At 39.6% G+C, this 1,051,767-nt stretch overlaps 5 protein-coding genes, 1 long non-coding RNA gene and 1 other non-coding gene across 28 annotated transcripts; 3 read left to right on the top strand and 4 right to left on the bottom strand.

Annotated features, from left to right (window-relative positions):
* The first annotated feature begins 139,310 nt into the window (after nt 1-139,310).
* Nucleotides 139,311-419,845, top strand: RFX3 (regulatory factor X3). Of its 15 annotated transcripts, none has more exons than XM_072959527.1 (21): nt 139,311-139,547; nt 178,618-178,685; nt 196,578-196,658; nt 197,087-197,200; nt 199,423-199,531; nt 264,874-264,998; nt 308,489-308,586; nt 325,703-325,961; nt 340,292-340,366; nt 348,687-348,868; nt 352,233-352,352; nt 364,266-364,387; nt 366,111-366,223; nt 370,106-370,221; nt 370,659-370,813; nt 374,781-374,878; nt 377,857-378,006; nt 384,089-384,297; nt 390,616-390,769; nt 409,072-409,114; nt 412,874-419,845. In XM_072959527.1, exons 6-21 carry the CDS (start codon nt 264,882-264,884, stop codon nt 413,110-413,112), a joined length of 2,250 nt encoding a protein of 749 aa, XP_072815628.1. In that variant the 5' UTR covers nt 139,311-139,547; nt 178,618-178,685; nt 196,578-196,658; nt 197,087-197,200; nt 199,423-199,531; nt 264,874-264,881; the 3' UTR covers nt 413,113-419,845. The 15 variants fall into 15 exon arrangements, with proteins under 15 accessions (XP_072815628.1, XP_072815637.1, XP_072815632.1 ...); XM_072959528.1 differs by lacking the exon at nt 139,311-139,547 and adding an exon at nt 140,772-140,812; XM_072959536.1 differs by lacking the exon at nt 199,423-199,531.
* A 907-nt stretch (nt 419,846-420,752) lies between these two features.
* Nucleotides 420,753-695,586, top strand: LOC102528441 (histone-arginine methyltransferase CARM1-like). Of its 2 annotated transcripts, XM_072959540.1 has the most exons (13): nt 420,753-421,536; nt 545,667-545,792; nt 589,592-589,698; nt 590,552-590,656; nt 609,453-609,563; nt 654,533-654,710; nt 660,084-660,174; nt 674,530-674,611; nt 675,856-675,941; nt 678,471-678,560; nt 680,521-680,658; nt 689,804-689,893; nt 695,140-695,586. In XM_072959540.1, the coding sequence occupies exons 1-13, from the start codon at nt 421,455-421,457 to the stop codon at nt 695,147-695,149; spliced, it is 1,296 nt and encodes a 431-aa protein (XP_072815641.1). In that variant the 5' UTR covers nt 420,753-421,454; the 3' UTR covers nt 695,150-695,586. The 2 variants fall into 2 exon arrangements, with proteins under 2 accessions (XP_072815641.1, XP_015098095.1); XM_015242609.3 differs by lacking the exons at nt 420,753-421,536; nt 695,140-695,586 and adding an exon at nt 445,264-445,475 and having other exon boundaries at nt 689,804-689,897.
* On the bottom strand, nt 593,898-593,970 carry TRNAS-AGA (transfer RNA serine (anticodon AGA)). Its single transcript has one exon. It is a non-coding gene; the product is annotated as a tRNA-Ser (tRNA).
* Nucleotides 695,587-733,687: 38,101 nt separating the features above from the next.
* Nucleotides 733,688-774,717, top strand: PUM3 (pumilio RNA binding family member 3). 5 transcript variants are annotated; one of them, XR_012071979.1, is made up of 19 exons: nt 733,817-733,937; nt 739,145-739,236; nt 740,190-740,405; nt 743,064-743,199; nt 743,802-743,877; nt 746,042-746,135; nt 746,407-746,473; nt 747,087-747,261; nt 748,204-748,307; nt 749,243-749,321; nt 751,364-751,462; nt 752,363-752,416; nt 755,828-755,908; nt 762,662-762,804; nt 763,457-763,679; nt 765,328-765,415; nt 767,721-767,811; nt 770,174-771,393; nt 771,901-774,717. XR_012071979.1 is itself a non-coding variant. In XM_072959502.1 (18 exons), the coding sequence occupies exons 2-18, from the start codon at nt 739,152-739,154 to the stop codon at nt 770,304-770,306; spliced, it is 1,944 nt and encodes a 647-aa protein (XP_072815603.1). In that variant the 5' UTR covers nt 733,688-733,766; nt 739,145-739,151; the 3' UTR covers nt 770,307-774,717. The 5 variants fall into 5 exon arrangements, 3 of the variants coding, with proteins under 3 accessions (XP_072815603.1, XP_072815602.1, XP_031532788.2); XM_072959502.1 differs by lacking the exon at nt 733,817-733,937 and adding an exon at nt 733,688-733,766 and having other exon boundaries at nt 770,174-774,717; XM_072959501.1 differs by having other exon boundaries at nt 770,174-774,717.
* LOC140696038 (uncharacterized) lies at nt 737,549-753,379 on the bottom strand. The gene is made up of 3 exons (XR_012071981.1): nt 753,044-753,379; nt 751,550-751,674; nt 737,549-737,600 (listed from the first exon to the last, which is right to left on the bottom strand). It is a non-coding gene; the product is annotated as an uncharacterized lncRNA (long non-coding RNA).
* A 50,788-nt stretch (nt 774,718-825,505) lies between the features above and the next one.
* On the bottom strand, nt 825,506-836,447 carry KCNV2 (potassium voltage-gated channel modifier subfamily V member 2). Its single transcript, XM_006208162.1, has 2 exons — nt 835,047-836,447; nt 825,506-825,787 (listed from the first exon to the last, which is right to left on the bottom strand). The coding sequence occupies exons 1-2, from the start codon at nt 836,445-836,447 to the stop codon at nt 825,506-825,508; spliced, it is 1,683 nt and encodes a 560-aa protein (XP_006208224.1).
* A 53,649-nt stretch (nt 836,448-890,096) lies between these two features.
* On the bottom strand, nt 890,097-919,711 carry VLDLR (very low density lipoprotein receptor). 3 transcript variants are annotated; one of them, XM_072959524.1, is made up of 19 exons: nt 919,296-919,711; nt 918,985-919,127; nt 907,354-907,473; nt 903,531-903,653; nt 901,996-902,118; nt 899,926-900,297; nt 899,710-899,832; nt 899,499-899,621; nt 898,908-899,027; nt 898,677-898,802; nt 898,017-898,188; nt 897,181-897,399; nt 896,170-896,288; nt 895,417-895,556; nt 894,986-895,127; nt 894,043-894,189; nt 892,660-892,740; nt 891,646-891,815; nt 890,097-890,753 (listed from the first exon to the last, which is right to left on the bottom strand). In XM_072959524.1, the coding sequence occupies exons 2-19, from the start codon at nt 919,064-919,066 to the stop codon at nt 890,718-890,720; spliced, it is 2,538 nt and encodes an 845-aa protein (XP_072815625.1). In that variant the 5' UTR covers nt 919,067-919,127; nt 919,296-919,711; the 3' UTR covers nt 890,097-890,717. The 3 variants fall into 3 exon arrangements, with proteins under 3 accessions (XP_072815625.1, XP_006208193.1, XP_015098043.1); XM_006208131.3 differs by having other exon boundaries at nt 918,985-919,711; XM_015242557.3 differs by lacking the exon at nt 901,996-902,118 and having other exon boundaries at nt 918,985-919,711.
* Between the last annotated feature and the right edge of the window lie 132,056 nt (nt 919,712-1,051,767).

Raw genomic sequence — 1,051,767 nt, forward strand, 5'->3', positions numbered from 1 at the left:
CTTTCATTGTACAGGATTGTCTGCACATTGCAGGATAAATGGCATCTCTGATCCCCACCAATCAAATGCTCCCCAAATCATAGGCGTCTGAAATCATTGGAATAAAACCAGACCCTATGAACTTCCAAAAACACCCCCTGCATATAGAAACTGTTGGATTCCACCGATTTTGTACAGTAAGTTTCCAAAATGGCTCTTTCCAGCAATACTGTCTCATTGGATCATCTCAGTGAGAGGTGATATTATTCTCATTTTTTTTAACTAGTAAGGAAATAGGCTAATAGAGGTTAACTCACATGCGTCACAATTAGTGGTGTTGACCCATATCTTCTTGTACTAGGTTTAGGATTTTGCCCCCATGTTCATATTTTATACAAAAAGAGAAGACTTGTTTTCATTGTGTGATGATCTTTTCAGACTTACTGAGGGCCGCTGAGTCAGCATTGTAGAAGTTAGGATTTGCTGGCTCCCGGAGTGGAGGTGTAGTTTCCTTTTCCAGCTATGGCTTCCAGCTTTTCTTTATTTATCTTTCATCTAGTCCTTTCATTTTTACTGACCTGCTAAAGAGAGTTATGACTGCTCTGACTTAAAGGGGATGGCTTAAGGTGGAAAGATCACTGGATGACCTCAAGATGCCTTGAGCTTATTAAATGAATTACTTGAGTTGATACAGACAAAGTGCTTGGAACTGTGTCTCACACTCAGAAAGCCCATCACGTTAGCTTAGTAAATGTTGGCCATTACTGCTGAACCATTTTGGGGAAAGCAGAGGTTTATGATAATGGCGGTAGAGGTGGTGATGACTGGCTTTCTTGCATTTTGGTTTAACATCTTTGTTTTGATTACCTAGTTGCAAGTCTTTATACCAGGGAGTTGTTTGAGTAGGACTCAATTCTTGTCCTGAAGAACCTTATTGGTCCTGCTGGGGAGAGGAGTTGGGGTGAGAAAGAAGGAACAACACAAATAAAATATATACATAGTTTATTTACGGTTGCCAAGACAAGGAAACAAATGCCCATCGATGGATGAATAGATGAAGATGTGGTGTATAGATGTGTATATATACATACATACACATATGATGGAATACTACTCAGCCATAAAAAGATGGAATCTTGCCATTTGTGACAACATGAATGGACCTTGAGAGTATTACGCTAAGCAAAATAAGCTAGAGAAAGACAAATACTGTATGATTTCATTCACATGTGGAATATAAAAATGAATAAATACATGAACAGACCAAACCAAACAAAAACAAACACCTCGATACGGAGACAGAGTAGCAGAGATCACCCAGGGGAGAGGGGTATGGGGGAGGGCAAAATGGGTAAAGGGGTCAAATGTACAGTGATGGATGAAAACAACTTTTGGAGGTGAGCACGCTGTAGTGTATACAGAAGTCGAATACAGTTGTCCACATGAAACTTACATGCTGTTATAAATCAGTGTTACCCCGGCTTTTAAAAACAATGTAGAAAAATGTCTTGAGAGGCAGAAACATAACATTATAAGGCATTGGGACTTCCAATTTTTGAAATAACAGGGATCAAAGCAAGGAGAAATCAGTTTCCTCTGGAAATCAAGAAAAGTTGAGGTAACTCAGAGTCATGATAATTGGTAAAATTGGAGGAGAGGCTCGAAGGAATAAGAATTGTAAGAGGAAAGTGCGACACCAACAAAAGCACCAGGCAGTTTTGGGAAACGCATTCACAGAACTAGAACCAGCCAGAGCAGCAGCCCCTAACCTGCTAAACATGGAAATCACCTGGGGGAGCTTTAAAAAAATTGATTTCTAGGAACGAACCCAGCCTTGCTGAATCAGAACGTCCAAGGGCGGTCTAGAAACTTCTTCTTTTGTAAACTTCTCAGAGAAATTCTGAAGATCAGCCTAGTGTGGACCAGTTCAGTGGTTCTCAGAGAGTGGTCCTCAGACCATCAGCACCTGTGACTGTAAGAAATCCAGGTCCTCCGATCTCCACAGTCAGAAACCGTTGGTCTGGAGCTCAGCACTCTGTATTTTCACAAGCCCCGTAGTGATTCTGAAGCACAATCAAGCAAATTGTGGAGGAGAAAACGTACTCAGCTACCTTTCTTTCTTTCTCTCTTTCTCTCTTTCTGTCTTTCTCTCTCTCTTTCTCTCTTTCTGTCTTTCTCTCTCTCTTTCTGTCTCTCTCTCCCTCTCTCCCTCTCTTTCTTTCTGAAGGAGATAGAGCCCATTCTGAGTTTTTCTCGGAGACATGGCAGATCAAGGTATGTCAGACTTTTTTCTCTTCTTTTTCCAGTTTATTGAGATATAATTGACATAGAACATTGTACTTGTCTGAGGTGTTAATTTCTTGATAGTAAGGGGTTAACAAAGGAGAGGGTGGCAAGAAAGTGGAGCCAGGAGACACTGGCTCCACCTGCTTTTTGGTGTGTGTGTGTGTGGTACTTTTGCCCCAAGAATCTGAGTCCTGAAGAATGGAGGAAAAAACAAATGAGGTGGAATTCTTCCTCTTCATTTAAATTATAATAGTGACGACCACAGGCAGAAACTTCTAATATATTTTTCTCGAAGTCTCATAACAACCTGAGAGGTAGGTTGATGTTATCTCTATTCTGCCCATGAGAAAACACTCTCAGAGATTTAAAATAACTTGCCCAAGGTCACACAGTTAATAAGTAGCTGAGCTGAGATTTGAACTTCAGGGTTTTTAAGGGATTGAGTTATGCCAAGCTGCCTCTCCTCTGATCTTTCTCCAGTCAGGACAGTTAGAACTGCCAGGGAATTTTGAAATGATGAGTGCTAGTCTCCTAATTTTACCTCTGAAATCTGAGGCCCCAAAGTGTCAATTAATTCACTCCACATTGGAGCAGGTTGGTGGCAGAGCTGGGGTGAGCAGCCAGAGAGAGCCAGCCCAGAGCTCTTTCCAATGTGCCACCTTGAGGTTCCTTCTCAAACTGCTAGGACACTTGTTACATAATGTTTCAATTTATGTAGGAATGTGACTAATCCACATTTTTGGGTATTTGATCAGATGTAGAATATAAATGAGGAAAGCACTTAATTGAAGAACTCCAGAAATGGGAGAGCTGGGGAGGGCTGTAGTACGAAGCAACAATGAAATGCAGGCTGTGTGAATTTTTTCAGGCTGTTATGTGTATGAACTCATTTACTACATCTGCTGAGATCAATTCCATATTCCAGCTAACCAAGCGCAGGGCTGTGTGGCATTCATGTCTGATTGAATTGAGGATTTGGTAATTACTAACCTTCCCGACTGATATCTTCATGTCTGAATCAAGCAAAAATTTAATGTTTGTTATATTGCAACCTGTCTCCAAACAACTGTCTGTATTGTTCAGCAAAGCAGTGATCAAAGCAATCTGCTCATTTCAGATTTTCTCTCTTCTCAAAAGTCAGTATTTAAAATTCATTTTTGCTATAGGAAAGATAGCAAAGATAGCAATGAAGAGAATTTCCTTTCTGAAGAAACACCTGTCATTTGAAGAGGCACAGAGACTGTAGAGGGAAAATACACATTTTAATCGTAGTTTTGTGTCCTTTTAATGATAACTGTCTCAGAGCTCTGGTAAAAAATATAGACATTGAGCTAAAAGAGATAAAATAGATCTCTAAATGATGCCGCTGAAGGACTCCAATGTATTATTATGCTGAGCTGATTCTAAATGTCAGAGCATAATTACTAAAACGTAAAAAGTGATCTGAAGGTTTCTGCTTTTGACCTGAAATCCTCAAAGGCTAACAGATTAGAATGACCAGATTATTGAAACAAATGTACAGATTCCAAGTGGACGTTCTTAGGTAGCTAAGAATTGGCTGTAGTGTGAATCAACTCCGTTCGTGACTGTAGCTGACACCCTTGGTTGTCTGTAGAGCATCTACTCCCAATTGCCACCTCCTTGCTCTGCTTTCCTTCTCCAACAAGAACCCCTCTTTTATTCAGGTGTGCTTCCTCCTTGGTATCACCAGATGGCAGGAGGTGGGTCTTGATTGGTTTCAACCAGTCGTGTTGGTTCTGTTCAGTTTGCCAATAGTTGGCTGAAGGTGTTGTTGGGTGGCAGAATTCTAGCCTTGAAACATGAGGTCAAGCCTCCCTCAAGAGGGAGGACTTCTGGGAAAGATGTCTCCACTCTTTGAAAAAGGTAAAGGAAGAAATGGCTCATTTTCCGCAGGTGGGTGTGGTGGCCATGAGGGGAGTTAGCCTGAGGAGAATGATAAAAGTCAGAGGATCACAGAGAAGTAGAACCTGGCCCTGATCCTGCGGCACCCAGAGCTATTCTGTCTTTGTACTTACTGCTTAGTGTGGAAATTTTTTCCCTATTGTCTGAAACAGTAGTTCTCAAATGTTAGCATTCCTCAGAATCACCTGCAGGGGCTTGTTAAACGTACTTTGCTGGGCCCACCCCCAGGGTCTCTTATTCAGTGAAGCCTGGTGGGAGTGGGGAATTTGCATTTCTAACAAGCTCCCAGGTGATGCTGATGTTGCTGCTCTAGGGAATCACACTTTGATAATCACTGGTCTGAAAGTCAATTGCCAAGGGTTTCAATTACTTACAGCTGAAAACATCTTAATTTATATGCATGGGTGCTGAGAAACATGAAGATGTACAGGCCTCCAGCCTTCAGGGAAGTTTAAGCCTGATTCCTGTTAAGATAACCAGAAAGAAATATTCTATCCTTCTTATTCTTTCCATTAACAATGACAATCCTTGAAAACAAATTGATCAAAACGTTGAAGCATAACGTATTTCTAGAGTAAAGAGCACGGGCCTTGGAGGCAGACAGTCCTGGATTTAAGTTAGAGCTCTACGATGCTGTCTGCACTTGTCAATTACTTAGACTCTCTACGGTTTCTGATTGGTAAATGGAAATTAAGACTTCATTCTATAGGCTTCTTATGAGGGTTATATGAAATAGCATGAAAATGCTTCTAGCGTAGCACCTGATACATGGTGGCTTAATTCTCCATCTCTCCCTTTACATATATGTGTACACATACATATGTGTATATATTAATTACATATGTACATGCATAATTATGTATATATAACATATATAGGAATATAGATATACATATGTATATAATTTCTGTTTCTTTTTCTAAATTCATAACTGAAGTACAACATAAAGGGCAGAAAATAGAAAGTCCCCATTATTCAAAACTTTGTTATCTGTAAGCCTGTATTTATAAGATTGTCTATGGAATCAAGAGTCTTCATAATGCAAAAATGTTTAGCAATGACCTGTCCACTTATATTAATACACATTCAGAATCCTCCCTCCTAAAGAGTAGTGTCTCTTTCTACCAATCCATCCTAATATTTGTAGATGAGTCTCTAGTAGATTGTACATTTTGAACATCTGGTAATAAAAATTGATTGCAAATTGAGGTTGCATATCTTGCAAGTGGTACAAAATTTCAAGGAAAGTGATGTTGAAAAATTTATCATATCATTCTCAAAATTCCAGACATCCAAGGGTCTTGCAGAAGTAGGCCAATGAAAATTCTGAAGTAAAACATATGGAATTTTGATATGAGAATTGGCTCTTTAAGAATGATTTGAATACCAACGACCTGAGAGAGGCTCTTGGTAAAAGTGATGCGTATTTTCACACAGAGATTCTCTCCATGGTCATGTAGCAAAAGACAAGTGGACACAAACAGTGCCCTACTAGATTACATTGTTTTCTCATCAAAATGCCATCAAATTAAATAATCAGCATTTAACTCATTTTTGGAAAAAACTAATGAATAGTTGATATACCTAAATCTTGTTAAATGTAAGATAAAATATGTTTTCAGAATTTTAGTGTCATTTTTCAAGATAAAATTGCACCTGAAATTTTCCCTCACTGTTTACCTTAAAATTTTAGTCTCCACTTTAAGGGGATTCACTTTAAAATATTGAGGAGATAGAAATCCAGGCAATAATATGGTGTTCTTTTTACAATACCTAAACCTTTTTTAGGAGAAATTGCCAGCTACCTCCCAATATCTGTTCTGTTTTTCTACCCTGGTAACAAAAGGCTGAGTTTCAGCTGGGTCAGTGCTGTCCAGATAAGCAGTTTCATTTGCTAGCCTTCTTTGAATCTGTATCTGGCAGATGAGATGTGGTGAAAATGTTTTGTGAGGGTTCCAGTAAAGCTGCTTAAAGGGCAGGAGGTGTGCGTCTGTCTCTCCTTCCCCCTTCCTGCTGTCTGGGATGAGGGCAGGACCTCTAACAACCATCTTGGACCATGAGGTGGAAACCACATATGAGAAGAGTGGGAAAGATGAGCAAATAACTAATTATCTCATTAAATCTTCTGTTACTTGGAGATTTTCTGGAATATATAGCATAATTCTATCTAACATACGCTCTCAGATTTGCTGAAAATCTATTATTATTATTATTATTCAAGTGCATTTTTACCCATTGCTTTGGGCATTAAGGATATGGGATGTGGATCAGCAATGTGCATGGGGGCAGGAGGAAAAAATTCTCAAGTGTGATATTAAGGAGAATTAACAAAAAACAAGGCAGTGATATTTAGTTGTTTTATATCTGGTTTAGCTCTGAGTATAAATGAACTCAGTAGGTTGCTTTTGTAGATTATTCACATCTTGAGTCTACAGTGTTTGAGCAGGAAGGGCCTTTGCAATCATAGAATGCCACCTCTGTCCATTCCCGGAATCCTCTCTACAGCATTCCTGTAAGATGGTCATCCCGCCTCTGCAAAAGTCTTTGGTAAGAAAGTACTAAAGGTATAAGGCAGCCCCTTCAGTTGGTGGGAAGGGCTTTCCTGTGTTAATTTTGAACCTGCCTATTCAAAACTTCCACCTACTAGGTTATGGTTCTACAGAGCTGAACTTCCTTTTAATAGCCCTTTTGGTTATTATAGAAAGCTAACATGTTGCCTTAACGTCTTCTCAGTTTTAGGCTAAACACCCCCAGTTCTTTCAATTATTCTTTTTTTTTTTTTTTGAGGTATTTCCCAGTCTCTTGCCCTCCTGATTGCTCATTGATGCATTCTAAATTGTCAGCAGTCTTTTTGCAAAAACCCATTTCATCATGCTGTGCTTTACAGGAAACAGAGGGTCATCATCTGCTGTAATTATACTTTTTATGGTTGATGGTTACAAGGAGTGCCCTCTGCCGCCTTCTCTTCACAAAACAGAAACTTACGGGTTTTCTTCTTCTTTCTTTAAAGCCCCTTAAAAACATTTAATCTCTATCAAATAGGAGGCATGGAAAGAGCTTCCAAGACAAAAACAAACAAGCAAACAAACAATATCTTGGGTACTGAGAAGGCAGACTTTTGAAATATATTCCAGAGTGCTTAAATCCTCCAAACTAAAATGGGGTTAAGAGATAGAGGTTTTTTAAAAAGATCACCTTCCCCATAGTTGTCAGTAAACTTTGGACTCAATAAAATACATGTTAACTAACTGATAATTTTCTGGGTGTGGGGAGAGTGGGGCAAAAACTGATGCATCTGAGGATGCAAAAATCAACCCTCATCAGAGGAAATAATGGAGAAACAAATAAGAAGTAGTGGACCAAGCCAATAGTTTCTTACTCTGGTCACACACACACACACACACACACACACACACACACACACACACACGCTAGTAAAGCCTTTGCAACTTGCAGTACTTCCCAATTGTCTAAAAATAAGAAGCTCTGGGCAGCTCTGGGCTCTCTTATCTCTTTCACAGGTATCTGCCTCTTCTTGGTCCTGGGATTAAATCTTCTCTTGATGACTATCTTACCCTTCAGCCATTTATTCCCCATTGACAATATAAATGTCACTTTGAAGTAACTGTCCCTGCTATTTAGTTTGAGGATGCGTGAAAAAGTAGTCCTTTCGCAGGAGTTGATGTTGGGTTATATGATTTCCCATGAAACAGCATGGGGTGAGCGGACAAGTCCTGCTTCTTAAGAAAGAGCTTGTGCCGAGAGAAAATAAAAAGCAACGAATCTTGCCTTGGGCTCCTCCCGCCAACACCTTTTTTCATTATAACAAATCCTTGCTCTGTCAAGAGGTTAAAAGGTCATAAGTAATTTCTTAACTTGAAAATCAGGCACTCTGCTGTTGTACATTTTGTGGAAATGTTAGGTGGAGATTGGTATGGAGTGGCGATTTGCAGAGGCTTCTGGCTTCTCACTGGGCTATGCCTGACCAGGTTTCCCCATCTTGCATCAACTCTCACAATCTCTCTTAACCACAAGCCTTAGCAAACCATCATCTTGTGTTGACGCAACTGTGGTCCCCCTATGTCTCATAGTATCTTCATTTCATCGTGGACAAGCCGTGATGATCAGCAGGAGTCCTGAGTGCTACCTTGTGGCCTGGGTGCTCAGAGCCAGCTTTATCAACTGTGCCATCCGTCAGAATTGACCCCCTCTTTCTCTCCATGGTCTTGATTGCCTTTTTCAACAGTATTACCTTATGTATTTCGTATCGCAAGTCTTCCCCACGTTTTATCTGGAAAGAGTAGTGTAGAATAAAGTGAAGAGTTTCCTTTTTGTCACCAAATGACTTGAAGCAGTACTTACCTTCTCTAAGGCTCAGTTTGCACACATATCAGGTAAGAGGATTGAATTGGATTTTGAGGCTACATCCAGCTTTTACATTCTACGCCCAGGTGACTTTTTGGCTCTAATACTGCATTTTAAAATAAAGCATAAAAGGAATAGAGATCACATGCTTCCTCTTGAGTAACAAGGCTGTTTTTCTGCCTATCTGGGGGCAGAGGGAAGGGTATACAGAGCCACGTCAATTTTTAAATAGGAGCTAGGCAACCCCAGAGAGAACTCTGCAAGCTGCATCGACTCCTCAGTGCAGCTGAAGCATGGCTCACTCTTGAGCTTTCAAAGGATATAATTTGGTTTATTCAGAAGGTACAGGTAAGAAAGAATCAATTTGGCTCCAAAGCTTCATGCTAGAGACATTTAAGGATGCCACAGAAAAACTGAGATTAGTCCCCTGAGCTGCTCAAAAGGATGTATTCAATCCAGACACTGTCAGGATCACCAAGACCTATGGGATCCCTGCCCTTCATGCCAGGGCCAAAATCTTCATGGAAAACTTCCATTATTTACCTGTTCAATGGGGCTGAAAAAGCCTCATGGAATAATGTTAACTTGTTCTTCTGTTGACCTACTCTGGCCCTCTAGGAACCCAGCTACTGAGTAAAATCTGACAAAATGGAGTCATGACCCACTTGCTTTCCAACCATGCTATTCAGTTCATTGATCCAGAAAACAGTTGTGTGCTAAGCCTTCCATTTTCCAACTTTGAAAAATGGAAGCTGAGATTATTAAAACAAACAAAAAATGATTAGATATCATTTCCTCTTTCTCCTTCTTTTCAATAGGTTGTTTTAGTTAGAAAAAGCATTTCCATCGCGCACCTAACTGACGTTCTTGCTGTAAGGCGTTGGCGGAGGTCTATAAAGAGGAACAGTTCCATGCTAAGTAGTCAGGGTGGGCCTGGCAGCGTGGGGAGAGGGAACAGCCAGCCACATTTCCAGATGCACAGGTCTAAAGAATTCAGTAGTTCCTGAGTGTACGGTGTACATATAAGAGTCAACAAGTAGACAAAGAAAATCCAGACCTTTGATGACCCCTGGTGAATAAACTAAGCACTGCATTGAAATGCAGCTACAGCCACAGACTTCCCTTGCACAAGAGCCCCCTGGATTGCTCCTCTCTCCAGTAAGGCAAAGGGTTTCCTCCCACAACTGCCTGTTTCATTTGCATTACAGACATGCATTGCAGACTTGAGGCATCTGTATCCCTCCAAACAAACCTGATTTTGGTGATCTCTGTTGGAAGATTAAGCAATGCGTGGGCATACACTTTTTTCTATCTGTGCCATGACCCTTGTTAGACACAGTGTTATTTAGGAATTAAAGATTTCATAAAGCAAGCTCTGTAACTTTCTTTCAGGCTAGGTATATATTTAGTATTGTTTTACGGAGGAGTTATGAAGGACAAATAAATCTTATGTAACCCAAATTTCAAATCAGAGTTTAGAGGTACTCGCTTGTCTGTAAACCCTGGGAGCAGCTAAAATACTCTCCTGTGCAGCAAAAATCTGCGTTTTCATAAACAGCTGTCTGTGACCAGTGTGTGGTACGTGTGAGCCAGAAAGGAGGCTTTGTTTTGTCGCTGGCAGGGGAGGAAAGAAACTTGCTACTGTAAAAAATGGGCATGGGGGTGGGGGATGTAGGCATTTTTGGTGTCCACCCAGGCATTCGATCATAAAAATGGTAATGCCAGGTGCCTGGTTGTAATCACCCAGAAGGGAATCTACCTGACTGAGTTATAGGGTCGGATACTATTAGTCATTTGTGTACCATAGCCATTAGCTTTTAAGTCTTTCTTGCCTGGACTGGAGTTTTTTTTTTTACATCTCTAAGATTGATGTACATGGGGTGTTGAATTGTTGAATTTATTCCCTCCCCCTCCCCCTTTATAATCACCACACAACTAGGAATTATGTTTTTATTTCTAAAAAAGATCACAAAATTAAAGATTTTTTAAAGAGAAACATTAAATACTCCAAAGCTTTGCTCCAGCTTGGTGGGGAGCCGTCCGAGTCGCGTCACTGGGTTCGCAGGGCTTCATGTGCAGTCGTGTAAGAAAAGCCCGAGAGCTTCAGCGCAGCCGTACACAGCAGCCCTCACCTGGTCGGCGAGGAGGCTGGCGTTCCGATAATTTAATCAATTTACCAGACAGCCGTCTAAAATTTCAGAGGTGGAAAGAATCTCAGATGTTTTCTAATTCACTTCCTCCACCGCCGGCTCCATTCCCGGGTGAGCAAGCCGAAACCTAGAGTTGGGCGATGTTTCCAACACTGCAGGACCGAGCTCCGGGGGTCTGTTCCACCCTATTCCTCCTTTTGTCCTCCTCGGGGTGTGTTGAAAGAGCTGTGTCTTTGCAGAGGGGACCACGGCACCCTTGGAAATTTGGGGTAGACTGTTGACAAAAAAGTGAAGTGGGGGTGGGGAGATAATGAAACATTGATACTTTGAGAAACAGCTCACTTTGCAGATACATTGATTTTATCATTTTAAAGTTTCTTTTTCAATTAGAGAAAGTGTGTTTTGATTTTAACTCCCCCAATCCGTCTATGTTTGTTATTTCATTATATGTTTTAAAGAGGAGTTACAGCCTACACAGAGCATTATAATTTGAAAGGTATGTCATAATATCATTATTGATGTGGTTGGGCATATATTTTCTACTGTGTGGCCAAAGGACAAGGTGCTAATGATTTATATACTATACATCTCAATTACTACAAGAAATTTCTGAGAATTTTCACCCAGATTTGATGCAGTCTGGAATCTTGCTCATCCCTCATGTTTATATTTTGATTGAGGAATTGTCGCATTAAAAAGGCTCTCCCTGCATGATGCCAGCAGGCCACTGAGGCAGAAAAGCTTTGCATGAAGTGTTGGATGGCCTGTCCAAAATGCCTTCAGACTCAAGGTCATGTGCTTTAAGCTACAAGATACAGCGTGAAACTATCCAACTCCAGACTCAGGGAATCCTTTCTTTCAGAAAAAGAACAGCTGGGCATGATAAGAAGTTCTCAGTAACCTGATCCAGGTCTTCATGATCCTGAAGGTTCAGGTATCTCACAAAATACCTCACAGATATCAAGACTTGTTTTCTAGTTCTTAATACTTAGAACCTAGAACCTAGAACCTCCTCTAATTGGAGGTAGCAGCATTTAATGGAAAATTGATAGGAATCTGAAGACTTGATTTTTGCATCCAAACTCTGTTCTCTCTAGCTGTGTAACCTTGGGCAGATTATCTAGCCCATAAGCCCAACATGTGGGCTAAGGGACACTGATTCTGTCATAACATGTGCCTGTAACCTGAAGGTCATCAAGGCCCAAGAGGGGAGTGATCAGGGCAGCCACAGCTCAGGAGTGTGAGCTGGGCACAACTGTGGAGCCCAGTGCAACATCGAAGCAAGAGCAACTCCGCAGGAGAAACCCCTGGACTGGGCAGGATTGGGTTTCAATGGTCATACTGGTCAAAGCCTGACACCTATAGCCTGAAGGACCTTCAAGTCTCTCCTTTGTCAAAGTCAGTCTTTGAGACACTTGGACATTTTGTGTTTGGCTATGTGGCAGGGGGAGGGGGAATGGATGTGCAGCAAATGTTTGATCCTAGATTTTCTTCTTAATAGAGCAGGCTTGAGGGGGTCAGTTGATTTGGAAAAATAATGCTGACCTGAGCAGTTTTGCTTGAGACTTAGATTTCTTGCATTTTATTCCCCTAAGTAAAATGAATGATTTTACTGATAATTCAATCAATTTTAAAAAACTAACTCTTCCCACATTAAGACTAACAAACACCCAAACCAACAAAACATTACACATAGGAAGGGGACGTGAGTTACATTGTTCTCAAGACCACAGCCTTCCTCAGAGGACTGGGTCAGAATCTCCCAGGTCTGGAGGAGGCTGCTCTTCCTTATTTCAAGTATGTCACAGACCCCTTTCTCCTCTTAGAATGACAGCTTAATTTCATGACAGCTTTTGCCAGTGGATGTGAATTGTGTATGTGAACACTGTGGAGTCAGAAAGAGGTTGTAGAATTTGTGTTGAACCACAAATGTAAGTAGATGAAAGGAATTGATTCATAATATGGTTTAAGATTCTAGAACCATACAAATGCGGAGAAAACATTCTTCAGGTATCCAACAAATATTCAATATTACCTTAAACTTCCTACAATCGTGTTTGCTTGGCCTGGTATCCAAGACCTTCCATAATCTGACTGACATCTACCTGTCAGCTGAATCTCCTTCCACTGGCCGCTTGAGTTCTGATAACTCAGATTTGCTGATCTCCACCTGATCCCATCATGCTGTTTCTTTCGTGTCTTCCTTGACATACTCTTTGTTTTTTTCTGGATTGTCTTTCTCCTATAGTGAACTCCTACTCATTCTTAAAGACCTGGCTCAAATGCCCTGTGCCACCTGCCTCTGCCCTGAGAAGGCATGGCTAATTGCCATTTTTCCTGCATATGCCATATTGCAGTCTAATTATTTGTAAACAGGTTTTTATAACCATCCAGACTATAAAATCCAATGGGTAGTCACTGTGTTATTTGTTGTTCACTGCCAGTTCCTAGAACATAATAAGTTTTTAAGCAATATTTTTGAATGGATGAACACACGCAGGCATGAATTCTAAGCACTATGTCAAATGGGTGCTAGATTGAGCTACAGAAGTAAAGAGATGACCTTTATCCTCGAGGAGATTATAATCATGGAGAGGAAATAGGTATGCTAATCTTACCTCCACTCCAAGACAGATTTCTAACAAAAGTACTAGCTATACAAATTTGCAAATAGAATAGATATGGAAGCCGGTGTGCCTAGCAGTAGAACTTTTGTTGAAAGACTAATGAAGGAAATAAGTGTTCATTGAATGAATAACAAATGGAAAAAAGAACAATAGTGAGAGAGTTATTTTAAGAGATAGAAAAAGTTTGGTGGAGGAAATACTATTTAAGCTGGAGTTTAAAAGGTGGTGGTATAATAAACCTCCTGGAAGAAAACGTAGGGAAAACATTATCTCACATACATCTCAGCAATGTTCTCCTAAGGCAGTCTACCTAAGCAATAGAAATAAAAGCAAAAATAAACAAATGAGACCTAATTAAACTTACAAGCTTTTGCACAGCAAAGGAACCATAAGCAAAACAAAATGACAACCTACGGAATGGGAGAAAATATTTGCAAAAGATGAACAAACAACCCAATCCAAAAATGGGCAGAAGACCTAAACAAGCAATTCTCCAATGAAGACACACGAATGACCGATAGGCACATGAAAAAATGCTCAATATCACTAATTATCAGAGAAATGCAAATCAAAACTGCAATGAGGTATCACCTCACACCAGTCAGAATGACCATCCTTCAAAAGTCCGCAAATGATAAATGCTGGAGAGAGTGTGGAGAAAAGGAAACATTCCTACACTGTTGGTGGCAATGCAGTTTGGTGTAGCCATTGTGGAAAACAGTATGGAGATTCCTCAAAAGACTGAAAATAGACTTACCATATGACCCAGCAATCCCACTCCTGGGCATATATCCAGAAGGAACCCTAATTCAAAAAGACACCTGCACCCCAATGTTCATAGCAGCACTATTTACAATAGCCAAGACATGGAAACAGCCTAAATGTCCATCAACAGATGACTAGATGGATAAAGAAGATGTGGTATATTTATACAATAGAATACTACTCAGCCATAAAAAATGATATAACATAATGCCATTTGCAGCAACATGGATGTCCCTGGAGAATGTCATTCTAAGTGAAGTAAGCCAGAAAGAGAAAGAAAAATACCATATGTTATCACTCATATGTGGAATCTAAAAAAAAAAAAAAGACAAATGAACTTATGTATAAAACAGAAACAGACTTGCAGACATAGAATACAGACTTGTGGTTGCCAGAAGGGATGGAGTGGGAAGGGATAAACTGGGAGTTTGAGATTGGCAGATACTGACTGGTATATATAAAATAGATAAACAAGTTTATACTGTATAGCACAGGGAAATATATTTAATATCTTGTAGTAGCTCATGGTGAAAAAGAATATGAAATTGAATATATGTATATTCATGTATGACTAAAGAATTGTGCTGTACACCAGAAGTTGACACAACATTGTAAACTGACTATAACTCAATAAAAAAAAAAAAAGATGGTTGGAAAGATTAGGAAGACTGAGTGGTAGCATTGGTAAAAACAAAGCCATTGATACATGATGTATTAGGGAAATGATCAGTAATCCAGTTTGGTTGGGACATAGGGAATATGAGAATATGGGAAGGAATGGTATGAGTTTTTATCTGGAGACCTCTGTTGAGAGCACTGGGAAAGCCTTGGGTTTTATGGGGAAACTAACAGGGAGCTATTGAAGGTTTTGGAGCTAGGGAGTGAAATGATATATTAATACATGCATTGTAGGATTAAATGAGATAACATATGGAAAGTGCATGGAACAGTGATTTGTAAATGGTAAATACTCAATGAATGTCAGTTATCATAGTTAGACATTTTCTGGAAGAGAAATGAGGTAGGAAGAAATTGAAGTCAAGGAAAAAAGTTAAGCTATAGCAGTTGTCTAGGTAAGAGATAATAAAGCCCTAAATCTTGCAAGAGACTGTAGGCATGAAAAGGGATTATATTCACATGACATTTTAAAAGGAGGATGAATATAACTTCATCACCAATTGGTGAACCAAGAGGAGTTAGAAGCTTCTAGCCTTGCTGTCAAGGTGGAGAGTAACAGTATAAAAATAATGAAAACGCAGGAAGAGGAGATGGAAGGCAGGTGAGTTTGATGGATCCCTGGGTCTCAAAGATGTCTGTCAACCTGTCAGATATGTGGGTCTCAGATCTAACATGGTGTGGACAGGAGATGTGAGTTTGTGGATCATCAACACAGAGGTGATGATTGACACCATGCAAATGATTTAAATAACCTCCCCTCAAATGTAGAGAAAGAAGAGTAATGAGGAGAGAAATATTGTGACTGCTGATTTTTATTGGGGGTGGACTTTATGCCTAATAAGACTTGAGACTTTCAGAGTATCTCCCTTCCTCACCAATCATGTCATTTTGAGTGCCAAGGGCTATTGAGTATGGGAAAAGCAGAATACAGAGCAAGGCGACATAAATATGTCTAAGCTGAGATAGCATAATCAGTAATAACCATCTTATTACAACAATATAGGTGCTTTAAAAGGATAAAATAGGTGTAGTAAGATCCCACCATAGTGCCCCATCGTGTACTACTAACCTGATCACTGCATACTTTAAATTGTGAAAGTGTTTCTTCATTAAGAGTGAGCTTGAGCTTGACAGTGAGAGGAAACCTCTGTGCAGCTGGGTTTTAAAAGCTGAAATGTCTAAGAACTTCAGAGTGATCATATTCCTTGATTTGTGGCATATGATCATTGGTGATCCATGTCTATTCTTCATTCCATATCCTCCATTTCCAATCTCACTCTCACAAGAGGTACCTACACTCATGTATGTCAAATGTAACGCTGAGTGAGAAAAGTGAGAGGGGGAACGAGATGTAAGGAATGGTGCCACGTATGTTCATTTAAAATAAACTCATAGGAAAAATTCTCTGTATCATTTATGGATAAGTTTATATGCATGTGTGGGGGCCCAAAAATACAGAAACCCTTTGTCACCTTGGAAGACTTTGGGAATTTTACTTTCCAGGGCAGAACTCTTAAGGTGCAGAACACTGGTCGTCAAGCCGCAGCGTGACCAGAAGCTCTGCGGGGCTTGTGGAACACAGATCACTGGGCTTCACACCAGAGTTTCTTATAAAGTCCAAGGTGGGGCCTGATGATTTGCATTTCTGACCAGTTCCCAGTGGCGCTCATGCTGCTGATCTGGGCTGGTCCACACTTTGCAACCATAGTTACAGGGAAAGGGGAAAGCCTAGGGGGTGGGGTGGGGATATAATCAAAACCTCTGGGAGACAATCAACTACTGAAATAATCTATTCTTTCCGTTATTGAGGTATGGTTGATTTACAATATTATATTGCTTTCAGGTGTACAAGATACTGATTTACAAATTTTATAGCTTGCACTCCATTTATAGTTTTTTATAAGATACTGACTATATTCTCTATGCTGTACAACATATCACTGTAGCTGTTTTATTTTATACATGGTAGCTTTATCTCCTTCATCTCCTACTCCTTGCCCCACCCCATTCTCTCCCCACTGGTAACCACTAGTTTGTTTTCTATATCTGTGAGTATGTTTCTTTTTTGTTATATTTACTGGTTTTTTTATCTTTTAGGTTACACCCATAAGTGATAACATAGCCTTTCTCTGACTTACTTCACTAAGCATAATAATCTCCATGTCCATCCATGTTGTTGCAAAGGGCAAAATTTCATTCTTTTTATAGCTGAGTAATAGGCCATTGTGTTCATACCACATCTTCTTTATCCATTCATCTCTTGATGGACACTTAGGTTGCTAAATACTATTTGCTACTAAAAGGAATCAGAGTTTTTAAAGGAAAAAAAGGTGATTTGTGGTCTGCAGCAGTGATTGTGCAAGGTGAGCCTGAAAGCTAAGAAATGTTTAAAGATTAAGGGAGTAGTGTCAAAAGGAACTAGATCTGAGGAGCTTCCACAGCCCAAACTTAGGATAATTTGAATATCAAAAAAATAATAATCAATGGTCAATTGTGGAAATTTATGAATATCAGGACGTATATTTTTCAATTCACTAATGGTCTTGGGTTATGTAGGAAATTTCTTTAGAAATGGGTGCTAAAATACTTGCGGGTGATGTGTCCTGATGTCTGTAATTTTTTAGTAGCTCAGTAAAAGTTTATCTAGCTAAAACAATTATGACCCTTCATTAAAAATTGTAATTAGTAATAGTGAGTATGTAAGTGTTCATTTTTCTAATTTTCTGCATATTTGAGATTTTTCATGATTTAAAAAATCCTGAACTGATTTTAAATTTATATATGTAAGATACATATTTTAATTTATATGTGTGTGTACACAAAGTACCTTTCACAACTGGCAGATGTTTAAAAATCATTAGGGAGTGGGGATAGCTTACTGGTAGACTGTGTGCTTAGCATGTGTGAGGTCCTGGTTTCAAACCCCAGTACCTCTATTAAAATTAAATAAATAAACCTAACTACCCCTGCCCCCCAAAAAACCCAAATTTAAAAAAAAAATACTAAAATGTTTAAAAATTATTAGTTCCCTGCCTTAGACTGAAAAAAGAAAGGAAAAAGAAATCCTACCCTTGGCTCAGCTTTAATTCTTTTTTTAGGAAGAAATTTAAACAAACACACACATAAATAAGTAAACAAGCAAACTAACTTCTCACCCCACACTCCCTTCCACCCCTTTCCTCTAATTGATTTACTTGGCTTCCCTCTGTTGTATCAACAGAGAAAGCCTTCAGCTTTTAATTCTCCCTGGATAGTGCCAAAGACATTTTGCTCTTACTCAAATCATAAGGGCAAAGAGAAGGGAAGTGGGGGAGAGCCTGTGATGAGAAGACAGATGGAGTGAGGACGAGCTGTGAGACAGATGGGCCTCTCAGAACAAGCAATGTAGCCACGATAATAAAACTGTAAAAACAATTCAAGGAGAATGGTTAAAAAGCTAAGAGCTTGACTGCCTGACTTGCTGGAAATGCAACCAGAGGTGACCTGTACTCACCCTACCCTGCCTGAAATTGCAACTCAGGTTCTTTCCTCCTAATGGAAGGTCACTTTGGCCTATTTACATATAGGCAGGCCAAGGTCATTCAAGTATTCATGTCTAGATCAAGGAATAGATAATCAATCACTCATTTAACAGATATTTATCAAGTGCCTACTGTGTGCCAGGCTCTTTTCTAGTAGCTTAGGATAATCAGAGAACAAAGCACAGCAAAATCCCTGCCCTTATGGACAGACAATAAGCAACAAATAAATAAACTAAATGGGGCACAGGTTGCAATTTGAAATAGGATGGTCAGGATGGGCCTTGCTGAGACTGTGCCGTTTGAGCAAAGACTTGAAGAAGGGGAAGGAGTCAACGGTGCTGCGTGGAAAGAACTTCATAGGCAAGAGGAACAGCAGGTGCAAAGGCCCAGTGGCAGCAACATCCCTGGCAAATCCCAGGAACAGAGCACAGGCCAGGAAGACTGAGAAGAATGAGACTGATGAAAATGGCAGGACGAGAGGTCAGAGGTTTCAATGGCCGGGTCAAAAGGGCTTTGAACAGAGTGAAGAATTTGGATTTTACTCTAAGTGAAATGGGAGCTGAGGAAAGGCTTTGAGTAGAGGAGTGACACAATCTGGCTTATGTTTTTAAAGGGTGGCTTTGTAAGCTGTGTTGCAAATAGACTGAAAGAGGGCAAAGGTGGACCCAGGGAGACGAGTTAAGGAGCTGCTGCAGTAATCAGGTGAATGGTGATGGTTGCTTGGATCAAGGTAAAAGCAGTGAAGTGCAACAGCAAATGTAATTGGGTCATATGCTCATCGTGTGGAGAGGCAAAAAACTTATTTAGTTCCCTGAGTCTCAGTATCACATAACAAGATGTTTACTTTTCTGTCTAGTGATAAACTTTATCCAATGTTTAAACTTTAGGAGTGAATTATCTTGTGTATCTTTCTGCAGAGTTCATGAAACAAGATAATGGGAAATATCTTTAAGGCTGTTGGGTTGGGGGTGGAGCAAGGTCATATAACAAGGACCCAAGAGTCCAACAGACATTCCAGGGCCCCACTAGATTGTGTGTAATACAAACTTTGTTTCAGACCTTTTAGACAGACTGCCCTTGCTAGGGTGCCAGAAAAAATGTTATTGTTGTATTTATGAGAACCAGGCCCATTCTCAGGGGGTATTTTCTGGGGTGCCTTAGTGATTGCTACTTTAAAAATACTAGACATCCTTCCTGTTGTTAAATGCAAAAACATGAAGTGAAATTGTAATTCTGAAGTTGCTTTAAGGGACAGCATCAAGGACTTACATGATTCAAGAAGAGAGTTCAGAGAATCAAGAGGATGGAATGAATCGTGTCCAAGTGCGGTGGCCATCCCCCCGGTGCATGGTCTCTGCAGTGTCCTGGAACTACAAGGCAAACAATCAGAAATGTGGTGCAGGGGAGGTTTTTTGTTTGATAGTTTTATTGAGGGATAATTGGCATACAATAAACTGCATATAAAGTGTGCATACTGAAAAGCTTTGACGTATGTATACACCAGAATCAAGACAATGAACAGATCTATCATGCCTCAAAGATTCCTAGTGCTCCTTGGTAATCCCTTCTTTCCCACTATTCCTGGATCTAATTTCTGTCAATGCAGATTAATTTGTATTTTCTAGCCGCGCAGGGATCTTTTTCTGTGCAGCTCTCTCCTCTCCAGTCCTCTGTTCTGAGAACTCTGGCCACCAGTTCTCCCTGAATCCTAGCTCTGTCTCAACTGAAAGAGGGGGGCTCCCGGGCTCCACTTGGGTTCTCATGCCCTGGACCGTGGCAGGGACATCCTCTCACGGCGATCAGTAAGCTGGAGCAATCGTCAGTCTCCCCTCATTTATTTCTCTTTTTCTCTCACTATCTAATTCTACTGTCTTGAAAATTTTGTATATTTTGTCTTTTTGTTTGTTTCTTTGTATCTTTCAGGTGGGAAGGAAAAAAAATACTACATTTTGCCCAGAAGTCACTGGTAAAATTTTGAAGTAGAAGAATTCTGTGTGGCTGGCTGATAAGAGATTTGAGAGTTACAGAGTCTATGCTCTCAGCTGAAATTTTGTTTGGGAATTAGGGAGCTTGTCTTGCATAGTTTTGCCCTTGAAGTTGGTTTCAGTAACACCAGTGGTCAGGGTTACTTTATAGTTTCCATTTGATTTTACAAGTTGGAATTAAAGCAGTTAAACTCAGCAGATATGTTACCTCTTTTAAAATGTAAGTTCCCCTAGGAATTATTGTCTAATAACCCCGCTCCTAACAACTTAATAGGCACCAATGATTGGGAATATACGCTGCATGCCAAGTACTTTGCTCAACATTCTACATCATTTTATATTCATTTACAACATTGTATATTCATTTAATCATCACATTGATCCACTGACATACCTTTGAGCTTAAACAGACTGGCAGAAGTTGAGAAACCTACCCTAGGTCCCAGAGCTCTTGAGAGGATTAGAATCTAGCTTTAGAAGACACCGACCTCTTGTTCTTCAAAGTATGGTCCACAGACCAGCAGCATGAGCAGAATCTCAGGCTCTACTCTAGACCTACTGAATCCAAACTGGCCTTATAACAAAGTCCCCATGTAATTTGTATGGACACATTTGAGAAGCCCTGCTCTGACCTATGCTCAACCTGCTCTCCTCCCATCGAGTGGTTGAGGGAAGAACTTAAAGGAAGTTGAGACCTAAGACAGGCAGGGTAATCTGAGGGCTTGGAACACTGTCATGACTCAGGCGCGGGGGGCGCCATGGTATAGTCACTGAGCAATCAGAGATGGAAAAGCATTTAACGTACTGAGTACTTCCTGTGTGTCAGGAACTGTTGTAAAGGGCTTCTCAATATTGTCACTTAATCCTCACAACAAATTTATTAGATTTGTCATCATTTTGTAGAGGAGGAAACAAGTTCAGAGAGCTTAAGTAACTCGCCCAACCAATTTATTAATGGCAGAATTGTAACGTGACCTCAGGCAGTGTGGCCCCAGAATCTAAGCTCTAGATTATTCTGTCATCCTGAGAAAGCATCGTGACCCTGGGCGGGAGGTGGAGGAGAAGGCACAGGCCAGAGAAGAGGAGGAGAGGTTACAAAAGACAGGCTCCTGCTGCCTTGCCCTGGAGCAAAGCTGTGCGTAGTCATGGGACACCCACAGCACGCCGGGGTCTTTAAAATATCCAGAAAACTCTATTGCTTTTTCATATATGAAACTCAAGGTGAGCTTAATTAAACAGTGCCGAGGATTTCTTGTCTATCAAAGGAAATGATGAAAGAATAGAGTAATCGTGTTGGAAGTACGATCTGCTGATTCTGCGGCGTGCAGAGAGAAAACAACACACTCAGAGGCCAGATCTGTGTGGTGGAGAGCAGAGAGAAATAAAAGTATGAGAGCTGCTGGCCTTCGTTGAAAGGATAAAGGGTTGCTGATTGGTATGTCCTTTTAGACTTTAGGGAAGCTTTAAATTTAAAAGGGCGTTGCCGCTTGCTGACGCGGGTGAGGTCCTTTGCTTTGTGTGGAGTGGCTTACTTGTGCTCAAGCCTATTTACGGTTAGGTTTGCTGAGATATATTTAGGTATAAGCTAGAGGCCCTCTTCCTAGGAGGAAAAAACGCAGAGGCACAAGTCAGCTGGCTCTGGGGGCACGATTCAAGGCCTGTATCTTTTATCATGGGTTGCCTCAGTTAATTAGCTTTCTAATTGTGATTTATTTTAAATTGTTATTTGAAATCCATGCCCAGAGACTGTGTGGAGGTGACATATTACTTGAGAAGTAATGGGGATTTGGTTCTCTGCCTTCAGCTCTGAGAATAACACTGTTCAGAAAAGCCTTGTTTCTGAGCTTTCCTTTCCCACCAACCCTCATTCTTTTCCGGATTCCACATCACACCCACAGAACTCACCCGGCGACTGGAAAATCTGACCATCAGGAACCACCCGTCTCACTTTGCTTTCCACCTTGTTTTATTCTGCTCTCTTTTCACCTGGCCTTTTACTGGATTTTTGCTCCCTCTTTCTTCTTTTTTTGTTTTTAAGATGAATATTTCCCTTTCAGATCTGCAGTTTACTCCACTTTTGTCCTGGGACCTTTGGAGTCTGGCAGCACTTCAGCCCTGCCTCCTCCCGGTATCACCATGGATTAGATACCTTGCTCACCCAGTTTCAGCCTCTGCTAAGCCAAACCTTGGCATTAACCTGCTGGACAAGCACCCTAGCTGGGTGTACTCAGAACTCACAGATGAGGAACGGACATTCCCATCCCGTGAGCCTGCCAAGTCTGCCAAACTTCAGTGGGAACAGGTTTGAAGGCAGATACTTCTTTGAGTTTATTCTCTTGGTTCCCTCTCTTTCTCCCCTATCTAGACTTCTTGATGCTGTTGTGCACCTTTAATCCCTTTAGAACTGTTCTGATCTGAATCCCATTCTCACAGTAACTTCCCTTTTGACTGGATGACAGGTATCTGGTCTATTACACCTAAGCATGGATTTCTTTGAAAGATATTAGTTGATTCTGCTTCCCACCTTCAAAATAATATGTGTGCCTTAACAAGCCATCTGAATAAGATTTTCTAACTCACATACTGAAGGTGCCTCAGTGCCTTCCTAGAACAAGTCAGGATGTAAGTAAATATGATACAAAACAAAACAAAAAGATAACAGCAGTAAGACCTCTGGTGTTAGGAAGTCTGCTACTGTGGCACATGCTGTGACTGTCTGCTGGTTGTCCTCTGTTTCCTTTTTTCCTGGGAACAAAGTCGCTAAGCTGAGGACTATGTTTCTCAGAGCCCTTTGCAGTTACATGTGGTCATATGACTAAGTTTGGAACAATAGAGTATTTGAGGATATGATGTGTTCAAATACTGGGTCCCTTGCAAATTAAGATGAGCTTCTAGTTCTTGACTTTGTCTCTATCCACCACATCCTACAGCCAGAGTTTGGATAAGACAGCAACTTAGTTTGACTACCCGGATGGGACACCACCCAAGGAGATGGCAGAGCCCCCAAGAAGGAAAGAACCTGGGTCCCTGAATGATTTCATAGAGCAGAACTGCATGGAGATACATTTCTATTTTATTTAAGCCATTGCCTTCCTGGGTCTTTTTGTTACAGCAGCTTAGCATTTACAATAACTAATACACAAACCTATAGGGGAAAATGTCTGAATCCTTCCTGTGAAGAGCTAGGGTTTGGAGACCTGGATTCTAGATATTTGTCATTGGAAAAGTTCTAAATCTCCATCTTCTCTAGGAACATAAGTCAATTTATGGATGGAGCCCTTTTCATCTTTAAAACTGTGGTTTGCAGAGTTTTGATGTTCATCACAATCACCTAGAGGGTCTTTAAAAACACAGATCGCTGGGCAACATTCCCTGAGTTTCAGATTCAAGAGGTCTGGGAAGAGGATCAAGAATTTGCATTTCTAACAAGCTCCCAAGTGATGCTGATGCTACTGGTCTGGGGGCCACTCTGAGATCCCCTGAGTACTCGTCAGCCTTTTCTCCAACAACATCTTGAAGAACACTGAAGCCAGCACTGGTTTGATGGGAGCATTGTTGAGGCCCTGCTCCCAAACCCACAGCTTGCCTCTGAGTTCTCCTGGGGCTCTACGGGGCAGTTGCTGTTACACACTGACAGCTTCCCAACCAGGTCCATTAGCCTCTCTCTTTTGCTGCCTGAGGGCTTCCTCCAGCACCAGGGCATCCTGCTCAGCCTGCTTGTAGAACAACCCAGACATGCTGGGGATTTGTTGCTCTCAGTGGAAATCTTCGACCAACAAGGGATGCTTTTGGTAGATGGATACCCAAGCTTCCCCTGCCCTGAGCAGGACAGCTCTGGGACAGGTTCTTTGTGATGCTGCAGACGATCATAAAGGAGCAGCCCTTAAAAGCAGGAGATCTGGAACCGCACTGCCTAATTCAAACCCCAGGTTTGCTGCTCACTGGCAAATTAGTGTCTTTGTGCTCTAGTTTTCCTACTTATTAAATCAAGGTAATAATAGTTCTCACCATATAAGGTTTAGAGGATGACTAAATGAGTTAACACATTAAAAGTTCCTAAAACTGTGTATACATATAGTAAACTGAACAAATGTTAGCTTTGTATCACGTTTCTGGGGCCAGGACTGCAGAATGATGGGAGAGGAGGCCTCTAATCCTCTCCAACCCTGAGGTACCTTCTCTTCACGTCAGGAACAGAGCAGCCATCTCTCCGCCACTCACGCTAAAGCAGACAGCTGGCAGGGAGCTATGTGTTCTGTGATTGTTTAGTGCTTTCTGAAAAGTGGAATGACTCTCCCTTGTCCTTCTGTTAGCCTGTTTTCCTTGTTGATTTTGGTAAATTACCAGCTGAAAAGAAATTTTTAAAGAGAGGCATGCAAGAAAGGACAGTCTTTATCATTCAAAGTCATTAGCAATGGAAGCTTTCTAACGTAGTTTCTGCTGTTCACAATCCACAGCATGTGATAAAGGAGAGTAAAAAGACTGTTTTCTTTTAAAAATATTTTTAATACAAACAATGCATCATTTCTGGAAAAAGTTTGGGGAAAAAAAGATATAAAAATCAGCCATAATTATTCCACTTCCTCCTAAGAATTTGTACATGGCCTTATACAGCTTTCTCAACTCTCTCTATGTGTGTATGTGAAAGATGGTAGGTAGGTAGATAGGTAGGTAGGTAGGTAGATGCAAATGAGATTGCACAATACATGTTGCTTTATGACATTTTCACTGAATATAGCATAAACAGCATTCTGCATTTTGAAATATTTTCCCACAACATTGTTTTTCTCTAATTTTATTCTCAGAAGACGATTTATCTTGAAATCAAAAGGGTACCTTACTAACTAATGTCTCTGAAAAGAAACAAACAAGAGATAAAAAATGAACTCTATAGATAAATATCCATACGAAGCTGAAAGTGATTAGCTGAAGACAGCTGATGGGGAAATGCTTCCCAAATAATTTTTTGAGTGGAACCAGGATCACCAAACCCCTCTCCAAAACTACTAAAAAATAGCTTTCAAAGGGTTTTTCTTTTTTAATTCCCTCTGTTGGCCCCTATCCTCCTGTGGGAAGACTCACCAAAGGTTATGATAAAAGACATTTTATCAGCATTAGCAAGGTGAGTTATGAAGTTGATTAGATAGAAAATGAACCGAATTGTAATCTGTGAAATAATTCTGATTTCAATTGTGGGGAACCGGGGAGGCAAAAAGTAGAGAATGAGCCAATAGTTTGTTCTCTAATTTAAAAGCTTTGAATGTGAGCTAATTACACAGAGTACATTCCTTTGTGGAACCCGAGAGAGGAGGGGTTATTTTTGCCTCTTTCAGGTACGTGATGTAGCGGACCACAGGAGATTTGCAGATCCTTCCTCCACTCTCAGATGACAGGGACACACTGTTCCACCCACTTCCCCAGAGAGAGAAGCTGCCTATGTTCTCCTTCCACGTACTGTGGCAAATCAAATGGCAACAAACCACCAGCCCCAAGCAGCAGAACCTGAAATTGATTTCTAACATTTATAATTAGTTCCTAAGTCAAAAAAAAAATCTACCAAGTGTACTAACATATTATACAAAGGTTTTACTGGAAAAGAAATATGGATAAAAATAGATTAAAGGATTTTAAGTCTGTCTTTGAGTAGTGGCTACCACTAAACTAATGTAAAAATTATTTAACCGTAAGTAGTCCTTTGAAGAGCTTGGAAAGAATGAGGGACCCCATTCATGTAAAGTCCTTTTCATATCATTCCAGTTGGCAAGTAAGCAAGAATGCATTCCAGGAGAGGTTGAGGTGATTTGGGGGACACGATGGTCCCCTCCCTGTCCAAGGAAACAGTCTGGTTGTGGAATTTAAAAGGAAACGAAGGCAGGCATGGGGACTTGGGGTCATGTGGTGGGGGAAGAGGGGATATTGAAAAATTTGAAACAGAGAATTCACTTTGCATATGGAAACAATTGGAGATGTAGCTCATATCTTTAAAAAACAAGACAAAATCCAAGTGGTAGGAAAGGTGGGAAATCTTGTTTCAACATACTTTGATTGCATCAGATGTAGAAGTAGAATATAAGAAGAGAGGGTGGGAGAACTGGACACACTTGTTGATAAGTGGAACATGAATCTGTGGGCAGAGGGGAAAGGAAAACATTACCTTAGATGGGAAAAATCAGACCTAACACTTGCTGAGGATCTAAATGTGTGAAGTAAGCAACAGCAGGGGAAAAGACAGTGTTAAGCATCTTTGATTTGGGTATGGAACTGCTTCTATATTATTAGAACTGAGAGAAGAAAGAGGAAAGGCTTTAGAATTGCATTAAACTAAATAATGGTTAATTAAGAAAAGATGCCAGACGTTCAGTAAGCTGGGGAACTTGAATCAAAGTCATCGTGATGGTGGAATCTGAATCCATTACTAAAATGATAGACAAAAAAACCTATTTTTATTTATCCTGGAAAAAGCAGAGAAGTAGAGGATATCATTAATGCAAACTTCTTTACATTAATTTCTTTTTTTCATAGAAAAAGTAGAGAGGAGTCAACTGGCCTCCTTACTTCCTTAATGGTAGATCAGAGCTGAAGCTCATACAATAGGTGGTATCTATCCTGGGAGTATCCGAGTCAGGTTGTGAATTGGGTCAGTTCACACATCTTTTGTCCTAAGAACTGTTGGATAAAAAGAGGGTGTCTTGGAAGTGGATTTTAGTAAAAGCAAATATCTTTGCGTTTTACAAGTGTCTGAATTTCTCACTTCTCAACTTTTGCCTCAAAGAAAGAAATTTACCAAACCCTTTCATGTGCTAGCATCCCAAAGCAAAGTAAGCCTTAACAAGGCAAACAAAGGCTTTGCTTATTCAAAACAGCATGGATAGCCTAGAAAACAGACACATAAACAGAGCCTAAGGTATTAACTTAGGTGGATTTTTGTCTTTCCTGCATTTGCATGCAAACAACAGTGCACCACTCATCCAATTCTGTCTCCTAACCGTAAAGGCAATTTTCTTTTGCTGTTTTCCTAAAGCAAGTGAACTAGTATTGGTTCCTGACAAGATGTAAATGGAGGCTGTAGTCAAGTCTGTACCACACCCTAAGTCTGATTCACATCTATATTGGAGGATTTTGAAGCCAGCCATCAATAGGACCAGGGTTTTGGCTCTCTTGGCAATAGGAGCTACACTAGGGAACTAGACACACCACGTTTTAAAAATTATTATCTACTTCAGTCTTGCATGGAGGGATATGACCATAAAGTCATTTCACCATATTTTCACCGCTAAGATCACAACTAATTTTCCTGGAAGGACCATTAGGTTGATGGCATTGATTACTTACTTTGACCAATGACTGAAAAACCCAGATTGGATCCACTTAACTGTTTGACCACTGAATTGAGATATATAAGAATTTAATTAAATTCAAAATGCAGGCAATTGACCAAATCACTGAAAGGGGAATTTTAAAAATGGGATTGAATCAACAGTTCAATTGGCTGGTTTGGGCGAATGATCCAAAATGGGTCATAGGAAGTAACGTCTCGTAGCAGCAGAGAAGAGCTGATCATGACCTCAGAGAGGGTCCTACTTAGCTGAGCTGAGACTTGGCATTTCTCTCTACTTTATCAAGGGAGTCTTCCAAGCAGGGAGAAATGTACAGAGGCAGAGACGGAGCTGGGATTTGAATGTAAGGAAGGAAATGACAAGAGTGGGTATAGAAGGGGCTGGTGATTCTAGGTATCCAAAACAGTAAGAAAGGAGAGTTCTGGGAACTACATTAAGAAATGAGACAGTTGTTGTTTAAACAACAAAGTCCTACTGTAGAGCACAGGGAAATATATTCAATAGCTTATAATAACCTATAATGAAAAAGAATATATATACGTATAACTGAATTACTATACTGTACACCAGAAACTAATACAACATTGTAAAGCAACTATAGTTCAATAAGAAGAAAAGAAAAGAAATGAGGCAGTTGTTTTCTCTGCCATGGAAGTCCACCGTCTTCCCTTCCCTGTCTGGCCGATCCCCACTGCTCATTCAATATTCAGCTGACATATCACCTTTGCAGGGCATTCTTCCTGCTTTTTCAGTTACAAGCCCCAGTTCTCTGCTCTCATAGCACTCTGACCTACCTACACCGGGTCATGTTCATTTACGACCATTATCTTTCTCTTCTCCCTATGCTACTGAATTGTTTGTTTTTATAGCGATCCATTCTACAGACTCATCCAGTGAGTCTCCAGGCTGTGCGCATGGCACGAGGTGCGGGGGTTCCATAAACAAATAAACCCTTATTCCTGAAGCTTACAGTTCTAGTGGGAGAATCAGAAAATAAACAAACAAGAAATAAGATAACTACAAACTGAAATGCCTTACTTTAGATAAAGGAGTCAGGTAGAGGCTTCCTGAGGATATGGTGATTAATCTGAGACCGGGAACGTAAGAAGGAGGGTGTGTGTAAGTGGACATGTGGGTGAGAGAGGGCTGGAGGGTTCCAGGATGCAGGCTTAGGGGGAAGACTGAATGTTGTTTCAATCATTCACTCTGTTAAGTATTTGGAAATGAGAAGTAAAGGATGATCCTAGGATTCTGGCTTAAGGACAGGTGAGGGGAATCGGACTACTTACTAAGACGAGGAAGACTGGTGTGGTGTGCCTCTCAGAGGCCCCTGCTGAACCGTGGCCCGCATCCCCCCGCCGCAGGGAGCGTTAGGGCTTATAGCTACACGGCTCTCTGGGACGTGCCCTCAACTGCGGTAACACCGCTCCTCAAGCACGGCCCATAGACAATGACTGCTCGTGCCGGGGTACAAAGGCCCAGCCCCATCTCATCTCTGCAGGCCCCTCTCAGGTCTGGTGTGCCCCATGCAATTAGCTGAGGCCTGTCGCAACTCCAGCACAGTTCAACATCTCCCCCCGCCCATTCCTACTTCTGTGATCATAGCCTCACAGGTGCTGGTCTGAGAACATCCCTGACAAACCGCCTGCAGGAACATCTTGATCGCAGAGTTTGTTTCTCTGGAAACCCAACCTCAGCAACTAGGGAGGACCAGCTTTGGGGTGGGAAATCCAGAGTTTCATTTTAGAAATACCGAATTTGAGATGCCCTTGAGACATCCAAGTTGGTAACTGATACAATTCAGTATACAATTCAGAACTGAGGCCAGGTTTGTCTGGAACTGTATCTTTTGGATTCACCAGTGTATCAGGTATTCGAAGCCTTGAAAATATGAGAGCAACCAGAGTTGCAGTGTCCAATATGATAGCCACTAGTCACATGTGGCTGTTGAGCACTTGAAATGTGGTTAGTGTGACTGAGAAACTGAACCTTTAATTTTAAGTAATTTAAATATAAAAACCAATACTTAATTCAATTATTGGTAGGCTCATAAAAATGTTGAAAATAACTTGAGTATATGAATCTACATTTTCTGCTGTGAATTTTATGAAATCTAAGTATGAACCAATGAAAATTTAGCATGTAAATTGGGACGTGCAAAGTATAAAACACATACAAGAATTTGAAGGTTTAGTACCAAAATGTAAAATTTTGTGTTAATAATTTTTATACTGATTACATGTTGAACTGATACTATTTGGGGTATATGGGGTTAAATAAACTAAATTGTTAAAATTAATATTACCTTTTCTTTTTAATTTTCTTAATGCAGCTACTAGAAAATCTCAAATCACGTATGTGGTTTGCATTCTTTTTTTTTTTTTTTTTTGGACAGCCCTGCACTTTCTAGAAAGAGTACGCACACAGACGTGAGGGAATGGCCTGGGCTAAGACTAGGCAGAAGATAAAATGCCAGTAACAGGGCCAAAAAAAAGTGGCTGGTGAGGTAGAAGGCAAATACGAAGGGTGTGGTGTTCAGGAATGACATGAGGAGTGTTTCAAAGAGGGAGTGATCTCCTGTGTGGACTGCTACGGGGAACAGAAATACGTCTGCTGGGTTAGATGGTGGGGCGGGGGAAGGGTCTGGTATGTATCTGAATCCCCAGTACTTGGCATATTAAAAACCACTCTGTAAATGTTTATGTAATGAGTTCTTGAATGAATTGATGGAGTGAGATGAATGGGCTGACTGCAAGTTTCCAATTCAGAGAGACAGTAACAAGAATGAAAATCCAATCATTTACTTCATCTTTTCTATGTAAGGCAGTTCTTTAAATGGTGCAATTAAGAAAAATTGTACACAAGAGGAAACATATAACTGTGTGAGGTGATGGGTGTTAGCTGAACTTATTTCTGTAATCATTATGTTGGACCTGAAACTAATACAATGTTGTATGTCAATTGTATCTCAATAAAACTGGGAAAAGATTGTGTAAGGCCTCTTCCCGGAAATAGCTACGTGAATGAATTCCTGAAGATGCTTTGACCAAAAGGGTGAACTCAGTGAAGTTACTTAACCTCTTTGAAATTTAGTCTTCTTTTCTCTGAAATTGGTGGAGCAATGTCTATATTGTGGAATGTTTGTGAAGAGTAGATTAAATTATTTAATGTTTATAAAGTACCTATAGTGACGCCTTTAACAGCAAAAGCTCAACAAACACAGCTGCTATTATTCTCCTTGTTAACATTATTATTGTGGTGTCAGGTTCAAGTTCCGTTTCCAGTTTGGCGAGTTAATTTCACTCTGTATGCTTGCCCGAGCCTCGGCCACTTCACCCTATTTATTCATGAGCGCAATAACAGGAGACAGGACAGAGAAAAAGAACAGGCCAGAGATGGCAAATAAATGGCGCGTGTGGCCCATGCTCACTACCAGCGCGCGCGTGGCAGACGTAAGTAACCGGCCGTGGTGCTTTTCCCCGCTGAGCTTAGCGCAGCCTTGGAATCTTCCCCAGTGCACTTTTTCAGGCAGCTCTCAGCCCAGTGATGAAACCTTCTTGGTAAAATACAGTTAGTTCAAATATAATCGCACTCAGGGGAAAAGTAAGCTGAAACGTTATTTTTAAAAAAGATAGAACAATGGATTTTGAAGAAAAATGAGTTGATGAATGCAAGGAGCCCAGTTTGTTCTGACAGTAGATTCAAAGATTATCAAAATGTCCTTTTTTCTCAAGATCTTGTTTTGTCATAGTAAAGGAAAATGTTGAGGGTAGTTTAGAGAAAAAGACAATTGAGAAAACCATATGCTGAACACAGTGTTTTCAGTACCAGCCACTGAATAATCAGGGAGACATCGTGTCCTACCTCTGAGTCCTTCACCTTCTCTTCTAAATGGAAACACAAGTGCCTGAGGATATTCGAAGCATGACAAACACTGGAGCGAGTGCTGATGTAAAGCCCGGTAAAGAATTTCCATGCCTGATCGTATAACAGATGGCTCCCTACGAGAATCGTTTTAATATTAAACAGACAATTCAGGCCTATGAAAAATTCTGCCATAAATCTGTAATTGAAAATATTAAAAAACATCCATTCAAAAAGACTGTAAATTTTTACGGACGACTGTAAATTTTTACAAGGAACTTCTTAGACATTTCAGAGCTTATGTCAGAAGCAGAGATACCCTTTTATTTCATTTTTTAAGAGGGGATTTAAGATCAAATGGAAGGTCTATCGACTTTTAAAAATCGTCTTAGAGGGAAAGAAGCAAGCTGTGTGGGGAGGTGGCTGTGTGTGTATTTTACTTTAATTGATCTTCTCGTTTGCTCATTCTCGCCAAACACCTTCCTCGCTCCCTACTGAGCCAAAGGCCCTCCTGCTGCTCCTTGTCCACCAGACCCTGTGGACCCCAAGTTCAGCCACTTTTGAAGCCACGCTTTCTGGGACTCTGGAACCCCTCTGACTGTCTCATTTTCCCACCAGTCCTATTACTGCAGCGAGGACCCTCAGCGTTGAGGTTTGCCGGGGTTCAGCAGCTTCCTGGGGTCCTCAGGTCGGTGCCGCTGAGATTTTAGCTCCGTGGTTAGACATGATCTGGTCCAGTCCTGGTGGTTGTTGTTGTTGTTGATTTCTCCTTGCTGCCCAGTACACCGCCCACCAATGCTCAGCCCCGAGAGAGCTCTCCCCTAGCCTTTGCCCATGGGCTTTCTTCATGGAGAAAAGGCAGAAGTGACCTGGAGTGTGGCCATCTCCTGACACCTACCTGGTCCAGCATCCCCTTCAGGCCTTCGTGAGGCATTCACTTTTGAAAATTCTAGCCTCAATTAGGTCAGAACCCCTGTAGTTTAGGAGGTAATTTTAGAAGGCATATGGAAAACATTTTTTTAAGTTTAAATATATATGTATTTAATATAATTTTTAGAAAAAAAACTAATGCCTCAAAACCACAATTTCATGGATTCTTCATTGTGGAGGAGAAAGCTGAGAAAAAAATGAAGTGAGGCCGTTTAAAGTTGATTTTGAAGACCAAGGGCAAGGTGAAGGGAGGAGACAAGAAAGGGGGACACCAGATACCAGCCTGAAGCTGACTGCATGGAATCCAAGGATGCTCGATGGTCCAAAGAGAGATTAAGGCAGTCGTCTGGACTTTGTATGCATATGTAATCAGCAAGTGTTAAGATTTTCTGTCTGTCTCTCTGGATCTCAATCTCTTTCTCCGTCAGTCTCTCTCTGTCTCTTTCTCAAGCCATAGACTCTGTCTTCTTCCCTATCCACACATTGCAAGACAGCTCTGCCAGCTCCCAGGCTGTTGAGGTGGGCGCTACATATAACCCCTTAACCCTTCTCTGGTGCCGTCTCGTCCATAAAACCATTAAAGAGTTTAGGAGTCATCTGGCTTTGTCTTTCTTGCAATACTCCACTCCTTTTAGAGCCATGGCAACTAAAAGAATGTCTTGGTGTTTTGTTGTTGTTGTTGCCTTTCTTTTTATTTTGATTTATTTACTTTACATTTAATGAAAGCAGGAAGCATCAATGTGGGTTTGGAGTAGTCAGCCCCAGGTGTCTTTGTTTCCCTAATGGGAAGTCTTTTGTTCCCATCTCTTAGCATCATAGAGGATTCCTAAGTCAACATGCCCTTCTTGCCCCAGGTGGCCTCTGGACTATAATAGTGCTGAACTACAGACGGTTCCCTTCTGCAGAAAGTGAATAGTTCCGTAGCCCTGAAGAGGGGAGGTGAGTTAGGTTTAAGTTCTTACACAATGAAACCTCGAAAAGTTTTCCTTTAACAGATAATTCCGTAGTGCTTACTGTATGGCAAGACCTGCTCCAAACACTTCCCAATACTAACTCATTGACTTTCATCTCCTTAATAACTCTGCATAGCTAGGTCTTTTTTTCTATCCCTATTTTGTAGATTGGGAAGCTGAGGCACAGGAAAGATAAGTAATGTACCCACAGACCCTGCAGTTAGTGAATGGAAATTCGAAACACTATCCTCGACTAAAATCTGTTCATTTTTTTTTTAGAAAGCCCTCATATGCAGAGCGATCTGAACTCTAAAAAATGATGAGATGAGATATAAATGAATAAAAACCAATATCTTTACACCATGCAGTTCTCCAAAAAGAATTGCACAATGCAGTCTTCAACAACAGCACACACATACACATACACATGGGTGAGCAACTTGTGCTGTTTCACAGGGTCCTGCTTGGAAGGACCCCACATTTAGTTTTATGCTCTGCTGCAGCTGTCTTGAAATTCTTAATAATTTTTAAACAAGGAATCCTGCATTTTCATTTTGCACTAGACCCTGCAAATTTTGTAGCCCGTCCTACATATATGCACACACTCACACAGACACACACAGTCTCGATATGTATATGTGTTTCGAGGAGAAGAGATCCCATCCCTATTCATAGTGTAAGGGCAAAACTGTGGCTGTTTACTGAGGTATCCCAGGTAATTCACCAGGTAATTCAAGTGAATGGATGGAGGGACGGTACTGATTCTATGAACTACTTGTGAATGAGGCACAATCAAACATCTTTGCCAGTGAGCCACTAGCCCTGCTTCAGGACATATCTGTTCAGTTTACACCCTGGGCAGCATCATAAGTATACTTTGCAAAGTATTCTTGTAGAAGGCTGCCTACAAAATATTCTGTGCTGAGATCACAAAATTTAGCTCTCACCGCTGCTGAGGATAAGCTAGTTTCTTTATTTTGTCTATAGCTACCTGTTATCTTCCTGAGGATCAATATAAATTAACTGGTTAGTAGGTGAATAAATCAACTAATCTGCTCTAGATTAAACTTAGCCCAACCTCGTCATTTAAATGGTTCCTTGCAATAAAATTTAGTCTCTCCCGGGAAAAAAAGAAGTTCATGTCCTCAAAGAGCCTGCTCTTTCTCCTGCTCCTTTCTCTGAAATGACATCCACGTGTTTAGGGCTAAGGGAGCCCATGTTTCTGTGTGGGGTGTGAAGTTAGATAGGGAAGAGACATGCTGCTCTTGGGTGTGTGCTGGCTGGAATCTCTGGGATGCTGTTCTTTGCCCACATGTGTAATCCTTGCCCCGCCGTCTTTAAATGCTGCATTCTGGGGCTGATTTGACTTAGGGTCCATTGTTTTGACCCAGGTGATGCTCCTGTGATGTTCTGTGCCTCCTTGCCCCCTCCTCACTCAGTCCTGCAGCACCAGATCCCACTGAGCCCCTGGCTGCTTTGTCTGTCTTGTCCTCTGACTTGGCAATTCACCCCTAGGGTCTCATGAAGCCAGGGCTGACCTTAAAGAATGCCCACCGGCTTCAACTCAGTATCTGCACCACGTAAGAATTAAGAGCCGCTTGGAAATGCTAAACCACAGGTGCTCCTCTCTCACCCTGACTGTTGTGTTTCTGTGGCTGCCCCCCAGCTTAACCACTAGGTTTGTCATCACTGATTCAATGCACTTCCCTCTGCCTTTCAGTCTAAACCCAGAGAGGACAAAGCCAGGGCATTCCTGCCTGGTCACAGTATTCCCCTTTCCTGTCTCCTTTCCTTCCCTCTCTTCCTCCTGTTTTTCAGGGACAAGATGGGTGGGTTTTCTTATTGATTCTTTCTCATGTCTTTTCTCTTTCTGACTGTAGATCAGACTTAAGAACAGACCTGGCTTTGATATGCTGTATGGGGAAGGCAGGAATTTGGAAAAACCCTTTCTCAAGAAAATATTCTGGCTCACTGGGCATTCTCTTATTGCATAATCTGATTTCTAACATCAAGAGCTGTATATTACCTCTTCTTTCTTCTTGCACACCTTCTGCTTTAATTTCCAATCTCTTCTCAAGCAGATGGATACCCAGGGGAAGATTGGGGTAAAGGTTTTATACTCAGAAAGGCAAATGAGGAAGCCATATTAATATGTAAGATTATTTCTCATGTGAATATCACATTCCTTATGTCTCTCTGCTCTAGCAGTAGACAAGAACTGTGGTGTCTTGTTAGAAGGTGTGTCTTCCTCCCTGACGAGAGGAGGGTCGGTCTCAGCTCCATATACTTCCACGTTCTTTCTGTCTTTGGTCTTGGATAAACTTCTGGCAGGACTAGAATATAACACACTCTGTATGCCATTAACTGTACCTACAGTAGATTATACTTGTATTAGCTTATACAAATTGGTACCAATTGTATTGCTTAGGAATTGTGTTTAATTATAACAGAAATCCAAAAGTAATGACCTGAAACAAATTAGAGGCTTTAATGAAGGTACATTCCTAGCTTGCCCTGCAGTTGGACAGAGCCAGAAGAATAATTCTGACCATTAGGCTGTACGGGGGAATGAAGTATTTCATTTCTGGGCATAGAAAAGCTGTCATATCACCTTGGGAGCCTGGGTGTTGCAGATGGAGGTGTGAGCTGCAAGGTGGTGGAGCCCCCGAACCTGGGTCCCTGAGTGTCACACACATCATAGCTGCCCCAGCAACTGGCGGTGGACGTGATGTGAGAAATTAACTTTTGTTGCATTAGACCTCCGATATTTGGGAATTAAATTGTTACTGCAGCATAATCTAGCCTAACCTGACCAACACACATGGGAAGGGCAAAGGACAAAAGACACGTGCCAGTTTCTTCCAGCCCACTTTTAAGGCGATTTTAAGTCTCATTCAGCAGTATTCACTTCCAGCTTATTAGCCTGAACTGTGTTACAGGGCCATCCCCATCTACATGGAAGGTTACTAAATATTGCTTCTTAATTTGGCATATGCTTCATCTAATGAGATCAGATTTTGTTGGTAAGGAAAAAATAGAGCAAGAGCTACTGGGCAGATATAACTAGTGTTGTTTGCCACAGCCGTCCCTTTGGTTACCCATCATTCGGAGTCACTCATTTCCAGTGGTGAGAAATAAGTCTTGTACCAGCTCACGAAAGCCAGCTGTTAAATTTTCAAGAATTTTGTGAATTCGTAGTTAGACACAGTCATTACTAAGGATGAAATTATATAAACTCATAATTAAATCAGTTATATTCAAAACAAAGGTAATATTCAAAATTCATCCTTCCGAATTGTTTTACTACATTTTGCTCTCATCTCTGCTCTTGGTAGCTTGCTTCAGTCACGTCTATATGGTGTGAGGCAGCAATGTGTTCCCAACTCTGCCTTCGGTGACATCAAGTTGTTCTCTTAACATCAGCCACAGTGGGAGTATTTACGCCATGGAAATCAGCAAATACTTTTTTTTTTTTTTGATTGTCTAGACTTAAAAATGATGAAGAAAATGTTACTAACACAACTTAAACTTCAAAATATGTTGTGATCATAGCCCTTGCATTGTGAATAACACAAAAAATTGAGGAAATATTCTTCTAGTATTTGAAAGTTGCTCACATTATTGATGAACAAGCGGAATTCTGAGTTACATCATCATCACTTCACTTTCATTTTCCTTGTTAACATAAACAAACATATCAACCAACATTCATGTCAGAACTATACTCATTTGTCAGCTGCTTTGTTTGTGAAAAAAATAAATTCTATGAGAATCAATTGGCTGCAAGGGATTTATAATAAAGACTATGATACTATTATTTGTAAATTATGCACCATACATCCTTCGTATCCCTAAAACTTATAATAAACATATATAGGTATATAAACACATACAACCCTACCCCAGCCAATGGTGAAGCAGTTATCAACAACACTAGTTTCTTTCCAGAAAAAGAACATCCTGAGAGAGAGAACCTCAGTCTATTGCATTTCTTACATCCAGTTCAAAATGCAAACTCTTTGGGTGATATACAGTCTTTCCATCAGATACAGATGGAAACTTGTTGGTGTGTTTGGTTTGTCATAGGTCTACTGGTCTGTAAATCAAAGGATAGATGGTGTGCCCTTGCTGTACAATAGTGGAGAAGGAACAGGATAGCGACCATAAGATCCCGCTCCAAAAGAAGAAGATGGGAAATACAAAACCGTCAGTTACCCATAGCAGGTAAGCAATTCTACTTGGCAGGAGGAGCAGAGACTCCCTGTCTTGCCATGGGATGAGTTCCTTGCTTGGCCAAGCTCGCTGGGCCTGGTTATTCTCTCAGGGAGGAACCCCAGGATCCCTGTTCCCCTCAGCCTCTGATTCTTCCCTCTGAAATGGCTTGATAAAGATGCCCTTCCTGGGGTTACAAAGTTCTCAAAGCCAGCTTCCTATCCTGTTGTTGTGGTTGAAGGGACTAGGGGCTGTATAAGTGATTTATTAGCCGTAGGCTATTTCAGGCCAGTCTGGGAGGCAAGGGATCGCTTTGGAAATACAGTTCCCTGTAAACATAGTACAGTTTGGCTCTATTGGCTTCTGGTAAAGTCCAAGTTTCAGAAATAATAGCCAAGGGTTTTGTTCAGATGTAGACTTTAAGCCTGAGGAATCTCCTCCTTTAATACAGGTCTCTACACACTGCCCATCTCCCTTGCTCTAAGTTCAATAGCTGCTGCTTTGAGATGGTGAGGGTCGGCGGGCTCCGGTGGGAGGGCAGCATCCGTGAGCCCATCACTGCCGGCAGGCATTGGTCCTCTTTACAGTGAAGCACGGTATTTAGGTTACTGTCCATCACTGTTTATAACTTCTTTACGTTTGAAGGACAGAAGCAGTTGGCTTCAAGACTCCCTTCACCATAACTTGTAGACCACAGACAGAGAAAGATTCGCTTGGAAAAATGGTGCCTCCTTCCCTTTCTGTTTGCAGTCTAAGTAGGTCTAGTCTGATGTCATCCCTGCAGCAGGATTTTGCTGAGAGTGCTAGAGGTCGCACACGCCAACATATAAAATATTTGCTACCATTTCTCCTAATTGGACGCTCTCAGCCCATTGCCTGCATTCCAAGTAAGGCAGAGAATCATTTCATCACATTTTCTGCCATTTCATAACAAAGGTCACCAGCTTTCCAGTTTAAAGTATCTAAGTCCTTATTGCCCAAAGCCCCATTTTCTCCCACCAAATCAGTGTTACATTCTAGGTTTGCTTAAGCACCCCAGTTTCAGACAACAAATTCTGTTACCAGTCGGAAATTATATTTAACTCTGGATCATAGAAAATTGAAAAACAATGGCACAAACATATTAATGATTTTGTTTTTTCTCATGAAATGAGAAGTCCAGATGCAGTTAATGCAGGGCTGGTATGACAGCTGCCCCGCCCTGACAGGGGGCTGCTCTCCCTTCAGCGTTTTATCCTTCATCCAGGAAGGGGAGAGGCAGAGGACAAAGGGTCCAGGCGGGAATGATCTAGTCCCTTTTGAAAGAACTTTACTAAAAGCACCTTGTCCAGAATAATAGCAATAATGATACTAATAACAACAATAGTAATTTCAGATAAAATTGGATCAACATATCACCACAAATGGAAATCTGACAAAGCCACACTCAGATGTATTAAGTTCAAATTTTTCTACAACTATAATTATCTTTTTACTCTAACTGGAATAGTTTCCAGAGAAACTGTCTGGTTCAGTTGTCAAGGGCAACACTAATGTCAAATCTTGGACATCGGTAACCACAGTAGAACTTTAGTAAGAAGGATTACAAAAACCCAAATTATCTGTTGCTGATTGGATAAGAGACCTGCCTCAACTTTACAGTCTTGTTACAATCTCTGCATTTTATAAATTCAAAAGAACCTCCCAGCTGAGATGCAGTAATTTCATTTTCTCTAAAATACCAGTGTAATCACATAAAAGGGAAAAAGGCCCCAGGAGAAGTCCTCTTGCCATTAGAGGAACATATATAAAACCCTTTACAGAAAAGGGCTGTTAATCATGTAATGGAAAGGGTCCCGTGAAGTCATTTATGCCATCTTGGACCAGATAAATGAGTATCCTAACCTTAAAAATATACCCAAGGAAAAAGATTTAAACTCTTCTTTTGTTGGCTTAATTATTACGGGCACTGCCTTGTAGCAATGTTGAAAAGAAATGATGATTCTAATTCTTCCAACAGGTATTTATTGAGCATCCATTTGGGCGTATAGCACTATAGTAGAAATAAATATGGTCTTTGGCAGCAAAAGGATTATAATCTACTTGAAGAGATAAAAATATGGAGATGGAAAAATTTGCCATGGTGTGAAATGGCTTAAAAGAATTCCTGAAAGAGGGAAACCCTGTTGGGGTTTGATAGTCATAATTTGGAGAGTGAATCCCAGGATAGAGAACATTTCCCTATGTCCAGTTTTTGTCAGCTGCTCCCCGTTCTTCATTCCTGACCCTTCTTTCAGCTCTGCCTTCACTCTATCCCTTTTGTTGCCTTGGTTCAATCATTTTCTACCTAAACCATTATAATAGACTTTGACTTTGCTCCCATTTCACCAGTCTTACCCACCAAATTTTTAGCAATCCATACTCAGCACTGTGAGAGAGTGATCTTTAAAATATAGATCTAATGGCTTTTTAATGGGTCTGGGTTCTGGTGAGTGAAGCACTCACCGTGTGTGTAAAATTTAAGGGGCTACCAGAAAACTCGGTAATCAAGGTAACTTATGTTTTAACCAAATTTTTAAAGTAAAAATGAATGCAAAAGATCTATGAAGAACACAATGTCAAAATTTCAAGTAAAAATAGGATCTGATAGTCCACGCTAAGCCGTATCGGAGTCTGAGACGGAAGTAAAGATGTGTGCCCTTAGATATGAGTTTTCCCATATTTTTTTGAATGACTGTTTTCTAGAACATCAAACTGGTTTTTAAAAATTGAAAAGTTGAAGAGTAGGCATGTTAAAACTCACAATATTATTTTAAGTTTAAACAGTTTATTTATACCCAAAACATAATTTATTATAATTTTACTGCCTTGGCTTTGATTAATACGAACTCATCAATTCAGTACTTTCAAAATCCACATCTTGCCCTGATGACTTTGCTCCTGTTACGACTTCTGCCTAGAATGTCCTTGTCCAAGTATGTATCAGGTCAACGATTAGACATTTTCCCTAACTAAGCTTTTTTTGAACCACCCTCTACTACCCACCATCCTCAGGCAGAATTGACCACTATTCATTTGTGCTTTTCACTGTAGCTTATATCTACCTCTGTCAAAGCCTCTGCAGCATTCCAGGTTAATGCATCTTACTCTTTGTCTCCCACTAGAATGGGGCTACCCTAAGGGCGAGGATTGCTCTTACTCATCATTGCATTCTCAGTGATTATTATAATGTCTGGGACACTGTAGGGACTAATGATATTTGTTGAGTGACTGAATTAATGAACAAACAAGGGTGAAAATGTGTTTAGCATATTCAAAGAAAAGTAAGCAGAAAAACTTTGCTAGGAAGTTAGAGGATACTTCAGATAAAGCCAAAACTTTGTGTTTAAGTAGCAAGAATACACGGACCATCACTATAAAACATCCGAGTGTTTCCATTTAATTAATTAAACTATTTAATTGAGTGATACTTAATTGTTTGGTTACCTATTATTTTAGAAAGCCTGATCTGTTGACCCTCTGTTGAAGGAGGGGAGAATTCCAGTCAGGGAGGCAAAATAAAAGTCTGTTGTAATACTTTGTGTCTGATGTGATAGATATGTTAAAAAAAAAAAAAGGTGATGGAAGGAGAAAAGGAAAGCAGAGTGTAGGTGGAAAAGTCATGAAGAACAATTCCATTGCATTTAATAACTGAAAGGTGGACTGCCATGTGAAGAATTTACATCTCAGTGCAATTTTTCTGAAATTTTACATAGCTAAAGCTTCAGACACTGTTTAGGGCCAAGGTCCTTGTCTATATCCACTTTATCCAGTTAAACATTAAGGTGCCATGACCCGGACCTGTGAGTTTGTCAAGGGCTTATAAGCCCATGTGAGACATTACCAAAAAAAAAAAAAAAAAAAGAAAAAGACTCCCCTACAAGAAAAGATTACAATATTGAAATTGGCAAATGCTTAATTAAACCTCTACAAAAATGTTTGAAGCATAAAAAATATTTTCTTGGCATCACAATATGCAAGGAAGTTAGCAGCATTGAAATGAACAAATGTTTAATTAAAGTCTTTAAATTGTGGCATTAGGTCAACTAGTTGAGGGCAACTCAACTCAGCTCTTCTATGTATATTACATTTAATGTGGAATATAAATGCATTTTAACATATGTAGTAAAAGATGGGTGGCCTCCAAAAGTAAGAGTTTATAGAGCCTGTGAATGATTAAAACAACCTCATCTTGTGCTCAGTTACAGTTCATATCATGCTGCCCACGATCTCTGCTCCTCGCAGGTGAATTCTGAATGGCAGGTCAATGTTCATAGGAAATGGCTAAATTGCAGTGGTTCATAAACATCCGAGCCTGAACCCTAAGTGAGAACTTGACATGAAATACTATATTCCTTAGTTAATCTATTTTTCCAGCTAATATTTTGTTCATTAAGTAAAGGAAGTTTAAAGAACATGTTTCAGTTAAAGCAAATGCCACTGGTGGGATATAGTCACACAGGAAATATTCCTCAGTAAGTGGTGTTATCACTATGAGATGATGAGCTGGTTTTATCTGCCACTGCTTATATTAAATTGCATTCTTCACTTTGACCCCAATGAGCGTGGGGAAGCTGGTTTTGGATGCAATGGCCGGCAAGTACACCCAGGTTGAACTTAGTCGTTGAATAACAGAATGGTCCACTGGATCAGTAACTAAGAACATTAGACAGTTCTTTCAACTGTCCTGTAGTGCAGCACCCATCAATTGTCACACTTGTGTCATATTTAAAAGTTTGTTCTTAGGGACTCTGTCTTTAACCATGTAATGAACTGATGTACAGAGCACTGATTTTGTCCAAGTGTAGCTGATTTCTCACTATGGCAGTGGCATGTGTAGGTTGTAGGTTAGTAGCGTGAGCAGCAGTGTCTCACTGGTGAAGGCCTGGGTCCTACCTGCAGTACCTTGGCAGGAGAATGCCGAGTGGAGCTGCGTTATACTTCTATTGCCATGGGCCAGCGTCTGCAGTAACTAAAGGCCTATCTGGAAATGACTCCTCAGACCCATTTTCCAGATGAGTACATTGTCTGACTAGAGAAATGTAAGCCTAATTCATAAGAGGAGGAGAAAATGGTCTTTGCTTTTATCCCTGCCTTGCAGCAGAGTCAAGGGCGTTTGACTCTGGAAAGAACATAATTTGGAATCTGAACCCACTTACTTCCGGTCTTCTCTGCTGAATCAATTGAACTGGGTTATTCCTAGTCATTAAATCGCTGGAAACACTCATTTGCTTGGTTATTTTGTGCTGCCCCCACAAAAAGCTTACATTTCCCTGAAATTCCTACCAATGGTTGTCTGATAGAGACCACACATATCCACAACCCCCTGAATTCTGCTAGACGTGTGCTTTCCCCCTCTCCCTCCTACAGCTCAAACAATCAAAGCACGGTGATTTCCCTAGGCTCACACAGTTCTTGGGTGCTCAGGTTTTTACTAGATGTTACATTTTGTGTCTCTGGCCAAAGGATTTTTTTCTACCTGGTTCTCAATGTACCCTGGGCTATTTCTTACATTTCTTAATTCCAATTCTGAAAAGGCCAAATAGAACCGTTAATGTTCACATTCAACAAAAACATCTGTTACAGGCAGTTGCTGACTGACTAGTAATATTCATCTTCTCTGCCAGATCTAAATTAGACCTGGGAGAATTTTCACACTTGCTGGTAAACTATTAAAGGCTCCACACTGGAGCATTTTCCTGAGAGAAGAAATAGCTCACGTGTCTCTTCTTAACGCCTGTGGAGCAAATTGGCCCCAAATGGTAAACCGTGACTCCTGGTGGGAGAGAAAGAGGATTTCACAAAAAATGGGATCTCTCTTGCTTTGGCTGATCAGGCCCCTCCTTTTCCCACAGCCAAATCTAGCAACTGTGTACACCTGTATCCAAATAGTCTGCCTTCGCTCATTATAATGGGTGAGCCGAATCAATTTACATCTACTTGTGCACAAAATCCCACTCTCGTGCTCCTACTTCTGCACAGGGAAGAGCTGCTTCTGTTGCTGTTCCTTTCCCCTTGCATTATCAAATGTTTCCTCTCTCCCAGATCCTTCACATTAGCATACGCAGATGCTGTAGTATCTCCATGAGAAGCGTCAGCCCTTTTCTTGATTTCCTACCTCCTCTAGTCATGTCCCATTTTCTACCAGCTTCTTTATTGCAATTTTTTCCAAAAGGGTTGCCTATGCTTCCTGTTTTCATTTCTTCACCTTTTATCTCTCCTCAGCCCATACCAGTCAGGGTGCCATCACTACAAATCCACTGAAACCAGTCTTATGGAGGTCACCAATGGCTAGGAGGACCCTATGTATGTTCTTGTTTGCCCAGGACAGTCCCAGTTTGCACCCATTGTCTTGGTAAAAGTATTAATAACTTCCATTTCAATTTTTACTTAAAATCATGGTTTGAACTATAAATTACATGGACTGTAAATCATCCTACCAATGACCCTCATGTTGCAAACTTTAGTGGTCATTTCTCTGTATTATTTTTCTCAACATCTCAGTAGTGCTTCTCACTGACCTCTAAATGTTGGCACATGCCAGGCTTTCAGATCACCTCTCTTCTCTCTCCTCTTCTTTTCTCCACCCATACTCTCTCCATAAGTCATCTCACCCAGTCCCATGGCTTTGAATATTATCTATATTCCAGCTCACAAATTTATACCTCCATCTCTGGCATCGTCCCTAAATTCTAAACTCACCTTTACTGTCTACTTGGTAGTTCCACTTCTATGTCTAAAAGGCATCTCAAATTTAACATGTCCAAAACAGAACTTTTAATTCCCTTCCTTTCTTTACCTATTATTCCCTTAAGGCTTCCACTCTCAGTAAATCACTATCATGTCAGCTGCTGGAGTAATAAATTATGCCTCATCCTCTTATTATTCTCTTTTCTTCACAACCCATATCCAGTCTTCAGCAAGCTTTAGTGACTGTTTCAAAACCTATCATCGACCTGACCACTCACCATCTCTCCTACCACACCCATAGTCCAAGTCACTCTGTCATCATCGGGACTACCAGTGGGCTTCCTGCTTCTATGTTTGCTCCTCCACGGAGCAGCCAGAGTTAGATTTTCCAACGGTATATTAGGTTATGTTACTCTTCAGATCAAACCCTCCACAGCAATGAAAATAAAACCTAGACTTCTGTCCATTATGTAGAAGGTTTTGGTTTCCTCTGTTTCTTTGAGCTCATTTTTTTTAGCATTCTCTCCTTTGCTCATTCCACCTTTCTGCCTTATCTCAAACATGCCTACCTTCTTCCTGCCTCAGAACCTTTGATCTTGCAGTTCCCTCCGCCTGGGGAACTCTTCCTCTGGGCCTCCTGATAGCTTTGCTCCATCACTTCATTCAGGTCTGGCCTCCCCTAGCGCTCCTGTCACTCTCCGTCCCCTTACATGGCTTCATTTTTCTTTCTAGCACTTATAACTACTCAACATTGTACCACATTCGTGTGTGTTTATTTTCTATCATAAGTTTAGAAAATAGAACAAGGATCTGTTCCTGTCTGTCTTGCTAAGCTCTCAATCCACAGTGCCTAGTTAGTATCACAATATCATAGATGTATAGTAAATATTTGCTGAAGGAATGAATGAATCACAGTTTGGTATTGAGTGAACTCAGAATTCTGAACACTCCTCAGCTCACCAAGTATCTCTTCCCCTCTGTACTTGTTAAATATTGGCTCCATTATTGACATTTTTTAAGATCCACCAAGTTGAGGGTTATTCCTAACGCCAAAGCCACAGCTGAAGGAGTTAATCAGCCTAACTGAGCCTCCAACAGCTACACATCAGAGTGCCTGGCCTGCCTGTGTCCCTTTCAGGCAAGCAGACAGATCCATGTCGAACTGGGAAGACGACAACAGTGAACTTTCCCAGGTGTGAAAAGCCCCGGACTCTCTTCCTTGCTAGTTTCTTCCTCAGTCTCCACATGTACTTGAACTTGGTTTCACGTCTGACTCTAAACCTACCTTTGGGTGAGAGTTGGAGTGAGATAGTGGCAAATACATACATAACTCCTCCAACTCCCAAGAGAAATGAAAACATGTTGAAATTGCCAGAAGAATCATAGAATAGTCAAAAGTGTATAGTAAATTGGTTATTTATATAAAATGTGAAAAAAAATAGAAATTGCACCTTTTACTAGTAGGAGTATCTACCATAAGTATCTCTGAGCAATCAGTATCTGCTTCTCTTCTCCGATCTGTGTCATGTGCATCTGTCCCCCTCAAGGCTCAGTTCTCCAGCACGCCTCAGTCTCTTCCTGGTTGACGTCAGCGAGCTCTCGTCTGAAAGCCCACGGCCCAGAAGTGGCCTTTCAGAAGTGTCTCATTTAAGGTGGGACAAATGAAGCCCTTTGTTGATTGTGTGGCGTGATCTGGGCACATGCAGAGTTTTAATGTGCTTTATAATATGGTAAATATGGCAAGCCAGAGCCATCTAAATTGCTGTATAAATATGGCTTGTGATGACAAAATATTTTAGTATAAAGACAACAGTTCAACTGAGGAAGTCACGGCTATCAGGCTCACCATGACCTAAATGAAATATCCTTCAAGACCACCACCCCTTGCCCCAATTCTGTACTCTCTGAAGGCACTTGTGACTCTTAATTTGGCTTTCCAGTTATGCTGAAACCAGAAAAGAAGTGTTTCCATGGGTTCTCTCAAAGTAACTTAATAATTGGTTATTTGATCTTAGCCTTCAAATGTTAATACCTTTTAATTCAGCAATTTTGTTTTATTTCCTATAGGAAAAAATCAGCAATATAGTCAAAAACTTTGTACAAGAATATTTATGACAGCATTATTTATAATGGTGAAATTTTGGAATAACAAATATATATTTAAGAGTGGTCTATCAAGATACTGGATAAGTTGTTATGTATGTCATCATTAAAAAACATATTTTAATGTCTACAAAATGACATAGGAGAATGCTCACGTATGAGAAAACTGGATATAAAACTCTACATAGTGTGACCCATTATGTGTATGTGTGTATGTGTGTATGTGTGTGATGTAAAATACTACAAAGAAAGATACCAAAATGTTAATGGTTGCATCAAGTGATAATTAAAAAGATAGGTTATATTCTACTTTATATTCTTTTCCTTCTATCTTATATATTTTTTAATTTCTAAATTTTGCATGAGTATGTAAAACTTTTTAAATCAGAAAACCATCCATAAATTTACATCTATTTATGTGGTATTTCAAACATGACTTTTTCTGAAATATATCACATTTTTCCTACACATTTGCCCCCTGTCAGAAGAGTACGTTTACTCTGCAGAGGTCACTAAGCTCACTAAGCTCTAAATTAGCTATATAGATCATTCAGGATGGAGTCCCTAAGAAAACACAATTTTAAAATGTGACTTTAACGTTTGAATGCCACCATGCAGGAAACTGTAAGAATTTTCTTCTTGAAGTACGAGCACAGCAATGAAACGATACAATTAAAATTCTTATTCAAATTCTAAATGCCCAGGTGCCTGTTACTCATCAGGTGCTTGAGGAGTTAATTTCCCAAAAAAAGAGTAACACAAATTGCGACATATCTATTCTCCTCCCCCCCATCTCTGAAAATATCCAGAATTTGCTTTAAAAGCTGTGCAAAAATGGCAAACCCCCATACAGATAAAAGATCAAGGGAGGGAAGGAAAGATGAAGCAGCAGATGAGATAATAGACAAGATAATTGCAGAGCTTTAAAAGCCTTGGATTTATTTTTAAGTTGTAAGAGCTCTATTTAGAAAAGCCCATAGCTAACTTTATGTGAATCTTGAATGAATTGTTCTGAAACATGTGAAGAGTAATGAAGGAAAGGAAAGTTTGCTTTGTTTCCTGTGCAACACCTGTTCTAGCTGGCCTGTGGGTAGGGTGGCCCCATGCTGCTGTCCCCACATACAGAGTGGATGCCCTGACCTCCCTGTCAGTAGATCAAGGATTGGGGTTTTGTGGGACAAACTATTTCTCTCTCTCTCTCTTTCTCAGATTTTCCACCTTGGCCCACACAATAAAATTGCCGTCTTTTCAGAAGAATTAGGGAGCTTCTCTCTGTCCCTCTCTCACTGCTCCCCAAGGAAGGACAATTAACTTAGCTCAGTTGTAGGGTAGAGAACAGACTGAGACTTTCATTTTTGAGGTCGCCTGTTCTCAGATAGGACTTGCTCTTCCCTTTGGACCCTCCCTTTGGCCATCTAGATGCAAGATGGGCATTCTACCCACTGCTGTGTTCAGACCTACAGCCAGGAGTCTGACAGTTTTCTATTTGTACTACCTAGATTGGATGGCAACCCATGGTCTAGATGCAAGACGATCCAACTATTAAAAGACAATCTTTTGGTTCCAAATTCAGAGAAAGAATAGGGTTTGACTGCTACTTCAGAAAACCCCCAAAACCTGTATTTTCTTAAGTGGTCTTAAACTGTTACTGACTTGCCCACATTATTTCAGGATGGATTTCTCACATAAGCAACAATATAAAGCTGAATATTGCCAATATCATCAATAACAAGGCTGAGACTTAGGCTACAGAACGTATGTTAATTGGCACATTCTAGTGGATGAAATTAACAGGTATGGTTTATGTGAAGGTGGGGTTCTAGAAAACAAAATCTCAACATTCTTGAGAAGAATAGATGGATCATCCGTCACTTTAGGATTAGAAGAAACATTGTGGCTTCCCGGACAAGAGAAGAAATTAGGAATTTACTTTGGAATATCATTTATAAGGAATTTTGATCTGCTTCAGTTCAGGATCCAAATATTTGCATGGCGATATTATGCTCAAAATGTAAAATACATCTTTTTCCAGCAGAAGACTAATTTAGAACCACAGTTCTTGACTCTGTGAAGATGTATTTCCTTAAGTGGAGGTAACATAGCCTACCTTTAAAACGAATCAGAGTATGTGATGTTAGTCCTGGTCCTCCAAGAAGCCAACGCCAAGACAGGATTAAACAGACAAAGCTTTTCTTGGGAGAACTGCCTGTGTGAGAGAAAATGGGGAGGAAGCTGGAAAAGAATCTTCAGACCTGAAGCCAGTCTGCTGCTAGGCGCAGGAAAGAAGAAGGGAAGATTGAACAGAAGCATCCCAGGATGCAAGGCTGTCAGGGAGTCCTGGGTCTCCCAGGAATGGGTCTGCCTTAGCATCCCTGCCCACCTCAGCCACTGTCTGCGAGCAGGGGGGAAGCATGGCACCAATCACAAATGTGGTGATGGATTTCAGAGGGCCCCAGCTGGAGCCTTGGTCTGTCCGCTCCCCATGGTTGGGGGTCTGTGAGGCCTATTACCATTACCACCAGACCCAGGATTTGACAACCAGGAGGAACCAAGCCAGATGGTTTTCAAAGCCATATTCCCACTGTAATTTGCTAAGATTATCCCGCCAGCAGAATGTTGTTTTCACTTACCTAGGGAAGAACTGATTTAAAAATACATTGTTTTTAGTATGTCATGGACATAAGCAAGAAACATTCAGAGGGAAGCAATTTGCTAACGAGCAAGACAAGCTCAAGGGGTATTCAGAATCTGGCAAGGATCGTTCATTTGTGCCCCGCAAGGTAAGGCACTGCACTCAGCATTCCATACTGTCCTTTCATCACAGAACGTGTTTACTCTGAATACTAGATCCCAGTTACCTGCTAAATATCGGAATTCCCAGTATGTGCCGTGCGTGTGCGTGCGTGCGTGCGTGCATGTGTCCGTGTGTGTGAGATGCATGGTGTTGAGGAGCTGGGGAGAGAAGCAGAGAGATCTGAGCTCCCTAGAGCTCAAACACATGTCAGTAATCAGTCAATAACTAGTTGGCACATGTGGAGCTAAATTTAAACATATGTTTTTGGTTTAAAAAAACCTTGTTCTGACTGCCAAAGGAGGAGAGGATCTTAAATTTTTCTTTTAACCATCCTGAATTTATAATCGGGTGGCCTTATGAAGCAAAACATAATAAAACACATTTATCGGAAACACATTTATGCTTGTACCAGAAGAACAGGGTCGTAATAATTTATCTAAAAGTTTTATGGTGGATTATGCTAGGCATTTATTTTCCAAAGCTTTTGCATATTTCACATAGCCCTGTGTAATGTAATTTTTACAATGGGTTTCTCAGATGAATTACGTTTTCTATTCCCAAGATCTCTTTTCATGAGTGTATCACGATGGGGTGATGTTTCTTTACTGTAAGGCGGGAATCTGAAAAGGCTTGTAGGGGACAATGTCATCAGATCTTTCAAATTTACCATGCAGTGGGATGGAGCATACATTTTGTCTCAAGCAGATATGCTGGCTATGTAGTTCTTTCCACACAGAATGACTTCCTGGATCACCAAGATCATCTAAGAGCAGAATATTTGAGTTTCAGAAGTCTTAACCTTCATTAAAGAGCTTTCTCTGAGTTGTGTTCCAGCACCACACCCAAGAGATATGCCTTGACTTTGGTTGGTGGAGGTTTTTGGAAAGTGGCTGTGTGAAACTTGCTGTTTCATACTGCAGGAGTATTGTGAAGGTGATCGTACGTTGCATTAAAATAACCCCTCCTCTAGGGGAAATTCTTACTTGTCTCCGTTCTTGGAAAGACTGTTTCGCTGGTACACCTGATAAATATTTTTCGCGTAGGCACTTGGAGTCTTGATTTTGATCCTACTTTCTTCTTTGCTTCGGCCACCAAAAGCTCAGAGGCAAATTCGCAATTGGTTTTTCACCATTACACAGACTTTACAGTGCCCCTGTCAGTGTCCTAAGTTTGCTGTGGTTTAACCTCTTCTCTTCTACCTTTACTTTCTCTTTGTTTTTCATTAATGTGTAATTTACATAGCATTATATTAGTTTCAGGTGTACAACATAATGATTTGAACTTACCTTTACTTTCTTGTTATTTGATTGTACAGCATTCGTTTGTTTGTGTGTGTGTGTGCTCCACAGCAATTAGGTTTTTGGGAAAAGATGTGGTATAAGTAAAAAAAAAAAAAAGTGAGCTTTATGGAATTCTACAGTGAACCTAAAACCATATCCAATGTATTCCAGATCCCTAAGAATCTTTCTGCTCATTTTCTCATGATCTTTAGGGCTGCAAATAGGGTGGCTCATTCCCTAGAAGAAGGTAGCTAATCACAACAAGCAACACCTGTCAGAGAACACATCTCTAGTTATCGAAATGACAGTGTTAGCTGGTCTTGACAACACTGATGCGTTCCGTGAGTGCATGCTCGTGCATGTGTGTGTGTTTCTGTTTGTCTGTGTGTGCACAGAGAAGGTGTGATATTCACCAGAAAATAAACAAAGAACATGGTGACGTTGTTACCTGCTTGCCTCTCCTGCCTCTCCCTCCATCATTGATTGGTCTTCTAGAGCTGAGTCACATTGACAAGTTCAATTGTCTCTAAAAAGCACATCCCTTTTCATTGCCACTCACTCGGGTGCCTGAACTCTTCCTTTTGTGTGGCACACTCTTTTACTTCTGAATTCTAATCCTCTTCTTCATTGCCCTTCCCAGTGTGGCTTTTCTTCCTCAGTTCTCTTCTGTTCCTCCCAGCCTTCAACACAGAGCAAAGCAACATCTGATGCTCTTGTTACACAGTTTTTTTTGAGGCCATTACAAATTTACAGAGATAAAAATAACAATATGAATGATGTATTGTGCAAATCTCTTTAAAAGCCTACAAAAACAGCAGAACAAAATCAATTAGAATTGCCATGGCAACTACCAACAATTTTATATGCAAGAATGAAATAAAATAAAATAAGAAAAGTAACAAAATAGAGAAAGCATAAACTGCTTGAAATACCATCAAGTGTTTATGAAGTAAACACTAGAGAGTGAATCCTCATGAAACTACACTTCATTAAGGTAAACGAAATATAGTTTAACTCTTCATTACAAATGAGCTAGGAATACACAGTGAAATAAACTATTATTGATGAACCCTTAATGATGTAATTTTTCAGTTCAAAGTATTTTTGGAAAACAAGTTTAGACAGATTGGAAAAGTAAATTAAAATGTATAAAATGCAATTTTAAATAATAGTTTTTCTAGGGGAAGATTTCTTTACATCTAAGAACATTTAAAACCCATAAATTAAATTTGATAGAGGTAAATTAAAGACGTACAACTTGATATAGAACAGAAGTAACTGATGGGAGTCAGGAAAGAACACAGAACTCCAGGACCCGTGACACACGTGACCTGGGTTTATGTCGTCGCCCCCTGGAGTCAGGATGGCGTCAGCCATTTCCCAGGTTCCTGACCCTGCCTGCACACGAAGACTACCTGGGTCAAAAAGAGCCCTGTCTCCCAGCATTGCTATGTCTGGAATCCATTCTATTAATTTAGAACACGTGAGGGTGTAAGCTGAGCGTTAGTATTTTTAAATGTTTCCTTCCACACGATTATATATACAGCCAGTGTTGAGAACCAGGGTTGAGTCCATCCCTCAGCTTGCTGGCACTCGCTTCCCGCCTGCCCTGTTACCAGGATCTTCAGTATCTCCCTGTTGGAGTTTCAGTGTGTGGTAGGCAGATTAATGCCCCCTCCCAAAATATGTCTGTCTCCGAATCCCTGGAACCTGTGAGTATCTTAGGCCATGTGGCAGATGGGGAATTAAGGTGGCAAATAGAGTAAAAGTTGCTAATCAGCTGTCCTTAAAATAAGGAAATTATCCAAGTGAGCCCAATATAATCACGAGGGTCCTTGTAAGAAGAAGAGGGAGGTAGAAGAAAGAACCAGGGAGAGGCAGTGTGAGGGCTCAGGCTGCCGTGCTCGAGCAAGGGGGTCACCAGCCAAGGAATGTGGACAGCCTCTAGGTGCTGGAAAATGTGAGGAAATGGGTACCCTCCCCCGGAGCACCTTGAACCTAACTCATTGAGACTCACTTAGGACTTCAGACCTCCAGAACTCTAAGATAATCATTCTGTGTTGTTTCAAGCCACTAAAGGTTGTGGTAATTGGTTAGAGCAGCAATAGAAAATCAATACTTTCTGTCTCTGTAAATCACTTAAAAAAAAATTCTGGACCTTATGTAGTCGAAAACAGTACAGCTTCTTGACCTGAGATATTTGTCATGCTTCTGCCATGTTGCTGTTGTGAATTTGTCCTTTGCAGTCCCACAGAAGATTCTGGTTCACTCTGAGGAGCTGCCTCACTGTCCAGATGCCCACTCGAGCCTCTGTGGTCCTTCAGGAGATCCAGCTCTTTCATTTTATTTTCAGCCAAATAGCTTCCTATAGTTTTGCTTTCCAGTTGCTTCATTAATGCTCAGCTTTTCCAGTGATCTCTTTTCCTTTCAGGAAAAGATCTACACCCTTAGGTTTAGGTAACTGTCCCTTTTCTAACCTGCAAACAAACATAAGCCGCCTGATTAAACCTCCTGTTAGGGGACGAAACAGTGCGCAGCTTCTGTTCCTCCCTCACTGCTGGGAGCACGGGCTTGCGTTACACCCTTGTCCTCTCAAAACAGGGTGACCTGCCCTGCCCAGTCTCATGAAGTACAGCTAAGCTCAGTGATTCCAGGGCGTCCTCATCTCTCCTCTTTCTAGATGTGTGTTCCAGAGTTGGTTTTCTGGCATGTTCCATTTCCACCTAAGAGTAAAAAGCACAAATTAACTTTTCTCCAGCCAGGTGCCCTGTTAGATGGTGTCTCCCACTGTAACCTGAGGATAACGTACACTCACAGTGTAATGTAGCTAAGGCTAAACTTTTTGGGAGGTTTTCATAGGCCCTTTTCGATATTATAACAAGGTTTATATATCTGACAGCTTTAGATGCATTAAAGAATTGGCACAAGGAGTATCATAATGCAAGAACGACACCATCTTTCAGAAAAGAACACTGGTGCTCCCACTCCGACGTGGTGGCGTCACATGGATGACAGTAGTCTCACGTTTTGGTTAGTCACTAAAGACCGGGGCCCATCTCCATTCCTGCTACCATCCAAGTCCTATTAAAACTTGGTATTAACTGTTAATGGTGATTGAGAAATTATATCTCACATTCCACTCCTCCTGCCAATTTGCTTCTCTCTGAAGGGAAAGCAGCGGGTGTAATTGTAGTTCTGCCCTCACATGGGGATGATTGCATTTTCCAGTTTAATGATACCATTTTATGGTTGCTTTTACCTTGGAATAAAGCATAATTGGTGTGGAATCCTTGAAAGGCCGCAGGTGAAAAGAGCAAGGTGGATGTGTCAGTATACCATGTGTGGAGCAATAAGCAGGGGAACGAGGGTTGGGGAAGAAAAATGGGAGTGAAATTATAAGGGAGTCAGGTTGAATGAAAACAGTGGAAGCATGAAATTTGTTATTGTTATTTCTTTCCTTTCACGTTTCAAAGTTAGAAATTTTGTTGTGGGTAGAAGCCATCCTGGGGTATGGTGTGTAAATCATCACTCAGCAGAGCTGTTAATTTACCGAAGGCACTGGGCACCTGCTTGCACCTTAGATCCAGTGTCTCCTGTTGGTTAAGAGGTGCCCTGGAATCTCAATCCAATTTCAGGAGAAAGAGGCAGCTTCATGGGAGGAGAGGAGTGGATAAAATCTCTTCTTTATTCCTGTCACTTCAGGCAAGTGACATGCACTGCTGGTTAATTTAATCCACTCTCTCCTAGAACAGGCAAAGCTGATTTAACTTCATGCAAAGTGTTTACCAATGCAAGAATCAGTTTTACACGTGATTAGTTTAAAGTCCCTAATGGCCTCTGCAGAGAACTAAAGGTGACAGAGGAAAGCTTTTTTTTTTTTTTAATTTTCTCTTCAATGTTTAGGGGGTTAATATAAAAGCAAATGTTGTAATGCAAAGATAAACTAGAATGTTGAGTTTCGGAGCCAGCAGAACATGGGATCCTTGTGGGAAAAAATTACGTAAGTAGGTTATAAGCTCCAAAATGGTCTCAATGAATAAACGGTGTGCTTGGAGAATGAATGCATACATACATGTTGGAAAGTTCAACATATGTTCTGTATAATAATTGGTAAATATGAGTCTAACAACAACAAAAACAAACAATTCAAAGAGAAGTGAAACAAGCATGCTTAACGGGACTTAGCAGATTAAAAACATAAGGTCTTAACGTGCGTGTGTGGTTTTAACTTTACGTTGACATAAAAGAAATACATTACAGTGATTTTACTGTTTGCCAGACCTGGCTTTGTGGATCAGTTCTAATGTGAACTAGGTTTTCGAGATTTTTGACCTTGGGCAAGTTACTTTACTTCTCTAAATCCTGGTTTCCTTATAAGTAAAAAGAGATGCATTAAAAAAAAAAAAACCTGAGTGGTTACTGAAAAGAAATGATACGCAGTCAGTGCTCACCAAATGTTAGTCACCTCCCTTCTCTTCAGTAATCCTGTTTTGCCTCATAATAACTGAAAATTAGTCTTTGGGAAAAATCAGAAAGGAATAGAGAAAAGTGAAGGAAGTTGAATAGACAGGGGACTGTGAGAGTTTCCTCACTGCCTTTACTTGTGTGGGGGATAAATTAACGAATTCAATCAGAAACTGGTTCTTCTCAATATTCTTCATCTTGGCTAATACTTATATTTGGAGACACAGATCCAAAAAATGGGACTGGAACCAAATTAAATGCACTTAATACCAACATGAGGAGGATTTTCACTCAGAATAAGTAAAACCCGAGAGTAATGGTTTTGGAAGTGTGAAACATAAAATCAATATAATGGCCTCAAACGGCATATTTTAAAAGACTGGAGTAGAAAGGAACGTTTCCGAGGGTATGAAATGCAGTAAGGGTACGTTTTATTCCATGAAACTTCGTTTCAGACAGATAAACACTCAGATACAATGCATATGTGTGTGTCGGTTCACCATGTAAAATGTATTTATTACTGTGGGTTGAGGTTAAAAAAAAAAAGTTTTAAAGCCATTGCTCAAAAGGGAAAGAAATAGCTATGTTCTTTTTCAACAAATTAGATTGTCTTTTGGCCTTGTTCATTCAAAGACAGTGTCATTGCTTCTGGGAAGGTAGACTTCGTTCTCAGTGTACGTGTCCTTGAGTCATGTCCAAACTATTCACGTATTATTTCACATGATGCACTTCTATACATTTCATCGGGAGAGAGACGTTAAGAAACATTGTCAAGTTGAAGTAAGGAAAAAATGTGAAGGCAAATGAAATTTTCATTTTCTTCCAATTCCTGGTAGCTCCTCTGAAAAAGAGAACCCCCCCCAAAATATATATATATATAGAGAGAGAGAGAGAAGGAATACATAATAGGCTCATTCTGCTTTTTCCTAAAGAATATTTTCCTAAGTCACACAAAAGCCATAGAATGATGAAAATATGTAAGTGTATAGATAGACATAAAATACCGTGAAGGAAATGCCACCGAAAGAGACATGTTAGTGGAAAAAACCAAATCCCTGGCAATATGGGAGCTAACACTTAATAAACTCCCATGCTGGGACCAACATTTCATCAGGTGTTTTAACAGAAATACCTCATTTAATTCTTAAACAAAGGTGGGAAAATGAGGCTCTGATTGGTGAAGTCACCCAACACAGCCACAATTCTAACCCAAGATTTGGCCAGGTCCTCCTGCTTAGATCCAAACCTGGGCTCCACCTGTCCCACCTTTTTCTGGGGGCACCTGTGCTTCCACTTCTGCTCCTTGCTTTTCTGCCTCTGCCCCTCAGAAACCCATTGCTCCACTCCTGTTGGTACTTCCTGCTTTCTACTCATCAAAACCTATTTTCTAGAGTGAGTTACACCAAAAAGACTGGTAACCACACTGAGTTTTCTCATCTTGTAATAGGAAATTCCTTCAAGGGGAAATCCCTCCAAGGTGAAATTTCAAAAATCGTGGAAAAAGTCAGAGAAATTTCAGAAATGGTGGGTAGGGGAAGAGGAAAGGGAGAGAAAAGGAAGAGAAGTACTTTGTGGTGCTCCCGTATAGTTCCCAGAAGGTGCTCTTTAATTGTGCACATCTTGAATAGCTAGCTCTTTGAAGATGTTGGAAAGTTGCCCAACTTGTAACCCACTTCAGGATCAACCTGATTCTTCCATGTGCTTTGCCTTCCAGATCTGTTTAAATCCTGTTTGCTTTGCTTACATGCTGAGGCTTTGGGGCTTGAAAACTAAAACACACTATAGTGAAGTAGGCCACCAAATTTTTTTTTAAACTCTCAACTTGGCAGAGACCTCGTTTTCTCCTGCTTTTAACTCCACACTGCGCACCCCAGTTAACCCACATACAAAAAAATCACTGACATAAAATTCAGAATAGGTAGAAAGAGGTAACCACTGTCTTTGTTCTAGCAGTGCAAGCTTCCTTGTTGTAAGGTTGATGTCCAGGGCTCCCATTCTCCAGCCCGAATACATCAAGAAGCCCAGTTCTATCCAGAAATAAAGATGCTGGGGCTCTCCTCCATCTCACCAGGTGCCACAGGTGGCCTTTGGTTTAAGTTGTCCTCATGTGGCACAGCAGGGAAGCAGCCTCATAGAATAGCCAGGTGGCAGTGACATAAAGACTCATGACACGGGACACATTATTGCTCCTACAGGGCTGGCAAGCGTTCCAGTGCAGACTGAGCAAATCTGCCCTCAAAGACTGTCAGTGTCAGCACAGGCTCTGGGTGCAGCTGCAAGACATTTCCACTAATGCAAAGTCATGAAGATACTCTCCTACATTGTCATCTCGAAGTGTTACTGTCTTGCCTTTCTTTTAAGTTCCATAATCCATCTAGTATTGATCTAGTTACCTTGTGCTGTAAGGGTACAGTTTCATTCTTTTTTCCATTTGGATATCTAATTCTCCCAGCTCTTCTTCTTTTTTTTTTTTTTTCCAGAAAGACTCTCCCATCTTCGCTGCAGTGCCTCCTTTGTCACAACTGAAGTGTCAATTTTTTGTGTATGTTTGTTTCTCTGCCCCTTCATCCTGCCCCAGGTCTGTAGTCTATGTTGCTACCCTGCTTGTTTGGTATCAAGTAGAATTGAGTCTTCCCGTCTTGCTCTTCGTCTTCAAGAAAATCTTGGCTATTTTTATCCTTTTGTATTTCAAATTAAAATTCAAATCAGTTTATCCAATCCCATTAACCCATCTCTCAGGATTTTGATTGAAATTACATGGACTCTACATGTCAACTTTGGGAGAATTACAGTTTTTACAGGATTCAGCTTTCAATCTATGTTCATAGGATACCTCTCTATTAAGAGCTTCCTAAATGTCTCAACAAATTTTTATAGTTCTATCTGGAAAAGCATTAGACATTTTATTATTTAGAGGTATTCCTGTGTACATAGTGTTTTGATATGGTTTAAAAATTGAAGCTTTAAAATATTTCATTCTGTTATCTATAACTTACAGAAAACACTGATTTTTGTGTATTGAATTTTAGCCTGCAAACTTATAAACTCAGTTATGAATTTGAATAATTTAACACTTATTTATTTCTGCATATACAATCATATATTCCGTAAATAATGTTTTCCCCCAATACTGTTTGCAATCTCTTATTTTCATGCCTTGCTACACCAGTAAGCAATGTTAAAAGGCATAATGTTGAAAAGACAGTATCTTTTTCCTGTTACTTTGTCCTGATGTCAGAGGGAAAACTTTCAACTTTTTACTTTAAGAATGTTTGTTACTACATTTCTTTCCCCTCCCCGTAGATACCGTTTATCAGCATAAGACAGTTCCCTTTTTCACTTGTCATATGTTTTAATTATGAACGGATGTTGAACTTAATGATGCTGTTCCTTATAGTCCTGGGGAAATATAACTCGGTCATATGCTTGCTTATATTTTATTTAGGGTTTTTGCATCTATATTCATGAGTGAGGATGACTGGTAGCATTTCCTTCTCTTTCTTCACTTGTCAGATTTCGGTATCAAGGTTATGCTCGACTCATAAAGTGATTTGGGGACTTCATATTTTCATTCTCTGGAAGAGTTTTTTTTTTTTTAAGTCTGTAATAATTTCTCCCTTAGATGTTTGGTAGAACCCACTGTTAAAACCATCTGGGTGGGCCAAGAGTTTTATTTATGGCAAGGATTTTAATTGATCTGTCAATTTTGTATAATTATTCACAGTCTCTATTTCTTAAATGGTAAGTTCAGTTTACCTAGGAATTTCACTGAAATTTTTGTATTTGTTAATATAGGTAGTTCATAGCATCATCTTGTCATGTTTTTCGTATCTGTAGGATCTGTAGCAGTGCCCCATTTTCATTCCTGATACTGGTTCATGTGCTTTGTCTCTTCTAGATCAGTCCTACCAGGGCCTTATTTCTTTTATCATCTTGTTCAAAGGACTGACTTTTGGCTTGGTTGATGCTCTCTGTTGTGTGCTTGTCTTTTTTATTAACTTGTGCTGTAATCATTATTATCTCCTTCCTTCTAATTTCTCTTGAGTTTAATTTGCTGCTCCTTAACAATTCCTTTACAAGAATGCTTCAATCGCTTATTTTTTGGCCATTTTTCTTTTCTAATGTATTCATTTAAGGCTATAAATTTCCTTTTAAGTACTGCATTAGTTGCTTTCCACAAGATGTGATTTACTGAATTTTCATCAAGGTTCAGTACCAATTATTTTTATTCTCCATTGTAATTTCTTCTTTTACCCATTAATTATGTAAACATGTACTTTTTAATTTCTAAACTTATGGGAATTTTCTACTTATTTTTATTATCTACCATAATTTCATTGTATTGGAAAATGCAGTCTATTGAGAATTGTATGGCTGTGCATACTCGAAAAGAACGTGTATTCCGCAGCTGTGTCTATTAGGTCACTTGTTAATCATGCTAAGTCTTGTATATTCCTTCTTTTTTGGTTCTATTCTTTTAGTTACAGGGAAAGACGTACTAAAAACTTCTCACTATGATTGTGGACTTGTCTATTTTTCATTTTAATTATGTCAGTGCTTGCTCCATATGTTTTTAGGCCTTGTAATTAGGCGCATTCAAGTTTTAAATTGTTATTTTCTCATGGAGAATAGGACATTTTATCGTTATGCAGAAATGCCATTTCTCTATAGAATCTGTGCTAATGCCTTCTATCTTAAAGTCTACCCTGTTATGGTATAACTATGGGTGATTTCTTTGAGTTAGTGGGGTTTTTTGTTTTGCTTTGTTTGTTTTTTGCTTTTTTGTTTGTTTGTTTGTTTTTTGGTCAGGTTAATAAACCTGCAGAGGATTTTTTTTTTATTGAAGTATAGTCAGTTTACAATTAAATGACTTCTCTTTTTTCCCTTTTACTCTCAAACTTTTCATATCCTTATATTTTAAATATGTCTTTTTAAATAGTATATAATTGAGTTCTTTTTTTTTTTTTTTTGGTTTTAAATCCATTCTGCACATCTCTAATTCAAATGGAATATTTAGTCTTTTCTATTCAAGCAGTAACTGATGCACTTAGTTAAATCTGTGGTCTTACTTTGTGCTGCTTGTCCCAAGTGTTCTGTTTGGATTACCTTTTTTGACATTCCAATTTTTGTCTCTACTAGCTTCCACATTGTAATCTTTCCCATTTTTGAAGGGGCTGAAACACAAGTAACATTTTCTTACCATAGCAAATGTTAACTGAAAATACCATTCTATTGTTTTCTGACTTCTTTGTTACTGTAGAGAAGTCAGATAGCAGTCTAACTATTCTTTTGAAAGTAAATTTCCCTTTTTCTCCTGCTGTTTTTAAGACTTCCTCTTCATGCATGTTTGTCTAGGTGTGGATTTATTTTCATTTACTCTACTCAGGGTTCATTGAGATTTCTGAAATTGTGTATTGATGTCTTTATTGCTTTTGAAAAATTCAGAGCTATTACTCCTTCAAATTTTACCTCTGTCCCATTTTCTCACTCTCTCCTTTTTAGGCTAGAACTTCTCACTGATATCCCATGTACCTTTTACCTTCTTTTTAGAGTTTTCTTCCTTTTGTCTCTTTGTGCTACATTCGGGATATTTTCATTTTTCTGTCTTCAGTTTTGTAGATTTTTAGTATAGTTACACTTAATTTGCCCTTAACCCCCATCTTCATTTTGAATATTACATTTTTTTTTTAAGTTTGGGTTGTTTAATGTGCTACAGTAAAATTTGGAGTTTCTAGTTCACTTCTGATATTTTTAAGCTTGGACTTTTTACCTTAGTTGTAACAGGCATGGTTATTTTATGAACCATGCCTGATAATTCTGATAATTCAAGTTTTGGGTCTTCTTTCTGTTGTCTGCCTTTCTTCTGCTGCTCACCCATTGCATCCTGTTGTCTTAGAAACCTGTTGTTGTTGTTGTTGTTGTTGCACGTTGGATGGTATATTTTACAAATTATTCGGAGGATATTTTGAGGCCTGGTATGGTGATGTCTTCCTCCTGAGAGATACACATTTGCTTCTGCAGATAGCGGTGGGTGTTATCATTCCAAGAATATCTTATTATAACATTAAAGCTTGAGTTTGCTTGTACTATTAAATGATGCAAAGCTGACTGCAAATCCATGAAAAGGCTGGTTTACTTGCAGTTGCTCTTCATATTGAGGGTCTGGCTCTTCTGATTCTCAACCCAAATCAAGGGAGCTTGGTAGCCCTGGGGACATCACTAAAAGGGTCCCAGACTTGGCAGGAACTCTCGGGAAAAAAAGCATTTTCAAGGGCTCGATTTACCCCTCTAGTTTCTTGTTGTCTTCTATACCTTGGCCTCAGATTTCCTCACTATCTTGCAAGTCTTTGATGCTTTCAAGAAGATACATTTTGTACTTTATCCAACTGCTTTAGTTGTCCTCCGTAAGAGGGGAAAAAAAACCTAGTTAGACATTACAGGACGTCAGTAGTATGTGGAGATATACTATTTTGATAGATTATTTAGAGTCTATACCTTTATCTCTAAATAATATCTTAATCCTCAAAATAGCTAAGCGACAACAGAGTTGGTTTCCCCCAGTGATTTCTTTGGAGGATGGTACTGAGGATAAGAAAAGGTAGGGAAGATAACTCTCATTTTCACCTCTCTGTTCTAGTTGAACTTTTAATCATGTTAACTATGGCAGAGGCCACTCAGTGTCCCCAGTATCTACTCTCCCTCTTCCTTTGAGTAATAGAGGGACTACTTTGTGCCGCCTCTTGGAAAGGTGTGTCCAGCTAGGTAGTGGCTCAGTTTTGGCCAATGGATGTGAGTATTACTAACATGTGAAACTTCCTTAAGGTCAGTTCCTTAAAGTTGAAACCACTTACTCTGAACTTTTCCTTTTTCCTTCTTCTGGAATTTAGACATCAAGATGAAATAGCTCCGGCCATGCAGATGAGGGCAACACCCTAGGAGGTGGTAGAACAATGAGGCGGAAAGAGCCCAGGGTCGTGGGTGACCTCTGGCTTGTGTGCCCTTGACCACACACATTCCTCTGGGTTGTTGTGTCACAGACAAATACACTTTTGTAATATTTAGGCCACTGTACTTGGGGTCTGTTTGTTACAGCCATTCAGCTATACACTAAAATGATACGGAAATATTTGGATTAAAATTTTTAACGTAAAATATTTTATGAAAAGAATAATGGTGCCAGGAACTGTGAGCTTGATCTCTGAGGGACAGTGATTTTAGGGAAGAAGGTTTATGTGACAGAATTATCCACGGAAATCTAGGAGAATATAATGTTATATGCATTCACTAAAAAAGCAAAGGAATAGCCTTTGAAACCATGGAGAACAGAATGAACAGAGCAAAAGGTCACCAGGTTGCACTGAGTAGCAGCAAATGTGCAACTTCGATGTGAAATTTTCGGTTAATGCCAAAGCTTCTCTCAGTTAATTGGCATCAGTCATTATGAGTGATGGGAGTTTGGATATCTGTGATTCTCTTAATTTGAATGTAATTTACACAGATCGTAATCTGTAGACAGATGCTTGATAGGGTGTAGTCTAATAATAATAACAACAACAGCTGATGTTACTGAACAATTGCTATGTGCCAGTACTGTGCCATGTACCTCATGTGTATTACCCCATTTAACCACTTCCTACGGTGTTGCCCTCATCTTTCATCTTGATGTCTAAATTCCAGGTGAAGGAAAAAGGAAAAGTCCAGGATAAGTCCTTACAACACTGTGGTGTAGGTACCATTGTTGTCCCCATTTGCAAAGGCTTGGAAAGGTCAGTGACCTGCCCAGGTATGGTCACATCCAATATGTGACAGAACTGGAATTCAACTTAAGATATTTGATGCCAAAGTCCTTAGTGTCAACAATGTGCAAGATAGCATATCAAATAGTCTGGGGACTCTTAAAAAAAAAAGCTAAAAATAGCATATGTGAAAGGAGGCACCGTGAAGAAGGGTATTAAAGAGAAGACAGGGACAGAGTGCTAGGTCCAGGGGGCTGGTGGGAGCAAGTGTACCGAAGACAGAGTGTCAGAGTTTCTACCCAATTCATGTTCTGAACCCATTTTGGCAGAGATCCACCAAACATAAATGAGGATGGAGGAACTGTGTTCAGACTTTCACAATTAGGACAGCCAGAATTTCCACTGGAGATGGTGGCGCTTGAAGTCAAAAAGCCAGCTGAGAGTAGCAGCAGCAGCAGAAATCGTGGCAGAAAGTGAGTGATGGGACAGTTAGAACCTCAGGGGAAGTGAGGAATAATATAAAAGCTAGAGAAAGAAATGGGCTAGGGGCTGGATGGAAGCCTCTTCAGAAAACAGGGAGATGAGAGGGTCTGAGGAGGACAGAAACAGGTTGGCAGCCTTCTGCTGTCCTCGGAGAAACAGAAATAATGATAGCAATGAAAACAGCAGCTGGCAGAGGGACTGGAGAGGCAACCCAGGGAGAGGGAAGAAGGCTTGGCAGGAACTTGGCATTTTACCTACCTGGAGAAAGCTTTGCGTGTCAGTCTTTTTTTCTTGTAGGGCTTAAGGAAATCATCAGCCTCTCGGGAGGCCCTTTCACTTGCGCGTCTATCTCTTGGCCTGTCACTTTACTTAGAAGGCAGTATATGGAACAAAGGCAGAGTGAAGGACTTACAGGGTGATGCTTTGTTATAAATAGGACCTGGGCAGTTCCTGAATTTTTTCTTCTCTGCTATTAAATACTACATCCCATTCAGGGTTATGATTTACCGTTAAGCTATTTGGAGAGGATGTGAAAGAGGGGGATCCACGGCCAGGCTCCACCCCGAGTTGTTCTGTGATTTGAGGCAGCTTCCTTATCTCTGAGACAAAGGAGTTGGGCTTGAAGATGACTTCTAAGATCGCCGGGGTTCTCTGACTTTGTTTTATGCCCTACTGAGGGAGATTCTGTGAAAGACTGCTTGGAGCACTTTACCTTAAATTATGGGTCAGATTTCCTTCCACCACCCCTCTGCAGAGACACACGGACACAAATCCCCACCGGTACACTGTGATGGATGCCAGTGGTTTATTTGCTGACAATTCTAGTGTTTCCCGACCTTTCACATACCATAGCAGATACAGAAAATGATATGTGTACAGTCACTGCAAAGGCTGAGGGGCATATTGTCTCAGTGTACCTGTAACCCATTCCTGTCCTACCACTGGGAGCTTATCTCACCCATTAGACAGGTCTGCACTTTTGGCTATTCATTAGAAACACCAGGGGAGCTTAAAAAATACTACTACTACACAGCTCTCACCCCAGAACAAGGAAATCCAAAGAGCTGGAGGTGGGTTCCTGGCATCAGACCTTTAATCAAGTTCTTGGAATACTCTAGTTGCAGAATGAGAGCCATTGCATGAGCAGCATGAAAGTAGTGAGTGTGTCTTACGAACCCAAGGCCAGTGCTTGATGTGTGAGAAGCACTCAGCAAACGTGTGCTGAACTGGTTAATTAATATACGCCAGGGACAGATCTAGACCAGGTTAAAAAGCCGGTTTAATTTTATTGGTTCCTTCTTCCTCGGAGGGCCATCTCCACGGTCATTCCTAAATTCTCCCTTTGCTTTCTCTCTTTCCCTCATCCTTGATTTATGCCGTATCCAAACTCTCAAATAGTTACTGCTAAATCCATCACAAGATTCTAACCACTAAGAAATATCTTCACTTCCCAGATCCCATTAAATCCCCCAAAGACATGGAGGCAGTGTGGTACATGAGAAACATCAGGGCTCTGGGGTCAGAAAGAGCTGGTTCTGAGTCATCCTGCTTCACTCATTTATAAATTCTGCACAAGCCTCTACCCTTAAACTTTCTCATTTATCAGATTAAAAATACCTTCCTCTGAGCACTGTAGTGATGATTAGAAGTTAGTAAGAGTCTGTAACTAGATAATTTGTTTATATATAAATAAATGATAATGTGTTATTTAACACAATAGTTTGCGTATATATGTATACACACACATCGGTATTAGTATTAGTATTGTGCTTACAAAAGTAAAAATCTCCTTGTATTACCTTTAAATCGAGTCAGATGACATAGCTGAAGGAGAAAACTTTGGGGGAACCCAAAGGCATTTCTAAACTCCCTGACCAGTACACAAATTTCTCATGCTTCCTTCCCTAATGGCCTCATCCTAGCATCCTCTATTTCTTTTTCTGTTTTCCTCCCAAATAATGGTTCAATGTTTGGAAATCCAGATAGGGGTATCCTACCCAGGGAGTTCTCTCTCCACTTCTGTGTAAGGTGGGGTCTTGACTCCACAATCAGAAAAGTCATAGGGGGCATGAAGCCCAAGGGGGAGAGAGCTCAGTCCTCTGTCTCCCCTGCTCCCTGAGCATCCTCGAGCTCTGTGATGAGATTTGAGGCTGATAAGAACATCCCCCAGGGTAGCAGTTACTGTATGGTGATGGCTATAATACTTCATTACTTTTTTTTGCAAAACAAATATGTTCAGGGGCACTTGCCTCTGCTCCTGTCCTGCATCAACCATTTTCTAGGTAATAAATGAGGGTTCGAGATGTCATTATTTTAAACTTGATGGTCACTACCATACATGCGTACCCTAATTTCTCCCACCTCAGACTTCCTCTGCTATCAACACTGACCAGAAGTCAGAAATTTAAGAATTTGTAGTAAACCAAACTAATACAATGTTTTAAAGAAAATATATTTATATCCATCTATGTATATGTATTCTCATATACCATAAAATATCAGTTTGAGTCCTTTTGTAGGAATATTACTTTGTTAAGAGAGCAGGAGGTAGTTCCCATTTATTGAGAATTCAGATGTTCCAGTATATTTTTACTGCATAGAAAACTTTCAGATTTTATTTCTGTGTTCCATCCTTTGGCATATGTGGAAGTGATGTTTTAGAGGAGTTATGCAACATTCAGGACTGGACAGGGCAATTCTCACAGAACATTGTTGATTTGCGTACATGATAAATCCAGTAACTCTGCTCATAGATCTTGGCCAAAATTACAGTCTTCAGAAACTTCTGCAAAAGGATTTAAACAGTTTTATGCCTTGCCACCAAAATGTGTGTTCATTTTTCTACACCTCCACACCTGGCAGTGTTTCAGCCCAACATTTGCTACAGTATTTTGAGTTCATCTTGTTTATTTTCTGCTTTATTTTTTCTCCTGATGTACATTTCATGTGCAAAGCTGGTTACCATTTCCCATGTATACTGCTAAAGTCTAGCCCTGCTCCTAAACCATACTCTTCCGAAGTAAAACACACTTAAGAGTAACATGGACTTCAGAGTTGAGAATTTTTACTTCCAACCTCAGTCTTTCTAGCTCATAACCAGGATGGCATTTGTTATATTTCAGATGCATAGTGCAAAAATTGAAGAGTTATACTGAAAGTGTGTATTTGATATGTCACATTATTTCTTGGAAAATTATATTTCAGAATATTGATGAGATGGCAGTCAGGGACAGGGAATGAGCACTTGTTGATGTGTTGTTAAGGGGATGTAGTGTAGGAGCTTACAAAGCCCAGAATTTGAAGCGAGATGATCTAGATGAGTGATTCTCTCAAGTGGGGTCCCAGGGCCAAAGGCATCAGCATCACCTGGAAGTTATTAAAAAGGCAGCCTTGGACCCTTTCCCAACCTCACTGAGCCAGAGATTTTACCATGGTTCTCCCTGTGCCACCTACACCCTCTGTGGTGCTCACACATGCTAACGTGGAGCATCACTGGTTTATATTCAGACCCCAGCTCCACTGCTACCTTGGTTTATGGCCTTGGTAAGGAACATTTCTGAACACTGGTTCCCCATTCCACTTTTTCTCTCAGTTTTCATTTTCTGTTCTCTAACTGTTTAGAGGCAGCAAGGCAGGGCTTCTGGTGAAACTGATGTTCACCTGGGTGATGGTATGCCAGTCTCCACTTCTTACAGATGCCCTGTATTCACAAGTGATGCTCTGGGGTGTCCGTGGATTGAGTCTCTGAACTGGCTCTCCCCTGTAAACCTGTGCAGAGAAGGGCTGGGCCCAAAAGCTGGGGTCTTCTGGACTCATAATATAAAGCACTTTAGGATCTTTTGTGCTCGGCTATGGACCTTCATTATAAATCCAGACCCACAGGGAAAACTTCCACTTGCCATTCTGTTATGTTGGTAAATGTGTATAATTATACATTGTACTTCCTCCACTTCTCAGAATTATTGTGATGGCCAAATGAGAAAACGATCATGCAAGTGCTTTGAAAAATGTAGAGCCCTACACAAATGCTGGGTTTTGTTGTTCTCTAATGCTCTTGAGAAATTTTCCTGTTCCTCTTCTTCCATCCTTTATAATTCTCGTCTCAGGAGACGTCCTCATAAGTATTTCACCGTCAGCCTCATCACTCTCATTTCTGCTGCCTGGGGGGATGGGAGTCAGGCCTCTTCTGGTTACAGAAAACAGAAACCCATCTCAAAGGGACCTACTCCAGAAATGGGATTCATGGGGAGATGGCGAGGGGAGCCCCAGAAACAAAGGGAGGGCCATAGAACCAGGGCCTCGGGGGTGCTGGTCAGCCAGTTTCCTCATCTCTGTCAGTCTTGATGTTGCTTCGAGGACTGGCTCACTTTTTCCACTTCAAATGGGTGGTGACTGCGTGGCAGAGAACATGGCCACCATCGTTGTAGCTTAGCAGCTCCTTAGGAAGAAGAGAGCATATTCCTGCCACTGCCGTGTGTTAATCCCAGGGAAGAACTCCGACTGGACCAGGAGGAGGGGGCTAGGCCTTGGTCATGTGACCACACCTGGAGAAGGGTAGATGGCAGCTCTTGGGGTGCATGGTGTGTCACCAGAAGAAGAGTCATGAGGAAGATTGTTAGGAAGACAAAAAACCAACTGATGAAGACTTCCATAGGAATCATCCAGCTCTCCTGATATAGGGCCAGAGGGGATACTTGAGTGTGGGGACCTTTGCCACTTCCAGTGGCTCATACAAGTACAGAAAAGGATTTACGATACTCACCCATGAAAATATACAAAGATGTCTTTCTAAACACAAAACCCAAGCTGTAAGTGTAGAGTTCATTTTTTCAGTGAAATCCAGCAAGTAATTAGCTTATCATCTGTTAATGAACAAAATCTAGATAAGAAATGAAACCCACAACACTGAGATGTAAGGAGCTAGGAGATGTACCTGCCCTCCAGGGTCTTGCCGTCAACAGAGCTAAGCAGCCAAGCCTGTTTGTATTGCGTTCCATGACTCCTCATGGCCGTTTTCACCAAGGAGAAAACAAATGAGCCGCTGATGGTTTTACATGGGTATTTCATGGCTGCAAAGCTTCTCTGTGAAATGCAGACAACAAATAGTCAAATCACGTCTATGCTATCGAAAGTACAATGTTTTCACTAGGATTTGATCTTTATTCCTTAGCTCAGAAACACATAGCATTTTCCCCAAACTATCTGTAACAAGAGACTGCAGCCTCTTAAAACAACACACACGTGGACCAGCAGTGTAGTGTAAATTTATGGCTGAAAGATGCAGGGTTTGAAAAGTCAAGTACTCCCTAAGAGCCACAGTGACAACAACTTAGGAATTTATATGTTGTTACAGATTAAAGTAATTACTTAGACTGGCTCAGGGAAGCCAAACATAATCCCCACTCTTAAAACAAGCTATAGATTGCAATTTCATCTTGAAGCCCTGGTTGGGCTGGTATATCTTATCGATAATTTTGAAACCGGTATTTCCACTGAGAAATTATAAAAGAAATAGCTGCCATTCAATTTCCTTAGGCTTTGCATTCTTGCAGAGTCGGCACACATGAGAAAGTCAGCAGGTGGAGCTCCCATTCCCTTGGCAGGCCTGATAGAAGTCCTTCTCTTAAAAGAACTTTCAATTACAGACTGTCTCTCGGGCAGCCCGTTGCAGGCTCCCTACAGACAGTATGAGAATAATACATGACAGTGTAGGGCTGGGAAACATTACAGGGTGCTGTCATAGGTCAGGAACGAGGAGGGAGAAAGGAGAGCCAGAAATCTTTTGTCTTATTAAAATTTTTTGGCTATTTCCCCCGTTTTACATTTCTTTTCAGTTAACGAAGAAGGTGCCATCCTTCAAGAGTGAGATCTGGCAGGATGTTCTCATTCATCTGTTCCCTGGGACACTTTGCAGAAGTTTCCTTTCCCTCTCGGGTCCTGTTAGCCTTTCCCAACGTGGCACTTCCCTACCACTGAGTTCAGCATTCGATCAGACAAGAGAAATCATATGCCAACAAGAGAATGAAAAAAAATATGGAAGCATAAAATGCCTTGGACTCCCCTTCTGAATTTGTCGTTGTGGTTATTCTGTTGGCAAGTAAATTCACACACAAAAAAATGAAGTATCTTTTCTGCCAGCCACTAAGTCTGATAACTTCTCTCAATTTTTTGTAAGAGTATGTGATTGCCACTTTGCAGCTGGCGATGACAATAAAAATTCCCTTTTAATTCACTACATTTGATATGCACATAATTCCTTCAGCGTGAAACCTACTTAGTGTCTTGTTCAATTTGCTGTTTCTAAAGGAGGAGTGAGAAACTGGGTGATCAGATCCGTTTCGTATAAGGACCTGGCACGTGGTATCATGTGACAGCAGATGGCATGTGAAAGCCTTTGTGGGAAATATGGCCCCTGTTAAATAGGCTGTGAACGTGCAAGGTTGCGCGTGTCTCCTCAGAGTGTCGTTCAGTCACCCTGGCATCTGCAGGAGAGGAAACAGCATCCCGTTCACTTTCGTAACGAAATCTAATGCGAACGACCTCAGGAAAGTCATGGAGCTGTAGGTACACGCGGCCTGTTGCCAAGTGGTCAAATGCAGAGACCAGAGCTAATAGCGTTCAGTCCGCAGGGTCACTGGGCTTGGGCCGGCTGCAGACTTTTGAAATGTATCAGACTGTGCAGTGAGGAACCACAAACAACCGAAATCTCGGGGGCCACACGTGAAGAAGAAGAAAGAACACAAGGTCCCCAGTTAGGGAGTAAAATGCCTTTTTGTCTATCCTACCCATGTCGGAGAGAGAACAGAAAAGGTGCTCTGGGCATCCAACGGTATCCCCTTTTCTGAGATCTCTCAACCTTTACTCAGTCTGAGAATTTCATGGCTCTTGTCTTGATTCACACCGAGGAGGAGCTAAATTTTGCTCTGCAATACACATCCAAGGCAGCATGCTAATGAGAATTATTATTAAGCGATGTAGAGTTGGCACCGGTCTCTTGCAATCTGCTCAGCGGCAGAAGCAAGAAGGGCAGAGGCAGAGAGTCAGAAAAGCAGCTTTACTGAATGCTCTTCTGGACCTGATTAGTTGTGGTCACTTTCAACACCAGGCAAAGCCAAGCAGCTTTCAGAGGCGTGCCACACTGTTTCCCACTGTAATGTATCTGGCCTGTCAAAAAGTCTTCTGGATTTTACTGTTGCTTTAAAAACATTCCTCTCTTCAAGAACTGCAAAATCAAGAATGGCTGTAAATTCAATAACCAGGGTACCAGGAAGACCAATTTGCTGTGCATTTCAGGATTTCTTTTCATTTTGGTACCCTATCTCACTCTGAGAATAGGAAGTCTGTCTCAGAACCTTTCGTGATGTGACGTTTGGAGTAAGCTGTGACCTCTTGGTCAAATGGGAGAATTTGGACCATTAATCGCTGTCAAACAGAGGGGCCCCAAATTAAGGCTGTTAATAATGATTCTTCAAGCAGACTAAATCCCTTTGTGAAGGTGGAGTATGATGCAAACAACTTGGAGATCAACCACGAGACCAAAATGAAAGGTCATTTTCTTGTTTGTATTGATTTATTGCTGAAGACACTTTATCAGACTAGCTTTTACTGGAACATACTGATACGAGGTGATCTTAAGCCTAAGAGGCAGCAGTCTGACACCTCTGTCTCCCGTGAGTATTAGACCCATGGGCCCACATAGCTAATGGCCATTTGGTAGGTTCCAAATTGTGTTCACCGTCTCTACAGCCGACACTGAGATGGTTTCCTTTTAAGGTCAGCTTTTCCGTTCCCCGCACCTTCCCGCAGTCACCGAGTCCTTCTGCACGCCCCCTCCTCTCCATCCCCACTGTGACTGCCTTTGCTTAGGGGTTTTTCCTCCTTTCTGCTCTAGACCATAGCAATGCTCTCTTGTTTCACACAACTAACCACCCTCCACGCTGCTGTCAAAGTGATCTCTCAAGACCGTGGTCCTGATCGTGCTATTTCCTTTCCTGAAGCTGGCTAGTGGCGCCCCGTTGCCCCGTCTCTCAGCACGGCATCAAGCCTCTCTGTGCTCTGGCACCAGCCTGTCCAGACTCACTTCCAGCCCCGACCCTGTGTGCACTTCACCTTGAGCCACACTGAGGCGTTTGCATTTCTACTAAGAGGTCATGCTCAGCAAATCAGGCTTTTCCTGTATCACTTGCTTCTTCTGTCCTAGTTACTAGCCCCTCTTTTTGTCAGCCTGCCACCCTCATCTTTCAAAAATGCATTCAACTTTCATTTCCTCTATAAAGACTTTTCAAATCCTTATGGACTCCTAGACCTGGCTATCCCTATTTCTGTCTCTCTGTCTCTATTCCTCCCCACTTCTCTCTCTCTCTCTTCATATATATATTGTGTATATGGGATAAATTCATATACTATATATACATACACACATGCACACACATATATATCCTTTTTTATACTATTGATAGTTTATTAAAACATTGTTCTATACCTTGCCCCCCTTTACTTAACAATGTATGTGAGAACTGGATCCGTGTCAGCATACTCCAGCCTACCTTACTCCTTATTTATGACCTCCTCAGGAAGCTCTCCTAGTCCCCCAAGACTGGGTGGGGGAGCCCCTCGTGTAACTTGTGCTGCTTACCGTGATACATTGTCATCACCTGTCATATAGGTTTTGATTATCTTCACCTCTGCAACCATAGAAGCCCAAAGTTAGATGTAGCTTAAGGAAGGACTTTTGTTTTGTTTTGCTTTTGTCTTTTTTATACCCAAGGCTGGAGGAAGGCAGGCCAGGGCTGGTGGAGCACCTCTTGCCCTCAGGGATGTGGCTTTTTCTATCTCATTGCTATTGCACATGGGACCTTTTTGTCCAAGGGCACCTTTGTTCAAGATGGTCACCTCAGCTCCAGCCATCATATCCACATTCCAGCTACTTCACATTTCTTTGAATGACTGCATAGTATTCCACTGAATGGATGGATTATAATTTACTTAACAAATACCCCATTGATGGACATTTACTATCCCACCTTTATTCTGAGGCTGTATTTTAAGAAGACAGTTTTTCTTTGCAAGGCCAGGTAACCTTTCAGAGTCCAGGCAGATTTCATGTTAGACATCAAGATAATGCATGTTATTATTTAAAAAAATATTTCTATTGCATTGGAATAATACTCTTTTTATCTGCTCCTGAGTTACCAACCAAAATGAGTAGAGAAGTTAGGAGACTTCATAAGTGTAAGTAATCACTATTTATGAACCAAGTGAACAGCATTCATCAGTTACCTACTGTGTTATGTACTGGGCACTGCACTAGAGGGATTTACTAATGGGACAATTCTGCAGAAAAGTGAGGTCGTGGGTGAATGGAAACTATGATATGGCATAGTAATGGTTTCCCACAACTTCCATCGTCCTAATTTTTCTTGGTAACAAAACCCTATCTTTTTAGCTGAGGACGTAGTATTACATTTTCCAGTCTCCTTTGCACCTAGTGTAGCTGTATGTCTAAATTAAGTCTGGTAGGATGTAAATGGAAGTGGTAGGTTCAATTTCTAGAAGTTTCTTTAAGGAATGGGGCATTTTCTTCTACCTTTTGAGTATTCCTGCCATTCTGCAGACAATCTTGATGCCTACAGACATCTTGAATCTCACTGTAAGCTTGGGATGGAGGTTGCGCATAGCAGAGCAACACGACAGAGTGGACCCGGGCAGCTCTCACTGCAGAGCACACACCAGCACTGAATCACTTACTTCCAGGTTTATAAATTGGAGAGAAAAGCACTCTGAACTTGCTATAGCCACTATTTTGGGGATCTTTCTGTCACTCATGTTGAACAGAAGCTTAACTAATAGAGACAGCACTTTCTGAACTTGGGGGCAAGATGCTAGAAGCATGAATTTTGTTGCAGATGAGACTTTGATTGTTTTCAGTGAAATCTAGGGGTAAATATGCAGGCCCCTATATACTAGTGGGGGAAAATTAATCACAAGTGTTAAGAATGGAGGGCTGGAAGAGAGGATATTTGTATAATAGGGGTGCTGAATATCACTACATCAGCAATCATATTACAATACATAAATGTGTTAAATTAACACATTGCACACCTTAAACTTACACAACGTTACATGTCAAATATATTCAAGTAAAAAAGAAGAGTGATGGGCTGGGTCTTCCCTTATATCTTTTTCTAAGATTGTACTTTGCTTACTTATGGAAGCCATCAAGGAATTCAATAGATTGTCTCTCCAGCCAAGGGGCTCTCCCTCTCGTTCAGTGAACGAGAGGTAGCTTAACTTATAATGCCTAAGAGTAGGGGTTGGAGTGCAGTGTTCTCCCCAACCAATTTCTGATGGCAAGAAACAGGATGATTGGGATGGGGTATGTGAGCCCTACTGGAAAGCAAGACCCCACGAGCCTAAACATGTTCTATTAAGATATACAACATTTTTTACTGAAAGTTCAGGTAGGTCTCAAGAAGTTGGGCCACAGGGCTGACTACATAATTTGTGGAGTTCAGTGTAAAACAAAAATGTGGGGCCCTTTGTCCAAAAAGCAGGAAAAGAGTGTCGTTGATGGTATTAAAACTTAAAGTTTTTTCCTTCTTTTGAAAGGCTGTCTCAGATTGTCATGGTGTTTTTTCACTTCGTTATTCAATGATCTAGGTAAAGATAAAAGTTTTAATTATTAGTATGGATTTTACTATTCTTTATCTTGTACAATACCAGTTTTAAATGCATACATAAGAACACTGAACTTGCCTGCAGAATCACTGAAGTTACAGAATTTGTCATTCAGAGCTCATATTTGCATATATACTTTGTTCTTACTAGAACACTTAAATTACTGCACAAAACTACAGTTTTTATTTCATTTCTTGATCTCTGCACATTCTTCCAACACCTTCTACTTTTCAGTTACTGATGAGAAAGGAGGACTGACATCATTTTAGCATAAGCAGTTAGCTAATAAAGGGATGTAACTGAGTAGGAAAGGCTGTAATGTGGGTAGTTCGTATTTCTTAGAACAGCATTGTCTTCTTTCTGTATTTGAAGTAAGTTCTAGTTCAAGCAGAAAGCCTGACCTTTTGTGGTTGTCAGAGCCTCTGCTTACTCAGACATAAATGTAACAGGCTTACCTTGTGCTTGCTTTGAATCTCAGTGAATTCCCACTCACTGAGGGGGCAGGAGGAACTCTGTTCTCATGGAGAATTCTGAACACCAGATGTGAACAGGGCAGTAAAAAATGGTGGCACTCATGCCTATTGTCAGTGCACACATCTCCTCTGCTCATGCTCCGTTGTCATTTATCAAGTCCAACGAAAAAATTAAAACCGTGTAGATAGCACATCCACGAAGCCAGCCTTTTGGGGCAATGAGTAAGACTAGAGGTCATAGGAATTCTCTCTGGCTTAATCATTCTTTGGCACAGCCCACAGGAAAGCTCTTCCAGATTTAAGCCTCATGAGGAAAATGCTCCTCTTGTAAGCTCTCTCCCTCTCTATCTCATAAACAGCCGCCATACCCACCTTTCTCTCTCTTTCTTCAAACCCTCACGGAGCACCCTCTTCAAGGTTTCTAGTTATCCCGCCTCTTCTCCTGGGGAATTGTGAGAGAAAGGTGTCCCACTTTTTGCTAGGATTTATGGAATCTTTTATCTGTTCATTCAAACTAAGTGTGGGAGTGTTGGCAGGTGGACAAACACTCATCCCATGAGCGAGGATGAAGATATCCATGGATGCTCCAATTTCAGGTCCATTTCCCAACTGTAGAGAGCTGCAAATACTTTTCCTACCAGGTCACTGAGAAAGGTCAGCACATCAACATGGCAAGCATTCCATTATTTTCTAAGACTATATTGTCTGTAGTCATAACAAGGAAATAGGCTTCTATTCAGTGGCTTTGAGCTCACCCCCTTCTGAATAATAAAGCTTTCTATTATTTTGTTAAAAAGCATTAGGCATTTCTAGACCTTAGATTGTAAAAAAAATTAGTAAAAAAACCACACTGGCTGAACCTGGCTCTCTGCAGTCAAAAGCAGAGCTGATGTTTGGTCCTGCCTTCTCAGACTTCCAGACCTTTTTCTACCTCTGGCCACTTGACAGTGGATGGCAAGCACATTTCCCTTCTGGTCAATCTATTTAGTCAATGATTCATGCTGCCATTATCAGATAATAGCTTAATGAATTCGACTTCCAAAATTTGCATCTTAATAGGAAACTTTTCTAAGTAAAAGAAGAAGGAGGAGGATCTGGAGGACCTGAAAGAGGAAGAGGAGGAAAATTAGTTTTAATACTCAGAATTTTGTTTGTATCTGAGTACAAAGGCAAATCTGATTACTCTGACAGTTCTTAAGTTTGTGTTATTTGGGAAACATCCTTATGCAAATGGAAAGAAAATCGAACTGAGGGTGGAATAATGCAGGGTAACAGCGAGGGCTTTGCAGAACTCCTTTGACAAACCCTTTACTGATTCACCGTTGTGCTTTCTTGAAAAAAGAAAAAAAAAAGCTTCACAACTATTTTGATTCCGTTGAATAAGAGAAAGAAGCTTGGCTTCATAAAATATCCTAGTACCTTACTAATAATGATGTCATGGCAATGAAGTTGGGGAGGGAAAATTATAGAATAAACTGTAGACCAGTTCCTTCAGATTGTTTTAAATGTTTAAGATAAAATCCACAAGTAGAATAAAACAGGTTTAGATTAAACTGTTAGAAAAACTCATTGACATTGTTTCAATCTAACCCTTAAGAAACATAATTTATGAATCCTTGTCACCTACAGGGAAAAATGTCTCTCAAGGCTTTCTGGTTTCTGCACACCTCACCAGCCTTCCTTTTTCCCACTCCATGCTTCACGATTTTTTCTCCAATAATATAAATTGCTTATAGTTCCCATACACAAGGATACATCTTCACTTCATGCCTTCGATCACACTTCTCTTTCTAAATAGCTTCACCTTGTCTCCAACCTGCCTTTGCCTGGCTAATGCCTACACAGTCTTTAATATTCAGCTCAGATATCATCATCTCCACGAAAACTTTCCCTTCATCCATCTCTTGACCTATGTATGCCTTCTAGGTAAAACTCCTAAATAACCCATTCACATCCCCATCGTTGTACCTCACACCTAAAAATTCCTTTGTGCTAGATGTCAGTCTGTGTTGCTTCACAGTGAACGTCTTATAAGCCAGACCAACTTTGGTTTTTTTCACTTCCCAGCACCATGATAGGCAGTCAGTGCATGTTCATTGAATGAATGAATGAATGAATGAATGACTTATGGAGTCTAACAACCTGAGGAGAAAACTGATTTAGAGGCAAAATGTCTTTCCCCCTGACTACCTTGACACCTATATGCTGCTCTCCTGACTTCAGGTCATTAAACTCATCTCCACAAACAACAGTTTAGAGGTTTCTAGTAACAGGAAAGTGGTTGTTAATTTGGTTTAAAAAAAAAAAAAAGATACTGAGACTGAAATCACTAAGGCATATAGGTATGTTTTTACTTTAAGAAAATTAGGAAGTGGTTTGCTGAATTTAGATGCCACTCCAACTCTTCAAGGATAAAATGCTGAATTTATCATACTTGGTGTGCAGATTTATACTTGGAAAATTTACTTCTAAGATTAAAGATATAAACAAGCTCATTAAAGAATGTCAAAAACTTGTCAAACATCAAATAGCTGTTACATAACAACATTTTGAAGTGTAGATTATTACATACAGATTGCCTCTCCATTTTTAAAAATCCCATGTTCTAAAAATTAAGGGCAAATTACCACTTAGGTTTTTCCAAACTCCAAACATTTTGATAGTGTTCAGAGCCATTTGAGAATTCTAAAACCTGGCTAGAGATAGGATACATAAGAATATTGTTATTCCCACTCAAAATTATTATTGTCATTTCAGCAAAGGGGAAAACCAGATGGGAAAAGGTTTGGATTCTTTTCTTCCATAATTGCTTAAAAGCCAAGTTTTACACGAAGAATGAATTTTATGAAACTAAAGTAATTCCCTGCTTCATCCAACCTCCAAATATGTTTAATTACTCCTTGCTGATTACCCACCCAACACTGATTCCTTTACTACCAAGAATACCCTGATTTTCGTTCATTCATCCACAGTTCCTTTACCCAAAGCTATGTGTTCAGGAGTAATTCCACTCCCTGGTTAATGACTGGCTCAGGAATGAGGGCTAAGGCACAATACTGGTCAGGGAGGTCAAGGAGAATTTGTTGGAAGTTTCTGGAAAATGTTTTCTTACCTTTAAGTGAGACACTCAGGAAGAGGTTATGTACAGGTAAAGCTGGTTCTACCATTTCATGAAGACAATAAACAGAGGAGGTCAGAGCCAAAAGAACCACCTCTGGGACCGAAAGCTAGCACTGCTAGCTTAGGCCAACTCTGAAGTCTGCCGTACTTCTGGACTTCAGTTATGTGAGTCAATACATTTCATTACTATTTAAATCACTTGAATTTCTGCAACTTGCAGAGGAGAGAATCCTAATTAATGTACAGCAAAATTAGCAATTTCATTTAAATTACTAAAATATCTAATGCAAAACTGTAAGAAAATGTTTTACTTTGAAGTAATTAAGCTTCTCTGTATTTTTCTGTTCTTGGGCATTATTTGGCATTTTGAGGAGCATTGGTTATTTTAAAACTGAAGATTCTCCGTCACTGTAACTCTCACACAGATGACCATCTATTTATTTCTGCATTTTAAAAGATACTCTAAAAAATTCTGAGATTTTTTTCCCTCCTGTGTCTTAAGTGTCATGATTTCATTAGCTAATTTTGAGGATTTTAACCCCACACAGAGCAAATTGTGTGGCCCTGATGAGTTCCTCAGAGCATTCAGTCACCCAGGTGACTCCATAATAGAACGTCAGTGCACGTGAAAGACTCCTAAAGTTTACCCTGATGTCTTGGGGTTACTCCATTCAAGTGGGTGATTTCCTGGCCCCATTTGTCTTAAATGTTCAAAGGATCCAATGTTGGTGAGTTAATGAAAGAACTCACAGAATAAGAAAAGTAGAAATACCGTAGTAAAGTTGTGTCAGGTGAAGAAGATTACTTGGTTCTGTTCTATTTTTTTGAAGTATAGTTGATTTACAATATCATATTAGTTTCAGGTGTGTAAGATAGTGATTTAATATTTTTAGAGCTTATATTCCATTTAAAGTTATTATAAAATATTGGGTATATTCCTTGTGTTGTACATTACATCCTAATATCTTATTTATTTTATACCTAGTAATTTGTACCTCTTAATCCCCTTCACCTGTCTTGCCCCTCCCCTCCGCCTCTCCTCACTGGTAACCACTAGTTTGTTCTCTGTCTCTGTGAGCCTGTTTCTGTTTTGTTGTATTCATTCACTTGCCTTGTGTTTTAGATTCCACATATAAGTGAAAACATACACTATTTGTCTTTCTCTGTGTAACTTGTTTCACTAAGCATAATACCTTCCAGGTCCATCTATGTTGTTGCAAATGGTTAATTTTCATTCTTTTTATGTTTGAATAATATTCCATTGTACATATATACCACATCTTTTTTATCCATTCATCTGTTGATGAACACTTAAATTGCTTTCATGTCTTGGCTATTGTAAATAATCCTGCTATGAACATTGGGGTGCATATATCTTTTCAAATTAGTGTTTTCATTTTCTTTGGGTATATATGCAGGAATGGAATTCTTGGTTAATATGGTAGTTCTATTTTTAATTTTTTGAGAAACCTTCATACTGTTTTCCCTTGTGGCTGTACCGATTCACATTCCCACCAACAATGTATGAGGGTTCCCTATTCTCCACATCCTCGCCAACACTTGTTACTTGTTGTTTCTTGATATTAGCCATTCTGGCAGGTGTGAAGCTCATTGTGACTTAGATTTTCATTCCCCTGATGATTGGTTATTTTGAACATCTTATCATGTGCCTGTTGGACAGCTGTATGTTTTTGGAAAAATGCCTATTCAGATCCTCTGCCCATTTTTTAACTGGGTTGTTTTGTTTTTTGATACTGAGTTGTGGGAGTTCTTTATATGTTTCAGATATAAACCCCTTATCACACATATCATTTGCAAATATCTTCTCCCATTCAGTAGGTTGCCATTTTGTTTTGTTGATGGTTTCCTCTGCTGTGCAAAAGTATTTAAGTTTGATTAGGTCTCATTGTTTATTTTTGCTTTTGTTTCCCTGTCTGAGAAGACACATCCAAAAAGATATTGTTAAGAACTATGTCAAAGTATATACTGCCTATGTTTTCTTGTAGTTTTATGGTTTCAGGTCTTACATTCAAGTTTGCAATCCATTTTGTATATGTATTTGTATATATTTGGTATATGTGTTTTTGTATATGGCATAAAGAAATGTTCTAATTTCATTCTTTTAAGTGTAGTTGTCTAGTTTTCCCAACACCAATTTTTGAATAGGCTGTCTTTTCCTCAATGTATATTCTTGCCTTCTGTGTTGTAAGTTAGTTGACCATATGTGTATGGATTTATTTCTGGACTTTCTATTCTGTTCCATTGAGTGATGTGTCTGTTTTTGTGCTGGTACAGTAATGTTTTGATTACTATAGCTTTGTAGTATAATCTTAAGTCAGGGAGCATGATACATCCAACTTTGTTTTTTCTTAAGTTTGCTTAGACTATTTGGAGTCTTTTGTGGTTCTACACAAATTTTAGAATTATTTGTCCTAGCTCTTTGAAAAGTGTCATGGGTATTTTGATAGGGATTGCATTAAATCCATAGATTCCTTTGGGTAGCATAGACATTTGAAAAACATTTACTCACCAATCTGTGAGCACAGGATATCTTTTTTTATGCCAAAAAAGACCAAAATGGATAGTAAACCTAAATGTAAATTTTAAAACTTTAAAATGCCTAGAAGAAAATGGAAAAAATTTAACCTTGGGACAAGCAAAGATTGGGGGGGGGCACAGGACAGAAAAAGCACAAACTATAAAGTAAAATAGAAACTTATAAGTTGGACTTAATGAAAATAAAGATTTTCTGTTCAGTAGAAAAATACCATTAAGAAGTTAAATATCAAGTCACAACTTTGGACAGAGGAACTGTATCCAGAATATGTAAAGAATTCCTCTAACTAAAGAATTAAAAGGCAACCCAATTTTTTATGGTTTTTTTGTGGGTAAATTTTTTTAATGAGCAAAAAGACTTGAGTAGACACTTTTTGATTGGAATATATGCAAATGTCCCATAAAGAGATGAAAATGCTCAATACCATTAATCATCAGAGATGCAAATTAAAATTACAATAAGGTGCCACTACATAGTCACTAGAATAGCTGAAATTAAATAAACTGACTGTCTCAAATATTGCTGGGAGTTTGAAGTACTCATATTTTGATGGTACAAATATAAAATAGTCCATTAAAAATATTTCTGGCACTTTCACATAAAGTTAAATACACAATTATACTAAACAACAACAAGTCCACTTTTTAATATTTACTTAACAGTAAAGAAAACATATGTACACTAAAAATCCTACCAGAATATTCAGAACAGCTTTCCTCAAAATAACTAAATGTCTGTCAACAGAAGAATGGCGGTTATGTGCTCAACAGAATACAACTCAGCAATAAAGAGAAATGAACTACTTTTATATGCAACAACATGGGTGAACTTCAAAAAATACGCTGAATGAAATAAGTCAGGCACAAATAAATACATACTTTAATGATACCATTTACATGGGGTTCTAGGACATACAAAACTAATTTGTGATAAAAGAATTCAGAGTGCAGACCACATCTAGTTAGGTGGGTGGGGAGGGTGAAAGTTGATTGTGGGGGTTACATGAGGGAACATTTTGGGGTGATAGAAATATTCCATATCTTGATAGGTATGTGGGTTACATGTGCATATGCATTTCTTTAAAACTTACCAGATTTATTCTTAAAATATATGTGTTTCACTCTATGAAAATTATATTGCAGTTAAAAGGAAAAAATAAATACATAAAAATTAGCAAATCCAATCCAGCAAAATATAAAAGGGATAACCATGACAAAATGATGTTATTCCACATATGCAAGATTGGTTTACCATTCTAATTTATCAATAATTTCCTCCATTAATGGAAAAAGTAGTAAAAGTATATGATCATCTAGATCAGGGAGAGACAAACTTTTTCTTAAAGAGCCAGACTGTTATTATTTTAAGCTTGAAGGGCACGTGGATCTCTGTTGCAACTACTCATCTTTGCCACTGTGGTGCAAAAGAAGTTATAAATAACACACAAATGAATGGACATGGCAGTGTTTCAATAAAACTTTATGTATAAAAAGAGGCAACCAGCCCATTGACCATAGTTTGGTAACCTCTGATCTAGGTAGATATGTGTAGTGATACATGATTTAAATATAAATCTTAGCAAACTGAAAGTAAAAGAAATTTTCCTAATGTGATTTTTTAAAGTTACACACAGCTGTAACAAATATGATAGTCATGAAATATTGAAAAATTTTCCTGTGAAATTGGGTACAAGAGAAAGAAGCCTGCTATCTGCACTTCTGTTCAACATCATACTGGAGGTCCTAGCCAGGAAAATTAGAAGGGAAAAAGAAAGTGTAAAGAGAATTGAAAGAAAGAAATCTATTATGATTTTCACATAATATAATTGTGTACCTAGAAAATCTGGAAGAATCTAAATGAACAGTGAATTTAATAAGATGGCTGAATTCAGAGTCTATGTAAAATTTCAATTGTATCTCTATGTGCCAGCCACATAAAGAGAGAAAATAAAATTTTTTAAAAATATATGATTTACAGTAGTATCAAAAAATCAATACCTAGGAATAAATCTAACTGAGAAGTACAAAACGTTCACACTAAAAAATTCGAGACATTTTTAAAGAAAGTAAAAAAGACCTGGTGATGTATAGCACGTTCAGAAGTCAGAAGACCCAATCTTGTAAAATGGTCCATTATCCCCATATTAATTGATATACTCAATTCAACCCAATAAAAATGCCAGCAGGTTATTATTACTTTTTTCCCCAAACAATCAAAAAGCTAATTAAAAGCTAATATGGAAATGTTATAAACCAAAAAAAAAACTAAACAATCTTTAAAAAGGAGAAAGCCTACATTACAGATGTCAATATCTATTATAAAGTTATAGTGACTAAAACCTGGTATTTGAATAAGAACAAACCTAAAGAAAAGAGGTGATTCCAGAAAGATCCATATAGTGAGCTGATTTATGATAAATATGACACTTTAATGCAGTAGTGAAAGGCTTGTTTTTCAATAAGTAGTGCTGGATCACTTGAGTATTTCTAGTTAGACTGCAGTTCTAAACGTGAAAGGTGAAACAATAAAGACTTTAGAATTAAACTAGGAGAGCATATATATGACAGTGAGGTAGGCAGAGATTTACTAAACAGCCCATAGATAACACTTGCCAACATTTTTAAAGATAAAATAGCAGTACTATTTTAAAATGTAAAACTTCTGTTCACCAAAAGATGATACCACTACGGGGTTGAAAAGGCAACCCAAGTAGGAGTAGAAGATTTAGCTGAAAAGGGACTCATATTCAGATCATTTAAAGAACTTCTGCAAGTCAGTAAGGAAAGTTGACAAAAGACAAGACACTTTACAAAAGAAAACATCCAAATGGACAATGCAAATATGAGAAGATAGTTCAACTTCATTAGTCTACCAAGAAATTCAAATTAAAAAAAAAAAAAGAAAAGAGATACCACTTCGTCCCACCAGAATGGCTAAAACGAAAACCAGAAAAAAAAAAAAAACAAGTGTTGTCAAAGATGTGGAATAACTTCGGGCTCCCATACACTGCTGGTGAAGATGCGTATTAAGATAATTAATTTTGGAAAACGTTTTGGAAGTACGTACTATAGCTGAACATATATGTACTCTATGACCCAGCAGTTCCACTCCTATGTATGTCCCCAGCAAAAATGCAAGCATATGGTCACCAAAAACGTGTTTTAGTATATTTTTAGCCACGCTATCTAAAATAGCAAAAAAGCAGATCTGACTGAAATGTTCATCAATCAACAGTAGGATGACTAAATAAACTGTGGTCTATTTACCTAAAGCAATACTCAACAGTGACAATAAAGAGCAGCTTAAATCAGACAACCATAGGAATGAATGTCAGAAATTTACTACTGAGCGAAAGAAGTCAGAACAAAAAAGTACATGTTGTATGAATCCATTTACATAATGTACAAAAACAACTGAAATTGCTGTTACAAGAGTGGTTACTCTTGGAGGGGTATTGGCTGGAAAGAAGCATGAGTGAGGGGCTCTAATGAGGGGCTCTGGGGACTATTAATGTTCTGGTTCTTGATCCAGGTACTGGTTCCGTGGATGTGTTCACTTTGTGGAAATTTGGAGAGTGACACATATTTGATATTTGCAGTTTTCTATATGTATATTATACTCCAATGAAAAATACTTAAGTGGAAAAATAAATAATCCTAGAGAAGAGAAAGTAGGTGAGGATTTAATGCAACAAGATTAGCTATAAGTTAGTAAGTCTTAAATTTGGATGATGGGTACATGGGGGCTAATTCAGTTATTCATGTTATTGTTGTATATGTTTGGAATTTTCTGAAATAGGAGATAAAAATGAGTTGAAGAAGGGAAAAAGGTAACGATAAATGCATATTGTTTATAAATACAGAGATGTATAAATATGAGATTAGTGACCCTCAGGAGGAGGAGAGAGGTGAGGCATAGAACCATTGTTTTTGTTGTAAACATTTTAGGACTGTTTGATTTCATAAACTATGTGCCTATGTTACTTTGACAAGTTAAAAATAAAATTTAAATATGAAAAAAATACTTGGAAGGAAATCAGATGAAGTCTTATTATTTTAACCTCAAATGATAATAAAATCATGTTTTGGATTTATATTACTTGAGGGAATTAGAATAAAAGGACAGAAATTAGAGTTGAGTCCTGAGATGCTATAAATGCTATAATTTCATATAAAATTTAACATTTACAAACTGATTTTAAAAGGGCAAGAAAATCAGTAATGATCAGTAACTCCCTGCTAAATAATATATTAGAAATAGGAATTTTGAGACAGAGAGAAATTACATACACCTTAATAATGTAAAAATACATTTTAACAATGTAGTAGGTAAATTCTAATTTTTCAAGCTTATTTGACTGCATAATGCTATGTCAAATAAGCTTGAAAAATATCCCACAGAATCCCATTCCAAGAAGAACACTTTGGGGAAATCAAAGCTAAAGATAGTGTTGGTAAGCAAAGGAGGAACTTTGCATTTTATGAAACTTATGTGTTTATGAAACTTACGTGAGGCAGCAGTCTCCTAGAACCCAATTGATAATTCCAGTCTCTCCCCCAGCTAAGTACAATTCTTGAGGCCCTGTGGCAAACTCAGTAGTTTGGCTGGTCAACTCATATGCACTTGCCTGTTTTTGCTTTAAGGTTGGAAAAGCAAATACTTTCTGTCCTAGGACTACTGTAGCTTGTGGTGGTCATGTGGCTCAGTCTTCACCAATGACACAAAAGCAGAAGTCAACAGGGAAAGTTTTTGCATTCCTGATAAAAGTGCCAGGTATTTTAGATTTCTTTGTTTTCTATCTTGATGAAATAAAAATTCCCCCTCCACATACTCCCACCTTCAATGGGCAAAGCATAACTTGTTCTTGTTCTCTCTGTGTGATTACGCTGTTAGAGCATTCTTCATCAGGTTTCGGGGGGCTGAAAATAAATATGTGTGTGTTCAATCTGACATGTTTAACTGGAATCCTATAGATTGTCTATAAATACAAACATTTTAAGTAAACCAATTAAAACATGCTTGAGAATGACTAACACCGAATTCAGGGTCATGGTTTTCATGGGGGGAGAGAGGAAGGGAAATGGGATTAGTGAAGGGTTTAAGGGAGCTTCACAATCAACTATAGCGATGTTTTGTAATTTAAAAATGAAAGAAAGTAAAGCGAAATAGTAAATCTGATGGAGCTTGGGGTTGGGTACATGCATGTTTCTTGTGTCCATTAAAATATCTAAAGATTAGAAAAACTGTACTCTGATGTCCTTTATAATTTTATAAATGTGTAAGTAGGTATTGAGAATAAGGGCCCTAAAATCCCATCCAGTTAGGACAAGAAGGTGAGACATTAGGAAAATGACAGGCAGAATATCGAAGAAGAATCCAAAACAGACCAAGGTGTAGACGTAGCCTAGCCAAGGGCTGGAAGGTGATGTCAGTATCCACCATGTAACACACGTGTGCTTGTGCACACACACACACACACACGCATACATGTATATGCGTAATTATATTTATGACTAGATTAGATGTAGAGTATATATTGCTCTCATTAAATTCTGTAGTTCTCATCCTTTTAAACAAATTCTTGTTTTTATAAAAGTCTAATATTCTATAATTTCTCTAGGTTTTGTTAGGTATAGATGCCTAATTTAGGTAAACCTTACATCAACACTCCTGAACTCAGGTCTCAAACAGGTCAGCAGCTTTCAAAAAAAAAAAAAATTTTAGTCTTATTGAGGTTGATTTCTTTCTGTGTGACATTGTTACAGAAGCACGAGATAGTGCGTGTCAGTGATCCATACTTAAAGCCAATATTTAAATCTGCACACTTACAAACATTTGATTAAATTTAGTATAGGACTACACGTCAACAGCAACAACAAAAGTGCAAATCATGTTTTCATTTGGAAACTCCCTCAAGAACTTGTCATACTCAGTTATAGCTAAAACTAAACTCATGCAATATATGCACAGTACCATGTATCTAGAACAGCCACTCTTCTCAGTAGCATGTGATCCTAAGATCTGATAGCACAGTTGGCGCCATAATTATCCAGTCAGAAATACTTGTCTAGTAAATTGAATCACCTCAATTACCCAGTTTGGGGATTCATAATGAAATAGTGAATATGTTTTCATCTAAATATGTTGACTATTTTTTCTTGTAAATGTGTCTCTAAATTGTGTAATTTGTCTGTATAGTGAACATGATTTAGTAGAAGCAAAATGATATTTGGAATCAGAACTAGCTTCCAGCCCTAGTTATGCCATTCACCTAGATATGTGATTTGGGTAAGTTATTTAACCTCTTTGAGCCTCAATCTCTTCACCTATAAAATGGGGACATGTGATTACATTTCATATATTTAGTTTAAGTAATCTATATAAAATGTAATCAATACATGTTAGTTTCTTTCCTGCTTTCATGAACTCTGTCTCAAAGGTCATTATCATTGACTGAGATGCTGGGAATCCATGGACCACTAACATCCAAAGCAGTAAGAAATACCACATCTTTTTTTTCGTCGTTTTAAGCAGTTTACTTTTTCAAATTGCTCAGACGAAACCAGTGTATAATTATAGCAGGACTAGATCTAAATCTACTTGCAAGGCCTCCAAGCAAAAATCAGCTGATGAACCATTTTGCTTATGCCTTCCGACTGACAACGAGCCTGATAAAACCAGAAGGGAAGCAAATATTAAAGAATGAAGGTTCAGTTTAGAGATGGATGGGAAGAGGGCGTTTATACAATGTACTCACAAATATTTTAAATTTGCTCTAAATCAAAATGACCTGTGTGTATAAATATATATTTTTAATTAATTTTACATTTTCGTAAGTTGTGTAGTTCCAGATCCACACCCACCCAAACTGTTGATAAAAAAACAAACTCATTACTACTGCATTAGATGATTAGAGCCTTTAAGGAAGATACTGTTGAATAATGTACTATACTGTACCACAAGCGGCTAGGAGGGGGCAAAAACATATTATATACTGGTAAGGGTTGTGGGAGGAGAGATACAGCTATGTTATCAATTGACTTTTATTCTTCTATTTGATAAAAATAAATTATTTTCTCTTGACTGAATGAATGTAGGGTGACCTAGGAGATTTTCATGGCCTTCTTGTTCAGAATCAGTTTTTCTCCACTGGGTGGGTGGGTGCCCTTCCCTACGGAATTTGATCAGCGTCTCTCCTGTGGCCTTTCTATATTACAAAAACAGTGGCCACTGTTATTCCTGTGTTCCAGCTCCCCTCTGAGAACCACCAAGTGTTAGGGAAAACGTAAGTGCTGGGGGGAGTTATGCAAAACAGAAGAAAAGATGAGGTTCGCTGAGAATCATTTCAGCTGAGTGTAATTCGGGGCAAATCAATAGGTGACTTTATCCTGGTAGAAATCTAGAGGAATAATTTTTTTTTCTGAAAATGTTCTTATAAATCAAACAATAAAAACAAGTACTACTAATGGGTCAGGCTCTTCCCAGAAAATATGACCTCTGCTTTCTAGCCTCAGTGAAAAACTCAGCTGGAAATAATGATATTCAGACTGGGTAACCTAGAATGGTGATTCCCCAGAACCAATCTGCTGGCTTAACTGGATGACAGTCACTCTGGCCTGTAGATTTTGATTCTGCAGGTCTACGAGAGGGTCCAGGAGCAAATATTTTTTTAAAACTTTCCGGGTAGACTGAACAACCTATGGTACAGCCATACAATAATACACAATGCATATGCTAAAAAGAATGAGGAACTTCTCTGTGTGAGGATATAGGCTAATCTTCAAGACATTTTATCAAGTGAAGAATGCAAGGCAATGTATCCTTTGTTACCGGTGCTGTTAAAAAGGATGAACATACATATTTGCATATATATGTGTGAAATATCTCTGGAAGTTTACACAAAAAGCTGGTACTACTGGTTTCGCCTCTGTAGAGAAGAACTGAATGGTTGTCAGATAGGAGTGGGAGAGAGATTTTTACCACAGCATTACCTTTTGTACTTTTGAAATTTGAGCCAAGTGAAAATACTATGTTTTCAGAAATAACTGAAAAATATTACTTCTTAATACTCATGGCAAAATATGGCTTATAGATGACTCTCCAGTTAATTCTCCAGTTCAGCTGGGATTTTAACTCCTGGCCAAGAAATAGATAATGTGTAACACATTAATGTAATAATGTGTAAATACGTAGTATGTAACATATCCATGTGTCTAAGAGATTAAGGAGTTCTCCTATGGAGACAGAACACCAGAAAGCTAGGTACAGGGCAGTTGCATTAATGAGAATGATACATTCCTGGAAGCCTCACTTGTTTCTAATAGTTCAAGACTAAATTTCAACAGATCTGACAAAGGATGGTAGATCTGTTTGCCAGTTAACTTGCCACCTCCTCATGAAAATAGCAAAAACATAGTTTATAGTTTATTCACTCAGCTTTGAATTATGTAATTCTTGATTGTTTTTATAACTGAAAGGGATACAAATTATTTCAAAATATGTACATATAGACATTATTCATGTTTTATACCACATCACTTCAAATTAGTGAAGTTCAAATTCACATTAAATGCCGCCTCGTCGCTCTTGAACTACTTTGATTAACCTCCTCCAAAAAAATCCTCATAAAAAATCTATTTTGATATGATTCATTTGGTTTTTATTTAGAGGTGATTATGGAACAACCACTTGAAGAACACTTCTGCTTTTTCTGTGAAACTGTTAAAAGACATTGTGACCGTTGGGCTCTTTGATGCCACTTGTATAAATCATAACTTCCCCATATAAGTTTGTGTACCAGAAAATGTTTTTAAGAACTGTATGCTTCCTTTTATCAGATGAGAATTGCTGCCAAGAATGTGGGGGTTGAATTTGATGTTCAACTCTAGTATATGGCTAACTTCCTAACAAATTTTGGAATGATCTAGCCTGGGGAGGGGAGAAAGGTAAAGCAAATTATCACCTGTTCATAAAAGTTATGGAGCATAATTTTTAAAAAGCAAGAAAAACAATCTTGTACTGAATAACAATTTTTACAATTTCTGATTTTAATTACAATGTGGCTCCGTATGCAAGGAAAGCAGTTGAATGGGTAGTAATGAGGCTCCTTTCTTTGAGAGGATCTTAGGGCTATACAAACCAATGAGAAGGTTTCCACCTTTAATGTAGAGATTCTTGAGTGGGTTGGCTAATGAACGTGCACCTTAAATGACTAAACAGGAATAGGGAGGAAATGCACCAAGAGCTGAGTGTCAGTCTTGAAGAACTGACGTTTGCCTTACTCCTCCCATACGCATGACGCCTCGGGAATCAATCAGATTCTTTTGACTTTCCTCAGTCTTTCTCTTGGTAGGGACCCTGCACAGACCCATCTAAGAGAAATGACTAATCTGTATCTGGCTGAATACTTCAGATGATAAGAGAAACCTGCTTGGAATAGGGTGGAAAAATAACATGATCTAATAACTGAGGATCGTAAAATGGCACAGCCACTTTGGAAAACCATCTGGCAGTTCCTTAAAAGGTTAAACGTAGAGTAACCGTATCACCCAGCAATTCCACTCCTAGGTGTTAGTTTCCTATTTGTCCACCTCACCTGGTAACTTCAGTCAATCTAGTGGGGAGAGATGTAAGTTGTTTTCCATTCTTAAATCAAGTGTCATCTGGGATAAACAGTAATTATATTGGACTCTGTGTTTACCCTGTTGCTACTTCCTTTTGTTTTATATACGTCTGTAGGTTTATAGGTATACTATACACTCAACATTTTTAGTAAAATAACATTTGATCAAAAATAACATATCTAGTGTTGATTATTAAAAATATAGAAAAACATCACCAGGCTAGTACCCAAAGATACCACTGTTAATGTTTTATGCTTTTTTATGCTTCTTCCCTGGATATATTTACATATATTTGTATACATTTATGAAAGTGGGATCCCACATTTCACAATTGCCCTAACCTAATTTTCCCCATTTCATGAAATAATCTACAATATCATTCTCATGACTAGCAAGTATTATCTCACATGCCATATGCTTTTTGAACTAGCTATCCCTGAGAAACAGAGTTCAAGAAAGAGATTTGTTTTGTGTGCAATAATTTTATTGGTGACTGCCCTTGGGAATCAACCCTTACATGGGCAAGTAAAGGAGGCAGGATTGTGTCGAGGGAGGAGTGGAACTACAATGAACTTGTGATAAAGACTGGGAGGCTCTGGAGCTGGGGTGGCCATTCGGAGTTGTCCCTCCTTGAGGCAAAGGAGCTAAGTCTTTGAACCCTCTTATTATCCAGTAATTGAATGGGAACTATGCCCCAGGAGTGATGTGACCTTATGCAAAGCAGCTCCTTTCAGCTGGGGTGATTCACAGATAGAAATTCAGCGGAGGCCATTAATTGCCAATGCTACCAGCAACCGAGGTGATGAATCTCTCAGTCCTAAAGCGGGGATCCAGGTGACATAAAATAATATTTGCTATACTCTATCTCCTGTGCCACTTGAATTTGCTTTTTATATTTTAGTGAGTTCTCATTGTATCTCTCCTCTACTGTTTATTCTAGATTTCACTCACTCTTGGCTACCATCTCTGTTGATCGAGGTACCTTACATGGTGCAATGACTCAGACCCTTATCCCTTACGAGTCTGAGCCCTGGTCACCATGGCTTTCTCAGGCCATGGCTGTTGTACTTGTCCAGTCATTGTCAGAATTGGGCAATGCAGTAAACCAAGAGATTCCCCAGTGGACTGATGGGTACCAAACATACTATTCCTCCCTGCCTTTGATGTGAAGTAGCACCTCTACTTCTACCTGGTGCCAGGATGGTGACACCTTTCTTTGTGTACTACTTTCTTCTTTCATGAGAACCCCAAAGTGACAGTAATAGTTTTAATTTAAAGTTTAATGGGACACTTTTTATGGCTTTTGATGGAACAGATCCCCTTCTGGAGGGGGCAGGACATTTAGACCCACCTTGTCTAGAGTTGTAAAGATAGGAAGCACAAATTCTATAAGTTAGTCACTTGGAGGGATGGTAAGCAGGGATACAACTTCCTTCTCTTAGGTCCTGTTGGGAACATAACTTCATACAATAGTCATTGATTTAGACTGTACCTAGGTGTGACAGCATAAGCGCCCATTCTTGTAGAGCCTCATATCCAAGCTGGTGTCTCAGTTGCACTTTCAAAAGGCTAGTCCATTATTCTTTCTACAATTGGCAACTTCTGGATGCTACAGTACGTGATCACACCAGTGGATCTCAAGGTTATATGTTCACTGCTCTATCTCCTTTGTTGTCAAGTGGGTCTCAGTCTGCTGTAGTGTTGAACAAGATCCCCTGTCAGTGGGTCAAACACTCTGTAAGCCCTTGAACAGTGGTGCTGTCTGAGGTCCTGTGGTTGGCAAAGGCAAACTCATACCTGAAATACGTGTTGATTCCAGCCAAGCTGAATTGCTTCCCCTTGCAGAGTGGAAGGTGTTCAGAGTGGTCAATTTGTCACAAGTAGCTGGTTGGTGTCCTTGAGGAGTATCATATCAGGACTTAGCACTGATCTCTGTTGCTGGGAGGTGGGGTATTTGGGAGTGGCAGAAGCTAGATTCACCTTGGTGAGTGGGGAGCCCTGCTGTTGGGCCCACGCATAACCTCCATCCCTGCCACTGTGACTTCTGTTTATGTGACCATTACCCCAGCACTAGGATGGCTGATGACAGCAGCTAGCTGATAGCAGTTGGCTTCTCCAGTCTGTATGTTTGGTTATTTAGTGCTTCTGTGAAGGATGATGGAGAGAAGGCTGCTTTCTAGAGGGCATTAATGTGATACAAAGATCTTTGCACGGGCTCATTCCCACATGCCCATCCACATAAATCTTCCCCAGATGCCCTTGTCACCAATCATTTAATTTTTCTTATTCCTGCTTTCTGAACAACCAGCTCAATCATTTTCCTCCGCTCATGAACTGCTATACATCATGGTATACTTAATGGTCCACTATTCTTTCCATGCAATGTGGAGGACCAGATGAAAAGCCTAAAGGGCTGCCCATTGTGAGGATTTCCCTTCACAGCTTTCTTTCATAGACACCCTTGAGTGAGTCGTTAGTACAGCAGCAGTCCATTTGCAGCTTGCACTTCGTATTAGGATGACCCATCTGTGAACCATCTGTTGGGCTTTTTCCTCCTCAGTGAGCTCATCATCAGGGACCCCTCATGTGGCCATAGGTTCGTGCTGAGGGAGAAGGGCAATGCAGCTGAATTGTGCCTTCCATCCCATTTATGCTTGATGCTGGATTTGCCACTTCCGTCTTATGATGGATTGCTACTGAGTCCACCTGACCCTAGGATTTGAGAACCCCCAGGGAAGGACTCAGATGGGAGCCATCAGCCGCCAGTACTCCAGCAGCTGGAGGAATGAATGCCTCAGCTCATTTCTGAAAGAGGAACTTCAAGTCTCTGATGCTTAGGATTTCAGGTGTTCCTTGGGGGTTTTTTTGTTTGTTTGCTTGCTTTTAATTTTGCTACTTTAAACAATGGAACTTTGAAAGTTCTTATTGTAAACAGATAGTTTATAAGAATTAGAAAGATATAAACCCAAAATAGAAGGGTAATAAGATGATGAGAAATGAAACTAGGAGACTTGGGTTCTAGTCCTAGCTTTGCTATTGTCTTTGAATTTTATATTTGACTAATCATTTCACTTCTCAGAGCCTTAATTGCCTTATCTACTTTATAAGACAGTTGAATGAGACCAATTTTTTCCAATCTAGAGTCTACTGAGAAAGTAATAAAAATTCAAGAGCTATTTCCAGTATTTTATAAAGTCTAATGAAAATAATTTATCCTTGATAAGGTTGCAGAGGGATCAGCCTGGGGACACTGCACTGACAATTTAGGCAAGCAACAGAGCAATCAGATAAATACTACAGAGTAAAAAAAAATCCCAGAACATCATTGTATGATAGGCATTTCCAAGGTCGTCTGGTCCACCTCACAAACAGATGCACAAATCCCCTCATTTAACTGTGACCCTTTCTTTGAGCTCCTCCAGTATCATGTGTGGGCCTGCCCAGTTCCAAGGGGCTGTAATAATTACATCTCTAGAGGCACTTTGTCCTGTCAGTAGTTCGTTCAGTAGCTCTCTTCTTTCCTCATCTCACAGTTACTCATCAATTTATTCCAGCTGAGCTCTGGGACCCACAATTACACTGGGACTGCCAAATCCAGTGGTCTTTGATTTGTTCATAACTTAACCTCATTTCCCAACTGCCCTCAACACATTTAACCACTCCCTCCTTCTTGAAATGACTTCTTCTCTTGGCCTTCTGATTAGTATCGCTCTTGCCTTTCCTCCTAACTCACAGGTTGACCTTTCTTTGTCTTGGGTTCTAGCTCCTTCTCTTCCTCTATCCTGTCTCTAAATGTTGGAGTACCGCGAGCTCAGTAACTTGGCCCTGTTCTAAGTGGTATCACTCATGGCTCAGGTAGTCTAAGCTTTCAAATCAGTATCCTCCATTTATCATCTCTCCTCTGAAACTTATTTCAAATATTCAGCTTCATACTTGGCTGCTCTTCTTCAATGACTAATAGGCATCTAAAACTTAATTTGTCTCTAAAAATAACTTTTTATTTCTCCACCCAAATCTATTCCTTCCCAAAGATCGCAAATATCAGAAAATGGCATCACTTCTACTAAGTTTCTCAGGCCAAAAACTTAGAATACATCGTAATTTCGCTCTCTCTGTCTCTTCAATCTACCTGAAAATTCTGTCACTTCTAACTCCAAATGTTACCCCAAATCTGCTTCTCTTTATGTCCATTACCACCACCCGCCTCTAAGTCTTCTCCATTTCTTGTCAGGGCGATTGCCATAACCTCCCAATTGGTCTCAGCAAGTTTTATTGTCTTGCCTTTTTATGCAAAGTTCAAGAAGTTTGCCTGGGTTTGCTAGATTATTTCTCTTCTTGACGATACAGCAATAAATTTGTGTCTGATTTTGCCAAGTTATGGGACCTCACTAGATAGTTTAATATATCCTAACTTTAGTAATTATGATGTATCTTTCTTCAGCCGTATTTATTCCATGATAAGTACAAGGAAACTCAAATTCTCAAACCCGACCATTACTATTCTTTCCTCCCCTGTCACTCCCTTTCCTGACTGACCATCATCAAAAGTCTGAACACTAGTTTATGTTATCCGAGAGGAAAACTTCTACTGGGCTTTATTAGAAACTAAAATGTATTAAGCGCTTAACATGTACCAGCCAATATTGTCTGTGTTTTCCATAGCTTAATTCACTTAATCCTAATGACATGTGTACTCGAACAGTGAGGGGGTTAATTCACGTATGACTCACAGTGGCCCTCCATATCCGTGGTTCCCCTACATCCACGGATTCAACCAACCACGGACCGTGTGCTGCTGTAGTATTTATGACTGGAAAAAATTCAAGTATAAGTGGGCCCGTGCAGTTCAAACCCAAGCTGTTCAAGAGTCAACTGCATTTTGACCATTATGCACTTGGGAAAACTACTGCACAGAGCAGTTAAGTAGCTCGAATAAGTTTAAACAACTAGTAAGTGGCGGGCCTGGGCTGTCAATCCGGGCAGCCTGGCTCTGGAACCTGTGCTTTCAGCCACTGCACTGCTCTGTCAAGTGATAGAGCTCTGGTTTTCCATTTGCTCTTATTACCTATTATTACTCCAGTCACTTTCACAGTTTGATAAATAGTGACTAACATCTTCTCCAGGAGAAAGCATCCTGAATTCTTTAAGAGTTTCTCATACGATTTCAAATCTCTTCATCACCCGGGTGGCCTCTGAATACAGGGGTATTTCTATTTATCCTCTTAAAGTGTCAGAACTAGGTATCCATCCATGTGCAGGTTTAGGTGTGTGTATACATATATGTATATGTATGTGTGTGTGTGTGTGTGTGTATATATTTATATATATGTATATATATATATATATATATATAAAATCAGTTCCTTCTTCCTGTATATCATAATTCTATCAATGTAGTATCAAATCACCTTAGCTTTTTTGCTAGCCCCATGATACTCTTTACTCTTATTTATATCAGATGTATTTTTCATAAGATTCAAAGCTCCTTAGAGCCTCTGTACACACTTTCCTAAATACTTACCAAGAACTAAATAAAAAGAAAGCTTCAGTGACCTGCCATTGTCTGAGAATGGGCCTCCCTTAACATCAAGGGACACATGCATAATTAAGCCTAAAATCCTTTAAACTAATACACGTGTGGAACAATTAAAAAAAAAAAACCTAAACATTTTATTTTTTTAAACATTAAAATAATAAATTGAGAAACATTATTTACTACAAAACCACTTGGAGGCCTGCTTATAGTACAGGCAGGGAAAATAATCAAGCCCTCAGTAACTGGAGGCCTGTCACTGCACACGTGAGAGAGGCCAGGACAGAGGGTGTATCTGTAAGAAAATAAACGGAGCGTGAACGTGTTTGATTTTTCTGCAATCTTTCTGCTTCTCCTGCTTCAAATTCTCACAGTTACTAAACTTGCTTGTTCTCTAATCTTTTCCTCTGTGTTACTCTCTGGACTTGACTCTTACCACTTTTTTTTCCACCTGTGTTTTTGGAGCTTTTCCATGAAAAGTCAGTTCAGTGATCTCACCTTAAGCTTCCTTATCTGACCTTTTTTTGCCTTGGTGAAATGCCTTATCCTGGGGCTGTGATACCACTGCCCTGGCCACATGAGTGGGAGCTATTCATAAACTGTTTTTAGCTTTTTTGTTTTTCCCCATGTGATATTGGGTAGATTTTGAAAGACCTAAGTGATAGATTTAACATTTATTACTAATATACTGCCTCTTGTTTTATTCAACCTGTACCAAGACCTTTAGGGAGTCCAGTTCTGTCATCACATACTAACCAACCAGATTTCAGGTCAACCACATATTTGATATGATGCCATTTATTTATTTAGCCAAGTTGTTCCTGAAAATGTTAGCCAACAATAGGTCAAGGATGGAATTCTGGGATAAGATCACTGGAGATTTCTTTCTTAGTAAACAATGACATATTAATCAGTGCTCTTTGAAAACGATCATTCCATCATTTATGGACCACCTCAAGGGTACCATCAGCCAATTCATCCTTTTCTATCTTGTAGCCATGTACCATTTCAATAGCATTCTTGAGACATACCCGTCCTGTATTTAATGGCATTATAGCACTACCTATGTAATGTGGCTACCTGTGCTTAAATTCTTGTTCCCCAGTTTTAGCTTTGTGATCTTGGGCTAGTTAAAACCTCTTATCATCTATAAAATGGGGAGAAATAATACTTAAGATCAAATAAGAAAATGCATAGAAAGCATTTAACCTCGAGCCTAATATCGAATAAGTACCAAAGAAACATTAGCTCTTCTTAACAGTAGTAGTTAAGCCACCCAGAAAGAAAGTGAAGTTGGTCTGGTACCACTCAATCTTAATGAGCCCATGCTGGGTCTTAGTGAATACCACATCCCTTTGTAAGAATTTACATGCTCTCATTTTACAGTGTTTGAAAACCCTTCCATTTTAATTACCCATTCTATAATTTTGCACAGGGATTAATGTCAGGCTCACTGATCCATAACTGCAGAATTTGCACTTTTCCGTGGTTGAAAATTGGCACTGTATTTGCTTCACTCCAGTCCTGTGACACCTCTTCCCTTCCTCACCACTCCTCAGAGGTAACAGTTGCTGGTTTGAAAGTTTCACCTCCCAGTTCTCTCCAGCTCTGTGATGAAGCTCATCTCAGCCAGGGCACTCGGTGTTCTGAATATTCCCCCTATCTTCCACATCAGTTCCCTTGTAAACTAGTTTGTTCTACCCTCTCCAGTCTGAATATCATTGTCTTTGACGTAGAAGACGGGCAGAACAGGAACACAGTGGTCCTGCTTCCTTTTTGTCATCTGTTACCACCATCTGTCTCAAGCAGAGGGCCTACCCCTTCCTGTTTGTTCCTCTTGCTCGTTAGTATGACTTTTAAAGTTCTCCTCTTTTTGCCTTATCATTTGATACAAACTTTAGCTCCATGAGCATTTATGCCTTAATCCATCCTTAAAGATCTGTACAAAGCAATTTAAGTTTACCACTGGTTATCCACAAAGCTCTTTCTGCTTTTTGTTTTTCTTTTCAAAACATTAGCTCAGACAGTTCCAGTCTGAAATGATATCGGTAGTAGTTTCTTCAAGTTTCTCCCTAAAATATCTTTTAAGACCCAAATTAAAAGTAAACAGTCAGACACAATATGTGACTCTGGAGAACATTGAGGTCCTACCATTTTAAAATGACCTGCCAGCCATGTCTCAGTTTTAAGGGAATTCACAAAGTCATTTGTTAAGGAAATGTGAGGTGAGTAGGTGATGTAGAATTAAGTTAGAGCTACGGAGATAGTAGTAAGTGGACAGATTCAGGACATATTGAAAGTCGTGCCAACATTACTACTGATGGATTGGATATAGATTGCATGAGAAAGAAGAATCGAGAATTTACAAACCTATGTGTTTTTTTGTTTGCTTGAGTAATTAAAGATGATAAGTCTGTTTAGTGAAAGGTGGAAGACTTTACAGCAGCAAATTGGGATGGGGTATTAATAATTCTGTTTGGCCATGTTTAAGTTTTCTATTAGACATCCGAATTGAAATGTCAAGTAGAATATAGGAGTTTGGAGTTCTAAAGAGAGGAATAGACTGGAGATATAAATTTCAGTTGGCTGCTAAAGACAAAATTGAAAGCCTTGGGACTAGCTACGATTATCCAGATGAGATCATCGAGGTGAGAAGAGAGCCAAAAAGAAACCCTGGGTCACCAAAACACTTAGAGGTCTGCAGGAAGGGGGAAGGGAGTCTGAGATGGAGCAGTCGAGGAGATGAGAGAAAAACTAGGGAAGCATGATATCCTGGAAACAAAGTGAGGAATGTGTGTCAGGAAGGAGGGAATAGTGCCTGGTGTCAAATGTTAAGAGCACAAACAAGATGATCTCAGAGAAGTGAACATTAGTTTTATAGCACGATGAGGTCATTGGTGAGGTAAGGTCTGTTTTTTTTTTTTCTTTTTTCTTTAAGAGAAGTCAGAGAAATACCATTTAGGATGATTTGAAGAGAAAATGGGAGGTGAGGAAGTAGGAACAGGGAGTATAGACAATGCTGTATTTTTCTATGAAGGACAGCAGAGAAATGAGCAGTAGCTGGAGCATGATGTGAAATCACAACAAAGTTTTTGTTTGTTTGCTTAGTTTTTTTTGTCTGTTGTGGTAAGTAATCTTAAAGGATGCTTCAGTTTCGATGGGAAGGATCCAGTAGAGTGGGAGGAACTAACAATGTAGTCGAGAAAGAAAAAAATAACTGTAAAAATTTCTTTTTAAAAATAAAGGTAAGTGAAGAGGTTGAACTAAGATAGGAGCAGTGCCTTTTCTATCATAACTAGAAGGGAGGTCAGTGTATGTGTACAGGTACAAGTGGGTTGATGGGCCATCCAGTTGAAACATGAGGCATTTGTTACTGGAGTAGAACTATTTTTGTATAAAATATACAGACAAGTTTTTAGCTTAGAACAAGGGAGAAGAAGATATAGGAGGAATTGAATCATCCACCATGATAATGTAAAGTGAATTTACTAGAAAACTGGAGTAGGTTTGTCAGTGTCAAATGACCACCAAGGGGTATGGTCATGGATTTAAAATTACTCTGTTCAGTCCTGCTATGATTTTCTCCAGTAACATTGAGATAGTGCGAACAAATGTTGGGAGAGTTACTTGTATAAGGAAAGCTAGGATTGTTTTTCTGGTTATGTACAAAAGTGAGAGAGATAATCGAGTAATGAATGACAGCTGTGAGGGAATAATTATAAAGCTGGACAGTGGAATCTAGACCTAGTGACAACAGAAGTAAAGGAACCAAGTGTGGTCAATATTTTCTTCTGCTTGCTTTGGGGTCATTTTGCTTTTTTTTTTTTCTTGGCAATTTCTTAAGATAGGAGCTTATATTATTGGTTTGAGACTGTCCCCCTTTTCTAATGTAAGCAACTAGTGCACTATAAATTTCCCTGTCAGCGCTTCTTTAGCTGCATCCCCATATTTTATATGGTGTGTTTTCATTTTCATTTACTTCTATGAATTTTTAAATTGCCTTTGAGACTTTCTCTATGATCAACTGTTGAGAAATGTGTTGTTAATTTCCAAGTGTTTGGAGATCTTCCTCTTCTCTGTTATTGATTTCTAGTTTGATTTCATTATGGTTAGAGAACATACTTTCTATGATTTCAATTAGTTTAAATCGATTAAGGTTTTTTTTATGGCTCAAGATATTATCTGTTTGGCAAATATTCCATGGATGTTTGAAAACGTCTATACTGTTCTTGTTGGGTAGAATGTTCTATATATGTCAATTTTCTGTGGGTTAATTGTGTTGTTCAGACTAGTTCTTTCTCTAGTAAGCATCTTTGCTCCAACCATTATTTTCACTGCATAACTAATTGGCCGTCAAACAGTTTTGTCATAAAAAAAATAAGATAACAAAAAGTAAAAGAGGGGCATAAAAAGGTAGAATGACACATGGAAAATAAATAACAAATTTTAAATTCCTTATTGCAAAATGCAAAATACTTGAATACATTCAAGATGTATGTAGATTCATGGCAATACTGGACATATTTTATTTTATGGTTGTACTTAGGCATTGTCTTCCAAGTCTTTTGTTCAGTACCTTTCAATTTTTTTTTTTTTTTGGTGGTTTGTTGATTCTTCTCCTTGTTCGGCATCACACTTTCTCACTAAACTATCTTCCTTCATTAAGAGATGTATCGATTTTGAAGTGCTAGGATGCCTGTTTGCACCTGAGCTTTGTATTGCATTGCAAAAGCCTCTGCATTGTTGTTTGCTCTTGGCACATTGTCACACGTCTATTGATAGACATTCCTCAGTTCTACAGGAAATGTGGGCTTAACTCTGTGCATTTGAGGCCTTCAATCTCTTTCTCATCCAATGCAGTGATATTCAAAATAAGAAATCAACTCTTGGGGCAAATCATCATCATCTGTCAGCTCAAAAAAAATCTATCAATAACATAGCTATCTGAAACCAAACTGTCAGCAAGTTATTTTACCGTTCACAGTAAAATGCCTTATAGCCAATTAGTTATGTGGCAAAAAAAGTTTGCGGCAAAAATGCTTGCAGCAAAAATGTTTACTGCAAAGAATCTTACAGTGAAAATACAGGACATGGTTCAGGTCTTCTACATCCTTTTTTTCTGATTTTTCTGATTTTCATCTTGATTTTCTGTTAGTTCTATTGCTTGCTAAGAGGGGGTATTAAAGACCAAACAATAAGTCTGAATTTGTCTGTTTCTCTTTTCAGCTGTATTGATTTTCGCATCATGTATTTTTGAGGTGTGGCGCATACGCATTAGGATTGTTCTGTCTTCCTGGTGGACTGATCCTCTGTTATCATTATGTAATGTACCTCTTTGCCTCTAGCAATACTTTTTGCTCTGAAGTCTACTTTACCTAATATTAATAGAGTCACTCCTGCTTTTTTGAAATGAATATTTGCATGGTATAATTTTCCATCCTTTTACTCTCAGCCTGTGTTGTTGAATTTTAAGTGAGTTTCTTATAAGCAGCATATGGTTGGGTTGTGTTTCCTGATGTACTTTTAATTGGTGTATTTAGACAATTGCACTTAAGATAATTATTGATACAGTAGAACTTAAATCTGCCATGTATTATTTGTTTCTTCTGGCTCTTGTTCCTTTGCTTCTCTTTTTTTGCCTTCCTTAAACAGATTAGTTAAACATTTTTTAGCATTCCATCTTGATTTACAGTTTTTTTAGTGTGTCTCTTTATATAGTTTTCATAGTAGTTGCTCTGGGTAATATAAAATACAGGTATGACTTATAATAGCTTACTAATATTAACATTTTATTACTTTGAATGAAATATGGAATCCTTTCTTCCATTTATTTCTCTTTACCTTCCCCTCTTCCATATGGCATTGTTTTGAATATGAGATGGCACTATAATATTTGTTTCAATCAACAAGTATGACTTACAAATCTCATGTACTGTGTTTCTGTTCTGTACTCTTTTTTTGATGCTGAAAATTGATTCTTTTATCATTTTCTTTCCATTTGAAAAAAATTATTTAGCACCCTTGAGGGGGAGGTACACTAGCAACAAATTCTTCATCTGGTTATGTTTTTATTGCCTCTTCATTCCTGAAGGATCGTTTTCCCAGATATAAAATTTGATATTGACTGCTATTTTTTTATACACTTGAAAGATGCATATCCTTCTGGCCACCATGGTTTCAGATAAGAAATCACTGCCATTCAAAGTAGTGTTCCCTCTAGCTAATGTGTTGGTTCTCTCGGGCTGCTTTCAAGATTTTTTTCTATGTCTTTAGTTTTTGGAAGTTTAATTATATGTCTTGGCACAGATTTTTTTGAGTTTATATTATTTAGAGTTTGCTCAGCTTCTTAATTCTATAGTGTCAGGGATTTTTTTATTTTCTGTTTTTTTTTTTAACCAAATTTAAAAAGTTTTCAACCATTATTTCTTCCAGTACTCTCTCAGCCCACTCTCTTCTCTCCTTCTAGGAAGCCAATAGTATAAATGTTGAAATTTTTATTATTACTCCAAATTTCTATTGTTCAATCTTTTTTTTTAGTCTATTTCTTCTCTCTTGTTCATAATGGGTAGATTCCACTGATCTGTCCTCAAGTTCACTGATTCCGTGATTTTCTACTGTTTTATTTGTTTCAACAGAATTTGTAATTGCATATTGAAGCATTTTTAATGTGGCTGCTTTAAAATCCTTGTTGGATAATTTCATTATTTGATTCATCTTGGTTATGTCAGTTTATTGTACTTTTTTGTTCAAGCTGTTATCTTCCTATTTACTGGTTTGTAATAGGTGACTTTAAAAAATCACGTCCTGCCCATTTTGGCTATTATCTTAGGAGAATCTGGATCCTATTTCAGTCTTTCATTTTATGACAGTTCTAAAGACAGTTTAGTTTTAAGAGCTCTTGTGGTACAATTTTCATCTGCCTGGTGATTATCTCATGCCAGTGGGGCTCCCAAAGGTCCATGATAGTGCTGCCTGAAAAGGCAGAAGAGGTTTCCCCAAGTCAGGCTGCCTGGTGTCTCTACATAGAGGAAGGGACTCTTTGACTCATAGAGCAAAAGCTTCCTGAACCAGGCAACCTTTCTGGTGTTACCTAGCCACTTGGTTTTTAGGTAAATGACATGAACCTCAAACAAGGAGATGTCTTTACTCAAGGGTTTAGCTTGTGTTACTCAAGCCAGAAACCTGAAAATCATATGATTCTTTTCTCTGTCAATCAGAAGTGAATTTACTAATAATTAATAAAGCTTAAGTTTCAGTGCTTCTTACTTGCAAGAGCCCTGTCAAACACTCTCGAACCCAAATGTGTTCACGTGGTCACATATTTTTTTAAATTTACAAAAGTAGCATATTTTAACTGCGATGAGTTAAAACTACACCTTTTTTTTTTTTTTTGAGATAAACATTCCCCTCATGTCATTGCCACAGGCACTTTTGAGATCTGTCTACAAGGAAGTTGTATTATGGATACAATTTGTTTGGATTTAATGACATAAGCTTATATTGTCCACAGACCCTCCTGTGTATAATTATGTTATCACTAAGTATTCTTGCATGAAGTAGCTCTAGGAAAGCTCCTAACCACTCATTTCGCTAACTTACCCAGCTTTGTGACGCAAGGTTCAGGACCTGTGGTGGTCCTACAGAATGGGCATGATCTTTCTCACTCAGAAGTATCGTGTAGAAAGGAGAACTACTTGACATTTGTGGAGCCAGATGTTAGTCTGTGGAATATTTCCCCAATCATTAGACATGTGCTATTTAGTATTAATTTAGCTAAATATTGGAATATTTGAGACATAATGGTGCCTAGTCAAAATGCAAGTTCTCTCTTGCCACAAATCCTCAATAATGCAACATATATAATTAGAAATAATCCGTATTTTTAAAGATGAAAATTGAATGAAATTGAATTATTAGAATTTTTCATATAGACCCCAAGCTTAAAGCTATACTACAGATAGAAAGTACATCTATGTGTGATGTCACGTTTTATATATCACAATTTCCCATTAAAAAGAGTTGATCAGCCATACTAGAACACAGCGTGAATAATCTTTCTTTTCTTTATTTAACATATTATCTTACAAAATCATTGACATATAAAAGATGATATCAAAGAGTCCACTGCCAAAATGTTTCAAGCAGTTAATTGATTAAAAATCGTATGTCATTACTATTTTTTTTTTTGGATTTGGTAATGTTTATAGTATTTGGCAGCTTTTTAAAATTTGTAATTAGTTGTGGCTTCTTTTCTCATTCTAAAGAAACATTCACTTGTATCTAATTTGGAGTGAGTAGTTTTAATTTTTTTTCTTAAAAATTATCTCATAAAACTTGGATCAAATTCTACCTTCTTCCCACGTTCAAATCCACATCAACTGTAACTGAAATTCCTGTTTTTGCCACCTTAAGACATAGATCCAGTATGTCTACTTCTCTCCATCTCCTCAGCCATCACTGTTGTAACTACTCTCACCTCTCATTTGGACAACGGCAGCAGCTTCTAGGGGAGAAATATCTTAATATATTGTAACCAAATCTACTGCTTTTTCTATATGTTCTCAAGACTTTACTGCCTTGCTTTCTCCATTCTAAGGTTTTAAAAAGTCTTTTAATTTTTCTTTTAATATTTTTGTCTTGTAATTTTTTTACACTTAGGTCTTTAGCCATTGTAGGATACTATCATGTTCCTCTAGATAACTAACCAGGAATGCTAACATCATTTAAGAGAGAAACTTTTTTTTCTCCTAAATCAAAATGTCAACTTTATCATTTATTATGTTCATTTTATAACTTATTTTATTCCAGGTATCTATTTTTCTATTAGTATGCTAGTACATAGTGTTTTGATCACAGTAGACTTAGAGCACTTTTAATATCTGATTGAGTAGGTCTACTCTTAATATCATTTTTAAATGAAAAGTTACTGTACATTCTTTTCCCATATAATTTTAAACTATTTTGACCAATTGGAAAAAAAAAGTTGAAATTCTGATTGGAACTGCAATAAATTTATGTATTAATATAGGAAGGACTATGTCTTCAATTTCAGATCTTGTAAACACGTCCTTTAATAAAATGCTATTTTTTTCATTTAGATCCAGTTCTTGTTTTCTTAGATTTATTTTGGGTAATTTACCTTTTTATTGTCCTTATAAATGGATTATTTCCAACTTCAATTTCTAATTTCATAATATGAGTAGAAAGAAAAGCTATTAATTTTGTATCTGGCCACCCACATTACCAAACTCATTCATTAGTGCTAGTAGATCTTTAGCAGACTATCTTGTATTTTCTCAGTATGTAATCATACCGACTGGAAATATAGTATCATCTTTTCATTCCTCATATTTAAACTGCTGTTTTGGTTTATAGCCTTATCAATCTCCAAATATGTTGAAGAATAGTACTAATAGCAGAGATCCCTGTTATGTTACTGATAGTAATTTATAAATGGCTGCTGTATATAATGTAGTTGTTGGGTTTAGGGAGAAGTTTTTTTTTTTTTTTATTAAGTCTTGTTTAGGTATTGCCATGGGCTGAATTATGTCACCTCAAAATTCATATATTATGCACAGGTAACTCTCTATGTGACTGTATTGCAGATAGAGTCTTTAAAGAGGTGATTAAGGTTAATGAGATAATAAAGGTGGAGCCCTGCTTAATAGAACTAGTGCTCTTATAAGAAAAAGAAGAGACACCAGAGCTGTCTCTATCTGCCATGTGAAGACACAGTGAGAAGTTAGCCATCCGCAAGCCAGGAAAAGAGATCTCACCAGAACCCAAATTTGCTGGTACCCTGATCTCAGACTTCCATCCTCCATAACTGTGAGAAAATAAATTTCTGTTGTTTAAAGCTACTCAATCTATGGTGTTTTCTTTTGTCAGCTCAAGCTGACTTAAGACAGATAGTTTCCCTTTTTTCCTCCTAACTGAGAATTTATTGGTGTAAATGCAATCATATAAAGCCATAAATTATGATAAACATAGTCATGCCATTGTCTTCTAGCCCGGCAGTTCTCAATTGCAGTGATTTTGTCCCTCAGGGGACATTTAGCAATGTCTAGAGATAGTTTTGGTTGTCACACTCGGGGAGAGTATTGTGTGCTGCTGGTATCAAGTGGATAAAGGCCAGGGTGGGATACTTTTGTGGGGACAGCTCCCTACAACAAAGACTCACCTGGTGCCAAATGTCAACAGCGCCATGGTTGAGAAACTCTGCCTAGCCAAGCTTCTAAAAACTCCCGTCCCCTGGAGGGAGGGTAAGGGAAGTGGGTATCTCAAAACTACTTGTAAAATACCCCATCCCCTGGGCCAAAGAGGCGGCCAGGCTCGGGGAGTGAAGGGCTGACCCTCAGAGCACTGGTAGTTGGTGAAGCAGGACTGCTCACTCTGCTGGGCCTAGAAGTAGAGATCAGCAGTAGGTTTTGGAATGGGGCTGCTTGCCAATGGTGCTGAAGGCCTCCACACCTGTTGTCACTGGCAGGGGTCTCTCAGGTAGAACACAGGGTGTACAGGTAGACAAACTAGTTCTTTTGTAGCAGCGGATGCATTGGCCCATACCCCCTCCTCCTCTGACTGCTTAGACCTGCCGCAGAGCTTTTATTCCTATTTTACTTCGAGTTTTTCTTAGGAATGACTAATGAACCTCTCAAATACCACTATGACAATCATTGACAGAATCATAGAGTTTTTCTCCTATAATGTTTGGTGGATACCTTCATTTCAAAAAGGAAAAAGTACAAACTTTTTTTGGTTACTTTCATTGGGTTTTTTTTATTAAGGCTATTCTAACTTTATTCAGGAGGTTTTCATATGTTTCTACAGTCTGGAAATGGTGGACTAAAAATAATTATATATTCATTAGTGGTTAGAATGAATTCATCTCCAAAACCCTCTGTGCCTGGTGTCTTTTTTCAGTGATCAATTTTTAACCTTTGTGATTTGTTCTATAGCCAGTTTTGAAACAGATTTGGCCTTGAGCCAGTTTTGGTCATTTCTGTTTTTTAAAACTTTCTTGATTGGTCTTGCTTCTTCTGGTTTACATTCTAGGCGTCAGGGTAGTCTTTTTAAAACCATCGTTAAATCATGTCACTGCTCTGCTTAAAACTCTACTCAATAAATAACATAAAATAAACTTTGAACTCTTTGCTCTGCTTACCAGGACCCTAATGATGGGTCTTAACCAATACAATCCTTCCTTGTGGGACTCTTTCCTCTACTCCACATTTCACATCAGTTGCTCTGTTTCTTTGCTTCCGAATTCAGTGTTTAAATTTGCCACCTCAGAGGCATTTCCTGACCACCTCATCTAAATACATTTTCCCCTACCCCAACACCCACCCTGTTACCTAAAGTAGGCAGAGATTTTCTCTTTTCTGGTGGTCACAAAGACTCAAAGTCAGCAGCCACTCAAATACACTTGCCTCCCAAGGGAAATCTCACATATTGGGTTGGTCACTAAGAAAATGATCTCGACCCACTTCTCCACCTTACTTTGGAAAAAGCTCCTGGTTTCAGAGCCCACCGGTTATAACAGAATCCCACATTAATTTTCTAAAAATTATTTCTGCCACTGAGAACCTCTGAATTCCTTTTGATTCTCTGTAGACAAACATTTATATGCATTCTCATACAAATGCCAGGAATATTTTAGAATTGTAGCCGGGTAGGAATTAATATGTATAAAAGAACACTAATGTTTAGAGATGGGGGAAGGGAGAAAAAAATTTTTTTGATCAAGGTATCAACTATTTTTTTTAAAAGAAATTAGTGTCTCCAAATGGCTTGCTGAGAAATACTATTTGGCAAGATATTTCTCAATCTGGCTTATATTGCCTGTTGTAATTTTACTAAGCCCAGTGTTTCAACATTTTTGAACATATTCCCAAAGATCTTGAAAGATCCGTGCATCCTTAAAAAATTAGTCAATAAAATAAATATGTAGCAAAAATGGGCCACTAAAGGAATGCTAAAAATTGGATGAAGAAAATTCACAGTATGAAGAATGAAGAAATAAATCCATGTGCCATTACTAACTAGATATGACAATTCCTTTGAAAACGATTTTACTGACCAATTTTAACATGAAAGTATTATCAAATATAATGAGTGTGTTTCTTTCCCCACCACTTAAACTTTTTGAAAATAGAACCCATCCTGGATATCCAGTTTTCGAACATAAATGGCAAAACCCAAAAGTAAGTGAATACAAGATAGGCCAGTTCAGGAGTCATATTTATGGACGTGCATTATTGGTATGGATAGCATCTGCTAGCATCTACCAACCGAGTATTAACGTTTTAATGTTTCCTGGGTGTGAGTGGTCCAGACTTTGCATCTAGATTCCTTTCATTGTCACCTCAGATTGGGCACTCTTTTTTTGCTTTTAAAATGATGAAATTCGCTTCTCAGTGAACTTCAAAAGAGGAAGAGCCATCCTGCAGCAGATGCTCTCCTGCTAGCTCAGAATCATTCATGGGAGTTGTCAATTTGTTCTTCCAAAAATATCAAGCAAGATGAGAAGAAAGCAAATGTTTTTGCTATCAAGACACAGACATTTGGTCAGAGCAATAAAATAGCCTCAAATGCCAAAAAAATAATAAAGAAAATGTGAAATGAGTAACTTCCAAAAGTTTTGGAAATAATTTGACTGTGTCTTACTACATGATAAAAACTGACACGATTCCTAACTACCCACAGATGGAAGTACTGCTCTGACAACGTGTTAGAGCAGAGTCATCATTACAGGCCTTATAAGCATGGTGTAGCCAGGAATTTTGTCTGTTTCAAAACAATTATATGTGTATATAAAATGCATATACATATGCGGTTAATTTTCTAATGGTGGTGATTAGTTTGCCTTAAGCCAATACAGATTCTCTTATAGCAAATGTTACCTCGTTAAAAGATGACTGAATAGGGCCTCAGGTGGAATCTATGAATATAATTGTTTCTAATCTGTTTGTAGTTAACTGGCCTATAGGTAAAGGGATAAAACATACATTTTACATTCAATTAACAGTGTATATCAAACAGACATTCACAATCTGCTTCTGCCACACAAATTAACCCCTATTTTCTTTGCCGAAAATGGGAATTAGTAAAGTTACAAAAGATATGGCTAGAAACCCCACAACACGCAGATTTAATTTTTCTTTATAGGCAACTTAATCGGCTTGGAAGGTACGATGATAAACTGATTTAAATAGAATTGGAGAAGTTAGGAAGAAAAGGGGGAAAACAGTAATATTTCTGTAGCCTGGTAGACTGAAGGGGAAAAGGGATAGACTTCAGTCCGTGAGCCCTGGATTTGAATCATGGATCCTTAATTATGAGCTGTGTGACTCTGAGTAGGTTTTAATCAGTCTAAGTTCCCTGCTTTGTAAAATTAGGATTAAAAAAAAAAACCTCACAGGGATATGATGAGAGTTAAAAGAAGTAACGAATACAGAATTGTTCAGTGTGGGATATCTGGTAGACATTCTGAAATGAGAGAGATTATCATTTATCGTGTGCTTCCTACCTGCCAGGTGCTTTTTACATGTCATCTCATTTAAACCTTAAATTTGACTCCTCTGCTTTGCTGTAAGTTGGAATCACCTGGATTAAAAATTATCGATGCCTAGCTCTCATTCCCAGACATTCTGAAGTGTGACCTGCAGCTTGCGATGTTAGCTCACAGGGTGATTCTAATGTGCAGCACAGTTTAGGAACCCCTTACAACAGTGCAGTGAGCTAAGTATTAGCATACCCATTTTAGAGTAAAGAACATAGTGGGGGATGGTTTACTCAAGATCACATGGTTAATGATTAACCATGTGGATATGGGGAAATGGTGTTAATGTATTATTTTATAATAATAATCAGTCACCAAAACAAAAAAAAGTTACAAAATAGTATGTAAAGTTCAATACTAATTTCATCTTACTTAAAGTTAATCCTATATATAAAAAGACTATAAATATGTTTATCAAATACATTTATCAAAAATCTTTTTAGAGTAGAATGAAGATTATATTTTGCTTTGTATTTTTTCCCTGTGATCATTTTTCCAAATGTTCAACAAATACTACATATTTCTTTTTTAAATAAGAGAAAAAAAGCATAAATGATATTTCTTTAAGAATCAGAAAACTGGAGAATAAGCAGGTTTATAAGTTCAAGAATGAACATCCTTAATTTGAGGGGCCTGAAGAATATTCAGATGACAATACCCAAAAGGCAGAAGGATGAATGATTCTAAAACCTGGAATAGAGATATTGACTAGATATATAATCTCTTCTTGGAATTATCTGTTAGAGAGATCTGAAATTACTGTCAGCCTTCCATCAACTATAAGGTAATAAGGGGTTACAAGATTTTTACTAGTCTGACATCTGGATTTGTATCTTTTTCTTTCCCTTTTGCCTGCCACCATCTTAGTTTAGCCCTGAATAACTCATGACTTGAAAATCTATAGCTTTTTAACTGATCTCTTTTATTCCAGTCTATCTATATTTTAATCTATTCTATATACCTCTGCAATAGTACCAATAAAGCTCTAGTAAGCCTTCTCCTTAGAAACACAATGGCTTCCCATTGTCTACTGAATGAAAATCGAATTTCTTAGGCAAGCAGTCGAGACTTTCCATAACGTAACCCCTTGCTTTTGGTTTTTTCACCCTACCCTCCTATCAAACATGATTATTTTCTCAAATATACCATTTATTGGTCCACTTCAGGCCCTTCACTTATGCCTCTCTCTCAGTTCCAGATGCCCTGATGTATCTGCACCTTTTCAAATTCTGCCCATTCTTTGAAGCTCAGCTGAAATGCTAGGTCCTCCATGAAAGCCTCTTCCTTTATTCCCATTGGAAGTGATCACAACTGTATGCAAATTTCATTCACCTGTATCACTCACGTGGCCTTTATCCCCCACCTGGAATGTGGTTTACTATTTACAAGTCACTTCACAATAGATGCTGCTTTAATTCTCACAAACAATACTTTGAATAGGTAGATACTAGATCGCCATCAATTCGTAGAATTGTTTTTGTCTGGTAAAACTGAAACTCTGCACCTATTAAACATTAATTCTCCATTCTCCCCTCCCCCAGCCCCTGAAGACCACCATTTCTACTTTCTGTCTCTATGAATTGGTCTCCTCTAGCTACTTCATGTAAGTGGAATCATACGGTATCTGTCCTTTTGTGGCTTAGCATAATGTCTTCCAAGTTAATCCATGTTGTAGCATGTGTCAGAATTTTCTTCTTTTTTCAAGGCTGAATAATATTCCATTGTATGTCTATAACACATTTTGTTTATCCAATCGTCAGTCAGTGGTCACTTGAGTTGCTTCCAGCTTTCGGCTATTGCCAGTAATGCTATTATGAATACGAATGTACAGATATCTGCTCAAGTCCTTGTTTCAGTTCTTTTGAGTATATATCCTGTGGTGGAATTACTAGATCATACAGTAGTTCTATTTTTAATTTTTTGAGGAACCACAATACTGTTTTCCACATTGGCTGCACCATTTTATATTCCAGCTAGCAGTGCACAAATGTTCCAATTTCTCCACATCCTCACCATCACTTGGTATTTTCTGTTCTTGTTTTTTGACAATAGTCATCCTAAAGGGTATGAAGTGGATCTTTTACATTTTGAGGATTAAAAACAGGAGTTACAAAATCAAACTTCCACAGTGGCCAAGGAATTTACTATGAACAAGTGATGTAGGCCCATTAAGATAGTATATGGTACCAGACTCAGGTACCTTGGTCCTCAGGGTCCAAGAAAAAGTAGGAAGTGGCTGATACAATGGTCATTTGGAGAGCCTATGGCTCCTCTAATGGGACAGTTGCTACTCAGCTCCCACGGATTAGGGCTCTGGAAGATCTTCATGTATTACATGAAATCTGCTTTTTTTTTTTTTTTTTAAAGCACTGAGTAATGGATTTGAATTGTGAACCCTGTGCAAGCCAGTATTCTTTCGGCAACTAGATTTGGTTGCAAGGATGACAACATAGGATCTCGGGTGTGAATAGAAGCCTTCCCACTTTTGGGGTGAGAGTTGGACTGGTAGGCAAGACAGCAGACATTCTGGGTCCATGATGGAGTGAGTGCTGAAACTCAGAGCTGAGAAGATGACTGATGTGACAACAGAGAGCTAATGGCTACACGCTCCAATACTTGGGGCTCCTGTTTAGCAGGGTATAGAGGGATTAGGCTGGGGATCTGCCTTCACCCTGCTTCTGTGTTTTGGACACAACTACTGGTCAAGGCTGCTATTACCACTCTGCTGCAAATGCCCTTCTGCACACATCAGCACTAGGAGATGGCGCTGAGACAGACTAAAATTCTCTCAAGACATAGAGAAACATGTGCGACCATTGGAAACACATTAGAGAAGAGCTTGGGTAATGTGTATGTGTATGGGGACCATGAGAATGTTCTTCAGTATTTGCCCTTGGGGAGAAACTGTCTCCTATTACTTACATGCAGAGCTGTGTGGAGCAGGGGTTGGCGAACTTTCTCTGTGAAGGGCCAGATGGTAACTATCTTAGGCTCCGTTGGCGTTACTGCCTCTCATATGATCTTCATTTTTATTTTGTTTTGCTTTTTACAATTCCTTAAAAACATACATAACCTTTCTTAGCTTGCAGGCCACATAAAACAGTCCATGAAGCAGATTTGGCCCACGGGCTGTAGTCTGCCAATCCTTGGTGTTAAAGGAACATCCCAGTTACATCGCGTGATCTTTGCCTTCCCTGTAATTTGTTAAGAGCCATTCAGGGAAGAAATGATTCTTTGCAACCACCAGTTTCTAGCATTGGTGCCTTGTGAGTAGGTGGGCTCAACAGATATTGCTAAGTAAATGAATTCATGATGAAGAAGGGAGTTTTCAAATATTTTAAGCCAAGTGGTGTTATCATGAATCAGTTCTAGGATCTAACCTTATTACAGTTTTCTCTAAACACACAGTGTTAGCAGCTCGTCAGGAAGGGATAGCAGGACTCGCTATTGGGACCTGATAGAAGGGAGAGACAGCAGAAAGCCTGCCTTTGGATGAGAGGCAAAGGGAGCAGGGGCTGTTTTCTTTCCCTCTGTGGAACAGGCTGGAGAGGTTCTGTCAAGAACTGGTGAGAGGCGATGGTAATGGTGCCTGTATTTTGTGGAAAGAACAAAGATGATAAGCATGAAAACCCTGTGATAACAGCACAGATTTGAGATTTTTTTTTAATGTCCCAAATTCATGGCAGACACAACCATTGGGCAAAGCTGACTTTTACAAAAATAAACACAGTATGTTCCCAATGAGCACATTATCGTATATACTTTTTGTGAAATGCCTATGTTAAGGGGAATTTTATAGTATTCTTAGGTTTCCAATATAAAATGTAGAACTCGAATAAGGGTTTGAGGGCAGAATTTTATCTCTAGGTCAGTAAAATTATTTCCACTTAGTAAATTTCCTTTATTTGGCTTATGCTTGCAATGCCCCATGCTACTCCCTGGCACCATGTGATGGGGATAAATTAACATTCTCAGGTCTCTAGGATACCAGTGTTTACACTGTCCTCAGTGGGGTGTACCATGTGTTGGCAGAGTACACAGGCCTGAGTGTGATATGAGGGGCCTCCAAAGACTGTCTAACTTCAAAATACTTCGTTATGAGTACTCAAACGTGATTTTAGGACTAAGAAATTATTCCTTTGTGTTAAAGCACAAAGTCTACCAGAGTATCCTGTTAAAATGGAACACTTTGGTAAAACTACTGACACACTAATTAACCCATTATTGTTAATTAAGAAGCCAAGAAGGATCCATTTTTCAAGCTACTAGCCCTCCACTGGTCAGCAGAGGAGAAAGCCCTCAGAGCACAAGATTTGATGGAAAAGAGTTATTGTGGCCCAGGGGAAGGAGGCTTGGATAGGACTGAAATGAGACACTGGGAAGTGAAAGGAGATGTGAGTCAGGAAGGATAGAAGGGGAAAATGTGCTGAGAGAAACAAGGGCATACTAAGTGTTGCATGCTTCCTTCGTGAAGTTAACCAGACTCAACTCTGGGGCCCTAAGAGCTATAAAGCTATTATGTAGTCTCCTCTGGTACGTAATTCACTAAAGAGACTTGAAGTTTCAGAAATGGAAACAAGCTAGTTTCTTAACGGACCCTTAAGGGCTCTAAGTACCTATTATAAATATTGCACTGTTCTAGGTGTTATTAGAGATGAAGGGGGAAAGAAACTAACATGTTCTAAGCATATATGATGCTCTCGCCCATTATTCAGGTTACCTCATATGATCCTTACAACCTGTGAAGGAGGTGGTAATTCCCTCATGACACATTAAAAATTTGGAATCAAATAGCCCTTGTGACTTGTACAAAGCGGAAAGTTTATTTTTTAATTTTTATTACGACTTTTATTGAAGTATAGTTGACTTATAAAATTAGTTTCAGTGGGAGAGGGTATAGCTCGGTGGCTGAGTGTGTGCTTAGCATGCACGAGGTCCTGGGTTCAATCCCCACTACCTCCATTTAAAATAAGTAGGTAAATAAACCTAATTTCTTCCCCTTAAAAGAGATAAATAAAAAAACAATATTAGTTTCAGGTGTACAACATAGTGACTCAATATTTTTGTAAATTAATACTTCATTTAAATTTATTACAAAACAATGGCTGTTTTTCTCTGTGTTGTACAATATATCCTTGTTGCTTATCTATTTTATACATAGTAGTTTGTACCTCTGAATCTTCTACCCCAACCCTCCTCACTGATAACCACTAGTTTGTTCTCTATATCTGTGACCCTGTTCCTGTTTTGTTATATATTTTTGCTTGTTTTAGTTTTTCAGATTCCACATATAAGTGATAACGTACACTATTTGTCTTTCTCTGTCTGACTTATTTCACTAACCATAATACCCTCTAGGTCCACCCATGTTGTTGCAAATGGCAGAATTTCTCTCTTTTATGGCTGGATAATATTCCATTGTACCAAGTGTAAAGCTTAGAGCTTAGTAATACTTGATTGGTGTCAAGTACTATGCTTAAGATTTATATGTGTCTCTTACTTAAACACTGAAACAGCCCATGAAGTAAATAATAGTAGTTTTTTGTTTGTTTATTTATTTTTGTTTTTTAAAAAATAATAATCTGATGCTCGGCCAGGTTAATTAGTTTGCTCAAGGTAAGTGAGGATGCTGGGATTCGGACATATGCAGTTCAAGCTTTGAGCCCTTAGACTGGTGGACCTCATTCCCTTTAGGATGGGACATTCTTGTCTGCTGTCCTTTGAGCAGTGCTTTACGTCTTACTATACCACACTGCACTCTGTGCAAACTATGTTGTATAACGTAACCCATATAGTGGTATGAAAATGTAACACACTCCCTCCCTTAGGCTTCCAACTTCTTCTTTTCCTTCTCTTCCTCCTCCTCCTTCTCCTAAAGTTTTAAACTTCCTTACAGATACTGGCCCTTCTTTCTAGTTAAGGAGGGGTAGGAAGAAATGGAAGGGAGCATTCCTAATCTTGTTGATTAAAAGTCTCTTAGACCCATTTCAGGTGAGTTGAGTAGTCATTTAAATCAAAGTTCAGATCCCTGTTAGGTCTGTTTCCTTTCTCTCTTCTATTTTCAGAGATGAAGTCTGTGTCCAAGAGGAAGCAACTGCATCCTTGCAGTGATGAGAAGGGGTTTCAGGAACCCAGGCAGGTATTTTGCCTCCCTCGTCTCTCAGGTATTTTGATTGGTTTTCAAGATGACATTTGTCCCACCTGACAGTGAGGTACAGGATTGGCACTTCCTTTTGAAGTCTGTGAGCTGTTCTTTCCTGGCTCTGAATTCATTTGTCTTCACCCAGTCAGGTTCCTGTCAATGGTGGGTTCCAGTGGTTGGTTGTATCATGGGGCACACTTGATGTTCATCAGACACCTGCTGGGCACATACCACCACAGCCTTCTGGTATCAGGGATCTTTAGAGGTGCTGTCTTTGCATTCCCTTTTTCCTGACAGTATCTTTCTCTAAATCCTCTGCATGAGATCTCTTTTCCCTGGTAGAATCTTTTAGAGTAAGGGTGGATGGGAATGGCAGGCACCAGTCAGCTGGTCCTTGGATACACTACATCTGTGGCCTTCTTAAGACAAGGGAACATTCAGAAATCCCTTCCAAGCTAGCTATGGCTCCAGTGCAAACTTGGGGATGATCTCCAGATTTACTATGCCATTTGTCATTTCTAACTTGCAAGGGGAAGTGGGGAAGGACTTCATATCTGATACTGTGTCTCTCCAAAAAGGCATGAAATGTATTTACCCATATGAGTTGAAAACTTAGGTCTATACAAAATCCTACACATAAATGTTTATACCATCTCTATTCAGAATTGCCAAAACTTGGAAGCAACCAAGATGTCCTTCAGCAGGTGAATGGATAAACAAACTGTGGTACATCCATACGCTGAATATTATTCAGTGAAATAAATGAGCTATCAAGCAAAGGAAAGACACGAAGAATCTTAAATGCATATTGCTAAGGAAAAGAAGCCAATCTAAAAAGGCTACATACTGCAAGATTCCAACTTTATGACATTATGAAAATGGCAAGAATATGAAAATTAAAAGGATCAGTGATTGCCAGGTTTTCAGGGGGAGGTAGGGATGAAGGTGGAATGTGAAATCTTTAGGGCAGTTGAAGCTATTCTGTATGATATGGTTATGTTGAGTACAAATCATTAAACATTTGTCAAGGGGAGCATATAGCTCAAGTGGTAGAGACATGCTTAGCATGCACGAGGGCCTGGGTTCAATTCCCAGCACCTCCATATAAAAAATAAATAAATAAACCTAACTACCCACCCCAAATAAAATAAGTTTAAAAAAACTAAAAAAAAAAATTTATCAAAACCTATAGAAAGTACAATACAAAAAGTAAACCCTAATATAAACTATGGACTTCAGTTAATAAAATGTATCAATATTGGTGCATCAATTGTAATAAAGTTACGGTAACAATGAAAGATGTTAATAATGGGGGAAACTGTGGGTCGTGAGTAACGAGGTGTATGAGAACTCCGTACTTTCCACTCCAATATTTTATAAACCTAAAACTGCTCAAAGGATGGTCTACTAATTTTTGTAAAGGCACATCCCCTCAGGTTTTGTTTTTAATCTATGTCATCCCTTTCCAGGGTTTCAGGCTTGAAGGTGAGCAAAGACTTTATGACTGATCTACTTTCTCCAGCCCCCTCTCCAAAACCCTGAAGAGCTATCTCTTACTTACCTCTACTGGCTTTCAGGAACTCACCCTGTGTCCATCCTCCTCCTTCCTGAGGAGGTATTTGCCCCCCACCCCGCCCCTCCCACTGGGAGATAAAGGTGCAGGGCGACAGTGAAGAAGCCATCCTAACCACAAGGAGGATGTATAGAGAAGTGCACCACAAACCTGATTCCTAATAACATAAGTAGAAAAAAAATTTGTAACAGGGCGGAGGCAAACAGTATATGTATAAACAGAAATTTATGAGGATTTTCTAAAATTCTGAAATATAAGATATATATAAAAAGTATACAAAACATATGTGAACAGTTTGATGAACAACTATAAAGCAAGCAACTAGGTAGCCACCGACTAAGTAAATAAATAGGGTATTTCCACCTTCATGAAATTCCCCATCCCGTGTGCTTCTCCCCGATTACAGCTCTCTTCCTGTCCCCTAGAGAAAACCACTATTCTGATGTTTTAACAATTGCTTCCTGAAGTTTTTTTTAAAATAATTATGGAATTTTAAAGCTGGAAATTACTTAGCGATAATCTTGTCCCACCTATATTTCAGATGTGGACTTTGGTGCCAAGAAAAGTAATGTATTTCCCAAAGTCATGCAGACTGATGGTAGAGAAAAACCAACTCTTTTGACCTCCAGTGTATGTCATACCTGTTTTAGGAACCCACAGCAGAGGAGGGGGTGGGTGTATGTTGGGATAGTTAGTGGCAATAATAATAATAATAGCCATATTGATGCTCACTGTGTGCCTTACAACAACCTTATTTTGCTGTGCTAGATATTGTCATCATCTTTATTATTTTTGTTATTGATAAGGAAATTGAGACTCAAAAGTATTAATTATGTTGTCAAAAGTCTGACAATTAGTATGTGGAAAATCTGGATTCTAATTTAGCCCTGTCTGACACCAAAGCTTGGGTTCTTGTGTACTTTCTTTTAACTTAAAACAATTATTATTATAAAAGTAACTCATTCTTACAGTTAAAAAATCTAAGAGTTGTTGCAGTTAGGGAATGTGTCTGTCCACAAGAGCAAGAAAACCCCTCCAATAGCGTAGAGAGAGAAGTTTATGTGACTCACAGGAGACTAGGGGAGAGGAGGGAGGCAGAATAGGGCCATTCATGGCAGCTCAGGGGTAACATTAGGGGCTCAGGCTTTTTCCATTTTCCCACTTCATCATCCTTGGCACATAGGTCTTTTTCCTCAGGACTGTCACTTGAAGGTGACAAAAAACCACTGTATCTGCACGTATTGCATCAATATTCCTGGTGGAGAGAACGAAAGGGCTCCTTATGAAAAAAAAAAATTGACAGTTTCTAAGAAAGCCCTAACTTCCGTCTCATTGTCCAGAGTTGTGTCACAAGCCCAGCCTAACAGCAAGGGAGCCTGTAGAAGTATTTTTAGGAAAACACACTGCTACCCTGAGCAAAACTGGAATCCCGCTACCGAGCGTGAAGGGGGTTGGATTATGGGTAGGCAGCTAGCAGTGTCTTCCACAAACACGATGAAATGTTACCAGGTAAACATACTATTCACCCCATTACTTCTGGGTATTATCTTCCTCTCCTGCAATAGCTACAGTAGATTTTTACAGTTGACGTGGATGGAAGAAAAGAATGGAACAACTTTAGTGATGCAAAAAGGGACACGTACAAAAAAAAAATAAATAAGAGTTGAGTCTGTATAAGTAAATTGAGCACAAGGTGTGAATTGACAATGAGCCTTAAAGGTTAGGCAGAGGAGTTTGGCTGCTATTCAAAAGGGCTAAGAAAGTTACTGTCGATTTTGAACAGAAGAGTGAAATATTTCTATAACAGGAAAATACATATTTGTTGTCACACTGAGATTCTTAATCTCTTTCCAAGTTGAGTCAATATATTCATCAACACTTTGCTGCTTACCACCTCCAGAGCAGCATGCCGGGGGATAGGAATAGATCACTGGAGCGTGAGTCACCATTAATTAACAGTAGTATTCTCCTTGGTGATTTATGAAAGACAAAGGAACAATTACTGTTCAACTAGAAATCTGTGTAGATATTACTGTCTCTTGTTTTCTACGTTGGTTCTGCTGCTAGTATCTTTTAAAAAGCCGTATAGGATATGATTGAAGCTTTCAAATGATCAGCTAATTCCACTCAGGTGCACTGTACAATGTATTATAAAATACACCCTTTCCCACCACTCAAATGCTTCAGAGAATATCAATTTTGTATTTTTTACTTGTTTGAATTGTAAATGTCAGCCGTGGTAAAAAGGGAACTTTTTTTTTTCAGATAACATGACAAAGAGCTTACTTTCCTGAAATACTCTGAGACAGTGCCTAGTGCTGTTGGGAGCTTTCAGAACCAAAAGTCCCAAAATTCTTCAGAAAGTCTGGAACTTGTTCTAATTCTTAAGCAATTTGAGCTTTTTAAGGAATCTACTGTTTTGATTTTTAAGGAAGTAACTTTTCCGTGATTCTACCTGCACGTGTTCTTTTTTCCTTCTGTAACAACATGGTTTGACATACTGCATTTTGAGACCAACATATGAAACTTCTAATTTTATACTGATAAATTTTGGTAGCAGTTGATCATGTTGGTCAAATTGATATAAATATTAATTTATATCCCACCAACTTGTAGTACATGACAATTTGACCAAAGGCTACACTGGATTTTAACTTGAAACTATATACATGAAGTTGTAAATACTACTTTAATGGAAATGTAAACTATATAAGAAAACATTTTTTGGTCATTGTAAAATTACTTTACTTATGGCCATTTATATTTTAAAATATGCATAAAGACATACCTGGTAAGATCTTAGTACAAAAAAAATACAATTTTCCCTAATAAAAATAAAAGCTAAAGGAAAGCAACAACCTCAAAATAAAAATACATCAACTAAATATTAGAGTTTCCAGAGTTGGGACTCAGTGGAAAATCTCCTTTGAACAGAGAACTGTATGTACTCCTGCTTCTCTTCTCAAGATTTGTCTTTCCATTAATGCCTATTACTAGACATGCTAATAATTAATTAATGCTGCTACCACCAAAAATCTAAGTCTCTGACAGGAGCTGCTCCTCCCTTAACTGTCTGAGTATGAGCCAAAGTTGACCTGTGATCCTTCCTCTAATGTCAGGAAACAGAGCCAGGACTGAGATATTAAAAATTTTTAATCAAAGATTGAAGGGGAGCCAAATGAAAACTAGATGATCTGACTCAGAAAATACAGTTTTTTTTTTCCTGTAGGTTTGCAGGCCCATGCCAGTTCTGTGGAAGCCTAATTAGGTAGGATAAAGTGAGTTTCTCTGTCAGATAAACTCTAACTTCTCAGGATTTTGACACAACAGATGAATATTTCTCGCTCTCCTGAGACAATTTTCACTTTGTGCCTCAACCATCTTGCACACATCTTCTAGGGTTTCTCTGTTTGGCTACAACATGACAGACAAAAATTTTTGGAGACTTGTTCCTGTGTGTTGGTCGCTGGGGGGCATTTATGGGCCGTGGGACAGCTGCTGTGAAGGAAGCCGGGGCTCCAGGGCTGCCCTCTGCTCTTGAAGGTAGATGAAGCCCGCAGTTGGAGGTGGGACCTACTCCGCCCCACACTGGGCACTTCACTCCACATTCTCATCACCTCCTAACACCTAGCAAGCTTTTCCAGTGAAATCTGTTTTCTTGACTGACCTGCTTCTGATGTCTTTCTCTCCTTTCTAATACAAGTGCTGTAATTAGCTCGGACAAAGGTTAAGCCATTTCTTTTCTTTGTGTTTGTACTGTGAAGTTGTTTTGGTGAATGTTCATATTTTGTCAGTCTATACTGTTCTTCCTGTTTAAAAAAAAGTTTGAGTGATATTGGGTAGGATTAAATCTGGAAGCAAATGAAATAAAATTCCCCTGTGCTCCTTCGGATCCAGAGTAAAATCACTTTGCTGCCCCTAGAGCTGTGCGTGGTAGACAGGCAGGGCCTGGAAGAGCTGGCCAGCTGCTCTCCTTGCACATAGATCTGATTCTCAGTTCATTCCTCTGGGTCCAGAGGCACCTGCCTTACAAGAATACTGGCTAATGTCCTTGAGTCCAGTTAGAACGTGCACCCTTCCCAACGGTGCATTTGTAGTCTTCTTCCCCTCTATTTTCCCTTTCCTTGGAAGCTTGAGGCTAAAATAAAGCCCTAGAACTTGCAATTTGAAAGAACTGTTTAAAAACCTCTTTGAATCTAATATAGTCACTCAGGATTAAAGTCGAACCATTCTCTTAGTTTCCACTAAGACCCCAAAACATAGAAGTTAGAAAAAGGATGAGACAGTAGTTCATGAAGGTGAAACTTGGATGAGTTAGGAAAAACATTTTACTTAAATATATTGAATACAGTGGGAGTGATTGTCTTGAAAACTGTAGCATGATAATGATTACCAAAAGCAAACAGTTAAATAAAACATAAAGAAAGACAAAGAAAAATAATATTTTATCTGTATCTGATACGGTCTGGGTTAGAGAATATTCTGATTTTAGTTGACTGATGCCATTTTACTAAAAAAAAAAAATCCTGAAAGGACAAAAGAATAACACAATAGGCCACATTTAGTTGACATGAATTTCCTTGGGTCAATACCCAGTATCCTTAATTATTGCTCCCTAGCAACTTGATGGATAGTAGTAATTAATTAATTAAACATTTACTGAAATTCTACTTGTGTAGCTGATATTTGACCTTTGATTTTTAGAAGCTTCTTTATGGGGAGAAACAGATAAATAGAAGGTTATATTTGAGAAGGATGGGGCTGTGATGATGTAAACACAGTTGCACACAGAGAGGCATACATAGCAAATCAGCCTGGGGAATTGGTAAAGGCCAGTGGTGGTTAATAAGCTCAAACTCTAGTGTCAGACTGTCTGGATTTAATTCCCCACTCCCTATTTAATTGTTGTAGGGCCTTGTGCAAATTGATTCATCTCTCTAAACATCAGTTTCTTACTCTGTACAACGTGGAAAATAGAGGCACCTTTCCTGATGAGATTTAAATGAGATTATGTACTAAAGCATCTGGCACAGGGCCTATACGTTGTAAATGCCCAATTTATATTGGCTAGTACTGTTTACAGAAGAGATGATGCCTGAAATGAGTTTATGGGACGAGTAAGAGTTCGAGAAAAGGGAAGTGGAAGAGAGCATTTCAGGGAGAGGGAATGATGTGAGTTAGATACAGACATGAAACAGCGTGACATCTCTGGGTAACCGCGAGTGGTATACACCCATCTCACTTTAACTTACCTTCATTAGACCCAGCGTGTCCTCACCGCTGGCATGTAAATAATGGCAAAAGTTTGCTACAAACATTTGTAACCCACCTCCGGAATTCCTTCAGAGGTACCTTTCTACCCACACTCCTCACTCCTTATTCTCCTAGTTTTCTGAATTCAGTTTGGCTCCCTTTTTTGGTTTCTGCTCTTAATCTAACTGACAGATTTGGATTGTTTACTACAGACCTAACTATGCACTTCAGAGGACACAGTTCCTGGTGTTTGCCTACTGTCTCCATGAACCGTAACAGTGGAAATACGCCTCACCATTGAACTCCAGCCATCCTCTGGGATACTCCCCAGCCTGGCCTACCTCTGATCCAGCACCGCCAGACAGGGAGGATGCCTGGACAGTTTTCTAGAGAGATAGGCCAGTGCCAAATTATAATGTGCTTTATGTCTTCAGGAATCTGAGCATTTTTCTAAAAACTATGGAGAATCGCTGGAGAAATTTAAATAGAGGAAAGACATGAGAAGATTTCTATTTTAAGATCACTCTGGCAGCAGTTCCTAGATTGGGTATAGGAAAAACCATTGCGAGTGTCTATGCAGGCAAACCCAGTGCAATGGGACCTGTTGTAAAGCAGCGGTAGTCGGAATGAAGCAAAAACAGTGAGCATAAAAGAGATAATGGAGATAGAATGTGCTGGCCTTGGTGACTCATTGGTTGTGGGAGGCAAGTGATAGAGAGGAGTCTAAGATGACTAGCAGATTTCTAGCTCAGGCACCTGGAAGGGCCTTGAGGCCATTCATCAAGAAAGGGGATCCAGGATAAAAAATTAAATTTTAGGGTAAAAACAGTGAGAACAAATTTTGTATGTTTTGAGTTGAAGGTGTTTGTGGGACTCTAAGCAGAGATTCCCATCAGCAGAGAAGTTTCGGCTTCTTAAATATTCATGTATGTTTGTTTGTTTTTTGTTGTCATTTTAAAAATTTTGTTATTATTTTTTAATGGAAGTATTGGGGATTGAACCCAGGACCTCCCGCATGCTAAGCACATGCTCTACCACTGAGCTGTACCCGCTCCCCCAACATTCATGTTTTTGAGGGAACATACTTACGAAGATGATTCTTTTTTTCAGACTAGGTATGTGTATTCTATTATAAATGAGGAATTCTTATGTTCTGGAAGTCAGTGTCTGGTGATTGTGGATGCGTGGCTAAATCTTAGAGGGCCTGATTGTTACTGGATTAACTTTTCTGAATCATTCCAGAAGCTTCAGCCGTCATATACTTTACCTTTGCTATGTTAATAGGCATAACTTTTAAAGCATCTTTTAAAAGTCTGGATTCATCATTAATACAGGTTGGCCTACTCAGTTATTTGGGGAAAAAAAGAACAGATTTGTATTCTGTAAACTTACACAACCATCAGTATTCCGGAGGGGTAGCATAGTGAAATGAAAGCCCTTGACTGGGTGTATCGCCTCACTCTGTGACCTTGGGAAAATTATTGAAGCTTTCTGGGCCTCATTTTGTCAATATGTAAAAATGAGAACTATAATAGTATCTATCTTCTAGGCTTATAGTGAGGATTGAGTGAATTCTCAGATCAGTGACTGGCACAAAGAAAACCCTCAATATATGTGAGGTATCATTATTATCCACAGTAATATAGCAAAGTTCCATTGTAAACGATCTCATTTCACTATTGCATAGTTCTTTTTCTTCTCTTTTCACTATTGCATAGTTTTAATTTCACTTAAGGTAAAATTATATTCCTTGTGAACATAGGCTTAAGACATAGCAAATTTACATGCTGCACTGACTTTTTAAAATCATTTAACTAATAATATAATATAATACATTAATAATAGTATACATCTTGAAAGATATACAGTTAAGAGAATTATAGTCATAGTGTGGTTAAAGTGAACATATATTAAGAATATTTAAAAAATACTTCGGATTTACACAGCATAAAGACTCCAAAATACTTTATAAGTCTAAATTTTGTTTTTCATTTAGAAAACCCTAATCTTGAAGAAATTCAGTGATATTTCAAAAACCTTCCCCACAGCCTTCAGGAGGTAGCTTGTCAGGCTTACTTACAGAGAAAGAAATATGGGCCATCCAGACATACTTTGCCATAGTGAAACACAATTACATTAATCAGACCAATAAAAAGCCTATTTATATGAAGAAAATTTGCTTTAATGAATAGTTGTTTTGTCAAAAATTTACTATGTTAAAATTTTTATGTAAAGTCTAGAGTTTATACAAATTCAAGTTCTAGCATTTCAGTTGCAACCTTCCTAGTACTTTTACTAATAACAAGTAGAATGTAGAATTTTAAACATCTATTAAAATGATAAAAATTCAAAAAGGAAACTGTTGAAATATGTATGAATCTAAGAGCTCAAACATTATGATACTGTCTCAGGTTATTTCACCAATAACCAGGTAACCTACTTCAAATTATGTGTACATGGTAAAACCACTGCATTGTTCACATTTTTTAGACTATTCCTTAAGCTTAAAAAATTGCTAACCTTTTTCAGATCAAACACTGAAGCCTAGTGAAGTGAGATGATTTCCTCAAGATAACAGTGTAATAAAGCTAGTTCTAAGACCCACGTTCAAAGCAAGTTGGGTAAACACTTGTGATGCTGGATCACCAGGAGAAGATTACACGGGTAATACGCAACTTGCTTAATAGGAAGTGCAGCAGATTTCAAATCATTCTGGAGGCCATAAGCAAAAAGCTACATTTAGTATCATATTGGTGAATAAAGATATTTTGAATGACGATGATAACCACTTTTCTTCCTTTAAAAGTTCCCATTTGCATACTTCAGAACAGGAAAAGAAAAAAATGACTGATTATATAGCCTCCAAGTTTATTTTAAAATCCACCTAAATTAACAAAATACACACACCATGAAGGAAAAACTGCAGCACAATAACAAGTTAGAAATCAAGAACCTTTTCATATTTTCTGTGGAGAAGAAGTTACGGAACCAATAAATCAATTTGTGGGGAGTTACAAGATTAAAAGAATTCCAAACCGTGAACATTAAGAAATGACAATTTAAGGGAGCAAAAGATTGAGTTTGGTGATTTTTTTTTTAAGTTATAGTTTAAAAATTTTCATTAGTATTTTAACTTCTATACCCTTACTTCCTAGTTTTTGAAACAAACTCACTATTGCGAATATAGTTGTCAAAATGGTACTTAATCTAGTCTCTTTTTCATATAGAAAAATGTATATAAAGTGAGGTTTAAAAAATTTTTAAGCACAGTTTTCCAGTATTTTTCTCAGTGTCTTATAATCTTGGATTTGAATCTAGAAAAAAAAAAAGTCAAGAATACTAATTCTTTAACTAGCACAAAAACATTTTAAAAATTAAATTCAAATTCCTTTTGACCTACCTTAAGCATAGGACACTCAGTGATATTTTTGGTACGTTGGCTGTCTGTGGATTAGCTGCAGGTAGGGTTAAGAATGAGGACAACTACTCTTCCTTACTTGGTTCCTAAATTCAGAAAATATCAAAATGAAACTCTATTCATCCATAGTCACTGAAAATGATAATTATGTAACTAAAAGTGAAGGAGGGTTTAATTGATGCTAGAAAGGATTTTGTACAAGCCCTTCTTTTTCCAAGACCCCCGGCCCTCCACGTCTTCTTTGCTTCTCTCTTATGTGACAGTTTCTTTCCTTCTACCTAATTCATACTTCTATTGAAGGTGCAGCTTTCAGTTCTTGGCTTTGTGGAGGAGTTTCAAATTATAGCTTCTCACCCAGTGAGGTCCAAATCTTTGTCTTCAGTCTCCAAGAGACCGTCAAAATGGAAACTCTCATTTACTAAGGAATGGTAAATTTTTTTCTCTTCAGCACTGGTTTACTTTTTTAAATTTAGGCTTTCATTCCTTTCTAGATCTTTGTGAATTTCTCTTTCTTGCCACCTCAGCAATGCATTTGATAAGTGGTTTTAAAATACTTGCCCCGAATTTTCTGGTGTTTGTTGAAGGTTTAGCCCACGATACGATCAGAAACGGAAATAATTTTTACAAATCTAGGCAATGTAAAAGTTTAACGTAACTTGAAAATGGGAATCAGAGGGAGAAAACAAGATGAAGGAAGGGAAAATAGAATTTTTTTTTAATCTTTCATTGTAGAGTGTCAATAAACACTATTTAAATATGAAGCACAGATCCACATAAATACTGTGATTGCCAGAGGAACTAAAATCAAACTTTGTTAACAGTGCTGAACTCTGAGACCTACGTAGGGAGGGGGTTGTTAGGAAAGAAAGTCTTTTACTTTTGGAAAAGGTGGAAGTAAAAGTTGTCTTTATTCACAGCCAACATGATTGTCTACACAAATTCTGATGGAATCAACAAAGAGGCTACTAGAAGTCGTGACTTTAACAAGGTATCATGTTATATGATCAGTATAATCAATTGCATTTCTCTACACTAGCAATGAACAAAAGTAATTTTAAAGCAATATTATTAACAGTAGCTTCAAAATTGTGATATATTTAGGGATACATCTGACAAAAGATGTGAAAGACCTATATACTAAAAACTTGAACATTTTACTGAGAGAAATTAAAGAAGACTTAAATAAAAGGAGAGGTATGTCTTTTTCATGGGTCAGAAGACTCTATACTATTAAGCTGTCAATCCTCACCAGGCTGATCTGGTGAGTCAATACAATACCAATCCAAATCCCAGCAAGACTTTTCAAAGAAATTGATAATACTTAAATGCGTGTGGAAAGGCAAAGGACCTAGAATATCCAAAACAGCTTTGAGAAAGAAGAGCAGAAGTGGAGGGTTAATACTACGTGATTTTAAAATTTAGTGTAAAGTTACAGTAAATAGATAATGTGGTATGGAGTCGAGAGCGACAGATATAACAATGGAACAGAACAGAGAATCCCCAAATAGACCCACATACGTACGAACAATTGATTTTTGACAAAGGTAGAGCAGCAAGTCACTGGAGAAGGATAGTCTTTTTAACAAGTGGTGCTGGAATAATTGGATATCTGTATAGAAAATTGTGAACCTCAATCCTTATCTCACATCCTACACAAAAATTAATTCAAAGTGGTTCATAGACCTAAACTTAAGAGCTAAAATAATAAAATCTTGCTAAGGATATAGAGGAGAAAAATCAAATGACCTTGGGTTAGGCAAAGATTTCTTAGATTTAAAAAAGGGCACAAATCATAAAATAAAATATTGATAAGCTAGATTTCATCAAAATTAAAATATTTTGCTCTCTGAAAGATACTTTTAAGGAAATGAAAATGAATCCATGCACTGGCAGAAGTATTTACAAAATGTGTATCTGACAAAGGACTTCTATCCAAACTATGTTGTGAGCTCATACTTCAATAAGAAGACAACTCAAAATATGACAAAAGATGAGCAGATATTTCACAAAAGAAGATATATAAATGGGCAGTAAGCTCATGAAAAGATGCTCAACACTACTAGTCATTTGTGAAATGCAAAATGAAACTACAATGAGGTATTACTACACATCCATTAGAACAGCTAAAATTAAAAGGATATTTTAATCATTGCCACAAAGGTTGACAAGGATGTGGAGCAACTAGAGCTCTCATATGATGAGGATACAAAGTGAAAAAGGCACTTAGGAAAGCATTCCAGCAATTTCTTAGAAAGTCAAATGTACACCTACCATATGACAGAAATTTCACTCCTAGATATCTACCGAAGTGAAATGAAAACGTCTGTCCACAAGAAAACTTACATATAAATGCTCATAGCAGCATTATTTATAATAACAAAAAAAGAAAGAAAACAATGGTGGTATATCCATTAAAAGGAAAACTACTCCACAATAAAAATAAATGACTTAACTGATAATACACATCAATATGGATGACTCTGGAAAATATCCTGCCAAGTAAAAGAAGTCAGACCCTCCCTCAATTTTTTTCTTAAAAAAGATTGTATATTTCCATTTATATAACATTCTAGTAAAGGGAAAAATACAGTCATGGCAGATCCAAGTTTTCCTGGACTCAGGGGTGGGGGTGAGTTGCAGGGGTGGGAGGAGAGAGGATTGAATGCAAAGAGCCACAAGGGAATTTTTTGATACTGATAGAAACGTTCAATAGTTAGATAGGGTGATGACCAAAAGACTGCATACATTGCTAAAACTTTTGAATCGAACAGTTAATATGGGTGAATTTTTCTCTATGTGAATTGTACCTCAGTAAAGGTGTTTTAAAAAGGAATTTACACATTTTTTCTACTCCAAGATGGCATAATACTGATTATAAATTGTACTTTTCAAATCTCTTTGTTAGCTGGAAAAATTGGTTATAAGAAGTAGAAATTAAAGACCACAGTAGGCATAGGGATAGACTTATTTCAAAATCCCATCCTAATAAAGCTGTTCTTGATCAGTACTATTAATAGCCTGAAAGTAAATTGTATGAGAGACATCGTAGGTCCTTTGCCTTCTGTGTTCTGCCTTCAGAACTTCTTACTGCAAGTGAATAAATGGACCCCTTATTTATGCCTTATTTCTTTACAGACTTACAGTGCGTTAATGTCTTCTGAGTAGATCCAATGGCCTTTCTGAAGTCTTTTATGTGGCCAGATGGAAAGGGAATAGAACAATATCCACTGGTCCAGTTTTTCCCTCTTTCCAAATGTTTAAAAAAAAACAAACAAACCAAGATGCCCTTAAAATCCTTTTTCTCCAGTTTCTTTAAAAGAGGGGTTAACAAACCCCCGTAACCCTCTGGGCTGCTCTCCTGCTGCTGAAGGGAGTGCAACAGAGACTGTCACCCTAAGGACTGACTCCTGACTGAGAGCTGAGTCTTTCTCAAGAGCAATCTGACAATTTAGTGCAGAAGTTGCCCCTGGATCTCACCAAAGATTAACCCAGCTGGCATCCTGAGAAGGATTCTGGCAGAATATGGCCGTTTGTGGCACAGATCTAAAACACCTTCTTGCTCTCTGGGGCTGATCACAGCCAGGTAACTAGGAAGCAAATACATTTTAGATTTATAGAGTTTCACAAAGTAAAATTTTTAAAAATTAATTTTAGAAAGAGACCGATTGTGAGTAACCAAAACTGTAGCAAATTTTAGGCTTAAGTAAGCAATGAAAATAAGATTACAGGTATGTAGAAAATATTACCAAAGTTTTTATTTCTTTCACTTTCCCTCCCTTGATAGACTGCGTAACAGTGTTCCAAATTCAAGTAAGATTTTCCTCTTTAAAGCTTTCAAAAATAACCTTGTTCACCACGTAGGGGATGATTTGGCATCGGACCAGAGACTAGAGGGTGGCTGACTGACGTAGCGATTAAGAGGGCCGTCTCTGGAGTCAGATGCTCTCTTAGTCTGGTTTAAATACTGAACTCTACATGGTGTGTTGTTTAGGGAACATAATTTAATCTCTCTGTGTCTGTTTCCTTATGGAAGATAATCATAGCACCTACATATAGAATTGTTACAGGATTGTGAAATACTACAGGTAAAAAGACTGAGAAGAGTACCTAGCACACAGAAAATGCTTGTATTAACTAGGATATGTTTTATGTGAGGCAGAAAACCTGATGGCTGTTCCTTTTCCCCTGTAAACACAGTGCAGGGCCAGTATAGCAGCCTCCCAATCACTAGTGACTTAGCCTCCTACTCTGTTGTCCTGTGTGTTTGTCTTGGTCCAAGTTTGTGGCATCCTTGTTCTAAGCAGCAGGCTGGAGAAGGGGATAAGAGGATAAAGTGGCAAAGGACACAAGCAAGGTGCCTCTTAAGGAAGATTTCTTAGAAGTGTCCCCATGAACACTTTTGAATATATCCCATTGACCAGAGCTTAGTCACAATTCTCCATCTAGCTTCAAGTGAGACCAGAAAAGGAAGTCTGAAAAGGTCATTTTGTGGAAAAGGCTGGCAAAAACAGGAGTGATTCTGTTATCATAGAGGAAGATAACCACTAATCTTTGTCAGCAAGCTCCATAAATCTTAGCTATTATTGTTAACTTTGTTACCAAAATGGCTCTCATTTCAGTCTCCAGACCTGATAGTTCTTTCTAACCCATGTGATTTCTTTTCTACATGCCTCTCCACTTTAATCTGCCACTGAAATTTGCACGTTTATAAAACTGTACTCATTAAAAAAATTCTTCTCTTCTTCCCTTTCTAATGTTCTGCTCAGGATAAATGTAATACTATCCTCGTCTAATATTCATTCTCTGCAAACAGTCCTTGACTTGAGATGGTTTGACGTAATGATGGTGCAAATGTAATACACATTCATGGAAGAAACCATATACTTAGAATTTTGAATTCTGATCTTTTTCTGAGGCTAGTGATAAGCAGTACTGCACCAACTCTCTTGTGATGCAGAGCAGTGGCAGCAGATTGCATCCCCCAGTCAACCACAGATCGCCAGGGTGAACCACTGAAATACTTAGAACCATTCTCTTTTTCACCTTCAGTCCAGTATTCAATTAATTACATGAGATATTCAGCATGTAATTATAAAATAGGCTTTTGGTCAGATGATTTTGTCAAAATGTGGGCTATATGTTCTGAGCATGTTTAAGTTAGGCTAGACTAAGCTATGATGTTCAGTAGGTTAAATATATTAAATGCATTTTCGAATTACGATAGATCTTTCGGGGTATAACCCCATCATAAAACGAGGAAAATCTGCAGTCGTAACCTAAAGATATCGTTTTCTAACATATTCTGTTCTTTTCAACTGGTTCCTTATGGACTAAATTGTGCTCCCCATCCCCCCAATTTCATATGTTGAAGTCCTCACTTCCAGTACCTCAGAATGTGACTATATTTGGACATAAGCTTTTTAAAGAGGTAATTTAGTTAAAATGAGTTCATTAGGGTGGGCCCTAATCCAGTGTGACTGGTGTCAATTTAAAAAGACACGATTAGGACATGAAACACACACATTCGAAAGACCTCGTGAAGACACAAGGAGATGACCATTTGCAAGCCAAAGAGAGAGGCCTCAGAAGGGACCAGCCCTACCAACATCTTGATCTTAAACTTCTAGCCTCAGATTTGAGAAAATAAATTTCTGTTGTTTAAGCCACTCAATCTGATGTGCATTGTTATGGCAGCCCTAGCAAAGTGATACATAGGCTGTGATCTTATTTGGTGTCATCAAAGTCCCAACAAGAAACAGATGACACACTAAAAAAGAAAGCAATTCGAGGAGACTTAAAGGACAAAGGGCCTATTTGCTATGATGTGGGTGTCTGGGAACCAAAAAGGATAATGCATTAACCTAAGGAGCAGTGGAGCTGTTACCACCTGGAAACCCCAAGGTGAAAGGGGGAGGAGCCTTTATCAGAATTTTTAGTGAAAGGATGCAGCTGCATCTTGAAGCAACTTTGCAGGGAGGGAAAATGCTGATAAGTACCCTGACCCCACTCTCCTCCCTCCCTGCCTCCAGTCTCCTGCCAGTGCTGCCCAATGATGGAAACCAACTAACAGCCAGTAAGCATGGTACTGCAATCACGTGGTCCAGGAATGTCAGCCATCTAGAAAGGTGGGTGAAGAAGAGAAGTGAGTGAGTGAGTGTGGAGAAACAAATTGAAGATATCTAGTCCAGGGAAGAACTTCAACTTATCTTTTTTATCCTCTCTTTCTTGTTTCCTTCCCCCACCCCCCAAATGTCCATATTAACTACCATAACATATATAGCAGTTACTCAGTAAATGTCTGGGAACTGGGTATTTTTCATGCCCAATAATTTTCTTTTTTTTTTTTTATCTTTTTGCATTTATTTCTTAATCCTTCTATCATTTTATTCATTGTCAAAGAGACTTTAGATTTTCCAGATTTAATGTTAAATTTTTAAAGTTGAGGTATAGTAGATTTAAAATATTACATTAGACATGCCCAGAAATTGTCAAGTACTGGAAATATTTCCTTTCTACTAGTCCTTAGAATATGACCTGTAACTATTTCTAGTTACAGCCTTAATCCTCATCTTAACTACATTTTGCCTCCAGGACTATCACTTCCCTTAGAGTTCCTTTTTGGTTCATTCTGCACAAATGCAAAAACAAGCAAAGCAAAGCAACCCATGAAACAATACTCAGTTGTACAAAAACATCTCAGTTGATTATATTTTCTGATTACATTTTCTCCTTCTCTCACCTTTATACTGCTTCATTATAGCTGACACCAGATTAAGATTGCTTGTGGACATTTAAGTAAGGTTCCTGTCAGTGTCCTTGCTAAAAATGTTACAATTTCCAGCCTACCTTACCTGTATCTTTTGAAGTCTCTGATAAACTTTTAGAGTATTTCTTTTCCAAAGATGATACCCAAATATAGTAAAGTGGCTTTTTAAAGAGATGCTAATAAGCTGTAATGTTTTGATTAGACAACTAAGTTAACAAAAATATTCTTAAAAGAATTACTCTTACTTATATTGGATATTTCTTTAATTACCCTCAGCAGTGAGAATTCAGATAAAGCTCCATTTTTTATTTACTTATTTACGCATCATTCAGTTCTGCCACCTCTACAGCTGGTTCCTTAGACGCTGATATAGTTTCTGGCTCTTCTAGAAGCACAGTGCTTTGTATTACATTGTTGGGTCATTGAATCAGTGCTGACTCAAAAGAAAATGACATGGTTATTTTATGTGATTTTATCTTTTTGATTTGATTTGAGCAAGAATTTAATCTTAAAAAATTACTCACTTTCAAAAATAGGCATGTTTAACCCTATGAAAAATTCCTTGTCAGAGTCTTTTATATATCTTTTTAAATTATTCACATTAACGTTTCTTGTCTTTCATCAATCTTCAACACAAATTAGTATTCTTTTTTTAAGGGTTATTTCTTCTGGGTGAAGACTGATATCACATTAAATAAGAAGCCTATAATTAATGTGTCACACATTTGAAGCTACAAATAGGATAGCCTGTAATGTAAATCCAATTGTCTTTGCTTTTTTTTTTTATAATGTGTAATTTTATAATGAGGTAAAGATTGTAGTGCCAAATTAGGGTACTGAGTTCAAGTGCACTTAAGTCATCATCTTAGGAAATAATTTTTCTATTTCTTGATTATATTAGTTTTTTTCTGATCTTTGTGAAACTAGTATCAAAGGTTAACTGTAGTTTTGTTACCTCAGTAGATTTCTATGTTTTTCTGGTTAATTAACACCCCAACCCCTTAGGAAGAAAGAAAAACAAACTGAGACAAATTGTGTTAAATTCAAATTTCCTACTATATTTTGGGGGCCTTTTATTCACTAAGCACTGTGTTCAGGACTTTATATGTTTCTCAAGGTCCTCTGAAAATGTTAGGGATCTGAAGAAAAAGTTGACTTGAAAATATGAAAAGAAAGCTGCAAATCAAAATAAACAAATGCTTAATCAGATGTCTATAAAACTTAATATGCCGTTCAAAAACTCAGTTCTTAGCTATGCATATTTTAAGGGGTATATATTTGATAGGATGTGGTATTGGAAACCTGGTTCTAATCAGTGCTTTAACACTGAGCCGGATCTATGAAAGTCTTAAAAATGACCGTAATCTCTTTCCCAGAGGAAAGTAGTAGGTAAAATTTCAAACAGTGCTTGGAAGCAAGTGTGTTTTAAACATTTCACTATACAATGTGTACTTTTTGTATTCCTTGTCCCTCAAAATAAAAATGTTAGTAAGCAAAACAAAAAATTTTGGAAAAATATTCCATACACATAAATTCTCTCTTTTCAAACAAATAAAACGGCATCTAAAGGGATAAATTCATGTAATTTGATTCAGAGATCTTTTTTTTTTTTAACTAGTGGCTGAGGTTAAGTTGGTATATAATATACGGATGAAAAAATTCAGTCATATGCTTTAACAGTTGACATAAGTATTCCAAAACAATTTAAATGTAGGCTTTATAATGTACTGTGATGTTAGAGGCAGGGAGGGTGAGATGTATGAAATATTCCAGTGGAAGATACGTTAGTACACTTAACATAGGAATAGTGGCCCTGCAGGAAGTTGGGAGATGTTTTTATCCATACTGTACATTATATTAAAGGGGGCAAAAAAGTAAAGGGAGAGAGAGAGCCAAGTTAAGAATTTCTTCAGCAGTTAAAGACTTTGGATAAAATAAAATCATTTTTGATGAACAATTTTAACAATAATTGAGTAAAAATAAAACAGTTTTCAGTATATACTAGTGACATTAACTGCTGATTAATTGATAAGAATTAATCTCTCACTCAGTTCAAGTTTTTTTATCTTGTAAAAATCTACTTGAGGTTCACAGAATTCTTAATAAATGCTAGTAGAAGTATGTGTTAACTTTATAGTATTTACTCTACCAAAATTATGTCCTCATTTAGTAAAAGTATAACATGAACATACATGTTTAGCATTTTGCATCAATTCACCTGGTGTGCCATTTCTGAAAATCCATGAAAATTAGAATTTAGAATTGAGATCATTCAAGTATTTTAATCCTTTTTTTACAAACATTTCCTTCCACCTCCAAGCCCTGAGTCTGTCTTTATTGTTACCTAGAGGATTTACATGATTTTCTCAACCTGGTCATAAGAGTTAGTACCAAAATCTCTGAAACACCCCTAGTGTTACCTCAGAAGAAGGTTATATGAGCTCCACCATGTTTAAGCTATTGCGATTCCAATAGGGAAATGGAAAAAAATTCTCTTAAATCATCTAGATGACTTTAGGCCTTCAAAAGCAATTCCTTTGGTTTCTAGTTGTGTTAAAGACCATAAAGTGATCTTTTTCTTTCAGAACTATTTCTTTCAGCAGTAAATCAACATTATCTACTGTTTGGTCATACTTAGTACATTTTTGAAAATTTGCCAAGGATAATTTTACAACCTATTATTTATCCTTCTCTCTGCAGTGTTGAATAAAATATTACGGGAAAAGTGGTTAATTAGCAATAAATACTTCTATTAGAGTTTTCTGGGGCTTGGGGGCAAGTATTATTGACATATAATGCATATATGATATTATGTGCCTTGTATTACAATTTTGACAATTTTAAAACACGTGTAAATACTACTTTAAACCAGATCTAGAACAGCACTTTCTAGTAGAACTTCTGCAATAATAGAAATGGTCTGGATTTGCACTGTCCCATTTGGTAGCCACTAGCCACATGTGGCTCCTAAGCACTTAAAATGTAGCTAGTGTAACTAAAGAACTGACTTTTAAATTTCATTTAATTTTAATTAATGTACAATTGAATTTTAATTGTTAGCTAGTGGCTACAAAGTTGAACAGTGCAGAACATTTCCATCACCTTAGATAGTTCCCTCATGTTCCTTTCCAGTAAATCCCACCTCACTGCCCCTGACATCATAGGGAAACACTAAATATAGATTAGTTTTTCCTGTTTTTGCTCTATGCATAATTGTATTCATACAGTATATACTCTTTGCACCTGGCTTCTTTTGCTGAACATACTGTTTTTGAGATGCATCCCTTTTAATTGTTCAGTAGTATTCCAATGCATGAATATTTCACAATCTGGTTTTCCATCTTCCATCTGATAGATATTTCAGTTGTTTCCAATTATTTGGTTTTAATGCTGCAAATATTGTATTTGAGATTCTGCATTAATTGAAGTGAAAAAGCTGCATGTGTATATCAGAAGATATTTTGGTCTTGAGAAAAGATAGTGAACTTATGATTCTATTAACATCTTTCATTGTTGGGGTAAAACTTTAATTCCAGGTTATATATAAGGACAGACATATTTCAGGACTGCTGAGTATACAGTTGGTTTGTACTACTTAAATAAAATACAATTATAAAGACAAACCTATGAGAAAAAATACTGCAATATTTTCAAAACTAAAATATAATTTGGGTTGGAATGGGTAGTTAGGAACACTCCAGAGAATAGTGGCAAAATATGTAGTTTTCAATGACCTTGGCCTCTGTCACTCTCTGTTATAATTGATTATGATCATGTATCCACAGAACTTCAGATCTAGTAAAGGCAACCTGTAATCTGGTAGTCTGATTTCCCAGTGCTCTGCATATCATAAGTACTCAATAAATACTGGTTGAAATGAAACTATTTCCATATGAGTATGAAGACTCTAGGTATCTATCAACTGAAGAAAGTCAGATATTATAATCAAGTGAAACACTTTTAAACAGGTGTGATTTCTGCTTTATAAAAGGATTCACCACAAATCCAGTGATAAGCTGCCACAGCCCAATACATTAATTTTCAAAACTCTCATACATACAATTTTTTGGAAGTAAGCCTATCACATATCAATATTTTATCTTTTTGTATGCAGCTTTTCCTTTTAAAAGCATTAATGTTAAAGTAACTTATTAGTTCTTGAATATGCAGTAAATGTCAATAGGAGGAAATAACCTAATAGATAATATTGAAAAGGAAATTTACCCTTGAGAATGTACTGAAGTAATTTGTAAAGTCTGTACTCCACACATAGATAATCAAGGCCTGCTATTTTTCAAGTGGTTCAGGTACAAATGTGTTAACTGATGTCTCTGCCATTCACTCCAAGCTGAGAGCAAAAATAATGCAAGTTTAAAGGATACGGCATTTTAAATTCACAGATACTGACTTTGGGCATTTTACAGACAGAAACTATGGCCCATTTTGGATACTTGACAAATAATTATTGCATTGACAGTTTATTGAATTTGTCAAGGAATGTCAGATATTTTTTGGTTAGACACTTTTTCTTACTGAGCCCAGTGTTTTTATTGCACTGTAACAGGTGATAAATGTTAGACACACTTCTGCGTCTTTTCTCTGACTTACAGTTTATTTCTGAAATATATATACAACATATGTGAAGATCCAACTATACAGCTTATAAATGACCACAACAGAGATCCTATCGGAACTGACTACAGGCAAAGGGACTTCTGGGACCTTTTAGAATCGGTTTTAACATTAAAAAATACATGCATATATAACCTAGCAGGTTTCCAAATCTATACCTTGAATTGGTAGCTTGGTTATTTCACTCAGTGTGGTGGTAACACTGAAAAATTCATATTACAGTAACCTCACTGTGATTAGAAGTAATACTATCAGTTATTCTAAAACAGGGAAAAATCTTCTAAATCCTAACTTGTAAAGAACTCACTTAAAATATTTATGTATACCCAGGAAAAGGCCAAATTAGGAAGTAGGTAAAAAATGTCTCTAAGCAGCTTAAAACCAATGTTACAGTGTCCTTGCACAAAGGTCATACATTTTTTCTAAAGGAGAGTTCCTTGAAGTACTCCTGAGATACAGTTTTCCACAATCTTCATTATGTGGTTTTCTTGCCTGCAAATTAAAAGCAGTAAATTAAGAGGGTGGGGAGGATAACAGAACTATGCTCACTAACAGCAGTAAGAAGCAACAGCTGACAGTGAGGGAAGGGTTAGGCAAACTGTAACAGACAATAGAACCAAAGCTGTTTAGAGCTGTGTAGTGTGAGCAAACAGCCCCGCACACCATTATAGGAATAGAGGACTTTATCTGTAAATGTAATGAAATGAATATTCATAATGACCACCAGTTTTCATACAGCTGGAATGCATACTTTATTTCCCATGTGTATGTCTAAAGTATTATTCTAAATGTTTAGAGCTGTGTAGTGTGAGCAAACAGCCCCGCACACCATTATAGGAATAGAGGACTTTATCTGTAAATGTAATGAAATGAATATTCATAATGACCACCAGTTTTCATACAGCTGGAATGCATACTTTATTTCCCATGTGTATGTCTAAAGTATTATTCTAAATCTGAAGAGTTTAACGCTGTTGGTCACCACACTGTCACCCATCTGAGACTAGAAGGGCCTACTACTACCATGGTGGGTCATGAAACCTTTCCGTTTTAGCACTATGCTCAACACTGTTCACTACTGCATGGTAATACGTTATTATAAGACCCTCTATAACTCATTATATTACCAAAGGCAACATTACTTTCTTGAATCTATTGTTTAAATAAACAGGGTATTCCTGAAATACCCTCCATGACACAGAGTCGTAAAATAAAGCAACTTTTTAAGACTGTGCCTGTTTTCTCCAAAATGAGAATATTATGTACTTAATAGTGATTGTGAGGATTAAATGAGATAATGCATGTCTTAACACTACAATGTCTGGGGGAGTGTAAGACCTCAGTAATGGTGGCAATTATTACTTTAGCATTGTGAATTTTTGTTGGCCCCAAATCCTTATTTTGCAGGTGCAAAAATTAAGCCTCAAGAGGTGAACTTACTCCCTAATGCTCTACTGATGTTATTGTCTTGCATAAGCAGCTTAGCTGCGTGTTGGAGGCTAGAGGTATTGGCAGGGCCTGGGGGCATATTCCTGCCGAACTCCCGTCGGCAGACAACTGGGAGAGTATATTCCAACCGTGAGGTATTTAGATACCAACGGGGGTTCGAGATAGCCAGCTGTGTGCTAACATCATCCGTCACCGACGGAAGCCATTCGTCTATCTCAAGCACCAAGACCCTCAGATACAGCAGGTGGTTAGGTAACGGGGACCAGGTCGGGGCAAGTAACAGGACACGGGGTTGAGCTAAAATCCTGGTTTGTTTAACTCTAAAGCGGGACAGTTGCTGAACAACTGAAGACAACGGGGAACTAGGAACTAAACAGGTGCCATCTAAGGCAGGTGTGAGTTACCCAACCTCCCAACGCCTTTCCCGGAGGGGGAGAGCCATGCGTTTTTCCCCGGAGCGGGCGATTTCTTGCTCCTTAAGAGCGCTTGCTCCCCGCCCTGTAGTTAGGGAGTCAGGACCTCGCCGCTTCCCTCCGGAGCGAGGGCCGGACGAGCTCGGACCTTCCCGGTGCGGCCAGCAGCGGCGGAACCGCGGGAAGCCGGCGCGGCCCACCCGCGCCCCGTGCTCGCCTGCTCTAAGATGGCGGCCGAGGCAGCTCGCTCACGCCCCGCCGCCCGCGCTCCTCCGAGTCACGGCCTTAGGAGGCGGGAGCGGGCTGGGACGCGGAACGCAGGAGCGCGAGGGCGGCGCGGACCCTGCAATCCAGCGCGGGCCCCGCCGCCCTGAAGCGCCTAGGAATGCTAGAAGCCAGCAGGCGGCTGCGACCACGAACTCCGCCGGCGCCTCAGAAATGGGAGGAAAAAAAAAAAAAAAAAAGGAAAAAAAAGGAGGAGAAAAAAAAAAAAAAAAAGAAGTGGCCGTACATCCGGGACCCTCCGCCTGCCCCGCCCCGGAAATGACGTTTATGCCGGGGCAGGGCCACGCTTCAAAGCAGATTCTTTCCCTGCTGTAGCTGGGTGTCCCGCAAGGTGTCTGGAATTGTCTTCAACACATCCTCTCCCCTGTTAGCCGTTACCCTCTCCCGGCTCTGGGGCTTCCTTGCACAAAGTTGGCTGCTGTGACTCGATTCTCGTTTCACAGAAAGTATCCTCTGTGCCACACTCCGAAATTCCCACTCCAGCCTCGCTAGGGCGTGTCGTAGCGTACCTCTGAGGGGACCCTGGGGTGACCTCAGCTCCTACCAAACCTAGCGCATCTCTTCGGAGCCCTTTCTCAGAACCCCGGCCTCGCGCCCCTCAGTCCCAGTTCGAGGGCTGTCAGTCAGGCTCTGAGCCCGCCCCTTCCGGCGACTCACCGGGCCCGCCTCCTCCCCTCTTCCCTCCCCCACCCCTCCCTGTGCGAGTGTCTCCCTCTCCCTCTCGCTCCCTCTCTCTCTCCCTCTCTCTCTCTTTTGTGAGTTATAGCAACCGTTGCCTTGTGAATCAAGCGCCATAGTCACCGTAGTCCTGGCGACTGTTACCCATCAACAACAACTACTCCTCTCCTCCTCCTCCTCCTCTTCCTCCTCCTCCTCCCCACCACCACCATCTCCATCACCCACCAACAACACCACAATAATCCACAGCCAAGGTGAATATTCTTCGGTCTCTACCTGTGTGTGGGAGCGTGTGGATGCGTGTGAACGCGTGTGTCCGTGCGTGTGTGTGTCCGTGCGTGCGAGCCGAGTGTGGCTGTGCGGGGGTCTCACTCCTGACACCCGGGCTGCCGCGGCGGCGCCGCTGCCGAGGGGCTCCGTCCCCCGGGCTTGTTTACAATGGACCGTGCGCGCCGCGGCGGGGTCGGGGGTGTGGGCGCCGCGCCGCCCGCCCGCCCGCCCGCCGGCCCCGGCCCTCCGCGGCCGCGCTTCAGGGATGGAGCGGGAGCTAGGGGGGCTTCGAGCCGAGCGGGAGAGGGAGCCACAGTTTTGCGCTGCGGGTAGTGGAGCTCACCCCTAGGTCTGGGTCTGAGGAGGAGGGTCAGGTGAAGATAAGGATTTTTTCTTTAATTTTCATCTTTTTAAAAGCTGCTTGGTTCCTGCTTCTTTCAAAACTGGAATAGACAACAGTGTGCACGGGGGAACCCAAGAGGTGCTGTTTTGTTGTTGTTGTTGTTCACTTGTGGGGCCTTGTTATGGGTTTTGTTATTTTTATCCTCGTACAACGGTGAACTTTTCCCACTGCCTATTCCCTTCATTTTTGCCCCTCTTTGCCTTGTGCTAAATGGGCTGCTCTTCTTTTACCATCATCAGCTGCACGGTTTTCTTTTTTTTCTTTTAAAACTGTGTTTTCTTTGTGCTGCAAACAGTCTTAATATCCATTCAGCACTCTTCCCTCCCCCTCTTTCTTCTCCCCCCACACCCCTTGCACACACATTGAAACCAGGGGCCTCTTGGCTGGGCTCTTTGCTGCACTGGGAAAGAGATCTTTTTTACAAAAGTCTATCTCTCCTCTTTTTTGGGGGGGGGTGTGTATGTGTGTGTATGTGTGTGTGTGTGTGTGTGATTTAAACCGGATGCAGGGCATCTGTGATACTTGGGTTAGTAGTTATTGACAGTGCTTTATCCTTCATGTGGAAATGGGAGGGGTACTGGTGAGGTTCCATTTCACTTTGACGAACCTCCTTCCCCACAGTGGAGTGTTAACAATTTTCATTGTGGTTATGAGACTTTGTGTGTGATAAACAGGGAAAGGATATAAGGAAGCTTTGTGAGAACTCAGTTTACAGTGGTATTTGTGACAGTTATGGTACTTTAAAGAGTTTTTTCTTTTTTCATCTTCTCTGTTCGTTTTCCTTTGAGAGTTGAAATTGAAGTCAAGTTGTTCATAAAGAATGTATGAAGCTTCTCAACTTAAAACGTGTGTATCTTTCACTTTCTTTGTGGTTGTTAAAATCTAGACATGTGTGTACTTAACATAGTCTTTTTTATTTACTTTTTGATTTTCTTTGGATAGTGACTTAAACCTGCTGAAGAGAGAGAACTTTTTCCTTTTCAGATCTTTCCTTCAAAATTCTGTTTTTCTCTGTAGATTTGAATACTTATCAATCCTCAAGTAGTAGGCTTTTGGTTAGAAGTAACTCAGTTTTACAGATCCTGTAAATTTGTTCATTTTGTAGTATTACATTTAATTAATAGATTATCAGTAAAGAGTTTTGATAGTGAATGTGTGCTGAAACAAATACAATGTAAAATTATATTTGCACATATTGAAGTTTCCAATTGGGAATTTTAAAATACGTATCTAAATAGTCTTTCTAACAGCAAACATATATTGATTTACCTGACCGAGCAGCCTGTGAATAACGTGACAGTATTAATTATTCTTGAAATTGTCAGTGAGCTGGTTGGGTAACTGTAATGCTATTAAGGCTAATATTTTGTAAAATAAGAGTTGAGGTTTTAAAAAACTTTTCCTTTTTAAAAAATCATTTCCTTGCTATTTTAAATGAAGATGATATTTTGTTCTGAAAGAAGTCTTTCTCAAAGCACTCAAATATCTTTATATTTACTCCCCCCCCCAACCTAGGTTTCATGCAAATCTCTAATACTAACCTGTATTTTTTTTTTCTGTTCAGATGAGTGTCAAATGCCTGAACACTTTTGGATGGTGAAGTTCCTGGGTCCTATAAACTCTCTGAAGTTAATAGGAGTTTTGCTGTCTTGAGACAGTTTCAGATCTTATGCCATTTACATAAGACATTTTTAGTTGAGTAGATTATATGCTATAATTTTATGGATTAATACTTTTCTTTGCAGGGTCCAAGAACTTTTTTGAGGCATTTCACTCATTATGACTATCTCAGGTTTTCTGTAATTTAGATTTTCATTCACAAGGTGATTTGAGAGCAGAACTTAAATTGAATCCTATTACTTATACATTTTGAAAAGTGTATATATGATACAACAGTTGCTGATAGAGATGCTTTGGACTTAAGTATCTCAACATTATTCATACAGATTATAAGTAAAAACCAGAAATACTATCAAATGATAAGAAATTTAACATAAGGATAAATATTTAGTAGCACTTAGTTTATTTTTTCTGTGATGTTTCTCCTTGGAGGGACTGTATTATGTATTAGTATTCTCTTGTGTTTGTTTTTAGACTAAATATAAAACTGAAAAGTGGCCAGGGTTTGGAACTAAAACTATTAAATAGGAATCACTTGTAACATGTTTTGAGTAGCTGAATATCTGTGATTCATTGTATGTCATAATGCCTATCTCAGTCTTTTTAGATTATTGTGCCTATGAGTTACACAGTGAATTAAATGGTATGGGCATATTTATGTAGTACATTTATGTATATAACAGTAAACTAAAATTCATTCCTAAAATGCATTATTCTACAGTGTTTTCATTATATGGGGTAGTTATGACTAATTTAAAAAATAATATATTATTCTTCAAGTAGTTACGTAGTCTTGAACTCAGGTATACAAATAAAAGATGTATAGTTTATAAGTTTAGTATACTCAAAAGAGTTATAGTTTATAAATTTAATATACTTTAACCCTAAACAGTTTTTTAACCCAAAGCAAATTTAATGGTGAAAAAAAAATTACCATTAAAAATTAGTTAAAAAATGAATTGTAATTCAAGATAGATTCACTCTACTATTTAAATGATGATGTGTGTTACTTTTTGGTAACATGTTTCATTATTGAGGAAGTTGATGTTGTGTGTGCTTTCCTCTAAACTCAACTGAAGAAATCAGTAGGTGGAGTATGATTTTGCATCTCAGATTTTACAGTAAGCGAGTGTGTGTGTGTGTACACGTGTGTGTGTTTAAAAGGGTGGATATAGTGTCAGCATTGTTTTAAACTCACGTAGGAAGAGTTAAAAAAAAAAACCCAAACTTTTCTCAACAATGTAATAGGAATGTTACTTTGTTCTTGCTATCTGTAGTGAGATTGTGTTACTAGAAATGAGAATACCAATCATGTAAACTTTTAAGTTACAACGCATCTTCAAAGGAAGAAACCTTTAAATTTATGAAAAGTCTGCTAGTTTTGGAAGGTTTGTTTTATTTGTTTGTTCTGTTTTTTATGCTGTGCATTAGGCTGAAAATCCTCTACTTCTAGTTATTTTAAGAATAAACAGTTTCCCTAATGGAATCGTTTGCTTTAACTCTTTGGTATAGATTCCCAGTGGCAGTTGCAAGACATTTTAAATTCCTCTCTGTTCACAGGTGCATAGTGTTCCCATATTTTGGAAATCCAAGATTAAGTGGATTTGATTAAATCTAGCTTTGTTAGAGACAGATGGCTGCTTTAAACAGGTGTCACTTTCATTTCTAGTGCATTGTGTTGAGACTTCCAGTGGTTCACAAAGGGTTGTCTAAAGCAGGTGGCATCGTTTGCTTTTGTCCTTGGTAAAATATACTTTTAGAGTTAATTATTTTCCTAGAAAGTTTTTTAAGTTGAAGATTCTTTCAGAAAACACTTAGAATTCTTAAAAGTAATGGTAAATTCCCTTTGAATCCAGAAAAAGTACTCAGGAGCACTTTACACAATTAGTGACATTTATCTGAAGCAAAAAACCAAAGTAGATTTGAATAAAGTGAAATTTGGTTAACATGACAAGTTAACTTTTGCCATCTCATAATTGAATTTTTTTTTCAGCATTATTTTAATTTGATTGATAAATGTTTTAAACTGGTGTTGTTTTTGTTGGTTCGTTATTTTAAATATTTTCAAATGAAAACGTTTTCCTGACCTTCAATTGTTACTATAGTTTTTAGCATGCTCTTTTTTAAGTGAAAATTGTTTTTAAGCATTAATGTTTAAAAGTATGCCCTGGAGTAAATAAAAGAGTATTAACCTATTGATTTCTAAGGTTCATTTTTACTCAGATTCTATACTTTTTTGGTGGGAATTTTATACATCTTACAACAGATGCACCAGAGGGTGCTGTGCTGTTTGCAACATGAGATTATTATCACGAAGAATGTGAACTGATAAGAACTTTTATTTAAAGGAGAAAATTTAATTACATATGCATTCAAGCATATAATAGCCTTATTTCTGTGGAGTCTAAATTTAATATACTGTCTTAATTGTCAGTTTTATATCAAAGCCTCTCTCAGTACTAATATATATATGTATATATATTAGCACAGAATAACACAATATCAAGATTGATATCTTTGGCATAATCTGAATGTTGGCTTTCATCTTATACACATATACATTTATCATTATTTTATACAGGTACTTTAATCTATCTAAAAATTTTAGTTTGACTCAAGAATCATACTCTTGGTAGTATGGCTTTATAATCTGTAACTTTGGTATTGTTGCACTTAACAGTATATTTATCCTTATAACATTTATATAAGGCATAATTAGTGATACGCTTTTATGATATAATCTAAAAAAGCTATCTCAGAAATATAAATGATAATAATAGTTATCAGGCTACTTAATTAAGTCAACAACAATAATAATAAAAATTGGAGAACTGCATCCCTACTTCATGCCATTAGAATAGTCTGGTTTGAATATTTAGCTTGGCTTTATTATCTGAAAAGTTTTGAATTCTTTGCTTTACTCTGTGCCTTATACTTCTAAACTGAAAATGATCATATATTGCTTTATGTATCTGAGTATTTGTTCAGTGAGAGTGTTTTTCAGGAGAACTGTTGAGTTCAGTCTTTGGGGCTCTTGCTGCATCACTGACTTTCCTTCCTCGACAGTGCATATGTACTCTAAGAGACAAATACTGAAACAGTGGTAGTCAGTTATCTCTGTCACGTAAGCTTAGACACATAAAGTTATATCATAGAAACTTTTTTCCAGGGAATAAATTTATAGTATTGTCCCACGTTTAAGTACAATCAGCAAAATGCGGTATTTTTTCAAAGTACCTTTATAAGACATAGTACTTCATGTGTTGGAGTGCCACAGAGAATCCAAAACAACAATAGAGTAAATAATATTTTGAAATATTAGTCTTCTTAAAGTAGGCTAGGTGATTCTACCAATTCATTAACATAAACCAATTAGTTTATGCTATTGAAGTTTTTAAAGTATATTATATGACATTGTTTTAAAACCTTTATATTTGAAGTTTTACATTTCACATCAAAGTACAAAATGTATTTAATGAAAATGAATCAGTTAAAAAGTTAGAATGTATTTAGATTATCAAATAGGGATATGTTTTTGTTGTTCAGATAGATTGAGGATAAGTGTATTGGTTGAAAACACAACCTTTGGACTCACATTTCAGATAATCTTATTAGCTATGGGACCTTGGCCAAGTTATTTTGCTTCACTTAGCCTCAGTCTTCTCATTTGAAAAATAGGATCCATCTTATCTGCCTTACTCAGTTTTGTGAAGAGTAAGTGAGCTAATTCTTGTAGTGGGCTTTGCTCACCTCAGTATTCAACAGAGAATACATGCTCAATACATGTTGGCTCTTACTATTGGGGAATACTGAGAAGATACCCACTCTACTGTTTTTGCCATCTAAGAATCCTTTTAATTTGCTTTTGACCATCTTCCCAATGAGTCCTAAGTTTTGAAAGACTTTGCCCAATGATCTACACTCATTAAATAATTATTCCCTCTTCCCCGCCTTTTAAAAATAAATCAAAGACATGAGGCTATCGACTGTAAGTTTAGATTACCATTTGATAACCAGTCGTGTTACTACACTGAATTAATGGGATGCTAGCCCAAAGTTTTATTTTAGTTTTGCTCTGCAGCCTTATTATAATGGATTCTTTTTATGTTTGAGTAACTCTCCTAGTCTAGGGAATCTAAGGCTGAGAATTAATGAAGTAACATTTCATGAACTCTTGCAATTCCCATTGTCCATTTCATTGTCCAATTTATGTTTTCTTTTTCACATCTGTTATATATGAATTCATTTGGAAACATTTTGAGCCCTATATATAAACTTCATACAAAATGCAGTCATAAATATACAATAATGACAATAAATAGTTATATAAAAAAGAGTTCATCAAGGAAGTATTTATAATTTATAATTCCTTGATGAATTATAAGTTTATAATGCACTGCTTAGAATTGTTATTTTACTAACAGTAGAACAGTGTGTGAAATCACCATTTGTATACCTGTAGCAATAAGTAATTTTAGAATAATTTGCCAACTCCAATCTTGAGATAGAAAGTAACCTTGGAACCTTACTCAGTAAAATACATAACATGAAATAATGGAAGAAAAATGTCACCTTTGGCTCCCTTTGTTAGATATTAAAGATGTTGAAAGAATCACTTTAGTTGGCTGTTATACCTAAAGTTGCTATTCAGTAATTTGCCATATTTCTGTTTTTCTAAGCATTTTCACTAAGAATGAAGTGTCTTTCTCATTATAGAGTGATCTAAATAAGCTCAACCTTTCTCAAACTGGAAAAGTGACTTGTACATTACAATTGAAAATTTACCTGGTACCGTGTGTCATCTTTTTTGCTGAAGCATTATATATCGTACAGCGTTTTTTTTCTGTCTCCCTCATCTTACATGCTCTCATCCTCCCACTGCTGTTAAATGTTCAACTAATTGTGTAATTCCTTTTACATTGTTTTATAGATAATTAGTCCCAACATATAAAGTAGGCAGATTCTCAGCTCAGCCATCCTCTCTGCTTCCTTTCTCCAGTGAATTTGACACACATTTTGAAAGGAACTAGGAGCAGTCTAGGCAATGTGACTTAGTTGGTAAGGTTGTGTATCATTCTTACTGTTTTCAATTGTCTGTTATCTTATAATTTCTATCTTTCTGATTGCCCTCTTGAACAAATACATATTGTTATTCTACTAATGATGTAAACTGAGCATGATTTTGCTCCAAAAGTTTCCCCTCTTAGTCCCAGCTCTGTACTGGCCTCTAGCTAAACACTTGAGGTTGAATCTGTAGTCTAGTCCAAAAATAATGTGTTTGCACAGTCACATATGCCTCGCCGTCACCAACCTTTAACAGCTAGATTCTTTGTTCTCACTGCTTTTATTAGAAGCTGTGATAGCCAGTCAGTATTTCTTGCCTTCGCTCCCAGTGCCTGGTCAAGACTACCAGAGGTCTTCCTCTTTAGACAAATACGGGCAAGGGGTAATGGGAGCTGAGCCCAGGAAAACTAATAAGAGTGCGGCAGCTGGCCTGAAAACGAAAGTACATTAGTTGGTGAGAGAGGACAGATAAATTGAGACGTGCTGTGGAGGGAGAAAAGAGAGAAGGTGACTAGGCTGAGACATAAAGGTCTTCAAAAGTGCCAGCCAAAAAGAGTAAAGATGAGAAAACAAAGGTTCTGTCCTGGTACTCAGTCTGCCCCTAACTGTGAAACTGTAGGCTAGTTACTTAAACCTTCTAGGTCTCAGTTTCTCCATTTGTAAAATGAAACAGTAGGTCTGTGTGATCTCTAAAGCCCTTTCCAACCTATGATTCCATGGTGAGGTTGGTGTGGGGAAAGGGGAAACAAGCCAATAATATGGAGCCTGGAATTGGTGTTTCATTTATGATAGCGTTCTGCTTGCCTGTTGTTTCTTCTGAGAGAAAAAGAAAACCCAGAGCCTGGGACTAGCATCATGAGTGTACCCATGGCACCGTCTCAGAAGGTTCCACCGTTTCAGTGGCCCCTGTAGGGAGCTGAGGCCAAGTGCCCTGATGTCCTCACCCACATAGGAATTAGCCGAGTCTCCCAGCTTGAGCTCCCACCGAGCCAGCTCCTCTGTGTCTGTGTGCCAGACAAGTGTCTGACAGTTGGGGCTCCTGCCTGTTGCTCACCAACGAGATATTTAAAACAGGACATAATTTCCCACGTATGTGGACAAGCAGATTGACAGAGGGCAGGGGGGAGAAGGCAAGCTCGCGCGTGCGCGCTCTCTCTCATTAGAAGCAATAAAAATTTAGTTTCTGGTGATCTCATTTTTCAACATTTCTTCACTATTTATTAAAGCCTTGACTTTTTTCATCCCTTCATGCTGTGCAGCAAGTTTTGAGAAGAGCTGAAATCCTGTCAAGCAGTCTGGGCAAGTTCTGAGGGCTTTTGGACTACTGGGGGCCCTGCTCTGGGAAGGATAGCCATTAGCCACACTAGTGTTCTTTTATATTTTTCCTTTGACGATAATTTTGCCTTTTGTTTTTCTGAATATTGTTTATACTTGGATGAACATTCTTTTCATTCAGGTCTGGTGGCAGAAAAATCATTGTCTTTTGGTCAAGAAGTATGCGTTCTCATAACATTTATCTTTAATGTTAATCTGGCAAGTGCACTTACAAGATTTTAGAGGCTGGCAGTCTGTGAAGAGAAGTATTTCTGCATTAGCTCAAGATAAGCCTTATATTTTGCTATGTCTCACCTCACCTCTTTTACCAGTTTAATAAGGAGTATATGAAAGACTAGTAGACTATAATTGTTGTTTTAAAATTATTTTGAATGCTATTATTTATTGATAAATATGAATGTATTCAAGTTTATATTTAAGGTTCTCTACTACATTCATATTTGAATGCTTGATAACTTTATACATTTCAGTAAAATAAAACTATCATCCTTAAAAATGCATCTGGCCCTCTTCAGTCTCAATCAGCATAGTTTATCTTAACACGTAGAATCATTTTAGAAACCCTTTGCTTGTCAGTTAAATTTTTTTCTTCCAAGCGTTAGTTGTGGGGATGGTGAGGGAGGTTGCTGGAGAGGAGCAGGAAGAAAGAGATACATTTAGAAATCGTATCCTGTTTCCATTGTTGAATACCAGTGCATTGCACACTCTCCCGAGTTTGTTTTCCTGGACTGTGAAGTTTTGGTGGAAGTAGAGGTAGGGGTGGGGATTGCAGGGCATGGGGAGGGGAGAAACAGGAATGACTCAGGTGATCTGGTATTTCTTCCAGATCTGTTTCCTTTTCTGCTATGGTAGTAAGCAGAGTACATATACTTTTGTGTGGATATGCATTTTATTACTTTATCTTGGTCTGTAATTCCTTTTCTCCAAAAGACTATATCTCTATATGTCCTTTAGTACATTAGTGGATGTGCTGTAGTATCCTTCTCTTTTAAAGAGCCTATGTTGTGATTTAGTCATGCACAGGCTTAGAAAGTTCGAAGTAAGAGACAGAAGTAGTGAGCAAATCTAGTGTGTGTGCTAGATAATAGAAATGATGCTTTAAATCCACCTCTCTGCGTTTTGCTTTGGGTAGATTGTTTTGTGGATATATTTTTTTGCAATAGAACCTAGATTTTCCCGCTACTCCCATTTAGGCTGACACTTTAAAGAACCGAAGAGTGTATTCTGTCACATCAGGCTTTCACTGATTGGCATATGATTATATCTAATGACAGTCTTGGAGATGAGTTTTAATGAAGTGTCAGCATAAGGGTCATTAATAAAAAGCTCATGAAAAATATTATATTAGTGATCTGAAAATCACTTTTACCAGCTTAAATATACAATATGCATATTTTGATGTGCCATGATGAAAAGCCAACATGAAATGTTAATACACAGATACCAGATAAAGTTAGATTCTTTGTTTTGATCATGTAACATGATCACATTACATATTCCTAAAGGACATTTTAAAACATGACATTTTGTTTAAAAGCCACTTTATATTTTTAGGGTCTATTTATATTAAGAAAAATGGATTTTAGCTTACATGTAGTGTTTTGTGTATATATGTGTATTTGTGTATAGACCTTTAGAGAGTCATTTTATTGTGCATTTTGCTTGGTACTTCAGAACTTCTGTCAGTACTGATTTTGCTCACTGGTTTTTGCATTTAACATATCTTGGAACAGTATTAGGAACCACCCCAGTGCTATTTTCTTGAGGCAAAGAAAATTAGGGGAAATGTTTGACTTAAGTTCTTTGAATGACCTTCCTGTGATTTGGGGAACAATTTTTAATAGTGCCTCACATTATGCATGATTTTTAGAAGCTACCTTTAGTTAATTGAGGTCATGAATGCTGAAATTGAATTAAATTATAGTTAAAGACAAAATTTGTAATTCTGTTATAGTAGATAAAGCTGTTATGCTGCTGGATCAACATTTGATCTGTTGTTTTTAGAAGTCTGCCAAGTTTTGAAATTTAAAACCTTTTAAATATTGTTGAATGAGTAGAGCTGTATAATAGATGTGGATTTATATTTTAGCAAAGGTTTGAGAGCCATATGGTTTGGAAGTGAGGTCGGATTTTATCTTTGAATCTAGATTGTGATGTATTTTCATATTTTGATTGGGTTAGATTTACTTGAGCATTTATTAGTCTTGTTAGAAATGCCAGTGACCATGGAATGGAAATGAAGATCAGAGTAATTTGTGAGAGGAGATCATTGTAGTGGTCCTGGTACATCACTCACCTCCAGTCATGCTGTCCTTGGCAAACTTTAAAGTAAAGGCTTCTTTCTTGGATAATGTAAGCCTCTATTTCATTGTATTTTTGTTAATTTACACTGCTGTCTGAAATTTCCTAAATCCTATAGTACAGTCTTGAGTGATGCATTATCCCTGAGCTTTGGAAGTTCCAGCTTACCTTTTAGTTTACAGACCTTAGAAACAATGCTAATAGATGAGACCGCATGCCTAGAACAATACCTTAATCTGAAGGAATGGCATAAGAATGAGGGTAAATTGGGGCAGAATCATATAATTGGAAAACTATAGTATGAATAATGATTCGTACAGTACAGAGAAAAAGAAGGGTGATGTTAGGGGCTACATAAGAAGTCTAGTTTGCCATATTAAGCACATCTAGTAATAGTACCACTACAATTAATAACGTTGTTTCTAATGTTTTATTCAAAAACATTCTAGCTGAGACATAAGAAATCATTGGTTATGTTAGTCTGTAAGCTTGTGGTTTTACATCATTTTCCTGTAGCTTTACTTTTGAATGAAGAATTAAAGGATTTATATCAATGTGTATTTAGTACCAGTACTATTTTGGTTAATTTAGGGGTCCTGAAATGGCACAAATTTTTATTGTGTTAAGGAGTGTTTTGAAAGAAAAGAGAGAAATGTGGTATTTGATACAGTTACATATTCCCAGCTACATGGTGTGGACATATTTTTTAAGATTTCAAATTGTAGAAGGCAGAAATGACAGATTATATTTGGGAATCAAGAAGCATTAAAAAGGAAGGAAGGAGATATTGAAAATGCAGTTAGGTGAAATTAGAGAATTTTGAGATAAAGATTAAAAATACGGTGATAGGGATAAATCAGTGTAAATGGTGAAATAATTGGTTAGATGAAAATCTTTTTTTTTTTTTTTGCCATAATATGACTTTAACTAATAGGGGAAACTGAGGAACAGATTGTATTGTTTCCTGTGTGCACCACATTTTTTTTTTATTTGTCTGAAATATTTACAATAAAGCTCTGGGACCTTTTGACTATTATTGTATGGAGTTTCAGTATTAATGTTGTGTATAGAAAAGAATTAAACTGAGATGTTGCATTAGAGTTTTCTTATAATTATTTTATTATTATAAAGTTATAGAATGTATTAGTATACAAAATTAATATATTCAATTAGAATATCTGATTAGCGTATCTGATATCTAAAGCAGTTTACATTTGGGAAGCCAATGTATAGCAAAAAACTATGTACCCTTAAGGTATATATTCTTAAACCTTTCTTATTTTGAAACTTTTAAAACTAACAGTGAAGTATATAGAATAGTATCATGAACCCATGTGTCCATCACACAGACTTAATTATTATGTTCTACTCTTAAAGCTGTATAATTTGAAATGATTTGTTTATTGAAATAAACTTGAATCCTACTTTACTCTACATTTTCTGAAAAAAATGGAAGTCTAATGTTAAGAACAGACTCAATGTAGCCTTGGAAACAGTGCTCACGTTATGTTTAAGACAGTATTTCAGGGATTGATCTTCATGTTTCTTCTCAGCACAGCATTTGTAAATCAGGAGGTTTGTTCACAGTTGTGGGTCAAGTCTTTTGTTTAGTCATTCCAGGCTCTTCTCCTTGAAATATGACATATTATTAAAAAGGGAGCAAGCACAAGGACTGCAGCCCTTATGTGCAGGACACAGGAAAACAACTGTCTTGAGATATACCTCTTAGGTGAAAGGGGTTAATTGTACATTATTCTTTTCGCTTGTTTGGGGGTAGATTTGGGTGAACTGTTAAGAGCCATTTTGTAAGTTGGTAAGAGAAGAGAACCAACTATCTTCTGGACTATTCTCTTCAAAGTTAGCTACTTGGACTTAAGAAGAGAGAGCCATTGGTAAGAGTTAATGTACTGAAAACTTATGACATCATTTTAAACAGGTTAATATTTCTGATTCACTGAAGGAATGAGGAGAGTCCCTTAGTTTTTTTGTTTGACTGAAGTCAGGCAGATATGAAAGAAGCTAATTTTCCAATGCTAGAGTCTATTGCAAAAAAAAAAATCCATTATTCATGTTGGAAATTATTCTGTAATGAGCAGAATAATATGTATAACAAATAATGATTAATGTCATTTTAATAAACAACACAAAATGTAGTCCTCAATCTCTTTATTTAAAAGCTAATGTTTCTTGTTGTTTGAATCTAATTACAGGCATGAAGAAGTAAATGCATTACATTATATTAGGCCTGTATTTTTTGGTTATGTAACTGTAATCATTAAACTTCTCTCTGATCCAGAAAGTTCCATAGAAATGTACATGATTTAATATGATTATTTTGACAGTTTTTAAAAATATTTCTACTATAGGATTACTAGCCAGACAGAACGGTAGAGTGAGACAAAATGATGCACTAATTAAGTGATCGTATCCCATAAATAAACTACCATTTCTTTTCTCGAAGGGTTATATTTAATTATTTCTGCCATTAGAAAACATCTAAGTTAAGTGATCCTGTATATTAGGTATTCATACATTTAAGCTTTCCAAAGGTAGGTAGAAGATGTAATGTAAACAAGAGAACATCAGTATAAAGCTTAAACAGCCAAATAAAGCTTGAACAAAACATAGATGTAACCCTGAATAACAGAAGGGTCATGGAATATACAAGTTCGTTTCAGTAGTATTTATAGAATATTTTTTATGAATTTAATACAATCTTAAGGTAAACATTATTTGTAATAACATTTTCTCTGCTTTTAGATACTTTAAAGTGTAATTTTGTTTTTTTAATTATTTTCCATTTAATATAGCACTAATAAAAGCAGTTAATTTTATTCTAATGTTTAAAAGCTTTTAAAAAATTTGACTACCGCTGCATTTATGTTATATAATTTAAGAAATAAGTTTCCAATGTGGGAAAAATGATATTGGTCTGCTTATTCCATATCGGAGTAACTACCCAATAGCAAACAACTTAATGTTCTAATTTGGAAGAACACCATGTGAAGAAAAGCTCTGTCAAATAACTGACTTGTATTTTAGAAGCTGACCCTGTTTGCAGCTAAACTTTTGGGTCTGAAGCTAGAGCCTCAAATGCCTGTGATGAGTGTCTTCCTTCTTTAGGGGCCCAACTTTGGCCTTTCTCCCTGCTTCTACTTAACTATATTACTGCTGTATCCTGCCCCTTTACTGTGTCTGGCTCTGCACAGCTGATCAAAAGGGGTAGCCAGGATGCTAGAGTAGAGATTAAAGAGGTGAAAGTTCTGTTGCTAGAGTTACACATGTTTCCAAATGGCACAGATATATAGATTCCAATAGAGACACAATTAGAATATTTTAGAAACACAATTTTTGAGTTGGAACAGACATTGGAGTCTGTTCAACACCCCCCTCCTTACCCTCCACTTATTTTAAAGAAAACAGGTTAAGTGACTTGGACAGCGACATACAACGTTTATCAGAGCTGAGGCTTTGAACTCCAGACTCCTCGAACAATGTTCTTATGGTACACGTTATAGGTGGTGCAAAACTTTCTTTAAAGGCAGACAACCCAAATGTGCTGCCTTAAGCATTTACAGTACTTGTTTCTTTTATCTACAAGTTTGAGCTCTGTATTCTTCCTAGAAAAAGTTAAAATTTTATAATTCTGTATTTGAAGTTTGGATAAATATCTTAATTTTTATCATCTTCAACTATAAATTTTGGGTTTTAGGTCATTACTTAATTGCTTTATTTTAGAATGACATAGAAATGCAATTTTAAAATATTTTCTGAAATCTTAGATGGGCTATATATTAAGAGGAAATACCATACTTGTTTGGCTTTTTATAAAGAAAAATATGAGATTTTTAATCCCTATTATTTGTATTTTCCCTTGCTGGGAAGAGAAAATCCCTTCCCTTGCTATATGGTAATGTTATGTCATAATCACTGTATTAGTATAAATAATTCTTATACTTGGCATACACCTCTTTACTTTTTTTGATGAGGGTAAGGATGATTCTAATCATTCTAAAGATTGTTGTAAAAATTCATCGAATTATTCATTATAAAAATTGAAACATTTATTCTAGTAGGTCACTCTCTTGGAACAAAAGTAAAATACTGGCAGCTGATATTGGCGGTACAAGCTGGGACTTGCCCGGCTGGGATTTAAAGGTGCTGCAGCACTGTTAAGTAAGAGAGAAACAACAAACGGGAATGTGAAGGGACTGCCCTTATTCCATAGCAACCAGAAGCAATAGCAGCAGTCATGCTATTATATGACTTCTTATTTTCTTCATCTGAGCTGTTGAAAGGATATATTGTTTACTGATTAATAGTATGAGACTGTGGCTGGAATAAGTAACTACCAAGATTTTGTCTTATTTCTCTCTCTCTCTCTCTCTCTCTCTCTCTGTGTATGTGTGTGTTAGAGAGACAGATGGAACTGGAGATAAACCCATGATCTGGCTTGAACTTAATTTTTGGATCCTGTTTTGTGATAAAGATGAACAATTTGAGCACTAACCCTGTTGATTATTTGAAATAATCCGTGCAGGAGAGATCAAGAAAATGATAAATAACTGAATTTTCTAGCAGTAACTTGATACTCTTACCAGCGTCATTTGTGGTACCAAATCTGAAAGGATACATTTATATAAAACAGGAGTAGGTTTCCTATAGGAGAAAACCATTTGTCATTCGCTCTTAACAAGGTAAACCCCCATGGACAAACCTTTCTTGTAAAACTGTTCCCTTTGGATTTCTCCTCACCTTCAATAAAAAAGGAGGTATGATAAACAAAGGTATGATGAAATATTAGTTAGCTCTTGCATTTTTGCCTAGAAGTTTCTCATTCTTAAGTTTTATGACTTTATTTTTTAGTTTAATGAGAATTAAGAGAGAATCAGAATACAATGCATTAAATCGATTTTTCTTTCTGTTAATTGAAGAAGGTGGGTTTTGTTTTTGTGTGAGAATCGGGGGCATCGAAATCATTTACTTTTGACTTACACTTTTGACTGATATGCCAATGTATCTGTTGGCCCATAAAATGGGACAGAAAATACGCATATTAAAGGTGTAATTCAGATGAAAAGACTGCTAAATACTTGGAAGTCTTAAACCGAGGTTTGAATATAGAGGTTTGGTTATCAATTAAGTACTAGACTGCTCTATTTGTTGGATTTAAAGAGGAAGAATAAAACATTCTGTGTGGTTTTAATAGGTTATGAGTTTATAATCTGGATAAATTTCTACTACAACTGTTCCTAAATATGGATTAATTGAATCCTTTGAAAAGAAGTTACTTTGGATGTTTTCAAATAGCCCGGAGTTTTATGTTTATTGGGGTTAGAATCTTTCAGGATTCCTATTTCCTATTCATCAGAATTATTTCGGAAGTATTTACTGAGTGCCACAAAACGACCATAGGCTTTGCTGTTAGGAAGCTTACAATCTAGTGTCCATTTTCAAGTGTTTATTTCACCACTCTGCTCTGTGACTTTTCTCTGGCCAGCTTGGCTTACAGTATTGTGTAATTGATGAAGAGCATGAACTGCAGGACAAACAGTCCTGGGTTTGAATTCCAGCTCTACTTCTGATTAGTAGTTTAACCTTGGGTGGATTTCTGAGACTCTGCAAAATAGGATTAATAAAATCTACCTTAAAGTATTGTTTCGAAAATTACATTAGGTGACATAGGCGAATAGCACTGTGTCTGACCCCCACATGCTTAGTGAATAGCAGTCGCTGTTACTACGCTATGGTCACCTGAGTTCTTCCTTGCCTGTTCTCATCATTTTTTCTATTAAAATCACCCCACTTAAATTCATCTCTCCGAAACTTAGAGTGGTCCATAACTTGATCAGTTTACTTCTAATGAATTTCTTATTAACGCAGCTGTTGATTGTGATTTAGACTTACGTCTGTAAATGTTTGATCTTTCCAAATTGTTCATGAGCTTCCAGAGGGCAGCTGACTACACAGCAGGTTTTTGAACTCAGCGAACAACTCAATGTCCTTTCCTAGTGGAAGCAATCAATGAATAATTATTGATTAAGCCTTAGAATGTTTATCTCTAATTATAGAAAATGCATTTAACCACTTTATAATTTTGTCTAGCCCTGATTTTATAACAACCATTAGATGCAATTCTGTTATTCCAAGTGGATTTATTTACTTCCTGTTTTTTAAAACTGATTTAATGGCATGAATTCACTAGTTTTGGGTATTTCTTCAAATTCAGCATCATTTAGCACAGAGTAGATTTGGGTTGACCTAATCAAGGTTTCTTTTCCTCTTACTTTTCCAATGATATTTTGTTACCTAATTCTGTATGTATACATGAATTTCATATATATATATATACATACACACACACACATATGTGTGTGTTTCTGAAATTCTAGACCTGCCTGGAATTCCCTTGGTGTCTGACAAACTAATTTTTTAGTTTCAGAACTTGGGAAGTGCCTTTTAGGCTCTAGCGCCTTTCTCCTATTTTCTGTTTGTGGCAGGGTGTTGAATTCCTAAATGCTGCTTAACATGGGAGAGATCTGGGGGGCATTTTGAGAACTTTTTTTAGGAGGTGGGCTACTTTGAATACCCCAAACTACTTCAGTGTCTCCTTTTGCTGCCTGTCTTCACTGTTGCTACTGGGATGTCCAAAGTGCCAAATCAGGACTTGAGCTCAGAGGTTATATCAGGGTGCCTGGCGGTGTCAGAATGGAGTTACTCCAGTAGTCAGGCCTGTGGTTGCGTGTGTGATGTTCCACTGAGGGTTGAGCTATGGGACGGTGGAACTTGCTTGGATGTCTACTACAGAGACTTTAGTGTGAAGAGTCTTTGTTTCTTTGTGTGGAGCTGTCGTTCGTAGATTCATCAAGCTCTTTTGTTAGTCAGTGTATTTTCATCCTGTACCATCTCTTGAGGTGGTGTTTGGTGAATTTCCTACCAGTTATGACGTCATGTTGACCTCTCTTCAGACTCAAGGGATTTCCTTCAACTTATAGAATCAGTTTAGGTGTACAAGTTCATTTTTTACTTCTCATCTTTATCCAATTTTTTATTTATTTCATTTTTTTATTGAAGTAGAGTCGGTTTACAATGTTGTGCCAGTTTCTGGTGTACAGCACAATGCTTTAGTCATACATGAATATACATATATTCATTTTCATATTCTTTTTCACTGTAAGCTACTAAAAGATATTGAATATATTTCCCTGTGCTATACAGCATAAACTGTTTATCTATTTTATATATACCAGTCAGTATCTGCAAATCTCAAACTCCCAGTTTATTCCTTCCCACCCCACTCTGCTCTGGCAACCACAAGTCTGTGTTCTATGTCTGTGAGTCTGTTTCTGTTTTATAAATAAGTTCATCTGTCTTTTTTTTTTTTTTTTTAGTTTCCACATATGAGTGACATCATATGGTATTTTTCTTTCTCTTTCTGGCTTACTTCACTTAGAATGACATTCTCAAGGGCCATCCATGTTGCTGCAAATGGCAATAGTTTATCACTTTTTATGACTGAGTAGTATTCTATTATGTAAATATACGACAACTTCTTTATCCAGTCATCTGTCGATGGAAATTTAGGTTGTTTCCATGTCTTAGCTATTGTAAATAGTGCTGCTATGAACATTGGGGTGCAGGTGTTCTTTTGAATTAAGGTTCTTTCTGGATATATGCTCAGGAGTAGAATTGGTGGGTCATATGGTAAATCTATTTTTAGTCTTTTGAGGAATCTCCCTAATGTTTTCCACAATGGCTGCACCAGACTGCATTCCCACCAACATTGTAGGAAGGTTCCCTTTTCTCCACACGCTCTCCAGCATATCATTTGCAGACTTTTTTGAGTTATGGCCATTCTGACTGGTGTGAGGTGATACCTCATTGTAGTTTTGATTTGCATTTCTCTGATAATTAGTGATATCGAGCATTTTTTCAAGTGCCTATTGATCATTCATATGTCTTCATTGGAGAATTGCTTGTTTAGGTCTTCTGCCCATTTTTGGATTATCCAATTATTTATTGAGCAAATATTGGTACCCACAATGTGGGCCAAGCGGTGAAATGCTATGGAGAAAAACAGAGAAAGAAGGGAAATAGAGATGGTAGATGGTGAGGGTGGAGGAAGTTGTAATTTTAAATAGAATAAATAGGAAGAAGTTAAAGAGAAGGTGACATTTGAACAGAGTCTGACAGAGGTAAGTTTTGTATATTTCTTCAAATGTGGCTTTATGTATTTATATTGATGCTTTTATTGATACTAGCCTTCCTTTTATACTGAAGAGTGCTAATTGTTTACATCTGTCCTTACACAGTGCTTTTCTTTCTGCCTTATATCATTTCTATTTGCCTTTCCCTGAATATACAGCCTTTTCATTTATATATTCTTTTGAAGTGTACTGACTAAAAGCTATGGTTTTCTGTAAGGAAACAGGCAGATTAAGAGTCTCTTTCAAAAACTGCTTTTAGTTTAGATTTTTGTTTTTGTTTTTGAAAGGAGAGGGGATATTCATTTCAAGTCTACCCTACCTGCTTCCAAGTTGGAGATTCTTCTGAAAACTCCTGTAACTATCACTAAACTATATCTTAAAAAATTGGAAAGAATTGATAAATGAAGTGTTAAAAGTAAAAGTCACAATTAATAAGGAAATAGAAATTAGAATTAGCCGAACTGCTAGTTTGGTTGGTTGTGCTCTCAGTTTGCTTATATTGGCTAATTGTAGCTGGAGAAAGAGTCTTTGCCTATCATGGTTTCTATGATCAAAATGCCCTTCAGCATCTTAGATGTGAAGCTAGAATGTCCTTGTTTATACAGCATAGCTATCTATCATCTAGTCACCTTTAATCATGAGTTACTGTCAATTTATGAATTGAATTTATTTGTAAAATTTTGTATATGCAAAAAGACAAATTAGAGATTATTTAGATAAATAAAAATTACTAATGGAGGCAAATTATCTTGAATTCTGTTATTCTGACAAATAGATTGTCATGCTGATATTTTTAGAATGAGATTTTCAGTGTACTAATGTCAGAATTATATTTTCCATTTGAATTCAGTGTCAAATATTCAACAGTATGTGGCTGTCATCCATTATGAAATGTACAGTTTGACAGTATTTGAGGCTGTTGTACTGTATTGGAATACTTAAAAAATGGTACAGTAAATAATATGTGTATGTTTTTAACATTTAAATTAGGGAGTAGAAATTGCTGTGGAATCTTAAGCATACAAAAACTACCTTTCTCTGTTTGGACTTATGTAAACTGTATGTAAAATATTTACTTCTATCCTGGTTTTCTCCTTAAAGGCTGGTTAAGTGGTTATATTTGAAAATACGCTGAGTCATTTGTGTCTGAAGTGAGTCAGATGTTCCCACATTTAGCAACCTGTAGGCCAGAGTTTATTGAACTTATGTGCTTGGTATTTTTACCATTAAAAATATAAATTTAAAAAATGAAAGAAGCTGAATTTGGCATCATCAGTTGTTTGTACGTACCATCACCATGTTTATGAACATATATGAGCTGTGTAAGAAAAAGACTTTGGAGAGCACCTCTGGCCTTATTTTTCTCCCTAGCTTTTTTATTAAGGAAAAATGTAAACTTACACAAAAATAGAACAGTAAAATGAAATAATGAAATGAACTCCTATATATCCAGCTCTCTGCTTTAATTGTTAACTTATGTTTACTATTCTTTCAGCTCTATCCCCTCACTCTCCACCTACTCTATTATTATTTCTCTCACTTCTTACCTGAGTCAGGCTTAGGGTTCAGACTGCCAGTCCATGGCTCTGCTTTGCCATATTGTATCCTTGATGGAGGAATGAGTGGAAAAAAAAATCATGAAAAGAATAAAGGTCACTTGCCAGACAAGTATCATTTAAGATCTTAAATTGTGAACTTTCATATTTCTCATCGCAGATTTTGAGTTGGAATTAAATACTGTCTTCCAAATTTAATGTATACACTACAAAGACAATTTGCTAATGCTCTGTGAGAAAATAACATTTATCTCTTTATAAAGATGGTTTCTTTTATGTTTTCTAAAGATTTTCTGTGTATTTGCTTTCACAAAAATTGTGAAATACATCTTTGAAGTTTTTGGCATTTATAATGTGATGCAACTGAAATTGTCCCTCAATTTATAGAACGTACTTCAAGATGCCTTTTTTCAGTATCCTCAGTTATGCATTTCAAGAATCAGTCAGTCCAGTCCCTTTTTTCCCATTGATCCAATACTTTTTTTTTCAAGTTTTTAAATGATGAAAGTGAACAGTAGTAGTTAAAATGTGGTTTTTAAGAGGTTTTAGGGTATGTTTTAACTTATAGTGCTCTTCCAATCAGTTATTGTATCACATTCCTTTTTATACCTTTTAGTATTAAAAACTCTTCCTTTGTATATCAACATCCTTTTGAACTCGGCTAAACACATTATAGAAAAAATTTGAAAAAACATACTTTGGGAAATATTCTACCAGTAGGAGGGAGCTGGTGGAAGCAGGAAGAGCCATATATTTAGGGCTCTCATTTCCTTTCTCTTAATCATTAGTAAGATATTACTACTATAAAGAATTCTAAGCTGTAAGTCATTGGTTACCAACCCTAATTATGTGATTTATTAACCTGTATTCTTCTATTTTTGATAAAGTTTATGAAATTTTAAAAAATTCAGAACTCAGCTTTTATTGTGGATCATTATTTTATTACTATTATTATTATTATTTTAGGAAGAAGGTGAGTATGTGGAAATGAATCAAGTGATATAGGGTATTGCAAATCCAAGAAAACTGGAATGTGCAAAAGAGAGGCTAAATGCCATGGATAAACATATGATTCTCTATAGCTACATACTCCTTTGGTTTCTCCTAAGGAAGCCACACTTTATAATTATTGCAGCTTTGTAAATTTAAAGACACAAGACCCCAGTAAACACCAGAAGGCTCTTTTCCCACACTTCCACGATAGGATATCCATCCTCATTTAAAATTTTTTTATTTATTTTGCCCCATTGCCTTTTAGTTAACAGTGCCTGACAGGATCTTAAGTATTAATGTAGCCAGTTTAGAACTTTGGTTCTTTCAGAGCTGTTTCTTCTAGCATTGTATAATACATTTGACTAGTAATTGACCAACTACTAAATAACTGCTTTGAAAGTTAACACATTTGCCTGACACAGGCCCTGTATACATATAAGTGGAATCTGACGTTAATGACTTTATTGACTATTGTGAGTGTATATATGTAGTGTGTGTGCTTTAATGTCTTGTTCTTGTTTGCGAAAATAAATTTTCATTACTTTAAAAAGGTTTGCATATGTTAGGTCCTGCAGCTTTAGAATTAATTTAAATTTTTCTTATCCTAAATGAGAATTGGACAGTTTTCAAATTACTTCATTGTAAAATTAAGTTGAATCTTCAAATTACTAATCACTTGGTTTTTACATCACTATTGTTATTGATATCACTGCATCTTTTAAGAACATCTTTTCTGAGTTGTTGCATGCCTTCTTAAGAAGTAAGGATGGATCAAGGAAAAAAAATTTTTGCTACCATGCAAAATATAAAATTCATTTTAATTTTTATTTTTTTTCCTCATTTTTTCCTCAGCTATCAAATGAATCCTCATGTTTCTTTCTGCAAGTTTTCTTTCAGTTATTCTCTTACTCTGTTTTTGTCTCTCTTGATCATCCTTTCCGTCCCATTTCTCCCGTTTGCTCTGTTCTGCTCTGCTTGGTTTTACTTACAGGCTGTTTCATTCTAAACCTTCTTAGCAAGCCCATTCTCTTCCTGCGTCAGCCACAGTTCTTTGGTCAGATGCTGCCTTTGCACCTCAGCCTGCTTCAGCTCTCCTATTATTGAATTCTTTGTCTTTCTTTTTTGAGTAGTTGTTCTGCATTCCTTTGTTTATTGTTGTTTTCTTGATACTTTTAGAGAAATAGCTAATTTCCTGTATTCTGCTTCCTGTGGCATATAATGATGAAGAAATAAAAACAGCTGTTAAATGACAGATATTCATGGCTCTTTCAAAAAGAATAAGGTAATACAGTTGAGAGATTGTTTGAAAAATTGTGCCTAGTTCAGAGTAGTTAGGTACAAGGGCCAAATATTGCCGTGAATATAGAGAAGATGTTGCTTGGCTTTTTAAAAAATTTATTTTTAACTTTGGAAAGTTGCAGGCAGTATTAGTATAGCCAAAATAGCCTTGGAAAGTTCTGGGTAAATTTTCATAATTAAGATGACTAGTGTAAAATCATATTCATTTTATTTATCTGTATAGTCTTTGGTATTTTATGGTAGGCCAACTTCATCTGTTTTTTTCTTCAAATACTTTATGAAAAAGGCCTATCATACCTAAGTAAATAAAAGTCAGTACAGTTTCTTCTTTAAAGGAAGGTAGAAGTCCTCTTTCTGCCCTCTTTTCAAATACTATTTCACATAATTTGTTTAGCAGTATTTTATTGATAGACCACTGTTTTTCTCTTGTTCTTATTTACATTCAAGTACTACTGACTCTAATGAATTTATATGAATAACTTGCTGAGTATTACTCTTTAAAGTTATAGAATATGCAACTGATAGGATAGAAGTAGATTTTAGAATTAATACAAAATCATTACTGACCAAAAGGGATGAAAAGAAAAACAAAAAATCATCTGTTTTTGTAATAAAATTTAGAATTTCTTCATGTTCTCACTGATTTTTGTGTGTGTGTGTGTGTGTGGTGGGGGAGTGCTTTTAGTTTTGCTAACTTCATGACTCCTGGGTTCCTAGGTTTAATTTATTTTTCTACCATTGAAGTTTATATAAGTACCATAGTTTTGTTGTTTGTTTGTTTTGTTTTGTTTTGTTTTTAATCAAAGTTGAAGGTATTTAATACTTTTTTTTTTGGAAACTTTCTCAGTTCATGTATACTTAGAACCTTTTAGAAGACTGTAGAAATAAAAACTTGGAGATGGTGGTATAATTGAAATGTAGATCATAATCTGTTCTTTGTTTGTTTTACCAAATTAGGGATTCTGAGGATACATTTGGAATATTTGTGTATGTTTAGCATTTTGTCCCTTTGTTGGGAATCTCTCAGTGTGACTTGTTTTTAATAGGATGTGTCTTGAATTGTAGTCCAATCACTCTTGAAAAGTATTAAGCCCTTTAAACACACTGGTCAGACCCATAGAGGGAAGCCTACAGGTTTATTAGCACTCCTTAGCCTGAAAGCACAGCATACCCTTCTAGGTTGCACAGCAACAGACTCCTAGCAACCGTAATAGATTGAATTTCTAAGAGTGACCAGGCCGGATGTAATAATAAAGCAAGAGGTACAAACAGTTGTCATGGTTTTCTTTTCACAGTAAACTAGTTTGATTTGGGGAAGCTTAGCCTTTCAAAAATGGGCAAACTCCTTATAAAACTACTACTATTTGTGCACAGGACTGTGGTATTAAAATAGCAATAATAGTACCAAATTTAAAAAGCTACTGATTAAAAAAAGAGTGTGCTCAAAATAAAACCAAAAAAAGGGTAAAAATATGTAAACGAGTTTTTAGGAAAATATTTTTTAAAAAACTGTAGCAAAATAGTAATAATGTGCTTTTAAAAATAAAAATCATAGTATTTGTGCTTTCTCTTTTGGAGATCCTCTATTTTAATCTTGTAGCAGCTCCTTGTAGTTTTATGTATACAAATTTAAGTGGATCTGCATATAAAACTGATTCTTGTAAAAATCTTTTAAAATTTATCCAAGAAAACACTATTTGAGCTATATATAAACAATGTTTTTTGAAATTATGAACTAATAACCAATGGAACAGAGAATTTATTGAAGAAGAAAGAATAAAGTAGTAAAATGTAGAATCTTCCACAGTGACAGTATAAGTGTCTGCGATATTCCTAAAGGGGTAATATTGTGCTCTAATTTTGTTAACATTTTTCCCGTGTATCCTTTAGTATGTGTTTGCTTATATAGCCATGAAAGAGGGATTAATTCAGATATATTCACAACCTGAAACAGGATGCTTCCATCAAAAGAAACAGATCCTCATATAGCTGCTAGAGTTGAGAGGAACCGCAGCCTTTGACAGCAATAAGCTGTAGATACACACACATGCTAATACCCTTGATTTGTTCATCTTTTGTGTCAGCATTTGGAAAAGATTGTTAAATGGCAGTTATGGTACATCCTGGCAATTACAGTAAAGAGCAGAAATTAGGTATTTGTGACCTATTTCATTAAAGACTTCCTTATTAAAATGGCACTGCTTATTTTGATTACTTGACAGCTGCCCTGAACAGATTAGAAAATACACAGCTTTAGCTAAAGGTAAAACCAACCTCCTAAGCAAATACATGGCATAGAACAAGTAAATGGTATAGTGTAAACTATTTTCTTCACAATGAATTTTCTTTAGGTACAAATGATTAAGTGGCATGCTTTTTTGCACTTTTATAATAATAGCTTGCCCACAGTGGAATTCTCCCATTGAGGTGTTTATATACACCCACCTAATGTTACACTAGCTTCTTTCTAGAGGATGTCATTGTGAGGTGTCATAGGTTCAGGGATCAGCATGGCAGCACCAGAGAAGCTTTGTCCTGCTAACTGAGGAATTAGTGTCCTAATTCAATGTAGATACTCCCTGTACCAAGTATAACTGAAATGTTTGGAAGTTTTACCACTAAATTATCTATTTCTGAAGTATTTTTAATGTTCTTTAGCCCTTAGACATCCAATAGAACCGCAGTGAATTTAATACTTGAATTTAGTCATCACTTGCGCAACACTGAATTGTCTGCTTTTCTAGAGAATAATTTTTTATGTGGCTCTTTTTATTGTCAATAATATTCTGAAGTTTACTTTGCTCTGTCTCTATTTTACGTAGTGACTGTATAGCACTTTATAGAACTGTCCTGTCAATTATTTTGATTCACAGTTGAGCGGTTAAGTAGCCTGACCTGCCACACATTCTAATAGTGAACGGCTTTGTCCCCTTCTACATCGTGAGGCATGGATATGCACTGTAGTTCAGCCTGTAACCATGAAATCATGGCTCACTCTTGAAGACACAAACACAGGATCAGTATGCAGCAGATTTGTGGGATAATTACCTCCCTCAACTAATCCTGAACATGGACTTTTGTCAGGATTGTCACAATATTAATAGAAGTCCGTTGTACTACTTACATGCAGCTGTAAAATTTCCACAAAGACCCAACCATGTGAGACACTCATATGTGAATTACATGTACACAAATACCCATGATTAGTTACATTTTTAGCTTAAAAAAATAAAAATATGCTGTATAAGGTTTGTCAACTTACAAAATTATTAGGGAAAGATGTGGGTCCTAGTCTTTTAAAAAGTAAAATAGACCTAAGTTCAAATCCTGGCTTAGTCATTTGATAGCTAATTATCCTTAAACAAATTCTTTAACTATTTTGAGCTCAGATTTTTAATGTAAATTTGAGGGCATTACATACTCAGTTGGGTTATAAAATGAAAATAAAATAAAAGATAAAACAAAATAATTACCTATAGAGAACTTAACATCAAAGTCTAGAAGCTCGTATTGTCATTATCTTTCAGGCTTACTCCTGGCGGTAGGATGTGATGAGGGTTTTGCTGGAGAGGGTGGCAGCTGAAAATAGTAACATGGAACTGGATATAATCAGAAACAAGATGGTTTTCAAAGAAGGATATTATGCACTGTGTATTTTATTAAGTCATTTTCAGTATGAGAAGGAATTGTTAGAGTGAGATTTTATAAAGTGATCCCTTTTGTTAACAGATTCAAATCTTGGGGCAGGATCTTTAAAGATTACAGAGCAATAATAGAACTATACACTGAACAGATGAAGTACTTACTACCCTGAAAAAGGATAGAATTTAAAGAAAAAAGCAAATTTATTTTATTAATATCTATGGTGGTCCTTAATATTATTTAAACATTTAGCCTCTCTCCAAATTTTTCTTGTATGTAAAAAAAAAAAACTGTAAGAGTAGAAGCAAGTAAACTGCACCTTCCATTGTTGTTATAACTGAAAATGAATATTAATAGCTTTTGCTGAGAAGTAAGGCAGCTGTGAAGTCCTATAAAAATCTGATTACTTCTGGTACTTTTTGGCCTACCCCTGAAAAAAATGTTCAGTATACTCACACTTGATTTGCAAAATGTAGTTTAAATTTTAATAGATACTGTTGTTGTCAAAGGGATCATAAAGGCATTTAATTTAATGAGAAGATAATATTTGCAAAAGAATGAAGTGCTTGAATTATAACAGTCTGAAGTAGTTAGTGGGATTAAATTGGTTTAGGCAACGGCTATCCTATTTCAACTCTTTGAAGAAGGTAATTCCAGCCTAAACTTAGGTAAAGGAGGAGGTGCAGAACATGCTTAACTTTGCCTTGATATTTGAAGAGGGAAAAGAATGCCAGGCTACGGTGATTCTTAGAGCCAAGGGAAAAATAGCCCTTAATGTTAAGACGATACAGCTTTTTCCGATAAAGCCTCTGGCTATTACACCTAGTTCTGCAAATTTTAAATTAATGAAAATTTTTTCTTGAGTATGATTTATATGCTTATATTGTTCAACTGTTTACTAATACCAGTTTGCAGAATTAAGTATTGCCAAAAATACTAAATTGGGAAATTTAATATTTAAGAGTTATGTGAAATATAATTCTCTGATAGTCATTTTTTTACATCAGTGGATATGTAACTCTTATCTTGTACCTATGATGCAGTTGTCTACTTGTGAAAATAGAACATAACTGTACTTTTTGTGGTTAATTGAAAATTATGTCCAGCACAGTGAAGATTCATACATGAGCTTTGTAAATATTCTGTGCATAAAATTTTTTCTTCTGAAAAGGAAGAATTTTTTCTTTGTAATTATTTTTTCCTTGATATTCTTAGCACTTTGAGTTATTGAATTGGGGAACTGTGTTATGTGTACACACACACATATATATCTGTGTGTATGTAAATGCACACAGCAAATAGCATAAACTTTCTTTTCAGTGCAGGCTGAAGTTAGAGATCTTCATATTGAGATAATTGCTAGGTGAGAAAAACTAGTTAAACTACCAAACTAGTCCAAACTCTCACTACTGGTAAGGTCTTTTCACACCAAAGCCTTTTATGCAAAGTGTATGAATGTTGCCCAGAGCGTGAATGGAGGACCCCAGGGGTCACCAGCTTCAGGATGTCCTCCCTTTTCAACTGCATGTTTCTGTGATGTTGCACTTACTTCATGTATTTCAACCAGAACAGCAAATTGAATGCAGAAGTATCCTTGAGAAGCCAATTGTCTTCTATTAACCAGTATGTTTAAAAAAAGTTTATAAAAATATAAAACAGTGATACTCTTCTCACTAATTGTATTTTGGAAAATTTAGATATATTTCATAAAAATATGTTTATGGTTTTATTACTGTAATTTTAAAATTAGTAAATATGACAGTTCTCTTTTTTATCAGGTATGATTGACATATAACATATTAGTTTCAGGTATATAACCTAATGATTTGATATTTGTATACACTGCAAAATGATCACCACAGTATATCTACTTGTCATACCAAAATTAAATTTTTTTCTCCCCTTGTGATAAGAACCTTCAAGATTTACTCTCTTGGCGACTTTCAGGTATTCACTACAATATCATTGACTATAGTCACCATGTAGTACGTTACATCCCCATGACTTATTTATTTTATAATTGCGAGTTTGTACCTCTTGACCACTTAACCCATTTGCCTACCTCCTCCCCTTTGGCAACCACCATTCTGTTTGCCATCATCATCACTCTGTATGAGTTTTGTTTATTCATTTGTTTTGTTTTTTAGGTTGCAACTATAAGTGAGTTTATATGATATGTCTCTTTATCTGTCAGACTTACTTCACTCGGCAAATACCCTCAAGTTCCATCCATGTAGTTGCAAATGGCAAGATTTCATTTGTTTTTATGGCTGAGTAGTATTCCATTGTCTATATATACAACATTTTCCTTATCTGTTCATTCATCAGTGTACACTTAGATTGTTTCTGTATCTTGGCTATTGTAAATAATGCTGCAGTGAACACAGAGGTGCCCGTATGTTTTTAATTAGTCCTTTTGTTTTCTTCAGATAAATACCCAGAAGTAGAATTGCTGAATCATACAGTAGTTCTGTTTTTAATTTATTGAGGAACTTCCATACTGTTTTTCATAGTGGCTGCACCAGTTTACATTCCCACTTGGAGTGCACGTCCTTTTCTCCACATCCTTGCCAAACTTATTATTTCTTGCCTTTTTGGTAATAGCCATTCTATTCTATCCAATTGTGCTTTGATATCTCATTGTGGTTTTGACTTCCATTTCCCTGATGGTTAGTGATGTTGTGCATCTTTTCACGTACCAGTTGGCCATCTGTATGTCTTCTTTGAAACACTGTCTATTCAAATCCATCTGACATTTTATAATTGATTGATTTGTGTGTGAGTGGTTTCTATATGTTGGATATTAATCCCTCACCAGATACATGATTTACACAAATTTTCTCCCATTCAGTAGGCTGCCTTTTCATTTTGTTAGTGGTTTCCTTTGCTGTACAGGTGCTTTTTTGTTTATGTAGTCCCATTTGTTTATTGGTGCTTTTGTTGCCTTTGCTTTTGGAGTCAGATCCAAAAACTCATCACCAAGACAGATGTCAAGGAACTTACTGCCTATGTTTTACTCTAAAAGTTCTATGGCTTCATGTTTTACATTTATGTTTTTAATCCATTTTGAGTTAATTTTTGTGTGTGATGTTAAGATAGTAGTCTAGTTTTCCTTCTTTTGCATGTGGCTGTGCAGATTTCCCAACACAGTTTATTAAAGATACTGTTCTTTTCCTGTTGTATATTCGTGCCTCCTTTGTAGTAAATTAACTGCCTGTGTACATGTGGGTTTCTTTCTGGGCTCTCTATTTTGTTTCATTGTTTAATATGTCCGTTGTTTTTTGTTTGTTTGTTTTTGCCAATACCTTAGTGTTTTGATTACAGTGGCTTTGTAATATACTTTAAACCAGGGATTGTGATGCCTCTAACTTTGTCCTTTCTCTAGATTGCTTTGGCTATTCAGGGTCTTTTGTGGTTTCACACGAATTTACAGATTATTTTGTTTCTGTGAAAAATGCTATTGGTATTTTGATAGTGCATGAATCTGTAGATTGCTTTAGGTAATATAGACATTTAAGCAATATTAATTCTTCTAATGTATGAGAATGGAATATCCTTCTATTTCTTATTCATATTCTTTCGTCAGTGTCTTTTTGTTATCACTGTACAAGTTCTTTCAGCTCCTTTGTTGAATTTATTTCTAGGTATTCTTTTGGATGTACTTGTAAAGGTTTTTGCAGTTTTCTTTCAGATAATTCATTGTTAATGTATAGAAATGCAGCAGGTTTCTGTATGTTGATTTTGGTACCCTACCACTTTGCTGAAAATGTTTAAAAATTATAGTAGTGTTTTGATGGAGTCTTTAGGTTTTTATATGTATAAAATCACATAATCCTCAAGTAGTGACAGTTTTACTTCTTCCTGTCCAATTTGGATGCCTTTTGTTTCTTTTTCTTGCCTAATTGTAGTGGTTAGATCTTCTAATACTATGTTGAGTAAAGACGACGAGAATGAACATCCTTGTCTTGTTCATTATCTTAGGGGAAAAGCTTTCAGCTTTTGCCCTTGAGTATGATGTTAACTGTGGGCTTGTTGTATATGGCCTTTATTATGTTGATGTACACTCCCTCTGTAACTTTGTTGAGGGTTTTTTTCTCATAAATGGATGTTGACTTTTGTCAGAAGCTTTTTCTGCATCTATTAAGATGATCATATGCTTTGATCCTTCATTAATGTGGTGTGTCATGAACCATCCTTGCATCCCTAGAATAAATCCCACTTGCCCTTGGTATATGATCTTTTTAATATATTGTTGGGTAAGTTTGGTAATATTTTCAGGAATTTTGCATCTATGTTCTTTGGGAATATTGACTTATAATTTTCCTGTTTTGTGGTGTCCTTGTTTGGTTTTGGTGTCAGTGTTATATTGGTCTTATAGAGTAAGTTTGGAAGTGTTTCTTCCCCATTTTTTTTTTTGGAAGAGTTGGAGAAAGATGCTTATTAAACCTTCCTTAAATGATTGATAGAATTCACCAGTGAAGCTATTTAGTCTTGGATTTTTGTTTTTTGTGGGATTTTTGATTACTGATTCAACATCCTTACTAGTAATTGGTTTATTCAGATTTTCTATTTTTTCCTGATTCAGTCTTTGAAGATGATATATCTCAAGGAATTTGTCTGTTTCTTGTAGGTTGTCCAATGTGTTGATGTATGATTGTTCTTAGTAGTCGCTTACATTTCTCTCAGTAGGCTCTTGTATTTCTGTTGTATTAGTTGTATCAGCTCTTATTTCTGATTTTATCTATTTGAGCCTTCTCTTTGTTTTTCTTGGTGATTCCAGCTAATGGTTTGTCAATTTTGGTTATTTTTTTCAAAGAAACAGTTTTTAGTTTTATTGATCTCTTCTGTTGCCTTTTTAGCCTCTATTTCTACTCTGATCATTGTTTTTTCTTTCCTTCCTTCTATGTACTTGGGGCTTTGCTTATTCTCTTTCTAGTTCCTTTAGGTACAAAGTCAGATTGCTTGAGAGTTTTCTTGCCTCTTGAAGTAGACCTGTCTCACTATACATCCCTGTTAGAATTGCTTTTGCTGTATCCCATATATTTTGGTAAGCTGTGTTTCCATTTTCCTTTATCTCAAGGTATTTTTCTAATTTCTCTTTTGATTTCTTCATTGACCCGTTGGCTGTTCAGTACTGTGTTTTTTAATCTCTGCATATTTATGGTTTTTCCAATTTTCTTCTTGTAATGTTTCTTTATTGATTTTCTGTGTGGATGATCTATTCATTGATACAAGTGGGTTATTAAAGTTCCATATTATTACTGTGTTTCTGTCACTTTTCCCCTTTAGGTCTGTTAATATTTGTGTTATGTATTTTGTGCTCTTATGTTGTGCTCTTACATTGAAGCGTGTGTATTTACAAATAGTATATCTTCTCTTTGGTTAACCCCTTTATCATTATGAAATGCTTTTCTTTGTCTTTTATTATAGTAGTTGTTTGAAAGTCTGTTCTGCCCCCGCCTCTATATAAGTATAGCTTTTCCAGCTTCCTGTTGTTTTGTGTTTGCATGAAACATTTTTCCCTCCCTTCGCTTTTTTAAGTGTGTGTGTCGTTATATCTAAAGTGAGTCTCTTACAGGCAGCATATAGATGGATCTTGTTTATGTGTGCATTCAGCCTCTCTGTCTTTTGATTGAATCATTTAATTCATTTATATTTTAAGTAATTATTGGTAAGTATGTACTTACTGCCTTCTTGTTAATTGTTTTATGGCTATTTTGTAGTACTACTCAGTTCCTTTCTCTGTTGCTTTCTTCTCTTGAGGTTTGATGACTTTTTTTGGTGTTATGTTTAGATTCCTTTCTCGTTACCTTTGGTATATACCGTAGGTTTTTGCTTTGTGGCTATCATGAAGTTCATAACTAACAGCCTGTGTATATAACATTCTATTTTAAGTTGATAGCAACTTAAGTTTGAATGCATTCAGAAACTACAATTTTTTATCCCCTTCCCCACGTTTTATGTTTTTAATGGCATATTTTACATTTTAAAACATTTTGTGTATCCCTTAACTGATTATTATAGTTGTAGTAGTTTTTTTTTTTTACTATTTTTGTCTTTTAATCTTCATATTAGCTTTAAAAGTGGTTAATCTGCTGCCTTTATATTTACTTTTACCAGTGAGATTTATACTTTCATATATTTTGTTGTTGTTGTTATTAATTAATGCCCTTTTCTTTTTAGCTTAAGGAAATCCCTGTAACATTCCTTAGAAGCCTGGTTGAGTGATGTTAAACTCTTTTAGCTTTTGCTCATCTGGAAAACTCTTTTTTTCTTTTAAATTCTGAATAATGATCTTGCCACATTGAGCATTCTTGGATGGAAGTTTTTTTCTTTCAGCACTTTAAATATATTGTGGCACTTCTGGCCTACTGCATAGTTTTGCTGAAAATATGCTGGTAGTCTTATGGGCATTCCCTTTTTTTTTTTTCATTTTTCAGTTTTATTGAGTAGAATTGTTACAATTTGACTGCACATGTATAATATATTGCATGTAAATACATATATACAATTTACTGTATGTATTTTTTAAATTTACATGTATGTACTGTTCATTGTTTCTAAGGGCATTCCCTTTTATATAATAAGTTTTTCTCTTTCTGCTTTTTAGATTCCCTCTTTGTCTTTAATTTTTGATATTTTAATTGTAATGTGTCTTGGTGTGGGTCTTTTGGGCTTCATTTTTTTGGAACTCTATAGATTTCCTGAATTTGGACTTGTGATTCCTTTCTCAAGTTAGGGAAGTTTTCAGTCACTATTTTTTGATACAATTTTTCTGCCCCTTTCTCTCTTCTTCTGGGATCTCTGTAATGTGAATGGTATTCTTGATGTTGTCCCATTGGTCCCTTAAGCTATCTTCACTTTTTAAAGTTCTTTTTCCTTTATGCTACAGTCTGTGAGTTCCATGACCCTTTCTTTGCTACATGTTGTCTGTTTGAACCTCTCTAGTATATTTTTCAGTTCATTTATCCTGTTCTTCAGCTTTGTGACTTCTGTTTGGTATTTTCTTGTATTTTCTATGTCTTTGTTGAAGATCTCACTGTGTTCATCCTTCTCCCAAGTTCTGTGAACATTTTTATGACCATTATCTTTTACTCTTTATCAAGCAAACTACTTATCTCCATTTCATTAAGTTTTTTTTTTAAGTTTTTTGTTGTTCTTTTTAAAACATGTTCCTCTGTTTCTTTATTTTGCTTGACTCTCTGTGTTTGTTTCTCTGTGTTAGGTGAAACAGCTACCTTCCTGCTCTTGAAGGAGTGGCCTTGTGTTAGGTGAAGAATCTTATCTTTCAACCTTGCCCTAGGTCTTGGTTGTCTGTTGAACCTTTGTGGTTGTCGAAGCAGCTTGATTTATTCCTGATAGGTCCCTATTGTTGAGGGTGTGCCTTAAATATGTCAGTGTTCCAAAGAAAAGTATCTCAGTCAGCACCTAGTTTTAGGCTTTTGGGAAAACAGACCCTCAGACAGTAGCTTTTAAAGGATGCAGATAAATACAGTCTTGTGGCACTATCTTGTGGCATAAACCCTGCCAGCCTCCAGCACAGGTGACCTGGCCAATCATTTCAAAAATCAGGCATTCAGACTTGTCTATGAGCTCTTTTCTGGGAGGTACTGGTGAGCTGTAGCAAGCCCAAAGGAGAGCACAAAGGTGGCATCCTCCAGCCTGTGTTCACTGAGAGCATCTTTGTAGTCTCTAGGTATGAGGCAAGCCTCAACTCTGCCCTTCAGGCTAAGGTTACAGGACAAGTATACTTTTTTACAAAAAGATTTGGGGTATGTTTCAGTCTGCAGTGTGTGTAATGTGCTGTGGATGATAGCCTGCCAGAACTGTTTCTCCAATTGTTACAGTCCTTTGGAAACCAGGAATGCAAGTCCCCTAGCCACCAGAGCCAGGTGATCAAGGAGTGTCACCTGTTTGTACTGTCCATGCCTGCCAGCTTTAGTGAGGCAGCAGGATAGGAGAGCTCAGGGCTGGGGCATGCCTGCCAGCTTTTGTGGGACCACGGGAGAGTGCAGGGCTGGGGTGTGCCAACTTGCTTTTGCAGGGCTGCAGGAGAGTGCAGGGCAGGGTGTACCAGCTGGCACCATCATGGAAAAGCGGTTCTCACCAGATTCTCCAGACCCCAAGAGAGCCCTGACTGCCCTCTTCCCCCTCTGGTATATGTTTAAAACTAGTGAATGAATCTTCATATATAGTCTAGGCATTTTCAAACTGCTCCTTTTGTCCTGGTGCTCAGGATGAGTGAGTCTGTGCTCAACCCCTTTGAGAGAGGTTCCCTGTAGCCCTTTGGGTCTCCTCGATGTGAGCTCTTTGTTTTTCAAAGCCATGTATTTTTGAGGCTTGTCTCTTTGTTGCAAGTTCTAAGGGTTGGGGTGCTTGTTCCAGGGCGCGAACTCCTCACTCCTTAGGGAGAAGCTCTGGATTTGTGAGATCCCTCCTGATTGTGGGTTGCTGTGCTGGGATGAGGTTTCTGGTGAGACCACGTCTCTGCCTCCACTACCTGTCTTGATGTGGCCTTTGTACTGTTTGTTGTGCAGGAGTCGTTAGGCTAATTTTTTAGGTCTTTTTCAGAAGGAATTGTTCCATTAGCAGCTGTAGGTTTGGTTTGTCCATGGGAGGAAGTCAGTTCAGGATCTTCCTATGCCACCATCTTGGACTGCCTTCTTCCATTTTATTTTCTAATATGATAAATGGATAGACATAACTAGTTATGTATTGCAGCCCATTCTTACCAGCTTGAGAGGGCCGGTGTTCATCCCTTCTTAAATCTTTATTCAGATGTCACATTCCTAGCTTGAAAGTAGCCACATTTGGAGTATTTACACTATGGAAATGAGTTGAAATTACGACTTTGTCATCTTTAAGAGGAGAGGACAAAAAGCTGGCTGTGGTGCATGACTAGATATAATACACATAAACTGAAGTTCTTTGGAGTTCTCAAAAATTTAAGATCTAAAAGGGTTCCAAGACCAAAAAGTCTGCTAATTATAAATGAACTGCTGGTAGTTACTTTACTGTACAAATTTAACACCAAAGTCAGCTAATATATGATAAAGACATCATCAGCCAGGTGCTTTGTCTTTAGAGCCACTTTACCAGTTTTTCCCACTGTGCTTTCCAATAATATTAACTCCATAAAGTGACTTGAATTCACAAGGTATGTCATATCCTTTGTGGTTCTCACCATGCTAAGTTCATGGCTTAATTGCTTATTGACAGATTAGAGGCTCTCAGTAATAAAGGAATAAGAAAAGTGTCTGGGCTTGAGTAGTTAGAGAAGTCTTTAGGGAGGAGGTAAATCATGAGATCTTAAGTTTTTGGGGAGGTGTATTGGCTGTGAGGAAGAGGTTAAGCACATGTGAAAGAGGTAAGGTATGATTTTGGTGTGAAAAGTTTGATTTTTTTAGGAAATAAACAGATGGAGTAGAAAGAAAAATCAGGCTAAGGATTTTGAACCTAACTGGATAGAGTGTAACCAACAGCATACATTTTTAAAAAGTGGATCAAATGTTAAGATGAAAGAGGTCTTTTAGAGAAATTAATCTGGCAGGTCTGTGTAGGTTAGCAGGGAGTCTGAAACCAGGTAGATCTCTTAATCATCTGAAAGGAAGTATAGGGTGAAGAACCTGGGATATTAATTCGGATGTACCTTGGTTAGAATCCTTCTGCCACTCTGTCACTTTTGATTGGATAAGATGAAGATAACTAGCTGTGAGGTTGTAGGTAGTAACACAAAGGTTGTGAAAGAGTTTAGTACAGATCAGATGCCTGGTACTATGCTAGGACCTTCAGTGAGAGGTGTTATCACTGCTGCTTTTGCTACTGCTACTTCATTGCTGCTCCTATTACAATAATCAATAGTTGGTGGGTTATATAAGATTGGAGCTGGGGAACCATCAGTGGAAATAGGATGTAGAAACCAGGCCCATCCCTACCACAAACAGGTACAAGAATACAAATGGAAGTTCACTCATTATTTTTTTGAGTATTTAAATGCTGGAAATCAGCTAGCTTAATTAAATGTGCTATTTCCTCCTAATTTGACTGGTACAGCTTTATAATGAGATGGATTACCATTTAGAATTTTCACATTTTTCAGTAGTTCTGCTCCAGATCATAGTGGCCAAGGGAGAATTGGCCTTCTGTCTCCGCTTTCTTTTCCTGCATTGGGTATGGGGACCTCCCCATATGCAGGGCTCTTTGCAGTAGCATGTGCACATGCCCATTCCCTGAGCAACCTTGCCCACCCCCTGCAAGCTATCTCTTGACTATCCCTTGGGCCTAAAAGTGGGTATGCCTGCATCTCTATCTGCCCTGGGATCTATGCTCTAGGGCTCTGTGTGGGAATTTGGGATCCTGAGAATCTGCTAGGGTAGAGTCCAAAGGAGGCAGAGGACATGCCCTGGACTCTGCAGACTTCTTGCTTCATGAGGAAGTACCTGGCCAGAGGACCAAAGTGGGTTCTGTAAAGTGCAAGGCCCAGGCAAGGCCCCTTTTGCCTGGTCTCAGGATGGTGCTAGGAGGGGTCATCTGACATGCGTGACAAATCAGTACCCTTAGTTGTGGGGTGTGAGAAAATGAGAGTGGAAAAGGTGAAAGATTGCTGGATACCAGAATTTAAAGCCGCTGAGAAAGTTAGTTTAGTATGTGGGAGCAGATGAAGTGGGGCCTGAATGCAAAACAAAACAAAACTGTGTTTTGCTTGGCACTGAGTACCTAATCAACTTCTAGCGTATTGCCAGGCACATAGTATTGACCCAATAAATGTTGAAGGACAAGCTGAAGGTATTTTGATTATCTGTGCCAGAGATGAGAAGAAAGTCATTGTTGAATATAGAGAGAAATAAGGAGAATAAGTTCTTGTGGGACCAGTGTAGGGTTTTGAGGGAGGGACCATCTTGTTGTTTTTGGCTTGATAGCATGTGAGCTACTTGTGTGTGAGGACCATGTATATTTGATATTTGTATGTGTAGACCTAATATAGCTGGAATTCTTTCTTAAATGAATAATTGGATTATACTATGTGAGAATGGTGTTTAAGAAATGAATTAAATTTTAAAGTTAAAATGACAAGTGGCTAAGACAAATTTGTATCCTCAGTGAACTGGTATAGAGGCTGAGGAACTCGTAATAATTCAACACATGAACAGATCCTAAACAGCTATGTTAGTTTCAGCATGAGGTGGTGAAACATGTCTTCAAAGAGATTTTACTTGTAATCTGTTTGGAAAGGAGTAGAGGACACAGATTAACTGTAGACTAGCTTGAATTTTCTTACTTGATGTTTACTCAAGTTTAGTAGTTGGAGAAAAGAATCAGAGTTAAAAGAGTAGGTAGAATTATCTTTGGAACATCTAATTGCAGGTATGTGTAACTGATAGTCATTTTGTTTACAATTGTTATAAAGTATTGTTAGTCACTTAGTTTATAATAAGCATGTACAGTAATACCTTATGTCAGGAAATATATTTAATAATGATAAAAAATTAACAAAAATCTAACAATAGGGTTAAAACTGCCAAGTTCTTTTTGAGAACTCCGGTGTGTTAATTAGTGTAGGTTATTGCATTCTTGCTGTATCTGACGTGTAATCGCCTAAGTACACAGCAAACACCTGTGATTATTTTAGTGATCCTTGTCTTGTCTTGTTCAGGTAACCCCCAAAATGTGTATTTAGACCGTTGCCTGTTCATATATACTCAGCTGTACCTGTTTGCTTTGTTATTTTTCTAAGTTTAATGGACCGACATAAAAATTTATGGCAACTGTCACTTAATGTTCCCTTTACCGTTAAAGAAAAAAAGAAAACAAACAAAACTAAATCATGCCAGGCAGCTAGGATGCTGTTTATAGGTGACTAAATGATTAGAGTACTTTGTACTAAATTGATCTTTTGATATCTTGGGCCAAATTTAGGGCAAAAAAGGTATGAACATATAGAAACAGTATACTTAAGTGCATTTTTGTATATCAGTGTTATTCTAAACCTGCTTTATTAGCCGATAAAAATCGTTAGTTTGGAATTAGCCTTGCCCATTCCCGTCGGAACCAAGGATTTCTTTCTAAAATTTCTTCCTTAAAACTGAATAATCATGCATATCCTATTAATTTTCTCCAGGTTGTAACCTGTTTATGTTTTGTTTTTGCTTATTTCTGAGAAATAAATCTTATTTAATTATTTTTAAGGAATGAGCGAAGGTATGTCAACTGCTAATCCATTCTCCCTTTTGCTTCTCCATATACAAGAAGTTAGCAGGTTGCTTTCAGAATTGTTTGGTCTCTCATCTTCACAATTTAAAAGCACAGTTTCAAAGAATTCTTCTCTTCGTTATTTTCCCTCACTTATATTTTTCCTGATTATTAGATTAACAGGTTTGCTTGAATTCTAATTTTTTGAAAAACAAAAGTTCTCTCTCCTTTTCTGTAAAGCAAAGCAGTATCTTTTTTGGTTAAATTAAGAAACTTTAAAAAATACAGGTACAGTCATGCAAAGGAATATTTTAAAGATAATTCATTTGTATAGCAATTAGTATTTATCCACAAATTTAATAATTTAAGATAATCATATAGCTTCTAGATATCAAAGAATTAATTTTTAATATTAACCTAATTTTTCTTGCTTTTAATATTTTAGGCCACTTGGTCATTCTGGCATTTTATGGTAGAAAATACATTGAGTTTGGCTCATGGAAAGAATATGAGGTAATTGATCCGTGTTCTCTATAAATTATGAACTAAATGTACACAAAACATAGTCCTTTGATATGTCAAATATGGGGTATCATGTCTGAATTTTTTCAGTACTTTTTTTTAATATGGGATTTTGAGATAGGTTTTTTCTTTCTTGATGGTTGACAGTAGCTATATAGAAGGAGCTTTATTTTCTTTCAGTACTTTTATATATTTAAGACAAAACAGTATTAGAACTGTCCTTTACATTATGTGGTTACAGTTTCTATTTTTAAATGCTTTGGGTAGCTTAGCTCTCTGTGGGGAACCACAAGAGAACTACTCCGTCGCAGCCACCTCCCCAGCTTGCCCCAGCTAGGATTAAAGACGAGCTACACTGAAAGGTACCACCAGCTAGCAAACCAGTCGATAGGGTAAATAGTGAGAAAGAGCACCGAGGCTCCTGTGATGTGAATTTCTAGGCACTACGCAGGGTGGTCTAATGAGAATACAAGTAGGAGATTCGTGTTAGTCTTTTCCCGTCCATTTGGCACCCTTGGGTGTTGCCTGGGTTTGGCATTCTAAAATGGCACCCAGCTAATTTCATATGCTGTATTCATTTCCATAGTTGTTTCACAGATGACCAAGCATCAAGCCTGTACTATAGTAAATTCATACTAGAGATAGTAAAGTGTAGAGCAGCTATCCTTATAATTCCAGCCAATGACATATAACATGAGGATCCGTGGGTATTAACTATTTGGTAGAATACTTGGCTAACGTACTTCTGATGTCATAATTGCCCTGCTCAATAATGGGTTGGTTATGTAAGAAGGTGCAGTAGTTTGGTGTGTGAACTTCTGCTTCTACTATTACAGTACTATAAAGCGAGCTTTTCCACTGGCATTCAGAAAGGTGAAAAGAGCAGAGCTGGCAGTGGGAGGGTGGTGGGAGGGGCGCCAGAGGGGTAGCATGAAGTCTGAGTATATGTACGCTGTTCATCATCATTGGTCTTTGAGATTATGTTTGAACCCAAATTACTTCCTCATCTTTTCACTTAGTTGAAATACAACTGACATGCAGCCCATTCAAGATGATAAAACATTGCTGTTTTAAACATTTCTTCAGCCTTCAGGTTCTGTGGGAAGATAATCACATGATCTTCTGGTTAAGAGACTTAACCAAGACTCAAGAAATAAGCTGGAGCTATTTTCTCCATTTCATACCTGTGGTTTTACAAAAGACCACCTACTACAGGGTATACCAAAAATCTCCCTATACATTTTTCAAATTATTTTGTGGGTATAAGGTTGCAAGAAAGGTAAAGTAAATAGTTTTGTGTCTAAGACCTTTGTAACATGATTTATAACAAAAACTGTGCATTTAGTTATAGGAGTTATAATTTAAGAGCTGTAATCTTTATCACTGGTAGTATATTCTAAAAGACTTTGTGCTAACTCAGATAGTTTTTAGTAGCTATTGCAACTTTATCATATTTCTTAAACCATTTGAGTTGTCTGTATCAAACACGTGATTCTGATAGTCGTTTTCCTTATTCATTTTTCATGACTGAGGGCGTCTGACAGGGACAGTCATACCTAATAATTGTGAAAGCTTGTATGGACCTGGAGAAAAGTTTCCATCCATAGTGTACTTCTGTTAAAAGTGCTTGCAAATAATGTTTATTAAAATAGTTCAGAGGGGAAAAAAAAAACAATGGGTATTTTGGTGGAGTTCTTCTCTTGGCAAAGTAGTGGGAGATGAGCTTCACTTGAATTATCCTGAGAAGCCACTGGAAACAAGTCTGTATGTGCCTATCCTTCTTACGTTTCCCTTTTAATCTGATGGACTTCTTTGGACTTCCTTTCATTTTGATAAACTTCTTTGTTACATGTGAAATAAACAAGGTGTCTTGGGAAGGGGAGTGGTAGGGAAGGAAAATATTTGTTTTTTCTTACTGCATAGACTATGGGACATTAATTATAACATACCTTACATTTACATCATGGATTACACTTTTTAAAGTTACTTTGTGCGTGTAGCATCTTATTTAACTTTCCCACTAGTCAGTTATATGCAGTGATACTGTGGATGGGAAAACTGAGACCAAGAGAGGTTAAGAAACACCTTTGAAAACAGTTACACAGCAAGTAGGTGGAAGATCTAACATGTGAACCCAGATCTTGTGACTCTTACTTCAGTATTCCTATCCACCGTATTAGTACTTTTCAAATTATGTTTTCTAATCAAAACAGTTCTTCAGGAGCCACCTTGGGGAATGTTGGTGGCTGCAAAGCAGGTCCATTTTTGTCTCTCTATTGGGGCTCTTAGAATTTCACTAGAAGTAGGATTTCAAAGCCACTGCTCTGTACTGCTTTTCTTACCATGTGCAAGGACTATAAATTAGAGAAGCAAATTATATCTCTCTATGTGACAATCAAGTCCATATATCTCTTTTCCAACTGATATTTTGGATCTTGAAACAAGAATTAGACTGTTGGCATCTTCCTTACTTCCGTTCCTTGTCAACTAACATTTACTGAATATGTACCGAGCACAATGTACAGGATACACAAGTTACTAGCTTTTTATCAGGGCCACTGATAGTTGGTTTTAAAGGAGTAGTACAATTTTAAAATATAAATATAAAAATTAAAATAGAAACTGTCCATATTAAACATATCATATCTCAGTCATAAAGAGACATTAAGTATCATCATTTTTATACAATTTAAAATATTGCTTGTATTTAATAATCCCATGCCTGGTAGTTACTAAGCATATTTATTTTTAACAGTAGTTTTCATAAGCTACTATCTGTGTATAGAGCCTTCAACATTCTAGGCTATAGCAGCATTTATGAGTAATGCTAATAGTGTCCAGGAATGATTCCCTCATCATATTATAGAATTCTAGAGTGTTTGATAATAATGGATTCTAAAATACATTTTCACCTTACCCAAATATGCATTTAAGCCTTACTGTATTGTAACAATCAATGAAATTACATATCTGCATATAGACAATAAATTTCATCAGTGGTTCAACAGAAACATCATAAGATTTAATAATGGTTAAAAGTTAATCACAAATTCAAGATAAGAGTAATTGTTTAGACTCAAATCATAGCATTCTACACATTGAATATGTGTCAACGGTTTTGTACTTTTTTTTATTTAAATTTTTTAAAAATTGAGATATAGTTGACATACAATATTATCTAAATTACTGGTACACAACATAGTGATTCACAATTTTTTAAGGTTATACTTCACTTACAGTTATTATAAAATATTGGCTGTATTCCCTGTGTTGTACAGTATATCTTTGTAGCTTATTTATTTTTTTATGTAATACTTTGTACCTCTTAATCTCCTACTCCTCTCTTTTCCCTCCCTCCTCCCCTCTCCCCACTGATAACCACTAGTTTGTTCTCTAGATCTGTGAGTGTCTCTCCTTTTTGTTATATTCACTCGTAGTTTTATTTTTTACATTCCACATATAAGTGATATCACTTTATCTTCCTCTCTCTGACTTATTTCACTTAGTGTAATACCCTCTGAGACCATCCCTATCGTTGCAAATGGCAAAATTTCATTCTTTTCTGGAGTATTACTTTTCTTAAGCTTTGCCACTGATCTCTTAGTTTAGAGTGCTAAACTAATGATGTTCAGTTATTTTCTCCACAGTTCATTTTGGGCAGGGAACAGTTGGAGAGGCACTGAAAAGGGCAGCAAAAGGGTACTTGACAGGAGAGAGGAAAGTTTCAAGGAGAAGAAGAAAGACCTTAAAATCTATTTTAAAATTTATTTGTAGTTCTCTTTATTTTTTGTTACAAACTTTCAGCTAAAATCAATAAAGGAGCAAAATGACAGGTGTGTTAGAGCCTTAAGTTATCTCTGTGAAAGCCAGACCAAAGAGAATAAGCTTGAATTATAGAAAGGATGATTTTTCTTTGTCATAAAGAAGACACTCCCTAAAAGTTAGTGGCAATAGAGGGATATTTGGGAGCTCATACCCTAGAAAGATCTTTAAGACCAGAATGGTTATTTATTCAACTAAATACATGATTTATCCTTGAAGTCTCTACCATGCTGAAGGCTCTTTAATTATAATTGTGCTTATTGCTTGGAAATGAAATGCAATATGTATATGAATATTCTCTCATAACTAAATAGGATACCTGTAGTTTATGTAAATCCTTATATTATTTTTCAGAGATAAGATAAAAATTGTAAGTACATTTCAAATTCGGGATTATAGAAAGAACTAAAATGCCCATAATCTGAGAGATAATATAAGTTCCATATTATTATGTACAACTTAAACATACTTGACAAAAATACAAAGGAAGGCAATCATTAGTCAAGAATGTGAGAATGAAGCTATTTCCTTTGCCAAGATGGTTTAGTACAGACAGCTAATGGGTTAATGACTTAGTCAAACCCTGAGGTTAAATCATGGTTCACCCACTTATTAATTCAGTATCTTTATGTAATATGAGGATAATAACTGCTGCCTTGCAGCCTTGTAAAAATTAAATAGGGTTATATGTGAGGTACACAATCCAGTTCTTGGTACAGAGCAGTGCTTAATAAGTGATACAGCGTATCTTGGAGATACTGCAGGTTCGGTTCTAGATCCCTGCACTAAAGTGAGTCACACAAATTTTTCGCTTTCCCAGTGCATATACAAGTTATGTTTATTCTATAGTCTAGTGAGGTTCAGTAACATTATGTCTAAAAAATAATGTATAGACCTTAATTAAAAAACACTGCATTGCTGAAAAACACTAGCCATTATCTGAGCCTTCAGTGAGCCATAATCTTTTGGCTGGTAGAGTACTGAGGGTCTTGCCTTCACGTTGATGGCTGCTGCTGGTCAGGGTGCTGGGTGCTAAAGGTTGCACTGGTTATGGCAATTTCTTAAAATAAGGCAAAGTGAGATTGACTTTTCCTTTCACAAACGATTTCCCTCTAGCATGCAAGGCTATTTGATAGCATCTTATCCACAGTAAAACTTCTTTCAGAGTTGGAGTCAATCCTTTCAAAACCTTGCCGCCACTTTTTCAAGTTTATGTAATATTCTAAGTCTTTTGTTGTCATTTCAACAATCTTCACAGCATCTTTACCAGGAGCAGATTCCATCTGAAGAAACCTCTTTGCACATCCATACTAAGTAACTCCTCATCCACTTAAGTGTTACCATGAGATTGCAGCAATTCAGCCACATCTCCAGGCTCCACTTAAAAATTCTAACTCTCGTGCTGTTCCCACCACATCTGCGGTTACTTCTCCCACTGAAATCTTGAACCCCTCAAAGTTATCTATGAGAGCTGGAATCAGCTTATTCTAAACTCCTGCCAGTGTTGATATTTTGACCTTCTCCCATGAATCATGAATATGCTTAATGGTACCTAGAAGGGTAAATACTTTCCAGAAGCTTTTCAGTGGACTTTGCCAAGATCTGTCAGAGGAATCACTATCTATGGCAGCTATAGCCTTACAAAATATATTTCTTAAATAATAAAACTTGAAAGTTGAACTTACTCTTTGATCCATGGGCTGCAGGATGGACGTTATGTTAACAACCTTAATCTCGTTGGACATCTCCATCAGAGCTCTTGAGTGACTAGGTGCATTGTCAGTGAGCAGTAATATTTTGAAAGAAATCTCTTTCTGAGCAGTAGTTCTCAACAGTGGGCTTAAAACATTCAGTCAACCATGTTGTAAACAGATGTGCTGTCAACCCAGGCTTTGCTCCATTTATAGAGCACAAGGAGAGTAGATTTAGCATAAGTCTTAAGGGTTGCATTTTCAGAATGGTAAATGAGCATTGGCTTCAACTTAAAGTCACCAGCTATGCTCGCCCCTACCAACAGAGTCAGCCTGTCCTCTGAAGCCTGGAAGCCAGGCATTGACTTCTCCTTTCTACCTAAACAAGTCCTTTCTAGCTATACAAAGCTATTTTGTCTACATTGAAAATCTGTTGTTCAGTGTGGCACCTTCATGAATTACTTAGCTAGATCTTCTGGATCACTTGCTGCAGCTTCTACATCAGCACTTGCTGCTTTGTTCACCTTTCACTTTCACACTGCTGAGATGGCTTCTTTCCTTACGTCTCATGAACCAACCTCTGCTAGCTTCAGACTTTTCGTCTACAGCTTCCTCATATCTCAGCCTTCATAGAATTGGAGAGTTACTCTGGGTTAGGCTTTGGCTTAAAGGAATGTTTTGGCTGTTTTGATCTTCTCTCCAGACCACTCAGACTTTCTCCATATTCCCATTAAAGCTGTTTCACTTTCTTACCATTTGTGGGTTTCCTGGAGTAGCACTTTTAATTTCCTTCAAGAACTTTTCCTTTGCATTTATATCTTGGTTATCTGGGCAAGAGGCCGAGCGTTCGGCCTGTCTTCAGCTTTCCACGTGCCTTCCTCACTAAACTTAATCATGTCTAGCTTTTGATTTAAAGTGAGAAATGTGCGACTCTTCCTTTCACTTGAACACTTAGAGGCCATTGTAGGATTATTAAATCACCTAATTTCAATGTTGTGTCTCAGGGAATAGCGAGGCCCAAGGAGAGGGAGAAAGATGGGGGAACAGTAGGTTGGTGGAGCAGTCAGAACACACACAAAGTTTATTGATTAAGTTTGCCATCTTACATGGGTGTGGTTCATGGTGCCCCCAAACAATGATGACAGTAACATCAAAGATCACTGATCACAGATACCATAACAAATATAATAATGATAGAAAAACTTTGAAATACTGCAAGAATTACCAAAATGTGAGACAGAGACACAAGTAAGCAAATGCTGTTGGAAAAACGGTACTGATAGACTTGCTTGACACAGGGCTGCCACAAACCTTCAATTTGTAAAAAACGAAATACCTACAAAGTGCAGTAAAGCAAAGCACAATTAAACAAGGTATGCCTGTAGTTCCCTTCGTTTCCCCATAGGTCTTAATATTTCTTTAGGGGTCTGGAAAATCAGTAGAATGGGGAGAGGTAAAGGGGCAAATTGAGTTTCAGTCCTGTGGGAGATAAGGTTCAACATACTTCTTGCATTTACTGTTTAACTGCTCAAATTTTACTGTCTCTTGTTGTGGTCGACAAGAACTTAATTGCTTTTTTACATTAAGGAGACACCAGCTTTGATCTTACCTTGAGGAAAAGCTTCAATATCAGACCCACTTTTAGAAAGAAGTCATACAGAGTTGTAAGTAGGAAACCACATGTGAAACAGAAAATATTAAATGTCTTCAGATTTTAATTTCTGAAGAAACTCCTTTTTATCAAAAGGAAGTAAATGTTTACTTAAAAGTTCAGTGTGACAGATGTATTGTTGTCTTGCAGTTTATGATCAGTCAACTCTCATTTTGCTTTAATTAGCATAATTGTTTTAGGTTCCTTTCTGGCCACTACTCACCCCATCCTTCCCTCCCCACCCCTTATACCCCCCAGCTATCTTGCATAGTCTTTTATCTCATTTAGGAGCTAGTTAACATTTTATAAAAACGACCAGTATTTATTAAGTACTCCCTATGTGAGGAGCACTGGGGTACGTACTTACATACACTCACACAACCCTCAAGGTGTCTCTTTGCGGGAAGTAAGTAGGGCAGATCCATGATTCCTTATATTCACTTCTGAATTTCAAAAGGCTCTGCAAGTAGCCGGTTTCCCTAAGTTTGCGGCCATACCAGTTTAGCTGTAGAGCCTGAACTAAATGAGATGAGGCACTCACGGGTCTTTATCCAGCTCTTGGAACATTCACTAGTTTGGCCACAGACTTGTCAATGTGGATGATCATGGACGGCCGCCCTGTGTCCACCTGCAGCGTTTAGGTATGGCATTGCTTTCTAAAATTTGAAAAATTCTGAGTCACGTGACGTATCTGATCCAAGGGCTTGGAATAGGGGGTTGTGAATCTGTTTCATTATTCCATTTTATAGATGAGAAAACTGACGCTAGAAGATGTTAAGTAAATTACCGAGATTTGGGTGGTACTTTAAGATGCGAAGTAAATTATTCAGGTAATGCATAGTAAAGCCAAATTTAAACCCAGCTGTCTTGTACGAGAGCCCATACTGTTAAACCACAAAACTCTTTCGCCACCCGGTTGCGAAAGCAAGACTGAGCTTAGTTGGCATGTCTTGAGTTGACATAATTACTTGTCTTTGCTAACAGAGGGAGACATACACCTGAATAGCTGTAGTGGAAGATGATCTCCTTAGGATTTGCATGTGGGTGTGGACTATTAAGCTTTTCTGCTTATTTTGGGTATAGATGTGTCTGATCATAGAATTCCCCTAGGTATACTAGAACCCAGCCGCAAAGGCCTGTCTCGAGTTAACGTAGGAAACTGTCTAGTTTCTCCATTGTTTGTCCTCATTATTTTATATTATCTGTATCTCACTAAGCACTATTAATTGTTGTTTTGACTTTTTCCAACAAATAATTATTTATGTAGTAGGCTAGAAATACAACTTTTAACAAAAAAATCATGGTCCCTGTCTCAGCAGGGACACTGCTGTCATTTCTGGATGGGACAGTTCCTGGGTTGTTCTGTGTTGCAGTATGTTTCAGCATCTGTGGGCCAAGATGGTATTAGAGCCACTGTCCCTCCCAGTCACTATGACAACCAAAATAACCCCGAAGGTTTCCAAAGTCCCCAAGTGAGATGTAGTGTAGTTGTCTGTCTCGGTGTTGTTCAGACTCAGCCCTGAGGACAGTAGCTGCCCACTGGTCCATCCACTGTGCAAGCTGAATAGTTGATTTTAAGCATTTCTTTTTCTAGAATCCTGACTTCATGCAAATAAATGGAGCTGAGAGATCTACAAAGTAAATAACTAAACTGCTTACACTCTGGGTACAGTGACTAAACTGAAAAGCAAGATTAGCTGTGGGTAACCTTACCAGAGGCTAATTGAAAATTCTCCTTATACTATAAATAACGAGCATAAGTTAATCAACTCCCAAGTTTATATACCAAGATGATGTTGTATTTTTTGAGCAATAGAATCTAAGTCTCTAGGATTTTAAATGTACAAGTTATTTCTCAAAGACATGTAATATAGCACATTTATGCTAAGTATATTTTGTAGCACTTAAACGTTGTCTGCTTCGCTTTTATTTTTTTTCACTTTTAAATATATATATTTTTATTGACGTATAGTCAGTTTACAATATATAAAATAGATAAATAAGTTTGCTTTTATTTTTTAAGTGAAATTTTTAACAAAATTATAAATTTTAAGTCATTTTAAGTAGAGACAGCTATGAAAGATTTATGATTTGAATTTGTCATTTGAAAGAGGAATAAAAATAAGTTTTCAGTAGCCATATTAACTGCCTTTTAATCAGTATTTTATATCAAAAGTAATAACATTTGGAAGTTTATAGAGCCTCAGGCTTATGACAGTTGATGTTATTTTAAATGAAATTAATTTTATTGTATTATGATTACAAAGGTTATTTATACTTAGTATAAAACATTAAGAAAATACAGAGAGGTACAAGAAGGGAGCAAAATTATCATTCTGCTCAAAGCTTACAACACATCTGCTGACAAGATTACTAACACATCTTCTCAGGGTTTTTCTTAATGAGCACGTATGTGCTCACTCTGGTATTCTTGGGCGTGCTTCTGGTCACATATGTATACTCTCCCTTACAAACACAGAAATATGCACTTCCTCTTAAAAATCGGGTCATACAATTTGTTTTTTAACTTCGACATGCATATCTTCATGATAACGTTTTATGCATTTTTATTGGCATTGTATGAATATATCTACTTAAGTAGTTCTCTGGCTAGACATTTAGGGTGATATCCTGTATTTTGGTTTTACGATTAATTATTGTATGCACATCTTTGTGCAGCATCCAATTGTTTATTTGAGTTTTTAGGAATGGAATTGCTGGGTAGAGGGCTGGGTACATGTTCAGTATTTTTATCAACCACCGAATTGCTCTCTAGAAACGTCATGCCATTTTATACTTCCAACAGTAGCACTTTAATGTTTCATTTGTTTGTGTGCTCTGTGATATTAGGTGTGATCAAGCTTTGTAAATTTTTTTTTGTATTTTTGTCACTCTGATAGTTGAAAAAAACTCTCTTGTATTGGCATTTCTTTGATAACCAATGACAATTAAAAAAAAGTATTTAGCCATTTGTATTTCTTTTGTTGATTGTGTATTTATATCCTTAGACCATTTCTCTATTGGGCAGTGTTTTCTTCCTTCTTTAAATTTCAAGATTCTTCATAATATAAGGATATGAATTTTTATTTGTGATTCATACTGTACGTATTTTGCTATTTAACTATATTTGATAATTGTCTTTATGTTTTAGAGATATTTTAGTATGTAAATGTATCACTTTTTTTCAATTGGTATTCCTAGATTATAATGTGACCGTTATAACTCATGACTCAGTAGACAGATTAAAGATTAGATGTTTACAAAAATGAAGATACTTTTCAGATTGGAAATCATTTTGCAGATGAGGAAGGTGATGAATTTCTCATGTTAATTGGATATGTTTGCTGTGATTACAGTTTCAATGGCTGCATTATAAGAATAAGGGTTTTGAGAGGGAGTTAGTTTGACGCGGTTGAAAGACTTACTTTAAGCCATAGTCCTGTCTTTGTTTATTTTTCTTTAATTGAGATAATGATGAATATTTATCAACTGCCTACTATGCATTAAACATTCATAATGAATTTTTCACTTACTAGCTGTGTGACCTCTAGACAATTTCTTGACTCAGTTTATTTTTTTGTAAAAGAGAGATAATAACTACTTTGTTGAGTTATTGTAAGGGCTAGTTATAGTTTACCTGAAGTATCTAGCATCACCTGATTAGTCAATGATAAATTATAGTTAGTGTTTTTAATTCTTGATAGTAATAAAACATAATATAATTTTAGCCTATTATTATATATAATATCATTACTGTGGAAGTAGTTTAGCATATGGGGTAATTAACTATGATTATTATAGTTTTATTAATAGAATGGAGCCAAGCTAGGTTGACTGTACTTAGGATCCTGTCAGATAAGTAATACTTTTTTATATTTGTATAGCAGTTTTGTTTTCAGAGCTCTTTGTCATTTCTTGTTTTATTTGCTCTGTACAGCCTTTCTGTAAGATAAACAGAGCCTGTATAATTTTACAGTTGAGGAGCTGAGGCTTGGAAAGAGACTTGTCCAAGGTCATATGGTTTATAAGTGGTTAATCAGGTTTATACTTCCTTCCACCTATAATTAAGATTCTCACTGAACCTAGATCAGCTCTCAGAATGGGAAGGAACAGAAAATAGAATCTGACTATAATTGCTCAGTCTTAATTTAGCTAGCTTTAGTCATTTTATAGTTTCTTGTTGCTCCTATTCTAGTCATCTGAGCATTGGCTTTAATGTTTTGGTAGTCTGTTGTGTTGATGGAGGTTACAGTGAACCATACCCCTGGGTGTTCATACCCTTGTGAAGTCCCTTTCCTTTCAATCCGGACTGGGTCTGTAGCTTATTTATCAAACAGAATGCAGCAGACTTAGAGCTTTTGAAGTCTGGGCATAAGCCTTAAGAAGGCCAGATTGCTTTTGCTTTTATGTTTTTGGGGGACCCGAACCATTATGTCAGAAATCTGTCTACCTTCATAGAGACACCATGTGGAAATGAGGCCTCATGGAGGGAGAGAGAGACAGAGACACAGAGACAGAGACAGAGATAGAGACAGAGAGACAGGGAGACTGACTCTGAGATTACGTGGAGATTATGTGGAGACAGAAGCCCAGCCACTCTAATCCTAATATTCTAACTGAGTCCAGTTCCTACCCGCCAGGTAAAAGCAATTGTGTGAGTGACCACCGGCAAGCTGAGCAGAACTACCTAGTTGAGCTCAGCCCAGATTGCAGAATTAAGGGCAAATAAAATGGTTGTGTTTTTGTGTTTTGTTTTGTTTTGTTTTTTTGTGCAGTAAGTTTTGGGGTGGTTTGTTACACAACAGTAGAAAAGCCAGAGAAGCATGACAGTGTTCTTGAAAACAAAAGTCTTGCTAAAGGGTGTTTACCTTTCTTGGCCTGTTTTGACAGTTTTGGCCTTTCTCTGGTTTGCCAATGTCAGGCAGTGCTGAAGAGAGATAATAGTAATGAATAACTGTTCTCCTTTCCAGAATCTCATCTTGCTGTTCCTTAACTGCGCAGGTTTGGCTGATACTTGGGTAAACCTGAAGTAAGCCCAGTGTGTCTGTGCTGAGTCCCTTCAGAGGAATCTCAGGAGGTGGGGTTGCTCCCTGTGTTCAGGTCTCTCATTCGTCTTCTCTAATGAATTTCCTAGTCCCAGTCTTTTATGGCTCTTTTTATCACTGTCAGAGTTGAATTAGATTTGGCCTAGGTCAACCAACTAAGACAAGGTGGAGTAGTCTGTCTTTCTCACTTGAACTTATTTCTGCTGTCCAGAAAAGACTTGAGAGGCCTTTTGGGGTTAAGAGAGTAACTAAGATGAGGAATCACCTTTATTTCTGATCATTCACATGTTACTCAACAGGAAAGATGTAATACAGTGAGACATGACTCATGCAGTTTTCCTTATTTTTCCCTCTCACAGATCAATTTCTTCCTATTTAACTATAAATATTGCATTTTTATAACTAAAAGTTAGAAATTTTAAGTAGTTTTATAATTTTATTATAAAATTATAAAAATAAAAAATTGTAAAATGTTTTGTAAGTTTCTACTAATGGTAAGAATCAGTGATCTAAAAATTTATAAGTATAATTTTTTAAAAACAACTTTGTTGTTAAAACGCTTTTTTTATTTTAAAGTATATATGAAGATAAATTAAAAATACTACAGAGCTTGATTGGCTTCCAGATTGCTGGAGTGAGGGCCTCAGTATACACCCTCTCCCTCTAAAACAAGGAAAATATAGGCAAAACAGTGAAAATCAACCATTTCAGAAACCTGGCAGTTGACCAAAGCCAGAGAATGACCTGAAAACTGTATGTCCAAGAGAAAACTACTGAACCTTGGGAAGACGTTGGAGTCTGTGACATTTTAACTTGTGGCCACATCCATCTTCCCTCCTTCCCCAGCTTTGTGGTATAGCAGAAGCTGGCAGTATTTCAGGCAGTGGAGAGATGTGACCACTTTTGGAGATCCATTAAAGGCACCATCCCTAGAGTACAGTTCATATTTTGTCCAAACTTGCAGCTCCGTGGGGAAACTCAATTCTCAGAGAGTGGTTGGCTGTTGATTTGACTCAGAGCTCAGCTCAGTTGGGGGAAGAAAAGGCCTACCCCCAGGGCTTTGCTGAAACAATAGCAACGGTTGGCAACATCCCCACAGCTTAAGGCAGTGATTTCACTTGGGGCAAACAAGAGCCTGGCCAGGAATTTAAAAGAAAATCCTGGAGGATTAGCCAACCACAGGGAACCTTGAAAAGCTCCAACATATTCCTGGATATCTAAAAGTTTGCAGGCTGTGCAAGGCTGTGCATATGCCCAGCGAGGACCTGGGAAAGGAGACAATCACCTCTGGCTCATCTTGCGGCTCTGGGCGAGCAGGAAGTGAAAGCTGGGGCTGTTTTATAAGCTGCCTGAAGTTTGAAGATTTGGCTTCTCACAAATTCTTTTGGCAAAGGGTGACAGACATATATTCAGGGCATTTAAGGAAATCTGACCAATCGTTGGTTGACCACTAAACTATATTCTGATCTAGGTATGATTCTTAGGAAGGCAGGCTTAAAAATAAAAACAAGAACTTAAAAAAATCTGGAATAATACTCAGTGGCCACATAATGCAGGGGATACAAATTTGTTCACGAAAGTGCTAAACAAAGAAGCAGCACCAAGAAAAAGAACAACAAAACTAGTGATAAAAATCTTGGTGGGGCAGTGTGGAGGATTCTAACACCAGAATTGTTAAAATATGTTATCTAAAGTGTCCAGTTTTCAACACAAAAAAATACGATTTTTGCAAGAAATAGGAAAGTATGCTATGTACACAGGAAAAAAAAGTTAAAAAAAAAAAAACAACCACCAACAAAAAAGTGTACCCCTGGGAGCCCAGATTTAGACTTAATAGACAAAGACTTGAAGTCAGCTTTATAAACTTATTTAAAGAACTAACTGAAACTGTGTCTAAAGAATTAAAATATGACATTGATATCTTATCAAAGAGAGTATCAGTAAGCATAGAAATTATTTAAAGAGGACTATATAGAAATTCTAGAGTTTTATTAAAAGTATGATAACTGAAATAAAAAATTTACTAAAGAGGCTCAATAATAGATAAGAGTTAGTAGAAGAAAGTATTAGCTTGAAGGTATCTCAGTGGAGATTATCCATTGTGAGGAGTAGGAAGAAAATGAAAATGAACAGAACTTCAAGAGACCTATGGGACACCGCTAAATGTACCACCACACACATGATGGGAGTCCCAGAAGAACAACAGAAAATAAATAAATAAATAAATAAATAAATAAATAATGACAGAAAACTTCCCAAACTTGCAGAAAAAATATTAATTTGCACATTAAAGAAACTTTAAGTAGAATATACCCATCACAGTCAAATCCTAGATATAGTAGTCAACTTTACAAAAGTGGAAGAGAAATCCTAAAAGCCATAAGAGAAAAATAATTTGTCATATAAAAGGAATCCTCAGCAAGATTGATAGTTCACTTCTTATCAGGAGCCATGGACACTGGAAGACATTTTCCATTTTCAGCGTGTCAAAGGAAGGAAACTGTCAACCAGGAATTCTGTTTTTAGCTAAACTCTCCTTCAGAGTTGAAGGAGAAAATAAGACATTTGCAAATAAACAAAAACTGAGAGACTCTGTTGCTAGCAGACCTACCCTATAGAAATGTTAAAGGAAGTCATTCAAGTTGAAACAAAAAGACACGAGGTAGTAAACTCGAACCTGTATGAAGAAATAAAGGACAATGATAAAGATAACTGCATAGGTATTATGAAAGACATACAAATAAATGCATTTTTCTTTGTAACTTTTTCTATTTCAAAAAACAACTGCGTAAAGCAGTAATAATAAAACTGTGGGTTTATCACATAAAGAGATGTAGTTTGTTTAACAATGATAGTAAAAAGGGAGGAAAAGGCACAGAGGTATATTGGGGGAAAGTTTTAATTATTATTAATACTAAGTTAGTATTAATCCAGAGTAGAATGTTTTAAATTAAAATGCTAATTGTAAATTTCCAGACCAACCTACTCAGAAACTAACTCAAAAAATTATAGTGAAAGAAATAACGAGGGAATGAAAAAGGTATACCAGAAAATATCTGTTTAACACAAAAGAAGGCAGGAAATAAGAAAGAAAAGATGTTTCAGAGGTCCAATATACTCTTACAGAGTAGAAGTTACAATGTGTGATTTTTGTGTTAAAGAATGTATTTATGTAGTCTAAGGAAATGTTATCAGTAAAAAATATTGGTCAGTGGATCCTCTTTAGGGGCTTAATTTTATGATAGTACCAGATACTTTTCTGTACTATCTGATGATGCCTAGTAGTATCTGGTATGATACTATCAGATACTTATCAATAGGTTTTTAAAATGTAGTATAAGGAAAATACACTAAAGTTAAGTCATTGTGAAAAGATTCCATTAACCCTAGTTTCTTAAAATGTAGCTTTTGTTTTCCTGGAGATGAAACAGCAAAGTATGGAAATGAGAGATACTCTTTATTTTGTTTCTGGAAGTTTGGGTATGGAAAATTTAGTTCTTCCCCTTCTTCTTAATATGGAAAAAAAAAAGATGAGAAAAAGTGCTTTGGAGAATAGAGGAGATCAAAGGAAAAAGGCATCTGGAGAAAAATAGACACAGGAAAGGGCTGGCAAAGAGCAATGTTCTGCACAGAGTATTTCAGAAGTCCTGAGAGGTATTTCTCCCTGCGTTTCCCACATACTGTTGATTCTGTTCTCCGTGGGTGCCCAGCACAAATGAAGATGTGATCTCATAGCAAGGATTGTTCGTCGCAGTTTAAAGATACCACATTTATAATGCCTTACATATGCCTTCAGAAAATAAAACCCATGTTTAACTTTATAGTGTGAAGAAAGTTTAATTATATCAAACAATGTATGTAATTTCCTTGTTATAGGAAAAGTGATTACATTGAATTTTCTTACTACTGATTTAAACTATCATTTAAAAATGCAATTCTCAATCTGTCTTCAGTCCCAGCACAGTTGGAGAACATAGCACAGTGGCATCAGTAATGATGGCTCTCTCAGCTGGGAGCACCTCTCTGGGTGAGGCTAAGGAATATTTTTAAAGTCCTGCAAGTAATTCTGATATGACTTACCTCCTTTCTACTATAAATAACAAATTTAAGTCATAGATTCCTAGAATTTTACCGAAATTAGTGTTATTAAGGGATGGTTGTAATGATTAAAATGGAATCTACTCTTGTGAGATTATTTTGCTGCTTAAGCAATTACAGTGAACCTTTTCAGTAATTTTTCTATAACCTTATCAGAGTTTTCAAGACATTTTTATTCCTAGGTTTTTTTTCTTTAACCAGATTAACCATTTTAAAGTGCATGGTGTTAACTAAATGCGCATTGTTGTGCAACAGGGCTGTAGAATTTTTTAGCTTGCACAACTGAAGCTTTACACCTGATGAAGAATGACTCCCCCTTTTCCTCTGCCCTCAGCCTCTGTTGACCACCATTCCACCTGTTGTTAAGACATTTACTGTCTTAGATACCTCATAGAAGTAGAGTCTCACAGTGTTTGTGTGTTCGTTACTGTCTTATTTCACTTAGCATAGTGTCCTCAGGGCTGATCCACGTTGTAGCATATGAGGACTTCAGTCTTTTTTCAAGGCTGAATAATGTTCCATAGTACAGGCATACCTCCTTTTATTGTGCTTTGCTTTATTGTGCATTTCAGATACTGCAGTTTTTTTTTACAAATTGAAGGTTTGGGGCAACCCTGCATCAAGTAAGTCTGTTGGTGCCATTTTTCCAACAGTATTTGCTCACTTCTTGTCTTTTTGGCACATTTTGGTAATTCTTCCAATATTTCAAGGTTTTTCATTATTATATTTGTTATGGTGATTTGATGTTACTATTGCAAAAAGTTTTGACTCACCAAAGGCTCAGATGATAGTTGTTTTTTAGCAATAAAATCTTTAAATTAAGGTATATACATTTTTTAGACTTAATGCTATTGCACTTAATAGACTAGAGTATAAATGTAACTTCTACATGCATTGGAAAACCAAAAATCCCTATGACTCACTTTATTGCAATATTCCACTTATTGTGAGCCAAATGCAGAATATCTCCCAGGTATGCTGTAAGTGTACACCACATTTTCTTTATCTATCTCTTTATTGATAGGCATTTAGGTTACTTCCACTCCTTGGCTATTGTGAATTATGCTGCAGGGAACATGGGTGTACAAGTATTTATTTGAAATCCTGTTTTCAGTTCTTTTGGATTTATAACCAGAGGTGGGATTGCTGGATCATTTGATAATTCTATTTTTAGTTTTTGAGGACCCTCCTACTGTTTTTCATAATAACTGCATCATTTTATACTCCTATCCACAGTGCACAAGAGTTCCAATTTCTCCACATCCTCAGCAACACTTGTTATTTTCTGGGTTTAGTTTAGTTTTATCTTCTAGTGGCCACTCTAACCATTCCTAGATTTTTAACTTACTGCTAACATGTTAGGCCTTTATTTACTTCTTATTCGCTTTCTAAAGAAACAGAATAGTTATTTTAGGAGACTTTCTATAATTATTGCAAATCTTCATGTTGCTTCCTGATGTCAAATACTAGAATATCAGTTTGGACTAGAGTTCTAAACATGTTAGATTGAATGTGTAAAACTGGACATTTGAGTTCCTTCATACTTTAACAGATATGATCCTCTTTACTTTTGCAGTTCATGTAATACTGCATTACGCATCACCACCTTATAAGGCAGAGATAAGATGCCTTATGTCCATCTCTAGTTTCTAAAATGGTAAGCTTGCTTTCATGGCATCATTATAAGGGGATTGCTGTCACTGGGTGCTTGTCTGTTCTTGTTTCCAAGGAGTCCATAAATGTCCCATCTTTGGGGGTGTCACTTCAATGTATGCCTAATGTGCTTCTTTGTCTCTGAACATGGTTTTCTCCATTTTACTCACTCTCCTGCATCTCACTGTGAATCCTTCTGTCTTCCGTTCTCCACAGATTTCTTGCCTAAGTGGAGTTGTATTGCCAAAAACTTTGCTTCCATGCTGGTAGACCAGCTCTTTTCCAGAGAGCTATATTTGATGATCTAGCCATTTAATAGTAATTATGTACAGCTTATAGATGTTTATGACCATATTCAAGACAACCGATATAATGCTAAAAATCCAGCTCATCCTCACAGCTGAATAAGTTTGGGCATTTTCTGTTTTACAGACGTTTAGATTGACTGGGAATCCAGTCAATGAGGCCGCTGCTCTGGGAACCACACTTTGAGAACCACTGCTTTTTAACTGTCTGAAGTTTTAATCTACACTAGAGAAACAAAGTGTAAGCTGGAAGTAATTTGTTCTAAATGTAGAGTCAAGAAAGACTTCTTGTTCCAATCAGCAAACCTATACTGTAAGGAAACATGAATAGAAAACTACCTAATGCAAAGATAGTTACAGCTGTCGCATAACAACGTCAGGATACTGTAACAATATTTTGAGTGAAACAGCAGTAATCGTCCCATGGAAGTTGTTCAGCTGCAGATTTGATACTGCTTAGTATTTGTTCTTCAGTACCACAGCAGCCCAGTCACTTCACCCACAGTGTAAGAGCTGCTATAAATCTGATGAGAAAAAGAAGTGAATTTTGCATACCAATGCTTAAGATAGACTGATGTTTTTTGCTAGACATAGGCTCTAAATCCACATGTTTGATATGCATAACACAGATTGTGAATCTGTTTTTAAATTCCACTTTGTTGTCTTGAGAAGGGTTTATAAAAGTAACGAGACTTTAGTTTCATGCCAAACTAAAGTAAAAGGAGAACAAAAATTAACAGATAATTATTACTGAATAAGTTTTGAATGATGATTATAAACTAATGATGTATAAATGTTGCATCATTTTATCATTACAAATATTCCTCTAGAGTGTTTTTATCTAGGTTTTATAGATGGGGAAAGTAGATTAAGAAAGCTTGTGACCTGCCCAAGGTCGTTTAGTAGGTAGCAGAGCTAGAATTTGAGCTATGGTCTGCTTAACAGCAAAGCCCAAGCTTTTAAATACTATTTTACACCTTAATATCCGGTGCTTTAACATTCCTGGCCTGCTTTCAAAAACTTCTCTCTTCCTGTCATTTCCAGAGATAACATTCAATAACTTGACAACAGTGACCTTTCTAAACAAATACAGAATGTTACAGAACCAGATGGCCCAAGATTATATTTTATTTTTCTGGCTCAAAATAAATTGCCTGCTCTAGGACTGATAAAGTCCAAAAAAAGACCCTTCTGTGTCCCAGGACTTCATCAGGCCACATGGCCAGCTAGTGCCCTTTATCATGAGCCAGTCAGGGGTCCAGAGCCTTATGTCTTTATACTATAATTTAGATTAGGGCCTAATGAAAGGGCAAGAAGCTGCTTTGCTTAATGAGATCATTCTGGCCTTCAGTAATGGCAGTGCACTTGGATAGAAAGAGTCTGAGGAATTAAAGACAGGAAGACTGCTACTGTCTGTCCTATTAAGTGGTTGTAAGCAAGGAGAAGGTTGATTTGTAATTTAACAAATTCCCAAATTAGGTATCTTTTTTTTTTTTTCTGTTAGGATTCAAGTAGAATTTTTCTAATGTTAGAAACCTTGTTCTTGATCTTGATCATTCAAAACCTAGGTGGAAATCTTTTTGACAATCATAGCAAATAAATTTGGAAACTAAATTCTATATTGGAAACATAAGTTATTATGTCACACATCAGCATAAACATAATGCTTTCCTGAGCTAGTTATATTTAGTAGATTTCATTTGGAGAGACTGGATTACACAGGGTAGGCATAGAAATGTTTCCAAGATATATTCAAGCCAACTTGTAATTGCTGGTAAAAATTACAGGGACAAAAGAAACACTGGACTTGGAGTCAGGAGGCCCATGTTTGAGACTCTGCCATTACTCTGAAGGATCCTAAAGCAAGTGGTTTAAATTCTCTAAGGCTCCGTTTTCTCATTTGTAAAATGAGGCCAGAATAATATTACCTGCCTTGTTTCATTACAGGGTTGTTTTGAGGACCAAATGAGGGGGCATGTGACAAAGTTATGGTGATGTACAAATGAATGCTGTTGTGACATCTTGTACACAATGAGAGGTGTCCTGAGTGTGAGCAGGGCAGACCTGCATTTGGAATTGCTCTGTTAGTTAGTAGTTCGGTGAATTGGGCCAAGTCAGTAAGATCTAGAGCCTTATTTCTCTCACCGGTGTAAGATAATGATCCCTCTCACAGAGTTGTGAGAATTACATTAGTTGTAGATGCTATTTTTAAGTTTTTATAAAATAGTGATCAACTGAGAATTATAACATTACCATGAACAAATTTCCGAAAGTTAGAAAAGAAACAGCCAGAGGCTTTTTATCTCTTCCCAAATACCTTAGCAAGATTAATAATCCAAAGAATATTAGATTGTTAGTGCCAGAAGGACCCTTGGAGGTCACCTATCTTATCTTCCTCATTTTAAGACAAAAGATTGCCTCCTAATCATATTTTTGTCATTTCTGCCATGTGTATGCTTACAGAATAACACTGTCACCAGCATCATCAGTTGTAAAGGACGGCAACCATCGCTCAATATTAACAGATACAGATTTCTAAAAATGTGAAGCCAGAGAAGAATTCTGCTTGGAGGTAGTGTCATGTTGTGAAAAAGAACCTAGGCTTTGTTGTCAAAAGTTAGGATGGAATCTTGATCCTGTCAATTATGAGTCTTGGAGCCGTGGGAAGCTTACTTAGTGTTTGATGCAGTGTAGCCCCTTAAATACTGTTTATTTACCTATCACATAGGCCATGTCTAAGTCTATATATGCCTTGACCATTTCCACATGTGATTCGTTGGATCTGAGGTGAGTTTGCTATTTATGTTATGTGTATTAATGGTTCTTGACCTCTTCTCCCTTGTGTCCTGCAAATACAAGAATGATTCCTTCAGACAGGGGGGAGGGGTTGTGGCAAATAAGAATCTTGGAACTGAGGGTTAGGTGTAGTTAGAAAAGACTTCTCTTTAAGGCTGGTTTAGGGACCTAAACATGGAGCTATTATTTTTAAAACTGTAATTCTGTTAGGCCATTTGTCAATTTTTTTTCTCTCACTTGATTGAATTTTAATTTATCTGTGTTGGTTTTGCTTATATTAGGGGTTACATGTGTTTGAAAAATTCATTAGAAAGCTAAATGGACAGTGTTTTAATATGAAATTTTAAAGTACTGTTAAGTGTATTCCTGTGAGAAGAGCTCTTCAAAAGAAATAACAGGAAAATAATGTTTTATCATTGAAAACTCGGTAAGAGCAAATGCAGAGAATATTTACATTTGTAACCAAGAATAATGACCTCTATATCCATTTTAGAAAGCACACTGTTAAGAGATTCCATCGTTTATATACTGATGATAATAACTTTTTTTTCATTTATTAAGAATATTCTTTTCTTTTTCTTTTTATTTATTTTTTATTTTTTTAACATTTTTTATTGATTTATAATCATTTTACAATGTTGTGTCAAATTCCAGTGTTCAAGGAATATTCTTTTCATTCTTGATACCCTGGAAATATACAAGTTGGCCCTTAAATTTGAAGAAAGAAAATTCAAAACCAATTAGCTGTTCAGTTTTAGATTCTAGTTGAGCTAGATTGGAAAATGGAAGCTTGGTAGATAAAGAAAATAGTATACAAACATAGGAGCTGGTGATTCAGTGTGAATTTTTTTGTCATTTATTAGCATTTCAACTTTGGAATGTGTTTTTTTTTTCCCTTGCCTTTTATTAATTTAAAACACGGATAAAATTTTTGCCTTGATCATCTGTAACATAATTTCATTGCAGCCACTAGTTTGTGGGGTTTCAGTTGAATTTATGTGAAGAGGCTTTATATCTGTCTAAATTTTGGCTGCACTAATTAAAGAATGGATAGTACAAAAATAGTCAGTTTTTTGAAATATTAAAATGAATTTGTTATGAAAAGGGAGAGAAATATATAGTCTTACATTTTTCAACTTGTTCTTACATTGTCCTTCAGAATGTTTAATATTTTGTAATGAGATATGTTTTTTTTTATTGCAAAAAGAAAACAATTGGGCAAAAATATGAGAAATGTTTTCAGTTGTCCAAGGCTGATGTTGACTTAAATAGGTCTAGGTCGTCATGGTTGACAGCTGCAGATAATTAGCTTTTTCTTTCTTAACAAAGAAAGCAAATGGAGCTGCAAGACATTCATTGCCTTTTCTGTCATCATCATAATAATGTATGTATTTAACTTCTGCAGTTCCTTAAATTGATTTAGTGCTAAGCTGCCTACATTACATATAATAGGAGTGACAAGTGAAAGCTGCAGCACGTATTTGCGTGGCAAAAGGGAGCAGTGATTGACAGCAGAGTTCTTCCCTACAAGAAATAGCAGTGTTGTGGAGCTCAAAAAGGGCCAGATACATAATTCTAAAAATCGTAGAGCAGATTCACGGAATGAATTTTAAAAAGTGATTGCCACTTGGTGTGTTTGAGTGTCTATGTTCTTGGCTGTGCGTGAGGGACACGGTGGGACAAAATCTCACCTGACCATTGAATATGAGGAAGTTCCTTTTCAAGCATGTTAGTACTTGTAATTTAAGTTTGATACTTCCAAATTGTAGACCAAATTATGACTGTAATCAGTAACTGAAAATATCCCTCAACTCTAACTGATTAACCTTATTTGAAGAAGTCAAATAATGCATCTACTTACACAAGAATTTTAGGACTGTAAACCAAAGTATTCTTCGGTGAAAATACCCGTTTTCACATGTTTCTAAAGCTGGAGGTATCATTGCTGGAAAGGTAATAGTGTAAGGCTTAGAGGTTTCTTTTGGGCAGAAAGTGGCTGGGTCTGGGTAAGTGCGATCATCTTTCAGAAGTACTCAAAATATCCTACAGTTCCTTTGTACAACACATGCCCAGAACTGTGGTTGAAAACGCACTTGGTGAGTACTGTTGAATAATGCTCTGTGACGAGTCCAGAATGCTGGGCTTCATACTATACCATGGAAATGCTTTTTGTTTTGGTGGCAACTCCTTGTGTGTCTGTGGAGTGGAGGGGAACCCTGCATGTCTTTGTACATTGGCAGCCTCTACTGGTCATTGCAAAGCGCAGCATCGACCTCTTCTTTCCACTCTAGGTTGCATGTGATTTTATTTGGGCTCAGCTCTCACTTTTTTGTTACCTCCCTTTAAAAACTAGTTTATCTGCTGGATCTTGAGTTATAGTGATTAAAGAACTACTGGTTCAGTGTTGTTGTCAGTAAACTAGTATCATAAAGAATAGGATTTAGGGGGAAGCTATGACTATAACCCTGCCCTGAGAATAATTTCCATCTAAAAGGTAAGATAGATTTTATCTTTTTGTAGATTTTAAAATGATTTCTCAGTTTCATGCCCTTAATTAGGTATTTACTTGTTGGCAAATACCTCTGATCCCCTGAAAGAAAACTTTGACTCAATGATAGATTTAATTAAACAGATATTTATTAGTTCTTTAGAAGTGTGTCAACTATCTTAGTGGTTCCCAGAAAGTAGACATAAACTCTTACTGGGCTTTATGAGTATAGATACCCCTGGGGATTGGTGGAAGGTCTAGACTGGTAAGTACAGACAATTACAAATATCTGTAAATAAAGTATCCAATGGCAGTAAACCCTGAGTTATTCTAGTTTTAGTGGTAGAGACTTGCATAATGTTTGTTCTAGTATCTTTGTGTTCGGGGAATAATTTGACCACGTGAGATGATTTCCTCAAAACAGATCTGTCTGTTGACATTTCAGTTTTATGAGTGGCTCTTCTGGTCTCCTAGTTATTTTTGAGTCTCTTGGCATTTTCACATAAGACACCTAGTTGAGTCTTTTTATACTGTCTCATAGACACTGACTTTCATTCCCGTTGCTCCCATTTCTTCCTGGATTCTTAGAAAAGATTACTAATAGATCTCCTTGCTTCCATGTTCTTTGCCTTCTAATTCAGCCCATACAACATGGCTATATGTATTTGACTAAAATACTGCTTTTTAGAAAACATGAGTTACTGTTTTCTTGAGAAAAAGAGCTGAATGGTATAGAGAATGGAGCATGAAGAGCACTGGACTAGGAGTAGGAAGATCTGTTGTTTTTCTCCCCTGTCTCTTGCTCTAAGCAGAAAGATATGCCTTCTTAAGCCTTTGTTTTCCCATTCTATAAAATCATTTGTTATGAAGATTGGTCGAGGTAATGTATGTGAAATTGTCATGAACTCTGTAGAATTCTATTACTTGTATTGCTACAGAGTAAAAAGAGCAAATTCCTAAGACTAGAATTTTTTTCCAAACAGCTCCATTTCTTTACTGTGCCTGACACATAATAGATACTCAGTAAATGTTACTTGGATAAATAAATCCTACCTTTCCAATCTTATCTTATACTTCTCCCTAATCTTTCAGTTTAGGCAAGTAGTCTCTACTTTCTCCTTTGAAAATGTTGTTCACGTAGTCACATCTGTGTCAGTCTCATGTTCATTCATCTGTTTCAAACCTGTTGTTCAGAAATGATCAAGTCCCTCATGTCTCATTCCAGTCCATTTTTTACTGTCTTTTCTACCACAGCAATCTTTCTGTCCTTACCACTCATCACTCTGTTTTGGAATATACAGTATCTTAGATTATTAATAGAAGAATCCCGTATATACGCATTTTCTTCCCAGATGTACTATAAGCTCCTGGAATGCAGGAATAATAGCTTTGATTTTGTGGTTATTCTTTAAGGATATTTTAATGTAACTTGTAATATTTCCAGATTGACATACTGATAAGTAATGGCTTGTATTTGCCCAGAGATAAAGTTTACGACAAGAATTGGCAGGTTGTTAGATGTGGGATACTAAGATGCTGGCAGACCACTGATTTATTAGGTAAATCAGATTGTAAGGGCTTTGGGAAGGTCCCCTTCCAGAAAAAATGACCTACATGTTATAATCAGCCAGAGTCTTCTATTTTAATAAAGCATCCTTTAAAATATAGATGTCTTAGTGAAAAACATCCTCATGTACTAATTTAGTTTCTTTGCAAATATAAATGAAGTGAAAAAAGGCATAGGCACCATAGGAATGATAGCGTGACTGACTTTTCCACTGATAACCTTTTGGGTTTTTTGATTTTTTTTAGTGTTTGCATTTTTACATATGCAAATCAAACAAATTGCAGTTATTTCTTGGATAGTTAAGTAACCAGACATTCCTACCAAAGTATGTCTTCAGCTTACATTTGATTGCTTTTATTTTTAATTGGCTTTCTAGTGGTATAATTTACATATAATATAATTCACCAATTTTTAGTGTACAGTTAGTTTGATGAGTTTTGACAAATGTATATAGTCCTGTACCACTATCGTATCAGGATGTAAAACATTTGCATCACCTCAACAACTTTGTTCCTGACCTTTTATAGTCAGTCCTTTACCCCATCCCCATCCCCTGGCCCTGGCATCCACAGTTCTGTTCAATGTCATTATTGTCTTGCCTTTCCTAGAATGGAATCATACAGTATGTAGCTTTTGTACCTGGCTTTTTTAAAATTATACTTGTACTTGTATGATGTTGTTTGTTACTTTTTATTGCTGAGTCCTAGTTCATTGTATGCCTTTGCCACAATTTGTTTTTTCTCCTTACTAGTTGATGAGTATTTGTAGTGTTTCTGGTTTTTTTTGTTTGTTTGTTTGTTTACTATTGTGAATAAGGCTATTGTATTCATTTAGTACAAGTGTTTGAATAGGCATATGTTTTTATTTCGTTTGGGTAGATGAGTCGGAGAAAGATTGCAGAGTAATATAAGGACATATTTTAACTTTATAAGTAAATACCAAACTGTTTTCCAAAGTGATTGTACCATTTTGCATCCACTGGTAATTAAGAGTTTCAATTGCTCTGCATTTTTGCTAACACATGGTATTGGCAGTGTTTTTGATTTTAGCTATCATTCCAGTGAGTGTATAGTAGTAATTCATTGTAGTTTTAATTTGTGTTGCACTAAAATGACTTACGATATTGAGCATCTTTGCATGTGCGTATTGTTATATCCTCTTTGGTAAAATGTTCAAACCATTTACCTACTTTTTAAAAATCATGGTTTTTGTCACCTTATTGGGGTCTTTTTAGATATTTGCATAGTCTAGAGATAAACTTTTTATCAGAAATATGTTTTGCAAACTTTTCCCATCACATTGGTGTGCTTGCATGTTGATTTTCTTAAGTGCATTATTTTGAAATACAGAAGTCCTATTTTGATGAAGTTAATTTATCTTTTGTTTTCTTTGGGCTTTTTGTGGAGTATTAAACATCTTAGTCTAATCTAATGTCACTTAATGTGTCTGTTTTCTTCTGGAAGTTTATAATCTTCTCTTTAGGTTGTTAGTACATTTTAAGTTAATTTTTATATGTGGTGTGAAGTAAGTTTTATATCTTCCCATATGAGTATCCAATTTTTCCAGCACCATTTGTTGAAAAGGCTGTAGTTTCTTAATTGAATTACCTTGGCATCTTTATTGAAAATCAGTTGATGGTATATGTGTGGGTGTATTTGAGTTCCGATTTTTTTATTACTATTTTTATGTCACTTCCCCACTTTCTTGATTACTATAGCTTCATAGTCTTAAAATTAGGTAGTATATAATTCCCTTTATTTTGTCTTGTGTTTTAAAATTATTGTGGTTATTTTAGGTCCTTTGCATTTGCATACAAATTTTAGGGTTACCTTGTCAAATTCCACCAAAAAAATTCTTGGCATTTTGATTTTTGAATTGTCTTGAATCTATAGATTGATTTCAGCAAAATTACTATCTTAACAGTATTGAGTATTATGATCCATGGACATGATATATCTCTTTATTTAAGTCTTTAATTTCTCTTACCAGTGTTTTCTAATTTTCAGTGTATAATTCTTGCATATAGTTTTTGTTAAGTTTATCTCTAGGTATATCATTTATTTGATACTACTCTAAAATGATACTGCTAGCATTGCTAGTGTTGAAGTACAATATGGTTGGTATTGAAATGTATTTGACTTTTCATATATTGACCTTATAGCCCTTATAATTTACTAAATGTACTTATTATTCTTAACAGCTTTTATTTTTAAAAAATCTTTAGGATTTTCTGCATAGACAATCATGTTGTCTGCAAATAAAGACAGTTCTAGTCCTTCCTTTCCTATTTATCTGCCTTTTATTACTCTTGTCTTACTCCATTGATGAGGACCTAGAATGCTGAAAACAAGTGCTAAGGGAGAATATCCTTGTCCTCTTCCTGATCTTAGAAAACATTTTGTCTTTAACCTTTAAATATGTTGTTTGCTGTAAGTTCTTTGAAAATGCCCTTTATCACCTTGAGGAAGTTCTCTTCTATTCCCAGTTTGCATAAAGTTTTTACTTACAAATGAATGTTAAATTGAGATGATTATAAAATCTTTTTCTCCTTTAGTCTGTTAATCTGGTAAATTACCCTGATATTCTAATATGAAGCCACTTTTGAATTCTGGGATAAGTCCCATTTTATCATGATTCATATCACTTTTTATATGTTACTGGTTTGCTTTGTAGGATTTTGTTACAGATATTCTTGTGTCTGTTTTCTTGAGGAATTTTCATAGTGGTTAAAATGTCTTGCAATGTTCTTGTTATTTTTTTTTTTAATCAAGGTAATGCTGGCCTTATAAAATAAGTTGGTGAATGTTCCCTCATCTTTTATTTTTGGGAATGATAAACACCAGCTGATTTGTGAACTGGGAAATACAGAAGTTTACTTGTGTTACTCTAACAACTTATTTCTTGTCACTGAAATAAGAAACATTTTAATATATGATGTAGGGCATGTTCTTCCTTTTAGATATTCTTCAAATGATTACTTGCTCCTAACACCAAAACAAAACAGAAAATAAAATAGCTTATGCAGGTATGTTCATACAGGTGTTTGTAAAATTTGATGTGCAAATAAAAGTGTAATAAATTTGGAGATGAATTTAATTTCAACAAACCATAAATATATGATGGTATATTTCATAGGGATGTTAGTAACTACATTTGTTGTTGTTCATTGAAACATTTTATGAAGTCTTTTGTATATTCTCTTGTCATACTTTGTTTATACTTCAACTTCTTAAGGCTTGTCAGTGGTAATTGTTACGTTATAGTGAATTTTTAAAAAAACTTTGATCCAGCAGAATATTGTTCTAATTGTATTTCTTCCTCACAAGAACCTTTTCCTTGAAAGTGTATTAGTTCTTAAATTTTATCATACCTTTTTAGTTGAGAAGACTGGTAGATGTATTCCAATTGCTTAGTCATCGATTTGACTTGACCTTGTTGGATGACTCTTTACATGTTGTCTTCATCCAAAGCACATTCTGTGAACCTCAGGATGAGGGTGACAAATGCTAGTTTCTGACTAACGCAGTATCTCGTAAAATTGTTTTGGAGGACTGAGAAATTGGATTAAATGAATAAAAACGATGAATTATATTGTTTAATAAAGAAACAAAACTAAATTTATGTTTTCATGTGATGAACACAGTTTGTTGTTCTCTTACGTACTTTCAAGGGTTTTAAAATTTTAACTTTTTTGCGAGGTTTAAAAACATTTGTAGTTATGTTTTCCTGTCTAGCTTAGACGATAAACCCCTTGAGGAGAAACTATGCCCTGTAAGTCACCGAGCATATTCTTGCCTTGATAAATATTATAGAACACTTATTATAATAATGAGATTTCAAAACTACCTGAAAAGTTTATAGTATGTGAAACAGAATTCCGTAAGTTGCTTGAGCAGATTCATTTCCATTTTTCCTCTTTTAGCAATCATGAACTTGAAATTTCTCTCCTGTTTAAATTTGCTAAATGCTTACTTTGCAGTAAATACTAACTACAAAATGACATAAGATATTACTCAATAGCTATAACTAAATCATTAGCATATTGTTAATACTTTGCATGATTATATTTTATGAAGTATTCACCCCATGAGTTGCATTTACATCTATTTACTGTATGGAATGACATAAAAAGCCAAGTTACAAATTATTAAAGTGGTACTACTATATAATGTATATTTTAAATGAATATTAATGAAAGAAAGAAAATAAGAAAAACCTAGTAAATCTCAAGGATATTATAACTCACCGGGAAAAGTCGGATTTTGTAGATTACAATAACCTGACATTTTACAAGAGAAAAATCATTCTGTGAGAACATTAAATACATTAAAGTGAGAATACAAAGAAGCACTGGAAGTCATTTGTAGTTTGCTGTTACACATATGGTAAAAATATGTTGCTTGTTAGGAAATTGATTGGCTAAGTGATCATCTAGGTATCGCTTTTTCTCGCTGTCGAAATGGAGGCATGTGTACTTGGAAATGGCAAGAAAATAGCAGTGTTTTGGAGCCTTTTTGATAGTTGACACGCATAGCTTATGACTAACTACTATCATATTTTAGTGTAATTAGTGGCATAACATTATTGTTTGGGGATGTTTAGGGCCCCTGATATTCCTCTTAAGGCTGGGAAGATGGGAGGTAATGTACTAGCTCTGAGATTCTGTGAAATCCCACCTCAGTCAAAGTGTACAAAGAATGAGGTGAATGAGTAATATGAATGAACAAGTTTATTAGTTTCAAGTTTAATGTTAAGAAAAGTAAAATTGAACATTAAAAGTTATATTGTTGCTTTTTAAATGTTGATTTTTCTTATTTATGAGTATGTAAGACAGAGGAAAACTGGGCAAACATTAGGGTGATAACTGTTTTATTGAACAAGGACTTTTTCCTAACAATAATGTTGAAACTATTATGTGACTTTGTTAATATTAGGTTATTTCATTTCATGCATGGGTAGATTGAAGTGATAAGAATATTTGTATTTGTTTAGCATAGATTGTTGAGGTGCTCATTAATGTATCTCATTATAAGAAAATTTGGCATTTTAGTATAATGTAGTTTAATTTTAGAGTCCAGAACAGATTTAGTGTCTTTCCTAAGTATCTGATATGTAACTTTTAGATTTTTCTCAGTCCTTGCCTTCCATTGTAATTTTTTATAGACCCTTTGACAAAAAAAAACTAATGACTGTGCATTTGTATCTAAAGTTGGGTTGTAAGTCAAGAAAATGATAGAAGGCAAGAGGAAAATCTTAGACTGAGGCCCTTTGATATATAATCATCTTTTGAAATTGAGAACTTGTTATAATAAAGTTTTCCCTCATCATGTCACTGCATAGTTATTTAAAATTGTTTTTTTCTGATTATAAAAGTAGCACATTTTATAAAGAGGGAAAGACCTAGTACCCATCTCTCATTACCCTGAGACAGTATAGATTACCTTCTCTAGGTAATAATACTTAAAAATAAAATTGGTTTAGAGTCATTATTGAAGATGCCTTCCTTTAAATTTCACCCTTTATTGAAACATACCTTCTTCTGAATAGAATGGGTGAGAAGACAGTTGAATGAGATGATGGATAACTAAACAGGGGCTGAAATGATACTTCATGAGAAGATTCAGAGGGGAAAGATTTCCTGTCAAATGACTGAAGCATAGACCAAAGAGAAAAACAAACATTTAATCCTCATGAACATGTCTGTGGAAACATAAGGGTATATAAATATAGAATATTATTAACCATGTTATGTATTATTTATATATCACATAATTTTTAAAATATATTTTGCTTCTGGTTGCTTTTTAGTTAGCTCTTTGCATCCAAATGAAAAACAATGTCTCCACAATAGAGGGACACCCAATAAGGCTGCCAATTTTATGTTTTTGAGTTCTTTATTTTCAAAATTTAATCGATAGGATCTTGTCCTGGAACTTCCCAGGTGTGTTTTCCACTTTCACAGATGTGACTGGAGTAGAAATCTTTCCTGTTTATCTGAATGAGAACCCTCTGGTAAAATTCCTTTGACTCTAAGATAACGAAATGAAATATGTTGCATAAATCATGTCACAGCGAACAGTTGTCACCTGGCACTGATGGAATTTTAACATGTTGGCTCGTTGCCTGTAGCGTTCAGTTACAGTTCCATAGAAAGTCTGTTTGTACAGGTGAAGCAGTTCTTGGTCATGTAGGATTCATCTCTCAGGTGGTAGGGCTTGTGTGGGTTCATTACAGAGATCCCTACTCTGAGCTCCCGAGACGTACTCAGGGAGGCTCTGTTTTAATTTCTCATTGCTCTCCCTTTGCCATCCTTAAAAGAAAATGGAACAGACCCTCAGCTTAGTGAAACCCCTAGTATTTATACAGTTCAGTATCTACACCATGCAGGAAGGTTTTCAATAAAATTTCTGCAAGATAGTCGGATTTGGGCTTTAAGGTGCTACTTCTATTTGTAGCTTTTGACTCTCTGTCAAATCTAGTCTTCATCTTCATCTGTTACCAAAAGTTCTACATCCGTCTTTACTTACTGGCAGTTCAGTCTGATCCCTAACCTTTCCTTACAGAATGGGAAAGATCTACTCAGCATGTGCAGAAAAAGCGATGAACTCTTGCTCTTTGACTCTGGAAGAAACTGTAGCTCCAGGGCTGCATATTCACACTGAGCCAAACTTCCTTCCTAAAAACCACATTAGATTTTGCCATTCCCAGATTTTAAAACTTGTGTCACTTGTGGGAGAACTTAAGTTTATTTTTTATGTCTTTGGGTGTCAGACATATACTTAAAAAAAAAAAATCCCCTTGTTTCCATTTCCCATTGTCATTACATTCCCTCTCAGTAGGTAACTGTTCTTGTATTTTTCATCTGAATCCTTTTATTTGCATGTGTCCCTGGAGAACACGTAGCTTTGTTTTGTGCGCATACAGACAGTCTATGTACATGTACTTTAATTTTGCATTGCTGGTATTATTGTCTAGACATCATTCATTTTGCTCTCAGCACTATTTTAAAGATCTGTCCATGTTACTGGGTGTACATCTTGATTTCTTCGAACTGCTCCATAGTATTCTATAGAGAGAATCTGCTTCATTTTATTTATCCTGTGTGTTGGACATCTAAACCACAGGGCCTTTTTATAACTGGCTTCATATTTTCAGGCTATCTCTTGCACTCTATACAACTTAAATCCCAGCTACGTGAAGTTAATCACTCTTGTGTGAAAACAGTGTACTTTTTTACATTGCCATACCTTGCACATACTTCTAGTCCTTGCACATACTTGTAGACTATTTCCTCACCCTCAAGACTCGACTCATTTCCTTGAGGAAGACTTAAGCAGCTATTTCATACTTGAGCGAGTTGCTCTGTACTCTGCTCATTCAACACTTAACTTTCATCTTGGTAACATAGGAGCCTTTATTTCTTCCTAAAAGTCTACCTTTTTTTTCCCCCTCTGGATTCCTCGAAGGCAAGGGCAGGATCTTAGGCCTCTTTGTATCCTTTGCTTCAGTCTGGTGAATTGCATATATTTGGCAAGCAATAAAACATTAATTAAATGAATGAAACGTGTGTAATGAAATACTGGCCATATAAGCACAAATGACCCTCGTGCATAAGAAAAGACCAGAAGACAAATACCAAAGTAGTAGGAAAGAGACTAGCACATAGGAGGCTAAATCCTCCAACGAAGTGAGGCTTATAAAGATTCTAAGGACCACAACATGTTGTGTTCAGATCACAAAGAGAAACAAGAAAAAGGATGAACTACTGCCTGGGAGAGATGGTGTAATACTATTAGATGTTGGGGTGAAGGCAGAGCTATGGAATTCCTGGGGTGGTTTCAACTGCTCTATCAAAAGAAAATGATATTCAATGAAGGAAAATAATGATGTTAGCAAGGGAATGAAAGTTTAAGGAAGGTGAGGCACTTTGATGCTCTCAACTAGTTAATGCCCTAGGATTAAATGACTTGCGAAATGAATGGTGTTCTTTGAGCAATTTATGGTCAGTACCAGAGGTGCCAGAAGACTTAAGCTCATGCAGATGCTGCTTTTATTTTCAAAAAAGAGACGTAAAAGTAGGATTCTGTAGCTATAAGATTAGTGGGTTTCATGTCTGTCCTTGGAACAGTTCTTTAATTGATTAGATGGTTTGTGAAGACTTAACTAGAAGAAAAGCAGTCCTCTGGAGACCATCGGGGTTCACTAGGAATATGTCATGTTAAACTTGGGGATTTTTTTTTTTTTTACTATGTGGGTGGAGTAAGTTGATTTTGGCAAGACTTTGGATGAAGTATCTCATGATGTGTTTATGAAATAGATGGTCGAATTAGGGGTTTTTTATGAGGGCAGGTAGATTTGCAGATGATTGAAGAAAATTTGATGAATGGATTGATGTCAGCCTTGAGAGAGGTATTTCTAGTGACATGACATGGCTCTTTCTTTCACTCTGTCCTATTAATCATTTTTATCACTGACTTGGGTGAAACAGGCCTGTTACATTTGCATATATCACCTAACACTGGAGTGAAAGCTAATAAGTTTGGATGAGGGAATCAGGATTAAAAAAAAGCTTAGCCATCTGAAATGATTGGCTGAAACTTAAAAGGTCTGTAATAGTGATTAATGTAAAATTCTGCATATAGGTTTGTCAAGTTATAGTCAAGAACCAAGTAGACATGTTTTTAGAGCAGTTTGTATGAAGAAGACCTGGGAATTTGTGACATAAGTGTCACTGTCATGTTTCAGGTGTAGACTGTTTTAATAGAAGTACAGGGTTTGGATCAGGGAAGGTACAGTCTGTCTGTACTGGCAAGAAAATACCGTGGTGTTCCTTTATAGCTTCCAGGTTTTAACACGTGTCTGGAAACTTTGACATAAAAGGATTATTTCAAAGAATCAGAGTGGTTTCCTTAGTTAAGCTTAACTTTTGTGCATATATGTGTAGAGTGAGGAATCATCAGAATAATAGCTTTTTTCAGATATTCAAAAACTGAAAAAGGAATTAGCCTAATTCCATATTTGTTTAGATTTAAAAATAAAGTACCAGGTACCTACTGTAGGGCTGGAAATTGTACTGGGCATTAATACTGAGATATAATCGTGACTAAAACAGAAAAAATGACTTCATCTTTACCCTTTGTGGCACTGACAGTCTTGTGGAAAAGTCAGACATTAAGCAAATGATTACGTGAGTAAATGTAATTGCAACTATGATAACTGCAGTGAAGAGAGATACATGGCCCCCTGAGCGTGCGCAGGAGCGGCCTTTGATTTGTTTAGTAAGGGAAGGCTTGCCTGAGGCAAGGAAGGGTATACGTTAACTAGGTGGAAAGAGAGGAGAGAAGGATCCCAAGAGAGTGAGCATGGTGACTATAAAGGGCAGAAAGTCTGTGTGGTGTGCAGAGAGTACATTCCAAACCTTGAAGACCTTACCAAGAAATTTATTTTGTATCTGGGAAGAACGAAAAGCATTCGCTGGTCTTATCTCAAAGGCTATCTTATTTAAATTTAGGAAGATGTCTGTGGCTACGGATGGGTGAGGCCAGAGAGGTTGTGACAAACCACCTGAGAAAGGCCTGCAGTTAGATGGACAGGAAGCGTTGCACTGCAAGAGCTGGGATCTGTCAGTGGAAGTGGAATTGAGCTGTGGAGATCAGATGGGAGAGAGTGGAGAGAGCGAGATATTTAGGGGTAGAAGACTCGGGTATGAGTCCCAGTTTTCCCACTTACTAACTTGGAGGCCTTGTGCACATCACATTATTTTTCTCTCCCTGATTTAACTGCACAACACTTTGCTCACGGGTCTTGTAAGGATTAGATGATTTGACACACATGTGAATGACTTACAGCCTGTCAAATGTTACATAAAATAGAAGATTTGAGGGAAAAAAAAATCATTCAACAATGGCCATTGTGGGACTGGGTGATCTAGTTATGCAGTGGAATCTCTTAAGTGATACCTAGTCTAACCATTTGGACTGGATGGTTCTTTAAGGTTTTCATCATTGTAGTTTCAGATTTCCATTCCTCTTCCCTTAGTTTTGGAGGATTCACTGACAGGCATCGTCTGCAAATTTATAGTGACTCCATGCTTTTCCACTTTCTAGTTACCAGTCAAGTTGCTAGATGGGTTTTAAATCAGATGTAATAAGCTGCTTTTCTTATGTGTGATCTCTAAAGCAAGAAGTGGTGTTAAGGAATCTTGTAGCAGAACCCTAAAGCAAAACTTAGGAAGGATAAGAAATTCTCAAATATATCTTTGGGGAAGATAATACTTTCATATCTAAAGTTACATTGAAGTATATAGAGATACACATTTCTACTCTATGTACGTGTATATGTGTGAATCTGTGCAGATATACAGAAGTTCCTGTGAGTGGAAATAATACCTCTAGTTTTTGAAATATTTTTATTTAAAACCCTTGATAGAATAGAAATCAGTGTACAGTATGTTGTTTAGCTGCTTTTTTGAGACAGATAGGAAAGGAATATTTCTACTAACTCATAGGAAGGAAGACGCATTGGTAACAAATTATTTATTCACACATTTATGTACTCAAAATACACTCAACAAATATTCATTGAGCACAGAAGATGTTTGTATGCACTGCTCTAACCTGTATTTTTATTCAGATTATTTATATACGAACCACTAGTCTCAAAAATCTCTGTCTAGGTAAAACTGGCCGTACCCCTCTGCAAGTAAACTAAAGTGAAAGGCCGGAATGCAAATGTAACGGAAAATTTAAAACTTAAGCAATCTTCTGGCAGAGTCCCAAAGACAACATCAACTGTAGCATTCTGCACAATTAAGTTTTGTGTTATTCTTCTTGATTACTGTTGCTTTTGTGGTTCCCAAGAGTTTTTCAGTTCTAAATATGTTACCTATAGCATGTGACTCCTGCATATTTCTTATGATTGAAGACATTTCTGTGCAGAGAAGGAAATACTGTTCATTCTAGTTATTTAATGCTTTTTCTTTAGGGAAATAATAATAATTGCTGAACACCAGTTGCATTTTAGGAGTGTTAAAACTTGAAAGTTGCTTCTGGATTCATGGCTGAGTAGAAGATACGTCTGAGTGAGAAATCAGATCTTCCTACAGACTTCCGTTTATACTGTTAATGACAGTAGTAGGTGGGCCAGGCACTCTGCGAAGGACTTCACATGTATTTTTATTTAATCTTTCCAGCTTCCCTGTGAAGTGTGGGCGTTATTCCAGTTTTACAGATGAGGACGCTGGGGTTTAGTGAGGTTAAATACCTAGTAAGTAGGCCTGCATTCTATCCCAAGTCACTTTTGATTCCAAGACTGCTATGCCATTTGAAACAGCTGATTTGGTACAAAAGATGTTGATTGAAACCATTTTAGACTAATTTCCTGGAGCCATGCTTTTGCTTTTTAGTACAGTATTGAATTAAAAAGGAGATAAGACACAGATAGCAGATACCCAGATAGAAATAAGAAACGTACAGTAATCCCCGAGTAGTAATGGATTTATTGTTGCTGTTTTTATAGTAAGTTTTTAAATAGCTAATGCATACACAGAGTGAAAAATAATTCAGATAGTTCAGGAGTATATACAGCGTAAATCATGTTGCCCTCCCACTCCGGCCTCCACATAGAAGCGACCACTATATCTAATTTCTATTCTTCCAGAGATAGAATTAACATGGATTGATTTTTTCTTTCTTTCTTTCTTTCTTTTTTTTTTTTTTAAGAATGACATTTGAGCATCAAGTCTAAAGAAACAAACTAGGAACACCCTGGCCTGGCACCTGGTTGACATCTGAGTGAGCCAAACCAGAGAAGGCTGGTGCTGTGTGCAGATGAGATGCTCCGTGGTGAGAAGGCAGACAGGCCCTTGCCACCACTTTAGCCCCTCCCTATAGGGGTAACAGACAGCCCTCCAGGCAGGCTTGCCCTGTTTTATAGACGAGGAAATTGGTTATTTCGCTCAAGTGGACAGTTACATGTAGAACCAAACTCAAATGCAGGACTGTGCCTCTTATTCTGCTGCGGTGCAGGTGACCTCTGGATTTGAGTGTTGTGGAAAATTGTACAAGTGAAGTGGTTTAAACTGACTCGAGTTTCTACAGGTAAGCTAGATAGCAAACTTCAGACAGTCAAAGGCAGTGGCAGGTCTTTCTTTTTTAACTTTTAAAATACATTCTTAATTTTAGGATAGACTCAGACATACAGAAGGCTTGTGAAGGTAGCGCAGAGCGCCTCCATGTGTCTCACATGCAGTTTCCCCTGTTACTAACTGTAAAGTTACTCTTTATCACCCCTTTCCATACGATACTCTTTCGAAGGAGGTTACTATGTGGAGCCCACTCTTAAGAGTCTGGAGTTATGTTCTACCCCTTTGTAGGTGGAGTATCTGCAGAAATTACTTGGAATACTTCTGCAAAGAGATTCATTTCCCCTCGCTCATCTGTTTATTTATTTAGCCAGTCATTTATTTATGTTAAGTATGGATTCAGTGGTACTTATTTTACCATTTGGGTTATAATCTAATACTACTTTATTTTAATTGGCCCCTGTGTTTCTGTGACACACCCTCATCATTGTGCGCTGTTTTGCTTTTGCTTTTTTCTTTTCTGAGCCCTTCCTTTCTGGCACCTCAGGATGCCTCAGACTCACCTTTATATTTCCTGCTTCACTCCTAGAATCAGTCATTTCTCCAAGGAGCCCTGGTTCCTGTTACTGGAAAATGGCATTAGAAACCAAGCTCTGGGTGCCAGATATAACAGCAGCTCTTTAAAAACCAAGTATCAAATAGAAGAGAAAGTTTTAGCTGTTGTTCCACGTAGTACTGAATTAGGTCATTGCAATAATTTACTTGTTGATATTTCTAGAATATAAAATTTGCCTGAGTGAATTGAATGATCCTAAGAGTTTTTAAAGTAAAATTCTAAGAAATACTGTTTTATTACTCTTTTCTGTTACTTAAAAGGAAACAGCTTGTCCTTGATGGCACTTTATCTGATACATATATTTTTTTGTCCTTGACCAGAACTTGAGGCAAAACTTCAAAACATGGTAATTTGAAACAATTTGGGATTAACTTTGGGATATGGAAGACTTTATACTCCATTAGGAAAATTAGCAAGCATGGAGTCTGTGAAAGAAATATAATTCATATTTAAAGAATAATGCATCACTAAGCATTTTAAATTTGTATATCTAATAGTGAATTGGGAAAGAATATTAACAAGAAAAAAAAGAGAAAAAAATAAATGACCATTGAGCATAGTAATAGTATCTAGACAGTGTCCTAACTGATTTATGTCATTACAGAGGAATATTCTCTAGTAGAGATCTGGCCCTTTCTAACTCTAGAATTGAGATTTTCTTAATCTGGGATAATTGTAGATAGATTGGACTTTTTGGAGGGAGTCTTAGAAGGGTTTGCAATCTTAGTCATACTGATGAACATTTCTTAAAAGCTTATTTCTCTTTTACTTTTCGCCTTGCCTTCATAGGCAAGTATTCCCCTTTGTTCTTCAGTATCTACCATTTCAATAAGCAAGTTGAATTTTTACAGCTCATCAAGCAACCAGGTCAGAAGAATCACAGGATCTGATAGGTGAATGCATATACTGTAGGTTGATTATAAAAAAAAAAAATTAACCAAATTTTTTTCTGTGCTATAGTCAGTACTGTTTATCCTACTATATTATGTTTTAATTTTCTGTTTCTTAGTTTAACTGTAAAGAGTAATCTTTTAGACCCATTTAAATGGAAAAGCATCAAATTAAACTGATAGTGTGCGGTTGCAGTTAGTCAGAAGCACAGCACTAATGAGGAAAAGAAGCAGGCAGGTAAAAAGTGCAGCAAAGGTAAATGAAGCTCTTGCTGATGAATAAGCAAATGTGACTCTTGCACAGAAATACTGAGTGAGGCAGGATGCCCAGGGAGCCCTAGGATGAAATAGCTGGGAAACCTCAAGAGGGTTGGAGCTGCGTGTAGAGATGAGGCAATAGCACAAGAAAGGGTCTGGGTACAGCTTGCTGGTGAGTCCTGAGGCTGGCAGAGATGCCAGGGAGGATGGAAGAAGCTGAACATCATCTTCATGGTTCAATGGAGGTGATAAAACTTACACTTGAAGAGCCTGGAAACACTGAACTGGGACTTGATGGAGGGAACCTTAAATGTATTGTGAGCACAGTGTGCTAAGTGTATTATGTCATTTAATTCTTACATCAACTCTCATATATTTTGTCAGTTTATTCTTAAGTCAACTCTTTAAGGGTGTATATTGTTAGTTATAGTATTATGAATGAAAGAAGTGAGGCACAGAGCAGGTTGAGAATATGCTGCAAACCACACAGCAGCTAATTGGAGGTAAACTCAGATCAGGGTTTAAAAATTTGGATTTTTAATTTCAGAGCAGTTTAGGGGATCAAAGTAGACAAAACCAATTCACTGTAGCATACATGCAGACACTTAGGACTAGGAAAACCTTCAGTACTTTTTTGGAGTTTATTAGTTGAATTAGTTAAGAGAAAGGAATTTAAAATGGTAGCTCTTAGGTTTAGATAGTTTAGAGCAGTTGGAAAACGAAGGTTGGGACAGGCTGCTTTATTGGGAGGGGCCTCCAAGTGGGCTTGAAGACTCCTGGATGGAGCTGATGAGGGCTTAGGGATTGACTGAAAGGTGGAGATGGGATTATTTTTGGCCTTTTAAATGATCATTTCACATTCATTTTGACCTTGTCAGGATTCTTACAGACTAATGAGAGCACTTTTTGACTATCCCTTTTTGGGGAGGATACATTTTAGGGGTTATTCTTAGAGTCTGACAAACTGGTTTTTAGTTTATTAGTCCCTTTGTGAACAGGAACAGGGAATAACGAAAACCACTGAGTTGTACGGATGTAACATTTTTAAAACGGTGTGTTTATGTTTACAGAGTAAATCTCAAGAGCAAATTAATTACATGTCTGTAGTTCTTGAAGTTAAGTAGGCTAAGTGGGGAGAAATCATGATAATCTTGCTTTATTGCTGGCCAAATCTCTAGGCTGGCCATTTTTTCCTTTTAATAAAAATCCTTGTGGTTCCTTGTCTTCCCATTAGCTCATCATTGAGAGCTCTGGGAAGTTGTCTGTGAGACGGAGTGTATTCGGTTTGCCTGATTAAAATTGTTCACGAGAGATGAAGCAGACAAGGGACTTTTAGCATAATTAAAAAAGCACTGCTCACCTTTAAAGATGAGATTTCAGAGATTTCTGAATTTATATCCACCTGTAGGGAAGTGTGTTTATGTAATTAGATTCTGGTTCTCTCATGGACCCTTCTTTCTTAATTCCCACATGGTGTCTTTTACTTTTATGGAATATCAAACGTTGAAAGGAGCCAGAACTTGAATGAGCTGAAAAGTTTCCCTTGAACAATCACAATGTGATACGTTAAACATTCAGTTACCTCCTTACGTTAACCTGTGTATTTACAAAAGGAAACTCAGGAGCAAAGTTGAAGATAGTAAAGGGAAAAATCAAAACAAATTGCATATCCTGTGTTCTCCGCCTAATCTGAAAAAATTTACACCAGTGTTTTGGAAAATAGATTCCGATTATTTAATGGTCATCTTAGCCCAAAGTGGTTTTTTGTTGTTTTTTTTTTGTCTTTTCATTTTGCAGTCCAGATTTTCCATTGCTGGGCTCTGAAATCATTCAGTTATTATCCCCATTTTACTATCATGTTTCAGAAAAAAAAAAGATGATTACAGTTAATGTGGTTTAAAATGGTTTCTTTTGTCCTTTTAAAGCAAAGTTGACTGCTGTATATTGTTTGAGTACTTTATAGAGCACTTCACTTTTCTTCTAGTGTGTTTTTAAAGCTACATTTTAGTTCTTGAAAAAGGAACCCTTTCCAGCATAAATCAAAATGTTATTGCTGTAATGAGGCAGCATTTTAGAAGAAAATTACCAAGGTGCGAATTTTTTTTAACCTATGTGTATAAGGCATTTATTTCACAGATTAAGGGCTTCTGAACATGTGAACGTTTCTTTAGAAAAGGCATTTTCCTTAACCAGTAAGTGATGCTTTGTTTTCACCTGGAAGATTGCTTTAGAACATTTCTCATGTAATTAAAATAATTTTTTCATTAGCTGAGAGTGGTTCTCAAAGCTTCTTGTTTTTTTTTGTTGTTGTTGTTGTTATTGTTTTAGTTCCATCTTATTTTGCATTGAAAAAAAATTAGGTCTAGCCTGATTTTAACGTAAAACAATGTGTCCAACAAGAACCTAAGCTATTCCCATGTCAGCTCTGGGCAAGTGAATAAGATGATAAAAGCAGCCCCCCAAAACCAAAGTGTACCACAAATTACAGACTGTTAAATCATTTGTATATTAAGACTGATTTTAGGAACTTAATCAAACATACAGTGGCCAGGCATAAAATATTTTAAGTTAAAATTATAAAGAATCATGGAAGAAAGCAGCCTGAAATTTTAAATGGTCATAGTTTTTTGATGTCTTATATTATCTGCAGAAGAGAGCTCTAAACAAGGTTGTGTCTTGAAATATGAAATCTGGGAATAGTTTTATTTGTGGGAGGAGGTCACAAAAAGGTTGTTCCTCTGGCTTTCTTCTTCCTGACAAGTAATCAGAGTAGTTCACAGATCCCCTGGGTCCCAACCATTTTATAGTCTTGAGAATTAATTTTTGCATCAAATTATATATTATCCTTACTTTTGATTGAATAAATTGTTTTAAGAGGACTGCACAATCAAGTAGGCTAGATAATAATAGTTGCTTCAATTAAGACATGATTTAGGATGAAATACAGAATTAGCAAGGTGTGGTGTATATGTTATAATTGTGGCAACTAGCATATCTCTGTCAGAGGTAGTACAGTTTCTTTTATATACCAGAAGAAGGGAAAACTCTCCAGTTTTCCTTATCCTTGTTTAATTTCAGACACTAGTTAGTTCAGCCATTTAATTACTTATTCATCCATTGGCCCATCATCCATCCATTTAGTCAATAAACATTTGTTGAAGCTTTTCTGTATATCAGGCATTGGGCTTAGGTACTGATGATTCATAGACGAATAACTGCTTTTGACAAGAATTTTTTTTTGCAAGAAAGATATTCACAAATAATTATCAGTATGAATAGAGTGATGTACACGTAAGAGAAGGTGCATCTTTTTGTTGCTGGAATGTCAGACAAGACTTCAACAGAGGAGACAATAAAATGAATCTGGAAGGATAAAAGTTCCTTTACCAGGCTGAAAATAAGTGGAAGGGCATGCAGGAAAGTGCGAACAGAAGGTACAAATGCATTGCATTTTTTAAAGAATTGCCAGTATTTTAGTATATCTGGAACATACAGCAGAAATAATAAGCAATGGTGTTGGAAGGTACAGAGGAAGGTCTTATTCACCATGTTGACGAGTTTAGACTTTACTTGTAAGGAGTTACAAAGCACTGAGGGAAATGAGGCGGAATGAGTAACATGAGAAAATCTGTACTTTTGAAAAATAAATTGGGCAGGATCATAGGAAATATATTTAGTTAGGAAAGAGAGAGATTTTACAGTGACCATCAGGTGTCCCCTATTTCTTCAGTGAACCAGGAGGCAATCTTATATCATTGGGCCTTGGAGCCAGACAGACTTGACTTCAAATCCTTAATCTGATGGATCCCCTTAGCGTCCCTCAGCCTAGGATTTTTCATGTGTCAAATAGGGGTAATCGCTATCTTGCAGTTTTGTAAAGTTCATGTATTCAAAATGCTTTCCTTAAATTTCTAGGCCTATAATATATATTCAATAAATAGTAGCCATTGTTATTACTGACCTGTAAGTGCTCAAAATTACATGGTAAACATAAATGCCTCTTTCCCTCAAGAAATTTATAATTTACTATACGCAAAAACAAATGAACAAGATGAATACACATTTTGCAAACTATGTTTCTTTTCTTTTTTTAAACAATTTTTTTTTTTGGTTTTAGTTTTCTTTGGGGGGGGTAATTAGGTTTATTTTTCTTTAATTATTATTTTTTAATGGAGGTACTTAGGATTGAACCCAGGACCTCATGCATGCTAAGCATGTGCTCTACCGCTTGAGCTATACCCTCCCCCCATGTTTATTTTTGAAGCCTTCTTTATTGCTTGCCCCATGTGAAAGAAAACCCAGTTGAAGATTGACAAGTATGTCCATTAACCTTGCTCATATATTCCCAAATACTTTAAACCATTTGAAATATTTGCTGTTGATGGCTGTTTGGTCTGATGAATATGATTTAATAAATTTTTTCCCCAAATGGAAACGATTCTGTTTTTCTAACTAATGCATTTAAAAATCAAGAAATACTGTTTGCTGTCTCAAGTGGGAGTTTCTCCTAGGGCCTCACTTAACAGGTGATTGCGTTTCTGCTTAAACTCCTTAGTGAGAGTGCTCTACCTTACAGAGAAGTCTGTTCCATGTTTGGACAGCTCACGTCGTCGGAATTTTCTTGTGTGGCTGATGCAGCTTCCTTTACATTTCTGCTCCGCGGGTACTGGTTCTCTCCTGAAGCCACGTAGACCAAATCTGATCAGTCTTTCATTTGTTTTGCCATCAGCTGTTTGTCAAAAGCCATCATCCCTTTTTCAGGCTCTCATTTCCAGGCTTAGTGTATTCCCACGTTTTCCAGGTTTTGTGGTTGTTAATTTTTTTAAAAAGTTTTGCTGAAGTATATTTGACATAAAATGAACTACACATACTTGAAGTATACAACTTTGATATATGCATATATCTGTGAAACCATAACTGCAGGTAAAATAGTGAGTATGCAGTCATCCCAGTTGTTTCCTTGTGTCTCTTTATATTCTTTCTTCCACCACAGTCTGTCCCTCCACTCCAGATCCTGCCAGCCCAACCCCTGCAATCTCTCCTCTTTTCTGTCAATATAAGTTAGTTTAACATTTCCTAGAACGTTATATAAATGCAGTTATACAGTGTGCGTTCTATTTTTGTCTGACTTCTTTCAGTCTGTGTAGTTACTTTGAGGTGCATCCGTACTGGTGCATGTAACAATACTTTCTTTTTATTGGTGAGTAGTGTCCCATCATAAGGATATACCACAATTAGTTTATCCATTCACCTGTTGGCGGACAGTTAGGTTATGTCCAGTTATTGAGTATTATGACTAAGGCAGCCATGACCATTGATGTACAAGACTGTGTGTGGACATAGACTTTCTTTTTTGAGGGGAAGGTAAATACCTAGGAGTAGAATGCTGGGTCGTATGATAGTTATGAGTTTAACTTTTTCAAAAGCTTTCAGACTTTCTCAAACTGATTTGACCATTTGACATTCCCACCGGCATTAGTATGAGAGTTCTAGTTCCCTGCCTCCTGACTCAGGTTTGGTGTAGTCAAGCTCATTCTAACGTGTGTAGCGGTTTTTCTTTGCGGTATTAGTCTACGTCTTCTTAATGTTAATGAACTTGAACGTGTGCTTACTTTTCATCTTTGCATCTTCTCTGGTGTCTATTCAGATGTTTTGTCCATTTAAAATCAGGTTTGCTTACTGTTGAATTTTAAGAGTTCTGTATACGTCATTGGTACAAGTCCTCTACTAGATATGTGATTTGCAGATATTTTCTCCTAGTCACCTTGTCTTCTCATTCCCTAGCAGTGCCTTTCCAAAAGCAGAAGTTTTTGCTTTTGGTGAAGTCAAATTTATCTGATTTATCTTCTGTGTATTGTACAAAAATCTTTGCCTGATTCAAAGTCTAAAATATTTTCTTACATCTTTTCTTCTAGAAACTTAATGGTCTTATTTTTTACATGGTCTATAATCTATTTTTATTAAGAAAGTTTTCACTTTGGAATAGTTTCAGACTTGCAGAAAATTTGCCAATGTAGTGCAGAGGGTTCCTGTATACCCCTCGTCCACTGTCTCTTACTGTTAAAATCTTACATAACTGTGGTAAACTTGTCCAAATCAAGCGATCAGTTTTGGTGCATTACTTACTAACTACACTTGAGACTTTATTTGGCTTTCCTTAGTTTTTTCCTGCTGTTTTCTGTTCCATAATTCAATCGCAGGATTTCATCGTCTTCAGGCCTCACGTCTCCTTAGTCTTCCCTTGTTTTTAATGATCTTGACTGTCTTGAGCAGTACTGGTCACATATTTTGTAGAATGTCCCCTTAATTTGGAATTGTCTGATGTTTCTCTTGATTAGATTGTGATGATTCAGGGAAGAAGTGGGGATGGGTGGACACATGCTGTCCACAGGTTTTATCGCTGGTGTTGTTTAACCTTTAACCAAGGTATTATTTGCCAGATTTCTCCACTGTAAAGTTAATCTTTTTTCACACTTTCATTCTTTAGTTTCACCTTTTTATTCTTTGGAAGCAAGTCACTAAGTATAGCCCATGCTCAGAGGAGGTGGGGTGAAGGGAGTATACTTCACTTCCTAGAGATGAGTATCTACATAAATTATTCGGAGTTCTTATGTAAGATGAGCACTGTAAATGGTATTTATAATTTGTCTCTTCTCTCTCACTTATGTCTTTAATAATTTGTTATATCAGTATGAATTCATGTATATTAATTTTACATTATATTATAATCATGTATTATTTATTTTGTTGCTCAACTTACTCCAGTTCTGGCCATTCCAGCTCTTTTAGGTTGACTCCTTAGTCTCCTAGATTTACTCTTCTCCCCCTTTTTTTTTTTGATCTTTTTTTCTTTTCTCAGCACTTCCTTATTTTCTGACACTATAAAATGCCTAAGACTCATCTAATATTTTCAGTGCCCCAGCCTTAGAATCAGCCATTTCTCAAAGGAGTCCTAGTTCCTTTTGGGGGTATGTTATTTAGAAAGCAAGATGTGGGCACTGGGTATGCTGGTTTCTGCTACTGTGGTGCCACTGTGTCTAAGGTCTCTCAGTGAGCAGAGCCAGGGAATATTTGTGTGCATGCTAACCTGTGGATATATACATCTGTAATTACTTCTGCATGTATCTGTTTGTATCTGTATTAAGCTAAATGTGACTTCATACTGATGTTGCTGACCCTATCCCAGTACCACATTGATTATCCATGTCTCTCTCCAATGGTGAGAAACATGATTCTCACCGTCTATTCAGTACTTATTTGTTCAACCCGAGTGTACATATAAAGCAGTTTCAGAGTTGTTAACCTGTACCCTGCAATCCATTTTGAGTTAGTTTTTGTAATGGTGTGAGATGGATCAAAGCTCACTTTTTATAATGTGAATATCCAGTTGTTCCAGCAGTATTTACTTAAAAAGACTTTCGCCACTGAAATGCTTTGCATCTTTGTTGAAAACTCATTGTACACTTACGTGTGGGTCAGTTTTGGAACTCTCTATTCCATTCTATTGGTGTGTTAGTCTATCTTTACAATGACTTACTGTCTTTTTTTTTTTTTTTTTAATGGAGGTACTGGAGATTGAACCCAGGACCTTGTGCATGCTAAGCATGTGCTCTACCACTAAGCTATACCCTCCCCCCAACTTACTGTCGTGATTATTGTATATTCATAGTAAGTCTTAAAACTGGGTAATGTTGTTACTGTACTTCTTTTTCAAGGTTGTTTGGCTATTGTATGTCATTTGCATTTTCATGTGAATTTTAGAATCAGTTTGTCAACTTCTACCCAAAAGAAAAGCCTCTTGGGATTTAGATTTGAATTGCATTGACTCTTTAGATCAATTTGGGAAGAACTGACATCTTAACAATATTGAGTCGTGTAATTCATGAATAAATAATACTTCTCCATTTATTTATGTCTTTAACTTCTCTCAGAAGTGTTCTGTTGTTGTCAGTGTACAGGTCTTATACATCTTTTGCCAGATTTATTCCTAAGTATCTTATATGTATTGATACTATTGTAAATGATACTGCTTTTTAGTTGCGACTTCCAATATTTGTTTATAAACAGACTTAAGATTGATTTTTTTTTTCTATTGTCACTCAATTTATTCCAGCTCTAGTCATTGGGAGCTCTTTTAGGTTGAGTCTTATGTCTCTTAGACTGACTTCCATTTTTTTTTTGTGCTTTTTTCCTCTTCTCAGCACTTTCTTGTTTTTTTGACACTACAACATGCTTGAAGTTCATCTTATATTTTCAGTGCCCCAGTCTTACAATCAGCCATTTCTCAAAGGAGCCTAGTATCTTGAAACCTTTTTGAGCTTACCAGTTCTTATAGCTATTTTATAGATTCTGTCTGGTTTTCTACGTAGATGATCATGTTTATGAATAAAGAAAGTTTTCCTCTTTTCTTTCTCAATACTTTCATTTCTTTCTTCCTTTTTTTCCCCCAGTTGCACTGGCTAGAACCTCCAGCACGATGTAGAATAGAAGTGATGGCAGCAACCATTTCTGTCTTGTTCCTAATTATAGAGGAGAAGCATTCAGTCTTTAACCATTAAGTATGATGTTAACTGTAGGTTTGTTATAGATGCACTTTGTCAGGCTGAAGAAATACTCTTTTGTTGCCTGCTTTGCTGAGAATTTTATCAGAAATGATGTTGGATTTTGTCAGGTACTACTTTTTTGGTGCCTTTTTAGGTGAACATAAGAGTTTCCTTTTTTGGTTTCTTGATGTGGTGAATTACATTTAAGCCATCCCTGAAACCCTAAACTAGCTTTGAAACCTGCAATTGACCCCACTTGGTCTTGATGTATTATCTTTTATGCATATTGTTGGATTCAGCTTTTTAGAATTTTTACATTTATGTTTATGGGGAATATTACTCTATAATTTCCTTTTAAAAATATTTGTGTCTGTTTTTGGTATCAGAGTAATGCTGGTCTCAGAGTATAAGTTGGAAAGTATCCTTTCCTCTGTAATTTTTGGGAGAATTGTTAGAGTTATTTCTTTTTTAAGTGTTTGATAGAATTCACCAGTGAAGCCATTGGGGCCTGAAATTTTCCTTATGGGAAGGTTTTAAACTACAAATTCAATTTCTGTAATAGATATTTACTCACATTATCTATTTCTTCTTCTTGAGTAAGCTTTGGTAATTTGTGTCTTTCAAGGAATTGATTATTTCTTAAGTTGGTTGTCAAGCTTATGGGTATAAAGTTGTTATAATAACCCCATTTGACCTGTAGATTCTGTAATGGTGTCATCTCTCTCATTCCTGATATCTTTCAAATTTTGATCAGACATGTCTGTCTAGAAATCTATATAATTTATTGACCATTTTAAATAATAAGCTTTGATTTCATTTACTTTTCCTATTTTACTGTTTTCAACTTCATTGGATTCTGCTATGATCTTTATTATTTACTGTTTTTTGCTTACCTGAGCTTAATTTGCTCCTCTTTTTCTGGTCTTAGCATAGAAGCTGTAGACACTGAGTTGAGACCTTACCTCTTTTCTAATAGAGATGTTGTGTACTATAGGTTTCCCTGTTAGTACTGCTTTAGCAGCATCCCACAAATTTTAATATGGTTTGTTTCCATTTTTATTCAGTTTAAAATACTTTCTAACTCCACTTTTGGTTTCTTCTTTGACTCTTTGTTATTTAGTTCTAAAATATTTGAGTGCTTTCCAGAGATCTTTCTGTTACTGTTCTCTAGTTTAGCTCACTTGTGAGCTGAGAACTTACTTTGTATGATTTGAATCCTTTGAAATTTGAGGCTTGTTTTATGGCCAGAGTATTCTGTACCTTGGTTTCTATCAGTTTTTGTTTCGTGTATTTTGAAGCTCTTTATTAGGTGCATAAACATTTAGGATTATTATGTTCTCTTGGTGAATTAACCACTTTATTATTATGAAATTATCCTCTATATCCTTGGTAATAGTTCTATTCTGAAATCAACTTTTTTTTGATATTCTAGTATAGCCACCCTAGGTTTCTTTTGACTAGTGTTAGAATGGTGTATCTTTTTCTATCCTTTTGCTTTTACCCTATATGTGTCTATATTTAACATACATTTTTCAAAGACAGCATATTGTTGGGTCTTGCTTTTTTAGAAGTGTGATAATATATGTCTTTTAATTGGAGTGTCTAGATCATTTACATTTACTATAATTGTTGATATGGTTCGTTGTTAGTCTATCATCTTGCTGTCTTTTTTTCTCTGTTTGTCCCATCTGTTCTTTGTTCCCTCTTTCTCTTTTTCTACTTTCTTTTGTTTGTTTATTTGTGTACTGTTTTTCTCATGGTATCTACACTTTTTAAGCATCCTCATTGTTATCCTGGGTTAGCTTCAGTTTTTTAAAGATGAATATAGATTTATTATGTAAAGTTCTCAAAACCTGAATGTCAAATGTCATCTAAATGTTTTTCACTAGGAATTTAAGGGGTCGTTTTCCTAATCCTAAAAAAATTGCTTGCTAACTTTACATTTGTCGTAATACTTAGATGCTAACATAGATTAATGTTGCAACTGGTGTTGAATGACATTTTTTAGGTTCAACTATTGCTTTTGTGCTCTTTCCATTCTTTGATGCTAGACTCTTTATGAGGAGACAACATGTTTGGAGCCTGAGGGTGCTTACTTGTGAGGACCAGATGGAGTGCATCTTAGAGAAGCCAGCTTTCATTCATAGGTTTATCAGTATTTATCTATCTTGATTCAGGATCTTTTCTTTCACTTTCTAAGAAAGGAAATGGAAGAGAGAGATATTATTATTTTCTGTATCTTACTTTTCTTCTGCAAATAGAAGGATTCATGGAATATACTTTTCAAAAAAATTGAGAAACATATTCCTATTTAATTTTAAAGAAAGTACTTCCAATATGTCATCCAAGATGGAGAAGGCATTTCAGGTCTTATAATTTCAGTAGATAAGATCAAGACATGAAGAAGAGAGAAAGGAGAGATATAGTAATGTTGTAGTTATTTGATCAGGTTTTGAAATAGGCAAATCAGCACCTGTCTATCTTGAATCCTAGGAAGTGGCAAAGTATGAGCGCTATATGTGGATTCCCAAGAGGCCTGTACTTGAAATAGGCCATTGACCCTGTCGTAGAAAGGAGGAAAAAGAACTTCTCCAAATTCCTCCTTTCCTTAAGTTGCCTTGTTCCTAGAGGATTTCCTTGAAGCCACTAGAGGATTTTGGTTGAAGTAGCTCTAGTTTCTAGAAGATATGTAAATTTATTCTGTATTCTAAGTCTAGCTCTTAAAATTTCAAAGAAGCAGAATGTGGTACATCTCTGTTAAATGCAGGTGCTTTCTGCCCTGTTTACTTCAGACAGTTGAGTGTCTATAGTGATTAGAACTGATGATTTGTAAGCTGATGAATGGATGCCAAAAACTCGATGTCTCTCAAGTACAGTGGAGCCTATAGTCTAGTTTCCATGAGTATTAGGGCAGTGTGCCAACTAGAGCTGGCTTAATTCTGCAAGCAGGAGCCCTTTGCAGAAGGATTCATGGTAATTAACCAATTCAAAGTGCAATATTTTCCTTTCATTAATTTGGCAGAAAACAGCTAAATATCTACAGCAAGAATGTTTTTGACATTTTCATTTGCTGCTTGGAAAATAATGGATACTTTGAATTGTGCTATAAAAGAAAACTGCTAGGATTTTGTCATTTCCATTTTAACTTCCTAACAAAAATGTCGATTACTCAATTAAGCACTATTTTTTTTTTAAATTAAGTAGGAATAGTTGGCTGCAGGGGTGACCAGAATTGATTTGTATTTTGAGGTGCTTGGCTTGTAGAAGACTGTTAGCGAGTTTATTAGCTTGGACCCATTGCTTTTTAAATCTTCTTATATGTCTGAGTAATAGAATTCCAGTTGGATGTGATAATTTCCTTCTTTATTCTCAAGTTCATTTCTACTTCAGACATAGCTTAGAGTTTCTCTCTGTTTTTTTTTTTTTGGCGGGGGGAGGGTGGTTAAAAAATATTTGTTATCTTAATCAGCTTATCACCATAATTGTTAATTTTTTACTTAAAAAGTGTAGTTAGGAGCACCTGGAATGAAGTATTTTGAATAAATTTGGAACTAAGGGTCCAGTGATGGCAAATTTATCCCTGGAGGAATTACAGAAGTACTTAGTTGTTTTAGGATATATCTTCATATAAATGCTCTTATTTATTGAGAGTATTTATCTTTTCACTAAAAATAAAATCTGTTTAATAATACTACTCATACCTTTGATTACTGGGCTCTGGTTATTGAAAACTTGAGGATTCCCCAGGTTAACATTTTCTCCTCATGCAGTTTTGACATATTTTGGATATTGGGATAAATCCTGAAATCCCAAAGAATATCCTGGCCTCATGAGGAACTAGAACTCCTTATCTGTAAAGCCATTAGGAACCAAGCTCCTCGTTTTTTATGTTTGCTTTTATCTGCACGTCTCATCCTTCTTCACACTGTATACATTTACTTTCACATGACCAAATACAGTCATCCACCGCTACTCCTTACTTACCCAATTAGAGTGACCCAGCCTAGACAGAGACTCCACTTTCAGAAATGCCAAGAGAGAGGATGTGGGCTAGCCTGGGTGAGGTATTCATCTTTGATCTAATCAGATGTTGCTGGCAGGCAGCATCATAAAATACAAACTTGGCTGCTACAGCCTCACTCAAATAAAAATCAGTCTTTTTACTTTAAGAGGTATCTACACTGTAAAAATAGGACAATAAAATACATTCTCTCTGAACTTAAATAACCATCTATCCTTTCAATTCCCAAATATTTTTGTGCCTACACGTGTCAGGAACTGTACTCATTCAGTGGTAAATGAGGTAAATGTATATCTTGCCCTTGACGAGCTTCTATCCTAGTAGGGGAAATGGAAGTTTTAAAAAGTCAACGTATAAGTAAATAACTATAAAGTGTGATAAGTGCCCTGAACAAGATGCATAGGACTGAGATAGAAGACCACACTTGGAGCAGATGGAGAGTAGGGAAGTGAGGGAGGGTAAGAATACTTACTCTTGGCCCTGCTTTCAGAAGAGGTGACATTTATGTTTAGACTTAGTGGATTGGAGAAGGATTTCCTATCAGGGGAAATAGTATGTGAAAAAGCCCTTGAAGTATAAGAAACAGGATTCTTAAAAAAATGGAAGCTGATCGTTGTGGATGCAATGTAGAAGAGTTTGGGATGAATTTGTCAATAACAACTAGCTTTGGTAAGTCTACATGGACCAAGACTGTGATTTAATTCAGTAACACTATTTGAAAATCTGTCAGGTTAAGGAGGTTGTTAGATTTGGTAGGCTTAAACACTAAGATGAACGTAAAAAAGGATGGGCCCCGTAAGGAATAACACCCATAATGATGATTATATGCATGAGCATGACATTTTATTAGAAGCTTATTCTTTGTTTATTCATTTGGTCCATAAATATTAAATGCGTATTATGCGTCAGGCATTGTTCTAGGCACCCAGGCGCTGCAACAAATAATTGGATAGTTGCCTTCATCTCATGGAGTTTATCAGAACCTTGCTACTGAAAAATATGATCCTTTAGCCAGCATCATCATCAGTCAACTGGGAGACTGTTCGAAATGCAAAATCTCAGGCTATATATACTCAGACCTACTGAATCAGAATCTGCATGAAGATCCCCCTTGTGATCAGTATGCACAGTAAAGACTGAGAAGCATAGTTCTAGAGCAAGAGTTGGCGAACTATGGTTTGGGGCCAAATCTAGCTGGTTGGTAGCCTGGTTTTTTGTAAATAAAGTTTTATTGGGGCAGCTGTGCCTGTTTACATTTTATCTATGGTTGCTTTCGTGCTAGAGTGATAGATTTGAATAGTTGTGACAGAGACACTATGGGCACAGAAAACCTGAAATATTTATTACTTGGATCTTTACAGAATAAGTGTGTGCTCCATTTGGTTACAGACTATAAACAAATTGCTGGGAATGCACAACAGAAAGTACATTTTACTTTGATTGTGAAGAGCTAACAAATAGGTCGTGTTTGAATTGTTCTGAAAAGCAGTGATTTAACACATTTTAAACCTATAATCTGTAATCCAATGAAATACATTACGTCTGATTTATAAAACATTTAAAAATTTAAAAGAATGAGTCAGACTTGTGACTAATACAATTATGAAAAATAGAGCACAGACCTAGGGTATTTAAGAATGTTGGTGTAAGAGGGCAAAGTAATAAGGATAATAGTTGTATAAATTTATTTAGTTTTTTTTTTTAAAAAATTACCAGGTATTTTTGAGGCACAGTTGTTCATTTGATGCTAACAGTATTTTGAAGATCAGGACATATGTTTTCATGTCTATCTTACTTATGAGGAAATTGAGACTAAGAAAAATCAGTTTTACCAGTGAGTATACCAGTAATGGAGCTGGAGCTAGGATCTAGTCTCTGATTGAACCAATTAAATTTCACTGAAGCAGGCTAACCATCTTTGATGCCAAGCTTCCCTCCAGAGCACTCTGCTTTTACATACCCTAAACATTAGATTTATATGTAAGATTTCTTAGAGGTCATTGAAAGCATCATTTTACTATCTTAAATGCCTTTTTCTCCTGTTGAAAATTATGTTGGTCACTTTGAACATACAGAGTATTTCTGTTGTTATAAGACAGTGATGATTTGAATCCAGAAAATTACTTGCTTGAGCAGCCATGAATGATAAATTACAGGATTCTGGAAAAGTGAGTGAAACCAGTAACCCAAATCAGCTAAGGTTTGTGACTTTGTGGGTTCTCAGTGTGATTGTTATATTTGCTCTGCTAATGGACTGTGAATTAGAACCCACTGCTTGGACAGAAATGTGTGACTGTGGGCTGCTCCAAAATGCTGGAGAGCTTTTGAAATAGGAAGAGACACCAGGTCTATTTCTCTATTGTAGAAAGCAAATGTAAAGCAGATGGGAGCAGCTATGAAGGTAACATCTCTACATGGTAACTTAAAAGAGGCCATGGAGATGTCTAGCTGCCCAGAGAACTATCTGCCTGATATCATCCAATTTACTTTGCAAGTAAATTCATTTCAGGCAGACCAAAAGGATCAGAGGGAAATGCGTTAGGGATGAAATCAGCACCTCCAGGAAACTTTTTAAAGGGAAGAGTGTCTAGGGGTCCCATACTCTAGAATCAGACAGAAAGTCAAGCTCTTTGAGAGACTGAGGTTCCCAGTAAATCTGAAAGCAATTGCCAGCTTATGTCTGGCTTTACACACACACACACATACACACACAATCATTTTATAATTATAAATTTCAATATAAAATATATTGTATGATATAAAGACAAAATGTTAAGACAAATATAAATACAAATATGTTAAGAAATGTTAAGCATTTTCTTTGACCTAGATTTTTAGTTATTCTTCTCATTTTAAAAGAAATTAAAACAATTTTGTGAACCCCTGAAAGTATTATAGACCCAAGGCTCTTTCCTTAATGGATAAGTCAGGCCTGTCTGAAAAGCGTTTGTTTGCATTAGCCCATAAAGTATCTAAATCAGTTGAGAAGCTCATGCTTGGCAAAAAATATGCTGTCTTTGTGGGACTATTTTCATATAAATGTGTGTTTAAAACTTTATTTTCATTTTGCGTTCTCATTTAAATCTCTTGTTTGTTGGGGACAGGTAGATGTTTTCTTTAAACATGCCTAGGAAGACCTTTGTACTTCATGAATGTTAAGATCAGACCAACTTCAGAAATTAGAAAATGAGAATTCTGATGACTTGAGGTCTCTTTCTCTTCTTTTTGTTTTGACTTTACAAAAATAAGCAAATATACTTTAGCAAAGAAAGGGATATGAAAGTATGGTAGCAGGGTATTGCTGATGTTTTGCTTGTGCTATTATTATTTATGAAAAAGGAAAATAAATATGAGAAGATGGAAAAAATTAATAAAATTTATAACATTTTGCTTGAACTTCAGGAACTCTACAGAACTTATTATAATATTAATGCTTTCAAAATGTTCCATCATCATTATGAGGTCTTAAAGTTATAAGGTATTTTATCAAAATTATTTAGTAATATATGTGCATTAACTCAGGCTCATAAATTATACCAACTGAGAATAAGGAGTAAAGAAGACAAATATAGATTAAGAGAATGAGAGAAGACAAGAATTGTTTAAAATAATGTGGACAAAAACTTCTGCTACTGACCTTGATGATGATACAGGGTAGTAATGGTCTACACCTCCTCCCATATACAGTGATAAAACTGAAGAAAATATGTGAGGAAACTCTTGCCAGGCATTAGATGCAAGCAGTGCAAGACTGTGATTGTTGAGAGAAGGTAAACTCATAAGAATAGCCCCCATGTTTCCCTGGTGTTTGGCCTGGAGACATTTTTCTGACTGTGTCTAGGTTAGGGACCTAGGGTCCAGGCAGAAAGAATGATGCCTTTCAGCTGAGAAGGCAGAGATCAGAGTTTAGGGCTGTTGAAGGAGCTAGAATCTGGAGCAGAGTACCAGAAAGGAGAAAGCTATACAGAAATTGGAGTCCAGAATTCTGAATGTGGGTTCCTCATGAGTCTTTGGCTGAGAAATGGATTGCAGATGTGCCAAAGCAGTCTCTGTGAGCTTATCAGAGCATGTCTACCAAGGATCTGAAAATGGAAAGACATATTAAAAGTTCCTGGTAGACATTGGAGTTCTGACCCAGGTAGACTAGAAAGACATTAACATCCTAGGCATTCAACTGTAAACCAAAGAGTCCATACCTTAGGAGTAAGGACTATATTCTAGATCCACCCAGCAAGTTTAAAATTGAACCTCAGCAAAATCTACAGGGAAGACAAAGATAGAAGTTTAGTCATGCCAAACTGGAAAAGCTTGAAAAATACCTTGGGCTTTCCTAAAAACCATCTCAACAAAACATAAACAAATTCAAGATGTTCAGCCAGTAGTTATACTGCCCAAGAACAAAAGTCACCACTCTTCAGAGGAACATAGCAGAACCAGAATCGAGGTTCTCTACACTCTTACATTTTATTATCACAGTTGTTCAATATACAATAAAAAGTTACTAGACATGCAAAAATAAGCAAACAGAACAATCCAGGAAAAATGTATTCCCTAGTGAATTAAAAATGAAATCAATAAGATAAACCTTGATATGGCCTAGCTGTTGGATTTCGTTGACAGAGGCTTAAGTATACACACCCATGTTAGGACTTTAAAACGACAACAACAATTATTAGGATCTTAATGAGTAAACAGATAGGAAATCTTGACAAAGAAATGAAAATTATAAAAAAAGAGCCAAATGGAAATTCTAGAACTAGAAAGAACAACAACTGGAATTAAAATTTTATTGGCTGAGCTTAATAGCATGTTGGAGATGGTAGAAAAATCAATGAACTTGAAGCATGTCAATAAAATTTATCATCATGAAGAACCTAGGAAAAAGAAGATTAAGGAAAAATGAACAGAGACTCAGGGACCTAAAGGACAACACCTAATGACTTAGCTTATGTGTAATTGGAATCACAAAAGAAGAGCGTGAGAATGGGGCATAAAAATTATTTCAGAAATAATGGTTGAAATTTTTCTGTATTTAAGAAAACATCAGTTTACACATCCAAGAAGTTCTGCTAACCCCAAGCAGGATAAATAGACTATAATTGGCACATCTAGGTACATCATGATTAAACTGCTGAAATATGCAATGGTCACTATGGTAGTAATAAAGAGACTGTCAAATGGCTTTAAGTATTCTACCATCGGTTTGGAAGGAGCAATTAACTTTATCCCATTTCAGGAAGGTAGGACTGTTTAATACTTTTAAAAATATGGAATTATAAGGTATTTGTACATGCCCAGGTCCATTAAAAATATAGGAGATGATATATATATAATATATATATATAAATTATTATATATATTATATAATATATATATATAAATTATTATATATATTATATAATATATATATATAAATTATAAAAATAATGTAGGCTCATTGGAGAAAATATATAATAATATAGAAATAGAATATAATCTATCTCTGATCATATGGCTTTTGACCCTTTTATTCTACCATGTTTCTTTTCTTTCTTTTGTTTTTGCTAAGCCGTGGGAAACCATAAAGTGTGTGTGTGTGTATAAATGTCTTATTTAAAGCATATTGCTTTTTTAAAAAAGCCCTAAACTCCAATCTCTACCTAAAGTTTTAACCTTAAATTAACTTGAGACTGATATCCTTTCTGTGACAAAAGCTCAAATTGAATTCAGTCCCACTGCTTACCTTGATCTGTTGGTGTCTCTCTCTCTTTCTCTCAGATAAACCAATTGTGGATGAGAAATTATTCACAGAATTGTAGACCACGAAAATCTCTCATAATTTTTGTATTAGGATGCCTGAATACATTTTTTTCAATTAATAAGTCAGTCAACTGTGTAGCTGAACTTGATGTTTATTTTTTCTCCTCCCCCATTTTTCAGAAGATACTGTCCTGCTAAAAATTTTCTGTAGACACCTATGACTATCCAAAAATTTTTCTCAATCAAGTGATATTTAGACAAAATGAAATTCAGTTTGTACCTGAAGGTCACCAAAGACAGCCTCTTATTTCTTATTTGTTTAGATATATTTTATCAGAGGAATGTAGACCAGAATCTGCAATGGTTCTTAAAATTCCAAAGTGATAAGTGAGACCAGTTAAGTCTTTTCTTACAAGTATTTAATTATTATATTTTCTGTATAATTCCTAACTAAAATATTTAAAATAATGTATCACATTAATACTGAGGTCCTTTACTTTTAATAGCAGGTTTCTTTTTAGCAGTTTTGCCATCTGGTAGCTTTGTAGTCAAGTTATTAGAAGTTCTATATTTGTATCCTCAGGACTCTGATTTATTTGGGACCTGGAGTAGGGTTCAAGATTAACAGTGAGAAACTTTGTGGAGCAGAGGCTACCTTCATATTGTCCACATTTCCCTCATCTGTTTGGAGCTGACATCTGGAAGTTGGTGGCTCTTTAACCTAGCTTCTAGTTGATTGTGGCAGGAGAATGGAGATGACACCATCTTGTTTTCCCCCCATCAATTTAAGAAATATAGCTCAGACCCTTTAAGTCTGGGGCTAGTGTGGAGGGGGTAGTTGAAATGGGTCTAAAAACATTTACAAGTTTTAAAATAGTGCTCATAAGAAGTATCTACCTAAGACAAATAAATAAAAGGTGTTCAATGAATGGGGACTAAGATTATGTCTGTGTTTAATACCAGAGTTACTTTAGTAGTGAGTTTGGCAATAAATTTCTAAGCCAGTTTTGAAGTCCTTTGACATCTTGTGCATGCTAGTCTTTTATCCTTTCATAGAGTTACTGCCTTCTTAATTTTTTGTTGCAAGTCATAAAGATAGTATTTTTTAAAAAATGATCAGATGGATTTTAGCCACAAATAAAATACATTAGGTAATGTAACTCAAAAATCCAAAGACAGGGCTACTTTGGGAATGATTCAGTGGCTCAGTGACTGCCATTTCTTCCAGGTGTTGGTTTCATTTTGATCCTCCCATCTCAGTTCTGATTAGGCTTCTAGCAGCTCCTAGGGCTTGTTGTTTTCCTATTTACCTCCCTGGAAAAAAGTGTCTGTCTCTGTTTCCAACAAAAGCCCTGACATTTATTCTGATTCAACCTGTGTAGGTCGTATTTTCACCTCAGCATTAATCACTGTGGCCATGATAGTAGAAAGTCCTAATTGTTGAATCCTGCAGGATTGTATGTTCCATCCCTAAAGGAAGTGGAGTTAACTTCTTTGAAACCTTTGGATCCCCAAATGAGAGTTCTGTCTTCTCAGACAAGGAAAGGGGAGAGTAAGTGTGAAGGGAGGTGATCAATGTCCATCATACACACCATCATCCTTTACATCCACCTCACCTTTAAGACATACTTTAAATTTTCTCTCATTCCAGTCATTAGGGAAATCTTACCCCTAATAAGTAGGAAAAGCAACATTTTCCTGGTCAATCATTTTCCGTTTATAGGACAAGCATCTTGTTATCTTTTTCTGTGTCAGCAGTTTTCTTTTCGGATTGTTAGGCAATACTTGAAATCTCATCAGAAAGTGAATCATTGTAAAAGGCATTTTATTTTCCCATACTTAGGATTTTACTGCCAGGTGGCTTATACCAATCAGGAACTCTGCATTGGCTATGCTAGTGATAAACAGCAGTGTATTTTAAAAAGTAAAGCACAATTTTATTTAAAAAAATTATTGAACACCAAAATATGAAAGGCATGATACTAAAAGAAAGTATAAGAGTCAGTAATTTGAAGTCATAAAATTTACTTCCAGTTTTATAAAGGGAATAAAACGCGCTTTAAAAAGACTCCTAGAGGACATCTAATTCGTCACCCTATCTAATGCCCTCTCCAGTAAGCCTGACAAGAAAAATTTAGCGATGAGGACTCGATGACTGCTTTCTCAGGAGGTTCACATTCCATTGTATCTGGGGTATAGTGAATATTCAACAAATGAGGTTTGATTTTTAATTTGAGCTCTAGTTAAAGTAATTGTTGTCCTTTATATATGCAGGGCAAAAGCCATGTGTTTATAACTTCCACCCTATAGGAGTCTCTGTCTTCCCCTAAGAGGGTAGTACTTCATACTTATGAGGGCAATTACGTGTCCCTATTTCATCTTGTCACCAGACAAAACATCCAGTCATTTCTCATGTATGGTATCATTGCCAGACACACTCACCATTGCACTTACCTTCCTCTTAAATGTCTTTAATTTTTAATTTCCTTTAAGATGTTCACAAAAGTAGACACCAGACCTGTAATACGATCTGAACAGTGCAGTTCGTATAGGGGGGATATCTGTTTCCTTGTTCTAAATATGTTACTTCCAAATTGTTTTTTGAGGGGAAGGTATAGCTCAGTGGTAGAGCACATGCTTAGTGTACACGAGGTCTTGGATTCAATCCCCAGCACCCCCATTACAAAATAAATAAATAAACCTAATTACCTACCCCCCCCAAAAGAAACAAAATGTTTTTAAATCGCCTTAGTTGAAATATGTTTATTATAGAATACACAATAGATACATTAAAATATACCCTTTAAAAGTGTCCAGTTGAGTTTTTTAAAAGTTATATCCATGTAACCACCACCACAATTAAGATGTAGAACATTTGTATACCCTCCAGAACTTCCTTGTGCCCACATCTAATTCCCAGCCCCAGGCAAACACTGATTTAGAATTCCATATAGGAAATTGATCATACAGTGTGCATTCTTTTGTGTCTGGCTTATTTTGCTCAGCTTAATGTTGCAGTTCATCCGTATTTTTGTGGTATGAATAGTTCTTTTCTTTTTATAGCTGATTAATGTTCCATTTAATGAATATATCACAACAGGTCCATTTGCCTATTGATGGACCTTTGATTGCTTTCAGTTTTTGGCTATTATGAACAAAGCTGCTATAAACATTTGTGTACAAGTCTTTGTTCAGACAAATGTTTTCATTTTTCTTGGATAAATGTGTGCGAGTATAATTGCTGGGTCATGTGGTTTGTGTATGTTTAACTTTAGAAGAAACTTCCAAAGTAGTTTCTGAAGTGTGCCATTTTACATTCCCAGCATCAGTGTATAACAGCTCTAGTTCATACACATCCTCTCACTGGTTTAAAACTGAATAGAATTCTTAGCATCTGTTTGGATAGTGTTAAATTGATGTTAGGAAGGCAGTCTGCAGTCATACAGAGTATCCACTTAGACTAGTCTGTAGTATAGTTTTCAAATAAGGAAATAACTTCTATTTTCATCTTTCATCCTATGAAGATTGTCGGTTTTCTTGCAGATCTTTAGTTTTCTGACAAAAGTACTATTTTTGTAGAGCTTCTTTTTTAGTATATTTATTTTTTAAAAATATAGCTCCATTGTGACAGTCCAGTCAGGAATTATACAGAAATCATATTTTTGAAATACGTTTCTTTTGAAGCTGTCCGTTTTTATAAAACTCCTTGCCTCTCGATGTGTCTTATATATAGCAGATCCTTACACATGGCAGGTGCTCAATGTTTCCTTGTTTCTTGAATACCATGTTTTCACTCCACAATATGTATTATTTACCGACTAAGCAAGTAGCTAAATTGGGCAGAACTGTAAATAAACGTGACTTTTTATGGAACCTTCTTAATGAGCATAATGAGTGATTCAGATTGTTGGATTTGATCTGTAAATCACTTAGGAGATCTTTTATTCTCCGTAGTCTCAAAGGTCAGAGAAGAGGCAGGCAGTAGAAAGGTTTCTCCTTTGCTGTCTAACAACTCAAAATTCATAATCGTAAATTCTGAATCCTGTAGGCTTGGACAGATCCACTCCAGGCCAGGGCAGAAGAGTCATAGTGGTTTTGCCTTTGACTTTAGGTCATCCTTTTTAAAAAAAATACAAACACATACATACATGCATTACCATCACCACCGACAACAACCCAGAAAACCCAAATTTGCCGTCAGGATCAGTTTGGCAGTGTAGAAAAACGTCTGTTGGGCTGAAAGAAGACCAGCTTTCCTCTCAGGTGAGAGACACATGTGTCAGGATGGTTTAACTTAAGGTCTTCCACCTAGAGTAAATCCCATGGATTGATGTTTGTTCTCTAACATCCTGTTTTACCGGTCCTTTCTCTAGCTAATCCTGCCCTTCTTAGGGACCCTTTCCGTTCTAAAGAACAAATCAGGTCTCCTTTTCCAAATGCTTCCTTTTTCTTCCTTTTTTCTTCTTTCCAGAAAATTCATTTATCGAAAAACACAGTATTTAGGCTTTCAGAGTGAATAGTTCACATCAGCAAGACTGCAGACCCCACTGCTGGACTCCGCTTACCTGCTGGAGTTAACACTCTGATAGGCTTTCATGTGCATTGTGTTGGGGATGGGAGAGCAGAGAGGCAGAGACAGAAACTGCAGAAGGAAATGTGTGAAGAAGACGGCATCATTCTGTCAGGGTGGTGTTCTACATTTCATTTGTGTCACACAGCACCTCTAAGACTACAATAAACAAGTCCCGTGCCTTGATTTCCCCACCTGTGAAATGGGGATAATATCCCTTTTCCCTGTGTTATTGAGTTAGTACAATGATCAAATGATTGATTTCATATAGGTGAAGGACTTGAGATGCTAGGAGTTTTAATCAACTGCTGTTCTGTACAATAATAAGTACTAGATAGTATTTGTTTTAAAAATGCACACTGCTGTCATTTATTTTCATAAAATAGACTAGAAATTGTTAACGGTGGTTATCTCTATGAAGTTGGCTGCCTGGAGACTTAAATGTTCCTTTTTTTCCTATATTAAAATTTATTTTTAGTTTTCAATGAAAGACAGATACTCAGTTCTCTAGCAACGCATTTAACCCATAGGAGTTTCTTTTCCGTTATTTTTGCTAACATCCTTCCCTTACTTCATTTTGACATACTCCTCAAAACCTTGTAAGCTTTGAGTTCAGAAAAATTGTAAACACTTAACATGACAGTCTAGGTAGTTCTTCAGAGATTCATTAATATCTTATCTTGTTGCTCATTTTAGCTTAATTTATTATTCTCCATGTTTATTCTAGTTCAGTCACTGAGTGAGGCGAGCCTGCAGGAAACAGTCAGTCCAGATCTAGGAGATACTATTTTGATCCTATAGTGACTGCCAGCTTTTTATGGCATATAGTAGAAACATTTCCTTCTGAGAGTTCCACAATTCCATTACTCCTTAGGCCAGTTTCTGATACAGTCAGGGTACGTAATAGAAGAGAAGGACCCATAGTTGCTGGTTTCAGGTTTGACTTAGGGTTATCTTTAGTTAGGCAGATCAGGATCTAATGGATTTAAATGGAACAAATGGTTTCAGACCATTGGGTCATCTGAAGGAAAGAACTAGGAATGAAAAGAGGTGAGGAAGTAAAAGAAGGCATGGAACTGATGTTTAAAGGTAGGTAGAGAAAAATACAGTGCTTTATAAGAATCATTGTTGGCTTTGTCTAGTATGGAACCTGCCTCCTTCAATTTTCCCCTGTTCCTTTATCTGTATGGGATACAGCAATGTAGCTGAAAGACTGAAGTGTGCAGTCAGTTTTGGGGAAAATAGAAGTCAATTTCCTGCTCACTTACTGGTTAAAGTAACCTTAGACAAGTCTCTTAAACTTGTTCAGTTTCTTCACCTGCAAAATAGTTATTAATAAAAGTGTAGTATATTTTCATATGACTGTTGTGAGAATCAAATAAAATTATATATATAATTGCATTTGATTTGCAACAAAATATATAAAAATACTTTCTTGCAAATCAAAACTACAGTGAGGTACCATCTCACACCAGTCAGAATGGCCATCGTTAAAAAGTGCACAAATGATAAATGCTAGAGAGGGTATAGGGAAAAGAGAACCCTCTTACACTGTTGGTGGGAATGTAAATTGGTGCAGCCACCATGGTGAACAGTGCAGAGTTTCCTTAAAAAACTAAAAATACTTACCATATGATTTAGCAATTCCACTCCTGGGATAAATCTGGAGAAAAGTCTAATTCAAAAAGATACATGCACCTCAGTGTTCATAGCAGCACTATTTACAATAGCCAAGACATGGAAGCAACCCAAGTGTTCATCAACAGATGATAAAGAAGTTGTGATATATACATACATACAATGGAATATTACTTGGCCATAAAAAAGAATGAAATAATGTCATTTGCAGCAACATGGATAGACCTAGAGATTATCATACTAAGTGAAGTAAGTTAGACATAGAAAGACAAATATATGATATCACTTATATGTGAAATCTAAAAAACTGGCACAGATAAGCTTATTTATAAAGCAGAGATTCACAGACAGAAAGCAAACTTACAGTTATGCTGCAGGGGGAGGTTGGGGAAGGATAAATTGGGAGTTTTGGATTTGCAGATACTAACAACTATGTGTAAAATAGATAAACAACAAGGTTCGACTGTATAGCACAGAGAACTGTATTCAGTATCTTGTAATAACCTATAATAAAAGAATATGTATATATGTATAACTGAATCACTAGGCTGTACACTAGAAACTATAGTTTCTAGTGTACATAGTATATATAGTTGTAAATCAACTATACTTCAATAAAAGAATTTTGAATAAAAGTAAAAAATTACTTCATAAGTGGTGAAGCTTAGCTAAATATTTGATGATGGTGATAATTGGGGACCTCAATCAGCATTCAGAGCCATCTTACATTTCTTACTTTGCTCTGGGCTTCTGTTTTCAGGTTTCTGTTATCTTCTTGGTAGGCATTACACTCAGTGAACCATAGAAGTGTCCCATTAATACTCTACATGTGCATGAGTGCTTTCCTGGCCTTGATCCTTCTCCCAGTGGTGAAAACTGCTGGTTGATATTGTTATAAAGGGCTTGGAAGATGGTATCCTACATGCTGAGAGCTTTAATCTACTCCTGGCTGACTGAAGGATGGATAGAGGCTGAGAGGGAGCTCAGAGGAACAGGTGGTACTGTACGCACTGATGTGCTTTCTGCCTCTTCCAGCTAGTCTCATTGCCTTTAGTGCCGTCATGACAGGTTTCCTTCTAATTTTGAGTGTAAAGAAGAAGTGTTTGTGTGATATGAGGAGAGGAGAAAAGTGGTTTTACAAATGCTAACGTTATCGGTGATATTTTAGTTATGTTATTGAAGGTATAGAAAATCTACTCATCTACTTCTCAGAACAGAATAGAATAAGTGAGACTTATTTAATATTTTATTACTGAATTGATTCAGGCACATGCTCATTCAGCCCAGCTGAGGAGGCTTTGGTGTCATTGTTATAAGACAGAGCATGCATTATAAATAGTAGGTTTAATTAAAATATGAAAATTTGGAGCTATGCAGTAAAAATACACCTGTTTTACCTGATTCTGTAGAACACTTAAGAGACACAGGAAATTGTTTTAACTTTAAAAAAAAAAGCTTGTCCTTTTGATATTTGGAAGAAATTATAAGATATAATTATATCAATTTGGTATTCTTTACAATTTGATAGTACAGCATCTATTTTTGTGCTTTTTGTAATATATGAGTGTTGAAAGCATTGATGTTGCATAAAATAAAGAATGTGAAATGTGTTCCACATTTATTTTGTTGTTTTCACCAAATGGAATTTGTTCAAATGATACACTGCTGAAAGCTGCCTTTTATCCATCTAAAAACAGATTTAGAAATGAATGTTTTGTCATTTTTAAATTATAATATTTAAATCCATAAACTCTAGTTGAATGGTGCCCATTAGAAGGAACAGTTGAAGACAACAGAATAATAGTCCTGACGTGTAACTTTAGTGTCATCTCGTGTGTGATAGAACTGCATTTCTTGGTTTATCCAGAAACACTCCATGTAATAATTTTTCATTCAATCATTGTCTCCTGCTTTGAAAAGAAATTGCCCCAGCTTTGTTTTGACATTGTTTTCAAATAACTTATAAGCTTTTACTTTAACATTTACTAATTAGAAGCAACCCATGTTTCTGTGCTGATACTGTATTTTAATTGATGTCACCTAATTAAAAATAATGAAAGCCATTGCCTTGCCTAATAAACTTCAAGTAATTTATACATCAATGATATGTATTCATAGTTATCATTTATTGAGCTCTTACTATGCCTAATGCCTGTTGTAAGCCCACAAAAGGCATTAACTTACTGAATCCTTATAAATCACTTTTGGAGGTAGGAACTGCTTATTCTCATTGTATAGCATATTCCTGTTTCACAGTAGAGAAAACTGGGGTAAAATAACTTGTCCAATATTATGGCTCCTGGTTGTGGTAAAGCCAGAGTATGAATTCAGGCAGTATGGACTGAGAATTTGTTATTCTTAATTTTTATACTATGTGTGCAAATACAGAAAACAGAAAACTTGCATATAAAGCGCAAAATACATTAATCAGATACTGGCCCAGAAATGGGCACATTTGTTTTATAAAACCTTTATCTGCTTTTGTTAGGTGAATGTAAGCATTTGAAGAACTCAGACATTTGTATGATGTAGCTACTAGCAGAGACTGCTCATTTTAAAATATTTACTATTATAAACTCTATTAAGCAAATCATATATTCTCCCTGGAACTGTTTCCTCCGTAAGTTTGTGAGTTTACAAATGTTAGAAAGATTCCTAGAATACTTCCAGTTTTAATATTTTATGAATAATCCTCTTTCTTTTATTCTTAATTCTTGATTTTTCTTACTTGAAAATCTGCTGATTGATTTAACTCTTCTTTTTTTTTTTTCCCTTCACTCATACTTACTGAGAGGGTAAGGCATCTCATAAATACTGTATTTTCATTTTCATCCAGTTCAGAACACTTCCTAATTTGCCTTTTTCTTCTTCTTGAACCCATGGGTTATTTAAAGGTATGTTATTTAGTTTCCAAATATTTGGTAATTTTCCTGGAATTATTCTGTTATTGATTCTAACTTAATTCTGGTGTGATCAGACAACTTTGTAAGATTTGAATCCTTTGAAATTTGTTAAGACTTGCTTTGTGATCAGAATATGATCTGTCTTGTTAATTGTTCTCTGTGTATTTGAGAAGAATGTATTCAGCTCTTGGGTGGAGTGTTTGATAAAATATCAATTAGGTCAGGTTGCTTGATGGTGGTGTTCAGTTTTTCTATATCTTCTGATTTTCTGTCTACTTGTTTTATCAACTATTGAAAGATAGACGTTAAAATCTTCATCTATGATAGAGCATTTCACTCTTTTTCATTTTCAGTTCAGTCAGGTTTTGCTTTATGTATTTTGATGTTCTGTAATAGGTACATTTATATTTAGGATTGTTAAGTTTTCTTGATGAATTAACTCCTTTATCATGAAATTTCTCTATTTATTTCTGGAAATATTTCCTATTTTGAAATCTCCTTTGTCTGGTGTTGATATAGTGTATCTTTTTTAGTCCTTTTATATTTAACCCATCTGTGACATTATACTTAAAATGGGTTGCTTATAAAGAACATTTGGCTTAGTCTTTCTTATATGATTTGTCAATCTCTACCTCTTCACTGGTATGTTTTAAGTACATTTTATGTGATTATTGATAGGTTAGGTTAGAATCTGCCACGTTGCTCTTTGTTTTCTACTTGTCCTGTCTGTTCTTTGGTTCCTTTTTCCTCTTTTCTTGCTTTCTTTTGGATTCCTTGAGTAATTTTATGATTCCATCTTGTGTCCTTTGTTGACTTATTGCTATACTTCTTTGTTTTATTCTTTAAGTGGTTACTATATGGTTTACAGTATGTTCCTTTAACTTGTCATATTATACCTTCATGTAATACTATACCACTTTCTGTATAGTATAAAAAAAGCCAGTAGTTCTCAGCAGCAGTTGGGGCAGTGGAATAGAGGACCATACTGGTATTGTGTTTTGTGTATATGTGGGAACTCTGAAAAATGCCACACTCTGGATGCCCTCCTACTGGCTTGTGGTTACTCCCATAGGAACATTAGTGACACCTCTTCTTTTTCTTGATGAAGAAACTGAGGGTCAGGTTAAAGTAACTTCAGCAAATGTCAGAAATAGGCCTAATGTAGCATAATATAAAGAATACTGGTCTTCAAGTCAGCTAGACCAAGATTCGAATTCTAGTACTGTTGCTTGCTGGATTTATGACCCTGGACATACTATTTAACCACTCAGTTTTTATACCTAAAATATAGATAATGAATCACCTCAAGAGTTGTTGTCCCATGTGTTCATATAGCATTTATTTCCTATCTTGATTGTCGAAATTAAATGGAATAACATTTATAAAATACCTTGTTAATTAAATTCCTTGGCACACTGTAGGGCTTCAAATATACTTGCCATGTAAGGATTATGGAAGTTATTGCCTGACTCCCACTAAAGGTCAATTATCTCTTCAAACTCTATTCCATCCTTTAGACTTCGCAACATTTGTGTATGTATCAGGGAAGATACAGTTAATGTAGATGAGATTACCATGAATGGGTATGACAGTTAAACCAAATAGGTTCAGAGTTCAGGGGAGATCTAAGTTGTGAATAAAGCTTCCAGAAGGCTAAAGGCTGTGACAGTCAGGGACATTACCCTCTAAATTCTAGGAATTGACTGAGAGAGGGAGTTTGTGGTTGATGTGGTATGAGAGAGAGTATCATCTTGGATCTCATTGTATGGCATTTGCAAAGAGGCAGTTCCCATTATGGGATCAGAATTTAAGTCAAATAGAAGAAGAGGAAGGACGTTAGATTTGAAAGTCATCATAATTTGTACAGGTGAACATTAAGACTGGAGTACATTATTCAAGGGACAGTGTGTGAAGAGTGGAACCCAGAAGGACAAGAGTGTATCTTAGAGGAATAGTCTCTGTTAAAGAGAGAAAAAAAGAGGAGGCAGCCAGGAAATTTAATGTTTCCCTTATCTTGCATCTTTCCCAGCATCTAAAGGCAGTGGTCTGCATTCTACTAGTGAATTTTGAATTTATGGTGGACATAGGTTGTGGGCATAATTTATTTTATTTATGAATAGATTGGGAACTATTATTGTACCTATTAAGATGCTTTCTGATGCAATGTGCTGTTTTGGTAAAACAGCCATCATTTTGAGGGGGTTGTCTTTCAAACTGGCATGTGTAATAAACACTAAAGAAGACCATGATGTTTTAAAATTTTTCGCTGACTTTGTAGCACCATGATTTTATTCTTGAGTGCTAGTCTCATAGCAGCTGAAAATTTTAAATGTGAAACCGAAATTGTGTTTCTGTTAACTTGGAAATGTGAAAAACAAACAAACAAAAATGCAAGCAGACTGAATCATGGCAAGGGCATGGATTCATAGTCAGATAGAATTCCATGTGGGTCCCGATGTTGTCTCTACTCGTGGTGAAACTTTGAAAATGTATTTCTGGACCTCACTGTCCATTTTTATAAAATAGAGAACAATATATATTTTAACAAGGTTGTGAGAATTCAAGTGTTAAATTTAGTGGTAGGTACTCAGTAATAAGTGGTAGCTTTTTGAAATTGGATATAAATGAGGAGCCAAGGATGGAAAAAACAATTATGATTCATTGGTAGAATCGTTTGGGTATCAAACAACAGCCTTATGTTTCTTCATACTGTCTAGGTGGAGGGTGTATTTTTTCCCTGTTATCTGATTTATTACTTGGTATTCATCCTCCTACACTGAGATACTATGCAAAAAAGCTTAAAAGGTTTTTCACTTGCAGCCTTACTCACAGTTGCCAGGGAACTGCTCTATTACACAACTTAGCTTGTATTTGCTCAAACTATCTTGACTCTAAAGATGGTAAAGCAGTAAGCTGTTAGGTTAAATTCCACATTCAAGAAGCACTGGTTTCTTGCCTTCAAAGCAAGAAGAAAAGGAGGCAGTGATGAATTCTTCAAAAAATAGTGTCCAGGATCTGTAGTAGATAATAAATTCTCAATAGATAATTTTTTCTATTGAGATTTTTTTTTCTTCCCTTCAGGTATAGTTAAACCTTTACATGAAAAAGAGCATAATCTAAGTCCTGAAGGTAGGCCATTTAAAAATAAAATAAAGGGAAAAGAGTTCACTCCTGAGCAACTCAAACAAATCATAAACTATAATGTCCCCCAAATATTCATTTAACTCTCATGTAAAAATAATTTGATTGTATGTTCTTGGGAAGGAATATAAATCACTTAAATTGTGAATTGTTAATTATTATTGAGTCTTATTCATAATATTTAACAAAATAATTTATTGAGTAAATTGAGTGCACTTAAAAGTTTTACTTGGTTTGTGTTATGTTATACTGTAACAAATATTTTAATAATGTTCTAATAATATGTAGATGTTGGACAAATTCTCTTTAGGAGAAAAGTTTGTAATTGAAAAAAATTAGGTATTGCTATAAGGTGACAAATTTTGTAGAAATGTATATATTGTATGTATTTCCCAAAGAAAGGGCTTTTTGGATTTTTTGGTTTTTCTTTTTAAACTGAGATAAACTTTCATGTACATAAAGCCTGTGCTTGAGAACCAACTTAAGAAGTGCCGTTTTTTAGATTCATCAATATAAAACACAGTAGAATGTTACTTTTTTGAGTTCTCTATTCTATATTTATTGATTTATTCAACTCACATTAAACAATAAACAGATTTTCAGCATTGGTGGTAGCTGTATTAATATTATGTTTGAAAGAAAAATGAATTTATAACACTAGAGTTGCCAGCAACAATAATTTTAAAAGTAAGGAATTTGTAGTTTTTTTCCTGGAAGTTAAAGATAGTCATAAATTTAACTCTATAAAAATAACTTCATAATGGGGTTGGCATGCCTAAAAAAATGGACAGCCTCCTCTGTTTTGGAACCAGGCAGTAGCTTTTGCTGCAGTCTCATTGCATCTCTGGAAGCCACCTCAGGGCTCAGAGGTTTCCCTGACTTACATGGGCTTGGAGCAACAGCTGTTGAACTTTAGAAATGTCATCTTCACCCTTGCACCTTTCTTTTATGACTTTTTACTCAATATATTTACCCTAGGAAAATGATCATTTTGTTTAGAGTCCTCTGAGGAAGAGAAAAAGCAAAATGATTTAATAAGTCTCTCCTTCCTCAGTTGTTGGAAGCCTTTGCTTTTACCTTTCGACTGCTAACTACTATTTGTGCACTTAAAAACAAAAATAAAGTGGAGTTACCTTGGAGTCATGTTAAGAGCTAAATTCCGTAATTCATAAGATGCCAGGGTCAAGTGGTATGGTAGAGCTTCACTATGGAGATTCAGACTGTAGTCTGGAAAGTACAAGCCATGAATATTCAGCGCTGGTGACCTGATTTCTCAGTAAGCTTTGCTTTGAGACACCGAATACTTTGGACATATGGCTTACCTGTTAGTATTGAAAAATAGTTCAGCTGTTATTTTCGATATCTATAATGATCGAAATGGGGAGTCTGTAAGATCAAGCCTATAGATAATGTCAAAATTCGTTTTACAAAAACAATTTCAAAGGGAAAAAAATGACATGTTACATTGCCGATTCAGCTTACAGACTTAGAGCAATTTGGTGGGGCTGTTGTGTGGCTACTGTTTAACTGTGGGCCTAACTAGCTCCTTGTATTTGGGAAGGTGGAGCCAGTAGGGAAAAGGGAAAGAGGCAAGGGAGAGAAGGCAGAGAGAAAGGAACAGGGAGGGAGAGAAGGAAAAGAGAGGGTGAGGAAGAATGACTGATTCATTAGCCTACATTAAAAAAATTCTACTGTTGTCTTAATGAAAAAGAATTTATCGTTCTGTGTTGAGTAAAGCCTGTAAGAAAAGTGAGTGGAGTTTTCATATGTAAATAACCTTTCAATTGCACTGAGAAAAATCCATTCTTGTGAATCTGGTGCGTGTGAAAAATGACTCCACGGAGCCATAAGTAATCAGCCCATATTTGTGTATGGTTTTGAATATAATATGTACATGCTAGCCTACTATTATAGTATAACCAGAAAATCACGTATATTACCTTCATAAGAAAGGTTACATAGAACATATAATTTTTGAGTAGGTTATATTAGGAAGTGCTTACTTTCACCTTGTTATAATATCCTTCCATATTGCTGGAGGACTACTGTGTAAATTGGTTGTGGACAACTTACGAGATAAAAACCGACAATATACAGCAAGTGAGTAAGGAAGTCAAGCCTTATGGTTTGTTTCAGAGTCACATTTGTACAAAACAATTTTAAATTTTTAAAAAGAAAGCGTGAACATAATATGTAAAGAAGTAATTGCCAAACATTTCAACATGAATAAATAGTACACGTTGTGGAAAGCTTGTAAACCTGCTGTCTAAAACTGATTACCCTTATGAGCATTTCATGCTGTTTGACAGTGAAAAGTACACCTTGTAAAAGCTGTTACACAAACCATTACATTTAAAAGGTTTCCGTCTCACACCCCAAAATTGCACTTATTTGCTGCATGTGAAAATTCAGAATTTGTTCCTTGTTTATTTTGGTGGCAGTTACCATGGTGGTGAATTTTGCGTCTCCCGCTTCTTCCTGGAAAACTAGAAATTAGCTTTTTTGGTTTCTTTCTTTCAGTGTAAACACAGTCAGTTTGTGTATTATAGGTTGCATACAGAGATAATATGATGATAAAATTCTGAGCTTGAAACACCCAGATACTCCATATAATAATACAATACTGAGCCTAGGTCACCACGATGCTCCATGTACCTGAGGGAAAAAACAATTTTGCAAGATGATTCAGAATCTCTACAGAATATAAAATCCAGTGAACCATTTTAGTTGATAAACACACACACACACACACACACACACACACACACGCGCACACACAGAGAGATACACACAAAGATTGCTTTACTTGAAATCTTGTTAAACATCCTGAAACAGTGCATTATTCATTTACGGGAGAAAGAAACTTGGAAATGTGTAAGAGACCCTCTTATTTTAGGAATTCATTCTCCGTATTATGAGTATTTCTTTCACTGTGTAGTAAGCACTTCGAGCTTCTGGCAGAACTGCTTGCTTGTTTTTGAGTGCCTTCCTTCTTTCTTCTCTTATACACCGTAGACTGTTAGCAAGAGCTGTTGACTGGAATTAGGAATTCTGAGTTCTAAAGCCAACTCTGGTACTAACTGATGGATCCATTTGGTTAATTGGTCTCAGATTTCCTGTGAAATGGGGACCTGAACTAGATGATCTCCTGGATACGTTTTAACTTTAAATGCTGTGATTTTGAGAAGTAAGCCATTTATCTGAAAACCTATTATACCCTCTCCCCAAATATTTTTTACTGAGTGATCAATTTACTGAATGGAGTGTGCTGAAACATAAATTCACTGAGTGGCAATTTTTTTTAATTTACGAAGTGCTCTGGTTTATCAGTTGCCTAAGAACCAGTTTTCCAAATTATCAGCTGCCTAAAATATGTTTGATTAACTCCCTATATGGTTTATCACAAATCACACTGCATTAAATAGTTGCAAAAGCTTTTAAATTTTTTGGTGGCAAGTATTAATTAGTTTTAATTTGGTTTCAATTTTTCCATAGCAATTTTACTGCTAATGGTTTGCAACAGAAATATTTATCAGTCCAGCCCAGCTGAGTGCCAAACTTATCATTGATATTTCATATACAAACACCTTACAGTTGCTTAAAACCAAAGCATCATATTTATCTAGTTGAACTGGTTAACAAATTTGTGAATTAAGAGAAGTACCGAGAATGTGTTTAATGTATGAAAAACATGTCAAAAGAAATAAACCTTCTCTCTTATCATCCATAAACTCCCTTTCAAGACAGGCGCAACCCTTGAAATTAAGTGCCCATTCTCAAAAGTCAGTGGCCCCGAAAATGATGAAATTCTAGAATATAGTTATGGGTAGGCTACAGTGTGGTGGCTTGTAGCAAAATTTCAGATAAATTAGAACTTTGAACTCATCAATGTTAAGGATCAAAGACATTTTCAAAGGCCCTTTAAAACTGTTTATTCAATACTTAAGTTATGTAAGTAGGATAAATGTTTAAAATAAACAAATTTTGAGTAAATTGGTCAATTTGTCGAATTGGCCATTAGGCAAAATGATTCTTAGCAAGTTGATTTTTGGCAAAGGAGACCTAGTGTTATCATGCCTCCATCACCATCTCCGCTGGGGTAGGAGACAATGAAGCTGTAGGGAAGAGCACTGCCCCTTTAGAATTAGCTTTTCCTTTCCTCAGCCGTACTCTACAGCCAAAGGTGGAGTCATTTGGAAGGTCTTCTGCCTTTGTGTGTATTTGCACATGTGTGATGTACTTAGTGTTTTCAACCTGACTTTTGTTTCTGATGCTAAATACCCATTGTGTGTGTGCGTGTGTGTCTGTGACATGGCTACCGAAACACAGACTTTCTGAGACATTGAAGAAGTACAGTAAGAGGTCTGGGTGAGAACTGAGAAATTTTTACTTTTCTCTGTTCACTGTAGCAAAATATTTTACTTTTTTCTGAACACTGTAGCAAAATATGTCTCATATGAATATTTGACACAAAGTGAATAGATAAACGTATGTGATGAATCACTTGGCATATGTCAAGGAAAGGTGGTCCTGTGCTCAAGCAGGAACAGAGATGTTCATTGGACTACAGGACTGTTCCAGAGCATTGCTATGGGGTTTAGTATTCCTGAACTCTGTCTTTGGCCTGTAACCTCCTTAAAGCTCTGCCTGCTTTCCAATTACTGTCCTTGATTGCAAATGCTACTGGATAGTAGAGTTAAGTAAATTTCTCTTGGACTTACTGAAGGTCGTTTGTGCCTGAAGAGTTAAGATCAGGGAGCAGCAACTCCTGCTGCCTGTGCCAAAGACCTTTTGGTTTCACCAGGAATCAGCTTTTTGTGAATTAATGAGTTGAGGCTGTCCCTTCTTTGGGCATCTAAGAAGCTGCAACTAGTCATTCTTTTTAATTTAGAAGTGGAATTGATGAGGAGCACCTGAGAGCTCAACTGTAAGATTTTAGAGACAAAGGATATCGTACTTTTGTTTTTGCGCATTGTGAGCCCTGAGTCAAATTCCAGCCAGCCTGTCTGTGTTCATGCTTTAGCAGAGGTAGTGTAGAACCACATGATTCAGCATTTTTATCAATCTTTGCCGAGATACAGAGAATATAATAGATAGCCATCTTGTCAGGTACTCAGCATTGCTGGACATGAAATTAATATTTTTTGGAGGATAACATGGAAAATTAATAACTGGGTTAAAGATTACAGCATGTCCAACTCCTATATTGTAGAAGATTAAAAATATAAAAAAGAGTTTAGACAGGAGTACATAGTAGTTGGTCTGCAGAACATTTAAATTGTCATATTATAAGCCTAACACAGCATGTTGCTAGGTTAAAAAAAGAAAGAAAAAAGCAACCAGTTTTTGCTTCTGGAACCTGGAACCTAAGGTCCAGTTTGTTCAAGTCTTCATTCTGCCCATTTCTAGCTATGTGACCTGGGGGCTTATGGTGTTATTTAAGCCTTGGGCCTAAGTTTTCTTATCCATAAAAGTGTGATAATAATAGTACTTACCTCACAGGCTTTCTGGACAGATTAACTAATGTATGTAAAATCCTTACCTAAATATGTTAACTGATTTGTAACTAGAGACTTCTGGAAATACACTTTTTTTGTGAAAAGTTCCAGTGATTGTTAAGAGAACATAGAAGTATGTCAGCTGAATGTTACCAAGCTCAAATAAATTTCAAGTGATTAATTAACGATGAAGTTAGGATAATTACTATTAGGCTAATTACTTATTCTTAGCATTTCTGCTATGAAAATTAAAGATCTCTGACTGTTTCTGTCTCATAAAAACAAAGGAAGCATACCAGGAGACTTCTTTTGAGATGACATGATTAGAGCATTGGATCTGAATCCGCAATTCAGTGAATCAGGTGTACTTATTAAAATAGTAAATGATGTGTCAGGAGATTCAGAGCAATAGCTGAAGACTTAATTTGCTCATTTGAGTTTTCTTAATCCTTTTCTTGTTTCTTTATAAAAAATTATATACAAAATCTGCTAAGGCTTTATAAACATTAGAATACAGGAGTTGTAAAGTTCTGCCATAATGGGAATTGAAAGTGAAGTCACATTAGAAAATTTAGAGAAAACATTCTGCATGAATAACTTGATTGGAAATGGTCTGACAGAAAATTATATTTTTACACAATTTTTAAATGTTATATGATGTAGCATACTCTAATAGTAATGTTTCAGCTTGGTCTTAAACTCATCCTCTTTGTAGGTTCATCTGTGCATTCAACAAATTGAAGATCTTCTGTGTGTTAGGCACTGTTGCATATTTGTAGGTGAAAAAGATAAGCATAGTCCATTTGCTCATGCTGTTTATAATCTGGTTGGAGAGACAGTTACACTACAATATGATCATTGCTGCTCACTGAGTGAAAATAAGATGCTAAAGGAACTCCCAGTGAACACCAGTCCCAGAGTTGTGTAGAAGCCGGGGAGCCAGGGAGAAGGAAGAGTGGTGGTAATTTGGGAGACTGTCTGGGGGAAATGGAATTTATCCTGAGATCTGAAAGATGAAATGAAGAGGAGAAGAGGTGGGAAGAAAAAAAAATTGTTTCAGGCAAAGGGCACTTCTTGTTCAAAGGTGCTGGAATTGGGGAACCTAGAGTAGTTCCATGTGGCTGGATTGTGTATAGCACTCTTTGGAAGATGGTAGGGGGGAGCTAAGTTCTAAGGAGCCTTCTGAGCCCTGGTAGAGGCTCTGCAGTTTATCCTGAAGGCACCGGGGACCTCTTGTAGGTAGTGGCCTCAACTCTAAGGAGCTGGAGAGATGAAGATATGTGAATAGATTTTTGAGATAGATTAGGAAGCAGAATCATTAGATTTAGTGATTGATTAGATTTGGGAATTGAGAGGGAAAAGTTTGGTGCTGAAAGAAATGATAGGACAGTTACTATTAATATATTTTAGGGAATAAAGGAAGAGTTCTCTTTCCTTCTTTTAGCCCCTTGGGAAGACCATCAAAGTGTAAGAGGGGGAGGAAGGGTGGAAAATAAAACTCGGGTAATATTTCACATTTACATAAAACATTACATAATGCCAATAGCTTTTAGTAATAAAGAACTTGTAGGTGATTTTAAGCATATGAATACTCCCAGCTAGGGGTGTTAACCCTGGATTTATGAGATAGCCTAAGATAACCCACTTTAGAAGGAACTACTGATTTTAGAGCTAAGAAATTGCTTTAGAGTGAGTTGGAAGGACAGTCATGTACAGAGTGCACCACCGATTCCCATAAAAGACGCTCCGAAGGAACAGTGTCTTTAGTTCAGTATGATTGACTTGTTTCAAATATTATCGATTTTTAGAGAGAAACGATTTTTCTGTTAAGTTGGTGAATGTACAGAGTTGGCTAGAATCTTCAATCTGTTTTAATTTTCATCTTGGCCAAGCCTTTTTTCCAAGTGTGTACACATATATTTTATAACTAAAGTCAGTGTAAAAATGTCATTTGATTAATAGCATTATGTTTTATAGCAATTATTTCCAGAATTTATGTATGTGTGAATATACAGATTTTTTTTCAAGTCCACCCACACCCATGTTCACTACATTTGCCAAAAAATGGCAGTAGTGAGAATTCAGTTCTTTAAAATACTGTACATTTAAAGTGGGGTATATTGTTTCCATTATTAGCAGTGTTATTATACAGTATTATTTTCCCCTTTTAGATGTGTTGATCTCTTTGAGCCTGTCATTGGAATAGTTAGGAACTGCAAAAGGCTCTATTCTTTTATAAAGAGAAAAGAGCTAGAAAAAAATAGAAAAACTTCTTGCGTGGGCAAGAGAATCCAAGAAGAAGGTTGTTATTGGAGCCTTTTCTGGTGTGAAGAAAATTAAGAATTCCTGTGTTTGCCTTCACTCCCTATGAAATCCAAAGGAAATACACCTGTTTGGGGGCAACACTACCTGCTTGTTTTCTCTTGTGGCTCTTGAAGCAATGCTGTCTTTTGAGCCAGTCTTTGCCCTCATCTCATCTGAAGGAAGACCATTTGGAAGCCCTAGTTGGCAAGCATATTCTTGTTTATTAACCCAAAACATAAGGTAGGGTGAGTACTTTGATATGTGTGGATAAAACCATACTAGTGAGTTTAGGGGGAAGAAGAGAAAACTTCTGTGTAAAGTTTAGGGTACGTAGGAAGAATAAACAGATGTCACTGGGCTAGTTTAAAAAGGGAGTACTTGTTTGCTTGATGGGACTAAACACCTAGATTCCCCACCTGTATCCTCTCCTCAGTTTGAGATCCGTGGAAGAGGCACCGCTGCTCTTACGAGTGTGAATACAAGGGAACAGAATTGAAATTCATGTCTTGACTCTGAGTTAGGCAGTAGGTACTGGTCATAAGGAAGGGATCACATTTGACATTGGGGGATAGTTTTCCTTCTTTCATCAGAAAATGACACAGGTCATGAAACTAACAGTGAATGAATCTGTAGATACAGTCTCCAGATAAGTTTTTTAAATAGTCTGTTGCCTTAGAAACATTGAAAATGCTGTTTATTGGAGCACTTTGAGAGTTTCGAGTAGGAAGGGAGCTGAGCTATTACCCAGCTGCTGAACAGACCAAATACTGTACAGGTATTTGGGGGTTTACAGGGTTATTTCACAGACTCTAAGGCTGACTTTCTGGGATGGCTCTCGGGTAAGATGGCTCACTGGAGCCATGCTGTTTTTGAGCAGCAAGTTGGCTCGAGACCACCCAAAGTTTATGGCCATTGGTTTGGGAAAGTTCATCTTCCAGGAGATCTTAGGAGGTACACTGATGTTATTGTATATAGCCTCAAGAATTTTCCCAAAGCATGCAGTTATATATCTGTGAATAAGACTGCATTCTGAGCTACGTATTATTTTGCAACCTACTTTTTATGCTTACGGTATTATGAACATCTTTCCATGCCGATTTTTAGAGACCTGTGTAGTATTCCATTATAGAAATATAGAATAGAACGACTTATTAGTTCCCCGGTTACAGACATTTCGGTTGCTTATTATTGGCTGTCATAAGCAATATTTGAGTGAACATCTTTGTGTTTGTGTATAATATTATATATATACTTAATGAGCCCTCATTTGACAAGTTTTGGTTTTTAGGACAAATTTAAATTCTTGGAAGTAAATAAGTCTCTTGTATTATTTCCTTTTTCATCTGTAAAATATTTTGTGAAGACAAGGTGAGTGCAGGTCTCTTTTAACCCATGATAATGCTTTTCTATTTCATAAATGTTATAGCTTTGATGGCATCATAGTGATCACATACTAGGTACGGTACATATTTGCAATTCATGTGATATTTGTATCTATTTGTTCAAATCTAGAACTCTTTGTTAGTGCCCAAAGTCTCCAAAGACTACCTTATCTCTTAAAGTCTCTAAAATAGCCCTAATGCTGCTGCTGTCTGGTCAGCCAACTGGGGTCCAGTGTCAGGTGCCATTATTGGAGGGAGACAGACCTGAACTTGAATCCTGGCTCTATCTCTTAGTAGTTCTGTGACCCTGGGCAAGTTACTTAATCTCTAAACCTTACTTTCCTCTGCTGTGAAATGGAAATATCTACGTCACAGTTAAAATTAGGGTTGAATGTATGCAAAGCATCTATCACATAGTAAATTTTCAACATATGGTAGCTATTCTTATTAATGTCTCTAAAAATGAAGATGATAGATTTATGACAAAATGCTCATTGTTCATCATTTTTCAGTTCTAAGTGCTATTATCATTAAATACTCCATCTAGTAGGTTCTAGTCATTCTCAGGACAGGATTGACCAATAGTAAGAAACATTTATAGCTTTGTTTCTAGGATTTGGTAAGAATCTTTCTGTATGCTGTATCATTTTGTTCTCAGACCCTTTCTCCAGGAAAAAAAAGTGTGGGATACTCAGAAATTTTTGTTTGTTCATTTTTTCTTTTCTTTCAGTTGTTGTGTGAGCACTCCCATTTGTTAGCATATGTCATACGTCATCTAGGTGAGACCGATTTGCTTACTAATTGTGAATGTGAGTGAGAGAAAATGCCTGGGTGGCATCAGCCGTAGACTGGGCAAGCACCTAATTCTCTTTTCCCCAGAATTACCTCTGTGCCTGGTAACAGCTTCTCTTGCTAACAAGAAACAAATAAGAGATAAAAAAAAAAAACTTACATCACTTCAGCAGTTTGGCTTCAGTAATATGTTAATGGATTTTTTTATTTTTTAAGTAATGAGTCCATTAAAATTAAAACTGTTAAAGTACTTTAATTTGATATTTGTTCTCCAAGGAAACAGTTTTTCATGATCTATTTTGAATCAAAGGAAGAATTAGTTAAGAGAAAATCTGTGTTTGAAAAGTGAAAAATGTTACCCAGGCAACCTGTGTAGTTATCAGGTGTGCTGATTAAGCATCACCAACATTAATCTCTGTCATCAGTTATCAGAGGAAGATGACTGCCAGGCAGTCTACACTATTATTATCCCATCATTTTTCTACAGATCAATTTAGTACAAAAGATTAATTGTATACAGTCAGTGGGGTTACAACATCAAACCTAAATAAAAAAGCAGAGCTTTTAAAATATAGAAAATCACAGTTTCTTTTCACATCTCTTCAGTTATTGATTTGATAAAGCCTCGTGTTTTACAATGAATAAACTTTTCACAGAGGTGTATTTTAAGTAAAAAAAAGACTGACTGTAGTTGATAGTTTAACCAGTTTCTTTCATTTGTTCTAGCTGAAGTGGGAAAAAAGCCATGTCAAAGTGTTTTACATTTGTAGATAAATTAATCAGCTCAGTATACTTTTGTGAGTTTCAAAAAAAAAAACTTAATCATATGATTTTTAAACCATATATATGTATATAATTTCTAATATGCCCTATTATTTTATATTACTGAGTTTGAATCATCAGAAGTACATACATTTTACCCTAATTTTATGTTCAGGAAAGCACATATCAGCTATTTTTTTCCAAAAAGCATGACTCATTTTAGTTGTCTAATTTTTATAGATAGAAATTTTAATTGCTATGGGCATTATATATACCAACATTTTCTAACGTTTATTCAAGAATGCGGAAAGCTTAACCAGTATTAGTAATACAAATTTTATGCTGCAAAACTTCAATTATGAGTTGAGATCTTTCTCCTGAAAGCATACAGATGTTGAACTCCTTGTTCTGCATTTTAAAAATAGTAATATTAAATTATGACAAATCGTTTCTTTAAATAGCATACCTGTGCTCTTATGTTGAACCAGGTTTCTGAGTAAATAACTTATTCTTTAATGTCACATTTTAGGTGTAATTTATTTTTACTATAACTATTAAGTGACTATCATAATAATTTTGGTTAATTTGTTTCAGGTGAGAATTAGCATTAGCTTCTTTTATTTTTCTATACTAAGGAAGAAGGAAGGAAATTCCCTGTTGCACTTGAAAATTAAATTACAGGTTTTTATTTTCTGTACTGAATTAAAACCTGTTACATTCCTCAGGGTAAAAAAAAACAAAACAGTACAATTAGCGTAGTGGAACCAAACTTTGCAGACTTTGCTTTTTTTTGGAGAGCAAATTATTTCAGGATGAAAAATTCCAATAAATATCAGATGATACTACCTATTTTTAACCTAGCCCAGTTATATAGTTCTGTTTGATAAGTAATTGATTAGGTCAGACTGTTAAACTATTTAATCTGGCATGCACATTGTGTGTAATGAAAGGAATCCAACTGTGAATTTGAGTGTATTAAATAATCTTCAGGAAGTTTCACAAAGAACATTTGACTGCCTTGAAACATGCAATAATGCATGTTTGTTCCAAACACATTTGCTTTGCCTAGGTTTTGCCCATCAGGTTGAAGAAATGCTAATCTTGTCACATTCAGCAGCTGGGTTTTTGCAATATTCTTTTCCTTCTCCTAGGGGTTAATTAGCCTTCTTTCAAAATGTGGCCTATTTAGCTGTAGATTCGCATGATTCAACCAGAGCTGGCTGTACAAAGCAGAACCGTTAACAGGCGGGTGTGTCCAACTGCTTAATTAGCCAGAATAAAAAGGTCCTTTGTCAAACAAGCATCTGTTGCTCTTGACACACCTGACAGCCACATTAGGCAAGGATGACTAGACTGAAATCGTGCATGTCTCTCCTGCAAGAATATACAGCTCATTTACATATGGGCTGCATCATAGACGAACTGCAGGGGTTTATTTAGCTTATCAAAATGGATTAATGTGACTGCATTTGTGGCTGATAAACAAATATCACTTGAAAGGAGGCTGTGAAGGAACTAAACTAACCAAATTACTCCCAAACATAAACAAAGCACCAGAAACCACTGCTAGATGAATGGGAACACCTCAAATGTACATACAAACCTTTATACTGGATCTAAAACAAAACCTGCATGTGACGCATGCTAAGATACTTCCCTCATGTGATGATTCTTGCTTTGAAGAAATGTTGGAAAGCTATCAGAATATTCTGAATGTGTCAGTGGGTTTAAATGATCTGTTTAGGAAAATTTGGCAGTAAGATTACAATTCTCAACATGCTTTAACATTGAAATTGACCTGCTGTTAAATCAGGTCTTCAGAATTAATCAGTTAAAATGCCTCTGGAAAAATACTAGTTGGGTTTTATTATGGCCTCAGTAGAAAGAGAATACTTCCTAATTTAACTGTCAGAAAAAGAGAGATGTCTGTCTGTTGTTATTGGAGATGTAGATCAAATAGAACAGATTGAGAATCTCAAACACTTTGATGTTCGTTCACACCAACAATCTCTAGCTTTTCATTTGGAATCCTTTCATCATGATGTAGCAAAGTAACATACCTAGTGGTGACATCACGGGCTTTAGAGTCAGGCAAACCAAGATTTGAATTCAGGCTCGTAACCTTACCAGCTGTGTGGCTTTTACCAAGTTACATAATCCATTTGTGCTTCAGTTTCCTCATTTGTTAAGTGGAAACAATAACAATTCTGTTATAGGGTTCTTTTGAGGATTAAGTGAGAAGATGTATTTCAAGCACTTAACATATTGTGTGGTACCTGGAAAAGACTTGTTAACTGAGAGATCAATTATGGTTATGACTTTTCCTGGGGTATAACTTTTTGAGCCCGTCTCTGGAAAGGATGTGATTGAGACCCTCTCAAGGCATGAGGCCTTGGCAAAGAGAGCCTCTTCCTCAAAGTTGAGGAAGACAAGGAGATCAGAGGAGAATGAAGTTATGTCTATTAAGGGAAATTGGAGGCAAAACTGGCATGACCCTATAATCCAGGAGCCATGGAGGTTGGATGGTGAGCAGTAACTTAGGAGTAAACAGGAGATGTTCCAGGACAACTGTTGTTTGTCCTGGCTTGGGCTTTATATGCTGGTTTTGACGGGGTACATACGTAGAGCCAGAGGCTGGGTGGAAGGTTCTCTATGACTCTCTAAGTTGTATAAGCCATCGTTTTCTATCCATCTTATTTTCATTACTCTATTCTTTAAATGTTGCTCCTATTAAATAGATGGGATTTTTTTGCTTTTTCCTCATTCTAAAAGGTCACCAGTTTGCTTTTCTTTACTCCCTTTACTTCTGTCTAAGCAACGTCTATTATGAAACTTAGGACTTCCAACTTGGTCTGGTGGTTTAGTACGGGAGCGCTAGTGTTATATCCAGATCTTTTTTCCCTCTTCCATCTGTTTGACCTTGGTTAACTGACTTCACATCTTTGGGCCTCAGCTGACTCATCTGTAAGACGAGGGAAATCATAGTTCCAATCGTCTAGTTACATATTTCTATTAGTAAACTAGTCAAAACTTGAGGGTTTCTCTTATGCCTGAAATGCCTGTTAAGCTCAAACAAGTGACTGAGTATTGCCATTTAAATAATTTGCATATAAAACACATCATATGGACTCACTTTTAAAAATTTTCAGGTTTTTCAAGAGAATCTGGAAATTTGGTTTTTAACACAAAATTTTCTAACTTTTAAATGTCGACAATTAAGAATTTTAATTTGTAGTTCCTCTGTGCCAAAGCCTGCCTATGGAGTCTAATACAGTCCATAGGAAGCCAGTTTCCAAATCTATGCCTTTTATCTTCTGATAAGCTCTCTCAGGTGATTTATTGAGAATTGTTAGGAATTGCTTTAAAAGTACATTTAATTTTTTTAAAGACCATCATTCTTTATATTCTTGCATGTATTTGTTCTAAAATAGTAGATGTCAAGTTATGGGTCATATACCAAAAAAGAGTGTGTGCACTGGTGTGCAGTACACACCCCTGGACACACGAGAGAGCCTCGATAAAGCTGCCAGCCAGCACTGGGATAAACAGGAGGGAGTTTTAGTTTGAGTGACTTCATTGTAAGAAACTCATTCACCCCTTGATTGAACAAGAACAAGAAATTGGCAACTCTGTCTTCCTCATTTCTAAAATAAACTGACAAAGGCCACCAACTTTCTTGGATTTGGGAAGAGAAGCTAGCTAAGAAAACCTCACTGAAGGTGATGCTTAACTTTTGGTTCACCCCTCATTCCCGGTAGAAAGGCATTACCTCACCCTGGGAGCCCCCCTGCTGTAGCACAAATGGCATCGATAGTCTGTAAGTATGTAATGAGTCAAAGGACGCTGGCATTTGCCTTCTTTTCTGGGATAGTTTTTTTTTTCCCCTCTATGAAGGAATAAAGAAGAGGCACAGATAGGGTTCCTAATATGTGTATCCCTTCTCCCAATTTTGAGAACCATTATTCCTCCAGGAACTTTAATTAGGCAAGAGTTTTATACAATGAATACTATCATTTTCAAATGTTTTCAGGCATATCTGAGGTCTTAGTGCTAGTACAGAGGTGTGTGTATGTGTGTGTCTTTGGAGACAAGTGCTACTTTTTTCTTAATGCGCCGCCATCTGGGAAATTTCACATAAAAATCTCAACTTTCAGCTTCTTTCGGAAAATGGAAAGAAATGGCAACTACAGCTTAGCCTTCCCACAAATTCACAGTTTCCTTGAGCTGGACACTAGCTGACCCAAGGAAATAGGGTGGTTGCCACAGTCTCTTCTGTTTTTTAAGCCCCTGGCTACCTTCACTTTGTGTGAAGATTCCTCATCTGTAGATGGAGAGTATAATCATACCAACCATACTGGGTTGTTACAAGGATTAATTTATGAATTAACATGGAAAGCATTTAGAAGGTTTAGCATACATTAAGTACTCCACCAATGTTAGCTTTACTGCTGTGTCTTTTGTATGTGGTAAGGTTTATTTTGCTGCTTTAGGGTTCTGACTAACAAGAGTAAGAAGAGTCAACCGCGTAAAGAGGTGCCAATGTCAAGGTCTAGACCGAAAAGTAAGCGTAGATCCAGAAGGCCTGATCCCATCTCTGCTCCTGTCATCTTGAGCAAATCTCTTATCCTCTCTTGGCTTCAGTTTCCTCCTTTGTGAAATAAGAAGTGTGGATGAGGTATCTTCAGAGGTCCATTTCCAAAATTGAATGAGATGATAGAAAAAGTTTAGGGGAAAAATTGGAAGAGGTCGTGCTGTGACAAAAGATCCTGAGAGGAGTTAATTCTCTACGTGAAAGAACTGAATATTCTTTCTTAGGGAAAATTAATGTTCACCATACTGTTCACAGATTTAAACCATAATGCAGTAATTTTCTTAAGCTACCAATTAGATATTGCTTCTCCTCCCGACTCCCACCCGCAGGAAATAAAATTTGAATTCTGATCCTTGTTCAGCAGCAAAGAAATATTTATGCAATTGACTGTATAAGTAGCATAAGGGAATACCAAGGCCAGGAGGTCTAAGAAACCATACTTATTAGAGTACGTGCTGTAAAATTTAACCCCGTGTTGGTAGGTCAGGCAGATGGGGACTACAGAATGTGCCGCGTGGAGTGCGAATGAGAGAAGGGAAAATTTCATGGCTTTCTTTACCAGTCTTATTTTTATAACAGTGGTTCCTCCTCATCTTCCAGAATATTAAACGTTGTTGATGCTTGTCTCTCTTTGTGTAAGACTATAATTGGACTTTGATGTTAGTACCATATCATACCACAGGCAAGAAAATTAATGAGTGTGGTCGTTTGGCTAAGTTTAGAGTATGTCATTTCATTTTTGGATATACTCACTGAAACTAAAACACCCTCCTGTTTATCCCAATGTTGGCTGTTTTTGTTCTAGTTTTTAAAAATTAGTAAATAGTAAGTTTGAAAGTTGGGAAGGACCTTACAAACAATTTATTCTAAATTATACACCTCCAGTGACATCCTATAGTCTATAAAAGGGTCTAGGTAGTGTAGTTTATGACATATTTGCATCCCATTAGGATTTGTGTTCTGAGAATGTTCTGAGAATTGAGTATCTTGAGTAATTCTGGACTATAGTGTATAATATGATTGAAACAATTTTTAACAGATGAAACCTAAAGAAGGTAGATTTCAATGAAGTTCAACCTTTATAACCTCGAGATAAGAGGTACTAATGGGGATTTTAAAATATATGGGTTAGTAATTTTCAGTATTTTATCTTCAAAATGGTCAACATGATTATAAACATGCATGGACTGTCGTGGGAGGACGTCGGAGGGGGTAAGGGGTATTTGGGGAGGTGGAAGTTCATCTCAGTACAGTACATTAAGAACAACATATAATCCAGCTGGTCATACAAGGAGAGCACTTTAAACTTTCTCTCTATTCTGATATATTCCAGAGACCATCATGCAGACATCAGAGACCGGGTCGGACACGGGCTCGACGGTGACTTTACAGACGTCTGTGGCCAGTCAAGCAGCAGTGCCCACGCAGGTGGTGCAGCAGGTACCAGTGCAGCAGCAGGTGAGGGCCGCCGCCCTCGGGGAGGGGGCTCTGCCGTTGTCGCGCTGCCTCCCAGCACGGCTGCGTCCAGCGTGCCTCGGATAATCCTTTCTGCCACGATGGGTGTTGAAGCAGGCCTCGCTCCGTTCTTCAGTTAACTCAGCAAACGTTTCTTGATCATCTTCTGCACGTGCCAGGTTCTGTGCTAGGCTGTAGGGGGATGCAGAGATGAGCACTCAAACTGCAATCCCTCTTCTGAAGGAGCCTCTTAGCCCCTAGAGAGAGCATCCGTTTCTAGCTTGACCACGCTAACGAGGTTTTCTCTTCCTCTCTCTCTCTCCCCCCTGTCCTTTATCACCTCCCCCTAGTTCTCTCCTGTTGAAATGGCAGCAATCATATTTTCATATAATGGGCTCACAGTAGTACTTAATAAGGGAGAGGAGGCATGTGCTTGATGGGCAGGGATTTTGCCTTTGTGACATTTCAGAATGTGCGTGGGCGTTCTGGTGACTGTTAAATACTGTTTAATGAAATTTAAATTATCTTAAAGGTCTGGAGATCTGACTCATCCCATTTAAAAAACTGAGAATGAATTCATCATCACATGTTTACTACAGGGCTTATTCATACTTGGGACACTTGGCTTGTTTAAAAAGATACTGACAAAACAGTTCCATTCGTGCCAGCTAATAGTTCTCCTTTGGATTGTGAACACATTGGCCTGTCATTGCTTCTAGTGAGTGGCAAAAAAATAAGTGAGAAAGAGCATGTCATAAAGCGGTATCTTGAGACTTGAGATCTGCCTGTAATTTTTTAGTATCAAAGAGAACCGTTAGCTAATGTTGCTTTTGCAATTATAAATGCTACTGGGGGAAGGGATAACTTTTTCCTCAATTATATAGACAGAGGGACTCAAGGTTATACTCTTTTCAGGAGACAGAAGTGGGATGGGCAGGGAGAGTGCCAGCATCACAGAGAAGGGTCTTTGACTCTCAGGCTAAATAACGACATCTGAAGTAATTATTTCTTTTGTAATGAAAAAAAAAATCTTAGCACACTCTTCTTTCTGCTCTCTACAACACATTGGTATTATTGATGTCATCACCAATGTCAAGACTCTGCACATTATTCAGGAAATGTGCAGATGAATCCTAAAGAAGGTAGATTTCAATGAAGTTCAACCTTTATAACCTCAAGATAAGAGGTACTAATGGGGATTTTAAAATGTGTGAGTTAGTAATTCTCAGTGTTTTGTTTTCAAAATGGTCAAAATGATTATAAACATGCATGGACTGTCATGAGAGGATGTTGGGTGGGGTAAGAGGTATTTGGAGAGGTGAAAGTTCATCTCGGTACAGATGGGCATTATGGTGACTGATGAATACTGTGTGTGCTGCTCTCGGGGAGGCACATCATCCAAACAACAAGGGGAGGACAGTGGGACAGTGTTATACACAATTTTTAGAAGATAACAGTCTATCAGCATTAAACAAATGTTGAACAGTTACACTGACTCTGGTTTGGTTTTTGTCTCACTTGTGGAGGAAGAATGGCTTTGAGAGTGCCTGTCTCTTAACAGTAGTTTTTCTGTCTCCAGAAAGTGCCCCCTTGAGAGCTTGGAATGTGTGTGATATGCATGTCTGGCCCTCTCCCCTCGACTCTGCATTGCTTCTTTCTCCCTCCCTCCTTTCCTCTCCCTTTCTCCCTTCCTTCCTGCCTTCTGTCCTTTTTTTTTCTCTTCTTTTTAAAAAGCATTTTCTTTTTATTGTATTTGTATATCATCAGATGTCTATTACTGGTCTTATTTAGTGTATATAATAGTGTAAAGAGTCAAATAGCTCTGCTCATTTGTTATTTTTAAAAAAAACAGCTGTCTTCATCCTCCCTCTCCTCCTCAGAGGCAACTGCCTTTGGTTCTCTGTACCTTTTATTTTGATATTTACCTCTATGTCTTCAAAAACAGTGTTTTACTTTTTAAATATGTTTTTGTTTTATGTATTTTACACTCCTTTCAGTCCTTACCATACACACACACACACACACACACACACCTTTTCCATCCCTTATGCTCCTGATATATTAGGTTGAACTCTATGCAGTTTTTGACCTACAAAAACAACAATTTCATATGTTTCAACCTATTAGTTATGTACTCATTTTGGTAGGTCATTATCCAGTGCTTATGTTGCCATGATATATATCAATACGCTGCAAATCTATGTAGCGAGCTGTGATTACATTTCATTTCTGTAAATCCCATTTACTTTCTCTAGACTGAACAATTGTATGTTTTCTTAAAGAAGTCTCCCAGAGCACTTGGACCTGCTCCAGTCTGACGGATGCCCTCTGCTCAGCTCCCATCCCGGGAGCTCCCTTTTCCATCATCCTGGGATCTCCCTTCTCTCTTATGTTGGCTTTCCTGTTTCCTAGGTCAGCATCTTTACAACTCTTTCTTGATTTGCTCGAGCACAGCTTGTAATAACTTCCTAAGAAATGGTAAATTTTTGAGCTCTTGTGTATCTGAGAAAGAATTTATTCTGCCTTCACAATTGTTTGGTAGTTGGATGGGTACAGAGTTTTGGGTTGGATATCATTTTATTCAGAGTTTTGAAGAAATTGCTCCGTTGTTTTTTGGTTTGCAGAATTGCTGTGGAATAGCCAAACACTGTTCTGATTTCTAATCCTTTGTATGCAAGCTACATGATTTTTTTTTCGTCTTTGAAAGTTTACAGAATGTTTTAAATCCAGTTTCTTGAAATTTCCTGATGATATGCCTTGATGTGGGCCTATTTTTGTACATTGTTCTGGAACCTTGATGGATCTATTCAATATGAACATTCATGTTCTCCAGTTCTGGGAACTTTTCCTCAGTTTTTTTTCATTTATGGTTAACTCCCCTCTTTGTGCTCTTTTTTTACATTTTGGACTCTTTTGCTCTTTTGTTTCATCTTCTAGCCCATCTATTACTTTTCATTTCTGGTATCATAGTTTTAATTTTCAAGAGCTCTTTAAAATTCCTTGTATGTTCCTTTTTATAACATCATGTTTTCTGATTTTAATATTCTTTTCTCTCTCTGAAGACGTTAATTTTTTAAGTTGTTGAAATTTTCTTCTCCTAATATGTTCTGTTTCCTTCAGGCTATTTTGTCCTCTTTTTTTTTTTTTTTTTTTTGGTCTTTCATATTAGAAACTTTTCTCAGATTCTGGTAATCTCTGGGCATTTATTCATATTTTAAAATGTGGGGAAAAGGCTGATTTGAATGCATGAGTGGGTTTTGTTGACTTCAATATGTGGTCATATAATTGGGCTTTTTGACTGAGGACCTTCCCATGTTCAGTATTTTTGTTTTTTCTCCTGGGCTAGTCATATTTTTAAAGAAGACTTCTCCAGCTTCCTCCTGGTGGGTGAATGCTTAGCTGTCTGAGAAGCTAAGTAGGGAAGAGAGTTGGGTATTTCTTGCACGAATTCATCAAATCCTTCTCCTTTTCAGTATGGAGTTACCCACACTGGGTGTTCCTCAGTGTAGAGGTTAACTGAAGAATAAACCTTCCGACTTTCACCACAGTTAGGGAAGGCCAGTCATCTCATTGCACCGAGTTGGTAGAGGAGATCTGATTGCTTTGTAAGTAGAATTGCTTTTTGTGCTAAATATATATAAAACAAAAAAAACTGAGTTCCTACCAGAAGTAGAAAATCAGTTTCACCAGATGTAAGTAGAAGATGACACATATACACACACACTTTGTTCATGTCCTTATAAAAATTAATCTCATGTAAACATGGACCGCACTTTGGAAAACTTTGTGCTGTGCCATGTGGCTTGTTCCCAACAGGCATATTTTTCAGTTCCTCAAGTTAGCTCTTTCCTCTAGGACATTCAAGGTGAGTGATGACTTGGTCCCCTTACACCAAGCAAGGAAGTTGAGAACTTTCATTGTCTTTTTGTCAGCAGAGTGTTTAATTTCATATACTAGGTTAGTGTGATGTATGCCTGGAAATGCCATTATGTTGTCTTTCCAGGCTTATTTGGAAGGATTTTTTTCTCCTCTGTCCTTTTTCTTTTTTTCTTTCTTCCTTTCCACTAGAACAGTGACACGTTTGAAGATCCCCAGTGTGCCCTAACGGTGTTCCTGTGGATATAAATTGTCTATAACTGACAAGATAGTGCTAGGATAACTTCTTACTGCTGTAACATGCCTATAATCTTTGTATTGTTAATACGATGATGTCATCTTGAATTTTCAAACGGTAGTAGGATGCCTTTAAAAGTTTCTGGCTCTTGTCCCTGACCCATAATGGATATTAAAATCATGGCATTGATGTCAGAGATAGTTACTTCTCTTCAAATAACAAATGCTGGAGAGGGTGTAGAGAAAAGGGAACTCTGCTACACTGCTGGTGGGAATGTAAATTGGTGTAGCCACTATGGAAAGCAGTATGGAGATTCCTTTAAAAACTAAAAATAGACTTGCCCTGTGAATCAGCAATTCCATTCCTGGGCAAAATTCTAAAGAGAAAATTCTAATTCAAAAAGATACATCCACCCCAGTGTTCATAGCAGTACAATTTATGATACCCAAGACATGGAAGCAACCTAAATATCCACCAATAAATGAATAGATAAAGAAGTTGTGGTTTATTTATGTACAATGGAATACTACTCAGCCATAAAAAAGAATGGAATAATGCCATTTGCAGCAACATGGGTAGACCTAAAGAGTATCATAGTAGGTGAAATAAGTCAGATAGAGAAAGACAAATGGCATAGTATTACTTTTACGTGGAATCTAAAAAAAATGACACAAATGAACTTATTTACAAAGCAGAAACAGACTCATAGACATGGAAGACAAATTTATGGTTACCTGGGGGGAAAGGGTGGGCAGGGATAAATTGGGAGTTTGAGATTAGGAGATACAAATTATTATATATACATATATAATAAACTACATGGATCTACTGTGTAGCACAGGGAATTATATTCAATATTCTGTAATAAACCATAATGGAAAACAATATGAAAAAGAATATATATATGTGTATGTGTGTGTGTGTGTATCCCTCTCTCTCTCCCTCTCTCTCTCTCTCTCTCAATCACTTTGCTGTATACCAGAAATTAACACAACATTGTAAACCAGTTATACTGGTTTCCTTTAGGAAATGGATTTTAGGAATTGAAATTAGATATGAATGCTCCTGACTTCCTCACATTAGGCCAGAGCTTCAACCATGGGTTATTTCTGTCCTTACTTATGTTTGCCCATGTGTAGTAAATCATCACAGCCAAAAGGAAGCCATGGTAATTTGCAGTATACCCATGAGAAAGTTCTTTTGGTGGAAGCAATCAACAGTGATTGAGAGGGGAAAATGATTGTCTGTAGAATGGTAAATCCATAACAGAATATTCTATTAGATCGAAATTTGATCAGTAGTATTTTAAAGAGGACCCTGTGCTAGTTTGAAGAGCCAAGCCTGAGGTAGTGCACCGTATCATTCTTGTCTTTGTCTTTCCTCTATTCAGGGTCAAGAGGTCTGCTTCTTGCTCATCCTAGCTTCAATGGATGCGAATAGAATTCTTTTCATTTTAGACCATTATCTGATATAATCAACAGAAACAAAGACACTTTTCTCTGGTTTGCTCTTGTTTGGGAGTTGATTCTCATTGGCATAGTTCCCTAAGAAAACAGTGTTTTCATAATTAAGACTGTGGCAGACATCCTAAAAGATGGGGTTGCATTTTTAAATGAATTCTAGTTGAATGTCTTTTGTAAAAAATTTTTACAAAGATAATTATTTTAGCTCTTGAAGAGCATATTTATTTTTAGTGCCATAACTGCTAATTTTTAGTATCCAGTATAAAAAGTAAGGTGTTTTGAAGGAACATGCTGATTTACAATTGAAATAAATTTTACTGTGCCAGTCCAATATGAAGGCCCTTTAATTGACCATCTGTACTGAATATTTGTGAAAATAAGAGCTACTATTTAAGTACTTGGGTAGTAATACTGTTTGATTCTCTGTTAAGTGATTTTTAACATATTTTCTCATCTGGAGTTAGATAATAGTGATCAGTTCTGGATACTGTATTTTAAGAGGAATATACCAGGAACTGGGTTAAATGCTGAGGTTTCAAAGGTAATTCAACCTGGTACCTGATTGGAGTAAGCCAACTTTTGAGGGAGATAGAACTGTTACAGAATTGGATATAAAGTACCTCAAGAGTATAAATGCTGCAGACGGTGTGGAGAAAAGGGAACCCTCCTACACTGCTGGTAGGAATGTAGTTTGGTGCAGCCATTATGGAAAACAGTATGGAGATTCCTCAAAACACTAGAAATAGACTTACCATTTGATTCAGCAATCCCACTTCTGGGCATATATCCGGAGGGAACTCTAATTCAAAAATATACATACATGCACCCCAGTGTTCACAGAAGCACTATATACAATAGCCAAGACTAAGAAGCAACCTAAATATCTGTTGGCAGATGACTGGATAAAGAAGTTGTGATATATTTATACAATGGAATAGTAATCAGCCATAAAAAAGAATAAAATAATGCCATTTGCAACAGTATAGCTGGACCTGGAGATCGTCATTCTAAATGAAGTAATCCAGAAAGAGAAAGAACCATACCATATGATATCATTCATACGTGGACTCTTTAAAAAAAGAAAGAAGAAAAAAAGGGACTCTATGAACTCATCTACAAACAGAAACAGACTCACAGACATAGTAAACAGCTTATGGTTACCAGGGAAAGGGAGTGGGAAGGGATAAATTTGGGAGTTTGAGATTTACAAATGTTAGCCACTATATATAAAAAATATATATATTTTTAAAGTTTCTGCACAGGGAACTGTGTTCAATATCTTGTAATAACCTTTAATGAAAAAAATATGAAAACGAATATATGTCTATATATGCATGACTGGGACATAGGGCTGCACACCAGAAACTGGCACATTGTAACTGATGGTGCTCCAATTAAAAAAAACTTTTTTAATGAAAAGGGTAAAGACAGAAATAGTTCTAGGGATTGAGGGTCAGTAATGTCTTCACCAAGGATGAGCACACTTTGACCTGTGTGCTGAAGTTCACAAGATAAACAGTCTGGAAGAGGGCATTTCTGGTAGAGAAAGGCACAAGAGAGCTCAAGAGAAATCAGGAAGTGGTACACGGAGCTGAGGGGGTTAGGAAGTGAGGGGTGTGGGACAGTGTTGCATAAGAAGCCCTTGTGGGCAGTTGAGTCGGATGACACACACATATTGGTGTCTTTACATGTGTCTCCTCCCTAGTTTTTTCACTCTTTTCTTTCTTTGGTTGACATATTTATTTATATATTTCCTCCTTGCTGATTTTCTGGATAGAGACATCTACACTTGTCTACATTTCTCCTTTGTCTAACCACTTAATCCTATGAAATTTGGGTGCTACCCATTAAGCTATGGATAATGTATACATAGTCACAATCAGTCATTTTCTCTGGGATCTGACTGGATTTTTCTGTGACATTTGATAAGATTGACTGTCATATTTCTCTCTGTACATGGATTTCAGGTTCCCTTTTTATTTCTTTGAGAACTGTTTCATCAAGTAAATCAGGTTTTGCAAAGGTTAAGAGAGTGAAATTCGTAGTTAGAAGGGATGGGTTCAGGGCTGGCTGTAGCTTTTTCTAGTTATATGACTTTGGACAAATAATTAACTTTCTGAGACTCAGACTCCTAATGGATAAAATAATGGTAATAATGTCTAGCTTATACTTGGATACAAGTATGAAATAATGTGTTTGTTAAATAATTTAGACTAGTACCTAATATATAATAAATCATTAATAAATTTACTATTTTTATTATAATTCTCATTGGTTTTGTCATTATCAGTAATAGTGGTAACATCTGGTTCCTTTATGGAAAATTTGGTGGGGGGGGTTGATCCTCTTTTCTATACGAGTTTGTCTTTGACCCTCTCTCTTTGCCTTCACTATCAAGTAACTTATCGTCTGTGGCTATTTTAGTCTTAAACTCAATTGCTTCCATTTTCTTCACTAAGCAAGAACTTCTAGTCCTTTCTTGGATTGCTCTGGATTGTGAATTATGAAAACTCAGGTTCTAGATCACAATGGACACCAGCTTGGCCTTGGGCAAGGGCAGTATTAGTGTCCTTCACCATGGATGGTCAGTCATCCAGTTCAGTTACCACAGTGATTAGAGAAATGCCAGAAGACTTTTTTCAATAAAGTTAGGAATACCACCAGTATTTTCTTCAGTTTATAAAATGCTACAATTTTGGACCAAGTTGGTACTCTGGTATGACTTTAAGAAATTAAAGTGAGAATAATATATTAGTATCTTAGCTAGCCTGACTGGAATCTGTGTTTCTAGTTTGAAGAGGCTTAAACTATTGGTTTAGTACAGCTATTCCAAAGGACCTCCCAAAGTTGAATTTTAGAAAATTTTCTTCTTTTTTTTTTTAACATTTTTTATTGATTTATAATCATTTTACAATGTGTCAAATTCCAGTGTTCAGCACAATTTTTCAGTCATTCATGGACATATACACACTCATTGTCACATTTTTTTCTCTGTCAGTTATCATAACATTTTGTGTATATTTCCCTGTGCTTTACAGTGTAATCTTGTTTATCTATTCTACAATTTTGAAATCCCAGTCTATCCCTTCCCACCCTCTACCCCCCTGGTAACCACAAGTCTGTATTCTCTGTCCATGAGTCTTTAGATTCCACATATGAGCGATCTCATATGGTATTTTTCTTTCTCTTTCTGGCTTACTTCACTTAGAATGACATTCTCTAGGAGCATCCATGTTGCTGCAAATGGCGTTATGTTGTCGGTTTTTATGGCTGAGTAGTATTCCATTGTATAAATATACCACATCTTCTTTATCCAGTCACCTGTTGATGGACATTTAGGCTGTTCCCATGTTTTGGCTATTGTAAATAGTGCTGCTATGAACATTGGGGTGCAGGTGTCATCCTGAAGTAGATTTCCTTCTGGATACAAGCCCAGGAGTGGGATTCCTGGGTCATATGGTAAGTCTATTTCTAGTCTTTTGAGGAATCTCCACACTGTTTTCCATAGTGGCTGCACCAAACTGCATTCCCACCAGCAGTGTAGGAGGGTTCCCCTTTCTCCACAGCCTCTCCAGCATTTGTCATTTTTGGATTTTTGAATGACGGCCATTCTGACTGGTGTGAGGTGATACCTCATTGCAGTTTTGATTTGCATTTCTCTGATAATTAGTGATATTGAGCATTTTTTCATGTGCTTTTTGATCATTTGTATGTCTTCCTTGGAGAATTGCTTGTTTAGGTCTTCTGCCCATTTTTGGATTGGGTTATTTATTTTTTTCTTATTGAGTCATATGAGCTGCTTATATATTCTGGAGATCAAGCCTTTGTCGGTTTCACTTGCAAAAATTTTCTCCCATTCCGTAGGTTTTCTTCTTGTTTTACTTCTGGTTTCCTTTGCTGTGCAGAAGCTTGTAAGTTTCATTAGGTCCCATTTGTTTATTCTTGCTTTTATTTCTTCTAGGAGAAAATTTTTGAAATGTATGTCAGATAATGTTTTGCCTATGTTTTCCTCTAGGAGGTTTATTGTATCTTGTCTTATGCTCAAGTCTTTAATCCATTTTGAGTTGATTTTTGTATATGGTGTAAGGGTGTGTTCTAGCTTCATTGTTGTACATGCTGCTGTCCAGTTTTCCCAACACCATTTGCTGAAGAGACTGTCTTTATTGCATTGTATATTCTTGCCTCCTTTGTGGAAGACGAGTTGACCAAAGGTTTGTGGGTTCATTTCTGGGCTCTCTATTCTGTTCCATTGGTCCATATGTCTGTTTTGGTACCAATACCATGCTGTCTTGATGACTGTAGCTCTATAGTATTGTCTGAAGTCTGGGAGAGTTATTCCTCCAGCCTCTTTCTTTCTCTTCAGTAATGCTTTAGCAATTCTAGGTCTTTGATGGTTCCATATAAATTTTATTATGATTTGTTCTAGTTCTGTGAAATATGTCCTGGGTAATTGGATAGGGATTGCATTAAATCTGTAGATTGCCTTGGGCAGTGTGACCATTTTAACAATATTGATTCTTCCAATCCAAGAGCATGGAATATCTTTCCATTTTTTAAAGTCTTCTTTAATTTCCTTCATCAGTGGTTTATAGTTTTCTGTGTATAATTCTTTCACCTCCTTGGTTAGGTTTATTCCCAGATATTTTATTACTTTGGGTGCTATTTTAAAGGGGATTGTTTCTTTACTTTCTTTTTCTGTTGACTTATCGTTACTGTAAAGAAATGCAACTGATTTTTGAACATTAATTTTGTAACCTGCTACCTTGCTGAATTCTTCAATCAGCTCTAGTAGCTTTTGTGTGGACCTTTTAGTGTTTTCTATATATAGTAACATGTCATCAGCATATAATGACACTTTTACCTCTTCTTTTCCAATTTGGATCCCTTTTATTTCTTTCTCTTGCCTGATTGCTTGGCTAGGACTTCCAGGACTATGTTGAATAGGAGGGGTGATAGTGGGCATCCTTGTCTTGTCCCAGATTTTAGTGGGAAGCTTTTGAGTTTTTCACCATTGAGAACTATGCTGGCTGTAGGTTTGTCATATATAGCTTATATTATGTTGAGATATGTTCCCTCTATACCCACTTTGGCTAGAGTTTTTATCATAAATCGGTGTTGAATTTTATCAAATGCTTTTTCTGCATCGATTGAGATGATCATGTGGTTTTTGTCCTTTCTCTTGTTGATGTGATGTATTACATTGATTGATTTGCGTATGTTGAACCAGCCTTGTGTCCCTGGGATGAACCCCACTTGGTCATGATGTATAATCTTTTTTATGTGTTGTTGGATTCTATTTGCTAAAATTTTGGTGAGGATTTTGGCGTCTATGTTCATCAGTGATATTGGCCTATAATTCTCTTTTTTTGTAGTGTCTTTGCCTGGCTTTGGTATCAGGGTGATGGTGGCTTCATAGAATGAGTTTGGGAGTATTCCCTCCTTTTCAATCATCTGGAAGAGTTTGAGAAGGACTGGTATGAGTTCTTCTTTGTATGTTTGGTAGAATTCCCCGGTGAAGCTGTCCGGTCCTGGACTTTTATTTGTAGGGAGGTTTTTAATTGCTATTTCTATTTCCTTTCTAGTGATCGGATTGTTCAAGTGTTCAGATTCTTCTTGATTCAGTTTTGGTGGACAGTATGTTTCCAGAAACTTGTCCATCTCCTCTAGGTTATGCAGTTTCGTTCCATATAGTTTTTCATAATATTCTCTTATGATATTCTGTATTTCTATTTTATTTGTTGTAATTTCTCCATTTTCCTTTCTTATTTTGCTAATTTGTGCTTGCTCTTTTTTCTTCTTTGTGAGTTTGGCCAGAGGTTTGTCGATTTTATTTACTTTTTCAAAAATCCAGCTTTTGGTTTGGTTGATTTTTTCTATGGTCTTGTTAATCTCTATTGTTTAATTCCTCTCTGATCTTTATTATTTCCTTCCTTCTGCTGCTTTTTGGGGCTTTTTGTTCTTCTTTTTCTAATTGATTCAGGTGGTGGGTTAACTTGTTTATTTGAGATTGTTCTTCTTTTTTGAGGAAGGCCTGTATCGCTATAAACTTCCCTCTTAGCACTGCCTTTACTGTGTCCCATAGGTTTTGAGTGGTTGTGCTTTCATTATCATTTGTCTCAAGGTATTTTTTAATTTCAGCTTTGATTTCCTCATTGATCCATTGTTTTTTCAATAACATATTGTTTAATCTCCATGCTTTTCTTTTTTTCTCCTTTGTTTCTCTGTTGCTGATTTCCAGTTTCATGGCATTGTGGTCAGTAAAGATGCCTGAGATAATTCCTATCTTCTTAAATTTGTTGAGGTTTCTTTTGTGTCCAAGTACATGATCGATTCTGGAAAATGTTCCATGTGCACTTGAAAAGAATGTATATTCTATTTTTTGGGGGTGTAATGCTCTGAAAATATCCACCATATCTAGTTTTTCTATTGTAGTATTTAATTTCTCTGTTGCCTTGTTTATTTTCTGTCTGGAAGATCTGTCTAGTGATGTTAATGCAGTGTTAAAATCTCCAACTATGATTGTATTCCCATCAATATCGCCCTTTATCTCTGTTAGTAATTCTTGTATGTACTTAGGTGCTCCTATATTGGGTGCATATATATTAACGAGTGTAATGTCTTCATCTTGTATCACTCCTTTAATCATTACAAAATGTCCTTCTTTATCTTTCTTTATGACCTTTGTTTTAAAGTCTATTTTGTCTGAAATCAGTACTGCAACACCTGCTTTTTTGGCGTTTCCATTTGCATGGAATATCCTTTTCCATCCTTTCACTCTCAATCTATATGTGTCCTTCTCCCTAAAGTGGGTCTCTTGTATGCAGCATATTGAAGGTTCTTGCTTTATTATCCACTCTGCCACTCTATGTCTTTTGACTGGAGCATTTAGTCCATTAACATTTACAGTAATTAATGATAGATGTGTGTTTATTGCCATTTTGAACTTATCTTTGCAGTTGAATTGGTATATCCTCTTTGTTCCTTTCTTCTTCCTTCTGTGGTTTGGTAATTTTCCTTTGTATTATCATGGATTTTATTTAATTTTTGTGACTCCCTTGTTAATTTTTAACTTGTGGTTACCCTTTGTTGTAAATCTATTAACCTATTACTATAAGTGTTTTTATTAAACTGATAGTAACATGATCTCAAACCCATCCTACTGTTAAAAAAATTTAAAAAAGAAAGAAAAAGAAATCTATATTTCCCTGCCTCCCTCTCCCACTCTCAGTGATTTGTATGTCTTCTTTTATAATTTTGTGTTTTCTTTATTTGTAATTCATGAGTTATCACCTTTCCAGTTGTGAGTGTCTCATTTCTGTAGCATCCTGCTGCTTTTCTATTTAGAATAGCCCTTTCAATATTTCTTTTAGCATGGGTTTAGTGTTGCCAAACTCCTGCAGCTTTTTTTTGTCTGTGAAACTCTTTATTTCTCCTTCTATCCTAAAGGATAGCCTTGCTGGATAAAGTATCCTAGGCTGCATCTTTTTTTCATTCAGGGCTTTGAATATATCTTTCCACTCCCTCTGGCCTGTAGTGTTTGTGTAGAGAAATCAGCTGAGAGCCTTATGGGGGTTCCCTTGTAATTCACTCTTTGCTTTTCTCTTGCTGCCTTTAGAATCATTTCTTTATCCTTGACTCTGGCCATCTTGATTATGATATGTCTTGGTGTGGGTCTATTTGGATTCTTCCTGCTTGGGACCCTTTGAGCTTCCTGTACCTGGATATCTGATTCCTTCTTTAAGTTTGGGAAGTTTTCAGTCATGATTTCTTCAAAAACCTTAGAAAATTTTCTTCTTCAACGAATCACTTAGTTGTATAAACTTATTTTAGTTGATTCCATAATTTTGATCTTAGAGATATATAATGTGTCCTATGAATATCTAATTTGCCTATTAAACTACCAGTTTCAACATTGGTGCTTTGTTTTTGGTTTGTTTGGAATGTTCAATTTGTCCTGTAAGATTTTTCACATGTGTAGAAAGTAGAAAACTTTAGGATAACTGACATTTTTGTTTACCTATAACCTGAACAAGTTGGAACATAATTTAAACAGAGCACCTGTCTTCTTTGCCAAAGCAAATCAGAGGAATTCTCTATCTGTGCTAACAATACATCTCAGTATAATAGATCTCAATTTATAGCGAAGCCTTCTTGCCATCAGTATCAAAGAAAGAGAAACTTCAAGGTCCAGATAAAAATTGTTATTTGTAGTCTCAATTGGTCAAGATAGTCTTTCCAAAGGAAGTGACTTTGAAGCTAAGATTCAAAGAACAGAGATGACCAGTGAGGGAATAAAAGGAAGTATTTTCTGAGGGAAGTGTGTTTGTGAAGACCTGGCGTGACAGAGAACGTGGTGGGTTTAAGGAACGAAACAGGGTTGAAATGGCTGGAGGAGACAGTGGCCAAGATGAATGGTGAGAGCTGACGTGGAGTGTTAGGTGAGCACTGGTTGAGCAACATAAGCATCTTAGGTTTTCAATAATAACTCATTTTGAAGTTGTCCCCCTTTCTACTTTGTTAAAAATCCAGTTGCAACAATGAATCATCATACTAGTAGCTGCCGTCTGCTGAGCACCTACTGTGTGCCATTCCTTGTGATTGGTGCTTGGCTCATTATTTCTAACGCTTGCATAACAACTCCGCTAGGGTTGGTAGTATTATTACAAGTGAGAAAACTGAGACTCAAAAGAATTTAAATAACTTGCTTTGGCTAATAGTTATTTGGCCTTGACAGCCTTTGCTTGTATTTGAGAAGTACATTCTGAGGTCGTAATTACAAAATGTATGTGTGTGAGATTGATGTTGTATTTCTTTTGGGAGTGGGATATATTTGTATTGTCCTTGAACAAATGATTCATTTTTTTCAAAGTCTTCTTTCATGGGACTAGGAAATGCTGGGCCAGTAGGTGCTCAGTTTGTATTGAAAGAATATAGGAAGTAACACAAGCACTTGAGTTCTTCTGACTGAATCCTTGTACGTGGAGGGGAAAGGGCTTGGGTCTTGTCCACTTTGCCTCCCCCTCCCCCTAACTGCAGGTCCTGAGATGCCTTTGTGGAACCTCCAGAGGGTATGCGGTATGCAAGTTAAGAATCATTTCCTCTCCTGGACTCTTTTGTAACCAGGTTATTGTTCATTAAAAATTTTCAAACTCAATACCTATTAAACCTGCATATCATAAGGTTAATTTCATGGAACACTTAACATAACTTTTCTATCCCCCCAAAAAGATCATTTTGCCCTTCCCTTTATTCAGGACTGATTTTAGAAATAAGACACACATGTAATGCCAGTGCCTGTTTATTTTCTGTAAAAACTTGTGTTGATATCATTTAAAGCCTTTTCCGCTGAGACACTGATGGTTCATTTTTCTTACTGCCCTTACAGCTGATAGACTTCCTACTGAGAGCAAATCAGAACCACCCTCTTTGTCCTGGCTACCTAATAGTTCAGTGCTAAATCCTAAACCTGGTGTGCAATTCATATATATACCTTCCTTCAGCCGTGATTGTTTTTTAGCTGAGAGTTAGACACAAGATATCTGACTTCAGAACCTGAGCTCTTAAGCCCCGCCCTCAGAAATAAAGCAGTCAGATGAGTTATAACAAGATAACTTACATGGTATAAGCCCACATAGGACGTAGGAGTACTAAACATGGCAGTCTCAGGCTCATGGCAAAGACCACAATGATACACTTTATGTCCATAAGGGTTAATTTTAGTTCTAGGAATCACAGTGCATTTTTGAAGATCTTAGGAGCAAAGCTAGCAAAGCAGGTGCATCTAGGGTATAAAGGACTGCTTGAGCAAAGTAAATAGCAAGAAAAAAATTATAAACCTTGAACTTCCTAAAGCCCTCTCTAAACTCGGACTCTATGTATGAACATCAGTAATTATAGATCCTAAAAGAAAAGAGGGAGAACATGATAAAATCAATGTAGTAAAACATCATTTAGATAATCTGGGAGACGGGTAATTTGGGAATATTTTATGTAACTTGTATCTTTTCTAGAAGCCTACAGTTATATACAATTTTTTTTTTTTGAAATAGGTAACTTTACCAGCCTGAGGTAAGTTTGTTAAGTGACAATTAGAGCTACTAATCATAATGTTATGTTCAACAGACATGGGTACTTATTTAATATTTTATCTATAAATAAATACAACCTGGAAGTTTGCCTAATACGTATGCTAAGCAACGAAAGTTCTTCTAAAAAGTATTCCAAATTTAAACTACTTTGCCTCACCTCAACGAATCAATGTTTAAAAAAAGGAAAGAAAAAAGTGTAGAGGAAAATCAGTTTTGAGCTTTTTGCCCAGTTCTGTACATTCCCCATTACTCTCCAGCCCTGATGGTTATGACTAAGAAAATCAATACATGCATAAATAAAAAAGCCTAAATAACAGATAAAGCAAATAATCAATTAAAAATAATTGGGGCTATTTTAAGTCTCTTTAAAAAACTTGTACAAAGAATTGGTGGTACAGTTGAGGACTGTAAAAATCTGGTTGCTAGAAAATGCAAACTAAATTATTCTCAAAAAAAGACTGAAGTATTAGGAAGTAGGAACTAGGTACTAAACTCAAAAAAGATAATTAGCCAGCTTGTGGCTTTGATTTTGGTTTTAATTAATAGCAGTATATACCCGTATAGTATGAAGGCCTGTTTACCCATTCCCATCCCACCCTTTGAGGAGAACCAAGTTCATCAAATCAATTGATTATCAGGCTTTAAAAAAGTTAAACTTACCCAAATTCATATTATTATTGATATAGGGAAAGGGGTGGGATATAGACTTTTTATTAAATAAAAGGTATAATTTTTATCTTCTTATAATTGTAATATTTATAGAGTGCTTTAAAAGATTATCTTGTATTTCCATAAGGTGTAATTTTAATGGATGATAAAAAGTATGCCTTAAAACTGAAAATACTAATGTACAGGGCTTTTTATTTTTGGTTTATAAGTTAGTCAAGCTGTTTTTCATAAATCTGTATAGCTAACCAAAGCCGTGATTGTTTTTTCCTCTGTCTCCCTTTACCTCTTGGTGTTTCTGGGTTATTAAGTATTGATAGCTTTGGATTCTATAAAGTCTGTGCTTTCTTATTAGCAATTTCAGCATTTAAAAATAGTAGGATAAATTTGGAAATTCGAGATTTGCAAATGTTAGCCACTATGTATAAAAACAGGTAAAAAACATTTATTTTGTGTAGTACAGGGAACTATATTCAATATCTTGAAATAAAAAAGAATATGAAAATGAATATATATGTATATACATGACTGGGACATTGTGCTGTACACCAGAAATTGGCACATAGTAACTGACTATACTTCAATTTAAAAAAATGGTAGGATTAAAGAAGAGAAACAAAATAAGAAAAATTATACTTTAGAAAAGACAGCACTTGAAATGTAAGAAGAAAGGTGATTCTTCAATAAAAGTACTTATTAATAGAATAAGGTTTGAAGAGGCACTGTCCCATCTGCAAGTCTCAAGGTAACTTTGTATCTCATCACGAGCAGAATTAAATTTGCAGAATAACACGAGGGCTTTTTTATGTAAATGAAATTATAAATGGAATAACTAAGAAAAATTATTTCTGAAGTTTTGGACAGTGCTAGTAAACAAGTTAATTTTACTATGAATGAACCTAAGCTTTAGTTCTTAGTAATAATATTTTTTCCGAGTTTCTTACGAGACTAGCCAGACCACTGGTTGTAGTCCTGTTTATGACCCTTAGTAACATAATTATTCTATGCAAAGCCTTTTTACCAGTAATTTTTCTTTCTCTTTTGTTATTGTGCTTATTTTCAAGGCTTTGCTTTGACATTGAGGTTCACTAAGTCACTAAGGTGTTTATTGCCTGTGGTTCATTGAGCTGGTAGACAGTTATACATTTAAAACTCATGATTACTCTTAATTTTCCCTAGAAAATTTATAGAAATTGTTTATTTAGCTTTTTATTTTATTTAGATATTAAAAATAACAAAGCAAAAGAGCAACAGAGAACTCTATCTAGGAAAAAAATAAATGACCTGGGAAAGCTCATGTAGTAAGCAACACCCATGCTCTTTAAATGGCCGGTATGAAAATAGATTACTGACATTGCTAATTGATCTCAGTAGACAACTTACTTCACATTGGAAAATGGTTTTGATGTTTGTTTTTCTGCTTCCTATGAAGCAGTAATATTGCTCTGAAATGTTAGAGATATGGACTAAAGGAACGGTGACTTGAATTTGATCTCAGGGGGTGTGAGTGGGTCTGAACTCCAGGTGTGCCACTTACAAGCTACCTGGTATTGAGCAAGTCAGTTTAACCTCCCTGTCCTTTAGTCTCCATAACTGTGTTACGGGAGCTCATTAGGCAAATATTGATTAAACATCTGTTGTGCCAGGACCTTTGCTTGAAATTGGCGTATATAAGGTTAGATCAAAGAGACTGACAGATGAACAGAAGGTACACAGCGAACGGTGATGCCTGAAGTATATATACGGAGCTATAGGAGTGAAAAACTATACATAATATAATTTGGATGAATCAGCTAATGGATGGGGGCAATTGTGGGGAACTTCCTGAAGAAGACACTACCTTGAGGAAGTACCACCCAGCCTTAGTTTCCTTATCTTTGAAATAGATCATTTACCCAGAATTGTTACTAGGATCAAATGAGAAAATCATTGTAATGGGGCTGTGTAAACTGCAAAGCATTTTAAGATATGAGGACAGATGACTCATTCATAAACCAGACACTGCTAGGAAGTGGAGGTAGGAAAATGATTGCAAAGAGTAGTGTTTCTCAAAGTGTGATATATGGATATTTTCTTAGGAATCCACTCTGTGTGTATATATTTATTTGGATAATCTTTATAATGAAACTATGAACATATTCTAAATTACCTTAATTAATACATTATAACTGAATCATTCAATTTCCGTGGCTTTTCATGGTTTAAATTTTCTTTGGTGCTAGATTAAACTACTGTAATTTGGGGGAGCTTATAAAGAGGAACAGAACTAGCCTTAATATGAAAAGGACCACATCTAAATGACATGACGGATAGATGGAATACAAAGCAGCTTAATCATAATAGTTGGCCCCCAGACTCATTGTTCATGGTTTGGTTTGTGTTTGTGCATGTTTTAATAATACTGTGTTGAACACTAGAGGTCAGTAGTCCTCATCCCAGGGAAGCATGGCTGATCCCCAAACTAAAGTCAAGTCTTTGTTATGCATTCTCCTAGCCCCCATGTACCTTTCTGTCACAGACCATTTCACTGCTGTGTTTTTAATTGGTTTATGTGATTAGTGTCTTTCCCCAAAACTAAATTGTGAATTGACCCAGACACTGTCTTCTTTTGCTCCCATTATGGTACAACCTGGCACATGTGATCTGTCTGACACGTAATAGGTGCTCAATAAGTGTTTGCTGAATTAATGAATGAACCAGTAATACTAAAGTGCGTTCTAAATTAATAGTGATGGAAAATACTTAATTACAAGTTTAGCGTTAAATGTGCACATGCACACACTCCTTTTTAAACACTGTCATTTTTGAATAGTGTAAATTGTCACTATCATGTCTCCAGTGCAGAACTTCTACATCCTATGTTTGTACCAGATTTATTAGAGTACGAAAAAGACGTGTTAGAATATATACTTAACTTTTTTTTTTTTTACTAAAAATAGGAAATAGGTCAAAGATATGAGTAATTACATGTACCACATGTATAAATGTGGCATCCTGAGGAAGAGAGGTTAATGGTAGCCCCCTCACTTTAAAATTTTTTAATTTATTTATTTTGTTTATTTTTCTTGAAATATAGTTGATGTACAATATTTTGCTAATTTCAGGTGTGTAACATAGTGGTTTGACATTTGGATACCTAACAAAATGATCACCGTAAGTCTAGTAACCATCTGTCACCATATGAAGTTATTACAGTATTATTGACTATATTCCCTATGCTGTACATTACATCCCTATGCCTTATTTGTTTTATAACTGAAAGTTTGCCCCTCTTAATCCCCTTCATCTGTTTCACCCGTCTCCCCACCCTCTCCCCCTCTGGCAACCACCAGTTTTTTTCTCTGTACCTATGAGTCTGTCTCTGATTTTGTTTGCTCATTTGTTTTGTGTTTTAGAGACGACATATAATGAAATCATGTAGTACTTGTCTATGTCTGTCTTACTTCAGTTGGCATAATATCCTATAGATCCACTATGTTGTCACAGATGTCAAGATTTCATTCCTTTTGTGGCTAATATTCCATTACACACACACACACATACATACATACATACATACATACATACATACATACATATATACATACCACCATCATCTTTATCCATTCATCTGTCAGTGGGGACTTAGGTTGCTCCCATTGTTTGGCTATTGTAAATAATACTGCAATGATCATAGGGATGCATATGTCTTTTCAAAGTAGGGCTTTTATTTTCTTCAGGTGAAACTTAGAATTAGTAAACATAGAATTGCTGGATCATATGGTAGTTCTATGTTTAATTTTTTGAGCAATCTCCATACTGTTTTCTGTAGCAGCTGTACCAGTTTACAACAGTTCCCTTTTGTCCACATCCTTGCCAACACTTGGTATTTGTCCTTACGATGATAGCCATTCTCAAAGGTATGAGGTGATAGTTCGCTGTGGTTTTGATTTGCATTTCCCTGATTAGTGATTTTGAGCATCTTTTCATATGTCTGTTAGCCATCTGTATACTTTCTTTAGAAAAATGTCTATTCAGGTTTTGTGCCTATTTTTAAAATTGGATTGTTTGTGTTTTTTTAATATTGAGTTATATGAGTAATTTATATATTTTGAATATTTGAACCCTTTATGGGATGTGTCTTTTGAAAATATCTTCTCGCATTCAGTAGGTTGCCTTTTCATTTTGCTGGTGGTTTCCTTCACTGGGCAAAAGCTTTTTTGTTTTTATATATTCCCATTTGTTTATTTTTGCTTTTGTTGTTCTTGCCTAAGGAGAGAGATCCAAAAAATATTACTAAGATGATGTCAAAGAGTTTACTGCCTGTATTTTCTTCTAGGAGTTTTATGGTTTCAGGTTTTACATTTAAGTCTTTAATCCATTTTGAGTTTGTTATTGTATATGGTGTGAGAAAACAGTATAGTTTGATTCTTTTGCATGTGGCTGTCTAGTTTTCCCAGCACATTTCATGAACAGAATATCCTTTCCCCGTTGTGTATTCTTGGTGCTCTTGTCAGGGATTAGGTGACTGTAGAAGCATGGATTTAATCTAGGCTCTGTTCTTTTGATCTATGCATCTGTTTTTGTGCAAGTGCTGAACAGTTTTGATTACTATAGCTTTCATGAAAAGTACTGATTTGAATCAGGGAGCATAACACCTCCAGGTTTGTTGTTCTTTCTCAGAATTGTTTTGGCTCTTCAGGGTCTTTTGGGTTTCATACATCTTATAAGACTTTTTGTTCCATTTCTGTGAAAGATGCCATTGGTATTTTGATAAGGATTGCATTACGTCTGTAGATTGCTTTGGGTGGTTAGGACATTTTAACAATATTAATTCTTCCATTCCATGAGCATGGTATATCCTTCCATTTCTTTTTGTCTTCTTCAGTTTCTCTCGTCAGTGTCTTATAGTTTTCAGAGTACAGGTCTTTTTACTCCTTGATTAAATTTATTTTTAGCTGTTTTATTCTTTCTGATGCAATTGTAAATGGAATTGTTTTCTTACTTTCTTTTTCTGATAGACTGTTACTAATGTATAGAAATGCATTAGATTTCTGTAAATTAATTTTATGTCCTTCAACTTTACTGAATTCATTTACTAGTTCTAACAGTTTATTAGTGGAATCTTTTATTTTTTTTTTTGTATAGTACCCATAGGAGGAGGCAAGCCTGGGATCTTTCTACTCCACCACCTTGATCCCCCTCCCACCCCCTCACTTATTTGTTGCATTTTCTATGTTTCTAGTAAGGTAGATTAGCAGATTATATGGTCTCATTTTAATTAAAATAACTTCATAATATGGAAAATCAGTTTTAAAACTTTCAACATATAGCCTACAGATTGAAGATAGCACGAATATTGCAAGCAGAAACAAGATGGCAGAATGAACACTTCTCTAATTCTTTGACAGTTACATAGAAATGTCTATTTAGACAGTCACTATCTAAATGATAAATTGACTCCACAACTTCTAAGTACTAAGAATATTTTTAAGTGGACGTATGTCCACTATCTTCAGTAATGAATCTCTCACCTAAGTGTGTATTATACTATTAGATTAGCTAGTGAACTTGCCTCATTTAACAAGACCTTTTATTATTTGATCTTGAACTCTTTATTTTATAATTTCTATTTTCTGTATGTTTTATAGAGTGTGTACTTCTATAGAACACATATGTAATTTTTTTAAGGAAGAAAGGAAAATTATTTAAAGTGTGCAAACAAGTGAACTAAAATTTTGCTTGCCGTGCTATCACTTTGTAAAAAAGGTACTATTTACATACAATAATATACATCATTTAAGTATACTTTTCAGTGAGTTTTGACAAATATATATATGTGTGTGTATACATATACACACGCGCGCGTGTGTGCGCGCACACACACATGTACTTGTATAAACACCATCACAATAAAAATATAGAACATATTCATCACCCCAGATAGTTTCCTCATGCCTCTTTGCTCTCATTTCCTCCCTTCCCCCATTTCCAGCTCCAGAAAATACTGATCCACTATTACTTAGATTGTTCTGTCTTTTCTAGAATTTCAAATAAATAAAATCATGCGACATATACTCTTTTGTGTTGGGCTTCCTTCACTCAACATAGAGTTTTGGAGGTTTGTCCATGTGTTTATATCTCTCAGTGGTTCTTTTCCTTTTCATTGATGAATAACATTCCATTATAATAATATATCCCAGTTTGCTTATCCACTCACCTATTGTTGAACATTTGGTTTATTTCCAGTTTTGAACATTCATGTATTAAGTCTTTGTGTGAATGTATGTTTTTATTTTTCTTGGATAAATACCTAGGGGTGGACTTGTTGGGTCATATGGTATGTGTTTGTTTACCCTTCTATGCACCTGCCATACTATTTTCCAAAGTGGTTATATCATTTTATATTCCCACCAGTACTGTATGAGAGTTCTAGTTGCTTGACATTCTTATCAAACTTGGAATTATCAGTGTTTTAAATTTTAGCCATGCTAGTGAGTCATATAGTGATATTTCATTGTAGTTTTAATTTACATTTCTCTGATAACTAGTGATGTTAAGCATCTTTTGTGCTTATTGGCCAACTGTATATATCTTAATAATTTAGTAACTACTTCCTTAGGGAAGAGAAAATTTAATAATGATTAGTAAGCTTAGGTCAGATTTATGTTTTCAGTAAGAAATAAATAGAATTATACAATAAAATGCCATGAGATGTTTGATTTTAGAAATCCTCTTATCAGCTTGTATTAAGAAACCTGAGAATTTATGAGTAGACGGTGTGCTAATTCTAAACAACCTATAAACACAGAGTGATTGCAGTGTGCCATGGCCAGAGCTGGACAGAATCAGCAAGCTGCAGTGTGGTGAGGGCCTACGCACTGGGACTCAGAATCAAGGTAGATTGGCAGTCCGGTGCAGTTCATCCTGACACAGGATTGACCATGAGAGTGTAATAATGTTACCCTCTGGGAGCACAGAAGATATTGTCCTTCACTCTGACTGGGATTTAATGGCCTTCAAAATGGAGGTGACAGTTCTGTAGAGAGATTAATAGTAATCTTAAATCTGTAGAACTTTCTATTTGGCCGTGAGATTTCTAACATTCAGGTAATATTTTAGTGAATCTCTGTAGAGAGCATGAATAAATATTAGTCACTGAAGCTTGTTGCTTGGAACATAGAGAGTAATGGTTATAATATACATACTGCAAATATTGTGGATAATATTTATGAGATAAATAACTTTTTTGTTCCAATTTTGTTCATGAACCTTGTATCATGACATAATTGTTGTTAATGCTAACTTTATGACTGAAGCCGAAAGAGATCTTAAATGTCTTTTGTCCCATTGGGTTTTTTTAACCTGTATTTTTAAAAAATTAGTTTGTGATTAAAATAAAACTTATCATCATAACTATTTTAAGTATACAATGTACAGTTCATTAGTGTTAAGTAAATTCATTGTTATGTAACCACTCTCAAGAACTCTGTATCTTGGAAAACTGAAACTCTATGCTCATTAAACAGCACCTCCCCATTTCCCCTGGTAACCTCTATTCTACTTTCTGTCTCTAAGAGTTTGACTACTCTAGGTACTCATATAAGTGGAATCACATAGTATTTGTCTTTTTGTGATCAGTTTATATCACTTAGCATAATGTCCTCAAGGTTTTTCTATGTGTCAGAATTCCTTCCTTTAAGGCTAATATTGCATTGTACGTATACACCACATTTTGTTTATCTGTTCATCTGTTGAGACACTTGAGTTGCTTCTAGCCTTTGACTGTTGTGAATAGTGCTGCTATGAACATGAATGTATAAGTATTTCTTTGAGGACCTGCTTTCCATTCCTTTTGGGTATATACCCAGAAGTGGAATTGCTGGATCATATGGTTATTCTATTCTTAATTTTTTGAGAAATTGCCATACTGTTGTCTACACCGGCTGCACCATTTTACATACCTACTACAGTACACAAGGGTTCCAGTTTCTCCACATCCTCATCAACACTTGTTATCTTCTTCTTTTTTTCAGTAATAGTTATTTTAATAAATGGAAGGTAATATCTGTTTTTTTTTTTATTATTATACGATGACCTGTATTTTTAAGTCAGTTTCTTTTCTTTTTCTTTTTCTTCTCCTAGTCTTTCTCTTCCCACCCCCCGCCTTTCCTCTCCACCTGCTCCTCCCTCTCTTTCTCTCTCCTGTCTTCTTCTCCTGCTGGCAAATAAGTCTGTATGTTAAACTGATCTTCCCAGAACTCCTTGGAAAGAATGGCATTGGGAAACATACGGCTTCATCTTTGCTCACTCCTTTTATTGCTGAAGTGGCGAGGAGGAGAACAGAAAAGAGAAAAGATGGATCTATTTTGACTTTCTTTTTCTAAGGTTAAGGAAACTGAGGTCCAGAAAAATGAAGTGTCTTGGCCACAGTCACACAGAAAATTAAGACTAGAATTCCTAACTCTCTAATAGTTTTTGAAGCTATGTAAATATGAAAAAAATCTTGAGAGATTGCTAATAATTTTTTCTGAGTAAGATTGTGAATTAGCTTTCTTAGGGTTATCCATTCTGTAGTATAGTATTTTCTGAAGTGTGGAACGTAAATTCTTTGGGATATGAAGTGATTTTAAATGGTCCAATATAGTAAGATGGATTTCAGGTGATTATGGGAAAGAGATTTAAGAAACCACTGGATCACAGAGTGAGGAAGTTGTTCCCTCTTCCATTCTCCATCACTCACTTGAAGTAATTAACGTGATCAGTTTGTTATCTGTAATACCTCACAAATATTTGCTAATCTTCCCCCACTCCCATGTACTCACTTAAACAGAGCAAGATTCAGACTCGGAGATAATAGGCAACAATAGCTGGCTTGTGTTAAATAATTGCTTTGACATCATTGACTATAGTGTATTGTAATAATGAAAGATGAAAGGTATCTGCTTTCCATTTCTTGTGTTATAAATTTTTTCAAGAAATTTTAAAATTGAGGAATTGCAAGAAATTGTTAACTATATGAAAAGACCGATAGTACAATGAAATGACATTTATGTTGCCTTAGTTTGGGTACTAAGGAAGCAAACTCAGATGTTAAGATTTTGATGCAACTAGTTTATTTGGGAAATGATCCCTGAAAATGCTAATAGGTTACTGGAAAAGTGAGATAGAGAAGGAATTTTTATCCAGTAGAGATTTTATTATTATACAACTGTGGATAATTGGAGATGGATCACATTGGGGCGATCCAGGAGCCAGTGTTATTTCACCTGAGGGGAGAGGAAGCCTAGGGTATTTATACAGACTCCTGTCAGTCATTGGCTACTCACAGATGGGGATTAATTTCCTGACACTTCTGACTGATGTGCAGGTGGGCAAGAGGGTGTTGGAGTCCGATCAGTCTCTCAGGTGCTGGAGTGTGAGGCTAGACCAGTGTACGTCAAAGTGACAAGGGTGCATGTGTATGGACACGGGGTGCACAACACTTGCTGCATATGCTACTACGTGTCAGAAGAATGGCTGCCTTTGGTAATTTCTGTCGTGGCTGAACGTTTTCAGAGATAATGGATTTTACAGCCATGTTTGTAATTTGACTTTAAAGTCTTGAAACTGAAAGGAGAATTTTTCTTTGTATTAAACATAGCCCTTCTAGCTGCTCCTTGTGTTTATCTTCTTAGAGCCTGTTCTCGATGGGTAGAGCACTGAAGGTCTGTTTGTATAGTATTACTTTATCTAGTTGAATAAAGACTGTTATTAATTCTCTCCTAGGCTTCTGTTCCCTACCAATCCACATTATTTTAGGCTTTCTTTATTATTTCCCAGCCATTTAGTAATTTATACTGTTCCTTCCTGGACTTTCTCCAGCCTCTCTTCATCTTGCTGAAGTGGATGAGCCTATTTTCTATAACTGCTTTTTCAAGATAATACATTTATTGAAGTCTTGTATAATTTAAATTTCTGGCCACATGTAGAACTTCATAGTTTGTTAATAATTTATCATCTTTTGAGTGGTAACTTAAATTTTCGTTATACAGATTACTGAAACTATCCCTAAATCATAGCATATCTATAGCAATTATTTGATAGTGATTATGCTGTATTTTAGAGCTCTGTAAGTGGAAACACTAATTTTAGTCCTCAATACTATGTGCTAGTATAAATAAAGTTAAAATTAAACAATACAAATTAACTGCACTGTTAGGGAAATTGAATTGATCACATTATTCTGTAAGTATCTAAATTCATTTGCCTTATCTTCTCACCTCCATTGGCAAAAGAGAAAAACTACTGTACAGCTGGCATTATACATAGAAACATCTGAAAAAATGAAAGCTGCTGTAGATTGTAAACAGGCAACTCTGATGTTTAGAGAACTCATCCTTGATGGCAACTAATAATATCCCACTTCAGTGGTACATGTGCAATAGCAAATAAATTGAATGACTTTGCTTTTCATCAGTTTTTCCCTCAAGCAGAGTAACATAATTAAGTAACTATTTTGCTTCATTAAAAAAAAGGATTCATTTGATGTTAAAACACAGTAATTTGAAAAATCTTTGTTTAATTATATTCTTGGTCATTATTCCCACAGATGTTCTATGATAGTGTTGTGCCCACATATCATTATGAAAACTTAATAAATTACTGTTTCATTTTTATGGGGAAACACCCACTCCTCCCCCTAAATACACACACACACACACACACACACACACACACACACACATACACACAGTTACTTGTCTGGACATTGTAAAATAAATCATCTATTCTCACTTTAGAATTACATTCTATAATTTTGCTTTAATTATAGTCAAGAAAAGAAATATTTTATATACTTCTGTTTTGCCTTTTAATATTTAGTGAGCTGAAATTTATTTACAGTGAAATTCATAGATCTTAAGTGACACAGTTCAGTGCACTGAGAAGTGACTGTATCCATATAAACCACGCTTTGTTCAGGATGTATGGCATTTTTATTATGCCAGAAAGTTTCCCTTGCCTCTTCCCAGTTCATTTCTGCCCTCCTGTCCCTGCAATTCATTCCACAAAGTAAGCACTTCTGACTCACAGATTATATATTAATGGGTTTTGTTTCATTTTTAAAAAGCCATGTACCTCAAAGAAGAATTTGAAGTGAGAGAGTTGACAGTTTATCGAAGGCTGCTTTGAACTACTGATTAAGTCAGTGATGAATATTAATGTTATGACTCTTCAGATCTCCAGGGTAGATCGTGGACTAGGCCACAAAACAATTCTCAGTAAACTTAAGACAACTGAAATCATACCAAGCATCTTTTCTGACAACAATGCTATGAGACTAGAAAAACCTGCAAAAAAACACAAAGAGGTGGAGGCTAAACAATATGCTGTTAAACAACCAATGGATCACTGAAGGAATCAAGGAGGAAATTAAAAAAAAATACCTGGAGACAAATGAAAATGAAAACACAATGATCCAAAATCTGTGGGATGCAGCAAAAGCAGTACTAAGAGGGAAGTATCTAGTGACACAAGCTTACTTCAGGACACAAAGAAAATCTCAAATAAGTAACCTAACCTAATACCTAAAGAAATTAGAAAAATAGGAACAACTAAAACCCAAAATTAGTAGATGGAAAGAAATCATCAAGATCAGAGCAGAAGTAAGTGAAATAGCAACAGAAAAAACAACAAAAAAGATCAGTGAAACTAAGCTCTGGTTCTTTGGAAAGAAAAACTAAATTGATAAAACTGCAGCCAGACATCAAGAAAAAAAAGAGAGAGGACCCAAGTCAATAAAATCGGAAATGAAAAAGAAGTTACAGTCGGCACCACAGAAATACAAAGGGTCATAAGACACTGCTACTAACAACTGTAGACCAATAAATTGGACAGCCCAGAAGAAATGGACCAATTGCTAGAAATGTACAGCCTCCCAAGACTGAACCAGGAAGCCAAGAAGAAACAGAAAATATGAACAGACCAATTACCAGTGATGAAAAATATGTAGTGAGAAATTTTTAATACTCTTACTTTTGGACTTTAAAAATATTTTGCAATTTGGGTTAATAGGGGATTAAGCCCTACATATAGTTTACATATGCTTATTGGATAGCTTTCTGGAGATGACTTCAAATGTTTTTGACTGCTTCAAATGGCGTAACTGGCCATCTTCAAACAAACAAACAAACAAACAAAACAAAACTTGTCTGTACACCCAGTTGGTCACTGATTCAGCTCCATGTTAGTCATCAACCATTTTTGTGGTCCGTATCTTTAGTCATTTGTCTTTAGCTTCAGAGCATTTTGTTTTTGCTACTGTGAAAGTATTCGTCACCTAGTTGTCTAATGTAGTGTGTTGTCAGTGCTTACAGGGCCCCATCCTTTTACTTCTTTGGAAGCAGCCTTCCATGGTAGAAACTTTTTTCCTATCATTCCAATGAATTTTGTTCTCTAAAATAATATATGAGTGGAGCTATTAAATAAGAAAGTCATGAAGTAAAGAAAAATAAAATGCCTTTATTTAAGAATAGGATGAGAACTGAACTTTTCTTGCTTCCTTCACTACCACCTTCTTCTCTTTTTCTCCTTTAATGTGCCATTCGCCTATGTGATTTTTTGATCTTGTTGTTCCTTGGCAACCCAGAGCTATTTGTTGAATTTCACTTTATGTTCACCTTCTTTCCCTCATCAAATCCTTATTGACAATATACTCTGTACCGGGCATTGTGACAGAGGACACAAAGGAAGCAGATGCTGTTCCTGCCTTCATGGGGCTTACGTACAAAATAAAATTATCTCTCCTCTACGTCAGAACTAGCCTTGTTTTTGCAGGGAGGTTAGTGATACTGAGGTGTAAATGGGTGACAAAAAAATGAAATTTAAATTATAAACTGCAGTGCTTAGGAATGGGCAAAGCATTAGCTCAGGGGAATCATTCTCCCTTGTGAGTTTCCATGCAAATTGTCAGGCAAATGGGAAGTACATTTAAGATGTGCTTTCTCAACAACTGTCAAATTGACTGCAACCTGTGTTACCGACATGCAGGGATAACTTGGTAGTTACCTTTTGTTTACTGAGTGAAAAACATAGAGACATCAAAGAAAATGAATTAAGGATGTACGATGCCCTGTCCTTTGTCCTGATAAGACCATCCATCAAAACTTCAAGAAGGGTGCTGGTTCCTAAGTCTGTCACTATAGTTTTCTTATTTGTATTTCATAGAAATTAGCATTTTGATAAGAGCAGTACTGGGCAGGTCAACAATTTTAAAAATTATTTTTGACCAAGAAAATCAACTCTAAAATTTATTTTAGACAAAGGAGGGATTTTCTTTTTAACTCTCATAGTATTGTTTTAACAGCTAGCCATTATTCCATGTTATATTTTTTCTTTAAATTGTTTCTACTGTCTATTTTTACTTCTTTCTAATTTGTTTCCAGATTCTAAAACATAGTATGTTGCTCTCAATTCCATCAAAATTAAAATCATTCTTTCATATTCACTAACCGTTTTTCTTGCTTTATTTATTCTTTTGTTTGAAAAATTTTACCAAAGAACTATGTGCAACATGTTTTGTTAAAAAGGATTCATAAAATATAGAAGCATGCAGACAAAATAAGTGAAGCTTATTTTATTGTCAGTCTGGTTAATGAGTACCATTATAAATTTTGTTTCAACATAGCTTTTAAAAAATTATATAACTCAACCATATATCAGTTCAAAATTCTCTAAACTGATTTCAGAGTATGAATAATTCAATATTTCTTAGATTATGAAGAGTTTTAGAATTTAACGTACTGTATAATAAGTTGCATTTTGACATAAAGGCAAAGTAGTGGAATAATATATACCAGTGGAATTGAGAGGGTTGATTAATTACTATTTTACCAAAATATTGTATTTGTCTTAAAACATTGTAGTCACTGTAAATAAATTACTGAAAGGACTTTGGTTATTGTATATATCCTGGCCACTTATGAAATAGATTTTAGATTTTAGGATTTGATAATAGTTAATATTCTCTTAATTTTCATTAGGTGATTTAACCAATGACTTTGAGGTTCCTTGTTGTCCTTTGATATGTTTGTTTCTGATTTATTCTCTACCTTTTTGAAGATTATTTCCCCCCAAATTATCTTTTTATTTCCCCAAAGCCTCATAATTTAGCAGGAAATTGAAGATTCTGGCTGACATATATGTCTTAATTAGGGAATATTAATGCAAATACATGTGAGGAAGGGGAAAGTGGTTCTGAGTATGTTTCTTTCCTTTACCCTGTGAATCCTGAAAACCCATGGAGGTGGAAAATGGTAGTAATAGTTGGTTTGGAGTCTATCTGGATCTGTTTCCTAATGCTCTGTAACAAACTGCAACACATTTAGTGGCTTAAAACAACACCTAGTTATTATCTCATAATTTCTATAGGTCCGAAGTCTGAGTGAGCTTGACTGGGTTCTCTGTTCTAGATCTCACAAGACTGAAATTAAGTTATCTGTCACACTGGCCTTTTATCTAGAGATACTGGGGAAGAATTCATTTCCAAGCTCATTCAGGTTGTTGGTAGAACTGATTTCCTTCCCTTCAGTTACAGGACTGAGATCTCTGTTTTCTTGTTGGCTGTCAGTTGGGGCCTGCTCTCCGCTCCTAGAGGCTGCTCACCTTACTTCTCTTGTGGCCCCTCCTTCTGCAAACGTGCATATTGAAAACTCTCTGCTTTGACTCTCTGACTTCTGCTTCTGCCACCAGCCAGAGAAGCACTCCACTTTGAAGGGCTCACGAGGTTAGATCAGTTCCAATTTTAAGCTCAACTGGGCCATATAACATAACACAGCCACAGGAGAGATATCTTGTCACATTCACAGGTTACAGGGATGTAGGTTTGGAATCTGCCTCCCCCCTCTCCCCTGGGGGGTGCTTTTTAGAATTCTGCCTGCCATATCAGTTTGAAAAATAGCATCAGTCTTCATAATAGGTCATTCATAACCAGTGAGCTAGAGTGAAGCATGTAAGAGATTTTTGCTATGAAGGATATGTGGTGAGACCACTGTGTTTCTGGATGGGAAGACCATTATACAGTATTTATTTCTCTTCCAAACAAATACATAATTTCAATGTAATCCAAGTAAAGCAAATGCACAATTTCAATATAATCAAACTAAAACACCGAGCAGGATTTTTTTAAAAACCGAAAAGCTGATTCTAAAGTACTTGGAAAAGAACATACAGAAGACTAGCTGTGGAGGAAGGATTTGTTCTACCTTACGTCATAAGACACTACAAAGCTATAGTAATAAAAACTGAATTTAGAATGGTAATAGACCAGGGATAAATAAGCATGTATAAAAATTTAGTTCATGATAAAAATACCCTTTCAGATTAAAAAAGGCTAATGCAATAAATAGTGTTGAGAAAAATTGGGTATCTGTTTAGGAAAAACTAAAGCTATACCTTTATCTTAATACCCAAAATAGACTATAGAGCTAATCAGTACACACCAATACACACAAAAGCAAGAGAATATTTTTTCATAATCATAAAAAAGGAGAAGATAATCTTATGTAGAACATAAAACATCACAAGGGTTATAGGGAAAATGTGGATATATTTTGCCAAGTAATAGTTAATAAACACTATAAACAAAGTTAAAGGAAAAGATGCAGGAAATACATTGCAATAAAAGTTTCATCATGTTTAAAGAGAGCCTGTAAATTATTAAGGGAAGACAAATAATGTAGTAGATAAATGGGCAAAGGATATAAATAGGCTGTTCACACAACATGAAGAGCAAATGGCCAGTAAACATATGGAGAGGATCAGCTCCATAGCATATTCGGTAAAAACTAGATGTATTCCTTCTTTATAACACTTTTTAAATAATAGTTAAAAAAAAAAAAAGGAACCTGAATGTTCATCAATAATGAAAAGGTTAAGTAAGTTTTATCTATAGAATAGTGTACTATGAAACCAATATAAACAGTTGTGCATGCATATACATACACATACACACCTGGAAGGAGCTGTGAGATGTATTGTTAAGTGAAGAAAAGCAAATAGCAAGAAAACACATTGCCTCTCACCTGGTTTATGTGTGTACTCTGGAACAAAAAGCTATTTTATCAGATACACAAAATGTTCACCTATGCATTTTCCCTTCTATTTAGGTTGGGCCCTGTGGTATATTCTGAGTAGTGGATTGTGAGCAAAAGTGACATGTATTTTTTGTGAGCCAAGGTATTTTGGAGCTATCTTACCACCTCTACAGTCCCTCAGTGCCTATAAGGCTACATCAGGATGACACAACTACAAAATGATAGAGCCCAGTCAGTCAGGGTCTCTAAAGTGGCCATGTGGAACAGGACCTCCCGCGCACCCTCTGTTAAATGGGTATCTTAGGAGTTAAAACACTGAAATTTGGGGGTTGTCTGTTGTTGCAGCTAGAAGTGTTAACTCTCCTGGCTAGTAGAGACAAGTACACACATGAACGTGAATTTATTGGGTGCTAGAGGAATGCATGCTGTCCTACGGTTGGTCATTATCTCCAGGAAGGGGAATAGCAGGAAGTGAGCGTGAACATTAAGCAGGAGGCAGTCATATTTCACTCTGATTATTTCTTTGTGGTTTAAATCTTACGAAATAGTATTTATGTATAACTTTTATTATAAAAATATTGGGATAGATAAAATGCAGTATTGCTAAAAAGTAGATGATATGCCAAGTTTGCTTCAAAATTAACTTGACCCGCACTATGGTAGTATTATGGCTACCACTTGTTTTACTTAGGAATTTAGGTAACTACTAAGTTGATACAGTGAACTGTTTTGATGCATGTATGAAATTTAGTTCTTTAAAGTGGGAAGTTTTTTGGTGAGACTTTATTATGTCATTATTAAGAGCATGATTTATAGCATATGATATGTAGTATAGTATTTTTAATTTTCTGTCTTTTGTAGATTGCTTCATGATTTTTTGCTTTCTCCAAAGTCCACTATTTAGTTACTTTTTTATTTACTAGTTTTCTGTAAAATTACTGAAATTTTTGCTGAACTCAGGTTCGGCTCCTCACCTCTCAAAAGCCAATAATCGAGAGGCAAGTGTCAATAGAAAGGAAAGGTGTTTTAATTAGAAAAGCTGGCAATCTGGGGAGAAGGTGGACTTATGTCCAGAGACCAACTCCAAAGATTCTGCTCAGCCATGACAGTTTTTAAAGGGAAAAAGGAGGTAGGGGGAGAATCTGAGTGAATCATGAGGCAGGAGGTTGGGTTCTGCATCCTTCTCCATTTGGTGCAGACTGGCTGACTCTCTCCTCAGATGCTATCTTGCCCTGGTGATCTGCCTGCAGGATTGCTAAAAGGGTTCATGGGGGAAAGAGTTAGTTATTCTTTAACTACTTAATTCTTCATCCTTCTTTTAATCTAGGAAAAGAATCAACAGGTTAGGCAAGGCATTCAGGTGTGCATTCAGGATAGCGAAAGTCAGGAGTTAGGTTAAATTGCCTAATGATCTCATTCCTATAATCAGATTCTTTCAAGGTTAGAGGGGAATAGAAATTGGCAAACAGGAAAGGGGCAAAAGAGCTGCTTTCAAAATGAACTAGTTTAATAAAGAGAACCTTACATTTCTACCTAAAATGAAACATTAGTATCCTTTGCAAAAATGGAAGATAAACATAAAATTAAATACAGTAAAAATGAAATAGTATTATACAATTTGGCTAACTGCTCTTGCTTGACGATACCCAACACTGACGCCAACTTTCCTTTAAAAACTGAAATTATGAAGTGTCAGAGGTAGAAAGACTGAGATCTTCTCCCTGACATACCAGAATGATTTAAAGCTAATTGAAAATGGGATAAATTCTTAGCATATGGTTCATAGTTATTTCATATCTTGCCTCTGTGTCACCAGTGTCATTAAGCCCACATTTGGGGAAACACTGGTATTGTAGAAAGAATTCTAGAACTGGATTCAGAATACCTGGAATCACTGCTCCCTGTCACTTGATACGTCTTTGGGTTCTCACTGTTTTTGTACTTACATCACCGTTTATGAAATGGGGGCCAAAATGCCCACCATCTTTAATTCACCTCAGAATTTTTGTGAGGAACAAATAAAAAAATACTGTATATCACTCTCAGTAATAGTTTTAGCACTAATTTAATCATTATACATAACAAAGAAATTCTGTTAGTTTAGATTACAGCAGTTTGACTACCAGCACCTAAGTTTAATAATTTATTCTCTTAATTCCCTCCTACCCACGGAAGTCTACACCTCTACTCTCTTGCAGAAATACTTGATTACCATAGACATTAGGAGCACAAATGAATCTGCATCTATGCATTCTCCCTGGGGAATACATTTAAAGTGCATAATCTAACTGTCAGTGTAGAGTTGCAAAACGTATTTTATGCAGAGTAAGATCTGATGTGCTGCTTAGATTTATTGCCTCCCGTTCCAAAGACTTCTGCTAATGCTGCAGTGAGATTGGTATACCGAGTTCATTTGCTGTTTCTGGTCACCAGAGTGTTATTTAGTAAATTTCTTCTCCCAGAAAGTATTACTTAGTTTAGTGAGATCTTAGTTTTGCTCTGTCCTGCTGGGCCCCACGGGAAATAATGTTTAAAACAGTGTTGTAATCATGACATAAAAACGTTCCTCACTTGTAGGCAGTAGTTGTTACTTAGGGTTTTTCGGACTCACAAATATAGGTTTATGTATTTTATGTAATGTCTGTCAAATTTGTCATTGAGAAATCATTATAGACTCAGTCTATTCTGAGTCACATCCCTGCTCCCAGAAACACTTCCACTATTGCCTTTGGAAACTTGCTTCACCTTTTACAAGTAGCTTCTGCTCTTCAATGCTAATCAGGTATTTTTGGGGAGATAGATGGTAGGCAGTTAGGGATGATTTATTGAACTAGTTCACTTCTAACTGATTCCCTCATTTTCATGTGATCAGAAGTGCAGGAGTGAGCCAGGACCTTCCTTACCACTGCATTATTAGCCTTCGTGTGATTCTGCTTGAAGTCCAAGTGTGGCAATAATGCTTGCACTTTCATAATACCTTCCAGTTGCCTATAGCAATCACATAGTTTTAGTAAATAATTCCTGTAAGTTTCATGTTTAACTCTAGCCCCACTGAAGAAGCAGGCTTTGTGAAGTTTATTGGATTTAAAAGGGCTAGAAGCATCATTTATTTTTGTAAAGTCTGCTATGAGAAAAGTACATCTACAAATCTGAGTGTTTCTGAGACGAAAAGAAGCTACATAGTTTATAAGTGAGAGAATTTATAATGGAAATGAGCAAATTCCATTTTCTACATAAAATGAGTTCTGTCATTTAAGTAAATAGTATGCTGTTTTCCAACAGTTCACATTTGTCACATTCTGTGACGTGGCTACCAGTCTTAGAAGGTTAAAGAGAAACTTTGTAGTTACCGTTGAATATCCCAGGAAGGACTTTGTAAATTAGCATTAAAGATCTAGGGAAACTGCTTACTCTTTCTCAGCAAACACCAGAAGAGAATTTAAGTAGCATTTTTTTCTAACCTGTCTTGTCCCTTAACCACGCTCTTTGTTCACTGTGATCTTGTGATCATAAACTATAAACATCCAGTATCCGCAAATTATTTTGAACATTCAAAATATTTGTGGGATTCTTTCTTGGCAAGATTTATTAAATAGCCTTGTAATGCATAATTTATTTTACTTTTAACCAAGACTGAACAAAATGGTTTTAGGTTTTTGATTTGTGTTCCTTTAACCTCTCTGTGCCTGTAAAGGAAATTTGTTTTTTCCCTTACGCTATTTTCTTCTGTTGCATCTTTCTTTTAGTAATACTGACCCTGTACTGCTTGAACATTTTGACTTCTTTTTCCTCAGTCCCTTCCCTTTCCTACAGTTTTACTTGTATAGAAATGTTGAATTAGCTCTGTTTCTTCTCTCTTCTCACAAGGCGGCTCTTGTGATGAACTCTCTGCTGCTACTCTCCGATAAAAGGGCAGGAGGAATATCTTACTTTCCTCCTGCCCTTTTATTAATAGCTATTCCACTGTGGATCCTTTTTCTTCTGCTTCGCTTTTGGTCAGTCACAGAGCAGCTCTGACATAGCTATTCTAATACTCCATATTTTTAATCTGCTAAAAGCTCTTTCATATCCATGGTCTATTAAAATCATCTTAATGCAGTTTTCGACAGTTCTCACTATTGAGGTTTGAAATGTTTGTTGCCAACCAAGCGTGTAAGAAATGCTCTTGTACAAGAAAGGCAATGAAGATCTTGACATAATAAAGACATTTTTACAAAGAGACTAGTATTGTTCTTAGCTGACTAATAAGCTTAACAATTATAAATGATTTCATTTACTATTGAAAAGGATTTCTGTTTTGAAGTATGATTCATTTTCTTTTTCTTGAAGCACATCCAAAACAACATATTGTGTAAATTTGTCCTCAAAATATACTAATTGATTCTGTTGAGCTAGCGCATTTGCCTGTGGTATATAGTTTGTTTTGGTATTCACTTCTTTTTATAAATAATAAGAATTATAAAAATGTACAAAAATAAGCAGTTGCCTTTGTAATACTGCATTTAAATAATACTGAAATGCTTCCATTTAAATATGTATTAATAAGAGCGTGTTAAATTGCTTAATTCATCTCATGTCTATGAATGTAAATACACTGTTGCATATCTTTGGGGGATGGATTTTTTTTCTTCAGTTGACAGAAAATGGATAAATTTCTTGTAAGAATGTTATAATGGTTAGACTTCATTACCACCAACATTATGATATGTACTAGGTAACCTTTTAGATATTAGCCCAAGGTCATTTTTATTAATTGAACAATTAATTGTAGAAAGTGTTAATTATTTCTGTTAAGACCACCTCTGTCCATCTCTTTTCAATTCACGTTTTTGCCACTTTGTTGTCTATTAAAATTCAAGTGGTGAAAAATATTTGTTCATGCTCTTTGGAAACACTTATGAGGATTTATTTTGGGACAGACAATGAAATTAAGAGAAAATTAATTTCCTATAGAGTTTGTTTAATCATCTCCTTTCTCTTCCCTGAAGGCTTGCATAGGCTAGGCAGTAAAATGTGACAGGTTGTAGATTTCACAAAGATGGATGGAAAATATAGTTATTGTAAATAGTAATGAGATGCATACAGGATGCTAATTTCCCCATCTCTTTCAGTATTGCTAACCTGAATAGTTCCTGCAGTAAAGTATGGCAAAAAAAAAATAGAAAATAAATTTAGATAATAATTAAGTAAGTATTTGAACAGAAATTAATATTTAACATAAGAACATTATCAAATAATATTTAAACAAATCTGAATCACAGCTAATTATTTTAGGAAAGAGAAAATAACATGCAATTTCCTTTTAAAATTTTATCTTTGGTCTTTAATGATACAATAAAGGGAATTAAAAGTGATCACATCAGTTTACTTTGGAATAATAAGTATCCTTTGGGTTTTTTTTTAAGCAAATACACTTATCCACATTTAGAAGATACTATAAACTTCACAGATATTCATTGGTGGGCATTTCCTTTGCCAGATGCAGGGCATTATTTAATTGCTGAGCAATAAATATTGACAGTATGTTTACCCTGTGTTGGGTCTTTGGGAATATATCACAGTATGGAAAATGCTCTGTGTGTGCACTTCCAATCCCCTGGCTGGATTTATAAGTCACAATAGAGTGATTCTATAGACATAGCTCTCTTCCTGGATCTGAATGGTTTTAATTTGAGTTAGAAGGGAGCATTTTTGTGGCTCTCTAATACACCTTTACTAATAATAGAACCCCACTGTCCCCTCCTCCAAAGGAAAGAAAATCAAGTGACCCTCAGCTAAAAACTGAATAGAAGGCTTTTGAAAGATCTTAACTTTTCGTTGGTGAAATGAGACATAATAAATACATAAGCTAGTTATTTTTCCTTTCCCCTTTCTTTTTCTGTCTTATTTACTCCTCTTTTACTTACTCCACTATCATTATACCCTTGAAAGAATACTTTCTAAACTACAGGCACTATGTGCAATTCGATTTCTCATCACTAAGTTGTTCCAAAGACCTCTTGGCCCAGTTTCTAACGATTGATAGACAAAAACCCATACATGCTGGAAAATAGTGAAAATCATGTTACCTCCAAAATATGCTATAGTTCAGTATTTTTAGTGTTTAGTTTGGTCTTCTACTTACTTTGTCAGTTCCTTAACTTGGTAGATAATGCAAAGGGTTATGCCCTATTTTTACACTGACTGTAAAGTCTCAGTGTAATCAAGGAACATATTTATACATTGCTGTCCCAGATGAGTTAGCCAGCATCTATCCAGGCGTCTTTTCCAAGATTCTTAACACTTTCTGAGTTTCATTTCTACTTTAATTATAGAATCTCTTGATTTAAAGGAATCCTTGATGAAGATTTATTGTGCATATTTATGGCTGAAACCAAATGGGATATAAAGATGAAAATTACACAGATGTAGAAGACAAGATTCACTGCAATGATCGTATATGCCTATACCATGCTTTGTATTTGTATTTAATAGTTTTGGATCCTCACAATCATCCTTTATGATAATGTAGATGCAATTTTTATTGTACACACAAAGAAATTATTAAAGAAGTGAATTGACTGTCCAAATGTATAAACAGCAAGTGTCAGCATATAGACTTAAAATCAGATCTCCTGATTCAGAATTAACTGAATTTGCCACCACATCATACTGGCCCCCACGAAGGAAACCACTTAAGAACATTTGATTCTTACAGATTTTTGCTTAGTGTTATTTAGGAACTGTTCTTAGATGCAGAGACATGTAGGATAATTATCTTCTTGATAATTTTCTTTATCATTGATAGTTATTAGTTATCTTAGAGTCTGCTTTGACTGATACTAATATAACCACTCCCTTATGATTGTTGTTTGCAAAGGCTGTCTTTTCATATCCTTTCATTTTAAGCCTGTCTTTGTATCAAGTGTGTTCTCGTGGAGGGTACATGTTAGATTTTATGTTTTTACCCATTATGACAATCAAGATTTAAATCTTCTACATCGAGCACAGTTATGGATATGGTTGCATTTAATTCTAGCTTCTTGTTGCTTCCTGTTTGTTCCATTTGTTCTTCTGTTTCCTCTATTTCTGCCGTCTATTGGACATATTGAGTGTTTTCTACTATTGCATCTTAGCTCCTCTGTTGACTATCCTATTTTTTAATATGATGTTTATATCTTGAATTGATCACAGCCTTTGTTCAAGTAATATTACACTACTTAACATATAAGAATATTACAAAAATTTCTACACGTGTTAAACTATTATACATATACTCTTGTTATTTTTGCTGTACATAGGCAATTACCTTTTACAGAAAACAAAGGGAAAAAAAACCCTTTACCTATGAATTTACCATTTCTAGTGTTCCTCATTTCTTCGTATAGATTTCATTTTCCATCTGGTATTGTTTTTCTTTAACCCAAATAATTTCCTTTGTGACTGCCTACTGGAGGTCTGCTGGAGAAGAATGAATTCTCTCAGTTTTTGTGTGAGAAAGGATCTCCTCTTCATTTTTGAAGGCTGTTTTACTGATTATGGAATTGTGGATTGACATTACTTTCTCTCATTGCTTTAAAGATGTTACTTGATTGTCTTAGGCGTGCATTATTGTTGACTGGGAAGTTTTCAACTGTTCTAATACTTGTTCTGTCTGCTTAATACTTAATACTTTTTTCTGTCTGCTTAAAAATGTTTCTCCTTAATACTGGGTTTTAGCACTTTAATTAGAATGCACTTTGATGTGGTTTTCTTTGTCTATACATTCATATTTGTTAACTTCTCAGATCTGTATGTTTATAGCTTTAAAAAACATTTGGATAAGTTTCTATCACTCTCTCTTCACATGTATTTTCTGTTCTTCCTCTTCTGGGATTCCAGTTGCTCTGCTTTAGACTATTTGATACTGTTCCGTAGTTCATTGAGTTTCTCATTATTCCCTCATTATTTTCTTCCTGATGATAGATCGCATTTTCCTCCTTCGTCAATATGTCTAATAATTTTTGGGGAATGCTGCACATTATGATTCTTACGATTTTATATGTCTGGATTTTGATGTCTACCTTTAAAAGTGTTTAATTTAGTATTGTATAGGCAATTACTTGTGGATATTATCAAGGCTTGTTTTTTAGATTTGTTAGGATGGACTGAAAGTAGTCTTTATTCTAGAGATAGTTTAGCTCTACTACTGAGACCTTTGCCCTTCTGATGTTTCTACATAATGTCCAAGTGTTCAGTAAGGTCATAGCACTAAGGCTGGTCAGAACTTGAGCATCTCTGCCCCCTACACACATGCTACTTAGTGTTCAGCATTGGATTCAAGGGAATGTCCATGAACATTTCTGGATCTGTTTCTTCCTTAACACCCTCTCTGATACTGCGCCCAAATTTCAGGTGACTTGGCCTTCCCAATTCCAGCATCTGTCCCCTCATCTCAGTGAGATCATGAACTCTGCTTTGTTTCTGCATTCCTGCTCTGCATTCTGATTGCATCCAGTCAGAAGCCAAGATCATTGTAGGATTCACCTTACTTGTTCCCCTTCTTTTAAGGGTCACAATCTTACGATGCTTTTTTTCGAATGACTGAAAACATTGTTTTGTATGTTTTGTCGACTTCTCTATTTGTTTAAGGTGGGGAGGGCATTTCCAGTAGTATTTACTCCATTACGGCCAAAAGTGGGAGTCCTTCCATATTTCAAAGTACATATATATTAGATGCAATAGATATAATATATGAATTCATAACGGATGTTAGTCACGTCACCTCTCCCATCTAATTTAATGTCACTCGACAAAGTAACCATATTTAGAAGTTTGGTGTGCATCCTTCTGTTCTCCTTTATCTGTTCATACATTTATGTGCACATGTGCACATATATGCAGATATAAACATATTTTTATACATAAATCAAATTACAGTGTCTTTTTCAGCAACATTTTTTTTCACTTAAAATATGTCTTAGAGATCTTGCTCTTAAAGTACGTATCAATCTTACTTTACTCTTAACATCAACCATATATGCTACAGAATGATTTTTGTATAGTTTAAATACTTCACTTTTCACTGTCGTTAAGGCTTTTCCTTCTAACTTCTTGCTCTTATAAACTATGTTTTTAAAAATAATATTGTACAGAAGCTCTTCAGATGGTGAATATTTCTGTGGAAGAAATCATGAAGGTGTCATATAGTCTGCCGGTTTATAAATTGCTTTCCCAAACAGTTTTTACATATTTATGATACTCCTAAGTAATAAGAATCAGAGCTTTTTGAAGAAATGGTTGATTTCAGATCTAGAACAGGAAATATGAGAGTTAGTTCTGGATCTTATCCTAACAGAAAGCAGAGGACTTAAGAAGGATCATTGTGGTCATGCCAAAAGATACAGAATGCAGTTTAAAGGAACTACCATTCGTCAAAGATGGGACAATTTTAAGGGGAAAAAAGCTGTGTTTAAAAAACATCAAATACAGTAGATTCAAAAGCTAATCATAAAGATACAAGCAAAATCAAACTAAAAACCACATTGGTCACCTTGGGGAGGGAGGTAGGGGTAAAAATCACTATTCTAAGTACTGGTAAGTAAATGAATCATGCATTTATCCTGCTCTTCCTGTACAAACCTTATTTCAGTATAACCAAATAATGAGAGGAATTCGTTTGTAGAAATCTACTAATAAATGAAGAGGGAGTAGCAGAATCAGATTACCACAAGATTGCAACCTTCATTAATTGAAATAATATCTCTAGAAAATGATCATCAATGACCAGTGATATGCTCAGGTAAAACATGGACAGGAAACATTATAGTCAGTGGATGCTCCTGAACCCCCCGATCAAATAATACTGCAGAAAGAGAGACAACCAGCTGTTCTAAGGTAACTTACATGATGCAGTAACAAGCACATCGCTTTTAAAAAATTGAACCTATTCAAGGCCCTCGATCTAGCTACCGGTGTATAGGACACACAAGAGAGAGAGGAATTTATCAAATGCCGTCTAAGGGAGGCTGTCAGCCAAATGTAGCGTTCTAGAAATTCTTCTAGATAAATGATCCAGTTTCTTTAATAACTAATAAGATATAAAAAGGATGGGGAACTATTAGAGATTAAAAGAGAAAAATAGGAACTATCAACCAAATGTAACACGTAGACCTTATTTGGATCTGATCTGAACAAGTCAACTGTAAGAAGACATTGAAATAATTTGAGAAATTTGAACAATCACTGGATTTTATATAATATTAAGGAATTGTTAATGTTCTGTTTGTGATATTAGTATTGTGTTATGTTAAAAGTACATCTCTTCTCTTAAAAAATGAGATATTACCAGTGAAATGATAAACGGTCTACACTTGTTTTTAAAAACTCCTGTGAGGACAGGGAAAACAAACTTATGGTTACCCAGTGGGAAAGAGTGGTGGGTGGAGGGATAGATTGGGAGTGGGATTGCAGATACTAACTACTATATATAAAACTATAACAAGTGTCTTCTGAATAGCACATGGAACTATATTCAATATCTTATGATAGCCTATAATGAAAAAGAATATGAAAAGGAGTATATGTATGTATAACTGAATCACTATGCTGTGCACCAGAAATGAATACAACATTGTAAATTGACTGTACATCAATAAAGAAAGACATAAATAAACAAATGAATAATCCTGCAAAGGGTTAAAGGGAGAAGTTAAAGGTGACAATTATTTATTTTGGATGATGAGTACATGGGGTATATCATAGTATTTTTTTATACGTTTAAGTGTTTAAACTTTTCCATCGTGAATTTTGTCATTAAAAAAATAAATTTTGCATTCACAAACCAGGAGAAGAGAATTTCACAAATCATCAAAATAAGTGTGAAGCTTTCAGGATTTTCACCCCAAACATTTGAAGTGTGTATATACATACATACCTGCAGGAATGTTATAGAATTTATTCACCATAAATGCTATGGTGGATTTGGACCCAACATGCAGTTATCTTGAAATAAGCATGAAAGTAATAGTTTTCATCATAAAACGTTCTCATGTTTATCAACACCCGTCAGACATCTTTGAGGCACATATAATGCTGGGTATTCATTCTGTCCTAGCTGCATCTCACCAGGGTCCTAATATTTGCTTTCCAGGTGCAGCAGGTGCAGACTGTGCAGCAGGTGCAACATGTCTATCCAGCTCAGGTGCAGTACGTGGAAGGAAGCGACACTGTCTATACCAACGGAGCAATGTAAGTTTATGTGCGCAAGTCTTTTTCATTCTCCCACTCAGATAGAGAGAAATAACGTACTTTGAGACATTCCACTAATGCCAAAGTGTTCCCTTGTTTTCACAGTAATTTTTCACTAAAGTAGAGTTATTGAAATTCAGCTGATGGTTAGAGCTTTGTCTGTGTTTAAGAGTATGTGCTTGTTTTCCTCATTACACCCAGTAGAATGGTTTAAGTTACTAACATTGCTGTGCCCTTTAGTGGTTTTCACTAGGTTGAGAAAAACACACCCCTTGGTGATTTCTATATTATAATAATACATTATCAAACATACACTTTTTGTTGTTATCAGTAAGGTAAGTTTTTGTGTGTATGTGTTTTCTGTAAACTAATATAAAACTATATTACTAGGGGATTTTTGCATTTATTAAATGAGGTACTTGCTCTATGTAAAAGTGCCTGTCTAAACTCCTCCACCCCCTTCCCCCCGGCCCATCTCCTTTGCATCAACAATAATGTAAATTTATTTCATTTGAGTTTTTCAGCAGCTTTGGGTTAAGATTCAGGTTATTATTATAAACAAAAGATGAAGAACTATTGTGTCATCAGGTTTGTTTTCATTTACCACCTGGATTTTTGTTTGCTATCTGTTGGATCTCTGGGTTTACCTAAAATGATTCAGATTCTCTCATTGACTCTCTGCCGACTTCCCTTCGATGTTGGTGTACCCCCAGTTGATAACCTCTGCTTTCTTTCTCCTTACTGCACCTACTCTTTTCCTTGGGTGGTTTCGTAGATTCCCATGACATCAACCTGTAAGCTCCACGAGGGTAGGGATTTTCATCTGTTTCTTGTTGTTGTTGTTCTACTGCAATAAATCTAATACCAGAAGAGTGTATGATACATAGAACGTGCAATTATTGTTACCTACTTTTATAACTGAACAACTTAAAATCCTGGTTTAATTAACATTAGTTTTATAATCATGGTCAAGGTACTTAACTATGCTGAGCTTTATTATTCTTTCCTGGAAAGTGGGAGGATAATAATCTTACTCTTACTGGGTTGTTGTGAGACTGGAAGGCAATATATTGAAAGCAACTAACACAGGGCCTGGTATGCAGTAGATGATACACAACTGAAAGCTTTTCATTGGTCCTGACTTGTCTCTTCTTATTGCTTTTGGTCACTGAATATGCCTCCATCACCACTGCCTTTAAACCTCCATTACCTCTAAAATAAAATTCAGCTCTCAACCTTGGCATTCTCCTCATTCCAGCCTCTCTAGTTTCATTTTCCACCTGTTTGAGGAACAACCAAATTTGTGCTTGTTTTCCCAACTACTCCCATTTCACGCCTCTGTATTTTTGGACATGTGGTTTGCTTTCTCTACTGGAATGTCATTCTTTGCCTTCTCTCTTGCCTCCCCAGCCCACTACACCCAGTATAATAATAGCTTTATAGACTGACACATCACAGACCCTGGCTCTCCTTTGCAGTTAACTCATTCTTCCTCTGTACAGTAGAGACAGCACTCTACCCTGACTTTCACTCCCTCATGCTGTGAATGCTTGTTCATAGTTCTCATACTAAAAACAGCTCTCCCTGAATGAGAACTGTTGTCATGTTGTTTTATTGACATCTGTTTGGGTGATTGGCACAGAACAAAGGGTCAATAAATTTCTGTTGCTCTAGTGAATCTATAATGCTTTACCTATTTTAGACACACTGAATATTTTTTTTACCTGTTTGTTGGATTGGGCCAGGGCCTCCTGGAATCAGCTTTTGGTATTTCTACTATAAATCCAAACTGCTGTTGACATTTATACTGAAGAAAATAGAGATGCCTGCCACGTGGACCTTTATGCTATCGGGGACACTGCTAGAGGTCACTCCGTTGTGTTGTTGATTCCTCCCTGCCTGTCGTGTAACTGTCACCAGATCTCCAGAGTAAAGTCATTACATATTCTGCCTTTGTGCAAGCGTGTCCCATTTCCTACCTCGTTTGTTCTCCTAGTTCAGAGATACCCTAGGTAAAGCCTTACCAGACCCCCCTGGAGGGCTGAGTTATCACTCTACTATTCCATAATATTTTATCTTACATATTATTACAGCATTCTATCAGCTGAGAATCCAAGGGAATCTGACAAATAGAAGTTTAAACAAATTAAGGCTTTGATTTTTGTCAGGTAATAAGAAATCCAGAGGTAGCATATTGTGCAAATAGCTAGCACCATGTGGTGCAAATATTAAATAAGCCATATTGGAGTAAACCTTACAAGCTGACCTAAAGCAGATCTCTCTAGCTAGACTGGATTGTACCATGGAAATTGTTCCAGTAGACGATCTCTGGCCTCACAGAGTGCTATGTGTCTCTAGGGAGCAGGGACAGTAGACAGTAATTGGTTATGTAGTAGGGAAAAAAATGGCTTTCTTAGCAAAGGAGGAGTGAACTGAACTGGAGGAGGAACTGAAGCTCGGTTCCCTCAGCCTGTTCTTCCATTAGGATTAACTCAGACCAGCTGAGCCAGCTTTAGTGCTAATCTACCAAAAGATGACCGGAAATGAGCCTGTAAAGGCATCTACAACTGTACTTTCTCTTAGTCTATTGCTGACATCAGTTTAGCAGCTCAGGGATATCAGGGCCAAGATTTTCTGGTATGGTAGTAGAACTGCTTTGGCTACAACCAGCACATCTGTGTTCCAGACAGCAAGAAGAGGAGAGGTGGAAGAAGAGGGTAGTGTATATGTGTGCACATATGAATGTGTTTACACATACACACACACACACACACACACACAGAGGCTTTCCCAGTCACTCCCAGCTCTTTTTTTGTTTATATCTCATCCCCATAGCTGTAACAAAGTAATAGCTGCAGAGAACTCTGGAAATGCAAGTTTGTAGCTTTCATTTCTGTATGGTAGATAGTGGCAAGGGAAAAGGACAACTTGGAATGGTACTGAGAGAGTTGACTCTATGGCGTCTATCGCAGTCATTTATCATTGACCCAAGGTAGAGTGGAGTGATTACTAATATGTAACTTTATGAAGGATCCACAACTTGCTTCATTTTTTTCATTTGTGAAATATGGACATAGCTTATCAAAAGTGTCTTGTGTAGCATCTGAGAAATTGTAAACACTCAATAAACATTAGTTATTACTGTAAAATTATGTGCTATAGTTTTTTTGTCTGTTTTCCTCTCCTATTTATAATTCTGAATTATGCATACTGCCTTGTGCCTTTTAAAACAACCTCACCACTGACATTAGGGTCTTCCACATAGTAGGTAAATGTGAGATCAGTGAATTCATTCATTCACAAAAGCTTAGGAAAATAGCATCTTTAAAGTTGACTCTTTAAAATTATAGATCCCATTTAAGTGCAGAAATAATTCAAAGTAAATATCTCATGCCAACATGTATTTTCTATGGCCCACAAACTCAGTTGGTTAGATCTTGACTAATGAGGTCTAGGTCATGAGTTCATTTGCCACAAAGCCCAATTAGCTTTGATCTGGTCTGTGTGGGCCCAGATTGTATCCTCCACGCCAGCTAATTATGTCACAAATGTGCACCCTTGGTCAAGATAGAGAAGATACATCCTTAAAAACCTTTCATTATGCTTTCAATCTCAGTACAACTTTTGACCAAAGATTCTGTGGCATCATTTTCATATTTACTAAAAAAAATTGTGTTGCCATCAATTACACTCAAAATTTTAGTAGCTAGAGGACTACGAACATTCTTTTTCAAATATAGCAAAAAATTTTTTTTCAGCTTAAGCTATTCCAATCTTTCTGTAATTTTGTAGTGCTGACATTTAACTATGTACAATTTTTGTCTCCAAAGTTCATTTTAGAGTCTTTGTACTCCCTCTTTTTATTTCATACACTTCCATGTGTGTTAGGAAGGAGCATGCCATATTCTTCTGTTCCACCACACTGAATTAATAACCAGCTAGCGTTTGATCCCTGACTCGGGTCATAGTCAGATTCCCACTTCTGTGTGGTAATAAATGCTTTTTGCTAATGATACTCCCAGAAAATAAAGACTGGGATGTCAGTCTTCATCATGAACTTTCAAGCACTCAGTACACGGCCTACAGCCTGTGCATGGTTAGTAAGTACTGGCTCTCACCGGTGCTCCTGTCACCAGCAGCCGCGTGTCGAGTAGCCGTAATGCATGGGGTCTCGCTCAAGAGGTGATACAGGCCTCGTAGATGTGTGTCATCACTTGTGAAAATGTGTAATCATTATAATTTGACGATACCAAAGTGTTTACCTGGTTCTCGCTGTGAATATGGAATATGGACAATGACTGCTAGCATCACAGGCTTAACAGTATGAGTCAGTAGGGGAACACATATTTCAGTTGTACAATGGAGACTGCTTTCCAGTGCTGGGTGTTGGCGTAGAATAGCTTTTTACTCAAGGGAGAAAATAACCTAATTGATTCTTGCCCCTCTTTATTTTATCATTGCCTCTGTAGGAACCCACATTTGTGTATTTCCTGGCAATAGTTTTTCCAAGAATATTTTTAATGAGCTGGATCATAGTCTTGTCCATTGCTACAGATTCTTACAATTTATGATCTCTAATCATTTATAATATTATAATTAAACCAGATGGGATACATTGCATAGCATGTAGAGAGAGTCTAATTCAATTGAAATTTCTTGATGTAGCTAAGTAATTTTTAATATAATGATTCTTTTTCTTTCTCCCACTCCTTTTTTGACTCCTACTTTCCCACACGTACTCCATCATATTAGTCAAAGTGGAAATAAAAACATCATACTGTGTGTCCAAATTAAGAAATCTTTTTTGAGAAAACTTTTATAGTTGTAAAGGATTTTCTTCTATCAACTGCTCTTTGAAGCTTGTCCACTGTTGAGAGACAATCCATGTTTTAAAATGTCACAGTGTTCATTGTATGGGTATCTATTGCAGTAAGACTTGACTAGTAGAAACATTCTCATAATCTTCCTGTTTAAAAAATAGATTTCTCATCAAACCCAGTAGAGAATTTACCAAACTGTGTTCCATAAGATGTTAGTCCCATAAAACAGTTCTGTGGTTACTCAAGCCAGAAAACACTGCATGAACTTCTTTTGAGGACTCTAAATTTCTGTTAGTTTCTTAAAGGCTCTGAGACATCCTCTAGGGAAGAAGTGCAGTGTTTTAAAAGCTAAACCACAGAACTCTTATTGGAATAACATTTGGTAACATCACATGGTATACTTTGGGAGGTGGTACATTATTAATATATTGACATTGATTAGATTTACTCAAAATCCATAAATGTGTATAGGACTCACTTTTTTAAATAGTCATTTCTTGAAAATTGTATAATTAGTGCATTTTCTGAGGCCATCCAGTTATCCTTTCCATATACTTTTTAAATGACAAGTAAAGAACCTTAAAAGGGATATTCTTTTAAGTTCCATGAAATAGTAAGTTTTGGGATTTGCAGGTAAAATTATGCTTTCCTATTATCATTTAAGTGTTCTTTGCTGAGCAGAAATCGTTGTATGGTGTTTCTGTAATTGAGATGGAGAGGATACTTTCTTCATTTATGTTTCTACTGATATACACATTCAGACTGGCTTAGGATCTGGTTTATGAACTTGCTTGCCATTTGGATTTCAGGAAGTATATGGCTGATGGCTTAGAAAGCTCTTGGAGAGAGAACCACCATTTTGGGGAAAAGAGCACAGGTCCTCTATAATCAGCAAAGAGCTTGTTTCATTAATCACATAAAAATTCCCACCACTCCAAATATGGAGGGCTTTCAAATATGACTTCTCAGGATGTCAGAATTGTGAAAGTCATGGAGATCATTTATTCTAATACTTCCACTTTACAGATGTTTACTGAGGCCTGCAGAGGTTCAATAATTTGCCCAGGTAGTTAGTGTCTAGAATTCATATTTTCTGACCCTCAACACGTATTCCTTCCCAGTGATCTAGGTGATGGTCTTTTGATCATGAGTTACTTGAGGGGCTGGGGAGGAGGGCTGGCCAGTCACAAACATCTTTAGTAAATTTTATACATTTTGCTATTGTATTATTGTATGTCTTATTATAGATAATAGTTAAACATGCATCTTTTTAATAACTGATGACTCTAAGACTGAGTCTTTTGTTCATATGAATCTCTTCTTATATTTTTTTAAACTCGTACTTTTATAGTTAAATTTTTGGGGACTATAGAATGTTCTTTGGGTATTCATAGAATATGTAAAAAGTCCATATTTAATAATTTTCAGCATTGAATGTTTTAGTTAAATAGCTTCCATGAGAAAAGGCTGTTATTTGACTGCCCTGTCTATATATCTTTTTAATATTTTCCATTCATAGAATTTAATGATGTACATTAAGGGCAATTTGCTCTGTGATATTTTCATATCCAATAGCTTAATGTCCAGAATAATTATACATGATAGCAGTTGAAAAAATTTTGACCTTTAAATTTTCTTCTCCTTTCCTCATCACTTCTTTAAATTTCAAGGAAATCCACATGTGCCAAGTTGTGTTATTAATTTTCTTAAATGAACTTCAGGGACCCATGTTCAAGTATCATTCCTTCTCCTGACTACAGTATAACCTCAGGCAAATAACATATTTGCCCCTGAATTTCCTAATCTGCAAAATGGGGATTAATAGATTAAAAGCGTTAATTAATAACTGGGTCAGGTTCAGGATGGGGAGGGAGTAATGAAAGTGAGAAAGTGGGGTGATTCGTATTATCTGGATAAGTATATTCTCTTTTAGTATAGTTTCTCTTATAAAACTAACTGCACAAGTTGAAATTATAAAAATCTCTGCTTGAACAAATACTTGGAAGCTAGAGTGAGAAATCTTTGTTGGGCGTATGCATTTGAAAAGGTTGGGAATCACTGTGACTGTGCTTCACAAGTGACCAAAGTCTTTCAGGATAAGAGTATGACCCCCCAGCTATGTAAAGCCTAAGGCTGGTTCACAAAGGCTGAGCTTTGTCATGACCGGAAGGTTCTAGAGGAGACAAGCCCAGCAGTTCTTAGTCTGTCCCTCAGCAGGAGTCAGACTGATAGACTTGCCTGCAGGGAGTGCTCCAAGGTCCCAAACTGCCTTCAGTTCAGCAGCGGGCCTGACTTCCGGTGTGGGGCGTACCACCTGTTTGCCCGGACTTAGCACCTGCTTTGGCCTCAGCAACATACACACGTGAGTTAACACTTAGATCCATTTTCGAAAGTCCCACTTGGCAGCATATCCATCTCTAACAAGTACCTGGTTTCTCCGGTCCTCTTTATAGTAAATCCTCTCAGGACTGACCTCATATTCCTTCTCTTCCAAGCTGGCTTTTTTCTCCACATTTCAATGACGTTGCTCTTATCAGAGTCACTGGTGACCTCCAGTTGTTAAATCTAAAAGACGTTCTTCTAGATTAAATTTTCTTTATCTCTAGCAGTCGGCTAGTCAGCCACTCTGTCCCTGAATCGCTGTCTTCTTTTGGTCTGTCTGACTCGCTCTTCTACTCTTTTCTTCCTCTCTTGTTGGATCCTCCTCAGTCTTACTATTGGCCATTTTTTTTTGTATGGCCTATTCTCTGTGTAAGTTTCCCTTCCGTGGATAATTCTTCCACAACACTTAGGACTGTCTGTCATTCTTGACATTTTTAACTTATCTAGCATCGGCCTTTTCTCCTACTAGAATGTACCTTTGATGTGGGGAGGTACCGCGTTTGCTCCCCATTCTCTCTTTGATACTTCAACAGTCATGTATAAGTGCTCAATCTGCATTTGTTGATTGAGTTAAATAAAGAATAGCATTTAATGACAGATGAGACATAGGAGCAGGCTACTTGGTAATTTTATAATATGCAAGGAGCAATGAATGAAACTGAATTGATGCTACTCACATAGTATTAACAGATAGTTTTTCTCCAGTACAAAACATTTTTGAACTTACATGCATGTATATGGTTGTTCAGTTTTTCTTTTTTTCCCATGTATACAATACAGTATTATTAACTATAGTCACTAGCTCTACATTAGATCCGCAGAACTTATACCTTTGTAGCCTTTGACCAACATCTCCCCATTTTTCCCTGCTCCCAGCCCCTGCACCATTCTGCTGTCTGTTTCTGAGTTTGATTTTTGTATATGCCACATATGAGTGACATCATGCAGTGATGGCTCGCTCTATCTGACTTATTTTACTTAGCATAGTGCCCTCAGGGTTCATCCATATTGTTGCAAATGGCTGAATAATACTCCACTATGTGTGTGTGTGTGTGTGTGTGACATTTTCTATATCTTATTCATCTGTTGATAGACACTTAGGGGTTTTTCATGTCTTGACTATTGTGAATAATGCTGCACTGAACATGGGAGTGCAGATATCTCTTTGAGATACTGATTTCATTTCCTTCAGATATACACCCCGAAGAGGGATTGCTGGATTATACGGTGGTTCTAAAATAGACATGCAGATCAGTGAAACATTTGAGAGCACAGACATAAACTCACGCATTGAGGGTCAGCTGATCTTTGACAAGGGTGTCAAGAATACACAATGGGGAAAGGACAGGCTCTTCAGTGAATGGTGCTGGGAAAGCTGGACATCCGCATGCAGAAATTGAACCCCAATCTTATACCACTTACAAAAGTTAACTCAAAATAGATTAAGGACTTATATGTAAGGCCTGGAACTGTAAAACTGCAAAAGAAGACATAAAAAGTGAGCTCCTTGACACTGATATTGGCAATGATTTTTGGATTTGCTATCACAAGCTTAGGCATCGTACTGAAAAGCTTCCTCACAGCAAAAGAAGCCATCAACAAAATGAAAGACATCAACAAAATGAAAGACAGCCTACCAAATCGGAGAATATATTTGCATACCATTTTCTTTTAAGTGCTTAATATCCACAATATATAAGGAACTCATACAACTCAATGGCAAAACAGAAAGAAAAAGAAAAACCAAACCAAACAAAATTCACCTCAAATAGCTGGATTAAAAAATGGGCAAAGGACCAGAAGGGACATTTTCCCAAAGAAGACATACATATGTTGTACAGGTACACGAAAAGTGCACAGCATCACTAATCATCAGGGAAATGCAGATCAAAACCACAATGAGATATCACCTCATGCCTATTAGAATGGCTGCTGTCAAGAAGTCAAGAAATAATAAGTATTGGAGAGAATACAGAGGAAAAGAAACTCTTCTGCACTACTGGTAGGAATGTAAATTAGCACAGCCATTATGAAAAGCGGTATGGAAGTCCTTCAAAGAATTAAAAATATAACACCATATGATCTAGCCCAGCTAATCTTATTTGTAAACTTAGACCAGTCACCCTGGATCAAAATCTTTTGTGACGTCATTTCTGCCAGAGTTGCTTTAAGTCCATATCCACTTCCCTGCCTTCTGTTGTCAGGGGGAAATGGCCTGTGGATGTTCTTGTTCTGTGCACCCTTTTGGGTGTGCTTCAAGAACCATTCTAGCAGTGAATGGAAATTCTGGTAATGCTTTCATGGATAGCTGTCCCAGAATATAAAACTTTTTGCCACTGTAAACTTTGCCTTTTTGAAAACCTCAAATAGACTACAAGAACTAATAGCTGTGAAATCGCACTTTTTTTTTCCTTATTCCTATGAAAGTTGGGCTTCCCATTTTTATTATCCTCCAGTAAAGTGGTTCTCCAAGTGTGTTCTTCAGATCAGCAGCAGAAATGAGAAATACCAGCCTTGTTAGAAATGCCGCTATTTGGTCCCTGCCCCTTTTCTACTGAATTAGGAATTTGGGGAGTGAAATCCAGCAATCTGTGTTTCGACAAGCCCTTCAGATGATTCTGATGTGCACTAAAGAGTGAGAACATTTCTTACAACATACAAATAATTGAAATGCAAAGTAAATTGTAAATGTCCAGATATCTTTATGTCATGATAATTTTAAGTTATGATTTTACTACTCTGTATGTTATCAACATATATGAATAAGAAAGCTTAATTAGTTATTGCAAGAATTACTTACTGACTTTTAACATTTATTCTTGCATTTCCTCCCTAGCTGTTATGGCGACAGCTCAATAAATGCTTTTGCTGTTTACTTCTTGTTTTAGCAGCTGAAATGAGCAGAAATGAGTCTGTCTTCTGAATTTAAATCAAGCAAGTGTTTTACTAGTGTTTCTAGTTTTTATGACTTTATATTTAATTTATTGTTTTTTATTCTTAGGTAATAACCACTTATGTCAAGTCACCTGAATTCCTTTCCGAATTAGTGTTTTCCCCTTTGGTGTCTTTCACAAAATGGAAATGTCATCTTTCTGTTGAATCTTCTGCCTTCAGTCTGTCTTACAGCATTCAAGAAATGTTGTGTTTCAAAACTCATAAAAGAAGGACATGCTAGCCAACCAGAGATTATATACTACATGAATGCAATTTATTGAAGATTTCAAATAACCTAGCTACTTCTTTGCAGGGTTTTGGTGACTCACATAAAAATTTCATAATGGGAGACTGTTTAAGGCAGAGTTCTTGGTTTCCAGCAGCAGAACTCTGGTCTGGCTTACTTAAGTAAAACAAAGAATTTACTGAAAGATATTTGTGATTCAGAATTTCCAGGAAGTCTGGAGAATCAGGCTGAAAAAAGACAGGTACAAGCCTCATTAGAGAGCAGCCAGACCATAGACAAGACCACACCACACAAGTCACCCAGTAAGGACACCCAGGACCACAGCCATCTCACACGCTGCCCACCACTGCTGCCGCTGAATTCGGATCACATCTGTCCAGGAGGGGTCAATTCCTAACCTTTATGATTCACTTAATGTAGATTAAGTGAAATAATGTATCCCCTATCTCTAACAACAGTTCTCCCCAGTACCCAAATTCTCTTAGCTACCAGACTTTTTGAACATATTTAAAACGTGTTTGTTCTGGCTGCCTTTAGTTTCGTATTTCCTCAGAATAGTCCAGTCAGACATACGTTGCCATCACTGCCTGGAAACACCCTGCAGTTAGATCACCTCCTGTCATTATGTCTGGTGAACATGTTTCAGAGTCATCTGACATGACTTGTCTGTAGCCTTGTGCCCTATTCCCCCACTCCGCTTTTCTCATGTTTGCCTGTTACCTCTCTGGCCTTGGGTTGTTTCTCTGGCTGGAATAATCCCCCGCCTCCCCTTATGTATGCCTGCATACTCCCATCCCAGCATAAACCAGCATCCAGACTTCTTGCCATAGTCCGTTATGATGCCTCTCAAGCTTTTTAAACCATCCTCAATGGGAAAGTGAGAAGTACATTTTTATATTCAGGTAAATACATGCATGCACATACAGCGTGTACACACACACCGTATATACATATGATAGAAATAACGTTTCTCAAAATAATTCTTATCCTTGCTAGAGTTACTATGCTCTAGTGTTGTCTAGTCTAGTGCAGTCTCCTCTTTAATGCTCTGGTGACCCACTAAATTGTGGATCATGACCCACAGTGTTTAAAAAAATTGTTTACATACTTACATGTTTCGTTTTTACCTACGTTTTAAACTTCATTTCTTATGTCCTTCTCATTCGTTTTAACCAACCATTCTAGACTCCTAGTTTCTTCCTCGATTCCAGGATCTTCCCTATGTTGTGGCTTTTGCACATAGTCTGCTGTCTTCCTGATAATGTTTTCTGTAAGACTGATTCCTTTTCATCTTTTAGTTTCAACCTGAGTATCTCTTCTTTGGGGATAACATTTCCTTGACTACCTTATCTAATACACACCATCTCATTTATTATACTTTAATATACTATTTTCCTTTTTCATAGACTTAGAAAAATTTCTAATTATCTTATTTCCTTTCTTATTTTTGACCACCTACCCCTATGTGATATAGCCCTTATGACAGTAAAGGTCATGTATGTTTTCTTCCTTTTATTCTAGGTACCAGCATAGATACTCAGTAAATATTTGTTAAAAGAATATGTGCAGAGTAGCTGGAAAGCAATAGAACATTGTACCAATGTAAGATATTATAATGATGAATGCATTACTGTGTTCTGTCTTCATAATAAATTTTATGGTATGAAATCTACAAGATATTTTATTTCTTTAATTTGCCATTTTCATACCATTACTTCATTTTGTAGCTGATTAGCTCATGGGTGGGAGGATAGTCAAGACCTGGGGAAAATACAAAACATATAATTTAGAGATACTATATATCTGGACTTGTGGATAAGACACCTGAAGATAAAGAAAACAAAAAAGTGTGAATTCGGTGGATCAGGGTCCTGACGTTTCCTTAGGACCTTATAATAGAGTCAGCAGCGAAGAAGCTTCTGTCAGCAAGTATGCACATATCTATGTACCCACATTCATTACTGTGTACATATGCAGAACAATGGAAAGATTTCTCTTCTGCTATGGAATGATATGACACATTGTCATAACAATCCGTGGCAATCAATACAGAACAAACAAAGGGAACACAGCAGCATCTTTCAAATGCACACAGAATTGCTTGGGAATTTAGCTGTTTCAGGAGTGTACCATCCAGAAATAGTTAGCTGCTTTCCATGTAATATGCCAAAAATTGAGTAATTTTCTTGAGCGTATGTTTTGGACATTTCTGGGGAAAATAATGTACAAGCAATAACTTGCATGCATTTATTATGTAATATAAAAGACAAGCAATCCTACGTATCAGAATTAAAGAGTCATTTCTGGTACCTGAGAAAGAAATGTTTTTTACTGTTGGTGCTTCTTTTGTATTTAACATAAATTCTTCAGCATTTATTCAGGAGCTTAGAGCATTTAGAATTGCAAAGACGTTTGGGAATTATCTGTGAATGACTCTGGCTCTGGCCCCAGACAAATCTCCAACAAGTGAGTTAATGCTCATCTTCTTACCCTTAAAGAACAATGACTAAGGACATCATGGTCTGCCTCTATTACCCAGTCCAATGTTTAAAAGTCTCCTCTCTTTCCCATTGCAATGTGTATGTGCCAGAAACAAATTCACCAACAATTTGTGACACTTGTTTCCAAAAATAATTGTGTCTTTTTTCCCCTAGAAATTGCCAGTCTTTCCCCCAGAGTGTGTTTATACATAGCCAAGCCTTCTCCCCAGTCCCGTGGGTCATGATTGAGTAATGAGCATAGTTTATGGATTAGGCATACTCTTTAGTGACTTTCACTCTTCCCTGTTCTTTGCTCATTTTTTAGCTAATGAATCATCTCCAACTAGGAGGTAGTGTGAAAATCAAAGCTCTTTGCTGCCACATTTTTATGCTGACTTGAGGGCTATAGATAGACATTTTGTATATCCATGATGCATATGTTTGCATTACTGTTGTTCAGTGAGGACTAAATATATAAAGGAGTCATGCCCAAAAGATGGAGTGATTTAAATCCCTTGGAATGTTTCTCTTACAGTAGAATTGCAGCTTCCATGATCATAGAACTTCTAAACCCTAAATGTGCGATGCTTGGTACTTTCTGAAGTAGTCTTGTCTTTCCCGTCTCTCTTTGCCACTGCAAGTGCATCTTCCACAGATCCCATTCTGAGTAAGAGAGGAAAGTGGTGTGATGCTAGTAAACACGAAGCTGGGGTGTAAGGAACTCCCAGATGGCAACAGTAAGTTCATATGTTCCTGGTACCACCTGTTAGGGCTGTTCCCCGATAGCCATTCACAAGTATCACTGACACACATCTAAAAAGTTAAGTTCTTATGTGACAGAATGGTTGGGAGCTTGGACTAAGTGCACATACCAAATCCATTTTTACTATCAGCTGTACTCTTCGGATGAAGCTGTTCAACCTACTTAAACTTTTAAGTATACATCTTATCTGTAGAAATAGAAATTATAACAGTACTTATAGAATGTAATGAGGATTAACACGTGAAAAGCACACAAAATCATGCCTACTGCATAGTAAATGGTCCGCAAATATTAGCTATCGATAACATTGTTACATTTTACATGTAAAGTCAATTTACTACTCGGGGCATGCTTAAGCATTTTGTTCAGACTGTGAAAAAGAAGGCTGGCACCATGTCCTGCGTCTGTCAAAGCATTTACTGTCCTATATCTATTTGTACACCTTCCTTGGCTCTACTTAAATACCAACATCAGGTTGTATTATTTTAAGCACAGCTAAATAGGGTCACTGTCATATTTAGCAGACATAAATTAAAATAACCTCATTTTTCTTTTTACCTAAATTTGAAACCAACATGGCTGTTTTATTCTATTAAATAAAGACATAATGAAAGAAACACATGAGATTTCCAACTGAAGGACAACAGTAATGAGAAGAACTGTGTGTTTTAAATGGCATTTTTCTCTCAGTAAAAAAAAAAAGTTCGCTCTGAAGTTGTTGCTTTTGTCATCACATGAGACTAAAATTTATACCTGGATCTGTGGTGGCTCTTTCTGCGAAGCAGTAACTTTACCCAATGTGGAATACTTTGAGAGCACTCTTATTATTTTACTAAAATTTACATTAGAAATTACATTATAAATGTGATTTGTAATGGGTTAAAATAACCTATTTTAAATAATATAGAAAAATCTTGGAATAGTTTAGCATCATTTCTCATGTTTTAACATTACAAAAAAAGGATTTATGTTTTAGAAATTTACAAAGCTATCCAATATGCCAAATAAACTTTTAAATAGAATCACATTTCATTTGCTGATTAGTGTGCCCGCTGTGTAGCAGCAACTGTGTTAAGTGTTGAGGGTACAGATGGGAATAAAACATAATTTAATGGGAGTATGAAGACAAGAGGAAATAACAGCTTGTTGAGAGCTGTATTTCAGGTATGCACAAGGTGTTATGAAAGTACAGAGAACAGAACATAACAGCCCTGTGAGGAGTGGCCACAGAGGGCAGGGGTGCAGAAGAGTAATTCTGAGATAAGGTGATGCTTGAGCTGAGAGTTTAAGGATGACTTAGACAAAAGAAGAAAGTTGAAGAAAAATACAAAGGACTACCAGACAGAGGAAACCCTGTGCAGTATAGCAGGGAGGCAAGAGAAAATGGGACTTTGCAGGGACCAACGAAATGTCAGTGTGGTGTGAGTGTAGAAAGCACTTGAGGTCATGGCTGGTACCAAGTCCAGAGATCGTGAGGCACTGGCCCTGATGGTTTTTATAAGGTAGGTCAAGGGTTGTGAGTTTCCTCTGAAGGCGAGGGAAAATCATGGGAAGGTTTTTAAGAAAAGTTTTATTTTCATATTTGCATTTTAGAAAAATAACCCTAGCGGCAAAGTTGAAGATGGATTGGAAGAGAGCCCACATAGAGGCAGGAAAACTAACTAGAAGGCAGTTATAATGGAGAACATTACGAGTTAAGGCAGTGAATACAAGAATGGAATTGTAGAATAGATAAACCAGATTACACTGTATAGCACAGGGAAATATACACAAAATGTTATGATAAATCACAGAGAAAAAAATGTGACAATGAGTGTGTATATGTCCATGAATGACTGAAAAATTGTGCTGAACACTGGAATTTGACACAACACTGTAAAATGATTATGAATCAATAAAAAATGTTAAAAAAAAAAAGAATGGAATGGAGAATTATTCAGAAGGTAAAGTTAGTAGGATGTAGTGACTGAACAAGGAGAGAGTCAGCAGTAATTTCCAAACTGGGGGTTGTGGTCCTGCCATCTGCTGAGGGGAGGAATATTGGGAAAAGAGGAAGAGAGATGAAGAATTCCTTCTTAGTCATATGTTAAATTTTACGTTTGAGACTACCCATGTATCAGAGGATTCCCTAGCAGAGATAGCCAGGTGTTAGAAACCTAGATTTAGACTTATTAAGGTATAACTAGAAAGTAGAGAGTGGAGATGTCAGCTGATGTAAAAGTTGTTTCCTGTGAGCATGTATGTGGTCACGTAGTGTATGATAAAGGTATATGGTCTGAATAAAAATGAGAAGAAATAGGAGCTAAAAATGGAGATCTCAGAAGTCACCAATATTTAAAATGCCAGAAAAATGGAGCCTCCAAAAGTTTCCTGAAAGGTAGTGGTTAAAAAAAGTAAAAAGTGAAAAAGAAATGCCATGGAAACTAATGAACAAGAGAGGTTAAAACAGAAAGACCTTGCATATGTATAGAAAATGTCTGCAAACATCCACACCAACTTGTCAGTACTGGCTAGCTCTGGGATGTGGTGCTGAAGAGACTGACAAAACTGGGAATTTTAATTCGATATTTGAATGTTTAAAATGAAGGTATTTCATACCTCTCCTGTTTTTGCAACTTCTTATGACTTTATAATAGTTTCAAACTAAAAACTAAAAGCAAAAGTCATGTTAAAACATGTTATAGTCAATTGAAAATTAAAAATCAATCAAACAAGCTGCTTAATCAGAACAGAAAAAGGAGGGAAAGGGCAACATGCGTGGTCAACAGTGTCCTACTGCAGATAGGTCAGGAAAGATGAGGACTGACAGCAGCCTTTTAGCTTGGTATTTAGATGTGGTCACAAGTGACCTTATTAAAAGCACTTTCATGGAAAGGCTAGGGGCAGGAGCTTGACTGCAGTTGTTGGGAGGCAGAAAGTGAGGACATGAAGAGGTGACATAGTCCTTTCATTAAGGAGAAGCTGGAGTGTAAAGAAACAGAGATAAGGATTTAGGATCCAAGGTAAGTGAACTCTTTGCTCAAGATCCTTCTGGTGGCCAGAAAGATCCATGCAAACTACCTCAGTCACGGAGGTTTAGTGCAAGTCACCCAGGAGTGTCAGGTAGCACGGGGAGCTGACTTGTCAGCCCCCAGTCATTCCAGATCCCAGCCAGTCTGAAACTGGGATTTGCAAGAAGTTTTGTAAGAAACTGAAGAAGTCAGGTAGCAGGATTTATTGGAGGGAAAGACTTGAGCTTGTCTGTACGCTGACGGTAACAACCAGCTGAGGTCTGCACAGAAAAGCACAGAAAGGTGTTGAAGTACTTATTAAAGAAATGTACCTTTCCTGGAAAGTTAAACCCAACTATTTCTGGGAATGAAGTTTCACACAAAATACTCAACCATGTTCCAAACACTAAGCTAACTGACATATTTTAAATTTATATTCACACTAGAAAAAATGAAATAAGATGATATAAATGCCTCTCTTTTTTCTTCTTCTTCTAAAGCCGAACAACAACTTACCCTTACACAGAAACGCAGATGTACAGCCAGAACACGGGAGGGAATTACTTTGATACTCAAGGGAGTTCTGCACAGGTGACTACCGTGGTCTCGTCCCACAGTATGGTGGGCACTGGCGGGATTCAGATGGGCGTCACGGGAGGACAGCTCATCAGCAGCTCTGGAGGAACCTATCTGATCGGCAATTCCATGGAGAATTCTGGTCACTCGGTGACACATCCCACTCGGGCTTCCCCAGCGACAGTAAGTATTTGAGTTTTTATTTGTTTAATTTAGCGTCTTGGTAGCCTCTGTTGTACACTTTCCTCTTTAGAGAGAAAAACCCAACACCGTGGGCTGGGGCAGGAATGTGTTGAGCAGTTTTAGCATGTAATTGTTTCTAATGTGTGTTAAAATCCATACGTCAATAGTAAAATGTACAGTGTTTACCCATACGCCATATGTAAAGTCATTCTGCATTCTACCAGAGGGACACCTCTGGGAGGCACTGATCTAGGTGATGCCAGTGAAAACCATTTATATTGCCTCTGATTGTAGGTATGACCAAATAATATCTTAGGGACCCAACTACATATTTCCATTTTCAAGTTTTAAAAATTTAATAAACATTTATTTTGCCACAAGATATTTGAATGCATTAAAATGCTGTCATAGAAATAGTAATAAAAATCTGTGTGGAATTTGATACAATCAAACTCTGTAACCAGGGCTTTCCAGTTTTACCTCATCTGAGTAGAAGGAGAATAATCATTTAGACCACCTGGAGCTAAAGTAGTCATGGGGTTGATTTTCTAGATGTTTCATGTAAAGGGGGCCTGAAGATTTGAATCAAGTTCACGTAGCCCTTTTCCATAATCCTGCCGTAGTTTGTTCTTATAATGCAATATAGAAACAGATTGGTTAGAAAATAATTGTAAGAGGCTTTACATTTTTCATTTTGTGGATTTTCTTCAAGATAGATTATGTATTTGGTAAGTATTTTGTGTATACTTTTTCTGTTTGTGATGATTACATGTGTTCATACATTCCATCATTTAGTATCTTTCCCCTAATCCATTTTTTAAAGCCCTTTATTTTTAATTCACTATTTCCTGCTAACATCGGAACAGATGACTAGCCTTTCTCAATGAGGAGTTCCTTTTTTGTCATTCTTTCTTTGTAATTTTGAAGCATTGCTAATGTCCATTTCTCTCTTGCTTTTAATAACTCTAAATACAGCATTGCTAAACCTTTTTTTCCACACCAGTATATTTATGCAGATTAAAAACTAAATCATAGCTTCTCTGGACCTCACTTCCCCTGTCAGTAAAATAAGGATTAAACTAAATGATTTCGTGATTACCTCTCAGCTTTAAAAATCATAATATTTACAAAGGACTTGTAAAATATTCTAGACGTAAAATAACTGCGTCGTTACCCTAAGAGGAAAAGAGGTAGATTAGGTACCAGCATTATTTTATTGTTCTCCTGGTCAAGGCCACCCAGAAAGTCATTTTCAGTGAAGGGGAAGTACATGCCACTCATCAAGACCTTAGGAAAACTGAAAAACAGGGAGAAAGAGGTCTTTCTCAGGTTCATGTCATCCACCCTCACTCACTGGCTTACCATTGCTGCATCCCCCATCCCGTGCCTGCTTCCCCTTCCCCAGGCCTTCCTATTTGCCTTCGCACTGAATTCAGGCTCTTAAACATCCTCATCAGCTGGATATAGGTTTGCTAGATTGAGTTAACTAAATTGATTATTCCAGGACCTGTATATATACAGGTGCAAACATTTACAGGATAGATTTTACAGCTTGATTTTTTTGTCTGTTTCTCTACACAGAGTATGAAAAGTGGCATTACTCTTAAGTTATCTATTACACAAATTTGGTGTGATTTTTATTATATAAATTGGTAAATTAAACTAACACTTAAAATAACTGAATTATAACAACTGGGAATGGTCGAAAAACTATTTAAAAAACCAAACCATCAATTCATAGTATCTGTTGTGCATATTAATTTACACTTTTAAAAAAGCATTACTATTTAAGGTTCTGTTAAGAGTGGCTTTTTTGTTTGTATTTATTTTTATAAGGAAATTTCGTTTTTAGCAAAAGGAGTTTAAAAGCTAAATAGATAAATTTTGCATGGAAAAATCATCAGGTGCCCTCATCAAGGCACATGACAGTGGCATATGGTACATGTACACTCTCTAAATACACATCTGCCAGTGACTTTTGTGTTACCCTGCATTTATTACCAAAATTTATACTTGATTTAGGTCCTCCCTCAGTCGCGGTGAAGGTCTTCATCTGCTTCATTGACAGTGAGGTGGTGATTCTGTGCACAATTTCATATCTGTCCCTACGGTAGAGTTAGCGAGGTTTAAGTGTCATTTTGAAGATTTCCTCCCATCCTCCTCTTGCCAAATGTTAGAAAATTTGTGGCTATATAGTTGTTTAGACTCTTAGAACTCAAGACTTTTGGGTAGGTGCCGTATCAGTGTAGGAGGTTTGCTTATTTTCATGTGCCTTTTTCATTCATTGTGGAACCACAGCAAAAAAACAAAAAAACAAAAAAATGTAAATGGGCACCATCTTTAACAACCTGTTAGCTAGATTCAAGCCATTTCTTGCCAAACACTGAGCCAGACTGTGCCATATAAGTTCAGTTTTTCTGGCTGTTCTTTAGCTTTCAACCCATCACCTGTAGCATGTGTGATGCAACTAACTGTAGGAGTAGCCTCTACTGTGGCCAGAAATCCTAACAGGGGAATAGTCAGTTGGGCTGTTACTTAAGAGCCTGAATAAATGGAGTGGATAGTCAATTAATTCAGTTAATATGAAACTAGTTACGTTTGAGTGCTTGGGAATAGCACAAACCTAAAACCCTTAATCAAGTGCCTGCTCAGGTTCTCAGAATAAATGCCTTGGCTCTCTCTTATATTTGACCTCTGTCTATACAGAAATACTTTCATTTAAGTTTATCAGGAATAATTTTCTGCCACAAAGATAAGTTTACTCCAATGTGCAAACCAGATTGTCAGGATAAGCCAGTAAAAAGATTATAATTTGAAACTGAAGCCTCTACTAAAAAAAATAAATGATTAGCACTTGAAATATTTTCTCACCTAGTCTAATATTCAATATAAAAACACCTTTCTTATATTAGAAGGCTCTCTACATGGTTAATAGAGAATTTTTATTTGAGCATATAACTTTAGTTTTATAGCTTTAAATGAAAAAATATTTTATGTAAACATATTTTAGCATTTCATTTTTGCTTATGCATTGTAAAATGTTTCATTTTCTAGGTACATAGCAATTTCAGAATTTTCTTAAAGATTATGATGGTAACATATTAAATTTTATTTGAGGGATATATTATGGTACAAATTACCAGTATTCAGATTTGGTCAAAATGTTGTATCTCCCTTTATTTACTGTACTCTTATTTAGTCAGTGGAGTCCATGTGTGTATAAGTTATGTATATGTAGGCATGTATATATTTTTACTTATTTAAATATTAAGTATAAACTTATAACCATTTAAAAGGCATTTTCTGCTAATATTAAATAAGAATTTTCAAGAAGATCATGTAACATTTTCATTGAAACATCACTGAATATGACTTAAGCTAAGTTACTACTTGAATAAATGTTTTAAATTTTATTAAATTAACGCCAGGGGCCTAATGCTAGGACTCTGTTAACATTTCAGGAGCACATGGACATTAAGGTAGAAGAGTTAACTACAGTCATAACTGAGCTCATTATACTTGGACCTTCCTTCTGACTACATCTCAATGTTTCCTTGTGTGTCTTTATTGATCTTAAAAACTCTTATTTATTTTTCTTCATTATTTTTTGTATAACCATATTTTTACAGAATTTTAGAATTTTGGAGCCTGAACACAGTTTGCATTTAAGGATCAAAAATTTGTTTGTAGTTAGTGATATTTTTGTGCTCAACAAAACTTAGTTTATTTTATACCAGACTATACAATAATTAGCAGTTTTCTTAAAGAAGCTTTATTTATTCATTCCTCCATAAAATAAGATTTGTATTCTTATAACTAGATGGTTATTTATGGAGTTTTTTTTCTTCTTGATAACTAAATATTTATCATTGTTGAGACTGTGATATGAAAGCTAATTTTCCACTTTTCTATGTTAAATGGCTCTTGCTAAAATTAGATCTTACCAAAGGGCACAAGGAAAATGTGTTGAAATTAATGTTATTCATCTCGCTCTCTCTTTTGATTAATGTAAAATCTTATCATTTATTTCAGTTATTCAGAGGAAGATTTGAATGGCCATCTGCTGCTACATAAGAAAAAGTTTGGCCTATTTCATATAATTTATAGGAAGTTAAGAATTCATTTAAGAATTGTAGGTGCTTTTATTTCTTTATCCTTAGGTTTTCCTGTTTATGGATTTGGTGTACAGGAATGCTTTTTCTAAGAAGATGAATATGTTTAGTGCCCTGTAAAATGATTTTTGTCTTCTTATTCTTTGTTGGAGTGGTACCAATGGCCATCTGTTTTGTTTTAAAGTTTTTATCAATTTATTTATATGAATTAATAATACATTCTTAAGTTGCACAATTCAAAACATAAAAGAAAGTGGATAATACCGTGTCCCTCTCATTCCTGTTCCTCAGTTCTTCTCAGAGGCAATGAGAGTTACCAAGTTCTTTAAGTATCACTCTCGACACATTCCACGAAAGAACAAGCAGACTGTCTCTTTCTCATTAACATGTTTTTAAGCAAATGGTAACAAAAATACTGCATGTATGTGTCACAGCTTTTTTAGATCAATACTTGAAGGTCTTCTTTATATTTATGGGGAAACGGCTATATTAGGAGTTGAACTGCCCATCCATCTTACCAAAGGGAAAAAAAATGTTAAAATTGTGTTGGATTACTTTAAAAAACTATGAAAATAAATAAATTAATTACATAAAATTTATTCAGAAAAGATATGTTGGATTACTTTTTATGGCTTTATAGAGATAGAAAAACAATATAGTCACGTGAAATGAAAATTTCTATCTAATTGTCCTATATAAAGATATGCTTGGAAGAGAATTTTTTGTTAGAAATGTAATAAATTATACATAAATCACAGTTATCTTTTATTTTATATACTATAGAAGTAATAAATATCTATTTTAAGTTATTATTTTAGTTTTAAAATTAGCCTCAATGATTTAAAAAAATAAAAGCCAAACAAAACTGCTTTCTCCACTTATTTTGACAGAAGTGTGGATGTGCATTATGATCTTAGGACTATCTGTTTTCCTGTGTCCCGTTTTCCCTAGGACAACCAAACAAAACTCCTCAATGTGCCATGAATCTTTTGCTTTCTGTGCTAAATCCTAAATTGACTGAAGGTTCTGGGACCTCATTTTCAAAGCACTTAATAAAAAGGGACTTTGAGTGACTCGTAGTCTTCATCAGTGCTTCTGTATTCCATTCAGCTGTCAGTCAGTTTCACACTGCTCTAGCCTTGAAGCTGATAAGATCTACAGGCAGTAATTTTATGGTTAAACCTGTAAGCCATTCCACTCCTAGCAATCTTGATAAACCAGAAGGTTAAGACAAACAGAACGACAGGGGCCTTCAGCCCCTCCTGAGCATAGCTGATGGATTACCCTTAAATTTCTAAAGTAAAATAAAATGGATTATTTTAATTTTTAGCAATTTCATAATGAAATAGCATTTTGGAACACAAATGTGTTGCAATATGCCAGAAATGACTAGATTCTATTTCATCCAAAATCTGGATTAGGAAAGTTTAATGATATTTATAAATTATACTTAAAAATAGGGAAGTAAACTATATTCCAGGTGACCTCTTGTGTAACTTTTGCTTGATCCTTATACTGATAAAATCAAATTCCAAGTTAATTTATTAGTTTGAAACTAGTATGGGTTTTGAAGGAAAAATATCACTCATAGAAACTAGGTAATCCAGATAAAATATGAAATGTATTGGTGGCAAATTAAATACACTGTCATCTATGAGTTCTGTATGAATCAGTATGAGACCCATAAAATTGTAATGATGCCTGTTCCACTGTCCTGTCTTTTAATATAATGAGGAGAAAATTCAGCACAGTGCCTATGACCAATTATTAATTCTCAGATGGGAGGGAATTCCTCCATGCTCTCGTGTTTATGAGTTCGTCCTCCAAAAGCATGTGATTTGGTTATGATCTTCTCAGCATGCATAACGACATATTTATTGGCCAAAGAAATGTCTGGTTTGTTTTAAAATCTATACTTAAAAAAAGTATAGCTGTTGGCACCCAAAAAGGTCATGGGCTAGGAATTTTGTAATCTAACTATAGAATGTTAAAATAATGTAACTCATTTATTTTAAGTTTACTCATTATAAGTTTTATGTAACTTTTCCCATCTGCCTTGTGAGGAAGGAAAATGTAATTTTTTAATTGTGCTTTTAAAATTGTAGGAGAGATGCAGCTAGAAAAGAGAAGGAAATAAAATACAAAAATAGAAAGGAAATAAAGAGGTCAGAATTTGCAGAGGGTATGACTGTATACCTGATAAAAATCATAGAGAATCAAATGAAAAACTATAACAAATAATAAGACTTAGTACAAAGATTTAGTACAGAGACTTAGTGACTTAGTACAAAATTAATATACAAAGAAATCAATAACTTTTCTAGAGATAAGTGACAGTAGTTAAAAAATAATATAAGCAAAGATCTCATTTGTAATAAATTCAGAATATGCCAAGAGTTAACTAACGATATACGTGCAAGATCCAGCTGCTGACTAAAACTTTTTGAAGTTCCTAAGGGCCACAGAAAGAAGTTTGAATAACTGAAAAAGAAGCTTCAGTACCAAACATTTTGAATCTCCCTAAATTAACTTAAAAATTTTTCATATGATCCCAATCAAGATACCAATAGATGTTTTCTTTTATAAGGAAGGCTGTTTACATAAATAAACATGCACAAATAGTGAAGAACGATTTGTAAAAAGAAAAGTAATGGTGGGTGGAGTGGGATGTAAACAGCCATAGCAGTTATTCAAACATATTATTAAAAAAGCAGAATTGTCTAGGCATATGAATCACAGGTATAGACCAGTAATAGACTAAAGATCATAAATAGGCCAAATGCATATAGGAATATAGTATTTGGTAAAGGTGGCGTTGCCTGTCAGTATAGAAATAACGAATTATTGGTAAATGACGTTGGAACAACAGGATAACTACTTAGAAAAGAAAATTAGATTGGTTCTATATGTTATTTCTTATATAAAATTAATTTCATTTGGATGGAAAAATTTTATTCTCTTTTTTTAAAACATTTTTTAATTGAGTAATAGTCATTTTACAATGTTGTGTCAAATTCCAGTGTAGAGCACAATTTTTCAGTTATACATGAACATACATATATTCATTGTCACATTTTTTTTTCGCTGTGAGCTACCACAAGATCTTGTATATATTTCCCTGTGCTATACAGTATAATCTTGTTTGTCTATTCTACGTTTTGAAATCCCAGTCTGTCCCTTCCCATCCCCCACGCCCTTGGCAACCACAAGTTTGTATTCTATGTCTATGAGTCTGTTTCTGTTTTGTATTTATGTTTGTTTTTTTTAGATTCCACATGGAAAAAATTTATTATTCTCTTAAGTGGGGAAGTATGATATAAAATCCAAAAACTACAAAAAAATACACTGATATAATCAACTGCATAAAAGTAAAAACATCCCATATGACAAAAACCACAGCAAACAAAGGTAACAATGAAACAGCAACCTGGCATAAAATTTTGAAATACTATTTTCAAAGAACTAATTTGTTTAATATATAGATCACTCTTCAGACATAAAAAGCAAACATACGGTTACCAAGAGGAAAGGAGGTGGGGAGGAACAAATTGGGAGTTTGGGATTTGCAGATACTACTGTATATAAAATAGATAAACAAGGTCCTACAGTATAGCACAGGGGACCATATGCAGTACCCTGTAATAGCCTATAATGGAGAAGAATATGAAGAGGAATGTATATATATACACACACACATACAACTAAATCACTATGCTGTATACCAGAAGTTAACACATTGTAAATCGACTGTACTTCAATTACAAAAATACTATATGGATCACTCTTATAAAACCAACAGGAAAAAAAGACCAAAAACGGGGAAAATATTTTAACAAGCAGTCCACTGAAAAGAAAATGAATAATAAACTACAAAAAGATACCATTTTTTCATCTCTCACACAGGCAAAGCTGAGAAAGCTGGTACGCATTGGCAAAGGTGTAGAGAAACAGGCAGTCTCATTCATTGTTCATAGGAATCTAAATTGGCACAGGATTGGAGAGCAATATGTAAATTTTTGTCAAAATTGAAAATACACATAGCCTTTGACCTGGAGAGTGTGATTCTAGAAATTTTAACTATCATGATACTCTTACACATGTGATACATTGCACAAACAACTGTATTCATTATAGAGTTATTTGTACTAGGAAAAGATTGGAAGAAGCCTTAATTTGTTCACCAGCCGAGAAATAGTTAATACATTTTCATGCATTTGTCTATTTAGTGGAATTTTATACATCCTTTAAAAAGAGTGAGGCAGTATATGTATGTGTATTTACATGTGTAGGTAGGTAGGTAGGTAGGTAGGGAAAGATCCCTATACATGCTGTTGAATGGAAAAGCAAGTGTGTGTGTGTGTGCGTGCATTTAAATAGAAATATACATTTGTATATGCTTATATAAGCTACAAGAATGCATGAAGAAATAAAGGTAGGAGGCATGTGAATATATTATCTATTTAAAAAATGATTTATTATTTTAAAAAATCTTAGGCAAGCTCTTAATCATTATCAAGTGTCTATTTGATCATGTTTCCCAAATGCTTCTAACTGAAATAGCCCTTTATGTGCCCAGTATAAAGATAGTCTATGAGATATCACAATTCAAATTAAACCTTGATCCTAGGTTTCAGAAAAAGTCCTCCTTTATTAGACTGTTGAAAGTTTAGAGAATGAAAACCTGTGTTAAATTTAGTGAAGATTCTAAAGCCATTCTTATTCAGTATTTTGCAGTGAAGATGAATGTTTTGTATTTGTATTCATGTAATTAGAGTCTGGATTATTTTCTTATCACTCTCTCTCTCAAACATTTATTGAGCAGTCACTGTTGACCAGGCACTGTGCTTCTATGAATATAAAGGTTTACAGTGTGGGTAATGGAGCCCGTTCCAGCACTGAAAGGAACCTAATCCTCCAAGGCAAAGGTGGAAATCCACAAATAGCTCCCAGACTTCTTTTAAGTGGGTAGTTTCATTTTCTTTCTCAACATTATTTTTTAAATCATAAATGTTAACATGCTTTAAATTGATTAATTTTACAGTCACCAAAATTACGCTTATCTTCTGATTATGTTACTAATATAAATTGCAAAATTGCCTAAAGGTTGGGTAGTATTGGAATGCAAGAGAATGAAAAATCCCAATAATACTTAAGACGTCAAAATCACCCTTTAAATAGAGTTGATTTATATTTGTTACATTTATATAAAATGGAAATGGTGATGAACATAGAGTGATAAAACTTGGATTCCAAACTCATAGTTAATACTTACGTAATCTCAAGAAAGTCCCTAAATCCCAGAGAGCCTAAGTTTTCTAATCTTTCTAATATTTCTTACCTTTGCTATTTCACAGAGTTGTTGTCAAGATCAAATGAGAATTAATGTAAAAAGACTTTATAAATCGTAAAGTGTTGTAGTATTACTTCTGTTTTTAAATCACTTTCTTAAACAGTTCTAGAAAGTAAGTAATTTCTACCATGAGACCAATTTTAATTATGGTGGTAGTTGAATATATCAGTCTTGACCTTTAGTCTTTAAAAAAGATTAAAAAGGCATTTCAGAGTCAAGAGAACATGCCTTGACCTATAAAGGTGATGAATAAAATGATATAATCATTCTTTTTCCTTTTGTCTTATTAGTATGTAATGGAATGACTGGTTGATATTTGCATTAAGGGAAAATCCTGATTATTCACCTATATGATATTCTCTATGGGCCATTGCATAGATGTGCATAAATGTATATATAAATTACATGTACAGGGAGCCTCTTTTTTTGCCCCCATGTAACTCATGCAGAAGACTCAGCATCTCTCCACATTTCCCTGCGTTTGAAGCTGAGGTTACCTTTTTGACATTGTCAACTGCCTGTAAGTGAATCTTGTGCTCCAGCCTGTCTTAATTACTTATACCTGAAGTATCTGTAAGTGGCGTTGATTTTACTAAAGATTTTGTAGAGGAAAGAGATGAGGGTTTAGCATCACCATCTCCAGAGCACAGTCGCCCAAAGTCTCTTTGCACCACCTGTCCTCTGCCATCTGTCCATTCATTCTGCAAAAGAGCATTCACCTCCAGTCTTCTCGGATCCCTCTCTCCTCTAAATCTCTCAACCCTTCAGCAGAGCCCTTAAGCCTGGTAGCAACTCTGCAAAACAAGGGGCTATCCTATGATAAGGATTCTCCTTCCTTAACAGGCACTGGGGAACTCTACATAACAATTATAGAGAACAATGGAGAATTATAAATAATGGGGGAAATGATTTTTTTCTTGTTACATTTTTCTCTTTAAAAGTATTTGCTGCCTGAGTAAAAGTGCAATATTGATCTCTTCTTTGAGCTTGGGAAGGGAGAATATAAACACAATATTTGCCGAATGTCCAGACATCAGTTAACCTCTCTTCTCTGTTCGCCCATTCCCTTTTCCTGAGGTCTTGAGTGTGACTTTTCTGAATTGCTTTTGGGGACACTGATTCTTGTTTGGATATTTTATGAGCCTCAACCCTCGTGACCTCAATTGAGTGCTTGGAGATTCTCTTCCAATGAGGCAGCAGTAGCATTTCAGCCACTGGATAAGAGTTTGCAGCCTGAGTTTTAGACCACATGTTCATCATACTGTGTTATCTATCCCCCATCAGGTCCTTCTTAGTATCTTTGTAGGAGCTCTACTGAGCTTTATATCTTTTTCCTCCTGGATATGAAATACAGCCTCTTCCTGGCCTCTACTGAATTTTTGATCCTAATTCCTGAGAAATCATGAAAGATTTCCTTCACTGTTGCAGTCTGCCACAGACATGCATACTTTTTCTGTACTCAGAACAAATAGAGGTTTCTTCTGCCTTATAGAGCCTATGCGTTTTTCTCCTTGAGTCTACCGTATAAGAACTAAGTTCTGCCTGTTGCCATGTGGTCATATTTTTATCCTATTTGTGGCTATGCCACTTTCTATTCCAGAAGGAAAAATAGTTGTTGTAGTCTCTAACTAGCACTACAGACTTAGGATGGAGAGCCTTTTGCCCAAATGAAGGAAATCACTTATACCACCCCCTGGGATTCTGTCTGAGAATTCAACATTTGGTTGGGGAGCTGAATCACACCTGTATTTACTTTAATTCTCCAATTCCTGACTGGTGACACAAACCCAGACATTTTCTCATAGCAACTGGTGTTACCTTCCTCTCTTTCTTCACCCAAATTAAGCTTCACTCACAGCGGAATTCATGGTGTCCATGCACTCTCTGATCAAGTCTCAGTTTCTCTGAATAGTCTTCATTGTAAACTACTTTCAGCAAATACTCCAACCAGGTCTGATTTTTCAAATTATGCACCAGAGATCCCTGTCATGTGGCACACTGCAGAGACATCTTCTCATCTTCCTGCTAGCGTGTGATCAGAAAGAAACCTAGCCTTTGAATGTCGCAAGCTGTCCCCATTACCTGAGCTCTGACTCTTCGTTTGCCAGGCATTGTGTCGGGGTAGCATCAGAGGCTTGAGCCCACTTGTAATTCCTAAGGCTGGAAAACTTTTCATTGACCTCTATCAGTTTTCTACCCCAGAAGCCTGCCAGCCCTCCACTATTTCAGTGGTATGTCTAAACATAGTGCAAAATCCTCTTCTCCAGTTTCTGAAAGTGTGTCTGCAGTAGCGCTGGACCAAGGGTTTCTATCTCTGGCTGATTACCGCCCTCAGAGTAGGTTCCCATTCGCATGGGGATCCTGTTTTAGCTGGTGGATCTGGAGGGTTTTAATTCACCCCAAGTATATTGCTAAGGATCTATTTTTATCTTCCAGAAAAGACTGATTTTTCTAAGAATTCATGTGCCCATGGTTGCTGGAATGGGCATCAGTTTCTTACTTGTGCTTTCACATAGGGAGTTCCTAAGTCTCATCTACTCCAGTCACCTCACTTAATACACTATATAAGCCTGTCTTTCCAGGCTGAGCATCTCATCTCAAATGGAGCATCCCACCATTTGATCTCAAAGGAGTTGCCATAGCTTCTCATCTGATTATGAGGCAGTAGTGCAGGATCATCATGAACCAGTCTAACCTCCCAAACGCTATGTGTCTTAGCATTAGAAGGGAGGTGCACCACTGGTGACTCCACTCTAGGTTGATTATTTCGTGAGAAATACAACTGGGTGTTGTACCTTAGCTTATTTTTTGAAAAATAATTTACTGAACTAAGCTATACTCATAGTCTGAAGCTTAATTAGTATAAGGAAAAAATGGACAATGTTTATTTACCGTTTTCTCTTTTTAATTGTCAAAAACAAAAACCATGAATCCTTTTGTCATGAAGAAATTAAAATTGCTGATTAAACAAACCTGGATATGGATTTCTCCCTCATTGTTGCTTAGCTATTCTATTTTTGATAATATTTTGCCTTTCATCTAAACCTACAAAATCATAAGATACAGATCGTTTTATTTTTATTTAAGTAGACTGAAATCTAGCCCCAGATTGTCCACACTCAGACTTTAAATAAAATACAGGCTTTTAGCAAATTAGAGATTTGAGCAAATTATTCCTAGAAGTGATTTAAATTCACATGAGGATGGGGCTTTTCAGCTGATTTTTGATGTATGTTTTCTCTTTGAAAATAAGAGCACTTGATTCCCTTTCAAGAGATGTAATACTGAGGTCCTTTATAGTTTCACAGCTGAACATTTTGGTAAAATGTTTGTTTACTTATGCTTACATTTCTTTTTCCATGTATATTTTTTGGTTTATACAGTATCACTTCAGTTTATTTTCAAGTATAATGGTGAACTACCTCAACATTCCATCTGACAGAGAGTGTTTTAGAAGCGAGTTTACTTAATTTTGTGATCTAAAAAAATTTAATAATACATTAAATTGTATTATATCATCTTATGAACTACTTAAATATATTTTTAAAGTTTTTTTAATAATTTCTCATCTAACATTCTCTATATTATATTTTATTAACTCTAGGGAAGAAGAACCAGTAACTTGGGGAAATAACACAAAATAAAATTAAAGCTACTAACTCCCAAGAAAATTAGATTTAATGTTGGTATAATTGAGACTGAACATTCTGTATATAAAGTATTCCACCATAAAGAAGTTGGAAACTTGATAGAAAAATAAAGACTTTCTCTGCTATGGATTTTGCCACCTATCTTTTTTTTTTGGTGGGAGGAGGCAGTTAAAATTTCAAAGCATCATTAATTTCCATAGCCAATGTAAAGTAAGTTAACTTCACCTGAAAGCATGAAATTTTTTATAACTACTTATATGGAATTGTTGATTTGATCAGATGGCAAAATTTAAAAAATGATTTTTTTCTTACATCATGTGATTTTTTAATTTAACTTTGGTTAACATTGTTAATAGAATCCAATAATCAAATACAGGGTGTTCAGAACCTGATTTTACAGTACGTGCTGTAGTGCTGCGAGCTGAGAGATATCTTTAAATATGAAGTTATCAAGAGCGCATCTCATTTATTATTGGCACCAGCTACTTAGTTGAGGTGTTATGGTTGCTCATGGTACACTGAGATTACATGGAACAAGATGGTTTCTGTGGTTTTTCCATTTTCTTTGTTGGCTCTGAATTATTTTCTCTTCTCCACTCCATTTCTGCTATCATTTCTAATAGCTCTGTCTCACCACCACATCCTGAAGTATATGTAGGGCCATGATTACATCTTAATGTTTGTGTGTTGACCTCCACTTCCAAATTTTAATACAGGATTAAGAGAGGGATGGATAGATTTAGTAGCTTTTGAACGTTAATGAAGGTGTCTTTGCACATTTTCATTAAAATAAATACAAAATCTGCAATATTTTTCTTTTTGACAGAATAGAACAAATATTAAATACTCTTTAGGTGGGAGACTATTTAGAAAGAGAGTGGTTACTATCCCACATCTTGAACTATGAAAGTCGAGAATGTTTTCTCATAACTAGAAAAATCCACTGGGGTTCCTGCTCCTCAGGTCTCCATTCTGATTATAATTACAGAATATTCAAAAAGGTTTGCTTTTGTGATCGAGCTTATTATTAGTGTGGCTATTTTTATGTTATTCTCTGGGGGTGGGGGGAGGATGGGGGAAATACACATTTAGCGAGAGCTATTCATTAGCCACCATTGAAGAAGAAATTGAACTTTAAAGAATCTATCAAAAATTCTCTGGTGAGCCTTTTATTACTATCTTGTCTTGAGCCCTTTTTTTAATGACATCTATTATCAGATTGAAATGGCGATTGAGACGCTGCAAAAGTCTGACGGTCTGTCCACTCACAGAAGCTCTCTTCTCAACAGCCATGTAAGTTGCCTCTTCTTCATGTAAACTAATCTCTTGCTTGTTCTGCATGTGTTGCTTGCTTCTAAAGGCTTGTTTTATTTATTTATTTATTTTGCTTCTTAACCTTCCTTTCTCAGTCCCTTATGATCTCTGTATCACTTAATGACAATTTTGTGCAGTGGAGTATCTAAAAATAGAGCCCCCAGTATACTTCTTTACTAGGTTTTTGTACTGTTTTGGTACAGATATAACATTTCTAAGTGAGTAACAAGCTGCCAATTATTTGTAAAAAGTAACTGTTGATTTAAAATTTTCTAGTGGGATATTTATTTACTGCAAAGCAAATGCTTGTAATTTGCATCATTATGTCTGAGACAGAGGTGATCATGTCTCTGTGTGACCAATAATATTCTTTAAGTGAAAAAAAGATTAACACCAAACCCAATGATGAACTGTCGGAAATGATTTATTTACCAGTCAGACTATATAAGATGAGCAGGAAACAGCTACTTAGGTGACTGACTTCAGATCCTAAGACCTAAAGAAAAATGAATCTGGGCCAAAAGAAGAAGTGAGGCCCTAAAAAAGCCATAAATTGCTAGTAATTGAGATAAAAAAGGATTATTGTTACTATTTCTTAAAGCTTTTAGCTGTTATCAGATGCAGCATCACTATAGCACTGGTAAGTGTAAGATGAGTCATGACAGTTTTGTGAAATTCTAAACATTTTCATCAAATGTTCAAATTTTGGGGAACCAATGAAAACGCTGATTAAAAATTTTGTTATGATTTCTGAGTATCTGGGAAAAAGTAAATAGACCTATGACTTAAATCTGTTCACACAGATCTTTTGCTAAATTAATGTCAGTAACAATATAGTAATAGTTTTCCATCCCAACTGACAATGTATGCTTAAATTCAGAGATAAATTATTATGATTTTTAATTCTTCCTCATATTTTGTGACTGAAAAGTCCAAAATGGGATCACCCACGTGAAATAGAACACCATTATTTTTTCAATAAACCTTAAGCCTTTAGCTTACAAGAAATACTTTCACTATGCTTTTAAAATATTTGAATTTTCAAACATTCAAATTTTATATTCCAACATAACACTAAATACTTCCTTATGTTATTACATATTTACTTTTAAATGAAGTAGTTTGTCTTATTTCTTTTTCAAAGGGAAGTATCGTGGCAAATAAAAACAGGTCAGCCAACTTGGAGAATGACTACAATATTGGTGAAAATTATAGATTATAAATTCTAAAATAATATATATTTTGGCCTTTCTTTTGAAAGTTTAAGAAATATAATTTTTCCCCTTTCTGAAAATTTGTATGCAATATGTCTCTCTTTTATATGTTTCATAAGTATATTCCTGCTGTGTTAGCATGAGTCTGTGGTTATGTGTAAAGGCTGATTTAATACATATTATTAGGATGTATTATTTTGGGGAGGGAATGATGATCATCTGGTGTTTGTGTTTTGAAAATGGCAGGTGAAAATTTTGTTCATTTTTAGTCAAAAATGTGCAGGGATATAAGAAAAAGAAAACCTTAAGTTTCTAGTTACCTTTTTTGAACTTTCAAACTTCTAAGAAGTTGTTCTTTGATATTCAATTCACATCTCATTTTCATCTGGGATGTATAGTTTAGTAAAATATGAGATATGTTTAACTTTAACTTGAGTTACTCATCTTAATTAGTATTTTTATGAATGATAATGCAGCTATAAGAACAAGTTTCTATATATTTTCATTTGTTGATTTGCTTGAAATTTTTCAAATATGTTAGTGGTTTTGAAATTGTTATTCTCTTATAGAATTCATGAAGTAATATTTAATGTTAATGAATGTGTGAATTAAACTGTATAAACAACAGATAAATGTTTGTTACTCTATGGCTTTGTACTTTTTATTACTAGCATGGCAACTCTTCCGTACTGTTTACAGCTGCCCGGGGCATTTCAATATATAGAAAGAGTTGGCATAAATAATTGTTGCTAAAGCAGTGGTAATCTTTCGTTGGATGTCCTCTGAACAATTAAGTATTTAAAAACAACACATTTATCAAATCTTTAGAAACACAAATGATTCTATAGATGGTTGTAAATGGTGGAGAAGGGAAGAGTGTTTCTGCTGACCTGCTAGGTTTTGTTTCTACCTGAACACATAAGAAGATCCTGCTGCCTTTCTGTTCTTGGAAAGTTAGTGATGCTCTTAATTTTTGTTAGATTTATCCAAACAATTAAAATAAGCTACTACATGCATTCCAATAGATGATCATATGTTAAAGGTATTTTAAATTCTGTTAACCTATTTGGTGATTTTCAACTGTGTAGAAAAAATTTAGCAGAGAGTTTTTTTTTTCCAAAAATATGGCTAATATTTTAAATGTTAATAAACTCTCAGTTAGCTTTATCCCTTACTATAGAAGCTATAATATAGAATTATTTGAGGTTTGTGGGATTCTTTGAAGTGGACAGGAATTCAACTTTATGATGATAGTTCTTTATCAATTTCTACAAAGAATCAGTTTCATTAGGAAAAATTTAGGAGAAATATCGATAATTTTGTCCCATACTTACTAGTTTCTAAAGAGGGATCTTAGTCATGATTTGTGAGCTGAAAGTCTATTGTCCTTCCATTTTGCAATATGGAATAGAATGGATTTCCTATTTTCTCTTTATATATTTGATTATTCACAATAATTCAGAAAATTCTTGTTGGGGGCAAATCAAATAAATTATCCCCTATCAGTATAGTCAAACTTGATTGCTTGTTTTTCACCTCTCTTTCTATGTTTTAGAAGATGGAGTGAGGTATTACATTTATACCTCTTTTTCAACATATTCTTAAGAGTATTTTATACAGCTGCTCTATTTTTTTTTATCATAATCATGCTGTTATCAACCAGGTCAAAATGCATGTATAACTTGTTAATTTCATACCCAATGCAGTACCTCATCTGTGACTGAGGACAGTTGCACTGATTGCCATGTTCTAGTCTATTAACAATATTAACATAATGACACTTTTTTCAGTGGTAGCATCATATGGGCAGACAGTTAAATATTTATAGATGAGTGAAAATTCCAAGACAGTGGAGATTTTATGTTTTGTCCACTGATGCATCCTTGGTGCCTAGAACAGTGCCTGGTACATAGTAGATGCTCACTAAATATTTTCTAAATGAATAAATGTAAGAACAAGTAATAGAAGGGAATAGACCTTATCTTACCATCAGTATTCTCAGTAACTTGCTAGTCATGTGTGCGTTTGTGGACTCATATGTGCATTCTTTCTTATCAAGTATACTTCAATAGGTGTATGTGTGAATATTTTACATAGACAGTGATCGTCTTCCTGCACACCATTTGAGTGAAAGAATGTATGGTCGGTATCTCAATTCCTCATGTGCACCCTTTAGGTTTTTTTAGTTTTTTATTTAAATATTTTTATTTTAAACTTTTGGGCATGTGATGATGCTGTGGGTAAATGATAAGTCTGCCTAAATCAGATTAAAATATCTTAATTCTCTTCTTGCAGACTTAAGTTTATTTTATACTCCTTCTGTTATAATTAATATAAATTAGCATTTAATGATTTGATTGTGTCCAATTTGGGATATTTTAGACTATAAATTTGAATCCAGAAATTTTCTTAAATTAATTGTTCCCAATTTCACATAATGAGCTTTAGCCTGTGCAGTTTTAAAATTCCATTTAAAGTATATAAAAAGCTTCAGGCATTTATTTTATATACTTTTCACAATCCAGCAAATAATTACTTCACGATTTTTTGCTGGTTTTAGCTACTGAAATATATTTGGCTCAAAACAAAATCTTGTTTTTAATGCTCACTTTCTCTTGACTTCACTGTGTTGTAAATATAAATTATGACAGAAATAAGTCCTGTCAAAATGCGTATTACCAGTGAACTTAAAATTAATCCTAATGGATAATCCATCTGGGAAAAAATGCCAAATGTTACATTTAGATGTTAATTGGGGAAACGCAATATGTATTACTTTTTAATTTGTCAATCAGTGTTTCCCTTTGGGAAAAATAGGAACTGTTCATTTCCCTTAATCTCTTTATCTGATTAATACAGATTAAATGCAAAGGTTGAAAGATGCAATTATCTTGGTTTCCACCATTATGTGAATTTATGTTAGTTCATTTGTAGAATAATCAGGTTTTAAAGATAAAGGTTAAAAGTTCCTATAGTATTTTATGGGCTTTTAAAATCATAAATATAAACACATATTTTATAAGATATTTTATAAGATAGTAAAAGAAATAGCAATAGTTCTAAATTCCTGAATGTTAAGGAGTTTGAATTATAGTGTCCAGTTACGTTTTATTAAACACAAAACCCAAGGAAACAATGTATCTTATAACAGGCATGAACTTCCCTCAGGCAGCACGTGGAGTATAACGCCTTCAGGTTACACTTAACTGTGAAGTTTCTCTTGTAATAAAAATTAATCCTTCCTTATACCATGTTTTAGACTCAAAGATCTAATATACAATTTCATGACTGTGTCAAAACTCGAAGGTTAAATACTGGCATGTAGAATGCAGATTCTAATGCCCAGTGAAATCTCGAAATCTTATCTGGTTGCTCCTAAACCAGTTTCCCCTTCCATAGTGAGTTTCTAGGAGCACTGCCCCTATAGGTGGTACAGTTGTTGCCAGGCTTCCTGGCGGAAACAGTCACAGGCTGCAGCACAGCCACCTCCATCCTCAGGGCTTTTACCTCCACTTGACCTCCTTCCGCTCTTCCCAAGGGATCTCCAGGCTTCTGGCAAGGAATAAAAATTCCTCCTCCTACAAATAAGGGACAGGGAACGAAGTGTAGCTTTGTTACTGTGAGAGATGGTCACCAGAATACCCACAGACCCACTCCTGTGGAATTTTTCAGACCAACTAATGATTTCATTTTATATACATAATGAAATGTATACACACATGTGTATGTGTCTACACACACATAGATATTACAAATAAACTAAGATTTTTAAAAACTACATTAGAAATAAAGGAAAGTCTTTTAAAATGTAGAACTATGTAATAAGAGCAATCAGTTTGCAAAACAGCCAGTCCAGAGTGGCTGACTTGCTTAGCTACTTCAGAGGATCTCATAGCCAATCCAATAAAAGCTTCAATTTCTCCAAGTTATTTACCGGGGGCTTGAGTAATATTATTTATGCTTTTGAGTATTTTAATTTCTGCTTATATATCATCTCCCTATTTCTGTGGAAAGTTTTCTTTGATTAAGAAAGTCTAACATTTTTATATATGTAAACAAATCTTTGGACTAAAAATATTTTATAATTGAACTTTAATATTTGTGGAACTTTTCGCTTTTACAAAAGCCAATTTATGATAGTACCCTTGAAGTGTTTTATTTTGGATTTGCTTTTTCAAATTCTTTTATAAGTTTTTTTATCTGTAAGACAACTTACCTGATCTTGAGATATTAATAAACGCTCATTTTTAGATATTTGCCTTTACTTTTAAGTAATTAAATTTTGCAAGGAGACTAGTAAATAGTTTACAGGCAGTTTACAGAAATTTTTAATTTTGTATCTGATTCATTAAACAGTATTTTCATTTACTTTATATCTTATTAAAAAGTATTTTACATCAGATCTATTTTTATTGTTTGTATAATTTGGTTACAAAGTTTATATTATAAAACTGATTATTTTTCCACTTCTGAAAGAAATACCCTCCAAACGAACATTTCCTTTATAGATGTGTGTTCTGTTCATTAGCAAATAAAAAATACTTGTTTTTTTTTATGGGTTTTTATTTTTTGTTAAGAAATCGTACCATTTTGGCTTTGACAGTATGCTTTATTATATGAGGATACACAGATACACTTATAGACATGTCTTTGGCATTTTTAAGTGACTGGCATTGTGTGTTCCATGCTTCTGGATGTAGGTACTTCATTAGTTCAGTTGCAAAATATTACTATTTTTCAAAAAATAATTACAGTTTTTATATGTTTGCCCCCTTTTTGGTGTTTTCTTTATACTTCTTGATCTCACGGAATTAAATTCCTCAAAGAATATTCCTCTGTTCTTATATATTTAGAATACCAATGGAAGGTATTCTATGCACCTTTATTATATGTACACAGAGCAAGAGCCAGCACTTTTGTTCAATACGGTTCACTAGAGCTCTCCTAATACCATTCAAGTGAAGAAACGATGGATCTCCCAGTCATCTTACTGAGGCACAAGGATGAAATAGGTGAGGCAGGTTTGATTGCCACGTTTTATGTGTCGTCTCCCTCAGTTGTGTTCAGTCACAATCAACAAAGTCTTGAAATCTAAAAAGGAGCGCTGAAGAGACATACTTACCCACTGTTGAAGGCAGAATACTAGTCTGAGCCTTAATACCTGGATTTCCCAATCAGTTTACCTCCTTTCTTTATACTAAATAAATATGTAGAAGTGAACTGACTGAGTCATGTGGAATACTCAGAAATCATGTGTGAGTGCCTCTGGAAAACCTGTTTACTGACAATAAGGTTACAGATCATTCATATCAAAAGAATTCTTTTCAACCTGTAATTTTTTTGGCTATTATGAAAGTGAACTTTTTTTGCAATCTTTAAGAAATTTTATAGGGGAGGGTTGTATATGTTACAGAGACAATAGATGTATATATCTATATATAGAGATACATATATACACACACACATGTGTATGTATCCATATGCATATGTGGTTCACAGAGAACTTCAAGGTTCCCTGACCAGAATGCTACTTTAATTCTTATTTTTAAAAGTACTCTGTCTTATAAACTTGGTGGCTATATTTTCTAAGCCTACATCAGTATGGGTTTAATGACATAAGTTTAATTACATAAATATCATGTAGGAATATTTGAAATTAAAATATTTCTGAAAAATCCAGTTGTCACAAAGGCAATAATTCTAAAAATCTTTTTAATGGATTTTCTTATTAAGAGTCTGAAAGTGTGGGCTCTAAATTTGATCAGAAATCTTAAAATATGTAAGCAAAATGGAGAAATGCTATAATTTGAGTGTCCATATTATCATATTTGGTATATGATTATAAATTCCTGGAGGAAGGGGTGAGACACATTCATTTTTTCATCTCTACATGCCTAGCACATTGCCTGGCTCATGGTTGATACTCTGTAAGGGAATTCTCTGGCTTCCATAACATATTTGACTTGAATTGCATGTGGAATTCTATATTGGAAATTCTATGTGGAAAATTGGTGAAGACAGGTAATGTGTCCTATTTGCTGCTTTTGTGGAAATAACAACTGGTATGCAACTAATCAGAAAAAGTGTACTGGAAACCAGATGAAGCACTAAGACACTGTATGGCGTTAAGAAAGTCATTGAAATCTATTTCAGTTCTCCTTTGGCAAATAAATAATGAACAAGTTGATAATTTGATTTTGTTAATGTTGAAACTCACTAATATATAGCTAAACTAGATTTTCTAAAAATTTCTTACACATTCTAACATTAAAGATTATTTTTAAAAAATACACACAGGACCACATAAAACTTTAAAATGTAAACTGAGAAAACATTGCTATACCAACTACCATTGTAGTGTGTCTTCCATAATTATGGGAAAACATAGCTTTGAGGTAAGGAAGACTCAAGTGATTGTAATAAATCATTCCTTTTCATCATACATAATTTATTTTTTTACCAGTGTGTAGGAAATGACTGGGTTTTTTCCTTTCTGGAGAGGAAATTACTGGGTTTTTTTCCTTTCTGCTTACAGAAATTGCCCCAATAGATAATACCATTATTTTATTACCTTTATAAGTAAATTAGATAAGTAAGCCAGAATTCTATGAAAATGAACAGAATCTTAATATAAAAACTCATACAAGGCAGCCTGCTCTTCATGTGTTGTAACACACCAACACTAAAGACATATTATGTGCCATGCCGCCAGGCTTGGGAACATGTTTTGTTCTGTAGCAATTGTAAGTTATATTTATAACCAGTTAATGGAATGATTTGAATTCCTTGAAGAAGTATTTGTCTCCAAATTGCAGTCTGTGCAAGGGAAATTGGTATGTCTCTATACATGCTTGAAGGTTTGAAGGAATGGACATGGTCTGAGGTCATAAGTGTTTTTCAGCTTTTTACGCTTCCGAACATTTTCAAAGTCAGATTGCACAGGCCTCAGAATTACAACAGGTTACCTATTACACGGCTTGAGGAAGATCTTCTGAGTATCTCTGTGTACTGTATTTGCAGTGTCTTACAAACATTTTGGCGAATTATACGGTTTCTCTGTGTTTGCCCTGTCTCGTTTACACTAGCTCCAGTGGCTGTTGGACAATTACGAGACAGCAGAAGGAGTGAGCCTTCCCAGAAGCACTCTGTACAACCACTACCTACGACACTGTCAGGAACACAAACTGGACCCAGTCAATGCTGCTTCTTTTGGAAAACTAATAAGGTCAATTTTTATGGGGCTACGAACGAGGAGATTGGGAACTAGGTTAGTACTGAAAAATAAGATCATAAACTAGTCTCTCTTTTCTAAACTATACTGTTTGGGCAAAAGTACTTGATTACAGATAATATATTAAAAAATAAAGATTTAGCTTGATTTATAAATTCCCCTGGGGAAGGGAAAGGTCATTATTCACTGAAAACTGCCAGTGCAGAACAATGGGTTGTCGTAAACATTAATGTAGCTAAGCTTTGAAAGAAGAGCTGATTCTCAAAATCATATAGAAATGAGTAGACCAAACTATTTATGCAAGATTTATATTTGATGCTTTAAAAATTAGTATATATCACTATCTTCTCCTTTGGAAAATAGCCATAATAAAGATGACATATAAAGTGACATAGTAAGTGGAAAACTATGTATCTCTTGACTTGCAAAATTACACTGAAATGTCTTTTATAAATAATTTCTGTCTGGCTAGAGTAAGAAATTAAAACTGAGTTTTTCTTTTCATTTCTGGAGACCAGTTAAAAATCATTTGAACTTGCACCTGATGACTCTTAATTTTTCTTTTTCCTTCTTTGGAAATAGATACGAGTATTTTTGCTAATCAAAAGATGATGAAAATAATGCTTAGAGCTGTAGAGCTTCATTTTTGCCTTTCTATAATTTTTGCTGGTTATCATAACATAAATATTTTAAGTAGCTGAACAGAATGATATGGATGTTTTTGATTTCTTAAATCTTATAAAATCCATTTTTTAAAATATACAAATAAAGATGCTATACGGTATATAACATTAGATGATATACCTTTAATGAGTTATAGTTCACAACTTCATAGTGTTCTAGTAAGGAGTTTTTAATATTCTTAGTAAAATAAACAGAACCTTAGTACTTGACTTCATTATACATTTATATAAAAAATAAATTTGTCAGTTGTATGAGATTTACAAGGTCTATATGTATTCAAAGTGTGAATTATTTTTGTTGCATTTTAAGTAATTGCACAGCTTTCCAATCGCTGGAGGTTCAGTTGTCTCACAAATGTATTTTCTTCTATCTGTACTTCAAAAGATGGTATATTTTAAACTAAAGAATATGATTGTTTATTCAGACTAAAGGAACTAGCTTCCACTCCCTTGAAAAAAGCTTTTTGTTTCTCTAGGATTTTTTTTTTTTTGAGAACCACGAAAATCATTATTTAGGGACCTAACCTACTATCTCCTGGCTGATGGCTCAGTAGTTATGCATACCGTGCCAATATTTTGAATCTCTGGGCTTTATTCAACAGTCTAATAGCTATATTGTTGTGCCTCTTTTGTTACTGAAAGGGATTTCGATGGACCCTATTTTGAGGCTCCATTCAAACCCTGAAACATCTTTAAAATAGAAAGGGACAAAATTGGGGTTGTTTGGGTTTGTGAATGAGTGGAATCCATACGCTATGCTCTATAAGCACATACTGCAATATTGCAGCTTTTACTTTCTGATGTTCTTTTCTTCCCCTCTCACTACGTAACAATTGTGTCTCCTGTTCCTTTTGAAATTGTATGTAGTGTTTGTAATTAGAGATGGAAAGCAATGCCTAGAAGAATAAGGAGAAAAGAAATACTGCGGAGAAAGTTTAAACAAATGCTGTGTTACGAAGAGAGCAGAACTCTAATGTAGAAAAACTGACAGTGGTTGGCAGGGATGGAGTGCCAGAGATTGATTCTGGCCCCTCACCGGGGGAACAGAAAGAAAATCAGTGCGCATCAGGAGGCACACATACTCGGATAACTTTTTTCTAAGCAAACTATATGTGGAACCGTTATTTATCCATCAATAAAATTATCTGGTGAATGTATTCAAACCAGAACCAGACCTTTTCTCCAGTTGCTGGAGCTAAGTAAAAGATAAGTAGAATCACCATGTTTCTCAACCAAGGCAAATCAGAAGGTACTTTTTGTTAAAGTCCATCTCCAAATTAAGTTTAAACAAAGAAGACCATGGGACACACCGAACTCACCCAATTATCTTCAATGGAATAGAAAGAACTACCTCCCGGCCAGCCCACCCAACCTGTTGATTTATAGGAAATTGAAAAGAAACTAGACACTTGATCTATGTTGGGGTCTCACGAGAGATGTCATTTAGCTCTGTAGCTTTGTCACTGGCTACTCCCTCCTGTTCTCCAGTTTGTATGGGAGAACAGTACTAATTGAGTTTGTGGTATTTTTTGGGTTTTGTTTTTTGCTCTATTCTTCAGTGGATTTTGGAGACAAGATCTAATGTCTGTAAATGGAAGGCATTAAGTTTTCATACTGGTTTATTTTGCTGAAACTATGTAGGTATTCAGATAACTTACTTTTTTTTTAACTAGCAGTATTATTTACATAAGATTTTAAAGCCTTCTCAAATATATAGCATTTGTCTAATATATATGGTTTTCAATCTTGGAAGTGAAATTCTGTTTTATTTTTATATAAAATATTGAATCCACACTCCACTTGCATTTCTTTTTGTAAGTGAAAGAAAAAAATTGGATAGAGCACTGATGTCTTGCTATATATAGACTTGTGAAAAACTACTATTTTCTCTTTGCAAAAATTTACATATTTAAAATGTTATTTTTGCAAGAATTTGCAAATTTCATTCAGAGTAAAACTTTGTCATTTTTAATAACAAATATGGTCTTTCTCATGAACATGAGGAAATTGTGACTTTTTTTTTAATCCAGGTGGAAATTTGCCATTTTCACAGAGAAGTTTCCCCATGTCTGTTGTGACACATCTTATTCAGCCTGCAAAACTGATATGACTCCATAAAAACAGAGACTAATAAAATATGTTTCAAAATCAGTAGATTAAATGCCTACATCTTTTTAGGTTTCAAAATATTAAATAATAGACTTCACAACATCTTGTGTCAATGAAGTTATCTTCATCATCCCTGCAGTAATAGAACTAGAGAATGCAGAACTTATCCAAGGCAGTAGAATTAAGGCTGTTTTTCCTCTTTGTTCTGTATAACCACTTTATAATAAATTCCTAATTAGTGTGCAACCTTTTATCCAGTTAATGAATATTCTGTTAATGTAATCTTCTAAATTACAGTTAACTTATAAATTTGAAAATAAAATGTAACTTAAATGGAACAAATGGACTCTGATTAACATTTAAACAAGAGTTTATAAGGAAAGATTTTTCTTAGGGTCTTGAACTGATTGATTCAGAATCTTATTTTGATTCTTCAAATGTAGCCACCACAAAAAATACACAGGTGTCCAGAACAGGTAAATCATAAATATATAACATTAATATATTGTTTTCGCCTAATTTTTCTAAATATGGAATTAAATGGACATCCTACATGATTAATATTGACTTAACTGGCTTTTTGTGTCTCTGTTGTTTTTTTTATGAAGAGGAAACTCCAAGTACCATTATTATGGGATTCGTGTCAAGCCAGATTCCCCTCTTAATCGTCTGCAAGAAGACATGCAGTATATGGCTATGAGACAACAACCCATGCAGCAGAAACAAAGGTAGACTCTGGAATTATCACTGACATGTCAAAGCTTTGTGTTTGTTTAGATGTTCCGTTTCCTTTTTTTCTGAACAAATAGAACAAATACCTAAGTGTGCAAGAATGTCACTATTGTTGATATGCTTTCACTATGGACAGTTCTCAAATATGATTTAGAATTTCATTCATTTTATTTTCCAAATCTTTTTAAATTACTTATCAGACAGCCTGTTTGGCCCCCTTAAGTAAATAAGACATTCCAAACTATTTAGACAAGGAAGCTAAATGCAAAACATAAGGCACATTTGGAGAAATTTGTTCCAGTATTCATGAGCTTCTTACTTGCTACTCTGCACATCCTTCAAGTCAATTTTTTTTTTGACAGTATAAATGCTTGCAGAATGTTTGGGACTTCTTACATTTTCTTTTACTCCAACTTTCATAGACGTAGAATTGTAGACATTAGAGCTATAAGAGACCTCAAGCATTCATGAATGGATGGATGGATGGATGGATGGATGAATAGAATCATAGATCTTAGAATTGAAAAATACCTCAATCTAGTCTGGCCCCTCAGCCTTGTGGCGGTCAAAGCATTCAGACCCCTGTTTTTTCAGATAAATCCCACAGAGGTTAAATGATTTTCACAAGCCCCTAATGCTGCTACATAGCCGAGGGCCTTCTGGTCTCATGTGACTTATAGCACAGTTTGGAGTAAATAAAGTGAAAAATCTTTCCCTCTTTACCAGTATAGCTCAGCCATGACAGTATGTATAAGTTTTCTTTTCAATTGTGCATGCAGAATTAGGTAGAAGAGAGGAGGCCTGCACATAGGTAGTCAGATGGTCTGCCTCATTCTGCCTAAACATTGATCTGGGGTGATTAGGTGCCTTGGCGAGGTCTCCTCCACATCCATACTAGCTTAGTCTGAGGCATTAATTCTGAGTCACTGCTAGAGAGAAAATATATCACGCAGTAGTTCTTTATCATTTAGACAGCAAGCACCGATTGAGTCTCTACTGTGTGCTAGGCCCTGTGTGCCTTACCTTTGAGCTGTTAAGAAATTAGAAGAGGAGGCACATAGGAATTTTTTTTAAGTAATGCAACGTAAGAAGTTCTAAAATAAAGCCTTGATTAAGGATCTATTGTAATACAGAGGAATTTTCAGCAAAGTCTGAGAAAGAGAGGATTGGAAAGTTTCTTAGAGAAAGTGCTATTTGAGTAGGGACGCAGAGGGATCAAAAAGAGAGAAACAGAAGGGCAGAAGAAATAATGTAAACAAAATCACTGAGGGGTAAAGTCCAAGATGTCTGTGGTGAGTGCACTGTGATTTGGTGAGGCTGATACTGCAGGAGGGGAATTGAAAAGAAAATTGGGTACTTTAGTGGGAGATGAGCTTTAAAAAGTAGTTTGGATCATAGATTAAGGGGTTTGGTTGTATATGAAGCTAATGAGTTTCTTCTGTGTGCAGAACATAATTTAGAAGCTATGCAGGGCTTCAAAGTCTTGCTTCAAAGCAAAACAATGATACTCAAATTTTTTCTAGAGAGGTTACTTTTTGATTTGGGGCAAGACAGTGGAGAGAGTTTGGAAGTAAAGACAGTTGTTAAGTGGATTTAACACAGTTGTAACTTCTAGTGCAAGTGTTGGAGATTAAAGAGTCAGTTCAAGATTGGCTGTTACATAAAGGTATCTTAAGGGGTTTTAGATTTTATTTTGTAGATTCTCTACCTTATTTTTTAAATTGCAGATTCCTAGTTTTTGAGGTATAGTCAGTGAAATATATTAAGAAGGGCTCTGAAAGAAATAATAAAAAATCATAAAATAGTCCCTTATATGTTTGGAGATAGAGTTTGTGTGAGTTGGAATAAACTGTTACTGTCTTGGTTATAATTATTGTTTCCACCTGTTAGTGGCAACTCATAGCTTTTACTTTCTCATGTGGTCTCTGCACTCATGCACAGCAGCACGACACATTGGAGATGATGGTGCAATAAAGAAAAACAAGGTTTGATTCAAAAGTAACACATACTCAAACTTAAATATGAACAAAACCTTGATAAATTGCACCTAAGCTGAAGCCGCCTCCTTCCTGTGATTTCACTGCAAAGAATCCTAGCAAATTTTCATGGAAATAGAAGCCTTCAAGGGACTTTTTTTATAAAAAGCCTGGGTTAGGTAAGCAAGACCAAGGACTTACAAAGATTTCCTTATGAAACAGATTTCAGAGCTATAAAGGTTAATGAGCCATGAAAACCCTGCGATCTCAGTCTAGCAGTAATTGCTTTTAGAATTAGATATAATGTGGTTGTATTTAAGAAATGATATAAAATTCTCAGTAATATTCATAAATTGTACTGAGTTTAGTTTCTTACGGTGTTTGCTTTCTTATGAAAAAAGAATGTTAGGTGCTAGTTATCAGAGAAATGCAAATCAAAACTACAGTGAGGTATAACCTTCTACCGGTCAGAATGGCCATCATTAAAAAGTCCACAGATGATAAATGCTGGAGAAGGTGTGGAGTAAATGGAACCCTCCTACACTGTTGAATGAGAAAGTAAATTGGTGCAGCCACTATGGAGAACAGTATGGAGGTTTCTTAAAAAATTAAAAATAGAGTTTACCATATGAGTTCCAGCAATTCCACTCCTAGGCATATATTCAGAAAAGATGAAAACTTTAATTCAAAAAGATACATGTAGTCCAGTGTTCATAGCAGCACTGTTTACAATAGCCAAGACATGGAAGCAACTAAATGTCCATCAACAGGTGAATGGGTAAGGATGGAATGGAATATTACTCAGTCATAAAAAGTGGAATATTGCCATTTGCAGCAACATGGGTAGACCTAGAGATTATCATACTAACTGAAGTAAATCAGACAGAGAAAGACAAATACTATAATATCACTTACATATGGAATATTAAAAAATGATACAGTTGAACTTATTTACAAAACAAGAACAGATTCACAGACATAGAAAACAAACTAACGGTTACTAAAGGGGAAGGCAGGGCAGGGGTGAGAGGGATAAACTGGGAGTTTGGGATTAACGTATACATGCTACTATATAGAGCAGATAAACAATAAAGACTTACTGTATAGCACAGGGAATTGTATTCAATATCATATAATTTATAATGGAAAGAATCTGAAAAAGAATATTTACATACACACACACACACACATACACAAATAATATATATACACATGTATATAACTGAATTACTGCTGTATACCTAAAACTAACAGCAACATTATAAATCAACTATACTTCAATTTAAAAAAAAGACTATTAGTGAACTAAAGAAGTAGTGAAACTTCCTTTAATTTATTGGAGTTTTTTTAATGGTACAAGTTTTGGATTACGGACAGTTGCTCTTGGAGTGGTGTCTTGCTAACTGCTCACATTGTTAGTGTTATCTAGCTCACCAGCCCCTCATTGGGATTAGGAGGACAGAGAGACGTTGCTATTATCTCTCTGAACATTGTATCAACTGGCAACATTGATAGGCTTTAAATGAAGCCAGTTACCCCATTGGGAGGAAACACCTGGACCAAAGAGAAAGCATTTCTCTCTCTGAGTCTGGATGCAAGGTTTAATAGTATTTGTTGAAAACAATGGGAAAAGGACTTACTGAATCATTTGTTTTGTAGTTTACAGAATAACCAAAACGCAAATGATTTTACTGGATATACTAAATTCACTTAAGAAGAGACTGCCATTCTCTTGTTAAAATACAAGTGGCATTTGAAAGGTTTAAAATACTTCACAGCAGCTACTAGTATTTAATATTGCAGAATATTCAAATGTTTAAATGCCTCGAGGCTTTCTGTGTGCATCTGTATGTGCACATCTTCCATGGAACATGCTTCATCTATTCCTCTAGTAAGAAAATTCAGGTGTATGCAGTGATTATTTTATCAAAGAAAAGTCATGTTTTGGAGCTCAATTTGTACATTTTTCCTGGTAAGTTTGGCATCTTTGTAGTTGCGGCATTAATAATGATTATTGTTTTGCATAGCTTTATAATTTTTATAACTCCTTTACATATGGTATGTCATTTGAAGATTTGATAGGGTAGTAAAGGAAAATTTCCACTTATCTGCAAATCACATTCCCCGCTACACCACCATATGGGAGCATCGCCATCCATGAGCCTGAAAATAAATGGAAATAGCTTCTGATTGAAAAACAGATGTCACAGAGCCCATAGTTTAGCTTAATTGAAAAGATGAAGCCGTCCTCAAGTCATTTACCTAAAATAAAGGAGCAGATGAGAGCTCACTTGATTCACAGGCAATCATGAGCTATAACAGCTGGCAAAGGAAATAGAAGTAGACAAGGGTCTTCAATTCACTTTTGGGTTATTCAGCACAGCAGTCTCTGCACATTCAGTGGAGGGACACATAGACCTGGGCGCTCCAGTAAGCCCTGTAAGCACCACCGTAGTTGCTGGAATCTAGTCTTAACACAGTGTAGTAACTGGCATGTCGATGACATGACAGGTCATCAAGAAGAGGGTAAGTGTCCTGGTTAAGGAAGCGGGAGAGTTTGTAATCATTGTTTTCTAGTATCTTCTGCGGAAAATATTTCATGTGAAAATAACTTCTGCACTTAAATGAGGGAATCTTCAGCTTTCAAGGATATTCACTCCTGGACTAATCTGCTAACTTTCTAATTAAGACAATATATTAGGTTACTATCCAGCAAAAAGGAGATGAGTAATTTTTGGCTCTACAAACCAAGTAAAAATGTTAGCTGCTGTTTAATATTTAAAAGAAGCACATGTAGAATGTTGACACATCTATTTTAGTTATTCTTCCAAGTCCTAGTAGCAAAAGTGGTAGAATAGAGCCAAGTGCTTTTGACAGTGTGCTTGGCTGGGTTTGATCCCGGTAGCCATTCTCAAAACATTAACCTGTATTTATCATGCCTTCAACAAATACATAAAAATCAATGGTTGGATATAGAAATATGTCCATCACATCTAAAATAGAATTCACAGAATCATAGAAAGTTAGGACTGGAAGGAAGAGATCACCTAGTGCAACTCATCCTCTTGATGAGAAAACTGAAGTCCATACAGGGTGGATATCTTATCCACAATCATATAGCGACCAGGTCAAGAACCCCATCCTCTTGTCTTTGCTCTTAGAAGAATCCCATCCTTAAAGAGGTATTGTAACCCAAACAGACACACATACATGTATTAAAATTTTTGCATATGAAATAAAGGGAAAAAAAATCACACTTGAGTATGTCCCAAATAAGTGAGGAAATGTGCCACTTCCTGTATCTTTGGTCTCTTCACAGGAATTGGATTTTGTGAAAGAAGGAACTTTGTAGCACTGAGGGAAGGGAAATAGAGACCAGTTGGAAAGATGGTACAGCAAGGCTAGTTTTGCTTTGGCTGTAGACAGATGTGAAAGCAGGTGTGTTCCTGAGTGGTAAGGACAAGAACCTTTGTCATTAGAAGACGTTTATTAATATAGATTTCACAGTCTAGTGAAAAGAACCCTATGTTTAAAGTTGGGAAATAAGGATTTGAATACAGGCTGCTTTGGCATTTCTGCAGTGTGTGTGACTGAGCCTCATCACTGAACCTCAGTTTCTTCATCTGCAAAATGGAAATTAGTAACAGACTGCTTCAAAGATTATTTTAAAGTTCAAGTGGAAAAAAGTATACAAAGGGCTTTATAATTGGAAACATTCGAGTTAGATAAGTAATAATTATTACACTATATTGCAGTAGAGAAAAATATTACTTTAAGAATAAAGCTGTTTAGAATAGATAAATAAGATTACACTGTATAGCACAGGGAAATATACACAAAATGTTATGATAAATCACAGAGAAAAAAATGTGACAATGAGTGTGTATATGTCCATGAATGACTGAAAAATTGTGCTGAACACTGGAATTTGACACAACATTGTAAAATGATTATAAATCAATAAAAAATGTTAAAAAAAAAGGAATAAAGCTGTTTGGGAGAAGAATGAAGTCTGACAATTGGGCAAGTTTGGCTTCCATTTCTTTATAACTCTAGGCCAGTGGTTTTCAACTGTGATTGATGTTAACGGTTTACAGTTCCTTTCCCTGACTGAATTCCCTGGGGTCATTACGAAGCTAAGCATCTAGGGCTGGGAAACTATGAGGCAGCTAAGAGTGGCAGGAGTCTAGTGGGAAGATGATCAGATGTCAGTGCATTTGGCTTTTGGAGACAGATAAGGAATCTTGTCACTTAATGTTCACTGTGTATTCAGTGTTCACTGTGCTGCCTCAGCAAGTCCCTGATGTGAATATATTTTCCAATGAAGATATGAGAGTCATAAACAATTGTAATTCAGTAATTGTTAAGCATAGTAATTCATCTAAAGTTTGTTAATATTACCAGTCACCACTTAACCTTCTGATGAACATTTATTGAACTTGTGAAATGTTCTTCAATAAGCCCTTTATATGCAAGATCTCATTTGTCAATTGTATTGTTATTTACTGGTAAGGAAACTGAGGCTCATTTAATTTTGCTTTGTGTTGGAAGCTCACTAATTCATTTTGTCCTAGATAGAGTCTTGGATGCCTTTTGTTGTTGTTGTTGCTGTCTTGGCATCAGGTGGAGCCAGGTTGTCATTCTCCAAATAAAGGAAGAGTCAGGACACCCCTCTAGAATCAGTTTAACAGAAAGGACCACTGTAAGAATGCAAGAAGTATCATAAAAGTGTCACAAATATTTATAGCAAGAATATATCATCAGTTCTATACAACTAACCCTAAATTACCCGTGTGAGGAGGACTTAATGGAGAAATTCATGAGGTAAGGCGACCTTATCTGCCTCTTTCAACATTGCATCCTCAGTGCCGAGGGGAGCACTGAGCACATGGCTCTTTGTGAAATGAATGAATGATTTGTAGTTTTTATTTTAACCAACAACATCAACCTCTTCGCTTCTCTGCCTCTCCCACATTTCCTACTAAAACTGCTGCAATTAATAAGACTACCCCATTTGAATTTAATTTTTTCTCCTTTCGTTGCTCAATTATAGATGAAGAGCTAATGTGGAGACAATACTGTGAGAGGCACCAACAAAGATTGAAGAGACGTAATAACTAACATTAACCAGCAGGGCTGATGTTCCAAGTCGTTTAGATACAGACATATTCAGTGTGACATCAAGGAGTCCATTACTATTCTGAAAGAATGGCACTCTTAACATTCATTGTTTTCTTCTGATCTGTCCATGTTTGTAACATTTGGGTTATTTCAGGCCCAAATCATCTAAAAATTTTCTGGGATAATTTTTCCAAAGAAAATCTCAAGATTCCAGTAGAAAAGTTCAGCCTTTTGCCCTGACTATGAGCTCAGCATTTAGATTTATTCATGTAAATCAAATGATTGTGCACTTTCTAGTTGTAATAATGACTCTCTATGCCTATACAGCTCAGATTTTGTATCTTGCGTGTGCATTTTTCACCTGATTCAAAGGTACCTTTCCAAATGTTTCATTTAGTCGAAAATCCTTCCAACTTGGTACTGCTCATTGAATGTGATAGTAAATACATACCATTCTTTGCCTTCCATTGGACTCCTTCAGTGTCTGTATGTGTGAGATTACTGACAGAATTAGATACCATTTTACAGTAGAGTTAACAGCTGTCCAAGTTCTAAATAACAGCTATGACTAACCCCATGGGGGAAGATTCCTAATCATTTTCCAAGTTTTCTGTGTTAGTGACAGGTGTCATGCATACGCTCAGCTATTAAAGCATTAGAGCTTCTTTGATTTCTTAATCGTTAACAACTTTAGCTTTGATTGCCTATGGAGTTGCAAGCTGTTAAAATTATCATTTGCCTCTTACTAATTTTGAAACCAAGAGCTGTTTCTTCATTTGATGTAGTACAGGTCCTTCTCAGAGCACACACAACTCAAGAGCACTGAGGCTCTACTCTAAGAAAAACCTAATCCAAAATAATGAATTTATAAGATAAATGGGGCTAGAAGGAGAGAATATTCTTAAATACTGAAGAGTTCAGTTTTTTTTTAGAAGATTCAACCAAGAATTTTTTTTCAGTAGAAAGTGTATCTGCTTTTTACTATTCAGTATTTAAATAGTGATTATTTTATAAAGAAGGTAGAAAGACAGGAAACCTGAAAGCTATGTTTCATTGCTAAAAGGTCAGTTGAAATTCAACCAAAGTTAAGATAATGTTGGATGATCACATAAATCACTGGAAAAATTCTGTTCATACAGAGCCTTTTCAAAACCATGCCCCTACGGTGCTTTACCCGTAGTAAATGCTCAATAAATATTTGTTTAAAAGATTTGGTATATGTTAAGTTCAATTGATGGTATCATAAAATGAAATATGTTACCTTGAGCATTCATTCATTCATTCATTCATTCATTCTCTACCATCCATTCAGGGTTAGTTTTTTACATTCCAAATGTAGTTTATTGGAAAAGATTGGAAAGTGACAACTTATTTTATTTTAAAAAAAAATGACTTTTCTCTAATGTTATTGCTGTACTTCTACAGCATTGGGCTGAAGTAACTTATTATTGGGCCAAGAAGCTTCTGGGGACTAGTTCTGTGCAGGCTACTTAAGAAACATATGAGAAGCTAGTTAAAATAATCAGTTCCTAAGCCCCATTCTCAAAGATTTTGTTCAGTAGATCTAGGAAGAGCCTAGTGTTTGAATTTTTTTAAAGCTACCCAGATACTGATACACAATTAGGTTTGAAAACCTAATATATGTATAACTGTTTCATTCAAGAAGAATTAGTTACCACAAATATTTGTTTAGACTATTTTTAATGTATGCTACTTGACTTCCTGTTAAACTCCCTCCTTCTCTGGGAAGACTCGACCCTCTGAAGTGATGGCAAGATAGGATGTTTTCCTTAGACGGGACATCAGGAAAATGAACATCTAGCTTTCCTCAGTTCACTCTTTCTAATTTCTTGAAATTCCTTTGAACTACCAGTCCAATGCCAGGCAAAACACTGGATATGCCACTACATGGTGTATTACTTAAAGCAGGAAAAGCAAAAGTCAGCACTACCTGGAACCTCTCTGATACTTACAGGTCCACAATAATACTGTTCTTGTATATGAGCCATATCCCTGCCCTTTCTGATGTCATTCTTTATGTCACAACCCTCCACCCCCATATTTGTCTCCACACCTTTTCTAAGATACAACATAAGGTTCTGGCTTACGGAGGTCCTATGGACCAGACAAGCAAGATGGATACACATAGTGCATCTCTGTCCAATCCATTCAACCCACTATTCACTTTGTGGCTAGAATAAAACCTCTCATTTCCCAGTTCTGACTGTATTTTCTTTTTTTTTTTTTCTTTACCTGTCCTATATAAGATTTGTTCTTAAGTACTGACCTGCATGATTTATTCTGTATTTATCAACTTACTTCCTTTTTGTCTACAAGCCAATCTTCATGTATTTTCCATCTCCTCTGTAATAGAATGTACTTCTAATCAGTCCTTCTCATTCAATATTATTATTATTAAGCATAATCATACATTAATTATAATGCATTGTGACTTTGAGTGCTTATTAAAAATATCTCTTTCCTTTGGAACTTCCACTGTCTACCTCTTTCTAAGGAAACAGATAATTTTGTTAAATATAGGCTTGCTAAGCACTATGTACAAGTAAATTGTGACAGTACGCCTATCCTCTGAAAACTTATAGTCTAAGATAAATATATGTCATTTCCTTTTATGGTTAAATTCCACTTGTTCTTGATATCTGTGCCTAGTAAGCATCTGTAGTGTACTGGATGCCATGCAGGACGAAAAAAATCTGATAAAGCACAGCTGGGCAAAGTCTAATAATTCCTCTCTGATCCTATATTGAACGTTCATGTAATTGAAGTCTATAGGAAATAGTTCCATTTTTCTCTTCTCCAGAGTAAATAATTCAAATCCCTTTAACTAGTTTTGTTTATTAACTCCATGGCTCTTCAAACTCCATTAACATAAATGAAGGAACATGGTTAAACAATTTTAGCCTATTTTATTAGTAATATAAAATTTCCTAGCTGGAAAAGGAAGGCTAAAATCAAATGAAACCTGGAATAACTCAATGAAGACAAAAACTTCCCTCAATATATTCCCTAAAGATAAAATCACTCTAGCCTTCTAGAAGAATGGTTAGCAACTGCTCCCCCACACAAGTCCTAAAAGTACTTGCGTCACAAAAGTTGTGGGATTTTGGGGGGTTGTAGGGTTTTGTTGTTGTTGTTGTTTGCCTCTCTAAGATGATTCTGTAAGGAGGAAAACAAATCAGAAAAACAGGTATTATAAATGGCACTTCTAGAACATTACAACACTAACCCTTCTGTCATCTCGTGGTTTGGCCCCAATTGAAAAGCACTTTCAGGTATTTTTTTCCATGAAATAAAAGAATGGGTTTGAGGTCTTTTATATCATTAGAAAATAACAACCAGCATTTTGGTGGTGTGGGGTCGTCGCTAAAGCGGTAACAAGAATGAAGTGTTTTGTACCCTTCTTTCACCCTGTTTATCATCTGACTTTATTTTTACTTTTTATAGTTCTTTGTGAGCTACTGTCACGTAAGAGTACATCTAAATGTCATTATGAGTGACTTTGTAGCTTTTCATGGAAGTTTTATTTATCTAGGGTATAATTAATAACATTTAAAATAGAGTCATTTCCTCAAGCAACCTGGACATTAGTTTATACGATGTTTCTCTGGGTCTGTTCGTTTCATATCTGTTGTCGGAGTGCAGGCATCTTTGAGTAGATCTTGTTCGTCTACTAGGGACATTGTTATTCACAGTAACTTCTTAATAATGACGCAGTTGACTTACAGTGTCAGCGTAAGAGTCAAGTATCTGGATGGTGAGCATATTAGGGGGTTCTGTTTATAAATATAATTAGAAATGGGAAAAGATGATAGGACAAACAGTATAAAGTGAATGATGATATCTCTCGGTAATAAGCTTGTTGCAGATTTTTAATTTTTTTTCTCACACTTATTTGTTTTCCTGAATTTCTAAATAAAAAAATATGAAATCTTAGAAAAAGAAGAAATTATCACTGCTGCTTAATTCTTATTTGGTATTTGCTTATCCTAGGAGATTTACCCAGGCATTTTTCGTATGTGATATTTCTCTCCCAGTCTTCTCTTCTTGCCCGTGCTGCTGAAACATATTTTCTCTGTTTTAGCAGTATGGAAAGTTCTTGAGTTTGTGTGACTAGGACTTAAAGATAAAACACATAACTATATCTGACTTTGATTCTTTTTATTTTTAAAATGTGATAACCTAGGTTTGAGGGTGGCTTTTTGCGTGCATTTTGCTGCAAGCCAATGCTTATGGTCCTTATATTTGCAGATGTGGCTAGGAGTCAAGGGAGTTGAATGTGCTGAGATGATGCATGGAAGGCTTTAGGTGATATTAATAACAATATGGTAGAGTGTGTCGGCTGAATCATATTTAATTAAATGAAAGCCATCCATTAACATTTCTCAGGCCCGAGCTCCTAGATCTTGATCCAGGTTTAAATCCCATTGTTTTAAAATGTTTCTCCCTTGATCCATTGGCCATGAAAAGTTACATTCAAACTGTGCATTATAACTATAATCATGGAGATCTTTGCCACTGCTTTCCAAAGAAATATCTCATAAATCTTTCATTCTTAGCTAAATTTCTGGATTTTCAACATGGTTCCCCTTCTAAGCCCCTCTGCTTCTTTCTTCGTTTTACAATTGAAAAAATTTCTTCATCCTAACTTTATGAGACTGTCAAGGAGAAAATCCTAGAGCTATTATGAGACATTAAAGAAGACAGAATAAAACTGAATGCCTTGGGAGTTTCGTGTAGTGCAAAAAAAGCAAGGAATAATTTGGTTTGTTTTTTCCCATCTAATATTTTTAGGTACAAGCCTATGCAGAAAGTGGATGGGGTTGCAGATGGTTTCACAGGAAGTGGTCAACAGACAGGCACATCTGTTGAGCAAACTGTAATTGCCCAAAGTCAACATCATCAACAGTTTTTAGGTATGTTAAGGTGTAATGCATATTAGTTGCTATTAGGATTTTGAAAACAAGAGAACAACAGTAGTGTTTTCTCCAAGTTGTAATGTCTATTACAGATGTTAATTACATAGTTTTTTTGTGTGTGCTGAAACTATGCACATTGTATTAGTTCTAGTTCATTTCTACTTCCTTGTGTTCACTTGAGCTTATGTTTAAAAATCTCAGGCTATGTAGAACTTTTAAATGCATATGAATTGAAGCCTCATTGCTATGAAATTACTTTCTGGAATTTGTATTAACTTTTGATCAAAATTGTGGTATGTTTACCTGCAGTAATAACTTCAAGTGCCAAAAGGAATTCTCATTTCCTGTGTATAAAGTTGCTATGCATGTACTCTCAGATTAGAAAAAAAATTATTATAATCTTTTAAAAAGTAATTTATTCTTTTAACTTGATCACAGTACTTCCTTTTTTGTAATTTTGTAGATACTAAATGTTTCTTGTTATTTAAAGAGTTAGGAAGTAGAACTTGAACATTTTGCATATTTCTGTCATAGATGAAGGTGCGAAAATGGCACTTTAAATGACGATTCTTCTAGAGATGAACATGCATAGTTTCTGTACAACAGATCGAGATAGCCAGAAGCTATCAACCAGAGTGTGTGTGTATGTGTCTGTGTGTGTGTATATGTGTCTATGTGCCCTCTCTGACAAAGACAACTAGAATGTACTCTCAGGTCAGAATGGCTACTGAAGTTGAAAACATGTCAGTGTTCCCAAGCGAGGGTCCTCAAGTATATTCTTGTAGATCCTTGAGCTCTTGACAAGAATTTTTATTTTTTTTTATTTTGTATTTTTATTTCAATTATAATCTTTAAAAAGAGCATATTCTGCATTATCTGGAAGACTAGAACAAATACTGTTCTGCAGTTTTAGTTTCCACATTGGTATTTGAATTTATGATAAGGCTGGCACCAAAGTGTATTGCATTAATTGTCCAGAGCTAATGAGAAAGGAACAGAGAGAGACTTACTATGTAAATTACGCCTTCATCCCAAGGGGAGGCTAAATGATGTCCCAGTGCTCTGTGTGGAGGAAAGTTTCACAGCTCATTTGAATATAGAAGCGTAATGGGAGAACCAGCCACCATGAAGTACGTGTTGGTATAGGCCTGTCAGACTCAAAAGATCCCGCGCTGCAGCTGTCAATACCATATTCATGTTGCAAGAGGTAATTTAGTTGCAGGACAACAGGATCCTCTATCATATCAAATGAATGTTGTTAAGTTTAATGTTACTTTTGGAATTTTCTTTGTACTCATTTTATAGCTCTTTTGGTTTATGATTATCTGAGAGAAATGAGTATAATGAGCTTAATGTTAGATGTATTTTATGTACTTAAGTAATGTAATGATAAAAATAGCTCAAATTGATACTGGCCAGCTCAAGATATTTTTATTTTAATAGGGGCCTTATATTGAGAGACACCGTGCTGTGTTATTTCCAGTATAACTATAGTGAAAATTTAGTTTCCTTAAAATGTTTTTAAGTATTCCCTCTATCCTTCTGTGCTGCTACTGCTGCTGCTCAGTTTTGTTTGTAAGATACTAATAAGAAAAGTTCTTGCTCTTTGGACCTCTGACTTAAAGTTTTTCCCTTTTAGTCTTCTTGTATTTTCCCTCATTAATCTGTAATTGGCACCATCTACAATCACTTTTTTTCTGTTGTGTTGTCATGGTAACAGATGCATCTCGAGCACTTCCCGAGTTTGGAGAAGTTGAAATCTCTTCTCTGCCAGATGGTACTACCTTTGAGGATATCAAGTCACTGCAGAGTCTTTATCGAGAGCACTGTGAGGTGAGTCTTTTCAAACAGAGTATGGACACATGCTAAGTTTTGCCAGGCAACTTGCTAAAATAAAATAAGCAAACCTATTCCTAGAGGACAGATGAAGGTAGTTCATATTTCTCTGAGCACCAGTAAGTTCATTTTTCTTCTTGTCTCAGACTAAAGAAGTGAAGAATGCAGGAAAGGGGGAATAAATTCACTCCCCTTCTTCTTAGTCTGTTCTATTACAAACCCTTTGATAAAGCGGTTCCACCTCCAGGTACTCATCCTAGAAAAATGCTCACATGTGAGTAACGAGATAAATGTACAAGGGAACGTGTTGCACTATTGTTTTTAATGCAAAAGATTGGTTATAACTCAATATTTAATAGGGAGCTGAATAAATAAAAGATGGTACAGTCTATAGATTGGAATGCCATGCAGCCATTAAAAAGGACAAGCAACTCTAAATGTACTATTGTGGAACAAGCTCCAGGATTTACTTTTAAGGGAAAAAGCAAGATGTAAAACAGTGAACATAGCATACTATCATTTGAGTGAAAAAGAACATATATTTGCATCTCTCCAGAAGAAAACAAAATATTAATGCTGGTTGCCTTTTGGAAGGAAACTGAGTGACTGGGAGTCAGGGGAAAGAGATGATTTTTCAGTCGTCTTTGAAAAATTCTCTTTTATCTTTTGAGTTTTACATCATAAGCATGTATTTCTATCAAATGTATTTTCCAGAAATGTTTAATAAATCACTTTAGGTGTTCCTTCCAGGGATCCTTGAGGCTCTAGTTTTGTTTGTTTTGTTTCTGCGGCTAATTAAGTTTTCTCTTGGTATTTTCCATCCCTCCTTCTACTCCATTTCTGAGTATCCCACATCAGAATGGGCTGCGTTGTCTCCAGAAGGTGAACTCTCTCCAAGCTAGCACGTACCTGCAGCTCATCTGGGAGAAAGGAGATAACAGATTGCAATAAGAGTTTTCTAAAGTGACTCTCCTTTTGAAAGAGGAGTCTGTTTAGAATTTAAGGAGCTTTATTCCAGGGCTATTTGTGATCTACTTAGGAGTAAAAGATAATCCTCTGGATTTTATGGGCAGTCTTCCTGACTGCTGACAATGCAGTATGCAGTGAGAAGTCTCAGCTCAGAGCATTCGCAGATTTTTTTTTTCCCACTCCAGAAATAAGAACTGCTTGAGTGAATCTGAGTGCTTGTCAAGGGTGCTAGATTATTAACAACCAAGGGCAAGTTCTCTCTTTATTAACAAACCATGTGCCAGAAGTGTCTTTCAACGTGTCCCGCCAGTTTGTTCCCAATATTTCTTGTAATGACGAGAAGTGCTTACCATCCAGTTCTTTGACTGCTCTGCTTTTCCTAATATTGGAGAATTGCTGGATGATCCTTACTTATCTAGAAAAAATTTCTTTCTTTCTATGTGTATATCATGTATATTCAATAAATTTTTACATAAATACTCTCTGAGCAGTTTATCATTTCCCTGTGTTCAGGTAAAACCTTGCTCCAAGTGAACCAGCCTACACAAACATAATTTGGACTTTTTAAAGTTTCTCATATTTATTCAAAGTATAAGTTGGAGCAGATATGTAAATATTGTAAATGAAAAACGCCCCCATTCAGATGAAGACACTCTTTGGATTACAAAATTTTTCTTAGCATACCAATTGTCGGGAGGACTCTGTATGAAGAGATATGGACATGTACGGTAATTAATCTGTGTGGGAAATGGCAGTCCATAGAATGATCCCCATTTACTTCAGAGTTACCAGTGTCCACGCCATCTCTCATGGGGTGTAAGCGCATATATGAAAAGGAAGAATTTGATCATTTTTCTCCTGTCAGACTTTGAAACTTTTGAAGTGCCGGTGCCTGAGTCTCAGATCCAGTCCTGTGAATGGTTGTTTGCCCTAAACCAGTGGAGAATGAATTATTTTAAACTATATTTGCTTATATATTTTAGTCTGAACATATTTAAAAGTGGGTGGACAAATGATAAAATGTTTTATTCATTTGTAAAACTGCCTGTATGAGACTGAAGTGAATATCCTTTTCAAAAGAATTATTTGAGATTATTTAATTTGAAGAGCTACTTAATTTAAGATGCACTGAATTCATTACTTACTGTATTTTATTTCATATTTGTGTTTTAGGAAAAATTACTGTACCTATTTTGCCTGTTATTTGGAATTCTCACAATTGGTGTATCAAAGATATTTTGGAAGTATCACTAGTTATGTAAGGACCAACTATAATTTTCTATACAAGTTGCTGTGGCAGTAATTTTTTCTTTTAATATATGCATAGTGTTCTTAAAACAGTCTCATAGCTGGAGATGTGTTAGGCATCATATCAGATATTATTAGTTTTTTCGTTGATAAATACCTCTCGAAATGCACCTAAGCTACAGCTGAGAAAGCAGCTATAATAATTTGCCTCCTGAGAAGGTTTTGGGTTTTGCCTGGGAGGAGGGACATCTGGAAGCCCTTTTCTCCAGGGCTTGCTCTTGCATTTTTAGTGTTGCTGATACTGCAGGGCGAGGAGTGTGTTAATTAACATGTCCCCTTCCCTCCATTTTCATTTTCCAACTACTTGTAACATTTCCTTCTGGTTCCCAGAACATGACTCCAGACAGATTTTGCTTAATACTTGAACTGGTCTCAGCGTGTTCATGTAGAGAACATCAGGTATTCTCTATCACAGGCAGGGCCAGATCTGCTTAGGGAACACAGACTCCAGAATTAGGAAGTTACGGTTTCCTCTTTTTGCCTAAGATGCTCAGATTGGCTCTCTCAGCGATTGCCCCATGTTTCTCTCAGCATCTGTGAATTTTGTCTTGACGGGGCTGTTTTACATGTTTCTGTTCGCAGTGCTGATGACATCAAACACATTATACTGAGGACTTGTCTTTGATACTAAAAATAATCACAGAATCACGTGCTCTTTGCACAAACAAGTTATTTGGTTTTATGACTGCTTTTATCTGAAGGCGAATTTGCAGACTAATTGCAATGGCAGGGTGAAATTAAATATAATCATCAAAAGTTAATGAAAGTGGCAAATTTTAGCATCATCAAAAAAAAAATGCCCTCGATGCAGCTGGAAAATGCTTCTAGGAGATAAAATTAAGGAGAAGGAGGAGATGAGGCCCCCACCCCCAAGGTTAGAAAAGGAGATAGTTTGACAGCTTCTCTCCAAAGAGAGTGTGCAGAGATAGGAGTGAATGGAAGGCATCGTGTGACCGCAGAGACGTACTTGCTGTGCCTTTTTTCTGCTTATACAGGCAATACCCTCTGAAGGCCAACTGGAAACTGTAGCTTCTACCCCGGCCTCTTCTTGGCTAGGAACACTCCAGAACCCATGGCCAGCAGCACTAAGCAGAGCTAATTCAGCCCTAACTCCATCTGCCACACACAAGCACCTCCACACCCTTTTCCTCTGCCCTCTTTTATGGTCGGCGGATACATCGAGTGCAATGAGGACTGATGTGAATTGAACCTATTCTGTGCCCTAACGGATCTGAGAATCATGTCGGCAACCAGGGAGACAGGAGGAAGCAATGGGTTAAGGAAGGGAAGAAGAGTAAAGGAAGCAAGTGTGAAAATGGAGGGAAAAGAGAGGGAAACGTAAGGGTGGAGTATGAGGCCATTCTGGGAGGAATACAAGTTATCATGCTGAATCATTTGAGAATTCTTTTCCTCCTTTTTTTTTTTTTCCCAGCGAATCTCTTGTGTTTCCCCATTTCCACTGGCAAAATTGAGTCGAATTTCACCATGTCCACTTATGAGCCCAGAAGCGTCTCTAGCGTTTGTCTCATTTCAGTACGTTCTTCTCACACATCCCTGTAAGACATCTTGTAAGATGATAGTGATAATCATTTTGATTTTTAGGCAATATTGGACGTTGTTGTGAATCTTCAGTTCAGCCTGATAGAAAAATTGTGGCAAACGTTCTGGCGCTATTCTCCCTCTACTCCAACTGACGGCACTACCATTACTGAGTCAAGGTCAGAATCAATATGCTTTTCCAATTCATTTTCATGGCTGAGTAGATGCCACAGCTAATGAATTAGAGATATGTATACCAGTTGTGAACCTTACCTGATAACGTTAAGTGGATAGATTGAAATAAACCACAAACTACTCTCTTGAGGTTTCAGCGTGTGTATTCTAGCTCCCATTTTTATTGATTTGGGGGACTGCGGTAGAACTGTTTCATCCTCATGGAATTAGTATCATATCTGCTTTTCATACCGTCAGAAAGTATTAACGTGCATAGGCAGCTCTGGGGGAGTGTTGTATATATCCAGCCGTATGGCACCAGGGCAATGGTGGTATAGTTCTAACCTCAGTAATATTTGATAAACTAAAACTATTTTTAAAGTCCATTTTCTTTTTTATCCTCATTTGCCATCTATTCATTTGCTACATTTATTCACACCAGCAATCTGAGTGAAATAGAAAGTCGACTTCCGAAAGCAAAGCTGATAACTCTGTGCAAACATGAGTCTATCCTGAAATGGATGTGTAACTGTGACCATGGGATGTACCAGGCTTTGGTGGAGATTCTCATCCCCGACGTCCTTAGACCTATTCCTAGTAAGTTAAATGCAGACAAGTACGGATGCTTTTGTTCTCATACATTCCACCCAGAAAGTTTTGGGCAGTGACGTTGCAAACTCGAGTGATTCTAATCTCATTTAAATTTGCCAAATTGAAAACATGCAACACAGAGTATTGCATGAAAGTAGCCTAGAGCAAAATGGTAGTAAAAGGGGAAAATTCTCTGTTTTTCAATCTTTCATTTTCTTTTTGATTACAAAAAAAAAAAAAAGGACAACCTATAGATGTGACGGCCTGGATGACTAATTGCAGGAACACTCCCAGGCCAGTCAGTCATGTGAAAATTATTCTACCCAAGGACACAATTTCCTTCAGAAGGCCCCCAATTTTTGAAATCTGTAATTGCTAGGCCAGCCTCTTTCATGGTTGCTTTTGATTTGAAATGAATTTATCTTGGTTTCCACTGAAGTTGAATTTCTTTATAAAAGCATTTACTTTGTCACCAACGTCATGTTAAGAACTACAAATGCAGTTTCCATTAACAGTAATGGTTAACTGACATTTTGAGGGAAAAATCTATGTAACTGCACAAGCATTGTGTTCCTGCCACAAAGCAAACAGGAATTACATAGATAAGTTAGATTACTTTTTTAAGTGATATGCTTTTTTAAACTACCTTGTTGCAAACAAAGCTATTTTCTGCAAGTGTCAATATAAACGCTACTGCGGATACTTGTGTTAGAGGCAGTTGAAACGATTTTAGGCCTACGTCTTTATGAGCACGTACAAGTAACCTTGACTTTTAAAGAAATCGGACAGAATTTCCATTCTACAGTGACGTTAATCGGGTAAAAGCAATCTTTTAGCTTGTGAAATTAGCAACCATGTACTTCAAGTACACTGTTCACGCTCGATTCCTGTTAATTTATTCCAGAAAATATTTAAATAGGGATTAGTAGAAAAAAAAAGATGAAGGTACTAACATTCGTATGTTTATACTTTCTTTTTTAAATGTCATAGGTAACACTGGAAGATATGAGTTATTTCATATGTTCCTCACCACCTTAAAATATATGCTTAGACATGCATTTACATATAATATCACATACACATAAATAAATTTGTATAGAAATTGGTTTTTTAAAAATCCAGCTGCCATTGTCTCACATTTTTATGAGTTGCTGATATTTTCTGCTCTATTTGCACCTAATTTCCTGACTAAAGACTGATTAAGAGTGTTGTTGTCATGGAAAACTTCAACATGTAAATTCTCTACTGATTTATGTTCCAGAATCTCATTTTCCTTGTTTTTGTCTTGCTCCCTGTGCTCTGAGTGATAATCTCTGGAGATGTTTAAGAGAAGTTGCATAGGGTAGCTCATTAGCCTATGACATCTTGCCACCAACATAAATTTCTCTCATGAGATGTAAGAAAAGATGTCAGTGAGCACTTTGTTTTTTGAGGCAAATCAACAGCACCAGTATCCACTAACCACTTCTGAAGTCTGTTGCTTCTATGTTAGTATCACAGGACTTTAACTTGTAAACTCAGCAGTTCCCTAACTTCAATCATGTATTGAGTTTAAAATTTTTAAATACACAATACAGTTGACCTTTGTTTTTTGTAAATTTTGATTTTAAAAACCAATTTATTCTGTCACGTAGGTTGTCTCTGCATTCAGATAACTCAGTTTCAGGAATTTTGACATGAGTATAGTTTTATGGTTTCTCTGAAATTGCACAATACATTAATGTGCCACCCTACCACATAAATTTGGAATTTTAATTCCTGTTCTATAACAAGACTTAACAAAAATAAAGCTTAAAATACAGTGTAGAATGCTATCTTCTGATTATATGCATTTTAGTATTAGTCATAAACAGGTTGAGACCAGTTAGCTTTGAAATAGTTTTGCATTTCTAACCATCCATTCATGAGAAAAAGTTACCAGAGTCAATCTGCACAATTTGATCTGACATGAATCCCTACAGAGAGAGCAAACTTAATTTTATTTTTAAAAATTTTATTTCCTGGCTACTAGTACTTCACTCTACCATTTACTGTCCAGATGGGATTCCTTTTTTAAGCCAAAAAAAAAAGTCTGCATATCACACTAATTTAAAGTCAGCTTGAAGCTACTATATTCTAAAATACATTTATCTGAAAATGGAAAAAAAAGTTAACTGTAAAGAATTGTACAAGAACTCAACTGGTAACACTTAAATGTCCAATTTATGATTATAATTAAAGGTAACCCACATGTCATTTAGTACAAAAACCTATAATCATTTGATATACAAAGCATATCTTTTTATTTTACAACCTATCTAGCATTAAATTTGTCTAGATAAAATGAGTCATATTAAATGTTTTAAAGTAATATTTTCCAGTTCTTGATTTTTTCAGATTAAATTATTATATTAATTATAGACAAAATACAAAATACAGATAGCCAAATTGAATCTTGGACAAAATTTTACTGAGTTTCAAAAAAGGTCTTTAATTTTTTTCACTCTTTCATTTCCATTCATGCCTGCCCTCCATGGTTCTAGTACATAATACAGCAGAAAAATATCTTTCTTTCTTTTTTCTTTTTGGCTAAAGTGGGAAGCTTTGGAAATTTCAAAAGATTAGTTCTTAAGAAATTTCCAACTCAATGTTTCCAATAGATGATTCTCATGGTTAAGAGCCTGCACTTCTTGAGTTTTTCCTAATCAAAATTTAGCCATTTCTATCTCTTCCGTCATTTGTCCACGTAAAGAAATCATTTTTTAAAATTACTTGTTTTTTTATTGGATTAGTAAAATGTATATCTTTTGCAAGTAATCTGAATAATCTAAATTATTTCTAACTCTGCTTTAACAAAAGTAATAAAGAAGCATGTCAGACTCATCTGAGCACAGAAAGAAAAACCAAGGAATTTAACCCCATCATTGACATTAATATTTTTGGGAGCCTTGGACAAAAATGAACTTCTCTGTTTCTTTTAGTGGAATACCAATTGTAATGCCTACCCACATTATAGGGAACGCACAGAGATTTATTTTATGTTGTGGGTGGTTCAGACACTTACTTATTAAATGTCTAAAACTGCTCCCTACCCTGTGGAGCCTTGGGCACAGATGAAGCAAAATGCTACTGATTAAATTACTTGTTGAACAGTAGAAGAATTCTGTCCCCTGTCATACAGCCATCTCAGTAAACAGACCCCTATTGCCAAACAGTCATAGTCATTCCTGACAACTGAAGATGCTTCTGTTTTATGACCACCATAAAAGCTACTCTCCTGGGACCTATCCCTATTTCAGATTTTAACAGATATGTAAAGAGTATGGAATGGACTATTTTAGGAATATCTTAAGAATATTGGTCTCTGTGACAGCAGTTTTACCACAGTGATCTTTTATCTCTACCTGCCAGTGAAATGGAGAATAGTAATCCAAAATTATCAAGTCAGGTTATTTTAATTTTTTACCTTACTTTTCAACAAGAGTGAGAGATAACTACTCTAATTGACATGTTCTTGTGTAAACAGATGCATAGAGAAAGAGAGAAAGCTTTGCATCACTTTCTTTTTAACTAAAATGAAAATAGGTTAAGAGCTTGGGAAAAAAACCAAGATAAAGAATTTATAAAGAGAAGACTTAGCCTTTGAACACAAAGCTGGTTTTGAGAAGAGTGTTTTGTCTAAGATAGAAAATTCCATAAGTATATTCACAACTGGTATATGTTGCTATAAGCAAAAATGTTTGAATGTTTTCCTTTCCCAACAAAGTGTCATAAGTATATTGGAACAAAATAGCATTAAAAGGCAAAAAAAGCCCAAAATGTAATTTTTGGATTCTTTCAGAGTTAGGAGTAATGTTCAATACAGTTTTGTCAATGAGAACAATATAAGTTCTGTGCAGTTTCAGATGTCATTTGCATGTTTTCTCTTATTCTCACATAAAGATTAATGTTCTTTGGTATCTTTCTCGTTCTGCTTTTATTCTTTAACATTTAGGTGCCTTGACCCAAGCCATTCGAAATTTTGCAAAAAGCCTTGAAGGTTGGCTTTCCAATGCCATGAACAATATTCCACAGAGAATGATACAAACCAAGGTACACTTTTATGTCTTTGCTTTTTCTTTTGTGTTTAGGAAATGGTTCTGAACTATGAATTTTCAGTCTGTTCTATCAAATGATCTTATGTAAAGTATTGATAGCGTAATATATAGAATCTTTTAAAATTGATTTTTATATTTGTATTTTATAAGCATGTAATAAAAAACTTGCACAAGAGATGTTGTTTGATAATGCTCCTTTAAGAGAGAGTAGAGAAACATTTTAGCTGTGGTATATTTACCAGCCCTTTTCTTAAGTATGTATTTCAGATTGCTTAATTGCAAAGATTGAAAACAGCCTAGAATGTTCAAATCGCTCCCGTTTGAAGGAGTTTTAGATTTTTAAGGTCTCCTACTATACTCACTGTATTCTGAAATGTTCATGTAAATTAATATCCTTTTGCTTTTCAGGATGTTTTGTTTTTTTAACACTGGAGAGCACTTTTGTGAATTAAGTAATCATTTCCTAAAGTGAACAATTATCTCACGGTTGATGAGTGTATTTCAGGAATGTGGATTATTTAGCTAGAGATAGGGATTCTAGTCTCCACTTTGTCCCCTACTAAGCATATTACTTTAGGTTGATCTGTGAACATACATGACAGATTGGACTGATTCCGTCTAAACTTTAGTACCAGAAGTCACACTTTTGTGGCCTCTTGTCAGTGACTATATCCACTGTCACACTCCAGCAGTACACCTTGGCTTTCGGTTTGTGGGGCGTGGTTGAAACTCTTGTAGCTGACATGTCTGTGGCAGCACAGGTGGTCCTCAGGTTTTCTGCTTTGGCTTAAGGTTTGCAGTAATACGTTCCATCCCTGAAACTTACAGAAGGACACATTTAATCAGTATGCCCACCTTAGACTATTGCTTTAGAGCTGTGCCGTTTACACAGTAATGCTAGCCACATGTGGCTATTTAAATTTAAAAATTTTGAATTTTGATTCCTCAGTCACACTAGCTACATTTCAAGTGTACCATAACCCATGTGGCTAGTGGCTGCCATATTGGGCAGCACCTACGTGGGGCATTTCCATCATTGCAGAATACTCTCCACAAGAGTGCTCTTCTCAGTGCTGCATTGAGGTGGGCAAATAAATGAGGTGCTATTTAATTATGATGGTCAGAGGAATGCTTTCCAACTTGCAGAATCAGTCATAGTCGTAAGAATACTTTGAAACGGCTAAAAGCACCTCCCTCCCCAGTGGCATCAAAGTGAATGTGGTCACAGTCCAGCTGCAGTATTGGCTGCTTCATTGATCTCCAGAGTTGATCTGGATGGTTCACCTTCCTCTCTCACAGATGTGTGGCCTTTTTTCAGCTGAGCACGCAGTCAGTGAAAACCATCTACCCTGACAATGGAAAGAGCATAATGAGGTTATGACCAAAAGTTGTTATCAGAATGCCTGGATTCATATTCCCACCACTATGTCATAGTTTCTGTGTAACCTTGAGAAAGATACTTAACCTTCCTAAATCATAATATGTGTCTGGAGAGATGTTTATGAGAATTGAACAAGGTAATATGTATGAGGCATTTAACACAGTTCCTGGCACATGTACTTGATTAGTATAAACCACAGAAATGGGAAAACGTATAATATTCTTGTTTGAGGGTATGTGAATGTTCCCCAAGTTCCACATAATCCTAAAACATCTCACTATCAAGATGGAGTGTCCTCTGGCCTGTGAACTTTTTCTACCACTCAGCCAACTGACTGCTCAATTAATTGCTTCTTACATACCCATAGTGATTTAACACCATTGCGTACATTCCTGTAAGTATGTTAAAATCCTCAGTAGATCTCCTATGTAAGTGTCCATGAGAGCATGAGATTTAGCTATTTACCTAGATTTTCTTTTTTTGGCATTATCTTTGATATCTTTCAACATAATCTGGTTCAGTCAGGGTCTCAGCAGGAAACAAGTGGTGTATCCAAAGGAGAAGTAATTAAAGAGAGTTTAAGAAGGGTCTGTTTGTAAATGTGTGAACAGAATTAAGAAAACCAGGGAGGAATGGTAAAGCAACTCAGGACTAGCAATACTGGGAAGTCTGCCTGTCCCTAGGTCTAAGGGGAAACAGGTGATTCTGGCATCAGGCGATCTCCTTTCCCCCTTAGAAAGGAGAGAGCAGAGATTATGAGGGAATAAATACTTGGACAACTCTTTCTTCCATCCTTCAGATTCCTACCAGTGCCTTTCATTGGCCAAATGCAGCTGGAATCCAAAGGGTAGGGAGGCAGTTAATGTCTTCCTGGGCACAGAGCAGAACGGAGAAGGATAGAAAGTAGATGGTGATGGGCAAATGGAGGCTTTCTGGATAGTGCTTTTACAGGAATTCAAATTCTGAAAAGGAGTTGTTCTTGTTGCTTGTGTCTGATAAGTTTATTAGCTCTGTATTTGCTAATCAAGGCTTTGAATGATCTTATTTCACCCCAAAATTATCCACTCTTATTTCACGTCTATAAAATAAAGGTCAAAAGAGCAAATCTGAATGACAGTGCTCTGCAAAGTATATTTTTTTAATCCAATTTAAAAAGTGAGACTGGATAGTTTTATTTTCCAAGTAAAAAGAAAAAAAATTTTTTTATTTGCTTAATGTGTAGTTGACTGTGGTGAAGAGAATAAGAAATGAAAATCAACGCTTTTCCTACTTTCCTCGACTAAGTAATTTCTTGCTGTGGATGAGTAGCTACTTGCAAGACCGGTTTAATTAATGCTGCACTCAGATGTCGAAGAATGTGGGAGTTTGTTTTAGTCTTGACCTCAACCTACTCAAAAGGAAAATAATACTTGGTTTAGAGGTTTAAATGCTATAATTTACAAGTAAGCTCTCTCACCAAATGAATTTGAAATAAGTATCAGAGGGAAGCATTTAAAATTTGGCAAAGGAATAAAGATTTGAAGATTGCAGTGGTTTCTTTTACTGGAGGGAAAGAAAAAAAAAGATTCCAATTTAATTGGATTTCTTCACAGGTTGCAGCTGTAAGTGCCTTTGCCCAGACTCTGCGAAGATACACGTCGCTCAATCACCTGGCCCAGGCAGCTCGTGCAGTGCTTCAGAACACTTCTCAGATCAACCAGATGCTCAATGACCTCAACCGTGTCGACTTTGCCAATGTCCAGGTACTCTGCTTTTTTTCAAAACATGGCTTCTAATGAAGGATCCAATTTTTTTCTTCTTAATTAGGATCATCATATTTCCAAAGTTGTATCAATACACGTGCACAGTTTTATTCACAGAGTCCTGACAGAGGAGACTTTTACTCAGCCATGACTTTACTGCTCCTCTGTTTTGTGGTTCAAGTCTGCTAAGATGTATAGTGCTAGGCAGCAACACATTCACTAGGGTTTGCTGAATAACTAATGGAGTAATGACGGTCACAGTCATGAAGTTCGGGAGGCAAGAGATAAAACTCTTCCACCTACTAGCTGTGGGGTCTTGGGCAGGTTACTTAACTGCTCTCAGCTTTACCGTCCCCCTTTTATAGCACCTATCTTAGATGATCATTTCTATATTTAGTAATATGTAAAGCCCTTTGCACCATATCACAGAGAGAAATTTATTTTTAGTAGTGCTCCACCTTGAGAGAACCAAGAACAGCTCTAGTTCAGAGTTTATTATAGGTGCCTGGTAAATATTTGTTCATTTGAAAAGAATTGGGTGCAATATATTTGAGTCTCTTGATCACCCAATTGAAGGAAATCTTTTTTAACCTTGTAGTGAAACTACTCACTTATACTTTAAAGATCACACACAAAATAGTCACTTTAGGAATATCATTATGGAATCACAACAGATATTTTATCTCACATACTAAAGTAATGAAGCTAATTGTTACCAATTATAAAAACAGTATCATTGCTCACTCAAAGCATAAGCAACAAAGAAAAAGATATAAATTGAACATAATCAAAATTTAAAACTCTTGTGCTTCAAGAGACCATCAAGAAAGTGAAATAACAACTTCTAGTATTGAAAAATTGTTTGCAAATCATGAAAAAGAACATGAACACAAATATATGTATGTATATGTATGACTGAAACATGCTGTACACCAGAAAATGACACAACATTGTAAACTGATTATACTTCAATTAAAAAAAATTTGCAAATCATGTCTGATAAAAAATGTATAGCTAGACTATATAAAGAACTATTACAACCCAACAATAAAAAGACAACCCAGTTAAAAATTGTCAAAAATCCAAATATATTTCCCCAAAGAAGATATGCAAATGCCCAATTTAAGCACCCCAAAACTCATTCATTAGCCAACAGGGAAAAACACATTAAAACATTTCATTACCACTAAAATGGGTATTATCAAGAAGACAATTGAGTACAAGTGTTGATGAGGAGGTGGAAATACTGAAACTGTTGTACACTAGTGAATGGAATGTAAAATGGTACAGCCACTTTGGAAAACAGTATGGCAGTTCCTTGAATGGTTAAACATTGAGTTACCATATGACTTGGCAGTTTCACTCCTAGGTACATATCAAGAGAAATGAAAACATGTTCATCTAAAAACTTGTTCATGGATTTTCCAACAGCATTATTCATATTAGCCACATAAAAATAGGAACAACCCAAATGTCCGTTGACCGATGAATATATAAACAAAATGTGGTATTCCACACAATGGAGTATCATCAGGCAATAAAAAATGAAGTTCTGATACATGCTACCACATGGATGATCATTATGCTAAGTGAAAGAAGCCAGATACAAAGGACCATATATTGCATGATTCCATTTATATGAAATGTGCAGAATAAGTACATCTGTAGAGACAAGAAGTAAATTAGTTGTCTAGATCCTGTAGACTAGGAGATTGGGAGGTGACAAATAAGGGGTATGGGGTTTCTTTTTGGAAACTACTCTGTAAATAAAAGAAGCCATTGAATTATATACTTTAAATGAGTGAAATGCATGCTATGTGAATTATAGCTCAATAAAACTTCTTTAAAAAAACAATACCATTGCTTAAAGATAAACTAATTATTACTCCATTTCTTAGAAATTTTAATCTGCAATTCTGGTGCAGTTTTATCATTTAAAATATATCAAAAAGTAATATTTGGGCTTGATTTATTTTAGGGTATAGTTAATTAGTTGAATTCATTCTGACCTTCATGAATTGGGCTTAAACTTCTGATGTGTATAAAGTTTTTATTAAATCTACATTTCTATGTATTTCTTCCTGTATTTACAAATACATACGCACATGCAAATACATAATCTCCACAAGAACAAACTGTCTCAGGTTTACAAATCCATTAATTTTTCATGTTTCAGTGGACTTTACATTCACTGATTTTAGTAGGAACGTTAATGGTTCATACAGTATTGTCTTAAAATGTATAATGTAATGTTTATTTCAAATCTTCATTCAGAAAAGGTATGTTTAAAATTACCTTAAGAAAAGTTGAAATAGTAAGGCAGTGTCTAGTTTCAAAAAGTAATTTTTAAGTTCAGTAACAAAATATATTTTAAAATGATTTCTAATAATATCTGGGAGAGATTTAAACTTGTCTATTAACATTATTTTCATTTGTGTAGTTGTGTGTCTGTAGCCCTATGAAGTACTTATAGAAATGAGTTCTTACTGGTTATAAACACCAACTTTGGCAATATTATTGCATGTAAGTCAATTATACATCTATACTACCACTCATTCTCCACTCACCAACTTTGAGGCTACCTTTTCCCTTCCTTTATTCTCAATTACCAAGTTTTTCTGGGTCCACATGGCAATTACTAGTGCTAAAACCTGTGCGATTAAATATCTGTCCTCCAAGACCTCTTTCTTTTCCTCAGAGGACCATGAACACAGTGGTGTGCCCTCCATTTCTCCCTATATTCATGTCTCACAACTCTGTTCATTTTAATGGGTAATCTCTTTCTAAGGGTGGCATATTTTGTCTTAAATTCTCTTCTTTCTTTCCTTTTCTGTTCCAAGTTTTGCCTGGTTTTCTGAGTTCTCTGGTTTTCTCAGTCTTCTGCCTCCTGTTCCACCTTTATCACCCCCTCTTGTTTATGTGGAAGTTGTCCCTGCCCCTACACGATTAACCTCAGTAAGACTGACACTTATAAGGGTGATGCTCCTGTAATAAGAAAATTTTCATTGAAACAATGAAAATTACACGTAAATGTATATATTTTAGTACTCTTAAGAGCTTGAAAGTTCTAAAAAATTTCTTTCAGGATGTCCATAAATCTGTTCCACCATTTCATTCTTTTCTAATTAAATCTTTTCCTCATGCATTCTAGATAACTTTCCTATTGTGATATAATTGGTTCTCTGTTTTATTTAATTGATAGCATTACAGCAGCATTGCTTTCCAATTTTTCTCTGTGTAAATGGATAGCGTTGCATTTACAATATGGGCTAATAAATAGGTTTGGATGGGTTGACCTAATAACCTAACTTTTTGCATATATTTGTGTTTCTGTTTTTAAAATCATTCTGATTTGGAAGCTACTGACTCTTTATCATCTTGAATATAATTTATTTGTAAATTAATAACATTCTTATGTTCATCCTTAGCTTTTTCCAGTGTAGAATTGAAATAGCCAAATCCCTTCACAAGGGGAAATTTACACCGTGCACTATTGTTAGTCTATACTATTTTCAATCCTGAGAGTAGTAAAATGAAGTATAATATAAAGTCACTTATATAATATAAAAAAAGCCAGAATAATGTCCCGTGGCTTTTTTTTCTCTAAGTTTGGTTTTAGGTTATCATTCTATCATGGCAAATATGAACTACTAAGTAGTGAGTTTGAATTATTTTAAGAAATGAAAATAAATTCTTCCAGGGATACTAGTAAGTTCCTCCTGCCTGTTATCATTACATGAGCAAAAAACATCTCCTACAGTGGGTGTAGAGTTTCAGTTTTGCAAGATGAGAAAGTCCTAGAGATCTATTGCACAATAAGGAGCCTATTAGTTAACAGTCCTCTACTGTACACCTTAAAAATGATTACAATGATAAGTTTTATATGTTTTTTACCAGAATTTTTTAAAAAATGCTTAGACATTAATGAAAAAACAAAAACAACCTCCCCTATCATTTTCTGGAGGCCTAAATTCTCCCCTGGGTACTCTCCTAGACTCTCCAATTGATATAAAATGTCTGGGAGTCATTTAACAGTAAATTTCAAAAGATCTTAGCTATTCATATTACATAAATCTATCATGTAGAAATAAGTGCAAAAGAAAGTGCAGATACAGTTACAAGACTGCTAATTCCAGCGTATTTCTGATTGTAAAAAATTGTAATGAACATAAATTGTAGCCACATGGAATTGGTTTTGTAAATAATGGTATATTCATGCGCTGAAGCATATTCAGTCACTGAACAGTAAATATAGTTCCTCATTTGCCTATAAGGAGAGACAGCTGTCATATATATTTAAGTGAAACTAAGCAAATATCAAGCATAATAAATAATATGATCTTCTTTTAAAATAACATACATATATATATAAGCGTACATATATATTTATATGTTACATGTGAAGAGTTTGAAAGGTGTATATGTTAGCATGTAGCTCGCTCTCAATATTGGCATTTTAGAATTTTTAATATTCCTTTTTATTTATATTTTCAGTTTTTCTATAATCATATTTTAGTGTACTTAAAATACTTAAAAGTGACTTTTAAGAGGTAAAATCTGAAAGACTTTATCACTAATTAGATAAGGGAAAGAAGGATAGTAGGTGGTATCAGCTGGGAATATAGAAGAAGCCTGGGTTTCCCTGGAGAGAAAATGAATTGAGTTTGGGCATTTTGTATTTGAAGTACCTTCTGGTTGAAATGTCTCTTGAATAGGTAAAGTCTGTGGGGTGAGGAGAGATGCTGGAACCAGAGGGTGGAGATTACGGATTTATTCAGTTGAAATGGGCTATTTGAATACATTAGTCTTCTGAGAACAGATAGAATGAAAGCTACAGACACCCTGCAGAAAAATATACACATGATGACAATGTTTTAGATATAGAATTAGGGCCTTCAGAGACACCTCTCCACAGAAATCTATCTTGAAAATACTACCTGTACATCATGCACCCAGCTTAAAAATTCTTACCACATTTCATTCCTCTAATTTTATACTTAGGGAAAATGAGGCCCATGTAGATTAAATGAATTGCTGGAAGTCATTTAGTTGATTGAGGCCCTATATTAAAATCCATGCCCTCAGTCAATGTTATATTACCAAATAGTTTTTATTCTGACCTTGGGAGTGTAGGATTTTTTCATCCTAAAAGACAGCATTGCAGTAGAAACATTATAAAATGTATGACAACCACTGAAAATTAACTTTGAAAGTTCCTATTTTCTTTGCCAACACCAAACATGAAAGTTTCCGATCAGAACCAGAAGGAGAGCTATAGTAATCACATTTCTTGGCAGGTAACATGTCTACATTTTCTCGAAATGATTTTCGCTGTTGTTGTTGTTGTTGTTTTCGGTTCTGTGAATTAATCTGCATCCATAGCCTTGCCTTGATAGCCCGTGAGACTTCAGTTCCCAATCCATAAACCTCATGCAGCATATGGTTCTACCTCAGACCATTCAGTGTTTGTGTCTGTTTTAATCCAGAGGGACCACTTTTGGCCAATTGAATCTATTTATCCATCTGACTTACACTAAATCTTTTCAAGTGAATTGGCTTTAAAGTTTCATCTGATTGGGAGTAAAAAGAGAGAGTATAAAAGCTAAAGAGAGAGAAAGAAAGAGCCTGCACACTGTAGGTTCAGGCTCCTATTTTTCTTAAGTAATCATATATTTTAGTTTTTCACACAGACCAGCTAGTGTAGAAAAACCAAGTCATGGCTTTTTTGTCACATCATTTTTTCAGGCACAAGGGCAATGTTAGTTTCCTTAACAAGTGACAAGTAGTCGTTCATTTTTTCTTTTTTCTTTTATTTATTTATTTTGGTGGGGGAAGTCATTAGATTGATTTATTCTTTAAACGGAGGTGCTGGGGATTGAACCAGGACCTCAAGCATGCCAGGCATGGGCTTTACCACTGAGCTCTATCCTCCCCTCCTCCCACCCCGTTCATTTTCTTAATTCATTTAATTGTTTGAAGCTTTCAGTAAAAATTTCCCATGCATACATGTGGTTTGTGTACTGACATTGAATGAAAAGATGCTGGGTTGAACTCTTCCTTTGCCTTCTGTGTACTGTCCCAGGAGCAGGCCTCCTGGGTGTGCCAGTGTGATGACAACATGGTTCAGAGACTAGAAACAGACTTCAAGATGACTCTTCAGCAGCAGAGCACCCTGGAGCAGTGGGCCGCCTGGCTTGACAATGTGATGATGCAAGCACTGAAACCCTACGAAGGAAGACCCAGTTTTCCTAAAGCTGCCAGGCAATTTCTGCTAAAATGGTCTTTCTACAGGTATCAGCTCACTTCTTCCTCTTCTGCAGTTATGTGTGCACGTGCTTCTCAGAAAAAAAGAAAAGAAACGAGTGAAGACTTTAGTTTGCAGAGACTCCCTGTTGTGATTATCTTCAACTCAACTCATGATTACACCTTCATGGAATTGTACCAGGAGGCTTAGGGAAATAAGAATTCTGCTAGAAAAAGAAAGCCTCTTACTCAAAGCCCTGGAAGTTCTCAGATGGGAACATCGAAGGTTCCAGTCTAGATAATACGTTCAGTAACAGTGACAAAAGGGCTGCAGTCCTCCCTCTGGCAAACATGCATTATTTAGGCTTCTTTCTTGAGGCCGTACCACCACTCCTCTTATCATTCTCTAGTTCAGTGATTCTCAAACTGCAGTTCCCTAGACCAGGAGCATCACTATTGCTTGGAAACACATTAGAAATGCATGTTCTCAGATCCCTCCCCCAAAACTACCTGAATCAGAAACCGTGGAGGGGAGGCCCAGTAATCTGTGCCTTTTAAAATATTATCCAGATGATTCAGATGCATACGGAGACCCACCTAGTTAATTTCTTAATTTGATCCATTACAGTTGTTTTCAAACCTTGCTACATCTCGGAACTAGTCTAAAAGACAAAGCAAAACTCCTAGGTACTTCCCCAAACCTACTGAATCAAAATCATGGTGGTTAGGAAGTAGTGATTAGGAGTAGGGGTAATCAGAAATTTTCTCCTCAAAAAACTGGCTCCTGGTGATTCTAACACGGAGCCAGTTTAATATCCAGTAATCTAGTAGACGATACAAAATGAATTACTTTTTGACTAAAATAATACAGATATAAATGTTTGTTTTTGTAGACATAGCAGAACCTCAGAAGAGAAAGAGTATTTGATATATGATATCAAACGCTGGGATGAGTTGTTGACCATAGGTCTGCTCCAAGAATTAAAAACAGAACCTTGTACGTTGGCATATACAGAATTGACACATGGAATTCCATTTTGTAAGATAAGTTAAATAAGTTATATTTTTGATCCCAGCATTTATTCTTGTGATGGGAGTTCATTTTTTTGCTTCTTTATATAATGGTGGCCCCACTGGCTCGGGCGTAAAAGCCGTATCTGCTTTGAGGTTTAGGCAGTCCACAGTTTAGTTCCTATGTAACCATGCGCATATCAGAAAGTGGTGACCGCAGGCCGTACCACTGACTGTGGCTGTGGGTACACTGTGGTCACTGTCGGGACATCTGCTTTGGTGAGTGGTAGGAGAGAAGGTATACAAAGAAGCAGCAGAGTTTAGAAACTAGTAGTGCTTGTGAACCCAGTTAAGTGCAAATTACAGAATTTTCATCTTGTTTTAACCACCTTTATAAAGGTGGAACCTGACTTTCAATTATGATGGTAGTTGCTTGGTTTTTATTGTGACTTCTTTCTTTCTCCACTGATTTGGTTTAATTCTTATTTGTTAAACTGAAGTAGAGCTGTAGATTCACTGTGTATGTTTAGCTAGGAGTTAAATTATCCTTACATCCTGAAAATAGTTTTCTAGGATCTAGCTCAGGGTCAATACAGTGAAAGAAAGCCTGCCGGTGTTATGTTGTTGTTTTGTTTTTGTTTGGGGAATGGAATAATTCCCCAGTTCTGTCTCTCATATACTTAATACCTTTATCCCACATGATTTGAGAAGCACCTTATTAAGGTGCTAACTCTGTGACCCACTGGTATGCTTCAGTAAAGCCAGTCCTAGGTTTAGATCTGGATGTTAATGAAAAATGTATTGATGATATGTTTTCCTTTAATAAATGGGAAACATTTGGAAAACATTATCACAGTATCCTCAAAGTAGGTGGAGCAATAGTAGTGGTAATAGTAGAATTCAAAAGTTTAATTTGGGAACATTTCTTAGGAAGATTTCAAATATTTACTCATTTGCTTTCAAGTTGATTTCATTTATTTTCCCCCAGAAAATCATATAGATGGTATGTGTGCTTCATGAATAATGAAACAGAAGTTACACTAGCTATTGTTCCAAAACCTGTGTGACCAGAAGCAGAGTGCATCCTCTACATCAGAAAAGCAGGGGTTCTTCTGCTTCTTACTGCTTTCTTATGTTGTTACGTCAGACTTGCCCTTACTCCTTTCTGAGTATTTTTCTACCTGTATTTGGTTGGTATCATTTTAGAAATGCACCCCTGGAGCCTTTGTCTCCACAGAGATCTGTTGCAGGTATCTTGAAAGAAGAGAAAATTACTTACTTGTAGTTCTTGTTCTCTGCAGAAATGTACAAACCCAGTAGATCATCACTTGCCTGCCCTCTGTCCTCCCTGAGTTGGGGATAATTGGCTTGTTATTATTAGACACGATTATGGTTATTATTTTCATTTCAAAAAGTCTTGAAGGCGTACAGTTCAGGGCCACAGAGGGAAAGTCATATTCAGACAGATGCATACCTCCTGCTGGTAGGCGAAGTCAAAAGCTTAGAAACTTGAGAGCCTGTAAAATCTGACCTGTTTTTTTTTCTTCACCGAGGCACAAGAACATATTGAGTAATGAAAGCTATAGTCACCAACTACCAGAGAAGAGAATTACAGAGTATTTTTTAAAAATATTTTTGGCTTTGTCATAAGAATTTGGCAGTCACATACACCAACCCTGCATATTCTGAAGTTGGTTAATGTCATAATTTCTAAAATTTTCTGTGTGTATTTACGTGCATACAAATAAGGAAATGGACTGGCAGAGAATCATGACAGCATCAGTTGACATATTGCTGCAAACACCCTCTGCTCCAAATCGGGGTGAAGGGGGCCTCTCCTTGCCTAACCTGGCTTTGAATGGTTGCTGCTGGCTCCCTGGGAGGTGGAAGAAAATATCACCGCCTTTCTTGGGCAGAAATGCAGAAGTTAAATGGGCCATTTCCCAGCTTGTGTGTTTTGTGGATAACAGAACACAGCATTCCTCAGGGCCACCCTGAGGGTCAACCAAGTACCCCATTTTTAAAGAATGACATTTTATAGCTTTGGTACAGTGACTTGAAAGGGAGCACAGAGAACCTAGTTTGCCTACAAGTGAACAATTTACGTCTTCCAAAAAGTAATACTCTTTCAAAGTTAACTGTGAGCTCTGTTGGAGAAGAGGGTTCACAGAGGGAATCATCACAGATGTGATTCTTCTTAGGAAGGATGTGATGTCTCCCCAAAGACATGAGGAGGTGGACTGAGTATGGTGTTTTTGGGTAGATGTTTCAGTTTCCACACCAGGAGATAAAAAGATAAATACACAAAGGTATTTCCCATCCATTATAAAATAATTAACGTTTATAACTCTGATTTTAAAAGGAGTTGAATTCATGGTAACTTAGCAACATGAAATTCAATGGAGTCAATTTTGCAACATAGAGAAGTCTGAATCAGACAATAGGTTTGCAATTAAACTGTAAATTGTGTCATTTGATACTTGGCTTGTAGGGCAGAAGCCCAACACACATAGCATAAAGTAGACATAGCATTAATAATAGAATTCAACTGATTCTTTTCTAAACGTATGACAGTAATTTCATAGCATGCTTATGAGTTTTTTTTAAATAACTAGGTATTATAATGGAAGGTCTGCACACTTTTTTTTCTTTTTCCAACAGAATGTAGTGTTATATGTACACTTTATGCTGAAATAAGGTGATTGCCCAACTGTCCAAAAGTTTCCAAACACCTAGAATAAAATCCAAAGGCCATATCATGGCCTGTGAGACCCTACGTGGTCCAGCTGCTAGTCCTCCAGATCCCAATGTGTATAAATGTTCATGTATGAATGAACCATATGTTTTTTACTCAGTATCCTAAAATGGATATTTAGTATTGCCCCCTGTTTTCTTACTAGTGTAAATATTGCTGCAGTTAAAACTGTCTTTGATCATTTATGTAAAGTTTGGGAATTAGAATTGCTAGGTCAAAGGATTTGTGCATTTTAAATTTTGACATGTATTGCCAAATTTCCCTCCATAGAAGTTTTGTGGATTTATGCTTACAGAAACTGTAAATGAGAAAGAGTTCTTTTTCCCATACCCTCTTCAACACTGATCTTTTAATTTCTTATAGTGTAATAGATGATATGTGGTATCTTACTTTAATTTGCATTTCTTTTAATTTTGTATAAGATTAGTCGTATTTGTGTATTTGTTAGCCACTTGTCTTCTCCAGGCTATATTTTAAATATCTGCTGTCTTTCTTCAGGAGGAGATACGTAATTAAGAGTGACTGTTCTACTCCTTTGTTACTTAATTTTTCAAAATTATTTACTTCACATGATCAAGTTTGGATGTATGTGTAAAAATGTTAGACAATGTTTTATTGTTATTTCTTTTTGTTGTTTTTGCTTTAGCTTTTTTTAAGTGGAGAATTCTCTGCCTTTTAAAATTTTACCTTAGGGAAAGAAGTGTTTAATTTCAAACAGCTATTAAATTTGTAGTGATTATTTTTTACAAATAAGTAGTGTGTCACTGAATTTAAGGAAAAGCATGCATTGAATTATAAACAGCATTTTGTCTTTATAGCTTTGACATATAAATGAAAGTATTCATTTATCTTTAGTGATTATAGAGTTCTAAACTGAAGGTATTCATTAAGGTGTTTGACTCTAAGGAACCATTCACTAGTACTGCTTTTTAGGATAATAAGGGTATTATCAACTCTAACACATGTAGCAGTATCGTAATTGGTAGTTTTCTTAAGATCGCATGTATATTAATTATCTCATGTGATTCTCAGGCCAGTCCTGAACTTTAAAATGTTGAATGACATGCTCACAATCAACATCACATAGTGGTCAACGCAGGTCTAACTCCAAACGCATGGTTTTTTTCCTTTTAGTAAATAGATGGGCACAAGAGGCCCTCTGCCGCCATCACTCAGTGACCCTTGTTCTTGCCGTCGTGACCAGACGAGACTGAGAGGCTCAGCTCCTCCAGTTCTGTGTGTTAGACTCACAGTCGCTTATATTCGAGTCTTGTTCTGTTTATTCCTAAGTTTATTTCACAACCTTTAACCCATTTGATCCTTTAGATAATCACATTAAAGATTTAGACCAAAAATACTGCTTTTATTTTCACCCAAAAGGAAAGACAGTCTCAGGAAAGTGATTTGTTTGAGACTGACGGTGAGTTAATGATGAGCCAGAATCACAGTCCAGGGCTTCAGGGTTTCAGATGTACAGTGATCTGTCATGTACGATGATGTGTTAGCAGCTTCTGTATAAATAAGGCTGGAAAGGAAACGGGAAATAAAAGTACATTCTCCCGTTTTTCCATCTGCCTGGCATTTTACATTCCTTCATTGCAAAATCAGGCTTTGGAATATCAGCCCATACGTTTGAGATTCTATCTCCTCCTCCTATCTGAGAATATAATGGCAGTTTTAATTTGTGTAGGCCAGAAATCTCTAGAAAAGGCCACTAAATAAAAGTGAGGAGAAACACACTCACACACATTCCACTCTAACAAGTTGGAAATATTCAAGAGATTTGAATTGCATGGATAAGATTAATAACTGACATGTCTTCAGTGAGACCAGAGTTTCATTTTGACTCACTTCCATTTTGAGTATAATGGAGTGTACTGTTACTATTTTATTAATGATATTGTTCAGATTTTGATATTTTGTAAATTAAACATTCACATTTTTCAAAGATATGCATTTCTTAGTTGATTTTATTATGCTATTTCTAATAGAAGAATCACCTTAATTTTATGGAAATCAGTGAGAAACTAGAATCACTTAATAAATTTGTCTTCCAACAGAACAAGCAGGGATCCCTGTACACATTCTACTTTGCCACATCTGGGTACAGTGCTTAGTATATTTTGTAAACTTGATCAGGCACGAATACATGTTTTTCCCAAAGTTACTCCAGAGGACATCATCATTGATAGATGGTAACACAGTGTTTACCCATCATCAAGACTGTCACTTTGAATTGCTTTTTTTATGGTGCTGATGAGTTGTTAGCCTTCCAAAAATCTTTTTTATTCAATTCTGACCCATCTGTGAATTTTAATAGAATCAGCAGACTTGCCCATGATAGTAAAATGGTTTTTCCCCAGTGTATACCTGTCTAGCTCTAAAAGGGAGCTATTCAAGTCTCAGTGAGGATTACGTCTTTACCATTCTGCTGAAAGAGTTGAGCCAGCTATTTTCCATAGTGAAATTATTCCATGGCAGGTTGTGTGCTATATATACCGACCTTTTAGACCTCGAACTTCTTTTAGGAGAAAAAGTAGATTGATCTTGAATCCTAGTCACTAATATTGGCTGCATATATGTCTTTTCTCTTGGAACAGCTCAATGGTTATTCGGGACTTAACCTTACGCAGTGCTGCTAGCTTTGGCTCCTTCCACCTGATCCGTCTACTCTACGATGAGTATATGTTCTACTTAGTAGAACATCGTGTTGCCCAGGCAACAGGAGAGACCCCTATAGCGGTCATGGGTGAGGTAAGAGAGGTTGAAAGAGCTCTGACTCACAGGGCTTTCTTTAAAAACCTGAATTTTATTTTAATCTAAGTATGTTAATTACTGATTACAGCAATGGTTCCTAACCAATGACTGTTGGACCCCAGAGGGCCTTTGTAGTTACGGCAGGGGGTTCTTAAGTCCCTCTGTTTATATGTATTTTCTCAATAAAAAGATTCTGAAGTTTCATGTGAAAGTTTATGGATGTTTCAATATGCTATAAAGGTGTGTATGTAAAAGAAAAGCTTGAGAATCACTGGACTAAAAAAATCCTTATTAACTAGAAAATAAGAAAGATTGTTGTTTCTGATAAGGCTAAGTGCTGGAAATACAGAAGGAAAATTTAAATATGTATTTTTGTAGACTTTTTCCAAGTGCTCAAGAACAAAATGAATGATTCTATTTCAGAAGGAGAATAACAATTATGATGAAGATGATAGCAAACATTCTGGGGGCACTTACTATATGCCAAACACAGTCCTAAGTCCCTTATGTGTAATAAAGCATTAACACTTAGAGCAACTCTGTAAGATAGGTGCTACACTATCCTGTTTTACAGATGAGTATCTGAGGTTCAGGAAAGCTCAGGCATAGGGAGGTTAAATCATTACATTGCTAGCAAGCTGTGGACACCTGTTTCGAATATTCAGGCTGATTTTCATACCCATGCTCCTAATTACTAAAGATGTAGGAAAAATACTCTCTTCCTCATAGTTTCTGGATAGCATCAAAATGTCGTATTTTCAACATATTGAAAAGCTAAAACTCTGAAGTTACTATACACAAGGGTTGGTTAATATAATGAGGGATAAATGCACAAACTCATGTGATTCAGCCCTGGCTGACTTTGTTGTATTGACGTGGTTCAGGTTTTGCTGGATCACACCAGGTTAGGCAATGTTACAAGGTACTCACCCAAAGCAGTAAAGAAGGCGTGTTCATTTTAAGCTCTATGTATGTGCTTATTTGAATTTTGAAAAGTAAAAAATGTTATGTGCTTTTCCTAGTTTAATAAATATGATAATAGAGTTACAAATAAATATATATTAAAATATCTTAAGGACCTTTATAAGTATTGTAATATAAATAAGGTATATGTGAAATTTACTCAGAATATTCTTCTTTCCCTCTTCTTTAAAATCCCTTGCTGTATGCTGATCTATATGTGTTTGTATGATGCTTCTTAATGGTGACTGTGTTTAAATGATGCCAATTATACACGGGTGAGATTAAGCAAGATTCTCTGTGGCTTTCAAATTACAGGTAGGACCTTATGCAATCAAAACAATCTGGGCTTTTCTTAAATTTGACTTCCCCCTCTGTGCCTCTTTCCTTATTTTTTTCTATAGATGCCTGGTTGCAAAATATCCAGTTGGCAAGTAGATTTCAATACTATAAAATTTCTTAATTCAGCATTCAAAACTTCTGAGATGACATGCTTATGATGACATGCTTGTGGTATAACACATTTGACAACTTCCTCATGCTCCAGGACTTCTTTAACAGGATGACCAGGATAATGATAACGGGGATTCCCATTAACACCGTGTGGCTAATCCTGATGCATGGACTCTGCGTCCCTTGCCTCTCTGTGGAGCAAAGGCAGTAGTCATAAGCCAGTGACACAGTGTGCAGGCGTAGTGGCCTCCTCATGTGCTTGGACAGGCAGTACTGGCTCACCAGCATTAAAATGGTCTTACATAGTCAGTACTGCCAACCAGTCTTTCTAATGGGCATTCTGTTTTGCTCTGGGTAAACAATGGAAATGAATATGGCAGATGGCTACATAATTCAAATGTATGGTATAAGTAAAATCTAGATCAGAAAATAAGATAAAAACCTTCTCTGAGATCAAAGATCTCAGCACACCTCTTGAATTCTTTGCTTGCTATCCCCTTACCCATAGGAAAATCCTTCGAGCTGTCTATGCTAATCCCGTGTTCAGCCCAGGCCAAGTAACGCTTATTTTACAGGTTTAATCTCCCCATAAACCATTGATGCCTCATAGACCTATTGGCCATTATAGACCTGTTGGCTATGGTCATATTACCGTGTCTAAAATTTCTTGATTACTGGGGAAAGGAGAAGGAAATTCAAGAGACAGGACGGCTGTTTTCTCATGTGTCCCTCACCTGATATCCTAAGCTTACCTGAGAAATAAGACTGGAAGTGAAAAAAAGGCTTTCACGCGTCTACCCTCAGTTGCATTTTTAGCTCCTTAGGTAACTTCCTTATCCCAACAAGTCTAAAGTGCCTATGTATACAATAGGAGCAACACCTCGGGCCAAAACCCATTGAAATCCATAAAAATCATCGTTACCCTCTATTGCAGCAAGCAGTTTTCAATCATCTGCAATAACAACCACAAAAACAATAATAATTGTTACTATTTATTGAGAATTTATTATACACTTAATGAAATTAAGCTCCTGATCTGTTTGCTACTGGTCCTTTCTTAGTAAATGGTACCCTCCCTGTTGCTCATGCTGGATACATGAGCATCATCTTTACTTATCTTTCTACCTTGAGCTTCTTATCCAACCAGTTACTGTCTGCTCTTTCCCATCCCCTCCATAGCGCAGTCAATATCATCCTGCAAAAAATGCAAACCTGATTGTTATCCCCACTTAAAACTTAAAAAAGAGAAAGAGACTTTCTCTTCTGTTAGTGAAGGCACAAGTCTTTCCTTGGTCCACAAGTTCTGGCTCTGCCTCTCTGATCAACCTCAACTCACTCCTCTGACTCCTTCTGTTGTAATCACAGTGGTCTTTTCTCTGTTCTTTTTCACCAAGCTTTTCTCATCACTGGAGCACTGTGTAAATGGTTCTTTTATCTGGAACCCTCTGCCTGACTCTCCTTGCCCATTCTAACTCCTTTATGTCTTAGCTATCAGTTGCTCAGAGAGGCCTAATTTCCCCCAGACTATCTTAAATGCTCCTTTTCTCTCTGATTCGCACTTTTATTTTTCATTCTAGAACCTACACATAATAATTGCATGGTTCTTTGTATGATCGGTTTAACTGAAGATTTATTGCCTGGAAATAATAGAGGACTTTGAATTCTACTTTAGTTCCATCATCTCTGGTGGTACAATCTTGGGCACATCACGTTCACTCATGTTGAATCTCATACTTATCTCTGAAATTAATTGATTCACTTATTTAACAAGCATTTCTTATGTATATACTCTAGACCAGAACACTATAATATTTAGAATATAGTGATGAACAAATGGATTTTGATGCTACATTCAAGGAGCTTACATTTTAGTAGGGGACACATTTATTAAATGTTCAAATAACTACATAGCTACAAATGCTGATAAGTGCTATAAAGAACAGTTAAAGAGATATGGGAATACTTAAGGACTACTATTCACTTAATGAGTGAATATTATTTTTAACCTACTTTACAGATGATGAAACAAGACACCGAGCCACCAGGTAACAGGCATACAGAGTGACACAGCTACTAGGTTGTAAAATCAGGTTCTGAAACGAAATCACCTGGCACCAAAGCCCTTGCTGTTACTCGGCCACGCTTATTGCCAGCTGCAGGATCGGGTGAGATTGCAGTAAGAGTGAGAAATTAGTGAGGAGAAAGCTGAGAAATAGTCACAAACTTTGCTGGACATTTGTTTTACCTTTACAGGTGCTGTATCTGGAGGAGGTGTCAGACAGCTCAGTAGATCCAGAAGCAAGGGGAGAGGTTTCCCTTTTATAGTAACTTAAGGACAATTAATATATCTTTTCATTAAAGTGAATTCAATAAATGAGTTTTAAAATTAGCATTATTTACGTTATTTGAGCAGGCAAGAGAGACCAGTACATCGTTTTATAGATAAACCCAGTGTACAACATATAAAGTTTTATTTTTGCATTTCCTGTAGCACTGTCATTTCAATTGCTGAAATGAAGGCTACCATGTAATGGAACCCCCCGAATGAAACAGCATCATAGCCACGAGTTTTCTTCTGTATGCCAGCCTGCTACTACATTAACACTGACTAGTAAGTCATTTAAGGCGTTTGCAGTTCCAGAGTTCAGTATTATTATTTTTTGCCTAGATGATAAAAAGGAAACAATTTATTTACTGCTAAAATATATGTGATTTTTAAAATTTTTCTTTAAATATTATAAATATGCCCATAGACTTTCTGGCACTGGTAAAATTTTAAGAGCAGGAATAAAATAAAATAAACAAGTTGCATCTGTTTGCACACCTGTTAAATTTTAAAAATCATAAGGATTTCTGTGCAGCTTTGACAAGAAAAATTAAGCAGAAATATATACTGTTATTTGGATTTTATAGCCATTTGGAATATATTTAGAAGTTTATGGCATAGTTTATTTCTTTAAAATATACATAATCTGTTAATATATTCACTGAATCTGGAAATGTTGAGTGCTTCATAAAATGATTTTCTGTGACATTTTTATATTTAATCCTTTAAATGTATTTAAATTCTTTATTATAATTTTTTTTAGTGAAGGCGCGGGGGATTGAACCCAGGACCTTGCACATGCTAAGCATGTGTTCTACTGCTGAGCCATACCCACCTCCCCATATCATAATCTAATTATATTTAATATCTAAGCCACCTATATAACCAACTTTTTGAAATAAAAAATAGGAACCAAAAGTTGCTTTAATGGCTCAGTTGTGAATATCAATATTAAAAAGAAAACATTTTAGTAATATTTTTAGGGAAAATAATTGAAGAACCTTAAGGATTTACCATTAAAAGAAAAATATCTTCAATTCATCAAAATCGGTGCACTCAAAGTGAAAGAAAAAAACTCTTCAAAACCTAAAACCTGGAGAAGAGCAATAATAATTTACAGACAAGGTTTTAGGATAAAAGTTGAGTGAAAAGTTCCATTTGATAGAAGTACAACCTCTGTAAATAAGTGTGGATGCTTAAGGTAAAATCAAATTAATGAAGAACAAATTTCAGTGAGCATTTTTCTAGTGCAACTAAAGAATACACTGAAAACGTACCTTGACTTACAGAATATTTTAAAAGAGAAGAATCATATCACAAGTTAAAATCATTTGCAGAAAAAAAATGACATCTTGGAACAGTAGTAACTTAGAAAGTATAATGAATACTTGTCATAAATTATTTATTATTTACAATAAAGCTTATTGCTTATTAATATTTTTCTAATTGAGGACTGGCCTTGTGGCAGTTACTGTGCTAAAGTGTTTTACATTCTTACTTAATATTTTGAAATCTTGCAAGGGATGTGTTAGTGCCACCAGCTCATCAGTAAGGAAAACAGAGGTTGAAAGTTGCCCAACATCAGGACAAGCAGGTGGGAGAGCTGACTGGAGAAGCTGGGCTGTCTCACTCCAAATAGCCAAATGGGCTCAATCCACGTTTTAGTTTTCACCATATAAATTGTTTTTAGGCAGTTTCAGAATGGGGACTAATTTATTTTTATCTGTGCTTTATAACTCCCTCAAAAGCAGGCACACTTACAGTCACACACAAACCAGATGCCTGACGTGTAAGCTTTCATTATTTTGTTCCAGGGCTGCCTTCCTCTGCTTTGCAGGATGCATCTTGATAGTCCTACCACCCTTCCCCTCTCTACTTTTTGTTAGTAGACATTTTGAATATGCAAACTAAATAGAATATTAGTCTACGCAAATGCAATTGGAGAACTAAATCTGCCAGAAAACAACAACAACAACAAATTACACCCTTCAGCTCCTCCGTACCCACCCACAGACCAGACCTAAATCAAAATTATGTTTTTAGAGTTTGCAGTTGCTTTTAGCTGTAAGTCTGCTCCTCGGCATTAGCACAATTTAACAACTTAAAAAGTAAATGATGAAAGTGACCCCCTGGAGGACAGACATGGGAGGCTACTCTTCTGCACTGTCATCCTCCAGTTCCCAAAGTTAGCTCTGCAGACACTCCCCCATTTTTTCCCTCCTCTTTCCTGGTTTGCCATTCTTTTCCTTACTCTCCTGGCATTTGAGAAAAGCACTCATGGACTCAGCAGCCCGGGGCTACAGCCTGTTCCCTCTGGGATCCCTGCCCATCAGCTTCCTCTGCTTGATTTCCTTCCTTGCTTGCTCTGGGCTCTAACCTCTCCTTGCAGCCCTTCAGGGAATGCAGTTTTACTTACAGCTTTGGTCTCAACACAGTCCCACAATAGGTGCCCAAGAAATACTCATTCAAGGAATTACAAAAGAATGATGGAAAGACAGACTACCAACTTACAGGACTTTTCAATTCCATGATGGCCATACTGGACTTTTGTATCTGTAAAATACAACCCCTAGACCAAGAATTGCCCCCTGTCCTCAGGCTGTGCCTGTCAGTATTTCAGAGAACTGCTGTATGAAGTTGGGTTTTCACAGGTGCTTGCAAATTAGAGATTAGTCTTTCGAAAGAGTTTGAAAGTGGGAAAAAGAAGAAAATAGAAGTTCAGGATTTCTTAACATTTTTCAAGAACTAAAGTGGTCGCTGTGGATATCAGCAAAGAAAACTCAGCACACTGTCCTCTTCAGCAAAGTCCACCAGTGGGCTCTTTGCTTAGAAAAGAGTTAGCCTGGTAGCCCAGACCTCTGAGTCAGCTGGGTGTAAATGAATCTCTGGTGTAGATTAAGCATGATGGCTCCCCCTGCTGGCCTCCTTGCCACACCCTGTCATCCTGTGCCCAGCCCTGGGGGTCTGGCCTTGCCATTATCTTTCTGGTACTTCTGCTCACAGACACAGAGAAAGACCGTGGTTTCCTCGTCCTCCTGATAGAGAAATAGCCCTTGTTTGAGATGGGCAAGGTCCTCAATTCACAGGAATTGTTTCTGCTTTTCACTATCACTATACTGAAACATACTCCCACAAACAGCAGCATTTCCTGCAAGTCTGTGGGCCGGGTGTGACGACTCTGCAGGCCCTTCAGGTCTGAATCACGTGAGTTGTTTAGGGCTTCTTGGTGTAAAGAGAGCGTGTTTCCACATTCCTACCGTTGTCTCTGCAGTTAATTTCCAAAGAAGAGAAGTGGTATAACCAAAATAAGAAGGGCTCCTCTGACATAATAAACGAATACCTCCACGGTTTCCTGTTAGACAGTGAAGGTGGCCTCAAGGGAAGCCTGTCTTTAGTCAGGAACATCAAGGTTCTTTTCTTTTCAGCCCAGTTTTATTTACATAACAGGTATGCTACCAGGCCCAACCCTAACATTTGCAGGGCCTATGTACCCTACATCTAAATATTTTAAAAGTTATAAATCAAACTATAAGTAAAATCTGTTTAATCCACCTAGGTTGATAAATATATATTTTTTAAAAAATTTGGGGGCGTTAATTTGGTTTACTTATTTATTTTTAGAGGAGGTGCTGAGGATCAAACCCAGGAGCTTATGTATGCTAAGCATGCACTCTACCACTTGAGCTATACCTTCCCCCAATAAATAGTTTTTGATAACAACTTAGAAGGCTGGGTTTATAGTTTATACGATTCTTAGGCTCCTCCTAGACCCATGCCAAAAATGGTGCATAGACCTAGCTGGCCCACAGCACCTGCTCTGGCCCTTAGACGTCCCTTCTGTTACGTGTCATTCCTCATCCTATACTATGAGGAACCTCGTGTGCATGCTTATGGACACCTCCATCCAATGTTCAGGTTGTGTCCACCCTTTGCAAATAGCAGCCACTTGTTGGTGATCCCTTCTTTCTTCTGAAGGATGGTACTTGGAAAGAGACCTGCCCAGGCTTGAAAGGAGACTCACGGCCTTTAGTCAGAGACTTCTGGGGTCTCAGGTAACAGAAATATGATCTGAGGGGTGGGAGTGAGACACAGGCTTCAGGAGGGCACATCCACTTGGCCTGGTGGACTCCATACACTATGGGGAGGGCCACGGCCACAGAAAAGCCAGAGCAGGGCTTCCTGGCATCGGGCGCAGGACAGAGGCCCCTCTTGGTGCAACCTAATGGTAGCATTAAGTTGTTCCTATTTTTGAAACTACTTTTCTCCTCAAAAGCAACTGAGGCCTGAACTCTTATTTCTTCACTCCCTGCATGCTCACTCATGAGTGCTTCTCAGAGGTTCTTTTAATTGAATTATAGTTGATTTACAATGTTATATTAGTTTCAGATGTACAGCATAGTGATTCAGTATTTTTATAGATTATACTCCATTTAAAGTAATTACAAAATAATGGCTGTATTTCCCTGTGCTGTACAATACATCCTTATTGCTTATTTCTTTTATGCATAGTAGTTTGCATCACTTCTTAGAGGTTTTGAAACAGTATAAAAGCATACAAATTGCTGTGTTCCAGGGTGCAGAGGGGAACAAAAAACCTGAACAGTTAGAATCGTGATGAAGATATGCTACCTGGGTACAGAGTGGCCAACAGCAGACATTGCCAGGAGAGCTGGCCAGCCTGAAGGAGTAGAACCAACAGCGAATGTAGGGCAGACTCTGCCTCAGTGTGAAGCAAACTGGCAGAAATCTTAGCCATCTTAGCAAGATTCATTAAAACTATTTGGAAATACATAAAAGTATACTTACAAGAAAAAAAAGGAACACAAGATTCTACCAAATGGAACATTAAAATTCCTTGCAAATTTTATAAAATTGGAAATCACTTTAAAGTCAGTAACTATTTTTTCTCAGTTGTGAAATCCTGTACCAATGCTAAATGCAATGCTTTGATTAATTTGGTTCTCATTTGGAAGACATTTAAAGAAAATAATAAAGTTCTCAAATCTCTTGTGATTGAAATTTCAAGACATGTCTCTCCACCATCAAAAAATCCAAAATGCTTGTTACTACCTAATCCTTCTGCGATCAGTTCTACTAACTTTGGTTAATAGAACTGAAATCATAGAATATTGCTCAGCTATCTAAGATTTGTAAAATTCAGGACATTACAAAGTTCAAGCTAAGTATAGAATGTTGAAAGATTGGAATTGGGTTAGGAGGTTCCAGATCTGCATGTAAACAATCTTCCTTCTTCTATAGGAAAAGCCTTAAAGTTCCTTATTCCTTCATTGACATCTTAGAAGAACAGAGAAAGAAGTAGTTAGTTAGGTCAGGGTTAGATATTGATATTCATCTGAGCTCATCAGAGTTATTTCTGGCTGTGTGATCATCCCCATTCCACCAAACATACAAAACACACACACACACACACACACATACACACACACACATCACCATCCATCTTATGGTCCTACGATTCAGTGAGTTCTAGGGCTTTATCAACAGTATTTGCAAACTGAGTCTTGAAGACAATATACCCTGTCTATTTCATGTAATTAAGCCTAAGTACCAAAGAGGATTATGGTCTGGAATCACATAACTAATCCTGGTGGAGCTGTGATTCAAACACAGGTCAGGCTGGCTCCACACCCTATGTTGCTCCTCCTGCTATGCTCAAAACCTAAATTTAAATTCCATGTTTCCCACTTAATACCTTTGCAACCTGGGCAAGTTATACATGTATCTCACTTGTGTCTTAGTTTTCTCATCAACAAAATAAGCACAAGGACCATTCCTTCACAAGGGTATTGAGAGGACTAAATTAGGTAGGTAGGTAGGTGTAGGTTATTAGGTACAGGTAGGTGGTTGGGGTGGATAGGCAGGCAGGCAGACAGGCACATAGAAGGAACCTGATTTTTGTTACTTCCATTTCCTTTCCTTTTCCTTTCCATCAGTGTATGAATATCTGAAGCCATGTCTGTTAATCAGGAGGGACTATATTTGATTGCCTTCTACTCCAAATTAGATTTTTTAATATTGACTTTACACTGACAATCCAAGTAATAATGTGTAGAGCTGGATCATCCTTCTTTGACAATACAAAGCTTAGGAGCTGAAATTAATAAAACAGATAACATAAAGCCACATAAATGCAATATTGCAAGGGGAAGAATAGTCTATAGACAATTTTTGAATGTTGAGTCAAATGATTTATGGAAATACAAAGCATCCAACAGCATTCTTTGGGTTGTAGCCAAAGTTGTAATGAGAGGCAAACTAATTCAATGCTTTGTAAAATGGCCAACAGAGTAGAATGGGGAAATAAGTCAATTAGAAAAGAAAATGACATTAGGGGAGTGGTATAAACATAATTAGGCCTAACTGGACATAGCTAGACTTGAATAAAATCTTAACTAATAGGAATGAATGAAAGGTCTTTATAAATACTTGTGAAATGGAGAGAAAGTATTATATATAAGATTATATATAATATGTAAAATTTATGTGAGTTAAAAGGGAAAAGTAAGTCAGAAAGAGGCATCTTATTACAACCATGAGATAATAACCACTTCAGAGAATTTTATAGTTATCTATTCTTAGTGCCTTTGACAGCTTAAAGATCTTTCCTAGAGCAAATGATTCATTGGCAGAAATTGTTAAGATGTACGTATATGCACATACATACATCATGTCTTTCCTGTATACATATATCTAAAGTTACCACTGCTGGCAGCCCTGCTCTCCAGTGTGAGACTAGAGCATCACTTTATTCTTAATCCATGTAAAGGCTGCTTCTAAAGAGTAACTGAGGACCCCAAATGAGTAGTCCTTTCTCATTAAAACTTTCAGTGATTTGGTCTGTCAGCTGCTGCTGATCATAGTCCCAGGTCAGCAGGAATGCATAAGGTCACCTTGTAAAGTTTCCTTTGTGGATTCTGCTGTGAATGCCGCCTGTGATCACTTCCTTCAGCTCATCCGCTGCCAACACTCTAGCAATCCAGCTGCAGTGTCTACCATCAAGTAGTACTACCACAGGAGGGCTTTCCGAGATCTCTGGGGATGCTTGTGGTGCAGTTTGGTGGCACAGATTGGCCCTCATGAAACTGTCCAAAGGGCCGGTATGTATCCTACTCCACAGTGTGTAACTTTAACATCCAAGTTGCTCCTTAGGCCTCTGTTTGCATGTGGAGCTTCGGGCTGTTCTGGCCCCACCACCCAATAGCTTTTTGATTTCCTCAGTTTCGACTTCTACTTCTTTTGTTGGGAATGATTTCCTTCTGTGTTACTAGTAACTTTCAACTCTGTGAGCCTGGTAAACTTTTTGGATGTATGTGTGATTTCAACAAACCTAAACCGTGAAATGCATGCTCTACAAAACTGCCAGACTGGTAGGAAAGGTACATTAAATTTAGTCTATAAATGAAAATAAACTGCAAATGGCCTTATGACAAATATATCATAAAAGACAAATTCATGCTTCTGTACTATCCCACTCCACCCCCAGCAAAGAACACAAAACAGACAAAATTGAAGTAGAAATTTTTGTGTTTTAACCAGCTTGATCTGGAGGGTGTATTTCCTCTAATACTAGAAAAAAATTAGTGTCAAATGATTTTACTCAGACAAATGTGACAGTTTTTAAAAGATAACTTAGATATAGGTGGTAGGAGGTAAAATGGGCCCCCAAAGACGTTTACCTCTTAATCCCTGGAACCTTGGATATGTTAGGCTACAGATGGACTCAAGGTTAAAAATTAATTGACCTTAATATGAGGAGGTTATCCTTGATTATCTGGATGGGCCCAGTGTGATCACAAGAGTCCTTAAAAGTGGAAAAGAGAGGCAGAAGGGTCGGTGTCAGACTGATGTAGCTGAAGAAAGGCTTGATCTTTGCTGGCTCTGAAGATGGAAGGGGCCACCCCCGGGACTGTGGGCCGACTCTAGAAGCTGGAAAAGGTAAAAAGAAATTCTCCCTTAGAATCTTAAGAAAAAAATGCAACCCCGCCAGCAAGCTTGATTTTAGCTCAGGGAGACCCATTTTGGAATTCTGACCTCCAGAATTAGAAAACAGCAAGTTTGTATTGTGTTTAGCCACCATGTTGGTGGTCATTTGTTTCAGCAGCAGTAGGAAACCATTTCAGCATGAAAGCTAGATTGCTCTGAATGAAGTCAGTTATCATTTGTGGATTCTAGGTGCTTCTTCCCGGTATTACTTCTTCCTTCCTCCTCTTCTCCACACACATCTCACTGTCATTTCTCCATTGATGATTCCAAACCATCCTACTCTGAAACCACTCTGTATTTGCTTTTACCAGTTTAGAACTTACACTATTGAACTATCTCTTCACATCTTCATCCAAATTGGAACAAACTTTGCACTAGTGAGGCTTGCCCCATCTGAATTACTCACACACGTAATCTTCCTCCCGGTCTCTTTTCTTGCAACATTCCATATGTTCTTTCTTCGCATCCTAGACGTCATCCATTTTCACCCACTGATTCACACAAACACCAGCCTGAGCTGTGCTAGCTCTTAAAACCTCTGGTTCCATATCCTCTCTGTGGCCAAAGTCTTTACACCTTCCTTAAAGACGAAATCTTCCATTTCTTTTACTGTTTGTGAACTGGACCAGATCTTCTAGGGTTCACATGCTCTTCTTCTAGCCATCATTTGTTTTTATAAATAAACTTTTATCGGGACACACTCACACCCATTCATTTACCTATTGTCTGTGGCTGTTTTTGCACTACAGTGGCAGAGCTGAGTAATTACAACAGGACCATAATGCTTGAAATGTTTACTACCTGACCCTTTACAGAATGAGAGTTTGCCAACCTCATACTAGACCGTACATTTTCATATTTTGATGCCACCTGGTAAATCAGTTATACATTGTGTGTGTGTGTGTGTGTGTGTGTGTGTGTATGTGTGCGCGCGCGTGCGTGAAAGGGAGAGGGAGAGGTTGTATCCGTCTACCTGTAAATGTATAAATCTGGGTATATTAATGTTACTGGGAAAAGGGAAATAAGAAGTACCTTGGTTCTTAGTCATCCGGAAAAAAAGAATTTTTAACGAGAGACAGAAAGTGTGATATAAGCAAGATTTTTATTAGTAAAGTAAAAAGGTAGTGAAAGATAGTACATTCCTGAGAATTGGGAGTGAGCCAACCCAAGAGAGGAAAAATGGCGCCGTTCCTTTGTTTTTCCTGTTATTATACCCTGGCTTAGGGGCATTTTCGGGACTGACTGATTGATTTGCTGCTCAGGTTCTTTGAGTGCTCAGGCTGACAGCTCAGGTTCCTTGTGCTCTGGCACGCCCACCCCCTTTTGGGCGGGTTCATTGGGTCAAGTTACGCCGGGTCCTTCTCTTACGCGCAGCTGCAGTGTTTTGATTTTAGCTGGCTTCTTTTGCTGGCCCTCGTTTAGAGAAAGTATTAAGTTTCTGGAGTCCCTGATCCTGGGCGCAGATGTACTGTTAGTTTCTTGGTTGTTCCTTTCCCCTTCCTCTCCCCCTGCCCAGAGTTCATTTCTATCTAAACTGTCGACTGAAGTAAAAGCACAGCCTGGAAGTTGAGAGTTACGTTTTATTTGGTGGACATTTCTGAGGACTCGAACCCCTTTGAGCCTTATGACAGCCTCTCAGAGTGCTCTGAGGGACTGCTCCGAAGAGGTAGGGGAGGAGCTAGGATATATAGGAGCTTTACAACAAAGACCAGGTAGTTGGAACATTAAAAGATTACTTGTTAACTGAAGAAAACCAGGCATCTCAAGTTAATGAATTCAGTGCTTTTCTATGTATGGGAGGAAGCAAACATTTGGGCTCACTGAATTCATTCCTCTGACAAGCATCTAGCTATCTAGGGCCAGTATCCTGTCCTTTCTTATTCTGAGTCCCCTCAGTGCACCATTGTGAGTGGCTGCAGAGGCCGGGCTGCAGGCTTGTCTTCACTGTGGGGAGTGGCGGCAGCTGGTGAGGACTTGATGGTTTCAGCATTCTTTGTTTACTGATATGGTTTGCAGTATTTTTTTGTTCACAGTGACTGCCTAACACTAACAGAGAGATTTAGTTAAGATGCAATTTCTCCGGACGATGTTTACCTGGCCACCCACGATGACGTGGTTATGATTACTCATTAGCCCTTCCTACCCAGGATAGGGGTAAACACTCCCAGCTGGGAGAGCGTCCCCACGGGTGAGGTCTTCATCCCAGACCTTCAATTCCTTCCTTCCATTCCCCACTTCTGCCCCAGTCTCTGTTTTGTGGGCCCCTCTGTGGATCCTTGCCTGTTTGCTGTCTGGGCTCCCTGGCTTCCTCTGCCCTGGTTCTGTGTCCAGCCTGTACTGTATCGCAGTACAGCCTCCCTCACTGTGGATAGTTCGCTGCTGCTGGCTCTAAGGTACAGTGGTCCCCGCCGTACACCCGTGGGCTGCACCCTCCCGTTCTGAGCCTCGTCCCTCTCTTGGTGCCTGTGTTGAAGGACAGGTATTAGGCCCTGCAGTCTTACAATGAATTACCCCTTAGCTGCTTGGCCGCAAGTCAGGGTCATGCTTGGGGTCTCTCTCGAGGATCCTGCCCACAGCTGCCCTGGCTGTGCTGACCAGGCCCCCCTTTACACCTCATGGCCATCCCTGCTCGCCGTGAATGGACGGTCTGACAGACGCGCAGTGGCTGCCCTGACCACACGTTTTTCAGTCTGCTGTTGTCGGGGAGGGTGCTGTTTATCCTGACCACTTGTCAGGCCCCGGAGGGGGAGGTGGTGTCTACAATAGGAGGAAAAACAACAGAAATGCCTCCTCTGTATTCCATTCTGTTTCTACTTCAGGACATTCCCGATTTATCTATCTAGCTGACAGAATTTTAATTCCTACATACATCAAAGGCCATATGCTTTCTAACCCCAGAGCACATTTTAAATCCCTTCATTTATATTCTTTCCTCCATGTAAGAAACAAGCATCCTTCCTTCCTTTTTCCTTCCTCTCTCTCTCTCTCCTCCCTCCCTCCCAACACTGATAGTCAGAATATCTGGTCTCAAATCTCACACCACCATATTGCCTATATGATGTTAGATACATTCATTGTTTTCAATAACTGTGAGATTAAATCTAAGCTCCTACTTTGCCAAACTTGTAAGTTTTTCGTGAGGTTGAAATGAGAAAGTAAATTTATTCATTTGGTATTCATGCAGCCTTTACTAGGTGCTGTACTAAATTCTGGGATACATTTATGAAGAGGACAGACAAGGTCCCTGCCCTCGTGGAACTGGCATTAGGGTTGAGAAGACAGATACTAGATGAGGAAACAGTGAGTGCTGCATGTTGTGCTGGTGCTTTGAAGGAGGTGATGGAGAGGAACAGGGAAGGAGATACTTAGGGCTGTCAGGAAGAACTTCTCAGGAAGTAATAAGAGAAAATGATACTCGCTTGAGATCATAGTATGTGAGAGGACGTCTACCCTATACGGAACCACAGAAGTACTTTGTAAGCTGGAAGATGTCACCTCAATGAATAGTGGTCCATTCCAGTCCCAGGTGCAGCAGGGAAGGTTAACAGTTCTTCCAACGTCCGGAGCTATAAATTTACTGTAATCTCTGTACTTCCTTCTGAACCTCCATGTTTTTCATCCAAATCCTGTCTCTCTTCCTCCTCTTCTGTTTGCGGTTGTCCTGGCCTGATTTAGGTACTTCTAGTCTCTCTCTTGTCTGTGAAGCTGTCCTCCCTATGCCCACCCTCAGTCTTCCCCGCTCCCACTCTCTCCCTTCCTCCCCTCCTGCTTCTCTGACCCACTGCTCACTCCAGAACCCCTGCAGTTGATAATGACCCTTTCCTAATAACCCTGTGCCTTGAAAAATCTTCTTGAAAGGTTCCTAGGTTGCCTCATTTTTTTGGCGAAACGATCTATCCTTTTTAACGTAAGTAACTTCTGATACTCAGCCCCAGAAAGAGGGGATATTTCCAAATTAATCTGACTAGAACTGGCTGGCAGAGCTTGGAGAACACATTAAGCTCTCAATAAATATTTATTGAATACTGAGTGGATAAACTGATTATCCTGATCATAGTCTATCTATAGGTTTAAAGTGGTTTTTCCTTGTTACATATATATTCCTTCCTCACACATAAAATGCATATTAAAAAACTTTTCCTTCCACTATATAGAACATCAAAATCTTACCCCTTAATCACAAGATTTTATTTTAAATCTACTCTCTCTATTTCCCGTACATTAGAGCTTTGTCATTGATCCCAGAGACACTCTGAGGCATTGTGGCAGTGTCTCTGAGGTTTTTTGCACAGTATCCAGCACAGTGCGTGGTCACAAGCACATGGCACTGAGTTTGCAAGTTTTTATTTACTAATGGTAACAGTCAAGGATTTCGGTATTGGTTTCTATTTTCAGCATCCTAAATAATCAGATGTATTCATTCAGATTAAGCAGAAACTTTCAGAGGAAGGTCTTTGTATTAAGTTGTTGTATTTTCAAAGTTAAGTAGCAACTAAAAGCAGTGTTTCTTTTGAAGAAAATTTTCAAATATATCCAGAGTTTGGTTTTAGCCACTTTGTGTGATGTTACTGATCACCTACGGCAATAATAATTTAGTCTCAAACAACCTTTCAAGATTTCTCAAAAACAAATTTAGCGTTCACTTTTTATAGGTATAGAAGTATGTTTAAACTCATCACTGCCAACTTTTTTCCAGTACTGGAGCTTAAGTGTTGCTAAGTGCTCATTTAAAAGAAAGAAAAATCTTACTGTGTATGTCCATTAGAAATCACTTATAAATGATTCTTCAGCTTTGGGTATTCTCTGTTTATAGTTCTTCTGTTTATACCAAAAATAGATAAAGAATCCTGTTGTTTTTTGTTGCTTGTACTCTTTAATTCCTATAACAAATCCTATATAATTTAAACTGGTTTTTATTGAGACTAATATAAGATTCTGATCCATGTGAACAAGAACAACTTCACGACAACAGTTCAGTATTTATGCTTTTGTATCTTCTGTCCAATGGGACGTAACTCTAGAGCAGTGGGGCAGTCCTCCAAACAAACACGCTGGGAACCCTGCGGCCAGGAAGCCTGTGTGCCCCCCCCCCCCCACCCAGGGAGGCTACACATTGTTCTAGTAACACTGCCATGGCTTCAGATGTTGTGGAATGCCTCTTTTTAAACTGCCTCTGAACTGCCAAGAAATAATGAAGAGTAAAATGACATATTAGTTTGAATATCCTGAATTGTGGGAGAGATGCATTTGTTTTTGGTGAGTAATCAAAAATCATTTCAGGACCGAGTACAATGAATCAAATTTGGAGAGTTTGGAGTCGCAGTTGGATATAAAATAACAAGATGGGCTTTCTTGAATGATATGTAAGATATATAAACTAACTTTTGAAATTGATTGTCAAAGAGGAATTCCAGAATCTTGAACTCGCAATAAATGTATAAGCTCCCGCAGTAGCTATTATCAAAAGTAATACATGATTAGATGAAACAAAAGAAAGTGTGTGTGTATGTTTGCAAAATAAGATCAGTTTTATCACTTTATATAGACATATGTTATAGATTTTAAAATCCTCCTATCATAGACCTCTTTTATAAGCAAACTTCCAAATGTAAGTAGAATTTCTATCTCACCCTTTCTAAGCCTATTGAGAAATCTGAATTCCTACTAATGACTTCTTCTGAATCTTCAGCCGTAAAGAAATTAATGGTTACCATTTAAAAAGCAGGTTCTTGGAGGTTTCACTTCACCTTTGTCCTTTTAGCTTTGTTACCTCAGCTCTTCAATTTTTTATTTAGCGTATCCATCTATGGTCACCTTGAGACTCTCAAAATGTATTTTTTTAACTGTAAAAATATCATCAATCTCTTCAACCAAGGTAGAAAATAAAGTCTAAGCTGAAGGCTAAATGAGGTTCCTTATTGTTTTCAGCCCTTTTTTGTTGCAATAGTAACAGTCAGATGCCTTTCTTTTTAAATGTGGGGCCCTGTTATTTTAGTAAATAAGAAGATGAAATTACAAGAGAAGTCTCAAAGATTTTGTAAAAATAAATACTCTAAACAATGGAGAGTTCCCATTGTTTTTCATTTCTACTAATAAAAACTTAAAAAACAGCATTCAACCCAGTGGCTGGACCATGCTTCTGCAATGCAGACTCCAGGTGGACTTGTAGACGGTGCTTGGGGGTAGAGCTCATGTGTCCTGACTCACCAGGGCTTTTCCAAACCTTTTCTATCACATCCATCTTCATCCAGGTCAGCCAGGCCCCTATTTCTTCACTGCTAAGTTAAAATAATAAAAAGTAAAATGGAGTGTGGAAGACAGAGAAAATTGTTATCCTTTGGCAGAGAAGTTAAGACAGCTAAATTGTGACAATTTAAACTGTTCAAATTCGACAGGTTTGATTAGAAAATTAGGTGACCCATGTATTCAGAGGTCAAATTGGTCACTAGTTTTCTGTTTTAAAAAGTCGTAGTGTGGTGTTTTTACCACAGACTGATAGAATATTATTTTATTCTGCTTGGTAGTAACTGTTGCACAAATGACTATTGTTTTGCAGTTTGGTGATTTAAATGCTGTATCTCCTGGAAATCTGGATAAAGGTAAGAGTTGGAAATGATATACATTTTTAAGGACTTTTTTCAGTAAGAAATTGTCATATAGGAAAATGTGTTTATAGCACTCCTATTTTGTGGAAATGGCGTACAAACCTAGATGAATATGACAGTTCTGACTTTTGGAATCCTTCATTATTTCTCCATTCCTATGCCTTCTTTATGTGACATGCATTAAGTGCAAGAAATGAATTTAAGTCCAGTTTACACTCTTCTTGAGTTTTTGCCTGCAGTTAATTACAAATAACAGGAAATTATTTCTGACCTTCACCAGAGGCCTAGAGAAAAGTGATAAGATGGGGCCAAATGTTTTTATTCAAGGCCCACCTGTCAAGAAAAAAAGATTCCTCAGCCTACCCATCTCACCAATTCACACTTCTAAGTGGAAAAAGAAATAGCAGTGACGTTTACTGTAAGAGCAAGATCAGTATTGGCGTAGATGAAAAGACTAACAAATACACCTGTTAAGTTTTAATACCGGCATTGCCACTCTCACATGACAACACAGTCTATAATTCTGAAGAAACTCATGACCCATAAAACTACACAGTAAAAGGAACCAGGGCTTGGGGGAAATGAGGTTGGAATAGAGCACATAGAAACAAAAACAATCCTGATTAAAGTACCAGCTCAGTTTTTTTAAATGTAAAGTTTCTAATCAACAAGCACTGCAGAAAATATAGGCCTTTCTTCAAAAAAACAAAGAGAAGAAGATATTTTGATAGGTTTTTAAGGAGTTGAGTTCTGGAGTCAGGGACAAAGTGCACAAAGAATGGGGAGAACCACCCAATTAGCCCTTCTGGGACAGAGCCAGAGCCTGTGTGAAAACAGGCAGGAGGGAGGAGTTGGGGGGTCTGCACGTGAGGTGCCCTTCTGTTCGCTGGAGCATCCTGGACTTGAGTACTCAGTGTTCCGCTTCCATGCCTCTTTGGTGACAGGGGACATTGATGTGCTGGGGAAAGTCCTGTGTGACTCCATCACTCCCATATTAAACTCCTGTCAGTCTCTATCAATTGAGTATGCATTAATCCCTGTTTTAGGAATATGCATAATAACACAGCAAAAATAGAAAAGAATTGCCCCAAAAGGTTGTTGCTGCAAATGTATATTCTATAAGATTAACCACAGAAACAGAAAAGTAAATCAGTGATGAGGCCAATCTGTAATTTCAGAGCAGGAAAGGTGGCTTTTGAAACCCAGGTCCAACACAAGGCAACCCTGATGATGCACTGACGCCAGAGCTTCATGATTCAGGTTTGGGATCTCATCCCAGGGTTTCTGGAGGTGCAGCAGGAATGCTGCTCCTGGGCCCAGCATGAACTGCAGCCTGCCTTCTCTGTCAAGTGTTGAACCGAAGTCTTTGGTTACCTCCAGTAGCTCCTAGTTTTAGTTTTTGTGTACAAAATCCCCATAACTTCAGGTAGGTTCCTCGGAAATGTCTTTGAGTCTTTATAAGAGCATAAAATGTCTGTGGGCTAGCTTCGTGATTGCTATGTCGCCTATCCAGAGGACCCCCGTCACCCACAAGCGGACCTGAGGAAGGGTGGCCTGGAGCACTGGAGCTGCTTCTGTCCATTGTCCTCATTTCCCCACAGCGGGGAAGATGAAAGGCCCATCCTCCTCTCTCCACTTGCCTGCCTGCTCGAAATGAACTTTTTCCTTTCACTGCTGCCTCTTTTATTATAGTTTTGACACTATTTCTCAGCCACAGAAAGGTTGGTGGAGATGGAGCCAAGCAGCAGTGTGACTTGCCCTCACCTTCTTGGGGCGGCTGTGCTGGCCCCATTCTCCCCCAGACTGGATATTTCGTGAAGTATAGCCGGACTGGCACAGTCGGAACCTAAGGCTTGAGTGTGAAATCTTTAAGAAACTTTTGTGAGCTTTTTCCACAAAATGAGAATTTAATTTTTAAAATAATGTAAGTGATATTATGTCTGTATAAAGATTTCAAATAATACAGAGAGTTAGGAAACTGTAGAAAGCAAAACTTTATAGCCACAAGCCTGAGAATCTACCCCATTAAAAATTTAGTGTGAGGATCCTTCCAGGCCCTTTTTGTTTAGACATAAACAAATACAAAAAGCATACGAAAAGGTGCCATATGAGCACGTTTTGATTATACCCACTTGCAGCAAATGTCTATCAAATGTACCCCTCTCCTGCAGCCCGCCAGCCTTTGAACATGCTTGTTCTGACGAGCTGTAATGTTGACATCTGACAAGTCCATTTACCAGAGGCGAAAAGGTAACCAGATAAAGTAGGTGGGCCCAGACGTCTTTTGCCTCATCTGAGAGAACTCTGCTTATCACTTAATGCATTACAGACATCATTTCTAGTCAACGCATCTAATCTCAGCCTCGTAAGTCACACATAACATTTCTCAGAGGACGTTGCTCCCTGCAGCTGCACACTGTCCAACCTACGCAACCATACATGGAAGCCCTGTCACTCCTCACTTTTCTCTGGAACCACCTTTGCACCAACTCATAAGAGAGGGAAAGTCAGGGACCCCGTGTGTGTTGAGAGCTGTAGTAGCAGAACTTCTGCTGCAGGTGTGCCCCAAATGGTAAAACTAGACCCAACACTTCTTGGAAAGAGTCCAACTTTGACTCTTCAGTTCCTTGTTACGCACCTACTATAGGTGACATGCCGTAAGAGAGAAGAATGGAGGTCTGGTTCTGTTAATACAAGTCACTATAGTAAGTCAAAAACCTTAGAGTAAATATAGGTACGTTTTAGTTATAGATGAGGCTGTGGTATAATGTGTGGATTTTTGCAGTAAACAATAAAACATGTTGAAAGTGAGGTAAAACATTTTTTAGGCAGAAATATATCCCCAGTGTTTAAAAATGAGCACTCATGGGGAGGTATTATCTACACCCCTCTGAGGAGAATCTTACCCAGGAGTAAAGCAGTGTGTGAGCGTTTTCTCTCTCTGCTGTGCTTTTGAATTTTAACAGTGCATGCTGGAAAAATTAAATGGTATTTCATTATAATGATGTTTTAGTTAATGTAAAATGTATTAAAATCTGGAGGTAACAGTGACTGTTTAATACACCTAATTTCCAGAAATGAATACCAGCTATTACCAGAGAGTATCAGTGTTGCTAGGAATGGAAATTCATTGTGCATTTTTAATCTGATACTATTGCTTTAGTCTTCATAGTTTTTTATAATAAAAATTAAGGGCCTAGCTAATATTGTGATCTACAACATGCATGTGCACAGAAAGTCTGTCCAGCAGCCCCTGTACATATATATAGATATGCCGTAGTTATTTTGTGAATCAACATAGATCCCACCTACATTAACATCAGCACAGATGAAATTTATGTCTAGTGTGGATTTGTGGAGGAAACGGAAATTTTTTCTTTCTTTTTTTTTAGTTAGCATTTTTCCTCAATACATTGCCCAAAGGCCAGCATAGTGTACCAAAGTGACTAATTTATAACAACACAAATTATGCCAGTATTTAATATTAAAACTTTATGAAACTCCAGAGGTCTTCTTAAAAGAACTATTAAAGGTACAATCACAAACCAGACAAGAGTAAATGACCTTTGCTGGGTTTAAAGGAATAGAGCACTGATACAAGTAAACTCCGTTGAAAAGAAACCCACAAGCTTTGTACCCCAAGAGCTGAGCTTCTTTCTTAATGTCTGTATCAAAATGACTCTAAAGCGTGTATTGATTGCCCTTTTCCAATTTGTCTTCTGGTAATAGTCTTTGTATTATTTGTTTGTGCAGATGAAGGCAGTGAAGTGGAGAGTGAAATGGATGAGGAATTAGATGACTCTTCAGAACCTCAAGCCAAAAGAGAGAAAACGGAGCTGAACCAGGCGTTTCCAGTGGGCTGTATGCAGCCTGTTCTGGAGAGCGGCGTGCAGCCAAGCCTCCTGAACCCAATTCACAGTGAGCACATCGTCACGAGTACTCAGACTATCAGACAGTGCAGCGCTACAGGAAATACCTACACTGCAGTCTAAAGAATATTAAAGCATATTTTTCCAGCTAACATTAACCCTGTTGATACTGGGCTTAAGTTAAAATTCTAATAAGCCTGAAGGTCGACTGTTGTCAAATTCTATCTGTGCTGAACATTACCTTTTTGGAGTTGTGAAATGGAATGGGTGTATGTATTTTGCCAGGTCTTTTTTTTTTTAACGTAAACAAATTATTTGCCTTTTAAAATGAGTTTTTTTCCCCTTAGTTTCAGGTGTCAAGAAGGATTTTTACAACACTTAATGTCGATGTTTTTGTTTTCTTATAATTAAAAAGTAATTTACTTTTTTGTAGTTTAAAATATTTTATTGTTGATCGTTAGTCTTGGTGTATGATTTCATGTGTAAGTTTTTAATTAGATGCACTTCTGTGAAATATCAAAAGAAATGATTTTCTTTGATTTACACTGGAGGCATGCCCATTTGGCAGCAGATGCATCAAATTTGCTTTTGAAAGGTGCTTTTCATTGGACAGAACCACAAGACACTATTTTGCTAACTTTTTGGAGTATGGAGAGAGAATACAGAGCATTTTTATTATAGTGCTAGAGGGTTGGGAAGGCCATCTATTTTTCTCTGAAGAAAAATTGAGCTGTGCATTTATCAGTTCGGAGTAAATGACAGAATTGCAAGAGATTATGCTAATATGTACATAATTTGTGTACATAATTATTAAACCATGTTATTGCAAGCTTCCGTTAAACATTGAATTTTAACTGTTATTTGCATACCAATTCCTCTGTTTAAAGACTACTGATTCTGTGTTTGGGACCACTGCACAGATGCATTCTGCTGTTGAGTGGGGCTGTTGTATTTAGATACTGAAGCTGAAAAAATGACTTGACTTTTTTTTTTTTAAGTGTACATGCTACTTATGCTGAGCTGGACATACAGGAAACCATTCCATTTGGATGACTTTCTTTTATTCCAGGTCTTTTTCCTAATAGTAGTTCCATATGCTGCTATTATAAAAGAAAATTTATAGAATGCAAGGAATGTAGCAACCTGCATATCGTTATTTCCTTCAAAAAGATTTCCTGGTTTCTAAAGTACGTGGATTTAAATTTTAAACAGAACCTGAAGGCAGTGTAACTGGCACACCTCACTGTTGCTTATTCCCAATTCTGTAGGATTTGGATAGGTGGCTGGATGGACCAGTGCCATTGAAGAATGTACATCAGGGATCATCGTACCTCGGCTATTACATGGTGCCTTAAAACAGAACTGAAGCTAAGGTTTAGTAAGGCTTATTTTGTTCCTGTGAATTCCTCCTTAATCCATTTGACAAGGTGTGCCTGTCATTTTCAGATTCCCGAAGTAAGGACAGGTAACATGTTCTTCGAAGGAAATTTAGGGCAAAGAAAGCCAAACAAAAAGACAAAATTCAGTTCCCCTCTCTGAGTGACCGTGAACCTATTTTTTGTTCTTCGAGCTGAGTATTACTTGATTACCGATCGGATTGCTTAAGGATTAAGGATCAGATTGCTATTGTAGAGTAGCAGGCTAGTTTTAATTACAGCTTTGTTACATAAAACCATCTATATTTTAGACCGTTCTTATCTAGTTATAATTTAAGAAGATTAACAAAATAAGCAGGTACTTATTGAAGTGCATCTTTTCAGTCTCGATGTTTCTCTGTGTGTCTCGATGTCTATGTGTCCACACGCACACACGCGTGCCCGTGGGCGGGAGTCATCTACCAAGTCAGAAGGTGAGATCCCAGAGAGGATACGCCAACCCCTGTTTTAATTTACATGAAAAGCAAGGTTCTTTTAAGCACTCAAGTTATTAACAAATAAAAAGGCACATCCATTCATTTAAATAGCTATTTTAAAAAACTAGCAAAAATAAGTAATATATAAATACATAGAGCCAAAAAAAAGGGAAAGCACAAAATGACCCAGATGTTTATCTTCCCAGTTTTATTAGAGTGAGGGGTGGGGGGGAGAAAAGAGAGGAAATACCAAATGGCTTATCGGGTCGCATGCAGTACATTTCACCTGCTGATGCTCGATTGCCTTAGACTACTCTAATCACTAAGACCAACAAAGTTTCTTAGGTCAACTTTAAATATTTTAGGTGTAATTTTTCAAATTGATTCAAATTTTATATTATACACCTCCCATATTTGAAGGTCTTCACTAGCATCCCAGCATCACCTTCATTTAAATATCATTTAAATGATCATCACCCTTTTTTTCTCCCCAAAAGGCAATGAATTTGCACCATCACACACATAGAAAAGGCAAACAAACCAACAAAACACCTTCGGCTGCAAAGACCATGTGGCTGCTTCATTGTGCATTAGGAAAGGTTTACAGGTGTAAGCAAAACTGAAAAAGGAAAAACAATTCTGCGTTTTGTCCCTCCTTTCTGAATTTTTTCACTTTCCCACCCACCACCTCCAGAACTATACTATATCTGTATTGGACCAAATGTATTTACTGCTTTCATCTTGTTTGTTGAATGATTTTAAATGTATTTATTATCATTGTTTAATGTAGGATATATTTGTATCATTAGAGGAATCTGATAATAGTGGGCAAATTTAGACTGATGAAAGTTAGGGATTGGGAACCCTCCAGGATTCAACATTTCTTTCAATTGTTCATGGTTGGTTCTAAATTGGACAGATTAGAGGAATTAAATATTACTACATTTCAACTTGTCTCACTAAAAATATTCTGATGTCCTTTATGAACACAGTTAGGAACTTTAATTCTTTGTGATTAAAGTACATAATCCTAACCAGTAAACAAAACAACATCTGTGATCTCTGCTACTTCCAGTTACTTGTAATCCATAGTGAGATACACACACACTTTTATATGTATATTGTATATGTACAATCACACACACACATCCTAACCAATTTTAGATTTGAATTGTGAAATATATTAAGAAAAAAGTCATCATTTATACAGTTGAGCAAATTGGAGCAAACATTTACTAAATACTTTATTTCCATTTTTTTCATTCACTGAAACTATGACTTTTCTAAACACTATTAAGACATTAATACTCTCAGAGTAGATTTATTGACAAGTGACAAAGCACACATTTTAAGGACTTCTTAATATTTCTTGACATTGTAATTAAACACTAGTAATGAAAAATATCTCCGTAGACCAAGTGCTACACTTTCAGCGAGGAAAAATGTGACAAAGGCGTTGGCTGTTTTTAAGTTTCAGAAAAGATATTTCCATGGAATAGAATTAAGTATCACAGGTATAGTTTGATCTTCTCATACACTTTGAGAATCATCCCCAGAAGATTTGCATTCACCAAGCCAGTGAACAATGGAGTGAAATGGGTGAACCACCTCCTTGGAACATGGGACCCAATTTAAAATTTCTTTTTGGCTATCAAGTGGCTGGTCACTTTTTCAGGATGCTCCTCCAAACTATGTTTGGACTGACTGTATAAGTCTTACTGCCTTTTCAGAAATCTGCTTTCCTTTTTGTGCTTTTTCTTGTACTGTATAGCATGGTTCATGCACCTCTCTTTAGATGGTGTACTTTAAAAACAAAAAATTTTAAAAATGATTTTTAACACTGCATATCTAAAGTTAGTAGTGTGCAACATTGACTGCCTTTGATTTGTAGTTGACGAGTAAAAATGAACATGTTCTTGTAGGATGCTGTCAAAGTCATTCAGGAATGAATACGGTTTCATTACCGTAATCATGAACCTTTTTACATGAACGCACTCTCTAGAAGTGCTAAACGTGATGCGTTTTTCAAATTTGCAAAATTCTTCAGATGATATTTTAAATGTCTAAAATAATGCTGTGCTTGAAATATTAGTGCAAAAGAAAGAAAACATGGGTCACTGTGATGTCGGTCCTCCCTGTGTGGACGCAAGAAGAAGGTAAAAACTTTGCCAAGTCACCTTTGTGTACAATTTGAGGCAGTGGTTATAAACAACAAATTGACCTTTGTTATAACCTCCCCTCCCCCAAATTCTTGGTGAGAAGACGACAGTCATCAAAAATTTGAACTTAGAACTTGTGTTTGTATGAATCATACCAGAACATGGGGGAGAGGGGTTGACATGCAGTGCTATTGAAAATTGGGTTTGTCACTAGATCAGATCAACCTCCATGTGTATGGTTAGAACAAATCAGTTAATGGAATCCTAGTATTTCTGCAAGTTTGGTGATTTTTTAAAAACTGGAATAGAAGCATTAATTCAGTGCTTAGTTCTAGTATTAGAAAACCCCTTTGATGTAATGCCTTGTATTAACCCTTTGAGCATTGTAAGATATACAATGGGGGACAAAAGCCTTTCAGATCATTTATTTAGACTTAGACCGGTAAAATATACTCTATATCCAAATGTCTAATTATGCTGTTTTTTTAAAGGGGGGGTAGGAAGAGAAAGTGTTTCCATGCTGAACACTAGCATTTTATATACAACTATTAATTTTCTTCAAGAGGGCTTGATATATTTATTCCCAAATACTCACTGCCATCTAAGTAAGTGTACTGTTTACAGAAAAAAAAATCAACTTTTCTAGCATCACATTATGACTCTAGAAAAGGAGGACAAATACATGGGCCTGTAGACCTATGTCATAACTGATCTCTCTGCACATTGAAAGTACCTAGATTGCCTTTAAAAGGTATGATAAAGAAAAGGTTACATTTCTTTTTCTTTTTTTCCCAAAAGATCTTGTTTATTTAGCTTTAGAAAGTACAATTGTAAGTGAAGCCTTAGGAAGAAACAAGTTCAAATGGATAAAGAAAAGCCGAACTCTTCGGGGGCAGGTAAGCTGTTTGGAGTTAGATTGCCCATAAAATACTGTTCGGGAATTTCATATAGGGCATAATTTTATCTATACTCCAAAACTTTAATACTTTGTCAAAAAATTATATCTAGATAGAATGGAGAGCAAAGCACTTGATTTTAAGCTCGTCTGTCAGGAGATGCTATGACTACTGCTGATATCTGTAAATGCCAGTCCGCTTACACAATTGCTGACTTTGTTCAAGGGACGCTCAGCGAGCCCTGGGCCCCTTTTGTCCCCTGCGTGATGGAACCTGAGAGCAGTGTCGTCTGCAGATGTGCTTGCGCTGCCCTAGCTGGGCGCTCACAAAGAGTGTAACCTATTCCGATGTCTGATCAAAGGACATCCATAGCATAGTGCAAGTTTGCCGTAAATGTTGCTTTTTTAGGCAGTTTAGGAAGTCAGACCATGCAAATTACTCACGTGTTAACATGCAATACTCAAAGGGTTTTAATTTAACTCTCTTCTTTTGAATTCTTCATGATGATTTACTGTAAATGCTTCTCAGTTTGCATGCCTTGATCATTGCTGCTAGTGATTTTATGTGCCAGTAGACCTGAGTTTAGTTTACCAATTTTACTTAAATAGTAAAAGCCACTTACAAAGTGACTGCCTAGGATTTTCCCCCCACTTTGGTTTGAAGTAATTGGTAATATGTCCTATTTTCAAAAATGTATTTTGCCTCTTCTTTTATTTGGTTCTGGTATCTGATCCTTTCCCCCGCCCCCCCACCGCCCCTTCTTTACTTTGTTTTTTTGGTTTGTTTTTTGTTTTTAAATAAATTATGATGTTGGGATTGGAAGCCCTGAGTAATGAAATCTTTGGTAAGAATTGTTTATGTAGCTCAATAATGAGGACAACAAATCTTTATTAGAGGAATTACGATTCTGGGGAGGAAAGAGCAAGTGAAAAACTCCCATTGACTGTTGATAACCCAGTAAGTCTTTCCTTCAGTGAATTAATACTTTTGAACAAATAATTGCCTTGTTTTCACCTGCTAAACACAATTTAAAATGACCCAAGAGAGTAGGTATTGAATATTATTCGTTTAAAAAGCATCTTTTGTACCAAAGCAAATTTTTTTCTCTACTCATCTCCATCATCAATTGGGACCTATGGTGGTGACCAATGCGTTGGTTACAGAAACTTTAAGTGAGTGCCTTGAGAAAACTTGGAAATTTGTGCCTGGGGTGGTAAACTTTTAATTAGGTTAATTGTAGTGCTTACCAATCAGTAATTCTCCTTATCACTCAGGGCTTTCGTACCTTCTAGGTCAAACTTCTTTCATTGTGTTTTTTTAAAATACTGTATTTTTTTTTTAAGTGCCATCATTTAAATTTCACTTAGTAAGTGGCAGATTACATTATTCAGTCCCACAAGCACAGAAACATAGTAACACTAGGAGATATTTGAACATTTATTTTACAATCGACTGAATATATTATGTAAATGAGGTAAGCAACTTTTGTAGAGATTGTATGTGTGAGATAATGTAATGTTCTTTTCCAGTTTTTGGACTACAGTTGAATAAACTTTTTAATTATTTAAAAACATCTTTACCGAATAACATGTGATGGTTTTTTGTATAATGTATTTGATTTTGTAAATACGTATTTCCTGATGTGATTTTTGTGAGAAATGCTAAATCTTTTAGTATATCATGTCCTCTCAAAATTGGCAGGAGCTAAATAATAGTTTGTGGGCGATTTGTATTGTGTACTGTACAATAACTGGGGAACTTTTATAATTATAAAAATATATATTAACTTTTAGTGTGTTGTTTAAACAAATGACTGGAACATACTAAAGATATTAGTAGGATTTTTCTGAATATTTCAGACTTGAACTCAGGCTAGCTTTCTTGTGTTTTTCAAAACAAAATGGTGTCTTGTCTTTTAAAAATCAATAAATTTGTTTCCTTGTTACAAATACATTTGACATGGCTTGATTTTTACCCCCTCAAATCATTGCTGGGAAGCTGACATTACACTGCCTCATCTGGATGGTAGTCTCCGTGTCATTTACTAGCTTAGAAACAAATTAAGTTGTTTTCTTTTTTTGTGTCAAATGAAATTGGCAATATTTGCACATGAACAGCACAAACAGAGAAAACAAAATTATAAGCCCAGCAGGATACAAATCTTACCCTCAAAGAAAATTAGTGATTGAGTACTGTTTAATTTCAAAAGCTGTCAACATTTCCATTGTACATCCAGATTTTTGAATGTTCATAATGTGTTTGTTTTGTGTCACTTCACATTGATATCTGGCACCCAAGTTCCTTGCCTAGATTGAAATAGCTTATTAAAATTCATTTTAATACACTTAAGATACCCTACCCCAATTTTTTTTTCTTCTTTGCGTTATATATTGACATGCAGGAAAACTCACCCTTTTTAGCGTACCTTTCTGTGAGTTTTGACAAACACACAATCATGTAGTGACCACCACAATCAAGTTTGAATCATTTTTTACCTTGCAGGCATTTAAAAAAAAAATCATCGTATACATAGGGTCTCCTCCTAAAACGTGGAATAGCCAATTCATTCGGGTTTCTTTATAAAGAATAGAAATGCAGGACAAAATATCCTTTTGGAAATCTCCAGCATGGTGCTTTTATATCATAGTACAAAGTTACTTCTGAAGCAAACATTAACATTTTAGCCCACAGAAAGACCAAAACCATTTTAATTTATATGGACATTTACGCCGGTAACATAGAATTGTACCAAATAATGTTAACTTTTAACACTAAATATTTGGATAAATATTATTTCCTTATTGTGTGTCTCCCTTTCGAAGTCCAAACTTCATGGTTTCTGGGACCTTAGTCTTTTAATGAGATACCTGCCGCACAGGCTGCAGCTATGATGGATGATGCGTTTAACAGGCCCCTTCCACAGAGCTCCTGGCTCTGTTGCCGCTTCCTAAGCTCTGGGGGTGGCGGCGGTGTAAGAATTCTTTCTCCATTGGTGACGGTCCTTGTGGGCCACCAGAGCCAGGCCACTGAGAGGTGTCCCCCGGAGAAAACCACAAAAATCGGGGCACAGACGGGAGTACAAGCTCCCATCCGGGCACTGCTGGTGAGCTGGAGGGGCCGAGGGGCGAGTTACGGGGGGAAGGCAGAGAGGGACAGGGAGGGGGGAAAGAGAAGACTGGACCACAAACAGACGGGCTCCGTCAGGAAGGCCGCGGCGTGCCCGGTCAGGCGGCAGTCTGCGGCGTCCCGGCTGTGCCAGGCCCGCGGGGCCCAGGATCCCAGGCCCCCGGAGGCCTCCAGAGCCGGGCACCTGAGGGACGTCTCCTGGGCTGCAGCCGCCAAACCCAAGGCACCAGACAGTGTGGAAGCTCCCTTCTAGGAGATACCGGCTCTGGGCTGCGGCAGAGGGAGAAGATGGCCCCTGCCAGGAAGAGAACAAAAAGGCCTACAGTTGAGGAAAAAAGATGGCGCCGGCAGCGGAGCCGCGCGGCGGGGAGCGTGGAGCCGGCCCCGCCTGAACCCCGAGGAGGGTGCCGACTCCCAGAGGAGTGAGCTAGCATGAGACAACAATTTAACGTGCGCAAAGGAGGCTTCTTCACTTCGCGTCTGCACGCCGGCTGCTTCTGCGCGGAGCCGCGGGGTGAGTCTGAGGGCTCCAGCCCTTGCAGAACCTTTCTCAGCTTTGCTAGAGCCTTGTGGGCCCTGAGGACCACAGCCCTGCTGGTTTTCAGATGTTCCAGATGTTCTGGGAGCTCGTCTCTGAGGTGAAGGTCTGGAAAGCTGAGGTGTCAGATGTAGGGTAGGAACCCTTCATTCCTCAGGGAGATGTTCTGGGTTTTGAGTTCCCTCCTGACTGGCGGAGGGGGAGGCGTCGGGGAGGGGAAGTTTATGGTGAGACTGTCCCAACTTTGATCTGTTTTTTGTTTGTTTCTCGTTTGCCCAGCGTGTAGGGGCTGCTCGGCCAGCCTGCAGGGGTTTTTCAGAGGAAACTTCCACATGTAGCTGTAGGTGCCATGTGCTCACGGGAGGAGGCGAGCTTAGGGTCTCTGTGTGTCACCATCTTGAATTGAAAGCTCAGGGACCTCTCAGTCTTGCTCGCTATGGAATTCTCGGTATGTAGGATGGTACTTGGTATATAATCTAATCTGCAGTTATTTTTTATGTGGATTGAGAAATTCCCTCATGATTACACCTAATGATTATGCTATTTAAGGTTGATGGTTTCTGTCATTACAAGTGGTCCTTAATGAATTCTCTTGAGCATTTTATCTGTGCATTTATCCTATTTTTCCAATTCACACATTCTCTACACATATTTCTAGAAGTCAGTACATGGCAAAAAAAATTTGGAACATGTTGCTGAATTCTGTGAAAGCCTGAACTAACTTAAAATTCCTTCAAAAGCTCTGAATCAAATCACAGGAAGTCCATTACTTGAAAAAAAAATTGTTGTAAAAGCAGCTTGTATTTTATCTAGGATTATTTGCCATTTTGCAGACGGAGAAATCAACACTTCAAAAGTCCCTAAATAATTTGGCAAATGGATTACTCATCAAAATGGTCTTTGATTTTGGGGGGAACCTTTCCTTCAGCAGTTGCCATTTTGTAACTGTAAATGCACTTTGGGCAAATAAATATTTTATACACCAAGTGATCATCCCGAAGTTAAACTTGGAATAGAAGTGCAAATACAGCACTAAGCACTTACGTTAACACATCATTATATCTCTGTCATTTTAATAGCAGCCTGTTAAACATACCTATATATTCTCAGAACACATTACATGTGTTAGGTAGGGGAACCATTAAGTTATGAAAAAAGAAATTTTAAAAAATCTTTCTGATCTTGTGATTCCTTAGAATCTGTGTTACACACTGAACTGTTTCACGTCACAAAATCTCTGAGAAATTAAAGTATGAACCTGGTACAGCGATAAGAGGAGTTTGAGTAATGTATGTGGAGGGGAAATTTATTCCAGAGGGATGACAATTCCTTAACTTAGGATGCTGAAGCCGGGAGAATTGGGGTAGATGTATGCTTGGGGACTGAGCTGTTTCGATCAAGCTCCAACACTCCTTCAGAATCAGGAAATTTCTTCCCTGAGAGGAACCGAAATTACGAAATTTGGGTGTCTTCATTACTGTCCATGGATGCTCCTCTGAATGTAGTGCAGTTAGGGCTGGGCAGATACCACATTCAAAAGAAGCAGCAGGGCTTGGTTGGCCATGCTGGAGGGGTGAACAGTGTTTCACGGAGATGCCTTCTGCCTGCTTGCTTCTTGGTGGGTGACATAAAGGACACATATTAGCTCATTTAATTATCCCAACAACTCTATGGGATAGTTTCGGTTATTAATCCCTATTTTATGGAGATATTAAATATTTGTCAGTTGCAGTTTTAAACACCTGTTTTGGGTAGCTGCTGACTGCCTAATGTCACATGATGGCACGAACCTCATAATGTCTGCGTCCTGTAAATAATCATCCAAAGGTCAATCCTTGGCGCCATATGCTCCTTTGAAATAGTCAGCACTGGTTTATCTGTGCCAAGGAAGGGGAGTGTTTTTGTGGGAAAACAAACATTCCTGATGGATCCTGCTGGGAGATTCAGTGGGACGACTAATAACACAGATACAGAGGAGAGGTGGAGGGTGTGAATTTTCCAGTCGTTTTGCTTGCCTTCTGTCCCCAGCCAGGCCATCTGCTAACTCTGTGGCCATAAAAATCACTTTTCTGAAGTTAAGTTTCATCAGCTGTAAAATAAAGATAAGAATAGGATCCACAACACAGTGGAAGTGTGAAGATGAAATAACACAGGAGCTTAGCCAGGAGCCCAGGAGCTCTGTGGGAGGCCTGAGGGTGTTCTTGTGGGACGGTCTGCAGCCCCCCTCCCCAGGGCAGTTCAAGGGGAAGGAAGGGCCTGGTCAGTCATTGCTGGAATGATGCTAGAGGGGAGTGGCATTTTTCTGGGATTCCAGTCTTTCCTTTTAAAAGCTAATAACTCTTGGAGTGTTTTCAGGTGTGGTAACAAGGACTTACTAACTTGTGTCTTCCTTCTAGATATTTTTCAGATATACTTTCTTTGGTTAATGTTTCTCCCATTCATTCTCTCTTACTTTATTAATTTTTCCTTGAATGTTTGGTGGACTTCAACAGTGAAGCTCCTTAGACCTAGAATTTCCTTTTTGGGAAGATTTTAAATGATTGGTTCAATTTCTTTAATGGCTATGTTACAACTCAAGTTTTAAATTCTTTCCTAAGTCAGTTTTGCTAAGTTATATATATATTTTTAGAAAAACTTCCACTTTCTTTAAGTCTTTCTATAGTGACCTAAAGATGGTCCAGGACATTTTGTTTGTAATCACTCTAAACATTACCTAATTGGCATTAACAGTTCCTGTTTAACCCATGGACAGTTTGGAAGTCTATGTTTTACTTTTCAAACATATAAAGGTTTTCTAGTTACCTTGCTGTGATTGATTTGTCACTTAATTACATTGCTGTCAGAGAATAAATTCTGTATGATTTCCATCTTTTGAGATTTGTGTTTGTTTAGTTTATAACCTTAGTGTACAGTCAGTTTCCTTAAATATCATGTGTACCATGAAAGAATTTGTATTATTTAGTACTGTGTGCAGATTTTATGTGCATCCTTGTGCTCTAGTTTGTAATTATGTTGTTCATGTTTTAAGTATTCATACTGGTATGTTTTATCTTCCTGTTCTTTAATTTACTCAGAGAGGTGAGTTTTAATCTCTCAATCTGATTGTGGATTTGTCTACTTCTTGTAATTCTTTGCTTGCTTGCTTGCTTGTCTATTTATTATTGGCAATGTTTAGGAGTACAGCAACTTAAAATTATTTTATCTTCCTGAAGGATTGAAGCTCTTACCATTATGAAGTGACTGCACATCTGCCTTGTGCTGCTTTTTGCCTGGAAGTCTGTCTTGTCTAATATTAATATAGATATACTAGTATTCTTTTGACTTAATCCTTTTTCATAATTTTACTTTCAACTTTTAGACATTTTAATGTTTTAGATGTGTTTCTTGTAAATGGATTAAAGTGAGACTTTTTGGGACAAATCATGGCTGCTAGCTGGAACACTTAGTCTATTTACAGATAATACAGCTGCTGACATAATTAGGTTTCATCTACCATATTATTTTGAGCCTTTAAATGTCCTGCCCGTCCTGTGTTTTCTTTTTTTTCCCTTCTATTGGACTGAATAATTTCTATAATTCCATCTTCACTTCTGCTGGTTAAGAAGCCATATATACTTTTTCTTTTCTTTTATTGGTTAACTTGAAAGAAATATTATAGTACATAATATTATATATAATATATTATTAATTATATACATGATCAAGATCTGTAAGTATCCACAGTTATGTAACTGTACTTCAACTTAAAAAAAAATCTGAAAATGTCAATGCTATTACCTTCCTCCTAGACAATTACACGGGCCTTAAAATGATTTAACTTCATTTATTACCTTCTCAGTTATATGTTATAATTGACACATTAGAACTGTGTATTTTAAATCTATATTTGTAAAAAAATTCATAATTTTGATTTTATTGCTCAATGTATCTCTGTATTTACTTTGTTTTTTCACAAAGTTATGGTTTGTCTCTCTCAGTGATCTCAAAATAACTCTCAATGTGTAAAACATAGTCAACCTCAATGAAAAACTTGGTTCTGCACAGCTCTACAAAGATCTATCATCAAATACCCTGATCAAGGGTAGAGAAATTTTGATTTCTGGATTGTATTTGTCTTGGAGGAACAAATATCCCAGCTCTGACAGGTAGTTTCTTTAGATGTAAGGTAGGCATCATAACAGATACCTAATTTACAGGGTTAGTGTGGTGGAAAAAATAAGACAATGTATGCCGATGTATTCTGTAAGTGGCAGACACATGTAAAGTCACTGTCCTCAGTCTGCCACTGACAGGTTGTGTGACACTGGGAAGGACCTGGTCTTCCCATCTTCCTCATCTGAAGGGAGGGCTTTGGATTGTTGGACATTTGAGACCCCCCTGCTCTCTGAAGGGTGTGTGACTCTATGACTTATGGTTCATTGTTTGCCATGTTTCTTCCTATACAAGCCTTTGGAGTAAGAGTGTTGTCTTGGATTGGAACTTCTTTCAAATATATTCCCATGTGATCAGAATCTTTTTTCACCTCTATTAAACTACAGCGTTGCCCACTTTGTCTTCTACGTGTCTGGCACTTCACCTTTTCACAGGAGTCACTCCTACCACACGGGTGACGAGCCGATGGCTGAGTGAGCAACACTGATTTATATAGCCAGGTGGGAACCCTATCAGGAGCTGTCGCTGTCGAGGCTGGGATGCAAGGCCTCAGGCCAGCTACACAGGTGCTGAGTTGAATGGGAACCAAGGTCTGTGACTGGGCAGCTCCCCTGCTGAAATTCTAGGTGTCAGCAGCCAGCAGTGCTCACTCTTGGTTAGGGACGAGCACTTGGGGCTGCATGTTGGGCAGAACAGAAGCTGGCGCTCCCGCAGCTACTAAGGCCAGCTTGGAAGATAGTCTCTCATGTAACCTCTGCAGGTGCTCAGATCCAGCTGAAGCAAACCGAAGGGAGGAATGTGATCAAGTAGTTTGCTTGTTTGCATAACCCTCTATTTACTTGCATATCCATCCATTCACTCATTCTCTCAATACCATCCATTCACTCAATAAGCATTAAATATAAAGAGACTTTCAAGAATATTCTTTAAATCCATGATATCTACTGGTTTGTCTTATCCAAGAACATACTTGTTTTCTCCTGTGTCCTGAATATTTAGCATGTGGGTAAATTAAACAAGTTGAAAAATTCTGTTAGTTTAATTTACCATAATTTAGCTAACAGTAGATGGTGAAGATGGAACTAAGATGTATAGGTTCAACCTGGTGTGGAAACAGAAAATATAGCAAATTAGAAACATGAGCCTCCCCCCCACCCCAAAAGGAGATCACATTAAGTTACAGGGAAACTTTGGAACAATTTCACAGAACTTTTATTTGCCTGTGTTCTGTACAATAAATTGCTTTTCTCTGGAGAATTATGAATGAATACTTCATGAGCTCTAGAGACTGGCTAGCTAGATTTGTTAAGATGAAATGGTCTAATTGACAAACACTTTATTTATTGCTATTCTTTGTTTTTTTCTGACCCTAAGTTACCAAGAGACAAATCCATTCTTAGGGGTGGATTGTGTCTATACCTTAAAATATAAGTATGACTTTATATTTTGTAGTGATATCTCCCTCAGATGTGGTCAGAAACTGTCTTCTCTCTCTCTCTCAATTTTAATGGCTTGAAAGGAGTACTTAAAGCAAACTTTCAGTGTTTCTCTTTTCAGTGCTGCAGTTCCTCTGTACTCTGTGGACAGTGTCCTGAATGATGTACTGCTGTAGCTCTGATAACTCCCTCCCAGTGTTTTGGTTCTAGCTTGTTTCTGTGCACACACATTTGACATCATGATGGTGGTTTTGTATAGCCGGTGTTTCTTTTAGATTCACGCACACGTCCACCATTTCTTGTGTTACAGACCTGTCTGGGATTATTTTCATCTACCTGAAGAAAATATTTTTGAATTTCCTTTAGTGGATAAATTCAAAGCTTTAAAACAATTTTAAATAGCAATTTATATAGAGTATTTTATGTTCACTATGGAAATTTGAAAAAAACGTTTTAGACAAAGAATAAATTTGTAAAGAACTGACAAGACAAAGGGATTTGGGTAAAGTAAATGGTGAAGAAATAACTAGGAAGAGAAGGATTAGTTTAACAATGTACAGATTTCTTGGCCCTAAATTCCCTGTCTTTGGTAATACGAATGAATTTCTTTCCTCCTCCTGGTATGGGGTACTTTTCACATAGGAATTTAATGACCTGTTTTCAGAGGAAGACGGGTGATCAGGGGAGATTGGAGTGATCTTCCTGCTTCTGCTGGTTTTTTGGGTTTTTTTTTTTAATTTCCTTCAGTTTAAGACAGTTATATTTCATAGTGCCACATTTTGGGTAGCATGTCTTGAACCTCATCAGCTGTTCTGTTTTCATGTCATGACATGTAGATAATTATTGTACATTGCTACAGTGTTGTTGAACCCAAGTTCATGTACCCAATGCAGTGAGGCCAAACAAACCAGACATTGGAGTTTGGAGCAGAGAAAGGTTTATTGAGGATCAAGCAAGGAGAATGGGTGGCTTGTGCTCAGAAGACCCCAACTCCTTGATGGTTTTCAGGGACATGTCTTTTAAAGGCAACATTTTGGAGGAGAGCTGCAGGTCTGTGACTTTCTTCTGATAGTTGGTGGTCAAGGAACTCTGGCTCTAAGAGGTGAAGTCATGTTTGTAAGACCTGGGATCTACATTGTGAGTTCGGTTACCAGAGCTCTTAACTGTGGTGCTCTAACGCCCTAAACCCATATTCAGTGTCCAGTAGATTCCCAGGTGCTGGAGTTTTGTGGAGAACAGATTCATTTCATCTACTTTACAGCTACAGATTGCTGTTTTGACCTGAGTATGATAGATAGAGGGAACACCCACCTACTCTGGACTGAATTGTTTGTGCCCTCCCCAGAATTATATATTGAAGCCCTAACCTCCATTGTGTCTGTATTTGGAGATGGGGCCTCCAAAGGAAGTAATTAAGTAATGAAACCGTAAGGGTGGAGCTCTAATCCAGTAGGATTCATGTCCTTACTAGAAGAAACACCAGGCAGCTCACACAGTCTCTCCATGTGTGTGCACCAGAGAAAAGCCTGTGTTAACAGTTGAAAGTTAAAAATGCATGAATCCACCTACTTAATTGACAGCCCCACCCAAGAGGAAAAACCCCCAACTGTGATTTTTTGTCCTCCCTGCACCTTTGCCATTTAACCGCGGACCTCTCGCCGCCGAGTTAGTTCTGTTCTGCCCCTCGTTCGCGCCCCCTCCTCCCTCCCCAGCCGCCCCTCCCCGAGTGCTGACTGGAGCAATCCTAGAAATTTCAGTCATTCCGACAGGCCTTTGTTCCTGCTCCACTTTATTTCGCAATAACGAGTTGTCTTCTCCCAGTAATGGTAATAGTAATTGCGACGGAGCTCTCGGGAGACCACACCGGGCTGGCTGTGCTGAGTTCTGAGCCTCTCGAAGCAGGCAGGAGGCCGGGAAGATTTGACGGAGGATTGCTGAAAGTCCTTCAGGGGCCCTGGAGGCACTGGTTTCAGAGGCAGTTAAAAGACACACTCGAGAATGTATCAACTCTGTGCTGAGTAAATAGGGGATTTGGAGAAAACAGGCTTCTGGTTTCTGGAGAAAGTAAACAGCAGGTGCACCCCACAGGTGGTGGGGAGCCCCCTGCGGAGGCACGGAGCCCAGCGGGCTGGGAGAGGGTCTGATACAGAGGTCTGGGCAGGACTGTGCTACCTCCGGATGATCCCTGAGAAGGGTCCTCACCCCAGGTTTGCCAAACCTTGAGAACACACTCAACCAAGCTAATGGGGATGAATAAAAAGAGGGGGATTTTGCCTGATGCTATTGTGTGATAGGTTTTTAAAGACCATTTTATGCAATATGTTGCGGGTGCTCTTATGCAAAGCCAACTAGAGCATCAACCTGAAAAATCACATGAAAGAGGAGTTTGGCTGTGAAACGTGAAAAGAAAATGGAATTTTGAGCCTAAGATCTCTGGTTTTTGAACACTAACTTTCTTGTCTTTTCTTTTTAAAAATTATTTACTGAATGTGTGATTTTTTAAAAAAATTGTTTATTGAAGTATAGTTGATCTACAATGTTGTGTTTCTGGTGTACAGCATAATGATTCAGTTACACATATATATTCATTTTCATATTCTTTTTCATTATAGGTTACTACATGGTATTGAATATAGTTCTCTGTGCTATACAGTAGGACCTTGCTGCTTATCTATTTTGTGTAGAGTAGTTTGTATCTGCTAATCCCAATCTCCTAATTTATCTCTCCCTCTCTCCCTTCCCCTTTGGTAACCATAAGTTTGAAAGCTAACTTTCTGAAGGTTTTCCTCCACTCTTTCCACGCAGAGGCTCCCAACTTCTCTCTTTTGAGGTAAACACTTTTGATTAGTTTCTTCTTTTATCCTTCCAGAGAGTTCTACATATAGGTAAGAACTTGTTCTGCATCTTGTTTTTACTCACGACCTTATTATGAAGATTCAATACGTTCCATATCAGTACGTCTAATTTCCTTCCTTATAGAAACAGTTATATTGTTTTCCATAGTACAGATGTACCAGATTCATTTAATCACCTTATTTATGTAAGGTTTTGCAGTTTCTTTGGGCAGTGAATATCCTTGTCTGTTTTTGTGATTGTGAAGTGGAGTTGTATCAAAAGACAAAAAGAGTAAGCTCAGTGGTAAGACCAAATATATTTCCAGACATTTCAGAAAAGATAGATTGTTCTGTAGCCAGGATAACAAGGAGCCACCAGAACCCCTCACAAACCAATGGATCAACAACTTGAACATGCTTTTACAATCAGTGTCAACTCCAGGCGTCTGAAAGCCAGCCAAGCAGAGACTCACACCAATAATGCCTCAAGTTCCAGGCAACCAATAGTCTCACCCAAGTAACCAGGCTTCTACAAGTGATGTCCATCTACTAACACCTTGGAGAAGCTGCAGCCCCTGAACTCCATGTTACAAAACCACACCAAACCAGACCAAACAAAACCATGTAAAGCTCAGCAGTCCACTCTATGCAGAGACCATGTGACTGGGCATAGCTCCCCTTTACATTAATCATCAATAAATTCATCTTTATCTTTTTATTTCAGTTATTGGATGAGGGTCTCATCTTTTTTTTTTTTTTGCTAGAAATGCTGTAAAATTATGTTTTCACGCTTCTCTACACATTTATATATTTCTCACATGTAGATTACACTATAAGTCTATACAGTATGCTGTAGTTTGAGGTGCGTTGAAGGGATTTCGGGGTACATTTGTAATTTTCACTTAGATTTTAACCTTAAAATCTGTCCTCAAATCTTTGACTCCAGTCCATCCACAGGTCCTTTTTAGAAGTGGAATTGCTGAGTAATAAAAGATAGGTGTTTAGAAATTTGATAGATACTATACTGCAAAGAGATTTACCAATTTACATAACCTTCATCAATGAACAGGATGCTTATTTCTCTGTCCCTTAACCAGTAGAATTTTAAAGATATTTTGTGATTCTAGAATGTGAAAAAAAGGTTTTTAGATTTTTATCCTATGTTCCAAACTGAGCTTGAATATCTGATCTTTTATATATATGTGTGTGTGTGTGTATATATAAATTTCATTTCCCTTTTTTTGTGTGTGTGAATTGGTGGCTTATACCGTGTAGACAAAATGTTAATTTTGAAAATTATCCTCAAGGCTGCTGAGTTCTCTCAATTGTAGTAATATACCTAAAGAAACTAGGAAAGTAGTAGCAGTTAATTTTTGTTTATAGTTTACCAATAAATGTCCCATTTTATCAATTCATTTCTTTCTTTCTTTTTTGTTGAAGTACAATCAATTACTATGCGTCTATCTCTGGTGTACAATATCCCAGTAATGCATGTATAGACATACATTTGTTTTCTTTTTTTTTTACTTTTTTTAATTGATACTCATTTTACAATGTTGTGTCAAATTCTAGTGCAGAGCACAATTTTTCAGTTATACACAAACATATATATATATTCATTGTCACATTTTTTTTTTCGCTATGAGCTACCACAAGATCTTGTATATATTTCCCTGTGCTATACAGTATAATCTTGTTTATTCTGCATTTTAAAATCCCAGTCTGTCCCTTCCCACCCCCTGCCCTCTGTTTCTGTTTTGTATTTATGCTTTGGTTTTTTTTTTTTTTTTTTTTTTTTTTTTTTAGATTCCTCATATGAGTGATCTCATATGGTATTTTTCTTTCTCTTTCTGGCTTACTTCAATTAGAGTGACATTCTCCAGGAACATCCATGTTGCTGCAGAAGGCATATGTTGTTGGTTTTTATGGCTGAATAGTATTTCATTGTATAAATATTCCACATCGTCTTTACTCAGTCATCCATTGATGGACATTTAGGCTGTTTCCATGTCTTGGCTATTGTAAATAGTGCTGCTATGAACATTGGGGTGTAGGTGTCATTTTGAAGTAGGGTTCCTTCTGGATATATGCCCAGGAGCGGGATCCCTGGGTCATATGGTAAGTCTGTTCCTAGTCTTTTGAGGAATCTCCATACTGTTTTCCATAGTGGCTTTCCTTGCTTCCCTCTCCCACTCTTAATGATTTAGATGTCTTCTTTTATAATTTTGTGTTTATTCTTTTTGTAATTCATGGCAGTTATCTCCTTTCCAGTTATGAGTTTCTCATTTTTGTAGCATCCTGCTTCTTTTCTATTTAGAGTAGACCTGTCAATATTTCTTTTAGCATGGGTTTAGTGTTGCTAAAGTCTTATAATTTTTGCTTGTCTGTGAAGTTCTTTATCTCTCCTTCTATTCTGAAGGATAGTCTTGCTGGATAGAGTATCCTAGGCTGCATCTTGTTTTCATTCAGGACTTTGAATATATCTTGCCACTCCCTTCTGGCCTGTACTGTGTGTAGAGAAATCAGCTGAGAGCCTTATGGGGGTTCCCTTGTAACTCACTCTGTTTTTCTCTTGCTGCCTTTAGGATTATTCCTTTATCCTTGACTCTGGCCATCTTGATTATGATATGTCTTGGTGTGGGTCTATTTGGGTTCTTCCTCTTTGGGACCCTCTGACCTTCCTGTACTTGGATATCTGATTCCTTCTTTAAGTTTGGGAAGTTTTTGGTCATGATTTCTTCAAAAACCTTTTCAATCCCCATTGATCTTTCTTCCCCTTCTGGGACCCCTATTATGCGAAGATTGGGACGCTTTATATTATCCCATAGGTCCCTTATGCTATTTTCATTATTTTTTATTTGCTTATCTTGTAGTTCTTCTGAATGGGTGCTTTCTATTGCCCTGTCTTCTAGATCACTAATTCGTTCCTCTGCGTTATCTAGTCGGCTTTGCACAGCTATTAGATCATTCCTCATCTCTGTCAGTGAGTTTACCCATTCTGCTTGGCTCTTCTTTATAGCTTCAATTTCATTTTTGATATATTTTATATCTCTAAACACTATCTCTTTTAATACCTTCAGCACTTTGATCACTCCTTTTTTGAAATCTTGATCTAGTAGGCCATCGATGTGTATTTCCTTGATCGTGCTTTCAGGGGATTTCTCTTGATCTTTTAATTGGGAAAGGTTCCTCTGCTTCTTCATCTTGCTTGTATCTCTCTGGCACTGTGGCTTAAGGAGTATCGGTTATCTAGTTCTCTTGGAGACGCTGTGCTCTTAATGACTTTATCGAGAGGTCTTTGTGTCTTCGCCCTGTTTCACGAACTCAGCTTGCTGTTTCCAGAGGCCCTCTGTTGGCGCCCTTGTCTGTGCTGCTCCCAGTGGCTGTTGGCAAGCAGATCCTGCCCCCTCCCAACACTGGGTCAGGTGCCGAGCTCTTACCCGGTGGATGAGTGAGCGGGTCACTCTCCCTCCCAATGCCGCAGTCAGATGCTGCTTGGGCGAGGCAGGTGGGCGGATAGCACCCCCTCCCAGCACTGAGGTCAGGTGCTGCGTTCCTGCCAGGAAAGTGGGTTCCCGCCCACCCTCTCCTGGCGCTGGTGGCTCCGCTGCCCTGTGCAGCTTCCCACTCCCCCTTGGGTAGGAGTTCTGAAGGCAGGTTCGGGGAAGACCACGGAACAGCCCCCGCTCTGCTCCGTGCCAAAGCTCAGCTCCTTATTTGTCTTGGTGGCGCGAGTTCTCCGAGGTGCCAGGGCAGAAAGATCCTATCTGCCCCAGGCTGTAAACAAGTCTCAGCCCTGCCTAGGAGGTTGCGGAGCCCCAGGTGTGGATTCAGGGCTCGGCCCCGCCGCCGCCCGGGCGCTGCGCACAGGAGGAGAGGGCGGCTGTGGCTGCGCCCCGCCTCTCTTCTCGCAAGAAGCGCCAGTAATGGCGGCGCAGGTCTGAGGAGACAAAGGCTACAGCGCCCCTCACCCCAGGGCACACCAGCTGTGTTGCTTTGCCTTTTTCACAATTTATGGGGGACCGAGGTTGTTCTGCTCCATATCCCCGCCCAGCCATGGCGCACAGCACCCTGCAGTCCCCTGGGGATGCCTCAGGCAGCCTGTCCCGGCCCCAGCTGTCAGCTCGCGTCTCGGGCTGGGTGTTGTGGGGACCCTTTGTGCCTGTTTAACTCAGTTCTGTTGGTCAAGGGGTGCTTGGGGCAGATCCGAGCCTTGGAGGCTCCCCCTCCATCCCGCTGGTCTCTCCGTCAGAGAGGGGAGACCCAGCGAATGAGTGCCAGTCCTCCTTTGCCGCTCCCTCCCTGCGGGATTGGTCCCGCACTGTTTTGTTTTTAATTCTTTCCTTTTCTCCTACCAGATTTTTGGCGTCTTTGTCTTTCGAAGAGGGCAGTGTTCGGTCGGAGTTTGCCAGATGTTCTGGTTGGCTGAGTGGGTCTGTGGATGTGAGTTTCGGTGTGTTTGTGGGAGAGGGTGAGCTACAAGCGTCCTTCTACTCCGCCATCTTGCTTTGTATCCCCACATACATTTGTTTTCATATTTTCATTTCTAATTGTCAAAAAAACAGTTTATTATCTGAAGAAAAACAGAATGTTTTCAGATACAAAGGAGAAAAAGAAAAATCTGTGTGTACTAGGGTTGAGGTAGTTCTCTGCTCCCACTTGTGTTAAGCCTACACAAGTTAAAGTGATTTTCTATTTTTAAAGAGCAGTGATGGCAGGTGTTCCAGAGTGCAGCCCTTCTTAGTGGGTACCTGGGGAACATAATTGGCATGTAGCACTGAAGGTTGATGCAAAGTACAGTGTTGCCCACTCTAAAAGACCTAAGGAGGTGTGGGCTAACAGGTGACTATTTGGAGATGTCTCTAACCATGGCCAGCGGCTGTTCTTCCGTTATTTGGAAAGTTACGAAAGTAACATTAATAAAGTTCTTTGTGTGGTTCTTAGTATTACTAAGCACTTTTGCATGGTATTATTCCTATTGTCATACCTTCCACTACAGAATTATGCCTGTTTTGGGAGAGGAAGTGAATTTTAAAGTAGCCCAAATAAATGAGAATTAAAAAGATAATCCTGACCATTTCTCTGTGAGGTTAGTTTTATTGTATTCCCCTCTTATAAGTGAGGGGGTGGGCACTTGAGGTGCAGAGCAGTTTAAAAGGAGGTAGCAGCTTGTGTGAGTGAGATGGAAGCACATGTCTGCTGACTAGGTAGGAACCCTGTCTCTTTGCACCATAATAAACTGAAAACCAAATATAGGAATATCTGAAAATATTATCTTCTCAGCACATACTGGGAATCCTTAAGAGCAACATAATTTCCCAAGTATGAAGATTAGTGGCAGAAGGAGGGTAGACTTAATGCAAGACTATAGAAGATTTGAATTTATTTTGAAAGCTTTTGAAACAAATGCACAGGCATTGCAGGTTTAGTTCTGATTGTAAAGCTTAGGAAAGCTGTCTAAAATGGCCTGCTTTGCATATATATATATATATATATATATATATATATATATATATATATATATAAATTGTTTTAAGGTTTATGTTTATTGTCTGCAATTAGTTTGTATATGTTGTCTCCTGGTGCAACTTCTGCCTCAGGAACTGAGTTGTTTATTTCTCCTTTCAAGAAAACACACTTTGCAGTGCGCCTCCACTAAGAGCTCAGTGATACAGTGTCTTTGTCCTATTATGCAATTCCTATTTTTAACCTGTACAGTAAAGCTGTTATACGAATAATGTCCTCATACCAAAAATTAATTTTGATCCTTGAAAGGTAAAAATTTATGTACTCTGTGTGTGTCAGTGTTCTTGGCAATCTAATTGAGCAGTTTTTTTCCCCAGACCATCATTATAAATGTGACAAATTTGGCAGAGCTATAGGAGCTATTGAGCTGCAAATCTGCATTGTGTTTGTAAATTCTAAGATTCTTCCCGTATCCCTGACCTAAAGTTTCCAAAACGCAGAACTCAGAACAGGCAATACATTTGAAAAAATCAGAGACAAAGTAGATTCTTAAACAAAGAGGATATACGAGATCAGTAGCTCAGCCCTTGTTTTTTCTCTAATATGTAATGACCCAACTCTTAGACACCAGAGTTGTCAGTCTTGGCTTTGCAGTGCAGCCAGGAACCTCAGCAGTCCCCCATGAAAGCTGTCCTGGCTTTGCAGCCAATTCCAGTGTCATCTTCAGATTCCTAATTATCAAGAATGACTTCCTTCTCTAAATTTCTCATTTTGATTGCATCCAATATTGTGTGTGTATGCATTTTTAAATGGACACTTACTGATTGCTTACCATGGGCCAAATATTGTCATCCATTCAGTCAGTATTTTCTGATTGCCTACTAAGAACCAGGAACTAGGTTAAGTATTGTGGATTCAATGGTGAGCAAAACGGATGCTCATGGGGTTTACAATAGTGTGGGGGAGAGGAAGAGATATTTAAATCACCCCCCACAAGTGTTAGAATCTGTGAGGAGCACTCTGAAGGAAAGTTGCCCTGAGAGAATGGGGAACTCAGGGGTGATTTCCCTAGGCAATGTTTTGCTTTCAAATGTATTATTCACTTAATCTTCACATCAAGTCTTTGATACAGGATTTACCATCCTCACTTTGCAGATGAGGAAAGGGAAACATGGAAGAGGTTAAAGTGCTCTTTGTGTCATACTTGGGGTGCTATTGTAACAGTTAAATAGGAATGAAAGAGAAGGGCTGATTGGTTGATGTACAAGCATGGAGTTGGAGCTCTTTAAAACAATTCTTCATTTGTCTCCTCTGGAAATTTTGTGTCAACATATCCCCTGAAAAGATAAACAGGCTATTATTACAGGTTTGAAATGTTGTGGAAATAGTTCAAAATGTTTATGGCAAAACCAGCTTCTGGCAAATACTACACACTTGTAATTGAGTGACACGGTTATCTTTTGTTATCTATATGGGATTCATCAGCTTCCTAGATTAGCTGATGCACATTTTAACATGCAGCCTGACTGGTTGCAACTCCTCCCAAGGTTAGAACAGAGCTACTTTGGTCCACTGATGGCAGGCCAGCGGCATAGCCATCCCCTGAGATCGCCTTAGAAATAAAATTATTTCCTGGGCACCACACTGGGCCTTTAAAATCTGAATCGCTGGAGGCTGGGCCCAGCAATCTGCAGTTTAACCATCCCTCCAGTTGATTCTTAAGCATGATAAAGTTTGATCAGCATTGCCCTTGAGAATGTGAAGCAGTGGTATTGCTAGCCCAAAGGAAAATCTGCACCCTTAATGATACTTACAAATGAGAATGCATGTAGAACAGTGAATAAAGATCAGCTGTCATTCTGCATATTAAGAATATTAGCACTGGAAGGAAGCATTAAGATTGACTGGTGAAGTAACATTTTTTCCGAAGTATGGAGAAACTGAAGAGGGTATGGATATGGTCGTAAAATATGTACTGATGCATTTTTTTGTATCATCCATTTTATTCTTCCTACTCTGTCCTCTACTAAATCAGGTAATTGCGTGTATTCTGGTTTCTGGAGGTTGCTGAGAGAATAAGAGGTGGGTCAGTAAGCTTGCTATGTGTGTCTTGTAATTCCTGCTTAGAGATCAAGAAAAGAACCTCTTGAGAAATCGTGCATAGATCTCACACAGACATCTCATCTCTGGGAAGAACTCCAGGAGGATGATCACTGAAGTGATTTTCTTGTAACTGACTATTTATTGCAGGGGGTCTGACCCTGGATTTAAATTTGGGTTGGCAGATTAATAATAAGCACGTTAGTTTTTCAAAATGCCCCTTCAACTGTCTTCTCAATTTTCCAGCTTGTTTTCTCCAGTTTTCATGTTTGCTTTTACCTCCATACAAACAAATCCTGAAATATAGCTGCTGTTTATTTATTTGGTAGTTTACAAAACATGCCAATGTGCCTCTGGGCATGAGTACAATATAAATCACAAGCCATAAGTAAATGACAGAACAACAAAAACAAGTAAAAGCTGACACATGGTTTTGTAACTAATAAGTCTTTCTTTTCTTATCAGGGGAATATCAATCCTGTATACATCTCTCATACCTGTGGATATTCACACTATTTTTTTCTTTCAATAAAAAAAATGACTTAATGCCAAGATTAGCTGGCTAATCGGAAAAAGTGTAAGACAACTCTTCCAAAATAATTCCAGTGGTTGCGTTCAGGTGAGGGAATATAGTTTATTTCAACTTTTGTCTTTTCCGTTTTCCATATCCTTCATATTTTCTTCCATAAGCAATAATACTGATGATAGCCATTATATATTCAGTGGTTGCTATACAGTGGCATTTAATTTTCACAGTAAGTTTATTTGGTCACTGTGGGTTTACTGTAAATGCTTCTGAGTTATTTGCCAGATGCCTTGAGTCAGAAAGAGTGGGACTGGGACTGGCCCCCAAATCTGCCTCCCCCAAGCCTCTTAGCATACTCTCTCAGCATGGCTTGCTCCCTCCTTCCACTCCCAACCCTGTGGGAGGCCCTTTCACTTCTTGAGTAAGAATCTGCAATCCTGTACAGTTTTCTAGATACAGTGCTGCTTCCTCCCTGTGGGGCCAGCACATTTCTTTCTCTCAGCCTGTGTCCCAACCCACCACCACACTCAGCTGCAGAAGCAGAGCTGAGAAACCGGAGGACTGAGATGAGGTACGTAAAGGAACTTAAAACCTGAGATGAGAAAAACTGCACGTGAAGTGTGACTTTCCTTGTGATCTGAGGGAAGCCCCTCTCATGATGTTCCCTGGTCCTAACCTTGTTTCCCTCAGCTCAGGTCCAGCTTGCTCGCGCTCTTGCTCTCTCTCTCACTCCCTCTCTTTCCTTTCTAAGGAAGAAGATGGACATTCTTCCTATCTTTCTCTATAATGTTCCCCATCTTCCAAAATGAGGTCAGTCCTTCCCTGTATTATGCAACACATTTTAGTTCCTCTAGTAATTATTTCTTCTAGTAACTCCAGCCTGGTTACTAAGCCTAGTATGCCCCTATCTCAGACTGCCTCCTGTCAAGCCTATAGGAATGGGAAGTGGGCCCATCTCCTGGTCACTTACACAAAGGCTGGGCCTAAGCTTTGAAAGAATATCTTGCAAGGACATTATCTGAAAGTTACAGAGCTCTCTTTGCCAAGCACCATCAAAAATGCATTATTATTGTAAAATATAGTTGCTTCTTGTGATTCATGGTAGTTACATTCTATAGTGCTGCCACTGACACTGAATTAGCAAGTACTGAACCACTGCTCCTAGGGGAAATAGAGTTAGGTTCCTGCGACCCCTGGTCACATTCTTGTCAACTGATCAATACATAACCTTGTTCTGTGTTTCTGTTTAAAGACACCTTATTTAATACCTGTTATTGTTCGTTGACATTGAGCTCATAGCCAGCAGCATCATAACTCATGCTTGAGTGAAGCTTATGTAAACCGCGTATTTTCTCTAAGACTGTAAGATATATCACAGCCATCTTGCATGAGAAACACCAGACAGCACTATGCTTGGGGGCCATTTTAAACAGCAAGATCAACAAATTGCACACAAAATGTGAAAAATGTGGCGCCAAATAGACTGCAAAAAGAACACTTGTTTACAGTGTAATCGCTGAAACAAGAAGGCAGAGTGTCACCTTGTTCAACCTCAGCAGGGATTGCATGCATTGGGTGACCCAAACTTTTCACAAATGAGCATGAAAGTGCTACTAATACTGACTTGAGGGTTACAAATAAATTTTAGCAAGTAGATGAATTCATAAATATGGAACCTATAAATGAATTTTGACTCTAGCTGTTTAATGGGCTAGAACACATGCAGATTATTATATTGTCTTAATTACTTTGACATCAACATTTCTTCATGATGTGTCAAAATTTATTATTTGGCCGAGGCACAGGTTTTTATTTTTTTGTGGACCCCCGTGATAAGTAGTGTGGCCGCCATACTGCTGAGGATAATATACTTTGAAATCAGGGGAAGAAAGCAGGAGAGCACTCTAGTCTGAGTCACTCGGCTCAGGAGGGGAGAATCTGCTACCAGGTCTGAGGAAAAGAGCTCATCAGTGGTTGAAGAGCCTAGTCTAGGCTTCAAGGTATTGAATTATAGTTCACTGACAGAGTGAGCTGCACCCTGTGGAAGGCAGGAGATAGCCAAGGGTGGATCTTCTTTCTCTCTCTTATCTCAGCACCAGTCTGATGATGTCCTTTTGGATGCTAAAGCTGTGCTGAGCTTGCTGCCACAGGCACCTGCAAATGAGGTTGACCAGAGGTCCTTTTCCACGTATTATTTGGAGAAAGGAAAAGGTGGAAAGAATCCATCAAAGCTTTGGACACAGATCATATGCATGAACAAAGTCAAATGTTTTTGATGCTGTACTGACAACCGAGTCAATCACGAGCTAGAAATGGTGGGGGTCTCTCAAGGAAATCATGTACTGGGGTCCTTCCTCACTTCTGAGAGAACTTATTCTTTCTAGAGGATATGAAAGAGGAAGAATCTGGAGCATGGCTTTGGTTTCCCCGGTTTGATCATGAGGCCTCCATTCAATCTCAGCTCATGGGGGCAAAACATAGCCTCCCCCTGTTATGTGCTGAGGCTGGCAGACCAGAGAAGGAACGCAGCTGATAAGTCCACCCAGCTGCTCTCAATCAACATCCCATTGCAGGCTGGAGCTCCTTTTTCTTCTGAACTATCCTGAATTAATTAAAAAAAAAAAAAGTTTGGTGGCCCTGAAAAGAAATGCTGATGACAGGAAGAGAGTGATAGCCGTTCGAAAACAGAAGTTTGGGATAAACTAAAAATAGAAAGTCAAATTCAGTGATGGATCAAGTAGATAATGTGAGTGAATCTACATTATACTTAATATAGAAGAAAGAACAAATGATTCATGGAACTTTCTGCCTAGTGCTTGTACCAGGACAAAAACTTCTCAAGTGTAAATAAAACTGTTAGAAGGCGAAACACCCTCAGGGGAAGGCTAAGGGGTTCTTAACCATCTTCATGATGGTAGGAGGAGAGAGGAAAGAAGGTGGGGACCATTTAAATAATGTGCTTACAATTCTGGGGTCTCATGAAGTTCTTGAGCTCTACTATTGGGAATACTAAGAAATTAGTCTTCTAGCTTCTAACGTTGAGAAGTTGTAGTCAGGGCTATTCATGGACTTACTTTTGTGTCTAAACTGGCAGAGAACTTATGCCATTTCTGAGCTGTGACTTTGGGCAAGTCAGTTAATCTTGGTGCCTAGTTTCCTCGTCAGTCAAAACAAGGGTAATATACCCTCTAACATTAAGTGAATATATGTAACATGCTTAGAACAGTGCCAGGCATGTGGTAAGCAGTCTGTGTTAAATGACATGATTTTTTTTTACCATATTATATCATTTATATGTGGAATCTAAAAAATAGATACAAATGAACTTACTTATAAACCAGAAATAGATTCACAGACATAGAAAACAAACTTACGGTTACCAGAGGGGAAAAGGGTGGGAGACATAAATTAGGAGTTTGAGATTTGCAGATACTAACTAGATATATAAAGAGATAAACAACAAGGTGCTACTGTATAGCACAAGGAACTGTATCCAATATATATTTTTTTCCTTTTTCAGTTTTATTATGTAGAATTGTTACAGTTTGACTGCACATACATACTATATTGCATGTAAATATGTATACAGTATACTGCACATTTTTTTCAGTTTACATATGTACTAATTATTGTTTCTAAGAACAGATTAGATCTTCAGCTTTTTAAACTTACATAGTTATGAAAGGAATAAAGCCAACTACAAAATAAGAATCAACATAATCTGACATACATTTCAAAAATTTTCTCCTAGAAGAAATAAAAACAAGAATAAACAAATGGGACCTGATGAAACTTACAAGCTTCTGCACAGCAAAGGAAACAAGAAGTAAAACAAGAAGAAAACCTACGGAGTGGGAGAAAATTTTTGCAAGTGAAACCGACAAAGGCTTGATCTCCAGAATATATAAGCAGTTCATACGACTCAATAAGAAAAAAATAAACAGCCCAAACCAAAAATGGGCAGAAGACCTAAACAAGCAATTCTCCAAGGAAGAGATACAAATGATCAAAAAGCACATGAAAAAATGCTCAATATCACTAATTATCAGAGAAATGCAAATCAAAACTACAATGAGGTATCTATCACCTCACACCAGTCAGAATGGCCGTCATTCAAAAATCCACAAATGACAAATGCTGGAGAGGCTGTGGAGAAAGGGGAACCCTCCTACACTGCTGGTGGGAATGCAGTTTGGTGCAGCCACTATGGAAAACAGTGTGGAGATTCCTCAAAAGACTAGGAATAGACTTACCATATGACCCAGGAATCCCACTCCTGGGCATATATCCAGAAGGAACCCTACTTCAGGATGACACCTGCACCCCAGTGTTCATAGCAGCACTATTTACAATAGCCAAAATATGGAAACAGCCTAAATGTCCATCAACAGGTGACTGGATAAAGAAGAGGTGGTATATTTATACAATGAAATACTATTCAGCCATAAAAACCGACAACATATGCCGTCTGCAGCAACATGGATGCTCCTGGAGAATGTCATTCTAAGTGAAGTAAGCCAGAAAGAGAAAGAAAAATACCATATGAGATCGCTCATATGTGGAATCTAAAAAACAAAAACAAAAACAAACAAACAAACAAAATCAAAGCATAAATACAGGACAGAAATAGACTCATGGACAGAGAATACAGACTTGTGGTTACCAGGGGGGTGGAGGGTGGGAAGGGATAGACTGGGATTTCAAAATTGTAGAATAGATAAACAAGATTACACTGTATAGCACAGGGAAATATACACAAAATGTTATGATAACTGACAGAGAAAAAAATGTGACAATGAGTGTGTATATGTCCATGAATGACTGAAAAATTGTGCTGAACACTGGAATTTGACACAACGTTGTAAAATGATTATAAATCAATAAAAAATGTTAAAAAAAAAGAATCAACAGAATGCTGTAATCCAATCATAAAAGATAGTCAAATGTGCTGACACATATTCAAGAAATCAAAATAATTAGTTCATTTATATCCTTATTATTTTTTTTAGATTCTTCATATAAATGATGTCATATGGCATTTTTATTTCTCTAGATGACATAATTACCGTGGATTGTCATTCCAGCTATCTCCTTCCTTTGGTTATCTGGTTCATTTGTCCTTCAGGTGATGCAAATTTGGTAAGGTTTCCAGTCTCCCTAGTCTTAACTCCCAAGTTGGGTAGACCTATCACAGCAAATCAGTCATTTTTAAATGACTCAACCTGATTTGGAGTTAGAGAAGGGACCCTGCCTTCGCTAAAGGGTTGTAAATCAGTGACAGCTCCCAACATGCGACTAAAGCCTCTCTATAAGATGGAGACAAGACCATCTGGTCAACCTTATTGGGGTCCCTAAGTCTAGTCATGATCAAAGCTTAGACTTCCCAGCTTTGTGGTGACTGTTTGGACTTTTTTCTCCGATAAGCCTAAGTTGGATTTTTGCCCCCTGCATTAATGTGGGGGAAAGACTACCATTGTGTTTTACATTTGTTTGTTTGTTTGTTCGTTTGTTTTAAGTAACAGGACTCCAGGTTTCTTGAGAGAGTGGTGAGAATTCTACTAAGGTCATTATGTTGCCCTTTTAGAGGTGCTTTATGAGTCATTTTCATCCATCATTCACATTTTAGTATAAATTAGTCTTCTCTCCCAGGACTTACTTTTCAATTTGACAGCTGACAGCATGTGAAAGCTGAACAAGCTTTTTTGACAGGAGGATAAAGAGGACCCAGGAGGGTCTCGGGTAGCACAAAAATACTTAGTTCCATCAAGTTAGGGCCTGAGAAGGTAAAAAGAAATGAGGAAGGCAGGAAAAATGCTTTGAGGTGGCTGGAAGCAAAGAGGCAGAATAATGCAGTAGGAGTGGGTACGAATGCAGGTGTTCCTGGGTCTTCACACCAGAAACCCTTTCCACAGCTCCGACTCTAAAGAATTTCTGATTCTCGGGGGCTTCCCGGCACAAATCAAAGCCATGAGGCAGTAGATGTGAGAATGAGATAAGAAGGAAGAGCAGGGTACTTGGATGATAGAGACAGAGAAGCAGGGAAGAGAAAGGCTTGGGAGGGAATAAAGGGGGGAGCCAGAGAGGCCTCATCAGGAACTAGGGCTACATGGGAGGTGGGATGGGGTGGGGAGAAAAATGCGACCTGGGATTTCAGAAAGCCTGGCTGGGTTTGACAGTACAGTTGGAGATTCTTAAGTTACAGACCCCAGAGCCTCTAGGGAAGCGCATTCTTGTAAAGTCAGCCTGCTTGGTTAAGGACATTGTCTTATGGAATCCAAATGGATTTACACTCCTTGCTTCCTGCCTGCAGTACATTCTGTCAGGAGGTCACAGACTGAGGACACATAAGTTGGTTCAGAATTTGAAGAAAATTTCCCCTTCTGGCACCCGAGTCTACAACTGGGGGGACTCTCTTCAAAAGAAGGACTGCTTTTTTCTTAACCCTCTGCAGCAGAAGGCCAATTTCTGCGCAAAGAAGACAGCGTGTGATTTGGTTTTGACCCTCTATCCTTTGATGCTTTGGAGCCAGCTGGGCAGGTGAGGGAGCTGGAGTCAGGCGTCAACTTGGGGATGAGACTCCCTGGCCCCCGCAGTCCACGTCTAGCAATATGATTCACAATGCAGCAGCAAGTAAGTTTTCAATTCCGAGTTAGGTGATGCAAGATGAATGTCATTTGGGGACAAGCCAGTCGGTGGAATGTTCCCGGGCTTCCCCACTGCCTGGCTGCTGATGTCGGGACCCTGTCAATAAGAGCTCAGTACTTGGGATGGCCGCTCACACGTAGGCGCCAGTAGCCCCAGAAACTATCAGAGAACCAGTGCCCATCTCAGAGAATTCCGGGCCAAGGCCTGTTCCAAACTGACGCCCACGCCCGCCGCGCGGTGTCAGCGAACAGCAGGTGTCACCCTTCTGCCTCCAAACCCCAATTGCCTCCAGGTGCCTCACGCGCTAGCAAAACTTGTGCGCTGCGCCCTCCTGCGCATCTACCGCACGCAGCCCCGTGTGCGGGGGGTCGCCATGAGCCAGCGGCTGCCGGGCACCCGGTGGAGTGAGGGGATGTGATGTGCAGGACGGCGAGCGCAGCTCCAGCCAGCGGGCGCCTCCCAGCTGGAAAGGCGAACTTGCGGCGGAGGTGAGGAAGGTGCTAGCGCTTCCAAGCCCCTCCCCTTCCCGCGGCAGGTTCTCGGCGCGCGGAGCGGCGTGGGGCGGAGGCGCTCGCACCATGGCCGCGGCCCCGGCTCTCTCCCGGGTCCCGACGCGCCGGCACTACCGTGTGCAACTGCGCTTCGTCACCGAGGAGCAGCTCTTCGCCGCAGGGCCCCTCTCGCTCCCCGACCCGAAGCCTCTGCGGCTGGAGGTGCACCCGGCAGGGGACGAGGCGGACGCGACGGTGACTGACGGTGAAGTACTAGCGCGACCCACGCACGCGAGTCCCGCTCCGAAGTGGCAGCTTCTGGCGCGCGCGCGCGGGGTTGGGGGATAGAGGAGTGGGGGCCGCGTGCGCTCAGGGAGCGGGGATGGGGCGCGGGGTGCGCTCCCGGTGGTTCTGGGTAGATGTGCAGCCCCGACAGCGAGCTGAGGGGGAGTGCGGGGCTACCTCGCCGGTGCCGAAAAGGCCTAGGTGGATCCAATTGTGCCCCTTTTTTTTGCGCGCAGAGAACTTTGGCGCTCCAGGCAGACAGGTGCTGAGAACTAGTGTTGGCTATTACTTGCAGATGTCAAAAGTGAGGCGCGTGGTTTGCTTACCGGAATTCTATTCAGGAGTAGAGCAGGACGGGAACGCACATCTCCTTCCTTCCCGGCCTGCGGGTTACTCGCTCCCTTTCCGAGGCAGTGGGCCACTTTCCAGTCTGAAGCTTTATGGAGGTCAAGTTCTAAAGTGCGGGAAGGACTGAGCCGGGTGTGCAGTAGTGGCGGCCAGTGTGGCGTCTACTTGGCATTACTTTTGGGTTCAAAAAGTGACCTTTAGCAAGGACGTGCAAGTGCAGCCCCTTGGGTTCCTCGAACGGAATCATGGGTATATTAAGGGAATGCTTCTAATCTTTGTAGGATCCCGGACCTTTTTGAGAACCGAGGTAAGCTATAGAACCTGGCCCCGAAAATGTGCACCAAACTTTGCATATAAATATGAGGGAGTCACATGGCTTCCCTGCAACTCCTGTTAAGTACCCTGGTCCATTGAATGTAGGAAACAGAGCCTGAGGCAGCTGAAAGTCTTCAGACTCCTGGGGTTTCGTCTGATCCAAAGTTAACAAGATTCTGAATAGAGTTTTAAGTGTTCTGCGCTGTCATTTGGTTCCAGTGAGAATTTCACATAACTGGCAAGTACTGTAGGATGTCGGTTCACTGCTTTATCTTGAAGGCCTTAGAACACATCCAGGCACATAGTAGGCACTCAGGAAATGCTTGTTGTGGAATGAAAGAAACCCTTCGGGATGTATCTTTTCCCTCTACTCTAGGCTGGCATGGGGAGATTTGGATCTTTAAAAAAGAAGTAGTAAATGTTATTTGACTAGTGTCTTAGGAAGCGTCAGGTTTGGCAAGAAATCAAAAGCCTTACTCAGCAACTCATTGATTCTCTTTTGGATGAGGGAGAGGAAAAAGAAGAAGCTTTCAGTGTTTCTATTAGGAATTTTGAAACTTAAGGTGCCAGAAAAATTTCAATTGCCTATTTTGCTAATTTTGTTTAATCTGTAATCATACACATAGGGAAACAAAGGAGCAGATTTGAAATGTACATGGTACTTGGGGTTTCCTGTGAATTTTTTTCCTGCAAATGGGCCTTAAGAAATATTAGAAGTTCAAGGTGACTGAAGTTGTAGACTCCCCAGAGCACACCCAGTGCCTGGCCTGTGAGGATATAAGTGTCTTACAGAGAGGAATACCTTTCCCTCAGTGCAGCAAGTCAGGTCGGGAGATGACCTCTCTGGTGTACATTAAACCAGACTGTTAGAAGTAGAATAATGAAAGCTAAGGCAGGCAATCGTTGTTACAAGATGTTGACTACGTTCCTTAAGATTCACTAACAAGAAAGAGAAGTCACTCATAACAGCTTGAGTCCTAAAATGCATTCTATATATGAATGCAGTTACTGAAACTTGCTACTGTTTTATGTAGAGTTTTTGGAGAACAATTCTGGAGTTTGTTTGTTTTTAAGTAGCTCATTTTACTGTATAACCAACTAGACCTCTGTGGATGGTGGCCAGGCAAAGCAAGCTTAAAAATAAATTCTAATGAACTATTTGAAGAGAGATTCTGGTGTACTCAAATATTGTACACGAAGTAGCAACATTTTGAATGGGTAGAATTTCTCCTGGGATAAAGATTGGTCCAAATTCTTAAATAGACTTTAAGAATGGGCCTAATCAATACAATTTTAGAAAATTATATAGTTTCTTAGCTCCTGTCTAGAATTAGTTGTTTAACAAGTAGACTCTGGAGTGATACTGCCTGGATTCAAATCCTGGCATTACCTTTTATAGCTGTGGTACTCTTAGCAACTCATTCACCCTATTTAAGCTTCAGTTTCCTCATTTATAAAATAAGGATGATAATACAAATGCTACAAGGATTAAATAAATGCATACCCCATGCTTGGCATAATGTCTGTCATATATTAAGAACTCAGTAAGTGCTCATTGTTATTAATAATATTATATTTATGTTCTGTCCCCAGAACAACAGTTTCCTCAGGCTGTTCTGAGGAATAGTTAGGCTGTATTTTTGTGAAGATGTTCCAAAGAAGGCTTATTAAATCTGGTAATAACTTGGAAAAATTGAATAGTCTTTCAGATTCTCAATCTCAGAAGCTTGTCATGTAAAGAATGGAACAGAACAAGACAAGTCAGTTTATTCTACTTTTAATCCTCCAAAATTGACAATGATTTTATGAAGGAAACACACCAGGGGATCCAGCCAGTAATGTGCTCTAGCTTGTGAACTCTAGGAAGACACTCACTCATTCCTTCTTTTCTTGCATGTTTTTCAAGTCCCTATTTTACCAGGAGCCAGCCTGAGAGCATGCTTAATTCGTACTCATATCTCCAGAGCCTTCCACAATACCTCGTGCACACAAAGCATCAATAAGTGTTTCTTAAGAGGATCAGTGATTTAATGCAAGCATTTTTGAATCTTGCTAAAATGAGAGTTAAAATACTGAGCACTGAGAGTGTAGACTGAGTTGTCTCCCAAATGACTAAGGCACTGGCTTCACTTACAGTCTAGTGGGATGTTTTAAAATATAATGTGTTAATGGACAATTGCAGGTAAGGTAAGGTCAATGGATCAGGAGACAGTTGCCGCTGGAAAGACAGTTTGTTACTCATTTCCCAAGGGGAGGGGCACAGCACACCGTCGTGGGGATGGGAGTACGTGGAGAAGCACTGGAGTCAGTCAGGAGGCAGAGGGAGACGGGGGAACTGTGGGCAAGAGCCTTCCCCATGATTTTGGTAGGAAGGAACAGGTGACCTTGATTGGCTGGTTGCAATAATTTCAGAAGGCCCTGGGACATAGACTCTTTCTATTGGTCTGGTATCTGGCCCTGGGGCGATTAGGGCAATAGATAGTGGCCCAGAGTGTGAGAGCCCAATGGAGGAGGTGGTTGGGATGTGGGCTCTAGATTGATTGGCTTATATTTGAAAAGCGTACTTCTAGGTAAATTGTTCACTATCTCTAGGAATTGACTTACCCTGGGAGGGGCAGTCTCTCTAGCATCAGCAAGGCCCCAAATGTCAAAGCACCAGAATACAAAATGAAAAGACATATTTAATACAAGGGAATTGGTGAGTATAGAGGGTTGGGGTGGGTGCTGCTGGGTGTGGAGGGTGGCTGTAGGTAGAAAGGGCCTGTGGGTCTGGATTGAGTTCAGGTGAGGGGAAAAAATACATATTGTTTTCATTCCTCACGTGTATGGAAGATCTGGAAAATGGAAGGGAAACATAGAAGGGAGAGGCTGCTTCTTTCTCCACCCCTTTCTCCAGGTTCTCTGTAAGCCCCGTGCTGGGGGACTGGAGGAGACGTTAAAGGCTGAGACTGTATTGTTCAAAGGCTAAAAGTAGAGTGGATGTCCAGGAAAAAAGAGCATTTCTTCTCTTTCTCAGTTTAGAGTTGTCTTTTCACTCATCTGGAAGAGTTCAGAAAATATGTAAATAAGCCACATAGATAATCAAGTGTAAAAATGCAGTGGGTTTTGTCTTTGAGGGATTGTAAAAGAATGCTACGGTTTTTGGTTCCCTAGTGGTAGAGGAGGGAAAAAAGAGAAGAAGTGACAGAGAAAAATATCCTTTGTATCACATGGGAGGACTCATCCTCCTCTTTCAGATTCTGTGATAAAAGAGTTAGTAAATTGAGGCCTAGAAACAGAATCTAGAAGTCAGTCACCTGTGTGTGATATAAGCATTCATTACTTTTCATACCAGAAAGATTCACTGAGCACATGTTCTGTGCTTATCACTGTGTGGGCAGTAGATGGGGTGCATAAAGTCTTGTCTTTATGGAGCGAATATTTTAATTGGGGGGAGACAGTAGCCAAAGACGCAGCAAGGTGATTTCAGACTGAGATACATATTTTGAGGAAAATGAACAGAATGAAAAAAAATAGACATTGAAGGGAAGTCTAATTTAAAGAGTGTGGTCAGGGAAGGCCTCTCTGAGGAATTAATATTTGATCTGAGGCAGAAAGGACAGAGGAGCTGACTAAGCAAAGAGCGGAGGAACAATATTTCAGACGGGGAAGACAGCAGGTAGAGGGCCCTGGAGCTAAAGGAGCCGTTGTATGTGTGATGGCCTGGGGAACTGATGCTTGCTATGGGAGAGGGGAAGTAATGTGAGTTAAAGTTACCGTGCCAGTTATGATTGGAGCATAACAAGCACCTCAGTGATTTAAAATAACTATTTCATAGTGTCCTGGACTCTGTGGGTTAAGAGCCAGGAAGAGCATGGCTGGGTGATTATTCTGCTCCTTGTGGCATGGACTGAGGTTATTCCTTGACACTCAGCTGGTGACCAGTCTGGGCTGGGGGATCCAAGAAGGCTTCATTCACCGGGGCTGGCGTCGGAGCTAGTGTGATTTGTGTGTTAATTTGTGTGGGCCGTGTGCCTGGACATTTGGGTAAACCTTCTGGGTGTTTCTGTGCGGGTGTTTTGGGGTGAGATTAACATTTGAATCAGTGACTTGGAGTAAAGAAGACTGCTGTCCAGAATGTGGGTGGGCCTCATCCAATCAGCTGAAGGCCTTAATAGAACAAAGACTGATCTTCTCTGAGCAAGAAAGAATTCTGCCAGATGATGGTCTTTGGACTTGAACTCTAGCACTGAGATTGTCAGTAGGGAGCCTCCATATGTGGTGTGTCTTCCTCCTGCATCGTTTCTTCACACCGGGGACCAGGGAGATTTCTGGTTCCGAGTGGGAGTTTTTCAGCAAACAGAGCAGAAGCTGAATTCCTTTTTGTGACCCACCTGTGGAAATCAGCCAGCATGACCAGTGTCATTGTCTACTGCTCAAAGCAGTTACAAGCCTGCCTAGATTCAAGAGAAGAGAATGTAGACCCCACCTTTTTATGGAAGGAGTATTAAAGAATTTGGAGATAATGTTTTAAAACTACCAGTTAGACCAGTTGGGTCATGTAGGATGTAATACACACACACACACACGTACACTCATACTCACTAATGAGGTTTTGGAGCAGCTATAATAAAAGCTTTCTTAATCACAATTACTGAAAAAAATGATAGAGAGCATGCGTTTTGATGTGTATCACAATGGTCTTTCTCTTTATAAATTCATAAACTGAGCTTACCCCAAAACCTTGAAGGCCTATCACTTTGGGTGAACATCCCAGAAGATAACCTTTTCTGCAGGCAGCAGATGAGGAAGCAAGCAGGGAGGGGGGTGAAGTTGTCAGAGTCCTGTTCTTCCAAAGGCATATATAAATCAGAGAACCCTGGGAGAGACAGGGTGGGGGTGGAGAGAGAGGCTAGAATTGTTACTGGGGCCCAGCATTTCTCAATGAGGTACAAATAGCTTTTGCACTGGGAACATTCTTCATTGTGAGAGACATTGCAGATTGGTTAGCACCCCTGGCTCCTTGGCAGCAAATACCAACAACCCCCACTCTTGTACCCCAAGTTCTGTGGCCATGAAGAACAGCCTTCTTGCATGCTAGTAGAACTCTCTTCACATGGACACACAAGGGAGGAAGAATGCAGAATTCCCTCCCCTGCCCACCCCACAGCAATCACAAATTCAGGAAATTCCCCCCAAAACAGTAGATTATTCTTTATATGCACAGTCAGATCCAGCCTTGCTACCATTTAATCCCAGTAACTGTTTCAGTATTGGTGCACTGAGGAGTTGTTTTAAAATGTGAAACACAGTCAGAATCCTGCCAAGTAACTCCTTTCTTTCATTGTTACTTTACCAAAAGCATTGCTTTCATGATTTCATTATAGCTTTCCCAGGAAGATATTTAATGCAACGAAATGAAGGCTTTCAGCTAGACCTGGTTTTGTGTTCCAGCATTATGGGATATATACCAGTGAAGGGAAAGCATTTCCTTCCTCTGTCAGGCAGTAACCGTGCCTCGAATGGATGACAAATGGAAAATCATTCAAGGCCCTTGTGTATCTGAGGTCTAAAGACACCAGAAGTGAAAATAGATGAAAAGACTTGTTTTCCTGGCCAAATAAAGAGCCTTTAAGATCTCTTTCTTCCCCTGTTTTCAATAGTCTTACTTAGTTATGGTCTGTGTTCAGTACCAGTGAATAAACTAGTTCAAAGACAGGCAATCCACTGATTAATACTTATAGTCAATGCCACTAGGGAGAGAAAAGAGGCGTAGGGATCTTGTAAATAAACGGTAGATAGCAAAGTTGCCCTAATTTTCAGAGTTATTATTCAAAACAAAGGTTATTGAAGCCAAAAAAGGAAATATCACTGACGACATATTTGTGCTTTGTGTTGAGACTCGGTATTTGAAACAGACTTACTTTAAAAGATGAGGCTTATAAAAATGTACCAGATTAGAACCATCCTGGTGATGAAACTCCCTCCCTACCCGCTTCCCCCTCCTTTGGACACAGATGACGTGCACTCTCAGCCCTGGCCCATTGCAGCCCAGGTATAGGGTGCATTCTGTCGTCAGGATCCTCCTCTTCCTCCCAGGATTTTCGTCCCTTATAAATCCCCAGTGCCTGGGAGTCTTTCCCATACTTCGTCTTGCCAGAGTTTCCCCCTGAAGATTTGTGGGTAAAAGCTGAAGGGGTTAGGTTTTCCCAGTGCATTAGTGTTTTAATGGGGACAAATCCCTTGCTCAGTGGAATGACTTTACATTCTAGAATGAGGACTTTTTTCCAGATCTGAAAGATCGCTGATTGTTGCAAATCACTTTCTCATGATGGCATTTACCTCCACTCAGCTAAGCTACTCCTTCATGGTAGGTGCTACACTATCTCTAGCTTCACAGTGACCTGGAGGGTAGAAAATATTGACCTTACTTTATTGGTCCATTTTGTTCCAAGTATATGGTTCTCCAAACCTGACTACATCCTCTTGTGTTCAGTTACCTGGTCGATCTATAGCTTGTGGTAAAGTTGGACTTCTAGCTGCAGACCCAAAGTTGGATTTGCCCATAGGTAAGGAAGCATTTGCTTGTTATTTCGAGGGAGCTGGGTTCTTCAGTGAGCGTAGAAACTCGAGCAAGGATAGAGGGGCTGGTAGTACTGTTCTCGGCATATTTTAGACAGAAATGAGGTTTCCTAACTCCTGGCCAGCCATCTGAATAAAATTGTGTGACCTTCTTTTGTTGATTGCTTCTCACCATCTTAACCTCTGTGTTATGATGAGGTCGGTGAGGTGGTTGGATCTATCCGATCAGAATCCCTCATTTACTGGCTTCATGAAACTTGGGTAGGTTTACTGGACCTGTCTGAAGCTTTGTTTTCTCTTCTGGAAGCTGAGATCATTTTTACCTCATAAAGTAATGGGGAAAATCAGCAGAATAATAAAAGAAATTCAAAATGACTTCTGTTAATTTTCGAAGTAGATGGAGTCAAAATTATCAAATAGAAATAATGCAAAGATATTTGACAAGTAGTTGTTAAAAAAAAATTGGCACTTCTGTGGAGCTTACATTCTAGTACAATTCAGAAAGCATCAGGATTCTTCATCTGTCTGGGACTTCCTGGAGGACTGTTTGAGGAAATAGATATTTTGAGATTCTAACAGATTCATTGTGTGTAGTTGTCCTTCACACTCAGAACCCCCATTCAGCCCTTTGTATATTGGAGTCCTTCTCATCCGTTAGTTCAAAGTTGGGAAGTTATGTTTCTCACCATGCTAAGGACCCAGTGTTCCTACTGCATCACTGTCATTGATCTCAGACCTCTTGCTTCCATAGCAGTTATCACAACTTGTAATGAGAAATTAAAAAAAAAAAAGTTTACCCTTGGTTAAAATTGAAGTTGGAATCACAGGCTGCAAATCACCAGAGTGTTTAATGAGAAACTAGAGAAGAAGAGAAGAGGTGGACCCAGATGCTTTTGAGAAGGTGAGGAGGTTGAAGCACATTTTCCAGTTAGGAACCATGAAGGCATAAAGGAGAAAGAACACCAGCCAGGTCAGGTGAAAGGACTAGCTGGATTATTGCTACACATTTTCTGAATTTAGTCGTCATGAAATTGAGTTCCTGGTCAGCCTGTTGGCTGAGAAGGGGATAAAGTTCTCATAATATTTTGTTTTTAACTGTAGAAAGTTTATTGGTATTTCCTGGAAAATATAAGTCAGCCTTGAGGCTCTTCTGACTACCACTGAAAAGCTTATTTAATGTGTGTTATGGGAAATTGTATTTACTTACTATATTTTAGAAAATTGTGTTTGTGAAGATACTTGTAGAAAATTAAGTTTATTCACCGAGTTGTATTGTACACAGCAGCACTGTGATGAATACGTTATGGACTTTACTTAATAATGCCGCCATGTCAGTGATGGAATTAATTTCATTCATTGGTTCATGCAGTTCGTATTTACTGCACACTTTACTATGAGCCAGGCCCTGTTAAAGGCACTGGGCATACAGCAGTGTATTAGTTACCTATTTCGAGTAACAGCTAACCACCAACTCACTGGCTTAAAACAGCACACATTGACTGTCTTACTATTTCTAGGGTCAGAAATCTGGGCATGGCTTAGCTGGGTCCCCTGCTGAGGGTCTCCCAGAGCTGTAATGAAGACTCTGCTTGTGCTGAGGTTTCATGTAAAGGTTTGGCGAGGGAGGGGTCCTCTTCTAATCCCACTCTTGTGGGTGTTGGCTAATTCAGTTCATCAACAGCTGTTCACGGAGGAACTTGCTTCCTTGCAGCCTGTTTGTAAGAGGCCTCCTCCAGTTCCTTGGTACACGGACTGCCCAGCATTGCAACTTGTGTCATCGTGGCCAGCAAGAGAGGGAGGAGCCTGATAGCAAGATGAAAGTCTCAGTCTCATGTAACCTAATCGTGGAGGTGACACCCGTGACTTTGTTGTAGTCTGTCGGTTAGTTACTAGGCCAGTCCACACCCGAGGGGAGAGGATTCCATAGTGGCATGAATACTGAGAGGCAGAGATCATTGAGGGCCATTTTAGAGTCTGCCTGCCCCAAGGAAGGAACAGAGCAAAGTCACTGCTTTTGCCGAGCATATATCCTAGTACTAGTATTCAGAAAGCGTCAGCATCTCTGTCTCTGCTGGACTTTCTGTGAGCCTGTTTGAAGAAAATATATATGTGCTTCTAACACAAATTGCTAAACACAAGGTGAAGAATCCTTTTTTAAATTAGTTACCCATACAGCCCTGCCATGAAACTCTCAGGGATTTTGCAGCTATATTGCAGAACTAAAGCACGTATCTCAAAGTATACGAAATCTCTCAACAGAGCTGCACTGATCGATGGAACAGAAAATCAGCTCCACTGTGCTTTTTGGCTTCTAGGTCCTTTGCTTTGCTTCGGATAGCTGGATGGCAGTGGCCTCTATTTATGATTAAGACAGATCCTTTGTGGTAACTTCTATTTAATTTTTAGTCAGCTTTACTTCATCATGAGTTCATTTCTTTGTCTGGAGGGCTTAGCCAGGGATGCAAGGAAGAGATATATTGAAGATAAAATTTGTCTTGTGTTTCAGTTCAGACACTGAAGCATTTTTATTAAGTCACTCACAGGGGAGACAGAACGAGCTGCTGTTTCAAATACTAGAAGTTAGAGTGAAGTTTTATAGAGTGAAACAAAGAAGTTGTACAAGATGGGAATGGAGAAGGAGGGAACAAAGGATGGAAGGAAGGATGGTAGAAAAGAAAGGAAGCTAAGAGCGCTCATTGTGGGTTTATTGCATCTTAGGGAATAAACAACTGGTACACTCCGGGGAGATGGCTCTTTTCTGTACTAGCTATGTTTTTGGCTTTAAATCATTCTCTAAAATACATTTCACCAACTTTGACGTTTACCCAGTCATGGGTTTAGAATTTATATTTTAAAAAACATGGAGATAAATTCTGGATAGGCTTGAGAGAATACCTACACCTTGGATCTTGGGTATCAGAAAATCAAAGATTAATGAAAATCCATGATTGGAACAGGGAAGAGGAAAGTGAATCTGAATTTTGTGCATTGCTGTCAGCCTAACCAAATCTGGCTAATGGCACCGCAGATCCCAATGTATTTGTAAATATTGCAGATTAATGTGAGGTACCCTACTATGCTTGGAAAAGGACTGAGGCACAGCTAAGGAACTGGCCTAAGAAATTCGGAGGAAGTAACATTGCTGACAGTGCAAACCCAGCCATCAGGGCTAGAATCTTGGTCCTCATAATGCTTCTCTGTGCTTGGAAAGCAAAAGGTCTGTGTGATTGCTTCATGAATTTCCTTTGAATAAAGTTTTTTTTCCCCTTACAAGGAGGCTCATTTCTGATTTCATATTTTTTCTCCATCAGAAAAGTAAGTTTTTAAATACTATTTCCACACACAGATGACAGATCAGTCCTTCAGGATATGAATTCTGTTTCCTTAGGTTTTTAGGAACATCACATCAGAAGAGCAGAGAACATGTCAGCTATAGGTAATGAATATTAATTTTCTAACCTCTAGAATAACAGTAGCATTAGCAGAGACCGTGGTTCAGAGAGGTGGAAGAAACCTGCTGGCGAACCTCACTGGTACAGGAACGAGCCGGGGCTGGAGCCCAGTCCCCCAGTGTCCAGTTCAGTCTGGTGTCCCACAATCTCCTTAGAGAGCATTTAGAATGAGTTCTCTTAGCTGGTTTATATGATTCGTACCTCTTCACTCCCAAGAATAGTTGTGATTTTCATTTACAAGAAGAATACTTTCTTTTCATAAAGCATCTGGTTCCTTGCCATTCCAGGGAGAATGATAATACTGCTCTTGAAGCCCTTAGGAATACTGCCTTCTCTGCGTTTTTCCATATTCTAATGGGGACCTTCATGTTCAGCGTCCTGAGGTCAGAGATTGTGTCTTAATCATTTCTGTATCTCTAGGAAGATGTACAGCAAGGCCTGGTTCTAGTGGGTATAGTTATGCAGCTTCTGGGACACAAAGTATAATTTTTCCGTGGAAAACATCAACGTAGAATCCATATCATCTTTACTCAGACATTGTTATAGTGAGCTAATTTTTCTGTAAGCTTTCTAGTAATTTAATCGAGCTTATTCTTGCTTTTATTAGTTAATTTTGTTCCACTTGGAGCATGTTCTTCTCAATCAGAACATGTGCCTGAAATTTAAAATAATAATAATAATATAATAAGTGAAGGGAAGCAGTTGGGTTAATTTGCTTATATACTTCAACAAAGCATCATTTAGTGTCCGCCAGGTTTTCCCATTCTTTTTTCCATGATTCCTTCTTAAATTCTTTCTGTGCTTTTAGTTAGCTCAGTTCACATGGGGCCAAACATATTTGCAACCTGTGGATAATACCCACGTTGCAAAAAGGTCCTGAAATTTCTAACAGATCAAGTTCCTTAGAAAGCTAGAGAAGACACTTACCTCCATTGGAGCTTAGATCCCAAGGAATAGGGATTTCATATGGTTTGAAGCAGAATAGTAGCCTTTAAATAAACCTTTTGCAAAGCAACATATTCTGTCATTAACAAGTAGCAAGATTATGAAATGACATGGTCATTTTCATTATTTCTTAAAAACTTTTTTAATTTATGCTATTTTTAAAGGTGATTTTTCCATTTACACTTATTGTAAAATATTGACTGTGTTTTCCATGTTGCACAATACATCCTTGAGCCTATTACAGCCAGTAGTTTGTACCTTGCACTCGCCACCCTCATATTACCTCCCCCAACTGGTAACCACTAGTTTGTTCTTTGTCTGTGAGTCTGCTTCTTTTTTGTTATATTCACTAGTTTGTTGTATTCTTAAATTCCACATATAAGTAACATCGTATAGTATTTGTTTTTCTCTGTCTGACTTGTTTCATTTAGCATAATGCCCTGCAAGTCCATCCATGTTGCTGCAAAAGGCAAAATTTCATTCTGTTTTATGGCTGAGTAGTATTCCATTGTGTATATCTACCACATCTCCTTTATCTGTTCATCTAATAATGGTCACTTAGGTTCCTTCCATAAATGGACAACTGTAAATAATGCTGCTTCGAACATTAGGGTGCATATATGTTTTCAGATTAATGTTTTTGTTTCTTTTGGATACATACCCAGGAGTGGAATTGCTGGGTATGGCAGTTCTATTTTTAGTTTTTTGAGAAACTTTCATACTGTTTTCCACAATGACTGCACCAATTTACATTCCCACCAAAAACGTATGAGAGTTTCCTTTTCTCCACAGCCTTGCCCACATTTGTTGTGTTCTTTTTGATCATAGCCAAATGATAGCCATTCTGACAGGTGTGAGGTGATAGTTTTTGTGGTTTTGATTTGCATTTCGCCAATGACTAGAAATGTTGAGCATCTTTTCATATGCCTGTTGGCATCTTCATTTCCTCTTTGGAGAAATGTCTATCAGTTCTTCTGCCCATTTTAAAAATTGGGTTGTTATTTTCTTGATGTTGAGTTGTGTGACCTGTTTATATATGGTGGATAGTAACCACTTGACAGTCATGATTTCCAAATATTTTCTCCTATTTAGTATGTTGTCTTTTAATTTTGTCAATGATTTCTTTCACTGTGTAAAATCTTTACAGTTTAATTAGGACCCATTTGTTTATTTTAGCTTTTATTTCCTTTAGGAGATGGATCCAAAAAAATACTGCTTCAGTTTATGTCAGAGTGTTCTGCCTACGTTTCCCTCCAGGATTTTTAGAGGATCTAGTCTTACATTTAGGTCTTTAACCCATTTTGAGTTTGTTTTTGTATATGGTGTTACAGAATGTTCTAATTTCATTCTTTTACATACAGCTGTCCAGTTTTCCCAGCATCACTAATTGAAGAGACTATCTTTTCTCCATTGTATATTCTTGCCTGCTTTATCATAGATTAATTGACCATAAGTGCATGGGCTTATTTCTAGGCTTTCTAACCTTTTCTGTTGATCTTTGTGTCTGTTTTTGTGCCAGTACCATACTGTTTTGATTACTGTAGCTTTGCAGTAGAGTGTAATGTCAGGGAGCCTGATTTCTCCAGCTCCATTCTTCTTTCTCAAGATTGGTTTGGCCGTTCGGGGTCTTTTGTGTTTCTATACAAATTTTACAATTATTTGCTCTAGTTCTGTGAAAAATGCCATTGGTATTTTGATAGAGATTGTACTGAATCTATAGATTGCCTTGGGTATTATGGTCATTTTAACAATGTTGATTCTTTGAGTCCAGGAACACAATATTTCTTTCCGTCTGTTTGAGTCACCTTCATTTTCTTTCATCAGTGTCTTATAGTTTTCAGAGTCAGGTCCTTTGCCTCCTTGTGTGTTTTCTTCTTTTTGATGTGATGGTACATGGAATTGTTTCTGTAATTTCTCTTTCTCATATTTCATTGTTAGTGTATAGAAACGCAGCAGATTTCTGTATATTAATGTTATGCCCTGCAACTCTACCGAATGCATTGGTGAGCTCTAGTAGTTTTCTGGTGGCATCTTTAGGATTTTCTGTGTACAGTACCATGCCATCTGCAGACAGTGATCATTTTACTTTTTCCTTTCCAATTTCGGTTCCTTTTATTTGTTTTTCTTCTCTGACTGCTGTGACTAGGACTTCCAAAACTATGTTGAATAAAAGTGGTGAGTGGGCATTCTTGTCTTGTTTTTGATCTTAGAGGAAATGCTTTCAGCTTTTCACCACTGAGAACAATGTTAGCTGTGGGTTTGTCATATATGGCCCTTCTTATGTTGAGGTATGTTACCTCTATGCCCATGTTCTGGAGAGTTTTTTTCATAAGTGGATGTTCAATTTTATAAAAAACTCTTTCTTTAAATCATCGTATGTTTTTTATTCTTCAGTTTGTGACTGTGTTGTATTATATTGATTGATTTGCAGACACTGGAAAATCGTTGCATCCCTGGGATAAATCCCGCTTGATCATGGTGTATGATCCTTTTAATGTATTGTTGGATTCAGTTTGCTAATATTTTGTTGAGGCTTTTTGCATCTATGTTCATCAGTGATACTGGCCTGTAATTTTCTTTTTTTTTTTGATGATATCTTTGTCTGGTTTTGGTATTAGGGTGATAATGGCCTCATAGAATTAGTTTGGAAGTATTCCTTCCTCTGCAAATTTTCGGAATAATATCTGAAGGATAGGTGTTAACTCTTCTCTAAAATGTTTGGTAGAATTCACCTGTGAAGCCATCTGGTCCTGCACTTGTTTTTTGGGAGTTTTAAAATTACTGGTTCAATTTCATTATTGGTAATTGGGTCAGTTCATATTTTCTGTTTCTTTTTGTTCAGTCTTGGGAGATTATACCCATTTAAGACGTTGCCCATTTCTTCTAGGTTGTCCATTTTATTGGCATATAGTTGCTCATAATAGTCTCTTTTGATCCTTTGTATTTCTGTGATGTTGATTGTAACTTCTTTTTCACTTCTGATTGTATTGATTTGGGCCCTCTCTCTCGAGTCTGGGTAAAGATTTATCAATTCTGCTTATTTTTTCAAAGAACCAGCTTTTAGTTTCATTGATCTTTTCAATTTTTTTAGTCTCTTTCATTTATTTCTTCTCTGATCCTCATGATTTCTTCCCTTCTGCTAACTTTGGGTTTTATTTTTTCTTCTTTCTCTAGTTCCTGTAGGAGTAAGGTTAAGTTGTTTATTTGAGATTTTTTCTTGTTTCCTGAGGTTAGTTTGTATCACTGTAAACTCTTAGAACTGCTTTTGTTGTGTCCTATAGGTTTTAGATTATCATGTTTTTGTTTTGATTTGCCTCTAGGTTTTGTTTTTTTTTAATATCCTTTTTGATTTTTTTCAGTAACCCATTGATTGTTTATTAGCATATCATTTAGCCTTCACATGTTTGTGCTTTCTGCAGTTTTCACGTTTTGATTTCTAGTGGGATGTTAAAGTCCCTTACCATTACTGTGTTACTGTCAATTTCTCCTTTTGTATTTGTTGATATTTACTTTATACACTTAGTTGCACCTGTGTGTGCATATATGTTTATAGTTGTTGTATCTTTTCCTTGGATGGATCTTTTGAGTATTATGTGGTTACTCTTATAACAGTCTTAATTTTAAGGTGTATTTTGTCTGTTGTAAGTATTACTACTCTGGCTTTCTTTTGATTTTTTTTTTTTTTTTGATTTCCATTTGTGTGGAATACCATTCTCCATCCCCTTACTTTCAGTTTGTATGTTTCTCTAGATCTGAAGCGAGTCTCTTATAGGCTGCATATACATGAGTCTTGTTTTTGTATCCATTCATGCAGTCTCTGTCTTTTGATTGGAGCATTTAGTCTGCTTACATTTAAGGTAATCATCAATAGGTGTGTTCTTTGTTTTTTAATTGAAATATAGTTGATTTACAACATTGTGTTACTTTCTGGTGTACAGCCTAATGATTCAGTTATATATACACATATATTATTTTTCATATTCTTTGTTATAGGTTATTATAAAATTTTGAATATAGTTCTCAGTGCTAAACAATAGAACCTTGTTTATCTATTTTATAAATAGTTGTTAGTATCTGAAAATCCCAAACTCCTGATTTATCCCTCTGCTTTTCCCCTTTGGTAACCACATGTTTCTATGTGTCTTTCTGTTTTGTAAATAAGTTTATTTGTGCCATTCTTTTGATTCAGCGTATAAATAATATCATGTGATATATATCTTTCTCTGGTATTTTTTATGGCTCAGTAGTATTCCATTGTGTGTGTTTGTGTGTGTGTGTGTGTGTGTGTATGACTGGATCTTCTTTATCCAGTCATCTGTCAGTGGACATTTAGGTTCCTTCCACGTCTAGGCTATTGTCAGTAGTGCTGCTATGAACATTTGGATGCATGTATTTAAATGTAACTCCAGTTAGAATTTCCTCTGGCTATATGCCCTTGGGATTGCTGAATCATATGGTAAGTCTATTTTTCAGTTTTTTGAGGAATTTCCATACTGTTTTCCATAGTGGCTGCACCAATTTACACTCCCATCAACAGTGTATGAGGGTTCCCTTTTTCCTACACCTTCTCCAGCATTTATCATTCACGGACTTTTTAATGATGGTCATTCTGACTAGGTGATACCTTATAGTTTTTAATTGAATTTCTCTAATAATTAGTGATACTGAGCATCTTTTCTTGTGCCTATTGGCCATCTGTATGTCTTCATTAGAGAAATATCTGTTTAGGTCTTCTGCACATTTTTTGATTGGTTTCTTTGTGTTTTTTTTGTTATTGAGTTGTATGAGCTGTTTGTGTATTCTGGAAGTTAAACCCTTGTCAGTTGCATCATTTGGAAATAGTTCTCTCATTCCATAAGTTCTTTTCATTTTGTTTATGGTATCCTTTGCCATGCAAAAGCTTATAAGTTTAGTTAGGTCCCATTTATTTATTTTTGCTTTTGTTTCTGTTGCCTTGGGCAACTGACCTAGGAGAACATAGCTATGATTTATGTCAAAGAATGTTTTGCCTATGTTTTCAATATGTACTCTTACTGACATTTTGTTCATTGTTTTGAATTTGTTTTGTAGGTGTTTGTTTCCCCCTTTCTTCTTTTATTCTCTTCTGATTTGATGACTACCTTTAGGGTTATGTGTAGATTCCTTTTTTTGTGTATATGTGTGTACATATCTATTACAGATGTTTGTTTCACAGTTACCATGAGGTTTTTATACAGCAGTCTTTCTCCATTTCGCTTGCTCTCTCCTTGTATGTATTTTATATATATGTATATATATGAATATGATTGTTTTAAGTTGCTGATCTTTCCATTTCAAATGCATTTTAAAAACCCTGCATTTGTACCCTCCTCCCATCACGATGACTGTCTTTGATATTTTACATATAATTGCTTTATGTATACTTTAAGTGCTTATTATTGGTATACATGATTTTACTACTTTTGTTTTTTAAGTTCCCTAGTTGTTTTGTGTTTGGATGATTTCCTGTCTTTACTGTATGTTTGCCTTTACAGGTGAACTTTTTCATTTCATAATTTTCTTGTTTCTAGTTGTGGCCTTTTCTTTTTGCCTAGAGAAGTTCCTTTACTATTTGTTGTAAAGCTGTTTTGATGGTGCCAGGCTCTTTTAGCTTTTACTTGTCTGTAAAGCTTTTGATCTCTCCATCGAATCTGAATGAGTGCTTTATTCTTTCATCAATTTAAATACATCATCCCTTTCATCACTTTAAATATATTATGCCTCTTCCTTCTAGCCTGCAGAGTTTCTGCTGAAAAATCAGCTGATACTGTTATGGGAGTTCCCTTGTATGTTATTTGTTGCTTTTCCCTTGCTTCTTCTAATATTCTCTCTTTATCTTTAGTTTTTGTCATTTTAATTACAGTGTGTTTTAGCATATTCCTCTTTGGGTTAATCCTGTTTGGAACTCTGCATTTTATGGATTTGGGTGACTGTTTCCTTTCCCAGGTTAGGGAAGTTTTCAGCTATTTCTCTTTTCAAAAATTTTCTCAGGCCCTTTCTCTCTTCTTCTAGGACCTCTATAATGCAAATATTAATATGCTTAATATTGTCCCAGTAGTCTCTTAAACCATCCTCATTGCTTTTTATTCTTTTTTCTTGAGTGGCAGTAATTGCTACTTCTCTGTCTTCCAGCTCACTGATCCATTTCTCTGTATCATTTATTCTACTATTGGTTTCTTACAGTGTATTTTTCATTTCAGTTATTATATTCTTCATCTCTGGTTGTTCTTTATATTTTCTAACTCTTCATTAAAAACTTCTAACTTCTTGCTCTGTGCATCTATTCTTCTCCAGAGTTCTTTGATCATCTTTATGAACAATACTGTGAACTCTGAATTCTTTCTAGGGTAGATTGCCTAACTCTGCTTCCCTTAGTTCTTCTAGGGTTTTGTCTTGTTCCTTCCTCTGGATTGTGTTCCTCTGCCACCTCATTGTGTCTAATTTCTGTTTGTGTTTTATATATGTGATAGGTCTGTTATGTTTCTTGACCTTGGAGAAGTGGCCTTCTGTAGGAGATGTCCTATGCATCCCAGCAGTATAGTCCCCTCTTGTCAGCCCGGTTTTATTATCTAGGGGCGCCCCCAGAGGGCTGTGTGGGCCCTTCTGTTGTGGTGAGCCTACGATACGGGTGGTCTGGTAGACTTGGTTGGCCCCTAGCCTGGTTGGTTGCCAGGCTCTGTCTTGTGCAGATGCTGCTGGGTGCTTGGCCAGGAGGCGGCTGGCTGCAGAGCCACAGGCTAGTGCTGGTTCACTGGTCGGTGGAGTCAAGAGTCCAGAAGACTCTTGAGAGGTTGCCTACCCTCTGGCAGGTGAAGCCAGATCCTGGGGTTAGTGCCGGACTACTGGCAAGCAGAGCCATTTCCTGGAGTCTGGCTATGAGGCCTAAGGATCCCAGAGCTTGTTTCAGATTGTTGGTGGCTGGAGGTGGCGAGGAAGGCAGTTTCTGACACATCTGGGTTGTCCTGAAGTTTGTGTTGGCCTGCTACTGGTCAGAGCCAGGGCCCAGCTGATCCTAGGGTAGGGGCTGGACTGCTTTAGGCAGGCCAGGTCTGCAAGCTGTGAGATCTTAGCATTCTTGCATCTGGTGTCTACTCTCTGGTGGGTAAGGCTGGTCTAGAGGCTGTTGCAGGCTTCCTGGAGAAAGGATTGGTGACTGCCCACTGGTGGGTGGAGTTGAGTCTTGGCGCTCTGGTGGGCAGGACCATGTCTAGGGGCATTAATAGAGACAGCTGTGGGCTCAGGAAATCTTTAGGCAGCCTGTCTGTTGATGGATGGGGCTGTGTTCTATCCAGTTAGCTGTTTGGCCTGTTGCGTCCCAGCACTGGGGACTATAGGCTGTTGGATGGGGACAGATCTTGGTGCCAGTGAGCCAAGATGGCAGCCACCAACATCAGTGTTCACACAGTTGATGTTGCCAAATATGGCTGCCACTAGTGTCTTCATGTGTCCCCAGGGTGAGCTGCAGCTGTACACCCAGCTCCCTCTCCAGGATACTCTCCAAGACCAGCAGGTAGGTCTGACCCAGGCTTTTATCAAATTACTGCTTTGGTTGTAGATCCCAGTGCACATGAGATTTTGTGTGCAGTTTTAAGTGAAGTCTTTAGTTTCTCTTGAGTCCTGTGGGGCTCCTGAAATTAAGCCTTGCTGGCCTTCAAAGCCCAATGCTCTGGGGAATTGTGTTCGCAGTTCAGGATCTCCAGGCTGGGGAGCTGGACATGAGGCTCAGAACTCTCACTCCTGTGGGAGAACCTCTGCAGTATAATTATTCTCCAGTTTGTGGGTCACCCTCCTGGGAGTGTAGGATCTGATTATACTGCAAGCCTGCCCCTCCTACCTGTCTCATTGTGGTTCCTTCTTTATCTCCTTATTTGTAGTAGTTGTAGAAGATCTCTTTTTTCTGGTTGGTTCAAGTCTTTTTCATCAATGGTTGTTCTGCAGATAGTTGTGATTTTGATATGCTTGTTGGGGGTGGGATGAGCTCAGAGTCTTTCTACTCTGCCATCTTGACCACTGTCTCCTCATTATTTCTGATAGTTATTTGCTTATTTATAATTACTTACTAAGCACTTTCTGTGCATGTACCATTATACTACCTTATCGTTAATAAGAAATAACCAATTATTTTGTACAGTTTTTACTCTTGATAATTTAACATAACAGACACATAAGCTTTTGTCAGTAGTTGACAGATGCAGGGTCACTGAACTTAAGAAGAGGTACATTTTTGCTCCTAAACTTCTTGACTTGGTCCTCCTGATTATTTCTGGAAACCACCAGCCCTTAAATTTATGGAACGAAATTACTGTTAAAGATAACCAATAACACAGAAGTAACAGAGTAAAAGAAAAGAAACACATAACACAGAGGAACTAAAGCATGAGGGGTGAAGTAACAAAGGCTAGAAAGAACCACAAACCCATGTCCATCTTTTTATAATAGTCCCAGAGAGTGATTACCAAATATCCTACACAGCAAAAGTCTCTTACTGGATAGTTATATTTCATGTAACTGCTCCCCAACCTTTTTGCTTTTTCTTTTTGTCTTTCCTTTTTCACTTTCAGCTTGTTAACTACTTGGGGGGATCCATCTTTTTGGACAGATCCTCAAATGTGATTCTGAGATGCCCAGTCTTCCTGTGTTATCTTGGGCATGACAGTATACACCAATAATTTGCTAGAGAATTAGCAATTATTACATGTTTTGGGGTATGTATCATGACAAGGGTGGCAAACTAGAGCTCTCATAGCTGACAGAAGTGTTTTATGTGGTGGTGCAATATTATTATACCATTTAATTTGAGGTAGTTGAGGTAATGGTGATAGTGTAAATCTTAATCTCCCAACAAATCTTTCCCCCAAACAAAAATAACAACAAGAAGAAATAAAACTCATGCTCACAGCTTAACAAGAAGACAGACATTATCCAAACTTCAGAGTACCTGCAACTGCAGAATTAAACATGGAATCTCAGTGATTTAACTTTCATCCTCCTGCTGTAAGCTTTATGAATTACAAGGGCAGTCTCTGAGAAGTTGCATAAAATAGAGAAGGAAGAATTTGTAGCAGGCCTGATGCTGATCTAAAACTATCACCATGAAGAGAAAGTCCACTGTAAGAGTGACAATTCTGAAAAAAATAAAGGAAAAGAGTGATCTTGTAGATCAGGACACTGACAATAGGAAAAAAAGCCAAAACTGTAAACAGTGTGTCAAGAGGCAGTTTTTGGAAGGTAACTCTATAGGAGAAGAAAAGTAGTTTAAAATGGAGGGGCACCCTTTGAAAACCACACATTGCAGGGAGATCAAAGGAAGCACATTTATGATTCCACAAGACAAAAGAAAATAAGCAAAGAACAAACTGCCCTTCCACTACAGCCTTATTAATTTTTTTAAAGCCATCCAGTAAATCTACCACATTTTACTACCTTGATAGAAGAATGCACTCTTCAAGTAGGCATCTCTTAAACCACTCGAAACCACCTGTACACAGAAATGCAGAGACAAAAATAGTCTTCATTTATATATAACTACCATAGAAATATAGCAGGAAATGAGAAGCAAGTTAAATCAACTGATGAAAATTATATCCACTAAATGAAATGATATGAAATTTTCTCAAACATTTGAAGATTTGAAAAACAATTTTAGCAGAAATTTAAAAAACTAATGATGGAAATGGATACAAAATAAAAAAGACTAAAATAAGGGTTGATTAAAATGAGGAAAAATATAGACGAAATAGTCAAAATCATACAAGAAATGAAGACTAATTAAAAAAATTCTCTAAGGAATAAGAGACAATTGAAAACTTAATAAGAGCTTTAAAGAAAATCAAGCAAATACCAACAGGATGAAAAATGAGATTAAAAAAGAAAAGAAGAGAGAAAGTACTTGAAATGTAGATAAAGAGGATCCAATTAGGTACAATTGGATTCCCTGTAAATAAATATACAAAACAATGAAGTAATTAATATTAAAACTATAATTTTAAAAATCCTATTTCCTATAAATTAAAAGGTCAGAATCTACATATTAAAAGGACTTACTAGATACTAGGGAATACTGGCCCATAGCAACTAACTCTGAAACGTAAGTAAAACAGACTTTATTAAGCTTTTGTAAAAAAAAAAAAAAAATCTCAGTTTCATAGCAAAAAGATAAAATATCTTACAAAGATACTAGGCTGGCTTTAGACATTCAAAAAAAACATAATATTTGTTGTTGAAAAACAGCAAACAAAGTGCATCAACAATAGAACAGCATTGTCATGTTTTTTTTAAAATATGCAGGAGATATATCAAGAATGTGTAACCAGGAGCTTTCTTGAGAATCTGTTAGAATCCCACTAAGACATGAAGTGATGAGCTTCAGCAAAAGGACTGATGATGAAATTTTAATGAATGTAATTGTATTTCCAACACCAAATTAAAGATGGCAATGAAGATAGATTATGGGTTTTTTTATGTTAAAGTAGTGATTAGAGGAAAATTTACAGTCTTAAACACTTTTATCAGTGAAAATGAAAAAAATGAAAATTAAATTGCAAACTCAAAAAGCTAGAAAATGTAAACAAACAAAAGCAAAAGAATGAAAAAGGAAAATAAACAAAATAAACAAGGGTAGATATAATTGATAAGTCAAAATCATGGTTTTTGAAAAAATTAGCAAAATATATAAACCACTAACTAAGCTAATGAGAAGGCAAAATAAGACTTGGCAAGGAGGAAATAATCATTAAAACAGAAGAATTTAAAAAAAATCATTAGAGACAATTTTGCCAACATCTGTGCAAATAAATTTGAAAACCTATATGGAAATGGACAATATTGTAAAAAATTAACACTGGGATGTTTAAACAGACAAATTTTCATCGAAGAAATAGAGCAGGTTATAAGGAAACTACTGCATAAGGAAGCACCAGAACCCAGTGGTTCCACAGGGGACTTCTTCTAAACTGTCAAAGACCACAGAGATTGATTGCTCTGTAATTTATTTGAGAATACTGAAATTCTTTTTAAGAAGTAAGTAAGCTAATGACATTATAATTAGAAAATTATTACCAATACACTTATGAATAGTAACACAAAATTATTTAATAAACATTAGCAAACAGAATCCAACACCACAATAAAAAAAATGGATATACAATGATTAAGTATCATTTAGTCCAGGAGTGCAAGTTTGTCTCACAATTAGCAAATTGAGTAAAACAATACACTGCAGTAACAAATCTAAAGAGAAAAAAGATCATATAAATATCTCCAGAGATGTGAAAGAATCTTTGGACAAATTTCAACTGTAGTAAAAAAAAAATATGTAAGTCATCCTTAAGTTCTTCAGCATCTTACATTATGGGAAAACACTAGAGGCACTTCCACCAATATTAAGGAAAATATGTCTGCCATCTCCACTGCTGTTCAACCTTGTCCTGAAAGTATGGCCAAAGCAGTTAGAGGGATAAGAATTGGAAAAGAAGAAGTAAAATTGTTTCCATTTGCAGGTAATATGATCATGTACCTGGAAAATCATAGGGAAATAATGATAAAACTTTTTCACATAATAAAAAGAACTCAGTAAAGTAGTAAAATATAAAATTAACCATAAGGAAAGTGAAACTGCTAGTCTTCAGATTGAGAAATAATAACCAGTTAACGGATATAATGATAGAGAAACCCCATTTAAATAACAACAAAGGAGATTAAATACTCAGAATTAATTTGACACTAGATTAGCAAAAACTAAATAAGGCAATCTTTAAAACACTGCTGAAAGACACAGAAGTATGTGAATAAATTAAAGACTCTACCCTGTTTTTGGAGAGGGTGACTCATAAAGATGTCATTTCTCTCTACTTTAGTTTATAAATTTAACACAGTCCCAGTAAAGTACCAACAATCTTTTTGTTTAGATGATTTGGGTGAATTGATTCTAGAGTTGATATGGAACAATAAATAACTAAGGGAACACAAAAAAGAAAAAGCTGTACAGGAAAAGTAGCCCTACCATACATTAAAACACCACAAAGCCTCTATAATTAAAACATAAAGAGAAAGATAGATCAGTGGAATAGAATAAAAAGTCTAGAAATGGACACAAGAATATCTGGAACTAGAATTTCTTATAGACGTCATCTTAAATCATCAGAGCAAAGATGGACTTTTTAATAAGTGATTTTGGGACAACTAGTTAGTTATTTGGAAAAAGATAAAATTAGATCCATAACTCCCATCATACACAAGAATAAACTCCAGATGGATCAGAGCTCTAAATGTATTTTTAAAAATCATATAAGTATCAGAAGAAAACACACATGATTCTTTTATCTTTGTGAAAGAAAAGGCTTTTTAACTGGAACTCAAAATACTGATGCAATAAAATAAATGATTAATAAAATTTACTACAGAAAAACAGAAGTTTGCAATTCAAACACATAACTGACAAATTGGGAAGTTTTTGTAACATATCACAAAATGTTAATGTCCTCAAAATATATAAAGACATCTTTAAAATATGAGGGGAAAAGACTAAAATCCAGTAGAAAAATGTGCAAAAAATATGAACAGACAATTCACAGAACAAGCTGTAAAGTGGCCCTTCAACCAATAAAAAATTATTCAGTCTCACTTTAAGTGTAAAAATGAAAAAAAAGTATCCTGAAATATAATTTCCCCTCTATCAGGCTGGCAAAAATTGAAAAGTATAATAACACATTCAGTTTTTGAGGTTGTGAGGAGATAGACATTCCTGCTCAGTAGTGGTGGAAATGCAAATTGGTATAATCCTTATGGAGGGTAGGTTGACACTACCCTCCATAAACAAAACAACTACATATGTATTTGTCATTTGACCCAGCAGTTCAACTTTTAGAAATTTACCCCAAAGGTGCCTCTTTAACAATGCAGAAACATAAGTGAATTGTTTTCATCACAGTAGAATTTGTACAATATTGGAAACAACCTAAATGATGAAACATTGGAGGTTGATTGAATGAGCTGTATTACATACACATGATGGAGATTGTGGACGCATAAAATAAATAAATGAGGAGGATCTCTGTAAGCTATTGTGGAGTGATTTCCAGGATAAGTGAAAAAAGCAAAGTGGAAAAGACTATAATCTACTGCCTTTTGTATAAGAAGGAAGGGGAAATAATAAAATACATCCATCTGAAATTTACACCACTGAGAAGAAAGGAAGGATGCTTGAAAGACTAATTGTATGGGTTATCTAAAGGTGGGTGGATGGCAATGGAGTGGAAGGGGAAGTAATTGGGGGGATATACATATTTTTGTATAGTTCTGACTTTTGAAACTGTGCTCAAGTTTTATATACTCAATATGAAAAAAATTAAAAAATCAACATCCAAGAGGGGAAAACTTTAAATTGAAATATAGACAGAGAAACATACTAAACTGTATTGCAAATGAATAATGTAACCGCTCTACAGTTCTCTGAGAGAGGCAAACCAAGAAAACAAAATTTCTATGATGTTTGAGCATTGTAAGCTTAAAAAGTACTTAATTTACCCTAACTCTTATTTTGGTCACCTTTTGTTATAAAGCAATTTTTTTTAAAGGAGAAAGCCAAAGTGGTTTCAGGAGAGAGAAAAAAAAAAAAAAAAAGCCCTTACGTACTCGGGATCAAAAGCGTGGAGGTCAGAGGTAAGACTGATAGACCAGGGATGAAGATGGCATTCTAAAATTGGTGTTGGGCCCTGTGAATTTGGCTGATTCAGACATTCTGACCTTGTGCTGTAGTGGATCAATTCAGTATCTTAGATTATCATTCTTTGTTATTTATGCTTTTAATTCTGTTTTCAAGACAACAGTAACTAACTAAAATAGTAACAAAAATAATAACCTTAGATATGTAGCATTAAAGAGTTTTTAAATTTCATGGGAAAATAGCTTCATTTCTTTAGATTAGATCAAAATATTTGTAAACAAAAATTCATTTGGAGTATACAAGAGTAGCCTAAATATAATGTGCTTTGTTTTATGGTGGAATAGTATGATTTTCATAAGTTAAAAACATCAATAGAATCTGAAAACATATTAAAGCCTTTTGTTATTAGACCCACTGGAGACCTGGGAGTAAATAATGCAGTTTATAGGAATAGGGATCAAGATGGCGTATATATCAACACAGAATATCTTTATTGTTTAGTCTTAAAGTATTAATGTTTATTTTCATTAATTATCAACTTATAAAAATCACCCTGAATAAAGGCATTAAGATATTGTAACTACAATAATTTTCCCAGCTTATTAGATAATAACCCAACTTCTTAGAGATTGTTAGTCTCTTATGAAAAGAAAATCTATCTTCATATTTCATGGATTATATAAATCAAAAAGGAATGGGCTAATTAGTGTGTCCAAAAAGATATGTCCCTGTCCTAATTCCCAGAACCTATGAATGTTACCTCATATGGTTAAAAAAGTAAAGTATGTTTTACCTTAGATGGTGAAAGAGTAAATTATTACCTTATGTGACAAATCATGTGATCAAGGATCTTGGAAGGAGGAACTTATCCTGAATTATCCCACTGGCCCCCAAATCCAATGACATGCATTCTTATAAGAGAGAAACAGAGGAATATTCCACAGAAAGAAGAGGAGGCAATGTCACCAGGGGACCAGAGATTGGAACCATGTGTCCACAAGTCTTGGAACACTTGGTGCCACCAGAGGCTGAGAGAGGAAAAGAATGGATTCTCCTGTGGAGCCTCCAGAGGGAGTACAGCCCCGCTGACATCTGGTTTTGGGGGTTCTGGCCTCCAGAGCTGTGAGAGGATAGACTTGGGTTGTTTTAAGCCATCTTGTTACAGCGGCCACAGGAAACTAACATATAAAACATTTGGTTACATTCATGTTTTGAAATAATGTGCATGTGGTTCTTTGAATACAAAATAAGTATCTGGATAATTGACTCTCTCTACTTACAGCCATTTTACTCTTGAGTGTATATAGCCAGTGCATTTTAGTGAGAATTTGTCCTGCATTATTATCTCAGTGTAATTATAGGCAGTCAAATTATGTTTATCTGACACTGACTTAAAGTATAGCCCAACATTCCTCTGGACATTGCAATTAAATATAGATCACCTAATGACCTTGGCTAACCATAAAAATTTTGAAATCTAAGAAATATTTACTCAGGCAAGATATATCATAATAATGATGATACTTTTCTTTAAGATAGACACTTAAAAAAATTGTGTGGGAAAAAGAAAACTTCTGAACATTTCATAGTACCAAAACATCAGCTGAATATTTTGATACCATATCAACTAGATCCATCCTTAACTTTTAGATGAGACAACATGACATGTTGGGAAGACTGCTAGACTGAGAGTTAGCTTATTCAGTTGCATTAGGTTTTTCTGCATTCATCCCAAGATGTTTGAAGAGTATAAATTGCTCCATTTATAACTGTGATGGGTTGGAAGGGTGTGTCTTCTTCCATGGAAAATAAGCTCTTCAAAAGGAAGTAGAGATGTTCTGAGTATCAGGACGGAATGCATTCATGGGAACACGTAAACCCAAGATTGGTGGCGTGGAAGCTTTTGACTGAGATAGAAATAGGGGGCTAGAATGATACCAGGGTGGGAGTGTGTAATAGAATTTCTGACCTCTTGTAAGAATGGGTGGATGCTACATGCCTGGCAGCAATTACCAATTAGTTATGTGAGATACAGGACTTGAGAGGTTTTGGTTATCTGTATTCACTGGTGAGGAACTTGAATTATCTGGTGTGTGGTACAAATATTACACTGAGTAAATGTTTGACTTCTTTGGTTGACAATTTCTTTTATTTTAGAAAGCAAAATAACGATCAATTTTGGATCTATCCAAATGAATAAAAGTGGTCCATTGTACACATCAGGGAAAAATTATTTAGAGGTGTGAAAGTGATACGAACCTTGCCTAAAAATGGCCCTATTATAGCAGGAAGAACTCTGGACATTTGGAGATATGTACTTTAGATTTTAGGAAGCGTATTAACTGTGGTCCAATATTCAAAATGTGAAGATTGTTCATCATGATTGGGATGTAATCAAAATTGAAATTCTCATAGAATAATTGTGTATAATTCTAACGAGAAACAAAGGGATGACATCTTTAAAAGGCATGTGGAACTCTAGAATGGATTTTTATTGACCATGAATAAAAAGCAAAGGTATATCACCAGGGGTAAATAATAGCATGATGCAGAACTGTAAGAAATTAATCAGAAAAATCTATAGTATAGTATGGCTAGAGACTGGTTGGAACAAAAGTAAAATAAAATAATTTTTAAATGTTTTTCTTGCATGGACTGCCATCTGGGGGTGGATGATGCAATGTTAATTGGAAGCAGACTTTCTTTTGCTTCTCTGTTCTCCAGTGAAGGGGACCAAAATTTCAGTTTTGGTGGAAGGATGGAAAAAGTTCAACTCTCAGAGGTTCCTAACTTGGGATCTATAGATTGCCAAACAAATTGTGGGTACAATTCAGAGTTCATGAACTTGAATGGGGGAAAACAGACATCTTTATTTTCATTGACCTCTCACTTAAATTTAATATTACTTTCAATTTTGAACGTAGGCCACAAATCACAGTTATATTAGCGTTAAACTTTATTACTAATAAAATCACAGATATTTTCATATAACATTACAATAGTTGCAGCAGCCTCAAAATATCATTTATGCATATCAGTGCTTTAAAATTACAGTAGTTATTAGAACTACAGCTAGATCTTGTTATTTGGTTTCTTATAATAAAGCATACATATTATCATAGTGTGAAAACTTTTTTAATATTAGTTTTCTTAATAATTTTATGTATTTCATTTTATGCCTTAATATTATTCTGAGAAGGGAACCATTAGCTTCATCAGACTGCCAAAGGGGTCTATAGCATAAAAACTTTAGGAACCCCCAAGTTAGCCTCTCTGAGTGTGTCTCTCCAGCTTGAAAATCCTGCTTACTTGGAGAATGGGAAAAATTCTGAACTGAACTTGGTTGTCTTTCGGGAAAGTAGAGAGCCACAGATACCAAATGATTATAAATGGGTTCATGTCATAATTTAACCTAGATCAGTCTATTTGGTCTTAATATTTAGCAGACTTACAGGCCATTGAAGGACAGTTTGGAAGATTTTACTAGTAGTTCTCATAAGGCTATACACAGTACTCCTGTGATCTGTTTGGATCAAAGTTCCCCAACAGTCTTTATGGTCAAAGCACAGTTTACACTGTGGTCAGTTAAAAAATTTATCAGAACTTGCTATGTCCACCTTGAGCAGCTACCCCTAGGGAAGACTCTTTGGTCATTCAACCTCTTCCTTAAGAATTACAGTACCTGTTTACAGTTTTTTCCTCCAGTTTGCATCCTCTCATGATCCTTAGTAGTTTTATGGCCTTTGGGTAACCTCCACGACCTCAAGCTTTCATTTCAATTTGATCATGCACTCCCTTGACCAGACTCTATCAGAAATGCTCCATCTCTGAAATCTCAAACTTCAGTATGTTACTGTCTAATCTCAACAGCTTGGCTTTCCTTTAAATAAATGTTTTAAAATTATAATTGAATTAATAGCCACCAGTTTAAAATGGAGAGATTTAGTAGGAAAATCTGGATTTTTCAGTTTCTTTTTAAAGAAGACTTTAGAAACTGGCCCTGGACTTCTGTGTATGTCGGGTAGAATACGAGCTGTCTCTTTTAGACAGAAACGTGCTCTCCAGGTTGCCTCAGTCCCTCTTGTCTCTGCTGTTTCCCGTCGTTCCTATTGTTTGTTTGATCTTGAGGCCAAATGTCAGTAATTATTTATCATTGCACTCGTTCTTTTTTTCCCCTCTTGCAGTTCTCCTTGAGCACCTACCCACATTTTTGGTGGTTAGGCATTTTACTTTGCAAAATTTGCAATTTCTGATTTTCATTATAGTTCTTTATCTTTTTAAGAGCCTAGGGCCTTTACTCCTTTTTATTCACATTTTATAAATCCAGTCCTCGCTTTCGTTCTTTTTTGTCTTGTGGGGATCCAAAGAGTCACTTTCAGGACTTTTTAAAATCACTATTCACAAATCCACTTGTCATTAGCATAAAAGTAGAAATTGGGAACAGAATTTTTTAAAAAGGGCCTTCTCCCTGAAAATTTGAAAATAAACAATTAAACATCTCTCGATGTATCATAGTCTGTAGGATATAGCTAAAACAGTGGTCAGAAAGAATGTATGACATTACATTTTCATATCAATAAAATAATGAAATGAATTAAATACCCAACTCAAAAGTTATAAAAATAACGTTCAAACAAACCAAAAGAAAGCAGAAGGAATTAAAATTAAAATTAGTAATTAATAAGTTAGAAAGCTGAAAAACTGAAAAAAGTTTCAAAATCTTGTTTTTTGAGAAAAATCAAAAGAGAAATCATTAGCTAACGTAATGGATAAAAGGAGAAAGCACAAATATACGAAACTAGAATTGACAAGGAGAAATAAATATTAAAAGAGAGGAAATTATAAAAAAAATCGTGAGACTACTTTGTACTCCTTAATGAAAAAACTGAGAGAATAAATTCCACAAATAATTTTTTTAAATGCAGCTTACAAAATTGACCCTGTTAGAAGCAGAAACTCTAAAGAGAACAATTATAGAAGAAAATAGAGGAAATATTTAAAGGGCTCCCCAAATGATGTCATAGGGGAAGTCTACCAAAGTTTCTAAAAGTCAGTAATATTAAGAATACTTAAACTACTCCAAAGCAGAATAAACGGTATCTTTTAAATTTGTTTTAGGAAACATTTATCATGAATCCCAAAACTGATAAAGACTGCATAATAATTGATTGGTTACAAAAATTGATGCGCAATCTCCGTTACGCCTCTTGATGAAGAAGTCTTAAAGGTCAGTGAACAGACTCCAACAGAGTATTTTTTAAATAACCAATGAAGTTTCATAGTAAGAATATTAGGAAATCCATTATTATTTTAATACAGCTAAGAAGGAAAACCTGTATGATTTTTGTAGAGATGTAGTAGACATTTGACCTCCCTAGGTAGTCCTGCTCCACTCTCGGACATCATCAGCCTCAGGACCCAGTGCCATCAGGATGGTGCTCTCTGGTTTCCCAGCTGCCTGCAGTCTTTCTCCTAAGTGTCCATCGGAGAGAGCTGGTGAGTGGGTAGGGACTCCACTTGTGTCTGTCTTCCCAGGGATTCTAAACTGTCATACTAGTCTCCCTTCAGTCTTTCAAAATGTATTAATCTTTCAGTTGATTTTTTTTTCCTGCTTTTAAGTTTGCCACCACTTTCTCCCCTAGTTTGCCAGTTGTGTCTCCCACCTCTCCTCGGGGGGATTCTCACCCGTTTGAATTCAGTTTTCCTGGTTGTCTTGTAACCTCAACTATAGTCAGGGTTCTCTAGAGAAACAATCAGTAGGATATGGAGATATATTCATATTCTCTCTCTCTTTCTCTCTATCTGTGTATCTATCTATCTATCTGTATGTATATATGAATGAAGAATTGATGATAAGGAATTGGCTTATGCAATAAGGAGGTTGAGAGGCCCCATTATCTGCTATCTGCTAACTGGAGACCCAGGACAGCCTGGGGTGTAATTCAGCTCACATCTGAAGGCCTGAAAACCAAGAGCACCGAGGGCAAGAGAAGATCCAGCTCAAGCAAGCAGGCAGGGAGGGTTGAATTCTTTCTTCCTCTGCGTTTTTATTTTATTCAGGCCCTCAGTGGGTTGAATGTTGCCCACTCACACTAGGGAGGGCAAATTACTTTACTGATTTTACCAATTCAAATGCTCATTTCATCCAGACATATGCAGAAATAATGTTTAGTAACATATCTGGGCTCCTCATGATCCTGTCAGGTTGACACATAAATATAAAATTAGAGTTAGAGTGATAATCTACTGTGGCTTTGTAAATCCTTAACTCAGGAAGTGTTGCTTATTCATCAATATATCCTTATAACCAAACCCATACCTCTCCTATTAGCAACTTCATTATTGGCATTAACTAGACATGTTAAGTTACATTAATTGGTAAATTTTCTGTTTTTTTTTTCCTTCTGTGTATGAAGAATCTCAGTATTTACTCATGGTTACTCCCTAGTGGTAGCATTTTTAAAACAACTGGCAGTATTTATTAGTAAATTATCTGACAGTATTTCAGGAATGAAAGAGAAATTGTAACTAATAAGCTAGTACACAGAAGAAAAGAAACAAATCCGTTTGGAGACAAGTAAATATTGCTATATTTAAAAAAGATGAAATAATCACCTAGATTTTTCTTAAACAGAATACATTTCTGAGAAAAGTTACCAACCTCAGATTTTCACACAAGAGACTTTCTGAAAACAAACAGGGCCTTCTTTTGTGTTGTCAGAGTTCCTCTAATGAATGTTGGGTTTAGGGAGAAGAACACAGAAACAAACCAAACAGATGCAAAAAGAAACGCCTAGCTGGCAGAGTGAAAAGTCCAGTCCTTTAAAACGGCACACTGTTGAAATTAATTGGGCATTTCCTTCAGTTTTCATCTTTCCTAGCCTCTGTTCTATAATTTGTTTCTCTTGTTTCTGATTTTGTCATTTATTTATGTATCTTATTATTTTTGAAAAACTTTGATTCTGATTTTGGTTCCTGTTGGCCTTTGTTCTCATGCTCTGTTTTGGCCGCACGTTCACTACTTACCTTTCGTTTCTCTGAGTGGTCCTGACAGTTACTCACTAGTGCAGGTAAGCATTCCTGATATGATGAAGCCGCGTTCCATGGCCGGTGTTTCAAATGAGATTGGGCCCTCTGCATTTCTACTCTTTCCTCTGGTATTTCACATCTCTTTCAGGTTTTTTCCTAATGTCATATTCAATGACATATTTTTCTGGGTTAGTTTACCTTATTCCACATCAGTCTCCATCTCATACTTCCTCATTCACTCAAACTGATTTGTGTGTGTTAATGTATCTAGATTATGTGTGTATATTTTCATGTTTTCCTTGTGTTAGTGGAATCTGTCTCTGGTGAGCCATTAGTATATTATTTGTGGTGTCTCCCTCTGTCCATTCTGTATTCTCAGTAGATTGTAAATTCGGCGTAGGCACAATCGGATCGAAACTTTGGCCATCTCTAAACTTTGGAACAAAGCTTAATGCCATGCTTCTTAGGAGGAGGATGCTGTAAAGCCTTTTATGAGTCTGGTGCCCTCACTGTGAGCTGTAATTAACATATACCCTTTAGCAGTTGTTTGGAAATGCTTGAGTATGAATGTGCCAGGGATGACATAATGGGTTGCATAAAAACCAATCTTACAGTTTTTAGAAGATAATGCAGATAGCAAGCATCCATATTAACTATTCATATTCTTATCTTTTGTACCATTTTCTTTTGGGACTAAAAGCATTTCCATAATTATTTAACCCCTGAGGACTCTTTGATCATCCACATCTATTATTGACAATATAGGTGACCAATTTTTTCTTTGTTTTAACCAGAACAAATTAATTATACTAGCTGACAGACTTTCAGAAATGCTGCCTCATTCTTCACTTTCAAATCTGTTGGTTCAGGTGGACTATCTTCTGAGTGGATAATATCTAATTGAAAATATGTATTACCTCTGTTTTACTTCTTTCTCTTTTTCTACGCTAACTCTTCTCACCCCTTGATTTTTGCAAATTTTCTCTTTCCCTTAAATTTCTTGAATGACGAGTATCTTAGTTCAGGCTGCTATAATGAAATACTGCAGAATGGGTAGCTTATAAGCAACAGTTTTGGAAGTTGAAGGTCTGAGATCATGGTGCCAACACTGTCAGATTCTGGTGAAGGTCCATTTCTGGTTGCTGATGGCGAACTTCTCATTATGTCCCTACATGGTGGAAAAGGGGGCGAGAGCTCTATGGGGCCTCTTTGCTCAGCGCCTTAATCCCATTCAGGAGGGCTCCACCCTCATGACCTAAGCAACTCCCAAAGTCTCCACCTCCTAATACCAGTACATTGGGCTTTGAAATTGTAAGGGATGAATTTTGCAGGGACAGGGAGAGGGGGTCACAAACATTCACAAATGGCAGATTTTGTAACAGTTGGAACTTGGGTTATATGAAATCTTTGGCTCTGTGTAACACATGAAACTCCAAATAGGTTTTGGTCAGCAAATACTAGATCCGTTTTCATTGCATAATCTGATTTTTAAAATCCTGGTGTTTTGTTTCTCCCAATCACGTAATAACCAAATTATACTTTTAAAAGTTTGCGGTGTGAATTAAGAGCAGTGTTATTTAGCAAAGGCAATTATTTGATTACCTCCCCTGTGCTAGTCGCAGCCTGGCATTTAATCTGGCTGAGGCCCACAGACCGCAATTTGAACAATCAGGGTAGTTTTCTGTAATTGCAATAAATCATATCATTAACCATGACAGACTTTCCCTCCCACAGATTTTTTTTTTCAGTAACAGTTAACTCCTGAACCCCTCATGAAAGCCAGATTTCACTGTAGTCAAATGAATTTCATAGTCAGCTGGCAGAATATAAAGACAGAGTCTGTGTTGGAAAAACACTGATGTCTCGAGAGTGGAGCCTAAAGAGGTCACTCTAACTTTAAGAGATGTAAGGCTCGAACGAATATGCCACACACACAGGCCATCTGAAGAAATAATTTGTGAAAGGATTATCTGCTGCAAGGCTGTTTAATTTTCTAACAGGGAAACAGATGGAGATCAAGATGTGAGGCATACTTATATTGTTACATTTTGGTCATTTATATAAAATACACCTGCCACTGTATTGAGGCTTCCTGGGATGAAAAATATGAAAAGAGAAAATATTTTAAAAGGAACATTTATTGCCACCTTATGTAAGCTCGGTTTTACAATATGTCCCTTTTAAGCAAGAATTTAAAAAGTGGAGTATGTGTTTAAGGTTCTACCATCTTAAAAACTTGATCTTCACATCCACCCTGTCTAGTGCCTGATATGTAGCCATGCTTAATACTTTATGATTTCAGATGATATACTTTTCTTTGTCATCCTGTTGGTTTTCCCAAATTGTTGTCTCTTGCCATGGAAGATGAGAAGTTTAGACCATTTTCACTCTAACCTTACTGATTTTATTAAGCACATACTTTTCCTATTATTGATATGTGACCATTTATACCTTGGTCCATATCTTTAAGCCTCCTTTGCTTTGTCTATAAGTTCAATAAAATTGTGTGATACTAAGTTTATCTCAAGTGTACTTAAAACTGTACTAAGTACTGGTTAGGACTTACATAGAGAAAGCAATATAATTCCATTATCTCTAACCCTTGCTAATCAAGGAAGAATGTCCCAGAGGCAAGGACATTGCTTCTCTTTAATTTCTTTTGGGTTTTCTTTCTACTTTTAAGTCACTTTTCGCTGCCATTGTGTCTGTGCTGTATCAGTGCTTGGAGGTGAATTTTCTGAGTCTTGAATAACCCCAACTGTCTTTATTTTGCCCGCAAATTAATTTCTACCCGCTGTCCAGACAATTCAGCTTTAAGGTTATTTTCCCTCAGACGTTTGAATGCATTTCCACACAGTGTTCTGATTTTCCGTGTTGTTTTGAGAAATCTGTTCTCAGTTTGATCTAGTTTTTTACAGGTAATCCATTTTTTTCCTTTGTAGTAGTTCTGTTTTTCTCTCTACACTTGGCGTACTGCAACTTCACAGTAATGAATCTGAATCTTTAAAATTAAAAAAAAAAATTATCTTCCTCCGCATTTGGTGGTCTTTCACTTTTCTGATTTTTAGTTTTACTCATTCTAATAATCACCTCTTTCCATTTCAGAATTCTTCCTTGTTTTTCATTCCTCAAGTATAGTAGCTTGTCTTTGTCCTTGTTTTATAGAGCAGTATACTTTTGCCTATTAATTTTTTGAAAAAGTTTCTGAACACAGAGAAATGTTGAAAAGTAGGTACAATAAGTACCTAATACCTTTTCCCTAGATTTAACCATTGCTAACATTTGACACAATATCCTTTGTAGTATCTCTGTGTATATCAGACTTCCTAAAATACCTTTTTCTGTTTACTAAATTATTTCTAGTCCTTCTGGTGTCAGTTGTTCTGATTATTTCTCTTGGTTATTCTTTTTTTGAATTTATTTGTATTTGTTGTTTATAATTGTTTATTTTTTAAAAGGCTAGATGGATGAGGGTATAATACGGATTGGTGGGAGTTTCCTACACAATTGTGTATTGATTTTTCTCTAAGCTGGCATGAGTTTCTACCGACATGCATTTGTGAAGGTCTATTTCCCTGACATATTTCGCTCTTCAGTGAGAAGCCTGGCAGTAGGCGCTGTGTAAGAGGGCAGGGTGTGTTGGTTGCAGGCTCCACTTTAAGGTGTGGATGTGGAGCATCAGCCTGGGGACCTCTGCTCCAATTGCCGAAGGTATAGACGACGTCAGGCTTTGTTGTATTTGTACTGGGCAGAGTGATTGTTCTTCTTTTTCCTCCTGCACATCTATTGTGTGATTCCAGAATTATCTTCCACTTTGTTTAGACTTCTACATTCAGGGCCATCGTTGAGTGAGAAAAAGATACCTCCCTCTGCACAGATACCAGAGATATAGTTAACAAGAGTGTGGCCTGGATTTCAAGGAGTTAAGCTCCTTACTGGGAATCTATGTTCCGTGTACAATCTACACACCTGTATGTGGTAGCCTTACCTACTTCCGAGACTTCAAAGCCTTCCCCAGAGGGTAGGGTGAAGGGAGCTAGGTGGGAGGCTGCAGCACCCCTCCTAGTACCCACCCCAGTTCCCACCTCAGTATCAGTTCTCCATTGCTACCAGTAGGTTTTTTTCCAGTATTCACAAATGTACTTTTTTCATGTGTCCAACAAGAGAGGGAGATGGGAGTATGAGGCTTCAATCCTTAGTGGAGTTTCATTAATATATCCTGAGGAGTCGTGAAGGGGCGCTAATGGAGACAAGGGCAGACTCAAAAGATAAAATGCTGAGAAGGAAGAGAGAGGTGTGAGGGTAAAATCCAGAAAGGGTCCAAGGTTAGAGAGAGTGTCTAGAGAATCATCTCAATGGAGGTGATCCCTGAAGTCCAGAAAGTGAAGGGCCCTGTAAGGCGCCCAGTGCAGAGGGTGCAGAGAGCCTGCCCAAACGCACCAAGGAGGGAGAAGGCAAGAAGAATTTGTGAAGCTAGGAGAAGAAACATTTTGGGCACGGAAAAACAGTCTGTGCCATTTTATGTAATGTTTATCCACATTTATAATTATTCAGTTTTCTTATTGAATGTTGGAAAAAGTCAGAACTATTGTACATGGCACAGTTTCCTCCAGAATCTGGCCACTGGCTTAGCTGCCTCCTGTCCCCCTAACCCCCAGCTTGACTGGCACCCTAACACTTTGTTCCCTCACATGTCTCTGACTTTGAACATAAGATTTTACCTAATTCTTTTCCATCAACCTGAAAAACATATTTGCCTCCTGCCGGACTTAGAGAACTTTTTGAGATTGAAACATTTCCTAACTGCAGCCCATGCTCAGTTGATTTGTTCTTGCAACCTCCTCCCTCTGTATGTTGCCCTTAAATTATATTGCATTTGTTTAATACTCGTACCAGAATTATTTCCTTCCAAAACTGTCCTCATCATGACATCCACATTACTTGATACTTAACAGGAAGGTGCCAGTGATTGTCAGCTAAATGCATGAGTGAGGTCCATGTCCAGGCCTCTCTAACCCTTCATTCCTTGACACATCCTCCCTTCTTTTGGCCCTCTTTTATACATTAACAACTTTTATCTTGCAAATTCAGAAAAAACCATCTGAAAGACTTAACCTGCTTAGAGGCTTCAGTAGCAGTCTGTTTATTCTTCCATACATTCATTCAGTGCACACTATGTACAGGGTACTGGCAGAAACACTGGTGATGTCAAAAGCAGACCTGTTCCCACCATCTTAGAGCTGACTGTTCAGTGGGAGAAACTGATGTCAGTCATATGATTATACCGACAAGTGTATTCTTGTCCTCCAAAGAAGAGATACATGGTGCTGGGAGAACCTGTAATGGAGTGGTAGGTGGTTAGGGAGGTCATGGAAAGTCTACGTCTGAGAAGGTGACATGAGCAGAGATTGAAAAAGAGGAGAGGGGAGATGATCCAACAAGAGTGAACAGTATGTGCAAAGACCCTGTGGCTGGCACAGGGAAGATAATGCCCTGAATGAGGCCAGTGTGGGTCTTGTAGTGAGGAGCAAAGGCAAGCATATTGAAGAAGAAGTTGGAAAGCAGCAGGTACCTGCACATGCACTGTCCTCTGGGCTGTACTAAGTAGCTTTTGCCTTTAGTGTGCAGACCCTGGTACCAGTCTGCATGGGTTTGTATCCTGACTCTAGCACTTCCTTCCTGTGTGACTTGGGAAAGTCTCTGTGCCTCAGTTTGCTTATCTGTAACATGAGAATCATATTAGTACCTACCTTATGAGGATTAAATGAGCTAATGTGACAAGCATTTTGAAAAATGCCTAGCACATAGCACTGTGAAAATTGCCAGCCATCATTATATCTTTTCCAGGCATATTACCAGAATAAATACGGACAAGATTACAATCAAGTCATTGGAAAAGTAAATCTATACCTGTGATGCTATATAGACATATATATAATATATATATATATAATATATATAGTGACAATATTTATACATATGTAAATTTTTTAATATATTTGATATCTGTATCATCATTGGTATATATTTTAAAAGCATGTATATAGTATATATATATATATATATATATATCATTGTAGATATATATATGATTTTTTTTGACAGTGCAGATACCTCCTTGTGTCTAATCTTGTCCATACTTATTTTAGTAGTATGCCTAGGAAAAACATGTTATACTGGAAAGTAGAGAAAGAAGGGCAACAATTAAGGGATTGTTTCTAATTTTCTGTTTCAAAACTGTAATTTTGAGATATGTAAAGACTTCAATACAGCTAAAAACCTCTGTGTGTAAGGATTTTTTTCTTTCCATTTCATACCCCTGTTTAAGACCAGGAGGACACTGTAGGTAGCATTTTTCTACCAGCTAAGAAACAGCATGCTTTATGCACCTAAATACATTGATCCAGCACTTCTTGACCCCTTAAGTTGAAGTGGACGTGCAGTAGCAGAAATCTTGCTGATAAAACCCCCTTTTTCAAGTTGCTAACTACTACTAAGACATACTTGCATAAAGGGTATAAAGTGATTTCATTTCAAGCATCATTGAGTTGTGAAGGTAAGAATTATGCATAATTTGTTTCATTGGAACTGTTATTTAAGAGGCCTTATTGATTTTCATTGGTGTCCACATATAACTTGTCACATTTCCTTCAATGATCATTTTGATTGCAATTGTGTTAAAATAGCATCGAAAGCACAAGTAGCAGGGAAAGAGATTTCATTTAGAACTCCTGTTTTATTGACTGCCAGCTTTGTGCTGTTTGGCAAAAGTGGAGCCTGGTGTGTGTGTGTGTGTGTGTGTGTGTGTGTGTGTGTGTCTGTGTGACCAAGTATAGTGTCTCTTAGAAGATAGTAGCTTCTGAATACATTTGGACTGTGAAACAATATTCCCTTTGTCTCCCTTTGTCATTATTAATTAGGAAAAATTGCCAGATGCCCCAGCGGTAGCACGTCTAATTTAATAACCTGGGAATCTGATGCTTGAAAATATAATGAAATGTACCAAATGCCATGCCGTTTTATAATTACTGATACAAAACATATTGTAACTAATCTTGACTGATTAGAAAAGACTTTTATAAAGCACAAAATACAGTCAGATGAGAGCTACAGCTCTGTCTCTGTAATTTAATATAATGATCAATCAGGAAATTGTTCTTGAGCATGGGTTGATGGGCAGGAATTTGAAGAGGAAGAATCTCAGTCAACAGACCTCCTGCTAGATTTTTTTGTTACTTCTGTGAAAAACACACAGAAATAAATTTAGTGGAATTCTCCCTCTCTCTTTCTTTGGAAAACATTTTGTCATTTGGTTTCCATCAGCAGCCTAAGTGGTCATCCTAACAGAAATGGCACTTTTTGAGCCAGTATTTCTACACACTTTAGAAAGTGCAGTGTCTTCCAATATTGTCTTTATTTTGAAATATTTTATAGGTGGTAGCATAGAAGAATAAGATGTATTTGCCTTGAATCCCAGTTTGAGTATTCCCTAGGTGTGTGACCTTGGAGAAAGATGAATTTGGCACGTGACTTAACCTCGGAATCTCACTTTCCTTATCTGAACACACAGGTACAGTTATTACAGGGATTAAATAAGATTTCACGCTGATGCATCATAGGTATCAAAAAATCTTTTCCTTCCTCTTCTCCCTTTTCCTCTTGAGGAAGCAGCCACGATATGGGAGCACTGACATGTGAAGCCTCAGTGTAATGTGTGACTTTGAAGCAATGATGCAATTTGTTATTCAGGTGTCTTTAATTTTGTGAGAAGCCTCTAACCCTACACACATGTGAGATGGTTGAATGTGGTGAACTTGAAGGTGAATGAATTTAAGCTTGAGTGAGCTTGAATCCTGGCTCTGCTACTTGTGAGTTTTGTGATTCTGGGGAGATTACTTAATCTCTGGGAACCTTTCCTGATCTGTAAAATGGGGATTGTAATAGTATTATTTCCTAAGGGATTGAATAGTGAAGGTTAAATAAATTGAAGTGCTTCTTACAATATGGGACCCATGGGTGCTTTCCTGTGTCCTTGTATTTTGGGTGTGTCTCATAGTTCACACACCCTGGTGAGGCTTTTTGTTTCATTTACCTACCCCTTATTTCTGGTGCTGGTATGTGAAATTCCCTAAAGGTAAAACATGGATTTTGATTTCCCACTTAGCAACCATTTTTGACTATGTAAATATTACAAAGACGGTTTAATTAGTTTGGATGGATTTGTGATTGGTAGTGGAATCAAGAGATTCAGAAGCAGGCAGAAGCTAATAACACAGATTTCTCTGAAGAAGAAAAAAAATCTCTGCATAGTTTCTCCAAAATTACCTATTTTGGTGTAGTTTCAGGGAGTTGGGAAGACAGAAGCTCCAAAATTTTGCATTTTAAAAAGCATATTAACAGTTTTTTTCCTTAGCATAGACCAAATTCCCTTCTTACGTCATTTGCTTGTCCATTTTTATCAGTGAACGTTTATTGTGCATTTAATAGATTATAAAGTTTCGGGTGTGATCCCTGCCATGAAGATACTCATAAGTGGGGTCAGGGAGCAGTGGAGATAGATGTACAAATGGATAATGCGATGGTATATTCTAACAGACAATGTTGGGACCTGCAAAGGTGTTATGGGGACATAAAAAGGGGCACCTCACCTAATCTGGGGAAAAGCAGGAAGGGAAAATTAGAAGAGACAGTGAGCAAGGATTGGTTCTCAGTCTGAGGTGTTTCCACACACCTAGGAGGTGTTTAGACTATATGGGGGAGTTTTCGGTGGTCACAGTGATTGAGGAGTGGCATGATTGGCCTTGAGTGAGTGAGGGCAGTAATGCCAAATGCCCTTTAATGACAGGACAATCCCACACAGCAGAAATTGGCATTTCACACATGTTAATGGTGTCCTGGTTGAGAAACACTGAGTAAAAAGGGAAAATAAAGGGAGTGTGTCTAGTATAGGGTGGGAAAGAGGTATGCTTTGAGCTTATAGCATCTGTGAAAATAAAGGCAGTTAGAAAGCCAGAATATTCTTTGTCTGTCTGTTGCTTTCCGTTGGAATATCTTGAACTGGTTTTTCAATCCCATGACTTTCCGAACACTTGATGCATGTTGGCTTGAACATGCCTGCTGGAGAGGCCTGGGCTTCTCAAGCCCCTAGAGAATCAGTCCACTCAGATCAGTTACAGAATGATGAAAACCCCAGGAAGAAACATTTCCAATTTTTTTTCTTTCCATCAGACTGCCAAGTTAAGAAGGGGCCAACTATAAAACACTAGTGACATTTTGAACCAGAAAATCTGTTTTTCTTTGCTTTGATACATTTTAAAATAAAATAGATTTGCTTAGCATCCAGAGCAGTTAATAGAGTTGTCCCTGGCTATGGTCTAAAAGGGAGAAGACACCAGGGGAAATAATTAAGCTGTGTACGTGCAGGGGCTGGAGGAAAGGAAGAGAAACTGGGCACACGAGTCTGGATGCCTCTGGCCCCAGCGGTACACCCAGTGATCCCAGAAGATGCAGCCCAGGAGTGAAGGCACAGATAAGGAGCCCCGGTATTTCAGCAGAAACAGAAATTCTATGATGATGCATGCAAAGGTTCAGACCCCACTGCACTAAATCCTAGGGTTTTACAGAGGTATAGTGGGGGGCCAGAGTTGGCGATGGGATGGAGGAGGTAAGGCAAATGGGAAGTGAGGGGCTAGTTCAGCTATATTGGAGGTCTCTGTAAGATTTCATTAGTAAATAATGAAAAAAGTTCTCCTTCAAATGATTTGGGCACAACATTGTAAATTAACTATACGTTAAAAATTATTTGGAAAAAACACTAGTATTGAAGCATTGAAGTGTTCATTCTGGTGTCAGCTATTCATTCCAGAAATTAATCTGCTGTGTAACTTTGGTCCAATGCCTGGGCCTCCCTGCCATTATTTTTTTCTCATCTGGGAAATAAGGGGTTCAGACTAGAATTTCTAAGGACCTTTAGGCTTTAACATTCTGTGAATTTTCAAATGTGTTAAACAGTTTAGTGAACTCTTGTGAAAAAGAAGGATTTGGTAGCCCAAGCATGGATTGAGTCCCAGCTAGTAATAGATGAAGCACACAGAAGACCTATGAGAGTCTAGATTTTTGACCTGAAAGTTATAAGAGGTGTGAAATTAGTATGTGGTTATTTATGGAAAGTCACAGTTTCCTTTACTCACAGTTGCCAGTGATTTCATCTAGGCAGAACATCTTGACAAACAGCTAACAGGAGCCCTACTCATCAGTTTCCCCAAAGTATTAGATTATGTCTTTAACTGGTACAGTTAGCGGGCAGCCTTCTACTGCATAAATGTGTTGGTGGCTATGGAGTAACTAAAATTTTTACAATAGGATGATCAGAAAAAGGGTCCTCTCAACTTGTGATAGATGTTTTTAGTTAAATACAGGTGCATGGAGTGTAAAGTTACTTTTCTAAGGATCTTTTGATTAAGTAATACTCTATATGGCTGTGCTTCCATCGCGAGGATTTGGAAGCACTGTGCAGCGTGTCTGTTCTGACAGTTCCATACATTTGCTTCCCATTTTCCTATTAGCATTTTAAAAATTGTGTTGTTTGACCTCATTCATTTTAAGCATATTATCCCGGCTGCAGTTCAAGCTGCTTGTTAAGGAGCGGTGCCTCTGGGTTCTGCTGTTATTTCTACTATTTGCCTGGGTAGGTCCCTTGGCCATTTGCCAGTAATTTAAAATGGCTTTGCAGGATTGCTGGGTTTAGGCTCACTCTCTGCTTGTTTTATAATAATTTTTTTAGTGGAGGTACTGGAGATTGAACCTAGGACTTCACACATGCTAAGCATGTGCTCTGCGTTTGATCTGTTACCCTCCCCCTCTGCTTGAAATAGTCATGTAAAGATTTTTCTGAACAAACTACTGTAATGCCAGTATGAAGAAAGAAATGAAATGCCCAGGAAGAACAAGGCCTAGTACATCTTTATGCAGTGATTACAAACCCACAAGTTGGTGTTTTAAGCCACACAACAACCCCATTAGGAAGGTAGTGTTGTTGTTGTTGTTGTTGTTGTTGTTGTGTTGTTTTGTTGTTGTTATAATAACGATCATCACTATCATCATCATTATCTTGTAATTATAGTTGAGGAAATTGGAACTTAGGTGAAATAACTTACCCAAAGCATCACAAGCTAGTTTTGATTGCTTAGCAAACTTCCTAAGCTAGCTTCTATTTGGTAGTGGTTTATAGAAATTATAAAGATATATGACAGTATGTTCTTTCATCACATGCACAGTTCTGTAGTCTAATAGGCCAGATTTTTGTACTAATGTAAATTGCAATGAGAGCACATCGCTTTTATTAAATTAATTCACACTCAGGTCTGATGGAATGTCATGGACACCAGGTCAGGTTTGACTATTATTTTGTAAGAGCTTTTGGTTTGAGGCTGGCATTTTCACAGTTTATCTGTCGTCATGGAGTGTCCAAGTGCATCGTGGCCCACAGCCCCTTAACTACCAAACACATGGCTGCTGATGCCTCTCAGTTATGTTTTTTGATTCTGCAGTACAGAATGCTCCAGCCAGTTCCTTTCCTTTGTTGTACCTGAAAACAGATCAGAAGATTGAAATCTTTATTTATTTTCCTGAGTGCTTACAGATCAACAGTGAGAGAAAAGGATTCATTAGACATTGTTTTTCAGTCCTTCTAAGAAGGGAGTAAAGCGGATAGGTGGGTTCAAGTGATGTCAAGTATCAGTGCTGATTTGTTTCAATAGCCCAGCACAATTACTCCTTTCAGAACACTGTCAGTATTTAACATTGCCTTGACTCAGACCTCTCTACAGTTTTCATAGTTGCCGGTATTCACAGGGACACAGTAAAATAGCACATCGTTAAAGTATTCTGGCTGATGCATGCTTGAGTTCACTTGTACTCTCTGAGGAGATTGGTCACAAGTTTTTCCTTTTTTGCCCTCATCAAATCTTATCAACAGCCTGAAATTCTTATCAGAAGTAGATAAGACTGTAAATCATAAATGAATAATTTCCACTGTGTTCTCTGCCCAATACCTGCCTCCTGCTATAGATCTATCTGTACTTCAATTAATGCTAATTTATTGCAGTTTTTTTTAACATGTTGTTTGATCATTGTTTTAACTTAATTTGATGTTTGGGTGAATTGTCTCAAACATTGACTTTGAGAGCAGAGTTTTTTTTAATTGAAGTTTGGTCAGTTTACAAAGTTGTGTTAATTTCTGGAGTACAGCATAGTGATTCAGTTATACATATATATACTCCTTTTCATATTCTTTTCCATTATAGGTTATTATAAGATATTGAATATAGTTCCCTGTGCTATACCGTAGGACCTTGTTGTTTATCTGTTTTATATATAGTGGTTGGTATCTGCAAATCCTGAACTCCCAGTTTTTCGCTCTACTTCCCCCCTCCTCTCTGGTAACCACAAGTTTGTTTCCTATGTCTGTGAGTCTGTTTCTATTTTGTAAAGAAGTTCATCTGTGTCTTTTTTTTTTTTAAGATTCCACATATAAGTGATATCATATGGTATTTTTCTTTCTCTTTCTGGATTACTTCACTTGGTATGACAATCCCCACATCTATTGATGTTGTTGCAAATGGCATTATTTGATTCTTTTTTATGGCTGAGTAGTATTCCATTGTTTAAGTGCGCCACAGTTTCTTTATCCAGTCATCTGTTGATAGACATTTAGGTTGTTTCCATGTCTTGGCTATTGTAAATAGTGCTGCTGTGAACACTGGGATGCATGTATCTTTTTGAATTAGTGTTTCCTCCAGATATATGCCCAGGAGTGGGATTGCTGTATCATATGGTAAATTTGCTTTTAGTTTTTTAAGGACTCTCCATACTGTTTTCCATAATGGCTGCACCAAACTGCATTCCCACCAACAGTGTAGGAGGGTTCCCTTATTTCCACACCCTCTCCAGCATCTATCATTTGTGGACTTTTTAATGATGACCATTCTGTGTGGTGTGAGGTGATACCTCTTTGTGGTTTTGATTTACATTTCTCTAATAGTGATAATTGAGCATTTTTTCATGGAGAGCACTGAGTCTTTTTCATTTTTCAGCATAAAGGTTTTTCTTTTCTTAATGCGGAAGTACTACAGACTATAAAAATGTACTGCATTATGTAGAGAAAAAAGGAACTATAAAAAGGTGGAAGGCAGACAAAACCAAAACTGTCCCATACAACAATCATCACAAATACTGTGTGTTTCTAAGTCTCTTTGTTCTTAGTAATTTTTTAACCAGTTGTTTTTACAATGTATGTAAAATTGGTGCTCTGGTTGTTCATTGAGTATAACAAAGCACTTTTCTATGCTAAAAAGAAATCCTCTTTAAATGTCATTGTGAATAAATCTATGTTATTGTATTAAGAAGTATCAAACATAATTTTCTAATATTAAACTCAGTAAGTGAAGGATTTTTAATATCTTTAAGGCTACAGATCTTCACTCAACAGTTGAATGTTTTACAGTGTTGATATAGGAGAAGTTTTAACTGCGGGTAAGCACATTGCAGGTTCCACCAGACAGGATGGCCAGGCGCCTTTGAGCTGGACCAGAGTCCTCTGAAGGCCTCTGCTGTGCAAAGTATTAACCCTTCTGGGTGGGGAATATGGTGTTTCCCGGGGGTGGTTGTCAGGAAGGCAACTCTTTACCAGCCTGTAAGTTCATACCAATCAGTAGACTGTATGAAAATTAGTTTTGCCCTTCTTTTTGGAGTGAGGATCAGGACAAGGGCATCTGCTATAAAAGTCATTATTCTGAAAAATTCTAACGAATTCAATGGCGAGTGTCAAAAATAAGAAAAAAAAGGAAGATCTATAGATGATTTAACTTTCTGTCTAGAAAAACTAAGGAGAATTGTTGAAAAATTAGAATTATTGAGAGTTAAGTGGCCAGATGCAAAACAAACATACAAAAATTGTTCATATTACCACATATGAGCAAAAACATAATAGAGCCTATAATGGAATAAATTCTGTTTTGATAGTTTCCTTATATATATTTAAAAAAACCCTAAGAATAAGCTTAAAAATGTCTGAGGATCTACATAAAGTGATTTTAAAACTTTACAGAGCCATGAAAAACTTGGGCAAATGAAGAAACATACTATGTTCCACATTAAAAAAATTATGATTAATAGTGATACTAAAATTTACTCCAAACTATAATCAATAGATTAATCAATGGGAGAGAACTGACATCTCAGAAATAGACCTAAATATCTAATTTTACATACCCATGGGTATAATCACATTATATTGTGGGAAATTATTGTGAGAGGGGATATACACCGATGTTAAGAAAATACACTGTGGAATCAGACAGGCATGGATTGAAATCCCAGATCTGCTGATGTTTGTGATTTGCTGTTGTTTCCCCCATAGTTGTAATGTGGGGATAGCAATTCTTATTATCTGAGGATTAAATGGTATGTGGTACGATCAACACATGGTAGAGCTAATTAATGTTATTTTATCTTCAGATATTTGAAAAATTAGGCTTCCTAGCCTTTTCCAAATATATTATCCTCAAAATTTTAAAATGTATTCCTAAGTGTGTATTTATATAATTATTAAAGATAAGGAAAACATAATAACATTTGATTCCTGTGGAGTAAGAGGAAATTAATGTAATATTTTATCTGTCCTCACAATTCATCTGATCATTAATTATCATGAACTGTATCATTTTTATCTGGGTTCTAGGAGCATCTTGGAAATAAGTCATGTACTTCTGTGATTTAATTACATGCAGTGTCAACTCTATGATTTACATATACTATTATATGTAAGCAATCCTTGGTTATAACCATGATAATTGTCTATTGTAGGAAGGTTGAAAAACACAGAAAGGTGTGAAAAAGGCATTTAGAGTGACTCATAATTCATCACTGGAAAATAATCATAATTAATATTATATCTTCTGGATTCTTTTTCCACTTGGGTATGCATTTGAGTTTCAGAATTAATACATACATTTAATCCAATTTCAATAAAACCTCAACTGAACATGCTGAAAGTTCAATTTAACATAACAAAATTATTCCAAAAATTCACATGGAAGAGTGAATAATAAGAAAAAATTAATGTTTCAAAAGAAAAATATTTAGGGGACACTCACCCCTAACAGATAATGAAACTGTTATAAACCTCCCAAAATTAAAATTGTGTTATGCTGCTGCACGACTGGACAGTAGATTTGTGCTATCGTAGATATCCCAGGAACAGAGCTGTGTTTAGAAGAATTTAGTGTATAAGAATGGCCATCATTTTCAGTGGGAGGAAACATCATGTAGCAAATTTTGCTGTGATAATGTATTAGGTCCTTACCTCCTACCACAAAGCAAAATCAATTTCATACTAACCTAAGGTCAAACCCATTACAATTTTTAAGTCAGGTATCATGTTTGTAATTTTGATAAAGGCTTTCTTTATCTTAGCCTGTACCCTTCTGGTAATAGTCTGCTTTATTTTAAAAAGACAATTTCTTCTTTTATCTTACTGAGAACGTGATCTTAAATTTTCTTCTTGTGGTAAATTTGTTTTATAAATGTGACTTTTACTTGAGAGTATTACCATCAATTACCATACTTTTTGTGTGTTTCAGAATAATTTCATAATTTCACAGGCCCAGGACAGTTTTTCTCTCCTACCTTTACAGAGAGAGTAGTAATTATTTTGTGTAACAGGGTAAGCTTTTCATGCTTTGTAGATGGCTTCTAGGATCTTTTCAGGAGAATTCAGAAGGCACTTTTCATGGCACCCACTCACGTACCCTTTCTGACTTATGTCTGATTTGTTTTATTTCATTTCTCTGATTTCTTGTATTGTACATGCTTACTGAGTTCCTCTTATTTCATGATCCAGTCTAATATGGAGGAGATTCTACTAGTTTGGATTTCTGTGCCTCCTCCAGTTAGGACTTTGATTTGTATAGCGCATATAAATGTTTCATCAAATAACAACTGGAAATGCATGCAAAGTTGCTGACACTCCTAGCATTTTAATTGCTGAAGGTAGAGGGATGATTCCATGATTATCCAAGAATTCTGTGGCTGAATAATTGCTCTTCTAGAATGCTCTATTCACTTGGATTGTACCATGTAACTTGCCCGTGGTAGAGTAGATCCATCATGAACCTCAGCATTTCCCATTTTTGGTTTGTGTTATGCTGAGTATACTCAGTGATTTTTGCAGTGTTCAAAAATTCTGGAAATAACTCTCAAGGTAAAAGTAATTGTGAGTTACTATGAGTAAGAATGTCATACCGCTCATGGAAAATAAGAGGAAATTGATGCAATTAGCAGTAAAAAATAATAAATGAGGGATCAGATAATAAACACTGAAAATGAAGTCCAATACACTGAAATTTCAAGCTTTGCCTATTGTGTGAACCCTTTTTTAGTTTTTGTACCTTTTCTTCTTTTTTTAAAGTAAGGCTTGCAGTAAAGTTATTGTTTACTTTTCCTTTTCCTACAATTGCTGAGAGGATTCAGTTGCTAGTGAAAATGCCTTTGTCTATTTTTAAACTGTGTGAAAATGTTCTTGGGAGACATGAATGTTTTTTCTTCTTCAGATACTCTTGTAATAATCTTTATTAATGTGCTAATCTCCTGTTAGTCTGAATTTTCAACATGTTGTGAGAATGGTCATGTTATAAGAATTTTCAGCATTATACAATTGGCAAGGATAGTTACACCAAATCCTGTAAGGTTTTTCTGATTAACTATTTGTTGAGAAAATTTGGTGATTGTCTTTGTTGTAAAGGACTTGACATATTTACTTGAACAGTACTACATTTTGAATTTTTTTTAAGGGAATAAAATGCATCATAGCATTGTATCATCAATGTGCACCACTGAGTTTTTAAGATAATAATTTAAATCCATTTGTTAACAAAGATCTGATTACAGAGTTCCATGATATTAAAGATGTATTTAGCTTAATGAAACCTACAGCAGACCATTTGTATATTCTGAGATGCAAAATAGGTATGATGGAAACTTCTGTCATGTGATATCTAATAAAGAAGACTTAAGTAAGGTGGTCATTGGTTTCCTAATCTGTAAGAGTGTGTGAGTTTCCATATGTCATGTTCCAGTTCCAAGTTGGGATGGATGGGATCTGAATAATTTTAGTAAATATTCCCCTAAAGTGAGAAGGAACTTTACAGAGTAGCTCTCCAGTTTCAGGATGCACCTCATGGCTACTAAATATCTGAGATGACCAATGACCCATAAATTTATATTTGAAAGAGTGCTGCTGGGCAAAGCTTTCTGAAGTGTTTGATGTTCATGGGACAGTATCGTTTGACTGTCTGTGTGGTTTCCTTCTAGTTTGTGCAAATCCCATTGGGGGAGAAAACACACACTATATCCTTGTTCTATGGAGAAAAAACTAATTTTAGAGAGAATTACTTTGCCCAGAGTTTCTTAGCCAAACAGCATAACTAAGAGTAGAAGCTGTTCATACAATTATATGATACAAATCTGATTTTGTTTCTTCCTGTCACTAATGTCTATACTAATCAGTCAGCTCATCTATGCAGTCAGCCTAATGTGGTTGACATAGCTAAAAAAAAACCCAGGTCTAACCGTTTGGGTGTTCTGAGCTCTTTTGGCCTATGAACAAGATCTTAGAAATGGCATGTGGTGTAAATGTCACAAATTGTATCAAGCATTCCCATCCCCAGGCCAGTTGTAGCAGATGATTCATCCCTTATACAGAGCCACCAATAACACTCCAAATATAACGTCAGGAAATTTTGAATCACAGATTTTTTTTATGAAAAACAAAGTGAGCCAGAGAGAGTGGGGACACACATCATGGTGCGATTTGAGCTGGCTTCAGTTGGTGGGAGAACTTGGGATTCAAAGAGCAAGTCCAATGACTGTGCTTGCCTCCTGCACAGAACCCTTTTCAGAAAACCTCCTTCTACCTCTCTTTTATGACTTTATCGAATTTTTTACTTACAGTCAGGACTGATTCCCCACCCCACCAAACCTCCCATCTTGAGATGCAGAGTCCAAATAACTAGTCATGCACTATTACTTGTTGGAAGTGTTACATGGTTGAGTACCTTGATACTTGATGTGATGGTAAGTTCTGTGTCAACTTGGTTAGACTATAAGCACCAGTTGTTTGTTTGATCAAATACTAATCAAGATGTTGTTATAAATGTGTTTTTTTTAGATGTGATTAACATTTAAAATCAGCAGCATGAAGTAAAACAGATGACCTGTTGTAGTCTGAGTGGGCCTCATCCACTTGCTAAAGGCCTTCAGAGCAAAGACTGAGGTCTCCCAAAGAAAGAAAGAATTCTCCCTTAGCACAGCCTTTGGACTTGAGACTGCAGCATCAAATTTATTCTGGAGTCTCCAGCCTGCTAGCTGGTGTGTCATACAGATTTAGGACTTGTCAGCTCCCACAATTATGTTAACCGATTCTCTAACATTAATTAATCCCAATTTCTCTCCCTGCCCCCTGCCCCTCTCTATGTGTATATACATATGTATTTATATCTGATTCATCTCCATATCCTGTTGCTTCTCTGGGGAATCCTGATTAGATACAATGTGTGAGAATTTTCCTTGTGATTAAAAATCTGTTTTAATTGAATATGCATTAGATACTGGACACTGCTAGACCTTAAGTCACAAATAATCCTATGAAGCAGATAATTTCTCCGCTTCAAAAATAGAGAAACCAAAGCTCAGAGAATCTCAGCAACAGCAATGTGCCTAAAGTTTCACATCCAGTTGGTTATCAGCTTGGAAGCCATTTAAAAATTTCAAATTCAATCCTCTTTGCACAGAGAAATGACTGCCACTGTCTGTTTGTCATATAATTGCTTAGATGACTAGAAAAGCAATTTGCCTTTTCTTCTGCAGGTTAATGGTGGATAATCACCTAGTCACTGAAGCAAGGTGTGTAATGGAATTCAGGAGCAGCCACCTAGGCTGTTATTACATTTAAAACTCATTCTAAGCTTCTCATTGTCCTAAAGAGTCTCAAGTAAAACAGCTCTTAGGAAGGGAGAACCTAGGTCCAGCAAGGAGAAGCTGGACCAGTAAATGCCACTTCAGTTTCCTATGGGGTGGACCTCAGGTGCAAGGATTATGGGTGCCCATATTCCACCTGACCCTGAGAGACTTACTTTGATCAGCTTCATAAACGAAGGGGAACTGGCCGTCTTGAGTTTCCTAGGAGTTAGGCACCTTTCTGTTTGGGCACTGCTACTGTCTTCTCTACAGATAGTGAAATAAGCAAGTGAGGACGTCACACCTCCCACACTCTTCAAATTCTGCTCTGATCTCTTGTAATTTATCTGTTTAATTCTTCAGGTAAAGTGGCACCTGGATGGGATGAAACCACTATGGATTCTATTAATTTAAAAACAGTTTTTTATTATGGTGAAGTATAAATAAGATGAAATTTACCATTTTAACCATTTTTAACTGTGCAACTTAGTGGCATTAAGTTCACTCACAGTGTGTGCAAACATTATTACTATCCATCTCTAGAATTTTTTTGTCATCCCAAACAAAAACTCTGTGCCCACTAAACAATAACTCCCCACGCCTCCCTCCTCCTAGCCGAGTACCATCTGTTATACTTTCTGCCTCTTCTAGGTATCTCCTGTAAGTGTAATTGCATACTGTGTGTCCTTTTATGTCAAGCTTATCTCACTTAGCTCATTGTTTTCAGGGTTCTTCCATGCTGTAGTGTGTATCAGAAATTTTTCTTCCTGCCCTTGCTGCCACCTCTAGTTGTACTCCTCCAGCCCCACACTTGTGCATGCATCAGAATTTGATTCCTTTTGAGTCCCAGCTTTTTTTAAAAATATTTTTTATTGATTTATAATCATTTTACAATGTTGTGTCAAATTCCAGTGTTGAGCACAATTTTTCAGTCATTCATGGACATATAGACACTCATTGTCACATTTTTTTCTCTGTCACTTATCATAACATTTTGTGTATATTTCCCTGTGCTATACAGTGTAATCTTGTTTATCTATTCTACAATTTTGAAATCCCAGTCTATCCCTTCCCACCCTCCACCCCCCTGGTAACCACAAATCTGTATTCTCTATCTGTGAGTCTATTTCTGTCCTGTATTTATGCTTTGTTTTTGTTTGTTTGTTTGTTTTTGTTTTTGTTTTTTAGATTCCACATATGAGCGATCTCATATGGTATTTTTCTTTCTCTTTCTGGCTTACTTCACTTAGAATGACATTCTCCAGGAGCATCCATGTTGCTGCAAATGGCATTATGTTGTCGGTTTTTATGGCTGAGTAGTATTCCATTGTATAAATATACCACTTCTTCTTTATCCAGTCACCTGTTGATGGACATTTAGGCTGTTTCCATGTTTTGGCTATTGTAAATAGTGCTGCTATGAACATTGGGCTGCAGGTGTCATCCTGAAGTAGATTTCCTTCTGGATACAATCCCAGGAGTGGGATTCCTGGGTCATATGATAAGTCTATTCCTAGTCTTTTGAGGAATCTCCACACTGTTTTCCATAGTGGCTGCACCAAACTGCATTCCCACCAGCAGTGTAGGAGGGTTCCCCTTTCTCCACAGCCTCTCCAGCATTTGTCATTTGTGGATTTTTGAATGACGGCCATTCTGACTGGTGTGAGGTGATAGATACCTCATTGTAGTTTTGATTTGCATTTCTCTGATGATTAGTGATATTGAGCATTTTTTCATGTGCTTCTTGATCATTTGTATGTCTTCCTTGGACAATTGCTTGTTTAGGTCTTCTGCCCATTTTTGGATTGGGTTGTTTACTTTTTTCTTATTGAGTCGTATGAGCTGCTTATATATTCTGGAGATCAAGCCTTTGTCGGTTTCACTTGCAAAAATTTTCTCCCATTCCGTAGGTTTTCTTCTTCTTTTATTTCTGGTTTCCATTGCTCTGCAGAAGCTTATAAGTTTCATTAGGTCCCATTTGTTTATTCTTGTTTTTATTTCTTCTAGGAGAAAATTTTTGAAATGTATGTCAGATAATGTTTTGCCTATGTTTTCCTCTAGGAGGTTTATTGTATCTTGTCTTATGTTTAAGTCTTTGATCGATTTTGAGTTGATTTTTGTATATGGTGTAAGGGAGTGTTCTAGCTTCATTGTTTTACATGCTGCTGTCCAGTTTTCCCAACACCATTTGCTGAACAAACTGTCTTTATTCCATTGTATATTCTTGCCTCCTTTGTGGAAGATGAGTTGACCAAAGGTTTGTGGGTTCATTTCTGGGCTCTCTATTCTGTTCCATTGGTCTATATGTCTGTTTTGGTACCAATACCATGCTGTCTTGATGACTGTAGCTCTATAGTATTGTCTGAAGTCTGGGAGAGTTATTCCTCCAGCCTCTTTCTTTCTCTTCAGTAATGCTTTGGCAATTCTAGGTCTTTGATGGTTCCATATAAATTTTATTATGATTTGTTCTAGTTCTGTGAAATATGTCCTGGGTAATTGGATAGGGATTGCATTAAACCTGTAGATTGACTTAGGCAGTGTGACCATTTTAACAATATTGATTCTTCCAATCCAAGAGCATGGAATATCTTTCCATTTTTTAAAGTCTTCTTTAATTTCCTTCATCAATGGTTTATAGTTTTCTGTGTATAATTCTTTCACCTCCTTGGTTAGATTTATTCCCAGATATTTTATTACTTTAGGTGAAATTTTAAAGGGGATTGTTTCTTTACTTTCTTTTTCTGTTGATTTATCGTTAGTGTAAAGAAATGCAACTGATTTTTGAACGTTTATTTTGTAACCTGCTACCTTGCTGAAATCGTCAATCAGCTCTAGTAGCTTTTGTGTGGACCTTTTAGGGTTTTCTATATATAGTAACATGTCGTCAGCATATAATGACACTTTTACCTCTTCTTTTCCAATTTGGATCCATTTTATTTCTTTCTCTTGCCTGACTGCTGTGGCTAGGACTTCCAGGACTATGTTCAATAGGAGTGGTGATAGTGGGCATCCTTGTCTTGTCCCAGATTTTCGTGGGAAGCTTTTGAGTTTTTCACCGTTGAGTACTATGCTGGCTGTAGGTTTGTCATATATAGCTTTTATTATGTTGAGATATGTTCCCTCTATACCCACTTTGGCGAGAGTTTTTATCATAAATGGATGTTGAATTTTATCAAATGCTTTCTCTGCATCGATTGAGATGATCATGTGGTTTTTGTCCTTTCTCTTGTTGATGTGATGTATTACATTGATTGATTTGCGTATGCTGAACCAGCCTTGTGTCCCTGGGATGAACCCCACTTGGTCATGATGTATAATCTTTTTTATGTGTTGTTGGATTCTATTTGCTAAAATTTTGGTGAGGATTTTGACGTCTATGTTCATCAGTGATATTGGCCTATAATTCTCTTTTTTTGTAGTGTCTTTGCCTGGCTTTGGTATCAGGGTGATGGTGGCTTCATAGAATGAGTTTGGGAGTATTCCCTCCTTTTCAATCGTCTGGAAGAGTTTGAGAAGGACTGGTATGAGTTCTTCTTTGTATGTTTGGTAGAATTCCTCGGTGAAGCCGTCCGGTCCTGGACTTTTATCTGTAGGGAGGTTTTTAATTGCTATTTCTATTTCCTTTCTAGTGATCAGTTTGTTCAAGTGGTCAGTTTCTTCTTGATTCAGTCTTGGTGGACAGTATGTTTCCAGAAACTTGTCCATCTCCTCTAGGTTATGCAGTTTGGTTCCATATAGTTTTTCATAATATTCTCGTATGATATTCTGTATTTCTATTTTATTTTTTGTAATTTCTCCATTTTCCTTTCTTATTTTGCTAATTTGCGCTCTCTCTTTTTTCTTCTTTGTGAGTTTGGCCAGAGGTTTGTCGATTTTATTTACTTTTTCAAAAAACCAGCTTTTGGTTTGGTTGATTTTTTCTATAGTCTTGTTAATCTCTATTGTATTTAATTCCTCTCTGATCTTTATTATTTCCTTCCTTCTGCTGCTTTTTGGGGCTTTTTGTTCTTCTTTTTCTAATTGATTCAGGTGGTGGGTTAACTTGTTCATTTGAGATTGTTCTTCTTTTTTGAGGAAGGCCTGTATCGCTATAAACTTCCCTCTTAGCACTGCCTTTGCTGTGTCCCATAAATTTTGTGTGGTTGTGTTTTCATTTTCATTTGTCTCAAGGTACTTTTTAATTTCAGCTTTGATTTCCTCATTGATCCATTGTTTTTTTTCAATAACATATTGTTTAATCTCCATGCTTTCCTTTTTTTCTCCTTTGTTTCTCTGTTGTTGATTTCCAGTTTCATGGCATTGTGTTCAGTAAAGATGCTTGAGATCGTTTCTATCTTCTTAAAATTGTTGGTTTCTTTTGTGTCCAAGTACATGATCGATCCTAGAAAATGTTCCATGTGCACTTGAAAAGAAAGTATATCCTGTTTTTTGGGGGTGTAATGCTCTGAAAATATCCACCAAATCTAGTTTTTCTATTGTAGTATTTAATTTCTCTGTTGCCTTGTTTATTTTCTGTCTGGAAGATCTGTCTAGTGATGTTAATGCAGTGTTAAAATCTCCAACTATGATTGTATTCCCATCAATATCCCCCTTTATCTCTGTTAGTAATTGTTCTATGTACTTAGGTGCTCCTATATTGGGTGCATATATATTAACAAGTGTAATATCCTCATCTGCATCACTCCTTTTATCATTATAAAATGTCCTTCTTTATCTTTCTTTATGGCCTTTGTTTTAAAGTCTATTTTGTCTGAAATCAGTACTGCAACACCTTTTTTGGCTTTTCCATTTGCATGGAATATCCTTTTCCATCCTTTCACTCTCAATCTATATGTGTCCTTCTCCCTAAAGTGGGTCTCTTGTATGCAGCATATTGAAGGTTCTTGCTTTATTATCCACTCTGCCACTCTATGTCTTTTGACTGGAGCATTTAGTCCATTAACATTTACAGTAATTAATGATAGATGTGTGTTTATTGCCATTTGGAACTTATCTTTGCAGTTGAATTGGTATATCCTCTTTGTTCCTTTCTTCTTCCTTTTGTGGTTTGGTAATTTTCCTTTGTATTATCATGGATTTTATTTAATTTTTGTGACTCCCTTGTAAATTTTTGACTTGTGGTTACCCTTTTTTGTAAATCTATTAACCCATTACTATAACTGTTTTTATTAAACTGATAGTAACATGATCTCAAACCCACCCTACTGTTAAAAAATTTTTAAAAAGAAAGAAAAAAAATTCTGTATTTCCCTGCCTCCCTGTCCCACTCTCAGTGATTTGTATGTCTTCTTTTATAATTTCGTGTTTTCTTTATTTGTAATTCATGAGTTATCACCTTTCCAGTTGTGAGTGTCTCATTTCTGTAGCATCCTGCTGCTTTTCTATTTAGAATAGCCCTTTCAATATTTCTTTCAGTATGGGTTTAGTGTTGCTAAACTCTTGCAGCTTTTTTTTGCCTGTGAAACTCTTTATTTCTCCTTCTATCCTAAAGGATAGCCTTGCTGGATAAAGCATCCTAGGCTGCATCTTTTTTTCATTCAAGGCTTTGAATATATCTTGCCACTCCCTTCTGGCCTGTAGTGTTTGTGTAGAGAAATCAGCTGAGAGCCTTATGGGGGTTCCCTTGTAACTTACTCTTTGCTTTTCTCTTGCTGCCTTTAGGATCATTTCTTTATCCTTGACCCTGGCCATCTTGATTATGATATGTCTTGGTGTGGGTCTATTTGGGTTCTTCCTCTTTGGTACCCTCTGACCTTCCTGTACTTGGATATCTGATTCCTTCTTTAAGTTTGGGAAGTTTTCAGTCATGATTTCCTCAAAAACCTTTTCAATCCCCTTTGATCCTTCTTCCCCTTCAGGGACGCCTTTTATGCGAAGATTGGGACACTTTATATTATCCCATAGGTCCCTTATGCTATTTTCATTATTTTTTATTTGCTTATCTTGTAGTTCTTCTGAATGGGTGCTTTCTATTGCCCTGTCTTCTAGATCACTAATTCATTCCTCTGCGTTATCTAGTCGGCTTTGCACAGCTATTAGATCATTCCTCATCTGTCTCAATGAGTTTACCCATTCTACTTTGCTCTTCTTTATAGCTTCAATCTCATTTTTGACATATTTTATATCTCTAAACACTATCTCTTTTAATTCCTTCAGCAATTTGATCACTCCTTTTTTGAAATCTTGATCTAGTAGGCTATCGATGTCTATTTCATTGATCTTTTTTTCAGGGGATTTCTCTTGTTCTTTTAATTGGGAAAGGTTTCTCTGCTTCTTCATCTTGCTCATACCTCTCTGGCACTGTGGTTTATGGAGTATCAGTTGTCTATTTTGGATCTTAAGGATTTTATCTATCTAATGCCTATTTAGGAATAGAACTTAGGAAAAAGAAGAAAAAAAAATAAGAGAGAGAGAAAGAATTTTAAAAGAAGGGAGAAAGAGGGTTTGAAAACAGTGTATAATGAATAATAGAAGAGCGAGTTGAAGCAGAGTATTAATCGGGTTGAGACATCCTTTTAAAACCTTTAAAAAAAAAAGGGTGGGAGATGAATAGATGTATTTGAAACCTGTGTCTAATCAATAACAGGACATCAAAACCCAAGAGAAATAGAAATGAATTAAGAATTAAAAATTAAGAGAGTAATAGAAAATAGAACAGGTAAAAACAGATTAAAAATAAAAGGGGGGGTGTCGGTGTTCTCCTGGAGTCTGTGTGCTTTTAATGTGAAGTCCTTGTGTCTTCGTCCTGTTTTGGAAGCTCAGCTTGTTTTCAGAGGCCCTCCGTTGGCGCCCTCTTCTGTGCTGCTCGCAGCACCTGTCGGCAAGCAGATCGCACCTCCTTCTAACACGGGGTCAGATGCAGCTCACCTCTGCTGTGGGTGGGCGGGTCACTGCTCCTCCGGATGCCACAGTCAGATGTTGCAGACTGGCCAGGCAGGAGGGCGGGTCGTGCCCCCTCCCAGCACCTCGGTCAGGGGCTGTGTTCCTGCCCGACAGGCGGGGGGCCGCCCTCCCTCTACCTGCGCTGCCGGTAGCTCTGCTGCCCTGTGTGGCTGCGCGCTCCGCCCTGGTCGGTGCTCCGCCAATGTCGCGCTCCGCGGGTGGGCTCGGGGAAGACCGAGGGACAGCCTTGTCCCTGCTCTGGGCCAAAGCTCAGCTTCTTGTTTGTCTTTGTGGAGCAAGTTCTCTGAGGGACCAGGATGGAAGGATCCTATCTGCCCCGGGCTGTAGGCCCGTCTCAGTCTGGCCCTTGAGGCTGCTAAGCCCTTCGGTGTGGATGCAGGTTTCGCCCCCGCCCCCACCTGGGTGCTCAGCCCTGGAAGATATGGCGGCTGTGCCTGAGCCCCGCCTCTCTTCCCCTGAAAAGTTTCCGCGGGTTTTCAGAGATGGGGGTATGCACCCTTCCCCCGAGAGCACATCAACCTTGCTGTTTTATGGAGGGCCCAGGTTGTTCTGCCTTGACACCCACAGCCACCTCGCACAGCCCCTTGCAGTTCCCCGGGGCTGCCTCCGTGCAGCCGCCCCCGTCCTCCGCCCGGCTTGTGCAGCCTGGCCCTGCCCGCCGCTGCCGGCCCGCGTCTCAGGCTGGGTGTCCGGGGAACCCTCTGTGCGCGTTTAACTTAGTTCTGTCAGACAAGGGCTGCTCTGTACAGATCCGAGCCTCGGAGGCTCCCCCTCCGTCCCTCTGGCCTCTCAGTTGGAGAGGGGAGACCCAGCGAGCGAGCGCCAGTCCTTCTTTGCCGCTCCCTCCCCGCGGGACCCGTCCCGCGCTGCTTTGCCTTTTGTTCTTTCTTTTTTCCTTTTCTCCTACCAGATTTTTGGCGTCTTTATCTTTTGAAGAGGGCCATGTTCTGTCGGAGTTCCGCAGGTGCTCTGGTTGGCTGAGTGGGTCTGTAGATGTGGGTCTTGGTGTATTTGTGGGAGAGGGTGACTTACGAGCGTCCTTCTACTCCGCCATCTTCTCATGTAAGTTCGAGTCCCAGCTTTAAATTCTTTTGGGTTTATATCTAGAAGGAAATTGCTGGATCAATGATTAACTTTTAGAGGAACCACCAAACTCTTTTCCACAATGACTACACAATTTTATATTCCCATCAGCAATACACAGATTTCTAATTTCTTCATATCCTCATTAACACTAGTCATTTGCGGGGAGTGGAGTTGTTCATTTGTTTTTATGGTAGCCTTAGTGGACATGAGGTTGTACCTCTTCTGGGGTTTGATTTGCGTTTCTGTAATAGTGATGTTGAACATTTTTTCATGTGCTTCTTGACCATTTTTGTATCTTCTTTGGAGAAATGTCTATAAAGTCCTTTGTCTGTTTTTGAATTAAGCTATTTGGTTTTTTGTTGATAAATTATAAGTTGTACATTCTTTATGTCTTCTGGATATTAATCCTTACCAGACATATGCTTTGCAGGTATTTTCTCCCATTCTTTGGGTTGTTTCTTTTCACTCTCTTGGTATTATCCTTTGATGCCCAAAAGTGTTTAATTTTGACGAAATCCAATTTTTTTTCTTTTGTTGCCTGTGCTTTTGGTGTCATCTGTTCTTTATTTAAAGGACAATTGTATATAACCATCACCTCCCCAAATTGTAAATCTATTAGTTTATTGGACTTCCCATTGAAAATGTATTCTAAACCTTGAAAAAACAAATTTGTGATTCATCAGCCAAAATAATATAGCATATCATGGTGATTAGAACACGACTCTGAAGTTACATTGTCTGGATTTGAAGTTTGTTTAGTGACCCTCTAGTTGTGTGATTTGGGGCAGATTAATTCATATTTCTGTGCTTAAGTTTTATCATCTGTAAATTTGGATTATAATAGTGTCTAACTTACAGGATTGTTGTGAGAATTAAATGAGGTAATTACTGTCAAGTCTCTAGAACATTGCCTATTAAATTATATAAGTCCATGTATATTGGCTGTCATTTTCATACCTTAGAAAGCAAATGGGATTTAGGTAGAGCTAGTGTAAAGTAGACCACTAATATATCTTCTTCAGCATTATGGAGAAATCTGTCAGGAGCTATATAACTTTTCCAGGTTTTTTATTGCTCTTTTCTCTGTCTTTGACCTTGGGTACAAGATCTAGCTAACTTGCTTCACCTCAATAAAAACTTTGTCTAAAGATGTTTACATAGAGCTCAAAACTTAATACTGCTTTAAAAAAATCAGAATGAGCAGGCAGGGATCTTTGACACAGAAAATAATAATTCCTCATGCTATAAAAGCTGAGAAGTTTAGCCAGTGTTCTTACTCTTAACTTATCTTAAAGATGTCAAACAATTTTTGGATCACATTCCTTTAGATAGATAAGGAAAATATGAAGGATATGTTTTTATTACCACAAATTAGTACTGAACTCAACTGACAGCTGGTCCTGTAAGCTGTCTAATTACTGTTGGAACAAACTGTGACCCACAATCAGCTACTTCTCAACCAAGATCATTATTTTTAACAGATGTTCTGTGATGTTTAATTGGTTTATGTCTAGTAACTATACAAAGGGTCAACTCAAGGTGTTGCCTAGGGGTTAATCTTGCAGCTAATTCATCTTAGAAGGTTCATAAGGAAGTTGCATTGCTTAAAATTGATAATGCCAATTTTGAAAAATTTCCAGGAAAATAACACAACTATGTTTTCTTTAAAAGAAGCATGAACTGCCATGCTTTTTTACCCTGTTTGGATGAGAACAGATCCAAAGCTGTTTTGTCAGTATATATTAACTTTATCCACTGGTCCTCCATCAAGTCCACCCTCTTCGAAGGTGGAGTATCTTATATTGCAGGCAAGTATCCTGATTAAGTTTGAATGTCAAAATATCTAAGTCTTCTATTTTGGGGGAAACAGGACACTCTAGTTTCTTAAGAGAGATTATAACATAGCCATGTGCTGTCTAGTGTTTACAAAAGTCAAAAATTTAAGATAACATTCATGGAAATAGGTGTCTGAAATAATTAAATGCATTTCTTCCTCTAGATAAATTTTATCTTAGATAAAACTAGTCTGTTCATGACTTGAGAGCAGTATTTTGATCTCTAGTAGAATAGCTTTTAATTTATAGTTTATCCGGAAATCCTTAACTTCAGTTGAAAGTAAGTTAAGTAGCATCTATATGAACTTACCCCAGTATTTCTTACTGGTATGTTGCGAATGTTGTCCACCAAATCTGTTTTCCTCATGAAAATTCAGATGAGAAATTTCTTTAGATAACTCTGATATCCATGAGTAATTGATGCATATTTATATTGTGGGTCAATATCTGATTATGTTCATCTCTTTGTGTAATCAGCCTGTTAACCATATAAGAAGGTGTGATACAGATTGGCAGCCCATTACTAGCAAATAAGACTGTAGGATGTATGTCTGTGACTTTATTCCACCTTTAAGCAGAGAGGTGGAATAGTCTATTGATTAAGAGGATGGTTTCTGAAGCAGAACAGCTTGGGTTCAACTCCTAGTGCCCCCATTTACTATCTTTGTGACCAGGGTAGGCTAACTTCTCAATTTTTTGTATTTTAATATCCTTATCTATCAAAGGGAGATAATAGTAATGTCTTTCTGACTGATTTGTTGTGAAAATTCAGTGAGTACCACATATAAAATAATCGGGACGGTTTATGGTACACGTAATTCTCGGTGCATGTTAGGCATTATTTTTGCCCTCTCACCATTGCTCTTAATTTTCTTTTTAAAAATCAAGTTGTATATGTATTTTTGTTAGAACAATAATCTACTTCTGAGGACCCCTCCCTTTTGTTGTAGGTGTTAGAATCACATATTAAACTACAATAAATAAAAAGACTAATGTAACAAAATTTCAAGAATGGATTTGCTTCAGGCACAGCAGGACTCAGGAGCTCATTGTTTCTTATGTTTGATTAGTCATGGTCTGTTTTAAATGGAGTCAAAGATCACCTCTTGCTCCTTTGTCACAGTCACTCCATACTATGCATTAATATGGAGGCAATTTGAAGTACAATACCTTGACAATCTTTAACCAGAGGTTCCTCATTGAAAACCACGCAAAAGAAAAAACAAAATCTCTTGTGCTGCTATACATTTCTTCAGGACATTCAAAACCTTTTTTGGAAGGTAGAATGTAAGTTGCTCTAAGTTACTAAATAAAATATGATACCAAGTTCTTTAAATTTTGAGTCTTGTGAATATTACTTTCAGTGTTGCACAGATTTGTTTTGCTAAAAGGATAAGCATCATTTTGCCTTTACCATGAGAGAATTTTTTTCAGCCTCCTAGTTTGAAAATTCCTTAGCAGTTCGAACTTTGTTTCCAAAGAGACTACAGTCCGTAGAGCTGAATTACGTAACTATCAAGTCATGTTTGTAGTTAGTAGTAATGGGGCTACTACACCCATGACCTAAAGATAGATAGGCAAAGGTCAGGATCGCCAAGTTGCTTGTGGGATTAGAATTGCCGCTTAGAAATTCTATTTTAACACAACTGTTAGTATTTAATTTATTTTCTTTGCTTCCCCATGTAGGAAACACTTGAGTAGAAAACGATTTGCTTTATTCAGAACAAACAGAAAGCCATTAAGTTTCCCAGATAATTAGAACTTGACACATGTGGATATTTAAAAAGTTTGGGTAAAGGTAAATAATTGTATTTTTGAAGACAATTATTTGGTACCAATTCATAACTGGCTTCAAAATACCTCTTTCAAGATCACTTTCTATCTGTAGGTACAGATTGGATATTCTGATGTAGTTCTAATAAAAATAACAGACAATATAAACACAATTATTTCAAAATACACATTTTAGGTTATATTCCAGATTAATGCGCTTTGAATTTAGAAAAATAGGATAGCCACAAATCTTCAATTTTTAAAAATAATATCACTTAAAATATTTTCACTTAATTTTCAATAAGTGCAATCAAACTTCCTTCTTCCCTCAAATATTTTAATATGGAAATTTTATATTGTTAGTTAACATTCACATATCCCAGACCTAGATTCCATCATTAATGTTTTCCTGTACTTACTTTGTCACATATCTGTTTATTAATCTATTCCTTTATCCATTCATAAATATTTTTGTTTTTGACACATTTCAAAATCGGTTGTAGACATCACTACATTTCACCCTAAATATGCAAACCATAAAGTTTGATACTTATTTACTGTTTTTTCTTTTTTGGTAAAATTTATATGTGAATGAAATGTATAAATCCTGTGTGTACCACTTGATGAGTTTTGACAATCCATATAACCTAATCCCTGTCAAAATGGAGGATATTACCAGCACTCCTGAAACTTTCCCAGTCTTGCCTCCCCAGCCTCTCAGAAGCAACCAGTATTCTGATATTTTTCGCCTTGAATTTGTTTTGCCTGCCTTCTGTGTGTAATCACACAGTATGTACTCTCTTGTGTAAAGCCTCTTTGACTGAACATAATATTTTTGAGACTCATTCATGCTGTTTTGAGTATCAGTACTTAGTTCCTTTATATTGCTGGGTTGTTTTCTATTTTATTACTATACCTCAGTTTGTTTATACATTTCTATTGATGGACACTTGGTCTCTTTCCAGTTTCTGGCTATTATAAATAAAGCTGCTATAATTATTCTTGTATATAAAATGTCTGTTTTATGGGCATATATTTTCATTTCTCATGAAAAAATACCTAGGATTGGAAATGCTGAATCACAGAATGGATGTATGTTAAGTTTTATAAGAAATTTCCAGACTTTTACTAAAGTGGTTATAAATTTTGCACTCCTGCCAATGATGCATGAAAATTCTGGATGCTTCACATGCTCAATTAAGTATTAAGGTTTTCTTGATTTTAGCCATTATGGTGGGTTTTTGAAGTATGTATTTCATTGTAGTTTTAATTCTTCTGTTGACTACTCATGCTGAGAACCTTTTTAGGTGCTTACTTGCTATGCATATTTTCTTTTGTGAAGTATCACTTCAAGACTTTAGATTATTTTGGGCACAGTTATTTGTCTTTTTATAATTGAGTTGTTGGACTATTTTATAGATCCTGGGTACCAGTATATTGCCACCTGTGGGTTTTAAGGATGTGTTCTTCTAGTCTGTGGCTTGCCTACTCAGCATTTTTAAACCACTAAGTATAATTTCTCTGAGGTTTTTTTGGTAGGTGTCCTTTGCCAGATTGAGAAAAATTCCCTTCTATTCCTAGTTTGCTGAGAGTTTTTATAATCAGTGATTATTGAATAGTGTCAAAATGTTTTTTGCATTATTTTTTATTGAAGTATAGTCAGTTTACAATGTTGTGTCAGTTTCTGGCGCACAGCATAATATTTCAGAGGTACATATACATACATATATTCGTTTTCATATTCTTTTTCATTGTAGGTTACTATAAGATATTGAATATAGTTCCTTGTGCTATACAGTATAAACTTCTTGTTTTATAGTAGCTAGTATCTGCAGATCTCGAACTCCCAAATTTATACCTTCCCACCCCTTTTACCCCCTGGTAACCATAAGTTTGTTCTTTGTGTCTGTGAGTCTATTTCTGTTTTGTAAATAAATTTGTTATTGTCTTTGTTTTTTAGATTCCACATATAAGCCATACCATGTGGTATTTTTCTTTCTCTTTCTGGCTTACTTCACTTAGAATAACAATCTCCAGGTCCATCCATGTTGCTGCAAATGGCATTATTTTATTGTCTTTTATGGCTGAGTAATATGCCATTGTGTATATGTATGTATATGTGTATGTGTGTGTGTGTGTGTATGTATATGTATATGTGTGTGTATGTATATATATATGTCTGTGTGTGTATATACATATACACACACACACACATATATATATATATATCCACTACATCTTCTTTATCCAGTCATCTGTTGATGGACATTCAGGTTGTTTCCATGTCTTGGTTACTGTAATTAGTGCTGCTATGAACATTGAGGTGAATGTATCTTTTTGAATTATAATTTTCTCTGGATATATGCCCAGGAGTGGGATTGCTGGATTATATGGTTAGTCTATTTTTAATTTTTTAAGGAACCTTCATACTGTGCTCCATAGTGGCTGCACCAAAGTACATCTACACCAGCAGTGTAGGAGGGTTCCCTTTTCTCCATATCCTCTCCAGCATTTATTATTTGTAGACTTTTTAATGATGGCCGTTCTGACTAGTGTGAGGTGATAGCTGCATGTTCTTGGACTGGAAGAATCAATGTTGTTAAAATGGCCATGCTACCCAAGACAATATACAGATTCATGTACACCCTATCAAATTGCCAATGACATTTTTCACAAAACTAGAACAAAAAATGTTAAAATTTGTATAGAACCATAAAAGACCCCAAATAGCCAAAACAATCTTGAAAAAGTAGAGTGGAGCTGGAGGAATCATGCTCCCTGACTTCAGACTACACTACAAAGCTACAGTAATCAAAACAGTATGGTATTGGCACAAAAACAGACACACAGATCAATAGAACAGAGTAGAAAGTTCAGAAGTAAACCCATGCATTTATGGTCAATTAATCTACGACAAAGGAGGCAAGAATGTACAGTGGAGAAAAGACAGTCTCTTCAGTAAGTGATGCTGGAAAACTGGACAGCTACCTGTAGAAGAATGAAATTAGAATATTCTCTAACACCATATACAGAAATAACCTCATAATGGATAAAGACCTAAATGTAAGACCAGATACTATAAAACTCCTAGTGGAAAACATAGGCAGAACACTCTTTGAGATAATTGCAGCAGTATTTCTTTCAAACCAGCTCCTAGAGTAATGGAAGTAAAAGCAAAAATAAACAAATGGGACCTAATTAAACTTAAAAGCTTTTGCACAGCTAAGGATACCATCAACAAAATGAAAAGACAACTTACAGAATAGGAGAAAATATTTGCAAATGATGCAACCAACAAGGGACTAATTTCCAAAATATACAAACAACTCATACAGCTTAATACCAAAAAACAAGCAACCCAATCAGAAAATAGGCAGAAGACCTAACTAGACATGTCTCCAAAGAAGACATCCAGATGACCAACAGGCACATGAAAAAATACTCAGCATTGCTAATTATTAGAGAAATGTAAATCAAACCTTTTTTCTTTGTTAACAGAAATGTTATAGTTTACAGTGGTGAATTAACAGTGATTGATTTTTGAATGTTAGCCAGTCTTACATTCTTGGGGGACCCTACTTAGTCATGATATATTGTCCTTATATGTATTACTGATGCAGTTTGCTTTCATTTGGTTAAGAAATATTGTGTCTGGTCTCTGAAGGAAATTGATATGTCATTTTTTTATTTTTGTTGCTGCTTTGTCAGAAGTCATTCTGAATAAGTATTGCAGTTATCTTGGCCTAAAAAATGATTTAAGAAGTTTTCCCTTCTGTATATTTCAGAAAAGTTTTATGATATTGATGTTATTTTTTCTTTAAATGTTTGGCATCAAATTCATCAAGAAGACCATCCAAGCATGTAAGGATGAAATGTTCTCTGTGGTAAGGTTTTTGATAATAACAGTTCGTTATTTTATATATAGGGCTTTCATATTTTTTTATTTCCTCTTGTGTCAGATTTGCTAGATTGTTGTTTTCAAGCTATGTATTCATTTCATCTAAATGTTGAATTTGGATTTCTTTAAATAGTTATAGCACTGTTACTGATTTCTATTTTAATTCTCTGTGGTCAGAGAACATATTCAATGTGATTTTTCACCTTTTAGAATTTTTAACACTTCATTTGTGGCCCAAAATTTGGTCTATCTAGGTTAACTATACTTTGTATATTTGAAAAAAATATGTATTCAGCAGTTAGAGGTGTGAATGTTCTATGAATATCAATTATGTCAAGGTGGCTGATGGTGTTGTTCAAATCATACATGCTTTTACTGATTTTTAATCTATTTCTGGTGATTTTTGCATCATGTATTTTAAAACTCTGCTACTAAGTACATACACTTTCATACACTTTTATAATTTATTTATCTTTCTGATCAAAGGACCCTATTACATAATGAAATGAATATCTTCATCTCTGGTAGTATCTTTTTTCTTATATATTTTATCTAATATCAGGGTGCCTACTCCAGCCATATGCTTTATTGATTGCACATATATATATGTTTTTAAAGTGGTGTAGATGTTGTGTAGTTGGGTTTTGATTTTCAATTAATTCTGATAAATCCTTTTAATTAAAAAGATTAGTTCATTGACATTTAATTAATTATTGATATGGTTGGATTTAGTTCTCTTATTTTATGTTTGTTCCCTCTGCAGTTTGTTCCTCTTTTCCTTCTTCCTTGCTTTCTTGTGCATTATTTGAGTATTATAAAGAAATCCATTTAAATTTATCTAGTAACTTTTTAGCTGTATCTCTGCAGTTTCAGGAGTGGATTTGGGAATTAAACGTTTTTACTTTTTACAGTCCACTTAAAGTTATTATTGTACCACTTGTGTAAAATGTAGAAAATTCACAGCCATACAGTTCCATTTACTTTCCTATTGTTTATGCTATATTTATCATATGAATTACATCTCCATTTGTTATAAACCTTAGAACACAGTGTTACACATTTTACTTTAAATTATCATGCATATTTAAAAGCAACTAAGAGAATATAATCTTTTTTATTACAACATATATTTACTATGTCTGATGTTTTTCATTCCTATCCGAAGATCCAAGTTTCCATCTGGTATAAATTCCATCAGCCTTTTAGCAAAATCTGCTAGCAACATATTCTCTTAGTTTTCCATTATCTGAAAATATGTTAATTTTGTTTTCACTTTTAAAGAATATTTTTCTATGGTATAGAATTTTGGATTAGTAGCTATTGTTTTCTTTCAGTATTCTGAAGAAGTTCTATTCTCTTTGAACTCTGTTTTTACAGATAGAAGGCACTGATAATTCAAATTGCTCTACCACTGTATGTTATGTGTCATTTTTCTCTGGCTACTTTCAAGATTCTGTTTTTTTAAAAATTGAAGTATGATTGATTTACAATATTGTGTTAGCTTCAGGTGTACAGCAAAGGGATTCAGCTATGTATATTACAATATATATATTTTAGATTATTTTCCATTATGGGTTGTTATAAGATATTGAATATAGTTTCCTGTGCTATACAGTAAATCCATAATGCTTGTCTGTTTTATGTATAGTAGTTTGTATCTGTTAATCCGATACTCCTAATTTACCCCTCCCCCTTCCCTTTCCCCTTTGATAACTATGTTTGTTTTCTATGTCTGCAAGTCTATTTCTGTTTTGTAAATAGATGCATTAGTATTATTTTTTAGATTCCACATATAGGTGATATCATATACTATTTCGTTCTCTCTCTGACTCACTTCACTAATTATAATATTCCTCTGAGTCCATCATGTTGCTGAAAATGGCAATATTTCATTGTGTTTTATGGCTGAGTAATATGCCGTTGTGTATATATACTACATATATATGCTACCTCTTCTTAAGCCAATTGTCTCTTTATGGGAACTTGGGTTGTTTCCATGTCTTAGGTATTGGAAATAGTCCTGCTGTGAATATCAGGGTACATGTATCTTTTCAGATTAGATATTTTTAAATTTCTTTTTAAAAATGTTTTGTTATTTTTATTTGTTTATTGTTTGTTTGTTTGTTTGGGGGGGTTAAGTAATTAAGTTTATTTATTTATTTTTAATGGAAGTACTGGGGGTTGAAGCCAGGACTTTGTGCATGCTAGGCATGTACTCTACCACTGAGCTATACTTTCCCCTCAAATTAGTTTTTGTCTTCTCTAGATATATACCCAGGAGAGGGATTGCTAAATCATATACGGTAGCTCTATTTTTAGTTTTTTAAGGGACCTCCCTACTGTCCTCCATAGTGGCTGCACCAAATTACATTCCCATTGACATTGTAGGAGAGTTCCCTTTTTCTGAACACCCTCTTAAACATTTATCATTGGTAGACTTTTTGATGATAGCCATTCTTACCAGCGTGATGTTATACTTCATTGTGGCATTGATTTGAATTTTAGTATTTAGCAATAATCAGTGTCTTTTCATGTGTCTGTTGGTCATATGTATGTTTTCTTTGGAGAAATACCTTTTAGGTCTTCTGCCCATTTTATCCTTGAGTTGTTTGGGTTTTTTTTTTTTTTTGGTATTTAGTTGTATGAGCTGTTGGGGTATTTTGGATATTAACCCCTTGTCATTTGTGTTGTTTGCAAATATCTTCTCTAATCCTGTAGATTGTCTCTTCATTTTACTGATGGCTTCCTTTGCTGTACAGAAGTTTTTAAGTTTGATTAAGTCCCATTTGTTTATTTTTACTTATATTTCATATACCTTGGGAGTCTGATCTAGGAAATACTGCTGCATTTTATGTCTGAGAATGTTTTGACTATATTCTCCTTTAGAAGTTTTATGTTGTCATATCTTACACTTATTATATGAGGATAGCATTACGCTGATAACAAATTCAGACAAAAACACTACCAAAAAAAAAAAAGAGAGAGAGAAAATTACAGGCTAGTTTCTCTGAAGAATATAGATGCAAAAATCCTCAACAAAATGTTAGCAAACAGAATTCAACAATATATAAAAGGATCATATAGAATGATCAGTTGGGATTGATTCCAGGGATGCAAGTATGGTTCAAAATCCACAGATCAATTAATGTGATACATCACAGTAACAAAAAGAAAGGTAGAAATCATATGGTTATCTCATTAGATGCAGAAAAAGCATATGACAAAATTCAACACCCCCGTTTATGATAAAAACTTTCATCAAATTTCGTATAGAGGGATCATATCTCAACATAATAAAGGCCATTTATGACAAATGCACTGCTAAAAACTTACTCAGTGGTGAAAAGCTGAAAGCTTTTCCTCTGAATTCAGGAACTATACAAGGACGCCACCTTTCACAAATTCTATTTACCGTAATATTGGAAGTTCTAGCCACAACAGTCAGACAAGAAAATGAAATAAAAGCTATTCAGATTGGAAGGAAAGAAGTAAAACTGTCACTATTTGCAGAATACTTGATACTATATATAGAAAACTGTGAAGTCTGCCAGAAAACTATTAGAACTAATAAATGAATTGAGTAAAGTTGCAAGATACAAGATTAATATAGAGAAATCTGTTGCTTTTCTATACAGTAATAGTGAATTATCAGAAAGAGAAAGTAAGAAGTCAATCCTGTTTAAAATTGCATCAAAAGGTATAAAATATCTAGGATAAACTTACCCATGGAGATGAAAGACCTATACTCTGAAAACTATAAAACATTTATGAAGGAAAATAAAAATTATACAAAGAAAAGGAAAGATGTCATGTGTTCATGAATTGGAATAATCAGTATTGTTAAACTATTCATACTACCCAAAGCAATCTACAGATTTAATGCAATTTCTATGAAAATACTCATGACTTTTTCATAGGACTAGAACAAACAATTCTAACATTTATGTGGAACCATGGAAGACTCTGAATTGCCAGAGCAATCCTGAGGAAAAAGAACAAAGCTGGAGGCACAATCCTTCCAGACTTCAGACAATACTGCAGAGCTACAGATATCAGAAGAGCAAGGTATTGGCACAGAAACAGACACATAGATGAATGCAGCTGTATAGACAGCCCACAAATAAACCCACTTATTTATGGTCAATCAATCTATGACAAAGGAGGCAAGAATATACAGTGGAGAAAAGATAGTCTCTTCAATAAGTGGTGCTGGGAAAAGAGGACAGCTGCATGTAAATCAATGAAATTAGAACATTTTATCACACTATATACAAAAATAAACTCAAAATATATTTAAACCTAAATACCATGCATGTTGCTATAAAACTCCTAGACAAAAATGTAAGCAGAACACTCTTTGACATAAGTCATCGCAGTATTTTCTTTCCCAATCTTTCTCCTAAGGCAAAATAAACAAAGGCAATAATAAACAAATGGGAATTAACTAATATTAAATACTTTTTCACAGCAAAGGATACCGCCGGCAAAATGAAAAGACAGCCTGCTGAGTGGGAGAAAATATTTGCAAATTATTATGACTGATAAGGGGTTAATATCCAAAAATACATAAGCAGCTCATAGGCACATGAAAAGATGCTCCACATCACTAATTATCAGAGAAATACACATCAAAACTTCAGTGAGATATCACCTCAAACCTGTCATCAAAAGTCTACAAATAAAAAATGTTGGCAAGTCTGTGGAGAAAAGGGAACTCTAGTACACTGTTGGTGAGGATGTAAATTGGTGCAGCCACTATGAAAAGCAGTACAGGGTTTCCCTAAAAAACTAAAAATGGAACTACCGTATGATACAGCAGTTTCACTCCTGAGCATATATTTGAGGAAAATGAAAACACTAATTTAAAAAGATTTATGCACCTCAGTGTTCATAGCAGTGTTATTTGTAATGATCGAGATAGAGTCAACCTACGTGTCCATCAGTAGATGAATGGGTAAATAAATGTGGTGTATATATACAGTGGAATACTACTCAGCCATAAAAATAAATTAAATTCTGTCATTTGCAACAACGTGTTTGGACCTATATGGTATTATACTTAGTGAAATAGGTCAGAGAAAGGCAAATACTCTACGTTATCACTTCTATGTGTAATCTAAAAAATAAAACAAATGGCTGTATATAACAAAACAGAAACAGACTCACAGATACAGAGAACAAACTAGTTGTTACCTGTGGTCAGAAGAAAGGGGTGAAGGGCAAGATAGGGGTAAAAGATGAAGAGATCCAATCTGCTATGTATCAAGTAAAAAGGCAACAGTAACATATTTTATAGTACAGGAAAATATAGCCATTATTTTTAATAACATTAAATGGGGTATAATCTATAAAAATATTGAATCACTATATTTTATACCTGAAACTAATATAATATTATAAATCAACTATACTTCAATTAAAAAGAATCATTTAAAAAATAAAAAAATAAAGTCCATGATCTTAATTATTTGCTAATCATATTCAACATGTGTTCTGCTGTATCTCTCGGATCCCTCTCAAATGCATCATGTGTTTGGTTATTATATAGTCCTCCCCACAAGGGTGACATTTTGTCTTTTCCATCTTTATCTTCTATTTAGGGCAGAAAACAGTGTCTTGCATATAGTATAGGTAGTCAGTAAGTGTGTACTGAGTTGAGTTGCTTATGTTCCATCATGGCAGTTTATCACGTCTGCTCGTATCATCTCTCACTGCATTTCTATTTTCCCTTTATAGTGTATTTCAGCCATGATGTATTATTACTTTCTTTATTTATAAGATTGTTTATGTCCCCAACTATTCACAAGTATTCTGTAAGGCACTTTCTCCCCAGTACTTAACCTGATACCTGGTATACAGGATACAATTAGTAAATATGTGGTCAATGAACTGTTGTAGAGGACATGTTTTAAGTCTTGAATAATGCAAGATTATGTCCTAATACATGTGAATTTGTGCTTGGTGTTTTGTATGAGAAGGCCGTGTATTTATGTATTCATTTTAGTTTTTAAATCCTGTCCACTAGCATAAATATTTTACCTAGTGGTTATCCTTTTCAGAAAGTGATATTTTTCAGAAGGATATTGTTAGAAGTGATTAAACCCCCAAAAGTTTTGGTTCTTAGAGAGATCCTTCACTTTCATAAAACATTGATTTACCTGGGAAATAGTTTTACATACCAGACAATTACCATATTTAATATGGTACATTGTTTATTTTTTCTTTCATTTTATTCCCTCATTCAAAAATATTTTTGAGTTCTGTTATAAGCCAGATCTGTGCTAGACTCTGGGGATACAAATAGGAAAATAGACAAATTCCCAAATTAATAAGTATGCCTCCTAACTCATTATATTTCCTGTAGACCATTTCCCTAATTTTGTATTTCATCTTGAATTCACTATGCTTAGACAAAGGCTAGATTATTATCTAGCCTGTAAAAATCAAATCTAAAAAAACCTGCTATTTTATTATAAGGTGTTGATAAAAGTCATTACCAAATCACAGTGCTCTATCTTCAAGCACAGTTCTTAGTGATTCCTGGTGAATATGGTTGCAGTGTCCAGCTGGTGGTCATTGGCACATACCACTGATCATCAAAAAGCATACTAGAACTTTTGATTTAACTCAGACTTCAGGACATTATGTGAATCAGCCCTGCTGAGTCTTTAGATGACAACTAGTTGTCTTTTAATAGAGTGGACTCTAACTGGAAACAGCACTCTAATTGGCTGGTTTTTATGGGCACATCCACCTTGAATGACTGATAATCTCCACATGTTGCCTGTGATGGAGTTTTACAGAAGGGAGAATAAAAGACTGCTAACGAGCCCTTGCCATCTGTATCTGTGTTCGCTTGGCACACACATTTACGACCATTTATTCCAAGTAGGCCAACCTGTATTTCTGCTGGCAAGTGTTGGGGTTTTTTCTTTGAAATGTTGATGAATCTCTCCTTTTGGGGAGAATCAATCCTAAGGGCATGAACTTCCTGGCACTCCTAGCCTACTCTGAGCATGGACTGAGCATGTATCTGAGCCAGAAACTTTCAGGTAAAGAGACACGGAAGCTCCTGGGGAAAAAGTCATTGTCTGAATAGCAAGTATTCCAAGCTGCCTATGATCCTTGGGCACATTGGTAGGAGACTCACTTATTATTAAGGGAATAAAAAATAAAACTGCAGTAATACATCATTCTACACACACCAGAATAGATAAAATTTTAAAAGTTGATGATACCAAGTGTTGGCAAGAATTAGAGGAAACTGAATCTCTAATACTCCTGATGAGGGTGTAAATAGTTAAAACCACTCTGGCAAGCTGTTTGGCAGTAGCTACTGTAGCATGCTCATACCCTGTAACGCAGCAATTCTATTCTATTTCCTACGTATTTACAGAAATTCTGCCTCCTAGGTATGTTATAGAAATGTTTATAGATGTTTGTCAAAAACAGGTACAAAATGTTCATAGCAACATTGTTTGTAATAGCCCCAAACTGGAAACAATGCAAATGTTCATCTACAGTAGAATGGATAACTTACTTAGGAACTTTTCATAAAATGGAATATTTTACAGCAATAAGATGGTGTTAAGTATTGTTAATTACAATATGAAAGACTCTCATAGTTAAAGAAAAAATATATGAAAGAGATTCACAGTGTGATTCCATTTGTATGAAGGTTTAAATAGGCAATACTAATCCATGGTGACAGCAGTCAGGATAGTAACTGAGGAGAAGTGACTCAGAAAGGGCGTGGGTGGGGCTGTTGGAGGTGCTGGATCATACCATTTCTCTATATTGGTGCTGGACACACGTTAAATTTGTGAAAATTTCCTGAGTTGTACACTTGCAATTTCTTCACATTTAATTTGTGTGGTGTATTTTGAATTTACTTAGAATGTATGCTATAAGATGAAAAAATACATTTTGGAAATTCTCCTTTGATAGTGAAATAGTGAATTTTAAAATATTTTGGCTGTGGAGAAGTATTTTACTCTTCCTCAGCAACCTTGCATGCCTTAATCCAGAAAAACCAAAGAAATAAACACTTGTGTAATGAAATTTTAAATTAAATTATTTCATATTGTGATAATCAGTAATCTTTAAAATGAATTGGACTTTCTTTTTATTTTAATAATCAATTTATTTAAAAATCTTTATTTTATATTTAAAATCTTTACTTTTAAATATTTTATTTTAAAAACTCAGGACACTTAGTTGATCCAGCAAAAAAAAATGACTATGGTCTTTTGATCCAATTTCTCTCTCTCTCTCCCCTCCTGTCTCCCTCCTTCCCTCTCTTTCTGTCCCTTTGTTGCTCTCTGTCTCTACCTTTCCTTCTCTCTTTGGCTGGCTTGCTTGCTTGCTTGCTTGCTTGCTTGCTTCCTTCCTTCCTTCCTTCCTTCCTCCTTCCTTTCCTCCTTTTTTGTAAGTATATGCTTTGGGGGGACTTCTGATTTTTTAATTGAATAGGTGAGGTTTTATGTTATGGACATATTTTGCAATAGACCTGTTGAAGGAGAAATTTTATGAAAATATATTTGTTAGAATGTGGTTCTAAAGAGATCATGATCATATATTCCTAGATAGAACAATAATCTTTATGGGACCTTGGCCGTAGGTAACATTTGTAGCTTCCAGTAATTCCCTTGAAGATGCTGAATGTTGGCCTTGAGACAAACAATGGGAAAGGATACACGTGCCTCAGGGTAAATCCAGGGTGACTTATCACACTGAAAGCTGCAATAATATAAATCTTCTGTGAAGAAGAATTCATTTTATAAAATTAACTATAAAAATTTTCCATAGGAATATTTTCTCACCTTATTAAGCATGCAGTTTCAAGTAGCTTTCAAGAGACACATATTAATATATGTGGAGCTTATTTAATGTGGACAAACTATAGAGATGCAAATTCAGTTTACTTTGGAGTGGGCACTTATCAAATTTGGGCACTTCATCATTTAGAACAGCATTGACTTTAAAATGAAATGTGCATTGTTATCCACTTGATCTTCGTAAGTCTCAGCGTATTTTTATACTTCTTGCTTAAATCATAATTTACTTTGTGTTCCACCAAACCATTAATTGTTAATCCCCTTTGTTACTTCTGTCGAATTCTTTCTTTTGTTTACATCATTTTTACCTGGTAGAGTATACCATCATTCATTCATTCACTTGCTCATTCATTTATTCATTCACTTATTCATAGCTTATCAAATATCTATTGAGAGATTGCTCAGTGCTAGTAGTCACAGTCCTGGCTTCTAGAGATGAAACTGTATTTAGGTCACAGTCTTGGGCCTCCAAGAGCTTTCATCCAGTAAGAGAGGCCAGTAGATAAATACATATTTTAAATGCTATGAGCTTAGTACTTTAATAAGGGACTCCATAAAGTGTAGTGGTGAGAGGAAGAGTGGTTCAGTTCAGCTCTTCCATATAGGGATGTTGGGTAGGGTGGAGGGATTAGGAAGACTTTGTATCTGTCTCTCTGTTTGCAAAGGTTAGATAATTGGGCTGAGTCTGGCAAAAGAAGAGTTCACCTGCTTGCATACATGGGCAAAGACCGGGTATATAACAGAATGCGGGCATTACTTAATACAGGGAGAACTGTATGTAACTTCAAGTACTTTGTCATGAACAGATCACAGTTAACAGGGAAGGAATGAAAGACTAATAATAATAGCTAATATGCCTTAAGCACTTACTAAGTGTCAGAAACTGCTCTGAGTATTTTATATATAACAACCCTTTCCACCTTCACAACAACCTATATGGCAGTTACTCTTACCATCTTTCCATAGATGAGGAAACTGAGGCCAGAATGGTTAAATAATTTGTCCATTTACCAGTATATGGTAATTGGTGAAGTCAGGGTTTGAACCCTTAACTCTCATGCCACATTGCCTTTTACATAACAAATGAGTTTGGAGAAAGAGATCTTAGAGGTCTCATGCAAGTGAATTTGGAATCAGTTCCACATATTATGGAGACTCTTCAAAGAGTAATTTAAGGAGGGCTGGGACATGATAAAAATTACGTATTAGAAAATTCACTCAACATCCATGTGGAGAATAAATATTAAGCAGTTTTGGTGACGAGAGATCAGCTATTCTATTTTGTTCCATGATTAAATCAAGGAGACTTCAAAGATTTGAATAATACACAGTGAGAAAACTAAATTACAAGTAGGAAAGAAAGATACAGAGGGAAAAAAGGGTAAAGATATAAAGTGGTATTGAGGCAAGGGCAGCAAATACACAGTGCTGTGCGAAGGGTAAGGCACAAGTTTAGTTCTAAACCATCTACATGAAGATGGAAAAATAATCAGTTCACAGTCTCCATAAAGTATATGGGATAAATGGTGAGGGGAAGAGGAGAGGGATAGAAGGAAGGATGGATGTGTGATACACATCTTTCTGATCATTTGGCTTAAAATAGAGGTAAACATTAGAATGTCAAAGCTGCTAGACAATATTTGATAAATATTATTACTGTTAGTTTGTATTTTGATAGACATTGGGAAGGAGAGAATTACAAATTATGTTTCTCAATAAGCTTTTGTGCATGTAGCCATTGAAAAGTCATACGCCTTAACTGTTAACTGAGCTGGGCACACAGTCAGCGTTCTCTTATAAAAATGGTGATGGAGGAGAAGTTTGCATGCCTGAGTAGAACTAGCCTCTATGCCTTACCCCTTTCCATTGCTTCCTTGTGCACTCACACACACATACTCTGCTTGGACGTGAACTGCCGGGCAAGGGTTGAGAGTAGAGACTCAAAGGCAGGATCAATATTATCATAAGAAAAAAGTTTCCATCTGTGTTAACATAGAGTCAGTATGTGCAGACCCAGACCAAAAGTTCTACTCCATGTACCATGACCACGTAAATTTTAGTCTGGAAAAATTATTAAAGGAGGTCCAACCAAATATCCACCATAGTCATAACTCATTAAAACATCCAGGAGGCTGGGTTTGAGCAGGATAACCTCCTTGTGTGTCTTCCAAGATTAATCATTTGTGAAATGAAAACCCAAGTGACTGAAGTATTGTGCTATATGAAATCATTTGATATAAACCCATTAATAGTTTCTCTGAAGCTCTTCGTGGTGGCACCATTAGACAGAAAGATCAATTTCTTCTTAAGGCCCACCTTGCTCTTTAATTGAGAAGAAACCATAAAGCAATAAGCCATCTACTTCAAATTGTTATCTGATTATTAAGGAACAAGTTGAAAAGAGGTGCTTTAAATTAAAAAAAAATAGTTTGAAAGAAACATTTTGGTTCATGCAAAAGTATTAATGGGCTAATACTTCAGAACCCTGACTCTCTCAGTAGCTGAATGGTGAGAACTTGGTGAATATCAGAAGCCAGGGGGCCACCCTGAGACTAAGAAACTTTTAATCCATAACCAATCCCTGCATCTGGACTCAAAGGAAGTTTGAAGTCTTGGGCAATAAAATAAGTTTTTTTTAAGGTACTAAAAAGAAAATCACAAAATTATCTTTGTTTTCAAATGTCAGATTATTTATCTAGAATCAACTGAAAACACCATTAGGTATAATAATAAAGTTTCATAAAGTTACCAGACAAAAGGGGGAAAAGCTTCAAATAAAGATTCTAATGGAGAACTTACATATAAGTAATAAATAAAAATCAGACAGTGATAAAGCTATGTGGAGAATTAAAATAGAGTTACCATGATAGGGAGTCATTGAGAGGCTAAATATGGAACAGTCAGGGGCAGAGTGGGGGAGGCTTTCTTAGAAGGTGATGTTAAAACTGATATTAGAGTGAGAAAATGGAGCCAGTCATGAAAAAAAGAAGTTTTCACCTACAGAACTGTGAGCTAATAAATTTATGTCAATTTAAACTGCTATGGTTGTGGTAATTTGTTACCAGGAATAGATAAGTATTTCCTAAAGGGTGTCAGAAAGAAAAATAGTCTTTAATTGAGAAGTCTACAGAAGTGGGCTCATTAAGGGTCATCTAGGCTTCTGTTACAGAAGAGGATAAGGGGAACTTCATATACAAGATTAAGGTTATGACAGGAAAGACTAGAGGGACAATACCAGGGTGTTGGAGGCCAAGGAATTATGGGATACTGTGTTGGATAAATAAGTGACTGGGGACACTTGAAATTCTTGTACTATATGAGGTTAATGGGAGTATGAGACATAATGGGATAAAGTTGTGAAAGTGAGAAAAGTGGGCCACTAGCTGGAAGGTGTGGGGCCACTGGGTCATTATTCTCTTCTACAGTTCCTGGTGGTGTGATAGAAAAGAGGTCAGTAAAATTCTCTTGGAGAACTGTTCTCTTAGAGACCGGAACTAGGAGGTAGCATCTTTGTCTGGAGAGGTGGTGTGGAAGGCTGGGTGAAAAGTAGTCTCATTGGAAACAGGAGGATAGAAACTCTTGATTCCTTGCACAGAATATAAAGTGTGGAGAGTTAAAATAGACTGAAAAACTTAGTGGACACTAAACATAGTGATATATAATTGACCTTAGTTTATAAGTAGAGAAAGTAAGTCTCCCAGGCATTAACCTGCATCTCTATGCTTCCAGTCTTGTAACTCTTCAATCTACTGATTAAAAGTCCTTGGTGACTACAGTTAACATCATACTTAATGGTGAAACACTTGAAACTTCCCCTCTCAGATCAAGAATAAGACAAGGATGTTTGCTCTCACCAGTTTTATTCAACATTGTACTAGAGGTTCTATCCAGGGGATTTAAACAAGGAAAATGAAACCAAAGCCATCTAGATTGAAAAGGAAGAAGTAAAAATATTTCTGTTTGTTTATCAGAAATCCAAAGGAACCCACACATAAAAAAAATTGTTAGAACTAATAAAGGCATTCAGCAGGTTTGCAGTATACAAAATCAACACACAAAAATCAGTTACATTTCTATACACTGAACAATTTGAAGACAATACTTTAAAATTCCAAGTTGTTTGAATAAAATAATTAGGAATAAATTTAATAAAAGAAGTGCAAGACTTGTATTCTGAAAACTTCAAAACATTGTTGAAAGAAATTAAATAAGGCCAATGGAGAGACATCTTGTGTATGTGGATTGGAAAACTTAACATTTTTAAGATGATATTGGAAGATTAAATATTAGTACAAAGAGAATACTCACCAAATTGATCTGTAGATTCATTGCAATCTCTCTAAAAAAAAATTCAACTGCCTCTGTTGCAGAAATGGAAAAACTGATCCTAAACTTTATATGGAAATGCAAGAGACCCAGAATAGACAAGCTTGCAAAAAACAAAGTTGGAGGACTCACACTTCTCAATTTAAAAACTTAGTACAAAGCTGTAGTATATAGTACAGTATAGTACTGGCATAAAAATAAACATTTAGGTCAATGGACTAGACGTGAGAGTTCAGGAAAAAGCCCATATATGTATGCTCAATTGAGTTTTGACAAGGGTGCCAAGTCAGTTAAGTGGGGAAAGAATAGTCTTTCCAGTAAATAGTACTAGGACAACTGGATTTTTTTAACATTTTTTATTGGTTTATAATCATTTTACAATGTTGTGTCAAATTCTAGTGTTCAGCACAATTTTTCAGTCATACATGGACATATACACACTCATTATCACATTTTTTCCTCTGTGATTCCCTGTGCTATCCAGTATAATCTTGTTTATCTATTCTACAATTTTGAAATCCCAGTCTATCCCTTACCACCCTCCAACCCCCTGGTAACCACAAGTCTGTATTCTATGTCTATGAGTATATTTCTGTCCTGTATTTACACTTTGTTTTTTTTTGTTTTTTGTTTGCTTTTGTTTTTTAGATTCCACATATGAGCGATCTCATATGGTATTTTTCTTTCTCCTTCTGGCTTAATTCACTTAGAATGACATTCTCCAGGAACATCCATGTTGCTACAAACGGCATTATGTTGTCAGTTTTTATGGCTGAGTAGTATTCCATTGTATAAATATACCACTTCTTCTTTATCCAGTCACCTGTTGATGGACATTTAGGCTGTTTCCATATTTTGGCTATTGTAAATAGTGCTGCTATGAACATTGGGGTGCAGGTGTCATCCTGAAGTAGGGTTCCTTCTGGATATAAGCCCAGGAGTGGGATTCCTGGGTCATATGATAGGTCTATTCCTAGTCTCTTGAGGAATCTCCACACTGTTTTCCATAGTGGCTGCACCAAACTGCATTCCCACCAGCAGTGTAGGAGGATTCCCCTTTCTCCACAGCCTCTCCAGCATTTGTCATTTGTGGATTTTTGAATGACGGCCATTCTGACTGGTGTGAGGTGATACCTCATTGTAGTTTTGATTTGCATTTCTCTGATAATTAGTGATATTGAGCATTTTTTCATGTGCTTTTTGATCATTTGTATGTCTTCCTTGAAGAATTACTTGTTTAGGTCTTCTGCCCATTTTTGGATTGGGTTGTTTATTTTTTTCTTATTGAGTTGTATGAGCTGCTTATATATTCTGGAGATCAAGCCTCTGTTGGTTTCATTTGCAAAAATTTTCTCCCGTTCCATAGGTTGTCTTTTTGTTTTACTTCTGGTTTCCCTTGCTGTGGAAGCTTATAAGTTCCATTAGGTCCCATTTGTTTATTCTTGCTTTTATTTCCAAACTAGGAGAAAATTTTTGAGATGTATGTCAGGTAATGTTTTGCCTGTGTTTTCGTCTAGGAGGTTTATTTTATGTTGTCTTATGTTTAAGTCTTTGATCCATTTTGAGTTGATTTTTGTATATGGCGTAAGGGAGTGTTCTAGCTTCATTGTCTTTCATGCTGCTGTCCAGTTTTCCCAACACCATTTGCTGAACAAACTGTCTTTATTCCATTGTATACTCTTGCCTCCTTTGTGGAAGATGAGTTGACCAAAGGTTTGTGGGTTCATTTCTGGGCTCTCTATTCTGTTCCATTGGTCTATATGTCTGTTTTGGTACCAATACCATGCTGTCTTGATGACTGTAGCTCTATAGTATTGTCTGAAGTCTAGGAGAGTTATTCCTCCAGCCTCTTTCTTTCTCTTCAGTAATGCTTTGGCAATTCTAGGTCTTTGATGGTTCCATATAAATTTTATTATGATTTGTTCTAGTTCTGTGAAATATGTCCTGGGTAATTGGATAGGGATTGCATTAAATCTGTAGATTGACTTGGGTAGTGTGACCATTTTAACAATACTGATTCTTCCAATCCAGGAGCATGGGATATCTTTCCATTTTTTAAAGTCTTCTTTAATTTCCTTCATCAATGGTTTATAGTTTTCTGTGTATAATTCTTAGACCTCCTTGGTTAGATTTATTCCCAGATATTTTATTACTTTGGGTGCTATTTTAAAGGGGATTGTTTCTTTACTTTCTTTTCTGTTGATTCATCGTTAGTGTAAAGAAATGCAACTGATTTTTGAACGTTAATCTTGTAACCTGCTACCTTGCTGAATTCTTCAATCAGCTCTAGTAGTTTTTGTGTGGACCTTTTAGGGTTTTCTGTATATAGTAACATGTCGTCAGCATATAGTGACACTTTTACCTCTTCTTTTCCAATTTGGATCCCTTTTATTTCTCTCTCATGCCTGATTGCTGTGGCTAGGACTTCCAGGACTGTGTTGAATAGGAGTGGTGATGGTGGACATCCTTGTCTTGTCCCAGATTTTAGTGGGAAGCTTTTGAGTTTTTCACCGTTGTGTACTATGCTGGCTGTAGGTTTGTCATATATAGCTTTTATTATGTTGAGATATGTTTCCTCTATACCCACTTCGGTGAGAATTTTTATCGTAAATGGGTGTTGAATTTTATCAAATGCTTTTTCTGCATCGATTGAGATGATCATGTGGTTTTTGTCCTTTCTCTTGTTGATGTGATGTATCACATTGATTGATTTATGTATGTTGAACCACCCTTGTGTCCCTGGGGTGAACCCCACTTGGTCATGATGTATAATCCTTTTTATGTGTTGTTGGATTCTATTTGCTAAAATTTTGGTGAGGATTTTGACGTCTATGTTCATCAGTGATACTGGCCTATAATTCTCTTTTTTGGTAGTGTCTTTGCCCGGTTTTGGTATCAGGGTGATGAGTTTGGCAGTATTCCCTCTAGGACAACTGGATATTAACATACAGAGGGGAAAAAAAGAATTTGAACTGCTTCACGATATACAAAAAGTAATTCAAAATGGATGAAAGTGTAAGGTTTAAAACTATGAAACTCTTAAAGGAATACATAGGCTTAAATCTTGTGACCATGGATTAGGCAGTGATGTCTTAGATATGATCCTATAAGCACAGGCCACTAAAGAAAAAAACAGATAGATTGGACTTGATCAAAATTAACAGCTTTTATGAATCAAAGGATACTATCAAGAGAGTGAAAACACACACAATGGGAGAAAATATGGGCAAAGAATTTGAATGGACAGTCTCCAAAGAAGATGTAAAATGGCCTGTAAGCTCATGAAAAGATGCTTACATCACTAGTTATAAGGGAAATGCATGTTAAAACCACAATGAGAGAGCATTTCGTGCCCACTGGGATGGCAATAGTAGTAATGGTGGTAATAGTGTAAACAGATGATATTTAGTGTTGGAGAAAATATAGGGAAATCAGAAGTCTCATACGTTGCTGGTAGGAATGTAACATGGTGCAGTTGTTTGACAGTTGTAAAGCAGTTTGACAGTTCCTCAAAAAGTTAAACAGAGCTACCATATGACCTAGCAATTCTACTTCTAGGTCTAGATCCAAGAAAACTGAAAACATATGTTAAAACAAAATCTTGTGCAAGAATGTTCATAGCAGCATTATTCATGATAGCAAAAAAAAAAAAAAAGGAAACAACCTAACTGATGAATGGATAAACAGATGGTATTTCCATACATTAGAATATTTTTCAGCCATAAAAAGGAATGAAGTATTAATACATGCTATGACATGGAGGAGCCCTGAACATATGATGCTAAGTGAAAAAAGTCAAACATGAAGATCACATGTTACATGATTTCATTTTTTTAAATGTCCAGAATAGGGAAACAGATAGAAAGCAGACTAGTGGTTAGTAGGGAATAGAGGAAAGGAGGAATAAGGAGTGACTGAGAATAAGTATGGGGTTTCTTTTTAGGGTAATGAAAAATAGTGGTGGTTGCACAACTTTATGAATTAACCCACTGAATTAGACACTCTAAAATGGTAAATTTAAAGGTATGTGAATTACATCTCAAACAAAATCCTTGATGAAACCCAGGCTCATTTTCATGATGTGCAGAAGATCATGGTTTAGATGACTTGAATCCATTTCAACTTTTGTAGCAAGACTTAATGCGTGTTAGAGGCTGGAGTGTTTCCACCAAGCAGGTGAATCTGGGAGAGCTTTTTTTGAAAGCTAGAAATGATGCACAGGCATTGCATCTGGTCTTTCTACCATGAACACATCTGGATTTTAAAATTTATTATGTGTTTTAAGTGGCAGAGGCAGCAGAGTCTTCAGGGTCTGGTGTTGAGAGCTGGGCCCAAAACAGCCACTTTGCTGGCATCAAATGCAGGTGAAGTTGTGTGGCCCTGTAGTCACCTGCTGTGGCATAGCTACTGGATTCTCTGGTTTCTGATTGTGGCAGAGATGCTGGCTTCATTGCAGGGTCATTTGGAAGGGATTGCTGTGAGGATCACTCTTTAAAAGTCAGCCTAGAAGCTGCTTACAAAGCCCTTCTGATGATCTTCTAAGCCTTTGTTTCTTTAAACGTGTTTGTTTAATATAGTTAAAATGATTTCTTTCAATGCAAGCCTGATGGATGAACATGGTGTATGAGGCTTCTGCCAACTTCCTCCTGTTGTTTTTCTTGGCCCCACACTTTGTGTGACAATGATATCAACGTGTTATTTCCTCCACATACCCAGCTTCTTGATGCCTCTGTGCCTTTGTACATGCTGTTACTTCTGCCTGGATCATTTCATTCTCACTTTTCTGTGTAGTCACTTTTAAGCCTCAGTTTAGACTTATCTCCTGGAAGTTTCTTGGAACCTCTCCCACCCACTGCAAGTCTGGGCTGGTGCTCTTTCTCTGTACACTTTATCCCCGTAACTCCATGTTATGTTGTCCCACTTTAAAGTAGAGACTGTGAGCACCTTGAGGGTAGAACTTCTTCCTGCTCTTCTTTGTTACCTTCTAAAAGAGCCTGGAACATTATAGCACCCACCTATGCTTGCTTTTCAGAATTGAATTTATGCCTTTGAATTTTCATATTAATTTTTATGTGTAACGTTATATAAGAACTAAAAAAGTTAAAATGCTTGAATCTTTGTAAGGGAAAAGATAATAAGTTGGGGCTCTATTTGTAAGTCCATGATGGAGTATAATTATTTCTCTTTTTTAAATTGAAATATAGTTGATTTATAGTGTTGTGTTAGTTTCTGATGTACAGCATAGTGATTCAGTTATACATATATACATATTCTTTTTAATCCTCTTTTTCTTAGTTTACCTCTCCAGGGTGATTTAAGGACCCATTACAATGAGAAATATTTCCACAGAACTGTGAATATGGTGAAATTAGGGCATACCTTAATCTACTTACACAAACAGTAGTATATAATACATTGAAGAGATCTAAGTTTAAAATTTTGTATGATTTGATAATTAGATGGGAAACACATTCCAAATTACCATTAATTATTGTCAACTACTAGTTTAATCCCACATATATATATTGGTATATTTTATGAATATAATCATATGTATGTTTACATCTGTTTTAGCGAAGTATTTCAAGTGTTAAAGATCTACAGTTTGAAGACTGGTCCTCACCAAGTGTTACCGTGATGGAAACTTTAGAAATATGGCAGAAGAGTAAAAGCAAGGGAGATAGATTTTTGGTCAGTAGTACTTCAGAGGGTCGCCTTAATCTGTGAGTGGACACTGAGTCTGTCTTCTGTATACAGGTTTCAAGTTCTGGATTTATCAGAAAAACAGATAAAGATGAAGTTAGGAAAGCTCACTACTCAAAATACAGGATGGTATTTTTAAATAATAGTAAGTTAGGAAGATATGTATTAATACCATACTGTTTATGAACTTACATTTCTTTGGAAGCCTGTGTGAATGTTTAGGGAAATGTGGGAAGACAGGCACACTCAGCCTTGACGCTCTCATTCTTTGTGGGGCACTTACCAAGTTCAGTGTCTGATGCATTCTAATAATTCCTTAGTGCGAAATTTCATCGTAGTCTTGTACATACATATGATTCATTTTCTGCACTTCTCAATTCAGTGTAACACTGATTATTACCACTTCAAGGCATATGATATATGTTATATTTTAGCTTTGTTTTGGCAAAAATTAGTTTTGTTCTCTTTTCTTATTCAAAAAGCCATGCCTATTAATTATTGAAAAAAATTTTTAAACGGAGACAAGAAAATCTGTAATTTTTCCTACCAGAAAAAAACACTTTTAAAGATTCAGTGCCTGTGCTTCCAGACACTTTTCTATGTGTATAATTTTATTTCCTTACAAAATTAGAGTTACACAAAACATTTTATTCTTTTGGAATATATGAGGAACAGCTATCCATGTTAACATTTTTGACAATTTTATGGTGCTCCTTTAAGTGGATTACCATGACCTATTTAATTAATCCCCTATTGCTTGACATTTAAAATTTTTTCAAGTCTTTGAAAGTATAAGTAGCACTATGATGAATAGAATTGTAATTAAATCTTTCCACACAATCTTTACTATAGTCTAAGAATAAACTCATTAAACTGAAATTACTAGGTCAGAGGGCATGATTATTTTAAAAGCTTTTGATATATATTACCAAGTTTCCCTCCCCAAATATTCTATCATTTACGTTCTCATCATGAATGTTATTTCTCTGTATTTTAACCCACATTCACTAAAAGTATCTTTACAAATTTGATAGCCAAAAATGTTGCTTATCTCTTTGTGGGTCTTTAAAGATACTGTCCTTTTGTTATATACTGCATCATGTTTCCAGTCTGTAATTTGTCTTAAGTTTGTGAGCTTTTAAAGAATAGATTGTCAAACGTATTTGGTTTTTTCCTTCATGGCTGTTAACCTTGCCATCATGCCTGGGAAGTGTATACAAATACTCTGCAGCCCGAATTTATATAGCAGTTTATCTGTATTTTCTCCTGTTACTTTTATGGGGATTTTTTTGTTCTTGTTTTTTTACGAATCTTTCATTGAGGGGGAGAAATAAGAGGTAAATGTGTAAGTATTTTTTATTCCTCAAATGTTTATCCAGTTATCTCAACACAATTACTGAATAAATCATCCTGTCCCCACTTATTTGTTCTTTTAAAAGTTAAAGAGTAATTTATTTATTTAAAAATTTGCATTGTGTTCTATAAAAACATGCTGATCTAAACATGTAAGAATCCTTCTGTGACTGCAGTAAAAATGCGAATGCTATATTGGATAAACTCTCTTAATACCTTTTATAAAGGAATCAAGAATTCCTTTATAAAGTGAAGATGTGGGGCACAATTATAATATCACTGCCAGTGAGGGCCCTCTTGGTCATTTTGTCACCCTTTCTTCAAACCTAGGCTTTCTTGGAAGATTCCAAATCAAGATCTGCTGCATTAAATGGCATTAGAAAAACGTTTCCTAGTTGCTCCCTAATTGTGAAAGAATACTGAAAGTATTGCACATTTAAAAATTGTAGATGGTTTATCTGTTTATTTAGTAACCACTTTGAAAAATAGAACATCACTGCTTTTGCACTCCCCCCAAATTTTAATACCGTTAAGAAAATTGGAAATGCTTCCTAAATCATTGATTATTATAAAAGGTAATAGAACAGAGATTAATTCACTCAACAACTGATTAGAGTTTCTTGTTTTACCTTGGCAATACTGTGATTTTAAGAAATGTAGAGTTGGTCATTCAGATTACTAGAATGTATTTCTCATTATATATTTGGTCTTAGTCCACTGTTCCTGGTTAAGAGCTCCCCAAACCCTTGAAATTTCCAAGTGTTGAGAGTGATAAAAGTGTCTTTTGGCATATTAAGGAGGTAATTTTTGAAATGCACCTAAGGTTGGGGGCTGGTTGCCAGTGGAGCCAACCTTGTGTTTAGAGGGTTAGAACTTTCAGTCCCACCCTCTGACCTTCAGGGAGGGGAGCTGGAGTTTGACAGAACCATTTCTGTTTAATGAAGCCTCCATAAAACCCGAAAAGGATGGGGTTCAGAGAGCTTCCACATGGAGTGCTGAGAGAGTGGTGGGCTTGGAGAGGGCATAGATGCTCCGTGCCCTTACCCCATTCCTTGCCTTATGCATCTCTTCCAACTGACTATTCCTGAGAGATACCCTTTTATAAAAGCCGATAAGCTAGTAAGTAAAATGTTTCCTAGTTCTGTGAGCTGCTCTAGCAAATTAATGGAACTCAAGGAGGGGGTTGTGGGAACCTCTGATCTGTAGCCACCTGGTCAGAATCACAGGTAGTAACACAGGTAACAACCTGGGCTTGTGACTGGTGTCTGAAGTCGGCAGGTTGAGGGTGAGTGAGTGGTGGGGACGTAGGGAGGGGGCAGTCTTGTAAGGCTGAATCCTTAACCTGTAGAATCTGATGGTATCTCTGAGTGTAGGTAGTGTCAGAACTGAATTGAGTTCTCAGACACTGTGCTTGTGTCTGGAGAATTCCTTTTTGGTGTGGGGACCCTCCCCTTCCCCACATTGGACTTGGTTCCAAGAACCTAGTTTAACCTTTATGCATATAGAAGAGCAAAAACATTAAATTATCTATTTCTCAAGAGTAATTGAAGCCGTCATTGAATTAAGCTTAATTTGGTAGTGTTAGAAATTACTTTTGAACAGAATAGAGATTTAATCAGATGTCTAATGGGTCTAATGGTATTTTGACGTCTAGCATTCACTTCTAGGAATTTTACTCTTCAAATAGTAAAGGTGCTGAGAATATTGGCACATATGAATGAATGAACAGAAAGGAATATGAAAAGGAAATACGTGGTGTGGCATAAAAAATAGGATGGACACTTCTCACTTTTGGATGGTTAGAGCAGCCCTTCTCACACTTCCTTGTTTGTATGAGTCATCCTGGGATCTTGATAAAGATACATATTGTGATTCAGAATTTGAGATAAGCCTGAGAAGCTATATTTCTAACAAGCTCCAGGTGATGCTAAGGGTGCTGGTCCATGGACCACACTTTGAACAGCAACAATTAAGAGGAATTTGAATTCTTTCATCTCTACAATTCTAAAGTTAACCAATAGTAAGAGATTAATCATTTACTTTGTAAAGAGATCACTTGAGTTTAATTTTCCCAGCTGTATTTCTGTTTCAGTGTGTAAATCATCTACACTAATATCCAGAGTCTTAACCCTCAAGTAAATTACTACCTGAAGGTAATAAGAAAGGTGATAGTGCGTTCTCAAATTTCTCCAGACAGAAATGTTAGAAATGCAGTACAGCCAGCAGAATTCCAGTAGTGCTGAGCAATAATGATGCAAGAGAGACTCGTGCAGTCTCTGACTTTGGGTAGAAAAGGCCAGTCACCATGGCGTGTCTCTGCAGTAAGCTTTCGAAACTACATGAGAGCCACTTCTGATTTGCCAAGAGTTTCTGATTTGCGTGGCCATCCTTTGGTCTGTTCTCTAATCTATGGTAATCATTATCAGTGTGTGCCAGAGGCTGTGTGGAGTGTGAATGTGTGTGTAAACTGACAGTTAACTTAAGGATTTTTTTTTAATAAGGCAAATGTAACCAACTAAAGAAAATTACAACTTTGCAGATTTCTACTTGCAAGGAGGTTAATGGAAGACAGTAAAGTTCTAGCCCTAGATTTGCTACTAACTAACTATATGGTCTTGGACAAGTCACCTTACAACCTGGGCTTCAGGTCCTCATTTATTAAATGAGCCAGTTGGGCAAGATGACCTCTAGTGTCTTTGAAGTCAATAATTTCACTAAAAGGGCTTAGTATAAAATCTAAACTTTGGCTTTGAGCCTTTCATTTTCATAAGAAATTAATATATTTCACATGTTATGACCAGAGGGCCATCTTTCTAAATAAAAAATATGTTTTCTGATTCTGAAAAATTGTCTGTAATAGGAACAACCTCCTTTCTTTTGGCAATTGTAATTATAACTTCTTTTCATATATAGTAGATTCATTTTTTATTCTCTGACTGCTTTCACGATTTTCTCTTTGATTTGGTATACTGAAATTTCATCATTCCATGTTTAAATATAGAATTTATTTTTTTTATTCTGATGTTAACTCATGCTTCTAGTACATGATGATTTATATTTTCCATATGTTTTAGCACATTCTCATCCATTATATTTTCAAGTATGATTCCTCACCTATTCCCTATTCTCTTCTTGTAGAACTCATTAGATCTTGTTATGTCCTCAGTCTCTGAACTGATTTCACGTTTTCTGTCCTTGTTTTTCCCTGACGCAAAATATAAGAACATGTAAGTTATGTTTTCTGTTCTGATTTAAATCTTTATTTAGTTGTTTCTAGTCTGTTTTTAAACTTACCTATTCAGTTTTTCTGATTTCTCAAATTTCTATCTGGTCCTACTTCATATTTACCCATGCTTTCTTCATCTTTCCTGTTCTTATTGTGTCTAGTTTTTCATATACTTCTTTCATCATTTAAAAGACAGTGTTACAATGGACCTAGAGAGTATCATACTGAGTGAAGTGAGCCAGACAGAGAAAGACAAATATTAGATGATATCACTTATATGTGGAATTTAAAAAGTAATACAAGTGGGTCTATATACAAAACAGAAATAGACTCATAGACACAGAAAATAACTTGTGGTTGCCAACAGGGAAGGGGAAGGGTAGATGGATAAGTTAGGATAAGAGATTAACAGATATAGACCACTATATGTAAAATAGATAAACAAGGATTTACTGTATAGCACAGGGAGCTACATTCAATATCTTGGAATAGCCTATAGTGGAAAAGAATCAGAAAAAATTAATATATATGTATAACTGAATCACTTTGCTATATACCTGAAACAAACACAATATTGTAAATCAACTATAATTCAATTTAAAAAATTTTTAAAAACATTGTTAAACTAACAGCAAATTATCTGAAAAAAGAAATACAGAAAATGATTTCATTTAAAAAAGTTTGTTACAGTTTTTCTTTATACATTTTGCCTTTGCATGTACACGTAAGTCATCGCCATTCTAAGATTTGAGAAATACTTTTCTATAATCTAGCTTATTTTAAAAATGGCTATTTAAGTTTTAAAAAGTAAATTTTTTTGGTATATTGTTAGATAGGAATCTGTGTTAGTTAGGATCCAGTTCAGCTGCATATAACAGGAAATCCCCAAATAACAGCATCTTTAAAAAAAAATAGAAGTCCAATTTTCTCTCACATTAAAGAAATCCAGTAGTTACCAGTCCAGGGTTAGCTTCAGGAGCCTAGTTGCTTTTCAACTCACTACTCTGCCACTCAGCTTTACTCATATTAATGGTTACAAAATGGTTGATAAGACTCCAGTCATCACATGTCCAGACAACAGAATGGAGCAAAGGAGTAGGGTAAATTTTTCTCATTTAAGAAAACGTTCCCTCTGTCATGGAACTAAATTTTTTCAACTGTTTTGCTACATCATTTGTTTAGAAGTAATGTAACTGTGGTACTACTCTTCTTGCTGTCTCAGTTATTTCACCTTCTAAATGAGGATTAGAGTAATACTTATCTGAGGGTTGTTACGAAGTTTGGGTATTAATGCATCTAAAGGTTTTAGAACAGTAGTACACAAATGGTAAAGCTCAGCATCATTATTGTTGAAGCTGGACTAATGCTTTATTATCATATTATCCTTTTACTTATTATATTATCATGAATAAGAAACATAGTTGTAGAAAGCTTAAATAATATTCCCAAGGAGACAAAGTAGTAAAGTATTCTAACCAAGATTCAAACCTAGGTCATGTCCCTCTTCCTTCCATCCTAATAATAGAATTTAACATTTATTTTGTGAATATCATTCTCATGATACACCCCTCATGGAGCTGGTGGGTTCTGAAGTAAGTGTTTAAGAGTAGCTAAGCTTAAGTAGTAAGAGAAGAGTATATTTCACAGCCACCTGGTGGCTTTGAAAGTAGGATTTTAGAGCTCATGTACTGAGAAATTTTGAAATGTCTTCATCTGTCCTTTTTTTCTTTCTTTTTACCTGTCATACAGAGCTACATAATGCAGAACAATAAAAGTAGATTTTGAAGCAATCCAGACTGAGTTGAGCTTAAGAAAATTCCCCAGTAACTTTGAGCCTGAGGTTCCCTGTTTATAGAATGAGCATAAGGAACCCCACCTCATGACACAGCGGTGAGGAACAATGAGGTGAAGGATGTGAAGGTGCTTAACCAAGGTAGCCAGCCTCTCAGTTGCCCCATTTCTCTTTGTGTTATTGTGAGCAACTTTTGTCAGTCAGAATGACAGCGTTAATTGCAGCAAATCAAAACCTTTTAAAACCCCTACTCCACTTGCCCTATGCAGGCTGATGTACTAACATTCTGTACTCCACCTGCAAACCAAGTTGAACTGCCGTCCTCATTCGTGACATTTTCATTCACTAGCCTTTCACATCATCTGTTCCCTCTGCTTGGAATGACCTTTCTCCCTTTCCTTTCTACTTGGAAAGCTCTTAGTTTTCTTCCAAGGCTTAAGTCCAATGTAATATCTTCTATGAGATATCTCTCAGGCAAAATTAGTTGCTTGTTTCCCTGGGGTACCGCAGCATTTGAACAGACCTCCTCTTCTTGCACTGTGAGCTCTCTCAAGGCTGTGGCTATGGCTTATTTATCTTTGCATCTTTTCCTAGTGCCAATCAACAGTGACTGGCATATAGCAGATGCTCATAAATGTTAGCTGCATGTGTGTGTATATGAATGAATCCCCAAACCAAGGCTTGCAGACATCTGGTTCCATCACATCTGCTGCAGGGCAAAACCAGAAATGAATCTCCAGAAGAGCTCTTGACAGCAAAGTTGTTATCTTACACTCTTTCATTGAAAGCTTTCATTCTGTTGTTGTTATAGCTAGTGAATCCACATTGAGGCAATTATCCCTGAGTGAGTAACTTCAGGAGAATAGCTTATAGTCTCTAGAAACCACAAGGAGAAAAGAAAGCGAGCGATCTGAGAGAACGCTTGCCAGAAAGTAGAAATTTAAATCCGGGAGGAGCAGCTTCTTCAGGGAAAGTAGGAAGAATTGTACATTCTTAATGGAGAAATGAGAACCTTGACTTCTTGTCATAACTGAAAAAACATTTCATAAAGTAAAACCTCCAAATCATTTGCCAGCGTTGAAAAAAAAAAGGTCAACTGAAAATACCAGGTGTTTGATTGACACTTTGATATCTGTAATGCTCTGAGATTTCATTCTCTTTGTTTTTATGTGGTTTAGGAAGTGACCAGGGTTCTTTGACTGTATTGATTCAGTTGTTTAATTCAGTGAGTGTGTATCCATCATAATCTATGTACTGAGTGCTGTTCTGGAAGCAATAGACATATATTTCAGAGGAAAGAATTGAGATTAAAAGAAGAGCAAGATCCATTACTCCCTTTCCCAGAATCCCTACTAATGGTGGGCTTTCTGGCACTAGTCACTTACTTTCCTGCCTTGAGAAATTGCAGGGGGAGCTGAAGGATTACTCAGACAAGCATGGTGATAAATGTGCTGGAGCAGTAGGTTCCTAGAGAAGCTGTTAGGGAAGTGTCATACTCTTTCATGAAAGGCAGTATGAAATGTTCCTTCCTTCTGATTTGAAAATACTGATCACAGAGGTGTTTAAAATTTCATTATGAAGTTGGTTTCAGTGTTTATTTGTTCTTTCTACTGTGGTCATGGGAGGTGAGAAGGATATAGAAGAAAAGAGAATGATTTAAAAAAAATTTAAGCTGTTTCAGAAGATGAGTTAAGTTTGTTTCTGTAATTCTCTTGGGGGAAATTCTCCAGACTTTGACAATTTTTCTGAGAGCCAGGTCAAAGGGTCTTGATCTACACTCAAAGGACCAATATTTAGTGAATATGTATTGTGTACAAGGCATTAAGCTAAGGGTTATTGGGTAAAAAGACATGAAAAAAGATATCTAAAGGAGCTTACCAGTTAAGGAGATAGGACCGGTTTGAAGAGAGCAAATAAACATTGCAGGGTAAGAAATTCAGGTAATGAGAGTAGACTCTGCTTGATTTCCTGTATTACTTCATAAGTCATGCTCTTCCAGTTCACACCTCTGCTGGCACTGTGATTGTAAGCTCTTTTTGGAGAGCAGCAGGTAGGTGGTTTGGCTGGAGTATGGTTTATGTTCAGGGGGTTATGGATTGGTTGGGCAGAAGCAGGAAAGGTGCCTGGGGATTTCCAGTTCCAGGTAGGAGAGTCTGCACTTTCACATTCCATGGGGAATCTTTGAAGGTTTGAGCAGAGCATTGCAGAAATTGCTCTTGTGCTTCATTCATTGTTAAGCTGGCAGCTTGGAGTAGTGTGAACTCATTTTTAGTTGCTGGAGTGGAGAACAGTGGAGAAACTGTCACAGTTCTCCAGTTAAGAGGTAATGAAACCATAGAACAAACAAGGTCAAGGGGCTCAGGCAAAGAGTTCTTAGACTTGATACCAAAAGATGATCCATATAAGGAAAAATTGATAAATTAGATCTCATCAAAATAAGAAAATTTGCCCTGTGAAAAATCCTATTAAGAGGATAAAAAGACAGACTACAGAATGGGAGAAAATATTTGCAAACTCCACATCTGACAAAGGGTCAGTATCTATGATATATGAAGAACTCTCAAAACTCAGCTGTAAAAAACGAAACAAAACAAAGCCGAAATGAAAACCAATCCATTTTGAAAATAAGTAAATGACATAAACAGATATTCACTAAAGAGGGTATTCAGATGGTAAATAAGCACACAAAAAACATTTGGCATCATTAGCCATCAGAGAAGTGCAAATTAAGCTCACAGTGAGCTATCACTACACAACTGTAAGAATGTCTAAAAGGAAAAATAATGACCACACCAAACATTGTCGAGTATGTGGAGAAACTGGATCATGTGTCCACTGGTGAAAAGAATGTTTAATGCCACAGTCACTGTGGAAAAGAATTTGGTAGTTTCTTATAAAACTGTGTGTATAACTAACATCCTTCTAAAAGTTCAGAAAAATGATACTTCCCTAAAAATGAGCAGTAGAAAAATATTGAGGTCAAATCCTAAATAGAATTACTCAAAAGAAAAAAGGCAGTCAGGGGCAGAATAACATTCCTACCAATAATGAAAGCACGCTGTAAAGACATGCTACAGAAATATTTCTATAATATTCAGTTACAAAACAAATTAAGAGAGGTTAAAAAAATTATACAAGAGTTGAAAGAATAACATAAATCAGAATTAGAAAAATTCAGAAATGAAATAACAATTTGAGAATGATTAGAAATAAAATAATAAAAATAATTTTAGAAATGAAGACTAGAGTAACAAAAAATACATTAAATAAAGGAGAAAAGATGGAAATTTTTTCAATGTAAAAACAGATAAAAAGAGTTCAAAAGAAAGCTATAAACATAAGCAAAGAAGATCCAACACATAGATAAGAGTCTCTGAAGAAGATATCAGAGCAAAGAAACAAATACTAAAATTACAGCTAAGAAATTCTTGCTGAAATAATTGAAAATGAGTATTCAAAGAATAAACTTTATACCTGAAAATATTGACCTAGAATGTCCAGGATAAGACACATTCTGGTAAAAATTACTGACCTTTAAAGAAAGAGAGAAAAATCCTTTGGAATCTAGACAACATTAGCATATTATGTGTTAAGAGAAAGAAAATTACATTATCCTTAGACTTTCATAGTGATGATATATGCTAGAGGAAAATGGACAGACATATTAAAGATCTTCAGAGAAAGAAAATGTGAGCCAAGGATTTTATATCCAGAAAAACTGACCCTCAGAAATGTAAAAGATAAAGGCAGTGATTGGCATGCAAGAATTCAGGGAATATCGGTGGGTAGAGTCTAGGTCAGTGGTAGGGTGCGTGCTTCAGAGTACGTGGGTTCAGTTCCCAGTACTTCCATTAAAAGAATAAATAAATAAATAAACCTAACCCTCTCCCTGAAAAAAGAGTTTAGGGACTATTTATTGTCCCCCTGACCGCTCATAAGAAATCTACTAAAAATTTTGTTTCAGCGAGCCCTTCCTAGGATTCCACTAAAGAATGACTTTGGACAACCAAAATGACTAGGAAGGCATCTACATAGGACTGGTGGTGAACATTAAGCAGTTATTAAATGAGGGCTGAAAGGGAACATATTACTGTGTAATGATTGTATGATTTGACAATGTAGACTTAACATAACTATAAAACAAATGTAGAGGAAGGGGGTAGCATTTACAAAACCAAACCAAATCCAGAACCCCAAGCCAGAACAATAAAACGATTTAGACAAGTGTTTCAGTAAATCATAATTGGTGGCAGTATTGGTAATCTGAGACTGACGTCTTAAAAGCCCCTTTTCTCTCTCTCACACGTGGCAGCTATCCCAGTTCTCAACTCTAAAACCATCTGCACTTCACTTTATTCTTTTTCCTGATCTTCCTGTTCTCTTCGTTCTTTCAGCTGTTATTCTGTTGATGTTATACCTTGTGGCGTTTTCCATGTTTACATGTATACACTTGTAAAATGGGCAGATCCTGAATTTCTTTTTGTGCCTTTTTAAGTTTTGTCAGATGAGATCAAGGTGGAGGATGAATTAAGGTATCTGGAGTCACTGTGGTTCTCTTTGAGAGTTCTTTGGTAGAACAAGTAGCTTTTCCTCAAGGAGGGAGCAGCAAGGCTCTGGGCTTTCCTGAAGCTGACTGAATCTTGTGCACAGGAGCTTACTCTCCTTGATACTTCACTGCTACCAAATCAGGCCTTGCCCCTCAAAGAAGTAGCAAAGAGGGTCGCTGATGAGAGTGAAGTTAAAAAGCAGAATGATAGAACACAGAAGCAGCCAGCCTTCTGTGGCACTGAAGAGATGAGATGACATGTTTGTAGAAGGGAGTCAGAGTGCTCTTCAAATGTAGTTATTGTTACTAGTAATTTGGTAGATAGATGCCCTGTGCCTTAGTACAGTGTACACTGGAAACGATCTCCACATTACCCCTACTTTTTACTAGGGTAGTGGTATTTCCTAGTCTTGATTTATGTGTATTCCTCAATTTTTTATCATATTCCTTCATTTTTCTACTATAAAGTCTTCAAATTTAAAAAGATACAATTTTCAATTGATAATACACTCTCCCCTAAAATAGCCGCACTTTAATCTTGATCACAATAGTTGACAAATCATTTAGAATGTTTGTTTTATTTACTAATATGGTCAAAGGACAGGAAAGGAAATCAACACAAGAAGATATGCGACAAGCAAATACAGAACAGCAGAAGAACAGTCATTTCCATGAATGATTTTTGAAATGAGAATTAAAATAATGATTATATTGGTTATAAAAATTCCTAAATAATTATTTTGAATGAATGAAGTACCAGTTAATGTCTAATAAATGAAAGAAATTAAAAGAATGGTAATATCCACCAAGAATGAGAATGTGGTGAAATACATTGGCAATGATAATGTGTCTTTTGTTTGATTGCTTTTTACCAAATGAAAATATCTTTCTTTTTTTCTTTTTTTTTTGATTATAGAAATAAATATTCACATAGAAAATTGAACAAGGCAGAACTTTATAAAAGGAAAAATTAAAATGATCCCGTATCTCTCCATTCGGAGGAAACTACTGATGACATTTTGGTACATATCTTTTAAAACAGCTTTCTCCAAAGATAAGCACAATGTTAAACTACAGTAATAGTATACATGCTCCTCTGCAACCTGCACATGGAGGTACCGTGTTTGATTTAACTAACCATGTAAGTGATGGGCTCTTAGCTTCTTTGCGTTTGCTAGCTATAATAAACAACTCTAAGATAAATGTCCTTGAATGTAAACTCATCCACACTTGATAAAGTACATCCTGGAAGAAATTACATTATGAGTAGGTTGTCAAACAAAGAGTATGTAGGTTTTACATTTTGGACCATGCCATCCACTGTTTTCTCACACCCTCTCCCACATTTGATATTGTCAATAAATATTTTAAAAAAATTAACACTGAGACGTAAGAAGTTTGATCTCATTGTTTTATCATACATTTCTTTATTTCAGAGATTCATTATTTTTTCGCTTCTTTTTTTGCCATCAGCATTTTTCTAGTTGCCAGTTATCTATTAATCCGTCTTACTAAATCTTCAGTAGAACTGCTTGCTCCTTATTTTTTACAGCTAACTGTATATTAGGGATATCAAGTCTTTGCTGTGTATGTAGAAAGTATTTCCTAGTTTATCATTGCGTTTTAATTTGATTTAAAGTATTTAAAGTTTTTTTACCATATGTAGGTTTTAAAATTTTGAATAATTACCAATACTTGCCAGATTTTGTTGCATGCTTAAAAAGACATTCTCCACCCATATTTAAAACAGAGGATAGGGAAAGGATGAAGAAAAGTGGATATATGGACAGGCATTTTACATTTTATAAAAGTAGAGGAGAGATCTACTCAATTTATATTCTAATCAAATCACAACAAAACAAACAACAATAAAACAATACATTCTGAGCCTATCTGGTTAAGGAGACTTGAACCTATTCTGGGGTAGTATGCAATCACTACGTGGAGAAGTGCTTTTAGTGATTTAACAAATATTTAATAAATTCCAGGTATGGGGCTAGGTTTTGATTCAGAGAAAAAAATATATTGATTCCAAAAATAAAGTAGAATTGTCCCTGCCCACAAAAAGCCCATGAACTGTAATAGTCGTGTATGTGCCAGAGACCAGAGAAGGCCAGAGCCCTCCTTCCTTCTTGCTTATTCTGCTTCTTAACCATAAAATAAGTAACTGGTAAATGCTGGAAATCCTAATTTCTTTTAAAAAACACGGATTTTGATTTTAAAAATTGTTTAAAAGAGCTCCAAACTTCCTTCCTGTGCATCTGTATTCACAGCTACCTCCCTGTAAGGAGACAGTTACGCCTTTGAGTCACTGACTGGGCTGTAATAGCCAAACCTATAATCATGTTTTGTGGCAGGAAAATGTTTTCAAAATGTCTGCACTATTTAACCAGCCTAGGTGTTCTGTGAAAAATATTTGTGAATGCTTCCATCAGGAGGTGCTCACTTAATTGAAATAATGGATGAAAATATTTGAAAATATTTGGCTAGTTTAACTCTGCGTTTGTGTATGTGTGTGTTTGAATGTGCATATGCTCAACTGTAACAGTAGAATTTTATATATAATTACGTTTTTAAGTTAATACACTTACTGTATTTACTATTCAGGGAGAATGAAAAACATTAAGAGTAGAAACTGAGGTCTACTTTATATTGAGAAAAATAATACTAGTCCCTTATTGTTTAGGATTTTTAGAAATTATTTCCTCTTTATTGTTTAGTCTTCACAAAAGCCTGTGAAGTAAGTATCAATATTTTTATTTTACATACTGAAACAGTGGGACTGAGAATGATGAGGTGACTGAAGTTCCTCAGATGAAAGCAAAACTGCAAGTTTCACTGCTCTTTCCACCACACTGCAGCTACTCCAGTGCTAAAGGCCTTTCTACCCTGTAAAAAGAGGACCTGAGAGTTAATTTCCAAAGATCTGTGGATGACTCTGATGAGACCCTAGCCACTCACCATGGCTTCTGCTTGCAGAAACTAAGCTCCCTCTTTGTCCTGCTTGACTTAGCTCATTGTTGTAGGGAGAACGTGCTTCGGAGTCAAATATCTGGGTTTGAATTCCATTTCTGCCATTTATTAGCTTTGCATATTTGGACCTAGACTATTTTCCTCATCTTCACCTAGGAACATTGGCAGTGATGATACTTACAGGGGAGAGTTGTTGAAATATCTTTGGCACACAGTAGGTATTCAAGAATCATTCAGAAAGACATTACCTGATCTCTCCTGGGATTGGTGTCAAAACTTACAAAATGATTTGGGAAATTCAAGAATTATAAGAGATGGAACCTGTTCATAAATGCAAGAGACAATAGTCAGTGTTGAGCCCTGTGTTAACCCACGTGCAGAGAATTGACTTTTGGCCATGATTACATTCATCTCTTATCTCTGACCCTCATATAGACATATGTCCCAGGAGGCATTATATTAAGAAGATAAAAATGGGGGAGCCTTGGAAACAGAGAGATGTGGGAATGGCTGAATTGTTTTAGAGTGCTCTAAATGGATTTTCCTAATTCTTTTTTTTTTTTCACCCTTTATAGCTGATGGTGTCTGTGTCTTCAAATGCTCACTCAACAGAGACACTGAATGTTGCCGTGTAGGGAAGGAGTCCATCTTAATTACTCTGGGCTACAGCAGTGCTTTACTGAAGTTTGAGTCTCATGCAGGTAAGTTTTGTACTTGTCCCAACCCTTTGGCTTTTCCAAAGGCAAGTCTTCTGATTGGTTGGCTTTCAGCAACATGTTTTGTGATAGGAGTTGCCATCAGTTGAAAAAATGATTTAAAACTGGTTCTGGTGCTTACGTGAAGCCATGACTAGAGAACAGTCAGCCTTTTCCTAGATCATGAGAACATTTGTATTCTTGGCTCCCGGTTTTGTTCTCCTTCATCCAAAGCTGCAGAAGAGGACACCAAGGATTATCCAGATCTTCACCACTGTTGTTGATTTTCTTTGAAGATGAAGTTGTTAGCTGAAATGTGATTTTTCAGTTTGAATGTCAATGATTTCATTCTTTTTTTGTGTTTGAATCATTTGTTCAGCGCTCTTAGACTCTGGACAACAAATGTCTAGCAACAGGTAAACTAAAATACAACTAGAAGTATTCTAAGAGAAGACTCAGAGGCACCCTGAAAGAATTCCAGCCACTAGTAGGTGGGGCTGGTCACAAGGCTGTGGGCTGCAGGATCCGGATGTCCCAGAGCTGGTATTGGCCTGCTGATGAGTGGGGCTGCGTCCTGGGGCATCTGGCTCAGGGGTGAAAGATGGCCTGGAGCTTGTATCGGTCTGCTGGTGGGGGGACTGGAGCCCAGAGGGTCCCAGGGCTAGTGCTGGCTCATCAGCGGGGGAACCAGTTTCCTGGCTTTCTGGCTGCAGGGACTTGGGGGTCCCAGAGTTGGTATGTCAGCCTGCTAGACAGGGCCAGGGCCCAGGGTCTCTGTCTGCAGGGCCCTGGGGGTCCCAGGGATAGTGCTAGCCCACCGGTGTGTGGAGCTAGGCCCCTAGCCCTGGCCCTTCTTGTAGTCAGGGCCAGGCCCCTGGGCAGCTCTGGGCTCAAGGGGTCTGGGACTCCTGAAAATAAGCCCTGCTGGCCTGCAAAGTCATACGTTCTGGGGGCTTATCTTCCTGGTGCAGAAACCCCCGGGCTGGAGAGCACAATGTGTGGCTCAGACTACCCACTCTTTGGGGAGAACCTCTGTAACATAATTACCTGTCTTCTATACGTCGCCCACCCTGGGGTCTGGGTCTTGTGTAAACTGCGTCTTCATCTCTCCTACCTGGCCCGTTGTAGTTCCTTCTTTATGTCTTTATTTGTAGAAGATACTCATTTTCATTATCATGCACAGTGAGGCTACTTCCAGGTTTTGGCTATGATGAATATACTTGTACCACATATTTTTTTCACTTCTCTTTGATCAACATCTTGGAGTAAAATTGCTGGGTCATAAAATAAGTGTATGCTTAGTTTTATAAGAAAAAGCCAGAATTTTTTCCAAAGTAGTTTTACCATTTTACACTCCCACCAATAATGGGTGAGAGCTCTGACTGCTCCACATCTCTACCCACATTTGGTCTTTCAGTCTTTTTAATTTTTTTCATTCTGATGGGTATGTAGTTGTATCTCATTGTGGTTTTAAGTCACATTTTCCTGATGCCTAATGATGTTAAGCAGTTTTTCACATGGTTATGAATTAAAATTATTTGCCTGTTACTAACTGGTTATTTATCTGTGGAGTTGCTGTTCTTTATATATCCAGGATACCAGGCATGTATCAGATACATAATTAATGCGTGTTATCTCCTAGTCTGTAGCTTGCTTATTTATTTCTGTAATGATGTCTTATGTTGAGCAGAAGTTTTAAATTTTAATAAAGTCCAGGTGATCATTCTTTTTTGTTTAATGCATTCTGTGTCCTAAGAGTCTTTTGCCTCAACTATTGAATGATTTCTATTATATTTCCTTTTAGAAGTTTTATAGCTTCAGATTTTGTATTTTAGGAATATAATCAATCTTAATTTTTATTTGGCATAAGGCATTGGGCCAAAAATTATTTTTAGACCATAGGGATATCCATTTATTCTAGCTCTGTTTGTTGAAAAGACTTTTGCAAGTCAAGTGATTATATATAGACTTGGTCTCTTTCAGAGCTGTCTGTTCTGTTCTTTCGATTATCCTTGTACCAATATCACATTGTCTGGATTACCTTTCAGGTGACACTTGAAGTCAGGTGGTTTAAGTCCTCCAACTTTGTTCTTTGTCAAGATTGTTCTAGATGTTTTTGGTCCTTTGCATTTCTATATGCGTTTTATAATTAAGTTGTCAGTTCTACAAAAGTGCTTGGTCTGAGTATGATTGAGATTGATCAGTTTGGTGAGAATTGTCATTTTAACAATATTAATTGAATTTTAACTGATTTGCAAACTTAATACGTTAGATTGCCACCATTTCATGAATGCTGACAGAAGACACAAGACTCCTGGCGCAGAGATAAAAGACTATTTTAGATTCTCAGAAAAGAGCAGTAGCCAAAGTGTCAGCACATTGTCTCCAAGTTCTCTGAGCCCCAGCTCTTCCAGGCTTGTGTCTCTCAGGAAGATAAGGTGGGTGCCTGCCCATGTATGGGATGCGTTGCAAGAGAGGAACACTGAGCCCGGGGAACCTACCGTTTAACAGCAGGCAGTAAGCAGGCTTGCTCTTTGTCCCAGAGGAAGATAGTATTTCATACCTCATGGTTGCTTGCTGTGTACCCCACCCTGAGAACTAGCACAGGTGGAGAGTGGTCAGTGCCAGTAGGCCTGGCATTCTTAGCTTACCCGGTGAGGCATAGTTGAGTCCCATCAAGAGACACTTGGAGGAGTGTTTCCCAGCACTTTTTCCTCTTCAAGAAGGAGGGAGATTTTCTCATTTACAAACTCCAGAGAATGATAGCATAGGAAACTTCATTCATAGGTCAAATGAAATCAGACACAAACACATATTTGAACAACTTTTGCAAGAAAGACGTTTAGGGACAAGGCATTTTAGAATTTCTTCTTCAGCTAAGAAAAAAAATAATATTAATAGTGTACGATGTTCTCTAGGCAACCCTCTTAACAAGGCAATAGGGATAAGTCTTGGTAAACTGTAGACCTAGTTATAGGTAAGTAGATGCTTCAGTCATTTAAGGTATCTCCAAAACTGTAGACAGACAATACCGAATGAGGACGAATACCAGTCTCTCTGTGCTTTTCATTTGTTAAAGGGGACCAGATGTCCATTAGACAGAACTAACCCAAATAGGCTAGAGGCAGAAATAAAATCAGATATGCAGATAGCAATGAACAAGAAATCATTTAGAAACAGACTCTGGGTGAGGGCACAGTTACTTCATTAGTGCAGTTAGACTCACCCCAGCAGTCAAGGAAGACAGGTCTGGACCCAAGGGGCTTATAAGGTGCACTTCTCAGACAGTGCAGCTTAAAAAGCTCTGTGTGATCATCTTGGTGGCTCCCTGTTAAAAGTCTAACAAGAAAAACTTAATAAACATTTTTGGAGTGCAGGGTGGAGTTCTATCCTTAACAATAAAACATATATGAGGAAGTCCTGCTTTCATAGCAGCTGACTCCCAGATAAAGGCTATATTTGTATGTCAAATATGACAGCCTGTAATTCTTTTGTGTGTGTGACGTTTTATTTTATTTTTAACTGTGGCAAAATATGCATAATTTAAAATTTACCATCTTAACCTCTTTTAGGTGTACAAGTCAGTGGCATTAAGTACAATCACATTGTTGTACAACTATCACCATCATCTGTCTCCATAACTCTTTATCATCTTGCAAAACTGAAACTCTGTCTCCGTTAAATAATAGCTCCTCATTCCCTCCTTCCCCACCAGCCCTGATTCTTCTTTCTGTTTCTGTGAATTTGAGTACTCTAGGGTACCTTATATAAATGAAGTTCTGCAGTATTTGTCATTTTGTGACTGACTTATTGCAATTAGCATAATGTCCTCAAGTTTCATCAATGTTATAGCATATCAATTCTTTCCTTTTTAAGGGTGAATAATATTTCATTGTAGGCACATAACACAACTCATCTATCCATTCTTCCTCAGTGGACACCTGGGTTACTTCTACCTTCTGGCCACCATGAATAATGCTGCTCTGGACATGAGTGTGAGACTTTTTTGATGGGGGAACTCTCTATTGGTTTTGGCTCTGTAGAGGTGCCCAGGAATGAAGAACATGTATTTTTCACATGAAAATGTGCATCATTAATTTCTGCACAGCATCATTAACTTATGTTGCACACTTAAGACTGATTTTCTCTTATTAACTTGAGATTTCTTTTTCTCTGGCAGACTTTTTTCTTCAAAGTACAAATTTTACTGTTATTCCCAGTAATAACATGTATCAAACACAAAGCATTTAAAAATATCTATCATCTCAATTCAATCCAGTCAGTATTTATTGATCACTACCTGTATGCCAAGTGAGTTGCTCTGGATGAAAGACAGCCTTGGACTCTCAGAGAGCTTAGGCTTAGAGAGGGGAGCAGGTTCGTGAGCAGGCAGTATGGTGCAGTATGAGAAGCTCTGCAGTAGTCCCTTAGTGCTGTGGGGACATTAGTCAGGGCACCTACCTCAGCCTTGAGGGTAAGGGAAGGCTTCTCATGAAAGAGACTGTTCAAACACTGTAAGAATGAGGTTTAGAAGAGCACACTGGGTGACAAGATTTAGGGAGAATATATAGAGTGAGGAAAACCAAAGACCTAAAGGGGAACCTTAAGGAACCACTGACAGTTAAGGGCAGAGAACAAGAAGTGTGGAAATGAGCTGGAAAGAAGCAGCCAGAAAGACAGGAGACAACCAGATGAGAGCAGTATTGTGGAAATCAAAAACACACTTCAGACAGGAGGGAGGTTATCCAGGTCTCTCTACAGAGAGATTGAATGGGAGAAGACTGAAAGGTATGGGTTAGATTGAACAGAAGGGCCATTAATAAACTTGACTAGGAAAGTTTCTGTGGCAAGATTTAGGATAAGATTGGGGCGCTGGCTCAGAGCCATTGATTTCTGGGTGAGGGCTACAGACCAAAGATTATCATTTTTCTCCTCTCTGCCAAGACCTCAATAAAATAACAAACCCAGCAAAAGTGAAGAGAATGAAGAGAGGACCATCAGGAAGTGCAAGTTCAACAAATTCCTAGAAGATGGATGATCAGAGAGAGAAAGCAGTCACTCAGAATCTCTGAGTGGGCGCTGCCAAAAAAGGGAACCCCAGGGCTCCAGACTCAGACAGTAATATGGAGGCTAGAGGTGAGGAAAGGGGAACCCGGTGGGATTAACTGCATGTCTCTCTCCCTAATGATGGTATTGATGGGCTCTCTGCAGCCTCTCTCCTTCCTTCATCCCCATGCAGAAAATTCTCCAGGCATTTTACTGCCAGGGAAAAACCAGAGGATGCCTGTAAAGAGACTGAAGAAATGGGAAGAGTTTCACTCTAATATATGTGCTTCCACTTCACAGAAAAGCTACCATCGCTCTGGCATGTGTAGCCCCCTCTCACTCCCATCCCAAAGGGCAGAGGTGGGCACCCCTCCCACTAATCCTAAAACATGGCATAGCAATTCCTATTCCGTGTATACAGTTTACAGGCAGAGACCTAGAGGAAAATGAGACTTTCTTAATAAGTTAAATATGCACTACCCTAAGACCCAGCCAGTCCATGCCTAGATATCTGCCCAAGAGAAGGAGAAACATTATGTACACAGAAAGACTTGTACAGGAATTTTCATAGCAGCTTTATTTACAGTAGCCAAAATCTGGAGACAACCCAGGTAGATGTTCATTAGCAAACTATGCCATATCCATACAATGGAAGGCTACTTATTAATAAAAAGATGGATGACTGATGAACTCATCTATGTGAATGACTCTCAGAAATTTTAAATTGAGTGAAAGTAGCCAGATACAAATGAGTCCATATTGTATAATTTCATTTATGTAAAATTCTAGAACAGGCAGAGTTAATCTGTATTCCCAGAAAATTGATCAGTGATTATCTGGGGCTGGGAGTTAGGGTGAGCTGGAATTTAAAAGGGCACGTGGGAACCTTTTTTTTTCCAATGCGACTTAACAGTATATGCATTTTTATTTTATTTATTTTTATTGAAATATAATTGACATACAACATTATGTTAGTTTCAGGTGTACTGCACAATGATTTGACATTTGCATTCATTATGGAATGATTACCACGTTAAGTCTCGTAACCATCTGTCAGCATACAAAGTCATTACAATATTATTGACTGTATTCCTTATGCAGAATTTTACATCCCTGTGGATTATTTAGTTTATAACTGGAGGTCTGTACCTCTTAATCTCATTCACCTATTTTTGCCCCACTTCCCACCTGTCTCCCATCTGGCAACCACTTGTTTGTTTTCTGTATCTCTGAGTCTGTTTTCATTTTGTTTTGTCTGTCTGTCTGTTTTGTTTTTCAGATTCCACATATAAATGAGCTCATATGGTTTTTGTCTTTCTGTGAATTACTTCACTTAACTTAATACCTCTATATCCATCCATGTTGTCACAATGGCAAGATTTCTTTTCTATGCCTAAGTAATATTCTGTTACATATACCACATCTTCTTTATCCATTTCATCCATTGATGCACACTTAATTGCTTCTTTATCTTGGCTATTGTAGGTCATGTTGCAGTAAACATTGGTGTGCATATATCTTTTTGAATTAGTGTTTTTATTTTCTTGGAGTAAATACACAGAAGTGAAATCACTGAATTAGATGGCAGTTCTATTTTTAATTTTTTTGAGGAACCACCACACTGTTTTCCACAGAGGCTACAGCAATTGAGAATTCCACCAACAGTGCATAAGTGTTCCCTTTTCTCCACATCCTTGACAATACTTGATATTTGTTGTCTTTTTGATGGTAGCCATCTGACATCAGAGAGGTGATATCTCATTGTGGTTTTGATTGGCATTTCCTTGATGATAAGTGACGTAGAACATCTTTTCATCTGTCTATTGGCTGCCTGTATGTCTTTGGGAAAATGTTCAGATCCTCTGCCCATTTTTTAATCAGGTTGTTTGTTTTTTTGATGTTGAATTGTATGAGTTCTTTGTATATTTTGGATATTAACCCCTTATCATTTGTATCATTTACAAATATCTTCTCCCTTTCAGTAGGCTGCCTTTTTGTTTTGTTGATAGTCTCCTTTGCTGGGCAAAAGCTTTTTAATTTGACATAGTCCCATTTGTTTACTTTTACTCTTGCTTCCCTTGCCTGAGGAGACAGATCAAAAAAAATTGCTAAGGTGTCAGAGTACTGCCTATGTTTTCTTCTAGGAGTTTTATGGATTCTTTAATCCATCTGGATTTATTTTTGTATATGGTATGAAAAAGTCCAGTTTTATCCTTTTGCACGTAGCTGTCCAGTTTTCCCAACACCATTTATTGAAGAGGCTGCCTTTCTCCATTATAAACTGATCATATAAATGTGGGGTCATTTCTGGGCTCTCTGTTCTGTTCCTTTGACTGTGTGTTTGTTTTTGTGCCACTGTATCTTTGATTACTGTACCTTTGTAGTATAATTTGTTCCTTCTCAAAATTGCTTTAGCTATTCAGTATCTTTTCTGTTTCCATACAAATTTTAAAATTATTTATTCTAGTTCTGTGAAAAATGCCATTGGTAATTTGATAGGGATTATACTGAATCTGTGGATTGCCTTGGGTAGTATGGTCATTTTAACAACATTAATTTTTCTAAGCCACGAGTATGGTATATCTTCCCATTTGCTTGTGTTGTCTTCAGTTTCTTTCATCATTGTCTTGCAGTTTTCAGAGTACAAGTCTTTAACCTCTTTGGTTAGATATATTCATAGATATTTTATTCTTTTTGATGCTATTGTAAATGGAATTGTTTCCTTAATTTCTTTCTTATAGTTTATTATTAGTGTATAGACATGCAACAGATTTCTGTATATTAATTTTGCAACTTCACTGAATTCATTTGTTAGTTCTGATGGTTTTTTGGTGGAATCTTTGGGATTTTCTCTGTACAATATTATGTCATCTGCAAACAGTGACCATTTTATTTCTTCCTTTCCAATATGTATTCATTTCATTTCTTTTTCTTATCTGATTACTGTGGCTAGGATTTCCAATACTATGTTGGATGAAAGTAGTGAGAGTGGGCATTTTTGTCTTGTTCCTGATTTTAGAGGAAATACTTTCAGCTTTTTACCACTAAGTATGATGTTGGCTGTAGGTTTGTCACATATGGCCTTTATTATGTTGAGATATTTTCCCTCTATATCTGCTTTGTTGAGAGTTTTTATCATAAATGGATGTTGAATTTTGTTAAAAGCATTTTTTGTACTGAGATGATCATGTAATTTTTATTCTTCAGTTTATTAATGTGATGTAGCATGTTGACTGATTTGCAGATATTGAACCATCCTTGCATCCCTGGGATAAATCCCACTTGACTGTAGGGTATGATCCTTTTAATGTTTTATGGAATTTGATTTGCTAATACTTTGTTGAGGATTTTTGCATCTATGTTCATCAGTGCTGTTGGCTTATAATTTTCTTTTTTGTGATGTGTTTGTCTGGTTTTAGTATCAGGGTAATGCTGACATTATAGAATGAGTTGAAAGCATTTCTTCCTCTTCAGTTTTTTGGAGTAGTTTGAGAAGGATAAATGTCAAATCAGCTTTAAATGTTTTGTAGAATTTACCTGTGAAGCTGTTTGATCCTAGAGTTTTGTTATGAGTTTTTAAATTACTGATTCATTTTCATTATTGGTAATAAGTCTGTTCATATTTTCTGTTTCTTCCAGATTCAGTCTCGGCAGATTGTACATTTCTAGGAATTTATCCATTTCTTGTGGTTGTTCATTTTACTGGTGTTTAATTGTTTGATAGCCTGCAGTTCTGACTGGGTAACAGTTGAGTCCGTTTTTTAATTTTAATTTTAATTCTTTTAATTGAAGTATAGTTGGTTTATAATGTGTTCATTTCTGGTGTACAGCATAGTGATTCAGTTATACATATATACATATCAGTTGAATCAGTTTTAATAAAATCAGGAAATTCTTATCTTTGATCATCTTTGCAATTGCTTATCTCAGCATGTAAATGTTTATATTTTTTGTAATTTGTGGATTTCAGTAATTCAAGGCTTTAGGAAATGGAAAATTTTTCTGGGATATATAATTAGACAGAACTAAGTTAAGAGCAAAATGTCATTTTTACTTTTTATACTATAAACATTTAACCTGTTGTCTTAATCTAATACACCATCCACTTGAAGGAGAGTTTAATAGGATCATTTTACTGATGAGGAATCTGAAATTCAGAGAAAGAAAATCAGTCACTTTCTCAAGGTAATATGACAATTAATTGACCAAAGATTTGAATCCAAAGTTACCTACTCCAGAGCTCATGTTTTCTTCCCACATCACCATGCATCCTTCCCTAATGACTTATATTTTTAATTTTAGGAGAGAAATAAGCCAGTGAAAGAATAATGTGCAGTTGCACAGTAAGAAGATTGAATGGAAAAAACCTTTCTTCTAATGTTCACACTTAGAGCACTTAATGCTCAAGGAAACTGTACTGGTAAACTGCACATAGAAACCATATTTCCATGATATCCTTGTTTCAAGCTTAGAGTGCTGTTCGGAGTTGATATGGAAAGTCTGAGCAGGCCTGAGCACTTCATGTTTTATGGACTCTCAAAATTGAGGCTGCCTTCATTTTCTGGACGAAACTTTTCTTTGAATCTTTAAATTTCAGTTAAATGGAAATATCGAGATTCCAGTAGACAAAGTGTAAAGAACTTGGGTTGTATTTTATTCCCTATCACATCCAATGACCAAGCAGTTTCCATGTAGTACCACACTACCTGCAGCCCTCTACCTGAGGAAGAGAATCTTAAATGGCCGGGATAGTCATAAGGCCCAGAACCAACATGGATTGCTTAGAGCTGGGGGCCAAGGACAGGAGTCTGTTGCCCTGATTCCACACCAAGGTCCCTGTCATCATTCTGATGACTTTTCTGACAAGTAGAGAGAATACACTGACCCTTTTCTTTACGTTTCTTGAGACATAGACTTTGGGCTCAGTAATTTAGAATACGTAGGATTAACATTCTTTTTCATCTGTTTATATTGATAAAAAAGCAAAAAAGAACACTTCTAAATAAGGAACCCTTTGGGGGGACTAATTCTGGTACCATGAATTCTCAGTTAGTTCGGTATATAATCTATATTTTAGGAATGAGCACAAAGACCTGGACTCACCATGCTTTAAAATACTGGCTATAATTTATTAGTCTTAATCCTTCTATAAGAAGGAAAGATAATTCATAATAGGAGTTTCTGACTTGAGGATTTTGCCCAGGATGCCTCGTAACATCTTCCACTTCTGGAGTTTATGTGTCTCTTGATCTCTGCTGAAAGTGAATCCCAGCACCAAAAAGATTGCAGATGCAGATGTTTGCAAATTGGTGGTCATCCATGGTTTAATCTGATAGTTTTCAAAGTCAGTGAATGTCCCTGGGGAGTTGGTTGCCTGTCTAATTTTCCTGGCCCTGGAAACTGAGCAGGCCAAGCAGCTGATCCCTCATTCTGGATCTGTCAGGGCAGGTTGTGACGCAGACCAGAGTCCACAGCTGCAAGAAGGTAGTAGTAAGTGAGGAACAAGCTGGCTATGACTCAGAGGGTCCCAGGTGGCCCAGATCCCAGGTGGCAGTGGGATATTGATTGTCATTTCTCAGCCTGGGTGTTGGCAGAAGGCTGTCTACTGGTGTCACTGCCCATCAGACACAATTGCTGAATTTTTGAGATATGCTCTGCTTTTCTAGATGTAAGGAGATGTGGCATATGAAATGTGAGGGGCCTATTTTATATTTAGAAGTAAGTGAAAAGCTGCCAATTATCTGTAACTTGGGAAAGGAAAAAAATCCAACTTTACTGGGGAGTTGCCCTGTATGGATAATTAGGTAGAACCACTAGGAAAGAAATGATCAAATATTCAAAAGTCTTTGTGAGGAGTATTTCTTCCCTTCCTCTGACTCTAATCTCCATGCCTGATTTGGTCACATAGTTAAATAATCTCCATTAATCTCAAAGACTACTGTGAAATCCAATGCATTTAAATTCATTGTATTTTAGTAGCAGTGGGAATATTTAATAATGACAAGTGTCAACAGAGAAAAAAACATTTTAATTAAATGGACTTAAGGTAATTTGTATGAAGTGCTGACTATGTATGTACTAAATATTTGCAAGGTCTACTTCCTGTTCATTCATTCATTTAACAAATACTTATTGTCAAGTTGGTATATTACTCTTAACTTGATCTCATTTTTACACTAAGACACTAAGACTCATTGATACAAAAGAAATTGCCCAAGTGGCAAAGAGAAAACACAAGGCCCATGTTCTTTCAACAGCTTTCCATCTGCCCGTGCTCTCTTCATGAGTTGACATATAATCTAGAAAACTAATATCTTTACTTGGGGTGATAACACAAAACATGGGAAAGCCCACTTTTATCAACATTCTACTATTTGAGAAAAAGAAATTAAGACACTGGTGAAGCTTATTCTGGGAACTTATGAATCATGGAGAAGTTTCCTTATCCTTTTGTGTTTTAAAAAAATTTCCAATTTACAGAGGAATTGTGTAAACGTAACAGAGAACTTCTGAATATCCTTTAAATAGATTCATTAATTTACACTATTTTGTCACATTTTCTTATCTGTATGTGTGTACACATAATATATATAAACACATATCATTATATTTCTGAATCATTTGAGGGTAACCTGCGTATGTTACATTCCTTTACTCTTTAGTGTTTCACTGGATATGGCCTATGAACAAGAACAGTCTCTTATATAGCTACAGTAGAGTTACCAAATTCAGGAATTTAACATTTATTCAATATTTTTAAATTAAAGTATAGTTGATTTACAATGTTGTGGTAGTTTCAGGTATATAGCAAAGTATTTCAGTTATATATACAAATACTCCTTTCCATATTCTTTTCCACTGTAGCTCATTACAAGATATTGAATATAATTCCCTGTACTGCACAGTTGGACCTTGTTGTTTATCTGTTTTATATGTAGTAGTTAATATCTGCTAATCCCAAACTCCTAATTTATCCCTCCCCCTCATCCCTTCCTCCTTTGGTAAATTTGTTTTCTGTGTCTGTGAATTTGTTTCTGTTTTATCGATAAGTTCATTTGTTATCATATTTTAGATTCCACATATAAGTAGCATCTATTCAGTATGTATATTTAATCTACTATCCGTAGTCTAGTTTCATAAATTGTCCCAATAATGTCCTTTATAACATTTTTTTCCTCCCTAATACTGGATCTGGTCCGGGATCATATGTTGCATTTAGTTGTCATGTGTCTTTAGACTGCTTTAATTTGAAACAGCTCCTCAACCTTTTCTTTCATGACATTGTGATATTTAGAGATTAGGGACCAGTTATTTTATAGAATATTCCCCAGTTTGAGTTTTTCTCATGTTTCCTCATGGAAATATTCAGGTTGTGCATCCCTAGTTGGAAAACTACCTCACTGCTATTGTGTCCTCAGCATTTCACATCAGAGAGCACTGAGATTTGTCTGCCCCTTGTTGATGATAAGAATTTTGTTCACCACATCAAGATATTGTTAAGTTTCTCCACTATACATCCTTGATAGATGTAACTAATAAGCAGTCTGTGTGAAGGCATTTTGAAATCCTGCTTCTCATCCAATGGCCTAAATTTAGTATACATTTATTATCCGTTACTTTGGAAACACAGTTTTGTTTTGGGGGGATTCGGGGTGGGGGTTGGTATGTTAGCAAGATCTTGCAATCTTGCTAAGTCAGTACTTACAGGTTTCTTAACGTAGATTGCTAGGATTTTCTGCATAAATGATTATGTATTCTGATTAGAGATAGTTTTACTTCTTCCTTTCCTATCTGTATGTTTTTATATTTCTTTTTCTTGCTTACTGTGCCAACTAGGACCTCTGGTACATCCTTACCTTGTTCATGATCTCAGGGAAAGCATTCCATTTTCACCATTAGCTGTAGTTTTTTGTTAGTAGATGTCTTATTAGGTTGAAGAAAGTCTATTTCATTTCTAATTTGCTGATAGTTTCTGTCTTGAATTGTGTTTTGTGAAATGCTGTTTCTGAATCTGTGAAGATGATTGCATCATTCTTCTGTTTAGCCTGTTAATACCATGAATTAAAATTATTGATTTTTGAATGTTGAAACAACCTTGAATTTCTAAGTTAAACCTCATCTTCATGATACCTGATTCTTTCTATATATTGCTAAACTAGATTTGCTAGAATTCTATAAATTATTTTTGTCTGTCCCTAAGGTATTGCTTTCTTAATGTCCTTGTCTGGTTTCTATATCAGAGAAATATTGGTCTCGAAAAATAGGGGCATGTTCCCTAATCTTCTATTTTTGTAAACATTTTGTATAGAATTTGACATTACTTCTTCCTCAAATGTTTGTTAGAATTAACAACTGAAGCCAAATAGACCTTGAATTTTCTTTGTGAGAAGATTTTTATATAAAGTCAATTCATTAAATATATATATATATATATATACACACACATACATATATAAGTCTGTTTAATGTATCTACAGTTTATTGAGTGACCTGTAATCGTTTATGTCTTTCATGGAATTTGTTCATTTCACCCAGGTTGTCAAATTAGTTGTCACTAAGTTGTTCATAATATTCATTTGTACTGGTACAGTCTGTAATGATGTGTTTCTCTCATTTGTTATATTGGTAATAGAGGTCTTTTTATATTCCTAAATAGTCTAGACTTATCAACATTATTGATCCTTCTAATGAAACAGCTTTTTGTTTCACTCATTTTTCTCTATTTTGTCCATTTTCTGTCTTACTGATTCTTGCTGTTTCCGTTATTTTCTTCCTTCTGATTTCTTGAATTCTTTGATTACTCTTCTGTCTCTAACTTCTCTTTTTAAATTTTTTTTATTGAGGTATAGTCAGTTTGCAATGATGTGTCAATTTCTGGTTTACAGCTGACTTTTTAAGGTAGATGCTTAGATCATCAGTTTCAGCCCTTTCTTTTTTTCTGATATACACATTTAATGCTACACATTTCTTTCTACACACTGCCTAGTTGCATTCAGTAAATTTTGGTATGTCGTGTTTTCCTTGCCATACAGTTCAAAATAATTTGTATTGTTACTTGTTTTTTGGCTTATGGGTTTCTTTTTTGATCTCTGGATTATTTAGTAGTATATTGTTTAACTTCCAAACATTTGGACATTTTCCCGATAGCTTTCTATACTCTCACTGAATTCTTTTGTGGCCTGAGAACTTGTTTGTATACTAGTGGCTTCACATTTGTTGGAGTTTGTTTTCTGGTCCACAGTATGGTCCATCTTGGTGAATTTTCCATGTGCACTTGAAAATAATATATGTCATATTATTATTGGGCGTCCTGTTCTCTAAATACCAGTTAAGTCTGTTATCTTTAATGATTCTTGGTCTACTTGTTTATTAAGTATAGAGAGAGGAGAGTTCAAATTACCAACTAGAATTGGATTTGTTGTGTTACAATTCTTTATGCCCCATCTCTATATAAAACATGATATTCTTTTGAGTATATGTGAGATTATGTTTCACACTGTGACTCAAGAAAGCAAAAAGTAAACACTCCAAGTTTCTAGGAGTGTTTTTCATTGTTCTTTCTTTCTTTTTTTAACATTTTTTATTGAGTTATAGTCATTTTACAATGTTGTGTCAAATTCCAGTGTAGAGCACAATTTTTCAGTTATACATGAACATACATATATTCATTGTCACATTTTTTTTTGCTGTGAGCTACCACAAGATCTTGTATATATTTCCCTGTGCTATACAGTATAATCTTGTTTACCTATTCTGCATATGCCTGTCAGTATCTACAAACTTTTAAATCCCAGTCTGTCCCTTCCCACCCCCCACTGCCTTGGCAACCAAAAGTTTGTATTCTATGTCTATGAATCTGTTTCTATTTTGTATTTATGTTCTTTTTTTTTTTTAATTCCACATATGAGCAATCTCATATGGTATTTTTCTTTCTCTTTCTGGCTTACTTCACTTAGAATGATATTCTCCAGGGATATCCCTGTTGCTGCAAATAGTGTTATGTTGTTGTTTTTATGACTGAATAGTATTCCATTGTATAAATATACCACTTCTTCTTTATCCAGTTATCTGTTGATGGACATTTAGGCTGTATCCATGTCTTGGCTATTGTAAATAGTGCTGCTATGAACACTGGGGTGCAGGTGTCTTTTGGAAGTAGAGTTCCTTCTGGTTATATGTCCAGGGACGTTATGACTGGATCATATGTTATGTCTATTCCTAGTCTTTTGAGGAATCTCCATACTGTTTTCCACAGTGGCTGCACCAAAGTGCATTCCCACCAGCAGTATAGGAGGGTTCCCTTTTCTCTACAGCCTCTCCAGCATTTGTAATTTGTGGACGTTTGAATGATGGCCATTTGACTGGTGTAAGGTGATACCTCATTGTAGTTTTGATTTGCATTTCTCTGATAATTAGTGATATTGAGCATTTTTCATGTGCCTATTGATCATCTGTATTTCTTCCTTGGAGAATTGCTTGTTTAGGTCTTCTGCCCATTTTTGGATTGGGTTGTTTGTTTTTTTCTTTTTAAGTCGTATGAGCTGCTTATATATTCTGGAGATCAAGCCTTTGTCAGTTTCATCGTTTGCAAAAATTTTCTCCCATTCTGTAGGTTGTCATTTTGTTTTACTTCTGGTTTCCTTTGCTGTGCAGAAGCTTGTAAGTTTCATTAGGTCCCATTTGTTTATTCTTGCTTTTATTTCTGTTTCTTGGGTAGACTGCCCTTGGAGAACATTTTTGAGATGTAGGTGAGGTAATGTTTTGCCTGTGTTTTCTTCTAGGAGGTTTATTGTATCTTGTCTTATGTTTAAGTCTTTGATCCATTTTGAGTTGATTTTTGTGTAGCATGTAAGGGAGTGTTCTAGCTTCATTGATTTACATGCTGCTGTCCAGTTTTCCCAACACCATTTCCTGAAGAGACTGTCTTTATTCCATTGTATATTCTTGCCTCTTTTGTCGAAGACTAGTTGACTAAAAGTTTGTGGGTTCATTTCTGGGCTCTCTATTCTGTTCCATTGGTCTATGTGTCTGTTTTTGTACCAATACCATGCTGTCTTGATGACTGTGGCTGTATAGTATTGTCTGAAGTCTGGGAGAGTTATTCCTCCAGCCTCTTTCTTTCTCTTCAGTAATGCTTTGGCAATTCTAGGTCTTTGATGGTTCCATATAAATTTTATTATGATTTGTTCTAGTTCTGTGAAATATGTCCTGGGTAATTGGATAGGGATTGCATTAAATCTGTAGATTGCCTTGGGCAGTGTGACCATTTTAACAATATTGATTCTTCCAATCCAGGAGCATGGGATATCTTTCCGTTTTTTTAACTCCTTCAGTTTCTTTCATCAGTGGTTTATAGTTTTCCATGTATAATTCTTAGACCTCCTTGGTTAGGTTTATTCCTAGGTATTTTATTACTTTGGGTGCTATTTTAAAGAGGCTTGTTTCTTTACTTTCTTTTTCTGTTGATTCATCGTTAGTGTAAAGAAATGCAACTGATTTTTGAACGTTAATCTTGTAACCTGCTACCTTGCTGAATTCTTCGATCAGCTCTAGTAGTTTTTGTGTGGACCTTTTAGGGTTTTCTGTATATAGTAACATGTCGTCAGTATATAGTAACATGTCGTCAGCATACAGTGACACTTTTACCTCTTCTTTTCCAATTTGGATCCATTTTATTTCTCTCTCTTGCCTGATTGCTGTGGCTAGGACTTCCAAGACTATGTTGAATAGGAGTGGTGATGGTGGGCATTCTTGTCTTGTCCCAGATTTTAGTGGGAAGCTTTTGAGTTTTTCACCGTTGAGTACTATGCTGGCTGTAGGTTTGTCATATATAGCTTTTATTATGTTGAGATATGTTTCCTCTATACCCACTTTGGCGAGAGTTTTTATCATAAATGGGTGTTGAATTTTATCAAATGCTTTTTCTACATCTATTGAGATGATCATGTGGTTTTTGTCCTTTCTCTTGTTGATGTGATGTATTACATTGATTGATTTGCGTATGCTGAACCAGCCTTGTGTTCCTGGGATGAACCCCACTTGGTCATGATGTATAATCTTTTTTATGTGTTGTTGGATTCTATTTGCTAATATTTTGGTGAGGATTTTGGCGTCTATGTTCATCAGTGATATTGGCCTATCATTCTCTTTTTTGGTAGTGTCTTTGCCTAGTTTTGATATCAGGGTGATGGTGGCTTCATAGAATGAGTTTGGGAGTATTCCCTCCTTTTCAATCTTCTGGAAGAGTTTGAGAAGGACTGGTATGTTTGGTAGATTTCCCCAGTAAAGCTGTCCGGTCCTGGACTTTTATTTGTAGGGAGGTTTTTTATTGCTATTTTGATTTCATTTCTAGTGATCGGTTTGTTCAAGTGGTCAGTTTCTTCTTGATTCAGTCTTGGTGGACTGTATGTTTCCAGAAACTTGTCCATCTCCTCTAGGTTATCCAGTTTGGTTCCATATAGTTTTTCATAATATTCTCGTATGATATTCTGTATTTCTATTTTATTTGTTGTAATTTCTCCATTTTCCTTTCTCATTTTGCTAATTTGTGCTCTCTCTTTTTTCTTCTTTGTGAGTTTGGCCAGAGGTTTGTTGATTTTATTTACTTTTTCAAAAAACCAGCTTTTGGTTTGATTGTTTTTTTTCCTGTGGTTTTTTTAATCTGTATTTTATTTATTTCCTCCCTGATATTTATAATTTCCTTCCTTCTGCTTCCTTTTGGGGTTTTTTGTTCTTCTTTTTCTAATTCTTTTAGTTGGTGGGTTAATTGTTTATTTGAGATTGTTGTTTTTTGAGGAAGGCCTGTATCGCTATAAACTTCCCTCTTAGCACTGCCTTTGCTGTGTCCCATATTTTTTGTGTGGTTGTGTTTTCATTTTCATTTGTCTCAAGGTATTTTTTAATTTCAGCTTTGATTTCCTCATTGATCCATTGTTTTTTTCAATAACATATTGTTTAATCTCCATGCTTTCCTTTTTTTCTCCTTTGTTTCACTGTTGTTGATTTCCAGTTTCATGGCATTGTGGTCAGTAAAGATGCTTGAGATAATTTCTATCTTCTTAAAATTGTTGAGGTTTCTTTTGTGCATGATCGATCCTGGAAAATGTTCCATGTGCACTTGAAAAGAATGTATATCCTTTTCTTGGGGGGTGTAGTGCTCTGAAAATATCCACCAAATCTAGTTTTTCTATTGTATTTAATTTCTCTGTTGCCTTATTTATTTTCTGTCTGGAAGATCTGTCTAGTGGTGTTAATGCAGTGTTAAAATCTCCAACTTTGATTATATTCCCATCAATATCCCCCTTTATCGCTGTTAGTAATTGTTCTATGTACTTAGGTGCTCCTATATTGGGTGCACATATATTAACGAGTGTAATATCCTCATCTTGTATCACGCCTTTAATCATTATAAAATGTCCTTCTTTATCTTCCTTTATGGCCTTTGGTTTAAAGTCTATTTTGTCTGAAATCAGTACTGCAACACCTGCTTTTTTGGCTTTTCCATTTGCATGGAATATCCTTTTCCATCCTTTCACTCTCAATCTCTATGTGTCCTTCTCCCTAAAGTGGGTCTCTTGTATGCAGCCTATTGAAGGTTCTTGCTTTATTATCCGGTTTGCCGGATAATATGAGAGAGAATTTTGAAAAAGGGGAGTGAAAAAAGGTTTGAAAACAGTGTATAATGAATAATTGAAGAGCAAGTTGAAGCAGAATAGCAATTGGGTTGAGACGTCTCTTAAAAACCTTTAAAAAAGGAGAAAATAGGAAAAAAATATTTGAAACCTACGTATAATCAATAACAGGAGATCAAAACCAAGAGAGATAAAAATCACATGAGGTGAATTTTTTAAAATAATATTATTTTAAAAGAAAAACTTAAAAGGGATTAAAACTGGGAGGATATATAATTGTTTAAAAAGTAAAAATTTAAAATGTAATATAAAATAGAACAGATAAAAACAATTTAAAAGAAAAAGGGATAGGGGGTGTTCTCCTGGAAACTTTGTGCTTTTAATGAGAAGTCTTTCTGTCTTCCCCCTCTTTCGTGAACTCAGCTTGCTGTTTCTAGAGGCCCTCCGTTGGCACCCTCGTCTGTGCTGCTCCCAGTGCCTGTCGGCAAGCAGATCGTGCCCCCTCCTAGCACAGCATTCCTGCCGGAAAGGCGGGAGTGGGGGAGCCACCCGCCTTCTCCTGGCGCTGGTCGCTCAGCAGCTCCGTGGGTGCTCCGCCCCTGGTCGGTGCTCTGCAGGCAGCCCCGGGAAGACTACTGACCAGCCCAGCCCCTGCTCTGTGTCCAAACTCAGATCCTTGTTTGTCCTCGCCGCGCGAACTTTGCGAGGCACCAGGATGGAAGGATCCTATCTGACTCAGGCTGCAAACAAGTCACTGTCTGGCCTTTGAGGCTGCCAAGCCCCCAGGTGCGGATTCAGGTTTCGCCCCCGCCCCCACCTGGGTGCCAAGCGCCAGAGGATATGGCAGCAGTGCCTGAGCCCCCTCTCCTCGCTGAAAATCTGTGGGTTTTCAGAGATGGGGGTATGCACCCTTCTCCCCAGGGCACATCAGCCATGCTGTTTTATGGAGGGCCCAGGTTCTGCCCTGTGCACCCACTCATCCACATTGCGCACCTCCCTGCAGTCCCCCAGGGCTGCCTCAGCGCAGCCGTCCTGGTCCTCCACCCTGTTCGGGCAGCCTGTCCCGGCCCCCAGCTCCTGGCTCGGGTCTCGGGCTGGCTGTCGCAGGGAACCTCTGTGCCCGTTTAACTTAGTTCTGTAGGTCAAGGGCTGCTCCCTACAGATCTGAGCCTTGGAGGCTCCCCGTCGGTCCTACTGGCCTCTCCGTTGGAGAGGGGAGACGCAGCGAATGATCGCTAGTCCTCCTTTGTTGGTCCCTCCCCGCAGGACCGGTCCCGTGCTATTTTGCCTTTTCGTCTTTCTTTTTTCCTTTCTCCTACCATGTTTTTGGCGTCTTTGTCTTTTGAAGAGGACAGTGTTTTGTCAGGGTTCCGCAGGTGCCCCGGTTGGCTGAGTGGGTCCATGGATGTGAGTCTTGGTGTATCTGTAGGAGAGGGTGAACCACGAGCATCCTACTACTCCTCCATCTTGGCGTCGTCTCTCTCTTGCTCTCTTTTTTTGTTTGTTTCCAATTGTCACATAACTACTTCAACGGGACTTTTTCAACAGCAGCACTACTAAGCTTTAAGTCTGGAAAATTCTTTATGGTGGTGGTGGGAAGGGGTGCTATCCTGTGCACTGTGCATCCCTGGCCTCTACCTACTAGATGCCAACAGCATGCCCATCCCTAGTTTGTGACAGCCACATGTCTTCAGACTTTGCCAAATGTCCCTTGAGGGGAATGAAATCACACCTGGTTGAGAAATACTAACTTGCAAAGCTCTTGAAAATTCTTTGTGTTTCATTGCTGAAAATAAACAGGAAAGTTAAGGTTCAACAAATAAGCTGCATTCTATTTTTTCATCGCTGATTTAACCAAGAAGTACAATTTGCAAACTGATGACCGGAGAAATAAATTTACCAGAAGATGATTTACATTTAGCTACAGGGTGACTTTGTTTTTAAATTAAGCTCAAAGGCATTTAGATGAGGTCTGTACTCTCCACTCCAGTTTCTTAACAATCCCTACTATTTAAAGATGCACACACTTGGCCTCCTTCACTCATTTACATAACGTGCCTGAACCATGAAGGGTCTGAGTGTGCCACCCCTTTCTAGGCTAGACTATGGAAGGAAAGGCAAGGACTAACATGTATACTCACTGAGCATTCTTTAGCGCCATCATATTCCACATAACACTTTGTCCAAAATAGAAAAAAAAAAAAAGCCGCTTTCTTAAGACAGTTTTTCTTTTATCTGCCACAAAGTTATCTCATACACTGATTTTGTCAGAAAAAAATACAATTTACTGCCATTTGGTAAAGAACTGTAGTAAATAAATAAGTCTATGATGCTTTCAATAAATAATGGTGCCCCAGTATTGTGCAGTGCGCATCCTGTACAACCATGTAGTGGTCTTGCAAATTTAAATCATGTAAGGTCTGTATTCCATAGGGAAGCCTTGATTTAGGCTTTCCTGCAAATTTCATTAAATAATCTGGATATACAGCAAATCATTAAAAGAACAGGGCAGATCATAGACTGAGGGAAAGATCACCATTATCTTATGTTCCCTGTGGTTGAAGGAAAATATCTGTTCTTTCTAATAGGAAAGAGTTCCAACTCAGCTGCTGTCCTGGACTATCTTGGGGATGGGAGAGATAAAACTTCAGGAGGAATGGTTGTTGGGAGAAGGTGATGGTGAGTGGTGGTGATGTCAAAGGAGAAATGAGTTTCTGTGGGTGGTAGAACCTTCTAGCCCACACGGAACTAATCCTGGGAGACTTCTTGCCAGGCTTGAAAACTATCTTGTTAGTGATTAATATTACCTAGCCAGGGTTCTTAAGAGAAATAATCCCTCCATTTTCATGTTCTCAATGAAACATTCATTTATTGTTTCCCTTTTTTCCATTAATCTTTTTCGTTTATTTATACAATATATGTTTTGAGCACCTGTTGTGAGCTTGTATGATGATAGATCCATTCTTTCATGGAGAAACCATTTTCTAAATGTAACTTCTGCCCAAGCAGCCACTTCACAGAATCCCTCACAACTGGAGATAATTGTTTGTTTTCTCAGATTCTGTTTTAAAATTTATTTCATTATTACATCTGAGGTAAAAATGTTAATACAACTGTGCTTAACATTTTGGCTTAATTATTTTCAGCAATGTTTTTTGTATCCATTTCTAAATAGTTGTGATTATTATTTACACATTATTTTGCATCTACTATTTTCATTTAATACTCCATCATAAACATATTTTCATAATTGTTGGACCTTAAATGCATCATTGAAAACATATAAGTAATATTCCACAGTGAATTCCTATAGCTTACTTAACCTGGACTCTATAGTAGGGTATTTTTAAGTATTTCTACTTTTTAAATTCTAAGTAATATTTTTGCTGTTACAATTGGTAATGGCAACATTTTTTATATTATAAATAAGTGAATGTCTTTGGGCCTATAACTTTGGGATGGTTTAATTCAGATCAATCCCCCGAAGTTGAACCAATGTGCCAAAGGATACAAACTTTGATTTCTCACTCTGATACATACGGCCCGACTGCTGTCCAAAACACTTTCTGGTTTCTCATGACTCCAATGTATCATTTGACTGAAACCTTAACAAAATTGGATGTTGTAAGTTGTACTGATTCAGTTGTTCTAAAAAATAGTACATCGTTTCAGTTTGCCTTTTGTTACTCTCCAGTGATGTGAAATTGAGGGGAATTTTGTTAGAATCCCTGAATTCAATCTCAGGGATGCTGGGTGGCGTCATGTCTACCATCATATGACCATCTATGCAGGTGGTGGCCGTCACCACAGCTGTTTATGAGTGTTCATCCTGCTTCTCTTCTTCCAGCCATATGGTAGGATTCCACTCCCCTACTCTTTTGAAGTTAGACATGCACATATGACGTGCTTTGGCCAATGGATGTGAGCAAGACAGATGTGTTCTTTCTGCCTGAAGATTTCATAAGTCAGTGTGAGACTCACCACGTCCCTGCTTTCTTGCAGCCGCACTCTTGAGCGTGTTCTCGTCTGGGTCCTTTGGTAAGCATGACATGAAGCAAAGGCCTCGCACTGACCTGTGCATATAGCATAAATGAGAAGCAAATGTGGTTCTGAGCCACTGAGATTTGGCGATTGTGTGTTAGGAACATAACCCACCCGTCCATCTGACCCAGATGGTGCAGGTGGCCCACCTGCCTTGAGTGGCTGTGTCATCACACCTGTGTGCAGGGCCCCTGCGGCACCACAGAACATGCAGCAGACCTTCAAGTCAGGTGCTTTTCTAAACAAGGAAAGAGTTTGGTGGTATTTACGTACAACCCGTTCAGTTCCAAGCAACAAAGTGGGTGACAGCACTATGCCATCTGCCAGCTCACATTATTTTTGTCATCTCAGATTAAAAATTGTTTTAATATTCAACAGGGAAATGACTTAATGTGGGCTGGCTTCAGGCAACTTTTTAAAGATTGCTTTTCCTTCACGACAGGCCCCGTAAAAGCTCATAAGAAAAAGAAAAGCTAGCATTTATTGATCGTTCATTATGCTTCAGGGACTGTGCCAATAGAATCTCCTTTATTTCTCCTTGTAATGTGATGAGGTCAGTGCTGTAATCATTCCTGGTTTACAGGTGAAGAGACGGAGGCTCGGGGTGAATGTCACTTGTCAAGGTTATTTGCTGCTTAATAGCAATATTTGGATTTGAACCCAAGTCCGTGGGGCTGTGCACCAGCCACTGCACGACAGGGGCCACCTTAGTTCTCCCCAGACTTTCCCAGGGCCCCAAACTGGGCACATTTTGGTTCTGCCAGGCCCTCGTCCTTTACTGCCATCTCTCCTCTCACCCACCTTTGTCATATTTGTGATCAAGGATTTTATACTACACATACACTTAGCAAATAGGCGCTGTGCAGGCTTGAGACACAAACATCAAAGAGACACAGTTACTTCTCTCCAGGAGCTTATATTCCAGAGCCGTACCCACCAATAGAGCTGCAATAGGAGCCTCAGAAGCAAGCCATGCATGTAATTAAATATATATTTTTTAAATAAAAATACCCATGACATAAAATTTGCCATCTGAATCATTTTTTAAGTTTATGGTTTGGTGGCATTAAGCACATTTATATTGTTGTGCAACCATCACCAGCATCCGTCTCCAGAACTCTTCCCATGTGTGTCATTTTAAATATTGTAGTAGACATTTTTAAAACCCAAAAGAAACAAATGCCATTTATTTTAATAATATAATTTAACCCAGTACATCCACAATGCACATAATTCAATAAAACAATACAATCCACATAATTCAAATGTGAAGCCAGTAGAGAAAATTACTAATGAACTATTTTACATTCTTTTTCTTCTGAACTATGTTTTTCAAATCTCATACATTTTATTTTACTTAACAGCACCTCTGAGTTTGGACTAACCCATGTGTCAGGGGCTCCATTGCCTTTTATGGCTAGTGACTATTGTATGGCACAGCACAGGTCTAGAGAGAAAGATAAAGGCATAGAATGGTTATTTCAGGGTAGTAAGGAGGATGGGGGAATGGGTGTCCATGGGGCAGCGTGGGAGTGCAGCAAAGGAACAGTTACCTTGACCTGGATCTCCAGGGAGGCTTCCAGAAGATGGTACCTGGGTTGGAGAAAGAAGAAGAGATCAAAGGCATGGATGTAGGCCAGGCAAGCCACTGTCACCACTTGGCTATGGTGAGCAGAAAGTGCAAGGCAGGGGAAGTGGTAGGAGGGGTGGCTTATCAGGGAGAGCAGGGCCCAGTCATGAAGGGCCTTGGATGGGAAGGAGAGTGGATTTTATTGCATGTCCCTCTGCAACCTCACAATGTCCTTTCATACACACTAGGTCATTCAGGAGCAGCATCGGCCCTTGAGGTGAGCATTTGTGGCCAAGACTGCTTATTGCATCCTCATTCTGTTCTCCTTCCGCACTGTCAGACGTTCTATATTACTAGGAGTGGCAGTGACCATAGTTACAGTGTGCGTCTCCCAGCCAGCCGTGCAAATAAAGTTGGCGGTTGATTGGATCAGGTTTCCGGGAAATCTCCTTAACACAGGCTGATTCAGATAGGGATGCCATTTGTCCATTGCCCCTTCCAGCTTCTTGCTGCCAGGAGTGTAGACATGATTTCTGGAGTTGCAGCCGTCATTTTTGACAGTGAGGCACCCTGAGGATGGAAAGTATGTTCTGAGCACATTAGAGGAGAAGGATTAGTTGATGTCGTTTGTGTTTGCATGACTGTAGAGCTGCTGCACCAGCCTTGAACTGCCTTTTCTGGACTCATTTTATATGAGAGAAAAATAAATCACTCTCTCATTTAAGTCACTATTATTTGAGTTTTTCGTTATATGCAGACAAACCTAATTCTGACTTATATAGGATTTATAACACATTGATTAACTATTGATTCATTTTGCAGAGGAGTTTACCAGAAATCTGAAAAATTAAGTTATCTGATATCAAGGATCATGCAGGGAGTACTGATGACAGAGACAAAACTGAAGCCCAGGGATTCTGGCCTGAAAGCCTATGCTTTATTTATTGTACCACTTTGTTTTCTGAAGATGTGGTTTCTGTTAATTTCCCCCTCCTGTTACTACACTTTTTCAGGATAGCTGCCAGGCAGAACAGTGACCTTGAAGTACCAAGTCACAGTCAAGGATGTGTCCTGTATTGGGGTATCTAGTAAGATCTGGTGTGGTGACCACTTTGTCCCAGGCCTTACCTGGAACATCTGGCAGGAGGCCCATAAAACATAGGGTCAAGTGATGACCACCTCCTGCCCACTCCTGCGCCCCCCACCCCAGATCTGGGTTCTTGCCTTTAGGGCTCCCTCTGGCTGCTTCCACAGTTCTCCTGGCTGTGTACAGAGAAGGTTCATCCAGGCTCTTCTCATCCCGCAGGTACAGGATTGAGGCAGGCATCTGGCTTGCCCTTCTCCCGTCCTGCTGTCTGCCCCCTGGCTATGTCACTGCTCAATTAGCATCTCTAGCTTAGGATGGTGATACTCAAATCTGTCAGTTCCTAAACTTGTTGGCATCTCTACAGAGAGCTCAGCAGGAGAGGAAGTTGCTCATTCAAGGCTAAATGTGATTTTCATTATCATCTGCACAGCTCAGTCTTCTGCAAGATCCTTATTACTTGCAAGTTGGCCCAGCCAGTCAGTGGTTTATTGACCTTCAGAACTACCGTCAGCAGTACATCCTCTGCCCACAGATAGTTCTGAGCCAAGTGCTTTGTGCCTGCTTCCCTGTTCCAGGTGTGGCCAGGTTGCAGCCATGGCCTTCAGATAGTGCTTTTGAGCGGATCGGACACTTAACGCTCCATGATTTTTCTGACCTCGTGTGCCAGTGTGCCTGAACAGCTGGGCAGAGAAGTGTGTCTCCTGCTTAGCTCTGTACCTAGAGATGAAGTGAGGAAACTTTTTCTGTAAATGGCCAGCTACTCAGTATTCTAGGTTTCCTGGGCCATATGACCTTTGTCACTGCTACTCAACTCTGCCATTGTGGTGTGGAAGCAGCCATAACCAATATATAGGAGAACGAAGGTGGCTGTACTCCAATTAAACGTCATTTATGGACACTGAAGTTTGAATTTCATGTAATTTTCATTTTTCACAAAGTATTCTTGCTTTGGTTTGTTTAAAACTGTGTGAAAACGTGTAACCATTCTTAGCTTGTGGCTGGTACAGAAACAGGCCAGAGGCTGAATTTGGCCCATGGGTCAGTTTGCCAGTCCCTAAGAGAGGAAGGATAATATGGTAGTTAAAAGCATGACTTCTTTTGGTGCAAATCTTGCTCTTTCACCAATCAGCTGTGTAACTTACCAGCAGTTACTGTATCCTTCTGAGGTTCAGTTTCTTCATTGTGAAATGGGGATAATTCCAGTACATGCTGGAGAGGACTGCTGGCTGATGAAATGAGATAATGGACAGAGTGTACATAGTCCAGCACACCGTAAGCGTCCTCCACGGGCCCGGTGCTGGGCTAGTCACTACAGGAGATCCAAAATGAGCCAGACACAGCTGCACTCTCCAGGAGCTAGGAGTCCAGCAGGGAGGTGGCCGTGCGCCCTGGTAACTGTCGCACTCGGCAGAGTGATCATAGCTGTAAGAGAGGCACAGCAGGGGCAGTTTGTCATCTCGATGTTTGCCTTGCTGCTTCTAGGGGCTTTGGAGAGCTCAGGGTGTTCGCTCAAAGAAAGAGCAAACCCAACTGGGACTGCCACGGTGAGGCCAATCCCTGTACCTCTGTCAATCCCCTGCCAGCCACAGCGGTGCTGCAGCATCGCAGTCCAGCCTCCCCAGCACCCCCGCGATTCCCTCTGCTCACAGTCCCTCAGCAGCCACAGAGGTAGAGCTTCCACTTGCCATCCTTTGTAATGTAGCCCAGTTGAGTTTTGGCAGCTAGCAACTTGTCATTGGTAAATTTCTGTTACATGGAAGTCATTCTAATAAAATGCACACCATTTGCCAATAAGCCATTTTGCAAGCAAGGTGAGATGTATGGTTACTGACCTCTGAGGTGTTTGCATTATTTCAGCTTCCACTTAAAAACCAATCTTACCCTTACCTCTTTGTAAGAGTACTTGTTCTGACCAATCTGGCCACCAACTAGAATCCTAACTGGGCTTATCACCTGGGGACCACCTCTTCCTACCCTTAGTTAAGGAATGTCTTTAACTAAGCCCTTACGAACAAATGGTAACACTATATAGCACAGGGAACTATATTCAGTACCTTGTAATAACCTATAATGAAAAAGAATATGAAAAGAAATATTTACGTAAAACTGAATCACTATGCTGTACACCAGAAATTAACACAACATTGTAAACTGACTATACTTCAACGGAAAAAATAATTTTTCAAGTAATACAAAGTGACCTGTCATGAATAACTAAAACCTCCACATGGTGTTAACGGCATACAGCTTTCTAAGTTGTTTTCTTTTATACAGCAAATGAATCACATACACCTCTGAGACTATAATAGTAAGTACTATATTCACGTCCTGATAGGTGATCCCACCTCCAGAAAGAACTGGGAAGTCTCGTAGCAACAGTCCAGAGCCTTTTCACTGTGCTTCCTCAGGTCCTCCTGAATCCTTTTGTGTTCCGTGTTGCTCACATCCTGTGCTGTTCCTTCCCAAGTTGACCTCACACACTCTTGAATCAGATATTTTATACCAATAGCAGCATTTTCTCTGTGTTTGACTGCAGTTACTCACGTTCAAGCCTTTAAAGCAGCGATCTTCGCATTCTTCCTTTTTGCAGACTCTTTAGGAGGGTCCTTTTCTTTGGATGTACTTAAAAGATGCCTGCTGCCTCTGGTTACTTTGGGAATGACTTCTTTCATTTTTACACTGTTATGGTTTCTTTCTACTCTGTCCGCTCTTTAATCTGCCTTCTGCTGTAATGGTAGGAAGGGTTTTTGAGAATATTCTAGAATTTTAAAGTATGAAAGGAGCCTCCAGTCTGAATATGACTTGGAAACCTTACCTGTGCAGGGCTGTCGTGTAAAGCAATCCCAGACAACACGACTCTTTTCATAGTCTATGTGAATATTTTGTGCAATGCACAGCCTGCATAGCGATACTCTGCTACCCTGGCCCAGTGGACAGGACTCATCGAGGCTATGATGCGTACTCTGTATGATACTCCTTACTCATGGAGAAGGGGAAGGATGAAGAGGAAGAAGAGGAGAGAGGGGGACTAGCAGTACTTTTGTAGAGCTTCTTTTGTGCTAGGCACTCTCTTAAGCACTTTATATATATTAACTCATTAAGTTATCAAACAGGAAATTTTTACTTGCTCACCGTAGTAGTGATTGACTCCTACAGTGTTCAACGCTTGTTCTGGACAATGTTGAGCAGGCCCGAAACAGTCTTCCTTCCCTCATGCAGGTGGCAACCTAATGAATGTTCATGGAACTGATCAAAAAGTCAGCAGTGATATCCATGGCAGGACCAAAGCTTGATGCAAAGAAAACTGCTAAAATTGTCGTCAGACCCTCCTCAAAAATCCACACAGGCTACCCATTGCTTAAGATGACAAGTCTAACCTCACACTGAACAGTACATCACCAAGTAGCCTTTCTGTCCAGTTTTAATTTTCTCTATGACTCCATATGTTGCCCCCTCAACAAAGAAAATTAAGCCACTTCCCCACCTGCACATCAGACTCAAAAATCTCCCTGCTAGGAGCTTTGCTTCAGGCCATTCCCCTCCTCCTTCCTCTCGGCCTGCCCGAATTTCTCAGCTCACCTTTAGCCTCCTCTAGGCAGCCTTCCCTGTTGGGATGAATATACAGCTCTTGATCGCCTTGGATTTTTGAATATAAATTATCCCACATCATTTTGTGTGTAACAGTGCATTGCTTCGTAGTAGTGCTTTCAGGTGTGTGTGTGTCTAGTTACATATTCCTTGAGGATGGGAACCTCATTTCTAATTTCCCCCCCCATCTTGCCCCCCTGTTCTGTGCCCAGCACACAGCAGGTGATCAATAAATGCTTTTTAATAAGGAGCTGCCAGCACTCGAGCCCCCTTGGCTCAGGTTGTTCTGAGGCATGCAGCCTTCCAAGAAAAGCTGACTGTCTTGGCTTCCTTCCATAGTACTGGAATGAATTTCAATGCTAGACCGTTAAAGAAAAAACTCAGAAAGGGCCATCCTACCCTTGAGTAATTGCAAAAGAAACAGTCCCCAGGAGAGAGGAGGCCTAGGGGCCACTTGGATAAAGTTCACACCTGTGCCTACTCATTTTCCTTTAGAAAAATAAATTAACTTCCAGCCTGAGCTAACCCTGAATACTTAGTGTATGACGTCTATGTGTAAATATACATATAAGTGTATATACATATGTAAGTAAATTTAAATATGTGTGTATATCTCTATTCAGCATCACCCCTGGGGGACGTGTACTATTACCATTCTCATTTTACAAAGGACAAAATGGATGCACACCTTTAAGTAACCTGCCTAAGGTCACACAGTAGCAAATAATAGAGTCAGAGTTGGATGCCGGACAGGCTAGTTTGAGTCTGAGCTCTTGGCATCTACACCGTGGACTTCTACGCTATACCTCTTGGGATTAATTAGGGTCCTCTAGGTGGGTGTGTATGTACCTGTGTGTAGACAAGACAGATTTTTTTAACAATTTTAAACAATTTTAAAATGCAGTATTTTATCAATTTGATTTTTTTTGTTTCTTTCTTGGCTTTATCAAAATGTAGTTGGCATATAACACCATGTAACTTTCAGGTGTACGGTGTGTTTATTTGATATACTTACATATTGTGAAATGATTGCCTCAGTAGGGTTACTCAACACCTCCATCCCCTCAAATAATTACCATCTGTTATTTGTGGTGAGAACATTTAGGGTCTGCCCTCTTTGCAATTTCAAGTATATAATACTGTATTATTAACTATAATCACAGTTCTGTACATTAGATCTCCAGCATTTATTCGTTTTATAACTGGAGGTTTGTACCGTTCACTAACATGTCTCCATTTCCCTCGCCCCAAGCCCCTTACAACCACCACTCTACTCTGTATGAGTTCAGCTTTTACAGATTCCACATATAAGTGATATCATACAGTATTTATCTTTCTCTCTTTGACTTATTTTTCTTACTACAATGCCCTCAAGGTATATCCATGTTCTTGTAAATGGCAAGATTTCCGTCTCTCTCATGGCTGAATGATACTCCATTCAATATATATGACACATCTTTTTTTATCCATTCATCTGTAGACAGACACTTAGATTGTTTTCATTTCTTGGCTATTGTGAATAATGCTGCAGTGAACGTGGGAGTGCAGATAACTGAGATAGAAATTTCATTTCCTTTGGATATATGCCCAAAGTAGGATTGCTAGATCATATGGTAGTTCTATTTTTAATTTTTTGAGTAACTTCCATAGTGTTTTCCATAGCGGTTGACCAATTTACATTCCCACTAACAGTGTATAAGGGTTCCCTTTTCTCCACATCCTCACCAGCACTTATCTCTTGTCCTTTAGATGATAGCCATTCTAACAGGTGTAAGATGATAGATAGCTCATTGTGGTTTTCATTTGCATTTCCCTGATGATTAGTGATGTTGAGCCTTTTTTCCTTTATCTGTTGGCCATCTGTATATCTTCTTTGGAAAAATGTCTTTTCAGGCTACCTGCTCATTTTTCATCAGTTTGGTTTTTTTTCTGTTGAGTCATATGAGTTCCAAACACATTTTAGTTATTAACCCCATATTAGATAAATGATTTGCAAGTATTTTCTTCCATTACATAGGTTGTCTTTTCATTTGTTGGTTGTTTCTTTTCTGTACAGAAGCTTTTTGATGTAGTACCACTTGTTTATTTTTGTTTTGGTGTCATATCAAACAAATCATTACCAAGACCAATGTCAAGGAGTTTTTTCTTGTTTTCTCGAGAAGTTTTATGGTTTCATTTCTTGCATTTAACTCTATAATCCATTTTGAGTTAAATTTTTAAGTGGTGTAAGATAGGGGTCCAATCACATTCTTCTGCATGTGGTTATCCAGTTTTCCCAACACCATTTTTTGAAGAGTTTATCATTTACCCATTGAGTATTTTTGGCTTCCCTGTCAAATATTAATTCACTGTATATGTGAAGATTTATTTTGGGGCTCTCTCAATTCTACTCTGTTGATATATGTGTATATTTTAGTGCCAGTACCGTATTGTTTTGGTTAGTGTATTTTAAATCAGCAAGTGTGATGTCTCCAGCCTTTTTCTTCATTGTCAGAATTTCTTCGGCTATTCAGGGTCTTGTGTGGTGCCATACAAATGTTAGAATTGTTCTATATATGTGAAAAATGCCATTGAAATCTTGATAGAGATTGCACTGAGTCTGTAGATAAGTTTGGGGAGTATTGACATTTTAACAATATTAATTCTTCTGAACCATGAACGTATATAGATATAGATATATTTCCATTAATTTGTATCATCTTGAGTTTCTTCCATCAATGTCTTAAAGTTTTCAGTAAATAGATCTTTCACCTCCTTGGTTAAATTTATTCCTAAGTATTTTGTTGCTTCTAATGCTGTTGTAAAATGAGTTTGTTTTCTTAATTTCTTTTCCAAATATTTCATTGTAATGTATAGAAATGCAACAAATTTTTGTGTGTTGATTTTGTATCCTGCAACTTTACTGAATTGGTTGATTAGTTCTAACAATGCTTTGGTGGAGTTTAGAATTTTCTATATATAAGATCATATTAATTGCAAACAAAGACAGTTGTACTTCTTCCTTTATAAATTGTATGCCTTTTATTCCTTCCTTCCTTGTATATTTTCATATGTTTTTACGTTACTAATAGCGTCCCTTCATTTTATCTGAAAGAACTTGGAAGTCTAGCGATGAAGAACTCTCTCAGCTTTTGGTTATCTAGTAAGTCTTTATCTCTCCTTCATTTCTGAAGAATACTATTGCCAGATAAGGTAGTCTTGGTTGGTAATTTTTCCTTTCAGCACTTTAAATACATTGTCACACTCTTTCCTGGCTTGTGAGGTTTCTGTTGAGAAATCTGATGATACTCTAGTGGGAGTTCCCTTGCAAGTTACAAGCTTCTTTTCTTTTCCTGCTTTTAAAATTCTCTTTTTATCTTTGGTCTTTGACAGTTTTATTGTAATGTGTGTTGGGGAGGATCTCTTAGAGTTTGTTTAGAGAAGTATAAACTTTATGAACTTAGATACTCTAATTTCTCTGCAGATTTTGGAAATTCCCAGCCACAATTTCTTTAGAGAAGCTTTCTGCCCCCTCTTTGCTCCTCTTTTCCTTCTGGAACTCCAGGAATTTGCACATTGTTTTCCTTTTATGATATCCTGTAGATCACATATGCTGTGTTCAGTTCTGACTGGATTAAAGGTCCTGTCTTCTAACTCACAACTTCTTTCTTCTGCTTGATCCATTCTGATGCTGATTCTCTATTGCATTTTAAATTTTTAAATTTATTGTATTCTTCAGCTCTAGAGTTTGTTTCTTTTTTTAATGATTTATCTTATTAAAAAACTTCTCATTTTGTTTGTGTAGAAAAAAGTTTCCTGGTTTTGTTGAATTGCATTTTTGTGTTTTCTTATAGTGCGTCCAGTTTCCATAAAACAGCTATTTTAAATTACTTACTGAGTAAATCACAAATCTCCATGTCTTTTTGCTTGGTTACTAGAAGACTATTGTTATCCTTTGGTGATGTCATGTTCCCTTGATTTTTCATGTTCTTTGAAATTTGCGTGGCTGTCTTCACATTAGAAGCAGCATAAATTCCTCCGGTCCTTACGGTACCTTCTATCTGCCCTGCTGAGGGTTTTGAGGCTTCCTCAGACCTGCTGTGGATGCCCCTGCTGCGTGTTTCTTACTCCCTCTTGTGGCAGAACTCTTAAGTTTGCATGCCTTCTTTTGAGCCTGCAGTGCTCTAGGCTGAGTGCTGACAGTCTCCCTTGGTTTTCCCAAAGGTTATGTAAAGCTTAAATTTGGGGTTTCTCCCTGACCTGCAGATTTAGGCTGGCTATCTGTACATATACTCACTAGCTATTTTCCAGAGTTTGCTCTCATTGCCTCAGTGGGAGCTTGCATAGAGAGCTGGCCACTGGGCGGAGGTGTGTGTGGGTGAGGCACACAGTGCATTAGGGATGCCCATGAGCCAGCTGGGGAGATCCACAGGTGAGGTGTCCCCAGTGGCTTGTTGGTGAGCTTCTTGATAGAGTTCACAGTGCAGTTAGTAGGATTCTTATTCGCTTAATGCCCTCTGAGAGTCCCCCCACACCCACAGTACATGCTGCTTATGATTCAATACTGTGGATGGGACAAGAGAGAAATGAGCCTCTTTGGCAGCATCCTACATAGCTGGGGAAGCTGGGCACTTACTCACATACTCTCATTTTCCTCCGTGGTAGAAATCACAAGCAAGGTCTCTCTTGGCCCTAATAAGCTGTGCTGCCCTGGGGGAGGTGTGCTTTAAGTAAAGTTAAAATGTTACTCTTACCCCTCCAGTGTGTCCAGATTTGTATTTTTTGCTCTGTTGGTGTGCTGGCACTTATCTGTTGGAAACCTGGACTTCTACAAAGGACATCTTGTCTATGGCTGATTGTCTAAGATTTTGTTTTCCAGGGCCTCCAAGACTAAGAGGAGCTGGAGCCAATTCATGGTCCACTCAGGGTTCACAGCTGGAACCAAGACCTGTATAGCTATTACTCAACACATGTGTGGATGAGACTGCTCCTGGGTCTCTTGGTGTGTGGTGTCAGATCCCCCAGCTCCCACAAAGGCACTTTTGTCCATGGATGGATACCAGACTGTTGTTGGGAGGGTGGGTACAGGAGCAAAGGGCACTGTATTCAGCTACGATGCTGACATCACTCTAACCTTGATGTTGACACCTGGTATATTGATAGTTACCTGGTTTACAAGGACAGTGAGAGATCAGCTAGAGTAAATTCATTTTGGCAAAGTTTTGCTGACCTAGAATAATAATTAGCTAATCTTTAAAGTAATATCCCCAAATAAGAAAACTATCCATTTATGCACTGAGAGCCTTTCGCTGTCATGATTGTGTAACACTTGGAATCAAAAGCATTTCCCTGTCTAGCCAGTGTCTCTGGCTGCAGTTGAAATCATTTCCCTCTTATTTATATTACATCTATATGTTACATCTTAACTTTTGTCTCTGTACTGATTGAGGGTGGCTGGGAAAAAAGAAACAAAGACATACCTCTCAAGGATTTCCTATATTTTAGAATTTCCCACTTTCTGGAAGGCAGATAGTAGTAATGGAATGAAGATTGACCTTGCTAATTTGACTCAGAGTGTACTGTGTCTGTATCTCTCCTTCATCTGTACAGTGGGGATCATAATACCTCTTGGCAGTGGGGATTGAATTAAGCGATGCCATAAATGTGAAAACGTTATCAAATAGAGCAGTTCATAAATGTATGCTTGCTTTTTAACCATGGCTGAGACTGGTAACAGGAAGTCTCTCTCTCTCTGCTCCTGATTGCTCTTTTGTGTTTCTTTCCCCTCATGCTCTTTCCCCCAGCCTCCTCCTCTTCACTTTGGTTCCTGGGCAGCTGCTACTGTGAAGACAGTGCAGATCCCATCTGCTTTCAGCATATGGGACCAACGCTGTTGCTTCCAAAGTCCTTGCATTTGCTGTGTAGAGCAGGGTGGGTTATTGTGTGCGAAGTGAGGCAGAAAGTTGCAGAATGATTTAACCAGTCTTTGTTCAATCTTCATATAGCAGTGATGAAGGCAATAAATCAATCTTTTTGTCCATCATCCATCCATGCATTCATCTCCCATTTTTTTTCCACAGAGAAGTTGAGTTTCCTCACATATTTATGTATAAAATATAAGTAGATAAATTTAAAGATCAGTGAAAATGTAGGAAGACTGAGGCCAAGAGGAAGTTAAAACAAAAATCTGCATATTATAGGACCCATAAATTTTGCTGTCAACACATGATTTTGGCTCTCAGCATCCTGGCACCCAAGCGAAGGAGGAAATGTTGTTCATTTACAAGATTCCAAGTGTCCATAAGGGGGCAGATCAGTGGTAGATGGGCAGAATGCCAAGCAAAGTTTCCCTTGGCATTTTCAAATGGACCCCTAATAAGATTTGGAGCAGTCTTTCTAATAAAGTATCAGGGGTTCAAACTCAATGCTCGTTCTAGACCTGGTGTGCAGTCACAGCTTCAGGTAAGCCCTACATCTAAAAAGAATTGCCTACCAGTTGTAGTTATGAAGACACTGAATGATAACCAGTATCCCTGGTTTTAATTCTCCTGACTTTGGGTTGATGTTATCCACCGTTCCATATGAGGATAGTGCAGGTGGGTGTCAACCAAGAAACATTTATTCAACTATTTATTTAACTATTTCTAAATCCACTGGTTGCTTGTCTTCGAAGTAGATGGTTGGATCAGTTAAGGGATTGTGATAAATTGGTACATGCTGTTGCCTTCCTTCCTGAGTGGAATGCTCTTCAACTGTAGATGTCACACTCTTGAGTCTCCAAGATCATCTCTAATTATAGGGGAAGGTTGGGGGAGGTGGATGGTCTAATGAAAACTCATCTTCACTGCTGAAATCACACTGTAGGTCAGTTGGCAGTACCATATTCATTTGAAAATAGGTTGTTTGGGAATGATAATGACCAATTTACCAGAACTTATCAGCTCTAGAATTAGAGTTTGAATCTGCCTTAATGAGTGTCTGTACAAAATAGCCAAATAAAATCATTGCCAAGGACTCAGCAACTTTTTCTATAAACTCAAAATTAAACTAACAATTGGTTGAAAAGGCAGCATGAGAAAGTGTGTTTGGCTATCATTTTCTTTAGCTTTTATAATTCATAATGCTTAGAAATTAATAGGACCTGGTTGATGTTTTAAGTTGCAGACCTACTGTCTACTAAGTTTTGTAACAGACTCTTGGGGATATGAGAGCACAGACTCAAATGCCTACAGGGCCCAGGTAAGTCATGGAAATGCATGAATTGGCTGGTTGCAAATGAGACAGTATGGTAGCAGCTGTGGTGAGCTGGGGATCTCATATTCATTCAAAGGATGGCAGCAGCTACTTCCTTCATGTGATTGTTGCCAGAGAGAAAGGCAGACCCAGGGGTACCCTGCTGTGCAATTTTAGCCAGAAATTCACATTTCCTATGAGATTTTTTTTTCTGATTTTTTTAAGACACATGATGGTCAGATTTTAAAATGCCTGTGGGCTGAATTTAGCCTCTGCCCAGTCATTTTTCACCCAGTGGACCAGCTGTATAAATGTGAAAGCGAAAAGAGGGGAAAAGCAAAGAGATTGAGCTAAGAAGATAAATGCACATCCATGCTTTTAGCTGGTTTTAGATTCACGTCATTGAGAAACTACAGTAGGAACATTTTGTTTTCTGAAATATGAAGGCAAGATTAATTTCTGGTGAGTGTTATGTAGTGTTACTGTACAGGCCATGGCTGAGCGGAAATTGAGCCAGATCATGAAAGTCATCTTGCAAAGCCCAAAGATGCTACTTGTCATCTGAAACTGTGTTTTTCTAATGTGACTTGAAATCTCAAGGCTGCCAGGTGCAAAGTACTTTCTTTCCTTAGCCTTGCAACAGGGACAGAATTTCTTAACTGAGTTTATGGGTATTTTTGTCTCGTTTGTTTATAGATAATACAGAAGAGAAAGCCCAGAGAGATTTCCATGTCTCTCTATTATGCTAAGTTTTCACTTGGCAAAGTGAAGTGCCCCAACATTGTGTACTGGAGGTACAGGCTATTATTTCAAGTTTTTAAGTTTGGTGTTGGGTTATATTCATGCTTACCAAAGTTAACTGTTCTGGGAATATAGGGAGTAGGGAATAGGCAGCTGTAAAAATGTTGATTTAAGTTGTTAAACATCATTTTAAAGACTATAAATCTAATCAAATTGGAAACGTGCCTTGATACCACCTGTTTGGTGTTCACCTGTGCTGCTTTGCTTGCTGGGAGGCACGCAAAGGCCTTGGGAAGCTGTGAGGACTAATTGAATAATCGCTCGTGCTGCCACGTAAATAAATTAGTGCCTCTGTGAATATATGCTGAGTCCTCCAGGAGGTGCATTCCGGCCTCATTCAGTGAACTGAGGTACTGCTTGCCTTTCTGCAAGTCTGATGATCTTCAAGTGCCTAGGCGGTTTTGTGGAATTCAGTCTTAATCTTAAGTGCTATGTGTATGGGAGGGTCTTCCCTGATGGATTAAAACATAATGGTAGAAATGAGCACAACTGCAACTAGACTATTCACCTCTAGGGTAGAGAAAAGTATAGTGTAGATTAAAAAAAAACTTGAAATAAGTACAACATAAAAATATATAAAATTGGTAGTAAAACCAAAGCAAACCCAAACCCAAAAAAAAAAAAAACTCTCAGTAAATCTGAGTAAACTGGAAATGACTCAGAGAAAAACAAAAACCAAAAAACACAGCTGTAAAGTGGGGGAATTTCTATTCTAGTCAAGACTACCTATACAAAGCAGCTCAGGACAAAAAGGGAAAGTTACTATAAGGAAATGTCTCATAATATTAAGGCAGAGGGACAGGTGTGCAGGAACCACATGGAGAAACAGGCATTCTTTGCATGGTTTCCCCCATCTGTGTCTTTCTGTGTCATCATCTCTCCCAGCTGCCTCTTCCCTCTTGTACTTGACCCAGCCTGGCTACCTCCCCTAAGACTACATCATCTTAGAGCGCGGATGATTCAGGAATTTATCATCCCAACCAGGGCTCTTGTGAGGGTGGGACGGAATGCGATCAGTAACCTCCCCAGGATAGCAGGCATAAATTGGGATGTCCCAGGCAAACCAAGATGTAGGATCAGCCCCCTTTGGAGCCCCAGAGCCCATCCCTGTTTATTAGTGTCAGGGGGTCTCTTGGTCCAGACTGAGTGACCCTTTGGTCAGCAGCTCATTCTTAGCTAATCTACTGGATAAGCTATGGGATCCAATAGTGCAACTAGAACATCAGGAGCTATGAAAGGGGCCAGATACTCTTAGGGAGGGGGACAGGAAAATAGAGCTGGTAACTATGACAGTGTCAGGGGTTCCGCTTGTTATATAGGACCAGAAATGCTACATCAGTTGCTTAGTAGTGGCCTTTCACAACAGCAACCTACTCTGAGTGCAAAGCTCGGTTTAAGTTAGCCCCAGTTGAAAGATTTCGAAGCCAAGAGATTTAATGTCTTTTCCATGGCTTCCATCCTCCAGTTTGCCTCCTGAAGCACATATATTTTCTCTAAATTTCAACTTAGTCTGTAATTCTTCTATCTACCTTTCAGCAATGGTCACCTGTGGGTTTAGCCTACCTTTAATCTACTCTCCTTTCTTCTGATAACAGAAGCCCAGTTTTCCTTTGGAATTTGATCAGGCTGCCTCAAGTCTGGTCAATTGATCCCTGCCCATAGCAGTTGATTCAGACATAGGTCTTTAACTTGGTTCAGTAAGACTCAATCTGGAGCTTCTATCAGAACATTTTAGAAGGACTGGGCTTGCCGAGCCGGTAGCAGTGTTGTGCTGGAGAGAATGATAGTCATCTTGCCCTGTGGGAGGGGAAGCCCAACTGAACATGAAGCTAAAACAGAAATACAGACGGAGCGAGTGAGAGAGGGTCTTAAAATCATTCGAGCTCCTGGACACAACCATACTTGAAAATGGAATTTTAATCCTGGATTTTTCAGTTTTGTGAGCCATAAAATTCCTATTTCAATTAAACTGATTTGAGTTTCCATCTCTTGCCAATGAAAGGGTTTTCTCTGATACCCTTTCCTTAGAATCTTGTTTCTGCTTTGGCTCAATCACTTACCCTTCCCTCCAAGACTGACCTCTGATCGATCCGCTTATTGGAGACCACACAGTTCTCAGCCCTTGGTCTTTCCTTGCCGATGGGTGGAGAGTCAGGGCAAGTGCACGAGGATCCCACAGGGATTAGTGAACTGGCTCAATATTTGGACAAATAAACTCTCCTTACAAATGTGAAAACAAATGGTGACGCTCACTATTTTACTAATGTTCAGGTCACTGCTGGTCATCTCAGAAAGTGTTTAATTGGTTTTTAAGAAATGCATTTGGATTGCCTATGAAATTTGATGAGAGTTGTCATCCAATTATTTTTACGTGAGATTCTTAATGTTTAGAGTTACGACAGATGTACAAAATACTCCCAAATAGCCCTTCCCAGTGCTTTGTACCAATGTTTTGGTTGTACAAAAATAATTTTAGTTAAGTGTTACATAGATGATGAATTATAGGTTTGGTTGCCAATTGTAAGGCTTTGAGAGGAGACCAAAACCGAATAATACATTTGATTTCTTAGAGCTTGTGTCTTTATTTTAAGAGAGGTTGATTGGCAATTGCTTTCAAAGAATGCTAACAAATTTATTTTAAAGAGGACAAAAAAGCTCTAGCTTGAGGAATTTAGCTTGAAGTTTGGTGAAGCTGTCTGTTCTTCTGGTTTTCTCATGTATGCAAAGAAACCTATAGTGTCTTATAACAATGGTATCTATTGGGGTCACTCAGAGAATCTACATCTAATCACTTCCCAAAGGCTCTACCCTCTAACTGCCATGACACTGGGGATTAGGTTTCAAAATAGGATTCTGGGGGGACAAACATTCAGACTATGGCAATGCTTATTGGTGAATCCAAAATAAGATGCAATAATAGTAATCCATCTGCTTCTCTTCCTCTGTTCTCCAAACTAGAGGGAGAGACTTTTGGTAAGCGGAGTGAAGGGATCTTTAAATCCTGCAGGTAATTTTGCCTTTGAAAAGCATTTTGGCAAGGAGTACATTTTTTTGGATAGCAAAGCCTTTTGATCTGCAGGTACCATTTGTTTGAAAGATGCCATTAATTCTGTAGAGCCAGGATGGCTCCCAGGGGAGAGTGAAGAAAGGCCAACTGTTGAGAACATACTAAAATCTAAATGGATGCTCACATTTGCATACTGTCTCCCTTAACTGCTTAGGGCAGAAAAGGTGGGAGGATCTGGGTCAGAACCACTGCTCTGGAATAAGGAGGTCCCTGGGGGATATTTCCCAAAAGTCTGAGGGCAGAGTGGAGAAAGATGGGGAAACACCCTCAGTTACTAGTAAAAGCCAGGTCCCTTGGACACAGCATGGATTATGAGTAAAATGAGAACTCCTTTCAGAGGACACATTTATCCATACTATTTCCAAAGAGGATGGCCTGGTGGAATGGGCATTGTAACCACTCTGGCTGTAAACCATCATGTTTTGTCATTTTTCACCACAATACACAGATGTAATTTTCTCTGGCCTATAGCTGTTAACCAAGGACATGGCAGTTCCATGCCTCGGCCATGATTCTAATTATTTTCTTTTGATTCTCAGGCTTGATTTAGGTTCTTTTTAAAGAAACCATTACTTTCCATTTTAGCGTGTTGTTATAGTCATGGATCAGTAAAGACTACTCAGACACACCATTTCCTTTTTGTTCTGTTACTCCTAAAAAGACCAGATTGAAGGGATCTGTTTTTGTTTGCTTGCTTCTCTTAAATAGCTGCTGTTTACAAGTGATACTGTCTGTGATGCTTGCCATACAGAATTTATTTACCAAGATGCTAGCACCTTTCTGTGCCAGGAAAGGGTAATACCTGCCTGACTGCCTCAGCTGTTCTGGCCACATGTCCCAAAATTATACCACCAGATCTGCAACTGACAATGTGATAATCATGGTGTGGTTTTTTTTTTAAAAAAATCAAGCTCGAGGTACTGCTGCAGAGCTGCCTCTGGGCTCTCTTGAATTAAATTTCTTTTCCTTTTTTAAAGTGTGGTGGGTTTTCTTGTATCTTTATACGTCATATGAAAACACAGACATTTCCTTTGTTTACCCGTATTTATTTAACTGTTAAGATAAAGGTAAAGGTGACTTGTGAAGAGAACATTCTTTTGGTAGCCATTGTGAGAGTATTCACAATAGACAGAAGTTAATTGATGCAGATTCCTGGACTTACCAAGGTCTGACTCCTGATTTCCCAAATCCTATAAATTCATCTCAGACTTGACAAATTAGAGACCTTGATTTTTGCTTTGTCAAATATGGTCTCTGCATCAGGATTATAGACTTGTGATTATAGTGTCTATAGTGTAATAAGATTTTTTTAATAGCAAATACAGAGTTGATCTATCCAAATTAGTATCAATTTTGGAAGGCTGTTTATGTATTGCATGAATGCTGGTGTAAAACAAAACTGCGTTGGAGCTTCTCTTTTACGTTTTCTATTGAAGACAGCTGGTGAGGTACACAAGCAGACTAGCCTTGTTACTTTATAATCAAAATCTTGCTTTTAAACCCAAAATGATACTTTGTAACTTGCCATACATCCTATTCACTAAATTAGGCAGCTGTTACTTTTGGCTGTATTAAAGTTCAAATTTTCCCCAAAGGATGGAGACTTGAAACTGTAAAGAGTATTCAAAAGACTATTGGACAGTGAATTTACCATTGACTTTGCAAAGCCCAAACGACTGAGATGCCCAGGACTCAAAGAACTCACAGATGGGTGTCACAAACCACTGCTGGCAAACTCTGAGAACTCTAGGGAACTGGAGAGGTGCCCGGAGACTAGAGCTGGGTAAATATTATCCAGTATCTTCTTTGTTTCTCAGTATGTTGGAGAATTTTATTTTGTTTTATTTTACTTTGTTATTAATTTTTTGCTGAGAACATTTGAGTTTTCTCTTAGCAAATTTCGGTTATACAATACAGTGTTAATAACTATAGTCACAGTGTTACACATTAGACCCTCAGACCTTACTCATTTTATAGTTGAAAATGTTTTTACCTCTTCACTAACCTCTCGCTATTTCCCCCACCCTTTAGCTCCTGGCAACCACTTTTCTACTCTCTGTTTCTATAAATTTGACTTCTAAAAAAATGTTCCAAATATAAGTGATGTCATCTAGTATTTGTCTTCCTCTGTCTGGCTTATTTCACTTAGCGTGATGCCATCAGAGTTCATCTGTGTTGTTGCAAATGGCAGGATTTCCTTCTTTCTCAGGACTGAATGATACTGCATTGAATAGAAATATATGTATCATATCTCCTTAATCCATTCACCTATTGCCAGGTGAATTGAAAAAGTTTCACCAGGTTCATTTGTCATTTCCCCATATTTGTTGAATTCACATTTTCGACCCATTATTGGTTGGCTGCTATGTTAGCACTATGTTCTGAAGACTAGGGATAAATGAGCCTTGAATCCCTAAACCATGCCCTAAAACTCTTTAATATAGATGAAGCTTGACATTTTTTAAAAAGTTTATAAATTCAGTAAAATATGAAATATGATGATGAACTGGGAGCGTGAGATTAGAGCAAAGGTTCTTGTCCCTGGTTCCACATGAAAACTCACTGGAGGCTTTTGAAAAAACCAGAGATGCCTTATTCTCATTACCAGAACATTGAATTACCCAGTATAGGATGAAGGTCCAGCATATACATTAAAAAAAATTCTTCCTAGGTGATTCTGGTGTGTAAGCCCAGTGTTGTGGCCCAGTGGATTACGGCAGTTAATTCCGCCTGTGAGCGTTCCAGAGCACAGCAGTGAGGAAGTTCTCGTTTGAACTGAATCTTTGAGGATGAATAGGAGTTTGATGTCAGAAGGTAATCTAAACAGAAGAGACAGAGCTTTCGAAGTCAAGAAGCCAGGCCAGGACCAGGTTGACCTGGGGATTTGTAAGTGCTTCAGCCTGGTGGGAGCGTAAGGGCATCGTGCAGGTCTTGGGTGTGCAGGAAGAGAGGGCGGGGAGGGGAGCACACAGGGGCGGACAGCACGTGAGGGACTGGAGCTCGAGGTGAACTGAGGTTGGGTGGGTGTTAGGGACCCAGCATGGACTTTAAGGAGGAGACCTGGGCATAGCAACAGCGGCGGAGAGGGGCGAGACCACAGGCAGTGAGGACCACTGGGCTGGATTTGAGAGACATTTCTAAGGCAGAAGTCCCAGATTTTAACAACTGTGCATACTGTGTTATTTGTTAGTATTATCACTGCTGGGATTTTTTTGAGCTTTCAATTCTGTATTTTTTCCCTTCAAATAATAGAAAGCATTCCCTTGTATTCACATATCCCCAATTATTCTGTCTTTTCTCTATACACCTAAGAAAGACTGAGTGTGAAAAAACAAACCCCATCACTGTGATAATAGAATGAGATTTTATATATATACTCACTTACGTGCATGTGTATTTTGTATTCGCATGTATGTTATTTCCCTTATTGTCTGCAGTCACCTTCCCCAGAGCACATGCCAAGAACCAGCCTGTGAGCTTTGTTAGCACAGCGCCAGGAGAGTCCGATGAGCCCCGACTCTGTTCCATTCTGCTCTCGCACTTGATATTTCTGAGTGCACGTGTCTGACAAGTGTAAATAAGGTGTCACATGCAGAGGAGTCCCCATTTCCACCTTGCCATTCCTTCTCATGCTTGTGTTCCGGGGCGAATGCGCCATTTTAATCTCTTAATATTTTCTCGCTGGAATTTTGTGAAGAGAGCAGTGGTGAGTTCTCTGGTTTCCTACGTGTAGAAACGGCTCTGCTTTTTTCCTCCTGGCAGAATTCAGCTCGTTTGCAAATACCTTGAAAAGATGCCGGAACGAGAACAAGGAAGAGTCGGTGTTCAGCCAGCGGACAGAAGAGGCATCTGCGGCCCAATACTTCCAGGTCAGAGACGTTGCCCTAGGTGGAATCGAGCTGTTTCAAGGTGGCACACACCCGTGAATATACGTGGGAGGGGTGGAAAAGAGAGTGCGGTGGTTTTTCAGAGTGTGAGCCTCTGACCAGCCGCAGCAGCGTCACCTGGACTGGAATCTTTGCTCTGTCACTCATCGAGTTATCAGGACTTGGGCAACTTGCTGTGTCTTTCTGAGCCTCAGTTTGCTCAGACGAGGAACATGATTCATCAAATTGTTGAGGTGATGTGATTTGAGTAGAGAATATGCGTGAAACACTTAGCGCGGTGCCTGGCCCAAAGAAAATGCTCCCAAATGCTAGCAGTTACAGTGATTGTCTTTCTTGCTGACTGTCCGTGCTCGTGGATTTACAAGCAGCACGTCACCCAGCTGGCATTCCTTGCCAGGATTACCACTGTCACTGCCTTCTGCCCCACCCACCCTCACCTATGATTTATACCCAAGACCTGTATCTTTCTCTCCGGGCTGATGGGACTCATCAGGGTCCTCTCTTTTGGCCCTGGCCTTCTCTCTCTCATCTCTGTTATTCTTGATCTGTGCTCTCTCAGCCTCTGCTTTGGGAAGGGCCCCTGGGCACCAACCTAGATAAGATCTAGGCCTGTATCTATTGTATGGAACAACAGTCGAAAGTCTGGAATCTGCTTAGAGCTCTGGGCCTTACAGACAAGGCCAGTGTGGAGAGGTCCCCCGTTGCTCAGAGCCTCAGCTCCCCAGTGTGTTAGACCAAGCCTGCCTTGGCCACGGGGGGCTGTAAGAGCCAGATGCTCTTGGAGGGACTGCCTCGTGGCTTGTTTACTCTCCCTCTCCTTCTCTTTCCCTTGCAGTTTTATGGCTGCCTTTCCCAGCAGCAGAACATGATGCAAGATTTTGTGAGAACAGCCACTTACCACAGAGCCATCCTCCAGAACCACATTGACTTTAGAGACAAGGTAATGCCGGTAGCAGGTTCTTAATTTCAAACAAACCATTTTAAGAACCTTGTCAAAAACTCGAATCAAAGTTATGTTTTGATAGAATTACCATATGACCCAGAAGTTCCGCTTCTAACTGTATACCCCAAAATAATTAAAGGCAGGTAGTCAAACAACTATTTTTACATGAGTGTTCATAGCAGCACTTGTCACAGTCGCCAAAAAGTGGAAGCCATCCAAATGCCCATCCACTAAAGAATAGATAAACAAATTGTGGCCTATCTATACAATGGAATATTATGAATATTATTTATATTTCTGTTATTCATAAAAAGAAATGTAATGCTGATACCTGCTTCAACGTGGATCAACTATGAAGACGTGCTCAATGAAAGAAGGCAGTTGTAAAAGCTCATATGATTCCATTCATATGAAACATCCAGGATAGAAATCTGTAGAGAGAAGGCAGACTAGTGGTTCCCAGGGGCTGGGGGAGTGGGTATATGGGGAGTGGCTGCTTAATGGATACAGGCTTGCCTTTGGGGGTGATGAAAATGTCTTGAAACTTGATAGAGGTAATGGTTGCCCAACATCGTGAATGTACCAAATATCACTGTATTGTGCACTTTAAGATGGTTAATGGTTAATTTTATGTTACATGAATTTTACCTCAATAAAGAAATTAAGCTTTGAGTGCCAGGAACTCAAGAGACCGAGTGCACTATGTGCTGGTACCTAGAACAGGTTAGGAGCTTTATTGCTGCATAATGAATAGCTCTTACTGTGTCACTTTACTTCATTTTTTTCATAGACTCCACAGGTGCCTGCATTTATTTCCTTCTCAAAATGAATCTAAATGATGAACGATTGCCAGCCCACTGTACAAGTGCTGTCCATTACTTTCCTACCTGTTAAACAGCCAGAGTGTTCAAAATACTGTACAGCTCACGTCAGAGACAAGACGACTGGTCTGTGAATCAGCAGTCATGGGGTCTAGTTTCATCTTTCCCCCTAACAAGCTGTCTGATCTTAGGCAAAACACTAGATTCTCTGAGCCTCGCAGTCTGTTCCACTGCTGTAGTAATTGTAGATCTATGGCCTTTGAGATTTACAGCATTGATTCCCCAGGAAAGATGTGGTGGATCATTGAAAGAAGGATCTCCATCCCTGGGTCCACACCCGTTGGCAGAGTTGTGTAGCTGCTCCTTTCATCAAGAGAGAGTTTAATTTTATATCCCTTATCTCTGCACGATCCTTGTTGTTAGACTGTGATAGATAGAAAACGACAGATATGCTGTTGTGTGAGTTTCAGAGCATAGGCCTCCATGAGCCTCATGTCTTCTAGGCTCATCCTTGTGGAACCCTGAGCCCACCAGACGGGGAGGAAGCCCATAGCCCCCTGGGGGTTGAGAGGCCACATGGAGCTGGGTGAGGCCCTCCAGTCAACAGCTAATGCCAACCGCCAGACCGACAAGTCTGGACCTCCCAGTCCGCCCACCCCTCCAGCTGAATGCAGAAATGAGCAGTCCAGGCAAGACGAACACAGAAACTGCCCAACCCTCCCACAGACGTGGGGATATTACATCGGTTCTAGGGTAAGCCACAAAATTTTGATGGGGTTTGTTATGCCGCAGTAGTTAGTTGCAGTAGAGAGAAGATGCCTGAAAGAGTCATGATAAATAGACCCCCAGCCCGCAGCTGATTTGCTCATGGCTTCTTTCTGCTGTCCTGTCGATCCTGCTCTTGAGCCCGTGAGAGATTTTTTATTTTGGTGATTATATTTTTCAGTTCCAAAATTTCCATGTGGCTTTTCTTGATAGCCTGTATTTATTGATGGAAACTCTATTTTCCCCTTGATTTCATTAGCGTTCATGATTGCTGGTTGGAGCTTTTTTATAATAGCTTACTTAAAAGTTTTTGTCAGATAATTCTGACATCTGTGTCACTGCTGTGTTCGCTTCAGTTGATCATCCCTTCGCAGAGAATTGATATTTTCCTGATTCTTCACGTGCCAAGGAATTTTGGATTGTTTTCTGTACATTTTGAATTATCACGTTCTGAAACTTTGGGTCTTTTGCTTAAAGCCTATGGTGAATGTTGGTGTTCTTGTTTTCATATTCGTTCAGCCTGGTTAGGTTCAGCTATGAGTTCCATGCTACTAGTTGATCTTCTGGGGGCGCTGGTTCCCGTGTCAGTTCACTTTTCAAAGCCTTAGCAGTGCTGTGTGCATCTGTCCCATGTGCATGTCACCTGGTGGTGGGTCTGGCACCTAGGAGGAGTTCTGAGTTTTGATATGCTAATTAAGATTGGATCCATGTAAGTTCAGTTTGAAGGTGAGCCCAGGAATTCATTTTTAAAAAACACTAATGGGGTTTCTTGGCCCAGTTCCATCTTCTCGATGATCTCCCTGGTACTTTCTGGGACCACTTTTTAGACTGGCCAGAAAGCTCACTCTGCCACGCACTTCCTTGACTGAGCCTAGTTATCAGCCATTCAGAGAGAGACAAAAAGGAGGGGAAGAAGAAGAGGAGAAGGGAGAAGAGAGGAGAAGAACAAAGAAGAGGAAGAGAAAGACAGGATTTCCACATTCTCCTTGAGCATCAGGAGTTCCCGCTCCTGAAGCTGGGGCCGGACTGGAGGGTGTCTCCAGGAGCTCTCTCACCTGTTCCCTGGTGTCCATTTCTGGCGTGTTGGGTTCAGGCCATGGGTGAGGGCAAGGGGATATGATCAGTAGTATTTCAAATTCTGATCATCTTCCCCAGTCTGCCTGCTACTGTTTACTTTTCAAAGTCTCCACAAAACTGTTCCATGTATTCTGTCCAGGTTTCATTCAGTGGGAGAGTCAAGGTGAAAGGGGCTTTCTCCATCTTTCCCAAAACTGGATGTTTTCAAAAGGCCAAACATAAGTTCTCTGGTGGGTGAAGGTGACAATAAGAGACAAAGGTAAGACCAGAAATGGTCCTGTTCGACCAAAGGCTCTCATGTATCTAGAGGGGCCAGCACCCTTGCTTTGCCAGTGGGGCGTTTCTGGTTAACGGTTCGGAAATTAACATTCCTGATGAGGAGGACAAGTTATGTTATTGTTGGAGGGCAAGGTGAGGCTAGAGGGGGAAACTTGTTTGTTTCGACACCTCACCTGGTATTCCAGATTGTGGATAAGCAGTCTTACTGACCTTAGTCTTTTTTATTTTTTTGTTTGTTCTGGTGGGAGGGGAGGTAATTAGGTTTATTTAATTTATTTATTTGTTTTTTATTTTAACAGAGGTACTGGGGATTGAACCCAGGACCTCGTGCATTCTAAGCATGCGCTCTACCACTGAGCTCTACCCTCCCCCACCGACCTGAGTCTTACAGGCTTCTTGCCAGTTAAAAAAAATTCAGCTCTCTGTTGGTTGCTTCTCCCTGGTTTAAGGAGGTTTCCTGGAGGTAATACTTCTATTTGGGAGAACTTTTCTCCTTCTGAAGTTGCTTAATCTATAACCTGTTTTTAATTCTGGTTACACTCTCTACTCTCCAAACTACTAATCATACTAATAATGTTCATTTGATGGCTTTTTCACAGAATTTCACATAGATTATGTCACTTGACCATTTCATTTGTATGTCTTTTTATCTGTAAAAACAAAGAGTGGACCAGATCATCTCTAAGGTTACCCCCACCTCTAACCCTATTTGATTCTATTAAATACCTTTTTCTTGCCAGCTTGCAATGGGTTTTTCTGCCAATGAAATAAAATAGGCATCCATCTGTTGGGGCTTATGAAGGTGATAATTAATCACATGACTGATAATTAATTATACCCCTCTCCCCCTGTGAGTTCTGAACCAATTTAGAAATAGACACAGATGTCAGGTAGAAGTCACAGTATCCGCTTTATTGTTGGTAATGCTGTTTGCAGAACAGAGTTTGGACCTGTGTCCAAATGAAGCTTCCTACTCCTTTTTTTCCCCTCGAACTAAACTTTTCCACTCACTAGTTTGCTTGCTGAACAGTGGGTCTCCCCAGACAAATTCAGTGCCTGCCCAGCAAGCTTCCAGATGGGGGACTCAGGAGTGCATGCTTGGGTAGGGGGTAGGCAGGCTGCCAGCGCTGTGCGTACTCAGACCATTTCCCAGTGTTACCATCAGGTGGGTCACCCCTAGTAGGAGGAAAAGGGGAGGGGAGATGACCTCTCTTGCTTCCAGTACTGCCCACTCCTGAAAGTAAATATCCCCTCCACTCTGAAAACTGAAAGAGTAAATTGTACCAGTTTTAGTGTCCCAGGTATCTCCTCAGCCCCAAACAAACCAGGATGGTTGGTCACCCTAACTCCAAATCTACCAAATCCGGCGCACATCCAGAGTGTTTTAAAATCCTTATTTCTTTGCTTCATCACCCTGAAGACCCTCCTAGAATAACTCCTGTGAATCCAAGGTGGATACCTTTTCTCTAAACTTGTGTATTCTTTCTCACTGAAATTGACAACCTGAAAGGGCATGGATTTAGAATCAATACCAATGGCTATTATTTATTGAGGAACTTCCTGTATAAAGTCACCATGCTAAGAGCTTTCCATACTCTGTTTCTGTCTTAGTTCAGGCTGCTATAACAAAAATACCATAGACTGCATGAACAGCAAACACAGATTTCTCATAGTCTGAGATCTGTGTGCCTGTAGAGTTGTGTCTGCGGAGAGTTCGTCTCCTGGCTTGTAGACAGCAGCCTTCTGGCTGTATCCTCACGTGGCTAAGAGGGAGAGGAAGCAAGCTCTCCTCTGTCTCTTCCCCTCAGGGCACTAATCCCATCCTGAGGGCTCCAACTTTGTGACCTAATTACCTCCAAAAGGCCATGTCTTCATATGTCATCACATTGGGGATTGGGATTTCAACATAACAGATTTTTGAGAGCACAGACATTCCGTCTATAGCAGTTTCCTTTGATCTGCTTTCTTAGGTAAAGATTAATATTTTTGCCATTTTAGAGATGAAAGAACTGAGACCCAGGAATGTTGATAATTTATCTGATTTTATACAACTAGTAAATGAAAAGACCAGAATTTGAACCCAGTGAGTCTTGCTTTCGAGCCCATGGGAAGATTGGCTGTAATTGCCAAGAGATTTTTGTTTCTCGGGGCTTAAGGATCAAGTGAAAGCATCGTGGTTACTTAAACACCCCCATGTGCCTGTGAAGCAACATCGCACCATGGTGTGTTCATGAGTTCTGGAGCCAGAGAGCTGAGTTCAAACTCCAACCTGGCCACTTACTGGGCACCTGCCACAGACCTTTATTCTGTTTGCCTTGAGATCTTGAGCAGTTTATCTGCTGTCTCTGGGCCTCAATTCCCTTCTGTATAAGAGTAGCAGCTTCTTCCTAGAGTCCTTGCAAGGTCAAGAGGATGCAGTGCATACGAAGTGCTCAGTACATGGCCCAGAATATCAACACATTACATAGTAGCGAGTATTATTATTATTGATGGTCTTGGGATGATGCTGTAGTTTCCACTTAAGCAATAATTTTCCATCTTTCAAACCTTGCTCTTTCGTTCTGCCTCCTCCATGCAGTTTTAATGAAAATCCTTTCTTGGCCAGAGCACTGCTGGCTGAGAACTCCATTTGGAACCCATCCAGGAAACTGACCCTGCTGGAACCTACCCCATTCCCCTCCTTGGAGTTTCTGTTAATTGCCATCTGGCTATTTTTAGTTTCTCAGAGCGTGCACTGGGTACAAGCGGGGAAAGTCCATCCTGCTGAGGGTGTGGGGCTATGTGAGCTGTAGGGTTTTAATTTGGAAATGTTTTGACGCTTTATTTATCAGGGCACCAGTGGCTGGAAGCTTGAGAGAGTGAGCAGGAGTCAAGAGCTTAGCATTATTTTTTTTAAATCAGCATTTTCACAGAGGAGAGAACTCCTGGTCTCAACAGCTGCCTAGTGCATCCAGACGTGAGGCTGGCTTAGGCAGAAGCGATTCAGGGAGTTGAAGGCTTAAAAGAAAGCATAAATAACAACAACACACATTCAGAGCAACCTGTTTGGATTTTCAGCTGATGCTCAGGTTTGGCAAGCCTGAGCTCCAGCCTCTTCCGTTGCGAGTTCTCTTTGGTGTGAGCTGATCGTCAGCTTGGTCAAAGGACCTTGAGTCCACCTCTGACCCTGCTCTGAAGTTCTCCAACTAAAGAACGCTACTACTACTGTATTTGGTTAGCCCGGTACACTAATGAGCCCCGTCCTTACTCACGGGTGGGAAGACGGGCTGCAGCACAGGCCTGCCAAAGAGTTCTTTCCGCAAGGGTTAAAACAGCTCTTGCTGCCTTACATTTTTTTTCACCTCTTTAATGTGGTGTGAAGCACATACAAAAGGCTGTACACATTTCAGGTACACAGCTTGATGAGTTTGGGGTAAATATACACCCATGTGGCCCTCACCAGAATCTAGGCCCTAACCATCATCAACTTTCCTTCTGCCCCCTTTTTTATAATAAAAATTACTATTTTGTGATGACACTTAACATAAGATCCACTCTCTTGGCCATGTATAAAGTGTGCAGCCCAGTGTAGGGGAGCAGAGGCTCTGGGCCGTGCAGCAGACGCCTGGGGAGGCAGAGTTACTCACCTGGCCTCGCTGAGACTCTGCTCCCTTGGACTACTACTTCCCTGTTTGCCTCTCTCTCCAGCCCCTGCAGCCACTGTTCTGCTCTCTGCTTCAATGGGTTTGACTGTTTTAGAGACTTCAAATAAGTGAAATCATGCAGTATTTGTCCCTCGGTGTCTGGCTTATTACACTTAGCATCGTGTCCTCCAGGTTCATCCATGTTGTCACATGTGGCGGGATCTCCTTTTTTAAGGCAGAATAATATTCCGTTGTATGTATATACCATGTTTTCTTTATCCTTTTCTCAAATCCTCCACTTCTCACCCCTGTGACAGCAGAATCTTCATTTCATCTGTGTAGGGAAGTGGGAAGAAAGGAGGTAACTCATGATTCCTGCTAGGTGCTTTACATATCCTGTCTCATTTAATCCTGGCATATTAGTCAGGGTGCTTAGCTGCCAGCATCAGAAACCAGCTCTACTAATTTAAGAAAAAAGAGAGAGAGAGAGAAACAGTTTCCTGAAAGGAGACAGGATCTTTGGAGAACTAGGGTTGGAGGCTACAAGACCAAAATAATTTCTAAAATCTTGCTGCAGAATTGATCTCAGGAAGACATCGGTACAGCCAGACATAGACACCACCGTGTGCACAGCCTTCACCCAGTGCTACCCTTGAGTGTTGTCCTTAGAGCCTCCCTCTGCTAGAACCTGGTGGTAGCCACGACCTTACCAGAAGGGATTCTGTGCTTCCCTGAGACTTCACACTCTCAGCCTCTCATGCAAAGCGCATCTTAGCAGTAGAGCCTCAGCCATGCCTGTGCATTAGCTGTAAGTATGCTGGAAAAGAGCATCAGACACCTGCAGCTTCCTGAGTGGGAGGCTGGTGCGGGCTTAGAAGTAGGGCCTTCCCCAAAGCATAGGAAGGGAGTTTCAGATGCTGCAGGGCACGAAAGAATGGTGAATGCCCACCACATCATATGACAAATATAAGATACGTTGTTAGCCTAATAAGTATAGACGAAGAGACCAGATATGCATAACTAACTGACTTGCTGTAAGGTACCCAGCTACAAAGTGGTAGAGCTCTATGCAAACTCTGGTCTGCTGGTACTGCACGGTGATTTGGGGAGCAATATCCATTCTTTATGTGTTCTAGGTTGATATCAAACTATTTAGCTCTGATTTTTGGAATGTGTTTGGGGGTAGGATGTGATAGTGAGAAACAATCTCTGAGATACACTTTATATCTATAGATAGTTATAAAGTAAGTGTGTGTGTGTGTGTGTGTGTGTGTTCCCCTATGGCTTGGACTTTGGAGGCCGTTTCAGTGTCCTGGGGCTGCCATAACAAATTACCGCAAGCTAGGTAGCTTAGAACAACAGACATGTATTCTTTCATGGTTCTGGAGGTCAGAAGTCTAAAAGCACCATGCTCCTTCTGAAGGCTCGAGGGGAAGATCCTTCCTTACCTCTCCCTGGCTTCTTATGGTTTCTGGCAGTCCTTGGTGTTCCTTGACTTGAAGATGCACTGCTCCAATCTCTTCTTTGTCATGTGCCTTTCTCCCCATGTGTCTGTGTCTCTGTGTTAATTTCTCTTTCCTGTTATAACACCAGTCATTTTGGATTTAGGGTTCACCCTAATCCAGTATGGCATTATCTTAACTTGATATATCTGTAAAAACCGTATTTCCAAATAAGATCACTTTCAAAGCTTCTGGGTAGGCGTGAATTTTGGAGGATGCTATTCAACCTAGTACAGTGGCCAAGATTCATACTAGGTCATATATCACAAGAACTCATCACTGCGATTAATTCTCTGTAATACAGGTGAGGAGAAAAAGACAGAAAATGGACCTTGGTCTTAACTGATCTCTTCAACGCCTTAAGCCTTAAGGGGGCCTCCGTGTAAGCTTCCTGAAAGCGAGTGAAGCAGATGGCATGTCTGGGCCAGGATTCTCCTGAGCTTGAATAGAATCTGCTCCTGAACGGGTATTGGAGAAAGATGCCAGAATGAGCAGAGGAAAAATGCTTTCATTCGGTATGAAAGCAAAGTGCAGCTTTCAAGGAGAGCCAAGAAGACTGAATAAACAATGATCACAGACTATTTCTTTAGGGCATTTAGGAAAGAGGGAGCTGAGTCTTTAATGCAGTAGATGGATTTTCTAGTCAAAATATCTGTGCTCCAAGTCCATCTCTGTACCTTTCAAGATGGTGACATGTGACCTTAATCGTTTTGAGGTTAATTTTAAAGTGGGCTAAGAACACTTAACAGGCTCTGGCTATAAGAATTTCGTGAGCTCCTATACACAGAGTCTCAGCTCAGCCTCAGAATGCTGCGGACATACAGGGGAATTTGAGTTGGAAATCATCAGCCCCAAGGATGCGGCTTACCCATGCTGACTAGAGCCAACTAGATTATGCCGCTGTAGCAGTCAGTCCTCAGACCTCAGTGGTTTTATGGAGTTTTATATCTTGCTCATTTAGTCCATTATGGGTCGGGCAAGGGCGGTATTTTGTCTCTTTCTCACTCTAGGATCCAGGTGCAAGGAGCCGCCTCCATGTCAGACATGACCAGTTCCTGCTGCAGAGAGGAGAGTGTGCACAGCACACACCCAGTTCTTAAATCTTCCACCTGAAACTGACCCATGTTACTTCCGACCACATTACCTGGGCCAAAGCAAGTCATGCGGTCACTCGTCATTTCCAAAGGGCAAGAGAGGACAGTTCTACCAGGTGCCCATAAGGAGAACCAGAAATATCTGGTCATTGACACTAATGACTATTATACCAGATGCCACTTTCACAAAATCATTAAAGAAGGGACAGATTGCTAAGTGGTAGCCTCAGTGCCTCAGCTGTGCATGGGAAGGAACTAGGAAAAAGTGGTTTGAAAAATTATTTCACTGGTATGGTTTTACTGGCAGACTTGCTGTTTCCTTCTGCTTGATAGATTGCCTACCAACTAAAGGCAAGGCATTTTAGAAACATCCTGGGGTTAAATTTCTAAATCTTTGACATTCTCTCTAAGACAGTGCCGTGAAGGGCCACTCTGACCTTGCTCCAGGCTTATATAGCAGACTGTGCAACAGTAACTTCTGAAATAGATGTCTTTCTTTTAATACCTGTTTTCCAGGATAGGAATGTAAGTAGATAAAGAGGATAAAGTCAGCAAAAAGCAGATAAATTAGGCAACACAATTAATAAGCAGCTCAAATTACTGTACTAGAACCTGGTCTTTTCCATCACTGAACCAGGAATTGGGCTTCAGTGAACTTAAGAGTTTATGCCCATATCCTCTTTTTGCTTATTTTTCCTAAATCTGAGGTATTGTCACAGTCACTCAACTTCAGAGTGATGGCTTAGGTTTAGAGTTTTGAAGTTCAGAAACACAGAAAAGATAGAAACACAGAAAAATGTCAATAAACACGTTGAATTTTGTGTAAACCACCACCACACCAAATGTGAGGGAGAATATTACCGAGCTGGCCACAGCTCTATGGAAAGCTGATTGCTCGGTGTCACAGGACGGCTTCAGAGAGGTCATGTGAAGCCACTCTATCTTCAGATAGTTCACTGGGGAGAAGAGTAGAATGACTCATCTGTTGGCTGCCATCTCCCGTTGGTCGGAGTGTGTCCCCACAGGGTACTAGCTCCCCTGCTCTTCAGGGCACACGTGCATGCCCACCAGGTGGCCGCTGTAGTGCTGGCTCCTTGCCTTAACAGCCACGGGGGAAGTGCAGTTGAAGGCAAGGGGCCAAAGGCACGTGGCATGAGTGAGGTGAGGGCTGTTCTGTTGTTCCCAGGAGCAGCGAGAGAGCCTCTGCAGCGGACTCCTTAGGCAGTAGTGGCTGTAGCAGCAGCCATGACTCAGCTCATTTTCAGAGACCAGCCCAAGCACTTTATAGGGCCATTCTCGCCAGCCAGCAAGCGGAGGTTCCATGTTGGCATGCTACAAAACTGAAGGCGTTGGAAACATCACCCAAACCAAGAATCTGGGAGTCAATCTAGACCTTTTTGTTTCCTTTCCAGTCTCCAAATCCTTTGGCTTCTACTAAGCCAGCGTTTCTGTAACTTCTCTTCCTCTCTGTCCCAGAGCTCATTCTTTGCTCTCGTTCTTACTGTTTCCTTCCTGGAATATTGCAGATGCTTTCCAGTTAGCTTCCCTCCTTGTACAGTTAAGATATCTTTGGCCTCAAGTAGGAGAAAAATCCCTATTCAAATTGGCTAAAGTGTTGGAGGTAGTATGATTCTGAGATGTTTTAATCCCATTCATCTAAGCATCACATTTAAATTTAACTACATCTAGGAAAGAAGCAGCATCTTTTCTATGTGTTTTAGAAGGGAGAAAATCTTCCCAGTCGTCCCCAGCAGACTTCCCTTCAGGTCTCACTGACAGTGCATCACACACACAAGCGTGAAAGTCATCAGTGGCAAGAGGAATGATGTGATTGTCGTAGACCAACCAGGATCCCCTCGCTGGGCTTGGGGATGGCTAACCATGTGGAGGAGGATAAATGCTCAATTAAGTGAGGCTCCGATAGAAAGCAGGAAGGGGCTGGTGTTGGTTAGGAACCGCCAGCATCTGCTTTGCTACCTCTGGCCTTGTGCCTGCCCATGCATGCCACTACGATGATGCTGTTGAAACATGACTATGAAATAATTCTTCCATTGAAAACTTTTTTGTGATCCTTCCTTGCTTCAGGATCAAGCCCGAGCCCTTAGTCTTGTATACTAGACCACCTACAATCAGGCAGCAGCCTTTGCTCTTACCATGTCAGTATCTCAACCATGCCCCACTTGTGCGTCTAACACACACATGCTTCTCCTCCCAAACATGACTGGCTCTGTCATTCTTAGGTGCCTTTGTTCCTACTGCCCCCTCAGCCACATGGTGCAACTGCCTCTCCCTCCACTCACATGGTGCAACGTTGGCTTACCTCTCAATTTTCACTACTCAGGCCACCTGAGGGAAATCTTTCCAGACCCCTTGATAGACTATTCCTCCTTCATGCTTTCACTGTGCCAGTATATAATACTATCATTGCCCCTATAACACACTGTTGTACTTCCCCAAAAACACATTATTGTATTTCTTTCCTACAGATCTTTCTCCCTACCAGTCATGCTTTTTTCATCTTTGTATTCCCAGCACCTAGCAGTGTTTGGCACAGAGAGTAATAGGAGGTACTTAATAGATGTGTGATGAATGAATGATTGAGTGCCTAAGGGTTTAGAGTTGAGTGAGCTAGGCTGGGTCAGCTGGCAGCACATGAAGGGGGTTAATCATGGAGAGAGAAGCTAGGAGTGATCAACATCTTTGTATTTTCCACAGTAATAGAGAAAAATAGTTGGAGAACTGGTGAAGGGGTGGCTAAAAGATTGGTGATGGGTTTATCTATCCTCTGACAGAAGACCAGGCGAAATGAAACAAGGGCGCTCATAAATATGAATCATTCATTATTTAAATATAGGCAACCCTTTTGTTGAAAGCAAGTTTCACTGCACAGCAGATGCAGAGTTCTGTCTTCTGAGGAGCTATCACTGCAGAATTCTTCTGCCATAGTGAAAGTGCTAATTATCTGAACAAGATTTAAGCCTCAGCTGCACAGTCCATAAAGGGATGTCTTCTGCAGCTCCTGAGATGATTTGGAATTCTTCTTCTCTGACAAAAGCTGTAGTAAGAGATGACGGACAGTAAAAGACTGTGCGGCTCTCGTCCTGTTACTGCCTAGAACAGTCACAGTCAGCCTGTTAGTCAACAGTTTGGATGTTGAAAGAGCTGGGTGCTGTCTATGGAGGTAGGCAGCCCACGGCAGGTAACAGTGATGATAAAGTACATGATGATGTAAGAGAACGGGGTCCATGTAACTTGGAGTGGTTCACCGGTGTTTACTACAGATGTAATAAAATAATGTCTAGAAGAAATGGTGATGGCAGTGCAGAGGGGAAGGGCACAATTTAGGAGTATAAGGCGTACAAAAATGACAGCTGGGGTATGGCAGTTCAGAGAAGCCATTGATATGCTCAAGCCAACAAAGGAAGGATGTATAAATAATAACTAGCATAACTTGAGGAAATGATTGTGGGATAATCAGGACCTCAGTATTGAAAGACAACTGTAAAACTGCTGGGGTGGAAAGAAGGCTGCATGTGACCAACATTACTGTAGCCTGAACAGCACAAAAAATAACTTAGAATTGAGGATGAAGGGAGTGGCCAAGAACACAGGGTTTAAATTAGATACGTTTGTTTTTTTCTCTTCTCTGCCATTTATTAATTGTGTGGCTTCAGCTCCATATGATTCTCGGACTCTTTATCTGCAACATGGAGAAAATAATAGTACCCATGTGATGTAGTTGTCATCACGCGTAAGTAAGGTGACGCCTACGAAGGACTAAACAAGCGTTGTACATAAGTGTAAAGATAGCGGTGCATGTTTCTGTTATTCAAGGGTAGTTTCGTTTCATGTTTTCATGAGGACCTGGATATTCTTTGTTACTTTTAACCCAGTAAACCCAAATAAATAGCTTTGAACCCTCTTGGGGCTTTTTTTAACCCTGTCCAAGCGTTTTGCAGGATTTCTTTGCCCAGGAAACCGTAAGAGCCTGTAATTAAAAACATCTGTACAAGCAAAATGCCCTCGTCTTTTTGGTATTTTCTAAACTTAACTTACAAATAAATTCACGGAACTTTTGGCCACTGTTTCAAGAACCAGTTGTTGACTTTTCCCCATTGGTCCTGGCAGGGCTTTCATACCGCTTTCTGGTGCTGATAAACATTACTTATTCGTTATTTAAATACAGGCAAGTTTAGCTGAAAGCAAGTTTCACTGCACAGCAGATGCAGTGTTCTGTCTACTTCGTTGACTCACCTCCTGATAAGACTCACATAAGCCCCAAGTCAGCCATCTGTATAGTTGCTGCTTGTGTATCCAGATGCAGCTGAGGGTGACTTCTCTCTCCAGAGAACGCTGTATACCAGCACTAACTGGATTGCAATGTGATAATACTATGGCAGTGTCAGAAGGAAGTCATCCTTTGAAGGACTCTTCAGATTACTAAATTGAAGTGGACGTGTTATGCTGGTAGAAGGTGCTTTTTCTCAGGGAGCTAACAGATAGGCACCATATCTTTTGGATCATGAATCTGTTCCCTGCCCGTGGTAGTGAGACACGTTTTGACTTTTTCAGTTTAACACAGATTTAGTGGATGTTTTTGCCATGTGCCAGACCCTGTGCTGTATCAGGGATTCAGAAGTGAGCGAGGAATATGGGGGTCTCTCCCTTAATGAAGCTTACATTCCAGGGGAGGAAGCAGAAATTAATCAAATAACCCCTCATTGAATGAAAAATTGTAACTGTGATGAGTGTTATGAAGGAAGGATTTGAGGAGGTAATGATTAGAAGGCATACAGCTAGAGGACTTCACTTAGCCTGGGAGGGAAGCAAAGGTTAGGGAAGTCTTCCCTGATGGAGAGCTGTTTGAGATCTGAAGGATGAGTTGGTGTATCAGCCAGGGTTCCTGCAGGAGAGAAGACACACCCAACATGGTCTTTTAGGAGAGTTAAATAATAGGACCATTTATGAAGATGTGGGCAGAGTTAAGGGAACCAAGACGGGATGGTGAAGTGCCCTGGCACTAACAAGAGTGGGGACCTGTTACCAACTCTGGGCCTAAAGAGGGAAGGGGAGGGGGGATTACTGGAAACTGAGAGAAGAGTCATACCCTAAGAGATGGAAGCCCAGCAAGAGCTGTGGCTTTTGGTAGAGGGGGCACAACCAATCCACGAGACCCAGGAGGAAGGAAGCTAGGAGAATAAATCATCTGACCTCACTGTCCTTACTCCCTCAGACCTCCTGTTGTCTCTTCTCTTGGCTGATCCCAACCAGAGTCTAATGGTAAGGAAGCCCATTGTACACATAGGTCAGACTCCTGACAAAGAGCAGGACGGAGAAGAGTAGAGAATAGATCTAGAGGAACAAATAAAGATCTAGCAGAATGGACCTTGAGTAGGTAAAAAAAAAATTACCATAGACTACTATCATAGAGTGTGCATAAAGTGGGGACCACCCCAGGCAAAGGGAGCAGCATGTGCTAAGGCCCAGTAGCAGAAAGGAGCATGGAACGTTCCAAGAAGGCCTGCGCCACGGTTGCCTCTGAAAGGCAAAAGAGTGACCCAAGGGATGTGTTTGGATCATAGCCAAGGAGACAGAGCATGAAGTGTCAGGTGTGTGAGGTGACTTGGGGGCCAAGAAAAAAGCCAAGAAGCAGAAGGTAAGGTTGGGTGAAACAGTTCAGGATATAAGCCTTGAATAAGGCCAGGATATCCTGAGCTCATCCTCTTTGGATGCTAGCTTTGTGATGCAGGAACACTCCCAGAGTCCAAATGGCTGGCAAAAGTCATAAGGCTTTTCCAGATATCCCTCACAGTGATGTTGAAATTGGGTGACTACCATATTGAGTTATCCCAGTTAGTCATTTAATCTGCAAACATTTATGAACAGCTTTTATGTTTCCCACTTTGCTAGGTACTAAGAAATAAGTGATGTGATTCTTGTCTTTGGGGAGCTCATAGGCTAAGCCAGGAAGAAAAACATGTAAAGAAATATTTGCAGTATCCTGTAATAAGTGCTATTGAAGAACTGTGTACCCAGTGCCAGAGAGCCCAACCTAGACTGACTGTCTGGGAAAGTCAGGGAAGGTGCCCCTGAGATGTGATCCCTGAGCTGGGTCTTGAGTTTCCCAGGTAGAAAAGTGAGAGGAGGAAATTCACCCAAGGGCAATGTATTGGTCAGCATATGCCTCCTACTTAACACAGATAATCCCTAAATCTCAGTGGTTTAACAAAGTGAGATTCATTCTCTTGTTCATGCTATGTCCATTGAGTTCTGAGTGACTCTTCCTAAGGTGGTGACCCAGAGATTCGGGCTCTTTTCAATTCCAGTAGGTGGTTTCCAATGCCATTGCATAAGGAGCAGAGAGTGTGTGTGGAGAAGCTACCCTAGTTAACCGTCTTGGCCCAGAAATGATACTTGTCACTCCCCCTCACATTCCACTGGACACAGTTGGTCACATGGCCATATATAGTTGCAAGGGGGGGGGGGCGGGGAAATGTCATCCTGGCTGGGCAGCAGCTTCCCAGCAAGTCTCTGAGAGAACATGAACCTTTGGTAGGTAGGCTGTGAGCTGCCTCTAGTACAGGGGATTGCACACGAGGGAGCCTAGATCGGGGGACGGAAGAGAATTACAGAAAAAGAGGCCAGGAAAGTCAGTCCTTGCTGGAGTGCTCAGGCCCAAAGACAACCCACCAAAGACACCAGGTTCTCCTCCTGGTGCATGGAGCCTTGGGATGTGTCTGCCCCAAGTGTGATGTGGTCTAGTTTATATGTCTTCACAGTCCACCCTCTCCTCTCATCTTTTCCTGCACACAAAGGTGGTCATGATGGTGCAGAGAGCTGAGCACTGGGTGCTCATCCAGCACTGCCACTTACCAGCTGCATTACTTTGCCTGGAAACAGTCTGTCCAAGCCTGTTTCCTTCTCAATAAAACAGGGACATAACTATGTACTCTCCACTCCAGAGGGCCATGAGGATCAAATGTACAGTGTCCAGGGAGCATTCTTTAGAAACAGTAAGCTACTTTACACGTAGGAGGGGATCTTATTACTCTCTTTTGCCTCTGTCCAAGGGGAGACACTTTTCCCTAGGATAAGAAAGTATAACTTAATGTCTGCCAGGGTCCTCAGACATCCCCAGTTCTGTAATGGTCTGTCAATGGTAGAATGAAAAATAGGCTCAATGTAATCCTCTGTGAGGACAAGAAAATGAGATTAGGAATAGCTCCAAGGCTTCCTGGGGTGCCAGATAAGAAGGTGTAACAGAATTATTTGCTTTAGTGTCCTCTCTTCTCCTAGTCGGGACAACCCCAGCCAGAAAGGGCTGAGGTAGTATATTTCCATTAGAACCTAAATATTTGCTTTGACTGTTCATTTTTCGCCAGAAAATTTATTCTCAGCCTTCCTCAGCTTTGTTTCCAACATTTCATGGCTTACGTAGACAAGGCAGAATGTCCCTCTTCTACAAGCTCCAGACTGAAAATTCTCTTCTTAACTTTTTAAACATACACATAAGTGGGAAACAGATGGCATTATCTGGATAATGCTTGCGAAAGGTCAGGTTCTTTTTCAAGGCCTATGCTCTGTTTTGAAATAGCCAAGTGAATAAAATTAGTCTGGCTGGAAATGAGTTATTGAAATAAAGTATTTGGAAAACTGCCTCAGGTGATAAGTTTTCACCTCTTCTCCAGGTGGGTCCGGGTCTATCAAAACATCTTCCTTCCAAAAGGCATAATTTGGCAAAAAGTGAGACCACACCAGGCTCCCTCCTGTTTTTTCTTTTTCTCTCTCTCCGCATTCCCTGTCTCTCTCCTAGTGGTAAAACATTTCTTTGGTTTTTAGTCTGCAGGATCAAGAGAACTGAAAAACACTGCTCTAAGATGTGCTTCATAGCATCCTAGTAAGAGGCTAAGAGTTCCCGTCATGCATTTCTGGGCCACCTGTCACCAGAGCAAGCAGGTGCAATTTCTAGTGTGTCTTAATTTCATATCCGTAGTTTGGACTGAACATAGAATCTCAGGTGTTATATTTTTAATTGAAGAAGTCTCTGGAAATGTTCCTCTGATGCAGTGCATTTAGGTGGGAAGGGGAGCTATGGATTGATTGCAGTCTCCAGCTTTACAGTCTCCACTCCCTTAACAGCAGTTGTGAGTGTTCTTGCCAGAAACAAGGACCAGGTGAAGATGATGTGCTTCTTGGGGAGTATGAGGAGAAGGGAATTGTGGTATTTCTACAATGATAGACATCCTGACAGCAACTTCCAGAGACTGGGTGACATTTTAAATTGATAATGCTCCTAATTACCCAAACCTTAGGAAGCCATGTGGAATAGAGCCGCAGCTCTGGAGTTAATGTAAGTGAGCAGCGTGAACGCATTACTAACAGCATGTTCTCTTAGAACAATGGCACCGTATCTGTGTCAGCACAGTGTGGGATTGTAATCAAAACACACACACACGCATGCACAACCTCTGATGTTTTCTGTTTTTGGGAAAAATTATCCTCCTATCAGTGGGAAAAACCTGTTCTAAATTTTCCTACAAAAAGTGATACTTTGTTTCTTTGTCAGTTGTTGCTTCTTGGTATTGCTGGGTTAAAATGTCAGATTCATAAAAATAAATGTAAGTCATCAGTGTGTGATTCTGTGGAACATGAGCTTGGAAGGCAGAAATATCCAGATTCAACTCTTATCTCCCCTTCTTACTGCTGGATGAACTTGAGCTCGTTCAGTGTCTCTTGTCATCTAACTAGTGGGCATAATAATGCTACCAACTCATATGTTTATTATGAAGATTTAGAGCCAAGCAAAATGCCTTGCTCAAAGCTAGTGCTAAAAGATGCTAAGAATAAAACGATGAGACAGCAATACAGGAATGTGAGATTTCAGTGCTCAGACTGAGCTTCAGACCTTAGCTTCCGCAGTGTTTGGGGGAAGAGGTCCAATCCATACCGTCCACCGCTTCCTCTCAGAATGCAAGCGCAGGTGCTGTGGGTCCCTTTGTGCCAGCAAGTGGTGCTTCTCTTTAGTCCCAGGGCTGAACACAGAGAACAGAAGAAAAGTTTCTGTAAATTCTGTCCACTGCCTTAATACCGTCCTATCCTGTATGTAAACCTCCCCAGCTTTGTGGAGAGGCCTAGAAAAAAAGTACATACCTCATTTTTGGATTTTAAAAGACTTTAATTTTTTCTGAATATATACACACATATACATATATATTATAAAAATTATTTGAGATAGTTTTCATTTTGTTCATGCCGACAGATAGGGTAAGCAAATTCATTCATGACACCATACTTTTCTTGGCCCTAAACATCCTAAAAGCAATCCATGTTACAAAGAAACTAGTAGTAATAGCAACAATTTGAAAAACACCAATTCTGTGCCAAGTGCTTTGTGTACACTTCTTATTAATCCCTACAGCAGTCCTTAAAAAGTGAATATTGTTAACCCCATTTAGCATATGAGAAAAAGGAGTCTCCCAGAGATGCGTAACTTGGCCACGGTAAGACCACTTGCAAAAATCAAAGCTAGTGCTTTAAGTAAATCTGATCTCTGTGCTCAGAGATGGCATAGTGCCAACAGCTAACCTCCTATTTGTGTTCTCACCCCTTTTTTTCTTCTCCTTTCCTTCCAGGTTGTTCTAGATGTTGGTTGTGGATCAGGAATACTGTCGTTTTTTGCTGTGCAGGCCGGAGCTCGGAGAGTCTATGCAGTTGAAGCCAGTTCAGTAGCACAGTATGCTGAGGTGAGTGGTTGTATTGTTACAGCAGCTACTCACTGGGCCTTCAGGAAGCTTCAGGGACTGAGTGATGGACTCTTCCAGGCAGGTCATTTAGAAGAATTCTTTTTACCAGTCTGATTTTTTCCCCCTGTTGGGAGGTTACTGCTGGAAGAGCCTGCCTTCACTGTAGTAATTGACATGAAAACAATAATCTTGAAAACTTCATGGTACTGAAAATATAACAACACCTTGTTCCTCCCTATCCACTGGGTGGCAAGTGGGCCTAGGGAATCAGGGGTAAAGAATGTTTTTTTATCTTTAATGATCTACCAAGCTGAGGAGTCAGACTTCCCTGGAGCTAGGTTTATTTATTTGTTTTTTTCAAAGTGCTGTACTGACAGTAGATGCACCACTCACTTAAATTTTACTGTTGCTTTAAGGGGCACTTGCTGCATGGTTGTATAGTTGGAGCACAGACAGATGTCTATGTTTCAAGGAGCTTTTTCAGATTTCAGGTTCTGATTGGAGGACAAGGGGATGCTTTGTTTTAAATATAGTGCTCGATGATCATTATAAAATGTATACCAAACAAATGAGAATAAGGCACAGTCAAGGATTAGCTAATCATAGTTCAGTAGTATTTGGATATAATAATAACCCAGTCAGGCTGCGGAGTTGGATGTGATGTGTGTGTGCACATGCCTGAACAGGGTAATGTGCTTGTCCTTCACGCCTGGAGGAGGCCTGCATTTTAATGAGGGGAAGAATGGCAGACGGGAAAGCTTGGCTCCTGCTTCTGATGAATATCATGAAACTTTCCTCCATCCTGGGACAGGGCATAGCTCTGAGTGATGGTTAGTTTGGACTGAATGATTAAGAAGGGACCAGAGACAAACAGACCATGTTTGGAAGGAAAGACTGCCGGAGTCTCACGGCTGGCAAGTTGTGGCACTTGCTTCTGTTCTTCCAACAAGTCTTGGATGAAATATTTTTGATCATCTGCTTATTCACCAATTCTTAAGAGTCATTTTTATTAAATATTGGTTATACACAAAAGAATACTTGTAAAATGTGTGCAGTGTCAAGAGTAACAATACAATGAATGTATGTCCACTCCCTCTTTTAAGAAATAGGCCTTTAGCATTTCCATTGAAGGTCCACATGTCTTGCCTGATCATTTCTCTTTTCTGCCCTAAACAGAGATAACCACTTTCTTGTATTTTTGTGTATCATTTCATTACTGATCTTTATAGTTTTACCACCTATGTTTCTGTCCCTAAAGACAAATCTTTTATGAACTTTCTATTAGTGGAGTCATAATGTATGTATTCTGTAATTTGCTTTTTTTCCCAACATGATGTTCCTGAGTGTCAGTTTGCTGATGCACACAACTGTTGTTTGTTCCTCTTTCATGGTGGATAGTGTTCTATTATGAAATGCGTCAAGTTGTCAGTCCACCGTGCTGTTGGCTGACTTTGGATGGCTTCCATCATAAAAGTATTGTTATGAACACACTCCGCACTGCATCTGTGCTGGAGCTTCTCAGTGTACACCCAACAGTAGAATTGTTGGGTCATAGGGTGTGTATACCTTCAACTCTAGTCTCTGATGCCACATTATGTTCCAAAGTGGTTTTTCCAGTGTTCACTCCCTTCAGCAGGAAACGAGAGTGCCATTGTTCTACAGCTTTGCCAGCACTTGATATTGTCAGGTTTGGAATTTTTGCCAATCTGGTGTTTATGACATATCTGTGGTTTTAACTTGTATTTTCCATTCACTAATGACTTGAGCATCTTTGCACAGTGTTTGACCATTTGTGCTTTCTCATCTGTGGAACTGCCTGTTCCAGTTTGTTGATGATTCTTCTTTTGAATTGTTTTACTAATTCAAATTGGTTTGTAGGAATGATTCCTATATTCTGGATATTAATCCTATTTAGTTATATATGTGAAAAATTTCTTCTGGTTTGTCCCTCACCTTTTTTCTTTATGGAATTCTTAACAAAATTGAAATATGGAATTCTAAATAAGCGAAGAGAAAAGGAGAATATAAATGTATAGAGAGAACTCATAGATAAAAATGCCTCTGCTCAAAAACGCATTCTTAAAGGTAGGGAATTGATAAAGGGTAGAACTTTGTCCCAGGTGCTGCCCATTTGTTCAATCATATCTTCATTCAGTTGCATCCCACAATTCTGTTTCTTGGGGGAATAGAGGAGAAACAGTAATGATTCAGGTGTAGTCTTATATTCAAAGAGTTTCTGTTGTAATAAGAGATTGATCCTGTTGTTTTCTCTTGTATTGGACACCAAAAAAAAAAAAAAAAAAGAGGGAGAGAGAGAGGCATTAATTTAGAGATTTTTTTTCTCATATAGTTTGTTTTCTCATATATTTTGAGGTGGTTTGAGACACATTAGACACATTTTTAAAAATGTAATACCCTTGGTTGTAGTATTTTAAGGGAAGAGAGGAATAAATTAGCTAGAGCTAGTTAGGCATTCGCTGAGCAGAGTCCCGTCTCCAGCCCCAGCATATACTCTAATCACCAGCACACCATGGGAGGAGCTGTTGTAGACACGTCTGTGTCTTTGATTTCTCCCAGGAGAATTTTCAACCTGATTAAACGCATCAGTGGGGTTGTTGCCTTCTGGCAGAGTGGGGCTACCCTCACGGACACTTTTACCCAGTGGGTCTGCTGGATAATTATAAGGGTCTCTAGCAAGAAGCCAATATGGAGAAGAAAAGGGAAAGAACTTAAAATTATAAAACTTTTTAGTATTTTTTTAAGTTTCAAACTATTTAAAACGTGGATATAATCTCAAACCTACAGATAAGTTGTAAAAATAGTTCAAAGGCTACCAAATTCTCTTACCTAGAGTTACCTATTGGTCGCATATAGCCCCATTTGCTCTATCATTTGCTCTTGTTCCCCTCTCACTGTACACGAACACACACACACAAATATGTATACACACAAAGAGGTGTGTGTGGATATGTACATATACATTTTGTGCATGTATTTAGGTAGAAATAGAGACACACACTTTTTCTACAGGCCAGTCACATACATCATAGCCCTTTACCCTTAAGCATTTCAGTATTTCCTAAGAATGAGGCCATTTTCTTATATAAACAAGGAAGAACTTGAAGGTGAAAAAAGAGGCTGTACAATGACTTGTCCATTGAGTCTTTCAATGTTATTGATCAAAAAAGGTTTTGGGGAGGCCCCAGCGTGAGCAGAGAGACTGTCCCCATGGGTATTGAGGTTGGAGGAGTCTGTACTGAACTGCCTCTTTCCTTGCATAATATTGCCACAGAGACTTGATTTTTTTTAACATTTTTTATTGATTTATAATCATTTTACAATGTTGTGTCAAATTCCAGTGTTCAGCACAATTTTTCAGTCATTCATGGACATATACACACTCATTGTCACATTTTTTTCTCTGTGATTTATCATAACATTTTGTGTATATTTCCCTGTGCCATACAGTGTAATCTTGTTTATCTATTCTACAATTTTGAAATCCCAGTCTATCCCTTCCCACCCTCTAACCCCCGGTAACCACAGTCTATATTCTCTGTCCATGAGTCTATTTCTGTCGAGACTTGATTTTTAAAGCCTTAAAACCACTGTTTTAATGAATTCTGAAGCATAATAGCTTTATTTTTGTTTTTAGCTTCTATAGAGGACTTTTGTGTTTCTGTAATCTTTCTTTTCTGTATAAGGCTGGGGTGGGTAGAGGTCGGGGGTGGTTTTCCAAATGCTGTGGGGACTGCGAGGAGTCCTTGAAATCCTTGGTGGCAAGTCTCCTTTGCCTCTGAGGCCTTCCCTGCATGTGGTCCTAAGGACAGGCTACTTAAGAATGCATTCAGGGCCAAGGATAATTAGAATCCTCTGAAAGGATGGCTTTGCCAGTAGCCTGGTCCCTTCTGATGAAAACCATGACCTCCGCCGTGCTCCTGGCCGCTGCCGTGGGTGTCAGGAGATGCTCCCTGTGAGCCAGGCCCTTTCACCTACGCGGAGGATGGTCCTCACTAGCTCTTGGTTTCTGCCTCTTATGCTGGCACTCCCCTGTACAATTCGTGGGTGGCAAAAGCAAGTGTGAACAGCACACAAAAGATTTTCAGTCTAAGAATAGACTTTGATAGCTGCTCAGCACACAGTGCATGGTGCTTCTTTCCACCTTTTCATTATTTGGTAATTGAACCAACAGACACTTAATTCTTTCCTCTGGAGTCTTCATTAAATTGCTCGGAAAAGATAAAATTGTAACAAGAAAGAAAAATGTACAAATTTAACTACCGTCGCCCGTTGCTGGATGCTTCTCACGAAAGGCTTCTGGGCTTTAAGTAAACAGAATATTTTCAACTTGTATTGAATTCAATTTCAGTTGCATTCAGTGGCTCAAACTGATTTTCTAGGGGCTTACCCTCAGATTGAGAGATGATGCGAATGACTCCTTGTCTGGAGGGCATGCACGATTAGTCACTTTTTGCAGAATGGTCATGAACTTGCCCAGTTGCAGCCATGTGCTCTCACCCTGGGCCCCATCTGACATTTCTGGGTCTGTAATAAGAGATCACCCTTGTCCAAGGAATAGGGCTGAATTAAAGGTCTCCCATAGGTTCCCAACTCACGAGCCTGCCCACCTCAAAAGGGCAGCTATCTCTTGCTGTCTTTTTCTTTTCTTATTGTGAAACATAAAGCTAAAGCCCCCAGATCTTACAGACCAAATGGAAAATAAAAGAACATTAATCAAATTTATACACATGTATAGTCAAGGAGGAGGCTATTTCTTAATTTCAAATTGTACACAAACACATGTCCCATATCTCTATCTAGAAGATAAATTCCTTGAAGGGCCGGGAGATTAAAAGACCGTGAACATAAGTAATCAGAAATAGGTTTATGTGTTGTAATCAATTTAAATTTACAACAAAGCTCTTTAGTACTTAGATTTAACAGTTTTCATAATCATTATTGGGCCACTTAATAATTAGACTTTACTATACACATTTCCTATCTATGCCTCATTAGGATGACTTTTAAGGAGTTAGACCAGATATTTCTAGGTCATGGGGTAGTGGAAGTAAAGGTAGGTGACATCGGAGCTCTTGTGATGCTGCCTATCTGGACCTGCTGTATCCATAATCTAGGGCTTCTCTGTCCAATATGGTAGCCACTGGACACATGTGGCTATTTATATGTAAATAGAAACTGATTAAAAAATTAAACTTCTTAGTTACACTAGCTGAATTCCAAGTACCCAGTAGCCACAAGTGGTTAATGGCTATTGTACTGGACACCACAAATATGGAACATGTTCATCATCAAAGAAAGTTCTAGTGAGTAGGACTGATGGGGAGGACAGAGGTGGCCAGACCTCACTTTTCTGGCATATGATGGTCAGGCTGGGGGCAATGTTCATGCCAGGTATTGGCAGCTATGTCCAGATTGGACTGGTTTGACATTAGGGAGGGCAGCACTGCCCAGTTCCTCTCACTGTGGGCATTGTTTATCTTTCCCTTATTTATGTGTAAAATCTGTCATAGAACAGGTTCCCTAGGAAACAGGCTCTGAAGCACAGATTTGCGTGCAGGATGTTTATTGCAGAAGACTCTCAGGACCCTGACCTGTGAAGGAAATAGGATAGAATTCAGCGGAGGAGCAGTTAAGCTGCATAGAGTTGGAACAAAGGGCTCAGGAAGTCACACAGGGAATTCCTGAGCTGGGACCACCCATCAGAGTCTAGCACGTTGAATCAAAGGCCTTTCTATTTCATGTTTCTTATGTACACTTCCTCAGGAAGGAGTGTAACTTTGGATAAGGTGGCTCTGTTAGGCCGAAGGAAGTTGATAGAACAAGACTCAGCTGAGAGCCATTGTCTCCCAACCTTCCCAGCAGCTGAGGGAATGAGTGCCTTGGTCCTGGATGAAGGATCCGCATAGTATATGCCATAGCAAGTACTCCAAGGTCAAGATACAGGATCCTAGCTTTGGTCTACAGACAGGAAGCTGCTGGAGAATACCGGTATCATAGTAAATCAATGAAGAGAATTGAAGTGATGGAGCAAATGGGATGATACTAAAAGCCTAGGCAAGGCCCCTGGGTGACTTGTTGTGTACGCCCTAGGGGTGGACAAAGACTTTCTAGAAACGCAGTACATCATCGGATCTGATGTACTTTGTAGTATTCTAAGCTCTGTGAGGACAAAGTGTGTAAAGACATGATTTCTCCCCTCCAGTAGTTTGTAATCCAGTTGGATTTCACACAAGTGAAATTCCTGCCGCAGAACAGCGAATGCCCAGTGCATATGAATGGCAGAGATGGGAAGCGCCACCGCGAGGAACACGTGCCCTCAGCTGGGCTGGTTAGGGAACCGTCAGAGAAGATGAAGAGGTGCAGTTTGACCTGAATCCTAAAAGATGAAAAGAAATGTTCCTCTTTTCACTTTTCACCTTTTACTACCAACAATGAGATTTTTGAAAACCCTTAGGTTCTCATGGGATTCCTCACCTTAAATGTGTGGATAATCTCTTCACAAATGCTTTGAAGGCCGTTTATTGAAAAGGTACTTCTAATCTTTAATCTTGAACAATAGAAAGAGCGTATATTTTGAAGTTTTCTAATGTAAGTTTATCCTTTGAGCTGGGATTTTTTCCAGTTTCTTTAGCGTCTTCAATAACTGACTTCTTCCTTCTCACTCTCCTACAGACACCAAATGCCTGAGTCACAAAATTGCGCCCAGCCCATCAGCACTCTTTATTTTTGCACTAACAACGGAGGTAAAAGGCGGTAATAAGAAATCTCTTAAGGAAACAATAATAAGCATTTTGCATACTTGAAGCTTTAGAATTTAGGATGCATCTTCCCATCTATAAACTCACAGTGCTTCAGAAGGAATCTGTGAGGTGCTTGGAGCAGATAATCTCCACATTGCAGATGAGGGAGAACCTTAGAGAGGTTAGGTCATGTGGATGGGACATGACTTGTGAGATACAGTCTCTGACTGCCACCTCCTTCTTGACCATCCAGGCAAGCAGTGAACTGGTGGTTCCCTTGGAGGTGAAGAGGTAGATGTTGTCTAGAAGCTGGAGCACCTACACTTGTAGGTAGTTCATCCAGGAGCCAGGAGAACACCCATCTTTTTCTCCTCCAGCAATCTGCTGTGAATCACTTAAACAGGCAGATAGGTCTGCCATGTAAGAAGGAAACCTTCCTCTATTGACACAATCAACCCGAAACACAGTTAAGAGAGGAGCACTTTTAAAGTAGTCCACGTGGAATGCCACCCCATTTGCCACAAAACCCCACCCAGGAAATCACCCTTCTTGCAGCTGGGTTGGTGATCGAGACTGATGAGGCAGGAAGGCAACTTGAGAAAGAATATAGCTGCCTCTTCACTTTGCTCAGTGCTCACTTCCCGGTCGGGAGGCCTGAACACCTTTGCCAGCATTGCAGTTGATGATGCAGGTTCTGGAGTCACAGAGTGTGGAGTGTTACCTTTGATCCCCGGCCTCATGGCCATGTGACCTTGACAAATTTTAGTTTCCTAATTACTGCTGTGACAAATTAACACAAACTCAGTGGCTTAAAACAATAGTATTTCTTACCTTGCAGTTCTGGAGGTCAGAAATCTGCAATGGGTTTTATGAGGTAAAATCAAGGTGACACAGAGCTGTGCCCTTTTTTGAGTCTCTAAAGGAGAATCTACTCTTTGCCTTTGGAGGCTGTCCACATTATTTGGCTGGTAGCTGGGGCACTCTGACTTCTGAATCATCACTTCTCTGACCTGACCCTCCAGCTTCCAGCCCACTGGCATAATACACGATAACCTCCCTATCTCAAGATCCTTAATTTAATCACATCCGTGTAAAGTAACATATTGTTTTTCAGGAAATGGGATGTAGACACTTTCGGGGGGACGTGATTCTGTCTATAAACAAGTTACTTGATCTTTCTCTACCTCATTTCTCAATAAAATTGTAGATAATAATAGTCCCTCATGAGGATATGATGAGAATTACCTGAGAAAATCGATATAAATATTAACACAGTGCCTGACATTTTCTAAGTATTGTTATTGTTGCCATCCTGGTTATTATCACTATCACTGTGGGGTCTCATTTCATCCATGTCTCTGTACAAGTCAGGTTTTAGGAGCAGGTATCAGGGAATGGGGATCCCAGGCAACAGTGGGAAGCATGGGTCCAGGCAGAGCACATTTTTCAGGTGTGTGTGTTTAAATTGAATTTTGAAATTTCCTTTATTGCTCTTTTTAATTTTTTTTCATGTTTCAATAACTCTTCATTTATAGACACTGAAATGGAATTTTATTTAATTTTCAGGAGTCAAGATATGTCATTCTTCTTTTTATTTTTTCCCAATCATTTAAAAATATAAAACGCATTCTTATCTTGCAGGCTATGCAAAAAGAGGTAGTGGGCTGGATTGGCCTGTGGGTGGTAGTGCTGTCTCCTGGTCTAACAGAATCCTAATTCATTTAAAAAAAAAAAAAGAAAAAGAAAGGTTTTTGTTTGTTTGTTTTTAATGTGAGTAGCTAGTACATGTCAGGTCCTATGCTTGGCCTGAGGACTGTCATGGCTGACAAGATAGACATGGTCCCTGTCTTCATGGAGCTCATGACATAATAACTACATGAGTGATGATTAGAAACTGTAAATACTCCTTAAGGACCAAACAGATAACTGATACTCCATAAACCACAGTGCCAGAGAGGTATGAGCAAGATGAAGAAGCAGAGAAACCTTTCCCAATTAAAAGAACAAGAGAAATCCCCTGAAAGGAAGATCGATGAAATAGATATCGATAGCCTAGTAGATCAAGATTTCAAAAAAGGAGTGATCAAATTGCTGAAGGAATTAAAAGAGATAGTGTTTAGAGATATAAAATATGTCAAAAATGAAATTGAAACTATAAAGAAGAGCCAAGTAGAATGGGTAAACTCATTGACAGAGATGAGGAATTATCTAATAGCTGTGCAAAGCTGACTAGATAATGCAGAGGAACGAATTAGTGACCTAGAAGACAGGACAATAGAAAGCACCCATTCAGAAGAGCTACAAGATAAACAAATAAAAAATAACGAAAATAGCATAAGGGACCTATAGGATAATATAAAGCATCCCAATCTTCGCATAATAGGGGTCCCAGAAGGGGAAGAAAGATCAATGGGGATTGAAAAGGTTTTTGAAGAAATCATGACCGAAAACTTCCCAAACTTAAAGAAGGAATCAGATATCCAAGTACAGGAAGCTCAGAGGGTCCCAAACAGGAACAACCCAAATAGATCCACACCAAGACATATCATAATCAAGATGGCCAGAGTCAAGGATAAAGAAATGATCCTAAAGGCGGCAAGAGAAAAGCAAAGAGTAAGTTACAAAGGAACCCCCATAAGGCTCTCAGCTGATTTCTCTACACAAACACTACAGGCCAGAAGGGAGTGGCAAGATATATTCAAAGCCCTGAATGAAAAAAAGATGCAGCCTAGGATACTTTATCCAGCAAGGCTATCCTTTAGGATAGAAGGAGAAATAAAGAATTTCACAGCCAAGAAAAAGCTGCAGGAGTTTAGCAACACTAAACCCATGCTAAAAGAAATATTGAAAAGTCTATTCTAAATAGAAAAGCAGCAGGATGCTACAGAAATGAGAAACGCACAACTGGAAGGGTGATAACTCATGAATTACAAATAAACACAAAATTATAAAAGAAGACATACAAATCACTGAGAGTGGGACAGGGAGGCAGGGAAATATAGAATATTTTTTTCTTTCTTTTTAAAATTTTTTTACTGGTAGGATGGGTTTGAGATCATGTTATTATCAGTTTAATAAAAATAGTTATAGTAATGGGCTAATAGATTTATGAAAAAGGGTAACCACAAGCCAAGAACTTAGAATGAAGTCACAAAAACTAAATAAAATCCATGATAATACAAAGGAAAATTACCAAACCACAAAAGGAAGAAGAAAGGAACAAAGAGGATATACCAATTCAACTGCAAAGATAAAGTCAAAATGGCAATAAACACACATCTATCATTAATTACTGTAAATGTTAATGGACTAAATGCTCCAGTCAAAAGACATAGAGTGGCAGACTGGATAATAAAGCAAGAACCTTCAATATGCTGCATACAAGAGACCCACTTTAGGGAGAAGGACACATATAGATTGAGAGTGAAAGGATGGAAAAGGATATTCCATGCAAATGGAAAAACCAAAAAAGGTGTTGCAGTACTGATTTCAGACAAAATAGACTTTAAAACAAAGGCCATAAAGAAAGATAAAGAGGGACATTTTATAATGATAAAAGGAGTGATGCAGATGAGGATATTACACTTGTTAATATATACGCACCCAATATAGGAGCACCTAAGTACATAGAACAATTACTAACAGAGATAAAGGGGGATATTGATGGGAATACAATCATAGTTGGAGATTTTAACACTGCATTAACATCACTAGACAGATCTTCCTGACTGATAATAAACAAGGCAACAGAGAAATTAAATACTATAATAGAAAAACTAGATTTGGTGGATATTTTCAAAGCATTACACCCCAAAAAATAGGATATACTTTCTTTTCAAGTGTACATGGAACATTTTCTAGGATCGATCATGTACTTGGACACAAAAGAAACCAACAGTTTTAAGAAGATAGGAATTATCTCAAGCATCTTTACTGAACACAATGCCATGAAACTGGAAATCAACAACAGAGAAACAAAGGAGAAACAAAGGAAAGCATGGAGATTAAACAATATGTTATTGAAAAAACAATGGGTCAATGAGGAAATCAAAGCTGAAATTAAAAAATACCTTGAGACAAATGAAAATGAAAACACAACCACACAAAATTTATGGGACACAGCAAAGGCAGTGCTAAGAGGGAAGTTTATAGCGATACAGGCCTTCCTCAAAAAAGAAGAACAATCTCAAATAAACTAACCCACCACCTGAATGAATTAGAAAGAAGAACAAAAAGCCCCAAAAAGCAGCAGAAAGAAGGAAATAATAAAGATCAGGGAGGAAATAAATAAAATAGAGATTAAAAAAACCATAGGAAAAAATCAATCAAACCAAAAGCTGGTTTTTTGAAAAAGTAAATAAAATCAACAAACCTCTGGCCAAACTCACAAAGAAGAAAAAAGACCAAGCACAAATTAGCAAAATAAGAAAGGAAAATGGAGAAATTACAACAAATAAAATAGAAATACAGAATATCATACGAGAATATTATGAAAAACTATATGGAACCAAACTGCATAACCTAGAGGAGATGGACAAGTTTCTGGAAACATACTGTCCACCAAGACTGAATCAAGAAGAAACTGACCACTTGAACAATCCGATCACTAGAAAGGAAATAGAAATAGCAATTAAAAACCTCCCTACAGATAAAAGTCCAGGACCGGACGGCTTCACTGGGGAATTCTACCAAACATACAAAGAAGAACTCATACCAGTCCTTCTCAAACTCTTCCAGACGATTGAAAAGGAGGGAATACTCCCAAACTCATTCTATGAAGCCACCATCACCCTGATACCAAAACCAGGCAAAGACACTACAAAAAAAGAGAATGATAGGCCAATATCACTGATGAACATAGACGCCAAAATCCTCACCAAAATATTAGCAAATAGAATCCAACAACACATAAAAAAGATTATAAATCATGACCAAGTGGGGTTCATCCCAGGGACACAAGGCTGGTTCAACATATGCAAAGCAATCAGTGTAATACATCACATCAACAAGAGAAAGGACAAAAACTACATGATTATCTCAATCGATGCAGAAAAAGCATTTGATAAAATTCAACATCCATTTATGATAAAAACTCTCGCCAAAGTGGGTATAGAGGGAACATATCTCAACATAATAAAAGCTATATATGACAAACCTACAGCCAGCATACTACTCAATGGTGAAGAACTCAAAAACTTCCCACTAAAATCTGGGACAAGACAAGGATGCCCACTATCACCACTCCTATTCAACACAGTCCTGGAAGTCCTAGCCACAGCAATCAGGCAAGAGAGAGAAATAAAATGGATCCAAATTGGAAAAGAAGAGGTAAAAGTGTCACTGTATGCTGACGACATGTTACTATATACTGACGACATGTTACTATATACAGAAAACCCTAAAAGGTCCACACAAAAGCTACTAGAGCTGATCGAAGAATTCAGCAAGGTAGCAGGTTACAAAATTAATGTTCAAAAATCAGTTGCATTTCTTTACACTAACGATAAATCAACAGAAAAAGAAAGTAAAGAAGCAGTCCCCTTTAAAATAGCACCCAAAGTGATAAAATATCTGGGAATAAATCTAACCAAGGAGGTGAAAGAATTATACACAGAAAACTATAAACCATTGATGAAGGAAATTAAAGAAGACTTTACAAAATGGAAAGATATCCCATGCTCCTGGATTGGAAGAATCAATATTGTTAAAATGGTCACACTGCCCAAGGCAATCTACAGATTTAATGCAATCCCTATCTAATTACCCAGGACATATTTCACAGAACTAGAACAAATCATAATAAAATTTATATGGAACCATCAAAGACTTAGAATTGCCAAAGCTTTACTGAAGAGGAAGAAAGAGGCTGGAGGAATAACTCTCCCTGACTTCAGACAATACTATAGAGCCACAGTCATCAAGACAGCATGGTATTGGTACCAAAACAGACATACAGACCAATGGAACAGAATAGAGAGCCCAGAAATGAACCCACAAACTTTTGGTCAGCTTATCTTCCACAAAGGAGTCAAGAATATACAATGGAATAAAGACAGTCTCTTCAGCAAATGGTGTTGGGAAAACTGGACAGCAGCATGTAAAACAATGAAGCTAGAACACTCCCTTACACCATATACAAAAATCAACTCAAAATGGATCAAAGACTTAAACATAAGACAAGATACAATAAACCTCCTAGAGGAAAACATAGGCAAAACATTATCTGACATAACATTTCAAAAATTTTCTCCTAGAAGAAATAAAAGCAAGAATAAACAAATGGGACCTAATGAAACTTACAAGCTTCTGCACAGCAAAGGAAACCAGAAGTAAAACAAGAAGAAAACCTACGGAATGGGAGAAAATTTTTGCAAGTGAAATGGACAAAGGCTTGATCTCCAGAATATATAAGCAGCTCATATGACTCAATAAGAAAAAAATAAATAACCCAATCCAAAAATGGGCAGAAGACCTAAACAAGCAATTCTCCAAGGAAGACATACAAATGATCAAAAGGCACAAAAAATGCTCAATATCGCTAATTATCAGAGAAATGCAAATCAAAACTACAATGAGGTATCACCTCACACCAGTCAGAATGGCCGTCATTCAAAAATCCAAAAATGACAAATGCTGGAGAGGCTGTGGAGAAAGGGGAACCCTCCTACACTGCTGGTGGGAATGCACTTTGGTGCAGCCACTATGGAAAACAGTATGGAGATTCCTCAAAAGACTAGGAATAGACTTACCATATGACCCAGGAATCCCACTCCTGGGCTTGTATCCAGAAGGAATCCTACTTCAGGATGACACCTGCACCCCAGTGTTCATAGCAGCACTATTTACAATAGCCAAAACATGGAAACAGCCTAAATGTCCATCAACAGGTGACTGGATAAGGAAGTGGTATATTTATACAATGGAATACTACTCAGCCATAAAAACTGACAACATAACGCCATTTGGAGCAAGATGGATGCTCCTGGAGAATGTCATTCCAAGTGAAGTAAGCCAGAAAGAGAAAGAAAAATACCATATGAGATCGCTCATATGTGAAATCTAAAAAACAAACAAACAAAAACAAAGTGTAAATACAGGACAGAAATAGACTCATAGACATAGAATACAGACTTGCGGTTGCCAGGGGGGCAGAGTGTGGGAAGGGATAGACTGGGATTTCAAAATTGTAGAATAGATAAACAAGATTATACTGTATAGCACAGGGCAATATACACAAAGCATTATGGTAGCTCACAGAGAAAAAATGTGACAATGAGTGTGTATATGTCCATGTATGACTGAAAAATTGTGCTGAACACTGGAATTGGACACAACATTGTAAAATGATTATAAATCAGTAAAAAATTTAAAAAAAGAAACCGTAAGTAGTGGTTATGAAGGAAAAATACAGGGTGCTGTAAACTATGACTTGTATTACTCCTTTTTAAAATCAAAAGATTGCAAGACGCAAAGTCTCCCAACTCTTCCCAAAGCTTCAGTAGACTGTTCAGGACAGGGTGATCAGCAGCTCTCTCATATCCATATGTCAAGAGAAAGTCACAGCTGTTCCTAAGTCCTTTCCATAGTGACTTCCCTTGCTGACCCAAATCTACGAAGTTCCCCTTGGGTGGTTGGGTATTGGTGACTGTTCAGAGGAGCACAGCCACCTCAGCACCAGGAAACGCCACAGTGGCTCTCAGGGAAGGACGCATCAGCATCCCCCTCAGGTTCCTGGAACACGGGTGCTGAGCCCCACCGCCAAAGCTCATCCAGTAGGGACGGGGATGCGGACCAAGAATTTGCATGTCTAATAAAGTTCTGGTGACGCTGAAGCTTTGAGAACCACAGGAATTATATAACATCAGAGATGAAACAGCCTCTAAAAAGGATTTCTCACAACGTATTTGAGAGATACATCAAGGACACCCTTCAGGGACTGAGCTGGAGAGAGAAAGGAATTTGAACAGCAGTGGTGAGCCTACCTGCCCCGAGTCCCCCATCGTTAGTGCAACCCCCTCTTTTTTTTCAATGATGGATAAATGTTATTACATTCAACTTAGGAAATAGCCAGAAAGACTAAAAGCTTCATATTTAATGTATTCTGCAAGCATTGAGACTTGGTTAAAAACAACTTGATTGTCTTTTTTCTATTTTTTTTTTTACTTTTAAAAAGTTTGCTTTTGTTCTTAACCTCAATTTTCTTTTTTTTCCCACTTTTACTCAGAAATAATTGATGTATATCACTGTGTAAGAATAAGATGTTCAGCATGATGATTTGATTCACAAACATTGTGAAATGATTACCACAATAGGTTTGGTTAACATTTACCATCTCATATAGATACAATAAAAAGAAAAGCAAGATTTCTTCTTATGATGAGTACTTACACGATTTACTGTCTCAACAACTTTCCTGTATCTCATACCACAGTGTTAATGTCATGCTGTACATTGCATCCCTAATAGTTACTTATCTTATAACTGGAAATTTGTACCTTTTGACTACCTTCCTCCAGTTCCTCCACCAGCCCCTCACCTCTGGTAACCACAAATCTGATCTCTTTTCCTATGAGTTTGTTGGGGTTGTTTTTGTTGTTTGGGTTTTTGTTTTAATTCCACATACAAGTGAGATCATACAGTACTTGTCTTTCTCTGTCTGACTTATTTCACTTAGCGTAATTCCTTCAAGATCCATTCGTGTTGTCAACAGATGGTAGGATTTCCACGTTTTTCAAATAGCTGAATAATATTCCATTTTATCTATATCCATATCTATGTCTATAAATCACAACTTCTTTATCCATTCATACATCGATGGACACTTAGGTTGTTTGATATCTTGGCTATTGTCAGTAGTGCTGCAGTGAACTTGGGAGTGCAGTTTTTTTTGAGCTAGTGGTTTTGTTTAGTCAAACACCCTGCCCTTTTTGCTTGATTGAGGTATAATTGATATTTTTAAATTATACACACTTAATATATACATCTTGAAGAATTTGATATATGCATGCTTCCATGATGCCATCACTAAAACCAAGGTACTAAACATATCCATCACCTCCAAAAATTTTCTTGTGTTCTTCTAGTTTTGTTTTTTTCCTAGTAAAAACACTTTACATGAGATCTATGCTCTTAACGTATTTTAAAGTACACAATACTGCATTGTTAAGTATAGGTGCTGTATTGTACAGCAGATCTCTAGAACTTACGCATCTTGTATGACAGAAACTTTATACCCATTGAAAAACAATTCTCCATTTCCCCCTCCCCCAGCCCCTGGCAACACCCTTCTATTCTCTGCTTCAGTGAGTTGAGCTATTTTACATACTTTGTGTAAGTGGAATCATACAGTATCCATTCTTGTGTGATTGGCTCATTTCATTTAGCATCATATCCGCAAGGTTCATTCATGTTGTCGCAAATGAGAGGATTTCCTTCTTTTTTTTAAGGCTGAATTATATTCTGTTGTAAGTATATACACATTTCCATTGTAAATAATGCTGCTGTGAATACCGGGTACAGATACCTCTTCTAGATTCTGATGTCACTTCTTGTGGACTTATACTTAAAATTGAGATTCATAGATAATATGATAGCTCTATTTTTATTTTTTTGTGGGAACTCCAGTTTTCCATAGTGGCTGCACCATTTTATAGTCCCACTAACAGTGTATATAAGGAGGGTTCCAATTGTTCCACATCCTCACTAACTTTTTTTTTTATTGCTGTTATTTGGAAATAGCCATCCTCGCAGGTGTGAGGTGGTATGTTGTTGTGATTTTGATTTGCACTTCCCTGATGGTTAGGGGAGCAACATCCCTTTTATCTGTTTGAATTATTGGGTTTCTGGATCAATCTGAATTTAAAGGGTTAAGAGGCCAAAAAAACCTCGTGAAACTGATGACCAGTTTCCTCAGTTACAGAGGGAGTCTTGAGAATTTCAGGGGTTTGCCCAAATCCACAGTTGCCTTTCCTCTGCAGTGGCAAGTTGTCCTTGTTTCCAGTGGTGACATGTCTTCCTACTGAAACCATAATTCAAGCAGCTCCTTTGCGGCTTCTGAAATCTACTCTCCTTCTGCCAGAGTCTCAGCACACAGCTGCTCCTGTTATTGCCCCTCTCTTTTCTCCTGGCAGCCCCCATTGTGCAGAGCTGTCCTCGGACCCAATTTAAGGGCCGCTTTGAGTCTGGGCATTAGAGGGAGAAGCAGCGTGTTTGCAGAAAGGGCTTGTTGACCTGAAGCATTTTTCTGCCATGGCAGATACACGTTTTAGGGGAATTGTGATTTAGGGCACACATTTTCTTGGCAAGCATAGCAGGGAAGGTAGGACAGACTGTAATTTAAACTTGTCCAAATAAGAAAGGTGTCATTTGTGCTTTCTGGGGAATGAAACTAACAAGCATTCAGATGGCTTATCACTCATTATTGCTTGACAGAATCTTCATGTCTTAGAACTCCATTCAGCTCTAGCAGGGAATTTGCTTCGTTCTCACACCCCCACCCCCACCCCAGCTTTACTTTCCCAGCCGGTTCCAGGTAGCTCAAGAGTTTCAGTCACCCTGTAGGAAGTACCACAAAAGGGGAGGAAGAGCAAGATCAATGTTTAGCTGTGTGAGATTCTTCAAAGACCTAACCAACATCTGAAGAGGAAAAAACCCAGTCAAATCAGCAGGTTGGCCTCCCCACACAATGCTAAGTAATCACTTAGACTCCTCATTTTCCGCAGAACTGATGAATCCTCTTTCACTTTGGGCTGATGGTTGGGCCGTCATGTAGCCTCAGATTGGTGTCCAGTCTTATTCTTTTCATCTGCTGTAGCCAAGGAAATGATAACTGGTTTTGCCACCTGGGTTACTTTTTAATGATCTGAAAGACCACAAGGAGCCGGCGTTTCTTTTGTGCAGTTCCTCATTCAGCAAAGTAATAGCCACCTGAAAAGAGCTTTCTTGAAAAGGAGAAAGTCTGCTGCTCTCAGGCGGATGCAGTAATACCGCACGAGCCTCTGATCAAACTGTCGCACTGCGCGTGTTACCGGGCGTCTGACCTGCCTGAAGAGGACTTACCGCTGAGGTTTCCTGGTATTTGCACTGCTGCTTTTCTGCCAACAAGCCGGGAAATGACAGATGAGTGTCCCTAAACTTCAGTGTGAGCGCAAGTAAAGTGCCTAAGAGACTCTGGGGCCCAGCCACCTCCTGGGGCAATGCTGGAAGGGGAATCGTGTTTTTCTTCAGGGTCACCCTCTGTGCAAATGAACTTCAATCAAGGGCAAAATTAAAGCCAGCACCACAGGGGATACGACACTGGAGCGAAAACACACAGCGCAGTCTCCCCTCTGCCTGAGCAGACAGGCAGCCTCTGCTTACAGGTATCAAACTTGGAACTGAAACAGGAAGTTGTTCTTTTCTCCTTCCTAAATTCTTTTAAAAAATAAAACAGTTTCAGCCTCAAAACCACCATACTATAGTATTTTAAAAAGCAACTTCCTGGGTGTTAGAGTGGCTCGTGGTTAAGGTGGGGACCTGGCTGGTTGTTGCTGTGGATATTTACCTGCAACGTTCTGGTTGCGTATTGGCATGCATTTTTAGCTATCCTATCAATATCTGTTTGTATAGAGACACATTTATTTTGAAACCTGTACTCACATATTAGGTACATTATCAGCATCCTCCAAAGTTAAAATGGTGAGATCCCGCTGTACACCCACAAACAGCTGAAGTTTAGAAGACTGACGATAAAGCCAGTGGGACCTGTATACATTGTTGGCAGGAGTCTAAAATGACTTAAGAACTTTCAAGAATAATTGGGCAGTTTTTCTTAAATGCACTCCCCCTGTGATGCAGCAGTTCCACTCCTTGGCATTTCGCTAAGAGAAATAAAAATATGTTCCCACAAAGGTTTGTGTATGAAAACCTGGAAGCAACCTTTATGTCCATCAGCAAATGAAAAGACAAGCCAGTTGTAGTACATCCAAACCATGGAATGCTATTAAACAATACAAATGAATAAACTACCTTTCCACATAACAGTATGGATGAATCTCAGAAACATTATGCTGAGTAAAAGAAGCCAGATACAAAAGGGCATATTAAATTATTCATACGAAATTCCCAAACAGGCAGAACTAATCTATAGGGACAGAAGGCAAATCACTGGTTGCCTGAAGGTGGGTGGTGCTGAGCAGGGTGAAGGAGGGGTCAGGATTGATCTTGAAGAGGCGTGAAGGAAATTGGGGGATAGCTGGATATTTACTCTCTTGATTGTGGTGGTAGTTACATGGGTACATATATTTATTAAGACATACTGAGCTATACACAAAATGAGTGTTTCATTATATGCAAATTATTTAACATTCAGTAGACATACTTTTTTATTTTTAATATTTTTTAGTTCGTCAGAAGAATGCTTTATTTTGCTTTTTCTTCATTTTAGTTTTTATTTATCATTTTTTAATTTTTAATTTGCATGCAATTTTTAAGTTACTTTCCATTTACAGTTGTTACAAAATATTGGCTGTATTCCCTATGTTATATGGTATATCATTGAGCCTATCTTAACATCCAACAGTTTGTACCTCCTACTTGCCCCTTTTGCCCTTCCTCCCCAGACTGATAACCACTAGTTTGTTCTCTATATCTGTTAGTCTGCTTCTTTTTTGTTACATTCACTTGTTTCTTGTACCTTGTAGATTCCACATATAGGTGATACTATAGTATTTGTCTTTCTCTGTGTGACTTATTTCACTTAGCATAATTCCTTCCAAGTCTGTTCATGTTGCTGCAAATGGCAAAATTTCATTCTTTTTTATGGCTGAGTAGTAGTCCATTGTGTGTGTGTGTATCATGTTGCTGCAAATGGCAGAATTTCATTCTTTTTTATGGCTGAGTAGTAGTCCGTGTGTGTGTGTGTGTGTGTGTGTGTGTGTGTGTGTGTGTATGTACCACATATACACACCACATTGTCTTTATTCATTCATCTGTTGATGGGAACTTAGGTTGTTGCCATGTCTTGGCAATGACAAATAATGCTGCTGTGAGCATTGGGGTGCATGCATCTTTTCAAGTTAGTGTTTTTGTTTCTTTCAAATAGATACTCAGGAGTGAAATTGCTGGGTCATATGGTATTTCTATGTTTAGGTTTTTGAGAAACCTCCACACTGTTTTCCATAGTGGCTCTAGCAATTAACATTCTCACCAACAGTATACAAGGGTTCCCTTTTCTCTACATCCTTGCCAACATTTGTTATTTGTATTTAGATACTAACCATTATGACAGGTGTGAGGTAATATCTCATAGTGGTTTTTATTTGCATCTTCCCAATGATTAGTGATGTTGAGCATCTTTTCATGTGCCTGTTGACCATCTGCATTTCTTCTTTGGAAAAAATGTTCAGTTCTTCTGCCCATTTTTTGATTGGATTGTTTTTTTTTTTATGTTCAGTTATATGAGCTGTTTATGTATGTTGTGTATTAATCCCTTGTCATGTGCAAATATTTTCTATTGTTCTGTAGGTTTTCTTTTCATTTTGTTTATGGTTTCCTTTGCTGTGCAAAAGCTTTTATATTTAATTAGGTCCCCTTTGTTTATTTTTGCCTTTATTTCCTTTACTTTAGGAGACAAATCCAAAACATATTGCTTCAATTTATGTCAAAGAACGTTCTGCCTATGTTTTCCTCTAGAAGTTTTATAGTATCTGGTCTTACATTAGGCTTTAATCCATTTTGAGTTTATTTTTGTATGTAGTGTTAGAGAATGTTCTAATTTCACTTTTTAAATTGTACCTGTCCAGTTTTCCGGCACCACTACTTGAAGAGGGTGCCTTTTCTCCATTGTATATTCTTGCCTCCTTTGTCATAGTTTAATAGACCATAGGAGCATGGGTATATTTCTGGGCTCTCTATTCTGTTCCATTGATCTGTGTGTCTGTTTTTGTGCCAGTACCTTACTATTTTGATTACTGTAGCTTTGTAGTATAGTCTGAAGTCAGGAAGCAGGATTCCTCCAGCTTTGTTCTTCTTTCTCAAGATTGTTTTGGCTATTCAAGATCTTTCGTGTTTCCATACAAATTGTAAAATTATTTGTTCTAGTTTTGTGAAAAATGGTATTCGTATTTTGATAGGGATTGCATTGAATCTATAGATTGCCTTGGGTAGTGTGATCATTTTAAGAAATTGATTCTTCCAATCCAAGAACATGGTATATCTTTCCATCTATTTGTACTGTCATTAATTTCTTTTATCAGTGCCTTACAGTTTTTAGAGTAAAGGTTTTTTGCCTCCTGAGGTAGATTTATTCCTAGATATTTTATTCTTTTTGATGTGATGGTAAATAACGTTGAGTAAACATGCTTTTTTAAAAAACAAAAGTAATCTTCTGTTCACTTTTGTACTGAAAGTCTTAATCCATGCAATAATACAAGAGCTAGGAATAAAATGCATGAAAAGGGAGGAAAAGATGAGATAAGGATGAAAATAACATTTTAAAAAATATTTATTTCACTGATGGCAGACAAAAGCCTATAGAGTTGTATGACTTAAAATACTGATTTACTGTTTGGTGATAATGTGATTTAAAGGTCTGGATCTGTATTAAATCTATTTTGCTTAGTTGTGAGAGCTGTTGCCACTGGGTGGAAAGCATACAGAAATATGTAAATTCAAATTGAAGAAAGGCAAAATAAGTTAAGCTGAATGAATCATAATACTCATTTTCCAGCCCATCTACCATTGTGCAACATGTATGAAATTCAGTTAATAAGTTTCTCTTTTCTCTGATGTCAATCAGAAGGTCTTACAAATTACTCAGAAGTTGTTACAGTTTTATATCCTTAAGAAATAGGTTTAAAATTAGTAAAAATTCTTCTTTTGAAAGACTTTTGAACAAGTTATAAAATCATGTTCCCCAATTTTTTTAATCTTTCAAGTATTAGATTTTTATATCATTTTCAGAAACAAAACAATGTAACAATGAAATATCCCAAAACAGCCATTTTTGGTCTTTCCATAGCATGAGTTTTTTTGAAAAATAGTTCCTCCCTCACTCATTACTAAAAGTCATCTTTACTTTGGAAGGGCAAATTAAGTTTATTTTTTCAAAAATGCCTACTTCTAGAACAATTTTGACAGCTACTTATCATCACAGAAAATTTCAGCAAATTACAACTTTGTCCTTAACCAGAAAATTCCATGTTTCATCTGTAAGTGGAGCCACTCTTCTAAGTACTTTGCTATGAAATAACCAGCAAATGCTCATTGCTGTGAAGATTTCCCAGGACATCCCTATGTTATTACAAAGTACTTTAAACATCACCTGTCTCGTAAAGGCCTTTTTAAAAAAATATCCAATTATTCATATTGATGACCTCCCACAGCCCATGTCGAGTTCTTACTTAAACTTCTTGTCTCTTATAACTTGCTAATACACGGTGCTGTGAATGAATTTCACATGTGGAGCTGTCTCTGAAACATTCTCCTTACGTGAATTTTTAGAAATTCACACCAAAATAACTGCTCCATTAATGATTACATGTACTCAGTCTTCCCGCACATTGGTATTATTAAAGCTCACAAATCTTCTCCAGTACATGTTTTCTGTAGAGGGCTCTCAGAGAAGCAGTTCTTCTTATACCTGTTATTGGAACAGAATCTAAAATATATCATAACTTCTATTAGGAACATCTGTACTTAATGCCGATGTATGTAGCGTACCTTCCATGTGGTGTGTTTTTTCTGACTTGCTTCTCAAAGTCATCAGTAGTGTTTTCTCTGCACTGTCAGTAATATTTGCTAATGGATGAACACATTTTGGTTTTTTGCTATATTGTTTCCCTGTATTATTTCAGTCACTTTAACCACATTTTTACAAGTATTTCTCATTGTCTTTATGTAAGGAACCTCAGAAGTGCCTTTATAAAGCTTGGAGAAATTTCATCCAGAGCTGGATTGATTAATGCATACCTTTAACCAGTTGCTCAAACAAAAATTATCAAAGTTTGTCTTCATGTCTCAGATGATGAGCTGTTTAAATGTCTTACAAATCTGGATGCTTTTAACTAGCACAATTTAGAACCTTGAGGTGAGCTTTGTTGTCAAGGAAGTTTGGTGTAAATAGATATTTCAAAAAGGTTTCTTGGTAGTTTTGAATTTTTAAGCTGTCTTCCGGTATAAATTAAATACCGAGTATTTTTGCATCAAAATGGATCTAACGAGAGCTAATGAGACGGATCAGGTCTGCCACTGTCTTGTTTGCTTGTTTTCGTATGATGACTATACGGGCACGTCTTGGATGTCCTGGAACCTGAAAAGGGGTGACAGGTGCTTTGTAGGAAGAAAATGGGTGACTGGAGCACCTCAGTTTGCTTTTCCCCTCCACTTATGCTGCCAGGTCCGTGATTGGCATATAAAATAGAGATTGAGAGTGTAGGCTCTGGAATCAGTGTCTGGGTGGAAGCTTGGCTCTCCCATCCACTAGCTAGATGGAATGCACTTCAACTCTCTGCATTTTGGTTTCCTCATCTGTAAAATGAAGATATTAATAGTAGTACACCTGATTATTGACTCCTTTCCCTCTTTCTCTATATCCAGCACATCAGATCTAGAAAGGTCTACCTTCAAAATATATCCACAATGTACCCAACGCCCCCCGACTCCCCCACCGCTAGGCAAAGCCGTCTCTTACCTAGAATAGCAGAGTAGCCCCCTAACCAGTCTTCTTGCTTCTACCGGTGTCTCTTGTATTCTGTTTTCCACGTAGCAGCCCAAGTAATTCTTTGTAAGTCAGAACCTGGCATTTCCCTGCTGGAACTTCCCAGCAGCTCCCCGAGCTGAGCTGAAGGCCATCGTCCTTTGCGCCGGCCTCCCACTCCCTCTGTGACCACGTTTCCTACCACGCTTGGCCCCTCTCACTCGGCTCCAGCGTGTCCGGCCTTACTGCTCTTTTTGGAAACAGCAAGCACGCTTCCACCTCCTGGTTCATGTTCTAACTGTCCCCTCTTGGAGGAGAATTCTTCCCCCAGGTGGCCACAGGGCTGGCGCTCTCCCCATTCGGTTCTCTTCAAAGGTTAACTTAGAACAGCGGTCTTCCTGACCTCTCAGTCCAAAAAAGTACTTCCCTTGGGACCACTTGCTGTGTCTTTCCCCACTGTATGTTCACCAATGGCACTTTCATACCTGAGATATTTCATATCGATAGCCTGCTTGTCTCTGTTCTGCCACTAGCCCAGTAGCTCTCAATCTGGGGTGATTTTGCCTCCCAAGGGACAATTTGGTGATGTCTGGAAACATAGGGGATTGTCACACTGGGGAAAAGGGGTGAGGTAAGGGATGCTGCTAAGCACCTAAAATGCTCAGGACACTCCGCAACAAAAAGTGATCTGGCCCCAGATGTCAGTACTGCTGAGGTCAGCAGCCCTGCTGTAGAATAGAAGTGGCGTGAGAGAAGGGACCCCATTTGTTGTCCCCCGTGTTGACTGTGCCTAGCATCGGAGGTGCACAGTGCACTTCTGTTAATTACGCAAACCCAGTGAGAGTGTGTAAAGCATGTAGCACCGAGTCTAACCATGGACCTCTTCCCTTTAGTATTGAATAGGTATTTATTGAGCTCTACAGCATTCCAGGCGCTGTGCTGACTTCTGAAGATACAGCAGTGAGCAAGGCATCCTACATCCTTGTTCTCGTTAAGGCTCCCTTTTAGTGGATGTTAATATTGATCATTTTTATCAATCTCATCATTTTTTATATCAGTCATCCAGGCATGACCTAGGGTTTGCCATGAGACTCTGTTTTGTTTTATTTTTTAATGTTATGCTTTTTATTTTCAGAAATTCTTTGAAAAACTTGGGAGAGTTTAGGTTTGCCAGAAGCAGCCTGGCGCAGTGTAAATAAGAACTGGAGAATTTGGAAGCAAACAGCCTAGGTTGATATTTGGGCTGTAGTGTTTAATATAGGTGTATCTTTCAAGATAGGCAAGGGTTTTCCTCAAGATTCTGCTGCAGTAACAAAGGACCCCAAATTCCCAGGCTTAACAACAGCAAGACATTAATTTTTTTTGTTCACATGTCCATGGCTGTGGCTCATTTTATTGACTAAAGCAAGTCACATGGCCAAGCCTGATGTGAATGGGTCACAGGAAAGGAAAGAGAATATTTGCAGACAATAGGAAAACAATTTGGTTTCTTCACCTTCAAAAGTAAGTCTAATTTTGTAAAATCTGTTTGTCAGGCTTTTGGTTGCAAATCACAGAACTATGACTCACACTGGCCTAAGAGAAAAGAGAATTTATTGCCTCACATAACCAGGCAGTCTGAAGGAGGCGTGGCTAATGATCTGAATGAGGTTGGTGTTCTCTCTCTCTCTCTCTCTTATCTCTTCCCCCCCCCTTTCCTTCTCCCTCCCTTCTTTGTTCCCATCTCTCTCTCCTCCCCGTCTTTACTGCTGCTTCCTTCTCTCTCTGTTGGATTTATTCTTCTACCATAGATAGTCCATCTATACATGGAGGGGAAGACCACTGGCAGCCCCTGAATCACATCCTTTCAGATACATGACTCAGGAAACAAGTAACTGTTTCTTCCACATCTACACTGAAAAAATTCCTGGGGAAGGATTTTGATTAGTCTAGCTGCCTCTCTGATCATCGGTATCTGAGGAGTGGGAGTGCTATGATTGCCTCGACCTAGGTCCCATGCCCACTTTTGTGGCTAGGGTGGGGGATACTGGATGTCATTGGCAGCCTCACCAGCATCACAGGATCAGAATAGGAGAGGAAGAATTTCCCAGAAATTCCCAAGAACTGGTCCTGCTCAGGTGAAATCAGCCAAAGACTCAAACACATACTTGCCTTGCTCTAAATAACATAAAGCATGCAAAAGGCTTTGTAAATTGTGAAGCATTGTCCAAATGCGAATTGCTGTTATTATTCCTTTCAAGTTGAATAAAAAGCTCCAATGGTAAATTAATGCTGGTGGCAGGCCAGTATTGTTCCACAGGCGTACTTAGGTAAAAGTAAAGTTGCAATAAATAGGCAAGGGGTTACCAGCAAATTGAGTAAGTCGGTGACAAAAGCTGTTTAGTGTGAAACCTGGAAATGGTGCTTGTTCCTTTGGGGTGAGGTTGCACCGGCCGGACAACAGCTATATGGTGATAATGTGATGAGTTCTACATTTGCTGAGAGCTGCTAGGTCCCTGGCTTGGTGCTAGGGGATGTTCTGGAAGAATAAGACACAGCCCTACCCTAGAGAAATGTTTCACTCCAAGCAGATCCCTGTACTCCAAATATGCAGATTAGGTCGAGGAAGGATCCGGACAAATTGACTGAATTTTTCACTTTTCCTCCTGATGCCTTGACAGCCTGTTTCTCATACCTACTGAATGCTATTTAATTCAATTCGTGTGCTTGAGGCAGCAGGCTCTGCATTGCAGCTGTGCAGAGTTTGTTTGCAAGGGCTTTTGCAGCAAGGCCAAAGGCAGGAAGCACGCTGCCGTGATACCCTGATGAATGCATCCCTTGGGAAGGAAGTGCCTTTATAATGAAGTCACCAAAGAAATCTTCATCAGTCCTTGGAAGCCCAGCAGCATCCATGTGTGAGTGCAACCAAAATACTTCCAAAATGACCCGGTTGCGGGTGCATGGGCCAACACTAGGCAGAATTTTTTAAAATCTCACAGCTGTGTCTCCAGGCACCATCGCTCTAGCCATCTCCCCATACACACACATGTACACGCACACTGCGTTCCCCCTGTGGTGAACCCAACTCCTCCTTCCAGCACCCAGTGCCTCCTTTGCCAGTCAAAACAGGGAAGGAGACATAATTGTCACTTTCCGTTGTTGTTTGATCAGCTGGGTTACTCTCGCATTACTGAATTTCACCTTCTCAATCACTTTGCATTTTTGAATTCTAACTATGGCTTTGAACTCTAACTGTGGTAAATGACAGCTTCTGAGAAAACAATTGTGTGTGTTGGGAGGGTGGGCAGGGTGTCTGGAATCACACTTAACCTTATTGTAACAACAGTCCTAAAGGTGAGTCTTCACAGCAAGAGGAGAGGACAGTGATATGGTCCCTCTCTCCATGAACCGCGTCTTCCCAGAGCCTTGATTGGCTGGGGCTTTGTCCCCCACCTGGTATCCAGAAAGGCCCATTCTCTTGATCTTGCCTCTATTTCAGGAACCAGAGCTGCCTCAGAGATAGTAAGGATTCACTGACAAATGTCCCACTTTGCTTTTCCTACATCCCCCGTGTATTAGTTTCCTAGGTCCTGCCATAACCAAGTACCATAGGCTGGGGGGTTTCCGCAACAGAACTCATTTTCTCACACTTCTGGAAGCAGGCGGTGCAAATCAGGCTGTCAGCAAGGCTGTTTTCTTCTGAGGCCTCTCTCCTTGGCTTGTAGATGGCTGTCTTCTCCCTGTGTCTTCCTGTGGACTTCTTTTCTGTGTGTCTGGGTCAGGCCCAGGGTCTCTGTCTCTGTGTGGATTAGGGCCCACTCTAATAACCTCATTTTAACTTAGTTACTTCTTTAAAGATCCTATGAGCAACTACAGCACACTCTGAGGTACAAGGGAGTTAGGACTCTAAGATACGGGTTTAGGATGGAGGGGACATAATTAGCCCATAACATCTCACCTCCATCCCCTTATCCTGGCTGGTGGCCTGGCCCCTTCCCCTTCCTTAACTGCCTAATCCAGGCAGGCTCCGCTGACCCAGCTCCCTAGTTGTCAGATGTGTGAAGCCAAAGAGGAAGAAAACTAAATGGTTCCCCGCCACCAAAAAAAGACAAAGACAAAGCCAAGAAGCCCTTGAGGTGAAACACTTGGCAGGTTTGAAACGGTCATCAGAAGCTGAAGTTTAGATCTGAGGAGTCAGGCAGACAGAGCGGACACGAATGAGGAACAAGAAACCAAGATGGCGACAAGAGGGCAGCAGAGGCAGCAGGAGAGCTGCTTCTAAAGCCAGTGGCGTGAGGATGGCGTGAATCCAGCTTTATGTGCTTTGTTAGAAGTCTGGGCTTTCTCCTCCTTGCCTTGCCATCTCCAGTTTGTGATTCTGTGACATTATACACGTCGTTTCCTGTATTCAAAATCCCCTTCCACCCCAGTGTTAACCTCCTAGCTTCTGCATGATCTTCCAGATTTTACCAACTTTTGATATAAAGCCTCCCTAATTCAGTACATTTTAATTTAGCTGCCATGTGACCCAGCTAGATATGAAGTTCCATGAGAATATTGACACATCTTACACTTTTTGAGTCCCTACAATTGTAAGTTCTCAACAAATGCTTATTGAATGAGTGTTTTGAATTGGTTACTCACAATCTTTCTTTGAATTCACTTGGTTTATGGGTCCCTTAAATCATTTTCATTCTGCCTTATCTGTAAGGAAGTCTATGGTGTTTAGCTCAATGCTTTCAGTAGTATAGGCAGCTTAGTGAAGTGGTTGTAAATGCAGGCTCTGGCACCAGGCTGCTTGGGTTTGAGGTCACTTTTTATTGGTTTGGTGACAGTATGGGTTTGCTGGGGCTGCTGTAACAATGTACCACAAACTGGGTGGCTTAAACACAAATTTATTGTCTCACAGTTCTGAGGGCTGAAGGTCTGAGTTCACGGTGTCAGCAGGGTTGGTTCCTTATGACGGTTCTGGGGGCAAACGTGGTCCACACCTCTCTCCTGGAATCTGCTGGTTTGCTGGCACTGTGAGCACTCCTCGGCTTACAGAAGCATCGCCTGGTGTCTGCATCAGCTTCACCTGGTGTTCTCTCTGCACCCGTGTCTATGTCCACATGTCCCTTTTTGACAAGGAGACGGTCGTACTGGATTAGGGGCCCACTCTACTTCAGTGATGTCAGCCTGATTTTACATCTGCAGCAACTCTATTTCCAAGTAAGGTCATATTTGGAGGTACTGGGGATTAGATTCAACCATATTAATTAAGGGGGGAGAGGCTCAATCAACCCATAATAGTGACCCTTGGCAAATTACTTAGTTTCATTTTTCACATTAGCAAAATAGAATAAAAACATAGCCTACCTTGTGAGATACCATGTGATTAAATGAATGAATATGTTAGGCACTTGAGAGAGTGCAGGACACAAGTAAGCAGTGCATCAGCATTAGCTGTTACCTTCGGCTGTGTATGTCTAGTTCGTTCGCTGACCTGCAGGGGGTGGGGCCTCTGCATGGGCAGATTTCATTGCTCTCCCATCATGTGTAGTGCACAGAGAGCAGAGCATTTTGTGCCTGATACGTGATCTTTGAACTGAGTTGGTTAAACCAAATGTAAGATATGGGCAATTCAGAGTGATACTGGGGCTGGAATTGAAAGTCTTTATGACTTTGTGAGATAGTGTGTTTGGTAGACTACACTTTATCATACCGTTCACGTAGCTGGGTCCCACAGGCTTGCCCTGGGAGGAAGTTGAAACCCATCCCATTTCTTGGTCTCTTCCTGAGCTTTCCTGCATTCTTAGACATGCTTAGGGACTTTGGTATTACATACACAAATGCTGTGGTTTGTCTCCAGGTATAGGGAGCGCATTCAGCCAGCCAGAGCATCTTACCTTTAGTTGTTGGCATAACTGAATGCTGCACTTCTGTGCTGCTTTACTCATTTGTGATTTTATCAGTGCAAGACAGGAAAAGGAAGGGAAGAGCAGTGTGCTATTTCTTCCTCAGGGGCCTGGGTGGGCCATCTGGCAATCTTTAAATCTGGGTGCCAGATTGAATAACATACTTTGGGTGACTTTTTAAATGTATTATTCAGGGGAGATGTTGTTTTAACCTCTGTGCTTCACACAACTTTCTGGCTGATGGGAATCTTTTCTCTCCTTTGCTTGAAAGTTTTATGGAACACAGCCCAGGAGAGACTAATAAATCAGCAGGAGAATTTGTCAGCTGGTCTGCATAGCAGCTAATGATGGGGAAGGTGGTTGAATTATTCTGGGTAGAGCCAGGACAAGGAAACGATGTGCAAGTTTCTGTCATTCAGCAAATCTATGATGCACAGTCTGGATCCTGACTGATACGGGAGCTTGGATCTTCCTCCTCTTCCAGCAGTAGATCACCTCCATGTGGGAGTCCAGGGACTGGAATGAGAAAATACTTGCGTGAAGAACAGTGACTTTAGCTTCTGGCCTTGACTGGGTTCCTTACTGGTTTCTTAAAATCGACAAGTCACATGACTTTTCTGCATCTCGGTGTCTTCTCCTGTGCAGTGAGGTTGTTGAACGATGACTGTGATGTCAGAGGTATCTTATGTGCTTTCCCTTCTTCCATCACGTTTTATAAACCCCAAGTCTTCTGTTTCCAGGCCAAATGGTTATAATCGCTCAGTTTCTGGCAACTTACTCTCTAATTACTGTCTTGGAGCTCAGTGCCCATGTTTGTGTATTCTAAATTGCATTGTCCCAAACTCAACTCAAGACTCAAATGAGAGCCTGAGTCTGTTCGATAAGCAAGTCATATGAAACAAGGGACCCAGGAGGTCCTCTGTTAATACTGAGAAATTATCTGAATGGCTCAGGTAAGAAGTGTCCCCACATGTAAGATAGAAGACTAGTGATCATCGTTGTGCATATATGTTAAAGGAAAGCTGTTTCTCTATTCACAACTCTCCTGACACCATGTGTGAGGGGTATTTTTCCCCCTATACCAACCAATTATCTAACTCTCTGGACACCAACTGGGTGTTATATAATTTAATTCCATTCGGAAGCTAAATAGTTAGGATCAGATTCCACAGGTTTAAGGGCTCAGTTTCACAAGACTGCCCTCACTTCAGACACCACTTGCAAGTGATGGGTGGACCCCCAGGGTACCCACACTTCTGTCCTTCTTGGCTACTAAGTCCGGGTTTCCTACAAACCCACTCAGTTTCAGTAATTTGCTAGAACAGCTCACAAAACTCAAGGAAACAGCTACTTACATTTATCAGTTTATCATAAAGAATATTGTAAAGGGTGCAGGTAAACAGCGAGAGGAAGAGGTACATAGGGTGAAATCCAGAATGCCAAATGCAGAGCTTCTGTCTCCAAGAAGTTGGGGTGTGATACCCTCCTGGCTGTGAGTATACTTACCAAACTGGAAGCTCTCTGAAACCCTTAGTTTAGGGATTTTTGTGGAGGCTTCATCACGTAGACATGATCGATTATTAGTAACCCCATCTCCAGCCCCTCTCCTCTCCTTAGAGGATGGGGGGGGGGGGGGCTCAAAGCTTCATGCTTCTAACTATAGCTGGATCTCTCTGGTGGCCGGCCCCCACCCATCCTGAAGCTATCCAGGAGCCCAACAGGAGTCGTCTCATTAGAACAAAGGATACTTCTGTCACCCAGGAAATTCCAAGGGATTTGGGAGCTCTGTGTCAGGAACCAGGGACAGGGATCAGATGTATTTCTTATTTTGTCACAGTGTCATTGCGAAGTCCTGGAGTGAAACAGAAATTGAGAGGATGGAGCGCAAAGAGGGGAAAGCACCCCCAACGTTTAGCTTAGGGCTTCATAGCAGGAGAACTGAGGTCACTGATAATTGACAGAAACAGACGAAGGGTCTTCCAGAAACAATTTGCCAGGTCACTTTTCAATCATGTCTTGCTAAAATGTTTCAAGGGGGTAACAAGTCAGTTAAGGCGCTAACTGACTGAGAATGGAATTTTCTTTGGCATGCTTAGCTGAGGCAACATGCAGTGTGGGATCATCTTGGGTGAAGGATGCTCTGTAAGGGTAGAGTGACCGGAGTCACTCTCCCCAAATTGTGACAATATTTCTCTGAAGCCAGAAGGCCTTGGATGTGGAAGAAGTTCTGAAACCTCCAGTCTTAGTGAGCAATCCCTGTGACAAAGTGGGTGGTGTGGAGAAGGAGGAAGAACATACATCACGACCAAGATTCTAAGAGTCTGTGATTTTTGAGAGTAGAGTAGATGTGTTTTGATGCAGACCTAGTGGCATCCCTACCGCCCTCAGTGTGTTTGTTCTATAAGTCCCTAATTATATGCACTCCATAGTGGAGTTCTGCAGGAGCTAACACTTCTTTAGGTGTATTTTTGGTTGTTGTAAATATTTCCATCCATTCATAACACTATTTGTATGACCTTTCAGAAATGTAATTTTTTTCATGAGCAGCCTTTTTTTTTTAGACTAGGTACTCTTCTTCTTAAGAGGGACCTGGAGAAAAGAAAATTCAGGGTGCCTTGGCTGCATCTTTGCAGCATACGCATTCTATCAGCTCTCAGCACGGGGGAGGAGGCGCGGTCTGCTGTCTCCAGAGTGCTGCAGAGCTGGCTGTGGATGGGGCTCTAGGTAGTCTCAGGCCCTGGTTGCTCTCGAAGCCAAGGATGGGTTAATTAGCTGGATTTCACACTTGAGGAGAAACCACTGAGGAGAAGAAACATTTGAGATTCGGTAAAACCTGAGATGATTTTTATACTCACATATTTGGTGGAAAATAAAATCCATATAATCCCAATTCCTTCATATTTAAATTGTTAAAATGGTTTGTCAAAATTATTTTATAGGCACATAAATTTTTTTTCAGTAGAGTTCCTCATGCTGTTTTGACCTATAACCAGTTTATTGGTATTGTTTTTATAACTTTTAAATCAGCAAAATCAAGAATATAATTTGTCAGTCATTTTGATATATTGAAAGCTCTAATTTCCAATAGTTCTTTGTTGTAAATGTTTAAATGACTTTTGCTCTTAAAAAAACTCAATTCAGTCAAGAGTTTCTTTAGTGACTTATCGCTAAAGAGAAACAGAGTAGCTTGATAGAATTATTTAATCATTTTGAATTTCAGTTTTCATATCTGTAAAGTGGAAATAATATAATGCCTTATTCACAATGTTGTGGAGTAGATATGAGATAATAAATGGGACACACTTTGTGAGAGATAAAGGTCTAATATTATTGAATTTACCAAAGCAAAGCCACCAAAATATAATCGTATAAATATATAATTAATTGCACAACCTAACTATAACCATAGTTACATAATCATGTAACTAAGTACTGTTGAGATATCTGCGCAGAGGAGGCAAATCAAAATTTAATTTTTGTATTCATATGCTAATAGTTAGCAGTTCTCTAACGCCCATAATTACACCGGAGATTCACAGCCCTGAAGATTGCTTATGGATGGAAGAAGTCTTCACTGGGGAAATGTACTCAGTTGTGTAAAGGGAGGTGTGAACAGAAGCAGAGACAGTTTACCCTACCACACAGGTCCTCTGCTACTGTGTGCTCCTTTGGCTCCCACAAGTAACCCACCTACAGATAGCCAAAGTGTGGAAATTGATCTGAGTTCTCACACTACATGGTTCTCTTGTGACTAACATGGTTGAGAGGCTCCTTGGGCTGATCAAGACAGCCAACATTTATTGGTTTGTTCATTTCTGTGTAGCCCAAAACCCAAATTAACACTGAAACACACAGGAGCTTTTTAAATCTCATGTAGAAGTCTGATGGTGGGAACCTAAGGCAGTGTGTCAGCTCCAAAAAATTGGAGAACCCCAGGCCTCCTGCATCTTCCTGCTCCTTTATCATGGTATATGGCTTATCTCCTGAAAGTCAGCTCTCTGTGCAGGATGGCTGCTGGAGCTTCAGCCAACAAATCCATGTTCCAGGCAGTAGGATGGATAAAGGAAGGACTCAAAAATGTCCTTCCCTAGCTTTTCTCCCTCATTTAAGAAAAATTCCTGGAAGTCCTCCCATCAAATTCATGCTCTCCTCTCATAGGCCAAAACTTAAGTCATTAGCTACACTTCTCTGTAAAAGAGGCTGGGAAACATAGTTTTTTAGTCATTATGTTGTTACCCATGGTAATATAGGCACTTTATTAGTAAGGTGAAAGGCAAGAATGGATTTGGATAGGCAACTAAGCAGTTGTCGCACAAAGTATAAGTGGTTGAGGCTTTCTGGGGAAAGCATAGGAAGGAAAACGTATGGTCAAGGAGGACTGCTGCCTGCTGACTCGACCAGCTGTCTACTTCTGCACTCTCACTCCTGGAAACTGATCGCTGAAAGCCTGGTTCACCCACGCCGGGTTGGGGGGGGGGACCAAGCAGGAGTAATAGGTAGCGTCTGCCGTGCGCTTGCTATTTGCCAAGCCATGTGTAATCGCTTTTCATGCATTACCTCATTGTCTTAGAGCAATCCATGCAGTAGATGCAGATATTATTCCTACTCTACTTACATGGAACTGAGGTGTGAGATTAATTCATTGGCCAAGACTACTAGGAAATAGAGAAGCAAAGATTTGAACTTAGGTCAGTTGTCTCAGAAGCAAGTACTCTTAACTACTGTGCTATATATACTACATCACACCTATAAGAGAAGGAAAAGCAAAGAGGAAGAAAGTCACAAAGAGGCAACAGAATAAATTAAGTCCCAGAACTAAAGTGAAAACTTGAATATTAAAATGCTGAAAGATAGTTTTTTAAAAAGATAGAAAGTCATGACTCTCATACAAATATTAAATGAACATATGACAAATATTTTATTTAACTTATTAATAGATAACAAGTAAGAAGTTAAACCTGTTCAAATGAGAAGTCAAAGAACCACATCTACAAGGCAATGAGAAATGGGGGAAAGAATGTACAAACAGATGCAAGACTGGTTCATCTATAGGGCAGTAATCATTTGCAGTCCACCAGAAACAATTCCTTTCCATTTCTAAAGACAAGAATTACTTGCAGTACCATCATTTTTTTGCAGAGTTGTAAAGTAGATCCAAGACTCTGAAAGAGAATGCTAGACAGGGCACTCAGTAACCTTCTTGTCCATTTAAAAATCTCATAATTTAAAACTTTCCCTGACATACCTAAATTATCCTCTTATTATCCTGTTACCAAATATGCCAGCATTTAAAGAGACATAAAGAATATTCCCCATAGTCCAAAGTAGACATGGCACCTACTGTCAGATACTTACAGTCCACAGGGGACAACCTACCTTCCAACAGAGGGCAAGTAGGCTGCCTAATAGAAAGTACAAAAATGCAACTCCCACCTCCCCCTCCACACACACAACTTGTACGCTGCTTCTATAGACATTGCAGATTTCTTAGTGCTTCTTTTATAACTTGGTCAAAGCATCCTTTCCAAGCTAGACAGCTTGTCTGCCTCCTTGATGTTCTTCCCCAGTTGCTGATTCTGGAACATCATCAGAGGGAAACAACTATGTGTATTAAAGTTGCCAGTATGTTTTTGTTGTTGTTGGCAGCTGAACTATAGGATTGGAGCATTTCCTTCATGAAAGCTTCGTGTGACTTCCTTCTGTCACCTTTGGAGATTCTGCAGTGATAAAGGAGTGCATAATCACTCAGTATAGAGAAGCTTCTGGACTCCTCAAACTCTGCCCTTAAGTCACTCCAAAGAGAAGCAGGAAGAAAAAGTCCCTCCTCTTTCCCTCTCCTTCCTGTCCTTCTGCATCTGTCACTCTGTCTCTCTCATTCTGTGTGCTGTCCTCTTTGCCCTGCCCCCTGGTTCTTGTTTACACGAGTTTTGCACTCTCATCTCTGTCTGGTTCCTCAAGGGGCCCATTTACTCTTTCATGGTATTAGATTTCAAAAGGCCCTGTTTTCTGCACACTGGTAATGAAGCAGTGACCCAAGTGGGGTCATATGCAGTGCTCAGCATTCACCTTGATGCAGGCAGGAGGCCGGTGTGCACTGTGGGAGGGAGAGGAAAGGGAGAGAGATAGTAACCCTAGGTGCTTCATCTTCAAGAAGCCGACCCATAATGCTCCTGTCTCCGATGATAGTTATGGGCGAAACTTGTTGAAGCACATTGATAGATCTAATCACTTCCCTCCAAGCCTGCCACTGCCTTGTAGCATGTCCTGGGGCTGGACACTTGTTTCCCAGTTATAAAATGATGGGTAAGTTAGTAAAGAACTTTAGCTTAAATACTCTGTTTAAGTAAACTAAAACCACTGATTTTTTTTTAATAGTAAGGTTAATATGACTTTTTAAAAATGTTTAAACAGATGCTCAGAATTATCCACTAAGAAATGAGGTTGCAAGGAGAGAATGGAAGAATTGGTTAGATGTTTTGTTTGGGGGAATAATGTTCACTACTGATTGACTGATTGACTGATTGAAATGTAGTTGATTTAGTGTTGTACTAGTTTTATATTCTGTTTTGTTTTCTTTTCCATTATGGTTTATTACAGGGTATTGAATATAATTCCCTCTGCTATACAGTAAATCCTTTTATAAATAGTAGTTTGTATGGTAAGTCTATTCCTAGTCTTTTGAGGACTCTCCATACTGTTTTCCACAGTGGCTGCACCAAACTGCATTCCTACCAGCAGTGTGGGAGGGTTCCCTTTTCTCCAGACCCTCTCCAGCATTTATAATTTGTAGACTTTCAATGATGGCCATTCTGACTGGTGTGAGGTGAGACCTCATTGTACTTTTGACTTGCATTTCTTTAATAATTAGTGATATTGAGCATGTTTTCATGTGCCTATTGGCCATCTATATGTCTTCTTTGGAGAAATGTCTATTTAGGTCTTCTGCCCATTTTTTTATTGGGTTATTTAATTTTTTGTTATTGAGTTATATGAGCTGCTTGTATATTCTGGAAATTAAGCCTTGTCAGTCATTGTTTGCAAATATTTTCTCCTGTTCTGTAAGTTGTCGTTTTGTTTATGGTTTCCTTCACTGTTTGTAAGTTTACTTAGGTCCCATCTGTTTATTTTTCCTTTCATTTCTGTTCCTTGGGACACTGACCTAGAAGAACATTGTGAAGATTTGTATCAAAAAATGTTTCCTTATGTTCTCTTCTAGGAGTTTAGGTGTCTTGTCTTATGTTTAGGTTTTAGCCATTTTGGGTTTATTTTTATATAATGTGAGGAAGTGTTCTAACTTCATTAATTTGCATGCAGTTATCCAGCTTTCCCAACACCATTTGCCAAAGAGGCTGTCTTTTGTCCATTATATAGTCTTGCCTTCCTTGTTGAAGGTCAGTTGACCATAAGTGGGTGAGTTTATTTCTGGGCTCTCTATTCTGTTCCATTGATCCAAGTCTGTTTTTCTGCCAGTACCACACTGTTTGTAGCTCTGTAGTATTGTCTGAAGTCTGGGAGAGTTATGCCCCCAGCTTCATTCTTTTTCTTCAGTATTGCTTTGGCAATTCTGGGGGGGGGGGCGGTTGTGTGTAATTTCATATAAACTTTAAGATTATTTGTTCTAGTTTTGTGGAAAATGTCCTGGGTAATTTGATAGAGATAACAGTAAATTTGTAAATTACCTTGTGTAGTATGGCCATATTAACAGTTTTAATTCTTACAATCCAAGAGCATGAGGTGTCTTTCCATTTCTTTAAATCATCTTTAATTTCATCTTCCTTAATCAGTGTTTTATATTTCTCCACATATAAGTCTTTCACCTCCTTGGTAAGCTTTATTCCTAAGTGTTTTGGTTTTTTATTCAAATTTAAAAGGGATCTTTTTCTTTTTACTTTTTCTGATATTTCATTATTAGTGTAAAGAAATGCAACAGATTGCTGTATGTTAATCGTATTCTGTTACTTTGCCCATTCTTTTGTCAGCTCTGGTTGTTTGTGTGTGGAGCCTTTAGGGTTTTCTATATATAGTATCATGTCATCTGCATCATACTGACAATTACCTCTTCCCTTCCGATTTGGATCTCTTTTATTTCTTTTCCTTGTCTAATTGCTATGGCTAGGACTTCCAGTACTATGTTGAGTAGAAATGGTGAGAGTACACATTTTTGTCTTGTTCCAGATTTTAGGGGGAAGGCTTTCTGCTTTTGACCATTGTTATGTTGGCTATGGGCTTGTCATAAGTAACTTTTAGTATGTTGAGATATGTTCCCTCTATACCTGCTTTGGTGAGAGTTTTTTATTATGAATAAATTTCATCAAATAATTTTTCTGCATCTGTTAATATGATCTTTTTTTTTCTTTTGTTGATGTGGTTTATCACATTGATTGATTTGCATATGTTGAACCATCTTCGTGACCCTGGGATGAATCTAGCTTGATCATGGTGTATGATCTTTTTTATGTATTGTTGGATTTAGTTTGCTAATATTTTGTTGAGAATTCTTGCATTTGTATTTATCAAAGATATTAGCCTGTAATTTTCTTTTTTGGCAGTGTCTTTCTCTGGTTTTGGTATCACGGTGATGGTGGCTTCATAGAATGAGTTTGGAAGTGCTCCCTCCTCTTCAGTCTTTTGGAAGAGTTTGAGGAGGATTGGTATAGGTTCTACTTTGTACATTTGGTAGAATTCCCCAGTAAAGCCATCTGGTCCTGGGCTTTTGTTTGCAGGGAAGTGTTGGGTTTGTTTAGGTTTTGGTTGCTGCTGTTGTTGTTTTTTAACAGATTCTTTTTCACTTCTAGTGATTGGTTTATTCAGATTATCTATTACTTCTTGATTCAGTTTTGGTGAACTATATGTTTCTAGAAACTTGTCCATTTCTTCTAGGAAGGTAGCCTATTTTTGTTTTATGGCTATAAAATCTCTCCTAAGGTTGGTTAATTTTTTTCAAAAAAATGATATCCTATGTTTCTTTTGGAGTCATTTGTTCTATTTGTTAATCTCCAATTTCTTCTTTCATGCCATTTATTTTCCTCCAGTGTCTGGAGATCCTTGTTTACTCACTGTCAGATGATGCATGAAGGACTAGGTTGCTTAACATAGGTAGTGCAATCTGAGTTCCCGATACACCTCTCCCTTAAGAGAGATAGCCGACCAAAGCCGTTGCTCAGTGAGGAAGATGTGTTGTCAGGTATGATTCCCTGCATGTGTACATGGATATGTGTATAGCTCACTGATAGCCTAGGGACCTGCACCACTGCTGAAATAAAGAGTTTTATCCTCAGGAATGGAACTTTGGATGGCACTGCCACATAGCTTTCTCCCCTCAGAGTCTTAAATTGGAATCCAGAGTTATCCCCAGCAATTCTGTGTTTCTCTTTCTGACTTTAATATCTACACAATGATCCCTACTAAGACATATTACAAAAACAGTGCTAAGAATGTTAGCCAGGGACAAAACCCAGTAAGCTCAGTCTCACAGAGTCCACCTAAGGTATATGGAAGGGATGGGAGGGTGGACATACTAGCCCAGCTGATAATCCCAGGGGCTCTTTTGCTTTTGGCATTTGCTGACTCAAACTTGGAATTTTCCTCCCAAACTTGGGATTTTCCTCCCCAACTCCCTTACAGGAAGCCTTCCTTAGCTCTGTTATTTAGGGGTTCCGAATAATGTACTCTGTTTTCTCCATCAATCCAATCCAATCTGCTTTCTATCTTCTAGAGTTCCCTCAAACTCTGTCCTCCCTTGCTAGCATTTTTTAATGTACATGCATGTTAAAGTTTCTTTCTTATTTATGTCATTTCCTGTATTTCTGAGGAATCTTAGAAAAGAGAAGGGGCAGATACAGTTGCTTAGATTCCTGATTTTATTAATATTTTTCTATAAGGAAAAATCACTTTGCTGTATTTATAAAAATAGTGCCTTGAAATAAATCAAGCCATTTAGAAATTTACAAAGAAAAAATTTAAATCACCTATAATAATTATTAATATTGGGGGTACAACATTTCAGACATTTTTCTATAAAAATATACAGAGAAAAGAATGGGTAGAGAGATTTAGTTTTAGGAAAATTAGATTATAGGATCTGTAGTATTTTAAATTAAAATGTTAAATCAAATTTTGTTGAATTTCACAGAAGAAAAAGAAACAAAATAGAAGAAGAGAAATGGCTTAACTTTCAATAAATTCTTCTTCACATAAAGAGAAATTGCTTCCTAAAGGATTCCTCTAAAGTTATGGAAAACATTAGAAATTGGAATTTTTTTAACCTCATGATAAAAATTTACTCCTTCCTATGAAAGAAATGAAATCATCAGCACTCTCATATCTCCTCCTTCCTCCTGTACCTTTTTTATATATTGTTTTTATAATGTCAAGGTGTAATGTCATTCTCTTTGAAATATAACCAAAAGTCATGTCACTTTTTAGTATTTGTTCTATAATTAAATGGATTAATTTCTAGACATTAGTCTTTTTAATATAGCTTCCTTATTACCAAATTCTTTATTTAATTCACATCTTAATTAGATGTTTTTTGTTTTTTAGGTTTTGGGTGTTTTTTTTTTTTCTTTGGCAAAGCAGTTTTTTGACAAAGGGCATATATGTTCTTTCATGTTGAAAATGTAAATATTACCTCCTCTAGATTTAACCTTATTTTGGTCACAATTTTTTTTCTTCTAAATTTTGTAAACACTGTCCCATTGTCTTCTTAAAATGAATATAACTGTAGAGCAGTCTAATGCCAGCCTGATTTTCTTTGACTTTTTTATTGTTTTTCTGAATGGGTGCCCAAGGAATTAATTCTTTTTTCTTTAAATCTAAAACTTTGAGCAGAATTTATTTCCATGTTGTTATTATTGCATGAAATTTTCTTATGACTGCTATGTATTTTTTCTGTTAACAGATTCAGTTTGTTTTCTTTCAGAGGAATTTTAATATACCTTTGAGTGATTTTTCCACTCCATTTTCCTGTTCTTCTGAGACATTAATTATTGCTATACTGCTTTGTTTTAATCTGTCTTCCATGTCTATTAGTTTCTTTCTGATTTCAGAAATCCTTTTGTCTTTTTAAATCTGCATTTATTATGATTAATCTCAAACTTTTCTTTTAGTTAAAAACATAATTTAAAATCTCCTATTATAAAATACTTTTGCCTACAAAAATAAAGATGAATATAAATATAAGGTATAAAGAATACTAACCAAAAAAACACATATATGTCTACAACCCAGTGTAACAACTGGAATAGTATAACTGTGTGCTAAAATTTCTATATGTTTCTCCCAAATTTCATGCCCTCCCTTCATTCCCAAAAGTTACCCACATCTTAGCATAAAAGAGTTTTAAAAAATAATTTAGTATATCCTAATCAGTACAGTTTACTTTTGAATACATTTACCTTTTTTAATAAAAGGAATCATACTGTATGTTCATCAGCAACCTCTTTCTTTTCCTCCTTAAAATTCTGCTTATGAAATTTATTTATGTTAACACATGTACCTCTAGGTCTTTCTTACTATTCAGTAGTATAGTATGGGTGTAAAACCATTTATTCATTCATTTCCCTGTCAGTAGTTACTTCCTGATTATTTAAAACTTTTACTTGATAATTACCAATATTATAATAAAATTTTAGTGCAGTTATCTTGTGCACATGTTCAAAAATTTCTCTAGAATTTAAATTTATAGGAAGTGTTATTTCTAAGTCATTGAAATCTTTAGTTTTACTGAATAATGCCAGATGGTTGTCCAAAATGGTCATTTATAATTTGAGTGTAATATGATCTCTTCCTGGATATTGGTTGTGTATTACTCTAGATACGATAGTTCTACTGAGTTTCATTTTTGGAAGAGTGGACTCTGAAATGACAGGCTAACATAAAAATATCTGTACTGAAATGTATCTCATATCTGAAATTAGCTGCTTTTGTGTCTTACAGGTATTATTGGTTGAGTTTATATCCTATTTTCAAGTATCTCTGTCAAGGAATTGTATTCAAACCTAGGATTTTCAAAAAACTATTTTTTTGTTTCTTAAAGATAAATCTATGAAAGATAAATAATCATTCAGGAAAAAAAAAAAAACCCTGCAAAGTATTCAAATAAGTTTGGATGTCTTTGATTTCACCAAACCAAACAGTTTTCTGCAGAGTTCCTAAAATCCTTTTTTATGCTAATGGACTCTGAATTTGTAAGAGGGATATGTATTATAAATATGTTCAAAAATTATTTGATCATGAAACCCCTTATGTTCATAGACTGGAATGTACTTTGAGGACATTTTGCTTTATCCTAATCATAAAATGTTGGGACTAAAAAGAGCCTAAAACAACCCAGTTTTAAACTCTCATTTTGCAAGGAGGGAAACTAAAATTTAGAGAGTTTAAGTGACTTCTCCAAGGTCACATAGCTCTTCAGTGGTAAAGGCGGGACTAGAATCTTTATCTTCAGTTTCTTGAGCTAGTATTCTTTGAATCTCATCAAAAATAAATGAAGTCACAAGATTCAGTGACCTGCAGGCAGGCCTGTTTTCTCACTTTCGTTTATGTAGTGTGTCCTTCTTTACCAGTGAGAATAGTGAGACTCACGTTCTTTCCTATGAACCCCAAATTGCCCTTCTGATGGCTCGTAACATCCTCTCTCTGAAGCCTTAGTAGGTCTCTGATCTTCGTGAGGGTTTGAGAATTTAGGATTATTTTCTGTAAAGTCTCAGTGTGGAGTATGTATCACATTGATTGTTACTTTTTTATGTATGCCATGATGCTAAAAATATTCACAGATACATGGTCTGAAACATAATACATGAAAAAAAAATTATGAAGTATTACTACAAAAAGTGTATTTTTTATAAACAGCGGTACACTCAGCCATCTACTAGGAAATATACCCTGCCTACCTTTGGATGATGGGAACACAGTGATTTTTTTACTTTCATGCCTTTGCTCATCTACATTTCTCTCTTTTAGTGAACACTTTTCTTTAATAGAAACAATGACAATAATTATTTAATACTTACATACCCCTTGAAATGCCTTACCTTGTTTTAGCCTCAAGCAGGCTTATGAAGTGGGCACTGCTTTTATTATTTTCATTATATAAGTGCTATTTTTAAATTCCAGATTTGAAGCTATTGGGAACTGGACAAGTTGATGCAGGCAAAAAGGAAAAGGTGTAAGTGAGACATATCTGGAAAGTATAAATAAGAAAACTTAGTAACTAATTGTGCGAAGCAACTGTGTATGCCTCCAGGATACTGAGGATTATGGCGTCAGTAACCAAGTTGGAATCAAGGAAATAAAAGAGTATACAAAAATTTTTGAGAAATAATTAGTTTTTAAGATGAAGCTGAAGTTGGCTCTTTTTGAGATTGAGGCAACAGAGTGGGTTGGTAGAAACGTCCCGGTGATAACCAGAGCTCAGGTGAGAGAGGAAACCTGAAGTTGTAGTTTGGACAGCCATTCATGGCAAGGCCGTGCTTACCGCTGTGTGGGTGAATGGGCTCTCCTGAGAAGAGAATGTACACAGAAAAGCAGGGCACCAAAAGCTTTGCCCTTCAGGCCTTTTCTCCTTAGAAAACTCTGAACTTGACTTTAATGTGGGGAGTGATTTTAGAATGGAATTCCACATGTCCTCGTGCCTGGGTAAATGTTGACAGTGGATGGCATGTTCAGATAGTTTTCTTCATTGTTTTTCTTTACATTAAAGATTGCTTGATTTCTTTGAAAGAATAAGTAGTCTAGTGTAGCCATTATGGAAAACAGTATGGAAATTCCTCAAAAAACTAAACATAGACTTATTGTATGATCCAGCAATCCCACTCCTGGGCATATATCCCAAGGGAACTCTAATTTGAAAAGATACATGCACCCCAAAGTTCATAGCAGCACTATATACTATAGCCAAGACATGGAAGCAACCTAAATGTCCACTGACAGATGACTGGATAAAGAAGCTGTGGTATATTTACACAATGGAATACTACTCAGCCATCAGCCATAAAAAAGAATAAAATAACGCCATTTGCAACAACATGGATGGACCTAGAGATCATCATTCTAAGTGAAGTAAGCCAGAAAGAGAAAGAAAAATACCATATGATATTTACTCATATATGGAATCTAAAAAAAAAAGAAAAAAGAGGACACTGATGAGTTCATCTGCAAAACAGAAACAGGCTTGCTGATATAGTAAACAATCTTATGGTTACTGGGGGAAAGAGGGTGAGAAGGCATAAATTTGGGAGTTAGAGATTTACAAATGTTAACCACTATATATAAAAATAGACAAAAAACATTTCTTCTGTATAGCACAGGGAACTATATTCAATATCTTATAATAACCTTTAATGAAAAAGTATGAGGGAGAGGGTATAGCTCAGAGGTAGAGCACATGCCTAAGCTAGCATGAGGTCCTGGGTTCAATCCCTAATACCTCTATTAAGAAAAATAAAAGCTAATTATTCCCCCCCACAAAAAAATGTATGCAGTGTTGTATGTCAGTTATATCTCAATAAAACTAGAAGGAAAAACATGATTTAAAAAAGAATATGAAAACAAATATATGTATTTTTTTTGTGCTGTGCTGTGCACCAGAAATTGACACATTGTAACTGACTATACTTCGATTAAAAAAAAGAGAGAGAAAGTATAAGTAGAAAAGACATTTAACAAGGTTACAGGGCACATGTGGGTGAGCAGTACCCTGGAGTTAAGGTGAAGGATACCCTAGCATAGGGAAGAAGTGATCAGAAATTGAGAAGTGCAACTCAGTCATGACGAATGCTTGGGGTAGTGCATTTAGGATGAAGAAGGGAATCACGTTACAAAAATACAAAATGGAGAGTCTCTGACTATATACAAATACAGTGAGCAAAGATCTAAGAGTCTCAGCAAACCACAACTTGAAAATGAATGTATTGTATATATTTTTGCCAATACATATAAGGTGTTTATTAGGAAATTTTTTTTCAGAGAGGAGCAAGGCATAAATGTAATGATGCAATCACCTTGTCATTTTTGGCATTTAGAGTAAATAATTAGAAATATAATGGCTATATTTTCTTCAAGTTCCCTCTTTTAAGAGAGTCCAAAGTTATTAAATAGAATACAGAGGATGTCAAAACTGAGTACGTAACTATAAAATGTACTTCTAAGAAAAGGCTAATGAATGTAGTATTATTCATTTTTGGAATCAAAATATCAGAGGATAATTTAATAAGGATCAGGATTATTAAGTTATGCAAGATTGTTGTACAGAGCCTTTGGGCATCTTTTTTGCCAGTAGAACAATGGGAAATAAGCTGAAGCCATTAATAACACCCCCCTAAAAGTACATGTGCCTGTGTACACACACGTACACAGACCACACATTTTCACACTTGTATAGAGTCTTGAAGGGTATACATCAAATTATCAATAGTTATTATTTGTATGTGGTATTGATTATAGGTATTTTTATTTGTTCCAAATCTGTATCTTCTAATTTATTTCTAGTAAAGATGAAATATTTGTGCAGGAAAAAATATTCTTATAGTATTTATGGAAGCAAGTATCTCACCTCCGTCCCATCCCTATCACCCTATCATCCCCTAAACTACAAAACACATTTTTCATAAGATTGTGTGTAACAATAGTACTGGTACCCTACTTTATCTTTTTCAGATGCTAGTGAAAAATAACCACCTTTCAGACAAGATCATTGTTTTGCCAGGGAAAATTGAAGAAATCTCACTTCCGGAGGCTGTGGATGTGATCATTTCAGAACCAATGGGATACATGCTGTTCAATGAAAGGATGCTAGAAAGTTACCTTCATTCCAAAAAGTGGCTGAAAGCAAATGGTGAGTTGGCCAATTCTTGGTTTAGGAAATAGGCTAACTTCTCCATAAAAGTTGCCGTCTTTTTTCCCCCACATTTAATCCTTGACAGAAAGGAGGAGAGAGCATTTCTACTACACCAATTCTTTGATTTTCGCTTCTTATTCTTCCATAATACATGAGCAGGTCTCCAGAAAACATTGATGGCGGTGTGCTGCATGGTATTCAGTATGGTATAGAGGACCAGTTCCGAGTTAGATAGTTTTGTCCTGGTTAAGTCATTTCTTTCCCCAGCAGTCTTGGCCTAACACTTGACCTTTTGACTTTGGTTCCTCATCTGTGTTATTGGAAGTAATCTCTAAAGCCCTTTCAAGTGTTGATCTTCTATAATGTGAGAAACTCTACAGCTCTCTCGTTTCATTTGTTGCTCCTACCATATTCTTTTCCTACTGTGTGTCTCTTTCCCTATGATTACTGCATATAATTGAGATAATACTACAAAGTCCAGTATTCTTTTTGTGCTTACCGAGTGTCTGTATGTGCTAAGCAATTTGCATAAATTATTTTATGAAAACCTTACAAAGTATCAATGATGGAGGTTTTTTATTTACCTGAAGGGTTAGTGCAGAGGTTCTTGGTGACTTTACACTCCTTTCCCCAGGGACATTGGGCAAACGTCTGAAGACGTTTTGAGGTGTCACAGCAGTTGGACGGGGTGCTACCAGCACCTACTGGGAGAGGCCATGGATGTCACTAAGCATCTTTCAAAGTGCAGGGCAGCCCCCGCACAACTCAAAGAGTTACCCAAACCCAAATGTCAGAGTGCCACAACTGAGACCTGGCTTCGCAGGAGGCACTATTTTGATCCCAACTCTTGAAGAGAAAACTGAAGCACCATGAGGGAAAGCAGCTTGGCAAGGGCACACGTCTAGTAAGTGACAGAGCAGGGATTTGACTCCACGGATCTGTCTGACCCTGAAGCCCGCACTCAGCTCCTGCACATCCACTAAATTTCCACCCTTCACCAGAGAGAGTGGACACATTCCAACAGCACGTTTCTTCCAATGAAGGCTTAGGAAGTAACTGGTCAGTCTTAACAGTTCTCTCTCTCATGAGAATTGCAGTTCCTTGCCCGTTTTACTTACTGTAAATGACCGCTGTTGCAGCACCTACCTTGACATCCAATGAAGACACACCAGCAAGCACAAGTACAACTCCTAGTCACCAGGTCACCCAGGATATGCATAGAAGTAAAGCCTGAAGTTCATCTGTAATTTCCTGTATGTTTCAAAATTTTAGGATTCAGAAATAGGCTTTAAAAAAAAACTCATGCAAAAATAAATAAACTTAGGCAAATATACCTAACGTCAAGAACTTTGTTAGCATTCCTATTATAAAACAATCCAAGATGATCTTGGAAGCCTTGTGTTCATGTGATAAAATTGGACTATGGGAGATGAAAGCAAAGGAACAAAGCTGCTTGGATTTCCTCCTCAGTACCTCCCAGAAAGAATTTTTATATTGTTTTCCAGATTTTTTTTTCAAATGGTGAAGTGCTTTCATATGATGAGGTTTTACACATAGTTAATCAACATGCATTTGTTGAGCTGCCCTCTAAGCCGAAAACTTAGACTTAATACCTGGGCATCCTTTTTCCCCAGACGTTTGAAATGGATATGAAATTTTATACTGGGCTATGTATCTTTAACTAGACAAGTAGAGATGAATACTGATTTCATTGGCTTTCTACCCAGTGTGTTCCTAGGGGGAGGATGATTGATTTTTTACTAATTATTTTTATTTTCCATCAAAATAAGACATCGTTTACAACATCAAATAATAATAAAAAGGCTTATAATGAGAAATAGTAACCCTCCGCCACATCTCTGCCTATCCTGAGACCGCTCCCCGAAGGCTATTCCTTCCAACTCTATTCTCTGTTGTTTCTATTATTTACCCACATATTTCTTTGTAAAATTATCATACTGCTGTTCTTGTCACTCTCTGGTTGAGAAGTTAGCTCTCCTGCATCACAGCTCATTCCCTTCTTGAGGCACCCACCCCCACCCCTATCCTCTCAATATGTTTCTACAGGTCTTCAATCCCTTATCCAATCCCTTAAGGCCTGATACATTTCAGAATTCCAAATCTGGAGGACTTTGGAAAGCCCGTAATACCATGTATTACTTAATACCTCCAGTAGGATCTGAGGCAGCACTCCATAATGAAACACATTATATTTCTGCAAAAAAACATGAATTTGGAGACCAAGTGGGATACATAAAGACTATAAACTCATGTCAGTTCAGGTCAGGTTTTACCATCAAATGACATTGCACACTTATGCAAATCTGTTGCTTTGCAAAGCTTTTTGGATTTCAGAACTTTTTAATATAAGGAAATATAGACAGATTATTATTTGGTTAAATCAATAATCAATGTTTACATTACAATGTCAATGTAAATATTGTTCAGTGCTGAGTCAGGTGGTGTAGTAGGTGTGTATGATTATTTTCATATGAAATCTTTTGTTTCTCTTGGAGTTAATTGCCTCATTTTTTCACTAGTTTAGTTTTCTATTTGTTCATGACCAATATTTTTCATGCTTTAGCGGGTCTGACAGATGCCATCCATATTTATTCTGTGGAAGACTTCCTCCTGTAATTCTCTGTCCTCCTCAACCACACATCAACTGGGAGCTCTCTAGTCTTTTTGTATGGTTACCAGACATTGCCTCTCCATCATCATTCCTTTGTCTCCCTTTTTCTTGGTTTACGCTATTCATTTCAGCAAAGAATATTCTCTAATAGCTTCTGAAGAAAGGGTACTTGAGTAGTTACTGGTTTTTTTGTTTGTTTTTTGTGTGTTTTTTTTGAAGTACTGTCAGTTTACAATATGTCAGTTTCTGGTATACAGCATAATGTTTCAGTCATACGTGTACATACATATATTCGTTCTCTATTCTCTTTCATTATAGGTTACTACAAGATATCAAATGTAGTTCCCTGTGCTATACAGTATAAACTTGTTTATCTGTTTTATATATACCAGTCAGTATCTGCAAATCTTGAACTCCCGATTTATCCATTCCCACCCCTTTCCCCCCAGGTAACCATAAGTGTGTTTACTATGTCTATGAGTCTGTTTCTGTTTTGTAAGTAAGTTCATTTGTGTCTTTTTTTTTAAATAGATTCCACATATGAGTGATATCATATGGTACTTTTCTTTCTCTTTTTGGCTTACTTCACTTAGAATGATGATCTCCAGGTCTATCCAAGTTGCTGCAAATGACATTATTGTATTCTTTTTATGGCTGAGTAGTATTCCATTGTATTAATACACCACGACTTTATCCAGTCATCTGTCGACGGACATTTAGATTACTTCCATGTCTTGGCTATTGTACATAATGCTGCTATGAATGTTGGGGTGCATGTATCTTTTTGAATTAGAGTTCCCTTGGGATATATGCTCAGGAGTGGGATTGCTGGATCATCTGGTAAGTCTGTTTTTAGTTTTTTGAAGAATCTCCATACTGCTTTCCATAATGGCTGCACCAAACTACATTCCCACCAACAGTGTAGGAGGTTCCCTTTTCTCCACACTCTCTTCAGCATTTATTCTTTGTGGAGAAGTTACTATTTGTTGAGTCCTTGTATTATCATTTTGCTGGGTAGAGAATTTTAACTTGAAAACATTTTTTACTCAGTGTTTTTAAGGCATCTTTTTTTTGTTTTCTGGTTTCTAATATTGCTATTGAGAATTCCCATGCCATCCTGACTCCTGAACCTTTAGAATGACATAGTCTTTCCCTCTGGATGCATTTAGTATCTTGTCTTTATTTCTGGTTGTCTTAATGTGAAATTTTTGAAGTTCTTGGGCTGGACATTTAGTGAGTATATTAAATAAGATGATTCATTTTCTTCTACTCTTGGAATCTGTCTTACATTTTACCTTTGATGATTTCCTCTCCTCCATTTTATCTGGTATCTTTGGAATTCCTGTTAGGCTTGGACTCAGAAGATCCTCCTCTGAAGTTTCCCAAGTTTACACAAATAATGATAGATATGACTTTTCCAAAGTTGTTTCATATCCTTCTATCCTGAAATTGAAAAACCACCAGGCAGTCATTATTGTTTTGACAACAATGCTTGAGATTCAGATGGAGAAATAGGAGTAATGTTACAATCATGGTTTTCCTCTGACCACCTCTGAAAACACCCTAAATAAAATGATCTGTTCTACTTTTTTTGTAGGGGGATTAGGTTTACTTATTCATTCATTTTTTAATGGAAGTACTGGTGCTTGAACCCAGGACCTCTTGCATGCTAAGCATGCACTCTACCACTGAGCTATACCCTCCTCCCTGACCTTTTCTAGTTTAATAGACATCAAAGGGAGCATAGTTAAGTATGAGGCCATTGACAACTGGGTGAGATTTCACCCCTGCATTTTTCCCTTCTGCTCATTAGCTCTGTGATTATGGCTGAGTCATTGAAATTTCCCTGTTCCTTAGTTTTCTTATTTATAAAGTGGGTATAATAACAGAATGTACTTTATAGTATTATGAGCATTCAATGAATTAATACATGGGAATATCATAGAAATGTTCAAGGCAGAGTTAATCAGAAATTTTAGGAATTCTCATGATGATAGTGACAGGATCTATAGGTTTTTAGTAATCCTTGTTTCTGAAATAGGGCTGATGTTCATCTTTCTGTCACGTGCAGTTTAATAAATGACTATGAAGAAAAGCCTCCCCAAATGACAAGAGTAATAATTCTGATTGCCACGTCTGCCTGCCCAGAGAGGCCCGACTTCAGGCACACCGATCTAGGTGTTTATTTGCGTCGTAAAGTCTCTGCCTTCTCCCCTGCAGATGGCAGGAACCAAACACCACTGTGGGCTTCCCAGCCTGGAAGATGGTGGGCCTGCAGAGAAGTAGTCAGTATGATTTTTCATGAACAGAGTCTGAGAATGGGAATAATCATGTGATAGTGTGATGGGATGTTGATGATTTCCAAAGCTAAGTTGTTTTTACAATAAATGAGAGAAAGAATAAATAAAAGAAGTACCCAGAATTTCAAGCACAGGGGATAGAGAAAGAGAAAAAAGCCAATAGCTGAGAAGGCAAATAAGCCGGGTTAAATGCTCCACCTAGGACCCTAAGTTTTTATCATAATGTAGCTTTTGACTTGCTTTGGTATTTCTTGTTTATATCCCATCCAGTCTTCTGTGTAATTTTGTTATTGCTTTGAGGCAGATTTACATTTCAGCCCGTGTGTAATAACTGAGACAGAACGGAAGAGTGGAATCCGCTGAGTGGTAGGTGAGTGTCCGCTTCCAGCAGGAGGCAGCAGGAGGCAGCTTCTGAGTCTGTTGTCTTTTGCTCATCAGGAATGATGTTCCCGACTTTCAGCGACATCCACTTGGCCCCCTTTTCTGACGAACAGCTCTACATGGAACACTACTCCAGAGCCAACTTTTGGTAAGGTTCTCTTCTCTCTTCCCCTCCATTTCCTTCAGAGTCATATACTGGGAGCGGGGCCATCCTGTGCACTGTAGGGCGTTTAGCAGCATTCCTGATGTGTACCTACTCCGTGCCTCTAGCACCTCCCCCCCCCAGCCGTGGCAACCAAAAATGTCTCCAGACCTTGCCGAAGACCCCCTTGAAGGGCAGAATCACCCCCTGTTGAGAACTACTGAAACAGGCAAATAAGGGAGCTGCTCAGGCAATAACAAACATCGAGAAGACTGCCCTGATGCTGAAAGAACAACCTCCTCCCCTTGCCTGCCGTCCCTCCTTCTCCTCTTTCTCCATCCATTCCACTGGCCCGAGGCTATGGCTTGTGCTAGAATGTGCCTTTGTCAGAGAACTCGTTGATGTAAATGAGTTCATCAGTTTTTTTCAGAGCTTTCCTACTAATTAGCTGTTGGCTTTGGGGGCAGTTCACTTTACCCCCTGAGAAGTGGTTTCTTAATTTGTAAAATGAGAACTGACACAAAAATCCCTGCCAGTTTGAAACCACCATTCCTTCTGGCATTCTTTTCTGAGACTAGTTTTGACAAAAAAGAGGGAAGGAGAATGACCATATTGGAGTCTCTGATTTCCAGGGCTTCCTCTATGTAGTACCATCCCTTGGTGAAGGGGCAGCAAGCAGGAAGTGCTTTGGTTTCCTAGGTTACAAAGTTCTACCAGGAATGGGATCAAATGGTTATGGTTTTTCTTTCTCCCAAATTTTTTCTTAAAAAATAGGCTTTCTCACCATAGATTTTACAGCATTTCATGACTTCTGCTCAATCTGTAATTTTGAAACTACAAGCCACAGACTTTCCAGTGGGGGCCAGTGGTCTCTTAGTGAGTGGGGGGTGGGAGGTGGCAATGAGATCATGTAAGGTCATGCTGACCCCAAATGTTTCTATTTTAAATGGAGAGGTTGGAGAGGTAGGAATTTCAAGCGGCGGAGTATGCCAGACTGGTGGGGGAGGTAGGCTGTCCAGGCAGTTTTTGTGTGGCCTCCCAGCCGTACCATCTGTTGCCATCTTATTAATACCAGTGGAGTGGCTGGCTCCCATCAAACATACAAACATGCTGCTAATTATTCCATCAAAAACCAAATAACAACTTGTTTTATACCTCACTTCCCCGGTCAGCCACCACTCATCTCTTTAAGTCCTTTGCAGTGAAATTCCTCAAAAGGGTTGTCTGTATTCAGTAGTCTCCAACTCTCCCACTTCCATTTCTGCCAAAACCACTTTTACAAGGGTCACCAGTGCCCTGACCTCCACATGGCTAAATCCAGTGATCAGTTTTCACTTCTCAGCTGATTTAACTCCCAGCGTTTGAGCAGCTTTTGAAACACTTATTTCCCTCCCGTTCTTTTTAATTCTTCTTGTGCTTCACTAGTCACTTTCTCAACCAGTCTTTCTCTGGTTGTTACTTGTTTCCTTTACCTCTTAGTATTGAAGCGCCCCCAGGATGCAGTCTTTGGACCTCTTCTCTGTCCACGGAACTCCCTTCATGTGCTCACCCATCCACATAGTTCAGATACGACCTATATTCTAACGGTTTCCAAGTGTATCTCTCCCCTCGGACGTGTCCTGTGAACTCCATATCCAGCTGCCTCCTGGACATCCACCCTTAGAGAGACTTACCACGTCCAAAACTCAACTCCTGATCTCCCCACTCCCACCCCAGACCCACTCTACTCACAGTCTTTCCACCATAGTTGCTGACAGATTTATCCTCCTAGTCATGCAGGCTCTAAATCCTGAAGGCCTTCTTTCTTTGTCCTCCGTTTCTAATCCATCAAGAAAGTATGTTGGTTTTCCTTTCAAAATACATTTGACCCTTGAACAACGTAGGTCTGAACTGTGTGAGTCCACTTAAATGTGGATTTTTTTTAGTTAAGTATGTACTAAATCTGGATGTGGGACCACAGATACAGAGGGCTGACTGTAAAGTTAGCGAGGATTTTTGATTGTGCAGACACTGGGAGCTCCAACACCACCCCCTACCCCCGGGTTGATCAAGGACCACCTGTATATCCAGAGTCTGACCAGTTCTCCCTGAATGTACTGTTTCCTCTTGATCTCAACACTGTCATCTCTCACCTCAGTTACTGCAGTAGCTTCTTACCCTGTCTATTCCCAACATCCCCACAGCCTTGCAGCAGGTTCTACATAGGCTGGCTCCTCATTTCCTACTGCCGTGTTCACTCAGCTTCAGACACCAGGCTCCCTTGCTGATCCTCAGACATGTCTGACGTGCTCCCACCTTAGGGCCTTGCATTTGCTGAGCCTCCTCCTGTGGAATACTCTTCCCTCCATATTCACATGGCTAACTCCTTCCTCTCCATCAAGTCTTTGTTAAATGCCACGTTCTCAGTAAGACCTACCCTGACTACCGTATCATGAAGTGGCAGCTGTGCCGCCCAACTCCCAGTTCTGCTCTGTGCTTCCCCTCCAACACTTCTCCCTTCCTAAGAGATGTATAATTCCTTTATTTATTACTGTTTATTGTCTGTATCCTTCCTCATAGAATGGAAGCTCTCCAAGAGCTAGAATTCTGTCTCTTCTCACTACATCTTCCAAGTACCCAGAACAGTGTTTGCCGCATGGTAGGCCCTCAGTAAATATTTCTGAAGGAGTAGAAATTCCAGTCATCTCGAGCACGTATAGAAATAATTACCACCAAGATTTCAGTTGATATCTTTCCCATTTTCTAATTTTATAAACTTAGAATCATACCATATATACCATTTTTATAGCTTTTTTTAAGACCTTGTTGACATATTCTCATAGCTGTTGGATATTCTTTTAATGCGGAGTATTTCTTTTGTGGCTCTCTCATAATTTATTGACTCAGTCACTAATGCTGGGTATCAAATTATTTTAATTACTATTTTAATCTTACAAATTCTGTAAGAAACAGCACTAAGATACTGTTCCTATATACTATAAGAATACAGAATTTTATAGAATTCTACACCCTAAATTCTATAGGAAACAGTGCTAAAGTGAACATCCTATAGTAGAAATCTTATTGCGAATTCTGATTATTTCCTTACAATAAATTTCTAGAAGCAGAATCACTGGACCAAAAGGTGTGAAGAAGGAACTTTAAAAAAAATTATTCTTACACGTTGCCAAATTGCCCTGTAGAAAAGTTTTACCAATTAACACTTCCACCAGTGGTATATGAGACTGTCTGCTGAGTCTTGCCCATACGGGATATGTTTCGTTAAATGCCAGTTTGATTTGAAAAAAAAAATGGTGGCCAGTTTATTTTTAATCCATATTTCTTTGATAGCTGGTGTACTTAAGTGGTTTTATTTTTAGTCAACAAACACTCACAAAAATTTTTTTAATAACATAGTTATCAAAACTCACAGCCTTCACTCTGCTTCTAATTCCCTCCTTTTTAAGGAGGTTTCTGCATTGCCCTTTGTTGCACTGATCCAGGGAACAGGTGGTGACAGCTTGTGTGATTTCCGTTCGAAGAGGCAAAGAAGTGGAAGTGTTGGCTGAGAGGAGGGAGGGGGATGTAAAAATGAGTTTGGGTGTATTCTGAGTGAGTAAGCTGAGAGACAGAGGAACCACTAACAGGGTACAAAAATAAGATCACCAGGTACACTCTGTCATCAGTCCTGACCTGACTTTCCTGTCATCAACGTTTGACACCCTTGACTCTTCCCTTCATTGCCGGAGCCTAAACCTGGTTTTCCTCCTTTACTGGCCCCAGCTTCTCAGTCTCCTTTGCTGATTCTTCCTCATGACTCAAACCTTTAATGTTGGCTTGACTCCAGGTCGGTTCTTAGATGTCTTCCTTTTTCTGTTCGCGCGCACTCCCTTACTGATCTCATTCAGGTTCCTGCTGGTAATTTATGTCGTCTTTATGTTGACAGTTCCCATAGTTAGAACTCCAGTCCAGATCTCTCCCCGGAACCGTAGACTTTAGAGGCCCAACTGGCTGGTGACCGCTGGCCTTGGATGTCTGTTGGGCATCTTACATTTAACCCATCCAGAAGCAATCTGCTGATCTTCACCACCACCCCTGCCCACCCCTGCAGAAGAGAAACAAAAGCAAAACAAGCAAAACAAAAATCCCTGCTTCTCCTGCAGTCTTGAAATAGTCTCCTAACTTATTACCTCTTTTTAAACAACAACCAACATTATCTTGATAACATGTAATTAGATCACAGTCTTCTCCCACCCAAAACCCTCCATTGGCTTCCCATCACCTGCATAGTAAAAGCCAAAGTTAACGCAATAGACGGTAAGACTCTGTGTGAGCTAGTTCCACTCTGCCACCCATCTGACGTCATCTCCCGCTACTTGCCCTCTTGTTCTCTCCACTCTGGCCCCGCCGACTGCACTCCTTACTTCCCCTCCAGCATACCAGGCTTGCTCCCACCTCACTGCCATTCCCTCTGCCTGCAGCACAGATGTCCCTGTGGCTTGCTATCACCTCCTTCAGGTCTTAGCTCACATGTCATCTTCTCAGGGAGACTGTCTGTCGATTACAAATTGTGATCTCGCCCTCTGGAAGCCCTTATCCCACTTCTCCATTTTCCTCTTTCTTCATTTTCCTCTGTAGCATCCATTATCATCCACCACATTCTGTGTTCTTACTTATTTTATTTATTGGCCATCTCTGCCCGTGAGACTGCAGGTTCCATAAGAGTAGCTGTTTTGTTTACTGCTGTGTCCCCACCATTTAACCTCGCCAGTAATAATTGCTCAATACATTTTTGTTCACCAGAAGACAAATGCATTGACTTATGAGAATTCCTTGTATGTTAAGGATATTAAGGTAGTTGTATTTTCTACAGAATTTTCACTTCACCTTGTAACATTCTTTGTGATGGTTTTCACCAGAAAAGAAGTTAAGTTTTCATGTATGTAAATCTACCAAAATTTTCTTCTACAGTTTCTTTCTTTTCCATTATTTGGAAAAAGCCTACCCTGACCTTTTAAGTCTGGTGTTAACTTTCTCCTACTTCTTTTGTGCTTTACTTTTTCCATTTAACATTCTTTTCAAATGTACATTTAACTCTAAAATTCATTTCAGTTTACGTATGCAGTAAGCGTATAACTTTATTCTTTTTAAATAACCAGTCTTGAGGTGTTCTCTTGGTAGACAAGATTACTACATTCTGATGTTAGTAGCAGTCATCTACAAAATTAATAATTTCTTTTTCCTCCTTGATTAAGATTTCATGACCCTTATTAAGATTCTGAAAAATAGCTCCTGAGAGTAAAGTTCAGTCATGAAGAATCATCATTCTCAGCTGTAAAACTTCTGTATGTGATGCGTATTGCTGGCGTTACTGAAAGTAATTAGTTCAGGGTTTTCAAACTGAGGCCTTCAAATAGTTTTTAATGGATTCTCATATCAAGAAAAATATGTACATAGGATTGATTAAGAGAAGTAGCCAAATGCTCTCAAGAAGTTTGAGATGAACCTAGCGTACTGACTACAGTTACTGCGGCTGTAGAGCACACAAGCGTCGGCAAGCAAGTAGGCAGCCGTCAAAAGCTAGGCGGGTCAGACTCTGCAGCCAGACTGAGCGGTGTTTAATTCTTGGTTCTGTCCATTATCAACTGTAGAACCTTACTGAAGTTAATCTAATCTCCCTCAGACAGAAGTCCCTTACTTATAAACTAAAGATAACAGTCTTACCGAACTAGGGGTCGTGCGGGGAGTTTCAGTTTTAGGGAGGGGTCCTCTCCTTATACTTTGCCACCATAATAGCCCTTTCTTCACAGGCCAGTGTGCCGGTTCTGCAGCTGCTGAATGTCTCTATCCCAGTTGTCCATCCAGGGACTGGGGACGTAACCACAGCGTGGGTATAAACTCACTGGATGCCCTGTGTGGTGGACTTGGCCAAACCTTCCTTTGCTACCTCCATAAGCCCTTACCAACCAGAGATATTTTAAAATTTTCTCATGTCAGTATCAGTTCAGCCTTCTTATCTGACATTCCTCAGAAAAAATCTAGATACTCTCCTTCCTCCAACAGTTGCTTTACCACAGAAACCCAGGTCCCTCTGGAGAAGAATTGAAGAATGCTTACCATATGTTCCTATGGTGGCATTGCAGAGTCCTCCTTCAAGGGACCAGCTCCCCCTTCAGTCATGGGCCAGTGCTCTCTGGATCCATAAAGCAGATCTGGAGATTAGGTGAGGGACCTGGTCTTTCCACTGTGACAGCTGACATCATGCTCTCACCAGCTAGCAAGTTTTTGTGGTTGTTACAGAGGTTGAGCACTATCCTGGTCACTGTGCATCTCCTTCACCTGTCTGGTAACGGTAGGATCTGTTAGCAAGAACGGCGGAATCTCTCTGGGTCGCGGTATCCTGAGTGTCACTCTCGTGTTGCTGTCCGACCCAGTAATTATGTCATTCTTGCCTATGATGGTTAATTACTGCTTCCTTGCCCCCGACACTCTGAAATTGCATCCACATTGTGCTCATTCGGAGTGCAACTTAGCGGCAGCATCATCTGTCACCATCTTTGATGGACTGAGGACAGCCACTCTAAGCATGTCAGAAATGCCTCTGCTCTCTCACTGGCTTGTTCCCTGTTACCTTCATGAAAGGAGCGTTTCCTGGATTTTGCCTGAGAACAGTCAGGTGGAACATTCCTAGGTCTTCCATTGTAAATCCATCTAGCATTGCCACCTCTCTGAGCCTTTGGACCCCTTCTTCAACACTGTGCTGCAGGCGCTCTGGAATCCCCACCTCATTAACTGCAGGCCATCATGATGACCGAGCTTCAGAGCGGCAGCCCAGCAGACCGAGAGGACTGGTGTCTTGCTAGAACGCTGAATCGTGGGAGTGCCCCTGCCAGCAAATGGTACCCTCTCCTGACATGTTCTCCCCTCCTCCCCCTATTTCCCTGGTTCTTACCGGAAAACATTCACCAGCTTCTGCAGCTGTTCCGTTGTCAGTTATCTCCTCCTGGAATAGGGACTGTGCCTACTGCTCGGGCTGTGCTGGAGGGGCCAGCCTGACAGCAGTGAGGGACCATGGGTCTGGAGGCGATGGGCAGTAGGAAGCATATCTGGAGGAGAATACAATTATCTTCAGGACAGGTTGTTGCGCAGTCTTCAGGCAAAGGGAAGCTGTTCTCCTCTGACGAGACAGATGAGAGTTCTGCTTCTGCCGGCCTGGAGGATTCAGGGGAGCTGGGAAGGTGTTATCAGTACTCTGCCGTCCTCACCCCGCTGCCTCAATCCCAGGTCTCAGGGCACAGCTCCTTCCCTGTCAGGGACCAACTGTGATACGTGAGACCTGTCAGGGTCGCACACCCGATGTCCTTTGCAGTTACTTTACTGTTACTGCTCTACTGTCTTGTTAGGGGCGGGGAGATGGGGAAGTTCCAGTTTCAAGAATATGGCTTTTGCCCATCAGATTCTGTACCTGGTTTTCAGCACAGAAAGCCTCGGAGCACCAAGGAGACAGGAATTCCCGTAAATTCTGCTCAGGAAGCTGTCTGGGTTTCACACTGTGTCTTAAGCTGGGAGTTGGCTGCTCTGAGATTATAATTTTCTTTTTGCAAAGCTTCCAGTACTATTGACAGAAGCGTGCCTATTCCTCAGTCCATACAATTATCATCACCCCAAAACCTCAAGCATACAGTTACCATGTAGCCCAATCCTTCACTTTCTATCTTTATCACTTGCTAATTAACTACCAGCGAGACTGTTAGTAATTGTGGTGAAACTGCGTGCTGAAAGTTTTCACTCCCTGCTCACCGGTAGCAGTGAGAATTGTGTTGTCATCACACTGGTGAGTGATGCCGTCTTGACGGTCTACCTTCAAGAGCCACACCCATGTTGATTACCGTAGCCTGGGTTCCACATGAATCAGGGCCTTAGGCAAAACTTATGTGCTACTTGTTGAAGGAGTGCAACCCCAGTGAAACAAGAATGAGGAGAAACAAGAGTGAGGCAGAGAAGGAGGGAGAGCTAATGCAAAAGTGCATAACTGAGCTGAGTGCCATGTGGTATCAAACACCAAGAGATTTGCTTGATCCCTCAGGACCATCTTTAAGAGGTCAAGTGAGCTACATCTCAAGACACTTTATACAGAGGATGAGAGAGAAGTGAATTTACCCACCAGCCCTTACCTCCCCACAGGCGAACTGTCCCTCTCCTAACAATAAGTAGCCTGCCCTTAGGGGTTTGCACGTGCATGGACGCCAGGGGGGGTCATGGCACCTGCTGCCCCACAGTCCGCATGGATGTCCGGTGGGGGAGGGCGGGGAGAGCACGCGGTGCAGGTCTGAGGTGAGAAGCTGCTGGAATGTCCTCATTTAGGGTCGGATGAGCCCACACCTTGACACAGCGGGTCAAGGACACGTGGCTGAGGATTCCAGAGACAGGGTAAGATTAGGAGGATCTGAGGTGACCCTTAAAAGGTGATGTGCCACTTAAAGAACCAAAAGACATTTCCCAGTCTCCTTTTCAGGGCACTGTGAGTGGGTGGTGTGTATCCATCATGCTTGACAGAGGCAGAGCCAGCCGAACGACATCAGGGATGCCAGCGGTAGATGGCAGGTAGTCACTTGCTCTTTACTGAAATCGGAAATCTGGGCTGGCAAAGGACAAGGGAAGGTGAATACAAGCAGCAGAATTCTGCCAAAGGCAATGCGAGCTCCCTTCCTACACCTTTCCACTCTGACTCTGCAAAATACTTTCCTGACCATGGTGTCGCTGAGAAATACGCTGTTTTTAAGAGAATGCATTCAACTGAATGGACAAGCTGCTAAATGCTACTGTGAAGGTGCTGCATGGTTTGTTCAGTTTGACCCCCAAAAGGAAATGTCTACTAGAGGTCCTTTCGGCACAACTACAGGTTTAGGCCTTCTAGTCTTTCCCAAAAAGGTATTTGGCCCTGACAGTCACTGGTCCGTAGAAAAGCCATGTGGACCAAATAAGAACATTTCAGATTATCATGAGACACAACCAGATTTTTGTTGGAAGCCAAATGTATGCACAGAGTATTGCAGAGGACTTTCGCAGGAATACTGCCACGACCAACACAGTCATGTTTGAACTTTCATGTGCTGCTGTCCTTATTTCATTTATATTTCAGTGACTCCTGGGACATAATCTTCTTTCAGCTACACAATATTTCTTCTTGATGGTTCCTCTGCTTCTCTTTTATGTCTGTAGCTCTTGAATTCATCTGGCTTTTACTCGTGAGATAAGCCTCAATTTCTGTATTCATCTTCCTTATGTAACCTATGCCAGACTCGTAGTTCTTTCACAGGATTCTGCTGCTGGGCCCATACACGTCCAGATCTGCGTCGCCAGGGATGCACTATTTCAAAGATATTTCTGGATCCTCTGGCATCAGAGCTGCTCTTTTCCAGACAGAATTACCAAGTCCAACAGACATCAGCATCACCATCCCCTGGCCTAGTTCTAGACAGTCTGGGCTAAAGCAGTTTAGTTCAGTATCCACAGACTTAGGATTCCCCTGAATTAGGCAAAACTATTCAGAATTACAATCATATCACATAAACAAGTGGATTCTTATTTTATTAACTGTTTTCTTTTTAGTTAAAACACTTACGGTTTTAGGTTACGAAAAAGGATGAAAATGACTTAAGTAAAAGAATTTCTTGACTAATGTATCTGAAAAGCCCAAGAGTCAGTTCAGCTTCTCAGGCACAAATGGATTCCAGGGCACAGACACTCATTGGGTCCAGGTCTCTCTATCCCTCAGCTCAGCTCTTTCCTGGATAGGGCTCATGGCAGCAATGTTTCCAGCAAATCCAGGCTTACAGACTCTTCTCCTTTGCAACAACAGTTTGAACAAAAGTCTTAGACTTGACTCTCTTTCAGTCAGATGCTTAACCCTGGGTTAAGCAAGGCCAGGGAGGTAAGAGGCTCTGACTGTCTGTAAATGAACCACATGCGAGACTATATTGCTAAGGGCAGAATCAGGACCACCCAAACCACAGGAACTGAGAGTGGGGAAGAGATGCCTCTCAGAAGAAAATCTGGTGCCATTACCAAAGGGAGAGCAATTGTTTGCTGGGTAGAATGAATAAAAGGTGTCCACCATAGTTGTCTTGACTAATCTACTCTGTCTTTTGATACATCTCCATCGGTCCAATTCTTATGCAGGCCAGTAATGTCGAGGTTTATACTGGTGCACCTAGGGACACCCCATGGATTCCTTTACAGAATCACAGACTTTCCCTTTCTTCTTACAAAAGAGGCACAGTCTGAAGCTTGGTTTCTTTTAAGTCCTGTGCACCCATTTCCCTTTCTCCTTTGTAATAAGAAAAAAAAATTCCTGTTTTTACAAATACAAAAAGTATATAAATATAGCACATGTAAAATATAAGCCACGTTACTTTGCTGGGGTTTAAGCCAGCAAAACCAGAGACGTAATGAGCTAAGCATCTGATACCACTTTACTCAGTGGTGTGTCTGCATGCTGCTGATGCAGGAAACTGTCGAAAACAGCCCAGCCTCAAGTTCTGTACGAAAGGGATGTGTGAGAAAGGAAATAAAGATGCAATTTGTTCCTAGACAGGCATCCTTCTCCTACCAGGCACTCCCAGGGGGCCATTTCAACTACCCGTCTTATGCTGCATCCTCAGCCCCGTGTGTGGCTTACGTGACATTCTTAGATCCTAGTTCTTAGGGTGGTATATGCCTCTCCTCAGGTTGGCATACCCTGGTTGTTCATTCTGGTGGAGTGTATTACATCCAGGTACCCAAAAGCTGCTTAATTGTTGAACAGCAGAATAGGGTTTTCTCTTCTCCCTTACTTTTCTTTCTTTTTTGGTCTTTTTAAAGGAATGAAGTTTTTACGGGGATGAGTGAATTTTTTGTTGTTGGAATAGAATGAATAAGCAAAGGTTTTTATGAAAGTCAAATATCTAAGTTAGGCTGTGTTAGAATGTGTTCATATTAGCAAGACACAGGAGTGCTCGTGTTACAGAAACTCCCATCTGCTGAATCTGAAAGATCAGTGCTAAATTCTGCGAGAGGACCCAGGGCTGTACCACCATCCTTCTGAGACACATCCAGGACCCTGGTGTGGGGAGGAGATGTGTAAAGGAGGAGGAAGGACAAAAGACCAAGGTGAGGTAGAGGAGAAACAACAGGAACAAAAGAGACTGGAGAGGGAAGATTCTCCTGGTTGCTTCTCAGGCTCTGCTCCGCGTGGAAGTCATGGAGAAGCTGATGTGATGGTAAAAGTCTGGGCTGGTTCTCTGCACTCTGCAGAGAGTGTTTAGGCGTAACTAATGGAAGATTGCTTCCCTTCTGGACTATACTGGCTGGACTTTTCAGACATAGCGTGTATTATGGGGGAGGGGGAGAACACTTAAAATTTGAAGTCAGGAGGTAAAAAACACATGTAGACTCTGCCTTATGTGCTCATAAAAGGGCCATAAGCTAACTTGGGAAATAAAACCCACATATGATGAAAACAATGGAAATTATCCCCAGCTTCCAAGTCAACAGATTCGTTTCCTGATCCATCCCCCGACAATGTATCTTAGGAGACCCAGAGAGATGCCAGCTCCCATCTGCTTTAATTATTTTATGATGCATTTCAGAAGGAGATTTGAGATTTCTAAGAATTGGAAATATGGTCCAGCCAGAAAGTTTTTAAAAGCCAGGCAGTGGGCTCTTTGCCCACAGCTCTCCGTCTGCCCCAGGAATGGTGCCCATTTGTACCACACCGATCGTGGCTGCTGGGTTTTAATTGGCACTGAACACACAAAGCAAATGGCACAGCCTGGGCCCCTCTCAGAGCTGAGGTTGTATTCAGAGAATGGAGAGCCGCTCGCAGCCTCAGCCACTGGCAGGTGGAGGACTGTCTTCGCCCTCGGGCTTTCTCTTTTACCTGCTTGGCCAGGATTTCTGAACAGCTATCTTAGTATTCAGCCCCGGGTTGAACATTAGAATCACCTGTTGAGCTTTGGAAACACACACTAGTGCTAAACTCCCAGATCAAACAAATCACAACTGGGGGATGCAGTCCAGGCGTCAGCAATTTTTAAAAGCTTCCCAGGGGATTCTCAAGGACAGACAAGGTTGAATCCTTCTGGACTTTCAGGGCAATTCTCTGTGTGTCTCTGTCTGACCCTCCCCGCCTCTCCCCTTCGCTCTCTCTATCCGTTCACTGCTCCTTCTCTCTTTGCCCCCCTCCCTCCAATAAACACTTTTGTGACTATGACTTGTTTCCCCAAGAACACTTCCACTCTCTATCTAAATACAGAAAAGATTGTTTAAACGTACAGGGTTCTGTTTACAAGCATTTTCTAGGATTACAGGAGCCTTGTTTTTGGTATGTGTGTTTATACGGTGGTATACTGCAGTTGGCTTCACCTGTGGGCAGCCTGACTCTGGCCCTTGGTGGAAGGAGAAGATTAGGAAACAAGTGATGAAGGCGAAGAAACTTGGGCAAATGATTTTCCATTTCTCCATTGTCCTTGTTGGCACTGGCGCCCACACATAGGGCCATTTAGGACACCAAGTTCTCCATTCATTCTTTAAATATAGAGATAGATAGATACATATGTACATATATATATGTATATGCATACATACATAGGTATTTTTAGTACTAACAATATTCAGTGTCCCCCTTGCTAAGTGCTAAATATACACTGTTGGAAAAGAATAATTCTTGCTCTTAAGTAGGTAAACATTGAATATTTAATTGTAATTCCAGGTTTTACATTTTCAGATGGAAATATTTGGGCTCAGACATACAGATTGAGTAGGAATGAACGGGGCGAAGGAGGGAAAGCAGCCTAGCTCAGAGGAGGTGTAAGCACAGTCTCAGAGCTGAGAAGTGGCACACGCCCTTCAGGGTTTGTAAGAGGCTCGTGAGGCCTCGTGTTTTGCCTGCAGGTTGAGAACTGCCTGTTGACTTAATGATATTGGGCCTTCCTGCCTCCCTGCCTCCTGTGAAGCCATCTGAGGCACTGCCTCCTGATTCAGAGCCTTATCTTGGCTGAAAATCTAACTGCACCCCACATGTTTTGCGTTTGTTCTGTGTTGTTTTTTCCTCTCTCTGTCTTCCCTGCAGGTTGGCAGATGTGGGGCTGGGGGAGGAGAGAAACTGGTGCATCGAATTCCCATCTGATTCACAGGCTGTACAATACATGCACACACACCCTTAGTTCGGAAACCTCTTTTCAATCTCAGGATAAAGGCCTTCAATCTCTAGTGATAAGGTCCCCAAGCCTTTCTGCCGTTGGGCCTGGGAATTTGCATTTTTAAAAGCTCGCCAAGTAATCCCTTGGCACAGTCATATTAGGAACCCCTCCCCTGGTCCCCAGTGCTGATCTGAGTAGATGAAGTTCAGAGAGTAATCGTCAGCACATTTATATTCTAGTAGCAAAATGCCAAGCACTGCTTGCCGTGTTTTACTTGTACTAACACATTTAACCCTTACTATGACCCTACAAAGTAAGCTTATAATTATTCATTTTAAAGATAAGGAAACTGAGGCACAGAGGTCAGGTAACTTGCCTAAGGCACACAGACAGTCAGTGGCAGAGTCTGAATGAAGCCACTCTTAATCCACACCATAGATCTCCTCCCTCAGTAGCCAGGGCCATTAACCAAGCTGACAGGGAGAACCTGCTGTGCTCCAGGTACCAGCCAGCCCTGGGCTGGTCAGCACTGCACATACGGCTCACCGAGAAGAGGGAGCATTTGCCCATTTCTGTGGTCCAGGTGTCACTGACCGCAGAATTGGGAGGAAACACACACAGTGGACTATGATGAGTTGATTCTGGTCCACCACCAGCCCCAGCCCCACTCACTTGTGACTCTACCTGGTGTTGGACAGCAAATGTCATCAGGCTGCAGGCCTTTGGCCATGGAGGAACAGAAAAGGGAAACCTATTTCCTGAAACAGTGAGAGTGTTGAGGGGCGTTGGAGATCTAAAGTTGTGCTCTGGGTTGAGATAATGAGAAGGCCAAGGAATTGTATTTTAGGACATGGAAAGCATGTCTTAGAGTAGGCAGCCACCTTGTGTCATGAGGTCAAGGGTAGGGGCTCAAAGGCCTCCCTACCCCCAAATACCCTTGTCAGTCTTCTTGCCACAAGAAATTTCCTCTGTCTCAGCTGCCTCCTCCTCCCTTGTCTCCCCACCTCAGTTCAAGTGCAGATTCTCTAGAGAGTGTTTCCTAGTCTGTCACTTCCTTTCGACCCCTTTCCTGTCACACATTCTCACACTGGCTCAAGGGCTAACTTAGAGGACCCGAGAGGCAGCCTTGCAGTACATCACAGCTTTGTGTCTGGGGACGCAGGACAAGATGCATGGTGATTTTCTGTGCTACCTATTTTAGGTACCAGCAGTGCTTCTACGGGGTCAACCTGTCCAGTCTCCGGGGTGCTGCCGTGGATGAATACTTCAGACAGCCAATAGTAGTAAGAGTGTTCTTTCTTCCCACAGAGTTATCTGTTGATTCATTCACTTACTCATGCATGCTCCTGGGATGTACTGTGCTGGCAGGTTCTGCTAAACCTGTCACAGAAGCAGAGAAAGAGTTCCTTGGAGCAGTATGTTTTCAAGTTTTCCAGCTCTGATCTCCCAATCAATTAGGAAAATTCTCAGAGAATGATACTGTTGAAAACAAGATTTTCTGACTGCCTTTCAATAAATAGCTTCTAATTCTCCAACTGCCCTTACTCGCCCCGTGCACACACTCAGCCTTCATACCTGTTCAAAAATCACATCCTCCCCTTGATTCTCGTGGCCCCAGGCATAATAAAAGCGGAAGCTTTGGGTAATAAATAGCTTAGAACAGGAGTGTTGCGGTCAAACAGATTTGGGTTTCAGTTGTGGTCCCATCGAGCTGTGTAACCTTGGACAACATTTTGTTTGCATTATCTGAAACTCTAGTTTTAAGTGGAAGGAAACCCAACTCAAACTGGCTTAAAACTAAGATGAAATTTTTGTCCCTCAAATACTTCAAAGTTTGGAGGTACAGCTTGCTTCAGGGACCTGTTGCAGGAGTTTGAACAGTGTCACAAGGACTTGGTTTTTCTGTTCTCATTACTTGTCTCCGCTTCCTTTGCTTTTACTGTGTTCCCAGACGGGATCGCGCCATATGGTAGCAAGATGGCAGCAGAAACCCCAGCTTCAGATTCTTACAACTCACTAAGTGCCACAGGACAGCCTGCCTTTTCCTGATAACTTGGGCAAAAGCCCCAGAATTCGCTTAGATGGAGCCTCATTGTCCTACCTTGGGTCACGCATCCGTCCATGAACCAGTTACTGTCTTCAGGGGAAAAGTAAATGCTCTGGCCCGTCGAGGTCGGATGCCACACCTGGGGCTGAGAGTAGACTGGATTCCTATGGAACTAACTGGAGTGTTGAGAAGAGGTCATTTGGGGATAGTCAAAACAACAGCACAGGCACACTCCAGAGCTGTTGGTGAGGATTGAATGATACAACCTAGTAAAGCACAAAGCACTTAGTGCTTGGCATGTAGTAAAGCACTAACTAAATCTTAGCTTCTGTTATTACTGTTATTCTCATGAAGCTCATGCCCTCTACCTCCTAATACCTCTTGCTGACTTAAAATTTCAGGAGGAAAGCTAGGCTGCGATCTTGCTTGAGTTCAGTTTATCCTGATGAAAGATAACATCTTTGTTTTTCCGCCGCCCAGGACACATTTGACATTAGGATTTTAATGGCTCGGACAGTCAAGTACACAGTAAACTTTATGGATGCAGAAGAGGCAGATCTCCACAGGTTTGTACAAATCAACATTGCTCTTGATTTTTGAAATCTGCTCTACCTCTCCCAACGCCAGCACTTCATGGCGGAGTCTCGCAGTTTCTCCTCGCTCACACAGGGGAGCGATTTCAGGTGTGAGTCACACACAGCAACGGTCCATCCGGTACTAGTTTCATTTATTGCCAAATGAGGATAATGATGCCTCCTCCTCAGGACTGCTTTAGGAATTGAGAAAACTAGATAGTAGTAGGTTATACTCATGTAGCCAGACACTGTTCTGAGCCCTTGACATCTAACGACCCATTTAATCCTCACAGCAACCCAGTGCATATGGTGCCATTTTTATCCTCCCTTGACCAGTGACAAATATGAGGCAGAGTGAAATAGTACGTTATATACACAGAATTATGTAAAATGCACCGAACTGCTAAGTGTTCGCTAGGACTGAGCCTTCCAGGAAGCTCCAAACTCCGGGCTTTCTAACCCTCGCCCCAGGCCAGGACCTGTAATAACAGGGGAAGAGGAGCTGCAACTTGTTGTGCTTGTTGTGTGCCAGGTGCTGTGCCAGGAATTTTCCAGGCACTACCTCGTTTTTGAAGAGGACCCTCTTTAAATGTTAGTTTTTGCCCTCTTTTACTTCACTTGAAGAGACTCTGAAATGAAGACTCATTTCTCAGATAATGATACAAATCCCCTTTGGATGACCTTTCATTAGTATTTTGCCCTTTTCTCCTTGAAGTCAACATTCATATTTTTTCTGGGTAAGAAATTTAAGACCCAGCCAGGTTATAATTTGCCTGGACTACTGAGGAAGCAGGGGTCAGACTTTAGAAGGTGGTACAGCTGGCTAACTCAGACTACCATCTGTCTTGAGACCACGATGGACAGAGGATGCTGTGTCAGTCAGGACAGGCTAGAGCACGCTGCAGTAACGAGGCCAAACTTCAGGGGCTTATGATAACGCAGGCGTCTTTCTCCCCTGCACTGTTTTTCCCTTGTGCACCAGCTCCATGCGGCATCACCCACCCCACCACTCAGGCTGGTGCCGCAGCCTCTATCTGGAACAGTGCTGTTTACTGAGGAAAAGAAAGAGCGTGGCATAGCATGTACTGGACTAAAAGCTTCTACCCAGAAATGACACAGCTCACATCTGTTCATGTTTAGTTGTTCAAAGCAAATCACGTGGCAGTACTTAAGCTCCGGTGGGTGGATGAGTGCAGTCTTCCTGTATGCTCAGAGCAAGAGCACTGGCGTTTGGAAACAACTCTGATGTCCAGGTCTGGACAAAATTAACTTCCATTGACTTTATTTGCTACTCTGGGATACCTCTTGAGTCCCAAAGAATTTTTTGAAAATTATCTCAGTGTTGGCTTTTCAGAGATGCCATCTATTCACTGGTGCCTTGATTCAGCCCATGTTTATTGAGATTCAGCTTTGTGCCAGGTACGGTGCTGATGCTTGCACAGGTACAAAAAGGAATTTTTTAAGTCTGTCCTTGAGGAGCTCATGGTTTATTTAGAGGAATTCAAAAAGTGGGAGGAAGTAATCAGAATGCAATAGCAACAAAGTCAATGTGGCGGGTACAGTGGAAAACTCTAAAAATGTTCTGACTGCTGCAGGGTGGAAGAAGTTAGGCCTTTGGAGGCACCATAAATGCAAATACTACACAGCCTCCTTTGAAAATCTCTAGAGCGTTCACTAAAGTGTGTCTCCTTGGAGTGACACAGCATCCGCAATGGGCTGGTCGTACCACCTTTTAATTGGGAAATACTTGAGAGTTTACAAAGCACTCTCACGTGCATTTTTTTCCCATTTGACACACACAAGCACCGTGAGAGGGAAGTGGGAGAGCGGTTTTGCTGCTCTTCAACAAGAGAGAAAACTGAGATTCAGAGAGTTTGAGTGACTTTTCAGAGTTCCCCAGCTGAAAAACAGGCCCAGCGTCTAGATTCTGTCCTCTCTTTTCCAGTATTCTTTCTCTTCCCACTTAGCTGTGCATTTAGCATCAGCCGTGGTCGCTTCGGCCTGACTCTTACTGGAGCCTGGTGGGAAGTTAAATTGCCTCCCAGAAAATTAAATGAACCGTGACAGTGACCTTCTGAGTTTGATGTTCCACCTTGCGGTCCACTTCACTTGTCAGGGGCCTGAAATAGCCTTTGCCTTCTGAACAGCTGCGTAGGGGAGCTGCCCCAGCCCGTATTTTGGCTTCTGGAGGGATGGTTGTCACCTGTGTCCCGAGTCATCCTGCCCAGCAGTGGTCGACCCCAGCTCCGGAGGCTGCACTCGCCCTCTGGGGTTCTGGGTCATGCCGCACAGTGGGGTGGTCCTTGCAGAGTTTCATCAAGAAGCAGCATTCTCAAATGTGCAGCATCACCCAAGCATTAATCCTCACCGAGAGAATCTTGCTGCCAAAGTGAGAGTGCTTAAGAGAAAAAGAAAATGTTCTGTGAATGTTCCCGTTGATCTCACAAATATACCCAGTATGTCTATCAACAAAAAAATAATTCCAAGTGTTTCTCCTTTCTCTCTTTTTATTTCTTGCAGAGTAGAAATTCCCTTTGTGTTTCATATGGCGCAGTCTGGCCTCATCCATGGCCTGGCGTTTTGGTTTGACGTGGCCTTTGTTGGATCTCTGTAGGTATCAAACCCTTTCTTCGCTTGCTCTGTCCCACGCCATCCTCTACTCTTTGTCATCGTAGCTTTAAAGTTTTAAAAAAACCAAGTTCAGCAATAGTAATAGTTGTTTTTCCAGGTTTCCCAAAAATAAACACTGATTTTAATTTACTTCTAGATTTTAGAGTAAAATGAAAATGTGGCAGTTTTCCAGAGTTGTCCTATCAGCTCTGGATAAAATATTGTAAAACCTCCCAAGCCAATTGGATTGGGATTTGGAGGAGTGAGAGGATGTCTGTGCTTCATCAGTCAGCTTGTACTTCCCCAGACTAGACTGGGGGAGGCAAGTCCCTGGCTTTGCTTCCCTCGCCCCTGGTTATAGAACCCCTTGTGTCTGAGTAATACCCCACATCACGCTTTCCCCGTATTGGTTCGCAGCCTTCAGCTTCACCATGTAGAACCCTTTTTGAATTACGGGGCGGGTGGGTGCTAACAATGCTAACTGCAGCATTCGGCGACCTCCCCGTCCACGTACCCCTTCCTCCCCCACTGGACAGGCTTGCGAGTCGCAGGGAAGAGGAGGAGACAGACCGCCTGCAAGGTGGCTGTCCGTAGTTGGCGCTCCTTGTCAGGGCCGCGCCACTCCCGTGGCCCCCAGATCCCCACTTCTCCTGACACCCCTCTCTCTTCCCAAGCTTCTCCACTCGTCCCAGCTAGCAGTGAGGGCCCCTCTGGGTCACATGATCAGGCAGAAGGCAAACCATGACAGTACACTCTCCTCCACTTCGTATAAAACACCCAGACACTTCATGGCACCTACTGAGAAAGAAGTGCCCGTGGGTCTGAGATAAAGCTCAGGGGTTTGAGGGCTCAGAGGAGGAAGGGATCCCTGGAAGCCTTGTCTGGGCTGATAATCAAAGAGAAAAAACGATGTGTAAGTTATTCCTGGTCCACAGCATGTTTGTCAGAGGAATCCATGCTGCTATTTCTCAGATTTTCCCCCAGGAACATCCCAAGTAAATGAATTTGTTCCTGCAAGGGTAAGGGAGATAAGCTTGAAGTGGCCTGCTTCAAGGGGGAAGTTTCTTTGAAGTTAAATGCTTTATCTGAAAAAGCTGGAGAACATTTGCATTCTACTCCAGAATATAGCTAAGTATATATTTTGATATAAAGGTGGTTTGTATTACTTAGCAGTTAAAGTATGTAAAATTTTCCCCCCACATATTCAAGTTAAAATGTACCCTCTAGGAATTTACCCCACCTTACTCTGTAAAAATCAGTGACCACTGTCTAACCCCAGGACAGGTGACCTCGGTGTTTGAAGCACAGCAGGATGTCCTCACTTCTTCATGTGAAATGATGAACCTTAATTTACACACACACACACATACTCATGTGAAATGATGAACCTTAAACACACACACCACACACACCACACACACACACACACCACACACACACACACACACCACACACACACACACACACCACACACACACACACACCACACACGCACACACACACACACATGCTGAAAGGACAGTAGCGGCCATCTGCCCCAGTAGTTTTTCTTCCAGAAGCTCATCAGGACCCAACAGGTTGGCATGAGACAGTAAGAAGCCTCACTCCAGACTTCTCACCCTGCCAGGCTTTTCCAACAAATCAATTCTCAATTAAACTCTGTTGTTTCTGGGCTTCTAATGAACTTTGATGCAGAAATACAGATAGATGGAGTGACCAAATCCCAGGGTCTGAAGCCTTGCCTTAGGGTTGTTCTGTAGATTTAATGGGCTAATATACATACTGCTTTGGGGACGGTACCCAGCACATAGTAACTGCTTAATAAATTGAGCTGTTCCTGTCTCGAAAGTATTCCGTGAGCCAGTGACAGTGAGAACCACTTATCAGCCTAGTCCCTGGTTCAGTTCATTAATATGGGGCTGGAGCCTAATTGGCTTCTAACTCTTCCCCTGCCCCACAGGGTAACGGTTTGGCTGTCGACAGCTCCCACTGAGCCTCTGACTCACTGGTATCAGGTGCGGTGCCTACTTCAGACTCCTCTCTTTGCCAAGGAAGGAGAGACCCTCTCAGGGAGAGTGCTGTTTGTCGCTAATAAACGGTAAGCGGGCGAGCGCAGCTGCCACCCTGCCTGTGTTCACTGGGCCCTGCTGCTGGGGTGCGGGTGGCAGGGCCCCTGAGGCTCCAGCACCTGAAGGTGGACGGCAGCCTCTCCAAAGGCCTGGCTGAGTTTGCACAGGTGCCCTCGGCTTCAGAGCCTGCAGGACACATGTCACCTTGCACTGAGGTAACTCAAGGACAGCAGTCCCCCCCCTTACCACGGCAAAGGGGAGGAAATCCGTCAGCTCATGGGGGCGTTTGCCAAAGGCTTGAATTATCAAGGGTTCTAAATCCCACGTCGGCTTCCTGGCCTTACTTACATCTGTCTAACCACACACCCCCAAATTTAGTACCGGGAAGCTGATCTGCACTGCAGGGAGAAGAGCACTGGGGGGCAGGGTGTGGTGTGTGAGGCAGGACTGCTTCCCTCGGGTAATGGGCTTCGTGAGGTCCCTGCAGTGATTACTGGGACTTACCTCATTTTTACAACCCTCTATTTTCTTTCATTTTGTTGGCGCTTCTCCTGCGTGAGTTAGAGGAGGAAGGAGTCACGGAGTGGATCAAGGACTCTCAGGATATTGGGGGTACTCAGAGGTCATGGCATTCACCTCTCTTCCCTCCCAGCCACCCTCTCCCTTCCTTGGGCCTGTGCTTAAACACGCCAGTGACAGAGAGCTCACCATCTCGCCAACCAACTCTTCCATTTTTAAAGTCTGTCTTTCTTTAACTACAAAACCTGACATACTTGCGTGTAAGGTGAGAACTACAGAAGTGCCTAGGATCCAGCCGCATTCCCACCCGTCCCCCATTCCCCAGGTGTGACCCCTTGTTCCTAACCCTTCCAAGTGACGCTCGGTGCATGTGCCAACAAGTAATGCTGTTGTGGAGTTGTTGTTTTATAAGAATGTTACATTTGCTGTCTACAACTTAAGTTTTCACTTAGTAGTAAGTCCTCAGTCTGCGTAGGTAGATCTGCTTTGTTCTTTTCATAGGTGCAGAACAGTCAAGGGCATGGATATACCATGCTGTCCTTTTAAAGTCCCCCGATTGACTGATGTTTAGGTTGCTTTTGATTTTCTTGTTTGCCACTGCAGAAAATTCTGCACTAACTTACCCTTGAACGTAGAGCTTGTGCACTGACATGAATATTTCCAGATAAAATACCTTAAGAATAGAAATGTGGGAGCAGAGGGTACGTGCCTGTCAGAGACTGACAGACCCTGCCTTTCTCCAGGGCTGCTCCAGCTTCCACTCACTCCAGCAATGAATCAGCAGGCCCATTTCTCCAGATCTTGCCTGAAACCGAATGTTACCAGTCTCTATGGTTTTTGCCAATCTAACAGATTCCAGAATAAGTGTTTGAAGTTGCTTCTGGTTGTTTTGGCTTATGTTTTTCATTACTGATAATGTTAAGTAACTTTTCGTGTGGTCATTAGCTATGACGACTCTCTTCTACTTTAGATGTCCCTGATTATTCGAAACTTACTCTGGCTGTCGAGCCTATGTCTCACTTCCTGTAGAGTCTACTCACTGATCTTAGTTGTGTTTCTGAATTCAAAACAAATAGGTCTGGTGAACCCTCCAAATAGCAGTTGTTTAAGTGTTAGGAGAGTCTGACCCAGTATCCTGCTGGTCTCCCTGTCCTCAGGCTGACATCCTCAATGCCTCCGTCCCAGAAGAGTGATTTTGAAGTAGTCTAAAATTTAAGTCATCCCTCCTGGAAAAACCCAGGTTCTCAATGTTCCCTTTAAAATAGTTTTCCAAAACTACAGGACAGCATATGTGATTTCTTAAGTGCTGGGTACAAAGTGACAGTGACCACGGCTATTTTGAGTACCATATTTATATTAATGTGATCCAAGTTTAAGTTTGAGGGCCATTTTACTTGAGTGTTTAGGCAATTAAAACCAGAAAGTGTAATTTCACATGATCTGCTTTTACGTCATTTCTCCCTTCTCCTAGTACGCAGCTGGTTTCTGTCATCTTTGGTTCAAGTTTTTGTATTTATTCTACTCGTGCGTTCATCCTGCTGTCTTTAGATCCTTACTAGAGCTAATGGTTCATTTTATTTATTTTAAAAAATTATTTTGTGTAGCATATTAGTGATTCCTACCATTTTGTATCATTTGCAAATTTAATCGGAAAATTTTTACTTAAAAATTATTAAGCAGGAAGAGGCCCAGGGTGTAAATCTTCCTTCAAAATTTGCACAGCCTAGTCCACGCCCTTTGGATCTGGTCATAGAAGTAGCTCAAAACCCCTCCACCTACGCTCATATCCAGCCCACACCCCTCAGTCCCGACCAGAAGGACATATGAACCGACCTTTATCAAATGCGATTCCAGGTGAGTTTCATCTCCGGTTTCGCCCTCAGGGCTTAGTCCTCTAACCCTGCCAAAAAGGGAGATGAAGCTACTTGAACATTGCTATTATTCTTTAGTGAGGCTGTGCTCTATCTGTAGCTATCATAACTTTCTGTCTCCTTAAAGGGCTATTTGATTTTTAATAGACAGTGTAGTTACACTGTTCACAATGAAAATGTACTATAAGCTTTGCAATGCAGTCTCCCTCCCAGGGCCAGACTGCATTGGTCCCCCTGCCCTCCTGCATCACGGAGTCACTGCTAACCGTCCTTGCCTAGCCTCTGAGGCTCTCATGTTGGATATACACTTAAGGAACACTGTTCTTGTACAGGTATTTTTTCCTCTGCTTTTATACCTAAATGGCAACATTCTACACCTGTTTTCTGCATCTTAATGTTCTCACTTAATGATACATCTCTAATACATTTCCATATCAGTACACTGAGATTTTTCTTTCTCTCCCTCGAGTTATTATATTTCTGCATCATGGTCTTCCTTCATAAAAGTTATTGCTTCCTTCATAAAAGTAAGGGCTTCATTGCAGTTTTAAAATTTTGTAGCAAACTGTTTGCTCACATTTTCCAATTTATACCATCTTTTATCTAATATGTGTTTTTCATCTGTTAGTAAATTTTGCTCCTTTTTTCCTACTTTTTTCTAATAACATCTTTGTATTAGTGTTACGGTTGTTCATCATCCAATTAGTGGGACTTTTCTGGACAGAGATTTATAAGAAAGAAGTTCCTGCGGTGGGAAGAGATGCGGCAGTGTCCGTGCTAGCATTTTTCCCAACTCACGCCCGTCCTTCTGTGCTGCCCCAGAGCCACACTGCGCCCTGCACACAGGGCTGCTCTTGTGATTCTTTAGGTAGCGCTGTGTGTTCCGGCTCCAGGGGCGCTTCTGGCCGGTAGCCTCGCTCGCCCCAGTGCCTGCACGTCATGTTGTGCTTTTGCATTGCAGAAGGTGCTCCTCATCCTCAGGGAGGGTGTTTGTGTGAACACATTCTGAGCTGTTCTGCCTCTCGGCTGCCTGACCCTCTCTGCGCTCCTCCTGTACTTCATCCCATGCGGCTTACACCCAATCTCAAGTGCTTTTGCAGCCTTACACCTAAGTTGAAGATGGCACATTATATCTTTCTCCCAGTTTTACAGAAAATGAGGTCTGTGCTCTGCAGTATCTTTCTAGACTCCGTGTTTGGCTTCTAGGAGGAAAAGTGGTAAATACTGACCTAAGCCATGTTCATCCTGGGAGTTGCCACTTTGTTCCTAAATCCTAATATAGCCCCTGTTTCCTGACCAGTTTTTTTAAAAGTGCTGAGAAGCAGTAGCCAGCATCTGCCTGGAGTTTTGGACTTTGCCCTCTCTGCTTTGTGCAAACCAGGAGAACATTCGCTTACTTTGAAATATTTATATATTACATCTTAGGGTGTAATTAGGTGAGTGAATTCAAATCATCTTATTCCTCCACTACTTTTGTCTAACGTATCTTGGATTTCATTCTTATCAGTCATATTTTTCTACCCTCCTCTCCTTCCTTCCCCTAGTAGGTGAGAAGGAAGCAAACCATTTTCTCACGCCTGCCTCATGACCCCCAGGACTCCTGCAGCTTTCCGCACCTTTATTACAGCACCGTTGTCGTGTTGTTATTGTTTACCTACAAGAGGGCCTGAGTCTCACTCTCTGGCGTCCGTCCCCACTGGTACATTTCAGAGACTGACTACCTGAACGGAGGAGTCATATGTTGATGATCCCTCTCTTATTAAAAACTTGGTCTGGCCCAACCTCAAGAAGATGCTGAGATATCGTGGGCGTGCAGTACTTTGCAGGAGGGAGACAAGGAGGAAGTTCTTCATCTTACTAGATCAGCACCCTTGTGCAGTGAAGAGACTAGCTTTGGGAGTTTGGCTGTATCCCTGTTCTGTGCAGTCTCTTCTACATACTGGTTGGTACTTCTGTGGCCTTGAGCACGTTGATGAATCTCTCTAGCACCCCAGTTTCTTCACCTCATCATCTATAGAGTAGAATTTATAACAATTGTCTCGCTAGGCTTTTGCAGATATTAAGGGAGATATAGTGATAAACACATAGTAGGTCCACGGTGAGTCTTAGTTCCCTTTCCTCTTCCCTTGTTCTCTTTCTTAATGTTCATTGTATCTCATCAGATTTTTTGTCTGTTTCCCTTTGTATTTTCTATAGACTTGAGCACTTCCTCAAATCCCAGGGTTTTCACAGCATTTTTTCAGTAAGGGCTACTTCTTTGTTCCACGTTAGATAGGATCTCCCCCTCCCTTATCGTCAAATGTTCTTTTAAACTCTCACCTCCTGGGAGAACTCCCTGTGCAACCACACCAGTGTGACAATGACTGCCCTTTTCTTCCCCACCAGGAGCATTTATGATTGTACTGTTAGCATTTTATTTCTGACAGCCTCCCATCATTCTTGAGCTGTCATTCATTTCATTGCTCTGGACAATAAAATAGAATTTCTCTTTTTTATGAACTTTGTGAAATTTATATCCCTAAAGTTCACAGAAATGGTCTCCAAAGTTGTTTGATTTTGTGCACCTATGAGTAAAAACACTTCATGTATATGTCCCCCATATAGGACAATATTTACTTTTACTTATGTGAATTACTACAGTAATAAAAATAGAAAACACAAAACTAAGTGCTCTCGATAGAGACACACATATGTGAATGTATATCTATATATCCTAGACATTCACACATGCATATACATGTGTGTATATATATATACACATATAGAAATTCATATAGTGTGCATTTTACAAGACACACAAAAACAGAACTAAAAAGAATTAATTGAAAAAATAAATATGCCTGATTTTGGGATCTGGCTCATCTTGTACCAAAGTGTTTTGAAACATAATTTAAAATTTCTGGATCCCAATGAAGGATCTGCTGTATCCAGATGTGCTGCCAGAGAACTTGGTTTGCAGAGAATTTGATGAGCTTTGTTGTTTACAAAACTAGAGAAATGCTAACCAAAGAATTAAAGCTCTGGAAGCTTCAAGTGCTGCTCCTGATGGCCTTCACTCAGCTGCTCTACCGTGGACTTCACCTAAGATGAAACCTCTCAGTAGCTGTGTATTTGGACAGCTGCATCAGAAGGGATTTTTAAGGGGAAACTGTCATGCACAATTAGGTGCAGGGAAGCAGTAGTGTGTGCTGCTGCAGCTCTAAGTCACGTTTCTTTGTTTTATAGCGTTAGTCAGATTCTTCTAGCCTGACCCATGTCTTTCTCACATGGTTGGTATTTACTCGGTAACGTTGTACTGAATTATTTAAGATGAATCAGAGTCTTACTAAACCGTCCCACCTTAGCAAAACCTGAGGCGCTTAGGTGAACATAACAGATATCTCAACTCTAAGCTACAGATTAAAAAGTCCAGCATTTACCTAGTGAATTCACTAGTTTTCAGTGTATATTTGGTAAACTGTATGAGTCTCCTAGAGCTGCAATAACAAATTTTCACAAACAACAAAACAACAAAAATTTATTCTCTAACAATTCTGAAGGCTAGCGACTGAAAACAAGTTGTCATCCGGGCCACATCTCCTCTGAAGGCTCCAGGGAAGAAACCTCGTTGTGTTTTTCAGCTTCTGATGGTGCCTGGCAATCCCTAGTCTTTCCTGTAGCTGCCTCACTCCAGTCTCTGCCTCCGTCTTCACTTGGCCTTCTTCTCTGTGTGTCTCTCTCTGTGTCCTCTCTTCTTCTTGTAAGGACTCTGGGCATTGGATTTGGAGGACACCCTAATCCAGTATGACCTCATGTGCAAAGACCCTTTATTCCAAATAAGATCAGATGCACAGGTACTAGGGGTTAGGGCTGGAACATACATTTTGGCAGGATGCAGTTCAAACCACTATATAGCTGAAAAAATTAAAATAACAGCTTAATAACTTCTCCCACACCTGATGTAGCATCCTACCTCCTTTCTGGGGCACACTCAGACCCCTTTGCAGAACACTGGTCTAGAGTGCACAACTGCCGAGGTTTTCATTCCTTTCTTTAATCAGTAAATCTTCAGGGACTTGAGCCGTTTTTCCCCCAAGTTTCCTGTCACTTCTGTTTCTCCATCCCTTTCTTCCTCAATGGTCAGCCCTAGGCCTGTCCCACTGTTGCACCTTCAGTTTTCTCTAAGATGAAATTATCACGAATCACCACATTCTCCAGTAAGACACGTCCTACATATGTTGTTCCCAGGCTTCCAATAATCTTGAATATTGCAAAAGAAATGTTGGTACAAAGGAATGGTTTTGTATTCAATTCTTGAACTAAGGTATGTCCCCACTTATATCACTTGTGCTGGCACTTAAAGATTTAAAATGACAAAGTTTGACAAAGAACTAGGTTTTAAAAAAAACACATTGCCAAATAACTGGTTTGAAAGAATTAAAAGTTAATTAGGGTCCTGTAGACACAGTCTTTGAAGACTGTCCATTGTTAGTTGCTTTATAAACCTTGCACATTAATTACTGGATTTGGAGTTGGCCTTCTGGGCATCTGGGCACTAGCATGACACTGGTCCTGGGATCAAAGAGTTGACTTTTCCTGAAATTTTAGGTTAGGACACATCTTCTCTTGTTTGGATGAATCTCTGTCAAATGAGTGAACGTCACCATCCCCCTCCCTCATCCCTAACCAGCACCCGACCCCACCCCCCACCCTCCACCATCACACGGAAGGGCTCTGAGAACAAAGCTGAGCTTTTCACGGACCAAACTGAGCCCTGACGTGACATGTCTTGAAGCTCTTTTTTTCTTACCATTAGGAAAGATAGGACTTTGGTGAAGGGTAAAGAAGAGGAGTGGGCTGTAAAAAGTGAGGAGAAAGTGGCAATCTTATCAGACCTACTATCTGAAAAAGAGCCTCGCTGAAGACCCCAGCGCAAGAACGCACCGGTTGTTCCTCCTGGTCCCGACAGGAACCGCTCAGTTCCTAGGTGCGGCCAGCCTGACCCGTACATGCACGTCCATAGACACACACATTGAGCCTCCCTCGGAGCCCTCAGTTTCTGCTTTAAGTTCTGTACGAATTACTTCAGTTATTGTTAAGAAGATGCCTGTCACTTGGCAACATATGTTAGTGTGTCCCTCCCTGACTTGTTTGCTAGGCGGTCTCTCAGCCTTTCTGTGAATCCAGCAAAGGCTGCCCCACTCCTCAGGAGTTCAGTGTCTCATTCTCCTCGAATCTGCCTTCAAGTATCACAAACGCAGTGAACTGCCAGTTGTGGGTATCATGGGAGAAACATTTTAGACAAACAAAAAAGTTCTGAGTCAGTGAGATGAGTTGAATGAAATAGGATCAAAGGATATAATTGATTTTTTTAACGGATGGCTAGTCTTCCTCTTATTTTGTTTGTCTCCAATAAAACGCAGACCTTGAGTTACTGGTTTTACAGAATCTGACATTATATTTAAACCTACTCAGGCCACCGTTGGTAATGATAGGGTGGGAGTGGGAGTGGAGGAGTTTAGATCACAATTTAAAAAACTTCTGCAATTTAAAAAAAAAAGTCTAGTTATCAAGGAAGTTCAAATTAAAATAATAATATTTTAATCCCAAACATTTAAATTTTAAGGGTTGGAAAAGGTGTAAGGAAATTAGCACTTTTACACTTCGTATGTGACGAAGTAATTTGGTACACTTTCTGGAAGACATTGTAGCAGTAGATATTAGGGGCCTTAAGTATGTCTTAAATGCTTTAGCCGGGTGAGTCTACCTCTAAGAATTTACTCCAAAAAAAAAAAAAGAAGAAGAAGAAGAAGACGAATCCTAGGCGGTGTATAACGATGTATTACCTGAATGTCTTTTGCAGCAGAATTTCTGTCATAAAACCAAGTGTTTGTTATATAAGTAACAATGTCACTATAAAAATATATTTAAGAATGGGGAATTGTTCAGTAGTTGTGCTGTATCCATATGACTATTGAAAAACACATTGTCAACAATTATAGGATAAATGCTTGCTAATGTTAAATAAAATAGATATGGAAGAATATCTGTATATACATAGAGAGAAAAATACATAGAAGGGAAATATCCTACAGTGTTAGCTGAAAGAGTCTTTGTCTAGTGACATTGTGGATTATTTTGTTTTACTTCTGTTTTTCCTTATTTCTCTGCAGTGAATATGTCACACTTTTATAACCAAAAAAGAAAATACATGTATTCTTGAGAATGAGTAATAAAAATCCCGCAAACATAGCCCCTTCAGATTAGTCATCAAGAATATGTCGTATTACTTGTCCTTATTAGCCAGTTCTTGGCACTTATAAAAGCATGAGCCCTCACCTGGGGTCTCCTAAAATCATTCACGTTTGTTAGCTGTTTTACATCATTTTGAGATTCTACCCCATCCAGTCCTCCCATGATTACTATTCTTCTAGTACGTCAGTGGTGACTTATAAAGGGTCTCTGATACTTTAAGCTATTTCTGTCAGTGATACTGGTAAAGCTTTTTAAAATCACTGTAACCAACCAGAAATACCATTACCTTCATGATGTTTAGACCAAGGAATTAAAGCTGTCAAACTCTTGTGACAAATAAACAGTCTGCCAACACACAAGCCTTCAGTTGCCTCTACTAATATAAATAATATCCAAATAAATACACGCTGACATGTATAAGATGCCAAACACATGCTCTTAAAACTCTCGTGAAGTAGGTGTGTCTAGAAGATGCCCTCAATGTCTGTGACTAGCTGGCACCAGGCTTGTGAGATGATACGTTGTTGTTGTTTTTCTCCCTGCCATACAGACAGAGCTATGACATTCAGATTGTGGCGCTGGTAAACCAGACGGGCTTCCGATCTGGGAACACCCTCGATTTAAAGAACCCTTTCTTCAGGTAAGATGCCCTCATCCATTTCACACCTGTGTATATAGAATCTCACTTGACCATAGGACTAGGTAAAGAGGTTTCAAATAATTCTATCTATCCTAAGAGGAAAAAAGCATCTATTCTTCCTCTCTAAGGAGACTTGGATCCCAATAAGGAGTTGAACATTTTATGTCCCATTAAGCAGAATTCAGTAGAGAACAGTCTCACCCTGAAACAGAGCGCTCCACAGAGCCCTACAAAGGGCATCCTCTTTCCTGCTGAGCTGTAATGAGCTGTGTGACCTCAGGCAAAGTCGCTTTCCTTCTGGCATTCGGTCTTCTCCTCTGCAAAATGTGGAATTGAAAGATGATCTCCTCTGACCTCTGTTCACCGTGGGATGACTATATAGCAGTTGTTCAGTACACCTAAAACATGAGTCCGTTTAAAGTACATTTTGGAGGGGTTTTTTTGAGACCGTGTACATCAGGACATAACTCTCTTTGGAAGCTATGCAGATTTTGTCTGACACAGATAACTTGCCACAATGAGCTGGATACAACAAACGTTTCTGGAAAAGCTCTCCATCTTTATACCTCGTCAATATGAGCCTATTAAAACTCCACACGTGAAATCAACCACACAGATAAAACCACCGGACACTGTCATTCTTGACTTCCTTATTAAAAAGCAACTTTTCCTTCATATTGTAATGTCTCCCCAAGGCTTTCATTCAAAGCATCATGTCTGTATAGTGTTGGAAAGCTTAAAGAGAAGAGGAAACCCAGGAAACCAAACCAAGACTTCTTTGAAAGAGACGGGAAAATGAAATGCTGACCTTGAAGCAGGGGAGGGAAAAAGTGGACAAGGCTGTAACTGCGTCTGTTGTGTGCAGGGTGTCACACGCGGTATGAGTCTTTGAAACCTATTTTCGGTTAGGGGTATGGATCTCATCTCTAATTCTGAGGGAAGGAAGGAATTATCACTCCCATCACTTTGCACAATCCTGCCATGTAAAGCAAAAGGCACAGGCTTTGGCCTCAGAGAGAACAGGCTGGCTAGTCACCAGTACTGTTCAACCTGCCTGAGCCTCAGTTTTCTCATCTATAGAACAGGATGAACAACGTACCTCGCTGGGAGGTGGCAAGGATTTCTGTAACACCTCCCAGTGAGGAGCAGTTCCCATAATTGGTGCTTAGTAAATGCTGCTCTCTTTTCTTCCTGTTCCCTGCTCATGAGCTCACTCTGTGAGTAAATAGATGTTGATCTGTAGTTCATTGCAATCCATTGGATTTTGGAAAAGAGAATGAATTTTTGTAAGCTTTTAGAAAGCCCTCCTTTTGAATGCAAGAACCATGTGAACTAGTGATTCTGGAGACCCACTTTGATTTCATTGTACAAAACAAGGTGTGAGCCAGAAAACCACCTAGGGAGGGCCTTGGTGTTGACCAGCCCCTAATTTTCATGAAGGCGCACACACACAGTGGCCATGAGGTCAGAGTGAGAGTTTGTCAGAGATCTAGTGATGCTCAAGATGACCAGGGCCCTGTCAAAGCAGGGGGACTGTGGAGCACAGAGCAGCCGCATTTCCTCTACCTGTTTCTCTCAGCAGCAAGGCTGACTGATAGATTTAGTTAAACAGATGAGATGCTTAAAAAAGTGGCTCCGCTGGGAATTCCAGATCGTGATTATACTTCTTCACTATCCTCTTCCTGATGTCTAGGCCTCAGTATCCCCGGCAGGGATGTGTAAGCTGAAAGACAGAACCTTTGCGGAGTACTTAGCATATAGTAGGCGCTCAGTTAAATGTTGACCAGTGATAATACCCTTCTGCTCAACCACATTCAACTCTTGTTATTGCAGCAACACAAGGGCGTGTGTGTGTGTGTGTGTGTGTGTGTGTGTGTGTGTATGTATAGTACATGTATGTTGAGGGAAATTAAAATAAATGGCATTACCTAGAAGAATTATTAGGCTCAAAATAAATTTCTCTCCATTTGCTCTTTATTCTACCCGTTTTTAGGTCACAGTAGACCCAACTGACACACAAAAACAAAAGACTCGCGTTTGTTTTTCAGCCAGTCCCCGATACCACCTGACCACCAGTGATATGCTAAAAACGTCTCACGGTCCACCAATGAATTACTGGAAACATGAGCACCCAGCATTATACATGCTGTGAAAGTTGCTGTTTTTCCGTGGGCAGGGTGGGGGGACCTTTATTTTGACTATTGACTATTTTTAAGTCGTTTGAAAATAAAAGGAGAGCTAACAGCTGTCACTAAAAGTGAGCAAGGGGACAAAACTACTCCATCAGGGAGGGAAAGCTCTCCAGTAAACCAGTAGATTTGCCCAGAACTGTGAGAGGAGTCCTTCATCACTCGGGTCCCAGACAGTCTGTCCCAGGACCTGGCCGGGCCACTGGCCGTGCTGGGCTGCGGAAGTGCCACCACGACCAGGGCAGATGCAGCCCCTGCCTCCTTGAAGCTCTCCTTGTAGTGGGAGGGAAGTGGGCAGGAAGCAGCCAACTGCAGAATTAACTGTCATCACAACTGCAGCGCGTGACCTGAGGGAGAGGTAGAGGGCGCCAAGAGAGCATTGATGGGGAGATCTGGAGCAGAGCGAACCCATAAAACCAGAACCGCAGGTGCCCCACACCCAGAAGGAGCTGACGCTGCTTGAGAGCACTGGGAGAGAGAGCCTTGTGGTACACTGTTGCAAAATCCCACTAAGGGAAAACAGGACCCCCAAACTTCCTGTTGAACGAGACCTTAAGCATGCCCACTTCTGAGAAGCCTTCCAAGCCCTGGGCTGGCTTAGGTGCCCCCCTGCCACATCACTCAAAATGCCCTGTGCAGACACCGCTTCTAGGGCACCTGGATGACAGTCTCAATTTTATGTCTCTGCAGTGCCTCGTACCTTGAGCACGAGAGCCTACCTACTGCCTTTGGAATACAGTGCTACGCAATAGGTGCTGGATAAATGCATGATGAACGGGAAATGAATGTGGCCCCAGGGAGCTCCTGATGGGACCTAAAAGAACTGAGCTTGTGACAGACGCTGTGGCCCAAAGGCCAGTTTCATCTTCCACTCTCACATTGCAAGCCAAGCCTCTATTCTACTCACAAAACAACTGACCCCTCTTTCCCCCCAAAATTAAGTTCCCTTGATTTCCTCAAGTTAAATACTACCTTCCTTGGTGCTTTTTTTTCACCCGAATCATTAAGTAGTTATTGTATGCCACGCACTCTTCTCAGTCCTAGGGTGGAAGAGAATGAGATGCGTACAAACTCCCTGGTCTCGTGGTTAGATGTCTCCCCTCAGACATCAGGAAAGAAATAAGATAATTTCAGGTAGTTGTAACATTTCTGAAAACGATAAACAGAGTAATGTCTCCCTGATTTCAAGAATTACTATAAAGCTGCAGTAATCAAGGCAGTGCAGTGCTGATGAAAGGGTGGCATGTAGATGAGTGGAATAGAATAGAGGTCAGAAACAGCACCGAACTGTATGTCAGTCAGTCTTCAACTAAGTTGCACACGCAATGGAGAAGTGACAGCCTTTCGAAAGTGATGCTGAAATGACTGGATATCAGTATGCAGTTAACTTCCTTCCATACCTCACACCATCTCAAAATTAACTCAAAAGGGATCATCTATTAAAATGTAAACATAGAAGAAAATATTTGTGACCTTCGTCAGACAACAGTTTTCTCAGATGTGATACCAGAAGCACAGATCATGAAAAGAAGAAAATGATCAGTTGTACTTTATCATAGTTTTAAAAATGAATGAAAAGATGTCACAAGCTGAGTGAAAATATTTGAAAATCATATATCTGGAGAAAAACCTACTATCCAGAATATAAAAAGAAAGTGTGATATAATACTCTCAAAGATAATAAGAAAAATAGTAAGGAAATCATGACTTTTTTAAAGAGCAAAAGATTTGAAAAGATCGAAGAAAAGATTTGAACAGATACTTCATCAAAGAAAAAATAAGCACATGAAAAGATGTTCAGAATCACTAGTTACTAGGGAAAACGCAAGTTAAAACCACAGACATACCACTGCGCACCTATTAGAATGGCTAAAGTAGAGGTTCTGACAGTACCAACGCAGAGGAAGATGTGCGGCTCCTGGAACTCTTCACCCATTGCTGGCCGGAATGCAGACTGGTGCCGCCGCTTTGGACAGCTCCTCATGCAGGTAGACATTCTCTTAACCACATCACCCGGCAGTCCCACTCCTAGGGGTTTATACAAGTGAAATGAAAACTGCATTTGAATGTTTGCTGTAGCTTGCTTTATAATCACCAAAAACTGGAAATAACTATCATGTCTTTCACATGGAGAATGAATAACCAAACTGGTCCTTCCATACACTGGAGTAATTTTCAACCATCAAGAGAAAGGATGGATACATAGAATAATGCAGTTGAGTCTCAAATACATTATGCCGAGTGATCAAAGCCAGACTCGAAAGGCTGCAGACTCTGTGATTCCATTTCTCTGACATTCTGCCAAAGGCAACACTGGATGCAGAAAGCAGATCAGAGCTGGGGTGGGGAGCGGCTGGCTGGAGAGAGAGCATGGGAACCTTTGCAAGGCGCCGCGACTTCTCCGCATCTTGATTGTGGTGGCGGCGTTATGTCTTTATGCATTTGTCACAACTTACAGAACTGCACACTAAAAACGGTGGGCTTCACTGTATCTATAAAATATTTTAATTATATAAAAACTTACAAGAATGAACAAAGGGGTAGCAGAGAACCAGCGAACACACAGAGGTGTGCCTGACAGGGGCAAAGCCAGGCAGTGGAGGTGAGTGTTACGTACATCAGGTGATCTTCTCTTCCAGGCCTCTCGGAAGAGTGGAGACTTAAATGTCAGGAAGGAACCCGCCTGGGCAGACGTGCACATGCACGCAGAGCCTTCTGCAGGGGAACAGCAAGGGCAAGGGCCTGAAGCAAAACGAACCTACTACATAGCGGGAGAGAGACAAATAAGTCAGTGGGCGCTTAGTCTTTGCTATAAGCCTGTAAAAGAAGAAAAACTTTTTTTAGTGAACACAAATCTGGATCATCATCTCAGATCTGAATTTAGGCTATGCATAATCAAACTTCCTAAATATAGTGGGTAAATATAGATCTAAGGCTGCCCATAAAAACTCCAGGGAAGGGCCTGGGAGTGGGAGGGGCGGAGAGGGAAGGAGTGAACTCTGGCTTTGGATCTGGTGGAACTTGCTCAGTGTCACAGTATCACCTTCTCTGTTTTAGGTTTGCTTAGAAGATAGTGACATGCCAAGCCATAAGTACACGAAGGCCTGAGAAGTCCCATAACATGCAAGTTCATCCTTCATGTTCCAAACACGCGTTCTAAATTTTACAAGGATGTTGAGGTTTATTTAAATTCCCTTTTCCCCCTGATGTTAAAATGTGCATCCTAATTTTATTGACCAATCTATTTCTTGGTGCTTTTTTATCTGGACTGGCTCCTTACAGCTTTCTGCATGTAACTGAAGAATACTTTTCTTTTTTGCTATCTTTTTTTTTAATTAGTAAACAACCAACAGCATTGCTTTAATTGTTGAAGTATTTTAAAAAAATTTAACAGAATCCTACCTCATGTTTATATGTATGCATATGTATGACATGACATAAGAGCATGTTAGGGGCGATCTATTTGCAATTTTCATCTGTTTTTGCAAATGGTTTCAGCACATCAGCAGCTAGTGCCTAGTTCAGCAACGTGTTAAAGAATTTTTGCCTTCTTCGTGTGGTGTCAGGAATGTTAAGAAAATGAAGATGGAACTTTTGTCAGCCCTCGTAGGTTCACAGTGAAAACGTACAGCGTGAGACACTGGGGAGGCCTCTCCTTTACTTTAAGACATTTGTTACATGTCACACTTCACAGGGTGATGAAAATGGTCTTTCCAAAGAGTGGGTTTTGCTCTGGCCCCCAACCCTTATGAAAATTGATGTCACGTCAGCTTGACGAGCTGATGAAGGCCAACAAGCAACCTGCTCGCTCTGTGAGGGAAACTGGCGTGAAGAGCAACCACCCAGCCCCTCCGCCAGCTGGTCGCCCACCACCGTCACCCTCCACTCGGGGGCTTCGGCTCCTGTCCGCTCAGTTTAAATCCTCCCTCCAGCCACTCTAGCAGCCTTACATCACCACAAAGCCGCCTCACAACACACCCTCTCCAGGTGCCCTGCTGGCCCCCTTCCACACTGTCTAAAAGCACCCTTTCCTTACCGAACCCTTTCTTGCTGCATTTTATCACTTCATACCCTGAACACACACCTACCTTTCTCTTCTGTTAAGTAGCTCTTTGTGGGTTGGATCTGAGGTCAGTTCACCTAATAATGTTCCACAGCACCTAACAGTACACCTAGTGCATGGAAGGCGCTCGATAGCTGTACATTGCTAAATAAATTTATCCTGAACTTAAGAGTCATTGGAATTACGGAATCAGGCCTGACAATGCTCTAATTGCCTTCCAAGAATGGGAGGTGGACATGGTGTAAACCTTGGATTATAGAAGCACAGTCCAGCTGCTGCCCCTGCCTCCACCCACGCCCAGGGCAGACATTCACGGTCGGTTCCTGCACTCTTTCCTGCTCATCCCCCATGTGGTCTCACCGCCCTTCTTGGCCTGATGCTCTTGGAAGCCATTATCAGTCTATAGAATTGGGCACAAGAGATGAGCCCATGACTTTAAATGATTCAAAAAGTAATGCTCTCAGTCTTTGAACAGTCCTGGAGATCTGTAGTAGTTGTGAGTTTGTCATTTTGCTGAAGCACAGATTTGCTGCAGATCCATGCCACGGGATGGGTGCGAGGAGGTGAGTGTCTTTCTGTCAGTAGCTCAGAGGATGCACCGCCATGTAACCAATAGCTGTCCTGAGGTAGTCCTTAAAAACTGGTTTTCATCATCTTCACTTTATTTTTAGAAATTTAAGTAAGTTCTTAGTAAGTGTTAATAAACAAATGATGCAGGGTAGAGCTTATTTTAATGGAGAGATTTAGTAACTTTACTACTTATTCCAGTCCTGTCTCTATCGAATTATTTGGAACCAATGGGGATGACGTATTAAGTGTTAATTTACTGTGTTTTGTGGGGAAATTACATTATAATAGTATTTGCAGATTTGAAAGTGACCTCAAACATGTCCTCTGTGAATATCAAGAAGAGATTGCGAATTTAGGGAAACCTTGGAAAACTCGTCATTCATGAAGCTATCACATCGTAATTAAGACAAGGCCAGAGCCCTGGGGAGTCATAGCAAGTTGGTCAGGAGCTGATGTCAGGAGCTGCTGGGCGGCAGCCCCCACCTCGGGCTCTGCAACCAGGCCAACTGCGGGACTTGGAAGTCGCCAGGCTGAGGAGCTCCAGGAAGTACACCAGGAAGTTGCTGTAGAGGTAAAATTATGTTTTTGACAGCCAGTGACACAAGACCCTGACTGAAAGTATGTTCCACAGTAAATCTATCGTATCACAGCACAATGAGTCCAGAGGTAGAGTGGACTCCAGAATTGGTGATTTCATCAAGGACTGAGGTTCTTCCTTCCTTTTGCTCTGCCCTCCTTCCTCATAGCATAACCCTCCTTAGAAGCACAAGGTGACCGTGGAAGTTAGAGGAGTCACAACTATACACACAGGATGTCCAGGGTCATAAAAGAGGCTATCACTTCCGGTGCCTCCTCTTAATGATAATGATAGTTAACACTTAATAACACTTACTGTGTGCCAGGAACTGTGCTGAGCCCCTTACGAACATTAACTAATTTTGATCCTTACAACAGCCCTATTAGGTATGTATTATTACTAACCCCATTTACCAGATGAGGAAATGGAGGCAGAAAGAGAAGTAACTTTCCTGATGACATGCAGCTAGTGAGTGGCAGCACCAGGATTATAATCCAGGCATTCTACTCTGAAGTCTGTGCCCTTAACCACCAAGCTCTCTACTACAAGAAAGCCTTTCCAAAAGCAACACACAGTTGTGCCTTCCTGCTTCAGTGGCCAGACCTGAGTCACATGCCCGCGTCTAAGCCAATCATTTACAAAAGACATGAGATTACCACAGAGCAGCTGATCAAGATTTATCACTGAGCTGGAGAGAAACTCATCTTTCCCAAGGGATGAACCCTGAAAAAAAGTCAAGTTCTGTTCCCCAAGAAGGAGAATGGACATAAAACAAGGAACCAGTATCACCTGCTTATGAGGGGCTGCCTACAAAGCGGCCAGATGCACGACCAGTTTCATCTCCTCTGCGCTCATAAGGTAAGATGGTGTGTCGTCTGTGCATGTCTCTCTCCCTCTTCCCACTTGCTCGCAAGTACTCCAGAGATAGGCACGCATCTCACAAATCTGCATATTCCCCACGGGGCCTGGCACAGGACCCGGCTTATAGAAAGTGTTCAAGAAACGTTTGTTCATTGTAATTGAATTTTCATTCTCAAGTCTACTTAATTGGAGAGGTCAACAGTTGGCCATGCTCAAGGCAGGCAGATAATGCATTTTCACATTGATCTAGCAATCAAATAAATTCTGAGAAATTTCCCTTGCCATGCAAAATAGCATGAAATCACACATTAACATAGGTCAATGCAAAAGCCTAAACTTATCACATTGTTAGTGTCTTGCACTCAGCACCCTTGGAAGTAACATTAATGTCACATTTTTATTATGACTTGACATTTGCACAATATTTAAAGATGCACATCAGAGAGCCATAGACAGAGCAGGCTACATAATTTTACCACCCAGTGCAAAAAGGAGATGCAGAGACCCAACCTGGATAGATAAGTCAGTCTCCCCTTTTATGAGCCTCGTGTCCCAACCCCTGTAGACAGGTGACCCCCAAGAGACTGCAACTTCCTGGCGCCTAGATTGAGAGTGGGTGGGAGGGCCTCATGGATTTCCCCACCGAACTCAGTCTCTGAGCGGGAGATAGCATTGCTCTTCCCCAGCCCGAGACGCAGCAGGACACATGCCTGATTCCAGCTCTACCTGTGCCCTGCCAGTCACCCCCTGGGAGCAGAGTGTAACAGCAGGAATCGGGCCACCCTCACTTCATCCTGCAGTAGTCAAAGGGGCAGAGGCAGGGAGGGGAGGCCAGGCAGAGCCTGGGGCTTAGCGCATGCATGAGAATTCATCCGAGATAGGCAGCGGGAAGGCAGGACCACCTGTGAGCCGAGGCCATGAGCCGCAGGTGCATGCTGTAGTCCCAGCATACTCCACTTACAAAACAGAGATTCAGAGGTAGAAGTATTAAGGATCTGAAGACAGTGACCACAGAACATAAACCTCAAACACCCTGCGTACAGGATCCTTTGCAACTGCACTTATCACACACGCTGGCCATAGAGGTAAAGTGTGGTGCCTTCCTCAGCTGTGAGTATCTGTCTGTGGAGAAGAGCAACATTGTCTTAAGTCATGCTGACTGCATGCATGAGCTTGTCTGAGGGGACAGGGAAGAAATTAGACAACGAAGAGGGGAGTTGCTGTCTGTACAGGTGTTCATCCTGGGTTCCATTCAGTGGCTCCTCTCCAAATATATGCCATGGTGACTTTGGGCTTCACCCTGTAGACAGGGAACCAGGAGCCATTCCATGATTTTTACATGGAGTGGCACAATCAGATCTGTCTCATAAATGGACTTCTCTGGGGACAGTGTGGAGGAGGAATTCAAGGAAGTAGCAGCTCTAGGCAGGCAAGTGAACTAACTCCTAAATCAGCTATCACTGAAAGTGATGTGACAGCACAGTGGTTCAAGATGAGAGCTCTTTAGTTAGAGTATCCCTGGGTTCATGTCCTGATTCTGTCACTTACAAGGTATATAAACTTTGGCCAGTCACCTGCCTTCTCTGAGATTCAGTTTCCTTACCTGCTAAAATGAAGTCATAGCAATAGGGTTCTTGGGGGATTGAATGCAGTGATACAGATAAAGCACCTAGCACAGTGCCTACACCATTAAATACAGCTATAGCATGTTACATTACCGTAGAGAATGGATTCTCACTGACTTCTCTTCCCAGGCCCATGTCAGTATCCCTCCTAAAGCCTCTGTGCTTCCAGTTATAAGAGGAAAAGGGGTGCATGCCGACCACCCCCATCTACCAGTCTCTCTCCCCTCAGGAACCCGTAATTCCATGGGGCAGAAGGGGTGGCTGTTCATTCCCTCCCCTGTGTCATAATCACATTCCCCTCCCTCAGGGCAGCAGTCTCAAGATCTACCTGTCTACTACAGAGTGGCACCTTAGCTCCTTGACAGAAGGAACTCGTCTGTGGGTCACTTATATCTGAAAGGAACTTAGAAAAACCCACTCTTGGCTCATAGCCTAATTTTAAACATATTGTCTTGCTTAGGAAGTCGTCTCATTCATTTATTCATTCCTTCATTCATTCACCCTCTCTTGCCCTGGATCAAGAAGCCTATATAAAGGATGAACTAAAGGATGGTGATTGAGGGAAAACATAGGAATACTCTAGTTTAATATTTGCAATATATTGTCTCCATTAAAACATAATTCATCCTTGTTATATTAATATAAGTGAAGTAATATGGAAATCCCACTTCTGTAACTTACCGGGATAGAGATCACCTGAGGAACACAACAGAAGTAGTTACACCTCGGAAACACCACAGGCTGCTGGCACTGTTCCCAGGTCTTAGGAAATACCTAGAAATGGTTTTTTTTAAGTTTTCTTCTGTGGGGGGAGGTAGTTAGGTTTATTGACTTATTTTCAGAGGCAGTACTAGGGATTGAACTCGGGACCTTGTGTTTGCCAAGAATGTGCTTTACCGCTTGAGCTACACCCTCCCCCATACATAGAAATTAGAAAGAAAGAATGTGTTCATCCAAATAAACCCTCCAGGGCTGTATTCTTTCAAAAATGGAGAAGTTAAACGCCATGAGCTTTAGCATCTGTGCCAGGTTTGCATGTGTGTGGAGACCAGCAAATTGGGCTTTTGCAGTTTGGCACAACCTGTGGAGGGCTGTTCTGGGCAATTGGAATTGCCTGGCCAGGCCCGCTGAGCGATGCTACACTTGAGGAGTGGGCGTGTGGACCTCTTTAGCCCTAGTGGTCAGTTAAAGAAGTTGATGCGGGCTGGGGCAGGAGTTGGAGCTGCAGGTGGTCTCTGGGCGCCACTCCTCAAGTGGGAGGAGCATAAACAGTAGACTTATAAGCAAATAAAATATAAAATGTTAGAATAGGCAGAGTGCTGTGACAAATATAAAACTGGGAGGTAGGCTACAGGGTGCCCTGGGGGGTCACAGCTTAGTGCTCAGAGAGCCCTCACCCAGGCGCTAAGTGCTGGGCTGGTGAGGAAGGGGCCACAGGAAGACTGAGAGAAAAGAGCTCAGGTAGAGATCATGGCAGTTGGAAGGGGTGGCACAGAGGGGTGGTGTGATTGGATTTACCCCGTGTCCTGGTTCGCTTTGGTTGCTTTCGACAAGCAGACTGTTCTGTGGGCAAGAATGGAAATCAGTTAGGAGGCTGTTTCCATAGAACCAATGAGTGGTGAGGTATTAGGACTCGGGTTTTAGTAATGAAGATGCGGAGAAGTGACCAGATTAAGGATCTGTTTTGGAGACAGAGTAACAGAACTTGCAAGAGACTGACTGTCAGTCGGAGAGGAAAAGAATCTAGGTGAACTCCTAAGTTTTTGGTGTGAACCACTCAGGGCTGTTTCCTAAGATGGAGAAGGCTAGGGGAGGAACAGGTTTGGAGGGGAATGGAGAGTTCTGTTGTGGGCGTGTGGGGTTGGTCACGGCTGCCTGTGTCCAAGTGGAGTTAAGAGCTGGCAGTTAAACGTGGGCATCTGGAACTCAGGAGTAGCTGAATATGGAGATCGGGGTTGGGGAGCCACAGAATGGAGAGCACCATGGTCAGACGAGGTCCCTTGGAAGACTGTAGAGAAGAGAGGAGAGCCAAGAGCAGAGAATGCTAATGTGTAAAAGTTGGACAGAGCAGAAGGGGTCAGCCAGAGCACCTGAGTCATCTGCCCAGTCGTGTAAGAGGAACGAATGACAGGGAATGAAAGAAGAAATTGCTTCCATGAGGAGGGAATGAACAGTTTGTGTCAAACGTGGCTGTGAGGTCAAATACGATGGAAACAGACTTGGCCGTTGAAATAAGGAACATGGAAGTTATCAGTGGCCTTGAGAAGAGCCCTTTCAGGGGTGAACGGTGAAGGGTTTAATGACGAAGTGGAGAAAGTGTATCTAGACAGCTCTTCCCAGGAGTCTTGATGGGAAGAGTAGCAGAAATATGCGGAGATCTGGGTCCCTGTATCCAAATCTCTGCCTTGATATGTCCAGCACCTCCTTTCCTCCAACTTTGGTTGGCCTTGGGCCCCACCTTGGTTGCCATGGACTCCACGTGGGCTGAAGTCTCTTCCCAAACCTTAGCCCCATGGCTGGGAATGTACAACTGTCTGTGCGACGACCTTGAGGACAAACTTCTATTAGAATCTCTGTTTAAAGTCAGATTAAACTATGTACCCAGGAGAGACATGGACAAAAAGAGAAAGAAATGGTAAGTCTTGTCTTTACAGAATTGGAAAAGTTCTATGTACTTGATGGCAGTCAGCGACAGTGCTGAGTCTTCGGAAAGCATGACCATCAAAACAGAACTGATGGTGGGAAGTCAGAGAACTCATGTCATCAGCAAGTATAAACAAGGGGACAGAAGGTCATGATGCTGGGAATTATTTAATGTTTGAATTGTCAATACATTCACATGGTTCAAAATTCAAAAAATAGGAAGGATGTACCATGGAGTCTCCCCCTGAGCCCTGTCCCCAAGCCTTCCAGTTCACGCCCCCTAAGTAAACTAATGTAAGTTTCTTGTCCCTTCTTGCACACACAGACGGGAACACACAGGCATTCTCCCCGCTCTCCACCTTTTGGCACAATGATATTATACCCTACATACGATTCTGCACCTACAAAGCCAGGAATTTGGCCACATGGAGAGAAGTGGATTTTTGCAGCTTCTCCTAACAGCTACAAAATTCACAGTAAACATTTTTTAGGAAAACAGTTTGTTAGGTAGTAGGCATGGTAAATGGAGTCTAAATTGAGTTTTTCTGTGTCTGGGGGCGTCTGTTGAATGGGGTAGACCTGTGAGGAGGTGGAAGATGCTTGGGAGAGCAAAGGTAGGAAATGTGACGTTTGTGCTTGAGAATTCTCATACAAGTTCCCAGGACTGTCATGGAACTTTATCATCACCGATGTGTTTGCTTGCCATCACCCCATCCTTTCCAGTACTTCTGGGAAGGCTCTGCCTTCCTGCCAGCACCCACATGGGGGTCCTTGGCTGGCTCCCTCCAAAGTCAATCAGCTACCAAGATCACCACCTGTTCCCTGTCAAAATTGGCCTTGTATTGCAAACGCCTCCCTCTTGGCTGAGCATCCTCGCGATGCCTCCATCAGGGTTTATGGCGTAACCAGGTCCCCTTGCTCCTGCTTTGATGTCCCACCACCAGCTGCCTATCTGAACCCTGCTCCTAGTAGGGGGCGTGTGCCTCTTGAATGTGAATCAATTCTAATATTAAAAAATAGGACCCCATTTTTTAAATTACCATCTGCCCTGCCAAATGAAGTGAAGCTCATTTTCAGATGATTCCCAGCTGTCATAATAGCATTGTGCCTGGATGGCTCTGTCATCCCAGAAGCAAGGAGGGCAATTTTACTTCATGTTTAACTTGATAACAGGAATGGTGATTGGAAATCAGCTCAAGATATTTAGAACAGCTACTTACAATCACATCAATTAACATTTGTCCACTGCTTTGCTGTTTATAAAGCACTTTGATGTCCACTGTCACAGTATATGTTAGGGAGTGATGGTGGCTCCAAGGAGAGAACAAAACAAGTATTTTACTGCCTAAGCTTAGAAATGGAGAGGAAACAGACAGGTTCTTAGAAAAGAGAATATCGAAAGCAGACCGCAGAGCTAAGCACAAAAGAATAAGCGTTACCAGTGCCAAACCCAGAGAGACTGAGATGGAAACATTGCTGATTCAAGATGGACAGATCCTGGGAGCAGGGTCAAGGCCAGCTGAGGTCCTGTAGCAAAGTGGTCAGGGTGGAGGATTTTTGGACAACTGTTCAGCCCAAGTAAGTTGTTTTTTTCTTTTATTTATCACATAGGTAATACATAACTTCATTTTAAAACATCAGAACTGCAGATAAGCCAAAAGAAAATGGCAGTATATTTTCAGCTTCTCTGTCTAGCTCCTCTTACGGCCACATTCTTGGAGACGGTTGCCGGATCTCACTTCTGCTGGTACCTACCACGTGCTGCTGCGTTGTTTCCCTGTAAAGTGCCCACCTGCTCTCCCTCCCTGTGGTTTGGGAATCGGCATTTTCCTGGCTGTTGATGACTCAGTGATGGACTTAATTGATGATAACTGCGTTTCCTGGGCTGTTGGTACTCATGGTTACCTTTTGTCTCAGAGGCTGAAATGCATAACATATCCATATAAATTGTGAATTAGGCTAATGAATGTCAGGCAAAATCAGGATTCACTGCATTCTGGCTCTTCTGATTTGCCATTGTGGAAGAAATGTTTCCTTCATGGTGCTTTCCCCAGAGCCTCACAGACTGGCTTGAACATATTTCTGTGTGTGTACTCCCCACCCTTGCTCCATTTGCCTGTTGGTTTCCCAGCATACAGTAGGCATGTAATACATGTTTACTAAATGAAAGTTCTCTTTCTTAGAGCGTGATGAAGCTGCACTGTGCATGGATTCAGTAGGCTTTGTTTCCCATGAACTCCTGTTTGAAGCCATTGTCCTGGTGGGAAAGCGAGAGCTGAACTGTTGAAAAGAAAGACTCTCCCCCTTGCGGGCCAGCGTATGGGCGGGTGTGAGGGTTAAGGGCATCCCTGAAGTGTGATGAGTCTGACTGCAGGCATGGGTGCCTAAGCCTTGTTACTTAATTCCTGTACTCTGGAAGTTCTCTTCTCAAGACACCCCTCACTCCATCACTCATCTGGTCACAGTTGTACCCAAAGACCTCAAGTCAAAATGGATCTAAATTCTTGGAGCAAACCAGAAAAGTCAGGCCAGGCTGGGGACTCAAGGTGGATGTGAGCTCTCCAGAATGAAGCCCAGGGATGGATAAGAGACTGGAACAAGAAAGAGTTGCCAGTGAGATTAATACTGGCCTAGCATTTCTGGAACACACTTGAAGGGGCTTTTTTCCCAGGGAACTTCGGATGGTACTAAGCCTCTTCTGTCTCCCCAGAACCCGAAGGTGGTTCAGAGATAAAGAGGGGCGGGGAGGGGACACGGAAGGCGGGGGAGGAGAATGAGGGCAAAGGGAAGTTCAATTAGAGGGAGAACCGAAGAGAGGGGAATTGTTAGTGGAACCAATGGAAAGAGTAAGGGTTTATCAGTCGCCCTTTTCTGAGGTGGTTGTTCATGAGTGTCTTTGTCTTTCTGTCTATCTATCCATTCCATCCTGCCTTTTTCTAAAAGGATTTAAGTTGGTTTCCAAGGATAAATTGTAGAGGAGGATATACTCTAAACTCTAATTGGATAGAATGATGATGGGGACAAAATGGAGCCAAGAGTGGGGCTGGCTACACACTTGCTGGGCTGGATCGTTGTGTCTGTGACCATCAGAGGCAGTGACACACGTAACCAAACTGAGCATCTTGCTAGACCTGGAGCTCTGGCCTGTGATGCATGTCTTCCTCTGGCCGTGTCTCGCTTGGACTTAGCACACCCAGTCGGGCTCTATGGGGTGGCCTCTCTTTGCAACGGTGGCAGGGGGAAGGCCGACCTAAATGTGTGTGATGCTGAGTATCATACATGGTAAAACCCAAAGGCAACTATTGTTTCCCCTGCATAAGGCAAATTAACAGAAAGAAGCCCCCCAACTATAGAAAATACCTGGTCAGATGTTACAAAACAGCATTCTTTTTTTTCAGAGTTCAAAAAATAGCAAATTTTAAAATCCTTTTTTTGAGTTAGGAAAAAAATAGATGTGAAACCGTATTGACAGCCTCTGAGATTCTTTTCTTAGCTGACGTCTCCCTCTGCTGACAGTACCTCCTCTCACTTTTCCCTCGCAACCCAGCAGGGAAGTCCTTTGAAACTGACTTGCCTGTGAAATGCCTTTGAGTCCGTGCTCAGAGACTGAGGAGGACCGGGGGAAGATCATACGTTCTGCTCAGGTCTTGGGGCATGGGAGCCGTGCAAGTTCAGGCAGCAGTAGGATCCACCTGTCTGGAGCTCAGAAGCGAGACCTCAGACAAAGAGACAAATGGCAGAGTGGTCAGTGGGAGTGAAGGAAAGAAAAGAGGAGGAGGAGGATGCCTGAACCTTGAGAGTCTCTCCGACATAAAGGTCAGGCAGATGGGTAGGAGCAAAACAACATGAGTTCAGTTGTTCGTTCCTCTGCCGGCCTTTTTACAGCCGTGCATCTTGGCTTGTTTAATCCCAATGTTGGGAAACTCACTCCTCCATTGTCAAGACTTGTTTGACAGTGTTTATTGTTAGAAAGTTATTACTTATAATGAGCTGGAATCTGCTTCCCCACAATCTCCATCCGTTTTTATCATTCTGCCGTTCTGTGCTCTAAAGATAGAATCTGTCACCTCACACGTTTTTCCCAACAAATGCTTCCCCGTGAGAATTCCATGAGAAAAATATGGCTAAACGGTTCAATTACCCAGTTCATGGTCTAGTCCCTTCCTCCCCCACCCACTGTGAGCCCTTGTGAGCAAGGACCCCCCCTCCCTCCCCAGCCTCCAACCTGCCACTTTCAGGGAGGCTGTCTGTTGAACTGAAAATACCCCTTGTGTGATCTCTTTGGACCTCGTATCAACTGAGTGAGCTGGGCATCATTATTACCCCTTTCTAGGTGAGAACACTGAGGCTCAGATCTGTTACTTGCACAGAGCCACACAGCGAGTGTGTGGCAGAGCCCGGCTTGACATTCACGTCTCTGATAATCAAAGCTTGAGCACTTAAGTCAATGTGATGCTCTCTGTTTGATCTCTAGACAGCATGGGACATAGAAAAAGGCAACAGTGGTGTCCACCAGACTGAGCCAAACTGTGATAATACCTATTCGAAAATTGGTAATTTGAGGTTAGGGGGCTTATAGATAATACAGGTAGGATTTTGTTTCTGGACCCAGGTTTCTTCCCAGCTGAGGCTCATGTCTCTTCCTTATCTCGGTGTCCATGTTCGTGGAGCCGCCATCCTTCCCAGCTTCATCCCATCAGTGGAGCGGTTCTGACAGTGACTCCTGTTTGACTCCACATGGGGCTCAGCCACCCTGCCGCCCTCCCGCTCAGCGCTCCATCCACACAGGACTCCTGCTGTCCTCAAGTTTGAGTCAGTCCTTCCAGCACCCATTATTCTGAATTCCTCCAGAGGGCAACAGATTCCTGCCGGCCATATTTTGGATGTCATGGGCTCCCCCCTAACCATCTCTGAAGTTAACCTCAGTGAGTTACTTCTTTTTTTTTTTTTTTCACGGTTGCTAGTACTTTATATGAACTTTTTTTTTATTGAGTTATAGTCATTTTACAATGTCGAAAAGGGAATGAGTATTGGATGATACGTTGTGAGTGTAACTGAGAACATAAGTGAAGTGTCCAACACAGTGCCTGCTCTGCTCCACATCTACACAAAAGTAGTAGCTATTATCAGTCTGAGGTGGGAAACTAAAAAAATCTGTGATGGTTCTCTGCACCTGGAGAAGATAATTAGCGGAAATGCAGGCGGCAAAGGGAGAGAAGTCATGGGGGTGAGAGAGCAAATGAAAGGCAGTAAGTATCATGAAAGCCGTAGAAAGAGGTGTTTTCCTCCAGTCCTGCTTCCTAGCAGACATTCAAGAGTCTCTGTCTCGGGTTTGGCTAAAAGATGCAGGGGGTTTTCAAGATTTGTTTCTGTGGAGACGTGGGGATAAAGACAGACAGCAGACAAACGGAGCAGGTCTTAAGGAAATAAAAGCTGTACTGAAGACTATTTATAAAGTGTGGCAAGAAAAGAAGGCAGAAGAGAGAGGCAGCCATCCAAGGGCACCGGATTATGTCAAGTAGATGATGGATGGTACTCGCTGAGTATTTATCACGGGGCTGGAGGAGCAACTGAGGGAGTGAGTGAAGATGCTTGTAGCTCGATCAGATGACTTTGGTAATGTTGACGGCATTTACCCTGTGGCATCTATATCCCTTTTTGGTAATAGTTGGGGGGGTGGGAATTGGGAGGGTTAGACAATATTTTCGGCCCAAAACCACATCTTTACCAAGAGCATTAGGCAAAAATCCTTTCACCTGCTACATCCTGTGGCTGTCTCAACTTCCCACCTGTTTCACAGTACCCTCCAATTGTCTGAGATCTGAAATAAGGGGTCAGTCGGAGAAGACCCGGGAATACCAGTTTGGCTGGAAGGTGATCATCACGGATTTGGAGGTGTGTCAGTGTGAGGCTGAGAGTTTAAGTCCACTCGGAAGCACCTCCTGAGATTCTTAGGCTCACATTGGCAGAGGACGGATGAAAATCCATTTATCTGTTCCCCAAGCCCATTACTTAGATCCAGACCCCCACTCGGTGGGTCCTATTGATTAGGAAGAAAGAGTCTAAGCTTCACAGGGCTAGGTGGTTACTGTCATACTGGCCATTTACTTAGACCAGGGCTGTGAGGAAATGCAGGAGAATCCTCTAGGGGTCTCATCAGTGCAAATTCTGCCTAAATTAATCTGGGGTGGGGGGTGGGGTGCTGAGAGTCTCTGTTTTTAACAAGCTCCCTGGTGGTGCAAATACATACGCTGCTGGAACCGGTGTGATGAAGCATGCTTTGGGTAACAAGGCCACCGCATGTGGGACACTGGTTTGCCCACACTCACCACTGTGACATTTGATGGGTACCTGAGGCACTCTTGGTGTCCATTCCGCTCCAGCACTGGATTCCTCCCTCCCACACTCCGCACCACCAACCCCCGCCAGGAAAATGGCAAGAAATAAAAATGCAGCAACAACAGTTGCTTGGAATCTTGAATTTACAGCTTCAAGATCTTTTCCCTCTATTCGCTTTGGTGGGGAAAATGTTTTTCTTTTTTGAATCTCAGAATTCTTGATTTTTTTTTTTTTTTGACTATCACCTTTTGGCACAAACCCCCTTTTGTTGATTTGGCATTTCCTCTGCACGTGAACTTTCTGGCTTTGGAAAAAGCTTCCGTCTTTTATGAGGCGCTTTTAACCTGCAGGATTTCCATTTAGCTTAATTGGCATATTTATGTATTGAGATCGGTGCCTAGAGGGCTTGGGCCAAGCGTCTTTTGTGAAAATCGAAAAAAATGAAATGAGCTGTTCTCACAGTTGCGTGCCCTTCAGTCATGGGGTGCGGTAAAAGGCTCATCGTTCACAGGCTGCAAAAGCTCAGGCAGATCAATAGGCAGAATGCAACTCGGGAGTCATTTAGAAAGGCCAAACTCAGGATTCTCAAAGCCCAGTTATTTCAGTAGCTTGGCCATTACTAATTCCTGGTAAATCCTTCCTGGGCCTCCATTCCGTCTCTCCGTTAAGGAATGGCCTTCTCCACTCCTGCTGAATCGTCCTCCTCGGGTTAGGCCAGAGAGCCTTCTCCTGGGGGGCGGCTTGTAAAGCGTGAGGAGCCGGCTGTTCCCGGCCAGCCCCCTCTGAGGACGGGCCCAGCTGCGCGCTGGCCCTTCTCAGGCCGCTTCTGAAGCCTGGCATGCTTTGAAGGCAGGTATGGGAACTGCTTCTCACTGGTTTCATATAGCTACGGTTAATGGCTTGTAGAGTTTTATATAGTCCAGCCCCGCTAGGCATTGTCTCTATTAAGCGTGTCAAGAGGCGAGCGAAGGTCAGAGGGCCTGGGACACAGGGCAGGGCTTTCCTCCAAGCCAGGCTGAGAAATGTCTCCTTAACAGGAATTCTTAGGACCTCCTGAAGAGCTGAAAAAGAATGAGGGACCTTTTGGTGGCTCCTGAAAGAATTTGGCCTCTGGACTCAAGAAGGCATGTTTCAGCAGAGGGGCAGGTGGTATCAGAGTAGCACAAATGCTGGGCTTGGGTGAGTTCATAAAAAGATACAGGTGAGTTTCAGGGGAAAGCCTATGGAATTCTGCTCTCACCTCTCCTCCAGGTAACTGGGAGAAGTCACTGACCCTTCAGATTCCCTCTGCCAGTGTCACATGGACACAGGCCCCAGCCTTGCGCTGAACGAAAGGAGGTACAGGACAGAGCAGTCTTGAAGTATTCACTCCTCTCCTCCTCCTCCTCCTCCAACCCCAGAGCGACTGCTTACAGCATAGTAAGGACTCCCTCCCCGCAGTGCTGCTTCTCCTTACGTTTTAAAATACGTGCCCCCCTCCAGAGGAGTTGCCTAGGAAGATGGCAGCAAATGGCAAAGATCAACCGCGATTCTCTGGTGCCCAGGGCTCCACCATGGAGTTCTTCCTTTACTCAAAGTCATCTCCACTCACATAGATGAGCCGTTCAGGTTCCATCCAAGGCAGCATTGCTGGAACAAGAATTCAACATGAACACGAGGAATGCCTCTGATGAGGGATGTTAGATGTATGAAACAACAAATCAAAAATGACCAAGGCAAGGGGGAGGGTATAGCTCAAGTGGTAGGGCACATGCTTAGCATGCCCTAGGTCCTGGGTTCAATCCCCAGTACCTCCTCTAAAGATAAATAATTACCCCCCTCCCAAAAAATAAATGAAATTAGAAAAAAAATTTTTTTAAATGACCAAGGCAAAAACTGTGATATTTTAAATAGAGAACATAACAGATGGAATAAATAATGGGGTAGATATAGCAGAAGAATGAAGCAGGGAGTTGGAAAATAAGTTTGTAACAAATATAGACAATGTGCTGATAACTTTAAGATATAAGGGACCTGCATATATTGAAAAATAAAATCTCTTAACATTCCAGTTTTTGAACATGCAAAGGATATAAGCAAAAATTCTCAGTAGAAACAGGAAAGACCAATAACCATGAAAAAAATCCAAGCTTACCAATAATAAAATAAATATAAAATCAAGCAATGAAATACTGGTTAAGTCCCAAGTTGGAAAAGATGTAAAGCAAGTACATGTGGATGTCTTTGATGAGTGTTTAAGTAGGAATATCACTGGGAGAGTTACGGGCTTTATCTGTGATACAGACGTTAGTGTAATACCTACAGCTGGGGCTTGATGGAATCTTGAGAGAGCATGAGTGCACTGGTTACCTAGTAATGAGCCAAGCGTGACCAAGGCGGGGAGTGAGGGAGGCCCTCTCACAGGCAGCTGGTTCACAGCTTCTCTGCAGGCCGATTTTAAAGTATGAATTAAGATCCTCTTGACCTACTAGTAGTCCAGAGATCTATACGGAGACGTGGGCAAAGATTTGTGATGTCCAACCTCTGCTCTGTTCACTTCCTCTCCTCTCTTCTTGCCCTCAAAGGCAAAGCCTCTTCATCCTCCCATTCTGGCTCTTACAGTGACCTGTTCACTTCATTCAGCCTTTGCTGAACTACAAGAAGGGTGGTTGCCTTCTGGCAGCCATCTTGGATGATGGAGTAGCGTCCTCGGGGATGCAGCCATGGCCCAGGGCAGCGAGGCAAAGAAGGAAGATGCCTGTATTCTTGTTAGCAGTGAGTCACCACACCAGCCTTGGACTGCCTGCCTCTGGGTCTGTTTTATGTCACAATATATACCCCTCATTTGTTTAAACCATTCAGATCAGGTCTCTAATTACCAGCCATCGAATGCAGTTTAAATCTGAAGGCTTTTAATAACGGTTTTGAGCTTAGTTAACTCTGTCCACTAGCGAGCTTGCCATAAATTTCTCTTTGGTTGCAGGCATTTGGGTGAGTCTGACATCCACTTCCTGAAATGCTATGAAACTTTCATTAATCATTGAGTAGTTTATTTTCTGCTCAAATTTTTCAAATCCAGCTGTTCTGTGGCACTCTAGAGCAGGAGGCTGATGATGCGTGGAGAGGTCTTGTCCAAGGAATACACCGGAGTGAGCAGATGTTAAAGGGCTTTAGCAGTTAAAATGGAAAGAACATCTGTAGAAATAGATCTTGCAGATAGATGAGGCCAAACATTACAAGGAGGGGAGGAGGGGTTTGCAGGGGAGGCGGAGGTGACCAGAACCGACAAGGAAGCTGGCATAGGTGGGATAAGGGTGAAGGCACAGTGGCCCCAGGGCACTCTGCTATTGTATGTCATCTTGCTTAAATTCACCATGAAATACAAAGTTGGTTTGATCTGCTGACATCATTTGTAAACGACCTCTTCATACCTCAAATAATGTCCGTCAGACTTTGATGTTTGTGTCCTGGTTTTGTTAATACGTTGTAAGTATTTTCATCATGCGTCCCTCCTGGGCAGTACCGACTGCGTCGGTGATTGCGCATAGCAAGAATACTTGATTTTCACAAAAGTTGTATTTCATATAAAATATTCAACCTATATCAATTCTTTACTCTGCATGAGGGGACACAGGTAAGAATGTTTAGAGAAGCATTATTCAAAATAGCAAAAAACTGGGAAAGGTGTCCATCAAAGTGAAACTGATAAGTTGGGCTATAGTCTAGCTATATTCAGCCACAGAATAAAAGCTGCATACAACAATCTGGATCAATCTTTTTTTTTTTTTTAATGTTGAGCAAAAAGGGGCCAATAAAAAGGACAGGTTTTCTATGACTCCACTTTCGTTACGTCCAAAAACAGGCAAAGTCTAAAGTGTAGTGTTCAGAGGTACACACTTAGATGGTAAAAATGTGAAGAAAAGCCAGAGGTGACAAGCCTACGAGGGCTGGGTGGGGCAGGGGGCAAGGCTGACGTGCATTAACACCCTTCCAGCCTCACGGGGGAGAGAAACCAAGCCTGAGAGACTCTCATTCCCTGAGGATGCTGAATACTTAGTTTCTAAAATCATACATAGCATATCAGGATTGGAAGGAAACTTACAGATCATTAAGATAAGAGGCCTTCTGATTTTTTCATTTCAATTTTTATTCTGTTTCAAGACAACTGTAGAGATTTCAAGAGAGGGTTGCCACACTTTTTATTTTGCCAGGTAAGGTATATTTAAAAGCATATTACTATCTATCATTGTCATTACTTCATAAAAGGAATGGCATTTCACCCTTATAAAGTAAAAGATTTAAAAATAGAGTAAATGATAGTCCTTTAAATTGGATAAGTTAAGGTTTATGAACCATGTTGCCTATATCTTTCCAGGGGCTTTGTAAAAATTTTCTAACGGACCATCAGCAATCCCTAGACTTGCATACGGTGAACCTTGACCTCATTGGCCACTCCTCTAACACTTGAGCCTTCTTGCCAAATCTGTGAAAAGTGTTGCTTGCCTGAGCACTTCTGGTGAAAGAGAGCTCTCTCCCTCCTCATGATGTCTCTTCATCTTTGAACATCTGCAACTGTTTGAACATTCTCCTGTTTGTTGAGCCTAATTCCAGTTCTTTCCCTCTTGCTTATTGTTCCTCAACCAGCAATTACACATACTGTCCAGATCGTCCAGTCTTCTACTTGTCAGCCTCAAGAGCTGAGCAGCACCCTTTATCCCCCACATGGGACCTCTGTGTCGCCTCACGTTTAAACAGCCTCAGATCTTTTGCACAGATTTCATTTACATATCTCAGGTCATCAGCATCCTTGTTGTCACCCTATTAATAGTGTTCCTCTTTGTCTACATCCACTTTAAAGATGTGATGTTCCAAGCTGAGTACGACTTTCCAGGTGGTCGGCCTAGCCCAGAGAAGAGTTGGTCCATCATCTCTCTTACTCTAGACATTATACTTCCTCATTTAATGTAGCCAAAAATTGCCCAGGTCAACTCTCTGATGCTTATTAGCTCATTTAATAAAGACAATCTCATATGTTTCAGTGCGCATTTAGAAATTGGTTGGTCATAGAAAGGATAGGATAGTGACTCTTACAATTTGATAAGATATGAGAATGGCCAGTTATTTTTCACATGCTCCAAATTGACCTAATTTGTGCTTAACCCACATCTCTCCACTTGTCAGAAAGTATATCATTAGCGAGGACCTCACACGTCTTTCAGAGGACTCACGCGTGGTTGTGGTATGCCAGTCATGTGTTGTGCTCCAAGAAAAACGGACATGAACTCAACAAACCGCCATTTGTCCTTGGAGACTACTCGTTCGCTCCCCCTACTGGCAATAGGTTATCTTACAGCTTCTCCAGACTGGCTGACTCTCCTCTAAAACCGGGACTCAGCTCCACAGTCTGTGGTTTGAAGGATTTATTTTCTTCTTTCTTGGAAAGTTAAAATAATGTGGATTTTCCACTTACAGTCTTCTGTCACCAGTGTTACTCACAAGGTTACAAAAGTCCCACCAGCAGTAGTTTAATATCTCATTAACTACACGCCTTGATTTGCCTGGGCCAAGAGGCACAAAAGGGAAATGGTAAAATGTCCTTACCCACTTTGTGCATAAAGATGAAGTAAGACAATTTACAAAGAAATTAAATTATTAATAATAAAAGTACTAGCTTTCTTTTGTAGTATTAAAAGATTGTGTGTTTGTATAGAATTTATCCCAGCCTCTGGTATTTAGTAGTATGTATATAGCTAAATATATCCTTATTATATATATTTGATTGCATATTTAATAGAAACTCACTCATGACCCACAAGTGTTTTGCGGAGAGATGGTCTGAAACACAAGATTTCTTTTTTTTCAAACTCAAAAAAGAAGAAAATACTTTCATAAAATATTCTCCAACCTAAATAGAAAGTGTAAATGCACCAGCATTGCATACAATTAAGATATTTATGCATAGTGTCTTACTTATAAGTACCAAACCAAAGCTTGTTCTCTGTTTTACTACTATAATTCTTGAGAAATCACTTTCCACTCTTAAAATCACTCTTCAGAACTCACCCATGGTATTTTTGTTCTGTCGGCATCAATAAAATACAGTGGTAGAAAAAAGACTGAAAATTTGAGAATTATTTGCCCTCCCATTCCATTCTGGTCTGCGTCATCCCTTTAACAAACATTACTTGAGCATCTCCTGCACACCCAGCGCTGTTTAGGAAGTGAAACAGACAAGTCCCTGCCCTTTTTTTAGTGTGGGAAACAGACAACAATAAAGTAAATTTGCAAATATGTAACATAGATGAGGGTGAGAGTGTTGAGGAAAGTAAAGCAGGGTAGGGGATAGAGATGAAGGGTTGTGGTGGTGATTACCTGGAATTACCATTTTTGCTCATCACTATTTCAAAACTACAATGAGGACGAAGCCTGCCCCTGAATCTCATTTACTGCCTTAATAAAGAAGCACTTGCATTACTGTATCTCACATTTTCTTCAATATTCTGATGACTGCATTTCAGTATAATTGGCTTACTTTGTAATCCTATGCATTCTAAATCCTTTGCATTTTAAAGCATGATGCTAAGTGGATGTTTCTAGTAGACATCACAGTGGAAGTTTCTATGGAATGGTGAATGTAAATCATGTTGTTAACTCAGTTTTCCCCCCCTTACTTTGATGCCTAGCACAGGGCTGGGCTTGTGTATTTGACATGTATTTGACTGAGGATTGGTTGAAGGGACTCTTAGCATTTGTTACATTTTAAAACTTTCTGGAATGGGTGACATTTGAGGTTAAAATAGATTTTGATATATGTGTCATGAATTCATTGAATGATGGGTGATTTACTTGGAGGGGGAAAAAAAAAAACAACTTGATGCTGAGACTGAGTTCAGAAGCCTCAGGAGATGGCCAAAGGGCTGAGAACTCCTGTACTAAACTCTGCCGAGAACTTGGTTGGGAAGAACAGAATCCTTCGAGTCATTCCGTGCCAAGGCAGCCTGCAGACTTGCCTAACACTGATAGGACCACATTCACCCCCTTGCCTCTGGGGCTCCAGGCACTCAATTAGTTACAATCACGACTCTCCTCTCTAGCTTGCTACAGGTCCTGGTCTGTTACCCATCCTGTGGTTTTGGATATTGTCAGGCATTTCAGGGGAAACAGTGCCATCTGCTGGCAAACGTTCTTCCTCTGCTGCACACGTCTATCTCTTGGAGCTAGGAACCTTCACGGCAGAACACGTGGGCATTTAGAATAGTCAGTGCACAGTTCTACCTCGTTTCTTTCCACTGTGTCCTGTCTTGCCAGTTCCCAGTCTCACAGGTTCTATGCATTATAATAGTCAAGCAAGGTTCTGCAGAATCACACTTTATGTCTCCTTTTTAGAAATGTTCAGCAGCAGGCAGTGACTGGCAGTGTTTCGGTTACAGCTCTCACAGGGCTATGATAGTGATGACAGTCTCTCTCCCTTCAAAAAAGCATTTTCAATTGTGATACTGCTTGGAGTGTTTCAAATGCAAGGTGCACAGAGAGATAGGGCTGCAGAGAGTCCATCTCTGTCTGTCTGGAAGCCTCGGGTGGCATTGGTCTTAGTGGACTTTCTGGGTTTCTGACACATCAACCCTGGATTTGCTTCTGGGTTTTGACCAACTTGTCTTTGAGTCATCAGTTGTGACGCTGGCTCCTCACCTGGGCTCGCTCTGCTACTTCTCACCTCCTCAACCACTTCTCACGACTTCTGCTGCCTCTCTCCCTGGTCCAAGCCACCAGCCTTTCCTTTCAGCTTATCATAGCAGCTCCTAACTGGTCTCCCTTCTCCTAACATTGTCCCCTTGAGTTCATTCTCCATGTGGCAGGCAGTGCTCCTGTCAAGACACAAGTCGAATCATACCACTCCTCTGTTGAAAATCCTTCTCCCTCAGAGTGAAAATAAGTATTCCCAATATCCCACAAGGCTCTGTAATCAGGCCTGCAGATAACGCTGATCTCATCTCTATTACCCTCGCCCTCCTTGCTTTTCCTTAAACAAACCAGACACATCTCTGCCTCAGGACATCTGTATTTGCGGTTCTCTCTGCCTAAAACACTGTTCCTCCAGGTACCAACACGGCTAATTCTATCACTTCTTTCACAGGACCAGAGACCCATACCCCTTATTCTACTCTTCTCTACAGTACTTACCACCATCTAACAGTTCCTATATTCTACTTACTGATTTTTATTGTCTTCCTCTTCCTGCTGGAACCTGATCTCCATGAAAGTAGTGATTGTTGTCTCTGCAGTGTATTAGAGTATCCCTAAAATGTCTAAAAACGTACTAGTCACAGGACAGAAAATCCAACGTCTGCTGTACGACGCATATTTCCTGCCATTAGGAGAGCACATGCTACCTGGTGGGTGAAACTTCTTTCACCCCCGCAGTGAGGTCGGTCCCCCACCTGCCACTCAAGATGCGTCTGGGCTGTGAAGTCGCTGGATGCTGCCCATGTTCTGAGCGACAGCAGGTTTCTCTGCTGCTCATAGCATTAAAGCAAGGTGGCCAAAAGCACAGTGGCCCAAATCTACTTTTTTTATGTCAGTTTGAACCAACTTTGGGACATAAAGATCACTAAACAACAAGTTTTGACTGTGATTACTTGGGGGGCGGTAACAGTATATGAACTGACAATGCTCGTGTAGGATGGCTATGCTTTAGTTTCTCCTGAGAGCTTTTTCTTTAAATACCAAAGTTAGACTCTAAGGGATTCTGACCCCATCGGTCTGCGCTGCGGGGTGGGGGCAGTCAGGCTCCCAGCTACGAGGTAATTCTAATGTACAGCCAGGGATGAGAAGCACTAATTCAGGACTTTGCAGCTGACAGTGCTTTCATGCATTGTTGTATCTGCTTCTGACATTGAGCCCATGTAACAGGTGGGTTGGTGGTGGTTTTGTCCCCATTTTACAGGAGATCCAAGAAGATAACTGACTTGGCAGTCAGGAAGTCTAAGAGCTAGGATTTGATGCCAGCTGGGGCCCCAGATCCAGGACTCTTTCCCACCAGAGTATGGCGAAAGCCACCACTAATCAGGTCATATACCCATCCATAACAGCTTCTCCTTGATAACGTGTTTCTAACTGTGATTAATTGTCCGTCTTCTCCACAAGACTGCAAAACAGAAGAACAGAGACCAGGCTGACTTCTTTGCACAGAGCCTCGCACAAGTTATCTGTTGGGTGAACGCGTGAACAAATGACCAAGTGAATGAACGCAGCTGTTGTGCTACTGGCCCTTCTGCTCTACTCTTCAGCAAGTTCATTGTCAGTTTGGTGGTTTTTGTCCTGCTTCGGTGGCTGCACTGCCCCATGGAAGTTACACTCAGATGCTGGTTTTACTCCCGGAACATCTGAGCTCACGTTTCACTTAGCTCAGAGTAACTGCCAGAAACCCTCTTCCCATTCCTTTCCCCCAGCGTATTTCTGCACCTGAAAGGGTGAGTGGGGCATCGGCATAAAGAAATTAAATTTCTGTCTGCTCAGATGTCCCAAACTGGCAGGCTTGTCATAAGTGAGTCTCAGCGAAATGATTCTCTTTCCCACCAAATCAGAGTGGAAAGAGAAGGGAAGAGTGATCTTCATTAAGATGTTTTCACCCATCAGTTTCTTTCCAGGTGAATCTAGTGGCTTCCTGCAGACTGGAAAAGCCCCATCACCTCCATTCAATGACGTTATACAGCCTCATTTCAAGTCTCTGACTGGAGCCTGTGGACCAGTGTTTCCCAGCCTCCCATCAGTGACATTTGGGGCTGGATAGTTCTTTGTATTGGGGTGAGGAGTGTCCTGTGTATTGTAGTTTGTAGTGGCAGTCCTAGTCTCTACCCTCTAGAAGCCAGTAACCCCCATCCCCGTGATAATTTTCTGTTGTTGTCTGGGGCATAGTGCCCAGCTATGTTGTCAAGTGATATTCTAGTTGTTTCTGGGAGGGTGTTTTGATGAGATTAACGTAGAAATTGGTAGACTTTGAGCTAAGCAGATTGCACCTGTCATGTGGGTGGGCCGCATCCAATCAGCTGAAAGCCTGACTAAGAACAAAAGACTGCCTGCCTGGAAGCAAGAGGGAATTCTGCCAGCAGACGGCCTTTGGACTTGGACCGCAACATCAGCTCTTCCCTGGGCCTCCATCTGGATGGACTTTCAACTTGAATTACAGATTTTGAACTTGCTGGCCGGCATAATCACAGGAGCCAGTTCTTTAAAATCAATTTCTCTCTGTGTGTGTATATATAGATTTTTTTTTCCTTTGGAGAATTCTATTACACCCCAGTAGTAACAACCCCAAATGCTCCAGGCATTGCCAGGTGCCCCCCCAGGGGCAGAACTGTCTCAGTTGAGAATGACCACTGGTGACAGATGAGGCTGGCGTTTCTCACGGCATAGTTCCAGGAGAGGCTGACCCGGTCAGAATAGTCCAGAACCTAATGGAGGCTAAAATACCTCCTGGAAGGTGTTCTCTATATGTAATTCAGTTGGAGTTTGTTCCAAGCCTCACCTGACCACAGACGTCTCAAGGAATCTCTGGAATATCTTAAACTAACCAGCCCTAGCCTTGAGCTATAAAATTCTCCCTTCTAGGAAAACCATATCATATTTGCCTGAATTTTACTTCAAAAAAAAATAAATAAAAGCACATCACATTTGAATCCTTACAGGCTTTTTCATTTAAAAGACTTTCAATTATCTTGTGATGAAAAATCAACTATAGCTTAGAGAAGATGAGCCACAAACTAGCTCGCTCCACGCAGACTTTGGATGTGAGTCACAGGCTCCTGAGAGGATCAGTTAAAGGGGGGAGGGGGTGCAAAGAAATGTGACGCAGTCATTGTTCCCGAGTGGTGAACTCGAAAGTTGTAAGTCCCTTCTGAAAACAGTATGAGGTGACTCCAGAAACGCCTCTGTCGATGACAGGGGTACTTGCACCAAAAACGTATATGGAGACTTTATTAAATGGAATGTGAGAGTAAGGACAATATTTCCACATTTATATCTTATTTTAAATGTGGCTTTAAGTATGTCCATGTACTTAATAAATTAAATACTACATTTGGCCAATTCACTTCTATGTATGAAAGTTTGATTAACCAAGTCAGTCCAAATGGACTTTTGTGGATTCTCTCGCGGACAGGAAGGAGCCCTGCGTAGTCAGCATCCATGGCATTTGTAAGGCAGAAGGGTCGGCGGGTCACGTCCCCCTCCCTCCCATGTCTCCCTCCACCTTTCTGCTCTTTGCCTTTTTCTCCACTTCCCTTGCCTGTTCTCACCCCAGCCTCCTCTTCTGCTTCACTTTCCCAGGTTGTCATCTTGGTCTCCTTGGCTTCTCCTTCTTCCTTTCAAATGTGTATCTTTCAAAGATCTCCATCCCCTGGGACATAGATACCCATTCTTGTTCACATATCAAATTTGATGGAAATAAGAGAAGCATTTAGCAGAGATGGGGAGGGGAATCAATCTTGTTATGTCACTGAGAGCGTGTCAGCCTGGAGGCGGCTCCGCAGACAAGGTCTGGGAAAAGTTGTGCAGAGGATGGTTCCACCCATACGCTTGGCAAAATATCACTCATTGCCCTCCCATGTGAATCTCAAAACGGAGCACATAATTTCAACAAAGCAAATGGAAAAAAGGAAAGTCAAGGTTAGATATTTCTTCTACTGCAGGTATGAATTTGCTGCAAGAATCAGCTTTTTGTCTTTTGAAGTCAGATTGATTTGGCTACGCTCCCAACCACCAGAGGTAGTGAGTACTTTCAGCTGGGTCGGTGGAAACCTCTCCCTCGCTCACGGATCATGAAGAGTCCTAATATGACGTTAGCTGCCCACAAAATTGAGGAAATGAGCCTTTCATCTTTCATTTGTGAGGGTTGCTGAGGAAATGCGCATTCCCCAAGCCCCTCCCTCCACCTTGTATCCCCCACTGTTCCCCGAGTCCCCCCTCCCCATCCCGCCTCCCCTTCACTCACATCACCTCCCTCATTCTGCCCTTTCTGATGCCTGCAGTGTTTTCCCCCTGGGACATGTCAGTTCTCCTAGGAGCACAGCCTCTCTTTCTCTCTCTCTCTTTCTCTCTCTCTCTCTCTAAGTCTGACTGTCTTGGTGAGGAAAGGGGAGAATATCTCTTATTTTTCAGTGACAGCTCTGAGAACGAGGCTGACGGAATGCCTGGGGAAATTATTTTCCTCTGCTTCCATATTCTATCTTCAGTCTTTGGTGAGTTTTCTCAAAAGCTCCTTCTTGAAATATGTGAACAAACTGTTCCGTTGTACTTAACCTTATTTTTTAATCTGTTATTCATAGGTAATGTTTCTTAATGTACACGGTTTCTTCATTACTTTTTTTTTTTTTTTGCTCCCATGCAAAAGAGTGGCTAAAATGAGCAAGTCTGGAATTTGGATGTGTGTTCCTCTCCCATGAGTGTGTTTATAAGTTTTATCGCACCTTTCCCCAGATCCTTTCCTAATATGTGTAATTTGTAGATGTTCTGAATAATTAGCCTTATAAATACTTATTTTCCCTAATGTGTTAAAAAGAATGCATGTGCGGCTAGGTGAACTTTTTCCAGAGGTTAACTCCAAAGTCTTTAAATGAGCAGTCACTTGTTGCCTTATAAAGAGAGTCTGTAAAACCAAGGCTTGCAATTCTTCCTTTATAAAAGCTCTAACAATCTGTTCCTTCTTTTCATTCCCTGATGTCAGCACATTGGTCCGGCCCATGTGACTCTCTGCTTAGGGGACTTAATCCACTATTATTCCTGCTTGTAGCAGATCCTGCCAATTGCCTGTCTGCATCACTCACTCTTATTTACTCTGCACACGTCCAGCCCCGCCATTGCCAGCCGGTGCGTTTACCTCTGAGGGCTTCTCTGATGCCACCAGACGCCATCTTGATGCCATGTGGCAAGCTAGAAGTTCTGGGGAACTACACACCCGCACCCCAGGAGCAGCTTTCCACCAAGGACTGCTGGGAGTTCTTGTATGAACACCTCAGTTCCTGCATCCCTTTGGTGAGATACCTCCGAGGTGTATGTTCTACACTGGCTCCCAGGGTCCCCCAACAAGATTGATCTCTAATTATCCACAGTGGTAAATTGCTTGACAATGAACACTTTGTTGGCTGCCTTCTGTTCCCTGTCTCTCTCCCCAGGTACCGTACTGGTATTTCCTGGCATCACCCCCACAATCAGTTATTTTCACTTGAATCTTAGTTTTAGGCTTAACTTCTGGAGCAACTCATTCTAAGACACTACCTTTCATGTCAGTTCCCACGAAACGGTCTTGTTATATTGAACTTTATTTAGTTAATTTATTTTTAACATTTTTAATTGAAATATAGTTGATTTACCATATTGTGTTAGTTTCTAGTGTACAGCATAGTGATTAGGTCATACATATATATTCTTTTCCATATTCTTTTTCATTATAGGTTATTACAAGATACTGAATATAGTTCCCTGTGCTATATGGTGTAAATTTGTTGTTTATCTGTTCTATATATAGCAGTTAGTATCTGCAAATTCCAAATTGCCAGTTTACCCCTCCATCCTCTCCCTTCCCCCACCCCCGCCCCCGGTAACCATATGTTTGTTTTCTATGTCTGTAAGTCTGTTTCTGTTTTGTAAATAAGTTTATATGTATCATTTTTTAGATTACACATATAAGTGATATCATATGATGTTTGTCTTTCTCTGTCTGGCCTACTTCACTTAATACGATAATCTCTAAGTACATCCATGTTGCTGCAAATGGCATTATTTCATTCTTTTTTATCACTGAGTAGTATTCCATCGTATAAATGTATCACAATTTCTTTATTCAGTTATCTGTCAATGGACATTTAGGTTGTTTCCATATCTTGGCTATTGTAAATAGTGCTGCTGTGAACATTGGGGTGCATGTATCTTTTCAAATTAGAGTTCCCTCCAGATATATGCCCAGGAATGCGATTGCTGGATCATATGGTAAGTCTATTTTTAGTTTCTTAAGGAATCTTTATACTCATATTAAACTTTAGATATATGCCCAGGAATGCGATTGCTGGATCATATGGTAAGTCTATTTTTAGTTTCTTAAGGAGTCTTTATACTCATATTAAACTTTCTTTAAAAGTTCAAAGAGATTAAAAAACAAACACTTTGCTAACATCACCATCTCCACTCAGACATCTTTGGCAACTTCCAGTCGATAAAGTACAAATGGTCTGTGTCTTGAGACTCTGTATAATGTGTCCTTTTCCTACCCACCAGAATCCTGTTTCCTACAACTTCCACTCCAAATGGAGTCTACTCCCCCGTCCTCAGGGGACCCAAAGTGCATCTTGACCCCCAAGGATCTGCTGCTGGCACTATTCCCACCGCATTTCAGTGCATCTAAGGCCACCAGCCATCACAGCCATCACCCTCTTGGTGGACGTGTTGGCTGAACATCCCACAGCTTCGGCGCTTTGCCTCTGCTTCTTTTTCCTGCTGTTCAGCATATTTGTGTTTACTCCTATCCTGGTCCCACCTGGACCAGAAACCCCTCCTTGAGTCATTAAGCTGCTTTTTATCTTTAGGACCTAGAATGCAGTTCTACAAATGCTAGATAAGGAGACAAAATTCAAACCCTGCCATTTATTAAATGTGTGACCGTGGCTAACACATATAATCTCTCTGAGCTCGCTGCTTTATTTGTGATACAATTCTACATACAGTTGTGATGATTTGAGTGACATAATACGTATGAAAAAATGCTCTGAAAATGATCAGACAGTATCTAGTTAGCCATGATTAAGTGGTTGGCAAAGACTCCCTCTCGCTGCTGCTGAAAGGGGGAACGATGAAGTTACAGAAGACTAGCAGCTCCCGAGAGATAAAGAACAAGTACCGGGGGGAATCAGCAAAAATGTATCTGTCATTACATTGAGTTTGATAGAACCAGTTCGTGGGCAATAAAATAGCATGATTCTATCTCCTTCACGTATTCATTAATCCTACAACAGTTGATTGTGTTGATGTCAGATCATTTTTCTCTCCTGCTCGAAACCCTGAGAGGTCTCTCCTCACTCTGAGTAAAACCCAGAGTCCTTAACGTGGCCTAAAAAATCTTTTCACTGTCTGCCACCCACTCCCACCTCCTCCTGAACTTGCTTCCTGTTACTCTTCTCCCCAGATGATTCCAGCCACGCTGGCCTCCCCGCTGCTCCTCAGAGACAGTGGTGCTGTGGTTTGTGCCAGCTCTGTCCTCTGCCTGGAACACTCTTCTCCCACATGTATGTTGGGTGAACTCCCAGACTTGCCAAATCACTCCTCAAATCTCTCCTCAGCAAGACCTACTCTGTCCGCTTATTTATTACTGTAACCTGTCCCCTCAGTCTGGTTCTCTCCTTACCTGGCCCTGTTCCTTTCCACTGTAGTCCTTCTAACATATCCTACAGTGCACTTATTTATTGCTTGGTGTTTATTAGCAGAAAGTCTTAGTTTTGTTGACTTGTATATCCCAAGTGCCTAGAACAGTGCCTGACACAGAACAGCCACTGAATAACCATAGTCGCTGAATTGGTTGACTTAAGTTCTTACTATGTACCAGCAGAAAAAATAGCTATGACTCTGATACTTACAGAATTATAGTTTAACAACGACACCCATTTCACAAATATTATCGACAACCAAATATGTGCCAGGCAACCTACTAGGCCCTAGAGATATTCCAGCAAACAGAGGACAGTTTCCCTTCTCTCATACAGCCAACTCTTGTGAAATGATATAATGATGTTACAAACATTCGTGTGCTAACATATGTGAAGTACTCAGCCACCACGTTTAAAATTCTAGGTTGTTAACTCAGCACCCCTGTCTCACGGACAGGCACTGAGAGCGCCCTGCCTTGCACAGACTGAACCTTAGCAATAAGGTGTATTACAACAAACGCTGATGGTGTGGCTCCCCGAAGCCTAACTTCTACTCTCAATGCTAAGTCATGCTTTGATTCAATAGCTTATATAATTTATTGTCCAAAGAGTTAATTTTTTGAGGCCCTATTACTTTGAATTTCTAAATAATAGATACCACATCAAAGAATACATGGTAGAGATTAATCTTTTCTCCCCAAATACAGAAAAAGCATAAGATTAGGCTTCTAAAACCCTGGTGATGGTTCTGGGTTTTGTCCTGGCCTTACCACTACACTGGTCATACAACAATGACAGGCAGAGGGTGCACTGCTCAGATCTTTCTTCAAGACGGAACCATCTGCAGGAGGGGAGAGGCTGGGTAGCTGAAGGCTCCAGCTCTCGTACCTTCAGGATCCACCACGGTATCCAAACCAAGGCTACAGTCTCCCGGGGCGGCTCCAAGCCAACGACAGCATGTGGCCGGGATCTCAGAGCCAGGCCATTCCTGCCCAGTTAGGGGCTCTTATGATGGCCAGTCTTTGCTTTGAGACTCCACACCAGCCCGGCCAGAACGTTCTCAGAGACGTTCTCTGGGGCTCTTCCTACACAATCCGTCCTTCCCAGGTTGAGGTCAGAGGAGCTCCTCTAACCCCACTTCCTCTTCCCTTTGTCTTTCACAGGTTCTTCCCTGCATACATCTTTTACATTTCTAACTCTTTGCTTTTGCTTCCTAGAGAACTGTAAATAACACCACTGGTACCAGGAGTGGTTCCAGAAAGCTGGCGGTAAGATGGGTTTTGAGGTTGGATCACTCAGCACAGGCTGGCAAGGAGGATCTCCATCTAAGTGGTATGTGGGGCACAGCTAGCCCTTGGCACAGATGGTTGTCCAACTAGTGAAAAAAATCACCAGTGATGGCCAGGGGGACATCTGGTGGAGAGGAATGCCCTTGTCAGTGCAGTGTTTCAGGCATTTGGAAGTTGTGGGGGGTTTGGTGGATATAAGGATAGTGGAGTTGGAGGATTCCCTGCAGAGCGATAATGAGAACTGGAAGCGGTTAGATAGTGAACGGCTAGTGGGAGGGCTGGAGGCGTCTTTGGTAACTTACAAGGAGGCTCCTGTCTCTCACAGGGAGGAGGACAACGTGAGGAGCAAGCACAAGATTTCAAAGAGTCATGAGTGTCCAGAAATTTCCAAATGCTTATCCAAGGCCATCTGTTACCCTGAAGCTAGTGACCTGATTGGGAAAACTTTTGAGACCCTGAAATATGGGAGCAGACATGAATGGGTGTCCCAGTTTTGGCTCCACCCAGTACCCTGAGCATGCAGAGCTGGCAGAGGTGGCCCACACCTCTTTAGAAAGATCCAGACTTCCCTTAGAGGTCTCTCCCTGCAGACAGCACATACTGCCCCATCCCCTGCCCCTAGAAGCTGTCCCCTCTGCCTCTCTTGGTTGCCAGGCTAATAACTGGGGTTAAATCCAGCATTTCCCAGCTGAGGACCTGCTGGGCCTGATGAGGGAGAAAAGATTACACCCCAAATGCACTGCAAGAGTTAGCCAGCATATGGAGAGGGTGTGGAGAAAAGGGGACCCTTTTACACTGCTGGTAGGAATGTAGTTTGGGGCAGCCATTATGCAAAACAGTATGGAGAGTCCTCAAAAGACTGAAAACAGACTTACCATATGTTCCAGCAATCCAATTCCTGGGCATATAACCAGAGGAAACTCTAATTTGAAAAGATACCTGCACCCCAATGTTCACAACAGCACTATATACAATAGCCAAGACATGGAAACAACCTAAATGTCCAACAGTAGGTGACTGGATAAAGAAGATGTGGTGTATTTGTATGATGGAATACTATTCGGCCATAAAAAAGAATAAAATAATGCCACTTGCAGCAACATGGATGGACCTGGAGGCTATCATTCTAAGTGAAGTAAGCCAGAAAGAGATAAATACCATATGATATCACACATATGTGGAATCTGTTTTAAAAAAGACACAAATGTACTTACTTACAAAACAGAAACAGACTCTCAGACATAGAGAACAAACTTATGGTTACCATTGGGGAAGGGGGGCAGATGGAGGGGTAAATTGGACTTTGGGATTTTCAGATACAAACTACTATATATAAAATAGATAAACAGGTTTATACTGTATAGCACAGGGAACTACGTTCAATATCTTATAGTAACCTATAATGAAAAAGAATTTGAAAAGGGATATGCATGACTGAAACATGATGCTGTACACCAGAAATTGACACAACATTGTAAACTGACTATACTTCAATTTAAAAAAAGAGTTAGCCAGCACATACTGTCAAGAGTGGATGAGTACCCACCAACTGGGTTGTAAGGATGCCTGACCAAGGGGCTGGAATGTAAAAGTGAACAAGCAGGAGAAAATTGATTTGGAACATGGGATTTAAGACTCTGGCAAAGACTCCAGGGGAATGGGGCAAACACTGTGTTTTTACTCAAATCGCTATGTGGCTTTCCAAAGGCTGGAGGGCAAAGGTGAGATGTCTGAGTTACCAGAGCAGATGGTAAAATAGGATGGAAAAAAATAGATGGAAAATAGAATCAGTATCAGTTCCCATTCCTTGGAATGAACAACAATATTCATTTACAGTTTTGCACCAGGACTATGTTAGCTCGCCCACCTTCTGTCTTAATATAGTCCAAAGAGATCTGGACCATCTGGACATCCTGCAGAACATCACACTGATCCATCAGTAAAACAAAGATGTGGTTAGTATGCTAGAGACCTCGGTAAGAAACATGTCATCAAGAAGGTGGCAAATAAACTCTACAGAGTTTCAGGGACAAGGCACTTCAGTAAAGCTTTCAGGAATTCTAAAAGCTAGGATTTAAAGAAAAGAAGGTACACATTTTTAGGGTCAGGAGCCCATCAGGACATCCCTCCAAAGTATGGACACGTGGACTCTCCTTTGAGGAGAAACACCTGGCCTTTCCAGAATAAAAGGAGCGGAATGTCATCAACTTATCAGCAGGTGGCCTGTTGGTTTCCTTGGGAAATAGTGCCCTCGCAGGTTTCTGTTGCTGGCAGATTCCACAGTCAGAGGAAGCAGTAGTTAGATTGGCCTTGAAAAGTGGAAGTTCATGCTGTTGGGCCCATGTGTAGCCTCCCCCCCTGCCATTGTGGCCACCCTGTTCACATATCCATCAGGCCAGGTCTCGAGTGCCTGGTGCTGCAGGCTGAATGATTTTGTCATCTTGGTTGTTCAGTGTTCATGGTGGATGCCTTTTGATGGGTATTAAAGTGTGAAATGTTCACATTTTGTGTCCACTCCCGTATGTCCATCCCTGTGCCTTTACCCTGGACCTCCTTGTTTCCCATTGGCCTTTTTCTTCCAGGTCCCTGACCAGCAGGCTGGGGCATGAGCCACTGATTTGGAATTTCCATATGTTCTCACTTTGGGCCATTCTCCTTCCACATAATTGGATGACCAGGTGCACTGCTTGCCCAATAGGAAGAGCTTCCCTTTCTGATGTCTTTCAGCCTGAAAGAATCGAGTCCTACTCCAAGTATGGGCTTCCTTTTCTGCCCAGGAGCCTCAGCCAGCATCACTATCCGGAAGCTAAGGAGTGCCTGATCCATACTCATGGGGTACTACGTAACACAGCATCTGGACTCGGGGCACACTTCACAGCCAAGGAAGTCATGTGACCCACAAGCCGTATCACATACTGCACCACCCAGAAGCAGCTGGCGTGAGGGAGCATTGTGTTGGCCTTCTGAAGGCACAGCTGAAGCACCAGCTTGGAGGCCATAATCTGCAAAAATGGGGTGCTGTCCTCCAGAATTCAGAATAAATACGTTGAAATTAGAGATCTCTGCACGGTGCTGTAAGAATACTCCACAGGACTGGGAACTGAGTAAAAGCAGGAATGGCCCCCCTTACCCATCATTCTCAATGACCATCTGGGTGAATTTGTGTTTCCTTTTCCCATAACTCAGGGCTTTTGCAGGGTTAGAGGTCCTTGTCCTAAAGGGGACACATTCTTGGCAGAGGACAGAGCAAGAAATTCCACTGACCTATGGATGCTACCTGGACATTCAGGACTCACTGTGTCCAGCGTCAATAGTGAGGAGTCACCGTCTTGGCGGGGATGACTGACTCTGAACAGTAGGGGGAGGGAGGTCTGCTTCTATACAACGGGGACATGAGGGATCATTGTAGAGCCCCGGTGACCCACTTAGGTGCCTCTCAGTACCCCCTTAGCCCCAAATGTAGCTGTAAAGACCTCTGTAGCAGTCCTTGCCTTAGCAGAGGCTGACTGCCGGAGTCTCAGAACCCTCAGGGGTAAAGGTTTAAGACACCAGCCAAGTGTAAGCCACCGAAACCTGTCTAGTTAGTAGCTGAGGGTAACTCTAGCTAATAGGATGGACAGCGTAGGAGGGAGATGATGAGTACATTCTGCAGCCCCCGGAAGATTCTAGTTCATCCCACTACTCACCCTCTTCTAACTCTCTCCTTAGGAGGTGAATTAGAAGGAACGATGGCAATTTACTATATTTAGTTGCTGGTGTACAACACAGTGATTCAGTTATATATATTCTTTTTCATTATAAGTTATTACCAGCTATTGAATATAGTTCACTGTGCTCTACAGTAGAACCTTGTTGTTTATCTATCCTGTATATTGCAGTTTGCTGATCTCAAACTCCCAATTTATTCCTCCCTCCCCTCCCACCCCCACTGGTAACAACAATGGAGGAGCTGTTCCCCTGCTATGGTTGGGGAAGTAGATTTGTGCTATACAAGAGGTGGACCCTGGCAGCCCTGGGAGTGAACTGCTCTGATCTCTCTTCAGGAGAGAACCTGCTGTAAGAGGTGTAGTCGGCTGAGAGCCTGCAGCAGCCACAGCTTCAGGCTCCACCACAGCGTTCATGCTGGGGCCATGCTCTTCCTGGGTTGCTCCCAGCCAGTGACAGAGCACCGAGGGGGTACTAGAGCCAGGCCATGACTACACAATTCAGATCTCCTTTAATGAGAATCTTTGCTCTGGAGCTCAGTGTTGGCCTAACCAAGAGTTTCTCAGCACTCTGCTATGGCCTAAAGATCTTTCTACCATATTCTTCTCCCTCCCATCCCTCCCTTCACAGGTCTCAGATCAGCATTATGGCCCGAGGAGCTTCCCTCTTACTCCTGGTCCCTCTCCTTGTCTTTCACAGGCTTCCCCCCCAATAAATGTCTTGTCCTCCTGCTTCTGTCTTGGCATCTGCTTCCTGGAGAATTCAAACTGGCATAATGAGTTTAGGTTAGTTGGTTAATCTTTTCTCCATCTTAAAAAGTTTCTATAGCTTTTAAAGGTAAAATGGGGGTATAATTAGAAATTATTAATTCATTAATAAGCTTGGTTATGAAGTCTTTATTGCTCAGAAATCATGGAAGTCACAAGCCAAAACCAGTTACTAGTTTCCAAAGGAAATACCTCTCATAAAGCCTGAAAACAAAATTTAAATAAAAACTTAAACCAAGAACATGTTAACTGTCCTTATTCTAGCTAAAGCCCTGGGCTGGTACGTGCTGCGTGAGTTTTGTTTTACAAAACCAAAGTGCATTGTAAATGCTCCTTGTATAAATAATTTGTGCTTTAAGTGATATTAACCAATCTCTGTTTTTATTTCTCTATCACATGTTGACATGATATTTCATTAAAGGTGGTATTTTAAATGACAGTCGGATACCCTTTCATTTTGGTGATAAGATTTTTTATGTGGCTCCTAAGGGTGTCACCAAAGAAAGTCAATTAGGAAAAGGTCAATTTTGTGTTTATTAGACAGTAACCACAACATTCTGAATGCAAAATTAATGTGTAGACTATATTTGTGCACTTTTTAGCAAATGTATGGTATTGAAAAACAATCCACTCTACTCAGAAGCAGTTCTTTTTCACCAAAGGAAAACGTGTTGGCAACTGCTCCGTTTCCATGGATTTATGATTCTAATAGGTCCTGAAAATAAAACCCAGTCTTTGCCAAAATCTCACTTATGCTTTATATCAATAACATGCCCTTTATCCCTGCTTATGCGTTTGTGAAACAGAGAAACAACACCAATTAGTTAAAAACCCGTTAGTTAGAACTCTAAAGAACTGATTTGGAGGGAGGAGAGATGTGTGGGAGCTGACACCTAACACTTTATTTTTATGAAAAAGAGAAAGATTACACAAAATCATAATGAATTGGAAAAAAAGTGAAGATTTTTCAGAATACATTTGAAAGTGTATAGTTCAAATTTAAACCATTTTCAATATCTAATGATAAATTACTGCAGGTGACTGCAAGCAACAAGGGAGATAGTTATGTCCAAGACATTCTACTTACAGAAACAAGTGTGTTACACCTTTAATTCTCTAATTCTGATGACTGCAAAAGGGGGGACCAGAAGGTTACAGGGTTTAATCCTCAGTTAACTGGAAAATAAAATCAACAACTTGAACTCTATGCCTTAAACAAGGAACTCTTAATTTTAGCTGCCCCTTAGCATGATCTAGAGGAACTTAACCAAATTCTCAATGTCCAGGTCCCATTTCAGACTAATTAAATCAGAATTAGTGGCGTTTTTTAAAACTCCACAGGTGATTTTGATGTGTGGCCAAATTGAGATCCACCATGTCGGATACTACAATTATTTTATGTTTTAGTTTACTACAGTTAAGCTTTAAATGAAATTAAATAACAAATTAAATCTCTACTGCTGGATGAAAGCATATTCGCTAAGTGACCTTTAATTTTACTAGAGTACTGGAAAAAGAATGAAATCCAAATGCCTGACTAACATTGTGTCTGATGGTCTTCCCATCCTGGGGGTGGCCAAGTGACCCAGTTCTAGGCATTGAAATAGAAGGAGAACCCTGCCAGTTCTTTCTCTTTCCCTCTCTGTCTCTCCCCCTGTCTCTTGCTATGAATCACTCAACATTTACTATTAGCTGATAAAATAATTTTGAGATACACAGCAACCCCAAAAGATAAGTGCTCTTACTCCCATTTTACATATGCAGAAATTGTGGCCCATACAAATTAACTATCTTGTCTACGGTCACACAGACCTTGGATCCTAAGCCAGATACATCTGATTCCTATACCAATGCTCTAAATTACGTTACTATAAACCTCTTGGATATGTACAAATCTAGTTGTTCTGATTAAACTGCATGCTATATCATTTAGGAAGAGCAATTTATGCTTTCAGGAATACATAAAATGCTCAACATTTAGATCATTAGATATTTGAAGAATCAATTGGCTTAACTTAGTTAACTCTAAAATTATAAACTCTTAGTTGTTTTGCAAAACCACGGAATACTTCCAACACTCCAAACGAATAAAACACTCAAGTCCACTTTTGGACAGCACAGCGACATGGATGAGTCTGAGAAGGTATGTGGTGCTGCTATCTGTGGCATTGAAAATATAAATATATCCCCTCCAAGGTCCGTGAGGTAGGGTATATTTGTGAAGGGTTTTTTTTTTTTTTTTTGGCTAGCACATATCATACTATTTGCCTAAGAGACACTGCTGCTGGTCCTCCTGCAATTCTTGTTCTGTATTCTCTCCTCTTGGGCCTTTACTAGAGAATAACTGAATTAGAGAAAGCAGTCCAGAGGCAGCCATGTTGAGTTTGGAGTCAGACTCACTGGATCAAAACTCCTGAATGTTTCTCTTCTCCATAACATGAGGGCAAAAGATCTATTCAACTGTTCTTATGAGACTTAAATGAGTTTCATCCAAACATACTTACAATACTTAAAGCAGACAGGAAGTCTTTATCAGACGTCTGTGTGCTGAGTAGTGGATAGGTGCCTGGGAAGTAATGATGGCTCCTCCTCTCAGGAAGCATAGTCTAGTGTGTTACCAGCCTCAAACCTAATTCCTTAAGAGGCAGGAAACTCTGATCTGGAAGACAGTAAAATCTGATGCTCGAAACCCGTGGGATCAAGTCCCATTTCTCAACTTCCAGGTGGCCCTACAAAAGATATGTCAGTGTTCCAACCCCCAGAACCTATGAAAGTGATCTTACTTCAGAAAAGGATCTTGGCAGTTCTAATTTAGTAAGGTTCTCCAAATGAGATCGCCCTTGATTATCCTGATGGGACCTAAATCCAATGACAAGTTTCTTTATAACACACAGAAGAGGGAAAGACACAGAAGAGGAAGTCATGTGAAGACAGAGGCAGAGACTGGAGTTATGCGGCCCAAACCAAAGAACGCCTGGAACCACTAAAATTTTGAAGGGGGCAAAGAATTCTCCCCTTAAGCCTTCAGAAGGTGCACAACTTTACCAAAAGCGTGACTTCCGACTTCCAGACTCCAGAACTGTTAAAAAATAAATTCCGTTGTTTGACCCGATCAAGTTTGTGGTGTGTTTCATCTGTAAAATGGGGATAACATCCTAATTACAGTCTCATTTCCTTAAATGGACACTTCGATAATTTCCGCCTGGAGGAATGCGCAGATATTTACAACCGCAAACATATCTTAAGCACTTGTCCTGATCAATCACTTTCCATGTATGACTTAGCCATCTCTATTTTACTGATGAGGGAACCAAAGCGCAGAGAAATTCAGTAATTTGCCAAATTTGCCACACAGCTAACAAGCGGAAAAAATCAGGATTACAATTCAAGCCCACTCCCGAGGTATCCCTTTAAAGCCCCACGCTAGACTGCCAGTAAGGATGCAAATGAACACACTCTAGCAGCGTTAACTATTTCAAACTCAGTTCCGGCTACAGAACAGCCACGCCAACCAAGTCTCCGCTTCCATACTTGGTCAGCCCTCGCGAGAAGCCTCTCGCCGGAAGCGACGGGGTTAATGACGTCACTTTCAGGGGCCGCTATCACGTCCTCGCCCCACGGATGCTTTCAAGGGCCAAAACCCGCTGTGGCGCAGCCCTCGCGCCTCTGGATGAGGTATGAATAGAAGCGGACCAATAGAAATGCCGAATTTCCGTTTTTCCAGCTAAGCCCCACCCCTTAACCCCAGTTCCGGGGCAGAAGAAGGGAAAACGAGGCTAGGGGGCGGGGCAAGGAGAGGAAGCGGAAGCCGAGGCGCGGAACCGAGTCCCGCGCCTGTTTGGGCCACACGTGTGAGGTGAGTGCCGCCGGCTCTGTGGCTGCTCCCGGGAGGGCTTCGCCCCCTGCGTGGCCCTGGAGTGGGAAGGTCTCTTGGCTGGAGGTGTTCACACCTGTCACCTGCCGCGCAGTCTTCTGTGGCCTTTTCTACTCTGGGGGTTTGGGAGTTAATGGGAGCCTGGCGACAAAGGCAGGTTTTCAGCTCCTTTCCCTATCACGCTGACTTGAGAGTGCTGGGTTAGCTTGAGCTACCTTCAGCCGCTAAAATCCTGGCCGGTGCTAGTCGCTTTCAACCTTTCTGTCTTGTGTTTGACAAACATCCACTCTGCGCCTGTTCGGTGCTGGGTGCCCAGTTTACCACCTGAATATACAGCTGCAAGTTGTAAGCCCTGAGAAGAAAACGAGCTGGGTGCTGAGGTGGAGATGAGTCTGAAGGAGTGATTCTTAAACTGAGGACTAGAGCGTGGCGAGAGGCAACCCTGCAATCTGGAAGCCCAGGGAAAACCAGTTTCAGCAGAGGCAGTAACTTGAGCTGAATCCCTGAGGTGGCAGCTGTAGAAGGGGGACCAATGTAGTTGAATTAGAAATTCAGCGATACAAGGTACAGGGGTAGGGTGGGACGAGGCAGGGCTTTGAAGGCCACAGTGGGAGTTTAGGTTTACTCTACGATAGAAAAATACTCCCATTTGTTAGAACACACTGAAAACTTATAAGCAAGGGAGAAACACAGTAGGTCCTTGTCCGTTTTAGAAAATGTATAATAGTTTGGATTATTATTGGTTATATAGTTGGAGATTATTGATGATAGTTTGAATTAGGGTGGTGGTAGTGGAGATCGAAGTTGGTGGGTTACAGGTATTTTTAAAGGAGACTCAAGAAAATTTACTGAAGGACTGAATGTAGCAGACGAGGGAGAGGAAAGTTAAGTCTCAGGTTTCTTCCTTGAGCAGTGGAATGGATGATGTGCCACACCTGAAATGGGGAAGAATGGGGAAGGGAGAAATAGATGAGGATGTTATTGTTTTGAATGAGGATTGTACTGTTTTGGGGTGATTTGCAGTGGAAAGTTAAAGAAAGAACTATGTTTTGGATCTCTTAAGTGTTAAGGTGTCTGGTAGACAAGTAAATGGAGATTTCAGGTAAGCAGATAGATACACAAGTCTGGAGCCCAAGGAGACACTCCTAAGGGAAAAATCGTTTGGAGCCCAGCATAGAAAGTCATGGAACTGGACAAGATCACCTGGGGAGAAGTGTGGAGAGAGGGGAGAACACTTGAGGAATGCCAGCATTTAGAGGTTGGGTATTGAATGTTCACTACTTTAAAAGTACAATGCTGAGTCTGCTGAGAGGAGTGAGAAAAGATCATAGGTCCCTCTACCGATGGGAAATCTTGCCATTTTCCTTCACAAGGCAGAATTGGGCTCTCAGCTCTGTGACTCTCTAAACAGTTTATATATACTCAAGTTATAGTGCTTAATTATGTTGTGTTTTAATTTTCTGCTTGCTTGTCTCCTCTGTTAAACCACAATTTGGTTTTTTCCTATATGTTTTTAAAAACCCATTAGGTTTCTAGCACATAGTTTATAGGTATTCACATCTCAAGTCCAAGGTGTTATAAGACGGCCATCAAAATATGCCATGGGGATAAGGAGAATCATTTGGGAGAAGAGGAAGTTGTATGGAGGAGGAATGGTAAGAAATTGTCAGTTAGTCTGGGTTTGAAGGATGCCTAGGATTTATATAAATGGAGAATGACTTTTAAGTTTGGTTCCCGAAAGAGAATAGTGAGGGAGTAAGGATGATTTAAGTGTGGTATTTGTGATGTGTGTAATTTTTGAATGGCTGTGAATGCCAGACTGAGTTTGAAATATTTCCTGTAGGCAGTGGGAAACTTTTGAAAGTGCTGGAGCAGAGAAATGGCTTGAAACAGATGTGTCAGTGGAACGTTAATGTGGCAGCAGGGAGTAGATCATAGCTAAATGAGTCTAATGGCAGAAAACAATCTGAGAAAGAGATGAAGAGCCTAAGTGGGGTAATAGAGGGAAGGGGAAAAGAGTAAACAGTTTCAAGACACTGGAATGTGGTGGTTGGATGTGATAGTACAGGGTCCCCAAGAGTGCATTTTGCTAAGTGAAAGAAGCAAGACCCAAAAGGCTGTGTAATGTCTCGTTCCATTTATATGATATTTTTGAAAAGGCACAAAACTAGAGGGTGGAAAAACAGCAGTCACTGCCAAGAGAGGGTGATTACAAAAGGGTCTCCACAGGGGACTTTTAGGAGTTGTGGAACAGTTCTCTAAGATGTTGTGGTGGAGGATGCATGATTCTGCATTTGTCAAAATTAACACTGTCCGCCACAAACAATGGACTGGAATGTGCAGATGAAAGAAACCTCAGCTGACATATCTGGAAATGTAATGCAGACTGGGACAAAATGAATCTAACTGGTACAAATGTATAAAATAACCTTGCTGAAGGAGAGGAGGGAAACCGGTTGACCTGGGTAACTGGAAAACTGTGTCTTGAATGGATACTGGGAGGGAAAAGAAAAAAAGAACTGTCAGTAAACACAGCATTTAAGTTGGTAAATTTGTTTCTCATGGAGGTACAGGTTAGCAATTCTGAAACTACTTTACATGTCTTCTAGGACTGACCAATGCAGAAATAAATCATAGATCCTGGGAGGCAGGTTTCTCACTGTCGAAGTTACAAATAAGCAAGGGAGGAAGACTGGAATGAACCCTGTGCCTCATGATTAGAGTTGAAGACATTAGTACAAACTTGCTTAATAGTTAGACACGAAATTCAGGTTTGTGTGTACACAGAGGTTAGTTACATACGTACATTACCCAGCCCTGTCTGGTGAAAAGTTGTAGAAGTAGTGACATCCCAGTGACAAGCACACCTAGCTCTTACATCTCAGCAAGAGGAGCCAGGGTTCCTTCAAGAAATGGCTGATTTTAGGGCTTATGCAGGGAAAGTAAAAGGTAAACTTGGAATAAGTGCCAAGAATTAAGGACTTGCTGAAAAGAAAAAAGGATGGACCATGTCAAAAGGACACAGAAGCAACCTGAGAGATTTCAAGGCTAAAACAGTTTGAGCAACAAAGTAAAATTACTCGTAGTCTATAACCCAAGTAATAAAGTATCTGTGAGGCCATACTGATGTAAATAAATGATTAAAGACATGAGAAGGAATGTATTTAATACAGGAGAAGGAATAAACTTTCCCTACAGAAGGATTGAAAATGATAAAGGAGATGTAACGGAGGGAAATAGAAAATCACCATTGAAACACCGTGGTAATTGCTGCAGGCAAGACCCACTGGAGAATGCTGAAGTCAGTGGGGGACCAGGGTATTTGCATGATCTCAAAATATATCATCCAAAATATTTATTAATTGCTGTGGGGATTTTCGTATATTGATTCAAACAAATTCTTTAATACTCCCCAGTCTAGGAAGTGGAGCGTAATTCCCCTCCCCTTCAGTTTGGACTGAATTTAGTGACTTCCTTCTAATAAATAGAGTATGGGAAGGGTAGCCTAGTAACTTTGCAGTGGAGAAACCTGGCAAACACTGCTTTCACCAAGTAATCAAGGTTAATATCACTGGTCCTGTTGATACGATGCTCCCAACATGACATGATGAGAAGGGCCCCCGCCTCTATAGTATTCTTCCCCCAAATCTGTAATGCCAGTCAAATCATGAGAAGATGTCAGACAAACCCCAGGTGCAGGATGTTCTACAGAGTGCTGATCTCCATGAAACTGCCTCAGTCATGAGAAACAAAGACTGAGAAACTGCCACAGGTTGTTAGGAACTAAGACGACTTGATGATTAAATGCAGTGTATCCTGGAACAGAAACAGGACATTAGTGGAAACATTGGCAAAGTTCAAATTCAGTAGTGTCATACTAGTGTTACTTCTCAGTTTTGGTAAATGCACCATAACCAGATTTTAACATTAGAGGAAGCTGTGGGGTATACTGGAATTTCCTGTTACCTTACCCAAGTCTTCTCTAAAACAAATTATATCAAAACAAACAGTTAAATAGACAGAGAAAATGTATCAGTGAATGAATTTAGGGAAACTACCTGCACAGAAGAGCTGAGGGATGCAGATGTGGTTATGAAGGCCATAGCCAAGTGGTAAAGTGACCCTGCAGTCGCTAATGTCCTAAGGAGACGGAGCAGTTCAGGGGCCATCCATTTTCCAGAATCGTAGTGAAGCCTAGACTAAGAGCTGCTTTTTCCATAGTGTTCTTTGGATCCCTGCTGGTCCCTTGAGATGCTCCAGGAAAAACTGGTTCAACCATGGTTGGAAAACCCCTGCATGCTTTAGCTTGTGCTTGGTGATAAATGGCTTAAAACAGCAGATTAAAAGAGTGCCCCCCCCCCTTTTTTTACAAAGAATAAGCTTCATTCATTATTTTCATTTAACTCACTATTTCCCAAATATGGTTCACTCTGGAACTGTTCTTTTCTCATTTACCTATTTAGCTTGAGAAATTTGTTGCTCTTCAGTGGTAAATTCTTGTGTAGGAATACCTGGAATTGTCTAGGGGTCCCTAGCATCTTACTACAGAGGGTCAAATTCAGAAATTTAGAAATGAGTTGAATATGCAACTTTGGAAGGTACAGAATAGACAAATGAAGCATAGTAACTTTTGCTCGGGATACAGTCTGCTGATTTCAGGAGCCTTGGGTAGCCGAAGACGTATCTGTTGTTGCCCTGTGCTTGGTGGGGTCTGTGCACCAAGAAGTAACCTGTTAGGCAGATTAATTAAAAGGAAGTATGAAATATTTCAACGATCTTATTTTGGAGGTCATTGAGAATTACTTTCTTGCCTCTTAGAAAATTAGCAAATTAAACATTTGAAGCTAGTTTTCTGTTTTGGCTACCTTGGGTTACATAGGAAACTTTTAGATAATCTTTCATTAAATTTGAGTATGTGATGAGTGCAATGTGTTGCTTGTTCCTGGCTTTTTAGGGTAGAGACCAAGAAATCAAATGGTAATCCTGTCAGTTTGTCCTCAGAGTCTTCCACACAGGCTGTAGGAAATGCAAACACTGACAGTTGTATGGTGCTTAGTGTAAATAGTAGTCTATTTTAGCCATTACTGTTGCTAAAATGTTGCCTCCAAAACATCACACACTAGCCAAGATGTGTCTGTGTGTGTGTTCTTAGTTTCTGTATTGATTCCGTGTTTATTTTCAGTTTTACAATCTTAGAAGCAGTGATTGCATAGTTCCTGGTCTCCTGGTGCCTGTGATGTACGCTGATGATTTGTCCTGCATTTGTGATCTCAAGGAGTGCATGTAGCAGTGACTACTTAATAACTTATTAGATGAGAGCAGTTCAGTGATCCTCTTTGGATTTTGTCTTTGTTTTACAGAGTTGCTATGATGGAAGTCAGAGGGAAAAAAAATTTCACAGGAAAAGGTACAAAGACATCACAAGAGAAAAACAGACTTCATAAAAACAATGGTAAGACAGCCAAAGCATGCTTCCCATGTGGTTGTTTTGGCCCTTGGAGGGAGGGTTCGGGATGAGGGGGCTTGTAGCAGAACAGCCAGGATAAATGGTGGGTGAGACCCCTTTCTCAGCTCGCGGTGCTGTTACCTCATGTTAGCCACACTAATTCATCACATTTTATTTTAACAGTTGATAAATTGTGGCTAATTAACACACCTACTTGTAAACCAAATACTCTATCTCTAGGATTTCTCATTGTGATGTCTTTATTATTCCATCAGGTGTCAGTATTGCAAAATAGAAAAGTCAGCAATTGTGTAAATAACTAGTTTCCTAAACAGTCTTTGGTTTGTTTTTGTTTTTGTTTTTGTTTTTGTTTTCTTAGGGCATAGCTCTTGGAGTTTTCATCTCCTTTGTTAGGTACTTAATTTACAAGCTTTGTTAACCAAAGATTTTTATCAGATAAAATTTTTTCAAAGCCTATAAAGAAGTTTCCAAAACTAGAAATTTTGAAAAATAAACATTTTAAATTTGTCTATATGATATACTTTCTAAATTTTAAATGTTAATTTTATTCTTAGGCTGCTGTTACATTACTGAACCGTGAATACACATGCACATATATACAAGACCTACAAAGACATAGAAATAATATCTTGACCACATGCCTATAACAGAAATATGGCTGACAACAGTTATCTCTAAAATTATGGGTAGTTTATATTATGTATTTCTCTACTTTGTAGGTTTTCTATAATGAACCTGTATTATAATTTTATGATCAAAGAAAATTTTTAAATTTTGTTTTGATTTTTTTTTTAAGTCCCCTTCTGCTCTATATTTGAGATTAAGACAAAGTAGGTTTCACTGAAGAGTGTGTAATTTTCTGTAGCATATACAACCCAATGGATAAAAAATCTAGGCCCAGGGTCATTGAACTGATAATTATTTTTTATTGTCACTAGATTCTGGTTCTTCGAAGACATTCCCCAAAAAAGTTGTTAAGGAAGGTGGACCTAAAATCACAGCTAAGAACTTCGAGAAAAATGCCACAAAACCTGGGAAAAAAGGTGTGAAGCAGTTCAAGAATAAGCAGCAAGGGGATAAAGTACCAAAGAACAAATTCCAGCAGGCGCGTAAGTTCAACAAGAAGAGAAAATTCCAGCCAGACAGTAAAAATGGTAAGGAGTAATCCTCTTAGCGTAGTTTCCGCAGAAGCCCTGCCTGCCTGAGCTGCTGCCTGAACCTTTGTCCACGGGGACCCCAGAAGTCCGTTAGGGACCTCCCATTCTTGTTCCTCGACAGGCAGTATTTGGAGTGGAGGTGCTTGTGGCACGGTAGATAGGGTTAAAGAAGCGACAGAAGGCATCTTCTCTGGCCAAAATTGTTCTCTGGTGCTGAGAATTCCTTACTTCCTAGGCCCTTGCTAAATTACCCTAGCTGTGGAGTTGGGCCAAGTTGTGATGCTTTATACGTTGGAACCACAATAAAACATTCCTTTCTGTAGGCTTAAATTAATGAACTCGTTTATTCAATAAATAAATGCTTGAATTTTCTATGCGCTGTCCTCAGAGATGGCAATAAAAATTCTTAGCCAGTAAAGGTGCGAGCCCCAGCTAACCAGCATGGAAGCTGGCCCTAAATAACCGCTGTGTCCCAGGTGAGTACCCACCTTGCTAGGGATGCCCCGGTAAACGAGAAGCGTGCGGCCTGCCGTATGTAGCCTAATATAGTCAGCCCGGTGGATGGCTCAGGCCCGGGGAGCAGTTCCAGGAAAGGTGTAGTATACGTGTGATGGGTTTGGCTTGAATTGGCTCAGGATAGGGTGCTAAGTGATCAGCAGTGTTGGCAAGGCTCTTATTTGTCTATTGAAACAAACTACTCGTCTCTTCTTTAGGATGCTCAGGGGGTCATTTCTAACCCAGAGGCTTGCTGTCTGTTGTAGAGCCTGCCCTTGCTGTGCGTTGTCCTGCGCTGCACTCAGACAAGCAGTTTCCAGGTCCCCTGTGCTGACGTACACACACCTGCTCTGCAGCATTCTGAGAATTTCTCTGCTGTCTTTCATCCTCTTTTCCTCCCACATAGTGTATCCCTAACCCTGCTCCTGCCAACTGAGACCGCTGCCAGGGGGCCATGTTAGTCCAGTCCTTCAGCCCTGGTCCCTGCTCTCCACGCTGCCTAGGGCCGCTCCCTGGAGGGACAGGAGCCTGAAGACAGGGACGCAGGGAGAGAGGAAAGAGGGAAGCGTTTCATTATTTCTCATTAGGCCTGTAGGATTCTTTCGTGCTCCAGCCCCCATCTCTCCTCCCTTTCTCTTTCTGCTTCTCTTTCCTAGCTTCCCTAGTAGATCCTAAATCTTCCTTTCCAGCCTTGAGTTCTTGACACCTGCATTTTTAAACACACACATTCTTATCCTAATGTGGTATAGCCCTGCTTCCGTTTGCTGCAGCAGACCAGTTCCTGGCATCTCAAAATGGAACTCTGATTTTATTTTCTTATACTTTTATACCAGCAACTGAGGGGGATTGGTTACTAGACATCCCCAGAGTTGTTTATATCTACTGCAGCCTAGCATGGCCTGTGTCAGGGGTGCCCATATGTCTGTGGAATTAAGTGAGCTCTGGATCAGTTACTATCCTATGCTGTATAGTACCTGATGCCCTGGTATTAATGGTAAATATGCCCTTTGTTGCCTGTAATTCTCCATTACCAGGCTGGGAATAGATGAGTAAGCAGTAAGGGGAGTAATTAAATACATGGTAGTATATAGTATGCTGTTAAAAATTGGTTTCTTGGAAGGATGCTTGCAACTTAACAATGTTTAAAGACACTAAGATTCTGAATTTTTAAAGAAAATTAATATAAAGCATGCATAGGGAAGAAGGCAAGAAGAAAATGTTAATCCTTAGGTTTGAGGATTGTAGGAGAATTTTGTTTTTTACATTTTCCAAGCGTTTTATAAAGAGTGTAGTTTCTAATTAGAAAGGGAAGTATTTAGGAATAACTAATTCTCCTAAGAGTTCTTTGCACGGTCCTCATGTGAATAATGCCCATTTTATTAAGTTGTTGTTTTGCCTCATTGGGCTTTTTTATTCAGTTGATAAGTTACTCAGATGGTGAAGACAAAAAATAACAAATACCCAACATTTACGGCATGACCGTAACTGGAGAGAACTTAGGGGTTTTGATTGTGCACTGTCCTGGGTAAGCAGAGACTGAAGTTTCCGGGTCATCTCAGGGCTTGAATCATGGCTCTGCCACTTAGGAGTTGTGACCTTGGACAAGTACTTAACTGCTTGATGCCTCTGATTCCCCAACATAGAAAGGGATAATAAAAGTACCCACCTCACAGGGCTGTTAGAAGAATTAAATTGCTAAATGCGTAACAGCACTCAGAATAGTGAATTTTTGAATATTGTTTTTCCTGTTGTAATTTGGACTAATTTTTGTCTTCATTGAAAACTGATTATACCTAAAGTCTGATGATTTTAATGGTCTAAAGTAAAATTTTATTTTACAGTTGAAAAAAGATGCTTAAAAATTTTTTAATTGCTTTTACAACCCTTTTAGTTTCCTTTTTTTGTTTTCTTAATAGGTACCCTGTTAAGAATCAATAAATAGGTGTTGAATGAATGAACAGTTGGTGTCAACCAAATTTAAACTGTGTAAACTGCTCAGAAAATGAAATAAAGTATAAGCTGATGGGGAGTGATGTTTTTCTCCTGGTTTCCACAATAAGTATTCATCTTGATTAGTGATTTCTGTATGCACCGCATTTGTACTTGTTTATGGCACTGAGAATGTTAAATGTAATTGAAAATAATTTCTGTAATGACTAGAATCAGCAGCCAAGAAGCCCAAATGGGATGAATTCAAAAAGAAGAAGAAAGAGCTGAAACAGAGCAGGCAACTCAGTGATAAAACCAACTATGACATTGTGGTTCGGGCAAAGCAGATCTGGGAGATCCTAAGAAGGTAATGCTACCTAATGGCATCTTTATTAGGCCCTTTGAGGTGGTGGAGGAGTAACAGTGTCCCTTGTAAGTAGTGTGATGTCCTAAAATAAATGATGTAGCACTTGGGTTATTTAGGGAGTACTCAGACACTCCAGTAGAGGCATCGGTGTTCGGATGTCTGCCCATGGCAGAAATGTGTGGGATCATTAGGATGGTTGGGTCTGTTTATGAAAATGTATGAGAGTTAAAATGGGTTTGACATCCTTCCTGAACAATTTCTGAGAAAATGAAGGACAATTTCTTAGCCGCTTGGTTTTGAAATAGTTGAGTATTTGGTGTCTTGGACTTGTTTTATTATTTTCTTTACTTTTGAAGTTCTGGCTGTCAAGATTTAGATTGATACATAAAATTATACCTTGTGAGATGAGTTTCAGCCTTTGAGAAAATTACTTTTCTCTGGCTGCTCTGAAATAGTAATTTTAGTGTCAGAGGTTTGCTGCCTTCGAGGTGAAAATCATACCGAAGTAGGTGGACATACATAGGCTGGTATGGTGTTTAGTTTGGGGTACTTAAAATAATGTCTTTACTTAGGCTGTGTTTTCTACCTCTTCTCATTTATAGAAAAGACTGTGACAAAGAAAAAAGAGTGAAGTTGATGAGTGATTTGCAGAAGTTGATTCAAGGGAAAATTAAAACTGTAAGTAGATGCAGTTTTAACAGTTGAAACTGACTCACTCTCAGTAAAGGGTAGTTGACCATTCATGACAGGTGAAATTGGTTTTGTTCTTAATGTATTTGGGCTCAAATTTCAAATACCTTTTATAATACTGACTAAAAAAATTAATAGTGAGGGAGAGGCCTTATTGCTGGGAAATTGTAAAAAGACTGTGAAGTATTTGGCTGTTCATTTTTAAATAGTTTGCTTAAAGTAAGTCAGTGTTCTTTTAGAGTTGTCTTTAGGGATTTATTAGTTCAGCAGTATTTGTTGGAGTGTCTTGTGTGAACTCTACACTTTTGTACGTTCCAAATTGCTGGCTATTTTGTGTATGTGATATGAACGAGTGATTACTTTCTTTTCTTCCCTGCTTTTATAAGCATCATGCAAAGATGTTTAATAGATTTGGGAGTTCTAAAGTGATTTTCATTGTTGCTGTTTAGTCCTGTTTTATAGTAAACTTCTGTTGACTCTTGTATATTTGGATAAATACTTAGTGATACTCACTTTTAGCCAACAGACTCACTATCTTTGGAGACCCTGGAGGGCAGTCTTTGCCAAACCATGTACATGGGTCTAACCAGATGTTGTGTTGTAGTTTGAAGGACTGTCTTAAAATAGCAAGCTCCCAGCTGCTGCTTACTTACAAAGCCAGCAAGATCATTTTAGGATAGAACTCCTCATCTCTAGCAGTAGTCTGTTATCCTCAGTTTCTAAATAATTTGTGCTCAGGATCCTTCCCCAGTTACTGTTTGGTTATTAGTGCATTCCCACAGACTTGGGACTGAGTCTGGTATTCACATCCTCACTCTGCTCTTTAGAATACATGTGCCTTTGGACAATAACAGCCTGTTTATTGATTATTTGCTGTGTGCTGGGAATTATGCTAACCTGTGCATATTTTGTGTCCTTTAACTTAAGTCATCATCCCTATTTGACATTTGATACATCTGGACTCAGAGAAGTTAAGTTTCGTCCCCAGGGTCACAAGAGTAGCAAGTTATTTAACTTCTCATAAATTTTATTTTCTCATCTATAAAGCGCCAATAACAACAACCCTCTTTTAAAGTTGCTTTGAGGTCTCAATGAGAGAAATATACTTAAAGCACATATGTTACATAGTAGGTAATCAATATATGCACAAAACAGCCTTTTTTAAAAAAATTATTTTAAAAATTTTATCAAAAATGTTTATGCAAGTCTCCCATAAGGAAATTCTGAAATCCATGATTTTGGGTGAAGATATACCTTCACTTTCTGTTTTTTTAGAATTTAAAAATTTGAAGACAGCAACAAATAATAAACACTATTAAAGTAGACTCTTAACATAGCATATAAAAATAATTGTGTATGACTTATTACTTGTGGTTATCATTTTAGAAAACTGATCAGCAGGTCCTTCAGCGAGGATCTGATCTGTCCAATAGCTGTGAAGGGAATTAGATTGGAAAGTCAGATTTGAAATAAAACTGAATATATGTTCAGGGATTATTATGAAAACGTAAGAATTGAAGTGGTTAGCTCATAATGTGGTTGCCCCTGAGTGTCTAGATGTAATTATTTATGTAGTGGGACTTTGGCTGCCAATGCCAAACATTCTTACACCATTTATATCTTTAAAAAAAAGAGATTGAAAAAGGAGGAAAAAAAGAAACCATCAGGGAGACCCTGCAGCCTTGTTAGAGGATGTTTCTGTAGCGATAATTGTCATGTACAAAAAACAACACTAACAATAAAGTGACAAATCAGTATTATTGAGAAAAAAATCATAGAATAATAGAATTGTTGAATTGGAAAAGTCGTCTTTTAGGGAAAGTAACTTTCAGAGAAATGAGAAATACAGTGTGTATAATCACTGGGTAGGTTTGGTTTGGCTTTAATTATGACGATAGAATCTTGCAAGATAGTTAGACCCATCCCTGTTTCAGTGCCATTATGGTAGGTGGTCAAGCCAAAGAATGCCATTCTGTACAATTAAAACAAGAATTTCTTCTCTGAAGTAACCTAGGTTTGATTAGCCATGAAGCTCCTACTTTTTTTCCTAACAGGGAATTCTAAAAGAGGCAGTAGCACAGCATAAATAAGATGACAAAAAAGTACGTCTTCAGGGAAAATTAATCTAAAGACACCAACTGTTTTCCTGCAGATTGCCTTTGCACATGATTCAACTCGAGTGATCCAGTGTTACATTCAGTATGGCAATGAAGAGCAGAGAAAACAGGCTTTTGAAGAACTGCGAGGTATTCTACATTGAAGATAATTGTGTAACCATTTGTGAAAACTAGCTTGTTTCCTCTTGAAATAACCAAGACTGTCCTGGGACAGAATTCTCTTGAGAGGAAGCCGTGTGACTTCTGCCAGACCAGTTCTGTTTTTATTTGTTCTTTGCCTGGAACAAACAGGAGTTAACTTGTTTGTGGTCCCAGGATTGTGTGTTTATGTGGTTCTGTCCTTGATTCTGGAGGACTGAAGTGAGGTTATCTAATCATTGTAATGTGTTTTGTTTTTCAGGTGATTTGGTAGAATTGAGTAAAGCTAAATATTCCAGAAATATTGTTAAGAAATTTCTCATGTATGGGTGAGTTGTTTTATTTATAAAATATGTTTTTACTAGTTTTTTAAAGGTGTGGATAGCAATTGTGTAGAATTATTGGCTGCTTGATTGTTTTAGGATGGAATAGAAATACTTGTGATTAAGTCTTTTAAGAATCCTAGAATATATTCTATTCATATTTTCCTGCATCTTTGACTTTTACCTTCCCCTTTTCTCCTTCTACCCTACTTCTTTCATGCTGAACAATTTAATCACGGGTGCTGTCATTTACTGAGTGCTTCCTGTGTGCTAGTTCCAGTTCTCAGTGCATCTGAACTCATTTATCCTCCCATCAGCCTTATGCTTTCTGTTTTACAACTGAAGACACTGAGGTGCAGGGAAGTCCAGTAACCTGCCTAGGGTCTCTCATCTGGGAAGCAGCTAGCTTTCAAACCTAGGCAGGCTGGCCCCTGAGTCACTTAGAAAGCTTGAGGTAGAAACACAGGGCAACTTGATGTTCCTTCTCATAGCATGTCTCTAGGTTAGACGCCCCATGCACACAATGATGAGGTGGTCTTAAGAGAAGTAAGTTATGTTTTGTTGCCTCCCAACTTTCTCCTTCTATCATGATCTTTTCCCACGGTTACGTTGGGTTCAGGAGTAAAGCACAGATCGCGGAGATAATGAGAAGTTTTAAAGGCCACGTGAGGAAGCTGCTGCGGCACGCGGAAGCGTCAGCCATCGTGGAGTACGCCTACAATGACAAAGCCATCTTGGAGCAGAGGAACATGCTGACAGAAGAGCTCTATGGGAACACGTTTCAGCTCTACAAGGTGATGTTGCAGGGCGTTCTTCCCAGAGTGCTTACTTCTTCTGTGTGCTGTTGTTTTCACAATGTATTTTCACTTTGGTTGGTCCTTTAAGAGACTCTCATACCCTTTATTCTCTGGGATTAGTTTAGTCTCTGGTGTAATGAGCAGGTGATCGTACAATTCCTCCTCCCAGAGCACCGTCTTTAAATCCCCTGTAAGTTAAACTGCTCTTGCTTCTACTTCCCGAGTACTCTGTGTAATGCTTCAGTACGTCTGTTTCTACAGTCAGATAGACCAAGGAAGAAGATTCTTAATAGTCAGTGAAGCTTTGTCAACACTCCCTGACCAGCTCTGGTTGAATCAAGCTCCCTGTCACTACCTTCTCCTGTGTTTCTCCACGTTGTATCCAGGGAGGAACCGGAGTAGGGAGACCCAACAACCTTGGATTTAGTACCAGGCCAGTAATGGGACCGGGACAGTTAAAGCATCTCTTTCAGTCCTTAAGACACAAATACACACATTTGTCTCAAGAGTGATGGATTAATTCATGGGTTGCCTCTTCTAATCAGATTCAGCTCCTAGGTGGAACTTAGTGCTCTGTTTCTTTTGTACCAGTCAGTATAAGAATATCCAGCTCATTACAGAACAAACACATAGTGGCAAGAATTTGTTAACTGACTGCTTGATCTTGTGATTAGGTACGTGCTAGATGCTTGGCAGGTATGTACTGGCTGGTTGAGTTGGTTTGTTACTCAGCTTTGCTCTGTGGGTACATTGATGGGTGTACAGACAGGATGAGATAATCAGGAATTTCTCCGTGAGGGTATCTGCTGCCGGGCTCTTGTTACGTAAATATGGGAGATCTGAAAATTATTTTAAGTTTATGTAAAATGACTCATTTTCTTTGTTCTGAAGTTGAAGAAACTTGATTAAATTTAGAAGGGTTTGATTTTTCCTTTGCAGTCAGCAGATCACCCAACTCTGGACAGAGTATTAGAGGTACAGCCAGAAAAACTAGAGCTTATCATGGATGAAATGAAACAGATTCTAACGCCCATGGCCCAAAAGTAAGAAAGCTGTTTTTGTTTTGTCTTAACAAATGGCATTCACAGGAAGAAAGTTTTATATAGCCTTTGCTATAGAAAAGGTGGATGGTTTCCCAGTTACAGTCAGTTATTTAAATCGGATTGTGGGACATAAAAGCCCCTGCGCATGGTTGTCTTAGCATCTGTGCCACAGTGGAGTGGTTTGGGCATGGCCTCTGGAACCAGACTTCCTGGTGTGAATCCTCAATTATTAACTATGTGACCTTGAGCAACTTAACCTCTCTGTGCCTCTGTTTCCATATCTATAAAATTGGGATAATAATAGTACATATTTCATAGAGTTTTATGAGGATTAAATGGGTTAATACTTCCAGAATGCTCAGAACAGTGCTTTACCATTAAAAACAACATGTTTTGCCATCTGTTTGGGTACTCCGTGTGTACTTGAAGTCTTTGGTGCCTCTACTGTACCCCTGAATTCACCAAGTGTCACACCAGGAGGCATGGATCAGTTAGGCATTGTGGCAGTTGGTGCCACTAGACTCATCTATTCAGGTTTTAACTGCTAAAATTATTTTGTGAAACTAACCCACATAAAGAAGGCTTGTCAAAAAGAAAATAGCTATTAAAAAAATAGTCCAAATGTGGATTTCTCTTTACATGTCCAGTATTAGGTAAAAGAATATGGGTGTCCTTATTTAAGAAAGTCAAGTGTGTTTTGAATAATTTCATGTTTGACAATTAGATACTAGATGACACTAAATATTCTTAAGAGTCCAGGTTTTTTTTATTTTAAGTCTTAGTATTGCTAAAGATACAGTCTATCATATGCCAGATTACACTCACTAAAACCATTTCACTTGTTTTGATTATTTCAGGACAACCAAGGTTACCTACCTCTGTATTATTGCAGTGCCAGATCTGATGTATTTTCTTTTCTTTTCTTCTGTTTTCAGGGAAGCTGTGATTAAGCACTCACTAGTGCATAAAGTATTCTTGGACTTTTTTACCTATGCACCCCCAAAGCTAAGATCAGTAAGTTCTTGGTTTTAGTTTTTAAACTGGAACATGGAGGGAGAGCTGTGTAAAAAAGTGAAATACTGCTTTGATGTATATTGGCTTTTGAAAATTTTAAAGAATTGTTTTCTTATTTGGGAATGATAATACACTAAATTTCCTTTGAACATGTCTGCTAATTCCATTGAGCTTTTTTGCCAGAAGACACTAGAATTGACCATAGTTTTATCAATTTCATTGAATTGTTATACTTTAATTGTAATCCAGAGAGTATCCTCTAGCTTAACCTAACCAGAAAATTAACTAACTAACACATTGGAGGAATATTCAGCATTCAGAGAGTTTGAAATTCACCTGTGTTGATACCAAAAAAATTTATGTTGACTTTAAGAGGTTAGGGGAGGATACTAGGTAAAACTAAATGGACCATGAAAAACTGCACCTTATATGAGAGTGAAGGTAAATTGCACTGCCCTTCAAGACAGTGATGGGACTGCAGATGAGAATTCATTTAGCCCTCTGATACTTGCTTGCCTCATCATTACTGTGAACTCATTGTCCATTTGTTCTCATTCTGATAATAAGTAATAACCAAATAATAAGACTCACTTTTTAAAAAAATGTACCAGGTTAAACATTCATAGGAATTTTGACCCTCTCAAAACTGACATGCAAAACAGTTTTCCAAGAGCAGGCACCTACCTAAGCATGCTGCTGCTTCCCTTTGGGGGGTTTCCCATTCCTGCACAGCATAGATCTCAAAGTTCTAGATTTACTGAGGCAGGAGTTTATTCTCAGAACTGAGAAAAATGATCAGTTGAATATGTTCAGTAGTGGAAAGACTTTATCTTGTTAGTATTGAATGTGTTTTAGTAATTGCAAAAAATCATTGGGAACTTAGTGTGAATATAAAGTAATCAGACAAATCTTTCTGGCCCTGGGGCTTTTTCAAAAGGAGACTTAAAACACCTTTGGAGATAAGGGAAGCATAATTAGAATATATATATAACTCTCCAGTTGGATAACTTTGAAGAGATTCGTAAGTTTAGGTATGTAAGCTGAAAGCTGCATTCTTGAGATTCATCCTTGCAGAGGATTATAAGATAGTTAAGGGTGAAATTGCTCATTCCTTATTGATAAAAATGGGATCTACCTTTCTCCCTCCTGGCAGGAGACTTTGTAATAAATTAATGATTGGATTTTTACTAAAAGTTCTTTGGTAAGTGAAGGCCTAGGCTCAGTGTTACTACAGAGATTAGTTCTTAGAGAAATGTTAAGTGTCTTTATTGTGAATTACTAATACGATTTCCAGAGGTAATCCAGTGATAAACTAAAAAAGAAAATCTTTTTTTGGCCAGAAATTAGTGTTTTGGTTTTCTTTTTTTTTTTAAACATTTTTTATTGATTTATAATCATTTTACAATGTTGTGTCAAGTGTTTTTGTTTTCTCTTCATCATATATTTGACTCTTTTATGGAAGAACATTTTATTTATTTCATCTGGCTTTTCTGTTAAAACTCCCTTCCTTCTCCAGCCAACTCTTAGATTTTTTTTTTTGAAAAATTTAGAATCTACTATACGCATACACTTGACCCCTGAACAGTATGGGAGTTGGGGGTGCCAACACTCCCATCCACCACCAGTCAAAAATCCACGTATAATCAGCCCTCCCATCGGCATTTCCGATTGTGGATTTACCCAGCCGCAGATCGTGTAGTGTTGTCATACGTGCTTACTGAAAAAAATCCACGTATAAGTGGACCCATGTGGCTCAAACCACATTTGAGGGTCCACCCTACATAGTTTTTTGAATAGTCATTGGTAAAACTCAGGTATTTTAATAGAAATTGCCTGTCAGCAGTATTTGCTGCTTTTAATGGAAAAGAATGTTTCCAGAAAGAAGTTGCGTGTTTACATGCCTATCTACAGAAGTTAAAAATTAAAATATTTACTACGTGTGCTTTCTTCCTTTCATTCTCTGTACATAACTGCTCCTTAGTAGACAGATTTTGAAAAGGCAGAAAGAGTAAACCAAAGCGCTGACTGCATTTATTCCGCAGGAAATGATTGAAGCCATCCGAGAAGCGGTGGTGTACCTGGCGCACACGCACGATGGCGCCAGAGTGGCCATGCACTGCCTGTGGCACGGCACGCCCAAGGTAAGCGTGCCACTCAGGGCTTGGCTTGCCTTTTCTCCGACTTCCAGTCTCCTTTGGTTTTTGCGCTGTTCTGCATTAAAGCATTACCTTTGCAAAGTTGTGCCTCAGGAACTCACTGAAATCGGCTCCACTTTGGACCGTGTGATTCTTCTCTACTGGGGTCTTCCTTAAAAAGTTTGAAAACCTTGAGCTGTCATTGTACGGGCAGGGCTCTGTCATACAAGTGAGCACAGCGTTTCTGTTAGGCTTAAGTGTCTAGAAGTTGTGGTACCTGTCAGGCTCTTTGATTCCTTATTTACTGATCTTGTTGCCCAGGAGGGAGAGGAAGGGGAAGATACTGAACAGCCACAGGTGTGCTCCTGTGGGTCTTCAGTACTTTGAGGGAAAAGGTAAACATGTGTATTAATTACAGACGTTTAACAGAAATGATCCTCTTTTCCTTGACCAGTATAATTCTGCCTTTGAAAGACAGTTGTACTTGGTCTACTTTTTAGATTAATGCAAATTTAATTTACCTTCAACAATGTATTGAAGGCCATCTGTGTGCTAGACTTGTATGCATTTGAAGTCAGTTCAGACCTTGGAAGAGGGGAGCTCAGTTCTTATTCTAAGAGGAGCTTGTTTCACTAGGTTTGCCTGGCAACTAATAATTTTTATGGTTCCATGTTTATGTCTCAATGGGTTGTCACATGTGGGTCTAAGATTAGAATAACTCTGAGCGGGTTTCTTACAGTATATTGCTTTTTTTTTTTTTTTTGTTCTGGCTGAATAACTATTTTCACTAATGAAAATTACGCAACTCTGATGAAAGTTTAATGTTATATATAATTTTTAACTATGAAATACTGTGTAATCTCTAACTAAATTTATAAGTTCATTGAGACATTTTTCTTTTTTAAGGACAGGAAAGTGATTGTGAAAACAATGAAGACTTATGTTGAAAAAGTGGCTAATGTAAGTATAGTAAGACTGCATATTTCTTTTAATTATTTTTCATGGTAAAAAGAATCTATTATAGAAAATTTGAAAAATTGAGAAGAAAATCCAAGAAGAAAATTACGTTACATCCTGTTTCTACACATGTGCATGTATTTTATATATTATTAAATTTACACAAAATGAAATTTCTCCTCTTTTCATTTATATTGTACTGTGACAATTTTCCATTTTTATTAGATATTTTTTGAAGACCTGATATTTAGTCTGTAGGTAAATTACACTTCAGAAAGTTGTTACCAGTTTTCATTACCACCAAAAACATAACGGAAAGTGAAATTTGTCTCTTTTTTCTTAGATTAAATTTGTAGTATGGTCTAAGAAAATTCTTGTAAAGTTTCATAGTTCTTTGGAATCTTTTGGAGATTCTATAACAGCTTTCCTGATGAAATTAGATGATACAAAAAGTGTTTTTTCTGAGGGATTAATAGCCTCAAAAAATAATATTTCTATGTATTGAAATACTAAATAGTAACTTTTCCCTGTGAAAAATCCAGTAAGAACTACTGCTGTCGAGTGAATCCTTGATATAGTAAATGCTGATTCAAACTCAGATAAATCGGTGCTATGTGACTGTATACATACCTGTTGTCTTCTGTAGGGTTGGAGACGAGGAAGGGAGTTAGTATAAAACCATGAAGAAGGCAGCTAACTTGGGTATAACAAATGAAATAAGAGATTCTCTAGTGAGTTGTTTTCAGAGTATAAAAAAATGCTATGACCTATAATTCATCTCTATGTAAGTCTTTTTATATACAATCTTAATTTGAGTATTCTGTTAGAATGAGTACAAATAGAATGTTAATAGAAAGTTCTAAAAGGTATTAATAGTAAAAGATATTCTTCAGTAATAAAGTTAGATGTTTTCATTTTACAGTTTGGTTACATCAGCAATATTTTTGGAGGGAACCTAATCCCAGCCAGGCGTTGTGATGTTAACAGGTTAGCGTGGCAGTGCCTTTTTTATCTCAAGGATTTGCTTCTAAAGGGATGAGATAAATGAATAAAACCGATGGATTTGGTCTGTGGGTTATTTGGAAGTATTTGATTTCCAAATATTAGGAATTTCTTGACATACTCTGTATTATTTCAGTCTTTTAAAGTTTATAATGACTTTATTTTATGGCTCAATATATAGTCTATCTTAATGTCTCGAAAGAATGTGTGGTGCAGAGCTGTAGGGTGTAGTACTCTGTAAGTGTTGGTTAGATCAAGGGGCTGATAGTGTTTATCATTTTCTAGTTCTGTTAGTTGCTGAGAGAAGCATGTTAAAACTTCCAGCTATAGTTGTAGAATTGTCTGTTTATCTTAAATTCTGTTCCAGCTTCTGTATTCACCTATATCTCACACTTGTCAATAACTTTATATTATGTCATATGACATTTAACCTGTCCCTACAATTGGACACTTGAGTAGTTTCTAGTTTTTTATTATTTTTTATTTTTATTATGATTTATTATTATTATTTCAAATAATATTCCAAGACATAGCCTTCATTATCCTTCATTCATGCATAGAAGCACGCCTGTAAGGTCCTCCCTAGAAGTAGAATTGCTGGGTCAAAAGGTACATGCATTTTACATTTTTGTAGTTGTTGTCAGTTGCCCTTCAAAGAGATTGAACCACTTTACATTCTCACCAGCAACATAAGTGTGCCTGCTTTTCCCCACACCTTTGCCAAATTTGTATATTATCAAGGATTTTTGCTTTTCTGTGTAGAAAGGTGGGAAATGGTAATTTCATTGTTTTAATTATTGTCCTTAATTAATGAACATTATACTTCGTATGCTTAAAGCCATTGGTACTTCTCTTTGTCTGTGAACTGACTCTTCATGTTCTTAGTCCATTTTTAGTTGATTGTTGGTCTTATACATTGTAAAGATGTTAGACCTTTGTTATTTTAAATGTTATTACTTACCATGTTGAACAGGTCTGGCTCTGAATGAGTGTTGGCTGTTATCAGAAGGCAAATTCCTCTCAAAATAAAAAAAGATTGTGTTATCATCTGTGATACAAAAGAAATATGCCACAAGCTCTGAAAAAATTTTTTTTTACATAGAGTAGAAATTTAAATCTTTGAACAATATCAGCATCATGGAAATAATTCTGTCATTTCAGGATTAACCATTGTGAAAGTCCTAATGTATATTTGTATCATCTCATGCTAGTATACTTTCTTAAGTATATTTTTATTAGTGTATAGTCAGTTTGCAATGTCAATTTCTGATTTACAGTATAATTCTTCAATTATATAGGAATATACATATATTCATTTTCATCTTTTTCACCATAAGTTACTACAAGATATTGAATATAGTTCCCTGAACTATACAGTATAAACCTGTTATCTATTTTATATATATTAGTATCTGTAACTCTCGAAAGCACTTGTTTACATCTTATTCTCATATTCATTATATAAATATATTCTTCTAGGTTTTTTTAATATTTCTATTTTAATTATATAGAATTATTTTAACAAACTGGGCAATGTACAAAACAAAATGAAAAAAATCATTTGTGATCTTTCAACCGAGAGATGACAGTGTTTTTCCTTGTACAATTTTGTGTGTGTGTGTATTATTTATATTTTGTATATGTAATTACATCTGAGTTTATACCCTTTCTTTTTTATGATTGGGATACTCTATATAGTTATATATTTATTTATTTTTACTGAAATATAGTCATTTACAATGTGTCAGTTTCTGGTGCACAGCATAATGTTTCTGTCATACATATACATGCATATATTCGTATTTTAATATTCTTTTTCATTACAGGTTACTACAAGGTATTGAATATAGTTCCCTGTGCTATACAGAAGAAATTTGTTTTTTCTGTTTTATACATAGTAGTTAATATTTGCAAATCTCAAACTCCCAATTTATCCCTTCCCATTCCCTTTCCCCCAGTAACCATAAGTCTGTTTACTATTTCTGTGAGTCTTTCTGTTTTGTAAATAAGTTCATTCGTGTCTTCTTTACTCTATATAGTTTTATTTGTTGTTTTTTATTTTTTTTTCACTTGTCCTTTTAATTTGAGTTTAATTCTCAAGTAGCTATCCATTAACAGGATACCTATTTTTGAGAGGTGTTAGATGTTAGTTAGTTAAAAAAAAAGAATCTCAGCTATTTGGTATTGAAGAATGTGCTCTTCAGTTTCTGTCTTTTTCTTAACCAACCTAGAGTATAATTAACTAGGTGCGATATGAGAGGACATTTTTTGAATGTTTATCTGTCTCATTTAGATTGTGCAGGAAAAGTTATGGAGTTGGTAACCTTTATAAAGTAACTCCAGGGATGGAAGAAAAGGGAGAATCTATGCATTTTTTTTTTTTTAACCTTTACTGGCTTCCAATTGTTACAGGGCCAATACTCCCATTTGGTTTTACTGGCGGCATTTGATTGTATTGACGATACTAAGCTGGTGAAGCAGATAATCGTATCAGTAAGTAATTCAGATGGTCTTGAAGTTAAGTTAAATTGTTACATCATTTATGGGCATGTAAGTTTGATTTCACACATGGATGTGTAAAGACCTTGAAGCATGCTTTCTAACAGTATTTACTATTTTTTTGTTGCTTTAATTAAGCTTATTTTTGTGGGGTTTACTTTATTCCTTTAGAAACCATTATCTTGAATTTCATATTAATAATTAATAATATGTGTAAATTAAATATGTAAAGTTCTGGTTAAATTTGGATAACATGGCTTTTTAGACCATATAACATCCTAAAAATTGACAATGCAGTGTTTGAATTTGGTCAGAAATTTGTTTACATAGCAGTTCTTCAGTTATTCAGGAACTCATGTCCATCTAGATAGAGGATACCCATGACCTTTTTCTCTCCCCCTTTGGAGAAGCTACCTGTGCAGTTTCCCAGTTTAACAGCACTCTGTCCTGAACTGGACTCGAGAAGAAAAACTGAAGAAGCTCAGTTGTGCTACTTCTTCAAGCTTCCATGAAAGCCTTCTGCAGAGTCAGATTGAAATTCTTTACTAAAATTAAAATACTAGCTTCCTTTTTACATTTCAGCCTTTGAACCTGGTGTAGGGACCATAAAGTGGGAATAATTGAATGCAGTTTACTTGACCCTAATTTTGCCTTCAGAAAAGCTGTTCTCTTAGAAAAACTCCTCCAAAGTAAAACTACATTATGAAATAATTTCCCTCATTCTGCAATGACTGCCCCTTTTTCTGACTTTTGATTCTGTGATCCTCCTTCACTTTTCTACCTTTATTTAGTTCTAGCCTGCAAGTGGTGTCAGGTATGTGATAGCGGTGGCAGGCGGGATTAGGGATAAGAAATTGCAGCGGTGACCAAACCTGGAAACGTTTTAAAAATCACATAATCTGCGTAGACATGGGTTATTCATCTGAAAATTGATACACGTGGATGGGACCCTTGCAGAAATCTTAGTGACAGAGGCTGTTTCCACACCATCTTCAGGGAGACACATACGGATGTTCAGAAAGAGAATTTACCTGTTGGCCTGTGGTGGTGCTGTGGCCTCGCTCTGGAGCCTCTGGACCAGTAGAGCTGGGTGTAGTAGGAGAAATGTCCCGGCTAGTGGAGGGGTGGGGATTTGTTTTCTTAGATGCCAACTGTAGGTCCCCGTGTGTGTGAATTTCTCATGCCCTTGCTTTCATTTTCCAGCTTTTCCCTGGACTATTTTAAGATTGCGATGACTTTCTCTGGGATAGGATTGTGGGAAGAAACAAGTTGGCAAGACTTTCATGTCACAAACTGAGTGTTTTGACATGTTCCTTGTGACTTTATTACCCTTTTGACTCCAATCAATAATGATTGTTTTTCATTCCAGTGACAGAGATGTGAGGCCATAGATTGGCTAATGAATAAAGTTGTTTCATGAAAATGGAAACAGGCTGCGCTATTGAAAGCCTTGCTTTTGTTTAATATTTTCATGACAACTAAAATTTGCATAACTGTTCCAAATGGATTTTAAGAGAAACTAAACTTCCTTCAGGATTTGCCACAATTGCCTGCTAGCTTAATTTTTTCCAAAGATTTATCCCACTTAAAGTGGCTGTTGAAACAGTTTTAATTCCTTGTGCTTATCAGTTTGATTCCCACAACTATTTAACCCACATTCCTAGTGACTTTCTCATACTGAGGGCAGGTTTCCCTGAGAATGGCCTCTTCTGCTGATGTCTTGCCTCGAGCTGACAAACGCTCAGCGGGTTCTGTGTATCATTAAACTCTGTGGCTGGTGATGGAATTCTGGAATGCTAATTGCCCTTGCATTTCCCCCGCCCATCCACCACAAAGCCTGTTGCAGTATGCAGTGCTTTTTAAAAATAGCCAAGAAAGCTTGATGTTGCTAAGCATTCTGTCCCGGATAACCAGACTTCCTGAAATGTCAGATTCAAATCACAGCCTGGTCAGCTGAGCCCTCACCTTTCAACATGGATACACACTGTTCCCCCACCTACTTTACTTTCCAAAATACCCTGACTTAGAAAAGTTGATCCTGGAATTGTTGGTGTGATGCAGCTGCTTTGACAGCAGTGCTCCTCTAAGAAGGAAGAGAGTGCTGGCCAGTTGCTGTTTGAGAGAGAATAAGTACTGATGCTTACTTTAAAATACACTACTTGAAGATACTACACAGAAAGGTATAAAGAATAATAACAGTGAACACCCAGCCTCCCACCTGATCTGACATAAAGAAATAAAACTTGACAAGTACAGTTAAAGTTCAAGCCCTTTGTGTGCCCTTTTTTTCGGCCGGTTTCTCCCCCGCCCCATACCCACTGTGATGGATTGGTGTTTATTATCTGCACGAATTCCCTTATCCTTTTGCTGTATGTGTAGATGTTTGTGGGATTATTTTGCGTGTTTACAAATTCTGTATAAGTGATGTCTTGTGTGTTTTGTCCTGCAGCTTGTTTTTTGCTTTTGGCATTGTGCTTTTGAAGTTCATCATCACAGGTCAGCAGGCTTTTAAAATAAAGAACCAGATAGTAATTATTTTAGGGTTTGTGGGCCATATGTGGTCTCTGGTGCATATTCTTACGTGTTTTGTCTTTGTTTTTTAACAACTCTTCAAAATGCAAAAACAAACAAACAAAAGCGTTCTTAGCACACAGGATGTACAAAAACAGGCTGCAGGTAAGAGCTGACCCACAGGCCATGGTTTACCCACTGCTGGTCTAAATTATTCATTTTTCAATGCCAAGTAGTTTTCTACTGTATTAATACACTGCAGTTGATTTTTCCATTTTTCTGTTGATGGACATTTGGGTTGCTTACAACGTTTGAAACTTTAAACATTCTTATCATTTTTTGCTATTCTAAGTAATTCTGTAAGCATTCTTTCACGTCTCCTCATTTCTCTGAGGCATTTACTTAGCAGAACTGCGGGTTGCCAGATACGCTGCACATATATAGAGAGTCATGTGTCTTTGTTTCCCTATCCAGCCACTACAGAACCTGTTGCATTATGCAATGCTTTTAAAAATAGCCAAGAAAGTTTAGTGTTGCTAAGCATTCTATTCACAGTAATTGGATTTCCTGAAATGTCAAGTTGAAATCATAGTCTAATAAACACTCCTCCTTTTCTCTTTTAAGATCCAGCTCCAGTTCAATCTCCAGACAGTGTTCTCTGGTCTCCCGGCCAGACCTGCTCTCCCTATCCTCTTAGTGCCTGTAGTTTTTGTCTTTGCCACCCGTTCATTTGGCAGTTAACCGCGATCTGATGCGGGGCTTACAAACTCAGCAGCACTCACTGACCAGGCAGGTAAACGAGTGAGGCAGGCCAGGAGTGGGGGTGTGCGGGGAAGGGAGAGGACGCTTGCCCTGTCCAAGGTGGCAGCCACCCCTCGGCTCCAGCCCCTGGGAATGTGAGCTGGTAGATCTTCCAATATTTTTTCTTTTTAATTGTGATAAAAATGACCATCTTAACCACTTTCAAGTATGCACTTCAGTAGTTTTAAGTATATTCACTTTGTTGTGTGACCAATCTCCAGAACTTTTTTGTCATGCGAAAACCATTAAACCACATTTTTGAGTGCAGCCAAAAAGCTGAACTTCTGGATAAAATCACTGTATATTTTTTAAAAAATTACTCAGGAAGGTGCGTTCACTGCCAGTGCTCTAACCTTCTTTTTACACTTCGTTTTTATCCATTATTTAAGTCTCTTATTTTTATTTATTAAGTTTGTCTTACCTCATCCACTAGATTTTAGCTCTCTATGGTCAAAGCCAGCTGCGTTTCTTTCTGTTCCTTACACACAACTTCCTGTAGGGGTGTGTGCATCATGGAGGGGCCTGGTTCTCAGTAATGTTGCGTTTTGCATGTCTTTCTTTCTTCCACTGAAAACGCATATGCGCTGTAACCCTACTTCCAGTGTGCACCTTTCATTTTGACCTTTACTTTCCTTTTTAAAAGAAGGTTGGCAAAACAGGAACGCCAAAGAATCTGACTGGGATCCAACACAAGGAGAACGGCTACACATCTTCAGAAGGGAGGTCTTTGGTTCTTCCTGTGCTTCTCTTGTTTACATACCTTCTTTAGAGTAAAACACAAGAGGAGGAAATTACAAGTGACCCTTGTTGCGACTTGCTCTAAGTTAATTCTTATAAGAGGGAGCATGAAGTTGAAAACCTTTATATTTAAACCTTCATTGTTGGGGTTCTCTCTCTTTCGAGGATGCCAAACTCACAACCCCAGCATCTTTATTTAATCTCCTTAGTTAAAGATGCTGTATTCTGAGAGGTGTTCTTCATACGAACAGCATTACTTTACAGCAGTTTTCAGTTTGTAGTGTGAATTTTCTGATTTGCTCCAGTGGTGGCCCACAGGGCAGGCAGGTGTATCATTTGCTTTTGCAGATAAGGGAATTGATGTGTAGAGAGGTTAAAGGATTTGCCAAGGTCTACGCAGCTTGAACCCAGAGACCAAATTCAGCACAAAACCAACTGCACTATAGCTGCCTCTTGTGTCTCTGCATGTTAACTCTTCTAGTTAGTGTTCCCCAGGTGATCGTTGGGAAATTTCTCTCCTTTTCGTGCATAAGCCAGGCTAAAGAGAAATGAATTTACTGTATAATTTAGCAACGCTCATACTGTTTCCTTTTATTTTTTCCAAGATGAATGTTTCTACGGGTAGGAATCCAAGAATTGGGGGGGGTTGGGGGGGAGAATGAAAAGATACCACATTTTTAAGTAAACATTTTTTAGTTTCATATGATTGTTAGTTTATAAACATTGCATTCTTTTAAGAACCTTAGACCAACATAAGTTTAGATGCTAAATTCCTTAGTTACAAACTGAAGGGCAGTAGAAGTTCAATGAATTTGAGGACTAGTTCTTGAGCAGTATTTTTGCATGAATTTTATTTTATTTTATGTGCATCTTGTGTTGAGGTGAAACCATTTCTGCCCAAGACAAATGCGTTGCACTAGTCCTTAAGTGTAGAACCCACAGAGAAGGGGTCACGTACGGTGAGGAATACATGGCTGGCTTCACGCCACCCCTTTTCTTCCTTATACCAAGAAAAAAATTAACTGAAAGTAAATAGCAGCCATTTATAGTTCTTCACTGCATACTTCCCCTCACACACACGTACACACTTTTTTTCCCTCCAAAAAAGCAAGTGCTTTAAAAGTTTAAAGGTATAATACCCCAGAGTGCTTTTTAAGGACAGCAAAGCTGTTGGGGGTGTTTTAATGATTGTAGAAGTTGGTCTAAGCTATGTATCATTCTCATTCTCTTCTTTCAACAAATTAAAGCATTTGTCTTCTTGTGTGAGTCAGTTAAACCTTAAATAGACAAAACCACACCAAAAGGTAGCCCATATTTGTGACACTAAATGCTTCTTTATCAAAAATGCGTATACTGAGTCTGCTTTGGGGCACGTTTGCCTTGAAACTGCAAAAGAGCTCCCATCCCCGTGATAAGCTATATACATTTTTTTCCCTATCTTCCTCTTTATTACTGAAATTTTAAGTTTATTTTTTTCTTGGTAGTTGAAATTTATATTCCTTTTGAGGTGGTTGGATCTAATGTACCTAATTTTTAGCTTTTTTTGAACTAAAATTACTGATCTCACTGTAGTTAGTGGGCGCTGAAGAGAACAGCAGATCTGAGTATATAGTCTCATGGAGAACTCCTTTCCTTAAGAGAGAGGTGTCTTGTTTTCTTCGAAAGAGACTAGAATTGGAGTCAGGGGACCAGGACTGGTCACAGGACTTTCACTGACACTCTTACGTCCTCCTGCAAGTCACCTCTCCCCTTTCTGGGTTCCTTATGTGTCAGCCTGGGTGGTTGGACTGAATTCTTTCTATGGCCCCAGCCAGTTCTGAAGAATCTCTGGCGTTCAAACACACATGGCTTTGAATATGTATTAGGTTTGTTAAAAGAAATAGGAATGTTAGAGAGGGAAAAGCTCGTGATTTTTCTGTTGCATATTTTCTATTAAGAATAAAGGAATTTGAAAACAGTGACTTTTCTGTCTTTACAAACATCACCAGTCTACCCAGCAGCTTAGCTGAGGTGGGGATGACATTGCCTTTGTTCCTTAAATTCAGACAACTAGAAAAGAAGGTTACTGTTCTTGGTAAGTTGATTGGAAATGTCGTAGAATGCAATTATTTGTAACGGCTCCATGGAGTCTTTCTGCCTTTATTTCCCTTCCCTTTCTTTTTGTTTTCAGTGAGTACTTTAAACAGTCTTCATTTGCCATGAATAAGTAACCTAACTTTAAAAGCCTTTATCCACTTGTTCTGTTTAACAGAATTTCTTTGCCTCCCTTCACATACATCTCAGTGGGGAAATTCTAACAGGAATGGCCTTCATCAATGCTGATGCTCCATTTAAGGGCAGCTGCAAGCTAACTGTATCTGCTCAGTGGCCTCAGCAAGCAATGTCCCAAGTAATAGTGGCCTAAGAAATAGTGTTCACAATGAATGAAGATGACTGCTTTAAATGTTTTTTTTTAAGTCCTTGAGCTTGGTCAGTTAGACATAAATGGGTTGCTCAGCAGTGCTAGTCTCAGGAAGGAGGCCCTTCTGTGTTCCAAGTGTACGTCTCTTTGTGCTTTAACGAAACGATTGCAGAACTAGCTCTGTATTTGTCATTCAGTACCTTGGGGAAGACAGTGAAGAATCCTTTCCCTCTCAGGTTCCAAGCACAGTAGACCTTAAACACATAGATTTACTGTTGGTTTCTATTATTTTACAGGAAATCATTAATTCCTTGCCTAACATAGTAAATGACAAATATGGAAGGAAGGTCCTGTTGTATTTACTAAGCCCCAGAGATCCTGCACACACGGTACGAGAGATCATTGAAGTCCTGCAGAAAGGAGACGGAAACGCACACAGGTAAGGGTCAGGAGCCTGGCTGGAGCCCTTTACCCCTCCGCTCTGATTGTTCGTTTTGGGTGGCACTTGCTTCCAGAAATGTACGCATACGTGTACACCTCTCATGCTCTCTCCCTTTCTAAAACTCAAAGGTGCATTCCATTTTTAAGCCTCTAGTTTTGACAGGTTCGTAAAGTTTCTGTTTGGAAAGGAAATCAGAGCGTCATGCCGAAAGAGTGCCTCTCAGGTCTGGCAGATAGTAGGCACTCCGGTGTGTGGTTTGCTTTGGTTTTGTTTATTTTTAAAGCTGTTGGCCACTTAATCAAATGCTCTGGGGAGTAGAATCCATAAAGCAACTAAACGTGTTGTCAGGTAAGATATGTTGTTGTTATTGTAACTTGAGTCCGGATTGGTTCAGGACTTTTTCGTGTTATAGAAAACAAGCTTCGTGTATTGAGTGCTCGTTCTGCGCCAGGCACTATTCAGATTCTGGAGACACAAAGACAGGTATCCTGCCCTCAAATCGCTTATCTGCATGCACAGGAGAAAGACAGCCAGTTACAGTAGCGTGTGACACTGTTACATGCCGTTAGAGGTTTCTGTGACAGCAAAACCCCCATACTTCCTTTGCCATTCATCTTACCTTAATTCTTCATTCGACGTGTTCCCACAGTAAGAAAGACACAGAAATCCGGCGACGAGAGCTCTTGGAGTCCATTTCTCCAGCTTTGCTAAACTACCTTCAGGAACACGCCCAAGAGGTGGTGCTGGATAAGTCCGCGTGTGTGCTGGTGTGTGACATCCTGGGAGCGGCCATTGGAGATACCCAGCCTGCCATGAATGCCATCGCCAGTTTGGCGGCATCAGAGCTGCATCCTGGTGGCAAGGATGGAGAGGTGACGTGCTATCACGAGACAGGCAGGAAAGCTGCAGTGGCTGCAAAAACTCCAGTCACTGAGAACACTGCCATAAAGAGATGCACAGTAGTCATCCCCACACACCTCGTACCAACAGTGCATTTGGGAATTCTGAATTCACAACCCAGTACTGCTGTTACACTGTCTTTCTCACACTTCTGAGGACTCCGCAGGACCTGCGGAGCGAACACAGCATCCTCTTAGTGTTGTCCGTGATTGACCCAGGCTGTCTTTCTGGCACGGTCTTTGTCCTTCGTTCTGTTTTGAACTTCCTGTGGACTTTTGCCCTTCTCTCGTGTCTGTACTTCTTTTCCTCAGCATCAGGTGCTGCCCGGGTTTCCACTTTCCTCTGCTCTTCCTGTGGAAAGCCTTGTTTGTCCTTCAGGGTCCTCCGAATCCTTCTCCAGGAAGTCTTCCTTAATTCCCTCGGGATCAGAAAATCTTTGCTCTTTCTGATCGCTCCTGCCCATGTTATTTGGGCCTCGTGTTATCCTGCCTTGTAACTTAAGTTTATGGTTCATGCGCCTCATATGTGCTAGGCAGTGGTCAACGCTTCCTCCCCTCCCCTGCCCAAAGAAAAGGCATACCATTTTGAGGAACACAATATTTATATAAATGTGTACACAGATCATTATTTAATTTAGGGTAGAGATAAGTGCTGTGAAGGAAAACTCCAAGTTCAATGGGCTTGTATACGAATGGGAGGTAGCCTGTCCTAGGAAGACTTCCTGAGGCAGTGAAGGCTGGGCTGACATCCTAGGATTGGTGGCTGAGGGAAGAAAGAAGATTTTAGGCAGAGAGAAGAGCACATGCGGCAGCCTGGAGGGAGGCAGGAGCTCGGCCTGTTTGAGAATAGAGGGCACAGGGGGTTGGAAGTCAGTGAGCAAAGGGATGAGGGAGGCAGGAGCCGGTCAGTGGCAACCCTGCACCGGGGTGTAAGCCGATGAGCAGACACGTATGGGGAGCCTGCTGTGTTCTGACATGCGAGACGGGGAGAGAAGGGAAGTGGGCCGTGACTCTGAGAGGGCCTGGCCCTACTCGTAGAGCAGATCGTCTTAACGCATCGGGGAGATGCGTGCATAGTGAAGGCTCCTCTGTGGGGAAACGGAGCCCGGCGTGTCCCAGGCTGCAGGCCGAGAGCCTAGGTGCTGTGCCAGCAATTGATGCGGCCCTTGGCGAGGAGCAGTGGAGCCGGGAAGAGGCTTCCTGGCCGCTCATCAGGCAGTGCTCCTTGTGTGCAGGTGGTCCCCTGTACTTAGGCACCGCTCAGCACCAGGTGTGTTGTTTCTGCTGTAGTGTTCTGTCCGGTAGGATCCTGTGTTCCTCAGAACTGCTTATGACAGTCCGGAAGGTGGTTCCCGCCATCTCAAATGAGCCCTGTAGTGGTGTCGTTCAAACTGGAGCTCATGAAGCCAAGTCTGACTGCCTCACTGGCTGTGTTAGCTTGAATAACCATTTCATTTCAGTCTGGGGGTTGGAGTAGCTCTCTGACCCCTCCAGGTCATTCTAGATAAAGACCTCTTAAGCCATGTGGAACTTTCAGTTTGCCTGAGTCCTTATCTGTCTCTGGTGATACAGGATGGATGAGAACAGCTTTTTAAATTAACTTGTTCTTGACTCCTCACAGCTTCACATGGCAGAGCATCCTGCAGGACATCTAGTTCTGAAGTGGTTAATAGAGCAAGATGAAAAGATGAAAGAAAATGGAAGAGAAGGTAGGCTGGAAACCTGACCTTTCCTAGTATTGTGTGTGGAATTTCAGCAATGTCTGGCATCCCTGAACTTTATGCTGGCCTTTTACATTCAAATGAAGGTTTGTTGAGTGTTTAGAAATGATGTCTGTGAATAAGAAATGATTTAGTGGTTACAAATAATGCTGCTTCTCCTGGAAGTTTGTCTCCTAGAATCCTTTCATTTTCTTTCCCTTTCCCACCCTCCATCCCTTCCCTCCCTCCTCTGCAACTTCAGCCTTCAAGACGGGCTTGTCCAGTGCTCTAAAATGCCATCCTGTTCCCTGAGGATGGTGAGAGCAGAGCAGCAGGGCCAGTGTATGAGTACCATCGCCCCAACTGAAAAGCATGATGTTTATCTCTAGCTTTGAAGAAAGGACAAGCAGAAGAAGATGATCCTCACACAGGATTTTGAACTGGTGCCTGTTGGGCACTAAAATACATATGACCAAAGTCCTTGGCACTTTCTGGTTGTAAATGAACCTGACAGCTGCTCTGTAGAAACGCAGCTCTCAAGAGGAGGGCAGCACATTTTATCTAACTGGAAATTTGCATATCGCTTTCCTCTCAGTCCTGCCTTTGACCAGACCCTCTCTTTCTAAATTAAAACTCCCTCTGGTATTTTAGCCACTAGAGAGACCTCCCCCACTGAGCTGAACCAGTTTGGGCTTTCTGTGACTGTGTCTGGAAAAAATGACAATCATAAATTTACGCCCTGAGGCAAGTCGCAGTTGTAATGGCTGCTGAGGCGATCAGTGTGGCAGTGGAACTCACTTCTCACTCCGCCTTTAAGAATAGGGGCCTGGGCCTGTTTCTCACTGTAAATTTTTTTATGAAAGAGAAAGCTTCTTGTAATAAATTTTGAAGAAAAAAAATAACATATTGAGTTATCTTTTTCATTATTAAATTTGGTGCATAGCTGAGCTGAGTTTATGTCAGAAAAGTTGTCTGGCTTACTTTTAACATATGAAGAATTCCTTATATAGATTCTGTTGGGACCTGATGTATTGGTCATTTTCATGTAGCACTAAATGAGTGGCTAGCTGTCTTGGTTATCTGTTGCTGTGTAACAAGCCACCTCAAAACTTAGTAGTTTTCAGAACTACAATCACTGGTTGGAGTTTGGTGGAGCTTGCTCCTGCTCTCAGTGATCTGGGGCTGCTTGGCTTGGAGCTGGAGTACCCACTTCTCAGTGGCTGGCGGTGGCCAGGCCCAGCAGCCTCAGTTCCTCTCCCTAGGCTGTCAATTTCCTTAAAATATGGTGGTTGAGTTTTAAGAGGACAAAGTAGGTGCATGGTAGTTTCATGAGTCAGCCTCAGAGGTTATTTAAGTTCACTTGGAATGTTCTCTCTTGGTTAAGTCAGTCACAAAGGCTCACCCAGTTTGAAAGGAGAAGACATCAGTTCCACCTCTAGATGGGGGAATGACAGGATTCTAGGAGAGTACACAGGACGGAGATACTATTGTGGTCACCTTTGAAAAGCACTGTCTGCCTCACCAGCTGATTTCTGCCCCTTTTTGGCTCATGCTGTGAAGAATGTAATAGCCATAGGCCTCTCGGCTTTTAAAGGCTCCTCACTTTTGAGTATCTTTGAATGAATTGTACATGCTACCTACCCAAGATGTTTGCCTTCAAGATAGGTTGTACATGCCTCCATCTGTACTAAATCCTAGTCTTCAGAATTTCTCCTTTGTCCAAGGATTAGTTACACTGAGATGGCACGGTGAATAAGATGATACACCAAGACCTTGGGAATCAGATGTACTATAATAGCAAGAGATGAATGATGTTTTTGATGGTTGAACAGATGTTCAGTGGTGTAGCGAGAAATTACCAGGTGTAAGCCAGAATAGTCATTTGACCATTGTGTTCATGATACCTTCCGAGTGAGCATTTTCCATGAGTGAAAACTAGATTTTAACCAAACACAAGGTGCTGCTGTCAAACATTTACTTCCTGAATAACTTTTAGGTCAGGGTTAAATTATTAAATAGTACAAAGAAATGCAAACATGACCAAATAAGCGTTTTATAAGATTTCATTGTTTCTATTGAGTAATTACTGCTAAACATAGCTGAAGATTTAGATCAGAGTTGGAGGAAATGGCTGTATTAAAAGCACATTGTGTAAACCTGAGCTAGAGTTTCTGTGTTAAGTGATACTGGGTGAGAACTCTTTTTATTAGCTTTCTTATCAAAACATGTTTCCAGATTTAAGGGTAGTAGAGAGGGAAATTGGGAGTTTAAATCTTGGTATGTGACATGCATTAAGTTTTGGTTTACTTTACAGGCTGTTTTGCAAAAACACTCGTAGAGCATGTTGGGATGAAGAACCTGAAGTCCTGGGCTGGTGTAAATCGAGGGGCAATTATTCTTTCTAGGTACGTAGAAGGTGTGCCTTTCTCTGCCCAGGGTGCTCATCCCCAGTGCCAGTTCATGCAAGATGTGCTTCCTTCACATGTATTTCTGGGCTCTGATGTCTGTTTCCAGTGATCCAGTATTGCTCTCAGTCACTCATGGTCTTGACGGGTATACTGATTACTAAAGACCAAATGTAACTCTGGCAGTCCTTACAGTACTTTTCACGTGCCCTCCTTTGAATGTCAGGGATCGTAAAAGTATGGCATTCACAGGGTGTTATTTGATTGTTTCACCACATTGACGGTTTTGATCAAAATGTAATTGTATTCTTTTTAATGAATTAATTTTGTTCCTGTGAAAACTGACAAAGTTGTTTTTTAAATCATGACTGACTTTACGTATAATTCTTTCTGAAAGGATTCGAGAAGCATTTGCTGCTGAAGTCTGCATGCTAATCTTTATTTCTAATTAAAATGATCGAGAGCTACTAATCTGTGAATTGAGACATATGCTTAACTTATATGTTATTATCTGGACTTAGGTTGAGATTATTTTCAGGTCATTGAAATTTCCATGCATTCCGTTACCAGATAAAACCCTTCTTTTAAGGATATTCATTTTAAAATAGGTTTGTGTATTGTTTTGAAGCAATCGATGTTAATTTTTTTTTTCCACCCTGATGTGTTACTAAGATTTGGAAAAACAGTTAACAATCTCAGCTTGAGTTTCCCATAGTATTTCACAGGCACGATACTGTGCAATTTTAATGTGTATTAAATGTTTATAAATGTTACAGGGATTTCTTCAATATGCATTTTGATTCGGTACATATAGACCACATATACTCACAAATACACGCATTCCAAGGGGCTTTCATTTCTTCAGGTGTATCAGTGTCTCCAAATACATGGGTGATACAAGATCATTGGTTCATTTCTCATTAAAAGTAGCTAATTTTCCAGTTGCTGTTGAATAGCCAGAGTCCATTAGCTGAAACCTGAACCTTTTTGATATGAATTTGCTTACCAGGCATTTGGAGTGTTAACACCTACTGACATGTCCTTTCATTACACAAAGAATTCTGGCAACGCTGTAAAATTAATTTTCAAAGATTGCTCACTGGTCAGAGCTCCCCTTGGGTGGGTTTCAAACATGTGAAGGATACTGTAGGGTTATTATGGGATGCTCCTTCAAATTGGGGTATGAAATATCTGAACATGAAAATCTGATCATGAAATACCTCAGGTTCTAAAGGGAAGTAGAATGATAGATTAATTTTATATGTATATATATACTTTTCTTGGCTAAATCTTTTTCGCAGTAAGTGAAAAAGCATTGTTCTGGGTGAGAAAAGAAAATCAGCCTCGTGTGCAGTCTGAAAAATAACTTGGAAGCATAATGCTCCAGCATTTAAAGGCATGGGCTCTAGAAAGACTGCTTAGGTTCCAGTCCCAGCACACTGTGTCGCCTTGGGCAAATTATTTGGATTTTCTGAGCCTTAATTTTTTTTGGATGTAAAATGAGATAAATAATAATCCGAGGTTGTAATGAAAACTAGGTGAGATGATGCATATATATTGCTTAGATTATGTCTAATATGTGTGTTCGGTAAATAAACTTGTATTACTGTGATGTGTTAGTGACTATGTGCTTAGAATGTATAGAATGAAAACACCTAGTGAGTCACAAGTCTCTCGAAAGCGCACGTTACTCTTCACTGTGCAGGTGGCCAGCGGTGCTTGTTGCTTGTCTTCCGCGAGCAGCAGAGTGCTGCTTGGGACTGCTGGCTTCTCTCTGTCGAAGTTACTGGGACTGGAGTCTTTCAGAATGCCAGCTGACTTCTTTCTAGGATGTGTTTCCTTAGTCAGCATTGAAATACGGTTGTGAAGAAGTTTGAGGAGAACAGGAAATTCTGCCCTAGTGTTCATTCACTCAGCGAGCATTTTTAGACAACCTGCTCTGTACATGCAGTGCCGTGAAATAAAGAAAACACAGGGTCCTTGCTCTTGAACTCCTCTAGGTGGAGAAGGAAAGGCAGACTTCACGTAGTAAATGGTTTTAAGGCAAGGTGTTCGTCCTCTGACAGGCGCAGTGAAATCGGGAACAATTCTACATGGATTGGAGCCACTCTTACCTTTGCTTGTGTGACTGCAGCAGAAAGATTCCAAAATGTGTTTTGTTTATGTGGTTTTGGAGTATCGACTGTTAGCCCCCATCATTCATCTGATGAATGAGAAAAAAATGTATTTATAGTTACAAAAGTTGTCTCACAAACCAGTGAACCTTTTATATTACTGTGTGTGGAGGTGGTATTTGCAGATGATCTAAGGATTTTTATGAAATTTAATTTTTTGATTGTTAATTTTTATCTTCTCTCTTCAGCCTTCTCCAGAGTTCTGATCAAGAAGTTGCAAATAAAGTCAAAGCTGGTCTGAAAAGCCTGATTCCCACATTGGAAAAAAACAAAAACACCAGCAAAGGAATAGAAATGCTACTTGAAAAACTGACTGCATAAGTGGAAACAGTTGAGGACAAGTTGGAATCATTTTTCCTCTTCTGTTCTCCCAGTGTGGAAAAGAAGCGCTAGGGTCCGTCGTCCTGGTACTTTGGGTGCTCTTTACATGTGTTTCTTTGTATAAGAATTTATTTATAAAATGATTTCTTAAAATGGCTTTTTAAAAAAAAAAAATCCCAGCCTTCTCCTTTATCATACTGGTAGTAAGCAAATCACAATGTAAAAGATGTAACAGTCATACACAGTGGGACCTACCAGATAGATATATATGAAGTGGTTGCATGCGTTGATTCAGGGAAGAAGGATGTCTTCAGTGGGCAGGAGTCTGAGAGGCTTCGTGAAAGAGGAGGAACCTGAGGAGGCCTCAAAGGAAGGCAGGGTGTGGTAAAGAAAGCCCCTGGGAGCACTTGGCGGGAGCAGTGAGGTGGACGTCAGGGAGCCTCAGGGCGTGATGGGCCCGGGGCGGGGGTCCTCTACAGGCAGGGCAGCTGCACTCCCAGCCGCCTTATGGATTGGGCTCCACGTTAGATTTTGTTTGGAACAAGCCACTCCAGTATGTTAAAACTTGTAGGGAACAAGGTGCCTAGATGAATTGGGGTCACAGTGGGTAGTAGTGTCATGGTCAAGGTCATAGGGAAAATCGCCTTGCCTTCGGAACTGGGCCTTCCAAGTTCCAATAAGCTCCTTGTAATGAGACTTTCTCTCTTGGGACTTTCCCTAAAGTAGTTGAAGCCTATAGGGTTTGAGTGAGAAGAAAGGAGTTAATAGTGCAGAAGTTTGAATTTAAGTGCAAGTAGGATGGATGTTTGAGTTTTAAAACTATACTTGGCTTCCCAGCAAGAAGGCTTGAAAGGATTGGTAGATCAGTCAGGCTCCCGGGGCCCTGCCGGTGGTGACCTGACTGCTTTTGATACGGGGCCGTCGTGCTTTCTCTCAGCAGACTGCTGTCACCGGACACCCACTCGGGTCTGTGACAGATACCTCTGAGGAGGATGGCTGTGCCTTTCCTGACCAGACTGCGGGGTCCCAGGACTACTCCCAACACACAAGCTCCCAGGACTTCACCTGCCACCCTCTGTCCTGCTGGGTACATTGAGCTATCATTCTCTTCTGGCCTGGATTCTCCCCATCCCCCGACCCTGCCAGGTCTCAGGGTGGAGGCGGACAGCTGGGGAAGCTGGGGACAGGATGAGGAGGTAGTGGGGAAAAGGCAACATTAGAGCTTGCTCTTGTTTGACTAATATATTGTCACTATCCTTTTTAGACATTTCCTTTTTTAACTTCCTAATATAGGAAATTACAGATGAAGGCTTTTCACCACCACTGTCCCCCTACTTCTTTTCTCCCTGTCTCCCCAATAGAATTGCCTCATTTTTGATAAATCAGTGTTCAGTTTATATGATTATGCCGACATAAATTGTTAAATACTGAAGGAAGTAGTGAAATGTCATTACATTTCCTACACCATTTTTTTTTCCCCTGGAATTAATAATTACCTCACTTGTTTTCATTTGCTTCCTTTTCTACATTTCTGTTATTAATTTTTCTCAAATTGTCCATCAGAATTGTGTAAACTCTTTTCCTCTTTCTTCAGCCTGGCGAGGCTCCTGCGTTACTGGTGTCCATCCCTTTCCACTTGGCTCCTGTATTCTGACTAGTCTCCTTCAGTGTTTCCCATTCAGTGTCCCTCGAGGGAGTCATAGATACATTGAGGTTTTAACAGCCTCATCTGTTACTCCACTGGGCCATACAAACTTTCCCCTTGTGTGACCTACTACTGGGGCCCCCTTCCTGAAGTCAGTGATGGATTTAGGAAGGAGCCTGGCCGATGAACCTTAGAAGAAAAGTGTCTTCCTGGGGAAGGTTCCTTAGGTCGCAGACTCAAAAGGAACAGAGCCCCTTTCCTGCCGGCAGACTTGAGTATGTGCAGAAAGCATACTGAGGATGGCTGAGCAAGAAGGTGAAAGAATCTGGAATTTTGATGCTGAGCTGCTGAATAAATCAACTCTCGGAGCTGCCCTCCTGAATTTCCTGTTATGTGAGAGAAGAAACTTTCTTTTATCTTTTAGGCCATTTTGAGTTGAATCTTTTAGAGACTTGCAGCCAAAAATACACTAACCTGTCTCTGAATACTAATTTCTACAGTAGCACATCAGGTCACCTGGGAGCCACTGGCTGTCTGGGTATCTTTTTTTTTTTTTTTAATATTTATGTATTTTCTGGGAGGAGATAATTAGGCCTCCTTATTTATTTTTGGTGGAAGTCCTGGGGACTGAACCTCTGGGTGTCTTGAAGAACTGCAGCATCTCCATCCTCCTCTCCCTGGGCCTTTTCTTCATGTCTTCTCTGGGAAGCCCATTTCTAGGACCCCATGGATTTCATTTTTCTGCTTAGCATTCTCTTTTGAATGGGGCACAATCTCCATGAGCTTCCGGAGAAAGAATGCACATGAGGTAAAATTTTAAAGTCTGAATGTCTTTATTCTCCCCTTTCATGCCTGGGCACCTGGATGTAAAATTCTAGTTTAGCTGGATATAAAATTCTAGTTTGACATTCAGTTTGCCTCAGAGCTTTGAAGGCGCTGGCCAGTGTTCTGTTTGGCCCACACAGTGGCTGTAGAAGTCCAGTGCCGTCCTCCATGGGCTTTTATGTGTGGCCTTTTGGTGGCGGGAGGCGTTTCTCTGAAAGGTTTCAGGACCTTCTTTATCCCTGGCTTTCTTGTATTTCAGAATAATGTGCACTGGTGTGTGTTGTGTGTGTTGTGTGTGTCTGCTCTTCATTCTTCATGCTGGATGGGTCCTTGAGGAACTTAGAGAAGCCCTTCTATCTGGGGGCTGTATTTGTGTTGTCTCCTTAATCCCCCCCACACATACACCCCCACCTGCCTTTCTCTGTCCTTCTCTTTGAAACTCCTATTTTTCAGATTTCAAATGTTGATTTGGTCCTCTAATTTTCTTTTTTCAATTCTTTGGCTTTTTGTTTTGCTTTCTGGATGAGATAGCACCTCCACTCTCTCTACCAGCCATTCCAGTGAAGTGCTCTTTTCTTGTTTCTTGAATGAAATACCTCTTTGGCCTCTGGGCGTGTTGTATTTTCTGTTTCTTTTGTTATGTTTTACTTTGTTTTGTCTCTTTTCTGCTGGCTGCACTTTTTATTTTGATCTGTCATGTTTGAGACTTTCTGGGAGAGCTCTTTAGCTCTTCTTTATATAATTAAGACACTAGAACCTGATCAGAAAGGGGGCAGCCTGTCCATTTCTCTGGACTGCTGACTGTTCATGGCATAGGTGACCAGGCGTGGATGCTGTTTCCCTGGAGTCCTCCACATTTCAGGATCTGTAGGCCTTTTGTGGGGCCATCAGTGCCTCCGAAGGGAAATGCAGCTGGTAGTCAGTACTCTGGTTGCTCAGTGGTCAGTGTGCAGAACCTACCTGCTTTGACTGCAGTGCCTGTCCCTCGTGCTCTGTGGTACATCCGGCCCCCTAGTCTAGAGATATTGAACCAACCTGAGTCCACAAAATAAACTCTCAGCCTTCTCTCTGCCAGTGTGTGGAGGGCTAGTCAACCAGCTTTAGCCAATCCCCCTGTTTTCCATCCCAAGCCTCACCCTGTCTTCTGGCACTTTGCACCTCTAATTGCTGGGATTTTCTGTAGATCAGAGTGAGAATTAACGTGGTTCTCTGCACGTGCTTGGTACTCAGCTTTCTCAGCGCTGCTGCTTTCTCCGTGGCTTCCTCCTCTTCCAGGTGTTTGTTGCTGTTGTTCACCCACTGATGGCTTCTCTCCCTCACTTGGTTGTCTTGACTTTATACCATGTTTATTCTTAGCAGAAATCCAGAAATGGTTTTAACCAAATTAAAAACAACCTTCCTGGCTAAATGAAGGATATGTTATCTTTGGAAAGGCTTACTGGATTTGAGAAAGCCTTTAATTTTAAAATTTACCTTTGTAGTTTTCAGATTGCACCAACCCCGTGCTTTCGCCAGGGATCAGACATTGCCTAGAAGGAAGGAGAACTTGCTTCCCCTTGAAGCCCATGTTTTAAGTAGTGTGTGTTTGCCTACAGGGATGAAGCTTCCTGCATGTCTGAACTCAAAGGATTGGCTCTTTACGATAGGAGATAGCACTTCTGTTGCTATTTGCAATGAAATTTTGAAAAGGTTACATCTTAATTATAGCAGATTAGTCACTTTTAAGAGTATGTCTAGCAAAGATAAGGGTGTGTGTGTATTTTTAGAATAATGGTTAAGGGAGAACAAGGTCTCAAAAAAAGCAACAGCTAATACTGAACCGCTAATGAAACAATTTCTAGACCAAAATTTAATGAACTCAGATGAACATAAAAATATGCCTCTTGAACTCTTTTCTCACCTATGAAATTGTTTAACCTAAGTAAACTACGTTTATAATCATCTCCATCTGTTACAGGCTGAATTAATTGTGTCTCCTTCAAGTTTGTGCGTGGAAATCTTAGCCTCTCTCCACCCCTCCACCCCCCCAATACCTCAAAATGTGACCATATTTGGAGGTAGAGTCTTTACAGAGGTAATTAAGGTAAAGTGAAGTCAGCTGGGTAGACCCCCGTCCAGCATGACTGGTGTCCTTGTAAGACGGGATCAGGACGCACACAAAGAGAAGATCGTGTGAAGACCAGAGAGGAGATGGCCATTCACAAGCCAGGGAGAGGGGGCTGCAAGTGGAGTGAACCCTGCTGACCCTGCACCTTGGACCTTCGGCCTCCAGAAACTGTGAGGAGAGAAGTTTCTGTTGTTGAAGCACCCAGTCTGTGGTGTTTGTTACACAGTCCTGGCAAACTAATACACCACGTTTCCTTTTCGAAATGTAAAACCATCACCATCTGTGTGCCCCCAAATTCCCTAACCTTTTTCCCAGTTGCATTCTTAAGGGTTTTATATGAACAGTCTTAACCAGGAGATAGATTGTGTTCTTTGGGTTGCCTGTCTTATATGAACAGGGGCTACGTGGCTGTTGTGCTCGGCATTCCAGAGTGTGCAGACACTGATTGCTGTGTGCACGTTTGCACCCAGAACAGCACCTTGGAAGATGGTGCCGATGTTTCCACTCCCTTCCCTGTGAAGGAGTGGTGTTCGGAATCTTTCATCAAAATGTTTCCTAATTTTTAAACAGGGACTCTGCCCACTGCTGAATGTAAGTGGATGAAGACAGCTTCACAAACGTCGTAATGAGAAATTTTGGCCAGCGCTCTCTTGTTCTTAGGGGAATTCATCCTGTCCTGGGAGCAAATGATAGTTCTTAGTTGTGCCTGATATGTGACAGCTACTTAAGTGGAAGGTGATGGGAGTCTGGTAAGGTGGTGAGAATCGTCTGACTTTGTGCTCTTGATGACTGTAATTAAGCATAATGAATAATTTAGATGTTTTAAATGACTTCCAGATGCTTGAAAACAGACTCTCCTTTTAGATAGAAATCGTGCATGTAAAAGTCCTGTTCTTATTGATAAACCTGCCGGTAAAGCCATCGGCCTGCTGCTATTACACTCAACGTAGGCAGTGATGGAAAGAATAAACCTGATTTTTAAAGACCTGTATAATACCCTGAAAGTGGTTTTGAGGAAATGGGCAAGTCTTGGGTTTATTTTTCTTGCTTAATCAACTGTTTTGCCCCATCTGTATTGCCTAATAACCTAAGTCTAGTTCTAAAAGTAGATTTGTTGGAACCCATTTTATCTGCTTATAATAACCTGGTGGATGTGTTTTGGTCTGGCTGGCACCTCTTTGGGGGTTCCCTTCTGCCCACATTTCACAGTCATCCTATTTGGGTGGGATGAACCCATCATGACCTGCCTTCACCCGGTACACATGACCCAGGTCTCCCAAATCACACCACCATTCACTTGACCACAATGATTACTTAGTGGGTGAAGTATTCTTATTAATAAGTAGCCTCAAATCAGAGTCTGGCATGGGACCAAAATGAGAGCATTTAGTGTTCTGAGGAGTCTTCTGAAAGACACCCTCCTTTCCCCTGGGATCTCACGCTCCTGCACCTGTCCCCTGGTACTGGCTGCCTTGATGCTATATTTCATCAATTCTAAAAATGCACCCTTTTCCCCACATTTTACACATTTATCTTACAGTGGATGGCATCTTAGCCAGCTTTTTTTCTTAGTGATAATATAAGATAATGGTGGGTCTTAGAATCAAGGCATGTGGCAGTTGGTAAAATACAGTATTCCCTCTTTTCCTCTCTACATAAGCCTGCTTTGCTTTTCTGTAGTAGCTTTTTACCCCTCTCAAAACTTTTCTTTATTGCTGGACTCCTAGGTGTCTTCTGCTGTATAATTACACTCAAATTACACCCCTTTGGAAAATGAAAATCAGGTTAAATTAGAAGCAGCGTAGGATAGCGGCTAGGAGCATGGTCCAGAACCACATTGCGATTTGAAGCCTGACTGTTAACTGGGCGTCCTTGGTCAAGTTACATCACCTCTCTGCTTCCGTTGTCCCCTTTATAAAAAGATGAAGCACACTTCACTGGGCCACTGTGAAGACTGAATGAGTTGATATATGAAAAGGATCTAGACCTGGGCCTGAACACACAGGTGGGGCTCCCTCCCAGGGCGGGGCCTCCAAGTGAGCAGGTGGAATCGTGGGAGATTTTGAGCTTGCTCGGTAGGCCGCTGTTGTCTCAAAGCCATGACTTGAAGTTCAAAGTTCCCATCTTTGAGTTTTGTTTTGTTTTTTCACATCAAGCATTTCAGTAACCCTTGCCCCAAGGTGCAATATTATAGTTGTACTTTTGAGTATGTATTGGCCAAGAAATCACGTAGAAATGTCCATGAATTCATTACCACTCTGAATATTATACAATTTAAATCAGCTGTGTACCTTTGAAAACTGTCTCTCCAGGTGGGGCAAGGTAGGGATTGCAGGCCCCCTGCAGTCTTTCCTGCCCACGTATTAGGAAACAGAGTGAAAGCACTTGAGTCCAAATAGGCTTCTTTCAAATGCAAATAACCCTTGTAGGAGCAGCGCGTTTAGTTTTGATTAACACCTTCCTTTAGAGTCTGTCAGCTTGTTCAGTAGAGTGCTGAGAGCCAGACAGGTTGGAGGGTTTGTTTCTTTGGGGAAGGAACAAGGGATAATTTGAGGTCAGTCACCTGGGCCACTAAAGCCTGGGGACAGCAGAGAAGTACAGAGTTTCAATTTGGGTCGTGGTCTTGGCCAGGAGACACGGCGGGCCAACTCCAGGTGATTTTTTTGTGGAGACTTCGAAGTAGCCTTGGATTTGTGTGAGAAACTTGGACCCTGCACGCGTTCTGCCACTTGCTAGGCAGGTGATCTTGGTCCTCAGTTTCCTCATCTATAAAACAAGCACCTGCCTCACATTCCCTCAAAACTTTTTTAAACAGTAAGGTTCACTGCAAATGCGAGGGGTTCTTGAGAGCGGTGCCACGGTGAAAAGCGTGTGGAGTTTGTTTTCAGAAGATCTGGCTTCAAGGCTCGGCCCTGTCTCTGACCGGGAATGTGGGTAAGTCACAGTCTTTAGAAACTTATTTCTAATGTTTTGTTGGTAAAAATAGCAATAGTACCTGAAAACTTCAGAGGGTTGAAGTCAGAATCAAGTGAGATTTGTGTATGTGAAGGTGCCTTGTAAAATTTTGTAGGTGTTTATAATTCCTCTGGTAGATTAGATATTCCTTGCCTTGTTTGGTCCCCAAGTCACAGCATTGTGGTGTACAGATTAAAAATAAAAAAACAGCTGCGCTACTATTAGGTAAAATGATCTGAAGCCTAGAGATAAGCCAAGAAGATTCGTCCCATTCAGAGACACACTAGGGTGTTATCTACAAAAGCACGAGGCTATTTGACTTTTCTAGAGGATGTAACTTTGCTTGACATACTGTTCTATTAAATAGGATCCAGACTCTGGAAAAATGGATGGTAATGTGTAGAATATCAATAAGTTGCAAACAATTTCTGTCTAAAGCAGAGACAGCTGCAAAGATTAGAGCTGTATTGCCCTGTAGAACATTAACCAGTGTTGATCTAACTGTGGTCTTTGTCTAATAGTTTTTCTTTCATGAATGAATGAATGAAAATATATATATATATATAGATGACTAACGAGGAAAGCATACCAATGTATTCAGTGTAAGTTCTGCATGACAAGGGGGCCTTCATAAGGAAGCGAAGACCTAGAGAATCAGTTAAACCCGAGCATCTCTATGCTCGGTCTGATCAAGTGTGGACAGTCGTGGGACAAAAGGGCTAAGGGTAGTAAACCAGGAGACAGCAAGGCGTGTTCTTTCAGATTCCTCGCGGTGTCCCTCCACCTTCAGAGACGAGGATGCTCCTTCCCCTTCAGGTAGGAGGGCACCTCTTGCTTGAGGGTCTGAGGACCTGCTTCAGGGGAAGGGCAGAAAGTCTTGCACCTGCCGTTTTTCTAATTCCTTCAACTGAAACATCCAAGGTGCCGTATTTTGGAGTTATGTGTCCTGAACCTCATCAGTGTTAGCACCCTGCTTGTTTTCTCATTAAGGAATTTTATCAATCTTCAGTGTGTCATGTTTGTATGAGAATCATCTTTTTCATGTTCTGAAAATATTGTGACATTCTAAAGTAGCTTTTTGTTTCCCTGTTGCACTTCCGATGTAATTGTCTGATTTTGCAACCTTGAAATACAGCAAACCCTCAAGACTGATTCCCTTCTTTTCTCAAAGGTGTCGTCCAGCTGATGCTGGCAGACTATTTCCACTTAGCATTTTGTCGTCAGCTGCGGTCGTGATGTGACTGTTCTATGGAAAGCTATTCTGTTATATTTAGATTGCATTTTAAGTTAAACTTGTTTTAAGGAAAGCCTTAGAGATTTACAGTTTTAGTTACTGAATAATATTAAGACTTCTCACCAGCTTGAGATTTTTTAAGGGAGATTCAAATACTGAGGGAAAAGGCCTGATGGCTAAATTTCCTTGTTCTGATTAGAGTCAGATCAAGGCAATACTACCCATAGGTAACTTACTTGAGAATTGTTTGAATCAAGAAAAGCTGTGAAAGAAAAAGGCAACATGATGGGGAAGTTTGCTGCCAGACTGAGGTGGGCAAAATGTACAGCATATACTTCAGTGAAAATGTGCTACTTTGAGTTAAAATGTCTAGGCAAAGTTCTGCCAAGACCAGAAGCACAGTCAGAGGACGTGAAATTCCAGCAAGTGGAGAGGAATATTTTCCAGTCCATATTTAAGTCAGTCCGCAATAAAAATCAAAGTTAGTGTCGAAGAGCTCTGTGATGCCTACATATGATAGATCTTTCAGTCTGTTTTCTTTTTCAATACATCAAGGCAGCTTCTGTCTATGCTCAGTTTATAAATATATTTCATGTCCCCATTACCCAGGGGTTCCCCCTCTCTCCCTGTCAGAGGTACAAGTCTGCCCACTGGCTCCATTCCTTGTCTCTGGGTGTGGCCAGAGGTGCAGGGTGAACAAACGTGAGAAAGAGGACCAGTAGCTGAGGGGAATAACCTTCAGCGACTTAAGCAGGAGTATCCAGCCCTCCCCCCGGTTGCAGTGTGACAGGGATGTTCTGACTCACCTTAGAAGCAGGTAGTACCTTGTGCTTTGATGCCGTAGTACAGCAAATCCTGCACTGGGATAAGGTGAAAGCTAGCAAAAGGCTAGGAGGGCTGGCCTAGGAATCCAAGGATTATTATGGTACAGTGAAAAGATCTTTGGACAGATTACAAGTTCTAGCCACCAACCCACCAGTAAATCAGGTGGTTTTGAGATGGGATCCTCAGAGTCCCAGGTTGCCCTGAGATGCCTTGGGAGCAGCACTGTGGCAGGAGGTATAGCAGATGGAGCTCTTGACCATCAGCCTGGGCTCCAGCCAGAGCAGCTCCACTTACGTCTGTTAAACATGTGCAAATTTGGAGATCGAGTTCTTTTTGTGACAGGGTTCTGCTGTTTAAAACAAACAAAAAGCTAGAAAACTACCGGTCAGCATCATTTCCAATGTCCCGTCTAGATGAAATAGTCTGTAATTGCCTGACTGCAGTCACCTGCACTGTGTCCTCTACCACGAGCAATCAGCAAGCCGGGCCAGAAGGGAAGCATTAGGCTGGAAGCAGATTTCCTGGGAAGCCAACGAGGCTTAAACACCAAGGCCTCTTGCTTGCTGGGCCTTCCAAAGCCTGCTACCTCATTTTATATTCATTATTTAATTTTTGTTTTTAAGGGGAGTTCCTAAGTTGTACAAGCTTTAGGCCCCACAAACCCTGGATCCTCCCTTACATTAAACCCAAGCTTCTTAATGTACGGACATCACTGCAGGCCCACCCTAGTTAACTGAAAGTGCAGCCTCGGAAGGAACAAACCAGCCATTTGGAACGGGGTGGGGTTGCTTTGCAAGCTCAACCTTATTAAGTGACGGCAAAGCCAGTGTTTTACTGTTCCTGCTAATGAAGAATGGATGTAAGATATCAGTTATTACTCATTTTCTTTGTTCTCCCAACACTTGTCAGAGGAGCATAGCTTTGAGGCTAAGAACGCATACTCTGTAACAATTCCCTGTAGAATACTGTCATATGATACATTTAGCCCAGTGCCTGGACATAAGCAGTACTCATAAATTTTAGTTCTCGTTACTACCATTATTGAGTGATAAGTTGAGACAGAAACAACTAATTTCCTATCTCAGTACCTCAGAAACAGAACCTTAATTTTTGGCTGGGTGACCTGTGCATTTAAAATCAATTCAAAAGCATTTCCTCCCTTCTTCACGTTAAAGTGTTTTGCCAGTGAGATGCAAGAGTAAATGTACTCAGGAAGTCATGTTAGAGGAGAATGAGTGCCCTTCTCTGGTTTTTTCTCTGTCTTGCTCCTTTGAACTTAGATGTGGTGGTTGGAGCTCCAGCAGCCATAGTGGATCGTGTGGACAAGGTTGTTACCCTATAGGTGAAGGAATGAGCAGAAAGGAGCCTGGGTTCCTGACAACCTTATAGAATTGCTTATACTAGCCTTGGACTGCCAGCTCTCAAATTCTTTTACGAAGGAAGGATTCTCAAGTCATCTGGATGGCTTGTTAAAACAGATTTCTAGGCCCTACCTGCAAAGTCTGATTCAGTAGGTATGGTTTGGAGCCCAAGAGTCTGTGTTTTTAACAAGTTCCCAGGTGATACGAATCATGTTGGTCCCAGGGCCACATTTTGAAAGCCAAGGTTTTATGTATTTAGGGAAAGAAACTTTTATTTAAGCCACTGTTCAGGGCTATTCTGTTATTAAAGATGCATCTATTCTATTACGTTATGTAACTTTAGTAACTAACTCTCCTTGCTCTGCTAATTAATAAAGAGCAGCCACATGATTAAAACGCCACTCAAAGAGAAGCAGGGAGATGGGGTGAACTGCAAATTGAATATGTGGCTTCTGCACCATTCATTAGTCAGATGAGTACTGAGTACTTAGCACATTAGTATGTGCTAAGCATATACAGAAATAACTAAGACATGGACCATGATTTAACTACAGTTCCCTCTGAGCTGATATTCGTGTGGAATCCTGTTGTATCAGACTCGTAAGCAGTGTATGCAAGAGAGTGATGAGCGAAGCCAGTGATTCCCCACTGCTCAGTTAGTCTGGAAATAGGGAGAGGCACAGGGTTGGGGGATCCTTAGAGACCATCGGACACAGTGGTGACCAACCTCACCTGCCTGTTGAAATCACCCAAGGAGCTTTAAAGTACTAATGCCTGGGTCCTGTCTCTGGGGACTTAGTTTAATTGGTCTGAATTGTTCAAAGTTCCCTTGGTGATTCTACTGTGCATCCTAGGTTGAAAAGGGCTGATCTAAACCAACCTGGAGAGATGAGGTGACTACTTCAAGATGGTATAGAGGGTCAGAGGCAGGTCTCCTGTTACCCAGCCGAGTGCTCTTCAGACCTGGCTGGTCCTTGAAACCTGGTGGAGGCCGGGTACACGGCCAAGTTAATTCTCCCTCGCCTTTAATCGTTGATGACATAGGAGGTATGGTGCTGTAAGCGTGCATCTGCTCCCAGCTCAGTGACAGAGAGCTCGCTGCAGCTCATCGGTTTCCCTAACAAGATTTTCCTTGGTGACAGCAAAGCAGATCATTTTAATTAGCATTAGATAATGAATTTAAATGGCATTGAAGTAATTCCAAAATCTCCGTTAACTGCCCTAAATAACATCATGCAGGAGGTACTCTAGTGGGATTTATTGTTGAGAAATATCTGTGGTAAGGATACAGGCAGTGAGTCTCCTTACATGAGAGCACCTACCCTGGTTTGACTTTGAGCGTACAGTCGATTAGAACCAGAAGCTCTCAGAGCTGCAGGGGTTGAAGTGTCTTCTGATGGCCTCGTCCCTCATCAGGTGTGCACATCTTCTTTTCCGCTTGTCCCCATGATGTGGCTGTGACCTTCAGCTTAGGCCTGCTGGTAACAGGGAGTTCATCCTCAGTCTGCTGAGAAGACCCCTCCCTGCAGAAAGTCCTTCCTTAACACTCATTTAAGAAGGTTCCCCCTGAAACTGCCTGCCTTGATCTCAGTTCTTCTTTCTGGGAATTCACCCCCCGCCCTTCACTGCCACGGGAGCAGAGCAGCATCTCTGGGGGCATCCAAAGGGATTTGAATAGATGTTGTGTTTGGGATGAATACTGCTGCTGTTGGACGCTGACTGAAGGGGCTAGGAGAATAACACATTGTCCTTTCTGCCCTGAAAGAGCTTGCAAGTGGATTTCCCCTCCCCCTAAATTTCTGTGAAATTCACGATGGATATTTTTGATTCACATTTCTCTGGAAGAAAAAAAAGGAACAGAAAAATCTTGCCAGCCTTTAAGCCACCAAATCATGGGAGCACTCAACTTGCTATTACAGTGCCAGTGTCTCCTGGGTCATGTTCTGATTTAGAGGAAGAAGGGCCCTGCTCCCTTTCCTAACTGGCCTGACCTCACTGGACAGGCTGTCCCATCACTAGACCTTAGCTGCTCTGTGGTAACATGAGGCAGTAATGTGAAACTGTATCTGCCAAAGACTCAGATTCCAGTTCTCTTGCATCTTTTGAACATACATTTCATAAGATGAGATAGTAAAAGCCTATTACCTAATGGCTTTTCTACAGGCCAAGATAAGAGTATTAATTTTGTAGAATTTCTGGAGTTACTAGAGAATTATTGTTAGAGGTACTGTATAGCCACATCCCATGTTTAAGTTACGATTGCTCTGATACCAACTGTTGTACTGCCGTATGCTTTTGATGCTAGTCACCCAGAGTCGGTGTCATCTCCATAGGCTCGAGGGCATGGTCCCCAATAAGGCTGCCCTTTCTTTAGATGCCAGTTACACTTTAGGAGTCCCCAGGCCACTCCCACTTCTGACCACTGGCTGCACAGTTTCCCACAACCACTCAGGTTCAGTAATTCACTAGAAAACTCCCGAAAGTCAGGAAAGCACTATGCTGCGATTGCAGGTTTATTGTAAAGAATACAAATCGGGACTAGCCAAATGAAGAGATGCACAGGACAAGGTGTGAGAGGGTCTCAAGTACAGAGCTTCCATGCTGTCTCCTAGTGGAACGTAGCACCCTCTCTGCACACCCATGTGTTCACTAATCAGGAATTTCCACTTAGCTAACCTCTCAAGTTTTTAGTGGGGTTTCATTATGTGGGCATGACTGATGGAATCATTGTTCATGGGATTGAACTAAATCTCCAGTCCCTGTCCCCTCCCTGGAGGTTGGGCTGACTCAAACTCCCAAACTCTAATCACATAGTCTTTCTGGGACCAGCCCCCATCCTGACTCATCTAATCTCAGCATAAAGAGTTTTATCCAAGTTGCTCATGAATAAAGAGACACTCCTATTACATCGGAAATTCTAAGGATTTAGAGCCTTACTTCCAGGAACCAGGGACAAAGGCCAGTCAAATTTTTTTTATTACACAACAGGATGATTGAAGTTAAAGTCCTTGCAGAGGAGTAGAAGGGAATAGTGAGGTGCTGCCAACTGTGCACCTGCTGTTACACTCAGTCAGTATGTGCCCCAAAGTAAAGGTGTGATAGGAGACTTGAGTCAGTGGCTGCTCTGTTTGTTCCCCACACACATCTCAATTTTTTGTGATGCCAGATTTTGAAAGACTGTGCTCTCTATTATATTGTGCCTTATTGAATACATTATGCATTTATACATTTATATCACACGTACAAACCCATGATCTATATTAGCCATTCTTTATAGGTAATTTTTAAGGTGATTTTGGCCACACGTGACTTTTGCTTTGCTGGCTTCGGAGCCTAACCTCCATGTACAAAGCTTTTCCATGGTGCAGTATCCCAAGCAGATTCTTCTATACCTTTCCAGAAGCTTCCATCCAAATCCTGCTTGAGCATTCCTGGTGACAGAGAGCTCCCTGATTTGAATCAACCCTTCCACTTGTTGGGCAACTTTCAGGGTCAGAGAGTAATTTCTTTTGTTGAACTTAATCTGTCACTTGATCCCATGACTACCCTCTAGAGTCACACAGAAGACACCCTATGTTAGAAGAGGACTTTTAATACTGGAGGACAGAGATCCCGTATGCTCTTAAGTCTTCTTTTCTCCTAAGCAAACATTCTCTGGTTGCTTCAGCCATTGTTTTTACATTTTCATCCATACCTGGTTTTAGGACCTTCTCGTGAATATTCAATATCCCTTGTAAAGTGCAGAGCCAAGAACTGAATACAATACTCTAGGAGCAGTTAAGTAATCATAGCTTAGCTCTTACACTTCCTGATTTGACGCTCTGTGCCCATTGATTCAGTCATCCTGAGATTACACTTCTTTGGCTGAATTATATGACCAAGTAAATGCACTTAGTGGACACGTGTCCCTTGGATGCTCAGCGTCCATTTCCCTTTCTCCTGGTAACCGCATCATGATTTGGCCGCCCACTTCCCCGCAGTCAGTCTGTCCCCAGAGATAGGAACATAACCCAGGACTGAACAATCAAAGCATTCTATTTCCTTCAAAGTGATTGGATCTTTTGTTTAAATTATTGAGGAAAGGGGGCTCTCTTTCCACTGGCAGTGCACTGCCGAGATGATAAAAGCCTTGGGTTACTACTGAATGAAGCCAACATGGAGGAGAGCAAAACAGAGGGAGAACCGAGCAGGGAGGGAGCCTGAGTCTTTGTGACATCATTTGAACCAGTGTCCAACTCTGCCTAAAGCTCTGATCTGGACTGTCCAGTTACTTGAAATTGCTGGGGTTTTGTTTGTTTTCTTAAACCAATTTTAGCTTTCATCAAACGAGTCCTAACCCTGTTTTCTTTTCAGTGGTGTGGTAATAAATGTTTAACAACCAGTTCTTGTGGGGAGGGGAAAGGAGGGGCCCTGATTTATAATGCATGCTAATTTCTGGAGTCCAGATACCCTTTCACAATCAATTACAAGCTAACATGTCAACCTGCTCACAAATTTTCTAAAAATTTAATGATCTGCTCTCATAAGCCAGCTTCAGTACACTACTGCTTCTATGTCTTTACTCAAGTTGTTAATAAAAATTTTGATCAAAACCAAGCCAGGGATCAAGCTCAGAAGCTAACTAGAGAACTCTCCTTTGTTGTCCAAGTTGTTGTGGATACATCAATCAACACTCTTTGGGCAAGCCCAACAAGCTACAAATTTAACTCTTTTTACTAATATCCAGCCCATGTTTCTGCTTTGTCCAATAGCATGAGAAAATGTCAGAAATTTTGCTAATGGCAAGTCCTTTCCATTCTTGCATCCCTCTGCTCTGCAGGCCCAGTCACTGTGGGAAATGAATTCACCTTGTCATGGCTTTCATGGCTTGCTTGAAGGACCCATGCTGCCCTTGAAGACCGCTGCTTTCCATTCTAAACGGCAAACTACCTGCTAAATACTCTGGGCTGTGATTTTTATTGCCTGCCAGTTGTTTCTGGAATCTGTCCTCACTGCTGAGGAAAGTTGAACATGGTCTGTGTCCAATCTTTCTTCACTTTCACAGACTGTTTTGGGTATGTGCCATGGGAGAGATTGGAAACGATCGGAGTTGGAATTTTGTCTAACCTTTGTCATTTTTATTTTTGTAATTTTGCGAGCATCTATCTTCCCTCCGACAGATCTGCAGTTTCTTATGGGTCAAAAGGCCTAACTTACATAAAGAAACTAGAGTTCTTTTCTAATCTGTTCTTCCGTCTTGAAATTTGTGTCTCTCTTAATAGTGTTTGCTGTAGCCTTTAAGAAGCATGCTTCCACTGGTAGAATTTTGTTTCTCTCTCCTTCCGCTTCACCCAAATGCTGTTCACCGTGTCGATTTCAGGTCTGTGGATTTCCAACTAAGCCTACACCCTCTTAACATTTCATGTGACTCTTATTCCTCTGCTAGATACTTCTGAATGATTCCGCTTTCCGCGGAGTCATACTTTAGGTGAGATCCTCAACCCACCAGATTTCCTTGATACCTGTTAAGACTCTATTTCTCTCAGATTAAAATTTCATGTTTACTGTGGTCATTCCTGTCTTCTGTGCATCATTAGAGAGACATGTGACGCCATACGTGCTGCAGCTGGACCCCTTCTCTGTGGTTTCTTAGTGGGAATTATTGCCATTTTATCCAGTTATTTTCCTCTACTGCTTTCATCCTTCAGTTTAAGGAACTCTGCTTCAGGTTAGAGATGATGAATTGGCAGATGCATTCTTTCTGACCCCTTGGTGACAGTGATATCCCACACGCCTGGCCTGGGACTCAGCGTTCTCCTGGCTCTGCCACAGCTTTCACAGTCAAAATCCTGTTCCTAGACATCATCTGCACAGTCAGCTCTTCACTTCCCAAATAGCCTTTACTCCAGCTGCCCTTAGGGAAAAAACGTGAACGGAAGACCTACGCAACCAAGTCTCTCAGCTGCCAGACCAGGAGCACTAGAGCAAAATGGCTGTAGCATTCGAACGGGGGTCACTGTTCTGGAGCTCGGGTCCCACCGTGGCTACTTGTTGACCCTGTGACCTCGGACAAGCCACTTTAACCCTGTAGGCTTTGCTTTTCTCATTTGATATGTGAAAATAATTATGTCTGCTCGGCCTATAGCTCAGGGTTATGTTCAGAATGAAAGAAGATGGTGTATGGGAAAGCGTTTGTGAACTGAGCTACCGTTAGTAGCAGCACCAAGGCTTCCTGTGAAATTGAACCAGATTTGTGGAATTTCAGCTTATCCTTATCCACTCATACAAGGTCTCGTTTCACTGAAACAACATCACAATGGAAGGAGAAACAAGACTAACAATCAATTTGCTGAACTCTTTAATCTTCATTCGATCTTTAGTTGCCGTCTCTGCTAGGCAAGGCACTCAGCTAAACACAGAGCAAAGGAGCCTTAGGACTAGTGGAACTGTTTTCATGTTTAGACAGGTCTAAATAAAACAGTGCCCACTGATAAGCACCGCAGTTAAGTGCTTCGCTGTTACTTTAAACGAACATTTCTCTCCATTCCTGGCCCCTGGGGAGAGGAGGAGGGCGAGAGATTAAACTATTGGCTTGTTTTCATATTGGTAATTTACAACTGATAAAATTAATTGCTGCCCTTATCAGTGGATGGTTTGGAGGGTTTGTTTAGAATCCACAGGTTACTTGTGAAGTCTCAAGGAAGGGAGAGGTGCCAGATTTGGGCTTGGCCTACGCTGTATTTTCTTACCAATTTGAAGTAAAGACTACCAACAGTAGACTTTGACAAGGGATTTACAATTTAAAGCAAATAACTTAAAAGTTATTAATTACATGTGAATATTATTTCATGAATAATATTAGGAGGACAAATGAATGTCAGAAAATCCTAGAGCATGGAGTGAGTGTGTGTGTGTGCCCCTCACACCTGGCCAAAGTTATTCCAGTATCTCTGATCTCACTGCCTGTGGATCTGTCATCAGATCTTCACCCACATACGTGAATTTGCAAGATAGACCACCAACAATGAAAAAATACAAAAATATTAAAGCAAATCTGGGGAGGGGAAAGCCAACTGCAGTCATACCAAATTAACACACCCCTCTGGCTCTTGTTCACATGTAGAGATACTTACCACATGGCAACAATAAAATTGAGCAATGTTGTAAGAAAAACCTTTTTCTAGAAAAATTAAAACAGCCATCAGAGTAGATAAGTCTAATTTTCAGTCATGATTATGGATCTGTGGCCGCCAATCCATGTGTTGACATCAGAGTCCTTGACATACCTGGTGCCAGACTGGGAGGAGCCTGGTCCTAGGTCTGAGGGGTCACCGTCATCGCCAGTGGTGCTTGAGAGCCAGTCCTCTGCCATTTGATGGCCTCTGCTCTTTCCAGGAGTCCCCACAGCATTCCTCCACTCTGACCTTGAATGCTGCTTCCAAGACGCAGTGCTTAGAGTTCACGTGCCATAGGATTCCACAAAGGTCCTCCATAGGGACTCCAGGCATGGGTAGTGACCTTTGAAAACACAGGATTCTGTGTTCCGAGGCCTGGAGGGTTACTCTTGTCCCACCAGACTGAGCCAGTTCCCCCTCTAACTCCAGGTACTGGCTCTCATTCCCTTCCTCTTTGGTTCTCAGCATAATCCCTATCCCCCACCTACCAAAATACAAATACAAAATCATGTAGTAGAGTCTGCTGTTATTTCTTGATTTTGATTTTGAAATACCAAAGTCATAAATAATCCACTGAGTCGAGAATGAAAACTACCAAAAATAAAAAGCAACAATAATGACAACAAGAAACAAATACTTGGTTATCCTGCTTTGAAGGAGGGAGTGAGTGGTACAAATTACCTCTTCATTATTAGAGTCTCCTACATTTGCAAAAATAAGTTTCAGAAAAAATTATCAAAATAAATCACTCTGTCATATATGAAAAAGTACAAAAACAGTCATAACGTTTGGTGCCCTGCCTAACAGTCTGAGAAACGGGGCAAGATAGAAAAGCTGTGGAAGGAGGCCGGCTTGTAGCCAAGTCTGGGCCCTAGCGGGGCATGACCTCGGTGATGTCAGGGAAGTTCATGGATTGTCAGTTTTGTGAACTCTGAATCACAATTCTCTCCTCAACCAGAGGATGGTTGATCTCTGATTGACTTGTTAACCGAGCTCACAGAGCCCAGGGCATAACCTAGAACGTCAGCCTACTGACTTGTATCGTGAACATACAACTGTCCAGCAGATCAAAGTTTGTGTTCAGGCACTTAATGAAGATTCACCAGATGTCTGCTATGCACCAGGTGTCATGAATACACAGCAGAGAACAAGACAAAGAGGGTCTCTGCCCTGGCATGGTTAGCATCTGTCAGTCTGTTCATTCTTTCTCTGTGGGAAAACCATACGAAAAGCCAATTTGTGATGAGAGCTGCTTTGTGAGCTTGAAAGGTACAGGACTTTAAATGGCTAGTGGTGTCCTAGCCTGATAGTGCAAGACAGTACACTCGCCAGTGTGGGCATACGGGTTAAGACCCTTCCTTCTGGAAAATGCTAGAAATAATGTCTAATTTGGAGTCCATGTCTTTATTAACCATTCAGACCTCTCTTTTTTTAATTATAATTTTTTAAAAAATTGAAGTATAGTTGACTTACAATGTGTTAGTATTTGGGTAGTAGCAAAGTGATTCAATTATACATATTTGTATATTCTTTTTCATATTCTTTTCCATTATAGTTCATTGCAGGATACTGAATATAGTTCCCTGTGCTATACAGTAGGACCTTGATTATCTATTTTATAAATAGTAACTTGTATCTACTAATCCCAAACTCCTAATTTATCCCTCCCCCACTTTTCCCCTGGTAACCATAAGTTTGTTTTCTATGTCTGTGAGTCTGTTTCTGTTTTGTTAATAAGTTCATTTATATCATATTTTAGATTCCACATATAAGTGATATCATATATTTGTCTTTGTCTGACTTACTTCACTTAGTATGATAATCTCTGAGTCCATCTGTAGATGGACTGCAAATGGCATTTTATTCTTTTTATGGCTGAGCAGTATTCCATTGTACATATATATACCACATCTTCTTTATCCAGTCATCTGTTGATGGACATTTAGTTTGCTTCCATGTCTTGACTATTGTATATAGTGCTGCTATGAACATTAGGGTGTATGTATCTTTTCAAATTAAAGTTCCCTCTGGATATATGCCTAGGAATGGGATTGCTGGACCGTATGGTAAGTCTGTTTTTATTTTTTTAAGGAACATCCATTCTGTTTTCCATAGTGGCTACATCAATTGACATTCCCACAGTGTAGGATGGTTTCCTTTCCTCCACCCTCTCTAGCATTTATCGTTTGTAGACTTTTTAATGATGGCCATTCTGACTAGTGTGAGGTGGTACCTCATTGTAGTTTTGATTTTCATTTCTCTAATAATGAGTAATGTTGAGCCATTTTGTGTACCTCTTGACCATATGTGTGTCTTCTTTGGAGAAATGTCTATTTGGGTCTTCTGCCCATTTTCTGATGGGATTGTTTGTTTTTTTGATATTGAGCTGTATGAGCTATTTGTGTATTTTGGAAATTAAGGCCTTGTCAGTCTCATCATTTATACGTATTTTCTCCCATTCTGTAGTTGTTTCATTTTATTTATGGTTACCTTTGCTGTGCAAAAACTTGTAAGTTTAATTATGTTTCACTTGTTTATTTTAGCTTTTATTTGTATTGCTTTGGGAGACTGACCTAAGAAAACATTAGTATAATTTATGTTAGAGAATGTTTTGCCTATGTTCTCTCCTAGGAGATGTATGGTGTCCTGTCTTATGTTTAAGTCTTTAAGCCATTTAGAGTTTATTTCTGTGTATGGTGTGAGGGAGTGTTCTAAATTCATTGATTTACATGTGGCTGTCCAACTTTCCCAGCACCACTTGCCAAAGAGATTGTCTTTTCTCCATCGTATATTCTTGCCTTCTTTGTCAGAGATTAATTGACCCTAGGTGTTCAGGTTTATTTCTGGGCTCTTTATTCTGTTCCATTGGTCCCTATGTCTGTTTTTATGCTAATACCACACTGTTTTGATTACTGTAGCTCTGTAATACTGTCTGAAGTCTGGAACGGTTACTCCTTCAGCTTCGTACTTTTTCTTCAGTATTGCTTTGGTGATTCTGGGTTTTTGATGGTTCCATACAAATTTTAGGGTTATTTGTTCTAGTTTCGTGAAAAATGTCCTGGGGAATTTGATAGCAGTTACATTAAATCTGTAGACTGCTTTGGTAGTATGGCCATTTTAACAGTATTAATTCTTCCAGTCCAAAAGCATGGGCTATCTTTAAACCATCTTTAATTTTCCTTATCAATGTTTTATAGTTCTCTGCTTATAAGTCTTTGACCTCCTTACAGACCTCTCATTTTGTAAAAAATAAAAGTGTATTTTAAAAGTTTAAGGAATAAAGTAATATCAACATCCCTACAACCCAGTTAGCCACTTACTAGTTAGCACATTTATTTTCAGGCTTTCCTTCTTTTTGAATCTTTTTTTTTTTTTTTTTTGGTGGGAGGAGGTAATTTGGTTTATTTTTTAAAGAAGAATCATTCTGTTGTTTTGGTAAACATGACACATGCTCAATAATTCAGAGAAGTGCAAAGGTGAAGGGACACTCAAAATATGCCACCCAGAAATACCTATTAATGATATTAGTTGAATACTTTCTTATGAACAAAACAGTTTAAAGAAAAGGTAACTAGAGTTTATTAAAAAATATCATGCTATATATGTTATTTTTATTTTATTATTTTGAAAATACAGTTTGCTTTTAGATGAAACATTAAAGTTTACCTAAGTTAACAGCAGAATAGGGACAAGTGAAAATAAAGAAATTTTATTTTTTAACTATAAGAGAGAGCATTTCTTGAAAGATGAGTTAAGTTTTTTAAAAAGCAACTATGAAAAATGTTAAGAATTCAGAGCTATTTTCTAAGTATGTGTCAATTTTAAAGTGTCAATTGCTTCCCTGTTAAGAAACATAACAATTGAATACCAATACTTTCTCCTATCTCCCTTTTTCCAAGTTTCTGATTTTTGTTACATTTGTCCATGAATATAAATGTATATGTATGTGTGTTTTCATGCATATAGGTGTTTATCTAAAGACTAACATTATAACATTTTATTCTGTTGTAACCATTATTCCCGTGACTGTTTGGTATTAGTTCTATATTTAATTTGATTCGATATTTAGTTCTTTTGTTTTTGCATCTTCATTTTTTAGTTCTTTCTTCTGAGTTATTTCTTCATTAGCTGGGTACCGGGACTATATTTCCTGAGTTCTTTCATAATTTTAGATATTTGTCTGTTGCTTTATATTTGAATAACATCCTGGCTGGTTATAACATTGGATCCCACTATCTTGTCCCCCAAACTTTGTAAAAACTGTTTCCCTGTCTTCCAGCATTAAAATTGTGCTGCGGAGAAGTTTGGGTTGAATTTCAGCCTTTGTAGGTAATTTGACTTTCTGTCTCTGTGTATGCTCCTTATTTTTGATGCTCATTGGCTTAAGTAGGCCAGCTCTAGAATTTCCCTAATACAGTCTACTCCACTGATCTGAAGATTCAACTTTATATCTTAGATTAGATTTTTCATACATCTGTTTCATGTGTAGGATTTTCCACTTCAGAAAACCAATCATCTTAATGTTGGATCACCTTATCTATAGATACATCATTAGCCTCTCTCTAATTGATTTACTGTCTTTCTAGTTATAATATGCTTTCACTGTGATTGTCTCATCTTTCCTCTCACTTTCAGTGTTTTGTTCAACTCCTTGCACCTCCTATTTTATTAGTTCTGTAGTTGGTTTGGTTCCTAATGTATTTATTATGTTATTCCTTATTCTTAAAATCGTTATTTTCATGTCATTCGTCTCTCACCTTTAGGAGCTCATTTTTGGGCTATTACATAGGTAAATAAGTGAATAGCAGAGCATGAATGTTTATCCACATATCAAAGGTGAGGAAATGATTCTCCTCTGGAGCCTCCAGCAGGAATACAGCACCGTGGATATCTTGCTTTTAGCCCAGGGAAACGTACTTTTCACAGTTCTGACCTCAAGCCCTGGAAAATAATAAATTTGTTTTGTTTTAAGCCACTAAGTTTGTGGCAACTCACAGCAGTAATAGGAAAGTAATACGCTGCTGTTTGCCTTTCTCCAGATCTTAGGGCATGTGTGAGAAGTCTCCGAATTTTGTAAACTCAGTAGTACAGCTTTTGGAACAGCAGCAACTGGGTTAAAAGTCAGGCCCTTCTGAACTACCCAACACAAGGCAGCATTTTCTTGGCTCCCAGTTTGTAATGTATTACTACATTACATTATTATATTACCCGTCTTTTCTTGTTTTATTACTAGTGATCTGTTTTAGGTTGGGTTAACCCATTTTTTTGGCTCATTCATGAGTTTACTTGAGGAGGGAATATTTGATTCCATTTTAACCCAAAAATCTATTGACAAATCAGATTCAGGTATGTTAATTACACAGTAGACTACAGCCCTTTTTTTCTATTCTATAAAGGTGGTGTGATTTTTCTCCAAATTATCACTTCCCCAACTATATAAGGATTTTTAGAACATTTCCTCCAACCTTGAGTCATCAACAGGTGAGCTTTCTATCATGTGAACATCTGATGACTTTAAATCGAGTGTGAGAACCCTCAGGAAGGCACGTGCACAGGGCTGGAAGGCTCTGTGACATGGTGCTTTGGTTTAGCTGTGGCAGTTTCCACCCCTATTCAAATTAATTTTTAACTATTTATGCTCAATATTCAGACTCTATCATATTTTTATAATTTTTTTCAGAAAAAAATCAAAATGGGAAAGGGAAGAGACGAGAGGTCTTATTCTGTTTCTTTATAGCTCAGCACTATTATAGCCATGGTCAATACTGTTAAACTTTGGAAAGTTTAAATTCTCATTTACATGCAGAGACACCTTCACTCTGGCAATTCGGGGAAAGAGCCATGGATGAAAGCCACCCAGATACTCTGAGATGGGAGGAGTAGTCCGTCCCCCCATTCACACTCCACCCCCATCCCGTCCCGTCCCATCCAGGAGATGCCTTGAAGTCAGCATCTCTCTCCAGCAAATAATCACTGTCTTTGGTCCCCTCAAAGAGCGTCAGCAGCAGTCAGACATATCTTGGCTGATCAAGACACAAAATTGGTCCTTCTAGTACTAATATCCCTTGAAACAAGCAGCACCCCTCTACCTGATCCAAGCTGAGATGAGAAACTCAAGGGCAGTGAACTCAATCCACGCTGGGAGCTTCAGAGGCAGCTGGAAGAATGAATGGAGACTTTGAGATGAAGGCTGCATCGGGAAGTGTGAGGAGCTAAACCCCAGCAGGTGAACAAAAAACCCAGCCTTCCCCTCTTGACAGCCTGTCCTGGAATCTGAGAACCTTACATGCCTACTTCACATCTATGCAGATTAAAAAAAAAAAAAAATCTGAGGCCCAGAGAGAGAAAAGATCTAGCCCAAGTATTCCATCAAGTTCTAGGTGAAGGGGAGGACTATAGCCAGGCTTCCTGTCTCCAGGCCAGTTCTCATTCTTGCACAGGAATTTTAGAGCAAGGAGTAAGGATAGTGAAGGAAATGGGAGAAGCTTTATTTTGGTGGCAGAGGAAATATAATCTGAAACTTACAGAAACGTTGCAAGACTCATACACACACTCTTCAGCAGATTCACCAGTTGTTTACATTTGCCCCATGTTCTCAGTCTTTCTCTAAATATAGTTAAGTTTACGCATATTTTGGAGCCATTTGAGTGAGCTGGAGATATGGCCCTTTATCTCTAAATACTTCTGTGTGTCTTTCCTTAGACAAGGACATTTTCTTACATAATCATAGTACAGTTCTCCAAAATCAGGAAATTCAACAGGGACATAATGACTGTTCTCTAATTCACCATCTGTATTCCAGTTTTGCCCATTGCCCTAATAATAATGCACTTTATAAAGTACATTATCTATTTTTCTGGTCCCGTGTCTAGACCAGAGTCACACAGGGCATTTTGTGGTTATGCGTCTTTAGTCTCCTTGAATCTGGAATACTTCTTCAGCGTTTCTTGGCCATTATGGACTTCAGCATTTTTGAAGATTACAGGGAGTTATTCCAGCATATCCCTCAACTGGGGTTGGACTGCGTGGCCCCAGAGTTTGCTGTGTCTGAGCAGGAACAGCACAGAAGTGATGCTGAGTTTCAGATGCTCCAGGAGGCACCTTCAGTTTGTCCTATTTTTGGTGATGTTAGCTTTGATTTTTTTTTAACATTTTTTATTGATTTATAATCATTTTACAATGTTGTGTCAAATTCCAGCGTTCAGCACAATTTTTCAGTCATTCATGGACATATACACACTCATTGTCACATTTTTTTCTCTGTGAGTTATCATAATATTTTGTGTATATTTCCCTGTGCTATACAGTGTAATCTTGTTTATCTATTCTACAATTTTGAAATCCCAGTCTATCTCTTCCCACCCTCCACCCCCCTGGTAACCACAAGTCTGTATTCTCTGTCTGTGAGTCTATTTCTGTCCTGTATTTATGCTTTGTTTTTGTTTGTTTGTTTTTGTTTTTGTTTTTTAGATTCCACATATGAGCGATCTCATATGGTATTTTTCTTTCTCCTTCTGGCTTACTTCACTTAGAATGACATTCTCCAGGAGCATCCATGTTGCTGCAAATGGCATTATGTTGTCGGTTTTTATGGCTAAGTAGTGTTCCATTGTATAAATATACCACATCTTCTTTATCCAGTCACCTGTTGATGGACATTTAGGCTGTTTCCATGTTTTGGCTATTGTAAATAGTGCTGCTATGAACATTGGGTGCAGGTGTCATCCTGAAGTAGGGTTCCTTCTGGATACAAGCCCAGGAGTGGGATTCCTGGTCATACGATAAGTCTATTCCTAGTCTTTTGAGGAATCTCCACACTGTTTTCCATAGTGGCTGCACCAAACAGCATTCCCACCAGCAGTGTAGGAGGGTTCCCCTTTCTCCACAGTGTCTCCAGCATTTGTCATTTGTGGATTTTTGAATGACGGCCATTCTGACTGGTGTGAGGTGATACCTCATTGTAGTTTTGATTTGCATTTCTCTGATAATTAGTGATATTGAGCATTTTTTCATGTGCTTTTTGATCATTTGTATGTCTTCCTTGGAGAATTGCTTGTTTAGGTCTTCTGCCCATTTTTGGATTGGGTTGTTTATTTTTTTCTTATTGAGTTGTATGAGCTGTTTATATATTTTGGAGATCAAGCCTTTGTCGGTTTCACTTGCAAAAATTTTCTCCCATTCCGTAGGTTTTCTTCTTGTTTTACTTCTGGTTTCCTTTGCTGTGCAGAAGCTTGTAAGTTTCATTAGGTCCCATTTGTTTATTCTTGCTTTTATTTCTTCTAGGAGAAAATTTTTGAAATGTATGTCAGATAATATTTTGCCTATGTTTTCCTCTAGGAGGTTTATTGTATCTTGTCTTATGTTTAAGTCTTTGATCCATTTTGAGTTGATTTTTGTATATGGTGTAAGGGAGTGTTCTAGTTTCATTGTTTTACATGCTGCTGTCCAGTTTTCCCAACACCATTTGCTAAAGAGACTGTCTTTATTCCATTATATACTCTTGCCTCCTTTGTTGAAGATGAGTTGACCAAAAGTTTGTGGGTTCATTTCTGAGGTCTCTATTCTGTTCCATTGGTCTATATGTCTGTTTTTGTACCAATACCATGCTGTCTTGATGACTGTGGCTCTATAGTACTGTCTGAAGTCTGGGAGAGTTATTCCTCCAGCCTCTTTCTTTGTCTTCAGTAATGCTTTGGCAATTCTAGGTCTTTTGTGGTTCCATATAAATTTTATTATGATTTGTTCTGGTTCTGTGAAATATGTCCTGGGTAATTGGATAGGGATTGCATTAAATCTGTAGATTGCCTTGGGCAGTGTGACCATTTTAACAATATTGATTCTTCCAATCCAAGAGCATGGGATATCTTTCCATTTTTTAAAGTCTTCTTTAATTTCCTTCATCAATGGTTTATAGTTTTCTGTGTATAATTCTTTCACCTCCTTGGTTAGATTTATTCCCAGATATTTTATTACTTTGGGTGCTATTTTAAAGGGGATTGCTTCTTTACTTTCTTTTTCTGTTGATTAATCGTTAGTGTAAAGAAATGCAACTGATTTTTGAACATTAATTTTGTAACCTGCTACCTTGCTGAATTCTTCAATCAGCTCTAGTAGCTTTTGTGTGGACCTTTTAGGGTTTTCTATATATAGTAACATGTCATCAGCATATAATGACACTTTTACCTCTTCTTTTCCAATTTGGATCCCTTTTATTTCTTTCTCTTGCCTGATTGCTGTGGCTAGGACTTCCAGGACTATGTTGTATAGGAGTGGTGATAGTAGGCATCCTTGTCTTGTCCCAGATTTTAGTGGGAAGCTTTTGAGTTTTTCACCGTTGAGAACTATGCTGGCTGTAGGTTTGTCATATATAGCTTTTATTATGTTGAGATATGTTCCCTCTATACCCACTTTGGCGAGAGTTTTTAATCATAAATGGGTGTTGAATTTTATCAGATGCTTTTTCTGCATCGATTGAGATGATCATGTGGTTTTTGTCCTTTCTCTTGTTGATGTGATGTATTACATTGATTGATTTGCGTTATGTTGAACCAGCCTTGTGTCCTTGGGATGAACCCCACTTGGTCATGATGTAGAATCTTTTTTATGTGTTGTTGGATTCTATTTGCTAAAATTTTGGTGAGGATTTTGGCATCTATGTTCATCAGTGATATTGGCCTATAATTCTCTTTTTTTGTAGTGTCTTTGCCTGGTTTTTGTATCACAGTGATGGTGGCTTCATAGAATGAGTTTGGGAGTATTCCCTCCTTTTCAATCATCTGGAAGAGTTTGAGAAGGACTGGTATGAGTTCTTCTTTGTATGTTTGGTAGAATTCCCCGGTGAAGCCACCCGGTCCTGGACTTTTATTTGTAGAGAGGTTTTTAATTGCTATTTCTATTTCCTTTCTAGTGATCGGATTGTTCAAGTGTTCAGATTCTTCTTGATTCAGTTTTGGTGGACAGTATGTTTCCAGAAACTTGTCCATCTCCTGTAGGTTATCCAGTTTGGTTCCATATAGTTTTTCATAATATTCTCATATGATATTCTGTATTTCTATTTTGTTTGTTGTAATTTCTCCGTTTTCCTTTCTTATTTTGCTAATTTGTGCTCTCTTTTTTCTTCTTTGTGAGTTTGGCCAGAGGTTTGTCGATTTTATTTACTTTTTCAAAAAACCAGCTTTTGGTTTGGTTGATTTTTTCTATAGTCTTGTTAATCTCTATTGTATTTAATTCCTCTCTGATCTTTATTATTTCCTTCCTTCTGCTGCTTTTTGGGGCTTTTTGTTCTTCTTTTTCTAATTGATTCAGGTGGTGGGTTAACTTGTTTATTTGAGATTGTTCTTCTTTTTTGAGGAAGGCCTGTATCGCTATAAACTTCCCTCTTAGCACTGCCTTTGCTGTGTCCCATAGGTTTTGAGTGGTTGTGCTTTCATTATCATTTGTCTCAAGGTATTTTTTAATTTCAGCTTTGATTTCCTCATTGATCCATTGTTTTTTCAATAACATATTGTTTAATCTCCATGCTTTCCTTTTTCTCTCCTTTGTTTCACTGTTGTTGATTTCCAGTTTCATGGCATTGTGGTCAGTAAAGATGCTTGAGATAATTGCTATCTTCTTAAAATTGTTGAGGTTTCTTTTGTGCCCAAGTACATGATCGATCCTAGAAAATGTTCCATATGCACTTGAAAAGAATGTATATCCTATTTTTGGGGGGTGTATAGCTCTGAAAATATCCACCGAATCTAGTTTTTCTATTGTAGTATTTAATTTCTCTGTTGCCTTGTTTATTTTCTGTCTGGAAGATCTGTCTAGTGATGTTAATGCAGTGTTAAAATCTCCAACTATGATTGTATTCCCATCAATATCCCCCTTTATCTCTGTTAGTAATTGTTTTATGTACTTGGGTGCTCCTATATTGGGTGCATATATATTAACGAGTGTAATATCTTCATCTTGTATCACTCCTTTAATCATTATAAATATCCTTCTTTATCTTTCTTTATGGCCTTTGTTTTAAAGTCTATTTTGTCTGAAATCAGTACTGCAACACCTGCTTTTTTGGCTTTTCCATTCGCATGGAATATCCTTTTCCGTCCTTTCACTCTCAATCTATATGTGTCCTTCTCCCTAAAGTGGGTCTCTTCTAGGCAGCATATTGAAGGTTCTTGCTTTATTATCCAGTCTGTCACTCTATGTCTTTTGACTGGAGCATTTAGTCCATTGACATTTACAGTAATTAATGATAGATGTGTGTTTATTGCCATTTGGAACTTATCTTTGCAGTTGAATTGGTATATCCTCTTTGTTCCTTTCTTCTTCCTTTTGTGGTTTGGTAATTTTCCTTTGTATTATCATGGATTTTATTTAATTTTTGTTACTCCCTTGTAAATTTTTGACTTGTGGTTACCCTTTTTTGTAAATCTATTAACCCATTACTATAACTGTTTTTATTAAACTGATAGTAACATGATCTCAAACCCATCCTACTGTTAAAAAAATTTAAAAAAGAAAGAAAAAAAATATTCTATATTTCCCTGCCTCCCTCTGCCACTCTCAGTGATTTGTATGTCTTCTTTTATAATTTTGTGTTTTCTTTATTTGTAATTCATGAGTTATCACCTTTGCAGTTGTGAGTTTCTCATTTCTGTAGCATCCTGCTGCTTTTCTATTTAGAATAGCCCTTTCAATATTTCTTTTAGCATGGGTTTAGTGTTGCTAAACTCCTGCAGCTTTTTTTTGTCTGTGAAACTCTTTATTTCTCCTTCTATCCTAAAGGATAGCCTTGCTGGATAAAGTATCCTAGGCTGCATCTTTTTTTCATTCAGGGCTTTGAATATATCTTGCCACTCCCTTCTGGCCTGTAGTGTTTGTGTAGAGAAATCAGCTGAGAGCCTTATGGGGGTTCCCTTGTAACTTACTCTTTGCTTTTCTCTTGCTGCCTTTAGAATCATTTCTTTATCCTTGACTCTGGCCATCTTGATTATGATATATCTATTTGGGTTCTTCCTGTTTGGGACCCTCTGAGCTTCCTGTACTTGTATATCTGATTCCTTCTTTAAGTTTGGGAAGTTTTCAGTCATGATTTCTTCAAAAACCTTTTCAATCCCCTTTGATCCTTCTTCCCCTTCTGGGACCCCTATTATGCGAAGATTGGGACACTTTATATTATCCCATAGGTCCCTTATGCTATTTTCATTATTTTTTATTTGCTTATCTTGTAGTTCTTCTGAATGGGTGCTTTCTATTGCCCTGTCTTCTAGATCACTAATTCGTTCCTCTGCATTATATAGTCGGCTTTGCACAGCTATTAGATCATTCCTCATCTCTGTCAATGCGTTTACCCATTCTACTTGGCTCTTCTTTATAGCTTTAATTTCATTTTTGACATATTTTATATCTCTAAACACTATCTCTTTTAATTCCTTCAACAATTTGATCACTCCTTTTTTGAAATCTTGATCTAGTAGGCTATTGATGTCTATTTCATTGATCTTTCTTTCAGGGGATTTCTCTTGTTCTTTTAATTGGGAAAGGTTTCTCTGCTTCTTCATCTTGCTCATACCTCTCTGGCACTGTGGTTTATGGAGTATCAGTTGTCTATTTTGGATCTTAAGGGTTTTATCTGTCTAATGCCTGTTTAGGAATAGAACTTAGGAAAAAAAAGAAAAAAAAATAAGAGAGAGAGAAAGAATTTTAAAAGAAGGGAGAAAGAGGGTTTGAAAACAGTGTATAATGAATAATAGAAGAGCGAGTTGAAGCAGAGTATTAATCGGGTTGAGACGTCCTTTTAAAACTTTTTAAAAAAAGGGGGGGGGGAGATGAATAGATGTATTTGAAACCTGTGTCTAATCAATAACAGGACATCAAAACCCAAGAGAAATAGAAATGAATTAAGAAGTAAAAATTAAGAGAGTAATAGAAAATAGAACAGGTAAAAACAGATTAAAAATAAAAGGGGGGGTGTCGGTGTTCTCCTGGAGTCTGTGTGCTTTTAATGTGAAGTCCTTGTGTCTTCGTCCTGTTTTGGAAGCTCAGCTTGTTTTCAGAGGCCCTCCGTTGGCGCCCTCTTCTGTGCTGCTCCCAGCACCTGTGGGCAAGCAGATCGCGCCTCCTCCTAACACGGGGTCAGGTGCAGCTCTCCTCTGCTGCGGGCGGGCGGGTCACTGCCCCTCCGGATGCCGCAATCAGATGTTGCAGACTGGCCAGGCAGGAGGGCGGGTCGCGCCCCCTCCCAGCACCTCGGTCAGGGGCTGTGTTCCTGCCCGACAGGCGGGGGGCCGCCCTCCCTCTACCTGCTCCGCAGCTGGTAGCTCCGCTGCTCTGTGCGGCTGCGCGCTGTGCCCTGGTCGGCGCTCTGCAGGTGGGCTCGGGGAAGACCGAGGGACAGCCTTGTCCCTGCTCCGAGCCAAGACCCAGCTCCTTGTTTGTCTTTGTGGAGCAAGTTCTCTGAGGGACCAGGATGGAAGGATCCTATCTGCCCCGTGCTGTAGGCCCGTCTCAGTCTGGCCTTTGAGGCTGCTAAGCCCTTAGGTGCGGATGCAGGTTTCGCCCCGCCCCCGCCTGGGTGTTAAGCGCCGGAGAATATGGCGGCTCTGACTGGGCCCCGCCCCTCTTCCCCTGAAAAGTTTCCGCGTGTTTTCAGAGATGGGGGTATGCACCCTTCCCCCGAGAGCACATCAACCTTGCTGTTTTATGGAGGGCCCAGGTTGTTCTGTCCTGTACACCCACAGCCCCGGCGCCCAGCCCCTTGCAGTCCCCCGGAGTTTCCTCCGTGCAGCCGCCCCCGTCCTCCGCCCAGATTATGCAGCCTGGCCCTGCCCGCTGCTGCCGGCCCGTGTCTCAGGTTGGGTGTTGGGGGGACGCTCTGTGCCCGTTTAACTTAGTTCTGTCAGACAAGGGCTGCTCTGTACAGATCCGAACCTCGGAGGCTCCCCGTCCGTCCCGCTGGCCTCTCAGTTGGAGAGGGGAGACCCAGCGAGCAAGCGCCAGTCCTCCTTTGCCGCTCCCTCCCCGCGGGACCCGTCCCGCGCTGCTTTGCCTTTTGTTCTTTCTTTTTTCCTTTTCTCCTACCAGATTTTTGGCGTCTTTATCTTTTGAAGAGGGCGATGATCTGTTGGAGTTCCTCAGGTGCTCTGGTTGGCTGAGTGGGTCTGTAGATGTGGGTCTTGGTGTATTTGTGGGAGAGGGTGACTTACGAGCGTCCTTCTACTCCGCCATCTTCTCCGTCTCTCCAGCTTTGATCTTTAGGGTAAGGAGGGTTTCTTTCCCTTCTTAACTTGAAAGCTACTTGTTTTTGAATTAATAAGTAATTTGAAGGGATGCATGCTGTGACTGTGTAAATGTTACGTTTCTCCTCAAACCTTTGGCACCCATTGATGATTTTCTACCTCTACCATTTGGAAGGGTTGCTCTTTAAGTATAGCTGGATAATATTTGAAGTATTCCCTGACGTATTTTTCCTTCTGAATAATTCCCCTTCATTCTGTAGTGTTTTCACTGCTGGGACGAAGGCCAAGGCTCACCGCCCCCGGGAAGTGTGGGTGCTAGGGGCCTTCAAGAACAGAGTCAGATTCTTGACTCCGTGTTCCAGAAAGAGCTCTTGAAAGCCACAGTTGTCCATTTTAAGAGACTGGCATTTTTAGAAGAAGAGAGATGTTCTTTCTTCCTCCTTCTCTTCTTTTAATTTTAAAAGGTTGGCTTTGGCGATTAGTAGCAAAGCCTAACCCCAGTACAATAATTAATTCAGGGCAGAAACTTCAGTAGATGCCAAAACCTGTTGGAGAATAGGCTTGATGCCGAAAGGATTATATTTCAGATTTCTTACAAATTTCAAATCAAGGATGGTACCTTTGAAGAAGAGATCTTGCAGTTGTCACCTTATCCATGCCATCAAAGTGAGTATTACTGGTAGCAAGACAAACTGACATTAAGTGCCTCCTGATAAGATGCTCTCTCACTGTGTTTAAAATGAATATCACCTATGAATGGTTTAACCTGAATCATCTGGTCTCTAGACTCAGTTTCTAATTTATCAGAAATATGTGGGAGAGAGGAGCAGGTTAAATGAAACCACAAGGAAGCTACCAGACAGATTCAGAATGTGGGACTTTTTTCCCCATAGGGAATAATAAGGGGCCGTGCTAGATGAGTAGATAGTAAAGAGACAAAACAGCCAAACCTAACAGTTGACCTTGATAGGATTCTGTTTTTAGTGTTTTTGTTTTTTAAGCCACAAAATAGGTTATTGGGATACTTGGAGAAATTTTAACATGGACTCAGCATTAATGAATTGTTGGAATTGTGATATTGTGAAATCATTGTCAAATTTCTAATTTGTGATAATGATAGAGTAATTGTACGTGAGAATGTATTTTTAGAGCGCACCTGCTGAGGGGTTTGGGGGTGTTGTGTCGTAACTGTGGGGAGAAAATTCTTCATCGATTTCTGCACATCTTGTGAGCGAAGATGCTAACATCTTTTATGCCAAACAATCTTTCTGATTACATTTGACTGGCAGGCAGCCTTGGAAGACAGAGTGTCTCTCTCTCTAAGTCAAAGGGAACTGTTTTTAGACTGTAGCATAAAAAAATAATGTCTTCCTCTGGGGTAAAAGTCAAGCAGGTTTCCTTGCAAACCATTATAAGAGATTTGGGCTTCCCGAGGTTAGGGTTCCTTAACTGTGACAAATCCACTGTGTGTGCAGCACCCACTCAGGCTGCTCTGTGTTAACAGCCTGGGAACTGAGGCCAAGAGAAACCAATGTGAGCAAGAAGCTCATGCCACGTGCTGTGCTGGGAGTAGTTGAGTCCTTTTTCTCTGACCCAGGAGCCTAGTGTCTTCTACCAACATTCATAAAACTGTGGTTGTTAACTTGCTGTTTGAAGAACTCATATCTGACGAAGGGCTTGTATCTAACATATGCAAAGAACTAACTCTTAAACTCTTAGTAAGAAAAAAAAAACAATTAAAAAGTGAATAAAAGATCTGAACGACACTTCACCAAAGAAGACATACAAATGGCAGATAGGCATATGAAAAGAGATGCCCCACATCACAGTCATTAGGGAAATACAAGTGAAAACAATAATGAGACCACTACATACCTATCAGAATGGCCAAAATCCAAAACACTGACAACACCCAATGCTGGCGAGGATGTGGATAAACAGGAACTATCATTCATTGCTGGCAGGAATGCAAAATGGTGCAGCTACTTTTTAAAACAATTTGGCAGTTTGTTAAAAAGCTAAACACAGTCTTAGCATACCATCCTGCAATAACACTGCTAAGTTTTTACCCAAACTAGTTGAAAACTTCTGTGTGCACAAAAACCTAAACACAAATATTTATAGAAGCTTTACTTACAATTGTCAAAAACTAGAAGCAACCAAGATGCCCTTAAAAAGCTGCATGAAAATGGTACATCCGTACAATGGGATGTCATTCACCAGCAAAAAGAAATGAACTATGAAGCCATGAGAAGACATAGAGGACTGTTAAATTCATATTTAAGTGAAAGAAACCAGGCTGTGCACTGTATGATTCCAACGGTATGATATTTTGAAAAGATAAAAGTATAGAGGCAGTAAAAAAAAAAAATCCGTATTTGCTAGGAGTTTGGTGGGGATGGAGGGTGAGGGAGAGATGAATAAACAGAACTCAGGATTTTTAGGGCAGTGAATCTATTCTGTGGATACGTGACATACTCTTGTCCAATCCCATGGGGCAGCACATAGAGTGAACCCTAATGTGAACTATGGACTTTAATTAACAATAATACATCACTGTTGGTTCATCAGTTGTAACACATGAACTGCACTGATGTACAAGGTTCATAATAGGAGACACAGTGGCAGTTGGTGAGAGTATGTAAGAATTTTCTGTACTTTCTGCTAAATTTTTCTGAAAACCTAAAAATCTGATTTTTTGAAAATTTTGATTTTTTTTAAAAGGTTAAAAAAAGTATGAGTGGAGAGAGTGTTAACTGGTGTTGAATCTAGGTGGAGGGTATATAAGTTTTCATTTTACTATTCTTTCTACTATCCTTCTGTGTTTCCTGATAAAAATGAGGGGCTGGCGCCAGATCTAGAGGACTGGGAACACTGAGTGTGTGTCATTAGGGAAATAGGTGATGATGCCAGACCAGGTTTTCTGCCATTGAAAGGATGACAGACTCTTTCTTATTTGGGGGTGGGTGGGAGATGATTGTTGAGGGAATTTAATGAGAAGAGTGAGGGTGAGAAACTGCTGTAATTTCTTTTTCCTTTTTTGTTTTATTGAAGTATAGTTGATTTACAGTGTTGTGTTAGTTTCTGGTATACAGCATAGTGATTCAGTTGTATATATACATATATATATTCTTTTTCATTATTTACAGAAGGGAAACAGATTCACAGACATCAAAAATAAACTTACGGTTACCAGAGGGGAAAGTAGGGGGAGGATAAATTAGGAATTTGGGATTAAAAGATGCAAACTACTATATACAGAATAGATAAACAACACAGTCCTACCGTAGCGCATAGGGAACTAGGTTCAATGGCTGTAAGAACTACTAGGTTCTTGAGAAGGAGGTCCGCCTTCCTCTTGCCTGATTGGGTCGATACCTCCCAGTAGGTGGATAGACGGAAACGCAAAACCTCAGATAATGGATGACCTCTGAGGACAGGGGAATTTGTATCTTGTGATTCCTACGGCTGTATTTGAGGGAGACTGCAAGTATCTTAGAGGAGCCCCAGGTTCGGGGTGCTGGTCACAGCACAACGGAAACAGTGGCGTGTTTAGGCAGGAAGAACCTAAGATGGCACTCTGCACTGACCTATGATGCTGTAAGGGCGGGGACAGCAGCCACAACGACTGCAGGCTGCCCGTGAGGCTCTGTGGTGAGCATGAGGGAGGCTCATCGGCCAGGGACAGGGGCTCCAAGGGCAAGGGCACTTGAGCAGAGGATTCCTTAAGTTAAGAGATAGCGAACAAAGAACACGTGGGATAAGTCACTTCAGCAGAGGATGCCTGCCGAGAAGCAGCCATGGGCCAGACCCCAGCCTTCCACCATCCACCAGGTCATGTGCTACATAACCTCCTGTGTGCCCCTGTGCCACTTTTAGGATGAAAGAGAGGAGGGCAACCATCCAAATTAATCAGCATTTCCCCACTTAAGTCTGGGTTTAAATCAGAAGTGCATGAGTTACTTCAAAATAACTAGCCAATACAGTGATTGAAGGAAAGCTACAAATTAAGTTACATATTAGCTAGCCTGAATCTGTCCAGAAAGACACTGACTTTATTTAAAATCCTGGACCAGTTTGTGGATTCTCATTGGGCCTACCTTTCTGTGGCTTTCAAGTCAGCAAAATTCTTAAAATGCTTAAAACTTTAAATGATAAGGGAATAAAATAAAATTGTATAACTGTTCCTATGGGTCTGTATGAGAGTTATGGAATACAAGTGTGTCCCCTCTGAATTTTTATGTTGAAGCCCTAAGCCCCACTGTGGCTGTATTTGGAGAAAGGAAGTAATTAAGGTTAAATGAAGTGATAAGGGTGGGGCCCTAGGCTGATAAGATTAGTGTCCTTATAAGAAAGGTTAGAGAGATGAGGTAATTTGTAATAGCAGTCTGGGAAGACTGATACAATAACTAAAAGCTACTAAAAACAATCACTAATCTAATTCAAAAGGCCTTGAAAAAATATATATTCTCTGTACATTTTCTTGAGGGAACAGCAAAGGCAGAATAATATGGTACAACAGCAAAACTAAAATTTTCCCCCCTGTGATTGGTCCCACTTTTCAAAATTCCACACCCCTGGTAGGTCCCCAAAGCTCTCTTATCTCCTTTCTAAACTGCACTATTCCATATAGTATTGCCTAGCCAGATGTGGCTTTTGAAATGTGGCAAGGCTGGTTGAGAAACTGATTTTTCAAATTCCGTTTAATTTTAATTAATTTAAATTTGAAAAGCCAAAGCACTGTGAAGCATTTTCCCATTAAACACACATGCATTGTTTTTGTAGAGGTAAATTTCACTGTAATTGTTGCATCACGTAATTTATCATAGTCTGGGCGTTTTTGTTATTCCGGTGTCACACATGAACACATCGCTGGTGTAGTCAGCATCGAGGATTGCTTCAGTTCCACTGACATTTTTTCCCTGTGTATTGATATAGTATAATTTTTTGAACATTTTAAACAGACAGCATGTACTATAGTAATTCCCTTGTAAATTGCGATTAGTAATCAAGCTGAAATACTTATTTTTTGTTATAATTAAATCAGTGTTCTAATTAAGGAAATACATATGAACAAATTTTTAAATTTAAAAAGCGGTACCATGGATGCAAAATTGAACAGAGATAGAGAAGCTAGTACTATGATGCCTTCGTCTGTCTGGGCTGCTATAATAAAAATGCCACAGACAAGGTGGCTTCAATAGCAGACATTTCTTACAATTCCGGAGGCTGGAAAGTCTGAGATCAAGGCGCTGGCAGATTTTCTGTCTGGAGAGGACCAGCTTCCTGGCTCATTACGGTGTGTCTTCTCCCAGTGTTCTCAAGGGACAGAAGGGGCAAGGGAGCTCTCCGGGGACCCTTTTATAAGGGCACCAATCTCACTCATGAGAGCCCTCGTGACCTAATCAGCTCCCAAAGTCCTCATCTCCAACACCATCACACAGGCGATTAGATTTTAACCTGTGAATTTTGAGAGGACACAAAGGGTCTATAGCATAGGACTAAAAGAGTGAAAAAAAAAAAAAAAGGCTGGAAGGAGGTATGTTGGAGAGTTCACAAAGAATGGCAATTTCCATTTGCTATCGCAGAACAAAATGAGAAAATGTTGTGTAAAAATTGAGACATTGTAAGCCAATAATAGTGAAATTTCCTTTCAACAGTCAAAAAGCAATCTACAGGATTCATTACCTGAAATCAGAATTAAATGTTCAAATTTTTAAAAAATAATTTTTAACAGGTTTTGAATTTGTAACTTTGAATTCTTGCACGTGCGTGTGCACACATGACTATTTTTAATAGAAAAAAATATTCTTACATGGATAGATGGTAAAAAAGTATTTGTTATAGAAACTCTGAAAACTCAGTTATAGAAACGACAGAAAATTATGAGAAGCCTAAAACTATTTTACAAAAATTAGACGATCTTAAGCAAAGAATTGTCCATAGAATTCAAGACCTTTCGAATGACATCAAAGAGCAATTAATTCAAAATTTAAACAATTTCAAGTACTTTTCTTTAGCTTCAGATGTGCCATGTGATACAACAGATACTGCCCAGTGAATACTTTGGGTACATTTTACATCAAAGCACTTCCAAATTTACAGAGAATTATCAACCTGTGACTTTAAAGTTAATGGTATAAGTAGTTAAAAATCTTTTCCATCTGTCAAAGAAGACCTTCCCCTAAATAAAGATTAGTTTCTATCATGGTGGATAGGGTTCCTTCACAATCGCTAAGTCAGGTCAAAAGTCAGGATTCACTGTAATTTTCATACAAGAAGCCATGGATGTGTCCCTTGTGGCTGCACTCTGCTGTCCGGGGCTGACAGTGATGGATTTATCTGAGCCCTGTGTCCCTGGGAAAAGCCACGGTAAGCGTTCTAACACTCTCTGAGAGAGGACTGCCTCCTCCCTTCCTCAAAGACTAGGACTCCCTCGGTTACCAGGCTTACATTCCAGGCTCCCTTTGCTTTCTTTGGAGGAAAATAAATAAAATTTTTTTTTTCCTTCAAAGAAAAGGAAAGGAGTCCTAATTTTTTTTTCCTTCATACAATGAAATGTCACAGAAATTTACTGACTGATACAAAACTTCAGTATTCATAGAGTAAAATCCATTACATCTTCATCCAACAAACTTTGGCATTTATATTAAAGAGAATTATTTGCATCCTCCTAGACCTCCAAAAGTTAACTTCTGTCTTCACAGAATTGCAAAGTAGTCAGAGACAATGGAAGGTACAGACCTCTTCAGAATCAGATAACTCTGGAAAGTTCCTCTAAATACTTAGCATTCTTTTGAAAGGACACTCAGTCATCTTTGGGCCCATGACAAGTGTTCACAGTTTTTCCTAGCATGTTTAAATTGTATGGATTTAAATTTTACAAGGCAAAATTCAGTATACCAGGAACTTGGTAGAGAATATAAATATCAACTGTCCACTATCCAATTATTATCAAGTAAGAGAAATTTTATATCATCTCTCTCTCTAAATATATGTACATATATATACTTACACACATACTTAACTACATAGGGATACCTAGACCAAAAAAAAAGCACTCCATTCATTTTTCCCAAAGACATAGCCTAGACTTGAGCTTTGGAGCTAGACAGGCATCCATCAGAGTGCTCTGTGTCTGAAGCACAGTGTCTCTGTCCCTGTAGAAATGTGTTTTCTAACTTGTATCCTTGGCTCACACCTAGGGACACCAATAGAAGCAAACACACAAAATTGAAATTCTGTGATTTGTGAAGATATCTTGGGCTAAGATGCACACTTGGGTCCAGCTGCCACCGCCCGCAGCCCTGTCTATCCCATCTCCCTCCATTCGTGCCCCTACCGCAGGGAAGGGCATGTTCTCCTCCATCCTTTGTGTCTTTTCCTAGAGTTCCTAAGAATCAGAATCTCTGAGGATGGGGGGCCCGGCATCAGCATTTTTAAAGAACCCAGATGATTGCAATTTGCATTAAAATATAAACAATCTTGCATTTAGTTTGCAAAACTTCTCTGACAGCAAAGGTTTCTTTGTTACCCTTAATCAAGACACACATTCTATAAAATTAAGATGATGATTAGATCAAGGGGAAAGTTACAGAATACTAGAGTTAAAGGGAATTTGTGGTCCAAAAGGGAGAAGGGACTTGTTCAAAGTGACTCATCCACTCAATGGTACAGCCAGGAACAGCTGGTGTGGTGGGCAGAATTTTAAGTTGGTGCCCATGACCTTTGCTCCCTGTTGCCACTTCTGTGATTGTATAATGTCACACAACACAAAGGAAATTATCCAGGTGGACTTGATCTAATCCCATGAGCCCTTTAAAAACAGAACATTTTCTCAATCTAGTGGCAGGAGAAGACATCAGGAAAACTGAAATGTGAGGCAGATTTGGCATGGCAGAGTTATCTTGTTGAGATGGAGGGGGCCTTGCGGAAGGATCTTTTAATGCTGTGATGATAAGTATATATTTGGTTTTCATCCCTGGTTCCTGGCACAGCGCTCCGAAAACCCTTGCAATTTCCTAAGTGACAGAGGTGAGAAGAATGTCTTCTGTTGATCATAAGCCCCTTTCCACCTTTTGATGGGCCCCTAGCTAGCTGCAGACTGGGAGTTGGTTCCAGAGGAGCCAACCATGTGATTAGAGGGTTGGGACTTGCAGCTCCAACCCCCACCCCCACCCCCACCCCCGACCTCCAGGAAGGAGACAGGGGCTGAGCCTGAGCTGGTCGCTACTGGCAGGTGTGTTAACCAGCGGTGCCGGTACCGAGGCCTCCGTGGTAGCCCAGAAGGACGGGCTTGCGGGCCTTGTGGGTTGGTGAGCTCACCCCCCAGGCTGGGGGCTGGCTCGCCCTCGCTCCACGGGACGGACGCGCTTGTGCTCCGGGCTCTTCTGGAGTTCAACCCATACACCTGGCTCTTTTAAAATCATTTTTATATCCTTTATAATAAACCAGTACCCATAAGCAGTGTTTCCCTGAGTTCTGGGCCCTGTGGTAGCAGATTATGAAACCTGAGGAGGGGGTTATGGGGACCTCTCAGCTTTACAGGCAGCTGGTTTATAGGCCGCTCGGGTTTGTGACTGAGTCTGAAGTGGAGGCGTCTCGCAGGGCTGCGAGCTCGGCCTGTGGGGTCTGCGTTAACTCCGGGTAGAACCGGAATTGAATTAAATTATAGGATAACCGGTTGGTGTCCACAGAGAATGGAGAAGTGCTTGGTGTAGAAAGCCCGCACATTTCACATCAGAAGTGCTGTCAGTGAAAACAGGTAACAGGCCTTGAGGAGCTGAGGGGGAGCCGGGACAAAGAGAGCAACCTTAGCCCTGCAAAGGCAAGGGGCTGAATTTGGCCAGTGACTGGAATGAGCTCAGAAGCCATCTGTCCACAGAATCTCTGGGTAAGAGCCCAACCTGTCCAGCATCTTAATCTCGGCTTTGTGAGACCCGAAGCAGAGGACCCAGACAAGTCCCGGGCTTCTGAGCTATAGACTGTGCGATAACACTGTTCTGAGCTGCGGAGTTTGTGGCGATGTGTTATGCAGCAGTAGAAATCTAGCACTCCTGGGTCTGGAGGCCTTCTGCCTTCGCAGACTGGCCGGAAGCTGCCTTCTGTGTCCCTCGTGAGGCCTGCCGCGGCTGAGAGAGGTGAAGGAATTTGAGCTGAGCTGTCATCTCTGCTGATGAAAACGCCACATTGCCGTTGTTGTGTGGCTCCCAGGAGCCAGGCACTGTAACCAGAAGCTTTGCATTTGTTACTTTGCTTCATTCTCAACAACTCTCCATAGAGCTTATGGAACTCTCCGTTTTAGAGATAAAGAACCCAAGGCCCAGTAAGGCAAGGAAGTAGTCCAAGGTCATGCTGTTGGTGGATGGAGAGGTCCAAATCAGGCCTGTCTGACCCCGTGGCTTTGCGCCGATGACACTGAATGACCTCGCGTTAGCTTGCTAGGGCTCCTCCCACAATGTACCTCAGACTGAGTGGCTTAAGTAACAGAAGTTTATTGTCTGTCAGTTCTGGAGGCTGCAAGTCCAAGGTCAAGGTCTCAGCAGGGTTGGTTTCTTCTGATGGCTTTGAGGGAAGGTCTAACAGATCCATGCCTCTCCTTAGGTACTGATGGTTTGTTGACAGTTGTTGGCATTCCTCGGTACTGTAGAAGCATCACTTCGCTCTTTCCATCATGCTGTACTCTCCTTGCGTGCATCTGCTCTGTGTCCACATGTCCCCTTTTTGTATGGACACAGTCATGTTGGATTAGTGTCCACCCCAATGACCTCATCTTACCTTGATCGTCTTCAAGGACCCTGTTTCACATTCGCAGACCCTCGGGGTAAGGACTTCAGCAACTTCAGCCTGTTACAGACCTCAGCTGCATTTCTTCAAGAGAAGCACGCCTGTGTGCAGATGTGTGTTGCCTTGTGTCGTTAATCCCCGAGCTGGACATTGAAATCAGTACCCAGGCCCTAGGCGGGGGGATTAAAGGTAGCTTTAGGGTTCCCTCCTGCCCTTTCAGTCTTCGTGTTCCTTATCATCCCGTGCCTTCCTTCAGGCGGCCTCCTGGGATCCCTGTGAGAGGCAGCTGTCAAGCGCTCCTGACCCGTTGCCCCTGCTTTGTGAGGGAAGCTGCCTGTTCTCAGCAGGCTAGAGGCCGCCGGCTCCCGCTGGGTGAGTCCTGCAGGTGGGGGGAGGGGTGGGGAGGGGCTGCATCGGGGCATTGATGGGGCTTTCTGGGAGGACAGTGACACCTGGGCATAGGCCAGAGGTCAGAAAACACCTGCTGCCATCACTTTACTTGCTTGTTTCTTCTTTTACCGGAGGTGAGCTTATCAATAGGGGGAAAAAAAACCCCTACCGTTTGTTACCCTTACAGTGCTGGCCAGGCCCTGTTCTAGGGGCTTTACAGGTAAGATCTCTGTTCCCCTTACCTTGCTCAGTGCTTTCTAGTTTGCAGAGCGTTTTCTCGTCTGATCTTTACTGCCTCCTTCTGAGAGAGTAGGAGACTTTATTTGGATTTTGTGGATAGGAAGTAACGAGGGATAGGACGGCGCGCCATCCGTGACGTAGGCAGGACTGAAACCTGGTTCACAGAGGCGGCTGGACTTTCCCACGGGAGCAGCTAAGGTCCTACTCCAGACGGGGAGTTGTGCTCCCACCTGTTGCTGGGACCTTTTAGAGTTTGCCTCCCTCTAAGGTCCCAGTGGAGGACAGCCATGTCTTCGAGCCCTGCACAGTCCTGACAGCCATGTGTGCATGTCTCTCTCACGTACACCTGGACAGGCACACACACGAGCCTTGTGACCTCACTTGTGGGAAGAAACCAGAGCCTGAGTTTGATAAGCTCTCTGGAGGGGTCTACATCCTCCCCATCAGTGCACACCACCCTCTTCTCCCAAGGGACCGATCTAAGGGCAGCCTCAGCCTGATGCTGTCTTAATCCTAGCTGGATCTTGGCTGCCTGTTCTTCTTCAGGCAGCACAGGGCCAGCATACAGTAGGTGCTCTATGAAGAATGATGATGGTCTGTGTTTATGTATTAGCCATCCATTGCTGCATAACAAATTACTCTAAATTTAGTAGCTTGAAAAAAATATGTATGTATTATCTCCTAGTTTCTATGTGGCAGGAATCCAGGTAAGATTGAACTGGGGGGTTCTGGCCCAGGGTCTCACATGAGGTAGCCGTCACGCTGTCACCCAGCCCCACAGTCATCCGGGGTTGGGGGATCTGCTTCCAAGCTTGCCCTCGGGGCGGAGTTGCTAGTAGGCTCAGTTTCCTTTGGCTAGAGGCTGGACGCCTCACCACACAGGCCTCCCGGCTGGCTCCCTGCCTACCCTCACAGCATGGCCACCGGCTTCCTCTAGAGCAAGAGATGTGAGAGACAGCCCAAGGCAGAAGCAGACGTGGCACACTGTCACTTCTGCCTGTCCTATGAGTCACACAGATCAGCTCTGGTACTATGTGGGAGGGGACCAGGCAAGGTTGTGAAGGCCAAGGCCTGGGCCATAGGGGACCATCTAGCAGGCCTGTTACCACAATTTGTTCCTACAAATATTTTACATTTTTTCAGAGAACTTCTCATACATTAACTCATTTTTCAAAAACTTTTTCCCTCCGTGGGTTTATCTCATTTTCTCACTATATTAAAAGCCTCTCAAGGAAAGAGAATGTCACGTTTCTAGATGGCTTGCCCCTCGCCGCCCTCAGTCCTCCCAACCCACACTAGAAAAAGAAACAGAAATAAGCCAGGTTTCTGTGGATTTGGAAATAGGATTCATGGCATGAGTTAGGTAGGCTGCTTTACATTCTCGACCTCAGTTTTCGCCTCTGCAAAATGAGGGTGCAGAGAAGAAAGGGTTGGACCAGATGTTCTTGAAGGACCCTTCCAGTGGCAGGAGTTTTTTTTTCCCCTAAAGTGACGGGACTATCCCCATCTGACAGATGCAGAAACAAAGGCAGAGAGGTGGGGAGGTAACCCAGCAGTAGCAGAGCAGCCTCTGGCAAAGCCGGGGGCCGAACAGAATTCTCAGACCTGTTGGGACTGGTTAAATCTGAGCCAGCTGGCACTTTGCCTGCTGTCTTAGTGGTATAACTATTATTACTAGTACTACTAGTTCTGCTACCACCACCACCTCTGCCTTTCATTTAGCTTCTACTAACTGCCACGTCCATTTTAGGGTTTATCTTATTCATATGAGTCACAATCATCCTGTGCCATAGGATTTATTCCCATTTTACAGGGGCAAAAACTAACCTTCGTGAGTTTTACCTGCATGATCAACCCTACATCCCCAAGGGATGAGTGGGAAGCTGGAGTTTGACATTTGGAGGCTGAGTGGAGGGCAGACTGAAACAGGACGCACCCAAAGACACACTTCCTCCCAGGCCCCCGCAGTGTCTGACGAGGCGGCTGCACCACGAGCAGCTGCCGCCACCCCGGGCTGAAAGGGTGTGGTGACCCCCACCCCGTCCCCATCCCCGACACTTGGGTGGAGGGTGACCTTGACCCCACAGCTATCGAACTGCGTACATCTCAAGCAGGCAGACTGCTACACTCTGAGCCAAGTACAAGACGGGGGAAAGTGCAACATACTTCCTTCACGCATGACGTGGTGGCCTCCAGGCTGCAGAACGGTGCCAGGGCGGTGGGGCTGGAGAGGGAAGTGAAGACGAGTCTGCCCTAGGATGCCCTCCAAGCCTCTGCCATTTCCTGGCAGGACCTAGGTCTCCTCTCTCCCCATCTCAGGAGATCCACCTCTCTTCTCCTGGGTTTGGGCGGCTTGTGTTATAGCCCGACGTCAACTCCAGGCCCTCGTCTCTGTCGCCCTCCACCTCGGCACGATCTCACCGTGCTCCTTAACGTGCTCCGGCCCTCCAGACAAAAGCCTGAGCGGCAGCCCTGAAAGCGTCTTAAAGAAGCTCCTGCTTCTCCCTGGGACGAGGGGGCTCAGGCCACTGAGGCCTGCTGGTTCCACTTGAGAAATTGTTGGGGTGGGGAGGAGGAAGTTCCCTCTATCCTTTGGAACCTCTTCCAGCAAAGCGAAGGCAGAACTTGGTAGCTCCTTACATCATGCTCCATTCAATCCTTACAAGAGCCCTAAGTATCTGGTATTATTCTCCCAGCCTCGTACAAGAAACTGAGGCTCAGCAAAACTAAATTACTAGCCCCAGGTTATGCAGTTAGCAAGCAGCCGAGTCAGGGTTTGAACTCAAGATACGTGCTACCTGAGCCGTAGGGGAGGAGGGGTGGCGCGGAGAGCAGTGAGCACCTATCACATGCCGACTGTACCTTCTCGGTGCTTTCTGGCATTGTTTAGTTTTAAGCCTTGCAACAACTCTGTGAGATAGGTATTTTGGGGCTGCTTTATGGATTCTCAAACTGGCTCAGCAAGGTTAAGTAACTTGCCCAAGGACACAGAGCTTAGACTTGGCAGGAATCTAGAGGAGTTTGGAATGCCCTTGTAGGGCCTGCCTGCCTCCAGTCTCCAGGGCCGAGAGGGAATTCCGAGCTCTAGGAGCTCCAGATTAGATCACCGCTTACCGGGACTCCGCGTGTCCATCGGTAGGCGTGCACGTCCCTCCCACCTCCCACTCCCAGCTTCGTCACCACCACCTGCCCTGGGACCCGCAGGACCATCTTCCTGCTGCCCCTTCATCCGTGTTTATGACAGTCACCAGACAAAGCCTAGTACTCCTGGGTCATCACTCAGCCCCCAGACTTTCATCCTAACACCCCCTTTTCTAACCCCATCTTCTGTCCTTCCCAGTTCTACCGTACTTCCACTGCAGTCCTTGGAAATAGTGTCGATCAACAGTTTCCCTACACTCTTAGCCTCCCCTTTGAATGGTGAATACTTTCCCTCGCTGGCAGTATTACGTGTTTTGCGGCGGGGGCATTATTGGACGAGACGATCTTCGTCTTGTGGGACTGTTCCATGCTTTGCAGGACATTCAGTGTCCTTGGTCCGTGTGCAGACTAGATACCAGTAAAATGACAATGAACCTCATGCCTGACTCCCCCCCGAGGATTCTGTTCACCCACAGTCCTCTCAAGTGGTGGTGATTTCCTGTCCAACAACCCTCTCCTCCTGGGCCTGCCCTCCTTGCTCCTTATTGCTGCTTCCATATCATTCTGCTTCCCTCATCCCTAACTGCGCCAAACCAAGTTTGAATTGCAAGTCACCAGACCCCTCCTCCTCCTTATCACAACCATCTTCTGATCTCCATGCCCTCCCTCTGGAGCAGGACCTGGCTCCCTCTGCAACGCCAATCCTCTCTCATTCCTGGTGACGCTAACATCCCCATGGAGGGGACTTCCAACACCTTGTCTCTCAGGTGCTGCACCTCCTCTTCTTAATGGCTGTACCTTCTGCTCTACGTCAGACACTCACAGCCATGGACTTCATCTAGAACGTGTCACTAAGGGAACTGTAGCCTTTCCCCTAAAGTCATTTTCAATTGTCTCACTTTTTTTAAAAAATCACTTTCTAATGTTTCAGTTCACTTTAGTGTATGAGCTTCAAAAATCCTGCTGCTGCACCAGGTTCTGCAATGCATTGAACCTGCCACCATTTCCCTGTTCCTCAAGCCCTCACTATGTGCTCTTGCCCCAGGGCATTTGCACTGGAGGTTTGCTCTTCCCCACATCCCCACAGGGTTAACTCCTCACCTCCTTTTAAAGCTTTGCTCCGGTAACATCCTTCACAGTGAGGCTTCCCTGATCACTTTATTTAAAACTGCCCCCCCCCCAATATTGTTATTCCTTATGCTCTTATGGTTAGTTTCTCTCCATTGTACTTAAATTACTACGATACTGTATAGTTTTATTTTTATTTATTCCTCTGGGATGGAAGCTTTATGAGGGCAGGGAATTTTGTTTACTGTGACCCAGTACCTAGAACAGTGCTTGGCACCTGTGTGGTTATCAATAAGTATTTGTTGAATGACAAAAATGCGCTAGGGGTGCATTTTGAAGCCAGTTCAGCTGGACCACGAAGTTCCTCCTCCCTGCTACTCTGTGTCCTTTCAAGATGAACTTCGGTCATGAACTAGACTTCCGAAGCTAGTGAGTGAGTAGCTTTTCTGAGGATGGAGTAGGGGCGTGTGGGAAGGGAACACTGTGAAACACCCAGATGTTGGTGATGGGCAATAGAGTACCAACTGAAGTTTTGGGAAAAGGTGAAAATTTAGATGGCTTGCTGACCTGATGGAGGCACAGAACTGGTCTCACTGCTGCTTGGCTCTCTCCTCACTCTGCTTTCTCTTCCCTTCCCTCCCATCGGCATCTCCCTCTTTCTCTATTCTATGTATCTATTTTCTCTTCCTCCCTCCCTCCGTCTCTGCCTCTCATTTTCTTACCTCTCACTCCTTGACCCCTATTCTCCTCTCCCTAGCTTTCACAAAGAACAAAGCAAATTATTTTTTGGAAAGAATTTTAATTTCCAAGGTGTGGGGAGAATGAAGTTGGCCCCCTTTCTGAGGCTCCCTTGAGCATCCTGCACTTTAATGAAACGCATGGCCTGCAGGGAGGCTCGGTGAGTGGAGGTTGGTTGGTGGGTCTGTCCGGGCTTGGGTTCTCTCTCTCCCTCCCTCCCTGTTTGGCCTCTGCCACCCTAGGGAGATGGGCTGAGCCAGGCAAACTTACTCCTGGCCCCTGACCCTGTGCTGCTCCTGACATAGAAAGAAATGACAGCATAGAGATGTTGAAGAAAGTTGAAAGAGGAGGGAGGGAGAAACCCCTCTTGACAGTGAATCTTGAAGCTGGTAGGAAAACATAATCCTCTTCCTAAAGGCTGAATTTCAGTTTCCACGGATGAGTCGCCCTAAGGGAGGCTAGTTTCTCTCCTTCAATGAGTTAGCCTCCAACAGTTGAAAGTGGTAGAATCAAGGGCTGTTTCTGGCGGTGGGGCACCCCGTCCCACCTGGGGAAAGAGGAGGTGACCAGGAAAGTGCATGGCACGGATTTTGGTGGTCTTCATTGGGAAGTGGGTGTAGCAGCCTAGAAAGAACAAGGACTTTGGTTTCAGGCATCCTTGAGCTCAAGTCTTTACTGCTTCTTCTCTACCCCGAAACCTTGGTCATGTTCCCTACTACTCTGTGCCTTCATTTCCGCTTCTGTCAAGTGGAGATAATGAGTGCCTACCTCGCTGGGTTGTTGTAAGGACTGGAGAAGATGTGTGTTATAGTGATACGGACAGTGGTGAAGAGTAGCGTGAATTTGGACGTTTACTCTATGCCAGAATTGTGCCAAGTGTGCACACTAGTTCACGTAAGGTGCCCAGAACAGTGGTTGGCATATAGTGGGCATTCAATACATTTCAAGTGCATTACCATCCAGCGTTCTGTAGGAGAGTGAGAAAAAGACTTCGGGAGATGTGAACATTTAAGACGTGAATATTTCAAGTCACTTCTCTGTTGTGAGGTGGAGAAGTTTCAGCTTCCCTGGAACCTTGATATAGAAAGAAATATTCATTTGGTTGGATTTGGTTATGGCTGCAGAAAGAAACTACTACAAAATCTCAGTGGCTTTACCCAGCAAAGGTGTATTTCTAACTTAGACTACCTGTCAGGTGGGGTCAGCCTGGGCTTCTGGTGACCATTGTCACTCAGAGCTGTTGGCTGATGGATACTCCATCTTGCAATCTATTTCCATAGTTACCAAGACAGGAAAAAAGGAAGGCTGGGATACAGAGGCAGCAGTTGAATGCTTCTGTCCAGAAGTGATATATGTCTCTTTTGTTCACACTTGTTTGGCCAAAGCAAGCCACTTAGCCACACGTAACGTGAGTGTGGTGGAGAATTGCAATCCACCATGCACATATTCTGTGAGAACTAAATTATTTGTTAACAGCTCAGTGACGTGGACCCTAATGACCACCATAGAAGGGCATGCTCTGGAAGCTGGATGTTAATGATGCTGTTTCTAAAGAATGGATGATGAGAGCTGTTGTGAGCTATACCACCTAGTATATGGCAGAGTGTGTGCCAAGGACTTTGCATTCATATTTCAGCTGATCCTCCCAAAGAGGTCTTAATGATCTCATTATTATAATATGGAAACTGAGGCTCAGGGAGGTTTCTTTACAAAAGCTTCATAGATATTAAGGGTAGCATGGTCATAGTCTGCCCAGGTTTTCTGGATTTATGGGGAAATCCTTCAAAAAGAACAGTGTACTAGGAGACGGCTGAGACTGATTTCTAGTCTCACTTCCTAATTTTTAAATTCTAGCACATGCCAAGATGGCAAACAGGTCTTGAGTGTCAACTTTGACAGATTTGTGTTGGCTGCTGGAGAACTGCAATGAGAAGGCTTTCCAATGGGAAAGAGTAAAGTGATTGATTAACACTGTCTGCTGTGGGCATAGGCCGGTGGGGGGGGGGGGTGGGCAGGCAGCATGAGAAACAGATGTTTGCCATCTCTGGGCATTTCTCTGAATTTCTCTGGGTTTCAGTTATATCTTACAAAACCAGGTTAATAAAAACTCGTGTGAGTAAAGGTAGTAAGTAGACTGGCCAGGATGGCTTCTTGATATCTTCAAAGGACACCAAAATGTCTGTTCCTAGCTGCATGTATTCCAGCTAATTTTATGCACATTGTTCCGTAATGTAGTCATGAAAATCCATTTGTATGTTTGGGATGGGGCTGGAGAAAGGAACTCAACAGACTGAGTCATTGCAAATTGCTCCTAAGGACAGCAGAGCTGGAGGCCTTTGCTGGGAAGGAGGAGGCATTCACTGGCAGTTAAGGAAGCCAGTCATCACCACCCTACCACACGTCGGTCAGCTGGATGTGCTTCCTGGTCTAAGTTCCAGGGCTCTGTTTCTCAGTCTGGGGTAATATGTTGGGCAGGTATGAATCCTCAGATAAACATGCCTCGTCTTTTCAGTGGTGATGTGGGGAATATGAGCAATATATTTTTCTTAAGATAGGCAGGGTGTGTTAGTCAGGATCCAAATGGAAAATAGATGACACACTCAAAGGGTTTAATTGAAAAGATTTTAATAAAGATTCTGTTAAAAGATATACTGAAGCATATTAACAATTATAACTGTTTATTTGAGAAAAAATCTTTTTGAGTTGAGCAGTGCCAAACCAGAAGTGGTTCGGAGCCTTCCACCAACAGGAGCTAGAGAAAAGACTTTTATAGAGGAAAGACAGAAGCCGAACAAGGAAATGTTTTGATTGCATACAGCTTAAGCACTCGCCTTATTTGGGAAAGACTAGTGGGCTGTTTATGATTGGTTGCCTTTAGATTTTGATTTTTTAATGTTGAGACATTTACCAGGCTTAGGTTTGGGTTTCATACAGAGGCCGATAAAGTATTAGAACCAACTCAGCCTAGTATCCTCCTTGTACAGTTTGACAGTCCATTTACAGAGGTGTGGGCAGGGTAAAAGGAACCTTCGAGGGGTGATGAGATGCTCAGGGATCGGCAGCAGCAAGAAGTTCTGACCACTTGTAGGCCCTCAGGGTGGGGACTGGAACCCATTAAATGATCCTTTTACACTTTTTTGTTTTGTTGTGCCTGCTTTAGAAAATTTTATCTTCTTTTCTCTTTAACAAAGGAGGCCATTCAGCCCATTTATGTGACAACCTCTGCTTTCAGTGCTCTCCGTGTTGTCCTGGAAGCCCGTCCCAGCTTCCAGGCCAGAATGGGGATTGTCCTTCTTTCTGCTTCTCTTGGTACCACTCTTCCGCAAAAAGCCAAACACCCCTTGACCTCAGAGCAATGCCCCCATGAAGGCATAAGAAGGAAGGCCTGCAACTGTACTGCCAAACATGTGGCCATTTAAATTGAACATGGAATTAATTATTCACTCATCTGTCGATGGACACTTAGGTTGCTTCCATATCTTGGCTATTGTAAATAGTGCTGCTATGAGCATTTGGGTGCTTACATCTTTTTGAAGTAGTGTTTTTTGTTTTCTTTGGATAAATACCTAGGAGTAGAATTGCAGGGTAGTATGGTAGTTCTATTTTTAATTTTTCGAGGAAACTCCATACTGTTTTCCATAGTGACTGTACCAATTTACATTCCCACCAACAGTGCACAAGGGTTCCCTTTATCCTCATCCTCGCCAGCACTTGTTATCTCTTGCCTTTTTGATGAGAGCCATTCTGACAGGTGTGAGATGATATCTCATTATGGTATATACATAGAGTGGAGTATTACTCAGCCATAAAAAGAAGGCCGTTTTGTCCTTTGTGAACATGGATGGACCTAGAGGGTTTAGTGAAATGAGTTAGACAGAGAAAGACAAATACTGTATGCTTTCACTTACTTGTGGAATCTAAAAAATAAAACAGATGAACAAATATAACAAAGCAGAAACAGACTCACAGATACAGAGAACAAATTAGTGGTTACTAATGGGGAGAGGGGTGGGTGGAGGGCAAAGTAAGTGAATAGGATTCAGAGGTACAAACTACTAGGTATAAAATAAATACATTAGAGGGAAGCAATGTACAGCACAGGGAATATAATCTATTTTATAATGATTTTGTATAGAGTACAATCTATAAAAATATGAAATGACTGCTTTGTACATCCAAAGCTAATGTAATATTGTAAGTCACCTACACTAGACTAAACAAAATTTAAAATTTAGGTCCTGAGTCATAATAGCCACATTTCAAGTGCTCAATAGCCACACATGGCTGGTGGCTATTGTATTAGACAGTGTTTTCATCATCACAGACAGTTTTGTTGGACAGACTGGTCTAGATTCTTGTGCACAGCCCTGGATGGCTAGGGGGCTGGCGACCGGATTCAGGAACTGTCCTCTTCCCTGGAATCCTCTCTTTGATGACAGGTGACTCTCTCTGGGCTTATACAGTTTCCCTCTACAGCCAGCAAAATCGTCATGATGATGATGATTGCAGCCACATTTATTTAGTTCTCAGCATGTACCAAGCAGCGTGCTAGGGGTTTTAAATATATTCTGTCTTTTAATTACTACCACAACCCTGAGGAAGACACTAATATTATCTCCCCTTTAACAGTGCAGAAACTGAGGCTCAGAGAGATTAAGTGACCACGCAACTCTTAGGTTATACCATATGCAACTGCCAGTGTTCGTCGGTTTTGGATGAAAGCAGCAATTTTATGTGGTTCAACCTCAGAGTGAATGGCAGCGCTGGATTCTGAACCCGGCTCCCAAGACCTGTGGCTAAGCCTCTGTTAGTGACCACCTCGAAACTGGCTTCCTAGGGCTGTTGAAGGATTGAGTGAAATAATGTTGGTTCTGTGCCTGGTGCACAGCGGGGCTCATGAAATGTTACTTCTTTTTAACTTGGTCAGTCTCACTCTCTTGGGAGGCAGAGCACAGCTGTCTGAGCAGGTGGGGCCAGTGAGACGGGGAGGAGGGGGCCACTGCCATTGACCACATCTCCTCCCAGGGTCTTGGAAAAGTTCATCTTCCTCCCCAAGACCTCCCTGACCCTTCCCTCCGCTCGTCCCCACCCCTCTCTTGGGGAGGTTCTTCTGATCGGGAGGTCACAGTCATTTTCTCTGGGCCTTGAGCAGAGGGAGGGGTGATGGACACTGGCCCTTTCTGTTCCCTGTGCCCTCAACAGCCCAGAAAGGTACATGTCATCAACAAACCCCTCCCAGGGAGACTCAGAACGAGCCAGAAGGTTAGAAGTAGGTGGGAAGGGGTGGCTGCTGCTCTGAGCGTGTCAGGTGTTTCTGTAAGCTGGGCTCCCGCCCTCCTGCACGCTGTGACTCTGTTTTCATGCTTATTCCTGGAGACGAGCCTGATTTGAAGTTCCTCCCTCTTTTCTTGGCAAGAAGGGAGGGAGGTCCCCCTTGGCTGAGGGGCCTGATGTTTGGGTGGGGTTTTAGGACTTGAGGAACCTCTGTCTCTCAAAATCAATAATACTGGGTTGCCAGATTGATTTAGCAAATAAAGCTACAGGATGCCCAGTTAAATTTGAATTGCAGGTAAGCAATATATAAGTTTTCAGTAGAGGTATATACCATGCAATGTTTGGAATATACTTCTACTAAAAAATATTTGTTGTTTATCTGAAATTCAAATTTTCCTGGGCATTCTGTTTTATCTAGTGGCCTTCCAATAGTAGGGCTTCTGTCCATCGTTTAGATCCCAGGTCACTTATAGTGACATTAAGGATGCTCAGGACTCGGAGGGAAGCAGATCTAGATCTAATTTTGCCAGGTGCACCCGACTTTCATACTCACAGCTCCTTGTGGGAGGGGTCAGAGTGAGTGAGTTAGACCCCTGGTCCTCCAGATGTGCTCCCTGGACCAGTGGCATCAGCATCACCTGGCACCTGGTAGAAATGCAAAGCTGTGGGCCCACCATGGACCTCCAGAATCAGACAGTCTGGGGCTGGGGCCTGGCAGACTGCTTAACAGGCCCTCGAGTTGCTGCTGATGCAGTCTGAGAACCAGAAGTCTAGACTTCCGTCAGGAGCCGTGGGGATCAGGCAGACCTGGGCTTAAGCCCAACCCCACCATTTCCTGGTTGTCTGAACTTGCCCGATTACTTACCTTCTCTGAGCCTATTTCTTCCTAAATAAGAAAGGAATCTGATACCTTAATTAGGGACACCTTTTGGGACACAAGGGTAGATTCACTCATGCCCTGAGAGAAATTTGGTGGTCAGAATGGCAAGCCCCTAGTTACAGGGGCAATCTCTGTTTGTTCAGTTCGAAAGTGCCTTTAATTCCCAGGACTTCAATTTCTAATAGTCCTAAGGAAGGAGGAAGGAATTAAGAGGAGAAGGGGTCAGGGAGAGAAAGGACCTGTGCTCTGTAGGAATTGGTTTTCTAACCCGCAGATGGTGCCCAAAGCCGAGGGCCATGTCCATTTAATTCCTTTTGCTTAGCCCAGAACATTTGTCCAAAAGGCAGTGTCTTTTGATTTGTTTTGTTTTTCATGGAAAAGAGAGGGACAGGAGGCTCTGAGAGGTGAAGATATGGGAGGCTCCTGTCAGGAGAGGGGAGTGAACACCCTGAGCGTGTCAAGTCCAAGGGCACCCAGTTCAAGTCTAGACCAGGGGTGCTCAACTTTGGCGCTATTGACAACTGGGGTCAGATAATTCTTTGTGATCGGGCTGTCCTGTGCGTGTTTTGCAGAATCCCAGGCCTCTACCTACCAGTGCCAGTAGCCCCTCTCGTCCTCTGTCACAGTGGTGACAATCAGGGCCATCTCTAGACATTGCCAAATGTCCTGGGGCAAGGGGGAGGGGGTGGACAAAATCTCCCTCAGCTGAGAACCACCAGTCAACAGTCTACCACATGATACCTACTCAAACAATTTTAATGGCTACCATTTATTGAGCATTCACAAGTGTTATCTCCAATCCCTATGCTCATATTATAAGGAAGGCTTTTAAAATCTTCATTTATCAAGAAACTGAGGATCAGACAATCAAAGTAACTTGCCCCCAAATCGTACAGCTGCTAGACCTGGGCTTCTGACTGAGATGGGTCTAATTCCAAAGCTCATACAGTTTCTGCTGCAACACTCCCTCCCTCTGGACAATTCAGAATGTTCTTTTCTTTCAATCAAACGAATTCTTCTCAAGTCAACTCAAGTCCCAGAATATTTATTGAGAAGCCATGAGAAGCTACAAAAGAAATCTGAGGGGTTGCTCCTCGTAAGGAGTTTGCCATATCAGTGTCACTGGGGAGGCCAGAATCGTACACAACGCCGTTGGTTAAAGAGTAATATGAGGCAGTCTGAGTTTGGGCCAAAACGAACATTTTCAGAGGTAGACCTTTGTGAACTGAATGCCTCTTGTGTGTGTGTCTGCTTCATGGGTCCTTTCCCTGCCAAAGCTGATAATATAAAAGGAAGGCGGATTGAAGTCTTGAAGTCCATGGCATCAACCAGCCACGTGTCCTAAGAAATACTAATTATTTGGCCTTGGGGTGGGCTGTGGGTTGCTTCCAGCCAAGCACTCAGCTATCTTCTTTCTGGCTCTCCGCATGAACTCCACGTTGCCCCGTTCCCGCCGTATGGCGGTGTACTCGTACGCCTTGAGCTTGCTGTAGTAGTCGGAGAACTTGTTGTAGAGGATGGAAATGGGCATCCCGTTGAGGATGATCCCGAAAGCAATGCAGAGGAAGGCAAAGAGCCTGCCCAGGTGGGTCTCGGGGTACACGTCCCCATAGCCCACGGTGGAGATGCTCACCTGTGCGGGAAGGAAGGAAGAGTGGAATTGTTAGCCTCCAGAGGGAGGAGAGGAAAGGGAGAGAACCAGGCCGGGCAGGGTCGTCTGTCTCCCAGAGGGTGAACGTGGGTCGTGTAACAGCTCCCCGTGGAGCCAGCTTTAGGAGGTACCAGAAAGTTTGCCTGCCAGACCTGTGTCGTGGGAGGAACGCGAGCTTTGGAGCTGAAAGACTTGGGCTTAAATCCTGACGATCACTGATCAGTTTTCTTATATACAACTCAGGGGAGAGAATCCCTGCTTTAGAGGGTTGTTGTGAGGAGCACAGATGATGACGTGTGGGAAGTTCCTGGCATAGAATAGGCTCCATCAATGAAGATCTGTGCCTCCCTTCAGCCGGACCCACCTTTAGGACGGGGTCCCTGGGTTTGCCTACATGACGTGTGTGCTGAAGAGCTTGGGCTTAGAACCAGGCAGACCTGGGTTCGAGTCTTGACTCTAATCCGTCCCAGCTGAGTGACCCTGGACAAACCAATCCAAGTCTCTAAGCCCTGGTTCCTGCAACTAAAACAGGAGGGTAATACCTAACTCTTAAGAGTCCCATGAAGACTAAGTAAGAAAATGATTATAAAGCACTTAACACAGCATGAGGCCCACAAAAGGCACTGCACAGCCTCTTCTGTGGTCCTTCTCTCATTCCTAAAATAGAGGCAGTTGTACTACTTCCCAGAGTTGTTATGTAGTTCAAATGAGGTCTTTCATACGAAGGTGCTTTAATTGCAAATGTCTGGAGAAACACACTCATTATTTTGCGAAGGGACTTTTGTTAGACATCACCGACCAAAAATATGTTCACCCTGCATGAAATTCTTCCCATCACTGTCGTCACACTGCTTTAAATTCCACCAATTAGAGATTTATTTAGGTTAACAAGTTTCTGTTTTAAAACGCAGATACCCACGGGACTAGTTATCAGCAGTGCAGCCAGAGAAAACCTGGGAAAACCTCCTGGGGCCCGTTTTTTTTTTTATGCCTCATGTACTAAGACTCCCTTTGGTCCCCAGACTATTGGCGAAATTACTAGAAGCCTTTTAGACAGGGCTGTTGATCACAGTTGGGAAAAGTGTGCATTGCACAACTCCAGGGGGCAATGTTGGCTTCACTGGTTTGTGTCGTGGTTACACAATTTTCCAGCAGATGGTTATAAAATGTAGAGTCACCCTGTTGATCTGTACTGAGACAGCTTTTAACTTACAAATGTAAACATTTTTGTTTCGCTGATGTAAAGGTTAGTTTGAACTTAGAGTAAGTGTGATTGATTAGTTAGAAAAAAAAGGGAGAAGTGGGCCAGCTGGGCAAATCTGGTGGAGCTGATAAGAACCAGAGCTCCATCCAGCCCATAAAGAGGGGAAGGTTGCAGTTCCTCTGGGGGCAGGAGATGCACCACCTCTCACCGCTCCACCTCTGGGGAGAGGCCTGCTAAGGGATGGGCTGCCCCTTCGCACGGTGGAAAAATACAGGCAGGCATCTCAGAGAGGCGGGATGGCGTAGGCGAGGTTAAAGAAGCAGGTGTAGCACTAGGCCTCGTGGGTCTGAATCTACTTCCCAGCTGTGAGATCTGGGAACGTCACCTAAATTCTCTCTGCCTGAGTTTTTAGTTTTGAAAGGTGGGAAGAATAATAGTACGTACTTCATGGGGTGTGTTCTGGGAATGGAAGGGGAGTGCCGGGTGCAGAGTGTGTGCGGGATAATGTGAAGTTCTTATGCTTCTTAGACCCATGGGCTGTAGAAAGATGCTCCTCCCTGGCTCCTGCCCAATGCTGTGTTGGGGAGGCTGGGTGGGACCCTCTGCCTCCAGTAGAGAATCTCCTTTTCCCACCTCCTGGACCACAGTGGGCTGAGAAGCAGTAATACAATGAGACTGTGGCTAATCTAAAGAAAGGGAAAAAAAGACTGCAGTGTGTGTGTGTGTGTGTGTGTGTGTGTGTTTCTTGCCACTGGCCCTGTTGCAAGTAAAAGAACCACAGTCAGATCTCTGTCCAGGTGTAGGAACTGAGCAACAGCTTTCATATGTCACTAATACAGTCACTCCCACTCTGGATGAACGTTCAGTCTGTCTGCTTTCCCTGAAGGAGGTTTAAAGGGAATTTGGATATAAGGATGAGTGACCAGAAGGGGCAGTTTTAGAACAGGCAGCATCCATGAAAGGCCAAAGCAAAGGCTTTGGTGTGACCCAGCCCCTCAAAGGTCTGAGGCTACGGGTGTGGGGGCAAGGTGGGAGACTGGAGGATACAGAGAAAAGAAAATAATTGAGACAAAGCACCTAATTTAAACTTTTGCTCAGTCCCCACACCAGCTTTCTTCCCTCCCAACCCAATTTCATCTTTTTTTTTTTTTTTTTGGCTGAACTTTGAGTGAGAAGTCAAAAGCAAAGAGAACTGGCTTGAGGAAGATTAAATATTTGATGTGCATAATATGGTCTAAATATTTTTGTATGCCTTGGATCTCTATTTTTAGAGAAAAGATCTCTTCTGCTAGGAGACTCTGTGTGACTGATTCTGAAGAGTTTGTGCAAAATGCATAGCTAATTTATGCACTGTCTATTTTGTGGATAATTTGACTCAACCAGTGATCTTGCTCCTTGGCTCCAGAAGAATGCAGGATTCCTTGGCTTAATGGAAATTTTCTCTCCATGTTCCACAGGCCAAATCATTTCTCCCTGGATGACCGTTAAAAATTGAAGGCCCCAGGATGACCCAAGTGACCTCACAGAGTGAGTTCTCACATTAGCAGGAGCTGGGTTTGGAAATGTGACCAAAATGTCTGCAATCCATTTTAATATCCTGAAAAAACTGACTGGCTCAGCTACTCTATAAACTGGAAACTTACCATTCTGTTGAAAACTTACATAGTTTCCCTAGTTGTTGGGTCCCAAAAGCCAGAATGTAATCTTTCCCCAGCAGTTCACCCACTAATCAGCAAATCCTAGCCTGCTACACATTACAAGGAGGACAAGCATCCAGTTTTTCTCTGAAACTTTACAATAACTATGCTTGAATTTCTCCTTCAGCAAGGAATGTCTGTTTCCCGCATAATGACCTAGGCCTAGATTAACACTTAGCACCCAGCAATCCATGCAGCTAGGAATTAGGATCCCAGGGAATAAAACTGATTTTTTAAAATAATTAACATCTTTTCTTAGTTTGCCCAAAGAATTTGAGGTGGCAAAGACTAACATGTTCTGGCTAAAATTATTACATACTTCAGTGCATGTTGTCATTTAAAGGATTTAGCTTCAAAGGTTATACTTTGCCTCCCATGCTGCTGTCGCTACAAATATTTTAGGAATTCCTCTTTTGGATTATAATCTGCATGGAGGATTCAGCGGCATGACCTTGAAACAAGTGTTCTTAGCCACCTTGAGGGTTAACTCTAGGTGCCAATCTTTAACTCAAGGGTCTTGACTCTTTAAAAATATTGAATCCGCCCTCAAAAAGGTAAAGATTTAGCACCATTACAAAGAAGCAAATGGACATGTCACAGGCTCTGAAGATAATTCCCCAGTGGAATTCAAAGAATGTTTTGATCATTGGAGGCACTGTTAGAATGAGGTCATGGGTGATCACCTTGAGGAGAACCACCAGCCTCATCTGTATGTTAAAGTTCTGACGTGTACGTAAATTTGTACAATAAGGGGCGGGTGTGCAGAAGCTAAGGCCTCCACTCATCTGCCTCTAGAAAGGTACACAGTGGTGATGATGCCCTCCACATCCTTAGCTTACCTGGTACTTCTCCCTGCCCCCCACAGGTCTGGCACGTCCCCTTCAAGTTGGCCAACAGGAGGAGGGTAGTTTAAAGAGGTAAGAGAGGACCACCCCAAAGTCAGGAGTCCCCCACACCAAGTCATTCAAGTGCTTAAGAGGCTTTGCCCTGTTTATGGGTTCTGTGCTATTTCTGAAGGAGCTAGGAGAACGGTAATGCCTTCTTCTCTGTGCGACATTTAGCCGTTATCTCTCAGCCCCCGACTCCACATCCTTCTGTGTTCTTTTCTGTAATTCAGTGGCTGGTTGGTGGGGGGGGGGCGCGATGCAAACTACATTTCCCAGAATCCCTTGCCTGTTGTCTCCTGGTGATGTTCTGCCGATGAGAGACACGGTTGGGAGACTAGAAGATGGAATGAGGAAGTAAGGGTCTCTCTTCCTGCTGGTTTTTCTCATCATCCTTCAAGGACAGTGGACAGCTCAGGCATCTTTTGGCACATGCAGCACCAACCTCATGGTGCCATCTTAGGGATCTCTGCCACAGCCTCGCAGCGGCTCCTTCTCTGTACTTCTAGCTTCCAGAAACTCTACCTTCTCCCATTTGTTCCCCAGTTCTGAGGCCAACACTGTTTCCCACAGTGACCAATCTTTCGGTTAGCTCAGTTTCCCCTCATTGCTCTTCCAGCCTATGTATCTATATCCCTGTATCAAATTCCCTCCGTTTAAAATATCTCATTTTGGGGGTGGGGGTGGGGTGGGGGGTATAGCTCACTGGTAGAGCATGTGCTTTGTGGTCCTGAGTTCAGTCCTCAGTGCCTCCATTAAAAAAAAAATCCCACTTTTTGTTTTCTGTTTTCCTGATTGCCCTTCCAAATGGGTCCTCTCAAAGCAAGGAAGCAATCGATCAAATCAAATAAATCTCAGTGATCTTGTAAGTGCCCCCTATCTGCAAGGAAATGATAAACATTAGGAAAACAAAGACAGGAGCAAAGTCTCTGGGCCACAATTCTCTGATGCCTCAGCTGGAGATAAATTTTCTTTTTGAGGAGTGTTGGTTAGCTTTTGAAGGAATAAGTTCTTGACATAGTTTCCTATTTGGTTTCTGTAGCTTTACCTCGTCCTGGAAAGCTCAGAAGGAAGTGGTCTGTTGACCAGTCCAGTTGCCCTTTTCTCCTTAAAAATACAGCCACAACGGAGGCCGACAATTACAGCTCCATCACAGAGCTAGTTGTTCTTGCTGAGCTGGCCACGCATTTCCCACATCCAGGCGAGCCGGGGAGCCCCGCCATGGCTGGAGCGGCTCCAGGCAGGAGGCTGTTGATCTGAACACTCAGAAGCAATCCCAGGATGGAGCAGCTGACCCTGCTGTGTGTCTCACAGTCTCTCTTTTCCTCAGCAGAGAAGGAATCACTGCTGTTTTATTTTCCCCCAAATGAATCTGGAAGCAAAGGTTATTGCTTCCATGTGATAAAGACTATCAACTAGTCAGATATGGTAGCTTCTATTTACTGCAGATCTAATACAGGCTGGTGTTCTACATATGCTTCCTATTACATTAGTGCTTACAAATGACCTCCATTTGACAGACGGGTAGAACGGGTCTATCTTATATCCTAACACATGAGCATTTGCAGACATGAGTGTCCACCAGGGGTTTGTTCTGCAGCTGTCGGAGAATTTACAATAATGAAAATTACTGTATTTGTCTTAAAACCCCTGAGTTGAATTACAGAGGAAGGTTACAGGATCCTTGGCAGATCTGGGGTTGTCTGAAAGCGCTGGAAACACATGGAGGGGTGGGTAAGAGAATCTGTCCCTAATGTGCGTGAATAGACCACAGGGGATTCAGCACTAGAGCAGGGCAAGAAAAAATCAATCCTGTTTTCCTTTACCTCATCTTTACATTTGCCATGTGTGAGTGTTTGTTTTCTGAAGTGCCTAATGTATTTGAGCAGTAATATCTTACTGCAGTAGGATGACTGTATTACTGGACCCAGTTCTTTATATCTGCCTGTCTCCAAGCTCTTTGCCATATAACTGTGCAGTGCTTTCCTACAGGGAGTGGGCTAACCTGCTCTGCCCTTTGACTCTGCGTTTGGCCTTGTAACTTGCTTTGGCCAGCACGTTGTGCAGATGACATGAACAGAAGCTTATCCGTGCTTGCATAATTGGGCTAGCACTGTCTCTCTCTCTCTCTCTCTCTCTCTCTCTCTCTCTCTGTCTCTGTCTTCCTCCCTCCCGTCCTTGGCTACTGCCATGGATATATGCCTGCTAGAGGATGAAAGATCCAGTCTCCCTCTTCATCCCAGCTGCCAGCCACCTGACCATCAGACTGTGATGTGAGTGACTGACACCAGCCCAAATGAGAAGAACCTTGTAGTTGAAACCAGCCTGAATTGCTGACCTGCAAACTCATAAGCTAAACAATTGCTTGATATTTTAAGCCACTGAGTTTTGGGGTGGTTTGCCATGCATCATTATTATGTGAATAAATACTTTAAAACTTAGGAATAACTAAATATACATTTATCATGGGTGTGTGTTCAAAAAAAATTTTTAATGGAGGTACCAGGGATTGAAGCTGGGACCTCATGCATGCTAAGCATGCACACTACCACTGAGCTATACCCACTCCCCCAAATTTTTTAAAATTATGAGATGGCTGCTCAATAAAATGCTTGGAGAACATTGGAGCAGTTACTTGTAGGAGTCTCCCTCTCAGATTCTCATGTCTGTTTAGTCATGTCTCTCTTGATGAGTTCCGTCTCATCATTCAGATTTAAAGCTCAGTGTCATCGTCTCCAAGAAGGCCTCTCTGACCAATCTATTCAAGGTAGATTCTGCCACACAGGTCTCTCTCTAACCTGTTATTCTGTACAAGACACACCAGTATCTGAAGTTATCTATTATCTTCCTCCATTAGAATGTAAACTCCCTGAGGGACAGAATTTCACCCGCTCCCCAATCACTCAGGATCCCTAGTGCTTAGGATACGACTTAACACACTGGGAGTGCTCAGCAAAAGCTTACTCAGTGAATGAAGAAGATGGATTTTTGCGGGTTACACGAAGAATTGGTCCTAATACATTGCATCTGTTTAGCTTGCATCTGCATAAGGGAGCAAGATATTTTTTGTCTGCATCATTTTGACAGTGTTGTTTTCTCTTTGCTTTATTGAAAACAAGGGCCCTTAGAACACAATATGCAAAGTCATCAGAAATACACAGAGGAGTTTATTGGGTTAATAACATAGTGGTCCTGGGGAAGAGAGCCGTCCTCAGATGTTCAAGGGGAACTGCTATTTTGTTTTCATAGGTTGGTTTAGAAACGAATACAGGTTATCCATCCTTCATCTAATCCGTGATGATTTTTACATATAAATAATTCTCAGAGAATAAAATGGATGAAGGCCATTGGTAAAAGTTAAGGTTGTGGCAAGTAGTAGGTTGAAATGTGCAAATTTTGTTCTGTGACAGCAGTGCCTGATAGAGGTAGTGACCACAAAAGAAAACTCACGTTGGTAAAAGCAGTAACTGGTAAAATTTGTTATAGAGAAAAACTGAACGGTGGTTCAATTTTTATTGTAAAATCAAAGAAAGCACTGATGATGAGTAAAATAATTTTAGTTCATATAAAAATGGGATAATTTGAGAGTGTTAACTGTCATTACACATAAAACAGATCAAGAAATTAAAGGGGCTCAATAGGTATTCACTTCAGGAAAAATTTTTGAAAAGAAACATCCATTATTAGCAACAGAATTCTTATCAAAAATTGTATATTAATATATAAAAGGTAAAAAAATTGTGTGTTAAAAATATAGCATCAAAGAGTCCACTAGCTGCAGCGGACACACGCTAGCCTTCAAAGATATTTGGACGCAGGGAAACTTGACTCTAAAACCGGGTGCGATGCTGCCAGCATGTGGATTTTCTCCTTTCCCTCCCTGCTCTCCTCCCCTCCAGAGCAAATGTCACTTGCTGGGGACAGATTATCCTCCATCAGCTCCATCGGTACACGTGGTTTATCTGCTATGGGGATGACCTTTCGTGGGTTGGAATATGATCAGAGGAGCAGCACGAGGCTTGCTCGTTTGGAAGAGCCTAATGTCATCCTGTCACTGAAGAAAGTTCCCAAATCCTATTGTGCACAGGAGGGCTCTGCTGTCCAGGGAAGCAAGGCTCACTGAATTGTAGAACTCTCTGCCCTCCCCTTTTAGAGGTGAGGAAACTGAGGACAGGGAGTAAGGGGCTGAGGTTTCACACTTAATAATGTAGGGCCACAGTTAATTATTGGCAGATCTGGGACTAGAACCTAAATCTAAATCTTCCATCCCACTATACTGCGCTATTAGTAGTGGCGCTGGCTAGGTTCATATCAGAACTTCACACCAGACTTTGGGTTCTAATTGTAGGTATTAATGTTGAAAATACCTGCTTTCTAACATAGGAAAAACAGACTGTATTTGCTTAATGCCTTTAAAGGCATTACAAATAATCTACTTTCAAAAAATAAGGAAACCATACACCCAGTTCTTTCCTCTGCACATACGTCAGCTTATTCATTGACCTGAGAAGGCCCAGTCAGCATTTCCAGGATTCAGGGCCTTTCCAAGGATTTAGCCTAGCATATCAGAAATGCAAATATTTGAGTAAAGGGCATAAATTGTTATAAACAGGCAAATACTGAAGAAAACACTGACAAAAATAACTAACACATGAACTGCAAATTAGGTGAAGCATGCATGAAAACTGCAGTTTGAGAGAGGCAGTGCTGTAGTATAGAAAGGGCATAGATTCTTGCAGTCGGACAGGCTTGGGTTTCAGTCCTCACTTTGTACCTTTAGCTGTGTGTCTACACTCAAACTCTGCATCTCAATTCCTCTGTCTGTAAAATGGAACAATAAAGCCGGGTCCTGAAAGAATTTCAGTGACAACAGAGCAAGTTTCAGTGTCAGATGCTCAGATTCAGCTAGAAGCGGTAGGATTTCAGTTAACACTGACGCTACTGAGACAAGTCTCATTTCCTGCCCTTCAAAATTTGAAGCTACTTCTAACTTTTCCTCTTTAAAAAAATAGTGATTATAACCACCTCACATGGTTGTGATGCTGAAATAAGATAAGCTTTATAAACCACTTAGGACAACAGGTGTTCAATAACTAACAAGTAACAACAAGAATGATGATGGTGAAGATTCTCATGAAGTTCGTGAACAAGGACTCCTCAAAATCAGCCTTTCATGGGGATTAAGATTTAATCCAGACTTGGAGATTCCTAGGACCATGTCAAATTTCTTGGACTCTGTCTTTCTTACTGGATTATGTCTGTCTAATCTTTCAACATCCAGCCCTGTTTTTGTTAGCCGAGGCCAGAGAAGGAATGGAGAAAGCAAGGGCCATTAAACAAGGCAGGGGAAAGATCAGGGAACAAGGCGAAGTAGGTGGCATAACCCAGGAACGGGAGGGCCTTCTCCTTAAGGGCTGGGGAAGAGGGTGGGGAAGTCCTCGGGCAGTGGTACTCACCGCAGCCCACCACCAGGCATGGGGGATGCTGGTGAAGTTGGTGCCGCGCACGTCGTGCTCCACGGAGTACACGGCTGCGGCGAAGGTTAAGATGCCCATGGTGATGAAGAGCATGAGGCAGCCCACCTGCTGGTAGCACTGGCGCAGCGTGAAGCCGAAGGCCCGCAGGCCGGTGGAGTGGCGCGCCAGCTTCAGGATGCGGAAGATGCGCATGAGGCGCATGACGCGCAGCACCTGGCCCACCTTGCCCACGCGGCCCACGGTCTCGAGGTCGTGCTCCCGCGGCGAGCCCTTGCCCCGCAGCTGGTCCTCGCTCGTGAAGCACTCAAGCAGCAGCTGCAGGTAGAGCGGCAGGATGGCCACCAGGTCCACCAGGTTGAGGGCGCTGCGCGCGAAGCGCCGCAGGTCAGGGGTGGAGGCGAGGCGCAGCAGGAACTCGAGCGTGAAGAAGGCCATGCACAGCATCTCCACGTGCTCCAGGAAGGGCCGCGGGTAGCCGCCGCCCGCGCCCTGCTCCGCGTGCTGCTGCATCTCCTCCACCGTGTTGAGCGCCAGCGCCACGACCGAGATGAGCACGAAAAGGCTGGAGGCCACCCCGATGGCCTTGGCGGCCACCGACGAGAAGGGCTTCTCCATGAGGTTCCAGAGGCGGCGCCGCTGTGGCCCGTAGAAGCGCATGTCTCGGAAGAGCTCCTCGGCCTCCTCGGCCTGCGCCTGGGCGCGCAGCTCGCGCTGGATCTTGAGCTGCTCGCTCAGCTCGTCGCGCCGCTCCTCGAAGCAGATGCGGCAGCAGCGCGGGGTGTACTTGAGCCGCACGCCCCAGTAGCCCAGTTCCTCCAGGAAGCTGCGCGGGCACAGCTCGTCGCGCACCAGCAGCACCCCGGACGCGTAGAAGTTGTAGATGAGCTGGAAGACCTCCGGGTCGCGGTCGAAGAAGTACTCGTCCGTCTGCGCCTCATAATCGTCGCACAGGCCCAGCTGGCGGCTGCGGCTGGTGGAGGTGGCCAGGCGGCCCAGGCGCGTCTTGGGGTAGCAGGCCAGCTCGGTGTAGTCCAGGTGGTAGCTGTGGCCACCCACGTTCACGTTCAGTGTGGACGACACGATCGGTGCGTCGCTGCGGCCTTCCGCCTGGTCGGTGGTGGCCTCCTCTGGCTGCTGGTCCTCCTGGGCCGGGTCGTCCTTCCACTGCTCCTCCTCCTCCCCATCCTCGTCCTCCTCGATGTAGTAGTTATAGTTGCCCTCGATCCACGGCGGGATGCTGGCCTGGGAGCCCGAGCGGGCCCCCACAGAGCAGATGCTCCTGCGGTGTTGGCTGCCCGCCTCTTGGGCTGCATCTTCACTCTCGGGGGTGTTCCAGGACCTGTACCCCCAAGACCGCCTCCTTTCGGTCTGTTTCAGCATGGCCGCAGGGGGTGGACCCCTAATTTGCCTGCTGGGTGTGATATGGTCCCTAGCCTGCTCACTGCCACTGGGAGATGGATGGCATGCCCTGCCCTGTCCTGGCCTGGGTCGGTGGACCTGGGGTCCCCAGCATTGCCCTCCGAACTGCTCCTCCTGGGGCCCTGGGCAGCCCGGGCAGCCCAGCCAGCCCAGCCAGCCCAGCAGGCAGGGTCTGAAGGCAGATGCAGACGGCTGTTGACTGCTCTTAATCTTGCTGATAGGGAAGAAGCAAGTGTTAGGAGGGATTTAGAGCCTCTTAGTCTGTTTCCTCCCCCTCTCCTTCCACTCTCTGACGTAGAGGATGATTATGTGGTCTTAAATCTGTAGATAACCAGAAGGTGGCAGAGATTATTGCTAATAAAGATGTCAGCCAGCCCTGCCCTTAGGAAGTGCTCCGTGTCCCCTGGGCTCAGATGAAATCAACTGAATTAGCTATATAATGGAGATACCTGTGTTGATGCTTAACTGTTGAAACTGTAGCCTCTGCCCTAGGTAAACCCACCATGAACCGGGACAGAAATAGCAACAGGATGCTTCCAGTGGACTTCCTGACAAGTCACTTTTTCTCTTAGTGTATCTTTTTAGATCACAGAAGATCTTGAATGATGTTTTTCTTAACCAGTCACATGATCACATTTTTTCCCCACCTGTGTTCTCCTTAGCAGCACTGCTCTGGAGTCCAGTCTGATCTTTGTTGGTCTCAGTTTCTCTCTCCCTTTCTCTCTCTCTGCCTCTGCCTCTCTCTCTCCCTCCTTTTTATTAAAGGATAAGACATGTTTCAAGGCAGAATCCCAGGGCTGGTGGGTAGATGTTCTTAGGGTCTTGCAGCCCCGCTCAGCTGCTGTATCAGGTGGCCAGACATCCTTCCAAGGAAAAGATCTCCATCACTCTTCAAGACATCACTTAAAAAAGAGCCTCCCACCATGTGTAAGGCACTGTGCTAGATGCTGGAGATGGAAGCTTGATAGAGACATAGTTGCAGCCTTCAAGTGGCTCATGGTTTTGTAGGTGAGATGAATACATACTCAAACACAACAAAAAAAGTGAGCACAAAATATAGGGGTAGCAGAGAAGAGGAAGGGATTTGTTTTGAGCAGGGAATTTGTTACTGAATTCAACTGATTTTGAAAAGCTAATACATGTTCATGATAAAATATTCAGAAGGTGCCAAGATGCATTACAGTAGAAAGCTTGTCTGTCTCCTGACCTCAACTTCTGGATACCGGGTGGGCCTCTGGGGTTTTGGTTATCCTTCCAGCAAGCAAAAACCTCTCTCCATTTGTCATCTCACTAGCTCTTTCTTATTAACGCAGATCATAGTGTACTCTTTAGTTGGCTGTTTTCCAGTATTTTCATATCTGGACATCAATATCTGCCTCATTTTGAAAATAGCCACTTAGTAGCCCCACAGTGACAGAATTTGGGTTGTTTTCTGCTTTGCTCTTATCAACAATGGTGCGATGAATAACCTTACACTCACACCACTCAACCTGTGTTAGGATGCATGAGGGATAAATTGCTAGAGGTGCAACTGTGAGGTCACAGACCACATGTTTGTAATTTTGGTTATGCTGCTAGACTTCCTTCATGGACGCTTTACCAGTTAGTGACTCACCATCAGTGTAGGAGATGGTACTGTCACACTTCTGGAGCTCTGCCCATTTTATGGATGAAAAAGTGATGTGTGGGTTAATTTTCATTTATATTTCTCTTGTTACAAATGCAGTTGAGCATCTTCTCACGTGACGAAGAGCTGCTGTGTTTCTTTCTCTATTTTTCCATTGAGTTGTTGATATTTTCTTACTGACTTGCAGGAGACCTTTATATATTATGAAAACAGATCCTTTGCCAATGATATGAATTACAGCTATCTTTCCTGTTATTCTTTGGTGAGATTTTTTTCCACCATGTAAAATACTTATTTTATGACTTCTAGCTGTTACATCATATTAGAAAAGTCTTTGCCTCTCTGTGATTCTTGAAAAAAGTTATTTCTTACAGTTTTATTTTTCACCTGTAAGGATTTGATCCATCAGGAATTAATTTTGGTGTAAAGAGTGAAGTAGAGATGCGACTTTATTTTCCAGGTTTTTATCCAGCTGTTCTAATGTATTAATTGAAGAATCAGTCCTTTCCTCTCTGATTTGTGGCGTTCTCCTCATCAAGTAGTTCAGCTTCACTGTGCTTCAGAGGTGTTGGGACAGGTAACCGTTGCTGCAGAGTCTGCACCTGGCGGAAGAGCACTGGCTGATGGTGTTCAGTTCCCAACAGGGCTCAGATCTACGAGCTTGCAATAAAGCCTCCAGCCAGAAGGGGAGCTAGTATTATCCATACAATATCGATGCTGTTTCTCCAGACACACACTTGGCCGTTTTCCACTGCCAACTCTTCTTTAGATGGTGCAGAGCACTGATGCCCAGAGTCACTTTTTTCCTTCAGAATGAATTGTATGATTATAAAAGGAAATGTATCACTATTTTTAGATTTTTCAGTTTCCTCTCTTTCTGTTGAAATCATGCACTGCTTTTTACCTAAATCTTTAGGACTCTCACAGCTTTTGCACTTAAAAACAGCAGAGTCAGTCATGTTTATAAGGCATCTCAGCATCAAGCCACAAACAGCACAACCGTGCAGTAGACCGAGGAGTGTTGCCTTGATGGACCACGCTTAGGTGACGGCCACTCCCCACAGTTGTGTGTTGGTGTGGCCACGTGGCTTGGATTTTGCTCTGATATATGTGTACGTAAGTGCAGTGGTAGATGAGTGTCCATGTGTGGGGACACTTCCTAACAAAGAGAACTATCCAGTCAGGCAATGGATTTGTTCTTCAAGTGGTCAGCTCCTCCTCCCTGAATGTGTTTAAGGATCTGTAGGGCGTGGGCAGGGGGACACCTTCGTGGGTGGGAAGGCGGACTGGCTGATCTTTGAGCCCCCGTCTGCCTTAAGAGTCCTAAGATTCTACGTCTTTGCTTGTTGTCTACATTTGTCTACAATTCTCTTCTGTTCTCCTCCCCTCAAGTTCTTGTTCTAAATAAGTCAACTCAGACATCACTTTCTCTTTCAGCATCCTTCTCTGGTGTCTCTCTATTTCCCCAGGATGGGCTAGCTGCCTCTTCTCAGCGTTCTCATTTCAGGTACCACACAACTACCACTAACTTACAAGATGAGGCACTTATTTGAACTATGAGTGATGTAAAAAACTTCCCATTATAAAAGTTATCTAAGTGCATTAAAGAGGAATTTAAAAATGGAGACCAGAATACTAATAATCAACATATTAATAATAGCATGCCCAGATATGATACTTGGATGATGTTTTTAACAACCTATCACCTGGGTGCTATAATTATCCCTATTTTACAGAGGAAGCTGAGACACAGCAGAGATAAGTGACTTACCCAAGGAGGTGCAGATAGTACATGGTGGAGCTGGGTTTTGCTCCAGACTAAACATCATGCTGTCAGATAGCATCTACAGAACGCCACCTATAATGTCACTATCAAAAGGCAATCACTATCAATATTTTAACTTACCTCCTTCCATTTAATTATATGTACATTTAACATGGTTATGGTTCATATTGGATATAAAATTATGTATCCTGCCTTTTTTCATGTAACATTTTTAACATAGGATTTTTTGATATTTGAAAAAAAGTATTCTGTAAATATTATTTTAAATGGCTATAAAATACTCTGTATTATGAATGTACCCTCTATACCTTAACCTAATATCTTATTGAAATACATATTCTTCAGTATTCCACTGTTACAAGTAATGATGTGATGAAAGTCTTTATGTTTGGAAGGGTTTTGTGTGTGTGTGTGCATGCGTGTTTGTATTCTGGGTTATACCGTGAGATAATTTTGCAAGATTTTTTAGGTCGTTCTCTTTTCTTTTACAGCCTTCCCATGGGCTGTTCCTGCTGTTTAGGACTCTTTCTCCACACCACCCTGTCTCCTCTCCTCCCGGCTGACTTCTGTTTATCATTTAATAGATGGAAGGCTGTCTCTTCTCGTCCTCCCCTCCAGGGTAGCCTTCCTTAATCACCTAAGGCCGAAGTCAGCTCCCCTCACCTGTGCTCTGCCACGTCTTTTCTTTGCCTGTCACAGCACTTCTCACGAAAGCTTATCTGCCTATAAATCAGACAAGACTCTAAGTTCCAGAAGGGCTGGCCAGTGTCTACTCTGTTCACTGTTTTTCCCCAGGATCCAGACCAGTGCCTGGAATAGAGCAGGCACTCAAAAGACCCTAGCTGCAAGATGGAGCTACTTCAGGTACACTGCCAACCTGCTTTCCAGTTTGCCTCACTGTACACCCTTACCAGTAAAATATGCGAGTGTCTCTTTCAAAGTAGCTTAGCTAGGACGTCGTGACTATTATTGTCATTTGTTAATTAATAGGTGAAAATGCCATTCCATTTTTGTTTGAATGAATTCTACATTACTTATTCATTTATTTGTTCTTCCCTAGCCTTTAACATCTTTGAAGGTAAAGAAAATCTTGTCTCTGTGGTCCCAGCACCAAGTAGTGTCTGGTATGTAGCAGATTAAAAAATGTGTATGTATATATCTGGAAGGGATAAGCAAAATCTTTCTGTGTTACTTCTTACAACTGCATGTGAATCTAGGATTATCTTAAAAGAAAATGTTAAAAAATTATATTGCTCTTTACTGACATAGCCTCAAGCCCTACTTTGAAGGGAAAGAAAACTAGTGAGCTCTGAGGATCAGTGGCTGGAAACAGTGGCTGGGAGTCTCACTTCCCTGGTGCTAGAGGTTTGTTGGCAGCGAGGTACTACAGGAAGAACATTGGAGTTCAAACAGGCTAGATTTTGCATTCTGGTTTCAAAGCACTGGGCAAGTTACCTAACCTCTTTTCATCTCTGTTTTCTCACCTGTAAAATGGGTTGCTGGAGGACTTCCTGTTAACCTAAAAAGATAATGCCCCTCGACTGTTTCTTCCATTGGTCTGCCTTTGCCCAAAGCCTGGCATGCAGTACTCATCAAAACATAGTCATTTCTCCCTCATCCAGCCATCTCCTACCCCAGTTCCTGATTATACATCTGCAGCACAAGAAATTCACTTATAGCTCCTGCAGCTTCTCAGCATAGAAATAACTGCCATATTCACAATCCACCATTAAAATGAGTTTCTTTATGTTAAGGTAGCACTGACTAACGGAACTTTCTGTATTGGTAGAAATAGTATCTATGGCTCAAAACATGACTAGTGCTGCTGAGGGACAGAATTTTGAATTTTATTTAGTTTTAATTAATTTGTTTTTAAATTTAAATTGTCACTTGTGTCTAGTGGCTACAGTGTTAGACAGGGCAGTGTTAAGACATTGTCTGTGTCTGAATCAGACTCTAAATATGCAGAGCCCCAAGGAGCAATGAACTTTTATGACACTAACCCCATAGTCGTAGGAGTTTGCCAGCAGAAACTGGCCGACCACATCCAAGGCTGAAAGGAAATGAGACAGGGAGGAAGTAATTTTGAGAGGAGTGACTGGAACGATGGGATGGGGTGGAGAAGTCTGAGTCGGTGGAGGACAGGCGTGGAGGTGGGGCATTTCAGCACAGATTCAGATTCAAGATGACTTGGGAAGAGAGTGATTGGTACTAAAGGGAGAGACTGAGGCAAATGGTCAGAAGAACAGGATTGCAGAACACAAACACTTTGGCAAATTTACCCAGACTTAGTCCTGAAAGGCAGAAAGAGAGAGAGGATGAGAAATTTATTATTTACTTGGGACACTGAGTTTCCTTTAAGACCTTTGAAGTCCCTGTCAGTAAATGACTAAGATTGTAATTGTCTAGTGGGAGGTTGAGATGAGGATCTGGATGATTAATACCCAAGCCAAGACAAAGAAATTACGAAAAACAACAATCTCCCCAACTTCCAAAAAAGCAAAACATAACCTTTTTTTTTAACACCTCAGTTAAGCCTGGTGAATTTCTTCCAGTAATTGAATTATTGAGGTATTTGTTCTCTTCCTCTTTAAACGTACTTGTCTTGTCACAGGTGAAACATGGAATGAAGGGAAACAGTGATTGACTGTTAAGTGTCTTAGTCAATTGAAATTCTTGTTGCCCAAATTAAAGTTGTTTGTGATTTTGGAAAAAGGAAGAGTGAGTGATGGGGAGAAGTCAGTAAACTAAGCATTCTTTTCATCAGTGTCTTGTAATCAGGCTTAAATCTGGAGGGTGCACCGACTTTCCCAAAGCACATCCATCCTCTTAAATTCCCTCATTAAAGATGAAGGACTCGGCTGATGTTAGTGAGCGGCAGGCAGAGCTGGATCCGGAATCTGGGACTCATCTCCCCGCCACGCTGGGCGCTTTCCTCTCCCCTGTAGTTCAGCGGCAAATCGTGCAGCCCTAACGACATGGCTCTTCCTTAGAAGAGCTCCACTTGGATATCTGATCTACATTTATTGTTTCTCCTAAACATACATAGACAGTCTTTCAACTTGGTTCTTTTTGTTCCTTGTGCCCCAGCAGATGCAACAGCAGATCTTGCCATCTCTCCTGCCATTTTGGAAGTGGATGCAACCCAGTTCAACATAAAGTATAAACACACGTACCGTGTATAAGGCGCCGTGCTACTTGCAAGCTGGAAGTGACCTAGTGGTCATCTAGTCCCACTGCTTACGTCAGAGATAGGAAAACAGAGGTGACAGATAAATCAGGCACTTGCCCAGGGTCTCATAGATGGGTGAGTTAGTACATGCCTGACTCCAGAACCCTGTTCTAACACCAGGCTGGTGCCCCTTCCCCCAGACGTGACACTGTTTCAGTATCACTGCAGCATATATTCACTTTGAGGTTGTGTTTATGTGGAACAAGCAAATTACAGATCTGGAAGAAATGTTTTTGAATAATCTAAATCTCAGACCCTGGCGATTAATAAGTCACTTATCCAAATTAATTGCCCTCAGTGATCTTAATTCCATGGACCATTTCTCAGTCCTCCGTTTTGTTTTAAGTAAGCAGTCACAGTTGTATTTCACACATCTTCCCGAAACGATTTGTTTTCTTCTGCCCAGACCACAGTGTTGTTTAATTTCCATGGCAGAGTAGACCCAGTTGAGCTTTAAAACAATTTAGCCTCGTATAATCTGATTCTGCATCTCACTGTCTCTGGTTTTCCAAGGTTCTCTCTGGTTGCTGTTCTGCTCCCCTTCCTCTGAGCAAAGAGTCTCTCTGACCGGGTCTCCAGAAGAGCAGAAATGAGACCACTGAACACTGCATTTGACACTAAGAGAAAGCATTTGTGGAAAACATTTGCACCCAAAAGATTTTTTCTCCCCACCTCAAAATTTGCATTCAGGAACTCTACCGAGGAAGGGAAATGTGCCAGAGAATATGGAACATCTGCTCCGAGGCTGGTATTACTGCAGTGCCTTGGGGCTCCCTGAAGGAGGGGTGATGGGAGCCAGATGAGGCTCCTGAGGAGATTTGCCGATTTAAAAAGTGGCATCTGTGAAGACCTAGTAAGAACACAAGGAATGTGCCTGAACAGATGGCATGTGAAGACTATTGGAATAGAACCATTCTCTGAAAAGCTTTACGGATTAATAAATGTGGCGAAGGGAAGGGATTACAAGTGATTAATGATGACTCAATTATGTTATTTAAGTTGCCTAGGTAGTTTTACTCCAAACTTTTTATTTTAGAAGTGGGTCGCCAGTCATGGCAAGAATCACATAGTGTAGGGGAGGACTTTCCGTGCAGCTTTCTTGCAAGACCATGCCTCTGCATTGCCAACGTCATTCATAACACCGGAACAGAAGAGTTCTACCTTAGGTGGTGACCGTGTGAGGAGTTACACTCACTGAAAAGCATAGATAATAGATGTAAATAAAAATATTTGTGGATATATTGTTCTTACGTTGATGTGGATGAAGCTTTAAAGCATTGCAGCTAATTTTAGAGGACTCCACGGGGACGTCAGATCAAATTGGAACTGGATTACCAAGACACTGCCAAAAAGAGTTATGGAATAAATAAAAATTACTATGGTTGCCATAGCAACTATTTGTGTATAATCCCGTGCTTGGGGCTGCTAAAGGGCTTGTGATTAATAAGTAGCTTAGTCTTTCAGGAAAGATAATGATTTTCCTTGCCCTCATAATTTCACTCTTGATTTGTTTTAAAATTAATTTGGCAAAAATCAATTTTGGCTCCTGCTCTATAGGTGCATCTCAAACTATGCCTGAGCAAAATCAATTTAAAGAAGTTATGTTTATTGCACACAGCTTTTAGGGGTCTGCTCAGCTGCATGTCACTGAAAGCATGCTAAGTAAGGGCTTGCGTATGTAGGTATTAGTTTTCTCCCGTGACAAGATGCCTGAAGATTGGCAGTCCAGGGCTGGCAGAGGCCAGGTGTGTCATCTAGGACGCAGGCTCCTCCAGGTAATCTGTAAGTTTTAGGAAGGTGCATCACGTGGTCCTAAACACACATTTGTTTTTTCATTCCTTTTGCTAAGTGAGTAGGTCTTGCTGTGATCTCTGTCTCCAAAGTCCGTGTCCTCACACTAACGTGTGTTCCAACCCGCCGGTCATGCTCTGGTACCTGAAGTTACCCAGAACAATCTATCTTCTACATTTCATTGCTGTTAAAGAGACACTGGATCAATATAAAAAAATAGAGAAATGAACACAGAAGAAAATTACGTCCACCTCATATTTTAACAGGTAACGACTGTTGACGTCATGGTAAACATTCACCCAGAAGTTGTATCTCTGCATACTTCTATGTGTTTATACACACACTATATGTATACACAGAAATATATAGCCACTCACATATAATCGTACAGATGTATAATTTTGCGTACTGTATCATTTCACACACCTATATTTACATATATATATATAATTTTACACATGCATATATAGGATGATGATAAATATAACGTTCTATAATCTTCTTTAGTTACTTAATTATACGTCAGTCATTTTTCCATGTTTAGGTCTATTTCTAGATTTACATCATCTTTGTAATGACGGCCTCGTACTCCCTGGTTTGTAGGGCTCTGATCATTGTCGAACAAAATATTAATAGAGTCTGAGCACCATCACTAGGCCTAGTTTTTCCTCCAGCCTTATGCCCCTGGTCGGGTGCAAAATTGTACTATAAAATGTCTCTAAGTGCTGCCTTAGACGGTGCTAGGGAGGATCGTCTGAAGCCCCTCAAACTGCAGGCTAAGAGGCAGTAATAGTCTGCTGAGGGAGTCGAGAGAACTAGCCCCGGCTTGCACTCACTAGCTTGTGCACTCCAGCGCATCACATGTCCTGTCTGGGCCTCTGTTTTCACGCCTGTCGAATAATGACACAGTATAGGTGACATTCTGCCAACTCTCACGATTTATTTTATAAATGCTTGTCTTTTGTTCCTGTTAAATCATTGTCAGCTCCACGAGAACAAGGATCAGGTCTGGATTATTAACTCGTGTGCAGCCGAGTATGGCACTTAGAAAATATCCATGAAAAATCCGCTGAACGACTGAGTGACAGTGCCAGTTTGCCAGCATTCTGAATTATTCTCCACATACACCAAGTTCATTACCCCCTCCTTGCTTTTAGCCCAATATAAATGTGGAAGAATTTTCCAGAATTGCTTGTCTTTCCGTTTGTTATATCTTGTTATATAAATCTTGGTAAGACTTTATAGAGTTACTTATAAAAGTCTTAAGCCTGCCTTATTCACTTTCTCCTGAAATACTTTGTTCACTTTATCTGCCATTGTAAATGAATTTTCTCCCCCATTTCCATTTCTTGTTGCTTATTGCTAGTATAGAGAAAAGTGATTGATCTTTGTATATTTACCTTGTATGAAGCCATCTTACCAAATGATTAGTTCTAGCAGTTTTTCTTTTTTTAGTAGAGTTTCTAGAAACAAAATCATATTAATGAATCAAAAGAATTATCTCTGCTTTTCAACGAGTATAGAGATTCTATTATTTTCTCATCTTTTAATTTTCTCATGGCTCTGAGACGATACTGAATAGTAGAGGAAAAAAGAATATGAATAGGAAACGTACATAGTAGCAAAAGAAATACCCAAGAAACATAAGCTGCAGCCATTTCAGCTGAACCAGGAACAAGAAAAGGATGCCAACTCTCATTTTTATATGACAAAACATGCCATAATAAAAACAAATAAAAATATTCACCTTCACTGTAGGTCATGTGTCAAAGTGCAAAAAGTAAAAAGGGCCATAACATGTATTGCTGGTGGGGATAAACCCTTTGAACTGCTAACGGCTTCTTTATTCCCTATTAATACCTATTAAAATGAAAAGTTCTCGTATACACTGGTACGGCAGTCTCACTCTTGAGAACTGGGAAATGCTTTCTATTCAGGAAACTGTTTTGTTGGTTATCTGAAAGTATTTTTATCCATGGGTGGCCTGTCTTTTTCACTCCCTCCGTGGTTCTTTTTTTTTTATGTTCAGTTTTATTCATTTTAATGTAGTTAAACTTATCAGTTATTTTTGTAGCTATCGTTTGTGTCTGCTTCCATACTCTAATGTCACAGAGTCATATTCATATATTTTCTTTTGTGACTTTCAGAGTTTTGCCTTTTACGTTTCAGTTTTAAATTTACCTGGAATTCATTTATTTAGAGATACGGCCTATAATTTCATCTTTTCCCTCCACGGATAAATAGTTGTGGCAGCTTTATTTATTAAACGTTATAGTGTCCCCCGGTGGTTGTCAGTGTCCCTTTGGACAGGTGTCATGTTTCTGCAGTTGTGTAGGTCTGTGTCTGGAGTCCTCACCCTGTGCCGCTGCACAGCTGGTCTGTTCCTGAGACAATCCCACAGTGTTTTAACTGCTGTTGCCATGAGCCTTTATCATAAGTTTCGGTATATGTGGAACACGTTCTTCAGTCTTGTACTTTTTCTTCCAGCGTGTGTTTGCTGTTCTCGGGCCTTCAGAAATGCTGCATGAGTTTTAGAATCTGCTTTTCAAGTTAAAAAAAAATTTTTTTTAATTCTATTGGGGGCTTAGATCAGAAATGAATTGATGCAATATGTCAATTTGAGAGAAGTGCTATTGAGACTACCAGCCTATATCCCTGTGAGATCTTGAATGTCTTTCACTCAAGTTTTAAAATTTTCTCCTTGAATTTTAAGCATCTTTCATTAGATGTATTCCTAAGTAACTTAGATTTTTCTGCTAAAAATGACATCTCTGGTGGTTTTAAAGTCTGTCCACACACTCTTTGAAATGCCTCCCTTTAGAAGGTGGAGCTTAATTGTTCTCTTATTAGGTGTGGAATGGACTTAGAGACTCTCTGCTAAGGAAAAAAAAAATAAAGCCGGACTAATTCAGAGACTAAATCATAAAACACACTGTGGCTTCCTCCTTCCTCTTCCTCAGATCACCCTCCGTGCAGGAAGGGAGCTGCCACGTCTGGAGGGTGCTTGGGTCACCTGATGGAGAGGTCCACGTGGAGGGAATGGAGACGTGCTAATATCCACAACAGCTGAGACCTGCGGCCTCCACCCACAGGAGTGGACCATCTTGGAAATGGATCCTCCAGCCCCGGCCAAGGACTCAGGTGCCTGTAGCCCCAGCACCAGGTGACTGCAATCTCCTGAGAGACAGACCCTGAGCCAGAACCACCCAGCTGAGCGATCCTGGATTCCAAAACCCCACAAACAGTAAGAGACAAAAAAATGTTTGTTGTTTTAAGCCAGTAAATTTTGGGATAGTTTGTTACAGAATGCTATATAACCAACAGAGCTTCTGGAAATTTACACTTTCTTTTTGTTGCTGCTATATAGAAGTGGACATTTTTTTTTACATTATTCTTATAGCCTACGACCTTGCTGAGCTCTTATTCTTTTAATAATAATACATTCTGTATAGGCTCTGTTGTGCTTTGTGTAGAATATCATCTGACATGCACTTAACAGCAGCTTCATTTCATTTCTTCCGGTCCTTAATTTTTCTTCTCTTAATGCATTTGGCTTGGTCTTCAGTATGACATTGACTAGAAACAGTGATAGTGGGTACCCTTTTCCCATTCCTGATTTTAATGGGATTTTGTGATATTTTTCCACTTAGGAATATTGTTTCCTAGGTTCCTGATACATATTCTTATGGGGTTGAAGGCGTTCCCGCTCAGCCCGCTTGCTTCCCTCAACACGCAGGTGCACACGCCCTCACATTTGTGCTGATACATCTGTAGCTTACCTTCCCTGCTTGCAATTGATGAATCGGAAGACATAAATGTTTAAAATGCTGTTGAATACGGCCAAGTCATCCTCCGAAAAGGTTGCATTAATATGAAACCCCGCAGATAGTATATGTAAATGTCTGTTTTTCCACATGTCACCAACCCCTTTTTGCCCCGATGCAACCCCCCAACTTTCTTAATATTAATAATAGAGCCCACCAGTTATGTAGTAGTTGCTGGGTTCCAGGCACTGTTCTGAGGCTTCATGTCTATTAGGCATCATATCCTTGGAGGCAGGTGCTACTGCCATCCCCAGCGTGCAGGTGAGCAGCTGTGGCACAGACAGACTCAGTAGCCTGCCCGAGGTCATACCGCTAGTGAGTGATGTGGGGTCAGGATCACGGGCAACCTGGCTCCGGAGTTCACACACTTAAACATTGTGCTGCACTCTCTGTTACAACTAACAGCGATGGAATGCCTGACGTGCAGCGAGGGCTGTTATATCTCAGCTCATCATCACAGTCACCTTCTAAGGTAAGTACTGGTGTCACCGCCAGTACTTTGCATACTGTCACACATGACACACGTTCATTTCTTAATGAAAGCCTTGGTTTGACGGTGCTTGACCGTGTGGTCCATCTTCCCGTACCCTTTGTCTTCCCAAGAAGTGGTTCCTACAAGCCATCAGGATCTGCCCCGGGACTGGAGCTAGACTGAGATACACTGTATGATTTGGGGGACGGCATGTGGTTGCAGTTTGAATTTAGTAAGGGTGGCATTTGTGTCTGTATTGAGCAAGAAACAGTTTGAAAGAACAAAGGCTTGGGAAAGAGAAAGGCTTGGATTAACCTTTCCAAAGTCCATTTCCAACGCTGGGTTTTTATTTAGATTTTGACATCTTCCTTGGTTATATCCAATAGCATATATTAAAGTTAGTTTGAATCTCTACCACTGTGTTTGCTTCATAAAAAATCAGCTATCCATCCATTCATCGTTTCACTTATTCATTCAATAGTATTTGTCAGGCTTTTAAAAAGGCGGGATAAATGCATGAGAAGACTTGAAATCAAGAGACCTGGTCCCAAACCAGGGTAGATCACTCAACTACTTGAGCCTCAGCCTCCTTAGGTTAAACGAGGAAATAATACCTACTTCTCCAGGTTATTCTAATGATTAGAGGAGACAGTATCGAAAGGGAAAGTGATCTGGAAACTGTAAAGTGCTGTGCAAATGTTATTGGACACAACTATTCCACAAAGAGAAGCCAGCTGGAAGCCTTTGCTTACTTAAGCAAAAACCTTGCTTGGGGAATACAAAGTGAACTTAATTGCTCACTGCCCTTTTATTGCTAATCTTAGCCAGGGTCTGAGCTTAGCTGTGGCACCACATGTGCATAAAGAGAGAGGTTGGCACCAGGATCCCACTTTCCCTGCGTATGTTTCCCTACGTGTTGCTGGGGGAAATATGATAGGTTTGTCTGTCAGTAGAGTGTTGCCTCCTTGGTGGTCCAGAATGCGAATTGAAATATTACGCTACCAAATTATTAGCATTTCCTTACACAGAAAAGATGTTAAAAATAAACAGGTAGCTCAGGGGACTCGGGAGAAGAGGTGAATTGTACTAAAGAGCTGATGCTTTCCCACTGCGGGAGGCGTCTTCAGACCCCCCAGAAGCATTTCAAACAGAAAGGAACTCTGATTTAAATTGCAGAGGACTTTGTTTTTCTGCCAGAAGGTTGTCTTGGGTGCCAATGTCTGTTAATACAGCGAGTTCCCGGAGTGACTGGCTGCACTAGAGTCAACTAACGACATGTAAGTGAACGTCAAAGAAACACCAGTTCCTGGTCCCGCTCTGCAGGGATTCTCATTCTTTGGCTCTGACAGGAGACTTGGGAAAAGCTCGCAGGAAGATGCTAATTCACAGCTAGATATGGGAAGCCCGGCTTGTGGATGACCATGAGTATGGCACGCGGGGGATGCTCATGGCAGTGGGACTGATGAGCTTTGGGGACAAAGCTGGTTTTTGAAATGTCTCTGCGCAGGCCCTTTATTCTTGAAAACCTGCTTTCCGAATAGTTTTCTGGACAATTGCAACATGCCAGTTTTAAATCACTTTAATCACTGCCTTCTTTGTTAACCATTTCAAGGGAATGTAGGGGAATGATTTGAGGAGATTATTTGCATAATCCTTTCAACTCATGCCCACCAGTCACGTGTGCGATTGATGTTCGATAACACTGTGTCCGTGATAAAATCTCAGGGCTCACTTCTCTACTCCTCCGCTTTCTTTACTCTGTGAATGGCAAGTGTTGCTGGGTCAGGGTGTGTCCAGGCGGAAAGTCCATGCTTAGGTCCAAGAGAGAAAGACAACAGGTCACAGAAGTTTGAAGTCCTCTTCGCTCGCACTTTGGAGGCGGTGGGGCGTAACGGAAGTTGTGGATGAAGGTTTGGAAGTCACTGTGTTTCCTAAGGAGCTGCTGAGTCGGGGCACACAGGCATGTCTGGGACCTGGGGATGCACGTAGGTTTGTTGGCTGGTCTGCTGCTGCAGTTAAACATAAAACAAAGGACTTCTCTGTGCTCCTATCTTGGCAAATGACTTTGTGATCGATCGGAGCTGTCAATGTGAATTCTGGTTTCCAACACTAACTGTATAACCACATAGGATAGGTTGTTTAACCTCTCTGTCTTTTGTTTCCTCACCTGATAAAAGGATTTAATGATGCCCTAATTGCATGGTTGTTTTGAAGTTATGATAAGACAAGGCCTGTGAGTGTGTGGTATATAATAAAAGCTCATTTCCATCCAATTTGGAGCCTGCTTCCGCCTTCTCAGTTGGCACTAAGTGTGAAGTGGAGGCCGCTGCGAGGTGAGTCAGTCCTGATAGGATAGGCCATTAAGCTGAGTCGATGTGTGTCCACGTCCCTTTGTACAGAAGGTACACAGAACCTCATAAGGTACCATATGACAACACAGAAAGTAGCAGCTTGATGATCTGCAGAAGGCAACGAGGTTGTCAAAATGTGCTTGTGGAAATAGCTATGAATCCAGGAGGATGTCTCGGTGGTAGCTGCATTGGTCCACCCCGGGATATTTAATACTAACTAGTCAGATGTAGGAAGGTCTCATTACCTAGTTGGCAATGTGATATCATCATGGGTGAAATTCCCACTTGGAAGAGTCCAGAAGGCAGGGGTCCCTGGTTAATATATTTTGAGCTAATCAGGCACCGACCAGTCCTATTTTATGTTTGTGGTTGAAGATACAACAAACGGCTAACATTCGGTCATATGGAGAACAATCTGAGCGGCGGCTGAGAATCACTGGCTCCAGATTTGACTTTCTTGCCTTGGAAGAAGGTCAGCAGGGTGAGAACAGGTGCCTGACCCAGACGAGCCCCAGGACTATGAGTTCTGTGTTGAGCACTTGGCCTCAGGCTCAGCAGTCCTTGAAAAGGACGAAACTTCAGCAAAATCACTGAGGTTTTTTATGCTCTTCAAACACTTTTCAAAGTCCTTTTCCTCTCTCTAGCCTCCTAACAACCCTGTGAGGTCAGTGCTTAAAATCCCCATTGGACCGTGGAGGAGAGAAGGCACAGAGTTGTTAGCTGGCAGGGCCAGGAGTTAGGCCCTTGGGCGTTGGACTCTGGGTCCAGGCTTTTCCATCAGACCATGAAATGGCCCTGTAAGGAATAAGGGTGGAGTCTTGATAGCATTATGGTGGCGTAAAGGCCAGGGGGTCCGGGAATGCTGAAATCCTACCCTGCCAGTGAGGGAGATGCATTGATCTTGCAGCGAAGAACAGCGACAAAGAAAGAAAATTACCATTTTGCTTATTTATTATTGGTTGGGCGTTTCCTCTAAATCCCAGTGCTGACTGGAGCGTGGGTCCTGAGCGCAAAGCCTGAGAACCCTCTATCTTCCCTTCTCACCCAAGTCTGAATCTCGTGGATCATACTAGACTGGCTGGTAACGTGGGAGAGCAGGAGGGGCAGTGAGACAGAAGCATCGTGGAGAGGCACAGAGAGACCGATGACTGGGCGTCAGGCCTGCTCCTGTAAAGGTCTGCCTACCACCTTGGCTGCTCGGGTGGGAGAGAGGGAGGACGGACGGGCGCATCTGACCAGGGCTCCCCGGCTGTGACGTGGGTCCCGGCCCTTCCCTGTGGGACAGACAGAAGAGAGAGGTGCACATGCAGAGCCTGACCTTCGCACGCCCCCACGAGCAGACATGGGGGCCCCCAGTGGGTATCCTGGAGTCAGTCCAACTAAAAGCAACACTTTGTCCTTTGGGAGAAATTGAGGGGCTTCGAGAGAAGAGCAGATAGAGCCTCGGAACCAGGCTCTTGCGGTGCTCTTCCAGACAGCGTGCTACGCAGGGTAGGTGCTGGAGCGTGATGTCAAAGGCGGGGTCGTGATACTGAAGAAGGCTGAGAATCAGGAAGGAGGGCTTAGTGCGTCCTCTGAAGAAGCTCAGGCTGTATTCTACAGGCTGGTGCTACTTGGTGTTGTGGTCCATGGGGATGCGAGTTCTCTGGCCCTCTCCCAGGCTGCTAAATCACAGGCTCGGCGTGGGGCCCAGAAATCTGTGCTTAGTACTCTCTAGGTGACTCTCATGTTGGCCAGAGTATGGGAACGGTTGGCACAGTTCACGGGAAGGGACCTAAAGAGTTTCAGGGCGGGATGGTACCTGTCGGTGTCCTGGGGTGGTGACGTAGCCTGTCTCCCCCTCACGTGATGACGTCCGCCTCCTGAGCAGGTGGCTTCGCGGCAGCCGTGCTCTCACCAGCTGCCACGGCCTGCCTGACGGGAGCTGAGGGCGCAATGCAGAGGCACTCCACGCAAGCAGGCAGATCATCTCGTCCACGCGCCCTGATTCGCAGCAAATCCAACCTGTCTCTCTCTTTTAGTTCTGCCATTTTCTTCCGCAGACATTTCTAGATGTTTCCCAGTTGCCAGAAGGGCAGCTTGCTGGCTCTGGTCTTGCAGCTCTGGGGTAGCTGTTCCCCCTTGTCTGGCAGACTCCCCCTCGTTGTGGTCCGTCTTGTCCTCTGGGGTGGGGAGGCCTGGTGCTGGTGCCCTGCCAGGGCACAGTGGCTCTTCAAGGTGTGAGGGACTCTGATCTATACCTTGTTCAGCTGAGAGGCCCTCCCCCGCAGCTGCCCTGGGCTGTCACAGTTTCAGCCCTGTAGGTTCCCGGGATCCCAGCTGCTCCAGGGGGCCTGGCTCAGGATCAGGAGTGTATTGCTTGGAGTCACGTTTCCCTTCTGATCTCTGCTTGCCCTCTCTCCAGTCCAAGAAGTTGCTCCCCTTCTCCCCACATACGCCCACTGAACCCTGTAGAACAGGAGACATTTCTTGCAGGAGAGGGAAAAAAACCTCTATCATATTATATGCATTATATATTTCCCCACTTGGAGCTTAAGCCTGTTTGCATGGTGAGTTTTTGTCACTGTAAACAAGAGAACCTTAGCCAGGGCAGTTGTGTTTGCCATCGAGACGTCACTGCCAGCAGCGTAGATCCTGGAGTAGAGGGCAGAGATCTGATGGGCAACACTTTTCCTCTCCAAGTGAGAGAGGAGAGTGGTCTGCAGAAGAGATGGAGATGCGGGAACTGATTGATACCACATGTAGATGAGAAAATCGGCAGAACATGGCAACAGTGGTGAGGCTGGGAGAGGGCTCCAGGATGCCCCGAGGTTCCCGCCTGTGCCCGAGTGAATGATGAAGCCTTTGCTGAGACAGGGAACTCAGAGACAGCAGTTGTAGGACTGTGGCCATCAGATGGCAATGCTGGAGGGTGACGGCAACATCAGGCTGTGACAAAAGTAGGTGATTCTTTCACTTACGTCAGAACCAATGGAGAACACTTTATCTCTCTGCGCTGGTGTCTCCTCCCTCTATGGGGTTCCCATTTTCCCTGCCTCTGCCTGACCTACCCTGGACTTCTTTCTCTCCTGTCTCTCTTTTGCTCTCTTATTTCCCTTTCTGTTTCTACTCAACCTCACCTTCTTGACTTAATCAACCAGAATATAAAATGAGAGCACTATATACTTCTAGAATTTGTATGTTTTGGGCATCACTTTATGCCTCTTGCTCTCGCTTTAAAAGCCATGTGACAAATTACCTAATTCTTGTGGTCATCCCTGGATAGACTCTGTGCAGCCTTAAAAACGAAAGGTGGGCCCAGTTAACGCCTGCTCTTATTTTCCAGATTTCAGTGTAGTCCTCCACTGGGGCTTAAGCAGCTCGTGTCCCGTGCATCTGCTCCTGGGACCTCTTACTGCCATCGTCTTTACTACGGATGGTCCCCAAAACACCAATTTCCCATTGGCTCCAGTTGTTCAAGACAGTAAAGCTACACATCAAAAAGGCAGCTCTGAAAAATAGCCTAAATCTGAAATGAAATCAAGTGAACCACAGAGCAGCCTCAGCAACACCTGATATTCTCTGTATCCCCTGTGGGTAAGGGTCCCCGATGGTGGCTCAGGAACTGTCTTAGGACAGGACGGCGCATCCTTTCATGGTCCTCCCGTGGTTGATCCGTTCCACCCAAGTTGGTGGGACAGACATGCCGGAGGCACCTGTTAAATGCTGGGAGCTTGCCGAGGTGTTTCCCACCTGCAAATTGCAGACAGGCTTCCATCTAGTCCACGCGCTCCCCAGCTCCTCTAGCTGGGCCCAAGGAGTGTCTAAATGAAGGGGGTGTTAGTGTGGGGCAGGGCGCGGGAGCGAACCAGGCTGAGCATCACAATGTGCTGCTGGGGGGCGGGGGGCACTCTCCGTGTTACAGCTGAATCATCACGGCAGTGTTCGAAGGCAGTGTTCCTATTCCTGTTCTACTGCCGGGGAAAAGTTAAATGAAGTGCAACACAGTCGTGATCACTATTTCTTCTTTTTAATTATGGAAACATATGCATACATAACATTGACAATTTTAACCGTTTTTAAGTGTACAGTTCAGTGGCATTTAGCACATTCACAAAGTTTTGTGCAACTGTCACTGTTATCCATTTCCAGAACTTTTTATCATCTCAAACTGAAACTCTGTACCCGTTAACCAGTAACTCCTATCCCCCTTCCTCTGGCCCTGGTAACCTCTAGCGCACTCCCTAAGCACTCCCGTTTCACATGCCGCCCAGCTGGCGCCAGGGGCAGGCTGCAGAGGGCAGCGGTTACGTGTGAGGGCTCTGACGCCAGGGGCCTGGGCTCGGAACTTGCCTTCTTTGAGATTATTATGTATTTTTGTAAACTTAGCACCCTAATTGCAATTTTTTCCCCCTTTCAAGCAAAGGAGGCAAGGTTTCAGTTGGATTTTGAAGGTCAGGAAAAACTGGGTAACTTGATATGTAGAAAGTGAATAGTTGTGTGCAGAATATGGAAGAAGACAGGAGGACCTTTCTGATGGAAGTTACCAGGACATAAATTAGTCATGCAAAGAAATAAAGATGTGAGAGGGGACCTCTTCACCCTCGGAAAGTATCCTGAAGTGTAGGTCCTGAGTCTGGTGCTGAAAAGGAAAAAACTCAAGCTGCAAAATTCACATGCAAAGAGACAGAACCCCAATGTGTGTGTGTGTGTGTGTGTGTGTGTGTGTGTGTATACAAATACATTAAAACACTAGTATTCATTCCTCACCCACCCAAGGGAAAGGAACTCTTAGAGTTGTCAGTGAAACAACTTACAAGTCGAATTAGCTTAACAGAACATAAATAGAGCAGAACCTAGTGTCAGTGTGCACCCAAGCCCCATTGAGGCACCGTTAACACAGCAATGACCCAGCCTGTGTCCAAAGTCTCAACTCCACAGGACCAGCCAATGGGGAAATCGGACGGGGCTGGGGAAATGATAGCATTCCTTGCCAGATGTCCTGGCCCGGGCCGCTGAAACCTGGCCAAACCTGCCGTCTGCTAGAAGAAGCCTTGTATAGAGAGTGAGCTGGGGGTGACAGCTGGAGCCACCCCTTACCAGCCAAGTGACCGTGGGCTAATAATTGTACCTTTCTGAACCAGGGTCATAATACCCATTGCACAGGGCAGGGATGGGGATGAAGTGAGATACTTCATGTCAGCAGTGCTTGGCCACTGCTGGACACGAAGAATATGGTCAAGAATTTTAACTTCCTTCTCTTAAGGACAGTAACAACTGCCTTTTTTTTTAAGCATTTGCAATGTTGTCAGAAGTATCATCCATTTTCTTCTTTATAAGCTACAGAGGAAGCGTGACTATACTAAATTTTGCAGATGAGGAAACTGAATCTCAGAGACGCTAAGTCACAGCCACGGCCCCAGCAGGTCAACGGTGGAACTTGGATTAAATGCCATTGGTGCACCATCCCTCAGCCTGCCTGCCTTCATCCTTCCGCCCTCCCAAAGCCAAATCTGTCCTTACGCTGAGGGCCCTGAAAAATGAGGTCTGGCTGGAAGCAAGCTAGATATTTCTTTCTCAGGAAGGGATCGAGAGAATACAGGGGAAAAGACTTCAGTGTATGTCCTGACCTGACCCACTCTTCTCCGGACAGACCAGGCTATTGACTTTCATTTCTTACTTCAGACTTTTGGCCGTTGTTTGTTCCCACCAACAAGGACAATGCCACTAAATCAGGCCACTCTGTCAGTGGAGGGAGCCAGGTGGTGATGCTGAGAAGCTGCAGTGAGAACATAAATCACGGCTGCTCGCCCCGTCAGTATCAAAAGGGGGCCGGGCTGGAAAGCCAGCCCGGTTAGGGAGCTGATCACGGGGAGGCGTGGGAGGCACACGGCTTCGGTGAGGACCGGCTTCGGCTCCGCGAGCTCGCTGGTACGCTTCCATGTTGCATCATACCCCAGTGCTCCTTCTAGCAGGGGTGTGGCAAGGGTCTGGCACCCAAGACTTGGAGACACGGCGTTCACCTCAAAGCCTGGGTCCTCAACTAAAATGAAAGCAGTTTGGGCTATAAGGTCTTAAAGTTTTCTCGCCCAAGGCTTTGGTTACGTCCTCTTCTCCCAGCAGCCCTCGTCCCGCTCTCTTGGCTAACCGTCCATTTTTTCTTCTCCTTTACCTGTGGCCCTTTCTGAAGATTCTGCCCTCGTCCCCGTGGTCCTGTGTGTTTTCTCACAGCTTTGGGGAGCTCAGGAGCGGGAGGTGATCTAGCACCTGAGGCAGGGGTTGCCGTAAATGCCTCCTGACCCGCCCACCTCGCTTTCAGGCCTTTCCCGGGCGTATGTGCCGTGAATGCTGCAACCAGAAGTTTCTCACCCAGTCTTTTATTCAGTGACATCCAAGTATCCTCTGTTTCTCAGACTCAAGCCTTCTCGAGCTGGATCTGAGTCCCGCTTTTATCCATTTAATATTTGCATATTAGGAAGAATACTCAGAATAAAAATTGAGGGCCACTTCAGTCAGCTGAACTTACACAGGTATAACCTTCAGGGACAGGGGTCTGCTCATGAAATGCCGCCCGGATGGGGCTGCACAGGGAGGCAAACATCAACCTGAAGGGATTTCAGTAAAGGCAGGGGAAGAATTTACGTCCTAATCTAAAAAACCCGATATTGAAGTGATTAAATTATAATGGCAGGAGTTATTCTTGGGAAAGGAATATTTAGTGGATAGCGTAGAAAATGTCACAGGCTCTATTTCTTTCCTGCCTACTGAAGGACTCATTTGTCAGTGCTACCCACGGCCGAAAGTAATTCCTCTTCTTAAAATGGATGTGAGAGTTCCTGCCCCTTCATAGAGCAGGCAGGAGGTTGGTGACTTTTTTCAGGAATGATATTTCTACAGAGAGAATGCTCTTTCTACAAAGCACACATGGCTGCTAAAAACCAACCAAAAGCTCAGATCAGAGAAGCAGAGCAACACACAGGCCAGCCCAGGGTTGACTGAGATCAGGAGAAAAGCAGTCAGCATTTTTTTTCTTTTTTCAGAGAATACTGAGACTAAGCAAAGCCTCCCTTTGACAGAACTCAATGGCTGCATTCTCATTTAAAGACACTGTCTGTTAGCAAAATCTATGCATTCCTCTAGGAAGCAGTTAGGAGAGAATCGACAGTCTCAGCCAGACAGCGTGGTGTCTGTGGAGGAGGGTGTAGGTAGGACCAGAAAATGAGCCACCCAAGTCACAGGGGCTGTGTTCTCACCACCTGCTTAGGGATGCGAGCTTCGACACAGCTGTCATGAGTCACTGCGTGTCCTGTGTCACTCACTGTGTTTCAGAATGAATCACAAATTGCCCATAGTTTTCACTATGGTCATTGTCAGTAAAATTCTTTTGTCATCTTCATTAAGCCCAAAGTTCATTTTCCCCTCTTGATGTTGTTGGATATCGAGGTATCTGGAAAAGATGGGCCCTATTTCCGGGGGCCACATGGGTGGACAGCACCCCTTTGCAATGTTCGTTCTCCCCAGCTTCTTTCCATCAGGGGTGCCGCACTCATAGGGACAAATTGCACCTGACATGTTGATCCTTGCTGTATTTTAGCTGCCACACGCGTTGTGTCCTCTCCTGGAAGCTATTGTAGGTACCTGTAAAGGGCTGAGTTGTGTTCCCCGCAGATTCGTATGTTTAAGTCTTAACCCTCAGTTGCTCAGAATGTGATTGTGTTTGGAGATGGGGTTTTTAAAAGATAATTAAGACACAATGAAGTTATTAGGGAGGACCCTAATCTAACATGACTGGTATCCTTGGAAGAAGAGATTGGGACGCAGACATGCACAGATGCCTCCCACCCACCGCCCACACTCTGCTGCATTTGGCTTTTAGAGGGAATCGATTTCTCCTCCAGTTTAGAACGTGCTCCCGGGCCCTCCTCCCGTCCAGCCTGCAAGGTCCAGCCGCTGCCTGGCCCTACGGGGCCCTCACCTTCTTCTGAAAGCCTTCCATGCTTTGCAGCGTGTGCCACACACACCGCTTCACGCTGGGTTTCTCTCTCTCTTTCTTTATAGCCTACCCAATTAAAAAAAAAAAAGTATTTCAGGCAGCTTCCACAGGTACATAAAATGCAGCAAGATAATGCAGATTTGGCATGGAGAGAAGTGGAAACGGCAAGGGAGCCAAGGATGAAACCAACAGCAGAAAACAGACTGATCTGGCTGCAGATGTGGCTCACTTTTCAAGAAGCCCACCTGAGAAAATGGGAAGGTTATGGTTATACTATCCACACTGTATAGAAGTAAGTGGAAGTACACTGACTGCTCAGGAAAAGTAAAACTGCTCCTGCTAATAACTGCTTGATAGGATGAATGGCATCTTTAACACCTTGAGAGTGGCCAAGTGATGAGGTTCTGTGGAAGCCCTCCCAGGGTTGCACCAGAGGTGAACTCAGCAAAGGCAGGTCTATGGGTACCAAACTGGGATTCACTTACAGAGTTCTTTGCTGGTCTCCGAACTTAGGCATAGATTTCAAAGTTCTTAGAGAAAGAAGGGGATATCATGTGCTTCCTCATCCATCCTATTGTTTCTCCCCAGTGAGCTTTGATAAACAGCAGAGAACAAGGAGCAGTGAATTGAGTTTTTATACAACGGCAAGAACTTAGTCTGGGTTGCCAGCTGAATTTTGGTGCCTTGCCCTAAAGTTGCCCCAAACCAGCAATAAACATGCAATGCCATTCGTCAGTGCCTTAAAGCCAGAGACGCCCAGGAACACGCCTGCAGCTGAACTGAGCTGGGCTTGTGGCTTACTGCATCCAGAGAGACTGCACACCTGCAGGAACTGTGGGGAGTCTTGGGAAGAAGATACTAGAAGGTTTATAGGACAGCATTTGAGCTAGTGGTAGGTGGTTTTGGAGAGAGTTTAAGGAAGAAGGGGTTTGCCTTGGATTGAGTGCTGTCAAGAGGCAGTTCTGTGATGGGGTAACTCTTTATCTGGGATGCCAGGAGGACTGGAGCGGGGACAGCGCTGTGATTGTCAGCTGAGAGGGAGGAAGTGCTGGCTATCCTGCTGTTGTCCACGCCATGTTTTTCTCTGTGCTTGAATGTGATTATGGAGTGGGTCTATTTTCATCTGGCTCTATCCCTGTAACAGAACGACTCAGTCTGACTGCCTTCTAGCAGTACCCAGCTCCTGCTCCTGCCCCTCAGGGGCTGCTTTTGTCTTTCTCACCCTGAAGGGATCTCGAGCCTCATCAGGAGGGCAGCCCCCCGGCTCAGGGTAGGGGAAGGGAAGGCCTTCAGACAGCGTTTTCCCTTAAAACTTTAGTTTGAATCTGGTCACAGGCAGTTCTGGAGTTGAGGCCTCTTTGATTCCATATAACAAGAAAATAATCTTAATCCCCACAAAGTTTTGGGGCAAAGCCCTGCCCCAGGCAGTATCAATCTTAAAACTTAATATTGGCATATTGATACAGGACCCCAAATCATCTGGCCTAGCTGCAAGGCCTGTGCTGTGTGTGAACATTACTTTGGCATCTACAAATTAAAACCATGATTTCTCATGGTTCTTGTTAAAAATATAACTCCCTTTTAAAAAACTTTACATTAACTATTACTTAATTCAAAAAGTTCTAGTATCACATTATAGACAATTTATGAAACAGAGAAGGAAAAAAACCCCTCATAATCCTGTTAATCATTTGAACCCAACCATTGTCATCTCTTTTATTCCTTCTATCTTTTTGTGTAGACTTTTACAGTTTTTTTATCATAGTGCACAAAGAATTTCATAATTTTCTCTTCTACTTTATAATGTACAGTTTTACATCTGTGTTTTTCCATGTAACTACAGAATTTTGTTTTAGCTTTTCCTTTAAAAAATTGAGATATAATTGATGTATAACCTTATATTAGTTTCAGGTGTACAACATAATGATTCAATATATGTAATGACTGTAAAGTGACCACAGCAGTAAGTCCAGCTAATCACCATCACCACCTAGACTTACACATTTAGTTCTTGTGATGAGAATTTTCAAGAGCTGCTCTCTTTGTAACTTTCAAATACACAGTAGAGTATTGTTAACTATGGTCACCACGCTGTAGCTTACATCTCCAGGACTTAGTTATTTTATGACTAGAGTTTTGTTCTTTTTGACCCCTTTCACCCACTTGAATGATTGTTTTTTTTCCAAAGACTTTATTTTTGAAAATTGAGTATTTTAAGTAATTTTTGGTATTTGTAAGATCTTAAAGAAATCACCATAATATTGTATTTTCACATACATGGATATGCTACAGTAAGATGAAGACTACAGAAACAGATATGAATATGTAAAAACTGATTCTGTTAGAAACCAGAAAGGCAATGTATATCAGCATAGAGCACCTTAAATCATTGTCTTTATATATTCATTCTTTAGTTCCTGGGAGTCTAGAAGAAAAATAACATATTAAATGTTGTTTTCAATGGCTGTATAAAATTTCACATAGATTTATCATTATCTTAGTTATGTTGATAGAAATGTGTATATATATGTATTTTTTTTTTTTTTTTTGGTTTTAAATAGCACTAGGATGAAAATTTTTCAAGCACTTAGGTTTTCTTTTAAGAGAACTGTTCTTTCTACCTAGAAGCTTTTAAGATTTTCTATTTACCCTGGGAGTTTGGGAATTTTGCCCAGACATGGGTAAGTGTCTTTCTCCTTTCAATAATTTTGCCTGAAATTCATTAGGCTTTCTAGATCTGAAACTCTATTTTTTTTTTCCAGAGTGTTTTGTTGTTGTTGTCTTATCTTTTCTTTCCTCTCCATCTCTTCTCTTTTTTCTCCCTCTAGGACCCCTGCTATCCATGGTAGCGCCCTGGGTCTGCTGTCCAAGCGTCTTCTCTTTTCCCTCCTGACTACTGGCTCTCTGTATCTCTGCTTTGTGGTTTTACTTACTTCATCCTTTTGATCGTCCAGGCCACTGAACTGAGTATCAAGAGTGTTCATCTTTTTAAATTCAGTTACTGATTTTTTTTTTAATGAAGTGTATGCTCCAGGCAGTCTTTTTTCATGTGCTGAACTTGAATCTCTTTAACTGCTCTTATTATCACTACTGTTGTATTTTATTTTTTTAAGGTTGCCCTCCATCTGCTCCAGGGAGCTTCATTTCCTCTGGGCCCTGCCCTCATCCTTGTTTATTCTTCCTCTCTGACTGCCCAGCTCCCTTCCGGTCAGTTCTTTTTCTTCACTGTTCACTGGGGTCCAGATGCTGGGGTACCTTACCTGGGGTAGAGGGGGTGGGAGCCTGAGTGCCGGGGGGGCACGGTGGGCTGACCCTGAGAAGCCCTGCACGGTGAGGTGTGGGGAGGCCTTCACCAGGATGCTTCAGCCTCAGGGGTGGGGTAACGCTGGTCCACCCATTCAGCTCCTCCTTGGCTCCTTTGGCCATTGGAAACTGGCCAGTGTCAGGGAATGCTCAGGGTGACGGATGCCAGCTTTCCTCACAGGGTTCCAGGGATCCCAGTAGATCAGGCTCTCCCCAAAAGCTGGCTGCTTCAGCAATTTGCCCTGGGAGGATCTTTTTCTGCCCCTTTCCCCCCAGGCTCCCTCCTGGCCCCGAGGGTTAAAGCAGCCCGCTCCTGCCAGTTACCCACCCCCTGCCTGAGCTGATGCAAGGCTCAGGGGCAGTGAGGTCAGGCTGGGGCTGAAGTTGTGTGCATAGGAAAGACAGGGTGCATCAAGGCACGGTCTTTCCAGAATCCTCTGCTGCCATGTTTCCCACAATTATTTTTGCTGTTTCAGCTCAGTTATTCTTTCCTATAATTTAGACTCAGGTTTAAAGAATTCTGCGAGTTTTTGTTTGGGGGAATGAATTGGCATCTTTTAAATATTTAGTCACGGAAAATAGGGCTCTAATTTCATTCAAGCCTTCTTCATTTTAAGTTTCATTATCTTCTGTGTATAAGCTCACACATTTTTCTCATTAAGGTTATTTTCAGATGCTTGGTTATGATCATGAATTGGGCTTCTTTTAGTTTTCTCATATTTTCCTTTGAATTATACCAACGCTAATTTTTTAAAGCAACGCTAAAAACGTGTGCTTTCAGAGTAAGAGCGCTTAACTCTGGATGCAGTTTAGAATCATCTGAGGACCCTTGTCTCTAGCAATCTGTAATCAAGTTCAAGCCATTCTTTTAGAATATTTTTTTAAATGGGAGGGGGAACTGAAAATGCAGTATTCTTCCCAAAAAGGTGATGGTGGGGGCATTGGAACTATAGCACAGAACATATAACAATTGTCACTGTTTCTTTTATCAACGCTTTCTGAAGTTGGGGACCTTCCTGGGGTTTTTTCTCTACCTCCAGGCTCACTCAAAGGTCCAAGCGTCCCTGATTTCTCATTTTCAGGTTCTCAAATGCCTTCCCTTCCTCCATCACAGGAGTTGGGCATTACCCTCTGTGCCTGTGTCCAATTATTAAGGACAATCACAGGGAAGATTTTATTTTACTTTTTCAATGTAGCTGTAGAGAAAGTGATCACAAAGTACTGTTGTATTGCGTGAACCATAACAACAGCCATCTCTTTATCTTTCTCCATGAGAACGAATAAGAAAATTCAACATAGCCTCCTTTTTCTCTCTCAGAACAGACACAGTTATTTTGTGTAGAGTGGTCAGGACACTGCCCAGTTCCCCGGTCTCCCCACGCTCCCAAGGACAATCTTGGAGAGCTGTCATGCCAGTGACAGGATGTCCCATCAAGGACACAACTTTTCTTATCTGGAGCAGACAATTTCAAAATTTTATTGAATTATAAATAAAATAATTTAAGAACATTACTTTTAAATAGAAATAGTTTATTTCCTTAAATTAGGTAATATTTGTTCATTATACAAAATTAAAAAATGTGCAAAAATGTAGAAAGTAAAACAAGTTTCTCCTGCCTTGTCTCTATAGTCCAGTATCTTTCCGAAGCGGAAAGTGTAGTTATTTTTCTAGAGCAGGGTTTGTAAAGGGTCAAGTAGTAAGTACGGATGATCCTTGGACAAGGTGGGTTTGAGCTGGGTGGGTCCACTTATATGCAGATATTTTTCAGTAGTAGACCGTGTAGCGCACACCGTCAATTGCATCCACAGATTCGGAGGAGCCCACGATACAGAGGGCCAACCGTAAGCTTTATGGAGATTAACGCCCCCTCCCCTGACCCCTCATTGTTGAAGGGTCAACTGTATTTTACTCTCTGTGGACTCTTAGTTTCTGTCACAACTATCCAACTTGACCGTTGTAGTCCAAAAGCCTCCATAGACAATACAGAGGATGTGTCTGTGTTCCAATAAAGCTGTATTCATGGACACTGAAATTTGAACTTCATGTCTTTTTCATAGAATTATATTATTCTTCTATTAATTTTTTTCAACCATTGAAAAATGTGAAGACCGTTCATAGCATACAAAAACGGGTGATGGGCTGGACTTGGCCCTCAGACCATGGTTTGATGACCCCTATTCCAGGGGCATTCCGTACATGTTCAGTTACACATTCCTTCTGTTTCCTAGTGATTTATTTACAAGCAGACTCCATGCTATATGTAATGTTCTGCACTGAGCTTTTTCTGTTAAGGTTTTCTAGTGTTTATACCATATTGGTTCATTGAGTTACTGCCATTTCATTGGTCGCGTGATATTCAGACACATGCTATGATGCAGGAAGAAGCATGAAGGTTGCTTCTGATCTTTGCCTTCCCCAAGTAATGCTACAGTAGATTTCCTTGTACATTGGTGTGCCTCTGTGATTCTGTTTGTATAATAAATTCACAAAGGAGCAATCAGAACGAACAGTTCAACATAAATATCAGTGAAGTTTCTACTCAGAGATCTGACCACTCTCACTGTGGTTCATTACAGGTTGTGCCCAGGCCACAGCAAAGCCCTGGATCTTTAACAAGGAGACACCTGTTAGCAGGGATCCTAGAGGATGTGGCCTAAATTTGTAGGTACGGGTGTATATTAAATACTAATGTGCAGAGTAGAGGGGGAAGGAGTACACAGTGAGCCCATCCCTCACAGGACTCTGGAGGCTTTGAACGACCCCAGATGGGTGCAGATGAGAGTCTCCCTTACCACCCGCAGGGGCTGACTTGTCCCTCACAGAGCTGCAGAGGACCCAGAGGTTGGGTTTAGGATAGGCAATGAGAGCAAGAAATTTGAATTTCATGACTTATAAAGAGATTACCTCCAAAAAAGATTACAAACTAATTTTTTCAGTTAAATTTTATCCTAACGGCAGATGGGCATCACCTAAACAAATCTTTTCAAGAATCATTTCATAGCATAAGTAGTTCCCCCGAATTGATTTGTTTTATAATACATCAAACTTTAGATTAGCATATGACAACTTATATCCATACACATAAAAAAGCTTTTGTACCCAGAATAATTGCTGCCTCAAAAAGTACAAAAAGCCGATAATCTAAACTTGGTTCAGCAAATGATTTACATCACTCCCAGCTTTTGTGTCCTCACCTCTGAAGTGAGAGGGTTGAGATATTTGCTCTCTATGGTCTCTTCCGGCTACAGGACAATACAAACTCTGGACAATCGTGACATGCCCAATAGATCAGTAGGTCCATGAAGTCAGGGGCCGTGTCTATTTTTCCTTACTATGGTGTTCTCCTGCTGCTTAGAACAGTGCGTGACATGCAGTGAGCACCCAGGAAACATTTACTAAATGAATGGAAAGTGAAGGTATCAAACACTTTTTGCCTTGGCATTTGTTGGAGATTCTTGTTGTCTAACCCAACAGTCGTTCCTCCTTCCTTCTTTGGGATAGACCTCTGCTGCTGTTTAAATGTCTACCTGCCTCCACATCCATGAGTCTCTGGGAACACAATCTCCAGAGCTGGTGCTGAAGGGTGGCGCCGGCCAGTCATAGTCATTCCATGCCTTTTGTCCGTGTGGGTTGAAGCGTGATCACGTGGTGTAATTCTAGATGTGATGATAAGTCAGGGGAACTTAGGGCAGGGCTCTAGGAACTCTTCCTCACTGATAAGAAGGGCTCCTTGAAAAAAGCAGACCCCCCACCCCCTTGTGGTCACACCTGTCACTTGACTCCTGGACTATTATAGCCATCTCAGCAGTCATGAGGGAGCCGGTTGTGGACAAGCTGAGAAGCCCGGGGTGACAGAGCAAAAATACGGCAAGGATTTGAGTCCATGATGACAGTGTTGAAGCCCTGAAGAAACTAGCTCTGGATTTTGTATGAAGTGAAGCAATAAATTCTTTATGATTTAGACAGTCCGGTGTTCTTTGTTATGTGCTGCCAAAATGGTCCTCATAATATGTCACTCTTACAGTTATTATGCAGATGACTTTGGTGGAAATGAAAGAGTCTTTATTGCTTGTAACTTGGAGCTTAATGGGTAGAAAATAAAGACGCGTTTTTCTTGTCCTTTCTCATGCAATGAAAAATTGTAAGAAGCAAAAACTGTTAAATAGAGAAGAGTCTACCACTGATAACAACAACAAAAAAAGCATACCTGTGGCACAATTTATAAACCTCCGAGCGCTCTTACAGAACCGGATAGCTTTAAAAATGATTTGTGGGGACAGATACAGTAGAATATTTCCACTTTAAAATGGGTTAATATTTGCAGTTGGTTACACAGTTTTTTTTTTACTTTGATTTTTCTTTCAGGTTGTAGGCAAAAGCAGTCTGTTCCATATTTTATGCAAAAGTCATGGCAAGAATAAGATGCTAGGTTTAATAACTGAATCAGTGAAATACAGGCAAAGAACCCACAGCTGTGGCCATATCTTTAAAATAGAGAAATATCTATTATCTCCTCAGTGTCCCACCCACAGCAGGAAGGTGGTTGCTGAGGCAAGCTTGCTAGAAGTTCAGGCTAAGTTCATGACTAGCTGTAGTATTATGGGAGCAAATTATAGGATTAGCTGTGGATGAACTATTATTAGACCTGTCAATATTTGTTAATTGCTGAATACATCTCATCTCTGCCTCAGTGCAGAATCTCTCTCTCTTTTGGGCCCAAACACACACACACACACACACACACACACAGGCACACTTTGGGCCACAGTAAGGGGAGTCAATTATGGTAAGCCCTTGTCTCAAAGACCCTGCAAGCTTAAATTTTAGTTACACTGAATTTTTCCAGGATTCTGGTGACAGTTGTCCATAATCCTGCTCATAAGCTCTTCTTTCAGAGATAACTTTGCTTACAGAAAGCACCAGAGAGCTCTAAGCATGGAGTCCCACAGTCACACAAATGAGGTTGTTACAGAAAAACAGAGCAACTGGATGATTGCCCTGGAAGAAAGGATGTTTGAAACCTTGATTGGCAAGTTCTACCCAGAGTAGCAAAGGAGCCCTTCCATTCAGTTATGTGATTATAACATTCTTAGTCCTGAGCTGTCACGACTGTCTTCACCTTGTAACCACTATCACTTCATCTGTTTTGCTTTCTCTTCTTCCCCTTCATGTTTTCCGCCACCCATTTGCCCTCCTTCTCTCTTTCTTGTAGGTTTCAGGAGGTGAAAATTTCACCTGACAATAGCACAGAAGTGGTCTTTCCGTTTTTCACAGGTATAAAGGCTCCATCAATTGTAAAGCCATCAGTTGGAGGTGTGATAAATGGCATATTGCATTCCATTAAGGTCGAGATTCAGAGGGGGCTAAGTCCACATCAGGGCTGCTTGAATGCTTCAGACCCATCCCTGAGGTTCTGTGTGGTAGAAGCAGCATGATGTGATGGAAGGAGATTGGGATTGAGAACGAAGCAGGCCTGAGTTCACAAAGCATCTCTGTCACCCAGTCATTGTGTGACTTAAACCAGCTCATTAGCTAATAAAGGCAAAGCCTCAGTTTTTCACCTGCCAAATGGGATATTAATACAGATCTTGTAAGGATTAAATGGGAGCAGCTTAGCGCTCCCTCATTCTACAGACATTCCTTGAGTACCAGTCTATGCCAAGCCTTTATAAGGACAGGAAATTCAAAATCAAATACGGCCCGACCCAGAGGAGCTTGCAGGCCACTGGGGAAGCAGATGTGTACATCAGTCATTCCAGAAAAGAAGCCCACAGGAGGCTGAAGATAGAGGCGATAATGATGGTACGGTCGCAGAGAAGGCTTTGTACACGTGAAGACCCCTGACATGTGTTTCCAAGGACAAGAGGAGGAGTGAGGGGAAGGGTAGGTTAGGTTGAAGGGAAAGGCAGTAAGGATACTTTTTCCAGAGCCTAAGGAATTAGCACTAGGCCTGTACGGCTGGACTGAAGGGAGTCCTGGAGGCAGGCATAGGAAATGGAACCAGAGGGCCTGTCAGGAGCTCCACAGGAAAGGGCTTGGTGTGCTAACGCATGCGGTCGGGACTTACCCAGGCCGCTCGGTCACATGGACTCTAAGCAGTAGGTAGAGCTGGGGTGAAACTCAAGGTTTCTAAATCCAAGGCCAGGAGTTCTTCCCTGCCGCTCACCGCCTCCTTTGATATGGGACCTCAACCTCAGCACCTGCGGGGCTCCCGCGTGCAGGTGGAGCCTGGATTCGAGACGGTAGAAGGTATAGCCTGCATCTCTCCCGGGGGTGACGAGGTACAGGTGGGCTGACCGAGATGCTGGCTGGAGGCCCAGTGGCAAGCCTGGGCGAGGGTGCTGCCCTGGGTCAAGCAGTAGGTGAGCACGGCCCAGCGTAGGAAGACAGGAGTGAAGACCGAAGAGAGGGAAGGGAGTTCAGGACCCTCTTCATCACCAGGGCTGGGAGGCTCAAAGCCCCTTGTTACTGATTAGGCTATTCATAATCTAATAAGGTTTATAATTAGGTCTATCATTAGATTATAAATAACCTCATGGGTAACCTCTGCCTGCAGAGGGTGTGCATGGGCTGGATGCACTCCTTGTTAAATAAACAGTTGGCACCAAGGGCGAGTCGTGACTGGCACCCAGAGCATCTGCTGTGACCGAGCTCCCCTTTGCGGCACCCGGCTCTCGTGCCCCGCTGAGGGAGCGGTCCGCTTCCTTCCTTCGGTACCTTAAGCTCGCGCTTTTCCTTCTTCCGTCCTGGGGCCCTCCAAAGGGGGGGGTGCCGTTGGAATATTTACTTTGGAACCATGTTCTCGAGGATAACCCAGCCTTTAAAATCAACTTAAGTAGTCATTTGTTGACACTCACCTGCCTGAGAACATTATACGATTTTTGTATCCTAAAGAACATCATCGTCCCAGAAAAATCAGACCAGAGAGAATTTGCATTTAGGGAAAGTTAGATGGTGGGGGGTGGGGGAAGGGCCCAAGAAAACCCATTCCAGCTTCTCTCTGGGCTAGAAGGCCAACCTTGTACTACACGTTTTCAAGCAGTGTTATATTGGTAAAGCTGTTGATGTTTGCTTTGCTGGGGTTAATTTCCAGTCAAGTTGTTCGGTTATTAGAACATAATGCTCTGAATGTGACAGTCCTGGCTTGCTTTCTCGGTCGAGGGATTAATGCTGGTATGTGTCACAGAATGTAATCAGTTAGTTCTTTTTAACTCTGCCCCTTCTTGCCCGAACTAGAGAAGCATCGTTCTTCCAGATCCTTTTTCAGTGTCAATAGATCATCTTGTGTTTGACCTAGAATACTAAGATACACCGAACTCTAGCCGGTGCCCCGAAGAGATCCAGGATCCCCTGCACTGTATTGCCTGCAGACCAGCTGGGGCTGCTCTCATCCAAGACTTGCTTCTGGGTTGATGCCAGTTACTGAACCCTAAATTCACGCCTTGTGGGGCGAACCTAATGTTCCACTTTGCAATGGCACTGATGCTTTGCAAGTTACTTCAGAGCCAAGAAAGACATGGCGCTTTCAAAAATAGCTTGCAGATTCAGCAGCATACTATATATGGTGATGCCAGAAATTTTTTAGAAAGCTGAAAAGAAATGTACGAGGTTGTGCCTTTGTATGGAGCAGAGCTGCCAAAGTCATTTTTTCTGGTTTGTTAGAAGCAGAAAACTTCTTTTAGAATCCTCAGTGGGCTCTGGGTCCAGCAGAAAACACTGCCTGCCATCTACTAACTGGTCCAGGACAACCATTAGGGGACCTAAACTTTCAGACGTCATGATGAAAGGATGCAAACACGCTCAAAGCTTGCTCCTGGAAATGGGGCTTATCACAGCGAAATATGCTAATGCTGGGATGAGAGCTCATCCTCTTCCTTCTTTCTCCTTCTCCTGTTTTTCTGCTTTCGTCACTTCCTTGGCGGGGAGGGCAGGGAGAGTCAAGTAATCACTCTGTTCCTTCTGAAGGGGTGCACATCTTTTCAGAAGGCCCGTATCTTTCATCAATTCACTCGTACTTAAGAATTGCTTTCTTGAATGACTAACATTCCTTACCCCCTCCCCCTCCCCCATCCCATAAAAACCATGCTTGTGGTTTGGAAAGGTTCTGATAAACCTGGGTCACAAAACCAGGTAGAATGGAAGTCCAATGATGGTAAAGAGCTTCGTTTTGTTAATGGTAGTATTCCAAGCCCTTAGAACAGTGTTAGGCACGGAATAAGGTGAAAATATTCGTTGAATAATTAAAGAGTGAAGGAATGAAGATGCAAGTGTGTTCGTTGTTAATTAATCAAGTCCGGAGGGTACCAGTGGCTATTGGAAAAGTAGAGTTTCCTCTCGTCTTTCCTCATGGACTGAAGAGGTTTGAAGCGTGGAATGGGGATGGAAGAATGGGTGACGAGAGGTTTGAGAAAACTTGGAACCTTCAGAGAACAAGCTGAAAGGAGAAGAAAAGGCTTAAAAATGAACAAACAGTAAATACCCTAAGGAACTGAAAGCAGGGACTTGAAGGAGTATTTGTACACTAACATTTACAGTAGCATTTTTGCAGTAGCCAAAAGACAGAAGCAACTCAAATGTGCATCAGCAGATGAATGGAGGAACAAAATGTGTCATGTGCATATAATTGAAAATTATTTCACCTTTACAGAAAGAACTTCTGATACATGCAGTAACATAGATGAAACTTGAAAACATGCTAAGTGAAATGAACTATAAACAAGAGGATATATTGTATGATTCCACTTATATGAGGTAGAGTAGATAAATTCATAGAGACAGAAAGCAAAAATTGAGGTTATCGGGGGCTGGGGAAGGGGAAATGGGGAGTCATTGTTAAATGAGTGCAAAGTTTCTATTTGGGATAATGAAAAACTTCCAGAAAAGGATGGTAGTCGTACCACATTGTCAATATACTTATTGCCACTTAACTGTACACATAGAGATGGCTAAAATGGCAAATTTTGTTGTGTATGTGTTTCCACAATTGAAAAAATAGACAACAAAACCTGACATTTTGATATGCCAGGGAAACTCTGGAACAAACAAAGGAAACTCCATCTTTTTTCTCTAACTCTTACAGTCGACTTTGGCATCAGACAGAATTGGCTAAAATCCAAGCCCCACCACTCATTAGTGGTGTGGCTTTGGTCAAACTAGTTAACCTCTCAGAGCTCCAGCTTTCTCTTTGGTAAAATGGAGAAAGAAATACCGAATTATCATGATGCGAAATAAACGTTATCACATATGTAAAATGCTTTAGCACAGTGCCGGACACATGGTGGACAGGCTCTGAATGGTCACTTCATCTCTCTCACTCTCTTCCCATCTCTATATGCTCACCACCCTCCCCAGCATCCTCTTCTGTCTCTTCCATTTTTCCTTCCATGTTGCACACTTTGGGGCCTAGATCTCTAACAGATGGTATTCTCCCTGGCTGGGCTCAGGGCAGAGTTCCCATACAGAAAGCAGTTCCTGATCCAGGGTGTGTTCTGAAAACTTTCTGTACAGCTATTTCTTCCTTTTTAATTTAATTTTTTATTGAAGTGTAGCTGATTTACAATGTTAGTTTCAAGTATACAGCAAAGCAATTCAGTTATAAAAATACATGCATATATATATATATGTATATTCAGATTCTGTTCCATCATATGTTGTTACAGAATACTGAATATGATTCTCTGTGCCATACAGTAGGTCCTTGTTGTGTATCTCTTTTATGTCTAGTAGTGTGTATCTGTTAATCCCAGACTCCTAAATTATCCTTCCCCTGACCTTTCCTCTTTGGTAACCAGAGTTTGCTTTCTATGTCCATGAATCTATTTTTGGCTTATAATAAAATTTGTGTCTTTTTTTTTGACTCCACATATAAATGATATCGTATGATATTTGTCTTTCTCCATCTGACTTCACTTAGTATGATGATCTCTAGGTCCATCCGTGTTTGTGCAGCTCTTTCAACTCATGTGCCTTGTGCTGTGCCTCCAGCGCTGCAGACTCAGCCTCCAGGTTCTTCAGTGCGTCAGGAAACTCAGAGTCCAACCTGCTTCTTGGAACGTCATCTTACCTTTTTTCACCAAAGCATAGAGGAACTTCCTCTATCCAATGGATTGATGTCATTGGAGCCCTTGCTTCATTCTCTCTTCCATAGTTATTTTTATTAAAAAATTATGTAGGCCTTGTTTTAAATGTCAAAAGGTCCTACAATGATTGTAATGAAAAATAGTAGTCTCCCCACTGCCCGGATCCCAGCCCCGCCCTGGCTGGTGCTGTTAATTGTTACTGCTCCTATTGCTAATCTCACTCCATTTTTCTAAATAAGACTTTATTGTTCCACTCTGTTTTTTCTTGAGTAAGATCTTATCAACTGATTTCTTACAATAAAAGAGGAAGATTTTATTCACTTAAAAATCTTTCCCAACTCTCTACCTCCATGCCCCCCCATTACATCTTTCTGTTATACAATTTTGGATTTTATTAACAGAGTTTAGATTTTTAGAATGATGTAAATCTTACTTCCAACGGTATACTTTTTATTATTTTATTTTTATTATTATTTTTCTTGTATAACTTATAGCATTTTTATTATTTTTCTTGTTTATCTACTTTTTATTTCCTTGGAAATTATAATCACTTAACTCTTTATTTGTTTGGTAAATGTTTTTAAGACCTTGCATGGCTGAAAAATGTACTTATTTCACCCTCATATTTGACTAGTAGCTTGAGTATAGAATTCCAGATGAAACTAACCTTTCTTCAGCATATTAAAGCCATGATTACATGTTTTTCTTCTAGTGTCTGATGTTGTTGAGAAGTTCAGTGATGCTCTGATGTCTGATCTTTTATTTGTGACCTATTTTTTTTTTTTTGGAAGTATTTATGAGCTTCACTTTGCCTCAGTTTTCTGAAATGTGATATGTTGTGGGGTGGATGGGTGTGTGTGTGTGTGTGTGTGTGTGTGTGTGTGTGTATTGTGCTGGACCCTCAGTGGGACCTTTCCACCTGGCAACTCATGTCTTTCTTTTAGTCAATACGCATGCATTATTTCTTTGATGGTAGTCTTTATTTCATTTTCTCCAAACTCTCTTTCTGGAACTCTCTCTTTGAGTGTTGGATCTCCTAGACTGGTCCTCTGACCATCAGATATTTTGTCTCCTATTTTCTCCTTCGTTCTACTTTTTGGAAACTTTTTTACACCTTTATCTTTAAGTCCTTCTATGGATCTTTTTATTTTGGTTACAGTGTTCAACTTCCAAGAGCTTTTTCTTATTCTCTGAATGTTCTTTTTTATAGCATCCTGTTTTTGTTTTATGCATGCAGTATCTTTTGTCTTAAAGCTATGAATTAAAGAGATATTTTTGCACAATTTCATCTGTTTTCTCCATTGACACTCATTCTTCTGAAGTTCTTATTTTCCTCTTGTTTAATTTAGTTCATTTTTCATTGTGAGAGATTTTTCTAAAATGTTTTGTGATCCTTGGCTGTTTCCTTATATGTAAGAGTAGGGGGATAAAATGCTGATTAAAATTCTGTGAGCTCTAGGTAGGCTTGTTGGCTGGTGGGCCCCCCATCCATGATTTGACCCAGTGCCCGGCCATTTTTTGATGGAGTTCCAGCCATTGGCAACTAAAGATCTTCTTTCTTGGTCAAATCAAAACCTCCAAATTCCTGTGGGGTGTGTGTGTGTGTGTGTATGTGTGTATACAGGATTATAGATCTGGCTGAATCATTCTGGGAACTAACACAGTTGGGGCTCTTAAAATGGATAATGTTGATTCTCAACTCTGTTGCCCTATTTTCATCCAAAGTCTTTCTGGTTTATTCATTCCAGAATGTAAACTTGCAGATTTCTAGCAGGATTAGGGAGAAAGTCATCTGGGCCATGAGAAAAATCTAAAGGGTTTCTTATTTATTGTGCGGGTGGGGAGAAGTGGGAATAGCCTTTAAAATGCCAAATTTAGAGAAATAGGATGCAAAATGAATGCCCATCAGTAGGCGCAAAGTTAAGTAAATTGTGGCAAGCCGTATCATAAGATATTATATAGCCTATAAAATCATGATTTAGACAAAGTATATTACATAGGAAAATTGTCATCGCGTGTGGCTAAGTGAAAAAATGCAGGCTGTAAGAGATGTGTAATATGATTGTGTTTTTATTAAGACAAAACCAAAAACTTCCTCCCTGTGTCCTTTCTATCTCTATAAATATTTCAGTGGTAAGACATGGGATATGTTAATAAAATAATCCAAGGGGTAGATCTCTTTAAAAATAAGGCTAAAAAGTTGGCTTTCCAAAACATTTTGTCCCCTCTGATACAGTTGTAAGGAAACAGTTTTTCCAATTATTCCGGCTGTTTATTTTCTACTTGTCATCTTTTCATCTCTCACAGATGCTTTTGCATGGCTGTCTGGCCAAATTAGGAAGAGGGGTGCAGACTCTCTGACACCAAGTTATCCAGTCCCCACATCAACTGTCTCTGGCATGAACTCAGGAAGCTAAAAAAAAAAACCCAGGGCCATGAGGCAAAAATGGAAGTGAGCAAGTTGCAAACATCTTTGGAAAAAATAGCCTTTTTGTTATATTCCTGACCTCAGAAGGAATGTTTCTAGGGTATTTCATCATTAAATATGAAAAAAAGGCTGTTTGTTTAAGATTGCTAGATATTTTTTGTTATCATTTTAAAGAAGTATCCTTGTAATCCTGATTATCAAAGAATTTTTATTAAAAAATGCTTAATGAATTTTACAAAATGCCTTTTGGATTTTTTTAAATTCGTTTTTTTAAAATTGAAGTATAGTCAGTTTACACTGTTGTGTCAGTTTCTGGTGTACAGCATCATGTTTCAGTCATACATATACATACATATTCCTTTTTATATTCTTTTTCATTATAGGTTACTATAAGATATTGAATATAGTTCCCTGTGCTATACAGTATAAACTTGGTCATCTATTTTAGATATAGTAGTTTGTATCTGAAAATCCCAAACTGCAATTTACCCCTCCATCTCCCCTGTTTCCCTCCTGGTAACCATAAGTTTGTTTTCTGTGTCTGTGAGTCTGTTTCTATTTTGTAAATAAGTTCATTTTTTTTTTTTTAGATTCCACAAATGAGCGATACCCTATGGTATTTTTCTTTCTCTTTCTGGCTGATTTCACTTAGAATGACAATCTCCAGTTCCATCCATGTTGCTGCAAATGGCATTATTTTATTATTTTTTATGGCTGAGTAGTATTCCATTGTATAAATATACCACAGCTTCTTTATCCAGTCATCTGTCAATGGACATTTAGGTTGTTTCCATATCTTGGCTATTGTAAATAATGCTGCTATGAACATTGAGGTACCTGTATCTTTTCAAATTAAAGTTTCCTCTGGATATATGCCCAGGAGTGGGATTTCTGAATCATATGGTAAATCTATTTTTAGTTTTTTGAGGAACATCTGTTCTGTTTTCCATAGTGGCTGCACCAGTTGACATTCCCACAAACAGTGTAGGAAGTGTCCCTTTTCTCCATACCCTGTCCAGCATTTATCATTTGTGGACTTTTGAATGATGGGCATTCTGACTGGTGTGAGATGATACCTTACTGTAGTTTTGATTTGCATTTCTCTGATAATTAATGATATTGAGCATTTTTTCATGTGCCTATTGGTCTTAAACATAAGACAAAACACTATAAACCTCTTAGAAGAAAACACAGGCAAAACATTCTCTGACATAAATCTTAGCAATGTTCTCTTAGGGCAGTCTACTCAGGCAATAGAAATAAAAGCAAAAATAAACAATTGGGATCTAATCAAACTTATAGCTTTTGCACAGCAAAGGAAACCATAAGCAAACAAAAAAACGACATATGGAATGGGAGAAAGTATTTGCAAAGGATGAGACTAACAAGAGCTTAATTTCCAGAATCTATAAACAGCTCATACAACTTAATAGTAAAAAAGCAGACAACCCAATCCAAAAATGGGCAGAAGATCTAAACAAACAATTCTCCAATTAAGACATATAAATGGACTTTTTTTAATTTATAAGGTTTGTCTTATTTGATCCATTGATATGACATATTAGATTCCTTAATATTAAATCATTCTAACATAGCTTGAGAATAATGACTTTATCATGATATTACTAAATTTGATTTACTAGCATTTGATTTGGGATTTTTTCATTTGCATTCCTAAGTGATGATGACCTGGAGGGAAGTGAGTGTGGCAGTGCGTGGATGTACACAAGTCATCCTTGTCAGCTGTGAAACAGGCTCATTCTAGCTAAAAGTAGAGCATCAAATACATAGACTAAAAATGATAGAAATAGAAACTGCTAGAAACAATAGACAAATCCTTAGAATAAACCCCATGTGGTCATGATGTATTAACCTTTTTAATAAATTGTTGGGTTTGGTCTGATAATATTTTCTCAAGAATTTTTGCATCAGTGTTGATGAGGGTTATCGGTGTTTTATTTTCTCGTAATGTCTTTGCCTGGTTGTGGTATCGGAATCTTTTGAAATGAATTGGGGAAGATGCCTTCCTCTTCAATTTTCTAGAAGAGATTGGGTAGAAGTGGTATTATTTATTTCTTAAACGTTGGGTTGAACTCACCAGAAAAGGCTTGAGAGGAGGAGGACCTTGAGTGCTAGGCTCAAGAGCTTGGCCTTCACTCTGAAACCTTCAGCGGTTCCCGAGGTAAAAAGATGATGTGTGAGAAATGTGCTTTGGGAAGAGGAATCTGGCAGCTGTGGGGAGGAGATCTGTTGGCAGTGAGAGCCTTGATATAAGCAGCAAGAAAAATGTTATATTCTAATTTCTTAATTTCCTGCAGATAAAGCTTTGCTCAGTTTTTTGCAGGCTTGAGGAAATTCCTTACATAGAAAGGAAAGTGACTGCATTTGATGAAAACTGCAAATGGGCTGGAAGGTGTCTTTCTTTACGGAGAGGCTATGAGGGTGGTGCAGCTGCTGTCAATGAAAAATCACTCTTGGTGCCCAGGGTTTCTAGTTCAGCTAAACAAATCCAACCTGGCTTTACATTTGCTTTATGATGTCCCCAAACCAGAGTTAGATGGCAGCATTTTTTAAGTGACTGGATTTTTTTTTTTAAGGAAAATTGATTATTTCACATTTCCTTTTCTTTACAGGTGAAAAGACTCATAAAAGAAATATGTATCTTAAGCACCTGTTCATAACACAACTCTGTAAAGTTGCTGCCTCCCCGCAACACTGGCGTCTTGTCATTTTGAACAAGCACTGTCTTCAGTTCTGGGCATGATATTCTACATATTTCCTTCTACATTGTTCATTATATTTTTGTTTTACAAACAATATTGCAATTTGGCCATCTGATTGCAGCAGCCACTCAATGAGTTTCAGTTTGTTGCATCAGCCCTCAGGATAGGCTAGGCTGTTGCCAACCAAACAGCTTAGTAATTCAAACAGCAAAAATAACAACCTGAATTTGTTTTAAGGCTGAAACCATCATATTTTACAAGCTCTTTTCAGCTCATGAGTGAAAATACTTCCACAAATATAAGGTTTATGAGAACATCTTTCAGCATTTCCTTCTGCACTACAACTCAAACAATGCTCACAGATCAGCCAAGTCTCTAATGTAGGAAAGTGCTGCTGGGAGGGAGGCACAACTGAGCTCAATAGAAAATTCTACGAATTAGGGAATGGCTTTCATTTGGCATCAGGGTGAATGACTTGGCATTGCCTATATGGGTGGTGTTATTTTAAACACAGAACATCCTGCACAATGATACTCATTGTAAACCAAAAGCCCGTGATGTCAAGCTTCAATAAAATTTCTTTCTAGGAAGTGAACCTATGAAATGTACACTAGGCAAATGTCTTTTTTTCAAGCAACCCTGGGGGCAGAATAAGCTCACATTTGGATAGTTCACATCTGTTATCCCATCTGGTCCTTCTAACACCTACGTGAAGTGACTTAGCTTTTATTATCGTTGACTCATTTTACAGATGAAGAAATGGAGGCTTGGAGATGAAACAGAATTTACCAAGATTATAAAGGACGTAAAAGGCAAAACTGAGATCAGAACTCAAACCTCTTAACCCTGCCTCCCACACTTTTATTGTTTCAGCACGCTGCCTCTCTAGAGTGAAAACACAGAGACAGTGATTAAGCGATTCCTAGTTTGTACAACTCAAAGTACACACACCTGGTATTAACAGAGGGCAAGCTAATATTACACCTTAGTGCTGAGTATTTTGTAAATAAACCCTGAAATGTAATAGTTCCATAGAGGAAAACGGTTCTGTTTTGTTATTAAATAAGCTATTAATTCTGTCCGTCAATATACTGTTTTGATGGTATCTCAAAGAGCTAATGGGGAGCATCTTAGGGAAAAGGCATGCTTGACATCAATAGAAAATTCTACAAATTAGGGAATGGTGAGTGAGTTTATTTAAATGTGTGAAAATGTAAGTTGTTTATTTAAATGTATAAACCAGAATCTCCTGCCCTGGGGTATGGACTTTTTTTTTTTTTTAGAATCCATAGCTAGGCACCAGGAGATACAGTGGTCCCTGAACTTAAATGTAAAATTTTGTGAGTATGTATGCTTTTTTTCTGGGCAGATCCTTTGGTTCCATCAGACTTTAAAAGAGGGGTCTGTTTCCTGAAGAGCCATTACTCCAATGGACACAAAAACGTCTTTCTTTCCCACATCAGCACAGCCCCGCAGATTTCTCCATCTCCCGGCTCTCAGAGAACCTACAGTCTGTTTGCCACATTTATTCGGTGCCCATCGAGCACAGCTTTACCTTGTTACTTAACTGTATCTATAAATAAGAGAGACCATCTCAATCACCTGTGTTTGTTTCAGAGTTCCGGAGCTCTGCTGTGTGTGTAGTCGGGCTTCCTGAATGTCGGCTTTCCGTTCTCTGGTAACTAGGTCGAATATTATCATTGACGTCTTTTACAGATGAGGAAATGGAGGCTTGGAGCTGGAAGAGAATCTACTAGGATTATAAAGCAAGTAAGTGGCAAAACTAATATTGGAGCTTAAATCTCGTCACTCTCATCCTAGACTGCAGGAAGGCTTGTGGGATCAAGTGTTTTGTAATCCTGCCATACAAGGTATTTAGTTGGCAAATTAATTCTAAACACAAAAATGGAATAGCAGATGTGGTTATCACGTTGTAGGATAACTTTTGAAATAGTCTCAGCAGTATTTCCTAACCTTGATGAGTGTTACCCTGGTCAGTGGAATTCCCTTGGCTGGTTATGTGTTTATTTCAGAGATGGTGCTGTTGACTCTGAGTGTGCTCCTCATTGGAATGGCCATGGAGGGTCTTAAAATGGTATTAACCAATGTGACAAATGAGTCTGTTCCCTGACAGAACGCTCGGTTTTTTGCTGTTTCAAAATAGTAAGTCTGCCCTCAAGGATGTAAGATTTGCTCTAACAGTATGTAAGCAGAAGACAGTTTTGTGCTCCCTGAATGTAAATCCACAAAAGGACCTCCAACTTGCATGGGGGGTGGGACATGATTGGAATAGATAAATAACCTCTCCGGGGACCTTCTTGGATGAGACAATGCTCACCTGAAGGCATAAGCGCTAGTTTGCTTGTTTACAAAATACTGCTTGCACTTGTGGAATTTAGTTTAACAAATGGTATTTGTGCATTAAAAAGTTCCCAACTTCGTGCTGCTCATGGCGGGTGGTGTGGAGGCACAGAGACTACCAATACTGAATTCTTACATTAAAGAAGCTTTTATTTCATCCAGTTAGGAAGCTGCACACATAAAAATAGATAATCTCAATATACGCATGTTCATGCTATTACAGAAAAATATGCTGGGTAGACAAGAGACTTGTGACTCAATTTGGAACAATAGGGAAGGCTTCCTGGAGGAGGTGGCATGTGAACCAAGTCCTGCAAGAAGAGTAAGAGCCAAGTGAGGGAAGATGAGAAGAGCTCTTGAGGCGGAGGGAAGAGTGTGAACAAAGGCACAGCTTTGTAGAGGAAGCAACAGTTTGTGGGAGGGGAGGCCTATGAACAGTTGAGCATTTCCAGAGCTCCAGTGGAGCTGGGGCTGGGAGATGGCAGGAGACAGGAGAACCGAGTAGCCGGGGTCAGGGCATGGTGGTCTGGAGCCCGAGTCTAAGGACCTCAGCTTTCATTCTGTAGGCAATAAGTTATTTACGGTGGGGAGTGACACAGTCATATTTGCACTTTGGCAAGATGACTGTACGATTTGAAACAGTCCAAGCCTCTACAGGTCGTTGCTGTGGTAAGTTCTGTACACTGGCTGACTAGCCAAACGTTGAGCCCACATCATCTAAAAGCCACCTGACCCCACCTCGTAATGTAATAAATTGTGGCATCATCTGGAGTTCCTCTACCCCTTAAGCTCCAGATAATGTGGACTTGAACTTCCATTCCACATTCGCTAGCAAGTCCATTGCCCCAGCTAAAGAGTTCTAAGAGTCCCCAGGGTGCTGATGCTTGGAGTCTAACCTGCAGCTACTGAGTCAGGTCAGTTCAGTTCCTCGATTGTCCTTCCCTGTTCTGCTGCTGCGTCAACCCAGATCTAGGGCTGGGCTCCTTTCCACGACTTTAATCAAAAGCCACTCACGCTAGTGTTAAGCGTGTGCCACACACTTTAAGAAGGACTGGAGAGGTGAAAGGGTTCACGGTGGAAGATGTCAGCAGTCCAGAACTGCATTTGCGATGCTCCTGCTGTCTGCCCGAGGGCCGCTGCACACCACGTTGCTCCGCCCTCTCTCCACCCCACCAACCCCCAATCTGAGGCCTCTCTTCTAGAATGCAGAGCAATTCAGCCACCTGTAGCTCACGTCCCAAACCCAGCTGAGAACCTCCTTAGGCAAAACCAGAGATTCTCCTTCTCTCGCAGCAGGATGGAAACTTCCTTTCCCAGGACGTTTCCCAGCCCTCCTGCCAAGGCACAAGAAGCTGCAGTTAGCTGTGGTTCTAAACCATCTTTCTTTTTTTTTTCACCTTCATTTCCCTGGATTTCTGAGCGAACCAGAGATTCTGTGCAAACCGATGTGCCACTTTTGGCCAATTGGCACTATTAATTAGGTCCTTTGAAATTTTATCTGAGTGGTGATGGAGACAGTTTGCAGAGGGCTGGGCACACCGTGCCTGCTGCCGGGGAGGAGAAGCCGGGAGAATGGCACGTAGTCGCTCGTCTCAGCTCGTCCTCCCCTGAGGTGACCGGATCCTGAGATATGACAGGTTGGTTCTCTTCTCTGAATGGAAGCAGGTACCGGGGCTTATGTCTGGGAAGAGGCTGTTTTCTGTTGCAAAGCTCTGTGTTACTATTCGGCTTCTCTTCTGTGACATGTGTGGATGCCCTTCAGAGACTCACCTCACTTTTCAACACGCTGATAGAAATCCTTTCCTCAGATTTTGGGTCCTGGAAGGCTCTTGTCTCCCAAAACGGTGTCCTTTTTGTGTTTTTATTTTAAGGCTCCCAAGCTCTTGTTGGATGTTTAGGCTTAGTCGGAGAGTCCCTGGCACTCTGCGCATGACCCATGTCAGATGGTGTCTGATGAGTGGGGTCTCCCTGCTGGGTCCAGATGGGCAGACGCTTTCTGCTTCCCCAGCTGAAACGTGTTACCATTGCTGTCAGACGAGTACCAGACTCGGTGACAGTGGGATCCTTTTTAACTCAGGAACACCAGGATCCTGAAATTTCTTGGGGAAAGGCGTTTCGATAGTTTGCCAGTGCCTTTAGAGACCAGGTAGTTAACAGGGAACATATATAGCAGTTGGAGAGATGGAAAATTCTGGATCCTGTCTAAAGCCATTGCATTGGAAAAAAAATACTGTGCTACCTGTAGCAAACATGCCTACAGAGGACATTGCTCAAGAGCGAGCACAGAACTGTGTGCCAGGATGACCCTGCCAAGATGTGCATCTGGAAGGGCTTGGCCTCAAAGGTAGGAAAGGACTCCCTTTGGGTGGGTGAAACACTTGTACTTGTGCAGACCGGCATTTATGCTCTGGGCTCTTCTCTTCTAGACCCAGCCTTCCTTTGTTGGGGAGGAGGCGCGTGGCTTTGCCCCAGCTCCCAGGCAGCCTCGTGTACTTTTTCCAGCGATGCTGCGGTTGGGCCTGTCACCCCTGCCCAGTCAGGGGGTCCCCAGACTCACCCCCCGCAGGTGGAGAGCACAGCTGAGATGGGAACCAGGTAGTTTTTCCTGGATGAGGGGACCATCTGCCACGGCGCATTGTCCACTCCGGGGAGATGGCTTGTACACATCCCCCTCATGTGACCGGCGGGGCTGGGCAGAATTTTCTTCCTTCCCCACCAGCCGGCCCAGCCACGCCGCCTACCTGTCCTCCTGCCACTGTCTCCTAGCTTAACCCCCTCGTTCATCCCTTGCCGCTCTGTAGCCTGTTCTCCACAAAGTAGTCACAGGGTCTTTTTAAAACGGGATGTCCCCTTCACTGCCCCCAACCCCTCTTACGTAATCTTATCACTTAAAATCCTAAACCTCAGCCACAGCCCTTGAAGTCCACATCACTTGGACTTTGCGGCTCCCTTCTCCCCTCCTTCTCTGCCTTAGTCACTTCCAGCTATACGGCCACTTTGCTTTGTCGTAGATGAAACAGTCATGCCCCTGCCCCAGGGCTTGTGCCTCTGCTGTGTCCTCAGTGGGTCACTCCCACCCTACTTCCTCCACGTTCTCTGCCCAGGTCACCTCCTTGAAAGGCCCCCTTGACGGCTGTCTCTAAAATAGCTCATTCTAGCGTTCTCTGTCGCCTTCTCTGTTGTGTTTTTCTTGGGAGTTCTTATCATTACCTGACCTAGTAAATGTCTGTTCCATGCCTGACTCCCAGCTGGAATTCGCACCGTGAAGGATGGGGCTTTGGCCTGTCTTGTCCTCCACTGAGTTCCTAGAATCTGGAATAAAGCCTGGCACGTAGGAGATATTGAACAACTGCATGAAATAAGGACAAATCATGTGGCGGGGGTGGGGGTGTGTGTGTAGGGGAGGTACCTTCTGAAAAAGTTGGTTTATATACATCCTTCCTCGATTTCATTACAAGTTCGAGAAGGTTTTGCGTTTTCCCCTGTTGGTCAATTTAGGATATGCCAATTATAAAACTGTCCTAGAACCTTTCAGAAACTTGTCAGTGCAAGTCCCCTGAGGCCAGAGAAGAAATGCCCATTGCTGTCTGGTTGTCTAAAACCATCCTCCAGCACTTCGAAGCCCTTCTCAGGAGATCACAGAGCTGTTTATTTGGGGTCAGGTAAAAAGGCAAATTTGCTTTTAGCTTTAAAGAACTAATCCTTAGCAAATTTCACATGGATATGGGTGAATTTAAGAAAACATAAACCACTATGAGTTTAAAATACACTCTCTGCCCTCAATCAACAGTAGGCAAAAAAAAAGAAAGAAAAAAAGCCTTTAAATTAGAGCCTAGAGCATTAGTTAAATGTTCAGACCGAAAATTTAGCATTCTTCCACATTCTTTAGATTACGGACCCGTCGCATTTGCTGAGCACGATAAATCCAAAGATCGTGTTAACCTCGCCTTCTGGAGTGGGACAAAGTTTAATGTCTCCTTCCCTCACTGAGTAGACAGACGTCTCTGTGTAACTGGTGCACGAACACCAGTTACCTGCGCTGTTTCATTGGCAGAGGGTCACACACGCACAAGGCTTTCTGCAAAGCTTGCAGGTACAGGATGATTACTCTTGATTTCTTGAAGTACAAAAAGATCCCTGATGCTAGCATTTGAAGGGGAGCCCTAAGAAGGAGCACTTGCAAATGGGATTTACTGAGTGCAGACTAACCTCAGGTCTCCAAAATGGACACAAGTAAAGAATTTTAATTTTACTTTTTAAAAAAATGAATTGTGATTTTTTTTGTGGGGGGGCACTGCAGAGGAAATAGCAGTTGTTATTTGAGTAAAGCACTTTTTGAGTGTTGCCTCTCTTATGAGAGCTGTGCAGGGAGATGTTAGGATTTCCAGAGGACTGAAGTTTGGATGATAACCAACTTACCTGTGGCCACAGCTCGTTTGGTAAACAGCGAAACTTACATTTATCTCCCTGAGAAGCTGGCATTCACGCAACATTTCACTCATTAAGTGAACCTTAAATTCATCAAGGACTCAATGCTGTGATTTTAAAGACTTTGTTTTGACAGTTTTTCTTTCCCTCAATTTACATATTTTCTTCCTACCACTCCCTGAGTCAGTTTCAAGATTTAGCACCCGGGCAGTATGACGCAAACATTTGGGAGCCATGGCTGGGCAAGAGTTTCAGACGGAATCTCTCTGAGCCTCACAGACGTTGAGCCTTACTAGAAACGAATTTCAACACAGACCACCTGAGCGCTGCTGAGGGGAAAGTATCAAAATGATTGGACCAGCTTGTCAGGGCCTGTCTGTCCTGCTGCCCTGGGCTTCCTCCCTTTAGGGCCTGTGCTCCGTCCCCCACAGGAGGAAGGTCTGCCCTTGCATTCCTCGGTAATAGGAGCTTTGATTTTCGTTCCTCTGATGGGAGGGGTGGGAAGGCGGGGTTTGAGAGGGTGACACATTAGTTGCCTAGGGTGAGGCGCTAACTCGACTTCTCCTTATGGCCAGAAAGGGGACCGTTCTCATGCTTTCAACTTGATGAGCCCAGATCTGAGCAGCCCGAGCTGATTCTCAGAAAGGTGTGACGGAGCCATCTTTCCATGATACAGCTGAGAAGAGGAGAAAGACTTGGGCAAAAGCTTAAAAAAACAAAATGAAAACTTTTCTAGAAAAAGGAAAGGCTCACAATAATGATCTTGAAAATAAGCCTTTATTTAAGGTAAATGTCCAGTTCATTAATAAATGTTTATCCACAGGTCAGCAGGACTGGATGTGTCCCAGCATGTGCCTCTAGAATTCTGGAGATTTTGAGCGCGATAGTCGGTTGTACGCTCTGGACTCCTGAGGCATGACATACTCTTCAATCCCATTTTGGTATCAAGTGACATTTTTAAGAGAAAAGATAGTTGTGTCAAAGCCAGTCATTTTGTTCAAAGAATTCTCTAGCCCCCACCCCCCACGCATGTGTGAAATGTGAGAAATGCTGGGTCTCCAGGGTAGATTCCAGAATCCCTAAGATCCAGCCCTAGTATTCTAGCATCATCACTCCGTGGACTCAGGTCAGTTCTGCCTGTCTTCTTGGGCATGTATCTCCTTAGGAGAGCCCTCAAATCTACCACTGGTTGTGTTACAGCTTGTTTTCCCCAATGTCTTTGCGCACAGGAATGATGTTGCCTATCTATAAAGTCCTTTAGGGAATCTTTATCTTTTACTTTGCAGTCCAATAGTCGACTACTTCACATGATGGCCAAGTTAAGTAATTCTGGAACTTCTGGCATCTTGGAGGCACATGAGTAACATGGTTATTCTGCGCTGGCCTGATGTGGCTGTTAGCGCTACACGTCCAGCGTGCTGCCGTGCTGGAGGCCAGCCATTGTGGGCACGGGAGACACCTGAGACGCTGCCGAAGTGTCCTAAGGTCATAGGAAAGGGAACTCAGCCAACATACAGCGTGACATTCAACTTAACCTTTACCCAGTACTGCCTCGTTTTCTGGGACGTGAAGCCAGGAAGCACATTGGGTTTGGAATCACACATTCTTTGTAGCCTCAGTTTTCACACCTGTAACATGGAGATAATACTTACCTGTTCAGGTTGTTGGGAAGATCAAGTGAAATATGAGCACATTGGTTTGGCACATTACTAACCACATGGTGAGACGTGAAGGGAGATTCAAAGTGCTTCAGCTGCTATCCAAAGCCTGTGCGGGCCCCCAGACATTTGCGTGCGTTCTCACTTAATCCTTACCATGTCACGGCGAGGTCGTCCCCACCATCTCTGTTCACGGAGAGGCGTAGTAACTGGTGTGATGAGCCACATGCTAGACAGACAGGGCAGTCAGCGCCCTTTACCTCCTTCCTGCCTTCTGGGCTTTTCCCTTGAGCTCAGTGAAGAGGAAGGCTGCTGAAGATGTGCCGTGGGGGCGCCTGCAGAGCGCCAGCCTGCCTGACTCCTGCCTGTGACTGCAAGACTTACGGGGGTGGGGGGCCAGCAGTCCGTGGTCCCACTTCATTCCTATCTCTCAGATGAGCCAGGCTCGGAACCACTGAACCCAGGCAGGAGACACGACAGAGCGATGGGACACTGCTGCAGTGTGTTTCTTACTCGTCTGTGCAGGGACCCCCGCCTCTCACACACAGGACCTCACTGCTGTCCCACGCGCAGCTTTTCCTGTGTGGAAGTAGACAGGAACGAGGTCTGCGCAAAAGGGGCTGATCCCCCTTCACAGGAAGTCATTTTGGGCTGGGAAGCGTCCATGCTTGATTTGAGAGACGTTAAATCCGCAAAATGCTGTTGTTTAATCTTCAGATTCATTTCCCCAGTATTTGGAAGCAAGGTAACTTTGAAGCCTTTCTCGACTTTCGTGTATCCCTGAACTTCCACAGGTCCGTGATACGGCTGAAGCACGAGCATACGGTTCTCATTCTTCCCAGGCAGGCTGAACACTTGATTATGAAACTGAGGGCTCAAAATCAGTGATAAAGACCAGCAGGTTGTGTTCTTCACTCTTGGACCTAAGTTGTCCTAGCAAAAATGTATGTGCTTCGTCAGCGTCTCCCCACCACTAAAAACAAGGATTTTAGCTTCCATTTGAGTTCAAAGATGAACCGCTTCCCAAGGTAAGAATTCTAGGCAGTTACTCCCGTTAGGCTGCCTGACACAGGAGTGCACCCCATCAGAACCGTCTGTCTGTGTGTGGGGGTAGTTGAAAGGTAAACCTGTATTGGGGGACCCCCACTTCTAGGTATAAGCTGAAGAGTTAGTCCTCTTAATGTCCTATAGCTTTGCTATTTAGAGCCTGTCTTCTCATTTTTTAAGGGCCATCAGACTTCTAAAGATATAAGGAACAGAAGCACGTACTCAAGTTGAAGTCTCGATTTTTTTGCCTTGTATTCATCACGATTGGAACACCACAGGCTTGGAAATGACACCAAGGCTGTGAAATAGCTATAAGAATGTTTAAGGAAGTTGGGTGAACACCTGGGACCACTTCTTGCCAAACTGGTAGCTTGCAAAGGCCACTGAAAAATTTGGACTTAGAGACTTGGCTGGAGTTTTTTTTTTTTTTTTTCCACCAGAGGCCACAAATCTGTTTATTCCTCTATCATCCGTTTTTGTGGCAATTGGTAAAGTTGCAAAAGAACTTCCTTTCTGTGACTTTGTACAACAGGCTCATTTAGCTCCAAACATTCTCCTTTAGTGTTTGATAGGCTTCGTGTTTTATCTTGGTGAATTCTCACCTCCTGCAATGAACTCGAGAGACATGGCAAACTTAGGCCAATAGGTTTCACATAGGATCCTTAAGTTCTTGTTTGCAGACTGAATGCACATGGCTCGTCCCCTGTGATCTATTACTTCATGCAGAATTGACTAGCCATATAAATATTCTAATTTCAATGGAAACAGTTTATTTCTTTAAGTGAATCTGTACCTCTTAAGTTAGAGTTTCTGTCCTTGGCTACTTTGGAAGGCAAGGTCAAAGAATGAGATGCTTGACTCTTTGAAGGTTGGAAATTGGGACATAGAACCTGAAGGATCATACCAGGGACTGGAATCCAAGAGAAAATGATGGAGAACTATGCTTGATTTTGTTCTTAGAAATTATGACTTTGGGCCATATAGTTGGTTAATACTGTATAATCCTTATAACGGGGGAAAACACTGGTATCTTTAAGCTTCCTAGGAGGGAATTCTGTATTGCGCCAAATGACTATACCAATCAGTGGGCCTTGTACCACAGCATGGTCAAAGTCCCAGTCAACCCAACAGCCTTTAGTGCTTACATACGATGAATGCTAACCTACGTATCAAACAGGCACTTCAGATGCCTCACATCAGCAGGCCACATCCCGCTAAGGTCAGGGCTGTTTGAAGAGGAGGCACAGGGGGCCAGCCGAGAGTCCTAACTGCACAACTACATCCTTTTCCTCTATGTGCTCGACCTCTACGCCTCCCACACACACACAAAAGATCCATGCCTATTCTTGTACTTTCATCTATTTGGCCAAAATCACAAGAGGGTATCTATTAAACAGGATGACAGAAGCCACTTCTTCATCTAGGATTCGTGATCTCTTTGCCTAGGTTACAAGCAAGATGTCAAGTGTTCTACTTATATTCTGTATGCAGGTGGAATGTGACTCATGTAAGGAGTCATGCTCAGAGCATCTTCCCGTCACCCTTTTGCTCTTGCACTGGACGCTTTATCCCCCAAGGAACTGCCACATCTGCTGCAGTGGACCGTCACATTACCTTGGACTTAGAGCATCTTCCCAGGCCTTCCAGCTTTGTCTCTTCCCTTGCTTGTTGGCTTCCTGAGGCTTTGGAGAAAGAAATGGCCGATCTGGTGGAAAACTTAGGCAAGCCTTGTGCTACTTTTTTCTTCTATTCAAGTTCCTTATCTGTTCTTCATACTAAATGTTTCAGAAATTGTCCATAGACGGGATCCACCCTGTGCTGGCCAGGCTGAAAAATTAGATTATCTTACAGATTCTCCATGAAGTCACTTTAGAACAGTGGTTTTCAAATTTTAGTTCCTATCAGAATCAATCACCTGAAGGGCTTGTAAAAACACACATTCCTGGACCTCACCCTCAGAGTTTCTGCTTCAGCAGGTCTGGAATGAGGCCTGAGAACTGGCGCATTTAACAAGTTTGCAGGTGATGCAGATGCTAACCTTAACCACCCTGAAAACCACGGCTTTAGATTGTTCAAGAATGACACTTCTCGTTACCTCCCTAGCTCTCTTCACGGTGGACTGTCTAGACTTATAAAAGAAGGAAGTCCTTACCCATTCCTTGGAAGGCACTTATCCTTGAACAATATATAATGAAAGGACATAGGAAACAGAGACTTAAATATAAAGAAGTAGAACTCATAGAAGTCTTAGCATATGTTCCTAGATGGGGAAACAAATTAATAAGAAAAGGAACTGTCCTGAAAGCAAGAGGAATTCTAGATACAGGCTAAGCTAGCTTCTGCTACAAAACAAGAAGTATTTAGGGAGGCAAGTATTAACTGGTACCTCATTCTTTTAGTTGTAAGAGAAATAAGCCAAATTACAGGCATACGGTACAATATTAAGAGCTATAGCTCATATATTTAGAACACCTGATACTACTCAAGCTGTTTACAGAAGCTTCTCTTAAGAGGAATAGGCACAAACCACGGTTAAGCTGCTTGGTTTAATTTTTTTAGCACTTGGAAAAAAAAATGTACAGTAGTTTGAACACTTAGTCTTTGCAAACCTCCACTGAGGTCAAAGATTTCATTCATACGTACAAAATTAGTTTACAAATTTTTTTTTTGGCAATTTCATCTTAGTAACCCGTTTTATCCTATTGCCATTGTCCCAACCATTGAAAAAAGTTTACAATAATTTACATAGAAATATTTTCAAAGTGCTTAAGAATAGTGATTGTTCTCCGGGGTATTTACAGATGCCTATACAGTGTATGTACAGGTGGTATACACTATAGCACAAGGTTCATTGCTGGAATATGGCTTTCTAGGGAAAGTGCATATTTGGCCAGAGGTGGCAATACTGTCTAGAAGTTCAAGGGTTACAGACACTCTTGGTAACCACGTCCAAAGCTGAAGTAGAATGTGGACAGGAATATTTACAAAAGTAATATAAAAAGGGTTAAGTATACAAGCTTGATCCACGCAAAGATATCTTGATGTTCTTCCAAACTGGAGGAAGAGACTTCAGCTGCTGGCTCGGTTACCATTCCGAAGTGGGGCTTTTACTGGTTTAGACCTCAGAGGTCGTGACTTGTCTCAGAAGTCAAGCTAGATCATCGTCTGTGCTTACAACTGATATCTGTGGGAAAGAAAAAGGATGGGGGTGAGTAGGGGATCCCTCCCTGGTAGCAACTTCAGTCTCTGAAGCGAACCTTGCTTTTGAGCTGGTCATGCAGAGACCAGAGGTGCAGGAAGGGATGCCAGATCCCGAACAGTACTTAGTTGCATCACTAATGTGTTTTCACTTGAATTCAACTGTATCTTACCCGGTAGAGAGAGAAAATAGTGTGATTGATTCTGCCTGTTCCACTTAATGATCTCAAGACCTGGAGAAAACTGTGGAAAGACGCGTGTGTGCCGTGAACTGGCCACCATTCTGGTTGCACTAGCCCTTGAGAGGGAGGGCCCAGCACTTGTTTGTTCAGCCTGTTCCCTAAGTGAGGGCCAAATACTCTGTGTGGGTTTCACCTGAAGCAAAAGGGAAGGACTCCACTGCCAAAAGGGAAGTTGGCTCTTCTGGGCGAAGTGATCATTTCTAGTGGCTCTTCTAGGTCATTCTGGCTAAATGAATCTTGCTCAATACACTGACTTTAAGTTAAGTCAAGCCCTCTTATATATGACATGCTCATTTACCTTTAAGAATCTAGTAGGCAACTGACTTAAAAGTTCAAAAAGGAGATCTTTGGTTCATGCTAATATTTACATGTAATTTCTATAACCCAAGTCTCTCAAATAGGACAGTGATGTCCTTAAGTTGACTTAACTGTCATTCTGATGGGGGCTGGTATCTGTCAGCTGACGTAATTCAAACGGGCTAGACTGTCTCATCTCCAGGCAGGAGATGGAAGATTCGGTGGCTCTATGATTCGAATGGCCCTTCCTTGCCCAGGCAGCCATAGCTTGAGATGTTGTCTCCTTTCCAAAACGTGGTGCTGCGAGTCATGGTGCAGAAAGACACAAAGCTGACTTACTGCCGGGTACGTGTGTCCAACAGAAGCGCCGTGTCTACCGATGTCTATTGACAGGTCCTCCTCCGTGGTCTTCAGGTACACAGGATTGTCGAAGTTCATGCTTTTCATGTTCTTGTGCTGCCAATTCCGCCACATCAAGTAGCCACCCACTGCTGCCATTGCCAGGAGCACTGAAAGAAAGTTAGAAGGTGGCTAAGCTAGATCTAGCCTCAACATACAAAAAAGATCACGTTCAAGAATCCATGATTATGGACATTAATAAAAGTTTCCTGTTTTATGAAGCTGGGGTAACTAGAAGTTAGAGTATAAACAGGCCAGAAGTGTAAAACAAGTGCAGACCCTTGGCTGGGTCATTCTAGAGACTGACGCTCAGCTCGACACGCCCATCTGGGCAAGTTAGAGTCCTGGGCCTCCCCAGGCTGACTGAGTTCAGACTGTGGAAGCTTCTGGAGAGTTATTCAACTGGTCCTCCTGGTGTGTAGCTAAGTTTGGAATCTGGTAGCTGAGGATAAGGAGGCCATTATAGCACACAGTGCCTTAGAATGCACGTGCCTCATGTTAGAGGGCCCTCTTCTGGGTCTGAAAATTCTCAACTGTTTTAAATTCACCCTCTACGAGTTCTATAACTCCTCAAGGAATAGTTTAAGCATTTGTGCACCTTCTCTGTATGAAGTATCACACATATTGCAAAGGGGAAGGGAAGGGTGCTCTTGACTTGAAGGGACTTATGATGAAAGGGGATAAGCCTGCTGAACAGGTCTGCATAGAGTTCATGCAGTAGCTGAACACTCATCCCTGCCCGTCTCCGGTCACCGTGCTAAGGAAACCACTGAAGAGAAAGGTGCGGACCTCTGAGCTCAGTGTGCCACGCTGGGGAGGGAGCAGAGGCACTTCAGTGTCATGAGTGCTCTGACGCTACGGGGGGCCTTGGAGGGGTGTCTCTAGATGAACTAGAAATACCCATCTGGACTGGAAGACTTTCACTGGGTCCAGATAGGTGGGGAGTCTACTTACAGAGGGGAAGGATGGCCCAGGCAGCAGAAGTCCCTTTTGGGGGAACACTGACTTCCGATACTGCTGTGGTCACGTTGATCCCTACAGGGGGGTAAAAGGAATCAGTTTAGAAGGATCTGTATGCAGACCACGAAATTCAGCTATTTGGTAGAGAGCCTTGTGTCCATCACTGACGTGCAGTGTCTGCTACAGCTGTATACCAAGGACAGCCGGTCTAGAAGTATTGGAGAGTCACGTGCTGTCATGGCTATTAACGCACAGTTCTCTCACAGACATCTTAAGAAGTCAGGCCAGGCTACGATTTGCAGGTTCGAAGTCTTTGGAGTTTAAATGTAGGTTACCAACTAGGGGCATGACTAGTAGTTAAAGGCTGCATTAATTATTTAAGGAACAGATACAAAGAATGCGGCTGTTAGTTGAATTAACAATTTGCAGTACTGAACCCAGTACCTCCAGGAACTAGTCCACTAGTTGGTGAAATTTCTGTTGTGTTGGTATCTTTATTCTCATTGTAAGCCACAGTAGCTGCAGTGCCTGAATTATAAAACCAAGAGCCTGGTTAAGGCCAAGGTGCCAGAGTGGCTAGCTGTTTAGTCCAGGCAGGCCATGAGATAGTGTGAGTGACAAACCACTGCTAAACCAAGTTGCATGGCGGGTGTGTCACAACTGAGGGAAACGGCAGTCTTCATGCAAAACCAGAGACACAGGAGTCTTCGGGCAGCATGGGAAGCTTTTGGAATTTGACAGTTCAAAAGACATACAGCCACACTCAATGACCCCTCTAAGCAAAGTCCCAGGCTCCTGGGAGTTACAGGAAATGCTCTCAGGCACGCTCGTACAAGACAGATTGTCTTGTAACTGCTTTCTCGGTAAACTGAGCGGGGACCTGTGGGGACTGGGTATTACACCAACACAGATCTCACAGTGTGAGATCCTGACTCAGTACACACGTTTATTTGCCTCTTAATCAAAAGCTCAGAACAGAAGACTCAAATGCAAGTTTCATTTTAAGTAGGAGTTGAAGATAATGTCACCCACTGGGGCCAGAAGGTTTCTTGTAACCATGGCCTTCTTTAAGCATAATTTCAGGCCTCTCTCTTTGGAGGAGAATGTTAAGACTTTAATTATCTGTCAGTTGGCTGGCTCAGGGCTGTTACAGGGCAAACAGGTCCAAATCACTGATAGACTCATCTAATGTTGAAATGAAGTAAGAGTTTTGAAGCAGTGACATAAACACCTGGCATGCAACGGCAGCAGGTATGCTCTCCAGTCTATTCCAAGAGCTGGTGAAAACAGAATCCTTCAAGTCCTGTTGTACAGCTAGCGTTTTCAGCTATTGCCTGTTGTACGTCCTGCTTGCGGTTGAAAAGTAAGAAGCCTTACTTTGGCACCCCCGGCCGTTGTCCTCTAGACTGTGCCCACTGGGACAGGAACAGGTGTACTTTGGAGAGTGGTCACTGATCTGCGGGGCTGGCAGGCAGAGGTATTCACATCCCCCATTCTCCATGTCTTCTTCACACCAATTTTTACCTATTCAGAAATAAAAGTCCTTTAAAATGGGTATTCCAGGGCCTGCTCCATACGTAAAGTTTTGTTCTAGGCGCTGAAGACAAGAGTCCTTGTCTCCAAGGAGTTTAAACTCGTCTCCTATGTCAAACCGTAGGGTTGAACCAGTACCGAGGAGGAATAAATAAGGGTACAGGCAGCCTGCTCTAAAGACACCACAGGCCCAAAGGGAATTCTTGGACGTAGAATTAGAGTCACGCCTTAAACAGATGAGCGACCGGGACTGGCACTCGTGGTCGGTACGAAGCTCACAGCAAAGGCTCAGAGGAGGGGAGGAGCGTGTTCTTCCGCTTTGTCTCGCTTTGTTCCCACAAAGTGGCAGGAACCCTGCTCTAGGGAGGCTCACAGCCTTCACTTAAATACAACTAGTCAAGGACTGCGGGCAGGAGGCAGCACGGTCAGACGCGTGCGAGGGTCTACACGGTTCTGCATTTGTCGTGGGGTGGAGGTGGGGGGCGGGAGGTAGAGCCTGCGCAACAGTCTTCCCAGGAGGAGGGAAGGCCTAGGGCACGTGGGAAGGACAAAAATGAAAGATGGAGCACTGAGGGCTAGGAGGGAAGGTAAGAGCTGAAGTCTTTCCCTTGGAAGTCGGAAATAAAACACTGTGAACACCAGGTCTGAAGTGTTTGAGGGCGCGTATGGTGGGGGAGGTTCCGTTTTAGGGCAAGCTGAGTTGCTCGAGAGCAACTGACATCCAGCTGGCACCGTGTCGGGCTGCCGCCCTTAAGCAGACACGATGGGCTCTGCTTCTCCCTAATACCTGAGGGCTGGACAAGTTCATGATAGACAATGATGTCCTGGGCATCATTCAGGTTGTTCACCAGAGTGGCAAGCTCTAATCCAGTGAATTTATTGGCACCATAGACTGCTTCGTTTTCCCCGTCTATCCAGTAGACACGATCCTGAAACAGAACCCCCAAATTAGCACGAACACAAGTCAGCATCTAAGGGTCATTATTATTTACTGGCAATTGAATGGACCAAGTTTATTTAAGGCTGCTCTGGGACATCAGATGTAAAAACTCCAAGAGCAGCAAGTTTAGGTTTCTCAAAATGCTATGAGGAATCAGGGCCTCATCTGTCCCAGCTTTTAAGAGAAAGCAATTTCTCAAGTCATGCTCCTCCTTCCCCCGTGCCTGTTCTTTCTCCCCAAGGTGCTAGAGTAACTCAGATGTGTGACACACGTCTTACCTCAAATATCGTTAGCGCCAGAGGATGAGCTAGGAACTCCAGAGACTTGAGGACTATCCGGCGATCTTGGCCGTTCAGGTCCACACTGGACAACATGTGCAATTTGGAATCCAGCCAATAGAGGCGGCCCTTTATAAGGTCTAGGAGAAAAAGCATGGTCATCGTGTAAGAAGTCAGTACTGCTCCGCTTCTGTTTAAGGTATCTAAGGAATCCAGTGGTCCACTTTCCAGGTTCCTTCTCCAGCAGGGGTTCGTAATAGAGTCCCCTAAATCTCATGGAGCAGCATGCAGAATCTACCTGCATTCATTTGGGGGATGGCTAAAGGGGTATCTAAGATTGTCAAAGTAACTGACTTAAGAAGTGTTACTCACCTCATGAAAGTGTTAAAAGAGGCTAGGATTTTCCTGCCCCCACCCCTTATAAGCCAGAAGAAAACTGTTATGAGCCTGTAATTCAGGAAATGCTAAGGCATCTATGCCAGGAGTATTTAGGATGAGAGTTCCTGGGACCCAAGATTCACCTAATTCCTATCACACATTAGCCCCAAATGGGTAGAAAAGCTAGTAATTATGAAACACGTAATTCTTTAAGTCCACCATTCCACTTGTACTGTTCTGTTACTCTCATCCCAAATCCCTGCTACAGAAGGAACCAGGAGAGTTGTCAGCTATGGTCCAGAATTAACTATGGAGAGGAGTGAAGATTCTGTGAAGACAGTTGAGTCGTGGTCCAGGAAGGGAGAACGTACATACCAAGTGTGATTCCATTGGGCCATTGGATGTCCGCTGTCACCAGGGCCCGTCTATCAAATCCATTCATTCCTGCTTTTTCTATTTTAGCTGGCTCACCCCAGTCTGACCAGTAAACAAAGCTGGGAAGAATTAAATTAGAAAGCAGCCTTAGTGGGTTAGAAGGAATAAAGTTGTAGCTTGAAACAGACACGTTCCAAGAGTGTGCAGAAAACTCCAGAGTATAAATGGTACCGCTTAAGGGTCTAAATTACGTGCTGGGTAAACAAAAGTTAACACAAAGAATCTACATGCTCAATATGAACTAGATCTGTATAAATCTGATATTTAAATTTCAGCCTCAAGTCACTGCTTATATAGTTCCTTTTGAAATGGCCAATTCTTTCAAAAGAATAAAAGATGAGTATCTGTTAAGTTTTACAGTGGGGGCGGGCTGACCGTGTCCTAGTGAGGCTTCACTGGGGGCCAAGTGTGATTACTGCGGTCTTAGTCAAATTCCTAACAGCTGCCTTTCTGTATTATTTAGGGGTAACTGAGGGGACATCCTCTGTGAAATGTTTCTAGAGGTCTGTTTATTTCGATTGGACTTTCAGACGACTTGCACATTTTAGATGAGAGCCCTGCGGTAGTGTGGGTACCAGAAGCCCCACAACTCGCGTCTACTTAGGTTGGATCCTACAGAGCTGACCCGGTAAATTGTACAGACAAAAACTTTAAAAATCACTTGCATAGAGGTTGCATAGACGCTGGGTGGGCAGAAGGGTTTAGATACGGCTTTTGGTGTACATCAAATCAGAAATGTTGTCTCATAATGTTCACCAGCAGTCACCTGCTCAGGGAAGGCCATTCCAGGGTTGTTCAACCGTAGTACTGCTCACACCCTGTACTGGACAATTCTTTGTTGTGGGGGGCTGATGAGTGTTGGGATTTCAGTACTACTTGTGGCATGAGGAGAGCTCCTGACCTGTGCAGATGGCATCCAAAAGGCTACGTGATGAAAAACAGAATACAAACCCCGACAGTGGGTCCACGGCTATGGAGGCAGGCTCTCGCAAGTCCGAGCTAAACAGGAACTTCCTCTTGGTTCCGTCTAGGGTAGCTACTGAAATAGTCTTAGAAGCCGCATCAGTCCAGTAGATGGTCTTGTACACCCAATCAACTGCAATGGCTGCAGGATTATAGACATTGTCGATCATTTTAACATGTCTACCAACCTTGTCATCAATTGAGGCACTGAAACAGAATAGGTCACAAGAAATTTAAGAGTTTGACACCATCAGAGCCTGCAGAATGGACTTTCTGCTCACAAAATGGTCAACAGCTTTGTTCAGAAAGAGTTCAAGTAACACCGTAGCTCAGCTTACCACTCAGAGAATGGAACCATGCTGCTCACTGATTCTAAACTACTGATACCGTCGGGTATCTCGCTGTTGGGGTGTATTCTACCTGGAAGAACACCACGCTTCTAGGTGAAGCTACTGGTTTTACTAACCGTCATCTGCGTTTCTGTGGTTCCCATTAAGAAAAAGCTACCACTACCATTTCTACTTGAAGCAACTATGAACAGCTCTCAACTAACTGTAGAGAAAGGGGAGAAAATAGGAGAAATGAAGATGGTATCTTTTATAATCTTACAGTTGTGGCCATCTGTTATTTTATAGGTGATTGTTAGTTTCTAATGAGGAACTGATAGTAATTTAATAATTAAAGAATCAGTGTTTAGATTTAATATTCCCAACTAATTAGATGCTGGACTAGAGCTAGAGACAAGAGAAATCCCTCCAAACTGCCCCAAAGGCCAGTGACAATGATTTATGCCAAAAGACACCAAGAAAGGAACTGAAAGTTACCTGAAGATGGCCTTTTGGCTCAAATCAGCCCAGAATAGTTTCTGAGCAGCAATATCAGCATCGAGAGCCACAGTGTTTCTTAGCTGTTCAACTAGTTGGATATATTCTTTTCTCTCCAGGCCAATCTTCCTGATGTCTCTTCTATTGGTGAAGATCAGACTGGGCTCTTTGCCTGCAAGAAGGAGTCCAGTTAATTTAGTTTTGCTATAACCAGACAAGGTCCTTTCCAAGTCACCTCCTCCCAACAGAGGAGCATTTAAACAGTGAAGGCACTGCTGAACACCTCAGGGGTACTCTTGCTGAAGGCCCATGCCCCTGGGACCTGCAAGCACTTCCTACTGTTTAAGAAAGCAGTCCTGAGGTCACATTCAGCAAGAGGACAGCTGGTGAGTAAGTTACTTATCTGAACTGCATTCAAGTTTTGGAAGCAGAGTGTAAGCGGGTATTCATGGCACCATATACGCAAAAGGAATTGACAAGGCAGGTGTCTGGGGAAATTATCTGCTATTTGACCTATGATATTGCGCCGTGAGTTTAGTAGCATTGCTCTCAAGTAGTATTTTAATTTCATGTCGTTTGACTATCGCAATCACTGGCTGTACCTTTCATAAGCACTTACTCATAAAGGTACCAGAGCAACACTAGTCCAAGTCCATTTACCTACTGCCTTGCACACGCCAGTGGCAAGATCCATTTGATAGCCACGACTACATTCACACTTGTAACCGCCTTTTAAGTTGATACAAATTTGACTGCAGATTCCCGGATTTTGGCATTCATCAATATCTAGGAGGGAAATTAGAATTAGTCTTGCTGGTCCCAGGTAACCTACAGAGATCTACTGACTTTTCCCATCACCCCAGGGGGCTCGGGTTCTGTTCTTTGACTCACCTCCACACGTTTTCCTATCTATCAGTTCAAACCCAGCTGCACAGTCACATTCATAGCCTATAACTAGGTCTTTGCAGATATGGGAACATCCGCCATTATTAACCAAGCATTCATTTACATCTGAAATAAAAACGTAGTAGAGCGATTCAACACTTCTTCCAAATTGATATTCGTCCTATTTACACTTAAAATCCAGGCTATAACTCATTTAGATAGTCTGGTCAAATCCATTTTTCTAAGATCTGATAATCTGTCTCACAGTTATGCATCTCAGCCTGTATGGGGGGACAGTGAATCCAATCTCCTTGACAGGTTACCAGTTAGTTAAACAGTATTTGGCCAAGTTTCTCTAAGGCTGATTGGTTACCTTTTTTTTTTTTTGGATCGGTTATCTAAGGAGGTGAAATTATGAACTAGTTTGTCACTGCGTGGGCTTTTTTTTAAGTCATAAAATTTCACTCTTAAGCCCAACAACTGAACCTAGTTCATTAAAGTAGTTTACCCAGGTCTTGCTCAGGGTCCAAACCACATCAGCTCTGCTGGATCTAATGAACCTTCCCAACTCTGTACGCAAGCAGGCCCTTCACTTACGACATTCTTTCAGGGGCTCGTCACTCCAGTCCCTGCAGTCCTGCTCTTGGTTACACACTTTACTCATATCTATGCATTCCCCGCTTCTGCACTTGAATTTTCCGGGGCCCAAGCACTGATTGACTGCAAAGAGAAAGCCAGAAGAGAGGCTCCAATGATGGGTCTGATCAGAGCAGTCCTTGACGAATCCCCCAGCAGAAGAGACCCTCACCATTTTTGCAGTTGACTTCATCAGAACCGTCGACGCAGTCTCGGATGCCGTTACACTGCCTGCTGCCATGGATGCAGCTCCCATCCTCGCACTCAAACTGGTCGGGTCGGCAGGTTCGAGAAGCTACAGAAGGAGGGCATGGCATGGAATGAAGGCAGATGAAAGAGATGCATGGACAGGAACCGAACACGTCACACCGAGAAGAGGGCTACTTACGGCAGTTGACCTCGTCGCTGCCGTCCTTACAGTCAGGATCCCCGTCGCATCGCCACTTCTTGTGGATGCACTCGCCAGAGCCGCACTGGATCTCGCTGGCTGGGCACCTGGTGTGGATCACTGGCTGGCGGCCACACTGCTCGAGCGACTCATCCGACTGGTCCGAGCAGTCCGCGTCATCGTCGCACACCCAGCTGATGGGGATGCAGGAGGAGGTGCTGCACTGGAACTCGTGGGGCCCGCAGGTCGGGGGAGCGCAGTCCAGCTCATCGCTGCCATCGCTACAGTCATCCTGGCCGTTGCACACGAAATTCCTGGAGATGCAGCGGCCACTGGAGCACGTGAACTCATCGGGGCTACATGTTATGTTGCCTGTTGAGAGAGAAGATGTCCCAATGAAAATGCATCAGGACTGGTCCCTTCAAGCCTCTTGTCCCCAAATCTAACATGCAGATTTTTGAGCATGAATCTCAGCTTCTGGCTTAACTGAACAGCTAAAGTCAAATGATATAGTTCGTTCCCAGAATACTAGGAAACAGTCTTACCATGGAAAAGAAGCAAGGACATTTGAGTAAGAACAGAAATAAAGGACCAAGAAAACAGTGGAAGACTAGAAATTCATTTGAGATAAGAAGCACAATGGACTCTTAGAGGCACAGTGATTAATAACACAAACTGTCACAAGAGATTTCAGTGGGGAAGGCAGACGTGAGTTATCTCTCAGTGGCTATCCTGCTCATCAGGCCAGGCCCCGTCATGAGCTGAAACTATCATGCCTCAGTTGTACAAGGAAATGTTCATTCATAATAAGCTTCATGACCCCATTACGGAAAAGAAGCCATTATGTTACCCCACCATGCACGGTTCCTTCTCTTTTGGTCCTTAAGGAGCAGGAATAACAGGTCTTAAAGACTTTCAAGTTTTAGAAAGTCACCACAAGGGCTAGAATCGCAAGCTAGCAGCCAGGTGTGCTAATGATGATAAGCCAGTCAGACAGGCCGGGTTGTACTTTGACTCAAAATTCCAGCCAGATTTATTAAGGTCACAATTTGGTGGTAACTGGGGTGGAGACCACGACTCTCTTGGGAAGCAAAGTCTAGATTTAAGAGGGAACCACTTGGCAGCTCCAGAGCTCACCAATACACAAGGCTCAGTTCTAGGATTAAATGCCAAGACTCATTGGACTAGGTGCAGTGGTAATGACCTCAGGAGGTGACTTCTACATGCAAGACCGGTGTTTCAGCTGCAAAAGCCCTCAGCTCACTGTACACTTACTGCTTCAGGAGACCCGCCCTCGTCAGCCTCGGGAGCTGCCGTTTTAGAGGCCCTATAAAAAGGGCGGTAGCTTGAAAGAACATTCAAAGCGATGTTTGTACAACTCAGAGATTTTCCCAGGGCCTCACCTTTAACATGCAGCGTTTTATTACACACTTTCCAAGAGCAGAGACATGAAAGGCTAGGAAACAGTTAGCATCTACAGGCAGGAACTGTGATAGGAGACAGAGGTACCACCAGTGGGGTAGAGTTTTCTTTGGGTATCTGCCAGCGAGATGTTAATTCGTCCAAGGTGAACTTTGGGAAACTTTGGGAAAGGTTATGACAGAATTGAGTTTGGGGGCTGAGACGTGCTTGGGTGAGGCTGAAGTAACTTCTTATTCCGCTAAACAGATCCCACTGAGACCTAGGGATGCACCTGCTGGCCTCAGTCTCCTTCTAGTTTGATTGAGCCCAAATTAGGAGGGGCTATGACTTGACTGTCCCAACAGAGACAAAAGTGCACACACCTGCTGCTTTGCTGAGCTACTGCTCCATGGAGGTGCCTGGAATGACTTACCTTCTTATTTTTACTTGCCTAGAGGAAATGCCAAAGCAAGAAGTGGGCAGCTACCCTGCGGACTCCCCTCAGAGCTGGAGGGCCGCGAGGAAGGACCAGTAGTTGAGCAGATAGTGAAGTCACTGAAAAGCAAGTCACCTGAACTGCACCTGCATGCTCAGACCGGCTTCCCCTGCCCACCCTGCTTTGCGCAAAAGGCTCTTTCAGGACAGGCCACTCAACACTGATCTTCTTACCACAGTTTTCCTCGTCTTCTCCACTGTCACAATCACTTTCACCATCGCATCGCCAGGACACGGGGATGCACTGAGTGGAGCGGGCGCCGCAGCTGATCTCATTTATACGGCAAGTTCTCATATCTGTTGACGATATACAGTCTCAAAAGAGCCTCCGAACTCATCAGGGCAAAGCTGCTGCTCCCGTGCTGCCTGGAGGTGCTAATGTCTGTCACATCTGTAACTCGGCGGCCGGACACACTGGTGAAACTCGACTCGCCGGCAGAAGCTGGGCCAGACCCTTCGCCAGCTCCACCGCGTGGAAGCCACGCCGCCAGCCAACCTGCGCTACCTGGCAGCACCCGAGAGCCCTGAGCGCGTGGTACTCCTGCAAGGTTCCGTGGCGTGCTCAGTCCCGGCTGTTGTCTGTCTTGGCGTGGTGAGGTTCACTGGCTGGCCTGCTCCCTGACCATTATGTGTTGGGTAGCAAGCGACGCCCCCAGATGTTGTCACCTAACCCTAACTTCATTCAAGGCCAGGTGGTCTAACGCCTGGGAGGTCTTCCTTGGCCTCTGTTGCTTCAGCGGCCTCCTTCACCACCTCCTTTAGATCGGCATCTTGCAAAGAAGGGTATCCCCTAATTCTTGACTGACTGCATCATCCCACTGCTAAAACCTGGGGCTAAATCTTTATGGAACCCGTCTTCACCTGGGTAGCTCACCTGCCTGGACCAATGCTCTTATTACTCCCCTGACTTGCCAAGAAAACAGAACTTAACACACTCATCTTCCTTTCCACTTGATTCTCCTGGGTCATCGTACTCCAGACCTCACCTTTGTTCCTGTCAGACTTCCACTTTTAGTGCTTTAACAGGCCTCTACTCCCTTAAAATGAACACTGAGACTTTCTTCACCGTGACATTTAAATGATTCCAGTTTATCTGTCCCATATCATCTTCCTCCATGGTCTCAAAGACTTTTTTCCTGAGTATCAGCCTAAAGACACACATACATTCGCATACCTACGAAGTTTCTCTTATTTAAGAATAAGCTGTAAGCTCCCTACCTTGATAAGGTTAGGTTACATGTTTGTTAAAAATCACTGTCATCCTATTTCTAGTCCCCTTACCCCTTCAGTAATAGATGTTTTCGTAACATGAGAAGCTGTGCATCTAAAAGTTTTTACTTGGCCCACGGGGGACCCTCACATCTTGACTTAGCTTCCAGGACCAAAGTACTATCTGCTCAGAGTCATGATTATCAAACATTTGTAATCTTTGCACCTAGTCAAGGAGTTCTTAATCACATCTTCTGGCTTCAGTCTTAAATGTTCAATGGTGAAGCTACCCAAGAGAATGTCAGTCTTGTTAGACTAGGGAGAACATTCTTGATGTTATTAAAGATCAATTGTTAATGACTTGACTGACCTTGGAGTCGATTGGCCTAACTTTAAGGGAGGCCAAGGGAAACTAACCAAGGTTTAGACTAAACAATACTTAGAGCTGTGAGGCAGAGGACTGCCTGGGAAAGTTCAAGTCCAAAGCAAGCGTCACTCACGGCACTGTTCCGGGCTCTCATCAGAGCCGTCTTCACAGTCAGGATCCCCATCACACTGCCATCGGTTGGGAACACACTGGCCATTGTTGCACACAAAGTCAGACTCTGCACACGTCTTCTTCACTGTGGAAGTTTATTTGCAGGTTAAAGTCGAAATCACTTACCCAAGAGCCCTACCTTACCGTTGGGGGTACAACTGCATTTTGATATGTTATAGTCTAATTAGCACTCAACTGCCAAGCTCCAGGAGAAACTCAGAAAAATCTTTCTTGCTTCTTTTCCCCCAAAAGAGGAAGGTGATCATTTGAGAGACTTGGAGGACACTGAGGTCAAGGTAAGAAAAGGTTGCCCATTATCCTACAGCTCAGGGACACCTTACAGTTACCTTCTTGCTTGTTTTATAATGCTGAGATTAAGGAATAATTTCATGCATTTCTTCCAAATCACTCAAGTACTTCTAAGTTTAATAGGCAAACACTTCATCCTATGACTGCATCACAGTGCAGCTGTTCCAGGGGCATCTCTTAACAACCCATGGCTTTAGTGTAGAGACAGAAGGCCAAGCTCCAGGACTGAATACTGTCACGCCTACTGGGGCAAAGGCACCCAGTGGGTAAGAAATCGAGAAAGCTTGAACCTGAGTATAAGAGAGGCTGCATTTATAATGCAGGGGTGGGCTAATAACATCAGCCAGTTAAAAGTACTTGAAGCTGCCAATATTTGTAACTGACAACCAGAGTGAAACAGCCTAAGACAAAGTATCAGTCCTACTACTAATTCTTGCTAGGGCAGCCTTTTCTCCTGTAATTATGGTGACCGTGCACTTTGGCGTCCAAACTGGGGCAATCTCAGTTGGAAGGGGATCCCGTTAATTATACCAGGAAGATAAGCAGCCACCAGGGCTGTCCTCGGCAAACCCCGCAGCTAGATCAGTCTACCCGTGAGGAAGTCAGAGAGTAAGAAGAACCTTGATAAGGAGCCACGGTGGGTTTCCTAGGCTCATCCTTCTCTGATTATATTTTCCCTCGCGGGCGTGCCTATGCTTCCTACCTGAATTTCCAGTTTAAAACATTCTTCTCTGACAGATACTCTGTAATGACAGATCAGCTAAAAGCCAACAATTTGTGGAAAAGATGAACAGAACCACTTCAAGTCAGAGGTTTAAGCTAGGTATAACTCTGAGTTCAGAGTCTACTAAACTGGAGGGCGGCTCTGGGTTAGCCTCCGATACTGTAAAGGGGGACACAGCGATTACAGTCAGTTTCTACAACTCAAGACAGGATGATGAGTTATGATGGCCTGGACCGGATGACTCATCTCCTTGAATTGTGTGGCCGAGGAAACAAGAAAGGCCATCTTAGTCCTCAGACTCACGCCTACTTCTAAACTCCCAGAAGACGACTCCCGCCCCAGCGTTAACGGTCAGAGCGCCACCCGCGGCCCGCCTTCTCCTGGGCGTGCAGGAGGCGGCCAGAGGGTCTGCAGGGTCCCCGGCTGAGATTCACCCTGTGATGCTCTTCAGAAGTTGCAAAAGAAAGGGTAGGGAATGACTGTAAAGGGACCTCATGAATTTAAGAAGTACAAAATGTCACAGGGATAGAAAAGATTGGTTGTATGCTGAGCAAAAGACAAAGTGGGTTGGATAAATGGCTAGAGGTCCTCTGTCTCCATTCTTTTTTTGGGGGGGGGGGAGAAAATATATATATATATATATATTTTAAAGTTTTTTATTGAGTAACAGTTATTTTACAATGTTGTGTCAAATTCTAGTGTAGAGCACCATTTTTCAGTCATACATGAACACTCTCTCTCCATTCTGAGCACACACTGGGAAGGTCAAGGTAGGCTGTGTGAACTGGGCCTTGAGAGATGAATAGAAACTTGGATGTGCCACAGGGGAAGAGAGCTACCGGTTATGTATTTAGGGTATCCAGGTGACCGAGGAACCAGCTCGGCCTAACACTTGGAGGAGGATGAATTACTGGGACTGACGGAACATGGCTTGTGGAATCCAAGCAAAAGCTGACTACTTATGCTAGCTGACGTGCTTGAAGGAGGAGCGCCATACTGAAACTAACCATGTTCTACATCAAGAGGCGGGGCAGGAAAAACGGGGAGTGGCCTTGTATGTTCTCAGTAATGGTGTAGCTTTTCCCCTCCACGGAGGAACATCTCAAGATAAGCATTCGGAGCTTCACTGAGCGAGCCTCCCACTTTCCTTCTCTACCTTCCTACCTGGGAGACAGAGACATTCTGGGCCACACAATATTTACTTTTTCCCACGTTTTTTGTGACCTTGATTGTATATACATCTACTGCCTCCTTACTTCTTCCACACCTTCGGTTATGTAGCTAGAATTTATTTATGTACAGACTATTTTAGGGAATGCCAGTGATGACCCCTAAGATGACCCAGGCTGGTTTTCCCACTGAGATAATGAGATGGTAAAGGAAGGCTTCCAAATTCAAAATGTGGAGTGAATAATTACTCTTTAAGAAAAGAAAATGGGTTTTGCCAAATACATAGTTTAGAATAGAAGAATTGCTCCTTACACCAGGAGAACAGTTGACAAGAGTGAGGTCCTTCAGTGAGACAGAGAATTATATTGCCTAGGTAACCCAGAATTAGCATGGAACTCAATGTCTTGCAGAGTAGGTTAAACTCTTAGTGTTAGAATGCAAAGGATGTACAAGTGTCACAGGGGGGAACTATTCTTGGTCTTGAGACTGGAGATAAGTTTCTTTGCTCAGATTGCAGAATGGACTTCCTCTGCTTCCAAATGAGCTCCCAATTTACATATCGGCGGGAAAGCCTCTGTGCTACTGCTCTGAGAGCTCAGCCTAGGCCAGCCTGCCAGGATGTTTATGCTACAGCATTTTAGTAATGATGCAAGAAGAAGTGGGTAAGGGCATAACAACATGGCAGTCGATGACATGTACACTGAGCTTCTGTTTGTCATCTGTGTTTTTAGTTTGTATAGTGGACACCTTTATGTAATGTCTTTTCAAAGGAAAATGACGCTTTTATCACCGACATTTATGCACGACCTTGTTCTGGGATTTTTAAGACATAGAACAAAGGGATAATAGAGCAAAGTTCAGCATGTGTTCAAGGTACCGAAAGGCCGTCTTGACATGTAGTTCTCAGCGGTTCTGGCTTGATGGGAGGTTACACAGACGGCATAAAACAGGCACTGCTCATAGTGATCTTTTGACAGATGCTGAACGGTAGGTATGATGGTATATGTTTTCTCGGGGGAAAGAGTATCTCCCATACTGCCTAACGCTTCAGCATTAGCGTCTACTGTCGACAGAGAATTAGAAACAGACTCCTTATCTGATCTTTGGTCTGAGCTGGCTTATAGTTTCTATGACAGGAGTTAATTAATCTTTGAAACTGTAGGGGGCTTCTTACTGTCCATGGCTTGCTTTTTTGGGATCAGAACCATTTGAGAATTAACAACAGAAAGTCTCTTCTAAGCGGTCTTTTGCCTGTCTCTCCTTCTGGTCCTCTCCTTCCTTCCCCTAGCTTCCTGTACCAAATGCTTGCCTGATCTAAGATCAACCAGGTCCTGTCATTTGAAAGGAACTCCATTTTATCTTCAAAATTCCATACTCAAGTTGATAACCTCATGTCATTCAAATATATTCCTCCGGACCAGGAAGTAGAGAATCTTTGGATTCTGGTTCAAAGCAGCTCTCCGGAGTAGGTGCTGTTTTCAGAGCCTCGATACATTTGCAGACACTGAGATCAGCCTCATCTTTCAGTAAAAGGCCTACCTCCTAGGGAGGTGGCAGAGAGACTGGCAGACTCGTTACTCACCACAGTTCCTCTCGTCGCTGCCGTCAGCGCAGTCCTCGTCCCCGTCGCACTTCCACAACAGCGTGATACAGCGGCCATTCGTGCACTGGAATTGGGAGGGTTCACATTTGGCTTTTCTTCCTAAAATCAGGAGGGAACACTTAGCTAGGCTGGGACACAAGGATGTTAAGTTAGAGATGCTAGTTACCTGAAACCCATGGCTGAGAGTGCTCTCAGAGGGACAGCGAGCTGCCAGCTCAGCAGGCGGTAACATCCTAGGGGCCAGTGCTGGATGGGCCTTGGGGCGATGGCTGACAGTAACTGAGTTCCTGGCTGGGCACACACCACCTCAGTGAGACTGGATTTCCTCTCTTGGAGGAGGCATAGCCATGGTACTAAGTCTTGGCTAGTGGGACGTAAGCAGAAATGGTATCTACAGCTTCTGGGAAATACCCTCAAAGGGACAGAGGCTCCAGTTTCCTTAATTTCATTCCTTTCTGGCTCCTGAAAACTGGGCACAGTGACCAGAATGGTGATCTCGGACTGATGGAGCCAGGCAAAGATAAAGACTGTAGGTTGCCCAGGGACTGGGGAGGAGACAGGTGTAGGGAGGGGGTCACCTGCCTCTGGACTCATTTCTCTCATTTGTTTAAGTCACTTATGTTGCTGTCATCACGCAGCCAAATCTTACTCCTTTCATGGCATTTCTTGTCCACATTCTATATTGTTATTCATGAATGATGCTTCGATTACAAGCAAAGTAAAGGAGATTTAGAAGACGCAGCAATAGAGAGAAATAGAGGTTTAATCCATGGTCTCTTGTCTTAGAATTTGAGGTCTGATTTGAAAAAGACATGTTTACAAAACGACTCCAAGATAAGATGAAAAGCATCAAGAAGGTACAGTGAAGAGGAAAAAGGAGGTCATTTTTAACTTAGTGATGGGAGAAAAGCAAAGCCAAGTAGAGCCACAGGCCTGGATTCTCTCTCTCTGAACCTCAGTTTTCCTCCGCTCAGTGTCTGAATGTTGAATTCACACCATGGCAGGAACTAACACTCGTAGGCAGGGCGCTGAGTTTTCTTTGCCTGGCATGGGACAGCTAACGTTCAGGTGTTTCCTAGCGTTAGCAGTTCTGATCTCAAAGTAATTTCTTTGAGATAAAAGACAAAGAGCTGGCTGCTTAACGCACATATACTGCAGATATTCGAGAAAACCAGTACAGCCATACAATTCATGCAGATTCCTTAGGGAGGCCTTCCAAGCAGAAAGCCTTTTGACTTCCTGCACCTTTCAGCATCGGCAGCTGTGGCACGCGGGCATAAGAGCAGATGCTGCGGCGACAGGCACAGACTGGAACTCTTGTGCGCACAACGCTCTCGTTGGCCTCCCTACTGTCAGCTGCTCCCTACTGTCTAGGAGCATTCTGCGCTTTGTGGCTAATTCAGGGAGATTCAGATGTGGTCCTAGTTTACCGTATGGGTGTGTGGTTACTTCCTTAGGGACTAAACATATTTGTTTAAAAACTATACGGACCACTCTGCCCCCAAGAGTCTCGTTCAGCTAGGACTCAGATCCAAAGGAGTATGAGTCAGTGGCTTTTCCTCCCTGTATTTCAGACTATTCATTCAGTTCACAAATATTTCGCTGGGCCTAAGATACTAGGGATTTGAAAGGAAGAACCAGAGGAGGGTAGCAGTTGTTTCCAGGGAGCGTCAGCGGCTGGTTTTCATCCTGCTCAACCAGGTGGGAAGGACCTGGCTGCCTGCCACCCTCCGCCTGTTACCACTGTGGTCTCAGGAGGCTCGGTGCTGGGGGCTCTGTCCCAGGGCCCGCGGCCTGTCGCTCTCTATTCCCGCTGCCTCGAGGCCTGCGGGAGGAGGAGGACTCTACTTTGAGTACTTTATTTGAAAAGTAGGAAAAAGCACAGTTTGAACATAAATATCCATATACTTGGAAAGAAGAGCCCTGTTGCAATTGGGATACTGTGGAGAAGGAAAGGCTCTGAATTTTTTAAAGGTTTTAGTTACCGAAGGCTGTTGGGTCCAAATGAGATGAAAACATTCACGTTGAGATCTGCACTGTCCAAAGGGTAGCCATATGATCAGACGTGGACAGGGGCTTAAAAGCAGGTGTCACATGGTGGTTTTCCACGTCGGGGTTAGGTACCTGGCAGATCACTTTAAAAATGAGTCTTGAAGCTACCAGTTTTACAGACACTCCAGCTGGCCTGGGATTAAATACAGGCACACAATAGCCTAAGGCCGGTGCTTAGTCCGCTGTCACCTTCAGGAGGGTCTCTGAATATAGTTGTAACAATATAAATCGTCAACAGTCATAAATGATGCTACAATCCCAGCAGTGCTGCTTCAAGAGTCGCTGTTGAGCAGGCTCAGGACAGACATAGGCATTTTCTTAGTGTTTATTCCCATATCTTAAGACACAAAGGAGTTTAATTCCTAGCTTTCTTATCTCACTTCACCCAAGCCTCTGCCTGACCCTCGTAAAGCTGTGTTTCACCATGACACACACACAGCTCTCCATTAAGAAGGGGAAACACTCGTGTTAGAAGTGGAGGATGCTTCTCACCAACCATCCCTGCCTGTTTAAAAGAGCGGGGTGGGAGCAGGGGTGCTTAAACTAGCTGGCTTTATAAAGGGCCTTTAAAAAAAAAAAAAAGGCAAAGACAGACCATAAGCTCTTTGCTGGTCCTTGGTTTCTCACGTTGCCTAAGCACTTTGTTCTGAGAGATCGCTCCTGGGCAGAGAGGTCTCCCTAGCTGCGCTGAATTCCCTGCATCACGCAGAGCGGGGAGAGCTCAGCCCCCTGACGGCAGCACGGCAGTTTTTCCGTCCCAGCTTCAAGACGGTTCTCCCTTCACATATCCGGTACTCATCTGGGAACGCTGCTGTACGGAGCCCCAGGAGAAGCCGGGACACCAAACCAGTTAAGAGGCTTTTGGTTTCTAAAGCTTTGGGGGATTACACGACTGCGGGCCTGTAGTCTATTTCCATCCATGACGGTTAAGTCTCAAGTTCAGTATCATACTCTCATAAAGGGGACGGGGTGAGCCTGAAATCCTCTACTCCTAAGGTTCTTTTAATGCTTAGGCTAAGTAAGCTAAAGCCAATGAGGCCTCAAAAAATAATTTAGAAGTAGAAGCGCCACGCATCCTCCATCCCAGGGTCTAACTGCTCAGAAAGGTGAAAAGTCGAGGTAAATGAGATTCTGAGTGGTTTCCTCAAAGTCACGGGGTTCACAGGAGTGTCTCTGCGGCACAGGGGTGGCTGAAGTCAGGGGAAAGGCCATGACAGCTGGGAACCTGGGTGTTCCGCCTCTGTCTCAACCAGTCTTTCTTTTCAACATTGGAGTTCTGTGCAAGAATTTGAAAAGGGTTCTAGAGCTTTCAAAAAAATCAAATGGTTGGACTGGATCTGGCTTTCCTTTCAGCTCTAATACTTGGGGTGAATCTCCCTGCCCCTTTGGGTCAGGGGGATGGAAATCACTAGGACCTAGTCATGTGCATGGCTATTTACATTCATAATGACTGAATGCCCAGAACTGCTGAAGCGTTGCTCGCGAATTCTGTTGCGGTCAGGCTCCGCAAACTGACTTCAAGGCACCCGTGTCCCAGGGGCTTTGTTACCTAAATAGTTAACGTGGCTACCTCAACATGATGGCAGTTCATTGGCTCCAAGAAACTCGGGGTTTTTAATGCATTTAGAAGTCAGCCTGCCACTCTCATCTAATTGTTCCTGCAAGGGTCAACCCGGGAGAACAATACAATATGTAAACTTCGGTAAAAAACTGCATAGCCCTTGCAGTAGCTACCAAGCCTTCAAAGTGGGCTACACAATTGCCCTGTAGGGCCCCGAGGGGCATGCCCACAGTAAGGAGATGTTTCTGAGTATCAGCTCAGACGCGAACCTGAACTGCACAGAGGGGCTCACGCTGCTGGGACTAGCAGGGCTCAGGGTTCAGATCTCTCCCGGCCCTCCTCTCTGCTGGAGCATATGGGTGTTATCATCTCCTGGAATTTCTTCAGTCCGTTTGTTTTGGCACTTCTAGGACCGCCAAGGGCATTTATTTTTAGTTGAGCTCACTTCTACTGCTCGCCACTTGAACGCAGATCTTTCTATTCATAGGCTAAAACTTGTTTTAGGACAAGCTGATTTCCAAGTCAGCCAAGTTTTCCTACAAGGGAAGGTTACTAGGAGGACCCAAGGAAGAGGGCCTGGACCTTCAAGTCAGCCCTTGAAGCCCCGTGAGAACCAGGTGGGGGCCAACTCAAAACTGTGAAACACTGAGGTTAAACCTTCTTATTCACTAAAACTAGTGAATCCTACAGTTCAACTGTCCAACAGTTTTTCTGTTGACACTGGATTGAGATGACTTTAGGAATCATGGATATAAAATAAACAAGGACCAACTGTATAGCACAGGGAACTATATTCAATTTCTTGCAGTAACATATAATAGAAAACACTCTGAAAAGAAAATATATATGTATGTATATGTATAACTGCACTGCTTTGCTCTGCACCTGAAAGTAACATTCTAAATCAACTGCACTTCAATTAAAAAAAAAAACAGGAAAAAGAAAAGAATCAGGGCTAAATAATTTGTTGTTGTTGTTGTTGTTAGCCAAACACTGCTCTAAAACCTCAGTCTTTTAAGTGATTTAACTCTCAATGCTACACAGTCAGTGCTGTTCACTTTTTACATATCAGGAGACCTGTCTGGGGAAGGGAAGGACAAAGACCACCCTGGGCAGAAATGGAATTTGCTTCTGGGCAGGGTGGCTCCAGATACTGTGCAACCCAGCACGCATACCAACTTGAGCACCTGACGCAAGGCCATTTCCTTCTAGAATATTCTGTTGACTTGTGATTGGGTAGCAGCGGCAGTTTAAATTAATCCCACATTAGGTACCACCGTTGGTTGGGAGGACACTATCCTGATACAGCCTTGTTGTTGAGATAGAGCCTTGCCTCCTGCCCTCATTTTGATTAAAAAACAATGCTGCCTCAGTATCCCTAGCAGGTCTTCTTCTGGAAGGACGCCAGTGCTTGGTTTTCTTGTCGAGGGCACCTTGGTCAACTTGGAGCAAAAGCCCTCCTGATATTCTTGGGAAGTTCTTAGTTTTGTGGGTGGTCAACCACGAGGTTCATGGTTCCCAAGCTCCAGTTCGCACCGGAATCCCCTGATGGGCTTGTGGAAACACAATGCTGCCCACTCTCACCAGAGATTCTGACTCAGTAGGTCTAGGCTGGGGTCCAAGTTTGCATTTCTCTTGAGTTCCCAGAGGATGTGACCTTGCTGGTCCCTGACCACACTTTGAAACCACTGCTGGGAGGTTAGGAGGCTAAGATTCTACCCACAATGCAAGCGACTGTTTCATTTTCAGGGCTGGACTATGTAGTACTCACCCCCATGAGCATCACTGGAGGGCCATGGGTGATGACTGCCAGTCTTACACTGACATGACAGTGACCTGAGGTAAGACCTTTGTGCCAGTGAGGTAGAATCTATTTAGATACCTGAATAGGCACACGCACTAAGGAGGGTCTTCTACAGTCTGTCTTCCCCTCCCCCGTGCCCCGTCCTCGATGGACCCGATCGCTTCCTCTAAAGCAGCAGTCCATGAGTGAGGCCAGGTGCCTCTCCCCTAACATTCCGCTGTCGAGCCCCGGGCGTTTCCAAGCCCTCATCTCTCACTTGATCTAAATTTGCCTCCTGTTCCTCTGCCCCCAGGCTGCCACACTCTCTACGCAAATCAAGACAGGGATTCAGGCAGCTGAGAATGGCCCCACGTGCCAAGGATAGCCAAGGATAGGCTCCAGGACTGAGTCTGGTCCCTACCCATTTCCCCGACTTCTCCCTATTACTTACCACCTGCCAAGGGCTCAGGGCCACCTCGATGGGCCCTGCTTGCTTCCCATGTCTTGTCTCCCCTCCTCACTGTCCTTTGTCTTGGTTTGTTTGCTCGTGCCCCTCCGTTCAGTTATCCACCAGGAGTGGGCTCAAATGTCACTCCTGAATGAGACCCTCAGTTTCTTTCTTGACCAGCCAGGTGTGGTTTCTCCGTGTCCCCATGCCTGTCACGTCCTGAGAAGTGTTCGCTCTACACCTGTTTCCATCTCTACAAACAGAGCTCCCTCAACGCTGGGCCTGGAATGTATCTCTGTAACCTGGGACCTGGTGCCTGACATCTAAAGATTCTTTAGGCACCGGCGACGACTCCTGGGTGCATCAGTTGGTTTGTTAGTTCACTAAAACAGCTGGTCTGAACTACAGGCATTGCCCCCCCCAAAGCATTCTTCCCAGGTTTTCCGAACTTGAAATCACGTGTGACCAGTTGTTTCCCTAGTGAGAATACTCTGAATGACTTTGGTTACAAAGGCCACTGGTCCTTATGCCTATGAGGGCACTTCACCGCATCTTCTTGATACTTTATCATTTAAAGCCAGAGCACTTTTCTGCACTCTATTGGAATGAGCATGTCAGTGTGGGTATGTCGGTCTCATTTCCGTGGGAGGAGAGTGGTTCCAGCACATGGGGAAAGTTAGCAGCAGCTAACTGGTGAGTAATGTCATGGGTTTTACCTCTGACAGGTTTTAGTGATCTTTGGTAATGCTGGCGGCCATCCATGGTGGCCTTTGTAAGATCATCTGCAGCGATAGAGTAGTTCCTGGCTTTGTTACTTTAGAGTCTAAGTTCTTGGTGATTTTCAAGAAACTTCATGAGCTGTCACCCAGGTGGTGTGGGACCTCCAGCAATCTTCAGCTGCTATCTGCTTCACTTATGATGAAGTCTTAACCACTGGATCTGCTCACTCCTCTCTAGAGCTTCTATTCCAGTCTGTCTTTGGATCACTGATTTCCTGGTCTGACTTCCCCACTAGATTAAATCCCATGAAGGAAAGGACCAACCCCCTGGTCATGTGTCCCCTATGTCTGGTGCTATATGGCATACGTAGGCGCTCATGGAGGTCAAGTGGTTTTCAGCAGATGTATAAAGAAGGCTGGCATCTGTCTACCACCTACTTAGTAAACCTATGGATAAGTTAGTAACTCAGATCTTGGGAAGGCGTCTTAGGAAAACTAAAGATTAAAGGCAGCCTATAAAGTAAGAACTTTATTTACTCATAGTATCTGGAGCAAGTATTATGACACATGAGATAACTTGCAAACATTGTGTATCACCCAGGTTTTTAATCACCTCCTTTGCTTGGCAAATTGCATGCCCCACCCGCTACCCTACTCTATCCCCTACCACACACATCACATTTAGATACATAAAGGCAAGTAGGCACTGGGGCCAGCCCAGACCCAAGTGGGTGGCAAGATCAACTACTCCAGCCAGCACTCCCATCTTTTTTTTTATTGAAGTACAGTCAATTACAATGTGTCAATTTCTGGCGCACCGCACAACGTCCCAGTCACGCATATACATACAGATACTCGTTTTCATATTTCCATCTTATAATTTTTGCCCACAAAGTTATCTTGGAAATAAATACATGGCCAGGAATACCTTTCTCCTGCTCCACCCACTCATGTAGCATCTTTAAGATACAAAGTGGGCAAAGGATCTCTAAGCAAAGATTAGGCCATTTTTAGCAAAACTTCTGCATTTTCTCTCGCAGTACCCAGCAGGCATTCTCTTGTTCATTTAAAGCCCCCAAATCGCCAACAGGCCCGAACTTTTCTGGGGAACTTCATGTGGAAGGCAGAGTGTGCCAACTCTAAGGTATTACCTACTGTGTCATTGAGCCCCTGCAGTGTGTCTGGCCTATCCAACTAGGTGATATTAATGATTAGAGTTTTTATTGCAAACCAACAGAAGAGCTTAGCAAAGAGACACCAGTTTAGACTGAAAAAAATGCAGAGTGAAACTGAGATGATGTTCACTTCCAAAACCAGATTCTCCTAGAACTAAGACATTCTCTGTCTTTAAGTCCTACAAAAATCTATCAGTCCTCAGATTTCCTACCCTAAAACTCTTCAGATGGGCCAAAAAAAAAAAAAAAGGCCCCTGGACCACTTGCTTTTGCTCAACATGTACATCTCATCCAGCATCTCTCCCCAAGGTATTCCTGGACTCTTTGCCTCAAAAGTAGTCTCTGCTATGGCCTAACCTGAGATTAAAAAAGTAGACAGGAACAAACTAAGCAATTGTGTCTCTCTACTAACCACCTGGAGAGCAGCTGACTGGCCCACCCTGAGCAGCACTTCTAAGGCAGGAGCATTCATTGTTAGGTATCATTACAGACCTTATCACAGTCCTTGGAAGCATTTAATTTTCTCTAGGCTAGTATGTGAAGGTGGCTTTCCAAAGAAAGGTCAGTATCCAAAGTCTATTTAATTATGACTTGAAATCATACAGGTGACTGCCTAAATTTGATCACTCTTCCCTCTACTGAGAAGGACAACTTTATTCATGTTCTGTAAGAAATAGAAAACGGTCTAGATAGTTAAAATTCATTCTCTGTATTTCTGTGCTGTGCTCCCCATCTTTTGGTCTTTGAGTCAGAACGTGAAGCAACGTGGCCGGGGACGGTTCTCCTGATCTTAGGACCATGTTCTAGGAGTTCTGATGAAGTCTTATCCGTGTGACATTCCTCCTGGAACAGAAGGGGTTTATGACTGGTTGTCACCTCTGCTAGAGTGGTAACAAACTACTCACGTGAAATTGAGTACATGGCAATCAAGTTTTAGAAAAGGCACTTCTTTTGAGCACGGAGGCTGCCATAATTAAAATAGGCCGTTTTGTTACACTGAAGTCTTAACATTTGGCAGCTCTACTGAACCTGGACTTTGTATGGGCTTCAGGTATCTGGGGACTTAAGCAGGACAAGCAAAGAATCAAAATGACACAGGGCAGGTACACAGTAAATGTCATGTAAAGTGGGCAACAGGGCGAGGTGGGGAGTAAGGCTGCTCCAGACCTCAAGCAGCTGTCACTGCCAGTGAGGGCTTGCCTGCTGACCCTACTTTAAAGCGTCCCTGCTCACATGCTCATTCTCCGGCCTAGACGAGGATTATGATCATTGCTACCTTCTCCTGGTGCTAACTGGATGAGCCAGGCTTACTTTCCCCTTGCCCTCCAGTCCCAGTCCCTCTAGGGACTGCCAATGTCACCAATCCATTCCCCACAAGAGGAGTTCTGTACTGTTTTGCTGGTTGCGAGCCATCTTGGCTCTGGCCTTAATGAATATATGGTACCCCAGATCCTAATCTTGACTACCTAGGCTAGAGGAAAATGTCTGAGAACTCTCAGGGATTTTTTTCCTATCAGAAAAACTCCTCTTGTTAGCCTGACTTCAGTTCCTTGCCAGAGTCTTAGAGCACATGTGCCCTGTCCTGGAGTATTTTACATCAGCATCATGTGTCTGGAGCAGGAGGTGCAGGGCAGAATGTGGAAGACCAGTGCCAGAAAGTCAGCCTACATGCTTTTGGACTTTGAACTTCAGACAGGAGCCAGTTTGGGTTAGCTTAGGGTCAGTACCTGCCTCAGCCAACCCCAAACTTCCTTCATTTCCAAAAGGATGTGCCTCCTTTCCTGTGAAGACTTTAAATCTTGCATGGGTTTCTATATTCCACTGTTCATGGCATGTCACATATTTCATTCGAGATCGAGGGGAGCACACGAGATCCTTACTTACCTAAAACACGGTGAATATATGGCTTCAACTAACTACAACAATTGAGGTGCATTCCTACCATTCTACAGGATAAAGTTAACCTCCAATGGAAACTTATAACAGATTAAATTAAAAAAATGACATTGTGCTGTGCACCAGAAATCGACACAACATCGTAAACAGACTATACTTCAAAAAAAAAAAAAAAAAAGAACATGCAGCAAAAAATGAATCTTCTCTCCCATCTTCCTGGACAGTTTTCAGTAGTTTCTGGTATGTCTTAGCTTTTTGGAATGCTATGAAAAGTATAATGCAAGTCATAGCACTACTCTAAGAAACCATTTAATAAGCTGGTATTGCTCAGCCATTAATATTGTTAAGAGTTTGAAAACTTTCCTAAGCAGGGCTTTTACAGCCTCTTAGTTCTGTTACTCATCAGAGGCCATATTCACTACACACTCGCCTTTTTCAAAGAGTCCAGGCAGGGGAAAGCATTCGAGAGAACAGTCCACTGGAGCCTGTCCGTTTTTTATGCTCCCTTAAAGATAACATTTTTCGGGCTGCTAAATTACCAGTCCGCGGAGCCATGTGACCAACCTAAACGTGATCCGGCCGCCAGCCAATCACAGGGCGCAAAAAAGACCGTCCCAGTTTCACACGCTCCGGACGGTCGGGACCTTGGGGCAGGGGAGCATTGAGAGACTCCAGACCCCGAGTATTGCCTGAGAGGCTGCTGGACCACACGCTTTAAAGTTCGCTCTCACTTCAGGAGACACGTGACTGCAGGCAGGCGGGCCTCCTAAGCCACCAGGCGACAGGAGCTAGACACTCTGGAGTGGGGACTTAGGTCGGGGAGAGTCTCCCGTCCCAGTTCCCCAAGCTGGCGAGCAAGCCTCCCCTTGGTGTCAGGTGAAGATCACTTCAGGTACCCGCCAGGATTCTGACGGAATCCTCTTAGAAGGGCTTCCGGTCGCCTGCCCGGGAAAGTTGTGCGGCCCCAAGTGGGAGAGTGGCTGAGGACAGGGCTCCCAGGCCCAGTGCGGCAGACCCTGGGGACTCAACAGTAGTCTCCACCGCCCTCCCCAACAAGCCACAGTCACACGCCAGCTCCCCCAGCTCTCGCGCTACTCCCTTTGATCTATTGTTTAGAATGAAGGCTAATTACAGTCACTAGATTAGGACTCAATTCTTCTCCAGGAAATCTCACCGGGAACCAGGCTCAGCAAACTAACCTGATTAAGTCTTCGTCCCCCTTCCCCTCCCCCGTTCAGCTATCCTGGAGACCCCAGAGGGTGACAAACGCTGTTAGGACTCCCCTCTGGATGTACCCTCCCCCCTTCCACGTTCCTATTTCAAACCTCACTCGTCCTCTAACCCGCACTCCAGAGAGACGGCCCGGCACCCGGGGAGTCGCAGTCCCGGTGCGCAGGCTGCGCACTTCTCGCCGCTCGGAGACTCCCAGCGGCAGCCCACCGAACGTGCGCCCGCTCACCGCCGCGGGGAACCCCAGCCCAGGCCCACGTCCTCGGAGGCGCCGACCCTCATCCACCGCCCGCTCCCACCCTCCTTAAGTCGGAGGAGAGCGCCGGGGGCTGCCGCGCACGTCTCGGCCCACCCGGCCCTCTGCCTCCTTCCTAACACTCCGCCTGGCAGAGGAGACAGAACCATTGTTCAATGGCTCCGAAACCCAGATTCCCCATCCCTGGCCAAGCGGGGTGAAAAACGAGGCATAGCAGTGGCTTTGGGGGAGGGAGAGTAAGGGAACGAAGACTAGTTCGGGCAAGGCTTTAGGACACCCCAAACCCCACCGTCCCCCAAGCCCGGCTCCCGGTAGCCGCGGTGCTGACAGTCAGCTCAGAGGCGCCACCAGGGTGGGGAGGGAAAGAAGGCGACAAGAGCAGAGAGACGCCTCCTAGGAGGGGGGTGGGCAAAAGGAGACCCGCGCCTCGGGGCCCCCTGGCGCCCCAGTTGGGTCCGGGCAGCCCGTGGAGGGGCGCGTCCTCACTCACCAGCTCCAGTGGCGCCGCTCTCCCGGGGCGCCCAGCACAGCGCGAGCAGCAGCCAGAGCGCCCAGCGCGCGGACGTGCCCATGGTGCCCGCCTGGATGGTGCCGCCGCCGCCGCCGCTCGCTCCGCACAACAAGTTACCAGCCCTTCGGAAAGGAGGAAGGAGGTGGGGGCGGGGAGGGAGAAGGGGGAGGGGAAGGAGGGGGGAAGGAGTTCGAAGGGGGTAAAGGGAGCAGGGAAGAAGAGGGCACCCCCTCCCCTACAACTTGCACAATCTCCTCCCTACCAGACAACCCACCCACCCACCCACCCACTTCCCCGGGCTGCAGCAGCGATGCAAACCGAGCCCGCGGGCAGAAAATAATGCAGGCGCTGCAGAGGAGGGGAGGGAAGAGGAGGGGAGAAAGGGAGAGGGGGTGGGGAGCCGAGAGCGGAGAAGAGAGGAGAGAGAAGAGCCGGCCGCGGAGCACCCACCCTGGCGGCTGCTGGAGCGCGGGGTAAGGAGCGCGGAGGGGGCAGGAGGGGGAGTGGTCAGCGGGGCGCGGGGGGGAGGGCGGGCGCGGCGGCTTCAGCCCTCCTTCCCCCCTCGACGCGCTCCTCTCATAAGCTAGGGGCAGCCGGGTGCCCGCGCCGGGGGTGTGTGAGTGCGTGTGCGAGTGCGAGCGTGAGTGGCCGTGACCGTGGCCGCTGCTGCCACCCGCTCTGCTCCTGGGGCCCAGCTGCTCCGCGCGTCCGCCCGAGGCTCACGGGGGCCCGGGGCGGCCGCTGGTTGGCTCGCGCGCCGCCCTCGCCTCCAATCCCCGGTGCCTGCCCTAATTTCCTGATCCAGGGAACCTGCCGCCGCAGCAGCTGTGCGCTCCCTACAGTCATTACTGTACCTTCCCGGCAGCCGCCAACAGTAAATGCAGCAGCAGCAGCAGTTAGCACTGATGCAACTACTGAGGCTGTTGCCACCGCCTTCCCACTAGCGGGGCTTACGGCCCCGGGGGGACTTGCAGCTTCCAGGGGCAACAGGCATCTCTCTAGCACCCTCTTCTGCGCCCCAAAGAGAGGCTGGCACTATGAGGCTGGTAGGTAGCTTCTTCCTCGGGCCTCCTCTCTCCACCTAAAAGTGATGAAGAGGAGTGGGTCTAAAACGTTTGGGCTACTCTGATGTGGGGTGGGGGATGCCTGGCTCAGTCACATGCTGAGATGCCATTTTGCTAAAAATTAAATGTGCCTTTAAGTGAAAGCGTGTGTGGAAGGAGAGTGCGCGCGGTTGTGGTTTGTCCTCTGTAATAGGACGGGACTAAAATAACCCAGACTGGGATGAGGAGGAGGAATATCGCTAGCGCAGCTCTACACGCTCTCATCAACGGTTATAGTTAATTGCTAATTGCACAAAATGATAGTTAGAGGGTCTGTAATTAAAAGCTTAACCTTTTCTTGTTTGGGGGAGGGGAAACCCGTAGGTTTATTCTTCTTGATATAGTTGGTAACATTCAATTACAAGGCTTAAGGAAAGAAAAAAGGAAGCAAAGGCAAGATTCCTGTAAAGGATTGATTCCTGTTTTATGCCTGGCAATACTGAGCCTGTAATTTGCTATTGTGTACTTCGGTTTTCTTGCACAATTTCCCCTGGTTGAGGTGCGTTGTCTGCTGTGATCTGTAAAGCATCTAACAAGACTGGAAGGCTTACTTCACCTTAAGTAGAGGGTTTATATACTTTTTAAAAGTTGTTTTTATCTTGAATGACTCAAATTCTGCCGATTTCAATAGGAGCAGCTCTGGTGCTATTATTCCATTGGCGATATGAGAAGTAGTGGGCTGCTGCCTAGCTGTGTTCTCCTTGTCCTGCTGCTTCAGGGCGTTTGCCAAAGATCGCCATCCGATGAGATGCTCATTAGGAACTTAACTGTATCCGGGAGACAGGAGAGAAAAATCCCAGATCAGGATACACTTTGTTGGGGCCAGAGGATATCCAGATTGTGACTGATAAACACGAAGAGGCTTAGCTCCATGAATTTGTGAAGTCTTGCACTACAGTTGGTTTTTAGTGCTCTTTTGCTTACCCTGTAGTTACACGTTTGATACAAACTGCAACCACACACATGTTGCATGTGAAACTGAGTTGAACTCGGTTTTATGCTATCAGGAGTGGAAATTCATGCAGGTGTTGCTCCCCTGACAGGCATTAAGGGATGATGGTAAACAGGTGTAGGGCATCTTCAGCATTCTCCAGGTTCTGAAATGTGTGTGGCTGATAATGCGCTGGGCCGCTTTACAGAAAAGTTGGTAGAGGTGATGAGTAGATCCAGTTTGAAAAGGCACAATGTGAATACAGTTATGTGGCTGGTTTCTAATATTATACTCAGAGATAAATACATATTTTATAAGCTTCACATTGATATGGTATAATAAGATTCATCTTTGACAAATGTGTTATACTTTCTATCTCTCCAAAGGGTATAAGTAAACTGTTGGTGAAATTAGCTGTGGCTCTATGTTCAATCCTGTAACTTAAAAAAATTTATTTTTAATTTTTTGATTTACAGTGTTGTTGGTTTCTGATGTACAACATAGTGATTCAGTTTTATATATATGCTTTTTTCTATTCTTTTTCATTACAGGTTACTACAAGCCATTGAATATACTGCTATACAGTAGGACCTTGTTGTTTATCTATTTTGTACATAGTAGTTTGTATCTGCCAGTACAATCTTGGAACTTTTTATATTGCATTTTATTTTATTTTTAATGGAGGTCCTGGGGATTGAACCCAGGACTTCTTGCTTGCTAAGCCCATGCTCTACCACTGAGCTATTGCCCTCCCCTCCCAATCCTGTAACTTTTTTGTTGAATCAAAGGGAAGCATAACTTTTGGCTTAACCTCTCATTGGCTGTGTAACTTGGGAGAAACTATGCCTCTCTGTGTCTGCCTTCTCACCTGCAATCTGAACACAAAAGCAATCCACGTAATGTCAGAGTACTCTGTGGCCTCAAGGACCAGCTCTCTGCAAAGTGTTGATGGTTAGAAGCAAAGGTTGTAAGGAGGAGTGAATTTGATGAATACAGAAAGAATAATCAAAAGGTAAATTTACCGTGACTGGAGACAGGTGTGGTTGAACTAGGCTCAGAGAGGTTGACGCTGCTGGATTCAGAGCCTTTCAGCAAATCCCATTCCCCCAGTCCACCACACTTAGTGATTAGTTGAAGCCACGCACATTGAGCATCCCTGCGTAGCAGGTGCTGTGCTGGCCAGGGGATATGTGGAGCTGCTTGCCCGAGGAAGCTCAGGCTCTGGTGGGGAGGCAGAGAAATTGGCAGCTGTAGTACCCTATGCGTAGCAGGCGCTAAGGCTCAAGGTGTTATGAGATTACAGGGGAAGAGTCGCTAATCTGGCTGGGCGATGAGGGTATCAGAAAAGGCCTTCCAGAGCAGTTGTCTCTGAGCTGAATAGAGTTACCAGTTTTACCAAGCAGTTCCAGTTCTCTTTACTGCTGGACACATGGGAGGATTGCACTTTCTGGCTCCCTTCTAGTTAGATGGGCCTGAAAGACTATTTTTGGCAGATTACTTGTCAGCGGAAGTTATAGGGTGCCACTTCTGGACTGGAGCATTTAATGACTTGCATGAGAACCTCTGTTTTTGTCTCCACGGTGACTGGAAATGTTCAAGAGATGGCTGCTCCCTTAGCCTGGTCTCTGAGTGACTAGGTTGAATAGTCCTCTGCTGTCTGCATGTCTCTGGCAATGTTCACAGAAAGTAGAGGTTAGCAAATGGCCAGTGGCCTATTTTTGTATGGCCTATGAATAGGAATGGGTTTTTTTTTTACATTTTTAAAAAGGTTATACAAGAAAAATTAGAAAGAAGACAATGCAACAGATATCCTATGTTACTCACAAAGTGTGAAATATTTACCATCTGAGTCTTTAGGGAAAGAGCTTGCCACCTCCTGTTGTTGAGTGAGAAATAAACCTTTGTCGTCTTCGTCTACTGAGCTTTGGTTACCTCAGCAGGACCTCACACTAACCTGACTGATGCTCTGGGGGAAGGGGGAGGAAGACCCTGGGGAACAGAGGGAACAAAGGCAGAGAGCATCAAGGATTGAAGGAAATGCAAGCGAAGCAGGATGGTTCCAGGGTGGGGTCCCAGTGCGATGATGGTAGAGAATAAGGCTGAGGAAGAAAGCGAGGACTGAACTGTGTGGAGATGGGAATGTCACACCAACACTATTTTTTTTGCATTAAAAAAATTGAAGTATAGGTGATTAATAATATGTTAGTTTCAGGTGTACAGAAAAGTGACTCAGTTATACATATATATATATATAATATATATATATATATATATTCTTTTTCAGATCCTTTTCCATTATAGGTTATTACAAGATATTGAATATAGTTCCCTGTACAATACTGTAGGTCCTTGTTGTTTATTTTATATATAGTAGTGTGTACTGGTTAATCCCAAACTCCTAATTTATCCCCCCGACTTCATGCCAGCACTTTGGATTTGATCCTGTAGGCCATGGTGAGGACTTGGGGCAGGCTTTTTTTCTCACTTAAAAAAAAAATCCATTAAATTACGCAATTATCTTTGGAGTAATTATAAAATACAGAAGGGAAAAAAAGAATACTTTTTAAAAAGCATACTTTCAATACCCAGAGATAATGTTAACAAGTCTGTTTCTTTCCTTTTTAAAACGTGTTTAATTATATCCTCAGCTCACAGAATTGCATTGACATTATTCTCATTGGTCCTCTTGATCTGTTGATTTACTTTAGCAAAAACAACAACAAATAGTATCCTTGAGCCCACTACCACCTCCAAGAAATAGAATATTGACAGTAACATGTATCTGTCTGTCTAGGTGCTTCCCCCCTACCCATCTCATAAGCCTTCCTCCTGGAGGGAACCACTATTGTGAGAGATTTTGACCAGAGGCCTGACACTCAGTGTGTATTAGAAAGTTCACTCTGGCATGAAGCGGTCTGAAGGGTGACATCTTTGGGAAGCAGGGTATTGTAAGACTAGAGGAAGAAGAGCTAGAGGCCTGGGCAGTGGGGAAGACACCGAGAAAGGACAGGAAGAAGCTATTATTATGCAGCCAGAAGTACTCATATAATTCCTTCATGAGATTTTTCCTTCCCAATCCTGCGGACACAGCTTTTAGAACAGCATTTTCCAAATATGCTCAATCCATAAGCATCCTTGGCAATGTGTGTTAAAAGTGCAGATTTCCCGGTGCCTCCCTTAGAGAGCCTGACCCGACAAGTCCAGAGTGGAACCCCAGAAGCTGTGAGTGTAACCTTACAAGGAGTGTCTCTTAGAATTAGCCGCAATTAAAAAACCTTCTAGAAGAGTGTCTTTTTCAGTGTGGTTTTAGCTGCAAAGTAGCTTTACTTCTCTTAAACATATATATACATGTATTTGTCCAGTTTCTCCCAGGAGGGTGGGTGAGGGCTCACAGACAGTGTGAAGGTTAATGTTGGGCATCTCTTTTTCTGCAACACTGTGAACTAACAAATACGGGCAGCAGAAATAATCTTCACACCATCTTGCTAGTCCAGGGCACTGATGCCTGTGTTTTCCACGCCGTGGCCTCACTGTGGGAAGTGAGAGGTGAAGTGAACTGTCTCCTTCTGGAGCATTCTCTGAAAGTACTTTTTTTTTTTACTTTATTTTTCAAATTTTTATTTATTTATTTATTTATTTATTTATTATATTTATTATATTTAACTTTTTAATTTCTTTGCTTCTGTGTTTTTTTAAACTTTTTTTATTGAGTTATAGTCATTTTACAATGTGTCAAATTCCAGTGTAGAGCACAATTTTTCAGTTATACATGAACATACATACATTCATTGTCACATTCCCTTTCGCTGTGAGCCACCACAAGATCCTGTATATATTTCCCTATACTACACAGTACAATGTTGTGTATCTATTCTACATTTTGAAATCCTCTGAAAGTACTTTGATGGTACCTCCTCCAGCCCCCATTACACCATTTTCTAATTGTGTGGCAGCCAGTAAGTAAATAGGATTTATTCTACCCTAGGCTCCACAGGGGGGGCCCGATGGTCTAAACTAATGGGTCCCAAATTTTTGCTTCCGTCAGAATCACTTGGAAGAGTCGTTAAAACCCAGGTCTCTGGGCCCCATCCCAGAGTTTCTGATTCAGCCAGTCTGGGGTGAGGGCCGGAGAATTTGCATGTCTGACAAGTTCCCAGATGATGGTGATGTCACTGGTCAGGGAACACACTTTGAGAACCAAAGCTCTAAATCCTTCAGCATCATCTCCTCAGCCACTGTGATCAGTTCAAGGGCCTGGGTCACTCAACCTGTGTCCTTCTTCTGGCCTCACTAAAGGGATGCTTCAGCCCTACGCATACTAGTCAAGTCGGTCCAGTTATGAAGTTCATGGCTTTGGCTTTGTTAGAAAGGTACTCTCTTTTAAGCAACGTGGTGTCTGGATGTTAGGACTGAACTTCTATAGCCATTGTGCCCCCAGGAAGGAGCCAATCTGGAGACCAGCCGACTCACAGAGGAGAGAAGGCTGAGAGCATCAGGGAAACAGCACCCAAACTGGCCCCTGAGCCGGTTGCACTTCTCCTGAGAGCTGCCGTTCTGTGGGACTGTCGCCCGAGCCGCTCAATTCCCTTTGTGGCTTAGCCAGTTTGGATTGAGTTTTCTGTTAACAAGTAGAGGGGCTCTCTTGAGGGAAGTAGTGTGCAAACTGTAAAGTGCTGGGTGAAACGCCACCTGTGGACATCCAGGGGGAATAACACGCCCGCCCCACCTGGCGGGAGTTCGGAAGAGGAACCCGACTGTCAGCGAGGACTGTCTTCAGCATCGGCCCCCTCGTGCATCTGGGCCACGTCCACTCCCACCCCACCTTGGCCCCAAATCGGGTGCTCGATGTGGACTCATTACAAATGAACCTTTATTGAGGGTTACAATAGAATAAGAACATTTTTTTTGAAATCCCAAGACCAAAGACTGTTTTGCAGACTGCTTTTGAACAATTTCAGAATGTAAAAATGTGGCCGAGTCTGGTGAAAACAGAATTATGTTTAAAGAGAATCTCCCAAATGGACTGAGTGTGAGGATAGACTAGTGGTTCTCACCTGGAAACAATTTTGTCCCCAGTAAATATTTTTAATTGTCATGCCTCAGGGAGAGGCATTTAGGGGGTGGAGCCCAGGGCTGCTGTGATAGTGCTGCCGTGCACAGGACAGCCTCCACAACAAAGAATGATCTGGTCCACGGTGCCAGTGGTGCCACAGTTGAGATACATTGGGATGGACGTAGGCGAAGTCAGATGATTCTGTGATGTGTGAGCTTTTTATCCAGAACAGGGTAGGAGGACATTGTTTGGAACTTAGGTGGCCCATTAGAAAGATGTTCTCTCTTTGAACAAAGAAAGCACAAACTGGGTTTTGTCCAGTCGATGACAGCTGTGAATACAGCATCAGAGGGCAGTGTGTAGATTTACAGACCTGGGAGCTGTCAAACAAACCGCAAGTAGATTACCTCTAAATTGAAATAGACCAACTCGGGATAGCCACGTTCTGGCTGCGTTGTGGACTCACAGGTGTCCTTGATTTTGCACAGTTTCTATTTTGCTTGTTTTTCTGCAGGAATGAGGTGCTTGACCATTTCTCCTTTACCTCTGAGAATTAATTCCTCTGATCCTGGTCCCAAATTTGATTGTTTTCATTTGTCATAAATGCGATTTACGAGAGGTTTCAGAGTGTAGTGCTAATGTATTTAGAACACTCTTATAACCAGAGTGTCTTTGGAAATGTGGGCTTTGTGGTCCCTACTGTGCCAGTTAAGCATATATGCTGATTAGAACAAAAGAATTTTAACCTGCAAGTTATGCAGTGGGTTTTAAAGTATGTACAATTTCCCCACGATGATTCTGTTTTCAAACTTTTAGGAGTTTTGTGGAAGTGGGTGTATCTAATGTTACTTGTTACGTGTGTAGTTTAAGTTCGTGCTGTACTGCTGCTTGTCGTCTTTGAAGTGCTAAGTTTCTCAGTGGATATGCTTCCTTCCAACCTGGTCCTCTGAGGTTTTGTCCTGGCATCTCTAAATTGTCACTGTATCTGGAGTGCGGAAGGATAGCTGGGTTTTCAAGCCTGCTTTTAGGGTCCTGTGGTGGATTCAAGGAGGTGTAAGTAATTCTCAATTGTTGGAGGGTAGGGTGGCTCAAAGTGGGAGTAGATAGCAGAGGGGTAGCTGAGTATGACTGAGGAAGGCATTTGTATGTTGTTTGGATTTGTATTCCATAAACAGTTAGTAAGCCATGGAAGGTTTTGCATCAAGGACTGATGGGATCAGATAGATGTCTTTAGAAATGATTACTTGAGAAGGTGATTCCGTCAGTGGGAACCCTTGTGGTCCCTGCGAACCTTTGAGCATTGAAGGCATGCAGGGAGGCAGTGTAGTTTAATGCTGAAGAGAGAAGGTGTGGGAGCCAGTATTCCTGGGTTCAAAGCCTGGCCCAGTCACACAGGCTGTGAAGTTTCAGGCAAATTATTGAACCTCTCTCTTCATCTGTTTTTTCACCTGAAAAATGGGGATGACCAGTGCACCTACTTCTTAAGAGAATTCAGCGCACTCATACAAGTAAAGCGGTTGGGAAAGTGCCTGGTGTATGATGAATGCTCAGGAATTGCTGGCTACTATTGTTAATAATAATGACCTTTCTTGTTGCTGTTGTTACCAGCAGCTCCCGTGTAAGAGAGGCAAAGGGATGACAGGTGCGGCCCAGGACTGGAACGCTGGAAGGCAGCAGTTCTTGGTCCTGTCTGAACGTTAGAATCCCCTGCAGAGCTTTTAAGAATATCATCACTGGAGTCCTGCTGTAGACCCAGCTCAACAACAGTGTCTGGAAATGGGGCCTGGGTGTGAGCGTTTTGAAGCTTCCCAAGTGATTTGCATTCTAATTATGATTCCCTCGGTGTCCAGCCTGACCTCTGCCCAGCCCAGGGTAGTGTGGAGGGAAAGCTGTGTGGTGAAGCTTGAATGGACTTCACCCCGAGGGAGACAGGGACGTCGTGGTGGCTGCTGCAGAGGAAACAGGAGCCAGTGTTCCAGAACAGCCTCCCCATCCGTCCTCGCCTTGTGCATCCTGCTCCCGGCCTCGCATCTCACATTCAGCCAGATTGTCAGCTGTAAGAGAGCCAAGGCCCACAGGAGGTCAGAGGCGCTGCGCAGCCAGGCTGCTAGGAACCCCACTGGTGTCTACCTATCAGGGATGGATTGTGTATCACCAGTCTCGTGCCTTTATGAATCAGTCCGCCAACAAAGACTCACAGAGCATCTTCTGGGGACCAGCCGTGTGTGCCAGGGGACCGGAGGGCAGCAGCCAGATAGCGATGTGGCTGCTGTTGGAGAGTGAGTTGTTATTGTTTTGTTTGCCTTTTCTACAGGAGCCAAAATTCAGGCTTGTTTAAGTGGTAATTGACAGTCCTTTCTTCTAAGGAAGTTTCTCTTGGATTTGCTGCCAACAGGAAGTGTATTATTCCTCCGAGCTCTATAGCATTCATTTATCGAGTGCCCACTCAATTATGAGGCATGACAGAGTTTGCCATCTAAAAGAGGAAAGGCCACTTAATGATTCCTAGAGTCAGAAGTCTGGCGTAAATGGAGAGGCAGATCAAAGAGTTAAGGGGATTCCATTGTAATCAGAGGCACTTTTAGCAGGAGCTGGGCCTTCTGCTGAAATCTTAAAGGAGGCTTTGAAAAAGTTGTGTGGGAGAGAAAAGTATGTTTTTGAACTTTAAGGGATGGTGAGTCTAGCTGATCATCCGATAGGATAACAAAGTGCCGATTGTGGTGGTTTTGTTAAACTTTGGTGGGAACAGACTTGAGACCCGGTAGAAACTGAAATTCTGTTTTGAGATCTTCAGAATTATTTCCCCCACCGCAGGAGAAATTAAACTCTCTCAGAGAGTATGTTTACCACAGTCATTTTCTGGGCCTAATTGTTTTTCCTGGATAGACAATTCTTACATGTGAGGGAAAATAAAGAAGCTTCACCCTTTGGGAAAGATTTTCTTCTAGAGTTGAAGAAAGGTTCATGGTTACTGAGCCCAGCTGAAGGACAATTGATGGTTAATGACCCAAATCAGACCATGTTCTTTGGATTTGCTTTGGGAAGAAGATAACAGAAGGCCATTTGGAAGAATAGATCGGAGGTCTTGCATAGATAGAGGTGAAGTTGGGAGAGGGCTGGGATTGACATGAGGGCACTTGGGAAATGAGACATACCTGAGACTTCGTCTTTCTTTAATCCTTGCCTTTCATCCTCTTAACCGTAATACCCCGATATCACCTATATGCTTCTTTGCAATCAAAACTCACTCCTTTCCTGCCATAAGTAGTAAGCACCTGGAGGGCAAAAATTATGACTTAAGTATTTGTAGGGTCTGCCATGTTTATGAAATTGAATTGGAAAACAGGAACAGATCTTTCCATCAGTTTCCCTTGGTGAACTCCAGAAGGGCACCTTTCTGTGAACAGGTGACTGAAAGGAAGATGGGTCATCACTGAGTTTTCTCTCTTCACATTCCTTCACTCCTCTCCTCCATTTGCCAAAGACGCCAACAAAGAACAAAGAGGTGAGGGAGAGACAGTGGACTTGCTGGCACAAAGACTCTTCAAAACACTCAATGGAAAATTTCTGAAGGTCATGGAAGATCTTCTCTTCCTTTTATAGCGATTCCAGAGCGCTCGCTTGGCTCCTGGGGCTGTTTTCTAAATGTGAAACAGGAAGATGATGGTTAGGTCTTACGTAGCGTGAGAAGAATGCCTTGAATTTGCGCACTGCCTTTCTTCTGAGAAGGTTCAAAGTACTCTACGAGCATGACACCGTTACTGCCTGGGAGGGGACTGTGAACAGACTTTCAGGAGAATGATCCCCCTTCAGCAGTTTGGAGGAGCTCACGCAGAGGTCAGCCTCCTTACTCAGCCTAAGCAAGTGGCCCAGAGGGGCTGAGTTCTAAATCTCATATAGAAAGAAATGGCTGCTAATGCTAAACATGGCTAGATGATGTCTAAGTTGCAGTCTCCTGAGGAACTCTACGTCCTCTGCTTTGGGAAGGCACACTGTAAGGTTTTATCCTTTCTTATGGTTTCTCCTGAATGGCCATGCTTAAATCTGGCTTCCATCCTCTTTTTTTTTTTTTTTTTTGAGCAAGGCAAAAATCAAATGACTGAACAAAACTAGAGGCACCAAGAAGTACTTGTGTTATCATGTCCACACCAAACCGGCTCACCTCAGTAAAACCTGGAGTCTTCGAGAAGATTCCTTGAAGAAAGAAAAGAAAAAATCATAGTCCCCTTATAGTTTTGATGAGGCCAAGTGCAGTCATTAGAAATTCTGTTAACTTGAAGGAAAGAAGCAAACACTGTAGTTATTATTTCTTTTTCTGTCTTGGCAAGGAAAATTTCATCACCTCCAATACATTTGCTTATTTTTCTTTCCTTCATTCCACTTCCCAACCCCTGCCCAGCCTTCTGCCTGGTTTCTCTTGAGAAATCTCCGGAGGTCCTGACCATGACTGCAATTTCACAAGCTATGAAGAGAAATGGAATGGTGCCTTGTGGATCTGATATCATTTCCTCCAATCAAGGTCCGCTTCAGGGGAAGATTCACTGGAGAAATTATTGGAAATATTGCAACAAGGATTATTGAGAAATTGAAGGCAAAAACAAGAACTGTTTATCAGGAGGTCAATCTCTCTTCAGCTTGTCTTTCTCTCCCGACAGGTGTAATACCCTGTCAGACAGAGTGACTGCTCCATTAGAATCTTTATTTTCTTAATCACTGAAGTATCCCTGGGAGGAAGTGGTGCTGGCCATTCACGTCTCGCTCAGCTCTAAATACTCGTCCTGTGTCCAGACCTGGCAGTGAGCTTGTTGGGTTTACAATCACAGCAGCAAACACTATGCCCTTTTGTGTGGTTCGCAGGATTTGGGGTGGACTCTTTGTGTTTCTCTCCCCAAATATTCCCTTATTAATTTTTAAAAAATTTGGCGGGTATGGTGGGGAGTCTTTGCTTTATTTGGATTGAATAAGATACTGTGATGGTTTGTAGCCTTTATTTATTCAGTTGACCCTTAAACAACTGGGGGGTTGGGTTGCCCATGCCCCCCTCCTGTCAAGAGAAAAACCTGCATATACCTCCTGTTGACCAGAAGCCTTACTGATAGCATAAACAGTCCGTTAGCACACAGTTTGTATGTTATATGTATTACATGCTGCATTCTTACAATTAAGCGAGCTAGAGGAAAGAAAATGTTAAGAAAAAGCTTCACGAAGAGAAAATACACTTCTAATGCTGTACTGTATTGATACTGTAAATTCACATCGTGTGCTTACAAGATGAATTGTCTGTTAGTACCTGCATAGATGTTGTCTAATATGATACAAGACACTGTTGGTGTTACATGTATTACTAACACTAGTGTCAAAAATGAAAAGAAATTCATTTATTTACAGGTGTCATGATTCATGCATTGATAACTAAGAAGCAGCAATCCGACTGCTCGATGGTAGCCCTGTGTAATTGGTAGGATGGCTCCACAGTAGCCTGGCCTATGCCCTAATGAATGAATCATTATAAGATTTTTGTGGCATATTCATAATACAGTTTTGGAAGTGTTGCCTCATTAAAAAACAAAAACAAAAACACTTGTGCTGATGATAGGCTGATGAGCAGTTTCTCCAGTTAGGAGAGAGGCACACTGTATGGTAATGTAATTCTTTGAAAGCAAAGTTATGAAACAGTAAGAAAATGAACACATTATTAATTTTAGGTTAAATATCACTCACCTTATGCCAACGTAAGGGTAGACTAGTATCTACATATGTTTTATGCATTCCTGACATAACCTTTTTTTAATATGTCTAGTCTATACAGTTTGTGAGTTTTCTTCAAATTGCTGCAAATCTCCAAAAATTTTTCCAATACGTTTAAAAAATCCACATAAAAGTGGACTCATGCAGTTCACACCATGTTGTTCACAGGTCATCTGTAACTGGACTGCCAAATTCAGCTTCTCAGCTTTTCCTACAGTGCTCATTACTCTTGCTGAGAAATTTCCAGTGTCTTCCCTTCCAAAGACGAACCCCGTTAGTATGGACACTTGGGACCTCCTGGCCCTCACCTGTCTCTGTGAGCTCATCACCCTCTCTCCCCACCCAGAACCCCCTGCGTGGGTCATGTGTTTTTTTCATAGCTTATTTTGGTCCTTGGTTGCTAGTGTCTCGTGATGGGGTATGGCTGTGAAATTTTGGCCGCTATATATATGCTGTACTCAGTAAGGTTGGAGATCACAGAACGTTACTATTTGCTGTTTAACTCTGCCTTCCTTTGGTTCTCTTTAAGCTTCGAAGGGTCTGTCCAGTCTCTTAAACTGTGCTGGCATTCCTGTAATGTTTGGGACCACAACCACGGACCCGCACTAGGAGGCTTCAGTATGCACATGGATACGGATGATCTGTGTGCAGTCGGTACTGGCTCTAAACCTTCTGTCACCTACTGACATTCCTACTCTGATCAGAACTGAGACCCCAAATGGTTGACGCCCTCATAGAGTTCTGTCCCTTGGAGGATGCCACATGGACCTCTCACAGATGTGACACTTTGCACTGGAATCCTTATGTAACTTGGCTGTGTTAAGTCTGGAACTAGGCCCAGGAGACACTTCCCTTGTGCTAAAGTTGCTCCATGGAAAGGAGTTAACAGTGGGGTTCCAGTGTGTGTCATTTTAACCACTGAATGTGATCTGTGGTCCTTGTGCACTGATAGAAATTATGCAGAACAAGAATCACTCTTGAGGTGTGGACTCTGACGGGCGGGCACTCTGGGTGCACGCCTGCCCCACGCACGCAGCCTGGAGAGGCTCCGTAGCTGGTAGCAGGCACTGCTTTCCGGGCCCCAGAAGCCTGCAGCCATCCTCACTCATGATCTGCGTGTAGCTCATAGCTCCGGGTTAGTTCAGAGAGGCGAGCAGGACGGCTTACTGTCCCGGAGTTCAGGGGCACCCACCGAGGAGAAGTGGTGATGTGCCCGTGTTCTGAAAGGGAATGGAAGAAAGACCTCTGTCAAAGCAACAGGGAATTTCAGAGCAGAAAGAGGCGGAGCTGTCCCGCTGTGCTGAGGAACACACACACTAAAAGGTGGCAGCCTCCAGACTCGTCACTTTATCCCAGGCCCTGCAGGCCGTCTGAGTCGGGAGCGCAGGAGAATAGCAGTAGTGTCTGATAATTCTGATGTGAGGTTTGCAGCCCCTAGGTCAACTTCTAAATTGCTCGGATGTTCCATCCATATGCCCCTGAGTTAGCAACAGGTGGGAGTGTGTATGTGTGTGTTAGAAGGATTTCTGGTCCCCACTGATAAGATATTGTCCAAACTGTAAATAACATCTTCTCGGCTTGTCTGTGGGGTGACTCTGGTTATCTTGTTTAAGAAAGAACGAATAAAATTTTAAAGCGGGTTGCAGAATGGGCTGATTTAACTCTGGGATGGCTTTGCAACATTTTCCATTTTCATCACTTTGATGTGGCGTGACCCGTGCTGGCATTTGGATTCAAAAACTGGGGTTGGAGTCTAGGCTCTGCTGTTCACCAGCTCTGTGTCCTTGAGTCAGCTCCTTAACTCCTTCTCTGCCTCACTTTTTCTAACTGGGGAAAGACAGTTCTCGCCCTGACTCTCTCTCACAGCACTTGACGTATGAAGGAAAGGGTTGGGGTAAGTACCTTTGCGTAAGGACTCTGGTGACCCTCCGAGGAAGGAAGGGACCAAAATGTCAACCTGTTTCCTAGGAATTGAAAGTTACAGAAACCTCCAGGGTGGGCTGGCGATCTAGTACCCTAGGAGGATAAAGAGGCCTCTGTGAAAGCACTCAAGATAGAGAGACGTGTTGGGTGTGAGCAGTGGTGCGGATGTTGCCTTGTTGGAGACGCAAAGGGTCTTGGCCTTGAGCAGATGGCTTGGGCGGGTGAATCTAAAGAGACGGCAGATGGGAGCCCAAGTCACATTTGACATGGGACACCCTCAGCTGAGATGACTCTGAGTAAGGACCCCTCCTTCTTCTTACCTGAAAATCCACGTTGTGTAGACAGGAGGTTGTGCTCTGTTTGGTGGGAGAAGAGAGTGGGTCTCAACACTGTCAGTTTCCCCTTTTAATAAGAAATATCTTGAAATATCCCTTCTCTGTCTTGCAATGAAAATCATAGGTAATATCACATACATAACATTATTTGCAAAAATAATTAACCTAATGTCCCAAGTATAGTATAAAGGGAAAAAAGGAATGGAAATCAATGTGTAATAAAGCAGGAAGGCCCAACTATGCCAGAAGACAGAATAGAAAGTCAGGAATGACACATGTAGAGCCTCTGAGCACAGCGGCCATGTGTGCCAGCTGATGCAGGGACAGAGGGCGGGAGAATGTCATATCTCAGTGGCTTAGCTGTAAGTGATATGATTTTCTGAAATGGTGAGCCACAGAGGGTGGTGTTCCAAACACACACAAAAAACCCCAATAATTTACCCTTTAGTGGACATGGCGGCTGCATTCCTGGAAAATTCAGTATGTGTTAAAACCTTGCCGAGACATTCTGTGCTTTTATATATAAATCAGGATCCAGGCTCAGATAATTATAAACAGGGGAGAAACCCTCAATGCCTGGTAGAATATTTTTGGATGTTTGACTCATGTGGGTCATTTTTTTTTTAATTGAAGTATAGTCAGCTTACAATGTTGTGTTAATCTCTGGCATACAGCACAATGACTCATTTATACATATTCTTTTCCATCATAGGCCATTACAAGGTATTCACTATAGCTTAACACCTGTGCTATGTAGTGGGACCTTGTTATCTATTTTATATATAGTGGTTAGTATATAGGTCATTTTTCTTGATGAGTAAGATATGTCACTTGCTTTTCAGGATGTCTAGAGTTCCTGGCACTGCCCACTAAAAGCCACTAACCCACCTTCAGTTATTGTGACAACCAAACTGTGCCCTTCTAATTCTAAAACACCCTCTGGGGGTCGTGCCATTTTCACTGAGAAGCACTAGGGCAGAGGTCCAGCTTACCTACACTGCTGTGGAGACAACTGGAAGTGACCGGGCCTTCCAGTGCGGGCGGTGATGGCCAGTGACCTTATTGAACTTCAAGGGACCCTAGGTGTGTTAGCTTGACCTGCCATAACAAAATACCTTAAGCTGGATGGCCTAAACACCAGGAATCTATTTTTCAAAGTTCTGGAACTGGGACGTCCAAGATAAAGGTGCCAGCTGATTTGGTTTCTGGTGAGGACTCTCCCCCGGCTTACAGATGGCTGCCTTCTCTTAGTGTGCTCACGAGGCGGAGAGAGCTCTTGTCTGTCTTCCTCTTCTTATAAGGACATTAATGCCACCATGGGGGTCCCACCCTCATGACCTCATCCAAACCTGATTATCTCCCAAAGACCTTATTTCCAGGGCTTCAACATATGAGTTTGCGAGCGATGCAAACTGTAAGTCCGTAACACCAGGTTTCTGGCCTGACTTTGTCTTCCGAAGCCACTGTCTTCTTTTGGAAGCTATTATGGTCTTCTGGGATCAAAGGAGCACATCCGAGTTCCGGTTCTAGGGGCTACCTAGGAGCAAGAAGGGTTCAGAGACCTCTTGTTTGTGAAGAAGTGCCTGGGGAGTTCTTAGATCTGCTGGGGTGGGCAGGCACTGGAAAGAGAATGTAGACTTTCTGCTCTTCTGGACCAGTAGATCCCAATCAGGTCATGTTTAAGAGTGTGCACTAGGAGTCCGATCTGGCTTCGAGTCCTGTTTTAGTCATCTGGGAGCTGTGTGTCCCTGGACTAGGTACTCAGTGGTCTGAGCCTCAACGTGAGCATGGGCATAGACCTAGCTTGAAGGTTGGTGGTGAGGAGTAATGAGATCTTCAGTGAAAAGCTTTGCAGGGCACCAGGCCCGTAGTGAGAACTCACTCCGTTTAAGTGTTTTTGCTTATGGCTCTTTGAGGACTTATTTTTGTGGGGAAGGCGACAAGACACAACTGAGGCCACAAAGAACAGCCCCGTGACGGGGTACAGCTCCCTTTCAGCCAAAAGCAGTGGAAGTTTTTCTAGAGAAATTTTCTAGAAATTTTCCTCACTTAAGGGGGAAACCAAGCCAGCTCTGGATAATATTGCATGGAATGTTTTAAACATGAAAGCAAGTATCTTCTCTCTGACCCTTAATAGTTACGGGAATTCCTTCTTAATACTTCATTCTCAGACCCAAGGGACCTCTTAGTGACTAAGGCATTGTGACCATCACACAGTAGCCTTTATACATGGGGGGTCTATGCAGTGGCAGCCTTGGAATTACAAGCTTGCATACCTCACGCTGACCAATCTCCAGCTGAGCAGAGCTAGAACCTTTTACTACTGGGTGGAAAGGACCTGGAACGGAAATTCGTGGGATTCTGCTTTATGGATGCTCTTTCCCTAAAAATCAAACATTAATACGTGCTTTTGTTGATGCAAAACAAGCATCAAGGGACTCTCACGCACACTCATTTTCCTGGGACAGACCACAGAGAAGAACTGAATGTCTTTAAGGAAAACATTTTGCTAGCTCAGAACTTTTTTTTTTTTTTTTTTTTTAGTATAAGTACAGTCAATTGCAATATGTCAGTCTCCGGCGTACAACACAATGTCCCAGTCATGCATATGCATACACATATTTGGCTAGCTCAGAACTTCTTAAAGAGATCCAGCTTTCTTACGGAAACAACCCAGGATTCTTAGAGAAAATACTGGAGTTCGGATAAGTCGTCGTCCTTTATCAGTGTTGTTTTCCCAAAGAAGATGCTGGCCTTTTTTTTTTTTTTCTTTTCTTTTGTTTTTTTTGGGTTTTTTTTTTTTGTTTTTTTTTTTTTGCTAAAGGGTGAAAGGAAGTTCGGATCATATGCTTCCATCATTCCATGGGCACTTTTTCAAATTTTTTTCCTATATAATATGAAGGCAAGAGATTTCCTGATAACTCTCTTGTTTTGAAGACTTTAAGACAATTTGAAAAATAAGAATACAAAATATAATGAGGACTAAGGGGAGAGAGAAATAAGGCAAGGTTGGGTGTAGAAAATGTGTGCCTGTGGGACGAAAATTTGGCTCTGGGATTCCCAGCAACCGGGGAGAAGGGGAATCTCTCATTTGGTTACATGATTTTTTAAAAATAAAGTTTCTTAAAAGGAGCTCAGTTGTCCCTGGCACTGAGAACAGAATTAAGTTTTCTCACAGGGGCTCATAAAGAGGATGTTTTGAGCTCTGATGGTTGGTTTCCTCAAATGCCCCACAGTGACTGCCACAGAATGCTATAGGACTGCTTTATTGAACGTCCCTCACTGTTGGCATTTTGCCAGCGGCGTAGTTCTGTAAGGGGAAAGAAAGAACCTTCAGGCAAGTCTCCATTTATCCTGTGTATTTGCAAATGAACTTTTGCAAAATATTGAGCAGCAAAGAGTTGGAGGTCACCTCTGATGAGTAACTGGAATGCAGTTCGTTGCAGATGCGAAAGTGGCAGAGCCACAGAAACTGAAACAGTTTGATAAGCTGGAGCAGAGATGACACTGCTTTGTAAATATAGGAAGGAAAACCAAAGGTATGGGAGCCAGAAGAGAAGGCCACCTACGTCTGCCTGTTGAAGGGCAAGTTCATCAGAGAAGATGCAGACAATTTGGGGGAAGGAGAAGAAAAAAATGGATGGTAATTTTATTACCTTAAGATAACTGCTATTAACACCTTTGTCTGTTTCCTCACCCTCCATCATGGGTAATGTTAACACAATCAGAATTTGCATATAATTTCACATCATTTTTCATTTAACGAAGCAGCATACAATAAGCTGTTGTATTTTATATTACTGCGGCATGCAGGGTGCCGTGCTACAATTCCTACCATGGTTTTAGGCCTTCCATAAAGTGTTACGTACCTACGTGCCATGAGAAGGCAACATTTTGGGAAAATTAGGAAAAGAGGTTGTTTAAATGGATCTGCAATCAGTCAAGAGTCCAGGGTGGTACAATTTGGCAAGTTCTTTCTCTTTTAAAGTAGCTTTTCCAGGAGCCCCTTTTTTCATGGTTAAGAATTTTTTTTTTGGAGGGGGGACAAATGATTCAAAAACATTACTGATCATAGAGTTAGACACTGGTGTTTACATTCAAGCTAGTCCCCATATACGAACACTTCCCACTAATCTCCTGCTCATTTTGTTCGATTTTGTGTTTCTCTCTCCCAGAAACAAAACATCCCTGATGCTTAAATATAGCCACAAATGCACTGAATTCGTGTCCTGGATGACCTCTGGGCTCAGATCTTCCTTTGTTGACCTCGTATAGATTTCTTTGTGCCATTATTGCATTGTTTTGAAATGTGTCACTGTTTTCTCTTCTATTTTGACATTCCCATCTGTTCCAGGAAGGGAGACAGAAATGCTTTTTCTTAAATTGTGATAGTTTTGTGCTAGCCAGAGGCTGGGGTAAAATCCTACTTTCTCCCGGGACTGAAGTATGACTGTCAAGTGAGGAGGCTAAGCTTCTGCATTCCTGTCCCATGTGGGTTATAGACACCAGACCCAGTGTGTGTGTGGTTGCTTTGCTCTCTGACAGCCTCACAAAGTGGGGGCAGGAAACCTGTCAGTAGATTGTCTCGGACAATCCCTTGTGTACTATAAGACTGTTTCTTCTGAGGCAATGTAACCAAATGTGACTCGGACCTTCCAAATGCTTCCCTTCCCGATGAATGAATGTAGGCATCTGAAAAGACATAATAAAATTAGAACCTTTCAATTGATTTAATTAAGGAGCTGGGATGAATGAGAGGATGTATTTTCCCCGCAGTTATAAATCCTCCCCCATTACCAGTATTCAGTTAATGAAAGGAAACAATCAATACATGTTTGGGATTTTTTTCTTCTCTCCAACCTCAAAAATTTTATGAGCTGCTGGTTTTGGATGTTAAAGTCTTGTAAGGAAAAAGAAAAAAAAACAACAACCCAGCTTTCTTACAGCAAAAGGGAGTAGACTTTTGTGCTTCTAGCATAGCAGGTAGGCTGTCACCAGATGGTATGCTGGCTGCCCATGCATCTGTTTCAGGAATGTAGATGTAGTATAGGACCTCCATTATACAAAAGATCAGTTTCCTGACAAAGTGATTCTGAATTTAACTGTAAAGTGAATTCTTCTTTCTCATGGGTTTATATTATAACGTCAGAGCAACACTGCCATTTTAGACTACACAAATGAATTCAAAATGTGTGATGAAAGGTTCAGATGGTTACCAGGTCCATGAAATTCTGAGAACATCGATGGAAATTTACCTGTTGACTATAATTCTCTTCTCTCCTTTGGAGCCTCGGGCAGCACTGTTCCTGGAATGACTTCTCGGAGTCCTTCTGTGGATTCTAGGAATGTCTGTCTCTATATTCGTGGCTTCTAAAACTTCTTCATTCTTCCTTTGGCTTGGGTACTTGTAGGGTCCTCTGTAAAGCTGGGATTCAGTGTCAGTTTACCACTAGGTTCACTGCTAGCCATGCAGAGCCTTCGTATATGAATGTTCCCCTGATCCACTCACTCCCATCAAACTCCCTGCTTCCTCTCGCTTCGCTCTCGAGTCCTACCCCTATCCTCTCTCTCATCGTTTTTAAAATTTTCTTTCTCTTTATTTTGATTCATTAAAAATGTTGAAAGGCACTGAGCATAATATAGCAATTTATTTCCACTATGTAAAATTTATAATTGACATTTCAAACTCCAAATTCTTTTAATGCGATAGAACATTACAGATAAAGTTCTTTTTGATGCGTCGTTCCCAGATTCTTCCTTGCCCTTCGTAGAGGTAACCCTTATCCAGTATGTATCCCATTGCGCAGAACACTCATCTGCTGGCCCTTCTCTGCCTGCACGGTCATGTCCACTGGAGCTTCACAGAAGGCCGTCCTCTTGCTTTTTGGGTTGTTAGTTTATCAGGCGTAGATGGGGGCTGAGGGTATCCCAGAAGCAAATTTGATAAACACCCATTCCAAATCATACGGGAAGACAAGCGGATTGAGTGGCCCCTGGGGTAAACTCCTGAGGAAGAATCAAGTGTAGGAGACTTGAGCAGAGGCAGCCAGGTCCTTTGAAGCCCTGGGAGATGTTCTTGTTGATTGGTGTCCCTGGTCTCCCATCTGTATAAGCAGCTAAATCTTTAATGACAGTCCCTAATTTTCCTTTTCTTCCCGGGAAACCTAACTTGATCTTCATCATTCCTGACCTCATTCTTCATTCTTGGTCCCTTATGGATTCTGATGTCAACATTTCTAATCCTGGCCTTGTGGCTGTTTCCTGATTCCCCAGCTGTGTGATGGTTTGGCTTTGATGTTCTTCAGTCTATCCCCAGGTTTTTGCTTAATTTAGTTGAAGAAACTCAGCAATGGGCTCTGGTATAGTCTCCTCATCCTGACCCACCAGAGCATGCTGGGAGTCTACCTAGCTAAGACTGGACTTTGTCCCTAGAGCTGCATAGCTTTTTTCCCATTACTGCCGACTCTCAGGTCCTTGGGGGTACGTGGGGACCCAGGAAACAAGGCTTCCAAATCTAGCAGTGTCAGGGAGCCTGAAGCCTGGAGCCTAAGCTGTCAACGTCAATTCTAGTGTCTAGTGGGCAGCCTTCAATCTACCAAGACAGATCTTAGAGGGAGCGAGTTATGTTCAAACGGGCCATCGTTCCAAAGTTCTCTTCTGGGTCTCCTCTCGGTGTTGAGTCTGGGACCTGATGCCTGACCTTTCCAGCGCTCCAGGAGTCGTTGGCAGGCACGTGGAGACAGACTGACAGGGCTGGGCTCCTGCGGGGTGGAGGAGGGGTCCTTTCCCGCTCACTCTGCCACCTTCACTGTACGAGCAGTGGTCACACGAGTTTTCTATGAGCTTGTTGTCGAGCTTCTCCAACCCTCCCTTCTTCCCTCGGCTTCTTCCCATTAATTTTTCAATTCTTTTTCTGCCTTGACTTATGGGTCTGTTTGGCCTTCTCTCTCATGCTGTATCTGGTTAACTTGTCCTCTCGGCTGCTGAATTGTAGTGGCACATAAAACGGGGAAATGGAAAATATTGATCAGCCTTGTCTAAAGCCTGCCAAAATGTTCATCACCCCTTCTCCCCTTCATCAAATACCAGGGAAATAATATGCTGTGTAATAGACTCCAACAGGCGCCTGAGATTCAGCTCTCATGCTGTGGATTGTATTTACTATGGTGAAAAATGTTTTCTTTACAATCTATAAAAAATCATGCTATAGAGGAACAACTCTCTTTATTTTACATATACTATTTTTAGTGTTCTTTGGTCTTACAACGCCCTAGCGATTGAAGTTGTGGTCTGTGTGGAAGTGTAATGGACTTCTTCTCTGTGCTCTTGTACCATCTCTATTTAAGGTGGAGTTAGAGGATTTGAGGACCCTCTTAACTGTCCCTTTTTCATGCTTTTAAAGGGAAACAATACCAAATAACATCCAACATCAAACAATGCAAAACAAAATTTTCCTCATCCTTCTAGATACTGGAATATGCTCGAGATTCATATTACCAGCCAGACCTGTCAGTGAGTTCCTCTTCCTGGTAGCAGCAAGAATATTGGGTCGAAAATCAACTACACATCAATGAGAAAACTTAATTTGAAAAATAATAATAAAAATAAATAAGGATACAATTAAAAAAAAAAGGGAAAGATTATTGGGTCTAATAACACAGGGGTATCTATGGCTGTCTGGATTCTAATGCTAGTTCCAGCATTTACCAGCCGGGAGACCGGAGGAAAATCATCTAACCTCTATGAACCTCAGTTTTCTTATGTGTAAGATAGGACTTGAGTAAACACGCCTATCTTGGGATGTTGTGGGAAGCAGAAGTGAGTGAAAGGTGCTTAGCAAAGAGGTTGGTATAGAATCAGCACTCAGATGTGGCTGACTCACCTCTGCCTCCGCTGCTCCTCCCCTCTCCTCCCCCTCCTGTAGTGGTTGGCTCTGTCCTGGGGCTGCCTGGGGTTGACCTCGGATCCACCCATTCTCGTTACGTCACGAAACCTTCCACTTTACTGAGGATGTTTCTGTATCTGGGAATTGATGGCGATGGAGATGGCCGTGTGACATACTCAAGTTCAAGGTTTACTACAAGGCCTGGAGCATAGTAAATGTTCAATAGTTGTTTGTTATTCTAACATGATTTTTAATATTCTTTCAAGGATCAAAGTCTTAGATCCCTGCTGAAGTTCTGGCGTGCTGGCAGAATTGAGCTAGGGGAGGTGGGTAAACTTTATGAAGTTTAGAAGCATAATTAGTGACTTTTCAGAGAAGACATACTGTCTTGGTTTGTTCCTTTAAATACAAGTGAATCTCAAGGGCTCTCTGAGGTCCCTTCAGTTCTCACTGCCATCCTCCTTCCCCAGAAGATGACAGAGAAATGCAGCTGCCTTAGGCTCCTTCACAGAAGCTGCTGTTGAGGGCTTGGAAGGAGGGGAGCTACTAGGCCTGCCAGGCAGCATGTAGGGTTTCTCCCGGCCTTCTCCACGCCCCTCTCCTCTCCTTCCAAAATATAAATAGATCCAAGCAGGGTTACCACTTGGGTGTTGTCAGCCAGCACTGCCTTTGCTGTTTGACGGTTAGTGGGAGTTAACTGACAATTGTTTGAAAGCAAGGACAGGACCTGGGCAGGGCAGGGCGGGGCGGAGCCAGCTCAGCACCTAGTGTAGAGCAGGTGGGAAGCACGCAGGTCCAACTGCCTGTTTTGTAGGTCTTGCCCAACTCCTTTGCCGGGCCTGCCTCGGTGACAACATTCAGCCCATTGTCTTTGCCCTGAGCAGACGTGGACCCTCTAACCACACTGGCTCCGGGTTCGGTGCCTTTCGTGCACTAATTTGGCTGAACCTAAGCCCCATAGTCGATAATATCCCTCCGTGTGTCCAGAGGTAACTGCGTGTCCCTACCCTCTAGCATAGTCAAGCCTCCTGACTTGACCAGTAGCTCCAGTCTGGCTCTCCCAAGCCGCTGAGAGAGAGCCCTTTGCCTTACCCGTGGCTGCTGAGCTGATGTAACTGGTCCTCACCCGATAGTGCTAACAGCATGGCCCACTTCTCGGTCCACCTTCTCGGCCAATTGTGGCAGCAACCATTTTCCTCTAGAGCACTGTGACTCACACCAGATTCTTGTCCATACCCAACAGAGCTTGTGCACATTTTCTGAAATGGTTTAAATTAGGGGGTTATGCAAGTCATTACCCCAAGTCATCAAAACAGCAATTAACTCAATAACCATGACATTAAGCCAGCTGGTTTTTTTTTTTTTCTGCGAGAATGTGAAATTGGAAACCAGTGCTGCAGTGTCTTCGCTCAGCCATGAGCTTCCATGAAGCAAAACTAAATACTGCATGTGTAAATACTGTAAATATTCGCGCTCAAAGGGGCAATGGGCTGCCTCTCTTTTTTGGGGAAAGGATCATGGGGACAAAAAGAGAAGTACAGAGGAAGGAGAGAAAAAGGAGGAGTATACAGTTCTGGAGGAATGCCTTTATAAATGAATATCCACAGCTCTCCTGTGTTGTCTCTTGTATCATGGATTATCTGGTATAGTTAACACACGCAAAAACATTTCTGGTTAAATTCCTCCTAGGGGAATAGTATCTTTGGCAACAGTGATATAGAAAATTGGGCTAACTGCATTAGACATACTGACTGCATATAGTTATAGTCTCTGAAAATTACATTTTTGAAGATTAAATTATACTTTTCATGAAATAGAAGAGCTAATTTATAAAGACTCTACGAAAGCCTTCTTAAAAAAGTATTTTGAGCGTTTCTCTCCAGCTTATTTGACGTAATCATTTAATGACAAAAACTTAGGTTTTTCTTCAAACCGAATACCCAATACTCAGTGAACGTGGCAGTAATCAGACTTCTCCAACCAAGCGAAGGGCCCACAAATACTACAACTAAAGGCTTTGAAAAGTATTTTTTTCCCTGATTGTAAAATTAACGTGTGTGCATAGATTATCTGAAAAAGAAAGAAAAGAAAACTATAAAGAAATGAACATTATTAATGTAATCCCATTATGAGACTATTGTTAGCACTCTTTTGAAGTTTTTCTTTGAAAACATCTTAACACAAAAGTGTCAGGCTAGTTAATTGTATGTATTACTGGATATTACTAATAATAACTAATGTTGCAGAGAACATTTCAGTGTATCAGTCTTTGATTCTCTGCCCATTTCTTGAGGATATATTCTTAGAAAGGGAATCTGTTTAGGCATCTGACACATTGCCAAGTTGCATTTCAGACAGATGATACTAATTTTCACTCATTAGTTAAGTTTATGTGTGTTCTGACTTCATTGTACACTCAACACCATGGAGTATTGGTTTTTGATCCAGTTTTCTCAACTCTGGCTTTCACTTTGAAATCAATGCAAGAGTTTTAAACAAACAAACAAATAGGCACAAAACAAGCCTATACCTGAGCTCTACCCCAAACCGATGAGATCAGAATTTCTGGAGAGTTGGAGGGCCGAGGCATCTGTAAACGTAAAAGCTCCCAAGTGAGTCTCGTTGATAGAAGGGGTTCAGAACCACTTTGCTAACTGAGTAAATGAGAAATAGTCTACTTCACAGGCCTTTGATCCTACAGCACGTTAGAATCTAGGTAGAGTATATTTGCCTCATGAGCTTGAAAAATATAGTGGGAAACTATGTTCTGGCCAAAATATTTTGCCGTAAGTGGATTTTTACATACTTGGAAAAAAATAAGGCTATTTCTGCAGCAAAATAGCTGCCCTCGCTCCACTTTTCCTTACATCTCACCAATTAGTTTTCAGAGAAGTTTTGCAGGGCCTTCTCTACTTTTCGCTGTTTCATCTCTGGACTTTGTATCTCCGAGATTCCTTTAGGAGTAGTGTAGTTTCGTTGCCTTTCTCATCACTTTTCAGTTGTTTATCAGGTATTCCATTTATTTTGGCATTTTCTCTTTTTTAAAATATATTTTTATTGAAGTATAGTCAGTTTACAATGTTGTGTCAGTTTCTGGTGTAATGCACAATACTTCAGTCACATAGGAACATACATGTATTTGTTTTCATATTCTTTTTAACCATACGTTACTACAAGATACTGAATACAGTTCCCTGTGCTCTGCAGTATAAACTTGTTATTCATGTTTCGGCATTTTCAATACCAGGCAGTGCATTGTCCGTTCAAGAGTTTTTCCTGTATCTTAGTATGACATTATTTCCCCATCTTATTTGTTGTTTGGTAAATAAAAATGCTAAGGAAGATGATACATAGCCTGATCAGAATCTCAAAGAAGCCCTGTGAACAGTCTGGTCGTTCAGGTTCTGTGACGCTGCAGACGTGTTCTGGGTTGTTAGTCCGGGAAAACCTCTTACACTCATCCTGTTAGGGTAAGTTGATGTGAAATAGTCTGGTCTTTGGTGAAATGTTTTCCTGTGTGTGAGAAATAGGGAAGGGAATGTTTCCTTTGCACTTCTAGTGATCTTAGCTGAAAACCAGATGCCAGATACTGACGTAATCTCCTTAAAGGCTCTTATTTCCTCATTTCTATCTTGCCCCCGGCCCCACACCTCACTCTTTCCCAAGAAGGAGAACTGCCTTGCCCACATCCCCAGTACTCACTTTTTCGTACTCTCTTGTAGCCAGGAGTGGCCATATGACACACTTTTGTCCAATTACATGCAAACAAAATTATTTTGGCAGCTTTGGGGAAGCGTATCATTTTCCAGATAAAAGTACAGTCATACTGGAACCCCTTTCCCTTGCTTCTAGCCTTGAATTCAGATGTGATGCCTAGATTTTGGCAGCCATCTTGCAACCATGAGGTAACAGACCCAAGAGAAAGACTGAGAACAGCGAACAGGGCTCTGTTATTATTGAGCTGGTGAACCGACACTAACTATTGCCTGCACCCATACTGAAAGTAAACATACTCTCAATTGAATCAATGTTAGATGGGTTTTCTGTCACTCTCAGCTGAGAATATTCACTCAAATATTAGTCAGTGTCACATTTAGCCATCGATTGTAGTTGGCTATTTTCTCTTTCTCCCGTATAACAGCTGAATGTTCAAGTCCAAGACCGTTCCTTAGTGGGACAAGGCCTAGCTGTCTTGGTATCTCCCTTCTATTCTCTTCTCTCTTGGGCAGTGGTCAGATTTGGGCCATTCTTGGGCTAAGAATTGGAGCCAGTCACTGCTTCTTATTGTCTGCCTCTGATTATGTTTCTGCCTATGCCAATAGGTCGGCTTGCTTTAGACATAAGCTATTGAGGCTTAATTCAACTAGAAAAAAAATGGGAAGTTACTGTCTATTCCAATGTCTTCAAGCTTTCACCTTTGACTTCGGGCCCACAAACCCATATAATAATAGTTACCTGCTTCCTTTTTGCTCGTCTTTTGTGGATTTCTGTCTTACAGTCCCGGTAATGAGGGGAGGCTGATATCTGTGGCAGGATATTGGTACCTCTTGCTCTAAACACCGTCTATACTGCTCTAATTTGACACAATTTCCCTCATCCTTAATGACTGAAATGGTTTTGGTAATGAATGTAATTTGAGGTTACATCTATTTATTCTGTGCTGCCAAATGTTACGCCAGTGCTTTAATTGGTTGTGTTAGAGTGAGCTTGAAGCCGTGGATATACAAAGCAATTAAAATGTTTTGGCATTTTGCATCAATCACTGAAGCATCATAAATTTTTGATTGGCTATGTGATGTACATATTTACTGAACACAAGTGGATGTGATTTATATGCATTCAACTAGGGGATGGCAAAAAAAGATGCAAATATGTTTGAGGTTAAAGAGAGATATATCAAATGTCCAGTCATGGCTACAATAGTTAAGTGTTGAAGCAAGTGGGAAAATAAAGGTAAATTTAACCTCTTTCCTCTAAATAATCACCACGAGCTTTATTTCAAATTTTTAGCAAAGAGATTTTTTAGGTAGGTTTTGCGTTGTTTTCTAGCTGTTCACTATTTGTTTCTAATAAATGTGTTGGAGTTTATAGACCTGGTCAGTATTTTGCCACTACACTTCCATCATCTTAAGTCTGTGGAAGTACCATGGAAAACCAGGTATTTACAATTCTGGGTTTGAACTAAAATGCTGAAACAAAGACCTGGTTTATTTGTAACCAAGGATCACCAAGTTCATCTTTTTTCAGATGTAATGTGTACTGGACCATGAAAATAGCTATGACAAAGAGCTTTCTTTGGAGCCTAAGTCATACATAATGCTTGCTCAGTGGAGCATCCTCTTTACATAGCCTGTCACCATGATTCTAGCTCCATTTGATTGGAACAGAGACTGATCATGGGAGGAAGCGAGCCTATGTAGAATGTAACTTCCCAGCAGAGTGCCCAGGAGAAGGGTGTGGAGAAGAACCCAGGCAGGTCCTTTGCAGACGGACACATGAGATCATTTAGTGACCTTTCCCAGAAAAGGCTCTTACTAATCAGTCTTTACATTTCACTTATTCACATTCAGCTTCCTTTGTGGCCAGATAACCAGGTGTAAGCTTTAGCCTGACATCTTGGTTTGAAATATACAGAAGGAATTTTTGTGATCTATCCTGTACCCCAGGCTCATTGGTATATTCTCTGCATGTTTCCAGGTGAGGGCTAGATCGGGTAGTGAGTAGAGGAGAATAGGTCCCTTTTTCAACTCTTCTTGTCCTTCTGGAGATGGTCTCACTCCTTCTTATCACTCAGAGGTGGAACAACAACAACAAAAAAAATCAGACTTCATTCTAGAAACCAGCTGCCAAACCTTGAAATCGCCCAACCTCAGGCCGGACAGTAGTGATGATCAGCAGCAAAGGAGCAGTGTTGTTCCCTGCCAACACTAAAGTCGTTTCTGAGTCTTCTCCATGTTCTCAGAAGTAGACAAGTGATAGTTACCTTACTTCTTTATGGACAGAGAATTAAACCTCTCCATTTCAGGGTCTCTCATTTAGACCCCACCCCATGTTCTCATTCAGGCTCTTGGCCTTTGTTCTGTTCTTGACTGATCACGGAGGAAACTGGCCAAATTCCAACACTCCTGGTTGGCCTGTGAGTTCTACGCCTCTGTTCCCTCTCTCTCCTTGTTAATTATCAGCACGGACAACCCCCATGTGGTAAGACTCAATAAAATTCTCTCAGGCCTCAAGCGATGAGGACAGGAACTAAAAAAAAAATCTCTCTGCCGTGGAAGCTAATTGTGTATTTTTAATTAATTGCTCCAATTAGTCCCACTCTTTTCAGTTACGCTACCCTATAACAATGTCAGCCAGGATGCTTCTGCAAGTGGAAATTGCTGTAATGGGCAGGTACTCATCAATTAAAACTCTTACCAGTTGCCATTAGCTTCTCTTTGTGTTTTCATGGTGACTCTGGGGAGTATGCGAAGCAGCATGGATGTAGCCTTACCACCTCTAGAATGAATGGCACCGATCCATTTCCATTCCTATAATTTTGATAGCTTCTGTATTTTAGAGAAAAAAGCAGTTATCAAAGATAGTACAATTAATGATGAAATAATTGAAAAAGATCTAGTCTTGTCCCTTTGTTAATTTATCTTTTGTAATGTAAATTTTGACAAACAAATAATAGTAGCAGAGGACGGTGTATGGTTAAGGGTTTGGAGACAAATGACTTTCAAAGATTTAAACTAAGCACTTTGGAAGCCTGTTTAACATATTAGTGATGTGAACATTTGTGATTAGCATATTTATTTGGTCAATACAGCCTGGCTTCTTCTGGATCACAGATAAGAAAGAAGAGGTTTGGCTGGTTTTAGTTACGTACCTGGGACTCATGTAACTTTTTTATCTCAAATGTTCAGCCTTTTCCTTCTGTAGCCTGACATTGTGCTGTACAATAAAGCTTGCTTTCGAATAGAGCTAGTGCAGCATGAGAGTGACTGTATGATTATTTAATAATTAGAACTCTTTCTACCACAATCTATTTTTAAACGTGGGATAAACTATTATAAACATACAGTACAGTATATGAGACATATAAATATAAGCTCAGTGGTTAATCAGGAAGTAAATATCCACGTAAGCACAGCCAGGTCAAGAAGTGAAATATTGACAGCAGCCCAGAAATGCCCCTCATGTCTCCTCCCAGTCACTTGCTTGTCCCCTCCAAAGGCAACTACTTTGAAGAAATTTGATTCGACATTCACTTTTATGTTTTGAGAATAGGGCTGTTGGTCTTGTTGCTTCTTTGAAAGCATTTTTCTTTGTACACGAACTGCATTTAAAATTTCTTTGTATTTGATTTTCCCCAGTTTTCCTGTGACTTGCCTAGTAAAGTCCTAGGCAAGGACTTCTTTATCTATCCTACTTGGAGTTCCTAGGGCTTCTTGAATCCACAATTTATTGCTTTTTATCCTTTTGGAAGATTCTCAGTCATTATTTTTTAAAATGTTACTTTGGACTCATTTTTTCTTTCCTTTTTCTCTGGGATTCCAGAAGGATGTTAGAGCGTCTCCCTATTTTTTCCTACTCTCTTACCCTCTTTAAAAAGTACTTCCCAACCTTTGTCTCTTTATGCTGAGTATTTTTTCCTTTATTTGCTAATTCTAGTTCGTGAAGTCTCTCTTCAGTTGTGTACAAATTGCTCTTAACTGCTCCATTGAGGTCATAATTTCGGTTACTGCATTTTTCAATTCTAGAATTTCGACTTTTTTTCAGTTTGAAGTGTCCTTTAAACATAATTTCTATTCTGTGCTGAACTCACAATTTGGTCTTTTACTTCCTTGAAAGAGTAAGCATAGTTTTGTTTTTATGCTTTCTATATTTCATTGCTATTCATGACATAACAAACTTTGAAGTATGTCAAGAGATGATGGGATATTTCCCTAGACAGCGGTATTCAGTGTGTTCCTGATGTGGCGATGACAAACGAGCCAACTGAGATTCTCTTTGGACTGGTTCATAGACTTTTTTCTTTTTATCATGAAAAATTCACAGTATATACTAATGTAGAGGAAAATATATGTGAACCCACAAGAATCCATCACCCAGTTTTAACAGTTATCAACCATAGTTACCTGAAACTCATGCCTGATAAATCTAGTAACTGGACCTACTATGGATCTATTTCCATTGTATTTTAGTTCTGCCATCTCCTGTTATGTCTTCTTGCTATTATTATATTGTCTTTCTGAAATTATATTGAAAAATTGTTTGCAGAAATAATTTGATGTCTAGGAGAATTCCTTTCTGCAGGGAAGATTTATGGGGTTTTTTTGTTTTGTTTTGTTTTTGCATATGCCTAGAAGTTCTAGCATCTGGAATCATCTTAATCCAATTTCAGGGATGAAGATGATTCAAAGCTGAGCTGAAGTAGCTGTAAGAGCCAGTCTCCTTCTGGTTCACTCTGTAAGGATAACCTATGCTTTCTTACTAAGCCCAAGACTACAACATTTGTGACTTTATGTCCATGAGACTGCCAAATATGCTGCTTAGCCCTTTGGCTGCCTCTTCCTGAATTGGTAAATTCTGTTAGAAGAAAAACCCAAACACTGGACCTTTACTATCTTGTTAGGTCTCCAGTGCTGTCAAGCAGAATGTGATGTGTGTATGTATATGTATACGTGTGTGTGCCTGTGCACTAGTTATCCTCAGCGAGAGGATTAGTCCGCATCTCCTGGCCTACCACTGCCAGATGCAGAAGTGTATTTCACATATCTTCATCTCTCATCCTGTAGTCGTTTATACTAATCATTTTAAAAGCAAAAACTGAATTGTAGCGTACAATGATCACTTCTGGATTAATTGATTTCTGTATCTACCGGTAAGAGTTCATTAATCACTGTTTATGTAAACTGTTTACTCTCAGATCCTTCTTCCCTCTGATTTGTATCACAGACACAGGCTCTCTCACTCTTTGGCTTCCAGGTAGGTGCACCAAAAGAGGGCAGTGGTCACAAATTGGAGAGTGAGGGCTGGGCGGAGAAGTCAGGTTATTCTCACCTCTGTTTTTACTTCCTTTGATGGATCTGACAGTAGCTGGGTCGCCTTCACGGTTCCAGCTCTTACTGGAAGGCTCGGCTTCTCGGCTGTGGTAATACACCTCTTCCCATCGTTCCCCCGCCCCTAGGAATGGTAGAGGTGTCCTGCTATTGCTGACTTGTGGGTTGCATATTCCTTTTGGCTTCTCAATCCTTCTATCACTGTGTAATCATTAAATTTTCCACCATGTAATAATTCCCACTGTTTTAAAGACCTAGTGTAGTTACTTGATCTGTCTATAGGGTTTTGGTACAGTACCAAGTGCATAATATGCGGTCTTGATCCTCAGGGAAGGTGCAGTCTTGACAAGGAACAAAAGACGTCTGTATATGAAGAAATGCCAGACGACCATGTGCTAAGTGCCGGCCTTAATGATTTACGCAAAAAGGCCAAAGTAACTCAGGGAAGAGAGAAAGCCCTGGAATCCTCATGGCCTTTTGATGGAGGTAAGTCAGGCTGTGTGGTAGAACAGAACAGGAAACTCTTCAGGTGAAACTGAAGTAAGAAATTTCTGGAAAACAAAATCCTTGTTCAAAATCTCTATGGAAAAGTAGCTTTCGAAATTATTTTCCATTCAAACCAATGGCACATATTATGAGTAACCTGGTGATTCTCGTGCATGCTTTGAAAAATCTTTAAACTTTGAAACACCTTTAAAACTGTTTGATGAGATGGCGTTTCCAGTCTCACTTACACATTTGGTCTTGCTGGATCATAAACTTGAGCTTGACTGGAAATTACCCTGTCATTCACTGCAAACAAGCTCTGTCATTTCCGATGCTATCCACAGACAACCAATTGAAAACTGAGCAATGAGTGATAGTCTGAGAGCGCTTGAGCAAGTACATAGTTTTCCAGTGAATAAGGGTGCATGATGGGTGCATGATGAAATGCTCTTTCTAAGCCAGGATGTCACTGTACTTTTGTGTGGACTGAGGCATTTGAAATAAGTTGGGAGATAGAAGGTGCAGTGTGAAGCCAATCACGTGGCTGTGGATTGTCACTCTGGAGCTCATCTTTATTGTGCTGCTGGGCTGTGGTCACGCCCCCTGCTGGGGGAGGACCATGCCTCTTGTTTGCTGTGTACTACCTCGTGCAGTCAGTGGAAAGAGTGTTGAACTTGGAGTCAGATCTGAGTTGAAGACCCCTCTTTGATCCTTCTTGACTATTTGTTCTTGGGGAAAGGGTTTAACTTCTTGAGTTTTGCCTTCCTTATACGAAGAGTAATGCAATCTTGTCGGGGACTGTTGTAATCATTTAGGTGAAAGTGCTTAGTAAACTGTCATGAATGTAGCTGTTTCTTGCACAAACATTGGCGCTGCCCCACTAGGTCTAAGCTGCTGTTCTCGGCCAGGGTAGAAAATGCCCTGAGGGGAGATAGTAGGCATCCAACAGCACTTCCCCGTAGGACCGTGTGCTTACAGTACAGGCAAGGGAGTCACGTGATTTTCTTTCTTGCTTTTTTGATTTTTCATTTTTCAATTGCCACTCCTCAAATCCTGGCACTCAGCTTATAGAATATTTGTACTCCCTGTACGTATTTCCCTCATGATGTGCTTGGGTCTGCTCCAAAGGTGGGAGTTTGAAATAAGTAAATGACCTCTTTATTTACTTTATAACTAAGCTCTATTTTCTTTCCTCTCTTATATCCGAGAGGCCTCATAATATATACATGGCATAAAATGTACATGAAATAGCAAGTCATTACTCGCAAAGTACATTTTTTTCCCTCTCCAGGGCCTTACGAGCAGTAGACAGTCTTCAAATTTCATCTCCTAAGCAGGTTCCTCGTCAAGTATTCCTTGACCCCATTCTGTTAAGCATCTTCACCACTCACTATTAAGCCATCTGCTAAAAATCAGGGGTAAAAAAAAAAAAAAACAGCTCAAGGGAGCCCCCCTCCCGGCCTCCCTCCTGCAAGCTAACAGCAGCCCCCACCCAGAACAAATGCTAAACGTGGTCAGAAGTCATACTATTTACTCTCAGAATAATAGTCTTTTGCAGTTTATGCTTATCTTGTCACCTAACCACAGTAATAATATGTTTGACATGAACTGCTTACTAATTATGTTTATTATTCCAGAGGTTTTATTAGCAACATTCCTCCCTTGCCCCCAATATTCCCAAACTCCCAAACGTCTAAAAATACCACCTTAACTATATCCCTGAAGACAAAATAAATTTCAGCATACACATTTTTTATTTGCTTCTCAGCCTCACTCCCACCCTTGCCAGATCTTTCAACCATTCACACCAGAAAATGCTACAAGTCAGAGAGACTATCATCATGGTTTCTCAAGAACACCTGTCTCTGAATTTAAGAGGCTTTACAAGCCTTCTCTTAACTCGGATCTGAGAAACAATTGAACACTTTTTCCCCCCTTCTTTAAAAAAGAAAAATTATGGTCTGTGCAGATTTTTAATTAATCAGTTTTCAGCTATTAGCAGCCTAGAAAACAAATGTAAATACTGCATGCCAAAATTTAACTTGGAATTTGAAAGGAGATAATGGAGACACTTGAGCAATCAAAATAAATGAAATAGCATCCATGGCTTACATTCAAACTTTTATTCTAAGCAAAATTGGGTCAAGCGGTTGACAGGAGAAGTAGGGAATCAGAAATGGAGATGTGGTTGTTCCGTGAGGCAGGCAGGTCAGGGTGCCGTAACAAAACACCATAGACAGGGAGGCCTAAACAAGGTGGCTATTTCTCCCAGTCCTAGAAGCTGGGAAGTCCAAGATCAAAGTGCAGGCCTGTCTGGCTCCCAGTCCGCTTGCTGGCTTGCAGGCCTTTCCCCAGAGCACGCGTACAAGGAAGGAGAAGGAGCAAACTCTCCGGTGTCCTTTCCTATAAGGGCGCTAACCTCATCGTGAGGGCTCCCTCCTCACGGCTTCATCTAAACCTACTTTCTTCCTAAAGGCCCCACGTCCAAAACCCACCACACTAGAGGGTTAGGGTTTCAACATATGCATTTTAGGGGGACAAAATTCAGTCCATAGCATCCTGCAAAAGTCAGACACACCAGCAGCAGCCAAAAGAGAAAGTAACCCCTTGATAGGGAGTGATCAAAGAGAAATTATCGTAACCTTTTATTTTTAAGAGTGACCACTTGGTCCAGGAAGGTGTCACTCTGTGGAGGTCAGTGGTTCCTGAGAGCATGATGGTTACTAATGTTCATAGTAACGAGTCTGATTCATTAAGAAAAGGGTGAAATGTGTTCACTGCCCTCTGTCCAAGACGCCACTGAAAAGAGTATAATCTATTTTAGAATGATTTTTGTCAGTGTACTTAAAATATTGGTGTCTGCGGGTTATTTATGTGGAATGCTTGGTTTTCCGAAACCTGATAAATCTCATGCATTAATAATAAGTATTTTCTAGGGTCAGTCAGTAGGATACCATTTTCAAAGAATAATTTTCTTTGAAACTGAATTATGCAAGAGCGAACCAAATTTAGTGTTGATATTTCTACTGCTGAAAACAATCCATCAGGTGCTTCACTACTTAGCACCAAGGTTGAAAACATTTATCACGCTGCTTTTTTTTTATCCAAGCACATCTATGTGTGACAAGTCTCGTTGCCCTTTAATTTAAAGACAGCAATAGAGATCGGGGCTTCCGCAGAGGAATGAACTTGTGTTTGACCACACTTCTTTCACTCAGGCCAAGGAGCAATGGTTTCCTGACTTGTCTGCCCTTTGTCTCAGTGCCTGCTCTCCTGTTAATAGCCATCTTCGGGACTCTTTTATGATCGCAATGACCAGATTTCCTTTTTTACTGCCTGCCATACTTACCAAGCAATCAGCATCCATCTCTGCAATGAGACTCATCTTGCCAAAAGTCTAGGATACTCGAAGTCAGTTGGCTGCAATTCCCTGTATCAATCCCTACGATAGAGACAGCCTTGCCAATGCGACCATAATGCTTGACAGCGCTTGGCAAAGGCTCCGCATACTCTGGATGGTGTTTGGGAAGGCACGGTCATCTTCTGCCTCCATAACTCTCTTTTTATAAATGTTTTCATATATAAAAAACCTGCATTTGGCTGATAACAGCCCTTCTTTAGCTATATTAAAACCTTTGAGGTCTGGTCTTGTGTTGCTGGCAGCAGTACCTGGCCATATTGCTAAGGTGACACTGCAGATCGTGGTTATGAGCCATCGTGCCCTGGTTTTAGGGTTTTTGCTTGGGTGTAATCTTCCTCTTTGAGATCTGTGTTCTTGAGAGAAATGCCTCACTGTGGTACCCCCAAATCAACACGCGCTAAATAACAGGTGCTCTGCCTCATATCTACAGCTAATCTATTAGCAAATCCTAGTCCTGATTCTACTTCTATCTGCACCGAAAAAATACGTCCTGATTCTACTTCTATCTCCACTGCTGTCAGTCTAGCCCAGGCCTCTACTCTTGCCCACCCAAATGCTACCCTGGCCTCCCAGCCATTTGTTCTACTTCCATTCTTGTCTGTTGGGCTTTTTCTTTTTTTTTTTTAATTCTTATGTTTTATTGAAGTGTAGTCAGTTTACAATGTTAGTTTCATGTGTACAGCAAAGTGATTCAGTTTTACATATACATACATATATATATATCTATCTTTTCCAGATTCTTTTCCATTATAGCTCATTACAAGAAATTGAATATAGTTCCCTGTGCTGTACAGTAGACCTTGTTGTTTATCTATTTTATATACAGGAATGTGTAGCTATTAACTGTTGGACTTTTCCACACAGCAGCCAGAGTGATCTCGTAGAACACAGATGTACTCACATCACTCTTTTGCTCAGGTTTTCCAGCTGCTTCCTCTGGCTACAAGGCCCTACCCGATACAAGTCCACCTTCTTGGCCTCCTCTTCTAACATCTCCCCCTTGCTCGCCCCGCTTCACCTGCAGTGACCTCCATACACTTCTCCTAACACACCAAGCATGTTCGTGCCTCCAGCCTTCTGCTCTTGCTAAACCCTTAGCGGGTGGGGGCCAGGCCTTTCTTTCCCTCTGACGTGTGCACGTCTCCGTCCGTCTCTTCCTTCTGAGCTCTGCGCGTATGCCCCGCCCTGCCCAACCTATCTGAGATAAACTCCTGTCCTGTGCTGTGTTACCTGTTGTCTCTCCTTGCCCTGCTTGTTTATCTGCTCATTAGATTTTTGTCCAATTCCCTCCACTAAAATATAAGCCCCGCTAGGGCATGTTCGCAGCTGTGTCCCCAGATCCTAGAGCAGTGTCTGGCAACTAGTGTGTGCTCAGTAAGTATTTGTTGGCTGATTGGCAAAATGATTCCTTATTACAGAACCTCCATAGCACTTCTTTTAGAGGTTAGGTGCTGGTATTCCAACTTTGTAAGCATACCGAGAAAACAGGCTTAGTAACTTGCTTAGAGAATGTAGTTACTCCAGAGCTGAATTCTGAATTTTGGTCCTCAGGACTTGGAGTCCAGCATCCAGTAGAGCACACCTTTAACCCCATCAAGTGACATGGAGCTCCAGGGCCCTGTCGCAGTGAGTGCTGGGCGGTGGCATTCCACCTTGGCCATTGCTGCCCACTGGCAGGACAGAATGACTGGGCCATAGCTGATTTTACAGCGGGCGACGGAGTTTCTCAAGCAGCCAAGTTGTGGCCTACCCGCATATCTATCCATCAGGACTCCTCCGTCTCAAGGTTTGGTTTTCTGTTTTCTTGGCACTCTGTTCCGAATTAACAGGTCAGAAACCTGATGACTGATCATTGTGTTGTAGTGGTTATTACTTATTTCCTCACCCCTCCCCAAGTAACCACAACAGGAACTAGTGTATATACAGTTTGGATCCAGAGCCAGAAGACAGGAAGTTAACCAGATCAGAATCATTCATTCAAGGGTCAGGGTCAACTTATGAGCACAGATCAGGATACAGAATGTTCCACGGTACATTTCCAGGATTTGCAGCAGTAGGGTCTTCTGATCGATGGATTACTGGCCCATCAGAGGAATGCCTGGTGATAGACAGCGAGGACTCGAGACAGAGTAGCCAAGTGCCCACCCTTTGCCTCTGGATGCTGCCTCTCGGGCCAGGGCAAAGGCAAGGTCAGGAGCCAGGCTGCCCTGACAGGCGTGTGCCCGTGGAACACTCTCCCCCAGCAACGGAAAGTCTAGGGGGCTCCGTGGCTGGCGCCCATGTATGTGTCAGTAGGTTTATCTCTGGATGAACAATGCTCACTATCTCCTAGGTTGATGCCATTTGGTTGATATTTTCACGCAAATAAAATTCTAAGGTCTTCTAGCCCCAAACACAGGTCTGCTGAAACTCCAGGAAATAGGTGTCTCTCCATAAAGATGTTTTTAAAAAAGTAAGATACAATGGGCTCCACATGAGTCAGCAGAGGGGAATATTGCTTAGGGGGCAAATGTGACTCTGGAATTGGAAAACAGGAACCTAGCAGGAGGTCCTTTTTCCTGCACACATCATTTTAGCCATATATTTTTAGAACACCTATTATGTGCCAGGTAGTGTGTTAGACGCTACAACACACAGACCCAAGGCCAGCCCGTTCTCAGGAAGCTCAGGATCTAGTCACTTCACTGTGGGCCACTGCGAGACTCCTGTGCTCCTGTTTCTTTTCAGCTTTCACGAATTATAAAAGGGGACATAAAAATTGAGATAAATGAAAAAGAAATTAATTAGTCTGAGGGTGATTTAATTATCAGTTGGAGGAATGATACAGGGAGCATAACTTGCAGTTCTTCTCCCTTCATGCTCACTCAGGGGTCTGTGCAACGGGGGAGAAGGCACTAAAATAGAATGGATGGAAAACCTTACCTTCCTGACCTTAAAGCAGTGAAAATATTCGTATAATTATGTGTATCTTGTATGTGTGTGTGTATATATGTATATATACACACAAGCATACCTTTGTATCATATGTTTTGCAGATAATGCATTTTTAAAAACTTTTCCAGGGCTCTTTTTTTTTATTGAGGTATAGTCAGTATACAATGTTGTGTCAATTTCTAGTGTACAGCACAGTGCTTCAGTCATACATGAACATACATATATTCATTTTCATATTCTTTTTTACTGTAAGCTACTACAAGATATTAAGTATAGTTCCCTGTGCTATACAGTATAAACTTGTATCTATTTTACATATATTAGTCAGTATCTGCAAATCTCAAACTCCCAGTTTGTCCCTTCCCACCCTCTTCCTCTCTGGTTACCATAAATTTGTTTTCTATGTCTGTGAGTCTGTTTCTGTTTTGTAAATAAGTTCATTTGTCTTTTTTTTAGATTCCACATATAAGTGATATCATATGGTGTTTTTCTTTCTCTTTCTGGCTTCACTTAGAATGACATTCCTGAGGGCCATCCATGTTGCTGCAAATGGTATTTTATCTTCTTTATGGCTGAGTAGTATTCCATTGTATAAATATACCACAACTTCTTTATCTAGTCATCTGTTGATGGACATTTAGGTTGCTTCCATGTCTTGGCTATTGTAAATACTGCTGCTATGAGCATTGTGGTGCAGGTGTCTTTCTGAATTAAGGTTCTCTCTGGATATATGCCCAGCAGTAGGATTGCTGGATCATATGGTAAGTCTAGCATTTTTTAATTGCAAATTGAAAGGTTTGTGGCAACCTTGCATCGAGCAAGTCTGTTAGCACCATTTTTCCTACAACATCAGTCACTTCATGTCTCTGTGGCACATTTTAGTAATTCTTACAGTATGTCAAACTTCTTCATTATTGCACTTGTTATGATGATCTGTGAGTAGTGATGTGTGATGTGACTATTGTCATTGTTTTGGGGCACCACAAACCATGCCCATATAACATGGTGAGCTAAATTGATAAATGCTGTGTGTGTTCTTACTGTGCTACCTGACCAGCAGTCCCCCTCCCTCTCCTTGGGCCTCCCTATTTCCTGAGAGACAACAGTGCTGAAATTAGGCCAGTTAATAACCCTACAGTGACCTCTAAATATTCAAGTGTAAGGTGGAGTCACACATCTCTCACCTTAAATCAAAAGCTAGACATGATTAAACTGAGTGAGAAGAGCACATGGGAAGCCGAGATAGGCTGAAACCTAGGCCCCCTGGGCCAAACCGTTAGCCAAGGTGTAAATGCAAAAGCAAAGTTCTTGAAGGGAGATAAAAGTGCTACTCCAGTAAACACACAAATGATAAAAAAAAAAAAAAGGTGAAACATCCTTATTGCTGATATGGAGACACTTTGGACAGTCTGGAGAGAAGATCAGAGCAGACATAACATTCTTTCAAGCCAAAGCCTAATCCAGAGTGAAACCCAAACTCTCTTCAATCATATGTAAACTGAGAGAGGTGAGGAAGCCGCAGAAGAAAAGTTTGACGTTAGTAGAGTTCATGAAGTTGAAGGACAGAAGCCTCCACAACATAAAAATGCAAGGGGAAGCAGCAAGTCCTGATGTAGAAGCCGCCACAGACTGTCTGGAAGATCTAGCTAAAGAAATTCATGAGGGTGGTTACACTAAACAACAGATTTTCTAGACAAAACGGCCTTACAGTGGAAGAAGAAGCCGTCGAGGACTTCCAGAGCTGGAGAGAAGTCAGTGCCTGCTTCAAAGCTTCAAAGGCAGGCTGATGGTCTTGTTAGAGACTAATGCAGCTGGTGACTTGAAATCAAGGCTCATTTACCATTTCAAAAATTCTTGAGCCCTTAAAAAGTATGCTAAATATACTCTGTCTATGCTCTATAAGTAAACAACAAAGCCTGGATGACCACACATCTGTTTACAACATGTTTACCGAATACTTTAAACCCTCTCTTGAGACCTATGGCTCAGAAAAAGATTCCTTTCAAAATATTACTGCTCATTGACAATGCACCCGGTCACCCAAGAATTCTGATGGAGATGGCCATTGAGATTCATGTTCTTATGCCTGCTAACACAACATCCATTCTGCAGCCCATGGATCGAAGAGTCATTTTGACTTTCAAGCCTTTCTTATTTAGGAAATATATTCCGTGTACACGGGAAATTAACACATTATAAATTAACTATACGTCAATAAAAAAAGAATAAAATGTGCTAGAAAGGAAAAAAAGAAATATTCCATAAGGCTACAACTGTCATTGATTCCTCTGATGGATCTGGGCAAAGTCAACTGAAATCCTTCTGGAAAGGATTGACCATTCTCGAGTCATTAAGAACACTGGTGATTCATGGGAAGAGGTAGAAATATCAACATTAACGGGAGCTGAGAAGTTGAGTCCAACCCTCATGGATGACTTTGAGGGGTTTAAGATGTCAGTGGAGGAAGTAACTACAGATGGGGTGGAAACAGCAAGAGAACGAGAATTAGGAGAGGAGCCTGAAGATGTGACTGGATTGCTGCACTGTCATGACAAAACTTGAACAGATGAAGAGTTGCTTCTTAAAGTCAGACAAAGAAAGGGGTTTCTCGCAATGGAATCTGCTCCTGGTCAAGATGCTGTTAAGACTGTTGAAGCGACAACAGAGGATTTAGAATATTACATAAACTGAGCTGATTGAGCAGTGGCAGGGTTGACAGGATCAACCCAAATTTTGAAAGAAGTTCTACTGTGAGTAAAATGCTATCAAACAGTATAGCATGCTACAGAGGACTCATTCATGAAAGGAAGAGTCAATATTTTAAGAAATTGCCACAGCCACCCCAACCTTCAGCAGTCACCACCCTAATCAGTCAGCAGCCATCAATATTGGGCAAGATCCTCCTCCAGCAAAAAGATTATGAGTCACAAAATGCTCATATGATGGTTAGCATTTTTTTTTAGCAATAAGGTATTTTTAAATTAAGGTATGCACATTATATATTTTTAAACCTAATGCCATTACATACTTAGTAGATACATACATACATACTATACATACTTATACATACTATAGTATAAACATAACTTCTGTATGCACTGGGAAACCAAAACATTTGTGTGACTTGCTTCGTTGGGATATTTGCTTTATTGCTGTGGTCTAAAACCAAACCCAGAACATCTCTGAGGTAAGCCTGTATTTGTATTCCCCCCAAATTCATCTGTCGAAGTTCTAACCCTCAGTGCCTCAGAATGTGACTATATTTGGAGACAGGGCCTTTAAAGAGGTAATTAAGTTAAATGAGGTCATTGGGTGGGGCCCGAATCCAATATGCCTGGAGATTAGGACTCAGACAGGTGCAGAGGAGAAACCACGTGAAGACACGGGGAGAAGACAGCCATCTGCAAGCCAAGGAGAGAGGCCTCTGAAGAAATCAATCCTGCCAACACCTTGATCTCAAACTTCTCGCCTCCAGGGCTTTGAGGAAACACATTTTTGTTGGTTTGTTGTTTTGCTATGATGTTTTGTTACGGCAGCCCTAGCACGAAGAATACAAATATATACGCACAAGGTAAGGGACTCCAGCCCTAGAGATTTGGGGAACTCAAAGAGACCGCGCCTATCAATCAGGGCTAATTTAGAAAGGAGATAGTCCTGGGTGCAGGGCCATGCTGGGCGGCTAAGCTCAGAGGTGGCGTGGGAAGTGATCCCAGCTGGGTACCGCAGCTCCATGGATGTGAAGTGCTTTATGTCTCTACTAGCTCATTCACTCAGTGAACATTTTTTAGGTTCCTGCTTTGCACCTGGCCTTAAACTAGGTGCAGGAAATACAAGAATGACTGGCACAGAATCTGTCCTCGAGGAGCAGTTGTGAATCACCCTTGCTGCAGTCTGGGAAGTCTTGTGACAAACGTGCGAATGCAGCCCTGAACCTAACTGCGTGGCTGCTCCGTAGTCAGTAGACTACGCTTGGTCTTTTTCTTCCTTCTGTTGTAAAGTCCTCTTTTTTTTTTTTTTAATTGACCTGCTGCAGTTCTTTTCCTTCTTTTTCCAAATGACCAAGTGCTAGACAGCAACGCAGGATTTGTAGCAGTTCAGTGAGGCTCCCAGGAGGTCCTTCAGGGAACATGGTGCCGTCAGTCAGACGTCGTGTTAACTCTGCCCTGGAGTGTTGTCCTCTGTCTGACTCAGTTCCAGGAGAGAGAGCCACCTCCTGGGACGTCTTCCCCTGGATTTCAGGCCATAAATAGGTGCTGGGGCCCTGCCAAGTTGGGTCACCGTGGCTCACGCAGGACTGTCAGTCCCTCACAAACATTACACAGCTGCACAATGACTGTGTCGCCCAAGGTGACTCTTAAAATCTGCCCCTCTTAAAAAGGAATGCTAGAAATGTCACCTCTTGGCTGTCACTGTACTGCAGCTATGAGCTCCGGTTCTCAGCTGACTACCCAGAAGAGTCCTCAGAGGACCCCAGCGAGAAATCCGGGAAACCCGACTCTGACTGGCCCCAGACAAGTATTAGGGAGCAGTCAGAGGAGAGCTTTTAGATGATATTTTTAATCTAGGATTGTGATAAAATAGAAATGATGTTTGATATCTGCTTGTATGTAGTCAGGGTTCTCCAGAGAAACAGAAAAAGGGTCAGAGAGAGAGAAAGAGAGAAATGGATTGATTCTAAGGAATTGGCTCATGCGATTGTGAGGTGCGGGAGTCTGAAATCCGCAGGGCAGATGCGCAGGCTGGAAACTCGGGCAGGGTTTCCACGCTGCAGTCTTGAACTTCTCTTTCATAGAAAACTTCAGTCTTTGCTCTTAACCCTCTCAGCTGATTGAATGAGCCCTCCCTGCGTTACAGGGAGTAAACCGCTTTACCTAAAGACTGCTTCCTGTAAGTGTGAATCACATCTGCAAAACACCTATTCAGCAACACCTAGCCTAGTGTTTGACCAAACAACAGGGCACCATAGCCTAGCCAAGTTGATCACGTTAAATTAACTATCACATTACTTTTAATTAAAAGCAGTAATCTGAATTTGTTTAGCATGGTACTGAATACAGCTCTTGATGAAGTTAGCCAGTAGTCCCAGAGATTGACTAAACCTCTTGTCTCTCTTGGATACTTTAAGTTTTGAGGTTTTTTTGTTTTTTTTCCCCTTTCCTTATTTATTTATTTATTTTTAAACTTTTTTTTATTGAGTTATAGTCATTTTACAATGTTGTGTCAAATTCCAGTGTAGAGCACAATTTTTCACTTATACATGAACATACATATATTCATTGTCACTTTTTTTTTTTGCTGTGAGCTACCCCAGGATCTTGTATATATTTTCCTGCGAGATACAGTATAATCTTATTTATCTATTCTACATTTTGAAATCTCAGTCTGACCTTTCCCACCCCCCGCCCCCTTGGCAACCACAAGATTGTATTCTATGTCTGTGAGTCTGTTTCTGTTTTGTATTTATGTTCTTTTTTTAGATTCCACATATGAGCGATCTCATATGGCATTTTTCTTTCTCTTTCTGGCTTACTTCACTTAGAATGACATTCTCCAGGACATCCATGTTGCTGCAAATGGCGTTAAGTTGTTGGTTTCTATGGCTGAATAGTATTCCATTATATAAATATACCACATCTTCTTTATCCAGTCATCTGTTGATGGACATTTAGGCTGTCTCCATGTCTTGGCTATTGTAAATAGTGCTGCTATGAACATTGGGGTGCAGGTGTCATCCTGAAGTAGGGTTCCTTCTGGATATAAGCCCAGGAGTGGGATTCCTGGGTCATACGGTAAGTCTATTCCTAGTCTTTAGAGGACTCTCCATACTGTTTTGCACAGTGGCTGCACCAAACTGCATTCCCACCAGCAGTGTAGGAGGGTTCCCCTTTCTCCACAGCCTCTCAAGCATTTGTCATTTGTGGTAAATCTTGAGGTTTTGAGCCACTGCTTAACAAGGCAAAGCCATCTTTGAGTAACTCTCACAGTTGACAAGCCCTTGCTTGAATTGATTGAGTGCCAATCCTGCTCCACATAACTGTCATGCCTTAGGTGCCATTCTATCCTCAGAAACAACACTGAAGCAAGACAAAGACCATTTGGCTTAAGTCATATCTAGAGTGTGTATGCTGCTCAACATGGGGGTGGGGGAGAGAGAAAGTTCTGTGTTTAAGTAAGTTAGGGAAACATTGCTTTCAAGCTCTTCCTTTGAAAGGTTTATCATGACTCATATGAAAAGCTTTGAAATTCTGCAGCAAAGAAACCAGTTCAACTGAACTTTTAGTATTTCCTAGAAACCTGACCTTGGGAAACTCCCCTTTCTTCTTTTTAATATCATCTAGTAGAATATAAATGGACACATTCTGCAAGATTCTCTGATGCCATCAATGCCCAGCCTTTAGTTTAGATGCTCTGTCCCCTTGATTGCTCTGCACCACTGCTGTGTCAGAGCTGTGCTGTGTAATACCTGACCCCAGTCCTTAGTGGCTTAATGTAATAGTCGTTTATTATTTCCCCTGGATCTGCAGTTCACTGGTTGACTCTGCTGATCTTGGCTGGTCTTGACTGATCTTAGCTGGGCTTCTTATGCCTCTGCAGTGATGAGTAGGCTGAGGGCTGGCTGGTCTAGCCTAGCCTTGCCTAGGATGACTCAGCTTTATTCCACGTGCCTCCCATAGCTTTCCAGCAGGCTAGTCTAGGATACTGTCACTGCACTGGCAGGAGTTGAGGAGAAGAAATGGAAACATGTGAGCAAACATCAAGTTGCTAAAAAACACTTGCATCAAGTTTGCTAAAACACTGTTGGTCATAGCAAGTCACTTGGGCAAGCTCAGCATGGCAACGTACTACAGAGTTACACGGCAAAGGGCAAGGATACGGGTAGCCAATACTTGAGGCTATTGGTTATATTCACTTAATGCAGCTGTCAAACACAAATCCGAGAAATGACACCAAGATAGCTACAGCAGCAATGCCAGTCCTCAGATCCCCACCCCTCAGAAGTGCTCATCGTTTTAAAAGCTCCTCAAGTGATACTGGTATTGAGCCAGGTTTGGAAACCCCTGGTCTAGACCCTTCTTCTGTTTAACAAGATTAATTAAGCTCTTACAATGATAAATGCTGCAAAAGATAGAGAAAGATTTAAGATGAAGATGTTGCTTCTTCTCATTGAGCTTCCAGTCTCAGGCCAGTAGCACTGATCTGTGACAAGTTGCATAGCAACCGGTCAGCTTTCAATCTCATTGCTGCCATGGTTCTTCCCTGGCTTAAAACTTGACCTGGCTCTTGGGATCCCTGCAATTAGATCATTTTCTTAAACTGTAACTGACACATCTTGTTCTATGTGTGCATTGCCCTCAGTCAGGGGGTAGCTGAAGGAGAGAGACTGAGCCAAGAGTACTGCAAATTTAGCCAGACTTATAAGGATCTGGGAACAGGTGATTCCTACCCAGAAGACAGGATGCCAGGGGTGTCAACAGAGTTATTATTGTAAGAGGGCTGACTGTGGAAGTATGTTAGTACCAAATATCTACAGACTGAAAAAAAACAGTATTTCCCAGTATATATACAGCTTCCCCCCCAAAGATATTTATATACTGTAATGATTAGTAACATATAGGCATTACTGAACTCATCAAATTATTTGTACATATATATGTATTTATATATAATCTCAGTCAACAAGTAGTGAACATTTCTTGTGGAAGTTTATATAATTTTTTACATTCAAAAGTTGGGAACTATATTACTCCGCATGATGAAAAACCATAGAGCGGGTGGCTTAAACAATGAACATTTCTCACAGTATTAGAGGCTGGAAGTCCATGATCAGGGTGCCAGCAGGACTGGTTTCTGGTGAGAGCCCTCTTCCTGACTTGTAGGCGGCTGCCTTCTTGCTATGACTCACATGGCCTTTTCTCTGTCACTTGCAAAGAGCGTGAACTCTGGTGACTCTTCTTCTTATAAGGACACTGGGCCCATCAGATTAGGGCTCCACCCTTATGACCTCATTTAATGTTAATTACTTCCTTAAAGGCCCTGTCTCCAAATATAGCCACACTGGAGTGTATGAATTGGGGTGGGGGGGGTGCACAATTCAGTTCATAACAGGAAGCATTGTGTTGCACTATTACTGAGTGTGATGAAAGGCCCTTGTTCCTTACTGCTGCCAACTGGGATCTCCTCCCAGACATAAGTGGGGCTCAGAAGCTTCCCTAGCTTGGTCCTTTTGATTGGTGACTCAAACATTTTTGGACTCTAGCCATCCTAGGTAGCTCAAAGGATCCCTTGGTCTCCCTACTTCATGTGTTCCAGCTAGATGAAGCAGTGGGGCCTGAATTATGTGGATTATATGTTAAAAGTCATATGATATGCTTATGCATGGATTTTTACATCCTAGACCATTACAGCCTCAACCACAGACTTAACCAATCATCTTATTATGTTCATCTTGATCCTGTGTTGCAAAAAAAAAACCACCTAAATTTCCTCATATCACCAATGAATGTACAAACAAATATTGTACATTTTGTTAATAAGGGTGTGAATGATCAGTATTTGAATTGCAACACTTTTGTGCATCTCACTATAGCTATTCGAATATTTGAGTCTCCTGATCTCATTTGTGCTCTCTGGAAGCTAGGTAGGCAAGTGTTAATGGCATGGTGGTTACAGTGAGGGCTTGAAAACAAGGTCAACAAACTATGGCCCACAGACCAAATCCTATGTGCTTCCTGTTTTTATAAATAAAGTTTTATTGGAAACCAGCCATGCCCATTTGTTTACATAGTGTCTGTGGCTGCTTTGGGGCTACGGAAGCACAGCTGAGAAGAGATGATATGACCCACAAAGCCTAAAATACTTACCACTTTTACAGAGAAAATTTGCTGACCTCCAGTCTAGAGTAGAGAGCCTTGAGTTCAAATTCTGGCTCTGTGGTTTCCAGCTGTGTGATCTCAGGCAAGTTACCTAGCCTCTCTGTGCCTTTATTTCCTCATCTGTAAAGTGAGGGCAATAATACTATCTTCCTCAAAGGGGTCTTAAGAGCAATAAATGAGCCTGTAAAGATCTCAGCAGAGGGCTTGCACTCAAAATAGTAGTTGTTATTAACCAAACAACCCAAAACAAACTAAATTCATAATGAAGAAGCTAAACTGAGAGCAATTTGTAATTAAAAAGGAAAATTAACAGTAATTAGAAACCTGACCAGCTCAAATCTACAGTGGTGAGGGTCCTCCCTAAATATCCTTTCTAAAAATGTACAGGAATTCTGTTTCTATGTGGGGCATGCCTGGTGGGAGTTTTCGAATGTTGGCAAGTGCTGCCTGGAACTGAGCCATCTTAGGAGGATATAGAACAAATCCGTAGTAAATTCTGGCAATATACTAAGTTAGTTTATTAATAACACATTTAGCAACCCTTTATGGTTCTCTTAGTAATTTACCGGTAAATAGCCTCCAGACATTCATAAAAATGAAAGCTGGTGGAATTATCCTTTGCAACTGTCTCCCCCTAACCCTAACCCTTTCCTGACTGATGGACAGCCGTCTAGTTCATAGAGTCAATGAAACCAAGTCATGGATTCAATCCCTAGTTCTCCTGTCAACTTGATTTTCTCCTGTGGCCACAGGCTGAACTTTTCACCATGGTCAGCGGTGGCAGATTGGTCCGTGGGGAAGACCGAGTAGTGGTAGGTGTGGTTGGATAAGCTGTGTGAGGTCATGGGCGTGAGGTCCTTGGCATAACCATGAGAGGTTAGTTTTGCAGTTGTATAGCTAATATCCTGGGAATAGCCAGTCGTAAGGAATAAACTGGATGTTTAATTAGGAGTAGTGTGAATGGAAGCTCGTTGTCTAATCTGTTGGTTGTCTGGATCCTTATCGCTGTCAGAAGTCGCTTCAGCAAATTTCAGAATGAAATACAAATAATCATTAACTTGTGATCATGACTGGAAAAGAGCCGTCTGAGAATGATTGCTCAGTGGCATGAGATTCATTCACCACCGTAGACTCTAATATTTATTTTCTTTTTTAGATATCCAGTAGATTCAAAAAATTCCCACGGATGGTTCTTGCATCAAATGCTCCACAGTAAACATCTGGTCTTTTGCTTCTCTATTGGCAGCCTCTCTGGTCTGAGAGAATTTGGGAAGTGCTCCCTCTCTTAGTTCGTCCTTTTCTGTTTCTGTCGCTTCGAGTTCTGCCGCCACCTAGAGATCTCCTTCCTTGGCTCTCCACCCTCCCCCATCGATGTTTCCCTTCTTCATCCCTGTCCTTGAAGACTTCTTATCTACCAGCCTAATTTTTTTATCAAGTGAAAGTGAGTGGTCCATCCCCAGCTTTGTTCCTGGGTCAGAAATGACTAGATAATGTATCATTGAAAAGAAAGACAGATGCAAAGGAATGCATGTGTGAATTTACAGTTCTTGTTCACCTTATGTGGTTTTTAAAACAATACATGTTTCTTGATTATAGAAGAAATACTTGTCCACTGTAGGAAGTTTGGCAAAATAACACTAATAGAGGAAAACGTGATCAGCCATAATTCCACCATGCAGGGTAACCATTATTAATACTTTGCCGTGTTTCTTTCCTGTCATCTTAGTCAGTATGGTAATTACATATACCTACGTACAGCTTATCTCTTAAAAAGTTACATTATAATAGTTCATATTTATACTATGTACTACATCTATGCCAAACACTTTATGTACATTATTTTTTTAATCTTCGTTGTAATCCTATGAAGTATGACCTATTGTTCTCCTGTTAAATGAGGAAATATGGCTCAGAGAACGAAATGACTTGACCAAGTTAAGAAAGGATGAAAACTGGAGCAAATGGGAGCCCATAGTATAAAAGATCCATTACTCTGATCACCATTCTGCTTCACTAGTATTAGATTTCATTTTTTAAATTTATTAGTTATTAGAAAATTAATTTTTAAAAGCCATATGAGATATTACCTTTGAGAAAAATAATTTAATGTGTATTAATGATGGTTCAAAATACATCAATTTAAATTTCTTAACACAGTACTTTTTTTTGTCTTCCATAAAACGAGTCAGGGAATCATTGCCCGTGTGAAATGCCATCAACTGAACTCCATTCTTGTCATATCCCTTGTTTCTCATTCTTTCTTTACTGTTCTACACGAGCTGATGAATTTGTCAGGTGAGAAAGGGAGGAGGAGAAATCATCTCATTAACTCACAAAGGATTCACATTCAGCTGGTCCCTCCTCTCACTCCTCTGCCACCCTGGAAGTGACCACTACACACTCACATAGATTAAATCCATTGCTTTCTTTCTCATTCCACTCGCCTTACTTCCCCAATGGTATTAATTATGAAATGGGCAGGTGCTGGTGTTCTCAGCTAGCTTGGCAACATCTGAGAAAATGATGATTTCCCTTATAATAGAGAGTGGATTAAATGTATATAAATGTTTTATTGTTTGTTCTGAATGTTGTATTTTATCAGTACATAATGTGTATTTCCTTCTATTAGTGATTTATGTCTTCTCAAATAATACTCTACTAGAGTATAATTAGAAGTTATACCTCAGCTCCATCTAAAAATATTTGGGAAAATGTTATCTGAAATCATTATGTGCTCATTTATAATCTGCTTTTCCACATAGTGGTTTAGTGACTTACACATTTTAGAGGGCTGCATAATTCTTGATTCTTTAGATATGTTTACCTAGTTTGTGGGCGTGTAAATTGTATCTGTTTTATAAATGAGCTTCAGGGAGCACTGCTGCAGAATTTCTTCAGACTGTTGCTATTTGATTCCTGGATTTCCTGTGAAATGTCATCACTACTGTTTGTTACTAAGGAAGCAGAACAAATAAGCATCCTGAAGGATTTTCTTGCCCTATGTGATTTCAAATGCTGAGCAACAAGGTTAATTTAGAATAATAAGATTTTATTATATAACAGATATAAGCTATAAGATAAGATTATTCATTTTAGCCCTTTTATTTTATGGGTGAAGAAACTACATTTATAGCTTACCCAAGGTCAACAGCTGGGAGTGAAATCTGCTGTCTTGGAACAACCAAGTCTTCTTAATAGCTTGAAGTAGAAGGTATTTAGTTTCTGCACTATTCCCCAAAGGTTTTTGAATTTAGGAAGACTATCTGGAAAATTGAACACATTCCTGTATGCGTTGTCTCCGAAATGGAGTTGCTCTCCCCTCCCAACTCTCTCACAATTTCAGCAGCTAAGGGTATGCAAGACCATCCAGTGGTCAAATTTTGAATTACTTTTAGAATTACAGAAAAATTTCAAGAATAGAACAGAGAAAGGCAAATACTATATAATATCACTTATATGTGGAATCCAAAAAAATAATAAAAATGAACACATATAGCAAAAGAGAAACAGATTCACAGATATAGGAAACAAACTAGTGGTTACCAGTGGAGGTGGGGAGGGGCACGTTAGGGGTATAGGATTAATAGATATAAGTTACTATGTATAAAATAGATAAGCAACAAGAATATGTTGTATAGCGCAGAGAATTAGAGCCAATATCTTATAATAACTTTTAATGGAGTATGAACTATAAAAACACTGAATCACTATGCTATACACCTGAAACTAATATAATACAAACCAGATATACATCGATAAAAGGAAATAAAAATTTTTTTCTTATCCCTTAAACTCTATTCACCTGATTAAACATCTTTTAAAAAAACTTATGTAACTTTTAAATGTGCTTATTATAGAAAAGGTTGAAATATAGATATGCAAAGAAACAAAAATTAGAAATGTTCATTTCTTACTTCGCATAGATAAGCTCTGTTAAGAAGATAAGTGCATTTCCAGTCTTTTTCCTGTGTGTAGTGTGTGAGTACGAGAATGGTATACATAACCTTTTACAACAATCATACTAAGCATATAGGTCTAACTTTTCAAAAGTTCATTTATCAACATATCCTTATATGGGACATCTTTTTAGTAGAGTTTCATTTTAAGCATATTAAGAGTAAATGAATCAATAGATTAGAAAGCAACATAGATAAGAAATGACACTTGTATCAAAATGGGATAACAGAGAGGAAATAATACAGAATTGAAGCAAATGCCTGAGGGCATTTTAGTTCTGAAATAGACAGTGTAGCCTGGTGGTTCAGTGCTCAGACCTGGGTATAAATTCATACTCAACATAACAATCATCCTCATGATGTAGATTATTTTGCATGGACCAGGTAGTTGCACTCGAGTCAATGGTTTAAACAGTTCTTTGTGATGTAAATACAACACCAGGATCTGTAGGTCCTAACTTTACCGTTCACTGACTGCACTCCTCCCAAGCTAGATTTCCTAATTGGTAAAATGGGCACGATGGGTGCTAGGATCTACCCCACAGGTTTGTTGGGAGGATGAGTCAATATATAGAAAATGCCTGGCATTTGGGAAATGCTCTGTAACTGTTAGTTGTCCTGACACTACATAGGAATTTAAAAACAGGAGATGGAAGCCTTCTCTATAAGTAGACTTTAAATCAGTGATTCTCAACCCCACCCTGTTCCCCAAGGGATAGTTGGCAATGGGGACATTTTTTGTTGTCCCAGTTGGTGGAGGTGGGGGTGGAGGAGGTGCTCCCGCACAGAGGCCAGGGATGCTGCTCACAGCCTGCGCTGCACAGGAAGCCCCCACAGCAAGGGTCGGCCTGCCCCCAACGCCGGCAGTGCTGCGGTTGAGGAGCCCCCCTTTAAAGAAATGTATATTCTGTATTATCTAGTGTACTATGTAAGGATAGGTTAGTTCTAAAGTGTTGTCCTCAGCCTTGACATTTTTTTTTATTATTATTTCCCTACTACGGTGCCTTTTTAGATAATTTTTCTCCTTAATTGCTTTCTTCCACCATGAAATTTTAATACTATAGATGGGCTGTATGTGTGTTTATGTAGTTGGGTAGGGTCAGGGTTTGGAGGGCCACAAACCGCTGTGATAGCTGAGATTTTTCTTTTGCCCCACAAGAACCAGTTTTCATCCCGTTGCGGGGAATATCACCATCACAGAGAATGCATATTCTACGTCCAAGAGGAATGAATTCTAAAAGTAAAAAATGTTTTTTAATGATGTTTTTATAACTTATTAAACTAAAGGTAGTTGAGTATCATTTGTTCTGCGTTTTTGGATCATATTTGAGATGACAATAGAAAACTCAAAAACAATATTGTTTAAAAGGCCTCTAGCCTATATAAAACTAAAATATCCATAAGCATTTTAAACGGACAGCAGTGCTCATGCAAATGAGTGGAGATTTAGTGACATCTGAAAATGCAAAGATTCAATCTGATCGAGGACAAAAATATGAGAAATCGAAGAGAAGAAGAAAGCTTTCTAGAGAGGCAGCTAATTTGAATGTAAGCTTATCATGAGAAGGAAACATAAAAGAAAAGTTCGAGAGGCAAGAGGATGGAAGGGAAATCGGGCTGGATAAGGAAGATGAAGGAAATAATATTAACTTTTCTTTTTGTAGGTGAAAGTGACTACAATAACTGGGTAGCTTTTTTTTCACTTTGCTTGAAAGGGAAGGATTAAGCAGAAGTAAGTCTGCACAGCAAGTGGCATGTCAGGCAGCGGGGGATACTGGAAGCTCACAGCCTGTTGGTTAGCTCTCCGGTAATCAGGCCGTAGGGCTGGAAAGAACCTTGGTGTGGCCTGGCCTGTTTTTATCTATTTCTTTGTTCCTCACTCCCGGCCTGCCCCCTGGTTATAAGCCCCCAGCAGAACGTTCCCGTCTGAGGTTTCAGCCGTCTGTCTCCCCACAACACCCGCACAGACCCTCTTCTCTGGTCCGCTTAGCCTCCCAGCCACTCTTGTGGGTTCCAGCTTCCTTATTTTTGTTCATAACTGATCCTTCTGTTTGGACTGCCTTCTCAGTGCTTCATTTTTCACCTTCATACTCTTCCGTTTAATTCCTACTTCCCCATGCTGATGTTGATAGGAAGGTACAAGCCTCGCTTTACGGATGAAGCCCCGAGGGGTGCATCACTGTCTGTGGTCACACAGCCAGTGTGACGAGACGCCGGGTCTTCTGACTCCGAATCTGATGTGCCCCCCACTCTTGTGGTCTGGCCTCTCTAGCACTTGACTGACATGTTGTAGATCTTCAAGTAACATTTTCCTCTGGTGATGAATGTATAGACAGATACCTTTTTCCCTTAAAGATGGAGGAAGGATGGTAGATAGATACACCAAAGTTATCTGCGTTATAAATTTTGTATTTTATCTTGCTCGTTTGTTAGTATCTGACAGCACCTGGAAATAAAATTTTGAATCTTTGCTTTTCTGTCTCCAAATGTTTTGTTCTCGTGTAAGAGAACAGCTAAACGTTGACTCCACAGCATGAATGTCTTCCATGTTGGTTGTATACAGGACAGCAGAGTTTTTAGGTGTGTGCTGCAGGTTAGTGGCCAGATGTGGAGGGCAAGGTGTTCACAGGCAGTGCGGGGTGTTACACTCTTTGAAGGTAGAATTTGTGACACTTAGTTTTGTATCCATGAGCCCAACCTGGCCCTGGTACATAATTGGTGTTTAATACTTGTTTATTGAAGTAAAGGAACTATTGTTTCGCTCCTTCTCCATGATGGGTGTCTGCCAAGTTCGTAACAATTCTCCCTTCTGTGGGAGCTCAGAGCTGGCATCGGCTCTTTCTTCCCCGAGCTGCTGCACCCGCCCACCTCAGTCGTGGTTAACTGACCAGGCGTCACCTGACCACATCAGGGCCAAACTCCCTTCCTTGAGATCTGGAATTGAGACACTGAGGAACTGAGGGTCAGTCTCTGGTGAAACCCAGAACATAAAAAATATAGGAATTGTAACAGAGCCGCCTTGTAGATTGAAGGTTGGAGAAAGCTCAACTTCCAAGATGAGAGGTTGAAGCGAGCATATAGAGAAGAGCAGGCAGACTGTTGAGTGAAATTCCCAAGGAATCCCAGCCCAGGCTGGAATGAGCAGTCTCGGTTGCGTTTCTGCATTTGATTCTGCATTTGATCCTCATGTTCTTATTAAAAGAAATTCCCTTTTGTGTGCAGGTTGGTTTTCATTATTTATAACAAAAACTCTTTTACCTCTGTATCAAAATTTCAGGTTTCTCATTTCCGTGAAGGAAATTATATTAAACAGAAAAAATATATAAGGGGGCAGAGACTAAAGTTAGTTTAAAAATCATAAGCAGAAATCAATTGGGAATTATATATATTCAAAATAGATTTGGGGGGATTGGTGGAATAACGCTGAGGGGCTCTGGACAGTGTTAGTTTTGAAGTAACAGGAATTTCTTCCTTCAAGATGAAGTAAGAGTTTGAAGAAAGAAAAATGATAAGTGTCTTAAAAACCATAGATGGTAGTCATTGATCAGGCAAAGGACTGCGTAGTTCAAATGGGATACATAGAGACCTCAGAGTCATTGCTTGATGCTTTTTTTTTTTTTTTGCTTGATGCTTTCTGAACAGCCCTTACATCCAGCCTGTCGCCAAATCCTGTCTGTTTTCCTGCTCAGCAACCTCTTGAGTCTCTCTCCAGCCATCGTTTCTCATGAGGACCCACACGGTGGCCTTCTGTAGGTGGACTACTGGTGGACACTCTTGCCACCAGTGCTTCTCCGCACTGTGACTAGAGTGATCTTCTAAAAATGCCCAGTTGACCCCGTCATCCCTTTGAGGAAAGACTTGTAGTGGTTTCCTATTGCTCTTCTCCATTAAACTTTGTAAGGTCCACCTGCTGCCCATCATCTGGCCTCATCTGTACCCCCGCCTCCCTGTCTGTGCTCCTGCCGTGGGTCTCCCTTCATCTTCTTGCCCTGCCAGGCTCCCTCCACCATGGGGCTCACGCACAATTGTCCGCTCTACTGGAACATTCTCTTTCGTCCCCTTTACCCAGCTTTCCTTGGCTTCTCTGATCGAATCAATTATTCCTAGTGGAGCACTGTGCATCTGTCCTTTCTACCATTTGTTAGAGTTGCAATTTTACTGTTTTTCCTTCTCATTATTTGGCCATCTGTCTATTCTACTAGACTGTAAGCTCCACAAGGAGTCTTTGCTTTAGCCTATTGGTTCAGTCCTAGCCACTACGAGGATGCCTCATAGGGGATTAAGAAACATTTGTTGAGTGAATAATATGTAGAAAGGTAAAAGAAGTAAAAGGCAAAAGAAAATCCAAAACAAAAAAAGCAGCCTTCAACTTTCCTACCCTTTTTCAAAGACTGAGTTTATAAAATTCTGTTGTTTTAAACTCACAGTTTCTCTTAGGTACTAGGCTGTTCATGAACAATATTATTGATAATGCTAAAATCCTTTTAACAAGTAGGTATATAAGGTTATCAGTAGCGAAAATATAATTAATATTAGCAGGACTCCTAGGAGAGCTCACAAAAGCCTGTTTAACCCATAGTGTCTTTAAAACAGTAGTTTAAAATTTTTTTAATTATTTTTATTGGTTTATAACATTATGTAAGTTTCATGTATACAGTATTATATTTTGACTTCTGTATATACCACAGTGTGCTCACCACCAAAAATTTGGTTTCCATTTGTCACAATACGGTTGGTCCCCTCTGGTAACCACTACTCTGTTCTCTGTATCTATGTGTTTGCACTTGTTTGTTTTATTTATTTTATGTTTCACATATGAGTGAAATTATACAGTATTTGTCTTTCTCCATCTGATTTATTTCACAGAGCATAATACCTTTAAGGTCCATTCATGTTATTTCATCTTTGTTTATGACTGAGTAGTTTTCCATTGCATATATATGCCACATCTTCTTTATCCATTGATCTGTCAGTGGGCACTTAGGTTGGTTTCATATCTTGGCTATTGTAATAATTCTGCAAAGAACATAGGGGTGCATATATCTTTTTGAATTAGTGTTTTCATATTCTTTGGATAAATACTCAGAAGTGAAGTAGCTAGATTATATGGTAGACCTCAAATAGCCAAAGCAATCCTAAGGGAAAAGAACAAAGCTTGGCGGGATCACACTCCCCGATTTCGAATTATATTACAAAGCTATGGTAATCAAAACTGCATGGTATTGGTGGAAAAATAGACACACAGATCAATGGAACAGAACTGAGAACCCAGAAATAAACCCACACATAAATGGACAATTAATCAATGACAAAGGAGCAAAGAGCATACAATGGAGGAAGGAGTCTCTTCAATAAATGGTGTTGGAAAAGCTGGACAGCCACATGCACAAGAATGAAAATAGACCACTATCTCACATCATACACAAAAGTCTACTCGAAATAGATTAAAGACTTAAATGTAAGACCTGAAACAATGAGACGCCTAGAATAAAACCTAGGCACAGTACTCCTTGACGTTGGTCTTAGCAATATCTTTCTGGGTCTGTCTCCTCGGGCAAGGTAAACAAAAGCAAAAATTGCAAATCATATATCTGATATCTGATATATAATATCGTATCATATCTGATAAGGGGTTAGTATATAAAATATATAAAGAACTCATACAACCCAACAACAAAAAACAAACAACCTGATTAAAAAATGGGCAGGGGAACTCAACAGACATTCTCCAAAGAAGACATACAGCTGGCCAACAGGCACATGAAAAGTTGTTCAACATCAGTAATTGTTAGAGAAATGCAAATCAAAACCACTGTGAGATGTCACCTCATGCCTGTTAGAATGGATATTTTCAAAAAGTCGAAAAATAACAAGTATTGGAAAGAATATGGAGAAAAGGGGACTCTTGTGCATAGCTGGTGGGAATGTAAATTGGTGCAGCCACTATGGAAGACAGAATGGAGATTCCTCAAAAATTTAAGAATAAAACTAAAACAATAGCTTTAAGCTTTGAAATCCACTGAGCCCTCATGTGCCTTGAGAGGGACTCGGGTATGGAGGGAAAGAGGACTCCAATTACTAGCAGCTCCCAGAACTCTGTAGAGAATGGATTCTCTGACAAGTGTGTCCTAAGGTCTCCATTCTGGTAGTAAGCATGGGACTGGGCAGATGGGGATGGAGGGGCACCTTGGGAACCATTCAAGGGAACAAGTGCCTCAGAAGGCAAGACTAATAGGACTGGCTCACCCAAGTCCCTTTTCCTTTCCCTCTGGGTATGTCCCTTCTGGAAGTGTGTGCGTTTAAGCAGGTGACACGGCTTACCCTGCTGGAGGAAGACCTTTCTTGCATCTAGACTATGGATGGAACTGTACTTTGGGCTAGACTTTTCTGCATAAATATGCCATCCTAAGAGGAAGAAGAGGAAAGGAGTTTCCAAAGGTAGAAGGATTGGTATTGAAGCCCTCTGAGCAGGGGAGTGAAGTCCGTTTATGGAGGTGATGATAGACTTTGCTGAAGAGAAGGGTGAAAGGCACTCAGGGAATGAAAAGAATGAAAAGAGAAAACAAAGGCTGCTTGCCTGACAATGAGGAACATGAACTTCGTGGAAGCTCAATGACCAGATTTGCTCACGGATATTCCCAGAGCCTATAGCTCAGTGGAAGGGCCAGTTACTTCAGCTAAACTTTTCTCGAAACTGTCAGTTTTATCTTGGAAAAAATAATCTGGCTGCAAAGTTAAGAACGATCTGAAATCCTGAAAATACCAAATTATATCAACAGTCACACGGCAATGAGTTGTTTTCATGAAATGAGGTAGCCCACGATGCTCTGAAAAAAGCTTTTTTGTTAAAATTTCAACAAAGAGGATTGCTTGAAATTAAACCCAGCTACTTTCCAATGAGTTTTACAAACACCATCCATGCAGTGTGAAGCATAGGAATTCTGATGAAAACACATTTTTCAAGAATTCATCACCCACTTCCCTTTCAGTCGGGAGGTGGCCTCTTATTTGTGGCTGTTGGATGCAACCAGTGAACCGAATACATGAACCAATTTGCTGCTCTGAGAAGAGGTTATTGATTCTCACAGCATGTGTATAGTTGGAGAATTTCATTGTTTAACTCTACATGTGGATATTTCTAGCTCCACACGGCTTTAAGTCAGGCAGACTGGGTGAAGTATGTGGAATCTCTTTAATTATTATTATTTTATTTTATTTTATTTTATTTTTCTATTGAAGTATAGTCAGTTTATAATATTGTATCAGTTTCTGGTGTATAGCATAATATTTCAGTCATAGATATACATGCATATATTCATCTTCATGTTCTTTTTCATTATAGGTTACCACAAGACATTGAACATAGTTCCCTGTGCTATATGGAAGAAACTTGTTGTTTATCTACTTTACATATAGTAGTTAGTACCTGCAAATCTCAAACTCCCAATTCATCCCTACCCACCCCCTCCCCTCCTTGGTAACCATAAGTTTATTTTCTATGTCTGTGAATCTATGTGTGTTTTGTAAATAAGTTCATTTGTGTCTTTTTTGTTCAGTCACGTATGAGTGATATCATATGGTATTTTTCTTTCTCTTTTCGGCTTACTTCACTTAGAATGAGACTCTCCAGGTCCATCCATGTTCCTGAAGATGGCTTTATTTTATTCTTTTTTTGGCTGACTAGTATTCCATTGTATAAATATACCGCGACTTCTTTATCCAGTCATCTGTCAGTGGACATTTAGACAGTTCCCATGTCTTGGCTATTGTAAATAGTGCTGCTGTGAACATTGGGGTGCATTTATCTTTTTTTTAAACATTTTTTATTGATTTATAATCATTTTACAATGTTGTGTCAAATTCCAGTGTTCAGCACAATTTTTCAGTCATTCATGGACATATACACACTCATTGTCACATTTTTTTCTCTGTGATTGATCATAACATTTTGTGTATATTTCCCTGTGCTATACAGTGTAATCTTGTTTATCTATTCTACAATTTTGAAATCCCAGTCTATCCCTTCCCACCCTCCACCCCCCTGGTAACCACAAGTCTGTATTCTCTGTCCATGAGTCTATTTCTGTCCTGTATTTATGCTGTTTTTGTTTGTTTGTTTGTTTTTGTTTTTGTTTTTTAGATTCCACATATGAGCGATCTCATATGGTATTTTTCTTTCTCTTTCTGGCTTACTTCACTTAGAATGACATTCTCTAGGAGCACCCATGTTGCTGCAAATGGCATTATGTTGTCGGTTTTTATGGCTGAGTAGTATTCCATTGTATAAATATACCACTTCTTCTTTATCCAGTCACCTGTTGATGGACATTTAGGCTGTTTCCATGTTTTGACTATTGTAAATAGTGCTGCTATGAACATTGGGGTGCAGGTGTCATCCTGAAGTAGGGTTCCTTCTGGATACAAGCCCAGGAGTGGGATTCCTGGGTCGTACGGTAAGTCTATTCCTAGTCTTTTGAGGAATCTCCACACTGTATTCCATAGTGGCTGCACCAAACTGCATTCCCACCAGCAGTGTAGGAGGGTTCCCCTTTCTCCACAGCCTCTCCAGCATTTGTCATTTTTGGATTTTTGAATGACGGCCATTCTGACTGGTGTGACGTGATACCTCATTGTATTTTTGATTTGCATTTCTCTGATAATTTGTGATATTGAACATTTTTTCATGTGCCTTTTGATCATTTGTATGTCTTCCTTGGAGAATTACTTGTTTAGGTCTTCTGCCCATTTTTGGATTGGGTTGTTTATTTTTTTCTTATTGAGTCGTATGAGCTGCTTATATATTTTGGAGATCAAGCCTTTGTCGGTTTCACTTGCAAAAATTTTCTCCCATTCTGTAGGTTTTCTTCTTGTTTTATTTCTGGTTTCCTTTGCTGTGCAGAAGCTTGTAAGTTTCATTAGGTCCCATTTGTTTATTCTTGCTTTTATTTCTTCTAGGAGGAAATTTTTTAAATGTATGTCAGATAATGTTTTGCCTATGTTTTCCTCTAGGAGGTTTATTGTATCTTGTCTTATGTTTAAGTCTTTAATCCATTTTGAGTTGATTTTTGTATATGGCGTAAGGGTGTGTTCTAGCTTCATTGTCTTTCATGCTGCTGTCCAGTTTTCCCAACACCATTTGCTAAAGAGACTGTCTTTATTCCATTGTATATTCTTGCCTCCTTTGTCGAAAATTAGTTGACCAAAGGTTTGTGGGTTCATTTCTGGGCTCTCTATTCTGTTCCATTGGTCCATATGTCTGTTTTGGTACCAATACCATGCTGTCTTGATGACTGTAGCTCTATAGTATTGTCTGAAGTCTGGGAGAGTTATTCCCCCAGCCTCTTTCTTTGTCTTCAGTAATGCTTTGGCAATTCTAGGTCTTTTGTGGTTCCATATAAATTTTATTATGATTTGTTCTGGTTCTGTGAAATATGTCCTGGGTAATTGGATAGGGATTGCATTAAATCTGTAGATTGCCTTGGGCAGTGTGACCATTTTAACAATATTGATTCTTCCAATCCAAGAGCATGGACTATCTTTCCATTTTGTAAAGTCTTCTTTAATTTCCTTCATCAATGGTTTATAGTTTTCTGTGTATAATTCTTTCACCTCCTTGGTTAGATTTATTCCCAGATATTTTATTACTTTGGGTGCTATTTTAAAGGGGATTGCTTCTTTACTTTCTTTTTCTGTTGATTCATCATTAGTGTAAAGAAATGCAACTGATTTTTGAACATTAATTTTGTAACCTGCTACCTTGCTGAATTCTTCAATCAGCTCTAGTAGCTTTTGTGTGGACCTTTTAGGGTTTTCTATATATAGTAACATGTCATCAGCATATAATGACACTTTTACCTCTTCTTTTCCAATTTGGATCCCTTTTATTTCTTTCTCTTGCCTGATTGCTGTGGCTAGGACTTCCAGGACTATGTTGAATAGGAGTGGTGATAGTGGGCATCCTTGTCTTGTCCCAGATTTTAGTGGGAAGCTTTTGAGTTTTTCACCGTTGAGAACTATGCTGGCTGTAGGTTTGTCATATATAGCTTTTATTATGTTGAGATATGTTCCCTCTATACCCACTTTGGCGAGAGTTTTTACCATACATGGGTGTTGAATTTTATCAGATGCTTTTTCTGCATCGATTGAGATGATCATGTGGTTTTTGTCCTTTCTCTTGTTGATGTGATATATTACATTGATTGATTTGCGTTATGTTGAACCAGCCTTGTGTCCCTGGGATGAACCCCACTTGGTCATGATGTAGAATCTTTTTTATGTGTTGTTGGATTCTATTTGCTAAAATTTTGGTGAGGATTTTGGCGTCTATGTTCATCAGTGATATTGGCCTATAATTCTCTTTTTTTGTAGTGTCTTTGCCTGGTTTTGGTATCAGAGTGATGGTGGCTTCATAGAATGAGTTTGGGAGTATTCCCTCCTTTTCAATCGTCTGGAAGAGTTTGAGAAGGACTGGTATGAGTTCTTCTTTGTATGTTTGGTAGAATTCCCAGGTGAAGCTGTCCGGTCCTGGACTTTTATTTGTAGGGAGGTTTTTAATTGCTATTTCTATTTCCTTTCTAGTGATCGGATTGTTCAAGTGTTCAGTTTCCTCTTGATTCAGTTTTGGTGGACAGTATGTTTCCAGAAACTTGTCCATCTCCTCTAGGTTATCCAGTTTGGTTCCATATAGTTTTTCATGATATTCTCGTATGATATTCTGTATTTCTATTTTGTTTGTTGTAATTTCTTCATTTTCCTTTCTTATTTTGCTAATTTGTGCTCTCTGTTTTTTCTTCTTTGTGAGTTTGGCCAGAGGTTTGTCGATTTTATTTACTTTTTCAAAAAACCAGCTTTTGGTTTGGTTGATTTTTTCTATAGTCTTGTTAATCTCTATTGTATTTAATTCCTCTCTGATCTTTATTATTTCCTTCCTTCTGCTGCTTTTTGGGGCTTTTTGTTCTTCTTTTTCTAATTCATTCAGGTGGTGGGTTAACTTGTTTATTTGAGATTGTTCTTCATTTTTGAGGAAGGCCTGTATCGCTATAAACTTCCCTCTTAGCACTGCCTTTGCTGTGTCCCATAGGTTTTGAGTGGTTGTGCTTTCATTATCATTTGTCTCAAGGTATTTTTTAATTTCAGCTTTGATTTCCTCATTGATCCATTGTTTTTTCAATAAAATATTGTTTAATTTCCATGCTTTTCTTTTTTTCTCCTTTGTTTCTCTGTTGTTTATTTCCAGTTGCATGGCATTGTGGTCAGTAAAGATGCTTGAGATAATTCCTATCTTCTTAAATTTGTTGAGGTTTCTTTTGTGTCCAAGTACATGATCGATCCTGGAAAATGTTCCATGTGCACTTGAAAAAAATGTATATTCTATTTTTGGGGGGTGTAATGCTCTGAAAATACCCACCAAATCTAGTTTTTCTATTGTAGTATTTAATTTCTCTGTTGCCTTGTTTATTTTCTGTCTGGAAGATCTGTCTAGTGATGTTAATGCAGTGTTAAAATCTCCAACTATGATTGTATTCCCATCAATATCCCCCTTTATCTCTGTTAGTAATTCTTGTATGTACTTAGGTGCTCCTATATTGGGTGCATATATATTAACGAGTGTAATATCTTCATCTTGTATCACTCCTTTAATCATTATAAAATGTCCCTCTTTATCTTTCTTTATGGCCTTTGTTTTAAAGTCTATTTTGTCTGAAATCAGTACTGCAACACCTGCTTTTTTGACTTTTCCATTCGCATGGAATATCCTTTTCCGTCCTTTCACTCTCAATCTATATGTGTCCTTCTCCCTAAAGTGGGTCTCTTCTAGGCAGCATATTGAAGGTTCTTGCTTTATTATCCAGTCTGCCACTCGATGTCTTTTGACTGGAGCATTTAGTCCATTAACATTTCCAGTAATTAATGATAGATGTGTGTTTATTGCTATTTTGAACTTATCTTTGCAGTTGAATTGGTATATCCTCTTTGTTCCTTTCTTCTTCCTTTTGTGGTTTGGTAATTTTCCTTTGTATTATCATGGATTTTATTTAATTTTTGTGACTCCCTTGTAAATTTTTGACTTGTGGTTACCCTTTGTTGTAAATCTATTAACCTGTTACTATAAGTGTTTTTATTAAACTGATAGTAACATGATCTCAAACCCATCCTACTGTTAAAAAATTTTTTAAAAGAAAGAAAAAAAAAATTCTATATTTCCCTGCCTCCCTCTCCCACTCTCAGTGATTTGTATGTCTTCTTTTATAATTTCGTGTTTTCTTTATTTGTAATTCGTGAGTTATCACCTTTGCAGTTGTGAGTTTCTCATTTCTGTAGCATCCTGCTGCTTTTCTATTTAGAATAGCCCTTTCAATATTTCTTTTAGCATGGGTTTAGTGTTGCCAAACTCCTGCAGCTTTTTTTTGTCTGTGAAACTCTTTATTTCTCCTTCTATCCTAAAGGATAGCCTTGCTGGATAAAGTATCCTAGGCTGCATCTTTTTTTCATTCAAGGCTTTGAATATATCTTGCCACTCCCTTCTGGCCTGTAGTGTTTGTGTAGAGAAATCAGCTGAGAGCCTTATGGGGTTCCCTTGTAATTCACTCTTTGCTTTTCTCTTGCTGCCTTTAGAATCATTTCTTTATCCTTAACTCTGACCGTCTTGATTATGATATGTCTTGGTGTGGGTCTATTTGGATTCTTCCTGTTTGGGACCCTCTGAGCTTCCTGTACTTGGATATCTGATTCCTTCTTTAAGTTTGGGAAGTTTTCAGTCATGATTTCTTCAAAAACCTTTTCAATCCCCTTTGATCCTTCTTCCCCTTCTGGGACCCCTATTATGCGAAGATTGGGACACTTTATATTATCCCATAGGTCCCTTATGCTATTATCATTATTTTTTATTTGCTTATATTGTAGTTCTTCTGAATGGGTGCTTTCTGTTGCCCTGTCGTCTAGATCACTAATTCATTCCTCTGCATTAACTAATCAGCTTTGCACAGCTATTAGATCATTCCTCATCTCTGTCAATGAGTTTACCCGTTCTACTTGGGTCTTCTTTGTAGCTTCAATTTCATTTTTGACATATTTTATATCTCTAAACACTATCTCTTTTAATTCCTTCAGCAATTTGATCACTCCTTTTTTGAAATCTTGATCTAGTAGGCTATTGATGTCTATTTCATTGATCTTTCTTTCAGGGGATTTCTCTTGTTCTTTTAATTGGGAAAGGTTTCTCTGCTTCTTCATCTTGCTCATACCTCTCTGGCACTGTGGTTTATGGAGTATCAGTTGTCTATTTTGAATCTTAAGGGTTTTATCTATCTAATGCCTATTTAGGAATAGAACTTAGGAAAAAAAAGAAAAAAAATAAGAGAGAGAGAGAGAATTTTAAAAGAAGGGAGAAAGAGGGCTTGAAAACAGTGTATAATGAATAATAGAAGAGCGAGTTGAAGCAGAGTATTAATCGGGTTGAGACGTCCTTTTAAAACTTTTTTTAAAAAAAGGGGGGGGGGAGATGAATAGATGTATTTGAAACCTGTGTCTAATCAATAACAGGACATCAAAACCCAAGAGAAATAGAAATGAATTAAGAAGTAAAAATTAAGAGAGTAATAGAAAATAGAACAGGTAAAAACAGATTTAAAAAAAGGGGGGGGGGTTCGGTGTTCTCCTGGAGTCTGTGTGCTTTAAATGTGAAGTCTTTCTGTCTTAGTCCTGTTTTGGAAGCTCAGCTTGTTTTCAGAGGCCCTCCGTTGGCGCCCTCTTCTGTGCTGCTCCCAGCACCCGTCGGCAAGCAGATCGCGCCTCCTCCTAACACGGGGTCAGATGCAGCTCTCCTCTGCTGCGGGCGGGCGGGTCACTGCCCCTCTGGGTGCCGCAGACAGATGTTGCAGACTGGCCAGGCAGGAGGGCGGGTCGTGCCCCTTCCCAGCACCTCGGTCAGGGGCTGTGTTCCTGCCCGACAGGCAGGGGGCCGCTCTCCTCCTGCCTGCGCCGCAGGTAGCTCCGCTGCTCTCTGCGCAGGCGCTCCGCCCTGGTCGCGCTCCGCGGGTGGGCTCGGGGAAGACCGAGGGGCAGCCTCGTCCCTGCTCCAAGCCAAGACCCAGCTGCTTGTTTGTCTCCGTGGAGCAAGTTCTCTGGGGGACCAGAATGGAAGGATCCTATCTGCCCAGGGCTGTAGGCCCGTCTCAGTCTGGCCCTTGAGGCTGCGAAGCCCTTCGGTGGGGACGCAGGTTTCGTCTCTGCCCCCGCCTGGGTGTTAAGCGCCGGAGAATATGGCGGCTGTGCCTGGGCCCTGCCTCTCTTCCCCTGAAAAGTTTCCGCGGGTTTTCAGAGATGGGGGTATGCACCCTTCCCCCGAGAGCACCTCAACCTTGCTGTTTTATGGAGGGCCCAGGTTGTTCTGTCCTGTACACCCACAGCCCCGGCGCCCAGCCCCTTGCAGTCCCCCGGAGCTGCCTCCGTGCAGCCGCCCCCGTCCTCCGCCCAGATTATGCAGCCTGGCCCTGCCTGCTGCTGCCGGCCCGCGTCTCAGGCTGGGTGTCGAGGGGACGCTCTGTGCCCGTTTAACTTAGTTCTGTCAGACAAGGGCTGCTCTGTACAGATCCGAGCCTCGGAGGCTCCCCCTCCGTCCTGCTGGCCTCTCAGTTGGAGAGGGGAGACCCAGCGAGCGAGCGCCAGTCCTCCTTCGCCGCTCCCTCCCCGCGGGACCCGTCCCGCGCTGCTTTGCCTTTTGTTCTTTCTTTTTTCCTTTTCTCCTACCAGATTTTTGGCGTCTTTATCTTTTGAAGAGGGCCATGTTCTGTCGGAGTTCCGCAGGTGCTCTGGTTGGCTGAGTGGGTCTGTAGATGTGGGTCTTGGTGTATTTGTGGGAGAGGGTGACTTACGAGTGTCCTTCTACTCCCCCATCTTGCCTCTTCTCCCATTTATCTTTTTGAATTAGAGTTCCCTCCAGATATATGCCCAGGAGTGGGATTTCTGGATCATGTGGTAAATCTGTTTTTAGTGTTTTGAGGATGGAGTCTCCTTTTTTAGTGAAGTCTTCAGGGGAGTTGAAAAATGTGTAACAGTTCTGAACACTGCCTTGTGTTTAAAATACTGTATGTGCTTCTCAGAAAATGTCTGGTTAGGTGAGAGATTTTTTTTGTAAGTATGCACTTTATTTTTTGAGGAAAAGGGGGATGTTGGGAGAGAGATTTCCTGTGCATTTTGCATGGCACCAAGAAGGCAATAGAGGTGATTGACAGAATACAGCAAATTAAATAAATATATTTCAGGATCTTGTTTAAAATGATCACTGCTTGAGCTGTTGGTGATTTATTGTGTTCAGAATTACAAAGCCCAATCAGTGTATTATTCATTTCATACAGCATTTTTGGTCATATGACCTAAATTTGTATTCTTGAAGTAGAAAGAAACTTCCTCTACCCCTGGTGGAAACGAGGAACAGAGGGAGTATGGTATCAGGCACGTAATACTCCCTGAATAATCTTGTGCATTTGTATTATTTTTCACTAAATAGTAAAAGTTCAGTTGAATAATTAATGTTCAGCTCTTTGAGTGGATGGGAGAACTCAGCATGTCTGAGGTGGCTATCTCTTCTGGGTATTGTTTAAGAATACATGTAAGGTGGTGAAACCACGTGCTGCTGAATGTTTGCCTTCAGATCCTGGAAATATTTGTTGCACCCTACCCCTCCACTTTTTCCCTAGCAATATTATTACTGGCCCAGAGAAGCTTCATTCCAGCAGGAAGGCTGCCATTTTGAACCAGTTCAAGCAGCCTTTATAACAGGAAATGATTTATATCGTTCATAAGATGACCATTATGAGCAAATTTGCGGGTAAATCCATGACCATAAGGGAGGATTTTAATTTGTGACAAGGAAAATATCTTTCTGCTTACTGGAGAGAGACATCTCTGACCCTTATCTGTGTGAGTGTATGTTGGAGACAGACCCTGTGGGTATCTACTGACTTGAATTGAGGGGTCTTTCTAACACACAGTTCAGTTTCACAAATAAACCTCCTTAGGCCCTCATTTGGGGTATGTAACTGGTGAAGAAAAAGAATCAAGTTAACATTTGTCTCAAATATCTGCTTTTCTTTTTTAACTGACAAGTGATTTCTCTTTCAGGACCCATGGTTGATACCAAAGATTATCATAAGGACCAGAGAGGGTAACTGAAACCAAATAAGGGGCTCTCGCATCTAGCCCAAGGCATGCCGCAAGGGGTGAGGAGGAGCGGAGGTCTCAACGAGCAGGGCAACAGACACGCTGTGCGGGGCCAGGTGGGAATATAAGAAATATTCATTTCCCTGTGCTGATTCCTGGCACGTAGAGCTTATGAAGCACATCGCCCCAGCTTAGGGCTCTTGTGTTAGAATTTTTCGAAGATGTCACAGCAAGCACACCGCCAGATGATTAGCATGAACAAATTGTTATTTTTTGAAACCATTACACACCTTGGTGATGAGCAGCCTGGGGACTCAGCTGCTGAATTGCTGGAGAAAACCTCCAGAGAGTCAGAGGGAACTAAGCCTGGGGCCACTTTCAGGCTGTGAGATTCATCGTGTTTTAGGTACTAGGCTTCCCTTGAGAGTCAATCTGCAGCCCAGTCTAGAGCAGGTACCTGGAACTGAAATTCTTCTGAGACACAAGATTAGGGAGGAATTATTATTCTGAAGGAGGATGCAAAGTACACCTTTCTCTCTGCTCAAGGGATGAACCAGGGATAAAAGCTGCCGAGAACACTGGCAGAGGATTTTTTAACATATGAACTAATTTCCCCCTCTAGCATCTCTTGTCATGTTGACTTCTCTCCACAACCTCATTTAAGCATCATTTATTGCATCAGAAAAAAAAGGAGCCTCACCAAAGAACAGGAGGAAAAAAAGTAGTAGTTTGTATCTGCAAATCCTGAACTCCTAACGTGTCCCTACACCCCCATTCCCTCCCTGGTAACCACAGGTTTGTTTTCTATGTCTGAGTGTCTCTTTCTGTTTTGTAAGTAAGTTCATTTGTCTTTTTTTTTTTTTTAGATTATACATGTAAGTGATCTCATATGGTATTTTTCTTTCTCTTTCTGGCTTACTTCACTTAGAATGACATTCTCCAGGAGCATCCATGTTACTGCAAATGGCATAGTTTCCTTCTTTTTTTGTGACTGAGTACCATTCCATTGTACATATATACAGCATCTTCTTTATCCAGTCATCTGTTGATGGGCATTTAGGTTACTTCCATGTCTTGGCTATGTATATAATGCTGCTATGAAAGAAAAACTCTTTTGATTTTCAGAATTCAAGACCCAAGGGCACTTGGCATAGAAATTGTAAGCTGAGTTGGACCAAAGCTTCTCACCTGTGATAGAACATGCAGTTTTCCAGGTGTGCTGGTGAGGAGGTGGGTAGAGGGCTAGATCTAGGGGAGGGAGGAGCTCTTAGAAGCTGGTGGGTTGGTGAGGAGGGGGTAGGGGGTGGGAGGGTAGAGGGAAGCCCAGAGAGCTCTTAGAATCTGATGGTCCTTCTCTCTTCAGAGAAAGAGGTTTTGTGCCCTGCTCCTCAGAGGGAAAGGTGGTAAATACAGAAACCCAGATGGTTTGGGTTGTCATTACATCCCAAGCAGAGCCCAAGGAGACTGCAAGGCCCCAGGACAGAAATGGCTGTGTGGTGCCTGAGGTCCAGAGGGTCTGAGCCAGCCTCAAGGAGTTGAGTGCACCCAGCATGTCCCGCGAGCATTATAATGAGTCCTTTGTGTTCAAAAGTGCCACCAGAGTCATCACAAAGGACTCAACTTTTGATTGGCTTTTAAGTGGGGGTGGTCTTATGGGACTGAGCCCTTAACTTGCAGGATCTGACTCTACCTCCACTAGAGAGTGTCAGGACTGAAGTGAATTGTAGGACGCCCAGCTGGTGTTTGGAGCTTTTCCCACACCCACCAGTTCTCACGCTTTGGGGGTTAGAAGTGTATTTTTGAACAAAAACATTTCAGACTTTTGATGTCTTCCCTATGTTCCAAGGCACAGTTCAGATTTCACCTGTTCCCAGGCATCTCCCCAGAGCGCTCGGTTGTCATGATTTTATCTGTCCCCTGTTCCGTTAGCACATCACACGTTCCTCATAGCCCTTTATCAGAGTCAGCCTTGAACGCCAGGTAAGTTAGTGTGAGCTGCTGGGTATGAGCCCCAGAAAGGTTCTCTCTTGTTCTCCCAGCACCTACCATGAATTTAGCATCCTAGGCTGGCAGGTATTTTGGTGTTTGGTATGTAATAAAGCCCCAATACATATTTGTCAAACTAAGTTGAATTTGAAATTCTGGAACACACAGTTAGTGAAACCTGAGATAGCTCCTTGAAAGACTCTTTCCTTGGTCGTGATTTTGATTCCCTCATGGCTTTTTTTCTCTTTCCTTAACATTTTATTTCACACTTTTTCAATACGAAACATTTTGAAGAATCTCAGAGAACACCCATATAACTACCACCTAACTTCTATAATATACATTCTATTATATGTGTGTTTCTATATGTGTTTATATAGTATTACTTGTTTATCTGTCCATCTAGCCATCCCTCCATCCTTCCATCAATCCAAATCATTTTTTCCTCACTGCCTTTCACATACAACCAATGTCTGAGAAACCTTTGACTCCAGAATCAGGTCTGGGATTCATTCCTGGCCTTGGCCCCTCCTCCTTGTGTGGCCTTCGGGGGCTGCTTACTCTGCCTCTGCTCCCCCCTCTGCAAAACAGGGGTGGACAGTGAGGATTAGAGGCAATAATGCAGATAAAGGGCCAGGCACATGGTGTGTGTGCAGTACGTAGTAGCAAGAGAAAAAGGACAACGTTATATTTATTTCAGCCATCGGCTCTGACTTGCAGTGACTGGTGCATCTTATGTTCTTGTTGCAGCCTCTGCTTTCAGCTCAGAAGGAAAGGAAATTTGCAGGAGGCAGTGAATCTCAGACTCTTCATTGGTTATGAGCAGGAAGTCTCTGGATCCAAGAGGTGAGTGAGAGGTGATCCGGGCTTTGGTGTGGAAACTGTTTTCTGAACTCTCCGGGGCAATGAAAAGGCATAGAGCCAACAGTAGGCTCACTAGTTACCTGCTTCCACCCACACAAGAGAGGTGAGCTTCAGGCTTATCTGGAACTCGGAAGACCCTCTGCTAAAAGTGGAGATGGCTTGGAGAGAATGCCGGGGCCCTCCTGCACCCAGAAAACCGACTTCCTGAGCCCTCTGGTGCCAAGATTTGCATAGTTTCTGAGTGTAGGCCCTCATTGGTACAACCCTCCACTCTCTGGCTATAGAATATCCCCCAAGCAAGGACTCAGAATTAGGCCCAGATCATCTTGTTCCTGAGATGGGCCTGGGAAGCTGTAGCCAGAGAATGGAGGGCCAGGTTTCCTTCCCTGTGGCCTCAGACCAGTCAGCATTTGGGATTGCTGCAAGATGGGAAAAAGAAAATCTCATCCTTCATTTCCAGCATATGCTCTCCCCATGCCCACCCCATGTCCAGTCTTTACAGTGTCCTTCCTACCCATTCGTTTTTTTGTGTTGAGTACAGGCTGGCGTGAATATTATGATTTGAATGAGTAAAATCATCACCCATCCATATGAGTTGTTTTCCGTTGCACACTTAGATTTGGGACCTCTTGGTTTCAAGTGTGTATTGCCGTGTGCCGCTAGAATTGCCCCTGCGTGAACAGGAACTGCCTGACGCCCTCCTCCTCCTGGTGGCTGACCGCCTAGATGACGTGCTTAGTTAAAAACCCAAGTGCTCGCTCACCCCTACTTCCACTCCCAACCCTGAGAGTCTGAGTGGGTGGGTCTTGGGATGGCCCCCGGGCATCTGCATTAAAAGAATCTCTACAAATTTTTCTGCCTCATAGCCAGAGCTAAGAACCACCTCTCTACTGGAGGGCTGCACAGCGCTGCCTATTAAACGCAGTGAGAGACGAAGCGTGTCTTTTTTTAGAGATACCAAATCTTGCTTGACCTCTTCATTTTTGCTTTATTTTCTACCAGTTGATGGGCATACAGTGGGAAACTAGCTGAAATGAGAAGACTGGGGATACTTCTAAAATAGACAAGGTTGGACATAAAATAGAAATAAGGACAACTCAGGAGAGCACTTGAGAAGACTCTCAGCTAAAGAAGTAAGAGCTCAGAGAGGTTATCACAGTGAACAAGGAAAGCAGGCGGGGGATTGGCAAGTTAAGTGCACAATCGAGGACAAAAAGAGCAGACAGCAAGATTGAGTCCCTGTGTGTTATCAATTCGCAAATATCCATATTCCACATTTTAACATCCCAGGCATCGGCTGGCCAAGTACCAATTAGGATGGAGCTGTCCTTGCCGATGTAGAACAAATTTTGTTGCTGTTCATGGTGGCAAAACTGGACAACTTTAGTTCAGCAAAAAATTTAAGGACCGTTTGGAGAAAGAATAAAATCCTGGTTGTTGTCTGAAAACTTTCGTCATTTGCTGGTTTGATCAAAAAAGCAACAACATCAAAACCTTCAGATCAAGTGTCAGTTGCTTGAAAGAAAATTCTGTAGATAATAGTGGAATGCTTTCTAAAGATACACTGCATTCTCAATGCCCTTGGTGACCCAGTTACTAATATTACATGTGAAAAATTGGAGCAGACATGATCATTCTGAGTTGGAGCAGGAAAGTTGGAATCTAAATGTGAAGAAGTTTGGGGTGCAGCTAATTGGCAGCATTCTTTCTCTCTTAATGCTGTGTAATAGCGATGCAGCTGATCAGTGATAGTGTCTTAGATTCATCGTAATAGGGCATGTGCTTTGGTCTTTACGAAGAAGACTCACTGAAGAAAATTCTGTAAATAATCTCCTGTAAAAAGCATATATAAAACTGTAGAGGGGGCCCTGGGAATCACAGAGTTTGTATGTGTCTGATTTCCATAAAGAATGTTCTCTTTGAGAAAAGAGAGAAGAACCACCGTATATTTGAACAATAATAACATTTTTTAGAGTTTTGTTAAAGAGGGAATTATTCCTATCCTATTGGAATTTTTTGGAGAACTAGGGAGACATGTGAACAAGAACTGATGGATGTACCCGGGTGGGCTTCCAAAGAGTCTTTTATAGCTGGAGGTCACTTGCGCATTGCCCTCCGCTTGGATGTACCCCTGAGAAACAGTCATTTTCTCTAGAGAAGCTACCTCAGAGTAGAATCGCTCAAGACTCGTGATCTTCAAGTCCCACCCCTATTTCACATGCTGCCCTTTCGAAGATCTCAGAGTAGCTTTCATATAAACCTCACATGGCTCTACGTCAGCCTAAACATCTCTCTTCAAAGATTTATCGTCATCTCTTTTGAGGCCTTCCCATCCTCCAGTTTCTCTTCTGAATCCCCTCCAATTTGTCTGTAGCCCTTACAGTTGGGTAACATGGATCCCAGTTTGTCCAGAAGTCTTAGTTTATGCCTACTTTCCAGGTAAAATTATCCCCTATAAACCCTTTTATTCTAAAACCTGCCCTGATGAGAATATTATCCTGTGTGGTCAACCTAGTTACTACTGAACCGAATGCACCGCCTAAGGGTGGGCTGAGTAGTAAAAATTAGCGCAGGGCTTTCAATGCCCTCCAGCTCCACACCTGACACGTGCAGGCGAGCCACGGGCACCTGTGACTGGAGTCACGCGTCATACCACCGCCTCATGTGAAGCTTGCGGCTGCTGGCAGCCCTCAGAGCCACGCCTTTCCTGTGCAGCTCTGGTTCTGGTGGTTCTGTGGTATCTGTTTCTATTAAATTTCATGAAGCTAGAATTCAACCCATTGTCCACCCTGTCAAGAACTTTTGTCTCCCAAAGTGCTCTCTTACCCCTTCCAACGGCCAGCTGTCAGAAGATGCCATCTCGCTTTTCTGTATCATTAACTAGGTTCTAGATGTAAATACTGCATAGGATGGTGTTGTGCCACATCCCCTCTTTCCAGTTTGACACCTTTTCGCATCCTGGGGTCATTTAATGTCACAAACTCACTTAATTGTAGTATCGCACAGGCCATATGTTTCTTCCTTTTGCACACTAATATTTTGGGAGACCTTAGCAAGTGCCTATTGAAACTTCAGATGTCTAAGATAAAATGTCTTTTCCTAATCTTTGCATCTAGGTCTTGGACCTCAAAGAAAAAAGGGAGAGCAAAAACAGACTTAAGTCTAATGTGACTTCTTAGTGAGTGCTTTTTGATCCCCTGGGGCCTTGGAAATGTTGGCTGACACATAGACTAGGTCAGTTTGCCCATCGAAGCACAAGTTTTCATTGAGAAGAAAGCAGATCTTGTTCGTGACTCTTACTGTGGGGAAGAAAAAAAAAAGCCTGTATCTTTACACCTGTCGAGGACATCTGCTCTGGGAAGTCCCACACACAGCTTAGGTCCACACCAGAGTATGAATTGACTATTTGCTAATCATGTAAATATTATTGCTGAAACGAAAACATGATTGAAGCTGGAAGTGTGAAGCGAATGCGCAAAGTGCCAGCTCTTTAATGTAAGCAATTAATTAAGCGTCATCTTTAAGTCTGGTGCTAGGTTCCAGGGTGTTAATCAAATCAAATACCGCCGGCTGCTGAGAAAACAGGCTTTCAGGAAGCACTCCCTGCACTGAAGGGGACAGAGCGGTGGCATTGAAATGGATTTTCTGGGGCTCTGAAAAGCTAAGGACACCCAGAGAGGAATGGCGGCAAACTGCTCTAGGGGCACATCTGTAACAGCTCAGACAAGTGCCGTCTTGAGTCGGCTGGAATGGTGGGAACAGCCCAGACCTGGAAGCCAGACAGAGCTGGGTTCAGCTCTTAGCTCTGCTTCTTTTTCAGCCTTGGAAAATCATGTGATCTGCCTGAGCCTTAGTTTCTTCTGCTTTAAAATGGAGATGCCAACCCCTGTCTTGTGGGGCTTTTGTAAGGGTGAGAGGCTGCATGGATGGCGGTGCCCAGTGTGCGGGAGGGTTCTGTGTGGCAGGTGGGGCGGGAGGGATGTGGTTGCTAGTGATGACGTTCTTGTCCCTGCTCTGCTGCTGCTGGTCTCCTCTTTGACCTTGGACATACCCTTAACATTTTACAGCTTGCTCTTCTCCGTCTCCAAAAAAGCAGAAGGGAGCTAGACGATATTCCATGGCTAAAAGCCCATCATTCTATGACAGGGAGGGGAATGGGGGCAATTTGGTGATAAGCAGAGTGAGACATGGAAAAGCGCACTGATGTGTGGGAGGGTGGGCTGGTCACCAAGGGTGATGTCCCACAGGTCGTTTATTTTCCCCACTCCGACCACCTTCTCCCCCCAGAGCAGGCTGGAGGCCACTGGAAGTGAGCCCTCATCTCATCTCCAGTCCTCACTGCCACACCTGCCTGGCTGGGGCTCACGGAGGAGCATATATGTGCAGGGTGGGGACACACTCAGCTCCGTGACAAGGGGCATCTTGAAGGAAAAGGTGACTTTTGTAAAGTAGGAAAGGCCTGTCTTGAATTTTTGGGCTATTTAAAATAACATTTCCTTTTCTTTTTTTTTTTCTTACTGCAAATTAGTACATGGTTGATGCTAGAAGCAATGAACACACAGTACTTTAAAGTTACCACCATTAACATTCTGTGGATGTCCTTCTGGTCGTTTGTATGCAAAACCAAAATGACCTCATCGTGTCCCCCTATCTTGTAATATCCTTTTCTGGCTATTTTCTCCCCTTCCTCATCACTGCTGTTTCAAGTCTTGCTGATTTCTGTTCATCAGAGTGCCATGGTTATTTAGCAGAGGTGTCTAAAATGAGATGCTGGCCCTCAAGGCACATGCAAGACTGTCAGGAAGCAGGAAGAAAAATTTAGAATTCCTGTTTATACTTTTACCTCTCCTTTTTAAAATTGTGTGTATGTGTGTGTGTGTTTTATAACATGTAAAACTGTGTCTGGAGGTAGATAGTGCAGAGCTGGGGTGGTGGCCCAAGGATACTACCAGGGACTGAAGCTCTTTCCTACTTTCTGTGCTTCCACCCTACATACAGGGCTTCACCCTTAGGCTTGCCTCATGTTGGCAAGATGGCTGCTGAACACCTACACCTTACATCCACATTCCAGAGAGGAATAATTGGAAAGAGTGAAAGGCACAGGGAAGGGTGTAGCTCAGTAATCGAGTGTCATGCTTAGTGTGCATGAAATCCTGGGTTTAATTCCCAGTACCTCCATTAAATAAATAGATAGATAAATAGACAGACCTAATTACCTCCCCTCCAAAAAAAAGTGGACTTAAAAATAAAAGAGTAAAGGGCAAATGAGTTTTTCCTAGTGAGGCTTTGCTTTTTATTCAAAAAAGGTTGTTTTCCTTCTCATTGGTCAGAATAAGGAAAGTTGGGAAAATGAAAACTGTAATTTTTTAGCCTCTTTAACAAAGGAAGTCAAGGACATAGGGAACTGTGAATTGTACAAGGTGGACAGCGCATAGGGTCTGCCACAGCCCTCTCCCCAGGAAAATGCATGCACGCACGCACACACAACATGCGCACGCGCACACACACACACAGACACACAACCCTTTGCCAGGCGATTTCAGGAGGTTTCTCTAAGTGGAGGGCCAGGGTGGAAGGGGAGTCACTCTTCAGGGCCAAACTGAGAGAGAACCGCTCAGGTGGGTTCTCAATTCAGCCCAAAGCCAGGGAGCATGAGAGAAGCCATAGGGGAAGAGGATAGAAGTCAAAAGAGAAAGTGAAAATATATGAGTGGAAGGGAGGGATGGTAAAGGTTCTAACAGCAGATGTTGCACTAACAGGAAAAAAGAAATGTGATGGCAAAGATGGCGGGGGGGAGGCTAAAGCAATACTACAGCAGGGAAAAGAGAAAGTCTTTTAGGCATCTGAAGGTTAAGGGAATACCCAACCCTGATGGCAGAGGTCAGCTCTCCCGTGGGGCACTGGGGGTGGCGAAGGCGGCGGTAGTGGGGGCCACCGTTTAGTGACATGTTGGGCCAAGTGCTATTAACATCTGTAGAGTCACAGGACATTGATTAGGAATTCAAGGGTGTTTCTAGAAGGTCTGGTGACTTGGAGATTTGGAGTCTGATAGAGAACAGTCCAGCAAGAGAAACTCAGCTGTGTAGAATGCTGCAGCATGGTGTTAAATTAGATTTTGTAAATAATTTCTTATGGAGTTTGTGATGGGAACTGGCAGTCAGTTCCCTACCGATTTGTAGGAACTGATCACAATGTTTGGGATAATATGCATTGCCAATTACATACATACAAGACGCAAAGTAATTAGCACTGTCCCTGAAACCCTCCCGCAGGACCTGTGACAAACTCCCCCCGATTGGAAAAAGTATCAATCCCTCCGATCTCTTCAGGCCATTGCAAATTGCAGAAGCTAAAGGTTTTTAAGAACAACACAGGTGTCTGAGCACCTGTATTTTCCTCTAGGGCATCTTGGTGAGTCAGAAGAGGGTATCATGGCGGAGAATAAGTTTTTAAAAAAAAAGAAATTCATATAGCTGAAAAAGAATTCACTTCCCAGGGGAAGAAATACCCGATTTCTGAACACAGTCTATGTCCTGAACAGTTTCCCAGGAGTGACGCAACTGATTAATTTTTATAAAGCACTCCAAGTGTCACACAGCAAGTTTTGATGCTTCCAAATGCCCAGAGAGGTAAGCAATTTAACAGAATTTAAGATTTTTACCTGTATCTAATCTGAAAGGCTCACCTAGTAAAACTTTGCAAACTTCAGATTCAGAGTGAAGAGTGATTTTAAGACTCAGCTTCTGGAATCAGACCGCATAGGTTGGGATCCTGGCTTCATCATTTGTCAGTTGTGTGATCTGAGAGCAAGTTCACTTCTCTGCCTTCACTTTCTCTTCCATTAAATAGGGATAACCACTTCATAGGATGCTTTTGAGGCTAAATGAGATAATATGTATAAAGGTCATCACAGGACGTAGCACAGTAGACATTCCAGATACTCCAGAAACACATGGATGGATGAGCAACATTTTTTTTTTCCTGATTCATTCCACATTTTTTCTTTTCAATTTTTATACAAGTACCATGAGTTTACCTAAAGATAAGAAACCACTTTTATTTTATCGTGAAACCGTTTTTCATCTCATTATGAAAAATAGCATTAATTCCTGAGAAGAAGTTCACCATCTTTTTTTGCAGGCATCATAATGATGTAATATTTAAAAGTGATGAGACTTCTGGGTTTGAATCCCCACTTAGTGGCTCCAGGACTTTGAAAAGTTGCTTCACTTCTTGGGGCCCCAGTGGCCTTAGCTGTAAAATGGGATTCTGTGTAGTTTAATTAAGTTAAAAAGATACAGAACGTGCTCAAGGCTTTCACTGTCACTGACTCATGCTGTTAACCAAGCATTTTCCCGAAAAGAAAATGGAGTTAAGGTGATATCCCAAAGTGGTTTTTCTTCATCTTATAAATAACATCCTGACCATCCAGACTCGTTATATTCAAGATGAAATTTTGAAGGAAGCCTATGTCAGGATTTTTTGTCATAGCCAAACATTAAAAACAAGATAGAGATGGCAAGCATACGCCTCCCCCACCCGACGCCCAGGACCATGGCAGACATCACAAATCCATCGTGGCACTTTCACCAACTGAGTTCATATTCAGCCTTTGCTTTTTGCTCAGCTCAATACTCTGCACAACCATTCTTAATTTGATTGGTGTTATGTGAAAACTCATCTTCTATCCTTGTTCCGATATCATGTCTTCAGAAGTGTTATTTGCCCTGGAGGACGAAGACTCGTTACGTTTTCAGGTGATCCCCTTCCTTGGAAATTCCAATCAAACTCTTACATGATGAGAGAGAATCTTCCCTCAAGCCCTTGGATAAGCAGGATGAGTGACATAAAAGAGAGGGGGAGGGGGAGGGTAGAGCTCAGTGGTGGAGCACATGCTCAGCATGCATGAGGCCCCGGGTTCAATCCCCAGTATCTCCACTAATAAATAATGAATAGATAGATAAAATGTAAAAGAAAAAAGACTTTAAAAACTTTATTTTAAATAAAAGAGGGGGAAAAGCTGGCTGTCAGTACCCATGATCAATTGTTTGTGCTGCTTTGGAAGGTGATGTTAAGACAGATGCCATTGATAGCTGCAATTAAAATAAAAGATTTGCTAGGGTCCGAGGAAATCATTTGGAATATGGCTACTTTTGCTGCTGACTCAGTAAATAATTTCCTGGAAAGACAGCCAGGTTACACCACCTGGTGTGTCGTACAACTGGGCATCTTTCATTTTATCTGAAGAGAAAGATGCAGATGACTCTTGTGTAAAGATGTTTCCTACCTGTTGTCTGGCGTTTGTCTGCAAGGGCTGCCATGACAAAATACCCCAGACGAGGTGGCTTAGATAACAGAATTAATTTTCCTACAGTTCTGGAGCCTGGAAGCCTGTGATCGAGGTGTTGTCAGGTTTGGTTTCCCCCGAGGCCTCTCTTCTTGGTGTGCAAATGGCTGCCTTCTTGCTGTGTCATCACATGGCCTTTTTCTGTGTGTGCACTGCCTGCTTGCTGTCTCTCTCTTGTCTTATAGGCTCACAGGCCACTTTGGAGTCAGACTCTGCACTTGTGACCTCATGTAACTCTAATTACCTTCTCAAAAGCCACATCTCCAAATACAGCTTTGGGGGTTAGAGCTTCAGGATATGCACTTTGGGGGGACACAGTTTAGTCCATAATAATTGGTTTGTACCCATCTAACTCTAGGATCTAGCATCTTACAACCCCAGCATTGTTACTTATGATGTGATCCTAGTTCTGCAACAAAGGATAGTTACACTGCTTATGCACTAAGAAGACAAAGAAATGTGTACTCACTTTAGAAAAATGTCTATCTTTTGCAAATTGATAAGATGAACACCTCAGTGGAAAATGCGCAAAGGTATGAGAGTCAAAATTCACAGGAAGAAAAAATACGAAGGCTAACAGTATGAAGAGATGCTCAAAGTCATCAGTTGACAGAGGAATGCAAGATAAATTAAGATATGACTTTGCGTGTACTAGACTGGCAGAATGAGGATAAAGCCAAGTGTTGGCAGGGATGTGGGACCATGAGAACCCTCATGCACTGCCGATGGGAATGTAAACTGGTGTCAAAATTCTGCAGAGGACTCTGGTGGTGATAGCAAATTAGGTCATTGTATACTTCTTTTTTAAAATTTAAGAATTTTTTTTATTTTAGATTTTTATGAAGTATAGTCAGTTTATAACATTGCATCAATTTCTGGTGTACAGCATAATGTTTCAGGCATACTTATATGTATATTCCTTTTCATATTTTTTTTCATTATAGTTACTACAAGACATTGAATATAGTTCACTGGCTACTTCTTGACCCAGCAAATCCACTCCTGGGTACAAATCAAGAAGGAATTTTCACAGATTTCATCAGGGTCCTATACAAGTAAGGTGACGAGGCCTTTCATCTTGCCTGGGACAATTACAGCGTACATCTGCTGTCTCAGTGGAATTATTAATTGCACCCTTGTCATCCTTAAAAGTGTTCACCCTGTGTGTAAAGATTGTTTTCAGAGCATTTTTGTAGTGGTAGGGGTTGGGGGCAGTGTAGGGTGTGGCGAGGCAAAATGGGTTGGGTTCATGCTGTTCAGCGGAGAGAAGTAATAGGCTAGATGGACCCAGAGCAAAACAGATGGGTCTTAAAAACATAGTGCTGTATGGAAGAAGAAACAGGTTGAGGTTTTCAACAATAATATTTGAATACTGTTAAGATCCATGCCTGTAAAACTGTGTGCTTCATGACAACACATACTAACAAAAGGGCACATGCATGAAGCACGTTGAAATGAGTGCCCTGGGACAGGCAGGAAACAGCAGTGGGATGAAAGGAAAAAAAGGAAAAAAAAATGAGAAGGGTCTTCTCAGACCAGAGATGACAGTGAATCATTGAGAAGTGTGGGTAACCCAGCCACAGTATCTGAGATTGAAGCGGAAGAGTGCTATCAAAACAGATAACATTGAAGAACTTTTTTAAGTATTAAAAAAATTAAACTTCAGATTTCTCGAGAAGTTGGCACTTAGTTGTTTGCTTATGTATTCTCTGCAGCTCTGAGGGAGCTTTAGGTCTACTTAAATAGGGCAAAATAAACATGAAAACAGCTGACTGAGGAGAGCAGAACAGAGAGTAGATAAAACTGAGAAAGATCAGGCAAATCAGGTGTGAGCTTAATATCTAAAACCCACACCCAAAAGGCCTATAGGTTTTCTAAAGATGGGCCTCAGCTTTGGCATGAGACTGCCCTCAGAGGGAAAAGCGCTCGCGTGCGTGATCTCTGTTATCTGTGGGAACAGCCGCTGCAGAACCACTCCAAGTGCTAGAAAGCCGTTCAACTCTTTCTCATTCTGAGATCAGAGAGAAGTTTCTCCCTTGGGCCCTCCTAAAGAGGGCACTGTGTAATGGAATAGCGACCTAGAAAACTAATTTCTACGGAAGGACTCACTCCGAAGCCGTGTCGAATACCTAAATGCTAATTTCCTTCAGCCGGGTTTGGGCCCTTTGAATTTCTGCAAAATAAGTAGGTTTCAGTTCCAGAACAGTTCCGGGAACATCCTGTGTATGCAGGAAACCTGTGGCGCCCAGACATTTGGACTCTTTCACTGGCTTATGAAGCCCCCCACCGGGCCAGAAAGCCCCGATCATTCCGGCAATAGCTAATGAAAGGGAAAAGAAAAGAGCTCTCCTTCCAGATTCCAGAAGTGCTGTTACCTCTGTGGCCCTGAGGAGGGGGTGGGAGATTAAGGGAGAGTGTTTTCCTCTTTTTCTGCATCAACTTTAGCAGCAATTACATTTTTATTGACTGAAAACCTAACATAGTAATTACTGTGGAGGCTACAGGAAGTAAATCTATTATGTGCAAACAGGTGTCATCGTAAGGGTGAAACCCGCAAAAAGCAGTGCCTAGTGGAAGGGCTTAGTGACAGGCACCTGCAGAAAGACTCCAGCCTGAGAGATAATCTCCAAAATGGACATGTGAGAATGTGGATAGGGGAGGGGAGGGAAAGAGACAATCTGGTGTTTTGGTACATTTTTGGGTTTGAAGCAAGTATATTTCATCAGGTTCTTTTCAAGTGTGGTTGAAATAACCCCTGAGTACCATCCAATTCTATTTGATTTTGTATTGATCGTGTGACCTCTGCTTATTAATTCAGTTTCTAAGAGCCTGAGAAAAGGTGTGGAAGCTTGATGGCAAGAGAGCTGTAATGATTTCCTTTCCTGCATGTGCATGTGCTTCTGCAACTCATCCCATTACCAGGTGATTGTTTCTTCACCCCTTGAATCAGGGTTGGCTTTGGGACTTGTTTTGGCCCATAAAATGTGGCGGCAGTGATGGTGTGCAGCTCTAAGGCTAGGTCTCATGCGGTCTTGAATACTTCTCGCTCCCTTGCTCTCTCTCGTGCTCTCCCTCTCTCTCTCTCTCGCTCGCTCTCAATCTCTCGGAACCTTGCACAGCCATCAAGGGAACATACTGAGGTCAATTTGCTCAATGCTGAGAAACACGGCCCATTTACTCATACTGCACTGGCTGGTGGCCACAAAGCGCTGGACGTCTGTGAGGTCATCTTAGCTCTGCCAGCCTGTGGCCCTACCACCAGCTCACCACCAGTGCCTGAGTGAGCCCGGGACAGATCAGCTGAGCTATCCTGCTGAACTTCCATGTGTGAGCGAAAACAAATACTGAGTCTGCGTTTTGATATGCAGTAGCTAACTGATCCAGCAGGGTTCCCTGATACTAGTAGTATAACTGTTAGAAAATTGTATCCATTATTTCACATTAAAAATAGACAAAAAATATTATAAGTGAAAGAGAAAACCCATATCGTTGGCATTCTAGTTTGGGTTTTAGGATCTTAAAAGTCAGCGAGCAAGAAGTCCCTGAGAACCTGAGTAGCTCTCTGAATATGTAGACAAAACAGAATTTTTGGACTTGCAAAATGGAGGCTCAGACCCTAGACATGACTTTCCAAACACTCCCACCTGAGATTCAGCGTGAGTGTGGCGAGACAGCTATACATCTCTCTTAGGAATAAAACCTCTAAAATTTAAGTCACCATTTCCCCGTCGCATCCTATTTTACATGACAGACGGTTGTTTTCTCGTGGAGTCTCTTTATTTACTCCTCAGTTGCTTTGCGGCCTGTAAATTATGTAAATTCCTTTCTTGGAGCAGCGTTTCCCACTCTTGGTTTACGGCTCATCGCCTCTCCTCAGGGAAATGCGGGGGGGCACGGGCACAGAAATACTTGTCACAAGGAAGCTAGAAAACCCCAGTTTTTAATTGGGTCCTCGGGGGGTTCCGCGGCCACTTCTGACCCCTTGACATTCTCCTTTCCGTGAGTTTTATCATCGGTTTGATTGTGACGGATTTGGTTGGGCTTAACGTTTGCAGCAAGAGGGAGAGGCACGGCCAGAGCTGGCCCTGCTGTCCTGTGAGTCAGCAGTGTCTGTTGCGCCGTGGCCCAGTCTCATTATTGCCACGACTGCTGGGCGGACACATCTTCTGAGAGCAGGAATGGAGGGCTCTGGGATTCACAGATGACTCCCGGGGAGATGCGAGTGCCGGGTTACTGTCTTGGGGAGGTCGTTGTGAAAATGCACCTGTCTGCGTCTTGCAAGAAGTGAAAGATGGTTTTCTTTCGGAGCCGCTCAAGGAGGCAGTGCCGAGATTCTTAGGATATCCATACAAGAAAATGAGCAGAATTTAGGATTCAGTTTATAAAATATTTAAGAACTTTAGGGGTATTTGGGGGAAATTTAAAAATTCCTCATGCTCTTTCTCCTTTTCAGAAATGAAAGAGTCAGAGCATTATGATACAAAGACTTTTGGGATGGGGCTGGACTGCTTAGATTTGAGGCACATTCGACTTCCTGGTCCTGCCATGTGAACTGTATGCTTTGTGGCAAGTTGCTTGGCTTCTCTGAGACCTCAGTTCTCATCCATAAAGTGCGAATGGTATAAAACTGTCACGAGGATTAAGTAATTAAAATGTGTACAACTTCCAGCATACCTGGAGCATAAAGACACTTGATAAATGCAGTTCTTTTATTTTTCCCACTTTTCACCTTTTCTGGCCTTCAGTTACATTGTGGTTTGCTTGCTCACCGGTGTATATATTTTTTGCTCTGTAGAATGAAGGATGGGTTTTGGGAAAACAGGAAGACATTTATACCAAAATCTTTAGACTGCTTGTATTTTTTACCTCGTAATCTCAGTTATGTCAAGGTGTACCAAAACAATGATCCAAACTTTTAAAAGTACAAAGCTATAGTTATAAAAAGATCCACTATTGCTTCCAAAAAAAAATGAACTTGATCACTTTCTTGATTGCTTTATTTTAAAAAACCCCAGCACTTTCTTCACCTTTTTTTCATCATATGTGCCATTTATTCTCATTATTGTTTCCGTGCAGTAAGTAAATACTCATCCCTTCCCCAAATAGTTTAAAAAATAGACCAGTATTAATTCCTATGGATTCAGCGTGACTCACTTCCTTCTAAAAAAGATTGTCAAATAGGCTTATTTCTTTAGTCTAGTTAGCCAGTTTCCAGGAGAAGCAGAACTTTGGCCTATAACCCATATTTGCATGTTTATGCATCTATTGGGAGATATTTCATAATAATAACTCTGCCAGTCCTTCATAATGTTTGGAATAAAGTAGTCAAAGAATGTACCATGAAAACAGTTAAGAAAGCATTTAAAGTGGAGAAAAGGGAACTCATTTTGACTGGTCAGTTCCTACATGGTCATCCCTCCGTTGGGTTCTTCCAAGGAGTTGCTTTCACCAAAACCCATCTGTACTTTTTTATTTTTTTACTGAGGTATAGTTGATTTACAATATTGTATTAGTTTCAGGTGTACAACATAGTGATTCAAAATTTGTATAGATTATACTCTACTTATAGTTATTATAAAATGTTGGCTCTATTCCTTGTGCTATATAATATATCCTTGTAGCTTATTTAATTATGTATTGTAGTTTGTACCTCTTAATCCCATATCCCTATCTTGCCCCTCCCCGCTTCCTTCTCCCCACTGGTTACCACTAGTTTGTTCTATCTGTGAGTCTGTTTCTTTTTTTTGTTATATTCATTAGTTTGTTTTATTCTTTAGATTCCACATATAAGTGATAACATATACAATATTTGGCTTTGTCTGTCTAACTTATTTCACCAAGCATAGTACCCTCGAGGTCCATCCCTGTTATTGCAAATGGCATAATTTTATTCTTTTTTATGGCTGAGTAGTATTCCATTCTCTGTGTGTGTGTGTGTGTGTGTGTGTGTGTGTGTGTGTGTGTGTGTGTGGTGTGTGTGTATGATATATGTATGTATATATACACCACATCTTCTTTATCTAGTCATCTGCTGATGGAGACTTAGATTGCTTCCATATCTTGGCTATTGTAAATAATGGTGCTATGAACATTGAGGTGCGTGTATCTTTTTGAATTAATGTTTTCATTTTATTCAGATATATATCCAGGAGTGGAATTGCTGGATCATATGTAATTCTAATTTTAGTTTTTGAGGAACCTCCATGTTGTTTTCCCCAGTGGCTGCACCAATTTTCATTCCCTCCAACAGTATAGGAGGGTTCCCTTTTCTCCTTATCCTTGCCAACATTTGTTATTTGTGATTTTCTCTATATCTTCTTTGGAAAAATGTCTACTCAGGTCTTCTGCCCATTTTGTAATCAGGTTGTTTGTTTGTTTTTGATATTGAGTCATATGAACTGTTTATATATTTTAGATATTAACCTCTCATCAGCTGTATCATTTGCAAATATTTTCTCCCTTTCAGTAGGTTGACTTTTCATTCTGTCAGTAGTTTCCTTTGCTATGCAAAAGCTTTTAGGTTTAATTAGAGTCCATTTGTTTATTTTTGCTTTTGTTTCCTTTGCCTTAGGAAACAGATACAGAAAAATATGTCAAAGAGTATTCTGCCTATGTTGTCTTTTAGGAGTTTTATGGTTTCTGGTCTTACAGTTAGGTCTTTAATCCATTTTGAGTTTATCTTTATATATGAAGTGAGAATGTTCTAATTTCATTTTTTTAAGTATAGCTGTCCAGTTTTCCCAGCACCACTAATTGAAGAGACTGTCTTTTCTCCATTGTATATTCTTGCCTCCTTTCTAATGGATAAATTCACCGTAAGTGCCTGGGCTTACTTCTGGGCTCTCTATTCTGTTCCATTGATCTTTGTGTCTGTCTTTTTGTGCCAGTGCCATCCTGTTTTGATAAATGGCTGATATTAGGACAAGGGTAAAAAATAGACAAGATGAGCATGAAGCCTCTTCTAGTGCCAAAAAGTAAGAAAGTGCTTAGAAAAACAACAGCAGCGACACAGGGATGGGGATGTGTCCGAGGGACACAGCCACCTGAAAGAGCTCCCAGTGGCCAAAGCTGGAACACTGGAGTAACAAAATAAGTAAATTACGTAGGATTGAAACCCAAAGCGGAAAATAAAGGAGTCCATACTGATATGAATCAATTATTGAGTAAATAAATGAAGGAAAATGGGCACATTTTCTGTATTAAAGAATTCTAAAAATTTTATATAGATACTACGCCCTCAAGGAAGTGGAATATGATTCCTCATTTCTTAAATGTAGGCTGAACATAGTGACTCCTTTCAAAAGATTACAGTCTGAAAAAGAGGAGCAAAGAGTGACTTTATGCTGGAGAAACCTGACAACACTCTCTCAGCCAAATGATTAGGGTCACCATCCAGTGATGTCCTGTTGATACAGATACAGAGAGTGGCTTTATCTCTGTGGTCTTCTTCCCCAAAGCACAGATCCCCAGTCTGATCATGAGAAAAACAGCAGACACATCCCAATTGAGGGACATTCTATGAAATATCTCATCAGTACTCCTCAAAACTGTCATGGTCACCAAAAACAAGGGAAGTCTGTGAAACTGTTACAGCCAAGACAAGTCAAAGGAGACATGACGACTGAATTAAGTCCTAGATCGGATCCTGGAGTACAAAAAAGAAATTAGGGGAAAACTGAGGAAATATGAAAAATTATGGACTTTAGTTAGTAATAATGTATCAATATTGGTTCATTAATTGTAACAAAGTACGGTATTAATGTCAGGTGTTAATAATTGGAGAAACGTGTGCGTGCAGTATATGGGAAATCTCTACTATCTTCGCAATTTCCTGTGAATCTAAAACTGTTCTAAAATAAAACTTTTCCTTGAAATAATGTGCAGTGCCTGAGATTCTGATTTAATTTGTTGGATGGTTTTTACAACCAACTCCTCTTTCTTCTTTTCCCTTTCTAATTACCACAAATGCTCTGACCTTGTCCGTAATAAAAATAGCAGTGTGACTTAAGGATTTTGGTTGTTTGAATGCAGCGGCTCTTTAAATGTACAGCCAGCAAGAAGGAATGTAGAGAGTGATATTTCCCATTCAATAAAATATCTTGTCCAAGAAGCTTAAACTGCCATAAACCGTTCAGGTAAACAGAGAGTGAAGGGAAACTATGCTAAATGTTTCGCTGGTTTAAATCTGTACACGGTAGCAATGTCTTTGATTTCTCTCCGCAGTGCTATGTCACATGTACATGCAGGTAAAATACCCACCAAGTTTTAGGTGCAAAGGTTTGGCTTTGATTAGATAGTAGGCTCAATTTCTGGTATCTGATTGTGACAAATGAGATAAAAGCATCACGTGCTGGCAAACGCATCTGAAGGGTTCAGGACCTCAGAACTGACCCGAGCCATCTTTCTCTCGTGCAGGGAGCCTGACAGCAGGGGCTCCTGGGAATCAATCATGTCTGGGGCTGGAGATGACTGGCTCCACCAGTCAGTGAGGAAGGGCTCCCACTGACCCCGCACCCGGACCAGCTTCGGTGAGGAGACAGAGGCCAGGAGGCGTTGGAGCCCTGCTTCCTCGCACACAAGCAGTTATGGTCCTGAATTTGGAACTGGTGAGACTGTATTTTCAGACGTGCACATTTTACTAAGAACCCTAACAGGCCAGGAAATTCCTTCATGCCCATTAAGGTACGAAAAAAGATCTATTTTCTCCATCTTTTTTCTTCCTCAGAAATAGTCATTAGTAGGAATTCCTACCTTTAAAAAAAAAACCTATAAGAATATTCAACCAACCAGGCAATATTGATTGATTGAGTCTTACACTATCTATGCCAGGCACTGGGGGAGATATTTAAAAAGTTAAAAACTAATAGTGGCCTTTTATTCATTCATCCAAGTAATGCTTAATTAAATATTTATCACATATCAGGCACCTGCTAGGTACTAGGGATTTTAAAAAACACACAAAAAAACTAAGATAGGTCTCCTTGCTAAAGTAGCCCATAGTCCAAAACCTGTCTGGATCAGTGGTTCCCAACCAGGGGTGATTTTGCCCCCAGCGGGTATCTGACAGCATCTGCAGAAATCCTTGGTTGGCACCACTGGGAGGGTTCAGGGGATGCTCATGGCAGCCAGTGGGCAGAGATCAGGGATGCTGCTCAGCCTCTCCCAATGCACAGGATAGTCCCCACAGCACAGAATTAGAAACCCTAACATATCAATATGCTGAGGTTGAGAAACCCTGCAAGCCCACTGGCCCCTTCACTGGAAGGAGTACACACTCTCCGGGTGTGAATTAACAGAGCCTTAGAGCCACCTCCTGCCCTCCCTTCACCAGGTGAGGCTGGAACAGGGCAAGGTCCCTAACTGAAGAGAAGGTAACCGGCACCACCATCATTCAGATGCATTACAGTGGCTCCGCTAGGAGGAGGCTCAGGGCTTCCGCCATCAGATCCCAGCAGTTCCCCCCCGTAACAGCCCAGCCAGAAGGCACGTCCAGAGTGATGGCCTGAGCTAGCTTTTTGCTGAGAGCAGCCAAGTTTCTACTGTCAACCCTGGAAAGGCATAAGTCCTTTTGAGTAATATTACTAAAAGCCAGTGACAATCTTACAATTCAGACATAGCATTTGCACCTAAGTTGAAACTACTATAAAATTTTTGTAGCATCTTCCTTATGCTTATGTATTAACTCTGTGTTTACATGTAAAAAGTGGCCTTACAACCATGAAGTTTAGTGTAGCCACTAGCTGCTCATGGCTATTCAAATTTACATTAGTTGAAATTAAATAGTATTTAAAATTTACTCCTCAGTCACACTAGTCACATTTAAAGTGCTCACCACATATGCCTACTGGCTACTGAATTGGACAGTTTATAGAACATTTCTATTATTACAGAAAATTCTATCAGAGAGTACTGTCTTACAAGCCATTTCTAAGGCTCTTCGCCAGTATGTACAGTTACTGCTTTAAAAAAAAAAAAAAGGCTTGTTTTCTAGCAGTCGAGGCATCAGGGTACATGCTTTACCTTATCTCATTATCAGTATCTGTTAGAAAGACACAGACATGTTCTGCTGGGAGGATCATCTCGTGTCTGACAAAATTTTGTGAAAGTTTATGTAATGAATGTTGGAAAACATATCAGATGATTGAAACTGATTTTCCAGAAGGTAGGACAATGTAAAACTCAAGTAGATAACCCCTATCAGGCATTTCTGATCTAAGTCAAGTGTGTATTGTTAAATATTAATTCCATTAAGTTATATCAGCAGAGAATTAAGATATGTGACCCAAATATATATCTTTCTAGTAATTGAGTATAATAGAGAACTGCTGTTTAGTGGATCTCAGCTGGGGATGGAGAGGGATGAAGGGAGGAGGGGAGGATCAGAATGACCTAAGCATTCTTGCAAAGTGCACAGAGTGTCACCACGTAAGGTTCGTCAGAGTGGTGGGCTGGGCAGGTGGATGGGTAGGGAAGGTCTTGCACGTGTAGATGCTGACAAAGCTCTCCACGTAATTCCAAAGTCCCCAGTCCCAGTGAAGACTGTTTAGAGAAATGAAAAGGAAAATTAGTGTGTCTCTTCCATGGTATGATGGGTGGGCTGTGGAGGGGGCAAGTGCAGCTTAAAAAAGACACTTGGTCCCCACCTCTAGACAGGATTCCATCCACCCTGTGTGGGTCCAGCTGTCTGCTCAGTTCTCTCTCACTGCCATTCTTTCAAATAACCTCTGGCTGTTCCCGTCTTCCCTTCCCCACAAGCCATTCAGAGTGATCGACTGGGTTTAGAACAGCTGCCTTAGGCATCTCTTGCCAATATCAGGTGTCTCTAGCAAGCTTTTATAAGTGATCACTATCTGTTCTTGGATGCACTTTCTGATCAGTGCCTGAAATGATGATACTGTGTGCTTCTGATCAAAGGAGCTGTCACATGTGCCACTGGTGCACTGGCCTGAGAGGACACTCAGCTGAGGAAGTTCAGGAGCCCCCTTTTGTATTTTTCACTCAGGTTGAAGGATATCTATCGCCCTTCCACAGAAAGGTGAGCCATGGGTGTGTGACCAGGCTGAAAATATTTTCCGAAAGAGCCAGTCAAGCCGTTAGATAATTGTTTAGGTTGAGAGTTTAGAGTTCGGTCATAGAGGTTGGCTCGTATCTGTTACTATTAGAAGGCCGTTGCTCTAGAGAAGCCTCACAGTGTACCAGATGGACAGCTAGCTCTCCTGATGGACAGAATCTTCAGCTCTTCCTCCAACCCTCATTTTTTTCTGATTCTTTTTTATTTTACTTTTTTATTGAAGTATAGTTGATTTACAATGTTGTATTAGTTTCTGGTGTACAGCATAGTGATTCAGAGATATATACACACACACACATACCTATTATTCTTCATTATAGGTTATTAACAGATATTGACTGTAGCTCCCTGTGCTATACATTAGAACCTTGTTTTTTATTTTATGTATAGTAGTTTGTATCTGCTAATCTCAGACTCCTAATTTATTCTCCCCTCCCCCCACCCTTTTCCCCTTTAGTAACCAGAAGTTTGTTTTCTATGTCTGTGAGTCTCTTTCTGTTTTGTAAATAAGTTCATTTGTATCACTTTTTTAGATTCCACATGTAAGTGATATAATATAGTATTTTCCTTTCTCTGTATGACTTATTTCACTTACTATAATAATCTCTAGGTCCATTCATGTTGCTGCAAATGGCATTATTTCATTCTTTTTTATGGCTGAGTAGTATTCCAGGTGTGTGTGTGTGTGTGTCTGTGTGTGTGTGTTCACGCACGCACGTATGTATATCACATCTTCTTTATCCAGTCATCTGTCAGTAGACATTTAGATGTCTTCCATGTCTTGACTCTTGTAAATAATGCTGCTATGAACATTAGGGTACATGTATCTTTTCAAATTAGAATTTTCTTTGGCTTATGCCCAGGAGTGGGATTGCTGGATCATGCGGTAACTCTAATTTTAGTAATTTTAGGAATGTCTGCACTGTTTTCCATAGTGGTTGCACCAAATTACATTCCCATCAGCAGTGGAGGAGGGTTCCCTTTTCTTCCCACCCTCTCCAGCAATTAGTCTTTGGCTTCCAACCGTCATTTAAACTGCAGTTGCCTACCGTATTTTCAAGGCATATTAGCCCTGAATGGACCTGTCTGTTTTTCAATTTTTTTTTCTGTTAATGGATTTAGAATATCCTAGTACATCCTGCATTTTCTTTATCCCTGGTTTCAAGTTTTCTCCAGGTTGAGATTCAGTTTTCCCTGTGATATGTAAAATGCTGATCACCTTGGGATTTTAAAAGCATATGGTTGGATTCATATCATTGTGGAACTATCCAGAACATTATAAAGTCCTTTTGGTTGTATGTTGTACAACATATTATATAAGCAAAAGATAGCCTACCACTGCCCGCACATATCCAGCCCTTGCTTCCTACTTCTATTTAGGGCAGCAGAATCCATTGGTTGTGAAGGTGACGAGAAGGAATACAACCCCGAGGAGACTGCAGCAGATTGTATATTAATGGTTCGGGTTCCATCTCTAAAAAATCCTTGTGAATGTGTCTCCTTTGAGTCTCCCTGCACTTAGGATGTCAGAGGTGTGAAGTGCCCTAAGATTCTGGAAACCAAAGCTTATCTTCTCTAGATTATCCAGCTAGAAGTGAAGGAGGATCTTAAAGCCACATATAGTTTTGGCTTTAAAAATTCAGATTAATTGTTTAAAAATAAGGATGGGAAGGAGAAAGAACTCTAGAATGACCCACTGGAGACTGCATCATTTATTAGCAAATATGGGTGTTACGTGCCAGGCATCGTGGTACACGGTGTTAGTGTGGCATGATAAAAAGTATATTCAATCTCTGTCCTGGTTCCTGGCAACATCAAATCCTTGGAATTTCCAGTGATAGGAGTGTCTTTTGTATTCTAATGGGGTGACTAAAGACGAAGGTACTTAGAAAAACAGACAGGTCCATTCAGGGCTAATATGCCTTGATGGGGGCTGGTCTTCAGAGGAACCAACCATGTGATTAGAGGAGGAGAACTATCAGTCCCACTTCCAACCTCCAGGGAGGAGAGAGGGGCTGGAGATGGAGTTCGGTCACCAGTGGCCAATCATTTAGTAAAAAACATGCCTACATAATGAAGCTTCCAGATTGGTGAACACATTGCTGTGCTGGGAGGGTGACGCACTCGAAAGGGGCATGGAAGCTCTGTGTCCTCCTTACCGCTGTACCTTGCCCTGTGCATCTCTTCCATTTGGCTGTTCCTGAGTTATATTCTTGATAATGAAACTGTAAGAGAAAGTAGAGACCTTTGCTGAGTTGTGAGTTCCTCTACCAAATTACTGACTCTGGGTGATGGCTGCCAGAACCTTCAGATTTATAGTCGGCTAGGCAGAAGTGAAAGTTGCCTGGGGACCCCATTTGCAGCTGGGGTGTCTAAAGTGTGACTGAGCCCTTAACTTGTGGGGTCTGTGCTGACTCGGGGGGGTTAACATCGCATTAAATTATTGGACATACAGTTGGTGTCAGACAATTGGAAAATTGATTGTTGTTGGAATGACATAGCTGAGGATGAAATGGTGACCAAGAGGAGATGTTTTCTGCTCTAACAAAATGCATGAGTATTTCAGTGAACTTGTTGGGTTATATAGCACTCTGCTGTATATTGTCCAGTTTCCCCTCCAGATCTGTCCACCCCGGTCTTCAGAGGCTGACCGTTACAGACCACATCCGTGACCCCCCCCCCCCCGTCTCTGGTTGGATTCGATCAATGGGGAGCCCCGGTAGGAAACTGAAGGGAGAGAGGTGAGAGAGGTCAGGGCAGTTATACCCCTGACTCCCTCCTTGTGGGGACACCTTGGGCAGTGTCCTTAGACGGAACACCACCACTCTTTTCAAGGCTATGTTCTCTATGAGGCTTTCTTTTTCCAGGTTCTGCCAACCACTCCTCCTCCTTGTCTCTTTGTGCCTAGGGTTGGATACTGTGGTTCAGCCCCTAACCCCAGATTATTGCCCATAATTTCTGGTTTTATTTCACCCTGAGTACGCTTTTGTAAAAAGTTCCTTAGTTAATAAGCCTGATTTGAGTACTCTGTCGTATCAGGACCCTTTCTTACACAAGCACTGTCCATTTATGTGTGGGATTGATGCTTGCCGAGTTTGTTGATTTTTGTTTTAATGCAGTTGCTGCTACTATATTAATATGATATAGCCAGCTGCTTTTCTTAAGAAGGACGCTCCATCCTTGCTTCTTAGCAATGATGAGATCGTATCATAGAAGAGAATGCTTATCCTTGTATTTCCTCTGGCAAGGGAATATACATTCAGTAAGGTAATGAGGAGGGGAACTAAAATGTCAGTTCTGTTTCACAGCACTTGGAATTGCAATTTCAGTTGCCAAAATGCTCTTCTTACCAATGATGATTCTGGCATTAGCACTGTATTCCAGGCTTTGAAGGTGCATTAATAGCCTGGGGTTTGTACCAAGATGATACATGCTGATGAGAGGTTGATAAATGTTGCATTGTTAGTAAGTGTCTTATGGGTGAGATGGGATAGGTTAGCAGCACCCAGAAGTTCAGTGGTTGTGCCTGAAACAGATTTTCTTTCATGATAAACACTAGGGAGAAAGAGAGAGCGGGAGAGAGGACCCCCAGAAATGGGTTGTCAAGAGAGCACAAAGCGTGCACTTTGTTTACCTTACAGAGGTTCTGCCGCGGGGAACCAGATTGTGAAATTTACATGTTATTGGTCTTTTCATCTGAACCACCCCCGGCAATTCCTTTTTCAAATGATGAATTTCTTGTAGGAAGGTATAAACTGCTAAATTTGTGGCCTCTCATAGGAGTTACTTTGAGCCTCCTTTTTCCCTTTCCAAAAGTTATTACTGAAATATAAATTAGGATGGCCAGATAGGTTTATATAGATGGCGTTAGCCTATCTAGAACCCATTGATCCTAGACAAGAGGGAACACTTTTCTCAGAAGATAAGGCATGCTGACATATCAGGAGAATGGGTGAGAGGCCATTTTCAGGCTTGGTCCATTAGACATAAAAGCAGTTTCAAAGGTCATTGACCCCCTAATGCTATAGATGAGGAAACTCAGACCCAGAGATACTAAAAGACTTAGCCTCTAACACAGCTGTATTCATTTGTCAGGGCTCTGTAACAAAGTACCACAAACTGAGTGGCTTAAGAAACAGAAATGTGTTGTCTCACAGATCTGGAGGCTGGAAGTCCAAAGTCAAGGTGTTGGCAGGGTTGGTTCTTTCCGAGGGCCAGAGGAAGGGTCTGTTCCAGGTCTTCTCTCTCCTTGGCTTGTCAATATTCATCTTCTCCCTGTGTTTATTCACATCATTTCCCCACTATGTGTGTCTGTGTCCAAATTTCCCCTTCTTAGAAGTCTACCAGCCATATGGGATTAGGGCTCACCCTCATGATCTCATTTTAACTCGATCACCTCCATAAAGACCCTATCTCCAAAAGAAGCTCACCTTTAAGGTCCTGGGGGTTAGGACTCCAACATATGAATTTGGTGGAAGGACATAATTCCACTCATAGCAGCTGTATAAAAACTGACTAGGATCTTGGTCTTCTAATACCCTTGTTAGTTTTGCCCCCATACTGCACCATGGACCTTTTAATATTCTTCTTCCCACTGCCACAAAGAAGACCATTTTCTTTTCCATGGAGGTAGGATGCAGGGATGTGGTTAGAACCTCAGATTTTCTCAGACACTTCAAATGATTCCATTTCGGAGAATATAAGGCCAAAGTAAACTTCAGGGAGTAAAGATCCTTATTAATAAAGTCTGAAAATGTTCATCTTGGGGATAAAGATAAACAATGACGTTTTTATTACACAGCTGAAATAATGTTGAACTTTTAGAATTAGAAAGCAAGTTCTACTAGACGTATTCCAGAAATTGCAGTTTATATAATTACATTGTGATAATAAATGAGTTTGTCCAGTTATTTTCCTCTTTGATTTGGATCTCTCTGTCCCTGGAAAAAAGGGCTTCCAGGGAAGTCAGCTTTCCTTCTAGATGTCATTTGGATGAAACTTTGGCAGAACCACTGCCAATTGTGGCATCTAATTCTCCTAAAATTGTTCTGTCATTTAATTCTCCTTAAATCATTTAAGGAATGCTTAAAGCACATAAAGGTTATGAGGCAGCCAAATGTATGCCAGATATCTTAGGGAAATGTTTGCACATTGCTAGACAAGATATTTTTGCTATGTTACACCAAGTGGTCTTTTGGAGAATGTGGATCTGAACAAGACAAATTTTTTAAAAAGCTTTTAGGTCGTGTATCATGTCACCAAGGTCAGTGTGGCTTGCTCATCCTTGCATTAATGAAAATTGCTTTGATTAAATGTTGGAACTGAAGAAAAATAATAAGGTGTTGGACTCTTTGCTAACAATCACATTCTCCTTCTCCCTGTTCTCACATGGCCTAACGTGCTCATTTTGAAGGAAAGAAACTTGATGAGCAGAGAAATAACATGATCAGCTCAGGAACACAACTGCACTCTCTTTAGACCAGTGTGCTTTTCACCCAGGAAAAGCAGCTGAGATGTAGAACATAGGAACCGTGCACTAAGGGACAATCCTAACTATCTAGTGACTTCCATGAGGGGTACACATGAGTTTGCACATGGTCTACTTAACCAACTCACAGCCTATGCCTCTTAGTACTTAAAAGAGGTATAGTTTCTAGGTTTGCTCTCTGTGCCCCTCCCCACCAGCAGTGTTTCCCAAAGCATCTCTCTTGCATCATCGCCATTCAACATACACCAAAGTAGAAAAAATTCACTGGTTAGACAGATTTGGAAGATACCACACACTGCATCCCTCTTTTAGCTATTCGTCATGCATGCTGGAATACTGAAGGCTTTGCAATGTCTTGCAAGGAAGAAGCATCGAACTTCCTTTAATCAGGGGTTTCCAAAGTCATCTGACCATGGAACCACAGTTCATGTAAACCTGTAAGTTGCAAGCAACATAATACTTAGAAATCCTGCCTAAAACCTACATTAAAGTTGAGGAGATACATACACTGAAAAATAATTTAGATCAAGTTCATAGATGGTAGAGTAAGGGATCCACAGTGAGCTCTCTGTAGATACTTGAGTGACAAGCCATATAATCTCGACAGAATATTCTTTGTGGCTAATTAGCAGGGATGGCATACTAAGCTGGGCTGCCCAGGCTTTTCACTCATTAGGATCTTTCTTAATTGTGAAGGTGTGGTTGACTGTGTGTGTGTGTGTGTGTGTGTGTGTGTGTGTGTGTGTGTGTGTGTGAAAGGGAGAGTGGTTGAGTGAGTGTGTGTGTCTGTGTGTCTGTCCTGGATAAACAGATGGCTTAAAAAAGGAAAAAGCACTAGGCTCACAGTCAGCAGGCCTGCTGTGTCTTGGCGTTTGTCATTGATGTGTGGTGTGACATCTCAACAGTTCCCTTCCTCTGCTGGCTAGTGTGGGTGTTACTGCACAAGCCCCGCCCTCTGTCCTGTAGGACCCAGCAGGCCTCTCCGCACACTTGGGACCTCAGCAAGTACTGTCTGAAGGTGGAGAGGAGGAGGTTGTCAGGCTGATGACATAATGTCTAAGCGTTTGGGTCACCTCGGGAGGAGCAGGGTGTTTGGGACAAAGAGCCGTCGTTCCTGAGGGAGAGATGAGTGGCGTGTCTGGCGCCCCACAGCGGCCATGCGGTGCAGCTTGATGGGCTGCGCAGGATGCTGGCAGTTAGATGCTCCTGTAACAAAGCCCCTTTGGTTTTAAATAACAGCGACTATTTTTGAGCTCGCGTAAGAAAGAACAGAAAACATATTGGGTAGGTGTTTGAGCATACGATGGGATTTCAACACTTGGAACAGCCAAATCTTACGACAGTTTAGAAGCATGAGGGCTCAAGGGATCTGCCTTTAACTCTCAGTTCCCGTGAGTCTCCGCTCTGATTTTGGGTGAAGTGTCCACTCTAGTCCATTTAGTCATGATGATACCTGTTTGTTCAGGACAGTGTGGAAATACCTTGATCTCTTGGAAGATGAGTCCTTTCTCCAGCCCCAGGGGATGAATTGGGATGCACCGTGACAGTCTAACGCGGTCATAGTAGTCTCATTTCCCTGTGTCAGGAACTGGTCTGGGGTGGCCATGTGACCCAGCACTAATGTGGGAGATGTAAGCAGCAGAGGGCTGGATATGGGTTCTGGGGGAGCTTTTATTTCCCCCAAAAAGAAGGAACAACAGATTCTCATGGCATGGCTCTTCCTCCCTTCACTTTCCCCCTTCTTCTTTGGAATTCAGACCTGATGCCTGGTGGGGCAGCAGTCGCCTTGTGACTGTGATGTGACTGGCACCAGGTGAAAGCTGTGTGCTAGGAGGAGGGGCTTTAAAAGAGAGAAAGTGAAGAGATCTGTAGAGTGGAGCTGCCACGCTGACGCTGGACCAAACACCTCTTGATGTGTTCTTATTTGAGAAAAATGATACCCCATTTGTGGACATCATAGTGCACTGTAGTAGGGGGTTGTTATTGTTACTTGCAACTGAAATCATTCCTAAGTTATGAAAAAGTTATATAGTATAAATACAGTTGTCAGGAGCCAATCCCTCTGGATCAGAGTGATTCTCAGGTCTTTAATAGGGGAGAGGACAGAGGATGGCCCATGAAATGGGGAGATATTCAAAAGCATCTACGAAAGCTACCCTGGAGCCGTGAAACCTCACCACTGCTGCAGAGCACGGAGAGGGGAGCCCTCTTTTTTGCTAGGACACAGCTGTCCTTGGTAGAATTAACTCATTAACTAATCAATTAATTTTACTAAGTTTTTATTGATCTCTTATTATCTGCTAGATATTTTTCTGGGTGTTGTGAATAGATTGGGGAAGACAGACGAGACGTTGGTTCTCATTAAATTCAGATTCTGAAAGGAAAATAGACCGTCAACCAGAAAAATAAATGAACAAAATCATTTCAGATAATGTGAGGTTCTATGTGAAACAGAAAACAGAGTTTCGTGATGGTTGTGGGAGGGTGTGTGCATGGCTTGAGAAGGAGTTATCTGAAATAAAACTGGAATTGCAGAAAGGAGCCAGCTGCATGAGACCCGGGGGCTAAGCTTTTCAGAAAGGAACGGCCCTAGGCGGGGATGAGCGTGGCCTGCTGGAGACACAGAACGGGTCATTCATGGGTGTCCAGTGCTTGGCGACTCGAGAGGCCACCCATGCTCATCACGTTGTGACCAGTGTTCTGGCCACTCAGCTCAGGGCATTGTGACGGATCTCGAGGCTGCTGACAAGGCTCCGGGCTATGTAGGTGACTGTTCCTGTCGCCTGCTGTCACAGCCTGGGATGGGATGGCTGGGGGAGGGTCTGTGTAATAGCCTGTGATCAGTGTGATGGTCATCCCCTTTCCTTTGAGACTGGACCTGTCATTCTCAGCCGTAACACACAGGCTCCGCGGGGGGTTGGCTTCCCCTGGGATGGCTCAGCCCCATTCTGGAAGGGCTAGCAGAGCACTTGGCAGGCACACAGCTGCTTTGGGACCACACTACAATCACTCCCTCATTTGACGGAGCTCCCTGTGGAAAGAGCAGGGCAGAGAGGCAGGAAGCCTGAGAAGGCCCCGGGCTCTGGCCCCCAGCCTGTGTGGCTGGTCATATCCAACATCATTGTCAAGTGATACTTATCAGTGAAGCAGTCACATGAGCTCACAGGGCTAGAAGCTCCCTCAAGGTCATCCTGTCTGGCATTACCCAGAACAGCGGCGCTGGAATGCCACCACCCCCACTTGTAGCAGGTTGCCTGCTAAACCAGATACCCGCTGCTTCCAGTACAGTATCCAGTTCTCTTTAACACTTGACCTTGGGGGCAGTTAATTACACCTCAGAGCTGTTGGATTTTCCCAGGGGTGCTCTGTCATTGGTGGCACCCTGGGCATGTGTTCACCTTAGGAGGGTAAGGAGGCCTGGCAGTACTCAAACTGCCGTTTAAAACCCTGGTTCACTTCTTCTAGGTCTGGGACAAAATGAATCACAAAATTTCAAAGTTAGAGGAGACTTCTGTGACTAATGTCTCTCCTCATATAGCTGGAAACAGAAAAGGAAACACGCCTTGACCAAGGCTAATATTCTATAACAATTATAGTAGGTATAATTCTAGATCCTTTTATGGGATCCGCATGGCTCTTTCCTAGATGTTTGCAGCGTCTGGTTGTAAGGTTCTGCTTTGACTTATAAACCTAAGTAAAAAACCTTCCAGATCAACAATGTGTACGATCACGGGTCTCGGTGCCTCTGGCTGGTTTGACTCTCCCCGTCCTATAGAGCAGGCATTCTTTTTCTCATTTCACAGAGGAGGGAAGTGAATCCGTTTCGTGTGTAAGGGGCGATTGGGGCGACACTGAACTCAGCTTAAGCCCTCTGCCTTTTCTCTAGTGTCACGTCCAAGTGCATCTCCGCTTTCACTCTCTGGGGGTGGAGGGACATAACAGACATAAGGTAGAACATGCAGGAGCCCTGAAGCAGACGCTCTCGGTTGCTAGGAGTCCTAAGGAGAGGATGCTGATTTTTAGCACGCTGCCGTCATTTTTCAGTGGCGTGTGCATACCTGTCCCTTGGAGGCCCCGTGTCTGAAGCAGAGGCCCCGTGGCGCCTAACCTCACTGGGTTCTGTCATCTCAATGGCTGCCTCCGCTTATTTCAAACACCATCTCCCAGACAGAGTGAGGCATGTAGAAGCCCAGGCTGTGAGAACCAACTGGTTGGATTCAAATCCTGCCTCTACCACTTGTTCTGGGTGACCAGAGGGGTGTTACCTCGCCTTCTGGTATCTCGGTTTTCTTATCTACAAAATGGGGCTGGCAATAGCGCTTTCCTGAGGGTGGGGATGACTAAATGCGGTGAAGCACAGAGAAGAGTGAGTGCTCCGTCCACGTGTTTGTTGCCACATTTACTCTCGAGACAGCAGGAGGAATCCTGTCACAGATCTGAGTTCTCTCCTGCCGTCCGAAAAGACTACATTCCTAGCTCATGATACCTGCTAGGCATTCCAGGGTGAGAAGTACCTAAAAGATAGAATCATGCACAGTTTCCTGCTTGACTCTAGAGAAGGATTTGTCTTGTGAGCTCTGCTGCAAGGATTATCTTCTTTTCCCACAGCAGAAAGCTTTGGCTTACCCACCTGGAAAGACAGAGCTGACCTGGAAGTTATGCTTAAAGAAGAAAGAGGCAAGACCCTCTTAGGTAACTCGAAGAGTATAAGGATCCAGAGATAAAAGACCACTGCCCTGAACTTTTCCGAAGCGCAATAAACCTTTCTGCATAGGATTCTGCAGTCGTTGCCAAAGTATCTTTTATCTTTTTGCTTCTGTCTTAAGACAGACTAGAAAAAAAAAATAGTGAATGAACCCCCTCCCATTAGATTGTATATTTGAGCTTAAAAGCCATGAAACTGCTGCTATTCAAGTTATTTCCATCATCTTAAATAAAGTTTTTATAGTTTTTATAGTTTTTATAGTTTTTATAGTTTTTATAGTTTTTATAGTTTTTATAGTTCCTCAGCAATATTCTGACTCTAATTTGATTGTGGCTTGTGGATTTGTCTGTTTCCTCGCCCAGAGCTGATCCCCCCCGCCCCCTTTCTGTTTCTCATTCTCTCCCTCTCTGTCTCTCTCTTTTTGCTTATGCTCTTGTGTGTTGAGATCATCTCTCTACTGACCTTTCAGTGGCTCAGCATTTTGGTGCAGTGCACGAGCAGCGTTGGAAACCAGAGCCAAGGGGCAAACTGTGAAGCAGCGGCTCAGCCTCGCGGAGCGAGTGTGCTTGGTGCTATTTCTGGCCAGAGCAGATGTGGCCTTGGAGGACTGTGGGGAACAAGATCTCTCAGGTAAAAATAAATTACTAAGATTAAGACCCAGATGATGCAAATCCTTCATTTGCAAACAGACCCTGAATTGGGAGCCATGTGGGAAGAAGACTGGATTGGCTATCAGTCAGAGTCCAGCCTGGGTTTCTTCCAGATGACCCCACCCGTCCGCCATCTGGTCTCAGGTGAGTGCCTGTGGCTTCTAAAATAAATTTTAAATCAACAACAACAAAAAATAGGGAGACTACAACAGCCAAACGGTGTGTTCCACCATTGAGTTCTAGGCAGTCCTAACATTTGCATGAGTTTGCTTCAGACCTACTTGAGTCCTTTGTGGATTCCTCCTCAGTCCCATTCTCCTCCTCCCACCCCAGAGATTAACACTGTCCTGAGTTTGCGTGCTCTCATGCTCCTTCTGTATACACAGGTATCTTTCAACAATAGGTACCCTTGCCTTGCATGTTTCAAAAGTTTCAGTATGATGTGCAGATCATTCTGCAACATACTTTTTTTGAATTTAGCATTAGATTTCAGCAGCAGATCTCTGGTCCATTCATCTTTAACTGCTGTGTAGTTAATGATTGATGAACAGGCGTCTGTCTGTCTATCCCCATTCTCCTACTGATGAATAATTAGATTGTTTCTAATTTTGCACTATGATAAACAATGCTTCCATGAGTGTTCTTGTTCATCTCCCGTACTAACATACCAAAGCATCTCTAAAGTAGCATTTTTTCCAAATGTTTTCTCTACACCTACTAAGATATACTTTACATGGAATCCCATATAAATACGTGTGCTACATTTATCTCTCTGTGTGTGTGTGTGTGTTTGTACATATATATGTGGCATTAAAGTTTCTCAAAATAATTCTCTTACTGTCTATCCCATTATAATCCAGTTTGGGCTGGTCTATTTCACACACCAAAAAAATATGCTGTTTGCAGTTTACTAAAGTGACTCCATAACCCGGTGGTGCCTCTGCACTGTTCTGGGACACGCACCTGGACATGGAATTGCTGGGTCATAGGTTAAACTCATTTTCAAATTGAGGAGTTTATACTGTTGTGAGTCCATTTGATGCATTTTAAAAGAGTATTTGCATTTAGCCAGCGTTCTAGGGACTTCTAGGAGGAGGCTTTTCAGGTTATTTAGTGTATTCTATGGCTGGAAATGGAAGTCCGCTTTTAGCTTTCTGGGCCTGTTGTTTCATCTGTAACCAGCAGCTGAAAAAAAATACTGGACTCTTCAGTGTTTTGCAGACTGCTTTCTCTTCAGCCCCAGGGTCCTGGGGAGGAGTTCAGGGTCTGCTATAATGTGTGTCAGTTGAGGGGAGAGCGGGGGTCAGGGCAGTGAAGGGAAGGGAATGGGTAGGTGGAATTCTGGGACTTCCACCCTAGTCCCTACTCAAGTCCCTATTTTGATGTTTATCCAGCACACACTGTGTTTCCAGTGTGTGCAGCTCGCAGATTCTCTTAAGCTATGGGTTTAGGTGTTCTCCAAGGCTCTTTCCAGATCTTAGCCTGAATGAAAATAACTTCTGAGTCTCTGGACCATTTAAAATTGCAGCGAGAGTTAGAGACCTTGATGGCTTAGGGCGTAGGGCTTTGGCACATAGCGTTGGTTAACCCAAGTTCTTTGTGGGTTTCGGCCACTGTAGATGCTGACTTGGAAAGGATGCCTTTAGAGTCCGGTAGAGCAGTGAGTTAGGGGCCCTCTTGGGCTGGCGCTGCCTCTCTAGGGACAGCCATTTCTACTCTGTCCCATGGGCTGCATCACATGAGGCTGCTCTAAAAAATTATTTTGTTTTCTTTGTGCTTGTTTATTCTGTGAATAAGGGCCTCATATAAATCTCTTTGAGCTCCCTTACTGCCCCGCAAAGTCTTTCACATGCTCACGGTAAAGCTCATTTGCTCAGCAGGGGTACACATAGTGTTAAACCATTATATTCACAGCGATGAAATGTTATTACCATTGTAATGAAAATATTCAGCTCCTTGCGGGTTTATTTTTGCGGTTTACACTTCCTGAATAGTGTAAGAGTGTAAAAAGCTGGTGGTAACTTGTTAGTAAAGTGACTTCAGGGCGATGTACGTTAATTCATACAGAATCATGGGCCCCTCTCCTAAAACCCTTGCTTGCTCTCCTGCCGTCCCCGCCTCCCTGCGCTTGGAGGACTGCCTCCTCTCAGATCCTAGTCCCTCCCTTTAATTTGTCCCGCTTGCATTTCATCTTCCTTAATCACTGTTTTCATCACATCACTCCCATGCTCAGAAACCCTCCAGGGATCTTTATTTCCCACCACATCAAATCTAGACGCAGCTGCCCGTTTTCAAGGCTTCTCCCTAATCTGTTCTTTCCTTGCGTCCCCAGCTTTATTTCCTTTGCCAGATGTGGTTCTGGTTCCTGGGGTTTAGAGATAATGGAATTTTTGCACACACTCACACACAAAAATTGAAATCTGTATCATTTTTCTTAAGCACAGTTCAGCCTAGTTCCCTTAAACAAAGCGCACATCAGTGATGATTGCTTACCGCCCCCTCCTCCCCCAGGCCATGTGAGCGAGACTGAGGCGTCCTCTGGGGGCAGCGTGGGGAAAGAAAACCATTTACGCCCACCCTCAATCCATATCCCGGGAGAAGATTAGGCACTGAGAAAGATGACTGTTCACTGGAGTGGTTTGTGAAAAGCACTGCCATTTGGACAAGACAGGCAGAATGCAAGCAACTTAGAAAGTATGAAAGGTTAGATTTCAAGCCAGGAAGGGCTGTTTCAAAAACTTGGAAAGAGGTACACCCTGTATAAGCCAAAACTCAGATCACGAAGCCCCAGCAGAGATGCTGATGAGGTTGGTAAAGGAGATTCAGGAGAAGGTTTACCTCTTGGAGTAGGCTCATAACATCTGTGAATATAGCTTTTTTTTCAACTTTTTATTTATTATTTATATATTATGTGTTTAATTGTCATTTAGTTTGTTTTTCTGTAACTATTTCAATTAAGTCCTTGTTCTTCTACTTAGTAGCCATAAGATCTGAGGCAAGTTTCTTTTTTTTTTTTAATTTTATTTTTTATTGAAGTGTAGTTGATTCACAATGTTAGTTTCAGGTGTACAGCAAAGCAATTCAGCTATCCATATACATACATATATTTTTTTTTCTTTCTGGATTCTTTTCCATTATATGTTATTACAAGAAATTGAATATAGTTCCCTGTGCTATACAGTAGGTCCTTCTTGTTTATCTATTATATATAGTATTGCATATCTGGTAATCCCGAACTCCCAATTTATCCCTCCCTCTGCCCTTTCCCTTTTGGTAACCATAGTTTGTTTTCCATGTCAGTAAGTCTGGTTTTGGTTTTTAAATAGAATTTGTGTCATTTTTTTTAGATTCCATATAAAAGTAATATATAATATTTGTCTTTCTCTGTCTGACTTACTTCACTTAAGATGATAATCTCTAGGTCCATCCATGTTGCTGCAAATGGCATTATTTCATTCCTTTTATGGCTGAGTAATATTCCATCGTGCACATACACCACATCGTCTGTATCTATTCATCTGCTGACGGGCATTTAGGCTGTTTCCATGTCTTGCTATTGTATATGGTGCTGCTGTGAACACTGGGGTGCATGTATCTTTTTGAATTAGAGATCCCTCTGGATATATGCCCAGGAGTGGGATTGCTGGGTCACATAGTAAGTCTATTTTTAGTTTTTTAAGGAATCCCCATACTGTCCTCTGTAGTAGTTGCACCAATTTGCATTCCCACCAGCAGTGTAGGAGGGTTCCTTCTTCTCCACACCCTCTCCAGCATTTATTATTTATAGACTTTTTGATGCGGCCATTCTGACTGGTGTGAGGGGATACTGCATTGTAGTTTTGATCTGCAGTTCTCTAATAATTAGCGATACTGAGCATCTTTTCATGTGCCTGTTGGCCATCTGGATATCTTGTTTGAAGAAATGTCTGTTTGGGTTTCTGCCCATTTTTTCATTGGGTTGTTTGTGGGGCAAGTTTCTTTCTCCATAAAGTGGAGGTAATGATGCTCCATAGTATATGGGGTTGTTATGAGGACTCAATCACACATCAGAGGGCACAGGAAAAAGTTCAGGACAAAAATGTGAGGTGTTATTCCGGTCGTCTTCATTATTATAAGTACACATAAGCTGTTCTTCATTTGAGCAGCTGCTAAAATTCCACCTTCTCTCAAAATACCTTCAGGTCAGTTTAGTTCAGCAAACATTGGCTGAGTGCTCAGTGTATCCCAGGCACTGATGCAACACTGATGAAACTACAAGTAAGACATTGACCTTGCCCTTGAAAAGCTTGCCTTCCAATCGGGAAAGCAAACCCATAAGTAGATTATTTCAGTTTCAGGCTTGGCTGTCCAACACAGCCACCACTAGCCACAAGTGGCTATTGAGCTCTTAAAATGTGGCTGGTCTGAATCGAGATGTGCTCTACATGTAGAATACACATTTGATTTTGAAGACTTGGAATGGTAAAAGAATGTAAAATATCTAATTCATAATTTTTAGTATGATACTGATTACCTATTGAAATGATAACATTCTTACTGCTCAGCCACAAGAAGAATGACATTTTGCTGTGTGCAGCAACATGGATGGGCTTGGAGGGTATTAGGCTGAGTGAAATAAGTCAGACATAGAAAGACAAATACTGTATGATATCACTTCTATGCAGAATCTAAAAAATAAAACAAACTAGTGAATATAAACAAAAAGAAACAAACTCACAGATACAGAGAACAAACCAAGTGGTTACCAGTGGGGAGAGGGAAAAGGGGAAAGGCAAGTTAGGAGTAGGGGATTAAGAGGTATAAACTACTATGTATAAAATAAATAAGCTACAAGAATATACTGTACAACACAGGGAATGTAGCCAATATTTTAAAATAACTCCAAGTGGAATATAACCTTTAAAAAAATTGTGAATCACTATGTCGCACACCTGAAACTTGTATAATATTGCATATCAAATATACCTCAATAAAAAAAATAGGCTGATACTCTGCATTTAAGGGAACAACAAATAAAAAGGCATTACTTGATCTAAAAAAAAAAGAAATGATAACATTCTTGAATGTGCCTGGTTAAATGAAATACATAACTAAAGTTAATTTCACCTTTTTAATTTAAATGAATGTGGCTCCCGTTAGATTTCTGTTGGACAGCACTGGTCTAAGAGGATACAATGGAGGTTAAAATGGGTGCAGAGGGGAAGGCATCTCATGCAGCCTGGGGTTGAAGGAAGGCTGCCTGGAGGAGCAGATGCTTCCCAAGCTGAATCTTTAAAGGATGTGCAGAGGTTATCCAAGCAGAGACGCATGTAAAGGGCCTTCCAGGTTGAGGTAACAGGAAAGGCATGGAAAGGATGGTGTCTGTGGGGCACTGGAAGCAGTTGGTTGTTCCCCAGCGTAAAGCATTTTGAGTTGGGGACCGGAAGAAGCTGCTACTGGAGGAGTGAGGCCTCACGTTAACATCCAGTTGTCACTAAATGCCCTGGATCTTGTCTTATACACAAGATCTGGTTATGTTACACCGTTTGATCGAAGGTTTGGACTATCAGCTGTTGAGAGATGGAGGTTGATGTCTATACAAGAACAGGGCTGTCCTAGGGGACTAATGAACACGCACATGCTGCCTGGAAGGCAGAATGCCATTTTCTCCTCTGCAGATAGTCCTCAAGGTGGACAGGCAGCCTAAAATTGCTGCCTAGAGTGTGGGGCTAATGGATGAGAATCATAGAGGAAGGTCAGAGCTTCTGATTTGTTCTGATTCATTGCGTTCAAGGAGCATATACTTGACTGCATTCACACTCATTTACCTGTCAATGGATTTCAGTAGGACTCCACCCCCGATAAATTCCTGCCAATAAAAAGAATAATCATTCATCAGATTATATTAATGTAGAAGCACATTATTCTGTCACAAATCACCCTCAGGTCTTCTGCCATTAATAACTAATTATTACATGGATATTTAGTAGGTTGTGGAAGAGAAGGTAGAAAAGGAGCAGCAAAAGGAGACTCTGCAAACCCTATGCTGATGGAGAAGCTGCAGCGCTGGAAAGCATCTTCCAGGTCTGCTTCTCACTCTTTAATGCGCATATGAATTACAGGGGATCTGCATTTTTATCAAGCTCCCAGGTGATGTCAGTGCCACTGGTCCACAGATCTCACTTTGAGCTGCAAGGTCTTAGAGTCTGTTTAGCACAGTCCTTTACCCAGGGCTGGAATCTCCACTGCGATAGCCCTGGCGAGCCATCAGACGCCTCTGCAGGGGGACCGCTGGTGTGCCTGACCTCCTGCTCCTTTGTGGAGTGAGTCTCACTTTTGGAACAGTTTTTCCTTGTCCCTAGATGCTATCTGGGAAATTTCTGTACATTGGTCCTCGTCCAGTTTTTGGAACCACTATGATAATGAATCCAATCTCTCTTTCTCATGACAGCCATTTGGAAATTTGAAGAGCATTTTAATCTTCTCCTAACTCTTCTTTCCAAAGGATTAAATCTCTCTAGATGTTAATCATAGAAGCCTCTGGACTCTCCCAGGAAACAGTATTCTTTCAGTGTACCTCTCCTAACTGAACACAATGTTCTAAGCTTTGCCCAAACATCAAAATGTAAAGTGGGCTTATTATCTACCTGGCTGTGGACTCTCTGCTTCTGCCAGCGAGTCCTCAGTCTTGGTTGTTCGGCAGCCACAGGAGACTTTAGGTTCAGAATAAACTTGATTGATAAGAAAAAGCCCTGTTTTTCCTCACTGGTTGCTGTCGCCTCATCTAGCAATTTCAGAGTTTTTGTTTTTTTTTTTTAAAGAAGCTGTGATGCCTTGTTTTCTGGTCATAAAATAAATATTTGGAAATTTGGAAAATGTGAACCAGCAAAATGACCATTAACATGTTGAGATATACAAGCCGATTATTTTTATGCACAGGGATACATACGTATTATCAACGGGCATTTTGCAACGGCACTGAACCAGCCTCTGTAAACATGCTTCCTACAACATTTTTATTACCTACGTATTTGATCATAGCAACATTTTGTCCAGTCCCCTGCCGTTGGACATTTATGTTGTGATTTTTTTGTGTCATTATAATCAGTGCTTTAATAAACCTCTATGAACCTAAATTTTATATTCATTTTTGATTAAAGTAAATTCCTAGAAGTAAAATTACTGGGCTAAAAGATACGATATTTAAAGTTTCTTTGACTTTGTATGTATATGTAATATCATCCTCTAGAAATGTTGTATTAATCTGATATATATTACCACCGACAGTAAGAGTATCAGTTTCTCTACACACCTGCACCCATAATCACAAAAAAAAGTCCGACAGTTTGAAGGACAAAAGCAAGTGGTATTCCATTGTTTTATTTTGCATTTTATTGACTAGTGAGAATGAACGTTCCTTCATTTGTCTGTTGCCATTTTAACTTCTCCTTTTGGGGAATAAACCTTTCACATCTATTACTCACTTTTCTATTAGCATATTTAAATTTTTCTTAATGGTTTGATGGCTTGGAATAGTTATTTTAGTGCAAAGAATATTTATCTCAATTTCCCCAGTCTTATTTGTCTTTTCGTTTTGTATTTCATTATACTTGGAATGTGTTCTGGATGATGTCGTCTATTGGCTTATTCTTGATTTATAGGCAAGTTATATGTTTCTGTGTGTGTGTGTGTGTGTGAGAGAGAGAGAGAGAGAGATTTAACTGGTAAGCTTGTTAAATATTCATATTCATTTGCATTGATTTTTAAGTTAATTTTGAATTTCATCTCTCTTTTTTGTCTTGTTGGATAAGCTAGAAATTCAAGAACAATTCTAAATAACAGTGGTGGCAATGGGCATCCTGTTTTGTTCCTGTCTTGAAAAGTTTCCTTGTTAAGCACGATACTGGCTTTTGGTTTGAGATATGTATCAAAGCAAATATATATTTGCTAAGTAAATATCCACTTATTCAGATATTTTTACAATTTTAAAAAGTCAGCAGTAACTGCTGGATTTTATTAAATATTTTTTAGCATCTGTTTATATGAATGTGGTCTCTCTGGCACGAGCTCTCTGTCACTCCTGGAACAATTGTAAATCTAGAGAAAAGTTGTGAGTACAGTAAAAATAACTGTTTCTCTGGAACCATTTGAGAGTCTGTTGCTGACATCATGCCTGTCAACTCTGAGTACCTTTCTGTATATTTTCTACAAACAAGAAATATTCTTTTACATCACCACAGTACAACTACCAAAACCAGGAACAGAGCACTGAAACATGACTAACATCTAATCTATAGATCCCATTCAAGTTCTGCCAAATGTTCCAGCCATGTGCCAATAATATCCAGTTCAGAATTACATGGTATCCATATAAAAAATTACACACAATGTTTATAGCAGCATGATTCATAATAGTCCAAAGATGGAAACAACCGAAATGTCTATCAACTGATGAAAAGGTGAATGAAATGTGATATCTCTATGCAGTGGACTGTTACTCAGCTGGAAAAAAGGAATGAAGTATTGATACGTGTTAAAACCTGGGTGAACCTTAAAAACGTTATGCTAAGTGAAAGAAACCAGCCACAAAAGATGATATATTATATGACTGCATTTACGTGAAAGGCCCAGAACAGGCAAATCCATACAGTGAAAGTAGATCAGTGTCACCTAGGGACTGGGAGGTCCTGGGAGAGGGAGCAGGGAGTGATTGTACTGTGTGCAGGTTTCTTTTGAGGGGGGTGAAAAATGTTTTTAAATGGTGGTAATGATTGCATATCTCTGTGAATATAGTAAAAACATTGAAATGTATACTTTGAAAGGGTGAAATGTATGCAATGTGAATTATATCTCCATAGAGCTGTTAATAAAGAAAAGACTTGATGCTGCATTTACCCATCATGTCCCTCTTGTCTCCTTCAATATGGACAGTTGCTCAGTCTTTTCTGGGCTTTCTCGACCTTGACCCTTTTGAAAATTATGGGACAGTTCTTCTGTAGATTGTTCCTCAATTTTAGTTTATCCGCTATTTCCTCATGGTTACGTTCAAGTTATGCATCTTGGCTGGAAATACCACAGAGGGGCTACTGTGTTCTGTGCATTGTATCTTATCAAGTGGTACAGGATTTTGATTTGTCACAGGACTGACAATGTTCAGTTTGACCAAGTTGAATAAGGTGTTATCTGTCAGGTTTCTCTCCTGTGAAGTTATTCCTTTCCCTTTAAGTAATTTAATTTTGTGGGAAGTTACTTTGAAAGGGTATAAAAATTCCCTTTTTTCAATATGTATTTTTTAATTGAAGTACAGTCAGTCTACAATGTTGTGTGTCAGTTTCTGGTGTACAGCAGAATACTTCAGTCATATGTGAACATACATATATTCATTTTCATATTCTTTGAATTCTATTCTTTATCAAAGGTGCATTCATTTATGATATCCGTGTGAACCTAGGTTTTCATACTAAATTTGCCATGTTATGATCCCTTGGTAAATATACCTTTTGATGTCAAATTATCTCAGATTTCACCAGTGGGAGCCCCTCAAAATGGCATCTGTGTTTTTTTAGTGCATCCCCCTCATTCTGTAAGTGATTCCTTGCTCTCTGGTACAGGAAGATGCTTCGGTTCATTCCTATGTCTTCCTCAGCCTTTGAATCAGCCACTTCCCCAAGAAGTCCTGGTTCCTCTTAGGAGAAAGTTTTACTTAGAAACCAAGAGTTGATCTCTAAGGTATGCTTGCCACTTTGGGGGTTTTATTGCTCCAAACCCTTTTCGGTGGACTGAGCTACAGAATATGTCAGTTTATGTCTATATGACTTTCTGTGTTCATCCATCCATATGTTGAAAACCATGACTTTATAGTGATACTGTTACTTCAGTTCAACTCCATAAGTTTATTCTAGTTTTCTGCCTTTCCACATTTGTAGCACCCTCCTCTGAGTGTAAGAAGTCTGACTTCTGTTATCCTTAAAAGAGTTAGCTATATGATGACACCCTTGTGTAAAAGCAGTCTTCCATTTACCACCACTGCTCTCTCCCCTGTGTATGCCTTCTCACAGCAGTCAAGTTCTGACACACACCCTCTTCTTTTTGAACTGAACTACTGGCTTTTGGACTGAATTGGTCAGGAAAGGGAAGGGGGCAGGGTAAGGAGGAGGAAAAAGCTGATTTTCTCTTTGACTTATAATTTGGTGAATTATACTAACAGGTTTTCCTAATATTGGCTCATCCTTGGACTTCTGCAGTGTGCCCTCCTTTGATTTTTCTCCTCTTTCATTTAAGATTTCCTGATAAGTTAATTTATTTTGCTGACCTGAAAAAGCCTTGGCATGTGAGAAATTTTCTTAGACGTTCCCTTAATTTCATTCTGTTTGATTTTTACAGGGGGAATACATGGCTTTCTCCTCACTTCTTTGCATTTTCCCAGTGCCTTTGATCTTGGAAATGCTACCAGAAGGAAGGCTGCATTTTCAGTGGTGGAAATGATTGATACGTCTCAGAAGCAAAGACTCATAGGACATCCACTTCCCAGGGGTGATGTATGACTCTCACAAAAGCCACACCATTATTTATAATACCCTAATGAGGTGGGGTTTTTTTCCCCATAGAAACAGAACAGGGATTCCTAATGTTTCCTGGAATTTTTCTCCCCAGAAAGGAAAGAAAAAAAGAATTCAACTAAATGTCCATTTGTTAGCCTAGCATTGGAAGGGATGAGTCTTAGAGAATAACTTATGAGTAAACCAAAAACCATCCTTCATCTCCTTCACATCAACCTGACCCTGAAGAGTTTCCTGGAGCTCACAGGAAGGTTTATTGAAAAGATAAATCTGCTTTGGAGAGAATTTATATTTCAAGGAGAGATGGAATTTGGGGAAGTGCCACATAGATATGTGTCATTCTACAAATCATATTTATTGTCAGTGACCTGAAGTCTGGAGTGTGTTATGATGGTTAAATAATGTCCATGGTTTTGCTCTCCAGGAATGCTTTTGTTCCCCACCTTATCATTACTACTCTGTGCTGGGTCTTTCAGGCCTCCAGAGGATAAGTTGCTTATATTTATCTGAGTAGTTGGTTAATTTTGGAGGCAATCGCCTTACAGGTATGATTTTCTTCCTTTGACAGAGAACAAAGCCTGGATTCCTATCCTTTTTGTTTCCTTATTCATACTTTGTTTCCCATCTCCCACCAGGCTCTTACCAATTCTGTTTAATTAAAGAAAATATGATTGATTACGTATGTAGATGCCTCCAGAAAGATCTCCATATGCCCATGTGTGCTCATGTACATACACATATCCCCACAGTACATGTGTACTTCTGTGTATGTTCTTTTTTATTTTTATTTTTTGACTAGGTCTTTCCTGAAAAAACATTTGAGTATGATAAAAGCTGCCTAGGAAGAGGAAGGAAGAAGGGGTGGTACTTCTGGGTTATGAGGTCTGAATTTATTTTTCCATGAACAGTAGACCACTGGGGAACTGTGCCTTCCTGGGAGTTGCATGCTTCACCTGTGCCATTGGCTCTGGTGACCCACAGGGAGGGTAATCTAATGATCCAGGAAAGGAGATCTCAGAAAACAAAGACTAAATTGAAGTCACATTTTGGAAGCATGCTCATTCATAAAACTGGGAGATCACATTCACTTCAGAAGTCCATCAACTAGAATATTGTCTGAGCCTGTGATTAAAACATTCGTTCATTTAACAAATATTTATTGAGGCTCTTCCACGTGCTAGACCTCATCCCAGGTGCTGGAGGTGTGTTAATAAGCAAAGATAAACATGGTCCTTACTGGTAAATTTAGCAACTGGTTTTCTAGAAACCAAACCTTGATTTTTTGTATGTGCCAATTTCAAGCTATCCGTGTTTTGTGTCACCTGGCACAGGGTAAGGACTCAAAAAACGGCAAGCATCATCATCATCTTCATATCTTGATCATAATTGTCATCAATAGGCTTGCTTTAACAACATACTGATAAGAAACTCCTGATCTTTGGGCAGGTGGAGGACATCTAAGATATGCGCTGAAGAGTGTATGTGTTTAAAGGTATAGAGAAGGAGAGACAGGTCTGAAATGATACACACTGGATTTGGTATGATTACCTCAGAAAGATGTGAGATTCAGGGGAAGATAGCTAACAAAGTGGGACTTTCTTTTATCTTTCTAAACTAAAAATCTGTAAAGTTTAAGTTTTCGGAGGTATGAATTTTATAATTTTTAAAGAAAGGATTCACATTGTCCAGGTAGCACAAGCATAGCTCTGACGTGATGCCAGTCCAACAGCGACCAAATGCGCAGTGGATGAAAGACGGTATTATTACGGGAGCATCAGATACCACAATATATGAATCACTGTGGCTGGAATCATTGTTAAATGATTGTTAAATTATTTTCCTGGTGGAAGCAACTTAAACTGTTGAAAGAAGATGAAGTAGAATCAAGACACTTGATAAGTATTCCAGTTGCTGCAGAACAAACTACCCCTAAACCGCAACTTAAAACAACAACAGCATTTATTTTGCTCACAGATTTGCAGTTTGGGTGGGGTGGGGACATTCTGTCTCTTCTCTACTTGGCATAAGGAGTGGTGGCTGGAAGGCTGAAGAGTGGAGTCATCTGAAGGGCACTCATTCATGTGCCTGGCGGTGGATGTTGACTGTTGGCTGGCACCAGCATGGGGCTGGGGCTGAAACACCCACGTGTGGCCCTTCCACGTAGTTGCTTATCTTCCCCACAATATGGCAGCTGGGTTCCAGAAGTGAGTGTCCCAGGGGAGAGCCAGGTGGGAGCTCTTTATCAACTTTTACGACCTAACCTTGAAAGTCATACAGCATCACTTTCTCCACAGTCTGAGTCAAGACAGTCGCAAAGCATTGCCCTGGTGCAAGGAGAGAGAATGTAGACTCTATCTCTTGACGGTCAAATAGCAAGTTTTGCAAGAACAGATGAGACTGGAAATACTAACGTGGCCATTTCTGGGAGATACAGCCTGCCCCACTAAGTCCTCTCCTTTCTGCCATTGTACCATATATGAGCAGAGCAAATGTGGAAAATTACCCAGATCCTCTTGGCTTCCCATATGAATGTGAGTATTGCAACTTCACCTTTACTCCAAAAACTATATTCATGCATTGTGAAAGCTGTAAGTTCTTATGTGGGGAAACAAACAGAATTTGAGTGCTGTAGTCTTACATTTCCCGTGCTTAGCACAGTCATGGTTTTTGAATCAGTTTCCCCGTGTACTGTCAAATTTATCTTAACTTAAAAGGCAGATGGACACGTTACAGGGATGGTGGAAGTCTACCTTTATTGGTTTGACTCAGGAAGCTGAGGGGTTTGTATTATGTTTGTCTCTAAACTTGCTTCTCAAATATAACAAAAGACAGAGCCCAGAAAGGAGATTCATGAAAATGAATGGTTTGCAGTGGAATTTCCAATATTCTTCTTAAATGCACACTGGTGTCCTTATTACCTGCCAGCTACACTTTATACAAGGCTATGTTAAGTTTAATGTGTTGTTTGAGAGTCAGATGCATTTCTCATTTTTTTAATTAAGATTTGAGTCAACTCATTCATTTGTATCCCCGAAGTACTTGGTTCCCACCTGGGGATGGCATGCATGGAGCATATTAACAGTAGACTGATCACCAGGTATATATGAATTACCCATAGGGTAGCACTTAGAGAATTGTCAGAAAATAGCCAATTAATGGAATCCAGTAGATTCAAATATCATTTTATGGTATGAATTATTAGATCCAAATCAGCTGTAAATTAGATCCATAGGGATTCTAATTTTTGAAAACAGTATTAGTGTTAATTTTTATTTCTTGGAACATAACCAGCTTCTTTCCTCATTTAATAAGATGTGATCCTCGCATAACCAAAAAACTAAGCTCTTTTGGTGATTGACATGTGAAACAAGAGAAAAAGAAAAAAACCCAGACATTCGCACTGCCTTTTAAAGTGTGAAAAACAGCTTTTACCCTCAGTTGGATAAATCAGTCAAATTGAATTTTAACAAAGTTTTGCCCCCAAATATTTTCCTGTTTAGACTGATGACAACCATGAGATATTTCTTTTAAGCTAAGTCAACATTTTGTTCTTCAGCAATTTGATAAAGACTTGAAACCTCTGCCAGTCCTTTTTCCCCCATCCCCACAATGCCAAATAGCATAAGGGGCAAACTCAGCGCCTGTGTCTTCCCTGAAACTGACAACATAGATGGAAAGCAAATATCGTGAGCCCAAATGTCGATGTTCATCGATGAACCCTTAGAAAGAACATTTACTGATAAGCCCAGCTCAGACGGTTATTAAAACCATCAGTTAAGACAGTCAACCAGGTGGTTCTTCAGCTCACCGAGGGGAGCTTTTATAAAATACTCAGTCTTGGGTCCCACTCCACAAAGATGCTGACTCCCACGCCAAGTATGAGGCCAAGGAACCTACAGTCTTCAAAAGCTCCCCTTAGGATTCTGGGTGTCAGCCAGAGTGGGAATGACTGAACGAGAATATTTGCTCACTCTTAAAGTAATTTTTGCGAGGTAAGATGTTTTGCCTTGATAGAGTTTTTATAGCTCAGGACAAAGTAATGTTATGTTTGAATTTCTATCCTCATTATATTTGACAGTAAGAATCCCTGTTTACCCTAAACTTTTATGTACTGACTCACTGTGTCAATGCTTCTATGTATAGTAGAAGCTACAGCTTTATAAAAAAAAAAAATGGGGGAAGTAATTCCAGTTAATAAATCTCATCATTGTGTCCTTCTTTAGCTTTATATTTGGGCTGAAATATATTTTATATATGTTATAGTAATAATGATAATGATCATCATTATTTGGTAGAATTTTTTTTTAGATCCTTCAGGCACCTCTGGCTGGAACTCATGAAATAAATGAACTACAATTAATTATGGTTACACGAAATGAATGTGCCATCCCTCACATAAGTGGAAATATTTGTATGGAGCTGCAAAGGATGTGTAAGATTTCTACAGGCAGAGGAAACAGAACAAACAAAGGCCCAGATGCTTGAAGTTGCTGGGCACATTCAAGGATAGGTGAGTAGCTCTGTGTAGCCAGGGTTCAAATTGTATGCGTGATATCCATGGCTTAAAATCTTCAGTCTTCAGGGATGAGGGCAAAGAATTCTATCCGGTTTCTATTCCCAATTATCTGGAGAGGCCTTTTGAAGAAATGTGTTAAAATGGATTCTGAAGGTGCATCTGGCTCTGAGCATGACTGGGAGCAGCCATGGGCAGGAAAGGGGGCAAGGGAGTACAGGTGTGTTCTGTCCCCAGTGCACATGATGTAAGTTTTGTGCAGGTATTCTTGATTTTAGCATTTTCTTTTATACCGTCTCTTAATTTGGTATACACATTCAATGTCTTTGTCCTGCTCTTGATTCTCATTGTGGTATCTTACATTATACATTGAGATCTTTGACGTATTCATGAAATGCGGATCCTCTGTTTTGTTTTGGCTGCCATTCTAACCCTACGGATGGGCACTGTGGCTGGACTTTGCTGGAGCCTTCTGATGTGGTTAAGAACCCGATGCATACAACCGAGTGTTCACTTCTGAGTTTCTAAATCAACGATCGAGTCAAAGCGATGACTGATTAACTGTTAATCTGATTTGCTGCATTTATGGATTTCCATTTAAAAGCTGATGAGGCACAGACATATTTTACTCCAGAAGAAAAAGAGCTAATACAGAAATTAGATCCTATTTCAATTTTTACTAAGAAAGTTCACACTGAGTGTCAAAGCACCAGTATTATTATACATATAAATATTGATTGGTCTAATAATTTTTCTTTTTTTAATTGAAGTATAGTGGATGTACAATGTTGTATTAATTTCAGGTGTACAGCAAAGTGATTCAGTTATACATGCACATATGTATATTCTTCTTCAGATACTTTTCCATTATAGGTTATTACAAGACATTGAATATAGTTCCCTGTACCATACAGTACGTCCTTGTTTATCTATTTAAGTGTGTGTATGTTCATTTCAAACTCCTACTTTATCCCTCCCCATCTTTCCCCTTTGGTAACCATAAGTTTGTTTTCTATATCTATAAGTCTATTTCTGTTTTGTAAATAAATTCATTTGTATCATTTTTTAGATTCCACATAAAAGTGATTTATGATATTTGTCTTTCTCTGTCTCACTTCACTTAATGTGATGATCTTCAGGTCATCCACGTTGCTGCAAGTGGCCCTATTTCATTCTTTTTTGTGGCTGAGTAGTACTCCATTATATATACATACATATATATATATATATAAACTTTTTCTTTAATCTATTTTTTATATATAGTGGCTAACATTTGTAAATCTCAAACTCCCAAATTTATCCCTTCCCACCCTCTTTCCCCAGTAACCAGAAGATTGCTTACTATGTCTGTGTGTCTGTTTCTGTTCTGTAGTTGAGTTCACAGGGTCCTTTTTTCTTTCCTTTTTTTTTTTCAAATTGCATGTATGAGTGATACCATATGGTATTTTTCTTTCTCTTTCTGGCTTACTTCACTTAGAATGACATTCTCCAGGTCCATCCATGTTGCTGCAAATTGCATTTTATTCTTTTGTATGGCTGAGTAGTATTCCATTGTATAAATATACCACAGCTTCTTTATCCAGTCAACTGTCAATGGACATTTAGATTGTTTCCATGTCTTAGCTATTGTAAATAGCGCTACTATGAACATTGGGGTATAGGCGTCTTTTTGAATTAGGGTTCCTTCTGGATATAGGCCCAGAAGTGGGATTGCTGGATCATATAGTAAGACTATTTTTACTTTTTTGAGGACTCTCCATACTGTTTTCCATAATGGCCGCACCAAACTACATTCCCATCAGCAGTGTAGGAGGGTTCCCTTTTCTCCACACTCTCTCCAGCATTTATCATTTGTGGACTTTTGAATGATGGGCATTCTGACTGGTGTGAGGTGATACTCATTGTAGTTTTGATTTCCATTTCTCTGATAATTAACGATACTGAGCATTTTTTTTTTTTGTGCCTATTGGCCATTTGTATATCTTCATTAGAGAATTGCTTGTTTAGGTCCTCTGCCCATTTTTAGATTGGGTTGTTTGTTTTTTTTGTTCTTAAGTTATATGAGCTGTTTATATATTCTGGAAATTAAGCCTTTGTCAGTTGCATCATTTGCAGATATTGTCTCCCATTCTGTAAGTTGTCCTTTTGTTTTACTTACGGTTTCCTTTGCTGTGCAAAAGCTTATGAATTTAATTAGGTCCCATTTGTTTATTTTTGCTCTTATTTTCATTGCCTGAGTAGACTGCCCTCTATTTTTATTTTTTTAAGGAATCTCCATACTGTCCTCCATAGCGACTGCACCAATTTACATTCCCACCAACAGTGTAGGAGGGTTCCTTTTTCTCCACATCCTCTGCAGCATTTATTTGTAGACTTTTTGATGACCAGTGTAAGGTGCTACCTCTTTGCAGTTTTGATTTGCATTTGTCTAATAATTGGCGATATTGAGCATCTTCTCATGTCGCTCTTGGTTATCTGTATGTCCTTGGAGAAGTATGTATTTAGGTCTTCTGTTCATTTTTTGAATGGGCTTTTTGTTTTTTGATACTGAATTGTATGAGCTGTTTGTGTATTTTAGGAATTAATCCTTTGTTGACCTCATCATTTGCAAATATTTTCTCCCACTCAGCAGGTTGTCTTTTCATGTTATTTGTGGTTTCCTTTGCTATGCAAAAGCTTATAAGTTTAATTAGGTCCCATTTATTTATTTATTGTTTTTATTTCCATTACTCTAGGTGATGGATCCAAAAAATAGTGCTGTGATTTATGTCAAACAGTGTTCTGTTTATGTTTTCCTAAGAGTTTTATAGTCTATGGTCTTAAATTTAGGTCTTTAATCCATTTTGAGTTTATTTGTATATGGTGTTAGAGAATTTCTAATTTCATTCTTTTGTATGTAGCCGTCCAGTTTCCCCAGCACAACTTATTGAAGAGACTATCTTTTTTCCATTGTATATTCTTGCCTCCTTTGTCATAGATTAATTGACCATAAGTATGTGAGTTTATTTCTGGGCTCTCTGTCCTGTTCCATTGATCTAAGTGTCTGTTTTTGTGCCAGTACCTTACTGTTCTGATTACTGTAGCTTTGCAGTCTGCAGTCAGGGAGCTTGATTCCTCCAGCTCCATTCTTCTTTCTCAAAATTGTTTTGGTTCTTCAGCATTGTTTTTCCATATAAATTAAAAAATTTTTTGTCCTAGTTCTGTGAAACATGCCATTGGTAATTTTATAGGGATCACATTGAATCTGTAGCTTGCCTTGGGTAGTCATTTTAACAATACTGATTCTTCCAATACAAGAATACGGTGTATCTTTCCATCTGTTTATGTCATCGTCAGTTTCTTTGATCGGTGTCTTGTAGTTTTCAGAGTACAGGTCTTTTGTCTCCTTAGCTAGGTTTATTCCTAGGTATTTTATTCTTTTTGATGTGATGGTAAGTGGGGTTGTTCTCTTAATTTCTCTTTCTGATATTTCATTGTCAGTGTATAGAAATGCAACTGATTTCTGTATATGAATTTTGTTATCCTGCAACTTTACCAAATTCATTGCTGAGCTCTAGTAGTTTTCTGGTAGCATCTTTAGGATAGTCTATGCATAGTGTTGTGCCACCTGGAAACAGTGACAGTTTTATTTCATTTTTTATAATTTGGATTCCTTTTATTGATTTTCCTTCTCTTACTGCTGTCTCTAGGGCTTCCAAAACTATGTTGAATAAAAGTGGCAAGAGTGGCCATCCTTGTCTTCTTGTTCCTGATCTCAGAGGAAAGGCTTTCAGCTTTTCAACACTGAGTATGATGTTAGCTGTGGGTTTGTCATATACAGCCTTCATTATGTTTAGGTATGCTCCCTCTATGCCCACTTCCTGGGAAGTTTTTATTATAAATAGATGTTGAATTTTATCAAAAGTTTTTTCTGCATCTCTTGATATGATCGTATGGTTTTTAGTCTTTGATTTGTTATTGTGGTGTATTATACTGATTGATTTGCAGATACTGAAAAATCGTTGCATCCCTGGGATAAATCCCAGTTGATCATGGTGTATGATCCTTTTTTATGTATCATTAGAGTCAGTTTGTTAGTATTTTGTTGATGATTTTTGGATCTATGTTCAACAGTGATACTGGCCTGGAATTTTCTTTGTGATATTTGTCACAAATCAGATACCACAAAAAAAAGATATGTGATTTGTCTGGTTTTGGTATGAGGGTGATGGTGGCCTAATAAAATGAGTTCAGAAGTGTTCTTCCTCTGCAATTTTTTGGAATAGTTTCAGGAGGAGAGATGTTAACTCTTCCCTAAATGTTTGGTAGAATTCACCTGTGAAGCCATCTGGTCCTGGACTTTTGTTTTGGGGGAGTTTTAAAATAGCTGATTGGATTTCAGTACTGGTAGTTGGTTTGTTCATATTTTCTATTTCTTCCTGGTTCAGTCTTGGGAGATCTTACCTTTCTAAGAGTTTGTCTATTTCTTCTAGGTTCTCCATTTTATTGGCGTGTAGTTGCTCATAGTAGTCTCTTATGTTCCCTTATATTTCTGTGATGTAAGTTGTAACTTCTCCTTTTTCATTTCTGCTATTATTGATTTGGGCCCTCTTCCTTTTTTTCTTGGTGAGTCTGACTAAAGGCTTATCAAATTTTGTTTATCTTTTCAAAGAACCAGCTTTTAGTTTCATTGATCTTTTCTTTTTTTTTTTTTTTTTGTCTCTATTTCTGTTCTGGTCTTTATGATTTCTTCCCTTCTACTAACTTTGGGTCTTGTTTGTTCTTTTTCTAGTTGTTTTAGGTGTAAGGTTAGGTAGTTTATTTGAGATTTTTTTTCTTGTTCCTGAGGTAAGCTTTTATTGCTATAAACTTCCCTCTTAGAACTGCTTTTACTGTGTCCCATAGGTTTTGTATTACCATGTTTTTGTTTTCATTTGTGTCTAGGTATTTTTTGTCCTTGATTTCTTCAGTGATTCATTAGTTGTTTAGTAGCATATTGTTTAGCTTCCACATGTTCGTGGGTTTTGTAGTTTTTTTCTTGTAGTTGATTTCTAATTTCATAGTGGTTGGAAAAGGTGCTTGATAGTAAATTTACTTTCACAGGCTTGCTTTCTGGCCCAGTATGTGATCTATCCTGGAGAATGTTCTGTGCATCTGCTGCTCTTGGATGGAATGCTCTATAAATATCAAGTCCATCTAGTCTAATGTGTCATTTAAGGTCTGTGTTTCCTTATTCATTTTCTGTCTGGATGATCTGTCCATTGATGTAAGTGGGGAGTTAAAGTTCCTTTTATCGAAATATTTGCCTTATGTATTGCGGTGCTCCTGTGTTGGGTACATATATATTTATAATTGTTGTATCTTCTTCTTGGATTGATTTCTTGATTCTGTAGTGTCCTTTGTTTGTTGTCTATTTTTTGTCTGATACAAGTACTCCGACTCCACCTTTCTTTTGATTTCCAGTTGTCTGGAATACCTTTTTCCATCCCCTCACTTTGTCTGTATGTGTCTCTAGATCTGAAGTGGGTCTCTTGTAGGCAGCATATATATGGGTCTTGTCTTTGTATATACTCAACTAGTCTATGTCTTCGGGTTGGAGCTTTTAGTCCATTTACATTTAAGGTAATTGACATGTATGTTTTTATTGCTATTTTGTTAATTGTTTTGGATTTGTTTCTATAGGTCTTCATCTTCCCTTCTTTTATTCGCTTCTCTTGTGATTTGTTGACTATTTTGTAGTGGTATATTTGGATTCCTTTTTCTTTTTTGTATGTATATCTATTATAGATTTTTGGTTTGCAGTTACCATGAAGTTTTGGTATAGCAGCCTATATACATGATGTTTTAAGATGCTTCTCTCTTAATTTCAAATGGATTGTAAATATCTTGCATTTATACTCTCCTCTCCTCATGATTAGTGATTTTGACATCATATTTAACATCTAGTTGTTCTGTGTATCCCTTACCTGTTTATTGTGAATACAGAGAATTGTTTTGTCTTTTAACCTCCCTACTAGTTTGTGTGTGGATGATTTCCTACCTTTACTGTATGTTTGCATTTAATGGTGAGCTTTTCCATTTCATAATTTTCTTGTTTCTAGTTGTGGCTTTTTCTTTCTCCCTAGAGAAGTTCCTTTAGCATTTGTTGTAAAGCTGGTTTGGTGCTGCTGAATTCTTTTAGCTTTTGCTTGTCTGTAAAGCTTTTGATTTCTCCATCAAACCTGAATGAGAGCCTTGCTGGGTAGAGTGTTCTTGGTTGCAGGCTTTTCCCTTTCAGCACTTTAGATATCTCGTGCCACTCCCTTCTGGTCTGTATAGTTTCTACTGAAAAATGAGCTGATAGCCATATGGAAATGCCCTCATATGTTTCCCTTACTGCTTTTAGTATTTTCTCTTTAATTTTTGTCATTTTGGTTACAGTATGCTTGATGTGTTCCTCTTTGGGTTAATCCTGTGTAGTACTCTCTGTGCTTCCTGGACTTGGGTGACTGTTTCCTTTCCCAGGCTGGGGAATTTTTCAGCTATTATCTCTTCAAATATTTGCTCAGGCCCTTTCTCTCTCTTCGCCTTTTGGGACCCCTATAATGTGAACATGAGTGTACCTGATACTGTCTGAGCTCTCTTAAACTGTCCTCATTTCTCTTCATTTTTCCTCCTGTTCTGCAGCAGCGATATCCAGTACTCTGTCCTCCAGCCCACTGATCCGTTCTTCGGCATTATTTATTCGACGACTGATTCCTTCTAGTGTATCTTTCATTTAAGTTAATGTATTTTTCAACTGTTTGATTGTTTTTTATATTTTCTCTTTATTAAAAGCTTCTTACTCTGTGAATTCATTCTTCTCCCAAGTTCTTTGATCACTTCACGATTATCACTCTGAACTCTTTCTCAGGTAGACTGCCTATCTCCACATCGCTTAGTTCTTCTTCTGAGGTTTTTATCTTGTTCCTTCATCTGGGAGATATTCCTCTGCCACCTTATTGTGTCGAAATTTCTATTTGTATTTTTGTGTGAGTTAGTTTACATTTCTTGACCTTGGAGAAGTGGCCTGTAGGAGGCATCCTGTGTGTCCCAGCAGTGCACTCCCCTCTCCTCACCCAAGGCCAGGCCCAGCTGGTGCTGGGGTGGGGTCTGCCCTGCTTCTGCAGGCTCAGTTCCACGGGTTGCGGGTATCTGTTTTTTTTTCCTTCCAGTGTCTGCCCTCTAGTGGGTGAGGCTGGTCTAGAGGCTCAGGCAGGATTCCTGGAGGGAGGGGCTGGTGCCTGCCCATTGGTGAATAGGGCTGGTGCCTGCCCATTGGTGAGTGGAGCTGGATCCGGGCCCTCTGGTGGGCAGGCGAAGGTCTAGAGGCAGCTCAGGAAGGCTTGGGCAGCTTATCTGCTGACGGCTGGGGTTGTGTCCTCGCCCAGTTGGTTGATTGACCTGAGGCTCCCCAGCACTGGAACCTGTAGGCTGTTGGGTGCGGCCAGGTCTTGAGGCTAATGAGCCAAGGTATTTGCCACCAGAGAGATCACGCAAAGAGATATGTCTAACCCAGGGTGAGCCACAGTCACCCCATACCTCCTCAGGAGACCCTCCAGGACCAGCGGGTAGAGGAGCCTATGAAGTTACTGCTTTTGCCCTTGGTCCCAGTGATGAGATTTTGTGTGCGCCCTTTTAAAGTCTCTGTTTGCCTCAGTCTCGTGGGACTCCTGCAATTAAGTCCCACTGGCCTTCAAAGCCAAATGCTCTTGGGGCTCCTCTTTCTGGTGCTGGACCCGCAGCTGGGGAGCCTGACCTGGGGCTCAGAATGCTCCCTGCTGTGGGAGAGCCTCTGCAGTATAATTACTGTGCAGTCTTCCAGGGTGCTGGGGTGTATGGCGAGTGAATAAATCCCGAGTGTGCCGCTCCTACCATCTCATTGTGGTTCCTTCTTTATGTCTTTTATTGTGGAAGATCTTTTCTGGTAAGTTCCAGTCTTCTTCATCAACGGTTGCTCTTCAGTTAGTTGATGTGCTTACGAGAGGAGGTGAGCTCAAGGTCCTTCCACTCTGCCATCTTGGCACGTCTCCCTAATAATTTTTCAATTTACTAGTTTTCAGAAGCAAATCCAAACACTTTACATGCTTCAAGGAAATTTTGAAATGCATTTTTACCTCTTCGAAATTGTAATTTATGTGAAAACTCTTTTTGTTGTTCCCACTATTTTTTAGTTATGTCTAGCAACCTCATTTGGACAAAATATATAGATTCTTCATTAATACTAGATTCTACATTTAATTAGCATGTGTTTTCAATTCTAAGACTATCTTGGGGGCCACATTTTAGCCACTCTAAAGTCGGGCTGTGTACATTGTAGTATCTGTGAACATTTCATGTAGTATTTTCCTGTCTTTTTCATCTTCTTCCTCCCCCTACCAAAAAGCTATTATTAAATCTATGCTGCTTCTTGGCCATTTTAGAACTGAGGAAATTTGGAAAGTGCATGCATGGAGGATGGATGACTGCCTTTGATTTTGCCAAAAGGAAAGAATGAGAAATGATAAATAAGGCAGAAGAGGAATTGCTTTGACTAAAGATTTGCAAACCTCTCCCTCTTCCCTTACATTTTGAGTGTGGCTTCGTGTATGTCCGACAGCTGGGAGTTTGGGATGACTTTTTCTGCAATGTCTAAAGGAGAATTAAAAAAAAAGATGTTATCAGGTGCCTTACAACCACTTTAATTCCAATATTTTTAAATTGCTTTGGTTTAGTAAGTTAATGAGGTCAGTTAGTTGCTGGAGCCAGAGAGAACACTTTTACCTAGAGATTAAGTTAAAAACCTTAGAAAGTTAAATCTAGGGGGCAATTTTAAAGGTTGTCCAGTCCAGCCAAAGCTTTGGCTATGGGACCTTGTCCTCTAAGAACCTTCTTTCAGCTTTAGTTCTAGAGTTCTCCTTGATTCTCTCTTAGCCTGATGATTATGGGATGTTCTTAGATATTTCCTGCCCTATTACTTTTGATCTTAAAATAGCAACCTCTAAGGCAAGTTAAATTTTCTGGTTTCCGTAGACATATAAGTTGCTTAATGCTCAGCAAAGTATAGGAAAGATTTAGGGGTCAGACTGTAGTTCAAGCCTCAGTTCTGCCACGTCTTGGATGTGTGACTAGTCAAGTTACTCAGCATCTCTAAACCTTATTTATTCAAGTCATTCAAAACATCATCAGTGTCAGTGAGGCTTGCATAACTAGAATGTGCCAGCTCTAGCCTGGATGCTGAGTGTACACGGATAAACAAAACAGCCATAGCTTAGCTCATGAGGCTACATGGGAATGAGTTGCCAGTGACAATCCAGAGGACAAGTTCTCTGATACGGATAGCCCTGGCTTGGAAATGGGGCACACTGCAGCAAACCTTTTGGAGAAATTGCATCAAATCTGAGATGTGAAGAATGACTAGGGATAGTCAGATGGTTAGGAAAAATCACAAGTGCCTTCCCTATAAAATGAGGACACACCTATGTTGTTAGGTTATAGTGAGAAACAGACAGTGGATATAATACACCAGGACTGTGCCTGACAGGTCAGTATTGGGCCAAGAAACAGGGTCTGAATAGGTACCACTCTAGGCAATGGGGATGCAAAAATGAGTAGGATGCTGTCTCTGTCCTACCAGGTCTTAGAAGCTCGAGGTCTGCTTCTAGCTTCCTATGCTGCCTCTGCTATTGCTCTTGTTTCATTGCGTTTTGCTTCCCTGTTCACGTGTCTGAATCCTGAGACCACCAGCTTAGCGAGGCCAGGAAGGCTTCTCTCTTATCCACGGTTGCATCTTCAATGCTTAGTAGTTTCTAGTGGACCTTTGCTATTCATCTTAGCCCCCGTAGCAGACGCGGTCGCTTCCCTGACAAATCATCTGTCCCTTACCTTTTCAGCTTACACCTGCCCAACTGTCAGCTACTTCCCTGCTGAATTTGCTTGCCTGAAGGTTTCCTCTGTCTGATGCTCACTCTGCTCACACATCAGGGAGGAAAGCTGGGAGTGCAGGGGAATTAAGGGGCATTAAGCGACACTCACGCTGCTCTCAGTTAGTGGACAAATACCTCAGCTCCTGGGCCCAGGGATGAGTCTGAGGCATGTCTTGTACACTGGCTCCAAGTCCCCCCTAGAGGATTTAGTTCTGCTCACCTCATAGGGATAACTCGATGCCCAGAATTAATTCTGTGGACAGATGGTAGCAGAGACAACAATTTGAATGGTAGCATCCAGGACCCAGTGCTGGCGGCCCGTGTGATAAAACCCAGGACACGCAGCGTGGCTTCACCCAAACAGTTCCACTTGGAGATTTTTGAGCACTGCTCCTCGTTAGCCTCCAAACCTGGTTCATCGTCCTCTCACAGATTCTTTGATCTCTACAGCATCTTTTGTGATAAATACCCTTCCTGCCACTGTGTCAGGGTTGATTCTTGTAGCTTATAACTAAGAATGTGGTCTGTGTCCGTCAGGTTAGAGCCAGGAAAACAGTCCTCTAAGTCTTTCAAGTAGATGGGATTTCAATACAGATGTCGGTTGAAGGGGTGATGGAAAAGCTGGAAAGCCAGACAGGGAGAAATGAGGCAACTCACAGGTCAGTAATAGCTGGAAGCTGCCATCACCCTAGGGCTGGGGGAAGAGAGTCGGTCATGTGACCGGAGCCAGAATCTTCTGGGGGCTTCCTGGAGGGGTGGCCAGTGGGATCCAGGACCTGAAGCTCACAGGACGGAGGGGAGGTTTTTAATCCCACACCTCCTGTTAGTTCCAAGCAACCGGAAGCTAGAGGGCACGGGAGCCCATAATACAGGGCAGAAGAGGGAAGAGCCAGAAAATAGACGTGAAAGTCAACAGGCAGTTGACATGCACGCGTAGTAGGAGCTCAGATACTTTATGGCTGAATGAGTGAAGAGAAAAACCAGGGAGAGAGCAGGGACCAGAATCCTGTGTTTATGTCGACTCTGAAAAGAACAGGGAAATAGGAGGATCCCCCTAAGAAGCACAGCAGTCGGAGAGAGGGGAGGGAAACGAGGCAAGAGAAGTGTCTCGGGTGTCCCGGCCCTGGGGCAGTCACGTCTGCCAGCCTCGAAACCGGACTTGCACCGGACGGATCTCTGAATTATTCATCGGGTCTAGACAGGAGGCTCGGAGCGCTTATCCGTGAGCTTTGGGTATCATAGCTTCTAATCCAGGCTATTCCCTGGGTAACTTGGGTTATTAAGTGAGGATAACAGTACTTGCCAACTTTCACTGGGCAAGGTGAGGAGCAGCAAAGAAAAGATTTTTAAATACTTGGCAAAACAGAGAAACATGTCGTAGCAAGAATCTTAACTGATGACCTAGAGACATGTGCATTCATTCTCACGGTCTGAATTTATGGGACTGTCCTCTATGACTTCCACGAATAAATGGAATGTAATCTGTTTGTTGGAGGCAGTGCCTCAGAGAAAACAAAAGTGTGTGTTTGGATTTGTGAGAAGGGACATGGTGTAATAGAAGAGCATAAATTTAAGATTCGGGGGAACCTCGTTTTAATCTGAGCTCTGCTGCTCATGAGCCTTGTGATTTTAGACATATTTTAAACTGAGCTTCAGTTTCTTCATGTTTAAAATTGGCATCATCATCATAATTCCTGGCTTCAAATTAAGATAATGTTTTTATGATTGTGTGGGCAAGCCCCATGCCAGCACGGATGGGCACTTTGTATTTGTTCTCTTCCTTGGTCTCCCTTCTTTTATCATTGCTCCAACCCAGAGGGAAAAAAATGAGAAAGTAAAATGTTTTCTGGAAAAAAAAAATGGGTACTTCGAATTGTTTTCATAGGAAAATGCTTAAAAGAATTCAAACCCCAAACTGTGTTCCTGCGTATTCTTGAAAGCACCAAAGTCCACAAGCACTGTAAAGCCGGGGCCATTTACTCAGGATTTCAGATATTCCAGAAAAAAATTCACCTGCACTTATTTTATGTCTTAAAAAATCCTCACTTCCCATGGCTGAGTAAAACGATTTCTTCCTCGGGCGGTGTCTTGCTGTTTCTGGGACCCAGGCAAGGAGTGCCTGTGACTTTAAGCACGCTGTTTCTTCTGGACGCAGCTGGAATATGATCGCTTCAAGGCTCACTGCAACCCCCGAGGAGGGTTGCCAAGATACGACACCAGACACAAGACCCCTCCGTCTCCCTCTGGGTTTCTGGAGCAGCTGTCTCTGGCTCTGCTGTTGAAATCACAGTTCCTTCATTACAATCCAAACACATCTGTCCCCCAGACAGGAAAATGCTTAATAAAGGGACTTCCTCCACGCTGGCTAGTCTTGTGGTCTTACCCAGCCCTCAGAGACAATGCCGGGGCTGAGTACCACAAGGGAGCCTGTCCAGGGATGGAGGCCACCCCCGGGATGTGTCCCCGGGGAGGCAGAGTGCCAGCCAGCACTGATACCTGGGGCTGCTGTCAGGGTACTCACCACTTGGCTTGGCTTTGAAACATCATTGGGAGCTCAGACACGATCAGTTCTCACTGAAGCTTCATTTGTGCATCGACAAGTACCTGTAAATATCAATTTTGTCATGACTTTCTGTGTCAGAAAATACAATTTCAAAGCAAAATGTATTCTTTATTCAAAGAAGTGGTGGTAGTGTCAACCCGAACTTAAGCCGCGCCCTAGGTAGTGGAGGTCAAAAAGGAAAGTTCTCCGCCACGGATTTTTAGGATTTGCTTGCCCCTTTTCCAGGCAGGAAGAGAAGCTTCCCAGGAGAGGGGAGACCCATGTCCTGGGTCTGCGGGATGGAATGCTCAAGGAAGGCACTGCCTGCTTCCCAGCACTGGCCCCTGGAGGCGCCAGCCCCACGGCGGACCCCTAGCCCTGGGGCCCCTCTTGGAGGCTGGTGCTCTGGGATCGCAGCAGTAGCAGCTGGTCCTCCTCTCACCCCGTGTCTGTCTCACTCAGTCATTTATTTTGGTAAGCAAATGGCCACAGTTACCCATGTCCTGTTCTTTCAGAACCATTTTAAGCCTATTTAGTCATTTGTATTAATATTTAATCCCATATTCTAAATAGAATGCTACCTCTAGTCGCTTCCTATTATGGTAAAGATTTATCTCACGTCCCTTTACCCTTCCTCTGTGCTTCCGTTTGTTACACTCCAGTTCTCACTGTTCCCATCATCTGACAGTGGCGTGTTCACCTCTGAGCCAAGGAGCCTGTGATCATTATGGTTCCTTTCTTTTTCGGGTATTGTTTCCTAGAGCCTATCGATTATTTTATTTTTTTAAGATGTCCTCCGTTTTCTCCGTACGTGTTAAGTTTTCCCAGCCCCTTCAAGAGCCTGTAGCATCCAAGGCACCATTTTTAGCACGCTAAGTAATGTATTTAACTTTTTAAATACCGCTGTGAGGTAGGTGGAATCCGATCCCCGTTTTGCAGATGGGGACACGAAGCACAGAGGGGCTGACTGGCTGGTGTAGGATCCTAAGTGGCAGAGGCAGGATTTGAGCCCAGCCAGTCTGGCTTCTGCGTCCACATTCCCAAACTCAAGCAGCACAGCCTTAGCTCTAACTTTCTACACAAGCATGTCTACCAGATAAGCAACGAGGTATCGTCTGTTTAAACAGAGCTCTGTCTCCGGTGTGCCCCGCTGCCTGTGCCCGCTGCTGTCCTCGGACTTCTGCTCACTCCTGTCCGGGGAATTTGCGACACCTCCCTCCTGTACTGACTCCTCGTTTCCCGGGAATCACGTCTTCTTTCTTGGGTCACCTCATTGCTTTAGGGGGAGCCGTCCTGCAGAAGACTTCTTGAGAAAAGGTGCATGGGAGACAAATACTTTCTAGACCTTAAATGGCAGAGAGTGTTTCTATTCTACCTTGAAAGCGTGGAGTCGAGTGTTCACTGCCATTCTCATTCTTGACGGTTTATGTGTGACCTGTTTTTTCCCCTTCCTTGAAACGTTCACTGTCTTCCTGGCATTCTGGAATTTGACAGCAGTGGCGGGTCTTTTCTCATTTATTGTGCTGGGTGCTCAGCAGGCCTTTTGAAGTCTGGACCCTCGTGTTCTGCAGGCCCAGAAAATATTCTTGTAATAGTTCCCTTGACATTTTTCTCTTTCTGGATCCTTACGGTACCATGTTGGCTTCCTGGATTAGCCTTCTAGTTTCATCTCTTTTTCTCTCCTATTTTTTAAAAGGTTTTGAGATATTTCCTTATTTTCCAAATATATGTATGTAATATACATATATATTTATATTTATACATATAATTTTGCCTCTCATGTTTGAATTTCTAAGGACGCTTTCTTATCCAAATAATAATCTCTGCTTATTCCTTTTTCTTTTTCTTAATAGCATCCAGACCTCATTTTAACAATAGCGTATATCCTCTCAGGTCATCCAATATAATTTCATTAAATTTTTCTTCTTTTAAATGTGTATCTTTGGTTTTCCTTCCTTCCTTCCTTCCTTCCTTCCTTCCTTCCTTCCTTCCTTCCTTCCTTTCTTTCTTTCTTTTTTTTTTTTTTAATGAGTTTTCTTCCTTCCTTGCCTCTGTTTTGGTGTCTTTAGCTTTTATCTTAGAGGCTTTCTTCAACTGTCAAGCAGTCATTGGCTTTCTTTTCATATTTTAAAAGTTAGGTTAAAACAAAGGCTGATTGGAAGCTCTGTGTGCTTGGACTTGGCCCGTCAGCTGTAAAGTGCACTGTAGAATAATTGGCTGAGACACTGGCTTTTTAACTGGGAGATTCCTCAGTGTGAGGACCTCCAGGGTTTTGTCTAGGCACATGAGGTAGTTATTTGTGCAAAAACTTACTGAAATTTTGAGACGACTGAGACCATTTGTTACAGCAGCACAAACATCTTAACAATTTAGTGTGAGACGTGCAAGTTCCTAAAACTCTCTCTGCTATTTCTTCAACTTGGACCTTGTCTCCCCACATATTGCTTAGCATGGTCTTCTCTCTCCACTACCAAACTCTTATTCATTTTATGCAGAGCTGTTTGGTTCATGCTGATGTACATCCTCAGAGGTCTCTGCCCCTAATCAGCTTTACAAATTATTTTCCTAAATGAAGACAGTTCTAGCCAAAAGAAGAACCATTATCCCGTTTCTGCCACATACCCAAACATCCATTGTTGAGTTAAAAACTCTGCTAGTTATATGACAGCTATTGATAAACTTGACTTCTGAACTGGTGCCAACTTACATATAACCCTGGTTTCCTTATAATGTGTAATTACTGCATGCAGATCCATTCTACTCTCTAAGGTAATTACGTCTATCGTGAAGTACATCAGTCTCCTTGTTTCAGTGACTCTGCTGAACCTCTTGTTTATTTATCCCCTTGGTGAGTGTGCTAGAGATTTTTCTACACATTGGAACAGTCACACTACAGCGTCCTGTCTATTGACTTTCCATTTAACACTGTAGACCTCCTGGCAAACATATTGTTAAGAGCTCCTCCCCAAGCCCTAAAGTGCTATAGAATCAAGGTAGTTAAAGCTAGATCCTTTAACTTGATTTCCCTTCTGTGGAGTCAAATACTCGGTTTTCTGGTATGATCGTAGCTAGACCTCCTAGCAGCATTTAATATACTGAATTGAAGCTTCATACTCCTTCTTGAAGCTTCCCGGGACACCACATTCTCCTCATTTTTATCTCCTGTCACGTTGGCACTCTTTTCTGTTCTCCCTTGTTGGCTCCATCTCCTCAATGTGACCTCTGATCTCAGAGTGCTTCAGGGTCCGGTTCTCACCTCTGCTGTCTACCAGGTCTCTTGAGTGATTCCGTCTGCTCCATATTTTTATGCTGACGACTCCCAGAACTTTATTTTTAGTTATGTTGTATCCCCAGGACTTCTGACTCGAGTTGCCTACTTGACATCTTCACACAGATGTTCAGTAGACACCTAATGCTTCCCATGACCAATACAGAACTCTTGAGTCAGTGCCATCTGTATGTATCCTGACTACCCCAAATACCTCTTTCTTCCCATTTTGGAAAATGATGCCAACGTCCAGCCACTTGCTCAAACCCCAGATCTGACAATTACCCTTGCATCTTCTCTTTCATTTATCCCACAAAAGGTATTTATCTACCAACACAATTGGTTCTACTCCCATAAATTCCTTGAATCTGTCCAGTTCTCCACATTTTCACGATTCTAACCTTAGACAAAGACATCATAATATTTCCTCTCCGCTGCTGCAAGAGCTTCTCCCTGGGAGCCCTGCTTCCAGGCTTGCACGTAGCAACCACAGGAAGCTTTCAGAAGCATAAATCACATCATGCCACTGCTTAAAGTCCTCCAAAAGTCTTGATGATTTTCAGAACCATACTTGTTCTAGCTCTTGCCTGGCAGCCCTGCATTGGGTTCCCCGCAACACCAAGCTCACTTCTCTCCTAGAGCCTTTGAAGCCAGCTCTTCCTCTGCCTAGAATGAGCTTCTCATTCTCACATGCACGGCACATTCTATGTTCTCAACTTACCTAAAAAGTTGCCTCTTCTGAGGATCCTTCTCTGGGTATCCACCTGGAAGACCTGTTCAGTCATTTTCTTTGCCACCTGCCTATTTAAATTCTGTGGATAACACTTATCACTATCATATTTTTCTTATTTACTTGTTTATTGCCTGTCTAACCTCTGCCTCTCCTTGAGAGAGGTGACCAGTCTCATTCAGCTAGAATCATCAATGTTCAACACTGGAAAAAAAAAAAAAAAGCACTCAATGCCTATTTACTGAATGAAGGGATGAATATATGGAAGAAAAGCACCTGGGAGGCCATGTAGTCAGAGTAAG

The sequence above is a fragment of the Vicugna pacos genome, chromosome 4, assembly GCF_048564905.1.
Source record: "Vicugna pacos chromosome 4, VicPac4, whole genome shotgun sequence".
NCBI classification, from domain to species: Eukaryota; Metazoa; Chordata; class Mammalia; order Artiodactyla; family Camelidae; genus Vicugna; species Vicugna pacos.

Coding starts and splice junctions, on each gene's coding strand:
- RFX3 (XM_072959525.1), top strand. CDS start 140,791: ATGAAGCTTCTCAACTTAAAAC. Junction 264,999..308,488: donor AGGTACCAGTGCAGCAGCAG/GTGAGGGCCGCC, acceptor TTTGCTTTCCAG/GTGCAGCAGGTGCAGACTGT. Junction 364,388..366,110: donor ACATCATCAACAGTTTTTAG/GTATGTTAAGGT, acceptor TCATGGTAACAG/ATGCATCTCGAGCACTTCCC.
- PUM3 (XM_072959501.1), top strand. CDS start 733,918: ATGGGAGCCTGGCGACAAAG. Junction 752,417..755,827: donor ATGTTGAAAAAGTGGCTAAT/GTAAGTATAGTA, acceptor CAATTGTTACAG/GGCCAATACTCCCATTTGGT. Junction 762,805..763,456: donor GGAGACGGAAACGCACACAG/GTAAGGGTCAGG, acceptor GTGTTCCCACAG/TAAGAAAGACACAGAAATCC.
- VLDLR (XM_072959524.1), bottom strand. CDS start 919,066: ATGGGCACGTCCGCGCGCTGGGCGCTCTGGCTGCTGCTCGCGCTGTGC. Junction 900,298..901,995: donor AGAAGACGAGGAAAACTGTG/GTAAGAAGATCA, acceptor CTCTCTCAACAG/GCAACATAACATGTAGCCCC. Junction 895,557..896,169: donor GCCCAATGGAATCACACTTG/GTATGTACGTTC, acceptor TTTTTCTCCTAG/ACCTTATAAAGGGCCGCCTC.
- KCNV2 (XM_006208162.1), bottom strand. CDS start 836,447: ATGCTGAAACAGACCGAAAGGAGGCGGTCTTGGGGGTACAGGTCCTGG. Junction 825,788..835,046: donor ATGCCTGGTGGTGGGCTGCG/GTGAGTACCACT, acceptor CTTCCCGCACAG/GTGAGCATCTCCACCGTGGG.
- LOC102528441 (XM_015242609.3), top strand. CDS start 445,298: ATGGCCGCGGCCCCGGCTCTCTCCCGGGTCCCGACGCGCCGGCACTAC. Junction 545,793..589,591: donor GAAGTTTGAGTCTCATGCAG/GTAAGTTTTGTA, acceptor TCCTCCTGGCAG/AATTCAGCTCGTTTGCAAAT. Junction 674,612..675,855: donor ACTTCAGACAGCCAATAGTA/GTAAGAGTGTTC, acceptor TCCGCCGCCCAG/GACACATTTGACATTAGGAT.